The 1,153,433-nt window shown below is 41.3% G+C and overlaps 3 protein-coding genes and 2 pseudogenes across 6 annotated transcripts; 4 read left to right on the plus strand and 1 right to left on the minus strand.

Moving 5' to 3' along the window:
- Positions 1-52,911: 52,911 nt before the first annotated feature.
- LOC124555563 (carbohydrate sulfotransferase 5-like) lies at positions 52,912-693,947 on the plus strand. Of its 4 annotated transcripts, none has more exons than XM_047129520.1 (8): positions 52,912-52,941; positions 543,182-543,287; positions 587,564-587,714; positions 607,042-607,187; positions 636,965-637,200; positions 645,417-645,615; positions 657,088-657,267; positions 691,263-693,947. In XM_047129520.1, exons 2-8 carry the CDS (start codon positions 543,205-543,207, stop codon positions 691,579-691,581), a joined length of 1,314 nt encoding a protein of 437 aa, XP_046985476.1. In that variant the 5' UTR covers positions 52,912-52,941; positions 543,182-543,204; the 3' UTR covers positions 691,582-693,947. The 4 variants fall into 4 exon arrangements, with proteins under 4 accessions (XP_046985476.1, XP_046985477.1, XP_046985478.1 ...); XM_047129521.1 differs by lacking the exons at positions 52,912-52,941; positions 543,182-543,287 and adding exons at positions 368,266-368,429; positions 392,072-392,189 and having other exon boundaries at positions 691,263-693,946; XM_047129522.1 differs by lacking the exons at positions 52,912-52,941; positions 543,182-543,287 and adding an exon at positions 368,267-368,429 and having other exon boundaries at positions 691,263-693,946.
- Positions 179,489-179,605, plus strand: LOC124557394 (annotated as a pseudogene).
- Positions 530,003-530,119, plus strand: LOC124557392 (annotated as a pseudogene).
- On the minus strand, positions 693,687-723,657 carry LOC124556138 (vegetative cell wall protein gp1-like). The gene is made up of 3 exons (XM_047130153.1): positions 723,642-723,657; positions 709,863-710,276; positions 693,687-693,712 (listed from the first exon to the last, which is right to left on the minus strand). Exons 1-3 carry the CDS (start codon positions 723,655-723,657, stop codon positions 693,687-693,689), a joined length of 456 nt encoding a protein of 151 aa, XP_046986109.1.
- Positions 723,658-1,132,431: 408,774 nt separating this feature from the next.
- LOC124556139 lies at positions 1,132,432-1,134,281 on the plus strand. The gene is made up of 2 exons (XM_047130154.1): positions 1,132,432-1,132,492; positions 1,133,665-1,134,281. The coding sequence occupies exons 1-2, from the start codon at positions 1,132,432-1,132,434 to the stop codon at positions 1,134,279-1,134,281; spliced, it is 678 nt and encodes a 225-aa protein (XP_046986110.1).
- Positions 1,134,282-1,153,433: the final 19,152 nt, after the last annotated feature.

Below are 1,153,433 nucleotides of genomic sequence, written 5' to 3' on the forward strand. Positions count from 1 at the left end.
TAGACGTACTCGTGCCGAAAAGTACAGTTTTTAATGAGCCAAGGCATCCCGTCCCATGTTCCTACTGCCGAATGGTGATATTCCTGCCGCAATGCTAATCTCTGTGCACTGTACCGTGTCTTTAGGAGAGCTATTCTCTTGGAAAGGTTGCATCTGCACCGTGAAACTCCGCAGTACCACGTTTTATAAATGCTGCTCTCCCCCATTGTAGTGTGGCGTGTCTGTCCACTGCTATCACCTGACATATCTTGTGGAGCCGCATACCATCTGTACATTGTTGACTGTAAGTGGAGTCCTGTGACTGAGATTTACTCGACTTGTGTTTACGTACGGTAGGTCGTGGGTAGGCATGTTCGAAATATTTTCAGACGTGATGCCCCTTATCAAAAGTTATATGCTTCAAAATAATGTTGATAACTAGCAGGAGGTAACATCATTCCTCATTCTGCATATATGTGTAAACTCTGCTGGCATCTGGAATCACGTGGTGAAAGATTAGTGGACACGATCATCATTGCACTGGGCACCAAACTCTGAACAAAATACTGTGTGACAAAGCAAAAGCTATCAGAATGGACCATGGTCAATTTTTTAGCTGAATGATATCCATTATACTCAACGAGATTTTTTACTCTCTTCTTTCATACTACTTCCCCTGATGGGGGATAGTGTTAAGAACTGAAGGATACTTTTAATGTGCCGTTTTTCATTTATCCTGGGCACGAAAATAGTTAATTTGCTTTTATTCCAAGCGAAACGCTGCGTGTTGCTGTCCGCGTCGCATGACTCACACTTTGCTTGGGCAAGTTAAACGTGTTTGCACACGATCAGTGTTCACTTTTTAAGGAGTTATCAGTCTTTGTAACGTGTAACACAGTATATAATCAGGGAAATGTGGTAGTGTTGAAAAACTTGCTGTTTTGTAGTAAGTAAGTGGACAACCTACAACTATATTATCGTGCAACTGTTTACAGGGTGCAAGAACATGCTCTGGCTTTTACACAGAGATAGCAGAAGCTGTAAATATTACACGGAAAAGCGAAACAGACAGGACGTGACAAGATACAGCCGCTTCCAGTCCAAAGTGCTGCTTGTTGAATTCCACAGTATATGGACAGAAAACGAACACAGAAAATGGCTTCACGGGTAGCAGCGAATAGCTTGCTATTAATGATGATTGATGAACAGAAGAAGATAAGAGAGACTACTAATGAAAACGGTAACAGACTGTTTTCAACAAGAAAATTGAATTGTTATATTGATAAATGCTAAACGTACCTGATGTACATGTGGAAAAAAAAGAAAAGAAAACTATCTGGGAACGCGACAGCTGTTCTTCGAAATAGCGAAGAAACATTCAAATTTTTTTTTTTTATTTTAGATTTTGTTTCATTTTGGACCAAGTACCAAAGACTGGGCATTGTTGTAGGTATGGATTTTAACACAGAATTGAAGTGTTAAAGCCGAAGTAACTAGTTGTTCATTTACATTAAATATGAAGTCGTACATTAGATATTAAATGAATGCTGGAAAAATGACAACGTAGGCTGTTATTGGCAAAAAACAACAGTGTCAGTCAGTGCTTGTTGGTCCTCTCCTGATTTAACCAACTTGGTACGAATCTGACAGGCAGCTAAATCTGTGATGATATTAAATTTAGCGTTTAGCTTAAGAAAATAAAGAGCTGTTTACGCTTTCGCTTAAGTTTCATTGTTCGACTAGAGAAAAGAGGTAGATTACGTTACAAACCTGTGTAATGATTACTCAGTATTTACTATGGTCAAAAAAGTATTCATACCGTCATGCCATTTCACTTACTTTTTTGTTATACATTGAACTCAAAACTATTGTTATTACTTTATAAACGCCATTTTTTAAATTCCAAAAATTAAATTATTTCCAATATAAAATCAAATAGTAAAGGAGAACCAAAAAAATAAATATTCATGCAGTCTTCATTTCTGGGTTTTGCTCAGCTCCTAATATTTGTTATGGCGCTCTTTCGCTTCTGTTATGCGCCATAGTCCATAAGATTAGCTCTGGTTTTAGGACATACTATTTCTTCCCAAGGAAATGTAAAAAGGTAATAACATCTTCTCGGGCTTACAACTTCGTCAACTGGTTAAACTCTCATGACTTTTCGGCCGAGTTCGCTATGGTCAGTGTCAAGTGCTGACTGCCGTATCATATTCTCAAGGGATTGCTCCAACTGTGTTTTAATGTAGTGTAAGCGCTTAGGGCTGCGTCTCTGCGTATACTTGGGATTTGACTTCTACTCACTTACGCCTGTCTTCTCGCACTGTTTAAACATTGTAGTAAAACCATTATACGGGGAGATTAAATCAAACTTCCAAGTTCAAAATGCTGCTAAAGCCGCTGCTCAGAAACCCGTCAGTTATGAACGGAATGTTATGGAAAAAGGCGAAAGTTACGGAAACAAACAAAAAAAAATTAAAGAGAATTTGCCTACTTTAAAGCGCTGTAAACGCTATAACCTAAGTGGGTTCGGCTCCAAATAACAAATGAATCGCAATACGACGGCTACGGTGTGCATTGCACACTATACTAACTGTTGTGTACAATTTTGTATGACAGCACAAATTTGACATTCAACAGTTAGTTAAATAAGCCAATCATCCAGGCAAAATCGTACCATATCGCATTGGAAAAAGTCTGTTTTTAACTGTACTGAGCCATAAGCCGGATATAAACATATGACGTCGATTTTTAACTGTCCGGAGGTGAAAACCTCATAAAAGGCAACAATGGAGTCGGTTTTTAACAGTCCTGAGACAAATAGTCGCATAAAAATCAATAATGAAATTTGTGTGTAACTGTCGTGAGACTGACACAATACATGTTCAGTATGCTGGTCACCGTTTTCTGCCACAAGCTGAAATCGAGAAACGGCATTTTCCGCAACAGACTGGAGTCCCTCAGGAGTCATGTTCAGGATGTATTGCACAGTGAGTGTTTTCAATTCAGCTACGGTTGTAGTCTGAGCACTGAACACAGCATATGTAAGATAACTCTACAGACAGATGTCACACGGATTAAGATCAGGTGATTTGGGCGGCCATGCTGTAGGGAAATGACTGCTCTTGGTTCTCTGAGACCTGAGTTTCTCCCGTGTACACAATGTTCAAATAACTAAAGGGAAAGCAACCGGGTGACGTCGTCAACAACCGCCGAAATTTTACAGGTGACTACCTTGTCATTTTAGAGGCAAAACTGCAGCAGGTAATCGCTGTGCAAGGGATTTAACCTTTCCTTGGTGATGTGGTGGTTGCCATTACCCCAGCCTTTGAATAAAACCAAACCTGTGTGAAGCAGATGCGTGCAGGGACTCATGCGCTTAGTTACCTCTCTGTAAGTCGGTTGCTTTTCGAACGTCGCAATGATCACAATGCGGAAGGTGAGTAGTTTCTTATTGCAAGCACCGACTGTCTAAGTATTTATCCTGAACGTTATTTTCGAGCGTTTAGAAACTTGTGCCTGGGTTGAGGGACATCATTAGACGAGATGACCCAAGATAAGAGGAATGGGCTAGAGCGCAACTTCAGGGTGAAGAGAGTGAATTCAGCGATTTCAGCAGTGAAAATGGGAGAATCTTGCCATCTGACTTTGAAAGTGACCGCAACACTGCACCCGAAAAAAGCTTTTCTGAGATGAAGAGGACACTTCTCAACGGATATCTGACTCTGGTATATCGCCTTCAACCAGGACTGTTCCCCACTCACAAACCATGATGCCCCATTCAAATGAATATCATGATGAACTTACTTCTCACAAGGGGAAAGGACCACCCAAGAGTTGCTTTGGGAAGAATGGATTCAAATGGACCTTTCAAGCACTACGTAAGAACATCTGCACCAGAGCTCATGACATCATAACGCATATTCCAGGGATCATAGGACGTGCAAAGCCGCTCGCGCCGAATTGTACACCACTATCAACATTGAAACTATTCTCCTCAGAACAAATGATAGAGGAAGTGCTTCTTAGGACAAAAGCTTTTATCTGTTAGAGAGAAGCTTGCCGATGAAAGCAGAGCTGACTACAGTTATGTGACCATTGAGAAACTAATGGCTTTTTATGGCCTTTTGATGTTTTCTGCTGTCTTTAACTCTAGTAATGAAGACCTGGGTGCAATATTCTCCACGAATGGAACAGTAAGGAACATCTTTCGGTGGACGGCCGAAGTGGCCGTGCGGTTAAAGGCGCTGCAGTCTGGAACCGCAAGACCGCTACGGTCGCAGGTTCGAATCCTGCCTCGGGCATAGATGTTTGTGATGTCCTTAGGTTAGTTAGGTTTAACTAGTTCTAAGTTCTAGGGGACTAATGACCTCAGCAGTTGAGTCCCATAGTGCTCAGAGCCATTTGAACCATCTTTCGGTGCGGAATGTCACTGAAGCGCATATCTGTCCTAGTGTGCTTTCGATTTGAAAACGTAGTTGATAGAGAGGAAAGAAAAAAGATTGAGCTAACAGCACCAATTTCCTGGTTATTCGAACGTTTCACAAAAAAAGCTGCCAAAATTGTAGTTCATTCAGGTAGTATGCATGCACTGATGAGGTGCTGGTGGCAGGGTTGCCAGGTATCCCGATTAGAGCAGGATTGTCCCGATTTTTCTGTTGAAAACCGGACTCTCGTATAAACCACGTCGGGATTCATAAAAATCCCAATTACATCGAAACATTAAGTGTCACACAATATTTTCTGTTCATTATACGAGTTAAGAGGCACTCTTTGTAAATGTAATTGGAGTTAAAATGCAGCTCTTCTACATCTACATTGATACTCCGCAAGCCACCCAACGGTGTGTGGCCGAGGGCACTTTACGTGCCACTGTCATTACCTCCCTTTCCTGTTCCAGTCGCGTATGGTTCGCGGGAGGAACGACTGTCTGAAAGCCTCCGTGCGCGCTCTAATCTCTCTAATTTTACATTCGTGATCTCCTCGGGAGGTATAAGTAGGGGGAAGCAATATATTCGATACCTCATCCAGAAACGCACCCTCTCGAAACCTGGCGAGCAATCTACACCGCGATGCAGAGCGCCTCTCTTGCAGAGTCTGCCACTTGAGTTTATTAAACATCTCCGTAACGCTATCACGGTTACCAAATAACCCTGTGACGAAACGCGCCGCTCTTCTTTGGATCTTTTCTATCTCCTCCGTCAACCCGACCTGGTACGGATCCCACACTGATGAGCAATACTCAAGTATAGGTCGAACGAGTGTTTTGTAAGCCACCTCCTTTGTTGATGGACTACATTTTCTAAGCACTCTCCCAATGAATCTCAACCTGGTACCCGCCTTACCAACAATTAATTTTATATGATCATTCCACTTCAAATCGTTCCGTACGCATACTCCCAGATATTTTACAGAAGTAACTGCTACCAGTGTTTGTTCCGCTATCATATAATCATACAATAAAGGATCCTTCTTTCTATGTATTCGCAATACATTACATTTGTCTATGTTAAGGGTCAGTTGCGACTCCCTGCACCAAGTGCCTATCCGCTGCAGATCTTCCTGCATTTCGCTACAATTTTGTAATGCTGCAACTTCTCTGTATACTACAGCATCATCCGCGAAAAGCCGCATGGAACTTCCGACACTATCTACTAAGTCATTTATATATATTGTGCAAAGCAATGGTCCCATAACACTCCCCTGTGGCACGCCAGAGGTTACTTTAACGTCTGTAGACGTCTCTCCATTGATAACAACATGCTGTGTTCTGTTTGCTAAAAACTCTTCAATCCAGCCACACAGCTGGTCTGATATTCCGTAGGCTCTTACTTTGTTTATCAGGCGACAGTGCGGAACTGTATCGAATGCCTTCCGGAAGTCAAGAAAAATAGCATCTACCTGGGAGCCTGTATCTAATATTTTCTGGGTCTCATGAACAAATAAGGCGAGTTGGGTCTCACACGATCGCTGTTTCCGGAATCCATGTTGATTCCTACATAGTAGATTCTGGGTTTCCAGAAATGACATGATACGCGAGCAAAAAACATGTTCTAAAATTCTACAAGAGATCGACGTAAGAGATATAGGTCTATAGTTTTGCGCATCTGCTCGACGACCCTTCTTGAAGACTGGGACTATCTGTGCTCTTTTCCAATCATTTGGAACCCTCCGTTCCTCTAGAGACTTGCGGTACACGGCTGTTAGAAGGGGGGCAAGTTCTTTCGCGTACTCTGTGTAGAATCGAATTGGTATCCCGTCAGGTCCAGTGGACTTTCCTCTATTGAGTGATTCCAGTTGCTTTTCTATTCCTTGGACACTTATTTCGATGTCAGCCATTTTTTCGTTTGTGCGAGGATTTAGAGAAGGAACTGCAGTGCGGTCTTCCTCTGTGAAACAGCTTTGGAAAAAGGTGTTTAGTATTTCAGCTTTACGCGTGTCATCCTCTGTTTCAATGCCATCATCATCCCGTAGTGTCTGGATATGCAGTTTCGAGCCACTTACTGATTTAACGTAAGACCAGAACTTCCTAGGATTTTCTGTCAAGTCGGTACATAGAATTTCACTTTCGAATTCAATGAACGCTTCACGCATAGCCCTCCTTACGCTGACTTTGACATCGTTTAGCTTCTGTTTGTCTGAGAGGTTTTGGCTGCGTTTAAACTTGGAGTGGAGCTCTCTTTGCTTTCGCAGTAGTTTCCTAACTTTGTTGTTGTACCACGGTAGGTTTTTCCCGTCCCTCACAGTTTTACTCGGCACGTACCTGTCTAAAACGCATTTTACGATTGCCTTGAACTTTTTCCATAAACACTCAACATTGTCAGTGTCGGAACAGAAATTTTCGTTTTGATCTGTTAGGTAGTCTGAAATCTGCCTTCTATTACTCTTGCTAAACAGATAAACCTTCCTCCCTTTTTTTATATTCCTATTAACTTCCATATTCAGGGATGCTGCAACGGCCTTATGATCACTGATTCCTTGTTCTGTACATACAGAGTCGAAAAGTTCGGGTCTGTTTGTTATCAGTAGGTCCAAGATGTTATCTCCACGAGTCGGTTCTTTGTTTAATTGCTCGAGGTAATTTTCGGATAGTGCACTCAGTATAATGTCACTCGATGCTCTGTCCCTACCACCCGTCCTAAACATCTGAGTGTTCAGAGTCTCAACTAAGTTGGACGATCAGCTCTCTAGACCTGAATCGCTGTATGACGATGACCACAAATGTCACTTTTAGACAAAAAAAAGTCCTCAGGCAATAGAAGTCGATAAGCTTCGACCGATAGTGGTTTGTTTCTGGCTGCAGCCAATGTTGCGTTCCTTTGTGGAAGCCATTGTTGTCTGCCTTGTTACTGTGTGTTGTGCTTCACTCCATTTCGTGTGTTTCCTTTCCTTGTGATAAGTGTACATAACTGTTGCATTTACGACCTTAGTAGAAGTACCGAAACATATGCGATTTCAGTTTCGATTGTGAACATCATTTAATAGATTTTCAACTCTGACTTCTGCTTTCAAAAGCAGCTGTGGCTTCTTCACCCCGTACGATGGCAATGAACGTGGGGCAGGACTCGCAGTCAGCAAACATCCGTCGAACTCAGTAGCGAGTCAGATATCGTTCGAAACAGTTGGTTATTGTTACTGATAGTGAAGCATTTTAATAATTTGATTCGCCGTCAGCGAAACTAATGAAGTACCAGAACCGAAAGAGAAGCAGGAAGTGAAACTGAAAACCAGTTTTAATGACGAATGGAGTAAGGTTACTAATGTTTTAATGTGTGTGAAATCTTATGGGACTTAACTGCTAAGGTCATTAGTCTCTAAGCTTACACACTACTTAACCTAAATTATCCTAAGGACAAACACACACACACCCATGCCCGAGGGAGGACTCGAACCTCCGCCGGGACCAGCCACACAGTCCATGACTACAGCGCCTTAGACCACGCGGCAGTGAGGTTACTCATAACATCACAAAGGTAAAGACGATTAGCTAGAACGCTTACTGTCTTTTGTGCCTCTCATAGGTTAGTGTCTCTCACTGAGGCGAAACTGACGTTACAGACACGTTAAAAATTCCACTTTTGTTCAGTTTAAAAGTGTCATGTTCGAAAAAAATATCCCGACTTTGGTTTAGAAAAATCTGCCAACCCTGCTCGTGGGATTCAGAACCAAGTGCACGTTTAAAATGAACACATCCAACAAACCTCGTAAGAATGGTTTGTAAATAATAGTCCTAAAGAACACTAGAACACATTATTCCTTCGCCTTATTTGTTCATGAGACCCAGAAAATATTAGATACGGGCTCCCAGGTAGATGCTATTTTTCTTGACTTCCGGAAGGCGTTCGATACAGTTCCGCACTGTCGCCTGATAAACAAAGTAAGAGCCTACGGAATATCAGACCAGCTGTGTGGCTGGATTGAAGAGTTTTTAGCAAACAGAACACGGAATGTGGCATCAATGGAGAGACGTCTACAGACGTTAAAGTAACCTCTGGCGTGCCACAGGGGAGTGTTATGGGACCATTGCTTTTCACAATATATATAAATGACTTAGTAGATAGTGTCGGAAGTTCCATGCGGCTTTTCGCGGATGATGCTGTGGTATACAGAGAAGTTGCTGCATTAGAAAATTGTAGCGAAATACAGGAAGATCTGCAGCGGATAGGCACTTGGTGCAGGGAGTGGCAACTGACCCTTAACATAGACAAATGTAATGTATTGCGAATACATAGAAAGAAGGATCCTTTATTGTATGATTATATGATAGCGGAACAAACACTGGTAGCAGTTACTTCTGTAAAATATCTGGGAGTATGCGTACGGAACGATTTGAAGTGGAATGATCATATAAAATTAATTGTTGGTAAGGCGGGTACCAGGTTGAGATTCATTGGGAGAGTGCTTAGAAAATGTAGTCCATCAACAAAGGAGGTGGCTTACAAAACACTCGTTCGACCTATACTTGAGTATTGCTCATCAGTGTGGGATCCGTACCAGGTCGGGTTGACGGAGGAGATAGAAAAGATCCAAAGAAGAGCGGCGCGTTTCGTCACCGGGTTATTTGGTAACCGTGATAGCGTTACGGAGATGTTTAATAAACTCAAGTGGCAGACTCTGCAAGAGGCGCTCTGCATCGCGGTGTAGCTTGCTGTCCAGGTTTCGAGAGGGTGCGTTTCTGGATGAGGTATCGAATATATTGCTTCCCCCTACTTATACCTCCCGAGGAGATCACGAATGTAAAATTAGAGAGATTAGAGCGCGCACGGAGGCTTTCAGACAGTCGTTCTTCCCGCGAACCATACGCGATTGGAACAGGAAAGGGAGGTAATGACAGTGGCACGTAAAGTGCCCTCCGCCACACACCGTTGGGTGGCTTGCGGAGTATCAATGTAGATGTAGATATATTTACTCGGAGTATGATAGGGATGAAATCCTCGTCTCGGCAGATTAGATAAAACCTGCTAAACCAACATATACTGTTCTGTGGCTTTCAGAACGCATTTTTGCTACAAATCGGAATGTGACTGTTGATGACTGGTTTGCTTCGATCGAAGTAGCGAACAAGTTAAGGAAGAATAGCCTCATCTAAGTGGGAACACTATGCAGAAATGTCCCGCTTGTACGGCTTTGTCGAAGATGTAATTCTGGCATCAATACTACCAAAGACAAATAAATCAGCCCTGCTAGTACCATTCATGCACCATAGTGAAAATACAGATGCCTTTACCAACAAGCCGAAAATTGCCATGTTATAAAACACTAAGGGACGCGTTGATACCCTTGACGAAAATTGTGCTATGGACTCTATTAGCAATCGAGCCAATTGGTGGCCATTTGCTGTATCCTTTGTCATGATCAACGTCAGCCTAGTCAGTGCATTCGTCCTGTTTTCTGCTTTGCCAGCCAATCAGTGCAGAATAGAACTGAGTTTGTGAAGTCGCTTGCCGAGGAACCAGTAGGGCCAGCGTTACGCACGAGACTTTTGAGTACCCACGTACCCTGTGAGATGCAACTGATAGCAAGCTGGAACTTGAAAGAATCTGTACCTGTTGTGCAATGACAGAGTGAATCAGTTAAGTTAGTGACATGTGCCCAAGGCAAAATGATCGCAAAACTGAAGTCCTTTGTGCACGTTTAAGGTGTCCATCTGCGCTCAGTGTACGGTTCTTATTTCCGAAAATTGCCCTGATTGAGATAATGTGATAACTAACTTTGAAGTTATGTAACCATAGTCCTTTATGTGATTAACGCATCTTTAGTCGAATACTGACAGTCCGTGTACAGTATTACAAGTAAACTTTATTGAACAATTATTGTTGGAAGAATGATTGTTTTAGATTACTGTTGACATCCGCTTGTTTTTTCAGTTTCATAAGCAAGGTTCTTTCTTGTTAGTTTTTTGTATTTATCCAAAGTAAAATGAATAAAATTACTCTTATGTACCAACAAAACACCTATTTTATTCCCGTACCTTTTGACTATTTTCTTTGTTGGGATGTGTGTAGTCCCCACGTTACCAGTTACATTAAAATTACTAAATAGTGGATGAGGTAGCACTAACTCTGTCCGTCTGTTTTTTGACAAAGAGAGAGAGAGAGAGAGAGAGAGAGAGAGAGAGAGAGAGAGAGAGAGAGAGCAGGATTCCACGCAGATTTGAAGCAAAAAAATCCATCACTGTTCACAAGATTACTTGCTGATTTAATTTCAGCTGCTTGCTTAATAATATTATTCCAGTAGCTGGAAGTGTAACCCAGTATTTCCGTATTTGGTATTCCATAGGATGTACCTTTCCAGAATTTCTCCGCAAACCGAGGTTTTATATTCCCTTGTACAGCGCTTACTTGCTACAGTGTAGCCTTGAAGATGACAGGGTGGTCACTTGTCGAAAAATCGGCGGATGTTGACGACGCGACTTTTGCATTCCCATAAGTTACTGGAGCTCATAATTTTAGTACTTCCAGATTCCCTCTGCAGCAGCTCCTCCATTGGCTGTGCAATGTGTGGAGGAATGCCATCTTTCATAACCACATCCACGCTGTTGAAGGGCTGATGCAAAAGATTCTCATACCGTTTACCTGTGACAGGACCTGCAGGACACATCTCCTCGGAAAAATATAGGACTACGATGAATGCTGCCGTCAGCCCACACTATACAGAATGCAGAATGAAGCAGTAGTGCTTGATGTGTGAGCGAACATTCCGTTGCCTATATTCTGCAATTCTGTGTGAAGAGCCAAAGAAACTGATACACCTGCCTGGTATCGTGTAGGACTCCCGCGAGCCCACAGCATTGCCACGACATGGCATGGACACGAGTAATGTCTGAAGTGGTGCTCGAAGGAACTGACACCATGAAACACGCATTGATGTCCATAAATCCGTAAGAGTACGTGGGGGTGGAAATCTCTTCCTAACAGCAAATTTGAAGGCATCCCATATATGCTCAGTAACGTTCTTGTCTGGCGAGTTTGGTGGCCAGTGGAAATGTTTAAACTCAGGAGAGTGTTCCTGGAGCCTCTCTCTAGCAATTCTGGACGTGTGGGACGTCACATTGTCCTGCTGGAGTTGCCCAAGTCCGTCGGGATGCACAATGACATGAATGGTTGCAGGTGATAAGACAGGATGCTTAAATACATGTCTCCTGTCAGAGTAGTATGTACACGTATCGGGGGTCCCATGTCGCTCCAACAGCACACGCCCTACACCATTACAGAACCTCCACCAGATTGAACAGTACCCTGCTGACATGCAGGGTTCATGGAGTCATGGGGTTGTCTCCATGCCCATACACGTCCATCCGCTCGATACAATTTGAAATGAGACTCGTCCGACCAGGCAACATGTTCCCAGTCATCAACAGTCCAATGTCGGTGTTGACGGCCCCAGGCCAGGCGTGAAGCTTTGTGTCGTGCAGTCATCAAGGGTACACAAGTGGGCCTTCGGCTCCGACTCATATCGATGATATTTCTTTGAATGGTTTGCATGCTGACACTTGCTGATGGTCCAGCATTGAAATCTGCAGCAATTTGAGGAAAAGTTGCGCTTCTGTCAGTTTGAACGATTCTTTTCAGTCGTCGTTGGTCCCGTTCTTGCAGGGTGTTTTTCTTGCCGCAGCGATGTCGGAGATTTGATGATGTTTTACAGGATTCCTGATATTCACGGTACACTCGTGAAATGGCCGTACGGGAAAATCCTTACTTCATCGCTACCTCGGAGATGCTGTGTCCCATCACGCGTGCGCCGACTATAACACCAAGTTGAAATTCACTTAAATTTTGATAACTTGCCATTGTAGCAGCGGTAACCGATCTAACAACTGCGCCAGACACTTCTTGTCTTATACAGGCGTTGCCGACAGTAGCGCTGAATTCTGCCTGTTTGCATATGTATATCTATGTAAGAACCCCTCATAGTCCCCTGGACCAAAGTGGGCCAAAACCGGTACACAAGCTCCTTGCCCCTAGAGGGCCGACATAGGAGTCTGAACACACTACCTGCTCTAATGTTTATGAAGACACAGACACGCATGTTTTGTAACTCCATACTGTGAAGCCTGCCTTGCATGGCATTTGTGTTGTGAGGAAATAGTAACGACCTGCCTTACTGACCTACTTTTGAGGGCAACCAAATGTCAGCAGCAAAAAACGATTTTCTAGCCAACAACAGGTAGGATGCCCTCTGCAACAGAACTGTTATGTTGTAGTAGTATTGACCTGTTTTATCTGCCTGCTTTACATGACAGACTACACATCATGGGGAGAAATGGATTTCCAATTCCTTGACATATGGACTGTGCTGCACCATGGACATGTTGTGGATGTAGTACCAACCTGCTTTATCGAGCTCTTTTGCAGGGGTTATACATTCAGATGGGCATGCATGGGGAAGGTTGAGATGGATAGAGGAGGAGATGGGGGGGAGGGAGGGAGGGAGGGAGAGAGAGAGAGAGAGAGAGAGAGAGAGAGAGAGAGAGAGAGAGAGAGAGAGAACAAGATGAGATGTATTGGGAGAGGGGGGAGAGAGGAGGTAATGGATAGTGTGTGGTGGAGGAGGAGGAGGAAGAAGAAGAACGTAGAAGGTGGTATGGAGTATAGGGAAAGTGTAAAAGGAAGAGGTGGAGGGGTGACGAGAGCATGAGGGGGTGAGAGAGGAAGGGGATGGGGAGAGGGAGAGGGATAGGCAGAGGGAGGGGGAGGGGGAGAGGGATTGGAGAGGGAGGTGGTGGGGGGAGATTGATGGGAGGGGATATTCGGAGTGTGATATGTTTGTCCTGAAGTATCTTCAGCGTGTCTGTCTTGACTTTCAAATCCTCCATCATAATTTGCAATTTCATCATGTCCTGCTTGATCTCTGCGATCATCTAATGCCGCTCTTACTATCCCATAACTTCTAAATTATTCTCCTGCTAATTATGTTTCCTGTTGTCTTCATCAAAAGTCTGAGGAAAGATAAATTGGAAGTTTGTGGTAAGGTCTGATGGGACCAAACCGCTGAGGTCATCGGCCCCTAAGCATACACACTACTTAATCTAACTTAAACTCACACTAAGGACAACATACACACAGACCCATGCCCAAGGGAGGACTCGAGGCAACCCCGCGTGGCCCCAAGGAAAGAGATCCGTTTATTTTTTATTGTACTTGTCACTGGGTCTATTTCATTGTATACTGTTTTCATGTGAAGCTGTTCTCCGAACTCCGTCTTTTTGGCACTTTTTATTCATAAATGTTACACTATCCTCCTTCCTGTTTTGAGTAATCTGTCTGTTGCTACAGTGTTAGCTATTTTAAATATAATTTCGCCAACATATGTTATTTGCAGCTGTGAGACTGTTTTGTAGTGTTTCAATTTTGTGGCTATTGAGAGGCATCCTTTGTTATGTATGTCCTTGGTAACATGACGTGTCCTAGTCAGTTTGTTTATTCAGATCGGCCGTGATGGTTTCTGATAGAGGTTGTGTGTTATTTCTCCCAGGTCTTTAAACTGTTCAACAATTTTTACATCGTGTTTTCCAATTCTGTTTGCCAGGGGCGGTTCCTTTGGCGGTATTTCTGTTTCTTCAAAAGATATTTTAATGCCAGTACTCTGGGCTATTTCCTGCTATGATTGTGTTTGTTGTTTGGTTTCTTGAAAGTTGTTTAGCAATTTAATATGTAATATTAAATACAAAAGTGAAGCGATAATACCAACAAAAAAGTTATTTATAAGGTGTATACTGCTAGTTTCTTTACTAGGACTCAGAACACGTAAATGCATTCGCACAATTGCCGTAAATCTATGCATTATTTTCGGAAGTACTGTACTCAGTGGGGATGAGTTCCAGCTTGATTGTGTAAGACTGTTTGTCGTAAAGCACGGGTAAGGATTCCACAACTAAACATGAATTGTATAAAAGCCTCTCGTTGCTCAAGTCACCTCATGTGTGATTTAAAACTAGTGCTTTCGAAGATATTCATGATCTTCTTCGACAGGAGCTGACTGACTGCCAGGCCCGATGTGTATACACACATCAAAAAAATATTTTTCATCGCCTCGGTTCCAAGAGTTTCAGAACCTGTACAGAAAGCTGGAATAGAGATCAACATAAACATCATTTCCGCCCTTTCTATCGCTCATGAAAACCACACATTGCATGTTGTACCATCATACAGCGAGACCCTACAGAGGTGGTGGTCCAGATTGCTGTACACACTGGTACCTCTAATATCCAGTAGCACGTCCTCTTGCATTGATGCATACCTGTATTCGTCGTGGCATACTATCCATAAGTTCATCAAGGCACTGTTGGTCCAGATTGTCCCACTCCTCAACAACGAATCGGCATAGATCCCTCAGCGTGGTTGGTGGGTCACATCGTCCATAAACAGCCCTTTTCAATCTATCCCAGGCATGTTAGATAGGGTTCATGTCTGGAGAACATGCTGGCCACTAGTCGAGCGATGTCGTTACCCTGAAGGAAGTCATTCACAAAATGTGGACGATGGGGGCGCGAATTGTCCTCCATGAAGACGAATGCCTCCCCAATATGCTACCGATATGGTTGCACTATCGGTCGGAGGATTGCGTTCACGTATCGTACAGATGTTACGGCGCCTTCCATGACCACCAGCGGCGTACGTCGGCCCCACATAATGCCACCCCAAAACAGCAAGGAACCTCCACATTGCTGCACTCGCTGGACAGTGTGCCTAAGGCGTTCAGCCTGACCGGGTTGCCTCTAAACACGTCTGCGACGATTGTCTGTCTGAATGCATATGCGACACTCATCGGTGAAGAGTACGTGATACCAATACTGAGCGGACCATTCGGCATGTTGTTGGGCCCATCTGTACGGCGCTGCACGGTCTCGTGGTTGCAAAGATGGACCTCGCCACGGACACCAGGAGTGAAGTTATGCATCATGCAGCCTATTGCGCACAGTTTGAGTCGTAACACTACGCCCTGTGGCTGCACGAAAAGCATTATTCAACGTGGTGGCGTTGCTGTCAGGGTTCCTCCGAGCCATAATCCGTAGGTGGCGGTCATCCACTGCAGTAGTAGCCCTTGGGCGGCCTGAGCGAGGAATGTCGTCGACAGTTCCTGTCTCTTTGTATCACCTCCATGTCCGAACTACATCACTTTGGTTCACTTCGAGATGCCTGGGCACTTCCCTTGTTGAGAGCCCTTCCTGACACAAAGTAACAATGCGGACACAATCAAACCGCGGTATTGACCGTCTAAGTAATGCTGAACTACAGACGACACGAACCGTGTACCTCTTTCCTGGTGGAATGACTGGAACTGATCGGCTGTCGGACCCCCTCCGTCTAATAGGCGCTGCTCATGCATGGTTGGTTACATTTTTGCGCAGGTTTAGTGACATCCCTGAACAGTCAAAGGACTGTGTCTGTGATACAATATTCACAGTCAACGTCTATATTCAGGAGTTCTAGGAACCGGGGTGATGCAAAACCTTTTTTTGATGTGTGTATTTCCTCTCTCTCTCTCTCTCTCTCTCTCTCTCTCTCTCTCTCTCTGCAATGGTCCGACTTATTGTTAGACTGAGGCATTTTGCATGCAAAATGCGGGAAATGGACAGCGAAAGCGAGTGCAGGCCCTCTTTCCACACGTGCCAGAATTACGGGGCGGAAGGAGAACGGAAACCGCCCACAGCACTACTTCTCTTAGAAATAAATTTTTAATTTCGTCTCTAGCCCCCAGCCCCTCTCTTTCATGAAGATTACAGCAATTGTCTCTGTTAGATTTACTGATGTGCATCCGAATTTTTACCCCTTTATTTATTAGAGCGTCCTGTTAAGACGAAGCATAAGTTAGGATCTTCGGATGAGAGCTCTATCCGTTACTTTTCGAAGTTTCTGAAATTAATGTAGCTGTTCGTTTCTCAAACTCCATCTACTGCAAGACACCATGCTTTTTTAACTTTTTATTCTCTACCCAAATACTTAATGACACTTGTCATCTTCAGTAGATCGTATTTTATTCCTGGAACCGCATTAATTTTAAAGATGATATACAGGTTGGCCTAGTTTCACTAATTTTATGGCTTGACAGCATGTCATGTTTTCCACATCTTTATTGTGTTTCTTTTTGTGAGTTGTATCTATATACTGGTTTTCAAACTTTCTTGTTTTACTATCATCTAGTTTCGCAAGTTCTCATACACAAAATGAAACTTAGGAAAAGAAGGCCAACCTGTACAGTTCCATCTTTAACATTGATGCAGTTTTACAAATAAAACTAGACCTATCATGATGACACAGAAGTGTCGATATATGTTTGAGTAAAGAGTAAAAAACGAAATCTTGTATTTTTCAGGAGATGGAGTTCTAAAAATTATATTTAATTATCATGCACGGAAAAATGGCAGCAGGAGCGACCCACCAAGTTGACAGATGTGGCGTTTAGGTTCAGTATAGCTGTCGGACCCGATGCGGATTGTTTGCCTTTAATAATTTTCATCGCGACTTTGCAAATACCAGATACTCTCAAACAAAGGCAGTCTGTTGCTGAACAGAACATTTCTTTAATTTCCCGTGTCAGGCGGAACAATGGTCTGATATCGTGTTTCCGTAGCATGCGTTTTATTTTACTCGAGGATTCAATACCATTGACTTGTTTTAATCTTCTTTCTCCTATTGACTGAACAGGTTTAGGTCTGTTTCTACCGCTGGACGCAGAATTAATTTGGTGCGATATTGCAGTGTCTGTTTTATTCTGAATTACGTTTCAAAGTTACTTTGGACAAGCAGGCACTGCGGCGACTAAGTTATGAAATACATTTAATGCGTTCGCAATTGTGAATATGGGCTATCATCAGCTGTAGAATGGAATGACGACAATGAAAATTTGTGCCTGACCCGAATTTCCCGCTTATCGCGAGCCGTCGCCTTAGAATTTGGCTCTCTGTGTGCAACTCACAGTCAGACCCTAACTTCCATATGTCATCAACCATGCGTCTACAACCCATACTCTTACATCCATCATGTATATTCTCGTACAGGTGAAGACGCAATGTTCTTTCGGACATGCAACATTAAATATATAGATTCGAAGCGGTGGGGACAGCAAATGCTGACAGCTGTCACATACGTTGCACTGATACGAGCTGGAACAATCGATAGATTTTTCATTTTGGTATTGATTTTGTCTTTCGATATCCTGCGTGTTTGATTAATCCTACGGTTTAAGAGTTTTATTCAATTTTTGCAAACTACCTCGGTTCTATGGGTAAGTGGTTAACTGTAAGACTAAAAATCCAAAGGTCCAGTATTCGATCACCAGCCGTTCCTAGGAATTTCTTCTGTCGGTTTTCACTTCTTTAACCTGTGGGAGTATTTTGGAAATGTGAAAACTGCTAAGTTGGATCTTTCTTCAGAGTGCACGTTAAACTGTAGCTTCCCCAATAACTGGCTGGGTAAGTCAGTTCAGACGTTGGAGGAAGGCAATGGCATACCACTTCCAGTACGCATACGTAATAAAGTTCACTGTGCTCAAACCAACTTCAGGTTGAGCACAGCTTTACTTTCACTCCACACTTTCGCATTTAAATTTCAATAAAGTTCATCTCTGAATCTGCCATATGACCCGTTTTTCTGTAATATTTTTGTCGTAATGATTCTGTGCGTTCGTGTATTGCGTCTACGCCTCTCTCTGATAGGTAACAATGAAGATATCGCGTTTCGTTTCACTTTCGTGTTGCCTTCGTCATATCACCTTTTTTTTTTATCGGCATCTCTAACTTCCTCTCTTTTTTCCTCTCTCACATGCAGTAGGCCTATACAGTTTTTATACACGTGTTTAAAATACAAATCAATAATTATTTTTAGCTGAAATGTCTGAACTGACTATACAGTCTCAAGTGCGTCAGCTTGTTAGTTAATTTTCCCTGTTTGTGTTAAATCAATGATTCTTCTTCGTAGTAAGTAACCAGTTGGGTGAAGGAACTTACTGAAGAGCTTGTATTTTGATTTTCTGCTTCAGTATAGTAATGATGTAGTTGATTCATACAGTGTGGTTCAAAAGCCATGACTCAGAGGACAAATAGGGTGGACCAGAACTCCACAGACAAACTTGCAGAGGTGGTACTATGGACCAAAACAAGACAACAATGTCTAGTAAACATGGGCTCTAAAACGCATACCTTAAGAGAAATGAGCACTTGTTCAGTAGGAAGTTTCAAAATAGCGAAGTTAAGTGCTCCAAGCACTGGAAATGTTTACTCATTTTGGCCCATACTACCACCACTCAAAATATCAAAAGCAAGGAGCTTTCAGTAGAAATATTTGTTTCACAATATCAAAGATTGTTTTTTGTTATGGTTTTAGGGCGCAAAAGTGCTACGGTCATAAGCGCCCGTTCTGTGGCTTAGTGAAGGGTAGAAAACAGTATTTCAAATGAGCAGCAATGGAAGCGAAACTCAAGAAGGAGAGAAAGTAAAAACGGAAGGAAATCTTAGAAAAGTGCTATTGAAGGTGGGTTGGTTTTCCCCTAAAAAGAGCTTCAATTGACCGATGTCATTTCACTGACACAGATAAACTCAAGGTCGCGATCGGCTGAGCGCGTGTCATCTGCTAAAAGGGAAGATATACCAGGAGATAGCTGTAAACGGGCGCTTAGCGGATTAAAATAGGGGCACTGAAGTGAAAGGTGTCTCACTGTCCACGATTGAGAGCAGCGGGAACAATTAGGGGGAGGATCGCCACTTACAAGATGTCGATGGCTAAAAAGACAGTGACCTATCCGGCCTCTAGTTAAAATTACCTCCTCCCGACGACGAGGCGAGAGGAAGAGGTCCAAGCATTGGTAAGAGGTATGACGTCCCGTAATTTATTATCGGGAAGTGTAGACCAATGTGCGTGCCATAAAAGAGCAACACGACGACATAAAACGCTCTGTAGATCGGCAAAGGGAACCATTCGAACAGCGGGCCGAGGAGAAGAGACTGAAGCCTTTGCCGCTATATCGGCTGCCTCGTTTCCATGGATACCATCATGCCCTGGGAGCCAGAGGAATGCCAGAGACGCCTCCCAAGTGGAGCATGTGGAGGGAGTCCTGAATTCGGTGGACCAGAGGGTGGACAGGATAAAGAGCTTGGAGGCTGAAGAGTGAGCTGAGCGAATCCGAGCATATAATATACCGCATTCGCTTATTGCTATGGATGTACTGGACAGCCTGGAGAACAGCGTAAAGCTCGGCAGTAAAAACCGAACACTGGTCGGGAAGCCGAAATCTAATAGGGGTATCGCCAATAATTTAGGCACTCCCAACACAAAATGTGGTCTTTGATCCGTCAGAGTAAATAGATGTGGCATCCTCCATTTGTGCGCATACAGCCGCAAATGCCCGACGGTAAAGTATGGGGGGGGGGGGGGGGGGGAGGGGGGGTACTATCCTTGGGAAGCTGGCAAAGGTCACGGAGAAGGCAGGTTCTGGGGCGAAGCCAATGTGGCGCCGTACCCCATTTGTCAAGAAAGCTTTTGGCAATTGGAAGGAAAGTGAATGTAGCAGTTGACGGAAGCGGACTCCCGGTGGTAGTATAGAGGAAGGGCGGCCTGCATACCTTAAATCCAAGGAGGCGTTGAAAAAAAGGGCATGGGTCGGGTGAGAATGCATGAAAGACAGATGAACAGCCTAATGACTCAGAAGGACAGCTCGCCCATTGGACAGCGGAGGTTCAGCAGTCTCAGCGTAAAGGCTTTCAGTGGGGCTGGTGTAAAAAGCTCCACACGCTAAACGCAGTCCACGGTGGCGGACAGTGCCGTAACGCCGAAGAATTGGCGGCCGTGCAGAAGAGTAAACTATGATTCTATAGTCCAATATCGAGCGCACTAAGGCGCGATATAGGCGGAGGAGGACCACGCGGTCCGCTCCCCAGGAGGTACCACTCAGGACACGGATGGGGTAGAGGGATCGCAGACAGCGAACCGAAAGATATGAAACGTAGGAAGACCAGCACAGTTTCCTGTCACACATAAGTCCCAGGAACTTGGCGACGTCCGCGAACGGAAGGTCGACAGGGCCTAGATGTAGGGAAGGCGGACGAAACTCCGTATGACGCCAAAAATTTTCACAGACGTTCTTACTGGAAGAAAATCTTAAGCCGGTTTCGATGCTCCATGAGTGGAGGCGATCGAGACATCCTTGAAGACGTCGTTCAAGAAGGCTGGTCCGTTGAGAGCTGTAGTAGCTTGTAAAATCGTCGACAAAGAGGGAACCCGAGACATCGGAAAGGAGACAGTCCACAATTGGTTTTATGACGATGCCAAACAGTACAACACTTAGCACGGAGACCTGGGGAACACCGTTGTCTTGGGAGAAGGTACGAGAGAGAGCAGTTTTCACCCACACCTTAAATGTGCGCTCTGTCATAAATTCACGAATGATAAGTGGTAGCCGACCTCGAAAGCCCCAAGAGAACAGTGTGCGGAGGTTGCATGTCCAACAGGTATCGTATCCCCTCTCCAGATCAAAAAATATAGCTACCGTTTGGCATTTCTTGAGAAAGTTGTTCATGATATAAGTGGGGAGAGCAACAAGATGATCAACTGCGGAACGATGCTTTCAGAAGCCGCATTGGGCAGGTGTTAAAAGGTTTCGGGACTCCAGCCACCAGCCTAAACGGCAATTTACCATTCGCTCCAACACCTTACATACACTACTCGTGAGAGAGATGGGGCGACAGCTAGAGAGGAGATGTTTGTCCTTTCCAGGTTTCGGAACAGGAATGACGATAGCTTCCCGCCATCTTCTGGGCAAGGTACTGTCAGTCCAGATTAGATTATAAAGGTGAAGGAGGTAACGCAGATTACGGTATGATAAATGCAGCAACATTTGGACATGGATGCCATCCGGTCCTGGGGCGGAAGAGCGAGAGGAAGAGTGCGTGTTGAAGTTCCCGCATAGAAAAGACAGTATAGCTTTCGCGATTTTGAGAGGCCAAAGCAAGAGGTCGCACTTCTGCTGCTTGTTTCTTCGGGAGAAAAGCTGGCGGGTAATTGGAAGAGCTCGAAATCTCAGCAAAATGTTGAGGCAATGAGTTAGAAATTGTGAATCGGTCCACTGAGGTATCTTGAGCTTCAGTTAGCCCAGAGATCGGGGAGAAACTAGACGCGCCAGATAACCGTCGAATTCGACTCCAAACTACAGATGATTGAGTGAAGGTGTTAAAGGAGCTGGTAAAGTAGTACCAGTTTGCCTTCTTGCTATGGCAGATGATGCCACGGCATCGTGCACGAGAGCACGTCTCCACTCGCGTATTGTGTCACGGCACATCTCGTTCCACCAAGGAACTGGGGGGCGCTGGGGCAAAGGGGAGGTTCGAGATATTGAACGTTCCGCTGCTTTAAGAATAACTTCTGTAACATGAGTGACCTGATCGTCGATGCTAGGAAATGGACGGTTATCAAATGTTGCTAGAGAGGAGAAGAGTGTCCAGTCGGCTTGGGAAAACTTTCAGCCTCGTGGGCACATAAATGGCAGTTATGGCTGTAATCGAAGGACACAAGGAAAACGGTCACTCGAGTGTGGATCAGCAAGAATGAACCATTGAAAGCGCCGAGCTAGCTGAACAGTACCAACCGAAAAGTCCAAATGAGAGAAGGTTGACGAAGAGGCAGACAAAAATGTAGGTTCCCCAGTGTTGAGGCAAACAAGATGCACTTGGTGGAAGAGGTCACTCAATAGGGAGCCTCTCGGACAAGGACGCAGAGATCCCCAAAGCAGGTGATAGGCATTGAAGTCCCCAACCAGCAAATAGGGGGGTGGGAGCTGACCAAAGAGATGAAGGAGATTGGGTCTTGCCATTGGTGTGGACAAAGACGCAGATAAACAAAATAAAGGAGTTACATCTTTTTGGACAAGTCTGTCACCGTCAGGTGCCTTGCGGAGTATGGATGTAGATGTATATGGTACAAAGAGAGAAGGTGTATCCAGAAAGGGAAAGACGTACGGCAGCTTGGAAGGAACTGTTTGAGGGGATTGGCTGACAATGGACAGCATCATGGAGAAGAATTGTAAGTCCCCATGTGCCGGAGTGCCATCAACAGAAGGGAGATCAAACCGGACTGATTGGAAATGAGGGAAAACAAAGCGATCATGGGGACGCAGCTTTGCTCCTGAAAACAGAAGACGACTGGGTGCCGCCAGTGATCGGCTGGTTGATCGGTCGCCAGCAGTCAGTCTCAGTGACACGGAAGACGGCCGAGGGCGGCTACCGCTGGCAGGCGCTGTAGAAGAGACACGCCGTGGCGGAGGAGGACAGGAACTTTGTTTCTAATGAGCCTTCTTGGAAGCAGGACGTTGAGAAGAGGGAGGAGTCGATGGTTGTGAGGTCTGGGTACATAAAAAATCTTCGCGAGTAGGCTCTTTTTTGGAAGTCCGATTTTGGGGCCCGTGATTTAGCAGGAGCTGATGAAATTTATTTTAGGGCGCTGAACTACTAAGATCATTAGCGCCCAGTCACAAACGTTAGTGCACTAATAGCGTAGAAAAACGCAAGGGGGCAACACCAGAAAGTACTTACAAAGACGCAGATAAACAAAATAAAGGAGTTACATCTTTTTGGACATGTCTGTCGATGTAACAAAACTAAGGATACGAGCAGCTGCTGGAGCATCATCAGCTAAAAGTTCCTGTAAGGTAGATGGTAGACACACGACAACACGAGAGTGAATAAAACGGGGACAGGACAATAAAATATGGCGCACCGTCAATGGTTGGCCACAGGGGCACTGTGGGGTGGGGTCACCGGACAACAGGTAGCGGTGGCTAAATCGGCAATGCCCAATCCGCAACCTGGCGAAAATGACCTCCTCACGCCCTTCCGTCGGGGTCGGTTTGATGGCCCTAAGCTTATTTTCATGGAGAGAGGACCAAGCCTCATTCCACAATGATGAAACGCGCCGACGAAGAACCCCACTAACATCAGTTGATGGGACACAAAAGGAAGCCGTCCGAGGCAGGAGGACAGCAGCTTTGGCCGCAGCATCAGCAGCTTCCTTCCCAGGCACACCAACGTGGCCAGGAATCCACAAAAAAGGACACGAACGCCGGTATCAGCTAGCGACTGAAGGGACCGTTGAATTCGTTACATGAGAGGGTGGTTCGAATATGGGTCATGGAGACTCTGAATGGCGCTCAAAGAATCAGAGCAGATGGCATAGGGAGAATGACGATGGCGGAGCTGATGAAGGCCGAGCCTTAGAGTGAGCGGGTGATAGTGGGGAGGTCGAACGGGCGATCTTTGGACTGGGCGATCTGACGACTGTGTGGCTATCTCCTTAGTAGGTCGAGGAGAGGCGAGAACAGTGGTGTATTTACCCACTGGGAGCACAGTGGGCTTTCTACTGGCCAATAACTTACGAGCAGCAAAGGTAGACAACTTTTCCTTCACTCGGATTTCCTGAATAATTCTTTCATCTTTAAAGATAGGGCAATCTCTAGAGGAAGCAGCGTGGTCACCCATACAGTAGATGCAACGAGGGGATTGAGGTGGACTGTCAGCCTCATGGGTATCCCTGCCACATGTAACGCATTTGGCCGTATTGGGTCTGGAACCGCGAGACCACTCCGGTCGCAGGTTCGAGTCCTGCCTCGGGCATGGATGTGTGTGATGGCCTTAGGGTGGTTAGGTTTAAGTAGTTCTAAGTCTAGGGGACTGATGACCACAGATGTTAAGTCCCATAGTGCTCAGAGCCATTTGAACCATTTGGCCGTATTGGAACACGACTGGCTGGTATGATTAAACCGCTGACACCGATAACAACACGTAGGATTGGGGAGTAAGGGCGAACTGAAATGATCTCACATCCTACTTTAACGTTGGATGGAAGTTGAACTCAGTCAAATGTCAAGAAGAGAGTAAGGGTCAGTACCATTTCTTTTTCAACCCGTTTCATGACGCGATGTACGTCCGTTCCGCCCTGTTCAGACAGGTAATTCTGAATGTTCTCATTGGATAATCCGTCGAGTGATCTTCTATAAAACACCCCTTGCGATGAGTTTAACGTACGGTGCTACAGCACAACCGTTTTATAGCAGACCGTGTATTAACCTAGACCATACTGAGAAGGAAAATGTGTCGAAACGGCTAATTCCCCTCTCCTCCTTCAGTATCCTGCCACCTCTAATCCCACGTAAGTTACAATTATAAGTCACTCAGTGCATTCGCCTGGCGCCTATTGCACAAGGCAACGCTGTGTAGAAAATTTTTTAGTGTTGCTTGCTGGTATCTGTTCTTATTAAAATGACAAAAGTGATTCAGTGATTGATAATGTGTCCAGAAGATTTATTTCCTTCAGTTGGACGTCATATTTAACTGAAGAGTAATCGTATGGGTGTATTCAGTGTTTTTTATTTCCTTATCAAAAAGGAAACTATTTGCATACCTAGACAGTCTTAATAAAATCACCTCAGTCTGTGGTTCTTGGTACGCAGTAATTGTTTCTGGTACTTTCCAGCCATATCGTACGTCTACTAAACTGAAAGTTTGTGGAAGTAACTCAGTTTTAGCGTAGTTTTGGTTTTTTAAATTAAGGAATACAGACAGGGGTAATGGGTATGCCAGTATAATGGTTCCCCAACAAAGTCCACGATCAGTACCGAAAGTGTACTTCATTTCATTTATTGTTTGTTTTACACTTATGACGAAGCACTGAAATTCGACCGCATTCCTCTTTGAAAACTGATGTCCGAAGCCGTCTCCTCCCCACACCTAACTCTTCTCACCTTCCAACAGAACGCATGACTGGACTGTAGTGAGAGGACGGCAGTATACAAAACCCATTAGCATTTTAGCCTCTCCGCAATTGGGTTTGTCCTTTCCTCAATTGTAATCACTTTTTACTATTTGGTACTGTCCTAACATCATTAGCTATCTCACCACATAAATGTTACAGATGTAAACCGTCCAGTCGTGTTGCCAGAACATCCAGCGTTACATACCTCCCCCCCCCCTCCCCCCCACTACTCTCCATTCCTATCCCATCCGTGATCCCTTCACCCTTAAGCTATATTATTCAGATTGTATTAAGCAAAACGGGTTTTTAATTCGTGGAGTATACGAATAAAAGTTACTAATCTACACTGACGGTAAAAAATCGTCACACCAAGAAGGAATTGTGTGACATAAACGAAAGTTGGTAGGCGTATTTCTCCATTTTAAAGATGGATCTCTATTCAAATATCGCACCAGTCCCTTAAGAGTAACGCTTGTAGTGCCATTATGAGGATGCAAATCAGGTTTCTGTAAATACACACTGTAACGGGCTTGAGCGTTAGCCACCTTTGAGACTGGACGTGGTAAGTTGATGTTAGTCAAGAATACCTTTAAGACGACAAAGACGCCACTATCAACACCTCACTGAGTTTGAACGAAGTCGTGTAATGGCTTGGCTCTGAGCACTATGGGACTTAACATCTGTGGTCATCAGTCCCCTAGAACTTAGAACTACTTAAACCTAACTAACCTAAGGACATCACACACATCCATGCGCGAGGCAGGATTCGAACCTGCGACCGTAGAGATCGCGCGGTTCCAGACTGTAGCGCCTAGAACCGCTCGGCCACTCCGGCCGGCCAAGGGGGCTGACTGTGATCTGTTTTTCAGATCCTGCCGAAACACGGCTCTGGAGGGCACATGTATTGTCTGTCGGGTACTCTATAGGATCAAGCGAAAGCACGCTAGCCACTGGGCATGGACAGGAGTATTATCGAGTGCCAAATTTCTTACCATGTAAATATCACCAGAATGTGCAGCAACTCATTAGTCGAAGCGACCTTTTAATAAGCATTTTTATTTATTATTTCATTTTATTAATTTATTGGTTTTAGGCAAAAATCGTCACCAGATACATTTAAGTCACATATTGAAAGCAACGAGACATTTGTCTGACATCTTAACATTTAAAACACAATGTATTACATAAACAAATTGTATAAAGATAAGCGAACAATTGTGCGTGATAAAAGTCCATAAAGTACATTAGTTTAACAGCATCATTACAATAAAAGCTACAAATTTTTAATATGAAATTCATAATGAAACTAAGTATTTTCTAACTTTAAAGTTCCCTGTTAAAAAGTCGGATGTAATGACAAATTTATCTACGGACCTATTCAAGGAACTAGGAGCATCTGTAAGAGAGAAATAATCCTTAAGTTTTAGAATATTATAGAGTCTAACTGTTCTTGACTGATTGACTGTATTTATCACACTGTGTTACTATACGTACGATGTCCTCTTCAATGAGGCAGGAATCACAGCTGAGGTTTTACTAAGCTACCAGTGTGTGCTGGCGGTGTTTCCCGTGCTCGGGCTGAACTTTGTTCGCGGTGCGGAGGAGGCAAGGGCAAATGACTCCCAATAGGACCATGCTCGATAAATCACTCTAGGTTCCAAATCAACCTTTAATTTTATAACTGCTTTGTTTTACTTACGTGCATTATGAGAATATTATGTACAACAGCCAACAGGGTGTTTCACATGAAACATTTATGCTTTCGTCTCGAACTTTGCGCGGTTCCTCGTGACTTAGAAGTTAGCTATGTCGCGTATTAGTAGCATTTGAGGCTTCCTACACCTTTAACCTGCCCCCTCCCCCTCCCATATATAATGAGAGAGAGAGAGAGAGAGAGAGAGAGAGAGAGAGAGAGAGATGGATTGGGAGTTGAAGATAGAGTAGCAAACCCGCACCCAAGTTAGCGTCACGCTAACGCGTCGATATCTGCAATCCGTTGCTGCCTGCGGCGAGGTGTGCTGATTTGCGCTTTGAAGTGGCCACGAAGAGGGCGGAGTGCGGGCGCGCATTGTTCTACGCGTCGGCTGCTCACGAGAATGGCTGGGGGTTTGCGGCGCAGCTGTTAGCTGGAGGGGCGCCCTCGTATCTCGTTGTACTAATGAGGTCCTGTTACGGTGCAACTGCTCCGGACGTCACGTGCCCTGCCCCGCAAAGCAGAAGCCGGCCTCTGTCGTGCGTTTATAATAATAATAGTAATAATAGTAATAATAATAATAATAATATATTATTATTATTATTATTATTATTATTATTATTGACGGCGCTGTCTTCCGACTCCCAACAGGGCTTCGTTTGATCTCCTACGGCTTTCTGCTTACCGAAGATGTTCAATTAATGCGCTTTCTTTTTAACTGCAGAGTGTCGGTCTTTGAGTGTTTCGTGGGGAATGGTAACTCTCACAAAAGGAGGCGATAGTATTCACAGTTTCGAGCTGCGATCTTGGTATAAAAATTGTCCCAGGTATCAGTGAGCGTTGAGTTAAAACTTTTTGGATGTACATGTAATGTATTCGCAGTTGCGGATATGGACGACCATCGGCTGTATATTGGAATGAGAATGAAAATTTGTGCCGGTTCGGGACTCGAACCCGGATTTCCCGCTTTACGCGAGCGCTCGCCATAACCGCTTCGGCTATCCGTGCACCAATCACGACCAGATCCGAACTTCATATGTCGTCCTTCATTAGTCACAACCTGCATTCGTACGTTACGTATATTCCCGTCCAAGAAGGACATTCTTATTGAGAGTCGAAGGGCTGGTACTGGCGAATAAATACGAAATAGTAGTGCCAGCGTTATTAAGTACGATGCAGTGTTCTTTCGGATATGCATTCGGGTCTGAAGCAAGATTACATGGTACTTTTGAATAACACAGGCACTTCTGTTTCCTATCGTCTTTGGACGTAATGTGCAAAAGAAACCTCACAGAAATGATCAGTAGCACGTAAATAAATCACTAATGCAACTTCTTGCTGCAAAAACAGACACAACTTACAAACGTGTCGTTACAGCTGAAAACTGGCGCCAGAATAGGACTCAAACTGGAATTCTTTTGTCGTAAAGATGGAGGATCCAAGAAGATGACGGTTTTTATGCCGGAGAGGGAGGGAGGGTTTCATAAATTTCTTATACTTAACTTGGATAACAGAAAGTCCAGAGCAATATACAACGCAAATCCTTGAGAGAGGCCGACTCGAACTTCACAGTAACAGTGACTGAGCGACAACGCGTAGACTGGACGGAGTGAGCTGAGCTAAAAGAAAGACAAACTAGCCTAGCAGTAGGAGCGTCGTCGTTTTAATCAGCTCTGTGGCTGCACTGGGCGCGCGGCCTGAAGAGAGGGTGTGTCAGCCCGCCGCAGGTTGGCAGTGGGAAGCGCATGGGTTTCTGCTAACTAACATGGACTGGCGCAGCATGGTATCGATAGCGCATAATACCAAATGAATCTCCTGTTGTCCGCGAACATTCGATTTAAACATTACGCTGGTCTGAGGACACCTCCCGACCTTACTCAACTATTCTTATTACTTAAGAAAAACCACAAACAGGGGTTCTCCTACGCGATGTATGGGAATAGCACCATATGAAAACAGTAGGTGAAGAATCGTGACCTGCCCTGTCATAGAGAAGTATGTGGACTGAATTAGATGTAGCGTAATAAAATATGTGAAAATCCGTTCTATTCCCAAATACCGCATGGGAGAACCTCTGGTTACTGCAGTCAACCATTAGTGGAGCAACACATTGACAAGAAGAACTCTTAATTGGACCTAGAAATTAGATATAACCTGATAGCTAAAGCGGCTACTAGTTATAAGCAGATCGAGTTTCGAATTACGGAAAAAGGAGGGAAGATAAAGTTTAACGTTCCGTCGACAACGAGGTTATTAGAAACGGAGCAGAAGTTCGAATTAGCAAGGACGTAGAAGGAAATCGGCCGTGCTCTTTCAAAGACACCACCCTTGCATTTTCCTTAGCTGATTTAGAGAAATCATGGAAAACCTAGATCTGGATAGTCGAACGGAGATTTGAACCGTCTTTCTCCCAAATGCGAATCCGAAGTCCTAACAACTGCATCTCCTCACTAATGTTAAATTTTTTTTTTTTTTTTCCTGGCACTGATTTTCATTTCTCACGAAATGTTCATTAAAGCCAAGTTCAGTATCTTTGAAATGTTTTTGCTGATAGTTCATATCACTGCATCTCCGTTGATTCCGTCACCATTTCACTTCACTGAATTTAATTCAACAGCTTAAAGTTACTAAAATCGTATCTCTGACATCAGTCCATACACTCTTGTGAACATTGCGTGTAACGTATCTGTGGACGTCTTTGAGCACCGCACACGGAGGAAGGGACGAATTCCTGTCTGTCCTCACGAACAAAAATCGATCGGCATAAGGTCCGATGCCCTCGGTTGGCAATGACCGTGGCTAGTGTGGACAGTTTATCTGTCTGCTAATTTTGAGGACAAATAATCAGTCATACAGCCAAAGAAACAATGGCAACTCATTTTCAGTAAGTTCCTATACGACACTTCTGTAAGACTATTATTTGGCTATACAACAGACCTAGGTCGTTTACCTACCTACATGCTAACCATCCAGTTTCATTGCTTACGTGTTCGTGCTGTGCCCTCTCCTGATGAGATGCCATGTTGACCACACTTTCGTCGTAGTAGTGGGCTGTATCCATTAAAGAACAGCTTCTACTCACCGACATTTTAATCATGTGCACGTTCAGAAGAACTGACTAGGCGGGAAACTGCTTCACTTTCACGAAGTTCGTTGGACATATGAATATAGTACTGAACGCTCACGAAAGCTATACCATGGAATCAGGAAAAATTTTATTATATTTTTCACCAACAGAGACAGCATTTTGACAGAAAAAACCGTAAACAAATATGTCACCTAGTCAACATGTTTAAAAGTAAATATTATTTTGAATGCTTGTATTTCTAAAGACCGTCTGCATGAATCTGGAGTCCGGTTTGCTTTTGAAATAAAAGTCCCGAACGTTGGCAATTTCTTTCAGAGCTACCAAACACGATTCGCAAATGTATGCGTCAATGTCAACCATCCAAAATTTTATACTTATTTACAGGAACTCTTAACTCTAAGCTGCCCATACAACCGAGTCTCCTTCAACAACCTGTATAATTTAATACGTTGTCTGTAATGCAGCTGATTGTTCCTGTTCTACACGTTCTTAACAGCACTGCCTGTATTGTTAGTTGATGTTAAGGTCTTCATATGTACTTGTCCTGACCTTATACCTGGAGAAGCTCTATGCAGTGGAGCACGGCAAGCTGTCTGATACGTGTTGTTACGATAGCATGTGAGAAGTGACATTGGTAAGATACATTTGTTAGAATTTCTCCGGCTAATGTTGTTAATGTCCATCAATGTATGCAGTGCTTTAATCGTTGCTCTACACGCTTCCAGTTGGGTTATTACTTCAGGAATTTATAACCTACTTGTACATCAAGTAAGGGCCAAGTAATGCAATTACACATGTTTATGTGTGGGGCATGACCTTTGACAATATATGGCTCCTGAATCAGACTGCACATTGTTTAACGATTGTGAATAGTGTGCAAGTGGACAAAAACATCTTAACTGTCTTCTCAAGCCCAGGGTGTTAAACAGACATTCTAGATAAATATGAACCTGGCCCTGAAATGCAGCATATATTAAATGCAATTAGAAATGCTGCTGTCACGTAACTAGAATGCATAAATTAATATAAGTGAAAGTTTGGGATCTATTCTAGAAAGACAAAACAACTCTTCCCTTTTTCATTCTACATATAATTTATCACTGTGCTTTCAGGGCTCAAGTAAGCAGGGCTCAAGTGATACACAACAATCATGTTCAGTTACTTCCAACACTCAATAACAAAATATTTAACTCTTTGACATATTGAATTGGCGATTAATAAATCGTTATGTCTACATATCAAAACTTTTATCACAGGAAATAATTATTAAAAATCTTCATCAGCTAACTTACATCTACAATGGCATAGTTGGTCAATATTTAATGGTCAAAACGTACACAAGTTCGAGTGAGCAAAATCTCGACTCAACTGTGGCCTAATTCGCGATGGTACTTTCCCAAGCACGATCTGCAATGGCGTCTCCGTGCTGGATGTGAAAAGCTAATTCCCTACTCTGACCTTGACTGAATTCACTCAGTCTCAACTTTCCTGCGTTCCTTAGAATGTTAATTTTTCCCTGGTTGAAATAATGGCTATTGCACACTCGCTAATGGTTGGAGCGACAAGCACAATTTCTTTGCCCGCAAAAATTCCCACGGGAATAATTAACTAACTCTTTGCTATCTGTTGCCACGATTCGTGAAGCACATTGTCCACACTTCGCAGAAGCAAAGCTCTCAACGCCCTCGCTATTTTTACACACACTTGTGCGGTCCGCCGCTAGACGAGAGAGATTTCTTAGAAATTTTAGTTCTCAAAATGCTTTTATATAATGGGGATCCCCCCAGCATGTCGCGTCTACATCGCTCAGTATGGCTTCTGCCAATCGCCGTCTCGTTAGAGGTGAATTTTATTTTTCTTGCCGGGTCGCTGCCTAGCCCTGTTAAAGCCGTCCAGCCACTTACTCTCGGTCACAGCCATATTTACATTTAAAGGAACAATATGTTGTTCTGGCCTTACCCCTTTCTGTGCTGAAGCTCACCGTTCTCTTGTTAAGTGGAGATTTCTAATGCCATTAACCACCTGCTCGTTTCGTCTCCAAAATGCGTTTCACTTTATTTACGCATGTCCCTGTTCTTATATTGGTAGGTATTGTTTTGTTAGTTTTTGGTACATGAGATTACTGCAATTGCTTTTTGTTGGTATAATATAATTATTATTTTCTGAGAATGTCATACTGTATCGTACTGTTATGGGTCAAGCTCATGTAAGGTCCATAAAATCGAGATGCCTTACATGACGATAAAAGAAATAATAATATAAGAGCAAAACTGCATGAGCGTATGTGGATTCAAGTTACAATCCAGTGTGTAATTTCAGCCTGTAACTTAGGTTAATGAACACATACGCTGCACTGATCAAAAATGCGTCATCAAGAGTCAACTGTAGAATAATTTTCAAGCCATTAACTACTTTATTCTTTTTCCCCGAAAGTGACAATCATGGGTTGTCTTCTATAGAAGCTAAGAAATTAGTGTTTAACGTTTCGTCCACGTTGAGTTCGTTAAACATATGTGTTAGTTCCAGAAGTATTGGGGAGGGAAATAGCCCTTGCCGTTTTACGAAACTGTTCTGGCGTACAGATGAAGTAATTTAGGACAAACTCAAAAATATAAAGCAGTGTGCACGTATTATAGAGTTCTGCGTCAAACACTGCATTATTTTGTATAGATTTCTGTATTCAGATTACTTCGCAGTGATTGCGGAGATTCTTGTCTCCATATGATTAGAAAAACTTCATAAACTGTGTTGTAGCTGTCACTCCAGTAAACGTTGTGGAGATGTGTGACATTTTATGTGGACTTTGGTGCACAGACTGATGATCAGGATGCACACACAATTCACCTAACTTTATCTTGCCAGATTACGAATGAGAAAAATTACTTCCAGCACCAAGATTCGAGTTATTGGAAGCGTGTGCCAGTCGTCATGGGTACAGAGGTGGGTAGAAATATTTTTTACATCATTGACTACCTTTGTCTTAAAACAAAATCACATAGTCCATGGATGCTTAACAGTTACTGGCCGTATTGAATAGAAGCAGATCTCAAAAATTGTAGAAGGGCTTTGTAGGATACAGAAAATGAGTTCATCATGTTTATTCATTAGGACATAGCGTCATAACCGAAATAAAAAAGAAAGTCTTCTCTTCAACGTTATATCGATAACTTATCTCAGATGACGAAAGAAGGGGGAGGGAATCGATGGTCTCTCTGTTGGAATACGCATTCGAGCATTTGCCTGAAGTGGTTTACATTAACTATGGTAAATTCAGGGTGTTAAAAAGGTGTCCAATATTGTGTGTCGGTAGTATCCACCAAAACAAGAAAAGAGGTTTGGTAAACATGGGCTGTGAAGTGGAAACCTTATGAGTTATGGGCACTTGTTCAATAAATGAAAAAGTGGTCACAGCTGTTAAGGTATGCATTTAAAGGTCACGTTTACAAGACTTTTTCTTGTTTTGGTAGATACTACAGCCTTTCAGAATATTCGACACTTTTTTTTAAGATCCTGTATAAATCAGACCGCCCACGCAGGGATATTAACTTCGATCCTTCCTTTTATGAGCGAAGTATCTCGACCAGTGCAGCATGTTTCTCGGTAACAGCCGAGTCTTGCCATGAGCAGTACTCGCATTGTTCAGTTCGTACTGTGTGGAAGTGATTAATCGTCAGTGCTTCAGTAAGTGAAACATTTCGTTCGTAAAAGCGCAGATATTCTTTTCTGTTCATTCCGATGCCTTTCGTGATGACGATTTTGGTTTTGTGCGGCGCTCCAAGGCCTCATTATAAGCGCCCGTACAAATTCGCAATCTTTACAGTCCAGTCTGGCCATTTTTCGTGTCAGTATTTACAGTGCTCGTACAGCTAGAACTAACGTAGCGTACGAGCAAGAAACGATTGACACTTCTTGCTCGAAAATTCCACAGTGCTAGAAGTCGACACTTAAAAAAATCGTGTAATTATCGTTACGTGATCTATTTGTCAGAAAGTTAGAAAAAATATAAAATAAAATACCTGATCAGCTCGAAAACCACGGTTCATCTCCATGAATACCAGCGAGACAAGCATGTTTTATGTAGGGACTTCAGGAAGTTACACATTTGTATAAAATAGAGGATGGAGAAAGAAACGGAAAGGAAGAGTGGGAACTCACGACCTGCAATCTCTAGAACGGTTACCTTAAGGTACAATGCTGCGTCCATCGTCCATTAAGCCCCTACTCGCAAATTATTGATTTCCGTATTAGTTCGGACGAGGGCCGATACGAGTGCTCTGCACTGAAACAAAAGTAAAGAAGGCGTCTTGCGCATATATGTAACACACACACACACACACACACACACACACACACACACACACACACGCACGCGCGCGCGCGCGCGCATAAAAGAAACTGGTATAGGCACACGTATTCAGAGATATGTAAAAGCAGAATACGGCGCTGCTGTCCGCAACGCCTATATACGACAACAATTGCCTGGCGCAATTGTTAGACTTATTATTGCCGCTACAACGGCAGGTTATCAAGATTTAAGTGTGTCTGAACGTAGTGTTATAATCAACGCATGAGCGATGGGACACAGCATCTCCGAGGTAGCGATGAAATGGGGATTTTCCAGTGTGACCATTTCACGAGTGTACCGTGATTATCTGGAATCTCGTAAAACATCAAAACTCCGACATAGCTGAGTGCGGGAAAAGATCCTGTAAGAACGGGACCAACGACGACTGAAGAGGATCGTTCAGCGTGACAGAAGTGCATCCCTTCCGCAAACTGCTGCAGATTTCAATGCTGGGCCGTCAGCAAGTGTCAGCGTGCGAACCATTCAACGAAACCTCATCGGCACGGGCTTTCGGAATCAAAGGCCCACTTGTGTACCCTTGATGATTGCACGACACAGAGCTCTAAGCCTCGCCTGTGCCCACCAACACCGACATTGGACTGTTTATGACTGGAAACATGTTACCTGGTCGGACGAGTCTCGTTTCATATCGAATCGAGCCGATGGACGTGTACGAATGTGGAGACAACCTCATGAATCCATGGACCCTGCATTTCAGCAGGGGACTGTTCAAGCTGGTGGAGGCTCAGTAATGGTGTGGGACGTGTGCAGTTGGAGTGATATGGAACCCCTGATACATCTAGATGCGACTGACAGGTGACACGTACGTAAGCATCCAGTGTGATCACCTGCATCCATTCGTGTCCATAGTGCATTCCGACGGACTTGGGCAATTGCAGCAGAACAATGCTACACCCGACACGTCCAGAATTGGTACATAGTTGCTCCAGGAACACTCTTCTGAGTTTAAACACTTCCACTGCCACCAAACTCCTTAGACATGAACATTATTTGGTATATTGTGGATGCCTTGAAACGTGCTGTTCAGAAGAGATGTCCACCCCTCGTATTCTTACAGATTTATGGACTGTTCTGCAGAATTCATGGTATCAGTTCCCTCCAGCTTTAATTCAGACAGTAGTCGTGTCCATGCCACGTCGTGTTCTAGCACTTCTGCGTGTTCTGTGGGGCCCTACACGATAGCTGCTGGTAAACCTTTCGGAATATGAGGTTGTGGTCCAAGAAACTCTTCTGTTCCCGACGTTTCGTCCAGGACTGCGCTGGACATCCTCAGAGACTCTCCTCCGCTGAATCTTTCCGAATGACCGGTCGGACGTCCGAGAGGGGCATAAATACTGTAGGAAAGGGGGCGTGGTCTAGGTAACTCGTGTTGAGCGGAGATAATCCTTGTCAGACATAAAACTTAACTATCGAATGTCGTCTTGTCAAAGATAAAACTGTCTAGCTATTCTGCAGAGCTACTGTCAATAGTCGCTAAGTTTCATTACCTCCTCTTTCGTATTAAAACAATCCTGATACTTATAAATTTTAATGGCTTCTCTACATAGCCATGAATAATAATTTGACGTTGTAGACAAAATTTCTTTCAAAAGCTTCACTTCGTGGTTTCCTGATTGAAGGGGATGCTCTGCTACATCTGATTTCTCTATTTTTACTAGTCGGCAAAGACTTTTGTGCTCTTTTAGCCGTGTATTCACGCTCCTCTTGGTAGTTCCAATATAAACTTTACCACACGCACACGGAATATTGTATACACCACATGTCTACAGAGGAGGGCGTTTATCCTTCACAGATCGGAGTACTTATTTTCTTTGTTAGTCTAAAGACCGATCTGATGTCATGTTTCTGTAAAATCTTACCGATCTGATCCGTTACTTTTTAAATAGAAGAATCGCTGGGCAGTTTTATCTTTGACAAGACGACAGCCGATAATTAAGTTTTATCTCTGACTAGGATTATGTCTGCTCATTACGTGTTACTTTGACCACGCTCCTTTTCCTACAGTATTTATGTCGCTCTCGGACGTCCGACCGGTCAACTGGCAAGACTCAGTGGAGGAGCGCCTCTGAGGATTTCCAGCGCAGTCCTGGACGAAACGTCAGGAACAGAAGAGTTCTTGGACCACAACCTCACATCCCGAAAGGTTTACCAGCAGCTGTGTCATCTGGTCGTGAAAGCCTTTATTCTATGCCCTACACGATATTCGGCAGGTGTACCAATTTCTTTGCTTCTTCAGTGTATGTATTTGCGGACATGTGCCGCAGAACAGACACCACTCAAATATGTACATAACTTATACGTGTCGTCCCACTCAAAGATCACTGCGCAACGAGAGCGGCGCATTGTTAGAAGGTAATACGGAATCCCGGTTTCGCGCAGAGAGAGTTCTGTTACGTACGGATAACAGGTACATCACAGTGTGCGACTGAAATGACATCGCAACTGGGAACGTGTTCCAAACTTAAAATACGCGTAACAGAAAGATTCTTGTGGGAGAAACATCTGAAATTCTCGCAGTGAATGGACCGAAGGCAGTGTCGTGTCCAACAGTAGTAAAATGGTGTCAACAATTTAACCAAGGCCGCACACGCGTGGGTGATGCTTTTCGAAGTCCAGATGGTGCACCCTGCGTTTACCACCTTTTTCACAAGCTGAAAGAACATCCGGGGAAAGAGATTTTCCAACGGTGAGGACGTTCACACAGCGGTTATCGAAGGGCTCCGTGATCACGGTGCAGACTTATATCGTGAGAAATTGAACGATTGGTAGAACGTTGTGGTCATACTTCTGTGCATTGAATTGAGCCCGTAAATGCTTAGAGAGTGCTGGTGTTTGACCACCAGCAAGAGATGATGTACTATGCTACATCATGTGTCATCCGACCTGATGCCACCCACTCTGGCCAGGGGCCCTCCCTACGGGCGCCACCCAGCCACAGCAAGGGTCACCTATCAGGGTGGCCATTGTTGGGAGTTCCTATGCCCCAGGGTGATGGGCATCTACTCCTCAGCATACGTGGGGAGTTTACGGCGGAGGTATCAGCAGATCAATCCCTGTGGTGTTAGGGGGCTACAACCAGCAGAGTACATGGCGGCCTCACCACAATTGACTGGCTACTGTGCTGGATATCAGGTGCAACCAAGCAAACAAGTCCATTATCATCGTCAGCGTAGAAAACGATACTGCACAGTTGGTGGAAAAATACGCACCCAGGAGGGTGATCTCGCCCAACAGTTGGAGAATGAGCAGAAGTGCATATCCACGTCAACGAAGGATGCGTTAGATCTCAGCGCATTATGGACACGATGCACCATGTAAGGCCCCCTTCCTCAGTTGGCTCGCTCTTCGGGAAAATTTTGAAAAATGGACGTCAAACACTACAGGGGACCATTACATAAAGGCCGAAACGTGTGAGACTTCTTTTAGTCGCCTCTTACGACAGGCAGGAATACCTCGGGCCTATTCTAACCTTCGGATGTGCAGGGGTTTATGTAGCCTGTGTCTTTGCAAATGTTGGTTAGTGTGTGTCATGTAAAAACTTCAAGGAAATGGCGTAAGAATTATTAGAGTTTTTTTTTTTTTTTTTTTTGAAACAACATTCTCTTTTTTTATATTATACAGGGTGTTTCGGCAAACATTTGTAATTTCGTTTTTGCAATGTATAGCTTGACTCAGCACGAACAAATCCTACTGACCACGTCTTTCATACGATGCCCAGCGTCGGTTTGTTTCCCATTACAAACAAAACGATTTTTAATCGGAATTTTATCCATCTGTTCTGTTTGAGCGGTCCCAAATTTTTGTAGTTCGATTCCTTGTTATCGATGTGTGTTAACAGGAACAGTAAAGCACGAAGAAAAATCATTACACCAGCAGTGACTTAGCGGCGCTTCTGCATGGCGGTAGCTGTTAGCATGGGCTAAGACGGTGCTGTATCTGTTGGAGTTCTGATTACTTTTCGTATTTTACTGTCCCTGTTAATGCATGCCGATAAAACAGATAATACACTAGACTAATTTGGGACCACTCTGTCGAATAGGCCCGTAAAATTCCACTTTAAAAATGATTTTGTTTGTATAGGGAACAAACTGACGCTTTCCACCGACGCCGGGCGTCAGGTGAAAAACTTGAGCAGTATTTATTTGAACTGACTCCAGCTACACATTGGGAAAACGAAATTGAAAATATCTGGCGAAATGTCAGAGAAAATGCGCCAGACGACTCTTAGGATATATATTCGAAAATTTATTGGAGCATCGTGTGAAAGTTCGAAGCGAATCAGTCAAGAATTTATCGAGATTTTTGCTAACAACGTTAAACAACGTCTTGTCTGTGTATGTCATGGTAGGCTACGTATGAAACCATCGAAAGGGCGTTACCACCACATTCACATCAGTATACAATGTCTGTTTTGTATTATTTCGTTTTAGGGTTCAAAAAACAACGGGGGTCATAGTCGCCCAAGTCAAAACTACAGAACACAAACACAGAGAGGAGGGAAACGACTATACGTCAGTCCCAATGGACCGAATAGGAGAAAGCTAAAACCAGGCTCGTAGAAAAAGGGCCAAAAAAACACCATACAGAAATGGAAGTCCAAAACTAAAAATTAAATGGCCTTTGCCATATTGCTTCAGCGGATAAAAAGTAAAACGCGATCTACAGCCCGTGCGTAATTCGCTAAAACGGCTGATAACTCTGACGGCAAACCCAAGCCGGAATCTAAATTGTTAAAAAAAAAGGGGGGGCGTTCCAGCAGGAAGTGGCGGACAGTTAAAATTTCGGCACACTGTGTACAAAGTGGTGTGGTAGCGTCACTTATCAAATGACGATGGCTAAAAAGGCAGTGCCCAATACACAGCCTAGTTAACATAATCTCCTCCCTGCGGGAGTGCCGAGAGGACGTCCAAGGCGCCAGGAGAGGCTTATTCCCATGAAGTGAGGACCATTGGCAATGCCAAAGGGACACCGCCTCCTGACAGACGGCAACGCAGTGATCGTCGGAGGGAATATAGGTACTAACAGTGAGGAACTAGGACTGCAGTCTTGACAGCAACGTCAGCAGCCTCGTTTCCTGTCAGACTGACATGACCAGGGACCCACAGAAACACGGCATTGGCCCACCAAGAGTGAGCAAGTGTCAGTTTTCCTGGACCCACCGCACTAATGGATGAGCAGTGTACAGTGCACAGAGAGTTTGGAGGGCACTGAGTGAGTCTGAGCAGAGGACATAATTGGGAAGGCTTTGTCACTGGATGTACTCCGTGGCCTGATACAAGGCGAAAAGCTCGGGTGTGAATACTGAGTAATGTGCCGGAAGCCGATATCGAAAGACATGGGTGCCAATGACGAAGGCACACCCGACCCCACGGTCAGTTTGAGAGCCATCACTGTATACAAAGGTACTATCGCAAAGTTCCATGTGAAGGTCGCGAAACAGAAGGCAATAAACCAAGGCTGGAGTAGTGTCCTTAAGAAGCGAATGAAGACCAAGGTTAACATGTTCCACTTCACGAAACCAAGGTGAAGGGTTCACACCCACTGGGTAGGATGCAGGTAGCGTGAAGTTAAGCCGCCATAGCAAGTAGCGAAAGCAGACTCCAGGAGGTAACAAGAAGAAGGACGAGCCCTATACTGAAGATTAAAGGAACCATCAAAGAAGGAGACGTAGGACAGGTGGCCATGCATGGCAGACAAATGGCATGCATACCTGCTGAGGAGAAAGTCACGGCGGTAGGACAGTAACAGTTCAGCAGCCTCAGCATACAGACTCAACTGGGCTGGTGTGAAAGGCGCCCATGGCCAAACGGATGCCATGATGATGGATAGTGCTGAGATGGCGTAAAAGGGATGGGCGTGCAGATGCACAAACAAAGCACCCATAGTCGAGTTTCGAACAGACAAGAGATTGGTGCAAACGGAGGAGGGTGGTCCGATCGGCACCCCAGAAAGTACCATTGATTACACGTAGGACATTGAGGGACCGCGTGCTCCCAGGTAAGATACATGGGAGGACCAAGAGATTTTTCTATCGAGCATGAGCCCCAGTAATTTCGTAGTGTCAACAAATGGAAGGGCAACAGGACCAAGATGGAGAGATGGTGGGAGGAACCATTTGCGTCGCCAGAAATTCAAACATACGGTTTTGTCATGGGAAAAGCGAAAGCTATTGTCGATGCTCCAGGAGTAAAGACGGTGAAGACAGTGCTGAAGGTGCCACTCAGTGAGACAGGTCCGTAGCGGCCAAAGAGCTGGAGATGCCCAGTGGGAGACAGGCCACTATAGGGTTAATGGCGATAGCAAACAGGACGACGCGCAGGACGGAACCCTGAGGCACACCATTTTCCTGGATAAACGTGTCCGACAAAGCAGAACCCACACGCACCTTAAAAACTCGGTCTTGTAAAAATGCCCAAAGATAACAGCACAGGCGCTCACACAAGCCCCACGTGTAAAGACTACTGAGGATACCAGTTCTCCAGCAGATGTCGTAGGCCTTCTCGAAATCGCAAAACACGGCCACAGTCTGGAATTTCCGCATAAAACCATTCGTGACATGGGTGGACATGGGTGCAGAACCTGGGCTCAAAATCCACACTGTGCATTAATCAGTAAATTGCAAGACTCGTGCCACCATACCAGTCAGGCATGAATCATAGGTTCCATCACCTCACAAATGCAGCTGGTAAGAGAGATGGGGTGGTAGCTAGAAGGAAGGTTTTCGTCCCTAGCAGGCTTAGGTATGGGTATGAAGGTTGCTGTACGCCAGCGTCCAGGAAATACGCCCTCAGCCCAGATGCAGTTGTACATGTTAAGCAGAAAGTTCTTGCCTGCAAGAGAGAGGTGCTGCAACATCTGAATGTTGATGGCATCTGGCCCTGAAGCGGAGGATCGTGATGAACTGAGAGCATGATCTAGTTCCCTCAGAGTAAAGGCGGCATTGTAGCACTCACGATTGTGAGAAGAGAAGGGTATCGCCCAAGCCGCCTCCACTCGTTTCCGCTTCTCACGCCCGAGTTCCCGGGTTCGATTCCCGGCGGGGTCAGGGATTTTCTCTGCCTCGTGATGACTGGGTGTTGTGTGATGTCCTTAGGTTAGTTAGGTTTAAGGAGTTCTAAGTTCTGGGGGACTGATGACCATAGATGATAAGTCCCATAGTGCTCAGAGCCATTTGAACCTCCTCCACTCGTTTCTGATGGATTGAGGCAGGGTGATAGTGGGAAGAGCTCGAAACTTCCGCAAAATGGCGGCCAAAGATGTTGGAGATAGCAATAGGGTCCACAATTACATCGTCGGCAACTGTCAGGGCGGAAATTGGGGACTGGATCTTAGTTTCGGAGAGCCATCGGAGGTCGGCCCACACGACAAAGGAAGGAGTGGAACTGTTAAAAGAACTAGTGAATGAAATCCAGTTAGCTCACTTGCTATCCCGAAGAACTCCATGGCACTTTGCACACACCTGTTCATAATGAATGCAGTTTTCCAGCGTAGGGTTGCGATTAAAATCGCGGAGAGCACGTCTCCGTGCGCGAATTTCGCCGCAGCATGCATCCACCAACGGACTGGGACATGATATGGTGAAGAGGAAGTGCGAGGAATGGAACGTTCTGCAGCAGTAAGGATAATATTGGTGAAATAGTCCACCTGGACATCACAACGGGGGAAATCTTGGTCTAAGGGCGTGCATGCAGATGGGGTAGAAGTCAGCATACAGAGAGCACACAAGAAATGGTCACTCTAGTAGGCATCAGAAAGAATGGACCACTCAAGACGAAGGGCAAGCTGGGAGCTGCAAAAGGATAGGTCCAAATGGGAATAGGTGTGCAAGGAGTCTGAAAGGAAAGTGGGTACTTCAGTGTTAAGGCAGTAAAGGTTAAGTTGGTTCAAGAGGTCTGCTAAGAGGGCACATCTGATAGGTCCCGGGAGAACCCCAAAGGGGATGATATGCATTAAAGTCACTGAGTAGCAAAAACAGGGGAGGGGGGGGGGGAGGGTACCTGCCCAATAAGCTGAAGGAAGTCTGCCCTGGTGACAGCGAATTATGGAGGGACATAAATGGTACAGATAGAGAAAGTCAGGCAGGGAAGGCAAAGGCAAACTGCAACAGCTTGAGAATGGGTAGTCAAGGAGATGGGTTGATCATGAAGGTCAACCAGTATGAGCAGCGTGACACCCCCATAAGATGGAATGCCGACCTCCGGGGGAAGGTCAAAACGAATCGGTAAGTAAAGTGAAAGCAGAAAGTGGTCATGAGGCCGAAATTTCGTATCCTGAAGGCAGAGTCCAAGGGGACGCTGTGATGCTAAAAGCAGCTGTAAATCCTGTTTGTGGGACCGAAGGCTGTGAATGTTCCATTGGAGGACAGTCATGAGGAGGAAGAGATGTAAGGGGCAGGGGGGGGGGGGATGAACTCGGCGCTGCCAATTGAAAGCCAGTGTAGAGTCGCTACTACAGGGCACAAAAGCAGGAGAATCCTGCTCCAAGGGGTCCGCAGAAGCATTTGCATGCTTGTGCGGCTGGTCTGTGGAGTCAAACACTGAAAAACGGTTGGTGGTGCACAGTGGCGAGACTGAGGCCGGCTGGGCTAAGGGACCACGTGGTGACACCGTGGAGCAGAATCTTCGACTTGGCGTAGGAGAAGACCATTTGTCTTTAGCGGGCTTCTCCGAGCCCTTCTGGTTAGAGGAAGTCTTGGGTGTTGTTTGGCTGGAGGGACGGAGGAAGTCTCCACGGTAGTACTCCGTCTGTCCTTTCCTGCCTGCTGGTAGTGTAGTGGTTGGCATCGCCCTGTGAGGCGAGAGTTTGACAGTTTGTTGCACAGGGGAAAGGCGATGCGACCTTGACACTGGGCGATTTCACAACCTCAGAGCCGAATTTGAGGTCGCATGTCTACGTGGTCATGTCCTTCATGGAGCGAGGGGTAACAAGAACGGAACTATAGGTGCCAGACGGGAGAACACGAGGTTTGCGACTAGCCAATAACTTGTGAGGTACTGACTACTTTACCCAAATCTCTCGAACAACCCGCTCATCTGAATACACGGGACAATCCCGAGAGGAGGTGGCATGGCCGCCATTGCAGTTGATACAGCGGGGAGAAGGAGGCGGACATTCGCCCTCGTGTGGCTGGGTGTCGACAAGATGTTCCGAGTGTGGTTGAAACGATGACTCTGGTAGCAGCGCATCGGATTCCGAATTTACGGCTGGACTGTGGTACTTTCACAGCCTGCTTTGATCTTGGATGGCAGCAACACCCCATCAAAAGTGAGGGAAAGAGTGTGGGTGGGCACCAAGGAGGAATCGACCTTTTTCATTACACGATGGACGGCAATGACACCCTGATCAGAGGGGTAAGATTGTATTTCAGCCTCAGACTGTTAATCAGCCTGGTATAAATTACACCACAGGAAAAATTCAAAGTTCTATGTGCCGTGACACAAACAGGGTAGCCGTGGAGAAGCGAGGCAGCAAGCAGATGTTATATTTGGGAATAAGAAGCTGTCTCTCAAAGGAAAGTGCCATTCCGTAAACGAGAGCAGGACTTCACAGGGCTAGCAATTTCATCAACACCTTTCTGGATAATAAATGGATTGATCGTGGCAAATGACTGACAGTCTTCAGTACGCGAGACCGCAAGGAACCGCGGTGCAGCGGGAAGGGTCTTCGAATCAGTAGCCTCATTACGTTTATGTTTCGTAGACGTCGATGGGGAGGATGATTGACTCTTCACGAGAAAATCCTCCATGGTTGCTAGCGTCTCCGATGGCGCGCCCCATCCATCTGGAGGTCCCCTTCTCAAGGCGGCACACCCACCTTAGGTAATTGTTCACACCTCAGATCACACCTCCCGAACACCTGACGGAGGGAGCAATCGACAATTTGGGAAGGTTACAGCTCAGGCAATCACTCCTCCCTGGGTCTGGCCTGTACCAAGGGGTATGTGCAAACCCTACCTGTCGACCCGGGGCTGGGAATTACGTGTTACCAAGTCACCTCTTACGCGTCAGACGCGTGGGCCAGCCTTCAGGAGCGCACAGGGGGGAAGAAGGAAGTAAAGGATCCTCTATTGCCGAAGCAGAGAACGAGAGGAGAAGGGAAACAAATAAAGGAAAAGTGACCCAAACTCGAAATTGAGATTGTTCTCACGTCAGCGACAGAATGCAGAACATTCCCAGTAATACCCCAGACATGTTCCCCAAGGAAGGGAAAAAGAATAGCAAGAGGATAGACATGCAGCACGGAGGGGAAAAAGTGCTGCAAAGTAGTAGCCAAGCACGAAACCACCCAAGAGTGGCGAGCCCCCTGGGGGGATACAGTATCTGCATTGTCTGTATCTACATATATGGCTTGTTGAAAGTTGTTAATAGTTCAATGGACAATGTTAAAAATCGTGTGCTACACGAATATTTTTTCTGGAGCAGACTGTACAATAACGCTGGCTGACTACTACAGAATTTAAACATTTCCACTGTATGCTGATTCGATTCATGTCTTTTTGATGCAACGATACCTATTTTTCCCAGCTATTGCGAAATGTTGAGAGAGTTGATATTCTTTCTGCACAAAGGTATCTGCTGCATGCTGTAGCCTTATTGGGGGGCGCTGTGCTATATTGCACATTGCCGAAAAAAGGTGTGCATCATTCGTAGCATATACAGTTCCCTGAATGCACTCAGCCATATAAAATACTTTGGAAACATTTTGTCGCTCTATAGTTCAGTTTTCGGCACAAGCTGTGCGAATACCAACATCAGCGAGAACCAATTGAAACTGATGTCCTGTTAGAAGCCACATGTGCATGGTATGTTCACATGGAGAAAAGCAAGCAATCCACCGTTTGGATACCACAACAATACCCGTCATCGGTCTAATGGATATCTGTTTCAGTGGTTTTGGTAAATCACCTGATGATAAGTTCAATACGGCCACGGCTAATTTCCATCTGTCTTGGTCCATCTGACGCAATGCTCCGTCTTACATTAAGTCGACGAGTAGTTATACTCTTAGCTTCCATTTAGTGTCCGCTTCAAGAAAGGCAGGGGTTGCAGACAAGCTACTGAAAGAGGTGGTGCTTTCATTAAGACAAGGGACTCTTATTCGGGAGAAGCAGCATTTGAATCGCCACAGTCACGCAGATTTAAGTTTTCCGCTGTATCAGAACGAATACGGTACTGTGTTCGTTCAGAAGTGTTATCGCACTGAAGTATCACAGACAATCCTGACTTAACATTTCATTGCATGCCATAGATTTAATCTGAAAGTCACAACAGTTCTAATGACAGCTGTAACCGGTACTGAAGGAATAGAAGAAACTTAACTACTGTTTCTCACTTTTTATTTAAATCATAACGCGTTTCGAAATTTGTTTGCTATCCTTACTTGAAGATAGTACATGTACTCTGTTTTTGCTGTTCCAGTTGCTTCCTACAAGATCTGTCATTTTGTCAGTGGCCACAGAACGTGTGTGTCTGTGAACATCTGCAGATGCACATAATATTGGTGGAAGTAGTATCGGGTGAACCACCAAAAACTTGCACCCCTTTTATTTCGTGTAAGGTTCAAGATATTGAAACGAGGTTTCCGGAAAATGATTGTAGGCAGAAGACCGCGTAATTGTCAACCGAAGTATAGAAATAAGTATGTTTATTTAAATGAAAAGATGTACTTTTTTAACGACATTCAGATATTCTTAAATTTGACGAGTACATTGATGTATCTCTCGTTAATGTTCGTGCTGACACTTTTCACAAAAATATCCGAGATATATAGTAGAATTAAAAAGGAAAGCGGCCAGGATCTGTTATCGTCGCAGAAACTCAGTGGAAATAAATGTAATATAGCCCTTGTAATCTTACATTTTATTTCCTTTTTGGTGAAATTATACAAACTAATTTCCATTCCTCGCGGATTTCCTGTCCATTCATACGTACGTTGGAGACTGCTGCAATACCATTCACGGGGAAATCTTTACCCACTCTAAAGATATTCCTCCAGGACCAAATGTTTCGTTATTCCTCACATTTTGGAATTTTGTGCAGACGTCTGTTACTGTTATATCATTCGCTTGTTCTTCAGTTTGTTTACTCGTTACAATGTAAAACAAGATAAACAGTTTTCAGAATTAAAACGAAAACCTTGCACCAACGTGGAAAACGCCAATTCATGTTATTTTTACCGTCGAATAGCTTTTTCCATTCTATTGTTCTAGTACCACCACTATAACAAGTGAAATGAGTAAGGAACTCAGTATACTGAAGCAGATTTCTCTAGTAAACAACTATAAAACCTTATTTGTTACTTACACTTATAGAAAAATCAAGACAATATGAATCTCATCTAGGTAGACCAGTCACGAAAAAGGCCCAGAAAATAAAATCTGCAGAAGTGTAGTGCTGTGACATGTAAGGACAAAAATTTAACAAAGTTAAAGCAATGTTTTAAAAACTCAATCGTTACATTAGGTTTGCAAACAAACATTATTTTGATACTACGTCTCTGGCATAAGACTGAACCTAAAAGTGATAAATTCTTGAATTGAGTGTACAAATTGAAGTGACTGATCGGTATTACATAGGTCAGAAGGGGCTGTCGTTTAAAACAGCATTCGTGTTCTCAAAATTGAACAGTCTTTGGTACACAAATAGTCGAAAATAATCTCTACAACAATCACAGAACAAAACATGTCGGTGCTAAATACAGCAACTAAAGAAACGTGTTTTTTAATAAAATAACTTTTGGTACTAACAACATCACTATAGAACACTACAGCAACTGAATTGTCGACGTTTCGACCGACTTTGCAACGGTCCTCTTCAGGATGGTTGATTGATGGATACTTCCCTTTCTACTCTGTATTTTGGTTATCTTTTAATCACTGACGTCACTTATCTGGGATGTCATCGGACAATTTGAAGACAGGTTCTATAGAAGAACGTAGCCGTGCAGTAGGCTACTGCCTCTGCCAGTTTACCAGGTGATGGAAAGGCAACTCTGGTAGGTGACTGGAAGGCAATAGCGAATCGGCAGGTGTAAATGGCTCTGAGCACTATGGGACTTAACTGCTGAGGTCATTAGTTCCCTAGAACTTTGAACTACTTAAACCTAACTAACCTAAGGACATCACACACATTCATGCCCGAGGCATGATTCGAACCTGCGACCGTAGCGGTCGCGTGGTTCCAGACTGTAGCGCCTAGAACCGCTCGATCAGAATCGGTAGCCTATTGCCTGTTGCTGCCCTAGTAAGTGACCGATAGGCAACTCTCGAAGGTTATTTTTAAGAAAGTCGCGTATTTGCTCGGCAGCCGTGGAAAATAACGAGAGGCTATTGAAAAAATTAAAAACTGTAACAGTAGGAACAGGGAGGATAGCGACAAGTTACTTACGGCCTGGCCGTCAGCGATTCCAGCCCAGCGCACCGCCTGTGTTCGACAGCAAGCAGCACCAATTGACCCGAGTTTAACAGTATTAACAGCGGCCACGAGAGAATGTCGTGCGCCTGTAATGCTTTGCTGCGGGAAAATATTACCACTGGGTACAAGCTGCCGATTTGCTATTGCATACCAGTCACTTACTAGACCTGCACAGGCGACAGCCTGCCTCTTTATTTATTGCCTACCTATCACATACCAAAATACCACAGGCCAAAGCCTACTGCACAGCTATCCCCTCCATAGCACCTATCCTCAAATTGTCCACTGACGTCTCACATACGTAAAGTCAGTAGTCATCAGATAACTGAGACTGTATATAAAGGGAAGACATTCACCAGTATCCAGCTGTCAGCCGCCCTGAAGGGAAACACTGCAAACTCGGTTGAAACGTAAGTAATTCAGCTGCTTTGGTGCTTTTTAATGACGTAAAGGAGGACGGCGCGTTGTGTTAGAGGAAACCGAAATATTAAGCAGGAAAGAGCGTTTTCCACAACAGATTGTAAACAAACAGTACGGGTTTAATAACAACGAGCATTTTAACATTTTTGAGGAGTTGCTCAAGTGACCCGATATTCTGACGTCGTGAGTTAAAACTTGATGCACTTACATGCAGAAACTCCAGAAATTCTGTCGCTTACTGCCTCGTGTGAGGACGGGTAGAGGGCGAGACTACTTCTGCATGGCCTCTCTGAACTCGTCCACAGTACATTGGCGACTGGGGGCGACCACGAGATACAGCGCGCCGGAAGAAAGCGACCCCTGGTGGCTGCAATGAACTAACCGGTAGCGCAGCGTTCTGATTCTGTCCTCCTCGTTTCACATTTTCTTTGTTAATTAGTTATACGCCCGTTCTAAACAACGGAAATTAAAGAAGGGCCTTTGCATACTGTCGATTTTTAGGGTTCCCTACCTCAGTCGGTAAAAGCGGATCCAGTATAGGATCACTTTGTCAATAAATTAATTTTTCCTTGTCAAGAAGTCAAATATAAATCAAACCTATCGAAAGAAGCAAAGCAATTTCTTTAAATTTTTGATATACAAGGCGAAATCAGTAAATCTGTGTATCCGAGCCAAGTCGATTCAGTGTTAGTATTCGTAAACATTAGACTGCGGCACTTAATTCTGTTACGGACGTAAACCTCCCGAAATAACTCTGTCACTGGGGTAAAAAAAGTAACAGCGCCATCTGTTGGTTCTTTGCTGCTTTGGTGTATTACGCTGTCATTAAAATAAACATCAGAACTGCTAAGATGAGCAGATTTCTAAAACTTTAAATTACGATTTTCGTTTTTCGTGATCCGATTAAGATGAAATAAAGCCTATACGTTGACCCAAGCTACGCTGAAGTTACGTGTGGAAACCATAGAAAATTAGTCTTGTAGTTTTGGAGAATAATGTGTCCAAACAGACAAGTAGACAGACACGACGGTTTTACAATTTATTATTCGTACAGAATTATTTCGTTATTTACTGATGTGCAATGAACTTTTTGATAGTACAACATTCCTTTGTTTGTACCTAGAATTTTGTTTGTTAAAATACTTTGTAATTTACTAAGAAGCATCTTCCATTATCAATTAGCAGCTTGTCGATTAGAATTAATATTTTATCTTCTTATATACTCTGCCCGCATTGTATTATCTTCAGTTGTCGAACGTGGTTACTACTGTAAGTTAACCAGTCAGTATTCTTTCGTGTATTGTTTAACTTCGTTTTTATTCTATAAATTTTATTGCGTAATGGTGTCTACAGTGGTGTACGTTCGTATTATCGTAAATAGCAGCATCAAGGAACACCCAGTAGTTTTAATGCCTCAATACTTGATTGTACAACATGTAACGTGTTACAGTCTGTAACGATATATTGTGATATGTTCTTTGTCACTTTCTTTTGTTTTTATGTTCAACGTTTTGTAAGTAGGTAGAACTTTTTATGAAAAGTATTTTTTCTGGCTGTTTTAGATCTGAAGGTATTTGATAGCACCATCGAAACCGGCTACATAATTTTATAAACTCGCTATCGAGACAAATAAAGGTTATCTTGAAAATTAAAATCGCTTTTCTACATACTTGACCATGTCAAACCTTATAAAACATAGTCAACTATTTATTGCAAGTTTCTCCTAGTTAGAATTCAAGTATATTATACGTATGGTTTTCTGTGTGAAAAATCAATGAAAAAATTTAAACTGAACTCCTCACACTCCTCTCTACATCGTACACCACTGTCATTCAGCATGTTCGCCGTGTGTTCCCCCAAAAGATGCAACTGATACATGTAGTTTTATTACCAATACGACTATTGAAAACGTACTTGAGAATCACTTCATTCTTATGCCCCCTTTATCAAGCTTGAATGTCATCGTATCAGAATGCATCTGCTGCTGCAAATTTTGCCTCATCTGTTGTTTCATATACGTCAATTATCAACTTCTTGTGGTCTACGGAGGTTATTTCAGAAGAACGGCCATCTTCGGCCTGAAAGCTTATGATTTTCCCTCTCAGCAGCTCGGCTAAAGGGCTGTTAGGAAAATGGCTACAGACAACATTTGATAGTATTTCACTATTGTCTTTTACGTGACATACGGCATTTCTAGGTTGTGATCACGAGAAAAGTATTCCACCGCTGTTTCATTAAATCAAAAGTGTGCTTATTTTTGGACTCTATCTCAAAATCACCAGTTACCAGTTAGAAGAATCAATTTGAATTCCAGAAATTACAAGCGATATGAAAATGACTTCAGTTTTGTTGGGTAAGGTTTCTATCCACTGCTATGATTCCATTTCATGTGTGCCTTGAAGTGACGGACCCGTGCATCATTCGCCGTAACAAACCACCGCACAAAACCAGTTGTATTCCTTTTAAAACTTGTAAATATTGCCGAGAAAAAGTCGATTTCGCGTTGTCCTTCGGTCAGCATTCAACAAGCGAGTCACCCACGTTTCACAAAGCAATCTCGTAATTAAATCATCGTGTAGGATGTAAGGCAATTTTTTTCCGAGAAGGCTATGGTATCAGCTATTTCGTAAACCTTTAATCGCTGCCCATCCAACAGCGGATCGTGCATGTTTTGCCATATTTTTATCTTTGATTACAATTTTTTGGACGTAATTCACGTGGATTATCTCCAAGATAAGTATGGCCACGTTTCAGTTTCAGCGCCTACTTCTCAATTGTAGAAAATAAGTGAGTAGACTGCTTATAAACATCGTCTAAGCTGGAATGAATTAACATTGCCATAGTCTCCAGAACTAAGAAGTTACTGACGCACGTTATTCCACTGTATGCAGTAGAAGGAAATACACAGAACACAATCAGTTAAAAACAAACTTTGCGTACATAATCACTCTGCAGATCTAGTTGCCGTTTTACTTTCTTAAGTATACAGGCATTACAAAACACAAAATTTCGTGATTGGAATACCGATTCTAGACTGTACGGCCTTCGAATGAAAACTTTTTTTATCGCTCCTTATAGTTTATGAGACAATAGTGATAATGAGGGAAACATTTTCACTTCATAAGAAAACAAATTCGTACAACAGGTCTGATCATAATTCTGGTCAGCGCCCCGAGAGTTCTACCGAAAAAGGTAAGTTAAACCTTACTCGCACTCGGGAAACTTTGTCCTCAGATAGCAGGGCAGTCCGACCCCCAGATGGTTAGCCATCTCCGCAAGGTTATATAGTGTTTCGTATTGTAATTTAAGGCAAACATTTAAAGTAAAATTGTGGCAGAGGTAGAATTTGCAACGTTTTTAATGATCGTGGTGACGCACAGTTAATTTGCAATGTGAGTCATTCTAGAATCTGAAGTACTATGGAGGTCCTGTGGTAAAAATTCTGAGTGCCATTTTAATTTATCTACTGGAGGAAGCGGAAACTTATTTTCAAGTTAGGAAGACGATCGTGACCGCATACCAGCTCCAGAATATTAATTAACATGAGAATATGAGGGACTTACCTTAAAAGAAAAGACGAAGATTTTGATGACATATTTTTAAAGCTTATTGATAAAGATGTAGGCACCTATTAGACAACAAAGAACACGTTCATATTACTGCTCTTTAGATTGCATGCTGTTCGTTGTAGGGGCTTGGCTCCAGGCGACAGACACTGCCAAGCGGCGGAATGCCGCGTATTCTCAGCGTTGACCTCGCGTTCTGGCATTCGAGAAGCGCAAGCCGATAAACTCCAGCCATAGAGAGAGAGAGAGAGAGAGAGAGAGAGAGAGAGAGAGAGAGACGGGAGTGAACTGCACTCGAAGGGGCAGCTGCTGTGCCCACCACGACTCTGTTATTCTTCCGTGGGCTTTCTCTGGTTGTCAATACTAGTAATGATTGGTTTTTATCGCCGCGGTAGCTAATGGCGCGAATGGCATCACGTGAGAACAATTAAGTAGTTGCAACCCATAACTTTTGAACTTTCTGTTATTGGTCTCCTTTGAGACACAGATACTAACAGCAATTTGATGATATGCAGAGATATTACATTATGGCAAATGAAACTAGGGATTAGAAAGAAATGGCAACTGAATGTAAAAACAGTGTCCAATATTTAGATTAGACACCATCTGATGCTCAACACTTCTATAGAGATACCAGGACATTAAATGCGTCTCTTTTTAGGCTCGCTCGATGTTTCAGACTACAGGCGTTTCAAAGAGTGCGTCGTTGGCGAATCTTTGACCCCAGTACCCCGTTAGTGCAAGATATGTTGAGTATGGTGAATGTAGTAGTCTCAGATTGCAAGCTGAAGATAAAATATGCGTTATTACGTCTCTTTATACTGTTCTTAATACTTCTTCAGTAGACCGGTTATGCTATAAGAAGGAAGGACGGAAGAGTAGGGTTTAAAAACAGCACGCTTCAGACTGACATGTAATGTCTTGCTCACTGAGCACGTTCACATTTCCTGGTTCTGAAGTTGTTAAAAGTGCCGACTATCTGTGGGAAATCATTGATACGTCCATATGTTTCTGTCACTATCAGTAATGTTTTACGGTACACACTATGTAGAAGGTTTATTAATATCTCAGCCTTCTCTGTTTTTTACCTATTATCTCTTGTCTGTTTCAGGTAAGGAGTCCAAAAAGCCATCACTTGCTAACGACGCCAACCAAGCGCGCAACATAGTGGTTGTCTACATGCAGGTACGAGTTTTTATGTTTTCCCAGTCGTGTTTGTTACTGTTTGAAGACAAGCCACATCCAGTGCGAGATTATCATCATCTCGCCATCAGGGGCTCCCGCTGACGATGAGATGATGTGTGTCTCCACTCGGGAAATTAGAAATATTTTCAAAACCTGGAAAGACCCATCTGTCCCACATCTTGTTTATAAGTGTGATGCGAGAGGTAGCATCGGCTGTTCGTATTATAAATAAAACTATTAAATCAAAATAAATTGTAAATTTTTGGTAAGATCTTATGAGACCAAACTGCTTAGGTCATCGGTCGCTAAGCTTACACACTACTTAATCTAACTTAAACTAACTTACGCTATGGGCAACACACACACCAATGCACGGGCGAGGACTCGAACCTCCGCCTCGGGTAGCCGTGCGACTAAATGAAAATAACTTGTTTCGAGCAGCTTCCTGTAGAAAACGCATAAGCAAATCGTATTCACCAGCATTTTTTCGCGATAAGAGAATGCAGTAAGGAAAAATAGACATTTTCTCAACGGAGATTAAATGATTAACTAATTATCTTCTTGCGATAACAACCGTAAAAACATTTCAGAATGCACTTACCAGGTTTTACCTGCTAATGATCATATCAGAGAATGATGGACATTCTGATGTACCGCGCGACCGCTACGGTCGCAGGTTCGAATCCTGCCTCGGGCATGGATGTGTGTGGTGTCCTTAGGTTAGTTAGGTTTAAGGAGTTCTAAGTTCTAGGGGACTGATGACCTCAGAAGTGAAGTCCCATAGTGCTCAGAGCCATTTGAACTATTCTGATGTCGTTCACTGGCTGGCAGAAGACGGTAACTAAATTTTGAGGCGTTTGCGTTAGTCATCGTAAGAAAATAAATAAAGACAACGCACTCTTGTTCAGTGTGTTTTATTGTGCTAAATCGACTTTAATACAAATATGTATGTTTTACGATGTTTCATTATATTACTGAATACTTTTTCTGAGAGACTTAATCAAACATAATTTGTCTTTAAGGTTATGCAGTCTCGTGGAAGACTTGTCAGTGGCCGCCAATAAACAGATACCGCCTCTAAAATGCAATAGTACAGTCACAATAAATGTCGATACTTCGTCTACCTTTACATAAGCGTTATAGTCTATCTAGCTCTCTAAATGTGTGTCATCCACTGTCTTTTTTTTGTATTTACTCTCAATCGATTTGGTGTAACTTATTCTGTGAGCATTCTTTTATCTCAGTCGCCATTGAATGGAACTTCCGCCACGTTGAGTGTGCATATGCAACGTACAAATTACTCTTAAGTGGCTAACGTGATAGCATTCAGCTAAGGAAGTGTTCAATGCGGTGTAAATGTCACATTAGTCGTTGACTAGGGTTCGATGAGCAATCAGATTGAATTTTGTCCGTCTAGGGATGTGGTATGCTGTATGATGTGCTGATTACCTTGCTCAGTTCCTAAAGTTTGTAACTTATTAAAATGTTGTTAAGGTATGGAATTTCTGTAAAGGTAACATGCCCATAGTAAATGAAGCAGCCGTCAGTCTGATGGTTGATCCAGTAATGGACATGCTCCTATTAAAAGCTTGCCTTTCGATAGAATGCTCTCAGGTAGTGGTGAAGTAAAAGGAACATGAAGAACCGACTATGCATATAAAGTGACATTAATTCTGTGGGAGCCTCTCATCAAAAATTAAAAGAATATTAGGGTATCACGTTCTGTCGATGACAATGGAACACAAGCTCGAGTTGGAGAAGATTTGAGAGGAAATTGGACGTGCCTTCATCGAAGGAACCATCCTGGTATTTGCCTGCAGCGACTTAGGGAAACCACAGAAAACCCAAGTATGGGTGACAAGACGGGGGTGTGAACCGCTGCCCCCAGAAAGTGAGTGCAGTGCACTAACCAGTGCTCCACCCCGCTATGACCTTCTGTCCGATTATCAGCCGTCATGAGAATAGCAATTACATCCGATTCAAGCGAAGCCGCGCGGTTTGAGGCGCAATGGACGGATTGCGTGGTCTCTCCCGCCGGAGGTTCGAGTCATCCCATGGGCATGGTTGTGTGTGTTTGGTTGTTAGCATAAGTTAGTTTAAGTAGTATGAAAATCTATGGACCGATGACCTCAGCAGTTCAGACAAAAAAAAAATTCAAATGTGTGTGAAGTCTTATGGGACTTAACTGCTAAGGTCATCAATCTCTAGGCTTACACACTACTTAACCTAAATTATCCTAAGGACAAACACAAACACCCATACCCGAGGGAGGACTCGAACCTCCGCCGGGACCAGCCGCACAGCAGTTTAGCCCCTTAAGAATTCACACACACTTGAACATTTGATTCAAGCGAACAGACAACACTGTAACCGACCATTTCCATGAGAAGAAGAGACAAGTCATTGTTTAAAAAAAACGAGGGGATGTAACAAGAGGCAGAAGAATGAATCGTTGGTAATGTTTCATGGCAACGTAACGTTTGGCTACATTACTAGCTGGTTACTAAATATCATCGGTAATGCAAGACCACCATGTATTATAAATCGGGAGTATTTTCATTCAGTAAAGTTACTATCAAAGAGCGAAACAGTAGGGTAAGGGAGGAGTGGAGGAAAATTAGGTTTTAACTTAATCAGCGACGAAGTCACGAGGAATAGAGCATAAACTTGGATTGGAAATGGATAAGGAAGGAAATCACCCATGCCATTTTGAAAGGAAGCATGTCGACATAATCCTAAATTTATGAGGCAAAACGTAGGAATCAGCCCGGATAACTGTGTATGCTACAGCACAGCTTCTGGATAGGTGCGCCGGCCTCGGTTCGAATCCGCTCGGTGGATTAATGACAAGGGTCGGTGTGCCGGTCAGCCTGGATGTGGCTTTTACGTGGTTTCCCACATCCCCCCTCCCCCGTGTGAATACCGGGCTGGTACCCAAGTCCCACCTTAGTTACGCGATTCGCAAACATTTAGAAAACTTTCACCCACTTTCTCATGAATTACTCTACACGCAGATAAGTTGGAGTACACATATGACGTCCCGGGGGTAACAGGTGGCGACAAGAAGGATATCCAGCCATTAAATTAACCATGTCATATCCGTTACGAACAATGCTGATCCTGCGATATGCGGAACAAAGGTATAAGAAAAGAATAATTGTACGAAAACTTCGGAAAACTTAAACCTAGATTGCCGGATGAAAATTAGTCACCCCCTCCTCCGCCAGTTTCATTTAATGTTTAGAGTTATCTTGTTGAGATAAGTGCAAAATTGGTCGATGAAATAGCTCTTCAAAAACATAGGCTGATGTGTTATACAACAGAAGTAAACAGCCAACACTGCCTGTCACACCTTAAATAGTAACAGAGGATAAGATACCATAATTTCTTGCGTAGTTCAGATAAGAAAATTACGCTCCTGGGGAGCTGAGCCTATTACTGTCTTGCGTGTGACGATTCCAATCAGAAGGTTTTGTAACGTGCTACATGCGTGCGTAGTGCGATAAAATCTGATGCTGATGCGCGAGCTGGAGTAAGGAGGAAGCTGATTTGTTTCTTCATGGGGAGTTTCTCGTTGGCATTTCAGTTTATATAGATGTTACCTCACTTCATGTCTTGGAGCCGACTCGTACAACAAATAAGTCTCAACGGTACTCATATGTTCGTACTGAAAGGTAACAACTTTCCAACATGTATCTTTACTCTTCAATTATTTATCGCAAAAAATGAAAATGTGGTCGAGTCGATTAATTATGATGGCCTTCAGATGTTTACAAAAGAAATATATGAAATTGAAAGGAGTAACGTCAATATGAATAACATTTAAAACTACAATACAAAGTTTTGTAACCATCGAAAGAATACAGTTACATATGATGATGTTATAAGGAAAGCCCAGTATGTTTTATTTACATTTTTTTGTAACTCGTGTCATATATTTTTATTCCTGTACGTTTAAATAGATTTGAAGATAATAATTAATCGAAATCGATACCTCTAGATGATCTCTTTCGACACTAACCGGACAGTTAGGAATATGGGCATTTCCTGTACTCTTTTCTAATTTGGAAAATCGACAAAAATACGATATGCGATTAAATTAATAATTGTGATGGCATTGTTTTACTCTGCGACAAACATTTGTGACAAGTTAAAACTGGCATGGTGCACGGGATTAGCCGAGCGGTCTATGGCGCTGCAGTCATGGACTGTGCGGCTGGTCCCGGCGGAGGTTCGAGTCCTCCTCCCTCGGGCATGGGTGTGTATGTTTGTCCTTAGGATAATTTGGGTTCAGTAGTGTGTAAGCTTAGGGACTGATGACCTTAGCAGTTAAGTCCCATAAGATTTCACACATATTTGAATTTTTAACACTGGCATGATTCGCAGAATAACTAGGACATTAGATTAAACAATCACCTTTGATACAACGGAGCACCGAGCGAGGTGCACAGTGATTAGCACACTGGACTTGCATTCTGGAGTTCAAATCCGCTTCCGGCCATTCGGATTTAGGTTTTCCGTGATTATCCTAAATCGCTACAGGCAAATCGCGGAATGGTTCCTTTAAAAGGGCACGGCCAATTTCCTTCCCCACCCTTGAGACAGTTCGAGCTTGTACTCCGTCTCTAATTACCTCGATAACGGCGGGACGTTCAACCCCATTCTTCCTTCCTTCACAACGGAGCCTATGGATGTATATTATTAATAAAATATATATGCTCCATTGTATCAAAGTTGTTTGTTTAATTCGATGTCCCAACTCTTAAGCGAATCATGTAAATGTAAGTTTCATATCATTCTTTCACTAAAATGATGCCCTTTCGTTGCTCATAATTTCTTGTCAATCACTTAAGTGCTTCATTTTATAAATAATTCTGCAGTTTAATTGTAAATAACTTCCTTGAAATAAAAAGGTAGCAACAAAAACAGTCAGTAATTTTTTAGCTGCTAGACAAATGTCCCGTTCACAGCTTTGGTGGTACATACTGTATACCTGCGACAACTAATGCAGACAGGACGAAAGCTATATCTACTCCAACGCAAGTATGAGCGCCCGTCATATTTCTCTAAATATTTAGAGAGAACTGAACCCCTTGCAGATTCAGTTGGCAGCTCTGAATTAGCCAAGTGGGAGCGAATTTCTCCTAGAGGCTGACACTACCACGGTCTGAACATTAGATACTTGATCGTCGATCGACACAAATACTCCCTGTGCTAGTCTGGCTAGTCTGCTCGTTGTTACGTCACGCAGCCAATTCTTGTTGGAGCAGCATCTGATCCGAGTGTGCAGGTTGTGTTACTCGTGCAGCCCGCCAAATTCGTTCCAGTCTCGCTTTCACTTGCTAAGCACTGGACGCGAGAGAAAGTTTCCAGACCTCCAAAACTTAACGGGCTTATCGGTGAATTACTTAAAACTCTGAAACTTGATGTTCTGACATTCCTTCTCGCTCATTTCGCTTTTGTTGCCGGAAAGAAAGCAAGTCTGTTAGAGTACTCATTGTAAACATCAGTTCAGTCGAAAATGATTTCTAGGTATCATGGAAGGCAGGAAGATTAGAGTTTAACGTTGACCGACGACGAGGTCTTTACATATAGATTACAAGCTCTGATTGAGAAAGGAGAGCTGTCTTTTGCAAAGGAACCATCCCCACATTTGCTTGAAGCAGTTTAAGTAAACAATGGGAAAACTAAATCTGGGTTGCCGCACGGAGATTTGAATAGCTTTCCTTCATAATGCGAGTTGTGTCTCTTACCATCATGGCATGTCGTTCGGTTTCTACAGATTTCTTAAGCATATCTCATCGTTACTGTTTCTTCTAGTTACAAATAAAATAGAGATGCAAAGAGGGGGTGGAGGGCATCTGTTTTCTAAACCTCTGCTTTGCCACTATGTAATCTGTCTGAAACTTTCGGGTGTGTCCAGGTCTCTTCCGCGTATGTTATCTTCTTTCATGATTCTCAAACAGAATGTTACCAGTAGTTAAATTGTTTTATGTGCTAAATTCTACCATGTAGTTTCCCCTTTCACTCATTCATATTCTGCTACTATTTTTCCATCTGTTCCCTTTTCAGCTATCGAATTCCAGTCACTTGTCCCAATTAAATTTCCGTCTCCCCTGACATATTGGTAATTTCTGTTATGTCTTCAGACTTCTTTTGTTCATAAGCTGGAGAGCTGGAACGCATATATCCTTTTACTGCTGTATGGTGGATTGTGGCTTTGTGTCCAACTTCTGTCCGAAAAACCGTTCACTGCGCTCGTGCCAGGGGAACTATGAAGAGATTTATGTAGCATCGTTAAGCCTTCACAGTCTGCACTCCATTATAATTACTGGAGTGTTTGAAGAGTGTTCTTATTTGTACTTTCAAGATTGCGAGGTCTATAAAAAAGCTATGACCTTGCGTGAGTGTCACGGTTATGACACGCTTCCGCCGAGGGTACGGCAGTTAGCAAGCTTGCGTAATAACGATTATCCGACGTGTAACAGCTGCTCCTGCTGTAGTCATAGTCTCACTGTGACATTGAGCTATACTCATTTCCAGCGATATTGTCAAGTATTCTAGTAACATTGTCTTCTACATGAGTTAATGATGTGTCCAGTGTTACTGCTACGGCTCTGGATTTCAGACAGTGATGCAGACACCATTTTCGCCTATGCTTGGCCAATTGTTAGACGGATTATTTTATTCTTTAGAATATTAACAGCCATTAAAACGGAGCGAGGTTGTGCAGAGATAGAAAATGTATTCGCTTTCTGGAAGACGGCGATTCAGATCTCCGTTCGCCGATCCAGAATTCGGTAGTCCGTGGTTTCCCTTAAATCGCTTAAAGGAAATGGCAAAGAACACAACTGATTTCCTTCCCCACTCTACTCCATTCCAAGGTATCGTTCCGTCTTTAGGAACCCCACCGTCGACAGGACGTTAAGCTCTAACATTCATAGCCCTTAAGAGACCGTGTTCTTCGGTTTTTCACTTCCATTCTGTTTTGAAAGGTATACAAGCTGTTTCATTACCTTAACGGCTGTTTTTGAGGGTCATTGGATTATACAAACGATCATTCTTTTTTTAAGGAACGGGCCCTCATTATCCAGTTGTGTTGCTTCTAAGATTTTAGAGTTATTTTATCTGTAGTCCACGTCTGAGGTTCTGGCAATTGAAGAAATAACGAGTTGTTTAAGCTCACTAACATTATTACGTATAAAGTTGTGGCGCAGGGAATTGGTTCGTAATGCTTACTAGCACCGTCTTCCTAAGAAGTAGAAGTCAGCACATCGGTACTTTCGATGTACGTATCGGCGCTGTCCAGAAACAGAATGCCTTCGTCCAGACCAAGTGTGAACAGCGGATTTTTAGGATGCTGTGACAGATTATTTTACGAGTGCACTAGTATGTGTGCTCTTGTACATGCTCTAACATTCTGTGTGGTGTCTGTTCTAAGTCGTGTCTCCCTACCACTTTCGCGCAACGACGCTCTGAGCGTGTTTTTTAGGGAATTGACTAGTTTGAACCTGGGACCTGTTGCTGTTAAGGAGACGCCAGACCACACATGACATGTAGAGTTCAGAAGAGTTCAGTGCGACTAGCGATGATATAATCAAATACTTAATGATTTCAGCGTTAGCTCCTCTGCACTCCCTATAAAAGAATCTTAATACTAACTAAATTTAGCTTTCCTATTTTTAGTTAGCTGATAAAATAAAGTCGAAAAAGCAGTTAAGTTTACCATTGGAATTTTTTATTCTACTCACAAAACTTTGTTTATAAATTGTACTATTGACGAAAGGAAATATTTTAATACAGGATGATAAAAACCAACTGCGTTCAACAGAAATGTGAACGAATATTCCCTGAATGGGTTTCCAATTTCTATAATGGATCGAAGGATGAACTATGCCATATCACATCTATAATTTAGGTTTAAATTAAGTTTCCTAAAAGAGAAAACTACCAAAAATGGTCTACAGTGACCCTCAATTATCTTTAATTACTTACTTGTCATAAATTACAGTGGCTGATGTGGCTTCTCAATAATTATATAACAGAAAAAAGCATCGCGTTTCAAGTTTTAACGTCAAGTAGCAAATGTGAATACCACGAAGTTTAATTGACGATCGACACTAGTATTACGTAAAAAAGGGATGTAACAGATGAGACTTCTGCAGTTATGAGTGAAGCCTTATGCGCTTTTATGCAGCATCGCGTGCGTTAATTACCTTGTCGGTGGTTAGGCAGCGCCAGGGGCGGCGGACGGCGCAGCTCCACACACATCGCCGTTTCGGTATCAACTCTCTCGAACTTATCTTTACTACTGTTTACCGAAGTTGGTTTAAGAAAAAGGTATCTGGCTGTGTTTTCAACTGACCAATCAGTGTCTCAATGTTAACCTTAAGCTCCGCCTACAAAAATGGTGTCGATCCAATGAGAAACGTTATATTTTTCGTGGTGGGGCAATGTTTTTAATGTTTGCTACGTAACAGAGACGCGTATAGTCTCACGCTAAAACTTGCAGCCGGTGTGGCCCTTTTAAGTGTTATCGTGAGATCTATACCGTTCTTCTGGAGAGCTCTATCTTTTAACATGGGCTGGGGGATGGACCTGTCGGTGGTCGGCCGATGATGTGGGTGTCCCATTGTCCCGCTCTTATCGTAGGGCCTTCTAGCCTACACGGTTCTGCCTTCGGTTTCTGTTCTCGTTTCTCCCCTCGGAACTGCGTCTTTTTCACGGTGGGAGGGTATGACATGCATTTAGGCGTTCTTGTGTTAGCCTGTGGTATTCCATTTGCTCACTCGTTGATGGTATTACTTTGGTTAATTTAATGTCAGGATTTACAATGCTATAGGCACAGGTTTCGTGCATGGTGCGCTGTTACCGCCTAAACGTGCACCACTTTCAGAAGGTACAGGCACTAGCACCCCCCGATATCGCACCTCGTATGGAATTTTGGCAGTAGTTCATATACTATACTCTGAGTTGACAAAAGTCATCGGATATCTCCGAATATCGTCTCAGACCTCCTTCTGCCCGACGTAGTGCAGCAACTCGATGTGGCATGGACTCAACAAGTCGTTGAAAGTCCCCTGCAGCCATGCTGTCTATTTAGCCGTCTATAATTGCGGAAGTGTTGCCGGTGCAGGATTTTGCGAACCAACTGACCTCTCGATTATATCCCATAAATTTTCGATGGGATTCCTGTCGGATGATTTGGGTGACCAAATCATCCGCCCGAACTGTCCAGAATTTTCTTCAAACCAATCGCGAATAACTGCGCCCCGGTGACAAGGTGCATTTTCATCCATAAAAATTCCATCTTTGTTTGGTAACAATGATGGCCATGAATGGCTGCAAATGGCATTCACGTAGCCAAACACAACAAATCCAGTCAATGATCGGTTCAGTTGGACCAGAGGACCCAGTGCATCCCATGTAAAGACAGCCCACACCATTATGGAACCACCACCAGTTTGCACAGAGCCTTATTGGCAACTCGGGTCCGTGTCTTCTTGGGGTCTGCGCCGCAGTCGAACCCTACCATCAGCTCTTACACACTGAAATCGGGACTTATCTGACCAAGACACGGGTTTTCAGTCTTCTAGGATAGAACGGATATGGTCACGAGCCCAGGAGAGACGCTGCAGGCGATATCGTGCTGCCATAACCCATTGAAGTCAAATTTATCTGCACTGTCCTAACGGATACGTCCCACATTGATTTCTGCTGTCATTTCACGTAGTGTAGCACTGACAACTTGCGCAAACCTTCGCTGCTCTTGGTCGTTAAGTGAAGGCCATAGGCCACTGCGTTGTCCGTGGTGAGTGGTAATGCCTGATATTTGGTTTTCTTGGCACACTCTTAACACTTTGGATCTCGGAATATTGAATTCCCTGACGACTTCCGAAATGGAATATCCGATGCGTCTAGCTGCAACTACCATTTCGCGTTCAAAGTCTGTTAACTCCCGTTGTGCGGCCATAATTCCGCCGGATATCTTCTCACATGCATCACCTGAGTACAAATGACAGCTATGACAACGCACTGCCCCTTTATACCTCGTGTACGCAATACTGCCGTCATCTGTATATGCGCATATCATTACATTCTGAACGTTGTCACCTCAGTGCAATATGTTATTCGCAGATGAGGCATCTTAACCTGTTCTGATTATTTTAACAGTCGGAATAGCCTCATGTGTGACCACTGACAACTCGTATACGATTGTTGTTACACTACTGCCCATTAAAATTGCTACACCACTAAGTTGACGTGCTACAGACGCGAAATTTAACCGACAGGAAGAAGATGCTGCGATATGCAAATGATTAGCTTTTCAGAGCAATCACACAAGGTTGGCGCCGGTGGCGACACCTACAACGTGCTGACATGAGGAAAGTTTCCAACCGATTTCTCATACACAAACAGCAGTTGACCGGCGTTGCTTGGTGAAACGTTGTTGTGATGCCTCGTGTAAGGAGGAGAAATGAGTACCATCACGATTCCGACTTTGAAAATGGTCGGATTATAGCCTATCGCGATTGCGGTTTATCGTATCGCGACATTGCTGCTCGCGTTGGTCGAGATCCAATGACTGTTAGCAGAATATGGAACCGGTGGGTTCAGGAGGGTGATATGGAACGCCGTGCTGGATCATAACGGCGTCGTATCACTAGCAGTCGAGATGACAGGCATCTTATCCGCAGGGCTGTAACGGTTTGTGCAGCCACGTCTCAATCCCTGAGTCAACAGATTGGGACGTCTGCAAGACAACAACCATCTGCACGAACAGTTCGACGACGTATGCAGCAGCTTGGACTATCAGCTCGGAGACCATGGCTGCGGTTACCCTTGACGCTGCACCACAGACAGGAGCGCCTGCGATGGTGTACTCAACGACGAACCTGGTTGCACGAATGGCAAAACGTCATTTTTTTCGGATGAATCCCGGTTCTGTTTACAGCATCATGATGGTCGCATCCGTGTTTGGCGACATCACGGTGAACGCACATTGGAAGCATGCATTCGTCATCGCCATTCTGGCGTATCACCCTGCGTGATGGTATGGGGTGCCATTGGTTACACGTCTCGGTCACCTCTTGTTCGCATTGACGGCACTTTGAACAGTGGACGTTACATTTCAGATGTGTTACGACCCGGGGCTCTACCCTTCATTCGATCCCTGCGAAACCCTACATTTCAACAGAATAATGCACGACCGCATGTTGCAGGTCGTGTACGGGACTTTATGGATACAGAAAATGTTCGACTGCTGCCCTGGCCAGCACATTCTCCAGATCTCTCACCAACTGAAAACGTCTGGTAAATGGTGGCCGAGCAACTGGCTCGTCACAATACGCCAGTCACTACTCTTGATGAACTGTGGTATCGTGTTGAAGCTGCATGGGCAGCTGTACCTGTACACGCCATCCAAGCTCTGTTTGAATCAATGCCCAGGCGCATCAAGGGCGTTATTACGGCTAGAGGTGGTTGTTCTGGGTACTGATTTCTCAGGATCTATGCACCCAAATTGCGTGAATATGTAATTACATGTCAGTTCTAGTATAATATATTTGTCCAATGAATACCCGTTTATCATCTGCATTTCTTCTTGGTGTAGCAATTTTAATGGCCAGTACTGTATATTTCACCAATAGAGGTTTACCGGGGACATTTTGGCTGACATGAATAAATGTTATAAGTGCATTACTGCTGCAGCTTACCGCCAGTTTCAGCAAACCACACTAACGAAGCTTCTGACACAGTACCGCTTCTTATGCACAGCAACCTCTGGTCCCAGCAAAATATGCGCTCAGTGTTAATGTCCCAGCTGAGCTAACTGTTGCCCTTAGCGAACATCGGGTAGGTCTGGCAGGACCGTTCGTGTGTAGCCAACGTGTTCGCCTTGTTTAACAGCCGTTGATATTTTTCTTCGTAGCGTGTCAAAAATATGGTATACGTCACTCCAGTTACCGCCATCTGAACTATATGCACGAATCAGTAATTAATTTCATGAAATTAAACAAAATCCTGTCATTGTAACTCATAAGTGATATATTAAGATGCATAAATTACAAAAGATAAAACGGTGCTCTATGCATGGCATATCAATCTTCAGAGTTTATTAGTGAAGCCCTGATGCATAAGGTATTAGAAAAATTCTTCGAAGTACATCATTTGACCAATCTGAGGACAGTACCTGTCGCTAAAGCACTACAAAGTGAAAATCTGGAAATCAATGTAACTTTCCTACGAAGGAGTTCATTTAGCTGTTTTCGATCGAGACGTCTCGTGCTGTAGCGTTGCCAATCTCCATTGAAGTTACATGTTATTCACACTGCACAGCTGTCAATATATGTCGCATAAAATTATAGTTTCGAATTATAAACAATATCATTAACATTTTATAGGTTGCAGTTAATTATCTCGTGCGGAAGACTGACAGTTCAACGTAGCGGGGCACTGAACTCGTATTCGTGTTGGGCATACTCCAGATCCAAGGCTCGGACATAGTGGTTTATGCTGTAAGTGGTTTTCTTCCATCACCTGGCTCAGACACAGTGGTTTATGTTTTAAGTAGTTTATAAATCACCTATGCTGACTTTTGGGGCAGTTTCTTTAACACTGTCATTACAAATTTCCTTGGCCTTCTTTTCCTACCTGAGCTAGTGTTCCCCATATCCAAATACCATAATGTTGAAAGGACGTAAATTGTCAACCTACTCACCAATCGTTCTTCTTTTTTCACCGGTTTAGCTTTGAAATTCGATTCTCTCTCTCTCTCTCTCTCTCTCTCTCTCTCTCTCTCTCTCTCTCCCTTCCTCTCTCCCTCCCTCCCTCTCTCTTTCTCTGTACATCTACGTATCTGTTGATCTGTTGGTCGTTCGTCTCATTTTAGGGATCCACACGTAGTCTATTTCTGAGCCGGTGGTAACATACGCCCATATCCAGGACTGCAAGTGCACTGCACCACCGGTTGTTGGTCCGGAGCGTGAATTCTAATCAAATCTGTCGCCTTCAGTCTCCAGTCTAGCGCGCTGTGTATTGCTCTAAATGAACAGGACAGCTTTGGTAATAAACTATTCATCAGGTTACCTTCCATTCGGAAAGTAGATGAACTCAGCGACTGTACGTGACTTATAAATTATAGAGTTCAGCAATCAGTCGTCCTTTTTAGATTTTAGTATGCAAATCGAGATTTTGGCTAGTAGCTAGCCATTCTCAATGCGCTATTTTTTATTCTCAATGCATGTAAGTCCCTGTTGTTCGTGCGTCAGTCACAGTTCTTTGAATACTCAATTCAACTGCAAACCTAAGCGAGGTCAAAGTACATGCATTTGAAAGTGATTAGCTATAACTCTTCCCAGTGTTCGTGGAGTCTATCAGCGATAGTAAACTGATACACTTTTTACCTCCTGGACTCCCCATGATTGCATTTTATTTGAAGGAGTGAAGAGGGACGGAAGAGTAGTTGTTTTGTGTGGATGAGAGTATGTCTGTCTGAAATATACTCGGTATGAAGAGGAGACGCCAGCGATCTGTTTGTGCTGCTACCGAACAGTCTTAAAATAAACATTCCAGAGGATGTCGGAAATGTAAACTCCTGAGACTGGAACTGCTGCGAGGCGAAATAAAAATAGTCCATCGTGTTCAACTTTCTCTCGTTCTAGTCCAGACCATTACGGGACGTGTAACCAAATACGTTTCAACAAATTATTTTTTTGATGAGTGTGGTAGTAGATTACGAGCTACATTTACGTTAATATGCTGTAGCGACATGCACTATAAAGATGAAAGCATAGCGCTAAGTAATCAGAGTTCAAGCTCTAGGTCTTGCCTAGATATCTGTCGGTAAGGGCATTGCCCTCGAAAGCAAGTTCCGGTACGGCACACAGTTTTAATCTGCCAGGAAGTTTCAAACCAGCGCACACTCCACTGCAGAGTGGAAGAGTCATTCTGGATCGTAAAAAATACAGTGGAGTGAGGAAGAGCGTTAAGTTGAGGATGTCTCCAAATTTTAAAAGTTACTGTAGTTTATAGGCTTAATTTGACGGAAAATTCTTGTGGCTTTGCTGTCGTCAACAACCAGAAGAGGATAGAGCGTGCGACATTCGCTCAAAAAGCAAAAGATAGATGACTGCAACCTGATCGGAAGTGTGCCCTTGCGATAAGGTGTGTTGGCAATGATTTTTGACCTTTTTTTTTACTGTGAGGATAAACGTGGTTTATTTAGAATTTAAAGAGAATCCAACACTCGTATAATTTTATTGTAAACTTCATGCGACATGTTTCGAGCTGTAATTATGCATCTTCAAACTCAGCGTATTCTGCTGGCTGGAGCAGTGCTGCGATAAAGTTGCGTAAGTAAAACCACTTTAGAATAAAAAGAGCTGCAACAGCATCATTTCCTGGAACAAGGATCACTCCACGAAATGCACTTTATGAAGGTTAAATAACGTGTTTGTGATTGATTATGGGGAAACTAGTGCACTGTCTGTAACGGCTTTGACTCTGACGGATAGTTAAAATCTGACTTTACTCTTGGCTATAAAAATTGCCTGCAATTCCTTTTGCTAGTATGACACTCTGAAGCAACAGTTGCTTATTACAGTGGCTTTGCTGTTGATTTGCAAGCATCACACTTAATAGGCTCGTAGTTGTGTAATCAGGTGAGACACATTTGAAAATCTGAAACCTGATGACCGCCCTGCCCGCTACCCCCCCTCACTGAGAGACCAAGGAAGCCGGGTGAATAACTTCACTTGCATGCTTGTTTGATTATTTCGTCAGTCCCGATTCCTATGCTCTTTTCAGTCTTTTCCAACGGAGGTAATTCGCCGTCTTTAATGAATTTGAACGTGGTCATTTTGAGGAAACAGCTGTGGCTCCCCTTCAGTCAACAATCAACATAGAAAAGTGCTTAGTATCTTGAGGTGAGTTACCGGTAAATTTGCAGTTTCCTTTTGTTGTTATTTCTCTTTTCCTTCTGCTGTTTTTAGGGCTCTCAACATGGGATTGATGGGATGTTTTCTTAAACAGGTCACGACCGATTGATTCCGCACTAAATTTTCTCCATTTGGTTTTGCACTGACTCAACTAGACGCTAAACCACGCGTCTCTCTCTCTCTCTCTCTCTCTCTCTCTCTCTCTCTTGTGCAACTTGTTGCTGCCATAGACGTCAGAGAAGTTAACATTAACGCCGTTAAATTTATAGCCTTTTTTGTGAACACGTGTGCGCGTTTATTTTTGTAGAGTGCACAATAGTCGACACTAAGGTGTGTATAAAATTTGAGGACCACGTCAATATTCTCCTGGAAAGGTTTGCTGAAAAACAAAAATTCTCATACTCCTGGCATCTTGTCAGACGCATGCCTCTTCTTAGCCGCGGATTCGAACTCTGTTCCATTGAAGCATGTAGTCCGCTGAATCTGTTCCCTCAAAGAAGACTGAATCACACACATTTCCTTATCTCACTTAATATGCCCCCACTCCAACAGAAAATATGGCCAAGGTTTAACTTCCGGTCGGCTACGAAGGTCGTTAGACCCTGAGCAAAACTCTCTGATAGGAGAAGAAACGAGAAGACATCGACCGTATCGTTTTCAGTGGAATGATACTCGAATTTTCTATAACAAATTTGGAGAAACTGCGGAAAATCGAAATATGTATGACCGTAGACGGTTTTGAACCAAAGGCCTCCTAAATATTCTTTCAGTGTGCTGATTACTGAGACATTTCGCTCGATTTTCTTGCTGCAACGTAACAGGACGTTCAGAGAAGGTTACGGATACAGATCCCCGAGTATTCATCAGTTTCATAATGTCCGACTACCTTTAGTGTTCTTTTCCCCTTATTTACGACTGTCTCGGCTACAGCACAGCTACAATACAGAAATAATCGTAGAACTGCGTTGACGTTGAATTTCTCTGAATTCTCTGCAGCGGCCGGATAAAGTCGACGAACCGCTACTGGTGTGACGTAAGGATCCCTTCCACCGTGTCAAGGAGGGACCGCCGGCCTTGGCTGTCGTCATATTGCAAGTAGACCTTTGCTCCGCCGCTGCGCAAGCACTAAACACCACTTCCGTAAGAGACAATTCAGTGGCTCTAAGAATAATCCTTGCGATCCAGTAGCATATGCCACCCGTTTGTACTTACGTTGGCTGTGGAGTTGTGCCGGCCGAAGTGGCCGTGCGGTTAAAGGCGCTGCAGCCTGGAACCGCAAGACCGCTACGGTCGCAGGTTCGAATCCTGCCTCGGGCATGGATATTTGTGATGTCCTTAGGTTAGTTAGGTTTAACTAGTTCTAAAGGTTAGTTAGGTTTAACTAGTTCTAAGTTCTAGGGGACTAATGACCTCAGTAGCTGAGTGCCATAGTGCTCAGAGCCATTTTTGTGGAGTTGTGCAAAATACACCACCTATCAAAAAATGTAAAGACCCGAGTAGGGGAGGAGGAAGCGAAGTGAAACTTCACGGACTGGAAGCCTATCTGATGTCATTTCGGTGATTACCAAATCGATTCAAATTTATAAAGAACTTGGCAGTATCAGCCCATTTACCTGCATATTCTGAACCCTGTCTGCCAGGATTTGTGGACTGATTCGGTTGGGAAGTGTATAGGTCCTCTTCTGAGACAATTTAGAAAACAGCTTTTTTAACTGGTCAGCGATATCTTGGGTACTTGCACGGGAACTGAGTTGACTTCCTAGATGGTCCCACAGAGGTTTTGTCGGGGGGCAGAGCTTGCTGGCCACATGAGTGCTTCAACATCACGCATATAGTAAATAGAGGCTCGTGCCACGCGTCGATGAGCATTGTGTTACGGAAAAATGGCACCACTATCCTCTCACGTGCGAGGTAACACATGAGGACGCAGGATGCCTGTGACGTACTGTTGAGCCGTCAGAGTTCCCTCCATCACTGCTAGCCGTGACACCATGACGCCAGGAGTAACACCGCCGTGCCTCGCCAAAACAGTGGAACAATGGGACCTCTCCCGAAGTTGCCGCCACACTCGCCGACGGTGGTTATTCGGTGTGGTTCAGAGCCACGATTCCTCGCTGAACATGCTGCGACGCCGTTCGTCAGCCTCCGTACTGTAGCCAGGCCACAGTCTCACTCTACAGTATTTACCCCCCCCCCCCCCCACACACACACACACTCACTTTCCTCCATTACCGAACTGATCACACCCGATGCTTCAGGAAGTACCCTATCAGCTGACCCCTTCTTTTTATTGAGGTTGCGCTATAAATTTTTCTCTTCTCGATTCGATTCAGTACCTATTAATTAGTTGTCCGATCTGTCCACCTCGTTATCTTCATCATTCTTATGTAGTACGAAATTTTAAAAGTTCCTGGTCCCTTCTTGCGTGTAGTTCTTATCATCCATGTTTCTGTTCTCTACATAGATACACATCAGTCAACTACTTTAGGAAATTTTTTACTAACACTTAAATTTACCTCATAAGTTAAAATATTTCTCTTTGTCAGTAATTGCCAGTTTGTGTTTGATATGCGCTCCTTTGCTCTCCAAATAGCAAAACTAAGCTACCACTTTTCGTGTCGCATTTCACAGTTCAATTCCATCAGCATCTCCTCATTTAGTTACACTACAGACCATTACCCTTATTTTATTTTTGTTGATATTCTTCTTATAACATCTTTTCAAAGCACTGTCAATTCCATTCAGCTGATATTCCAAGTACTTTGCCGACCTTGCTAGAATTACAATGCAATCAGCGAAGCTCCAGGTTTTCATTTCTTCTTCCTGAACTTCCATTTCCTTTCCAGATCTCTCCTTAGTTTCCTGTACGGCTTGTTATGTGTACAGATTGAATAAATCGGGGAATAGGCGTCAACTCTGTCTCACTACTATTTCCCTTTAATGGCCTTCGATTCTTAAAACTGTAGTCTCATTTCTTTACAAGTTGTAGATAATCTTCCGCCCCCTGTATTGTATCCTGAGAGACATGTAATCGTTTCCTCAGTTTGGCGGCTGCAGAGGCATACACCGTAATGCTGTTGTAAACTGTGTTCTTACAGAGATGAACTGCTGCGGCAACCAATACTTCAAGTTGTTGCATAGCGGTTGTCATTGGCATTTTACCGACAGAACACGTACAATATACACAGGCAGCGTTTAGAATCTACATATAGCGCTGACGATGTTTCGGTTGAACCCTTCAGGTCCCTACAATATGAAAAAAAAATTTAAATTTTTTCACAAAATTATTTTTTTTATCATAGGAAGCAACGAACACAAGAAGAAAATGGCAAAAAGTAAACAACTGTTTTGAGCACGCCGTTTCACTTTGGAGCCGTTGGGATATACAGTTTTCAGCTACCCATCATTTCATGCGATACATTTGAAAGTAATTTAATATTTTTGCTAGACGCAATCACACTTTTCGAAACTTCCAAGAACTCGTAATACCTAAATCATATTATAGTTCTAAATAACACGCAAAAATTAGTATAAAATTTAATAAATGTATATAAAAATACATACTGCCTCACTGCTTTCACTTCGAAACCACTCATAAAAGTAGCACAAATTCAAATTTACGTTACCATATGCATAGATGTTCACTGCCGAAAAAAATTAGTACACATGGAAATACGACGTCGATTTTTATCCGATGACGGCATGTGCCACTTGCTGAATAGCAGATGTAATGATAATGGATTCTACGACGTCCGCCAACATAGCGTAGTGCCATAGCTACCAGAGCGCCATCTGTGTGTACCTTTAATAGAGAATGCTCATATCGAGAAGGCTCAGTGTGGTGCAACCATGCCATGCAGACGCAATCGTGTTTCCACAGCCAACTGAGCGAGTCTGAAGCGGAGCAAATTGTGGTCTTCAGATTGGCAGGATGATCGTTTCGGAGAATTGTCTCACAAGTTGGACGTTCTGCGTCAGATGTGCATCGACGCTGGTATCAGTGGTAACATGAACATTCTCACACTTGCATACGAATTTTGGATGTCCACGCAGCATAGACACCCGCCATAATCGTCGTATTGTAAGGGCAACAGCGGCAGGTTGTACAGACAGCACAGCACAGATAAGAGGACTTGTGAGCCCAGACGTATTAACACGACCTGTAGCGAACCAATTATCAGCAGTGGGATTACGAGCATTCACACCTCTAGCCCGTCTTCCAATCACGCCACAGCATCGACGTGCACGGCTCAACTGGTGCCGTCAAAGTATCACTTGGAAGACGAAATGACGCGCCGTGGTCTTCAGCGATGAAAGCAGTCATGCTCGTTTGCGTGTACGACGTAGACCAGGTGGGGGCTGTCCCGTAGATTGACACACTGGCCCCACCCCAGGCCGTATGATCTCGGGTGCGATAAGCTTCAATTTCCGTTCACCTATGGTGTTTGTGGAGGGGACGCTAGCCAACGCTCGGTACATGCAGAATTTTGTAAGAGCCGCTCTTTTGCCTTTCTTGCAACAGGAATCTGATATGTTGTCCAACAGGCGCCCACACACTTCCCGTGAAACTTAACGTGCTCTGTGAGACGTGCAGCAACTTCCCTGGCCAGCACGATCGCCGCACTTGTCTCCAAGGGAGCATGTGTGGGATATGATGGGACGAGAAGTGACTCGTGCGACTCGTTAACCAACAACTCTTACAGAACAACGTGAACAGGTCGAGCAGGCATGGAGTAAGGTATCCCAGGACAGTATTCGCCTTCTGTGCGATCGCCTGCATTACCGCCCGTGGAGGCTGCACTACATACTAATATGGGTGTTTCAGCATTGGTCGATACCTGGTATCAGAATTCCTTGTGCTATTGATCTGTAAATGTAACCATTTCATGTACACCATATGCACTGCTGCAAAAATAAATCATGAGTGAATTGTAAACGTCTAAAAGGTTGTACTAATTCTTTTCTGGCAGTGTACTTACTTTCACCGTCACTATATATAAAAAAAGGATTTGTCACAACCTTCTGCGATCACGTAGCACAATCTCCGGGCCAACTGTTGCTTTGAAAACTGTAGGTGACTGCTGCGATGCTCTACATTCGTAGAAGTACCTCAGTGTACCACTAGATGTCCCTGTCTTGCAGCAGCATCGGCAGTGTCAAACGAAAGTCACAGGTACTTCAAAACAAAATTAATAAAAATATGGTTTGAAGCAGAAAGCACTTGTGCTCTAAGGATTAATATAGCGTTCTACCTGGCACGAAGAACATTGTAAGTTACTAACTGTTACTGTTACTGTTGACGTCTGCTGAGTCATGGTAAATTAAGTTTGGTCGCAGACTGTCTCTAGAAGCCTCTGAGTTAGCGAGAGTGTGCCCTATCATTAGAACACGCTTGTGTGACATGTAAACTAGTGGTCTCCAAGGGAGACGTCATTACTCGTAATTGTGTCACTTCTCTTGTTACTGATTTCTGGAATGAAGTTCTGCTCTAATTGCAATTCCATTATCACATGACACGCATATGGCCACGTAGCCTGCAATTTGCGAGAGGTTATGCAAGTGTCTTAGTTACTTAATGTAGAGTGTTTCTTGAAAGGAAGTAATTCTGTAATTACAACTGCAGGTGATTTATCCTTAGTTGTATAAGTGCATTCAGTTTTATAGAAAGTAAGGTGATCTAAGTATTATTCTATGTATAAATCATCAAGTAGGACTGCTGTTAGCCGGCCGCGGTGGTCTCGCGGTTCTAGGCGCGCAGTCCGGAACCGTGCGACTGCTACGGTCGCAGGTTCGAATCCTGCCTCGGGCATGGATGTGTGTGATGTCCTTAGGTTAGTTAGGTTTAAGTAGTTCTAAGTTCTAGGGGACTGATGACCACAGCAGTTGAGTCCCATAGTGCTCAGAGCCATTTGAACCATTGGACTGCTGTTGTTCCGAAATCCTGGTAACTGAAAACTTAAATTGTGTAACATATTATTTTAACGGGTTCAACTTAATACAGTCAATCTTTCACAGAAATTGCTATTAAGAACTGAGGAATCTAATGCAGTTTGGGAGGTCTAAGTCTAAAATTCCCATACGACCTTTCTGATATAGGTCCAACGATATTGATAATACTCTGTCTTCTAACTGGAATACGCTTCGTGGCTGGACTTTTAAAATAATAGTACAAACTTTTTTGTTGCTTGTTTAAATCCCATAATATTAATTCGACATTGTGTAACTGTAGTGATTTCTCCACAACACGCCGTAGTTTCGGATGACAAGCAATGCTATGTACTTTCACAGAAATTGGCCTTTTTTTCTCTTTCATTCGTGTGCATTACGCGAGCAGGTGCGCTATCATAGAGTAAAACTCTTAAATCGGTGTGAGGTATATCATAACTCCTGTATTTGCCATACGGATTAGGGACACCCGTGTAAAGCCTAATCTGGGTTGATATGTTGACCCTGTTCTCTTTGGAGTTCGATGTGGTAGTCTTTTACTTGATATTACTGTATTCCTGTAGGCATGTAAGAACATTCTGCAAGTATGCTCTAGTGTTTCGTGTGTGCCCTATTTGTTCTGTCTTTGACCAGGCCTGTTAATCCTAGTCTGTTGTTCGCATTGCTGGTTGTGACGTCTCTGTGCAGTGCACATAATGGAGTTGCTTTCATCATAATTTCTAAATTTTTTACTGTTCTGGCAGGCATTAAATTTTATTCGCAATAGCTATCCAGTAGGCCTGTCATCGAGTATAGATTTAACCGGTTGGGTCATTTGTGATGAGACGGGGAGTTCTGTCAATTTGCTATAGAGGTTTGAGTGCCATACTCTGTGGAAAGCCCGCTGAATATCTAAGCGCTGGACTGAGGCACAATCACGGTTTGACTGTTCAGAGTTAGTTTATCCCTGTCTGGGAATAATATTCAGCGATGCAATATATCAAAGTACATGAAAACAGAAATCAAGTAATATATTTTCATCCACACTAATAGACGCAGGGGGGCTGAAAAAAACAACGATCAACCTGGTTTTCATAATCCTCTTATCTACTAAAGTAAAAAAAAAACACCAATTATTAATAGAACTATGTTTGCTTTTGTCTCTAAGATAGCAACTCTCGATGACACGAATAGAGTGCTCTAGAAATTTACTAGATCTTACTTACTGGGAAATTCACCGCAGAAAATTTGCTGTTATCAAAGAAACAGAAGAAGCAGCACTCCGTGCAAAGCGGATCAAATCCCTTTTCAGCCATCCACTTGTAGATTTTTGGTGAATTGCTTAAATCTCTTAGGTCGAATGCTAGGGTTGTTCCTTTGAAGGGGCACGGCCATTTTTGTCTTCATCCGTCCCCGGTTCGAGCTTGTGCTACTGTTAAATCGTAATCTTCCTTCCTTCTTAATAGTATTGTGAAAATTATTCCTCTCATGTCACATTAAAATCCTATCAGTGGCATTGCGGGAATACCATAGCTGATTATTTACAATCGCTGCTAATGTGATCTTACACTAAGAACAAGGAATTGTAGAATTTCCACAATTCAAATATACACTCCCTGATGGAAACAAAGTGAGCCATCTAGTAGGGAAGTAGTACACTAAAGGAAACTTCACCAGTTGCGACACTCTCTGATGTTATTTCAGTGATTACAAAACCAAGTCAGGTTTATAACGAATTCGGGAATACGAGTCCTCTTATCAGTATTATGTAGAATTCCCTCAATCACTACCAGCCGGGACCTGAAGTCATACCCCATGGCTCCCCACGCCAGGAGTAACACTGCTGTGCTTAAACACTGAAGTGTGGGTACTCTTCCAGGTCGCCACCATACTAGCCGACAGTGGTCATTCGGGGTAGTACAGAACCGCGATTCATCGTTGAACGCGGTGGACACGATTCGTCAGTTGTCCATGCTTCCCCGTCACGGCGTTTGTGTTGTGGTGTTAATGGCAGGGTACGTATGTGACGGTAATTTCCTAGTCCGGCTGCCACTAGTCTTCAACCAATGTAGCGGGATGACACAGAATTTTACAGAGATTCCATTACTTGTTTTCGCTTTTCAGGTGCAGATGTGAAAGTTTTGCGGTGTTCTGGGTGCATAATGAGATCTTCCCTTGTGGTGGTCAGGCTTGTTCGACCGGAACCTTGATGATCAGGAAAGTTCCCACGCAGTCCAACATCGGACCACTGTCACATCCGAACGCCCCTTAAATCTGGATATCTCTCGATTCGACCAGTCGGCTAGTTGGAGACTCACAATGAGGTCCCTTTCAAACGCTGTGAGATGCTGATACCACGGTCTCATACGAGTACGCGGAATATCCGTGTCCTTCACAGTGGTCACTCAACAGCTGGCGCTGTTCACGGTACTGCCCTACCAGGGCCGGTAACAACACTGAATTAGAACAACCTAATGCACTCTGGTGAATATTCCAGCCGTCACAGAGAATTGCAACTAGTGTATGGGTGTAAAAATTTTCATTGACGTCCAACTAGGTATTGTAGATGCTGCATCTTTTGTTTTGTCAGGCGGTGTATGAACATTAAGTTTCAGCGACAGTATCCAGAAAAAGTAGACTGTTGTGTGTACTCTGAGCTCAAACGCATTTAAAATGGGAAATTTCTGAAGTTTCTACTACAGTGTCATTTGTTCTCCGACGTCATTACGCCTGTTGGTAGTGACTCTTCTTGCCACTTCTAAAGCTGGTTTACACAATTGGTCCTTTATGTGTACGCTGTTTGAGTTGCTTGATGTACGCCATAGTTGACTGATTCTGACAGCTGTAAAGACGTGTGAGGGAGTAGTTATACTGGGTGAATCACCTAAAACTTGCTCTGCAAATATTGCTAAAATGTAAAGTGCTGTTGATGTGCTGTTTTCAGAGAATGGATTGGTAGTCAGGGGCTCGTATTGTTAGCCAATCAACAGATTGCAATAATAGAAAGTGTATTTTTTTGTGCAAACATACACTTCTTTAAACGCATCAATGCCTATTGGCATTAACAGACTAAAAGTTGGTTAAATTAGAATATTAGCGGCGTTTGTTGCAGGATTCTAATGCGGGTCGTTTACGAGATATCGTATTTTGAAAGACTCCCACACCGACACTTGTACAATACTTGTGGTAGCGCACACTACAGAACAACACAAGCGCATACACTAATTATGTGGATTCTGACCGGTAACAAGACAATTGACCATCACAAGTTATGTTCAAAATGATCACCGATAGCGGCAATACACGCTTCCAATCTGGTATGGAACGACTGTTGCACACATGCTAGCATTTCAGCGGTGATGTCTGAGCAGGCTGCAGTAATACGACATTGCATATTGTCGGCTGTAGTTCGTATGTTCTTGTAGACAGCGTCTTTCAGCTTTCCCCACAGAAAAAATCTACAGGTTTCAAATCCGGTAAACGGGCCGGCCTAGATACAGGTCGTCTGTGTCCGGTTCAACGATTTGGAAACAATTCGTGAAGATATCCTGTAGTACTTCGTGCACTATGGGCTGGGCAGTCATCGTGTTGGTACCACACGTCTCTCCTAGTCTGCAGGGGTACTTCCGTGGAAGATGGTATGCCAGGAGGATGCTATACTTGTGAGCGTTCAGTGTTCCGTCTATAAAAAACGGGTCAATGAGATGGTGGTTCACTACCCACACCACACGTGTGCCCTCGACGGACGGTGACGTTCCACATAACGAAGCCAACGGGGATTTTCAGCAGACCAATAGTGAATGTTTTGGTGATTTACGTGGTCATGACTGGTAAATGTGGCCTCATCACTAAACAAGATACGTAATTTATCTGGACCAGCTCGTCTTAATGTCCACGGACAGAAGTTAACACGATTCTCCCATCGTTTACACGCAGCTCGTAATGAAGAAAGATGTGATACGGATGGAAGCTATGTCGATGTAGAATGCTTAGGGCACTTGCCCGACTCATGCCACTTCCTCGTGCTCCCGAGCTAAAGTGCGGATTAACTGCAACAGCAGGAAGAACATTAATTTCCCTCTCTTCTGTCGTCACTGACTTCCTTCTGTTACGTTGGCTAGGTGTTACACTACCACTTTCACGTAACTGGTTGAAGAGGTTGACAATTAACTGTCGATGTGGTTGACGTCTGTTGCAATATCTTGCCGCAAACACCGTACAAGAAACAGCTGCATTCTTCCTACACTCTCTATACACCATGAGCGTGTTGACTTTTTCTGCATTGGTAAATACTATCGTCCATCCACGACCTACTGCTTGGGCTGTCTCGCGCTAACAGACTAGCAAGTCGCAGTGCACTCAAGGAACAGAAAAGCACAGTGTAAGCAAATATAATATCTTACCAAACAACTACGCAGTTTGAATGGCCCAACAAGTGTCGGCTTGGGAACTTTTCAAAACGATCTCTCTTAAACGACCCGCAGTAGAATCTTGCAACAAACACTACTGATATTCTAACTTACCCTACTTTTATTTTGTTGAAGTCAACAGGCATTGTTACATTTTAAAAAGTGCATGTTTGCACAAAAAATACACTTTCTATGTGTTACTACAATCGATTGATTGGCTAATAATGCTAGCCCCTGACTACCAATCCATTCTCTGAAAACCGCACACCATTAGTACTTCCATTTCCCCAATACTTGCGGTGCAAGTTTTAGGTGATTCACCCTGTATAATTCTCAATTCAGTATGGTAAAATACATATGACCATCACAGATAAATATCCTACACATATATTATTACTAAATACACTGAACGCCCAAAATCCACCTAAGAAGAATGGATCATGGAGAAATAGTTCTAATGAATGTTCACGAAGTTTTTGTCTTTTGTTTAACACTTTGCTCGACAGTAACGGGCATAGCCAATATAGTTATGGATATGTGTAAATTTATATGACTTTTCCTGCCATGCCTGTCCATTTTTGTTAGTTATGGAATATCACGTGTTCAAACTGAGAGGTAGGAAGCAACTGGATATGGATAGCAATGTATGCTATGTGTGAAGGGTGGAGGAACCAAATGAAATAACAGAATATACCAATAAATCCAAGACAGTTTTATACTTCGACACTGAAAGTTTGGGACATTTCGGATATCTGTCATTTCTGTTCATGGGAAGGTGCTAGTCGAGGAAGTTTGTCTTTACCTATCCCCGAACAAATCATCTAGCGAGGTGATCCAGTACGACACTGGGTCCGCATTCGGAAGGGCTGGGTTCAAAAATGGTTCAAATGCCTCTAAGCACTATGGGACTTAACATCTGAGGTCATTAGTCCCCTAGATTTAGAACTACTTAAACCTAACTAACCTAAGGACATCACACACATCCATGTCCAAGGCAGGATTCGAACCTGCGACCGTAGTAGCAGTGCGGTTCCGGACTGTAGCGCCTAGAACCGCTCGTCCACCGTCGCCGGCGGCTGGGTTCAAATTCTCGTTTGGCAGTGTAGATTAATTTTGACGAATACCGGATGGTTCGTTTGAAAAAGCTACGAGCGAACTCGTGCACCATCTTTGTGCAATCGATAACATGGAATATTTCGTCTGTTTTGCACGACATTTTCTGAACCGTCAAGTGAGATGGTTTTGATGACTGCATGAGCAGTAAAATAACGGGTTTGTGTTGTTACAGATGAGTATGGAATTAATAGAAGACAGACAATAAAATACGGTGCGGGCACATACGCTCCTTTTCTGTAATTGATCTACAGCATACGAGCGATGTGGCGTTGACACAAGCAAATAAAAATACTTGTTCTTAACTCAGCAGTCAAAGTTACTCCTTTTACTTTGTAACGAGCGCAGAAAGCAGTGATGCGCTCAGCAGCACCTTTCACCAACATGCTTGTCAAAGAACAGTCCCTTCGTCATGCATTATACTCCTTCTCTGCGAGGGATGGAAGGCATGGCAGGACTTGGAAGCGCAGGGGATGAGGAGGAAACGCGACTGGTACGGGAAACGGGCTGGACCGTTAGCAGGCGCACGCGGCGAATTGGTTTAACGGAATCGCCAGGCGCAGCACCGGCTGTGCATCTACTCGTATCAATAAGACACGGTGCGCGACGGTTTCTGCGCGCAACGAAGTCCGTAACCGCGCGCCAGATGCTGGGTCAGACGCTCTCTTTAATATACTCTCCGTTTGCTTCAATTATTCCGGTTCAAATAAGAGAACGTTCACCAGCTGTACACGTAACGTTCGGTGACATGCTTCAAGCAATATTTTTTTCTCGCGAACACGACAGTAGCTCGGTAATTTAAATGTGTAAAATTGCCTCCGTAGCAGTGCAGTAAATATATCTGATAGCCACATGGAGGAATCAGAATCGATCCCTTCAACTACTGTGGAATATTTCCTTATTAGAAAGCTTGGAAAGGAGGAACTGAGGAGCTGCATGAAAGAGAAGTTGCAGCTGAGATTTCGAAAGCCTGTCTTAGCATCTATGTGAGTAGTGTATTGAACATTTGGCCGTTCAGTATCACTTCTTATGGTACATTCGGATGAAATATCTCTTGAACAATGCAAGCTCCTGCATCCAACGTCGGTCAGAGGGACGGGGAACGGGGAGTAGGATTTTTACTGGTCCTATAGCTGCCTTCACTCCCTAACAATGTTTGGTATATGCGAGAGAAGACAAAGCGCACAGTTACGTTGTAGATATTTATTTAACTAGCTGCATGTGTTAGTTCTGGAATCTGAGGGAGACGAGGATCAATCATAAAGTATATCTTTTCCTTTTAGCCGTGAAATTACATTATCACTACATCCATTTCTTGAAGCAATGGTTCCGTTTGAATGAAGTTATAATGAAATACTACAGCAGTTTTAAGCTACAAATGAGCGTAATGACAGAAGAATACACCTATGGACGTATGCCTTGGATTTGTGTAGCTTCCTGTAGCTCCACAGCGGATGCAGATGATCATAGAGGTCCTAGATGTCATCTTGGTAGATAGTGTACTACGCTACTTCTACCTGTTGTCGCTGGTAGTCAACGTACGTCGTCGATAAGACAGACCGGACAAGAATCATGTACCACTCTGTTCAGTTGGAGACAAATCTTTCTGCTGTAGTGGAAACGTCAACACAGTACGCTGTAGAATTATCTGTGTGTACTGAATGCGCTGTTTTATGTACTCTCAAGGAGCAATCGAGGTATACATTCATTTTACAGGTCATGGCTCCCACCACCACGATGTTCACAATTTGTCTTGTATGTCTCTGCCCTACGTGTGTACAGAGTTGCCACTGTACTCAGAGGTGCTGCATTCACGACATTCAAAAAGGCATAAAACAGCCCTTGCTGTCTATTCATCCAGAACTGTTGCAACATAAAATTAGTTATTGTTGTCGGTAAAAGAAAACAATTTGTGAAAATAAATAATCATCCGCATTGCAGTGCCAGTCACAATGACAGTGGAGATATTCTGAAACTGACAACAGTAGCACGTAGTTCCCGCAGATCCCAAAGAAATGTAAAAGTTTAGAATTTAGAGTTTATTACATCGTTTTGCGAGACCAAAATGTCATTTTTACGAGAGTTCTGTGACAGAAACTGAATGCACTACGGTTTTTTTCCCTTAGCAACCATTTGTTTTCCGGAAGATACGAGTATATGGTTTTGAGACTAATCAGGTTACGTCATCTAGGCAGATGACATTGTAGTGGTAAATTCTGTAATACACGAGGATGTATTTCTGTAAATGTAACGATGATTCTTCGCAAATCAAATAGAAACTGTTTCAGACATATATATAGTAATACAGAGAAACAATCTCTGTCGCAGAAAACTGATTTGCGTCCATCAACTTTTCTGGATATAATATTTGTGATATGCATGAGACTCTCAGCAGTTTTCTGGAATATTATCGTACTATTATATGATCAATCCAACGTTAACATACGGAGTGCTGACATCTGATAAATACGGTTCTGGCATCAAACACTTTTCCAGCTTCTTTGTTCACTATTTCATTGCCGGATGACAGTCATAGAGTAACGAAGTCCTGTTTCACTACCTTTCGAAAGCAAAATCAACCAAGCAACTTTCCATATCTGTAAGTAATTTCACAACAGAGTATTAATTCCGTGAGACGATTATTTTGTGGGTATCCCGTATTAGCTTGTTTACGACAGTCGCTGACGCAGTCATGTTAAGTGCTTTTAACTACACTGTCGAAGAAAACGAGTAGGGCGCTCTGATAGTAATGAAGGCTGACAACGTTTTATCTAAGAAGACTTTACCACCGTCGTTATGTTCGACTGATAATTAAGTGTATCTGTTTGTTAATGGTATGTGCAGCTGACAGCCCGTGATATAGTGTATGCCCCTCTGTTTTCTTAAATTATGGTTGTCGTTTTACAGCTGTTTCATTCACTCATTCAGCTAATTAGCAACGTGCGCTTCTCTCACTGTTGGCTCATTCAGCTAATTAGCAGCGTACGCTTCTCTCTCACTGTACACCAAAGATCTGTTTCTAATGATTTTGAAAGAATTTTGTGATAACGAAGAACGTTCTCTTTGCGCGTCGCCTTTAGTCCTCGTCAACACTGACATTTGTAGACGGAAGCCAATGAGCTGTGATGTTACTACGAGGCCGTGCTGAAAAGTAATGCCTCTGAATTTTTTATGTGAAAACTCTTAAAGCTTTTTAAGTAAGACATAAAGTATTAACATTCTGCAGTTTTATTCCTCATGTCTACGTATTTATCTATCCACTTAGTCACCAAACCGAGCCGGACGGGGTGGCCGAGCGGTTCTAGGCGCTACAGTCTGGAACCGCGCGACGCCTACGGTCGCAGGTTCGAATCCTGCCTCGGGCATGGCTGTGTGTGATGTCCTTAGGTTAGTTAGGTTTAAGTAGTTCTAAGTTCTAGGGGACTTATGACCTTAGAAGTTAAGTCCCATAGTGCTCAGAGCCATTTTGAACCAAAGCGACGAACACGTTTCTCCAAACGAGAGAATGAAGAAACCGGTTTTGTTGTTACCGTCACTGTCAAATGTTTGACTGTTGATGGAGCCACATCACGTCTGATAGCACCGTGTCATAACTATCAAAGTGAATTCCTCGAAGGTGTTCTTTAAATTCTGAAAACAAATGAAAATCGGATGGGGCCAAGTTGGGATTGTATGGAGGATGATGGATGGCGGAGAACCCAAGGCGTCGGATTGTTGCAGATATCGCAGCGCTCGTGTGTGGTCCGGTGTTGTCATGCTGAAGGAGAGGGTACTCCACGTGTGGACCTTTTCTGCGGCTAGAAACTTAATTACAATACGCTCCTTCTCACGCACCGACATTGTTACGTTACAAATCTCCATGTTACGTACTACAATCCAGAGCCCTGTCGCGACAGAGGGCTGCAGATATGTAGACATGAAGAACAAGGCTGTAGAATTTTAATAACGTTTGTTTTACTTAAAAAGCTTTAAGGGCTTTCACATACGAAATTAATTGACTTTACTTTGCAGTACGTCCTTGTACATTTGGATGAACCATCTGATGTTATTTGTATCTATATATTTTGATGATCTGGCCGCTCTAGTTCGCAAAGTGTCACAGTTAAAGCACATCTCTAAGCTGAAAATTTTCATTTAAATTATTCATCATTGGCATTTCAACATAAACATTGTAGTTAGCAGTCTTCTTGTTTTTATTGTTTCTTTGCTAATGTAATGAGATGGCGAGGGCGACATTAAATATGTTAGCAGATTTTTATATTGTAGTAAATTAATATAGTTCAAGTAATATGTTCACTTTTCAGTGTTTGCCCATTATTTATTTATGATAAGATGACGACCTTGATTGTTGGTTGGTGATTATTACGCATTAATGAAACTTCGTAAAACTGATCAAGAAAGCATTGCTTATATATTTCTTGATTCCAGAAACGCAACTAAATTTCCAAAAATCTAGTTGTAACAAAAGATGAAGCCACGCTGAGATTCTGCGGAAGAATGTACGTCATCCACGAAAGAAATCGCTAACAAAACACTTGCTCAACAGATTATTGAGTTTTCTCATTATTCTGGCACCCTTTCCGGATTTGATAAATAGAAGAGAGAGAGAAGATCGAGAAAAGAGCATTACGGAGGTGCTCAACAAACTCCAGCAGCAGACACGACAGAAGATTCTTTGTGCATCACGGACAAGCTTAATTTAGAAATTCGAATAACGTACGCTCCAAAAAGGTCAGGCAACCTATTGCTTCCTCCTACATATGTCTTGTGAAACGATCGCGACGAAAAAATCAGAGTAATTTCATACGGAGTCTTACTGATGGTCGTTCTTACCACAGACCATTCACGAATGTAACAGGGAAGGGAGCAAATGATAGTGGTACCAAAACACATCACCAGCTGCCTTGCGATGTATACACGTATAGGGCAACGTCTACAGATAAATGGCGATGTCCATGTATCTAGGAATAGGAAGTGGTCTTCTTTCTCAGCGTCTGCTCCACTATATGACAGAATAAAATGTTGTCTATGAGATTTCGTGTCTTATTAAAGTAAAAAGATAATGTATCTTGCTTTTAGTTCTCTCCATTATGATGCGCTGACTTAATTGAAGCATCTAAAATCATTCCTATGCATTTAGGTTTCAACAAGATGCTTTTGGAAGCAGAAAAATTCGTTCGTCAAGAAAAAGCCCTCGGCTAAGATATAGACAAACTCGACGGTTCCTGTAACCTGAATGCAGCTTGATAAGTTCTTGAGAGAAGTATTACCACTTTTTTCAAACATGTTTGGTCATATGTGAATTTGGGCCCAAATCATTCGCGGTGAGATACGCTTTACTTGTTCAAACATCGTCATAAGCGTGAGTAAAATTTATCTGCATGTTTTTGAGTTGCTACGCGCTTCCAGTGAAGGAAACGAGCAAAAGTGGTCATTGTATTGTGCCTGTACACCAACAAAATGACTGAAATATCTGTTGTGTAAGACGACTAGTTGCAGTTTGTTATATTCATGTCCATGATGCTCCTGTCGTAACGATGAATTGCAACCTTCGTAACTGTATATGTGACGCTGAATGGCCTCTTATGCGAAAGTACTCAGTAGTGTTCTGTTAGCGCTGTGTATGAAACCTGAGTATTTCATCAGCATCGTGTTGTGTGTGTGTGTGTGTGTGTGTGTGTGTGTGTGTGTGTGTGTGTGTGTGTGTGTTGTTTTCTTTGGTGTGATTATCATGTGTGGTGAAATACGAAATAAAAGGTCCAGACTCATGATTCGGAGTACAAACACGTCAAGAAAGAATGCCGAAAAAGGAACTGGAATTGGACGAATCAATTGCTGTGGTAGTTTGGCAGTGGCGAGCGGTTCGGGCGTGACGTTGATGGTTCTGATTGAAGGAAACCAGCTCCAGTGTGTTAAGTGTCAAGTATCAAGTAATTTTAATCGAACTATGATGTATAATAACTCTGATGTCCAAGATCTCAGTTTATGTTCTCGAGACACTGTTATCTGATAATGAATAATAACCAAAACTACATACAGGGTGGTCGAAATAAAATCAATCCAGAAATTGCACTCCAAACACCATCCTTAATTCGTGGGACTTCAGATTTATCTGTTATGCTAAAGTGGACACTTTGATTCAGATCTTGTTTTTCAGAATTTTATGTTCTGTAGGACCTTTTCACGTAATAAACTGGGTGAATCACTTGAAAATTGTACCCCTTTTATTTCGTGAGTTGTTCAAGATAGATTCATATATATGTGTGTGCCCAGTACTTTGCAACCTCGTAGGCGCTTGGAGTGGCTTGCAGGAGATCAATCTTCGTGCAGGATGTAGGGCACAAAAGGCACTGGAGCATGTGGCTTGTGGTTTGTTCTTGTCCACAATCACAGGACGTATCTTCTGTTACGAAGCCCCATCTTTTCAGATTGTCTCTGGGTCGTCCAACTCATGATCGTAATCTGTTTAAAGATTTCCGCACCAACCAGCTCTCGTTGTGTCCAGGTGGTAGTTCTTCAGCTTCTGACGTCTGCAGGTGAGGCGTCGACTTCTTCCATAACACCAGCCTTGCCTTCTCTGGTGAAATGGTGAGCTTCTCAGATGTTCGCAGGAAGCTCTTCCGCGATCTCAGCCGTTGCTGTGGTGGATTATGTCCGTGCAGTGGATGGGCACTGTCCTGTTCCACTTTCAGTCCCTCCTTGTTGACAGCCACTGTTCTGCGTACCAATGGTGGCAAGGCTGGTGTTATGGAAGAAGTCGACGCCTCACCTGTCATCAACCTGCAGGTTGCGTTGAGAGCAATATCTACTTGTCTGGCATGAGATGACCTGTACCAGACTGGAGAAGCATATTCAGCAGTAGAAAAGCACAGTGCCGTTGCAGAACAGCGGCTTATGATAGTACTTTATTGCACACTTACTCCACTTAACTCTTATCAGACGAGCTGTTGAAACAAGTACTGTTTTTAACGATAAGATATATAATTTTTAACGGCATTTGAAAGCTCTTTAGAAGTCGAGTACAGCGATATGAATCCTGTCAGTGTTGGCGTTGACACTCTTCGCAGCAATATCCAAGAAATGAGCTAAAATTTAAAGTCAAGGCTGCGGTAATCGGCTATTGCGGTGTAAACACCACCAGGCCCTGCCGTTACAGGCAGCAACGAGGGAGGGGTACGCTACCAAGAGTGACCTCAATTCCTCTCGGTCCTACTTTACAAGACAAGTATAGGTCAGCTACTATTGATGTAACTGCAACTACACAAAAACTTAAAGCATATCAGATTGGTCTTAGGAAAGTCGTGTCAAAATTGTTTGCGTCCTGATGTTTCAGCAAACTGTTTTTGTGGAAACAAATAAACAGTCGAATGGCTTGACACAACGGCGAAACCTGTCGCGAGAGCCCAATTTGGTGCTGTTTACATCAGAACAGCAAATTATAGTTGCCTTGTCTTTCAATTTTATCACATTTCTGGGATATTTTTGTGAAAATTTTCAACTTGGACATTGATAACCGTAATATCATTGTAGGGTTATTTCCAAGAATGATTGCCTCCCGAATTCGTAGGCCCTTAACGGTATATATCGAATATTCGACTCGATGTCGACCATACGACTCTGGTGGCACGAATTATGGTAAATGTTTTGTGCGTCTCCAGGTGTACACAGCTTATCGCTTTGGGCTGTGTATAACAATCAGTGAAAGTGTTGCAGTTTCGAGTGCCGATAGTCTCAAATGCCGAAATCTATCTCCTCGGTTATGTAGTGTGGAAAGTCGTTTGAAATTTTATTGGGACTTGGGATTGCTTCCAAAAGTAGGATAGCAGGAATTATGTAGAATGTCATGGGCTCAACTCCGGGAAACTTTGCAATAAACTTGTGGTTGCTGATTTTCCTTTGCAATGGTACTGTGCTCAGTGTCACAATAGTACATCTAAAGGAAAGTCATCCATCGAGAAAAGCGTCATTTTAGTTTCTTGTTAGATAAGAGACTATACGCTACAAGCTACAGCATCTGAAACACAATTGTCAACGGACACCGTGTACGACTACTACGGTTTCTGCCGGGGAGTCTGTCACGTCATAGTCACGAACGAAAATGTTCCAATCGGTGAACAAAGCAAGGTTGTCGAATCAGACGAATCGCATGTAGCTACTAGGAAATACCAGAAAGGGCGACCGTTGAAAAATGAAGTTGATCCTATTTATGTGAATTTGACGGCATTGAAAGAAAATCCCGCAAGTGGTTTACAGTTAGAGTTTATTCAAGGGAGAAGAAAACTTTTGTCTCTGTGACAAAGCACTTTATATTACCGGCACACAAATCTGGAACCAGCGTGTACATGTTACTGCAACAGTGGTATAGTTTACAAAAGATAACGGGCGGCCTTAAGTCATACAACGCCTTAAATAAAAAAGGATTTCAACATGAATTTGTGAATCATTCTGTTGAGCTTGTGTCATCTGTCGACCCATCTATTCACACGCAGAACATCGAACGCCTGTGGACAGGGACTATCTCTAACTTTTCCAACAGCTATATTTCCACAACTTGAAGTTGCGTGGAAAAATTGACCCTCCTGATACTCTCTCGATATTTCTGGCTGACATAGCAAGAGCTTACCGTGGTTATGGCAAAAAGGATTGCTGTCGGCGTCTTGTACAACACGGGGAATAGCGCATGAAGAAGACGTGGCTGACGAGTAAAGTAAGTAAAGTTAATACTTTCATTTGTAATTTGTAACTTAGTAATGTTCATCTGTTGTCGTTGGTCTAGTGAACGCTGTAAATAGTGAAACTTCCTGGCAGTTTAAAACTGTGTGCCGGATCGAGACTCGAACTCGGGACTTTTGCCTTTCACGGGCAAGTGCTCTACCAACTGAGCTACCCAAGCACGACTGACGACCCGTCCCCACAGCTTCAATTCTGCCAGTACTTCGTCTCCAACTTTCCAGTCTCGGTCTGGCACACAGTTTTAATCTGCCAGGAAGTTTCATATCAGCGCAACTCCGCTGCAGAGTGAAAATCTCATTCTGGCTGTAAATTGTATCCATAACTCTAGCCACCAGAATCGTGAGGTCGACAGAGTCACACGTTAGATATAATAACCTGTGACTTGGTTCTATAAGGGCCAATGTCAAGAACCTTACTTTTAAGTTGTAAGCTTCTGAATATTTTGTGACAACTATTAACAGTATGTTTGGAGTTATTTTTACCATCATTATAGTAAATCATCTCAACTAAAGCATATTTTTAAATAATAAATTTCTAGAATTTTCAATTTCAAAATTAAAGGACTTAAGAGGACATTGGCCCTTTTTAAGATCATGAACTCTCTTAAATTATTTGACATTGGCCCTTTGGACATCAGAGTCAGGTACACTGAATAACCAGAAACAAGTAATTTTAAGATAAATATGTCCTTGTACTCATTAATTAAATCACTTTATTCATTACTCTAGAATTTAATAACTGATGGTAACTGTTACATGTTCCAAAAATCACATTTTATCACCGTAAACCATGAAAACACTGTTTTGTCTCGTAATCAGGGGAAACTTTATTCACAATTCTTAATATCATACAAATAATTTGCATACACTATGGTTGATACTGTAAAAGGGGAGAGAAAAAATATATCACTCGTTCCCGTCGTCATCACCATCCTCATCCTCCCCTTCGTAAGATATCTGTTTATCTCTTTCATCGGGCTCTCAGGTAATTGTTGAACTGCATGTAGAATGGACGACTGCTTACATTGATGTACGAAAGGAAATGGGTATGATGGCGTCATAAATAGGTGCAAGTTTTGGCATAGACAAGCATCTAGTTTTATTTCTATTCAGATCTATCATCTTGAATGTTTACTTTACTCGTCAGCCACGTCTTCTTCATGCGCTATTCCCCGTGTTGTACAAGACGCCGGCAGCAATCCTCTTTGCCATAACCACGGTACGCTCTTGCTATGTTTGTAGGAGACAATTCCTGGGATACCTGATTGATACTTCATCCATTTTATCTGGTTCCAAACAATAGGATTCCCTTCTGTGTTAATTTTCTTGCGCAGACAATGACTTCTCATCAGGTCTTTAAAGTTGCAGAAGTCCTTTTGTTCCAGCTCTATTGCAGTTATGGGGGGCTTTCGGGGAACCATGCGTATTAATTTGGCCCAGTCTCTTGGCAGTTCTACTTCAACAGTTGTTGTTTTCTTTGTCTTCTCAGTGGCTGCATGAATTGAGTCAGCTTCCAAGTGAGTATGTCCTACTTCAAGAAACTTATGGTTGATTTGCAAACGTCTTACCTGAATCATAAATTCTTCCACTACTCTCAGAAACATGATGGCAATAAAAATATTTCTGTTTTGTCCGGTATACGAATCGCTGTACAGGTGTACCTCAACAATTTCGTTGGCGAGTTTCATCAAATAATCATATAGACAAGAAGCTATTTCTTGGCCACCTCTTCCTGCCACTGTCTCATTCCAAATGTAACATACTGGAGAACATTCTGTCAAGTTGAAGGTCCAAATTTGTCTTTTGTAAAATGCCACACCACAGCGTAGAAAAGGAGTGGATAGACATTTCTGCAAATCAAAGGCCAAGGTTACTATATTGGAATTGTGCTCAGTTTGCTTTTTATCACTGTCTTTCTGATCGTAAGCAGCCTGGTCTAAATCCAAATGTTGCTGTCGTTCCACTTCAGCCTTACAACGTTCAGCATTTCAGCAAAATGGTAAGGGGAATTGTTAAAGGAACAACTCTTATTATTGTGTATTCCCGCCAGATTTAAGTCAAATGTCACAGCACTGTTTCAGTTGTTGAAACCATCTGTCAGGTAAAAAGGCCAATGTGAAGATTGGCCCGTTTATGCCGATTGGAAACTTGATAAAACCTTTTGGGGCTTACAACTTAAAACCCCAGTATCTCTCATCATATGTGACTTAGACATTGGCCGTTTCAAAATTATGAAGAGCATGTGAAACTATATGGCGTACACCAATAAAACCAGTTTTGACAAATATTGACATTGGCCCTTTTAGAACCAAGCCAATATCGTGCGCGTTCGATAGTCAATCATTCTTGAAAATTACCCATTGTACTCGTCTATTAAAGATCTTTCGAATGGCGCTAAAAATATATTATTTTGTTTAAATAAATACTTTTATAAATGTCTAGGTTGATAAGGAGATAACTGGATTAAAAATGCTGCGAAAAATCCTACCGTTCTGTGTCCGAAATCTCGTTTCTATGTTTGGAACGGTTCCCGATGTAAGAAGGGTGCAAGTTGTGACTTATTCATCCTGTACAGCTTGCCATAGTCATTTTTTGTGGCATCTGTCCTCATTTGTGTATTTTAGGGAACTCGGCACAAGTATCAGATCAACCAAACTACCACGTTACTACGTTATATCGGGTGGTTGTAATGAAAGTGCAGCTCCCACTGAGGTCCATTGTGGGCCGTAATTATCGTATGGTAGCGAAACTTGGTAGATATGGTAATGCGTTAATCCGGAACCGGTTTACGCTGGAAAACAGTAGTTTCAGCTATGGCCACCAGGTGCAGATCTGACTCTGTACACTGCATGACGGTATGACATCCACGTTGTCAGTTACCCAAGCCATAACGTGAGTGAACACTATGGCTATCGAAAAGAGAGACCGTGCGCTGTTAGCAAAACTGCTTTATGTGAAGGGCAGAAATTACAGCGCAGCATTGACAGGGTATTGCTGACTGAAAGGTCTGAGAGATCCGATATCATTAAATGTTTCAAAGAAGATGATAATACAATTCGAAAACACGGGTGAGCTTGGTGTGGTACCTGGAAGAGGAAGGCGTCCTATGCCGGTGGAAGTTATTGGCAAGGTTGCTGTTGCTGTAACTGACCATGCAGCACATGCCCCAGGTAGTGTTAGTGCTCGTGCAGTATCACTAGAATTGTCCATCCCATGGTCAACAGTACGGAAAGTTTTGCGGTCTGTGTTACACTGGTATCCGTACAAGATACAGACGGTGCAGCAACTGAATCCTCATGATCTACAGCAACGTTCTGACACAGATCGAAGTAGATGACATGTGGCCGGGCAATATGCTGTGGAGTGATGAGCCTCATTTTACACTACGGGATGCAGTGAATACACAGAACTGACGAATTTGGGGTACTGTTAAACCGTATGTTGTGCACGAAGAGCCATTGCACTCGCCGTATATGATTAGGTGGTGTGGATTCACAAGCACCTTTATTCGTGGTGCGTTCTTCTTTGAAGAGAATACACCCAGAAGACCTGTCAGATGTCCTGTGATGTCTGCTCGTTATTGAGACCTCCTTGTATAACATGAGAATCCTGCTTTAGAAGAGTGCAGCTGTGTGGAAAACATTGTTTTCAAGCAAGATGTGGCAACACCTCATGTCACTCGCCCAGCAGAATATCTGCTTAATGCAAACTTTCCAGATACTTGGCCTGCAAGATCACCTGATCTGAATCATTGTGACTTTTGGTTCTAGGGTTATCTAAAGCGCGCGATTACCTGGGACAGTCGGTTTCTGCCTGATGTCAAGGCCAGTATACAGGAACACGTTGCTCAGCTTCCACCGGAACTGCTCCGAGCCACTGTTGATCACGTCTTTTTACGGATGCAGCATCTCGGCGACGTCTCCGGTGCTCATATTGATAAAAACTGAGTAAACGGTGGTTAATAACAACATCAACAGTACACCTTTCTCACTTGTTTGATCCTTTCTGCATATATCCCGCTCCTAATCCATTACATATGGAAACATTTCTATACGTCATTCTTGCATTCACAGCGCCAGATTTACATCCGGTGACCACAGTTCGAAGTAATTATTTTCCAGCGTAAATCGGTTCCGCATTAGCCCCTTAGTATATCTACCAAGTTTCGCTGCCATATTATAATTACAGGCTACATTGGTCCTCCATCTATAGCTGCACTTTAATTATAACCACCCAGAATTACGTAACGGCTGTTCAGTGTTGGTGTTAGGATTTTCTGGTGCATAATGGGGCGTGTTCTGTGATTTCACATTTTCGGCAGGCTGAAATAAATCTTATCTGAAGAAATAAAAAACACAGAGCACAACAAATTACCTGATATCACTTCATTCATAAACCATAGGCAAAATTGAACATGTCCGAGTTGACCTAGTAACTTGAATTCGTGCGCAGCAGAAAATTTGTAAGGAAGACTATTTATGTCCTTTTTGATAATAGTCTGACCTCTAACACGGCAATCTTCTTATTCCCAAATCATAGCTAACCGGCGTTGCTATTGTGTCGCACTTAGCTGCTGGCTATCTTTCACTTGAGCAATATTTCGTGGTGCTCAGCCTCGTTCCGGATAGCCTTCTACTGATCTCTTCGGTATTCAGATAACATTTTTATTTTATATACATAATCGCCTCAGATCACACCATTGCAACTGTGAGGACACTTGCTCCGAGCCGTACAGAGATGACCCTACGACCTGGCAGAATTACCGAAGCACCGCCCACTTCCCCCTTCCGTTCCCGAAAAAAAACTGCATATTTTTTCGTACGCAGATTTATACAATTTTACAATTAAGTAAGTAGGTTTAATAATAATGAAATATTTGTATAAAATATTACTTAAATGAGCTCTTCTTTTACTCGTGCCATTGTCCCGCACTGGCTCAGGATCAGCATGGTTAGCGACGGATTTGGCACGGTTAGCTTAAGGGGCGACCGGATGCCCTTCCTGTCGCTACCCTGTTACCCCTGGGACGGAATATGTGTACTCTATCTGGATGTAGTGTTATTCATGTGAAAGTTTGTCTAAATGTGTAACTGAAGTGGGACTTGGTTACCAGCCAGGCATTCACCAAGTGGGATGTGGGAAACCACCTGAAAACCACCTGCAGGCTGGCCGACACACCGACCCTCGTCGTTAATCTGCCACGCGGATTCGACGCGTGGCAGGCGACCGAAAGCGACGCTTTAGCACACACGGCTCTCCGGTCAGGTCACTCGAATGAACCATACTGATGAAAAATATTGCTCACAACAAATTTAATGTATTTGTGTTTGTGTATTGTGTATTGAACCGGGGACCTAGAAACGACGGAGAGGCTTCGTCCTGCAGTAGCCCTTAGTGATTCACAACCCCACAACAGGTCACAGCAATCCACCCACCTCGCCGCCGCCCCACACCGAAAAAATGGTTCAAATGGCTCTGAACACTATGGGACTTAACTTCTGAGGTCATCAGTCCCCTAGAACTTACAACTACTTAAACCTAATTAACCTAAGGACATCACACACGTCCATGCCCGAGGCAGGATTCGAACCTGGGAACGTCTCATACCAGACGAGTGTAACCCAAATGTAATTATGGTGTACGCGTACGTGGAGACAGTGCCTGCGCAGCAATCGCCGACATAGTGTAACTGAGGGAGACTAAGGGGAACCAGCCCGCATTCGCCGTGGCAGATGGAAAACCGCCTTAAAAACCATCCACAGGCTGGCCGGCACGCCGGACCGCTACACTAATCCGCCGGGCGAATTCGTGCCAGGACCGACCGGCATGCCTTTCCGCTAGGGAAGCAGCGCGTCAGACCGTGCGGCTAGACGGGCGGGCAATTTAAGGTATACTTGTAGAGAGTCAGATTTCAAAAGAAAAAACTGTAAGTAAATTAAAATCTATACCTTACTGTTTATAGTGGCTAATGTAATGTTTTAGCACGATGTATTATAAATACCAGATTTTCTTTGCTCCTCAAATTACTATTTAGAAACACAAGATAAAAAGGCTGTAATTATGAGTTGAGAAAATATCCCTTTCCTTGAATCGTGCTTTCATTATAATTTTACTTTCCATTTCCTTTACTGAGCGAAGCAGACTAACTGATTGAGTCATTGAAGTCAATTTCAGCAGCTGTGTGGTATTCAGTCGATTTTGTATCTGAATTTGACAGTCTGCTTTCATCCATACTGGACCTATATCAATTTTTTTTATAATCTCGAATTTTTTGAAACTGTGTTCACAAGATGCTGCAGTCACTGGCATTGGTCCGCAGCTCGTGGTCTGGTGGCTCTGGGTCACGGGGTCCCAGGTTAGATTCTCGGCCGGGTTGGGATTTTCTCTGCCTGTGGACGGGGTCTTTGTGTTGTCCTCATCATTCGTGAAAGTGGCTAGATTGGACTGTCTACAGATTGGGAATTTGTACGGGCGCTGATGACCGAGCATTTGAGCTCCCCCCCCCCCCCCCAACCAAATATCATCATAATCACTGGCACTGTCATAAATCCTCAACGCTGTTTCGATCTTTGGATAAGCATCACTTAATACACAATTTCAAAAATTTTAAAATATCCAAGTTGGAGGCTGTGTCAGTGCATTTCATTAGCTCTTTCACCTGAAGCATGAACTCAACTATTTCGTTAACTAGCTCCCTTACATCAATATCTCTGATGCATTTGCCACCAAAATCGCCAGCACATTTTCAAGTTAACTGGGGAGCGGCAAAAATACTCGCTGGAGGATGAAGTAAATTACACATCCCCAGCACCGTCGCGGATTAAAACAGTGATCCATGAAATAAAGAATAACTTCTTTTATGTCTGTCAATGATCACAAAACCTTTGGTCCTTAGACCACCGGTTACGATCAGCAATGATCATCTTCTGGTCTGCAACAAAACATTGGAAATGAATTGCAACTAATAGACAGATTACGTTTTAAAACAACAAAATAGACCAAAACGAAAAATTACTACTTTCATCGATCTAGAAACATGCGCTTACAATTGACAAGGCATACCTGTGTTATAAGATGTCTTAATATAATAAAGCCATAATGGCATCGTCACAGAATATACACAAAATCAGCTTGCTATTGTCGCACATATTTAAAATATGGTGTAACCTAGGTCACAGTGCGGCGCTATCATACTGCCAGTAGCGCTACTGTTCATAACAAATTGCTTGTTTTCCTAGTTATTCTATAAACTGTATATTATTTTATTAGCTCTGTAAGCTTGTTCGTGTGTACGCTATTATATTTATCTAAGATGAGCACTAGAGCGTCTAAAAAAAAAATGGCTCTGAACACCATGGGACTTAACATCTGAGGTCATCAGTCCCCTAGAACTTAGAACTACTTAAACCTAACTAACCTAAGGACATCATACACATCCATGCCCGAGGCAGGATTCGAACCTGCGACCGTAGCGGTCGCGCGGTTCCAGACTGTGGCGCCTAGAACCGCTCGGCCACTCCGGCCGGCAAGAGCGTCTCAGAATCACATATTATCACATAACTGTTTCCTCTTAACAATTTTAAATTTAACTTTATTCTTGTTTTTAATTATTAAATTTTACCACTATAATAACTTACACGTTTAGCAAGCCAGCTATAGACTTTACCTATTGTATTCTTCATTTATTTCATTCTGTACAATTTTATAGTTGATGAATATGTGTAGACTCACAGTAGCGACAAACTAATGAACTTACGGCACAAATATATGTTGTGGTTACTCTACTGCAGTTTGCTGTGAACAGTAGCGCTATTGACAGTACGACTACGTCGGCACTGCGGCTTAGTTTACACTATCTTTTAAATATGTGCGACGATGATAAACTTATTTTGTGTATATTTTGTCACGATGTCACTACGACTTTATTATACTAGGACATTTTATAAAACAGGCATGCCTTGACATATTTTAAGCGCATGTTTCCACATCCATAAAAGTAATTATTTTTCGTTATGGTATATTTTATTGTTTTGAGATGTAATCTGTCCACTAGTTGTAATTCATTTCCCACAATTCGCTGCAGATCTGAAGATTGTCACTGTTGACCGAAACCGTTAGTCTAAGGGCCAAAAGTTTTGTGATCATTGCCGGAAATAAAATAAGTCAATTTTGCTTGCTTCCTCCATCGTCGCATTTCACTCCTGACCTCAACTGGGCGAAATCGGCAAAAAAGGAACACCTTCGATCAAATACGTTTGCTTCAGCAGCCGCTCGCTTTCCTTTGAGATCTTTTAGTACCGTTGCGCAGTAGCAGCAAGTACTCCACTGCTGAACTGGCGAGAGCTCTGTAGGCGGCAGTTAAGTTAACAAAGCCTACTGTTTCCATACAAACAAAGTTAGCGGTTCCGTAGTAGTGGTTTCTTTATGACGCTACGTGGACGGAACGACACTGCAGAAACGGTACTGCGATGAAAGTGGACACAGAGAAAGGCTACTTATTGTTGACGAAGGTGTTAATTCTTATACCGCCATTCTATTTTTTTTATGGTCAGTTCTCGGTGCTGTTCTGCACGTGGTACTATTACTAGTTGACCCCTTTCGTCTCTTTGACACGAGGTTAAGGGACTAGATAAAAAAGTCATCAGTCATTCGGTCCAGGGAGAGTTTATCTGGAGTTAATGACGCCAGCAAGAAACGTGTTCTAATGATGAATGAACGTAGGAGCCGTAAAATTGAGGCACTGAAGGCAATACTGATGCCAGAGCTGAGAAATAATTTACGGAGTAGTTTATGGATGGAGCCGGTACTATAAAAAAAAGTGGAGTTTCCCCAGGGCCTATCCATGGTGAGACAAACCCGATCACCTTCCGACCCTCGCCAACCCGCCAAGGGAGAAGATATGGATCCCTTTCTTCGTTCTATTCGGATGACGCGTGAGGGGAAACTATTGTCTCCTTCCGACCCATAAGCGCTCGCGTCTTCCTTCTTGAGAAATGTAAGATGAACACAATATAAAAAGGACGTGACACAGGAGTAGCTCGAGTTGGACCTGAATGGGAAAGAAAGTGTCTGTGGGTTCTCTGAAGAAACAAACGCACATCACACGCGTAAATTGATTAGGAGGATCAGGCAGAATGTAACTCAGTAATATCACACTGGGTACAGAATATAGTGTTTCTTGGTGATGGAGGCAATGAAATTATCTAGAAGCTCATTACTGTCCCCTAAATCCACGGAATAGAATTATCTTTCTTCCGATAACTCCCTGCCGGCCGGTTTGGCCTAGCGGTTCTAGGCGCTTCAGTCCGGAACCGCGCGACCGCTACGACCGCAGGTTCGAATCCTGCCTCCGGCATGGATGTGTGTGATGTCCTTAGTTTAGTTAGGTTTAAGTAGTTCTAAGTTCTAGGGGACTGATGACCTTAGATGTTAAGTCTCATAGTGCTCAGAGCCATTTGAACCATTTGATAACTCCCTGTCTGTGTACTAAATGGACTAGTTTAAATCCTTGCAGTACGTACGACTTCGCTTTACTTTAAAATCTTCTTTTCAAACCACCGATACACTGATGACTGATGATGGCGACTCTAAAGCTGGATGAAAAGAGGGAACTATGACATGTCTTGGTAGATACAAGTCCAGACCAACCATTCAGCTTACAATTTGCCAGAATTGTCATTTCGTCTCATAGCAACCCATGTAGACGCTACAGTAGGAGTGAAACTTAAGAACTGTGAGAAACGCTGCTGTAAGAAAAGTCCTTTTTGAGAATATTATAACAGGAGAATGTATGCCAAAGCTTGTTAAATGCAACGTAATGTTGTGGCGTAGCGCAGTGGTCGGCGTATAGACATGACGTATGGAAGTTCGTAGGTTCGAACCTCGTCAAATGTTGCAAAGCGTTTTTATTTCTAAATATAATCAAAACAGTTTGAATGAAAATAATTATTAATTGGTTTAAACGCATTTTTTATAATTCTTTGCTGCGTCATTGCCATCATCGTACTGACTTTATGTGCTCTTATTTTTCTTCCTATCATTCTTTTTTCGTTTGGAATCCGCCTGTGTCTCCTATAATCTGTAACCAAGTGCCAACAAGGAGTGCTCATCAGCTGGTAACGCGGCAGCTCATGTAGCTAGTGTGAGGATAGTTTCAGGTAACCAATGATAGCAACAAATTACAGTTCGTTTTAGTGCTGAAAATGAATTGTTTCTGTCTCGAGTTTACTTGTAGAGGTTAGCTTTAATCGCCGCTAACAATTAGACCGTGATTTTAGTTCTGGCGCAGATTATGGACCGCCGTTTTCTCGGGTACATTACACATTACGAAGGTGTGCTTATCATAGGAAATGAGTTTAAATTCAAGGCCGCAAAACACGACAATGCCGCAGTTGTCGGCAGAGCATCTCGCATTTCATTTCCGACATACCTACGGCGGCCATTTCCAGCATTGCTCCGCGTTACACATTATTGTGAAGTGACCCCGTGTGTGTGTGTGTGTGTGTGTGTGTGTGTGTGTGTGTGGGCGGGCGCTTGCGCTTGCGTGTCACCTATAACCGTGATCGGCAGCCGATGTGGCAATACTACAGTAGTAAGTGACAGACATTACCTGTCATGTAAGATGACTGAATTTTCGCATTCTGAGAAATTAGAAGGAGCAATTGACACTACTGGCCATTAAAATTGCTACACCAAGAAGAAATGCAGATGATAAACGGGTATTCATTGGACAAATATATTATACTAGAACTGACATGTGATTACATTTTCTCTCTATTTGGGTGCATAGATCCTGAGAAATCAGTACCCAGAACAACCACCTCTGGCAGTAATAACGGCCTTCATACGCCTGGGCATTGATTCAAACAGAGCTTGGATGGCGTGTACAGGTACAGCTGCCCATGCAGCTTCAACACGGTACCACAGTTCATCAAGCGTAGTGACTGGCGTATTGTGACGAGCCAGTTGCTCGGCCACCATTGACCAGACGTTTTCAATTGGCGAGAGATCTGGAGAATGTGCTGTCCAGGGCAGCAGTCGAACATTTTCTGTATCCAGAAAGGCCCGTACAGGACCTGCAACATGCGGTCGTGCATTATCCTGCTGAAATGTAGGGTTCCACAGGGATCGAATGAAGGGTAGAGCCACGGGTCGTAAAACATCTGAAATGTAACGTCCATTGTTCAAAGTGCCGTCAATGCGACAACAGGTGACCGAGACGTGTAACGAATGGCAATCCATACCATCACGCCGGGTGATACACCAGTATGGCGATCACGAATACACGCTTCTAATGTGCGTTCACCACGATGTCGCCAAACACGGATGCGACCGTCATGGTGCTGTAAACAGAACCTGGATTCGTCCGAAAGAATGATTCAAATGGCTCTGAGCACTATGGGACTTAACATCTATGGTCATCAGTCCCCTAGAACTTAGAACTACTTAAACCTAACTAACCTAAGGACATCACACAACATCCAGTCATCACGAGGCAGAGAGAATCCCTGACCCCGCCGGGAATCGAACCCGGGCCGAAAAAATGACGTTTTGCCATTTGTGCACCCAGGTCGGTCGTTGAGTACACCATCGCAGGCGCTCCTGTCTGTGATGCAGCGTCAAGGGTAACCGCAGCCATGGTCTCAGAGCTGATAGTCCATGCTTTTGCAAACGTCGTCGAACTGTTCGTGCAGATGGTTGTTGTCTTGCAAACGTCCCCATCTGTTGACTCAGGGATCGAGACGTGGCTACACGATCCATTACAGCCATGCGGATAAGATGCCTGTCATCTCGACTGCTAGTGATACGAGGCTGTTTTGGGATCCAGCACGGCGTTCCGTATTACACTCCTGAACCCACCGATTCCATATTCTGCTTACAGTCATTGGATCTCGACCAACGCGAGCAGCAATGTCGCGATACGATAAACCGCAATCGTGATAGGCTACAATCCGACCTTTATCAAAGTCGTAAACGTGATGGTACGCATTTCTCCTCCTTACAAGAGGCATCACAACAACATTTCACCAGGCAACGCCGGTCAACTGCTGTTTGTGTATGAGAAATCGGTTGGAAACGTTCCTCATGTCAGCACGTTGTAGGTGTCGCCACCGGCGCCAACCTTGTGTGAATGCTCTGAAAAGCTAATCATTTGCATATCACAGCATCTTCTTCCTGTTGGTTAAATTTCGCGTCAGTAGCACGTCATCTTCGTGGTGTAGCAATTTTAATGGCCAGTATTGTATTTTACTTGGTAAAAACTTCCTAAAGCCAAAATCGCACACAAATTTCTATATTTACACCAACCGGTTGCAACAGACTTTGCTGTGATCTTTATTTGCACCTATCACGCCGTCTAAAGTGGATCTGCAGTGATTAAGCTATGTGCAGCTAAGGTTAACATGTGTTACTGGGCATTTTATTGTGTACTGTGTTTTTTATGACGTAACAGTCATCTGTAAGCCTTACGTATATGGACATGGCTATGTGCACAAGGAGCTTTCAGATTTTAAATGTTTTATTTGTGACAGATCTGTACATAATGTGCTGCATTTTATGTACATGACAACTCGGAGCTTGGTCCAACTGAAAATGGACACTTTTGTAACATACATTTTTGAAAGTATGTAAATGTACAGTTCCATTTCCGTTTCTTATAATGCCAAACTAAATCCCTTATCACAAATATTACATCATAACTCGTGATGTGAGATATATTCCTTGTATATGCGCTATGATACAGACCTGGAGATTACAGCAAAGTCTGTCGAAACCTGTTGTTTGTAAATAAAGAATAATTTATGCGATCTTAGCTTTGGAAAGATTTTGTCAGGTAATTTTAATCGGACTGTAGGCAGTAGACGAGAAGCGTAAAAAGAACGTTGTTTTGAAGTGCAACATAAGAGTATTATGAGATCAATTGAGTCCATGTTTTAAAAACATTCTGCTGAAGTCAGGTTCGCGTATGAAATCTCGAGGTTACTCCGCTGTCCACGAGGCGAACATTTTAGAAACGTAACGGTAGAAACACGTTGTGGGGTCAGGAATAGAGTAGCCAACGAACTCTGTAACACTTGTGATCCGCGTTGCCTCTCCCCCTTTCGTCGCTTACTGGGAAATATCTGGCTGACAGTTGCACGTGTCCAGGCGGCGCAGAACGCCGGCACAAACAACGGTTTGACGTATCGAGAGGTATCGCCACGCGCGACAACGCGACCGCGCAATCGATATATGTCATCTCGCGGGGATTGCAAGTGACAAGCTGCCAGCGACACGGCCCGACGCCGCCACCGGCCGCTTCCTCGTTTCGTGCCGGCCTCGTTTCCGCGTCTCCCACGAGGGACGCGCTCCCGCCCGAGTCCAAGCTCTTCCCTCCCCAGCGCCGATGCGGACGCCAGAGAAAGGAGGGGAAAAAAAACAAGCCACGGAGGCGTGTCAGCAGGCGCAGCGCAGCGCGGCGTGGAAGCAGCGGCGGCCGTATCGTGAGGGCATCCGCAGTGTGCCTCTGGAATCGACCAGTGCAGTCGGCCGGGGAGCCGCGCCAAGCCGCACTGCGGCCCAAACTGCGTCCCGCCTGTCTCCCTAAGCGCTGCCGGCTCTTCGCAGAAGCACAGCCCCACCAGATGGCGAACGCGAAGGGCCCCGCGACCGATAACCGCATCCAGTGTTACCACACCCGCAACACTCTGACTAGTGCGGAACGTCTGCCCAGCCCACTGAGATAAAGCTGATTCACACTGGGCGTCACCGGAATGGAAGGCGAGGACACCGTCACACGGTGGTGTCTTCACACTAGATGGAACGTCAACATGACGTCTGTTCGCTTGGCCCAATACCGAATACTGGAAGTGAGGTTATGAAATGTTATCCGTAGTTCCGAAAGTCGGAATATAGCCTCAGAATTAAGAAACTAACAATGATCAACTTATTAATGGCCAAACCAAATTTATAACATATGTTCTTGACTATGTTTGCATGGAAAGAATTGAAACAACAGGAAAAGTGTAATCCAAAGACTTCAGAATATCGACATTTATTTAATAGAGACAAGATATACATACAAAAACTGCAAACAATATTAAGATGCCAATAAATACAGATTTTTATCTTACTCTTTTATTTCTTCCGAAGTAGAAAATAACGTCAAAAAACTGTGTTTTTCTGTTCAATAGAACAGACTTCAGTACATAACTGGAATTCTTTGACATTTTATGAATACAGGGTATCCCAAAAGAAAAAAGGGACAAATTTCAGGGACAGATTCCTTGCATCAGAACAAGAAAAAAAGTCTGGTAAACTAGGACACCAAAGCGCATACCTTAAGAGGTATTATGCAGAGATTATATCGTGGCAGTTTTAGGTGGGGCCGGGCGGGGTGGCCGAGCGGTTCGAATCCTGCCTCGGGCATGGGTGTGTGTCATGTCCTTAGGTTAGTCAGGTTTAAGTAGTTCTAAGTTCTAGAGGACTGATGACCTGAGAAGTTAAGTCCCATAGTGCTCAGAGCCATTTGAACCATTTTTTTAGGTGGGGAGTGTTTTGAACTGTGGTTTAGTAAGATACCGGTAGAGATCGGGCCTGGAGTATCACTGCCAACCACAGCAAACAATTGCGCTATAGCCACTACCAAATGATTTTTCTATTCTAGGTTGCTTTATGTTGTCGATCTCTTGGGTCAAATGGCTCTGAGCACTATGGGACTTAACTTCTGAGGTCATCAGTCCCCTAGAACTTAGAACTACTTAAACCTAACTAACCTAAGGACATCACACACATCCATGCCCGAGGCAGGATTCGAACTTGCGACCGTAGTGGTCGCGCGGTTCCAGACTGTAGCGCCTAGAACCGCTCGGCCGCCCCGGCCGGCGTGGATTTCTTGTTTTTTTATTATTATTATTGTTTTGAAATGAGTGAAGAGACTAATCCAGGTGCATAAAGCTATTCGAATACGACTTTCATCACAACAAAAGAAATCATCGATCCCTAGGGGCGTTATATTAGTTCTGCTTTCGAGGAAGCACAGAACGCCGACGTAGGATGGCAGCCCTCCGAGAGGGAAAGGGGGGGGGGGCCTTATTGGCCCGCACCGCTCCTTCTTCTTGGGCAGTCGTAAGTTCAGTTTTGTTCACGGTCGCGGCCGACTGTCACGATATGCTGTCCGCATAATATGAAAACTTGTTCATATTGGATAGTATGAAACACATCTGTTCTTCTGCAAGCTCTTTGCTTCTCACATTTTGTGAGGAGGAAGTATGGACCAAAACAAGGAAAAAGAAGTCTAGTAAACATGGGCCTGAAGATGCATACCTTAAGAGCTATATGTTCAATTGAAGAGATGTGTTTCACTCAAGCGAAGATGAATAAGTGCTCATAGCTGTTAAAATATGCATTTTAGACCCAATGTTTATTAGAAATTTATTTCTTGTTTTGGTCAATACTTTCTCGTCCCAAAATATCGAAAGCAAAGACTGTGCAGTAAAAGGGATATGATTCATAGTATCGAAAATTGACAAATACTCATACCTCTTACGGAATACATTTTAGAGCGCATGTTTACTAGACATTTTTTACTTATTTTTGTATATGAACCAGGTCCTACTTCTGTCGATGTCTAAAATCTAAATGATTTTTCGCTTTCAGATGTATGGAAGGAAGGACGATTAGGATTTAACGTCCCGTCGAAAACGATGTCATTAGAGACTGAGCACAAGCTCTTGTTGTGTCGAGGACACGGAAGGAAATAGGCCGTGCCAAGTCAAAGGAACCGTCGGGGCATTTGCCAGGAGCGATTTAGGGAAATCACGGGCTATCTAAATCAGGATGGTCGGACGCTGATCTAAACCAGAATGCGAGTCAATGCTGAAACCTCGCTCGGTTTCAGATTTATAGCCTCGTGTGCAAGAATACTCAAACGAACTTCTGCAGTGTGTCACGGAAACAGAGCAATCAACAAAATATACATGTAGAGCTACAAGCACAACAATAACGCGCTACCTACCCGACAATGAGTGGCGAGGTTAATTCTGGTACCACTAACTGATTCCTCCTTCCATGTCACATTCGCCAATATCTCGTAGGATGATTATCACGAAACCTCTGTTTCCGCCCTAATTTCTCGAAATTTATCGTTTTCATTTCGCGAGTGGTATGTGGGAGAAAGTAATATTGTTGTGCTTATCTTCCCGGAACGTACTCTCTCTGAGTTTCAACCTCTCCATGACATATAACGCCTCTCTTCTAGCATCTGGCACAGGAGTTTGTCGAGCATCTCTACAACCCACGCTATTACTTTCTCATCGACAGCAATAGAGTTCCAGATGTGTGCAGCATATTTCTGTGAGGAGACAAACTTTTACGGTTGATCTAGAAGAACCAATATGAGACGAAGAAACCTTGAAAGGAAACTCCCGCTCAGAAAGTAATAACCAAAACAGGACTAACAAGAAATGAGAACACCGCCCAAACTACCAACGGAAGAGAAAATAATATGACCCCTAATGAACACGCCGTCTTACTTCTTAACGAGCGATGTGACGCAGTAGTTAGCACACTGGACTCGCATTCTGGAAGGCGACGGTTCAAATCCCCGTCCAGCCATCCAAAACTGGTTCAAATGGCTCGGAGCACTATGGGACTTAACTGCTGAGGTCATCAGTCCCCTAGAACTTAGAACTACTTAAACCTAACTAACCTAAGGACAGCCCACACATCCATGCCCGAGGCAGGATTCGAACCTGCGACCGTAGCGGTCGCGCGGTTCCAGACTGTAGCGCCTAGAACCGCTCGGCCACTTCGGCCGGCCAGCCATCCAGATTTAGGTTTTTCCGTGACTCCCTTAATAGCTCGAGGCAAGTAAAGGTATGCTTCCTTTGAAAAGGGCAGAGACGATAATCCCACCAACTAAAGTGTTGAGCGGCAAAACAGTGCTCCAATCTGAGACCGAGATGCAATATGGCCACGGTACATTTGTGCTTTATTCTTTGGTATTATTTGTCTTCAGAGGAGAGTAAAATACATGATAAAGTTTATCCATATTCCCACAGGCGATGAGGCCAGTACTTTACAGCAATGAAATGAGGAGATAGCGACATGAGTTATTCATATAATTAAAGCAAACAAGAAACAAATCTCAACCTACAATCTTCAATATTCAACGTTGTTACTCTTTAGAGGTAATTAATGCAGTAGAACACGGAAAATATGTGGCTTAGAATAGTGCATCTTAATACATTACCTGATCGAGAGTAACAGAATACCTGTGAACGGACATTAATGTGGGGCGAGCCCACCCTTCGCCTTTATGAGGGCTTGAACTCTGCTGGGAACAATTTCAGTGATATGTCTGAGAAGAAACAAAAGCACACATCCACAACTATAAATAACGACGCCACTGCCCCCCACCCCCCGCCTTGGCGTTACGTCCCGTTCAGTTCCGTTTCGTTGACGGCCTTTGTAAATGCCGCCATTTGAAATGTATTGTGGAATGTCTAGACGCTCTGTTCCGCGTCGTGAACTGTGAATCGACCTCTATAGGTCTTGTACACCTATTTACAATGTTTCTCTTTCTTGCCTTTTTCCTCTTCGCTGGTGCTACTGAACCATGTCGTTTGACGGCTTCGCGCCTTTCAGGCTACAACGTCAAACGGACAGAGTTAGTTTCTCGTGATCTCTACAATTTCTTACGGCACTTGACGTGACTTTCACATAGAGCAGTATTCTTTTTCAATGTATTGGCTTTCGGGCCGTGCCCATTCAGCCATCACAATAGTAATATCAATTATGACAATACGAAAATAATGACAACACAACGCCCAGTCCCCGAGCGGAGAAAATGTCCGACTCGGCCGGGAATCGAACCAGGGATCCTTGGCTTAGCAATCTGACGCTCTGACTGCGCAGATACCGAGGCGGACGAACTGATACTTCGTATTAGACCGTGTGTTTAGGGTTTCTCCCGTTCCGCTAAGGGATGAAGCGTAGGAAGAATAACTGCTTAAATACCTGTCAGTCTCATTTTATCTTCATGGTACCTACAGAGGAAATAGTTGGAAGGTTGAAGAATGTCCCTGGATGCGGTCCTAAAAAGCTTTTCATGAGGTTTTATTCGGTAATTTTCGTAATGTATTTGGTCTACTTGCAGATTCATAGCATCTATGGTACTCTCACAAAAGTAACACATGGTTATGGTCATTCACTCTATCCATATTCATACGTATTCTTATTAACCTTCATAGTTCGAGGTGATATGTGTCCTAAAAATTTATGGCTATTCGATTACAAACCGTACAAGCATATCACGAACAGCCTCTTTAGCAGACTAACTGTAGTTTCAAAGTATTCCACCAGCCAGCCTAAGCCTGCTGTTTACTTTCATCCAACTGAGCTCTCGTGATACAATATGTGATCAAAAGTATCCGGTCACCTGGCTGAAAATGACTTAAAAGTTCGTGGCGCCCTCCATCGGTAATGCTGGAACTGAATATAGTGTTGGCCCACCCTTAGCCTTGATGACTACTTCCACTCTCGCAGGCATACGTTCAATCAGGTGCTGGAAGATTTCTTGGGGAATGGCAACCCATTCTTCACGGAGTGCTGCACTGAGGAGAGGTATCAATGTCGGTCGGTGAGGCCTGGCACGAAGTCGGCGTTCCAAAACATCCCAAAGGTGTTCTGCAGGATGCAGGTCAGGACTCCGTGCAGGCAAGTCTATTACAGGGATGTTATTGTCGTGTAACCACTCCGCCACAGGCCGTGCATTATGAACAGGTGCTCGACCGCGTTGAAAGATGCAATCGCCATCCCCGAATTGATCTTCAACAGTGGGAAGCAAGAAGGTGCTTAAAACGTCAGTGTAGGCCTGTGCTGTGATAGTGCCATGCAAAACAACAAGGGGTGCAAGCCTCCTCTATGAAAAACACGACCACACCATAACACCACCGCCTTCGAATTTCACTGTTGACACTACACACGCCGGCAGACGACGTTCACCGGGCATTCGCCACACCCACACCCTACCATCGGATCGCCACATTGTGTACCGTGATTCGTCACTCCACACAACGTTTTCCCACTGTTCAATCGTCCAATGTTTACGCTCCTTACACCAAGCGAAGCGTCGTTCGGCATTTACCGGCGTGATGTGTGGCTTACGAGCAGCCGCTCGACCATGAAATCCAAGTTTTCTCACCTCCCGCCTAACTGTCATAGTACTTGCAGTGGATCCTGATGGAGTCTGGAATTCCTGTGTGATGGTCTGGATAGATGACTGCCTATTACACATTACGATCCTCTTCAACTGTCGGCGGTCTCTGTCAGTCAACAGACGAGGTCAGCCTGTACGCTTTTGTACTGTACGTGTCCTTTCACGTTTCCACTTCACTATCGTATCGGAAACAGTGGACCTAGGGATGTTTAGGAGTGTGGAAATCTCGCATACAGACGTATGACACAAGTGACACCCAGTCGCCTGACCAAGTTCAAAGTCCGTGAGTTCGGCGGAGCGCCCCATTCTGCTCTCTCACTATGTCTAATGGCTACTGAAGTCGTTGATATGGAGTACCTGACAGTAGGTGGGGGCACAATGCACCTAATAAGAAAAACGTATGTTTTTGTAGGTGTCCGGATTCTTTTGATACCATAGTGTTAGTTATCCCCAAGTAAACGACTCATTTAGCAAGTAGTCACGCAAAGATTTATCTACGGAACGAAGGCAAAGTTGCACCACAATCGGATAGCACCTTAAATTGCAGGTACTCTCGAGGATCGTGTGAGTCGAATTTCGGATTTAAAATATGCAAAGGGATACCACATAGCTGTTTGGACCGTACCTAGTTTAGAACTGATGCGTTTTAACAACCATTTGCGTTGGTGACTACTTTACTTTCCTTAGTACTGGATGATGATTTAATGCGGTAATGTTGTGTTGTCACCGTGGTATTGTACATATTGTATTATCCAATGCTGTGCATTTAAGACTGGTACAGTTGGTCTCAAGGAAACTGTATGAAATGGAGGACTTGTAAGAGGACAGCTTGCTTGGCAAAGTGTTCAATAGTAGTCGCCAAGTTAAATCAAAATTTTGTTGTACAGGTTTTTTTTGTGTCATCAGTCTCCTGACTGGTTTGATATGCAGCCCGCGACGAATTCATCTCCTGTGTCAACCTCTTTATCTCAGAACAGCACTTGCAACTTACGCCCTCAATTATTTGCTGCCGTTATTTACAGCTTTTGTCCGCTACACCTCCCTCTAGTACCATGGAAGCCATTACCTGGTGTCTTAAAAAATTTCCTATCATCCTGTCTCTTCTGCGTGTCAGTGTTTTCCACATATTCCTTTCCTCTCCGATTCCGCGCAGAACCTCATCATTCCTTACCTTACCAGTCCACCTAAGTTTCAACATTCGTTTGTTGCATCACATCTCAAATACTTCAATTCTCTTCTGCTCCGGTTTTCCCACAGTCCATGTTTCATTATAATACAATGCTGTGCTCCAAACGTAATTCTCAGAAATTTCTTCCTCAGATTAAGACCTACATTTGATAATAGTAACTTCTCTTGGCCAGGAATGCCCTTTTTGCCAGTGTTAGTCTGTATTTGATGCCCTCCTTGCTCCGTCCGTCATTGGTTATCTTACTGCGTAGGTAACAGAACTCGTTAACTTCATCTACTTCGTGACCATCTATCTTAATGGTAAGTTTCTCGCTGTTCTCGTTTCTGCTACTTCTCATTACTTTCGTCTTTCTCAGTCCATAGTCTGTACTCATTCAGCAGATCATGTACGAGTAATTCTTCTTCACTTTCACTCAGGATAGCAATGTCATCAGCGAATCGTATCATTGTTATCCTTTCACCTTGCCTTTTAATGCCACTTCTGAATCTTTCTTTTATTTCCATCATTGCTTCTTTGATGTACATATTAAACAGTATGGGCGAAAGACTACATCCCTGTCTTACACCCATTTTAATCCGAGCACTTCGTTCCTGGTCGTGCACTCGTATTATTCCCTCTTGGCTCTTGTACGTATTGTATGTCACTCGTCTCTCCCTATAGCTTACACCTATTTTTCTCAGAATTTCGAATATATTGCACCATTTTACATTGTAGAGCGGTTTTTCCAAGTCGACAAATCCTATGAACGGGTCTTGATTATTCTTTAGTCTTTCTTCCATTACCAACCGCAACGTCAGAATTACGTCTCTGGTGCCTTTACCTTTCCTAAAGACAAACTGATCGTCACCTACAATAGCCTCAATTTTCTTTTCCGTTATTAATGTAAGCAACTTCAATACATGAGCTGTTACGCTGATTGTGCAATAATTCTCACACTTGTAAGCTCTTGCAGTCTTCTGAATTGTGTGGATGATATTTTTCCGAAAGTCTGATAGTATGTCACCAGATTCATACTTACGTTTAACTTTAAACCTCTGCGAGGGAAGGGTTCTGGGTAGCGAGATAACGCATTACGCTCTCGATAACAGCTACGCCGTGCCTTGCTTTCGGAAGGAGTTTCCAAAGAGTGAGTTAAAGTCTGATATTTTCGAGCCGCAGCAAGTCTCACCTCACAATCTTCATTGGATTCACGAGTCCACATAGTCCTCAGTCTTTTAGCCATTCAGATGTATGCAGGTCGTTTTCTAGGCATTTCTATTCGTAAACAAAACGAAATCAAAATATAATTGTTAGACACCCAAATCACAAAGCAAACTTAATAAATCCGTTTTTCCTAGCAAAGAATATAAATAAAACCTGTCGAAAGAAGGAAAGCAACGTCGGTAAATTTTTAATACACAAAGTGACATCAGTAAATCGTATATCATAGCCAAGCAAATACGCTGTTAATTTGTATTCGTAAAAATAACATTCCATTGCTTTATTCTTTCACTGACGTAAACTCCCAAAAATGCGTTTGTCACTCGGTTAAAAAAAGCTAACAAAGCCGTCTGTTGGTTCTTTGATGTACTACGAAACTAACAACGTCATCTTTTTATTGGTTCTTTGATGTACTGCGACGTGATGATTAAAAATTCGGACTACTAAGTAGAGCAGGCGATTTTAGATAACACTTTAAATTGTTATATCTTTTTTTGTGTTCCGATTACTATGAAATTAAACTTACCTCCACCCGAACAGGACTTGGATGGCCAAACGATACCGAGCGGCTGCCGTGTCAACTTCAGCTCACAGGCGTCACTGGATGCGGATATGGTGGGGCATGTGGTCAGCACACCGCTCTGCCGGCCGTATGTCAGTTTCCGAGACCGGAGCCACTACTTCTCGATCAAGCAGCTCCTCAGTTTACCTCACAAGGGCTGAGAGCACCCCACTTGCCAACAGCGCTCGGCAGACCGGATTGTCACCCATCCAAGTGCTAGCCCAGCCCGCAAGCCCTTAACTTCGGTGAACTGACGGGAACCGGTGTTACCACTTTGACAAGGCCACTGGCATTGTGATCAAATAAGATCTATATGTTGTTCCAAGCTACATTCAAATTACCTGTGAAAACCCCATGAAAATTCGTTAATAATAATAATAATAATAATACACTCCTGGCCATTAAAATTGCTACACCAAGAAGAAATGCAGATGATAAACGGATATTCATTGGATAAATATATTATACTAGAACTGACATATGATTACATTTTCACTCTATTTGGGTGCATAGATCCTGAGAAATCAGTACCCAGAACAACCACCTCTGGCCGTAATAATGGCCTTCATACGCCTGGGCATTGAGTCAAACAGAGCTTGGATGTGGCGTGTACAGGTACAGCTGACCATGCAGTTTCAACACGATACCACAGTTCATCATGAGTAGTGACTGGCGTATTGTGACGAGCTAGTTGCTCGGCCACCATTGACCAGACGTTTTCAATTGGCGAGAGATCTGGAGAATGTGCTGGCCAGGGCAGCAGTGGAACATTTTCTGTATCCAGAAAGACCCGTACAGGACCTGCAACACGCGGTCGTGCATTATCCTGCTGAAATGTAGGGTTTCGCAGGGATCGAATGAAGGGTAGATTCAAATGGCTCCAAACACTATGGGACTTAACATCTGAGGTCATCAGTCCCCTAGACTTAGAACTAACATAAGGACATCACACACATCCATGCCCGAGGCAGGATTCGAACCTGCAACCGGACTGAAGCGCCTAGAACCGCTCGGTCACAACGGCCGGCAATGAAGGGTTGAGCCACGGGTCGTAACACATCTGAAATGTAACGTCCACTGTTCAAAGTGCCGTCAATGCGAACAAGAGTTGACCAAGACGTGTAACCAATGGCATCCCATACAATCACCGCGATGTCGCTGAACACGGATGCGACCATTATGATGGTGTAAACAGAACCTGGATTCATCCGAAAAAATGACGTTTTGCCATTCGTGCACTCAAATTCGTAGTTAAGTACACCATCGCAGGCGCTCCTGTCTGTGATGCAGCGTCAAGGGTAACTGCAGCCATGGTCTCAGAGGTGATAGTCCATGCTTTTGCAAACGTCGTCGACCTGTTCGTGCAGATGGTTGTTGTCTTGCAAACGTCCCCATCTGTCGACTCAGGGATCGAGACGTGGCTACACGATCCATTACAGCCATGCGGATAAGATGCCCGTCATCTCGACTGCTAGTGATACGAGGCCGTTGGGATCCAGCATGGAGTTCCATATTACCCTCTTGAACCCACCGATTCCATATTCTGCTTACAGTCATTGGATTTCGACCAACGCGAGCAGCAATGTCGCGATACGATAAACCGCAATCGCGACAGGCTACAATCCGACCTTTATCAAAGTCGGAAACGTGATGGTACGCATTTCTCCTCCTTACACGAGGCATCACAACAACGTTTCACCAGTCAACGCCGGTCAACTGCTGTTTGTGTATGAGAAATCGGTTGGAAACTTTCCTCATGTCAGCACGTTGTAGGTGTCGCCACCGGCGCCAACCTTGTGTGAATGCTCTGAAAGGCTAATCATTTGCATATCACGGCATCTTCTTCCTGTCGGTTAAATTTCGCGTCAGTAGCACGTCATCTTCGTGGTGAAGCAATGTTAATGGCCAGTAGTGTAATAATAATAATAATAATAATAATAATAATAATAATTTCGTGTGGCTCAATGGCCTGGTGCAGTTATTTCAATTGGACGCAACCTCGGCGGCTTACATGTCCCTGACCTACTCCAGTTTTCCAATTGGATAAAAGGGAATTACGGTTTAACGTGGAATCTGAACCACGTGTCGTTTCTGGCGACTCCTCACCGCTGAGAGGTGAAGGCTAGGTTAAAACGAAGAATGAAAAACGCATGGTCCGACCGAGATTCAATCTTTCGACCTCTCAGTTTCCAGGCACATGCTATACCACTTTTTCGAAACCGTGTAACTTGCTACTAAAAAACAGGGTCGGAGTTAATCCTACATGGCACTGCTACTTTTATAATTAAAAAATTCCTTTCCATTCGTTGCTTGTAACAGGGTTTTGCCGGCCGGAGTGGCCGAGCGGTTCTAGGCGCTACAGTCTGGAACCGCGCGACTGCTACGGTCGCAGGTTCGAATCCTGCCTCGGGCATGGATGTGTGTGATATCCTTAGGTTAGTTAGTTTGAAGTAGTTTTAAGTTCTTGGGGACTGATGACCTCAGAAGTTAAGTCTCATAGTGCTCAGAGCCATTTGAACCATTTAACATGTTTTTGCTTGTTTATTTTTCATTAATTAAAAGAAACAAGACCAACAGGATCACAAAAGTTACGTAAACCACGTAAAGAAACACTTAGAAAGAGGCCATGAAACGAATACCACAAGGAACTGTCAGCTCAACCGATACCTTGACGATGAAATAGAAGGTTCAACATATTGGCGAAGAAGACGCGATACCGTGGCATGCCTAACACTGTCAGTATGCAGTAGCCATATATTGGTGAAAGGTGAGTGAGTCTCTATCGCCCCTCCATCTGCAATGTAATGAACATAGTGGCTCAACAGCTATGCAATTATTTTTGATTTTACCTTCGGGAAGTAGTAAGAGTCTGGACGCCGTGTGACATCAGCCAAAAAGGCAGTCTCAACTGATCGAATTAAAATTATTAATTGTTTCTTAAGCCAGTGCCAGTTCGCTTCGTGACCACGAGAGATAAATCTATGTTGTAGCATGTCTATGGCGGGACAGCGATTGCATTGATCCGTGAAACGAAGTCAAATATGAAATAGGCGCTCATTGGTGGATAACAGGTTGTGTACCACTTGACACCACTAGGACACCACTACCATTGGTTCAACAGGAAGGCTAAGATCAAAACACACTATCTTCCAAGAAGTTCGCGGCAATGTCAGTGCCACAGGGTCGCTACAAATGATCCCTGCCCGCGCATTAACAAAAATGTAGTGAGATGCTGTCTCTGTAGAATATCATTCCCCAAGTAACTGACAACAATATGAAATTCACGGACATGTTCTAACGAGAAATTCACTCGACCAACATAGACAAGCTGATCAAGACTGCCCGGACTCAAACCAAAATAATCTAGACGTAACCGTATGGACTGTGTGAGACATAGCACGGTACGCCGAACGAATAACACACACCATTTCCTTTTAATATCGGGAAGCCCCAAACACCCGAGAGAACACGCACGCGAAACCACTTCCAATCGTAATAGAATAGTGTGATCCTTCCATTAAAAAAAAGTCAATACAGCTGTTTTAGCTTTGTAGCCATCATCGCGGAAAGGGGAAAGATCTGAGCGATGTAATATGCTTTGGACAAGACGTAGGTCTTCAGGATCCGAACTTTCTGGATCAGGTTAAGGGAACGCCGTTCATGTTCCAGAATTGCTCGTTGTATCTTCTCCGCAACCGACTTCCAATTAAGTGTAGCCATTTGGAGTAGAGAACCATCAATTATAACTACCAAATTTTTATTTCTATCGACTGCCGTCGCCCACGAAATGACAGCATTGTCAAAACTTCGTAATTTCATCAATCGACATTTGCCTTCGTTGATGCGGGCACCGGATACAAGGTAAAAGGCTTCCAACGTAGCTTGGAGCAATAAAATGTTAGCGGGAGAATGGAGAAACACCATCACATCGTACCCGTATCCACAAACCGAGATCGTCTCGCCCAAGTGTGTCCACCCTTGTAACTGAGTGACGATTCTTCGAAGAAGGGACCCAAGTGATACCGCTAGACCACCAGACCCAACATTCATTTAGTAGTTTTGCAAATTAATGTGTGCAAACAAACAGAGAGACAAGACGGTTTTAGATAAAACTTTAAATTAAGATATCTTGTTCCTGTGATCCGACTTTTGATGAAATGAAGCCATTAGTTTCCCCAAGCCACGCTCAAGTTACCTGTGAAAACCTCATGAAATTTCGTCAATTAATTTTGGAGATTAGCTTGTTTAAAGAGACAGACACGCCAGTTTTACACTTTTATTATTAATATAGATGAAGAAAGAGCGAGAGGGAGGGAGAGAGTGGGAGAGAAAGCCGGAGAGAGAAGGGGAGAGAGGGAGAGAAAGTGAGAGAGAGAGAGAGAGAGAGAGAGAGAGAGAGAGAGAGAGAGTGTGTGTGAGAAGGAAGGAAGGGGGGGGGAGGGGAGGAGGTCACTTACTTTCTCTGTCCCCCTATCGAGCAATGCGTGCAAGTAAGCTGGAGATGGGGAGTAATGAAAAGAGATTAAGGTAGAATACAGTGAAATATGAGCGGTACTGCACTTTTTAACAAACCACTTCTTGACCGCTAGTGGGTGCCAGCCCAGTTTGCTGTTGTAGTAGCCTCGACCAATTTCAGGTTGCAGGGGGAAGATTTTTTTTTTTTTTTTTCCAGCCTGAAGTTGACGCGCGGTCTTTTCCTAATCCTTCTAAATGGGTAGTGGTTGGAACCTACTGGGCGGATTTTAAGGGCGAATAATTTTCCTGTGACCACTGGTATTTGCTAACATTCATGACACTCAAACATTTGAAAGACTCCTACCAGGAAGCAGCAACGTACAACAGCGCTATAAACGGAAGCAGGAAATGACCAGTGGTTCAAATGGCTCTGAGCACTATGGGACTTAACATCTGTGATCATCAGTCCCCTAGAACTTAGAACTACTTAAACCTAACTAACCTAAGGACATCACACACATCCATACCCGAGGCAGGATTCGAACCTGCGACCGTAGCAGTCGCGCGGTTCCGGACTGAGCGCCTAGAACCGCTAGACCACCGCGGCCAATGACCAGTGGAAACGCCTACATTCTGGTCCAGCTTCGGATTGGCTGAAAGGCATAAATATTTAATAATTTCGTGGAACAGTCTAGAGATCTCGAAATCGAGGAGTGGGCCGACAGCCATTGCAGTTGTAGGTAATGTCGTATGTTTCTCAAGTCAGTAGTTGGTAACCCGGAGTGATCAACCAAGTTAATTTTTCATTGCGAAGAGTGTATAAGAATCGGTAGTGCATTCCCATGAAAATATGCCATTTCAGTGGTTCCATTTCGAAATATTTCATGAAACTAGTTAGGTTGGTACATGGCTCTTAATTATTGACTTTTGATTTGTGGGGAGTTTAACCCTGTCTCGCGGGTCAAAGCGACCATTATTTTGACTGATTTGATAGTGTAGCAAAGTAGAGAATTAATCCGGGCCCGCCAATAAACGTTTCCGATTAAATCAGCGAAGCATTACGTTACGTACTTTATCTGATACGTCGCTCATCGTTAATAGTGTGTGGCCGCGGGCGCGAGTGTGATTTCACACAATGTGACAGAAATTCTGTATGTTCAGTGGAAAGACGGCTGCAAGGTAACTAATAGTGTGTATACTCCCACTTTGCTGCTATTACTCGGGGAAAGGTTTCCACCAAATTCTAAAACACAGAATGCGGAATTTGTTCTAGTCGTTCCTTTTGTTGAATGACTGTTTCCAGATTTGTGGTCAGTTTGTATTGCACGAAACTGAAAGTCTAGTTTATTTCAAAGATAGTCGCCTCGGATCATATTTGGGGTTTAACAGAGTTCAGTAGTGGGCTTTGAACAGGTCACTCAAGCAAATGAGTTCCTACGAACAAAGCTCCAGTGTATAACGAACCTGAATTATGGGGATCTTCGATCAATAGTATATTACGAAGCTAAGCCTGTATGCCGGCATTTGCGATCTCACTCTTCTTCAGCTAAGTTTTACCTAAAATTGCAAGTCTGAAGTAAGGAAGGCGAGCCTGTGGGATCGGTGTATAGTGCGAAAATATTTATTTAAATTTCACACTTTTCGTAGTTTTCATGCCCTTCTTTGGAACATTATTTTTATTTTTGAATTTAAAAGGAGTTTATTAAATTATAAATTCAGTTTGCTTTATTTGACCATAAATGGCATATAATTCGCACTTTTAAGTACTTTGATTACGACATTTCTCATAACTTTTCATTATCTGTTAAATCAAAAACTGTTATAATTTTTCGAAAGCAGACTCAAGTTTTCATAGAAAACAGTCATACGAAAGAAAAAATATTTTTTATTATTTTAACGATGTAGCAAACGCTGTAATTTTCACAAAACTCTATTACAAACTTATGTACAATAATAATAATTGTTTTTTATATATTTTACTAACCTCAAGTGGTGTGTTTTCTTTGTAACTGTTGAGTCATGTAAGCAGAAAATTATGTACAAAAGTTAATTTGACCAGTTGCTGGTTCTAGAACAGTATAAAACTTCATGCTGCAATATCGTTCGTCATGCACGCCGAAGGTAGACTTGGTCACGGGTTCGAGTGTTATAGCCTTGTCTGGACATGGAGTTGTAGCTTTGTCTTTGTGCTGTTGATAGAATGTGTGCCAAGTACGACTTTTTCTGTTGGTAACTGCAATATCTATTGAAAACGCATTTGGAATGTTTTACGAATATACCTGGGTGTGAAATAAAAGAAAATACTAATAAATATCTTCAGTAGTGTTCTAAAAACCTGGACCTTTACATCATTCCCTAGGCAAGAAGAAGTTAATTCCACAAATACATTCACGAAATAAGATGAGTATTCTAATTACTCTTCATTGCATTATCCAATTTGGAACTATTTCTTAACATCACTGTCGCTCATACTATACAGGGTCTCTCTCCTACGAGTCGTCAGGTGCATTTTCTCTGGCGTTTCGTCAGATATTTTCAGTGTCTTTCTTGCAGTGTACAGCTGTAGTTAGCCCTAACAAATATTGCTCATCGCGTCTTCCATGCGAAGCCCACTATCTACGGAAAGCGCCAGTTTGTTTCCTATTACGAACAAAATGATTTTTATAGCGGAATTTTACGTGCACAGTCGATGGAAGGGCCTCAAATTAGTGTAGTGCAATATTATATTTGTCGATAGGAATTAACAGGGACAGTAAAACACGAAGAATAACCAGTACTGCAGCAGCGACCTAATAGCGCGCTGCTGCAGTCAGCGTGGGCCAGGGCGTTGCTGTTGCTGCTGGAGTACTGGTACTTCTTCGTGTTTTACAGCCCATGTTATTATGTAAGATAAGGCGGATATCGCACTAGATTAAATTGGTACCGCTTAATCGAATGGGCACATAAAATTCCGCTTTAAAAATTATTTTGCTCATAACGAGAAATAAACGGAAGCTCTCCGTCAACACGGGGCATCGCATGAAAGACGTGACGAGCAGTGTTCGTTTGGGCTAACTCGGGCTACACAACGCAAAAAATTAGTTGCAAATATTTGAAGAAACGTCAGAGGAAATATGGCTGACGTCTCTTAGGAGAGGCATCGTGTATAACTATGCATTGACGTAGCTACCGGGTGATCAAAAGTCAGTATAAATTTGGAAACTGAATAAATCACGGAATAATGTAGATAGAGAGGTACAAATTGACACACATGCTTGGAATGACATGGGGTTTTATTGGAACCAAAAACATACAAAAGTTCAAAAAAGTCCGACAGATGCCGCTTTATCTGATCAGAATAGCAATAATTAGCATAACAAAGTCAGACAAAGCAGAGAAATTTACAGGAAATGCTCAATATGTCCACCAACATTCCTCAACAATAGCTGCAGTCGAGGAATAATGTTGTGAACAGCACTGTAAAGAATGTCCGGAGTTAGGGTGAGGCATTGGCGTTGGATGTTGTCCTTCAGCATCCCTAGAGGTGTCGGTCGATCACGATACACTTGCGACTTCAGGTAAGCCCAAAACCAATAATCGCACGGACTGAGGTCTGGGGACCTGGGAGGCCAAGCATGACGAACGTGGCGGCTGAGCACACGATCACCACCAAACGACGCGCGCAAGAGAACTTTCACGCGTGTAGCAATATACTTTTTTGAACTTTTGTATTTTTTTGGTTCTAATAAAACCCCATGTCATTCCAAGCCTGTGTGTCAATTTGTACCTCTCTATCTACATTATTCCGTGATTTATTCAGTTTTCAAATTTATACTGACTTTTTGATCACCCGGTATATGACTAGCTGAAAAAATTACAGTTAATTACCATCGAATGGCTTTTAAATGGACGTAGGGAGCAGCAGTGGTAGAAGTGGTCCTCGGTTTTTTGGACGGGTGCTTTACCATTGTAAGACAGAAAATGTCTGATTCTAAACTGGCGCCACATTCTGGGAACTATGTTGCAATTTATAGTGATTTCAGTCTACATCTAAATTCATTTTGCCATTTTGCAAATCTAGTAGGTAACCAGTTGAAGACTGACCTCGTAATAAAAAAACCGGTTAACGAAGTTTATTCATTCAGTAGGACGTGTTTTGCATTTAAAAATCTGATAGACTTGAATCTAGAACCATGTTACATATGCACGTACATGTTTCTCCTTTTCCATTTCCTCATTTACATTTATTATTATGTTCACTAAGTACACCATTTGGTGGAAACCGGCCAATAATAGAGAAAAAATGAAGTGTAGCGGCACTCACAAAGTCGAACAGATGCACCCTCAACAACAGCAGCAGTTTCTGTTTTATACACAGGATTTAGTTTAGCTTTTGTTCTCACGTGCTTTAGCGGAGAAGTGAATTGCAGCTATTTATTTTAATATATAAAATAGTGTATAATAACTTAAGTTTTTGCGTAAAATTTAGAGCATCTGTATTGTGTGAGCTGACTTTCGAATGTAGTAAAAACCGGTGGTACTGTAGCAGCGGAACTTAGATTGTATCCAGCGACTCCTTGAGTTAGAATTATGTTGCTTGTGGTATAGACAAAAATTAAAGATGGGTAGGGACTGCGTTTGTTGTGCACGGATATAGGCGGAATTGACCACTGTCTGTAAACATCTAGAAGCTGTGTTGGCCACAGTCGACAGGCTTCAGGCTGCTACCCTGGGCTGCGGTGCCATTGGGGCGTCTGAGAGAAATGCTTTGGCTCGTCTGCAGCCTACAGTGTCGCCTGGGATCCCTTAAGTCGCAGTGCTGCCGATTTGCGCGTTCCGGATGGCCGATACTTGCCTGACGATAACTGACAAACAGTGGCGTGGACGCGAATCTCTGTGCGGAAGGAGAAAGTGGGCACTGTCCGCATGGTTGTCCTCCTCCGGCTTAAAAACAGGTTTGAGGTATTGCTCACTGGTGAAATTACATCTGAGCCAGCACCTGTTAGGACTGGGGCCGATCTTCCTGAAAAGTCCGAACAAGCGCAGAGGATGTGATTGCTTGTTATTGGGAGCTCCTGTGTAAGACAGGTGATTGGGCTCCTTCGGGAAATAGTGAGCAAATCGGGAAAGGTGGTTAGTTTCCACTCTGCCTATTTGCGGAGGCCACCTCCGTGGTGTGGTGGAGGCTTTTCCAGCAGCGATTGAGCCATCTGGATGCACCTGGCTGCAAAATATTTCAAATGGCTCTGAGCACTATGGGACTTAATATCTGAGGTCATGAGTCCCCTAGAACTTAGAACTACTTAAACCTAACTAACCTAAGGACATCACACACTGCCATGCCCGAGGCAAGATTCGAACCTGCGACCGTAACCGTCGCGCGGTTCCAGACTGAAGCGCCTAGAACCGCTCGACCACACTGGCCGGCGCACCTGGCTGCAAATCTTGGTTCATGTTGACATGAATGGCGTCTGCCGCCTGTGCTCAGAGACCGTCCTCTGTTCCTGCAGTCAGCTGGCTGCTCTGGCGAAAACCGCTAGACTCGCTCACGGGGTTAGCGTTTCGCAACATCGTTCTCATCACAGAACGTAAAAATTTGGAAATTTGTGGTAAGTTCCTACGGGACCAAACTGCTGAGGTCATCGGTGCCTAGGCTTATACACTACTTACTCTAACTTAAATTAAGGAGCGTCTATGGGAAGGTCTCACAACGAGTCTCGCTTATAAAAGGTTACGATGCCCACATAGTACAGCGAACAGAAATTTGGCTGCTGTCTGATATTACGATCGCTAAAATTCTAAATTCCAATTGGAATATTTATCGCACGATTGGTTGAACGTCAGTGGTGAAGGCGTGTGTAGACGTAAAAACTATAATAATGTCTGGTGACGTTAATGCAGATTCCGAATGCGGAATAATTTGGATGAGGGTAAGTGTTATAGATGGATAATACGTGTTATTCGGTTGCTATTATAGACGCCTTCTCACCCCCCCCCCCTCTCCCCTTCTGGCTTGGAGCAGTAGTGGCGGAATATATCGGGGAGAAGTCGAAGAAGGTTTCGCATAAATTTTCTGGTCATGTAATAGTACTGAGGGGAGATTTCAACCTCCCATTCGAGACTGGTAGATGCAAGTCTTTAAGACGGGTAGTAGGGGTAGGTAATTATGCGAAAGTGTTCTTGATGCTTTATCCCAAAATTATGTAGAGCAGCTAATGAGGGAACCGACTTGTGAAAATAATGTATTAGATCAGATTAATTTTATCCATTACGGATATTTTAGAACCCGTCACTGTTAATTGAATGTAAATACATAAAACTGCAACCAGTCACTTTTTTGAATAGTTATTTATTATTCCATGAACCGGTTTTCGAACCTTTTCAGGTTCATCTTCAGATTGTTTCTCAGTAGTTACATATTTATGTCTAGCGTAATGCTGGATACTGGCTCTGTGACAAGAAGATGGAACATGCTTTACTGTATCGCCATGAGTGTTGTTTATCTGTCGATATGGATGCAAAATTTAGGTTCGTTCTTACTGCGACCGCATGGGCGGCGCTTTTCTGTTAGTGTCCATCTGTCTTCCATTGTGATGGGCAGTTGGTACATCACTTCACACACTATTACAAAATATGTATGCATTTACACTGTGATAGCGAAACTTTGCCAGGATCCAGCATGTGCTAAACAACTGTGGTTTGTTACAGAGATCTTAATACAAAGATATGACATAGGCTTACTTCGCTCAGAGATGTTATTTGTTTTTGCCCGTATATCGACTTTAATCCGTACAAGCAGAAACATATAACATCTCCGACCAAAGTACGCGAATGTCATATCTTCGTATTAAGATCTTTGTAACAAGCAACAGTTGTATAGCACATTCTGGATGCTGGCAAAGTTTCGCTATCACAGTGTAAATGCATACATATTTTGTACAAGTGTGTGAAGTGATGTACCAATTGGCCTTCACAGTGGAGGCAGACAAATGGACACTAACGGAAGAAAGCCGCCCATACTGTCGTAGTAAGTAGAAAACTAAATTTTGCATCCATACCGACAGATAAACTATACTCATGGCGATACGTTAAAGCATGTTCCCTCTTCTTGTCACAAAGACAGCACCCAGCATTATGCTAGAAATAGATATGTAACTTCGGGAAAACCATCTGAAGATGAACCTTAAAAGGTTGAAAACCAGCTTAGGGAATAAAAAATAAATATTCAAAAAAGTGACTGGTTGCAGTTTTATGTACTTACATTCAAAGTATTAGATCTCCTCGTCACCAACAGGTCTGACGTGTTCGACTCAATTAATGTAGAACAGGGAATCAGTGGTCATAAGGCCGTTACAGCATCAATGGATACGGCTGTGAATCGGAATATAAAAAAAATGATAGGAAGATTTTCTGCTTAGTGAGAGCGACAAGAAATATTTCAGATTACTTGAGCAGTTACCATGAAAAGTTCATCTCCAGCACTGACACTGTTGTGTATTAATGGACAATGTTCAACAGTGTTGTGTAATGCATGTTCGAGAGAAATTTGGCGAGAAAATTTGTGAGGCGTGGAAAAGACCCGTCGTGGTTCGTTAGCCGTGTTAGAAAGCTACTGTGAAAGCAAAGGTAGCTTCACTGCAAATTTAAACGTTGCCAAAGCTTGTATCTCTGACGTCAGTTTGTATTATAATTTTGGAACGTATTTTATGCGGGCTTATAAAAGATTTGTGGATACCGGAAATCTCTTCTGTAGAAATCAACACGAATTCAGAAAACAGCGATCGTGCGAAACTCAACTCGCTCTGTTCGTTCACGAGATCCACAAAGCAATAGATACCGGCGCCCAGGTGATGCCGTGTTGCTTGACTTTCGGATGGCGTTCGATACAGTTCCACACTGCCGCGTAATTAATACAATACGAGCGTGCGGAATATTGGACCAGCTATGTGATTAGACTGAAGAGTGTGTAGTAAACGGAGCACAGAATGTAATTCTCAACGGAGTGGAATCTCCAGATGTAAAAGTAAGGTCGGGAGTACCTCAAGCGAGTGTTAGAGTATCCTAACTTTTGAAGATGTAAATAGCCTGGTGGATGGGGCTGATGAAGCTGTTGTATACATACAAGTCACAGCACACAATCGCTGGAACTAGTTCAAATGGTTCAAATGGCTCTGAGCACTATGGGACTTAACATCTATGGTCATCAGTCCCCTAGAACTTAGAACTACTTAAACCTAACTAAGCTAAGGACACCACACAACACCTAGTCATCACGAGACAGAGAAAATTCCCGACCCCGCCGGTAATCGAACCCGGGAGCCCGGGCGTGGGAAGCGAGAACGCTACCGCACGACCACGAGCTGCGGACCACTGAAACTAGTTACATCCATAAAATATCTAGAAGTATGCGTACATAGCGATTCAAAATGGATCGACCACATAAAATTTGTAGCAGGTAAGGCAGATGCCAGACTGAAATTCGTTGGGAGAATGCTCAGGAAATGTGAACCAGCTAGAAAGGAGACAGATTACGAAACACGCTTTCGACCAATACATCCTGCATGCAGTGTGGGATCCGTACCAGGTAGGACTGATAGGGGAAACAGAGAAGATGCAAAGAAGAGCAGCGCTTTTCTTTACAAGTTCATATAGTAAGCGCCAAAGCGTCACGGAGATGCTCAGTCGACTCCAATGGTAGACGCTATAAGATATGCTTTCTGCATCATGGTGAGGTTTACTGTTAAAATTCCGAGTGTGTACGTTCCTAAAAGAGTCAACGAATATATTGCTTCCTCCTACATGTATCTCGTAAAAAGATCATGAAGGTAAAATTAGAGAGATTTGAGCTCACAACCGAGCGAGGTGGCGCAGTGGTTAGCACACTGGACTCGCATTCGGGAGGACGACGGTTCAATCCCGTCTCCGGCCATCCTGATTTAGGTTTTCCGTGATTTCCCTAAATCGTTTCAGGCAAATGCCGGGATGGTTCCTTTGAAAGGGCACGGCCGATTTCCTTCCCAATCCTTCCCTAACCCGAGCTTGCGCTCCGTCTCTAATGACCTCGTTGTCGACGGGACGTTAAACACTAACCACCACCACCGCCTGAGCTCACACGGAGACTTGCCAGCAATCGTTCTTCTCGCGAATCATTCTCGAGCAGAGCAGGAAAATGGGAAGTGACAGCGGTAAACGAAATATTCTCCACCACGCATTGTAAGGAGACTTGAGTATAAATGTAGATGTAAATCGATTTATTCAAATAATATGCATAGCCACTGAAACCACGACTTCTTGTAATCGCAAGGAATACTTCGTTCACGGCTTGTCGGAACATTACGACTTGTTCCAACAACATGTAGTTGAATTACCCCTTCGAGCTGTTAAACGAAAATGACATCTGACTCCTCTTTTTAGCTTCAGTTTATCGACTTAATTGTGACTCATGCTAAATTCATTGTTTTCTTACCTCTACGGTTAGACTCTCATTTATAGTATGTGAGGATTCCTTTACGTTTGGCGGAAAAGTGACACACTACAGATTTACAGATGAATAGGAATTCAGGTAATCGAATCACAGAGTTGCCGGCGCTCTCGTGTTGAGGAGGAGTAGAATCATCTACCAAGACTACAGGCCGGCCGAAGCGGCCGTGCGGTTAAAGGCGCTGCAGTCTGGAACCGCAAGACCGCTACGGTCGCAGGTTCGAATCCTGCCTCAGGCATGGATGTTTGTGATGTCCTTAGGTTAGTTAGGTTTAACTAGTTCTAAGTTCTAGGGGACTAATGACCTCAGCAGTTAAGTCCCATAGTGCTCAGAGCCATTTGAACCATTTTGAACCAAGACTACAAAGCTGTTTACCGACACGTTCACAGACTTACAAACATAGCGTACCATGATCTGCCGTTCGTTATCTTAACAAACAGGTTGTTTCACAGACATACAAACAGTGCGCGCCATAATATGCCGTTAGTTATCTTAGTAACCAACGGGCTTGCCGCAGTGGTAACACCATTTCCCGTCAGATCACCGAAGTTAAGCGGTGTCCTGCAGGGCTAGCACTTGGATGGGTGACCATCCAGTCTGCCGAGCGCTGTTGGCAAGCGGGGTGCACTCAGCCCTTGTGAGGCAAATTGCGGAGCTACTTGATTGAGAAGTAGCGGCTCCGGCCGCGGAAACTGACATAACGGCCGGGAGAGCGGTGTGCTGACCGCATGCCCCCCCCCCCCCCCCCATATCCGCATCCAGTGACGCCTGTGGTCTGAGGATGACGCGGCGGCCGCCGGTACCGTTGGGCCTTCATGACCCGTTCGGGAGGAGTTTAGTTTAGTTTAGTTAGTTAGTTATTTTAGTAAACAGTTTCGCTGAGATAGAACACTTACAATTATTATTCCTATTTTTGTGGCTTTTGTTAATAGTGCCTCTTAATGTGGCTCATTTGGTTCTGTAAATTCCTTACAATGAATCACACGTTTGGTTGTGTTATCTTTTATATTGACTGTAGTCTCGTCTTTTCAATAGACAGCTGCAAACTTAGCGTTCTGGTATTTCTCTTAGTGCATTCATTTCTGCTGTTGCAATTTCAAAGTCTCTAGTCACCTTGATTGTGTTACTGATTATTGCCTGCGGGAGTGGCCAAGCGTTCTAGGCACTAGTCTGGAACCGCGCGACCGCTACGGTCGCAGGTTCGATTCCTGCCTCGGGCATAGATGTGTGTGATGACCTTAGGTTAGTTAGGTTTAAGTAGTTCTAAGTTCTAGGGGACTGATGACCTCAGGGTATACGTCCCATAGTGCTCAGAGCCATTTGAACCATTTTTACTGATTATTAGTTTATACAGTCGGACTCTAAGTTAACTAATCTTCTCCAAAGCACACCGTAATCGGAGTACAAAACAGTGCGAAATGTAAATCGTTCCTGTTAGGTCACAAAGTACAGTAGTACGAGTTCTTGCAAGGTAAAATATTAAGGTTGGAAGTCCAGTTCATCTACATCTACATCGATACGCCGCCACCCACCGTGTGTGGCGGAGGATACTTTTTAGTGAATGTTAAAATTTTAATAATTAAACCAAAAATTTCAGTGACCAATTAACTGTTCTCGTTAACTGTTTGGACCGTCTCCGTAAGTGAATTTTCAGCGTAGATAGGTGGCATGTGAAGAACCCCGGTTCGATTCACGGCATTGCAGAAGATTTTTACTTGGTAGGAGAACTGGTACAGGATGCACTCAGCCTCGTGATGCCAATTGAGGAGCTTCTTGGATGAGAATTAACGGCCCCATGGTCTCGAAAGTCGGGAAAACAGCCGGGAGAGCGATGTGCTCATCATGTGTCCCTCCATACCGCAAGGCAGAGGATGTTAACGGCGGTCGGTCCGACATCCCTTGGGCCTTAGAGGCTTGGACGAAGAGATTTTTTGATTAACTATTTCGTGAGAAAACTATTGAATCAACAATTATCTGTAGTACTGATTATGTTCTACACTGTGAGACACTAAATAATCAGAAAACACTCGCCTACAACGTCTAAAGTAACCGAGGAAGTTAATTTGCTGCCCTACTTTTTTTTTTAACATACACATTTCACATTCACAAATACACTTAAACAAACATACACTTGCCACACTTTGCAAACAGTGACGTGCTAAATATAATTTCACCAGTTATCATGGACGTTTCTTGAATATAAAAGTAACTTTTGTATTAAAACTAGAGGAGAAACCACGGCGTTGCCCAACTATTAATTTATAGCTGTGAGTCCACGCCCGTACACGACGCAGCATCTGGCCTTCTGCTTAGTGTTTATGACGACGTATCTCCTGAACTGTTTGTCATACAACGATATAATTTTGTAGATACATTCAGCGGCATATGTGTATATTGTCTAAAAATGTGTGCAAATGTAATTAATAGCGACGAAGTAATAAATTTAAACGTTATGCATGATGCGGCAGTTTGTCACTCATCTCATTGTTTATGACGTCACATCACCTGAACTATGTGTTGTAGAGTGATTTAATTTTGCACTTACATTCAGTGGTATATGTGCATACTGTCTGTAAAATGTGTCACGACTACAGTTAGTAATGAAGAAGTAATAAATTACAGTTTCATGCGGTACTTTACTGCATGAACAGCAGAAAAATAATAAGCGATAAACATTTTTCTTTCGTCATTTTGTAGCGGTTTCAGAGAGAAAAAAATTGTAAAGGTTTGAAATTATGTGTAAAGTTTGGTGCATTTCACTAAGTACTCTCATTATGAAATACTGGGTAAATAAACTGGGAATTCATGCATCGCGAGCGACGCTCCTTATTCACTCATACTCCTACCCCTTTATAGGTAGGTGGTTCTTACCACCACTGCGATTATCACCTGACAATAAGGTATATGTGTACCAAGTTTGCTTGAAATCGGTCCGGTGGCTCAGGAGGAGATGTGGAACACACACACACACACACACACACACACACACACATCCATTTTTATAAAATGCATGGATTTAACTTTCCATGAAACTGGACTTCAGTTACAACATTGTGCAACAGTTAAATTAGGAAACTTTTTAACTAGACTCAATCGGCAAATGGTTTTTCAAGATAACAGAAATTTCTTAGTCTTTTTTAAGAAAATAAAACAGTTTTATTTTTATACCTATGAAGCTCTATGGAGGTAGGTAAATTACAAGATCGGAACCAGGAACCTATCACAGGTAGCATGACTTTGGTCAAATAACAAGATGTACCCATACTAAATTTAAGCTATACTGACAAAATAACAATTATAAATACCGGCCCATGTGATTTGAGTACGGAAGGAAACAGTGCATTGCCTGCAGGCGATGATTCGAACACCTGTGTTGTTGTTATCGAAAATTAAACTATAGTTTAGTGACAAAAGAAAACTCCGTAAATACTGGCCCATGTGACCTGCACTACTAAAACAGACAATACATTGCCTGGAGGCGATGGTTCGAAGCACTGCGTCGTCGTCGTCGTCGTCGTCGTTGCCGCCGCCGCCGCCGCCGCCGCCGCCGCCGAGTTTGACGTGGATTTAGCCTCAGCATTTAGATGGTTCATGCACGGTACTTCTTCTAACAAACGCTGCGGAGCGCTGTTTCAACATTTTACATCCTCGCCAGCGGAACCAGCGACCGTCCGAGGCAATAAATCCATTTAACTGTATAGATTTTAGCCTCGTATACGATCCGGTATGCGCTCGCTATGACGACTAGCTGAACTTTATCCTCAGCTTTACAGACGGCTATTGTTTTCGTCTACAGCCGTTTGCGTTTCGCAGTTGAAAGCTGTCAAAAGCACCACTAAACGTTAGGGATATTCTTATGTTGACTCGACTGTAGGAGGGTCTTAGTAGTAAAGAATGAACGTATTAAAACTTCATGCATGGTGGGGCATTTTTTCACGCAACTCTGTGTTTGTGACGTCATATCTGTTGAACTACGTGTACTACAGTGATATATTTGTGTTGGTACATTCGACGGCATATTTGGATGCTGTTTCAAAATATGTTGCGAGTAGAGTTGGTGGCAAAGAAGTAATAAATTTAAACATCACGCACATGCGGCAGTTTTTCACGAAGATCGGTGTCTTTGAAGTATGTCTCCTGAACTATGATAGGTAGATGGTTCTTACCCCCACAGCGATTGTTTCCTGACAGTAAGTAATATGTGTACTTGTATTCTTGAAATCGATACAGAGATGTGGAACACACACAGATACATACATACATACATACATACATACATATGTTTTATAAGATATGTACATTATTATTATTACTGCTGGAACTTGAATTTCCCGATGTCTCAAGCAGAGAAAAAAGTACTATGTGTAATGTCGGACGTTAAATGTGATGAGTGAGTCAACGTAGCTGGGAAGAATATGACAAGAAAGGCCTCTGCTCAGAAACTTGGCAAACATATGTGGAAGGCTGAAGGGAAGCCGTAAGAAACTCAGAAGAAGTAGTAAAGCAGGGGGAAGCAGGCGGCAACTTCCCTCTTTGGGCGGAGTGCTTGGGTTCTCACGAATTTGTCGTCCAGGCGCGCCGAAGCGGCCAGCTGTGGACGCAGGCAGTTGTCCGCTGTCGTATTAGGAGTGAGGCGTGCGTGACGGACCGCCGCCATTGTCTGTGCTGCCTTATGTGGACGCGACGCGACGCTGCCGGCATTTTAAATTAATTGCGGCACTGGTCCCCGCGGTCTTGCCCTGTCATCACAGTGGCGCATGCGGTCTCTCTAATGGCTCCCGCTCCACTCATTTCGGCATATCGATTCTTCTCTACGATGCGATAACTTTCATCATTTTCCAAGTTTTGACACTCGGCTATCGTAGCTGACCCAGATTAGCCACGCATCACCTTGTAACAAACAGAATTCCTAATGGCTGTGTCACGCGAGCTAAAATTTCGCATTATTCATCATTTTTACTGCAGCAAGTCCTAACACCGTGACTTAATGCGCGACTAAAAGACATGAACTACACTAACAAAGTGGTAATACGAGTGCTATTTTTGTTTTCGTAGTCCGATCGGTCACGGGACGGCAACCACATACACCTTCCAGCTATTTTTCTACATAGTCGCCGCTCCGACTTACATATATGCCATAGCATTCTGCAAACTTACTGCCAGTTCTCTAAACTGGTCGGCAGCCCGTTGTCTGTGACAAAACACTCTCTTCATGCCCAGCGGTTCATGTGACCAAATGAAAATCAGACACCTGTTTGGCAGGTGATCAAACATTTCCCATCGAAAACACTGCAGGAGAGTCTTCGATGCGACTGCAGTGTGCGACCGAGCATTGTCATGAAGGAGGACAGTGCACGATGGCAACATTCCTCTTCGCTTGTTCTGAACTGCCATACGTAGACAATTTGCTCGAATCGTCTGATCCCCTCGCCGAACAAGATCATCGGTTGACAATCGCTTCCTTCTCTGACCGCTTGCATCGTGAACCACTGCACATCGTGCTTCAAAGTTCCTGCACTATAGCCGCACTTTGCTGTCACGCATGACAGTTATGTTATGTAGTCTGCATGAAATCAGGCGGAATCACTCAGCATGAAGAAATCGAATGACAGCACGAACTTCACACTTGGCGGGAGACTATTGTTCCAGGCATATTTACGTTCTCAACTTGTGCTCAGAACTGAAAAGAAGGTGGGTGGTAGGCTGAGAAAGTTATTCACAAGGATTTGTGTTGGTACATTTCAGATGAGCTTTATTATCGCTTCTTAATGCAGATGAAAAAGTACCTCGCCCCAAACTGTTCAGCCGGGCCGGCCGAAGTGGCCGTGCGGTTAAAGGCGCTGCAGTCTGGAACCGCAAGACCGCTACGGTCGCAGGTTCGAATCCTGCCTCGGTCATGGATGTTTGTGATGTCCTTAGGTTAGTTAGGTTTAACTAGTTCTAAGTTCTAGGGGACTAATGACCTCAGTAGTTGAGTCCCATAGTGCTCAGAGCCATTTGAACCATTTTTTTTGTTCAGCCGGCCGGTGTGGCCGAGCGGTTCTAGGCGCTTCAGTCTGGAACCGCGCGACCGATACGGTCGCAGGTTCGAATCCTGCCTCGGGCATGGATATGTGTGATGTTCTTAGGTTAGTTAGGTTTAAGTGGTTCTAAGTTCTAGGGGACTGATGACCTCAGATGTTAAGTCCCATAGTGCTCAGAGCCACCCCAAACTTTTCAACTCCGACGAAGTACGGTGCCCATTTGTCAAATTTTGTATACTGAGAGAATTATTCAACGGCCGTTCCGCTGTGGATACACCGGTTCCCGTCAGTCAGCACAAGTTAAGCACTGTCGAGCGTGGTTGGTACCATCGGTGACCATCTGCGCTGCCATGTGCTGTTGACCTATCGGGTGCATTCAGCCTAGTGATGGCAACTGAGGAGTTACTTGAGCGAATAGTTGAGGCTCCAGGTAACGAAAACTGACAACGGGCGTGAGAGGGATATTATGATTCGACGCCCCTCCTTATCCACATCCGATGACACCATTAGGCTGAGGATGACACGTCGGTCGTTGGGCCTTCCGAGGTCTGTCAAACAGCGTTTAGTCTAGAGAGATAATTAGATAAATGCATTAATCTCCATACCTGTTATATGCTTGGGCTACTCGGAAAGTAAAGTGCGATCGGTCGTGAAATGGGAAACACAATCAAAATCAAAAATGTTTTGTTGGCAACCGTTAGTTACACCTTCCAGCGCGTCACGACGCCCTCTTCAGTTCTGAATTCACAGTGAGCATGTAAATATGCCTAGAAAATAGTGTCTCCCGCACAGTAAAAGTGCCTGTGAGGGATTTTACCTGATTTCATGCAGCCCACACAGCATAACTGTCGCTGCTCCGACTGAGACATTCCTCGTAGAATTCTACCAACTTTTCAATACGCTCGTCATAGAAGGCTGCCGCCTGTGCTTTCTACCAATTCTCTATGCCGATCTGCAGGTTGTTGTCTGTGCCGAAATGTTGTCTTCATAGACAGTGGTTCATGTGAACAGTGAAGAAAATTAGAGGGAGCGAAGTCCGGGCTGTATCGTGGGTGATCTAACACTTCCCATCGAAAACGCTGCCGGCGTCCTTATTGTCCCTGCAGCGTGCCGCCGAGAACTGTCATGAAATGGGAAATGCGTGACAGTTATGCTGTGTGGGCTGCATGAAATCAGGTAAAATCCCTCACAGTCACTTTTACTGTGCGGGAGACAGTATTTTCTAGGCATCTTTACATGCTCACTGTGAATTCAGAACTGAAGAGGGCGTCGTGACGCGATCGGTGGGCGTTCTACAGACACTGTGCAACACATCTGCACAAAGCGTCGTCGGATGTACACTGAGGCTTTAATTTTGAGAACAGTCGTACCTTGAAGAAAAAGCTCTTGTAGTAAATGATTTATTTAAGGAGATACAAATACTTCCTGATTTATGGATTCCATTGGTACGCACTGCAGTGTTGTGTAAATGAAAAACCAGATTTCTTAAAAAGGGTATCGGAAAGAAGCAAAAACTGCAAAAAAGGTTTCCGTACGTGACAGGTGCGTTGCCATGATGGTCACAGTGGAGACTGTGATTGTCTCAGTCCATAACTGCCATGCACACAGAATTCTTTTCACTGCACTGTAGCTGGCGCATGTTTCCAAACATTAGCAATGGCACTCTTAAAATGTTCCTTTCGTTCGTGCCTTGGTACCTCCTTGGCGTTGCACCGAAGACACACTGGCGTCCTGAATCCACACATTCCTGGCGTTGAGCGGCGCGCGAAACAAATTACGTGACGTATTGCTCAGCCAATTTAATCGGAAACCTTTATTAGCGCACCCACATTAATTCTCTTGTCTGCTACATTACCAAATTATTCTAAATATAGGTCGCCAGCCTCGCTTTGACTCGGAAGATTAGGTTGTACCTTTCACGACTCCAGTGTCAATAATCGAAGCCCTGTAGCACCCCAACTTATTTCTGAAAGATTCCAAGATTCGATCACTGGTCTGAAAAAAGTACACCACTTACACTACCTACTCTAGATGCAACTGGTTCCTAACAACGGCAACTTCAACGCCAGCAAAGGCATCCTCTCACGAGACGTGGAAACGTCCTTGGACGAGGAACTAGTGACGTCACAGCGTGGAATTTTGCGTTCCGCTACACTGCGAAGCATGAAGAATCTGCCATTCAGATTTTTGCTTCATGGAGAGGAACGTGGGTAATGGGATTCACTCTCGGTTTTACGTCACTAGCAGTACTTAGGAGATACCAGATTGGATTAAATAATATGAAGTTCTAGTACAATTAGTTATAATAATAAAATGACTGCAAACCACACAACAGTAATCAAAAGCTTCTCATATTTGATGCTTTTCAAATTTTTACTTTCAGGCTATAAAGAACTAGCGCGTCGAGGATCTCTCGAAAACGCCTCGTTTTTAGTACAATTTGTTATAATAATAATATGACTATGAACCACATATCAGCAATCAAAAGCTTCTCATATTTGATGCTTTTCGAATTTTAACTTCCATGCTGTAGTTACTGTCTGTAGACATTTGTAAAAATCGTATACGATGTAACATAGACTCTGTTGTAATGTTGAAACTGTAGCGTAATTTATATCGTGTTGAACTACGAAGAGAAAGATACCAAGTTCGCATTCAGCTATATACAGTTTTTTTTTTACCTTTCGTTTTCTAAGGGATTCTGAGAGATTATTATTAGTTCAATAGATCTATGATCTGCAATACTCGATGTTATGTATTATAAATAATTTATTTGGTGCAATAGTTGTTGCAGTGGCCAACGAACGGAATGGTCCCCAGTAATCAGAAATCTTAAGGCAGTCTATGTCAGATAGTAAACCCCAGTTATACGCTGGAAAGTTTTGTTATTATGAAAATTTCTTTCTTGGTTTTATGGATTGCCCATTTTGATATCTTGCCGGTAAATTTTTTTTTTCAGTGATGGTGAGTAGCTTCGAAAAAAATCTCTTCTATTTGAATGAAATTTCAAAATGAATCTCGATCTTGAAGCCTATGTGATGTACATTCTGTCAGAGTAATCGTAGATAGTACCACATGGAGAATATGGATACCACGCATGTACAGACTGATTTTAAATATTTTACTTTTACTATATTCAGTTTAAAGCTGAAAATGTGAAGAAGATTCATTTGAGATAACGAATAGCGTGTTCTAGTACCATATGTATTTTCAGATCGTTGTGCAGCAATCGCTGTTCAAGCCTGGGCGACAGATTCTCATGCACGACTTTCTCAGCTCTTCTTCGACTATCGATAACAAACTTAACGCAACTGTTTCACACGCGTCCATTTTCGTAAGGAAATGGAGTCTTTAGTGCGCCAGGTGGGGCTGGTCACTGCCACTGGAGAGCGCTCGAGCGCTCGGTCGCAAATCACGATGAGGAGCACGTTCCGTGAGACGTAGGAAGTCGTTTCAGAGCGTGCAGCAACCACTTCGGATACCACCTCTGGCGTGCTTCACGGTGAGATAAACATTCCGTGTGAGGGTGGCTTAAGGGAAAAAGCGCGAGGAATGTCGTAATCCGTATGGGTGCCTACCTGAGCGAGATACTCGGAAGATGTTCTGTGCCGAATGGGGGTCGAGATACTCTCTCTGACGGCAGACTTAAGAGGGATGGTGAGATTTCTCCCAAATCAATGCATAGTGGGTTCAAATGGTTCAAATGGCTCTGAGCACTATGGGACTTAACTTCTAAGGTCATCAGTCCCCTAGAACTTAGAACTACTTAAACCTAACTAACCTAAGGACATCACACACATCCATGCCCGAGGCAGGATTCGAACCTGCGGCCGTAGCGGTCGCGCGGTTCCAGACTGAAGCGCCTAGAACCGCTCGGCCACACCGGCCGGGTGCATAGTGGGATATGTAAAACTTTCACTGCAAGATGCATTCTTCCTTGAAGTTTCAGGGATAACCCTTACGCCAAACAGCATTTAAAGGATTTCTCATGAATTCACGGAAAGTCAGCTGATAATTAGTTCATAAAATTAGGTTACGAGCTTTTATGCTAGGCCGTAGAGCTGAACAAAAAGTTCGCACTGGCTGTAAATGCTGCTGAACTTATGAGAATTTTCGTGGAGGAGAAAAAGGCCAATCGTTCTGTAACGACTGCGCTGATTGCGTGAGAGGCCTAAATTTTTAAGAAATTTGTACAGTTGCGGATATCTAGGAGTCGTAGACCGTAGTGGGGTGTGGAGGTGGGTCCAGGACGCGGAGTGTTATCGGTAGTTTTGAATTTAGTTGTCAGGCGTGTTCATTTAACCTGATTATGCGGCAGCAGATTTACGGAAAGGCACTTGTGACTTCCGAAGTCGGGGTACCATTAATTAGCCCACGTTAGAGTTGTTATCCGACGGCAACTTTGTTTTAGGTCGAGCAAATTACAGTTAACTGTAGAGGATGATGATCGAGCAAGCGGTAATAGCTAGGCTTATTAGAGCGGAAATAAGTCGTATTGTTTCTTTGGAAACTGGACTGTCTGAGTTCGGTGTGAATTTCTGAACTTCATATCTTTGAACTGTTTTCCCGCGACCTGTTTTTTTGTCGAAATTTCTGAGAGCGCCGAAGAGAATTAGTTGGAGGTAAAATGGAGATTGTTAGCGGTGCAGATTTCTAGTCCATTGGTCGGGTCTTCGAATGTATCCGGGGCCAATTGAATTGCTGCAGGGCTGTGATAAGTGATGCCAGGACCTTATCTCGCGGATTATTGCGAATCTGGGAAGGACAGTGGGATGGGGAAGCGAACTGTGACATCGCCCAATGCAGTAGGGTTTTGGGGCCGGCAAAATCATACATTTTAATATAATTCCAAACAAATGTATTAAACATGACAATGAAAGATTTGTGTAAATGAGGAACTATGAGAATAAGTTGTAAATATAAATCATTCATAAAGTCTAGTGTCTTACTGCAAATTGTCAATGGCATGTACCGTCGCAAGTTGTTTCGAGCAAACGTTTGTTTTAGGATAGTTTGCTATATGTAACTTCGGGGGCTGACATCTAGCGGCGTACCCGGGAGACACACGTGCATCTGTCACTGCCTGCCGTGGAAAAGCTATTCAATGTCTCTTACTGAACGCGTACATTCACCACCTATAAGAATCTAAATAAAGGATAGTAGTTTTTGTAGAATTGCTTTCAAAATTTGTGTACTGCACTTTGTTTTTAATAGGAAAGTGGTGTGAAAATCTGGGCTTTCTAGCGGGCATATTTTCGGAGATAGAAAATCTACACTTAAGAAAGTAAATTCTCCTGGGGACATTTATGACTTGTTTTTGGTTGTCAGTTGAAATACTTACCTAATGTATCAGGGTATAGAATTATTTAATTGAAATTTAATTTAAAAATTTCAAATACCCTACATTTTTCGTAGCATGAAATCTAGAATAACTTCAGAAAGAACTATTAAAATCAATATTTATTTTATTATGTGTTCTGTGAGCCTGTGAGTAAATGAATCTCTGTGTGGGACATTCGTCAGATTTCAATATTGCATTATGACAAAGGAAACGCTGGGGTTAGTCACCTTGGTTGTGTCTGTGAAAGACTGCAACTGTTTCTAACATGCACCAACACTACACTTGAAATATATCTGCGTCAGCGTGGAAGAATTGCTCTCCTTCTCACGATCCTTAAATTAATTTTTTTCGGCTTTGCAACTTCTTCCTTTTTTTCTCGATGTAGAAGCCTTAATCAGTAGGTATTAATATTTAAGATAATATGGGGAAAACCCGTCAAAGCTTATTCTTGAACTGAAGCAAGTAAAATGCACTAACTGTTTATCCAGTTCCGTCGTATTTTACACTCTGTGCGTTCTAACGACTTTATTTAGCATATAAATGTTATTTTTCTGTAAAATGAATGGAAGTGCTTTCAAATCTGCTTGTTTTGAGTCGTAAATAATGATCGTTGCATGTCGGAAAGCATGCCTTCTCGATATTCGACAATAGCCGTTTTCCTCTATGTACTATAATACTAAATAGACATTGGCAATTTATACACTTTTTTCATCAAATACGGCATTTTTATGTAAGTCACTTGCTGTCCTACTTTGTACAGCAGAAACGACTATACGTTCGGCAATGCAGTACCCAGCTGAGTTGGTTGCTAAAAGTCTCGCACCGCTCGCTTCCATCTGCATCTGCTCAAGCAACGGGAGGAAGTGAACAGATTTTGGTTGCATACTTTGCAAGTGATATAACTTAATTTTGGAGTTAGAACTCAAAATCTATTTCACTGTAAATCTTTCATATCTATTTCACTGACTAGTGCCCCATACCTGGCTCCGGTTTTAAAGGCGTATTCACGTCAAAAAGACGTGTGAGTGAGTGTAGTACGCAAAAATGAAACCTCATGGAGGAATGATATTGTGAAAACTGTTGACTGTGTCTGAAAATGCAAGGAGGGGGAGGGCTGGGGGGGGTGGGGGTGGAGGGGGTGCTCGAAAATTCTGCATGAGGCGGCAAAATCCCTGGAGCCAACCCTGATCCCTGCTCACTGTCCCTTCGCCTACAATTACGTCTCGTAGTGGGATCGCATGCGCCGCACCATATCACACGTAACTGAACACACTCTAGGCTTAGCTAATTACTTGCTTAAGATGATACTCTGTGCCATGGTATCTCTGTTATCGGTCGTCAGTGTGATACAGGCTCTAAAGCGCTCCAGAAGGCGAAGGATCACACCACACGCGCCAACGGTTTGTTAGTTGTCGTTTGTGATAAGAGTGTCTGTTTGACGCATTCACGAACGAGCTAATTCGCCAGTGTCGTCAATGAAGAAATTATGTGAAACTCGGTCAGGGCGTGACGAATTATCCGTCTGCAACAGTTTAGATTAACAATTCTGCTTGTTTCTGTGTCATATATTTGTAAATGTGTGCAACGCCCAAACTGAGCCAGTGTAACAAGATATTCCTGCACGAAATCGTATGCAGCCCGGAATTTAAGATTTCGGCCTTCCCTTCGTCGTCTCCAGCTCGCATCGCGGCATTTGACGAGTGAGGGCAAGGAGGCAGCGGACTTGGTAAGATATTTTAGATTTAATCGCAATTTTTGCTAAATTCTGAAAGTAATGGTGGTTGTAGGCTTCAGGAATAGTTCGCCATATAGAGGTACCAGTTACTTTACTTAATACTTATCTGTTTTTGCATTTACGGACCGAGACTGCAGTTACTGTTTTTTTCTCGTGCTATTGTTGACTATCGTACTTGATTTCTGTTATCTAGCGAGTGATGGATACTATGTTTATGCTTTGATCACAATTCCCTTACAAAGTTACCAACTTAAATTAGCGCCATTTTCAATCTGTGAAATGTATTTCAGTGTCTTCAGCGATTAGCTACCGTTAATTCGTTGCGTTCCAGTGCACCTACACTCCCCATTGATATATATATATATATATATATATATATATATATATATATATATATGATATTTACGGTCTCTCAAATGAGGAGAACACATTAGTATTGCTATCAATATAGGTTTCTCTTGTTGTGAAAGCACTATTGTGTAATTCGCTTATGAATGAGCAATAACTTGCACAGATTGTTCCATGGTAACATACTGTAGGTGCAAACCGCTCATACTCACTTGCCGTCAGTGTCGGTTTGACACTGCCGCCAATTTTGGGCACTTGTCATCGTGTGAAGGGTTTGGGATGACATTAAATTCGAAACATGCCGATTTCAGGCGCTTGTCCATGAGAAAGTTGTCAAAGGACACTGACTTTAATGTGGAATATGTACAGTTTCAGGGTCATGTTCATTTGGTCATAATTTATGATTGTTCTTTCAACTTCTTTCGGATATGTCGAAGCGTATCACGAGCAGTTCGAGACCTTTTATTATTTTTCGTTAAGAGAACAATACTAAAATTGCTTGTGATAAAAATTGCTTGTGATACTTGGCATAAGTAAATAATGCACTGATATTTAGACTATGTTGTTGCTTCTTTATTTCATACACTAAGCTAATTCAGTAAAGAAACCACTTGTCATCTATCTTCAGAATCTTTATATTACTTTCTATTAAACAAGTGTTTTAGCACATCCCTAATGAACTCCAGGGAACGTTATCATTCGAAAGGGGGAGATGATAAGATTCCGTTAGTTGAGATGCTGTACAATGCCAGCCTACTTGTCAATGGAGACGAGCGTGGCTTATGGATTTTCGTCCGTTCACCATAGCTTTTGCGACATTTAAAAACACCATCTTCGTTTGAAGAGGTCTCATGTGTGAACAATATAAACCGTAGGAAGATCAGCATTGCGGTACTGTGCTGAATAACCCATTGACAGGAATGAACTGTGAATTCGAAATCGTTTGGCTCAATCTCTTTCACACGTTGCTTACGTAAAGGAGCTAATTTGCTGTCCACCAGTACTCTCCACTGTGCACTTCGAAGTGTGCATTTCATGGGAAAATTGAAAAATTCCTTCATGAAACTTCTGCCACATGACCTAACAGTTTCTCTTCAAATTCTACTGCGCGAACACTTCTTTGTCGAGAACCATGGCTAGTTCTCTATGGACTAAAGATATTTGTGTCTCAAGTTTCTATGCATGGCGATAAATTTCTTTCAATTACAATGAAACGTCTTGCAAAACTTTTCTCCGTACATCCTTGCAGCGATCTTGCTGCAGCAAGTAATGTCTCCTCCTCGGCAAGTAATGTCTCCTCCTCGACAACCAGTCATGAACAATAGTAGTAGGGCAACAGGGGTGTCACTCCACATTGCATTGTTGCCATATTTATTCAAGATAGCGAATCCAAGATGGCTGCCATAGATTTGGCAACGTTGAAATGACGTCATGGCTGGAAGTTCAAATTTTGTCGGGAAAATAGGTCAACACAGCAAAATCCACCAGCCTAACCCCACCACTCCTGACCTTCCCCTCCCCACTCTTGACCTCCCCCATATGGAAACTGCCAGGAAAAGGACTGTCTGTGTTGAGCTGCCAGATAGGATGGACATATGTCTTATTTTGTCTGCACTGTTTATTTAAACAGTTTGACTTCTTAGCACCATCCAGCATGTTCACCATGAGGTCCGGAGTGGAACTGACCTAGTTCACACCACCACCAGCAGAGGGCGTTGCTGGCCCTGCCCCTCACCCCTCCCGAAACGCAACCCAAGGTAACAGTCTGGGGAAAAATGGCGGAAAAATAACTCAGTCTGTGTCTAGCTGCTGGACTGGGAGGATGGACTGGATGAGATGTCTGTGTTGGAGAAGGAGTAGTTTAATGAGTGTATTAGCTATGACCATGCATCTGAGGACTGTGTTGATAGCAATGATATTTGGAGAAGACGAATACATTTCATCAAATAATGAACATGCAGCAGGATGGGGCTGTTACACTTCAGAACTCATGTTGATAAATGCGGGTACTGTAACAGTAGATCATTCGATAAAAGTCCAGTCACTCTTCTGAAGTGCAAGAGGCAAGACGTTCACCCCAGAGTCACCACACTTTGCTGGAAGAGAGGCCATTTGCTGGCCTCATGGCACACCACACAGCAGCCGCAGGAGCATTTGCATGCTTCGTGTCACACTGGAAATACCCATGGAATTCCTCCTTCCCACCCCTGGTTTACAGATACCCTTTGTCGTTGGACATGAACTGCTTCAGGAGTTATTACTTCTGGTGTTTAAGGAATGTGCGGAATATTGACATATATACAACTTGAAGTGTCACAGGAACTAAGAAAGGGAGAAGGGAGGGGGAGAGAGAGAGAGCTCTGCAGATAACGCAAAAATATTTAGACAGTTACACGTTTTCAAAAATGGTTCAGATGACACTAAGCACTATGGGACTTAACATCTGAGGTCATCAGTCCCGTAGAACTTAAACCTAACTAACCTAAGGACATCACACACATCCGTGCCCGAGGCAGGATTCGAACCGGCGACCGTAGCAACAGAGCGGTTCCGAACTGAAGCGCCTAGAACGGCTCGGCCACAGCGGCCGGCTTTACACGTTTTCTTCCGAGGAATACCACAACCGCCAAACTTGAACAGAGACTCTAAAACGTTTGCTGCACACTTTTGAAACCTCCCTGAAACAATTCGCGCCCTCGTGATGAATGGGTGTTGTATGATGTCCTTAGGTTAGTTAGGTTTAAATAGTTCTAGCTTCTAGGGGACTGATGACCATAGATGTTAAGTTCCATAGTGCTCAGAGCCATTTGATTTGGATTCACGCCATTTTGTAGTAAACAGATCCAGAAACCGGTACCAGCTTCAATATCTGATTTTACACACTAAAACGAAGATGTTTGAAAGTCGAAATAAATATCTCTGTAACTCTAAACTGGACGCTCACCACTTTTCGAGTTTTAGCTGCAAATTTCTTAGTCCTACAGCCGCTGTGACGTTCATCACTTTTCTGAAACAGTGATTGGGCTTAGTTTCATATTTGCTGCTGCTGGGGTCAGGGACGTTATTTTCCTCACTTCCTGAAGCACTCACTGGTATCTAAGCACAAACGGGAAAATCAGAACAATTACACAAACAGAATTCGAAGCACTGTCCTACAGGCGAGTGAAATGGTTGAAATATTCGGTGTCCTACAGCTGCTGGTCTGCAAATGTTCTAAAGCCACAATGGCGGATCAGGGACAGCATCCCACCAGAGATGGATGGTCTGCTTTGACATGTCTCCGAACACTTGAACAAAGAAGACATCACGTTACTCTCAGACGTCACAGAACTTTCTGGAGATACCCTGACTTCTTCGAACCTGTCTGTAGAGGCTACTATGCCACGCACAAGGCATGTCTTGTGAATGGAGCATTGTGATTGGCGTTTAGTGTATTTTCCCGCCAAACTGCTGATGCTGCTGCCTGTGTGGGAGCACTGACCACCATTTTTTTCTGCTGACTGACATATTATGAGATTTTCAGAGGGAACGCTATTTTGTACAGATCGAGAAAAAAACATACAGCAGCCATATTGCACTGACAGTTAAACCCTACAAAATGGTCTACAGATCATGAAATAGGGAAACTACCGCGAAAGACACTTCCTCAGTTACACTGATCTGCTACTGTCCGGGAGAGCTTGAATTTTTCAAGATGAAACTGATCTCCAGTTGGACTATATCGCCACATACCATATCGATGTAGTAAACACAATTCGTATACTGCAACATAGAAAATCATCACTTCTGCATACAGCTGTCGACATCTAGATACTCGTACATATACCGCGAAGACAACCATATCCCAAAAATACATAAGCACATGACCGTACATATAGTCGCAGCACAAGATATTTCCAGCGAGGTCTCTCGGTCATCCACCGTGGCCAACAGTCACGAGTCAACTGTCCTCCCACACATTCTGGGCCAACACGTGATCAGAGCATCCTCCACGGAGAATGGTCACTCCTCGAACTGCTATACAAGGGCTGGGCTGTTTCCCCTCGGCACGAAGATTTTAGTCTTTCCGGCCCCAACCTGCTTGCTGCCTTGCTGCCATGCTTTCTACATCCATCTCCATACTATGGGATTACAATACGTATTTTCACATGGTTTGCCAGAACATCATACCATATGCGCAACAGTTATTGATATCAAGCACATATCAGTATGCTACCGACCGCTTGCATAGTATAACTCCGAAGATAAAGAGTGGAAATTATTTGTCTAGAAACCCAAAACCCTAACGAGATGCAGCGAGGTGGAACGTGTTGCACCCCACTGAGTAACTAGAAACTTATCTCATCTGCAAAGATCTTTACGTGAAAACTCGAAAAAATAGAGGGAACTGGTAATTCCTCTCATGTTTTTTTAACGAATACGAATGTCAGAGAGTTCGCTATTTACCCGTCTAGAGGGCGACAGGGTTAGGTCAGCTGCATTCTTGTACTCCAGCCCGTCCAGTTCGGAAATGTCAATCGTTCCGCTCACAGGCTACCGCCGCAACAATCGCTCTTGCACCCTAGGCAGAATCGTCCTAGGAAACGAGCCACATATATTTTATCACTGTACGTACAAGTAAATATTACGATTGCAATCACAATCTGACGATATTTGACAACGAGAAAAGTATCAGAAATATCCCCTCCTGACGACTGTGGCTCTGGAAATATAGATATCTATATCCTCTTTATGACTGGACATAAATTTCCATGTAAAGAAATCTTTCATCCTTCTTACGGCTATCACAATTTTCCATGTCAAGTCCACACCTTCCTTACGACAGTAATTTTCTTTGCACATGTCGGAATACTGATCACAGAACACACACTTTTTAAGCCTGCTGATCACAGGGAATCTATTACATATCCCCTACTAAGTGTAATACTTCGCCAATAACTGAATCCTCGTTATAGCAAACAGTATTTAGCGAAAATCCGCGATGGGCGGACATGTCTCATTTGTTTTTCATGCTAGTGGTGCTAGTGTGTCTTAGCAACAGAGACGTAATCGTCTTAAAAGCGACCAGCTATTAAGAAACCACGATTGCATCGGCTATGTTACCGTCACAGGCGGTCTTGCTTCTACCAGCGCACGTATCGCTAACGATATCCATGTTAAAAACCATAGAAGCTTTATAAATAGAGGTATGGTATTGCTTCCGAATGAAGTGGTCTTCCACATAAATACTGCAACATTGAATATAGATGGTGATCGCTGGGGTGTATACCAACAGATCAAAAGCGTGGGGTGCTGAACTGTCTCACAGCTGCCGGCAAACCATGCGGAAGTCGAGGGCTGTAACAAATGGTTCAAATGGCTCTGAGCACTTTGGGACTTAACTTCTAAGGTCATCAGTCCCCTAGAACTTAGAACTACTTAAACCTAACTAACCTAAGGATATCACACACATCCATGCACGAGGCAGTATTCGAACCTGTGACCGTAGCGGTCGCGCGTTTCCAAACTGTAGAGCCTAGAACCGCTCGGCCACCCCGTCCGGCGGCTGTAACAACTTACTGATTTGTTAGAGAACTACCTCCTCTCTCCTAGACTATGAACACAAAAAATATATTTAACAATACAGTAATTTGTTTATTCCTACTTACGAGGCTGCTCTGATGTCTCATTATCTGCTGGGGGCTGTTTCAGCTCTTGTTGTTGCTGGTTAACAGTGTCCAGCTGCCTGTCTACAAACTCAAGCGACTCTACAATGGTTGCTGTAACAAGCCAAAATATATATTTTTGTTTTGAATATTGAATTACACACACACACTCACACATGCCGAAAGATTATACAGCTACTACAGATATATTTTTTCTGTACTTATGCAACTGTTATAGCTGATTATTCTCAGCTGGAGGCTGTTGCTGTTGTTTTTTTGCAGCCTCCAGTTCAGCCAGCATTCTTGGCATGTAATCTGTAACAAGGACAAGCATGAAATAAAATTTTGAGCCTCAGACCGCTGCTACAAGTGCAACAGGAACAAATTACAGATTTTTATAAATGTTTACAAGGCAGTCCTGGCTGTAGGTTTTCCATACGAGGCTGGAGCTCAACAGGAACAGGCCGAAGAGTCTGCCATGGTCCAGCCTCCGCCTCTTCCTCTCTCTCCTCACACTACAGAATAAAATCCTGAAGCTGTGCTGTAATGAGCGAAACTAAACGGAATTACTTGCGAAAAATTCACTATAGGATTTAACACACAGAATTTTACCTATTTCCGCACCATAATCAGAGATCTATGGAAAAAAATTTATATACTTATATGGTAGTTTGTCTTCTACAAATCTACAGCACTTGCCACTAATGTTGGAGATGTTGCTGCTGCGTTTCATTGTAAAAAGAACAAACAGACACAAAAATAACTATAGCCACCACAGTAGACAAGAGCAGAATGAAGATGAGGGAGGTTTGTTGGGGGGCCTTTGTAGACTCACCACATTTCAGATGCAGCCAATCACAAAGCGCGGTTCCAGACTGTAGCGCCTAGAACCGCTCGGCCATTCCGGCCGGCGGTTTTCCCCACCCCTATGATGTCACCTACCCCCTCCAGTCCCTGGAAAGGGTGGGAAATTTTGGCAGGTAAAGGTCAGCTGGGCTACTTCCACTAACCCAACTTCCCCACCTCTCCCCCCACTGCTAAGACGTCACCCACTGCCCAGCACCACCACCCTGCTCCTGGAAATGGTAGAAAATGGTCAGTCTCTGTCCAACTGCTAGAGAGGAAGGTTAAGTTAATGTTCTTTATTTATTTTTGGTGTGAAACTGAAGTAAAGATCGCTCCTAATTACACATCGATATGCTTAGTGCTACAGAATAAGTGCCTAAAATCGCATATGGCTCAAATATGTCGCACAACTGGTGTTACCCTACTGGAAAAAATTCACAATGCCACTCGAAACTAATAGCAGGCAGGCTCAGAATAAATAGTAACTCTTCATAGGATGCTCCCTACACCTACAAGTCAAAATACATCTTTCTGCTCAACTTCTGTATTGGCAAGAAGAAGATTCAGTCTAAAATGATAACTGAAACAACCCCCAAACTCGCATATGCATAGAAATTATGGAGTGTTAAAAAAAAAAAACTGCAGTGATGATGAGAAATCAGACCTGCTATTGATAACAACACCATGGCAAAAACGATCACACGATGAGTAGCACCACTTCATCTGTAAATTACAGCCACCTGCTGTTTGATATAAAAACAACACGAAAAAGCTTTGTAAATTATTGGGTGCTAGCTCAGCTGAGGTTAAAAACTAATACATGTGATGCTTGTAATTGTGTATGTAACGCACAGTGTGGTGCAGCATAACGTTCCAGGCTGCTGGGAGGGGTGATGCATTGTGTTTGGGTAATGGTATGGCTCGCTTGATGCTCTGCCGACGACTGTAGCTTGTAACTGGGCTGCCACGTATGCTGCTGACCATGGCAGTGGCGGATACATATGGGGGCGGGGGGGAGGGGGCGCCCCCCTTGCGTGGCCACCTCCATTGCCATCCACGCGTTTTTTGCTGAAGAAAATATTTATCATTTACAGTTCAACATACTTTTGCCCCCCCCCCCCCCCCAACTCCTGAAACATGATGGTAATGATCTGGCACATAAACTGAATCAGTGCTTAACTGAACTACTGTTCTTTGAAGAAGAATCACTCTTTATGATTAAAAAGAGACTAATGCGAGAGATTCTTCAATACAAGCAAACGAGCATAAACGCCCTTAATGATCGTGATTCTGTTATGCAGGTGTTATCTGTTTGTCCTAGATCTGACCTTCCTACTTTGCACACGCTGTACAAAATATCTGCTTGTCTACCTGCATCTCTTGTTACAGTAGAAAGAAGTTTTTCAACATTGCGGCGCACAAAGACATGGCTGAGGTCAACAATGATGGAGGATCTACTTAATGGTTCAAAAATGGTTCAAATGGCTCTGAGCACTATGCGACTCAACTTCTGAGGTCATTAGTCGCCTAGAACTTAGAACTAATTAAACCTAACTAACCTAAGGACATCACACACATCCATGCCTGAGGCAGGATTCGAACCTGCGACCGTAGCGGTCGCTCGGTTCCAGACTGTAGCGCCCAGAACCGCACGGCCACTCCGGCCGGCACTTAATGGTTTAGCTCTGTTGAACACTCACCCTGACATTGATCGTCCTATTGACGATGTAATTAACCAATTTGCCATGAAGAATAGGCGCATACATGTCATCATTTAAGGAAGAGAACCACAATCGTAACTTTTTTATATCATAAGAGGGCATTGTCTTCTATATGGGTATAATCGTTTTAAATAAAACTTTCTTAAAATTTGCTTTTGACTTGATTATTTTTTATTATGGTAAAAGTAAAGGTAGCTCAAGATACCTTTAGAGCCCCCTCCTTGAGGTTTTTCTATATCCGCCACTGGAGCGTCACCATACCCGACAGCTGCCGGCGGAACTACAGTAAGGCACTAAGTGCTGAGCTCAAAGTGTCTGCCATGTGAGACAGCATGCAGAGTGCTGTTGTGACCTCACAAGAGTGGTGTGGTCCATTCCGCACGATCCAAACATAAATATGCTATCAGACTCATGTTTATAGACAGATGAGAGCAAACAGTCCAATAGCATACTTTTGCAACACCTGTGCGTGTGAGGGGGGGAAGGGGGCGAGGTGGGGGGGTTGAGCTGGCGAGGTGCGGTCAGAGATCCTCTCTGTTCATAAATAATGGACTGTGTCGATCATTGTCACATTCAAAGTTCTTCTGAGAGATAGCTCTCTAACCTTCCCATTGTCAAAACTTCGAGCAGCAGGCTATTTCTGATCACTCTGCAGTTAATGCTAAAATCTTTCTCAGCACCTGCAGCAGAGGCAGTGAGATAATACTTGTAAAACCAAACAGTTCTTTGTTAACGAAATTCCTCTATAGAATATCTCATGAACCATTAAGTGTTCTGACGTCAGGGACATTCATAAACACTGAGGGAAATGCTTTCTGCAAACTGACACAGGGCGGCCTTGTGAACAATAGCAAAATATCTGCCTGCTGACCACCCCCGCCTAAACATATATTCTTCCTGGTATTCATAGTGACTGATCAAACACACGCTCTCACATTGCTAAAGTATTGTGAAAATTCTGTACAGCAGTATGTCACACGTTACATTTCCTCTAAGTATTGTCTCACCCAGTAAACAAGTCTGTTCTTATCATTTACGTCCCAGAATGAAAAACGTCTGATTACCACTCCAACTCGCAAATCATATCCGTGGCCACTGCTATCTTCCGTCGGAGCATACTGCCACCTTCCACAATGCCAGCACTACCAAGCAGCAGCCCTGACTTATTCCCCTAAGTTAAAGTCCAAAGTGGACACTGTGTAGTAGGAACACTCGCACTATTAGGCCATGTGTTTCAAAAGACAGTGGAATTCATGGCACAGTCCTACAGATGAGAAAACTGCAAAAGAAAATGTCGTGTGTCTAATAAACACAATGTAGTGCCCTACCTGGGAGAAAAAAACAACACCCCATGGTAATAATAATCACGAAACATACTTCACTGTTCAGCAGAAGATTCGAATACTGCGTCGCACCACCGTGCATGCTTTTATGAAATGGCGTAGGACCACTGTACACTGCACAAGCAGTCGTTAGTGTTGTCCGTTGTTGAATGAGGTGCCTTGTAATGGACCACGAGTCCAGTACAAAGACCTTCCGGGTGGCGAGAGAGAGAGAGAGAGAGAGAGAGAGAGAGAGAGAGAGAGAGAGAGAGAGACAAACAAGTGTTACGTCACAGATCACGCAACCTTACAATCAAACAAGGGATTTCTGGAACTTTCAGTCAAAGTTTGAATCTCATTGGCTCCTGAAAATACTCCTTCAAAACTACCCATCAACTGCTTTTCCTGACTGGTCATCCGCTACAGTCGCAGGTTCGAATCTTGCCTCGGGCATGGATGTGTGTGACGTCCTTAGGTTAGTTAGATTTAAGTAGTTCTAAGTTCTAGGGGACTGATGACCTCAGAAGTTAAGTCCCATAGTGGTCAGAGACATTTTTGAATAAATTATTTGTTGGAGAAATGGCTTTGTTCCACTACCCCTAATGGCTGTGGCGTAGATTCTGGGGTCTTCGAAGGAACTTTTGCAGACTTTAGTATAGCCAGTTCATTTTTCCTGGTACTTTCCTCCTTGGATTTCTTCTCCTTTCGAAATGATGTTCCACTATCTTTGTAGAGGTTACATCTATGATTCACAGTCGCTTGAGCTCAGATCAGTTGACAAAAACTTTGGGTGCAAGTAACCCTATTTTGCATGTTGTGTTGTAAAGTTTTTGAATCAACATTTTTGTTTGGTGTAATTTATAAAAACATTAAACTGATTATGGATAAAGTTGTAAGAGGTACGAAGTTTGAAAAGAAAAAAAAGACACCAACAACCTGTATCCTTTGGTGGTACCTGTATAGAAGAAAGTTGAAGAATAGAAGAACAATAATTTTTCGCTGTGACGAACTAGCTACAACAAAGCCTCTGGTGGTGAGTATATGAACTAACAAATTTGTGTGTACTAAAGACATTGCTCTGCTAGTAGCCACAGTTTACAGTATATTTATTTAGGTCTAATCTTGCTGTTTTCTTTTGAACCACTTGCACTTGTCCAACTGCCTTTCAATTCTGCAGAAGTACCTATATATTCTATATGACTATACAGTTATGTGATGTAATGACCCTGCAGACAGGATTATCCACGTGGCCGCTGCCTTCCAGCCCTTCCCCCATCTGTGGCGCCTGGGGCCATGTCTCTCCCTCCCCCCCCCCCCCCTCCCTCCCTTTCCCACACTGCACTACTGGTTACCGGCACTGATGCGAATAAACAGTAAAACTAAGTTTCCGGCGACGTAAAAGAGAGGGAAGCAAGCGACTGGGCGACGAGAGGGCCAGTTAGGTAAAGTGGGGACGACCGTTTCTCGGCCATTTGTCTCTCAGCGGGAGACAGAGCGTCGTCCTCGAAGGGGCCTTGTGTTATGGCCGGGTGGCTGGCTTACACTAAATCCCTCGCCTGACGTGTGCTGGAAGTACCTAACAACGCCAAATTGTTAACAACGGTGAGAGTGCTGGGCGGAACTTGGTTGTCTGTATACAGCGTGCTAAAAGAAGAGTGGCAGCGTTTTATCGATATTTTAAAATAATAATTTGCTCTTTTTTCGCCGCTATTTGGCGAGACGGTGATTCATTATTTACAGAGCCGTTTCACAAAGTAATGAAAATTCCGTCCACTCAGTAATTCTTTCATGGTGGCCTATCAGTTCTACATTTACATCTGCATAAATACTCCGCAGGATACTGCACGGTGGATGGCGAAAGATACATCGTACCATACTATCGATTCTGTTTCCTGTTCCATTCTCGTGATAAACGAGGGGAGCATGACTTTCTATACACCTCTCTATGTGCTCTAATCTCTCTCATCTTTTTCTCATGATCGCTGCGCGAGATACACGTTGACGGCAGCATAAATATCGCACAGCTTCTTTGAGTACAGATTCCCAAAATTTATTCAACAGGGTTTCAGGGGAACTACGTTGTACTTCTTCCATTGATTCCTATTTAAGTTCCCCCAACATTTCTGTTTCATTTTCATATGCGCTATACCAACCTGATAAGATTATCACGGCAAGTCTCTCAGTTCCTTTTGGTGTCTGTTGCCATGCCTAAAAGATACGGAATGGTTAGGATCACTCATACAGGTATTATCCATAAACAATACCAAACAGTGTGTGCAGTACATCAGCACAATAAGGTATATTTTTCATATAATGATGATATTAAGTTTGAGCATTAGATCTGTAGTTGCGTTTAATATTATAAATAGTACTATTATACTGCACTCTCACAACATTGCGTTGTGCATCACGGAGAGATTTACTATTGAAATTTCGGCACAGCACTTTTCAGGAGGAGTTGGACAACATATTACTGCCCCCCACATACATCTCGCGTAATGTCCACGAGGAGAAAATTCGAGAAATTAGAGCCAATACAGGTGCTTACCGACAGTCATTCTCCCCACACACTATTCGCGAGTGGAACAGGATTGGAGGGATCAGATAGTGGTACCGAAAGTACCCTCCGCCACACACCATTAGTTGGCTTGCGGAGTATGATATGGATGTAGACGTAAATATTTATCGTGTTTGCTGCCAATAAATTCAGAATGGTATGGTTTAAAGAGTTGTCTGGTGAATTGAACAGCACGCACATAGTGCACGTCCACAATTTTTTTAATTGTAAAATTCATAACAAAAACACAGGCCGATTCCGTCACACAAACTTTTTCACCACATTTCACGTTTTACTGACTTTAAAACCATTCCATGAATGTTTTGCTAGAGGTCAAAAGAACTAAGACTCTACTAAATTTTACCGAATTGTGAACAAAAAACCTTCGTCTATCCTAGTGCAGTAAACCAATAACGAGTACAAAGCGTGGGCCCAGCAAGAGAGTAGGAAAACCTGTAACAGCCATCTCAAGATGGATTTGTAAGATATCCGAAACCGGTCATAGTTTGATTCATATAAATCCTTTTGAACCATACTTGGGGCTGGTTGCTGTTTACAATATAAAATTTACATGAAACCTATTAATATGAACATGTAATTTTCCTGATTAGGACGTTGTAATTACTGCTGAAAAGGGTGAAATTTAATCACATGGTATTTAACGTACACACGAATAAAAAGGTTGTGAAGCCTTAGATACAATATTAACGAAAAGTACAAAATTGGAAATCATCCATATAACGAATATAATAACTCCTTGCTGCCAAATATGCTCGCCAGCGACGTGACAGATGTTTTAAGCTCTGTTTCCCAACAGAGACCTGTGTTTCCAGGCATGTTGCACATGATTCGAGTTTGAAGACCCCAATAGCCATTTGCGGCAAATTTAACTGAAACAAGGAGCTTAGTTGTCTCTCATTAGTAGAAACCCAGAATCATAGCCAAAGCCATTACTGAACCAGAGACGTTTCATTCAGCATCTTCTGCAAAGTTTTGTGTCGCTGTACAAGAAGAAACACTGTATTTGATGTGTTGCTTCTGCAGGATTTTATTTAAAGATGCTCTGTGTATCAAACTGAAACGGTTATCGAAGGACAGTTGCTTACAAGCAAAAACAGCTAATCGTGGTAAGAATGACTGTGATCTTATAACAGCAAGGGTGGAAAACGGAATTATCTTCCAATCCATTCCTGGGTGTGGCACCCGGAATGAATAAACGTATTGTTAGTCAAGAAAATCCCTGACGATGTCGGTTTCAATGAAATTAACCGACATACAAGCAAATAAAAACGAACGTACCGAAAGCAGCCTAACACAAAGAAATTTATTTATTTTAATGCAGCTTGGACTGAAATTTCCAGATAGATTATAGCTACTTGCTGAGCTGAGACTCGAAGTCTGGTGTTTGCCTTTCACTTGCAATTTACGTGCTGTGCAGCAATGACTAAATAAGCTCCTCATAGCTTCGAACTACTAGCACCGCAGTCGTACTGTCCGATGGATGCTTTTCTGCATATCTCGATGGACTATCACACCGCAGACAAAATATGTGCTACATCGCATGTGTTGTCTTTGGGATGAGATTCATTTTATATTAGGCTTTCACTGACATGTTAAATAAACGCAGTTCGTAGCTTGTTGCACGTAATGACAGCTGTATTAAGTTTAACGTATACCGAGGTGAAAAAAAAACACGTGAAAGGCAGTATTATATTTACATAGTTGGCAAACGCTGCATAATGACGGTGGGGATAGTGAATGTGTACCCTGTGATGCGGGATACGGGACAGCCCCTTTGAGACCAGGCTGCGTTTGGCAATCATCGCACTGTTGTCGCTTGTAGCGCCACTATCATGGAACTTCCTCATTTGCGACCCAAAGCAGGCGTTTCCTCATTGTCAGGGGTCAGGAGTAGCCGTTGGCTAGAGAACCGCGGAAACTTTGACGTTAACAAAAGCACAACTTGACGCCATAAATTCAGTACAATAAAGTTTTGCACGCTGTAACTGTCCTCTGTGTGCACATCAGCAAAATCATCATTATGATGAAAAGCATAACCAGTATGTAGAAGAAATAGATTCTTTGAATGATTTCGTGGTGCCTTCAGCTGCAGTTCTCTTTATTTCATCTACGATTGTACAATTTCGGCCCCATGTAATTTCGAATTATCTAAAGCCGAAGTATTCTACATTGGATAGATTAGTGTCACTTGTGATTTTAACATAGGAACAAGTCATATCTCTAGATTTAGTGGGTATGTTATAACTTACTTTATGAGGGATTCTTTAGTGGTATTTATGGTATGTACGTCCTTGCTCCTATGACTGCGTGTAATTGTAACGAAATAAAGTAGAACAAGTTTTTCGCTATTTTAGCAGTACGTTACTTTCGAGCAGTTGCTGCAAAGCTCTTATATATAAGGTCAATGTGTTTAACGTACTTACACTAGGAAGATTCTAATTATTTTATAGAAATTTGGTAATTAAGCTACATACGTCTTTGTTCTCAATTATATTTAACTGTAGTTCATCATTGGTGTAAGTGTGGCAGTACGTAATTTTTTTTAAGTAACTTATAAATATTTGTTGTTTTATTGTGGGAGCTCGTCATTGTTTAATAGTTGTTACAAAGGTCTTATATATAAAATCAATCAGAGTACATTAATGATACAGTACTGAAAACTATGAAAATCGGGTAAAAACTTCTGTATGGTTTCATGATCTTTCGCATTACAGTAATACATATATATATGATGATGATGCTACATCGTAGAACTGGTAAAAGTTGTGTAGGACTTTTCCATTTAGCAGGTCTTTCTAATTTATTTTGTGACAATTACTTGCAGTCATGGGAGCAAAGGGCGTACATGGCACAATGTACCACCAAAGAATCGCCCGTAAAGTAAGTTATAATGCGCGTAGATAGACTTGTTCCTGTGTTAAAATCACAAGTGACACTAATGCATTCCATGTATAATGCTTCCGCTCTAGATACTTGAAAATGAGCGAAGGGCGAAATTGTGCAATCGTACATGCGGACATGAAACAAAGATCTGAAGGCATCGCGACGTCATTCAGAAAATTCAACGCAGCTACAAACCCTGTCACGATGAAAATTATGAAATAGATTCTGCAAAGTAGCATACCGTTTAGTGATTGGATTTATGTAGCAAACATAAAGGTACACTGCTGCATGTAGGGAAGAGGGCAGGCATGTAGTTGATAGCTTTTAGGACCGAATTTTGCTACTGTTGTTAGTGTTTGTCATCAGGGAAGGATACCTACTTGGGTCTGATACAGTTAATGCAACATTGGTTTCCAGTCTTTCTGAAATTGTCGTAGTTTTCTACGGATTGATCTGCAACACAGTCGGCGTTCTGGTCCATTCTAAGAATATTGTGTACAGTTCCAGCGAAAGCATCTGACTTTCATCGAACCACGGTGCTATCGTCCTCGAGTGGTGGGCAACACCATTTTCATGCTGATACACAAAAAGTCTGTCAACAAATCGTCACTTAGACTAAATAGCTTCAATGAGCACCTGAATTTGTGTAGATATCGAACAAAACTTATGTATCAAGCGAAAACCAACAAAACTTATGTATCAAGCGAAAACCAGGAAAATTTTCACACATTAACCCACCGTCTCAGTTGTGCGAGTGGATTTGTGTTTTCCTGTCAGATAGGGCAAAGTTCGTAGCACCTGACGGAAGGTCATCGCGTAAGAAAGAAGTGATACTTAACTTTTTCCAAGGAAGTGTTATAGGCCCTCCGCCGTTTGTAATATATATGAACGATTTGGCCTGAGCAGCCCTGTTAGATTGTTTGCTGATGATTCTGTCCTTTAGCATCTAGTGAAGTCATCAGAAGAGCAAAACCAGTCGTAGAGTGCTTTAGACAAAATATCTGTATGGTATGCAAGGTGTCAGGTGACCCTAAATAATGAAAAGTATGAGATTATCCACACGAAAACCAAAAGGAATCCGTTAAATTTCCGTTACATGATAAATCTCGGAAATCAAAAGGCTGTTAATCCAACTAAATATCTAGGTTTACAGTTATGAACAGCTTAAGTTGCATCGATCACATAGAAAATGTTGTGGATAAGGCGAGCCAAAGACAGCGTTTTATTGGCAGAATTCTTATAAGATGCAACAGATTTACTAAAGAGACTGCACACACTATACATGTCCACCCTCTTCTGGAGGACTGCTGTGCATTGTGAGACCCACGTCAGATAGGATTGACGGAGGATATCGAAAAAGTTCAAAGAAGGCCAGATGGTTTCGTATTATCGTGAAATGGCAGAGAGAGTGCCAAGGGCATGATATGCGAATTGGGAAGGAAATCGTAAAAAACAAAGGCGTTCTTCGCTGCGACAGGATCTCCTCATGAAATTTCACTCATCAACTTTCTCATCAAAGTGTCAAAATGTTTTGTTAGCGCCCAGCCTACATAGGGAGAAATGATCATAATAATAAAATAAGAGGAATCAGAGCTCGCACGCAGAGATTTAAGCGTTTGTTTCTCCTGCGCGCCGTTCGGAAGTGAAACGGTAGAAATGATGATCAACCTTCTGCCAGGCACTTATGTGTGAATTGCATAGTAGTCATGTAGGCGTAGATGAAGGCCTGCTGGGGCTCGAAGGACAGTTGCTATTTATATACGAAAGAGGAATAAGATTCGTAAAAGCCTACATCGCGTTGAAGGATGAACTGTTCCTTACCACTCCAGACATACTGGAAATAGTGACCATTCGTATGTCGTTGTACAGCATTGTGTGACGGAGGCTCTTCTTCTATTGAAGCGTCGCAGCTGACTCAGCGTCTAAGCTAAATGTCAGCATCGAGTGGTATTTGAAGCGACCGCTACGGGTCTCTCCGGGAAAGGACATCTCAGATACTAGTTTAGAATTCGAACTCTGCATAAAAGCGATTACTCACATGCCATGTCGTGACTGAACGGTAAGGGATATACTCGTTAATTTATGGCCCATTTTGCCTTTAGTTGACGTGAAGGAGGCATTAAATTTTACGTTGCTACTAGTATCGGCAAATGCAAGCCATTTATTTTAAACGTTTTGCCAATCACGCTGCTTTAACAGCCTCTGTAAGCAGAAGTCTCCACATCTAAACTGACTTTAAGAACTTTGTTATATGGCGGAACCCTCAAGTCTCTTCCGTCCTAGACATTTCAAAGTAAGCAAAAAATTTACTACTGGCGACAGGCAGTTTTATTATTTTTCAATAGTAATTCGACCAGTGATTTATTTTTCTGTGATACAGCTTCTTCTTGACTTTCAAAACGCTCGTAATAAAACGAGTACGGTACTCTCTACATAACTTCTTGGCTATTCCATCGATTAATTTAACTAACTGTGAACAAATTGAAACCATAATTCAGTGAACAGGGGTGATAACGCTGCATGATTAGAAGTAGAAGACAATTATGTATTTACGAGATGCTAGCAGAAATTATACCGCTGCGTATTGTTTTTTGTAATTTGTATTGTTTCAAGGCAAAGTTCACTAGCTCTAAGCCACATAAGTAATCCAATCCGACGAGGTGTTTAACTCTGTCAGAGCGGAGCACAAGTAACTATCCAGCTCTTTTGATTGGATTCTTCGTGGATTATCCAATTCATACCAAGCTAACGATGAAACGATTTTATTTTACCATTTATGTCTCCAACTGAGTGGCTGATTCTGGGAGATGTGTATGGACCAGACAACAGACGCAAAAACATTTTCACCATATTGATTCGAGAGTTCTTGTAACAGTAGCTAAGTGCAAGAAAAGATAACGATGGATCAGTACGTTGAGCTTCATCGGCGGTGCCATCGGCGCCGAAAGTTTCACATTCTCATGTAAAATTCTCCAGACGTTTCAAACTGCCATAGCACTGCCCTGTCTAGAACCGTGTTGTTAAAACAGTTGTAGGTCTTCAGATATACTTATTCATCATTTACCGCTTACCGAGCAAAGTGGCACAGTGATAGGGGATTGCACTCGTTTTCGGGAGGACTGGGGTTGAAACTTTTGTCCATATTTCTAATTCTTATTTTCTGTGGTTTGCGTAAAGTCACTTTAGGTGAATGATGAGATGGTTTCATTTAATAGAACACACCGATATCCCTCACTAATTTTGTGTAATCCGTTTGTTCTCCATCTCTAAAGACCGCGTTGTCAACCGTCCGTTAGGCCCCTTCTCTCTTCTCTTTTTATTTTTTACTTACTTCAGCTTCTTATCCTTCAGGGAAAATTAATATGACATATGCAGACACGATATACTATAATTTACGCCTTGGGTATCGGTACAAAGGGATAAACCTACCTTGGGAAATCACAAATAGATCGACCCAATGGATGGATGGAGAAAGTAGTCAGTAAAACGAAGAAGTTACCATGAAAGTACCGTGATTAGAGAAGTGGTGTTCATTCAGAAATACACTGACTTGATAGAAGTTACCGGATAGCGATAACCACATATACAGATGGTGGTAGTATCGCTACCCAAGGCATAAAAGGGCTGTGCATTGGCGGAACTGTCGTTTGTACTCACGTAATTTATGTGAAAAGATTTCCATCGTGATTATGGCTACACGACGGGAATTAACAGACTTTGAACGCCGGATAGTAGTTCGAACTAGGCGCATGGGACATTCCTTTTAGGAAATCGATACGGAATTCAATATTCCGAGATCCAAAGTGTCAAGAGCGTGCCGAGAATACCAAATTTCAGGCATTAAGTTTCATCACGGACAACGCAGTGGCCAACGACCTTCACTTAACGGCCGAGAGCAGCGGCGTTTGCGAAGAGTCCTCAGTGTCAACAGACAAGCAACACTGCATGCAATAACCGTCAAAATCAATGTGGCAAGTACGAAGAACGTTTCCGTTAAGACAAGAGTGTGAAATTTGTCGTTAATGGGCTATGGCAGCAGCCGACCGATTCGAACGATCATTGACTAAATGTGGTTATGTTCGGCTACTTGGACATCATTTGCAACCATTCGTCGACTTCATGTTGCCGAAGAAAGATGGAATTTTTATGGCTGACAGTGCGCTATGTCACCAGGCCACAGTTATTCGCAGTTTGTTTGAAGAACATTGTGGACAGTTAGAGCGAATGATTTGGGCACCCGGATCGACCGACGTGAATCTCATCGAACATTTATGAACATAATCCAGAGGTCAGTTCGTGCACAAAATTCTGCACCGCCAACACTTTCGCATTTATGGACGGCTATAGAAGCTGCATAGCTCAGTATTTCTGCAGGGGAGTTTCAACGACTTGCCACGTCGAGTTGCTGCACTGCGCCGGATGAAAGGAGGTGTCCCATGACTTTTGCACATCAGCGTAATCTGCCCGAAAATTGTTTTGCATCGCCCTTACGACTTGCATAGTTTGTGATTTTTTTATATAATTATGTTTATCGGTAAGCTAATTCCCAATGCACTTTAGACCGCAAGAAATCACTTTCTAAATTATCACGTAAAAATAAACCAGCATTCTCAGTGCAGTTGAGTAGAGCGTGCGGTGTGTTAAGTCGTGAACGATGCAACACGGATTGTGTGCACTTTTAAGTCTGTCATCATGTCTCGAAGGGTTCATTCAATACAAGGCCGTGCGTGCATTGTTGCGTAACTGCAAGAAGCCCTATAAGCATAGGAAAAGTCCCGTTTAGTACGCATTCATCACAGCGTCGATATTCGCACTTTCAACCGCTATTGCAGGGCACAAACAATTGTTCATACCTCCGGCACCGTAGGGCAAAAAGAAGGTGGCTAACGGAACACTTGAGCTTAAATCTGGATCAGTGATGTCGGTTTCTCTTCATCTACGGATTCAGGATTTGTCCGTCGCGTGATTAATGTCTTAGAAGAGTGTGTAGGCTTCCAGGGGTACTACGGTGCGTCTCCGACTTGCAGTTCCAAGGGCTAAGAGTGGTGTGTTCCTCATCTTTTGGGCCAGTATCATATACAGATATCGGATGCTCATAACTTCCGAGACTAATTTGCGTGCTGTGATGTTTCGAAATAAGAACCTGACACCTATTGTCCAGCCATAGAGTCAAAGATATCGTTGATGGGTTCGTCTTTCAAGAAGATAATGCATGAGCACACATCTCCAGTTCCATGATCACCTTCATCCAGGAGGTGGGAATCAGAATGAAAAAAAATGAAACGTACTTATGGCAGTCCCAGTCTGGCGATGTCCACTGTCTAGTGCAAGTTGTTTAAAATTTGACACCACTTCGGCGATTTGTCAATGATGAGGACAATACACACACCCAGTTCCGAGGGAGAAAATCCCCGATACCGGCGGGAATCGAACACGGGACCCTGTGATAGAGAGCAGCGACGTTAATCACAAGACAACCAGCTGCTGACAACCAAGTAGAATAACTTGTGGTATCCGCTGACATGAACCTAACTGAGCATGCTTGGGACTAGTTGAAACTCGCAGACCGGGCTCGCAGGACCCTTCTCGCACCCTTGTTGACCCCAGGAGGGTCACCGTCGAAGAATGGGACACGTTCGAGTAGCAGCACCTCAACCACGTTGTGGACAGCTTGTCATGGAGAATCCGAACAGACTACACTGTATGAGGTGGAGCAACACGGTATTAAATTATTAATTTCTCCGTGTGCTGATTCTGCTACTGTTTGCTTAATTAATGAAAAACCGCTCCAGTTGCCGGTGAGAACTTTATTGAGTACAGTACTGATTCCGGTATTTATATTAGGCGATTTTTAAGTTGATCTAAAAAATTATGTTGTAGAGAAGCAACGTACAGTTGATACAAATCAGGATGGTTAAAATTTTACGTGTATAATATGTGCACATACGAACAGTATGCTTGTATTTCGGCTATTTGTATGTTTATTTCACAGTAAACATATATTTTTGTTTTCGTAAGTTTCATTGCCTACTACTCCTGTATTTAAGTTAACGCGCATTCGCAGATATACATGTGGCGCAAAACTTTTTTGAGCAGTTGAATCCTGAATGAAACGTTTAGTAAAATACACTAAAGGAATTATTTCCTAAGCTTTTTTCCAATAATATTTTTTAGAAGGTTCGTGGTTTATCCAGATTAGATGGACCGACCTGTGTATGAACTGGCTCAGTGCAAGGCTGCAGTTTTTGTCTTTTTTATCTGTAGTGCTGAGCAAGCCACACAAGTTTCAAGCTCTGTAGAGAGGGAGATATTGGGAGGAAGAAAGTGACCGACTTATAGCTGCGTATTAAGATGGTTACGGTGGACGCAGAAGAGTACAACCAGAGCTTGAGTGTAAATGAAGGTACCCTCAATTACCTTCTTGCTGACGCCATATGGGCGATGCAGTATTTCGCAACATGACTAGATTTCTTCGGTAGCATTTAAACGTTGACTGACAGCAACAATCGTCGTTCTTAGAGCAAATATTTAAATTCAAAACAATTGCTTGATTATTCTAGAGAAATGTTTAGTATCGATGCATCCTGAGATTCGCTGAGGAAAAGAAAGAAAATCCAGAGGAATCTTTAAATCTTAAATTGCCCTGCGTGGACTAGGAATCAGCATACAAAATAACAGGTTGATAGCGCTCCACACCTTATCGCAGTGCCACTTCCTTAACTACTTCAGTGTGGGTTCAAGTAATGTATTGGTTTCAAAGTTCTGCTTTACTGTATTATGTAAGTTTAACATCCAGAGTATGCCTGAAGTAATATTATCTGAGCCCTCGTGAGGCTATGTTTCTGAAACAATTAGTAACGTAAAACCTGCGGCAGTATTTTGTCATTTAACTGCACCATAGAGTTGTTTCAACAGAATTTTGGATATATGTCTGATCTCAGATGGAGGCTCAAATGATGCTACCACCGCCAAGCAAAATACTCTGTGTCTCCTCTTTTCGTACCAGCATTAGGTGAAAGTTGAATTTGTAGATCATTAGTGGGTATGAATAGTTTTCATTTTCTTTTGTCTTTCCGCAATCGAATGGCTATGGCAGCGAAATTGGAAACAAATTAATATATTTCCTCAGCATTTTAGGACAATATTTTAGGACACAATACAAACCTACATTTAAGAATCCGTGATAAAACAATTTGTGTTAATTATGTGCCTGTTTACCTCACTAAACATTAAATATTTCAACATTTAAAGACAGTTAAATGATATGCGCTTGGGTATTTCTTTTTACGTCATATACAGTAGAAACTAACAACAGCAAAACAGTGAAGTCACTGCAGATTTAAGGAACATTTCAGGTATTAAATCTACAGTACATTTTTGTGAATCAAGTCATTAATTTAGTTTCCAAACATCAAGACATGTGCTGTTACCAACATGGAGATGCTGGATGATTAGTGTTTTCATATAATGAACGAACTTTAAGAATTTAGATAATCCTTTGTAGCAGACATTACTTATAAATTTGTGAGTGGTATCATTACAATTTCCTTTATACTTACTTAACGTGGTGGGGATGTATTTAACTATACCATGAAGCATTTATTTTTTACTCAGGCAGTGCCGATGGAATTACCGGAACTTCACTGTCGAAAAGTGTATACTGGACAAGCGGGCTTAAATCCATGTTTTCTAATTTCTTGCAATCTAATTCGAAGGGCGAAACACAGGATTATTAAGTGACCTTGCATTAGAGAAGCACCCAATCGCTAGGAAGAACAGGCAGAAGGATCAGGATTAATGAATTAGAAAGAAAATTAGGTTTGCCTGTGTACACACGCTTGGCTTTGTTACAGACCGGAGAGAACTTTGAAACCTTTCTCTCTGGTGCTCTGTAGCATAAGTTGATTAGTTGGCGCCACCACTCAAAGTAGCGCCCGCTGTGACAAACGCTCGTTACACGAATAGACTGCTTCGTGACTACTTCTAAGTCCAGCGTGCTGTACGGTTAAACTTCGATTCACTCTGGGAAATCTTTGATTTGTTACTGTATATGCTTCGCGTATCTTCTTATACTTCTTTCGTATAACAGAATGAACTACTTCTTTTGTGTAACAGAATGAGCATTACTCTACCAGATGAACGAGTATTTCCCTCTAGGTCGGTGAAGTGAGTCGGAGTCGTACATAATTCACCAGTCTGAAAGAGCAAAAGGTGTGCCACTTACATGCTGGCAGGATGCATGTTAAAATTACTGTCTGAAAATTTCAAAGTACAAGAAGACAGAACAATCTCAGACACAGCAACACTCCTCTCATTTGATATAGAAAGCATGTGTTCCTACACACCAGTATCAGAAACAATAGAAATTATAGATAAGGAACTGAAAACCTATAGTCAACTCCCTGATGAAAAGATTAAGGAAATACGCACATTAAAGCTCATAACAGAACAAAATTACTTCCAATTCTATAATGAATTTTATTTACAAGAAGACGGATTACCAATGGAGTCCCCAGTTTCAGGAGCCTTAGCAAATGTTTTTTTAAACCACACTGAACAGATCATTTTCACAAAAATAGTAGCAAAAGCATACAACGTATTATATTGGTTCAGGAATATGGATGACATCCTTTGCTTAATAGATGAGCCACAATGCAACGGACATTATCATTCCCCAGTCATCGAACCACCCACACGCACAAAAGGAAGCAGCACTTCGACACATGTTCCATAGACTCAACACAAGTACCACTCACCAGAGGAAGCTACCAAAAAGAACTGAACATAATGAAATAATTGTTACAGTAATAGCACGGACACAAAGCTAAACAACAAAATTAAAAGCAAAGTAAAGGCAGATAGCTCCAAACCACAGACAACAACACAACAGAACCAAACAAAAACACGCAGTCCCATAGTGACTACACAGGATAATCGGAAAAAGATGAAAGAAAAAACAAAATGGTACACAATGACATACAAACACAAACTCACCCATAAAATCACCAACATTTTCAAAAGACAGGGAATAAACATAGCATACACAACAGACAATTCTATACAAAAATACACCTCAAAACTGACAAAAAACAGACATATACCAGAAAGCAGGTATATATCAACTACAGTGTAACACTTATGAAGGCACATACACAGGACAAACAGGTAGAACATTTGATGTCAGGTACAAAGAACACATGAGAGCCTGGAAATATGGGACAAACTACTACACATTTGCAGCACACCTAAGAGAAAATGATTACAAACCAATCACTAGAAAAGATGACATGAAAATAATTAGAATCAACAATAAAAAACACCTCCTAACCATGCAAGAAAATTACCACATACAGAAAACCAAAGCAGAAGGGAAAATCTTGTTGAATGACTAAGTACGCATGCCAAGCAATTCATTATTTACACTAATTGGTGAAATAATAGAATAATGTTCGCAAAAGAGATTAATATAATAATACTGTCCAATATAATAACAGCACCAACATCTTTACACTGACTCATCCAGGTGTCACCAAAGTTTTCAACCACTCGCTAACAGCTAGTACACCGCCCCCAAACCCAAAAAAGAAAAAAAAACCAACTCGTCGACTCTATCCCCCCCTCTCTCTCTCACTCATACAGACTCTCAGTATAAACATGATAAATAGAAGTTAGTCTCGAACATATACTTCGGATTAAAACTGTGTGCCGGACCGAGACTCGAACTCGGGAACTGGTTCGCAGAAGAGCTTGTTTGAAGTTTGGAAGGTAGGAGACGAGGTACTGGCAGAATTGAAGCTATGAGGACGGGTCGTGAGTCGTGCACGGGTAGCTCAGATGGTAGAGCACTTGCCCGCGAAAGGCTAAGGTCCCGAGTTCGAGTCTCGGTCCGGCACAGAGTTTTAATCCACCAGGAAGTTTCAGATACCGTATGTATCTGAAGGCAACGTAGCCAAGAAATTGTTACGAAATGTAAAGATAGTAAAAGATGATAGACGTCTGTTACAAAGGTTGGTATAAATTAATGAAACGTAGAGAAAATACCGTTTGACTATGCTACCAGCGATCACTTACTAGAAGATGGAACGACCACCAGTCGGGATCGCAGATGCCAGACTCAGATTTACTGGTTGAAACTGAAGGAAGCGTAATTCACGCACGAAAGTAGTAACCCCTTACAAAATTTTCGTGCTGCTGCAATTTCTTGAGTATTATTCAGTGGTCTGGGAATCACATCTAGTTGGATTAGTGAGAGAGGTGGAGAAAATAGTAACGAGAGTTGGATGACTCATCACAGATTAGTTTTGCAAGAGCGTGAGTTTCACAGAAACTGTCAATAAACTGAAGTTAGAGAGACAACATTAAATGTGTTGCTCGTTCCGGAGCACCTTACAAAATTACGACAGTCCGTTTTCCAAAAGGAGTCAAGGCACGGATACTTCCGCTTAAAAACGTCTCACGTAATGACGACAACGGTAGAGAAATAAGGGTGATACAGAGCACTCGTACAATACGTACTTTGTGCAACACATTGCAAGATAGCTTGCGGAGAACAGATCAAGAAGTAGAACACCGCCCAGGCAGGGTACCTCTGCATTAAAATCGTGTCCTTCACAACCAGACACGCGACATTTTGCATATCGGCAGGTCGACGTGGCAAGCACGGTTATCCTGATAGGCTGTTCGTCACATTTTGGAACATGCAAAAATGGTTCAAATGGCTCTGAGCACTATGGGACTTGACATCTGAGGTCATCAGTCCCCTAGAACTTAGAACTAATTAAACCTAACTAACCTAAGGACATCACAAACATCCATGCCCGAGGCAGGATTCGAACCTGCGACCGTAGCAGCAGCGCGGATCCTGACTGCAGCGCCTACAACCGCTCGACCACCGCGGCCGGCTTGGAACATGCAACTGCTTTTTTGTACACTCAGTTAACTTTCATCTTGGCCTTGAATTATTCAGCTTCCTCTGTGCCTAAGTTATTAAAACTTTCTCTTTTGATGGCACCACAAAGTAGTCCCAAGTTGTGTCATTGCATTCAGTCGATGAACATTCATGGGTGTTGATACATTTGTGCCGTCTGATACTCGCCGTTAAACTGATCGACTAGGTTGAACTATTTATGAAAGCTGAGAAGTGTTCAGTCCACAGTGAACACTTAAGCAATTTTATACCTCTGTTGTGATCGTAGTTATGCTAGCTGTACTACTGTTCGAAGTTTTTTAGAGAAACCGTAATTGGATTCTGGCAGGCGTAGCTTTGGTTTCGAGCCGGGCAACGTGAATAAGGACTTCGATTCTTCCTGTAATTCATCGAGAGACGAACTGTTTCCATTTGAAGCATAATTTTCCTATTTTCAACCATTTCTGATAACACAGCAACTGAAATATGGAAAAATAACAAAAAAGCACAAAAATAACACTCTCGGAAGTCAGACTCTGTACGAAATCGCTACGAACCACAGGCGTATATATCCTGAATTCTGAGAGACACTAGTCGGTGTCATTAAACGGGCAATTGTCTCGGTAAACCCGAAAGTTTGTTCGCGGTAACAGTTCGTGTGTTCTCCAATTGCAGCTGGCCTAGAAGCCTGAGGTGAATGATTCATGCCTCGCGGCGGCCTCAGACAACAGCGAGTGGAACGCGCTCATCGTGCCAAGGACGAACACAGGAAGGCAGCACTGTCCAGCAGTTTTTGGTTTTCGTATAAGCTTGTGTACTTGAAGGAAATAAATGACGTTATAGTAGTGGCTTTTCGAATGCTGCTGAATGCTAGAAGAACTTAAAAAGCTTGCAAGGTTTTTTAATTTATTAGTGATTACCACAACATGAATGATAGATATGTAAATGAGATTCAGTATTGAAGTAAGGTATTTGTAAGCATAAATTGTCTCCAAAATAATTTGTGGCAGAAGTATATATTCACTTGTTGATTTCTGTGACATTGAAAACCAAATGACTAATCCATTGCCGGCCGGTGTGGCCGTGCGGTTCTAGGCGCTTCAGTCTGGAACCGCGTAACCGCTACGGTCGCAGGTTCGAATCCTGCCTGGGGCATGGATGTGTGTAATGTCCTTAGGTTAGTTAGGTTTAAGTAGTTCTAAGTTCTAGGGGACTGATGACCACAGATGTTAAGTCCCATAGTGCTCAGAGCCATTTGAACCACTTGAACCAACTCATCCATTCCTTATAGTTGAAGGGAAGCCTGCAACTGAATGTATGAAAGGTCATATCTGATACGGGATAATCATTTTCTTGTCAGTGACCGGAAACAGAAAACTTCAGGAAACGTGTATTAGCCTCAGCATTTCAGCCTATCTGATAAAATCACACCTAAACTCCTCCCGAACAGGCAACGAATGCCAAAGGGTACCGACCGGCCGCTGGGTCATCCTCAGCCCGGAGGCGTCACTGGATGCGGATATGGAGGGACATGTGGTCAGCACACCGCTCTCTCGGCCGTAGGTCAGTTTATGAGAACGGAGCCGCTACTTCTCGATCAGGTAGCTTCTCAGTTTGCCTCAGAAGAGCTGAGTGCACACCGGTTGCCAACAGCGCTCGGCAGACTGGATGATCACCCATCTAAGTGCTAGTCCAGCCCGATAGCGTTTAACTTCGGTGAACTGACGGGAACCTGCGTTACCACTGCGGCAAGGCCGTTGGCGTATAACAGAGTAACCTGATTTATTTGAGCAAAATTCGTGACCTGTCCAAGAGATTCTGCGTACAGGACGATCAAAACAGTGAAAACTCCATCGATTCGTCATAAAAGATCTGAAACCAGTGTTCGTCCATGTTGGAAACATATAGAAGAGGAGGACAAAAATGTAGAAACACAAAAACATTACCACGCCTTTTACGATGTAGGAAAGGCATTGGCATTCGAAACAACTTTCAGTCGTTGAGAATGGTTAAATATAGGTCCTGTATGAGTTTCAAGAAAGTAATACTGTTCGCCCTGGAAAATAATGGCAAGTTCAGGTAACAATGGGATAGCGATAATGTAACCTTCTCTTCAAAATAGACCACAACAGTTCAATAATATTGAGATCAGGTGACTGTGACAGCCAGAGGAGATGCGAAAACTCATTATCGTGCTTACAAAACCAGTCCTGCACGACGCGAGCTCTTTCAGCAGGGACCCTGGCGTCTTGGAACACAGCATCACCATGGCGGAACAGATATTCTACCATGGGATGATGGGATGGACATGATCAGCTAAATTGGTCACATAGTCCTTGGCATAATGCGACCTTGCAGAGTAACCATGGCGCCCATGAAATACCACGATATGGCTGCCCCAATCATCACCGAACCCCCGCCATGTTTCACTGTTGGCAGCAAGCAGTCTGCGTCGTAGGCTTGGGACGGGGTACGCCAGGCGTATACTCGGCCAGAAGTTTGTAGTAGTATGAAACAAGACTCATCCGACCAAATGACTTTTTTCCATTGCTGCTTAGTCCAGGTTTTATTGCCATGGCACCACATTCTCCTTTTACGAGTATCTGCCTCGTTGACGAGCGTTTTTGGGATTCTAGCTCGCCCTGAAATTACCTGCTTATGGTGAACCCTTCCTGTTATTTTGGTGCTGACAGGATTTGCGAGTGCGACATTCAGCTGTACACTGACTTTTGTGGTTGCCGTTCTCTTATGTTTCGTCACAACCCTCTTCGATGACCGTTCGTCACGATCCCTCAACACTTTCGTCCGCGTTGTGACTCCGAGCGGAGTCTTGCACTGGTTAGCACACTGGACTCGCATTCGGGAGGGTGACGGTTCAAACTCGAGTCCGGCCATCCTGATTTAGGTTTCCCATAATTTCCCTATAATCGCTTAAGGCAAATGCAGGGATGGTTCCTTCGAAAGGGCACGGGAGCTTTCCTTCTCTAGCCTTATCTAATCCGAGCTTCTTTTCCTTCTATAATGACCTCTTTATGGGTCGTCAAACACTAATCTTGTCCTTCTCCTCGCGTTGTGGCTTAGCAGAACATGTTTTTCCGCTGTCCCTGTATGCGGTATAAATCTTCAACTCTTGGTCCAGATAGCACCCATCATACGAGCACCAACAATTTGCTCACGTTCGAATTCACATGTTTTCTACATAATCAAATGGCTCTGAGCACTATGGGACTTAACATCTGAGGTCATCAGTCCCCTAGAACTTAGAACTACTTAAACCCAACTAACCTAAGGACATCACAAACATCCATGCCCCTGGCAGGATCCGAACCTGCGACCGTAGCAGTCGCGCGGTTCCGGACTGAAGCGCCTAGAACCGGTCGGCCACCGCGGCCGGCTCTACATAATCCACTCAAAACTACACGGAACACGGATCTCAGTATGACAGACACTTGCAACATATTGAGGACGTCCCACAGATGCCGTTCGTGGTCAAATACAACAGCGTAACCCCCTGGCTTGGCTAGCATCAGCAGTAATGTTCAAGCATGCATTTTCACGTTGGTTCTCCATATTTTTGTCCGACCCTTTTATGTATCAAATACTAACCAGCACAAAATTACATGCCCCACTTCCTGTACGCCGAAGATCTTGTCTTCACAGCGCAGGGAGTGTGTTTCGATGAGATAGAAGAAAACCTGAAACGTGCTCTAGCATCATGCCAGTATACACTGAGGTGCCAAAAGTCATGGGATACCTCGTAATATCGTGTCAGACGTCCTCTTCCCCTGCGTAGTGCAACAACTCGACGTGGCATAAAGTCAACAAGTCGCTGAAAGTTCTCTGCAGAAATTCCGAAAATGTTGCCAGTGCCAGATTTTGTGCACGAACTGACCTCTCGATTATGTCCCATAAATTTTGGATGAGAGTCATGTCGTGCAATCTGGGTCACCAAATCATTCGCTCCAACAGCCCATAATGTTCTTCAAACCAGTCGCTAACAGCTGTGACCCGATAACGTAGTGCACTGTTATCCATAAAAATTCCACCGTTCTTCGGCTGCAAAATAATTTCAAGTAGCCAAACGTAATCATTTCCAGTCAATGATCGTTTCACTTGGATCAAAGGACCCAGTCCATTCCATGTAAACACAGACGACACAGTTACGGAGCCACCAGCAGCTTGCATAGTGCCCTGTTGACAACTTGGGTCCAAGGTTGGTTCAAATGGCTCTGAGCACTATGGGACTCAACTGCTGAGGTCATTAGTCCCCTAGAACTTAGAACTAGTTAAACCTAACTAACCTAAGGACATCACAAACATCCATGCCCGAGGCAGGATTCGAACCTGCGACCGTAGCGGGCTTGCGGTTCCAGACTGCAGCGCCTTTAACCGCACGGCCACTTCGGCCGGCTGGGTCCAAGGCTTCGGGGTCTGTGCCACACTATAACCCCACCATCGGCACTTACCAACTGAAATCAGGTGTCATCAGAGCAGGCCACGGTTTTTTAGTCGTCTATGGTCCAGCCGATATGGTGACGAGTCCAGGAGAGGCGCTGCAGGCGATGTCGTGCTGTTAGCAAAGGCACTAGCGTCGGCCGTCTGCTGCCAACAAGTACATTCGTCGTACGTCCAACATTGATTTATGCCGTTATTTCACGCAGTACTGCTTGTCTGTCAGCACTGACAGCTCTAGACAAACTCCGCTGCCCTCGGTCGTTAAGTGAAGTCTGTCAGCCACTGGGTTGTCCATGGTGAGAGGTAACGCCCGAAATTTGGTTTCCTCGGCACACTCTTGACCCTGTGGTTCTCGGTATATTGCATTCCCTAACGATTTCCATCGTCTAGCTCCAACTACCACCACGCGTTCAAAGTCTGTTAATTCCCGTCGTGAGGCCATAATCACATCGGAAACTTTTTCACATGAATCGCCTGAATACAAATGACAGCTTTGCCAATGCACTGCCCTTCTGTACGTTGTGTACGCGATACTATCGCCATCTGTACATGTGCATATCGCTATCCCATTACTTTTGTCACCACACTGGAAATTACCATATTAGCTAGAAGTTTCATAATACAAAATTTGATTAGGTATAAGTTATAACTATATATATTTGAATGACATGTTGGCTAGTAGATTATTGTGAATTCATTTATCATGAGTCATTATGTACTTGAATTTCTGGTATTTGTCTTGCATTTACATATTGGATTTTGTATACTAGAGTACAGAAGAGACCGTTCGAAACGTGTGTCGTGTGTGGGTCGAGTGCTATCGGAGAAAAACACAGACAATTATTTTCACGATTGAAGAAAATCGTTTTAGCATGAATGATTTTCCACATTGCGGAAGTCTCAGAAGTTGACAAATGTGATGAACTGCTACCATTGTACCTTCATGTGATGTTTTCATTCAATGGACCAGATTAAGAAGTCGAATGCAGAGATACTGCATGCTACAGTTCAAAGCAATAAGAATTTTTACTTGAGTATGATCAGTTCACTCATCGAGCGTTCCTATGAAGTATCGTTATTGGTGCACCACGGTTAAAAACTGCGACAGTACTGCATGACAAATGTGTAGCATCTGGATAGTCTCCGCACATAGCAGCACATACTACCCATCTGTATCGCCACCAAGCTGAGTATCATGTAGTGAGGTCTCATACCGTATTACAACGGAGCTGCTTTGACATATGTGACTGGGACATCGAGTTACTAAGGCAAGTCTCGAAGAGTACGTCAGTGACACGTATTAAATCCGTGATCTAGTGTTACACAGATAAGGCATAAGCAGGAGACTTTTCTGAGACACATAGAGCCTTCAACAGCTGTCCAGTTCATCCCTTACAAAGAAAGAGAGTTAAATAAACTTATAGCCACGTTTCCGATCACAGATTCCTATTGCATAGCTGACCACGAGTTCAGTGGTAGTAGGCATGGACCTATAAATCAATTAATTAAAAAGTCAGTCAAATTAATCTGCCAATTCGCGCACTAAAATCTATTTTCCTTGGCAACCTGACACCACCTATAGCTTGCATGAGTTGAGAAATGGCGAATGGTCGAGGCGGAGAAATTTTCATGATCACCAATCATTTAAGGATAAAAATCAGCAGAAGTTCGGCAACTATTAGTTTCGAATTTAGGCCACAGCGTAGGAACACTGATCCCGCCCACGGTCGGGGAACTGGCGCCCTCATTGCTGCAAACCTGAGCGCTAGGAGGCCAAGCTGCTCCCTCGGCCGAAAGCAGTAGAAACTGTTTGCATTGTGACCCTTTTTCAATCGCGTTGGCTACAGGGACCTTTTTCTGTGGGATGGAACACATTGCTGTGCTGTGTCCGAGGTTACAAAACTGCTAAAATACATCATCCCCTCTCCCACGCCCGGGTTCCCGGGTTCGATTCCCGGCGGGGTCAGGGATTTTCTCTGCCTCGTGATTACTGGGTGTTGTGTGCTGTCCTTAGGTTTAAGTAGTTCTAAGTTCTAGGGGACTGATGACCATAGCTGTTAAGTCCCATAGTGCTCAGAGCCATTTTTTACATCCTCTCCGCCCCTTTTAGTTGCAGTTCTTAGTCTGCTCCACTTCGTGACTAGCAACAATGCAGTGGCACCATTTCGCTATATATATGTTGGTTTCCATCCTCGTGGAAGCAACCATCTATACATTCAGTCTGCTTTAGTGAAGACATTTCGTGGTCGAATGCTCGTGGCAACTTCGTCTGTGATTAAGATGCATATACGCGATTTGCTTTGTGAGCTGGGGCAATAAGCTTTGACACGTTCCCCTTTATGTGTGCACTCTCATATTACGTGCTTCCTCATGGCTACCTGCTTACGTTCAAGATTCTCAGTTCCCAAAATTCAGTTTAAAATCGGATGGGACCAAGTCGGGACTGTATGTAGGATGATCGATGACAGTGAACGCAAGGCGTCGGATTGTTGCAGATGTCGCAGCGCTTGCGTGTGGTCTGGCATTGTCATGCTGAAGGAGAGGGTGCTCGATGTATGGACGAACTCTTCTGCGGTTAGAAATGCGATTAAAGCATGTTGTTTCTCACGTACTGACCTAGTTGAGTTACACACCGCCGTGTTACACGCAACAATTCAGAGCCATCAAGCGGCAGGCGGCTGCGAAACTGTAGACATGGCGAACAAAGGCGTAGAACGTTAATGCTGCTTGTTCGATTTAAAAAGCTTTCAGAATTTTCACATAAAAAATTCGGAGGCAATGCTTCCCGGCACGCCCTCGTATATCTGTTTTATGTACTTTCAGCTTCTGGAAGGAATGCATTTTGCTTTGGTCTCTAAATACTTATTTGATTCGTCTCCCATATCATCGAAATCTATTGCTCTAGCGCTTTCCAGATTCTTAATGACTTCGTGAAGTTCGTTCATGATAATATCCACTGTGTCCAAGTGTACCAACGGTAAGGTTTTTTTTTTTTTTGGTAACATCTCTTCGCCAGATGGGCTTAGCTGAAACTGAGACCTATGCTTAGATCACAGAACATGAGATTTACGTCGAAGATTGTATTAAATGCGAAATCAAGAGCTTAAATGAGTTGGGAGACGGGGGGGGGGGGGGGGGGCAGTGGGAATGGCTCTGAGCACTATGGGACTTAACTGCTGAGATCATCAGTCCCCTAGATTAGAACTACTTAAACCTAACTAACCTAAGGACATCACACACATCCATGCCCGAGGCAGGATTCGAACCTGCGACCGTAGCGGTCGCGCGGTTGCAGACTGTAGCGCCTAGAACCGCTCGGCCACACCGACCGGCATGGGGAATGTATGGTGGTATGATGTTCTGTTACTCATGTTTATCACCTCCGCAACGATTTCTCAAATCTTCTTTGGAAGAAATGAAATCGTATTTGAATAACTAGCGTATGATTGACCTGTGTTGTGTGGTGTAATGGTAGTAATTAAGTCTGGGCTATAATCCGGCTGACAACAACCACTGTTAACTGAACGCTGAGTGTAAATTACTCTCCAAACAACATGGAGCTCGTTTCAGAGAGCCCTTTAGCACCATGAGCATAGAGCTGTTATGCTAATTACCATTTAACTTAACAAATCTGTTCTAAAAATTACTCTCGATAATTCTCATATGAACTTTTTCATAAGGATCATCAGTATGAAACCACCGGATAATAAATGAAGAGCAAACTGCACCAGTTGCAAGACGTTGCGTTGAATATGTGTTCCACACACAGTTAGGTGAAGCTATAACTGCTGTTTCAGTTTCTATCTGTTATAACTGTACTGCAAATTGAAAGTATTTGCACTGATTCTTTTGTAATCATTATTGATGGAAGTTACTTCTGGTTCTTGTGATTACTATAGCCTGAACGACAGTTTCGCTTAAGAAAAACTTATTGAAGTCTTTACTGTCAGCATATTCTGATCCTTTTCACATTTTCTGGTTTCATTTATACCTTCGCAGCAAGCCTTTTCGTTCATTGCACTTTATGTGCATTTCACTTTATAAATTAGAAACTTTATATTATTTGTAGCTTACGGAATTTCTCTATGGATGTTAACGTTTTGTAATCAGTGCTACATTTTCATTAATGTCCATCTATTTTGTGGTTAGTGTCAATGACGGCGTCTGTTTTTGAGGACCTGTTTGAAGCCTATAATCATCAAAATATGTGTTACTAACTCAATGTTTATAGCATAAACATTGGAGATGCTCCAAAAACGTGAAACGCATCTGGCGAATGAGCTTCTTCGTTTAAATTAATCTGTAGAGAAAAACTATAATAACAGCAGCAGTTATTCATTTATAAGGTTTAGTTTGCAGTCGGTGCATATGAGTAACTATAAAGTACGTAACTATGCTGTATCTCCTAAGCGGTGATGCAGAAATTAGAAGAAAACTCATTGGCGTATATTTCCGGCCCTCAGCGGCCGCGTCTTTCAGTAGCAAGCTGTTCTGCTCACTGCCAGGACCCATCAAGAAACACTTCAGCTTTGGAAACTAGAAATATATTCTTGCTGCCATAATTTTTATTTTGGATAAATCTCTGGCAGCATGGAAATCGAACCCAGGCCCTCCACATAGCGAGCAGTCACTTTGGGCAGTTTTTTAAAAATATATATTTCAGGCCTCCTCGTCACACATTCTGTCCCGTTGTTACGCTCTCCAGTTATGCCTTTATCAACGAGCTTATCCATTGTAATTTTTCCTGATAGCTAAGTAGTTTTAATGCTTATTGTTTTAGCACCTTCTTATGTCCCATTTTTAAACAGTATTAATAAACAAGTGAAACAACGATTTGTGAGACAATTTAAAAGTGCCATATCCTGATTAAAACTGAAGCTAAATGAAGTACTGATTTTTTAATCTAAAAAGGTAATGAATTTTTTTCTTCTTCGTAGAAAATAAATTAAAATGTTCTCTTGCATTGCAGCAAGGGACATCATTCATATGTGATGAACGTTTAAAAGGAAGGTATTGAGAAAATACGGTTTTCTTGACGAGATAACTAATAATTACATGACTTAAAAAGAAATAACTTGCAGTATATTAAAATGATGATGAAAATAAACTGTAAAGCAGAACTGCTTCTTTGTGATCTAACTTCTGTACTGTACTTCCCATATGAAAGTTGAACTTCTTACGTGACTTATTTTTGGGATTTTTGCATACAGTAAGTTCGGGTATTATGGGATTACATTTAATTTTCTAGTTGTAACTCCAAATTAAACTCATTCTTACCCACTAAACAACCTTTGCTATCAACTTCAACTATTTGACGATATGTATTTGTATTTCTCGTAATAAGATTTGAAAAACTTACCACCGGGAAAAGTTTTAAATTCTGAGATCCCTCGTAATTTTAATTTTTAAAAGCAAAAATAATTTGGTCGGGTAACATATGTGTTATGTTTATTAACTTCAAACAAAGTTCTGAAACAATTATTTGTTCATGTAGCAGAGATGATTGAAGTATTTGCAGAAGTCACAATTACAATCTTTGTTCTCAGTGCTTACACAGGAATTTAAAGTATTCCATATTGCCTGACACGCAGTCTTGGGCTTCAGAACATAACAGAACCAACTGTATCCATAGCAAAAAATCGATAGATACATAACTATGCATTATTCGTTTACTTAATGAATTGCATAGTTGTAATCTTTAGTGTATATTGTCAGTAATTATTACATTTTATTGAGAACTTACCTACAAAAACTATGTGAAAGGACGAAAACAGTTTTTCTGCGACGTCACTCATATTCGTTCTCTTGTGAGTATGGCCGCTCCCATATCCGTTCCGTTTTCCGTATTAATTATAGCATTGTAGGCTATGTGAACTGTGTAATATAAAAAAGTCTTGGACATTGCTTAACCGTAGTGCTAAAGGTACTTTATAGATGTTTGCTGTGGCAACTCCATACGCTTGTTGTGCGTTCATGCCCTGTTTTTCTGGGTGCTGTTAATATACATCATTGTAGAGACTGTTTGGTCTTCCTCTTCCTGATCTCTGTTACAGGTAAGCGGTATCCTCCTCCCCTCATCTGGAGTATTTATTGGTTTGGTGGCGCTTTTCCTATTGATTCACGTATCTCCATCATTTATTCGTCCTCGTCTGTTTCGTTTACGTACTTCTTTGTTGACGTTACTTTGCGTGGTTCCTTTGTTGTTGCCATTTTCTCACAAGAATTATCCGCTCTACGTAGGTCAATGACGAAGTTTTTCCTTTCATTAAATACTTTGGCGGCTGGACTTACTGTGGAAGAACTTTCCCTGCGCTGAATTTCGTTTGGGGCACTCGTTTTCATGTTGTTGTTATCAGATGTTTGCTCGATCTGTTTGTTTCCAATTCTTTTAGCTTTCTCTCGTAGTCCAACCATCTGTTCACTGCCGTGATGGGCTGGGAATCGCTTCTTCTCCTTCTTTGGAGAGGATCTTTCTGTTGTATTTTCAGATTTCCTAGTGGCAGGTTTTGGTTCTTGGGTCGGGCTGTTTTACTTATTGGAGAAAGTGTTGGATTCTTTCTCCTTTTGTGAGCCATGTTGCCCTTGCGCACCTATGTTCGTTTTTATGTCCTGCTCCGTAGGCGTTACTGTCTCTTTGGGATCACCAATTTCCATGAGAAAGTTGTTATCCAAGTCGCATCTGGGGTCTTAGTGTTCGAGTACTGACCGCCTGCTGCTGCTGCATATGTTTATGAGGAGTGTTTTATCATCGGGAGTGATACATCTCGCCAACTGGAAGTTGCACAACTCGCCGTTGAAATTACTGCACGCAGACGTGACCTATGGTACTGCATGTCTCGCACGTTCGTAGCTGAGCGTCGTACATGATGATTGCATGGTAAGCACGTATAATTGTATACGACGGGATATGTGTGTGCAAGTCTACTTCGAGTTGGCTGACACCATTTAGAACTGGAAGTTTATGGACAGACAACCACTTTTTGGCGAACTATTTACACCTTGCCATAGGGGGGCAATCACTGCATTCGTTTGGTCAACGGTTATTTCGAATAGAAATTCGTAGCTAGTGACAGTATGGAGACCAAGTCATGCATGGATCATGGCAGTTTCACTCATGTTGCCACCCAGGATCCAGCTATTTTGTTACAGAGTTCGGTACTGTTCAGCTTTACGTACACAACACAGTTAAGAAGTTAAACATGGATGCCTACTACGTTTATAAAGCTGATTTTCACCAGTTTCTCGAGCCATCATTTATTATCAAAATAATTCAGTCCTATAAAGTTGCGGTCGAACATGAATTTCAGGTTATCTTTTCGTGTTGCATGCAACATTATGAACCATTGTACATCAATAACTCCTTCAGTTGAGTATGTTCTGATTACAACAGAAAGGTGTTTCACCGACTGAGTTGAGCATTGTTGACAGCAACCAGCAGACAGATTCGCACACCTCCACTGCCACAGGCAGGCTCACCCAGCCACAGCTGTGAAGGAAATTACTTTTGAGCCTGCATTGGACTGATACTTTAGGTAGATAAACGAAGTTTGGTTCAATAAATTAAAGGAAGGAATGGAGTTAAACTCGCTACTTTGCGTCTACAGTGCGCGACGTTTACCACGAGCAGATACGGCACTAGAACAGATCGAATGGAAAACAAAACTTCCTGCAGAAAATTTCGGATTCCTCAGTATTGCCAAATCTTGCAGATTCCCGGACTCAGAATTCGGAGGCGTGATGAGTTTTATTGGTCCCGTAATTTAGCGATCCAAGCTTCGACTCTGCAGCAGCGGCCGGCTGGTAGTAAGGCTTTATGTCAAAGACTGTAGCGTGACTAACGATCCTGGACAGCCGACAAAATAATGTGTCCTCCTCGTTGGCACTCTGAACCCATAGATTACATATTTGCATGATCACCAGCGCAATCAGCAATATAGGGAATCAATAAACTACAGTGTTGACAATCCATGATAACGTCGCACATGAATTGCGACACGTGCTTGTAGACTTCTCTCCTTCTTAAACAAGGAACAATACGATTATCCCACACACAAACGATTTATGAATGAAGAACTTTATATACACAATGTCGATGGCGTTACTCCTACCTAGTTTGTGCGGTTGCGCTGAAATTTTGATCAGTTACACATCCAAGCATATAGTACACATATAGTACACTCCGCACCAGTTTGCTGTTTACCGCCAGTATGGTGTAGCAATTTTAAGGGTCAATAGTGCACTTCTAGGTGCGGTTTTCACTAACTTAAGGGGGACAACGTAACACATTTTGTGATGTACGCGACTAATTTTTTAAGTTTAGGATAACTGCGCAGCAAACCACTGTCCCGCTGTCAGAAGTCACCCAAACATTTGCCCTCCTGTACCAAATGTATGCAGACATTTAACGCAGGAGCGGCTCAGGTGTTTATTATTATTTCTGTAATTTTAAGTGCTCAAAATGTTCACCTTGAGCATTGGTACACGACCTGCATATATTTTGGTTGGCGTGCATTTGCTGCCTCACCCTGTTTAGTGAATACATTTTTGGTAAAACAGCGATTTTGTAAGGTATCCCGGACACTAGTTCGAACGACCAGCTACTGAATACTTTATTAATTGAAAGCAGCGTTTCGGGCACGCTACCTACAGCTGCAATAGCCAAAACGACAGCGGCATAGGTGAGGTGTTGCCAGCGAGTTGAGCTCTGACCATTGCCTGCTCATGTCAAGACCGTTTTCCTTGGCTGTGAACCAAGTATGGCCTTCCTCGACACAACATGAGGTGCCGTGGCCAGGTTTACGACCACGACGTCGATAATATTGATTCCGAAGGTCAAAGATATCGCTTCTACTATGAGCTCGACACATATCTTCCATTCTGTCACAATTTTTAGTGTCAACAAACATTCCTTTACAAGCTGAAGCTCTCATTACAGACTCACAAGGGGACTGCGTCTTCTCGTAATCACCGATTTCGTCCAAATTTATGTTATATGTAGGGTCTGGCCGGAAATGAAAGTGACAGTAGTGGGAGTAGCCAAGCATTTAACAAAAAGTAGCATCTTTGGCGCGGATAAGGCGACGCATGAGCCGTTTATGTTAGCCTAGTTTACAGGCAACTGTTGGCTCACTTGCAAAAACTTGCGTATGGTTACCCGAGGCTTGTGGGGGTCGACTCCCTACGCAGGAACTTTTTTTTCCAATTTTTACGTTACTTACATTCCAAATAAACCGAAACAATGCGCAGTATATTGTTTTTATTAGTGTCTTCATAACAGGCATGAAAAGGAAAGACGAAAGAATATTCGGGGTTGCAATTAATTTCCAAGAAGAGACTGTACTTACACTGTCGACGGGGGCTCTGCAAATAATTTCCCCAAACGATATTGTAATTAAAGCGTACTGGACTTCGGATTCCGTTCGTTTCATTTTGACCTTCGAGCAGTCCTCGGCTGCAGCACACGAATGGTAGGTTCCCCTGTTTTTACGATGAGTATCGCCCGACCACTTGCAAATCATCAGCTTTAAAATAAAAGAATGTAATCTTATATATTGCGCAGCTCGTGGTCTCGCGATAGTGTTCTCGCTTTCCGACCATGGACTCCCGGATTCGATTCCCGGCGGGGTCAGGGATTTTCACCTACCCCGAGGTGACTGGATGTTGTTGTCGTCTTCATCATCATCATTCATCCCCATTACGGTCGGAGGAAGACAACGGCATATCACCTCCATTAGGACCTTGCCTAGTGTGGTGGTGTGGGTCTCCCGCATCGTTCCCCTACGTCCTATAAAAAAGCATGGGTCTTCATTTCCCTTCCAGTTTTATATACGAAGTAGTCATGAACACTTTCCAATCTCTTCCTGGAAGTATGCAATTGTAATGTTTCCTTTGAGTTTAATGTTGATACATTTCATGAAAATATTAATAAATCAATATATTGTGCATTATTTCGGATTATTGGCAGGGTAAGTAACGTAAAAGCTGAAAATAAAAGAAAATGTTCCCACACAGTGACTCGACCGCAATACCCTCTGATTACCATTTTCAAGTCTTTCCACTGCACCAACCACTGGCGGAAAACCACGCTAACATAAATAGCTCGTGCCCCGCCAAACCTGCACAAAAAATGCTATTTTTTCTCCATCTGGAGCTCTAATTTCTGTCACTTTCATTTCTGGCGAAGCCCTGCTATACCATAAATTTGGACGAAATCGGTGACGATGAGGTAGCGCGGTCACTGTCAGAACGTTAGTTCAGTCAATACTGTGCTACTGTTCGCGCCAAACTCTCGTGGTACGAACTAACTCCAACGGCACGTTCACAAAGGGCGCAGACCTGCTGAACATATGTTTGTCGTCTGTTTAGAAGACGTTTTACTGCTGGCGGATGACGACAGCTTGGCGGAAGCCGGTGGCGCATGCGCGTAGCGGCGCGGGAGGTCCACGCGTGTCGACGACCGGCGCGGGCCGGCGAGCCGTAGCGGTACACTACGCTGGCCGCGTCTTGCATCACCGCCTCCGCCGCCCTGACGTCAAGCACGCTTCCGCCCACGCTAAATGCTCTGACACGATTTAGCGAGAATGCCCGCCTCACTTGTCTTGCGCCTGGCCGTACTGCTTATGGTCAGCGACTGACATGATCACGAGAAAAATATAATCTGTCTTACGTCCTAATCCTAGAGCTGACGTGGCCCACTACCTTTGCAGAGCGCAACCAACTGAATATTCACTTTACTACATTTCAGAAGTAAGTTACGTTGAAATTAAATACTAGGATACATGGCATTAGCTAAGCACACTGGGCAAAAAAAAAATTGCCATCCTCAAGAGACATGACTAATACCGTGTAACACTGCATGTAAAATTGATAATGACCTCAATTCGGCGTAGAAGAAGCCTGCAAGTCGTTTTTCAGCTATGCCATATCCTTCCGCCGAACGTGAGGTTGTGAATACTTTTACGAACCTGATGATGGTCTGACGACTGAAACTGGTTGTGTAAATAAAGTATTTTACCAGCAGCTCAGGGCGGTAATATGACATTTTTTTTCCAATATGTAAGAACTGTGGGGCACCCCCTCTTGAAAATACATGCCACATCGAGGTGAAGCTAGTCATTGTTGATTAGATTCCGTAGAATCTCCCAGTTTCAGGGTTGTTGGTTGTTACGTTTCACTCGCTGTTCAAAATAGTCCCACATATTTTTTATGGGGAAGCAGGAACGTATGCAACCAGTCCTGAAGAACAATGCTGTTGTCATCTTCCACAGAATACTCACCTTGAAAATGTAGAATGAATAGTAAATCTTCTTCTCCGAAAATGTTGAAATAAGCATCTTGGGTCATGTTTACGGTAACCTGAAAGAGTTGGCCCATACCCTGATTTCCCGCTTGTCTGGAGTTGTAGCCCTAACCACTTCGGCTGTCCAAGCACACTCCCAGTGCTGGTCCAAACTTCTATGCGTCACGCAGTCACAACCCAAATTCCTGCAAATTCGTGAAACTAAACGTAAGTAGACAAATGTTATTTTATGTAGTCATTTTAGCCCTGCTAGGTGTTATTATATCGCCAACGGCCTTGCCGCAGTGGTAACACTGGTTCCCGTCAGATCACCGAAGTTAAGCGCTGTCGGGCTGGGCTAGCACTTGGATAGGTGACCATCCAGTCTGCCGGTGCTGTTGGCAAGCAGGGCGCACTCAGCCCTTGAGAGGCAAACAGAGCAGCTACTTGGCTGGGAAGTAGCGGCTCCGGTCTCGTAAACTGACCTACGGCCGGGAGAGAGGTGTGCTGACCACATGCCCCTCTATATCCGCATCCAGTGACGCCTCCGGGCTGAGGATGACACAGCTACCGGTCGATACCCTTGGGCATTCATTGCGTGTTCGGCGTAGTTTAGGTGTGATTTTATCAGGTAGGCTGAGATGCTGAGGCTAATACACGTTCACAAGCTGTGAACCTATTTCAAGATTTCCACAGCTACAATTCGTGAAAGGCAGTGTCTGTCCCTTCAGACAGTCATCCATGTCTGAATGACACTGTATTACAATAACTGCAGTACTGCATAAACAGAGGTACTGTCGCCATTAATGATAAGATCACGCCTGGCGCGGCTAAAATGACGGTACAATATAACATGTCTTCCTATGCCGGCCGCTGTGGCCGAGCGGTTCCAGGCGCTTGTCTGGAACCGCGCGACCGCTGCGGTCGCAGGTTCGAATCCTGCCTCGGGTATGGATGTGTGTGATGTCCTTAGGTTAGTTAGGTTTAAGTAGTTCTAAGTTCTAGGGGTTGCTATGCTTAGTTCCACGAATTTGTGAGAATTTGGATTGTGACTGCTTGACGTATGGAGATTTGGAGCGGTATTGGGGGCGAGCTTGGATAGCCGAAGTGGTCAAAGCGACTGCTCATGACAAGCGGGAAATATGGATTCGAGACCCGGCCCGGCACAAATTTTCATTTGTCACGAGTAGTTGATGCCAATATATATTCACAGTATGTGAATCCGTTTCATGATTTCTACGGTTGCAAATCGTCAAAGACACTGCGTGAAGCACGTTGTATTATAATAAACGCAGTTCCTCCATAAACACAGACAGTGTCGCCATTAATGATGTCTATAAATTGTCGTAACAAAATGGCAAGCCAATGCTAAGCATGAAACGGGAAGTTGAAAGGTGGAAGGAATATATAGAGGAGATATATGTGGAAAATGAACTTGAAAGCAGTACTATACGAAGAAAGAGGAAGTAGATGGAGATGAGAGGGAACATATTGTATTGTGAGAATAAATGGACTGAGCACTGAAAAATCTGTATCTAAACAAGGTCCCTGGAGTGGACGACATTTCGTAAGAATTACTGAGATTCTCGGAGAACCAGACATGACAAAACTTTTTCATCTGGTGTGCAAGACGTTGGAGACAGGTGAAATACCCTCAGACTTGAAGAAGAATGTAGTAATTCCAGTTCCAAAGAAAGCAGGCGTAGTAGGTGTGACTATTAAAGAGCTGTCAGTGTAACAAGTAATGGTAGCAAAATACTAACACCAATTCTTTATAAAAGAATGGAAACTCTGGTAGAGGTCGGCTCCAGGAAAGATCAGTTTGTGTTGTGCATAAGTGCTGGAACACGCGTGGCAGTACTGACTCTACGACTTATCTTAGAGGATAGATTGAAGACAGCAAACTGCGTTTATAGCACTTCTAGATTAGAGAAACCTTTGGACAGTGTTAATTGGAATATACTCTTTGGACTTTTGAAGGTACAGGAAGTGAAAGGTTGTTATAACTTGTACAGAAACCAACCGGCAGCTGTAAGAGTCGAGGGGCATGAAAGGGAAGCAGTGGTTAAGAAGGGAGTGAAACGGCGTTGTAGTCTATCTGAGATGTTATTCGAACCAAATAAAAATTTTGGGAAGGAATTGAAAACTTTGATATATGCTGATGGCAATACTGTGAATGACTAAGAAGTACAGTTGAACAGGATGAATGGCGCCTTGAAAGGAGAATTTAAGACGTACATAAACCATTGTTAAACAAAGATAATGCAATTTAGTCGAATTAAATCAAAAGATAATTATGTTAGGAAATGAGGCACTAAAAGTAGTAAATGAGTTTTGCTATTTGAACAGTAAAATAACTGATGATGGGCGAAGTAGAGAGGATATAAAATACAGCCCGGCTATGGCAAGAAAAGCATTTCAGAGAAAGAGGAATTGTTTTAACATCAGATACAAATTTAAATGGTAGGAGGACTTTTCTGAGTTTGTCTGGAGTGTAGCCTTGTATGGAGCTGAAACGTGGACGATAAGCAGTTCAGACAAGAGGAAAATAGGAGCTTTTTGACCTTGGTGCTAGAGAAAAACGTTGAAAATTAGGTGGGCAGAGAACGAATAAATAATTGGGAGGTGATGAACAGAACTGGGGAGAAAAGAACTTTATGGCATAACTGCACTGAAAGGAGAGCTTGGTTGACCGGACACATTCTGAGGCGTCAAGGAATCGTCAGTTTGGTACTGGAGGGAAGTGAGTGTGTGTGTGTGTGTGTGTGTGTGTGTGTGTGTGTGTGTGTGTGTGTGTGTGTGGATCAAGGGGGGGGGGGGATTTTAGAGGGAGAACAAGGGATGAATACAGTAAATAGGCTCAAATGGATATACGTTGCAGTAGTTATTCGTAGATGAAGAGGGTTGCACAGAATATACTAGAACGAGATACGTTTTCTAACTGAAGAGCACAACACCGAACACACCGCAAACAGCGATGGCTACTCATCTGCAGCAACAGGTACCTTTAAGCAGGTATCTTGTCTATTCAGGAGTCAACTAGTCGCTCCAGGGACCTTCTGTCTTCAGCTTTAAAGATGAATTAATCCCGTTCCTCTTTACTGCTGCTTGCCAGTTAAAATACTTATCACTCTGCCGGATGGGAAATATTCCCATCGTAGTTAAGCAGGAAACTCCCAGGTAATCACCGCCTCACCACCTGCAATCTTATCACACTTTCGTGACTGGTCGTTTCAAGTGTGCGTGTTCTCTGCTTGAACTGCTCTCTGGATATTACACTTGATAAAGAGTGGTGACAAGCGAAACTAGTTTTGTGAATAAAGAATATTAATAAGATACACTGATAAGTGGAAACAGTACGACCACAGCTTCCGCGGACTAAATGCCGCCTGGTAGCTTTGCGGGTACTTAACGTGCTGAGGAAAGTATATGAATAGAGCAGAGATGAGTGGAGAATCATTATAGCGACGGTACAATCCGCAAGTTTGGAAATTCACTGATACAAGCGACTCTGACAAAGCGCAGATTGTGACTCGGCGTCTGCGAACGAGCATCTCGAAAATGGCGAAGACGTTCGTGTGTTCCCGTGCTACTGTCGTGAGCATGAATGGAAAGTGGTTGAAGGCCGGCCGAAGTGGCCGCGCGGTTCTGGCGCTGCAGTCTGGAACCGCGAGACCGCTACGGTCGCAGGTTCGAATCCTGCCTCGGGCATGGATGTGTGTGATGTCCTTAGGTTAGTTAGGTTTAACTAGTTCTAAGTTCTAGGGGACTAATGACCTCAGCAGTTGAGTCCCATAGTGCTCAGAGCCATTTGAAAGTGGTTGAAGGACCGTGATACCGCAAGTAGTTGACAGGATGTTGAACGTTCTCACTATCACAGAACGTGGAGGTCGGACGCCTGCCCGCTCTATAAAGCAGAATAGGCGGCGATCCGTGGAAGATTTAATGACATACTACAATACTGATGCAGGCAAAAGTGTTTCGAAGCACCCCATTCAGCGCTCATTGTTAAACATGGGGATCCGAAACAGATGACTCCTTCGTGTTCCCATGTTGACTCAACGACAATATCAAGTATGATCGGATTGGGGACGGGACCATCGAGATTGACTCGTGTATCAAAGGAAACGTATCGCCGTGTCGGGTGAATCACGTTTCTCGTTTCACCGCGCTATCGACGTGTCCAGACACGCCGTTATCTAGACCACAACTGCTCGGAACATGCACCGCGCCGCGAACACAGGCCGACGGAGACAGTATTATGCTATGGGGGACATTCTGGTGGGCTGCTATGGGATCTGTGGCGGTAATCGAAGGCACTGTGACTGCTGCGGACTACTTGAACATTATTGCGGGCAATCTGCACCCTCTCATGCTTCCCCAATGGCCATTGCGTCGTCAAATGAAATAACTGTCCGTGTCACAAGACCAAAATAGTTACACAATGATTTAAAGAGCATGATTGGGAACTCACGTTCATGTTTAACCACCAGATTCGCCTGATAAGAACCAGATGGAACACATCTTTGAAGGCATCGGGCGTCAGCTTCGCGCCCACAAACCATGTGCCTCTTACGGGAATTGTGTAACCTTTGCGTTGACATCTGGTGCCACCTAACTACGGAAACCTTCGTAGGTCTCAACGAATTCATGCCACGCAGAATCGCTGCAGAACTGCGTTTCAGAGATAGACGTTATTAAACAGGGGGTCATAATATTTTGTCATACTGCGGCGGAGGAGGTGTTTACATGGGAGTTTCTTTCTTCATGTTATTGACGACTACGACACCAGCTGTTGAGCGAATCCCGATATTCCTTGTCTTCTCTGGCCGGTTTCATTGTATAGATCCAGGAATTCAACATCCGCTTGATAACGAATTTTATGAACGTAGCATCTTCTTTGTATGGAGATCAGACGGATTTCCCATTGTGAAGTCTTCAGATTAAGATAGGCTTGGGCCTGTGTTATCACGGAGCTCCCACTGGTGACCATTAATATGGAGTGTGGCAACTGTACTCCCTGTTTATAGCGGAAATTTCTGTCTGTTAACAAATTGCCGCCACAGATCATAAAATTTGAGTGTCCTCAAGTTGTCGTTCCTGAAAACCCAATGTACTGCCATCTGCGTCTCGTTGGTACTATAAGGCGTCCACGTGTTTACATTTATTCTGTGAGCTAACTTTTTCCATATATTTGAGTGATTTCTCTAATTATCTTAATACCTAGGAGGGGACGTTTGAATTGCAGAAAAGATACATCAACGTGCCAAATTCACACCATATGCATTCCAGTTGATGTAACGGCGAATACTACACACTCTCAGCCGTGCGCTCAGTTATTCTTTCTGTTACACTCCTAGCAAGACAATTGTGATCGTATTTCTAAATTTCGCCGAATATGGAAATTATCGTCGTCATGTTTCATTTTTGCGTCGTTATCCCTTAACTGAATGCCGCGAATAAACTGAATTAACTGATGTGCTTTATATCCTCTGCTTCCAAAGTCCGTTCATACTGATTGAGGCTTTCCCGACGAAGTAACTCCTTGAAAGCTTCTCGGACGTAGCGTGGAATTGCATTAGCTAAACTGCACGATAGTTCCACGGGACAGCTGCTCGTCATCTTGATGTGGGACGGTAGCTGCTTGTGGCTCGGCTACCGAAACAACTGGGCAAAGTCACACCTGCAGATGACGACCATGTCCCTCTCGAAAATATTGTGCAGCTTAGATAATACGATCCGACGCTAAGCTAGAGAACATTTCTGTCTGTTCACACTCACAAGGAAACGCAATTTACCTCCCACCCCACCACCAGCACCTCACCCCGCCCGCCATGGACGGCCTTTATAGTTTAACATTAACATAGTTCTGTATGTTCCGGTATCATGAAGGTGTGTCTCGGACGCGGCAGACAATTCCCTAACCAGGTCAGATTTTATAATGGTGACATGTCACGAACACTCAGGGCAATGTAACGACCCTGGCACTGGGTGATAGATCTTGACAGTACTGCCTTTAAATGTTTGCTCCCTCGCGGAATGTTACCCTCAGCTGTGAAATACCGCCAAGGCCTTCAGCACTTGCTCCACAACGTGTTCACTAATGCCTGTCTATAACGTGCGAGTATTCCAGCTACACGTGATGTCATCCAGACGTGCTCATACGTTCTTGAATGCTGTGTGTTAAACGCATGTAACGCAGAGACCAAGCCATTGTCCCCAAGGCCTCCGCCTACTTGCACTGTTCCAGACACACTAAATAGCCTCGTACTGTTCTGTCACGTATATCACATATTGCCACTGATTCACACCTCCATTTCTAATGTCCTCTTCGTTGAAAGGGCGTCAAACGGTACCTTTCTTTTACGATAGTGCAGTGGCTGTGTTATTCTGAATTACGATGCGAGGTTCCTTTGGACGTAAATACATGTCCAAAGGAACATGCACTGCGGCGACTACAGCCGTTATGAAATATATTAATTGTATTCGCAATTGCGAATATGGACAACCATCAGCTGTAGAATGGAACGACGACAATGAAAATTTGTACCTTTATGGTAATAACATTCATATTCACGTCCATAGGTTAAGGCACCTTCGAGATTCACAAATTAACACTGTACGGACGAAACTGTAGTAGGACATAAGAAAGGTGCAACATGCATGTCCAAAGGAACTTTGCATCGTAATACAGAAAAACTTAGACATTGAACTATCGTATTTATCTGCCGACACCGGACAAGCGACTTTCACCTGCACGGAAATATACATAATGGATGTACTAGTACAGGTTGTACACGCATGGTTGACGACATATCGAAGATTGGGTCTGGCCATGACTCGTGTACGGATAACCAAATGAGCCGGCACGGTAGCTCAGCGTGTTCGGTCAGAGGATTAACTGCCCTCTGTCATAAAAACAAGGAGTAAATGGATCAACCATGAACTTGAACAGGAGTCATGCGACGTCCACCCCGAACCAATGCAGCGAACAATAACGAACAAAATGAGAGTAGCACAAAAAAAGGTAAGGCGACCGCTCGCGGTAAGCGGGGAATCCGGGTTGGAATCCCGGTCCGGCACAAATTTTCATTGTCGTCATTCTGTTGCTAATTTAAAGGTAAATATGTTCTAGAATGGTACTCTTTGTAGTACAGAGACGAAGTATTATTTGACTACTGCTGTCAGCAAGATAAGTGCCTCAAGTCTTCAGGTTTCGTTCCGTTGAATACTAGGAATTTTACTTCTACTTCGATATTTTCCCACAGGTTATTACAACCTGATATCTCACAAACATTGTTACAGCCATCATTTGTATGTGTTATATTATCCATGTCCAAAGCAGGGATGTAGATGTAGTTGAAAGAGCACATCATTAATCGTGCAATGTAATCTGAAAGAAAGACTCTTATGTTGACAAGCTGACTTAATTACAGTCATTAATTTAGATTAGCTTCCGGTTGATTTGTAAATAGCTGCTTCTGGTTGTCCCTTCAACTAAAATCAAAATATCGATTCTGGAAAAAATAAACGTTTAAGGGTGTATATTTGCATGGACGTTCTATAAGTTAGATTCATATTTTGCGAGCTTCTCTGTGATCTTTGGCGCAATATGATTAAAACTTGCATTGGAGGTTGTATACTATTGAGTTTTAGTTGAAGCTGGACGAAACTAGGAGTAATCTAGTAGAGTAGTATGAGAACCGCTCTCAGTAACGATCAGTTCACCGAAGTTTCTTGCATCTGAGGAGCAGGGCATGGGTTTACTTCTTTTAGCTTTTCCGCAAAGTGTAATGAGACACAGAACGATTTAGATTAGCACTTTGCTCTCTTCAGACGGGCAGTGCGCGATATAGGTTTTTCTCGTGAGGGCAGTTCGCGTGACAAGGCGATTACGACTTTTCTGATTTAGATTCTCGATTGTTTCTCTAAACCGCCTCGGGGGAATACTGAGATGGCTCTTCCGACGCGGTCACATATTTTCTTCCCCAGTCCTTACCATAGCGAGAGAATATTCTTTCCTAACAAACCAGATGTCTATGAGGTACTGAACTCTTTCTTTCCTTATTCGACGTTCACGGAGTGTGAGGAACCGTTTTTGGAAGTTTGGGAGAACGGGTAATACAACCATATACCGGTTGTATTTCATATCGATTCTCTATGTCGCCAGGTCTTTATAATTCCCTAGTCGCGGCGGTCGGTGGTTTACAAAGCGGAGGTCGTCAGTTGGAGTTCCCTCCTGGGCATGAGGTGCGTTCTAAATGTAGTTACTAAATATCTTCTCGGAAGAGTGTGTGTGTGTGTGAGCACGCGCGCGCGCTTGTGTGTGTGTGTGTGTGTGTGTGTGTGTGTGTGTGTGTGCGTGCGTGCGTGTTGAAGGTAAATGATTCATGTATATTTCCAACAATCTTCCAGGAATACGTATGAGGACAATGTGGACACAAAAATTAATGAACTGGCTGTATGGCCTCTTCGCCAGATACCAGTTATATTTAAAAGAGTAATAGTGACGTAGGAAACATTTCACAATGGAACGCTGCTCTTTTTCACGCGCAACTCGAGGGACTGCATTGTATTACAGCTTACTTCTCTTTCGTTTTTGCCGCAGTTCTTTCTCTTGCCGCAGTTGAATTCAGATAACACAGTAATGGTGACTATGCGCACGTACGTTTCGATGCTTAAATGTACGTTGATAATAATGATTTTACTTTTGCGCCCTGCTTCTGTGTAGAGTTCACACGGCATCACAGTGAATAGAAACCAAGTAATCGGCTGGATTTCACGTGGATTGTGAAGGGGATCGTTCAAAACATTCTTTAAAAACTCATTCGTGCTCCGTCTGGCATTATTTAAAGCAACCCCTAAAGACCTAAATTGTAAAACTGGAATCTAATAATGATTCCGTGTAATTATGGTTCAGTAAAATTATAGTTTAAGGAGGCCAAGTAGTGCTAATTACGAGGCTCTGGTGGCGGCGCTTTGCCGTTTACTTCATTGTGTTGTACCGGTAAAACTACACCTTTAGGATAATGAGTGGATTTTTAGCTCTTATTAATATTAAGAAGAAATAAATTCAACTTGTTTAAAAAGATGCACATAAATCATTACTAGGCAAACCGTCTGGATAAACCAGAAATAAATAAGCATGCTTAAATACAATATCCAACGCAGATAGCTTAACCACGAGTACTTCAATGAGACAGGTTTACAGACTCGATATCACAGTACAGCCACATTTCTGTAAGATCCCGTAAGTAATACGGCATCACGCAGGTGTAACTAAATTTCTGAAGCAGATAAGGTTATGCGAGAATCTGAGCACAAGATTATAGTCACTAGTCAGAGTGGTATGAATCTTGAAATAGTGAGTAACTTCTCACTAGCATGGCTTCCCTAAAATGTTCATTCAATTACACTAACAAACTTGGTACTAACACAGAACACAATTACCCTTATACAGGGTGTTACAAAAAGGTACGGCCAAACTTTCAGGAAACATTCCTCACGAACAAATAAAGAAAAGATGTTATGTGGACATGTGTCCGGAAACGCTTAATTTCCATGTTAGAACTCATTTTAGTTTCGTCAGTATGTTCTTTCACCTACGCTCAATGGAGCACGTTATCATGATTTCAGAGGGGATACTCTACCTGTGCTGCTAGAACATGTGCCTTTACAAGTACGACACAACATGTGGTTCATGCACGATGGAGCTCCTTCACATTTCAGTCGAAGTGTTCGTACGCTTCTCAACAACAAATTCGGTGACCGATGGATTGGTAGAGGCGAACCAATTCCATGGCCTCCACGCTCTCCTGACCTCAACCCTCTTGACTTTCGTTTACGGGGGCATTTGAAAGCCCTTGTCTACGCAACCCCGGTACCAAATGTAGAGACTCTTCGTGCTCGTATTGTGGACGGCTGCGATACAATACGCCATTCTCCAGGGCTGCATCAGTGCATCAGGGATTCCATGCGACGGAGGGTGGGTGCATGTATCCTCGCTAACGGAGGACATTTTGAACATTTCCTGTAACAAAGTGTTTGAAGTCACGCTGGTACGCTCTGTTGCTGTGTGTTTCCATTCCATGATTAACGTGATTTGAAGAGAAGTAATAAAATGAACTCTAACATGGAAAGTAAGCGTTTCCGGACACATGTCCACACAACATATTTTCTTTCTTTGTGTGTGAGGAATGTTTCCTGAAAGTTTGGCCGTACCTTTTTGTAACACACTGTATTACTAGCAGAAAACTGGCCAGTGATCTTTAATGGCAGTCTGCTAGGAAAACTAATTGCTTACGATTAAACATCATTATAACCACATGTTAACACGCAGAACTTGAAAACCAGATTAAGGTTAAGGTTTAAAACGTTTTCCGATCAATGGATGATATTCCAGCGTCCGATAATATCATGATCATATGAACTTTTAGATGCACAGTACCTTTTGTAAAACACAGGTCTATACCAAACTTTCATAATACTGAAACATATGCCAGATATAGCTTTCCTGGTTAAGTGCGAACTGTGTCACTTTTCACTGCTTCCTACATAGGACAGATCTTTAGTACATGGCAACTTCAAAAATTAACAGTACCCTGGAACAGACTTATTGACACGCAGAAATGACAAATGTTATTATCAAAGGAGTTCAGTTCTGTCTCTAGTTAAGATAATAACAGACAGCGTACAGCTTCAAACGCGTCACAGAACAGTCAGATGGCACGAGTTAGCTTGACTTACAAAACTAGTTAGCAAATAATGCCCACAGCAAGCAACGCTGACAGAACTTCACACAGCACAAGGTGTGCTACTATTCCTCGCAGATTGTCACAAATATCAGTACCTTTAAGATGGAGCATAGGAAGAGCACGAGTAGTTCCACATCGTATACATTCACACTCTTCCTTCTTATCATCCGCTGGACTAGTGGCCGCTACAACACACACAGGCAACCCACAGCTCCAGTATCACCCGGACCGCGCTTGCACTGCTAGGGCATCAACAACCAGCACTGCCAGTCACAGATCCGTAACTAACTCTTCATTCCTCATTTCTCGCTCTCTGATAAAGAACCTGCCTCACCAGCGATATCAAGAGTCTAGGAGATGGAAACCTCTTTATACAGTGCCAACCCTGGCATTGCTAGGGCATCAACAACCAGCACTGCCAGTCACAGATCCGTAACTAACTCTTCATTCCTCATTTCCGTCTCTCTGACAAAGAACCTGCCTCACAAGCGATATCAAGAGTCAAGGAGGAAGAAATACTGCCAACCTCTTTACACAGTGCCAACCCTGGCACAGTGTATGAACGGTATATGAGTTGTACAACTATATAATTCGGGCGAATGAATGAAATGTTTGCAGAATCTAGTGTTGCGATTTTGTGGTTACAGTTGAATATAGCAACGTAATTGGAATTGGGAATGAAACCTGACGTCATCATGCAGCTTCAGGGTAAACTAGAACTCCACTATTTCTACTGAATCTATTTTAATCCCCACCGACAGACGTTCAGAGATTATTCAGGGATACCTTCTGAGTATTTTCGTAAAAAGAGACCCACGATGGTTGGCGACTCGTTACAGAGCAACAAAGTAATAATCATTTATTCGGTTTGTTACCGTAATCACACTTGTATCCGTGAAAATGCCTTCACAACTGTGAAGAAGTCTGTATATGAAATAACCAAATCACACAATGAACAATACAGAGTAACAAATACAACCCCCGTCCGTAAAAGTGCTGTGATGTGCTTGGCGTCGGTACTGGAACAGCTCAGCGTAATGTCGTTGTGTCGCTCTGGCACTGCTGCAGTGAGCCCACACACGGGGTGCATATCGACAAACTCTTCATCAGTAAACCTGTCCATAGTAATGTTATGTATCAGAACTAACGCTACCGGAAGATAAAACCTTAGACAGAAACGAACAGTACTGAATCCAAACTTGAGGGCTACGAGTCGAAGAAGGGATTGCTGTTGTCACCAGGAGGTTCCGTGAGCGGATGGAAACAAGACATAATTTGCACTGTTGTGCACTATTTTCATTGCAGTACATATACAAAGCAAATAGGGGCAACAAACCATACTAAATGCAATTTTTTTTCAAGTGGTGATTCCCCACGGTTCTTACATACCGGGTGATCAAAAAGTCAGTATAAATTTGAAAACTGAATAAATCACGGAATAATGTAGATAGAGAGGTACAAATATATACCAAAATACCCAAACTACATTCCTGATCAGCCTATGAAAGTTTGTCAGTGAAGTGCTGGTTCACCCTGTATCTTCCATACGTGGAGGAAACTTGTGGTACAACCATAACTTTCCACCTTTAATGATCCATTCGCGAATGCTACGTAGGAAAAATGATTGTCGCTAAAGCTCCATATGAGCTCTAATTTCTCTGATTTTTTCGAGGTGGTCACTTGGGAAGATGTACGTAGAAGGAAGTAATAAGCTGCCTGACTCGTCTTGTAACTCTCTCTCGGAATTTAAACAGTAAATAACTCCGTCAAGCACATCTCTCTCGTATCGTCTGCCATTATAATGTTAGGAACATCCCCGTAACGCTCTCGCTCTTACTAAATGCACGCATGACGAAACGCGCTGCTCTACGTCGGATCTTCTTTGTCTCCTCTATTAATCCTGCCCGTTAACGGTGCCAGACTGGCGAGCAGTACTCAATAATCGGTCGAACAACTATTTTGTAAGCGATATCTTTCGTGGATAAATTACATTTCTTTAGGGTTTTTACAATGGTTCTAAGCCTGGCATCTGCATCTGTTTTAAATGCTCATTCCACTTCGGGTCGCTCCTAAAAGTTACTGCTAAATACTTTAAAGTTGTCACAGTTTCCTGTGATTTGTCTTCAATCATGTAATTGAACAGTAAGTGATCTTTCCGTCTATTTATGGGCAATGCATTACGTTTATTTACGTTGATAGTCAACTGTCAGACTCTGGGCCAAGCGCAGATCTTCTGCAGGTCTTTTTGCATTTCGCTACAGTTTTGTGGCTTTAGAGTTTTCCTCTGTACAACAGCATTTTCCGCGAGAAGCATCACAGAGCTCACGACATTGTCTACCAAGTCATCCACATACAGGGTGTCTCTTCTAAGAGTAGTCAAAAGCATTTTCTCTTGAGCTTCAGTATAAATTTGCAGTTTCGTTTTTGCGATTTATAACTGGACTTGCCCCATACAAATACTTCTTATCACGTCTTTATGCGACTTCCAGTGTCAACGGAAATGTAGGTTAGTTTCCTGTTATGAACAAAATGATTTTTAAAGTGCCCATTCCATAGAGCGGTTCCAATTTAGTCTAGTGCGATATTCGTTTCATTGCTATGTGTTAACAGGGACATTAAAACACGAAGAATAAAGGCAGCAGTCAGTGCGGACAGAAGCGCTACTCAGTCGCTGCTGGAGTACTGCTTATTCTTCGCATTTTAACGTCCCTGTTAATACATATTTATAAAACGAATATTGCGCTAGATTTATTTGGGACCGCTCCATCGAATGGGCCGTATAATTCCACTTCAGAAGTCGTTCTGTTCGTAACAGGAAACTAATTTACTCTTTCCGTTACACACTGCATTAACTAAACTGCCGAAACACAAGAAGAAATGTGCCTGACGACTGTTTGGAGGGACACCTGATATGTCGTGAACATTAACGATCATGTAGCACTCCATAAGATACTGCCGAAATTATATTTACATCCAACGATATCAGCCCGTTAAGATAGGCCTGTTGAATTCCATCTGCTGTGAAGTGGTGAGTCACGAGTCTAACCAGATACCCGGTAAGCTCATAGTTTCTGCAGTAAGCGACATTGCATAACTGTGTGGAATGCCTCCTGGAAGTGAAGGAATACACCGTCAGCCTGGGCGCCGTTGTCAACGATGTTGTGGAATTTATGGCCGAACAGAGCGAGTTTAGTTTCACAAGATATCTGTTTATGGAATCTACGTTGATTTATACAGGGAAGGGTTTCATTGTCGAAAGGTACGTGAGGGTAAAACTTTTTTTTTTTTTTTTTTTTTTTTTTTTAGTTCCACAACCGATTCACGTCAACGATACAAACGTAATTATATGCAACTGTTCGAGGATCATCCTTGAATACGGGAATGCCCTGTGCCTTCTTCATTTTGCTTAGTATCTATCCTTGCTGCAGCGACTTACGATAAACTGCTGTTAGAATGGTAGAAATTTCTTTCGCATAAGGTATCTAGAATCGTGCAGGTGTCTCATGAGGTCCAAAGTCATTCCTTTGTTGAGAGATTCTAGTTGATTTTCTTTTTCGTGATCACTTCTCTCAGTCATCTGCCACTTAGGCGTTCGTGCGATGATTGAAGGAAGGATTGTGTTAGAATTGTCTGCAGTGAAACAATTTTGGAAGACCGATTTCAGTTTTTCGGCCTTCTCTAGGTCATCATCTGTTTCGGTGCCAGTACACTCAGGATATCAGTCGCCAGAAAGTTAGTTGCAGTTTCACTGAATGCTTTTCGCTTAGCTTTCGTTAAGGAGCGTGAGCCACCTGTTGTCGGTTTTTCCGGCGAGCTGAGAGGCGCGCTCAGGCTTTCACGGAAACATTACCAACTTCACCCCATATTTTAACGAGGAAAAAGCCTGCTTCCAAGACATCAGCCCCAGCAGACGTTCCCGCGCGAAAATTTGGGCCATAATTCTGATAGGACGCAGTGGTGACCATATGAACGTACAGCTTTTAAAATTCACGCACGCCGCCGCCGGTGGTTTGTCATTCGCTCCGCCCCACCGCAGCCGCCTAAGGCCCCAGCGCGAAGTGTTGTATAGCGATGTTTCGACATTAGGAACATGCTTTATTCATTGTGTGCAAGTTCCCTGTTTGTAACCTACTGCTGATGCCAGAGATCTCTTTGCTTTGAACATTTTTGTGTTGCTATTCACAAATGTAGTGTAAATTAATGAAACGAATGAGCGTGTCATTAAAGCTGTTTAATCATTAACCTCGGTGTTGTGCCCTATTTTCCTTGGATTTTAAAGATAATGCTGTTAAAGTGAAGTACATTCCAGAAGACACTATGTTTTCCAACGTCACTGGCGTGTTTAAATTGGAAATCGAAAATCATTAACTTAATTACATAATAATTCTTTAGTTGCTTAGGTTTATTCATTTTCATTCTGAAGCTTGTATAGAGCAGCAGAATATCAGTGCGTGAATATTGTTAAAATGAAATTGAACGTTCATGTGCATGAGGTTTACATGTTATGTACTCATATTTTTCGAGTAAATTAACGTATGTTCTCAAACAAGATATCAGAACACTCTGCGTAGACGTGACCTCTCCATGTTCCTCTCCCCTCGTCTTCAGCATCCCACAAATATCAAACACATCCATGCCCGAGGCAGGATTCGAACCTGCGACCGTAGTGGTCGCGCGGTTTCAGATTGTAGCGCCTTGAACCGCTCGGCCACCTCGGCCGGCTTGCCAAGTTTAGAAACTGTACATTCACAAGGGCGTAACTGCATCCTATCAGAATTGTGGCCCAAATTTTTGCACGGCGTTGATTGCTGGAGCTGATATCTTGCGAGTGTCCTCTTTTATCCGTAAAGTATGAGATCATAGTGGTGCTGTTTCCTTGTTAATGGGGATGGCACTTCTTTGAGCTCGTAAAATCTCCGCACTGCAATGCTTAGGTGAGTCTCTCCGCGTCATTTTTTCCTCGGACAGCTCACAAATGTGCTAGTAGTACGTATGCGCACTTTTACGCTAATTTTGGCTTCGTTCAGCTTTTAATCGTCAACTAGGGTCTGACTTCGCTTAAATTTAAACTGCCCGAATTAAGTTCTGTACCACTTGCATATTTGCGAATTTGTGTGGGCGTAGATCCAAGAGAAGCTGAAAAGAGAGCGTAAGCCCTATGAAATTTTAAAAATGCATAACTACGAAATAAAAAACAAAATAAAAGCAGTCTGTTAGAAAATCCTCTTATCTGAAATGAAAATCTGCTGCTTGGTAATATTCAGCATCATATTTATAAAATAATTTTTACTGCTTCAGGCGTTTTTTCAAATATTTATTAGCACAATGCACTTCGGCAGCATGCTGCCATCATCAGGTGCTTTCCAGCTACACGTACATTCCATTAAACTGAAGTGTGGTGACGAATAATTGCTGGGTGTGCCAGTGAGTTTATGTACGGGAACTTAATCCAGTACAGCAGATTCATGTATTTCATTGTGCGCCATCAGTGAGTTGTATGTTTAAATAATTTCATTCATGTCTTTACTTACATTTTTTGGTTCAAATGGCTCTGGGCACTATGGGACTCAACATCTTAGGTCATAAGTCCCCTAGAACTTAGAACTACTTAAACCTAACTAACCTAAGGACATCACACACACCCATGCCCGAGGCAGGATTCGAAGCTGCGACCGTAGCAGTCCCGCGGTTCCGGACTGCAGCGCCAGAACCGCACGGCCACCGCGGCCGGCAGCACTTTAACATTCAGATGTTTACAGTTCAAAGACTCTCAATATTCAAGATAAACTTATTTCGATTCCTAAGATAGTATAAACAATGCAGTCTTTTTTTATACAAGCGTGTTTGTCATATTACATGTTAAACATTATGAATTATATTTATTTGATATTTCTTGGTCATTCAATAATGTTGATACACTTTTTAGTTAACTTATTATTAATAAGACAGGCACTGGAGCCGGCCGAGGTGGTCGAGCGGTTCTAGGCGCTACAGTCTGGAACCGCGCGACCGCTATGGTCGCAGGTTCGAATCCTGCCTCGGGCATGGATGTGTGTGATGTCCTTAGGTTAGTTAAGTTTAAGTAGTTCTAAGTTCTAGGGGACTGATGACCTCAGAAGTTAAGTCCCATAGTGCTCAGAGCCATTTTAAACAAGCACTGGAAATTTTTTTGAAGACATTTACGTTGTTACGTACTAGGTTACCATTTAGCAACCTGTAATCACGTACTGTACCATGACTGTAAATTTCTAGCTCTTTATACAAGTTATTTGATGTTCCGTGTCCATCTTATGTAATGCATGAAGATCATTTTCGTTATCCTGGAATGGATGGCCGTTGTCATTAGCGCGGACAGCTATTGCTAATTCAGCATAATAGCTTGTGTGATAGGCGTTTATGTGTTCGTTGTAACTTTTTTGGAAGTCTCTCACAGTTTGACCTACATAGAGAACTTCTCATGTATTACACGCTGTTTTCCAAATGCCTTACTGTGTGTGTTCATCTGTGAGTTTAAGTTGTGTCTCATTGTGTGTTACAGTTTGTTACGTGTTGTGTAAGCGATGTTAAAGTTGTGAAGTCAGATAGTATTTCCAGTTCTATAGAAAAGTTTGCTTTTGAATGCTATGCGGGCGGGGTGTTTCTTTCGTATGTTCTGTGTAGTAGTTGGTTTATTACCCGTATTTCCTTTCTGTATGAGGTTGTCAGCAAGTGTGCGATCGTAACTATTTTTCACAGCTGTTCATTTGACCGTGCTGAGTTCGTCGTGTTTCACATATTTATCCATCGGTATATCATTGATTCTGCTAACTAGTGCTTGTATGCTTCATGTTTATATGGTATGTGTTGTTGAGTGGCAAGATGAGCTGTATATGGTGATGTCTGCTGTTGTTTTCCTGCGGGCCGCGGTGGCCGAGCGGTTCTAGGCGCTTCAGTCCCGAACCGCGTGACTGCTACGGCTGCAGGTTCGAATCCAGCCTTGGGCATGGATGTCTGTGATGTCCTTAGGTTAGTTAGGTTTAAGTAGTTCGAAGTTCTAGGGGACTGATGACCTCAGAAGTTAAGTCCCATAGTGCTCAGAGCCATTTGAACCATTTGAACCCACCTTGTGAAGGAAGGTGTTCACATAGTTTATGTGATGTACTCTCTTATTATGATCTTCAAGGCCATCGCCAAATATTGACTTTATGACTGGATCCTGGTTTGAGGATCCTGTCGCGGAACCTCACAGCACTGAAGTCATCTTCGAAAGCGGTGGGAGATGTCCGACATCTGTACACGATACTGACCCAAAACATGACAAACCCACCTCTTTGCTGGACCCGTGGGACTGCTTCCCTGAGATGTGCATTGGTGCCTGGCCGCCCCCACTCTCTTCCATGCGAATCACGCGACGGACAAATCCTGGAGAACCGACACCATTGCTCCAGATTCAATCCTAGGCGTTAGCTGATCAGCGTTCTTCGCGTTCTGTGGTGCCGAGGGAGGGTGGTGGGATGTACTGTTGTTCATAATGGGCGTCTACTGACCAAACTGATTTTGTGGAGATGGTTACGCACTTTTTGATGTGACACAGACCTACTATTTGTCTCCAAAGGGGCAGCACTCAATTGTATTGCACTCTCCTCCGAGGTCCCTACTAGCCACAATTTAAAGGTATCGGTCATCAGCGAGTGTTGTTGACCGAGGGGAACTACTATGAGGCAGATCTTCAATGTTTTGTGATTCACAGTACCGACTGTATGTTCAAATGACAGCCACCCGTGGCGACAATCCTTCTTGCCGTAAAGTAACTATCCATGCGCGTATACGCTTGAAATTAATCTCCTAAGCATGTTGACAGACTGAGTAGTGTTTACAACTGACAATATTCTTAGCTACGACGAGTAATACAGCAAGTTTTAATGAAATGCATGAGGACGCACGTTTTCTTTAACCTCAGTTTGGCGTGTGGCTGTATATGACAGTTTATTGTTGTCAAAGTAGCATTGTGAAAGAGTAAATAAAAAAACTATGTGAGATATGATGGTGGTACTAACGTTATTGTAACGGAATATTGTGTAGGTTCTCTGCTTTCGTAACATATTTGTAACTTGGTTCTTGAAAAACGGCCGGTCTTAACTATGCCTCGCAATTATAAACGACATATATATCTCTAAAGCGTGTCGTGTAATGCTTTTGAATTTTATCCATTTGTGCTTCACAACTTCGTCCACAGCGGTATTATTTGATGGTTATATTATATTCAGTGGCAAATGCATGGAAAAGTATTTTCCTAACGTTCTCAACATTCCTTTTAGCACCTGTATACTTTGATGCTATAACAACCTTATATCCACTGGTTCCTTTATCTACGTTAACTGATTCTAAACGTTGTGGTCTGTTTGTTATTAAGAGATTTAAAACGTTTGCTCACGAATCAGTTACCTAATTACTCGAAGTAATCTTCAGAATAGCCATTCAGATAATCTCCCACGAATCGCCGTGTTTCGAACCATTGTAGTTGCATGTCTTTTCCATTCTGTAGCTGGAAGACTGAAGTCTCGTGATCAGGAAATTCACGCGATATTTCCAACGTTTACTCTGAGTCGCTCACGTCTACAGCTCCTGAGGCAGATGGTCCATAGAAGCATCCATATACAGTGGTTACCTTCACCTAGATCAGTTCACATTCGCAGTACGTAACAGATATTATCGCCGCCACCAAAGGCATCTAGCCAGTTTTTGCGATGTATAGGCATACAGCACTCCAACCGGAATCTAGCATTTCGCCACTGTTCACTTCTGGTTTCATCCAGCTGTCTATTCCTTGTACATGGATATTATTACTTATAACTTCTCTAACGGAAAACTAAGAGAGCCCCATAGGTAACAACCCCAACCACTGGACGAACAGAAATCACCATGGTCTTATTCCTTTTACGCAGGTCAGCTCGCAGACGTTTCGAGATTAGCCTAGCGCTGTGGGACACAATTTCGAAATTACATAGTAGGGCATCCAATTATTTTGATCGCCCCAAATCAAATAACTTTTTGTCCAGAAGCAAAATATAAAATGTTTTTAGGTACCAGATGTACATTAACGAGCATCATTACCTTTCTCGTATCTTTGTTCGTTACAAAGATAGGAATAGGAGTATGTCTTTTTTAAATGCACCATGTACTTTTTATTCAATAATACACTTTCAACATAACGTGTAACATGACTCTTGTTCCATTTGAAAAACCACGGCTTTTAAAATTGCCGCCAAGTTCGTAACATAGCCTTACATGTTTCCACCTCTAGAGGAACGTGTTGCCGCTGCATGACCAAGAAGTGCAGATCGATTTAGAGAGTGTTTTCGCTGAGTGCGATGGATGGCAGCTCACTTGCGATAAGTTATCTACGGAACATAATTTCCCACACTGATTGTGCAAATAATGATAGTTATCAATGGACTGTTATCAACATGACGTCGTGGCAGTCCCCAGCAGTAATAGGCAAAGGCTGAGAAATTTATAGTCATTGTTTTTGTACTTCGCTTCCAATGAATATGAACATAACAGAACTTTGTGCTGTTTGACATAGGAAATGCAGATTGTCAGCATAACTGCCAATGTTTATTTATTTATTTATCTTTTTTTTCATTCAAGTGAGGGAATGTCAGTCTGCTAGTGAAGGAAAGACGACTAAGAGCCTATCTTGACAGTGCTCAAAATACCTTGGAAAGAGCAGTGTGCATTCGAGATGATGACCCTAAGTGATGGATTGTAAAGACCTGTCACTGCTACTCCTTCTGACAGTGTTACGGCATTGGAGCTGTAGTAGATAGCAAAAGCGTTAAAACTCTTCCCCAGCGATCATGTGTATAATTTTTCCCTGGCGTTAGGGAAAATCAATCGTTTGAAAAGCGACACACTTTATTAATATACGTGAGTTTACAAACAGCATATGCGAGTGAATAGGTAAAATCTTTCTTTCTCAATTTACTCAAAGCTACACTTGGTCACACTATCGACTGATAACAAGATTTGATCATACACTTATGAGCCAAAACAGTGTGACCATGAGCTTAGTAAAGTCTTGGTCCTCCTTTGAAAGGCAGTACAGCAGCAGTTCTGCGTGACATACATCTGACAAGTCGGCGGTAGGTTTCCAGAAGTATGTGGCACCAGATGTGTGCGCATAGGTCACACAATTCCCGTAAGTTACGAACGAATGGTTTGCGGGCCCGGAGCTGATGTTCGAAAGCTTCCAAGACATGTTCCCTGTGTTTCATATCAGGCGAATTTGGCGAGTAAGACATCAACGTGAGATTTCTGTCATGTTCCTCAAATTATTGTAACACGGTTTTTCGCCGGCACGGTAGCTCAGCGTGTTCGGTCAGTGGGTTAGCTGCCCTCTGTAATAAAAAACTGAGTTACTCGATCAACAACGAACTTAAATGGATGTCTTATCTCGTCCGCCCCGCGCCCCGAGCAGATACAACGAACGAAAGCAAACAAAATTAGATTGTGAATACCGGGCTGGTCCCGCCTCCGTTACACTGCTCGCAGACATCTGAACACATTCGCACTATTACATGGATTACACTCGACGCAGACAGTTGGGGTACAATAATTCCATCCCAGGGGGTACGGGTTGGCGGCAGGAAGGGCATCCGGCCACCCGTTAACCATTAACATGCCAAATCCGATTAACGATGGCTGACCCTGCGTAACTGCGGGACAAGGCTCAAGCGATAGATAGATAGATGGATAGCATAATATTGTCCCCAAGGCCTGCGTACCTGGTGTGGTGGATGTTTCGAGCAGCTGTTTGCATGGATGACGGCGTATCAGGTCACAACAATCTACGTGATGTAACAAGAAACGTGACTAGGCGACACGTTTCCATTAATAAATGGTTCAATCTCGATTATCCTGAACACACTGTAATCATAGTTTACGATCTCATTGCATCAACATGGGAACACGTAAAGGTCGCCTGTTGCTGACCCCCATGTTCAAGAAGTGAGTTGGACGGTTTGCTCCAGAACACTTGCGCCTGCACCCTATTGTACTCTGTCGTCCGATTTGCCACAAGTCGCTGCCTACCCCCCTTTACAGAGCGGGCGAGCCTCCGACTTCCACGTTAGGTGATGAGACGTGGACGTCCAAAACCTTGTCACTTACTCATGGTTTCACGGTCCGTCAACCGCTTCCCATAGATGCTCACGACAGAACAGCACGCGAACAGACGACCAGATTCGCTCGTTCCCAGGCGTTGGGCCATAACAACCTACTCTTTGTCCAATTAGATTATGTCAGTGGATTTCTCCATTTGCGACCTGTATCGTAGCTAGAATCATTCCCCATTCGTGTCTGATTCGCTTATATACACTGGTGTCAAAGCTTAATGACGAAAGTAATTTTCGTATGATGGATCACTAGTAACATAGCTCGATGAAACATGGATTATACATAGAAAGGACTACTACAGTATAATATAGAAGATAATTGAAAGAAATACACAGTGAGACGAAAAGAAATAGCAGTTTTATTAGAAGAAAATAATTATATTTGAATCATCACGATTTATGATTCTCCCCTGGACTTTACAAAAGACGGGACGGTTCTGAATGGGTTGTGTGAGCTCCACGTACGGCAGTGCATTCTTTGCAACGTGCTCCCATGCTCTCCACAAGGTTGCTAAGGAGCTCTTGTGGTAGGGCGTTCCATTTCTCCATCAGCGCGGTTGACAACTGCTGGGTCATCATTGACTGATGTGGAAACGCTGCAGTACCAACGCATCCCACCCGTGCTCGACTGGGTTTAAGGCGGGAGAACGGGCAGACCAATTCATTCGCCAAATAACCTCTCGTTCCAACCTTCCAACTGCTCCTCCATCTGCGCTGTTAGATGCAGTCGCGCACGGTCATTCATAAAAATGAACTCAGAGCCGAATGCACCTCTGAACACACGTACATGGAGAAAGAGTACAGTGTCGTCCAGCAAAATGAAGTCAGAGCCGACTGCATCTCTGAAAAAACGGACAAGGGGAGGAGGACAGTGTCACGAGGACGTTGACCTGCGAGTGTACCGTGTTCAGATGTGTGCAAGTCATCACGCCCATGAAAAATTGTACCTCCACACATCATAACACCTGTGCTAAGAAAATGATCATGTTGGACAATGTTCTTAGGTGCATTACGTGTTCCCACCTCTTTCCGTATAAGGATACATCCAGCACAGTGGAACATTACCATTTTGGTGGTCCAGATGCTTATCTACATCTACATGGATACTCTGCAAATCACTTTTAAGCGCCTGGCAAAGGTTTCATCTAACCATCTTCACAATAATTCTCTTTTATCCAGTCTCGAACATTTCGCGGAGAAAACGAACATCCATGTTATAGTGTGGGGAGGTATAACGTTGCATGGGAGTACTAACCTCCAAATCTTTGAACAGGGTACACTCACTGGTCAGAGTTATTGCAACTCTGTACTCCTTGAAAATGGTTCAAATGGCTCTGAGCACTATGGGACTTAACATCTGTGGTCATCAGTCCCCTAGAACGTAGAACTACTTAAACCTAACTAACCTAAGGACATCACACACATCCATGCCCGAGGCAGGATTCGAACCTGCGACCGCAGCGGTCACGCGGTTCCAGACTGTAGCGCCTAGGACCGCACGGCCATACCGGCCGGTTCTGTACTCCTTCCCCATGTCCTTGTTTTCAGGGATGCATTCGGCACTGACTTCATTTTTCTGGATGACAATGCACGATCACATCGAACAGCGCAGGTGGAGGAGTTCTTGGAACGAGAAGATACTCGGCGTATAGACTGGCCTGTCCGTTCCCTCCACTTAAATCCCACTGAACACGTGTGAGACATGTTGAGGAGATGTATTGCAACATTTCCACACGCACCAACGACCATCGTGCAGTAGCAACCGCGCTGGTGGAGAAACGGAGAGCCCTGCCGCAAGATCTCCTCAGCAACCTCGTGGCCAGCATGGGAGCACATTGCCGAGCGTGCGTTGTCGTCCATGGTAATCAAACACACTACTAAGAGTCATGTCTCACCTTTTGTAATGTCCAAGGGACCATCATGAACAGCAGTGACTTCTGTCTATCTATTGTCCTGGAATAAAAGTGTCGTTTCTCTTGGTCTCGCGACGTATTTCTTTCAGTTACCTTCTGTACTGTACTGTACTGTACTGTGCTATACTGTAGCAGTTCTTTCTATGTAAGGTCCAAGTTTCATCGTGTTATGTTTCGTCCTTAAGTTTTGCTGTCCAGTGTACTTTCTTAATGGATCAAGTGGCTGCATCGCCACTGGGTGAAATTGTCCAGAAATAGCTCGGTGGGCTGTGGTCCTGATGTTCTGGTTCCTCAGTGCATCTAATAGAAACCAGTACTTCATACTGGAACACGAATTACGAACGGAAGATCTTATGTATCCCAAGGGACCTAATAGGACCGCTAAGGTGCTCATTCCGAAATGTTTTTTTTATGTTAAAAATGTTAAATTATTCATACCACAGGCCAGAAAGTTCCTTTACCCTTGCAATTATTTCATTGTAACCTTAACAACACAGTTGTTTGTTCAAAACCGCCGAGTGTGCGCCACCATTAACCTTGCACAGTTTGATACGCCTTCATTTCCTTCCGTTTTAGCAGGTGGAGTATCCATTTTCATGTGGAGTTGCACTGCGCTCCCGCTAATTCCAAAGCCTTTCAGCAAACTTTCTGGTCGAGTTTCAGCTTGAACGTGTAACTGATGTGCTAACTTAAGTACATGTTTCCCTTTGGTTTAATGGACGACCAGAGCGAGGGGCATCCAAAACACTTCCCAGGTAAAAACTTTCTTCTTCCTCGTGATCGAAGTCTGACAAAATGATCTAGAAATTCTGTAGGATGGTCTGACAATGTAGAAGCTTTCCCAAACATTTCATTAAATATAGGCTCAATTTCACTATTGGCCGATCTGATAATTTGGAGCATCTCGCTGGCGAAAAAATATATTAATCATCTTTTGCTCCACCGAATTCTATGCAGAATGCGACATATGTAATGCATCCAACAAATTGATGGGTAAATCTTGTTTTACATCAATAGCAACTAAATATTTTTGCAGCAATTTCTTTCGTCAGTGAAATTTTAGGATTTGTTTAATGCCCTTATCACGTGTTTGTAAGACACTTGAGGTTTTGTGAGGCAAAAATATAAACATTATTGCTTTAATTTTAATATCAGAGTGTGCTGGACGGTTATCAGTATTAATTGAGACCTTGCGCATTTCTCGTAAAAATCTCTAATCTAAATTGAGAATCCAGTCTGTGAAGATAGTGGCCATTATCCAAGTTTTTTTGTTTGCCTAGAATTAGACTGATAATTTTTTACAAATTTAAATCACTGCGGTGTTATACTTTTCGCAATGACAATGGAGGGTAGTTTACAGATGCATCCGAATTGTATTTTACTAATATCATATTCATTCTTCAGAGAGTCCCTCTCTTCCTCCCCCTTAACACGATTGTCCCTCAAACGATAAAATTTTATTCAGAAAAAACAGTGGTATAATAATCCAGTTTCGTTGGCGTTGAAGACATCTTTTACACCATATTGCTCAAGTATTGAAGGGCACATAGACTGAAAACTATCTGTAGTTACAACCTTTAAACTCGGTTAGCTGCACGGAAAATGTTTTTAACACTGTGCTATTCCTCTTCTTGAAACGTTCTAAGCAACCTGAATTTGCACAAAGTTAGTACTTATTTGTTTTGCAATTTCATTTGCCCTTTCCAGCAATGAAGGTCCTGTTGTGGGAATATTTTGAGACATAGTTTGTTTTAAGCAAACAAGCAACGCAATCCCCACATTTTGGTATTTAGCTGTTTCCATACGTTTTCGCTCAGACTCGAACGTACTTCGCGCAAACATTGCAGCTGCAGTTGCTGATACGTACGTTATTAAAGTCACGACGAGTTTCTTCCTTCACGTCCAGACCACCTTCAAGTGGATGTTAAGATTATGCTGTTGTCAAATGACGTCACTTCCTAATGGCACAGGCCGACACTGGTCGTGGAGTACATAACAGCAACTGGTGTGGCCTTTCATTAATTAGATATGCAGTTGAGGACTAACAGCATTTTCCGAACATGAAGAAATTAATAATTGCCGTAAGTTAATGTCTATTTTTAATATTTGTCGACATTGTGGGGTTAGCAATGCTAAACGCTTTACGAATTTCCGTTGTCGACCTTCGCGTTTCGTTAACTGTTTTAAGCAGCTCCAGCTTTATTCCAAGCGAAAGTGTCCAGAGTTACCTGCCCTTGGGCTTAAAAATTTATAGTATGTACATTTAAAAATAAAAGACACGAAACGATTTTCACACAAAAATCACTGATTTCAACATATAATTAATTGATTTTGACACACCCATCACCTATTCCGAAAGCTAACTGAAATGTTTCGACAATGGCAGTACCCAAAGTCAAGCGATATCATGACGGTAGTGACCACTTTTTCCTTTGTTTGTTCTAACGACAAAAAAGTAAGATGGATCATTAAGTCTGGGTGACGTCACGACTGTATATAGATGTATTTTCTTTTGTCGGAGCAGCGAAATCTTTTCTTGATTATAGTGTTGAAAGAAAAAAATATATATTTCATTCGACCGACCTTTCTTGTTAAGCATTTACGACTTATCAGATATTAGGCTATTTAGATGTGTCCTTATGAGGTAGAAATGACAGCCTAATCGAATTAATAGATATGCTACGAGAATTGCAACAGTTCCGTATAGCCCATACGAAGTTCTAACAGAGATGCTCCTAGGTCTTACATAGGACTATTCGGAAGACAGGCTTCGTTTTTCTCACAAAACTGTGCTGGCTAAATGTAGAGAATGTATATTAGACAAAAACTGTGCAATAATTGTACCACTTCAATCGTATCTATCGCAGTGCATGTGACGAAAAAGAGTATGTCCTGTACCGAGTCATACAGAAAGTATGCCTTGATTCATATGCTCGAATGGAGCAGGATAAAAATTCACTAATATTGTACCATCGGTCAGGCATGTTACGGTCGCTTGCAGAGTAAATATTTAAATGCTGTTATGCACCTGCAATTATCAGCAGTAAAAACTAATTCGTGGTTAATAGTAAAATGCTTGCACCATGGAGTGAACCACGGGAATAAATAAATACTAGTGGATTAGTCTATAATATGTATAGACACATGTTTCGAATTACATTCATATTCTGGTCGGAGGTGGAAATCAATGCCAGTTGCCCAGTTTACTCGCTATGGCAGTTGATGATACTATTATTTGACGCTGGACACCACGCTGACATCCATTTCGACTTTTTGGATCTCTTTCTTAAAGGTCTTCTGGTGTGCTGACGTTTATTGTGACACGCTGCGTAGAAATAATCATATTCACAACTGTAGAACTACACAAGTTTGTGTTCTAAGTCCTTTTTCACTTTATGACGACATGAAAATAACAGTGAAAAAAGCAGACAAGTTTTCCATTTTGTTGTATGACATGAAAGTTGTTACCGTTTGACAAAGAAACTTTGGTCTTGAAGCACGTCGATTCTAGCGTTGTTAAAAGTGTGTTGCGGCGTTGTCCGGCAGTGTATAGATTTTTTTTATACCCTGTCACGGGCGTTAATTGGGCGGAGGGGTGGGGGGAATAGCGTTAGGTGGATGTGTTTGTCAGCACGACGCTTTTCCCCCAGCTAGTGTCGGCTTTCAAAACCAGAGCGCTACGTCTCCTTCAGACAGCTCCTCGATTGTTCTCAGGCTGAATGAACCTCGTTGCAGTCCCTCACGGAGGAGAAATCCCTGGTATCACAGAGTATCGATTGCGGATCCTCAACGTGGTAATCACGCTAACTTGCAGACTCGAAAGAAACTAGCGTAACAGATAAAAATGAAAAAGTTGAATCAAGTTTAACTGTATGTACTGCAAAAGAAGATTTTTTATCATTCTTAAACGATTGCTCTAAATGTTCTATGTTTTGCTTAAACAACATAACGCTTCTGCTAGAAGTCATTTATTTCACTTTCATGTCGTCAAATCTCTACACTAACACCATTTTCGACTTTAAGGAGTTGGGGGAGATTAGTATTTAACGTCCCGTCGACAACGGGTGTCATTAGAGATAGAGCACAAGCTCTGATTAGGGAAGGATTGCGAAGAAAAGCGGCGGTGCCCTTTGGAAGGAACCATCTCGGCATTTGCCGTAAGCGATTTAGGGAAATCACAGAAAGCCTGAGTCAGGTTAGCCGGACATGGCTTTGAACCGTCGTCCTCCCGATTGCTTGGTTCTTTTAAGTTCGCTCGGTACTCGATCTTTTCATTTGGGCCTACGTAGGACCACGGAGCTCGTTTTGACTCTATAAGGGGACTTCTGTTTCTTTTCAGCCCAGAAAGTTATCATTTTCTATGTGTGAGCAAGCTTCCTCTCCTCTGTCCACTTCAGTCTGCTGGGTCCTGTGCTCTTTTTGCAGGCAAGGAACACTAGGAATACCTCTTGTAGAGTAATCTGCTGAAATTTCGACCGGTCCTGTATTGTTTATAGTGAAATTTCACGTTGCTCCAGGTATGATTTGACTGTAGTGATCCATTTGTTCTTGGAGGCTTTCCCTCCACCAGTCGGTTTTCTTCAAAGATGTGACGATATCTTCTTCGAGACGGTACAGCTCGCTGTTGTGTTTGATCCTGTAGATGCTATTCTCTTCTCTTATTGGCCTTAAATTATCTTTAGGATTTTTCACCGTAGGTTCCTAAATGGATCCTTTCTGCTCATCAAGAGACATTTAGAGCCGTATAAATACGGGGACCTTACTACTGAATTGTAATAAATGGCTCTGAGCACTATGGGACTCAACTGCTGAGGTCATTACTCCCCTAGAACTTAGAACTAGTTAAACCTAACTAACCTAAGGACATCACAAACATCCATGCCCGAGGCAGGATTCGAACCTGCGACCGTAGCGGTCTTGCGGTTCCAGACTGCAGCGCCTTTAACCGCACGGCCACTTCGGCCGGCTGAATTGTAATATTTGAGTTCAAGTTTCATGGGAAGGTACCTGTAGATGTAAATGCTCTTTCAGGAGTGGTAGACCCTCACCAGCTTGCCACATCTGATATCTATTGCCAAGTTCTCCCCTCATGTGGTGAAACCCATTCTTCTAAGTACTTGACTGTAGGGACTTTCCCTTCAAGTGGTGTTGCAGATGAGGCTCCCATTATGTTTGTAATGAACTTAGTTTTTTGTATACTGACTTTCATATCGGTTCTAGCCACCATGCCGAAGAGACTCTGTAGTTCGTGAGTAGCCTTCTCTATACTGTTGGCTAACAAGACAGTCATCTGCTAAGGACGGGCAGGGCACATTAGGTTATCATTTTTGTATCTTGTCTTCATTCCAGTTTCCGATGGCAGGGGCAAGCCCATTCCCAGATTATCTTCTCCGGTACACAGTTGAAGAGCATCCACGATAGGTCATCTCCTTTGTAACTTCCGTTTGAATGGTGAAACGCTCAGAGAGCTCACTTCTGGAGGTGGTGTTCCCCAGAGTGGCCGGGATTAGTCTGGTGGTCTTCTCATTTAGGCTCAGTTCTCGGAGTGTAGAGAGCAGGCTCTGCGTGTCTATCGAATCATATGGCTTTCGAAGGTCCACTAGGATGGCAACCCAGGGATGTTCGCCACAACTCCGACAAGATGATCTTGGGGCAGTGTATTTGCTCTGTGCAAGATCGACTATCACAAAAACCAGTATGATATTCACCTATTTGGGAATGAAGTTGTTTGCACGGTACTAATTTAATGCTACAGGAGATACTAGAAACGTGCCATTTAGATTCTGGCTGTGACGTTTCAAGTCTCTAACCTGTGCAACTTACTTACGTACGTTCTTTTTCTACAGTTTGCTATTACGTCCATGTTATAAGCACAACAGATCTCAACACATAGACGATGCCATGAAGTTTCTACTCGGAGCTCACCAATATAAAAAAAAGAAAACATAAGGATCACGTATCGACGTTACGTTGCTTCTATTATTGAGTTCATTGGCGTCATCGGTCGACGTGAAGCCGGCGGCGTTCGGTCCCGCAAAAAAATTAGAAGTTGTGCGTAGAAGTGCAGATTACGTTACGGGACTGCAACGCTGGAGACGAAACAGGTTCCGCCGCAGACTGTAGAGGGCAGCTTGGCTGTCTGGCAGTCTGGTGCTGAAGGAGCGCCAGGGCTGTCCAACGCAGCGCGCAGCGTCACGACGACAGGCACAGATCTGTGCTACAATCTAGGTGTCCTATTGGTCGTCGCCATTGCGTTTAAGCCTTATGACCGAAATGTGTCACCCATTTGAATTTTAAGGTAAAGGTCTCATCACTCCGAAGGCTGGTTTGATCACCACAGTGCTTTACTAGGTAGACTTGGAGATAGCATCACCCTTGACTTTCTTCGACCTTTCAACAAATTTGCCTACCGAAGTCATCGACAGGGGTAAAAAAGAGAAAAGTAAGACAAAAAATCCTGACTTCAGAATGAACACCGAATTTTTGGATTTGTAGTATGATAAGCAGCTCCTTTTACAGAATTTTGTTTCACTGTTTATAGCATTTCGCACAGTAGCATAATACTAACAAAAAGACATTCACATTTCGTTCCACAATATGGAAACTGTGAGGGTACTCCTTTTACTTGTTATACAACTTCTTTGCTATCTTTGGGATCTACCCCTATTAATACGGTTTCGTTGTAGCGTCTGTATGTTCGTTTGGATCTTCTCCTTTCCGCTGCCGCTGTGATTTTTCTTTTGACCTCCATTTGCTTCAAAATTTTCCAACGTAGAACGGCATATCTTGTATCAAGAATCCTACGATGTCGTCGTTTCCTTTCTGATGTTTCCGTAATTTGCTATGTTCCGTTGTAATCTAATACTAGCAGTCCTCAAAGCTTTTCTCGTCTCTTTCGATGTCCCGTACTATGCATAGTTGCCCGGTAACCAGTAGTATGCAATTTTTTATTTTACATTTTCGGGTACGGCACCTTGTCCGGAAGCTGTATATCTTGTGCAGTATTTTCTGTTAGGCGAAACCCTTATTATAACAGCCAGTTTTTCTTTCGTCCACGCCCATATCTCTACCTCTTCCTTTCCTTCTCTCATGCCCATTGCTGACAGCGTTCATAGTTTGTCTACCTGCCTGTCATTTTTTTTCATTGTTCTTCTTATTATGAAATAATATAAACTGTGATTTTTTGTGTGCTCTAACAACTACTATATCCACTATTTATCTCCTAGTAATCTCGAAATGTTGTGTTTGATATTAGATGTAACTTACAACGTGCTTGTTGTAACGATTGTGACGTAAAATATGTAGAATGCCTGATTAGATGAAAGAGAGAAGCTGATGGACAAAATTTGTCGGCATAAGTAATCAATAGATTGAAAAAAAATTCGTCGATGTTTGGCAGCTAATCAGTCGGCCAACAAACCACGCGCCGTTTGTTATCAGTACACTTGCACACTCAATGGCACTTTCTGTCGATGCTGACGCCCAATTTATTAAGCTTCAGTTGCCCATGAGTACCGTCTCTGTGATAACCTCGTTCAGAGTTTGATGTGAATGCGGTTCTAGGCGCTTCAGTCCGGAACCGCGCTGCTGGTGCGGTCGCAGGTTCGAATCCTGCCGTGGGCATGGATGTGTGTAATGTCCTTAGATTAGTTATGTTTAAGTAGTTCTAAGTCTAGGGGACTGATGACCTCAGAAGTTAAGTCTCATAGTGCTCAGAGCCATTAGAACCATTTGAACCTAACCACTTCGGCTGTCCAAGCACACTCCCAGTGCCGGTCCATAGTTCTATGCAACACGCAGTCACAACAAGGATGTGGTAGGTACCATGGTTGACATTGCGGGCGTATTTGACGATCTGTGGTGATCCGTAATGTTTGCCCGCCACAGAGATTATTGTAAAGGGTGCACTGTGGATTGGTTAAGGGTTTTCCACAGGTATCTACACTGAAGAGCCAAAGAAACTCGTACACCTGTCTAATATCGTGTAGGGCCCCCGCGAGCACACAGAAGTTTCGCAGCACTACGTGGCATGGACTCGAATAATGTCTGAAGTAGTGCTGGAAGAAACTGACACCATGAATACTGCACGGCTGTCCATAAATCCGTAAGAGTACGAGGGGGTGGAGATCTCTTCCGAACAACACGTTGCAAGGCATCCCAGGTATGCTCAACAATGTTCATGTCTGGGAAGTTTGGTGACCAGCAGAAGTGTTTAAACTCAGAACAGTGTTCCTGGAGCCACTTTGAAGCAATTCTGGACGTGTGGAGTGTCGCATTGTCCTGCTGGAATTGCTCAAGTCCGTCGGAGTGCATAATGGACATGAATGGATGCAGGTGATCAGATAGGATGCTTACGCCCGTGTCAGCTGCCAGAGTCATATCTAGACCTATCAAGGGTCCCATATCATTCCAACTGCACACGCCCCACATCATTACAGAGCCTCCACCAGCTTGAACAGTCCTTTGCTGACATGTAGGGCCCATGGATTCATGAGGTTGTCTTCATACCCGTACATGTCCATCCGCTCGATACAATTTCAAACGAGATTCGCCGATCAGGCAACATGTTTCCGGTCCTCAACAGTCCAATGTCGGTGTTGACGGGCCCAGGCGAGACGTAAGGCCCTGTGTCGTGCAGTCATAAAGGGTACATGAGTGGGCCTTCGGTTCCTAAAGCCCATATCGACGATGTTTTGTTGAATGTTTCGCACGCCGACACTTGTTGATGGCCCAGCATTGAAATCTGCAGCAATTTGCGAAAGGGTTGCACTTCTGTCTAGTTGAAAGATTCTCTTCAGTCGTCGTTGGTCACGTTCTTGCAGGATCTTTTTCCGGCAGCAGCGATGCCGAAGATTTGATGTTTTACCGGATTCCTGATATTCAAGGTACACTCGTGAAATGGTCGTATGGGAAAATCCCCACTTCAGTGGTACCTCGGAGATGCTGTGACCCATCGCTCGTGCGCCGACTGTACCACTACATTCACACTCACTTAAATGTTGATAACCTGCCATTGTAGCAGCAGTAACCGATCTAACAACTGCGCCAGACACTTGTTGTCTTAAATAGGCGTTGTTGACCGCAGCACCATATTCTGGCTGTTTACATATCTCTGTATTTGAATACGCATGCTTATTCCAGTTTCTTTGACGATTCAGTGTATATGTGTACCAATTTTCTGGGACCTTAGGCTGTTACCATGGTTAACAACTTTGAATAAAAACCCACAAGCGTCACGAGTCAGAGTATGCCAATGTCATGCTGGTTGTGGTGGCAGAGGACTCAAGAGCCAAGCTGGAAAGTGTGTGATGTTCTTGCTCAGCGCCAAAAATGGTGCCCAGGTAATAAACTGGAAATCGCAGCACATAAGACTGACTACCTGCTGTTCAAAGACAGCCTCTCCCGCTCGCGGACTAGACTCCAGCTGTGAAAACTGGAGGAGCCTCAGGGCGCCGCAGTGAGGTATGTATTTGAGCGTACACCTAGATGAGAAGCGTAACGTCTATATTCATATCTCTTATATATGCCAAGAAAGATTCTAAAGGTAGGCGCAAGTTGTTAAGAGTGAGACCTTTCACGTTATGATCCCATTGCAACTCCTTAGACTTCCTCATGATGCTATCCTCGCTGCTGTTATAGGGTTTGCAGTTACAGTGTCTGGCCACACAAGCTACAATACAATCGATACAAGTCAAGCGTAAGGTGTACATGAAGGAGTGTGCTACTGAGGTTCGCAGGAGCCTTTCAGATATAACCGATGGACACTTTATTAGGTATTCTAGGCCTTTGCCAAGTAGATATTATGTCAGATAAAGAGGTTCTCCTCACTGGCTTCATAAATAGGCTCTTCCCAATGTTAGAGAAATTACTGGACACGTAATGAGAACCAAACCAGAGCTATACTTATAGAACGTGCGTCAGTGCCAAAGAGGCTGGGCTAATATCACAACAGTCGCAGAATATATGTTTCCTAAAATCGAGGACCTTATGAGACATGTAAATTCATCCAGAGGCTTGATTCACTGCCTAAAAGGCGGTGAAACGTACCCTGAATATTTGTATAGGATAAAGAAACGTTCAAAATGGTTCAAATGGCTCTGAGCACTATGGGACTTAACTGCTGTGGTCACAAGTCCCCTAGAACTTAGAACTACTTAAACCTAACTAACCTAAGGACATCACACACATCCATGCCCGAGGCAGGATTCGAACCTGCGACCGTTGCGGCCGTGCGGTTCCAGACTGTAGCACCTTTAACCGCTCGGCCACTCGGGCCGGCAAAGAAACGTTCAACAGATATGTGTCCAAATGGCGACATTGAAACATCTGAATATATCGTACTACGGTGCCCTACCTATTAAGATCTGCGGACTCAGAGTGACATTGTTTGAGACGAAGAAGAATGGCACCTGTTGAATGAAGTAGTAAATAAGGTATCCGGGGTGGAATAGAAAATATTTAGAAGATAAAAGGACTGTAAGAGGAAACCCAGTTTTACGTGGTAGTACTGAAGTGAATACTGTGAGTGCAGTGAATGTCATCGAGGATTCGCCGACTTCCGTAACCCTGAGGAATCCCAGTGGTGACGGTTAGAAACTGACAATAACCCATCTGCTACAACGGTAGTGTGGATGATCATCGAATGTAGTAGGTTGGGTTAAGAATTTTGGGTTCTTTTTTCTTTTTTTAACAAATTATTGGAACTGGTAAACTGCATTGTAAATCTTGATGCGAATGTGTGCAACTTTCCTTAGTTATGTGAAAATAAAACCCAAGTTCTAGGCGGCGGTTGTAAGCAACAGTAAATAAAACTTAATAAAATCTCCAAGTGCGCGGTATCATGAAACGTACATTAGACGTAAGAGAGATCTGAAAGAATTGGAGAAGAGGAACCTACTTTCATAAACTACGTAAATAATCTGAAGAATCGAAATAATTGTGCTAAATAATCTATCTTAACAATTGCAATTTGAATAATTTTGGAACATACATTGTGACCACATTCAGCCAAAAATGAATTAAGGAAATAAATACGTGCAAATACGTCTATCAAGGACTTTTTTGAGAGAGGCGTTTAAATTAATAAACAAACCATAAATTACATTAATTTAGAAATGACCTCATAACGCAACAACGTTTTCGAAACAATCCTGTTCTACTTCGGAATGTAGCTACGTAATAATTCAGTGTCGACTACTCCTTCTATAACACCGTGATGGGTTATAAGGCATTGAAGAAAAACTTCAGAGATTCACTGGTACAGAGTCTAATACAGGGTTTAAGCTAGAAAATAAAATAATGTTGCGGAAATGCACAAATCAAAATTTACATTTACGCAAAGTGTGAAAAGTTTCTACAAAATTCTGCTAGTAGAAAATTGTATAAATTTTACCATTAATGAGGGTTTTAAAAGTGAAATGTGTGTATATTGATTTCAAGCTAAAAGTAATCTGTGAAATGAAATTTTATAACTTTGTTAAATTAACTTTTGCAGATATAGAGATCCATATATACCACATCACATCCACAATAAAGTAAATTTTCTGTGCTGATTTATGCACACTACACAGAATTAATGCCTTTTAAAAAATCAAAGTCATTACAAGTTGTCCCTTCAGTTTCAGTCATTGGCAGTTTACTAAATCTTTCCACAGAAAGACGATTTCTGATTTGTGTTTTTATATTGTTCATGCAACTAAACCCTCACTCCCAGTCAACTATGTGCAGGGGACTACTAGTGCCGTATTCTGTAATTATATCCAGAAGAGGGAATTGTTCACTTACCTTATTAACATAAATGAACTCTGCCAGCTCTTTAGAATTCATTCCATTAGACAATATCCATTCCAGTCAAAGATCATTTGTTTTTATAGATGTGGCACAATTAATTAGTATATATATTTCTTTGATTTCTTATTGCCATAGTCATCATAATTTCTGTAATTTTTCGGATATAATATATTAAATACTCATATCTTATCTAAATCTGCTAGTCTCTTTTAATGTTTTGGAATTCTTTGATTGTTCAAAGTAACTAGAAATTCTGTTCATAATATCTTGAAATTTTAGGAGCTCTGAGCAGGATTCAGCTGCGTGACTGACTGCTAGAGCTAACTGAAGAGCCACACACTGTACAGATACTATATGGGGTAACTATTTTTAAAATCCTTTTGCATTCCTGCTCGAATTCCTGTCATGACAAATGCACCATAAGTAACAATTGAGGAGCATTTGCCCTTATAAATGCCATGCCTATCCAAAGTTCCAACACATGAATATGAATCTCCCAGAGTATATCCTGTTAGCATTAATAGTGTTGAGTAGTGCGAGTAAATTTCCCCTTCTTCACTATTTTTACATATACAGGTTCTTTCAGACGTGATGGTTAATACTCAGGGATATGACAGGAATGTTCATTCTTAACAAAAAAGCCAATTACGTATGGGCTCTAAAATGCGTACCTGAAGAGCAATGAGCATGGTTGTGAATTTTAAGAAGTGATAGATATACTTGTTTCAAGGAATAAGAGGTAACGAAGTCCTAGTCCCAGTGAAACTAAAGATGGACATACAAAAGAAACAAAACCTGATAATAAAATAGGCGTGCCAAATAAACAATTAGTGGAAAAGTGGAAAATGTTATACAAATTGTACTCAGGAGAAATTCCATTATTTGTGTACAGTTTGTGTGAGAACACGGAAAAGAAGAACTGTTTGGCATAATCATCAGGTAGGCTGTAGCATTTATTAACTTTGACAACAATGCGAGAACTTACCAGTTTAAAACAATTTTTTAAATATAGACAGCACCGCAAATGATAATTATAGAATAATTCTTTATATCTAACTCAAATTAGGCTTATCCTAAAACACAACAATAAGTGAACCACGCAGACCTGATCATTTATGAGAGCGACTAGCTCGGAACGAAAGCGATACAGCGTTCGTTTTAGTGCCATTGTTATGGTCTGTTGAAACCCGAAAGACTGTTTGTTTTTAGCCTCTGTTGTTTGGTTCTGTGGCAGATTTTTGTCGCATTCTGTGAGGGAAGAAGGCATTTCGTTTGTTTCTGTGACATACTGTTAAGGCTTGTTTGTGTTTATAGCCTGATTGGGATCCCCCTGCCCCAGTGCCAACTTTAGCAAGGCTCGAAAAAAACAAGTTCTCCACGCGCCTGCTCTCTTCTCTCGGGGAGGGAATGAAAGGTGAGATAAAAAAAGGTCGTTTGTTTCTGTGGCAGAATATTGACGCATGTTATTTTAAAGTTCGTTGCATTCTTCTGTCTCGAGAAACAAAAAGTGACAAAAGCGACTGTGAGCTAAACCCTGGTTTGAATCTCTTCACAATGTGCTGAAAAAAAAGAACAAACAATTAATTCCTTACGTTCGTACGCAATAGACTGTACTTGTTTATTACGATATGAACTGCAATATTTTGTATGGAAATATTTAATTTTGTTGGTAATGTTTTGCAGAAGTTTGTGGTTTTTTTTTAATTTTGAAGAGCTCTTAACGGAAAAAAAGCTAAATGTGAAATGTGCGCAAGAACAGAGAATTGGTTGTGACTGACGGCCTAAAATGGCCAGTTCCAGCTATTTTTCCAAGACCCAAATGTGCAACAAGAGGCAGTCAGTGCACAGTAAATATTGGTTGTTAGAGGAAGAACACATAATTTCTTCAGGGGAAGCTGCAGTGATGTCTTGCTCATTTGAAGTTTATCACGATGTGTTTTTATAATGGGAAATCGAGGCCCACTTATCTTCAGTTTCACTGTGGGGAATCTACCGGTAATGAGTATAATTTATAATGGAAAACAAAAATACACCGTAGAATGATAATTTTACAAACACATAATAAATAAAATTTTCCACTTACGTTGCTCTAGCTCTGACCTGGATCACTGTGGCATTTTTTTACCTTGACAGTGCTTTGAGTAGCTTGTCATCATACGTTGCAGCCACCTTTCGATGAAACAATCCCCTTCAGCACTGTGGGGGTACCTCTTAACTGCAAAGCGTTTACCAGCAGAATGTTCCTTGGTAGTCTGATTTGCATTATATACTGGGGTGACAAAAGTCGTGGGACAGCGATATGCACAGTTACAGATGGCGCTAGTGACGCGTGCACAAGGTATAAAAGGGCAGTGTGTTGGCGAAGTTGTCATTTGTACTCAGATGATCCATGCGAATAGGTGTCCGACGTCATTATGGCCGCACGACGAGAATTAACAGACTTTAAATGCGGAATGGTAGTTGGAGCTAGACGCATGCGACATTCCATTTCGAAAATCGTTAGTGAATTCAATATTTCGAGATCGACAGTGTCAAGGGTGTTCCAAGAATACCAAATTTCACGCACTACCTCTCAACACGGACAACGCAGTGGCCGACGGCCTTCCCGAGAGCAGCGGCTTTTGCATAGTGTTGTCAATGCTAAAAGACAAGCAGTATTGCGTGAAATAAAGGCAGAAATCAATGTGGGACGTACGACGAACGCATCCATTAGCACATTACGGCGAGATTTCGCGTTAATGGGCTATGGCAACAAACGACCGACGCGAGTACCTTTGCTAACAGCACGTCACCTACAGCGACTCTCCTGGGCTAGTGACCATATTGGTTGGATCCCAAACAACTGGAAAACCATGGAGTGCAGTGTACCCCAACGAGGAGAAGGCAGAAGTTTACTTTCAACTGAAGATAGTTGACTGACTCAGCGGTGTAGTACAGGACAGTCAGTCAGTTTCGTGTTATGTTTTACGTTACGCCATGTCAACGTGAACGTTACACTGTGATACCTTTTCCAACAGGCTTTGAGGAGAAGTGTAATACCAAATAAAAATATAGGCAGCTTTTTAAGAAAGACGTACTACTGTTCGTATTTTCGGAACGAATAAGATTACAAGAAAGTCAGTTATGTTTGTCAATATCTCCGTGGTAGCTAAACAACATTTGCTTGATACTTTTTATTTTGCTTCTGGGAGCCGGCCGGGGTGGCCGAGCGATTCTAGGCGCTACAGTCTGGAGCCGCGAGACCGCTACGGTCGCAGGTTCGAATCCTACCTCGGGCATGGATGTGTGTGATGTCCTTAGGTTAGTTAGGTTTAAGTAGTTCTAAGTTCTAGGGGACTGATGACCTCAGAAGTTAAGTCTCATAGTGCTCAGAGCCATTTGAACCATTTTTTGCTTCTGGGAAAAAAGTTACTGGGAGTGGTGAAGATAAATGGGACCTCTTGTATGCTAGATGCTGTTTGTGGGTATTTACAGTATTCATGGAAATTCCGAAATAGACTGCAAGTGTACGACGATGATCCCGAATAACGATTTTGGTCCACAAAGGCCGATTTCGTGGTCGGCACGATTGCAGTCGCCACTTTTCTTGTCACTACTTGTTAGTCTCAGGCCGTGGTTAGATCTCTGGTACTAACTGCCGTACGTTAAGGCTCTACGCCTTGCTGAACACAGAATGAATAACGGGCTGCCGGGAACGAGAAACGCTGTGTCATACGCGCATACGATCATTACCAGGAATAACCTATCTACCTTTATTTTACGTGTAGCCCGGATGCACAAGCGCGCTTTATTTCAAACATCGAACCTCAGTTACACCCACGGATACACGGCAGGGGTCACGTGCAGGAGAGCTGTGAGCTGTAACGTCACCGTGGCGTAAACCCTTTCGCCACGCCGCACTGCATTTGAGCTTATTTGCACATGTGTTTAACTCATATGTAGGTATGAATGTAAGCGAGGCTTTTGATGTTTTAGGGTATTTACTGTTATCATTATTAAGCTTTACATCAGTTACATTACTTTTTCTACGGTCGGTGAAATGCTAGTGTAAGGATGAAGACCTCTTTCACCATCTCGGAGGGCACTGGCTTTTTTTTTATGGTAGAAGAGACTCGCACGTTCTTAGGCCTTGTAGACCTGTAGTGCGTAGAAACCACCTATAATGTCATTATAAACTCTTTAACTGAGTTAACAGATTTTCTTTTTCTATTGTGGAAAGTTTTGTTATAACTTTTTTCAGTTTTTGTCTTTGTTCACTCTCAGTTCCATTGCTAGATTTGCATTTTTTTCCTTGTTGATAGCTTTCATTCTGATGAAAGTGCGTGTTCTTGAGAAACACATTACGGCGAAGTCCTGACAAAAGCTATCGCTTTGTAAGATAGGCAACCTAAAGTGGCAACCTTTGAGGTATCTTCATATGACCAGTTAGTACACCGATATTGCAGTGTTTGTGTTAGTCCGATGACGGTGCACTGCCGCGACCATAGTCGTTACGAATAACATCAGATGAATTCGCAATTGCGCACTCTATCGTTATGAGAATAACACAGGCACTGCAATATCGAATTTATCTGCCGATGCCAGGCATGCGACTTTCAAGCACAACGTTTGATCTGTACGGGAATGCACATAATAGATGTGCGAGTAGAGATCTTAGACGTATGGTCAACGACATATGGAAGTTTGGGTCTAGCTGTGAGTCGTACACGGATAGCCAGATGGTAGGGCGACCGCTCGCTATAAGCTGGAAATCCTGAATCGAGTTCCGGTCCGGCACAAATTTTCATTGTCGTTATTCCATTCTACAGCTGATGGTAGTCATTATTCGCAATTGCGAATTCATCTGATAAGTTAGTACATCCTCCTTTCATACCACTTGCTGTTGACAGAAAAGAAGCCATGAATCAGATTTTGAACATGTTTTAATTTCAGTAACACAGCGCTACATCGAGAGTGTCGATCCTGTAAATCTCCATTCGTTTGCCTAAGGTTTTTATTACTGTTTCTGTAATTTCTGATTGTTGGCGCAGATAATAAGTGTCTTGGTTTTCAGAAGATGACGGTTCTAAAACCGTATCTCGAAACAAATTTCTCATTCTTGCATGTCCTACGTGATAGGGTTTCACGCTCATTCCCATAAGTGTTTGTTTTCACAGTTAACGTTTTGTGTAGTAGTAAGTTCTTCATCAGTTAGTACCGTATTTACGTTAAAATATCTTCTACTTGTTTCGATAACTTCGTTTTTATGCCTCAATATTTCTCTCATTGCACTGGAGGATGGTACATTTTGAGTTGAAACAGCTTTAGTCTGCAATTTGTATTTCACATGAATATACAACAGTTCACTTTCCAGCTCTATTTCACCAACCGAATCAGTAAAGTGTTTTGGGCAAAAACGAGCATTTTCGTCCAGTCACGAGCATTTTCACCTGAAAACAGATCTGCATTCTACAAGCATTTATCCATTTTCGTTTAGTCTAATAGTTTTTAGGAAATGTATGAAACTTAAATCCTAACTTATTTATTTGGCTGCTGTGATCAGTACAACTGGCGATCGCGTAACAAACCATTATTTTCCACTTAAAAAGTTACTCTAAAATATCGCTCAATATGCTGATAATTACGGCATCACTCTGTTCTCTATCGCCAGTTATAAACAAAAGTTCATACTGACGTACACAACCCTGTTTTCACTAGTAAATGCAGTTACCACACAGAACGTTACGGCAATTGCAGGCTACTGAGTACTGCTTGGTTTCACTCCAACGGCAGCCTCGCGGTTTCAAAAATGGTTCAAATGGCTCTGAGCTCTATGAGACTTAACATCTGAGGTCATCAGTCCCCTAGAACTTAGAACTACTTAAACCTAACTAACCTAAGGACATCACACACATCCATGCCCAAGGCAGGATTCGAACCTGCGACCATAGCGGTCTCGCGGTTCCAGACTGAAGCGCCTAGAACCGCTCGGCCACTCCGCGTCGCGGTTTGCTACTGCGCATACACCTTGCGATCCCAATCGTGTACTATAATGTCGTGGTTACACCTATTACGATTTTTTATACAGTGTTTGCCGTTCAGGAATGAATTCCTGGTAAATAATTCCCCTGCACTTCGGTTGGTTTGGGTGCATTGTACTGTGTTCGGCGTTTTTTTTATTATTAACATTTTCAACATGACCAGCAGATTCTAGAACCATTCGTAGCAGCATGTGTGGTCATTATTAGAGTACATATCGTAATCAAACAGTTTGTAAATGTTCGAAAGTCGAACGACGTCACCGAACAAGGTGGCTAGTCTTACCCGCTGGCATTGTAACGTGCGTCCCAGCGGTCCGTTTAGGAACTCGTATACATCCTAGATGTTCCTCATCTTATGCCACATTCAGAAATGCATATATTATTTGATGACAGTGTGTCGAATCTCTCCCTGATTATTCTCTCTTCGTGGTACTTCTTTACTTTTTTTTTACGAAGTACGGTATAAACGCGAGCAATCAGTAACTGGCAAGTAGCCTTGATGTGAGCCGGCCGTTACGCTTCAGTATGATTAGCGACGCAGCTTTTAATAAACATGTTGCCATCTGAGCGTCAGCCAAAGATTGTGGAGCAAAGCACTTACCTGCACACTTCCTGTGTGGTACATTGCTTGGTGCCAACCATTCATCAGGGCGAAGTTTCCGTGGCTTACATGTCTGTGTGTAGCGTCGGTGGCTGTGATGACAAAGCCAGGTCACGACCTTGCAAGGGTGACAACATTGTCGTGTTTGCGGTCGAGAGAGGGGGAGAGAGAGAGAGAGAGAGAGAGAGAGAGAGAGAGAGAGACGGACGGACGTAGGCACAAGTGGGGAAACTGTCACCCGCGAGACATCTTGCAGCAGTGAAACGCTTTCGAGAACTCTTTTTCAGTAACACTGTTCTCATAATATAATATATCCTATAGTGGAACAATAGACATGTGAATATCTGTATATTTTTTTTATAACTATATAATGTAGTAAACCTTCTTCACGACTATTTCTTGTGCTTGGCACGTTATTACTCATTTATTCTGGCATCTTTTAAAATCGAATAACACAGAGAAGTAATTTCTCTTTTCAGAGACCTTCTTGTCTACCGTTGAACTCTAACATGTGCCATAAACACTGTAAAGTTTTTCTTATATTGCTCATCACATCGCATAAATTACTCCGTAATGTCGTAATATCGTATCTATCCGTATCGTCAATAGATTATTTATTCAGCCAGGACGCTCATTTCCCTGCAGGGGAACAGCGATAGTCAGAAAATTAAACTGTTTCCTCCGAATCCCAAAATATTGCCTTGACACCGACCTACATATGGAGGAACGATCACCACGATAAAATAAGGGAAATCAGAGCTCGTACGGAAAGATATAGGTGTTCATTATTTCCGTGTGCTATACGAGATTGGAATAATAGAGAATTGTGGAAGTGGTTCGATGAACCCTCCGCCAGGCACTTAAATGTGATTTGCAGAGTATCCCTGTGGATGTAGAACAGCCACAAGTCGCATGTAGCTTTTTTTATTGTTCCATGTTTCACTGACCAACGCGAGCATCTTCAAAACTATGGAAATACAATGTGTTACATCACCATACAGTAAGATAAATGTACTGATTCAATTTACATCGTGGTAACTTGCATTAGATAGCCGAGGATCACCCGTTACAAATATCGGGCTGTGAATAGCGCCGCCGTCATACATCAAATGGAGTAATCTGGTAGTGTTCAGTAAACTTCAACTCTGTGGCCAGATACATTCAAAGATTAAACAGCAGGACCTGTCATTTCTTGTTGAGTGAGACAAAGTTCAAAGTGGTTCAAATGGCTCTGAGCGCTATGGGGCTTAACATCTGTGGTCATCAGTCCCCTAGAACTTAGAACTACTTAAACCTAACTAACCTAAGGACATCACACACATCCATGCCCGAGGCAGGATTCGAACCTGCGACCGTAGCAGCCGCGCGGCTCCGGACTGAGCGCCTAGAACCGCTAGACCACCGCGGCCGGCCAACGAGACAAAGCCCTATCGATATGCACTTTGGTTTGAAACTACCTCATCAAGCCTAATTTTAAACAATGTAGTACAAAAAAACATTACTATCACTGAACTATGGCAAATATTCGCCGCTTTTTTGGGCGTTCACACGTACTAGTCTAAAAACAAACCTTGTTATTAAAACAATTTTAAAAAGAGATAGTAAAATTACTAATTAAAATTATAATTGCCACTTTTACGGACGTTAATACACGTGTCTTGTATGAAACAGGATTAGAGAAGAAGGTATTTCCAACATACGTATTTATTTCAGACTTACATGTTCGGTACATATACGTATTTGCGTATACTCATGATGGTAACAAATTTGAAGTGCATGGAACTTTCGTATTTATTTTACTGTGTCGTGGCCGCGCGGAGTGGCCGCGCGGTTTGAGGTGTCATGTCACGGACTGCGCGGCCCCTCCCGCCGGAGGTTCGAGTCCTCCCTCGGGCATGGGTGTGTGTGTTATTCTTAGCATAAGTTAGTTTAAGTAGTGTGTAAGTCTACGGACCGATGACCTAAGCAGTTTGGTCCCTTAGGAATGCACACACATCTGAACATCTTACTGTGTCGTGTTAAAATAGCTGTTAATTTTAGATGTGTGCTCATGCCCATAAAAGCAACGATTCATTACCACATTTGACATGTTGTCACTGCCAACATGAATCGTCTATGTGGCGTCTTGCTTAAATCCGAAAATGTCATGTACTGTAATTTGAAATTTTTTCGTTTTTCCATCGGAATGAACTGTAATCTTTAGGTCAATAATGTCGCTATTTTCGACTTCTGTAGTGATATGAATTTAGTTGCACGTATTTCAATGACACGTCTTATGGTAATGGGACATTCAATGAGTAATGTCCTAAAACGATGAATAAATGCACAATTATCATTTCTGCAAGGAAACTACGTATTCTGGAAGCGGTGTTCTTGCTGACAATCTAAATAACTGAGTATGTTTACGTCCTTTATCGCAGTGCATTCAGTACCTATAACGAGTCGAGCCACCGGAGACAGTGGGTCCCATATGCCAAAATATTAAGGAAATATCCTTGAACAACCTCCGAAAGTTTTCGGAAGCTTGTGGTAAATGTCGACGGTATTCTTTTTCTTTTGGAAACAAACTTGTTCTGTACACTCATATTACGGGCTATTAACAACAGTAATGCCCACTTTGCTCTTGCCCTAATATTGCATTCAATACTGCTCGTTTCTGTTCAATATCTGTAAAATATCTGGGAGTATGCGTGCGGAACGATCTGAAGTGGAATGATCATATAAAATTAATTGTTGGTAAGGCGGGTACCATGTTGAGATTCATTGGGAGAGTCCTTAGAAAATGTAGTCCATCAACAAAGGAGGTGGCTTACAAAACACTCGTTCGACCTATACTTGAGTATTGCTCATCAGTGTGGGATCCGTACCAGATCGGGTTGACGGAGGAGATAGAGAAGATCCAAAGAAGAGCGGCGCGTTTCGTCACAGGGTTATTTGGTAACCGTGATAGCGTTACGGAGATGTTTAACAAACTTAAGTGGCAGACTCTGCAAGAGAGGCGCTCTGCATCGCGGTGTAGCTTGCTCGCCAGGTTTCGAGAGGGTGCGTTTCTGGATGAGGTATCGAATATATTGCTTCCCCCTACTTATACCTCCCGAGGAGATCACGAATGTAAAATTAGAGAGATTAGAGCGCGCACGGAGGCTTTCAGACAGTCGTTCTTCCCGCGAACCATACGCGACTGGAACAGGAAAGGGAGGTAATGACAGTGGCACGTAAAGTGCCCTCCGCCACACATCGTTGCGTGTCTTGCGGAGTATAAATGTAGATGTAGATGTAGAAATGGTTCAAATGGCTCTGAGCACTATGGGACTCAACTTCTATGGTCATCAGTCCCCTAGAATTTAGAACTACTTAAACCTAACTAACCTAAGGACATCACACAACACCCAGTCATCACGAGGCAGAGAAAATCCCTGACCCCGCCGGGAATCGAACCCGGGAACCCGGGCGTGGGAAGGGAGAACGCTACCGCACGACCACGAGCTGCGGACGCTCGTTTCTGTGTCGGGTTTGTTTTTCCGGCAGTGTTAATTGTAAGTTAACAGTGATACAAACCAGTACAAGTAGGTTTACAGACAACGAGTTTGTCGACATGAACCTCGTGTATGAATTCACTGAATATAATGGAAAATACTGAATACAGTGTGATAAAAGGTAGAAATATATTCAGTTATTTCGATTGGCAGCACGAAAACCACTTTCAAAAAATTTGTACTTGTGATGTTAAATGGTTGCACTTCTCGGCTATCATACAGTTGTACCGAAATCAATGCGTCAACAGAAGTTGGAAATGTTTCACTGCTGACAGCTTAGTGAACGCACTCAACACAACGTCCACATATGCGACGTGAGTAGTTCGCAAGCAATGCGTCAGCGGAATTTGTGTACTAACTTCGCTGGCAGAGATAAATTGAGGGCGCTGGTCAAGCAATGCGCCACATATGGTACGCCCAACGATACGCATGGGATCTCGTTACAAAAGCTGCATCAGTTAGCTGCAGTAACATTACCACAACTGGCTCCATCGCTAAGCCCGCTAAATTTCTTTACTGCCGTCACATTCAGTTACCGATGTAGCCGATTCGAATCCCAGTGGTGGAAGGAACTTTCACCTGTGTAATATTCGGGCCTGCAGGTCTAGTGGTAAAGCACGTGGCTGAGAACAGAAATGTTGTGAGATCGAATCCCGATCGGACCACGGAATGGTTCAGTCTGCCTTCATCTAGCGTTCACCCCTCAGTGATGTGAAGATTCGCCAGGAACGACACGTGATTCGTATTTCACATGAAACTGTAAGTCCCCTTTCCCCGGCCGTATTATTGAGGGTCTAAGGCGCTGCAGTCATGGACTGTGCGGCTGGTCCCGGCGGAGGTTAGAGTCCTCCCTCGGGCGTGTGTGTGTGTGTGTGTGTGTGTGTGTGTGTGTGTGTGTGTGTGTGTGTTTGTCCTTAAGATAATTTAAGTTAAGTAGTGTGTAAGCTTAGGGACTGATGACATAAGCAGCTAAGTCCCATAAGATTTCACACACATTTGGACATTTTTTTGATTATTGGGGTGTGTTAGAGACACTCAAGTTGGCGAAATGTTGCCCAATTGAAAGATTTGTACCAGGCAATGGTCGATTGGGTTACGTGGGATGAATTGTTCAAGAAAAAGAGCATCAGAAATTGAGCAGGTTGATCCAAATCTGGCCCTTATGCAAGCAGTAATTCGGCTTGGAATTGATTGATAGAGTTGTTAGATGCCCTTCTAAGGAATATCGTGCAAAATTCCGTCAAACTGGCGCGTTTGATCGTTAAAATCCCGATATGGTTGGAGGGCCCTGGCCATAATGCTCCAAACGTTTTCAACTGGGGAGAGGTCGGGTGACTTTGCGGGCCAAAGTAGAGTTTGACAAGCGGACGGACATTATCTTGCTGAAGTGTAAGTCCAGGATAGCTTGCCACGAAGGGCAATAAAACCGGGTGTAGAATATCGTTGACCAGCTGCTGTACTGTAAGGGTGCCGCGCCGTATGGCGGGCGGCGCTCAGATTGGTAACCAAACGCTGTCAGAATCTTTCCCAGGCACATCTTTGCTGGCCATCACGGCTCAGTTCGAATCAGGACTCATCACAGAAGATAATTCTACTCCAGCGAATGAGATTACAGTCCGAAGACGTGTATGGAGGCGCCCTCGACAGCGGTGGGATACCAACCTGACTGTCGCCCGCCATATGGCGCAACAGCCAGGAGTGATGGTCCTTTCCATAGCAGGACCGCTTTGGTTATCATCCACCGCACCCTTACAGCCCAGCTATACGTCCTCGATATTCTACTCCCCGTTTTCGTTATTCTTCATGGCGGGCCATCCTGGGCTTACATTTCAGCAAGATAACGTCCCCCCCGCACACGGTGAGAGTGCACGACAAACCGTACCTTGGCCAGCATGGTAGCCGGCCTCTCACCAATTGAGAACGCTTCGAGCATTGTGGGCAGGACCCTCCAACCAGCTCGCGAATTTGACCACCTAACGCGCCAGTTGGACAACGTGTTATTGACTTGCTCAGTTTGAGCAGCTCTTACTCTTCAATAAATCATCTTTTTTTTTAAAAAAAAAAGACTGTAATCGTTTGTTTGTCTGCATATCTACATCACTTATACCTGTTCCGTCCCATACAGGCAATTCCTTCGCGGAGCGTCGGTTTTTCTTTTCCTTTCTTTTCCTTTCTTTCCTTTTTCTCTCTTTTTTCCCTTATAATGTATCTAGCGATACATGGAATGCATATCAAAGAGACAGATGCAGATTTGACGCCTTAGGAGGGGGAGCGTTCATTGAAGGTGACAAAAAGATTATCGCTGTTGATGTAGAACTTGTGTCTGATAGTGAAGTTATCTGTCGGCGTTTAAGAAGTCTAGATGAAATGAAGTTAATTATTCACTGTGACAGTTTTACAGTAATTCAGAGAAAGTCTACTGTCAGTAGCGTGAAAATACTCAGACCATGCATTAATAGTTGCAAGCGACTTTTACCTACCGAGTAGAGACTGGGGCGTCTATGCATTCATTGCAGGGGTACAACAGTCCTGCAAAGTACTTTTGAACACATTTTTCGAAAACAGTTTTGAGCAGCTGCTTACACAGACCACACGTAATTAAAACATTTTAGACCCTATAGTTACAAACAGGCCTGATCTTATCGGCAGCGTTAGTGTAGAGACAGCGAGCCGGCCGGTGTGGCCGTGCGGTTAAAGGCGCTTCAGTCTGGAACCGCGTGACCGCTACGGTCGCAGGTTCGAATCCTGCCTCGGGCATGGATGTGTGTGATGTCCTCAGCTTAGTTAGGTTTAATTAGTTCTAAGTTCTAGGCGACTGATGACCTCAGAAGTTAACTCGCATAGTGCTCAGAGCCATTTGAGCCAAGAGACAGCAATCAGTGTTCATGATGTTAGGTTAGTTCTAAGTTCTAGGCGGCTGATGACCTCATAAGTTAAGTCGCATAGTGCTCAGAGCCATTTGAACCATTTATTTCACCTGTCTCATACATCGTGCTCACCAGATAGTAGAGTTTTGTCAGGGCTGGCTCTCCCAATTCTATCAGTAGTTCTAATGGAATGTCGTCTACTCCCGGAGCCTTGTTTCGACTTAGGTCTTTCAGTACTCTGTCAAATTCTTCACGCCACTGGTCTGGTGGCAGAGGCTGTAACCAGTGGAGCACGTGGCTGGGTGCTCCAGACGGCAGCTCTCCACAATACAAAAGGCCATAAAGCTGGCGGCCTACAGATCAAAGCAAGATAAATGACAGGCACCCAAGTAAAACTTGCTTGTTTGTCTAAAATGTAGCCATGCCCTGGCCAGAGCACCGCTGCTAGGGCAACCACACACGCAATGAACCTGCTCCCCACTGGCGACAACTTGCCATTCTGCGATGTAGAACACTTGTATTTAATGTCAGTGCACCTTCTGCAAGTTTGCATCTATTAATAAAAAAAGAAAACACAATCGTGATGATAATAAGTACCCTCTTTCCACGAAAACAGGCACAATCTATTTTCTTTTAGTTTTATGAGGAAAATCCGTATAGTTTTTACGATCGACTGCAGGATACAATTCACATCTCTCTCTCTCTCTCTCCCAACCTCCCGTTATTTTATGACATCCAAGAAAGTGAAAAAAACTACTACACGGCTGCTGATTGCAGATGACCAAACCACAGAGGTCAGAGTGATTTCTTTCAGTTTGATGGACGAAATTATATGGCCTGAGAGCGTCCCTCACATTCGAATTATTGTCTGTAAATAAACTGTCATGCACGTGTATTACAAACATTTCAGGATGCAGGCTTTCACGCCCTTTGCTCACATGTCAGAAAAAACACAATCTTTTACATGTAAATTGAAGGGGGATCACTGCTGCCAGCTCCAGCAGGACATTTAGTGAAAATGTGTACTGGACCAGAATTCGAACCCGGGATCTCCTGCTTACCAGGCAGGTACGGTAACCACTGCACCATTCAGGACACAGTGTTATCACAGTTGCACGGACTATCATGGCAAGCCTCATGGCTAATCCATGCTCTTACAGAGCGCCACCTATACGATCATTTTATATTCCACAACAGCAAGCTATAATTCAAGAGGATGTTGCTGTTTTGTAGACTATGGCAGTTCCCATTTTACCAATGTGCTGCTGTATCGCACTGGCTTTTATGAAACACCTCGTGTGAGCAAATCTTGTAACAGAACCCCCTAATGTCATCTAAAAGAGAACCCTGCAAGATTCCTTCTGTACATCGATAACACATATTGTATGTGTGATTACATTTGACTTTTTTTGCTCCATAACTCGCCTCTAGCTACCTGTGTGTAAAGTTTCTGTTTTCTAGCAGACAATCATTTGCAGTATCAGTAAACTCTTGATTTCTAGTTTCATAAGCAATTTGATCGTCACAGAACAGCCTGTTTCACGCAATCCAGTCACATGTCGGGGAGAACACTACCATTTCTAGGTTCCTTAATGAACTATAATTCAAGTGGTGTCTACTTTATAATTAGAGGTTTTGAAGTATGAAATAACACAGAACTAGCAGTAACACCTATTTTTAAATATGCAATCTTGACTATAATAATAAAAACAGCCGTGATACAATGAGAATAGATACAGTCAATTTCTGTTAGTTATGTTACCAAAATCGGTGTAGTTTCAGAGCATTCCATGTGTTCAAATTACAAATTGTCGTGCACAAGGGCATTACATTCATTTCAGACATATGAAATACCGATACAGATCAGTATTTAGTCATTTAGTATGTGTGAGATCACTCCTCATCGTTATTTTGTAACAATCAGAATAGATAAAGAACTATGAACTATCGGCATCCAAACTTTGACCAGTCTTACCACTCTTTGTAATAGAAACTCGTATAAGATTATACCATGTCTCTCTCTTCTGTTACATCGAAAAACAAATATCACCCGCATTTTGACAGATTACATATACACGTATCACTCCATTGGAGCAGGTGGTCAGTCACAAGAGAGAGATCCTGTGTTGTTCTTTCGTAAGTAGTTTAATACATTGGTTCTCATATGTAACACATCCAAGCAGTTTGTGACTTCAGGTTTATACGGTACCGTACACTATGTTGTTTTACCATGACTTTGAGGTCGGTGTCAGGTGCTAAACCAACAATAACACATTTTGATCCATTGGCTCTCACAGAAAGCTGAACATCGTATGTGTAAACTATACTGCTCCAACAACACACTGGATCACAGAAATAAAACAGACACGAGGTTTCTCATTGAGAAAAATGTGAAAGACATGGCAACATATGGAAACTGGAAGAGTTTGCGGCATTGTGGAGCGTTTCCAAACAGCTTTCTACAGGTGGTGACCTCTACAATTAACCTCATCTTTCACACTGACAGCGTAGCAGATGTCTAGTGTTCCATCAAGACTCTCTCAAACTAGTGTTGTAAAACACAAGAGCCCGCATTCTGTGATATGGTCACCGAACAAAACATGCTCCGTATTCCTGTATTCATCCACAAAAACAGAAATTAGCTCCCAACCAGAGCATCATAACTGGTATTTACACCTGACTAATTCGATGCTTAATAAGTGTTCATCAAACGATAGTCAATTACATGATTAATGATTGATGTGTTTGCGTGGGTTGATGAATATTTAAAATGTATTGGAAATTGCTAAAGCGTTGTTTACTAACTTCAAATGGAACGAGCACGCACATTTACTATACCAGTCTGACTCCATTCACTAGAGCAACATTGTGCTGCGCTTTTAGTGAAATAGGAGGAGTGAACGTACCCATACTAAGGTTGGCGTAATCTCCTGAGCTGGAAAGGCACCCAACGTCTTCAAACTGAATGCCGGACGAGTCTTCTGAAACGGGATCCGACAGTTTCTATACTTTCGGATACTTTTGATAGGGGAAATATGTGATTAAATTCCCCCTCTGATTACAATGCTGATCAGTTGATGAAATGAACTGTCACCATAAAAAACTCTATTACATCCCAAATACAGAGTATAACAGAGAAGGAGATATTGCTGTTGTTATAGCAGGCAGGCAGTAGATGCAGGGAGTTGTGAACATTTTTCCCTGTCTTTGATAATGACCAGTGCAGGTGCCCACTCCACAACCTCCACATGGCCCTGTGAGCAAGCAGCAAAATGTCATTTTGTTTTGGTGAGCTGTGGAGAATTGCAAGTGGACCTCTCTACCATGACCTGACAACAGACAAACTATGTTTTCCTCGAGTGTGGCATGTGCCTCATATAGGTACAAAAAGGGGATTACTATACTTACAACTACCTAGTTTCAACTAGTTTTCGAGGTCACCTCACGACCCACTTTCCCCATCTGAAATACATGCACATGGATCATTGTATATAGGAAATGTCTTTGGATTTTTGGCAGATTAGCGGATAAGACAAGCAAATATACTAGTACCACATCTTTATTAGCATTTGCATATATATTTACATTAAGAAAACAACTCTTTCCTTATTTTTGTTAGGTTTAGTTATCATAATGTCCAATTTAATTTTTAACTTCTAACTTAAATCCACATCTGAATCATCCATTAACTACCTCTTTTATGGCTTTAACAATTAGTTCTGTTACTTCCGACAGTTCTTCTAGGTAAGGGCATTTGGGGATTTTAATTTTTCCTCTTATTTCTTGCATCGAGGAAAAATTAAAGTCACCGAATGCTGTCATCAAATGGTTCAGATGGCTCTGAGCACTCTGGGACTTAACATCTGAGGTCATCAGTTCCCTAGAACTTAGAACTACTTAAACCTAACTAACTTAAGGACATCACACACATCCATGCCCGAGGCAGTATTCGAACCTGCGACCGTAGCGGCCGCGCGGTTCCAGACTGTAGCGCCTAGAACCGCTCGGCCACTCCGGCCGGCAATGCTGTCATCCTGAAGAACTGCAGGAAGGAGCAGAACTAATTGTTAAAGCCATAGAAGAACTACTTTACAGTAAAAAATTAGATATATAACGGAATTGGAGGACATACTTTCTCTGTATTTGTCAAATTACTGGCTGTAGAAAGAAATAGATGATTTAGATGTAGATATCGCTTAAAAGTTAAAAATTAAATTGGATATTATTAAAATTACACCTAACAAAAATAAGGAAAGAGTTGTTTTCTGTATGTAAATGTATATGCAAAAGTTCTTAAAGATTTGTCTCATTCGCTTATGTATCAAAAATCCTAAGACATATCCTATATACAGTGATCCATGTGCATGTATTTCCGATAAGAAAAGTGTGGTGTCACCGCCAGACACCGCACTTGCTAGGTGGTAGTTTTAAATCGGCCGCGGTCCATTAGTACATGTCGGACCCGCGTGTCGCCACTGTGTGATCGCAGACCGAGCGCCACCACAAGGCAGGTCTCGAGAGACTGACTAGCACTCGCCCCAGTTGTACGGACGACGTAGCTAGCGACTACACTGACGAAGCCCCGCTCCTTTGCCGAGCAGATAGTTAGAATAGCCTTCAGCTAAGTCCATGGCTACGACCTAGCAAGGCGCCATTACCCTTACATAGCTTGTATCTAAAGAGTCTCACTTGTATCGTCAAGAGCGATGTATACAACAAGGATGGATTAAAGTTAAGTATTCCAGAAGCTACGTACTTTTCTTTATAGCATTCATTACGTATCCTGTTACAGACCTATCTCTTGCCTGCGTAAACTAAACGCGTGCCTTTCGGCTACTTCCGTGGCGTGTCTGTCTTGCTACGCCACAACAAAAAGTTCGTAGTCGGGTGACCTTGAAAAGTAGTTGAAACTAAATAGTTGAGGGTATAGTAACACTCTTTTCGCACCTGTATGAGGAGATGATGTGAAAGGCTGTATTCTGTAATGTTATTTCACGTATCTGAAATTCTTATAATAGACTTGTGCATGACAATTTATTTACAATGATTTGAACATCAGGGAGTCTCTCAAGCTGTGTAATTTCGTCCATCAAACCCCAAGAAATCACACTGACCTCTGTCGTTTAGTCATCTACAATCAGCAACAGCGAGAGTCAGGGGGGAGGGGGAGGGCTGAGAGAGATGTGAACTGTATCCTGCAGTCGAACGTAAAAACTATACTGATTTTGCTCATAAAACTAAAAGAAAATGGACTGTGTCTATTTTAGTGGAAAGAGGACATGTATTATCTTCGCAATTGTGATATATATATACATGGAGGTGCACTGAAGCTAAATACAGGTGTTCTCTGTTGCAGAACGGCATGTGGTTGAGGGTATGGAGCGGGTCCAGTCTGTCTGTGTGTGTGTGTGTGTGTGTGTGTGTGTGTGTGTGTTACAAGCGGAAAGTAGTCATTCAGTTTCTTTTGGTGGAAAACCAGAGCGTCACAGATATTCTTACGCATAAATTCTACGGAAATGTGGCAGTGAAAAAAAGCGCGGTGACTCGTTGGGCGAGGCGTCTGTCATGATCGCAACAAGGTCGCCCAAACATGTCCGATGACTAGTATGCCGGCCGGGCGCACACAGCTGTGACTTCTGAAATGTTGGACAGTGAGGACAGTCTCATTCGATGTGAACAACGGATCACAATCGAACACCTCGCTCCGCAATTGGACGCTTGTGGGGGTAGTGCTGACACACTCGTCCGCCAGTTGGGGTTATTCAAACGTGTGTGCCCGCTGGCTTCCTTGCCGCCTACCGGATTGCCGGCACGGTAGCTCAGCGCGTTCGGTCATAGGGTAAGCTGCCCTCTGTAATAAAAAAAACAGAGTTAATCGATCAACAACGAACTTAAACGGATGTCTTACGACGTCCGCCCCGAGCAGATGCAACGAACAAAAGCGAAGAAAATGAGATTATAAAAAAAAAGACCTTAAAGGACCATCTGTGCGGAATTGCCTGCGCGTTACGGGGCTGTTGGTGGCGATTTTTTGTCAAACATCATCACAGGCGATGAAACGTGGGTTCATCACTTCGAAACGGAAACAAAACTGTGATCCATGGAGTGGCGAGAGAACACCGCTCCTCCGAAGAAGTAGTTCAGAGCCTCGCCCTCAGCCTATAAAATCATGGCATGGTCTTCTGGAACTCTGAAGAGGTTATTCCGATATCCTTCCACATGATGCAACGATAAACTCTGAAGTGTTCTGTGATACGCTCAGAAAATTGGGAAACGACTTCAGCGTGTTCGTCTCCAGAAAAGTGAAATCGAACTTCTTCTTCCCCATTACAACGCAAGCCGTCACACAAGTTTGCGCATCTGACAGGAGCCGACAAAACTTCATTGGACTGTTCGTCGCGCACCTTCCGACATGCGTCTGTTTGGTCCAATGAAGGATGCACTCCATGGGAAGCAGTACGTGGACGATGGTTCTTGGTGCAGCAAGACGTTGGCTCAGACGTCTACCAGTAGACTGTTCCTATGCGGTCAAACAGACCCTCACAGAAAGATGGCGCATGGCTGTCGCATTGAACGGAGATTAAGTTGCAAAAGCCGGCCGCTGTGGCCGCGCAGTTCTAGGCGCTTCAGTCCGGAACCACGCGGCTGCTACGGTCGCAGGTTCAAATCCTGCCTTGGGCATGGATGTGTGTGATGTCCTTAGGTTTACGTAGTTCTAAGTCTAGGGGACTGATGACCTCAGATGTTAAGTCCCATAGTGCTTAGAGCCATTTGAAACATTAAGTTGAAAAACAGGGTTTTGGAGCCTGTAAGGAATGAGGAATATTATAGTGTATTGGAATCCTGAATAAAACCAACCTCTTCTCAGAAATAACTTTCTCATTACTTACTGAGCCCCCGCTCGTATATGGCACAACTACTATGAGTGCCTGTCTTACTGCTCGCTTCTGGCTAGGAAAGCGCTCACCGAACTCTTTACTGGTCGTTGGACGGGACAGAAAGACGTTACCAGTCCGCTCCTATGTTCGCCTGATTTGACCCCAGAGGACCTTTTGTCTGGAGTAAACTCAAAGGATTTTTAAGGAAGTGTTTACGACCACGTACTTTCGTCGTTTTCTTATTGCTGCTGTTGCAGTTTTATAATGTAAGTGCGTATCTTGACATTAAACTCACGATACGAAGTTATTATTTCACTACCTGTACAACCCAATTCTCTGTTTTACAAATCCATTCGATTTTTGACGTTCACTTTTATTTTTCAAAGATCTGGCAGGAACAAGAGCAGAGCTGTTACCGTAGGTAATTGGTGAATCATCCTCAGATGTCACGTTCTTTGTCTTCCTGTTGGTGTTTTGGTCCAGCCACGTGTAAACGAGTGTCATTAATATCAGTTTTAAACTAAAGTTTTCCACTTTTGTAAGTAGGCTCTTTTAGCTGTCTCTCGCTGGAGCGTCCCATCACCTTGGCATGACAGTTCTGCATAACAAGACAGCAATCAGTTACATGCTCAAAACAGATAAAATTCTAAATATTGCAATCTATAGTATTAGGGAGACGGCGGCACTCGTGCTATTTTAACATCAAATTGAAAAGTAAACTAAGTAAATTGATCAATTAATTGCCCCCACCCCTTCATTCCCCACCCACCCACACCTCCACCCCTGGATGACATCATGTGCTTCCCCAGCTGGCACGTGGGCCCCCGGCCCCTCCCCCTCCCCACCTCTCCCTTTCCCACTCCCCACCTACACTGTTGGTGGGAATTTCGAATTTTGGTGGGAATTTCAAATTTTGGCGCGAGTTTCTTGTCCTAGGGCTATGATATCCCAAACCAACACTCCGCCCCCCTCCTTTTTAACCGGGAATTGGCAGCAAATTAAAAATGGCGGTGCCCTTCCTGGGACACAAACCCCAGGCCTTCTGGACAGAAAGCCCAAGTGCACCTGCTAACACATATAAACTGTTCAGATGAAGGAGAGCAAGGCCTAAAATCGCAATATAGCTCAAAAACTGACGATGCCATGCAACTGCTGTTATCCTGTTGGGAAAAAATTTCGCAATACCATTCGAAACTAGTGGCACACATACTGCGACGGATGTTTACGTGCGTGCGTGCGATGCACCAATTGCGACGAATTATACGTTGCTGCTGCAATGCAATATCTTTTATAATTTTTGTTCACCTACCTCTTTACAGCGGTAGATCTTCGCACGTAAACTCCTGACTGCAGCTACTTACGAGATCACAGAAAAGCAGGGTTGAGGAAACTGTAACCTCATAGCTACACGCCGGAGGCCGCTATAAGTAAAATTTGCTGAAAATTTTCTATGTACTTTAAAGAAATGATTCGGAAAGGGGATGTCACTCGTACTTTAAACATGAAGTTCAAATTTAATCCTTAAATAGTTCTTTATTGCCGTTAAGCAAGATCATCAGCCCACATTTACGAAAATTACTAAAGTTTCTGCTCACAGTTATCACCATACCTAAAACAGCCAGAACTTACCTTCCCAAATCCCGAAACCAATTACTTGTAACACAGTCAATGATCAGCCAATTAATTCTGCACTCGATATTCAGTGGTTGTCTTTAGTTAAAGTTTATGCTCGCCATAAAATACTCAGTAAGAATATACTCAGTACCGCCACGGTATATAATTCAAAGTTCACTCGCGATTTTCGTTGGAACGAATTATCAAAACACTCTAAAGTTTTCATAAACAGTTTCTGCACTACCAGATACCATTAACACTGGACCATAACGCGGAAGTCATCCCAAGACTTCATCTTACACATAATGCGAAAAGTCACATCCAGCATAACCGCCTCCAATCAAAGCTAGATCGCGACTCTCCTCTCTCTCTCTCTCCCACTCTCAAAACTATATCTCCTCTCTAGGCGGACAACCGTCTCGCTTCTCATTGGCTGTCAGCACTTACGACCAATGAGAACTCAATTCTAGGACGTGGCTCGCGCCAAAATCTAGCAAGCACCAACCACTTCTCTAGGCTCATTGACGTCATCAAATTAAGTAACACAAAACTCTCTAATTAAATAAACAAAACAAATGAACTATAAGCTTTACTCTACATCTGGAAATTATGTAGTCGCGAATGTTCTGGCTGTCCTATACATAAGCATACATACTTGGACATCCGACATTCACAGTAGGGGAACCACTAGCGGACTCGTTCCCACGTTACAGAGTTGGAACACTTGCCAGTTCCTGTAGAGAATTACATGAATGATTTTTAGTAATGCCGAACGTCCCACATACTCTCACGCACGCATTCTCATTCACACGCACCCGAACACACAATACACATATTTACTTAGAATTCTTGAAATTATTATTATAGAAAAGTCACAGAGGTTTTCTGAACTAAAAACTTTCCAAATTTATATATGAACACTGAAAGTGTTATCAGATCATCGTACATAGTCACTGAAGGTGAACTATTACATCACTGCATTTATTTAAATTCTTGACTGTCGGAAAATTACGTTTTTTTTTTTTTTTTTTTTTTTTGGAATTTTACTAACTTCCAAAATACAACTATTTTTGATCTCAGACTTTGACATATTGTTTGTTTTCACAACAGAAGGCTGTACATCAAATATGACGTTTCTCAGGTTATTCCTTTATTAGTTATTAATATTTTTAGATTCGTATAATTTAAGTGACCTGCCAGCGCTACTCCACTGCTTTCACACGCGCAGCTGCAACAGATGGTCGTGACGTCAGTCTGCAGGACTCGTCCGTTACTGGCCATATAATACTCTACCGGCTTACGTTGCAGCCCACATACATTCCGAAGTAAAGCTTTTAATAGACAAATGGGCGATCGCGCACTAGTTGCGACGCCACAATACTCAAACTCTACCCTTCACCTACAAGCTGGCGGGAAAAAGGCTGGAGTGTAAAGCACTATCTTTATTTTTTGAGAGGAATTGTGTTCAACTGGAGAGATTCTGGTGTTGGACAGAGACGATTTTAATAAGTGTATTACTTATATGCATACAGCTAAGCACTGTATCTGCCTCTGTTTGACGTCAGAGTTCGCTACAGACGCCTCCTGCTGCATTGCTCAGGTAAACGAAATTCAGGAAAACCAACACACACTACCACAACTGATAGAAAATGGTTCACTGTTCTAATTATACATCGAAATTTTCATGAAAAAACCACCACTCATAATGAGTTCAAATGTGTGTGACATCTTATGGGACTTAACTGCTAAGGTCATCAGTCCCTAAGATTACACACTACTTGATTTAAATTATCTTAAGGACAAACACACACACCCATGCCCGAGGGAGGACTCGAACCTCCGCCGGAACCAGCCGCACAATCCATGACTGCAGCGCCTTAAACTGCTCGACTAATCCCGCGCGGCACCACTCATAACCAACGGGTAGCAATGCTACAAATGGTTCAAATGGCTCTGAGCACTATGGGACTTAACATCTATGGTCATCAGTCCCCTAGAACTTAGAACTACTTAAACCTAACTAACCTAAGGACATCACACAACACCCAGTCATCACGAGGCAGAGAAAATCCCTGACCCCGCCGGGAATCGAACCCGGGAACCCAATGCTACAAATGTATGGGGGACTAGGGAAAATCGTTGTCTCAAAAGATCGCACCACGAGAGAGGGGTGGCAATTAAATGTGCATTCTCCTCGACGTACGGTCAGGGATTACCAAAATTAGAAGCATGTTATTTCCCCTCATCCCTCCCTCTACCTCCCTCACCTCACCGTAGGTGGGGGTACAAGCTTTTTCAAACGGCCAGCTGCTACCACGTCCGTGCGGCGCCTATTTCGACTGCAGCCTCCCGCTTATCTGGTGGTAGAGGCTTCAGCCAGCAGAGCACGTGGCTGGGTGTTCCAGGTGGCAGCTCTGCGCAAACACAAAAGGTCGTAATGCCGGCGGCCTACAGAACAAAGCGAGATAAATGACAAGCACCACAAGTACTACTTGCTTGTTTGTCTAAACTGTAGCCGCACCCTGGCCGGAGCACAGCTGCCTACGGCGATCACACACACACACACACACACACACACACACACACTGGAGCCGCTCTCTAACGCGTCTCTATCCTAGACGCCAGTCATAAAGGCTACGTATAACGTCGCCACGTGTCGGGACTTCGTGAAACTATAGGAGCTGTAGCGGAAACATTCCACCATGTCCCACAATAAAGTCCGCATTTTTTCAACCGAAGTTGGCCGGGGAAAAATGTGTTCCATTACTTATTGAGCGTCCCTTGTACATCTACGTATTTCAAGTGGTAGTACCTCTGCGAGAGCTGGTAGCATTTTGGCAAGAAATTTTCTCTGTATTTCACCTGTTAAGATTTCTTCAGTGAAACAAGGACGAATCAAATACTCTCCAATAATCCCGTACCAAGCGTTCACAGTGAACTCATTCTGATGTTCAACCTGCCTCAGCGATTCCGTACACTCAGCGTTCCAGTTATGCGTATTTCTTACAGTCAACTTCCCATGATTTGTAAATGTAGTTGCGTTAGTAAAGAGAATCCTTTGAAGAAACACGCCGTTGTCCCGATGTCGTTTCAGAACCGAGCGACAGAACTGGATGCATCTCTTGCAGTTCCACTCGTTAATCTGCTGGTGATGTGGCGCATGATACGGATGGAAGCTGTTACCGCACAGAATGCGAACGACGCTGGGCGTACTGATTCCAGAGTTACCTGAAATTTCTGTGGAGCTAAGATGTGGTTCATAAGAAGCAGCTTTCGGAACATCTACTTCATTCGCTCCGCTAGTTGCAGGCTTGCTTGTTACCCTTTGCGTAGTATCGCAGTTGGACGCCGTCTGTCGAGATACCGTTGTGCATACACCTCAACTGTTCCCTTCGCGTTAGTTCTGTATTATCCGTAAAGAAGTAGCATATCTGATGTCTCTTCGGTTGTGAAAGGCAATTTACTTTCAAAACTAGCCAGCACTCGACACACGTCAATGACAAAACAGAATGAAAACTGGATTTCCTCTTCGCTCGTTTTATACCGGCATCGCGACGGTGCAATACTCTTCTTATTTGGGTATTAAGTCGCGAACTTTCGCGTAAGACTGCAATCGGTTTCATGTTCAAAACAGATAAAATTATTAGTATTGTAACTGCTACGAAATTAGTATTTGGGTTTTGAAGTGTGAAACGCCGTTGAATTCGTCTCATGTAGAACTACTTCAGGGGCGTGCTACTAGATTTATTACTGTTTGGTTCGGTCAGCACGCTAGTGTTACGGGGATACCTCATGAACTCAGATGGGAATCCCTGGAGCGAAGGCGATGCTCTTTCCGTAAGGTACTATTGCGCAAATTTAGAGAACCGGCATTTGAGGCCGACTGCAGAACGCTTCTACTGCCGCCAACGTACAATTCGCGTAAGAAGCATGAAGATAAGATGCGAGAAATTAGGGCTTGTACGGGAGATTTTACTCAGTCGTTTCGTTTTCCCCTCGCTCTGTTTGGAAATGGGACAGGACGGAAAATGACCAGCAGTGGTACAACGTACCCTCTGCCAAGCGCCGTACGGTGGTTTTCGGAGTATGTATGTAGATGATGATGTAAAACTATTATACTACCAAGAGAAATTGCTGTATTGCCACTTGAAAAGGTGGCGTTGAACCCTTATCTCTACATTTTTATTTATTTGTTTAGTAATCAGTCTTCTTACTGGTTTATTCCTCTGCTGTGACAAACTCTTCATCTCAGAGTAACGCTTGCAAGTTACGTCCTTAATTATTTTCTGAATGTATTCCAATCTCTGTGTTCCCCTACATATAGCCATGAAAAGAGACTATATGTCGTTTAGTGAGGACTTCCTGACATTTCATCTGGGTGGAAACTGAATTGCGATATCTTACACAGTTCCAGAAATGCTTGAGGTAAACCACTTAGCTCATTACATTTACTCTCTCAGCTTCAGACATTGGCAGACACAGGATTAGTTTCTGCTCTTAACGTTAACTTATTGCTTGAAACAACAACAACTATAACAGTAACTCCTGTAATTTAATATTTATAGACGTTTATGGATGCAAAACATTGTGTGATCTACTGCAGTAAAGGGCTCTAAACGTTTCAGACGAAGTACGAATTGAAGTCGTACTAGAAGGAATCAGCGGGGGAAAAACGCTATTAAAAAAAGAAAAAAGGACCATGTCATACCGAAAGACCGTACAAATTAGATACATGCCAAAGAATTCTGGAATGGTTAACTTCGCAGTGCAGGGAGTAAGAGATAGGGAAAAACTGTAAAGATAGATAAAGATTAGGAACATATAAAACGTTTTATAAATGATGCTGTGTGTCGTCAATATGCAGAAACGGAAAGAATTAATGCAAGGTGGAAAAAGGCGAAAAAGAAGACATAAAACTAATCTAAAGAGTAATGCCGTAAAAAGGAGTAATATTCGTGTATGAATTTGATACTGAAAGAGTGGTCGCTCTCCAAATTACGGTGAAGGTATTCTCCTGCAGAGATCTAGGAAAATTCTGGAGGACCGCAGCACCGCGGAACTAGTTTGTGTAGACACAGGTGTTCGTGTCCCTTCTGAAGCGTGGAAGCTCTCGGTTATATCGTGTTAGGCCACCGAGACAGCGGGTAAACGCATGCGCCACATGGCAGCCTCTTTCGGCACGCGCGCTAGGTGGACATGTTTGCACTTGTAACTACATTCGCGCGTCCAATAAACACGGTACCCCGGCCGAAGTTTGCGTTGGACGATGTGCCCGACTATCATATTGCGAAATACGCTGGCCAAACACGGCCATATATTCCTACCCGTTCGTATGTGGACTAGCGTTCACACAGCAGAAAATATTGTTTTCTGTGGACGCTCTCTGGAATCTTTCAACGAGACTAGATCTTTGGCGTTTAGTTCTAGGTGGGTGACAAACTTTGGAGCTTTGTAAACGATTTGCATGTAATGATGAGAACGGTGTTAAGTACTCATCCTTTGAGTTGTAATTGAAACTACTTGCCAATTTATCGTAACCAAAATAACCTCGTTTCAAGATATTATTCGCAATTGCTTTTTTCCTTAAAAATACCCGCCTACTCGTACTGGGACTACTATTGTATGCTGTTTGAGCAAAGTGATTTCTGAGCATGTAAATCCTGCTCGCAGACGGTTACAAGGCAAAAGAAATTATGCTTTCGCGGAGAGTGCAAACATAACAGTCTTTCGTAAATCCTGCAGAACAATCAGTAGTAGCCTGTAACTACCTGTTAACTAAAACATAGCAGAAACTAACTGAAATTACGTCGCTTTTTATTGACAACGCCATAGTCATTTTTGCGAATTGGTCGGACGCGAATGAAAACCGAAACAAGAAACGGTTCGATTAGGTGATAGTTAGGTACCGTTTCCTGTTTTAAATTATGCATCTGTCAAATGGTTCCCATTTACCTCGCGACAAAAGGAACTGAACACACAGGGGCAAGGATGTGCAGAGTGATGGCGTTTAGCGCTGAAACAACAGGTTTCGGTTGTATCGAATTTTCCAACGCCAGTGTAACAACTGTTAAAATCACTCAAAATAACAGGCGTCAGAAACAACCGATTATCGGTTTTTAATTTATGCTATCTCCTGTATTAAACGTAGAAATCGAATAAAGAATAAAAAAATTTGATTTTCTCAGTTTCAAGATATATGGAATCAAAATATTGAATTAAATAGGCAAATAAAAGATAACTTAGTCCGTTCACCGTTCACTGCTTTCCTCTGAAAGTTGTAAGTGGTTGAGTAACACAGAAATCCCAGTATTCTCCTACTGATTCAAATTTTTTGAAACTTTGCTGAAAAATGATATTGTAATCGAGGATCATGCCATTATTTGGGGATTACGAATAGGCAGTGCAAAAGGGTGAAAACAGGTTGAATAACTGTGTTTACATTAACCTTATGCAACTGGTTGACTATATACTTTATATACTGAAAATTTATTTTCGGTTGCTGCTGTCAGCTATGTTTATAGCTGTCTATTTTTCGTGTTCATTTGTCCGTTTTCAGGGGATACCAGCAGTAAAGGCATGTTATGTAGGCTCAGGCAGCAGATCAGTTAGTTTCTGTTTTTATTATAAACTATGAACGATATGTTAAATTTTAACTTTTCTCCTTATATGATGACCCAAGTTTGTTGTGGCTGCTCCGTTTTTAACCTTTGAAGGCAAATTGAGGATTGAGCTTCACTGGTACCACACTTTGTAAAATACTTCCAGACTAGTGATGGTGCCACTCTGTAATATAACTGATGTCCAATGGCGACAGCGAGAAACTGCAATGTAGACCAAATGGGCAAGTCTTGCACAATGCATGTACGCGCTACCATATAATAGGCCACACTGCATCGTAACAGGTACGTTATTGCCTCAGCAGTGCTGTTCCAGTTCTTATGGCATGTGTTTGTTGCTCGTTCCTGTCTGCATTGTTATTAAAATAGTACTGATCGCTTTTCCGATTTTCTATAATAACGCAATACTACAAAGCAATGAAAATTTTGTGAGTAAAAATGATTTGTCTAACAAAAATTTGGACCGATGACCACGCTGTTTGGTCCTCTCCCCCAACTCAACCGACCAACAAAAATTTCATTTAAAAACAAAAAAAAAAAATTTGCACTAGTGCTATGGATAATAGACGTTTCGGTTTATTTACCCTGTTGCTCGTAAAAAGTAGAAAACACCTGTAATAACTGATACCACAAAACTCTGAAAAATACTAATTATTGAGAACTAAAATACCGGTATCGGTTTTAACCAGCCGGTTTTTCCCATCCCTAGAGTAGAGGCAAGACTCACAACAGAAATTGGGATTGCTTGGATCTTCTGCCTCTGACGGGGAACAGAATGAGACGCATAAAACTTCCTGGTTGTTTGAAAACAATGAGAAAGCCATTCTGCAATATTTGTAGAATCCGTGGTGTGAGATAATGTTCTACTAATCCAGTTATTATTATTTATTTATTTATACAGTTTACTCCCACATTGGAGCACTAAAATCAAAAATAGTACAACAGAGTCTACAATGATTAATTTAGGTCTTAGCAGTCAGCAGTTTCTTCGTTTCCCAAAATTTCTTCATTCACTGTGATCTGGCTGCTCGTTCTTCTGCAGATATGACATACTTCTTTCGTTCTGATGGTTTGAATGTCAGCTGTGTGTATGTGTTCTTCAGAAGCAGTTTTTCTTTTCTGTGTTGAATTTGGTGTGTGGTGATGTTCAATTCATGCAGATCACTTTGTACTTCTTTAAACTATATGTTTTTGGTTTTACTATTCCAGAAATAGTCAGAAAGTTGCTTCATGATTCTAGTATTTGGTAGGCGAGATATGTGGCCGAAAAATGCAATCGTTCTTTTCTGTATTGTATCAATAATGGATTCACTTTATTTATGCACTACTGAATTGTACAAAAGTCTCTACTGCCCATTAACTTGATGTTTTTTACTGATGATTGTTCGGAGTATTCTTCTATCAACTTTCTGCAATTTGTCATTGTTGTTGGAGTATTTAGTTTCACTAGTGTTTCACTTGCATATGTTGCTTCCCGTTTAACGACGGAGGAGTAACGTCGAAATTTAGCATTTATTGAGAGAGATCGTTTTTTGTAGGTTGACCATGTGGTTCTCTGCGCTCGCTGTAGTTTTAATGTTCTACTATCTATTGATGCTCTTTTATTAGCATGCCAGGTAATAATCTCACCAAGATATTTAAACTTTTTTACCACTTTAATTTTTCGATCATTATGGAGTATGATATGGGATGTGTCAACTGGGAAGCTGGGCATCTTTTCTGTTTTCTCAAACGAAATTTGCAATACAACCTTTGCCGCTAATCGTTGTGATTGTTCTATCTGAACCTTTGCTTCATCAATATTGTTTGCTAACAGCCCCAAATCATTTGCAAGTGCAAGGCAGTTAAGTCGAATCTTTCTTCCAATCTTAACACATGGTGGGCATATCTTGTTCCATTCACACATGATTTTCTCCAGCACACAATTGCACAATAATGGAGACAATCCATCGCCTTGTCGAAGGCTAGTATGAATCTCTAAACGTTCAGAGAATTCATTTCGGAACCTTACGCTAGCTTTGGTATTTCGAAGGGTGACTGCAACGAGGTTGTCAAGTTTCCGACGTAAACCAAATTCTTTAAGAATTACAGTAGAGATGCACGATGGATACTATCGTAGGCTTTTTTAAAATCGACAAAGGGGATCACCAGCTTCTTGTTCCTGACCCTTTGATGTTTCATTATCCATTTGAGACTAATAATTTGATCAGGACACCTTCGTCCTGGACGAAAGCCCTCTTGAAATTCGCCTAGTTCACTATCAAGCTGTCCATGAATTCTGAAGTACAGAACCTTGGAAAAAAATGTTATAAGTAATATCCAGCAGGGATATACCCCTATAATTATTTGGATCTGATCTATTTCCTTTATTGTGTAGTGGATGGATTATTGCAACATTCCATTCCTCTGGTAACTTCTCAGTATTCCAAATGTCAGTAAGATGTTTGTGTAAGTTCAGAATAGTTTCTACATTTGCATATTTCCAAAGTTGTGCCGCTGGTTGGTTCTCACCTGCTGCTTTATAATTCCGAAGTGAGTTAATAGCTGCTTGTACTTCACCTAGATGTGGTGGTATAACTCTTTCTAAATGTGTTTTGTTTCTTGGATAGCGGTCAAATTCCAAATGATGTTCAGGTTCCCCGCTATTCAGTAACTGTTTGAAATATGTAGCCGATATCATTGAATAGTCATAACTGTTATGTGCCACCTTTCCAATATTACTCATAATCCGTCTTGATTGCAAAAATGGTTATTCACATGACTGGTTTCGGTTCCTCTACAACCATCTTCAGATCTGCAATTTCGGTAACAGGACTAACCCGTCCACACACAGCAACCTTCACATGCTGCGTCACATATGCGTTTGTGTGACGCAGCATGTGAAGGTTGCTGTGTGTGGACGGGTTAGTCCTGTTACCGAAATTTCAGATCTGAAGATCGTTCTGGAGGAACAGAAACCGGTCATGTGAATAAATATTTTTGTAATCTAGACGCATTATAAGTAATATTGTATAACCAGTGATTGCGGCATCCCATCAGACATTACGTCTGTTTTTGCAAAATGCTACCTTTCCGTTTGTATCCTTCATCATAAGAGTAGGTGGAGTGTGTTTCGACTGGTACTGTTTGAATATCTGATAGTAATCTCTTGTCTTGTGGCGATAGAAATGGTTCAAATGGCTCTGAGCACTGTGGGACTTAACATCTGTGGTCATCAGTCCCCCAGAACTTAGAACTACTTAAACCTAACTAACCTAAGGACATCACACACATCCATGTCCGAGGCAGGATTCGAACCTGCGACCGTAGCGGTCACGCGGTTCCAGACTGAAGCGCCTAGAACCGCGCGGCCACACCGGCCGGCTGTTGCCGCATCCTCGATAGATTTTAGCGAGTCCTTACGAAATTGCCTTTTGACCCATCTAATTTCTTTGGTGGTTGATCGTCTAGCATTTATTAATTCCTCCCTGGAGCTTTCAGTTCTCTTTTGTTGGTTATTTAACCAGGCATTGTGTCTATGTTGAAACGCTACATCGTATTCCTCATTCCACCAAGCATGTTTCTTGCGTTTCCGTACAGGAGCTACTTCTTCAGCCAAGGCTTTTAATCGCTTGACAGTGGCCCCTAGATTTTATCTTAAAGGTATTCTTGATCTCTCATAATACATCTGATTATTAATAATATAACTAGGATCGTATGTTCTCTTTATATCTAACTTTTGAGGTTTGCCTTTTCTTTTAGGTGTCAGTTTGATTTTAACTTTTGAAATGTAGTGGTGTGAATCAACACCGGCGCTACGCAGCACTTTAACATTATAGATTTCCTTATGGAATTTCTGATTCATGGCCACATGATCTATCTGGAACCCTCCAAGCTTGACGTTAGGGCATTTCCATGTCATTAACTTATGTGGTCTTCTCTTAAACCTTACTGTCTTCAGAACCAATCCACTTGTAGTACAAAAATCAATTAACCGTTCCCCGTTCTTGTTTGTAAGTTTATGCGCTGGCGATCGCCCCACCACACCTCGAAATTTCTTCTCTCGTCATATCTTCGCATTACAGTCTCCATGCAGAATTTTAATGTTAGTATCCGGCATGGTCCTTACTAGTTGATCAAGTTCATCCCAGAATTTTTCCGTTCCATCCTAGTCAGTTCTATTTTTAACATTAGTTGGAGCATGAATATTTATCAGTGTCTATCTTTTGTTTTCCATCTTAATTGTTAACATTGCCATTCTTGAGGATATGGATGAAAAATCCTCAATGGAATCGAATATTCTATTATGTACCAAGAAACGCACCCCGAACTGGGGAACATTTTCTATTACCCTTTCCCCTGGTGGTCCCGTATAAAGTCGATATCCTCCTGATTCGATCGGGTCCTGGTCAGTATTGCGTATCTCTTGAAGGGCTGTGATAACTATGTTCTGTTGATCTAAGACACCTGTTAAATGTTTCAATTTATCAACTTTTCTTAAAGAATTAATATTTACTGTTGCAGAATACGAAAATCTTCCTGATTTGTTAAATTTTAGCACCTTCTTGTGTGGAATATGTTGCACATTTGTCTGTTCATTCAGTGCATCACTAGGCGCTCCGACTCGCCTTTGTCCTCTGTGTGACATCCCACCGTATCCAAATGGTGTCTTCGCTTGGATAATTTCGTCGTGATTGTCCAAACCGATGGATTCTTTCAATAGAAGACTCCTCATATTTGTTTGATTGTCTGATCAATGATCAAGTGTCTGACCAAGGTCAGGGCTTACAATTCCAGATGTGATCTGGAGAGGTGATGAGTGAAATATGGATGGGAAAAAAAAAAAAAAAAAAAAAAAAAAAAAAAAAAAAAAAAAAAAAAGAGATTGATGGGATGTGTGTTTAGTTCGCGAGAGCTATTTTATTTCGCTCAAGTCCGCCAGCAAGCTGGTGAGGACCCCCTATCCGCCACGAGGGACGCGCACGTAGGAGTACACCTCTCCTCCTATTACGACACCGTAACAGGTTCCTGGATTATTATTATTGTTGTTAATGTTATTGGAGTTAATGTTATCCATTAGTGTGGTGAACTGTACTCGTTAGGACGAGTTGCTGGTAACCAAGGAAGGAAGATAAAATGTTGCGCTGACAAGATCATTAGAGACGGAGCACAAGTTAGGATTAGGGAAGGGTGAGAACGGAAATCGTCCGCGCCCTTTCCAACGAACCAACCATTCCAGCATCGCCCTCCCGAAAGTGTGGTTACAACTACGCCATTTTGCTCGGTTGGTAATGAAGGAGTCATAGTTTTGTGCCCAGCCATGGGCGTTTATGTGAATATTTTGTCTGCGTCTTCTTTTTTCTTTGCGTTCCGTTAGTGGCGACATGTACTGCTCAAAATATAATCATAGAGGTCTTTCATTGTTCTGTGTTTAATTTAATGTACAAAAGCACGAAAATACGTAGTGGTAAACGGTGTTACCCTGTTAATGGACTAACATACCATTTATTTCTTGCAATTATTCGTAGCTAAACTGGTAACTTTAAGTAACAACCTCGAAGGCGGTGACGTAATACTGTTAAAATCACCACATAAAGATAGTGTTATTATGCGAAAACATATTAGAAGTGTAGCGGTAGCAAATGTCTCACACAGGGCATACATCACTAAAGATTAACATAATATTCTTCCTTTGTTCCAGGTGAGTCATCTGTAGCTTCTACAAGTAGCAGATGTGACTGCATAAAGGTAAGTGTGTGTGTGTGTGTGTGTGTGTGTGTGTGTGAGAGAGAGAGAGAGAGAGAGAGAGAGAGAGAGAGAGAGAGAGAGACAGACTCTTCCCCCTCTGTACGGGAACAGGCGTCGGGTGTATCGTCATGAGTTTGTAAGAGGTGCCTATACTGTGTGTTGGCAGAACAGTTATTTCCAGCCTAAACTTTTGAACTTGACTTACTTCCGGTTAAAAAAAAACTGACGTTCACCCCACATGAGGTCGCAGGTACTGAGACCAGCCGTGGAACTTTATCTGTTGGTTTAATGTGTTCTGATGTGTATATCTTGTGATGTCTGAAGCTATATTAATAGTTTTTACAGCTTTCGCGCTTAATATGGATGACGCTGATGATTTGATGCCACTGAACCACTCTTCTTGTATCTGTGTCCATAAATGCAGAACGTTCTACTTCAGGAATGGCATGTGTTTATATTCCTCGTGGTGTATTCGTGATTTCGCATCGATACTAGTTCATTTCATGCACCATTGCATCTGTCAGACGAGGAGTTCGTTAGCTGTGGTTGGCTCTTCACTACTATATCAGTTCTGTTACTTTGAGACGTATGGCTAATATTGGGTAACAGAAGACGCTGATGCAGTAAATTGCGCAAAATAGCCTCTCTTCCACCTAAGTCGCTGCAGGAGAAAGAAAGATATGTGACTGAAGTCCCGTCTACAGCGGACAAGTGCATATGGACAAGGATGGGTGGACTGAGTCGAACATTGTCTTGTGGAATCTGCGTCCACTGCGTACACATAAACTAGTGTAGATCTAAACCACATCTTTACTGTAGAAAACTTATTTTGCCCAAAGCTGGCTCAAAAATACCGTTCATTCTATAAGGGACAATAAATGAAAGCGAGGCAAATGGAATAAAGTAAGTAATCTGTGTATTATTTCAAAAGTAATCGCCATAATGTTAATACTTTTTTCCCGCTGTCGGACAAGACGGTCAATACCTTCATGGAAAAACGATTGCGAATGCCTGCGGAATCATGGTTGTACCCAGGCGCGCTTCTCCTCGTCCGAAGCAAATCAACGGCCACGAATGTCTTTCCTCAGGACTCGAAAAACAATGGAAATCCGCATGGACACTTTGCAAAAACTGAAGTGCGCCATCAACCCCAAACGCCTAGGAATGTTGACGGACAGAATCGATCTGTTGGAGGATAGTGTTACATTACATGTTACCAAGGTTTTTTCGACTATGCTGCAGAAGTATCGCTTGGAAGCTCTTACACATCCTCCACAGACTCCCGATCTCTCCTCATGCGATTTCCGTATTTTGGAGCCATGAAAAAAGACATTCGCGGCCGACTATTTGCCTCGGACGAAGAGTTGCACACCTGGGTACAATCATGGTTCCATAGGCAACCGCAAACACTTTTCCACGAAGGCATTGACGTCTTATCTCACAGTGGGATAAATTTTTGCACAGTTACAGCGATTACTTTTGAAATAATGTACATTTAATTTGCTTTTGTCCCTGTGTCGCGTTTTCATTTGACAGCCCCTTATATAAAAAGCACAACATTTGTATGTGTACTTTCAGTAATGTACCTGATGTACTGATTTTTAAAAATATTAACGTGTCCCACGTCACAAATTGGCGTACACATAACCCGTAGTACAAGATGATGATGATGATGATGATGATGATGATGATGATGATGATGATGATGATGATGATTGGTTTGTGGGGCGCTCAACTGCGAGATTATCAGGTTCCGTACAAACTCCCAACCTTTGCTCAGTCCAGTCTCGCCACTTTCATGAATGATGATCAAATGATGAGGACAACAAAAACACCCAGTCATCTCGAAGCAGGTGAAAATCCCTGACCCCGCCAGGAATCGAAACCGGGACCCCATGCTCGGGAAGCGAGAACGCGACCGCGAGACCACGAGCTGCGGACCGTAGTACAAGAGACAAACTAAACTAAACGAAACTAAAGCCACGTTACGCTGGGATTTAAACACCGCCCTAAATATTAATTAAATATCTTCACCAATGATCATGTCATTTGTTACCATAGACAGTAGTGCACAAGTCGTAGCATTAATTTTTTATGATATTGTTCTTGTTTGCAGCCATTTTCCTCGGTTGCTACTAATAAATTATGTTTTATCATAAAGATAAGAAAATTTTTGTCTTCTGCAACTGAAATTTATTCTTCAGTAACAGATATGTTTCGCCTGTTCATGTTAGGCATTTTCAGTGGTATTCATTTTTGTGTCCTGTTCATGCAGGCATTTCTTGTTCTATATGTGCTAAATGAACGTGGTGGTGTATGTTTCTTCCAGTAACTACACTACTGGCCATTAAAATTGCGACGCCGGCCGTGGTGGCCGAGTGGTTGTAGGCGCTTCAGTCCGGAACCCCTCGACTGCTACGGTTGCAGGTTCGAATCCTGCCTCGGGCATGAATGTGTGTGATGACCTTAGGTTAGTTAGGTTTAAGTTCTAGGGGACTGATGACCTCAGATGTTAAGTCCCATAGTGCTCAGAGCCATTTGAACCAAAATTGCGACACCACGAAGATGACGTGCTACAGACGCGAAATTTAACCGACAGGAAGAATATGCTGTGATATGCAAATGATTAGCTTTTCAGAGCATTCACACAAGATTGGCGCCGGTGGCGACACCTACAACGTGCTGACATGAGGAAAGTTTCCAACCGATTTCTCTTACACAAAGAACAGTTGACCGGCGTTGCCTGGTGAAACGTTGTTGTGATGCCTCGTGTAAGGAGGAGAAATGCGCACCATCACGTTTCCGACTTTGATAAAGGTCGGATTGTAGCCTATCGCGATTGCGGTTTATCGTATCGCGACATTGCTGCTCGCGTTGGTCGAGATCCAATGACTGTTAGCAGAATATGGAATCGCTGGGTTCAGGAGGGTAATACGGAACGCTGTGCTGGATCCGAATGGCCTCGTATCACTTGCAGTCGATATGACAGGCATCTTATCCGCATGGCTGTAACGAATCGTGCAGCCACGTTTCGATCCCTGAGTCAGCAGATGGGGACGTTTGCAAGACAACAACCATCTACACGAACATTTCGACGACGTTTGCAGCAGCATGGACTATCAGCTCGGAGACCATGGCTGCGGTTACCCTTGACGCTGCATCACAGACAGGTGCGCCTGCGATGGTGTACTCAACGACGAACCTGGGTGCACGAATGGCAAAATATCATTTTTTCCTATGAATCCAGGTTCTGTTTACACCATCATGATGGTCGCATCCGTGTTTGGTGACATCGCGGTGAACGCACATTGGAAGCGTGTATTCGTGATCGCCATACTGGCGTATCACCATTGGTTACACGTCTCGGTCACCTCTTGTTCGCATTGACGGCACTTTGAACAGTGGACGTTACATTTCAGATGTATTACGACCCGTGGCTCTACACTTCATTCGATCCCTGCGAAACCCTACATTTCAGCAATCTTTTCTAAATCGCTTTGCAACTGATACTGGTCTTCGGATGACCTTACTAGACGGTAAATTACAGCATCATCTGCGAACAACCTAAGAGAACTAACTGAAAACGTCTGGTCAATGGTGGCCAAGCAACTGGCTCGTCACAATACGCCAGTCACTACTCTTGATGAACTGTGGTATCGTGTTGAAGCTGCATGGGCAGCTGTACCTGTAAACGCCATCCAAGCTCTGTTTGACTCAATGCCCAGGCGTATCAAGGCCGTTATTACGGCCAGAAGTGGTTGTTCTGGATACTGATTTCTCAGGATCTATGAACGCAAATTGCGTGAAAATGTAATCACATGTCAGTTCTAGTATAATATATTTGTCCAATGAATACCCGTTTATCATCTGCATTTCTTCTTGGTGTAGCAATTTTAATGGCCAGTAGCGTATTTCTCTGCTGCTAACCTAAAATGTAGAAAACATGTGCAGTTTTCTACCGTATAGGTTATGTGCCAAACATATGCAGTTTTCTATAGCATAGGTTATGTGCAAAGAAATATTTACTCGCAGAAACCTACACCATTTGCATTTAACACATATAGAACAACAAATGGCTGCATGAACAGGACACAAAAACGAATAGCACTGAAGAGGTTTAACATGAATAGGTGAAATATGTCTGGTACTCTAGAATAAATTTCATTTGGAAAAACGGAAGTTTTCTTGTCTTTATGATAAAACATAACTAAAGTAATATGAAGCTTTTATCTGGCTGCTGTACAGTGCTGCCTTATTGCATTGCAGTTAGTTGAACAGTTTTGAAATCGTAGCTGATTCTTATCTACATCTACGTGATTACTCTGCTATTCAGAATAAAGTGCCTGGCAGAGGGTTCAATGAACCACCTTTATGCTATCTCTCTACCGTTCCACTCTCGAACGGCGCGCGGGAAAAACGAGCACTTAAATTCTTCTGTGCGAGCCCTGATTTCTCTTATTTTATCGTGATGTTCATTTCTCCCTATGTAGGTGGGTACCAACAAAATGTTTTCGCAATCGGAGGAGATAACTGGTGATTGAAATTTCATGAGAAGATCCCGTCGCAACGAAAAAGTCTTGGTTTTAATGATTGCCACTCCAATTCACGCATCATGTTTGTGGCACTATCTCCCAAATTTCGCAATAGTACGAAACGAACTGCCCTTCTTTGAACTTTTTCTATGACATCCGTCAGTCCCACCTTATGCGGATCTCACACCGTACAGCAATACTCCAGAATAGGGCGGACAAGCGTGGTGCAAGCAGTCTCTTTAGTAGACCCGTTGCACCTCCTAAGTGTTCTGCCAATGAATCGCAGTCTTTGGTTTGCCCTTCCCACAACATTATCTATGTGATCGTTCCAATTTAGGTTATTTGTAACTGTAATCCTTTAGTATTTAGTTGAATTTACAGCCTTCAGATTTGTGACTTATCGCGTAATCGAAATTTAGCGGATTTCTTTTAGTACTCATGTGAATAACTTCACACTTTTCTTTGTTCAGGGTCAACTGCCACTTTTCGCACCATACAGATGTCTTATCTAAATCATTTTGCAATTAGTTTTGGTCATCTGATGACTTTGCAAGACGGCAAATGACAGCAGCATCAACAAAAAAATCTAATAGGGCTACTCAGATTGTCTCCTATGTCGTTAATATAGATCAGGAACAATATAGGGCCCATAACACTTCCTTGGGGAACGCTGGATATGACTTATTTTTTACTCGATGACTTTCCGTCTATTACTACGAACTGTGACCTTTTGACAGGAAATCACGAATCGAGTCGCACAACTGAGGCGATATTCCATAAGCGCTTGTGACGAACGGTGTGAAAGCCCTCTGGAAATCTAAAAATATGGAATCAATTTGACATCCCTTGTCGATAGCACTCATTACTTCGAGAGTATAAAGAGCTATTTGTGTTTTACAAGAACGATGTTTTCTGAATCCGTGCTGACTATGCCTCAATAAATCGTTTTCTTCGAGGTAATTCATAATGTTCGAACACAATATATGTACCAAAACCCTACTGCAAATCGACGTCAGTGATATAGTCTGTAATTCAGCGGATTACTCCTCTTTTCGTTTTTTGGTATTGGTGTGACTTGAGCAATTTTCCAGTCTTTAGGTACGGAACTTACTGTGAGCGAGCGGTTGTATATAATTGCTAAATATGGAGCTTTTGTATCAGCATACTGTTAATGTTCAGTTTCGTTACGTGCTTAGAAGAGGGATACGGTTCTCATTTAAATTATGTTAAGCCCTAGCAGTAATTAAAATGCTTGTGATGAAGTTCATTACAGTGTTCTTTGAAGTTACGCTGTGAAAGACCATAGTTAATTCACTAATTGCTAAATCGATCGAGACACCGTGAGAAGAGTACCGTTGTTTCAGCCTTGTGTCACCTTGCTTTGTTTATCGTTCAGCCGTGAACGAAGTCACGCGCTGGTGATATACCTAGCGGCAGGCAACTTAACGGGAGCGCTTAACTGCTGAACTCAGCGCCGGTTTGCCGGGACGAGATAGGCTGTCCATTGTTCTTGTTCCAACACTTACGTCCCGTTCACGTACACAGCGAGCGTGGTGCCGCACTGGGGAAGCACTGGACTCCTAATTGGAAGACGACGATTGAAATCCCCGTCCCGCCGTGCAGATACAGCTTTCCCATGGTTTCCTTAAATCGCTGAAGGTAAATGCCGCGGTGGTTTCTTTGAAAGGAAACGGGCGGTATCCTTCCCAGTCCCAGCTCGTGCTCGGTCTTTAACCCTCTGCGTCCCAAAAAATGTAAAAAGAAATTAATTGTAAATTATTTCAAAAAATTGACCTCTGTAATCATAGAAAGCAACGAATATAAGAACAACTCGGCAAAAATAAAAAATCAGTTATTGTAAGGAGAAGGTTTCACTTTGGAAGCACTGTGGGCTACTGTTTTCAACCACTCATCATTTCATGACAAATATTCGAATGCTATTTGGCATTTTTACTAGACACAATCCCAAATCTCGAAATGTGCATTAACTCATAATGCGTAAAACTAATTAGTCCTCAATAACAAGCAAAAATGAGCCTAAAGCCGGCCGAAGTGGCCGTGCGGTTAAAGGCGCTGCAGTCTGGAACCGCCAGACCGCTACGGTCGCAGGTTCGAATCCTGCCTCGGGCGTGGATGTTTGTGATGTCCTTAGGTTAGTTAGGTTTAACTAGTTCTAAGTTCTAGGGGACTAATGACCTCAGCAGTTGAGTCCCATAGTGCTCAGAGCCATTTGAACCGTTTTTTTTAGCCTAAAATTTAGTACATTGATATCATTAGTACGCAAGCTTCAGTGGCTTAATTTCGAAATCACATAAAAGCATTAGTACAAACTCAAATTTACTTTGTAATACCGTTAAATAAACACACTTTCGCTGTCAGTGAACTCCTCAATATGACCATTATAAAACAAACCACATGTCACCATCACCTACAATCAAGTAGTACAATCTCTGCACCGACTGCTGCTTTGATCACTGTATGTGGCTCTTACAGTCTACTACATTCGTAGAAGTACCTCAGTGTACCACTAGAAGTCAGTTGCACCGGTGGTTCCGTGCGGAAGGCACTGGTACTTAAAAAAAAAAAAAAAAAAAAGATAAAATGGTGGTTTGAGACAAAAATCACTGGTACTCAAAAGTTTAATGACCGTGTCGTTGAAACAGGTACGGTTTACGACCCAAGCGACACAAGGGATCGCGTGGGGCGTTAAGTTGGTTCACAATCTGTATACGGAGTGTACGATAATTAGTAGCAGAATGTGACACAGGTGAGAGTATACGATAATACAAGAAAAAATTTTCCAGTAAACATGGAGCCGCAAACGAACCTTTACGAAATGACTTAAACTTTTTAATTAAGTATCCATGTAATTGGGCTCAAAGTTCGTGAAAGGCCTAAGGCCTAACTTAACAAGAAATCATCGCGTCACATTTTACAATTTTGTTGTACAACATTACGTTAAAAGAGCTGTTCCGTGTGTCGTCCTCACATGTGGAGGTACTTATACAGCACTCGTTTGTGCAGTGAGTTATAAATTCTTTCAGACACCCCTCGATCATCTTGTGAGTATTGGGAAGACTGCTCCTGTTCTACGATCGAATCAAAGGGAGTTGCTGTAGGCTTCACTTTTGAGACGACCAGAGGTTTGAGTTCAGGCGAGTTTGGAGGCCAAGTTGCAAACTGTGCTTGACCTATCCATCGTGGACCACATTGGTGCGTTAGATGGCGTCTTAAATGAACAGCGAAATACAGCTGTGCTCCCATCGTGCGTGTACCACATTCTCGAACGTTGCGCAAGGTAAGACAAGCCTCGGATGGCATCTGAGCACAATTAGATAGAGACTTAATCGAAAAGTTTACATTTGAAAAGCAGTTATACGTACTAACTAGGAAAACATTTCATACGGAAGTCAGTGACTGCTCGTAACCATACATTCGTAATTAACCTCAGTGGAAAATTTTTACTTCGGTTGTCGTGTACTTTCACACGTGTTCAATGTTACTTGCGACCCACACTGTACTTATAATAACAAAAATTTTGTTATAATGTATAGAGATAAATAATACTTGATGAATACAAAATCAAACTTCTAGCAGTCCAAGAAAAAAGATTCACAACAGATGACGTCTCAGCTATACTGAAAGAACGACCAGCTATCAAGGTTAAGAAAATAGAGAAAACAAAGAATGCAGTGTTAATCCTTGGAACGGCCTTCTTCATTTCTAATTCTAAAACTGAATCTATAGTAGAGTTCAGATCTCCATCTCCTAGACTGTCTGTAGTAACTCTTGCAAGTGGAAACAAATTATACACCATATTCAATGCCCATGCGCCAATCAATGAAGACAATAGAAAAAACCCAGAGAAGGTAGATGAATTTTGGTCACAACTCGAAGAAGAACTGTTCAGAATCCCAGACAAGCATGTCAAGATCCTCATGGGGGACTTCAGTGCACAGACTGGAAAAGAAGGAAAACACCGGAACATTGTGGGCAAATATGTAGCTCACAAAAGGACAAACAGAAATGATGAAACATTGATTGATATTTGTGAATCATTTGGAATGAAAATTATGGCCACCCAGTTTAAGAGGGCTCCAAAGCAGATGAAAACATGGCGATCACCCAATCCCATGTTAGGAGAATGTCAGATTGACCACGTAGCGACCACCAGCCCGAAGGAAATAATGAACGTCAAAGTGCTGAAAGGTGCGAATTTTGATTCCAACCATTATATGACAAGGATCAAAGCGAAACCAATCCCTGGCAATCGGAGAAGGAAAACCCTCAGAATACAGACGTACAGAATTGAATAACTGAAAGTTAGTGAAGAAATAGTTGTGAAGTATCAGCATGGACTTGAGACGTTAAACTCCAACGAGTGGGACAAAATGGCTCAGAAGATTCAGGAAGCAGCGAAACAAACAATTTTACTTGCTAAGAAAAGGAAACATCCATGGTGGGATGATGAATGTGAAGATGCCTTACGGAAACGTTCTGAAGCTTGGAACAAGCGGAATTCTACCAAACAGAACTTCGAAGAATTTAAAACCCAAAGGAGGACGACAGCAAACGTATTTAGGAACACCAAACGAAGGTTTGAAAGAGATCAATTAAAGGAGCTAGAAGAGAATTTCCAGAAGAACAACACCAGAAGCTTCTATCAGACATTTAAATCCAAACTTAGAGGTTACTCATCACGCAACATCTGTTTCAAAAATGATCAGGACAAATTGATTATGAACAACAAACAGAATTGCAAACACTGGCTAGATACTTCAAAGAGTTATCCAACTGTGACCCACCACCAGAAAAATTAACCTTCCAGAAACCACAAAACAAACTTCCTGATTCTACCCCACCAGATATATAGGAAATACGAGAGATCATCAGGGGCTTGAAAAACAACAAAGTGTCTGGCAAAGATTCAATTGTTGCAGAAATTTTGAAGTACGCAGGAGACAGTTTCCTGGAACGACTTGAAAGTCTCTTTCAAAAAATCTGGCTCACGGGAGAGAACCTAGAAGAATGGAGAGATGCTGTCATCCACCCATTGCACGAGAAAGGAGACAAATCCATTGTCAATAATTACAGAGGAATATCATTTCTACCAGTAGCATACAAGATCCTTGCCAGTGCTCTCAAACATAGAATAGAACAACACGTAGATCAACAACTAGGTGAATATCAAACCGGCTTTAGGACAGGAAGATCGTGTGCAAGGCAGATCTTTACCATCAAAACCTTAATCAAAACAAAGACACTAGCAGCTGATAAGAAAGTGATCATGACATTTGTGGACTTTAAAAAGGCGTACGACTCCGTAGATAGACACATTAATAGAAGTGCTGAAAGAATTTGCAATAGATGATAAGACAACGAGACTTATTCAGCAATCACTAACAAACACCCAATCACAAATTAAATTTTTGGGAGAGCTGTCAGAGCCCTTTGAAATCAAACCAGGTTTGAGACAAGGAGACAGTCTCTCTGGGATCTTGTTCAACTGCGTTTTAGAAAAAAACTATCAGGTTCTGGCGAAAAGAAATGGGTCAGTTCAACTTTCCAAATGGAATCAGGCTAGGCCGCAAAACGTCTGGGCTTACATTTGACTGCCTCGCCTGTGCAGGTGATATAGTGTTTTTTGCAGAGAATCTTCGAATTGCAACTAAACGGATTGAAGTCCTTAAGGAAACAGCAGTGAAAGCAGGATTGCAAATATCTTTTGAGAAGACACAATATAAGAAAAATGCCAAATGGCTCTGAGCACTATGGAACTTAACATCTGAGGTCATCATTCCCCTAGGACATAGAACTACTAAAACTAACTAACCTAAGAACATCACACATATCCATTCCCGAGGGCCGGACGAAGTGGCCGAGCGGTTCTAGGCGCTACAGTCGGGAACCGCGAGACCGCTACGGTCGCAGGTTCGAATCCTGCCTCGGGCATGGATGTTTGTGATGTGGCCACATCAGTTAAGTCCCATAGTGCTCAGAGCCATTCCCGAGGCAGGATTCGAACCTGCGACCGTAGCGGTCGCGCAGTTCCAGACTAAAGCGCCTAGAACCGCTCGTCTGGAACAATATATGAACATAAATGCCACTGTTCCAGTCTGGACAATGAGGACCAAGTTTGGTGACATCAAAATAGTTCAGAAGTTCAAGTACCTAGGGGAGACTTTGACTCCAAACAACAATGAAAAGGCAGAAATTGAAAAACGAGCAATAAAAATGGAAATAGCACTCAGATTGTGTCAGAACACGTCCAAATCTAAATGACTCTCATACTAGGCCAAATTCCAGTACTACAACACAGTCGTGAAACCTGAATGTTTATATGCATCTGAGACAATAGCCAGGAAGGGACTTTCAGACTTAGAAAAGAAAGAAAAGAAATTCCTTAGAAACATTCTTGGGCCCAGAAAGATATCTAATGAATTTACGTTCCGTCTAAGATCATATCAAGAACTTTATCAACGATTTGAAAATATTACCTCCACAATGAAGAAAAGAAGTCTGTCTTTCTATGGACATATTAAAAGAATGGAATCAGAGAGGCTCGCTAGCAAGATTCTTCTCTTCCAGGAGAACAAGAAGACACAAGTTCCATTGGTGAAAGAAGTGCACTGGGATCTAGAAAAATGCGGGATAACGGCAGAAGAAATTGTGAACAGGTAGATCTTTAGGAAAAAGGTTGCAGAGGTGAAGGATTTCTTCTAGGCGGAAAACGAGGAAGAACAGAGTATTCTCGGCAGAAGAACGTGCACTAGTGAGCCAACGGATGAAGGAGTACTAGCGAAAGAGGAAGGAAGAGAACTTTAGAAAATGAGGGAAGTTCCGTAAAAGTAGCCCATAGACGGCTGTAACGAAAGTAAATAAATAAATAGATAAATAATAAATATCATTTGGCTAAAGCTTGGTGCAAACATTTTCATTTGATGACATTGCAATAATGACTGTATCAGGTTTAATTGGTGCTATCACCAGTAATCGAAATCAGTTCCACCATGTGAAGGCTACCATTCACCTACAAAGAACAATTATTATACCCAAGATAAGGGTACAATACTTCTTTCATCATCATCATCATCTTCTTCTTCTTCTTCTTCTGTTTCTTCTTGTTTTTCTTCTCCTGCTACTACTACTTCTGAAACCACTACTACTACACTCCTGGAAATGGAAAAAAGAACACATTGACACCGGTGTGTGAGACCCACCATACTTGCTCCGGACACTGCGAGAGGGCTGTACAAGCAATGATCACACGCACGGCACAGCGGACACACCAGGAACCGCGGTGTTGGCCGTCGAATGGCGCTAGCTGCGCAGCATTTGTGCACCGCCGCCGTCAGTGTCAGCCAGTTTGCCGTGGCATACGGAGCTCCATCGCAGTCTTTAACACTGGTAGCATGCCGCGACAGCGTCGACGTGAACCGTATGTGCAGTTGACGGACTTTGAGCGAGGGCGTATAGTGGGCATGCGGGAGGCCGGGTGGACGTACCACCGAATTGCTCAACACGTGGGGCGTGAGGTCTCCACAGTACATCGATGTTGTCGCCAGTGGTCGGCGGAAGGTGAACGTGCCCGTCGACCTGGGACCGGACCGCAGCGACGCACGGATGCACGCCAAGACCGTAGGATCCTACGCAGTGCCGTAGGGGACCGCACCGCCACTTCCCAGCAAATTAGGGACACTGTTGCTCCTGGGGTATCGGCGAGGACCATTCGCAACCGTCTCCATGAAGCTGGGCTACGGTCCCGCACACCGTTAGGCCGTCTTCCGCTCACGCCCCAACATCGTGCAGCCCGCCTCCAGTGGTGTCGCGACAGGCGTGAATGGAGGGACGAATGGAGACGTGTCGTCTTCAGCGATGAGAGTCGCTTCTGCCTTGGTGCCAATGATGGTCGTATGCGTGTTTGGCGCCGTGCAGGTGAGCGCCACAATCAGGACTGCATACGACCGAGTCACACAGGGCCAACACCCGGCATCATGGTGTGGGGAGCGATCTCCTACACTGGCCGTACACCACTGGTGATCGTCGAGGGGACACTGAATAGTGCACGGTACATCCAAACCGTCATCGAACCCATCGTTCTACCATTCCTAGACCGGCAAGGGAACTTGCTGTTCCAACAGGACAATGCACGTCCGCATGTATCCCGTGCCACCCAACGTGCTCTAGAAGGTGTAAGTCAACTACCCTGGCCAGCAAGATCTCCGGATCTGTCCCCCATTGAGCATGTTTAGGACTGGATGAAGCGTCGTCTCACGCGGTCTGCACGTCCAGCACGAACGCTGGTCCAACTGAGGCGCCAGGTGGAAATGGCATGGCAAGCCGTTCCACAGGACTACATCCAGCATCTCTACGATCGTCTCCATGGGAGAATAGCAGCCTGCATTGCTGCGAAAGGTGGATATACACTGTACTAGTGTCGACATTGTGCATGCTCTGTTGCCTGTGTCTATGTGCCTGTGGTTCTGTCAGTGTGATCATGTGATGTATCTGACCCCAGGAATGTGTCAATAAAGTTTCCCCTTCCTGGGACAATGAATTCACGGTGTTCTTATTTCAATTTCCAGGAGTGTACTTCTCATTTTCCCGTTTCCATATGGGGTCGGCATTGTAAACTGACGGAAAAAAATTCGCAACACTAAAAAGTAATTAAGGTAGAGTAATAAAATACATTTGTCTAGGTAACATCTTTAAGTGGTACGTTGCAAGATTACAGGTTAATGTAAGTGCAAGATAATCCACAGCAAATGTGAAATGGTGGTGGATTAATACACGGTGTAACTGGCAGAATGTTGAATGCTAGACGCAAAATTACGTGCATTGTGTTGTGCAGGTGCCGGATGTCAGTTTGTGGGATGGAGTTCCATGCCTGTTGCACTTAGTCGATACAGGGACGGTTAATGCTGGCTGTGGGTGACGCTAGAGTTGATGTGTCATATGTGCTCGACTGGAGACAGATCTGGCGATCTAGCAGGCTAAGACAACATGTCGACACTCTGTAGAGCATGTTGGGTTACAACAGCGGTGAGTGGGCGAGTGTTATCCTGTTGGAAAACATGCTCTAGAATGCTGTTCATGGATGGCAGCACAACAGGTCGAATCACCAGATTGACGTACAAATTTACAGTCAGTGTGCGTAGGATAACCACGAGAGTGCTCCTGCTGTCATACGAAATCACATCCAAGACCATAACTTCAGATGTTGGTCCAGGGTATCTAGCACGCAGACTGGCTGGTTGCAGGCCCTAAACTGGCCTACTTGTAACCAACACATTGCCATAACTGGCATCGAGACAGAATCAGCTTTCATCAGAAAAGACAACACACCTCCATCCTGCACTGCCCACCACTGAGATCGGAAATGGTGGTAGTTTGGGGTCAGTGGAATTATCATTACAGGGCGTCTGGCTCACAACTGTCCTTGAAGTAATCGATTTGTAAAAGTTGTATGTGACACTGTGGTGCCAACTGCTGCTCAGATCGCCGCTGCAGGTGCAGTTACGATGCGCCCATACGACGAACATGATGGTCTCCCGTCTCGGTAGTGCCTTATGCCGTCCGGAACCCGGTCTCCGGACTTCTTGCTACCTTATATTCTAGTGACCACCGCCGTCAGCAATCATGTACAGTGGCTACGTTCCTTCCAAGCCTTTCTGCAGTAACGCAAAAGGAACATCCAGCTTCTCGTAGCCCTAGTACACGACCTCGTGCAAACTCAGTGATGTGTTGATAATATCCTCTTTGTCGCCTGAAAAGCATTTTTGACTAACATTAATTCGCCACGTCCATTCTCAAAGGTAACTAACGCTAACGACAGTTACAGCGTGTATATAAAGCAAACCTCATCTGTATCCACATAGTGGCGCTCTAGAGCCACCCTAATGTGACTGGCGCTAAATTTAAATTCTTATTATCTCTCAGACGTAGAAATACGCCTGCCAAATTTCGTTTATGTCGCACAACTCATTATTGGTGTTAAGATTTTTTTTTCGTCAGTGTAATACAGTTTTTGCCAGTATTAATGACCGTCAGTGGCCGCATGACCTTCCTGACGCCAAAATCAGTAAAACACTACTGAATGGATATTATTAACGTCGAGGAATTTTGAATAATAGATTGCAACCCCTTTGGGAAACAAAACAATGAACACTTCGTCAATACTCACTGAAGAGGAATTTCCCGTTTACAGGCCGTAGTCAGCTTTGGTGCCTCCCTCCTCTACGTCCCCACAGTATAGCCGACAATGCTATCCAAACGTTGTGGCAGCAACACTTCATTCCAGACCGGAGTGTTCAGTTGGTCTCCGAGAGTGCTATTGTTCCATGCCCTGGTACACTGTTGTGTGCCCGATTGTCCAGCGCTTTTGTGAAGCTCCTCTCTATTTGTACTGTCTTCGTAGCGACGAAAGAACTAACGAAAATGTGTATGATATAAAAGAAAGTACTGGCGCATATTGTTGAAAAATAAAAGCACGAGAAAGGAAGAAAAATGACATATAGACTACGGGTATGGTTTTCTTTTCTTTTTTGCGTAGCCATATGGATGGCAACGGGAGGAAAGGCAGTGGCATAAATTTTATGGTAGTGAGACTGTGGGTTTCATTACAGACCTTCCCGCAGTGTCCCACGGAGAGATGATATGAGTCGCTACTGGTTGTGACCCCCCTCGGAGTTATTCGAAAAGATTAAGCCATGCTCTCACAGCGTGTTTCATCCTCTCATTCCCGTTCATTCCACATTCATACCTAATTATGTAACGCAAAACTACACTACATAAGAACTTGTCAGTTATTCACACAACACAGATGTAAGCTTGACGCTTCACAACTAGTCGGAAGAGAGAATGGGAATCACTCTCCACTAGGGTCTTGGACGGGGAAAAATGTGGGATTACCATGTTCTCCCAGACACACAAGTTGTTAACTTTGAAAACTACGGGAATAAACGGGGACACATTGTCTTGCAGCAGGCCCCTCTATAACTGACCTATTAGGGCTGATGACAGACGTTATGTTTCGTATATTGGGCGGCGTAATCTCTATGGACAATGGCTTGAGCTACCAGAGATACTCGTGTGGTTTTGGAAGGTATTGGTGCTCAAAAGACTGTGTCGCCCAGAAATGAAATGGCAAGTGATCTGCCTGTCCACGAATGCAATTCAGCTTGCAGACTGGCACGAGCTCCGTTATTCACACACGGTTCAAGATAACAGTTGGCCATGGGGGCGGTTCGAAACAATCAAAATGATAAGCGCAATGTCTGTACAAGTTTGGAGATCGGACGGACAAAGATCTGATTTCCACAGCGTGATAACTCTCTCTCTAATTCAATGTGTCATCAGTGTGCATCATCTTTACGAGGAGAATCAACTGTTGCAAGTAGTGTATTGTTTCAGCCTAACCAAAGTTAAGTAGCGCTGATCAGTTTATACTTTCAAATATAATTACTATATATCTAAAACTGACGCCGGCCGCGGTGGTCTAGCGGTTCTAGGCGCTCAGTCCGGAACCGCGCGACTGCTACGGTCGCAGGTTCGAATCCTGCCTCGGGCATGGATGTTTGTGATGTCCTTAGGTTAGTTAGGTTTAAGTAGTTCTAGGGGACTGAAGACCTTAGAAGTTAAGTCCCATAGTGCTCAGAGCCATTTAAAACTGACGTAGAGAGGGTGCTCAGAGCTTTTTGACAGACTTATGCAGCGCGATCAGCGTACATATCTGTAAAAGAATGGGGAGTCTACCTGCGTATCTATATTATATAAAGTAATGTACGTGACATATAGCATTTTTATTCAGCCATACGTAAAGGTTTCCTGTCGGCCTATTCACGAATGAAGCTTGTGAAGAGTATTGGTCGTACTGCTCTGTGCGAGCTGTTGTTAGGTCATTGTAAAGTCACGTGTGATGAATATCCCTTTGCAGCCGTAAAGACAGTTCTTGAAGTTTTCTAATTAGCGGACGTCCATTAATTACGTAAGCTCAAAGTGGATTGGGGGGGGGGGGGGGGGGGGGTAGGGAGGGTCCGGTAAAATCTCACCATATCTCATTTAAGAGGAGGGGGAAATGAAAATCTCATGTCAACGTTTTGATCCAGAGAATATACATTATCATAACGGATAACATTTGGTTTTATAAAACTACTCGGGAGCATAGACTATATTAAAGTGCCCACCAATCATTACGGTCTCTTTAAACAGAATACTTTTCACGTGTGCATGCTCGGGCTTGTCCTATCTGAAACAAATGCCGCACAAGTGTCAGATTTCATTTCGGCAATTCCCGGAAGCGCCGGTCAAAATCACTGCGTGTCTGTCAGTGACATACTCGTGATATTCCGCAATGCATATAAAGCCGATTTTACTGCGCTCAAAATGAATTTGTATCAAAACTTTTATAATGGGTATGTTAATCAGTATGCCGACAAATCGAAATAAACGTGCCATGGAACCTTTTTGTCCGTCTATCTGTCTGGCCGTCCGAAAACTACTCAGGACTGGCATGTTTAAAATAAAGGATTTTGAATTATGTGTTAAAAACGCTGTTCAATAAACTTGTTACATCTAGGTACCACATTTTTATGTGAAATTAAAGGTGAAAATGATCACTACGTTTAAGATGCGGTGTGACGAGTATAATTAAATTATTTGTCTTGAAAGCTGCCAAATGGCGGAGAATATTCAGAGAAGATCTATCCTTCTTGTTTCGTTTCACTCTACTTTGAAGTACGTTAAATCAGTCAATTTTTAAAGTTCCGTGTCTTTGTATTAGCCCAGTACTGTTTCTTTTTTTCCCTTCTTCTTCAGAGATCTGGACTGTTCGTTTGGTTTTCATTTTGACTTGTAATCTCTCTTTCTTGTCTTTGTTTCTTTTCATTATGAGTACATTTTATGTGGTCTGGAGTTCTCTTCAGTCTTTCTCCGTTTCCTTAAGCCAGTTTGGTTGGGCTCTGTTGTTGCAGAAGTAATCAAAAAACATTTTAATCTATTTGGATTCATTCTGAGGATGTGTCCAAAAAAATCAATTCCTCTTTCCCTTATTGTGTCTGAGAGTTTTTCAGTTGTTTGGTGAAGAGCTACATTTTTTATGTGAGTTAGTTTGTTGTCGTGAAATGTAGAACCAAGGATTTTTCTTAATATCTTCCCTTCTTTGATCTCCAGTCTTTCAACTAGGTCATGGTTGGTGATGGACAAGGTTTCAGCTGCATAGAGGGCTTCCAGTTTGATTTTGTATTGTAATGTTTTATTTTTGTATTCCATGAGGGGGACTTTTTGTTATATGTGTTTTTGGTCAGTTGGAGGGCCAGGTCAGCTTTATTTCTTCTAGATTGCATTGCTTTTTTTCTCTAGGACATTCCAGCTGATCAATTCTCCAAGATATTTGTATTCTTTGAGGATCTCTATTTTTTGTTCTCCCACATTAATATGGTTTGGTGTTTTTCGTGTTTGTCATTATCTTGATCTTTTCAGGGGAGAGTTTGAGACCTATTTTTTCAGCTTACTTTTGTAGTTTGAGGGTCTGCTCCTTGGCTTCCTCCCAGGTCTCGGCTAGTAGGCCCATATCATCTAAAAAGGCCAGACAGTTGACTTTGATACCTTTTTTCGTGTTACCGACGGATTCCATTACGGATCTTCGTCTTCCACTCTCTGACTGCTTTTTCTAGGGCGCAGTTAAACGGCAGTGGGGAGAGCATCTCCTTGCCGTACACTAGTTTTTATCTCGAAAGGGTCGGAGCGTTCTCCCATGAATTTGACTTTAGAGTATGTGTTCGTAAGGGTTTCTTCGGTTTGGTTTGTGGTTTTCTTGTCGAGGTTTAATTCTTTTAGTATAGAGATGACGGATTCCAGTCTATTCAGTCGTATGCTTTCTGAAAGTCAGTGGAAGTGATAAAATACGATTTTGCTCTTGATTTTTAATAGGCCATGAGGTTTTTGAGGTTTAGGATTTGTTCTGGGGAGGATGTTCCGTTCCTGAAACCCGCTTGGTATTCTCCAAGTTTATGGTGTAACTGGGATTCTGTGCCAGTTAGTAGGACTTCAGAGAATATTTTGTACGTTACGTCTAGGAGAGAAATCCATCTGTAGTTGTTGAGGCCAGTTTTAGACCCTGCCTTATGGAGTGGGTGGATAAGAGCCGTCTTCCAAATACCTGGCATTCTTTCATTAATCGAGATTTATTCAAAGAAGTTTTGGAGAGGGTCTATGGCATTTTTGTTGTCGTTTTTCCAAAGTTCAGCTGTGGTTTGGTTTCCTCCCAAGGCTGTATGGTTTCTCGGATTTGATATGACTGTAGTTCCTCCGTAGAGGGTGGATCAGAGTTTGTGTTGGTTATTTTTGAGGACTTAAAGTCAATTTTTTCTGTGGGTTCTTCACAGTTGGGAGGGGCTCTGCAACATTCTGTCAATATTTTTCAAGTTTCCCTGTTGTTGTGGGCAATATTTCCATTTTTGTCTTGGAGCTGTAGGATCGTCGGGCTGTATCTGGTTACTTTCTGCTTAAATAAAAGTTCCTTGTGTTGTTTTTGATAAAGTCTTCTTTGATCTGAAAGAAGTGTTGGTCATCTTTCGCTTTTTTTGTTATTTTGATATTTTTGCTCACTAATTTTCGTTTTTTTAAGAAGTTTTATCTGTTACGTTCATTTTTCCGTGATCACCACTGTTGCCATGATTTTCTTCTTAGTTCAAGAAGTCTATCACATTCTTGTATCCGCCAGGCATGTGTTTTGGCTTTCGTTATGGGAGCTAATTGTTCGGCTTTACTTATTAGGCTTTCTTTTATTTAATCCCAGTTTTGGTTTTGCATATCTTCGACTGCAAGGAGTTTATTATCTTTTCTGTATCGTATTTCCTTTTTTTCGGGTGTTGGTTCCTTTTTTCCTTTTGGGGATGATCTTGAGTTTGGTTGGCTCCTTTGAGGGCTTTGACATTTTGTATTTCGTTATGGAACTTCAGTTTGATGGCCACATGATCGAGTTGGAATTCATCTACGTTTAGATTTGGTGCGACCCATGTTTTCTGTTTTCGAGGTAGCTTTTTAAAGGCTGTGGATTTCAGGATGATGATGTGTCGTGGCATAATCCTGTCTGATGCCATTTTGGTTAGTTCTGTTACTTGCGGGTAGTTTCCAACTATTATTTTGTGATTCTTCTCATTTCTTGTGTGGGCACTGAAGTCCTCCGTAAGTAGAACTTGTGTTTTTCTGGAATTCTTTTAACTAAATTATCGAGTTAGTCCCAAAAACGTTCCACCTTTTCTAACCCCTTGTAAAGTCTTCATTTATGGGGAGATGTGCATTCGCGATGGTGAACAGTTTGTTAGCAGATTGTGATTCAAAGTTGATCCATTATTATAACGGGTAACATTTTGTTTTACCTAATAGGTGTCACCTACTAGATATTTTTAGTGGTAGCAAAAAAAAGTACATATTAAATTTCATTATTAATAAATAATAGGGTAAACCTCACGTGAGGGGGAAAGGGGGGTCCCACCACATCTCACCAGATCTCGACAAGGTGGGAGGAGGTCCAAATTTTCAAAATAAAACCTCACGTAGTTAATGGATGTCCCCTTAGCTTTATTCGACATTTAATCCTTCGCTTTTGCTATTGTGAATAACTGTAACTGGTTTATATTAATGTTCGACTTCATATATGCATGAAGTTACACGTGTGCATACAGTCTGTATTAAGAGCATTTGTCGCTCGTATTGTTTTCATCAAGTAAAGCTTGTGGCGGCATCTCCATGGAAGTTTCACGGTCATTTTCTAAGGTAACATCCACCAGTGAAATAAGGATACACGATTTGCAGCCATGCGCTATACAGTGGATTTAGCTAGTTGATAATTATATAGACAGTCTGATCAAAAGTGTGCTGTCCCTTTTTGTGGACATTAATATGTGGTGTGTCAGCCCTTCGCCTTTATTACGGCTTGAACTCTGCTGTAGATACTTTCAATGGCGTGTCTGAGTGTCTGTGGTGGAATGACTGTCAGTCTTCTTCGAGAGCCGAAACCAGAGAAGGTACTGATGTTGGATGATAGGGTCTAGAGTCACGTCGACTTTCTAACTCATCTCAAAAATGTTCCATTGGGTTCAGTTCGGGACACTGGGCAGGTCATTACATTACAGCAAGGTTTTTGTCCACGCACAGTTGAGTCACAGATGTTGCTTTATGACAGGCCGATTGTAATACTGATACAATCATCGTCTCCGGACTCTTTCCTCTACTGTTCGTAGTACACAAAGGTGTACAATGTCTTCATATATTTGCGCATTTAGCGTTTTACTTTCGAAAAACACCCCCATACCGTAACGGCACCACCTCCTCCCTACTTCACTGTTGGCTGTTGGCGCTGCAAATGGTAGGTAACGTTCTCGGCGCATTCGCCGAACCAAAACTCCCTCATCGGATAGCCACAGTAAATAGCGCGATTCATGACTCAATATCACTCGTTTCCAGTCATCCACTGTCCGGTGTCGCTCTGCACACCGTCTCAAACGTCGCTTAGCATTGACAACAGAAATGTTTGGCTTATCAGGAGCCGCTCGGCCATAGTGCCTCATTCTCCTTAACTCCCTACTCACCGTCACTGTACTAGCTGGAATCCTGGTAGCACTTTGAAATTTAAGAGTTAATTTTTCCGCTTATTTCATGCAATTTACGAACACCTTCCACAATGCTAGACGGTCCGCATTCGTCAGTCCATGAGGTCTGCATTGCCTTGTTTCGTTGTGGTTGTTCCTTTGCGTTTCCATTTCACAGTCACATCACCAACAATCGACTTGAGCAGCTTTAGAAGGGCTGAAATTTCCCTGAAGAATTTGTCACTAGTCCACGTTCGAAGTCACTGAGCTGTCCTGACCCACCCTTTCGTGCTTCTCCGCTGACAACACAATACTTCCCGCCTCCTTTTAATCTGGTAGGTTCGTCTGTCGTGACATGCGGTAGTCAGTTTCGAATTACATAGGCGTGTCCGGATACTTTTGATTAGATACTGAAGGTTTGGTTAACGTCCATATGCCAGTGAGCTGTTAAAAGTTCCGTAGGAATATTTTAACTTTTTCCATATTGTTTGTGAATCATACGATGGTGGGGGGAAGAATAACAATGTCGGGAAATAATTTTAATGAGTGTGGTCGTTATTTCGGTCATCAGCCTTAGAGTAGGTTTCATGCAGTTCTTCAGACCTACCGCTTGCCAGCTGTCCTCTTCATTTCACCATAGTTGCCTCATCATACAACAGCAACGCCTTACCTTGTGCAGGTGAGCCACCGAAGATCAGTACCCATTTTGTTATTACCTGAACGTTTCAAGATGTGGGTAATATTCTTCACTCTTGTATCACCAGAGATGTAGAAGCAAGTGTGACTTATTTTATTTTTTTAATGGAACGATCGAATTTTTAACGGCATCCGAAAAATCATGAAAAATCATGTACAGTGATAGTATTGGCGTTACTGTTGGACTTGAAATTTTCGCCAAGTAGGGCCCTAATTCCAAGCTCACAAGGAGTACCATCAAATCCGTTAATCACAGAATTTGGTGAATCGTAGTTACGTTGTAGAGGGACCTGTCCTGAGTATTTGGCTAGCGGCTATTCATGCAACAGCCCCTAGTTTCCCAGAAAATCGAGCTTGAAGTTTTATGCGTACCTCCTGTATCCGTAACGTTAATCATATATCGACCAAGCAAACGTAGCTCAGCGGCTAATGTTCACGGCTTCCTCTCTGGCTGTGTGAGTTCCCATCCTTCCCCTGTGCTTTTTTTTCTTTTCCTGTTCAGTTTCATAGTACAGAATACCATTAACTAGTACATACAACTGCGGGAGGATTCCAGACACAGTCGAAAGTAGTCATCCGTAATTTTGACCTGGATTATGCAATTAATACCAAGCTACCTTGCTGTCACTGTCAATTGACGTACGATACATCCCTCTCGGAACAAGGAGCGAAAACCGTCCCTGTGCAGAAGAAAGGTTTGAACAAACTTAGTCATCCCTTCAAAGCCCAGTATGCTGTAACTGCGCCAGGAAAGATACTCCCTACCTTTTCTTATATATGCCAGAACCATCCGAAAAATTTGGTCGGATTGTTAAAAAAGCAGTTGACGAGTTGTTTCATAAATTACAAAAATGTAATTGTAATCTGCACAAAATCAAGCAAGTTCACGAGTGCGTTGTACTAACAGCTTTTAAACTCCGTCATTCTTCCGTACGTGAGACAAGAAAAATTTCTTTACCTGTTACATACCTGAGGAGGGCAGACTAATCAGGTACGATACGATCAAATGTTCGTCGGAAAAAAAAAAAAAAATGTTCAAATGGCTCTGAGCACTATGGGACTTAACATCTGATGTCATCAGTCCCCTAGAACTTAGAACTACTTAAACCTAACTAACCTAAGGACATCACACACATCCATGCCCGAGGCAGGATTCGAACCTGCGACCGTAGCGGTCGCGCGGTTCCAGACTGAAGCGCCTAGAACCGCTCGTCCACAACGGCCGGCTCGTCGGTAAAAGAAAAGCGCGTATCTGCACCGTACAATTTTTTCCACCCAAATGTTCTCCACTGTGCCATTCGTGTGATGTTTAGTTTTACATACAGGTTAAAGTTTTCACGAAAAACATTCAAAACTGCTAAACACTAATAGAGAAATAGCTTCTAGGGAAGATTGCATAACAGAACATTCTTTAGCCCTTCATCGATTTTGTGCGCATGTTTCCACAAGAATGTTCAATTACACGTGATTCACGTCGAAGTTGATCGAAGAAACAACAATCTTCTTGAATTTAAACGAAGAGTGGTTACCGGTATCTCATGTGGAAAATCCGTGCCCGCAACGCTCTAGCTTTCATTGAAGGTGCGCTGTGCTCTACGAATATGTTTTTCGGTTGCTTCTGTGTCAAATACCATCCGGAATTCTGTTCAAGCACGGGAATCGATGTAAGTGTACTGTAATGATTCATTTATTAGTAAAATTACCATGGCGAAAATGACTATTTTTGAGTAATTTTGTATGACATAATATTTAATGATATTTTGTACGATAAAACTGAAAAAGAAAGAAAAGAAAAAGTATACGCTCAGGACTGAACCAGTACCGCCGGCGTGATAACTGCAAACCTTACTTACTGCGCTACGCTCGTTTGGGCTAAATATAATTAACATTAGTGGTGTAAGTGACGCGCATGAAACTTCAACTTCGATTTTCTCGGAAAATAGGGGCCGTCGCACGAAAAGCTGCTAGCCAGGTACTCAGGACAGACTCCTCCAAAACCCAAAACATACCTCCGACTCAGCAAAATCTGTGATGGTCCCGTTGTCAGTGCTTATATCTGTAGCAAGGCCATAGGTTGCTCTACTGAAAGAAGTGTATGTCCCCCTGTCCCCACTTCGTACAACAAAAATACAAGGTCAGCTACGATTTTTGTAAATGTGCTAAAATCCAGCGTATCACAAGGTGCTCAGGAAAATTTATTTCAGATCTTTCTCAATACTCATGTTTAAGAGAACATTTGAAAGGAATGGGACAGCGGCAGAGCCTGGAATCAGAACATCAGTTAGTGACGTTTACATCGCAACATGCAAGTCTGACTGCCTTACCAATCTAACTTACACTCGTTTTCGAATATTTATGTGAAGAGTTTCGACGGCAACATTAACATGCATTATATTACTGTACTCGTTTCTTCAACAGCTTTTCAATGCAGTTAAAATAGTATATCGTTCCATTTAATTATCGAGTTCCGTAGAAGTGCCATCCATGAGAAAATTATTCCACTTGCTGTGCAAGATATATGAGGCTGGCGGAATTACTTCAGACTGGAACAAGAATGTACTAATTCCATTTTCAAGGAAGGTGGGTGCTGACAGGTGTGAACACTACCGAACCATCAATTTTATAAGTCATGGTTGTGAAACATTAACATTAGTGTTTTGGAGAAATGTAGGAACATGTCAACAGTACTAACCGTATGACTTATGTTAGAAGATAGGATGATGACAGGTGAACGTATGATTATAGCATTTGCATATTTTAAGAAAGCTTTTGACAGAGTTGGCCTGAATACACTTTTTGTAATTCAATTAATAGCGTGGAAGGAAGGAGGAAGTTATCCAGACCTTGTACAGACTGCAATTAATAGGTGTTGAAGGACATGAAAGGGAATCAGTAATTGAGGAAGGAGTGAGACAGTGCTGAAGCCTCTCGCCGATGTTATTCGAACTTTACATTGATCAAGCAGAAAAGAAAACGAAGTAGAAGTTTGGAAAGAGGATTAAAGTGCAGCGAGAAGAAATAAAACCTTTGAGGTCTACCGGTGATATTGTACTTCTGTCACGTCTTGGAAGAGCAACTGAATGGAACGGACAGCGTCTTGAAAAGAGATTGTAAGATGAATATCAACAAAAGTAAATCAAGGATAACGGAATTCAGTGGGATTAAACCAGCAATGCTGAAGGAATTAGATTAGGTAATGAGACACTAAAAGAAGTAGATGAGTTTTGTTAGTTGGGTAGAAAAACAAGAGCCGCTGGTCGAAGTAAAAAGTGTATAAAATGTTGACTGACAATGGTAAGAAAAGTGTCTCTGCGGAAGAAAAATTCGTAAATATCGGATATAAATTAAGATAGCAGGAACTCTTTTTCTGAAGATATTTGTCTGGAGTGTAGCCTTTCACGGGCCTGAAACGTGGACGACAGACTGTACAGATACGAAGGGAACAGAAACTTTTGAAATGTCCTACAGAAAAAGGCTGAAGAATAAATAGATGGGTAGATCGAATAAGTAATGAGGAGGTACTGAATCGAATTGGGGAAACAAGGAACTTCAGACTCAACCTGAGTAAAAGAAGGAATCTGAGACACATTTTGAAGAAATTGTCGGTTTGGTTGTAGAGGAAAGAGTCTTGGGGGGGGGGGGGGGGGGTAAAAGTTGTAGAGCGAGATCGAGGCTGAGCTGTAGTAAGCATGTTCAAATGGAATATAGAATGATTCAGCTGCCCCTACCGACGTCGTTTTATGCAACCCACAATGCAATATCTGGCCTTCAAAACAACACGGGAGATTATCATATTCTGTCGCTGGCTACGGGCCAACTATTATTCCTACAGAAAAAAGAACAGGATTTTTTGCTGGAAATTTAATGAAGTTAAATTTTGTACTGGGATACGTTTTCACAAGAGGTCGCTGTTTTCGAGTAATTCAAGAAAAAATTATAAAAGTGACATTCAAACGCAACGCCACTCCCACACTCAGCCCTCACCGGTCAGGATTTCTAGTATGTTTTCCATGGCACTCTCTCCTACCCCTCTCCTACCCCTGTACAAAAACTTGCAACTGCACCAATTATTTGCCATATTCGACCTTTTTTGGTCTTAATTCACTGGCCTTATTGCGCCACTGGCTTAGCTAAGCGCGTACAAATTATAAAATTGACGTTTGTGTAAATTTTACGTAACACTTTTGTGAATTTTAACAGCACAAAATAAATAATTAAAGCGTTTTATTCGTAAGGCCTTCTGACTATGAAACTACCGTGTTTGTAGGGGTTAAGTTTTGATCTGATGACTGGGTGTTGTGTGCTGTCCTTAGGTTAGTTAGGTTTAAGTAGTTCTAAGTTCTAGGGGACTGATGAACATTGATGTTATGTCCCATAGTGCTCAGAGCCATTTGAATTAAGTTTTGATCGAATTATCAACGTAATTAATTTTAGCATAACGTTTACATAAGTAATTTTCTTCTATTACCCTTATGGGCGCGTTTAAATTAACAATGTTAACGAAGTAGCTGACTATGCTGGTGACGTTACAGCCCAAACAGAAGAGACCAAAAAAGATCAAATATCGGAAATAGTTCGTGTAGGCGGAAATTTTTCTGCTGTGGTAAGAGAGAGTCCCACGAACAACGTATTAGAAGTACTGACTGGTGGAGCTGCATTTGAAGGTCACCTTTGTACGTTATTGTTGAATAGCTCGAAAACAGTAGCCTCCAGCGTAAACGTATCCCAGTGCAGAATTAACTGCATTACATTTCCTACAGAATGTTCCAGTTCATTTTTTCTGCGGCACTAATAGTTTGGCTGTAGTGAGCGAGTTAAAATGGAAATCTCGTGCGTCGTTTTTGAAGGCCAGGTATAATATGTTGGGTTGCAGAAAACTACATCGCTAGGGGAAGTCGAATCACGCTGTAGGTTCAGTAGAGAAAGAGGCTTGCACAGGATAGACTAGGATGCACAGCTGCATCAAACCAGTCTTCCGACAGAATTCCTCAACAACTTATCGTTCCAGTAGAAAGAAAATCACACTTACTTCAGTATCTGAGTTGACACAAGACATAAGAATATTACCCATACAATAAAATTACCCGGGTAATATCGTTTGTCAATAGCCGTGTCTCTACAGGATATTTCAAAATTACAAATGGTTCAAATGGCTTTGAGCACTATGGGACTTAACATCTGAGGTCATCAGTCCCCTGAAACTTAGAACTACTTAAACCTAACTAACCTAAGGACATCACACACGTCCATGCCCGAGGCAGGATTCGAACCTGCGACCGCAGCAGTCGCGCGGTTCCGGACTGAAGTGCCTAGAACCGCTTGACCACAACGGCCGGCTCAAAATTACACTGACAAACTTCGAGAGGATGTAGAAGGTGTCTTGAAGAAGAAAATGAGGATAGAAGCCCGTCTCTGGAAACATCATCCATTGAAGCTACAGAGCGTCTTAGTGCATATGCAGCGGCGCCCGTATCTGCATGTTCAGGGTGACAATTATTGAACTATATGAAATAAAATCGTCATAACTTTTGTACAGTTTTCGTTAGGATGTTCAAATTGCACGGATGGCCGCTAGGTATGATGGAATTAGAATGCTCATGCGCACGCGACTTGTTGTTGTCGGCCATTTGTAGGTGAACATGTCACAGTACAGCGTGCCTGAGCGTATAGCGCTTGTAAAGGCCTACTATGTGAGCAACAACAGCCCAACTACGGCTCAAAGGAAGTTTGCGACCGAGTTCAAGCAGAAGACAACCGGTCCAAGTGTGCTAACAATGAAGAATTTGATTCGCAAGTTTGAGAGGACAGGTAGAGATCGTGATGACAGTGTTGGCAGTGTCGGTCGCCCAAAAAGTGTGAAAAACATCGAGAAAACACGCGCTGTGTTTCAAACCAGCCCCAGTAAATCGATCAGACGAGCTGTACAACAGGTGGGAATCAACCGAGAGACACTGCGACAAATTGTTGAAGACCTGCATCTCTTCCCATACAAAATTCAAACCCTCCAGCCATTAAGCCCCAGGCGATGGAACAGCGGTTGTGTTTCGCCAACACTAATTCCACAGAAATGACGAACAGGACTTCGATGTGAATATGATTTGGTTTAGCGACAAAGCCCAGTATGATTTTTATGGGTTCTTCGAGAAGTAAAATTGGCGCATTTGGGGGGACTGGGAATCCGCATTTCGCGATCGAAAAGTCTCTTCGTCCTTAACGGATGACTGTGTGGTGTGTTATGTCCAGTCCTAGACGAGCATTTTGGGGACCGCATTCTGGCTCTGGAGTACCCTGAGGCCACGGGCATCGGCCGCGATTTGTCGCCATATTGTCGCAGCAGAAGCTGTGTAGCACCGTGGTGTAGTGGTTATGATACTAAACTGTTGTATGGAAGGTCACGACTTCAAAACTCACATGGACTGTACGATTTTAATTTCTACATTCGGTTCGAGTACATTCTAGAAGTATCCACAGATGTCAAATGTTCTGTACCTGTACGTATACTGATGTGTTCTGGTCGGAGGAAGTTCGCTCCGCGCTCTCGTGTGTGCAAGTGCTGAATAAACCTTCGTTAAGTGAAGTTAGTGTTCAAAAATGGTTCAAATGGCTCTGAGCACTATGGGACTTAACTGCTGTGGTCATCAGTCCCCTAGAACTTAGAACTACTTAAACCTAAATACCCTAAGGACATCACACACATCTATGCCCGAGGCAGGATTCGAACCTGCTACCGTAGCGGTCGCGCGGCTCCAGACTGTAGTGCCTAGAACCGCTCGGCCACTCCGGCCGGCAGTTAGTGTTCGTCATTCATCTAATTCACCGTCTTCTACGTGACATTATTCTGTTGGAGATGCTGGATATTGGAACTTGTGATAGCGCACATTATCGACGACCCAATGGCTGCCATCAGGCCACGACAGAGCCGCCGTTTACGTGGCGAGAAACCCGAGTTCGAGCCATATTCAACAGATCGCAATCTACCGGAGACAGAAGAAGAAGAAGAAGAAGAAGAAGAGGACGTTACGATGACAGCAACGGTGTGCCACCACATGAGACATCCTTCCGGGTTCTCTGGTGATGATGGTCAAGATCCAAATAAGTGGCTGAAGGTATATGAGCGTATAGGCAAATTTAACAAATGGGATGACACCGTGTGTTTCACTAATAAATTTTTCTACTTTGAGGGCCCTGCCAAGCAATAGTATGAGAACAACGAGAAGTTCACAAGCTGGGAAGTATTCCAGGCGGAAATGCGCAAGTATTTCGGCGACACATAACGACAGAAGTGCAAGGCTAAAGATAAATTAAAGTTCAGGGCACAGCGTCCAGGAGAAACTACAGCATCCTACATTCAAGACGTCTTGGAGCTGTGTAAAATAGTGGATCCTGAAGGAGGAAGGTAAGATTGCACATCTCACGAAGGGTGTTGCTAAGGACATGTATCAAACCCTACTCCTGAAGGAAGTTTCGACAGCAGTGACTTCATAAAATGGTGACAGTATATCGAGACAATGCATCAAAAAAGGATTACAAGCAAGAAGTTTGAACGACTTCCAAACGCCGTCTCGATGTCTGTGATGGAGGAAGCAACTGATTTCACAAGTGTTCTTCGTCAGATAGTGAGAGAGGAAGTTCAGAAGGCACTTGGATTGCACGGCGAACAAAAAACCTAGGCGCTTCAAGAGGTCATAAGGGAGGAAGTTGAACAGACATTGAAACCAATCTCTCGTCATTCTTTTCCCTTTAAAACGGTGAAAAAGTCGAGACCCAGGCGAAGTTACGTTTCTACAGTGCCGCATAAGGAACCTGTTTGAGCACCAAGGAAGACTGACGTCTGGAGGACCCAGGATAACCAACTAGTATGTTTCCACTGCGGACGACCGGGACATGTGGTGCGTTGTTGTTGAGAAAGGCGGCGGATATTTGTTGACGCCCGCGCCAGAAGACAGGATACCGATCTTAGCCGACGCCAACTCCCGGACGACGAAGATAAACAAGAAGATGTGGTTGCAGGACGATGTTGGTCACCATCACTGCAAGCTAGCCCCTGGAGAGGACGCTCCCCAGCACGTCGATCAAGGTCTCCATCGCCTTTTTAAAACTCGAGCCAATCACCTAGCCGCCACAACCTGAAAAACTAAAGGGTGCGACCATCTTTGGAGGTGAGGCCTCCGAAGAGAGAAATCCTACGCCGTCGATCACTACAAAAACGCCGGCCGGAGTGGCCGTGCGGTTCTGGGCGCTACAGTCTGGAGCCAAGCGACCGCTACGGTCGCAGGTTCGAATCCTGCCTCGGGCATGGATGTGTGTGATGTCCTTAGGTTAATTAGGTTTAAGTGGTTCTAAGTTCTAGGGGACTGATGACCTCGGAAGTTAAGTCCCATAGTGCTCAAAGCCATTTGAACCACTACAAAAATGATAGGGAACTACCTCGATATCCTCATAGATGGCCGACCTGCCCAGGCTCTTGTGGACTCTGGAGCATCATATTCAGTCATTTCGGAGAAGTACCGTCGCCAGTTGCAGAAAACCGTATTCGTCGACAGCAAAATATCTCTGTTGGAGGTGGCTAATGGGAAATATGTAAAACCTACAGGAAGATGTACAATTCGTGTGGGTCTAAGTGGCCATACACAGCCCTTAGAATTCATCGTCTTACAAGAGTGTAGTCATGACGTCGTTCTCGGATGGGACTTTTTCTAAGGCAATTATAGATTGTGGTCGCTCGAAGATTATGCTAGACGAGATGAGGTACTGTGGACAGGAAGATGCGCTTCCGAGTGCGTGGAGACTGTGTGCTGGATGAAGCGATCATTCCTGCACTCAGCGCTAGAAAGGTAACTGTCACGTGTCTTGCCACGCATCAACCCATGGATCTTGTAGTGAAATGTAAGAGAAGCACACCTCTGAAAAATAACTTGGTCAACCCATCCTCTGTCGTCTCGTTTAAGAACGGATTCGGTGAATTGTGGATAGTTAACTATCGCCGAGAGCAGCAGATCCTTCCAAGACGGATGTGCGTAGCAAACGCTGAGCCGTTAATTGAAGAACAAAATGGCTGTGAGCACTATGGGACTTAACTTCTGAGGTCATCAGTCCTCTAGAACTTAGAACTACTTAAACCTAACCAACCTAAGGACATCACACTCATCCATGCCCGAGGCAGGATTCGAACCTGCTGCCGTAGCAGTTGCGCGGTTCCCGACTGAAGCACCTAGAACCGCTCGTCCACCGCGGCCGGCAATTGAAGAATAGCTGAGTGTCATAGAAACCTCCCATGTCGAGTCTGCGGGCGAAATTAGCGCTGCCACTACGTGACAAGATCTTCTAGCTCGACTATCACCATATCTCACTAAGGAACAACAGAAGAAGCTATTTGCCACTCTTCAAGAATTCTCTGAATGCTTCAATCCACAGATGAAGAGCACATTAGACAAATCGACGGTGAAGCACCGGATTAGCACTAGAGACCATCAATCAATACGCCAGAGCGCATACCTTGTGTCAGCAACGGAACGTCGAATAATTCGCGACGAGATAGAGAAAATGATGAAGAATGACATCATTCAGTCTTCGCAGAGCCCATGATGGTCACCAGCGGTCCTCGTCAGGAAGAAAGATGGCAGTTGGGGCTTTTGTGTCGAATAAAGGAAGCTTAATAATATAACCAAAAACGGACGTTTACCCTCTTCCACGAATTAACGATACACTAGATTGTGTGAAGGGGGCTAAATTTTTCTCAACCGTGGACATGTACTCGGGATTCCGACAAATCGAAGTAGATGAGGCTGCTCGTGAGAAAACTGCATTCGTCACCCCTGAGAGCCTGTGTGAGTTTAAGGTAATATCGTGTGGTCTGTGTAATGTACCAGCAACTTTTGAACGGATGATGGATAATCTTCTACGTCACCTGAAGTGGACGATGTGTCTTTGTTATTTAGATGACATTATAGTGTTCTCAGAGACATTTGATGAACATATAAAAAGGACTGACTTAAGAATCTCCAACAAGGCGGAATGAAACTTAATCCAAGAAAGTGTCTCTTTGGAGCAAAAGAAATCAAAACACTTGGACATCTTGTGTTAGCCGAGCGGTTCTAGGCGTTACAGTCTGGAACCGCGAGACCGCTACGGTCGCAGGTTCGAATCCTGCCTCGGGCATGGATGAGTGTGATGTCCTTAGGTTAATTAGGTTTAAGTAGTTCTAAGTTCTAGGGGACTGATGACCTCAGAAGTTAAGTCCCATAGTGCTCAGAGCCATCGTGTGTCAAACAAAGGTGTGCGGCCAGACCCAGGAAATGTGAGATCTATAACGGAATTTCCTATTCCTAAAAGTATTAGAGATGTGAGAAGCTTCCTCGGATTGTGTTCTTATTACCGTCGTTTTATCAAAGACTTTTGTATCAAAGCCAGGCCACGCCGAGGATTGTTAAAAGCTGATGCTAAATTTATCTGGGATGGTGCTCCTCAAGATTCTTTCGATGTGCCGCGAAAAGCTCTGACTACTGACCCTGTACTTGGTGTGTGTGATGAGAGAGCACCTACAGAGCTACACACAGATGCCAGTGGGTATGGGATCGGTGCTGTTCTGATGCAAAGTACGGATGGAAAACAGAAGCTTGTAGCCTATGCTTCTAGGACACTTACAAAAGCTGAGGGAAACTACTCAACTACAGAAAGAGAATGTCTTGCTGTGATCTGGGCCATGTGCAAATCTCGACGGTATCTCTATGGAAGGCCATTCACAGTTGTTACAGATCATCATTCGCTTTGTTGGCTGATCGCCAGGTATGACATTACTATAGTGCACAAAAGTGGAAGAAAACACTAAGATGCCGACTGTCTCTCAAGAAACCCTGTACAAGACCATCAAGACTTTGGTGAAGATAGTGACTGTTTCGCTGCACTCCAGGATCTCTATGGTGAGCAGAAGCAGGACGCCAAGATATCTCAAATAATGCTTGCCTTAAATCGGTCAGAAGATGTGAAAGGACAATTTAAGGTAGTTAACGGATTACTTTGCCAGAAAAACTTTGATCCGTTTGGAAAGAGGTGGCTACCAGTGATTCCTAAACACATGCGCTTAGATGTTCTACAGAAATTCCATGACACACCTGAGGCCAGACGTTTTGGATTTATCAAGACATACGATGGAATTCGCAAGAGATTTTTCTGGCCAGGTTTATTTACGAGGGTCCGTCACTATGTGTCGCACTGTCGAGAGTGCCAGAGGAGAAAGGCAGTCCCTCAGAAACCACATGGCCGACTCATACCAATTCCACCAGCCGAAACACCTCTCCAGCGTGTTGGGATTGACCTCCTCGGACGATCTCAACGTCTGCTAGTGGAAATAGATGGATTATTATTTGCACTGATTATCTGACACGCTAAGCCATTACATAACGCGTGAAAACAGTCGAAGCACTCCTAGGTAGCCAGATTCATCGTGAAGACATTGAATTAAAACACGGTGCCCCAAGGTCGTTAATTATGGATCGAGGGAAAGTTTTTCAATCGAATCTTGTGACAGAGATAAACCGTCGGTGCAACATTTCTCATCACATGACGACTACCTACCATCCGCAAACAAACGGGCTAACTGAACGCCTTAATAAGACCTTGGCCGACGTGCTATCAATGTTCGTCAATGTTGAGCAGAGCAACTGGGATGAGATGCTACCTTTCGTGACGTTTGCCTACAACACCGCCAAACAAGACACAAAGTCGACCATTCGGCTTGCCTACTACAATCCGTACATGCTCGTTCCATGTTCCCCCTGTTCCACTCAGCCGTCCGTTGTGGGCGAGCGGTTCTAGGCGTTTCAGTATGGAACCGCGCGACCGCTACGGATGTAGGTTTGAACCCTGCCCCGGGCATGGATGTGTGTAATGTCTTTAGGTTAGTTAGGTTTAAGTAGTTCTAAGTTCTAGGGGACTGATGACCTCATATGTTAAGAATCATAGTGTTCAGAGCCATTTGAACCATTTACCCCCTTTTTCCTGGTGCATGGGCATGAGGTGACGACGACGATGGACACTGTTTCCGTTACATCTTGATGACGTGGACGACGACTACATCGGCCAGGTGTTAACCAGAGCTGAGGAAGCTCGGCAGTAGAGGTGCGTCGAACTCGTTCATTCCCGTGAACTACTTCATTCATTTCACTCTTTGCCGTGAAGCGTTCATATGAAGTAGTTCATTCGTGAAGTACGGAAGCCTAGCGAAATTGCCCAGTTCGCCGCTCAGCCGCTGCTACGCTCGCTTCGCCTCGCTCGTACAATAAAGCTTCGTAATACTTCACAATTTTACCAACAGATGGCAGAACTATGGAGTAACGTGCACGCAACGTTTTACGCTCTTACAGCGTCTGATTTATCTTAAATACAGCATGGTCGAAGGGGACAAAGGGCGTTTCTGTCTGTGTCCAAGTGTCTGAACAATTTTATCTTGGACTTTACGCCCGTGAACGGCACCTTGTATTTTAAAAAGTGTTTGGCTCCGTTTATATGTCCACCATCTTTTTTCTCTAATTGTCTTCATTTCTATCTTTTGTGTTTCTCTAGGGCCAAAGAGCGGCGTAGTATGCTGCTGCAGGCCTGCCTGTATACAGGTTTCAAAATGATAATAAAGAAAAAAAAAGGGGGACAAAGGAAAGATAAACAGAGAAGGCTGTCACATATAAAGAAGGTACTACATTTAATCTTGCTCGGCATTTTCTCATGAAGCCCCCAAAAAAGTCTTTATCTGCCAAATGAAACATTATTTGTTGTATTCATGAACTGAAAAATAGGGCTACCAACGAAATGCAGTCCAATTTTATGTTCCTTTTAAAATGTAATCCAAAATAGAATGAGTATGTTTAACACTGTCACAAAGTCTATATACCTACGGTAAGTAATTATTCAGAAGTTTTCCTGTAGATTTTATTTTTGTTGACAATAATAACCCACTAGATTCAAAACGTAAACTGTCACCTGTAGTCACTGGTACGATTTCAGGTAAAATCCCTCTTTCAGTGTTATTAACAAACCTTTTATTTTCATGTTTGCTGTGCGTGCTCACACAGATAGCCACTTCGTTTCTATCTTTAATATTCATTTGTCTTCAAGCGCTGCCAACGGTAGGCTACCCGTAGACGCGAAGTTTAACTGCACTAATAGTCACGGGTAATGATGTCAGCACTGCAGGTAGCAGCTGACGCTGCCTCCTCCTCACCACCCCTCACCACCCACCACCCGTCCTAAACCTATCGTCCCCCACTAACACCGCGTGATTCGTCGACAGGCAGGACAGGGAGGAGTGAAGTGATGGGAGGAGGAGTGACGTGGGTGAGGGAGAGGGGAAGAGAGTGAGTGAACTAGAAAAAAGTGTGGAGTGTGCTATCTGTGAAGAGTTTGAAGTACCAGTTCATTGAAATTGAATGGTTAGTTCACACTTCACAGGAGTGAAGCGTTCATTTGAACGACTCATTCACGAGCTCCCCATCACTACTCGGCAGTTTGCTCGATTCCGCACGCTGCAGGCTCAAGAAATCGATCGCCGAATGTATGACGCGAGACACTGCCCTGTTGTTTACCAGCCTGGTGACCTTGTCTGGACCTTCACTCCTGTTCGGAAGATCGGTCTCTCTGAGGAGCTCCTCAGGCGCTGCTTTGGATCTTATAAGGTTGTAAGACAGTTATCTGATGTTACTTATGAAGTTGAAGATTTCGACCCCGACCCCGACACAAGACGACGAAAGATCAGAGATACGGTCCACGGCCTTCGAATGAGGCCCTAAAAGGATCCTGCAACCCATGGTAAATTCGAAGCTCCAGCGACAGGCAACAAGCGGAAATGTGACGAAGAGCCTAGCGGTAAAAGAAGTTCTAAGAAGATCACCGCCAGGGCGAGCATCGATCATCGGGAGTCGGAGTATGCAGGACCGATGACTCGTTCCCAGATTAGGATGACGTAACACCAAGACGCTGTTCTCTTAAGGAGGGAGCAGTGTCGCAGTAGACGCTGAGTAGCACCGTGGTGTAGTGGTTATGATACTTAACTGTTGCATGGAGGGTCGTGACTTCAAAACTCACATGGACAGTACGATTTTAATTTCTATATTCGGTTCGAGTACATTCTAGAAGTATCCACAAATGTGAAATATCATTGTACTGGAATGTTCTGTAGCTGTATATATACTGTATTTGTTCTGGCCGGAGGCAGCTCGCTCCGCGGTCTTGTATGTGCAAGTGCTGAATAAACCTTCGTTAAGTGAAGTTAGTCTTCGTCATTCATCTAATTCACCGTCTTCTACGTGACAATATTATCTGGATCTAAACACATGCGACTCCTTTTTGTGGGGCTGTATTAAAGACGAGCAATAACCCCAAAACCATTGCTGAGCCAAAAACAGCCATTCAGGAGGTCATCGTCAGCATCGATGTTCCGACACTTCAGACACTTCAGTGGGATATAAAGAATTTCGCTATTCGTCTGCGCCACATCATCGCCAATGATGGCAGGCATATCGAACATGTCATAACCTAAATACGAATATCTTAGTGACGTTTAAATGTTGAATAAATAATGTGCACGTTGTAGTTTGTAACTAATTTAGGTTAGTTCTCATGTTGTTGTTGTGGTCTTCAGTCCTGAGACTGGTTTGATGCAGCTCTCCATTCTACTCTATCCTGTGCAAGCTTCATCATCTCCCAGTACCTACTGCAACCTACATCCTTCTGAATCTGCCTAGTGTATTCATCTCTTGGTCTCCCTCTACGATTTTTACCCTCCACGCTGCCCTCCAGTACCAAATTGGTGAGCCCTTGATGCCTCAGAACATGTCCTACCAACCGATCCCTTCTTCTAGTCAAGTTGTGCCACAAACTTCTGTAGCACCACATTTCGAAAGCTTCTATTCTCTTCTTGTTTAAACTATTTATCGTCCATGTTTCACTTCCATACATGGCTACACTCCATACAAATACTTTCAGAAACGACTTCCTGACACTTAAATCTATACTCGATGTTAACAAATTTCTCTTCTTCAGAAACGCTTTCCATGCCATTGGCAGTCTACATTTTATATCCTCTCTACTTCGACCATCATCAGTTATTTTGCTCCCCAAATAACAGAACTCCTTCACTACTTTAAGTGTCTCATCCCCTAATCTAATTCCCTCAGCATCACCCGATTTAATTCGACTACATTCCATTATCCTCGTTTTGCTTTTGTTGATGTTCATCTTATACCCTCCTTTTAAGAAACTGTCCATTCCGTTCAACTGCTCTTCCAAGTCCTTTGCTGTCTCTGACAGAATTACAATGTCATCGGCGAACCTCGAAGTCTTTATTTCTTCTCCATGGATTTTAATACCTACTCCGGATTTTTCTTTTGTTTCCTTTACTGCTTGCTCAATATACAGATTGAATAGCATCGGGGAGAGGCTACAACCCTGTCTCACTCCCTTCCCAACCACTGCTTCCCTTTCATGACCCGCGACTCTTAAAACTGCCATCTGGTTTCTGTACAAATTGTAAATAGCCTTTCGCTCCCTGTATTTTACCCCTGCCACCTTCAGAATTTGAAAGAGAGTATTCCAGTCAACATTGTCAATACAAATGCTAGAAACGTAGGTTTGCCTTTCCTTAATCTTTCTTCTAAGATAAGTCGTAGGGTCAGTATTGTCTCACGTGTTCCAACATTTCTACGGAATCCAAACTGATCTTCCCCGAAGTCAGCTTCTACCAGTTTTTCCATTCGTTTGTAAAGAATTCGCGTTAGTATTTTGCAGCTGTGACTTATTAAACTGACAGTTCGGTGATTTTCACATCTGTCAACACCTGCTTTCTTTGGGATTGGAATTGATTCCGCGATAATGTTACAAACTTTCAGGGAAGATGGCGAAGGATAAATGTATCAATCTGAGGTAAGGGGCCCTGGTGCGGAGACGAACGAGTCGAAAGTTATAAGCGAATATTGTTATGATACCTCTGACAGTGTACCGGAACTGTTATTGCTAAGGCTGTAGGTTAGGCAACTTTCAGAGGAGGTACTATGGTGTGAAACAAGAAAAAAATGTCGAGTAAACATGGGCACTAGAATGCATACCTTAGGAGCTATGAGCACTTGTTCGTTTTCGCTACTGTGGAAGACTCCTCCTTATTGAACGAGTCCTCATAATTCGTAACGTATGCGTTTTAGGACCTATGTCAACTGCTCATTATTTCATTTTTTGGTCCATAGTACCTTCGCCCAAAACGCGGAAAGCAAAATGACGAGATATGTAGGCCCTGGCGCCTTTAACTTCGACGATTCCGAATACGGGTTCCTGTCCTTATTTTGTTGCTCAAGACAACATCTAAATCCCTTCGAAGTTTGTCGGTGCAAATTTGAAACACCCTGTATATCTTCAACCATTCACGAAATAAAAAGCGTGCGTGTTCTATGGTATCTGCCGTGTATACTCGTATCTGGTATGCCCTGCGATTCTTTCCTCTACTCCTACAATAGTTTCCAGCAACGAATCATATCGTAATATGTGCCCAGTCATTCTCTACGTTTGACTCTTTATGTTCTTTACTAGCATTTTTTATTCGACGCTTCATCTTTATTCATTACTCCATGTTATCCATAAGAACTTTAATAGTCGCCTGTAACACACTTCAAAGGCTTAGAGTCCTGTAATATTTTTTCCCTTACTGTCCACGTTCGAGACAGAGTGATTAGCATGCTACAATACTCCCAGCACAGTTGCAGGGGGCGCTGCAGAATTCGCCAGCTGCCTCGGCAATTGCAGGAAGTGCTGCGGCTTTCCCCGTCCCGTACGAAAGTGCCGGCGTGGCTGCAGCCACAGCCGCAGCTGGCCTACTTCTCGGGCGCGACGACCTTCCTTGCCTGCGCCGCAGCTAACTGGGGCGTGAGAGAATCCGCCGCAACTGAGAGCAATCCGGCCCGTTACAGCCACTTTACAACTTGACCCTCTAACGGTAAGGTGAAGTTTCCTGACATAAACGGTACGGTGGGGTTGGATCAGACCCCACCCTCCAAATATCGATTTTTCGGGGTAAAATAAAAAATGAATAATGGGCAAAAGTTTTATTATCAATTAAACACATATATTATTTGTTATAATAAGTTTTTTTATTTTTATACTCAATAAGTAAGAATATAAAGTACTTTGGAAAAAATAGGAATGTGATTACAAAAAAAATACCTTGATAGAAATATTCTCTATAAAATTGTTGAAAACATAGTAAAAATCAATAGATTCAGCCATCAACTAGAAACTTGAGTGCTTTAGAAATTCTACAGATAGGAACTAAATGAGAAACATCTCTTACTACTTGTAGAAAATAATTATAGTGTCAGCAGTTTAGAAATATAAAGTTCTCAATAATAAATGTCTTTGTACACATAATGTAATAGGTGGTTTCTGAACAGTTTTCTGCATCGATATTGTCGCCATCCTCTGACTCAGACTCCTGTCGGAGAAACTCGTTGTATATCTCCTCAGGAGTTCTAAGGAGTTGATTCGCCATTTTAGTAAGAAACTAAATCCTCCCCACAAAAGAAACTAATAAGTGTGACGTAAACAGTAAGGTGGGGTCGGATCCAACCCGAGCGCGGGTAATGTAGGGTTCGGATAGAGAGGGTAGCTGCAGACCCCTCACCAGACTGACGTGGCCTCCTCGGCGTTCTCGGGACGACTGGCTGGTAGGGTAGCTGGAACCACAGCGCTCTCAGAAAAGGGAGTGGGGAGTTATAAACAAAACAGACTCGCTGGGGTCGGATCCAACCCCAACCTTACCGTTAGAGGGTTAAGTGCCGTGCTCTATGCTCCGTGTAGCTCGTTTTCGGCAGAGTGGTGTGCGTGAGTGTGCTGGTTTGCGTGACTCCTCGCAGAGGACGTACTGTAGCAGCTCAGGACACTTGAGTGTCGCACAGAGGAACCGTGATTCGAATCTCAGCCGGGCTCTGTCATACGTGAAACGGTGAAGGGCGTGGAAACTGCATAGCTTATCGGACATACACAAGCAGAGAACTAAGTGTAGTCGGTATCAGTGTTTCATCATTTTCCCACATCAGAACTCAAAAAGTCGAACATGCGGCTGTTTATTGAAAGACTTTGATCGAAAAGTGGGGTAACAGCTGCCTCATTCCACCCTTCTCAGCACCTTCAAAAAATTTCCGAAAAGTTTTGGCTTGCGAACATTTCGCTCTTGTTTTCACATGTAACTCATCTCACACGCCCACAAGCACCCCTAACTGTAACTCGCTGACACCCACTACTTCAGCCGGCTGTTGTGGCCTAGCGGTTCTAGGCGCTTCAGTTCGGAACCGCGCTGCTGCCACGGTCGCAGGTTCGAATCCTGCCTCGGGCATTGATGTGTGTGATGTCTTTAGGTTAGTTAGGTTTAAGTAGTTCTAAGTCTAGGGGACTGATGACCTCAGATGTTAAGTTCCATAGTGCTTAGAGCCATTTGAACCATTTGAAAACCACGCATTGCATGTTGTACCACTAGACAGCGAGACCTTCAGAGGTGCTGGTCCAGATTGCTGTATCACTGGTACCTGTAATATCCAGTATCACGTCCTCTTGCACTGATGCACGCCTGTATTCGTCATGGCATGCTATCCACAAGTTCATCAAGGCACTGTTGGCCCAGATAGTCCCCCTTTTCAACGGCGATTTGGCGTAGATCCCTCAGAGTGGTTGGTGGGTCACGTCGTCCTGAAACGGCCGTTTTCGATTTATCCCAGGCATCTTCGATAGGGTTCATGTATGGAGAACATGCTGGCCACCGACCAATGTCGTTATCCTGAAGGAAGTCATTCACAAGATGTGCACGTTGGAGGCGCGAATTGTCATCCATGAAGACGAATGCCTCGCCAATATGCTGCCGATATGGTTGCAATATCGGTCGGAGGATGGCATTCATATATCGTACAGCCGTTACGGCGCCTTCCTTGACCACCAGCGGCGTACGTCGGCCCCACATAATGCCACAGCAGGGAACCTCCACCTTGCTGCACTCGCTGGACAGTATGTCTAAGGCATTCAGCCTGATCGGGTTGCCTCTAAACACGTCTCCTACGATAGTCTGGTTGAAGGCATATGCCACACTCATCGGTGAGGAGAATGTAACGGCAATCCTGAGCGGTCCATTCGACATGTTGTTGGACCCATCTGTACCGCGCTGCATGATGTCGTGGTTACCAAGATGGACCTCGCCATGGATGTCGGGAGTGAATTTGCGCTTCATGCAGCCTATTGCGCACAGTTTGAGTCGTAACACGACGTCCTGTGGCTGCACGAAAATCATTATTCAGCATGGTGGCGTTGCTGTCAGGGTTCCTCCGAGCCATAATCCGTAGGTAGCAATCATCCATTGCAGCAGTAGCCCTTGGACAGCCTGAGTGAGGCATGTCATCGACAGTTCCTGTCTCTGTATCTCCTCCATGTCCGAACAACATCGTTTTGGTTCACTCCGAGACGCGTGGACACTTCCCTTGTTGAGAGGCCTTCCTGGAATAAAGTAACAATGCGGACGCGATCGATCAGCGGTACTGACCGTCAAGGCATGGTTCAACTACAGGCAACACGAGCCGTGTACCTCCTTCCTGGTGGAATGAGTGGAACTGGTCGGCTGTCGGAGCCCTTCCGTCTAATAAGCGCTGCTCATGCATGGGTTTTTACATATTTTGGCGTGTTTAGTGACATCTCTGAACAGTCGAAGGGGCTGTCTCTGTGATACAATATCCACAGTCAACGTCTGTCTTCAGGTGTTCTGGGAACCGGGGTGATGCAAAATTTTTTTTGATGTGTGTATTTCACCATTCTCCGGAAATGTACTGTGATGCTGTTTTCGCCAGAGCGCAAGGCGATGACGAATCGTGCCAAAGCACAGCCCTCGTCGCTCTCTCGCTGGCATCTTGAAGGAGCTATGGTCAGGTTGCGCTCACACGGTGGGTTAGTGCAAGAACGTCCATCCACGTATCATGTTATAACGGAACGCCGGCACCGTCGGAGGAATTTTATTAACGTTCTTACGACTGATGATGGGCAGAGTTTTGATGCCCAACGGGATATCGGGTCCGACTTCCATGCACATTACAGTACACTGTATTCTGAACAACGTCACCGCCCTGCCAACATTACGGCGGTCTCTATACTCTGCTTTGTCTCGGTTCCCGTGGATGCGACGGATGCAAATTTGTCAGGACCTTATTTCCCCTTTCGTGCCGATTCCAGGCGGTTTCTCCGATGGTTTCCTCATTCCCGTCCATAAGCCTCGGAGTACCTCACGGATATGGGATTACCGCCCCTTGACGTTACTCAAAAGCGATAGAAATATCTTTACCCGGCTGTTGGTTGCGCAGCTTGAACGGACAGCTCGGTACGTGGTTTTCCCCGATCAGATTGCTCTGGAAGGTACTAGTAACATCCGCACTGCCCTCTGCCACAATCGGGACATAATCGCTCTTGCTCACGCACGTCGTATGCCTGGACTTTCGGTAGCTCTTGATTTCAGCCAGGCGTTCGAGCGCATCGATCACGACTTCCTGGAAGGGGTGCTCCGCAACATGGGCTACCCTGATACAACCGTAGACGTCGTAACGCGCCTCCCTCGTGGAGCTACGTCTCGTGTACTCTGCAATGGCAGTCTTAGCACTCCCGTCTCTATCCGTCGATCAGTGCGTCAAGTCTGCCCGCTCCCTGCACTGTTGTATGAATTCGCCATGGAACCGTTGCTATGCGGCCTCCGTCAACGACTCTCTAGGATGTGTCTCGGTGACCATGTATTCAGCTGCACTGCATATACAGACGGTCTCGTCATCGTTCTTCGTAGCGGTGCTGAGGTCAGGGAGTCAGTCACTGGCATGGGTTACCACCTACGGCGAAGCTTCTTGTAGCAGCCTTAGGCTGCGTTCACACTGCCGGCCGGGCCGAGCCGGGCTGACGCGTACTGGTTCGGCTCGTGCCTAGCCAGCTGAGGCCGACGAGTAGTGCATTCACATTGCGCGCCGCGCCGAGCCGGGACGGCGAAATGGGGGAAAATCCACTTCTCCGATTTTCATGTTGTAAAAATTCTTAGCGGTATATAAGACTTCGCCACATCGTTTTATGAACTTATTTTTTCCTTAAAAGCGTTACTTACGTCGTGAAAAAAGAAAAAGTCTACTTTTCGTTTCGCGTGATTTCTTAGTTTCGTAACGCTTCCCAACCGATTTTGAAGAAAGTATGCGACTAAAGAATCTGATTTTTGTACACGTGGTAGTGCAACATCTTAGCTTCGTATTGAATCATTTATCTTTCCACATTTCTTAACAGTCATTGTGAAATGATGCTATTTGTCAACGTTGTGCACTTGATTTACAAATCTTGTAGTGAAAAAGTTATGTAGCGGTTAGCTTACTGTTAGATTCGTTTTAGACCATACATTGTTGGGAATGAAATGTAGCTAAAAGTACCAAAAAGTTTTTGAAATGATAATGATACTGATATCTGTCTCTGGTCTCAAGTAATGCGAGCTATTCAGTGGCGTCAGTGCCGCGTCCGCAAGCCACGGAGTTCGGGCGGTTACAGCTTGGTTTAGTGTAGTCATATAATGCAGCACAGAAAAAAAACTAATTACTAGTGATCAGCGCAGACCTAGTGCCGGTCCCTCTTATTATTTTAATGGTCTCATTCTCTAGATAAATCCAAATGTATAAGAATTTTTGCCTCGGCTACTGGACAATTCATCTGCTATGCTTTTATAATTGGCCACACGTTGCATCACAAAAGACAAACAGTTATTTGTCATCAACATCCTACAATTAGTATGATGTACAGTTCGTATTTCGAACTAAAAGATAACTGAAGCGCAATTCTGTAATCTCGTTGTCTACTTTGACAGAAAAAATAATGGAGAGTTAATGAAACTACTGTAGATCGACACAGATGTGCGTTTCATTGTTCTTCATTGTTTTTTTTTTCCTTCCTTGGCGGGCTGCGCTGCACTGTCAAGGTAATCCCCACTCTTTGGCTAAATGGCTGGCGGGAGGCCAAATAAATAAATTTAAAAAGGTCTCCACCCTTCGACAGCTGACAAGCAAGTCAGTAGAAAACGCAGCTGCAGTCAACAGTTGCTCGCCTTTAGCTAGTCTGTGCTGTCGTGTAGAACAATTGTCTTCACTCTTTTATTGGTATTGTTTTGACTCTGCAGTAACTCGTCGAGTTTTGAAGTACAGAAGAACTAGGAGGTTATGGATTCATCCTATGAATAGCGACAGACATTTAGGAGAGTTTTTTTCTTTATATGAAGAACTTAAAAACTATCCTGAAAAATTTTATTCAAATTACAGAATGAATCATAATACATTTCAGTATGTGCTGCAGAACATTCAAGACAAAATTTCTAAACAGAACACAAATTTTCGCAGAAGTATAACAGCAGAAGAAAAATTGTGTATAACGATAAGGTAAGATTCGTTAGTACACACTTTTTGGTTTGCAGTAGAACTTTGTACAGCATTCGCTACCTCCAGTTAATTGTAGTCATGCTTTTGTATTTTAAATTTCACAAACGCTAACCTCTGAGGGGAAGAGAGTTTATGGGACTCCTGAGAATCATTAGGAAGTAATTAGCTTCGTCATTTTGGGTAATGTCTTGCTGTGCCTTCAACGAAGAATCGCAGAAATACTCCTTCAGAATTTTCCAACTTTTTTCTTCTTTTTTCTTCATGATGCAGCGCTTGGCAGTGGTGATGGTTCATCATGTGGAGCCACTGATGACCTCACAGAATTCTTTTCATTACCTTGTAAGATAGACAGATTGATAGGCGAAGAGTTTTGAGATAATGCCCTTTGACTCAGTGGTTCTATTTCCACTGATAAGGAACTGCCACAGCATGACTTTACAATGCATTATCATCTGGTAGGGACACATTTCCGTCCCTCAGTGACACTCATATCTGTCTCCGTTTACAAGTAAATGCGAACTATTCAGTGGCGGCAATGCCGCGATCGCTGGCAAGCTATTGTTGTAAATGCATGTAAATACGGTAGATTAAATAAATGAAATAAAAGTAATTTCGCATGTATCATCATCATAAACGTAATTTTTCCTCACTGATTGTGAAATGTGAGGTAACATCTTAAAATAAAAGACGTGTGCAGTCACGTGATGAAGGCAGAAGGGAGACGTGTGATGCGTGTACTGCAGAAGCTGTAGTGCTGCTCCACAGGCTCGCGCCTGCGGTCGGCTCGCGCCGGCAATATTAAACACTCGGAATGTCGCCGGCTCGGCTCCGGGAGGCTCACGCCGTGTCGGCGCGGCCCGGCCGCCAGTGTGAACACCGCAATTCAAAACCACGTGTTTGATATCGAAGCGGGCGGCGGCCCGGCCAGGCTCGGCTCGGCCCGGCCGGCAGTGTGAACGCAGCCTTAACGACCGCAAATGGAGCCCCATGGCTATAGGTGAGAGACTTCCTGCGAACAATGCTGCTCCTTTGCATGTAGCTGATACTCTCCGATGCTTAGGTCTCGATTTCGCAAGTGATCTGCGGCGGACAATTGCCCTCGACTGCCGACGTCTACTTTCCCAAGTACGAGCGGGGCTCTTAGATTACCGTTTACGAGCACTCGATCGTTTGCAACGCACACAGTACGTAAATGTATATTTGGCGTCATATATCCCCCACGTGGCACATACAATTCCTATTCCGCCATCCGTGGCCCGCGGCATGCTAGCGGCATTGGGTTCGTCTGTTTGCCAGGGCTTGCTATTCAAGATAAGATACGAAACCCTCACTTCCCGCGGTGCAGGCGCGGTTTAGGTCTGTATCTTGTGCGTGACAGAGTGGTAGTCCTTTTCATTGGTTCTCACATTACGTTGTGGCGCCTTAGTCCTACGTGCCTAACCAGCCTATTGCTGGAGGCCCTTGCACTCGCCCTCTCGCAGCACCTATCCAACTTTAGGAAGTCCCGCGGCTCTTCTTTTACTTCCGCCACATTTTCCTTGAACTGAGCTACGTCCGTACTGTGATACTGCCGGCGCAGTTGACATCCACGAAGGCTATCTATGGTTTCCTTCAGCAGCACAGGTCACCGAATGTGGTTAAGGGGAAGCTTCCCCATGTCGACTGTCGTGCCGTTTGGCGATCGGTGTGCGCTCCTTATATTGACAATGACGTCCAGTCTGCATGGTATCTTGCTGTCAATGGGAAGCAAGTATTCCGGTCACGCCTTCACAGGATTCACCTAGCGACACTCGGTTGTGTGTCGACTGTGATGTTATGGACACAGACGAGCACCGTCTGGTGTGCAGATCGGCGAGATGTCTCTGGTTCTTGGTGCGACGGATGTTGTCCCAAATTACCCATATGACTTCTCATCAGATACCTACTCAACTGCTCCTCTTTCCGGAAGCGGGATACTTCCCGCAAGCAACGACGACCTCTGTGAGATGGATTTGTGGACACGCAGCACACTACTTGTATGCTGATGGCGAGAAATGCGTCCTTGACTTTTGACAGTTCCTTAATGGACGCCACTGTGCAGTTGTCCGCAATCCAAAATACAGACAATTTTTCTGAGATTTCTTCTGCAGAGTTTTCCTTAACCCACCGCAGAGATGGAATGTTCCTGTCATGACGAGTCGATCCCCGCCTCTTCCACACTTAGAACCGATATATTCATTGGTAATCGGAATGTTGTTCTTAGACAGACGACTTGCTGCGAACCGCTCCTCGCATGACGCCGGTTTCCTGATATTCTCGGTGGTATTAATGACAAAATTAAATGAATAAATAAAAGTAAAAAAAGAACCAAAAGCAAAATAAATAAATAAACGATGTTCATTGTACCTCTACTCCACATTCCCTACGCTTTCATTGGTTCCTGGAGGATGGGTACGGAACTTCGTGGCGAGGCCTCGGATTGCGACCCCTGCCCACTTTGCCTCCACACTTCCCTTTGGGCGCGGGAGGTTTTCTTAAAAAAAAAAAAAAAAAAAAAAAAAAAAAAAAAAAAAAAAAAGGGGGGGGGGGTTAGCGTTCGAGCTTGCTGGTTGGTTGGTTGTTTTGGGGGGAAGGAGACCAGACAGCGAGGTCATCGGTCTCATCGGATTAGGGAAGGATGGGGAAGGAAGTCGGCCGTGCCCTTTGAAAGGAACCATCCCGGGATTTGCCTTGGGCGATTTAGGGAAATCACGGAAAACCTCGAGCTTGCTAAGACGAACGTTAGAGGTGACGGTTCGGTTCCCACTCAAACTTAATTTTTAAGCTGTATTTTTGTCATCACTGGTCATATTATTTAATTTATATCACATTTGAGAGGCAATATAATTAAAAAAAGACATCTGTACTTGAATGAGGTTTTATTGAATTTCATGTTATTTGACTGCTTACTCATTTTAATTAAATTTAATGATTACAGCAAACATATTTATAACTGTCGACAAGTACATGAAGAAAGGCATAGAGTTTTCCTGGAAATATATGCCTATCGTGAATTGCGAAATCTCTCATACATGCAGTGTGGTAAGGTAGCCGGGACTACTTTGTACCTTGGCGCTTCGAGCTGCAGACACAGAGGCAGGTCTTATTTGACAGTTAATCAACTTAGTGGTGAGACGTTGCTAATGTAGCGAGAGGGAATAGTATAGGTGCAAATTTTTTTTGAAGGTTTGAGCGGTAGTAGAACCGTCGTCTCACACACATCCATCTTACAAACCTTGAACGCTAACCCCGTGACCACCACGAGCTCTGACGGCAAGCACCTACGCACGATACATCACTTACATAATAGCCGTGTAAAGCTTCTCTTGCGATTTTCTCGGAATTGCCAGAGTAGTGCATATGACAATTATGTTGTTGTAATTGCCTATTAAGGGTGTACAAACTCTGAAGTACACCCGTGATCTCACCGTCGTGGCCTCCCCTTGTTAGTAGTCACGTAGCTGTCACATGCTTTATAGCACCTGATATACTGCTTGATACAAAGATGCCTGGTATTTCCAATACGTCGTGGAGATTTCTCTGATATTTAGTCACCTGCAGACTAAAACTATTTCCCAACCTTGAAAGGAAATAAGACACAAAGCTCCCATTCTGGTGGAGCGGTGTTGTAATCCGTATTCAGCCTCTGTGATAAAAATTATCTATTATTTTTTAATTACTTCGTGTGAATGGGATGATTCTTTCAACAAAGCAGCAGCTGTTTCCACCTCTCATGTGCATCCAAATGAGCCACCAGTGCATCGTAATGAGAACTGAAATATGTGAGACTTTAAGCTGCTCAGCTGGTGAAGGAGCCTTTGACGGACAAAGATCTGTTCTAGTCCTAGCTGCTGTACACACAGCTGTAATCTGTCATGTGTCTCACATTGTGTTTTTTACTAAATCTCTTTCCAGTAGTGACTATGTGTACCATGTCATCAGTCCGAACGCTGTAGCTGCATAGGAAATCAGAACGAGAATTTCCCCCTCCACCACTGCAATAGGTATGTTGTTGTTGTTGTTGTTGTGGTCTTCAGTCCAGAGACTGGTTTGATGCAGCTCTCCATACTAGGTATATTTACCTTTATTTACAGATTTAATTATCAACCGCGTTGTTCACATTACTGCAGTGTCCGCAAAATTTAAGACCCTTGATTTGTACAGAGTTTCCTTTTTATGCTAGTTAAAAACATCTTGTTATTAACTGATTGACTACACTGGAGAGCCAAAGAAACTGATACACCTGCCTAATATCATGTAGGGCCCCGCGAAAACGCAGAAGTGCCGCAACATGACGTGTCTTGGACTCAACTAATGTCTGAAGTGGTGCTGAAGGGGATTGACACCATGAATCCTACAGGGCTATCCATAAATACGTAAGAGTACGACGGGGTGGAGATCTCATCTGAATTGCATTCTGCAAAGCATCCCAGACATGCTCAATAATGTTCATATCTGGGGAGTTTGGTGGCCAGTGGAAGTGCTTAAACTCGAGAAGAGTGTTTCTGGAACCACTGTGTAGCAATGCTGGACGTGTGGAGGGTCACATTGTCCTCCTGGAATTGGACAGGCCCGTCGGAATGCAAAGTGTACATGAATGGATGCAGGTGTTCAGACAGGATGCTCAAGTACGTGTCAGCTATCTGAGTCGTATCTAGACGTATCAGGGGTCCCTTATCACTCCAACTGCACACGCCCCACACCATTAGAGCCTCCACGAGCTGAACAGTCACCTGCTGACATTCAGGGTCCATGGATTCATGAGGCTTTTTCCATACCCGCACACGTCCATCCGCTCCATACAAATTGAAACGAGACTCGTCCGACCAGGCAACATTTTTCTAGTCATCAACAGTGTAATGTCGGCGTTGACTGGCCCAGGCGAGGCGAAAAGCTTTGTGTCGCGCAGTCATCAAGGTTACACGAGTGGGCCTTCGGCTCCGAAAGCTCTTATCGATGATGTTTTGCACGCTGTCACTTGCTGATGGCCCAGCATTGAAATCTGCAGCAATTTGCGGAAGCGTTGCACTTCTGTAACGTTGAACGATTCTCTTCAGTCGTCGTTGGTCCCGTTAGTGCAGGATCTTTTTCCGGCCGCAGCGTTGTCGGAGATTTGATGTTTTATCAGATTCCTGATGTTCACGATACACTCGTGAAATGGTCGTACAGGAAAATTTCCACTTCATCGCTACCTCGGAGATGATGTGTCCCATCGCTCGTGCGCAGACTACATCACGTTCAACTGCCTTCAGTCTTGATAACCTGCCATTATAGCAGCAGTAACCGATCTAACAACTGCGCCAGACACTTGTCTTACATAGGCGTTGACGACCGCAGCACCGTATTCTGCCTCTGTATTTGAATACGCATGCGTATACCAGTTTCTTTCGCGCTTCAGTGTATATGGTGCCAGATAAATTGATGAAGACTGCGAATATGAAAGGTATTTATTAATTTGGTTAATACTTTTATTAAATATCCTGAAACTGCATGAGTACTATAATCTAAGGGTGTTTTAACTTTTTTCCCTTGCAGCTGTTCAGCATAGTGGATAGTTATTAATTTGGAAAAAAGAAAAAGAAATCAGAGCGGTTCGATGAACGAATCAAATAGCGAGTTGCAAGAACTCATACATCAGCAACATACTGTGGGAGATATTGTACAGTGAACAGTTGAGGAAAAGGAAAGAAAGAAAGAAAGAAAGAAAGAAAAGGAAACTGACGTTGTAGAATGCGATTCCTGTAACAATTACCGTAATTACAAAAAAAAAAGGCTTCATTGAAGGGCGTCACACACGAACGGCCCATTTGGCCCGAGTCCTCCAGACTTCATCTTTCTGGACTGCATACGTGTAGAATAGCTCCAGATTAGGGGAACACTCACGAACGGGCCAGTCCGAGCCGTGCTGCGCTGCGCTGCCCGCGCCTCCAGAATTTTTATTTGTTTATTTTGTGCTTGGATTTATTGAATCATACTGCCATCAGCTTGATACAGATACCCGTATACTGGGTGATTCAGCTGCTTCTACAGATGTCGTTATGTGCAGCCCGCAATGTTATGTCTGGCCTTCAAAAACAAGGATCCTGATATTATACCGACTACATACAAAATAAACAAGGTAATTAACAGTGATAAGGCAGCATACACTTGAAGATGAAAGTGTTTATGTAACCACTGATAGTGCGTCAAATTTTATAAACACACATGACTGTCTCACATAAAATCAAAATAGCTCTTTGTATTTCAATATTTTCGTGACAGTAAAACAGAAGTACTTGTTGGAAGGTTTTGGAGTAAGCGGTTTTGCTTTTCTTCGAAATAACTGCAAGAAACTAGCGAGTGGTTTACATTTCCTCGCAGAAACTGTTATCCTTGATGCCTTTCAGATGCAGAGGGGATAGAGTTGTACCACTTTTGGTGTGCATTCGTGCCAGAGCAGTTGCTGCACACATGAAATTTTCAAAACCTAGGAGAGTTTTTAATGACTCCTACGATCACAGTGTAGTATTGACCTTTATGACTGAACGAAAGGCGTCAATCAAATGGTTCAATTGCCTCTGAGCACTATGGGACTTAATATCTGAGGTCATCAGTCCCCTAGAACTTAGAACTACTTAAACCTAACTAACCTAAGGACATCACAAACGTCCATGCCCGAGGCAGGATTCGAACCTGCGACCGTAGCGGTCTCGCGGTTCCATACTGAAGCGCCTAGAACCGCTCGGCCACACCGGCCAGCAGGCGTCAATCGCCTGGCAGTTATTTCTCGGGGGGTTTCTATACCCATATCTTGAGGATGGTAGGTTAAAGTTCATTATGGGGCCAGAAACTCTCGTGGCAAATAAATTTTCTCGTCTAGTACTGACGTCGGAAATTCAGCGGTGGTTCATCAGCTTCTGCTAGTAATTTTGTCGGAGTCCAACGCATTGCTTCAAGAGGTGTCCGCAGGCAACGAAATTGTACCATGTGAAATTTCTGAAAGTGTATATCTGTCAGCGTTTTCTTATATGAAACAACCACAGACTATGTCAGAGCTGCCCAGGTCCTTGTACATGATCAAAAGAATGAAAGATTTCGCGCTCCACGAAGTTCCAGCTACAGATCTTATTGCGTTACTGCTGTTTCACGTTTTCTTCATTATGTGTGTCGTCAGCCCATGTTAAGCGCTTGTCAAAAATTATACCTAATAACTTCACTTTGGTCATCAGCGGGAAGGAGAGGCCTCCTAATAAAACCCTTCAGATGGTTGATCGTATCCTTCTGCGGCTGAAATGAACTACACAAAGTTATCGATGTGCAGAGAAAGTTCACAGATCATCTGCTTACTGGAGAGTTTTTTCTCCCGTTGAAATGATTTTGGCCTTATCTTGCAGGTAGATTAAAAATGGAATAGAGCAATGAATTGAGCCTTGGGACACTGTTCAGGGAACTAGTAATTCATGAAGCGTTCGATAACAGATGCGTCACTGTTGGAGTGCGTATGTGTGGCGACTAGTTTCGAACCATCTGGTTATTCTCAAGCCTGACCTACTGAGGGTGTACTGAAAGTGTCTCATCTTAATAACAAACATCAAAATGGCAAAACACTCTTTGTAAAATGATCACATGTGCCTGTCACAATCAAATAATGTGCCTGCTTAGAAAGCCGAAATCAAACTCAAACATTGTTGAAACTGAAAAAAAAGGCCGAGTGGTGCTATAAAGCTACATACACGAAATTTTAGAGGGACTTGAGGAGATACAAAGGAACTTACTTACGTAATAAAAAGTGTCACTGGTGCACCGTTTCCGCTCTAGGGATCCATTAAGGCAGGGGTATCCAGCCTTTCAGCTTACCTGGGCCAAAATGGAAGAAGAGGAATATTTTTGGGCCGCACGTAATACTTAATACTCAACGCAAAAAAAGGATGGACCAACGAGAAAATAGCATCGTGTGACGGGAGTTTCAGTTCGGAAATATTCAAGTTTTCGTAATTTTACATAAACGGAGTTTCATGGAATTTTTTTTTTTCATACCAGCCGTGAGATACATGCTCGCTTCTTGGGCTACATTGATACTTCCTTTGGGCACCATGTGGCCCGCGAGCCGCGGGGTGAACACCCCTATGATAGGGGTTTCACACTAGTGATTTTCAGAGAAGGTGTTCAAACGGCCATTTGATGAACACTGTTTTAGAGACGCTGCTGAAAATGGCGCCCGTTTACATTAATGCACAGCTATCATCTGCGTGATAATGATTGTCTGAAATGCTCAAAAAATGAAATGTTTCACGAATATGGCTGCAGCTTCAGCCAAACGGGCAACCAGCTGCTATGGAGGTCTGACGGTGTCAGGTACATGAGCGCTTCATCTCCCCCTACAAAAAGAAATCCATAAGAGTGAGGTTGAGAGAAGGTAGTCTTCAGAGTTCTGACCCACCCCTCTCTATCAAACAACTGGCGAATACTTTTAATGTTTTCTGACATCAACGCCAAAGATGCCGGTTTCATAATATTTGCTTGACAGTTAGTGGTACATTCTCCAACCTTCCTATAGCACGTCATGGAGAAATATACCGTAATTTTCTCCACCGATCGTGTTAGTCAGAACATACGTCCCGATCTGATGATGGTGACCTGTTCCAGCCCATAGATTTATGTTAAATCTCCGTTTATGGTGAAACACACGAGTTGCCTTAGGATTTTACAACTCTCGTGTGTGACTGCTATGGATATTGAATATTCCTTCCCTTGTGGAGGCATCCCCACCAATAAACAAAACGCATGTTTGGAAATCAGGGATGTTTACAGTTTAGTGAAGATACCATTGGTAGAATTCGACGTCCGGGGAGAGTCATCAACTGATAGGTATTGCCCCTTTTGATACTTCAGTGGATGCATGTCTGTCTCGTGGAGATATTTAGTTCCTTGGCTATGAATAAAGTGCTGTTGCTGGGGTTGTCCTCAATTCGCTGTAACACAGCCTCCTCAAACTAAGTAGTTCGCATGCTGCGATGTGTACCAGCTTCCCGTCGGTCTGGTCCGACGGTTCCTGTTTCTCTAAGACAGGCATCAAATCTTTAGATGTGACATGATATGGTAACCTCTCCCAGGAAATCGTTCTGCATGCAGGTCGCTTGCCGCTCGAATGTTGCATCGTGCAAAATGCATGCATACATGAGAATCATGTCAGCTAGCATGGTTAGAGTGTACTCAGCCATCAAGAAGCTGTAAACATCAGTAGAAACTTTCATGTAAACACAACATAACATGAACACTAATAGTGTAATTGTTAGTGCAGCGACGTAGACTCTGCTGTCATTTATGAAAAGTTATTTTTGCTAGCAGTAAGATGTAATAGTGTTGTAAATCAGATTCCGATGTCAACTTGTTCCATACAAAGCAGTCGAAACAATTGTAATAATTGCCCTAAGGGATACACGTGTGGCATTTCTGTCACATAACTATGGTGTTACTTTTATATAGTCTAGTAACTACACAGATTTGTGTACGTAGTTTTTTACACCCTGTGTGGTTCCGTGTGGTAGGAATGTTTGAACGTCAGACGCGAATCATTTGAAATGCCCATACCGCTTAATTTTTGGAATGGAATCGAAATATGAATAGGCTATTATCATATGCACTCTTGACGTCAACAATTACTGCTGTGAAATTTACCAATTGTTGAATACCCGAATTTCATAGTGTGAGATAGAGAGACAATCTAGCGTTTCTTTTCCCTTTCAAATACCAAAATAACTTTGTGAATGTAAGTTTTCGGATTCCAGCCACTTATCTAGAAGTGCGTGAATAAACCCCTCTGGGGTTTTCCCGACACGCAATGATAACGGGTAACTATAGACTTACAGGCATTGCTTCAGATTTGAGAACTAAAACGATTATTTGAGTTGTCTAGTCAAGAACAGGGCCGACTTTCACCCAGATTTGTAAGACTATCGTTAATACCCGCTGTGGTAGGTTAGAAAGCGTGGGATAGTGAACATAATCCATTCATCGAAGACATCAGCACTTTCTGTACTCTTTCAGCTAAAACTGTGAGCGCAGGAAATGGACGGATGCTACGCTTACGGGGTGGAATAATAGTAATGGAGACGCAAGGAACCGACAAGCTATCATGCGTATCTTTCAAGTATACTGCGCAACACAATTAAAGGATCACTTTGTGGAAACCCCGTAACTGTTTCCCATTGCGACATAGAAGTGTGAAATTTGGCTCTAAATTGCCTACAACGTTCCTCTGTAATGCTGCAAAAGCGTGACACACTGCGACGTCACTCTCGGGCTTGAAACGGCATGGTATCGACACATGCGATAAAAAAGGCCAGAGAACTTCATCTGAGTTGTAAGGTGAGTTAAGGATGTCACACTGGCACCAAATTTCACCACAGTTCTGCCCACCGCCACAGTGGATTTGTCACACGATGGGAAGATCATCGCACCCCTCTTCCCACATTTCATCCCTTCTTTTGATGCCTCCGTGGTGAAGTTCAGAACCGCGACGCCCAGCGTTGGAATCACGCGGTCTTCTTATGGCTGACCGAGGACAGCATTTCACAGACATTGCCATGCAGAAAAAGCCGCAGGGTGGCGGGGCGTTCATTCCCACGCATTTCGCGGTAGGGAAGGACAATTGGCATTGCGATGAGCAACAGGACGGCGTTCGTGACAACGCTTGACGTTGCTGACACCCCCGGACGCTTCAATCCTTCTCTGAAAATACCGTGGCCCGGCAACCCCAATTAACGTGATCGCGCCTCTTTTGAGTGCAGCGCGACTGCAATTTTTGGCGTGGTGTACACGGTGGAATCACTAGGGACCGTTCAAAACGGAGAACTCACAGCTGCAAGTAACAAATCCTTCACAACATGGAAGCTTATCAAACCATGCCCGATGAGGCTACTTCTATGGGGAACCACTGTGTGACTAAAGGAATCTCCAATCGGTTGATCACCTACTGACGTGCGCCAACTTCATCATAAGCTGTACCCCGCTAGATTTACAACTAGTTAATGATAATGCTATCTGTGTAGCTGATTATTGGACAAAACATATTTAAATTTTAAATTTTATTACAGTTGACGTACAGTAGATTTCAGTGTATGGTGTTCAGCATACGGAAAATAAATAAACCTTCCATATAGTCATTCGCGCTTCTGCGGCTTTCACTTCTCTTGTAGCCAATCTCGTCGTGCCACTTTTCACTTCCTGTCAGTTTCATTTTTAGGCATCTATTTTCCAATTTAAGTATCACATTTGCTGCATTTTTATATTTCTTTCTGTTCATCACAGAAATTTAGTATCTCCCATGTTATCCAAGGGTTTCTGCTAAGCCATTATTTTTGTCTTTTTTCCCCTGTCAGCTGAGTGCTGTCCTTTAAACTCTCAACAATGTATCATATCTCTCTTGCAACTGAAATATCGTCAGTATCTTCTGCGATTTCCATTTGAGGTAACATGCTGAAGTTCTCTAATGGTTATTTAAGAAAGAGGATGAAATTTTCTTCGCCGAAACGAAACTCTCAGTAACGATTTTTATGCGCTCACCCATATATTTCGCGTAAGAGACAGATTGCTTCTGAATACGTAACCGTCAGACCAGAACAAGTGCGGCAGTGTACAGTCAGTCCTTTATTGACATGCCACGTGTACCTATACGAATGCTGGAGTGCTTTCAAGATTCTGTCCGAAATATGCTCATGAAAATAGTGCTTAACGTGATAAAAAGTGACTCCCATACAGGCTACTGCGCTGTAAGATTGCCTCGTTCTTCTATTGTTAAACGTGACTGTTGTATATAACAGGAAATGCTGTCGTTCAAGCGAAGACCTGTTCAGTCACCTTTATTCAGCCGGTGCTAACGGGAAAAGCATCTGTTCTGTGTCAGCTCTACTTTAAACTGTAAAGCGAACCACCCACCTAGCCGCAAGCGATGTAAACGTTTCTCAGGCTAGATGGACAACTTTTTGTAGCATGGTACAAGAGCCAATTGTATCACGAGAAACGACCCGAGACTAAAACGGTCCTCGTTTCCGTCCCATGGAGAATGTCCTTTATTCAGAAGCAGCTTTAGAGTCTTTAGAAGAACACAGGATGAGCTAAAAGAGTAACGAGTTCCGGATTTCGCGGAGAGAATCCCACGACTATAATTAACTATGAAAGAGGCAGCCAGTAAACAGAGATAGTAGTGGGAAGAGAATGGAGCACGTAGCAATGCTCCTGTTTTCCTATCCAATTAACTTCCTTCATTATGGTTAATAATCATGCTAATTTTCGAAAGCGCTGTTTGGCATTAGGAAAACGTACTCCACTTAATGTTTAGCACCGGTCTAATCATCAGAGAAGATCTTCTGTGCTCTGTTAATGAGACGACTTCGCATTAGGCTCTGTGTTGAGCTGGGTTTTACGCAGCAGCCAGAACTTCCGTTGCAAAGTAAAAGTGAATAGATATCGATCTGTGACAGAGATAAAACTTACATTTTGTTCTCGTTATGTTCTTACATGTTGCGTAATAAGGTAACGCAACTGCCGAATTCATTTTTAGTAGTACTTTTGTTTATACTGTCCTTTAAAGTAGTCGTGTCTTTTGGGTTTCGTTTAAGTGGGTAAGGTGTAATACCGTGTCATCATAAAGTTCGTTTTTTTTTCTTTTGATGGGTTCTCGTAAATGAAAAATCATACTGAGTTAGCAGTTAATTATAAGGGATCGGTTCCTTCATTTTAACAATTAAGCAACGGGCGAATAATCCAAACGTGGTCGTACTTCTCTTCAAACCGCATGAAGAATTAACTATGAGATAACATTGCGGACACTTTATGAATTCTTGCAGAACACATGCGATCACGCCAGTAAGATGCTGCAAATCGAGATAGCGCAGTGATTAATAAGCCACTGGACTCTTATTGAAGAGCAGTGAGGTTCAGATTTTGGCAGTGCTTTCCATATGTAGGTTTATCTTGGTTTCCACAATCACTTTCGTTGAGGTCAGGGACGTACAATATCTGATCAAAAGTATCCGGACACCTATTAGCGGATATTGATAAGTGATGTGTCCACCCTTCGCCTTTATGGCGGCTTGAACTCTGCTGTCGACACTTTCAGTGAGGTGTCTGAATGTCTGTGGAGAAACAGCAGCCCATTCTTCTACAAGAACCTAAACCAGAGAAGGTAGTGTTGTAGGATGCTTGGGTTTGTAGCGAAGTCGACGCTGTAACGCATCGCAAATGTGTTCTGGGTCGGGACACTGGGGAATCCTGCCCATTTGAGGAATGTTATTGTCCACAGACAATTGCCTCACAGATGCTGCCTTATGACACGGTCCACTGTCATGCTAATACAGACAGTTACGTCTCCGAATGTTACCCCGCTGCACATAGTGCACAATGCTGTAAAACGTCTTCATTCCTTCCGGCTTAGCGTTTTCATAACCGCAATAAGGGGACCACACCCTAATCACAAAAAATACCACCGTACCGTAACACACTCTCCTCCGAACTTCGCTGTTGGCACTACACATGATGTCAGGCGACGTTCTCCAGGCATTCACCATTTGAAACCCTTCCATCGGATTGCGGCAAGATACGGTGTGATTCATCATTTCAAATCACTCGTTTCCAGTCATCCGTTGTCCAGTGGCGTGGTTCTTTGCACCATTGACTTCATAAATTTATGGCTTATTGTGAGCTACTCACTCATTTACCCCTTTCTCTTTAGCCCCTTTCGCACAGCTTTTGTGGTAGATGGATTCACGTGTGATTCCTTCCACCGATTTCATGCGTTTTTTTACAACCACGCTCGGCAATGCTCGACGGTCCCTGTCCCTCATTATCTGAGGTCTGCGTGGTCTTTGTTCAGTTGTAGTTGTTACTACGCCTTCCCACTTCGCAGTCATATTACCAACAGTCGACTTGGGTAGCTTTAGAAGAGCTGAAATGTCCTTAAAGTATTTGTTACTCAGGTGACATCGAATGATTAGTCCGCCTTCAAAGTTACTGAGCTGTCCTGACCGACCCATTCTGCTCAATGGTTCAAATGGCTCTAAGCACTATGGGACTTAACAGCTGAGGTCATCAGTCCCCTAGACTTACAACTACTTAAGGGGAGCCGGAGGTCCCTATGCTGCCCATGTTAAAATCACTAAGTTTGAGGAACATTTATGAATAAACTACCAAATATAAAAATTTGAATTTTTTTTTACATATAGAGTGGTTTAGTATTGCAGTTATGACTGAGGGATTTTGGAGTATCTTTTCTAGTTTCCTTCCAATTATTTTTTTTTATTAATGACCCAATTTTTTTTACAAATAATTGCTTTATAATTAAACTGAAATGAAACTACTGAACATATTGTCAAATGGCTGTGTTACAATGTAAATTTAACCACTAGGAGTGCTGTATAAAAATTTCATCTCTCTAGCTTGAGTGAATTTTGAGAAAATGTTCCTTATATTCGAAAAATTCTAATTTATGGGAAATGGCTATCAAAGTTTCTCAATACATTCCTGCACTATAGGATGGATTATCAGGGTCTTCTTCTTAATCCTCCAAAAGCTTCCTCTTCTGTCTTCTTTTCTGGCATGTTGTTCCATCATACTTCATATGCCTTTGTCTTCTTTCTGCTACTCTTATCCTTTCTCTGTCAATATTTCTTAGTGCTTGTACAGTGTTCACCCCAGCTGTAAATCCTAATGCCTTCAGAACTTCACACTTCACACTGTTCCCTTGGTTGTAGGTTGCTATTGCATCATAAATGCCAAAGTGCAGTGTTTTTATGCTTACAAACACCCTTTTAGGAATCACTTTCCAAATCAAATTGTTTACACTCTCATTAGGATCTGCGTCTTTCCATGTAGACCTTTGTGTAACAATTCTAGCTGTGTTAAGTCATGAAAAATTGGTTTTATTGCATTTATCACAGCTGCTGGCAAACCATGTTTGTGGTCATAGTCCTTTTTTGCATTATATTTGCACCATGAATCTTTTGGGCACTGGCTGCGTTGAGGGTATTCATTGGAAGAGGCAGTATGAAGGAACAATGCCCACACTGCTTTTCGCATGTCACTAACATTACTAGTATTTTGCCTTATAGCATACCCATAGTATCTCTGTAGACGTTCAATCACCTCATCAGTAAGCCTGCCTCTCCCTCGTATTGTCTTTCCATCACTGAGCTTACTTGAACCCAAAGTTTGTTTGAGCCTTCGAAGCCGTGCACCCATACGCTTTTGCACATGCCCAATGCATTCCAACTTTTCAACTACAAATTCATTTCCATATGGTTTCAGTTCCTCTATAGTCTTGAAACCTTTGGAGTCACCATCCCCAAAGTAGTATTTGTACCTAACGTTGTACCTGGGAACTGAACGTTCAAAAATTTGTTTCATTCCATCCACTTACATTGCTCCACTTGATCCACTAAAATTTGCCTCACAGGTTCCACTGTGCTCTCCTTTGATTTTATTTTTGCACCTGCAATGTTTTGATAATATTGCAACATCTATCACTTTTGCGCTATCACCACAAGTAGCAGTTACAACCCCATTCAGGGATTTATGACCTCTCTTTTGCCAGGAACCATTTAATGCCACTACCAAATCCCTAGAACCACCATTCATTTCTACAGATTCCTCCACTGCTTCCTTCATGGTTTTCAAAGCCACATCTTCAACAGAGGATCCTACCAGTTCACAGTAGTACCCAAATTTGCTTGGAGGCGATGGCAAGTTCATAATACCACAAAACCGTTTGCCAGAAGCAGACCCTTTTCCAATGGATCGAAGACCATACACAAGTCGAACATTCACATCGAACACTCTAGATCGTCCATTTTCACCAAAGAGACTGGCATGTGAATTGTAGAAAGTCACTTGATACTTGCAACATGCACAGATTATCTTCATCTCACAAGCAAAACCAAAGTGCTTTGTTATCTCTAGTCCCACTCCTACACTTGAACACATTGAGCACAGAACACTTTCTTTCAGCACAGAAGATAATAATCCAATATTCAGTACTTCGTTAATATCATCACTGTCACTAACATATTCACGAAATCTGTCACTTCCACCAGTCAGCTTCTTGCTAGAAGATGTCACAGGGCTATGGCCGGCCATGTGTTGCTTAGCAGAAGAACGCACTGTTTCAGTAATTGTAGTTTCGCACCTTGGTATTAGTGTTAATTCTCTTTTCCCCACATTCTTCCTCTTCTTATATACACGGTTACGAAAACGTGGCATCGTAAGCAGAACAACGCTTTACACAATAAGTATAATACTACCAACAACAGGCGCAACACTGAACTAATTCGAAACGGTAAACAGCAAAGAGACGATGTTCCGCGCTCTTAGCGCTTCATTTGTCACAGAAAACAATGTAGCCAACCCTTGCACACTCGCTGTATTCGTAACATAAGGCGCTGTATGCGTAACAGGCCGAGAAAATCCCAAGCAGTTCGCCAGGAAGTCACGAGAGGGTGTTAGATGCATTCAGCGGCCGCCCATTTCCTCTGCAGGCGTGGGGGAAAATGATAATAACTCCACTTCTAGGGCGAGTAGAACAATAATTCAAAGATTACATTAAAGAGGAATGTTCCAATTAATTTTCGGTAGCAAAAAAAAAAAAAAAAAAAAAAAAAAAATTCATAATTTTTTGGATTTGATCACCTCCGGCTCCCCTTAAACCTAACTAACTTCAGGACATCATACACAGCCATGCCTGAGGCAGCATTCGAACCTGCGACCGTAGCAGCAGCGCGGTTCCGGACTGAAGCGGCCGGCTAAATCATTATCAATTTTACGTGAAAAATGTGGGCGCTAATCCCTCTCTGTTGCAAAGAGTAGCTCTTTCTAGTCATGTATACAGTACAGGCTGAGAAAAAAGCACATTTTCGCAGCAGTAAGTGCCCGTTTATGAGGCATTTATCCTGCTGCTGTGTTTCTAAGACGAGCCACTTCCACCGCCATCCGTAACTTGGTAGATGATCGCATTCTTTTTTACAAGACACAAATTATACGCCACAACCTAGCAGACAGTTGTTTTAAAAAGTTTTGTTTTTGTCTTCAGCTAATTCTGGAGTCTTAGATGTGTTTTTAATCATCCAAAACGTTATTTACATATTTACAATAGTTTATTTATTGGTTTTGTGTAAACTGATATGTTAGTTGGTTTTTCTGTATTGTGTGTTAACTTCTTTTACTATGTTTATTTGACGTCAAGTGCACTTTCACTGCACTTTCGACTGTTTTGCTCAATTTCGTTTTCATGCAATCTGACTGGGTGTAGAGTCGTTGAAGCTTACGCGAGACCCAACTCATGAAGTCTCCTAAATCTGTAAATAGCCCCAAAATGCGCTACATTAGAGGACACATAGGTAACATATTTACTGTAAAGGAACGTACAATTTATGTCTCTAGTGCGTGTGTGGGAGCAGGTACAAATGATCATTTATTGTGCTGGAATCATCAACTAAATTTCACGATAACCGTTTAGCAACACAGAAACAGTTTTGATCTGCTATATAGTGAACAGATTTGGCTCGGTATGTGCTGTGGACATTAGAAAGAAACGCGTACTTGTGGTTTATTTGACAGTTTGCAGCAAGCCTGTGGGGGCGTGGGTAGGTGGGAGGCGGCGTGGCGTGGCGTGTGTCCGGTGGATGTTGATGCGCTGAGCAACCCGTCACGCTGCTTCCTCTGGCCGCGGTCTGGCTGAGAACTCTGCTCTGGCACGTAGTGGCCAAAAGAGAGGCCAGCAACGCTCTACATCCTTTCTTCTCCTGTTAAGTTCCTGTAGCGAACGGTTACAACTCATGGGTTGCTTAATTATCTAATATTTACTCTAATATGTCACTTTCCGTTTGCTATTTCACAGACCTGTAATTATTCAGCCCGTCACCAAAATACACTGACGAAAAAAAAAGCCAAAAGATAATTAACATAGAGTAATGGAATTTTGGAAATACATTTGTCTGCATTACGTACCTAAGTGATAAATGTTGCGAGATCACAGGTTAATGTAATCGCGAAATTAGCCATTACAAATTTTAAATGCTGGCACAACCGGTGTAACCGCCAGATTGGTGAATGCAAGCGTGCAAACGTGCTTCCATTGCGTTGTACAGGAGTTCCGTGCCTGTTGCACTTGGTCGGTCAAAACAAGGAGGTTTAATGATGTTTGTTGATGACGATAGAGCTGTCGTCCGATGATGTCCCACATGTGCTTGATTGGAGACAGGTATGGTGATCGAGCCGGCCAAGGCAATATGTAGACACTATGTTCAGCTTGTTGGGTTACAACTTGTACGTGTGCGAGCGTTATCGTGTTGGAAACCACCCCCTGGAACACTGTTCATGAATGGCAGCACAACAGGTTGAATCACCAGATTGACGTACAGATTTGCAGTCAGGTGGCGTGGGATAACCGCGAGAGTCGTCCTGCTGTCATACGGAACCACACGCCATACCGTAACTCCACGTGTAGGTCCAATGTGTTCAACACGCAAACGGGTTGGTTGCAGGGCCTCAACTGGTCTTCTTCTAACCAATACAAGGCCATCACTCGCACCGTGAGTACGATCCGCCATACCCATGTGGCGAACTCTATGGTCTTCCCTCCCAGTAGTGCCACGTGGTCGTCCGGAGCCCGGTCTTCATGCGACCATACATCCCGTAACCACCGCTGGCGACATTCCTGCCAAGTCTTTCTGGAATATCGTAGAAGGAACATCCAGCTTCTCGTAGCCCTGTTACCTCGTCCAAAGTCAGTGAGGTTTTGATAATGGCGTTTCTGCCGCCATAAAGGCGACTGCTACGGTCGCAGGTTCGAATCCTGCCTCGGGCATGGATGTGTTTGATGTCCTTAGGTTAGTTAGGTTTAAGTAGTTCTAAGTTCTAGGGGACTGATGACCTCAGCAGTTAAGTCCCATAGTGCTCAGAGCCATTTGAACCATTTTGTCATGGCAGCTTTTGTTCCATTTTCAGACATAGTACAGGTTTCTTGATGCCACAGATTTTCCCACATTGTTGTTCTAGACATGCTGACTCAACGACTTCGTTCACAGCTCTTAATTATAAGGATTCATGTGCAAGTGTATATTAAAAAGCTGCTGTAGTTGGAGATAATTTTTAACTCGTTCCCACTGGCACAATTTTTCGCGGAGTGTGAGTCTATTATCTTAAGAGTAACAGTGTAGTGCAGATGATCGTGATTAGTGAGTTTATGAAGTAGTGGCACGGAATATCAGAGGGCCAGTATACATGCTTGCAGAATCAGCGTCCTTATTGTTTGTATAAAAGCCCACAAAATATTAGTGTCTGCTGGAAAAAAAACCTGACGAACAAACTACTGACCAACTGCAACGCTGGTATGTTGATTTGCGACACAGTGCAGGTCAGGAAAGCAGTGGTAACTGTGCCTATTTGAAGAGGGCATGCATATTCTTCACCATTTGTGAATGGATAGTATCCTGCTGAAATATGGCATGTGTAGTTTCCAGAAATAGGGGTCCGAGATCTCCCTCCAGTCGCGGTATATAGGACAACTTAACGAAAACACAAAGTTTTTACCACTCAGTACAGCAGTGACAGCGTTCACGAACCCACTGTAGCCTGAAACATTTGTGGAACCGACGCAGTAGCACAGTCCAATCCCCAGCAGACGACGTCACACCGTAGCTCCAGCTCAGTAACAGTACTTCACTGTAGAGGTAACGCTATGATGGAAACTGCACGTGCGTTTCGTTACCGTCAAGCAGAGGAAAGCTATAATGCATTTTATCCATTGCAGTGGATGGATTTCAAAAACTGGTTCAAATGGCACTAAGCACTATGGGACTTAATATCTGAGGTCATCAGCCCCCTAGACTTAGAACTACTTAAACCTAAGTAACCTAAGACAATCACACACATCCATGCCCGAGGCAGGATTCGAACCTGCGACCGTAGCAGCAGCGCGGTTCCGGACTGAAGCGCCTAGAACCTCTCGGCCACAGAGGCTGGCGGATGCATTTCGTGGTCATGTACCCGCACGTCGCTGTATACGACGTTCTTATTTTCTATCGTAGCAGCATACTTGTAAGAGTATGGAGCAATCATTTACCGGAAACCGAATACTTTCTCGGGTTCAAACTCACTCACGTGGTGATATTACACTTTCGCACGTAAAAAAGGGGTACTACCACGCTTTTTGACGTTTCTGTTTTATGTGACGACAAATCACACACAGTGCCTGTTGCAGTATTGACATTTTCGCTCACCAAGAAGAGAAGCTGCTGGGCGTAAGTGTGCGCCATCTTTGAAAGTGTCTTCTAAGATTAGCTTCATTGTCACATTTCTTGATGTTGAGGGCCCATAAGCCCCAACACACACACTGTTACATTTCTTAAACATATTACAAGTTTCACAAGCGTTGTCATACATACACCTTTCGAGTAATACCCAGGAAACCGCCAAGCGTTTATCTTACAAATAAATGTGTAGGTTGCTTAAGACTTTGATCGCAATTCGAACTTTGCACCAGAACAAAATTATTTCTCAAAATATGTAAGACTTTGACAACAAACTACATGTGACTCTACTGACTTAACTTAATTGTTCTAGAAGCCTGAAAAAATAGACGTGGTTGACATATTAGCACTACTGATAAAATTTGTAGGTTAAACAGCAGTTGCTGACGACCAGTGTTCGATATGTGTACCACACTTTGCAGGCATCCACATCTAACTTGTTTGTATTACTCATCAAAATACACATTGGCAGAACTGAAATAAATTACTCGTATGTGTTAATTGGCAAGCGTAGTTCGATCGTTGTACCATGCATTGCATTCATCATATTACATAAGAAATGGTTCTATAACATTAAAGAACACACATTGTCACTACTGCGTATCTAACTTACAGTTTAAAATGCACTTGCATTGAGAATTACTAAAGTAAACAATGTTATTCGCATGTCTAAATTTGTCAAAAACCTGGTCTCTAAAACTGATATCAGAGTCAAACAAACATTGTAGTGACCCATTGGAAAGGTATTAACTTCATATTGTGGTTCAGAACACATGTCATCGTCTGCTGTCATGCAGTGGGCACTGCATTATTCTTTAATAAACAGCATACTGAACAGTTTGCTATGGTATTAACTTTAGCTTGCAGTACAAAACGTTTCTCATCTTCTACTGATAATGCTAACTTAAGCTGTCACACAACAGAAATTACAGTACTAAGGAGGCAAGGCCGTGATAGTTGACACAAACAAACAGGCATTCAGAACAGAAATAATATTCTGAATCCTGAAGCTGACAGTGCATATTCCATAATTTTACAGTGCGTATATGCTGTAACTTGACAGTGGGTATCAGCTACTGGAACTTGAAACTGTATTTTAACACCAGAGCTGACAGTGTATATGTTCTGTGAATGTCAGCTGCTGGGGGTGTCAATTACAGGAGGTTGGTGGGGGTCAGCTACTGTTTCTTAAAGTTGTATAGTAACACGAGTAGCTGACAGGGTGTATGTGCAGTGGGTGACTACCATTACCCTAAACACTTGGTTGATACTATTGTGGAGCATTGGTGTTCAGTTTATAATGTGGGGTAATGGTGGTCAATTTACAGGGTGACTATGATTAACAAAGCTGAGCATATGTACAAATCTTAGCACGGGCTGTACATACTAAACTTAGCATGACCTCGCTTATGTCACTCAGCAAGTTCTGAACAGTCCCATGTAGTTCTGACAAGTCAGATCGTCACATTGCAGCAAAACTCTAACAAATTGTCCTATAATGTAACCATTTTTCAGTGTAACCCTTTTCCAGTGTAAGCCTCTTCCAGGGCTAGACGTTTCCAGTGCAACTGTTTCGTCAAGACAAGTCACATTTTCTGCTGCAACATGGATTGTTTCCATCTTTTCTGTAACATAGTTTTTTGCAATTCCTGCTTTAACATGGGCCTGTTAAAATGTTTTTACTGTAAAGCTTAGTTTCATGACACCACATGTGCAGGTCTGTACATTATCCATGATGTCACAAACCACACCACATTGACTGTAATGTCATCATGACATCATTCATGATTCATTGACCTTGATTAACAGATGACACAACAATCTAAGATGGCGGAATCCACAATGTCAAGGAGGCGTTCGTTTTAAAAGCCAGTAAAATGCTGTGCTTTGATCGACTGCATAATTTTCATGACGAGTGTAACTCAACATTGACATCATGAATTACTCCGTCTTGGGTTTTGACATCATCTGGTCAAGGCCATTTACTTACATGCCGTGATGAAATCATAGTAAAAGGGATGTGGCTAGATATCATGGATTAGGTACTGACATGCACACCTAAGGTCACAAATCCTAGAGTTACAGCAAAAAAAGAAAAGAAAAATTGTAACTACCTATGTTATTGCAGAAATTATTACTCGTTGAAACAAGTATTGCCGAAATAGGTTACACTGGAAACGGTGTCATTGTACTGTAATTATACTGGAGGACAATTTCCTACAGTTTTGCTGTAACAATACGATGTGACTCATTGGATCCAGCCAGAAGTATTTAGAACTACTCAGGCTTCTTTGTAACTTGCTGAGTGTCATAAGGGAGGCTGTGCTATGATGTGTATGTATACTTACCTGGGGTGGTGGTAGTCACCCTGTAAACTATCGTTCCCAAACAATTGTATCAGCCATGTTTTCGGTAGTTTTAAAGTCCAGTAGCTGACAACAATAGTCAAGTTATGGCACAGACACTGTCAGTTTCTGGTTTTAGAACGTTACTACTTTTCAGAGCACCTGTCTGTTCGTGTCAACTGTGAAGTCTTGCTTGCTCAGCATTGTAGCTTCCAGTGCGTGATAATGTACGTCAGCATTACAGCAGAGGATGACAAACGTTTTGTATTGCAACATGAAGTTAATACCCTAGCATGGAGTTTGCTATATTGTCACACAAATCTTAAGGCTGTAAATTCGCCTAAGTACTTAGGGATTACATTTACAAATAACCTAAATTGGACGATCACATAGATAATGTTGTGGATGGAGCAATTCATTGGCAGAACGCTTAGAACTTGCAACAGGTCTACTAAAGAGACTGCTTACACCACGCTTGTCCGCCTTATTCTGGAGTATTGCTGTGCGGTATGGGATCCGCATCAGGTGGGACTGACGGATGACATCGAAAAAGTTCAAAGAAGGGGGGCCTGTTTTGTACTATCGCGAAATAGGGGAGATAGTGTCACAGGCATGATATGTGAGTTGGAATGGTAATCATTAAAACAAAGACTTTTTTGTTGCGACGAGATATTCTCATGAAATTTCAATCACCAGTTTTCTCCTCCGATTGCGAAAGCATTTTGTTGGCACCTACCTACATAGGGAGAAATGATCATCACGATAAAATAAGAGAAATCTATGCTCACACAGAAAAATTCAAGCGGTCGTTTTTCCCTCGTGCCGTTCGAGAATGGAACCGTAGAGAGACAGCTTGAAGGTGGTTCATTGAACCCTCTGCCAGGCTCTGTATTGTGAATAGCAGAGTAATCGCGTAGATGTAGATAAATGTTTGAGTATAGTTGAAAGTATGACAACTCTCATTTCTTACCTGTACAAATATGTATTATTACTGTTCAGTATGCTATTTCGTCGAAGTGCCATGCAGTTCTCACTATATGACAGCAGAAGCTGACAAACGTTTTGAACTGCAAGATGAAGGTAATTTGTTAGCATGGGGTCACTATAGTGCTAGGCTTCTTTTGGTATCGGTTTTAGAGATGAGTTTTTGACAAATTTAGACGTGAGAATATCATTGTCTACTTTGGTCATTCTCGTTGACAAGCGCACTTCAAGTCGTAAGTTAGATCAGCGGTAGTGTCTTTGTGCACCCGTGTGTATGTAAATAGCATTGTGACACTTGATAAGCATCATAGAACAATTTAGATGTGGAAAATATTTAATTTGAGGGTGCCTTACGTCAGGTATGGTACAGGCAACGAACTTTGAATGTTCACATGATAAAATACTTTTGTACATCGCGGAAAAAATTAGTTTGTTCGAGTATTTTTGACTAGAATGAATGCTCTGGGGCTACACTGTGATTGGCTGTTTCATTTTAGTGGCTGCTAAAATACTAGCCTCTGATTTGAGGAGAAAGGTGGGGAGGCAAGGGGGAGGCTGTGGCTTGTCGCATGACGATGACTTCATTGATAAGGATGGGCACGGCTCACTGCCATCGTGAATTGTGCCGTTATTGCCCCTGCATGTAGTCAACCCACACTAGCTTTTTGCTTGATGTCGGTGGTGTCACAAAGTTCAATACCGTATTTAAGTGCAAAGTATGCTAGAATTGGCACAGACGTACTACTAATCTAAATAGTCTATTGCATAAGATTAAAACTGTGTCAATGGTGAAGTTCAAATTTATATTTTCGTTTTAAAAAAGTTCTTTCTAAGTGTATGAAATATGTCTTGTAGTTGTCTCGTACTACTTCATTAGCTTTGACCATATACATACCGATTTTTGTTACTTTCTTCTTTCGAAAAGTTTTCTGTTGGAAAACTTGCACGTTTCGGACCAGAAATGCTGCAGGTAAATACGCTAGAGCCCTAGAAACTACAAACACCGCAGGCATAAATATCGAATTACGCACTCACATAATTTGATACGGCAGCTGTCAAGGAAGAGATTAATTTAATCCCTGATGGTCTTCTCATGGATTCCATATGTTATGCGTGCTACGAACTCTTATCAGAATCCACAGAAGCGCGTTTAAGAGATGGTATGACATACCATATGTGCGACGCCAAATCGAAAGCCAGTAACGAAATTATTTTCATATCAAGCGTCTGTTGATTATCGCAGTTACCTCCTATATCTAGCTAAAGGAAGCCTGGGGATATATGTGCTTACTTTGGGAGACCTTGTTAGTATTTGCGTTAACCGAGCGTCGTGGTTAAAGGCTGCGGGTGTGTTGTTGTTAGTAAATATTAAGTTATGACTTCATCTGTACAAAGCTGTAGCTTCGTCCTGTGCGCAAGTACAACACCACTAACTTAGTCATTTCGCGAATAAGCGCATGCTTATTTGATACCCATCTAAATACCGGAAGCATTATACACAAAATTAGCGAGAGAAAACTATCATCGTCTAAAGCAATCATCACACCATTTTTCTGAAGCATTGTGAGTGTATCCCGAACTTTTTGACGCTGCAATGCTAATACCTCGTTGTAGTCTGATAACTAGATTTCAGACATTGCCTCTGTGGCTAGGTTTCTTAGCGCACTAACGGAAGAAATATAACTTTGGAAGTTTCTACACCTGATAATATCGAAGTCAAATGATAGTCTCGTTGAGACAAAGGGAAATGCAGACAGACAGGCATGACAGCATCGTTGTTGGCCACATCTCTGTTCACAAAACTGCATTTGCTTATACTAACAAAATCTGCTCTGTGGTGTACATACAGCGGCTCGTTGATACACAGGCACAGCTTAACTCCATCTACATTCTAATTGATTTATTTTTCTCAGCTTACGGGAGGTTGTGTGAAAGGACTCGACTAAGAAACAGTTCATTACGTAATTTGCAGAATATTACGTAATTTACAGAATGTTGATATCAAATTGAAAATGTAGCGACAATATATACAAATAAGGAAAACGTTTAGCGAAAGACTAAGTTACAGCAAGGAAATCGAATACAGACTAAACTAAATGCGCCACAAGGAAGCCTTTCAAATTAGACTTGGAAAATCTTTGTTCAATATTAATTTATATTAAAATATAACAAAGCTACTGCTAAATGGACGAACTTGGTGGAATTCAGTGTATCTCCGCTGTTCAAGTTTCTTGGAATCGTATCTCAATCATCTCTGTATATGTAATCGCTCGAGGAATTGGTATTTAATTTTGTGGCCGGCCGGAGTCGCCGTGCGGTTCTAGGCGCTACAGTCTGGAGCCGAGCGACCGCTACGGTCGCAGGTTCGAATCCTGCCTCGGGCATGGATGTGTGTGATGTCCTTAGGTTAGTTAGGTTTAATTAGTTCTAAGTTCTAGGCGACTGATGACCACAGAAGTTAAGTCCCATAGTGCTCAGAGCCATTTTTTTAATTTTGTGGACTGATTTAAAAGGAACTGCAGCATTCACTCAGCGAACGCGAGATAGAAAAACTATTTCCACTAGCAAGTACTTCGTAAACCACTGTACAGGAAATGCTGACACGTCTGCATATTGCATTAGGAAAAGTCTTCCAATAGGTCTAAAGAATGAACCCTAAGCCCCAAATTTACAAATCAAATTGTAAGGCTTCCTTGTGACACATTTCCATATCTCTTATTCGGCGCTGAAAGTCCTCTCAGTAGTTCAGAGCACTCCGCCTAAACGTGATTTATCTACTTACTCTAATGAGCAGCTGAATTATACACACACACACACACACACACACACACACACCTACTTATGACCACAGCAGTTGAGTCCCATAGTGCTCAGAGCCATTTTGAACACACATACCTGGTTACGTGTCGCACCCCCCTTTGAAACCGACTACGAGACGACGCTTCATAGCGCGGTTCCAAGAGATACCGGAAGCTTTGTGGTGCCAACGTGATTCATGTTCGCTCATCCGCCGAACACAGGTCGTGGAGAAAGATGGGACGTGGGCCGGAGATGCACACATCACGCCGTACTGCGCCTCAGTGAGATTGAGGTAAGGTGATCTCGCACTCTTCACCCATTTTGACACAATTCGAGAACAGTGGGTGCACTGTGTTACTGAAGGATGCCTGTAAAGTGCTGTTACTGATCAAATGGATACACGTAAACCGACTTTGGGTTCCTGTATCGTTCACCAGTGAGAAACGGTTGGTGACGTACCAACAGGCGCGTTCCATCCCACGCATGTATCCCTCACATCAGAATATCTTCAACACATGCTAAATGGTGCTCTGCAGGCAAGAGGGAGCAATTCCCTTAACGTAATTTCGATGCACTCATATTCCGTTATCGAAGTTTGGCAAAGTGTACCGCTGCTCATCAGTCCCGGCTTTTCGCAGATACTGCAGCTGTTCATCAGCAAATTCTAACTGATAAGAATTGCAATAACATCCCGTTAGATCGCAAGAAAATATTAGCCTGCTCCATAGACTGCCAGCTGGCTCTTAATGGAGAGAAACCAAAGGATTAATGAGTCACAAGGAAAATTAATAAAGAATGAAGTCACAAACTGTGATTATGGTTCAGCATCATCTGTAGAATTGAATGCGGCTGTTGATCGTCAACGCTGTGTCTCAGACACTGCACTGCAGCAGAATCAGTAAAGTCATACAATCATTATGGAATAACGATGTACAGTGATATGAGGTGAAACGACTACATAGGCTCAACTGCGAGTAAAGAAAGCGGTATTGCGTAGAAATAACTTGCAGCGCCCACACTTTTATGGAAATAATATCAATTCAGACGTAACAGGTGACATCTAGAGTATGCAGAGAAGGACAGTGCAAATGATCACAGGTTTTGTTTTAATGACGAGACAGTTTACTATAAATTTAGAAACATCTTCATTGGCAGACGTGTGAATAAACCCACCGTACACCTAGTAAGCAGCTGTTGAGGAAACTGATACCGTGTTTTAGAGCAAAAATTGCACGTGTATTTTATCTCCGTACATACCCAACCCACAGAAACTGTGGCGGTAATTTGGTAAATAACAGCTCGTACAGAGATATTCAAGTAGTTATTCTTTGCACGTTTCATTCGTAAATGGAAGGGTAAAAAGCCTCAACATACTCCAGATTTAAAAGTGCTTTTTGCCAGGCCCTTAAAGTCTGCAAAACAAACAACGACCGCTACAGCAGTGTGCTGACCGCACGCCGTTCCATACCGCATCCAAATGACGCCATTGGCTGAGGATGAGACGGCGGTCAGTCGGCCCCGAACGGCTGGTCTGAGGTTTTTCTTTCCTCTTGCCCCACACTTAACAGTGATTCGCGCAGGATAAATATAGACGTTGACGGGTCCTAGTTTGCGTACTGAGAAATTTTTGTCGGTGTGCTATTCTAGAGTTGCAAATACTCTATGGGCAGTACTTTACTTTTGATGCGCTAGACACAGCAGATATTTGAAGCATAGCGTCAACACATGCGTGTAGGTGGACTGAGTAATTGAGACCACATTCCTTATCTCTTTGACCACATGTGCAAACACACATTGCCACTTCATTGCTATATTTTTAAGCCCTGCTTGATACACGGGTGTATTTACTATCTGTGTCTGGGTTATATGTCGCAAAATCGGAACCATATATGCGGGACGCAACGTAACTGAGGTTTTTTTTCCCCCTGAGGGACCAAACTGCTGAGGTCATCGGTCCCTAGACTTACACACTACTTAAACTAACTTATGCTAAGAACAACACACACACACACACACCCATGCCCGAGGGAGTACTCGAACCTCCGGCGGGAGGGGCCGCGCAGTCCGTGCATGACGCCTCAAACCGCGCGGCCACTCCGCGTGGCAACTGAGTTATTGTCTGTTAAAGATTCGATTACCAGAAAGGCACATCAGCCACGCACAGAAAGGCACTGTAACTACGGTAAAAAAAATAGAGCGACAGGATTATCCTGTACTGGACGAAGATCACAAGCGACGGCGGCCTCTTTGTCAAACAAGCGTGCGTAATTGCGGGCGAGTGAGCTCATACGGCTTCCAGAGATAGGCTTGGGATTAAGTACAGGCTGTGGCTGGGAAATGCAGCCGGACGGCTGGATTAAAAAAGAACGGCGTGTGGGAGAATTGTGTGACCCGCAGACCGCATGCCGCAGCCCGGCTTTATGCTCTGCTGTAATCAGACAGCCACACACAGCCTTGACACCCACCAGCCTGTTGCGGAAACTGTGCGAATATCTCACACGAGCTTCGCTCACTTTCATCCTCTAATACTCTAGATACATCCGAAACTGTATAGACTGTAAATGAATCAGTTAATCCGTGTGACGCGTCAGTAGACACCAATAAAACTGTGAGAACTGCTTCTACACACTAGCGGGTAGCAGGATTGTACGCTAACTTCATACCATTAAATCAAAGTAAATTTTTAAATATTCAGATTCACTCTGGGAACATTCCTACCTAAATGTGTTTTCATAAATTATGAAGAACCCTGAAATACAGCAATAACTGATAAAAGTGTACGAGGGCTTTTTTTTCCAGCCACCGATCGGTCGCGAAATTAAAACCTCGGTGAAAATTCTGTGAAGCTTTGCGCAGATGTTGCGAAATGTCTCTAGTATGGCCGTCTATCGCTTAATGTTGCATTTTTCAGTTCCGAGCTTACTGTGAGCACGTAAAGATTCCTAGGAGATAGTGTATCTCGCCAAGTGTGAAGTCCTACTGAGGGCTTTGGCCTGATTGCATGGAACTCACATAACGAAACTCTAACGCGTTTCCTTATTCAAGACCATTCTCGGCTACGTACTGCTGGGGCAACGAAGACGCTCCTGCAGCGCTTTTGATAGGAAGTGTTTGATCATCCACCATACAGCCCGGACTTGGCTTCCTCTGATTTTCACCTCTTTGCTCCCATGAACCGCTAGCTATGACAGCATTTTGGCACAGACAACGAGCAGCAGATTAACGTGTAGAATTGGCGAAAACCACAAGCGGCTGCTTTCTACGACGGGGTTACTATGTAGAGAAGTAGCTGGAAGGTGTAACTAACTGTTGCAAATGAAATATTTTTGGTTTTCATTGTAGTTTCCATTTCGCGACCGACCGGACTTTATTTTTCGAATAGCTCTCGTACAAAACAGCCACTGAGAAGTAGCTAGAAGATGAAGCTAAATGTTATAAATATATTTTTTTTAATTTTCGCTGTGGTTTCCATTACGCAACACATCGGAGGCTGGAAAAAAGTAGCCCTCGTCACAGCAATTTACGCTTGATAGTTAAGAACTTATTAGAAGAGTAGCGCCGCATAAAATTACGACAAGCGGAAATGTAGTCCACTCTCGTCATTCTTCAATAGCAGAGACTGTATATGTGAGACGCGCTGGAAGCGTACACTCCGCTGCTGAGTGAAAGATTCAGTCTGTGTTTATAAGAGTAAAACGACCAGAAGCTGATGCTGTGAGTGTGACAAGATACACTTAGTATAGATCACTTCCTCAAGTGGCGTACACGCGTCATTTATCGGAAGAGCTGGCACGGATGTCCATTGGTAAATTGGAAGACGTTACAATTCAGAGTTGTGCAGTTGGCAAAATGTTCCGACCTGCTGTTGTTCATGGACTGTGGCAACAGTTTCCAACCACACACTGAACAAGCAGAAAATTCTGCTGGGGACGGCCGCTTTACTACGTACGATGGCTACGGTTACACGCTCCAAGAGACACCACAGTGACCCATCTTAACGAGTTCAAATGTTCAAATGTGTGTGTAGAATCTTATGTGTCTTAACTGCTAAGGTCATCAGTCCCTAAGCTTACACACTACTTAACCTAAAGTATCCTAAGGACAAACACACACACCCATGCCTGAGGGAGGACTCGAACCTCCGCCGGGACCAGCCGCACAGCCCATGACTGCAGCGCCCAGACCGCTCGGCTAATCCCGCGCGGCTCTTAACGATGATCTGTACTTACTTTAGTAACCGAAAGGGTGATACCGTCGAACATCGTGCGTAGAAGGCCTGACGGAGGGAATATGTATGGCAAGTGAATAGGCACATTTGTACTGCTCACCGCTCGAGCAAAACCATTCTCTTCACAGATGAGTCCCGATGTAGTTTGCAAAGTGAAAACAGACGCTTTTGGATCCGGCCTATCACATTCGTGAAAGGGAGGGCTATGGACACGGCCGTGAAGTGGGCGGGGACGCACAGGCCAACATGTCTTCTTACCTGTAACTGTAGCTGCATATATTTGTATAGACGACATCCTTAATGCGTACAGACATCCTTATTGCAGTGCCGATTCGTCTTAACAAAACGGCACTCAGTATCTAAAGACTCAGCAAACAATTTATCGTTCTCCAGACTTGAATTCGATATATCATAGTTTGAATGTCACCAGATGGCCTGTAGGTACTTGCACTGCTTATCTTCCTTTCCTAGTCGGATTGCGTATACGGCTCATCTATTATGACAAGTCTGTGAACTGAAAATGAAAATCTGTCTTCGTTTTCAAGAGAGTTCATAAACTCATCATTTTTCTCATTTAATTACAGCTACCTTACGTAAAGACTGGAAAGACAGCAGAATATGCATTCACCTATCTTAGCTTTGAAGCATTCTCCGAAATATTGTACGAGTTCGATGTTACGTTAAATAGGTCCGCTTTTCAAGATACTTACGCGCAGGATCCTCACGACTTGTCTTTATTATTACTTCGTAAGACTCAGCAATTTGTTATGAAGATAATATGTTGCAGCAGTTTCATAGTGGAATCTACGATGGTTAGAATTTCGGAATGAGAACATTCATATCAGAACTAATTGTGAGATAGCAGAGGATCGATATCTCAGTAGCTGAGGAAGGATTACTTGATATTCGTAGAGAATATCTGCTAACCAGAAGAATTATTTCGTATAGGGTTGCATGGACTCTGAACCAACAATACTATACGTCACAGGGATTCCACCAACATGGGGTAGCAGCAGGTCGTGTTGTTGGAAGAGTTCCATTTTATCGTGAGCGCTACAATAATTTTTAAAGAGTCGTGGGAGACAATCCACAGACGATGTGACGAAATGGCATGCGCTCCACGAGATTGGCGATCTGGTTAATACGAACTGTACGTTCTGTCAGCAGCAACCGCCCTCCGTAAGTGGAATGGTCCACCGGGGGCCGAACCGCATAATAACCCTGGGTTTGGTTTGGGGCGGCGGAGGGGTGAAGTGATATATACATACACAGATAGCAGTGGTAGCGCTTACAGAAGGTAGGAGTATAAAAAGACAGTGCATTGGTGGAGCTGCCAGTTGTACTCAGGTGATTCACATGAAAACGTTCTCGATGTGATTATGGCCACACGATGGGCAATGGTGGTTGGAGCTAGACGCATGGGACACTTTATTGAGGACATCGGTAGGTAATTCAGTATTCCAACATCCACAGTGTCAAGAGTGTGCGGAGAAAAACAAATTTCATTTCTTACCACGGACAACGCAGTGGCCACCCCTTCACTTAACAACCGGCATTTACGCTGATTCGTCAGTACTAACAGACAACCAACGCTGCGTGAAATAATCGCAGAAATCAATGTGGGATGTATGACGAACGCATCCGTTAGGTCATTGTGTGTGTGTGTGTGTGTGTGTGTGTGTGTGTGTGTGTGTGTGTGTGTTCCGGTGTAACATCAAGCGCCGGCACGTGGTCTAGAACGTAACAGCAGAGAAGGCTGTGAGGCGACGTCAGCCAATAGTACGCTGATTAGGACCGCACCACGACAGGAGCGGCCCCTATACGAAGAGTATATAAGCGCCGCTCCGTACGAGCCGTGGCCTCACTGGAAGACGAACAGTGACTTGTGAACAGTATCATTTGCTTCCATGTAAATTGTATATGTCGAAGGGCATTGATTATTTGCGTGTCGCCCTTTGCTTGCGAAACCTCATTGTAACTCCTCTAAGTTAAGTTTTGTCAATTCATTTCCTGTAATGAATTCCATCAATATGATTTGCTTGAATTGTTGCCTAGCTATCAAGCTATCCGAGAAAACAGCTTCCTAGGCACGCTATATTGGACGAGTTGGCCGATCACGACACGGTAAAATTTGGCGTTAATGGGCAATGAGAGCAGACGACCGATGCGAGTGCCTTTGCTAATAGCACGACATCGCCTGCAGCGCCTCTTCTGGGATCGCGACCAAATCGATTAGATCCTTGAAAACTGGAAAAACGTGGTCTGGTCAGATGAGTCCCGATTTCAGTTGTTAAGAGCTGATGATAGAGTTTTTTTATATATTTTAAAAATTGTGTGTGAATTCCTAAGGGACCAAACAGCTGAGTTCATCGGTCCCTAGACTGACACACTACTTAAACTATCTTATGTAAGAACAATACACACACACACTCATGCACGAGGGAGGACTCGAACCTCCGGTGGGAGGGGCCGCGTAAACCGTGACATGGCGCCTTCAACCACGCGGTCACACCATGCGCCAATGATAGAGTTCAAGTGTAACATGGATCCCACGAAGCCATAGACCCAAGCTGTCAACAAGGCACTGTACAATCCGTTGATGGCACCACAATAGTGTGGGCTGTGTTTACAAAGAATGGACTGGGTTCTCTGGTCCAATTGAACCGATCATTGACCAGAAATGGTAATGTTCAGCTACTTGGGGAACATTTGCGGCCAAACTACTACGGAATTTTTGTGAATGACAATGCGCCATGTTGTAGGGCCATAGTTGTTCGCGATTGGTTTGAAGAACGTTCTGGACATTTCGAGTGATTTGTGCACAAAATCCTTTACTGGCAACACTTTCGCAATTATGGACGGCTATAGACGCAGCTTGGCCCAACAGTTCTGCAGGGGACTTCCAAAGACTTGTTGAGTCTATGCTTTGTTGAGCTGCACCACTACGCCACGCAAAAGGAAGTCCGAGGTATACCATGACTTTTGTCACCTCAGTGTGTTTCACCCTGGTGGGAACACGTTAAGGACTGACAGCACTGCTCGGCACCATCGTCAGCGCGAAGCTGTACGATCATTTCTAGGGTTTCGTATCGTTAGAAACAAAACCCTAATAGCAGGGCCCGCCAGCACACGGCAAACCACACGCGAGCCGGATATGTTGGACATGTCCGGGCTGAGGCTCGACCTGTCTCGGATTTGCTCGATCCTCCTCGGAAGCATCCAGTACAACGCAACTTCCGGTTTGTACTGAGGTGTGACATTTTTCGGTCTGCGCAACTCTCTCCATTTCGGCGGAATCGTGGTGTCACGCTGTTTACCCTCTGCTATTTGATCAAGGTATGACGGTCGTTCACAGGTTCAGTGGCTGTTAGCACAAGCAGAGGCTGTCTAGCGATCTATCGTCACAAGCGTTTGAAACTCAATGGAAATGACGGAAGACAGGATGAGAATTTTCAATATCTGTTATGCAGCTGCAAAATCGTCGGGTACTGCAAATTTGCTATGAATCTACATTACACTACCATGCAAAAACAATTAAAGATTTAGTTGTTAATGAAAGAGAAACATTTCAACGATTATCAGACATTGTTCTGTACATCAAGAAGCATTTTGTGCTAAATTTGCATGCATGGAACACGTGAAGAAATAGGTGGTACGAATAGTAAAGTTTTAGAAGTTGCACGCAGCATTCCGCTGCAGTTGTTATGTGCGTGTACAGGCAAAGATATAACCGCAACTATAGAAAAATTGCACAATTTATTCAGCAGAAAGAGCTTCACAAATTGAGCAAGTCAGTAACGCGCTGGTTCACTTCTGGTCTTTATGCAAGCAATTATTTTTCTACTTGGAGGGCACTACCGAGCAATGGTATGAGAACAACGAGTAGTAGTTCGCCGGTCGAAGTGGCCGAGCGGTTCTAGGCGTTCAGTCTGGAACCGCGAACCGCTACGGTAGCAGGTTCGAATCCTGCCTCGGGCATGGATGTGTGTGATGTACTTAGGTTAGTTAGGTTTAAGTAGTTCTAAGTTCTAAGGGACTGATGACCTCAGCAGTTAAGTCCCATCCATAGTGCTCAGAGCTGTTTCAACCATTTATAACACTGTTATCCCGTCCATTACAAACACGCATGAATTCAGTCAATTACCAAGGACGCACTTACTTTAGTCTCAGTAGCTGTAATTTTCAACTTGTAATTGGTTCTTACCTGGTGCTGTTTTTATGCTGACATTCGGAGTTAATCTTCACTTCTGAGGATATTACTTGACTACATGCATCGAATAGTGTAAGTGTATGTGGTTTTTTAAGTTTTGTGCCAAGATGGGCGTTGTCTTCCGTCCATATTCTTACTAAATCAGTGGTATAGATGTCAAAAGGCGTTGGGGTATAATATAACCGTACATTACGCTCTGGTAACAGCTTCCTTTGAGTACATTTTCCTCCTTACGTTTCGATATTGACGTGCCTGTGTTGTTCATAAGTACGATACAGTGTTCTTCGGCGAAAGTCCTTGCATGCATGTCCGAATGAACTTTGCATCGTACTTCTGAACAACACAGGCACTGCAGTATCATATTTATCCACTGAAACCGCGCAAGCGACTTTTAATTAACATGTCTCCCCTGTGCATGAATATACGTAATAGATGTACGAGTGCAGTTTGTAGACACATGGTTGGAGACATACAGATGTTTGAGTTTGTCCATGAGTCGTGCTCGGATAGCCTAATTGTAAGGCGACCGCTCGCGATAACGGGGAAATGCGGGTTCGAGTCCCGGTTTGGCACCAATTTTCCATTATACACCTGATGGTTGTTCATATTCGCATCTGCGAATACATTTCATATGTTGTTTTTTTTTCTTGTCTCGTACAGCATATTTCTGTCTAAGCGACCGTTTATGACGTTAAATAAGTGGCAAACGTGTCAGTCACTTCCCTTTTTTACAGCTTATAACTTCGCTTTCTGTAAATAAATTTTCCCGCGATAAGGAATAAGAAGTTAGGGATAACCCGTCTGAGTATATCGATATCCCAAACGGTAGATAAACAGCTTATTTGTACACGCAGGACTTGAAGCGACAAACCTATACAGGCGGCTGAAGTTAAGTGAGTATTTTGAGATAAGAATCCATGATCGGAAACTGAGTATTTCACGCGTTACGGAGGGTAAGCTATCATCCTGCAGGATGACCTAGGAGTGTCAGGCGTGTTTTTCTAAACTACTTATTTTTATAACAAACAACTGCCGACCTCATCGATGTTGATGGAGTTACCTCGACAAGCAATACAATGTGATGTATTCACTGCTGGTTTTCGGAGATAGAGTGTTACGCATTCATGAACTAGCAGATATGCATGTATGGTGCGTCGGGGTGCAGTGCCCGTACAGAGAAAAGTTTCACAGCAGATGTTATCCTAACTGGTAGATATTTATGACAGACAGCAATCAGCAATCCAAGGTCGTAGACAAAGAATTGATAATACTGTAGAACGTGGTTCGTGCGGGTGAACACTCATAAATAAGCACCCATAGGCTTACCTGTAAAATGCACACGTTCACGAGTACAGTGTGGAGAGTACTGGCAGAAAATTAATTACTCCCGTGTTATAAACATCGTTTGCATATAATGCGGCCAAACTGATGAGAAACTCTGGGGTTCAGTTCTATCAGAGTATTTTTTTGTGCTGTACTACAACACATACAAAATACCTATCATCATTGAATAATTACTATATTAGACCTGGTATGTTCAGCGTCATAAAATCTTTATCTATCCACGTCCCCATTTCAGCCATATTCCAATGTAACAACCACTTTGTAACACGTTCTTATCCAGAGCCACATACATTCAAGAGGAGAGTAAAACTTTATCGGCGCAGCATTGCTCTCGACATATAGCAGCTGTTTTTCTTCCGCCCAACATTGAACCAGTATCTCTGTCACAATGCAAATTAGTTTTGTTTTGTCATTCCCATTTTTTCTGTTTTATTCTTTCCATCTAATCCGCTAATTTGTCTCTAATGTATTTTGTTCTTCCTCTGCCCAGTCAACTTCTTCTCCATCGTAAATTCCTTCTGTATTGTTCCCACTTGTTTCTGCTAGAAGTCATTGCCCACATTCGGCAAGAATGAGGAAATTTCTTAACACATTGTTAGTAAAACTGACATCTCATATCTCATAATGTATATTCAGTACTATATACCATGATGAGCCAAAGCATTATTCTTAATATCCTTGCACCGCAATACAGCAGTGATTCTCTGTGAGGAGAAGGAGAAGGAAATTAGTGTTTAAAGTCCCGTCGACAACGAGTTCATTAGAGACAGAACAGGAGCTCTGATTAGGGATGGTTCTTTTCAAAGGAACCATTCCGGCATTTGCCTGAAGCGATTTAGAGAAATCACGGATAACCTAAATCAGGATGACCGGGGGCCGGTGATTCTCTGTGACATGGATTCGAATACTTCTTAGGTTTCCAGATGTATACGGCACCAGGTGTCTACGTACAGAACACGCCATTTCCATAAGCTATGGGTCGGTGGTTTGTGGGCGCAGAGCTACCGCCCTATAATGTCCCAAATGTATGCCATCGGATTCAGATCAGGTGCATTTGGTGACAAAGACGTCAACGTGAATTCACTATAATGCTCCTGAAATCACTGTAGCAAGATTCCAGCTTTATGACGCCGACAGTTATCCTGTTGTAAGATTCTATCCTCGTCGGAGAGGACATCCAGGGCGAAGGGATGCAGGTGGTACGAAATAATGTTCACTTAGTCCACAACTCTTGTGTTGGCTTCGATTACTATCACAGGTCACTTGGAAATCCAGTTAAATATTCCCCATAACGTAATACTGTCCCCACTGAACTGTGTCCATCACAAGGCACATGTTTCTACGCGCCGTTCGCCTACATGACGTCGTATCCGGGCACGTCCATCGACCAGGTGTAACAGGAAGTGTGATTCTTATGACCAGGAGATACGTTTCCATTGATCCACGGTCTTATCTTCATGATCCCGTGCCCAGTGCAAATGTGATTGACGATGACGTTGGATCAACAGGGGTACACATAGGGGTGTCTGCTTCGGAGCCCATGTTCAGCAGTGTGCATTAAACAGTGCGCTCCAAAACACTTGCGCCCGCATCATCATTACTCCGTCGTCAGATCTTTGTCACATACTTGTGGCTTCACAGGCCTTCAATCTCTTTTCACAGGAGCTCACGACAGTAGCACGCGAACAGACAACCAGCTACACGGTTTCCGTGGTGCTCGTTGCCATGCACGGTCGACTAACACTCCACCCTTTGTCAGAGTCGCTTATGTCGGTGGATTTCGCCATTTGCTCCCCGTATCTTCGCTAAAATGATTCCCCATTCGTCTCTGCTCCTTAAGTACTTTCTTTGCCGCCTCACGTGGCCGTAAGCCGCCAGACAGCAGTCTCCCGGTGGGCAGTGGTCATAAAATTTTGGCTCATCAGTTTATATTTGTATTATTATTATTATTGCTCATATACTATTTTTGTTGTAATGTTGATTCACAAATTGTTTCTGGTTAGATCTAAGAGAGGTCCTAAAGACCATTATCTTGCCAGGTGAAATAGATGCATAAGTAAATAATTGAATGAATAACGACGGTGCCCATCATGCCATGTTTTTTTGGCTGGAGAGTAGAGTTAACTTCAAGCGTGTCCTAGGTTAGTGTGTTACCACCGATGTTGTTCGTGTTGTATATTAATGATGTGGCAGACGATTAATGCTAACCTCTGATTTTTGTGAATGTTGCCGTTGTCTGTAATGAGGTACTATATGAAAAAAACTGCACGCATCTTGATAAGATTCAGAGAGTTGCAAAACTTGGCATCTCCCTTTAAATGTTCAGAAAACTGTGCACTTTACTAAACGCGTAAAATTAGTATTGTACGACTACATCATCACCGAGTCACAACTGGAATCAGTCAACTCATACAAATAAATGAGTGTAACAATTTGTATGAAAATGAAAATGGAATGGACTGATCACATAGGTTCAGTCTTTGATACGGAAGATGGCAGACTCGGGTACATTGGCAGGACGCTGGGAAAATGCAGGAAGTCTACAAAGGAGACTGCTGGCCAAACACGTGTGCGTCCCATAAATGAGTGTAACAATTTGTATGAAAATGGAATGGACTCATTACATAGGTTCAGTCTTAGGTACGGAAGATAGCAGACTAGGGTTCATTGGCAGGACGCTGGGAAAATGCAGGAAGTCTACAAAGGAGACTGCTGGCCAAACACATGCGCGTCCCATCTTACAAGAGGCGTTCAATAAGTAAGGCAATAATTTTTTTCTCGGCCAATTTCGCTTGAATAAATGCGAAATTTGTTGTGGGACATCTTGGAATATTCCCGCTTCAGCCCCTACAGTTTCATGAAATTCCGATAGGTGGCGGCGCAGTACGTAGTCTTTAGAAAGGCTTCTGTATAGGAAATGCAAAAAAAAAAAAATGGTTCAAATGGCTCTGAGCACTATGGGACTTAACTTCTGAGGTCATTAGTCCTCTAGAACTTAGAACTACTTAAACCTAACTAACCTAAAGACATCACACACATCCATGCCCGAGGCAGGATTCGAACCTGCGACCGTAGCGGTCGCATGGTTCCAGACTGTAGCGCCTAGAACCGCTCGGCCACTCCGGCCGGCTAGGAAGTGCAAAATGGTTCAAATGGCTCTGAGCACTATGGGACTTAACATCTATGGTCATCAGTCCCCGAGAACTTAGAACTACTTAAACCTAACTAACCTAAGGACAGCACACAACACCCAGCCATCACGAGGCAGAGAAAATCCCTGACCCCGCCGGGAATCGAACCCGGGAACCCGGGCGTGGGAAGCGAGAACGCTACCGCACGATCACGAGATGCGGGCTAGGAAGTGCATTCCAAGCAGACAGCTCCACCTAGTTTCTTTTGGTGGAAAACCAGAACATCGCAGATATTCATAGGCGCTCGCAGAATGTCTATGGAGCCTTGGCAGTGAACCAAAGCACGATGGGTCATTGGTCGAGGTATTTGTCATCATTGCAACGAGGTCGCGCAACCCTGTCCGATCTCCCGCTTGCCGGCCAGCGCCCACAGTTGTGACTCCTGCATTGTTGGAACGTGCGGACGCTCTCATTCGAAGTGATCGTCGGACCACAATCAAACACATCTCTGCACAGCTTGGCGTCTCTGTTGGTAGTGCTGTCACAGTCGTCCACCATTTGTGGCACTCTAAGGTTTGTGCGCACTGGGTTCCTCTCCGTCTAACAAAGACCGTAAAGAGTAACAAGTTGGCCCCGGTGAAGGATGCACTCCGCTGGGAAGCAGTAAGTGGATGATTGGTAGGTTATTCATGCAACAAGACGTTGACTCCGACATCGACCAACAGAGTGCATGCGGGCCTTATCAGTCAGGCGCCGTAAAACCTTACATTGAACGGAGATTAGGTTTAAAAATAGGTTTTGTAGCCAAAATCGTGCAACTAATATAGTGTATTGGAATTCTGAATAAAACCAACCTGCATTCAGAAAAAAAGTGCTGCATTTCGTATTGAACGTCCCTCGTGGAATATTGCTCAGGTGTGCGGAGCCCATAGAAGATAGGACTAACAGGGTATGCAGAACGTGTACAAAGAAGAGCGGCACAATGGTGACAGGTTAGTAAGACTCGCGGGAGAGCGTCACGGAAATGAGAAACTTGTATTGGTAGACGCTTGAAGATAGACATATTTATGCCGCAAAGGCCTACGTACAAAGGTTTTAGAACCACTACGAAGTGCAAAATCTAGAGATATTCGTCGCCCTCACAACGAATTGCTCCATTTGCGATTATAACGATACGATGAAACCAAGTGCACCACGCGCAGACGCATTTAAGTAGTCAATCTTCCCGCTCTTCGTATACGATTGGAACGGGAAACAGTCCTGACATTTTATTCCATGGTAAGTACCCTCTGCCATACTCTTCACAGTCGTTTGCAGAGCTTGTATGTTTATGTAGATCGTTTTTACTGTTAACGAATGAGATGGTTATTAGATGTAGAAAAATATAAATTAATGCAGATGAGTAGTGAAAAACAAATCGATAATGTACACAGTCATGTCGCTTAAATAACCAGGTGTAACAATCAATATGAAATGGAATGACCATGTAAGGACTGTAGTAGGGAAGGCGAATGATCGGTTTCGGTTTATTGGCAGAATTTTAGGAAAATGTGGTTCATCTGTAAAGAAAAATTGGTTCAAATGGCTCTGAGCACTATGCGACTTAACTTCTGAGGTCATCACTCGCCTAGAACTTAGAACTAATTAAACCTAACTAACATAAGGACATCACACACATCCATGCCCGAGGCAGGAATCGAACCTGCGACCATAGCGGCCGCTCGGTTCCAGACTGTAGCGCCTAGAACCGCACGGCCACACCGGCCGGCCATCTGTAAAGAAGATCGCATGTAGGACACTATTGCAACCCGTTTTTGAGTACTGTTCGAGTGCTTGGGATCCGCACCATCTCGGATTAAAGAAAGACAGCGAAGCAATTCAGAGGCCGGCTGCTATATTTGTTGCCAGTGGGCTCGGACGGCACACAAGTATTACTCAGGTGCTTCGGGAACTCGGATGGGAATTATTGGAGGGAAGGCGACGTTCTTTTCGAGGAGCACTATTGCGAAAATTTAGAGACCGGAATTTGAAGCTATTACAGGACGACTCTACTGCCGCCAACGTACATTTCGCGGAAGGACCAGGAAGATGTGGTTAGAGAGACTAGGGCTGGTACGGAGGCATATAGACAGTCGTTTTCCCTCGCTCTATTTGCGAATGGAAGAGAAGAGGAAATGACTATCAATGGCACAGGGTACCCTATGCCACGCATCATACGGTGGCTTGCAGCGTCCGCAAGTCGATGTAGACGTATATGTGAGTTTCATATCACTAAAAAAATTAAATATTCATTTCCGGCCGTTAGCTCCTCACCTTACAATACTAGTCTAGAATCCTCTGTTGTCTGCATTATTTTGAGACTAAAGATTTGGAAAATCCGTTAGTAATTAAGAAGGTGAGCAGTACAGACCCGAGTGAATAAACCCAGCAAGCGTATATCTCCGTTAGTCACTGTGTAGTCAGGTTTGAGCACGCTCAGCCGTGAGAAGCAGAGGGGCGAGGCGAGAAAGATGGCTTTCAGAGCGTGGCGCGAGATTAGCGTGCGGCGAAATGTCAGGTGGCGCGTGCCTCCGGTATCGAGTCGGTGCCGCTTGGCTGCCAGGCGGAGGCACGCCTCCTACTTACAACCGTATCTCTGTCCATTACGAGCCGCTCGCCTGTCGTCTGCAGCGCAGAAACCTGTCTCGCAACGCCGCTGCTCCCGCGCCTCCCTGGTATCCACGTCATCCGCACTTGCACGTGTTACTTTCTCTCAATCTGGAATTTACCGGTTACTGGTAGCAACCAGTAAACCCCCAATTCCTTAAAGAATCGAACTTCCCTGTATAAAACAGCTCCAAACGTCTGATTACTTTACAAATGAGTTAATGTGTCAAATATTTGACGTTAAGCGTGCAAGCGAGAAAAAGTCGAGAAAATGCTTGAAATTATGTTTAAAGTTTGTTCGAAGTCTCTTAAGTGCTCTCATTATCGAACACTGGATGAGTATACTGTGGATAATTTGCATTCCGTTCCAAGCGAGAGCTACTTTTTCACGGAGCTCAGTGTTTGCGACGTCGTTTCTCCTGAGCTACGTGTCGTACAACGATAGCCTTTTGCGGGTACGTTCAGTGGAATTGTATATGTGGATACTGTCTGCAAAGTGTTGCGAATAGAGTTAGTAGTAAAGAAGTGATAAGTGATCAATTAAAACGTCATACCTTATGCTGAAGCTGTACTGCATGAACAACGAAAATGTAGTAAGCAATAAACTTACTTTCTTTCTTTCATCAGCCGGCCGCGGTGGCCGGGCGGTTCTAGGCGCTTCAGTCCGGAACCGTGCGACTGTTGCGGTCGCAGGTTCGAATCCTGCCTCGGGCATGGATGTGTGTGATGTCCTTAGGTTAGTTAGGTTTAAGTTCTAGGGGACTGATGACCTCAGATGTTAAGTCCCATAGTGCTCAGAGCCATTTTTTTTCTTTCATCATTACGTGTGGGGTGGCGTGAGTGGGGGAGCGGAGGGGGTCGGCGATAAAAAGTTTCTTGAAGGTGTAAAACTGTGTGTAAACTTTTTTTAGGCCGCAAAGTGATCTCGTTGTCAAATACTGGGTGGATATAGTCTGGTAGTTTGCACGCCGTGAACTGCACTTGCCTCATGACATATAAACTGATTTTAACTGTAATGCTTTCGTTACTGTGTTAAATCTTTGACATAAAACTACAGCTCTTACGAGCATAATATGACAGCATTTAAAATTTTTAAATTCGTTTAGTAATTATACGAACTATTGAAAATTTGGTTTTTGTTGCCCCTGGAAGGCATCCTGCAACTGAGACCCTGTACCATGAAGCATGAACTGGGTTAGCCACTTAATAACACAGACTTGTTACTAATAATAAATACAGAATCCAGACATTGTTTAATACTGAATTACTAGCAAATCTGATACCAGTTCCGAACCGGTTATTTTACCATCAGATGGCACACTCTTTTTTTTTTTTTTTTTTTTTTTTTTGCTGTCTTTCGTTATGTTGGCAATCAAATATCGAAACTTTCCCGTAGTGATCAAAGTTTCTTGCCGCGCAGGGTAGTGGCGCGGTCTGAGGAGTCTTGTCACGGTCCGCGCGGCTCCTCCCGTCGAAGTTTCGAGTCCTTCCTCGGGCATGTGTGTATGTGTTGTCCTTAGCGTAAGTTAGGTTAAGTTAGATTAAGTAGTGCATAAGCTTAGGGACTGATGACATCAGCAGGTTGGTCCCATAAGACCTTACCACAAATTTCCAAATTTGAAAGTTTCTTGGACGCATGGTACCGCGAAGAACCTGCGTCGCTCCTAAACGGCTGACGTCTAATGTAGAAATACTTCATATTGCACAGAATAATAAACGAAAACTAACAGTAATTCACTCCTGTATTCGAAGCACACTCGGTTTAGAGCATCACACTACATACTTCCCAATATTTCAGCCGCCTGGTTACTTGGTTGATGTTTCTGTTACCGGTAGAAAATTACCTGAACTTTCGAGTAGTCTTTGCCTCACGATGTCAGTTTTTGACTAGACATTATTATTATTATTATTATTACTATTACTGGGATTTGTTCTCTTCCAACCAACTGCATATTTAAACAACTAACGAACGTAATTAGCACACCGGAAAAAAGAATTATTACCTCCAGAACAGGTCACGTTAATAACACGTAACAACACATCTAGCCGTGATAATGACCTCGGTTTGGCGAGGACGAGTGTCCACAAGTGTCTTCAGGTTTACTATGTGCAGCTGATGATTATATCCTGCAGACCAACAAAATTGCGGGGATGGTTACGATGCACCCGCTGTTCCAAATAGTAGTAGCCATTTTCTGTGGAATGAACGTTGGATGATTTAGCGGGCCAATCGAGGTGCGGCAGGATGCCGGTGTGTCCGTCAAACCAGGAACGTTTATATTCAGTTCTGTGAGCACAGTTGCTGTCACCTTAGAATACGAGAATGAGAACTTCATGCTCATCATGAATGTGTAGAAAAAAGAGCAACACGTGGTCACCTAGAATGCTGAAATAAACATCATATTTCATATCCACAGTAACCTCACTGGGTGGGCCCTAGTCACGGTACGAAAAACATCCCCTAAACATTAGGAAGGCTTCCGCCCTGAACTATATCATCAGCACTGCGGGTTAAACGGCCCACTGGGCCGTCGTTGCACTCAAAGTCCAGTGTGATTTGAAACGAGGCAAAATCGCAAATCGTCGTGCCATACTGAACGTTCAGATGGTTCAGATGGCTCTAAGCACTATGGGACTTAACATCTGAGGTCATCAGTCCCCTAGAACTTAGAACTACTGAAACCTAACCAACCTAAGGACATCACACACATTCCGTACGCCTAGGATAAGTTCAGTAACATACCGCTATCTCAACAGCGACAAATGTACCAGAAAGTACTTCAGGTCTTTGCTGACAGTCTCTGGAAGAGGGACGTGTTGGCCGTTGGACAGCTCTAATATTTCTCACTTATTGAGCCGTCATGTCACTTAAATTATGCATCCAGCATTTCATTTATCCTTTAAGGGAACGATGCGTTATGAAGGCGTTATTTCGGGCAGACAGAAGTGACGAGTGATGCAGGAGTCAGTATAACAAGCTGCTGATGACGTAGGACGACAGTTGGTATCGCAGTGCGAGAATGTGCCTACGCACCGTTACAGGAGACGCTGTGGCATACTTTACCGTGATACCTCACACCCGATCTGGCTCGCGCAACGAGGAGTCTGAGTTACGCCTCCATACGAGTAACACCTACGTGTTGCGATGAGGAAGTCTGCACGTGACACAGACGAACTAATGGTGTACAAATCTTTATTCTGCTGTTTTAGTTCTAAGTTGTTTTATAAATTCGTGTTAGTTCAGAGCGATGCTGTGTGCCGCGAATTTTAAGTAACATCGTTTCACACATTTCAAAAAGTGACACTGTTTGTCTCAATAAAACGTGTCGGCATCCCGACTACATAATTTCACTTTAAAAGTACCTTTACCCCATGCGTTTAATCCGGAGCATACTCCGTCACTGCCAAGCATGTGTGATAGCTAGCTGTATGCATATCTCTTCTCAACACCTTTTCTATGTGGAAGAGATTTTCTGCTTTTCTACTTTGAAAGAATGGATATCTCCTGTTTCTTAACTTTTATAATTACACATTTTGGCACATATTTACCATGTTCAACTCTCTTTCCCATTACTTTTTCAGGAAACATGTTTACTTATTTCTTGGTTTGTCTGTTTGCGGATATTATTGTAGTCTGATAATAGCTCGACACTCACCAAGCCCAGGCTTTACCATACGATGGTATGTGAACTAGTACTATTCAACTGAAATAACACCTTAACGTTTCCCATCCGACGGACGGATTGCCTTACCTTCTCTCTATGAGACACTGTGGAGAGGTCTCGAATTTAATCCTGGACAGTAGCGCAAATTCTAGTCATCAGGAACTATGCACCACCACCTCTCTTCCCCATGCTTGCCAAACACTGACAGTGAAAATGTCTCCAATCACCCTGATTCGAACTGGATACCTTTGAGTCGAACAGGCGTGCGTCAGCATCCTCTGATCTAGACCAGTTTATACCGGCGTGGGAGCAAACGACGCATTTGACATTGATATGCTCATCGTATGTGGACGCTAAGCTCGTCTGCTTCCTACTTTTTATGTCGATGACTGTTCATAACAATGCAGACACAAACGTTATAGAGCGATCTGAAGTAGAACGATCACATAACAAATAATCGTAAGAAAGCCAGATGCCACACTTAGAGTTATCTGCAGAATCCTTAGTATCTGTACTGGACCCCTTAAGAGTTAGCTTCCAAAACCCTCGTTCTACTGATAGTTGCCGGCCGAAGTGGCCGTGCGGTTAAAGGCGCTGCAGTCTGGAACCGCAAGACCGCTACGGTCGCAGGTTCGAATCCTGCCTCGGGCATGGATGTTTGTGATGTCCTTAGGTTAGTTAGGTTTAACTAGTTCTAAGTTCTAGGGGACTAATGACCTCAGCAGTTGAGTCCCATAGTGCTCAGAGCCATTTTACTGATAGTTGAATATTGCGTATCAGTGTGGTACTTGCACAGAAAGGATTCACAGAGGAAATAAAGACCCAAAGAAGAGCAGCACATATCGTCACAGGTTCGTTTTGGAACTGCAAAAGCGCCTCGGATCCGCTCATCCTCCTTCAGTGACAGACTTTACAAGTGAGACGTTGTGCATCATGGTATGGTTTACTGTAAAATTCCCTGACCGTACTTCTCTAGAAGAGTTACCAATACCTTGCTTCCTTCTACGTGCATCTAGCGAAAGAAACCAGGAAGGTAACATTAGAGTGTTCGAGATCACATGAAGGCTTACCAGCAAACTTTCTACCCGGGCACCGTTCACGACTGGAACAGGAAATGGGAAAAATTACGGTAGTAAGCAAAGTACTATCCACCACAAACCATAAAATGGCTGGAGGAGTATAGATGTAGATGTAGACTTATGAGCCAAAACATTATGACCACCAGATTAACTACGTGTTGATCCACCTTCGAAACGTAGCACTGGAGTGATTCTGTGTGGCATGGGTTCGAAGAATCCTTGGTAGATTTAAAGAGATACGTATGTGGCACCAGAGGTTTATACACATGTCACGAAATTCCTGTAAATTACGAACCGGTCGTTTGTGGGCGTGAGCTGACGCCTGATAGCGTCATAAATGTTTCCCACTGGGTCCATATCCTGCGAATATTGTATCCAAGCCATCGATGTGAGTTCACCATCACGCTTTTGGAACCACTGCAACACGATTCTGGCTCTGGAGTACTGACAGTGTACTGCTGGAAGATGCCATCGCCATCGAGGAAGACATCAAGCTTGAAGGTATGTAGGAAGTCCACAGTAACATTCACGCAATCCATGGCTGTCATGGTGCCTTCGATTATTACCATAGGTCCCATGAAAGCCAAGGTGAATGTCCCCATAGCATAATATTGCCCCCCACCGGCCTGCGTGCGTAACCCGGTGCATATTTCAAGCACCAGTTCGTCTGGATGATGGAAGATCCGGAAACGATTATCGATCTGATGTAACAAGAAACATGATTCATCCGATCAGGCGACACGCTTCCATTGATTCGCGGTCCAATAAGGATGATCCCGTGCCCACTGAAATCGTAATTTACAGTATCGTTGGATCAACATGAGAACACCCAAGGGTCATCTGCTGCGGAGTCCCATGTTCAACAATGTGCACTGCTAAATCGTGTGTTCAGATACATTTGTGTCTGCACCAGCGTTGTAATCTGTCGTCATATTTACCACCTGTCCTGCTTTACAGAGTGGACCAGCCTCTGCCCTCCGCGTTCTGCGATGAGACATGCACGTCCAATACCTTGTTGCATACTCGTGGTTTCACCGTCCTTCAACCACTATCCATAGATGTTCACGATGTTAGGACGCAAACAGCAGATCAGATTCACCGTTTCCGAGATGTTCGTTCTCGGGCGCTGGTTCATAACAATCTGCCGTTTCTCAAAGTTGCTTGTGTTAGTGGATTTCCCCAGTTGCCTCTTTGCTGTGCTTATTTAACTTCACTACCATGTCATGTGCCCAGACGCCAGCAGATGGCGAATCTCGCGTTGGTCAGTGGTCGTCAAGTTTTGGGTCGTCAGTGTATGTGAGTGTAGATGACACTACACTGGTTGAGCTCCTCGGCTCAGTAATCAAGAGACTGGACTCGCATTCGGGAGATGTTTCCCAATCTCATATTCTGCCACAAGTTCAAATACAAACTTCTTCCATCAAGTCACGACTGACTGCAGCTTTCCATCCACTAGCGGAGTCAAACATCTGTAATCTTCTCCAAACGTAGAGAGATGGCCTGGTGGTAAGACAATGGACTCACTTTCCGGAAGACATCCATTCCATTTCCCGTCCGACCATAAAGATTTAGATTTTCCGTGGTTTCAGTTAATCGCTTAATCAAATACCAGGATGTATCCTTAAAAAGGCCACGACTGATTTCCTTCCCCGTTATTTGCCCAGTCCGCGTTTATGTTGTTTCCCTTATGACTTTATCTATTGGACGTTAAATATCTATCTTCCTTGTCTTCCTGTGACACTACAGTGCACAATACAAAATGCACAAGTATTCATCACGGTTATCCATTAGACAAAGATCTATACTTAAGACATTCAGTGTGAAAAGTCAAGACACCTTAGCTCAGTATGTCTGACTGCCGCACGAACACCAATTAAAAAAGATGATAACAGTCAAAGTTGAACTAACGACTAGTTCTGGACTTAACATGCACTGTAGTACAATGATTTCGTAACCAAAAATTTCCTCGACTTTGCGTCCGTATGTGTGAATACCTGCGACAGACTGAAATAGGTATGGGGCTCTTTGGTGAGGATTCTGGAAGATAATAAAGCAGCAGAATGGTTGCGGTTCTGTTTTGAGCAGAAACAGAACAAACGAAATGTGTTTATTCGAGGAAGAAACTTGCTGTATAAAATGACTATATACCCTGACTTAAAAGCAATGCATCTTATGAACAATCGATGGTCAAGCGTGATGACCTATTTGGGGTTTGTCTTTCTGAATTGTTTCATACAGTTTGTTAGGACAGTGGTGTTCGTTCTCCATTTTCAGCCCACATACAATGGGTCCTATACAGACTATACTCAGAATTGCTTGCCCACTGCGCCTAAAGTCTTATTTTGGCCTTTACGAATCTTACCTCTTCCTTGGAGAGCGGAACAAGAGTGGGCATGGTACGGCGGAGCGACACGAATAAAATGTGAAAAGGAATGAAAGAAACCGTTGAAAAATCTAGAAAACTGCGTGGTCTGTCGTGACTGAGCGTACAAAATATCTCTTACATTTTTTTTCTTTTCTGTGAATGCGTGGTTATTATTATGAGTGTTATTCAATAGGAGTCGTTAACGCCGACAGAAAACTCTTAGGGGCTACTACTTCACATGGTTTACATTTCACCAGTTGAAAATAACTGTGTGTAAAATTAATAACAGGGTTGGGAAAATGCTCCCAAGCCTTATTTGTTTTAGGAAATAGAAGACTCATGATCGATAATTTGCTCTCGTATCCGAGCTAAGCTTTCATTTGCTTTTAGAATGAACAATCGAGAGTATTTTTTGTTGAGTAGATTTCCAACATTAGTGTTAGGTCTTTAGAGGTAATATTTTCTTGACTTTTTCTTTTTTTTTATGCGTCTATCGCAGAAGTGTGTGATGCTAAAGTACTAATCACTACGGAACTGTTCGTGTTCAGAGTATGCCACTTCTCCAAAGTAGTATGGATCGGTATCTGCCTGGGGAATATATGTATCTATTTTGCTTGTCAAGATATCTGTCTGCAAACCGTCCCTTAAGTGTAACCGGAAATCGTTAGAGTGGCTGGCTCTGAGCACTATGGGACTCAACTGCTGAGGTCATTAGTCCCCTAGAACTTAGAACTAGTTAAACCTAACTAACCTAAGGACATCACAAACATCCATGCCCGAGGCAGGATTCGAACCTGCGACCATAGCGGTCTTGCGGTTCCAGGCTGCAGCGCCTTTAACCGCACGGCCACTTCGGCCGTCGTTAGAGTGTTAACATTGCAGCGCGCACAGCAAATGAGATAAGATATACTCGATAATATTTATAGTAGTAATGTCGACCAGTGCCATGTAAAACAGTTTAACATTTCATTGAAAAACCTACCACCAGTAAACACCTGTCTCTACGTTACTGCCCATGCTACAACGTTTCTTACGTCGAGCGATGAACGTTACTGCAGTTATGGATCGCCTACGCCAATTTTATGGTTGGCTTTGCTCAGCTAGTAGTATCGACCATACACACACATTTTCCGTCGTTTTCTTACTTCGGAGCTTTACCACGCAGACACGCAAGTTCCCGCTCCTACGATAATCGATGCGCACGGATACTGCTTACATTTCTTTGTGGACCATTATGTATTCCGAAGCTAATGTCACAGATGTCCCGTTACGTGGTGTACAATATGGCCCGCTGAGCTGTCTCATTACGCGCGCTCCTCCAGCGGCTTCGCGAGTAATTCAGACGTGGGGTGCTTGAGAGACAATATATCGGAAAATGTAGTAGAAATAAAGAACAGCATACTGACATAGTGAAAACGGCAACTTCAGTGTAGAGAAAGATCCAATATAAACCACATGTTTTCAACCCAAAGAATTCACTATTTTATATGACTTTATTTTTTAAAAATCGCCAACGAAGACGTAATGTGCAACAGAAACTAAAATTAATACGAAGTCTCTTCGAGCTCTTTGTGTAGCTTACATGTCATATTCTGTTTTAGTTCCCGTGTGAAATCACCATACAGTTTTGCCAATTCCTCTTGCAGTATGTCTTGTAAGTTTACTTGAAATCACTGAACGTTTACTCGTTCTTTTGTCCGCTTTTTTCAATGCATGCTATGTAGTACTAAGGTCAGCAGACAGGAGAAGCGTACACGACAACTTATCTCAATCCTAACGAAGCCCAAACTCTTTAACGTAAAAGGTGTGTTCAGATCCACCGTCGTGATAAAATCTGAACCTCCATGAAGAACTTATTTTGTGAGCACTGCGTTTCGAATTGCCCTTCAGAATACCCAGATATCCTGCATCATTAAGTATAGTGTCAGAAACCACTTAAGCTGGATATGTACGAACCAACGTGTTCGTATTATACAGTGACCTGCATACTGGCAGAATCCAGCTTTGATTTCTGTTTCTTTCACAAATGCTACTGTCGGTGAAATCATTGAACATGCTGTGCGAAAACAGTTCTTGACTCAAGCACTCCTTACCATTCTCACCTCGCTATGTCTTAAATTTGCAACATTTCATATTGTTATTTTTAATCACGAAGCGCGTGCGCTGAGTATCGTGAATATGAAACTGAGAGCTCTGTAGCACCATCCGAATTTCTTAACGATGAATTGTCTCCTATAGTTCTATTTCCGCGATCCATGTTCGGTTTTCCTTGAAACAATGTTCTTTATGATTTCGCGGTGTAAATATGGTATAACCTCCTGGATGGTGAGGGAACTTCAGACGATATCTTTTCCTAAATCGTTTCACAGTGACTGTAACGAATCTTCTGACTGTAGCGTGTCGATGATGTACTGACAGCTTTTCCCCATTCCATGATGAACTGCAACAGCTTCTCGCTGTTCGGTCGAACGGTCCTTCTCATCCTTACCCTTCATTTGCTTTTTCTGCCAATGACTACCCAGAAACACGAACAAAATTTTTGAGGTTACGCTAAGCTTCATATGTCATTAATGAATACTGTTCGCGACTGCTATTGCTGTTCGAAGAATTATTATGAAGTAGAATTTTGATCTCGGGGTCCCCTAAAAAAAGCGTAAATGTCAATTTGTTTTACACTAATCGCGACTTTTTGACATCTTTATTGAGTTGCTTTCTCATATCCGTTTAACTGTCATATCTGTTGTATTCCCGTTAGCCGCTTTTATGTTATCTCATTGTCTCTCTAGAGTTGTACCATGGGAAGCAAGGAGAGGATGTTGGTGGTCGGTATCCTCGTTCTATAACACAAACTGCACGCAGTTAATAACTGGGTTCTTTATTCATAAAGGAAGAGCTACTTAAGTTTCCATGTGCTGTGGTACAAAGTCTCTTCTGTATAGTCCACGTAGCTTCAATGCTGTTGAAGTCCGCTGTGTTCACTATAAGGTTACTATGTGCTGCCTGTCTCTGTGCTTGAGGCTAAGTCTTCGGCTCCGTCTCGGTGACACGCTGGAACTCCACGGCGTACAGACTCGAACTGGCGTAACAGCCTCGAACTAACTGGCTAATCTGACTGACTAAAACCCGATCCTAAATACTGGCGACTGAGAGGGCGTTGGCGGCATGGTTCCCGGGCTACGTGGGGTTTCCTACCGTGGGGTTTCCTACAAGGGTGCAGCAGGTAGCGAAGCTGTCCCGAGCAACCGGTTCCCTAACGAGGTGTTTGCGAACTGAGCCTCCCCCACTGCTTCTCTACCCCAGTCGCTCTCCCTCAGTGCAGGAGTTGTCACCGTTTCTCAGACAGTGTCGTCGTCGATAACTTTCGTTACGTGCGTTTTCCTATGCGACTTCTGTTCTATGCAGTGTACACGATGGAAGTGATAACAACAACGAAAGGGCGGCCGTGTCTTATCAAGAATGGTCATCGCTACCGTATTCATAGGAAAAATGAAGAATATACGAACTGGATGTGCATCAATTATGAACAGAGTAGGTGCAAAGGTCGTTTAAAAATTGCAAATGATGAAATCGTTGCTCAACACCAACATTCTTGTCCACCTGACAAAACAGATGTGGAGATAAAGAAAAGACGTCATAATTGCAGAAAAAGAGCTCGTGAAGAAAAGACAGTGCCTGTAGCCCAAATTTTTAAGCAGGAATTTCAAGATTTGAAAGATAAAGGGTTAGAATTCGTGGCAAATATTCCGAATGATGACAGCTCCAACACTCAATTGTGTAAGGCGAGAAGAGGAGCTATTGGGACAACCCAGAACCCTGGCTCTAGTTCGGAAATTCACCTTAGCGAATACCTTTTGAAATTAACGGAAGGTAATAGTTTTTTGAAGATTGATGATGGCTCTGTTCCAGGCAAGAGACTTCTAGTTTTTGCTTGTGAAGAAGCAGAGAAAATCCTTTGTGACAATGGAACTGTGCTTATGGATGGGACATTTGACAGCTGTTCGAGACAGTTCAAACAATTGTACACAATCAATGTCGACATCGGAAGTACAGAAGAGGCAACTAAGATATTTCCTGTTTTATTTGCTTTGCTGCCAGACAAAAGTCAAAATTCATACGATAGACTTTTTTCTGGATTGAAATCTAAGATGCCTGGGCAGTCACCAAAAACTGCAGTGCTAGATTTTGAAATGGCTACAATTAAAGCAATGAATTCAGTGTTCCCTGAAACACAACTTTCCGGTTGTAATTTTCACTTTAACCAGTGTCTGTGGAAGAAGATACAGGAACTGGGATTTACGGAAGACTACAGGGGTAGGGAGGAAGTCTGATTGTTTTGTCGCACGTGTGCTGCAATGGCATATCTTCCACTTAACACTGTCGATGAAGCGTGGATTTTAATAATGGAACAAATGCCCAGTGAAGAGAAGATCACAGCATTTGCAGACTATGTGGTTGATCAGTGGATGGAAAATCCTAATATATCTATTGAAATGTGGAACGTTTTTAACCAACGAGACAGAACGACGAATGCTGTCAAAGGTTGGCATAGAAAACTGGACTCCTCAATAAATCAGAAACATCCAAATGTATACGTTCTGATTCAGAAGCTGGAGGAGGAGGCAGTGAATGCTATTTTTGAAATTAAAAAAGATTCCATTGGCCTACCTCATCAAAAAAGAAAGAAAAGGTACATAGATCTTGACAAAAGATTAAAAGACATGAAAACATATGAAGGCTCTGGAGATTTAAAAAGGTGTTTAAGATCTCTAGCCTTTTTACAAAAAATTGAATAAGAAATTACGATTGATAAGAAGAGAAGGTCTTTAATTTGCTACTGTAATTTTGAACAACAAAAATAACAAAAAATAAATAAAAATAAATAAAATTAAAAAATTAAAAAAACATTTAAATATGCCTATGTACGACGTGCGTAGCCAGTCCTAAGCCTGGATAAAATGTGAAGGGATGTTCTTATTTTCATGTCAGTCGGAAAGTTCACGGTTACGATATTTATTTGTAGTCGGAAACACGAGCGTCACCACGGAGGGGGTCTAGAGACTCGAAAAGTTGGATGATAAAAAATTTACCGTGATGTTCTGTGTGAAGAATTCTGGAGTTTGCTGTGGGCTTTAAAAATATTGTTGTTTCAAAACGGTATGTGTAAATAAAGCACACATTTTACCAGCATCAATAATTTCGCATGGTTAACTTGCCGATTGTGGTCATATATGTCATACGAAACTAATTATTTGTATTTGGTGGATCTCATTCACAAAAGTACGCTTTTAACGGTATTTCTGAAGTTCTAATACAAAATCTGCTATTTACTGAATTTTTAACTCAACAAAACTGAAATTTTACTTGGTTAATTTCTTACATAACATGGTCACTCGTCCTGTGAAGCTCACAGAATTTTTGGTGAGGAAGGCGGAATGAAGACTCAGACAGCTGGTTGCCCACTTTTCTGTCAGAGTCTTTTAATGCGATCATATTTGCCTTTATTGTGCTCCAACAGCAGTATTTTTCAGCTGATTGTTATGTAGTTCATTTTATAAAGATGAAATTCCAGCTAGATGAACTTTGGTGGAGTCATCTATATTAAGCAACGAATTTTGTCATATGTAGACATCAAGAACAACACTCTAGTTATCGAGACTTTAAACGCCGCATCTAACCATAGGAAAATATTCTGTAATTTCTTTCAGATGAACACGCCCATTGTCGTGTAAATCTTTGTCTAATTACTAACAGTAAACCCGGCGTTGCCCAGATATTTATTCATCCCAGTTTTATGTCAGTTCATCCCCTCTTTCCTCATCTCTCTTGTCCATTTAGTCCTATTTCGTCTCTCTATCCACCTCCTCCTTCCGCCCATCCGTCTCTCTTTTCATCTCCTCCATCTGCCCCCCTCTCTTACAACACTTCCTCCTCCTCTCCGTCCTCCTCTCCTTTTTCATCCATCTTCCCGTCTCTGTCCACCTCCTCCTCTGCTTTTTCTAATAGTACATCAAATTCACAATAACACCCCTAATTTATGTATTTATTACAGTGTTCCATTAGTCATTCACCACCTTCCCCCTTTCTCTGTTTACCTGCTGCTCCCTCTCTCTTTTAATCTGCTTCTCTCACTTCTCTGGATGCACCTCCTCCCCCCTCCCCACCCCAAAAAATGGTTCAAATGGCTCTGAGCACTATGGGACTTAACTTCTGAGGTCATCAGTCCCCTAGAGCTTAGAACTACTTAAACCTTACTAACCTAAGGACATCACACACATCCATGCCCAAGGCAGGATTCGAACCTGCGACCGTAGCGGACACGCGGTTCCAAACTGAAGCGCTTAGAACTGCACGGCCACACCGGCCGGCGCTCCCCGCCCCCATCGCGTTCTCCTCTCTCCGTATATCTCCTCCTCCGCCTGTCATGCCATCTCCTCTTCCCCTGTCTATGAAAAAATACGTATATCTGCCAACTTTCATGCTGATTGACGAAACGATGTTGAATTTATTTAGAGGTAGGCCAACCCTCCGCCATCCAGCATACTTTGGCTTTTATAAATGCCTTCACCACGAAAACATACTTACATGAGCCAATTCCCAAGCTGATCAGTCAAACGGTGTGTAATTCTGTTGTAAGGTACCCTCCATCCCCCATACACCGCATGAAATTTCACGTAGACGGTGAGGTTCCCCTTGTTTTGAAGATCAAATGAACAATATTTCATCAAGATCGGAGCAACACTGTGGTTTTTGTTGAAATCCGTAAGTAAAGTACCCTCCACCATGCACTGAACGAAGTTTTAGGTAGACAGTGACCTTCCTCTTGGTTTGGGAAATAGGGATTCATTTTTATACACCCCGCTCCCTCTATGCCGACTTAGTTGCGAAACATAAATAATAGATTCGAACAACAGAAATCATGTAATGATTTCTGTCGTATAAGGGGCAACATAGCTATTGAATAATAGCAACGAGATTACGAGAGTAATCACTTTCAGTGTTACGCAAAATAACATTATACCTCGTAAATTATCACGACACAAAATGAAGATGATAAGCGATGTGGGACTTCCTTCCGTTTGCGTTTGAAACTCTCGGGGAACTCCTGTATGGCGAGGAGGGTGGGAGGGGGAAGCAAGGGGAGCCTCAATTTGTTTTGCCAGCCCGGGCCTCTGACAGGTTTAGCGCGCCACTGCTGGTAGGAAATCCCACGGTAGCAAACCCCACAGTAGGAAACCCCACGACACCGATTCCAGCGAGTCTTGTCAGTGGCCTCTGTCGATACTCCCGTAACCTCTATGCCGCATGGTGTGCTAGCGCCAGCGTACGCCAGTTTAATATCCACTGTCATATCCGTAACATCGTCATCTACGTCATAGTCCGCACTCCATCGACCGGTGTGTGGAGGAGGGTACTAATTCTCAGTGCCATTAACTGTTCCCCCTCTCTGCTCCACTCGCAAATGGCGTGTGGTAAGAATGAGGGTCGGTAAGCCCCTGTGTTAGCTGCAATTTCTCGAGTTTTCTCGTCGTGGTCATTTCGTTAGATATATGTGGAAGGAAGTAACATGTTGTCCGACTCTTCCCGGAAAGTGCTCGCTCAAAATTTCTACAGTAACTTCTCCATGATGCACAACGCCTTTGGTATGACTGGTAACTTTTCGTTCTTTTACCAATGGACACAGGATTGCCGGACGTGATATTGCTGTGGATATCGAGTATTTTTTCTGTTAATTAATTAATGATGTCTGCTTTAATAACAAATCTGCTAGTCTGTGAAGTAGAGTAAAGCTGTCATTAAGCGGAAGAAAATCTGCCATTATGCGGAAGATTGGTTTGAACACCACACTGTTTCACTAACAATGATTCTATTGGAGGCAGTATGTCCTTGCCTTCTTCAGAAATTTGAACTGACTTATTCAGCCAGATACAGAGGGATCTACAGTTTGATATTGACTCCGAAACACGTGCAGCTCGGCATCTTCCACATCAGCAAACAATGCCTGACGTGAAAGAAGTGATAAATGACAAATAGAAATCCTGAATGATTTTTGGGTTTGTAGTCTGATACTTTATCTGTGACCCACTCTGAAGCTGTTTATTAAAATCACTGTAAATTCAACTGAGATTGACCGTGTTGTATTTTAAACTACTGACTTCCCTAAGACGCCCGCTCAAAAGTGCTCGCTTGTTCGTTCTAACTCAGATTAATTCTGATCTGACACATGTGCCGTGAATATGTTCCCTGACTTTTATTATGTTTTACGTAAGCGGCGTGGAGCAGAATTTTTTTAATCTATTTATGATCGTTCACTATCTCTATCAAGAATGGTTGCTGGCAGCTCTGTATAAATTCATGTCCGAATACTTTTTTTATACACTTCGCATTTCAATTATAACGTTTTACTGGTAAAATCATTTAAGGGACGTTCTCCTTTGAAATTTACTCATATCATCCTAACTCTCGACACATTAACGAGTTATGTAGTGTAGCGTGAATTGTTTCCCTTAGAAGCTGTAATACGGTCGCCGAGGGCTTGTCACCTCGCGTGTAATATGCATGTGAATGCCGCCTCAATGGCCGAAGTTCATGACCTTTGCCCCTTGCTCCTGGACGCAGTGTGCCCTAACTTCGTTTCTAACTTGGCTGTTCACAAACCTCTCCATTATGTCACCCGTGTCCGTTGAGATCGAATTGTGTTATGTACTGGTACGTATTCCGTTTAATACACGCATACACACTCAATGCTTCCGATTATAGTTGTTATGAGAGGACAGAAGTTAAATATAGGAGGGTGTGCTGAAAAGTTAAGATGTTAGTTTTAACGCTTCAGGTGTTCTTCATAGTCTTCCACCCCTTGAGTACAACACAAAGCGTTCAGAATCATGTGAAATGTCAGAAAAGTTCTCCTTTGCGGTGTTGTTCAACTCGCATGTTACATTCGCTGGAATGTCGGTTATGTCGTCAAAGTGTTGACTCTTTGTATGAATTTCTGCGCTGTATCATTTTGTGGTAGGTTCGTACTGATAACACCAAGTCACGTCACCCGTAATCATTTCTTCCAGAAAACGCCATTTATCGTTTTGTGGTAGGTTCATACTGATAACAGCGTGTCTCGTCACCCGTGATGATTTTTCTCAGAAAACAACTGTCTGCGTTTTGCATTTCAGTCAGTTTGCGGCTGGCATCAACGCTTCGTTGTTTTTTGTTCGGGAGTCAATTTGTGCGGTACAAACTTTACAAACACGATTTTCTTCTTCAGTTGTCTTGAAGACTTGATTCAGAGATACTGCTCCATTGCGATTTGTGACGCAACAAAGACACACTGCTGTCGCACACCAGCTGCTTTGCGCTGCCTGCTCACAACTGACTAGTTGAATGCACATCTGTTGTTTACAGTTGTCAGTTAAAGCTACTACCGTAGTTAGTGCGCTGATGCCGCTTATACGCTAGGAATAAAATCAGGCTCGGAACTTTTTGGACACATGTAATTATTTCAGCTGTAGCCACACCCCCTCTTTCCAAATAATGAATGAGAAATTACTGACCAATTTCAACTCATCATGTCTTGTGATGGCTGAAATTTCAAGTTTCGGCGAGTGAGGTTGCATAGTGGTAAGACATTGCACTCGCATTTGGGAGGGGAGCAGTTGAAATGCCCGTCCGGCCATCTTGTTTTCAATTGCCATGGTTTTCCTAAATCGTTTGAAGCAAATGCCCAGATGATTAGTTTCAAAAGGACACAATCGATTTCGTTCTCCATCGGGAATGGTGCTCCCTCTTCAATGAATTTAATCGCCAAAGATCTTTTAAACCACAATCTTCCTGCATTCGACTTTCAAAGTGATGAAGAGGTTGGATCAGGAACCATACCAGCACTTGGCCAGTTTGAAGTAATTTAAAGAATGGACAGGCTAAGTAGCACGCTGTAAGTTGGACATGGCGTCATTGTACTCACTGAAAGGAACTCTTACCTCCTTATGAGTATTCGTGGAATGAGATTAGTTGTCAAGATATAGTAGAGTTCATTGGCAAATAGGCAATGTATCATGCCAAAGAAAGGCTACTTCATCTGGCGTCAGCAGGTGCTTGAGAATGACTTGCAACGCCAAGTGTACTTATAGGATCAAGGGGCCTCTTAGGTCTGCTTTTCGCAGAAATCCAGCAACTCCAGACGGCGGCATTCTCTTACGGAGATCCGCCATACAAGAAGCGACAGCGACAGCGACACTACGTGGCAGGAGGACCCCCGCACCGAGCGCGCGCGCGCGCACACACACACACACACACACACACACGCGCGCGCGCGCGCGCGCGCGCGCGCGCGCGCGCACGTTTATCCTACATAAAATAATTGCTGCGCAGAGGTATGATGCAGCCGCAAGATGTCATACAACTTCACGGTGTCACGTACTTAGTGTAAGACTGTCTTGTAAGTGGAATGGTTTATACGAAAATGGAATTTCTTAGGGTTGCACTGCATTGTTATTGCTGTATCAATCCAGGTTTATCTTTCAGAATTTTCTGTACAAAGGCGTTGCGGAAAGTGGGAGTCAACACGGCGTGCTTTTGTTAAGATACTAGCTGTTTCCGATTTTGGTGTTGTTCCAGATACATCAGAGTATGAAATCACAGAGCAAAATTATCTATGACGTATCCCACTATCGTCGAGCGCTAAATAGGATATGCTGTAGTCGTATTCTGCAAGTTTGTACTTGTAAATCAACTTTAGCTAGTGATGTATTTAATGCTGATCAACTTTGAAACGAAAGTTTACGAGAAACGCCGCGTTTCACGAAATTCAGAAGAAACTTAAGTAAATATGGATATGGCTTGCACTTGTTGTGTACGGAAGCAGGAGGAATTGGACATTGTTCCGAAATAGTTGGAAGCGCTGTTGGCCACGGTCTGCAAATTTCAGGCTGCTGCCCTGGGGTGCTGTCGCGTTGAGGTAACTGCAACGAAAACAGTGCCATCTCCGGTTGGTCTAGCGTCATCTAGAATCCTGATGTCGCAGACGCCTCATCTTGTCGGTTCACGCTCACGTGAGGGTGAATGTAGAACAGCTGTGAGGTCTCGAGTCTGTGGTCGGAAGGCAAAAGTGGCTATTGGTCTCTCGGATGTCACTTTATGCATTACAGGTTTGAGGTCTTCCACGTAGATGAGAATACGTTTGAGTCAGTACGAGACGCCTGTAATATTGGGAATATGCCTGATGCCTCTGGAAAGTCCGTACAAGCGCAGGTGGCGGGTTTGCTGGTCTTTGGGAAATCCAACGTCAGGCGGACCACTCATGGAAATTATCTGCTGTGAAGGAGGCTCTGCCGGCGGCTATTGAACGCAGTTGATATAGTTGGCTGCAAAAACGTTGTTACTGTTGGCAGGAGAGACGGTTGTCGTATAGTTCAGAGGTGGTCCTCGGTTCAAGCAGGCGACTGGCTGAATTGATAAAGACAGCATCTCGCACTCAGGACGAAAGTTCAGTTAGCGTTTTGCAGCATCGTTCCAAGAAACAATTGTAATTTTCTGTTTGGAGCTGAATGGAGATGCTAAACTTGTTTCTTTGACGATCCTGGCTGCGGATTTCTCGACCTGTTCGCAGGTTGAGAATATTTCCATGCCAGAGAGGCTTAGATTGGTCACTTCGTAACATAAAAATTATCAGTAACAGAAGATTTGGTCCTTTAGATAGGGATGGCTCAGCAACAGTTAAAAACCATCACCGCACCAGTATGAGGTTTAAAAAAAAAAAAAAAAAATTGCGAGCAAAGTTTAGAAATCGGTTTCCTCGTGTAAAAATAAGACGAAAAGCTTATATCAATACGGGTCCAGAAATGCTTACTTTTCTACTTATTAGGTTAATGTACATAGTACATACTCGTATATCAGTTGAACCACTGTTCGATACACTTGCCATTTCCTACATTGTACGCCTGGTTAGAAAAACATCAAACAAATCGTTGAAGCGCCCTTCTTCCACTTGTGTATAGATTTCAGTTCGCTATTATAATGTGGTCTGCACGTGTTCGATTATATTTGAGGTGGTATGAACACTCACGTGTTTCCTCAGCTCGAGTGTAGAGAGAGGCTTCTTTCGACAGACGTTCTGCAAATCACCAGTTTGATGTAACACCACAATGGGCTTAATTCAGGCGAGCGTGGATGCAAGAAATTGGCACCACTGATCAGTACAATGTTCATTGAGTTCGCTAGTGAACGCACAGTAAAACGTGCATGACTTGCGTCGCTCAACACACTGCTAGTGGTAGTATGTTATCCAAATTATTAGGCAGTGTGCTGCGCAAGGTTATTAATGAACCTGTTCAAACAGTATTGGAACTGAGATAGTAGGCGTTATTCACGAGTTTGAAAACTCGGAAACTAAGTATTTTAAACTATACCATCTTACTGGTGTGTGCTATACTATGCGTAGCAGTGATCGTCGTTTAGTTTCGGCAAAGCCGACGCTGGTTCTCGCAGTTTTCCATCGGCTCAATGTTCTACAAATTACCAAAGGAGGGAACTAAATTTTCAAACGGAGAGCAGCCTTGCAAGTCCTAACCAGGAGACGATAACCGCATCTTGAGCGGGGTGTCGCGCTAGCGGTGGATCGAACTCTAACTGGGGAATTCTTGGTCGGTGGGCGTTGAGAGCCGGAAATCAGATTACAGCGAAGCGCAGCGCCCTTGCGGAAGCGGAGACGCCGCAGCCGACCCTGATAATTGGTAATTCCGTGGATAGTTGAGCACGTGCCTCGCTTTGCGGTCTGAAAGAAAAAGAAACCAGTGGTTCGGTGCTCAACTGCAGACTTTGTCTTTATGGGCCGCCGCCACACTGTAACCAGAGAATAGATAACACTACGAAAAATGTAGTATTCTGCTTTTCTGGTATGGTTTAAAATACATCTTGTGTAAATTTTGTAGAGAATATCTTGAGGTGTAAATGCGCCTCCCCGCCAGAAATTATGTAGCCTTCACATATATATAATGAGGACGTAAATGAAATTTCGCATTCTGTAACAGAATGCTTATCGCATTGTTACTGTTGACTAGACATGTTTCATTAACTGTGTTTCCCACAGAGCGACAAATTTACGTTGAAATTATATTGTGACCTGTTGTAATTTGCTGATGTCACGAAATATTGCTCGACGCCTGATGGCTAATTGGTTAATTTACAGGGTCTGCCTTGTTATACTATTCCAGAAGTAATAATAATAATAATAATAATAATAGCAGTAGTAGTAGTTGGCATCGACTGTGGTGTGATGTTTAACATTCTTGCAGAACTGGCACATATATGTTATTGATTAACATTAACTTCAGTTCTGAAACAATGCGAAGTCCAATTGTAAAATACAAGAACACTTCAGCGTGCCCATTTGTGATCAAAACAGAAATTCCACAATGAGATAGACTGTCAGCATTCGGGTGGCCAGTTCTTTGCTGAAGTGTTTCATCGGAGTGGCATAAGATATTAGAATCAAGTTCCATATTCCAACCATAAAGTTATGGGACAAAGATGTGCGTATTATTAATTGACTGCCGAGCAATAAAGGATGGATTGGTCGTAATAACAGAGAATTTTTTAATTGCAAAATAGATACTTATTATGCTGGCAGAAGTAGCAGAACAAAGCAAGACGTGTTAGTTCAAATATACGCCAAATATACAACAAAAATTGCGGGAATAAACTGAAATACGTTGGTGTAGAGGCGCAGTAAAATGGACTAGACCTATATGACTAACATAATAAAGAGGAAGGAAAAATAAGACAAAATTCCAGACTATCTATGATAAGCACAAAGAAATAATTTGCAAGAAATGTTAAAATTCACCATTAGGAAGCTGCCACCAACTCGGTGTCGCTGCATGCATTCGCAACTTGTTACCTCGCTGACCTGTATCGAAAACAGGAAGAAATCTTGCACAAAATGTTTCGGCTAGACTATAAAAACATGATTTGTGCAACACGACTGAAACCCCTAGACGTAGAAGTTCGCGGACAAATGCGCAACCGTTGCCCCTGGAGTCATATAAATGAATAAGTTAATTAGTAACGTCCTTAATTCGATAGTGAAAAGCAGTATCAAGGTCGATATTGACGAAATGTACCTTAGACCAGACAGGGCACACTGCCGAAATTTCTTCAGAACTGGCATCGTGACATCTAAGGCTTTCCGAGATGAGAAAAGCCAGCTGGTACGAAATGTAAAGAAACGCAGTGCTAGACGGTGCATAGTGAAGATAAGGAATTGATAAGGACAATAGCAGCTAAACGTAAACTTAGTTTCGGAAAGGGTAGGGGAGGACATCGGCCGCGTCCTTTTCAAGGAAGCCACCCCAGAACTCGCCTTAATGTACAGGTATTTAACAAAGGCACGGAATACCCAAATCTGGATGGCCGGACGCGGGTTTGAACCGTCGTCCTCCCAAATGCGAGTCCAGTGGGCTAACCACAGCACCACCTCGGGTTATACGAGACAATAGAACTGTTGCATAGTCCACCTTCTCTAAATATCCCTATTATCCAAACGAGCTCTTTTTAAATTCATTCAATTTTTCTGACATACTTTCGTTTAGACTATACCGACTAGTTAGGATTGTCTCCGATTTTGTTCAATATCAGGTTTCAGGCCTCTCATAATGGCCCAAATACTGAATAAATACCCAGATTCCTTAAAGTATTCATTATCGATCTCTAAGCGATATGACAGACTCCATAAATTAACGAATAATGTTACAATCGGATACTGCCGATTGTTGTTCGAAAGCATGTCAGTAGCTCTCATCTCTTTGAATGCATTACTATTGATTCTTGATCTTCATCAAACAGCCATCTACCATACCTACATACCAGCGTTCTTCACATATATCTTATGTTTAATTTTAGTAATTAACCGAGCTCAGTTACACAAGAATGCATCAGGAAATTATTTGTGGATTGTTTAAAGTTCACCGATGAGCCAAATTAATTAGATTACCTGTTTAATAGTGTGTTGGTCCACTTTTGAGACGCAACACAGCAGCGATTCTGCACGGCATGGATTCCATAATCCTTTGGTATGTGGCATAAGATATCTATGCATAGGCCACGCAATTCCTTTAACTTATAATCTGGTGGTTTGTGGGCGCGAAACTGGCGCTCGATAGTGCACAAGATATATTCCATCGGGTTCAGATTAAGCAATTTTCCTGGCTAAGACGTTAACATGAGTTCATTATCGTACTCCTCAAACCACTGAAGCACGATTCTGGCCTTGTGATGCGCATCGTTATTGTGCTGGAAGACGCCATCGCCATTGTGTAAGATATGAAGCATAGTGGGATGCTTGTGATCCGAAATAATGTTCACTTAGTCCAAAGCTGTCACTGTGCCTTCGATTACTACCATATGTCGTATTAAACCTGAGCCGAGCTGACCCCACGAGGCTGCGTCCATGACGCGGTGCATGTTTCGAGCAGCCGTTCGTCTGGATGACGACACATTTGGACACGACCATCGACCTGGTGTAAGAAGAAATGTGATTCATATGACCAGGCGACACGTTTTCACTGTCCCACTGTCCAACGTCGATGAGCCCTTGCCCACTGCAGTCGCAACTGACCATGTCTTTGGGTAATTATTGGGACAGGAAGAGGTCGTTTGCAGCGGAGCCCCACTTTCAGCAATGTGCGCTGAATGGTGTGCACCAAAACACTTGTGCCTACTCTTGTCATTAGATCTGCCAAAGATCGGCGCCTATTCTGCTTTACGGAACGGGCATGCCCCAGAACTCTTAGTTGTGTGACGAGGCGTGGCGTTCAAGACTTAGTCGCCTACTCGTTGCTTCACTTTGCTCCATCTACTGCCTAGATATGCTCACGACAGTATCGAGCGATTAGTCGACTAGCTTCACCATTTCTGAGATAATCGTTCTCTGTCGCCGATCCATAACAATCTGCCTCTTGTCAAAGTCGCTTATGGATTTCCCAATCTGCGACCCGTATCTTTGCTTGAAAAATTCCCCATTCGTCTCAGGTTTAATTATACTATGTATTTTCCTTAGCGCATCACGCGCCTGCAACGCTAACAGGTGACATTCAACCCGGCAGTGAAGAAGCCAAGTGATCTCGTTGCCAAAAGTACTCGTTTCCTGTCAGGACAGTGTGTGGGTTCTGAGGCGGAAAAAAGGAGTGAAACAAGGTAAGCTCTGAGAAATTAATATAAACTGCTGGAAAAAATGAGTACACTCTGTTGTGTGGAGTATGCGAAATGATTGCATTTACAGATCAATAGCACAAGCGGTTCTGGGGTACCAGGTATCGACCCATGCGGAAACACTCATATTAGTGCTTGATGTATCCTCCACGGGAGACATAGAGGCTCTGACTCTGGCATTCAGTCGATCGTACAGATGGCCAGGGAAGTTGCTGCACATCTTTCGGAGCACGTTGAGTTTCACGGGCAGTGTGTGGGCGAGCTTCATTCTGTTGGAACAACACGGCACATTCATTTTGCAAGGACGGCAAAACCGGTTACTGTCCCCTCCAGAAACATCAAAGGTGACCGAGAGTTGCAGCTCATCGCCCTACAAACTATATGGCCTGGGGTGGGGCCAGTGTGTTGGACGAATGCCCTCTACGAGACATTGACCACCACGTCTGTGTCGTACGAGCAAACTACCATCATTTGCGTGCAGGCAGAACCTGCTTTCATAGCTGAAGACCACAGCGCGCCATTCCATCTTCTAGTCGAGCCGTGAACGTCGATGCTGTGGCGTGAGTGGAAGACGGGCTAGAGGTGTGCGTGTCATAGTCCCTCGACTAATAACAGCTTCGCAATAGTTTGTGTTGACACGAATGAGCTCACAAGCTCTCTTACCTACGCTGTGGTAGCTGTACTATCTGGTGCTCTTACAATACGATGATCGTAGCGCGGGGTGGGGGGTGGGGGGTGGGGGCGGGGGGGGGCGGCTCGTCTGCGCTCCGTGGACGTCCAGAACGTCGTCAACGGTTTGAGAAGGTTCACCTAACCACTGATACCAGCATCTTTGTGCAACTGACGTAGGACGTCCAACTTGTGTGGCAGTTCTCAGAGACGACCATCCCGCCACTCGGAAGGCCGCAATTTGACCCCTTTCAAACTCGCTCAGTTGGCTGTAGGAAGCAAGAGTGCGTCCCCGTAGCCTGGTTGCCTGCTTGCTTCATACGTTCGTATCACACTGAACTTTCTGTCCGTGAGCATTCCCCATTAAAGGGTAGACACAGGCAGCGCTGTGGTAGGTAATGCCACTACGCTATCTGTTGGCGGACGACGTTGAAACCATTTTCAGTACATCCATTATCCCTCAGGTGGCATACGCTGTCACCGGATCAAAATCAACGTCGGCTTTCTAGGTGTACTATTTTTTTCCGATATTGTATTATACTTAGCTTCAGTACAGTGACTCCTTGATGGATTCCAAAACCAAGTCCTTGACAAAGCAGTGGTAAGTCAAACACTTCAACTGTTCAGAGTGAAGACATAAACATGAGTCTTGAGGCCAGTCCTGAAGTATTACTTTCGTAAAGAAATTTGCGACTAGACTCTGTCGATACTAGACATCTAGACTGGACCGATACAACAACTCAGCAAGAACTCGTTTACCATTCCGTATAAAGTAGGCACAAGTGCAGGCGGGCGGTCACTTTTTCCACGTGACCCATGGCGCCTGTGGCATCTCAGATCAGGGGGCGTGGCATTCGTCCGGCTAATGGCTAGGCAGCGTGGAGAAACCTCACTATTTTCTGAAGTGAATTAGAATATACCTGTGACAGGTAATTCCTGAGGGTGAAACAGGAATTTGGGTCCCGGTTTTCGCGAATATGTGTCGAATCTGCGAACTCCTGCACTACCTCTTTTGATCACCTGTGAAAATACCTGACATTTTCTGAGACTGAACACTTATGTGCTATCCTGTTGCCGAATAGTTTAATAACGTAGATAATAAATGTTTATCGAGTGATGTGGCGTACTGATAAAAGCGAGAAAACGAATTACAGATGATAGTGATTATCATCTTCCGTTCTCTGTCCGGATTTACGTGCTCAATTGCATTCCCTTGATATTTCATGTACATGTGGAATGTTCTTAAACTAAATAACTTCTGCCTGCTTTGCATATTGTTGGCTAAACTGGGAAGGTGCTTCTCCTCCAAGCATTGTAACCGATCAAGGTGGCGCTGTGGTGAGACTCTAGGGTCGTATTTCGAAAGACGATGGTTCAATTTCCCGTCCGAAGATCTACATTTATGTTTCTGTGATGTCCCTAAATAGCTTAAGACCAGTACCGGAATGGTGATTTGGTGGAATAGAAATTTGGGTCCCAGTCTTCGTGAATATGTGTCGAACTCGTGAGCACTTGCGCTGCGTCTTTCGAACACCTGTGAAAATATCAGACTCTTTCTGAAACTGAACTTTTGCACCACCGATTTAATACCCCATCCTTCCCCAGTCCGGCTATAATGACCGCGTCGTCGACGGGACGTTAAACCGTTGTGTTCCTTCCTTTCTTCCAATAACTATACCTTGTAAGTGAAGATATATGTTTAGAAAACCTTTAGCTCTAATTGCTACAAGTTATCCTAAAACTGCACAACATCGTTCATTTATCAACATAATACAGAAAACATCTTAACCCTAGGTAACATTTTCTTTGAAGGGAGCCCAAAACGTACAGCAAATATGTGGCTGCTGACTGACTAGCCTGTTTTGTAACGCACTTCTATAATCCACTAATTCCCAAACGCAGTCCATCATAGCAAAAAAAGTAGCTACTGATGACGAATGAAATGGCGTGTAATTAAGAGAACGAACTCTTATACGTGTAAACCACAATTTCAAATATTTGGATTTAGGTTTTGCATGGTTTGCATTAAACACTCGGATTGCAGGGCTGATTTCTTAACAAATGAACGACTGAGTCCGTTACTAATTCTTATACAGACTGAGAAGGTCCCAGCTGTAGCGAATACAATCATATTGCGTGAAATGGACTGTAATTAAGGCACTTAAATGTTGTAAGAGGGAAACTAGTTCAAATTCCTGTCCTGCCATGGTAATTTAGATTTCCCATGGTTCTCGGAATCACTTCCGTAGTATATTAGAATAATTACTTCAACAGGCACTGCCGATTTCTTTCCCCTTCCTTTCTAAACCAACTGAAGGCTGCTCTGTGATTATGTGCTTAGCGATGACAGACATACCAATTTCAAATAAATCTCAGTGGAAATAGAAAATCGTAACTGTAGGTACCGTTGCTACCGTATTATCATTGTAATATTAATATCAATAATAATAATGGTATTACTATCAGTAATAACAGATTTCCCAGAAGCACCCTATACAGTTAAGAAAAGGTCATAACCACCATGGGGAAAATGGAACGACAGATATTGAGGAAAATATTGACGCAAAATCCATGGCGGTATTTGAATACGTAAAATCTCTGGAGAACTGTATTGCCTGAATGAAAAATACAATTCCATTCCATGAAAAAGATGTCTGAAATCTTATAGAGGTTTAGCACGAAACGAAACCTCAAGACTGATGAAGAACATCTTCCGCACCGCTACCAGGACCTGACAAACCACGGTACGATGGGTACCTCACACCCAACAGGATCTCACGAAAGTCATTATTCACCCTCTGGCAGCTAAACAGACCACATGCACGCAGCGCAGAAGATCGACTGAGAAGTTCACGTCTACACAAGACACAAAGGAATATGGAACTCAGAAACATGTTGACAGTAGAAAGACGATAGACCCCTAGTGAAAGGATGATGAAGTTTCGTGAAGGTAAGAACAACAACGAGAACAAAACTAATGGATCGAGGAGCTGTTTATAGAGCCAAAGGAAAGGGCAAAAAATTCAAAAATACGTAAATGGTAATAACTATAATTGATACAGTTATCATTTAACTTAGGTCACTCTGAGATATAAAAAATTATTATTCTCAATTCTTGGTCTTTTTCCAACGCCACCAAACTGATCTGTACAGACCACTAGGTTAACCTACTCAGTTCGACAACATACAAATTTCCCTTGGCAAATTTCAGTGTTGGACTGTCGGTGAGAAACTTAAAGACACCTACCTATATTAACCACCTCTTACTGTATAATGAAAAAAGGAATTCCGTGGGTTTGTCTGCAGGAACTGTGGGCGTGGTTCGCTGAATATGGAGGAAATGTAAAGCGGGATGGCGACTGTAAATCGGCTGCTCCCAGTATGTTTCGGGTAAAAGTAAATTCGTATGAAATGATTGACTGGGAGTCCCTCATGAGGGGTGTTCCGAAAGGGCACACATATTTTAACGTGGAATGCCGTTCCTCACATATCTCCACATCACTGATAAGAGAAGGCTACCATAAAAAAAACTGACAAATTCCGGCGTCTGGGCGAAATCACTTCAACGATAGCAGTACACTATCAGATGCCGAATGAGTAGCCTTTCTTGGCGGTTTTACTGAGTTGATTACTGTTATTTAACTGGATTCGTCTGTTCACAAGACCATTAAAGCCTTTTGCTTCACATGAAAAAAGGTCGTCTTTCTTACTTGCAAAACATAATTTCTTTTCTGGTGTTAACTGAACGTCTGAAACAAGTGCTGTCGCTTGCAAATAAAATTTTTAAAACTCGTCTATGCACATACAACAGCCGATTTCTGTCATAAACATAGGCTGACTTTTAAGATTTTTTTACGAAAACAATGAAGGAAAGATTCTTTGATACAAATCGTCTTATTGTTTGCAGTGCGTGCGAACCTGTTGTGGAAAAAAAATTCCAATCATATGTTGGTACCACAAAACATGATTTAGGAAAGGTCTACAGCTTTTAGCTGTGATAAATTATCTACCGACGCATATTTTGTTTCACATAATGGAACAAAACTAAGTCGTTATGCAATAAAACAGGTGAAAATAGGCACAGAGACTTTAACTCTACGCTTTTCTTGGTTAGACAATCAGCTGCTCGGCGTGCTGTGTGAGAGCTGGCATTGCCATGCTGAAGAATGATACAATGTTTTCGGATATTCCCTAATCCCACCGATGACTTGTACCAAACAAATAGTATACCATTCAATATTAACTATTGTTCGATCTTGTAAAGTAATGCATACCACGTATGCAGTGTAACCAAAGAAACAATGTACCATTTTGTGCTTTGCGAGCGAACCACTTGTTTCATTGCCTCTTGGGACAATGAAACAGTTAATTGGTAATTACAGAGGGGGGACAAGATTGTGGAAACACCACAAACCAACAATTGCCATGCCTACTACGATGTAGAAAACCCGTTGACGTTCAAAAGAGCTTCTAGTGATCTCAGAATGGATACAAGTGTTGTGTAATTTTCAAATAATTCTTACATCATTCTTCCTGCGAAACTGCGGCAAGACCCGATAATGATGATGGATGTGGATAGTGATCACGCACCACAGAGACTCAGTAATATTGAGATCTGGTGTCTGTGGTGGCCAGGGAAGATGCTATAGTTCATTCTCGTGCTCTGAAAAACAGACCTCGACGATATGAGCTGTGTGAACAGGGGCCCTGTTCTCTTGGAACACAGAACAACAATTGGAAGATAAAGATTGTACCATTGAATTGACCTGATCAGCCAAAATGGTCACATAATCCTTCGCAGCAATGTGACCATGCATATTAAACATGGGGCACATGGAATACCACGAAATGGCTGCTCAAGTCATCACTGAACCCCCGCCATGTTTCACTCTTGTGGCATAAACTCGCCCAGAAGTTGGAAACGGTGTGCAAGAAGACTCATCCGATCAAATGACATTATTCCATTGTTCCAAAGTCCAGGTTTGATGACTTGGGCACGACATTTTCCTGTTACGGGCACTTGCATCACTGATGAATGGTTCTGGAATTCCAGCTTGCCCTCCAGTTCCCTGACTCTGGAACTCCCTTCGTGTTGTTTTGGTGCTGACAGGGTTCGCGAGTTTGACATTCGGGTCTACGGTGGCTTTTGCAGCTGTCGTCCTGTTGCTTTTCATCACAATTCTCTTCAGTGACCGGTCGCTTAACACACACTTCCGTCCGTGCTGTGACTTAGTGGGCGATGTTTCTCCACTTTCCCTGTTATGCGATATAAATCTCCGAACCGATGCCCTTTAAATATCAAATATTTTGGCTGCTTTCGTTTGGAAAGCACCCACCACAAGTGCACCAACAATTTGCTGTGTTATGAATTCATTTAGCTCCGTCGAAATGCACTCACAACTACAAATAACATTGTTATGACCACGAATGTCACTTACAGCGTATTGCGGACATTTAACGGGTTCCTTCCGTGGTCAAATACAACAGCACAACCAGAAGGTTTGGCTAGCACATGCATTTATGTTGAAACATGCATTTCTCGCTGTGTTTTTATATTTTTGTCGAAACACTTAAGTTTCTGGCTCTTATGAATATACCCATGTTTCATCTCTTCTTACGAAATTGTGTACGGATTTTTTGAACCATTCCTTACACCGATTGACACGAACCTGTATTTGAGATTCGGTTAAAATGTCAGGAATCCACCATGAACAAATAGGTGATGATGACATTTGGTTTTGCGCGGCGCTCAACAGCGTGGTTATCAGCGCCCCTTACAAATTCCCAGTCTGTACACTGTCCAGTCTCGCCCTTTCCCGAATGATGATGAAATGGTGAGGACAACACAAACACCAAGTCTCCGGGCAGAGAAAATCCCCGACCCGGCCGAGAACGGAACCCGGGCCGCAGAGGCGTCAACGTTAGCCACTAGAGCACGAGCTGCCGACAGGGACAAATGGAATATACAATACTGCAGTCTTTAATATGGCTAAGGATGCCTATGTCTCAAGACGATACTCTTCAATCGTGTTGCGTAAATAATCCATGTTTTTTGGAATTACAATTGATTTTCTACATCTGCATCCGTATTCTGCAAACCACCGTGAAGTGCATGGCAGGGGATATTTCTCCTTGTACCACGTCTCAGCGTTTCTTCCCGCTCCATTCACGTCTGGAGCGCGGAAAGGATGACTGTTTAAACGCCTGTGAGCGCGATCCCTACTGGAGTGATATGCAGGGGGTTGCCGTATATTCCTAGATTCATCGTGTTCCTGAAGCACTGTCAGTAAGCTTACTCGGCATATTTTGCGTTTTTCTTCAAGTGTCTGCTACTTTAGTTTTTTCAGCATCTCCATAATGAGCTCCGATGGGTCAAACAAACATGTGGGCATTGAGCTGCCCTTCTCTGTGCACTCTGAGCATCCCCTTTTAGTCCTATTCAGTACCGGTCCAAAATTTGAAAAATTTTATACAACGTGGTTCATTATCACTAGTGTCGTGTGAGTAATCTCCTTTGTAGGCTGTCCTCATTCCACTAGAATTGTATCTACGACTGTGCTAATGCGACTGTTCCATTTCATGTTCTTACATACGACTATTATTATACCTACGTATTTGTATGAATGGACTAACTCCATTTGTGACTCTTGAGCATTGTACCCACAGGATACGACGTTTTATCGTTTAATGAAGTGTACAGTGTTACATGTATGAACATTTAAAAGCAAGTTGTCAATCTATGTATCACTGTGAAATATTATCAGGACCTGAATGAATATCCGTCCAGCTTACTCAGTGAACACTTAATTACAGATAACAATATACACGAAAAGTCTGAAATTAGTATTAATGCTGTCTGAAAGGTCATAAATATAGTAGATGAACATTTGGAACATACTTCGAGGAAACTGAAATTGTGAAGCATGTCGCAAACCTCTTGGCAGCTCTTCATTGCTGGTATCAGACTTGATACTGTGGAAGTATCTGTCATTTATCATTTTCGAAGGCTTTATTTATTTATTTTACTTCCGGACTGATTGATGCATTTATTACAGCATTTTAGAATACACATGTAACTTGAAGGTGGTACCGTGGAACATGATCTTGACGAGTAACAACCCTTGTTATCAGACCGAAGACACTGTGCACGTGCCTTCGCTACACCTGTTTGCCGCGCGGGATTAGCCGAGCGGTCTCGGCCCTGCAGTCATGAACTGTGCGGCTGGTCCCGGCGGAGGATCGAGTCCTTCCTCGGGCACGGGTGTGTGTGTTTGTCCTTAGGATAATTTAGCTTAAGTAGTGTGTAAGCTTAGGACTGATGACCTTAGCAGTTAAGTCCCATAAGATTTCACACACATTTGAACATTTTACACCTGTTTCGACAACATCCCCTGGTCACGACTAGTTCCTCCAGTCCACGGAATGCATGGAGACTTGAGCGGCACAGCCACATTTGACTCGCAGCTAGGATATGGTTTCATAATTCAACATTCCTCCCTCTCCTCCCTCTCCTCCCCCCCCCCCCCCCCCCGCATTGTATCAGACCGGGCTGGTTCAAATGGTTCAAATGGCTCTGAGCACTATGGGACTTAACATCTGTGGTCATCAGTCCCCTAGAACTTAGAACTACTTAAACCTAACTAACCTAACGACATCACACACATCCATGCCCGAGGCAGGATTCGAACCTGCGACCGTAGCGGTTACGCGGTTCCAGACTGTAGCGCCTAGAACCGCACGGCCACACCGGCCGGCGACCAGGCTGGAAAATCCTATGAGGCAACCTAGCGTTTACTTGCCAGCGAAATTGGCATCGATCTGAAAGTAACGCGAACCCTTGCAGCTATTTTGGGCGTTTCATGTGGTGCTGTTATTATCAATACTTTATTGCCCTGAAGCATGCCCTTGCTTTACCGCCCTTTTCGTAGCCAACGTGGACGTTATGGGGAACTACCTTACAATTTCATTATTTTTATACTGTATAGTTTGAAGATAGTAGAAGCTTATTTAAAGCTTTACAATCTGGAAAATACTCAATGTCCACGCATATAAAACTTACAAGTTGAAATAAGACCCACGTGACCACACCAGGAACTACGAAAGGTCAAGAAATATTACAAGTAAGGAAGATCCAAATCAGAACATTTCAGAGCACAAGTACAAATTACAAATTTTACAAAAACAGGTGCCGGCCTAATCTCAGCCCACGAATCCAGTGTCAGAGACCCACGCTTTTTCTTTCTGAAGAAATAAACATCAACAAGAAAAATATAATCTTTACGGAGATTTTACGAAAACAGGTGCCGGCCCAATCACAGCCCAAGAATCCTGTGTCAAAGACCCACGCTTTTTCTTTCTGAAGAAATAAACATCAACTAGAAAAATATAAGCTTTACGGTGGTGGCACGAAGTGCAGACGTGGGTTTTAAATAAATCATGACAGTCGAATAGGAGAGCCCTTAAACCAAGAGCGCGTTGATGCACGCGCGATTCTCCCTCTCATACACTATGTGGCCCTGAAGAGTCGACCTTCACGAAATTTATCGCTGACGGATGCACAGCCACCACGAAGTTCTGCTGTCCAGTACTAAACAGATTTTTCTGAAGGTGATTGGCTATCAAAAGTTGAACAAAGCGATTCGCTGCATTTTTATTGAATTTGGCCTTTGCGAAAATCGTAAAAAAAGTCATCAACGGCAACTTTCAAGTGAAATTTACAGTTTTTTACAACACGCTCACTATAAACAAACTATTCGGCCAATTTATGAACTGCCATTTTTTGTTTAAGAAAACTACAAATTTTAATTTTGGTATTGCTGTGTCGTTAAACCTCAGCAGCGCTACAAAGATATCTTCTGTAAAAACTTAAAAGGTGACTACCGTATACATTGAAATGGTCAAAATACAGCTATGTGCCAAACTCGAAGCGTTGCCTGGATAGCCATTTCAGTACCCTGCAGACCTGCGTTTTCGTCCAATAATCATAGAAAACAAGTTGTGGGTTGTTGACATCGGACCTGCAGTGACCTCCACTGTTGTAAATCGTTTGGAGAAGTTGTCAGTTTCATACACAATCCGCTGTTTGGCATACATGAGATAAGGCTTTGTACTGCACTAGCATATTTACTGGGTCCATAAGCAGCGTCAGGCGATATCTTGTTGCTTAAGTTCTTTAGAGTATTGTATTGTTACCACACCTCCCTAACATTGTTTTGAATCCTGAAAGGAATCGCAGAACTGAGGTACACTCTGCTATTATACAGCCAGACCTCGTGCAGTGTGGGGGAAGAGCGACACGTGAGGTCCACAGAATAAGCATGCGTGTGCCGACGCCCTTGGCAGTTGATAAGCAGACACGAGAGGAGCAACGTTCAGAGGCTTTGCTTAACTTGCTTCTGCCTGTAGTGCGGGAGGGAGTGTAAAGACACGTTAGCATACGAGGACAATTCCGAAAGGCTACCAGCGCTTGCCTGCCAACACGTCGTGCCAGTGTAGCCTTCCGAGTGCTGTATGTTAGAAGCGGTCATAGTAAGAAAACGTTATGATCTTTTACGTAACTCTTTATGGCAACACTTTTTAAATTATAGTTTGTGTTCATTGTAGCATAATATTTCTATCTGCTGGCTCTTGAATACTAACTACATCAAACACATTCGCATGTGAAGTGCACTGTACGTATCAGTTTGTACTATCTTGAACTTTATCGTGTATATTAAACTCGTGACAGAGCAGTTTGGGATGTTTATGATCTCTACTATAACATTAATTTCAGTACAAACGCACTGTATGCGTTTCTGCCTGCCTGGTTGGGTACAGGAGTAGCTGGAGGACGTAGAACTGCTAGAGACTAATTTTGAAGAGTGAGATTCTCGTTCATAGATATTTCATCATATAACTACACTTCCTGACAGAAAAAGTGAAGCTCACAGAAGACATGGCCGGCTGTCAATGTAACTTCGTACATGTGCACACCATCGACTGGTATGTAAGTGACTAGAGTTTCAGTTCACTGTGACAGGTAGAACGGCCACCAGAGTGCATTGGTGCTACTAACGTGCATCATCGTGCTTTCGATTAAATTTGTTGGTGATTTACAATCAGACACTACCAGTTCCAATCCACAGTTTACTGTAACAGTCTTGCATTTTTTTTTGCAATTCCTTGATGTCTCCATTTAATGTCTTGACTCATTTCCTGACAGTAGTTTTTAATTTCAGGCAGTATTTCGAACATTTAACTGGTTGGTACTGTACGCGCAAACCATGTTGACACTCGGCGAGGCGGCTGATGTTATTTCTCATTTCCTATCGCTCCCATCACCCACCGCGCCGAGTGTTAGTTTGGTTTGTGCGGGCAGTAGCAATGTTCGTTTTCATTTTCTGACTAACTGCTGTCATTGAACCTAGCTCACAAATGCTACTGGCTCCTGTTTCAAAATTTGTGGAACCAGCTAATTTAAACGTCTGTTCTGGATTAGCTGAAATATTCAGCTGTCCTCCTTGGTAAACAATTTCCTTCAGTTTTTCGTTGCATCGGCTATTATAATAATGTGCACCGTAGTTACCATTCATTAGAATTCACTTGGGGGGCGTCTCTGTGGCGTTCCTCTGGATCCCAGGACACGTTGGTATCTGTGGAAATGAGGCGGCTGATATAGCGGCCAAGGCTGCAGTCTCTCTTCTTCAGCCAGCTATTCGCATGATTCCCTTCGCCGATCTACGGGGTGTTTTATGTCGTCGTGTTTCTCTTTTATGGCACGCACATTGGTCGACATTGCCCAATAATAAATTGCGGGACGTGAAAGCTCTTCCCTGTTCTTGGACCTCTTCCTCCCGAACGCGTCGTCGGGAGGAGGTAATTTTAACTAGACTCCGGATAGGGCACTGTCTTTTTAGCCATCGACATCTTTTAAGTGGCGATCCACTCCCACTCTGTCCCCGCTGCTCTCAGCTGTGGACGGTAAGACACCTTTTACTTGAGTGCCCCTATTTTACTCCGTTAAGCGCCCGTCTACAGCTGTCGCCTGATATATCTTCCATTTTACCAGATGACACGCGCTCAGCCGATCGCGTTCTCGAGTTTATTAGTGCCAGTGAGATGACGTCAGTCATTTGAAGCTCTTTTTTGGGACAACCAACCCCCGTTTATAGTGGTTTTTTAAGCTTTCCTTCTGTTTTTAGTTTCTACAATTTTTTAAGTTTCGTTCCCATTGCTGCTGGTTTCCAGTTTCGTTTCTTTTACCTTTTCCTAAGTCACAGACCGGGCGCTAATGACCGTAGCAGTTTTGCGCCATAAAACCATAACAAAACAAAATAGAATTAACATTTATACGTAATTTAGAAATGTCATCGATGAATTACAGCTTGTTAACAGAGTTCACAGCTTCTTTTGTTATCATTCCTAAACAATGTTGCATTTAGTTCTACACGAAGTGCCGCTGTTTCACGCAGCGTATTGCTATGTTAATTTCCCGGACTCATCCGAAGACAGCGTTGAATCAACAATCTGGAGCAACTGTCGCCATTTGTAAGCGTACCACCTGCTCTTACACCTTCTGCGGTGACGGTAGTTGGTTTCCTCTTTATACTGTTTGGTAATCTACTTTGGGATCGGACAATGAGTAGATCATGTTGATGAAGTACAAATTAACTGACGCACTACTTATTAATGAAGAGTGCAACTTCACTTTGCTCGCCACATATATAAATATGCATCAGGACTATTACTGTGTGCCACGATTGCATTCTGAAATTATTTCGAGTAGAGATAAGCTACATTTATGTCCTAACCAGGCTGTGGCTCACACAGAAGTGGCGCGATTAGTCTCTTTGTTTGCTGTACTTCCTGAAGTGCATTGTTTGCGTCAACGATAAACTTAATAGCACAGGATATGTTGCATTCATATCCTCATAATAATCGTCATATGATTAAGTTACTGTAGCCTTGCAGAGGGTGTAAGCGTACCACCGTTCCGACATAGTCTTATCTTTGAACATTTGAAATTACGCGCCCACACTGTTTCGTGCTGCACGACACTGTCACCACGCAAGGTACATAAAGTAGAAGGGTAACCACGTTTTGGCTTTATCGCCGACTGTGCGCTAGCAGTCTTGGTCTGAGTGAGTCTGTGCGTCTGTCGTGGGGGCGAACGACCGCGGTGTACAAACACAGGCGCCGCTATTAAGTGAAAAGCGTGTTTTTAATGTAATGTTAATAGTCGGAAACGTGTGAATTGGTTCAAATGGCTCTGAGCACTATGGGACTTAACATGTGAGGTCATTAGTCCCCTAGAACTTAGAACTACTTAAACCTAACTAACCTAATGACACCACACACATCCATGCCCGAGGCAGGATTCGAACCTGCGACCGTAGCGGTAACGCGGTTCCAAACTGAAGCGCCTAGAACCGCACGGCCACACCGGCCGGCAAACGTGTGAATTATTTTAGAGTAATTCGCTGTAATAAAATCTAGTGAATAGGAAGTGATTGAATACGGGAGAAATATTAACGCACTCTTACGATACTGTCAGACCAACGACAGCACGAACTCTCACATATTTTCTTAATATGTTTAGACAGACAGAAATGTGTGCTCAACCGCGTAAGACTGAATCAACGATAGTACGATTGCGGTATTCACAAATAGAACTCGATATAGTTATTGGGACCTACAACTTCAGTAATGGTCAGCAAATAATATTCCCTTGCCGCTAGTAAATCAGTATATGCAGAACTGTGTTAAGTGTAACTGGGTAAGTTTAGTGAAGCACTTTCAGAATTGATGTTAGTGTATTCACAACTTGTGGAACCCTATTTAGCACTCCTTATCCGTGTAGTGCAGTGAAATTGCTGGTGCTGTGCAAAAGCGGCATGTTGTGTGTTGGAACTGTAGATCAACGTTAAGGTGAATGACTTTCATGAACTACACTCCTGGAAATGGAAAAAAGAACACATTGACACCGGTGTGTCAGACCCACCATACTTGCTCCGGACACTGCGAGAGGGCTGTACAAGCAATGATCACACGCACGGCACAGCGGACACACCAGGAACCGCGGTGTTGGCCGTCGAATGGCGCTAGCTGCGCAGCATTTGTGCACCGCCGCCGTCAGTGTCAGCCAGTTTGCCGTGGCATACGGACCTCCATCGCAGTCTTTAACACTGGTAGCATGCCGCGACAGCGTGGACGTGAACCGTATGTGCAGTTGACGGACTTTGAGCGAGGGCGTATAATGGGCATGCGGGAGGCCGGGTGGACGTACCGCCGAATTGCTCAACACGTGGGGCGTGAGGTCTCCACAGTACATCGATGTTGTCGCCAGTGGTCGGCGGAAGGTGCACGTGCCCGTCGACCTGGGACCGGACCGCAGCGACGCACGGATGCACGCCAAGACCGTAGGATCCTACGCACCGCCACTTCCCAGCAAATTAGGGACACTGTTGCTCCTGGGGTATCGGCGAGGACCATTCACAACCGTCTCCATGAAGCTGGGCTACGGTCCCGCACACCGTAGGCCGTCTTCCGCTCACGCCCCAACATCGTGCAGCCCGCCTCCAGTGGTGTCGCGACAGGCGTGAATGGAGGGACGAATGGAGACGTGTCGTCTTCAGCGATGAGAGTCGCTTCTGCCTTGGTGCCAATGATGGTCGTATGCGTGTTTGGCGCCGTGCAGGTGAGCGCCACAATCAGGACTGCATACGACCGAGGCACACAGGGCCAACACTCGGCATCATGGTGTGGGGAGCGATCTCCTACACTGGCCGTACACCACTGGTGATCGTCGAGGGGACACTGAATAGTGCACGGTACATCCAAACCGTCATCGAACCCATCGTTCTACCATTCCTAGACCGGCAAGGGAACTTGCTGTTCCAACAGGACAATGCACGTCCGCATGTATCCCGTGCCACCCAACGTGCTCTAGAAGGTGTAAGTCAACTACCCTGGCCAGCAAGATCTCCGGATCTGTCCCCCATTGAGCATGTTTGGGACTGGATGAAGCGTCATCTCACGCGGTCTGCACGTCCAGCACGAACGCTGGTCCAACTGAGGCGCCAGGTGGAAATGGCATGGCAAGCCGTTCCACAGGACTACATCCAGCATCTCTACGATCGTCTCCATGGGAGAATAGCAGCCTGCATTGCTGCGAAAGGTGGATATACACTGTACTAGTGCCGACATTGTGCGTGCTCTGTTGCCTGTGTCTATGTGCCTGTGGTTCTGTCAGTGTGATCATGTGATGTATCTGACCCCAGGAATGTGTCAATAAAGTTTCCCCTTCCTGGGACAATGAATTCACGGTGTTCTTATTTCAATTTCCAGGAGTGTATGTCCGAGTGATGTTCTCACTACCTCGAAATTGCTTAGGCCGAGGCACTTTATTGGTGATGTATAATGCGTGAGTTTTTGCCAACAAAGATAGGAAACAGATTACCCCCTACATTCACATCTCCATCTGTAGTCCGCAAGTCACCTTACGGTATGTGGTGGAAGTTACTTTTTGTATCACTGTCACTTCACTGTATCAGTATTCTAGTAGTGAATGGTTCACGGGAAGAACGGTTGCTGGTAAGCCTTCGTGTGAGCTCTCATCTCTGTAATTTAGCCGGCCGGTGTGGCCGTGCGGTTAAAGGCGCTTCAGTCTGGAACCGCGTGACCGCTACTGTCGCAGGTTCGAATCCTGCCTCGGGCATGTATGTGTGTGATGTCCTTAGGTTAGTTAGGTTTAATTAGTTCTAAGTTCTAGGCGACTGATGACCTCAGAAGTTAAGTCGCATAGTGCTCAGAGCCATTTGAACCATTTTTTCTGTAATTTAACCTTCTTATTTAATCTTCTTGAGAGATACACCTAGGTGACAGCAATATACTGATTAACTCTTTTAGGAACGTACCCTCTCAGCCTTATACCGGTAACGTACTCCACTATGCAGAACTCCTTTCTCGGAGCGTCTACCACTGAAGTTCGCTGAGAGCATCTCCGTGGCGCTACCGTGCTTTCTAAATAAATCTGTAACGAAACTCGCTGCTCTTCTGTGAATCTTCTTTGTACCCTTTATCAATCCTACTTGGTACGGATCCCAGACTGACGAGCAGTATTCAAAAATTGGTGTAAAGAGGGTTTTGTTAGCTACCTCTTTTGTGGGCAGACTACACATTATCACAATGACTCTCGGTGTGCCATCTTCCTTGTCTGCGGTTAGTTTGATGTGGTCGTTCCTCTTTAAATCGCTCCGTACGCATACTCCTAGACATTTTATGGATGTGACTGCTTCCAGTGATTTTTCTGGAATCGTAATATCTACAGTAATGGGTCTTTCTGTTTATTTATGCGAAATACGTTACATTTATTTACGTCGAGGGTCCACTGCCAGTCTCTGCACCAAGCTTCGATGCACTGTGGGTCTTCTTGTATTTCGGTACACTTTCCTACCATTGCGACTTCTCAGTGTACAACAACACGAAGAGCCTCATGGAACTTGGTATTTAGTAAGTACTATTAAAAGTAATGGTCCTGTAACTCTTTTGCCGACCGCTGTGGCCGAGCGGCTCTAGGCGCTTCAGTCCGGAGCCGCGCTGCTACTACGGTCGCAGGTTCGAATCCTGCCTCGTGCATGGATGTGTGTGATGTCCTTAGGTTAGTTAGGTTTAAGTAGTTCTAAGTCTAGGAGACTGATGACCTCAGATGTTAAGTCCCATAGAGTACTTAGAGCCATTTCAACCATTTGAATAATTCTCTGTTGGGGTACACTCGATGATACAGTAACGTTTGAAGATTTCTCTACGTTGAGAATGACATGTTGGGTTCTGTTTGCCAGAAACTCTGCAATTCAATCAAGCAGCTGGTCTGATAATCCGAAATTTCTTATTTTGTTCATTAGGCGACAGTACGGAGCCACGAGGTGTGTGAGAATAGTAATGAGGCTAACAACACTGCAAGCGATCTGGCAACACTATGTTGTTCTACTTGTGTAGACCGGTGTGTTCATACCATCCAGATGCTCATTCCGAGTTTCAGCTCCGTACAGTCATCGCGTGATTTTTGAGAAATTCATCAGTGAAGTTGTGTTCTTGTTATATGTTACGAAAATGGAACAACAGAATTTAGAGCAACGATATGCTAGCAATTTTTGTGTTTAACTTAGGGAATCCGCTCGCCCAGACAGCCGCGCGGTCTAACGCGCTGCTTCCCGAGCTGGAAGGCGTGCCGGTCCCCGGCACGAAGCAGCCCGGTGGATTAGTGTCGAGGTCCGGTGTGCCGGCCAGCCTGTGGATGGTTTTTAAGGCGGTTTTCCATCTACTTCGGCGAATGCGGGCTGGTTCCCCTTATTCCGCCTCAGTTACACTGTGTCGGCGATTGCTGCGCAAACACCGTTTCCACGTATGCGTGCACCATAATTATTCTACCCCACCCTCCCGGGGGGAGGGTGGGGGGATGTGGCCTGTTGTGGAGTTGTGAACCACTGAGGGCTACGGTGGGACGACGTTCCTCCGTCTTTTGTAGGTCCCCAGTTTAATACATACGTAGATAGGGAATGCGCGAATATGACCCCTGAAAAGTTGAAACAGGCCTATGTGGAATATTTCGTATCAAAACCACAAGTTTTTCTCTGGCACAAATCGGTTTTGGAAGACCGAGAACAACTTAAAGATGAACATTGCCCAAGGAGACAGTCAACTTCAAACATCGACGAAAACGTCGAACGTATGCGTGCTCTTGTGAGATCAGACCGACGTTTAACAGTTAGGATTATAGGTGACCTGTTAAACACTTTCACCGTACATCAAATTTCGACCGAATTTTCGCACATGCGAAAGGTTGTGGCAAAATGGTTTTGAAAAACGTCACACCTTAGCAGAAAGACAATTGAAGAAGCGTGTGCGTTGATCTTCTTGAGGAGGACAATGGAACAAACGCGTGCGTTGATCTACCTGAGAGGATTGCCAATGACCTCGAATGGTTGAGTCGTGTGCTCACAGGTGATGAATACTGTATTTTTTAGTTTGATCCTGAGACAAAGCGACAAAGTGAGTAGTGGGACACTGAGACATCTCCTCTACCGGAAAAGCCTCGAATGAGCAAATCAACGATAAAAACAGTGCTGATTTGTTTTTTTGACAGTCGGGGTATCGTGCGTAAAGAACTTTTCTGGAGGAAGAGGATATGTTATATTATGATAAATTTTCGTCATATATGGGTTATTTTAAGGCATGGCAATAGTATAAACTCCTCTGATGAAAGATCGACAGTCGATATGCATACAACAAAATCAGGTGGCGTACAAACAGAAGATACTTTGACTGCAAAAATTTTAACAGTGAGTTGCCGAAGCATTCGTATCATAGTTGCTGAATTTACAGTCCTCCAGGAAAGTTGTGCTCAAATTATTCTCTGGATCGAGAGGTAGATGAAACCGTAAGCAGAAAGGTCCGAAATTTTTAACAAGGCATGGAACGTATATCGAAAAGACACATTAGGTGCCATAGGAGATGGAGCGTTCATTGCAGTCGATTAAAATACCTTGTCAATCGACGTTGAAACTAAGTGTGAATATGAGTTATCCGGACACAGTTAATGGCCTAGTTGAACTCAAGTTAATCATCGGATGTTTCCACCCACCACCTGATTCGGCCGTAATAGTCGTAGTATCATTCAAAGAGGGTCTATGCTCAGTAGCGCGGAAGTACACGCATCATGCAATATTAGTGGGAGACGACTTTAACCTGCCGAGTATAAACTGGGGTGTCTGTGGATTTATTGCGGGTGGTTAGGACACACAGTCTTCGAAGTTGCTGTCAATATGAGTTTCGAAAACTGTATTCAGCAGGTAGTTCAATAACTGACACTCAACGGAAATATTTTGCACCATGTAGCTGCAAACAGGCCTGACGTTATTGGCAGTCTGTATAGAGACAGGGATTGGTGATCATGATGTCACCATAGCGATGATGGTTACTGAAATTAATAAAGTATTTATGCTGGAAAGAGGAAATAAGCTGTTAATCCTATTCGTCGACCAGTCTGGTATCGCAATAGAAGACACCAAAAGAAAAGCTGAAGCTTCAAATTTCCCGTTTAAGAAACTATTAATGCTGGAGGATCGTCCGCACATGCATACCGTCGGTTCACCGTCTTATAGACTCCCGTGTGGAGAACATGGTAACAGACATCCATGGTGTACACTCCTGGAAATTGAAATAAGAACACCGTGAATTCATTGTCCCAGGAAGAGGAAACTTTATTGACACGTTCCTGGGGTCAGATACATCACATGATCACACTGACAGAACCACAGGCACATAGACACAGGCAACAGAGCATGCACAATGTCGGCACTAGTACAGTGTATATCCACCTTTCGCAGCAATGCAGGCTGCTATTCTCCCATGGAGACGATCGTAGAGATGCTGGATGTAGTCCTGTGGAACGGCTTGCCATGCCATTTCCACCTGGCGCCTCAGTTGGACCAGCGTTCGTGCTGGACGTGCAGACCGCGTGAGACGACGCTTCATCCAGTCCCAAACATGCTCAATGGGGGACAGATCCGGAGATCTTGCTGGCCAGGGTAGTTGACTTACACTTTCTAGAGCACGTTGGGTGGCACGGGACACATGCGGACGTGCATTGTCCTGTTGGAACAGCAAGTTCCCTTGCCGGTCTAGGAATGGTAGAACGATGGGTTCGATGACGGTTTGGATGTACCGTGCACTATTCAGTGTCCCCTCGACGATCACCAGTGGTGTACGGCCAGTGTAGGAGATCGCTCCCCACACCATGATGCCGAGTGTTGGCCCTGTGTGCCTCGGTCGTATGCAGTCCTGATTGTGGCGCTCACCTGCACGGCGCCAAACACGCATACGACCATCATTGGCACCAAGGCAGAAGCGACTCTCATCGCTGAAGACGACACGTCTCCATTCGTCCCTCCATTCACGCCTGTCGCGACACCACTGGAGGCGGGCTGCACGATGTTGGGGCGTGAGCGGAAGACGGCCTAACGGTGTGCGGGACCGTAGCCCAGCTTCATGGAGACGGTTGCGAATGGTCCTCGCCGATACCCCAGGAGCAACAGTGTCCCTAATTTGCTGGGAAGTGGCGGTGCGGTCCCCTACGGCACTGCGTAGGATCCTACGGTCTTGGCGTGCATCCGCGCGTCGCTGCGGTCCGGTGCCAGGTCGACGGGCACGTGCACCTTCCGCCGACCACTGGCGACAACATCGATGTACTGTGGAGACCTCACGCCCCACGTGTTGAGCAATTCGGCGGTACGTCCACCCGGCCTCCCGCATGCCCACTATACGCCCTCGCTCAAAGTCCGTCAACTGCACATACGGTTCACGTCCACGCTGTCGCGGCATGCTACCAGTGTTAAAGACTGCGATGGAGCTCCGTATGCCACGGCAAACTGGCTGACACTGAAGGCGGCGGTGCACAAATGCTGCGCAGCTAGCGCCATTCGACGGCCAACACCGCGGTTCCTGGTGTGTCCGTTGTGCCGTGCGTGTGATCATTGCTTGTACAGCCCTCTCGCAGTGTCCGGAGCAAGTATGGTGGGTCTGACACACCGGTGTCAATGTGTTCTTTTTTCCATTTCCAGGAGAGTAGAACAACAACTGAAAGAGTTGAAAACAAATAAGTCGCCAGGTCCGGATGGAATCCCTGTTCGGTTTTACAGGGAGTACTGTACGGCATTTCCTCCTTACTTATCTTGCATTTAACTCGAATCTCTCGCAGAATGCAAAATCCCAAGCCACTGCCAAAAAGTGCAGGTAGCTCCTGAACATAAGAAGGGTACAAGAACAGACCCGCAGATTACAGAAAAATTTCCTTAACATTGGTTTTCTGCGAAATCCTTGAGCATATTCTGACTTCGAGTATTATAAACATTCTTGAGACAGAAAAGTTTGTGTCCAAAAGTCAGCACGGATTTAGAAAGCATCGCTCTTGCGAAACTCAGGTTTTCCTTGTCCCTCACCGTATCCTGCGAACCGTGGATGAAGGGCAACAGGCAGATTCCACATTCCTAGATTTTCGAAAATCATTTTACACGAAGCCCCACTACAAACTATTAAGGAAGGTCCGAGCATATGGAATAAGTTCCCAGATATGTGAGTGGTTCCAAGGCTTATTAAGAAATAGAACCCATGCACGTGTGATAGGGTCGCTTTTGATCTCAATATACATAAACGATTTGACGGACAGGGTGAGCAGCAATGTGTTACTGTCTTCTCACGGTTCTGTAGTATATGGGAAAGTATCGACGTTGAGTGACTGTAGGAGGGTACAGAATCACTTATACAGAATTTCTAGTTGGTGTGATGAATGACAGCTTGCTCCAGACTAAGAAAAATGTAAGTTAATCCAGATGAGTGTGAAAAACAATTTTGTAATGTTCGAAGACAGTATTAGTGGAGTGTTGCTTGACACAATCACGATTGAATACCTTGGCGTAAAGTTGCATAGCGATAAAAATGGAACGAGTAGTACGGAGATAGAATGGGCGACTTTTGTTTGTTGGGATAATTCTGGGAAAGTGTGGTTCGTCTGTGAAGGGGATAGTATAGAACTCTAGTGCGACCCATTCTTGAGTACTGCTTGTGTGTTGGGGATCTTCACCAGTTTGAACTGCTTCAATGTCTTTATTTAATCCAGAGGAGCGCTGCTAGATTTGTTACCGGTAGGTTTGATAAATACGTGAATGTTACGAAGATGCTTCGTGCACTCAAACGGGAATCCCTGGAGGGATTATTGAGAAAATTTAGAGAGCTGGGATTTGCAGCTGACGGAAGATACATTCGACTGGCACCAACGTCCATTTCGCGTAAGGACGGTGAAGGCAAGAATGCAAGATGACTTACTAGACAGAATCTGTAGTTGGTGTGATGTATAATAGCTTGCTCCAGACGGAGAAAAATGTAAGTTAATCCAAATGAGTGGGAAAAACAATTCCGTAATGTTCTAATACGGTATTAGTAGTGTACTGCTTGACACAGTACCGGAGCTCTAATACCAAGTTGTAAACTTGCATAGCGATATCAAATGGAACGAGTAGTAGGGAGGTCAAATGTTCGACTTTTGCTTGTTGGGAGAATTCTGGGAAAATGGAACAGGAAAGGAAATGACTAGTAGTGGTACAACGCAGCCTCCACTGTGCACCTTACTGTTTATTTATAGGTGTAAATGATTACAATTCTGTATTTCATGAAAGCACAGGAAGCTTGTCACATGTATAACACAGAAACGAACAGAACTACTTTATGTTGCATTATGGTCCTCTTTCCACTGACTACTTTGCTTTAGCAGATTCAGAGCTGAATCACGTTTTAGTTTTGTGGACGCATAAAGGTAGATGAATTTTAAGACTTACTTTTCCTTAGGAGCCGTCTGCTATTGTCTCACTCTTAGCGTTTACGTAAGTATCAACAGCTCTCTCGAAGCGACAATGCAGCGTACTTTGCTCAAATGGTTCAAATGGTTCTGAGCACTATGGGACTTAACTGCTGTGGTCATCAGTCCCCTAGAACTTGGAACCATTTAAACCTAACTAACCTAAGGACATCACACACATCCATGCCCGAGGCAGGATTCGAACCTGCGACCGTAGCGGTCACGCGGTTCCAGACTGTAGCGCCTAGAACCGCACGGCCTCTCCGGCCGGCTTCGCTCAAATGCCTGGTGCCTTGCCGGCCGGTGTGGCCGTGCGGTTCTAGGCGCTTCAGTCTGGAACCGCGTGACCGCTACGGTCGCAGGTTCGAATCCTGCCTGGGGCATGGATGTGTGTGATGTCCTTAGTTTAGTTAGGTTTAAGTAGTTCTATGTTCTAGGGGACTGATGACCACAGATGTTAAGTCCCATAGTGCTCAGAGCCATTTTTGAACCTGGTGCCTTTACCATTAGTACTGATAACTGACATAGTGGTACCAGGACGGAGGTTGGTTCCAAATTTTCTTCACGTTCTCGGAAGCAAGTATTGTTGCTGCCTATTGTAGCGCTGTCTATTCTGTAAAAATACTAATGTATGTGAGTACTGGAGTTCCGTGATCTCAGTATTTATCGGTACCTGATGTGAATCGGTGCGATTTAAGATTCTCATCCTCAAACACCGTTAGCGAAAAATTATCCCCTTGTAATGAGTTGTCGCATTGCTGTGTCATTTCGGATCGATTCACAGATACTCCTGTAGAAGTGTGAAACCTCGTTCGATTTAAGTTTTCTGATGTCATTATATATCTCAGATGTTTCCATTCCAACATATAGGGCAGTATGCAATCATTGCTGATTTGAAATCCAGTTCTTATAGCTTGTTCCGTCATGTCCTGTTCTGAGATAAGTCAGTGGATACTCATCTTGTCTCACAGTGGGACAAATATATTAACAGTTACGGCGATTATTTTGAAACAATGAACAGTGTACTTGCTATTTTTTATCTATCTCGTTTTCACCTGACTGCTCCTTACAGAACTTCAAATAAAAAAATGACAATTGATAAATACACTCGTAGCAACCAACGTGTCTTGTGTAACTGCACCTTGTTAACTAGGCTTATAGAAGTTATTTCGCACGGAAAATCAAACTACAATAGTAGACAATTTTATATTTGCCAGTGCGAGAGCAAAAACGAGCTCAATGTGCGCCGCGTTCCGATCAATTGAGTGGACGCAGCCCGGCGTTAGGGGAACGGTGTTCGGTGGCAGATGAATCGCGAGGGAACACTCCAGTGTAAAACGTTCTCAGTCATGAGCTCTTTCGCGGAAACGATTCTGAAAAGTTTTGGTATTACTGATAGGTTAGAAAATGAAACACATCACGTTTTAGTTTCCACCAGACCGATACTTTTAACAGTGTCCTCAAACACTCTATTTTGCGTGTACGTTGCGCAACGTTTGCCACTAAACCTGGAACAGACACAACATTTCAACGCGTCAAGTGGAAGACACCACTTCCTGAATTATGAGGGTTGGCCAGTTTTATTGACACCTTAAGTGGACTACTCGGATTAGTCTCTGCGCCGGCCGGAGTGACCGAGCGGTTCTAGGCGCTACAGTCTGGAACCGCGCGACAGCTAGGGTCGCAGGTTCGAATCCTGCCTCGGGCATAGATGTATGTGATGTCCTTAGCATAGTTAGGTTTAAGTAGTTCTAAGTTCTAGGGGAGTGATGACCTCAGAAGTTAAGTCCCATAGTGCTCAGAGCCATTTCATCCATTTAGTCTCTGCGGCATCCGGCTGGCGGCCAGGTTTCATGTCAAAGGCTGTACATTATAACGTCTTTTGTCAAAGATTTCAGCGAAATTTGCAAATTTGTGAAACACGTAATCAGGCATACGGGGAAATCTGTGAGAAGAAAGAAGCACGGTAGATTAAAGCTTTATGCTTCTTCGAGAATGAGGTCATTAGAGAAGGATCTACAGCTCAGTTTTCTTAAATTTCGGTCCTTGCACACTACACCCTAACTCTCCTGCTGGAGCAATACACACGTCTTTTCCCTTAGGGCTTTTCCGTTACCCGTTGAGTACAGCACCGATTTACATCCAACTATTGGTGCCCATGTATCATTGTATCATTTCTAAGATAACTCATGGCTCCATAGGAATGTTCTCTTACTAAATATGTTTTCTTCCTGCATGTGTTGCTGATTCCAACGTGCTCTCGAGGAAAAAATCAACGGCGCGCAATAGTTTTGGTTGTTATATTTGGAGGCGTTGTCGTTTTATCTGAGCACTTCGGCCAGGGCCCTCGGTTGATTACTGAGTGGTGAATGGCGTAGGAACTATCTCCACATCGCGCACACAATGTTTTCTAATTGCGAGATTACTCTGTGTATGCTTATCGTGAGGGTGCTTCTACATTTCTGTTGCTCATCACATTTTAGTATTGTTTTGTTAATAGTTAGATATTTGTTTAACTTCTTATCTACACTGCAGGTGATAAAAGTCCTGAGAAACTTCCTAATCTCGTGTAGGACTTCCATTCAGGCGGCGTAGTGTAGCATGGCATGGATTCAATAAGTCGTTGGAAGTCCCTTGCAGAAATATTGAGCCATGCTGCCGCTATAGCCGTCCATAATTGTGAAATTGTTGCTGATGCAGTATTTTGTGCACAAACGCACCTCTCGATGGGATTCATGACGGGCGTTATGGGTAGCTAATCATTCTCTCGAACTGTTCAGAATTTTCTTCACACCAGTCGCGAGCTATTTTGGTCTGGAAAAATGGCGCATTGTCATCCATCGTTGTTTGGGAATATGAAGTTCATGAAATGCAGAAAATGATCTCCAATTAGCCGAATACAAACATTTCCAGTCAATGATCGGCTCAGTTGGACCACCCAGTCCATTCCATGTAAACACAGCCCACACCATTAGGAGCCACTACCAGCTTTGAAAGAGTCCCTTGTTAATAAGCTGGATCCATGGCTTCGTACGATCTGCGCCACACACGAACACTACCATCAGCTCTTACCAACTGAAATCAGGACTCATCTGACCAGGCCACGGTTTTCTAGTCAAGGGTCCAACTGATATGGTCACGAGCCCAGGAGAGGCGCTGCAGGTGATGTCGTGCTGTTAGCAAAAGCACTCGCGTCGGTCGGCTGCTGCCAGAGCCCATTAAAGCCAAATTTCGTCGCACTGTCCTAACAGATACGTTCATCACATGTCCCACAGTGATTTCTGCAGTTATTGACGCAGTGTTGCTTGTCTGTTAGGACTGACAACTGTACGCAAACGCCGCTGCTCTCGGTCGTTAAGTGAAGGCCATCTGCATTGCGTTGTCAGTGGTGAGAGTAATGGCTGCAACTTGGTATTCTCGGCACACTCTTGACACTGTGGATCTTGGAATATTGAATCCGAAATGAAATGTCCCATATGTCTAGCTCCAACTGCCATTCCATCTACATCTACATGGATACTCCGTACAGTCTTTTAATTCTCGTTGTGCAGCCATAAAATCGTCGGAAACCTTTTCACATGAATCACCTGAGTACAAATGACAGGTCCGCCAATGCACTGTCCTTTTATGCCATTTGTACGCGATACTACTGCCATGTGTACATGTGTATATCGCCATTCCGTGACCTTTGTCACGTCAGTGTATATTATTGAAAATCATTTGAATGTTGCAAGAAGAGTGATGTACACACAACGAAGTTATGTAGCACATGAAACGTAGTGATAGCGTACGTAAACCACTATGAAGAGATACCCGTTGTATAGGAAAAATGAAGCTCATCTTTGCCTGTGACTTTCGAAGGTTTTAGTAAGGACGAAGCACGAGACAAACCCAAGGCAAAAGTTAGTCCAATTTCGGATAAGTACTGGATACTTTCGGTCACGCCTTGCCTATGTTGTGTGTGTGTGTGTGTGTGTGTGTGTGTGTGTGTGTGTGTGTGAGAGAGAGAGAGAGAGAGAGAGAGAGAGAGAGAGAGAGAGAGAGAGAGAGAGAGGGGGGGGGGTGTTCACATATGTTAGGAAGACGCAGCTTCTTTAACAGTTCTCGATGGATACATTTGTCTTCTGCAGTGGGTGTCCCACCTGTGACAGTGCCCAACAATGCATCACAAGCGACCACGGGGAAGTTATTTTAATTCTATGGGCCGAAACCGTACCTAGGGCCACCTTCGTCTGTTATCCTAAAAAATTAAAGTCGTTTGCTATATATGTCTGCGAAGCTTGTAAACTTTGATCTATGTGTTTTCGAAATTTAGCTCAGTGTATGGTCTTTGACGTAACGATGGGAACCAGCCCAGAATTAGTCTCGACGAGACAAGTGAACCAAAAAACCTTACATTACATCCCGCTGGTTGTTGTAGCAAACCATCGAAAGCTAATCCGGCGCGCATGTCTCTTCAGAAAGACTGCAGCGATTTCCTGCCCTGTCAGTGTCCGTTGTGAGCCTGCATTCCATCTATAATCATCTAATTTTCGACGTGACATTAAATAGTTATATCTTCCGTCTTCTTTGTGTATGGCAATGAAATACCCCAGTGATCCAATTCACCACACACATTTGTTCTGTGCATATGCACACACACATTGTATGCATTTCGAAAAGAGGCGAGCCGGAAGGTCAATCATAACTTTAAGGTAGCCGAGGGAAAATTTAGAATTTTATATACTTGGAATTAGCTTCAGATCTTTCTCACCTTTATTCTAATCTGTGTTTCACCATGCACTGTAAGCAATAAGCTGATGAATAACGCATCTGTTCCTATATGAAAAACGGTACGTGATTAGTGTCTCAATTGAATTTATGTTTGCCCGCATCTCGTGGTCGTGCGGTAGCGTTCTCGCTTCCCACGCCCGGATTACCGGGTTCGATTCCCGGCGGAGTCAGGGATTTTCTCTGCCTCGTGATGGCTGGGTGTTGTGTGATGTCCTTAGGTTAGTTAGGTTTAAGTAGTTCCAAGTTCTAGGGGACTGATGACCATAGATGTTAAGTCCCATAGTGCTCAGAGCCATTTGAACCATTTTTTTTTAAATTTATGTTTGTATTATTAGACTGTACGCTGAAGGCACAGTGAGGAACCTGTTGTACTGAAAAACAAGGAGAGACATTTACAATTAGAAGAAACGTATTCACATTTCCGAATATGATTAGACATGATCTGCACAATTCGTTAGTGATACATAAAAATTTGTGCCGGACCAGGACTCGAAGATGGTTTTCCCACTTTACCCAGGCGGTCGTCTGAAGCACTTTTTGTTTTTTCGCCCCTGGACAGGAAAGAGAAACTACAAAAAAATCTCTACTTGCCACTGCCACTTGTGTCCTAAAAAAAAAAAAGAAAATAAATAAATAAAATAAAATATAATGCAACTCTTCAGGCGTTGGCGCCTATCTACGCCTATCCCAAAACAACTAACCTATTATTACAGGGGAAAGAAAGAAAGTAGGGGGCAAGAACATAGAATGTAGCGATGAAAATGAAAGTAGTTGTGTAAGGGCTTTTGTTTTTTTAGTTTATTTTTTGCATTTTTTGTTTCTTTTTGCGTTTTGTCTGTGTATATTTTTATTTCCTTTTATTTATTTATTTGTTTTTTATTTGTAATTTTTTATTCTTCTTATTTATTAATTGTTTTTTAATTATTTTAGTCTATGTACCAGAATTCCAGGAGTCGCTAGCGCCTTCCGATTGACGGAACATCCAAACGTGTCTTCTTGAAATTTTAATGAAGACTCCGTTTGTAGTATGTTCCGAACATCATGTCAGCAAAAAAGCATCAGCATCTCATGGCTTGGAAGTTCCAACTGGAAGGCGGGTCATGAAAGGCGCTCCGTAGAAAATTGGAAAGTACTGCTTGTAGCCGGCCGGTGTGGCCGAGCCGATCTAGGCAGTACAGTCTGGAACCGCGCGACCGCTACGTCGCAGGTTCGAATCCTGCCTCGGGCATGGATGTGTGTGATGTCTTTAGGTTAGTTAGGTTTAAGTAATTCTAAGTTCTAGGGGACTGAAGACCTCAGATGTTAAGTCCCATAGTGCTCAGAGCCATTTGAACTGCTTGTATCTGGGGTTGCGAACAATTGCACAGTGTCGATCGTCAAGGTACGTCCAATAGCCTAGTTCTGATTTCTCATCGGGGCTAAAAAGGTGGAGGACCGTATGACCGCGTATCCCATTCACAGCGTTAGTTTTTGTTGCGGGGGTAATGAATCACATCCGGGAATAAAAGCGTCAGGAAAGTCATCTGAGCAGGTGTCTGCCGGGTAAGGAAAGCCAAGATACGCTGGGCGAGCTTACAGACGTCAGACGACGGACCACATGAGAATCGATGAGCGTCTGTGTCCTCCACACCACAGTAAAAACAGAGGGGTGTGTCAGCGAGGCGGATGCGGCGCAAACGAAACTGGTTGATCTGTTTGCCATTGACGGTGATACACCATGTGGACTGAACGCTGGTGTCGAGATGACCAGCATGCACCGCTTTCCACACACGACGCCATATGATCTGGGGAAACTTGTGTTCGATGGGGTTGGGGGTTCGATACATGTGTAATGTGTCGTGTACAGCCTTTGTCTGGAGTATACGTGGAAGGGGTAAGGAGTGCAGGATGTAACTTAATTCAAGAAAGACGTGCCGACAGTGATAGAAGGGGGATGGAATGTCTGATAACATCACTGAGGTTGACATGGAGACTGGCGCGTATTCATGCAAAAGCAGTCCGGTCAGGCTTGTCGGGCAGCGACACCAGACTTTCAGTTGGGAGCTAACAAAAAGTGCCGTAACTCTGTCTGGCACATAGAATAATCCCACTCCACCACGCTCCCACAGAGGGCAAAGGTGTAATATTGAACTTTAAATAACATCCCAGTACAGACAAAGGATCCCATCGCCACCAACATACAACGCGCGAGGGTAATCGGAACCGGGAACACTTGTGCCACATGAGGGATGCGCGAGGCGTGGTAAACATTCACGTATTGCGCACGCTGTACAATGTCGAGGGATCTAAGGCGGTGGTCCACAAGGCCAGCCCTGATCGTTCGGAGGAGATCTCTACTGTTGGTTGCCGCTGAACCACGGAGGTCATTCATAAAATCAATGCCCAAACAGCGGACACTGGTGGCCACACTTAGAGGAGCGACATATCTCTCAACTAGACGCTCACCAATGAGCAGAACCTTCAATTTGGAAATGCTAAGAGAACTGCCCGATGCTTCCCCATACGTTGCCACCCAAGTCAGAGCCGCGCGAACATCGTCTTCATTGCGGAGGTAGGGGACTAGATCTTCAGCATAGGCAGTACAACAGAAGCGGTGCCCATTCAATGTTATACTGACCAGCGTTGGCGAAGCCCCTCGAGTAGGGACCAAAGCATACAGTATCGTGGAAAGTGGTCAACCGTGTCGGACAGAGCGCTCGATCGCTAGAGGTGCAGTGAGGCGACCATTACAGAGTATTCTTGAAGTCACCCCGCTCAAGAGCCGCATTACCATTGTTACTATAAGGGCCGGAAAACCCATGTGTTGGAGAACCGATTTCAGAAAGGTATGGTCGACACGGTCGAATGCGTGACTGGAGTCAAGCGATGCTAATGCGCCAGGTAAATGTTGCGACCACGCGAGCGCGATCATGTCCCCGGAATGGCAAAGGGCCGTATGGATGTTGTTGTCACCGCCCAGCGAAGTCTGATCAAGGGAGGTGACGTATCCTGCTGCCTTCTTGGGTCGTGAGGCCAACAATCGGGTAAAAATTTTCATGTCACTGTTGAGTAGAGTGATGGTCCAGTAAACATAGATCCGTGATCGCCCATGTGGCTTAGGGACCAGAATGATGACCCATCAAGGAAGGTGGCTGGGATCGTCGTCGTGGGTGACATCAATTCACGACTGATGGACGTCCAAGTAGGTATCAAAAGATAACTACAACACTTGTAAAATTCGATGGAGAGGCCGTCAGGTCCAGGGGCTTGTTGGCAGCTCCCACTTTGATAGCATTTAGGACTTCATCGGAGGTCACTTGTTCCTGAGGTTCTTGAGCCACATCCTCAGGCCTGGTGTTGACAGTCAGTGCAGCTACCTCCTCAGTTAAGGTCGAGGGATGTGGGACTGCAGCGTACAGTCGGCGGAAATGAGAATAGAAAGCGTGACAAATGGGACATTGCGTAGTGTATCGTCGTCCTTCCACATCGGTGAGGTCGTAGATGAGAGTTCCACGACGACGACGGCGTTCTGTGAGATGGTGGTACATCGATGGCGTTTCGTGAGGCATATGGTCATGGGTGCAGGATCTGACAAGGGTCCCTTCCAAGCGTCGTCGCACGAGTGAAGTGATCTACGCTGTACCACGATGCGCTATCGTCTGACGGACAGGAGAGAATGTCATCAGAGTGCAGCCGCGAAGCACTGCATGATAAAAGTCCATGGTGCTCGCTTGCCAAGCTTTGATGTCTTTTCCATATCCCATCAGTGCAGGATAGCCACCAGGATAAAGTGGATGTGTATGCGGGGCGACGTCGACGAGAGAGGGCCCGCGCATCCTCAACGATCCGTCGGCATTCAGGGACAGTCAGGTGGTAAAAGTCTAATTTCCACAGGCCGCGGCTGTGCCACACCTGTTGGCGGACGAGGACGGCATCGCAAATGTAGGCGTCGTGGTCAGAGAAAGCCAAAGGCCATATTTCGGCATGTAGAGTGTTGGCAGCAAGGGAATGTGTGAGTTGTATACGGTCGAGGCGGCTGGACGAATGCGCCGTATAATATGTGAAACCTGCAAGGGTGCCATGAACCTTTGTCCATGTGTCAACAAGCTGAAGTCTGTCGATGATGACGGAGAAGGCCGCACACAGGAATGATGCGGAAGTTGGTCAGCAGGCCCTTATGTGGAGTTGAAGTCACCTCCGAAGACCATTTCATCCAGGAGACCCTCAAAAAGCGGCGTTACTTCGTCAGCAAAGAAAATGTGTCGGTCACGACGTCGACTGGAGCCGGACGGCGCATATACATTGAGGATGTGGACGCCGAACAGCGTGAAAGTCATGCCTCTAGCATTAGGAAGGTACATTACATCTTTAGCAGGGAGTCCACAACCGAAGAGGAAGGCGACTCCACTACCGTTGTCAGAAGCATAGGAGATTGTGCTGTGTAGCAGTGGGGGCGTTGAAATTAGCGACGATCACTCCTCGGAGGAGGGCAATGTCGACATCAGCAGCATAAATGGTCTCCGAACATTGTCAGTTCGTGGGAAGCCCGAATGGTGGCCAGATTCATCGTCGGGATGCGGTAGTGTTGTGGGCGTGCTCCCACCATTGGCACAGATGTTCTGGCAGAGATGTCCGGCTGGCGTGTAACATCCGACACAGTCACTGTAGCCGCAGTAGCTTGGTGGAAGGTGGGTCAGGCACCTCCAAGGGGCACTGACTGGCGGGTGGGCCACCATCGCGATCTGCTCCATCGTCGACATCACCAGCCCAGGAGACTGGAATAGGTGGCAAGCTACTGTCGCACTCATCGAGGGAGAGTTGTGGTGACGTTGCTGTAGCGGGGTCCAGAGACTCTCCCTCCATCGAATCCATCGTTGTTGGGTGGGATCGTTTCTCAGATGGGACATCAGGAGTGGTCACTCCTGTTGGCAGGGCGCTCGAAGGGAGAACACTGTCTTGTATCCACTCCACTGCCTGTGATGTCACATGAAGAAGTGTGTCGTCGGCTGGAGTTTGACTTCGCTTCTTCCGTTTTCGGGGTGACCGCTGCTTTCGGAGGTGCTGTTCTGTATCAAAATGCCGGCCGCGGTGGCCGTGCGGTTCTGGCGCTGCAGTCCGGAACCGCGGGACCGCTACGGTCGCAGGTTCGAATCCTGCCTCGGGCATGGGTGTGTGTGATGTCCTTAGGTTAGTTAGTTTAAGTAGTTCTAAGTTCTAGGGGACTTATGACCTAAGATGTTGAGTCCCATAGTGCTCAGAGCCATTTGAACCATTTGTATCAGAATGTTGACGTTCAATGTTCGAGGTCGCGCCTGTCTGAAGGAAAGCAGAGGTAGGCACCGCACTCACATGTATGTCTGTCGCAGCGGACAGACTGGTCATTGAGCTCTGGAGAGTTAGTGGTGTTGTAGCCATCGGAAGAGATGGTGCCGGTGAGGCCGTGGCAGCACCGTCATTTCCAGTGGGGAGTGCCGGGGGTGGAAGAGAGAACAGGAGCTTCCTGAAGTGACGCATGGGGGCTGCGTACGGCTGTGGCGTAGCTGTCTGGTAAAGAAATGACCGTCGCATTGGGAGCTGCGTCACCGGTCGGTACCTGGAGTAAACGTCGGCAACCGGCACACATCCGCGGCTGGCCATCATACTTACCGATGGCTCTCACGCCACCAATCAGCAGATAGGATGGTACATGTTTGGAGAGTTAGATTTTGATTTGGCAGACACCATTCAACACGTGGTATGTCGTGAACGTCTGCCATTTTTCTGCAATGTGCCCAGCAACATTGCCGTAGGCTCGGAAAGCTTCGACGATCACGTCTTGTGGCACTTCGAAGGGGAGCTCAAAACCCGAATTGTTCGAAGACCGTAACCAGCGTGATCTACCGTTACCTCTCGAATATGCCCATCAGAATGCTTGAACTTGAGTCCGTGTGCCTGTTGTCGAACTACCTTAGCAGATGCTTCCTCCGTAGTCATCTTAATATTAACTATACTGACAGTGATAGAGAAGTTAACACCTATCTCTTCCTAGGGGTCCAGACGTAACTCTTCGCGAATGAATTGTTCAATTTCATAGCGCGTGGTCCAGCATGTTCGGCTTGGTATGTTACTTAAGTGTCGCTCGGCATTAACAGTGCGCCATGAGGTGCAGTAGTAATGGACGCTACACAACACGAAATACCGCGACGCGGAAGTAAACAACTGCGGTGCGCTGTCCGGCGCGTGGAGCCGGTCCGTACGCGACCACTGCCTAAAGCATACTGTACTTTGGCTATCTGAACACGCCTCCTGGATCGACCCAAATCTCCACTGTTACCATGTGTCCACGTCCTGCACTTCCACAGTTGCCATGATTGCCGCACAGAGAGATACTTATTTATTATTGTCGCGGCCTGTTTAGACATGTAACACTATTTTGCAGCGTCTGTGTTTTTACGGTGTACTGTGCAGTGTCCTTCAGACATGCGTTCATCTATCGAAGCATATATGGAACCATGTATTGAACCCACAGTATTTGATATAGTAAGATTAAAGACCTTGTTAACAGCTGAGGCGCATAAGAAGCAGTCAAATAATAAACTGCATCCTTCGTAAATCCCAACACTAAAAGTTGTTAAATGGTTCAAATGGCTCTAAGCACTATGGGACTTAACGTCTGAGGTCATCAGTCCCGTAGACTTAGAACTACTTACACCTAACCAACCTGAAGGACATCACACACATCCATGCCCGAGGCAGTATTCGAACCTGCGACCGTAGCAGGAGCGCGGTTCCGGACTGAAGCGCCTAGAACCGCTCGGTCACCGCGGCCGGCAAAAGTTTTAAGCTACGGATGAAAAAGGTTCCAGTGCAAATTAGGATCTTAGTCTGTAATGGATTCAGCACAGTCGTGTTATGCTTATGTGGTATAATGCGTTTAATAACAGATACATACCATACCATGCACATACGCTGGTAGCCTGGAAAGTGGGGAGGCTATAAAAACACTTATCCTTAGATTTTTTTTGCTGATGTCTTTTTTCCTTTGTTTCAGGTGAGTAGAGTCTGCCACGGGTTACGAAGTGTGGTTGTATGAAACGCAAGTAGCTTGGTGCCCCGTTACGAAACTTATTTTGACCACAAATGAGGTCAACTACTTGCTTCCAAATTTGGTGAGTTTTGTAATCTGTTGTTACATTTATCATATCTATTTATGGTCTGAACATTTCGCAGATGTATACAGCTTATGGGATGTTCACCTTTAGCTAAGTACACGAAAATCTTAAACACACAGAAACTATGCGTTGACAGCTACTGTAGTGGTAAGTGTCTTAGAGAGACTAGATTAATGTGGCATATTTCGTCTTACTGATCGCAGTAAATTCTAGAAATAACTCTGAAATTAGAAGTCTTAACATAAAAACTTCTGTTAAATTTATATGGTTTTTTTTATAATAAAGAATGCTGCTTTCTTCGTGCTGAATCGTGAACACTTTTAATGCAGACGCTTTTCACCATTTGGTTAAAAGACATCGTCTGTGTATTTTCTGACACATTCGTAATTTTAGGTTTTACCAAACGTTGGTTATAGATGTAAAACATTCATTACGAAACTGAAACAGTTCATGTCTTTGTTTGTACGTAAAGTTAAGTGGTACTTGTAGCCAATTTTCTTTTTACATATCCGTACGACTACCCTGATTCTGCTACATGTGTCCACAGGTTGAGAATCGGATTTCACTGTAGAGAATTTGCCGCATATCCACATCGAACTTGCCCGATTTTCTTTTCGGTGAGATTTTGCTACGTGTTCAGTATCATTAATTTTAACGTCAGTTCGAGGAACATGTAGTGAAAATGACATTCTTAGCTGAAGATCACATCAGGACAGATAAAAAGAAAATTGACTGTGAGAACTTTTCCGTTTTGAGTAATAATCACGGATTGAATAACGCGGCCCCTCCCGCCGGAGGTTCGAGTCCTCCCTCGGGCATGGGTGTGTGTGTTGTCCTTAGCGTAAGTTAGTTTAAAGTAGTGTGTAAGTCTAGGAACCGATCACCTCAGCAATTTGGTCCCTTATCAATTCACACACATTTGAACATTTTGAGTAATAATCAAGACGTGAAGTGTTTCAAATGCGTCATTATTTTAGAGTTACCAATAATTGTGTAATACCCAGGAATCTGACTGAAGGTGTCATTTGAATCAGAAGACGTCTATGTTAAAATATGTACATTGTAGCACGCAAAGAGCAGTTTGGTTTATTATCAAAGAATATACAACATTATTGACATTTTCTATGTTAGGAATCCTAGCTTTAAAGCTATTTCTGGAATGTACGTCGGTTAGGAGCCGCAAAATATCCAAGAAGATACTTACGTCTTGTGAGAGACGTTACTGTGCAGTAGCTGCGAACGTGAATCAGAATTAAAAATATAGACGTTACAGTGCTAAAGAGGCAGATTTGTCCATTGTAAAGGAACACAAAATTTTTATAGCTGGTGCGGAAAATGGCCATACCAACCAACTTGGCATTAAGTTATTTTAAGAGATTCCCCGTTGTTATTACTGGCAATAACACTTCTTAGTAAATATCTAAATTCTGATTTGCATATCTGTGCCACTGGTCTGTCTCAGTAGATGTTCTTGTGCCACAGGAATAACTGAGCTTCCATCCCTTGTCGTGCAAAACAGTATTCCTTGGTAAGAAGGTTGTAAACACGGTTCCTCAGCTTCTATAGGACAAAAAAGGAGTTTACTTTTTGATCACAATTTATTTATTACGGTGACCGTTTTCGACCACTACTGTGGTCATCTTCAGACCAGTGAGTAAGAACCTCCTCCTGCTGGAGAATCACTAGAGTAGTGATTCTCCAGCAGAAGGAGGTTCTTACTCATTGGTCTGAAGATGACCACAGTAGTGGTCGTAACCGGTCACCGTAATAAATAAATTGTGATCAAGACTGTATTTGATAGTAAATATTTGTAACACATTGATAACTGTTCACTCCCATAATGTATTCAAAAGTAACAAAAAAGGAGTTACCTGAAGGAGATGTAATGGCTGTGGTCTCGAAAGCCAACACTAACGTTCGAGATGCTGTGTGCTGAACTCATGTCCCCCGATACCGCCAGCCAACAACTCCTTCGGCAGAGGTTCGGTGAGCTGTCATCGCGTGCCCCCGGGTCTAATAAATGGTTCAAATGGCTCTGAGCGCTATGGGACTTAACGTCTGTGGTCATCAGTCCCCTAGAACTTAAAACTACTTAAACCTAACTAACCTAAGGACATCACACACATCCATGCCCGAGGCAGGATTCGAACCTGCGACCGTAGCAGTCCCGCGGTTCCGGACTGAGCGCCTAGAACCACTAGACCACCGCGGCCGGCCCCGGTCTAATAGCGAACTACTTTGGTTTATTTTGTTCTACTAAAATGTTGGTATTACCTTATAGACATAGGCTTTGTTTTCACAGTCGTTTCACAAACATCGCGAATATGTGACGAAAACGAATGGGAGTAAAAGCCTCCTAGAAATCTTGATATCAATTCAGACGACAAAGAAGCTAGAACTTGAGGAGAGTCATTTGTTTATTCTTGACAGCTGTTACAATTATCTGACATGAAAATAACTATGTCTATTAGTGATTAGCTGAGTAGCATTGGGTTTTTGGCGCAGGCAGCGAAAAATGAAAGTGAACCAAATGCTGTTGAGCTCAGAAGACAACACGAGCTGGTCAAGTGCGAGTATTCTGTTCGTGGCATGCACTTCTGCGACGTAAATCAATCACTTTCAAAATGGTTCAAATGGCTCTGAGCACTATGGGACGTAACATCTGTGGTCATCAATCCCCTAGAACTTAGAACTACTTAAACCTAACTAACCTAAGGACATCACACACACCCATGCCCGAGGCAGGATTCGAACCTGCGACCGTAGCGGTCGCGCGGTTCCAGACTGTAGCGCCTAGAACCGTTCGGCCGGCAAATCAATTATTTGATCTACTTTTTTTCCTCTGTTAATTTTGCATTCTATCATATCTTTTGTCGTGTCTCTGTACAGTTCTCTTTCTCGAAAGTATCTTTGGGTTGCATCTCGTTTCACAGCTCACTGTTTACAGCAGCGGACAGGAACAAGGACTATAATTTGGCAGTAATCGGTATAGTCTTGGGCTGTAAATACTGAACTCCAAGAAATTACACGGTTACTGGCGCCACAAAAAAATATGAAAAGCTTATTACCACTAAGGTAACTTCCATAAACCCTACGACATTCTGTTCGGAGTAAGACCGTCAGTCCTCTCGCTTGCCATTGGCCGCACGCCAGTCGCAACTTGTCATCCACGTCCCTGTCAGCAATAAAACTACGTTCAGAGGTATCTTGCTTGTTATGGTCACACATGTGAAAGTTTTAGGCTGCAGAGCTTAGGCTAGTGCCTTGGTTCAAATGGTTCTGAGCACTATGGGACTTAACATCTGTGGTCATCAGTCCCCTAGAACTTAGAACTACTTAAACCTAACTAACCTAAGGATATCACACACATTCATGCCCGAGGCAGGATTCGAACCTGCGACCGTAGCAGTCGCGCGGTTCCGGACTGAGCGCTAGTGTCTTTCCTACTCATTCAGATCCTTAGAGTGTTTCCCTCACTAGTTCAAAATGCAGGTACTGTCGAGAACAACAACGGCACTCACCAGTACGCAGACCATTTCACCATTCTGTGCCTCATTTTATGCAAATGCGGACGAAAAAAATGATCGTCCTCTGCTTTTGGCTGTCATTGTCACCTCTCATGGAAATAATGTGTTCGGCTTGAAATTTTTGCGTAGCTAGGTTGACGTGCAGCTAAACGAAGCTAATACAAGTATCATTGAAACCATCTACATCTACACTCCGCAAGCCACCTGACGGTGTGTGGCGGAGGGTACCTTGAGTACCTCTATCGGTTCTCCCTTCTATTCCAGTCTCGTATTGTTCGTGGAAAGAAGGATTGTCGGTATGCCTTTGTGTGGGCTCTAATCTCTCTGAATTTATCCTCATGGTCTCTTCGCGAGATATACGTAGGAGGGAGCAATATACTGCTTGACTCTTCGGTGAAGGTATGTTCTCGAAACTTCAACAAAAGCCCGTACCGAGCTACTGAGCGTCTCTCCTGTAGAGTCTTCCACTGGAGTTTATCTATCATCTCCGTAACGCTTTCGCGATTACTAAATGATCCTGTAACGAAGCGCGCTGCTCTCCGTTGGATCTTCTCTATCTCTTCTATCAACCCTATCTGGTACGGATCCCACACTGCTGAGCAGTATTCAAGCAGTGGGCGAACAAGCGTATTGTAACCTACTTCCTATGTTTTCGGATTGCATTTACTTAGGATTTTTCCAATGAATCGATCTGGCATCTGCTTTACCGACGATCAAATGTATGTGATCATTCCATTTTAAATCACTCCTAATGCGTACTCCCAGATAATTTATGGAATTAACTGCTTCCAGTTGCTGACCTGCTATATTGTTGCTAAATGATATGGGATCTTTTTTTCTATGTATTCGCAGCACATTACACTTGTCTACATTGAGATTTAATTGCCATTCCCTGCACCATGCGTCAATTCGCTGCAGATCCTCCTGCATTTCAGTACAATTTTCCATTGTTAAAACCTCTCGATATACCACGGCATCATCTGCAAAAAGCCTCAGTGAACTTCCGATGTCATCCACAAGGTCATTTATGTATATTGTGAATAGCAACGGTCCTACGACACTCCCCTGCGGCACACCTGAAATCACTCTTATTTCGGAAGACTTCTCTCCATAGAGAGATCCTCGACGCTACAGTGTTTGCTTATTTTAAGAAGCACTGCTCCTGATTATCTTAGAAGAAAAGTAACCGAGATACAAACGTTAAGAATGGTAATGTCCCACAGAAATAATTGTGTAAGGCTCTGCAGGATCAACCCGCAATGCGACTGCAGTAGCAATAGCCGCCTTCAGCAGACGTAAACATCAGTAACTCCTCTGCTATCGGGCAAAATTATTATCTAAAAATGTTCCAGAATGTGTCTTGAACAGTTAGTTGATGAGACAACAAACTCGCAAGGAAGCGTAATACGAATTCTAGTAACAAACATCGTCAAACCTTTCCATTCACTGAATACTTAGATGCAAATCAGCCATCATAGATTGTGATAGTTTCATAGATCGCTAGAATTATTCTAAAAATTAAGAAAAACAAGAAGATATTTCTGCTTAACGAGGGCGTCAATAAAATTATCAAAATCTAACTAAACAACCAGTAGCAAACATTGAGTTTTGTGGAGAAGTATGAGGAGAATATGTGGCACAAATTGCTTACACGCTGCCGCCTTAGAAGATATTAAGGGATGCAAAGTGCTTATAGTTTCCTGACGATATTACAGGGATATACTGCAAAAACAGAAGTACCGCTTAGCAAATTATGTGAAACAGTAAAATTCCTGACAAACATCAACTGAACAAAGTCAAAACAAGTGTAAAGGAATGTATGCAGGAAATAATCAGTGAATTTGAAAGCAAGATTTTAACTACCGAGTTGCTACCATATGTTAAGACAGTTTTGGATCCACTTAATATCGGTCAGTCATCTGTCTGGATGCTCGGTGGTCATGATGGCACCGCAGTGGCAGATGACAAAAAGCTTGACATTACATACATATTTTTATGAACAAAACGCTTATTATTTAACTGTGTAACTGATTTCAGGGAATTACCGGCCAAACCGGTTATTATCCAAAATAAATACACTGCTGATGTGGACTGCGATTTTCTTCAGTGAGTCAGTATTGGCCATGGTTCCCTAAGATTCCCGTAGAGACTTCATCGTAGACAATTGTGTCGTCAGGATTGCCGCATGGAAGTACGATAGGACAGCTGTCATTCTCTATATACATAAATGATCCGAGGGATAGAGGGAACAGCAGTTTGCGGCTGTCTTCTGATGATGCTGTGGTGTACGGGAAGGTGTCGTTGTTGAAAGACTGTAGCAGGGTACAAGATAACTTAAACAAAATTTTTAATTGATGTGATGAATGACAGCTAGCTCTAAATGTAGAAAAATGGAAGTTAATGCAGATGAGTAGGAGAAACAATCCCGTAGTGTTGGAATACAGCAGTAGCAGTGTGCTACTTGACACAATCAGGTCGATTAAATATCTAGGCGTAATGTAGCAAGCGATATGAAATGGGTTAGAGCATGTAAGGATTGTAGTACGGAAGGCGAATGGTCAACTTCGACTTACTAGGAGAGTTTCAGAAAACTGTGGCTCATCTGGAATGGAGACCGCATGTAGAAGACTAGTGCGACAGATTCTTGAGTATTGCTCGAATGACTGGGATCCCCAACAGTTCGGATTAAAGGAAGTCACCGAGGCGATTCAGAGGCGGGCGGCCAATTCTTGAGTACACCTCGAGTGATTGAAATCACCACCAGGTCAGATTAACGGAAGACATCGAAGCGATTCGGAGGCGGGCTGCTAGATTTGTTACCCGTAGTTTCGATCAACACACAAGTATTACGCCGACGATTCTGGAACTTAAATGGGAATCCCTGGACGGAAGACGACGTTCTATCCGTGAAGCACTATTGAGAAAGTACAGATAACCGGCATTTGAAGCTGACTGCAGAACGTTCGTACTGCCGCCAACGTAGGTTGTACGTTTCGCGTAGGGCGCACGAACATAAGATAAGAGAAATTAGGACTCGTACGGAGGCATATAAATTGTCGTTTTCCCTCGCTCTAGTTGTTAGTGGAACAGGACTGGACATGATCAGTGGTGGTGCAACGTACCATCCGCCACGCACCATACGGCGTCTTGCGGATTATGTGTGTAGATGTAGACTTTAAGAGTAAAAAGGCAAGATGAAATTAAAATCTACATACATTCTCTATAAGCCACCATACGGTGCATGGCTACTGTTTGTCATTTGCTTTCCTGTTCCACTCGCAAATGAAGCGAGGGAAAAACGATTGTCTGCTTGCTCCCGTACGTGCCTTGTCTTCGCGACCCTTACGCGAGCTCTATGTTGGTGGCACTAGGATCGTTCTGCAGTGTGTCGCAAATGCTGTTTCTCTACATTTTCCTGATAAAATTGCAGCCATTCTCCTACAGCTGTAATTTTGTTGTCTATATGATAAACATAATTCCTCAATAGTGTTTCGCGAGAGGAACTTCATCTTCACTCCAAGGGTGTCCATTTGAATTCACGCAGCATTTCCTTCATACAGGCGTCTTGATCGAAACTACCAGCAACAGCATGCCTCTGAATTGCTTCGAGGTATCCCTTAAATCATATCTCGTGGGTATTCCAAACACTCGAGTAATAATCAAGAATGGGTTGCACTAGCTTTTTATTCGAGGTCGCATTCCTTGATGAGCTACAGTGTCCTAGAATTTTCCCGACAAACCGAAGTTGACCATTCGCTGTCTCTACAACCGACCTTTCGCGTTCGTTCCAGCTTATGTCGCTTTGCAACGTTACTCCTCGATATGTAACTGACGTGGCAGCACACTACTAGTACTGTATTCCGAGCAATGCATCGTAGGTTTTCTAACTCACCTTCATTAACATACATCACATGAAATAGAAGTTGTAAGTCATACCGTATCCTCAGTCACTCGAAAACGACACCTCCCCGTGCACCACTGTATCATCAGCAAACAGCAGCAGACTGCTGTTGACCTTGTCCGTCATATGATTTATGTACATAGAGAACAAAAACAGATTAATTACATTTTCCTGGGGAATCCTGGTGATATATTTGTTGGCGATGAACACTCACCGTCCAGGATGACATACTGGGTTCTATTACCTAAAAAGTGTTCGAGCAACTTACATAACTGGGAACCAATATGATCTGACCTCCGTTAACAGTCTGCAGTGTGCCACTTTCCGGAAATACTGGAATGCGCTATCCACCTGTTGCGCTTCAGCCATGTGCCGCAGGATATCGTGCAAGAAAAGGGCAAGTTGAGTTCCGCACGAGAGATGCTTTCTGAATCCTTGTTGAGTTGTTGTTATAAGCTTGTCCACCGCAGGGAAATTTCTTGTATTCAAACGTAGCATATGCTCAAGAATTCTGAAAAAACGAACGTTAAGGATATTGGTATATAATTTTGTGGGTCTGTTCTTCTACGTTTCTTGTATACGGGAGCCACCTGGGCATTTGTTCAGTCACTTAGTACTTTCTGCTGGGCTAAATACTCGCATTAAATGCAGGCTATGTATGGCCTCAGTGCCGAGGAGTACTCTCTTTAAAACCGAATTGGGACTCCATCTGGACGTGGCGACTTTCAGCTGCTTTACAACGCAAGGTATGCTTATTTACATGTTCCATGTACTCCTTATGGAGATTTTGTGGCGATCAAACGATGCTACCCATGTCTGTACAATCTTCTTGCGTGAATGACTTTTTTAAAAGCGAGATTTGAAACTTCAGCTTTTCTTTCACTGTCTTCTATTCTCACACCAAAGTGGTCGAAGAGTTACTGGATAGAAGCCAGTGAGTTAGCATAGGACCTGAATTTTCTCGTGCTCAGTAAGATCTTTCGCTAAGAGTATGACGGCGGCAGGTGGTATATGCATCGGGCATTTCTACTAACGTCTGCCTGTCGACATTTCCACTTTTTTTTACCGAAAGTGGAACAACCTCTGCATTTTCCAAATGTTGTTATAAAGCCACGGTGGGTCTTTTACGTCCTTAATCCACTTAGTTCGGCAAATACTTCTTCAGAGAGCAATTGACAAAACGTTTAGGCTTTTCCCATAATTCCTCTCCGTCCATCACGTTGGAACTAAATTATGTCCATTCATTTTCTAATAGGGAAAGTATTTGGGCTGGAACAAACAAATTCACACAACAATTCCGTGAGGAATCATTTAAAGGTTCCTTACTGCACCGGTGATTTTCGTTTATCTGCAAACTTCTGCAGTCGTTCATTAAAGGCTGCTGAGTATGCTATGAAATGAAGTTACATTTTGTGAAGCTAATTGTGTTGTAAAGCTTCAGGTGGGCCAGAGTTCGGCAATCAACCTGCAAGGCGGCGCGTAAATAATCTTCGTCGTTTAGAAGAGGCTGATAACTATTTTTACTGTCAGCCAAAAAGCGATGGTGAACATACTGACCATAATTTCCTAACTGCAAGTCCACATTACTCATTGTGCTCAATGAAAGAAAATGTTCCTACCTGCGTTATTTACTCAGTGGGATCAGGAACAGCCGGCCGGTGTGGCCGTGCGGTTCTAGGCGCTTCAGTCTGGAACCGCGAGACCGCTACGGTCGCAGGTTCGAATCCTGCCTTGGGCATGGATGTGTGTGATGTCCTTAGGTTAGTTAGGTTTAAGTAGTTCTAAGTTCTAGGGGATTGATGACCTCAGATATTAAGTCCCATAGTGCTCAGAGACATTTTTGATCAGGAACAATGACTATAAATAAAAGTCTCGAGTTTTAACTGATTGATACGTTCACTAAAACTTCACTCGCACAAAATAGGGTATAATAAAATTACTACTACTACTACTAATAATAATAATAATTATTATTATTATTAAAAGAATAGGCCTCCGGTATGTTCTGCCAGTCGTAAAAGGCGACGAAAAGAACAAACCACTAATAGGGCTAAGCCCCCTTTTAGTGTGATTAGTTGGTTCAGGACAGAACTAAAGAAGCCTCGGACAAGCGCCGTCATGGTCGGGGACGACGCTTGAACCCTATGCCCGCCCACAATGGTAACGACACTGCTAGCCAACTGGAAAATGATTCAAATCCAAATAGAGGTGTTTTGCAGGATATGCTTCCTGCAACCACCCTAGAAGGAAAACAAAGACAGAGGATGAGATGGTCAGATGAAGTTAATCGACACCTCATGTTCTGTTATTACCAAGCAACAAACCTAGGAACCAACACAACTGGATACAGATCACAAGTATACACAACATTTATTCCCAGATACCCAGAATTAAAATTTTTAACAGAACAACGACTAGCTGATCAGATCCGTGTAATAATCAAAAATAACAGGATACCCCAGTCAGAACTAGAAAACATCAAACAACAAGTACAACAAATACTGGAACAAAATAATGTGCAATCAGAAGAAGAAGAAGAAGAAAATACAGTAATGGACTCAAACATCCCAGAGCAAACAAACAAAGAACAACACGCATCAATTAAACAGTCAGATGAAAACGAAATCTTAAGACAGCCACCAGAACAAGCACAAATAGAACACGAAGTGACACACATGTTAGATATAGAAGAAAAATTTCAGCTGACATATACAGAATACAAAGACACAAATACAGACATTAGACCATTCTTGCATAGACCGCCAAATAACCCACAAGTCGAAACAACAATAAAAACTATCAACACAATCATACACAACAAAATAAATGTAAACACAACTATGGAACAGTTAAAAGTACTGGTTTATATAGGAGCACTCACTACACTAAATATACACACTAGGCAGAGATCAGAACCAACCAACACACAGAAGAAACCCACAAAACCAGCATGGCAACACAGGCTACATATCAGGATAGAAAAACTGAGAAAAGACATCGGACAGCGAACACAATTTATAAGAAATGAAATGTCAGAAAAAAAAAAAAAACGAAAAAGGTTAGGTAAAATCTCACAACAAGAAGCGATAGAGCAATTAGATGAAAAGAAGCAGATATTACAAGCATTGGCCAAACGACTTAGAATATACAAAAAAAGTGAAAATAGAAGTAAATAAAACCAAACATTCAACACAAACCAAAAGAAATTTTACCAGACAATAGATAACACACACATTAAAATAGACAATCCACTAAACATAACAGACATGGAACACTTCTGGAGCAACATATGGTCAAACCCGGTACAACATAACAGGCATGCACGGTGGATACAAACAGAAACAGATACATACAAGATGATACCACAAATGCCTGAAGTGATAATTTTGCAACATGAAGTCACCCAAGCAATTAATTCCACTCACAATTGGAAAGCCCCTGGAAAAAATAAAATAGCAAATTTCTGGCTAAAGAAATTCACCTCAACACATTCTCATCTAACTAAATTATTTAACAGTTACATTGCAGACCCATACACATTCCCTGATACACTTACACATGAAATAACTTATCTGAAACCTAAAGATCAAGCAGACACAGCAAACCCAGCTAAATATCGCCTCATAACATGCCTACCAACAATATTCAAAATATTAACTTCAGTCATTACACAGAAATTAATGACACATACAACACAGAACAAAATTATAAATGAAGAACAAAAAGGCTGTTGCAAAGGAGCACGAGGATGTAAAGAGCAACTGATAATAGATGCAGAGGTGACATGTCAAGCTAAAACCAAACAAAGGTCGCTACACTATGCATACATTGATTACCAAAAAGCTTATGATAGTGTACCCCACTCATGGTTACTACAAATATTGGAAATATACAAAGTATATCCTAAATTGATACAGTTCCTAAACATAGTAATGAAAAATTGGAAAACCACACTTAATATCCAAACTAATTCAAATAATATCACATCACAGCCAATACAGATTAAGCGTGGAATATACCAAGGAGACTCATTAAGTCCTTTCTGGTTCTGCCTTGCTCTGAACCCACTATCCAACATGCTAAATAATACAAATTATGGATACAATATTACTGGAACATACCCACACAAAATCACACATTTGCTATACATGGATGATCTAAAACTACTGGCAGCAACAAATCAAGAACTCAACCAATTACTAAAGATAACAGAAGTATTCAGCAATGATATAAATATGGCTTTTGGAACAGACAAATGTAAGAAAAATAGCATAGTCAAGGGAAAACACACTAAACAAGAAGATTACATATTGGATAACCACAGCGACTGCATAGAAGCGATGGAAAAAACAGATGCCTATAAATATCTAGGATACAGACAAAAAATAGGAATAGATAATACAAATATTAAAGAACAACTAAAAGAAAAATATAGACAAAGACTAACAAAAATACTGAAAACAGAATTGGCAGCAAGAAACAAGACGAAAGCTATAAATACTTATACTATACCAATATTGACCTACTCATTTGGAGTAGTGAAATGGAGTAACACAGACCTAGAAGCACTCAATACACTTACACGATCACAATGCCACAAATATAGAATACATCACATACATTCAGCAACTGAAAGATTCACATTAAGCAGAAAGGAAGGAGGAAGGGGATTTATCGACATAAAAAACCTACATTATGAACAGGTAGACAATTTAAGAAAATTTTTATAGAACGAGCAGAAACTAGCAAAATACACAAAGCAATCACTCATATAAATACATCGGCTACACCACTGCAATTTCATAACCACTTCTACAACCCTTTAGATCACATAACATCAACAGATACGAAGAAAGTAAATTGGAAAAAGAAAGCACTACATGGCAAGCACCCGTATCATCTAACACAGCCACACATCGATCAAGACGCATCCAACACATGGCTAACAAAAGGCAATATATACAGTGAGACGGAAGGATTCATGATTGCAATACAGGATCAAACAATAAACACCAGATATTACAGCAAGCATATTATTAAAGATCCCAATACCACAACAGATAAATGCAGACTTTGCAAACAACAAATAGAAACAGTAGATCACATCACAAGCGGATGTACAATACTAGCAAATACAGAATACCCCGGAAGACATGACAATGTAGCAAAAATAATACATCAACAGCTTGCCTTACAACATAAACGTATAAAACAACATGTTCCCACATACAAGTATGCACCACAAAATGTACTGGAGAACGATGAATACAAATTATACTGGAACAGAACCATTATAACAGATAAAACACCACCACATAACAAACCTGACATCATACTCACCAATAAAAAGAAGAAAGTAACACAACTAGTCGAAATATCCTTACCCAATACAACAAATATACAAAAGAAAGCAGGAGAAAAAATTGAAAAATACATCCAACTGGCTGAGGAAGTCAAGGACATGTGGCATCAGGATAAAGTTGACATTATACCAATTATACTATCAACTACAGGAGTCATACCACACAATATCCACCAGTACATCAATGCAATACAGCTACATCCAAACTTATATATACAACTACAGAAATCTGTAATTATTGACACTTGTTCAATTACCCGAAAGTTCCTAAATGAAATGTAACATATACCGTACAGTTAAAGGGAAGTCACGCTTGATCAAGGTCCGCGTCACCTTCCAGTTTTTAACCATACATAATGCCTGAGACAAGAAAGAAATAATAATAATGTCCCTGTCGGCGGGCCGCGGTGGCGGAGCGGTTCTAGGCGCTTCAGTCCGGAACCGTGCGACTGCTACGGTCGCCGGTTCGAATCCTGCCTCGGGCATTGATGTGTGTGATGTCCTTAGGTTAGTTAGGTTCAAGTAGTTCTAAGTTCTAGGGGACTGATGACCTCAGATGTTAAGTCCCATAGTGCTCAGAGCCATTTGAACAATTTTTTGGTCTCTGTCGGAAACAGCACTATTAACACTTTAGAGGCGACCTCTGCGGGAAGTTCCAGGGAAAATGGTCTATCGCCCTGACTTCTAATCACCAAAAGTAAATTGCTCACTTTAAAAGTGAAAATAATTTCTCCAATTCCCACGCGGTTTTGTCGACGTGACGGGCGACACACAAACAGCAACTTCCATGAAAGATACGCGATCACGACCGCGTACAGTTCTCGCGAGTTCACCTCCGACTTTACAGAAAACGCTTTTTGTAGCTGCCTGGCTCTGACGTCACCGGAGACACAGCGCACGCATTCGTTTGACTGACGCAGACAGATTGATATCTCGTGCGAAGTGTCTCTTCTCACTGCGTCTGTGGTTGTGTTTATAAATGGGCGCAGCGAAACGCCGAACGAAACATCTGCTATCAACCGCTCTAAGCACAGGTAGCTGCATTTCAATTTTCTCGGACGGAACTGCCCCGTGAGATTCCTTGTAATTATTGTTATTTACAATAAAGTGCTGAAACTTGGTGCAGTTGTATTATTTCATCAATGTAATCGAATGTTGTAATTACAACTTCCTATAACAAATAGAAATGATACTTTATCTATTATGAAAAAGCACATTTTCATTACAAATTTGGTGTTTTAGTAAATAACTTGAACACTAATGGAGGTAGCTTATTGTAGTTACAGGTATAAGACTAAGATCAAATTGAGGCTACATACGAATTTTCATCTTTCATAGTCTGATGTATAGCGTCTTCAGTTTTTCGTAAAAACGCCGAATTTGACCAAAATAGTGCTCTGATCAAGTTGAGACTTGTAACGTTTAATTGTGACGTACATTTGCACATTTTGAGCAGTTTTTAGCTTTCTAGCTTCGTTATTTAGCGCCACTTATTTTTTTCTTAAATTCGTATATTTAGCGAAACATATTCATTTGATCATTCTGAGACTTCACAATGTTGACATTAATATATTGAAGCATACACTAGCAAAGTTTGGAAAAGTTACTTTAATTTTTAATTTCGCTTTTTGATTATGGTGCAGTCCTTTTTATACTATGCACAGAAGCTTTATGATCACGTGGCGCTGGTGGTAGTGAACTGGGGTAAATACCGGCACATTCGCTTGCCTCTGTACCTCTTACAATGATACAGCGCTGGTTTCGATTCAAGCCCTGCTATGTATTGCGATTAGTTGAGATAAAGTCACGACGAACTCGTCTTCTCTAAGATGCTATTGGTGCAGATGATGAAATATTGGCATATTTTCTGGTATAAAATCACAATCTAATGCTAGTGTTGACAGTGGCGAACAACTCACCCCAAGCGGTAGTGGTACAGCAAGTTGGAGAAGAGGCGACGGAAGCAGTGAAAGTGAGTGCCAACCTTCTCATAATAAGGACCTTAAAGTCGAAAGTGTCGTCATGGTGTTTGATGACAACACACTAGATAACATATACAATGATTATCACGACAGAGGTTACAGCATATATGACAAGTTCCTGAAAAGATACCCTAAACTGAAGGTTAAAGCAATATTAAAAGCGTACTGGACTTTGTGAAAAAAAAGAAAACTCTGTTGTTTACAAAGGAAATTGTTCACTGCAGTTCAATATAATCAAGTAGTGTATAATGGCGAATATTGATGAAGCGCGAGAATGCGGTTCTTCCGTTCAGTATAGACTTCTTCATAATTGGGCATCGGACATAACCAGAAATCTCTGCCGTGCAAAACCTTACAGCGTAACTGGGATTTACTACTAATTTGAAAAATCGACATAGGACGTTTTTTACAAAATTATCATTCGACCTTTAAGTATCGTAGCCCAACGCTAAACTGGACACGTAACTATCGCGAACTAAGTAGCCACTGGGAACTAAGATCGACGTTCAACCACAATAGAATGCGAATATTACGACTACCAGCCCGAATAAATACCTCTGAACGAAGGCAGAATCTTCGCACACAGCACACAATACAACAGAATTCTAAATGAACGGCCTGGTCCATAAAGCAAGGTAATAGCTGTATTCGAAAAACGACGTAACTGTTTCTTTGGTAACGAAATACTGTGAAATACGAAACAGCAGTGACTGTGTTACTAAGAATTACAATGCAATGTGTGTTTTTTTGACATGCATGCATTTTACTGATTAGTAACACAAGCACTACTATTTCCTGTTTATTCCCCGACAGCAGGCTCTTGACTCTCCGTAAATATGTCCTTCCTGGATGGGAGTATACGTAACATATGAATGCAGGTTGTATGTAACACATGGACGACGACATACGGAAGTTTAGGTCTGGACGTGATTCGTGCTCGGATGGCGGAAGCGGTTAAGGCGAAAGCTCGTTTGAAGCGGGAAATGCGGGTTCGAGTCCCGGTCAGGCACAAATTTTCATTGTCATCATTCCAGTAGATGCATAACAGACATCTCCACGTGACGTGTTTGCCGTCATCCCTAGGCTTGCGGCGGCCGAAGGCGAACTATGAGCCGTAGAAATATTACAGGGTTATTCATAAGTACCTGCGGGGTTTCAGAAGAAACAGTGCGAAAGCTGCAGGACTTACACCACGATGACACATACGAGTGGCTAGAGCATCCCGCCAGCTTTCTATTCGTAATACGCGCCAGTAGTTGTACTAGGAGGATGCATTTCAGAACATGTAGACGAATCATCCGCTTCGTATTGTTTCAAATGGCTCTGAGCACTATGGGACTTAACAGCTGAGGTCATCAGTCCCCTAGAACTTAGAACTACTTAAACCTAACTAACCTAAGGACGACACACACATCCATGCCCGAGGCAGGATTCGAACCTGCGACCGTAGCGGTCACGCGGTTCTAGACTGAAGCGCCTGGAACCGCACGGCCACTCCAGCCGGCGCTCCGTATTGTCTCATCGAATTAGTTCGCGCCTGCAGATAGACATTGAATGAACAGATGTCCAAACCGGGTTGTTATCGCGTCTATCAGGACAATTTGTGTCTGCCGCATCACAAACGTCTCTTTCACGTCAGTTTACGCGTACTTTGTACCATGACTAGGTATTTTTCTGTATGTTCTGTAGTTTTCGTCTTCTAAAACCTCAGAGGTACTTATGAATAACCGTCTATCGTCACCACTCTCAAGAGTCTGCCTCCATGGCACTGGAGTGGCGGTACGTTCGACAGCTGATTCTTGATTATTGTTCATTCTGACGGGACTCATCGATTTGTAATAACGGAAGAGGACGAGAAAATTCGTCACAGATTCGTTTAATTAGCATTCAAGTAAACGGTCGAGGAAGTGCAGTGGAAGACGTTACAAGAAAATCGCAAGCTATTATGGAGAATTTTAACGTTATAATTTCGAGGCGTCATGTACCAATACTAGTCAGTCTTCCGCATTGTGTAATGGCCTCTAGGCTGAAAATATAGAAATCTGGGCATATACCGACGGATACTGGCAATCTTTCGTCTTGTGCGTAATCTGTGAATTTAATAGGAAGGGAGAAAACGTTTCTGCTTTGCCATTAATACATCCGGCTGTCACTCTGATTAATGTCTCATTGGAAGACATTAAGGGATTTCTGCTACCCTGACTTGAATGGCTGCAATTTCTAATTAATTTGGTATTAATTTGTAACAGTATTTTTTAATGGCTAGCCAGACAATAATAATAATAATAATAATAATAATAATAATAATAATAATAATAATGCATTGTAGCTCTTCGTCACCGTCTTAAGAAAAGGCCACTGTGCCTTGAATCTCGTGTATGTGTGAAGAAGTCATTGAGAAATTTACTCCCGCGATTTAGCAGGCATAGGAGAGACGTATACATAAAATGGTCGCCACTACGGCGAACCCAGTGCGATGCTCCCGAATGCATGGATGTCTCCGAAGATGAAGCTTGCCTGGGTCACGTTTTGCCAGCGTTCCGGATGCCAGCGGCTTAGCCAAGGGCAAACATTCATACCAGCGTGGGTCAGTGCCAGCTTTGCGCCAGCAGCAGTCGGCGACATTGGCCTCATTTCGACGCTTTCATGGGGACACGCAAGCAAACACACTCGCGCAATGCTGTGCTGCCGCCTTTCCAGAAGTCTCTTCTACTAACGTTGCAAATATTTTAGGACGTTCTCAGCTTGTTCTTAAACGACGAAGAGCAATCAGAAACCCAGTTTGTTCGCAGTAATATTTTAAACTATAAATCTGACTGAGACAGAAATGAAGGGAATATCAGAATCTTTTTTTGTTTTATTTTCTCGGGGGTTTTCGATTTTCGAAGTATTTTCATCGCTTATTGGCGTGTAGTTGTGTAAACAAAGAATTAAAGTACTTACATGATTGCTTGCAATTTGATCTTTGGTCATTTAGTCAATTACATTAGCTCAATAAGACAGGGATTTGAAAGGATCCATCACCAAAACCGGCGGAGTTATGAGAATAAATCAGGGAAAACACGAGAGTCTTCTGCCTCAAGTACAGCACCACCTCGTTCAGTGAGAACCTTATTCGTCGTTGGCTCTTTTATGAACTAGTAATGTCAATGACGTTTTATTGGTGTGGATAATCAAAACCCGCAGGAGCGAAACATTGAATTAATCTAGCGAAAATTTGTTCTAAATTTTAAATCGGGTCATGTCTACCTTTACAACTACATTCTTCAATCCGCTCGGGCGTATAGTAAAAGATAAACACTGTTATCCGTATCATCGCCAACTTCCATCCCATTTCCATTCGCAGTTGGTGAGAGGGAACAATCGCTGTCGGTAAGCTTCCGTATGAAGCCTAAGCTCTCTGTTTTTAGCGTCATGGCCCTTATATAACATGTACGTGACAGGAAAGTAATATGCTTGTTCAGTCGGCATTGGTAGTAAACTCTCGTCACTTTAGGAGATGGTACACAGCAACCTTTTCTGTAGCGTTACAGTAATTTAGTTCGCTGAGCACAGTTGTAACGCTCTTGTTGTGACTATCCACACCGCAGCTCTTCCTTGGACCCTTAGGTAGTTATTGCATTCATCGAGGAATCGTTGGGAGCGAGAATTTTGTATCAGATTTCCCTCGAAAATAGTTTTTTATGATCCCCCATCTAATTGTTTCCCACACCGATATTTATGTAGTGCTCTGGCCCTGTTAAGCTTAAAAGTTTGACGATTGTGATTTACTACAGGACTTATCGTCGATGGTGTAATGAAACAATATCGCAACTATCTAGGCCTATCATTCCTGAAAATCCACTGTAAAACCGTATTTTACTTGGTAATCAAGCTTATACATGAACATTATTTATGACTTTATTCTGTCAGTTTTTGAATGGTAGTTAGGAGAAAAAAACAAAATGTACCATTTACTCGGCGATAAAAATCTGTCGTTAACTTTAAAGTAAATTTTCCATACCTTCAGAAACATTTACGTACGTACTATTGACAGAATGTAGTAGTGCCATTCCCTACATAGTTCCTATCCGTGAGCGTGACCACGGACGTCTGAAATACACTGACGAAAAAAAACACAAAACATTATTAATGTAGAGTAATGAAATTCCTGGAATACATTTGTTTAGGTAACATATTTAAGTGATTAATATTCCAAGATCGCAGGTTAATGTAAGCGCGAGATAAAACTTTGAACATGTGAAATGCTGGCATATTAAGAACGGTGTAACCGCCAGAATATTGAATGCAAACATGCATGCATTTTGCTGTACAGGTGCCAGATGACAGTTTGTCGGATGGAGTTCCATGAGTGTTGCTCTCGGTCGGTCAATACAGGGACGGTTAATGCTGATTGTGGATGGCGCTGGAGTTATCGCCCGATGCCGTCCAATACGTGCTCGATTTGACACAGCTCTCATGATCAAGCAGGCGAAGCCAACATGTCGACAGTCTGTAGAGCATGTTGTGTTACAAAAGAGTATGTGAGCGAGCGTTGTCCTGTTGGAAAACAGGAATGGCAGCACAACAGGTCGAATCACCAGACTAACGTACAGATTTTCAGTCCGTGTGCCTGCGATAACCACGAGAATGCTGCTGCTGTCATGGGAGATTGCACGCCGGCCATAACTCCAGATCTAGGTCCAGTGTGTGTAATACGCAGACAGGTAGGTTACAGGCCCTCAAACGGCCTCCTACTAACCAACATACGGCCGCCAGTGGCACCAAGGCAGAACCAGCTTTTACCAGAAAACACAACAGGTCTCCATCCTGCCTTCCAATGCGCTCTCGCTTGACACCACTGCCGTCACAAATGGCGGTTATTTGGGGTCAGTGCAATACACGACACAGGGCGTCTGTCTCGGAACTGTCGTCGAAGTAACCGATTTGTTACAGTTCGTTATGTCGCTGTGATGCCAACTGCTGATCAGATTGTTGCTGCAGATGCAATACGATACGCCAGAGCCATACGCCGAACACGATGGTCTTCCCTCTCGATAGTGCCACGTGCCCGTTCAGAGCCCGAACGTCTTGCGACCGCACATTCTCGTGACCACCGCTCCCAGCAGTCGTGTACAGTGGCTACGTTCCTGCTAAGTCTTTCTACACTATCGCCGAATGAACATGGAGCTTCCCGTAGTTCTGCTACGCCACCTTGTTCAAACTCAGTCAAGTGTTGATAATGGCGTCTTTATCACCTTAAGGGCTGTCTTGACTAACATCAACTCACGACATCCAATATCAGCGATATGTAACGTTCAGTACTGTTACAGCGAGTATTTAAAGCGAACCTGATTTGCATCATCATAGTCGTGCTACTAGCGCCACTCTTATGCGAGTGGGGCGAAATGTGAACAGACATCATCTTTCATATGTAGAAATGCGCTTACCAAATTTAGTTTATATCGCAGAACTCCTTCTTGCTAGTGAGATTTTTTTTCCGCCAGCGTAGTAAAAATCGTATTTGAAGAAATTCACATATAAGAACCACCAGGAGCTGCTGATAAAATAAACCTTTATTCACAATCATTTTCGATAAACCATCGTTATGTGGTATCAGAAAATTTGTAGATCATTCTTCATGGTGATGTCTGAATTAACGCTCTTGGTCTACTTATTAAATGCTTTACGTTGTGAAATTCTGTATTTAATCTCATGGCAGTATCAACCATCCTATTCAGCTACCTGTAACTAATGGAATTTGCATAAAACCATAGACATCCGCGGCCTATGTAAACGTACATAACAGCACAACCAAGACATAATAAAATAAGTGCCGACGTCCCGACATACTTGCAAACACCTTCTTTCGGATGTAGGGTCATATTAATCTTTCCTTTTATTAGCTCTTTTTTACATACCAAGATTTAAATTTTCATCTTCTCTCTTTTTATTTATTAATTTTCCGAAAAGATAGTATTAATGACTTCTGTGACTTCCTGACGGCTGCGTTCTGATTCAGCTAAACCGACTGTATCATCTGTAGGTGTGAGCCTGCTTGCTGTCACCGACTACAATTACTTGAAAACATTAAAGTACTTAGATTTGTCTAAATTCAATTGAAGAATAAGACAAAAATACGAATTTATGCTACTTATCAGCAATATGGCGTCAGATAGGCGACAACCACCCAAAAAGTGCGTCGACTTGTACTCGTAAATACCATCAAAAGTTTCTTGCTGTAGAATGCAAAAAATGCGGAAGTACGCAGGTCGGAAATTAATCCAGTTTATATAAGGAATACAGATATGAGAATCGACCTTCATTGCTTACAAGGGAACCTCCCCGTCGCACCCCCCTCAGATTTAGATATAAGTTGACGCACTGGATAGGCCTTGACAAACTGAACACAGATCAATCGAGAAAACAGGAAGAAGTTGTGTGGAACTATGAAAAAATAAGCAAAATATACAAACTGAGTAGTCCATGCGTAGGACAGGTAAAATCAAGGCCAACGTGTGCCAAGGAGAGCCGTGGTCCCATGGTTAGCGTGAGCAGCTGCGGAACCAGAGGTCCTTGGTTCAAGTCCTCCCTCCAGTGAAAAGTTTAATTTCTTTATTTTCGCAAAGTTATGATCTGTCCGTTCGTTCATTGACGTCTCTGTTCACTGTAATAAGTTTAGTGTCTGTGTTTTGCGACCGCACCGGTAAACCGTGCGATTAGTAGACGAAAGGACGTGCCTCTCCATTGGGAAACGAAAACATTTGATCGCAAGGTCATAGGTCAACCGATTCCTCCACAGGAAAACGCGTCTGATATATTCTATAAGACACTGGTGACGGCATGTGCGTCACGTGAGAGGAATATGTTGTGGACCCACTTAACTTGCACACTTGGCGAATGGGTAAAAAGATTCTTCTACCTTGCCCGATTTCGGTTTTCTTGTGGATGTGATAATCACTCCCAAAAAAGTGATGAAACCATAAGAGTTTGTCACATAAACTGAAAATAAAAATTAAACTTATCACTGGAGGGAAGACTTGAACCAAGGACCTCTCGTTCCGCAGCCGATCACGCTGCCCCACGGGACCACGGCGCTCCTTAACTCATATTAGCCTTGATGTAGCCTATCTTGCGCATGTACTACCCAGTTTGTATATTTTGCTTATTTTTTCGTAGTTCCACACAACTTCTTCCTGTTTTCTCGATTGATCTGTGTTCAGTTTTTCAAGGCCTATCCACTGTGCCAACTTATAACTAAATCTGAGGGGGGTGCGATGGGGAGGTTCCCCTGTTAGAATTATTTTTGTATATATTGGTTCAAATGGCTCTGAGTACTATGGGACTTAACTTCTGTGGTCATCAGTTCCCTAGAACTTAGAACTACTTAAACCTAACTAACCTAAGGACATCACACACATCCATGCCCGAGGCAGGATTCGAACCTCCGACTGTAGCGGAAGTTTCGGAAATACCTCCTAGCAGAGATACAATTATATTCATTTCTTATTTACTGGGTCCAGAGACTCGCTGTATTTTCTAAATTAAACCATTAATATGTTTGTTGTCGTCAGCTGCAATTCCGGCTGGTTAACCATTTTCAGTTGTGAAGAATAAACTTATGTACAATCACAGGTGAAAGATTTACAGAGCTTTATTATGTTTCTTTTCTTGACCCAAACATGTTTCACCACAGTTGTAGCATAATCAGTGGGCTTTTAATTATTTTCCGTTTGGTTGCATTTTGTGATCTCTCTGGCTACATATCACTTTTAGCCAGACGCCTATACGAAATCGGACTGCTGTAGTTGTTGCAGTGGACCTACTGAGTTTTGTTAGATCGGTCATTAGGATTATTTTGGTCTCTTACTGAAACTTTTGTATTTTTGCTATGTATTACACGTACTAGTTTACGATTATAGTTATTGTTCGTTTGACGACAGTATTTCCAGGATCACATGATTGCAGTTCGGTTGCTGCAGAACGAATAACGGCTAGAAATCATAAACGTACGACGGAAACAATGCAAAAAAGTATAAGTTATAATAAAAAACAACAGAAACGACTAATGACCCATGTAACACGACTTATAAAAGGTCCAGGGCATCAAGGACATGATTTACACTTAGGTGACGAAAGTCATGGAATGGCGATGTGCACTTACCTGTACCTGTACCAGTATACACACGGCGGTCGTACCGCGTACACGAGGTATAAAAAGGCAGTGCATTGGCGAAGCTGTCATCCGTAATCAGGTCATGCATGTGAAAAGGTTTCCAACGTCATTATGGCCGCACGACGGGAATTAACAGATTTTGAACGCGGAATAATAGTTGAAGCTTGACACATGTGACATTCCATTTCGGAAATCGGTAGGAAATTCCATATTCCGAGATCCACAGTGTCAAGAGTGTGCCGAGAATATGAAATTTCAGATATTACCTCTCACCACGAACAACGCAGTGGTCGACGGCCTTCACTTATCGGCCGAGAGCAACAGCGTTTGCCAACAGTTGTCAGTGCTAACAGAAAGCAACACTGCGTGAAATTACCGCAGAAATCACTGTGGGACGTACGATGAATGTTTCCGTTAGTACAATGCGGCGAAATTTGGCGTTAATGAGCTATTGCAGCAGGCAACTGACGCGACTGCCTTTGCTAACAGCACGATATCGCCTGCAGCGCCTCTCTTGGGCTCGTGACCACATCGGTTGGACCCTTGACGACTAGAAAACCGTGGCTTGGTCAAATGAACCCCGATTTCAGTTGATAGTATGGTTTGAGTGTGGCGCAGACCCCACAAAGCCATGAACCCAAGTTGACAACAAGGCACTGTGCAAGCTGGTGGCTCCATAATGGTGTGGTCTCTGTTTACATGGATTGGACTGTGTCCTCTGGTCCAGCTGAACTGATCATTGACTGGAAATGTTTATGTTCGGCTACTTGGAGACCATTTGCTGCCATTCATGAACTTCACGTTCTTAAACAACGATAAAAATTTTATGGATGACAGTTCGCCGTATGGGTTCATTCTGGGCAAGCCGAGTGAATGATTTGGCCACCCAGATCGCCCGACATGAATCCCATCGAACATTTATGGGAGACAATCGAGAGGTCAGCTCATGTACAAAATCCTGCACCGGCAACACTTTCGCAGTTATGGACGGCTTTGAGGTAGCATTCTTCGGTATTTCTTCTGGGGAGTTTCAACGATTTGTTGAGTCCATGCCTTGTCGAGTTGCTGCACTATGCCGGGGAAAAAGAAGATCCAACACGACATTAGGAGGTATCCCACGACATTTTTCATCTCACCGTGTTTATTGTAGACGTGCGGCTGAAATGGATAGGATGTAACAGAGCCGGTCGATGGTGACCGAGCGGTTCTAGGCGCTTCAGTCTGGAACCGCGCGACCGCTACGGTCGCAGGTTCGAATCCTGCCTCGGGCATGGATGTGTGTGATGTACTTAGGTTAGTTAGGTTTAGACTGATGACCTCAGATGTTAAGTCCCATAGTGCTCAGAGCCATTTGAACCATTTGATGTAACAGAATACGCAATATACAGCGTGCGGCACTAAAATCGGGACAGTCCGCAGCTCGTGGTCGTGCGGTAGCGTTCTCGCTTCCCACGCCCGGGTTCCCGGGTTCGATTCCCGGCGGGGTCAGGGATTTTCTCTGCCTCGTGATGACTGGGTGTTGTGTGATGTCCTTAGGTTAGTTAGGTTTAAGTAGTTCTAAGTTCTAGGGGACTGATGACCATAGATGTTAAGTCCCATAGTGCTCAGAGCCACTAAAATCGGGACAAATTTCAATTAGAATTTCCCGACATATCGTAGTTCCGCCAGACGTCCAGATTGGCGTTCTTGAAAGCCATAGGCATCTAGTAAACATTCAGAACCTCAAAATGGCCGGGATGTTACGGAAAAGTGCGGAGTACAACCGAAGAGCCGCGATTATCGAAAGTCTTCGCACTGGGCGTCCGCCTACTGAAATAGTTCGAATCTTCGGATTCCCGAGATCAACTGTAACGATGTTATGGCGAAGTATAATGCCTTGGAGTGGCCTGAGGAAGGTTCCGCCACCCCGGCGAGGAAACCCCATTCGAGAAAACACGTGTCACGAAATGCGGTGGTCATCGAAAAGGCTGAAGTGCTGATTTCGGAGGACCCGGAGCAATCGCTAAGGAAATTGGCGTCAGTATTGAATTTCAGCGAGAGAACAATGCGTCGGATGACAGAGGAGGACCTCATACGAGGCATTTACTCCTAAACCGGCTGTCGGATAACGTTGACATGCTCTGGTCAAAGAAGTTGTGGGCCCCAAATATCTCTGCTGTGAACCCCCTCGACTCCTATGTTTGGAGCGTAGTCGAAAGAGTTACCAGTAAGATGAGGCTCCCTAATGTCGCATCTCTACGCACCGCTATCGAAGCAGCATTCGCGGACAGCGCTGTTTTAAAGAGTGCGTGTGACCGCTTCAGGACAACATTGGAGGTGGTCCTTGCGTCTGAAGGGTTATGGGTAATGTTACTCTTGAAAGATACCACTACTTATATGTAAAACGATTTCCGTTTTCATTTGTATTATGTTTCAATACATTTGCTTTTATAAAAAAAGTTTCATTTGTCTGGAATTAAGCGCCGCACTCTGTATAATATAAAGAGGAAATAAGGAGACGCGCAGTGATGACGATACCGTGAATGTGGTGACGTATACTTGAATAGAGACAGATATCTGTGTTCTTTGTAGAAAGTGGATCCTATTGAACATATTTTCTGCAAGCACGGAAACAGGACCACAATCCAGGGTGGTACATTTCTGATCAGGTACGTGTTTCGTTGCGTCACAGGCGATACTCATCTCCAGAACTGCTTTTCCACTAATTCATTCCTTTTCCTCTAGACTAGCATTCGGGATGAAGACTGTTCAAATCCACGTCAGACCATAGTGATTTATGTTTTCCTTGACCACTCTAAAGCGCTCCAGGCAAATGCCGAGATGGTTCCTTGAAAATGGCGGGGCCGCTTTCCATCCCCATTCTTGAAACAATCTGAGTTTGTGCTGCAGTCTCTAATTACCTCGTTGTGAACAGGACGTTAAACCGTTCAAATGGTTCAAATGGCTCTGAGCACTATGGGACTTAACATCTGAGGTCATCAGTCCCCTAGAACTTAGCACTACTTAAACATAACTAACCTAAGGACATCACACACACCAATGCCCGAGGCAGGATTCGAACTTGCGACCGTAGCAGTCACGCGGTTCCGGACTGAAGCGCCTAGAACCGCTCGGCCACCACGGCCGGTCGTTAAACCGTAATCTTCCTTCCTTCCACTCTTCGTTTGCATATTCGTATCATTAATCCAAGAGTACAACGAAATCCGCTTATTCTCTGGCATTTTAAACGCGAGTCGCAGTACTCTACCTAAACGCTTTGAAAATAATAATTGACCGTAATTCATATAGTTTTGTGGCTTCCCATTCGTGCAAATGCATTTCTGTTTCATGTCGAACTCTGATCCCTCTTTTTTGTTTAAAATGTTGTTAAAGTGAGCAACTATTGATATTTAATTCTAAAATTACGTTAAAGAATCTCGTAAGCTAGTCTGACGTCAATGGGCGAGGCCGAGGTGGTCCACAGTTATGTTACCACGTCACTGCTTTCATCTTCGCAGGCTGTTGCTGTTATATCATTTTTCCTGTGAGATAAAGTCGTTCCACGTGTTTGTTCCCTGAGTCCCCTCTCAAATCTATCTCATAGAGCAGTCTTAATATTAGTTAAGGTAAACGTGTTTGACAGTGGAACCTGTAAAAACTTCAGTCAACTTGTGCCCGTCGCTGCCACTGAATGTCTTCTTCTTTCCACTATCAGCCTCAATGAGGCACTTGCCCCCAAGGTCACAAATGATGCCTTGGAGGCCTCCGATATACTTGATATGTTTTTGGTTGTTTTTGCCGTTTCGCGCAGGAAAGTAGCATCAGAAAGAAATAGCTGTTCTAATTCCATGCAGCGAAAGATACAACAGCGGCCTAGGAATGAGACTGTATGCGTCCTCAGTATGGTCATTCTGTCCGGATAATAGTGAGGATAGAGAAAGCTGAGACACGGCTGCCCAGAGCACTAACACACGATTTCTAGAATTGGTTCTTGGTGTTCCTTTGCTTTTAATGCTGAGAAAAAAGATTGTACCAGTGATTTGTTCATACTAACTCATTCCGTGCCTCCAAATAACAAATGAGAAATCCGGATGTATAGAAACTCCAGAATTGTATTCCAGTATCATTTATATTTTTAGTGGACATCATAAATCAGAGCAACGATTACCAAGCTGATATTTCTTTTTTCTCGTTTTGGCAATGAACTGTCAGGCTCCAACAGTTCCCCTCGGGTCCCCGTTCATTCATAACATGCTTCCCCTACGCTGTTTGAGGAATCAATAACTCTACCAAAGCACCAAAGCATATACAGTAATTTTTTATCTGACATCCGAATGAAAGGCATCCAGTAGGCAAACAATTGACTCAAAAATTACTGATTGACAACTAAATATCGTTCAAATATACAATCGCTATCGAGCTGAACTTCTACAGCCCCAGCAAAAAGATGCAAGCTGTCCGTAAATTATATCTTTATGTAGAAATAAAATAAGTGAACACCTCATAAAGTTTGTTGCGCGCAATTGACAATATGGAGCTATGTGATTCTTTGCGAGAAAACTTTATAAATGTCGATCATTTAAGAGAAAGTATCGTGCGTACTCTAATTGTTGAATGGTTGTGGTTTAGGAGCACTGAAAATGAGCTTATCAGCACCTGAACGTGGAAAATAACTAACTATGCCAGGGTTCAGAATTGACACAAGACATTTTACTAAGAATCCACGTAAATAACAGTCTCTGAAGTTTTTATGGAACTTAAAAACTAGCCCATAGCAATCTATGTAGTATACTACTCGATAAAAAATAAACACTTAGGAGTTCATAAGAAATAAAAACGATCAAGTGTATAAGCGTACAGACTTCGGATGTTGCAGGAAATCAAAGCAGACAATAATCCAAATCGTGTCAAATTTGCAAAAGACACTGCAACCCCGATAAATAGAGATGAAAAGTCCTCAGCATCTTTTCTTTAACAATAAGCCAGCTTTGTTTCTATCTTTTTTTGAGAGTAGACACTACAGCCGGATTAGGATTTTCTGAGAATTCTCGTGTCGTTCCAGAAGGCGTTAGAAACAGCACCATGTTACATGTGGATGAGCTCTCACAAATAACCGTCAAATAGGCGGCTTTTATGGGTACTGGATATTAATCTATAGGTTTGTTTACGTGGCATTACAATGAATACATAGTTTACAGCGAGAAAGTTAAGAACGTATTAGAACTGTGAAGGGTAGGACCTTAAAAGTTGAACCGACCCGTAGCACGTTGCATGTATTCTCGGATGGACTTGAAACTGTGAAAGCTACCAGGGGGTTAAATGGCTCTGAGCACAATGCGACTTAACTTCTGAGGTCATCAGTCGCCTAGAACTTAGAACTAATTAAACCTAACTAACCTAAGGGCACCACACACATCCATGCCCGAGGCAGTCGCTCGGCTCCAGACTGTAGCGCCCAGAACCGCACGGCCACTCCGGCCGGCCCAGGGGGTTAAATTAAGAGTGTACTGGGTAATTGTTAAAAGTTTTTTATTCACTGTGTTACGTGACGTGTCTCAGCCTCGTGAGGCCAACTGAGGAGCTACTCGACCTATTAGTAGCAGCTCCTAGGTCAAAAACCGCACAACGACCGGGAGAGCGGTGTGCTGATCACATGCGCCTCCACATCACATCCAGTGATTCCATTGGCGGAGGGTGATACGGCGGTCGGTCGAGCCCGATTACTTTATTATGTTTCGTGTAACATCAAATTTATAATTTACATATTTCGTTGAAGTTATCAGGGTATTTGTATCAACGAGTAATTGATAAGCACTCAGTACACTGGAAGAAATCGGCACTCTGTACACTGGAAGAAATAGTAAAACACGAATTCGAAATTATTTAAGTACGTGTTTGTATTTTGTTGGTTTAGTCTCATTTTCAGCTTGAACTGCACATTGGTCATGATTCTTTTGCGGACTTCTGTTGGGCGAGCATTTGCGGTTGTCATAAGCTAAGCGTCCCCACACTTTGTGGATCTAGAATTTCTAGAAAAACTAAAAAATGCCTTTAAGGGGACAAAGACGCCATTATCAACACATTAGTTTAAACGAGGTCGTGTAATAGGGCTACGAGAAGCTGGATGTTCCTTCTGCGATACTGTAGAAAGAATTGGCAGGAATGTAGTCACTGTACATGATTGCTGGCAGCGATGGTCACGAGAATGTACGGTCGCACGAACACCAGTCTCCGTAAGGCCACGTGGCACTACCGGGAGGGAAGACCATCGTGTTCGGCGTAAGGCTCTGGCGCATCGTACTGCATCTGTAGCAGCAAGCTGAGCAACAGTGTGCGCCACAGTCACACAACAATCTGTTACAAATCGATTACCGAGCGAGGTGGCGCAGTGGTTAGACACTGGACTCGCATTCGGGAGGACGACGGTTCAATCCCGCGTCCGACCATCCTGATTTAAGTTTTCCGTGATTTTCCTAAATCAATCCAGGCAAATGCCGGGATGGTTCCTCTGAAAGGGCGCGGCCGACTTCCTTCCCCATCCTTCCCTAATCCGATGAGACCGATGACCACGCTGTCTGGTCTCCTTCCCCAAACAACCAAACCAAACCAACAAATCGATTACTCAAGGACAACTTCGAGACAGACGTCCTGTAGTATGTATTCCACTGACCCTAAACTGCCGGCCGCAGTTGCCAAGCGGTTCTAGGTGCTTCAGTCCGGAACCGCACGACTGCTACGGTCGCAGGTTCGAATCCTGCCTCGGGCATGGATGTGTGTGATGTCCTTAGGTTAGTTAGGTTTAAGTTCTAGGGGACTGATGACCGTAGATGAAGTCCCATAGTGCTCAGAGCCATTTGAACCATTTGAAGGGCAGGGTGGATGTCTGTTGTTTCTTCTGATGAAAGCCGGTTTTGCCTTCGTGCCACTAATGGCCCTGTGTTGGTTAGGAGGATGCCAGTTGAGGGCCAGCAACCAACCTGTCTGCGTGCTAGACACACTGGACCTACTCTTGGAGTTATGGTCTTGGATGCGATTTCGTGTGGCAGCACTCTCGTGGGTACCCCACGCACCCTGACTGCAAATTTGTACTTCAGTCTCGTGATTCGACCTGTTGAGCTGCCATTGGTTCAAATGGTTCAGATGGCTCTGAGCACTATGGGACTTAACATCTGAGGTCATCAGTCCCTTAGACTTAGAATTACTTAAACCTAACTAGCCTAAGGACATCACACACATCCATGCCCGAGGAAGGATTGGAACCTGCGACCGTAGCAGCAGCGCGGTTCCGGACTCAAGCTACTAGAACCGCTGGGCCACAACGGCCGGCTGTGCTGCCATTCATGAACAGCATTCCAGAGAGTGTTTTGCAACAAGATAACGCTGGCCCACATGCCATTTTTTTAGCCAAATATGCTCTACAGGGTGTCGACATGTTGCCTCTGCCTGCTCCGTCACAAAGATCTGTCCACATATGGCACATTGGACAACTCCAGCGTCATACACAAGTGGCTTTAACCGTCCCAGTATTGACAGACCAAGTGTAACAGGCAACGAACTCCATTCCACAAACGGACATTCGGCAGCTATACAACACAGTGATTGCACGTTTGCATGCTTCCGTTCAACATTCTGGCGGTTATTCCAGTTATTAATGTACCAGCATTTCACATTTTTAGTGGCTTCTACACTTTTACATTGTCCCGGCGGAGGTTCGAGTCCTCCCTCGGGCATGGGTGTGTGTATTTGTACTTAGGATACTTTAGGTTAAGTAGTGTGTAAGCTTAGGGACTGATGACCTTAGCAGTTAAGTCCCATAAGATTTCACATACATTTGAACTTTTACATTAGTTTGTGATCTCGCTATCACTTAAATATCTTACCTACACAAATGTATTCCTGAAATTTCATTACTCTACATAAATTATTTTTTGGTGTTGAGATTTTCTTCCGTCAGTAAACAATTGTTTGATGTTTTTACCGAAAGACACAAAGGCGAACCAAAAAAAAGACTTCATTTATACCTGTAAATTGGCTTGTTTTGGAATTTGTGTGCTGTAAATAATGTACTAACTTATTTATCTAGCACGTTCTGTAAGAACTCAGTGTGTATGCATGCCACCCCCTGTTTTGAGTTTTCATCAGAAAGAATAGCGTACCTACTGTCATAGGCAACTAGTAAATAGTAAATGACAGTGTGCATTACTATCTCGTTTTCTGTAAGAAATCTTCTCAAGTGTCAGTATCTAAACGACGGCAAATTACGGTAACAGATCACAGGTAGGTACGTTCTTGAATAGAACGAAATCAAATATAGATCTAGATCGTCGTACGTCGTGAAGGGTACGTCTGTTCCCAGTGTGATTTATCCTCTTTCCCGTGCCAGTCGCGAATACGCCTTTTCTGATGAGTAAAACCGAAGAAACATACGGTTCTAAAAAGAGAGGCGTTTTCGCGGTGAAGTAAATCAGGTGCAGCCTGAAGCTAAGCTGAGATGTGGCGTAGGGGGGCTGGCAGCGGCCGGCAGTGGGCCAGCACTGCGCCAGCACTGCAGCGGCAACTGCAGGTGTGGGATGGCCTCATTTCCATGCCGCACTGCCGTGTCTGCGGACGGCTGCTCCTCTCTTCTAATAACGCTCACTGCAGGCGCTTACGCCTCTCAGCAACCGACGAGCTACAGCATGGAAACGATGCACTCATTATGGAGGAAGGGGTCTTTAAAATAACGCTCACTGCAGGCGCTTACGCCTCTCAGCAACCGACGAGCTACAGCATGGAAACGATGCACTCATTATGGAGGAAGGGGTCTTTAAAATCGTGGATTCTTCATCCCTTGATTGCCCTGTGTCACTTACGGTTGACAATTTTCTCGGGAAATGAGGTACTGAACTATTACGCGAAGTCAGTGAAAGGGATATGAAGATGTCCACTCTGTATAGTACTCTAGGGGCACATGCAAGTGAGTTTGAGTTCGATTCAGACGACCAGCTTGCAAACAGAACGTATTACACCGAGGTGAAATATTTTTTTTTCTTCGAAACAGAACTAGATCTAAACACAGTCGAAGATTGTAATCCGATATAAAAGAAATGAATCACCTGATAGTTTCTGACTGGACCATTGGTCCAGCCTATCACATCGTTTGACTTCATAGGAGGAATGCCACGTACAAGTAGCTTCCGTGGAAGTAATTTAGGAAAGCGCAGCGGACCTGTTGTGATAAACACGTACTTATCGCTAGTATGACATATTCTAAAGTACTTTTCCAATGTTTGGAGAGCTTAGCAGGTAGGCCAGACGGGAGAGCTATCGAAAAAATTCGTGAGTACGCTGCTAGAGCCGTAAGAGACTGAGACTTACTAAAGGGTACCAGAGATTATGAGGGAATTAAAGTGGTTGTCGTTGGAGAAAGAGGCAGTGTTTTCGTGAAACCCTTATGGGTTAAATTAGAAAATCAGTATTCGAAGCCGGCCGGGGTTGCCGATCGGTTCTAGGCGCTACGGTCTGGACCCGCGCGACCGCTACAGTCACAGGTTCGAATCGTGCCTCGGGCATGGATGTGTGTGATGTCCTTAGGTTAGTTAGGTTTAAGTAGTTCTAAGTTCTAGGGGACTGATGACCTCAGAGCCAGCCAGTATTCGAAGTAGGCATCGCAACGGTCCTACGGGGGGTGGACAAAAACATGGAATCAGCAAAAACGTAAAACATACCATGCCTAATAAGGTATAGGAAAACTGATGTCATCCAAAACAGCTTACAGTTGTTTCGGAATGGACAAATATAGGTCTCATGTGGTTTTCAAGGGAATTTTGTACAGTTCTTCCCGCAAAACTGTGAAAAGTGGTGGTAACACTGATGGAGGTGCATAGCGCTCACGCATCCTTCTCTCCAAAGTAGACCACATAAGATCAATAATATTGAGTGCTGGTGACTATGGTCGCCAGGGAGATACAAGAATTCTTCCCCGTGCACACAAAAATAGTCCTGGACGATGCGAGTTCTGTGAACAAATGTCCTGTCGTCTTGGAACACACCATTACCACTGGGGGACAAATATTTTACCATAGGATCGAGTTGATCAGCCAAAATGGCCACATAATCCTTGGGAGCAATTCGATCTTGAAGATCCAACATCAGGCCCATGGAATACCACGATATGGCTACCCAAATCATCACCAAATCCACGCCATATTTCGCTCTTGGGACGTAAACTGGGCCAGAAATTGGATACAACGTCAAACAAGACTTATCCGACCAATTGGCATCCTTCCATTGCTCCGAAGTCCAGGTTTTATGGCTTCGGCACCACGTTTTCCTATTGCGGGTGTTTGCATCGCTAATGATCTGGAATTCCCGCTCGCCCTGCTATTCCCTGCCTCTCGAACCCACCCTTCGTGTTGTTTTGATGGTGATTGATTTCGCGACTGCGAGATTCTACATCTACATATATACTCCGCTAGGCACCAAGTAGTGTGTGGTGGAGGGCACAATTCGCCCCAAAGTCATATTTCCCCCCCTCTGTTCCACTCGTGAATCGCACGAGGGAAAAACGACTGTCTGAATGCCTCAGTAAGAGCTCTTATTTCCCATATCTTTGAATGATGATCATTACGCGATTTGAAAGTTGGTGGTAATAATATATGCTCTACATCCTCTGTGAAGATTGGATTTCGGGATTTAGTGAGCAGCCCCTTCTGTTTAGCGCGTCGTCTATCTGCAAGTGTGTCCCACTTCAAACGTTCTGTGATATTTGTAACGCTCTCGCGATGACTAAATGTACCAGTTACGAATCTTGCCGCTCTTATTTGGACCTTCTCAATTTCTTGAATCAGACCCAATTGGTAAGGGTCGCATACAGACGAACAATACTCTAAGACTGGAAGAACTAACGTATTGTAAGCTATTTCCTTTGTTGAAAGACTGCATCGCTTCAGGATTCTACCAATAAACTGCAATCTAGAGTTCGCCTTACCCGTTACTTGTGTAATGTGTCATTCCGTGTGAGATCATTTCGAATAGTCACACCCAGATACTTGACTGATGTTACCGCTTCCAAAGACTGATCATTTATTTTGTACTCATACATTAATGGGGATTTTCGCCTTGTTATATGCAGTAGGTTACACTTACTAATACTGAGAGATAACTGCCAGTCATTACACCACGCATTTATTTTATGCAAATCCTCATTGATTTGTTCACAATTTTCGTGTGATACTACTTTCCTGTAGAGTACAGCATCATCGGCAAACAGTCTAAGACCGCTGTCAATATCATCAACCTGATCGTTTATGTAAATCGTAAAAAGCAGAGGACCTATTACGCTTCCCCAGGGGACACCTGAAGTACTCTTGTTTCTGTTGAAGTTACCCCGTTCAGCACGACGTACTGCTCCCTGTCTGTTAGAAAACTTTCAATCCAACCGCATATGTCACTGGATAGACCGAAAGCGCGCACTTTTTGTAGCAAGTGACAGTGCGGAACTGAGTCGAAATGCCTTTCGAAAGTCGAGAAATATGGCATCAACCTGGGAGCCGGTATCTAGAGCCTGTTGTATATCATGCACAAAGAGGGCCAGCTGTGTCTCGCATGACCGCTGTTTCCTAAAACCGTGCTGGTTTCTGCAGATGAGCTTCTCAGAGTCTAGAAAGGTCATTATGTCTGAAGACAAAATATGTTCCATGATTCTACAACAAATCGATATCAGTGAAATTGGCCGGTAATTATGTGCATCCGATTTTCTATTCAGTTATGAAGTGACTTTTATAGCTGCCGTCCTCTTACTTTTCGTCACAATGCCCTTCAATGACCGTCCGTCACGATAACTCAGCACACATTTTACTCCGCGTTTTGACTTATCAGATGATGTATTTTGAAACATCATGCCTGATGCTCTAGTTTTATTGCATGAATAGCGTAAATATATTAAGCGATAAACTTTTATCCTTTCATAATTTTGTTGGGAGTTCCATTGAGAAAAAGTTTCGTAAAGGTTTGAAATTATGTTTAAGGATTGTTGGAAGTCGCTAAATGCTCTCATTCTCAAACACCGTATGAATAAAATCCGGGTACTTTCGTGCCTTCAGTTACTCTGCCTCAAGACAAACGCACGGTTTCTAATATGTGTCGTGTTAAGCTTTTAGCGTAAGAGTATACCTCTTAATGAGTAGATTATGAAAGCGTTTTAAATTTTTATATTCGGCGAATAATCACACGAAGTACTGAAAATCAACTTTTTGTTGTCCCTGGAAGCTGTTAGATAGGCAGCCTACAAAGGGTACTGGTGTCTAGGTTCCGGAATAGTCGCTTTCACATCTACATACATACTTCGCAAGCAACCATAGGTACTTGGCAGAGCGTACCCTGTACCAATACTAGTCATTTTCCTTCCTGTTCCACTCCCAAATAGTGCGAAAAAAAAAGACAAGTTATATGCCATCGTACGAGCCCTAATTTGTCTTATCTTAGTGGTCCTTACCCAGCTGTTCTCAAGAATGAGTCGCAGTAGTGTCTTAAATGCCATCTTCTTTACAGATAGAACACACCTTCAGAAAATTTTCCAAATAAATCGAAGACATCCATTTCTTCTTTCGTAGTAACATTCTTATATGCTCGTTCCATTTCATATCGCTTTGCAACGATACTGCTAGATATTTCATCGACCTGACTGTGTCAAGTAGCCGCGCGGTTTGAAGCGCCATGTCACGGATTGCGCGGCCCTTCCCGCCGGAGGTTCGAGTCCTCCCTCGGGCATCGGTGTGTGCGTGTGTGGTGTTTTTAGCATAAGTTAGTGTAAGGAGTGTGTAAGTCAAGGGACCGATGACCTCAGCGGTTTAGTCCCTTAGGAGTTCACACACATTTGAACATTTTTTTGTCAAGTAGCACATTACTAATGCTGTATTCGAACATTACAGGTTTGTTTTTCCTACTCACCTTTATTAACGTATGTTTTTCTAAATTTAGAGCTAGCTGCCATTCATCACATCAAATAGAAATTTTGTCTATCTCCTATACTCCTACAGTCATTCAACGAAGACACCTTCCCGTGCGCCACAGCATCGTCAGCAAACGGCCGCAGACTGCTGCTCACCCAGTCCGCTAGATCATTCATGTATACAGAAAATCACACCTCTCTGGGGCGCTCCTGACGATACGTTCGTCTCTGATGAGCATTCGCATTCGAAGGCAACGTAGTGGGTTCTGTTACTCAAGAAGTCTTCGAGCCACTCACATATCTGGGAACCTATTCCGTATGCTCTTGCCATCGTTAACAGTCTCCAGTGGGGCACCGTGTCAAATGCGTTTTTAAAATCTAGGAATATGAAATTTGGATCCTACCGGAAGAAACAGGCATATCTGCTTTAATCAAGTGAAAGTATGTTGTTCCAGAGACCTTTCCAAGTCTCAAATATCCGTGATGTATATATGTAGACTGAAGTGATGAATGAAAATTTGTACCAAGGCTGGAATTCGAACCCGGGTCTGCATATATACGTCATATATGTTTGAGACTTGTAAAGGTCTCTGGAACCATACAGTTTCACTTAATTAAAGCACCTATGACTGGGTTACAGGTAGGATACCGCATATCATTCGTTGCTGAGATGGTACTCTAGTACAACTGGAGAGCCTCTGCAATTCCGTTCGTGCCGGCCGCGGTGGCCGTGCGGTTCTGGCGCTGCAGTCCGGAACCGCGGGACCGCTACGGTCGCAGGTTCGAATCCTGCCTCGGGCATGGGTGTGTGTGATGTCCTTAGGTTAGTTAGGTTTAAGTAGTTCTAAGTTCTAGGGGGCTTATGACCTAAGATGTTGAGTCCCATAGTGCTCCGAGCCATTTGAACCAATTCCGTTCGAGTTAGGGAGAATACCAAACGGGCTGAGGCGTAAATTGGAATTTGGACTGAGGAAGGAGGTGTCCTATGGTAATCCGTGCAGTTGTGCAAAGCCACTGCGCCTGTGTGGCGTGGTGGTTAGCGCATCTGCCTAGTGAGCAAGCGAGCCAGGTTCGAATCCCGACCTTGGTGCAAATGTTCAGTCATAGATGTTTGAGACTTGTCAAGACCTCTGGAACCATATAGTTTCACTTGATAAGTATATTTGGAAATAAAATTACAGGAACCTTCGTAGTTAATTCAGTGCTGTCAACTTTATTCATATTTCAGTCGCTTAACTTGCTGTTATTCAAATTTTTCTTATCACATTTTTTCTTACCAACTTGAAGAACTGGTGAGGTCAGATTCAAGTAGTGTTGAATCAGCATTACTTGAGTTCCAAGTAGCTCCGTGAATATCGACTGGCAACACTATCTCAAAAATTCCGTTTCCATAAGTGAAAAACAAAAGACGACCCCAAGCAGAAATAACTGTCAAGCTTGGAGTTTCCTTTGATAAATCGAGGGACTGTGACAGTGTAATAGTTTGCACCCTGATAGCTACAGTCTAGGCTGTAGCTTATGATATGCAAGACTTTGTAGTCAGTGGTAGCTCTATTCACTACTTTGAAGAGGAAACCCGCGAGTAAAAGGCCACTGAAATCATGAACCAATTTAAGAATAAGAAATTGCAGGCTGCTGCCTTCCGTTGGCATGCTAAATTACTACCTAAATTAACAAGTAACGATACTGAAACAACTGCATGCAGTGCCTGCATTGCAATCTGTGACTGGAAAATAGCAGGCTATAGCTTCGTATTAAATTCTTCCAAAAATGGATTTTGCAGTCCTTTGGTAAAATATTAGTTTTTGACACAACAGCGTCATGTACGGGAAGTTCTAGAGATGCCTGTGACTTCATTGAAAACTTTGCAGAAAAGACTCTTTGTATTTACTTTTCAGGCATCACGTGTACGAAATCATTCTCGAAAGTGTCTTAGAGAAGAATTTAGTTCTAGAAGCAGAGACCCACCACTAAAAATCTCTTTAAAAAACTTATAACTGTTGGATTGAAATCTTTGTTAACAGGTTCAGAACTGGAGTTTAGTGCGGAAGAATCAACGACTACTTGATTCAAGTCCATGCGTCTCGAATACTCGATTTTGTTCAACATCCTTTGAGAGAACAATAACCTAGAGATGATTATACGAACTCTTTGGAGTTCATTCCTATCTTTCTTGGCGAGGCACCATGTCGTGGAATATATACCCGTGCTCCATGGGGTGTCCATCATGTAACGTGGATGCCGAAAGCTACTTAGTGATGGAAAATGTTTGTATTGTAGGATGAATTTGAACTAACACCACAAGAAGAGAATGCACTTTTGTGGTATTTGTATTTTCACTGTCAGTGTGTATGTCGAAGCGTGGTTCTGTGCCACTTCTGCAGTCTAAGCACGATATACGAACTGCAGTTATGGTCCCTATCCCCTGAATCTGTTGCCTTTTCATTCTTTGATCTTAATTTGTCCTTTGATTTAAAAATAACAACTGTCAGTTCATTGAATCGTGAGGCAGTAACATCAGACGAAAATATTAAAAGGTTTAAAGTAAGGACAGATCAAGTCTCAAAAATCCCCAATACTGGGGTTGAACAGTTTGCTTCTAATAAAACAAGACTATTTTTTTCTATATTTGATATTTGTGATGAGTTCCTTAACACGGTTCGTTCGCAGTGGCTTGAAAACAAAAATCTCATCAAAGCCCTGCGTCTGATCGATGAACTGAAAGCTCAAGGAGGACTACAGTAAATAATTAAAAAAAAAGGAGTAACAGAAGCAACTTTTGCGTTAGGTTGTATCCGAATATCACTCTTTAAGTTTCCAGGGTACAAAACAGAGATTTCATCAAAGAATAAGGATTTGTGAAGGAAAGTTTGATTTATCTCATCGTATTTGCCTTGCAAACATTGTACATAGATTGAACTATTGTAGTTAATACAACAAATTTGATAATTTATTTGAAAGTAATTGATCAAACAGCTATTTCAGTGTAATATTTTGTGATATAATAGTGGCCACGTAACAAGGCTTCTCCTTTTCATATGGAACCCAAAATATACGCAACTCATTTTGCTGTGCAATGGAACCAAACTTGGAGGTAGCACAAAGAAAAAAATCAAACTTGAAAGTAAGAGCCACTCTGTAAAGCATTCACTCAGCTAAATGTTACGTGAGTCTACAAGTGGTGTCTGATTTACTCCATGTTGTATGTCAATCATCTGCCCTATCGAATAACATATTTCTGCCTCCAGAATGACACGTCAGAGAAATATATGCCTTCAGTCCACCAACTTGGCCCTGGGCTTGGTTTAGGTGAATTCTAAGAATATCGTGTCTTACACAGACGACCCAGCAAAAACTTTCCAACATCGAGCATAGAATTCAGCAGTCGTGGTGCTTGCGGGTTTATTGACTGTAAATCCATGGAGAAACAAAGATGTGTCCACGGTAGCCAGCCAGATACTGTCCTTACTGGCCTCCGGTCGTGAAGCTGTGCCTCTTTCGAGTAACCATTCGCCTTGATGACGGCTTCCATTCGTGCTAGATGCCTTTCCCGGTAGCAAAGGAATCTTCCAGCAGGGTAACTGCCCGTATTGCAAGGCCAGGGTAGTGCTACAGTGGTCTTACAAGCATGCTAGTGAACTCACGCCCATGCTTTGCACACAATATTTGCTTTATTCGCTTGAGCTGATCCCGATGAACACATCTGGGACGCTATTGGGCGCCAGCTCACGCCCACGAACCACTGTCCGGAAATTTGCGGGAATTGCGTGATCAGCGTGTAGACATCTAGTAACATACGCAACCGGAAACTGTCAAGGACGTGTCGACTGCATGTGGCGCAGAATCGTTGCTGTACTGCGTTACGGAGGTGGAACAACACAGTATTGAGCAGTCGGTCGTAATGTTTTGGCTCATCACTTCAGTGTATAGATTTTAAAGGCAAAGATTGGTGAAATAAATTATGACTAGACTGATGTGGGAACAATATGTAAGAGGTACAATCCGCTGCTTTCCATCAAAGTTTTAGGTATTGTCCTCAGATATTTGCAGGCAATTTTTGGTTAATACTATAATTTAACGATTAACTCACAATAATATAAAACATATTCCATATGTGAAGTAACATGAAGGAACGATTACTAAATTTCCATTTTCATATTGCGTAAGCTACACTTTCTCTTATTTATGCAATGTAGCTGCAGCGTTTTCTAATGCTCTTGTGTCCTGAGTGTGCGTATTTGCGTTTGTTCATTGATAATTACCCAAACGCCAGGACAGCTCAATGCCTAGCATGACCTGTTGTATGAATATCCATTCGTTTCCGATGACTATGTAATAGGTGCACATATTTAACTTTCTCCCAAGCCACTGACACAGAAGGGATTCGAAATGCTGTTTGAACTCTGATATATCATCAAAATATCTTAGAGGTTTTGCTATGTCTGAAGGTGGAACCCGATGCTGGCCAACATCCACTGAAACCAAACTTATCATTAACGTCTGACGTAACGGTTCCATGGCGAGCCAATAAGATTTGAATTTATCGCGGATACTACTTGATGATAAGTTTTAGTTCGTCAGATCGTCTCCTGCTCTTAAAGGCCATTTGTTTTACAGAAGAATTAAACCGACCTAATTGTGACTGAGCACTACAGCATGATTGTAATTTAACTGTAACTACCACAAAAAGAGGCCAACTGAATCGTACAACACAAAATGTCCCAGTTACATTAGTTTCACAATCCAAAAGCACAACCACAGAATCTTTAAACAACAGGGCACCCCAGTGTAGCATAGGAGAGCAAATAAGAAAAACAAGGTGGTTATAGAAAAGTGAGATGTCTATATAGTGGGAATGCAGCAAATGTCCTACTTCGTGACGAGTCCTTCTGGTGGAGTAGTACGACAATGAGGTAAGTATTAGTGTTAACGATTATACGATAACATGCCACATTAAAATGATTACAATTATAATACTAGCGTTTATAGGGATATCAAACGCGATTGGATAAATCTGTCTTAAGCTATATGGAGAAGTATGGTAGTTAAGTTCGTTAAGAAAACCACAAGGAACATTGTACACTGACGCGTCAAAGAAATTGCCTATGCGTATTCAAATACAGAGATCCGTCAACAGGCAGAATACGGCGCTGTGGCCGGCAACGTTATATAAGACAACAAGTGTCTGCCGCAGTAATTAAATCGGTTATAGCTGCTACAGTGGCAGGTTATCAAGATTTAAGTGAGTTTGAACGTGGTGTTATAGTCTGCGCACAAGCGATGGGACACAGCATCTCCGAGGCTGTGATGCTGTGGGAATTTTTCCGCACGACCATTTCACGAGTGTACCTCAAATGTCAGAAATCCAATAAAACATCAAATCTCCGACATTGCTGGGGCCGGAAAAACTTCCTGCAATAACGGGACCAACGACGACTGAAGAGAATCGTTCAACGTGGCAGAAGTGCAACTCTTCCTCAAACTGCTGCAGATTTCAATGCTGGACCATCAACAAGTGTCAGCGTGCGAACCATTCAAAAATGGCTCTGAGCACTATGGGACTTACCATCTATGGTCATCAGTCCCCTAGAACTTAGGTTGGCTAGGTTTAAGTAGTTCTAAGGACGTCACACAACACCCAGTCATCACGAGGCAGAGAAAATCCCTGACCCCGCTGGGAATCGAACCCGGAAACCCGGGCGCGGGAAGCGAGAACGCTACCGCACGACCACGAGCTGTGGACTCCGAACCATTCAACGAAACATCATTGATATTGGCTTTCGGAGATGAAGGCCCCCTCGTGTACCCTTGAGGACTGCACGACACAAAGCTGTACCCCTCCTCTAAGCCCGTCACCACTGACATTGGACAGTTGATGACTGGAAACATGTTGCGTGATCGCACGAGCCCCGTTTCAAATTGTATCGAGCGGATGGACGTCTACGGGTATAGAGACTACCTCATGAATCCATGGACCCTGCATATCAGTAGGGGACTCCTCAAGCCGGCGGTGGCTCTGTAATGATGTGGGGCGTGTGCAGTTGGAGTCATATTGGACCCCTGATACGTCTAGATACGACTCTGACATGTGACACATACGGGATTCCGACGGACTTGGGCAATTCCACCAGGACAATGCGACACCCCACACGTTCAGAATTGCTACAGAGTGGCTCCAGGAACACTCTTCTCGGTTTTACAACTTCAGCTGGCCACCAAACTCCACGCACATGAACATTATTGAGCATACCTGGAATGACTTGCAAGGTGCTGTTCAGAAGAAATCTCCACCTCCTCGTACTGCTATGGATTTATGGACAGACCTGCAGGATTGATGGTGTCAATTCCCTCCAGCCCTACTTCAGACGTTACTCGAGTCCATGCCACGTTGTTTTGCGACATTTCTGTGTGCTCGCCGGGGCCCTACACGATGTTAGGCAGGTGTACCAGTTTCTTTGGCTCTTCAGTTATATGAAGATTAGACGATCATATTTTGAACTGTAAAGAAAATGGACCCACCTGAGTGGCAGATGTTCCCTCTATTTGCTGGAAAGTGAATAAGATATTCTTCTATATTACTTCGCAGTAGAAGTAATGATTTAATATCTGCATCCTCCTAATTTTCTGAGATATGCTTGTTGCTACTGGCTGCTACATTGCATATTTTCTTCAAATTGTGAGCTCATAGTAATTATTCACAATGTCGACCCCTCGACAATAAAAGATAAGTATCAACATTCTAGAATGAATCTTTCACTCTGCAGCGTAGCGTGCGGCTTTGTAAAACTGCTTCGAAGATTATAACTGTATGCCAGATCGGGACCCTAAGTACGACACACGACCCATCCACAGACCTAGAAACAAACCGCTAGGCTGTGGGTAGATCATTTCTCTGTATTATTCTTTCTTCCAAGACTACCGGTCCCGCGGTATATGCAGCAGAGCTTAGGTGAAGTTTGGAGGGCCGGAGGCAAGTACTGGTGAAATTGAGTCGTGCGTAGATAGCTCAGCAGGTAAGTGCCCTCGAAATGTGAGCTTCCACGTTCGAGACCACCTGCCTCACACAGTTCGAATCTCCAGGAAGTTTGAAGTATGTTCTACGCGCACCATGAACAAGTCGAATTATCAACTGTAACATCCATCTGAATCTCTGAAACGATGTTCAGTGTTCTGAGACGGTGTCATAGTAGAGCATTTCGAAATTTTGAATGCCCATTGTGTAAACTAATTCTTTCGTGAGGTCCCACGGATAAATATCGGTAGTATTAACGTCGAAACGTGTAACTGGCCAGCTCTAACAATATTACAAAACGTTTAGAGACCTGTGTTGCCTAACTGGCAAAGACACATGCTGCAGAATGTATGGAAGAGTGTTCTCCAGAATATTTTTGGAAATATGACCTGTGAGACTGTTGGGAAAATATATGGAATGACTACACAGCCAAATCAATTGACGTTTCTTAAAATGATATTCATGAATAGTTTGTATTGTCTCCTCACGATTTTCTTCAGTCTGCAAGTATTTCCTGCGAAATTTTGCAACACCGCCACTTAAAAATGTTTGTGATATACACTGCCTGACAAAAAAGTGGAACATCCAGACGGGAGAAGGAAACGAAGTGAAACTTCACAGTGTGAGAGGGAACGTGATAGTATTTCAGTAATTACAGAATCGAGTGAAATTTACAAAGAACTTGGCAGTATGAGCACACTTATCAGTATGACGTTGCACTCTTTCTGGCCTGGATGACTGCACTGATTCGGATGGGAAGGGTGTCATATAGCAGTTGTATCCTCTCCTAAGGCAAGCTGGCTCACAACTGTTGTAACTATTCCGTTATATCCTGGATATTGGCACTGGGACGGAGTTGACTTGCGAACTGGTCCTACACATGTCCTACAGTGACAAATCTGGGAATTTTGTTGGCCACGAGATTACCTCAGCATCAGGCAGACAGTTCGTAGAGACACTCCATGTGTGGACGAGCATTGACCTGTTCGAGAACGGCATCACGATATTGTCGCATGACAGGTAACACATACGGGGGTAGGATGGCCGTAACGTACCATTCTGCCGCCGAAGTTCCATCAGTCACTACCAGCTGCGACTTGAAGTCATTCCCGATGACTCACCACACCATGATGCCAGGAGTAACACCTCTGTGCCTCTCCAAATCATTGCCAGAATGGGACCTATGCCCAGGTCGCCGCTAAATTCGCCCTCGATGGTAACGTAGAGTACTAGAGAACCGTGATTCATCGCTGAACGCAGTGCGACGTTATGGTAGTTGTTCTTCCTCTGCATCTCGAATCATATACGTATCTGTCGTTGTTGTGTACGTGAAAGAAGCTGCACTGATATTTCATAGTGTCTTCTTGGCGCTCCACTTTCTTGTCACGTAGTATTTATACAAGAGACGACCAACAGATTGGCAAATTGAGCAGCAAATCGTTGACAAAAGTTTTCTCGTGGTGGCTGGGAAGCCAGCGGAAGATCTTGCCCGCTCTGCAGAGTTGTTTGCGAATGAACTTCCATGTTGTACTACGAGATGCTAGGACCTATCTTGCGCTGATGTCTGTATCTTCTTCGAGAGTCGGTAAAATTTCTTCTCCCAGGTCATCTACGTGTAGGATTTTTGATCTTCCTCATTTTTCAGTAGTTAATGTTACTGTTGCTGCTTCTGTAAATTGGAGATAAGCAGCAGAAACGGTTTGATGAATGGGCCGTCTCTGGTCTGAAAATGTCATTTGACCTGACCCCTTTCGAAATAAGATGAGAACCTGTTCAAGAAATGAAAGCAGTATCATGCTATTTAAGTGAATAAATTTATGACTGCCATGCAGTGCCAATCCAAAGTAATGACAAATAAGGGTAGGTACAAAAATGAGACGGCCGGTCCTCTTCGCCTACATGCTGCATCGTCGCAGTCTCGTAAAGCGGAGGTTTTTAATTTTGATTCTGGCTTCACTCACCTCTGATCTGCCACTGTATTCCTATAACTGTATTCTGGATATATGCATGCATGTCATTCTTTTATTCGTTTCGATGTGATAAATCTGCCAAAGAAAAAATTTCGTGTATTTTTATGTGTTCAGGATTTTAGTTTCTATCACTGTCAAGTTGGTATTACAGCAACACTGTCTCAAAAATTCTTCTTTATGTTTTTAATTTTCAATTTAAATCGAAGGTTCACTTTTAGCTCCTTCTCGAATGTCTGCATCGCTTAGGCCACGTTACACGGGATAGAATAATTTATTTAATGAGAGAAACATGTTATTCAAAAACTTTAAGAATTTTTGAATAGAGAAACTTGCGTTCTTTGCAACAGTGTCACTGGAAGACAGTTGTTACAGTTTTCTGTTTAATAAAGTAATTAAGGTTTCCTTCACAGTTACAAATACTATTTTTATTGCTGACTAGTTTCAAACATTTTAGTTCATTCTCAAAACATTGTCCATGTTAGAAGCTACAATATTATTAAAAATATGGAATACAAAATGTTTAACTAGATAAATAACCTTCAAGTACTTTGTATGCACAGATCTTATGGCATACCATCTTTTGTAATGTGTGACTGTATATAATTTCGTGGAGTATACAGTATAATAGTTCTTACATAAAATCAGTATAGCAAATGTGATTTGACTGTAATATAATTCTCTTGGTACATTACAAATCCGATAAGCGTCTTCAGTTGTTTATGCATTAAAATTTTAATGTATAAAGAATCAAAGACTCCTATCGGATTTTGAATATACCAAGAAAATTATATTACAGCCAAATCAAATTTGTTATATTGATCTGATTTAAGAACGAATCTATTATATTTTTAATCGAAATTATGTACAGTCAAACATTATAAAGGCAGGCATGTGGTAAAAGGTTTAGTGCACTGCTGTAACCAGTGCATATGCTGGAAGATTGTTTATGTAATCAAACAATTTGCATTCATGTTTTCTTCAATAATATTGTACCCTCTTGTGTAGGTAATCGTTTGAGACTGAACGAAAATATTCGAAACTAGTCACCGATAAAACAACATATTCAGCTGTGAGGGAAACCTTTATTAATAAATTGAGTTTCTCATCGTGATACCAACGCAAAATTGAAGCTGCATAAATTTCCTTATTTGTTGTAAGTACAAGTTATTGAGAAAGATCTTAGCAGCGAACGACATGATTATTACAGTAGATGCACGAAATAGTTGCTTATAATAAGCAATCTTTATTCACGACAGACTGTGCAGATGAACAGCGATATTTTTTATTAACTAAAATTTGTTATGATTGCCTTTGGTTGTAGCCCATGTTACTTCCGATTTATCCATTTTCGTGTTCTAAAAGTTCAATAAAGTTTCTGAGATAGTAGTTGCGTCTAAATTCTGTGCGTTCGTTTAATATTTCTTGTTGGCATTTTCTCGTGTACACACAGATTTATAATTCTTAAAGAACGTTCATTGCGACCCTTTTTGTGTCTATGCAGAATCTGTAGTGCATTTTCGATGGTATCAGCATTGTGATTTTGATTTTTCACGTCTAGAGAGATGTTTGCAATCTTTGTAAACATATAGCGTCGTAAGAGTTTTCACATCGTAAGTAACATTTTATTTTCAACATACTGACATCATTTACCATCTTATTAAAACAATAACAGTTATAAGACAGTCTACTAACGACGTAATATGGACGTCACATCAGTCTAGACGTGAGTACAATACAGCTGCTGTACTGCAAATAACATTCACATTCATGCATGTTCTCACCAAGATTGTAATCGCACGTACTTGAAAATGGTGATAAAGTCGACGCAACCTGTCGAGAATAAAGATAACTTACTAAAAGCAGCTATTTTGTGCATCTACTGTAATAATCATGTCGTTATCAGACAGTATTGTGCTGCTGGCCCTAAAGACTAAAAATTAGCAGCTAACGTTATTGTCAAGCATTTATCATCATACTCTGGAAACTTAAGCTAGTTTATGTGTATTTTTACTTTTTCTCCAGTACGTACCCTTCGATTACGCCGCAGATTCTCTCTCTCTCTCTCTCTCTCTCTCTCTCTCTCTCTCTCTCTCTCTCTCTCTTTTTTCCCCCTCATGCTCTTCAACGTCAAGTTTTAGTATTCATATTGTGACTTCGAATCCACATCTATAGTATGGTGTCTTCACCTATGACATTTGCCTGCACTCTTCTGCCCGCCTTCGATGATGTTAGTCGTGAGGGAAAAATGACGTCAGGTTCCAGGGGGTGGCTAACACGTAATAACGGGCCGGATTTAGCTCTGCGCGGGACAATATCTAGATGCAGAGCGCGTGCCGAAGATAGGCCAGATACGACGAGGCACGAGCACGCTAGCGCGATCGAACGCAATTCTCTCGGACAACATACACACGGAAACGAGCCTCCCCCCAGTCAACAATACCGTTTTTGCGAAACAGGCCTTGCTCCGATACAGCTCTATCACGGAGGAACGTGTTTGGAAGCGGAGTTGGTTGTGGGAAGGGTAGAGGGGATTGGTGCTGGGCACTCTTGGCGTCCGGATCGTGTCATACGCGCCAGTCTCAATCCGCTCCAGAGGGTTAGGTGAGGCAACAGGCTGCGGACTGTGTACAACGTCGAGAGAGGAACCTGGAAAACTATTACCTCAATGAGCATGCACGTCCTGAACTGAGAGCAGCTTCTATTCGCTTCCAAGAGCATCTTGTGTAGCGGTTCCTGTGTGTTTTAATCTGTAGTGTTAAGATGGAAGAATCGGTTCTTTGCGCCTTGCCTGTTAACGATGGCTGTATGAGCATTACTTTGAGTCCTGTCTCGGTCATGAGCAATACCGTAGTATGTACTACATGTGTACCGCCTGTGTGATGTCCTGTGCTGTCTTCTAGCGACAGCGATTCATGATGCTCTGGCCACAGTACCACAGAGCCACGCCACAACGTGAAGATACTGAAGGTCCTAGCACGAACAGCAAAGTGCTATATCCAAAAACGCGCAATTTATGTCTTTGTAAACACTGCCTACGCCGAAGTGTTATTCTAAATGGATGCTAAGGACATAAACAGCTGCAAAGAACTGTAATGCATACACCCAATGATGATGTTTACTGCTTTTGGGATACCATTTTCGATATTTATGCTGTGTTGTTACTGTTCACGTACGGTACGTGTGAAATGTAAATGTAAAATACGGAAAACCACTAAATATATTCGTTTACTGTCTTTTAAAGTATTTAATGATAATAAGGCGTCTCCACTCTGTATACTGAGTGTCCCGTACAACATGGAAATACATAGATTCCATAAATAGTTTAACATATCGAAACAAGGCTGTCGACAGGTCATAGTACGGCAAGAGTCAATTCTTTTGCTGTGTGGTTAATGCTTGAAACTTTTTTGCGGAAATATTGAAGCATCTACGGCTTTTTTCAACGAAATGTCCTTTTATAACGACATTCTAGATCTTCTAAAACGAGTTTGATGACAGAACGAGGCAGGAAAACATGCTAATTGCAAAGGTCAGCGTGTGACGTGATTTTTATGTAGCGAAATAGGTGAAACAGCACTGTGCCGCTAGTCTCGACGATCGAGTATAACACATTTTCCAGCGTCGTTTTGCAACGGTTTTCACTGCAAACTTTAACAAGAATAATTTAGGTACATTCCTCTTTATAGTGACACACGAGTGACATTAAAAGTGCGTTGTTTCGTCAAAATAAAAATCATAATTGTTTCAGTGTGTCTCTTGACAAAAATGTAACAACGATTGACCAATTGAAAAATCTCGCCACTTAGCACACTTGCATTACTTGAAAACTGTGTATCGTAATTTGAAATTTTTTATGGAATTTAGAGGATATTCCAGAATCATTTTTCACTTTGCAGCGGAATGTGTGCTGATTTGAAACATCATGGCTGATTAAAATTGTGCGCTTCACTCGGAGCCGTACCTGCGACCTTTACGGGAACTACCGACTGAGGTATCCAAGTGTGACTCGCGACCCGTCCTCACAACTTTACTTCCGCCGGTACCTTATCTCCTATGTTCCAAACTTCACAGTTCTTCTGCGTATACGGAAGTAAATCTGTGAGGGCTGTTCGCGAGCCTTGCTTGGAAAGCTCAGTGAGTAGAGCACTTTTTCGCTAAAGGCAAAGGTCCCCGGCACACAGTTTTCACCAGCCAGCGAGTTTCATAAAGGATATTTATCACCTTACATGAATGGGTGGTGTCTGTGCTTTCGGACGTGTCCGAAAGAACAGACACCAGGCATTCATTTAATTGATACACCTAGCTGGGCAATGGATCAACCTTCTTCAGTGCGGATGCACAAATACGTCCGACTTCCTATGGGAATCTCAGAGTAGCGAATGAGAGTGAAATGCACAAGGACTGCGGGCAGGTGGCGCTCGGTGGGAATGTGGATAGGCTGTCAGGCGTGCCGAGATAGTCCACGGAGTTGCGGAAAGGTTGTGTCCCGGATGGCGCAGTCGTTAACGCACCTGCCTAGTAAGCAGAAGATCCTGGGATCGAATCCCGGACTGGCACACGTTTTCTCTCGTCCCCACTGATTCCGCGTAATGTCCTGCTGCAGCTGACAGCAGTGATCACCTTTAATTTACATATTCACTCTGCAATTAAATATTTGATATATGCTGACACCTTTCGTAACTCAATATTTCCTTCAAAATTGTTTGAGCAAGGAGTAAAACTGGAGGAGACGTGCCGTTAAAAACCAAAGTGTACGTCTTCAGGATGGAATTTTAGCTGTGAAACACGTCAAGCTTCGAAACTGTGACAAAAATATAGTGGATGCATGCATTTTCGTATTGTTGAATCGTGTCCTTTGGATTACAGTCACCATACGCCCAAATACACTTCAATGTCAATTATTTCTCTCTCGATTCCGATTGCGGATAATAGCTTTGCTAAGAGAGACACTTAAAGTTCTTCCGTTGGTTCCTAGATTGTAAATTTTTCGAAAGAAGCACACTTCACTTATTATAATTAAAATACTTGTAACACAATTAGAACGAGCATATTTTAATAACAGAAGTAACAGTTCTACACAGTCCAGTCAGATTAACTCTATGTGGTCAAAAGTGTCCGAACATCTGGCTGAAAATGATTTACAAATTCGTGGCGTCCTCCACCGGTAATGTTGGAATTCAATGTGGTGTTGGCCCACCATTAGCCTTGATGATAGCTTCCACTCTCGCAGGCATACGTTCAATCAGGTGCTGGAAGGTTTCTTGGGGAATGGCAGCCCATTCTTTACGGAGTGCTGCACTGAGGAGAGGTATCGATGTCGGTCGGTGAGGCCTGGCACGAAGTCGGCGTTCCAAAACATCCCAAAGGTGTTCTGTAGGATTCAGGTCAGGACTCTGGGCAGGCTAGTCCATTACAGGGATGTTTTTGTTGTGTAACCACTCTGCCACAGGTCGTGCATTATGAACAGGTGCTCGATCGTGTTCAAAGATACAATCGCCATCCCCGAATTGCTCTTCAACAGTGGGAAGCAAGAAGGTGCTTAAAACATCAATGTAGGTCTGTGCTGTGATAATGCCACGCAAGACAACAAGGGGTGCAAGCCCCCTCCGTGAAAAACACGACCACATAACACCACCGCCTCCGAATTTTACTGTTGGCACTACACACGCTGGCAGATGGCGTTCACCGGACATTCGCCATACCCACACCCTGCCATTGGATCGCCACGTTGTGTACCGTGATTCATAACTCCACAGAACGTTTTTCCGCTTTCATTCGTCCATTGTTTACGTTCCTTACACCAAGCGAGGTGTCGCTTGGCATTTACCGGCATGATGTGCAGCTTACGAGCAGCCGCTCGACCATGAAATCAAAGTTTTTCACCTCCCGCCTAACTGTCATAGTACTACAGTGGATCCTGATGCAGTTTGCAAAGATCTCTTGCGCGCGTTGTTTGGTGATGATCGTGTACTCAGCCGCCACTTTCGTCATGCTTGGCCTCCCAGGTCCCCAGACCTCAGTCCGTGCGATTATTGGCTTTGGGGTTACCTGAAGTCGCAAGTGTATCGTGATCGACCGACATCTCTAGGGATGCTGAAAGACAACATCCGACGCCAATGCCTCACCCTAACTCCGGACATGCTTTACAGTGCTGTTCACAACATTATTCCTCGACTACGGCTATTGTTGAGGAACGATGGTGGACATATTGAGCATTTCCTGTAAAGACCATCATCTCTGCTTTGTCTTACTTTGTTATGCTAATTATTGCTATTCTGATCAGATGAAGCGCCATCTGTCGGACATTTCTTGAACTTTTGTCTTTTTTCGGTTCTAATAAAACCCCATGTCATTCCAAGCATGTGTGTCAATTTGTACCTCTATATCTACATTATTCCGTGATTTATTCAGTTTTCAAATTTATACTGACTTTTTGATCACCCGGTATAATGTGCATGGCAGAATGGTGCTATCCGAAACCGGCACCGAGGCAGCTGTGGTGTTCCTCGGGACATCGACAACAAAGGTGAACAGCGACTGCGGAGACGTACACGGGCGAATAGGCGTGCAACTGTTGAGCAACTGACTCCCCAGATGAACCAATGGGCTACCAACAGTATCTCCTCAACGACCGTTCAGCGATCGTTGTGCGCATGCGCTACCGCAGAAGGCGTCTGGTTCATGCATCCATGCTGACAGCAGTTCATCGGCGACGAAGGCTGGATTTTGCACGCCAGCTCTGCAGCTGGACGTCCACTGAGTGGCGACAGGTGCCTTTTTCATATGAATCACGTTTTGTGCTCCATCCGACAGATGGCCGTTGGCGTGCATGGCGTGAAACGTCTGTAAGTAAACACCCTGCAACAGTTATGGTTGAGGAAATGTTTTTGTGGCATTCCCTGGGTGATCTCGTCATTCCGCAAGGCACAAATGGATCAACACAAGTATGTGTCAATCCTTGGGGACCATGTTCACCATTACATGCAGTGTGTTTTGTCCGCAGCACGATGGCATCTATCAGCAGAACAATTCAACGCGTCACACATCTCGCAGTGTACGTACCTGGTTCGAAGAGCACCGGGATGAGTTTACCGTACTCCCCTGGCCACCAAACTCTCGGATTTAAACCCAACCGAGAATTTCTTTTCGCGCCATAGATCCTCAACCGAGAAACCTAGCGCAGCTGATCTCGACACTTGAGGCTACATGTCTCGACAACGCTGTCGGTACCGTCCAGAACCTTATTGACTCTCTACCTGTACGTCTCGCAGCAGCCCGCGCTGCAGAAGGTGGTTGTTCTTGTATTTTATAGGTAGTCACGTTAATCTGATTGGACAATGTACTACGGCACTAGAAATAATTATAATACTGATTGCTGTATAAGGGCACCAGTATTATTTTATTTGAATAATTACAGCATGTAACATGTTTAAATATAAACTTATATCTTTTTTGTCAAGATCATAATTACGGTTGTACTAAAGTTGAGAGTTACGAAGCGCTAATTTGATTTTGAAATACTTAGAAAAATGTTTTAACTAAGCTTGCCAGCCGGAGTGGCCGTGCGGTTCTAGGCGCTACAGTCTGGAACCGAGCGACCGCTACGGTCGCAGGTTCGAATCCTGCCTCGGGAATGGATGTGTGTGATGTCCTTAGGTTAGTTAGGTTTAATTAGCGCGGCTTGCGCGCTGTACTTCCTGTTTCGTAGACACACGCAGAGCCGTATCAAGCATGGCTTTCTGCACGCCAGTAACATGATCTCCCACCACTCACTTCCCCTAACACTCCGATGTCAGTAACAGAGTTACTATATTCGAGCTATAGCTTCACATGTGCTCGCACCGTGAAATAATGAGGACAAGTTCTGCCATCGATCATCTTCCAGTCCCACCTTGGCCCCACCCAACTTTCATCCGTTTCACAAACTTAAAGAACACCTTCGAGTAATTCACTTTGATAGTGACGAAGCAATGCAAGGAGTGATGAGGTGTTATCTCCGTCAGTCAAATCAAGCATTGTACAGTGATAAGTATACTAACAAGACAATGGTCTCTGGCTGTGAGAAACGTGTTCATCACCAGGATGACTATGTTGAGAAATAAATATGTAGGTATGAAGAATAAAGATGTAGAATGGTAATAACGTTTGTTTTATTTAAAACGCTTGAAGTGCCTTCACAAAAAAAATTCGCAGGCGTCAATTTTCAGCACGCCCTCGTACAGCTGGTTTTGAATCTATGTGTGGTTCTGTAAATAACTGAAGTTTCTAGCACTGCTGTAAGTGCCACAGACGTTTCAATCCATGCATATGCACGCGAGAACGTCTCTACTGTACAGATAGTAGTGTGCAGTATTAAGAGATTGGATTTCTTATGAAAAAATAGGAATAAATGCCTTTGAGAATGTGTGTCCCGAAATAACTCCTTTCGTAGTGACGCATAATATGTCGGTAGAGGGAACAGTCACTTGCTGCATTTCTGCTACATTTCAGAACACCCCACACAGTGTTCCAAGAAACCTCTTTCTGATTGAATACAGGCTTCAGCTAGCCAGGGTAGTGACTACCCCGTCCCCATTATACGTTGCGTATTGTGTACTGTATTCCGCGCTTCCACAACGATCCCACGAAGAGATGTTTCACCACTAACAAGTATTACATAAAATCACGACTTAAGATTATCCTACAGCAACTCGTACAATGTGTTTAAGTCAAATGAGTTTGGAGTCAAAGCAATTTCATTCATATCTACCTATCCTCTGACCAGGTCAATGCACGTGAAGATGTTATCAGGCACGCACACTGAAATATGTAGGGATGCCATCCCTCGTTAAGTACATCTCGTGACAGAGTGTGGAATGTTATGCATCCAATCGTGTAATGTGTTACACAAGAAACACTCCTAGTTTCTTTGTTATGAACCTATATGGCGTAGCTTGAGGTCGTAAACAAGTGATCACCAATAGTTGCGGCCCAGCTGTAGATTTGAAGTGCTGAGCACTTTTGAACCTATGTGAGTTGTTGAGACCATTCGCAAAATGCAGTAAATGAAAAATGTACTGAGCAGTTGCTTGCTAAATACTACATGTAATAAAGAATCCCGGATCTATGTTGATAAAAACTTTTCTTATACTTTTTATACGAGGAGTCCAGTCGTTCATTAATTTCGGCTCGCTGTTTAGCTATACGGTAGGTAGGACAAAGAACAATCCCCGGGTTTTGCTCCATGTGCCACTACTGAGAAATTGCATCATGCGATGCGCGCTTAATCAACGGTGCGATGTACGAGGGTGGAGCGAGACTGCTTTATGTTGTCGAGTTGCGCAGTCGGTCCGGCGCACCGTTTTAATCTGCCAGGAAGTCTGAAATCAGCGCACACTCCGCTGCAGCGCTCGATATTCATTCTGTAACCAATCCCCTAGGCTGTGGTTAAACCATTTCTTCGCAATATCCTTTCTTCCGGGAGTGCTAGTACGGCAAGGTGTGAAGTTTGGAAGGTAAGAAATGAGGTACTGGCCGAAGTAAAGGTAAGGGGCGGGATTCGAGTCGCGCCTGTATAGTAGTTTCTTTGCTCGTGTCATGGTTCGGCTCGCCGTAGTGATCTGACTGGAAGTTTGAGGTCAGCGCACACTCCCCTGCGAAGTGGAAGATTCGCTGCGGACCTGAACGCGCCCTCAATTCAGCGCTGTGTGGGTGGTGTTGGGGGGTGGGGGGCGGGCGCCATCCCCTGCGCGGGGGAGCGCCTAAACGTAAGGAACGCCGCACACGTCTGCCAGCTCAGTTCTTTCGGCAGGGATCAGCGCCACGTAGCCGTGCGCCCCAGGGGCCGACGCTGCTTCTGCTAGGTAAGTCGAACATCTGGGGCAGCTGCCTTGCGCCTCAGCATACTGCCGTAGAACCGTCCACACATATAGAAACCTCCAGCACGTCCAGTTTCCGCTAAGCTTGTCTGGAGTTGTGTATCTTCCTTTTATTTTGTAAACAAGCTAAAAGTACGCTGTTGTTTGTTTTTGTTGCTTCCCTTCCGCAGTCACAATTTTACAGGTAATACGGAAGATATTTCAACTACTGCGAATGTAATAAAAGTCTTATTTCGACCAGATGCGTTTCGCTTTATTACAAAGCATCTTCAAAGCATCATTACAAAGCATATTACAATTGTGCTTTTCCTTAAAAATAGGTTTAGTGAGGAGACCGCGTATAGAACATTAGTGCGACCAATCTGGAGTCTGCTCGAGTGTTTGGATTCACCATCAGATCCTTTGCTGATGATGCTGTCGTGTATGGGAGGATGTCGTCGCTGAGTGACTGTTGGGTGACACAAGATGGCTTCTAGATGGTGTGATGAATGGCAGCTGGCTCGAAATGTAATTTAATGCAGATAAGTAGGAAAAACATACCCGTAATATTCGAATACAGCATTAGTAGTGTCCTGTTTGACACAGTCACTTTGTCTAAATATCTGGGCGTAACGTTATGGAGCGATATAGAATGGAACTGGTACATGCGGGTTATGTTAGGGAAGGGGAATCGTCGAATTCGGTTTATTGGGAGAATTTTGGGAACTGTGATTCACCTGTAAAGCAGAACTCATATAGGACGCTAGTGCGAATTATCTTGAGAACTGTTGTTGGATTGGGTTGGGTTGTTTTGGGGAAGGAGACCAGCCAGCGAGGTCATCGGTCTCATCGGATTAGGGAAGGATGGGGAAGGAAGTCGGCCGTACCCTTTCAAAGGAACCATCCCGGCATTTGCCTGGAGCGATTTAGGGAAATCACGGAAAACCTAAATAAGGATGGCCGGACGCGGGATTGAACTGTCGTCCTCCCGAATGCGAGTCCAGTGTCGAACCACTGCGCCACCTCGCTCGGTGTGTGGTTGGATTCCACAACAGGTTGGATTAAAGGAAGAGATCGAAGCAACACAGAGGCGTGCTGCTAAACTTGTTAGCGGCACGCTTTATCGACACGCGAGTAGTACGGAGATGCTTCGTGAACTGAAGTGAAGTCTCTGGAGCGAAGACGAAGTTCTTTTCGTGAAACACTGTTGAGTAGTACAGACCATTCGCTTTATTTGAGACTGGAACAGGAGGGGAAATGACTAGTGGTGGTACAAGGTATTCTCTGCCATGCACCATACGGTGGCTTACGAAGTATGCCTGTAGATGTAGGTCATAAACATTTCTCATTTTTTTAAAAAGTTCGTGCTATTACTCACAGTCTTGTGGCTCGTACATCTTTTCCATGCGTTCTGCTTTCGATTCTTGGCAGACTGCACATCACTGACACACCAAACTTTTTCTTTGTGATGTTTTTATAAATCCATATTCAGCTCGTGCACTTTGGTTTTATCGTCTATTGTTTTGTTTTTGTGGCTGTGTCAGCGTCTGCTTTTCGTCTGCGGTTTTCTGTGTATCCAAGTCGTGTGTGTGTGTGTGTGTGTGTGTGTGTGTGTGTGGTCCAAATTAGACTTGACTTTTATTGCACACGCAAAAGCTTCCATGTTACTTGTAAAAGTACGATTTTGTTAAAGGAATTACTAGCAATTTTTTCTGCAGTGTTAAGAAAGAAATGAAAATTAACTTCACCGGACGAGATACCAATAACTTACTTAAAAGAAGTACACTAGTCGCTTTTTGTGCTGTAGATGAGGTATAACTGGAACCAGACGGTCATGTGACCGTCCAATGATATAAGTCACAGCGGTCAAGTGGCGCTAATGTACTTGCTTGTTGTAGGAATCAGCGCAGTAAGATGGGTCGACTTGGAGACGTTTCAGAATGGCAGAAAGGAGCTGCTTTGTTTGGATGTGCCCACGACCATGCCTTTCAGAATTCTCGGTGACCAAGTGTCGCACTTTCTTCTACATCTCTATGATGAGTACACTGTGGGCACTCCCATATTGCAAGATGTCAGCAGCTGTGTTCACGTGACTACTCACATACGTTCCTGAATTGATGAACAGTCAAGTATCCTATCGCACTTCAACTGTTCAGGTAAATCACCCGATCTTAATTCCATACAAAATAACTGGGACTGTTAGGAACGCCGGCCGGGGTGGCCGAGCGGATCTAGGCGCTACAGTCTTGAACCGCGCGACTGCTACGGTGGCAGGTTCGAATCCTGCCTCGGGCATGGCTGTGTGTGATGTCCTTAGGTTAGTTAAGTTTAAGTAGTTCTAAGTTCTAGGGGACTGATGAGCTCAGACGTTAAGTCCCGTGGTGCTCAGAGCCCATTTGAACCATTTTTGTTAGGAACGTAGCAGTCCATATCCCAGCGATTTGGTACCTGTACGGTATCTGATTATCAATCAGTCAGTGTCGTTAGTTGGATACGGCATATCTGAAGAAACATCTGGACTCACTTTCTTGGTGGATTGAGGCCATTCTTAATGCTATAGATGATATATCCTGGGATGAGATATTTTTGTACTTACGTTCACGTGTGCTATCTAGCCAGTTTGCAACACGATCTAGTAATTCTTGAGAGACAAACGGATCACGTAACATTAACAAAGTTATATCAACAGAAATTATAATTAAAAATAAAAGAATGGTTATTCCACTACAGATAGAACACGAACATTAATTTGTCGACTGTGGACGAAGGAAGTCCAAGATTGCCGTTTAACACATTTGTACTGAAAGGGCACCAACAAGCAGCATGTTAAGCGAACATTACTTTGTTAAACGGTAGTTACTTTTTCTGTACACATTTAGTGGTTCACATTCAATACACACATTTCGTGTAGGTAGGGCACTCTTCGAATAAAGCATATACCCGTATTAACTCAGTTAACCCACGAGATGATGCTGAAAAGTAATGCCTCCGAATCTTTTATGTGAAAACCCGTACAGCCTTTTAAATAAAACAAACGTTATAACATTCTAAATCTTTATTCTTCACATATATTTATTTGTAGCCCTCTGCCGCTAGAGGGCTCCGAATTGTAACGTCTAACATGGCGGTGTGTAACGTAACTGCCGGCCACGGTGGCCAAGCGGTTCTAGGCACTTTAGTCCGGAACCGCGTGACTGCTACGGTCGCAAGTTCGAATCCTGCCTCGGGCATGGATGTGTGTGGTGTCCTTAGGTTAGTTAGGTTTAAGTAGTTCTAAGTTCTAGGGGACTGATGACCTTAGATGTTAAGTCCCATAGTGCTCAGAGCCATTTGAACCATTTTTTTTAACGTAACTATGTTGGGGCGTGCTGTAATCGAGTTCAGAATTGTAAGAGCTCGCCCACACATGAAGCACACTCTTCTTCAGCATAACAATGCCAGACCACACACGAGTGCATCGACACGTGCAACAATCCGACGCCTTGGGTTCACTGTCATTAGTCATTATGCATACCGTCCCGACTCTGCCCTTTCCGACTTTCGTCTGTTTCCAAAACTAAAAAGAATGTCTTCGAGGACTTCACATAGATAGTGATAAAGAGGTACAAGCATAGATGAGGTTGTGGCTCCGTCAACAGAGTCAAACACTCTACAGTGACGGTATCAACAAACTGGCCTCTCGTTGGGAGAAATGTTCGTCTCCAGGCTGACTATGTTGAGAAATAAATGTGTGTACATGAAAAGTAAAAATTTAGAATGTTGATAACGTTTCATTATTTGAAAAAGCTTTAAGAGTTTACATATAAAAAATTCTTTTACTTTTCAGCAAGCCCTTGTACTTCTTTGCTATATAAACGTTATCACCTGCCATGCAATGCTGGATAAAGGCCTCGTGTAGACTTTTCCACGCATATAGTCTGCATCTATGCCGCTGGAGCATGCTTTCTAACGTCGTCCACCCACCTCCCTTTACGCCGTCATATCGGTCTTCCCTACTCTCTCTAAATCCATCAAAGAATTCCCTTGGTCCATTTACCATCTATTCGTGTGGCTACGTTTCCTTGTCAACTCCACTGAAATTTCATTGCATTTGTAGTTACGTCTTTTACTCCGGTCCGTTCCTTAACGCATTGGTCTTTATGTATGTGTCTCATACTAATTCCCAACACGGAATTTTTCCATTGTTTGCTCAGCATCCATCAGTTTTTGCATAATTTTCGCTTTAAAAGTCCATATCTCACTATGATAACTCAAAACTGGTAGTGCAAATCGATCGTGACTCTAATTTTCAAACGCTTCGGACGCTTCATTAAAAAAAAAAAAAAAAAAAAAAAATTCGTTTAGTAGAAGCACATCAGACCATTTGAACACTTCTTTTGATTTATTCACACATCATCCAATCAATGCGCTTAACTGCTCTCGATATAAAAGCTCATTCATTGATTCTATGACTTCAGTGTTAATTCGTATTACACTGCCTGACAAAAAAGTGAAGCACGCAGGAGGGGAGGAGAAACGAAATGAAACTTCACAAATTAAAGGGCTATGTATGGTATTGCGCTACTTAAAAAAATCGAGTCAAATTTACAAAGAACTTGATAGTAAGAGCCCATTTATCAGTATGACATCGTACGCCATCTGGCCTGTTTTTCTGTAGAGGTTCCAGAACTCTCGGAACCGAGGTGATGCAAAACTCTTTTGGTGTATGTATTTCGTAACCAAATGCACGTCCTGAACTAACGTTCTTTGTTTTGAGAATGCCACAATAATTGAACTCGTTTGTGCGCAACTACTGAAGTTATGTGACCTTTCCCAAAGTACAACTGAACATGAAATGCCGACAAAGGCGTAGTATTAGTTCAGATAAACTGACGGGGCTGGAAGCCTCGTCTGTTCTCCCTGATTTAGAATGCCCGTGATTTACATAAATTACCTAAAAAGTTAATGCTGATATGAATCGATGGAAAAAGACATCGGACGATGTGCCACACCGCTATTGTCTAAACCAAGTGTCAGTACCAAGCAATACTTGAGTTTCAACAACTGACACGTTTAACTGCGCGAAAAAAAAAAAAAAAAAAAAGAAAGTGAGCACCAACTAGCCTCCTAGAGTTGTAAGACGATACCCCAAATTAACTTCTCAGAAATTCGTTTCTTAAATATGTATTTGGATTCTGTATGGTTAACTAGCCCCAAATAAGCCTGGTTAAATGTGTGGAAAGTCTCAGATGAACCACAGAGCTTACGAAACTCTATTTTGCCCAGAGTTATCCTGCTATATGAACTTAGCATATATGTGTGTTTCGAAGGTTTCCGGGATTACGGTATACATATCATCGGTAAATACTGCATTGTAAACAGCTACATATTCCTGATATTGTTCATCAGATCAAACATATGCAACACTGCCACTCAGCAGTAATAATAATAATAATTATTCCCTGTGGCTCAACGACCTGGTGCAAGTTTCTCAATTGGACGCAACATCGGGAATTTGCGTGTTCCTAACCTACTCCAGCAGTCTTATCAGGGAAAGGGGATCGAGTCCCGATCGGACCACGGAATATTTCACAATACCTTTAACTTAGCCTTTCCCTCTCGATGATGTGAAGATTCGCCACACTACTGTAGGTCACCACCTTTCCGTGGCAGTGTTAAGAGGTAGGTTAGGAACACGTAAGTCGCCGAAGCAGCATCCAGTTGAAAGATTTGCACAAGGCCATTGAGCCACACGGAACAGTAATAGCGAAGCTTTTGATACGGTAATTCGCATCGTTATTTGGAAATCATTTCTCATAAACTTGCCAAAGCATCTGCTGTTACAGGATACGAGTTTCTTTTTGTATTTCAGGATATTATAAGTAGACATTTGATACGTTTATAGATTCAGAGCAATCCAAAAACATTTGCTACATCACTAGAACAATGCGGCCACTAATTCGTGCAACAACAGAATGCATACAGATATCTTTATGCAGATGTCTTTTAATAATTAGTCATTATGTGAAACTGAAAATTTGTTATTTGCTGCAACCCACAGCTGTTTTAACTGGTCATTTCAGACGTCATCCGAGGTTTCTGTTAATTATGCTGTATTTTTCCATGGGGTATTCTGCGGAAGATGCCTGCACCATTCGATTAGACACAGTCTCAAATTAATAGGAAATCACTGAAGATATTTCAAGTGATTAGGTGAAATCCGTTTCTCTATAAGAACAAACTCTTTCAGTTGCAAATGACTTCTAACTGCTAAAGTTGCTAAAGTAAATTATACAAAGAACAGAAAAGCATTTATGTTTCAACTAGGAAAGATGCAGCCATATCGAAAGGCCGTATTTCGAGTGTTTCCGTCGAATTCATTCCTTTTCGTTCTGTTAAGGACATTTTGCGTATCCGTTCCCCGTCCTTCGTTTCGCTCAGAAAGGTGAGGCTGTTGATTTTATTTTGGACTTACACCCGCAAAACGGGGACAGAAAGAGAACACGCGATTGAGTTCCAAACGAAGAGCAGCGCATATTGAATCAAGACATTTTCTTGAGCGTGAGCCGGTGACATATTCCCTGTAACATGTTACATGTTACCCTATACCCAAGAAAAAATTAATCTCTTGTACGATGCGAGGATGTCGTTCGTTGTGTATTTATTGAGCTAGAACGTTACGCATGATTACGTGACTGTAGAAGATTTATTGACTAGTTTCTGTACTTCTCAGAGAAGAAAGTGAGATATGAGGCAACGTTTAAGACGTTGGACTCATACTCGAGGACGAGGGTTAATGCTCCCTCTGACCATCCTTACTTATGTTTTATATGACTTCTGTAAATTAATTTTCTTCTTCATTCTGGTTCAACGGACCTATACGTATACGCAGCCGGAAAAAATTAGTACGTCCTTTTAGAGGTTGACAGTTCAAATTGGTTCAAATGGCTCTGAGCACTATGGGACTCAACTGCTGAGGTCATAAGTCCCCTAGAACTTAGAACTACTTAAACCTAACTAACCTAAGGACAACACACATATCCATGCCCGAGGCAGGATTCGAACCTGCGACCGTAGCGGTCGCGCGGTTCCAGACTGTAGCGCCAGAACCGCTCGGCCACCAGGGTCTAGCAACGTTCTGCACTTACCGAGAACTGGTTAGTGTCCCTCCAGAAACATCAAAGGTGAGCGAGAGTCTTAGTTTACCGCTCAACAGACCATAGCCGGTCGGTGTGGCCTGTGCGGTTCTAGGCGCTACAGGCTGGAACCGCGAGATCGCTACGGTCGCAGGTTCGAATCCTGCCTCGGGCAGGGATGTGTGTGATGTCCTTAGGTTAGTTGGGTTTAACTAGCCCTAAGTTCTAGGGGACTAATGACCTCAGAAGTTGAGTCCCATAGTGCTCAGAGCCATTTGAACCATGAAAAGACCATAAGGCCTAGGGCGGGGCCAGTGTGACTCGGACGAATGCACACTACAAGACAGCACTCTCCAGGTCTATGTCGTATGCGCAAACGACCATTACTTGCGTGCAGACAGAATCTGCTTTCGTCGCTGAAGACCACGGCGCGTCATTCCATCTCCCAAGTGATACTCTGACGGCACCAGTCGAACAGTGCACGTCAGTGCTGTGGCGTGAGTGCAAGACGGGATACAGGTATGCGTGCACGTAGTCCCACTGCTAACAACCGGATCGCAGCAGTTTCTGTTGACACGTCTGAGCTCACAACCTTTCTTGTCTGTTCTGTGGTGGCTCTGAGTTCTAACACTGTTGTCCTTACAATACGACGATCCTGGCGGCTGTCTGATTGCATGTAAGTGTACTTAGACAATTGTCTTCGTTTACAGGTTCCATTTATTTCGGCGATGTTTTAGGACAGTAATACCGAAGGGAACCCAAACCACAATTGAGAGGTTAAGCAGAGCACTTGAGACGTATATTCGTACGATTTCTTAATCAATGCCACTAAAGATTTCCTTCACTACCCTTGTCCAGTCTGATATAATACTCACTCTCTATTGCCCTCCAGCTCGACTTTAAATCAAACCCTAGCCTTCCTCTTTGAATGGCCACAATGGTTCCTGGAAATATGCACCGTCATTGTCCTCCTCCACCTCTGTATATTCCGAGATAGCACTCAGTCCCAAATGTTCTCGTTTTCGGGATGTTAAGGTCTGATCCTACTGTTTTACTGTCGGGGAATGGGAGGACGTAATGCTGTGATTCTCAATGGCCGATGACGTTTACCTCATATGAGCCAGGAAAATATACACTGAAGAGCCAAAGAAACTGGTACACGTGCCTAATATCGTGTAGCGCCCCCCGCGAGCACATAGAAGTGCCGCAAAACGACGTGGGATGGACTCGGCTAATGCCTGAAGTAGTGCTGGAGGGGATTGACACCATCAATTCTGCAGGGCTGTCTATAAATCGATGGAAGGACGAAGGCGTGGAGATTTCTTCTGAACAGCACGTTGCAAGGCATCCCAGGTATGCTCAATAATGTTCATGTGTGTGGAGCTTGGTGGCCAGCGGAAGTGTTTAAACTGAGAAGAGTGTTCCTGGAGCCACTCTGTAGCAGTTATGGACGTGTGGGGTGTCGCATTGTCCTGCTGGAATTTCCCAAGCCCGTGGGAATGCTCTATGGGCATGAATGGATGCAGGTGATCAGACAGGATGCTTACTTACGTGTCACATGTCAGAGTCGTGTCTAGACGTATCAGGGGTCTCATATCACTCCAACTGCACACGCCCCACACTGCACGTCCATCCGCTCGATACGATTTGAAACGAGACTCGCCCGATCAGGCAACATGTATCCAGTCATCGACAGTCCAGTGTCTGTGTTGACGGGTCCAGGCGAGGCGCAAAACTTTGTGTCGTGCAGTCATCAAGGGTATACGACTGGGCCTTCGGCTCCGAAAGCCCATATCGATGATGTTTCGTTGAATGTATCGCAAGTTGACACTTGTTGATGGCCCAGCATTGAAATCTGCAGCAGTTTGCGGATGGGTTGCACTTTTGTCACGCTGAACGATTCTCTTCAGTCGTCGTTGGTACCGTTCTTGCAGGATCTTTTTCCGGCGGAAGCGGTTTCGGAGATTTTTTGTTTTACTGGATTCTTGACATTCGAGTTACACTCGTGAAATGGTCGTGCGGGAAAGTTCCCACTTCATCGCTACCTCGAATTTGCTGTGTCCCATCGCTCGTGTGTCGACTATAACACCCCGCTGAAACTCACGTATCTTGATAACCTGCCATTGTAGCAGCAGTAACCGATCTAAAAACTGTGTCAGACACTTGTCTTATATAGGCGTTGCCGACCGCAGCGCCGTATTCTACCTGTTTACATATCGCTGTATTTGAATACGCATACCTATAGCAGTTTCTTTGGCGCTTCAGTGTAGGAGAAAGGCTTAAGCAGAATGGCCACTTGAGACTAAAATCCTTCTCAATACGTACCAAAGTTGGTGTGACTGCTGCGCTCAATTGTTCCAAAGCCTAACAGACAAAATTGTAGCACCACGGTGTTCCGTGAGCCGGCGCTCTGCGTAACAGGGATAACCTTGTGTGGGGCCGAACGACAAACATTCTAGTGACGCCGGGGGCGAGACACGCGGAGCAAAGCCTTGGAATTTATTGCCAATGTGCAGTAGGCCTTGAAAAACTCCCGTACTGGCCAACTAAATGTCACGGAAGCTTTTAGACTCAAAATCAAGTACACTGGCTTTGCTGCCACGTAGATGTCTCGAGACGCCAGGCATTGCTTTCACCAAAACACTGAGTAAAGTAAAATGGTTTCACTAAAAGTTTCACTAGGAAAAGTAAGAATATATTGTGTGATCTACATTCCTCCTCTTAATTTGCTTGTGCCTTTGCTCCGCATTGGCGCAGGGTCGGCATTGTGATAAACGGATTCAGGATGGTTAATTTAAGGGTCAGCCGGATGCCTCCTCACCTCGTTACCTCCTTGGACGGAATATGAGCACATCAACAGTCTGCGTGTAGTATTATTCATATGAAAGTGGTTGAAAGTTTTCTAAGTATTTGCGAATCGTGTAAATGTGGCGGGACTTCGGTACCAGCCCGATATTGACACAGTGAACTGTCGGAAACCGTCTGGAAACCTCATCCAGAGACCAACCGTCGTCGTTAATACCGAGCGAGGTAGTGCAGTGGTCAGCACACTGGACTCGCATTCTGGAGGACGATAGTTCAAACCCGCGTCCGGCCATCCTGATTAGGTTTTTCGTGATTTCCCTAAATCACTTGACACAAATGCCAGTATGGTTCCTTTGAAAGGGCACGGCCGATTTCCTTCTCCATCCTTCGATAATCCGACATTTTGCTCCGTCTCTAATGACCTCGTTGTCGACGGGACGTTAAACACTAATCTCGTCGTCGTCGTTAATCCGCCAGACGGATTCGATCCGTGGCCGGCCCACAGTCCCGTTCAGGAGGTGACACTTTAACTCGGACATTGAGCGAAGAGGCGCGATTGTAAGACCGTAGGACCGGGATTTTCCTAAATCGCGTAAGCCGAATGCCGGGATGTTTCCTTTCAATAGGATACGACCGATTTCCTTCCCTATTCTAGTCACATTGCCACTTGTGATTCGTCTCTAATGATCGTCTTCTGGGCTCGGAGGATTTTATCGTGCAACACTAGACGTCTTGGTTGAATTAAATTCTAAACGGATAGCAGTCACGACTGAAGCGTTGTGAGCCTAATGCACTGCGTTTCATTATCTCTGAATACGGAGTACTTGTATTCTTTACTTCCGCTTAATGAGGCGTCGACGATACCACGTGGCGATGGAAACCTGCTGAGTCGATGTTATCTGAAATGATTTAGCGGAGTAATGACGTACCTAATCAGGATAGACGAAACTGCGCTCCTCCCGGCTGCCAGCTCTCGATAGAAATTGCTTTGTTTAAACATATACAGTTTAACGCGGGTCTACTTAACAGGCCATCTCGAACAGCATGCTATAATGACATGAACTGGACACGAGTCAAACACGGATGACGGGTTATCGGTCATTGGTCTTGTTCATCGGCCGACATGATGGTGGATATTAGGGGTCTCATCATCTGGTTAGCTAAACGGCAAGTTGATTTCTCATAAACAACGAAAGATTCAAAAATATGAAATAAGGAAATCCACAGAACACACATTACGCCCTGACTGAAACATTTATTCTTGGGCGGAGTTTGCTATGTTTTTGACTAACCCGATGCATTCAGCTGTGTGCTAGGAAAGGCCGGATGTTTGGCTTTCGTGACCTAAGCGCCAAGATATTATGTCGTCCTTAGGTAGATGATGTACTTTAACCTCAATCCAAAGGTGTTAGTTAAAATGCAATGCCGTAATGGGACTGAATACCAGATATCTTATATAGAAAACTGTCCTCACTTGCACTCTACACCTTCCTATCTAGTACAGATGGAACAGAGGTAAAAAGGAGATCACTTAGCTGTGAATAGCTGTTGCTATACATCATAAATATGATTCGCTCTGTTTTCTGCTTAACCACGCGAACGCTTTGGAGCAAACATAAAGGAAAGCTGGCGGTATGAGACAGCCAGCAGCAAGTCTGTCACGACCGTCCCCCTAGCGCCCTCTCCTCTAACCCCCCCCCCCTCTCTCATCGCCTCCACCCCTCCGCATCACAGCAGCAGCCTGCTGCCACAGCGGCACAACATTTCGCGCAGTGAAGCAGACATGCGTCTTCAGACGACAAAGGCTTAGCACGCCTCTCGGGACAGTCTTAATTGCCTGGGTTGGCACACGCCGACTTTCCATGTAAAGGTCTCCGACTTCACATGTTTCTAAATCCACGTAACTCAGTGTCGCGGTTGAACTTTATCAAACGGCAACAACTATTGCAGACAGCTGGAATAATCTTGATATAGAGTGGAATACTGCGCTGTTTGAACAGAGATTTAGTGAAACGCTACGTTAAACTCAGTACGATCAAACCGCAGCACTCGTTCAGGTAGTGTACACTGAAGAGTGTCAGTAATAATTGTATTAACAGACACAGTATTAGAAAGGAAAGTATTCCGCCTTGCCCTCACAAAAAAAATGTTCACATGTGTGTGAAATCTTATGGGACTTAACTGCTAAGGTCATCAATCCCTAAGCTTACACACTACTTAACCTAAATTATCCTAAGGATAAACACACTCACACCCATGCCCGAGGGAGGACTCGAACCTCCGCCGGGACCAGCCGCACAGTCCATGACTGTAGCCCTACAGACCGCTCGGCTAATCCCGCGCGGTTTGCCCTCACATACGTCTATCTTTGGCCCGGGAACTTGTAGAATACACAGTTATATTTAATAATAAAAATGCATAACTCCTGTTCACGTGGCAGGTTGCATACGAAAACTATATCGTGAAAATGGTCTATGGGAACCATAACTAACAGACACCCAGCAGCAATATAAAATAAATTTAAGGTAATATTACACGGAAAAACCAGTGCAAAACGACAGGGTCCAATGCTTTCCCTTTTCAATCACTCCCCTGTTTTCTACAGAATCTCAAATCAGTTATGCAAAAGACTCATAAATAAACAACTCGGCCCTGAAGAAGATCCAACGAATCACGTAGATTGTATGAAAACACTGTAACAAAACTGGAAATAGAGCACGTGTCTTGGCGAGAGGCCCTACCATTTCCTGGTGCATTTGACGTGCCATTATCAGAAAACTACATTTTATAGACTGTCAAGGAAACGTCCGCATGTTTGACAGGGGACTTACTCTTTTGTGTTGGTGACGATTAGTTGAATCTCAAACAAACTTTAAAGTTCTGTATAAAATCAGAGTAATTTTCTAAACTGACGCATCGGAGATTGTGCTGTGTACAGAATGGCTATGCCATCTATTTTTGAAAGCGATCTATCTGCCATATTGAGTTACTGGTTTGAGGCTTTCGCTATACTCTGCATCTTTCTATATTTCCAGAAACAATAACAATTCATTTTATCGTAATTCAAATATCCTCTAGGTCATTTTAACCACACACATCTATAAATTATTGTTTTACGCGCTGTGAATGTTGTCACGGAGATGCAGATATAACTACAGTCGCAGACAATCCAAGAGAGATGTGCATCGTGAAGAAGTTTACTTTCAAAATTCCGAGAGCGTACGCCCCTAGAAGAGTCAATCCTTATATTGTCTCCTCCTACGCATATCGTATGTAGATACCTTGGAAGAAAAATTCCAGATTCGGCTCACACAAAAGCCTACCAACAGTCGTACCCTTAGCGCGCCATTCGCGACTGGAACCGGAATGATGGAGCTTACAGTGATACACGGAGAACCTTCTGCCACGCACTGTAATGTGGCTTGTGGTTTATAGTTGTTGGTTTTAATATTGTTATTGGCTAGGATGTCTCTAAGGCATTCAGTAACATACAATACGATGTATTTCTTTTTTCGGCCCCGTTGGCCACTTTTCCGTTGTGAAATATAATCAGTGTGTCTCACTTGTAATTGTATCGCGAAGATGACTATTAAGAGTGGTTTAGTTGATGAGGATGTAAGAGAGAATGGAGACGGTGAAAAAAGACGTCCATACATAGATTACTCCTCTCGAATGGTACTCAATCTGTCGCTGAGCTCAACGTCCCCACCTGGCAGACGAATCTCACTCCACAGTGCCACATCCCCCGCTCAGCCAGACACTGTTAAAACGTTTCGAATTCAGTCTTGGACGTTGTCGCACGTCTGATACTCTTAAACTTTATTCTACTTCCTTGCTGACCCACTACGGTCGCAGGTTCGAATCCTGCCTCGGGCATGGATGTTTGTGATGTCCTTAGGTTAGTTATGTTTAACTAGTTCTAAGTTCTAGGGGACTAATGACCTCAGCAGTTGAGTCCCATAGTGCTCAGAGCCATTTGAACCATTTGAACCTTGCTGACCAAGTATCTATGGCGACAACTTTTACGTTCACCAGTGTCGAAACAGTCTACCCTCGGATCGACTGGGGCACGCAATAACGCACTTGGCTACGGTGGAAGGCACTATTTTCTGAAACTGTTCTGAAGACTTGATTGTAGAGCTCTCAGAGACAATAAATCACTCGGAAATGGACAGTCTGGTGCTCAGAAAACTTCTACATCTAGGCGCCCCTCGACAAGCCACTTCGTGGTGTGTGTCGGAGGGTGATTTATGTACCCCTGTCAGTTCCGCCCTTTCCTTTACCAGTAGCGAATGGTGCGCAGGAAGAGAGTCTGTTAGTAAGCCTCCGGGTGAGCTCCTGTTTCTGTAATTTTACCTTCATGGGTTTCTCGTGAGACCTACGTTAGGAAGGAGCAACATATTGGTTGACTCGTCTAAGAACAGTCGCTCTCCGCACCGTAATGCACAACGCCTCTTTCATAGTGTCTGCCACTGGAGTTGTATGAGCATCTCCGTAATGCTTTCGCGCTTACTAGCTGAACCTGTGACGAAACACATTGCTCTTCCTTGCATCTTCTCTGTTTCCTCTAACAGTCCTATCTGGTACGGGTCCAAGGATCACGAGCAGTATTCAAATGTCGGTAGAACGAGGTAAGTGAACAGTAGTGGTCCTGTAACTCCCCAATGGACTACGCCAGAAACTACTTACACGTCGAAGATTTCTCTCCGTTAAGAATGACATACTGTGTTGTGGTTGTTAAACGTAAGCTGTACTCTCTTTTTTTTACATTAGTTGCCAATTATCCGTGGGAAAAATTACTTCCACACCGAAATTGGGCAGCGCTCACTCTGGTTCGAGATTAAACCACGTCTTCAAGTTTTAGGCACCACAGCGACAGAGACGAGAGTTGATTTTTTTAACGACATCATTTGTTCTACACTGCCGGAAAAAATGCAACACCCTCAAGGACTGCGGTAATTTGCACCAGGCCATAACATGTGCCTACAGAGCGGTTGTAGCGTTAGTGATTCAATTGTCACGATCATCGGCGGTTAGCGTCCGCTCAGAATGCCTGTCTGTGCACCCTCTACTTCTACTGCAGGCAGTAGCTGTGCTGAGTTCAGAGGTGTACAGCGTTCGCAAAACTCGTGCTATCGTAGAACCATCCCCGCCGGCGAGTGCATAGTCGTGTTGAACAACTTCAGCCAAATGAAAGGAGTTGCATTGTGAGCATGAGGCAAGCTGGATGAAAGTAAAGGTGGATTGCCGCACGCATTGGCCACATTGTATCGCTGGTGCGTCGCTGCTTTCACCGGTGGTCTGTGGAACATCCCCACACCCGTAGACCAGGTTATGAAGGTCCGCTTAATACAGACGCACGTCAAGATCGACGCAGTTGTGCAAGAGTTTTATTTGGTCTGAATTTGTCATTTGTTTATTTTCCTAATCACTTGCCAAAAAAATTATTTAGTCCTAGAGGGTGTTGCATTTTTTTCTGGCAGTATATCATTGTTCTGGTTTAATGCAGGTTTCCACGCTAGTAGATCCTGTGCAACCCATTTGAATCTACTTTTTGTATTCAAGCCATGCTCATCCTTTACAATTTTTGTCCTGCGCGCTTCCTTCCATTGCCAAACTGATGATGCCGGAATGCTTCCCTCATTGTAGTCAAGTTGTGCCATACATTCCTTTCCTCCCTAGTTTGGCTGAGTACCTCGTCTTTGGTTATTCGATATACCCATGCAATCTTCTATATTGTTGTGTAGCACAACATTTCAAAAGCGTATATCCTCTTCTTATCTGAACTGTTTATCATCGACGTTTCACTTCAGTAAAAGGCTACACAAACAAATATCTTCATAGAGGGCTATCTAACATTTAAATTTATATGCACTGATTTTGACATTATGACTACCTATCTAATAGCCGGTCTGCATGGAAGCGATGGGGCCTTGGTAGACTGCTGGAGAGAGCTGGCATCACCCTTACGCACAAAATTCACCTTATTCTCGTAAATTCCGAGGAGGGGGGCGATGAGCTCTGACGGCATTTTCAATCAGATCCCAGATGTGATGGATCGGGTTCAGATCTGGTGAGCTGGTACCACCCTTACGCACAAAATTCACCTTATTCCCGTAAATTCCGTGGAGGGGGGCGATGAGCTCTGATGGCACGTTCAATCAGATCCCAGATGTGATGGATCTGATTCAGATCTGGTGAGCTGGGGTCCAACGCATCAACTGGAACTCACCCTCTTTGTCCCTCGAGCCACTCCATCACACACCTGGCATTGTGACATGGCGCATTATCCTGCTGAAAAACGCCACTGCCGTCGGGAAATATGATCGTCATGGAGGGGTGTACGTGCTCTACAACCAGTATACGATACTCCTTGCCGCACACGATCTCCACTGGACCCATGGATGCCCACGTGAATGGAGCAGCCACCAGCTTGTCTCCCTCCCGCAGTACACTTGTCAAGCAGCTGTTCGCCTGGAAGACGACGAACTCGCGCCCACCCATCGGCGTGATGAAGAATGTATCGGGATTCACCAGCCCATGCAACGCTCTGCCACTGTGCCAACTTCCAGTGCATATGGTCATGTGCCCATTTCAGTTGTAGTTGCCGATGTCATGGTGTAAACATTGGCACATGGATGTGTCGTCGGCTGCGGATACCCATCATTAGAATGTTCAGTGCAATGTGTGTTCAGACGCACTTGTACTCTGCCCAGCACTAAAGTCTGACGTTAGTACCATCACATTTCGTCGCCTGTCTTGTTTTACCAGTTTGCCCAGCCTACGACGTCCGACATCTGTAATAAGGGGTGGCCGCCCAGCCCGGCGACATTTGGACTTCGTTTCATCTTGGTTTCAGAATCTGTTGAAGACATTGACCACAGCAGTCCTCGAACACCCGACAACTCGTGCGGTTCCCGAAATGTTCTTGGATTCGAACCCGGGTCTCCTGCTTACTGGGCAGATGCACTGTCCGCTATGCCATCCAGACAGTGGTCACCACAACCGCGCGGGCTACCGTAGCACGCCTCCCGTTATACTCAAATTATCAACTTATAGCACACACTACTGATGTAGTGTCCCTGCTCATTAGCTTCATTACTCGCGGCATCTCGCAGATGCCCATAACAGTTCGAGCTTGGTGTGCATGTGCACTGAATGGCACAAATTTTCAACTTTAGTCGTTAGTATAAAACAGTGCCTGCTGGCAGCTAATGTCTTTAATTCCTCTGTGTCTTGATTTAAATTTATATTCGATACTAATATATTTATCTCTTTCATAAATCCTTTTTTTGGTATTGTCAGTCTGCGTCTTAAATGCTCTCGAGTTTTGCCATCATTATGCATTTTGCTGCCCAAGTAGCAAAACGCATCTACTACTTTTAGCGTCTCATTCCCTAATCTAAATTTCTCGGCATGCCTAATTTGATTCGATACATTTCATTACCCTACTTTACTTTTTTCACTATTAATTGTATATTATTCATTCTACAAACTATCCATTCCTTTCAGCTCTCTTTCAACTACTTTGCTGTCTCTGATACAATCACAACGTCATTGCCAAAGTCTATATTTCTTCTCCCTGTATTTGAATATCCTTTCTAAATTTCTGTTTGGTACCCTATACTGCTTGCTTGATGTACAGATTGAATAATAGGGGGTTAAGGTACAACACTATCTCACTACCTTCTCAACTACTGCTTCCCATTCTTATTCTTCATTTCTTACGCCTGCCTCTGCTTTCTGTACAAGTTGTACATAACCTTTAGGCCCCCTGCTACCTTCAGAATTTTAAAGAGTGCATTCCAGTCAACACTGTCAAAAACAGTCTCTAAATGTATAAATGCTGCAAACTTATATTTGCCTTTCTTGAACATACGTTCTAGGATACATCGTAGGGTCAGTGTTGCGTCATACCAATGTAATATTTGACAATTCGACATAGAAACGAGGGGTAGAAGACGTAGTCTGAGGAATACGAGTCGAAGAGCTGCATCTGAGCCCAGGCGCTGTGGCAGGTGCTGCAGAAGCTTGGATCCGGAAGCGGCCGGTCGCCCCGCCCCAGCGCCTTCGCAGGCGGCAGGCGCTAAACTGGGTCAACGAGCCGCCGACAATCGGCCATTCCGACACCCACCGACGTCATATATTTGCATGCGCGCCGCCGTCTCACTTTTTTCGACACCCCTATCCCAGCACGACGCAGTCCCCATGCAGCACTTTCTCAAAGGAACGCGTGTCCCAGCGGAGCCCTCCCACCTGGTACCCGGTGAACGCGTTGTTGCCCGACAGTGTGCCAAAGGAACCAGTCCCAATAAAAAGGAAAGGCTCGAAACTCTCGTCACGTTTCATACCAACACTTAAGTTTCCTTTCTTTTTTTTATATATCTCGGACCTGGTAAATGATAGCCTTATATTGCGTAGTCAGATAGCTCAAACAATGGTTCGTTGTTTCTGCACGACAGCTGTTCTGCCCTACCAGAAGTATCGTATTAATTTTCTCGCTGACCTCTCCATCTTTTTCTGTATGTGGGTGATTATCAAAGCAAAAGCACTCACAACTGGACATCTAGGATCATACCTACTTTAAACTGCCTATAAATTATTTTAGCAAAAGATGAGGCTTAGTTCTGTCTTAAAATTTAAGTGACTGTGATGAAAACGGTAGTAGTAGAGACAAAGAGAGAGCTGGCGCATTTTTTATGTGCCGGTTGCCTACATCAGGGGCAGGTGTCCACTCAGGGGCAAGCCTATTGTTCGCCTTTGATTGGCATGTCATTAACCTAGAGGTTAACCTATTGTTCCTATTTTAGGTAGTCCCTATGCCTCTTGCAACTTTGCGCACGTGATCGTTCCAATTTAAGTCGGAACTGAGCAGAAGTAGGAGAGAGCCATATCCAACCCATGTAGAAACCTGAGTTAGTGTGACAGGACCGTGTTTTGACCATTCGGTGGAAATGGGAAGAAGTTTTAGTAGCTTCGCTAACAGTGTATAATGTGTAAAGTCAGCGCCAAACGAAGCCTGCTCCTGCAACACAAGGTAGTAGAAAAGACAGTATGAGAACTGGGAGAAGGACGAGGATGTTGCTGCAGCATTGTGGTGCGTCCCCAAACTACATACAGATACTGCAGTCGAAGCAGATTCGCGTCCCTCAGGGCCCATTCACCTCTATCACTCCAACATGCTGTGATCGTTATTCTCTACTATCCAACAGAGAAAAATTACGAACTGTGAAAGCTCCACTAACTTCATCTGACAGAGAACTTGATAAGATTTTCACTGCCTCTCTCTCCTCCCATATATTGAAAACAAATACTGTCTACGTTCTGGCATCGAGTACATGTGACGATGTTACTAAATATACAGGTATTGAACCACTGCACAGACCAGTTTAAAGTTGCATCACCTGTACTGTAGGAGGATGACCGTATCCCATAGACTATATTGTAAGTCGCAAGAGACGCTCCCTGTGACCCTGTGTCGTTGTTTGTAACATTGCTTTTTTTCTACTGTAACACGCTTTGTACACTGCCATACATTTCGTTATTTTCGCCAACACTTCGGGGTCTGTGTCAGGTTCTAAACTGATTAACACGTTCTGATCCATTGCCTCCCCCCATATATTGAAAACAAATACCGCCTGCGTGCCGGCAGCGAGTACATGTGACTAAAACCAGACATCTCATGGTGTAAATTATGTCGTTACTGCTGCTACCATAACACACCACACACACTGGATGATTTTAAATAAAAGACAGTTACAACATAAGGAAACTTTAAGAGTTTGGCGGCGTTGTGGAGCGTTTCCAAACTGCAGTCCGAAGGTGACTGATGACCTTTAGATTTAAACTCATCCGTCACAGTGACGGAATAGCTGATTCCTCGACGTTCCATTTCGACTGATTCCTCATATTGCAGTTACGTACACTATCACTGTTTTGGTGCTAACCATACCCAGATGGTGTTGCCCCTCCATCTCAAAGAAACGATGTCAGTCAATCATTATGTGGTGACCAACAGCGTACCAGTGGACAGATGGGATGGAAAAGACACCGTCGATGTACTGTAATATTAAGCATAATGCGAACAATTTTAGCAATTTTACAATAATTTCACCACTGACAAATGATGTGACAGGATGTTTCCCAATTTCAGTTATCATCGCTAATCCGCCCATTCTCTACTTTGCGAGTATCATTGCGAATATAGATAGAGGACTGTGCAGTACGTATATTCGCTGTTAATTCTCGAACATATACATCGTCAAACTATACCAGACAGGACTTTACATACACTCCTGGAAATGGAAAAACGAACACATTGACACCGGTGTGTCAGACCCACCATACTTGCTCCGGACACTGCGAGAGGGCTGTACAAGCAATGACCACACGCACAGCCAGTTTGCCGTGGCATACGGAGCTCCATCGCAGTCTTTAACACTGGTAGCATGCCGCGACAGCGTGGACGTGAACCGTATGTGCAGTTGACGGACTTTAGGCGAGGGCGTATAGTGGGCATGCGGGAGGCCGGGTGGACGTACCGCCGAATTGCTCAACACGTGGGGCGTGAGGTCTCCACAGTACATCGATGTTGTCGCCAGTGGTCGGCGGAAGGTGCACGTGCCCGTCGACCTGGGACCGGACCGCAGCGACGCACGGATGCACGCCAAGACCGTAGGATCCTACGCAGTGCCGTAGGGGACCGCACCGCCACTTCCCAGCAAATTAGGGACACTGTTGCTCCTGGGGTATCGGCGAGGACCATTCGCAACCGTCTCCATGAAGCTGGGCTACGGTCCCGCACACCGTTAGGCCGTCTTCCGCTCACGCCCCAACATCGTGCAGCCCGCCTCCAGTGGTGTCGCGACAGGCGTGAATGGAGGGACGAATGGAGACGTGTCGTCTTCAGCGATGAGAGTCGCTTCTGCCTTGGTGCCAATGATGGTCGTATGCGTGTTTGGCGCCGTGCAGGTGAGCGCCAAAATCAGGACTGCATACGACCGAGGCACACAGGGCCAACACCCGGCATCATGGTGTGGGGAGCGATCTCCTACACTGGCCGTACACCACTGGTGATCGTCGAGGGGACACTGAATAGTGCACGGTACATCCAAACCGTCATCGAACCCTTCGTCCTACCATTCCTATACCGGCAAGGGAACTTGCTCTTCCAACAGGACAATGCACGTCCTCGTGTATCCCGTGCCACCCAACGTGCTCTAGAAGGTGTAAGTCAACTACCTTGGCCAGCAAGATCTCCGGATCTGTCCCCCATTGAGCATGTTTGGGACTGGATGAAGCGTCGTCTCACGCGGTCTGCACGTCCAGCACGAACGCTGGTCCAACTGAGGCGCCAGGTGGAAATGGCATGGCAAGCCGTTCCACAGGACTACATCCAGCATCTCTACGATCGTCTCCATGGGAGAATAGCAGCCTGCATTGCTGCGAAAGGTGGATATACACTGTACTAGTGCCGACATTGTGCATGCTCTGTTGCCTGTGTCTATGTGCCTGTGGTTCTGTCAGTGTGATCATGTGATGTATCTGACCCCAGGAATGTGTCAATAAAGTTTCCCCTTCCTGGGACAATCAATTCACGGTGTTCTTATTTCAATTTCCAGGAGTGTATTTCTAGCACCTCAAGCATAATGCATAATTTACTATCTATCTCTATGCGGATGGGAGTCACAGAGCATTCTCGCACTCTTAGGATAAAATTAAAGACTGAAAGGCCCCCTCGCACTGTCTTTGACCAACCCACCCTGCAGTGCCATAACCGATTTAATCTGCAGCTGACCAGGACTAGACCGCTGAAGTCCGCATCTCGTGAATAAATGGACCTTGACGAGTCTTTGCCCATCCAAGTGCACAAGATTTCTCCAGATGAGCCCATGTGGAGGAAGTTAGCACCCCTTATCCGTGTGCAGTAACAGGTTTGAAAGTGTTGTAATAGCAGACGATTAAGAACAAGAAACGGGTGGTTTTTATGCATGATAGAGCTCCAGATGGATGGAGTTCGACGCATTTTACGTAAATCAGCTACGCTATCAATTTTAAAGTATTGGTCTAGTGTCTGGGATCAGTACCAGGAGGGTACTGGTAAGAGAGAACATAAACACACGCACTCCTACGGCTACACGGTTCTGCACTTAAAACGGGGTATAATGTTAGATCGCTTCAGTTTCCGTCCTGTTGTCAATTAGGACCTTAATGGAAGCTTATTATTCCCCACGGAAGAGAGACGATATTCTGTGATGGGCTGGCAAATGGATGCACCCGTTGAGCCCGTGCCTGTATCCTGCAAAATATCCAGGACGAAGGGGACGATCTGCATAGTTATTCAGCCGTCTACGGCACAACAATATTTCACAGACTTATCAGAACACAAACTGTTTCCATTAGAACTAATGTATGTGCTGCACTTATCCAGAACTGTGAATACCGTTTGCAGTTATAATACTAACAGATGTTCAGTGCGTACCGCATCCATGGAAAATAACTGAAGAATGCCGGCCGTGATGGCCGAGCGGTTCTAGGCGCTTCAGTTCGGAACCACGCGGCTGCTACGGTCGCAGGTTCGAATCCTGCCTCGTGCATGGATATGTGTGATGTTCTTAGGTTAGTTAGGTTTAAGTAATTCTAAGTCTAGGGGACTGATGGCCTCAGATGTTAAGTACCATAGTGCTTAGAGCCATTTGAACCATTTTTAACTGAAGAATGTTTCTACATTTGGTTACTGCATTCTGTAGGTCGTTCATAATAGCAAAGAGCTTGCAGTAGGAGAGATGCGTTTCGTAGTAGCGAAGATGTAGAAATGCTCATAACGCTTGAGCTATGCATTTTAGAACCAGTGTTTACTAGTTTTTTTTCCCTTGGTTTAATTCATATTACCATTTGTTAAAATATGAAATACTTCTTATAACACCCTTCATGTACAGCTAGCCACGTCCCTAGTTCGATATTTGTGAGGTCCCCGTGACGCCGTTAGCGCCTGTTTGAGATGAACGAAGTCCTCTCTGCCATCATTTGTGCAGGACGATTAAAGCATGTGGTTTCAGGAAGAACATTGCCTCTTGACGTCCCTTGTGACCTGTAAAATGGAATTATTTGTCACGTTTCTACCACGCCACTCCCCCCACTGCGACGTCAGTTCCATCATTTACAGCTTCCGGCTGCTGTACTATGTGATCTTGATTAGTTGGTTCAACATGGATCCTTGCAGACTTGCATTTTCTGTGCCTACCAGTGTAGTTGTCGAATTCTGTAGTTGATGTACATGCTATTATCTTGACAGTCATAAAAGAATAATTTTTGATAACACGAACACGGCGGAGCCCGGGATTTTCTCTGCCTCGTGATGACTGGGTGTTATGTGATGTCCTTAGGTTAGTTAGGTTTAAGTAGTTCTAAGTTCTAGGGGACTGATGACCACAGATGTTTAGTCCCATAGTGCTCAGAGCCATTTCAACCATTTGAACACGAACACGTAACTAACTACGAAATTTGAGAGGACTGCTCAAATCCAGGTCCAGTCATTCAGATTTAGGTTTTACTTTATTTGTCAAAATCGTCGAAGACAAAGGCTACAATGGTTCCTTTAAAAGGATACGACCGAATTTTTCCCATTCCTACCTCAATCAGAGCTTCTTCTCCATCTGTGGTTCAAATGGCTCTGAGCACTATGGGACTTAACATCTGTGGTCATCAGTCCCCTAGAACTTAGAACTACTTAAACCTAACTAACCTAAGGACATCACACACATCCATGCCCGAGGCAGGATTCGAACCTGCAACCGTAGCGGTCGCGCGGTTCCGGACTGAGCGCCTAGAACCGCTTCTCCAACTGTGACAGCTTCGTCGTCTACTAGTTATTAATGCCTGGCTTCCTTTTTAGGGCCCCGTACCTCAATCGGTAGAACCGGAACCCTTGTAAGATCACTTTGTTGTCCGTCTGCTGAGACCCCTTTTTTATCCGGAACGGGTAGATGTGTTCAGTTGAAATTTATGCCAACTACTTAAGACTACAGGCACCTGGCGGCGTAAAAAGTTTAAGTTTTTAAGTCAATGCAATCAAAAGATACGGCCAATTTGTCATATATTTTAATACTCGCAAATTCACTCATCAAAAACTATAGATGAACAATTTATATACATAATTAAGTTTGTACGGGAGCCTAAGAGCGCGAGTACTACTCGCACTTCTCCGTTTTTTTGTTTTTTTTTTCTTTTCTATTGTGTGATTGCTCTCTTACATCATTGTGTTAGAGAATGTAAGAGGTATCCCTCTAGTAGCGTCTCCGTTGTCTATTCATATTACTTCTCTCATTGTCCCGCACTCTTCCCTCTGAAATTCGCCGTCTCTGCTTTGTCCTTCATTAATTTTGTGAAAAGCTGTAAGCATCCGTTAAGTTTCCAAGTAAGGATGAAATTATGTTTTTGAACGAGCGCTGTCGTCTGACGTATATCACGAAAAAAATATCTTAACATAATTTTCTCCTAGCCGGTCGAAATTAGTTCGTTCTTCACATACCAAATGACAGTTTATTATTGACTCAGTTAGGTACATGCTCCTGGGTTGGAATTAGTAGCATGAGTGCTAGAAGGCTGCAACTGCCAGTTGATAGTAAAACAGTAGCAATGTGTCTTATGCTAATGAAATAAAGGAATGAGAAAGAGAGAGAGGGTGGGAAACAGTGACTTCCAGCCGCACTAGGCCTTGTGGAAATGCAATGGTGAAAGATGAAAATTTGTGCCAATCCGGGACTCGAGCCTGTATTTACCGTTTCTCATGAGCGTTGTCTTACCCATTTCGGCCATCCGGACGTGGTTCCCGATCGACCCAAAGTTCCAACTAATCGCACGCTGCAATGCAGCGTCCCTCGTCCGTTAACCCCCAACTCGCTAATAATTGATACCCGTAAGATTTCGGACGATATTAGTGCATCCACACTGAAGCAAATATCATGGAGCCGTCACGCTATCACAGAAGTGCGACAGCATAGACACTACTCATATGTAAATATACATAAATGCATCTTTTGTTTCCCTCTGGCCTCTTTTCATGCGAATGTCTTATTTGTTAGCACTCTACGCAGTTACAAATGGGTGATCGGAGTATATTGGAACAGAAGAGACTGGCACGCCTGTACGATAGGAGTAAGCTAGTGTTGCAGGCAGAGAATTCAGAAGCCGCGGGTCCGGAGGCGACGTGTTGAATACAGAGAGTCGCTGCCGTGTTTATTAGCGGCTTGTCTTTGCGCACCACACATCAAAACATTTCGGACGCGCCCACCACAAACCGCAGTTCGGCGGATGCTACGTTCACGCACAAGTTAATTTCATCCGGCGTGTCAGTTCGGCAGTAGCGCAGTCGGAAAAATCTGAATTCTTTTATTACGTTTTTCACAAGGCACGTGTACACCGTTACAACGAAGCAGCAAAACAAAATAGAGATGTACCTTTTGTGGCCAGAATCTCCGGACACCCGTTGTGCCGTTTCAAAGACACCAATTATTTAGAATCATAATGAGTAAGACCTATGGAGTCTTGATACACTGAGGGCATAATTTTGTTTCCATCCCTTCTGAAGCGTGGTCAATAGTCGTTACCTGGGTTCTGAATGAATTTATCTAGCGTACAAGTAACGCACAACGTCATCCCAGAGACATTCAGTGCGCTAAGTCAGTGTAATGAGCAGGGATGTAGTTTTTTTCGAACCACGAAGCACTGGTCTTTGTAATTTGCAGGAGCATAATCATCTTGATTCAGAAATGGGTGCGATTCCCTTTCTTCAGGGCTCCAAAAGTATGAAAATGGCATGGTGAGAGACCAGGACTGTATGGGGAATGTTTAAGGGCTTTCCAGCAAAATTTCTGCAGTGTACTCGATATACGCTTGGTGACATGTGGATGGGCCCAATTAGGTTACCGGACTATGAGAGGAGCTGGAGACTAGGAAAGACAGATTCAATCTTTTCGGAACACTATTACCCCCCTATGCTAACGGTTTCACTGTTCACTAAATACTATAATTACTGATTCGAAGACGCGTACATTTCGTGTAGAGACCCAAAGAACTTGCGCAAACGTGGAGAATTTAATTTTAATAACGCCGCATAAAGTGAATCTTGTGAAAATTATCAAAATGAGTAGTTTCACTCTCTTAAGGAATTTACCGTATGGAAGAAAAATGCCGTTCTATTTACCATGATTAAAAATTATAAAATTATGTACTATTTACCAAATGCATCATACTTTTGGTTACATTTGTTCTGAGAAACAACACAGAAATCATACTATAACTCAAATTCAACGATATTCTGAACTGTCTTTTTGTGAACGTTTGAAAATCAAAGTATAAAGCAACTCTCAGCTCAATTGCTCTCATAGAAATTACACTCCTCCATTAGGAAACGTAACGAATGAAAGCCAATGATATTGTGCTAGCGCATAAGATAAATCGTAACTCTCAAACATCCTGTGTTGACATGGTTACAAAATGCCGTATCTTATGTTTAGACGCATACCATCTTCCTACTCTGCTGTCCATTGTGAACGTAGAAACTTGTAACGCCACGCACCCGATGGTACGAATAATACTCGCTGAGCGTTCGGTTCGTTCTGGAGAGTAAAGGACTTCACTTTTCGTCCAGACAACCTAATTTGGACTGTTGTACCTCTTCTAATCTACGTCAGGTTAGTACTTTCACAAGGCTGAAACAGCTTCTCTTTGTGAAAATGAATAAGCAAATCATAGTGAGCAACACATGTTCATTGTGACACGGCAGAAACGTGTAAGGCACCAAATATTCGCTTTGATGAGTTAATCATTTTTAATGAAAGTTTTGCAAGAAAGCAGCACCTTAGTCCGAGTTTTCTGGCAGTGGCGGCACAAATACTGTTAAATATTCAAAAAGAAGTGGCACCCTGAAAGATGCCACCTAATGGAGTGAAATTTGAGATTAAAAAATATCTATCGGTAACGCGAACTGACTACAGTTTCAGTTAGCAGTCCGCCACAGTTATTACGAAATCAATACCAAAATGTTGTTAACAGTACCGGCCGGGGTGTCCGAGCGGTTCAGGCGCTTCAGTCTGGAACCGCGCGACCGCTACAGTCGCAGGTTCGAATCCTGCCTCGGGCATAGATGTTTGTGATGTCCTTAGGTTAGTTAGGTTTAAGAAGTTCTCGGGGACTGATGACCTCAGATGTTAAGTCCCATAGTGCTCAGAGCCATTTGAGCCAGTACACAGTATTAAATTCCCTCGTTTCGAGAACAGCCGGTAGGCATCGCAGTATGCCTGATGACACACTGTAATAAATCGTTCCAGATAGCGTGAATCTCTACTCCGAATATTGTGCTGTGAATACGCATTCTGTGGAACATGTTCCATTTCGTTACACACGTTCCTTTCCAGGAGTAAAGCATTGCTGCGAGTAATGATACGATGTTCTGGTCAAAAACCTGGCGAGTGCGCCATGGCACCACACGTGTCAGAAGAGGCCGTACTCAGCCACGTTGTTTTGCACTTTTCATATTACCCGTATTGCTGATTTTCTTATCGATCAGAAAGTGAGCAGTGGCTGGTGATTCACAAAAGAATGTGTGGACCGCCTCTTAAATTCGTTATTTAATGTAGTGATAACTGTGCTCGCCACATGTCGCCACATGATAACTATCAGTCGAAGTGGTGTTGTAAGTTTCCACAGGAAAGTGTTTACAACAGCGCACCGATGACAATATTTTCACCGTGTCTCATCCCTACTACTCCTGTACCACCTCACCGCACGAAAAATATTAGCCTACGCTTACATAAAATTATGTTACCTTTGTTCCCTACGCGATAGCGATTAAGCAATTAATGGTTTCACAATTTATTTTGTGAAGACTGCTGCCATGTAAGCACCGAAGTCAAATAACGTGCGGTTTACTGTCAGACAGCTATTCGAGCACTAGATCGGGAATGCGCACTTATATTTCGGAGGTAGTATCAGGAAAAACAAAAAAGAGTCTCCTGTGGGCTACAATTCTCACACTGGACAGTGTACTTTGCTTGAAGATAGTCCCTCGTAATGGTAGGCCGGCAACAGGTGATATCGCCGGCCGCGGTGTCTCGTGCGGTTCTAGGCGCTGCAGTCCGGAACCGCGGGACTGCTACGGTCGCAGGTTCGAATCCTGCCTCGAGCATGGATGTGTGTGATGTCCTTAGATTAGTTAGGTTTAAGTAGTTCTAAGTTCTAGGGAACTGATGACCTAAGATGTTAAGTCCCATAAGTGCTCAGAGCCATTTGAACAATTGATATCCTGCTACAACATTATACCAGCAAAAGGGGCTAACAATTGTAGGGCAACTTTCTGCATACTCTCCTTAATTTAACGGCGTGCTATTTAGGTGTGTGAAATGAATATAACGGGAGACTCATTATTGTTGGCACTCTACAACGTAACAGGAGTCCATTAAACTCTGTGACGTTCGAGATTAAGCTGTTAGTTGTACTTTGTGGATTCGCTGCTCATGCCCACCAAGACAGAAGCGGAATTTGTACAATAAGGGTCAAAGGAAATAAAAGCTGCGGTTTAGAATAGTTCTAACAGTTCTTTCGTTAAAAGAACTAAATAAGAATATTCGAAAGTATATTTGAGCAATTGACAACTGCTCATATTGATCCTGTGAACACATTTTCAATAGTTCGACGTAAATAGTGAAAACCTAAATATGTTATTCGTTTTCAGTAATATAACAGTAGCTCTTAAATCTGAATTTTTAAACAGTAAAGTAATGTTCCCTTCCAAAAGAATTACACATCACATTCTCTCCTAAAAGACTTCGAGTCTTAACTCAAAACGTATACAACTACGTAACTCATTTACACAGTGAGGACATTCTCTAAATGCACCTAATACCCAACCCGTACCCAGTCACAGTCATGTATCCTGTGATATCATGCCGATTTACCTCAAAAGATAAGACTGATGGATATGTAAAACGTACTCCTGTACCTTTAGCAATTGGCAGACATCTGCGACACAAATCTCTCTTTCCGAGAGAGATGGCGCAGCGGTTAAGCCATTAGAATCGGTTTCATGAGTAGCGTAATTCTAATCCTCGATCGGCCATCCAGATTTAGGTTTTCCATGGTCCACGTGCATCAGTTAAGGCGAATATCATAACGTTTCTTTTGAAAAGGACACCTTTGTTATTATTCCTTGAATTTTTAGCCGTATGTTTGTCATCCTAATGTATAGAGTCATCGCGAGTACCTTAAAGCAATACATATACAAATCCAGGCTTTGTTACGTCATGATACTGATAAAGGAAACGAACCATTTAGCAGGAGAATCGTCTCAGCAAGATAACTCAGTATGTTTTAGTTTCCCAAATTCCTTATCTCTCGTGAAAGTACCTCACTGGTAAGGAAAAGAACCAGTTCTAGGTTGTTACCACCATTTTGGGAGCATACTGTTGTCTGAGGAACGGCGTTTATTTTTCCATAAACATAAATACTAATGGTCGGACTTAAAACACAGAAAAAAGAGAAACAGCCGTAAGTCATAAAACCAGCAATATAGAATTTTGCTGTCGCCATAAAACACTCCGGTAAATACCATTCGCCAAACATTGGCCAAATCCACCTTCGTCCATATGACCTCTTCAAGTTGGTCGGCGGCCGCAGCCGGGAAGACATAGAACCGAAAATTGAGAGAGCCATAGAGAAACTCCAACAATGGTGCCACATGACTAAAATGACAATCTCACCCAGCAAATCCACTTATTTTTGCTTCCCTACTGATCAATGACAGTCTTGTCTACATCATTCTAAGTACGCTGGACATTCGTTCTGGGAATCAGTGTCTTCTGGATAGTACCATTACCATGAAAACGGCATCCTGTCGCCTTTCAGTAGACCATCCTCTCGCTAATTTTCTGTACCGATGATCCAGAAGAGTTATCTACAGTAGGTGACAAATATTTCTGATGATTCTGTAGTACGGTGCACTACATACACTGCTGGAAAAAATGCAATGGCGCCATGGTAGAATATGAGCTTACTGAGGGGCCGCAGGGTTAGTAATTCATTTGTCATGGTCATCGACAATCACACGGCGCTCTGTAGGCCTGCCTGTGCACCCTCTGCTTTGGCTCTGCAGGCAGTAACTGTGCAGACTACAGATGTGAACAGTGCGTGCAAAATTCACTCTAGGGTACACCCATGCCGCCCCGACGAGTGCTTAATCCTGTTGAACAACTTCAACCATTTGAAAAGGGTCACATTGTTGGTCTGCAGGGAGCTGGAGGGACGTAACGGCGGATTGCTGCATATATTGGGCACAATGTATCGGTGGCGTGTCGCTGCTTTCACCAGTGGTCTATGGACCAATCCACACCCGTAGACCAGATCCTGGAGGTCCACGCAGTACAGACGCATGTCAAGATCGACACGTTGGCCGACCGAACGACATCCAGGATAGAAATCTGGATTCATGCTACACACGATGTGCCACAAGGACCATTGGGAACCGTCTGCTTGCAGTACGATTAAGACCACGTGTGGCTCTGGCCAGGCTACCACACAACAAGACGCCGCCATGCATGGCTAATCTGGTGGCGTGAAAGAGTCGCCTGGAGAGCGGAATGACCGTGTTATCATCTGTGATAATAGTGGGTTCTGTCTGTATGCGAATGATGGGAGTACATGTGTCCGGCGTAGTCCACATGACTGCCTATGTCGCATTGCATTCGCCCACGACACAGGTTTCACCCCTAGCTTCATCACGTGGGCGGTCATCAATTGCAACTCGTGGTTAGATTTGATGTTTCTGAAGGGAAAGTAACCAGTGCCCGCTACATTGCAGATTTTTTCGACAGGCAAGTTATGTGCTCTTTCAGCACGACAAACCACGCCCACATACCTTTGCTGAGACTCAGCGTGCTCTTGGTGGTGTACAACTGCCCCGGCCAACAAAGTCACAAGATCTCTCGCCAGTTGAACCCGGGATATAATGAAGCGGGAACTTCCTCGTTCTTCAGAGCCTAGAAGAACCACTGCCGAAATGCAAAAAAAGGCGCAATATGCTTGCCATTCGAACTTTTGTGATCATTTGCATGTGAAAATACACGCCTACGTTGCCGTCTTTTGCGACTGTTTCAGCATCTTTTTCCGTGATACGCGTTTTTCATTTGGTCTGAATTTGTTACCGTATATTCCTAAAATGATGAACTACCTGTCACATCACGTGTCAATAAAATGATCTTGCCGTGGAGGGCGTTGCATTCTTTTCCGGAAGAGTAGCTCAACTGGTCATATTCTTCGGTCTGCGAGAGTGGTGATAACATCTATTAATTTCCTGAGATCAACACCTCACAGTAACATCGCTAACAGTCTAGTAGCTCTGTGAAGTCTCTCTGTCAGTATGTCCGAACTTGCGAGAGCTAGAACCATGCTACGTTTGAGCTCACGCAGTTCCCACCATTAAGCAAGAGTGATAAAGAAAAACACGTGTACTATTTTCGCTCACTGCATATACCGTCGTATTTCCGTAGGAACATAATTTGATTACACACGCAGCTCGTTCTCTGAATTGGCAGGAGATTTTTCGAAAAAAATTTCTACGTGTAGATGTTCCGCGCAACACATTATCTGGCTCATCATATGTTGCGATTTTCGGTTTCTGTGGTGTTACGCTCCAGTTTAGGTTATATCTGTAGATAACGATGGGAGGCAGCAGAGGGGACACGGATGTATTGAGGCGAGATGCCGGCTGCCCCAGCTGACACATAACGGCGAGCGTGCGAGGCATATCCGTTATTAAAGCCACTAATTAATCGCGGGCTTTCTTTGTGCTCCTCAGTTCGTTTCTTTGTTCCACCAGCATCGCCCGATCACGTAATTAGTCGTGTGTGTGTGTGTGTGTGTGTGTGTGTGTGTGTGTGTGTGTGTGAGTGCGAGAGCGAGAGAGAGGGAGTGAGAGAGAGAAAGGAGAGAAAGGGAGGGAGGGAGGAAGAGGGAAAGGCAGGCAGGGGGAGAGAGAGAGAGAGAGAGAGAGAGAGAGAGAGAGAGAGAGAGAGAGAAAGCAAGCCAGAGAGCAGGTCTCATCTCACTTCCTGAAAATACATTAGCGGCAATGTATTCAAGTCTTCGTGATGGGCGTCCAGAACAACGTAATATGCAAGCAGGTCTCTAGCGAAAAAGGGCCATGAAGCTTAAAACACTGAAAGTTGACAGGTAACCTTGTTTAAGTCTCCATACTGCATTTTAATAGGCAGCTTTTTGTGCCTGGCAAATACTTTCCGGGTGAAAATAATTGCATTGTAATAATGTACTTCACTGACGACGTTGTAAGTGAAATCAGCTAGTGCTGTGCCAGCCCAGTCTCTTCCAGGGTCGGGGCACAGTCGCCATTGCTTTGTATTGCTGTCTGTATTTTTCAAATTAGTTCCGTTACTCGGTTTGTTGACTAAAAGTAACTACGTCGACTGACTTTTTATGATTCGTCAACGTCCCGATCACAACGACGCGACTGCATTTCCTCTCCCGTGATAACGTTGTAAAAATGCAAAGTTGGAATGCAATGTGTTTTTATTTTTGCCCATTCCCTTAACCCAGCTCGAAAAAATTTGACACGTTGCTCAAACTTGTGTATGAGAATTCTCCCACTTTCGCAGAGTCTGAATTAAGTTAGTAAAGAGATTGTAGTCCGCAGCTCGTGGTCGTGCGGTAGCGTTCTCGCTTCCCGCGCCCGGGTTCCCGGGTTCGATTCCCGGCGGGGTCAGGGATTTTCTCTGCCTCGTGATGACTGGGTGTTGTGTGCTGTCCTTAGGTTAGTTAGGTTTAAGTAGTTCTAAGTTCTAGGGGACTGATGACCATAGATGTTAAGTCCCATAGTGCTCAGAGCCATTTGAACCAAAGAGATTGTAGTCAGGGCAGTCCCAACTGACCTGTGTTTCCGAAAGGTGTTGTTTACAATGCTGCGAATTTTATTTTTACAAGTTCCCTGAAAACTTCATTAAATAGGTTTACAACCATTTGGGTAATGCAATTCCGTTGTTACTACAATAATGTTTGGCTTTTTAGACAACGATATAATATCCTACTTTTAACCCTTACTAGGCACTTTCGTGCTACTGTGTGTCATCTATAAACCAATACCACACAACAGAGCCGAAGAAAATAAATTATCCGTACTCTTATTTACATAAAAAACAATCACCTGCTATTTATACGATTTGTTGACACTGAACTGACAAAGGTCATGGGATAGCGATATGCACATATATAACAGGCGGTGGTATCGTTTAGACAATGTATAAAAGGCCAGTACACTACCGGAGCTGTCATTTGTAGTCAGGTGATTCATGTGAAAAGGTTTTCGACGTGATTATGGCCGCACGACGGGAATTAACAAACGTTGAACGTGGAATAGTATTTGGAGCTAGACGCATGGGACATTCTATTTCGGAAATCGTTAGGGATTCAATATTCCGATATCCACAGTGTCAAGAGTGTGCTGATAATACCAACTTTCAGGCATTACCTCGCACCACGGACAACGCACCGACCGGCGGCCTTCACTTAATGACCGAGAGCAACGGCGTTTGCGTATGGTTGTCTCTGCCAATAGACAAGCAACACTGCGTGGAATAACTACAGAAATCAATGTGGGAAGTACGACGAACGTATCCGTTAGGAAAGTGCGACGAAGTTCGGCGGGGCTATGGCAGCAGACGACCGGTCCGAGTGCCTTTGTGCCAATAGAACTTCGCCAGCGGCCCCATGTCCCGGTCAGATGAGCCTCGATTTCAGATGGTAAAGCCGTCAGCACGCGGACCGTGTTGTCGAACGTTACGTTGAGCGTGCCAAGTTCAACGTGCTGCTGAACGCTCAGGAACGATGCGACTTGTGCATACGGTACGTGGGCCCCAACGTGATATACACGATGGCAACGCGCTCCAGTGGCGGTTGAGGGATGTTTCTAGTTCGTAAATCACACTGTTTACTCAACGGGCTCACGTAAAATACCCACGTTAGCTCCATTAAAACGCACATTTCCTTCATCGTCCAGGAAAAGGAAAGTACGATGTCCAATCAATAAGGACACAGGCTTAGAAAAGTTCCATTACAAACAGTGCGGTACAAATTTGGAATACTTCTCCGCATAAGATAAACATTATTTCATCATTCCCACATTTTAGTAAAACCCCAAGATCAGTCTTACTTGATCACTGTTCCTACCCAGTAGCAGAATCTTTGCAACATGTGAATTACGAAGCGTAAAAGGAAAAGGAGCAAAATATCTTTATACAAGTAGCGCAAGCTGTCCTGTAGAGTAAGCCAATGGAATAAAGTCACCCCTAAAAAAAAGTGAACTTATATTTACATAACATCAAATAATATAGTATATACTTATATTAAACTAATAATATAGTATCAGAACCTAATAAAAAACGTGAATGTTAGGAAAAAAATATTTGGTAGTGTCAATCTGCGAACCACCGCCCCAACAAGCAACTGAGTACATGGACAGTCACACTACTCCTTACGCTAAACCAACAACACACCTATCGCATCTTATCATAGTGTGTTACCCCTTGCTGAAAACCTTAATCGTAGATATGTTACTAATTGAAATTTAATTATGACAAATTGTACCAAGAACAATGCGTTTTGGGTGGATCTTCAGTGTGTTACTGCCTTCAAATAGCCTACTCTCATAATACGCAAGTTACAATAATTCTTTTGCCACGTTATGATGTTTCTCATTATTTTATTGGAACGTATCACACAGTTAACAACGAGTTTTCCTGTGATTCTCAATTTGCTGGTGCTCAGAAACGGCATATATACATATAGGCTTGAAATGAATGCCAATATAGCGCCTCACAACTCTGTACTGAAGGGAGACGGCGTGCGTGTGACGTAGGGGCGTTGTGCCATCTTATTGGTCAACGCTCAGACGCACGCTCAGAATATCTGACACGCCAGATATTGCTCTGCACGGTCGGAAAGACTCCAGAACGTGCTATTCACGCTGTGACGTCAGAAACTCGGCACGCTCAACGTTCTGATGCACGGTCCGTGTGCCGACGGCTGAAGAGCTGATGGTACGGTTCGAGTGTGGCACAGACACCACAAAGCCATGAACCCAAGATGTCAAGAAGGCACCGTACATGCTGGCGGTGGCTCCATAATGGTGTGGATTGTTTTTACATGGAATGAACTGGTTCCTCTGTTCCAACTGAACCGGTCATTGACTGGAGCTAGTTATGTTCGGCTACCTGGAGACCATTTGCAGCCCTTCGTGGACTTCATGTTCCCAAACAACGATGGAATTTTTATGGATGACAATGCACCATGTCACCGGGCCACAATTAATCACTGTTGGTTTGAAGAACATTCTGAAGAATTCGAGCGAATGATTTGCCCACCCCGATTGCCTGACATGGGGACGTAACCGAGAGGTCAGTTCGTGCACAAAACCCTGCACCGGCAACTGTTTCGCAATTATGGACGGTTATAGAGGCAGCAGAGCTCAGTATTTCTACAGAGGCTTCCAAAGACTTATTGAGTCCATGACAAGTCGAGTTGCTCCATTACGACGGGGAAAAGGAGGTTCGACACAGTATTAGAAGTTATCCCATATCTTTTGTCAGTTCAGTGTAGTTTTCAATGGTTTTCTCCTGATATATTGAAAGAAATCGTTTTATTTTTTCTCTGTCCGACAGTGTTTTTTGCAAATCGATTTTAAGAGTATCTATAGGTGGTCAAGCAATCTTCAAAGATAAGTTTGCCAACGCCATTAGCACAATAAGGACGTTGCTGCTGGGAAACGTGATGTGGGAAGATGTTTTCATCTGCAGTATTGGAAAGTGGAGGAGAGGAGACAGTGTAAGCTCCTAAAGTAAAGAGGAAATAACATTCGTTCGTGATACCCCAAGTTAAACACCATATCCCACTGCAGGGTCTCGTGGTACAAGGACAAGTTATACTGTTGGTACTCAACTGTCCTTCGGCGATCCTCTTGGTGCTGTTTATGTATCTCAGCATTGAAGGAATACGAATAAGCTTTTTATATTTAGATATATAGACGCGGGACTAAAATACTAATCTTATGTTACTATCGACCACCCATCTCAAGTCTCAGCTTGGAACGGTACAGACAAAAATTCTATGAACGCTCCCTAGTAATATCAACCTGTCGTATTTAGCCTGGGAGATTGGCGAGTTTAGACCGCGAGACATCTTGCAACATTGTTTTAAATGTATTATCCAAAAATTACTAAGAGCTGCTGGTGACGCAACCTCCCGCCAGAGAATCGTATTGGGTCTAGCCTGAACATTTCTCGATTCAGCAAACGCAGAGACAGGAATCGACGACAAGGCTGTTAAAACATCACTGGTCGCTGGTGTCGAACATAAAGTTAAGAAAGGTAGAAATTTATTTCTGCTTGGCAAATGCAGAAGGATAATGATTAGAAAGTAACCGGGTAGGCAGCTGCAAACATTCATCTCTGGCGAAAAGAACGTAGAGGATACCAGGCAGACATTCAGACTACTGCAGACCATGTGATACATTACGACCACATAACTACTATCGATATAAACCCGGCAAGGCGAAAGCAGCGGCACCTGGTGAGGAATGACTGCTAGTCGACACACGCATGGCGCATGTAGTGTCAGTGAGCGTGTTGTCCGTTTGTAGAATGGGAAAGGCGCCCGTTCTATCTGAGTTTGACCGATGGTAGATTGTGATGGCCCAGAGGCTCGGACCGAGCATTTACGAAACTGTACGACTTGTCGGGTGTTCGAGGAGTGCTGTGGTGTCTTCAACACGTGGCGAAACCAAGGTGAAACCCCGTCCAGATGTCGTACGGATGGGCTGCCACCCCTTATTAGACATGTCGGATGTCGTAGGTTGGACAGACTTGTAAGACCAGGACAGGCGGCGAAATGTGGTGGTACTAACATCAGACTTTAATGCTGGGTGGAGTACAAGTGTGTCTGAACACACATTGCACCGAATATTGCTAACGATGGGCCTCGGCAGCCGACGACCCGTGTATGTGCCAGTGTTAACACCACGACATTGCAACTACGATTGAAATTATCACGTGACCACCAGCATTGGACGTTGACGCAATGGCGGAGCGTTCCATTGCATTATGAGTCCCGATACATTCTAAGTCATGCCGATGGGAGGGTGCGTATCTGTCGTCTTCCAGGGGAACAGTTCTTTGACACCTCTACGGCGGGATGGAGATAAGTTGGCGGCGGCTCCGTTATGCTGTGGGGAACATTCACGTGGGCATCCATGGATCCACTGGAACTCGTGCAAGGCACCATGATGCCTAAGGAGTGTCGTACACTGATTGCAGACCACGTACACCGCTTCATGACGATCATGCTTCCCGACAGCAGGGACATTTTTCAGCAAGATAATGCTCCGTGTCACAAGGTCAGGAATGTGATGGAGTGGTTCGAGGAAAACAGTGGCGAGCTCGAACTGACGCGCTGGACCCCCTACTCGCTGGATATGAACCCGATCCAACACATGTGGGATTTGATTGAACGTGGCTTCAGAGCTCATCGTCCTCTCCCTGGAATCTACGGGAATTAAGTGACTTCTGTGTGCAGATGTGGTGCTATATCTCTCCAGCAGCTACCAATGCCTTGCCGCCCTTTGTGACCGAGCGGTTCTAAGTGCTTCAGTCTGGAACCGTGCTACCTCTACGGTCGCAGGTTCGAATCCTGCCTCGGGCATGGATGTGTATGATGTCCTTAGTTTAGTTAGGTTTAAGTAGTTCTAAGTTCTAGGGGACTGATGACCTCAGATGTTATGCTACGGCGCGCCGCCGCTGTTATCGTCACCAAATGTGTACAAACCGGCTATTAGGTAGATAGTCATAACGTTCTGCCTGATCGATGAAAGTTGGTGCTTTGCGAGATTCAGGGCGTTAGCAAGGACGCATTGTGGTTCAATAATAATAATAATAATAATAATAATAATAATAATAATAGAGTATTAGAAAACTACCTACTACGACAGCTATGTAGCATATTAAAACGAGGCCGATCACTTGCTGGCAAATAAATGCTGAACGAAGTGAAAACAAGCATAAAGACTACAATGCGTAAAGCATTCCATGAATTTGAAAGTAAGATCATACATACTTAATTGTCATGAAAACACTAACAATGTTTTTGCACTGCATAAAAATAGTCAGTGAAACAAAGTAATCTGTCCGAATGCTCGCTGATAGTGATTATACTGAAACGGACATTCATAAAAATGAAGGCTGAAATATTACATTCTATTTCCGAAACGGCTTCATCGTGTAAGATCACAGCTCATATCCTACGATCGAGCGTCGCAGAGATCCTAAAATGACATGTACAGGTCGTGGCAGCTAAGATAAACCACAGAAAATACACAAACACAGTATCTACTCGAAAGTATCTGGATATTCTTATGTAGTGCGGAAATGGGCACTAGATATCAAGAGGTGTGGGGCCGCCAGAGGGGGGGAGTATTGTATCGTCAGTAGAGAAGCAGTAACAGCAGAATCTGTCGGTCAGGAGAGCTCAGCTACTTCGAACGTGTCCTAATCACTGGATACCTCGTCAGTAACAAATACCTCAAGGACATTACAAGGCTTCTAAAGCTGCCCAAATCGACTTTAGGTATGTAATTGCGAAGTGGAAACGCGAAGTGACAACCATAGATAAACCAAGACCAAGCAGGCCGCATGTACCCCGTCATAAACCAACATCTGTGAGACCGGTTTGTGGACAGTAACATTCCTGAAATGGACTGGCCTGTCCAGATCCCCGACCTGTAACCAATGGAACGCGTTGGGGATGAATTAGAATGTCGGCTTCACTAGACACCCCAGCGTCCAACGTCACTACTTCTCTGGTTTCGGATCTTTAAGAAGAATGGCATGTTATTCCTCCACTGACATTCAGACACCTCACTCCAAGTATCCCCAGCAGAGTTCAAGTCGTCATAAAGGCGAAGGATGGATAAACCTCATATTAATGTCCACTAATAGGTGTCCGAATCCTTTTGATCACTTGTTGTATACCTTGGTGCGATTTTCGCTAAGCTATTGTGCACAGTGTGGAGTATTTTCTGACATACGCAAGTAATTTTTAACGTTTGTAGCTAATGAATTGTGACATCGACTTTTTTTTCACTGAAACTGTGTAATTTTTCCTTTAGATTTGAAGGATCCTTGAAAGACCCGCCAGGTTATCCGAGAGCGCTAATGCGCTGCTTCCTGGACTCGGGTAGGCGCGCCGGCCCCGGATCGAATCTGCCCGCCGGATTAACGACGAGGGCCGGTGTGCCGACCAGCCTGGATGTGGTTTTTAGGCGGTTTTCCACATCCCTCTAAGTGAATACCGAGCTGGTCCCCACGTCCCGCCTCAGTTACACGACTCACAGACATTTGAAACACATCCACACTTTTCCATGATTTACACTAGACGCAGACAGATGGGGTACTCTGATTCCGTCCCGGGGGGGTATGGGGTGGCGGCAGGAAGGGCATCCGGCCACCCCTTCACATTAACATGCCAAATCCAATTTAACCACGCCATCCCCGCGCAAAATGCGGGACAAAGGCGCAAGTGATAGATATAATTTGAAGGATCCTTTGAAGAGGACTTCAGCAACGCAGCCTCTGTAAAACTTGATCAAATTATTAGAAGATAAAAGCGTCGTAGACAATCGTTCAGTCTTCAGGAGATAGTACTATAGTACACGTAACGCAGGTACAGCTCATGCAAACAGGACAACACTCGTTCACGCAGGAGGCTAGCTGCAAGGGAGGGGAAGAGCATTTCAGGGTAGCAAAGGTGTTAGAGGCGATACGAACATACATACGAAAATCTAAGCGGTTTTATTTTACAGGCATAGGCATGTGAAACATACAGTTTTGATGTAAACAGTATCTTCACTCCTAAGATGTTCACAGACCTTTCGCGTAGTTACCGAGGCAATTGCACACTGGAAATCTCAGTTCCTCGTTCGACGTAATAGTATGACCCGTTCACTGCCACTGTTTCCACACGTAAGAACATATTTAGAAAATGCGCCGCACTACGTTTCTTTATCTTCTGTAGCCCTTTTTGCTTCGCTTCCACTGCCAGTGTTGGCTGATTTACATTTTTTGCGATTTCAGTATTTTTTCCGTTACCATGAGTATGTTACTCGTGTCTGTTCCATTTCTCCCATTCATCATCACCTCCAGTGCTTGGTCCAGTAAATCTTCACTTAAAAATGTTCTGGTCTTCAATTTTCTTAACGTGCTAAAGTTTTTTCCAGTCTTCTTTTGTTATGGAAGCAATTTGTTCATATATAAGTTTTAATAACGTGTCCAATCTAAATGTCACATTACGTTCAGATGAGCCGTCCCTGGCACTTGCAAATGTCAGCGTTATAGGATTCGATGTTAGGTGCTATGGAGGAAGTCGTTATACGCTGTGATCATGTTAGGTTAAAATAATGTCTGTTTTATAAATTCCCTTGCTTGGTGTGTTCATGTTAGTCAATGAATGTAACTGGGGTCTCAGCCTACCCGTATGGTAAAGAAATCCCTTTCCTGTTAACGAGGATATCATTTTCCTCCTCGTGGTGTTTGATGTTGGAAGACGAATCATCTGTATGATAAGCTCCCGTTTTCAGCGTGGATGATGATAATTCTGGTTCCTGAAGTTTTTTCGGTAAAAATGGAAATGTCGTGTGGCTAGGGCCTCCCGTCCGGTAGACCGTTCGCCTGGTGCAGGTCTTTCGATTTGACGCCACTTCGGCGACCTGCGCGTCGATGGGGATGAAATGATGATGATTAGGACAACACAACACCCAGTCCCTGAGCGGAGAAAATTTCCGACCCAGCCGGGAATCAAACCCGGGCCCTTAGGATTGACAGTCTGTCACGCTGACCACTTTTTTTTTTCCAGCCGGGAATTGAACCCGGGCCCGTGGGACGGCAATCCGTCGCGCTGACCACTTTTTTTTTACGCTACACTTTTTTTTTTTTGCAGCCCAACACCTTAACCGTTTTTTTTCAGTGCTCTACCAACTTTTTTTTACTTTTTTATATTTTTGTTATATTTTTTAATTTTTTTTGTTTTATTTTTTTTTTATTTTTTTTTTCCTCTGCCAACCTTTTTTTTAATATAGATGGAAAAAGGCGTCTTTCAGTTACGACAAACAAAATTAGAATGTACATCCGTAGCAACAACAGAACAAGAGTTTCTTCTAAACTATGAAAGAGAATTTGAAACCAGTATGGCTCTGAGCACTATGGGACTCAACTGCTGTGGTCATAAGTCCCCTAGAACTTAGAACTACTTAAACCTAACTAACCTAAGGACAGCACACAACACCCAGCCATCACGAAGCAGAGAAAATCCCTGACCCCGCCGGGAATCGAACCCGGGAACCCGGGCGTGGGAAGCGAGAACGCTACCGCACGACCACGAGATGCGGGCTGAAACCAGTAGTGTGGTGATAGATAATAAAGAAAGAAAAACGTAACCAAATCCCGCACGCCATTCCATGTGCATGGCCCATCTGCGTACAGATTCTATGTTCCAAATTGGTACAACATTTCGCAGCGTTTGGAGCTCCATGACGGCAGTCATCCTCTGCCCGGTACTCCCCAACTGTGAGGGGGGTTATCGAAGACACTGCGTAAATAGTTGGCAAATAGTTCTCGGTATCGGGGTGTACACTCAAGTGTGCTATGACTGTCCTGGAGAAATTGCCAGTAATCAAGCACCATCTTCTCATCATCTCGAAAGAGGTAGTATATGGACATGCCTTTAAACCATGTGAGAGCATGAGTCTTCGCAGGTGGGAAATAAGTATCCTCTGGACAAAGGAGGAGTCGTGGCTCAATTGTGCGAGGCGCGATACGTAGGTAGCAGGCGAGGATCTTCTGCACTAGCAGCCATACCTCTAACGCCGATCCACATGTTAAACGGTGGTCGTCAGTATCCACGAGGTGGCAATGTGGACAAAGGGGGGAATCCGCCATCCCAATAGCGTGCAGCCTTTGTCGTGTTACAACCTTCCCGTTCACCACCTGGTACCACGCGGCTCGTACCCGCGTGGGGAGGAACGACTTCTGGACCGCTCTCCACACTGCAGGCCATAGGGTCGTAGGGCTCTTCCTCTCAATCACATTGCGAGGGATGGACCTTAGCAGCAGTCTGTAAAAGTCTCTCGCCTTGGGAGGGCGAGTGTTGGGAAGGTCTGGGTGCATGTAACTATACTCAAGAATAAATGCCGAGAGGTGCGAGAATGAGGGTGTAATGTGCGCAACCGTGACAGGTGGCAGGAGAGACGCCGGCAGCAATTCCTCTAACAGACGACCCGTAAGGGAAGCATCTTTGTGGATCCACAATTTCATCATTGTGCACAAGTATAATGCTGTAGCCCTCGCTCGTACATTTATAAGTCCCAGTCCGCCATCAAGCGGAGGGAGGGTGAGTGTTTCGTAGCGGACTTTGAATAGGTGTCCGGCGGCAAGGTAATATCCAAACGCTGCTTGCAGTCTGTGTGCCATCGCCGTCGGTATCGGTAGGACCTGGGCCATGTGGTTCATCTTAGTTGCCACGTGAACGTTGAGGTATTCCACACGCTGTAGGAGGTCCATCCGTCGAAGTAAGTTCCGGCGAACTTCTGTGCGTATTGCCTGTAGTAATCGTGCATAGTTCATGGCAGCCGTGCGGCGCACATCCTGTGTAAATGTTATGCCCAAGAACCGGATCTTGTTAACTAGTGGGAGTGGGGCTAAAGCGTCCTCCTGTAGACCTCTCCCAATGGGCATCGCTGCCGACTTGGCCACATTCATGAGGCTGCCCGCTGCCAAACCATAGCGATTGATCCATTGTATCACCGAGCGTACCTCGTCACCAGATCGGACAAGTAATAGAAGGTCATCAGCATATATCCTGCAGTGAAAGGTGTGATCCCTCAATGACATGCCCGAGAGCCTGTTTTTCAACCCTCCGACAAGTGGTTCGAGTGCGATCGCGTAAAGGATCATGGAGAGAGGGCATCCTTGGCGAACTGACCGTCGGATCGGAAAGGGACCCGCAATCCGTCCATTTACCAATACACGGGATGCAGCTCCACGGAAAAGGCGCTGAAAGATGTCGAGAAAGTCAGGCGGGAAGCCCATGCGGGCCATAACGGACAGAAGGAACTTGTGGTGAACTCTATCGAAGGCGTGGTCGAAATCAATGGAGATCAGAGCAGCTCGAAGGCGACAGGATGTGGCGATGGCTATTAAATCTCTGCATTCACTGGTTGCCGTTTGCATGTTGGTCACTCCGCCCTGTGTCGTTTGCTCCATTGAGAGGAGTAGGGGCAGAACCGTCTTCATGCGGCTGGCGAGTAGTCGGGCGAAGATTTTATAGTCCGAGTTGAGCATTGTAATGGGCCTGTAGTCCTCGACCGTCCGACCTCTGGAAGGCTTGTGTATCGGTATTAGGAGACCTTCCACGAATGCAGGTGGCACGTGAGAACCGGGGGTCATCAGTTCTTGGTACATGATGATCCATCGGGGCATCATGAGATCGCGGAAAGTACGATAAAACTCGAGCGGTAGTCCGTCTGGCCCGGGAGATTTGTTGAGTGCTCCCTTGTTAAGCGCGTCCTCGATGTCGTCTCGTGTAATCCCACCTAACAGCGTCGTCGCTGCTGCATTGTCGAGGGTGTGCGACACGTGCTGCAGTATGTCGTGATCGTCCGCTCCCTCGTCCTCTGTATTCACCTCGTCGTAAAACCTGCGATAGTTATCTGCGAAGGCTTCTGTAACTGCCGCCTGAGTCATTACGACCCTACCACCTGGCAATACGAGGTCCGTGATCAGCTGCTGTCGAGCACGATGTGATGCATAGACGGGTTTTCTCCTTCCACTCGGTCTTGACGTCGCGATCGCACTACGACCCCCTCCAAACATTTCCTCGTAAGAGACAATATTTTACCTTTAATTCGGCGGCTTTCCATTTGTCGGTTTGGAGATGGTGGTTGGCTGTCGAGTTCGCGGAGCATCGTGTAATAAAAGTCCAATGTGTGACGATGCCAAGCTGCGATATCTTTTCCGAATTGTGTTAGCACACGCCGAAAAGCTGGTTTTGCACAGTCCACCCACCATGCTAGAGTCGATGGGTATCGGGGAAGACGACGTTCGCAATCCAGCCATGTGTTGACGATAATCTGACGGCATTCCGGGGCTTGAAGATGTGCCACATTCAGCTTCCAGGGTCCTCGGCTGCGCCATATCCGCTGCTGTTGTAGAGTGAGTGTGCATATGAAAGCGCTATGATCGGAGAAGGCAAGCGGCCAACGTTCGGCGTCCAATACTCCCGGCGCTAGAGCTCGTGATACATAAATGCGGTCTAGGCGACTGGCGGAGTGACTAGTAAGGTATGCCGGCCCGGGACGTTCACCGTGCACTGTCTCCCACGTGTCGGTGAGAAGCAGATCTCGAACCAGGAGCCGAAGTTCTTAACAAGTCGAGAAATGTGGGACTTGGTCTTTGGGGTGGAGCACACAGTTAAAATCGCCCCCGAAGATATATTGCTCGAAGCGGCTGATAAAGAGGGGGGCGATATCCTCCGAGTAGAGCAGCGATCGTTCGCGGCGTTGGTCAGTTCCTGATGGAGCGTAAATGTTAATGATGCGCGTTCCCAGTGCTGTGATCGCCAGCCCCCTTCCTGACGGAAGGTAAGTCACTTCGTCGATGGCAATTCCGTCGCGCACTAATATTGCCGTACCGCTGCCATTCCGGTCCGCCGGTGACACATATGTCACATAACCGTAGAAAACGGGGACGGCCGCTATATATACTTCTTGCAACAGGGCAATGTCAACATCCGAAGAACGAAGCATCTCACGCAGCAACTGGATCTTCACTGCCGTTCGTATCGTGTTGAGGTTAAGCGTGGCGATACGATAAGCTTGTTGCCGAACCGCAGGTGTTAAGTTATCCATTAAGACTGGAATTACCTATGACGCTTCTGACTGTATTGACACCTCCGCATCCCCCCAAACCTCACCGGCAGTCCTTGCTAGAGAGCCGGCGCCAATGGCGTGGGCCCTGTTGGCGTAACTTGCATGGTTCCATTGTCGTCGTGGTCATCCGCCCACAACGGGGAACTGAAAGTAAGATCGGCCTCCCTAGCTTCCTCAGGACACGGCATGGGTGCTTGCATTCCAGATGGTGGTGGGCAGCATCTGTCCTGCAGCTCGGCATCCGATTTTGCCACTGTAGATACATGTGGTTTGTCCTCAGTTTCGTTCGATGGTGCCACACTGCAGCAAATGGCGGCTACCTCTGTGGTAGCGTCGTCATTGAAGGTGGAATCGTCATCCTCTGGAGGCTGTGTCGCATCCCGTTCGGAAGTTGCTCTACGCCTCCGCTTCCGTCGCTTCGGAGAGCGTTGCTTCCTGGTGTGTCCTTCTGTGTCAGACGATGGCAAAGATTCACGACGTTCCGGCACAAAGGCAGCCGTAGGCACAATAAGTGAGTCTACGGCCATGCTATCGTCATGTATGTTGTTATCAGTCAACGGGGGCGGCGGCATCGGAGTTGAATCCGTATCTTGTGGAACGGGTGTGTCATCATCGCCCTGTATTGGAGCATGGAGCCGCGACCCAACAGTGGATGTCGGCTGTTGTGGTGAAGTGGTAGCTGTCGTGAGGGCTGCTGCATAAGTCACAGGAAGCAGCGTCGGCTGCGATGGCGGGTCCGCTTCAGCCGGCGGCAGTTGAGTGATGCGACGTTGCATACATTCTGATCTGAGGTGTCCCTCCTTCCCACAACCAGAGCAGGTCTTCGGTTGCCCATCGTAGATGACGATGGCACGGCAGCCACCGATATTCAGATATGAAGGTACATGTCTTTTAAGTTCTATTCGAACCTGGCGGACGCCGTTCAGCACAGGATATGTCTGGAATTGCGTCCATTTTTCCGCAATATGATCATGGACCGTGCCGTAGGGGCGCAGCGCTGTCACGACGTCCTCCGCCGGTAGTTCGAAAGGAAGTTCGAAAATTCTGATCGTGCGAAGTCCCATGCCAGAATAATCGACGTGAACAGTCCCCACATTGCCATCAGCATGGCAGAAACGGAGGCCCTGTTTCGTGTCCCGAAGGATCCGTTCTCATGTTGCGTCGTTGATGATCTTGACATATACGATACTACTCACAATGGACAAGTGAATGCCGAGAATGTCGGTCGCCGGGATTTTAACTTATTCTCGTAGAAATCGTTCGACTTCGAGTGCTTTGGGCCGTGAAAATTTGTTGCGGAACGTAAATTTGAGCGTCGATTTTCTGTATTGGTGCGCCATAGTGATCTATATGCTGAGTACGGCACGCGCGAAACGGCCGAGTACTATGTAAACAACACGAGCGCTCGCTCCGCGGCAGGAACACAAACAGCGCGTCCTCACCGCAGCACAGCCAAAGGCCAACTCTACCACTCAGATACCAGGGCGGACAGGTTTTTCGGTGTAATGACTGTCTATGAGGTTTCGGGATTAGAGCCGGATGTCGTCGACATCTTGCCACGATATTTCGACTGAGAACCATTCGTCAGGTGAATGTCTTGTACGGAGTGCCCTGTTGGATAATAATTCTGCTTCCTTTCGAAACAGTTTCAAAAGACCCTGTAGTCATTTGCCACTCCATCCGTACGATATCAGGTGCTAACCTACGCCTCGTCCATATAGACAATCAGTGACACTCATATCTGCACTCTCGGATACTTTTTTAAGTAAGCAGCTTGATTTGTCCTGCTACTACTTTGTTCCCGGAATGCTTTTCGGTTATTCTCTGTTTTCTTCCTCTTGAAACCTAGAATCCCAAGAATTTTACGTATAATACCTTCAAAATATTCTTATGTCTGTAATTTAGTATGAATGTTCTTTAAAGTGAAACGTCTTTTATCTGTAATGTAGAAATTATTCACCACGCGGTGAACGACTTGCTCATCAAATTTGTCTAAACTGGCCTTCCAAGATCTTCTGGGACTTTTTGTATGTATTCCCGTGTAACTACAAGAGCCAGCACGAAGACGAACGCAAGCGCAGAGAAGGCTGTGAGAAAATGTCAGCCAATAGCTCGCTGACTAGAACCGCATCACGACAGGAGCGTCATCTAAAATAAGAGAATGTAAGCGCCGCTCCTGCCGGCATCGGCCGGACAGTGCTAGACCGGGACTAGCAGACCATCACAGTTAGTAGACCCGGTACTAGAAGACAGCACTACGGTAGCAGTTATTAGTGATCCATATCAATTGCGTACATGGACATTTGATGTAGCAAAGGACTTACTTACTTGCATATCGCCCATCGCTTGCGACACGTTCTTTTATTTATTTATTTATTTACACGTCAAGTTCCGTAGGACCAAACTGAGGAGCAAATCTCCAAGGTCATGGAACGTGTCAGTGCATGAAATTACAACGTAAATGTAATAGCAGCTAAAAATAAAAAGTTTATGAACCCAACGAAACACAAGTTTAAGTAAACGCAATCAACGGTACAACAAGAATCAGCTTAATTTTTCAATCCTCGATAGAAAAGGAGTGATCCTTGAGGAAACTCTTCAGTTTCGATTTGAAACCGTGTGAATTACTTCTAAGGTTTTGGAATTCTTGTGGTAGCTTACTGAAAATGGACGAAGCAGTATACTGTGCACCTTTCTGCACAAGAGGAGTTAAGGAAGTCCGATCTAAATGCAGGTTTAATTACTGCCGAGTTTTAACTGAGTGAAAGCTGCTTATTCTTGGGAATAAACTGATACCGTTAACAAGAAATTATATATATATATATATATATATTGAGAGGCTAATATCAAAATACCCAGACTAGTGAACAGCGTTCGAGAAGAGGTTCGCGAACTTACACCGCTTATTGCCCGGATCGCCCGTTTCTGAGCCAAAAATACCATTTTAGAATGGGAAGAGTTACCCCAAAATATAATGCCATGTGGCATAAGCGAATGAAAATAAGCAAATTAGATTAATTTTCGTGTCGAAAGATCACTTACTTCAGAAGAATGGGCCGTAAACAGATGATCGGGATATTGCACCACACACATTGACTTTGGGCGAATTTCGTACAAGTTCAGTGGCTGCATGTGGGTTCTGTAGGCCCCAAATTCAACCATTTTGTTTGTTTATCTGACCACTAACATGGAGAGTTTGGAAATTTGTGGTAAGGTCCCTAAGCTTACGCACTACTTAATCTAACCTAAATTAACTTGAAAAATGAGATTTTGAAAATGTAGAGGATTCACTTACCTGGACGCTTTTCATTTCTCTCTTGATTCGCCGAACGGAAGCAATCGATGCAACAGCTGCTTCGAACACTCGTTGCTAGATGGATTTTAGCTTCAATGGAGCACCTAGCACAGTTTCTTCATTAAATGGTAGACATTTGCAACCACTTCGCGTGTTTGAGTATGAAGAACTTCAGCGTCTAACTATCTTTGTACTGCTTGTATCCTCAACTTCGAATGTGCTCTCCCAGAGCATTTACTATCTGCGCACTCCGCTTGACACGATGCAACCCGTCTGACGCTGACGATCGACTGAGCGGAGCCTACTGCGTATATTGTTAACGGTGTTCAGGTCTGTTTGCATGAACTATATCGTTCAGGTGTGTAATATTATGACTGTCGTATCAAGTGTTCAAAATGTTGACTTTGATCATTGATACATACTGTATAACGCGACTTCGGAGAGACAATACTGCACGTTGAAAATTATGTAGATTTATAGCGGCGCAGACTCATGTTATATGGCATGACATATCTTCGGAACTTGTCGGTGGCTCGTTATAGATCTCTCTTGTTTCCCGAACGACCCATCAAACGATCTCCAAAATGTGCTGTTATACAGTACTGCAAAGATCATCATTCATGAGCATCGGAACTCCCAGGGCTGCCGTGCCAGGCAGCCATTGCTGTGGGGAGAGCCCCTGACTGGAGTGGGTGGTACCAGGGTGGATGCTTTGCGTAAGAAACATACCAAGCGCCAAAAAACTGGCCAATCTTCTGCGGTCATCTCTTTGGTTGGTAAAAAGACAAATGTCTTGGTTGGATTCCCCCAAACCCAAAAATCTATGAGAGGCTTGTTGGAGCTGGCTCCCCTCAGGGACTGGGTGTTGTGCTGTCCTCATCATCATTTCATCCCCATTGTCGACGCGCAAGTCGCCCAATGTGGCGTCGCACTCAATAAGACTTGCACTTGGCGGCCGAACTTCCCGCCTGGTAACTCCCGGCCACTGGCACCATACGATCATTTCCATTTTCCGTCCAGGACAGAGCTGCACTGATCGAGTCTTATCTTTAACAACATTTACTGATGCAGGATACCAAATGAAGCAGATAACATCAGTTGCTTTCGTCGATCTAAGTGCAGCATATGATACAGTTTGGGGGCATGGACTGCTGTATAAATTATTGCAACTTGTCCCATGCAAACGGACAACAAAACTAATTAACAACATGTTAACTGCAAGGATATTTACTGTAACTACAGAAAATGACACTAGCTGGCCAAAAGTATTGAATAATGGCTTTCCACAGGGATCCGTCCTTGCCCCCCTCTCTTGTTTACTCTATATATATCTGATATCCCTCCAACACAGTCCAGAAAGTTTGGCTATGCAGACGACTACGCAATAGCTACCCAACACAAAACTTTTGAAAGAACTGAAGAAATCCTAACTTCTGCTCTACATACCTTATGCCACTATTTCCGCAAATGGAGGTTACGACCAAGTTCAAATAAAACAGAAGTTTCAGGTTTTCATCTGTCCAATAGACTGGCCAACAGTGCCCTCGATGTCTCTTTTGAAGCAGACAAACTTCATCATAATATGCACCCAAAATACCTTGGGAACACGTCATATAGGACACTTTCTTTTAAGGACCACTTGACACGAACATCTGCTAAGCTCTAAACCAGAAACAACATTCTCCATAAACTGTGCAGCTCTCGTTGGGGATCGTCAGCAGACACTCTCCGTATATCAGCACTTGGTTTGGTATACTCAGCAGCAGAGTACTGTGCGCCTGTCTGGCTTAGTAGTCCACACGTAAAATCGAGGCCATGCACATTGCTATTGGGTCAATACTATCTACTTCCACATACTGGCTACTTATCTTGAGCCACATTACACCTCCTGATATCAGACGGCAGAGCGCGCTACTGCGTGAATACCAGAAGATTGCTAGTGACACCGACCTTCCAGTAGTGGACGACTTATTCCCTGTGGAGCGGAAAAGACTGAGGTCGAGACGTCCCACTCTCATCACAGCCAGGAGTCTCATGGAAACTGAATTGAATCCCATCAATAAATGGAAACACTGCTGGCAACAAAACCGTTCCCCAGATGCCTGAAGCTACCCCGTATCCAGAAGAAACCCCCTGGATTCGGCCAGCCTCGGGCAATTTTGACTATCTTGAACCACATCCAAATGGGCCGTGGACGATGTGCAGACACTCTCTACATGTGAAGCAAATCTTCATCACCATCCTGTGACTGTGGTGCGGAACGACATGTTGCATCGACATGTTCTGCATGTGCCTACAAGGGTCGTTTCGAAGATTTCCTGACAGCGGTGTTATAAAATACGTAAAAGACCTTGTTGTCCATCTAGGGCTGTTGTTATTTGTGTTCTTTTATGCTGGATAGTGTGACGTCCCTTCCCTCCTTCTTCACTCGCCGGGAAGAGACGCGACTCGTAGCGATGTTCATCCCCGTCGGCGTGACGTGGAACAGCGCCTGTAACTCTCGTAAGAACACAATTCCTCGTGTGGTTTGGAAATATTCTATTATCTGTCCGCAACAGTCTTCTCACTTTGCGCAAACTGGTAAACTGCAATCGTTTATTTTTATTTTTATGCCCGGTTAGTTCCGCGACGAAATAAAATCTTGATTCTTGATTTCATCATTACGGTCGTTTTTCACATCATACATAGCGAGGATGAAAATTTGCTGTCTACTATTCCGTTACTATGCCGTTGCTACGTCCAGTTATTAACAACGGTCCGACGTAACTCCGGAGATAACTTATGTTGGAGTATTTTTTTTTTTTAATACGCCGTAATACTGGTTTAAACTAATCGCTCTTCACTGTCCTTTATGCATGTACTCACTTAGTCACTTAAAATGTATAAAGAGTTAGGCGACACGTAAGATTTACCTTTTGACTCCGGTTTTATTGTTCTTTCTGTAATCAATTGTTTGTCCCTAAAACACACTCACACCGATATGTCATTCAAGATTAACTTCTGTTCAGTAATCGTGACGCTGACAACTTTTGACTAATCGGCGTACTTGTCTTTCTTCGTGTCTTCGTTTTATTGTGTTCTACTCAAGACTACGAATTGTTTTTCTGTCGTTGATGCATTGCTCTCAAGGTTTGTAACTGTTCATCAGTACGAAGGCTAAGTCCGATAAACCAATATCACTCAGTTGAAGTCTAACACTCGTCTTACTATACCGTCGCGTTGAGAACGGTAAAGATTAACTTTCATCAGTCGAATGACTGAGCAATACTTCAGTCTCTACCTCACGAATTAACAAACTTCCAAAACTGAAACAATCCAATAGCGTTTGCGTCCAGACAACTATCGCAAAAGTACTCTAGAGCGACTCAAGAGCAACTAACTAACTGAACATTTCTATATCCGAGTTGCATTGTAGTCGCATTGAATTTCCTTTTCGATGCGGCTACAACTATTTTCCATGGTAAATGTTATCTTTGACTGAATTACTTTCTTGGATTTAACCTTCGTTCATATGATTTTGAAATTATTCTATGGATGTTTGATAAAGAATCTATGTGATACTTTCCTGTTATCTCCCCTTTTTGTATGCTATTCTCAGTATTTGAATGATATAGGTATTAATCAAAATATTACCAGTGTAGAGTTTATCGCCAATAGTTGCCGTCACTGTCAAGATGACTCACTTCTCTGCTTTAAGTTTCTACAAAGTTTGTTAATTGGGGTTTTCTGTCCTTGGGGCTTTACAAGAGCTGTGCTTAAATGTTGAAGGACAGTAATTTGTAATTTTTACATATCATTGCCATACGATAAATAAATAAATAAATTTCGTTGGTAATGAGTCATTAAATGCTGCTGCTTATGACCCTGTGGCCTTCCCTTCCATATTCACATCCTGGGAGGTTGACTAGGCTCGTTGGCTTGGGGTGAAAAAATTTCCCTCCTACCTGGTCTGCACAAGAACGGACAGAGACACATTCACTGCCACAAAGCCATTATTTCTTGTGGAAAATATCGAATACAAGTTTGATGAAGTAGAGTGTCTCAGTAAGATGCGCTCAGGTTCACTGTTGATGAAAACGACTTCTGCCACGCAGTCTGCAGTGCGTCGTGCTGATGCTCATCTTGGCAACATCCTGATGTCCATTACTCCTCAACAGTCTTTGAATACGGTTCAGGGAGCCATTTTTCATATGTACCTCGTCCTTCAAACTCATGAGGAACTCTGGGCTACTCTGGATCACTGGAGCATTCATTTTGTTCAGCATCTGCAGAAAGATCGTAAGGACAATTGAATCGATATCGGCGGCTTTATTGTGGATTTCTAGAGCGACACCCTCCCAGAGAAGGTAAGGGTTGTGCATTATCAGTGTGACATGGCTGGCTCTGAGCACTATGGGACTTAACATCTATGGTCATCAGTCCCCTAGAACTTAGAACTACTTAAACCTAACTAACCTAAGGACAGCACACAACACCCAGCCATCACGAGGCAGAGAAAATCCCTGACCCCGCCGGGAATCGAACCCGGGAACCCGGGCGTGGGAAGCGAGAACGCTACCGCACGACCACGAGATGCGGGCAGTGTGACATGAAGTCGTACATCCTGCCACCCATGAGGTGCTTTTGGTGCTTGTGTTTTGGGCACACATCTTCCCTCTATGTGGTGAATGTGGATACCCACTCAATGAGGGAAACCTCTGTGTTCCACCACCCATGTGTATCACAACTGTCGCTCTCCACACTCACCAGATTGCCCAGCTTATAAGAAAGAAAAGAAGATGCAATAGTGTAAGTCCCTTCATCGTTTGTCTGACACTAAGGCTCATCAGAGATATGACGGACATCACCCTGTGTCAATGACGTCTACTTTCGCCACTTTTACACAATTTCCTCCTCCCTCTTCCTTATCCCAGACACATCCCCCTCTCCTCTTCACCTCCCCTGTGGTTCCCATGCCCTCCCCTCTGAGTACCATTCCACCTTCCTGGCCAAAGAAGTGTCCCCTTCTTCAGCACTCACCAGTGATGTGGCTCCTCCCTGTGGCGTCTGTCAGGCCAAAGGCCTGTTGCCACTTCCACATATGGCAGAAGCCTGCTCTCCCGCCCTGCCCTGCCGTCCTCAGCCTATGAAACAGAAGAGGAAGAAACATAAGTCCTAGGACAAGGCCCTCCAGGTGTCCCCAGAGGTGCCATCTCCCCCATCATAGCCTGAATCTGTCTTATTTATGGATGTCACTCCATCCTCATCCTCATGGTGACCTGGCAGTGTGATTGGCTCCAGTCCATTCAAGTCCCATTTTCATACCTACTCCGTGCATCTTCAATGTAACTGAGATGGATACTACCGTCACCTCCCAGAGATGCAATCCTTTATTTCCTTTTACTCGGCAACTAGTGTCATTCTCCAGAAATCCCATTTTACTGATGCTCACTCAAGTCCCTTCATGGATTCCATACTTTCTGTCGGAACTGGGCGAGCCCTTTCTGTTGGCGGTTGCATGTTGGTCCTTACAGGTGTTGTTAGTACATGGATCCAACTTCATACCACATTGAAAGCAATTCCTGTTCAGGTCCATTTGGACTAAGTGGTAACGGTTTGCAATTTCTATCTCCCTCCTGGCAGACCACCCACATCTGCTGCCCTAACTGCCCTCCTTCATTAACCCCCCTCCCTTCCCCCTTTTTAGAGATTTTAATGCTATCTCCCTTAGTGGGGCAAAGATTTTTCATCTAACTGGGGGCTCCTCATTGACGAATTTCTTGTGGACCACACCTGTGCCTTCTTAATGGTGGCTCCCCTGCTCATTTTAGTGCTGCATATTGCACTTCCTCTGCCATTGACCTTTCGCTCTCCTCCCATCCCCTCCTTCCTTCCTTACGCTGGTCGCCACACGAGGACCTCTGTGATAATGAACACTACCTGTCTCATTTCCTTCCTGTCTCCTGACAGCCAGGTTACCATGCTGATCTTTCCATTGTTCTGGTTGGCCTCTATGTTACTCCCAGGTCGTGTTTACACCTTCCTTGTCCGGTTGTATTGATAAAGCCGTCTGTGATCTGTCTGGTAAGATACTCCACACTGCTGGCATTACCATTCCCCATTTGAGAGGTCCCATTTGCCGTCGGTCAGTTCCATGGTGGAACACGACCATTGCCACCACAATCGATGATCATCATCGCACCTTGCAACAACTTAAGTGGCACCCATCCTCCTCTGGTCTTATTACCTCTAAACCTCTTTATGCCATAACCCATTACTTAGTCAAATAGGGCGAACAGGTGTGTTGGGAATGCTTTGTCTCCTCTCTAGGTTCTTCTGTTCCTTTGTCACAGGTGTGAGCTACACTTCACACCCTCCAAGGTTGTAAATGGCAGTCTTCCATACTGGTCCTAGCCCTTTCAGGTGGCCTTTGTACAGATCCAACACTTCTCATGGAACTACTCACGATCATTTTGTGGTCGCATCGGCTTCAGTCCCCTGTCCAGCCAACTTCCCTATCCGGAAACAGTGGGCTGAAACTTTCCACTTATGTTTTACTCCTTGTCAGGCGGAATCCTACAGTAAACCTTGTACTGAATGGGAGCTTATTGTGGCCCTCTCTTCTTCTTACAATTGAGCTCCTGACCCTGATTCCATCCATAAACAACTGCTTCAACACCTCAGTGTTGCACAACGGCAGTATCTCCTCCAGGAGTTTAACCGTATTTGACTCCAAGGAATTTTCCCCACTCAGTGGAGAGACAGTATTGTGGTTCATGTCCTTAAGCTTGGCAAGGATCTATCGTCCCTTGATAGTTACCGGCCAATCAGCCTGTTCGATTGATTTCCTTTATGTTCCTGGCCACATCACCGGTAATGAACTTGCTGATCATCTGGCGGGGCGGGGGGGAGGGAGGGGGGGGGAATCTACCACTCATTCTCCATGACCACTCCAGGGGCGGATTTGTGGCTTTGAAACAAATCTCTTTTTGCTCATTCATAGGCCGGCTCTTTGGAGGCTATGCCCCTGTGCAACAAACTTTGCACGGTAAAGGAGACCCCACCACTTGACGTTCTTCCCTCCGCCTCTCCTGGTGGGAATGTGCCATACTCTGCCGTCCTCATGTTGACCATTCTAGGCTGACCTCTAATTTTTTATTCTGCAGTGACCCCCCCCCCCTCCTTAGTAGTTGCAGGGCTCCCCTCATGGTGATCCTTATTTTTGCTGGACTGCCCCATCTTTTGGCCCTTCACACTAAATATACCTTCCTTGTCTCGGGTGTTAGTGTGTTAGTGGACGACCCTCACATGGTTATGTCTGTCCTTTCTTTCCTTCACGAAAGTTGTTTGTCTTCTTAGGTTTAAGTCCGTCAATTTTCCTCTGGAATCTGAGTCCCTCAGTTACCGTAGGCATTGGTTATGGAGGCCTTGACCTTGCCTGCACACCAGTCAGGTTCTCTCTGCGCTTTTCCCTACGTTTTGTCTGGTGTGTTGTACAGTTGTTTCCCCAATTCTTGTGTTTTCTTTCTCTGGTGTTGTCGCCGTTGTATAGTGATAATGGGATGGTGTGGGTGTCCGGATGGATCGGTGTCGGTGCTTGTGCCCCACCACGTGTAAAGTTTATGGGGCATTAATGCTCTCCCCATTTCCACCCACACCCCTTTCGTTCTTTCCTCTTCCTACTGGCCTGACGTCACTTTCCCTCTTTGTTTGCCCGTTATCCCATCCCCTTGACTGGACTGTGCGATTTGGGTTGTTCCTCCCTTGATTTCTGCCAGCTTAGATTATGAGACCGATGACCCTCTCCTCCGACCAACTGACAGACCAACAAACGTAACAATGAAAAGAAATTGTTGACACTGAAGTCTCAGCACTCTTACAATGGGTGCTCCTGCCTACCTGTAAACATGCAAAGAACCCCATCCTACATGCTCCCACAAATGCAGTTCCAAATCTTCTTTCAAAAACCCATAAATAGGTGTTACCATACGCTCTATTAATTGTCCTGTCATCCTTGCAGTTTCCTTCGTCCCACTTCAAAAGCCAAAGAAAATTCTTTTCAATCCATAGTCCTCCAAAACATATAGTTCTCTTCATGTCCCACACCCACCATCAAGTTTCTCTAGCTGTCCAATACATTTTTCACTTTAGTGTCAAAACTATATTCTCTGATAAGCAGATTCACATCGGTTTTAACCATTTATCCATCATAGTTTAATCCTTTGTACTCCCTAGTCCCCCCACCCTCCATTTTCTACCTAGTCACTCGTGTTCAGAAGAACTGAGAGGCAGATGATCGTCAGACCGTCCAGATACACGTAATTTTATTTTGATTTCCTGAAGGACTTCAGATGATAATTTGATAGTCCTCTCAGTAAGGCCGCGGCTAGTTTCATCCCTCATTCTTATGCAACTGAACTTGTTCACTGTCAGTACCTTCGATGTCGGTGACACGTTCAACCCTAAAATTCCTCTCTTTTTCTACTCTTTTAACTGGAAGCAGCCGAGACAATCTCTGATACTGGTCGTTCTCTGTCAAAAATAAACTCCCGATGAAAATGAAAAGTATCCAAACGGCCGAAGCGTCTCATTGGGGAAGCAAGTGTCGTCTGTTTACAGCATTGTATGACTTTTCTGTGTAATATTTATTACGTGTCATTCATTATTAGTATATCTGCAATAGCAGCACTATCAGACGATTGTAAAATTGGTGGTATAAAAGATTGTAAAGCAGACGTTAGGAATCAGTATGTAACTTATTCTCAACGGTTTTGTTTTTTTGTATTATAACACAAACCAGACAAGCAACAAGAAGGTAACTTTATACCAGCCAAATAACACTCGTCCTTACAGTAGTGGGTTCTTACGTTTACTCCTGGAGATTCCGAGATGATACTACAATACTTAAAATATTTGATAAATTTATTACAATTTTAACAAGATGAAGTTATTAACTGTGTAAAAATCCATGTGCACAGGAACGTCATGAGTATTTGTACTGTGAATGAACATTAATGTATCGCTTGATACAGAACAAGAAACGAGTTGCTTCTGACAGAATAAAATTGACTGTAAACTTTTATGCAGAGTTCTGTATAATACAATTGTCGCCCTGCCGGCTCGGTAGAAAGACGAAGCTCTCGTCTTCGACAGTGATTGAGGCTGTGCAGCACTCACGAGGGTAACACGGCAAGTGACATAACCCGATTTCCCAGAAACATCACTCAGTGCAAGAGGGGTCAAAATAAGCGAACATGTATCTCTGCTTATCCGAAGATACTGGGCCGCTTGTGAAAAAACGAAGGTAAAATTTTCTAGGTATTTTCGAGGTACTTTATATACCTTTTACAGCGTGATATTCTCAGATGAAGTGATGGCACGGTGGCTAGCGTCGCGCCTTATTAATGTTGCGCCCTGTATTCGAAACCCGAGTATTACTTGTATTTTTGTTTTTCGTTTATATACCAATGTATGTAGAAGATTACTACACGAATGATTTACAGTGTATATTGATATAACGTTCTCCTTATACGTCTACTAACTGTATGCCAGGTGAATGAATTAAAAAAAAAAAAGAAAATTATTGGAAACTTGTGGGGCGGCTGGTTTAAATTTAATCTGTTGTTTAAACGTAGAATGTTATGTAGAAACACTTCACGGCCGATGCACCATATGTGGGGCGGCTGGTAGAATATTATTGTTGTTATTCAATAAAAATGTTTTGTTTGTAATGTAGAAAAGATGCAATTCCCTGCCTATTAACCATATGTGGGACGGCAGGTGAAATTAATTGTTTATATAAATGCTCCTGAATGCAAAACCAGTTCCTATTATTTATGCTGTCTTTTGCCGTTCTCAACACTGGCTCTCTAACTACAATATTGGCAACCAGAAAGTGATTAGCAAAACGTGAAGTCGGTAATTAGAATTCCTAGTGCCCACTTCATCTGAGAAATACACTTATAGCTACAACTTATAGCTCTGAGAAATTAGGAGATTGTCTGGGATTCATAATCAAAAAACGATTTTCTAAAAATTCTCTGTATTCTGAAAGTCACAGATGACAAAAAAACAGAATCCACACAGTCTGACTAACAGAGCAGTTCAGAGTCTAATGCGCTGATGCAACTATAACTGTCCAAATTAAATGTTTAAGTGAATGCTCGCCATAATTTGATGATAATGCTCATCAAACGCCACGCTTAATAATGGTAGAAAGTCTGTCCCGCGGCGGCACGTGAAAATACGACACACGCAAACTGAAGATAGATTATTAAAGTCATCCCAGAATTAAACACTTCACTCGAAAATGATTTCATGGTTATGCGTATCTCGAGTAACTTAATACGGCATCCGAGGCTGTTTGTAGCAATGGCTATTCAGCGAGAACTGGGGCCTTGCCTTCCTCGCGAGCGTTCTTATATATAAAGCCGTGGTGCGGACGGCTAAGGGAATGCCTGATCAAATCGGCTCTCCCGACTAGCCGCTGGGCTAGTAATGCACCACATTAAGTTATTGAATAAATCATAGCTTCTTTTGCTGATGGCCGATGAAGCTCTCAATTTAAATGTGTATTCAGCACACAGGTAAGTATTCATAATAAAAGTTTGACGTGGCTAAGTTAAATATTTTGGGCGAGAGAATTAATTTAAATACACTAAACGCAGTAGACGAGGTCTGAACTTGCCCTTTGGAGATACGCTATCGCTATAGTTTTATAGTCATTCAGTTGAAACGTCTCACATCTTTATGATTATAGCGAATCTCCCTTCTACTTAAATTTAAACATCCTAGCCTTATTTATTAGCCTACTTAATTTATCTTGCTTCCTTAATTTTTAAGACAAAACCCAGAGAATCATGAATTTCCACTAAAATTTCAATTAATGAAATCCAAAGTACTGTTTCTATTGAGTTATTATGAAAAAGGAATCTAAATATAAATTTTTAAGTCTCTAGCTCTTTTCTGTTGCGCCAGTGATTTTTACAGAAAAACGTCCAAATTTCAAAAATGGTTAAAGTTATTGAACTGACATTCAACACATATTGATTTAGTATTACTCCTGACATGCTAGAACCGATTTAGGTTATTTGCTTGATTTTTAAAGTATTGCGCAACATTTATGACGTCAGAGCTAGTTACAGCGGACTGGCTGGCACACAATGGAAAGACTGATCTGAATTTACTACGGCGTGAGTAGGCTGCTTTCCTACAAACTGTGTTCCGTGAAATTCCTGTTGTATGCCTTGATTGATAATCAACTGAAGGCGCCAGTTTTCGAAAAAGTGACCCTTTATGCATGGTTTGCCACTAAATTATTACCAACGCGTGAAAATGAAACAAAATAAATAAAAACAATAATCGGGTTTCGAATACGGAGCGCAAAATTAAGAAACTGCGACGCTAACCACTGAGTCGCCAATTCGTCTGTGCATATAGCGCGACAAAAGGCACCTGAAGTACCCGGAAAATTTTGACCGTCGTTTTTAAAGAAACAGTCGAGTATCTACAAATAATCCGAGACACGTGTTCGCTTATTTTGACTCCTCTTCCACCGAGAGAATTTCGTGGGAAACTGGGAGATGGCACTTGCCGTGTTCTCCTCGTCAGACGTAAGCAAACGTGCTGATGCGGTAGCGTATTGTCGTCGCTTCTGGCAGCGACTACGTTTCCTTGGGTTTTTTTTTTTTTTCATTTTATTGGCTTTCAGGACGTGCCCGTACAGACATCTCAATAGTATAATATACCATAATGTGTTTCGACAATTCACAACATTCATTAGGGCCAAACCACACGCTGGTGCGAAGTTTCATAGGCTCAGACTTGTCATATGACGCCATGCAGGCGATTTTCGTACCAGTTGTGACAGTACGATGGTAAGGAGTGCACAATACCCAGTCCCAGAGCGGAGAAAATCGAACCCGGGCCCCTTCGTATAGCTTGTCTTCCGTGCTGACTCGGCAGCTACCGAGGCGGACGTCCATTGTGGTTCCGTCGCGAGGTGCCGACCTTCCCTTGGCACCTCGCTCTTTAGATGACGCCACAGCAACAAAAATGGCAGAAAATCAGAAAGAATGGGGGTTCGTCGTGTAATGTGAAAGTCACTGATGATTCCATCTGGAAGTGTAAGTTCTTAACCGAGATAGGCTAGTGTACAAATGATCAACATTGTGTGATCTACCAAGTTCTAAGTTGGTGTGACAAGAGGACCTGCGTGAAAAAACTATATGACAGAATTTATGTGTCCTTATGGTTCAAATGGCTCTGAGCACTATGGGACTTAACATCTTAGGTCATCAGTCCCCTAGAACTTAGAACTACTTAAACCTAACTAACCTAAGGACATCACACAACACCCAGCCATCACGAGGCAGAGAAAATCCCTGACCCCGCCGGGAATCGAACCCGGGAACCTGGGCGTGGGAAGCGAGAACGCTACCGCACGACCACGAGATGCGGGCTGTGTCCTTATGTATCACCGCTGGAGTAAAACTGCCTACAGAATTCTCCCTCCCTCCCCTCTCCCGCTCCTCCTCTCCCCCCTCCTCTCTCTCTCCCTCCCTCCCTCCCTCCTCCTCTCTCTCTCTCTCTCTCTCTCTCTCTCTCTCTCTCTCTCTCTCGCTCGCTCTGTCTGTTTCTCTCTCGTAGTTTCAATGTAGAGCAAGTTGTGTTACAAACGGAGTCTCTGTGGGAGAACACCTAAACTAGTTTCCCAATTTTTGTCGGACTCCATCTTAAACAAGATTTTACGTCTGATAAATTATTGTCTCAAATCCACTTTAATTCGATCACCTAAAACACACCATTCAGTCCATGTTATTATGCCGGAATGTGCAAGTAGCGCGAATGGTCTAAAGGTTTGTTTGACCGATGCGAGAGTGTTAAGGAGAGCCTGGAAAATCTATACTGAGCGACAGTCGTGTGAAGTTAGCACCCATTTTTCGAGAAATATACATTTTTTTCAGAGTTCTTGATAGATATGCCATAGTTCTAGAGTTCTTTGTACAAAATTTCAATAGTTCTGCAGAATTTAGCGAAGAAAACAACAATATTCGAAAAAAATTTCGTATCGAAAACGTTCTTTGGCAATTTCCGCAAAATGTAAATAAGTACAAGAGTTCTGAGCACAGTTCTGAACAGAGCTCCAAGAGTTCTTTCGAAAATCCAAGTAACGTTTTTTTGTGCAGCTAATAGTTTACGAGATAATTGCATTTTAATGAGAAAATCTTTTCACTTACTGTGAAGTTGGCACCCTTTTTTTCAGAAAGATATATTTTTTTCGGAGTTCTTGATAGATATGGCATAGTTCTAGAGTTCTTTGTACAAAATTTCAATAGTTCTGCAGAATTTAGCGACGAAAACAACAATACTCGAAAAAATTTTCGTATCGAAAACGTTCTTTGGCAATTTCCGCAAAATGTAAATAAGTACAAGAGTTCAGAACACAGTTCTGAACAGAGCTCCAAGAGTTCTTTCGAAAATCCAAGTAACATTTTTTTGTGCAGCTAATAGTTTACGAGATAATTGCATTTTAATGACAAAATCTTTTCACTTACTGTGAAGTTGGCACCCTTTTTTTTCAGAAATGTATACTTTTTTCAGATTTCTTGATAGATATGCCATAGTTCTAGAGTTCTTTGTACAAAATTTCAATAGTTCTGCAAAATTTAGCGACGTAAACAATATCCGAAAAAATTTTCGTATCGAAAACATTCTTCGTCTATTTTCGCAAATTGTAAATAAGTACAACAGTTCTGAGCACAGTTCTGAACAGAACTCCAAGAATTCTATCGAAAACCCAATTAACATTTTTTTGTGCAGCTAATAGTTTACGAAATAATTGCAATTTAAGGAGAAAATATTTTCATTTACTGTGAAGTTGGCACCCTTTTCTTCAGAAATGTATATTTCTTTCACAGTTCTTGACAGGTATGCCATAGTTCTAGAGTTCTTTGTACAAAATTTCAATAGTTCTGCAGAATTTAGGGAAGAAAACAACAATACTCGAAAAAAATTTTCTATCGAAATCATTTTTTGTCAATTTTCGCAAAAATTACACTGGTGCAACAGTTCTGAGGACAGTTCTGAACAGAACCCCAAGAGCTCTATCGAAAATCCTAATAACATTTTTCTATGGCGATAATAGTTTGTGATAAATTGATTTAATGTGGGACACACTTTCTCTACAGAAAATATAAATATATTCGTACAACAGTTCTGATGACAGTTCTGGACACCACGTGAAGAGTTCTATCGAAATTCCTAGTAGAATTTTTTAGTGCAGGTAATAGTTTAAGAGGTAATCGCAACTTAATTAAGAACCCCATAAGAGCTCCTACTGTGAAGCTGGCACCCTTTTTTTCAGAAATATATATTTTTTTCAGAGTTCTTGATAGATAAGTCATAGTTATAGAGTTCTCGGTACAAAATTTCAATAGTTATGCAGAATTTAGCGAAGAAAACAACATTGTATAACAAAGCTGATTCAGGAACCCTTTCCTTTTGATACAATTCTTCCTGTTGCCATAAGAAATCACTTGTGCATAGATTCCAACTGTACTGATCATTACAAAAATACAACCATTGACCAGCGGCGCACATTTCTTGCAGCGTTGTACAAAGCATTCGGCTTATCCGCTGTGAAAATACCACACTTAACGCTATTTTAAAATTTACGGTGGATGACTTCCGTTTATCTACAATGTCAGCATCTATCGAATTATCTTCATGCAAACATGATGCCTGGATCACTCACTTCCCATTTTAGGTACGGAGGAAACTAGAGTTCAGTCTTGTGGAAGTCAAAAAAGGAAATGTGGGCAGCCCTTCTTTTACTGATAGCAAACTCTAGAGAAATCTCAACACTTGTTTTTCTTCATCATGCCAACAAAAGAAAAACTCTCCCTTCATAGCTCTATTATCATTCCAGTACTAGTAAACCAGTTGTCCGCTTTCACATTTCGACCTGACTGATATATAGGTTTACACAGTCACAGAACAACATCAAATTGTTTATTGCTCAGTTGGTAAATCCTTCTGGTTGCAACACAGCGTATATTTCCAAATTGTACAGGTAAAATACTTAATAATCCACACTTAAGAATCCATACTCGTTTGTTTTGATTGATACATATTGGCGAAAACTGTACCTTCCACAGAATACTTCCAGCTTCTTGCCTACTGTAACATTTTCTCCAAGGGTGTAAGATTTGTGGTAGTTGCGTACAAACACAGAAAATATTTCCCGAATAGCTGTTAGCTTGTGTAATTGTCTCCTTTCATCACGAATAGCGCGACTGTAAAATCTAAGTCTCTCCAGAATAAATTTGAAACGTTTTATGTTCGTTTGCGAGGTGAAATTTTTCAATGCCATCACCATCAGTTCCACACAGATCTTCCAGGCTTTATCTGTTACTTTTGTTAACAACAATTAAAAACAAGAGACTGATGAAGGCTTTCAATTCAATATCATCTATTGATTTTACCCCTCTCTCACGCTGAAATACGGCTTTGATGCTCTCAAAATTCTGATTGGAATACAAAACTACAATAGACAAATATCGTTATCTATGAGGTAATTACAGCATCACAAATGCTGCTTTGGCTGCACCTATTGGTACAGGTAAATTTCGAATAATATTATGCTCTTCGAACAATATGCTTCGAATTTCTTCAACATTATCTAGTACTTCCCACTTAAAATAATAAAATTCCTATAAAATAACGCAACCAGGCGCAGTGTATTAATCTGATATTTGACGTTCAGACAGCGGACACTGACTATTAAACAGTTCAAACAGTATTTAAGTGCAGTATACATTCTGGATTAGCTTTGTACTACTTACTACGTTGATAAACAAATAAACTAATCGCTAAAATGAAATACGAAAGGGCACAGTGGATAAAAACGAGCAATCGGCTCATATCTCATCAAGAGAGCATTAGCGTCGATACTGAATCATACATACAACAATGAAAGGCACACATGAAGTGTATATTTTTAGAATCAGGAAGTACCAGATGAATTTTATCACGTAAAACAGTAATTGTTTTGAACTCTCATGACATCCAGGACCCACTAACAGCTAAAAATATGCCCAGGACCCTCATGGATGAAAGTTATATTGCAACATCACCAGCCGCTAGGATACATAAAAACATGTGCTGTGTGTAACGAATAAATTTGAAATTGATGTCGTTAATATTGTTGCAAACATTTGTTCTAGTTAGAAAGGAAGTGTGGAAGTTTGATGAGTTACACTACAGCGAGAGTTAAAAGTCTTTACAATGTATAGAAATGTAAGTATATTTACTGAATATATCGTACAAACGAACTAAGTAGTATGTTTAAATCCTAATTCAATACATGACTGATAGAGGTGTTATAATGTTGAGGGGATACAGTATTAAAGTTAATAAGAAGTTAGAAATTTGTAAATAAGTACCTCGTTTATTTGGTCTTCAATAATCCGGATTTCCGGTTTATCCGGATTCATATTTTGTGTCCCTTGGTATTTTTCTCTTTTTTTCCTTATAACACGAAGATGTGTAGTCGGTGAGGTACATAGGCTGCTTATCACCAGGCCGGTAATTTAGTCTAGTACTGAGTGATAAGGAACTCGGAGTGTGTGAAGAATGACCTTGTTTCTCAAGTATTGTACATTAATATAACGGTGTATTGATGCCCATCAAGTAAGTTGCATAGTAACCACGCCAACAGCACTCCACCACAGCTCATTGTACCTCTGGTGCGATTCTCGACAGGTGTGACACCGTTTGGTTAGTGGCGCGTGTGAATGTATCTGCTCTCTCAGCCATGTGTTTGTTTTGCACTGACGAGCCTTCTCTCCTTGAATCATCTAAGCGTGCACATCCCACGCTTCCACCTACAGTTACTACAGTCAGTCTTAAGAAGGTGTACTGGCATTTGTATAGTGCTAAACATTTAGACTTTTTGTATTTAGTAGAATATACATCCGGTTTTCGATTTTCGGTTTTCCAAAATAAAAGTGAGAATTTACGATCGTACTCATAGCTGTACTTCCAGCAGTACTTCATCTCCTGCGTTCCCAATTTCGTAGAAGTTGTCCTACGAAAATTGCAGAAGAAGCACTCCTGGACGAAAGGATATTGTGACGATATTCTTTGGTCACAGCCTGGGGTTAGAGACCCGGTCCGGCACACAGTTTTTATCAGCCAGTAAGTTTCACATCGGCGCACACCCACTGCAGAGTGAACACACAATCTATTTCATAATCTACTGGCACCATAAAAATGTTATGAGGGTTTTTAAAAGAACTCTTTCGGTGCTATCCAGAACTGGCAGCAAAAGGGTTGTGCCAATTTATTATAATGTAGACCAAGTGGGTCTTTCGAAAATGCTATTATCTCATTAACTGTTATCCCCACAAAAAATGTTATTACAGTTGTCGGTAGAACTCTTAGGGTCGTATTAAGAAATGCCGTCGGATCTTTTGTACGAATTTATTACTTTTACATGACAAATGTGAGTCCCACATAAATTACTCATATAATGTCATCGTCACAAATAATGTTATTATAGTTTTTGGTAGAACTCTGTGGGTGATATTCAGAACTGTCATCAGAACTATTCTACGAATTTTGCTATATTAGATAAAGTGAGTATCAGATTAAAGCAATTATTGTATAAACTATTATCGCCACAAAAATGCTCTTATCATTTTCAATGCAACTCTTCCGGTGCTATCCAGAACTGCCAACAGAACTGTTATACAAATTTATTTTTTCCAAACTGACAAATAATTTTTTGCCATACCAAAATTTTGCCGTGTTATTGTTTTCTTCCCGAAATTCTGTAGAACTATTCGTGTTTTGAGCAGGGAAATCTAGAACTATTGCATATATATCAAGAACTGTGAAAAAAATTTATATTTATCGTAAAAGGGGTTCAAACTTCACGGGAAATGCTCATAAGCATTCCTTAATAATGGCAGTTACTACGTAAACAATTACCTGCACAGAATATGTTACTAGTTTTTTCGATAGAACTCTTGCAATGCTATCCAGAGCTGGCATCAGAGCATACGAACAGACATAATTTTTTTTTTTGAGTAAGAGTGCCCCACAATTAATCAATTACCATACAAACTATTACAACCACAAAAAATGTTGTTATGATTATAGATAGATGTCTTGACGTGTTAACCAGAACTGTTCATCAAAACTGTTGAACGAATTTACTTTTTCTGTGGAGAAAGTGGATCTAACATCAAAGCAGTTACCGTATAAACTATCATCGCCACAAAAAGATGTTATTAGGATTTTCGATAGAGCTCTTGGTGTTCTGTTCAGGACTGTTGTACGAATTTACTTTTTGCGAAAATTGACAAATAATGTATTCGATACGAAAAATTTTTCGAGTATTGTTGTTTTTTTTTCGCTAAATTATGCAGCACTATTCAAATTTTGTACAAATAACTCTAGAACTATGACATTTCTATCAAGAACTCTGAAAATATATATATATATATATATATATATATATATATATATATTTCTGAAGAAAAGGAATCCAACTTCACAGTAAGTGAAGAGGTTCCCTAATTAAATTGCAATTATATCGTAACGTGTTAGCTGCACAAAAAATTGTAATTATGATATTCTATAGAACTATTGGGGTTCTGTTCAGAACTGCCCTCAGAACTGCTGTCCGAATTTACTTTTTGCGAAAATTAATAACGAATGTTTGCTATACGAAATTTTTTTCGAGTATTGTTGTTTTCTTCGTTAAATTCTGCAGAACTATTGAAATTTTGTACAAAGAACTCTAGAACTATGCCATATCTATCAAGAACTCTGAAAATAATATGTACTTATTTACAATTTGCGAAAATTGACGAAGAATGTTTTCGATACGAAAATTTTTTCGAATATTGTTTTCGTCGCTAAATTCTGCAGAACTATTGAAATTTTGTACAAAGAACTCTAGAACTATGGCATATCTATCAATAAATCTGAAAAAAGTATACATTTGTGAAAAACAGGGTGCCAGCTTCACAGTAGGAGCTCTTATGGAATTCTTAATTAAGTTGCAATTACCTCTTAAACTATTACCTGCACAAAAAAATTTCACTAGGATTTTCGATAGAACTCTTCACGTGGTGTCCAGAACTGTCATCAGAACTGTTGTACGAATATATTTATATTTTCCGTAAAGAAAGTGTGTCCCATATTAAATCAATTTATCTCAAACCATTATCGCCATAGAAAAATGTTGTTGGGATTTTCGATAGAGCTCTTGGGGTTCTGTTCAGAACTGTCCTCAGAACTGTTGTACAAGTTTAATTTTTACGAAAATTGACAATAAATGTTTTCGACACGAAATTTTTTTCCAATTTTGTTGTTTTCTTCGCTAAATTCTGCAGAACTATTGAAATTTTGTACAAAGAACTCTAGAACTATGGCATATCTATCAAGAACTCTGAAAAAAATGTATATTTCTCGAAAAAGGGGTGCTAACTTCACACGACTCTGAGCGACGCTTGAAGATACACGCTCACTGTCGTGCTGAAATTTGCTTGCAAACTTTCAAGAAGTAGTATTAAGTGAGGAACCTAGGAATATACGTATTACAGCCCCCTACGTATCGTTACCGTTGGGACCGTCAAGGTACTACACACATTAAAAAAAGTTTTGCATCACCTCGGTTCCGAGAGTTCAGGAACCTCTACAGAAAATTGGAATAGAGATCAACGTAAAACATCATTTCCGCCCTTTTTATTGCTCATGAAAACCACACATTGCATGTTGTACCACCATACAGCGAGACCTTCGCCCGCATCTCGTGGTCGTGCGGTAGCGTTCTCGCTTCCCACGCCCGGGTTCCCGGGTTCGATTCCCGGCGGGGTCAGGGATTTTCTCTGCCTCGTGATGGCTGGGTGTTGTGTGCTGTCCTTAGGTTAGTTAGGTTTAAGTAGTTCTAAGTTCTAGGGGACTGATGACCATAGATGTTAAGTCCCATAGTGCTCAGAGCAATTTTTTTGAGTGAGACCTTCAAAGGTGGTGGTCTAGATTGCTATACACAACGGTACACCTCTAATACCCAATAGCATGTCCTCTTGCATTGATGCCTGCCTGTATTCGTCGTGGCATACTATCCACAAGTTCATTAAGGCACTGTTGGTTCAGATTGTCCCACTCCTCAACGGCGATTCGGCGTAGATCCCTCATAGTGGTTGGTGGGTCACGTCGTCCATAAACAGCGCTTTCCAATCTATCCCAGGCATGTTCGTTAGGGTTCATGTCTGGAGAACATGCTGCCACTCTAGTCGACCGATGTCGTTATCCTGAAGAAAGTCATTCACAAGATGTGCACGATGGGGGGCGCGAATTGTCGTCAGTGAAGACGAATGCCTCGCCAGTATGCTGCCGATATGGTTGCACTGTCGTCGGTCGGAGGATGGCATTCGCGTATCGTACAGCCGTTACGTCGTCTTCCATGACCACCAGCGGTGTACATCGGCCCCACATGATGCCACAGTAGGGAACCTCCACTTTGCCGCACTCTCTGGACAGTGTGTCTAAGGCGTTCAGCCTGACCGCATTGCCTCCTAAACACGTCTCCGACGATTGTCTAGTTGAAAGCATATGCGACACTGGTCGGTGAAGAGAACGTGATGCCAATCCTGAGCGGTCCATTCGGCATGTTGTTGTGGCCATCTGTACCGCGCTGCATAGTGTCGTGGTTGCAAAGATGGACCTCGCCATGGACGTCTGGAGTGAAGTTGCGCATCATGCAGCCTATTGCACACAGTTTGAGTCGTAACACGACGTCCTGTGGCTGCACGAAAAGCATTATTCAACATGGAGGCGTTGCTGTCAGGGTTCCTCGACCCATAGTCCGTAGGTAGCGGTCACCCACTGCAGTAGTAGCCCGTGGGCGGCCTGAGCGAGGCATGTCATCGACAGTTCCTGTCTCTCTGTATCTCCTCCATGTCCGAACAACATCGCTTTGGTTCACTCAGAGACGCCTGGACACTTCCCTTGCTGAGAGCCCTTCCTGGCACAAAGTAACAATGCGGACGCGATCGAACCGCGGTACTGACCATCTAGGCATTGTTGAAGTACAGACGACACGAGCCGTGTACCCCCTTCCTGGTGGAATAACTGGAACTGATCGGCCGTAGGACCCCCTCCGTCTAATAGGCGCTGCTCATGCATGGTTGTTTACATCTTTTGGCGGGTTTACTGATATCTCTGAACAGCTAAAGGGACTGTGTGTGTGATACAATATACACAACTAACGTCTGTCTTCAGGAGTTCTGGGAACCGGGGGGATGCAAAACTTTATTTTGATGTGTGTGTTAGACTAATTACAGTGCGTTCAGAGGCTTTTCAACACTCATACTTCATGTTCTCCATACGCGAGTGGAACGGAATGAAGCTGTAATACGTGGTACAATAGGAGGTACCCTCTGTTATGTACTTCTCAGTGCTTTGCAGAATGTAGATGTAGCGATAAACCCCTTAACTTACGATTTAAGTTCCAACGGTGCGGGTCCAAAATGTAAACACGATCGCACAGCCGTCGAGCCATTCCACGGTTCGGCAAATCGATCCGACGTTGTGCCATTCGCGCACGACTTACGGAATGCATGTACTTGTGAAAAATCCAGCTGGTTTAATTTTGTGAAATATTTTATAAGTGATTACTAGCTCATGTAATAATTGTGTTAGAAATACCACAAAAGATTTATTGTCAGTTAATACAATATAATATAAATCAATACCGCATATCTCCAGGTCCTGATAATTTCCCTAAAATCGCTTCAGGGAAATGCCGGGATGGTTACTTTGAAAAGGCATGGCCGACAACCTTCCCCATCCTTCCCTAATGCAGTGGGACAGAGGACCTCGCTGTTTCGTTCGCTCCCCCGAATCAACCAACCAACCATCCAGTTCCTGAAAACATCCTTCACATAATTAGCACTCTTACAAAAAGCAGCGACACCAATCCATAATCTTCAAGGATGTTATATTGTTCGAAACATATGGGTACAGATAATGGAACTTTGCATCTCTTGCAATCCCACATTGTTTCGCTACGTTTTTCATTTTTCGTACAAACTTTACCCCACCGATATACCACGGCCCAGACCCGTGAAGTTTACATTTCGCCCGACCGACGTACCACGGGCTAGGCTCGTGATACATTTCGCCCAGATACCGGACCACGATTCTTACACGTGGATGTAGGTCAAGGGGGTTATAAACGACAGATAAGGTATTTTGCTATAGGATGTACCTGTAGAAAACTATACAATGTACAGGGCTATTACAAATGATTGAAGCGATTTCATAAATACACTGTAGCTCCATTCATTGACATATGGCCACGACACACTACAGATACGTAGAAAAACTCATAAAGTTTTGTTCGGCTGAAGCCGCACTTCAGGTTTCTGCCGCCAGAGCGCTCGAGAGCGCAGTGAAACAAAATGGCGACAGGAGCCGAGAAAGCGTATGTCGTGCTTGAAATGCACTCACATCAGTCAGTCATAACAGTGCAACGACACTTCAGGACGAAGTTCAACAAAGATCCACCAACTGCTAACTCCACTCGGCGATGGTATGCGCAGTTTAAAGCTTCTGGATGCCTCACGGTTTAAAGTTTACGGCCCCTTTTTCTTCTGCGAAAAAAACGTGACAGGACACGTGTATCTGGACATGCTGGAAAATTGGCGCACGCCGCAACTGGAGACTGACAGCGCCGACTTCATGTTTCAACAGGATGGTGCTCCACCGCACTTCCATCATGATGTTCGGCATTTCTTAAACAGGAGATTGGAAAACCGATGGATCGGTCGTGGTGGAGATCATGATCAGCAATTCATGTCATGGCCTCCACGCTCTCCCGACTTAACCCCATGCGATTTCTTTTTGTGGGGTTATGTGAAAGATTCAGTGTTTAAACCTCCTCTACCAAGAAACGTGCCAGAACTGCGAACTCGCATCAACGATGCTTTCGAACTCATTGATGGGGACATGCTGCGCCGAGTATGGGAGGAACTTGATTATCGGCTTGATGTCTGCCGAATCACTAAAGGGGCACATATCGAACATTTGTGAATGCCTAAAAAAACTTTCTGAGTTTTTGTATGTGTGTGCAAAGCATTGTGAAAATACCTCAAATAATAAAGTTATTGTAGAGCTGTGAAATCGCTTCAATCACTTGTAATAACCCTGTATATGCTGTATGTACAGTATCTAGCCCCCCCCCCCCCCCCCCTCCAATTTTTTGTGGGAAGCACTTTAAAATAGGAGTTTATTTTTAAACAGTTGTTATAAGGGATTTACATTGTACTACGTAACACAATAATCCGTCTATGCCATTGAGCTGGGATGTGCATGAGAGGGAGCAATTTCGATATCATCTATAGAACACTTTGGAATTGGTGATATATTTTCTCACAGCACGTGGCTTTCCCTCTAGTTCCAATCGTGCTGATATAATTCTTCTGTCGTTTTAATAACTGTTACCATACGTTTTCGAACATTTTCCTCGAACTAGTGTAAAAACTGCTCATAAATTATCCATGTTCGCTTAATTTCGATAACGTACATAAGTTGCCTTCTACAGCCTCGACGTTATCGTTCAGTGAATGAGCAGAGAATGGCGTGAGAACGTTTGTGATAAGTTTTCTCCCATAACTTTACCTCAGTTTCTGTCACAAGCAACGTGGTGCTTTGATTTAATATTTCGTTTATACGCTGATATTTTTGACAAAAGAGCCTTACATTCATCGGATATGATTGATCGTTCTTTCAGAGTGACACTCTTTCACTCAGTGGCCCAGAAGCTTACCTGCGCTACTCAAGTGATAAACTTAAAAAAACCGGCAAGAGTTAGTAATTAAGGCAGAACTTTCAAACGTTTTGCTGTAGATGCTGAAATTTGTACTAAAAAATAAACGGTTCATCACAATGACTTCTGTTTGTACTTCACGTTATTGTGTGTCTTGGGGTGAAATAAATTAGTAGGGCAATATATTTTGTATGTTTTCATTCAATAACATCAGATGGGAATATTTTCTCGGGTATTTCATCTTTCATGAAAGGAAATTGTTATTGCACAAAAGCGTACCATGCAATTACGTAATTGCAATTGTAAAACTAAACTCTGCCCGAATAGGCAATGAAGATCCAACGCTACCGACCGGCCGCCGTGTCGCCCTCAGATCACAGGAGCCACTGGATTCAGATATGGAGGGCATGTGGTCAGCAAACCGCTCTCCCGACCGTATGTCAGTTTACGAGATCGGAGCCTCAACTTCTCAGTCAAGTAGCTCCTCAGTTTACCTAACAAGGGCTTAGTGCACCCCACTCGCCAACAGCACTCGGCAGACCAGATGGTCATCCATCGAAGTGTTAGCCAGGCCGACATCGCTTCACTTCGGTGATCTGACGGGAAACGGTGTTACCATTGTGGCAAGGCCGATTTGCAATACTAGAATGAAAAAATTTACTTTAAGTGTTAACTAATGCTGCTACGAAAATATTTAGTGGTTTACCTAATTATGTATTTCACTTAGCACCGCACTAACGCATATAATCGAAAGTACGATTGTATGGGTATCAAGCGAAATTTGTGACAAGATTGAGAAATGCAGATGCAGAATGTTATCTCGGCAGATTTAGAAGTACCTTCAGGTGTGCGCCAAAGATGTGTGTTGGAACCCTTGCTGTTCTTGTTGTATATTAATGACCTTGCAGACAATAATAGTACCTCAAACTTTTCGCAGAAGATGCAGTTATCTGTAATGGAATACTCTGTGACAAAAGCTGCGCAAATATTCAGTTAGATCTATACATGATTTAAAAAGTTGTTCAGAAGATAGGAAACTTGCTTAAAATGCTTAGAAATGCAAAATTGTGCACTTCACAAAACGAAAAAGTATAGTGTCGTACGACTATTGTATATCAGTCACAACTCATACAAATAGTTAGGTGTAACAGTTTGTGGGATACGAAATGGAATGATCACAAAAGCTCAGTCGTAGGTAATGCGGGTGTCAGATTTCGGTTCATTGTTAGGGTAGTACGAAAATGCAATCTATCTACAAAGGATATTGCTTAAAAAACACTCGTGCAACCCATCCTCGAATATTGCTCAAGTATACGGTACCCGTACCAGGTAGGACTGACAGGGAATATTGAACGTACAGAAAAAAGGGCTGCACGAATAGTTAGAGGTTTGTTTAACTCGTTGGAGAGTGTCAAACATGGCGAAGAAACTGAACTGGTACGCTCTTGAAGACTGCCATAAGCAATCCCTCTAAGCCTACTTACTGTGAAACATTCTTAATATACCGCAACCCTAACACCTTGCTCCCGTAGGGATCCCGAAGATAAAATTAGACCAATTGCAGCTCGCACAGAGGCCTTTTATGCAGTCATTCGTCCTGCGTTCCGCACGAGAATGAAACTGGAAGAATCACTGATTGCTACAGTGGGACGTACCTTCTGTCGAACACTTCACACTAGTTTGCACACCATAGACGTAGATGTTAAAGCATAGCTTAACTTGAAAGTATACTAAGACAGTTCGTTTCGGACAACACCTTCCGAAGGACTTGGCAGTATACAGGGTGTTGCAAAAAGGTACGGCCAAACTTTCAGGAGCCGGCCGGAGTGGCCGAGCGGTTAAAGGCGCTACAGTCTGGAACCGCACGACCACTACGGTCGCAGGTTCGAATCCTGCCTCGGGCATGGATGTGTGTGATGTCCTTAGGTTACTTAGGTTTAAGTAGTTCTAAGTTCTAGGGGACTTATGACCACAGCAGTTGAGTCCCATAGTGCTCAGAGCCGTTTTTGAAACTTTCAGGAAACATTCCTCACACACAAATAAAGAAAAGATGTTATGTGGACATGTGTCCGGAAACGCTTAATTTCCGTGTTAGAGCTCATTTTAGTTTCTTCCACCTACGCTCAATGGAGCACGTTATCATGATTTCATACGGGATACTCTACCTGTGCTGCTAGAACATGTGCCTTTACAAGTACGACACAACATGTGGTTCGTGCACGATGGAGTTCCTGCACATTTCAGTCGAAGTGTTCGTATGCTTCTCAACAACAGATTCGGTGACCGATGGATTGGTAGAGGCGGACCAATTCCATGGCCTCCACGCTCTCCTGACCTCAACCCTCTTGACTTTCATTTATGTGGGCATTTGAAAGCTCTTGCCTACGCAACCCCGGTACCAAATGTAGAGACTCTTCGTGCTCGTATTGTGGACGGCTGTGATTCAATACGCCATTCTACAGGGCTGCATCAGCGCATCAGGGATTCCATGCGACGGAGGGTGGATGCATGTATCCTCGCTAACGGAGGACATTTTGAACATTTCCTGTAACAAAGTGTTTGAAGTCACGCTGGTACGTTCTGTTGCTGTGTGTTTACATACCATGATTAATGTGATTTGAAGAGAAGTAATAAGCTGTAACATGGAAAGTAAGCGTTTCCGGACACATGTCCACATAACATATTTTCTGTCTTTGTGTGCGAGGAATGTTTCCTGAAAGTTTGGCCGTACCTTTTTGTAACACCCTGTATAATTTTAACAACGCACACATGCGTTTACTCATGAAGAAAATACAATAAGCGTAAAATCAATAGCAAACGTGTCTTACAGTGTAACCAACAGAAAATGTAACACTCTTTTGGTCTGTATTATCTCTGGTAAGGCAGGACTTGAGGTCTGTTTCCAGATTCGTGAAGACTGTGAGGGAACACCACTCATGGGCTGTCTATATAAGCGATTTAAAATACATCTGTGCCCGTTATATCACTTTTTTGAACATTATTTTAAAGGGGAGATTCTAAATACCTAGAAAATATTTTTTTTCAAATAGCGAACATTTCATGGAAAAACTCATTCCTCAGATTTATTCCTGAACGAGTCCCAAACCACAAAAGAATTATCAGTTACAGAAAGTTGCAGATTACTTTGTGCAAAAATACTACTACTCACCGGTAAATGGCCAGCATGCAGACGTATTTCGATATAAAATAAGTTAATAACTTATATATCTTGTAGGTGACTCGTGGAATGTGTAACTAATTATACATTCTCTTCCCTCCCCCCGTCCCCGCCCCCGCCCCCCCTCCCTCTCTCTCTCTCTCTCTCTCTCTCTCTCTCTCTCTCTCTCTCTCTCTCTCTCTCTCTCTGTGTGTGTGTGTGTGTGTGTGTGTGTGTGTGTGTGTGTGTGTGTGTGTGTGTGTGTGTCTGTCTGCCGTATTCCCAGATTTTCTTCAAGCTGCAAGAAAGCCACGATATAAAAGGTCCCATAGGTCTGTAGCCTTGATGAGAAGCTAACGCCTTGTCTCTAAAGGTTACCATGCTGGCATGGACGCCCACTGACGGACTTCGAAACTGTTCGATAGTGTTCCCGGTGCGGTAGGGAGCGTGAGCTGTCGGAAGAAGCAGCAACACAGCTGGAGCGAAAGGAGGCCCTCGTCGCGTGACCTCGCAGTCAGCCGGACTTCCTCATTACGTGGCAGCCTGCCTCCAGCGGAACGCTGGTGGCCGGCGTCGCACAAGCTTTACCTACCCCTTTTTCCAGGAGTAGCAGTCCTTTAAACGTATAGTTGCAGTTACGGATAAAGAGGAGTGTCTCCTCACATCAGTTTCGTATTACGAAGAACCATCATCTCATATGACGAGAGATCGGGGTTGTATGGAGGATATGGGCCCGGCCACATGTTGCCAAGGTTTTTGCGATTACGTTGCAGAAGTTTCGCTGGGGAATCCTGACACATCCTCCATACCGTCCCGATCCCTCCCCATGCCATTTGCGTGTTTTTGGAGCCCAGATATTCGTGGCCGTCAATTTGCTTCGGACGAAGGAAGGCATTTACCGTTTTGTCTCACAGTGGGATAAATGTATTAACAGTTGTACATTTACATATACACACATACTCCGCAAGCCACCGTACAGTGCGTGGCGGAGGATGCCCTGTACCACTACTAGTCGTTTCTTTTCCTGCTTCACTCGCAGACAGAGCGAGGGAAAAACGACTGTTTATATGCCTCCGTATGAGCCGTAATTCATCGTATCTTACCTTCGTGGCCATTACGGGGATATGTATATTGGCGGCAGTAGGATCATTCTGCATCGGCTTCAAATGGCGGTTCTCTGAATTTTCTCAGTAGCGTTCCTCGAAAAGAACGTCGCGTTCCCTCCAGAGATTCCCAAGAAACTCCGTTAACACTTCTGTGTTGTTCGAACCCACCGGTAACAAATCTAGCTACCGGCCTCTCTATTGTTTCGATGTCTTCCTATAATCCGACCTGATGCGGATCCAAAACACTCGAGCATTTCTCAAGAATAGGTCACAATAGAGTCCTATATGTGGTCTTCCTTACGGATGGACCACACTTTCCTAAACTTCTCCCTATAAACCAAAGTCGACCATTCGGCTTCCCTACTACAATTCTCACATGTTCGTTCCATCTCATATAGCTTTGCAACGTATTGCCTAGATATTTAGACTACGTGACTTTGTCAGGCAGGATACTACTAACGCTGCATTCGATCGATAGGATTTGTTTTTCATATATCATAGTAAACAGTTTACTTACTTTTTCCCATCTCTCATCTGTCTCGTTCCCATTTCATTGTCCCTTTATATATATATTACTCACAGATTTTGTGAGAGAATCAATGTATTTTCGGGTTAAATGCCTAACTCTTTACACAGTTGTCTACAAGACATTCATATTTCAACACACCATGTTATACTCACCATATATCTTTTGAGAAATGGTAACTTTTATACTGGATAATGAGTAATTCCAGAATATAAATGTGTAGTACGCTATTCCCTGAGGTGACAAAAGTGATGTGTTACCGCCTAATACCGTGTCGGACCTCCTTTTCCCGGCGTAGTGCAGCTACTCTACGTGGCATGGACTTCACAAGTCGTTGGAAGTACGCTGCAGAAATATTGAGTCTATAGCCATCTATAAATGTGAAAGTGTTGCCAGTTCAGGGTTTCGTGCACGAACTAACTTCTCGATTATTCCCAATCTAGGGGCGATCTGGGTGGTCAAATCATTCACTTTAATTGTCCATAATGTTCTTCAAACTAATCGTGAACAGTTGTGGCCAGGTGACATAGTGCACAGTCATCCATAAAAATTCCATCGTAATTTGATAACATGAAGTCCATGAATGTCTGCAAATGGTCTCCAAGTAGCCGAATATAACATTTCCCGTTAATGATTGGTTCATTTGGACCAGAGGATGCATTCCATGTAAACACAGACCACACCATTATGGAACCACCACCAGCTTGCACAATGTCTTGTTGACGACTTGGGTCCGTCTCTTCGTCGGGTCTGCGACATACTCGAACCCTACCATCAGCCCTTACCAGCTGAAATCGGGGCTCATTTGGCCAGGTCACAGTTTTCCAGTCGCCTAGGGTCCAACCAATATGGTCACGAGCCCAGGAAAGGCGCTGCAGGCGATGTCGAACAGTTAGCAAAGGCACCCGCGTCGGTCGTCTGCTGCCAAAGGTCATTAACACCAAACTGCTGCACTGTTCTAACGGATACGTGCGTCGTACGTCTCACGTTGATTTCTGCGGTTATTTCACGCAATGTTGCCTGTCTGTATGCACTGACAACTGAACGCAAACGTCGCTGCTCTTGGTCGTTAAGTGGAGGCCATCTGTCACTGCCTTGCCCGTGGAGAGAGGTGATGCTTAAAATGTGTATTCTGGGCACACTCTTGACACTGTGGATTGCGGAATATTGAATTCCCTAACGATTTACGAAATGGAATGTCCAGATGTCCATTGCGTCTAGCTCCACTACCATCCCGCATTCAGAGTACTCTGAGTACGCACTACAGCTCCGCCAATCCACTACCCAATGCCCTTTCACACCTTCTGTATGCAATACTACTACTACCGACATTTGTATAGGTGCATATCGCCATCCCATTATATATATATATATATATATATATATATATATATATATATATATATATATATATATATATATACAGGGTTATTACAAATGATTGAAGCGATTTCACAGCTCTACAATAACTTTATTATTTGAGATATTTTCACAATGCCTTGCACACACATACAAAAACTCAAAAAGTTTTTTTAGGCATTCACAAATGTTCGATATGTGCCCCTTTAGTGATTGGGCAGACATCAAGCCGATAATCAAGTTCCTCCCACACTCGGCGCAGCATGTCCCCATCAATGTGTTCGAAAGCATTGTTGATGCGAGCTCGCAGTTCTGGCACGTTTCTTGGTAGAGGAGGTTTAAACACTGAATCTTTCACATCACTATGCGTGAAACTTGCCCGCACGCGTTCAACCGTTTCTTCGCTCACTGCAGGCCGACCCATTGATTTCCCCTTACAGAGGCATCCAGAAGCTTTAAACTGCGCATACCATCGCCGAGTGGAGTTAGCAGTTGGTGGATCTTTGTTGAACTTCGTCCTGAAGTGTCGTTGCACTGTTATGACTGACTGATGTGAGTGCATTTCAAGCACGACATACGCTTTCTCGGCTCCTGTCGCCATTTTGTCTCACTGCGCTCTCGAGCGCTCTGGCGGCAGAAACCTGAAGTGCGGCTTCAGCCGAACAAAACTTTATGAGTTTTTCTACGTATCTGTAGTGTGTCGTGGCCATATGTCAATGAATGGAGCTACAGTGTATTTATGAAATCGCTTCAATCATTTGTAATAGCCCTGTATATATATATACACACACAGGGTGTCCCAGCTATCTTGTCCACCCAAAATATCTCTGGAACAATAACAGCTATTGGAAAACGACTTTCACCGGTATCAATGTAGGGCTGGGGCCCATGAATGTACATATTTGGAAACATTCTAAAACGAAAGCATATATGTTTTTTAACACAAACTTTTGTTTTTTTAAATGGACCTCCTATATTTTTTCTTCAGCAATCCATAGCATGACAAAGCACATACACAATGGCGTCGATTGCATCGCAATGTTCCCATTACATCCCGAGATATTGAGACGCGAAGTTGACGCTTGAAACACCCGACATGCGCTGCTAGCGCACGTCCTGAGGCTCAGGCGTGAACCCCATGCTGCCCGTAATCGCGATGTGATTGACATGCGTAATCACACCTCCATACTTACCAAGAGGTCCGAAACAACGGTCGTTAACAGTACGTTTCTCGCAAAGACTATGAAATACCCTGTATGTGACTTTAAACACGACCTCACCATAAAACCACCGCCTCAGAATTTTACTGTTGGCACTACACACACTGGCAGATGACGTTCACAGGGTATTTGCCATACCCACACCCTGTCATGGGATCGCCACATTGTGTACCTTGAATCCTCACTCCACACAACGTTTCTCCACAGTTCAGTCATCCAATGTTTACCCTCCTTGTTTGTCTGTACATGTACACCACCTCTATCAAATGGTTCAAATAGCCCTGAGCACTATGCGCCTTAACTTCTGAGGTCATCAGTCGCCTAGAACTTAGAACTAATTAAACCTAACTAACCTAAGGACATCACACACATCCATGCCCGAGGCAGGATTCGAACCCTCGACCGTAGCGGTCGCTCGGTTCCAGATTGTAGCGCCTAGAACCGCCCGGCCACCCCGGCCGGCCCACCTCTATCGATTTCCGTCCCATTCGGATAATTCCTTCGTGGTGCGTCGTTTTTCTGTCTTCGAGTGTAATCGGCCGACGTGTATAGTGATGTACAGGGACAGTGATGTTTCCTGTTAATGTTGCTTGGTCTTGGGCGTACTTTCTTTAGGTCGTACTTCATCACCGAATCTGAGTTGCTACACTGTGTTTTTTGTATGTGTGTGTACACGGAACTACAGGACGTCGACAGCGATCGCGGGATATGTAGTGAGTTGACCTGTAGTGCAATATGTGATTCGAAGGAGGCTTTAGAATTACTGTGCAAGTAAGTCACGGTCAGACTGCCTGGTTGTCTATAGTTGACTCGAAGTTGGATTCCGCCTACGGGCCAATCTTTTTTAAGTTCAGGTCGTGGTAGGTGCCCACTGACTTTCTATGTTAGCTACTCTTGTCACGATGAGTACGACATTGGTGCATATTATTTTTTGTCTGCAAGAGAAGTATTGTAGTACGAGCTAACAAAACTCATGCAAATTTAAACAAAATTGATAAAAGTTCATTAAGGGCGTTCGTTTTAAAACAGTGAGAGAATGTTGTTATTTTGAGGAGTTAGTGATTTTAGATCACTCAGATATATTGAAAAATTTTATCTTTTACGAAGCTCGTATTTAAAATGTATCAGAGTGCAACTAGTTGAGTAAGTATTCAATTCTTTGCCACTAATGAAATTGGGAATGATATACTTTTCTTCAAATTGCGCACTCAAATGTAAGCACCAAGCTCAAGAGAAATATGTTTGCCATTTTATTTGGGAACACTAAAGTTCAGTATCGTCTGAATTTCAAACATAATCAGTCCAAATTTTATGCATAATACTTTTCACAGGAGTAGCTGGTTGATCAGGAAAGAAGATGCAGTAGAAAAAAACAACTTTAAGATGAAACAGAGTAAGAGAGAATAAATGTTGACGATGAGCCCATGAAGTTTGATCTCGAAGTAAAATTACGAAAATACTGAGAAAAATAAGTTCAACTACTCAGCGTAATGAGTCTGAATAAGAAGTTCAAATTCTGTCCGATAATATTTTTTAAAATCTGCTTGGACATGTAAAATGATCCGAATGAGGTACGTAAGTACGAAACTGCAGTACCTTCCAATTTACAGGACAAGCGTAGAATCTGGTTTTCCAACAGAAACTATGTTTCTTTGCTCCCTAATTTTCATGGAAAATAGAACTCTGTCATTTCGGTAGTCTGTGGTTATGAAGCTACAGACACCAGATGACAGTCCGACTGCTTAGCTGGGTGGTAACGTGCTCGCCTCCCATGCAAGCGGACCTTGGTCCGATTCCCGGCCAGGTTGGAGATTTTCTCCGCTCGGAGACTAGGAGTTGTGTTGTCCTTATCATCATTTCATCCTCATTACCGGCGCGCAAGTCTCCCAATGTGGCGTCAACAGAAATAAAACTTGCACTTGGTGGCCGAACTTCCCCGGATGGGGCCTCCCGGCAACGATACCACTCGCTTATTTCCATTTACCAGATGATAATATATGTTCTGATCTGACATTCCTTTTAATTTGCCCAGAAGCTATTGTCATTACTGCAAATGAGTTTGAATATAGAGGAAAGATGCCTTTTATGGCAGAGTTCGCTAATGTGACACAAGTAGATTCTGTCCAACAAAGTGCTCAGCGTTATTGGCAAATATCGGTAGATGTCGAAGCGCCTGAGGGATGGTAAGTGATGATAAGACCATTACGAAGCTGGATACGGTCGAGAATCCCTGATTTTAAAAGTGTTGAATTACGAGTTTTATGACAGTATCGGGTATTAGGCACAGTATCTCATTTTAGGATAAATTCAGCTTCACACCCTAATAGCAGGATTCGGATACTTGTTTTTACCAAGTGGTTTGACAATTTTGTGAACTTTGTGAAGCCATCTGATGATGGTCCAGCTATGCTAATTCTCTAACCAACTCCTTCACGCTCTATCTCGGTCCACCTCCTCCACTCTGCACTCTCTGCTCATCTCCTCCTGCGTCTTTCTCTCTCTCTCTGTCCATCTCCTCTTACCCCTCTCTCTGTCCATCTGATCCTCCACCCTTTCTTTGTTCATCTCCTTCTCGTCCTATATCTGTCCATCTCTTCCTCCCCTATCTCTGCCCATCTCATCGTCCCCTCTATCCCTGTCCGTCTCCTCCCCCCTCTCGCTATTCATCTCATCCTGCTTCTCTAACCGAGTGAGGTGGCTTGGTGGTTAGCACGCTGGACTCGCATTCGTGAAGACGACGGTTCAAAAACACGTCCGACCACCCCGATTTATGTTTTCCGTGACTTCCCTATATCACTTCAGGAAAATGCCGGGATGGTTCCTTTGAAAGGCAGGGCCGATATCCTTCTCCATCCTTCCCTAATCCGGGCTTGTGCTCCGTCACTAATGACCTCGTTGTCGACGGGACGTTTAACACTAATCCCCTCCTCCTACCTCCTCTCTCTCTCTCTCTCTCTCTCTCTCTCTCTCTCTCTCTCTGTCCATCTGCACCTATTTCCTTTTGCTGTCCATCTCCTCCTCCCGCCTCTTCTGCCTATCTCTTCCTCCTCTCAGTTTGTGCCCATTTCTTTCTCCAGTCCTTGTCCACCTCCTTGTCTTCCCTTTCTCTCTCCATCTCCTCCTTTCTCCTCTCTCTGTCCATTTCCCCCTATCCCTCTCTCTGCTCATCTCCTCCTACCCTCTATCTGTGTCCATCTCCTCTTTCCCTCTCTCTGCCTGTCGGTCTCCTCCTCCACCTATCTTTCTCCACGTTATCATTCCCAATCCAATAGGAGGTTGCTGGTTTTTACCCTCAACGTATTCCTTTCCAGATCGTAGCAATGTGGTTGAAACAGTTCCAGAGGTTTAGGATAAGTTTATAAACCGTGGCATTTGTGGCGTACGCAGATATCAAACCTATTTCACATACATTTAACATGTTTCACACATGTTTGTACACATATTTCACCCGTATCTCTAGCGAAATTCGCCCTGCAGTTTCATTTTCACGCAGCTCAGTGTTTACAACGTCATATCTTCTGAACTATGTGTGGTTATGTTGTATGATTCTATTTGTACATTTAGTGCTATATGTGAATACTGTCTCCAAAACCTGGTGCCAGTACATGTAGTAGTAAAGAAGTAGTAAATTAAAACTTCATGCCTCATGTGGTGGTTTTACTTCACGAACAGCGAATAGGTAACTGATAAACTTTTTCGTTTAATCATTTTGTGGGAGAGGCAACGGCCTTACCGCAGTGGATACACCGGTTCCCGTGAGATCACCGAAGTTAAGCGCTGTCGGGCGTGGCCGACACTTGGATGGGTGACCATCTAGCCGCCATGCGCTGTTGCCATTTTTCGGGCTGCACTCAGCCTCTTGATGCCAATTGAGGAGCTACTCGACCGAATAGTAGCGGCTCCGGTCAAAGAAAGCCATCATAACGTCCGGGAGAGCGGTGTGCTAATCACATGCCCCTCCTACCCGCATCCTCAACTGAGGATGACACGGCGGTCGGATAGTCCGATGGGCCACTTGTGGCCTGAAGACGGAGTGCTATTTTGTGCGAGATGTCAGCGAGAAAGATTCATAATGGCAGGAAATTATGTGTAAAGTATGTTGCAAGTCACTAAGTGCTCTTATTCTCAAGTACTGGATAAATAAAATATGGGTATTCGCGCGTCGTGGGCTACACTGCTTTTTCATCCCGCGTTGGTAGATAGGTGGTACTTACCCCGTAGCGGTTCTTTCCAGGCCGAAAGTGATATGTGTACAAAGTTTGGTTGAAATCTGTCTAGTGGTTTAGGAAGAGACGTGGAACACGCATGCGTACTCTGATCAGCCAGAACATTAGGACCACCGACCTACTATCGATATGAACCCGTCAAGGAGAGGAATAACTACTTGTCAGACACACACAAGGCGCATGTAGTATCAGTGAGAGTGATGTCCGTGTAGAAAATGGGGAAGGCGCGCAGTGTATCGGATTGTGATGGCCCAGAGCTCCCCACGAGAGTTTAGAAAACTGCACGTTTTGTCGGGTGTTCGAGGAGTGCTGTGATGGGTGTCTTCAACACGTGGCGAAACCGAGGTGAAACAACGTCCAGACGTCATGGAGTTGGGTGGCGACCCCTCGTTATAGTTGTCAGACGTCGTAGACTGGGCAGACTGGTAAAACAGGACAGGTGGCGAACTGTGGCGGAATTGACATCAGACTTCAATCCTGAGCAGAGTACAAGTGTGTCTCAACACACAGTACACTGAACGATCGGTCCCCACAGCCGACGACCCATGCATGTACCAGTGTTAACAACGACATCGACAACTAAGACTGAAATGGGCACGTGACCATAGGCACTGGACTTTGGCACAGTGTCAGAGCGTTACATTGTCTTATGAGTCCCGATACCTTCTTCGTCATGCCGATGGGAGGGCGCGAGTCCGTCGTCTTCCAGGAGAACAGCTCCTTGACAGCTGTGCAGCAGGACAGAGCCAAGCTGGTGCGGCTTCACTACGCTCTGGGGAAGGTTCACGTGGGCAACCATGGGTCCAGTTGAGCTCGTCCAAGGCACCATGACGGCCAAGGTGTATCGTACACTGGTTGCAGTCCACGTACACCGCTTCATGACGATCATGTTTCCCGACGGCAGTGGCGTTTTTCAGCAAGATAATACTCCATGTCACAAGGCCAGGAGTGTAACGGAGTTGTTCAATGAGCACAGTGGCGAGTTCAAAAATGGCTCTGAGCACTATGGGACTGAACATCTTAGGTCATCAGTCCCCTAGAACTTAGAACTACTTAAACCTAACCAACCTAAGAACATCACACACATCCATGCCCGAGGCAGGATTCGAACCTACGACCGTAGCAGTCCCGCGGTTCCGGACTGCAGCGCCTAGAACCGCACGCCCACCGCAGCCGGCGTGGCGAGTTCCAATTGATGTGCTGGCCTCGCAACTCGCCAGATGTGAACCCGATCAAACACATCTGGATGTGATTGAACGTGGCGACAGACCTCATCGTCCCACGCCCCGGAAGTTACGGGAATTAAGTGACCTGTGCGTGCAGATGTGGTGCCAACTCCAGCGACCTTCCATGCCACGACGCGTCACCGCTGTTATCCGTGCTAAAGTTCGCATGCTAGCTATTAGATAGTAGTCATAATGTTCTGGCTGATCAGTGTATATCTTGAAAAGTACTCCATACCTTTCTTACCGATAGGATGTTTACATGTTTTCACCCTACTTTGCATGTGTACCATCTTACTGTATATGGTTTTCACGACATGGCTTGTCCTATTTTTGTACATGATTTTTCCTGTTTTCTTTTCAACGTAAGGAATTATTCATTTTGACGCTGTACTCACATTATACACAATCCTACGTTGAACTGTTCTATATTTCGGTTAATTACTATCATTCAATACTACTACTTTGTATATATTTTTCATACACTGTAACCACATCTTTTTACACCGTCCCTATTACACCTTCTTTACGATATTTCTTATTTTTGACATTTTACTAAATGTGTTTCACATCTTGTACGTAGAATATGTAGGTTTTTTACATCCCATTACTATGACATGTCGGCCGCGGTGGTCTAGCGGTTCTGGCGCTGCAGTCCGGAACCGCGGGACTGCTACGGTCGCAGGTTCGAATCCTGCCTCGGGCATGGGTGTGTGTGATGTCCTTAGGTTGGTTAGGTTTAAGTAGTTCTAAGTTCTAGGGGACTTATGACCTAAGATTTTGAGTCCTATAGTGCTCAGAGCCAGCCACTATGACACCATTGTGTTTCCTAGTTGATTTTATAGATCTGATGTACTCATACGTTATGTCTATGAAATACTGTTGTTCATATTATTTTTATTTCATAGACCCTAATTATTTACTTGTATCTATTCGATGTAACAATTTTATTATATTATAGAACTTATATTACACATTTATGTTTCAAGTATTTTATGTAACCATATAGAAACCTGAAGAAGACGCTACTGTGGCACTGGAACTAGTACCGTAGATAAAGTTTTCAAAAATAACAGCTGATGGTATATACACTCCTGGAAATGGAAAAAAGAACACATTGACACCGGTGTGTCAGACCCACCATACTTGCTCCGGACACTGCGAGAGGGATGTACAAGCAATGATCACACGCACGGCACAGCGGACACACCAGGAACCGCGGTGTTGGCCGTCGAATGGCGCTAGCTGCGCAGCATTTGTGCACCGCCGCCGTCAGTGTCAGCCAGTTTGCCGTGGCATACGGAGCTCCATCGCAGTCTTTAACACTGGTAGCATGCCGCGACAGCGTGGACGTGAACCGTATGTGCAGTTGACGGACTTTGAGCGAGGGCGTATAGTGGGCATGCGGGAGGCCGGGTGGACGTACCGCCGAATTGCTCAACACGTGGGGCGTGAGGTCTCCACAGTACATCGATGTTGTCGCCAGTGGTCGGCGGAAGGTGCACGTGCCCGTCGACCTGGGACCGGACCGCAGCGACGCACGGATGCACGCCAAGACTGTAGGATCCTACGCAGTGCCGTAGGGGACCGCACCGCCACTTCCCAGCAAATTAGGGACACTGTTGCTCCTGGGGTATCGGCGAGGACCATTCGCAACCGTCTCCATGAAGCTGGGCTACGGTCCCGCACACCGTTAGGCCGTCTTCCGCTCACGCCCCAACATCGTGCAGCCCGCCTCCAGTGGTGTCGCGACAGGCGTGAATGGAGGGACGAATGGAGACGTGTCGTCTTCAGCGATGAGAGTCGCTTCTGCCTTGGTGCCAATGATGGTCGTATGCATGTTTGGCGCCGTGCAGGTGAGCGCCACAATCAGGACTGCATACGACCGAGGCACAAAGGCCAACACCCGGCATCATGGTGTGGGGAGAGATCTCCTACACTGGCCGTACACCACTGGTGATCGTCGAGGGGACACTGAATAGTGCACGGTACATCCAAACCGTCATCGAACCCATCGTTCTACCATTCCTAGACCGGCAAGGGAACTTGCTGTTCCAACAGGACAATGCACGTCCGCATGTATCCCGTGCCACCCAACGTGCTCTAGAAGGTGTAAGTCAACTACCCTGGCCAGCAAGATCTCCGGATCTGTCCCCCATTGAGCATGTTTGGGACTGGATGAAGCGTCGTCTCGCGCGGTCTGCACGTCCAGCACGAACGCTGGTCCAACTGAGGCGCCAGGTGGAAATGGCATGGCAAGCCGTTCCACAGGACTACATCCAGCATCTCTACGATCGTCTCCATGGGAGAATAGCAGCCTGCATTGCTGCGAAAGGTGGATATACACTGTACTAGTGCCGACATTGTGCATGCTCTGTTGCCTGTGTCTATGTGCCTGTGGTTCTGTCAGTGTGATCATGTGATGTATCTGACCCCAGGAATGTGTCAATAAAGTTTCCCCTACCTGGGACAATGAATTCACGGCGTTCTTATTTCAATTTCCAGGAGTGTATTTCTACAACAGTTCGGCCGGCCGCTATTCCTCACTCCATATTTTTATGCTGGATTTACGATCACTTAATATGTACCTACGTTTCGCGCGAGTTTAGTCTTCGGCACGTAGCCGTCTCATTCACCCATCTACTCTGAATGGCGCGGTGATGGGGAAGTCGGAGTGCTGAGCACACTCGGCTGCTATCGTAAAGCGCAAATCTTGGCCAGGTTTGATGTACACCCACAGTCAGAGGTGGAAAGATTGCCCGAGGGCAGCAACACTAAGAATAGCCATTTACTGAGATTACCGTTAGGTTTCGTTCACAGAAGTGGAGCACGAAGGAACAGTCGGTAGCAGAGACGCGTAGTGCAAGAGCAGGTGTGGTGTGGGTCGCTGGACACAACAGGCGAAAGCTGAATGTCACGTCCATTGCTTTCGTGTTTTACTTAATCGAACTGAGACCTTGGGAGAGCGAAGAAGCTTTGCATTTCTTGATATAGCTAATGCAAGGCTACGAAAGCTCTTTGTTTTTCTTTCTCGGCATACTTTATTTTTGCAAGTTTCTAATGCGCCAGTGTGAGTCACTGTTATTCCGGACGTGGGTGACGTGGTACAGCGACAGTACCAGTAGGATGCTGCTGCAAACTGGCAAAGCGGATAGCGGAACAGAAAGATTTTGCTGCTGTATTTTTCCAACAGACGTTAGCGAGAACAGGCCTTACACGAGGTTCTGACCATTCCAGGTAAGTGCTGCTCACGAAACGGCCATTAGAAATTTTCATTGAATTTTGGGACCTTTGTTGACGAGAAAGGCGCTGTGTCTCCAAATTCAGAGCGTTGTAGTTGAAGGCCTAAACATCTACATTTATTTTTCGCGCGTTATGTTTTGTCCGTTTTAAATAATTTTTAAAGGCAGTGACAACATTTGTGTATTGTAATACAGAAATATACAGGCGGTCCCTCAAATTTCTCCCACATTTGCAACCTCATTCGAGCAGGCTCTGTGGAGTACATTGTGGAGGGCTGTTCAAACTATTATTGGCCCTCTGTGTTTTGATCGATGTCGTGGAGAGAATACTGACTCTTTATTCCTCTGCAAGCATCTTTATCGCCCTCATCCGGTCTTGTAACACTAATATGAAGTATAGGATGTGTTCAGAGTATCTGTTTCTCTGTCTGTCTGAAACAGTGAATCTCAGAATTTGTCTGTGAACACTTTACGACACGAATTCGCTTTTCTTCAAGCGATTCCCGTATCTCTGCCTAACGTTTTCCTAGTGTCTTCGATCGATTAGCACACCTAGAGCGCTTCTCTGATTGTCTTCGGTTTCTTACTTCATGGTAGTGTGGTAAGGGCTGCAGTCGTCCAAGAAACTTCAATGCAGTGCCGGAATGTCTCCTTTGAGCAGACAACGCCCGAGTGGTTCCCCACCCTCCAGCAGCTGAGGTGGTGGCTCTGAGCACTATGGGACTTAACATCTATGGTCATCAGTCCCCTAGAACTTAGAACTACTTAAACCTAACTAACCTAAGGACAGCACACAACACCCAGCCATCACGAGGCAGAGAAAATCCCTGACCCCGCCGGGAATCGAACCCGGGAACCCGGGCGTGGCAAGCGAGAAGCTGAGGTGGTGTTCCGTCTCGAGCCTTTTCCCAAATACTGTAAAAGTTTTTTTAAGAATGGATCGTAAGAAGTGCTGTAGATGCTGTTGTTGAATTTTATGCTAATTTTAACGCTTCGATGATACTGAGGTCATTGGAGAGCGAGGTGATCTCGTGGTTTGAATCTACTCGACCTAATATTTTTGGAGGTTTCTGAGTATTACGCTTAAGCATGGTCCAAGTTGTTCTAAATAAACTGCTGCGACAAATCCCTCACATTGAGTTCTGTTTTATACGTAGTAACACAGGCACTGCTGTTTCGTATTTATTCGCGAATATTAGGCCCTCGACTGTCAATAAATACAGTATATCCTTCCTGGACGGGAAAATACGTAACGTACAAGTGCAGGTTGTGACACATGGACGACGATATTCGGAAGTTTGGGTCTGGCCGTGATTCGTGCTCGGGTGGCTGAACCGTTTAAGGCGACCACTCGCGTGAAGTGGGAAATCCGGATTCGAGTGCCCGTCCGGTACAAATTTTCGTTGTTGTCATTCCAATGTAGAGCCGAAGGTGGATCATATTCGCAACTGTGAATAAATTTTTAGTAATTTTTTAGATGAATGATCCCGTTAACCGTTAAAAATAAAGAAAATTGATCGCTCAAAACATGCAATTCTAATTTTCATTTGTTTCAAAAAGGTCGTATGTAAAGTAAATTACGGAGATGTAATCGAATACCGGCTTTCCAGAGGTCAGCATTCACTCTTTCGAATAACTGTGGCTGAGAACTACGATGTAGTAAGTCACAGTATCGCTTTAAAACATAAATCTTTGTGTACGTACACTTATCTTGGTTGAAATTTTTTTCGTTATGAGACGCACATTATAACATGCCCTTTGTACTAGAAACATACAAAAATTTCTGGACCCAGACACAGTTGGGCTCAATGTTCCCTGCAGTTGGGGCGAATCGGCCTCAAACCGTATACAGCAGGCTTGATTCAGTTTTCAGTGACTACAACACTTCAGCGAAAACCGGGTTATTCCCCTGACAAGGACATCGCTGCCTCCTCCCTACATCCTCCAGTTGAGTTGGTATTCTCTCTCTAATAAATTGCTTTCCATTAATAGCATTCTTTTTATTCGAGTTTATTGACAGCATCATTATTTCTTATTATTCAGATAAAAACAAGACATGTTTGATTTTATAAGCATAAATAGAAGTAGAAGTAAATTCTGCTCACTGCGCTGAGCGTAAGCAGCAACGTTCAAAGACAGTATCGCCATCAGTATTAGTTCATATTAGTGCGATATTCCGTGGCGATTGTAAGAAAGCATGCAACAATATGGATCCTAGAATGTTTTGGACTGGGCAAGAACAGAAATGATTAGGAAACAAGTTAACACAGTAAACAGGAGATTTACTTAACTTGTATTTCTCGTAGCGTACAAAGACTCATCACAAATAATGCAGCGAGAAATAGAGTCCAGCTAAGACAAGAGCAACAAGGACGTGGCTCTCTGTACTTACGCACGAACGCTGGATTTGGAGCCGTGACCTGGCGGCGTCTGTGTAGCCTCACAAAGCATCACTTACCGAAGTGGCTCCAAGTGGGTATGGGTGTATGACTGCCGCCAGCCGTCCTGTATCGTGATAGCAGAGGGAGGTCGTAGTACAGAGCCACTGGACGCCCGGTGGGCCCATATGACTGCCGAGTCCTCACATGACTGCTATAGGCGTCTAACAGAAACCTGCAGTTCCATTGTCGACTTTGAGACACCAGTATGTCATACCACATAGGAGAGTAACCTCATTGATGCATGCTGTGAAGTTCGGCGAACTGATCGCCACGCTGACCTTTCTTACTACACTGTAAGAAGAGGTGGCAACATTTGAGACGCGATTGAAAGTACCAATGTCAATAATACCTCACGATGTCTCCCAGAACTGTGTCTCCAATCTCGTTGTTCCATCGCCGATCCTCGCATGGCACGCGAGCTTTCATTATGCAAAACATGAAAGTAAATGTTCTCATTAGACGTGGAGGAAAAGCTCAGATTAGGAACGGAAACCGACCGTTTCCTCTCCAAAGTAGCCTATGGCACTTCTTTTATTAAATGCAAATTAATAAGTCTTATCCCTTTTCAAGGATTACGTGAATGTATTCGTGTGTCTAAAGGATTAAATATATCGAACTGTTAACTTCGTTTCAAAACATTGCATTGTATAGAAATAGAGAATAAAGCTTTAAACGAGATTCGAACCTAGGTTCATTAAGCAATGGGAAGAATATCCAACTGACTACACAAAAACGTTCGCCAGTCCACCTCGAACTAATAATTTGAGAGTACATGCCAATACCGATTTCTTCTTTGCGTTCAGAACTCAGAAATAATATGTAAATCCTTAGACTTGGAATTGGGAGAGATTATGTTAAAAACCTCAGTGACTCACAGCTTCTATAAAATTCGCTTCTGTGAAGCATTAACAAAGCAATAAAACGTTCCAAAGTATAACGTTTACTAACTTACTAGCTTAATAAACAAAATATCTCTATAATGAAAATTAATCAACCACAGATCAAAACAGTTTCCAGAATATAGGGACCCTAGGACTGTGATATCATTCAACACTTTTAGTAGCACTTTCCACATACAGAAACGCGTAGCACTTAAGTTAAACAGTGAAGCAGTAATTTAAGCAAAAGTAATTTAGACCAGTATGAAAATTTAAATCAACAATTCTGTGCAGCAGCCTGATGTTTACATCACGTTGGGGAATTTATAAACTGCAGTACCTTTCAAACTGAGATAATAATTTGATTCAGGTCTATGAACAGTTTAATTATTGATGTTAGCAAAATCCCAAATAATTAACCTCACATTTATAGATTCTTGGAAACTTTCAGGTACAAGGAGAACAGGAATTGGAGGTGTGGAAAAGATAATCTGCTGCGGCGACTGTGCTGGAAAGCATTACGTAACCGTGGCTTTTCATACGAATTACTCTATCAAAGTTTTTCTTTTCACTGTAAGATATCTTAGAACATTCCACATTATACCACGTTGCAATATGCTGATAGTACTTGCATCTGAGGCCCTTTTATAAAAATTTATGAGTATATTTGCCTCATTTCCGTAAGTAATTTAGGAAACTTACAAGAAACCTTAATCTGGATGGCTGGACGGGGATTTGAACCGTGGTCCTCCCGAATACGAATATGGTGTGCTGCCACTGCGCTACCTCGCTCAGTAACCATGTCAGATGACAAAGATTGTCCGTGCCGAAGTTATCTACGGGCTGAGTATTCTCCTGCAGAAGTTGTTGCCTATGTCTGTCGAGCAGCCACACAGAATATAAATCATGAAAATGAACATACAATAATATATTAATATTATTAGCAATTGTCGAAGACTTGCGATGAAGATTTCGAAGAAAACTGTGGATTCAAGTGCGTTTAAAATGTCTAAGAGAAACTTTTAGCAGTAATTTTGTTATGAACTTTCTGCGAAGAGTATCTATGGTTGGAAGCAAACAAAGTTTTCACTTTCGCATAATCAGTGGAGCTGGACAGGCCATTGATTGGGTAAAACATTTAGAATAGTTTATATTTCTGTCCATACCTTTGCACTTCAAAGGATGTGTGCTAATATCTATGATGTTGAGCGCCGTAAACCTAAAACTAATCAACCAACCTACTATGTACTTTATGACATTATAATACTTTTAACTATCGACGTGCCACAGCTTGACATTTTTACAACATTCTGAGGACAGGTCTTAAGTGCTCCGATACCTTGAAACAGCATATTTTTTAAATGTTATCAGTGGTGTTTAAGGTCGAATGCAGGTGTCATCCGGACACAGACCACAGCTGAAACACTGACGGCGCTGTGATATTTTTAGGAACTGGAGCGAATGTATGACTCTTCATGTCGTAGAGCTCTCCAGAATCCTATAACTCAGAAGAATGATGCAAATCCTCAGATGGCAGAAATGTTCGTCGAACGCATCCAGAACGTTACTTTCCTAGATGAGCCAGCAAGGCAAGGCGACGAAGCTGACTCTATGCCGAATCGTGTCACTCTCTGCCACTGTCAACGTCGTGCAGGCGTTTCGATTTCACTTACGTCGATCAGTAAACCATAAGTTTTCCGTCATCAAGTTATTACTTATGCCTGATATTTTAGTAGTTTCTTTATGTTATTACGCCGTATGGGTGTGAAAAGTCTCATGCTACATATGGGAAGCATGCAGGGTGATTCGGTGACGATGTTACCAAATTTGTGGTAAGGTCTTATGGGACCAAACTGCTGAGGTCATCAGTCCCTAAGCTTACGCACTGCTTAATCTAACTTAAACTAACTTACACTAAGGACATACACACACCCATGCTCGAGGGAGAACTCGAACCTCCGACGGGGGGAGCCGCGCGGACTGTGATAAGGCGCCTTGGACCATGCGGCTACCCCACGCGGCACGATGTTACCAACTTTCAGGTATGATGGAGAAGGGTAAATGTATAAAGTTGAGGTAAAGAGGCCGTGGACCAGAACGACCGGGTCGAAAGATATAGGCGAAAATCGTTCCGATGCCGCTGATAGTGAAATGCATGAATCGGTATCGTTATTACCGAGAATGTTGGGTAGACAACTTTCAGAGATGGTAGTATGAACCAATACAAGAAAAATGTCTAGTAAACATGGACTCTTAAATGCATACCTTGAGAGCTCTGAACGATTGTTGATCTTCGCCACTGTGAATCACATCTCTTCTACAAAGGCCCTAAAGTGCATACGTTGAGAGGTATGATCACTTGTTCATCTTCGCTAATGTGAAACATATGTCTTCTACTGGACAAGTGCCCATAGCTGTTAAGGCATGCATCTTAGAGCCCACGTTTACTAGACATTTTTTCTTGTTTTGATCTATACTATTACCTCTGAAAGTTGCATAGACGCAGACGACGTTGAATGTGACGCTCATTCACAAGAGAAGGAAGAAGATAGGAGACATCCAGTGTGCCCTTACCGCTCCAGTGACCAAATAAGTGGCAGTGAGTCAGCGGCGTTTTGGCGACGATATCACATTCTATCGTCGTCCATGACGACACCACCTGTGGCAGAGAGAAGGCTGGAAAAAATCAACCTGAACGCTTTCCGTACGCGCCATATTCTCCATGCTACAAGACAAGCTTCATGCCGCGCACATCGACATCACTCTCCTGCAAGAGATTCACGTAGCCAGTTTTCCCGACCCCTTCTATTACACAGCTAATGTCTCTTGAACGTGGAAGATGTTAGGTAGACCCGCCCCCACGGTGGGCATGTCCTCCATGCCCTCTTCAACGCCGTCGCTTTCCTGTTCCATCGTGAGGAAGAGGCAATAGTTCGATGCCGCGCGCCATCGCCTTTTACGTTTGCGAGGTGATCATTGCTTACGAACATGAGTTTCCGTGTCCGAGTATCGGTGTTGATCGGTCACTGTTGTTCCATCAGTGCGGAACGCCGAGGTCGGCACCGCATTGACGTCGATATTTTCTTGAGGTTCACCCATTAACGTCAGTTGGGGGTGTTGCAGGGTTATCTTCGCCTGAGGTGGCGGCGTGATCTGGGTCGTGACCTCGTTGGATTCGCAGGACGTCAGCACCCGTAGGTAATCGGTGGTTTCTTAGTTCATGAGGCTTGTTGCCGCTGCTTTGATGTAGGTGAGGGGGAAGATCGTCGCCACAGCCGGTGGCGCCGATTCTCCGATGGGCGTTTGTATTAGTCGGCGTTGAATAGACACCGACCTGACGTGGCCTTCCTGGCTGCACCCAGAATATGTGCACAGTTGGCCGTCCTACATCACTATAGTACAGCAAGTGCCAATGAGCAGGTAGGATGGTACGTATTTTGTCGGTTCGATTTTTATTGCGCAAACACCATTGTACACCTTGTAAGTCTCAAACGTCTGCCATTTCTCAACCACATGGCTTATCACGTTTCCGTACAGTCAGAAGGTTGCAGTCTTGACATCGGCTGCCATCTCAAAGAGGAGTTCAAAGACTCTAAGGGTGTGCAAGCCCAGGTCCGCTTGGTCCACTGTAACGACCACAGTGTGACCATTGGATTGTTTGAACTTAAGTGAGTTTGTGAATTTGTTCACCACGGTTGTGCACACGTCGGCATTTGTCATCTTGACGTAATGACACTGGCCATAATTGAGAAGTGGATGCCAACGATTTCCAGGGGATTCAGACACAGGTGGTCTCATAGGAATCGTTCAGTCTCATATGAGCGTTGTCTGGCATTATCCTGTTGAGAAGTGGTTTTGATCGTGGCCGATCTATAGGATTGCGCCGTATTTAGAACGTATACCCAACAACCCGCAACTGCTCAGAAGTAAATGACAGCCACACACAGCTCCACTGGCAGTACGCTTACGAGATGTCCACACCTCGCTGCTGCCAAGAGCAGACTGTAACTCAACTGCGCAAGTGGGTCTGGGATTCTTAGCTGGTTGAATTAATAGAAGAGACAGAGAAGATTCAATGAATAGTGCCACATAATGTCAGGGGATCGTTTACTAAGGGGGAGAGCATTACGGAAACAATCTCCAGTTGCAAACGCTACAAGGGAGGCGCTGTGCATCACTGAGAAGACTACTGTTGAAAATGAGAAAGTGTGCGTTCCAAGAAGAGTCGGACAACATGTTATTTCGTCCCATATACCTCTCACGAAATTACCGCGACGACAAAATTAGAGAAATTAGAGCTCGCATGGAGGTTTGACAGCCGTTTTTCCTTCATAGCATTCGTGAATGGAAAAACGAAGAAGGAAGCAGTTGTGGTACCGGAAGCGCTCTGCACCACACACCGTTAAGGTGGTTTGTGGAGCACAAGTGTTGATAAAATGTTCTGGAACTTTTTGTTATTTCCTTAATGATCCTTAACGAAACAAACAACTTTTCTGAATAAAAATCGCTGCATATACTGTAAATCTTTAATTAAAGGATTGAAAAATGCCGTTGATAGAGGAATTACAACAGCTGCTGCGGTTTTTCTTCAATATGGAATAGCATCCGCCCAGTAAACTATAATGAAACAGGCAGCACTACGTTGGGCAAATAATCATCACAGATTCGCACTTCGCGCACTATGCCGAGTACAGAGGAAGATCCACGCCTCTGTGTTTCAGTACATCCCACCAACGCCAGGGGTCAACTTTAGGGTTTGTACCACTGAATCGGTATATACGCTTTGACGGGACTGCAGAAGCGCAGGAAACCGTAATGGAGGGCTGGTGGGTGACTGTGACGGTGGTGAGGTTGAGCGTAAGCATCAGCTGTGGTGGTTGTTTTGCAGATGAGCGCGGCAGGGCGTTCGCGATGCGAGAGCGGCACGCGGGAGAAATGAACGCGCCCGTGGCGCCCCTCAGGTTCCACGCCAGGCGCCGGTCCACCGCTGCGAGGTGAGTCCACGAGTCGGCACGCCTCCGCTTCCTAGATTCTTCACGTCGCACTGACTGCCAAAGCTTCGATTTAGCTAGATGTAGTGTCGGTACTGGAGAAAGCTGTAAAGGGCAGCCGTTCCACAGTTGCCGAGAGGTGACGGTCGTCTCTAGTAGGCTTAAATATTATTTATTCCTTGTAGTATAAATCATTCGCGGTGGAGGTGCTGGGAGTGGTGATGCTGGCAGTGGTGATGCTGGCAGTGGTGATGCTTTTAGCGGTGTTCGTAGCGAGTTTGGTGTTGGTGTCTAATTCGCTACATTATAATGGTTTCGTTCTTGAACTTTCTGTTTCTTATGACGGTCCAGAGTTGATCTAGCTCTTCAACGTTTACATTCTGTAGCAATATGAAGCAGTTACGTTGATACTCCAATATGCTGATGCCTTTAATGGAAATAACAACGAATGTAGCTTAAGAAATCAATGACGCATTGTACAAAGTAGTAGCAGACGTAGAATAAGGGGCGATCAATAAGTTTCCGTTCGGAGGCCTTACAGTGAGGCAAAATCGCTGTGAGCATTGAGGGAATCGTTTCACCGACGCACTAGGTTGAAGATACCTGTTTGGTAAAATACTGTGTTCTGCTACCTGAAGAAATCTGTAACTACCTGCTGTACTTTATCAACCCTTCATGGCCCTTTTTCAGGGACCGCAGACATTAAATCGCATGAGGAGAGACAAAGACTGTAGGATGGGTGCTTGAGTGTCTTCAGTTGTGTGCGACTCCCTACAGATGGTAAGGAGAGGTTGGTAGTAGAGTGGTGTGGCAATTGTCGCTGTAGAAAAGTTGGACAGGAACAGAAATAATTATCGAGCAAGATAACATAGTAGACAGAAGATTTATTTCCAAGCAAACGACGACTTATTACAAATAATGCAGCAAGAAACAGAGTCCAGCCAATACAATAGCACCAAGGATGAGGTTCCACGAACTAAGCACAAATGACGGTGTTAGAGCACGACTAGGCGGCGTCTGCGAAATGTCACATAGCGAAATAGCTCAGAGTACTAGTGGGCTGTGTGACTGTCACTGAGCATCTTATACTGCAGCGGCAGAGGGCGCTCATGGTACGGAGCCGCTGGAGGTGTGACTCAGCGGGCGTACTCCATTGGGTCCGCCGGATCTCACACGACTGCTGTCGGTGTCTGAGAGGAACTTGCAATTCTGTTGCCAACTTTAAGACGCCCGTAGTGATATGTTGATACATGATACCTCGTCTCCCACTTGAGTTGGCGTAACTTCAGTGTTATGACATTTACGATATGGGGACGTGCGTTAACGTGAAGCAGCAACAGCCTTTGTTGCGTACCAGTCCACAACAGTGGTTTCCAGTACACATGCTGCCCCATACACATTCTGCATTATCCGATGGATGTCTACCGGTGTTTGTCCTTCAGCAGCCAAGAAAAGAATGACAGCACATTGGTCCTGTTTGGACGCATAGCTCACATTTCCGTACTGACCGCACACACGTTGAAAGGACACGGATGCCACACTAATCCCTTGCCGACAGAAACTTTTTGATCACCCCTTATGTCTGACTAAAAGTCTTGTACGGCTACGTTCCAGTTAATTTCAATTGTTTGTTTCAGTTGTTGATTCTCCGAAACTATGGAAAAATTCACGGGGTAATTTAAGCGGTAATTATGTGATTATATTTCCAAAACCTGGCAGGAATGGAAAATAAAGCAACCAAGGCTTCTTGGCTTCACGAATTTCCTGTTACATTTCACACGGAATAGTAGGCGAAATTAGTCCCTTTCCGAACTTGAGAAATTCTCGCGCAGCGAAGTGTCTCGCGTGACTGCAAAGATTCGCAAATTACTCCAGTTTTTATAAAGCATCAAAGATGCGTTGAGCAGATATACAACACAATATCGTTCACATCCGTAGCAGAATTCTAGAGTATATTATGAGCTCTGAAATTACGACGTTCCTGGCAGGAAAGAAGGTACTCTGAAAGAACCAGCAGGAGTTCGGGAAAAGCAGTCGTTTGAAGCGCACCTGGTTTATTTCGCACACGACGTCTTGCAGAATACATGCAGATGACGCAAGGCTGACGCAGGTAATCATGTTCAGTCTGTCTTCCTAGATTTTCGAAATTCATTCGACACTGTATCATATTATCAGCTGATAACCAACGGATTATCTTTAAAAATATGTTACTGTATCTAAGAAGTTTTACATGATACAACTCATTACGCCATGCTGCAGGGAAAATTTTCAATAGAAATTAAATTAATATTGGTTGTGCTCATAGAAGTGTGAAAGGACTTCTACTGTTATCAACAATGATAAATGATTTACCTGATTGGACTAGCACCAACGTCATCGGATTGTTCGCTGACGATGCTGTTGCCTACTGGAAAGTATCACCGCTGGATGATCCTAAGGAACGGCAGGACGATGTGGACAAAACTTAACCTGGCGCAGTGAACTGAAGTTCTCTATAAACGTGGTTAAGTATAAGACAATGTTAGAGACCCCATTACAAGTTCAGTGGCAAACTTTTAGAGCATGTCACATCGTTTCAATATTCGATGGTAGCACTACGAAACATTATGGAATGGGACGACCACGTAAAATCAGGAGGCAAGTGGAACGTTTAGAACTCCTGGAGCGATTCTGGAAAAGTTCCATGTAGTTGTCAATGATGTACCGTACAAGGCGCTAGTGTGGCCTGTTGTAGAGTAATGTTCCAGCGCTGGAAGTTCTTAGGCATTACAGCACACATCAAGCGAATTCAGAGATGCTCTGCTCGGATCTTGATCAGTCAGTACAGCTCATATGTAAGTGTAACAAAGATAATCAGGGAACTTAAATGGGAATCTTTGGAAGAAACGAGACATTCGTACTGCCCCCATGATATATCTCACGTAGAGCAGTAACAATAATAGCAGAGAGATAAGGGCGCGTACCGAGGCTTGCAAAAAGCTATATTTTTATCGTTCAGTACGCAAATGGAATAGGACACAAAGTCGGTGTCATCTGTACGAAGTACCCTCCGCCACGCACCGTGCACTGCCTTACGGTGCTTATGTGTTAATGTAGACATCAAGCTCATCGCCACCTTTTCTTGTTACTGTACTTTGTTCAAACACACATCTATGTAGCTGTGATAACACTTGGAATTCGGAGAGTGACTTAATTTCCCATTGGAAAAGCAATCTGTTTTTCGACGGTGGGCTGTATTCTTAAGGTGTGACAATTTTCATCAAAATCTATTAATTCAGTGGCAGTGGATGTGCCGCTTACCGCCTGCTCGAAGGCTGACCTTATGGAACTCTGGTGTACTCTCTAATGTGGAGTTCAAATGTTTTTAAATGTTTGGCCAGTACTGCGTACTCCCTAACAAAATTACATGCTTGCCAATATACCCCTGGAAGATATGGTTCACTTTTAAATGACAGTGTAGTTGAAATTGGCATCTCCACTAATAATAATAATAATAATTGTTAAATAAAAATAGGTTTTGCGGAAACAAATGGTTTAATTTAAAGCTTTCCACTGTAGTTGCATTACTGGGAGAGTAGTCTTTCGACTCTGTCATATTCAAGAAACTTATGGACACTTTTGAGTTCAGCCAGTCATTTTCGAATTGTTGAAACTGAAGGAGCAGACTTGTTACAAACGTTCACTAAGGTCTGATGATTTCTCTTTGGTGATAGAGTTCAAAACAATTTTATGGAAGTATAGTAGTCCACTTTACTTTCGCAATTAATAATAATGATATGGAAGTACGAATTAAACACGTTGGGGATTGTATAATCATTGTATTCATTACGTTGAATCATGTTACGTTGAACATATCAGTCAATAAAAGCATTTCAACATATATCGTTTGAACGTCAAAGAGTAAACAACTTTTTCAAACAGTAAATATGTTACTCTATGTCACGTAGATAAAACTTTAAATTACGATACCTTTTTTGTCGTCATCCGATTATGGTGATATAAAGCCTATTCGTTGACCTAAGCTACGCTCAAGTTACCTGTGAAAACCTCGTGAAAATTCATCTAGTATTTTTGGAGATTATTGTGTTCAGACACAACGATTTTACAGTTTTATTAGTAGTATAGATATAGATAACACGCTATCCTCTCCCTTTCCTTATGTAGTTGTTTCATCCACTGTATTGGATAGTTCCCTCTCTGGATTGAAAGCTCTTTATTGATACTCAAGAATTATGGTAATACGTATGGAAAACGTCGCGAAACGACAAAAGTTTGTTTCGAAAAGGAGAATCTTTTCAAGAAATCGAAGAAATTATTGGCAAACCCACCAGTACAGTGAAGACTATTATATAAATGTTTAATCAGAACAAAACCTACGAAAACTAATCACAAAGCGGTCCTTCCGCATTTCTGTTGGAGATAGAAAAAGGACAGCTACTTAGGCAAATCTAGAAAAGTCCAAAACAAAGGGCTCCAAACCTAGAAGTTCAGATCCACGCAGGAAAGTCTGTTTCAGCGCAGACTGTAAGGAATGTGCTTTATGAAATTGGGTGTGGAGGTCGAACTGCACGCAGGAAACCATACATCAGTCTAAATTAACAGAAGCAAGCGAGTTTCTTTTGCAAGAAATCATAAATCCGATTGGTTTGATTTATGTAAGAAGGATGTATTTAAGGACGAGAGCCGATCTGAGCTGTTTAAGCCAACTGAGCGAGTCACAGCGTAGAGAAAACGGAATTCTGAACTCGAAGAGACAAATATAACAGCCTCAGTTAAACATGAAGGAGGTTCAGTACTTTTCTGGGGCTGCATGAGTGCAAAAGGTGTTGAGAATCTGTGTTCTATTGATGTAATTATGGAGCACAAGGTTTACATAAACATCCCGAAAACACATCTGTCCAAAAGTGTGAATAATATGAGTCTTTATGGGGATTATATTTTGACACAAATAATTATCCAAAACATACAACTCTAGAATGAGATTTTCACTCTGCAGCGGAGTGTGCGCTGATATGAAACTTCCTGGCAGATTTGGAAGGTAGGAGACGAGGTACTGACAGAAGTGAACCTGTGAGGACTGGACGTGAGTCGTGCTTGGGTAGCTCAGATGGTAGAGCACTTTCTCGCGAAAGGCAAAGGTCCCGAGTTCGAGTCTCGGTCTGGCACACAGTTTTCATCTGCCAGGAAGTGTCACACAACTCTATATGCAAGTCTTTGGCTGTTGTATAACAGTCCCCGATGGATGCCGACACCAACGCGTCCTCAGACATTAATCCAATGGAGAATTTGCCAATAGAGAATTTGTGGAATGTACTCGACAAAAATATGAGGAATCATCAAACATCCAATTGAAATGATCCAGAGAACGCTCTACTAGAGGAATGGCGTAAAATTACAAAGCTAACCACAAAATCCCTTGTGAAATCTGTGACAAGGAGAATGCAAGAGATGATAAAGAGGAAAAGAGGACCTATTAAGTAGTATCCAAAACATTCCATGTTCATAGTATCATTTTCAGTGTTGCACACAAATGCTTATTTTGCATTCTAAATTGCCTATCTCTACTTTTGAATGGTTCAAATGGTTCTGAGCACTATGGGACTTAACATCTTAGGTCATCAGTCCCTTAGAACTTAGAACTAATTAAACCTAACTAACCTAAGGACATCACACACATCCATACCCGAGGCAGGATTCGAACCTGCGACCGTAGCAGTCCCGCGGTTCCGGACTGCAGCGCCTAGAATCGTACGACCACCGCGGCCGGCACTTTTGAATGTTATACTATGTTTATGTAACTGGAAATCTGTGTTTCTTTATTGTATCTCCATTTCACTGTAAAAAGTCCATATCCCTGTTGTACTTCATTCTGACAATTTTCCACTATCTACACACCCTGTAAATATAAACTCATGTATTATACGAATAGTTTTTGGAGTATGTGTATGAATGTAGCTACATTTACCGAACAAAGTAGTTGATCCATTTGAGATACACTGAATGTGAATACACAGTTTTAAAGAATGAGAGACGATTCACCTGCCTAAAAAAAAACTTCTTTGTACGATGATTAATACTGAACTTACCAACGTTGAAAGGCTACTAATTAACAGAAACACTGATGTGAACATTTCTCATAAATGCAGAGATATGATGCAACAAGTGAAGTATCATTAGATTAACATTCAGCAATGCTGTTTCTTTGATGTAACTACACATTCTATATTTACAATAACTTGTCTGTCAGGGGCGGAAAACTAACAACATCACAAACAGCTTAGTCAGCACCGTGTGGTGTATTTAAGTACTACTTAATAATATTGTAACCCTAACATAGTATATTCCACATAGATTAAATAGTAAAACTGTCATTTCAGGGCTTATAGGATAATTAAAGTAATTACATATGAATGGTGTGGAGCATAGTAGTTTGATGATACAGTATGAATGGCAATGGCAAGGAAAGCGTTTCTGAAGAAGAGAAATTTATTTACATCGCGTTCAGATTTAAGTGGCAGGAAGGTTTTTCTGAAAGTATTTGTATGGAGTGTAGCCATGTATGGAAATGAAACATGGACTATAAATAGTTTAGACAAGAAAAGAGTAGAGGCTTTCGAAATGTGGTGCTACAGAAGACTGCTCAAGATTAGATGGGTAGATCACGTAACTAATGAGGAGGTACTGAATAGAATTGGGGAGATGAGGAATTTGAGGCACAACTTGACTAAAAGAAGGGATCCTATGGTTGGACATGTTCTGAGGCATCAAGCGATCACCAATTTAGTACTGGAGGGCAGCATGGAGGGTAAAAATCGTAAAGGGAGACCAAGAGACAAATAGACTAATCAGATTCAGAAGGATGTAGGTTGCAGTAGGTACTTCGAGATGAAGAAGCTTGCACAGGACAGGGTAGCATGGAGAGCTGCATCAAACCAGTCTTTGGACTGAAGACCACAGCACATGAAAGGAATCATGAAGACCATGTAAAATGATGTGTTATACGTACATTAGACATTAATTTTAAGGATGTTTTATTTGTTTATTAATATTTGCACAAAGAAGTAAGACTAACGATTTGCATTGGGAATTTCTACTCCGACAGATGAAATGCCATCTGTAGTGCCACATGCCCTCCCTCTCTGAGGCTTTGTGAAGAGACCTAGGTTTTAGACTAGAACATTGGTTCATAATCAGATTATCATGAATTGGATGGATGACAACTGGTAACTTACATTTCTCATCTGACGTCGATAATTTTTTCGAGCTGCAGTATTCAGATCGGCCACCTCCCTATCGATTCCACTGCAATAGCGACATTACTTGTGGAGGCTGTGACGTCTCCGATCACACTTCATTTTCATTTCCAGTGCTTATGGTGAGGGCATCTGTTAGTTCGCACAATTTATTGCATGTGGAGAGATGTGCCAAATGGAGAAAGTCGGCTGTTCCCAACGCACAGATGCTGCAGTTAACCACCCTTCGCGTCCCCTATAAGCTGTTGGTTGGGGGACTTTGATTCGGTAACAACGCTAGCGTGAATAGGCCTACATTACCGTCTACACGTAACATGAAAGTTTAGACACCAAATTAAGAACACTGTCTTAGCCTCATATGGAGCCATCTCCATTAGCAATCTACCAAAGTCTCTTAATGCATTAACATTTAATTAAATTTCATGTATGTTTTTGGAATACGTTGCACATAATAAGAGGCAAGTCATTACCTATCAGTGGAACAAAAGGGGCCAAGTTTGAGCGATTTTATCTGAGCTCAACTAATCGGTAATTTTCAAGAAGCGGTGCAAATCGAAATCGCTGCCTCACTACGAGCGATATGTTGCGAAGGCTCGACTCTCGAGATATTGACAAGAGAGACGACAAAAGACGAACTCATTGAAAACAGAAAGTCATTAAAAAGAGTGAGTATTCGCAATTTTTTCACTCAGTGAAATAAATAATATCGTTTACTTTACTCATCAGATATATCGTCGTCGTGCACAATACTGTGTCTGGTGTAGGCACCATTCATTTGTTGCTGTATCCATGATACACGTTTTACACATCTTTTAGGAAAATTGGGAGAGTCTCGCAGGAGAGAGATTTACCAGATAGTCGTAAGTTGTGAAAATATAAAAACAGAAATATTTACTCTCATACCACGTTTTACTACTCTTGCGCGACGTTCCATTGTCAAAGCAGAAAACAATATCCGTATTAACCGCATCGAGAGTCGACTGTTCGATATATATCGCTCGCAAGCAGGCCACGACTTTAATGGCAGCGTTTCTTGGAAATTGCCAACGGATTTAATTAGTCTGCGCCTCAACTTCGATGTGTATTTCGGAATTGTCGTGTACGTATGCCCGTTTGATAATGAAGTGATTACTTTGGAGACGGTATAAAACACTGCAAAACAAAAAAAAAATAAACAGAAGAAAAATTCCTGAGATTTTTGCACTATCCATATCTGCCACTGTCACAAAGTCCCCCTTCAAACCCACACGAAGTAGTGCACATAATTAAAACACTATTGTCTCCAATGACGGTGCAAGTCTGGGGTTTTTTGAGAGGAAACTGAACACTGTAGGTTACATCACATCGAATAAACCATTCTGTTGCCGTTCCTGCAACACCAGGGAGATAGTCTCGCCTCGTAGGACAATGTCTGAGCACACACACTACTAGCGTTACTGAACGTGCTCTGCAATATGTTCGTCAGTGTCACTCTCCAGGACAATGACTAGAACTGGCCCCTCTGTAGTCCATGTGGGGCATTATTAGTCGGCGTCTGGTCCCATCTACTTTATCCATGACTCCACCTGACCATTCGCGTCAACAGGTGGAAGTAACGGTATAGCCGACTCGTCTTGCTATCGTTACTATGCAATACTGCAGGACTTCGTTGTAGCCAGAGGAGGCTACACAAGGTAATGGAATTATGGTCGAAGACAATCTATCGATAGATTTATGGCGCTGAGATTTGTGTGGGATCCAGTGTAAAATTCTATAATATGAGAAGAAAATTTATCCTGTGCTATTGTTGCTGTAAGCGTAAATTTTTAATTTATTTTCAACTGGGTTGAAAGTAAACAGAAACAGTTATGAAGAGCTGCTTAACACAGACTCCCTTCTCACGTTACACATTGATGCAGCTACTGAACCTCTAATAATTATGTGTGCCCTTATAACAACACGCGCAATGTGAGTAGTAATAGCAAACAGTGTCAGTTGATCTCTCGGATTTTTGACAGGGAATTTTGCAGTCTACAGAGAAGTGCTATCGTGGGAAAATTACTGCGTATTGCCTGTATATTTACATATATGTTCTAGTTCTTGCTGTACACAGCTAGGTATAATCATGTGCAGCTGTGACATAAGGTGCAAAATACTACTTAAACATCAGTATAATGTTAGCATCGAACGGTGCTTCAGCACGAGGAATCCTTACCATGCTTAATCTGAGTCTATGCTAGCGTGATTCGGAAACTAGATGTGAATGTCAGCGAAAATTTTAAACTGTCAAATTGATAGAGAATAGAAGACCACTGTTCAATAAATTTCTGTGTTTTAGTAAAAAAGAAATACATTTCATGAGACCCATCGCAAAGGCAGAATCATTGGCATGAATATTCTTTAGTTCCCCCACGTGCGAAGGGTGTTGATTCCGCAACTGTGTATTCAATTAATGAAAAGCGATTGGAGCGGCTTTTCATTAACCTGCATATTTTTATAAAACTGCAGCTATTTTGTATGTCCTTTTAACTTTTTCGTAATTTTTTCATAGCCACCGTTAAAACAGTATTTCACGTGATGAGAAGTTAATCTAGACACCTGCGTTTCTTAAGGGAAAGAAAATCTGGTTACACAACAAGAAGTTATTGCAACATCGTTTCAAAAACGTGAGATATGAGAAATGACCATTATTGCTCGTAGATCACGGAGTAGAAAAATCTTCGGACCTTGGTAGGAATTCCGATACGTTCTGTCGTATGTGGTCGAGGCTACTCCAAGAAGCCGCTGTTGATTGTAGGTTAGCGCAACATTCTTGGTATCTCTGTACATCTCAGTCATACCCATCCATTTGACCGTACGTGAATTATTCAGTTGAATTATTCAATCTTCCTTCAACACTACGCCCGTTGTTAACTTTTCTGTTACTCTTTCGTATGACAGCATCCGAAAACAAGCGAATAGATGTAATTCACAGAAAGTCTGAGTCAGGCAATATTCAGCATTTGTCATTCGCGTCATAGTTCTATGTGTGCCGAAATTCCGCGTAGGCAGCGTCCGTTTGCAAGTGGGTTTGCGTCATTGCCTGGCACGGTATGTATGATCGATTCTGAATCGACAGACTCCTACGGCCGCTCTGTTGTGGTCTGCTGAAGAACGGCCGTTTGTCACGCTTTACTGTCGCTAGAAATGTGTTTGCCCACGCCATACAGCAATGTTCCGTACTGTATATAGGACAGAGCTGTGAACGCTTATCGTTGCCAGCGGCGAACATGGGAAATAGGCTCGTCAAACGCAGTCCATTTGCAAGACTTGATAAACCAGAAGTTCCTGTCTATCACTGGTAACGCACAGATGAGAAATGGTCGGAAACGTATCTTTACAACAGATTGCTCTATCACAGACTACTTTGGACTTGACCTATTCGTATAGCTTTAAATCGAAATAGGCTGGCGTGAAAGACAGGGAGGTGAAAGAGATTCGTGCCAGATTACCGACTGTAGGTCAGGTACACCAGGCAGCCCGAGTATGGCTTTTGGGCGGTTTTCCACACTCGTGTAGCCAAATTCTAGGTTGGTTGTCAGCCTTCGGCTCAGAAACGCAACACAGAAGAATAGTTAAAATTCGGAAACAAATAAAATGAAATTTATACGATACATAGAAACATGAGGAACAATTTAGCATCAGTTTGAATATAACCAGAACACGCAATTGATATTGACTAGTAGCAAGTGTACCCAATGTCTTCTGTCGTGAAATCTTTAAACTGTATAACCGTTCACTGTTGTTCTTCTACCAACTGAAAATGCCGGAAGGCTCCGGGGTTTAAAAGCTTCCAATATTGTTGCACTTTCAATTCAAGATGTTTTTCTTTCGTACTAGTAAGCGTCAGAGACAGATAGAATACAGAAAGTGTTTGCATGTATCTGAACGTTACCTACCTGACAGCAAAATAATATGTACAAATCCCATACAAAGTACGCTCTCAGTTCATTACGTTATAGGTGAGAGGTACCTAGTGTATAGTCGCAGCATTAGTGTGTTCGGAGATTAAAAACTACAGTTTTAGTATAGCTTTGAATTTTATTTGTAGTCAATCGTGATTAGTTATCTCGAACTAACCGACTTCCATGAAACTGTTATTTGTTGCTGACTCCTATCCTAGCTCAGATACCGCCTACTCTCTTGCTAAACTCACCAAAAAGTGCTATTCAAAATTGCAAGACCAATGCTATTACGAATTAAGTAAATGACGTGGAATTGGACATAAATCAAGAACCAAAGAAAAACGTATTCTGTTGACGGCGAAGAAAATAATCGCTCACATATACTGAGATTTCATGCCTTACAACATTACAAATTAAGTCCAATCATGCAACAGTAATTGGTTTGGTTTTAGCTACTTAGATGTCCTCTAAAATGGCCGCCATGTTAATAACATAGCCTCACAGATTTTCCCATTCTCCTCTGTCATACTGTAAGGAGCAGTGAAATGAAAACGAGACAGACTGTAGAACGAGCATGGCGCGGACGTTGGTAACGCAGTTTCGTGTATGTCAGCTGGGTGTCTCACACCTTTTGGGTCAAATTAAAACAGGTGATAGTGGGTCCACAACCGATTATATTGAGATAGAGAACCAGTGGTCTGAAAGTCATATTTATCGTGTTATGGACATACACAGCGTACACCGAATGACAACGTAGCTCATGGTAATCAAAATCTACATCTCCATGGATTCTCTGCAAATCACACTTAAGTGCCTTCATAATAATTGTCTATTATTCCACTCTCGAACAACTCGCGGAGAAAACGAACACCTATATCTTTCCGTGCGAGCTGTGATTTTCCTTATGTTTTTGTGATGATCGTTTCCCCCTATGTAGGTCGGTGTCAACAAAATATTTTCGCATTCGGAGGAGAAAGTTAGTGACTGAAATTTCGTGAGAAGATCCCGCCGCAACGAGAAACGCCTTTGTTTAAATGATGTCCACCACAAATTCTGCATCATGTCCGTGACACTCTCTGCCCTATTTCTCGATAACACAAGACGTGCTGTTCTTCTTTGAACTTTCTCGATGTGCACCGTTAATCCTGTCTGGCAAGGATCCGACACTGCGCAGCAGTACTCCAAAAAAGGACGGACAAGCGTAGTGTAGGCAATCTCTTTAATAGATCTTTGCATCTTCTAAGTGTTCTGCCAACAAATCGCAGTGTTTGGTTCGCCTTCCCCACAATATTTTCTATGTGTTCTTTCCAATCAAGTTGTTCAATGTATGCACGGCAACGGCGCAAGTAGTTCTGCCGCACTCTCTCAGAGATCCCTGGTATATTTGTATCAGGAGACAGACAGCATGAGCCCTTGGTGGTCGGGGGTGTACGCTGTTCACAACCCGCCCATGTTCTTGTGTACAACAGACATCCGGGATCTTTGCGGGAGTGCGGCACAAATACATGCACTGAGAGTGGCGGCCACCCATTTGAAGGATTGAGGCGTTGACAGTAACTAACCTTATAGTTAGTCCCACATGCTCATCAAGCAGAAGACAGTTTTGTGCCATAATCTGTAATCATAGAAAAAGGCAAATAATAGAAAACTGTAATAGAAAATGACTGACATATTCTCTTTTTGATTTAAACAACACTCATTTTATCATAAATATCATGCCACTAAAAAAATAGTCTATTTTCAAGCAAAATATTCTTTTTGATCATTTCAATATGTTCTTACATATTGCTATTACTTGTATAAACATTCATAATTAAACCATACGTATCAAAACAGACAGTATAATGTAAGTCAATATCCTTCTTAATGCCTTTGCTTCTAACATGTGAGAGTTAACATGTCAAATCACAACACCTTCAAACATGTAAATTTCCTGTTTTCCTTTATTTTTGTTAGGAGTTTCACCGTTACACTACGACCTCTTCCGGACCCCTGACCGACGTGCGGGAAGAATCCCACCTCTTGTACAATCGAAAGAGGGGCCACCATACAGTCACTGGTATCCGTAGACTTCTCTATAACACAGCGATCTCTTCGATTATCACTTGTAGACTCAGCATTCAACATTCTGGCGGTTACACTGGTTATTAATGTACCAGCAATTCAATGGATTACCTCGCGCTTATATTAACCTGTGATCTTGCAATTTTAATCACTTACATATTTTACCTAGATAAATACATGCCCAAAATTTATTACTCTACATTAATTATCTTTTGGTATTACCATTTTTCCGTCGATGTATTAAGTGCAGAGAGTACAAACAGTGAACATTATATGACTATGTAACTGCAATCTCCCCCTGTCCTTTCTAGTTGATACGCTCCAAACCCTGACCTTCTTTTGTTTTATCACACTTCTCTCCCACAATTCAGGGCATCGTTTCTTCTTTATAAATCCATGTAAATCGTCTCCGGATTCGTCTGACGGTTCTATCACCGAAGTCATTTCGAAATATCACAGCTGTTTACTCCATCCCGCTACAGTGTTGCCATCACGCCTGGAGTTCTTTCGTGCAGTGTAGGGACTTGTCTCTGTTCAGGTCCTCTTTCTGCACGAAACGAAATTTCAGCACTCGGTTTGATAGGAAAAAAAAACACTCAACAAACCCCATTTTAGAACCAACAGATCTGGAATCGTGTGAAAATAACAACTACAGTAATAACTCATACACCCCAAAAATCATGACAAGTCCCGTTTGTTATCTGAACGCCTTAGTTACTACGAGCTACGTTGTTCGTATGCGGCGTACACTGTGTATGTCCATAACACAATAAATATCCGTTGCCGGCAATTGGTTCCCTATCTCAATATAATCGTTTGTGGACGCCACTACCAACGGTTTCAGTTTGACCAAAAAAGTTTGAGTTGCCCTGCAGAAGTGCCTTCTATTTGGACTCACCTGGGAACAGCGCGAACGTTCACCATTGTACTAATTGTTTGTTAGATGTGTCTGAGCTGAGGTCAACGACTCGTGTGTACATCCAGCTTCACTATGGAGTCCGGGAAAGAGGAACATGGAGATATAGTACGGTTTTTGTTTGCAGAAGGAGTGTCAGGAAGTGAAATTCGTACCCGAATGTCTGCTGTATATGGCGAACACAGTATGTCATTTGCGCGTGTGTTTTGCGTGGATTGAACGTTGAACTCGGGTGTCACTGAAAGACAGCAGTCGACCATGACAGGCTCATCGTGTCATTACCTCTTCTTTCGTTGTTGTGGTGGATGCTGCCGTCAGAAATGACCGCCAGCGGACGGTGTAAGACATTTAGCTCATTTTGGGCATCATTCGCGGTACTGCTCACACTATCATGGCAGAAGATCTGATGTTCCGGAACGTCAATGCGCAGTGGGTTCCCCACGGCCTGACCGGAAGTTGAACAGAATATCGATAACGCTGAAGTACCTGGAATGGTATGACGATGAAGATTATCGTTTCCTGCTCCGTACTGTCGCGGTAGGTGAAACATGGTGTTACCATTTTGAGCCGCAGAGAAAGCGTCAGAGCCAGAAATGGAAGCGCGTGGATTAACCCCCACCGAAAAAATCCAAGGCCGTGCACGCTAGCTCCGAGAGAGTCATGATGACCTTTTTGTTTGACTGCAAGCCCCAGCTACTCTTTGACTTTCTGGAACATGGTGCCACAATTAACGCACAGCGGTACGTGGACAATTTGCAAAAATTGAAGTGCGCCATCAAGTTCAGACGCCCAGGATTGTTAATGGACGGCATCATTCTGTTGCAGGTTATTGCCTGTCCACATGTTGCCAAGGCTGTTCAGACTGCGCTGCAGAAGTTTCGATGGAAAGCCCTTACACATCCTCCATACAGTCCCGATCTCTCCCCATGCGATTTCCATATTTTTGGAGCTCTGAAGATAAACGTTCCTTACCGTCGATTTCGTTCGGACGAAAAGGTGCACGCCTGGGTACAATCATGGTTCCATAGCCAACGGTAATCATTTTTGCATGAAGGCATTGACCTTCTTGTCTCATATTGGCATACATGTGTTAACAGTTAAGGTGAAGTAGTAAACAGCTTACTTACTTAATTTATTCCCTCGATCTGTTTTTCATTTGTCTCACCCTTAGTCTTGACTTTAAATTTGTTTTATCCACCTGTGTTAGTTTTAGAAAGGCGATTCGACAAGTATGGACCGCCCTTTGCATTGGAGGGAGCAATATATTTCTTGAGAACACAGCGTCGATTCACGGTAGCGTCAATGATTTTTGCGTCTTAGGAGGACTGGCTTTGGGTGTTCTTCGCGTTGTGGTGACAGTGGAGGACATAAATGAAGGCCTCAGGTTTGGTACACTGTACTGTAATGACCAACAGAGCGGTGTGCTAACCACATGTTACTCTTTGCTGACGTTCAGTAACACCCACAGACATCAGTCCGCAGCACGTGTTCCACAAGGCCTGATTTTGAGACTGACGCTTTCCAAGACGCGCAGTGCCTTTGTTGTAACGTCTCACACTGGAGTTTGATGAAGTTCTCTCTGTCGCTTCCACGCTAGCTAACAAAACCCCTGACTAAGCTTTCAGCTCCTCTTTAAATCTTATACACCACTTCCGTTAACCCATCTTGGTAAGAGTCCCAACCGGTGAACAATACACAAGAATTGAAACTATCTAGCAAATGAAAGATACATGCCGGATCCGAAATCGATATTGGAACCTTGCCTTTCACGGACAAATCACTTACCGACTGAACATCCAGGCACGAATCACTATCCGCCCTTTCAGCTTCAATTCTGCCAGTCCTTTGTACTACTCTGTAAACTTCACGGAAGCCGTTCTGTATACTTTGCTCTCCTAGCGCTCCTAGAGGAAGGAGTGCTAGACCAGTAAAGTATACAGGAGATGTTGTACTTGTTTATGTTAATTGTCAGCAGCTAGTCGTTGTAACCCACAGGCTGGGCTTCCAACAGTTGCAGCCATGCCGAGACAGAACACGGAAGGGGCTGCTGTCAAAGCCGCTGGGACACCTGCCGTCCCCATCACCGGCCATATGCGAGAGAAAACCGAGAGGAACGAGTGGCTCGTATAGCGTTATATGGTGGTGGCTGCGGCAAAAAGCGGGCGCACAGCTGGTAGCCGCCTTGCCTCGGTTCTGATTCCCGGAGCCGCGAGTCGCTGACCGGTCAGCCCGGATTGGAGAGAAGCCCTGCGCCAACTGGTTCCCGCGCGATCGCCAGCTCGTCTGCAGGTGGCAGCCGCTGTAATGGACACGTCTCCTGCGGCTTGCGGGCGGGTCGGGAGCCACTCCGTCATCAGACCAGACCCGTCTAGCTCGCAGTGCCGTCAGTGTCTAAGGAATCTGGGGTGTGTTAGGATATGCTCGTTTTCGTAATGGAAGACTTTGCCGGGGCGAAACAGTTCTTGGGTGCTGATTAATTTTACGCCAGCTCAGTCTTCTCGCAGCACCTACTTAACCGAGGTCGTTATCCAGCGTCATTGCAGCGACACGCGGGTTTGTGGTAACAGGTTCGAATCCAGGGTGAAGCTTTCACCTCCTTTGATTTGTGATCGCATCCTTAACTCAACGGTTTGGCCGTCCGCATGCCAGGCGTAGGACACAGCTTCGATTCACGGTAGCGTCAGTGAGTTTTACGTCTTAGGAGGACTGGCTTTGGGTGTACTTTGCGTTGTGGTGACAGTGGATGACCTAAATTTAGGCCTCAGGTTTGGTAAACTGTACTGTAATGACTAACAGAGCGGTGTGCTAACCACATGTTACTCTTTGCTGACGTTCAGTAACACCCACAGACATCAGTCCGCAGCACGTGTTCCATAGGCCTGATTGCGGATTTACGTTATAATAGCTGTGTGGCCACCAAGGATAATGAAGGGGGTGACGCACTGTGCCTTGATTACCAAATGAATGGACAGTGTCGCACAGAAATCCTACACCTCTCAACTGTTCCTTGTATCATAAGGCCTAAACCACAGTTAATGCTGGTCCTTCCAACATTCGTCGCCTGCTTGGTGCTATTCAAGATCGAGAGGTATGTGCCATCAACAAGTTTCATCCCATCCATTTCTTTCATTTTGGCAATTCTCCGTAGCAGTACAACCACAGCCGCACACTACACAGTAATTCATCTCAGACATCCCCACGACTTCTCACAACGCTCAAGGAAGGGTAAATATCCTACCTTGATAATATAGTGTGTTTCAGAAACATCCATATTCAAATTCTAGGTTGCAAGTATTAAATTGGCAGCGACTGAGTTCATCCATTGCCGTCCAGCTAGCGAAAACTGCAGGAGAGCCTCGTGACTCAGGTTTTGAATTATTATTTATTGCCGCTGCTGTTGTACAACACATATGGAAATTTTGTGGAAGCACTTTTAACCTGCTCTTGTGTGATCATTGTACAGAAAACTTATACAAATAGAATTTCTCGACGTCCTAAGAAAAAAGAATTATTTTTTCAAGCTATTTACACTTCTTTTATGCTAATAATATTACTGTAAAACTGTCGTGTCTGTCTGTTTGTCTGTCGGGACACGCTGATATCAAAAACCACTTGACGAATTTTCAGGGGTTTTCACAAGCGACATAAGTTTAGCCTGGAGCACCGTATAGGCTTCATTTCATCAAAATCGAATCACAAAAAAAATCATAACTTAAAGTTTTATAAACGTGAAAGCGTATTTGTCTCTTACGTTTTCACGACTAAAGCGCTGAACCGATTTTCTTTAAATGTGGCAAGGAGATAGCTTGAACGACGAGGAAGAACATAGCCTACTTTAGAAAGTGTATAGTACAAAATATTTAATGATTTGTAGAATATTACGCGAATTACGGAAATATATTTACTCTTTGAAAAAGCTATTCATTCTTTGGCTTTTGAGTTCCATCATATTTGTGAAAATGCTTTTATTGATTGATGTGTTGTACATAATACGATTCTCCAACATAATGAATAGAATGGTTATGCAATCCTTAACGTGTTTAATCCACACTTCTACACTGCAATATAATACGTGCGAAAGTAACTCTGTTACGTTTTCATGACCAAACCGCTGAATCAATTTCTGTGACACTTGTTGTGAAGACAGCTTGAACCCTGAGAAAGAACGTAGGTTACTTTATAAAGTAAAAATAAATAAATAAATAAATAAATAAAGTAAAGTCGACACTTAAACGCCTGAAATACGGCATGGAGCACTTTTGTTTTACATCAGTGAACACAAACCATGTTAAACAATTACAAAATTTGTTGCATAATGTACACTCTGTATAATGTATAGCTACTTCAGCAGCACAATACATAGATGCGCACACGTGCCCATTCACGTCCGCATGCGCCGCAACGCTGTATGCATTAGACGTCGTCGTGTGTTGGGGTAGTTGGAAGGGTGGGGAGGGGTGCATCATGGTACACGTACGCGAACAGGCAGACGTGTGACGTGCTGACGGTATTGCGGGTAAAATAGATTACTTACTTACCGTTACTCATCATAGCTACCGTTAACAGCTAGTAATGATTCAAAACATGTTCAAATATGTGTGAAACATTATGGGACTTAACTGCTAAGGTCATCAGTTCCTAAGCTTACACACTACTTAACCTAAATTATCCTAAAGACAAACGCACACCCATGCCCGAAGGAGGACTGGAACCTCCGCCGGGAGCAGCCGCACAGTCCATGACTGCAGCGCCTGAGACCGCTCGGCTAATCACGCCTGGCTAGTAATGATTATTTTCCTTGTTTCTCACAACATGGTGCATGTATATTCTGACTGGCAACCCTTTCGGAGCTTGCATGACTGGCTTGTTATAAATGTAGGATCCAAGTCCGTATTCCAAAAGCTACCTTACGATGTGCAGTGGAGGACCGCCATTCCTACCACCCGCCCAGCCATACCTTTCTTCTAGCGTCTCACATTGGAAGCAGTTTGGTGATTGTAGTGCGCCTCCGTAGCTGACAAGGAGCACATTGAGTGCGAGGTCGCAAGTTAAATCCTTAATAAGGCTCATTTGAAACTGATGTGTTAATAATTATGACAGAAAAAATATTTGCTGCTAAAGACTCACCACGTGCATCAGGAGGGTAACAGAAAAATGAGTGTCGTGGAGGTACAGAAATCAAATTTCTATGGGGAGTATGTATTATACTCCACAATATGGACATCGTCGACATTCAAGAAATGTTCAAAACAAAGCATTAACTTGTACCATGAGTACAGAGTATTAAATGGGGCGCCGCAGTGACACAAAGGGTCGTACGATCAAGATGGAAGGCAAACTCCTCGGGAGTTACAAACCGTGCAGGATGTTCGGCTAGGTGCCCACTCTTAAAGGTTGCATACAGAATCATACTGGTGTAATAGGGTGAAGAGAACTGATGAAATGTGATGGCATGCAAGCGAATGCGAAACAGTCTGTCGTGGGACTTAACGTGAAAATGGCTATCCTTTAAGGCGTAACTGCAGATAGTGCAATAATATGTTTTATAGTCACAGAAAAAACAAGCATCCCGAGGCTGAATTCGTCCAGTGGTTCCAGTTGGCATGAATTGTAATGTCACACACATTTCAGGGGGGATAATATGTTATAAAGGAGTATGGTTTTTATATTCAAATCAGGAATCAAGCGATAGCAAGTTATTTTGACCAGCTATTGGAAAAAAACAGTGCTCATACCGTAGTTGTAGTTCTCTTACGCTCATTTTCCCACTCTTGCTTGCTGTGACGTAAATACTCCGTACTGCCCCTGCAAGATCACGCACGCGAGAAAGAATCGTAGGGAGCAGAGCACCTCCAACTTCTCGCAGCATAATAAATAACTTTCCAGCCAATTTATCATACAGATTAACGGTCGGCATAATTGTATGCGAATGCGTTAAGGCATTGATGTAAGTGGATCCTGATACGACTCTCTTGGTACCTCTAATTTCTAGGATTCCTTTCATATGCATTTCCTTGTCAAATCCCGACTGGTCGGAGTTGAAAACAAATTCCTTACTGAACAATGGGATAAGTTTGTTTGTCTCCTCTACAAATATTCGGGCCGATTCTGCAGTTTGCTGTGCATCGTCAAGTTGACACTTTGTTGGAAATTTCGTTGTCTTACGTTTACCGTGTCTGTAGCACTGTTTGAAGTTCTGCAAACATCCACTGCTTCCTTTGAAATCACTTTAATGTATGCCGCGCACAATGTAGTGTGCATAACGTAGTAGGTCACTATCTTACACATCCTGTAAATTGTATCGAGTATCCTTGAAACGCGCAAACACCAGTTTTTGTAGCAAGTGTACCTTGTCCTACACGGTCACAAAGCTGCGGAATTTTTAGAAATCTGTTCATAACTTTTTTTTTACTATGCTGCGGATGATCTTCCATGTACGGAATTACGTTTAGTACTCGTTCTCTGGAAACGATTGTCCTTTACTACGTTTCACTGAAAATGGAATTTATGGCTCCCTAGCCGACAGGATGATGAACTACATGCCTCAACAACTGTTTCAGTATCACTTTCACTTGCTAAGCACGAATTGTAATCATTGTTCTACTCATGTACATTGTCCGCACAGTCAAGCGTTTACGACATCACACATTATACTGACACATCTTGCAGAAACGCTAATATTCCATCTGCCGCTTGTCTCTCACTCTGCGAAATTCCTTGGGTCCCATCTGACGAAATATCAACTTCGGTAACTGTCGTTGTAGATATAATGCAATGTTTGCTTTGTTTATCGTTGCCATTGCTCTGCTTTGTATCAACACCACCAGCACTGCAGCACAGCTGTGAGGTGCCCGTCGACTGATCTGTTCAGTTACGCTCCGTAGCCACATACTGTGCGGAACCATTGGATACCTGCAGTTCTGCCCCCTGTTGCCATTAGTAGCCAATACTGTGGTTGCAAGATAGACAATATGCGGCGCGTCGAGTGCCTTAAACATCATTGGTCTCTTGCAGCCTCGCACTCAAGAGGTTCTATGTGAGTGGTCGGTGCGTATAACTGGCAGGTTTAATTCCTGGTACTGCCAGAGGTTTTTCCTTTGTCGGAGGACTCAAAAGGAGTTCTCTCAGCCTCGTGATGATAACTGAAGCAATAGCTATCGAGAAGTAACGGACCAAGGTGTGGAAAGCTAACGTCGGCCGAGAGCTCGGTGTACTGAGAATTGTAAAGGATGGCAAGGCAGCCGTTCGGCATTGTGAGGTCCTTTGGATCTGATCGTGCAGTTAGTTTATTTAGTGGGTGGGTGCAATGAGACCTTTTTTATCGTGCATGTGCTATTGCTGGAAAAAAGAAATGGTTGAAACATGTTTCTTTCGAGAAGCGCCAAGGCGACTGGTTGTAGTGACTACTGCACAGTGAGTCAATACGAAACAAACATTTATTTTATTGGCAGCACAAGTACGATCACAGGCGATACAAGTAATCCAATAACAGTAAATCCAAAGCAGAGTCCAGCTGAACACTCAGGTAGTTCGTGCACAGAGTACTAGATGATGATTTTAACGATGCAGCAGATGAACCGAAGTTCTAAAGCTTGGGCAGCTGCCTAAATAAACCGCCGTAGTTCATGTGTAAACCGATGGCGACCTGTGTGTATCGGCGCGTGCAGTCTTACTGGCAGACTCGCGACAGGGGTGCAAATGTTGTTCCTGGTGGTTGGCTGCGTGACGAACGCCACGGAATAGCGGGCGAGCCTCGATGACGTAGCATACTGTGGTCCAGTTTCCTTCTGAGTGAAGCAGCAGCTCAGATGCGCAAACAGACAACCTGCATTCTGTGACGAAACCGATTGTTTTCTGATGCGTGCCTCAGTGAAATATCTGCCTCCATTGATTCGTGTAGTTAGCAAAACAATGAATGATAATGCACTTTATTTCATGCGTTCGATTAGAGGTGACTAATGGTTTGTTCTGAAACACAGATCAAATCCCACTAATCAAAGTCCCATCCGTGACTTGTCAGTTTCTTAGAATATTAATGATGTTCTCTGAGTAATGACGCATACTTCAAGAATATGGATAATACTCATAGTACTTTGCACAAGAGTTTTTAGTAACAGAACAGCAAAGTTAAGTTCTGGATTCACAAATAAATGGAAGGTTCATTAGCACAACACAGCAACGGCCTAGTGCCAACGCTCACACAAATCCACACAGAAGAGGCCACATTTCGGCGAGGTCCAACGATGACACTGGCTGCTCCCCGTAGTGACAACTTGCGGCAGGTAGATGGGCGTCGAGGAACTGGAGGCTCGATGGTTCCTAAGTGTGTTCGGCGCCTGGCCCAGAGAGCCCACTAGGACTGGGCTGGCCTGACACTGCCTGGGCGCAGGCCTAAGTGCCGTGGAGGCGCCAGGATATTGTTGGACCTATTTTTGGTGACGTGGCCCCGCAGAGGCAAGTAAGACCATGAGGCCAACAACTCCTCGTGGCGCTCTAGCTTCCGCCTGCCGGCCAGGCTAGCACTTGAAACTTTCTGACTGTCGTCTGCAAAGGTGACCAGTGGGCTTGCTGAGTATGCCACCTGCTGGACGCTGGTGTGAGACTGGTTGCAATATGAGAGGGTGAAAAGCCTCAACATACCAGAAGTGATATAATTAGCTATTCGCCAGAAATAAGTGGAGCTGACCAGTGTAATTTTTCCAGTAAGCGTATATCTTATTGCAATTGTGATGAACGGCATATCAAGATGATAACACATTCATTAACATCCAATATGATCAAACAGCAAACATAGTTGTTCTACAGATATGGAGAAACTATCTGTAAATAATGCCTCATGGGCAATACAACACAGAGCAACAAAACACGTGTGTGGCAGACGGTACTTTTTGTACTACAGTCACTTCCTCCTTTTCTGTTCCAGTCGTGATTGATCCGTGGGAAGAACGATTGTTGGTAAGCCTCCATGTGAACTGGAATCTCCCTGATTTTACCTTCTTGGTGTTTTCATGAGACATACGTAGATGGTTGCAATAGATTGGTTGACCTTTCAGGGGACATAAGCTCTCGGGATTTTAACAGTAAACCACCCCATGTTGCACGATGCGTCTCATGTAGCGCCTGTCACTGGAGTTGGCTGAGCACCTCAGCGACACTTTAGCTCTACTAATACAACCTGCTTTACTCTTTCAGTTCTCTCTGACCTATCTGATACGGCTTCCAGACTGATGAGCAATAGCAAGTAATAGTCGAAGGAGAATTTTGGAAGCTACCTCTTTCGTGGGTGGACTACATTTCCTGAGTATTCTTCCAATGAATATCTGTCTGGCATCTGCCTTAGTGCGCCTATTTTTTTTTTTTTTTTTTTTTTTTTTTTTTTTTTTTATGGTGGTTCCAGTGTAAATCGCTCCGTGCCCATACGTCTAGACATTTAATGGATGTTAATGCCAACAGCGATTGTTCAGCGATCGTATAGCCATACTGTAATGGTTCTTTCTACCTATTTATGCGCAATATGGTATATTTGTTTATTTTGAGGGTTCACTGCCAATCCCTGCACAAATCTTCTGCAGGTCAGTTTGCATTTCACTACAGTTCTGTAGTATTGTAGCTTCTCTGTGTGCAACAGCATCTCCCACGAAAAACCTCATGTAACCTCCTACGTTATCCAGTTCGTTTAAAAAATGTAATCTGTAGTTTGTGAGGTGGTAGTTTTGACCAAAACAAGACAAAAATATGCAACAAACATGGACTCTAAAATGCGTACCTTAAGAGCTGTGAGTATTGGTTCATATTCCCTGCTGTGAAATTATCTACAGTTTTGTGCATATATACGATGCCCGTTCTTGAAACCTAAATGGCCGCCTTTTTTTTCCACACTCTAGAAACGTTCGCTTTGCTCCTCCAGCGACCTACGGTACACTACTAGTAGAGGAGCAAGTTTGTTCATAAGTTCTATTTAGAATCGCGCAGGTGTCCCATCAGGGCTAGCGACCTTTCCCCTGTTGAGCGATTTCAGTTGCTTTTCTGTCCCGTTTTCACTTATTACAATATCTGTTATTTTGACGTTCGTACGACGTTTTACAGGAGGAACTGCAGTCAAACAATTTTGGGGAAATGAGGTTAGTATTTTCACCTTCTTTCACCTTCCGTTTCGATGCCATTATGCTCACAGAGTGTCGAGACAGTTGACTTTGATCCGTTTACTGGTTTAACGTAAGATCAAAATCACTTAGGATTTTCTGGAAGATCGATTGATGAGATTTCAGTTCCTAATTCGTTTCACGCATGGTCTCCATCCACTAATACTGACTTCGTTAGAGAGGTGGGAACAGGCAATGCACTCAGAAATATTGTCGAAAATGGTCGTTTTGATGGTCCAGGTATTATGGTGTGAGGAATCATAATGTAGCACCGGCGTACGTACCTCCAAATCTTTAAATGCGGTACACTCAGCGGTCAACCTTATTATTACACTGACCTTCTGCATGTTGGTCTCTTCAGGGGTACATTCGCTCATGACTTCATTGTTATGGATGACAATGTGCGACTGCATCGAACAGCGCAGGTGAAGAAGCTCTTGGAACGAGAGGATATTTGGTGAATGGACTGGCCTGCCCATTCCCCCAGCTTACATCCCATCGATCACATGATGGACGCGTTAGGGAGATGTATTGCAGAACGTCCACATGCACCAATGTCCGTCGAGCAGTTGTTAACAACGTTGGTGGAGTAATTGAACTATCTATCACAAAACCCCTTACCAACCTTGTGGTCAGCGTGGGAGGACACTGGTGAGCATGTGTTGCTGTCCATGGTCATAACACATCCTATAACAAAAAAACGTGTCCCGCCTTTTTAATGTGCAGGAGAACATCATGAATCGCGGTAACTTCAGTGTTAATTATTGTATTTGAATAGAAGTGTCATTTCTGTTTGTCCCATTGCGTATTTCTTTCAGTTATCTTCTGTTCTGTATTGTAATTGCTCTTTTTATTATGGTCCAAGTTTCATCTAGCTATGTTACTTGGTAGTGAAACATGATGCTTTAACGGATCATTTGCTGGCCTCGACTATCGGCGAGTGCTGGCTGCTATAATGAGCGACAGAGCCGGATGCACAGTGACTGGAACACTGCGGTTAATCTGCAGCCGTAAGAAGACGACTGGATTCCACTAACCTGGATAACGCGTGGTGGCCTGTCCCGACTAGATGACCTTCAAAGAAGTGTTTCCCAACACAGAAAGGCTGGTGTTTCCTAGTACCCCCTGGGGAACAAACTTCTGAAAGGGCCGACAGGCAGCAGCACTTTACGGTAGTACTGTGAACATGAGCAAGAAGTGGCCAAACACAGCGCCTTTCTGTTCTGGAGGTTGAGTGGCCAAAACATCGACATTTGAAAAGAATGTCGTGGAGGTATGAGCAGCTCGCTAACCCGAGGAGTCGGTCGGTGCCGCCGGTAGTGTGCAGGAGACAGTGTTATATATTTAAGGCACAGGTTATTTCCTGTATTCTGCGAAAAGAGTATATTATTTACGATCGAGTGGTAGAAATTATATAAACCTCCGATAGGGAATTTTGTATTTAATGGGTTTGGTATATATGCGTTATCATAGTGCAAGATGGGGCTAGAGATTCTGAGATTTGAAAGGAATTGTTATTTTATTGCAAACTGTGTTACAGAATTAACAAAAATTGATCAGCGAATAAACGTTCTTATATACACTACATGACAAAATAGTGAACACCCAGAAGATATGATCGGATGTCAGTGTAACTCTGCACGCGTACACACTACCGGCCGTTAAGTAAATGTTAGCATTGTAAGTCTCTGTGAAACGGCTACATTAGTGTTGTTCGTGTTGTTACCAGGCCTGGTAGAGTATATGAGGGGCGGGAACAGTATAGATGTTGAGTGATCACTGTGAAGGACATGGAGATGCTACGTTCTCCTGTGACAAAGAGTTTTGTCTCCATTTGGCCGGCTGGTTGAATCGTGCAATATGTAGATATGTGGGGCACTCAGTTTTACACTGTATGGGAACGTGATAGCAAACATACTCTTTGTCAAGGTTCTGGTCGGCCACTTCTGACCATCACAAGTGAGGATCGCTATATTGTGCATTAAGCACATCGTAACCCCTGTACCTGCCATAAGTGAACAAGTAATAGACACCCTGAAACAATCTATCCCATCACTGACCATTGGTCGGAAATTAGCAGCAGCCAGATAAGGGAATTACCGTCCATACGTCGTCTGCCGTTAACGCCACAACAAAAACGGCTGCGTTGGAATGGTGCCGTGATCGCGAAGCATGAACTGCAGATGAACAGCGTCTTATCGTATTAATCCATGAATCGCCGGTCTTCACCACCGCGGATGACGGTCATCATTGATTATGGTGGAGACCTGGGGAGAGGTCCCATTATTTCAATGTTTAGAAGAGGCACAGCGGTGTTAATCAGGTTGCCATGGTGTGGGTAGCCATCGAGTATGACTTCAGATCAGTCCTAACAGTGATTGAGGGAACTTTGATGGCACCACGGTACGTCACAGTCAATCTCTGTCCTCATACGTTACCTCTCATGCGACAGTATCGTAGTGCTGTTTTTCAACAGGATAATGCTCGAAAACACAAGGCAGGTGTCCCTGTGAACTGTCCGCGTGATGTTGAGGTACTCCCTTGGCCAGAAAGATCCTCAGATCTCTAGTTGATAGAACGTATGTCGGACCAGCTCGGACGTCAACTCCGTCCCAGTGTCAGTATCAATGATACCAAGGATCAGTAACAACATTTGTTAGCCATTTTACCTCACGAGAGGATACAATGGCTTTATGGCATCCTTCACTACCGAATCCAGGACAGAGGGGGTGCAACCTCATACTGATAAGTAGGCTCGTGCTGCAATGTTCTTTGTAAATTTGATTAGATTTTTTAATCATAGAAATAACATCGAATACGCTCATAACCCGTGAAGTTTAATTTCGTTTCCTCCTCCCCTTCTGGGTGCTTCACTTTTTTTTTGGTTTTGTTTTGTAAAACTCTTGAAACAATATTTCTTGTTACTGAGGCACAGGAGCACCTTGCCTTATGAGTACATCAGGTGAGGCAGCAAATGCTTTTTGTTAGTGCTGCAGGTAGCATAATGATGAAGTGCCGTCCTATCTGGCAGGTATTTACAACGCTACAGAACTTTCATCTTGGGTGTCTTTGTTGGTTTCACTGATGTACTGTCAGATGCGAGACTTGTCAGACTACTTGACGTTTTGTTTTTCAGAACCTTCAAGTTCGTTCCATTGTATGTAATTTGTTTATACTGGAATCAAGCAGATGAAAAAACAATCCGTGACACCATGTTTACTATTTCGATTTGTCTAACAGAATTTCTTCACCTCCTCAAGTTTCTCTACATTGTTCGTGTTGGCACTATAGTCCTTAGGGCTGCACAAAACACTTTATGCTGCATTCTTTCCTCACCATGGTGGAAATTTGACGGCGGTATGAAAATTTGACGAGACATGAGCTGACTTTTATCCTTTCATTTTAAAAATAAGATATCTTTCCCACTGGCGTGTCAAACAATATCATCCCTATTAGAATTCTTACTAGTTTTCAATTCTGGCAAGCATATCCTGTTTGGCTGAAATTTCTCACAACCACTGATAAATTTTTCTCGCATTTGAGCCGAGGACTTGTAGTTGTGAAGCAGTTACCGAAGTACAGGTGACAAAAATTGTTACCAAGTTCAGGAGAAAGACTGAGAATTATGAACTCTTCAAAAGATTTCTAAATTGTATCACCTACTATTCCTATCTTTTCACAAAGCATCCTCACTTTATATCCCGGATTTATAGAGATCTCTCTCTTATTGTTTTATAACAATTCACCTTCTTAATTTTATTATACTCTTCTGTGGCTAAGTTAACAGCATTTTACTTGCATTGCAGGAGGACTGTTGAGCATTGGTCTCATTTTGTATAACGTACCGTAGCTATGCACCTGTTATTCAGTCACGGAGCACATAATAAAATTTTAAATCGTGTAATATCGTCAGTTGTGGCTCTTCTGCAACTTATAGAAGGCATTTGACAGTACCAGTCATACTGTTCTGTTAGAGAAGTTAAGTTTTTATCTGATACATGGTTCAGTGTATGCCATGTTTACTTCTTATTTCGGAAACACGCCGTTAGGGTAATAAAAGAGGGACACCACGTTACCTGCATTCGCACAAATCACAATTGGCGTTCTGAAGTGTTCGAATACGAACCTGTTGCTGTTTTTGCTCTATTTTAATTATCTACGATTTCATATTCCTGACATACTATAGGTTGGAACACCCCCAACAGAAACAGAAAAAACTGTTTCAGTATACAGTCGCACTTTTATTTTGCCTACTCTCCCACCTACTTTGGAAGCGAGCTTGATGACTGCGTCCCAGGGGATGACCTGATGATGGTACTTGTACCGAGAACTGTAGCCAGTGGCAAAAAAAGTCCAGCTGTAAACTGAAACAAATATTTTTTGTGATTGAACATTTCATTGGAATCAGGAGACGAATTAATCCTTTTCTCCAAATGGTAAAATCATTATTGGTAGGCCAAGCCAATAAATATCAACAAGGAAACTACACTTCCCAGGTTTATTAATGTGACCTCCTGTAAAAAGCCTGAATAATCACCTTCTGCAACGCGAGATGTGTAGGAAGAGAGTAAATGGGGTTCTGGAAGGTACCGACAGGGATGTGAAGCCATGCCTACTCTAGCGCCGTGGCCAGCTACGCCATGGCGCGAACAGCTCGATCCAGGTGGTCCCAGAAATTCTCAATTGGGTTTAAATCCGAGGATTATGGTGGCCACGGGTGTACGATAAACTCATCCTGGTGCTCTTAGAGAGGGACGTTTACAGCGGGCTGTGTGACATGGTGCTTGCTGGAAGATGTCATCGTGCCTCCCGGAATGAAGAGATCATCCCATGAAAACATTCCACAAAGACTATAACGCTCCCTCCTGGTTGCATGGTGTTCGCTTTCAGATGCTTCACGCCGCACACGCCAACGGCCATATGTCCGATGAAGCATAAAACGTAATTTATCTGAAAAGGCTACCTGTCATCTATCAATGGACGTCTAGTTGCGGTAACGGCTTGAAACTTCCAGCCTTAGAGGCCGATGAACTGCACTCAGTACGGGTGTTTGAACCAGATGCCTGTTGCGGAGGCCCATATTCTGCAACGTTCGACGAACAGTCATTGAGGAGACACTGTTTCAAACCAATTTGTTCATCTGGGCCGTCAGTTGTCAGCGGTTTCCCATCTTTTCTCCCGTACACATCTCCGCAGCCGTCGTGCACCCGTGTCATCTGTGGCCTGTGGTGCACCATAGTTACCTCAGCGCCGGTTTTGGCTAGCGCCATTTTGCCCTGCAAGGCATACTTTAACGACGGCGGCACGCAAACAGTGTGCAAAATAAGTCGTTTCGGATATACCCTCACACTTGGCTCGAAATCCAATAACCATGCCCTTTGGACGTCAGATAAATCGCTTCGTTTCGTAATTACAACTGCACTGTTATCCGCCTCCCCCGAGATGTTTTATATACCCTCCACTGCTAGTGCTGCCACCAGACGTTTGTGAGTGGTTACTGCACGCTGGCCTTGAAGATAGGCAGTGGTCACATTAATGTGACTGGACCGTGTAATACATGATTACCTTTTTGTTAAATTTATAATTGTTTTTGCACAGATAGGTTACCTTTAAACTTGGAAAAAATACATATCATTCAGTTTTGTTCTCTCAAAAATATCCACTCTCTTTTACCGATACGTATAACAAACGCTATGTATAAAATAAACTGGCTATACAGTACTATGTTCATAGGTGCTCATATAGATTAATTATTAGTTTCTCCATATTTGGATGATGATGATTCCGCAGCTGTTGTTCACTTGAAAAGACGCTTCAGATGCTTAATTGCAGCTTTGTTAAGTTCATACGACATGTTCTCCCCCTGATATTAGGCCATTATCAAGTGTACAAGGGATATTCAAAATAATGTGAACACCTGTACTTAATTGGGAACGGTTTATTAATAAAGAGGTTCGACCCCCATTTGACCGTAACACAGCTGCAATTCTTCTTGGAATACTGGCATATAATGATTGCATGCCGGCCGCGGTGGCCGTGCGGTTCTAGGCGCTGCAGTCCGGAACCGCGGGACTGCTACGGTCGCAGGTTCGAATCCTGCCTCGGGCATGGATGTGTGTCATGTCCTTAGGTTAGTTAGTTTTAAGTAGTTCTAAGTTCTAGGGGACTGATGACCTAAGATGTTAAGTCCCATAGTGCTTAGAGCCATTTGAACCATTTTTGAATGATTGCATAGACTCCGGTGGAATATAATGCCTATCTTCGATCAGAACCTCTTCTAACTCCTATAGTGAGGAGGGAAGCGGAAATCTGCTCCGGGCTGGCCTGTGTGACCGTGCGGTTCTAGGCGCTTCAGTCTGGAACCGCGTGACCGCTACGGTCGCAGGTTCGAATCCTGCCTCTGGCATGGATGTGTGTGGTGTCCTTACGTTAGTTAGGTTTAAGTAGTTCTAAGTTCTAGCGGACTGATGACCACAGATGTTAAGTTCCATAGTGCTCAGAGCCATTTGAAACATTTTTGAACAAATCTGCTCCGGGGTCTGCGCTCCAATACCGCCCACAGGGGATTGTGCTGGCCGGGGAAGACGCTGCAGTTCAGTTGTATGCTCCTCATACAACGATTGTACTGTCCTGGCTTTGTGAATGGGTGCATTATCGTCCTGAAATATGGGATCATTGTTGCGGAACAACATTTCAATCATGGGATGCACCTGGTCACCCAAAATGTTACCATAAGCGTTGGCTGTAACACGACCTTTGAGAGTAATGATGGTACCGGCAGAATACCATGATACGGCTGCCCACACCATCACACTTCTACCTCCATGCTTAACCGTTGGAATCAAGCAATCAGGATTGTAGGCTTCTTTTGGCGTTCTCCAGACGTAAACCTGGCCCAATGTTGGATATAACGAAAACTTTGACTTGTCGGACCATATGACGTGTTTCCACTGATTAGCTGTCAGGATTTATGCTTCTGCCATGTTTTACGCTTCTTTGCGTTGGTTGTCGTCACTAATGGCATCGGTATAGCAGCTCGTCCGTGAATATTCGCTTTATGGAATTCTCGGCGGACAGTGTCGATGGATACGGGGTCTGAAAGATGGCTATTGAGCTCTGCAGTCACTTTAGCTGCCGTAGTTTTGTTTGTTTTGATACAAGTCGTGTTAGTGTACGACGATCTCTGTCATTTATATTTGATTTGCACCCACTACTACATTTATACGATGATGTATTTCCATGTTCCGTGTAGGCTGTAATGACTATTGAAACAGTTGCTCTTGAGGTATTCAGTAAGTTGGCTGTCTTGGTTACTGATGCTCAGCTAATCAGGCTCCCATAATCTGCCCTCTTTGGAACTCTGTTAGGTCTTTCATTGCAAGTCGATCTCGGCCTCTGAATGCAGATACGAAGTGTGCACTACTCGTAAACATCCCACACTGATGCCTAGTCCGTACCGAACAAGCAGAGTCCAGCGCAACACGTGCCTTACGAGCATTGTTGACCGTCAAGCACGACCATCCAATTACTGCCACTGTTCACATTATTTTGCATATCACCTGTATCTGTGTATAGAAAGCCAAAGTCAAATAGTAAATTTATGATTTGATTTTGTTTCTCTACAGCATAACTTTCAGATACATTTGAAAACGCCTAACATAAAGGCCAAAACGGGTCGTGTGAACTTAATAAAAGTTCTAATTAAGGAAAAGGAGCGGCCTTTCAGTAATTAAACTGAAAAATCCATATACTAGGCCTACTAAAAAGTTTAGGTTTAGCTACGTTTGCCATGAGAATATTTGCAACTTTGGGGATATATATGTTAACATATTTCACAGTTTTCGTTCATTGTCGTCCTATGGGTTGATATTATGCGGTAACTCCTCACTCAGGCGAAAAATATTCACTACAAAAAAGAAACTGTGATGGGGTTCACATATGTACCGGGTGATCAAAAGGTCAGTATAAATTTGAAAACTGAATAAATCACGGAATAATGTAGATAGAGGGGTACAAATTGACACACATGCTTGGAATGACATGGAGTTTTATTAGAACCGAAAAAATACAAAAGTTCAAAAAATGTCCGACAGATAGCGCTTCATCTGATCAGAATAGCAATAATTTGCATAACAAAGTAAGACAAAGCAAAGATGATGTTCTTTACAGGAAATGCTCAATGTGTCCACCATCATTCCTCAACAATAGCTGTAGTCGAGGAATAATGTTGTGAACAGCACTGTAAAGCATGTCCGGATTTATGGTGAGGCATTGTCATCAGATGTTGTCTTTCAGCATCCCTAGAGATGTCAGTCGATCACGATACACTTGCGACTTCAGGTAACCCCAAAGCCAATAATCACACGGACTGAGGTCTGGGGACCTGGGAGGCCAAGCATGACGAAAGTGGCGGCTGAGCACACGATCATCACCAAAAGACGCGCGCAAGAGATCTTTCATGCGTCTAGCAATATGGGGTGGAGCGCCATCCTGCATAAACATCGTACGTTCCAGCAGGTGTTTATCAGCCAGGCTGGGGATGCTGCGATTCTGTAACATATCGGCGTACCTCTCACCCGTCACGGTAGCAGTTACAAAACCAGAATCACGCATTTCGTCGAAGAAAAAAGGCCCGATAACGGTAGATGTGGTAAATCCAACCCATACCGTGACTTTCTCGTCGTGCAATGGAGTTTCCACGACAGTTCTATGATTTTCGGTAGCCCAAATTCTGCAGTTGTGGGCGTTGACAGACCCTCAGAGCGTGAAATGAGCTTCGTCGATCCACAACACGTTACTCAACCAATCGTAATCTTCCGCCATCTTTTGAAACGTCCACACTCCAAATGCCCTCCGCTTTACTAAATCGCCAGGTAACAGTTCATGATGCCGATGGATTTTGTACGTATAACATCAGAGGGTACGCCTCAGTGCCAACCAAACAGTAGTGTATGGAATGCCGGTGTGACGTGCGACTGCACGAGCGCTGACTTCCCCGTGCATAGACGAACCCGCTACAGTCTCCATTTCTTCCTGAACTGTCTCAGCAGCATTACACCTTGTGCTCGGTCGGCCACTACGGGGTATCGTCTAAACAACCCGTGGCTTCGAACCTCGAAATCATTCTCGCCACAGCTGCATTTGTCAACGGACCTTTACCCGTTCGAATCCCCTTCCTATGGCGATAGGATCGTAACGCTGAACTAGCACATTCCCCATTCTGATAATACAGCTTCACTAAAAGCGCCTTTTCAAGTAACGTCAACATGCTGCGACTGCTGGCGCATCTGATTCTCTCTCTCATTACAGCATACACGATTGTCATGCACAGTCACTGACGTTTTGCTGTCCAGCGCCATTGTCGGACATTTTGTGAACTTTTTTTTGTTCCAATAAAACCCCATGTTATTCCAAGCATGTGTGTCAATTTTTACCTCTCTATCTGCATTATTCCGTGGTTTATTAAGTTTTCAAATTTATACTGACTTTTTGATCACCCGGTACATCCTCTAGGCATTTTTTTAAGCAATTGTGACCATTAATTAAAGCCTCCCAGTATATATTTCTTCATTGTTGAAATCAGTGTCAACAATCCATTGGAGTTTGAGAATAGTGGAGATAGGGGCTAGTGGGCATAGATTTTGGTTTATGAAATTTTATTTATTTTATTTTATTTTATTTTATTTTATTTTATTTTATTTTATTTTTTTTTTTTTTTTGTGGAATATTTCCTCACGACCAAATAACACTTGAAGGAAGTTGTTTTTGCTTCGACTTACCAGCCTTAGTCATGTCGCCCTTCTTGACTTTACATAGCTTTTTTCTTGTTGACCCACTCAGCTGCGATTCTGTCTTTGATAGTACTGTCTGTTAGAGCAGCACTAAACTTCCTTTTTTTTCCACGGGGGATTTGATGTCGTAGTCTGACATTGGGCAAAGGACAAATTTCTTTTGGCGAGATGTGTTTGTATTCATTTCTTACAGAAAATATTTTTTAATGAACAATATTGGAGGGTTTAGTTGATATAGGTGAGGGGCGAGCTGTCATAGCTACGCCAACTGACCTCATATCTAATTATACTAACAAGCGCCACGGTGGTATCAAAATACTTAATGGATACCACACAATTCCAGACATCAGATACAAAAGGTTATAATTCGTGCGTGCAACCACAGATAATAACTTCTTCGAAAATCGCCACTATTAGCACCTCAAATCGATCTACATGCTCACCAGAACAAAAAAAAAAAAAAAAAAAAAAAAAAGAAATACAATGAAAAAATTCAATCAGCAGTCAGAAAAACGATGAAACAACGGTTCTTCCTTCGTGACGTTCCAAAGCCGCCTAAATTTTCGGTGGATGGTGCACTGTTATATACATTCCCCAATATCACGCTGAAAGCACTCGTGGTGGCAGGAAATAGAAGCTGTGGACTGACTAGCCCCCTATGTCAACCAACCACAGTCTCCCTAATAGAGAGATAATTGCTTAGGCTTCGACGGCCAGAATCAGTTAATACGGAAGTTTTCTTGGTATGGTATCGACTCATACTGTAAAAGTAATAGCTTTTTGCAATATTACACTGTACCATACTCAGAAAACTTTCGTGTTAAGTAGTAGAGATATTTGTAAATACAATACTAGAAGGAAAAATGATGTTAGCTTCCCACTAGTGAATCTAGCATTGGTACAGAAATGAGTGAATTCCACAAATATGAAACTTTTGACAATCTACCCATGGAAATAAAACTTCTAACAGGCAGCAGAAGGGTTTTCAAAAGAATATTACAGTTATTTGTCTTTACCAGTACATTCTATACCATAGAGGACTACTTCGGTCTTCAGCCATAAATCTGTAAATTAGAGCGAGACGGTTTTTTTTAATTGTCTATGCAATATTTTTTTCAACCGTCAACTTGCGTATTGTGAGGTTTACCATGAATGTGACCTAAGGAGCATGCAATGAACCAACAAACTAAATAGGATGCCCTGTCTAAGGTTGATATGAAAATTACTAACCAATCCTACAAAACGATTAACTGTCATTAGGAATACTACATAGCTGTCACGAAGCGTAGATGCGCTAGGACAGTTTGTGAAGCATATCTAATTTCTTATTCTCAACAGATTGATTTACAGTAGTGTTCTTATTTCTTGACTAGTTCTTAGAGCAAAACTCTTTCTAATACACGTTGGTTTGAAAAACTATCAAAGTTACTAATGCGTTTGGAAATATCTGACGGAATATGTCAACAGCCCTGGGATCATCCATAGCTTTCCAACAATAATGTGGCCCCATTTCCACACGAAACTATCTAGTCGGAATTGCATTGAATTGTGCTGTCCAAGTATGAGACGCCATATGTGGACGAACTCTTCGAATTCGAAACTCGATTACGCGCACCGACATAATTGCGTTACACATCGCCATGTTGCACACTACAATTCGAAGCCATCTAGCGGCAGAGGACTGCAAATATGTAGACATGAAGAACGAAGATGTGGAATGTTAATAATGTTTTATTTAAAAAGCTGTAGGAGTTTTCACATAGAAAATTCGAAGGCATTACTTCTCAGCAAATTCTCGTATAATCCCTTATTGTTTACGAATGTTGCAACTTTTATTAAAAGTTAGACCGCTGTATCCCTGCCGCAGGGAAACGGGAAGTGTACGAGGTGCATTCAAGTTCTAAGGCCTCCGATTTTTTTTCTCCGGACTGGAAAGAGATAGAAACATGCCCATTGTTTTAAAGTGAGGCCGCGTTCATTGTCAATACGTCCCAGAGATGGCAGCACCGTACGGCAGATAGAATTTTACCGCCAAAATGGCGACGTTTTCCTTACTTGAACAGCGTGCAATCATTCGTTTTCTGAATTTGCGTGATGTGAAACCAATTGAAACTCATCGACAGTTGAAGGAGACATGTGGTGATGGAGTTATGGATGTGTCGAAAGTGCGTTCGTGGGTGCAACAGTTTAATGAAGGCAGAACATCGTGTGACAACAAACCGAAACAACCTCGGGCTCGCACAAGCCAGTCTGACGACATGATCGAGAAAGTGGAGAGAATTGTTTTGGGGGATCGCCGAATGACTGTTGAACAGATCGCCTCCAGAGTTGGCATTTCTGTGGGTTCTGTGCACACAATCCTGCATGACGACCTGAAAATGCGAAAAGTGTCCAGGTGGGTGCCACGAATGCTGACGGACGACCACATGGCTGCCCGTGTGGCATGTTGCCAAGTAATATTGACGCGCAACGACAGCATGAATGGGGCTTTCTTTTCGTCAGTTGTGACAATGGATGAGACGTGGATGCCATTTTTCAATCCAGAAACAAAGCGCCAGTCAGCTCAATGGAAGCACACAGATTCACCGCCACCAAAAAAATTTCGGGTAACCGTCAGTGCTGAAAAAATGATGGTGTCCATGTTCTGGGACAGCGAGGGCGCAATCCTTACCCAATGCATTCCAAAGGGCACTACGGTAACAGGTGCATCCTACGAAAATGTTTTGAAGAACAAATTCCTTCCTGCACTGCAACAAATACGTCCGGGAAGGGCTGTGCGTGTGCTGTTTCACCAAGACAACGCACCCGCACATCGAGCTAACGTTACGCAACAGTGTCTTCGTGATAACAACTTTGAAGTGATTCCTCATGCTCCCTACTCACCTGACCTGGCTCCTAGTGACTTTTGGCTTTTTCCAACAATGAAAGACACTCTACGTGGCCGCACATTCACCAGCCGTGCTGCTATTGCCTCAGCGATTTTCCAGTGGTCAAAACAGACTCCTAAAGAAGCCTTCGCCGCTGCCGTGGAATCATGGCGTCAGCGTTGTGAAAAATGTGTACGTCGAGAAGTAACGCCAGTTTCATCGATTTCGGGTGAGTAGTTAATTAGAAAAAAAATCGGAGGCCTTAGAACTTAAATGCACCTCATACAGCATCGCAGCATAGGAAAATAGATCTGTCTACTGAAGTATTTTGTCTGTGGTTTGTAACAAGACCTGCATGAGGCTAACGATGTGCAACAACGCCTTCCTGAAGACTCTCTTTCACAGGAAACACTATTCAAGTCTGTCTGACATTTCGCCTTCCACCGATAATTCCGTGATTTCTGCTGTTACTCTTGACATCTGAAACAAATTTGTTTCTGTAAAACTACAATACACTGACGATTTGTCGTTAAGCGTGCAAATGCAGCATTAGGAAGTACGTTTCATATGCTGTGTGATTAGGATTCGACTGCATGTTGGACTACCATTATTTTATTGTCCCCGGTTATCAATAAACGAGCCGAGTAGTAGGGTGTTCGGCCAAAAGAGTGTCACAGCACGAGCTTCAGGATCTTACTATTAGTCGTAGGTTCTCCTGAGCCAATTCCGACGTCTTTTCAATCCCAAGAGCACTGAATTCCCGAGGCTCTGTCTCCTGCTTCATTTAAAGTGTAAGTAGGCTACGTTGCTGCTGCGCACACTAGCCCTCAGTTTTCCCACTTCCCAGAAAGCGCAATGCTCGCGGTCATTTGCGTCGTAAGTTGAGCTATAGCTCAAAAATGTATGGCGATTGAGGTTTTCCTGCTTAAGTTCGTCACCTGTAAGAACTGAGTGCGTTTCGATGAAGGCTTGGCACCGAAATTCTAAACGACATTAACGAAAGCTAAAAACAGCTTAGGTCACACAGATGGGTCAGTCCTCAGCTCATTTTTATCATCCATGTGATCTTCTTCCACTCGTAGGTATCCATATAACCACACTGACACCAGTGACCGTTGAGCTGAACTGTCCAATCTCATATATATGTTCACTATTCATTGAGGAAGCTGCATCGTTCTCCTTAACAACTAAGCTACTACAATATCGTGTTTATGCGCCGATACCAGGCAGCAATTTCCAGTTAAAATCTCCTCGCCTGTGCTGGAATTACATAATGTGGGTACGAGTACGGATTGTGACGCAGGAAGGACGACATATGGAAGTTTGGGTCCGGCCGTGAGTCGACACGGATAGCCAAAGCGATTTAGGCGACCGCTCGCGTAAAGCGGGAAATCCGTGTTCGAGTCCCGGTCGGCCACAAATTTTCGCTGTCATCATTCATTTATACAGCTGATATTGTTCATATTTGCATCTGCAAATACATTTCAGGTATTTCATAACGGCTGTAATCGCCGCAGTGCCTGTTCATTCGGATATACAGTACATACATACATACATACATACATGTCCGAAGGAACGTTGCATCGTTCTTGTTAACATCACAAACACAGCAATATCGTACCACTACAGAATGTCTGACGCCATCTACTCATCGTGAACTGCTACTCCAGACAACAGAGCTCTCCAGGTACAAACAGAATACAGAAATGTGGAATCTGCAAAATATTACCTAGTAAACAAAGAACTGCTCGTGTAGTATAACACATAAACAGACATACAGATGTGTGCCAGACTCGGATTGAATCTGCACGCTGGATTAGTAGCCGTTGCTTTAGTGCAATATCCAGCCGAAGTATAGTGTTTAGGCAGTTTTCTATATACACCTGTGTAAATGTTGGGCTGTTTGCCGGCCGAAGTGGCCGTGCGGTTAAAGGCGCCGCAGTCTGGAACCGCAAGACCGCTACGGTCGCAGGTTCGAATCCTGCCTCGGGCATGGATGTTTGTGATGTCCTTAGGTTAGTTAGGTTTAACTAGTTCTAAGTTCTAGGGGACTAATGACCTCAGCAGTTGCGTCCCATAGTGCTCAGAGCCATTTGAACCATTTTTTTGTTGGGCTGTTTACTATCTGTCTTTAAGAAAACAATACACGAACCCGTTAAAACACTGCAACACGAACAACATCATGCCACGTCAGCAGGAAGGTCATTGGCCCACAGAAATACACTGAAGAGCCAAAGAAACTGGAACACCTGCCTAATATGTGGGCCCCCGGGAGCACGCAGAAGTACTGCGACACAAGGTGGCATGGACTCGACTAATGTCTGAAGTAGTGCTAGAGGGAACTGACACCATGAATCCTGCAGGGCTATCCATAAATCCGTAAGGTGGAGATATCTTCCGAACAGCTCGTTGCAAGGCATCTCAGATATGCTCAATAATGTTCATTCTGGGGAGTTTGGTGGCCAGCGGAGGTGTTTAAACTTCGAAGAGTTTTCCTTGAGCCACTCTGTAGCAATTCTGGACGTGTGGGGTGTTGCATTGTGCTGCTGGAATTGCCCAAGTCCGTGGGAATGCACAATGGACATGGATGGATGCAGGTGATCAGACAGGATGCTTACATACGTGTCACCTGTCAGAGTCGTATCAAGCCGTACTAGCGGTCCCATATCACTCCAACTGCTCACGCCCCATAGCATTACAGAGCCTCCACCAGCTTAAACAGTCCCCTGCTGACATGCAGGGTCCATGGATTCATGATATTGTCTCCAAACACGTACACGTCCATCCGCTCTATACAATTTGAAACGAGACTCGTCCGACCAGGCAACATGTTTTCGGTCATCAAAAAAGAGTTCAAATGACTCAGAGAACTGTGGGACTTAATATCTGAGTTCATCAGTCCCCTGGAACTTAGAACGACTTCAACCTAACTAACCTAAGGACATCACACACATCCATACCCTAGGATTCGAACCTGCGACCGTAGTAGCAGCGCGGTTCCGGACTGAAGCGCCTAGAATCGCTCGGCCACAGCGAATGTCGGGCCCAGGCGAGGTGCAAAGCTTCATGTTGTGCAGTCATCAAGGGTACACGAGTAGTTCTTCGGCTCCGAAAGCCCACACCAATTATGTTTCGTTGAATGGTTCGCACGCTGACTCTTGTTGATGGCCCAGCATTGAAATCTGCAGCAATTTACGGAAGGGTTGCACTTCTGTCACGCTGAACGATTCTCTTCAGTCGTTGTTAGTTCCATTCTTGCATGATCTTTTTCAAGCCGCTGCAGGTTTGAAGATTCGATGTTTTACCGGATTCCTGATGTTTACGGTACACTCTTGAAATGGTCGACGGGAAAATCTCCACTTCGTCGCTACCTCAGAGATGCTGTGTCCCATCGCTCGTGCGCCGATTATAACACTACGTCCAAACTCACTTAAATCTTTATAACTTGCCATTGTAGAAGCAGCAACCGACCTAACAACTGCGCCAGATACTTGCTGTCTTATATAGGCATTGCCGACCACAGCGCAGTATTCTGCCGGTTTACATATATCTGTATTTGCATACGCATGCCAACACCAGTTTTTTGGTTTTTTTTTTCAGTGTATAATAAAGCTGAATTCAGAATGGACTAATGTCCATCACTTGCGACATTCAGAAATGTCAATTAAAATTACTTACCTTGTTAAAAAAAACGCGTCAATGAGTTCTACTGGAATCAGTTCGACATTTCGTGGTAAGTCTCGTTCTGTACTAGATTACGTATATGATCATAGAAGACATTCGTCACACTCCACGGAAGTAGATCCAGTGCCTATGTTTATGGCTGTTGTGTGTGTATAAGAATATTAAAAAGATGGAACGAAGAGCGACTCGTTTCGTCACTGGATCGTTTAGTCGGCGCGAGAGCAAAACGGAGATGCTTAACAAAATTCCAGTGCCAGACGCTACAAGAGAGGTGTTGTGCATCACGTAAAGGTTCGCTATTGAAATTTAGAGATAGTACATTCCCTTAAGAATCGTGCACCAAGCTACTTCGACCACATATGTCTCGCAAAATGACCACTATGCGAAACACCGAGAAATTAGAGCTAATACGAAGCTTACCGACAGGCATTCTTGCCACGCGCCATTCGTGAGTGGAACAAATGGTTCAAATTACCTGAAGGAGATGTAATGGCTGTGGTCTCGAAAGCCAACACTAACGTTCGAGATGCTGTGTGCTGAACTGATGTCCCCCGATACCGCAAGCCAACAACTCCTTCGGCAGAGGTTCGGTGAGCTGTCATCGCGTGCCCCGGGTATAATAGCGAACTACTTTGGTTTCTTTTGTTCTACTAAAATGTTGGTATTACCTTACAGACATAGGCTTTGTTTCCACAGTCGTTTCACAAACATCGCGAATATGTGACGAAAACGAACGGGAGAAAAAGCCTCCTAGAAATCTTGATATCAATTCAGACGACAAAGAAGCTAGAACTTGAGGAAAGCCATTTGTTTATTCTTGACAGCTGTTACAATCATCTGACATGAAAATAAATATGGCTATTAGTGAGTAGCTGAGTGGCATTGGGTTTTTAGCGCAGACAACGAAAAATGAAAATGAACCAAATGCTGTTGAGCTCAGAAGACAACACGAGCTGGTCAAGTGTGAGTATTCTGTTCGTGGCATGCACTTCTGTGACGTAAATCAATTACTTTCAAAATGGTTCAAATGGCTCTGAGCACTATGGGACTTAACTTCTGAGGTCATCAGTCCCCTAGAACTTAGAACTACTTAAACCTAACTAACCTAAGGACATCACACACATCCATGCCCGAGGCAGGATTCGAACCTGCGACAGTAGCGGTCTTGCGGTTGCAGACTGAAGCGCCTAGAACCGCTCGGCCACTGCGGCCGGCTGAGTGGAACAGGGGGAACATGGAACGAACATGTAAGGATTGTAGTAGGCAAGCCGAATGGTCGACTTTGGTATATTGAGACAATTTTAGGAAAGTATGGTTCATCTGTAAAGGAGACGGCGAACAGAACACTAGTGTAGCCCATTGTTGAGTACTGATCGAGTGTTTGAGATCCACATCAGGTCGGATTAAAGGAAGACATTGAACCAATTCAAACGGGGCTGCAAGATCAAACCCGCAAGTATTACGGCGATGCTTCGGGAACTCAAATGGGAAATCCTGAATGGAAAAACACGACCACACCATAACATCACCGCCTCCGAATTTTACTGTTGGCACTACACACGCTGGCAGATGACGTTCGCCGGGCATTCGCCATACCGACACCCTACCATCGGATCACCACAACGTGTACCGTCATTCGTCACTCCACACAACTTTTTCCACTGTTCAATTGTCCAATGTTTACGCGCGTTACACCAAGCGAGGCGTCGTTTGGCATTTACCGGCGTGATGTGCGGCTTATGAGCAGCCGCTCGACCACGAAATCTAAGTTATCTCATCTACCAAATCAAATGGTCCAAATGGCTCTGAGCACTATGGGACTTAACATCTATTGTCATCAGTCCCCTAGAACTTAGAACTACTTAAACCTAACTAACCTAAGGACATCACACAATATCTCACCTACCGCCTAATTGTCATAGTACTTGCAGTAGATCCTGATGCAATTTGGAATTCATGTGTGATCGTCTGGATAGATGTCTGCCTATTACACATTACGACCCTCTTCAACTGTCGGCGGTCTCTGTCAGTCAACAGACGAGGTCGGCCTGTACGCTTTTGTGGAGTAAGTGTCCCATCACGTTTCCACTTCACTGTCACATCGGAAACAGTGGACCTAAGGATGTTTAGGAGTGTGGAAATCTCGCGTACAGACGTATGACAAGTGACACTCAGTCACCTGACCACGTTCGAAGTCCGTGAGTTCCACGGAGTGCCCCATTCCGGTCTCTCAAGATGTCTAATGACTACTGAGATCGCTGATATGTAGTACCTGGCAGTAGGTGGCAGCACAATGCACCTCATATGGAAAACGTATGTTTTTGGGGGTGTCCGAATACTTTTGATCACGTAGTGTATGTCCTTTTCGGGCTGTAACTTGTGTTTCAAGATATTCATTGCTCCAGAAGTTAATTCTTTACCCTGTGGTTTACATTTCCGTGGCGAAGAACATGACATGAAGAAAGATTGTCGTTTAACGTCCAGTTGACGATGAGGTCATTAGACGCGGGGTAAAACTCAGATCGCGCAAGGATTAGGAAAGGAAACGGCCGAGTTCTTTTCGGGGGAACCATGCCGGTTTCTACCTTAACAGACTTTACGCTAACATCGCAAAACCAAAATGTGGAAGACCAGATGGTATCTGAACACTGCGTTTGCCTTTACCTCTGAACTACCTCGCTCGATAGTTGTTAACAAGTTTCCCCGATAGCAAAATTAACAAAAAAGTGTCTTCATTCGTTGTGGAAAGGAGTGTAGAGACTATAGAGAGTTTTTTCTGCGCTATCTATGACAGGCAAATCTAAGCGAAGTTCAATAAATGTAACGTTGCTTAAATATTACACTATTGTTTACTAAACGAGCATTGAGCAAAAAACAAGACAATGTCCCCATTATTAACTCTCAAGAAACTAATTCACACTAAATCACAGCCCTGATTTGGTGGAAGATATTTCGTAAAGTTGTTAGTCGTTCCCTTTCCTCGCTCTTTCGCGACTGTAAATAAAGAATATGACTCTCTCTACGCCATTCTATTTGTTCCATGACGTCTTTTTGATCTCTGTGTGAAACTGACGATTGAGCCATTGAAGCTGTTTTACAGTTTTGTACAGTAATAACGAAGCCACGTGACAAATAATGGACTCGCAAAACGTGATGGGCGGGATTCAAAAAATCGGTGCGGCTGTCTATATTTAACTGCAGTTTTCCTGAATAATGTACGGCGAATATCTTAATGGTTTGCTTGAAATCTTGCAAATGAATTCCAGCTCCGTCCTTGTCAAACCCGAGACTGTGTTTCACCTCTAACGAGCTTGTTGCCGACAAGACGTTAACCCTTAACCTCCTTTCTTTACTTAGAAGATTGAAATTTACCGAAGCACTCTCGCGTGTAGAACCTCGTCGTCGTCGTCATCTTCGTCGTCATCGTCTATTTATTTTCTTCCTTTTTTCCGGCTTCCCATTTTAAGTTCACCAGGCATCTCCAAAACAATTTCGTATTTGAATTCTATCGAAGTCTAATATCAAATTGAATCAATTACATGCTAGGTACAAGCGATCCTTTCATCAGTAGCGTATGCGAAGATTTAGCAGTCTAGCAGAAGGCCAGAGAGAGTAGCGAAGTGTTTCTTTGCGTTGCAGGCAGGCGGAGGGGATGTCGCGGCGCAGGAGCGTGTGCGGCGTGGCGCTGATCTGTTCCATCGGCGTGCTGATGCTGCTGGCCAGCCAGAGACTCGTCAGCACCGCCAACATGGAGCGCACCCCTTTCATCGACATCGGACGCACCATTCAGGTGAGGCCAGTCCCCACTCCACATTAGCGGTTCCGTAGGCTGGAGAATGTCGAGAACAGGGAAGAGGAGAGGGGGAGTGGTGATTGTGATGGGAGGGGGTGACGATGCCATGATAGTGTTTCAAACTGGATGATTTTTACAAGCAATCACGTCCTCAGTTCCGAAACTGACCACTTTTATTTGCATGCCCGAGAAAAAGTAAATCACCCAGAGCGGTAGGAAGAAACGATATAAAACTTCACAGGTTATGCGGATGTGTGATATTATTTCAGTGATTACAAAATCGAGTCAAATTTACAAAGAACTTGACATTATGAGCCCACTTATCAGTGTGATGCTGCACACCGTCTGGTCAGGATGCATGCACTAATTCAGTTTAAAAGGGTGTCATGAAACTCTTGTTTCCTCTCCTGAAGCAAGCTGGCTCATAACTGTTGTAATTGGTCCTGGGTATCCTGCATACTGGCACTCGAATGGAGTTGAAGTCGCAGCAGATCCCACACGTGTTCTATCGGGGACAGGTGTGGGGATCTTGCTGGCCACTGGAGTATCTCGGCATCACGCAGGCAGTTCATAGACACACGTGCCATGTGTGCATGAGCATTGTTCTGTAGAAAAGTGGCACCGTGATACAATCGCATGAGAGGTAACCCAAGAGGACGCAGGATGTCTGTGACATACCGTTACGCCGCCATAGTTCCTTCAGTCGCTAGCAGCGTCGACCTGAAATCATATCCTATGGCGACTTACACCACGACACCACGAGTCATACCGCACTGCTTCGGCAAAACAATTGGAAGAGCCGGATCTGTCTCCAGATCGCCGCCATACTCCTCGACGAGAGTCATCCAGGGTAGTTTATTTATTTAATCGTATGGATAGGGCCCCCCGTCCGGCAGGCCGTTCGCCGGTCTTTCAATTTGGCGCCACATCGGCGACCAGCAGTCGATGAGGATGATAGGATGATGATGAAGACAGCACAACACCCAGTCCCTGGGCGGAGAAAATTCCCCGACCCAGCCAGGACTCGAACCCGGGCCCAGAGGATTGACAATCCGTCACGCTGACCATTTTTTTATTTTTTTAAATCTCATTTTTATCGATTTTGTTTGTTGCATCTGCTCGGGGCGGACGTCGTAAGACATCCGTTTAAGTTCGTTGTTGATCGATTCCATTCAGCTACCGGGGACGGACAATCCAGGGTAATGCAGAACCGCGATTTATCGCTGAACACAATGCGACGCCATTCATCAGCAGTCCACGTATCCCGGTCCCGGCGCAACTCCAAACAAAACAGTTTGTGTTATGGTGCTAACAGCATACTACGGATGGGACTATAATTGGAAAATTGGAAATTTGTGGTAAGGACTATGGGACCAAACTGCTGAGGTCATCGGTCCCTAGGCTTACGCACTACTTAATCTAACTTAAACTACCTTATGCTAAGGACAACACTCACACCCATGCCCGAGGGAGGACTCGAACCTCCGACGGCGGTAGGCGCGCGAATTGCGATAGGACGCCCTAGACCGCACGGCTACCCCGCGCGGCGGACTGTAATTGCCTTGCCATGCCGCTTCTAGTTCCGATCAGTGGTGAAGGATGACACAAAACGTTGAAGGAAGTCCGACATTGTTCTCGGATGGCAGGTGCAGATGTGAAGAAGAGGTTAAGATGTATGTGGTGCACAATACGGCGATTCTCCATTGTGGTGGTCAGACGTGGTCGACAGGAAGCCTTATGGCGAGTGTATTTGTTCTCACGTTGTTGTATAAAATTACCTTGACACACGACCATGTCTTCTGGGTGCTTCATTCTTTTTGTGTAAGTTGTTGCAATATTTGAGGTGTATTGCGCTGCAAAATTTCAATGTCACAATTAATGCTACTTAAACTTGTCTCAGTTCCCCTTATTCCCACTGACTTGCATTTCGATTATCTCGATTTGATCATCATAGCACGTGATAATTAACAGCTCAATATCCTTTTGTACGCTTATAATTATCTTAGTGCCTGCTACGAGCTTTTATGCCCAGTAATCAATTCTGTATGTATGTGTGTGTGTGTGTGTGTGTGTGTGTGTGTGTGTGTGTGTGTGTGGGCGCGCGCGTGCGCGCGTGCGTGCGTGCGTGCAAGAGTCGCCATACACAACAGTACCATTTCCAGTGTAGACATAATAGAAGAAATTCACTCCTAGCCACAAATATACAAATATTTGGCAGTCTTTTTCTTTTTTTGTTTTAGCTGAATATGGCGGCATGTGATCCCATGAAACTAGTACCTCTTCATTTTACTAGGCCACCTGAAAATAATTTCTCTAAAAATGTTTCAAATGGCTCTGAGCACTATGGGACTTAACATCTGTGGTGATCAGTCCCCTAGAACTTAGAACTACTTAAACCTAACTAACCTAAGGACATCACACACATCCATGCCCAAGGCAGGATTCGAACCTGCGACCGTAGCAGTCGCGCGGTTCCGGACTGAGCGCCTAGAACCGCTGACCACCGCGGCCGGCGCAATATTTTCTCTCTTTTATTGCAACAATAATAATATCAATATGGAAAAGACAATGCAGGACTGAAGGCCAAAATGGATACCTTCTGAATTTAATTTAATTTTAAGCGATGATAAGTATCGGACGCACGTCCATTTTTAAGTGCCGAGTACATGTACGAATGCGTATTTTGATAAACAAGAAAACATTGGTGTCTCTTTCGTAGCTCACAAGCGACATCTGAGGTCATCAGCCGCCTAGACGTAGAAATACTTAAACCTAACTAACCTAAGGACATCACACTCATCCATGCCCGAGGCATGATTCGAACCTGCGACCGTAGCTGCAGCGCGGTTCCGGACTGAAGCGCCTAGAACCGCTGGGCTACAACGGCCGGCTTTAACAATTCACAAAAATTTGTAATAATATTATAAACAAATTTGGAAAGGAGTATAATTTCATAAATATTTACGAATTGAAAGTACTTATATGAAGACCACGCATTTCGCACTGTACGACCGAAATGAGAATAAACATTGCTAAAAAACTATATGCCATCGCAAATTTCGGATAACTCAGGACGGAATAGGAGATTTCGATTCAGTTAGAAAATCCATAATATTTGTTTGTTATACGTTGCAGTAACAGTTACTATACAATCTCCTACATCGTATTTTCCACTTCAATGCAAGATATATCTTCATTTTTTTTGTCTACTCCATCGAAAGTCTGTACATACTTATTCGTTAACAAAATCTAAAGTATGCAAGAACAGCAGCAGGGTGGGCTATTATATACTAATGGGCATGCACAGTTTGAAGTGAATACCTGCGAAAAAGATTTCTTACAGTTATTTCAGATTGCCTAAGGAAGAAATCTAGTCTTTTCCTTATTCTTTAAAACTACTTAAGTTCGAGGACGATGAGAGATGAAACCGAGATCGTTTGAGATAGTGCACAAGAATGCGGCACGCAAAGACGTGGAAGGAATTTAACCTTAAATTGGTTATATGTGGTCGAACGGGGATTTGAACCTCGCCTTTCCCGAGTAAGAATCAATTTCCTTAACTACTGTGCCCCTCCACTCAGCCTCAGAAACTTCTTGCAGAAACCCGAACGTTGAAGTCATTCCTTTTTTATGTTGTCAATACTTATTTCTTGCGTAGATTTCAGAAAACTCCTGAAATAATAAGTTGAGAATTTCTCTGTAAATAAAATTCTGAACATTTTTCCCCCTTGGTAAAGGCGTTTTTCGCTGTGTGTAACCATGTGCTAGACAAGTGGCTGAATTCCGTGTCGGCAGTGGAGTCCACGGCCGTACACACACCGCCCGCTCCATTTCCATCTTCTTCACACTTGAATCTCATTCTTCTAGCCATGCCTTTATCCAGCGTAAAATGCTGCGCAGAGGAGAGGGCAGGAGAGAAGACGGAGACGGAACGAGAAGCAGTAATTGGATCTCTGAATGTTATAACTCTGCTATGTGTTGGACTACCCTCCAATCAAGACAAACTGTTTCAGAGCATAATCACACACTTATTTAATTTCCTCAACAATACTGATGCCATTTACTTTAACAGTTACATAGTATACCACATAAGTATCTCAGCAGTGGCCATTTGAATTTTAACTTTGCATTTTATGTTCGTAGACGTATTGCCTTTCGTTAAAATCGATCGAGATGCGCACTTGATACGCCACTGGACCCGTATTCGGGAAAACCGAGGGTTCAAATCCCCGTCCAGCCATCCAAACTAATGTTTTCCGTGAGTTACGTAAATCGAATAAGGCGAATGCCAGTGTGGTTCCTTTGAAAGGACACAGCCGATTTCCTTCCCAGTCTTTGTCCAATCCGAGCTCAAGCTCCGTCTCTAATGACTTTTTTGAAGGAGCCTAAACACTTAATCGTCCTTGCTCTTTTTGGTAATTTTTTGGTGTGCAGAGCTTTTGTAGCACTCGTCTTGCTGCTAGGAGCCCTTACAAGGGACATTCCAGAGTCTAAGTCGAATGCCGTCGCTGAAGAAAATCAGGACTAGTTCCGGCAGAGTTTATAGTGTCAAATGTTTTGTGTTCAGTGCAGCGAACTGTGACTGAAGATTTGGGAGTGAAAAGTATGGCTGCCAAATTCGTGCCACGGCTGATGACTGATGAACAAAAACAAGGGTGCGTGGAAGCATGCTGTGCTTTGAAAGAAGACCACCAAGATCTTTTGAATGAAAAGTCCAGAAATGATTCAAAATTTTTTACGAAAATCATCAAAAGTAACGAAACTTGGTATTATGCTTACGATCCTGAATCAAAGCAATAGTCAAGCCATGGAAGACTTCAAATTCGCCTCGCCAGGTGAAATTAAACGTTAAAACAAAGCTGATTTATTTGTCTATGTGAGAGGAGTCGTCCATTCAGAGCTTGTTCCACAGAGTCAGACAGTTAACGAGGCTTTCTTCTTGGAAGCATTGAAAAGATTGCGCAACAGTGTGTGGCGGAAGCGGCCTGGCTTGTGGCAGTCGGGTGACTGGTTTTTATTTTTTCTTTCATCATGACAATGGCCCTGCTCACACAGCCCTGTCTTTACTACAGTTTTTGTCCAAAAATGGTATGGCCCCTTTTCCTCCCTTCCCCCCTTCCCCGATCTTGTCCCGTGCGGCTTTTTCTGTTTCCTAGAATGAAAAGAAACGTGAAAGGAAAGCGTTTTGCTGATGTTTCTGAGGTGAAGAAAAATGCGATGCAGGAGCCGACAAAAGATTAGACAAGCACGTTAGTGCAAGTGCAGAGTGCTTTGAAGGGGATTGAAAGAAGTGGTTCAAATGGCTCTGAGCACTATGGGACTTGACTTCTGAGGTCATCAGTCCCCTAGAACTTAGAACTACGTAAACCTAACTAACCTAAGGACATCACACACATCCATGCTGGAGGCAGGATGCGAACTTGCGACCGTAGCGGTCTCGCGGTTCCAGACTGAAGCACCCAGAACCGCTCGGCCACCCCGGCCGGCCGAAGGGGATTGAAGGTTTGTGCTTAAAATGTAAACAAATAAGTTAAAAAAATAAGTTCAGTTTCTTTTGGGTACCCCCGCGTACTTGATTAAAAAATTGTAAATAACGAAAACTATTTTTAACATAATCTCCATTTAGCTCACCGCATTGACCTTCGCAGAATCCAATTTCTTATCTTCTCCAGAAAAGAAATGCCTTTCGAACTCCACAATAAGACTTCTTAACAACTCAGATAACTTCTTCGTTCAACGAAAATTACTTCTGTCTAAGTCATTTTTGGAGCTCAAGAAACATAAAATGTTTTGCAGACCCTAATCTGGGGAGCAGGGTGGATGGTAAACTGTTCTGCTGCCCGTTTCGTCTGTTTCTTTCATCGTTTATGCTATATTATTGTGGAATCGGTAAAAGAAGGCCCCTGACAGCTGCAGAGGGCGTGGTGTGGCTGTTTCGTGCAGCTACCGCACCTACGTGACGTGGTTTTGTATGCATCTGTATGGCAACGCTTCAGTGTTGTTGCACCTCTATAGACAACTACTGGTTTTGCCTGCAGCCGATTGCTCTTCGGAGTTAAAAGCTGGCAACAGCTTTTCCTTCAAGACATCAAAAGTCCTGTCCACTAACGCAGCACAATAACAACCAGTCATTATTTTAATATTTCACAAATAGTAAATAATTCTTCTACCCTGTGGGACCAAAACAACAGTCAGTATCATATTTACCGTCGATGGATCGATATTCGCCTTTTTTAGGCACCCTATCATTTATGGTAACGGCCTTTCTGTGATAAGGAATCCATGTTTCGTCGATAGTCACATAGCGATACTAGAGTATTTTCAGCTTTCGCAACATGACTTTTATTTGTTCTATTTCTAGGATTTTTGGTTTGTGGCCAATAATTACAGCTGCCATTGTGCACTCGTTTTGTTTATATACATAACTTCAGTCTGATTATTATGTACCCATGCATAGAAGACACTCACTCTCACAGGCATCTCATGAGTCTTAATGCAACTATCTTCTTTCACGTTACCATTCTCTGTACCTGTACATTTCTTCACAAGAAACTGTAATTGGGCGCTCAGAACGTCCCATATTTACAGTTATTCGTTTATTCAATAATAAACAGCCGTTAAGTGATGGTACAGAGCCTATACGAACTACTTATCTGGCTAGCAGTGCAGTTCTTAAATAAAAATTGTTTAACGGTAGAACAATACTATTTTTATGAACTGTAAGAAATCCGTCATATGATATTCCTAACAAACAATTGTGCATCTCATCTGTTCGAAAGTTTGAACAAATCAAGATTCACCCATACCAATCTATTCCCTTTACCAAAATTTGCAGGTATTACATATGAATTTAGCAAACTTAGCAATTCACTTTTATGTATAGCAGTCTCTTATATGACACTTTAAAAAAAAAAAAATCATCGTTTCTCTCGGGCAAACAACCCAGTTTGTTTCCATTCCATATAAAAATGTGCTGTGTGGAAATCAGCTTCTACAATATAAAGGGAAAGTGTGCCTCTAGGCCTTCACAGTATGAAATTCCAGACAATTCATATTACAAAATATTACTTGTGCACGATAAATCCATTTATTGTCTAATGTAAATATGTAGTTAATTGAATTATCGTAACAGAATGCCATCTCATTCTGCAGATCACATTGTTCATTTGATGTAATGGGTCAAGGCAGAGCAAGCCAAGTCATTTCTTCTTAGGACCCAACGAGGACAATCGCAGCAGTCTTTTACTTTTGGGTGAAATTTGCAGATGTAGCAAGTATAATGTCCTCATTTAATTTATGGTACATAACAGAAACTCACCGGTCAAAAAATTAGTGACCCTTAAGGATAACATTACAAGCATCGCTTACACTTCCCAGTCACATTAATATGACTGCCTGTCAGAAGCCTTCGTAACCACTTATTGCAGCGTGGACCGCTGCGAGACGTGCAGAAAAAGAGTCAGGTTGTGCAAGGTACCGACAGGGATGTTCAGCCGTGCCGACCCCATGCCGTGACCGCCTGAGCTAGGTTCCATGGCGCGAACACATCTGTGGTCATCAGTCCCCTAGAACTTAGAACTACTTAAACCTAATTAACCTAAGGACATCACACACGTCCATGCCCGAGGCAGGATTCGAACCTGCGACCGTAGCGGTCGCCCGGCTCCAGACTGCAGCGCCCATAACTGCACGGCCCCTCCGGCCGGCTCTGGTAAGTTATTCGTTTTTGTATTCTCCGTCAAATAACTGGAAATATACTGCCATCTGAAACACAAACATTAATACACTGACGGAAAAAAATCTCGACTCCAACAAATAATTAATGTAGAGTAATTAAATTTCTGGAATACATTTGTCTGTATGACATATTTAAATGAATAACATTGCAAGATCACAGGTTAATGTAAAAGCGAGACGAAGCATTGCAGATGTGAAATGCTATTAATTAATAACCGGTGTGACCGCCAGAATGTTGTATGCCAGCATGCAAACGTTCATGCAGTGTGTTCTACAGGTTCCGGATGTCAGTCTGTGCGTTGGAGTTCCATGCCTGTCGCTCTTGGTCGGTCAATAGAGGAACGGTTAGTCCCGGTAGTCGATGGCGCTGGAGTTGTCCGATGATGTCCCATACGTGCTCAACTGGAAATAAATGTAGTGATCGAGCAATTCAAGCCAACACCTCCACACTCTGTAGAGCATGTCGGGTTACAATTGCGGTATGTGAGCGAGAGTTATCCTGTTGGAAAATACTCTCTGGAATGCTGTACGGGAATGGCAGCACAACAATTCGAATCACCAGACTTGATTTCTGGCGTTCCCCAAGCCATTGTTAAAGGCCCTTTGCTGTTCCTTATAATTATAAACAATTTGGGAGACGATCTGAGCAGCCGTCTTTGGTTGTTTGCAGATGATGCTGTCGTTTATCGACTAGTAAAATCATCAGAAGATAAAAACAAATTGTAGAATGATTTAGAAAAGATATCTGTATGGTGCTAAAGTTGGCAATTGACCCTGAATAGCCGGGCGGAGCGGCCGAGCGGTTCTAGGCGCTACAGTCTGGAACCGCGCGACCGCTACGGTCGCAGGTTCGAATCCTGCCTCGGGCGTGGGTGTGTGTGATGTCCTTGGGTTAGTTAGGTTTAAGTAGTTCTAAGTTCTGGGGGACTGATGACCTCAGAAGTTAAGTCCCATAGTGCTCAGAGTCATTTGACCCTAAATAACGAAAAGTGTGAGGTCACCCCACATGAGTGCTAAAAGGGATCCGTTAAACTCCGGATACACGATAAATCTGTCAAATTTAAAGTCCGTAAATTCAACTAAATAACTAAGAATTACAATTACGAACAATCTAAATTGGAAGGTACACATAGAAAATGTTGTGGGGAAGGTTAACCAAAGACTGCGTTTTATTGGCAGGACACTTAGAAAATGTAACATATCTACTAAAGAGACTGCTCACACTACGCTTGTCCGTCCTCTTTTGGAATACTGCTGCGCGGTGTGGGATCCTTACCAGACAGGATTGACGGAGTACATCGAAAAGGTTCAAAGAAGGGAAGCACGTTTTGTATTGTCGCGAAATAGGGGAGGGAGTGTCACTGAAATGATACATGATCAATGAAACAACGGCGTTTTTCGTTGCGGCGGAATCTTCTCACGAAATTTCAATCATCAACTTTCTCCTCCGAATGGGAAAATATTTTGTTGACGCCGACCTACATAGGTAAAAACTATCTCCATAAGAAAATGAGAGAAATCAGAGCTCGCACGGAAAGAAGTAGGTGTTCGTTTTTTCCGCGCGCTGTACGAGACTGAAATAACAGAGAATTGTGAAAGTGGTTCGAAGAACCCTCCGCCATCCACTTAAATGTGATTTTCATAGTATCCATGTAGATGTAGATGTAGACGTACAAATTTGCTATCCCGGTGCATGGGATAACCATGAGAGTGATGCTGTTGCCATACTAAATCGCTCCCCAGTCCGTAACTCTAGGTGCAGGTCCATTGTGTCTAGCACGCAGATAGGTTGGCTGATGGACCTCAACTTGCCTCCTTCTAGCCAACACATGACCATCACTGACACTGAGGCAGAACCAACTTTCAACAGAAAACACAACAGACCTACAAATGTTGCGATTTTTCCCCGTCAATGTAGTTTTCTTATACAATTTGCGGATATGTAAATTAAACGTGCTTCTAAGTACTACTCTGTGTATGTGGGAAATGCAGATTAAATGGGAAAAAGCATCAATTCAAAAATGAGAATTGAGAGACACAGGTATCAGTCTTAGAAATATGTCAAAACTTTTGCTTGGGGATCAGCATTAATGAATACCAGACTGTAATACAGCATATTACTTTATTACTAGACCTGTGTCGTTTACCAGTCATGACTGGACAGACAGCGTCATAGAAATGTCAAGGAAAACTTGCACTAGGTCGGTATGTCTCACATACTCGATTTTTTTTCAGGATACTTGGATGAAACAATACCCTAGAGAATATCATATTGTAGTTTTAGAATTCGCTGTGATCTCTCTCGTCATAGCCCCATCTCATGAAGTAACTTTCTCTGCTCCTAGGGCTATCCATCATGCAAAGTGGATGGTGAAAGCTGTTGATTCGTTAAAAATGTCTGTTCATGATAAATTTGCTTTGTGACGACAAGAAAAGATTGGAATTTGCCATATGCGTAAGACTATGTGCAGCTTCTGAAGCTAGAAATTCCCACAGAAAACACGCATACACAGACGTAACAATAGACAACTCATCATGCCATTACACACAAACATACTGCATGTAGGTCAATGTTACTCAAAGCACACTCACTTCACTTAGAAGGTAACGGCCTTAGGACAGAACTGGACACAATAAAAAGTATTACCATTAACATAGGCTACAAAGCCAAAACAATTGATAATTTAAACACACAAAAAAGAAGACGAAAAATTGCCACATTAAGAAAGAAGAGGAAATATTTGACAATATCCGATACATAGGTCTCATATCACAAAAAATAGCTAACTCATCAAGAAAAGTAGCTATTGCATTGTACACTAATAATAAGTTAGGACCCTTACTAGTCCACAACATAAAAACAGATACCAAAAAATTCAACGGCAGAGGAGTGTATGAAGTAAGCTGCCCCAGTTGTCCTGCCTACTACTTAGGGAAAACTGGCAGAAATTTCACAAAATAATTAATCAATATACAGAAATAAAAATATTTTAGTCACAAGTCCTTACCATTGAATTTCAAAGAAAATTTCAGCTAGAAGAAAAGAAAATACATGAATTTATACCATAATTACAAAACAGAAATTTAAGTAAAAAGAAATTATGAATATTTCATTCATGTACTCTTAAAACAGGAACAAATAACATCATATATTTGCTACTTTAAAAAAATCCAAAAGTAAGCACTTCAATAGCAGTAACTCATAACAAGTGGGTAACATCAAGTATTTGAAAATCATCCCGGACCTATAAAGTGTATCTCACATACTTTCAGATCTGTCCAGTACTTAAGTGAAATGTATACGCATTTGCGAATATGGACAACAGTCATCTGCATAATGGAATGGTGACAATGAAAATTAGTACTGGACTGGGACGTGGACCCGGATTTCCCGCTTACCGCGAAAGGTCGCCGTACCATTAGGCTATCCGAGCGCGACTCACAGCCAGACCCAAACTTCCGTATGTCGTCAACCATGTGTCTACAACCTGTACTCGTATATCCATTATGTATATTCTCATACAGGGAGACATTTTACTTGAAAGTCAATTGCCCGGTGCGGATAAATACGATATTGCAGTACCTAAGTTGTATGCCCGAAGGAACATTGCATCATAATTCGGAATAACACGGGCACTGCTGTATCGTATTTATCCGCTGACACCAGGTGAGCGACTTTCAAATAAAATTTGTCCCCTGTACGGAAATATATCTAATGGGTGTACAAGTACAGGTTGTAGACATAGGGTTGATGACGTATGAAAGTTTCGGTCTGGCGGTGAGTGATGCTCGGATAGCATAGTGGTAAGGCGTCCACTCGCCTTAAGCGGGAAGTCCGAGTTCAAGTCCCAGTCAGACACAAATTTTCACTGTCATCATTCCATTTTGCAGCCGATGGTTGGCTATAGTCCCAACTGCGAATACATTTCATGTATTTCATAACAGCTGCAGTGCCTGTTCCGTCGGACAAGCGTGCATGTCCGAAGGAACATTGCATCGTAATTGGGAACAACACAGGCTCTGCAATATCATAATGTTTTACTGTTGATCAGAAATAAGCCGAGGTCCTTAGGAATAAGAGATTTTGCTCATTGATTCCAATCATACCTGTGAGATACAATACAAAGAGTGGAAATAACATGTGCCTCAAGTAATGTCCAATTCGTGGTGAAACATTTATCAGAACCAGAATGTTAGTTTATGGGGAAAAATTATCTTTGCTGATCATGGCAAACATAGTCACTGCAAAATAACAAGAGAATTCCTTCCAGAGAAAGTAAATGAAAGCTTAGAGAAAGTTAACAATTTTTCAGTATGCAATAAAGTTAACCCTGAGCACAAAGGAAACAAATGCCGTGACTTTCAATTTATAGAAGGTAAACATCACTGTTACATCAAGTGTAAATGTTAATTCTGTAGATTGCATAATCAAAACAAAATATCGAGGAATTAACATTTATTAGATTGTCAGTTGTGGTTTTTTGCAAAGATACTAGCAAATAGAATATCCTTGCTCATTTAGAGTCCTATATTCTCTGTGTAACATTCAGTGTCTTTTAGTTACATACTGTCCATATGCACACTCAAATCTCAATTACTGAATACATGTATAGACAGATATGAACACAGCCCTCAAACTATAAAAGAAGCACTATTAGAATGGTGAAACAACTAAACATAGAAACAACTAAAAATAGTAGTCAGAGCCATTGTAAAGATAAGTTGAAAATATTGAGGGTATTCATTACATCATATGAATACAAGAACCTTCATAATTACTGGAAACACATCTCTAGTTATGACTATAGAAAAAAATCCACGCTGAACTGAGAAAAATAAACAGAAAACTAGCAGTGCTTAAAATTTTAGAATAAATTTCCTAAGTAGAATAAAGAGATTATAAAACTTATTTTTTAAAAGGCAGTTAAAAAGTACTTCTTAAGCAATACAGTCTATACAATAAAAGATTGTTAACGTAGCAAAGAGATTTGATTTGGTAAAAAAACGTAATACCGGGTGGTTGTAATTGAACTGACGGTGTTCCAAGCGCTGCATTGCGTCCTGTTTACATAGCAGGACGCTGAAACATCGAAGGCATGTTCATTAATCGATCCGCTCGCGGAGTATGCTGAAATAAGTAGTAGTTCCACTTTCTGCCACCAGGTGAAAACCGAGCGAGGTGCGCGCAGTGGTTAGTCACTGGACTCGCATTCGGGAGGACGACGGTTCAATCCCGCGTCCGGCCATCCTGATTTAGGTTTTCCGTGATTTCCCTAAATCGCTCAAGGCAAATGCCGGGATGGTTCCTTTCAAAGGGCACGGCCGACTTCCTTCCCCGTCCTTCCCTAATCCGATGAGACCGATGACCTCGCTGTCTGGTCTCCTTCCCCGGAACAACCAACCAGGTGAAAAAATGGCGCTGTAGGCAGTCAGAATGTGGTGTGGGGTGCAGGAAAAGGGGAGGAACTATCAAACACATGATAACTGTTGTTCTGACACTTTTATGAGCATATGGTCTTAAGTTATAACACTGTCTCCTAACTCAACAACATGGTTCATCTGTAACACGGCATAGTCGACAGTTGCTCGCAGCATATGCGGTGTAATCAGAGCGATTTGTCGTCGTATGCTACGCTGCAGATCGGAAAGAATGCACACAAATCCCTGATAGACACCATCTTTCAGATATCCCCACAACAAGAAGTCATATGGATTTAGGTCGGAGGATCTGGAAGGCCACACATCCTGAAATTGCTTAGAGTCAGTGCGGTCGTTAGTAAAGGTTTCTCAAAGCAAATATTTCACATGGCAAGCAACAGATGATATCGCCCCATCTTGCCTGAAAATAGTGATGTGGACACAGTTGCGTTCTTGCAAAGCTGGAATCACGTGTTACACAAGGAGACAGGTACAACAACAGATGTCACTGTGTACGTAACAGGCCCGCGAGATGTCATCTCCTGGAAGAAAAACAACCCAGATTGAAGAAGCTTGTGAAACCACATCACACAGTCACATAAGCTGTATGCAGTGAATGTTTCTGCACATGTGTCTTAGCAGAACCGCATATGCAACATTTCTGTGAATTCACGGTACCGTACAGAGTAAAATGTGCCTCGTTCATTCAGAGATATTCCTCGGCCACATGTCATCCATTTTCGTTTGTGCCAAAAACGAAGGGCAAAGTCACGGTGTTTCAGCCCATCTTGGGGGCTTCATTTGGTGCACACTCTGAAATTTGTAGGGATACCGGTGTGAAACGTACTTCAAAATCTTTTAAGCTGTTGATAATGAGAGAGAGAATTGCAGCTACAGCAGCTGCATCAACAACTGCCATGAAAATTGGCCGTCTCGCTCTCCTGCTGCACCACCTGATTCATCTTTTTCTTCAACCTTCTTGATCACACACTAAATGCGAACAAGGACAACCATCAGCTGTTGAATGGAACGACGGCAATGAAAATTTGTGCCGGACCGGGACTCGAATCCGGATTTCCCGCGTATCGTGTGCCGTCGCACGACTCACGGCAACTCCCAAACTTCGATATGTCGTCAACCATGCATCTACAACATGTACTCGTACATCCATTACGCATATTCCCGTACAGGTGAGACATTTTACTTGGAAGTCGCTTGCCCGGGTCGGTGGCTAAATACGATATTGCAGTGCCTGTGTTATTCTGAATTACGATGTAAAGTTCCTTTGGACATGCATGCATGTTGCAGATGCATGGATGGCGACATACGGAAGTTTGGGTCTGGCCGTGACTCGTGCACGGATAGCCAAATGGTAAGGCGACGGCTCACGATAAGCGGGAAATTCGGGTTCGATTCCCGGGCCAGTACAAATTATTGTCACTGCTGTCTTTCCGTTCCTGAGCTGATGGCTGCCCATATTCGCAATTACGAATACATTTAATGTATTTCATAGCGGCTGTAGTCGCCGCAGTGCCTGTTCCTTTGGACATGCATGCATGTCCAAAGGAACTTTGCATCGTAATTCAGAATAACGCAGGCACTACAATAGCGTATTCTTGATCATATTCTTTAGTCTACTTATCCACGTGGAGCCTCTTCGTAGCTGTTTCTGTCGGCCATATTCCCGCATGCAGCCCTGCTGTTGCTGTTGTTCTGATAAAGCAGCTTTACCAACAGTGCACGACTTTTCTTCTCAATAGCCATTGCATTTCGTACGGAAAACTTCAACCTTCGTAACGCTTTATACCAACAGTCACCAGTTAATGAACATACGTACGATGTTTCAGTGTCCTGCGATGTATTATCCCGCATTGCAGCTCTCGGAATACCGTTAGTTTAATTATTACCACCCGATACAGGTAATGCTAATATATTGCACACTAAAGTGTTTTCTTCAGTGAAACCTTACACATATCCTTTACACTGCAACTCTTCCACAGCTCAACATCTCGCTCACTATTTAAGGTTGTTAACTTAAGTTACAAGAAAACAAATTGGGAAACTGCAGTACACAAAATAAAAACAAATCATCGTCATACTCTTGCATCAGCGAATAGTGTGTGTAGTTTGTGCACTGTTGTTGAGGAGTGAATGAAGAGTGTAGTTTTAGCTTTTTACATTATGAAATAACTTCATTGCAAAAATGTATAATCGAAACAGTATTGTAATTTGGAATAAATCCATCCATGCTGTACTGTTCTTAACAGACTGGCCCTGTATACAGGAGGATGGAGGAGGCTCTAATCCCCTTACGATACCGATTTTCTGAGGTTTCCCTAATTACTTCATATAAATGCCAGGACGATTGTACCATAAGACCATCGCCGTCGACTTATCCTTATTAAACTATTTGTTCGCTAATTCGCAGGACTCAGCTTTTACAGTTTCTAACACACAATTCAACAAAACCTGGCGTTTTAATTTCACAGAATGGTCATATGATTACTGAAATTGAACAGTTCAAATTTCTAGGTGTTCATATAGATAGTAAGCTGTCGTGGAAAGCCCACGTTCAGGATCGTGTTCGAAGACAAATGCTGCCATTTTTACTACTCGAACGGTATCTGAAGCGAGTGATTGTTAACACGAAAATTAGTCTACTTTGCTTATTTTCATTCTCTTATGTCGTATGGTATTATATTTTGGTGTAACCCTTCCCATTCTAAAAAGAAATTTTTGGCTCAGAAATGGGCGGTTGAGGCAATAAGTGGTGTTAAGTTCACGAACCTCTTGTCGACCCCTGTTCACGAGTCTGGGTATTTTGACATTGGCCTCTCAATATATATGTATATATACTCCTTACTGTCATTTCACTCAGTTAATACTCGGCAGAAATCAAACCTGCATTTCGATCACTTTTCCTTAACTCGAATGCAGAAAGGTTTGCAGTATACTGTTGCATCCATTTTCAGTAAGCTACCACTAGAATTCAAAAATCTTAGCAGTAATCCACGCGCTTTCAAATCGAAACTGAAGAGTTTCCTCATGGGTCACTCCTTCTATTTTGTCTAGGAGATTCTTGAAAAATTACGCTGATTCTTGTTGTATTGTTGATTGCGTTTACATGGGCGACACGTTAGTGGTGCGAACACATGGAACTAAAACGCGTGAAGAGGTCGTGTAACTCTCTCCATCTTAATATAAAACTCACGATGCGTCTTAAAAATGAATACCAGCTTGACTTTTTTCGGGTTCATAATCATTTTACTTTTATTTGTTATTACTTATATGTTGTAATTTCATGTAATGACGCGTTTCATGACCTTGGAGATTTGCTCCTTAACTTGGTCCTACGGAACTTGATGTGTAAATAAATAAACAAATAGGCTGTTACATATGTCCATGCCTGTATATATCATTTACGTTTTCTTGCTCTTATTTTGTAATATCACGACATGTAAAATATTCTAGTGAAAGTGATCCGCTACTACTGTTATTAGTACCACTGCTACAAATCCTCTATAGAAATATCACATTTTCAGTACTGATAGCTACAGAGATTTTAATTATTACAAAATTTTCCACCAGTTGTAATCTTGGACATTCTGATAACAAGTTTGACTTTACTTGAGAGTGTATAAATTTGCAATATGCCGCAAAGATTTTAAAGATGTTTCTTTGGATCACACCAAAAACAACAATATGAAATGATGCTTTGAGGTGTAAAAGACTGTTGTGTAATTTTATTGAAGCAGATCAAAACGTAATGATAAATGACTAACAGCTGAATGTTGATGAAGTTATCAGGAAACTGTCCAACGACATATTACTTCCACTAGGGAAAGTAAAACCTCTTAAAATCTCACGTAGAATAACTACGCAAATAATTTGTTTGGGAAACAGTTTTAGATAATTTAAATACAAAGAAAGTAAAAGATGAAGGTGTATCTTATATTCTTTCCCTGTAAAATAAAATATTAATTGAAAAGAATTTGAAAAATGTTTATGCAATAATGTTGCGAATAAGCGACGTACACTGATGAGGTAAAACGTTATGACCAGCTACTTAGTATCGTTTTGGTCCACCTTTGGAATGCAGTCCCATTTGTTTACACAACGGTGGTTTGTGGGCATGGAGCTGGTGCCCTATAGTGTCCCAAATGTGTTCCATCGGTTTCAGATAAAGTGAATTTGTTGGACAAGACATCTGCGTGAGTTTTACTATTATGCTCTTCAAACCACTGAAGCAAGATTCTGGCCGTGCGACACACAGTTATCCTATTGGAAGATATCATCACTGTTGGTGAAGACATCAAGAATGAAGGAACAAAGGCAGTACACGGTATTGTTCTTGTAGTCCACAGCTGTCATGGCGCCTTCGATTACTATCAAAGCTCCCAGGGATGTCCAGGTGAATGTCCCCCTTAGTGTAACACTGCTCCCACCAGCCTGCGTCAGTAGTGCGGTACTTGTTTCGAACAACAGCGGACTTGGCTAGTGGCATATCCAGACACGACCATCGACCTGGTGTAACAGGAACTGAGCTTCATCCGACCAGGCGACACGTTTCCATTCATGCACGGCCCAATCTCGATGAATTCGTGCCAACTACAGAAATAATTGGCCTTGTCTTGGGTCCTACTTACAGATCGGCCAAACTGATCGTCATTTAATAGATCTTCAATTTTCTTGTCCCTTCTTCTGTACGTTATTCTTGTCAGCAACTTGGATGCACGAACAGTTAAGCTGACTGTGCGATACTCCTCGAACTTGTGGGCTCTAGCAATCTTGAGAATTGTGTGGATGATGTTTTGCCCAAAGTCTGATGGTATATCGCCAGTCTCATACATTCTACACACTAACGTGAATAATCATTTTGATGCTACTTACCCCAATGAGTTTAGAAATTCCGATGGAATATTATCTATTCCATGTGGCTTATTTAAGTCTTCCAAAGCTCTTCTAGATACTGATTCTAATACTGGATCCCCTATCTCTTCTCTGTCGACTCCTGGTTCTTCTTCTAACACGTCAACAGATACGCTTTCCTCTGCATTTAAAAGTGGAACTCCCCTCGCCCTCTTTATTAACGCCCTTGCTTTTAATGTCACCGAAGGTTATTTTATGCCGAGTCAGTCGTTCCGACAGTCATTTCTTTTTCGATTTCTTCACATTTTTCATGTAGCCATTTCGACGTAACTTCCCTTGAATTCTTGTTTATTTCGTTCCTAAGTGACTTGTGTATCTGTATACCTGAATTTCTCTGAACGTTTTTGTACTTCCATCTTTCGTCGATCAGCTGAAGTATTTCTTCTATTACCCATGGTTTCTTCGTAGTTACCTTCCTTGTACCTACGTTTTTCTCTCCAACTACTGTTATTGATCTTTTTAGAGATATCCATTCCTCTTCAACTGAACTGCCTACTGAGCTATTCATTACCGCAGTATATATAGCCTCAGAGAACTTCAAGTGTATCTCTTCATTCATCAGTACTTACGGATCTCACTTTTTTGCGCATTGATTCTTTCTGACTAGTCTCTTAAACTTCAGCCTACTCTTCATCATTACGAAATTGTAATCTGAGTCTATATCTGCCCCTGCGTATGTCTTACAATCCAATACTTGGTTTCGGAATCTCTGCACGATGTAATCTAACTGAAATCTTCCTGCATCTCCCGGCCTTATACAAGAATAGCTCCTCGTCTTGTGATTCTTGAACAGAATATTCGCTATTACCATCTGAAATTTATTGCAGAACTCAGTTAGTCTTTCTCCTCTCTCATTCCTACTGCCAGACCCATACTCTACCGTAACCCTTTCTTCTTCTCCTTCCCCTAAAACCGCAATTCAATCCCCAGTGACCATTAGATTTTTATCTCCCCTTACGTACTGAATTACACGTTCAGTATCCTTATCCTACTTAAGAATGAGTAATCCCAGAACATAAATCCGCAGAACGTTATAGAAAGAAATCAAACAAAGTATGTCAAACTGTGTATTAGTTTCTTTCCATACTTGTTATGACACTTAGTGTAAAAATTTCAGAAATGATTTGCTTAAGGAGGTCCGAAACGTTTTTTAAATTTAAATTATCATATGATGACTGACAAGAACTTTTTAAGAAATTTTAAGATCTCTTTCTAATTTTTGTCATGTTTGTCTGTACAGCAATGGTCCAGCAATGAAATTGATATCGATGAACCCGTAAACTACACGAAGGAGATCAGTGACGTGGTCTCAGAAATGAGGCAAATCATAGGTGCAGAGATGGAGGACTACCAGTACCCAAACGGACTATACAACGTGACAGCAAGGTAACTTCTCCTCTGATGATCTATCGCATATGTGCATATTTGTGAAGTTATTTGTAGTGAATTCGTTATTACCAGTTATTAACTGCTTATGGACGCTGACAAGGCGAATCCTGAACAGTCTCATTTGTTTTTGTTGTGATATTACATGACGTTTGTCCTTGATAATAACCAAGCACAGAAAAGAATATATGTGTCTTAGAATAGTAAGTTTATTTGCAGTGTGATTCTGATTCAGTTAAAGATGATATTTTTAATTAGAATACTTCATTGTTCTACAGTGTAGGATCAGTCGATGTGTGCTCATCCCAGACCTTTAAGGCTAGCTAAAAACGTGAAATACACAGGAAAAGAAATTCGTGATGTAGTGATATGCTTCACTGATTTGGATGGGAACCAACACAGCATTCGCCTTTAATGTTGAAAACTATTGCTTTATGACTTTCTACACGTTTACGACTTGAAAGGAGGTACCCATCGTTTCGCAGCAGATAATAACCTGCAATTTGCTAAGTATCATACAATATCGAATATTGAACGTAGACAAAGAATGGCAGCAGGAGTGGTCACAGGTTTGTCGGGCGCGTGGGAGACCGACACGGAGTTGGCAGACGCTTCAAGATAGATGCAAACAATCTCGTGAAAGAATAAGTTTTCACTTTGCAGCTGGGTGTGCACTGACATCAAATTTCCCAGCAGATGAAACCTGTATACCAGGCCGGGACTCAAGCTTGTGACCTTTGCCTTTCGTGGGCAAGTACTCTATCGACTGGGCTGTCCGAGCAAGACTCACGACCCGCCAACAGAGCTTAAACTTCTGACAGTCCTCTCTCTCCCTTTTCAAACTTCACAAAAGTTGTGCCCATCTTGCGAAACTAATACTCGAGGAAGAAAGGATATGACGGAGAAGGTGTGCAAGAGCCGGCCGCTGTGTCCGAGCGGTTCTAGGCGCTTCAGTCCGGAACCACGCTGCTGCTGCGGTCCCAGGTTCGAATCCTGCCTCGGGCATGGATGTGTGTGATGTCCTCAGGTTAGTTAGGTTTAAGTGGTTCTAAGTCTTGGGAACTGATAACCTCAGATGTTAAGTCCCATAATGCTTAGAGCCATTCGAACCATTTGAGGTGTGCCAGAGGACTTCTATGAATGGACGTAGGAGATGAGGTACTGCCAGAAGTAAAGCTGTAAGGGCAACACAGCGGACACGCCAGTGTTTCCGTGTGCGGAGCGCGAGCTCGTCTTGTTTACATTCTGACGGCCGTTCGTTCCGTGCCGGCTTACTGTCTACGATACATGGCGAACCGTACACCCCGATTTACTTTCTGCAACGATTATACCTGACCCAGAGCGCTCGAGGTGGAGCGTTTTGTGCGAGAGGAAGTGGCGTTGTTCAAATGTGTGTGAAATCTTATGGGACTTAACTGCTAAGGTCATCAGTCCGTAAGCTTACATACTACTTAACCTAAATTATCCTAAGGACAGCCAGCCGTGGTGGCCAAGCGGTTAAAGGCGCTACAGTCTGGAACCGCGCGGCCGCTACGGTCGCAGGTTCGAATCCTGCCTCGGGCATGGATGTGTGTGATGTCCTTAGGTTAGTTAGGTTTAAGTAGTTCTAAGTTCTAGGGGACTGATGACAGTAGAAGTTAAGTCCCATAGTGCTCAGAGCCATTTGAACCATTTTTTTTAATCCTAAGGACAAACACACACAATCATGCCCGAGGGAGGACTCGAACCTCCGCCGGGACCAGCCGCACGGTCTATGTTAAAATCATTAATGACGCGGCGTGCGAACGCATCCTACGCGAGACCAAACAGGGGTTGCCTTCTGTCATGCTGATGGCAATGTTGGGGCGGTAACCGTCGACCACGCGGGCTTAGGTATGCGTACGATACGCATTTTCGAATTGCCATTCGAACTTCCTGCAGCACTCCACCAATACTGCACAAATGGTTCAAATGACTCTGAGCACTATGGGACTTAACTTCTGAGGTCATCAGTCCCATAGAACTTAGAACTGCTTAAACCTAACTAACCTAAGGACATCACACACATCCATGCCCGAGGCAGGATTCGAACCTGCGACCGTAGCGGTCGATCGGTTCCAGACTGTAGCGCCTAGAACCGCTCGGCCACCCCGGCTGGCAATACGGCACAGTCCACGGCCATACTGCGGAGAATTGGACACAGTGTCAGACATATCGTGTCCTAAACGGCGCCCGACAGGTCACCATTGATCTCCGAAGTCACGTCCCATCATACTTCAGCTCTGCGGATGCCGTGCAATAATTATGTATGACGGCTAGCCTCAGACCTGTTCCCGGTGCAGCAAAGAAGGCCACCTTAGTTACATCCGAATGCCTACAACGGCGTGTTACGCAACTTCCAGCCGCCGTAGAACCGTCTGCGTCGCAACCTGCGGTGCTACTGGTGACCTGTGCTGCTGCTCTTGCTTCTCCTATCATCTTGCAACGCCGCCCGGACGCCATAAATGAGCCCGACAATACCCCGAATCCGCCACTACCGAAGCCACTACACAGCTACATCCACCCCCAAAGCACCATGGGGACGTTGAACTATTTGATGAACATAGCACAGCCGAAACTACACCACGAACCACTACTCCATCTTCTGACGACAAAGTAGACTATACACCAGTGCCCGCCTCTACGGTATGGTACGACGAGGAGGTCGAGGAGCAGGAGCCGTTACGGGACCCTGCGCCGTCGGTGCTGCTCCACTAGCCATACTCTCCCCAGAACCCCTTGGGGGCGAGTGGGATGTGCATTCCACCACGACACCCACGTCCTTCCGCTAACGCCAGAGTGGACCAGCCTCCAGTGATCTGCCAACACGCCTATCAGATAGCAACCATCAACACCAACATTATATGTTCCAGGGTGAAAATCCGCCTTATGCAGGATATGTTCTGGGCTTCTGATATTGATTTCACCCTCCTGCGCCGGCCGGGATAGCCGAGCGGTTCTAGGCGCTACAGTCTGGAACCGCGCGACCGCTACAGTCGCAGGTTCGAATCCTGCCTCGGGCATGGATGTGTGTGATGTCCTTAGGTTAGTTAGGTTTAAGTAGTTCTACGTTCTAGGGGACTGATGACCTCAGAAGTTAAGTCCCTTAGTGCTCAGAGCCATTTGAACCATTTTGAACCACCCTCTTGCAGGAAGTTCACTTGGCCAGTCTCCCGAATATCAGTGGCTATATGCACATTCCTCCATGAGCGATCCCATGAGCTGTGGACTGGCCATCTACATCTGCGATGGGATTTCTGTCACCAATGTCATCTTCCTTCCGTCAGCTCGGGGTATGGCACTCACTGCTATGGGGACACGTGTCATTAATGTCTATCCCCCTTTGGGCACCGACCAACGACATGAATGGGCCCAGCGTTATTCTGAGAACATCGCCCCACTATTTTTAGGGCGATACAAACACTGCCTGCTCAGAGGTGATTTTAACTGCGTTCTGCACCCAAAAGTTCATGTTACACACTATACTACATGTCAGGAACTACATATAGTGGTGCAGGACCTCCTGTTCCAAGATACCAGGGAAGTCCAAAATTGCGACTGCTCTGGCCATACCTTTCTTACCAATCATTCCACAAGCCACCTAGATAGCATATCTATGTCTCACAGAATCTTAGATCTGTGATATGGGGCACCAAACGCTGTCCAGTGGCCTCTTCGGACCATTGTGGTTCTTCTTCCACTCCAATCTGTATGGCGCAGCTGTACGCCATGGAAACTAAATGCTTCTCATCTGCATGACCTGACTTGTCGCCAGCAAGTCATCGAGACTTGTGAAGCCTGGAAACGACACCTTCCCATGTGCAGCTCATCATTGGCGTGATGGACGGACTGTGGCGAACCAGCGATCTGGAGAACACTGATGAGATACAGGAAGGACTTGGCCGACAGATATCGCAACACTGTTGACTCCTAGTGTATGATTCTCCAAGGTTTGGATACTCAGCGGCCAACCCCAGACAACCAATTGGAACGGAAAAGAACTAAGGCAAGCGACCAGCTGAATTTTACTGAGCGTTCTGGGAACTCATGGCAGTGTGGTGGATGAATATGTTTCAAGACCAGATGACACATGTCAAAGCAGTCCCCGCCTTTGTTGAGGGCATCATCACTCTGGTCCACAAACCAGCCTCTGATTTGATGGTCATGAGCTATAGACCCTTCACCCTATTTATTGCTGATTACAAGATTTTCGCCCGCTTACTGGTGATGCGACTCTGAATAATATTCCCTCATGTCCTCTCGTCAGAGCAAACGACGCCCTGGGGGGCTAGGTTAACATACAGACTGCCACAAGGGAATGCCGCCACTTAGTTGTGATGGCGGCAGCCTGCAGACTCCGTGCAGCGGTCGTCGCTGTAATTTCGATAGCGCCTTCGATAAAGTGCACCACCGTTTTATGTTTTTGGTGGCAGACCGCATGGGCATCCCCCCTCCGTTCAACGACGTCCTCCAGCGACTTTACAGCAGTGCTAGTTCACGAGTCCAAGTCAATGGACATTTAGCACGTCCAGTACCGATCCGCCATTCAGTTCGGCAAGGGTGACCCCCTCTACAGTCCTGTATGCTTTTGCCCTAGAGCCCCTCATTGGGGGCCAGGCAACCGAGCTCTCGGGCCTCACCCTTCGCCATCGTACTTTCCGCTATCGCCCATATGCTGATGACCTCCCCCTCTTCATCCTCTCGAGCTCTGAGATTCAAGCAGTCCTCAAATTGATTACACATTATGGCGCTGCCGCTGGCAATGCCATGAATGTCGCCAAATCTTCTGCAATGTACATTGGACAAGGCCTCCAGAAAGGTGAAGTGGCACCTCTACCACTCGTGATAACGTTCCAGTATCTCGCCATTACCTTTATCCCACCGTCACACGCACAGCGGCAACGAATTTCCATCGCCTGTTACACATTATCCGCCAGAATCTCCTGCGCCACCAGGACACACTTCAACGCATTACGTTTCTCAATGGGTATGTGGCCTCACAATTGGTCCACATCGTGCAGGTTCTCCATGGTGGCCTCGGACTCATCAGTGTCTGTATGCAAGCTGCGGTTTTATATATGAGTACCATGAGAAGACAAGGGACCAGATGGGGCACATCTGTAACACGCAACTTACTTGAGGTCCTCCTACCTGCGTCCACCCCACCACCAGTGTGTGTCTGTCACATCGTCCCTCATTTGCCTCACATTTCGACCTTTTTCGTCGACTACAGTGACAAACTCACCAGTCTCCCAGATATGTGTCCACCCAGGACCAAGGATTTTTACGGCCTACTTTTGCACTGTGTTCCCAATAATGTTATTGAGACCAAACATCCCACCATCCAGTAGTCCATAGTGTGAAATACCATATGTCTGGGCAATGAGGTATCATATAGTCAACAGAAAATTTGCCACAAAACAGCGACTGCACAACATTGGTTTGTCGGATTCCCCTCTTTGACTCCTTTGCCAGCAATTCGACACTGATGACCACTGTCTAACCTGCGCCTCTTCACACGACGTCTGGCGATTCGTGGAGCAGATCACTGCCTTCTATCTCCAAGTGCCACCACACACGATCGAACCGCGAATGTTTGTATACTCGGAGGACAAACATTTTCTCGCCACCAAATTTCATGCCATTACGTGGGTCAAGGGGCTGGCGTTAGGATACCTACTCCGTGAGGGACCTAAATCCCGTCACGACTTCTGGACCTATTTACAAACAGCCCATGCAGCACTGGAACATACCCCACGCTACCGAACATTATTTGCCAGCTGTCATCGAGGGTTCTTTGTTAGACCCCCCACTCAGGTTGGGGGGGGGGGGGTGCCTCCAGCTGAGGGCACCAACCCCTCCTCAGGCGGTGTCTGAGCTTATGCCGCCTATGATCGATTCTACCTCCGACCTCCGCGGATGGGAGAGCGCTCCGTAAATGCGCGGATTTTATTTATTTTTTCTTTTTCATTTTCTTTTGCACAGACTTCATTTTTTCTGTGTGGATGAAGTACGTTCCACATAATTTCATAACAACATTGCAAGTTACGACATAACATGGAAATAAATAAACAACAAAACGTTCCATTTATGTCGATTCCTGAATCTCTCACTTTCCTGTGCTACATAGGCTTGGTGGCGGCGGGAGGAACACTATGGCCAGGCCTCGGGTTTCGACCCCGGCCTACTCTGCACCCTGAGCCCCCACCCGTCCATTCCTTAATATATATACATATATAAAAGTCGGTAGAGCATTTGACCGTGAAAGGTAAAGCTCTCAGATTCGAGTCCCGGTGGGCACACAGTTTTAACCTGCCAAGAAGTTATCTGGTGAAAGCCTGCTTACAAAGTTTCAAGAACCAGCTTTAAGTGAGGAATCTAGGAATGTACTACAACCGCTATGTTTGACTCCCATAAGAGACGCGGAGACGAGATTAGACTATATATTTGAGTGGTGTCTGTCGTTTCGGACTTGTCCTGCAGACACCACTCGTGATGACACGGCTGGTGCATACATTTATATGAAACAGAGAATGGGGAAAGAAAGGGAAGGGGTGGGTGGCAATCCGTGACTTCCAGCTGCAGAGGGCATTGAGGTAATGCAATGTCGAAAGTTGAACAATCGTGCCGGAACGGGACTCGAAGCAGGATTCAGTACTTCTCATCAGCAGTTGCCTTAACCGCTTCGGCCATCCAGACACCGTTCCTAACCGGCTCAAATTTCCGACTTATTCTGCTCGCGAATTGTTGATTGTCCAACAGAAAAGACACCACTCAAAAACACACATCAAAAAAGCTTTGCATCGCCCCGGTTCCCAGAACTCCTGAAGATAGACGTTGACTGTGGATATTGTATCACAGACACAGTTCCTTTGACTTTTCAGAGATGTCACTAAACCCGCCCAAAGACGTAAACAACCATGCATGAGCAGCGGAGGGGCTTCGACAGCCGATCAGTTCCAATCATTCCACCAGGAAGGGGGTACAAGGGTCGTGTTGTCTGTAGTTCAACCATGCCCAGACGGTCAACACCGCGGTTCGATCGCGTCCACATTGTTACTTTGTGCCAGGAAGGACTCTCAAGAAGAGAAGTGTGAAGGCGTTTCGGAGTGAACCAAAGCGATGTTGTTCGGACATTGAGGAGATACAGAGAGACAGGAACTGTCGATGACATGCCTCGCGCAGGCCGCTCAAGGGCTACTACTGCAGTGGATGACCGCTACCTACGGATTATGGCTCGGATGAACCCTGACAGCAACGCCACCATGCTGAATAATGCTTTTCGTGCAGCCACAGGGCGTAGTGTTACGACTCAAACTGTGCGCAATAGGCTGCATGATGCATAACTTCACTCCTGACGTCCATGGCGAGGTCCATCTTTGCAACCACGAGACCGTGCAGCGCCGTACAAATGGGCCCAACAACATGCCGAATGGACCGCTCAGTATTGGTATCACGTACTCTTCACCGATGAGTGTAGCATACGCATTCAGACAGACAATCGTCGGAGACGTGTTTGGAGGCAACCCGGTCAGGCTGAACGCCTTAGACACACTGTCCAGCGAGTGCAGCAAGGTGGAGGTTCCTTGCTGTTTTGGGGTGGCATTATGTGGAGCCGACGTACGCCGCTGGTGGTCATGGAAGGCGCCGTAACATCTGTACGATACGTGAACGCAATCCTCCGACCGATAGTGCAACCATATCGGTAGCACATTGGCGAGGCATTCGTCTTCGTGAACAACAATTCGCGCCCCCATCGTGCACATCTTGTGAATGATTTCCTTCAGGATGTCGGCATCGGTCGACTAGAGTGGCCAGCATGTTCTCCAGACATGAACCCTATCGAACATGCCTGGCATAGATTGAAAAGGGCTGTTTATATACGACGCGACCCACCAACCACTCTAAGGCATTGACGCCGAATCGCCGTTGAGGAGTGGGACAATCTGGAACAACAGTGCCTTGATGAAGTTGTGGATAGTATGCCAAAATTAATATAGGCATGCATCAATGCCAGATGCCATGCTACTGGGTATTAGAGGTACCGGTGTGCACAGCAATCTGGACGACCACCTCTGAAGTTCTAGCTACATGGTGGTACAACATGCAATGTGTGGTTTTCATGAGCAATAAAAAAAAAGGGGCGGAAATGATGTTTATGTTGATCTCTATTCCAATTTTATGTACAGGTTCCGGAACTCTTGGAGCGTGACGGCTCCTTGACATTTGTTTGAGTGCGGATACGTTAATATCGTCCGAACTCTTACAGGAATCAAGAATTAGTGAACGAGGAACGGTGCACTGCAGCGTGCGAAAGGTTGGAAATTGGATCGGTCAGGGTCCTTGTCCGGATGGCCCCAAGTGGTGCGGCAGGAACCCACTCTCCTGCCGCCGATGTATGGTCACTGCATATTGGAAGTATTTGTACCTGCCACGGCATCACGAATTATTCGCCAAAATGTTGAATCCTGTATTTCGTCGTCAAGGTATCGGTTGAGTTAACCAGTCCTTGTCATGGCCCTTTTTCATATGTATTGTTACAAAGTTTATTTCATTTCGGTGGCCTTGTTGATCTTTTTTATATTAAAAAAAATAAACAAAAAATTGTTGCAGGCAGCAACTGGAAAGGGAAAGTAAAAAAAAGTGGTAAACGTTGCGAAATGGAGATGTACGGTCGCGAGTTTGAGACCCCTTGGATCCCATTGTTTCCATCGTATTTCGGATGTCTCCTCAAGCTGCGTGTGGTGGAGCCTAAAAAAAAAAAAAAAAAAGGCGGTTAGGGCAACCGCTCATGAGAAGTGTAAATGCGGACTCGAGTACCGGTCCGGCACAAATTTTCAGCTTTCGCCATTGCATTACCACAATAGCCCGTGCGGCTGGAAGTCACGAATTCCCATCCAGCCTTTCCCGTTCCTTCCCTATTCTCTGTTTAATATGGAAGATTACACTAATTAACTAATTAGAGGGCGCACATAGAAGTTCAAGCAGTCATTCTTCCCGCGTTCTATGCACGAAGAAGCCCTACTTCGTGGTACAATGGGAAGAACCGTCTCGTATGCACTTCAGTGATTTACATACTGTAACTGTAGACGTAGAATACCAGAAAAATAATATGACGTTTTGATTCCTAAAAGCAGTATTTGGTTACAATTTTCCGTTTAGAGGATATTACTTTCTGAATTTGCTACTCAGGCTACCATGTAAACCTTGCGGCCTTCCAGCTTCCTTGGGCAGCACAGAGTAGTCCCACTGTTTTTCCGACTCCCCAGTCACGTTCATTATTATGGTGGCGATGTATTTAAGTGGAGTAGTCTCCACTGAGTTCATAGTATGAAAACCAGAATACTTCTTACTGACCCCATGAAGCAGTATTTGCAACAGAAAATTTTCCAGCACTTTCGCTGATGCGTCTTCCAAAACAAGTCGGTGTTTATTACTGTAAAAAGTCAGTTGTGGATAAGCTTGATGAAGGAACATTTTGAGTCACGTGAATAGTTACATCTCTGTTCCACTACAAGTGGTACAGTTTGTTACTTCGTAATGCATGCGTAGAAAGAGGTAGCAGAAAAGTAATACATTATGAGGTTACTGTGATTTGTCGATGGATATTAAGGTAACCGACATTCAGAAGAAGAAAAGGGAGAATGGCTACGAAAAAAGCGACGAAATGTGCTTCCAGTATCGTAAATTGTTGGTTTGTAAAAATACAGGATATGGGATGCGGCTCACTAGTAAATGGAACTTCAAAATGGTTCAAATGGCTCTGAGCACTATGCGACTTAACTGCTGAGGTCATCAGTCGCCTAGAACTTAGAACTAACTAAACCTAACTAACCTAAGGACATCACGCACATCCATGCCCGAGGTAGGATTCGAACCTGCTAAATGGAACTGGAATATCTTCTCCCGAAAGGAAAAAAAAGGTGGATAGTAGTTATTTTAGTTTCCTGTCGTACTATCTACATAATTATGCTACGAGGCAGCTGTCTCTCTGTATTGTGAACGGTACAAACAAATTATAAAACCTGAGACAATGTCCAGTTTTGTTCTTGAGGAGCTAGAAGTCAAGAATAGCAAAGAAATAATGAGAAACTTGGCCTACCAGAGCGATTAGTTTTTTAAAGGCGTCAGAAAATAGGAGGGGCAAAGTTCTAACAACAAAATGTAGCCACCACACTGTATTTTTCTGATAAAACGAAACAGCCGAGTCCAGGAGACCATTGTATTATTGAGCTGAGCCATGGATTAAGCGTTGAACTCCGATGATTCAATCGTATGTTCGCCTCCGTAGCTGAGTGCTCAGAACGGCAAACTGCTATACTGGGCTTGGGAGGGATGGGGCGAGGGGTAGAGGGATGGGGGGGTTGGTTCGATTCCCGGTACTGCCAGGACTTTTATGCTGCTGGGATGAATGGTACGGATTCAACTCAGCCTCGTGAGACCAACTAAGGTGCAATTCGACCAGCTTAGAGCTGTTCCAAGGTCATGAAACCGTACAGCGACCGGCAGAGCGGGGTGCTGAGCACATGCCCCTCCATACCGCAACCAATGATGCCATTGGCAGAGGATGACACGGCGGTCGGTCGGGACCAATCGGCCCGTCTAGTGCCAGAAGGCGGAACTTTAACTTTTTAAATTGCTGGTGAAGCAAATGTATGTATTATTGTCACTGAACAACAGTGTTTAGCTTTTACCCCTTCTCATGTGTATTTAAATATAAAGGGCGATCAAAAAGTTTCCGTTTGAAGTCTTTACAATTCAAAGTGGGTATTCCAATCAGACAAAATCGTGACGATTGAGGGAATCGTCCCACCGACACAGCAGGTTGAAGATACCCGTTTGGTAAAACACCGTGTCCTGCTGCGTGAAGAAGTCCGTAACTGCCTACTGTACATCCTCGTCCAACAGGAATCGTAGACGCTTCAAGGTCTTTTTTAAGGGACTGAAGGCGTGGTAATCGCATGGGGAGAGATCAGGGCTACAGGGCGAGTGCTCGAGTGTCTCCGACTCCTGCGTTACGACACTTGGGATATGGGGATGTGAATTACAATGAAGCAGCAGCACCTCCTGGCACACCATTCCGCAAAGGTGGTTTTCGAACGACATGCTACCTCATACCAATTCTCCATTCTTTTATATTCATAAAACTGTTCAAGAACATCTTCTAACGCCGTTGGGCAACTATTGTATCCTCCAGATTGTAATCCGGAAGAACGTATTCTACTGTTGTTGTTGTGGTCTCCAGTCCTGAGACTGGTTTGATGCAGCTCTCCATGATACTCTATCCTGTGCAAGCTTCTTCATCTCCCAGTACCTACTGCAACCTACATCCTTCTGAATCCGCTTAGTGTATTCATCTCTTGGTCTCCCTCTACGATTTTTACCCTCCAGGCTGCCCTCCAATACTAAATTGGTGATCCCTTGATGCCTCAGAACATGTCCTATCAACCGATCCCTTCCTCTAGTCAAATTCTGCCACCAACTCCTCTTCTCCCCAATTCTATTCAATATCTCCTTTTTAGTTATGTGATTTACCCATCTAATCTTCAGCATTCTTCTGTAGCACCACATTTCGAAAGCTTCTATTCTCTTCTTGTCCAAACTATTTATCGTCCATGTTTCACTTCCATACATGGCTACACTCCATACAAATACTTTCAGAAATGACTTCCTGACACTTAAATCTATACTCGATGTTAACAAATTTCTCTTCTTCAGAAACGCTTTCCTTGCCATTGCCAGTCTACATTTTATATCCTCTCTACTTCGACCATCATCAGTTATTTTGCTCCCAAAATAGCAAAACTTATTTACTACTTTCAGTGTCTCATTTCCTAATCTAAGTCCCTCAGCATCACCCGACTTAATTCGACTACATTCCGTTATTCTTGTTTTGCTTTTGTTGATGTTCATCTTATATCCTCCTTTCAAGACACTATCCATTCCGTTCAACTGCTCTTCCAAGTCCTTTGCTGTCTCTGACAGAATTACAATGTCATCGGCGAACCTCAAAGTTTTTATTTCTTCTCCATGGATTTTAATACCTCCACCGAATTTTTCTTTTGTGTCCTTCACTGCTTGCTCAATATACAGCTCGAATAACATCAGGGATAGGCTACAACCCTGTCTCACTCCCTTCCCAACCACTGCTTCCCTTTCATGTCCCTCAACTCTTATAACTGCCATCTGGTTTCTGTACAAATTGCAAATAGCCTTTCGCTCCCTGTATTTTACCCCTGCCACCTTCACAGTTTGAAAGAGAGTATTCCAGTCAACATTGTCAAAAGCTTTCTCTAAGTCTACAAATGCTAGAAACATAGGTTTGCCTTTCCTTAATCTAGCTTCTAAGATAAGTCGTAGGGTCAGTATTGCCTCACGTGTTCCAATATTTCTACGGAATCCAAACAGGTCTTCCGCGAGGTCGGCTTCTACCAGTTTTTTCATTCGTCTGTAAAGAATTCGTGTTAAGATTTTGCAGCTGTGGCTTATTAAACTGATAGTTCGGTAATTTTCACATCTGTCAACACCTGCTTTCTTTGGAATTGGAATTATTATACTCTTCCTGAAGTCTGAGGGTATTTCGCCTGTCTCATACATCTTGCTCACCGGATGGTAGAGTTTTGTCAGGACTGGCTCTTCCAAGGCTGTCAGTAGTTCTAATGGAATGTTGTCTACTCCGGGGGCCTTGTTTCGACTCAGGTCTTTCAGTGCTCTGTCAAACTCTTCACGCAGTATCATATCTCCCATTTCATCTTCATCTACATCCTCTTCCATTTCCATAATATTGTCCTCAAGTACATCGCCCTTGTACAGACCCTCTATGTACTCCTTCCGTCTTTCAGCTTTCCCTTCTTTGCTTAGAACTGGGTTTCCATCTGAGCTCTTGATATTTATACAAGTGGTTCTCTCTTCTCCAAAGGTCTCTTTAATTTTCCTGTAGGCAGTATCTATCTTACCCCTAGTGAGATAAGCCTCTACATCCTTACATTTGTCCTCTAGCCATCCATGCTTGGCCATTTTGCACTTCCTGTCGATCTCATTTCTGAGACGTTTGTATTCCTTTTTGCCTGCTTCATTTACTGCATTTTTATATTTTCTCCTTTCATCAATTAAATTCAATATTTCTTCTGTTACCCAAGGAGTTCTACTAGCCCTCGTCTTTTTACCTACTTGATCCTCTGCTGCTTTCACTACTTCATCCCTCAAAGCTACCCATTCTTCTTCTTCTGTATTTCTTTCCCCCATTCCTCTCAATTGTTCCCTTATGCTCTCTCTGAAGTTCTGTACAACCTCTGGTTTAGTCAGCTTATCCAGGTCCCATCTCCTTAAATTCCCACCTTTTTGCAGTTTCTTCAGTTTTAATCTACAGTTCATAACCAATAGATTGTGGTCAGAGTCCACATCTGCCCCTGGAAATGTCTTAAATTTAAAACCTGGTTCCTAAATCTCTGTCTTACCATTATATAATCTGTCTGAAACCCGTCAGTATCTCCAGGCTTCTTCCGTGTATACAGCCTTCTTTTATGATTCTTGAACCAAGTGTTAGCTATGTTTAAGCTGTGCTCTGCACAAAATCCTACCAGGCGACTTCCTCTTTCATTTCTTAGCCCCAATCCATATTCACCTATTACGTTTCCTTCTCTCCCTTTTCCTACTACCGAATTCCAATCACCCATGACTATTAAATTTTCGTCTCCCTTCACTACCTGAATAATTTCTTTTATTTCATCATACATTTCTTCAATTTCTTCGTCATCTGCAGAGCTAGTTGGCATATAAACTTGTACTACTGTAGTAGGCGTGGGCTTCATGTCTATCTTGGCCACAATAATGCGTTCACTATGCTGTTTGTAGTAGTTTACCCGCACTCCTATTTTTTTTATTCATTATTAAACCTACTCCTGCGTTACCCCTATTTGCTTTTGTGTTTATAATCCTGTTTTCGCCTGACCAAAAGTCTTGTTCCTCATGCCACCGAACTTCACTAATTCCCACTATATCTAACTGTAACCAATCCATTTCCCTTTTTAAATTTTCCAACCTACCTGCCCGATTAAGGGATCTGACATTCCACGCTCCGATCCGTAGAACGCCAGTTCTCTTTCTACTGATAACGACGTCTTCTTGAGTAGTCCCCGCCCGGAGATCCGAATGGGGGACTATTCTTGTAGTAGTTTGACAATAATTTTCTTGAGATGCATGTCACGGGAATATTTTACCCAAGAGGACACCATTATCATTTAACCATACAGAAAAGCTGCATGCCCTCGGGAAAAATTACGGCTGTAGTTTCCCCTTGCTTTCAGCCGTTCGCAGTACCAGCACAGCAAGGCCGTTTTGGTTAGTGTTACAAGGTCAGATCAGTCAATCATCCAGACTGTTGCCCCTGCAACTGTGAAAAGGCTGCTGCCCCTCTTCAGGAACCACGCGTTTGTCTGGCCTCTCAACAGATACCCCTCCGTTGTGGTTGTACCTACGGCACTGCTATCTGTATCGCTGAGGCACGCAAGCCTCCCCGCCAACGGTAAGGTCCATGGTTCACGGGGGGAACATATTCTAAACATTCAAAACAATAAGGCATGTGTTGTCATTACGTAAACTACAAAAATATGTGACGATTATTGCTTGGTACATGTTTTTACATACTATGATACTTAAAGTTTCGTAATATCAGATGGCATGGATCGAAGCTAAAAGTTCTCATTATTCTTGGGTGACTAAAGAGAAATTCTGCCTTCAGCTGCTGTCGGACATTGAAATAAATCCAATGGCGACAAGTGAAAATTTGTGCCGGGCCGGGACGCAAACCTGCATTTCCCACTTACCGAGAGGGGTCGCCTTAACCACCCGACCACACTTCCCGTCCAACCCATATTCGCATATGTCGTACACTACGTAAGTAGTGTCCCCTGTGCATTATCCTCATTGCTCCCAGCCACACCTGACTCCAGCAAGAGATCGAGAAACAGTGCATCCACACTGAATTTATCGATATTTGAGGCTGCGAGCAGTGATGGTAATGGACACTGCACACTACGTATGTGGTGTGCCACCTATGGAAACTTGAGTTGGATGGGAAGGGTGCTCTGATAGCCAGAGTGGTTAAAGGTGACCGCTCGCAATACGTGGGTAATCCTCGTTCGAGTCCGGGTCCGGCATGAATTTTCACTTGTCATTGGATTTATTTCAGTGCCCGATAGCAGCTGATGCCGAAATTGCACTTTCGTCATGTGTATGGCAGTAGAGTCTTGAATGGCGTCTGTTCTTTTGGACATGTCCGAAAGAACAGACACCACACATGTAAATTATTCTTGGAGTTAGATTCTTTGCGGGCGATCAACAGAATTTAGTTCCACCCTCACGGCTGCGAATGACCGTAATCTGTACGTAGGAAGTAATTGAATGGGTGCTGCCTGCATATCCTAGTGGGTATCAGACAAAAAAAAAATGGTTCAAATGGCTCTGAGCACTATGGGACTCAACTGCTGAGGTCATTAGTCCCCTAGAACTTAGAACTACTTAAACCTAACTGACCTAAGGACATCACAAACATCCATGCCCGAGGCAGGATTCGAACCTGCGACCGTAGCGGTCTCGCGGTTCCAGACTGCAGCGCTTTTAACCGCACGGCCACTTCGGCCGGCTGGTATCAGACAAAGGAAACGTTTGTATTCTTGTAGTAGTTTGACAATAATTTTCTTGAGATGCATGTCACGGTGCACAGTCCATATGTGTAACAATACTGCAGCATACCTGGTTTATACTGTTGTTAGAATAATAGAAACAACTGTAACCCTGAGTCCGAGTTTTGGTATGAAAACTGGAAAATAGCTACTGTACCATAATGTAGTTGAAGAAGTGAATCCTAATGAAGTTATGGGCATCGTGGAGACTTACAAGTTTACAGAGAAACCAAATACCAGTGGTGTGTCATGTGCTGTACTGAAGGTAATTATTTTGGAAAGTGCAGAACTAGTAGCCACAGTAATAGATAAATGATTTTTTTCGTTTCTTTCACACACTTTATAAAACCAGGTAGGAGAGAACCATTCTTCAGAAACGTTTATACAACGAAGTATTAAGCACATGTGAATACTAATAATTCATGTATTGAATTAAGTCATGGAATCTGTAATGAAAAATCATTTGAAGACAACAACATGTTGCACGATGTCCAGCCTAGATTTCGGTAAAGGAGGTCCACCACTGTGCCAGTGTCTGTTGTATGAAGGAAATGAAGAAGTGTGAAAAGGAGTAGTGCATGCCCGTGTCCTCAGTAAAGCATTCTCCTGCATTTCATACTTGGGCTTGTTGTATAGGTGCTCAAATGGTTCTAAGCACTATGGGACTTAATATCTGAGGTCATCAGTCCCCTAGATTTAGAACTACTTAAACCTAACTAACCTAAGGACACCACACACATCCATGCCCGAGGCAGGATTCGAACCTGCGACCGTAGTGGCAGTGCGGTTCAGGACTAAAGCGCCTAGATCCGCTCGGTCACAGCGGCCGGCTGCATAGGTGCAAAAACAAGTAATAAAACAATATAAAACTTGCCGCATTTTAACAACATGCTGAAATACTAAGCAGGTTAATGTGTGTGCCGTAAAAGGTTTTGTATTTTCTTATTGCATTACGTAAACATTTATGAACACTGTAGTTCTCATATTGTTTATTTCTCCGATCAGTTTCCTCTTCAGAACGACTTTTCACGACACAAAGTTGTAGCTACCATTTATACATGCAGTGGTTTGACAAAAACATGGGAATACCGCGAGAAATTCACGCTTGAACATAAATGCAGATGCTAGCCAAGTCTGCAGCTTGCGCTGTTGTATTGGGGCACGAGCGGCACCTGTAAGGTGGCCACAATACGTTGCAAGTGTCAGCCGCGATCAGAGGAGTGTCCTGTGCAGTTATGAGTGCATTATGTCGGAGATAAGTGGATTCGAACGTGGGCAAATTGTTGGAGCTCGTAAGGTGGGTGCTTCTGTAACCAAGGTATCGTATCGAAGATTTATACCGTATACGTGGAAAGCGGGAAAACATCGTCCCCCAAGTCACAGCGCGGACGAAACTGTATGTTGAGAGTGTGTTGAGAGATCGTGACCGACGGTCATTGAAGAAGATTGTGACTAAAAGTGCGAGGGCGACCGCTGTAAAAGTCATTTTAGAACTGAATGTCGTAGTCGCGATCCCTGTCAGCCCCAAAACAACATGAAGGGAGCTCCAGAAGCAAGGAATCTCAGGGCGAGCGGGAATTCCGAATCATCAGCGATGCAAACGCCCGTAACAGGAAAACGTGGTGCCGAAGCCGTAAAACCTGGACTATGGAGCAATGGAAGAATGACACTTGGTCGGATATGTCTTCTTTCACACCGTTTAAAACTTCTGGTCAAGTTCACGTCCCAGGAGTGGGGTTCGGTGATAGTTTGGGCAACATGGTTACTATGCAATGTCACATTACTGCCATGGGTTATGTGACCATTTTGGCTGATCAGGTCCAGCCCATGGTACAGTGTTTGTTACCCAATGGTGATATTCTGTTCCAAGACGACAGGGCCCCTGTTTTGTGAGCACGATGATGAATTGTCGCATCTTCCCTGCTGCCACAGTCGCCATCTCTCAATGTTACTGAGCCTTTGTGGTCTACTTTGGAGAGAAGGGCGCATGATCGCTAGCCACTTCCATTATCTTTACCTGAACTTGCCACTAATTTGCAGGAACAGTGCCGTACGATATTCTTGAAAACTGTACACGACTTGTATTTATCCGTTCCGAGACGACTGGAAGCTGTTTTGAATGCCGTTTTATGTTTGTTAATGTGTGGTATTTTTGCCCAACCCTTGTAGTAAAGTATAAGCCTCATGATGAGAACGTGCTCACTAAACACCCGCTGTTTCCAGAATAGCAAAATGTTTTATGGCAGTAAAATGTCTTCGTTCATCTTTCGTTAAATAATGAACACGTACGCACTAGCTAAACAGCGTGCTCCTACTCTGTCTTTGGGGAGGTCTACATTTTTTTGTTGTGTTTACTTCGTATTACCCAAGTATATTTTAGTATTGTTTATATCTTCACACTTCTTTCCCGACGTTATATTAAGTGCTCTTGATTTTGTGGCAGATATTTGTTGTTCATTACCGACGATTTTGTATTTATTTTAGATCAGACAACACACATTTCCAGAATATCTCGTCCGCATCACAGTCCAGGTGAATTGCAAACTCTTTCAAGCGAAAATCTGAATATTCTACAGTGAGTCTCAGAGATATGATGAACAAAGTAGGTCATCAAAGAGGTAAAGGCGCGGAGAAGAAATTCTACAAATGGTTCTGACGCTGAGAAAGGGTGCAAAACAATACGATGCAATCATTGTTAGAAATGTTTATTCCAAGTTCTTTGGATAATTAGTCGTTTGCAAACATTAAAAAAAAGTTAAAACTGCTGAAGATCCTAGCTTTAGTGACAGGCGACACATACGATGGGCATCGAGTTATCGTACCGGTACGGTGATAGGAAATTGCAGTTTTTTACGAAAGAAACTGCTTGCAATGCGCTTCCTCTGCGCCTGTGGAATTAGGATAGTGTTCAGGTGTGTGATAGCCACATCAGGACGGACTGACGACAGACATCAGGTGTTCTCAAAGGACGACAGCGCGAATACTTGGGTACTGATTTTCCTTGTAGAATAGCGAAACAAAAGTTCTGGAAGCAGAAATCCTCCCAATCTTGCCATAAAAACTCTTTTTATAAAAGTCTAAGAATCGGTTTTTGGGCTGAAATCTTCAAATTGTCTTCGATATCTGTGAATGAAACTGAAAGGAACCTCAATATACACCAACGGAAAACAATTGTAACAACAAAAAATAATTCATGTAGAGTCATGAAATTTCGGGGATGCATTTGTCTATGTATCATATTCAAGTGATTAACATTGCTAGATCACAGGTTAGTGCAAGCGCGAGATAAGCGATCACAAATGTGTATAGTACATTAATAACGGATGCAACCGCCAGAATGTTTAATGCAAGTATGCAAACGGGCATGCATTGTGTTGTACAAGTGGTGGATGTCAGTTTGTTGCATGGAGTCCCGTGCTACTTGCACTTGGTCGGTCAATACAACCACGGTTAATGCTGTCTGTGGATGACGCTGGAGTTGTCCGATGCTGTCCGCAGCTCGTCGTCGTGCGGTAGCGTTCTCGCTTCCCACGCCCTGGTTTCCGGGTTCGATTCGCGGCGGGGTCAGGGATTGTCTCTGCCTCGTGATGACTGGGTGTTGTGTGATGTCCTTAGGTTAGTTAGGTTTAAGTAGTTCTAAGTTCTAGGGGACTGATGACCATAGATGTTAAGTCCCATAGTGCTCAGAGCCATTTGAACCATTTTTGTCCGATGCTGTCCCATATGTGTCCGACTGGGGACGGATCTGGCGATTGAGCAAGCCAAGGCAACATATCCATACTCTGTAGAGCATATTGGGTTACAGCACCGGCTTGTGGGCGAGCGTTATCCTATTGGAAAGAAACCCCTGGGATGCAGTTCATGAATGGCAACGCAACCGGTCAAAACACCAGACTGACTTACAAATTTGCAGTCTGGGTGCGAAGGATAACCACAAGAGTGCTCCTGCTATCAGCTGAAATCACACCCGATACCATAACTCCAGGTGTAGGTCCAGTGTGTCTCGCACGCAGACAGATTGGTTGCAGATCACCTCCTTCTCACCAACACACGGCCATCACTGGCACCAAGGCAAAACCAGCTTTCATCAGAAAATTCAATAGACCTCCAACCTGCCCTCCAATCATCTCTAAGTTGACATCATTGAAGTCGCAAATAGCGTTGGTTTGGGGTCAGTGGAATGCAGGGCGCCTGGCTCGGAGCATTCCTTGAAGTAACCGATTTGTAACAGTTTGTTGTGTCATTGTGGTGCCAACTGCTGCTTAAATTGCTGCTGTAGATGCAGTGCGATGCACCAGAGCCATACGCCGAACACGATGGTCTTCCCTCTCGGCAGTGCCACGTGGCTGTCGGGAGCCCGGTCTTCTTGCGACCGTACATTCTCGTGACAACTTCTGCCAGCAATCATGCACAGAAGGAACTTCCAGTTTCTCGTGGCCATATTACATGACCTCGTTCAAATCCAGTAAGGTGTTGATAATGGCGTCTTTGTCGCCTTAAAGGCATTCTTGACTAACATCAACTCACCACGTCCAATCCCAAAGCTAACAAACTCTCACGAGCGTTACAGCGTGTAGTTGAACCAAACCTGATTTGCATCCTCATAGTGGCGCTACTAGCGCAACTCCTATGCGAACAACGTGAAATTTGAATAGACATCTTTTGTCACCCGACCAACTTTCGTTTATGTCGCACAACTCCTCCTTATTGTTGCGACTTTTTTCCGTCAGTATTTGTGTCGAGTCACATTAATGTGACAACCGCCTATCTTCGACGTCTACACGCATCCAGTCACAGAGGGCAGATGGCAGCACTAGCAGTGGAGGGTATATAAATTTTTTCACTGGGACGTGGAAAACAGTTTTTGTCCTAATGCGGAAAGGGAGTGATTTTTCTCACGCCCAAAATACTGTGATCATTGGTTTCCGGACCACGGGTGGAACCATTTCCGAAATGGCTAAGTTTGTAAACTGTTCACTTTCCGCCGTAGTTAAAGCTTACCGCGCATGGAAAAATGGCGCTATCCAAAACTGGCGCTGAGGCAACTGTGGTGCTCCACGGTTCATGCTGACAGGAGTGAACGACGGCTCTTGATATGTGTATGTGTGAATAGACGTGCAACTGACCATGCAAAGGAACAAGGGGCTACCGATTGTGTCTTTTCAACAACTGTTCAGCGAAGGTTGCTGCATATGGACTTCTTCAGCAGGCGCCTGGTTCACGCACCCATTCTGACTGCTTTTCATCGGCGACGAAGGCTGTAATTTGCACACCAGTACCACAACTGGACGGATGAATCATATTATATGCTACATTGGATTGGTGTCTTTGGCATGAAACGTCTAAAAGCAAGCATCGTGCAAGTCTTCATCTGGGCATGTTCTCACGGCATTCCCTGGGCGATATCATCATTTTGGAAGGCACAGTGGGTCAACATAAGTATACCTCTACCCTTGGGGTGGGGTTGGGGGGGGGGCTATGTCCACCCCTACATGCAGTTTGTTTTTCCTCTGCACAACGCCATCTACCAGCAGAGCAATACAATGTGTCACACATTTTGCAGTGTACATGCATCGTTTGAAGAGCACCAGGATCAATTAACCATACTTCCCTGGCCAACAAACTCCCTGGATCTACACCCAGCTGAGAATCCGTGACACCACCTCGATCAGACTGTTTGTGCCATGGATCCTCAACCGAGAGACCTAGGCAGCTGGCCATACTACTGGAGTCAGAATAGCTCCATATCCTTGTTGGTAACCTCAAGAACCTTCCTGACTCTCTTGCTGCATGTCTTGCAGCAGTCTGCACTGGAACAGGTGGTTATTCAGGCATTTGACAGATGGTCACATTCGTGTGACAAGACATCTATATATGGAGATTTGCAGTTGCCGGACATTGCATACTGTGTCATCTGTGAGCAAATGTCAGTCCTCTTTCCTCATAAAAAGCACTGAAAACAACATATTTTGTGTAGATGTTTTTTTCTGTTCGGAATTTAAAATCATGTTATGGTATCACTGCTAAGAGAACACACTACCATTTACAGTGAAAATGGAGAGAGAGACAGAGACAGAGAGAGAGAGAGAGAGAGAGAGAGAGAGAGAGAGAGAGAGAGAGAGAGAGAGAGAGATATCGTGTTTTTCTTGAGGGGAGAGGAATGTATCTAAACATATGTGAGGAATCTCTTCTCTCTCAGAAATGGCTAATTTTTAATCTGATGAATTGTTTTGTAAAACTGAGGCACAGCCACAATTACAAGGTAGTACTGGTAACTATTACCATAACGTTTTATTTTTAACTATAATATTTTTATTTTGGTAAATGTTAAGAATCATGCTGAGCATTGTATGGAACTAAAATGAAGTTTCTAGGTAATACATATAGGTCCCACTAGTCTGTTTGTAAATTATATTCTGCAGACAATTTTATGCACAGGACACAAGTATTTTAAAAATAAAAACAGTTTTCTACCCAGAGGACAATCACCTTTTCTGTCATATATTCTATTTTTGTCCCTGTGACATAGGAATTAATAACTCACATCTGTAGGTCATTAAAAAAAAAAAAAAAAAAGAAAATTTATAGTGGTCAGCATGAACTGGTAGCAATACTTACAAAATATTTGTGATATGAATATAAAATATCTCATTCTGCAACATTACAATTTATCATGCAAATGACCCCTGGAATATGAAACTAACTGGAACATTAAACGTGCTGTGGTTTGTAACAATTAAATATGTGCAATAGTTGACATATTCTAAGAACCACTGATCTGCAGTAAATAATTAATGATTAAAAATTGTTTATATTTAATACACAAAGGAATTACAGTCATCGGCTGCAATTGGGCATTGATCAAAATCAATGGGGAAAAATGAAAATTTTTCACAGATTGAGATTTGAACCCAGGTCTTCTGCTTACTAGGCAGGTGTTCTAACCACTAACAAGGGAAACTCCCCATCACCCTCCTCCCCCCCCCCCCAGATTTAGTGTTAAAATGGCCCAGTGGATACCCCATCAAAAATGAACACAGATAAAGCATGATAACATGAGAAGGTGTACTGAACTGTGAAAAAAGAAACAAAATACACTCCTGGAAATTGAAATAAGAACACCGTGAATTCATTGTCCAAGGAAGGGGAAACTTTATTGACACATTCCTGGGGTCAGATACATCACATGATCACACTGACAGAACCACAGGCACATAGACACAGGCAACAGAGCATGCACAATGTCGGCACTAGTACAGTGTATATCCACCTTTCGCAGCAATGCAGGCTGCTATTCTCCCATGGAGACGATCGTAGAGATGCTGGATGTAGTCCTGTGGAACGGCTTGCCATGCCATTTCCACCTGGCGCCTCAGTTGGACCAGCGTTCGTGCTGGACGTGCAGACCGCGTGAGACGACGCTTCATCCAGTCCCAAACATGCTCAATGGGGGACAGATCCGGAGATCTTGCTGGCCAGGGTAGTTGACTTACACCTTCTAGAGCACGTTGGGTGGCACGGGATACATGCGGACGTGCATTGTCCTGTTGGAACAGCAAGTTCCCTTGCCGGTCTAGGAATGGTAGAACGATGGGTTCGATGACGGTTTGGATGTACCGTGCACTATTCAGTGTCCCCTCGACGATCACCAGTGGTGTACGGCCAGTGTAGGAGATCGCTCCCCACACCATGATGCCGGGTGTTGGCCCTGTGTGCCTCGGTCGTATGCAGTCCTGATTGCGGCGCTCACCTGCACGGCGCCAAACACGCATACGACCATCATTGGCACCAAGGCAGAAGCGACTCTCATCGCTGAAGACGACACGTCTCCATTCGTCCCTCCATTCACGCCTGTCGCGACACCACTGGAGGCGGGCTGCACGATGTTGGGGCGTGAGCGGAAGACGGCCTAACGGTGTGCGGGACCGTAGCCCAGCTTCATGGAGACGGTTGCGAATGGTCCTCGCCGATACCCCAGGAGCAACAGTGTCCCTAATTTGCTGGGAAGTGGCGGTGCGGTCCCCCACGGCACTGCGTAGGATCCTACGGTCTTGGCGTGCATCCGTGCGTCGCTGCGGTCCGGTCCCAGGTCGACGGGCACGTGCACCTTCCGCCGACCACTGGCGACAACATCGATGTACTGTGGAGACCTCACGCCCCACGTGTTGAGCAATTCGGCGGTACGTCCACCCGGCCTCCCGCATGCCCACTATACGCCCTCGCTCGAAGTCCGTCAACTGCACATACGGTTCACGTCCACGCTGTCGCGGCATGCTACCAGTGTTAAAGACTGCGATGGAGCTCCGTATGCCACGGCAAACTGGCTGACACTGACGGCGGCGGTGCACAAATGCTGCGCAGCTAGCGCCATTCGACGGCCAACACCGCGGTTCCTGGTGTGTCCGCTGTGCCGTGCGTGTGATCATTAGAGATGGGTCGAACTCGTTCACTCCAGTGAACTACATCATTCATTTCACTCTTTGCCGTGAAGCGTTCAAATGAAGTAGTTCATTCGTGAAGTACGGAAGCCTGTCGGAAGTTCCCCAGTTCGCCGCTCAGCCGCTGCTACGCTCGCTCGTACAATGAAGCTTCATAATTTTACTAACAGATGGCCGAACTATGCAGTAACGTGCACGCAACGTTTTACGCTCTTACAGCGTCTGAGTTAACTTAAATAGAGCATGGTCGAAGGGGACAAAAGAAAGATAAACAGAGAAGCCTGTCACATATAAAGAAGGTATTACATTTAATCTTGCTCGAAATTTTCTCATGAAGCATCCAAAAAAATCTTTATCTGCCAAATGAAATATTATTTGTTGTATTCATGAACTGAAAAATAGGGCTACCAACGAAATGCAGTCCAATTTTATGTTCCTTGTAGAATTTAATCCAAAATAGAATGAGTATGTTTACCACTGTCACAGTCTATATATCTACGTTAAGTAATTATTCAGAAGTTTTCCTGTAGATTTTATTTTTGTTGAGAATAATAACCTTCTAGATTCAAAACGTAAACTGTCACCTGTAGTCATTGGTACGATTTCAGGTAAAATCCCTCTTTCAGTGTTATTAACAAACCTTTTATTTTCATGTTGGCTGTGCGTGCTCACCCAGCCAGCCTCTTCGTTTATATTCATTTGTCTGCAAGTGCTGCCAACGGTAGGCTACCCGTAGACGCGAAGTATATATAACTGCACAAATAGTCACGAGTAATGTCAGCACTGCACGTAGCAGCTGACGCTGCCTCCCCCTCGCCCCTCATCACACCATCTACTCGTAAACCTATCGTTCTCCACAAACCCCGCGCGATTCATCGACAGGCAGCAGAGGAAGGACTGAAGTGAAGGGAGTATGAGTGACGTAGCGCCGATGTAGAGGGAGAGGGGAAGAGAGTGAGTGAACTAGAAAAAAGTGTGGAGTGCGCTATCTGTGAAGAGTTTGAAGTACAAGTTCATTGAAATTGAGTGGCTAGTTCACACTTCACTGAAGTGAAGCGTTCATTTGAACGACTCATTCACGAGCTCCCCATCACTAGTGATCATTGCTTGTACAGCCCTCTCGCAGTGTCCGGAGCAAGTATGGTGGGTCTGACACACCGGTGTCAATGTGTTCTTTTTTCCATTTTCAGGAGTGTATATCCGAATGAACAGGCACTGCGGCGATTACAGCCGTTATGAAATACCTGAAATGTATTTGCAGATGCAAATATGAACAATATCAGCTGTATAAATGAATGATGACAGCGAAAATTTGTGGCCGACCGGGACTCGAACACGGATATCCCGCTTTACGCGAGCGGTCGCCTAAATCGCTTTGGCTATCCGTGTCGACTCGCGGCCGGACCCAAACTTCCATATGTCGTCCTTCCTGCGTCACAATCCGTACTCGTACCCACATTATGTAATTCCAGCACAGGCGAGGAGATTTTAACTGAAAATTGCTGCCTGGTATCGGCGCATAAACACGATATTGTAGTAGCTTAGTTGTTAAGGAGAACGATGCAGCTTACTCAATGAATAGTGAACATATATATGAGATTGGACAGTTCAGCTCAACGGTCACTGGTGTCAGTGTGGTTATATGGATACCTAAGAGTGGAAGAAGATACTTGCTCCGGACACTGCGAGAGGGCTGTACAAGCAATGATCACACGCACGGCACAGCGGACACACCAGGAACCGCGGTGTTGGCCGTCGAATGGCGCTAGCTGCGCAGCATTTGTGCACCTCCGCCGTCAGTGTCAGCCAGTTTGCCGTGGCATACGGAGCTCCATCGCCGTCTTTAACACTGGTAGCATGCCGCGACAGCGTGGACGTGAACCGTATGTGCAGTTGACGGACTTTGAGCGAGGGCGTATAGTGGGCATGCGGGAGGCCGGGTGGACGTACCGCCGAATTGCTCAACCCGTGGGGCGTGAGGTCTCCACAGTACATCGATGTTGTCGCCAGTGGTCGGCGGAAGGTGCACGTGCCCGTCGACCTGGGACCGGACCGCAGCGACGCACGGATGCACGCCAAGACCGTAGGATCCTACGCAGTGCCGTAGGGGACCGCACCGCCACTTCCCAGCAAATTAGGGACACTGTTGCTCCTGGGGTATCGGCGAGGACCATTCGCAACCGTCTCCATGAAGCTGGGCTATGGTCCCACACACCGTTAGGCCGTTTTCCGCTCACGCCCCAACATCGTGCAGCCCGCCTCCAGTGGTGTCGCGACAGGCGTGAATGGAGGGACGAATGGAGACGTGTCGTCTTCAGCGATGAGAGTCGCTTCTGCCTTGGTGCCAATGATGGTCGTATGCGTGTTTGGCGCCGTGCAGGTGAGCGCCACAATCAGGACTGCATACGACCGAGGCACACAGGGCCAACACCCGGCATCATGGTGTGGGGAGCGATCTCCTACACTGGCCGTACACCACTGGTGATCGTCGAGGGGACACTGAATAGTGCACGGTACATCCAAACCGTCATCGAACCCATCGTTCTACCATTCCTAGACCGGCAAGGGAACTTGCTGTTCCAACAGGACAATGCACGTCCGCATGTATCCCGTGCCACCCAACGTGCTCTAGAAGGTGTAAGTCAACTACCCTGGCCAGCAAGATCTCCGGATCTGTCCACCATTGAGCATGTTTGGGACTGGATGAAGCGTCGTCTCACGCGGTCTGCACGTCCAGCACGAACGCTGGTCCAACTGAGGCGCCAGGTGGAAATGGCATGGCAAGCCGTTCCACAGGACTACATCCAGCATCTCTACGATCATCTCCATGGGAGAATAGCAGCCTGCATTGCTGCGAAAGGTGGATATACACTGTACTAGTGCCGACATTGTGCATGCTCTGTTGCCTGTGTCTATGTGCCTGTGGTTCTGTCAGTGTGATCATGTGATGTATCTGACCCCAGGAATGTGTCAATAAAGTTTCCCCTTCCTGGGACAATGAATTCACAGTGTTCTTATTTCAATTTCCAGGTGTGTAAAAGCAACAAAAAAAAAAAAAAAATAAATGTGAATCATGTTAAGCGTTAAAGAGTCAAAACTTGGAAAATGGAATACAGGGGTCATAGGATGTGGTGCTTGTGGGGAACAAATAGGAGGTACCTACAATAGGAGGTGTCTTCCTTACACTTTGCTGTTGCATATGGACGTCACACCTTAGCACAGACACAAATCTGAATACAGTGGACAGATGCATTAGTGACCAGATTTACAGTTCATAATTTAGTGAGAAAAAAAATTAGGCAGGAGGGAGATTCGAACACGGATTTTACCCTTCACAGTCATCAACGTGACCACATAACCATTACTGGGCAGCTCGTCAAATATGGTCGATGTTGGCCTTCTTGAGTATGAACCGTCCACTATTTCTATTTGATTCTTTTTTCACAGTTCATTACGACTTCTGCCTGTTTATGTGCTTGATCTGTGTTCAGTTTTTGATGGGCTATCCACTGGGCCATCTTACCACTAAAACTAAGTGGGGTGCTATGGGGAGTTTCCCTTGTAATCCATCTGGATACAGTGGTCATCACAGCTGCAGGGACTATCCTAGCGTGCTTCCTGTCAGATCCAAATTCTCGGCTTAACCACACACTACTAATGTTGTGACCCTAGCCCACTATTCTCATTACTCTCGGCATTTCACCGATTCCCGTAAGAGTTCAAGCCTGGTGTGCATATATACTGAAGATATCATTGGCTACCCTTGTCTTTGTTATATATATGTGGTGTCTGTTGTTTCAGACATGTACAAAGAAACAGACACCATTGGGGTTGATCAAGCAGCCACTATGAATTAAGACACAAGGGAATTAAAGACATTGGCTGCAAGTGGGCATTGATTTAAATCAATGGGGAAAGTTGAAAATTTGTGCCGGACTGGGATTCCAACCCAGGTCTCCTGCTTACTCAGAAGATGCTCTGACCACTAATCCATCTGGTCACAGGGGCCATCACAACTGCAGGGACTACCCTAACACTCCTCCCATCAGACCCAAATTCTCAACTTAACCACACACTACTAATTTATGGCCCCTTGCCCATTATCCTCATTACTCGCATTATGTTCACCAATTCTCATGAGTGTTAGCCTGGTGTGCATCCACACTGAAGGTATCATTGGCTGTCCTTGCCTAATCAGTGGGGAGAGTTGAAAATTGGTGCCGGACCAGGATGGAGACCCAGGTCTCCTGCTTACTAGGCAGATGCTCTGGCCACTAAGCCACCCCCCCTTCACCCCCCCCCCCCCCACTCACACACATATATGATTAAGGCGAGGCCTAATAAGCAGGAGACCTGGGTTCTACTGGACGGCACAAATTTTCAACTTTCCCCATTAATTTAAATCAGTGCCCACTTGCAACCAGTGTCTGTAATTCCTTCGTGTCTTAATTCATAGTGGCTTCTGGATAAAAAATGGTGTATGTTCTTTCAGATATGTCTGAAAGAACACACACCACACATATTTACATTTAATGCATTAACTTCAGTGTGTATTCAGAAATAATATACTTAATGATATTTTTTTTAGCAATTGCTATTGTATGTGATATGTATTTTGCACTGATGTATATAATATTTAATTACTGTGACATGGGGGCATCTTGCAACCTATCTCACCAGCAGCACACCCACAGTAATGTATTAGGACTAGCAACATCAGAACTTGTGCCTTATGTATTTTCCTAAAATGTGATTGACTTGAACTTCAGAAATACAGGACTTACCTTTAACAATGTACATATCAATACAGCTGCATTCCTTCATGATTATGAGCATTATAAGTGTAACAGGGGCAGGCTAAAACAGAAATCAGAAATCAGAAAGCATATGGTGTATGTTATGATAATTTGTTGAATATCTGCACTATGACAAAGAACAATTAAGAACAGTGAATGAATTTTTTGTATTATCATAACTCCATTGTAGATTTATTGTTATGAGATACATATCTTATATACATTTATTATCTTACACCTTGATCAATTGTGGATTTTATGTATGTTACATGGGCACATATGAGGAATAGGTGTCAAGAAGTTAACTGTCATCTAAGTTTCAGGTGTTCTCTAATTTACATTTTTTTTCATATCCCCAAATAGCGAAAATTATGAAAAAAATGATGTGAAAATCATCAGAATATCCTTAATATATTTGAGTTCCATGCAATTCTCGACATATATTCTTGAGACTGAGTTTAATGTGCAATTTTGTGTAAATCTTAGTGTTTGTGATGTCCAAGGGAAAAATTATTGAGCCACTTCAGAGGTTGAATCCAGCAGCTACTTGGTTATGTAGTTATGTTACCAGTTATCAGTTCTATACATATGTTATTTTAGTACACAACTTTCACATACCATATCCCTAGAGCTGAACGGTCTTTACTTGTCAATTATTTTTACCTACGTTGAGATGGTTGCTATGTGTTTCATATGGATCTATTATTCAATCAGTCAAGAAATTACATGCAGATATGTACAGTCTTTTAATAACTCTGCCTGAGAAGAAAAAGATTACATATCTCCTGCAGGTTGGAAGTAGAATACTCGGTGGGTTACTGTAGAAGTACTTCTGTTTTCAGATCGCTTGCAGATCTTGTGCCAGAACTGGGAGGCCAACCAATTAGGAACCTAGTTATAACAACCTGGAGATCAGGTTCGACTTTCTTGGGGGATGTTCTGAACAGTCACCCTGGAAACTTCTACCATTATGAACCACTTCTTGATTACGACATTGTTCGGATCAGAGAAGAGCCCTCAGCGAGTGAAGCTGTAAGAATACTGAAGGCCTTGCTCAACTGTAACTACACAGGCCTAGGTATGTAAACTCTTTCTGTTCGCTGCTTATTAAACTGTATATTTAAATACATTACATAAATAACTTTAAAATATAAATAATTAATTGTTTGAACTTCACATGAGTAATTTAACATTATAGTGCCTTATGTATAACAAACTAACTTTCAAATATTGAAATTTGTGCTGTGGTCATTTTTAAACTTACGTAGCAAATTTTGTGAGTTCAAACTGATTTTAATTTATGAAAGATTATCTTCTAACACTGATGAAATCTTTATATTGAGATATGAAATGTAATTATCCAGCAGATTATCATATTTTCACCTACTTATAATACTTATCTCATTTTGTAAACTATAATTCTGTATCGCTGTGTGCCACTTAATTTTTATCTACAGTAGTTTTCATAGTTCAAAAATTACATAAGCACAGACCTTAATTAGGACAATAAAACATGCAGAATACTAGTTGTACAGACATTAGTATAACAGTGAACAGACATACTTTAATTTAGAATACTGGGGGCGAGTAAATAGTTATGTTTTGGTTTTTGTTTTGCTGGTTTGTGTTTTTGTTTGTCCTTTTGATAATTATGCAGTATTTTTGTGTTTAAGACATTTGAATGGTAACAATTGGATACATACAATTAATAGTATTAAATATGATAACAGAAATTTAAGAATCGTGAACAACAATAATAGCCTGGCTCATTCAGCAGTCACACTTTGTACATCTTCACAAATATCTTTTGCATGTACTCAGTTTTATTATGATGACCCACCATTGTGATTTCACTTTTAATATGATTAACTTCCTGAATGTTGGGACTCTGTAATTGTCCACCTACACTGTAAAAATATAACCCCCTGTTAGTACATGTCATTGTTTTTTGTAGAATGCGAACACTGTCGGTGGTTCTGTACTTCTACCATTTAAAAAAAAAATGGACAGTGATTTGTATTCTTGACAGATAAACCTGAATATGTGTCTGTACTGATGTGAAACTAATAGTTGCAAATAAAGTGCATTTGTATGGCTATGCAGCTTTTGGAAACACCTCAACATTCTTGACTTTTTTTATTTTTATGATAATTTAAATGGTTATTGAGTGAGAGAATAATCTTTTTATTCATCAAGCTGTGTCTTATCTCACATCCTCCTCCTGAACAGGGAGTCACAATGTTTAAGGCACTTTATTCGTATTCAGCGGAAGCAAACATGAAATGTTGTTGTGTACAAAAGAAACAACAAGTTTACTGTTACCTTTAACTATTTATTTATTTCCATGATGTATTTAAGAGGTTCAAACCTCCATCACCAGGTCGATTTATGTGAATGGATGTGACATGTATGTGTTGTCTTACAACTTTGGGGTAACTTGTGGCACTATCTAGTAGAGAAAACAAACACACACACACACACACACACACACACACACACACACACACACACACACACACACACATCAGCAGTAGCCGCTCAGCTGCATGACATTAAACGCCATGTTAATAACAAAAGTATCAACATTTTACATATTATACATATTCAACCCAAAGGCAAGAAACGAGAAATCCTTAAACTGCTCCAAGTATATAAACATGATATAAAACAGTCTGAGTCCATTCTAAATGACAAAAAATATTGTGGTATGTAAACTTGACAGAAAACAATCTAGTTACTTAGTTAGGTGGTTCTACATTCCATGGATCATTTTGCATGATAAATCGTAATGATATGGAATGAGTCATTTTACTCCTGGACATATTTCTGTTCATTTATGCAACCAGATATCTTAACCCTGCTTTATTACTTGCTCCAAAGGACATGAGTTGCTGAAATGAGTACAGCTGAACTGGCACTCAGCCAAAATCAGTTGATTTGGTTGTGGTGACAGACTGATCTGTAGTGTAGTCCCATGTCTAAGTTAGATTGAAAGGAGATTATTTGGTTGTGAGTTGGTGAAGCCAATGAATGTTGATGCCAAACAAAGGTTCTGGTAGCAGATTGGTCTGTAGCATATTTAATCAGTCAATTTTAGCCTACTATCAGTTATACCATACTCATTTTAGTCATTCATCAGAATAATGTTTTTCTTTGCTGTATGTTCCATATATATTAGATTCTAGATGCCTCTCAGCTCCATTCATTGTTTAAAAAGATAGCTGTATGTGATGTAATGTGACAGCAAAGGGAGCCTGTGACCATTGGAGGCCCTTCAACTTCCACATTTATATTTTCGTTCACATTTTCAAAGACTTCCCAAAAAGTATGGACAAGATGGCGTCGGGTATCCAAATAACAGTAAAGTGTTCTGTAGAGAAGCCAGTTACATACGATTTAAAGTGCATAAACTGTCAAAATAGTGTTTACAGTGGTATTCGTTTATGCTCTTTCACACATCTGTGGATCCATAAATCGTGCATGAAGAATATACAAGTGATAAACCCACATTGTGAATGTGGCTTTGTTCAGTGCAATGGACAAGGTAGTGCAATCAAAGAGCATAATGGCGGTATTGTTGAATCCGTCTCAGATGCGCTGCAAGAACAACTCGTAATGGCTAAAAACTATATTAAAGGTATTGAATCACTAATGAATAGACTGAGTGTCGATATAAATTCTTCATGTATGGAAAATGAACAAAGCGCTATTTACAACATCAGTACGGAAACTGTTTGCGCTAGACAAAGTGCTTCAGTATATGCTAAAAATACGACAAACACATTTCAACTCCTTGTGCACAAGAAACATGCACAAAAGAAGACTGAAATTGCAAACAGGTCAAGTATTTTAAGTGATGTAGCTGTGCCTCCCAAAGTTTCAAAACAGAAGCAAACAAATAGTAGCCTATACAGAGCAACTCTGAAGGCATTGGAAGTGTGGTAAATGGCTTAAAACTTGATTTATGGCCAGATAGACGAAACAAGTTACTGAGAGAAGAAGCAACAAAACCAAAAATTCGCATTTTCTCTGATAGCCATGGGCGAGATTTGGCCACTATTCTTATGAATAAGCAATCGGAGTTTTTGTTACAGGAACTGTAAAACCCGGGGCTCCCCTCCAGGAAATAGTTAAAGACTACAATCCACACTCAAATGATGTCAGTGTAGTTATTGCTGGAGCTAATGATGTATATAAAATTGAGTAAAAAAATGCAGTCAGAGCATTGCGCCAAACGTTGGAAAGAATTTCGCAACAAAAAACGACCATTGTTAGCATTCTATACAGACATGACGTAATAAAAAGTTCATTTGTAAATACTGAACTAAGTTTCACAAACAGAAAGTTTCGAAAAATCTGTAAAGCATTCAAACATGTCACGTTTTTAGACATTAGCTCCGAAGAAAGAAGCTACTTTACTCGCCATGGAATGTACAGAAACCGCCAAGGAAAACATGTACTTGCTAATGCAGTATTAACAGAAACGTCCAAACTATATGAAAACACCATGCCACCAATCTCACTAAAAGCACCTGTGCTTAATGAAACTGTACTATTGGGTGAAAAAGAAACAGGTGCGTCAAAAAATTCACATGCAATTAATGAAGAAGCAGGTAAGAAAACATCGCCCACAAAGCACAAGAAACTGGCAGCGAATTATTACACAGGCAAAATTTGGATACCGCTATTCAAACAACAGCTCAACAAGAAAAGTCTACAAGATTACAACATACTCCTACTACATCATATTCATCATTGGAGAGTCACGTTCTTATGAGAGTACAGCTTCAAGCAGCAATATCTCCGAGAAGATAGTCAAGAAAAATTAAGAAAAAAATGTCAGCTAATAATGAAGATTTTGTATGGTCAAGTCACCTCTTTTGCAAGAGGATGCAGCAGACATAAATCTTCCTCACATAGAAGAATGTGATAACCTTAACATATACTGTCACAATATACAAGGACTGAGAAATAAAGTAAGTGAACTTGAAAATCTTATGAGTGATACTAATGTTCTGTCAGACATGCACTTACTGTGTATTAGTGAACACTGGCTAAAGGAGTCAGAATTACCTTATCAATATATTCAAAATTTCAGATTAGTTCACCACTTTTCTAGGAAAAATTACAAAGGTTGTGGAACTTGTATCTACATAAGAACTAGCATTAGCTGTGAACCTTTCCATCCCTGTGAAGTGTATTCCTTAGACAAAGACCCTGAAATAGTACTTGCCAACCGAAATATGTATATAATGTGTGTGTATAGATCACCCCGTGGTAAATGTTCTGTCTTCCTCAGAAACTTTGCTCTGTTGCTAAAAAAAAAGCATTTCACAATAAAAAAAATATAATACCATAATATTTGTTGATGTAAACATCGATTTCCTTGAAGAATCTGCTCAAAAGTTGCAATTAGTAAATTTAATGGTGACATTCAACTTAATTATGAAAGTTATATGTCTAATGAGATTAAACAGCTGTCTTGATCAGGTTCCTACTAACACTGATTGCACTGTAAGAATTATAGATGTTGGTTTTTCAAATCACAGTGCATTTTAATCCACCACTCAGTGTTCTCCCAACAGGAAAACAGTTTTTAAGTGTAGAAGTTATAGTGATAGTAACATAAATAACTTTGTACTTAGCTTAAAGAAAGAAGACTGGCAAAGTGTATTTACTTCTTCAACTACCAATGAAAATTATCACAATTTTCTGCAGATGTTTGAATATTTCTTTAATTGCCATTTGCCAGAGAAAACAAAGACTGTCGCTAACAAAAAACAGAATATGTGGGTCACAAGAGGTATTAAAACTCCACCAGAAAAGATGAGGCTGCTGCACACACTTAGCAAACTGGACAGTGGCAGATCCAAAGAGTTCAAGGTATAATATAAAAATTACAAAACCACACACCAAAGATTTATTAAATGGGCTAATAAAGCTCATAATGATTAAACAATTAGGTGTTTTTCCAACAAATGTAAGACCATCCGGGGTATTGTAAATTAACAGACTGGTAGAAAGTTAAGGATAGAGGATAAAATCACACTAAATATACAAGGACAAAAAACTGAAAATGAACATAAAATTGCCAATACATTCAACAGCTATTTTTCAGAAATTTCCACAAATCTCCCAACCATGGTTCAAATGGCTCTGAGCACTATGGGACTCAACTGCTGAGGTCATTAGTCCCCTAGAACTTAGAACTAGTTAAACCTAACTAACCTAAGGACAGCACACACATCCATGCCCGAGGCAGGATTCGAACCTGCGACCGTAGCGGTCTCGCGGTTCCAGACTGCAGCGCCAGAACCGCGCGGCCACTTCGGCCGGCAACTCTTCGAATACTGTACACTTTCTTCCCACAAATCTCATGACTAACTCTCCAAACACTGTACATTATCTTCTCAGAAACAATACACCTTTGAACTCCTTTTTCCTATCTCATACAAGACTGTATGAAATTGAAGATATTATTAAGAACAGGGTTAAAAGATTTATTCTGCAGGGCATGTTATGATACTTTGCTTCTTACTTCATAAGTGTTCAAATTACATCAGTGGACCCCCATCAAATATAATAAAAACCTCATTTCCAGAGGGAACATTTCCAAACCAGCTAAAACGTGCTAAAATTATACCTCTCTACAAGAATGGAGAGAGAATGGACACTGACTGATGACCATAGATGTTAAGTCCCATAGTGCTCAGAGCCATTTGAACTCAGAGAATGGACATAGCAAATTATAGGCCAACTGCTATACTGTCTGCCTTCTCAAAAATATTTGAATACTGTATGTTAATTAGATTAGAAATATTTTTAAACTCTAACAACATAATCACATCTTTCCAGTATGGATTTCAGAAAAATAGGCCCAGCACACATGCTTTGTATGCATTTCTAGAAAAGTGCTCAAGTTTCATTGACCATAAACAACCTGCTGTTGGTATATTTCTTGATCAGTCCAAGGCATTTGACATAGTCGACCACAAGCTGTTTCTTAGGGAACTCCAGATGTATGGGTTTCGAGGTGTAGTCCACAATTGGTTCCATAGCTACCTTAGTGAAAGAAGGCAAAATGTAGAGACAAGAAACTCGAAGACATCCAGGCACTGAAGGTCAGATACAGTACATACAACAAAAGGCATCCCTCAGGGATCTGTTCTTGGCCCTGCTCTTTTCGTATTGTTATTATTGTTCATACTGTTCTGTATGCCGATGACTCAAATATCCTGTTAACGGGTAGAGGTGACACATTGCAGGATGCAGTCAATGAAACTACTTGTCAATTACAATCTTAGTTTGAAGTAAATGGACTACTCATAAATACTCAAAAATCTGTAAGTATGAACGTCCACACTAGACAAAATCTTACCCCTTCAATGCAGTTACAGGTTTTGGCAAAGATGACATTACAAACAGGCAGGACACCAAATTTCTTGCACTTACCATCAGTAACACTCTAAATTGAAAACCACATATTGAGGCACTGTCACAAAAGCTTAATAAAGCCTGTTATCTATTAAGATCATTGAAAGACACTGCCAGTATAGATACCTTGAAGCTGGTGTGCCATGTCCTGTTTGAGTCTGTCATGAGCTATGGCCTAATCTTTTGGGGAAATAGCTCTGATCCTCACGTAATTTACAAAAACAGGTGGTAAGAATAATGAAATGTAAAAAAAGAACTGAACACTGTAAACCACTGTTTCAATAGTTAAAAATCCTGTCACTGCCATGCATCTATATAATGGAACTAGCTTGTTTTACAGTACAGCACTTGGAATCACTCCACAGAAATGTAGACCACCATACATGACACTAGAAATAAAACCCAATTACAAATTGTAGCTCACAACACAAAATTATATGTGAATGTGGTTAAGTGTAGGGCATTAAAATTACAACCACCTCCCAACAGACATAAAAAGAAGCAAAAACCCAAAAATAATGAGAATTAAATCAAAGGAATTACTACTAAATCACTGTTTCTATTCCATACATGAATTTCTTGAAACAAAATTTTAATTACTTGTAATAAGCTGTCTATTCACTTGTAGGCATTTCTACTTAGAAAGACAATTTAATTATTTATGTTATTCGTATTCTGTCTGTATCTTTTATATGTATTCTGCTATGTGTAGTATGTACCACCACTGTCACCTCTCATCACACACCACCTTTTTTATATTTTGTCTATATATCCTATATGTGTTCTGCTACGCGAGTTATGTACCACTACTGTCATCTCTCATCATACACCATCTTAACATAATTTTCAAATTGACTTGTCCCCTATCATGATATGCTTTGCTGTACAAATTGTATGATCTACAGGGCTAACAATAAATAAATAAATAAAAAACTATGAGCCATGTACTGAAAGAAAGTCTTCACACAACTCTTACATGTCATATTAATCCGCATGAATCCATGAGATGATGGCGTTTTAACATCTGAAACTCATTAGTGAATTAAATAAATTGTGATCAGTAACAGTAAACTTGTTGTTCCATTTGGTTCGATATTCACACCTGGCAGTGTTGTAATCAGTGTCATATCACTATTCTTGAAGTCATAGGGTATATGTGCCATATTCATACATATAAGTTCATAAGTTCACCTGATGGTGAAGGTTTAAATATCCAAAACACACCATGGAAATAAATAAACAGTTATTGATAACAGTAAATTCATTGTATCATTTGATATAAGAACAGTCACAGTAAAGCATTAACAAAAATGTTCACATTTAAAATCACTGTGTTGTTGACCTAAATATTTCATCATAACTGTATCTCAGGCTTTGCGGAAAAATTTCTGGCCATATTGATGTGGATATTTTTGCTTCCTCCAAACCCTGTCATGTGAATACTATGATAGCTGTTGCAATGATTGAATGTCATTAATTTTCCCTCTTTCAACATGTTTCCTCATGCACTTTCTTGGCATGTATCTGCTGAAAAAAGAAAAACTGCCAACACTAAAACTTGCTATATAAAATTATTTTTTTTCCATGTCAGTTGTCATAACCTTAAATTGTTTAACCTTAATGGCAGTAAGAATATTTTATCTGTGGTTTGAATATTATGTTTATATGCTGATAATAAGTGCTACTGAAATGTTACTGTGTTGAGATACTGAGGTATTTCAATATAACTACATCTCATGCATCACATAAATAAATAAAAACATAGAAAAAAATCTTTATAGGTCATAGTTTACAAACTGTTTTAACTTTAGAAAATATTCCTCCTTAAGCAGTGCAGTGAAACTCTATGTATAATTTCAGATCACTACCTCGAATATGGAAAATATCATGTGTGGTTATTTACCCACAATACTCGGCTGTGGGAGCAATGTCAGCAGCACCCTTCGTTGTGCTGGCTGCCAGAATTCCTAAACCCATTCTGTCGACTCTTCCCATTTCAGAGCATGAAGACTGTACGACTAAAGTTAAGCCTTGCTGAACGCCTTCTTGCTGACAAAAGGTGAGTTCTAGCATGTTCTTATAAATTTGTTTGTTTTTAATGCCATTAGTTATCGTATGGTCATTTTAAGAATATTTGATAAAAGGCAGTGTAGGCAACACATTACAGTTAATTTTGATAATTTATAGTAACTTTAAAAGTTTTTCTGTAGAGACCATATGACCTTTCCCAAATAATCATCTTAAAACATATATTGCTTTGCTTGTTCTAAAACTTCTTAGGTAGCAATCCTAAACAAGCTTCTTCTAGATTATCAGTCATATATGATTGCAATTGGCAGCAGGGTATTTCTTTCTATTTTTTTTTTTTTTTAAAGTAAGAATTTCCCAAAAGATGAATTTAGCGGAAACATAGGCTAAGTAGCTCAGAAAACAGTATACAGTGATGGATATTAATGATCAAACGATAAATAACATGATGTTGTCTTTTATAGTCTTTGCCTTCCAGGCTTTGATGAGAGAGTGAAACTGTTAATCAGCATGCCAGTTAGGAGTAATAGATTTCCACATATGTTATTCCTCAGGTTATTTTTTGCCAGCATTGTTACTATTCACTGAACAGAATGTCTGGTGATTCAGTTTTCATTAAGTAGTGACATCATGTAGAACAGTAACGTCTTTATGAAAAATTTCAGTACTCACACGTCACAAGACATGAGCTAGTACCTTTGTTCATTAGGTGGCTTATAGTAATTACTTCATGACTATTAAGTTCCCATATAACTGAAAATAGGAATTGTGTTACCTCTAGGTCAATTTTTTCCATCAAAACTTCCAATACTGCTATAAAGTATAGTCATTTGTAGGGAGAAAAGTGAAAGATAGAATAAATTATTAAGAAAGGTCAAAATAAATGTATGAACAGCAAAGAAAAAAGAGAAAAATAATGATAATGTGAGACACGTAGGATAACAGCTACAGTTACCATGCAATACAGAGAAAACGTGTAGGCAGACTGTTGTCAACTCTATTGTCATGTAGTCTTGCATCAGTTGCTTCTAGAAGATTTTTACAATAACAGATTATTAACTTAACTACATCAATGTTGTGCACTTCAACAATTGTTTTAACTGTATTCTAAGTTTGCATGAAAGTGGGTAGTTTGTTACTCCTCATGATTCCACATTTCTGAACATGAAGTTCTGTAATTACAGTGTTTGCCATCTACTTTACTTTTTATGTGCCATGCTTCAGAGGTACCAACATTTACTTTGTTTCATCTTATGTAAAATATAAGTGTTACTAAACAAGTAACATGAAAAGTCTTTTATATTTCAAATTTTATAAGAGTATTACATCTGTACTAATGAGGAAAAACCTTCATGCTGCAGGAACTTCACTAATGATATCTGTACCAGTTGTACGTAGGTTCTCAGAGCACAATAACTGTTTTAAATTAATACAGTAGCTTAAATCTAAGTGTGTGAGTCTTCTTTTTCTATTTTTATTTCAGTTTTCTTCACATTTCTGGAACTCTGAATGTGAGAGATGCAAAAAGAAATGCTTATTAAATCTGAGTGAGATGACTTTTAGTCCATGTGCCTTAATCTCAGGATAAAAATATGAAGGTCCTGAAGAGCCACATGTGAGAAAATTATGTTATATCATTTAGAACCATGAAAAGGTGTGAGTGAGCACTTAATTTTTCATTTTTAATATAAATTCATTGACGAACAGATTTTTTTTTTTTTTTAAAAAAAGAGGGGGAGATAAATAATAGAAAACCCAGCTTTTACATTAAGAGATGTATTAAATAGTTTATTTATTGAAGTAAAATAATGATCTGTTAGCTTTCTGTGGTTTCAAAACAGGTGCAGCTTACACAAAGTAACTTGGTTAATGCTGTTAACATTGGTAGTGCATGTTTTTGATTTGAAGCATTGTATTTGTTCCCTCGTAGATGGATGCTATAATGAAAGATATATTTGAGTTCATCCATGTGAAGACCTTTTTTCATTCTTAAGAAAGACAGTGACTGCAACTTAACATATGTAGGTAATTCTATGGTCAGCCAGGGATTTTCTAAATGGTCTTGGCAGAAGTTCCTGGTTTCTGAACCATAGACTTTTATATTTTGAAATGTTACTCCTGTCTTTTCTAATAAAATTAAATGTTAAAAAATCTTACGCACTGCTGTAGCATTGAAAGTAAATATGGTAGATGGTTATCTTTAGGTATAAATGAATTCTGCCTCAGAAGAAAAAACTAGTAAGTAAGGGAAAAGAAGGCACAGAAAAACATTGACTGACAACCAACAGAGGGAAATATCTCTACCACTGACATATTACAAAAATGAAAAGTATAGAAGTGGACACCATTTCCTTTCTCCAGATCATCACCAATAAGCATACTTTATGCAGATAACAATGAGGGATGTAAATCTGAATATAAATCAAGAAATATTGGTTTTGCACACATATTCAGTTCACTGGATTAGGCCTTGCCTGTGACTTCAACTGCTACTTAAAATCATATAGACTATCAAGATTAAAACCAGACACCTTCTTTGCTTTTATCAAAGGCAATTCATACAGATGTTTCATATAATAATTTTAATTTGTAAGATATTTATACACCACTTGCGAGTACACAGCAGGTGTTGTAGTTCCAGTCAAAGACAAAAGTGTGTGTGTGTGTGTGTAAATTCTGATTGTCAAAGGCCTTTTGGGTACACAAAAAATTTTGTATGTCTGTCTGATGCATACAAAAATAAATCAGATGGGTTTTCTGACAAGTGAACAGGCCACCTACGGATGCCTATGTGAGAAGCATTGCCAGATTTAGTCCAAACACTCATAGCAATTGGCCCTGTGCTTTCTTGACAGTCACTGCAGATGTGAGTCACCCCAGGAACTGCACCTGAATTCAAAAGGCTTGCCTGTCAAAATTATTGAGATACATGGCACCAGTACATTTACTCCTGCAAATTTTTCACTTAAAAGTGTAGTTTTGATGATATTTTTCATCACCTTTCCCTCTGAAAACTTGGTACCATTGCAAAGTTGTGGATTTATGGTTCACAGAAATGATGTCAGTTTTTAATATTAAAATAGATGGTGACACCCCTTACAAATAAAGTGAATTCAAGAATTCAGTTGGATAAGTAACAACTTAGTTTTGATTCATTACAGTATTAATGGGCTAATATGTTGTCACTTTGCTTGGTATCTCATTGTGAATATTGAGCTTGATGGCAGTGTTGCCATTGTTTTTAGCCTCTAATATATCACATACAGTGAGCCACTCATGATTTTTTTTTAAATTCAGTGTGATATTTGGAAAATTTTGTGAATAAACCGTGTATGCTTTACAAAACAATCAGCAGATGCATCATGTTGTAGTCATACATGTATATTGGTCTTCAAAGTCAATTTTTTCTGTGTAACCATATAAAACAGGTTATGTGAGACATGCAGTAGCTTCATCAGTGGCTGCTGAATGCAGTATGACTGCTAGAGTAGTTTGTTGAAAATTACCAGAAAATAAAATGAATGCACAACTGAAGAGCCATTCATTTCCTCTCATGCCTTTGAGTGCATGATGAAGCACTTCCACTGCTTTCTTGCACACCACAGTACATTTGTTCTTTGTAGTGAGTTGATTGGAGTACTCAACCTGTTTCAGAATTTTTGTTGATGTTTTGTGTTGGTGTCTCATTGATTTTCATATTCATTTCCAATTTCAGTGCTGAATGCACTGTTAGGCCATCATCCAGAATTGCTGCAATTTCAGATAATGCAATTGCCAGTGCAATATTTTTTCATAAGCATATGGTTTCCAAAATAAGTGAAATAAGATAACTTTGGCCTGTGCTTCCTGGCACATCTAGGAAATACAACCTGCAATTTTGGCTTTTAATTTCATCCATAATTCTGTCATATGCTAGGCATTGTTTTGGAGCCAATTTTGAAAGTTTCATTTTAACGATTGTACCCTATTCATCAGCATCAAAGTGTGTTTCTGATAGTAAACCACAATTGAAAAGGCCATTTTCAGATCAATTCAGCATGGCCATTCCCAAATGTACAAGGGCTGTGTTAGCAATTGCCAGTTTACTTAATTCAAACCAATGCCACATTATATATATTTCTTATGAATTGAGTGTCCAGATTCTTATTCATAGAGGGAAACAATGTAAGATGTCTTTACTCATGTAGTCTTTGCATTTTTCTCAAAGATGAATGGGAAGCACATTTTCAATATGATTGCAGATGATGTGCATATTTGTTGTGGTTCAGCTGTTTTTCATGCATCAGTGACTGAAGTGTCCCACTCTGCATCATTTCTCAGACATTCACTTCTTGGCAAGCTTCGTTATAAGTGAGACATTCTTGATTGTTTACTGGTCTCAGTTCTTCTCAGTGTTGGTCTACATATGTTGATTAATAGTAATTGCAAGTTGTAGCATTCTGCATTGTTTGCGTGAATAGCATACAGATGGCTTAATATGATGGTCAAATATAATTGAGTTGCTCTGTGACTGCTTTACCTTGTTTGTAATATTGAAACTTGTTCGCTGGTGCATTCCGTGTGTTGTATGTTCACACTTCAGGATGAAGTAGCATCTTATGCTGTCATATTCACACAGTGAGAACAGTGCAGTTAACAGTCTTGGAGGTGGTGACAATGCCATTGCATGTGCGTTTTCTGTAGTGAAGCAAAAATCTGTCTATTATCAAGGTGCTCGGCCCATAAACAGCTGTTGGATATTGTGCATGGATTGGAAATGATAAAATGCCCTATACTGCACCATTGCTACTAATGTAGTGTGGCAGTTAGTAGCAATAAGTTTCATTGAGACAGACAATTGAATTTATCACTCCAAAATTGCCGTATTACGTCCTTTATTAACATATTTGCAAATGTATTTGATCAATGTCACCAAACTGCAATACTTGACACTGATGTGTACTATGTACACTTTCAAGAGCACCTGTCACTATGGTACAACTCAGTGGTTACTGACTTCAGCATCATTGCTCTGTACTTTTAAAATGATGAATTTGCCACCATCTTCAGTTGACCATCACTGGTACAGAGGATATACAGCAATGTCACTGATATTTTATTTAGCATATGGCTAATACAGACCTATCATGAAATTACATATACATATGTACATATTGACACACAACAAACAACTGAATATCCAGTCCTTCAATCCAGTGCACTGCATCTGTAGTTGCTAGCAGGAAGTCCTCTTTGGCGCCGTGATAGGCTCGAATCCTGCACTCACTGACAATGTGGTGAACAGTCTGGTATGGAGCCCCGCAGTCACAAGCTGGATCAGGCAGCTTCTTCCACTTAAAGAGAGCATCCCTGCATCGCCCATGGCTGGTACAGATTCTGTTGAGAGTAGACCAGGTCTTGGTGGTAAGTCGAATCCACTTGGAACTTTAGCACCTGAGAAGATGTTATGCAGGTGCACATCTGTCACTGCTTCCCACCGACCTTTCCATTCTTCAAGAGGTTTGAAATTCTTAGCAACCATGTCAGCAGCATCGCACAGATTTGGATGACGTGATTTCAGTCTCTTGCAATTTAAAAGTGGCAGGTCGCTATGCACGGGTAGGTAAGAATTCCTGGAGATATTGTGGAATTCTCTCATAAGGGCAGTACATCTGCGTAGATCAGGAGGCATTATACCGGTTAACAGTGGAAGCCAATAAACTGGAGTAGATCTGATTGTGTCACATATTATGCGCATTGTCGTATTCAGCTGGGTATCAACAAGCCTTGTATGATGACTATTCATCCAAACAGGTGCACAATAATCAGCACTTGAGTATACCAAGCCCAGAGCTGAAGTTCGCAGGGTGGTTGCTGAAGATCCCCAAGTAGTTCCGCATAGCTTATGGAGGATGTTGTTTTGAGTCCTCGGCTTTTGAGCTAAGTTAAGAAGGTGTTGTTTGAAGCATAGTGTACGATCCAGGATGACACCGAGATATTTTGGGTTCCAATTGTGACGAAGAATTCTGCCTTTGAAACTTACTTCCAGTTTTACGTTCGCCAACTGGTTATTTAGATGGAAGCAACACACTTCTGTTTTACTCACACTGGGTTGGAGTCTCCAGATTTTGAAGTAATTGTCTAATGCAGACAGGTCATTGGCTAAAATCTCTTCTGTTGTCTTCATTTCCTGGTGTTTGACGGCTAGAGCCAGGCCATCGGCATAGCAGTATTTTCTGGACGAAGTGTCAGGTAGATCAGATAGATATAGGTTGAACAGTAAGGGTGAGAGAACTGATCCTTGAGGCAATCCGTTGTTCAGCTTCCTCTCCTTACTTATGTTGCTTCCATTGATTACCTGGAACTTCCGATCACTTAGCATGCTGTTAATCAGTCGAGCCATTGTTCTGCAGGGTATGATGTGGAGAAATTTGTGGATAAGGCCTTCCCTCCACACAGTGTCGAAGGCGGCAGTTAGATCAACAAATGCCACAGATGTTTCCTGCTTCATTTGGTATCCTGACTCTATGAAGGATGTGAGAGACAATACTTGGTCGCAGCAGCTGTGCCCTGGTCTGAAGCCTGCCTGATCAACTGGAACATTCTCTAAGATAGCGCTACTTATTCTGTTATATATTAGCCTTTCAAAAAGCTTGTAGTTGCAGCTGAGTAGGGAAATGGGGCGATAGTTTTCTACCTTGTTGCTGGGTTTGACAGGTTTCAGAACAGATATTATCTTCACCTTTTTAAACTCAGATGGAAGTTGACCAGTCAGCAAGATGTCAATGAAGAATTCTGCCAGCCATTTCTTAGCTTTTCCTCCCATATGGATAAGGAATTCTGGATGGATACCATCGAATCCAGTTGCCTTAAGAGGTTTGTGGTCCTTCAGTCCAGAGTCAATGTCTGAAACTGTGAAGGGATGGGTATACTCAGATGAGGGAGATGCCTTCTTTTTCAGGTCACGAAGCTGTCGTCTGATATGTCTTGTATGTTTCTTGTCAGGAGGTACTCTTGAGGTAGTAATGATGTGGGAAGCAATTTGGTCTGGTGTTACTTTGGAATTTTTTCTGCATGCTGGTGCACTTCCTCCCAGTTTTCTCAGAAGACTCCATGCTTTCCTGCTCGAGTGGGTAAAGTCCATAGTTTTGACTGTTTCTGCCCATTTCTGCCTTCGAGACATGTCCAAGCTGGACAATAGTTCCGTAGTTATCCCTGGGTCACCACTTTGCTGGAAGTATTGGTATAGTGTTTCACTTTCCTTATTCCATCCTGGAACATATTCTTTTCGGTATCCTCTTGGCATACACTTTTTAGCTGTTGCTGTTACTGCACTAATGAAGCATTGATAGTTATTATGTGATGGAGGTGTCCATCGAATGGTCTTATCCAGTTCCGTTGAAAACTTCATCCAGTCGGCTTTCTGGAAATTCCATCGAGCATGCGGAGTTGATCGTATGACAGGAACAGTGCAACCAATTTGTATTATTAGTCTCATCAAGTAAGTCTCTTGGGTATCACTTCATGCATTTCCCAACAGATGTGCATGGTGAATTGTTGTTGAGTAAGCCATGTGGATCATGAATCATGTTATTGGTGATGACTTCAAATAAGTCAGCATTAGTGTTAACATCTTGCATTTCTGCTGAGATGACTTGATCAGTTTGATGTGGTGTGACTTTTTTGATCAACCAGATCAAAATGTGTGCATGTGGCCATCCCCCTTTTTTTTTTCTTTTTTTGGTCATTCAGTGGAATACATACTAAAGTGTATCTCTTCAAAAACATGAGGCTTGACAATTAAATTAATTAAAGATTTCAATTTTTGTTTGAATAAAAATGTGTAAATATCATGACCATCTGAAGACGATTGTCCAGTTAACAAAAGTACTTCTATATCAGCCCACATATGATTTTATGTGAATGAAATAATCTAATCTGGGTGGCTGTATGCATGAACATATGTCATTGCACTGCATGCATAGTCATTCATGAGCCATGGACTCCCTGTAAAAATGGCCAGTAGTATGACGATTTTTCCCAATTCACCTGGATTCACTTTGCCATCATTAACAACTGCATCACTTAAATGAATGCCCTGTTTAGAGAACAACTTAGTTTGATTTAATTGAATGTAAATGAGTTGTTGGGTTTTGATTTTTGCATACATATAGCTAATCTATTGATGAAACAACTATCAACATTTCTAAATATGATTTTCTGTGTTTTCATGAAATCATCAATCAGTATGAATAATAATTCATACTTCTGTCTTTCTTATTTGTTCCCTTGTCTATTTGTTGATTCCTCAATTTGATGATGAAATGATATCTTCTCCTTGCCAAAATAAAATTGGATACTGGAATCCACATATGAGTGATGAGTTTCTGAAACTTTCTGAACATCATCCTTTCTGTGATGAAGAATTGTACCACGTGAGTTAAATTCTTCACCAACTGAAATGACTGCCACTTCATCAAATGTTGGTACATTGAACTATCTTTCATGTTGCCTGTTGTGTGTTTTGTCAGCTCTAATTACAATATTGTTATCATCAGCTAGTGTTTACTCAACTGCAGTTCTGAAAAACTGAATTAATTTATTGTGTTCAGCATATAAAGTTTTTAAGGTAGCAGCAGTTCCTTGTTTAGTGCCAGTATTGAATCAATGATGTTGCTTTATTTGCTCATCAGTGAAATAAATTTGAAGAAATTTGTGAATGGTGGTAGTGATCATTGATGGTGAAAAATTTGTCCTTGCACCTTGAATTTTGTCATGTAATTCTCATGCATGATATTTGTTGCACCAAATGATGTCATTTAGAAACATGAATTTTACTTGTGTATGCTCGGCAAGAAATGTTTCAATTGGTTTGTGTCACATGATACCAACATTGATAATGATTTGGGTAGTGAATGTGATTCTGGCAGCTCCAATTTCCCAACCATGGAGCACAGTACTGGTTTTTCAGTCTTAAATTTGGGAGCACTGCAGGGCACACACAATTTATTCCATTTTTTCCAGTAATCACACTGGATGAAGACCGCAGTCATAGTTAGCATAATAATGGAACACACCAAGATGTAAATCAGCATGCAGTGTTCCTCGAGCAGTTTCCAGTATTTCATCACATTGCTTGTTTCTTTCAGACAAATGGACTTCAGCATTGCATACTCTAAATGTTTCCAGTCTTGCTTCCGGTTGCTTTCCTGTTACTGAAGCTCTTGATGTCTTTCTCTCTCAGGCTTTAGATGTAGGTCAGCCATTCACTTTTTATGTGGCTGCCACAATTGATTTTACAGTAAAAATAATAATTTGTGATGACTAATACAAAATCATCTGGACAAAGAAAATAAAATGCATGTGATATCTGTTATGTTATGTTGACTGACTATTGGAGTTTCATGATCAGCCCCACATGTTATGTCACACACAAACTGAAATGTAGCTGTTTGCATTTCATTCAATTCAGTTATGCCATGCATGCACACTCATACACTGACAACACAAGAACAACTGCTAAACAATATGAAATATACACATTTGTTAAAATGGCTGACACACCACCTGTTGTAAGCTGCATGTACTAAGTCAGAAGTTGTTGTGGGCCTACACACAAAAACTTGCTAAAATTTTATTGTTGAAATGACACAGAGCACCTGTTGTTAAAATGGTTGCACCAGTTCGGAAAACTAAGTACATAGGTGCTCAACAACTCGCCAAAGTTTCATTGCAATTACATGGATTGTATATTGATTAGTCAAGAGCTGAAAAAGATTCGTATGGTTTACTGAAGTATGTGTTTGTGTACAAATATCAGTGTCACCATTTTTTAAAGCAAAACTAATTAATTAGTCTATGTTGCTCTCATTTATGAACTTGCAGACAAAAGATTTGAGTGTTCTAACTCCTCACTTTGTCTGTTAATATGTGCCTGTATGTAGCAAAAATCCATACAATTATGGCACTAAATTTATTTCTGTATTTAAAGAAAGAGATTTAACAATAATTCTATGGTTTAGCTGTAGACATGTGAGTTATGTGTCAATAGGAATATACTTTGCTGGCCATTAAAACTGCAACACTGTGAAGACGGCATGCAACAAACATCAGATTGGCATGAAGTGTACTACTGTGCCTGTATATGCAAATGATTGCCATTCCAGCACAACTGCACAAAATATATTGCAATTACACCATTTATGTTTTGTATGTAAGAAAAGGTTACATAGCACATTTCTCATTCCAAAATCGCATTTGAAAGTTGTTTGTTTGTGAGAATATCATTTTATGCCTCATATAAAATGAGAAATGTCAACTAGCACATGCCAGAATTCAACAGCAGCCATGGTCATCATTCTTGTAAATTGCCATTCATGTCAATTGGAATCCCTTGGCTCATCCTGATACAATGTCGATGCACCCATAGTTAATGTCATGCAGGCGTTCAATGGCCATACACAGCTAATACTTGAGAGGGCAGACATATTGATTGCCTGGCTGTGCAAAATCATACAGTCATGTCGGATATCTTTTGTCAGGAAGTAAGCTTGTTTGCGGAAGGACAAGTGTTCTTGACTTCTGGAGCACCACAGAGTGCTAGCATGGCAACCGTTGTTGCGGCTTCCATTCACGCAGCAGCAGGGAGAGATACACAACATTGGTGCAGCCGATGACATCACTGGATACATGAGTGGCTTCACATCATATTTCATACGAGTCCCAGATTTGTTTGCAGCATCACAGTGGACATATCCTTGTGCGGAGGCTCCAAGGAGAACAAACATTGCCAGATTGTGTTCATCATTGTCACATGAGACCAGCACCTGAACTGATGCTAGAGGATGTCATTGGTTACACAGCACAATCACCTCTGGTTCACACAGCCACTAATTTTGAGACAGGTGTTACATTTATGAAGAGTTAAGGCCAGTGGCTGTTGCCTAATTTCAAGGTTTATCTTTCAATAAAATAACACAGAACTGCATTATGCCCACACTGTCGTGACAATCTTAATACACTGTGTGTGTGTCTGCTGCCCTGGCCAGCAAATTCTACTTGTCCTTTATACATTGAAAACATATGCTAATGGGCTGGCAAAAGACCGACATACCACAATTCAAAAGCCTATATGAGTGATCAACTCTTGCATAAAACTGAAGTGGGCCAGAATTGAAGAGACCTGTATGTGTCATCCAAGCTCAGTTTGACTCAATGCTTAGCTGAGTTGGAGCTGTTTGTGGCTGCTAGATGTGGCTGAAGTGTGTACTAAATTTTGTACCTAAAAAAATTAATCATGCATTCTTCCTACCACAATGTATACACACAATGAATGAAATTTTATTATTTTCTATCCTTCATGGTGTTGCAGTTTAAATAACCAGTTGTCTATAAGATGCTTCCAATGCTTTAATGAAAATTTTTCTCTCTCATTGATCAGATAAACCTGTAATCACATTGTTTCCTTAACTTTTCTTTACTGTACCAGAGAGGAAATTAATTGCCACTTCTTTGTGCTTTTAAGTCTGAATGTACGAGTTTTGCTGCTGGTGCGTGATCCTCGTGGCACTTTGCAGTCTCGTAAGCATCGCTCATGGTGTCCGGGAAGTCCTGACTGTAGTGAACCCAGGATTCTGTGCAGTGATCTCGTTGCTGATTATGAATCTGCTAAGGAGTTTGCTGTAAAATATCCCAATCATTTCAGGTTTGTCCTTTTTTTAGTTTATCAGTATACTGACATGCTTATAAACTCAGATTTCCACAACATGCCAATTCCTATTTAATGGCATTCTCTGTAGAAGTGTTTTGTAAGTAGTTGATTTAAAGTTGTAATGCACAGTTATTTAGCTATTTTTGTGTTTCAAGGTTCATGTTTATGAAATATTGTTGTGTCTCGCAATGCATAAAAGTATTTAACAAAGTAAAAAATATTTTGAATGAATAGATACATACTAAAAATTCATATTCAGTGCAACAAAGACTGTAAGTGTGTTTCCTACCAACAGATTGAAAGGAAACAAGATGAAATAGGGTAGCGGAGTATGTTGGCATGCAAATATAGGTCTTTTAGGATAGACACATCCCACCACAGGCCTGATAAGATACCTTCTGAGTCCAGGCAGAATAACATTTGTGACAGAAGACTGGAGAAAGAAAATGTTAATATAGTATTAGTTAAATGAAAGAGCGTCTATGGAAAGGTCCTGGAACTAATCTCGCCTGTAAACAGTAACAATGATAACATAGGTCCAGGGATTTAAAAAAAATGGCTGGAACCAGATGTCAGTAGCAATTAAGTTCTGATTTACAATTGGAATGTACCGGGTGATCAAATAGTCAGAATAAATTTGAAAACTTAATAAACCATGGAGTAATGTAGATAGAGAGGTAAAAATTGACGCACATGCTTGGAATGAAATGGGGTTTTATTAGAACCACCCCATATTGCTAGACACGTGAAAGATCTCTTGTGTGCGTCTTTTGGTGATGATCATGTGCTCAGCCACCACTTTCATCGTGCTTAGCCTCCCAGGTCCCCAGACCTCAGTCCGTGTGATTATTGGCTTTGGGGTTACCTGAAGTCGCAAGTGTATCGTAATCGACCGACATCTCTAGGGATGCTGAAAGACATCATCCAATGACAATGCCTCACCACAACTCCGGACATGCTTTACAGTGCTGTTCACAACATTATTCCTCGACTACAGCTATTGTTGAGGAATGATGGTGGGCATATTGAGCATTTCGAGTAAAGAACATCATCTTTGCTTTGTCTTACTTTGTTATGCTAATTATTGCTATTCTGATCAGAGGAAGCGCCATCTGTCGGACATTTTTTGAACTTTTGTATTTTTTTTTTTTGTCCTAATAAAACCCCATGTCATTGCAAGTATGTGTGTCAATTTGTACCTGTCTATCTACATTATTCCATGATTTATTCAGTTTTCAAATTTATACTGACTTTTTGATCACCCGGTATATCGCAGAGATAGGTTTAAGGCTGGTGGTGGAGGCATTTTTATAGCCATAAAAATACAATAACATCTAGTGAGATTAGCGCAAATAACCAGAGAAAAATAATTTGCGTGGGGGCGAGTGTTAAAGGTGGATCAAACGTGGTCAATGGATGCTTTTATCGAACCCCTGCCTCAGCAGCAGCCATAGCAGAATAGTTGAGGGGACATTAGGAGAATATTTTGCATCAATTTCCTTATTCCAGGTGGAGATTTTAACTTGCCATCTATAGACTGAGAAATGAAGTGATGAGGTATGATAGTAGGGACAGAAAACCGCGTGAAATTGTTCTAAGTGCTTTGCCCAAAAATTACCTTGAGCAATTAACCAGAGAAAAATATTATGAAGATAACATCTTAGACTTGTTGGAGACAAAAAGACCCAAACCTTTCAATTCAGCATAGAACAGGGAATCAGTGATCTTATGGCCATTAAAACATCACTGAGTACAGCTGTAAGTAGGAATACAACGAAGGGCAGGAAGATCTTTCTGCTTAGCAAGAGTGACAAGAAATGGATTTCAGATTACCTGAGCAGTCAGCACAAGAAATTCATCTCCAACACTATCAATGTTGAATATCAATGGACAAAATTCAAGAGCATAATGCAGTAGACTGCAGGCAGGTATGTGCAGAGAAAAGTTGAGAGGGATGGAAAGGCTGACTGTGGTTTGACAGCCATATTAGAAAACTGTTGTGATAGCAGAGAGACCTTCACTGCCAATTTAAACTTAGCCAAAGCTTTACAGATAACAAAAATTAATTGAAGCCAAAATTAGTGTAAGGAGAGCCAGGCATGAACCATTCAACAAATTTGAAAGTACAATTATGTCTACCAACTTGACAGATAATAATAGGATGTTCTGGTCTTATTTTAACTCGGTAAACAGATCAAAGCCATCTGTCAAGAGTCTCTGTGACCATAATAGCACTTAAACTGTGGATGACACCAAAAATACCAAAATACTAAAAGTCTTTTTCCCAGTGTGGTTCACAGAGGAAGATCACACTGAACACCTTTAAATTGTCACACAAATGAAAAAATGGCCAATATTGAAATAAGTGATTATGGGATAGAAAAGCAACTGAAATCACTCAACAGAAGGAAGGACACTGGATCTGATGGGAAAGGGCACTGGATCTGATGGGATACCAATAGAATTATAGGTAGAGTATGTGAAAAACTCACCCTTCTTCTTGCAGCAGTGTACCATTGATCTGTGGAAGAGTGAAGTGTTCCTGATGATTAGAACAAAGCACAGGTCAATCCCATTTTCAAGACCAGGTGCACAAAGCCTATATCTCTGATGTCGGTCAGTTGTAGAATTTTATAACATATTTTTTATGTTCAGGTATTATTACATTTCTAGAAGCCAAAAAGTCCTCTTTACAATCCAACATGGGTTCAAAAAACAATGATTGTCTGAAACCAGCTTTCTATGTTCATCTGTGAGACCCAGAAAGCAGCAGATACAAGCACCCAGGTAGATACCATGCTCCTTGACTTCCAGAATGCATTTGATACAGTTTGGCACTGCTGCCTAATGAACAGAATGCAAGTGTACAGAATATCGGACAAACTGTGTGATTGGGTTGAAGAGTTTCTAGAAAACAGAACACAGCATGTTGTTCTGAACAGAGAGAAGTCTTCAGACATAGAAATAACTTTGGGTGTGCCCCAGGGGAGTGTTATAGAACCATTAATTTTCACAATATATATAAATGACTTAGTAGATAATGTTGACAGTTCCCGAAGGCTTTTCATGTATGATGCCATCATATATGGGAAAGTCGCAATGCTAGAAAATTGTTGTGAAATGCAGGAAGACCTGCAGAGGATCAATGCATGGTGCAGGGAGTTGCAATTCAAATGGTTCAAATGGCTCTGAGCACTATGGGACTTAACATCTATGGTCAACTACTTAAACCTAACTAACCTAAGGACATCACACAACACCCAGTCATCACGAGGCAGAGAAAATCACTGACCCCACCAGGAATCGAACCTGGAAACCCGGGCGTGGGAAGCAAGAACGCTACCGCACAACCACGAGCTGCGGACGGAGTTGCAATTGACCCTCAACATAAACAAATGAAATGTATTATGAATACATGGACAGAAGACCTTTTATTATGCAATTACACTCTTGCAGAACAATCACTGGAAGTAGTTACTTCCATAAAATATTTAAGAGTAGATTTGAAATGTAATGACCTCATAAAATTAACTGTCAGAAAAGAAGGTACCAGAATCCTCAGGAAATGTAGTCCATCACTGAAGGGAATAAATTACAAAACATTTGTTCAAACAATATTTGCATATTGCTCATGAGTATAGGATCTGTACCAGATAGGACTGATAGAGGAAATTGAGATGATCCAAAGACGAGCAGCACGTTTCATTACAGGTTCATGTAGCAAGCATGAAAGTGTGACAGAGATGATCAGCTAACTCTAGTGGCAGGTGCTTCAAGAAAGGCATTCTGCATCGTAGTGCAGTTAATTGTTAAAGCCCCGAGAGTGCGTGTTTGTACAAGAATAAAAAAATCTATTTCTCCCTCTTACATATATCTCGTGAGAAGACCACAAGGAGAAAATTAGGGAGATTCAAGCCGATATGGAGGCTTACCAGCAATCGTTCTTCCCACAAACTATTTGCGTTGTAACAGGAAAGGGGTGACATGAAAGTAGTATGCAAAGCAAAAAGTACCCTTTATCACATACAGCAAGGTAATTTGCAGAGTACAGAAGTAGGTATAGATCTAAATGTAGAATTAATGTTAAGAATAAACTTTTGAATGAATGTAAGACAGTCAAAGCAAGGAGTTCCTTTATATGTAAAAGAGAGAGAATTTTTGAAAAATAGAAGTGTGTTTGTTTCAAAGAAAGAATGTGGAAGGTTAGTGTTTAATGTCACATCAACAGTGAGGTCATTATAGATGGAGGACTAGCACAGATTAGGTAAGGGCGAGGAAGGAAATCAGTCTTGCCCTTTCAAAGGAACCATCCCAGCATCTGCCTTAAGCAATTGAGGGAAATCTTGGAAAACGAAAACTGGGTGATCAGCCGGGAATTTGAACCACCATTGTCTCAAATGTCAGTCTAGTGTGCTAACCACTGAGTCACCTCACTCTGTGTCTGCTTCGAAAACCAGTGCTGAGTTCACCTAGGGAATTACACTAGATAGACACAGAAGGTTGTTTAGTTAATTTCATTCTTAGTTATGTATCCTACAGACAATATTTGCAGTAAGGTTTATGATGTGGGATGTGTCAATTGAACAAAAGTTGCACACACACTTGTTATCATAAATAAGTATTAATTGCTTATTTCTGTTCAAGTATTCTTCTGTAGGAAAGAAGAAGTTGTTAAGCAGAAACAACTTTAATCTTTAACTTTAATAATATTGAAGACAGTTGAGAGATACATACCAAATAAATTAATAAGCGTTTGTACCAATCCCCCGTGATACACAAAACAGGTCAGAACTCTGGTGCAGAAGTAACAAAAAAAGCATGCCACACTTAAATGAATGCAGAGTCTCCAAGATTGGTGATGTTTCACTGAATCTTGAAACTTAGCATGAACTTCAATGCCAGATGCTTTTAACAGTTTCTGCAACAAAACTCTGACTAGAAATCTGGCAGAAAATCCAAAGATATAATGGCTGTATGTAAAGTACACCACTGGCAAGAGACAATCAAAATCTTCACTGTGCGATAGCAATGGTAATATTACCAATGGCAGTGCCACTAAAGCAGAGTTACTAAACACAGTTTTACAAAATTCCTTCACCAAAGAAGATGAAGTAAATATTCCAGAATTCAAATCAAGAACAGCTGCCAATATGACTAACTTAGAAGTAGATATCTTGGGTGTAGTGAAGGAGCTTAAATCACATAGTAAATGCAAGGCTTCAGTTCGTTTAAGAGTATGCTGATACAATATACATATACAACAGCTTGTTCATCAAAAGATCTGTATATAAAGACTGGAAATTTGTACAGGTCACAACAATATTCAAGAAAGGAAATAGAAGTAATCCACTGAATTCCAGACCCATGTCACTGATGGTGATTTGCAGTAGGATTTTGGAACAAATACTATGTTTAAACACTATGAATTACCCTGAAGAAAGTAGTTTAATGAGAAACAGCCAGCACAGTTTCAGAAAATATTGTTCTTGTGAAACATGGTTAGTTGCTTATTGACATGAAGTAATGAGTGCTGTTGACATTTGGTATCAAACTGATTCCATGTTTTTAAAATTCCATTAAGTTTTTGACACCAGCCCTCACAAGCAACTTCTTATCAAACTGTGTGGCTATGGAGTCATCAAGTAAAACAGAATTTAAAGATAGCATTCCCCAAGAAAGGCCTTTTTCTGGTCCTGATTTATATAAATGATGTAGAAGATAGTCTGAACATCCCTGTTAGATGGTTTGCAGATTTACCATCTTTTAAAGTCATGAGATGATCAAAACCAGCTGTATAATTATTTAGACAAGATGTCTGTATGGTGCAAAAAGTGGCAATTGACTCTAACCAATGATAAGTGTGAGGTCATCTACATGATGACTAAAAGGAATCTGTTAAATTTTGTGTTGTTGTTGTGGTCTTCAGTCCTGAGTCTGGTTTGATGCAGCTCTCCATGATAGTCTATCCTGTGCAAGCTTCTTCATCTCCCAGTACCTACTGCAACCTACATCCTTCTGAATCTGCTTAGTGTATACATCTCTTGGTCTCCCTCTGCGATTTTTACCCTCCACGCTGCCCTCCAATACTAAATTGGTGATCCCTTGATGCCTCAGAACATGTCCTACCAATCGATCCCTTCTTCTAGTCAAGTTGTGCCACAAACTTCTCTCCTCCCCAATTCTATTCAATACCTCCTCATTAGTTATGTGATCTACCCATCTAATCTTCAGCATTCTTCTGTAGCACCACATCTCGAAAGCTTCTATTCTCTTCTTGTCCAAACTATTTATTGTCCATGTTTCACTTCCATACATGGCTACACTCCACACAAATACTTTCAGAAACGACTTCCTGACATTTAAATCTATACTCGATGTTAACAAATGTTTCTTCTTCAGAAACGCTTTCCTTGCCACTGCCAGTCTACATTTTATATCCTCTTTACTGTGACCATCATCAGTTATTTTGCTCCCCAAATAGCAAAACTCCTTTACTGCTTCAAGTGTCTCATTTCCTAATCTAATTCCCTCAGCATCACCTGACTTAATTCGATTACATTCCATTATCCTCGTTTTGCTTTTGTTGATGTTCATCTTATACCCTCCTTTCAAGACACTGTCCATTCCGTTCAACTGCTCTTCCAACTCCTTTGCTGTCTCTGACAGAATTACAATGTCATTGGCAAACCTCAAAGTTTTTATCTCTTCTCCATGTATTTTAATGTATACTCTGAACTTTTCTTTTGTTTCCTTCACTGCTTGCTCAATATACAGATTGAATAACATCAGGGATAGGCTACAACCCTGTCTCACTCCCTTCCCAACCACTGCTTCCCTTTCATGTCCCTCAACTCTTATAACTGCCATCTGGTTTCTGTACAAATTGTAAATAGCCTTTCGCTCCCTGTATTTTACCCCTGCCACCTTCACAGTTTGAAAGAGAGTATTCCAGTCAACATTGTCAAAAGCTTTCTCTAAGTCTACAAATGCTAGAAACATAGGTTTGCCTTTCCTTAATCTAGCTTCTAAGATAAGTCGTAGGGTCAGTATTGCCTCACGTGTTCCAATATTTCTATGGAATCCAAACTGATCTTTCCCGAGGTTGGCTTCTACCAGTTTTTCCATTCGTCTGTAAAGAATTCGCGTTAGTATTTTGCAGCTATGACTTATTAAACTGATAGTTCGGTAATTTTCACATCTGTCAACACCTGCTTTCTTTGGGATTGGAGTTATTATAGTCTTCTTGATGTCTGAGGGTGTTTTGCCTGTCTCATAAATCTTGCTCACCAGATGGTAGAGTTTTGTCAGGACTGGGTCTTCCAAGGCTGTCAGTAGTTCTAATGGAATGTTGTCTACTCCTGGGGCCTTGTTTCGACTCAGGTCTTTCAGTGCTCCGTCAAACTCTTCATGCAGTATCATATCTCCCATTCCATCTTCATCTACATCCTCTTCCATTTCGCTAATATTGTCCTCAAGAACATCGCCCCTGTATAGACCCTCTATATACTCCTTCCACCTTTCTGCTTTCCCTTCTTTGCTTTTGGTTACATAGTAAATCATGCAGATCTGAAGGCTCTCTATTCAACTAAGTATTTAGGAATTACAATTATGAATAACTTACCTGGAGTGATGACATAGATAATGCTGTGGGAAAAGTGAACCAAATATTGCATTTTATTGGCAGAACACTTAGAATTTGTGACAAGTCTACTAAAGAGACTGCCTACACTTCACTTGTCCATCCTGTTCTGGAGTATTTCTGCTGTGTGTGAGATCCTTATCGGATATAATTGACAAAGGACATCAAAAAAGTTCAGAGAAGAGCAGCTTATTTTGTGTTATTGCAAAATAGGTGAGAGTGTGTCATGAATATGATATGTGAATTGGGATGGTAGTCTTTGTTTCTACTTGGAATACAAAAATATTTTCTTAGTTCTCACCTACATAGAGAGAAATGATCATTATAATAAAATAAGAAAAATCAGAGCTTACACAGAAAAATTTAAGTGTTAATTTTTCCTGCATGCTGTTCGAGAGTGGAACAGTAGAGAAATAGCTTCAAGATAAAACATCCCGGCAGATTAAAACTGTGTGCCGGACCGAGACTGAAAATTGGGACCTTTGCCTTTCGCACACAAGTGCTCTACCAACTGAGCTACCCAAGCATGACTCACACCCTGTCCTCACAGCTTTACTTCTGCCAGTACCTCAACTCCTACCTTCCAAACTTTACAGAAGCTCTCCTGCGAACCTTACAGAATTAGCACTCCTGAAAGAAAGGATATTGCGGAGACATGGCTTAGCCACAGCCTGGGGGATATTTCCAGAATGAGATTTTCACTCTGCAGCAGAGTGTGCGCTGATACGAAACATCCTGGCAGATTAAAACTGTGTGCGGACAGAGACTCGAACTAGGGACCTTTGCCTTTCGCGGGCATGTGCTCTACCAACTTCTTTCAGGAGTGCTAATTCTGCAAGGTTCGCAGGAGAGCTTCTGTAAAGTTTGGAAGGTAGGAGACGAGGTACTGCCAGGACGGTGTGTGAGTCGTGCTCGGGTAGCTCAGTTGGTAGAGCACTTGCCCGCGAAAGGCAAAGGTCCTGAGCTTGAGTGTCGGTCCGGCACACAGTTTTAATCTGCCAGGAAGTTTCATATCAGCACACACTCCACTGCAGAGTGAAAATCTCATTCCAGCTTTGAAGAAACCTCTGTCAGGCAGTTAATTGAGAGTTGCAGAGTAGTCATGTAGATGTAGATGTAACTGTAGATATTGTTAATGTCTGTCAGATATTTGGTTTCTAAGGATAAACGGTAAAAGTTTTCTTCACTGCAATTTCCACAGAACCAAAAGCATGAAAAATTGTAGTTCATTGTATTCTGTGGCAAACTTTTGTTGATGAGAGGATGTCAGAGAGAATTTGTTCTTATTGTATCATATTTTTGAATGGCTCTATTACAGTCAAAGTCAAATTGACTTTTCACAGTACGTTTCACCAGTGAATAAATACACTTTGAGGCTGTGGTTTACTTTCCCAAGCTTAAGATATGTAATACAATTCTGATTACTTTCTTTTGTGCAATTAATTATTTTTTCAAACAGATTTGCCCCAAACTGTTATTGTATGCTCATCAGTGAACTGAAATATGTAAAATACATTAACTTACTGATTTCTGTATGTCTGAACTTGGAAATTAATTGCACGGCAAGTGCTCCACCAACTGGTGTTACCAGTTTATGTTTTCATCAAAAGTTACACCCAAGAACTTTGAAATTTCTATCTTGTTTATTAAACAGTGAAAAGTCCAGGTTGGAATATCAACAATGTTATGAAAAGCATAGATTGCTACTCACCACAAAGATGACACATTGATCTGCTGACAAGTACAATGAAAAGACTGTTATGTATTGGATTTTTAGCCAAAGTCTTCTTCAGAAAGGAAACTTCCACAAGCAAGCACACCTTGTGCACACACGACTGCAAACTCCAGCCCGTCTGGCCAGAATGGGGGCTGGCCAGCAAGATAGTGGTCATGTATGCATGAGGTGTGCTTGCTTGTATGAATGTGTGTATGTTTCCTTTCTGAAGAAGGCTTTGACCAAAAGCTCAGTGTGTTACAGTCTTTTCGATGTGCCCTATCTAAAACTCAACATGTCATCTGTATGATGAGTAGCAGTTCTGTCCTTTGGTGGGGTGAATGACATTTTTTCCTAATTTTAAAGCTAGCCCTTTTGTGCAAGATCAGTTACTAAATTTTACAACAACATCCTTTACTACTTTCCATGGTGATGAATTTTTATTTGTTTGCCGTGGTTGGAAAAAATAGTTGATCACCTGCAAAAAGGACTAACAGTGTACAGTGAGGTGAAAGTTATTTAATGAACCCAACAAATGATATTAAAACTTGGATGGTAGGAAGTGATAGTAGAAACTGTTATTGACATGGATGCATTCATTAACTGGGAAAATGTTTCTGAGATGGACAAACAGGACTTTAATGAATAACCATTGTTATGCAAAGAATGATGAGTGTCAGTGGTGTATAGTCACAGGCCTCTCATTGCAAATATACAGCACACTTTCTGAAGAATTTGTGCAGGGGTAGACAATCATCAGATGTAAACCAAGCCTAATTTTTTATGTCCATAATTCTTGCTTTCATTCAGGTATAGTTACTACGAACAGTGTGATAGTTTGTAAATACTACCATTTCTTAGGGAAACACGATGAGGATAACCATTTATGAATGAAACTACTTTGTAATTGTATTGCGTACTATCTGCTGTTTTGTTTTAAAAATTCTAAAGTTCTTGTCAGTTACCTGGTCATGAACCTAATAAAAATTGTTGGAAAAAAGTTGGATACAAGAGATGTTCGTGTGTTGTAAATTAATATTGGTAGTTTCATTTCAATATATATTTGTTCTTTTTCTGTGTTTTGTTTTTTGCCTTTTTTGCCATTTGTGCTGCAAACATCCTTTTCAGTAACTTTGTATTCCTCCGTCTCTCTCTCTCTCTCTCTCTCTCTCTCTCTCTCTCTCTCTCTCTCTCTCTCTCTCTCTCTCTCTCTCCCCCCCCCCCCCCTCCCCCTCTTTTTCTCTTATTTATCTTCTGTTGTGACTTCTGTTACAAAATTAAATATATGTCCACCCAAAACATAAATATAAGGTATCTGCATGGTACTTTTCCATATCAATCAGCTATGTTTTACCTGTATGTTCAGCTGATTTTATTTTACTTATGTTCCACATTAATTACTTAATTTTCTTTTCTTAAGTCTGGTAATCATACATATCTCATTGTTTCTGGCTACATCACTTACAAATTATTTGCTTTGTTCAGATCTTTGAGGGTATTTGTGAAGGGACAAGCAGAATACTCTAAAATACACTGCATGTCTTCAACCTGACTGCTATTGCAAAGGATCTTCATCCTTCAGACCCCATTTTGCTAAGGTGGGCTTCTTTTCCACTCTCATATAGCATGAAAATGGCAGTTCACTGGGCATGGAATGATCATAATAAACTAAAGTGTACAACAGTAGATTTGACAAGCTGTACAGCAGTCAGAAGGCAACTGGGACTTTCTACAGATGATGTGTGATATTTGCCTGTTTATCAATATCCAGAGTGTATGTAAGTGCTATACTTCATTCTGAACATCATTGTGTAGTATGATATTTCATGCAATTCCAATTTTCCTTTACATTCAAAACATATTTGAATTATGGTCCAAACACCTAAAATAAACTCTCTGAATGAATTTCAAAATGACCTCTCTTTTAGCACTCTCATCTTAGTGAGTGCATTGATAGGCCATCTACTCCACTTGTCAACATATGCAGTATAATTTCCAGTATTAAAATTCATTAATTCCATAAATTAGTGCATTAGAACATTCAAAAATAGAAAAAAATGGGTCATGAGTATATTGGGCCTTCAGTCAGTGCCCATGACTACTGGCTTTCAGAACCATAAGTCCCTTTTTTCTATTGGGTGTGATTGGGGCTCTCAGAACCTAGATTAAGATGGACTGATGATTTACTATGATGAGGAACTCCAGGGTCTCTCTTAACCTGGAGTCTGTTGATCATGATCTTATTTTCTTTTTTCATCGGGACACCTAGACTGTCATATTTGAGTCCACCTTGAACTGTGTGAATGATGAAACCAGGGTTGCCAGGGTGAAGAAATCTCCATGATATGGCTACAGCAACATTTTGTGAACTTCTGTGGAAAATTTCTGCAAGAGAAGCAAATTCCCACAGCTGTATACCCATTGTTCTTTGTTTTGCAGTTTTTTGTGCTGCATATGACTTGGTCTACTCTTCTCATGAGACTTGATTTTACCATCCACTGTGTACTACATGAGAAGTTGATTGGCAACTCCATGGAGTGATGTGTGCACAACGACCATATATGTTAAATTAAAAGGAAGGTCAGCGTTGGCCGTAATATTGATGTTTTATTGATAGCAGAATCAATTTTCGATCACATAGTGATCATCTTCAGTGCTGTACAAATTAAACTCAGACACTGGTAACAAGTTATCAATAACCAAAACTTGATTGTTGTTATCACTTCTCAGTTTTGGTTATTGATAACTTGATTGTTGTTATCACTTCTCAGTTTTGGTTATTGATAACTTGATACCAGTGTCTGAGTTTAATTTGTACAGCACTGAAGATGATCACTATGTGATCGAAAATTGATTCTGCTATCAATAAAACATCAATATTACGGCCAATGCTGACCTTCCTTTTAATTCTATGTGAGAGGTATTCATAGACATTTTTGACTAGTCCCAATACCTCTAATTTTGCAGTTTTGAGCTTTGTGCAACATGTTCACAGAGAGTACTAGTATTTCCTTAGAAGCAGTATCTTGCAATTTAAAAGAGCTGTTATTTTATATTGCATAACAACTTCCTTTTTTAGCTCCTTCTAAATTTCATATATTGCGATTGTGATGTTTCATCAGTCTTGAAACAAACTCATTAACATTCCTAAAAGCCTTTCATAGAACAGTGCCTAAATAAAATCCTCTTGGTGTTCAAGTCATGTCATTTTGAATCAACTTCTTGAGCTATTGGCAGGTGCCTCAGCCATCACCTATAAGATTAAAATTATTGTGTAGTGGGGTTGGGACAGGGTCTGCTTATTTAGTATCTGGCAGTTATTTGGATTCCTTGCCTAGCTCATGCATTGAGAGGGGGAACATGACAGAGATATTCAGGCTCCTGGCAATAGCTGCTGCTTGCATGCACACAAGGCATAGCAGCTGCAGCTGCAGCACAGCAAGCATGTCAGGTGGCGTGGCCCTCTGGCTCATAGTTGTCCCTAAATACAACAGCCCAGCTGTTGTTAGCTGGTCTTTCACTGGTCACTGAAGCCGTTAGTTATGTGCCAACAGTTTTGACATTGCCTGATTTACATTTGTGATTTAGAGTGCACCCTGGACTGTTCACTACACTTAGGCTGTATTTAAACAATGGAAAATCCAGGATGGTATGTGACAATATTATAGAAAGGATAGCTGCTACTCACCATATAGTGGAGATGCTGAGTCATAGATAGGCACAACAAAAAGCCTGTCACAAGCTTTTGGCCAACAAGGCCTTTGTCAAAAATAGATGACAGACCCCCCCTCCCCCCCCCCCCCCCACACGCATGCACATGCTACTCACACACACATGACCACAGCCTGTTGCAGCTGGAGCCACACTAGTGTGTCACCTGTCTACAACTCAGCATCTCTGCTTAAGCTGTATTTGCTATACTTTGGACTTGTTTTGGTTATTTGTTCACTTCTGCACTAAGAAACCTAATGTATCACTTCACATTTGTGGTTATTTTAAGTCTACCACTAATGCTAAACCAAATGTTGATTTGTATCCCATTCCCCAGCCAGAGGAATTGTTGGCTGAATTTGCTGGGGGCTCACTGATACCTACTTTAAATTGGTTATAAATGATCAGACAAAACAAGTTTTGGTGATTAATACACCATTTTGCATGTGTTGTTGCAATAGATTGCCATCTGGTGTTGCAAGTGCTACCAAATATTTCAGAGATATATTGAGCAACTCATACAAGGTATTCCCAGATGTGTTAATTAGTTAGATGATGTATTAGTTACTGGAGCCTTACGGGAGCAGCATCTGCACAGCTATAGATGTTGTTTGAGCTTCTCAAATAACGTGTTCTGTGTTGTCGCCTTGACAAATGTAGTTTTCTTGAGCCAAGTATCCAGTACTTGGGACATATATTAAGTAGAGATTGGCTCACACCCACACAGGATCATGTGGACACAATAACTAACTTACCTGCTCCTAAGTACCTCAAAGAACCACAGTCATTCCTTGGCAAAATAAATTATTACATCATGTTTATTCCCAATGTGAGTCACATTTCCCATCTTCTCAATCAACTGCATAAAAAGGTGTTAAATTTGTGTGACCAGATGCATGCCAGAGCGTTTTCATGCAATTTAAAAAGAGCCTTAAGTTGACACCTTGTTTACCAACATTCCATCCGGGCACATGTTTAATGACTGCAACTGATGCATCGGATTGTGGCATTGATGCCGTGCTGCCCCAGAAATATGTCAATGGCACAGAACAGCTCATTGCATTTGTACCTAAAACATTAAATGTGGTGCAGAGGAATAATTCACAAATAGAAAACAAAGCTGTGGCTATCAGGTATGGCACTGGGAGGTTTCACATATATCTTTGTGGTGCTAAGTTTCACCTGATCATGAAATCAAAAGCCCCTTTTGTTACTTTTTGGTCCTCATTCAAAACTTCATGATAAAATGATGCAACAACTGTAATGGTGGGCATTGTTCCTCAGTAACTATACATATGCGATCCATTATTGGTCCACGACACAGTTCTCCAACTATGACTCACTTTCCCACTTGCCGTGCAGTCCAGATGCCAAATTTGATAGACATGAGGCATTTTGTTTTGCCATAGACACAAATCGGCAAATTACCCTTGAAAAATTTCCAATTGTGGTACACAAAGTGACATCAGAAATGGCCTGTGATCTGCTACTCCACAGAGTGTTGTCTGCTGTATGGTGCTGGTGTTGACAGGAGCACTACCTGCCTGAGGACACTGACCCACAATGGCTCACCTATTTTTCCTTATGTCACAGGCATAATGCCACTGTACATTTGGGAATGTGCAGAATGAAGGCAATAGCATACAAAGGTAGACTGAAAAATAATGTCTCCACCTTGATAACTCTTCAACAGTTGGCAGTATTGATATTTGGCAGGTACTGGCTTGTTCTGTAGCCTCTTCTCTACAGCTCCAGTTGGCAGAAAGCCTTAGTATTGAACGGTTTTGTTGTTACAGTGTAAAGTATGGAACATTGCACAGACAGTCGGTCAATGCGATTTAAGCAACGTACAGTCATTGAATTCTTGACAGACGAAGGTGTCACCCCAAAGGAGATTCATCAGAGAATGAAAGCAGTTTATGGTGATTGTGTTGATGAGTACTGTGCACTGTTGGGTGAGTAAGTTTAAAGATGTTGAGGTGGGAACATCTGACCTGTGTGACAAACAAAGAGTTGGATGTCCTGTGACAGCAACCACCGAGTTTCACAAGCAAAATGTTGACAGATTGATTCAGGACAATTGTTGTATCACTTAGAGAAAAATTGCAAGCACAATCAGCATTTCACAAGAAGCTGTGGGTCACGTTATTGCTTTGCTTGACTATCAGAAGATCTGTGCACGATGGGTACCCGGATGCTGACTCCTGAAATGAAAGTGCACAGACTTGAAATTTGCCAGGAACTCCTCTCGCATTACGAGAATGAAGATGCACAGTACTCACATCAACACAGTCACCATAAACTACTTTCATTCTCTGATGAGTCTCCTTTGGGGTCATACCTTCTGCTGTCAAGAATTCAATGACTGTACGTTGCTTAAATCGCATTGACCGACCGTCTGTGCAATGTTCCATACTTTACACTGTAACAACAAAACCGTTCAATGCTAAGGCTTTCTGCCAACTGGAGCTGTAGAGAAGAGGCTACGAAACAAGCCAGTACCTGCTGCATATCAATGCTGCCAACTGTTGAAGAGTTACATAGGTGGAGGCATTACTTTTCAGTCAACCCTTGTAGTATCATTTGTGTTGGCCTGTGACTTATGTTGCAATTGTATGCACTATCCACAAATGCCATGCCTGTGTCCTCAACCACATGGCTCCAGCACAGTATTTCAGTCCTTAGTCCTGCCTTGACCACTCCCAGTGAAAAGTGCATGGTGATTTCCCTAGTCAATTCTGGGGAGCAGTTTGGTTGCTAAGTTGTTGATGCCCTCTCCAACTTTCCGCATGTTGTATTGATGGCTATAACTATTGCTGCAGCTAGTACCCATGCCATGGCCATCATATTTCCAATAGAGGGGGCACCTCCCATTCTGGTGTCTGACAATGGCCCTCAGTTTACGGCATCTGCATTTCATTTAAGGACTATTGTCAGCCCCTGACCATCCCCCCTTTCCATTCCACATCCAGTTCGGAGGCTGAACTTATTCAAGATGCAGACCCGCATACTGCTGTTGACAGCTGACTCCAGGGAAGCACTCATCAGCTTGGTGCACCCCTGTAAATGGATGTAACCCAGCCAAACTTTTACACAGATGCAGACCCCACACCCTACTCAACCTGCTGGGCCTAGCTCAGAGGGTCCACCACACACACACATATACACACACACACACACACACACACACACACACACACACACACACACACACACACACAGACATATTATAGTGTAGGTTCCCACATCTGGGCTTGTACTTTTAGCAAGAACCTATCGGGACCCAAGGTGTCATCATTCGTTATAGGGGGAGGCAGATATTTGAGGTTGAGAACAGCAAGCAGAAGCTGCTCCATCAACAGAATCCACACCATCCTCAGTGTGACATACCCACTACTCCCCACCCCCTACCCCTCCCTTTCACTTCCACCACTAACTGTTGAGTGTGCCATCCATGGCCACTCTAGGAACAAGCCAACTTTCCATCCTGCCTCTTACCACTACAACCTCTCCCATCATGTTAGGCATCAACACGAAGTTAGCAATGGGAGGTGGTGGAGGTAGAGCTCCTTCCTCCCTGTATGGTGCTCCTGACTCCCACCCTTGCCACTGGTGGACCCTCCCCCCACATTGGTGGAGGTCATTATTGGCCTTGGTGTCCATATAGACCAACCTGTTGGTCCCATCTCTGCCACATCAGATGTCTACTCCCATGTAGGCTGGCCCAAGCTTCCCCACAGACTGTTTTCATCATCTTTTAGGACCCCCACAGACAATGCTGCCTCCCTACCCAGCCAACCATGATGGGGATCTACTGTGGAAGCCTTTGGCAGGAATTTCTGCATCCCTCTCTCCCCTTCCTTGATGAAATCAGCACAGTCTAGTTCATTTTCAGCCCTGTGTACTGATCAAAGACAGGAGAGTTTTAGTACCTGATGGTGATTCAGATTCCTTGCTTAGCCCAAGTATCAATAGGGACAACACATCAGAGGCACTCAGCCTCCAGCAGACAGCCACCCCATGCACCCGTACAATGATCAACAGCCACGGCAAGTACGTCAGGTGGCTCCATCGTCTGACAAAGTGTTTGCCACTAAATACCACACTCTGGCTATTGCTAGTCAGCCTCTCGCTAGCCACTGAAGCCTTTAGTTATGCACCATTGAGTAGTAGAGTTTTGACCTTCTCTGATTAATTTTGTGATTTGGATTGCTTCCTGGATTGTTGTATAGACTTAAAATAACTTTACTGCACTCTGCATTTGTGTTTTTTACTCATTCACTTCTTAGTTTCTACTGTTATTTACCTCCAGAGCCATCTGTTTTGTTCCACTGGTCTCTACATTACCACCAGTGTAAGTTACTGTAAAGCATGTTCTGCCTATGCAGAGTAGGAGAGAAGAACTGAGTAGGATAGAAGAGCCTATATAGAAATAGCAGAAGCTTATGGAGCCTTTCAGAGGAGAATTTTGTACATTCTTGTCCAGTTCCTTGTTACTAAAATGCAAAGCTTTTATTAATTCACAATCAAACTGCTAACAGAACATAGTTAAAATTCATGTAACGTAAAAGAGCTGGGTCAGCAAATGTGAGCAAACTTGACATTGTAAGTATAATACCAGATATTTAGTTCGTTGTCACAAAGTTGTTATCAGTGCAGTAATTGATAGTCTTTATAGCAGTGAATAGTCCAATCCAGTAGAGAGGAAGCAGGTTCCAGAACTTTTCACAAGAAAGATATCAACAGTGTTCGCTCGGCGAATGATATGTTAGTTGAGCTCTCAGTTGCTGCTTGTAAAGGAATTTTGGCCTCTAGCTGGGGGGACAAGATGAGTTGCTGGGAACACCTGCCATCACGAATTTCTGTGCCCCACAACTGCCCCATAACTGTCACATTCTACAGTTGGTTGCATTGTATTTGACAAAAATGTATTTTTGATTCATTGATGTATACTGTTTTTTCTTTTGTAAAGGTGGTTGTTGTAACTGAAACTGTTGTTGTTGTTGTTGTTGTGGTCTTCAGTCCTGAGACTGGTTTGATGCAGCTCTCCATGCTACTCTATCCTGTGCAAGCTTCTTCATCCCCCAGTACCTACTGCAGCCTACATCCTTCTGAATCTGTTTAGTGTATTCATCTCTTGGTCTCCCTCTACGATTTTTACCCTCCACACTGCCCTCCAATACTAAATTGGTGATCCCTCGATGTCTCAGAACATGTCCTACCAAGTTGTGCCACAAGCTCCTCTTCTCCCCAATTCTATTCAATACCTCCTCATTAGATATGTGATCTACCCACTGAAACTAGTAGAGAGTAAATGTACAGTTTTACAGCTGATAGCACAAATAAGCTTTTTTCAAAATACTTAACAGATGTAGACAGTCACCTAAGAAAAGTTCTATATTTTGGGTTGTCACCACACAGTAGAGAGAAAAATGCTGCCATCTTGTCTTCTTATGCTGTCTCATGAAATGTCCGTCCTCAGTTGCATCTGAAACATCAACAATATGTTTTTTGGTGTAACCGTTTTCACTGTACTTGAACATCAAATGCTGAGGTTCAGACTATATATGCCCATCCTCAGGAATTATATTTACATTATGTGCTAAAATTTTCAAGACAACTTTGTTTTGTGCATGTTCAGGTCCTGGTCAGTATGGGTACATTTGTTATATACCAAATGGTCAAGCCAGCCAACTGTCTTCCATTTGATTAGCACATTCACGAAACATTGTTTGCCATCCCACTCTATCTTGACACTAAATTTAATTTTTGGGTGAACCTACCCATGTGATCCACAAACTGGTGCAGTACCATTTCACCATCAGTACCATTTCACCATCAGATCATATCAGATACTGTCAGTGGAAACAATATGGGCAAGGTGGTGCAGAGTTCAGAGCTCCTTAATAATATCCTTAATAATATTATTAATAATATTACTCCATGACCAGGTTTGCCAAAACAAATTGTGATAGTTTTGTTGTGTACCATTCATCACATTATATTATTCTACATTGCAGAGGAAGCATGTTGTCATCTGGGGGCTGGAAAAGTCAGCCATGGATGAACACTATCCAGAGAATGGTCATAAATCACAGTTGGTTCAAATGGCTCTGAGCGCTATGGGACTTAACTGCTGTGGTCATCAGTCCCCTAGAACTTAGAACTACTTAAACCTAATTAACCTAAGGGCATCACAAACACCCACGCCCGAGGCAGGATTTGAACCTGCGACCGCAGCAGTCGCGCGGTTCCAGACTGTAGTGCCTAGAACCACTCGGCCACTCCGGCTGGCCAAACACAGTTGGAGAATACTACAGTCTTTGCCCATACTTAAGCATGTTTGGCATCTATATGTATTATGAAAGTGCCCTTTGAGGGCTCACAGCTATTTCGTAAGTTCGTGCATGGCACACATCAGGCCCCAAACTATTACAGCCCATTCTTCCTTCCCAAGATGCATTCCCTTTCCTTTTGCCCTCTTCTTTCCCTCTCTTGGTGTCCTAGCTGGGCTATCCTCCTGGTTTCTGCTATCTCTTACAGTTTTGTTCCTCTTGTTTTTTTCTTCTCCATTCCTTTTCAGCATTTTTGGTATCCCATTGGGGCTTTACGTCCCCCTCTAAATTTTGTTTCTGTAGCGTGAACCATCTGTGGAAGAACACCTTATTTAGCATTTTCAGCACATGGCCTTATTGCCTCATCCATTATTTCCCAAACATCCCCTAATGCTGTATAGCCAGCACAGTAGACAGTCCATGTGGTGGGGTTGTTATGTACCCTTATGATTGAGCCCCCTGACAACAGGAGAATCACACGTCTGATATATGAGCTGCTACTTCCTTCTGTATGCCTAGACATACTTGCTTGTCATTCTGGAGCATCAGAGCTGCTGGCAATGGCTGCCATGCCAGATGGTTCTTGCTGTGGCAATGTGGTGCCCACAGGAAGAACTCCTGATCAGAGTGGGTGGCATCAGGGTGAACACTGTGTGTATTAAATGTGTTAAGCTCCAAAAAACTGGCCATTCTTACACGGCCATCTCTCTGTTTGGGAATGTATGTTTCAGTGTTGCTTCTTATGACTCTGCAGCCTCCCCTTCCCTGGCTACCCCCTGAGAGGAGGGCCAGGCTTTCCAGCTTGGGGTGAAACCCTTTCCCCACTACCTGTTGTGCACCATGACTGACGGGGACTTTTCTACCTCTGCCAAGCCATTATTTTTCATGGAAACTATCAAAGACAAAGTTTGGCAAAGTGGACTCTGTAACAAGTAACCCATTGAGTACGAGGTCACAAGTTCAATCTTTAGTAAAGCTCCTTTGCAAGTGTTGTGTTAACAGTTATGACAGGAAAAATATTAACTAATAACAACTCACCATGTGCATCAGGGGGATGACAGAAATGAGTGTCTGGGAGGGACAGATCAACCTTCTATGTGATGTATGTATTACACTTCCCATAATGGACATTATCAACGTTCAATAAATGTTCAAAACAAACCATTAACTTGCATCATCAACACCAAATGAAAAATGGCATGCTACCGTGATCACAAAGGTTCACACCATCAAGATCAAGGGCAAACTCTTTATTAGTTACAGACCATGTAGGCTGTTCAGCTAGGAATCCACCCTTAAAAGATGCCTATACAGTCATATCACTAACAGTGTATGAGAACTGATTGAATGTGATGGCATGCAGCCAATTGTGAAATGGTCTGTCATGGAGCTTATCATGAAACTGGCTATCCTTTAAGGTGTAGCTGTGGCTAGTGTGATGATATATTTTATAGGCACAGAAAAACAAGCATCCACAGGCTGAATTTGTCCAGTAGTTCCAGGTGATATGAATTGCAATGTCACACACTTTACAGGTTGCTCTAAAGGAGTATGATTTTTATACACAGACCATATATCAAGCAAAAGCAATTATTTTGACCAGCTGTTCACCAAAAGCAGTGCTCAAACGATAGCTGTAGTTTGCTTACACTCATTTTCCCACTCTTGCTTGCTGTGACATAAATATTCCCTACTGCCCTTGTAAGATCACACACACCATAAAGAATCGTAAGGGGCAGAGCACCTCCAACTTTTCACAGCACAATAAATAACTTCCATCCAATTCGCCATCCAGATTAACAGTCAGCATAATGAATGCATTATGGCATTGATATTAATTGATGTTGATACAACTGTCTTGCTACCTTTAATTTCCAGGGTCCCTTTCATGTGCATTTCCTCATCAAATCCTGATTGTTCAGAGTTGAAAACAAGTTCTTTATTGACTGATGGGATTATTTCATAGTTTGCTGTGCATTGTCAAGTTGATGCTTTGTTTGAACTTTTGTTATCTTATGTCTTCCAAGTCTGTAGCACTGTTTGAATCTCTGCAACCATCCATAGCTTTCCTTGAAATCACTGTTATTTGTATTGTGTCCAGTTTGATGTGCATTATGTAGTAGGATCATGCACATCCTGTAAATTGTATCAAGCATCCTTGAAATGCACAAACACAGATTTTGTAACAAGTGCACCTTGTCCTCACTTGAATATCCATAGTTTTTCTTATGCACTACATGGTCATATAGCTGCAGACTTATTTGAAATCTGTTCATAACCCCCCCCCCCCCCCCCTTTTTTCCATATACATTAATTATGTGTAGTACCTGCTCCGTGGACAACAATTGTCCTTTACTATGTTTCACTGGAGACAGAATTTGTGGCTCCCTGTCCGACAAGGGTAATGAACTGCGTAGCTCAACACCTGTTTCAATATCACTTTCACTAGATAAGCAGGTATCATCATCATTAACTGTTCATCCTACAGAAACGCTAATATTTTAGCAGCCACTTCTTCCTCACTCTCTAAAATTCCTTGGGTTACTTTCTGGTGAAATGTCAACTTTGACAGCTGTTGTAGATACAATGCAATATTTACTTCTTTATCATTGACATTGCTCTGCTTTGTATCAATATTGCTAGCACTGTTGTGAGTTACTCATCGACTGAGCAGTTAAGCTATGCTCCATAGTCTCATGCTGTGCTCATCATTGGATACCTCCAGTCCTGCCCCATGTTGCCATTAGAAGCCAACATTGTGGTTGCTTGGTAGACAATATGTGGGGCATCGAATACTGTAAACATCATTGGCCTTTTGCAACCTCACACGCAAGGGGTTTTTTGTGAGTAAGATGTAGTCGGCTTCACTGTTGATCAAAACTACTTCTGCCTTTCAGTCTATGACCCTTCATGCCTTTGACCATCTTGCCAACATCCTGATGTCCATTATTGCTCACCAATCTTTGGATATAGTTCAGGGAGTCGATTTTCAGAGAAACCTCATTTTCAAACTCATGAGGAACTCTGTTCTAGTCTCAAATGGTGGGATATTAATTTTGTTTGGCTTGTTCAGAAAGGCTGTAAGGACAATCAAATCAGTACTGGTGCTTCTGTGGTCTTTGTGAGGGATACTCTCACAGAGAAGGCGGCAATTGTGGTTTACCCATGTGATGTGAAGCAGTACATCCCATCACCCATGACGTGTTTTCGGTGTTTGCATTTTGGGCACATGTCTTCCCGCTGTAGAGCAGACACTCTATGTGGTGAATGTGGACATCCACTCCCTGAGGGACAGCTCTGTGTTATGCTGCCCGTGTGCATTATCATGACCATCACTCACTATGCTCACTGGATTGCCAAGTTTATGGGAAGGAAAAGATACTGGAATAGAATCCCCTTGATCATTTATCCTACACTGAGGCTTGCCAGAAATATAACTATCTTCACCCTCACATCTAGGTTTGTGTCTGTTATGTCCTTTCCTACTCCTTCCTCGTCCTTATCCCAGTCCTGCCCACCTCACATCTCCTCGCCCCTCCCCTACAGTTCTCACACCTTCCCGTCCAGATGCTGCTCCCCCTACCCAACTGGAGAAGTGTCCCCTTTCTTCAGCATCTGCCAGTAATGGGTACCCTACCTGGACCACTCTTGCCCCTGCATCTCCCAGACTGAAGGCTTGCTCCTGCAAGTCAGCTGCTGGACCCACAGTCTGTGCACTCCAAGGTCACCTGCTCTTACTCAGTTCCAGATCTTGCTGAAGCCTGCTCTCTTTTTGGGTCCTGCCCTCCTTGATCCATGAAAGGGAAGAAGAAGAAGAAGCTTAAGTCCTGGAGCAGAGCTCTTCCAGTGCCCCCACAGCCGCTGACTGCCCCCTTGCAACCTGTCTGATCTCTTGCTTATGGACGTCACCCTGTCCTTGGTAGTGATAGCTGGTGACGCAGTGGTGTCACCAGCTTCAGCCCATTTGAATTCCATTTGGACCCCCATTCCGTGCTTATTCAATGGAACTTGGATACTACAGTCACCTTCCAGAGTTAGAGTCCCTTATTTCCTTTTACTCCACAGTTGGTGTCATTTTCCAGGAATCTCATTTTACTGATGCTCACTCACCAACACTTCATGGATTCCATGCTTTCTGTTGGAACCAGGTTGGTCTTTTGAGGGTTTCTGGTGACATTTGCATGTCGGCCCATATACGAGGGTAAGTCAATTATTATCAGCAATTTAGTTATATTTTTGTTTATTTTGGTAGTATTGTCATTTTACGTTGATGACACATGCTGTGTTTATTTGTTGTTATATCTTTGCAATTTTCAAGCTGCTAGGTTAGTTTCGTTATCGCTGCTGTGCTGTTAATCGTAGCTGCTCTGCTGTCTATTTGCACCAAAGAAGAGCAATGTTCAGTGATCCATTTTTTGTGGTTGGAAGGCATATCAAGGGCCAAAATTCATCGAAGACTTTTGATACGGTACGGGAACAGTGTTTTGCCATAATGGGGTGTCTACGAATGGATTGAAAAATTCAGAAATGGTCGCACAAGTGTTACGCACGAAGAAGGAGCTGGACGAGCATTTACCGCCACAAATGAAGAAACCATTGAGCGTTCACATGAAATGATTCTCTTTGACAGACCGTTAACTATTGACGAAGTGGCACATTATCTGCAAATTAGTCACAGTCCTGCCTACGAAATCATCCACAACAGACTTAGGTTTCATAAAGTTTGTGTGAGAGGGGTCCCAAAACAACTCGCACAGTTGGATAAACAAACGTGCTTGGACATCTGCTAGAAACATTTGGATCACTATGGTAACAAAGGGGACAACTTCTTAGACAAGATCATTACTGGTGACAAAACATGGATCTATCATTACGAGCTGGGGAGTAAGCAGCAGAGTATGGAATGGAAATATCCAAATTTGCCGTGCAATAAAAAGTTCAAGACTCATCTGTCCACAGGAAAATTGATGCTTACGGTATTTTGGGATGCATAAGGCCCAGTACTGGAACATTATGGGGAAGGGGCACAACAATAAACAGTGTACATTACAGTGAGATGCTTACTGCCAGGCTAAAGACTGCAATTCGAAGCAAACACTGAGGGGTGCTGTCAAAAGGTGTTGTGTTGTTGCACAACATTGTCCATCCACAAACTGCAGTCCACACTGCTGAAATGCTCCAGAAACTCAAATTTGAAGTACTGGATATAGTCCCGATCTTGCCCCTTCTGACTATCACTTGTTTCGTCCTCTCAAACAGGCATTACGAGGCTGTTGATTTGCCTTGGACGAGGCAGTGAAAGAAGCGGTGCATTCCTGGCTCGCAGCTTAACCGAACACCTTCTTTTATGAGGGCATCAGGAAGCTCATACAACAATGGACCAATTGCGTTGAAATGCAAGGAGACTATGTCAAAAAATGATGTTCTTGAAAGTTTACTATTTGATTACAATAAAATTCTATAACTACTTTGCGGATAATAATTGACTTACCCTCATAGATGTTGTTAGTGTTACCCCACCAGGCTTTGAATCATTCTGATTGGCCTCTATATACCCCCAGGTTGTGTTTATCAAATTTTGTCAGGTTGTAGTGATTCAGTCATCTGTGACATGTCCAATACAATTATTCGCACCACCAGCATTGCCTGGTACTCAACAGGCCTCTTTCACCACCATTCGGCCCTGTAGTTAAGTATGGTGATTGTCATTGCAATCTATGATCACTTTCAAGCCTTTAAATGCCTTAAGCAGCACCCATCCTTTGCTAGTGTTATTAGCTTTACAAGCCTTCATGACAAAGCATATTACTTAATCAAACAGAGCAAGTTGGTGTGTTAGGAATGGTCCGTCTCCTCCCTAGGTTCTTCTTTTTCTTCATTGCGGGTATGGGCTATGCTCCACACCCTCCGAGGTTGCCAGCAGCCATCTTCCATCCCTGGCCTTGCCCTCGTGGGTGGCCTTTGTACGGATCCATCAGTTCTCATGGGACATCTTGCAATCCCCTTTGCAACAGCATCAACGTCAGCCTCCTATCTGGTTGTTTTCCTCCACCAGAAGTAGGAAGCTGAAGCCTCCCACTTATGTTTCACCCCTTGTCAGATGGAATTTTACAATGAATGTTTTACTAAATGGGAACTTCTTCTGGCCCGCTTCTCTTCCCACGATTCAGCCCCTGGCCTCAATCTCATCCATTACCAATTGCTTCTAAACCTCAGTCCTCCACAACTACAATATCATTTCTGGGTGTTTAGACATATTTAGTTCCAAGGTGTTTTTTTCTCTCACTGGAGGGACAGTACTGTAGTTCCTGTCTTCAAGCCTGATAAGGATACCTCGTCCCTCAATTGTTCCCAGTCAATCAGTTTGAGCAAAGTTTGATTAGAAACCACAGTTTGGCTGGCATTTTATCAACACCGCCATCTTGTTGCAGTTGTCTTCAAACTCTGTAAACCCTATACAGAGCTTGACACCATCACCTCTTACTTACACTCCATGAATGGGGTGTTCCAGGTCCTCTCTCAGTTTTTATTTACCAGTTCCTGTCCCACCAGTTTTTTTGAGTTCATGCTGGCACTGTCCTAAGCTCTCCACAAATCCTGGAAAATGACATTCCACAGGGTTCCGTGTTAAGTGTCCTTCTTTTCCTCATCACTGTTAATGGACACATGGCCTCTGCCAGACCAGTGGCCACCCCTGCTCTGTATGGGGATGATTTCTGTATGTGGGCTAGTTCCCACTCATTGGCCTCTGTGGAGGGACAGCTCCAGGGTGCCATCTGGTACGATTCCTCATGGACTCTCTCACACAGTTTTCAGTTCTCCCCCCTTAAAACATGGATGGTGCATTTCTGTCATCTTACTACAGTCCATCCTGATGCAGGTCTCTACATCAATACCCAATGCCTGACCATGGTCCATTTCTTGGCTCTTCTTTTTGATAATAAGTTTACTTGGTTGCCCCATATCTGCCTTCTGAAGACCGGCTGTTTCCATAAACTCTTATGTGCTTGCTTCCTTGCCAACCCATCTTGGTGTGTGGATCATTCGATTCTTCTCTGCCTTTATTGAGCCTTAGTTCCATCCTATCTGGACTATGGTTCTCAAGTTTATGGCTCAGCTGCCCCTTTCACACTGCTCCTCTTGGACCTGGTCCACCATCATCGTATCTGTTTGGCCAGCAGTGCCTTTCATGCTAACCCTGTTGATAGACTTTTGGTTGATGCTGGGATCCTCCCCCCCCACCCCCACCCCCCTCCCCCCATTTTGTTCAGCTGTTCCAGCTCCTTGTTTCCTATGCCATTGATATCCTCACTTGCCCCTCGTATTCTATTCTTTTCGTGGCCACGTCATGTCATCCACCTGTTTTTTCACCCTCAAATGGGTTGACTGGTTGGGCTCCACATTGATTTTCTGTGCTGTGATTTCCATCTTCCCTCTTTGTCTTGCCCCTTCATTCTCTCCTGAACACCCAATCTTGGTTAGTTCTTGGCCCTGGATTCAAATAGATTTCTTCTGGTGTCCAAAAATCTCAATCGCTCCAGTGGTGTCTCATTGTTTGTTCCTCCTCCTCTTCTTCTTCTTCTTCTTCTCCTCCTCCTCCTCCTCCTCCTTCTTCTTCTTTTCCCCACCAATGGCTCTAAATTCACCAATCACATGGGATATGCCTTCACATCTTCTGTTGGCATGGGACATTATCTCTCACCTGCAACATGTGGGGTGTTCACTGTTGAATAGATAGCCATTTACCAGGCCCTTTGCTTTGTTAAACAGTTCTCCCTTAACCAAGTTTTGTTATGTATGGGCTTGATGAGTGGTCTTCAGGCTATTGACTGGTGTTTTTTTCACCATCCCTGTGTCTGTGCTGTCCACAACTTTCTTGCCAATCTTGACTGTGCTGCTTGTTTGGCTGATTCCCTTTGGATTCCTGGCCATGTGGGTATCCTATCTAATGGGCTTGTCAGTCATCAGGCTGGGGGAAGCAGCCAGCTCAATCCATTCTCCATGGCCCCTCCAAGGGCAGATTTGCAGCTTCACATCAGATTACTTTCACTGAGTTGGGAGCCAACTCTTGGGGTGGGGGGGAACCCCCTGTCTAATAGGTGTCATGTGATTAAGGGGACACCAACCATGTGGTGTTTTTCCCCTCTGCCTTTCCCAGGAAGAATATATCATTCTCAGCGATCTTCATATCAGTCATACCTGGTTGACCCACAGTTTTTTACTTTGTAATGATCCCCCACCCCCTTGTAACTACTGTGGGGCCGTGATCTGTATTTTGCTGGACTGCTCCCATCTTTTGGTGCTTAGCACTGTACATGCCCTCCTGCTCTCCTACTAGGTGTTAATGGATGACCATTGTGTGGTTACATCTGTCCTCAGTTTTCTTTGCAAAAGTGATTTATCTTCCCATATTTAAGTACCTGAATTTCCTTCTAGACTTGGTTATCACTGGCATTGCTCTGGGAGTCCTTCAATTTTGTCTCCATGCCAGCCAGGCTTCCCCCCTTTTCAGTAAGTTTTATCTAGTCTTTTGTGCCATTTTGTTTCCCCTTTCCATGTGGCTTCTTTGCCTGGTGTTGACCCTGTTGTGTCAAGATCATGGTATGGTGTGGGGATTCAGATTGGTTACCGACTGTACTGGTGCCTCTAGGGCACCCCTGCTGTCCTCCCTCCCCACCTCTGCCCTCTCCTGTTCTTTACTCTTCCTGCTGCCCTGACATTCCTTCTGCCTCTTTGTTTGCCTGTATTCCTTGCCCATCAACTGGACTGTGCTGTTGGTGTTGTTCCTCCCTTAGTTTCTGCTATCTTGTATCGTGGGACCAATGACCTCGCTATCTGGTCTCCTCCCCCCACCCCCCTCCCCTCCCAATCAAATCAACCAACACATCAGCCAACCAACCATATTATAGAAGTGAATGCATGTGTGTATGTATGTTCCATATCATCTCCTAAACCAATTGATCAATTTCAACTAAACTTGGTACACGCATCACCTAGTGTGTGGAAAGAACTATTGTAAATGGTAGGAACCACCTATCTCTCAAAGGGGTGGGTGCAGAGGTGAAAAAGAAGCACAGCTCATGACATGCAAATAGGCAGATCATATTAATGCAGTATTTGTGAGTGAGAGCAGTTAATGACTTGCAACAAACCTTACACCTTATTTCATAGCTTTATGAGAACTTCTTCTCACTGATCCCCCACCACAAAATTGTGAAAGGAAAAAAGTTTATCACTTGCTACGCTTTTGCTATTCGTGCAGTAAAACTGCAGTACCAGACATGACCCTTTAGTTTTATTATTTCTTCACTACTCACTCTATTAACAACAGATTTTGCAGACAGTATTCACATATACCACTGAATGCATCTTCAAAAATATATCACTGTACAATGCATGATTCAGGAAATATGTAGTCATAAACACTGAGATGTGTGAAAATCTGCAGCATCAGGCACAATGTTTTAACTTTTTAGTTGTTTGCTATTAACTCTGTGTGCAGCACATATCACCGACTGTATCCACGTACACCACTGGATGTACACACAAAACTATATCATTGTATGACACATAGTTCACTGGATTTGACATCATAAAAATTGAGCTGCCTGAAAACATTACTGCAGGATGAAATTCACTAGGGATACAGGTGAAATATTTGTGCAAATATGTATGAAATACATTAAATATATGTGACATGTGTATATGGGCAAAGCCATAAGTAAAAAGCTCCTCCTAAAGCCGTTGATCGATTTCAACCAAACATGGTACACACAATACTTGCTGTCTGGAAAGAAATACTGTGGGGATTAGTACCAGCAATCTCCTGATGGAATGGGAGAGGAAGAGAGAGAGAAGGAAATAGGCAGAGAGAGGGGGAGGAGGAAATGGACAGGGAAAGTAAATAGGAGGAGATGGATAGAGAGAGGGGGAGGAGGAGATGGAGAGAGAACGTTGGGAGGAGAAGATGGACACAGGGGGAAGGAGCTCGTTGACAGAGGTGGGAGCAGATAGACAGGGGCAGGTGGGAAAAACAAATGGAAAGAAAGAAAGGGAGTACCAGATGGACAGATATAGAGGGGAGGAACAAAGGAGAGCGATTGAGAGGGGGGTAAGAGGAGATAGATAGAGAGGGAGATGGAAAAGATGGGCAGAAAGGGGGAAGAGGAGATGGACATAGGGGAAGCAGCAGATGGACAGAGGGGAAGAAGGAGGTGAATAAAGAGAGGGGCAGGAGAAGGTGGATAGAGAGAGGGGGGTAGGAGGAGGTGGACTATTATAATTGAAATAAATATGTACCCAGGCAGCACGCAGTACTCAGCTAGTTGATTATAAAAGTTGCAGCTGACATTAGATTAAGTTTTATAATTTTAGTACAGATCATATTGGAATCTGAGTTGTATCGTTACAACTAAAAGTTTTGTATTCTCATTCCATCTCATATTAGTTTCACTAGTCATTCTATTTAATTTATTTTGTTGGCTGACTGCTGATATTGTGCTCAAATGATATGAGAAATTGTCATCTACTTATGCACATTGAGTTTTAAATGCCTATATTAAAGACTGGTTGCTACACTCTCCATCAAGTACTGATTTTTTCAACATTTGTCTGGATTTCAGAACACTGTACTTTAGATAAAAAATATTTCCAAACCAAAGCATCATCCGAAAATGTGAAATTTATTGGTAATTTTTTAAGACCAAATCATTTATGTACAATAGTCAAAACAGTTATTGGTAATTTTTTAATGGGCTACATTCTATAGATTGTGTGTGTAGTGATCGATTTCCCAACATGATTTTTGACATTTTGGGATAGTATTTTAAGTCTTGTTGTTGGCAAGGCTCACAGTAGCTGAATTTCATCCTGCTGCCGATTCTGACTTCTTGTGAGCAAGAATTTGATATCTTTTTATAGTTGTTGTACCTACATCTGTACTCTGCGAGTCTGTGTTAAGTACATGGCTGAGGATACTCTCAATGGCACCATATATTAAGAGTTTATCATCTTCTATTTACAGATGGATGGATGGCTCATCTATTATTTCCCTAATTTTACCTGCATGATCTCTACAGGATAGATAAGTAGGGTCCAGAAGAATATTCATTGTTTATTACCCAAAAGAGAGTTCTTGAAGTTTTCTTAGTAGTTTTTCTTACATTTTTCAGCTTCTTTCTTAGAGTGTCAGCCAGTTAACATTTTTCAACATTTCTGCCACTAAAACAAACTATGTAATACCCATCTTTGCATATGCTCAGTGTTTCCTCTTAGTCTGAACTATACTGGTTCCGTACACTTGAGCAGTATTCTGTATGGGCTATAGAATTTTTTTTGTATGTAACTCTAGTACCTTCCGCTGCGGAAATCGAACACGCGCGAGAACAAATGGACGTGGTCAGCCCATAGAGGGCTCCGCCTCCGCGGCCGCTATTCCGCGCAGCAGCTCTCGCGCAGCGAGGGCGCCACCGCTACGCCACGTGCAGACAGCGGCCAATAGCCGCTCCCTCCGGTTTCGTATATAGGGACCCGCTCTACACTGGCCCAGTCAGTCTGGTACTCGCTCTGGATTTCGTTTCTATCTCGGCAGTACTGCGTTCTAGTCGTTGCTCATTGTTGACATTTGCCTGGCTCTGGTTCTGAGTGGATTTACTGTTGGTGTTTGGTGTTGTGGTTTCCACAAGCCTCCGTTGTTTATCTCTTCATTGTTGTGTTGGTTGTAGTCGGTTGTAGTCGGTCGTGGTCGGTTGTTGTCAGTTGTCGTTGGTCTGTCGCCCGACTTGTCCTGTGTTTACCCGGTGGTGCATGCTCCACCGCCGGCGACTTCCCCGCCTGGCGGCTCCGATCCGCAGCCCAAGGCGTTCCCGCAGTTGGTTTTGGTTACTACAGTAACCTCTTTTACAAATAAAGTTTAGTTTCTCAGTATGCTACCAAAGCACTGTAGCCTGCTAATTGTTTTTCCTATGACTTGAGCCTATGTGGTCCTTCCGGTTATTGTCTCTACACATTTTTATACCAAACTATTGTATGACATGTCTTGTTGTAATCCATTAATCCTATAGTCAAATGATACTATGCAGTTATGTTTCATAAAATATATGACTGCATTTCTCTACATTAAGAGCTAACTGTCAGTCTGTACACCAAGCTAATATTTTGTTTACGTCTATCTTGATATAAATGGCAGTTTTTATGGGTGGAGTTTTCTTTGCATCATCTGAGAAAGCCTGGACTACACTTAACATGCTCCACTAACTCATTATTGTGTAACATCAGCAGCAATATTTGTATTGCACTCCTCTGAAACACACCAGATGTTACTTATGTATCTGTGAGTGACTCTTCATTCAAGACAACATTCTGAATTCTCCCTTTCAGGAAATAATTTAACATTATGAACCATCATAGTAGAATCTTGTTTGAACACTTTGATTGTTCAAAAACAAATCCTCTTTGATTACTCATTGGGCACTCAATGACATTAACTGCCTCACACTCTTGCTGACTATCTTCCACCCTCTAAGCCTTGCCATACCCTAGGTACCAGTAACTGAAGTTGTTGAAGCACAACACAATTGTTTTTCATAAACTAAACACCACTTTCCCAGCCATTATCATTTTTCATTAGCAGACTGCTACTTTCCAATTGGGTAACTACTCAGTTGTTCTCACAAGGACTAAATGCTCCCCAGTTTGGCAACAGACCTGGACAGTCACCCATGCATGTGCTAGACAAGCCCGGCAACACTTAACTTCAGTGATCTGATGGGAACTGGTGTTACCACTGTGCACAATTTTTTCTCATATTGAAGTAAATACCAGCACCAGATCACTGAAACTGGTTTTAATAGTTGGGCAAAGTTCAGTTTAAGTCAAATCTGTAGTTGATATGCCAAATCAGAGGAACAGTCTTTTTCCTCTCACTGTGGAGTTCTGTGTTGTGTACCAAGTTGTTAAATACATATTTTATCCATGACATTTCTAGATATTATTATTTGTCTTTTGTTATTTCTAAGAACATGTAATATAGATTCTTCTGGCCCGAGATGCTGGAGTTGGCAGTATGTTCTTAGAAATAACAAAAGACATGTAATATAGACTCTTTGATGTGTCAGTTCCATGTTTACACTACATTAAAATTATGTCAGATGTGATGAAGACTTGTCACTGCCTAAGATTTGACAACAGTAACGTACACATCAACATGTGTACTATGAGGTAGAACAGATTTCATATCCTATCATATTGACACAGACATGGTTTCAATCAGGTTCTAGGTATCCACATGGTTGTTTGCTTTCTTTATGCATAGCTGAACAACATAAGAAATTATAGCTGGCTTTTTGCTATAGAGATACATAATGTAAGTAGACTTATGTTTCTGCTATTATGTATAAAGTTGTTATTTTGTAGAAATTGAAGTACATACAGTTGTTTGTTCCTCTGTATCAGATATCACTGAACTTGGGTTATACACCCAAGTACTGGTTTCATTAATAAACAATTTAAGTGCCTCTCATGGTGTTTGGAAGCTGTTATTTAACAAATATCGAAAAGCCGTAGAGCACCAGCATTCAAGATTTTTATTTTCATGCTTATTGAAGAATATGAAATCAGGTTCAGACTAACATATTTTTGTATAGTTCGGCATCTTGTACAGCTTTACAAAGCTATGGGGAAGAAAAATTTTCAACTAAAATAAAGGTACAAAGTGGAACTGTAATAGTACCAGTACTGTTTTAATAGTAATATTTCCATTTTACCTGATAGTTAAGATGGTGATCAGAAAATTGTTGGATTCAATGTGCATATTATTTAGTAGCAATTTTTTACACTTAATAGTAAAGAGTGTGAAAAAGTGAAGATCAGTGAAAATGAACAACAATCTTCTGAACACAATAACTGTTCCTCTTTTGATCATTCACTGTATCTCCAGAACTTCAGTATTTGGACTCACTTAAAAAATCAGTTTTCAAATTGTAATTATTTCTAATGAGTACTACCCACTTGTGTATCTCATTGGTTTTTGACTCTTTCATTTTTTTAAATTGCAGTACCAAAACTAAAATCCAGATGGTACAGGTAAGAAAAAAAGTATACTGTTAAAGATGACCATGACCTGAGGAAGGTCTCAGCTTCTCAGCTTTTAAAGCAAAGAATAGTATTTGAGGGAATGGAGACATGTCATTCATGCTGTGGTGCCTAACTGATACAAAATGTGTGAGAGAGAGCTAGGTTGAGAGGGACAATCATTCAGGGCACGTGGGTAATATCTGTCAAACATTCATTTCATAAGAACTTTTGTATTGTCTACAAATTTTTATTAGATTAATATTAATTGCTGTGAAAGGGAGTCAGATATTGCTCTATCATTCAATGTATCTTAAGGAAAAAAAAAACAAAAAAAAAAAAAAAACAGGAAATTTATGTACGTTGTATTTCGTTACTTAGGCCCAGTAAGACTGCAGTTCCTTACAAAGAGTGGCAAATCAGTAACAGCATATTGAGCATATTGATTACCAACAGCTTTCAAAATTACTGTGTAAATTTAATTGTGAAGACTTATAATACTGAAATCTTTGTTCTGCAGGGTTGTGAGATATGAAGACCTATCAGTGACACCTTACAGAAGTGTGAAAGAACTGTTCCAGTTTTTTGGACTGGACTTCCACCCAAATGTTCAAAAGTTCCTTGATACACATACAAAAGTGGATGTTGGTGGAGTTTCCAGCACATATCGTAATTCGAAATCCGCTCCATTCCATTGGCGTCAAGATCTTTCGTTTCTGGAAGTTCGTGCTATACAACGACACTGCAAGCAAGCCATGGATTCTTGGGGATATGTGGAGGCATTTAACTCCACACATCAACGTGAGTTTAATCCACTGAGTGACTACAAGCTTGCATAGTGCCTTGCACAATTTTGTGGTTGTGATACTGAAGAGATTGCCTTAGAACACTGCTAAGAAAGGTAATTCATAGCATTGAAATAATGAACTGTTATTTCTGTGAGCATTCCAGTACATTTTTATTTGGACAACTTCTTTTTGTATAATCAGATATTTGCTGGTCAGAATGATATCAGCCAATAGCTTTTCCCTCCGTGTCTGAGTATACCTGAATTTTCTTTTTATCTGAACTGTTGTGTGTTATATGTGAAGCAGAGTAGTTGTAAACATAGAGTGAGGTGTCCTTTTTTCTGTTTTGGACAACCTCAAACTGACAAAGGGATTCTGCAATAAAATTGTTCAGTCTGTGATGGCACTTAGGGAATCTGCTAGCATTTAGAACATATTGTGAGACATGTCATGTGATATGGATTATATCATTTCTCTTGTAGTTCTTATTTAACAGAACTATTATACTAAGTTTTCAAACATAAAAGACTAATGATACAGTGCTCATAAGAAATGTCTGAGAGTGGAGTAAAAGATTGGGCCATTTTTACATTGCTGACATAGTTATTTATTTGATTATCACAATTTTAATGTTTGGCAGCTGTAGATATAAATTACATGTTATTATTGTATTGTATGGGCAATTAAATTGGTCATATTTTCTCACAGTTGATAATAGTACTCCCTGGTAGTCAATTGATATGGAAGGGATGGCAGTTTTATTAAAATATTTACACATTTCCAGATCTGATGTTCTCCTAATTGACTTTTTTTACATGACACAGTAAAGCTGCCAAAATAAAATGGCTACTTCCACTGATTTTAGTTAGTTTTATTTTGTGACATTAAATTGTCATGTGGGCTTCTTGTTCTTGATTTTTTTGCATAGGAAATAGTTGATCATATAATACGTCGTCTAAAAAAGTATAATGATACTTTAATAATCAGATTATTGAGTGTTGGTAAAAGCTTCAGTTTTACAATTCTGTATCTCTTTGTGAAAGTGCAGAATGATTTTGTTTCCTGTCCTTTCTTATCAAACATTGAATTGACATGTGTTTTGCTTTTACTGTCACTCAGAATCCTCTAGTGGATGCCACACATTATAGAGTCAAAAGTAAAACACAGCTTAAAAGTTTTCATGAAATTTTTGATCTGGGAGTTGGATATCAGCACTGGGTTTAGAATATTGTATGCTTGCTAGAGCAATAATCAATACTTACAATTACAATACAGCAATATGTACAGTTACTAGCAGTGTTGTGCAAGACTGAAAGGAATTACTTTTCACAGTTCTATTTGTTGTTGAACAAGTGTTTGTTTAGAAATACAGCTGTGGACTGGCCCATTGTTAGCATTTCGTATAATGTTTTATTGTAACTGGAATAAATTACAATTTTTGCTCATGTTTTTATCAATACTGGAAGAGATTTATTGACAGTTTTTTCATCATATAGGAGCTATTAAAGTAATGTCATAGGAATTTACCAAAACTGGCACTGACCTTGTCATTTTACTAGTGCATATTTTACGGTTACTGTAACTTCCAGGACTCTAGTTCGAAGTATTAGGTACTACATGCTTTAGGGAATTGAAGCGGCAAATGAAGTAGGTATTTAATCTACTCCAGTTTCCCAGAAGAGCTGTAATGTGTTTCTTCGATACACACTCCAATGTCTAGCCACCTAATAACATCATTATTAGCAAGACAAGATACCAATTAAGTATTTCAGTTGTAATAAAAGTGAGGAATTATTGGGTTGATTTTTATAAAGCAGCCTCCATATTTTTACTCTTCTGGTTGTATATGTAGATCCACACCTGCCTTATAGAACACTGCCACAGTGTGAAGAGTGCCTTCAATAACATTTCCATTGATTTTTAATATAGGCTTCAATATTTTAGGTTCAATAAACACAATAATGAAAGTATTAATGATATATTAAAAGACTGTTGGTCTAGGAAAAAAAAATCTTTTTTAATGGATAACTTGCATGTTATTTTTTGCATTGGCGATAATCATTTTTTTAGTTAGGGAGTTACTTTATTTTTTCCTACATATGCTGGTTTGAGTCAATGTGAATTTCATGTTTTCAAGCTTTCTGAACTATAATTTGTTAAATTTTTGTTGTGTTTGTGTAACCTGCAAAATCAAGAAAAAAATAAATATTGTCAAAACAAGTGTTTGTGTAACATTGTGTTGTTATTCCATGATAAATGGTTACATACAGTCAATTTTAGAAGAAACTTTCCATAGAAGTTTTTATCATGTGGAGAATAAATTGCCATGTCAGGTTTTGACAGGAAGTTGTTATCAAACTGCATGTGTTAATTTTTTATTGTGGTTGTTGTTACCCAAATTCAAAAGAATGCTTTTGTAATCAAGAGACACTCTTCTCAAGTAACAAAATTTATCTGAGATCAGTTTCAAATAAAAGTAGACACTGAAAACAAAATGTTGTGTTCATTCCTATTATATGTGATTTCATGTCTCAAAATCCATTGCGTATGATAGATATTTATCATCTTAGTACACCACATGAATATAAATACACACTAAGTTTCACTTTGAAAATAGAATAATTTTTTTTTACATAAATAGTTGTTATTTCTTTTACTTGCTATAGTTTATTTTTGGTATACCTTCACTCATGACATGGGCAATTTCAGAGATTGTGCATCCTACAGTTTACAGGCTCGCTTATGGGGACCATCTAGGTCGGCCCCCTGGCATGCTCTGTTGAACTGCCAAAAAACCGGTAGTATTTAAACAATTGCAAATGAGTCCTTGGCTATCCTGTTACCTGTATCACTATTTTCCAGTCAGTGTGTTCAGTGCTATGCACAGCCTGCACTTCATTCTATCTTACGTGTTGCTCTATAAAGTACTATGTTCCATAAATTGTGTTTCTTTTTGCTATAGCATTTTACATATAAGATAGTCACAGTGTTGGTACAGTCCATTATCAGCATCCTAAGTGCTATTGTAGACCATTTAGTGTGATATGTATTTTAAGATATTGAAAATTTTCTATTTTTCATCTGCTTACACTACTCAGGCCCCGAAGGCACCTCTCTTTTTGTTCTCACACCACATTTATTGCTTATGCACTTCAAGAATATTGACAATTTAATTTGATTTAACCACTTACTCAGTGATTTTAATGATTTAATGGATAACACTGAGCAAGGTGCCACAGTAATCAAGACAATCGTTTCGCCTTCAGGAAGGCCAGTGTTGAAATTGCTTTATGGCAATCTTGATTTATGTTTTTCATGGTTTCCTTAAATCCATTAAGGCAAATACCAGGATGGTTCTTTTGGCAAGGGCATGGGTTATTTATTTCCTCACTTTGTCCATATATAAAGGAACCTGGGTGTCTCCAGATGGGAAAACGGTGAACCAAATTGACCACCTAATTGTAGAGAAGAGAATAAAGAAGTGGATACAAAATGTTAGAACGGCAAGAGGTGCGGAATGTGGATCAGACCACTTCCTTGTCAGAGGAAGGATGAAAACAATATGGAGAGCCAGGAAGCACAAAAGAATGCAAAGAGTCACTCGATATGACCATGAGAGTCTGACTGAAGATAATATAAGAAGAACTTTCAAGATAGCACTAACAAACCTTTTTGAGGCTTTGAATGAAGAGGAAGGAGATACTGTGGTAGATCAGAACTGGAAGGCGATTGCAGAGACCATTAAAGAAACAGCCCAAGAAGTAATCCCAAGGCGAACTAGGGGAAAAAGAGTGTGGCTCAATGAGGAGTGTGAGGGAGCTATCAGGGAACAACAACAGGCCAAACTACTGTGGATACAAAGCAATATGCAAGAAGAAGAAAAATCGAAGTTTGAAGAAACACGACGGCAGACCCAAGTCACATTGAGGAAAGCAAAGAGAAAATATGTTAAAAGTATCATGGAGGAAGCTGAACAAGACTTTCATGGAAATAGGTATAAAGAACTTTATAGAAAAGTGAAAAGTTTTAAAGGAGGGACATACCATCAACACAGATTTATAAGAGATGCCAATGGAAGAATGTTAACAGAAGATCAAAAAATTGGAAGAAGATGGATGGAATACTTCAGAGAATTACTAAACTCTGATGAACCAACTGAACTACTTGAGTTTGATGAACCAGTAACAGTAGACCCAGAATATCCTCCACCCACCATTGAAGAGATAAGGAACCAGATTAAAAACCTTAAGAATGGTAAAAGTCCAGGTGAGGACGGTATTCCTGCTGAACTTCTCAAGGCTGGAGACGAAATCCTCTGTTTCAAAATCCACAAGCTAATCGAGCAAATTTGGGTAAAACATGAAATACCAGAGGAATGGAAGGTAGCTGTGATATGCCCCATATATAAAAAGAAAGACAAATCCGTATGTGACAACTACAGGGGCATAGCGCTACTCAACACCTGTTATAAGATCTTCTCCAACTGCCTATTAGAACGAATAAAACCTATAGTAACAGACATAATTGGAGAATACCAAGGAGGTTTCCAGGCAGGGCGAACAACCACGGACCAGATTTTTGTCCTAAAACAGGTCTGTGAAAAAGTGTACGAATACGGACGAGAGATACATCTCCTGTTTGTAGACTTCAAGAAGGCTTACGACAGTATACATAGACCTAGCCTGATTAGAACTATGACAGGGTTTGGTATACCATAAAAGTTGGTCAAACTGGTAGAGGTATGCCTAAATGACACAAAACTTAAGGTTGAGGTAGGCAATCAAATGACAGAAAGCTTCCAAGTTGTAACAGGATTACGCCAAGGAGATGGGCTATCACCTGTCCTCTTCAACCTGGCACTTGAGAAGGTAATGCGGGATTTCAACAAAGAAAACATCAAGGGCATTCAAATTGGTAATGAACACATTACATATCTGGCCTATGCAGATGACATTGCACTATTAGCATGCACACAAGAAGACCTGAAGAGAAGTATCCAGACCTTGGAGTTATTGGCAGCTAGGATCGGTCTACAAATTAGCTCTGAAAAGACAGAGTATATGACCATAGGAAGAAAGATCCAGAACTCTCAGGATTTAATTGTGAACAACACCAGGTATAAACATGTGAAAGAGTTCAAATACCTTGGATCATTTTTTACAGAAGTAACATCAACTGAAGCAGAGATAAAAGCATGACTGCAGGCGGGAAACAGATACTATCACTCTCTGGACCCTATATTAAAATGTAGAAGTGTCTCGCAACAACTAAAGCTATGGTTGTATAAGACATTAATAATGCCAGTAGTACTTTATGGTTCTCAAACCTGGAGCACTCGAAAACAAGACCTTAAGCGACTGCTAACATTTGAAAGGAAAGTCCTCAGGAAAATATTTGGACCAGTCAGAGATCAGACTACTGGAGAATGGAGAAGACGCCATAACACTGAATTAGAAGAGCTGTACAAGGAGCCTAACATCTTGGGAGTGATGAGAAGCAAAAGACTGCAATGGGCTGGACATGTTGTTAGAATGGAGGCAACAAGATGGCCCAAAATCACAATGGACTGGATCCCGTCAGGCAGCAGACCAGTGGGAAGACCTAGAAAGAGGTGGATCGATGGAGTGAGAGAAGACCTGTTGCAGCTGGGAGTAACGGAAAACTGGAGACAGATAGCAGAAGACAGAGACGGATGGAGAGCTCTAACTGTGGTGGCGCGCGGTCCTCTGGGCCTGATCGCATGAAGAAGAAGAAGACTTTGTCCATTCTTAGCCTCATCTCCATCTCCGATCACCTCGTCTCCTTATTTGCCTTTTCGCTCCACAGAATGTTTTCTCAATTGTCCACGTACAAGAGTGGATGAGCAGTAGGGGGCAGGCGGGGGTCACTATCACTGGATTAATGTGCTTCAGCATAGCTTTGTAAATGATCAGTGAAATGAACACTGGAAAGACTAATGTGGTATGGTGGCTTTGTAAAATAGGGATATGTTCCACATTATAATGAATATGACAATGAAAAGTGGAATATGAATAATAGAAGTAGCAAGAGTAGCAACTTACAGTAGTTAAGCAGACAAGTCCACACCTACTCCAATATCACTCAGTACAGGACCTGCCCTATTTACCCGCTCAGAATGTCGTATTCTAGTTCTGCCACAGGGATATCCTATCCTGTGACTTGCAGGGCCACCTGTGGAAGCAATCATATCATATATCAGTTCTATTGAACTTCAGCACAGCCTTTCATTTGAGCATGACTACTATCCAGCTGTCCACTCAAATGAATGACCACCACGAAACTACAGCCAAGAGCAGAGTCAAATATCCAGTGACAGAATATGCTGCTGAACACATTGTGTTTGATTTCAAAGCCATGCTATCTGAATCTCCATACCCAAATTTGAGCTTCTGTGAAATACATAGGTGGGATTATCCTTACATCACATAATTTGATCCCACAGTACTCCTCATCTCAGTCTCTGCTAGCTTCTGTCCAATACCCATCTCCACCCTGTCCCCATGCATACCACTTCAGTCACTATATAATTGCACCTTCGTCTCTACAGTCTTCCTCTTCTTCTGTTATATCTCGCCCTGCCAGTCCACTTCACCATCCCAAAACTCAGAACCCTATTTATGAGGGTGCTGTTTGTTTCATTTATGATATTTGTGTTTACGTTTATGATATTTATGTTTATATCTCCACACAAACTTTTGCGAACTTTAGGATTTGGGACTGTACCTAGAACTTCTGTTAATTTATTGAAAAAAGTGTTCGTAATACCATTTGGAGATCGATACACATGGAAAATGATTAACTTATTTGTGTTGTCAAGCCCTGTTAATTCAATAGCTGGTATTTCAATGTGTGTGTCTTCAATTTCTTTGAAGTAGTCCCATGACGAGAGTCTGTCCTTTCATGCAATGATGATACTAGATGTTGGACTTTTGTGTCTCTACACCACTTCTCAGTGATGCATACGACAGTGCAGTTCAAAGATTGGAGCTCATCTTCAAATTGTTGTATTTTATTTTTTTATTAATTGCATGTTTTGATGAAGGATGGTCAAGTCTGTGAAATGTACCATGATACTTTTCCCAATGGTTTCTTTTTCTTAGTGACATCTAGTATACATGTAATTTAGTGTGTTATATTCTATTCTGTGAGTGATTGTTTCAGAATTTTTGAAATTTTAATATGCTTGCAAAACAGAAAGTGGTGCAGTTATGTTGTACAAACTTGTGATACATATACAAACCATGGCACTATAATGTACAAAATTAGCACATACATACCAGCAGTGCTACAGTTCACTTACATCATTTGTACGTAGCCAACAACTGCATTATTGAAAGTAACAATTAATACTGAGAGAGAGAGAGAGAGAGAGAGAAGATTCCTGGTAGAGCCAATGTGGTGAAATGGAGTTAAGGTATCAATTTCCTGAGGAAAATTTGATAGAGTGCTGTCTTCAGATTGTACCACAGCCAAGATGGGCATGTGGTTAATTGTTTGTCAGGCTGTGGTTTTACACAGTGGCAACAATTTATAAACCCAATCCGAGTTTCCTTATAGTTCACCAAACAACAGTGACCAACAACAGTGATTAACGTTTTCTGTTATGTACTTAAAGCATTTGGTCAGCTTGGTGGTGGATTCCAAGGAGTTGATGGGTTCTTTGACAGAGAGCAAACGTAATGAGAAGAACATGTAGTGTATAAGTAATTCGTTTTACTTAATTCGAGTAACAGCAGATCCTGAATACAGTCCAACACATGTCCTTGAGATAGGGAGGTTTGTCATACACAATAACAATATATGCTAACTGATAACACTTTGAGAACACAGACAGAACTTGACTAACAGACTGAGATGAGCTTAGATTGGTGCAGCGTCCTTTAAGTCAGCTCTATGGTGGTGCTGGACGTGAGAGCAGAGGAGGGTGTGCACAGAGCCAGCCGCAGATTGGCAGTGGAGTTACATGGGTTACTGCCAACTTGTAGAAGGGGACTGCATGGCATGGTACTGGTGGTGATGATGCCACATAAATGAATAGGATTATGAACCCAGTCTACCCTCGTTGCAGCCACTAGAAAGGGTGGTCGTATTGACTACTGTGTGCAGGATGTTTCATGAATGTCTGTATGTATAGTGAGTTAATTTCTCATAATACATGGGCAAGTTTCCTCTGTTCAAAACATGCACACTGTTCTTCAAATATAAAGTATTATACTGAAGCAAAATTTAAATTCTCATATTTTGAGTAATGTAGTCAAAAACTACAGATAAAATACTTCAGCATGTTCCAGTATATTAAAATGTAACAGAAAGTACACCTCCCTGCATTTTTTTTTCTGTACTTCTGTCTATCTGTGTAATGTGCAAGGAACTCTGTGTACTGCCAATGTATTCCTTCATCTATAAGTTATTTTACTAGAAGCAATCATAAGATCATCTGCTGTTTGATTCTATTGTAATTCTGTAATCCCAATAGAGTCCCTCAGCTGGGAGTTACCCTATCAGGAGCAACATAGACCACATGGAAATTAATTGCAATGTAAAGCTTATGAGTCATTTAATTCAACCAACTGATTGAAATTAGTGGTCACAAGGCATTGAATGTAGCAGTCCAATGCTCAGTGTGTTAAGCACCCATTTAACTGGGGAAAGACTTCTGAAAATAAATTCAAACTGTGATGAACCACACAGTTCCACACCCGAGATCTAGGTGTGCAGTTGTAAGGCACACCACAGAAATTGATAGACACAGCTAGAGGTTCAACAACTGTCAGAGGCTGCCACTCATGGATGCATGTGCAGCCTCTCAACTCTGCACTCTACCTGCTAGCTGAAAGGTTTTAGAGATGGTCCTGGCCAGCTCCAACTCAGTTAAACATTTACCTCTGCATACGTGTTATCAGAATGCCTTTGTGAGCCACTCTGAGTCTAGTGTATCCATTATAATAAGTTGTTTTGTAGACTTTTAAAGTCATTGTGTGGTGTTCTCTTGTGGGATTAGAATACATTGGCAATGAGTAAGGTAATATCTTCATGTGTTTTTCATTGTGCAGTTGCACTTTGCATCTTGTCATGACATGGAGTCCCTGATTCAAACACAGGTGAAGAAACAGAAGGGCCTCATCATAGTCAAGCAAGAGGCTTTGCCAGCATTGCTCTCTGAGAAGTGGAAGGTGTACGAACACCTCCTACAGCAGCATTTTCATGTTTTCCATGTTACAGATGTGGAGGTATGTCATGCTTTTGTCATGGGTTTCTCTCACCTTGTATCAGGTGCTGCGGCAGTTCGGCCCATTGATGGAACTTTTCTCATTGTTGTTTGAGACCCTATGTTCATTGTTATCTTCCTATTATCGCAGGCACATGCACATTGTGGCCACTAGGACTAAATGTTACTAATGCAAGAAGCAGCCCCATATATCTTATTGTGCCTGGTATATGACCCTCCCCAGCCTTCGTCACAAGTGCCATTTCACAGACAATCCAAGAGTCATAATCAGACACCAAGGTTGGTGATGTTACACCCACTGTACCATGGATAAGGAAGTCAGACAATGGGCTCTCCAGTTAGAGAACCCTTCCCTTCAAGAGGTTTTGTCAGCTGCTCAGTTGTATGAAGTCTCACAAGGCACTGGTCAGCAACTGGAAGCCTGGGCAATGTCATAGTGGTACAGGGTGGCAAGGCTGAGTTCACTGCATCCAGTGAGGATGACATTGTTGTGGTGCAAGCCGGCCACTTCTGCAGTTCCTGTATAGTTCATATAAGCATTCCAACCACTACTCCCTGTTGCCTTAGTGTGCATCATGTCACACCAAACACAACAGATCAGATTGTCTCCAACTGTCTGTTGTAAGTATTGTTAAAAAGGCCACATTGCAGTAGTCTGCCACTCAATAGCGCAGAATGCAGCATCAGAGATTATGGATAAGGATATTCAGGAAATGTTGGTGTCAGGGCAGGTTCCTGATCCTGATTCTAACATGCTTTTCATCACAGTTTTGTTCTCTCACAACAACTGTGCTTGCAGGTAGACACTGGCTCAGCAGTTTCACTGCTTCATGCCCAAAAATGTTCAGACCTCGGCTGTCTTCAGTTGTAACCAGTAAACAGGTGCCACAGGGCATGTGGTGAACAGCAAATCTCCTTGCTTGGCCAATTTGTGGTGGAAGTTACCCATAAATCAGTGACTTGTTACCTTTATTGTTGTTCAAAATGCTAGTTCAGCAAACATTCTCAGGTTTGATGCCAATCAGGCCTTTCACTTTTAGGTCATGGACTCCATACAATTAGTATCTGCTGAAGTCCCTTATCAGTCTTTGGAATCTCTGTGCTCAGAATTTGAGGATATCTCTGTGGAAGACCTAAGATGCACCACAGACTTTCAAGTCCACATAACCTTGGTGCAGTTTGCTTACCCTGGATTTATTCATGCCAGTCAGATCCCACTGGCCCTCCACTCCCAAGTAGCTGGAGCAGCTCACCTCTCCCAGGACTCTGGTTCCTATTTCCTCTAGTGAATGGGTCACACAATTTGTCTTCATGAAGAAATCCTCTGCCAAATTGTGCCTTTGAGTGATTTTAAGGCCACCATAAATTCACAGTCTGTGGCCGACACATACCCATTGCCATGTTGTAATGAACTGTTCACATGCTTCACAGGAGATGAATTTTTCTCCACATTTTATCTTTCTGAAGTAGATCAACAGTTACCCATGGATGAAGAGTTCAAGCGTATCATGGTCATTTACATCCCTGTCAGCCTTTACCAATACCAACAGTCGATTTCGGAATGGCAAGTGTCCCCACAGTCTTTCAGTGGTAGTTGGTTCAAATGGATCTGAGCACTATGGGACTTAACATCTGTGGTCATCAGTCCCCTAGAACTTAGAACTACTTAAACCTAACTAACCTAAGGACATCACACACATCCATGCCCAAGGCAGGATTCGAACCTGCGACCGTAGCGGTCTCGCAGTTCCAGACTGAAGCGCCTAGAACCGCACGGCCAAACCGGCCGGCAGTGGTAGTTGGAACAGGTCACATCCAATATTACACACTGCTTTGAGTACCTAAATGATATCATCATTATAGGACATACTTCAAGTGACCACTTGCACAACCTCTTGGCCATCTTCCAAAACCTCCTGGTCATGGGTCCGCACTGCAACCTACAGAAGTCCAAATTTTTGCAAACAACTATTGAGTACCTGGGCCACATCAGATTGAGGCAGGGTGCCGAACCCATTGAGAGTCTTGTCAGGGCCATTACAGACTTGCCATATCCTTTGTTGTTGCATGAGCTGCTGGCTTTTTTCAGGTAAAATTGCCTATTACCACCTGTTCATTTGCAGGGCATTCACCATTGGACATTCACTGCCTCTCCTTCTACCTAAAGGTGCTCTCTTTGTCTGGTCTCCTAAGTGCGACCAGGACTTCATCAAGCTGAAGGAACATCTCCAGTCAGCATCGTGTTTAACTATCTTCAAACCCAACAAACCATTCATTTTGGCTACTGACATCTTACAGTACAGTGTGAGAGAGGTCCCCACTAATCGGAACCAGATGGCTCAAAGTAACCACTGGCATTTCCATTTAAAACTCAGTCCAGCACAAGTCCAGTACTCTCAAACTGAGGAGGAGACACTGGGTATTGCGTGTGCAGTAGCCAAATTTCACTTCTTCTTGTATGTCACCAAATTCAAATTAATTGCAGACCACAAGCCCTTAACCATCCACCCATGTCCGCAATAAGGCAGTTCACAGGTTGCAATGGTGGGCTTTGTTCCTCTCCAGATACAACTATGAGATTGATTTTCCCCCACAAGCGGCACCATGACAGGCAGACGTCTTATCTGGGCTGTCCATTGACATGGACCCTGAGGTGTTTTTATTGGATGTTCCCTCCCACCAAGCTGTAAACATTTTTCCGACAACTAGTGCTCAAGTTGCCAAGGCAACAGAGCTGACCCCAGCCTCAGGCAGTTAGTCCACCTTGTCCAGTAGGGTTGGTCTTCTTGTCCTCCAGGCCACTCGCCTCATCCACTTCACAACTACTTCGTCTTGCACCATCATCTCTGTCTTAGATGGGGTCCTCTTCCTCTTCACAGATCATGCAGCTCCCTGGGTGGTTATTCCCAGGAATTTGCAGTGGAAGATTTTACAGCTGTTACATAATGGGTTCTGGGGAGTTTCTCTACCAAAACCTTGGCAAGCAGAAATGTTTACTGGCTTGGCATTGACGGAGAGCTGGAACATATGGTCGCTGCATGCCCTCAGTGTGCTAATCAACAGGCAGCTTCCAGGTCATCATTCTCTCCATGGCCTCCAGCATCACAGCCCTGGGAACACATCCATGTTGATTTTGCTGATCTGTTTTGAATGTGTTTTGGCTGATTATTGTTGATGCATTTTCATGTTTTCTGTACATGGTCTGGTGCCCCTTGGTCACTACTGAAGCCACTATCCAAGCCCTCAAAATTTTTTTCTGTGGATGCTCTTCCACCTACTCTCATTTCTGAAAATGGGCACCAGTTCCTGTCTCTGCTGTTTCATGATTTCTATATGTGGTTAAGCAGTTGCCATGTTCACTCCCCTCCCTTTCACCCACAATCTAACAGGTAGGCTGAGCACATAGTTCATACTTTTATGACCCAGATGAAAAAATATCTGCAAGACTTCCCTACCAAAGGGGCATTAATTTTTTTCTGATGAGGCCCATTGGTTTCTGTAGCTCAGCAGAGCTTCTCCAAGGACACCAGCCAAGGGTATTGTTCCACTTCCTCCATCCTGAATCTCACCCACTGTCATGTCCTGGTGTACCAGATTTTACACTAGGGACAGCAGTCTGGGTGCATGGTTTTGGTCACTGCGCCCGCTGGATACCACTACCCATGAGGGTTCCATGCCACCATCTGAGGAGCCTATGCCATCACATCCTCTGGCAACAGCTCTGTTGGCACTCCAGCTGTAGTGAAAACCCCATACTGGTTCAATGTCACAAGAGGAACCACAGCCTGCAGTGGTGTTGCCCCCACCTCACCACTGGACGTTGTCATGGTTCTCGACTTGGACATCATGACTTCTGTCATCTCATGCTCTGATGGAGGGAGGAGGGGGCATTGGGGTTCTCCCCACTTTGCACATGTCTGCAAGTCTATGGTGACAGCATTGCTCATTCCTCTTGCCTCTGGAACCTCCATGGATGTTGATGTATCAGGTCATCATCAAGAGAGCGGTTACGGCAAAGTTTGGACATTTGTGTCCTAAAATTGTGGACAAATCATTCCGCCTATGGCTTTCGAGGCTGGATGGCAAGGCACAGTGTGGACTGAAGTGATGTCACTGGTTGCAAGGATATAAATTTCAAACAGGTGAATTGAGCACCATTATCAGTAGCCAGAGTGTCCGGGAGGGCTTCTAGGGAAAAAATTCGTGTCAGCCTTTGATGGTGTGTGCAGAATATGTGGAGAACATGCAGGTAACATAACGAAAACCTGTACCTGCGTCAACAGCCATGGGCTATGAGGTGCCGAGGAAGAGGCTGGCAAAGTTGAGATGGATTCAGGACCAAGTATTGGAGGTGGTATGCCATGGAAAGTAATGAGCCAGGGTGGCGTGTTTGCTTTGGCATGTATAACAGGCAGCCACCATGGGCATTGTAGCATAGTCCATGCCCCACCAATATACACGTTGGTGGGTGAGGTGTTTGGTGAGGACCATCCCCTTCCCTCATGTAGATGGCCAAGGACCCAGTTGTGGAATGCACGAGGGATGACAAAGCATTTTGTGCTGTTGTCTCCCCGTAGGTGGATGATGCTGTTGACCACAAAGAGTTCCTAGCATCAAACCAAAAAGGCCTATGGGCCTGATCATGTGAGTGTCTTTTGATTCATGGACCAAATTTGTTTCATGAACTACAACACATCACACAGGTGTTAACATGCTGAGCCATGGATGGAAACTGAATGTTGTAGGTGTACACAGAAAGAAAAAGAGCTCAGCACTGGATCCGGTGAACTGTCATTGTGGGTATGGGCACAGTGGACTTCAATAAGGGTGGGAGTGGCCTGTGGCCTGTGAGCAATATGAATTGTCAGCTGTACACATGGTCATGACACTTTTTGATACCAAAGATAATGAGCAATGCTTCCTTTTTGATTTGGCTGTAGTTGTGTTGAGCTGATAACAAAGTTTTTGACACAAAAGCAATCAGCCTCTCCACTCCGTCAACCACATGTGAGAATACTGCCCCCTATGTTATAGTCTGATTCATCACCAGCAAGACTCCGAGTCTTTGAAGGATCATAGGTGGTAAGGCAGGTGGGGTGGAGGAGGGGGTGTCAGAGATTATGGAATGCTGTATCATACTGGGGTGTCCAGTTCCACTGTACATTTTTACATAGGAGAATATGCAGTGATTTCGGGAAGAAAATGGCAGTAGTGGTTTAAATGTCCTAAGATGGCTTTGAGTTGAGACCTGTCTCTTGGCTTGGGCAGACCTTGGATAGCATCAATATAGTGGGGTGTAGATCAAATTCCCAGTGCACTGACTATTCAGCATGTCACACAAAAAAGTCATACTTTTTTTTTTGTTACAACAGAGCCAAACATGGTCAAACACTGCAAAAACTGTGTCCAAATTCTTGGCTAAATCTTCGACAGAGTGACCTTCCACCAGAATGCCATCAAGATAATTAATGGTGCCTTGGACATCTCGTATCTGCTGCTCCAAATATCTTTGAAAAATAGTTGGGGCACTGGGAATACTGAAGCAAAGTCTGTTGTATGGGTAGATTGTGAAAGATGTGTTGATCACTAAGATGTCATGGGATTTGGTGTTGAATGATAAATGGAGGTAGGCATCTTTTAAGTCTATCTTGGCAAAAACTTTGCACCTCCACCCAGTTTAGCAAGAATATGTTTCAGTTTGGTAACAGGATAGAATTCGGCCACAGATTAGATGTTGACAGTAGTGCTAAAGTCTCCACAGATACTCAGTCCTCCACTGAACTTCTTGATGACGATGATGGACATTGTCCAGTGGCTGCTGGACACCAGTGTCAGCACCCTGTCATCCTGCAGGTATTGTAATTCCACGCATAGTTTATCCTGAAGTGCATAAGTGACAGTTCGAGCTATGCAAAATTTGGGCACAGCTGAAAGGAGGAGTGTCACATGGGCCTTAAAGTCAGAGATGTCTGATGAGGGTGACAAAAAGCCAGCTGGGTACCTGGACAGAAGTTCAGCCTTGTATGAACCCTTCAGGATGGCACTGACAGTGGCTTCCATGTCATGAATTTGCAGTCCCAAGGTCCACACCCAGCAGACTGGAGGCCCCTGGTGCCATGTGGGACTGAAGCTGTGAAAGACCCCATGACAGACGTCAAATCATTGCAAAACTGTGTAATGGAGTATCAACATTTTGCAGGGAGTGGGAACAATCTGTTAGCATGTTGACTAATCAATAACGTTAGCAGAGGATCCAGTGTCCATTTGCAGCTTGACCAGAACAATATGCATATAAATGGAAATAGACATTAACGTTTTTGGAAAATGGGAGAATAGATTGGACAAAAGCAACACCAGTGAAAGGTATGTCCAGTTGACATTCATGGCTGCTGAAGAATTGCACACCTCTGCCTTATGCCTGGTTTTACCACACGCACTGCACTTTGCTTTGCAAAAGCAGCAATGGTGTCCTTGATGGCTAATAAAGCATTGTGGACAGGAAAGGAGGAGCCAGAAACGACACTGGCCTCGATCTAAAGCCAGTTTGTGTTGGAATTTGGCTGTTGTGGGCTAACAATGATCAAGTAGACTACTCAAAGGCGTGTATCATGGGTAAATGCACCTCCAAGGAGGGATCTTTCAGCTTCAGAAGGTCATGGCACAAAGCCTCATCAGGCGAATGGACCAACACCATGTCTCGTACCAACAATGAGGAGTAGAATTGTTTACTGTGTGAGCTGTCAAAATGAAAGTGACAATTCCATGACTTTGGAGTCATGCAATCCATTCCCTGTACAATGAAGAGGAAAGTTCATGACAGCTAAACATTTTGTCGGATGCTGCCACCACATGAACTTGTGAATCAAAATAGTTAAGCAGACTAGATTTCAGCATAGCATAAGGTAGGGTATGAGGGCCACCTCAAGGTGTAGTTGTGGGATGTGTTGGTACACAGACAGGGCTGTGTTAGCAAGGAGGAAAGTGTATTGTTGCATATCACCTGAAATATCATGCACCAGGATATGTTGTCCCATCCTTGCAATGTAGCAGGACCATGGTTCTACCTTTCTGTCAAACTGTTGGAATGGTGGCAGTGTGGGCCAGATGTTGCAGATGGAAGTGTCAATCTGGGCGGGATGTCTGGTAAACTCCAGTGCCAACTGTGTGATAGCTGCCAACCGTTCGACCAAATATTCATTTGTCTGTTTCATCCTTTGGAGAAGAGTAATGAAAGGGTGAGTCAGGTCCACTGGATCTTTTTTACCGAGTTATTAAGAAAAAATGGAAAAAAACCTGTTATTATTGAGTCCCACCAAATACCAAAATATATCTGTTATTCAGAACTAAAATACTGGTATCAGTTTTATTTGACCAGTCAGTTTTTCCCATGCCTATTTATACTGTAAAAATCCTGTTAGTGATTATTTTACAGGTATTAGTTACTTTGCCTATCTCCAACATCACACATCTGATCGAACTCCATTGAGAATTCAACTCAAGAGGACATGAAGTTTGAGGCATGAATATTAACTTAATTCATAACAGCAGTCAACTGAAAAATTCCGTCAAATAAGCCCATAAAAATAATTACATCCATGTCTCTTACGGTTATTAAAACAAAGACTTATTTCAAATCTTTGTGGTGTTTGCCCCTAGGGCACAGCCTACATAGCCTGCCTGGAAATGTGACTCTATGGAAGAACAGGAGTGAATAAATGACTGTTGGTATTTCTCTGAGCAGTTGTCCTGCAGCCAGTGACCTGGTTACATCAGGGAACAACTCAGTCAGTCATCTAAGGAGGGCTTGCTTTCTTTGAGTGTGATAGCAGGAACTCAACTGCTAGGTAAAAAGATGGCAAATGTAAACAGGCAGAAATGAGTAACATACAAAATGCTACACAGAAAAACACACTAATCTTACAATGAATGATCATGTAGTCTTCCTTGATGTAGAACACTGTGAGCACACTTAACCACTATTGAGAGTTACAGTATTTTGCAGAAAAGATTTTATTCAATACACTGTACAGGAAGATTGGTAGAAATCACTTTCACTGAAAGACTCATGTAAACTATTTTTACATAAGTATTACAGCATCTAATTTTGAAGTTTTGTCTAAATGATCTGTTTCATAGTATGCATGCAAAACTAAAATATCCTGCCAAGTATATCACATTAATTTTAATGTAATAGCTCTTACTTTCAACAAACGTTCTTTACCAATATTTAAAGCTCTCTGTTCCACTGAATATCAGATAACTAATGAGACAGCTTTCATTGTTCAACTATACTACGAACTGTTATCCCCTCCTCAATTTGTAGCTCCACTTTCACAATAATTTTTCTGTGTAAACTGATGTGGTTGTTTTGTGGCGGCGTTCGTAGCGACAAGCAATTCGCTGTAGAAACGGCTTACGAAGTCACCGCCACACTTTTAATAGCGGGCCGACCGGTCCGCTGGAACAGTGAACAGAAAGATGAAAACCCAAACAATCTGATTAAATAAAAGTCGGTACTTATCTTTATTAACGAAGATACAGATCACAGTAGTGAACTCCATGTCTACAGAAATCTGTCTAGTTCGAGTCGGAGCGGCTAGGTCAGCGTCGGCTGACGACAAACAACAACTCTGCTGCGATGAACACACAACTGACTAGCAAGTACACAATTCGGTGGCGAGTATACAACTGAGCGGCGAATACAGAACTGTCCTAGCGCTCGCGACTCCAGCGCTTAAGAAGCCAGAAGCCAGCGGTGGCGCGCGCAGACTTGCGGCGATTTCCTGTCTCGCTGGCGCTGCTTATGCGGACGGCGTCCGGACTTTGATGCTGCCAACCTTTTGGCAGCGGGCTCGGGTGGCATTACTGGCTAGGATATAACACTCCTCCCCCCCAAATCGCCGCACCGTCGTTGAGTAATGACGTCGCGAGCGTCGACGGCGGGGGAGGGGTCTGGCCGCAGGCGTAGCAGAAGAGACCGGGGCGGAGACTGTTGTCGGTGGCAGTCCCCGGTCCGCACCCCAGCATTGGCTGCGCGGGGCCTCGGGAAACACCGACTGAAAACCGAGGTCAGGGTGCACGCCTGTGACCACGGGCGCAGCTTCTGGTACTGGACGCGACGGGGCGTCGGGACCCACGAAGAGAGGCAGCGTCTCCTGACGCTGCGTCGACGGCTGCTGAGTGGACGCCGGACAAGGCGCTGCGGTGTCAGACTCCTTGGGGGTGCCCAAGGAAAGCGGCTGCAGGACAGGCTGCACAGCCACCGCTTGGGAAGGCGGCCCGGCTGAGGGGTCGACGTCCATCAGCTCCGAAGGCGGTGGCGACTGAAGGGGGACCGCAGGCGCCGGAGCGACCACCTGGGCCGCTCCCGGATGAAGCTGCGCGGGAGGCATCAACGGGACGGGCTGTCGGCGTGGTAGCGGCGACGGCTGCTGCTGCTGCCCTGGGGGCGGCAGCGAAGTCGGAAGGCGCGGCTGGAACCCGCCGCGGACCAAATCTGTGGACAAAGAACGAGCGGCAGAATCCGGGCGGCCAGCGCGGCGCAACTGGTTCTGATGCCTCCTGTGCACCCCAGTAGCACCTTGAACAGTATAAAAACCTCGACCCTGGACACTTATCACGGTACCACGTTCCCAACGACGGCGACCGTGATAAACTCTGAAAAAAAACGGCGTCGTTGCGCTGAAAACGCGTGCGATGCTCAGAAGCGGCGGGTCGATCCGGGGGGTGCAACAACCGTAGTAGGGTGCGATGACGACGGCCGTGGAGAAGCTCCGCAGGCGAAGGGCCGTCGCGTGGCGTGGTCCGGTACGACGACAGGAACGTGATGAGGGCCTGCTGACGAGAGTGCGTAGCACGAAGGCGGTCCATATGATCCTTGAATGTGCGTACAAAACGTTCCGCTGCACCATTCGATTGAGGGTGGAACGGCGGAGTAAGAACATGGCGAATGCCATTGGCAGAACAAAAACTTTCAAATTCAGCAGAGGTAAATTGTGGACCATTGTCAGACACTAAAACTTCTGGAAGACCCTCAATACAAAAAATTGAAGTCAACGCCTGTATAGTTTGTGCAGACGTTGTAGACTGCATGGGCACAACAAACGGAAAATTACTAAATGCATCTATCACGATGAGCCAACGAGAATTCCAATATGGACCAGCGAAATCAATATGTACTCGCTGCCAGGGACCGGCAGGGAGTGCCCACTCAAAATAGCGTTGAGGCGGAGCAGCTTGGTGTTCGGCACACGTCGAACAATCTGTAGACATCTGCGTAATCTGCTTATCAATGCCGATCCATGTACAATGACGGCGGGCAAGCTGCTTGGTGCGGACCACTTGATGCAACAAGTCGAGGACCTTGGATTGGAGCACTTGGGGAACCACTACACGAAGCTGGTCATTCTCGGTGCGTAACAGCAAAACTCCGTGCGAAACAGACAACAGATGACGTTGCGGATAATAGCGACGAACCACAGGATCCGATATGTCCTTTGCCTTGGACGGCCAACCACGTTGAACAAAACGTAATAGTAAACTCAGATGAGGATCCGTAGCTGTCTCACGTGCCACCTGACGATAATCAATCGGAAAATCCCGGAGGGATTGATACTCATCGGCGTCAATCTGATGGCAAGAGTCGTCAGAGGAATCGAAGACATCATCCGCAGCAATCGGCAATCTAGAGAGCGCGTCAGCGTTTGCATGCTGAGCTGTAGGGCGATACAGTATCTCATACTGGTATTGTGATAACAAAAGAGCCCAACGTTGTAGTCTCTGAGCTGTCCGCTGAGGAACTGGTTTAGACGGATGAAACAGTGACGCCAGGGGCTTGTGATCTGTTACTAAATAGAATGGTCTACCATAGAAGTAGTGATGGAATTTTGTGACACCGAACACAATAGCCAACGCTTCCTTGTCCAATTGGCTATAATTACACTGAGCTTTGTTTAGCAATTTAGATGCGAACGCAATAGGACGTTCGGTGTTACCGACTCGGTGAGACAACACAGCACCGAGGCCGAAAGAAGAGGCATCACAAGCTAACACCAGAGGCTTGTTAGGGTCGTAATGGACCAGACAACTATCATTCAATAAAGCCTCTTTAAGCTGCTGAAAAGCTGATTGGCAATCAGCTGACCACACAAACGGAACATTCTTACGGCGGAGACGATACAACGGTGCAGCAATCTGTGATGCATTAGGTATAAACCTAATATAATATGTCAATTTGCCAAGAACTGCTTGCAATTCATGCAGATTGCGAGGGGCGGGCAAATCACGAATAGCTGCTAAATGTGACTGGGAGGGATGAATGCCTTGAGCATTAATAACATGTCCCAGATACTCCATCTCCGTAAGGAAAAATGAACATTTATCGATGTTGCAACGTAGGCCTGCCTGAGACAACACTGTAAACAAACACTCCAAATTACGGAAATGTTCAGCAGGCGTCCGACCGGACACAACAATATCGTCTAAATAGTTGCAACACGATGGCACATTAGCCAGAAGTTGTGACAAAAAACGCTGAAAAACAGCTGGAGCTGACGCACAACCAAAAGGCAAACGCAGAAAACGGAACAACCCAACGACGTGTTTATGACAAAATACTGTTGTGATTGCTCGTCGAGGGGCAATTGCAAATATGCTTCACGGAGATCAATTTTGGAAATGAAACGAGCTTCCCCTAACTTATCCATCAGCTCGTCCGGTCTAGGCAAAGGAAAAGAATCAATGATAGTCTGAGGATTAACTGTCGACTTAAAATCAGCACACAAACGTAACTTGCCAGACGGTTTCTTTATAATAACTAAGGGAGAAGCCCACTGGCTCGCTGAAACGGGTTGAATAACACCGTTGTTTTGCCAACGACGAAGTTCATCTTCTACAGGTGCCCGGAGGGCGTGAGGCACTGGACGAGCACGACAAAATCGAGGCTGAGCATTATCTTTTAACGTAATATGAGCGGCAAAGTTCGCAGCACAACCTAGTTCGTCTTTAAATATGTCACTGTATCGTTTACACAAATCGGTTATGCTGTCTTGAGGAACAACAACAGAATTAATTTGCAACACATTGTCTTGGATAGACAGGCCAAACAAGTCAAAACAGTCTAATCCGAAAATGTTTACACTGTCAGTAGCGCGGAGCACTGTGAATGAAACTGTTTTTGTATTGCCACGGAATGTGGCTGGCACGCTACATACACCTAACACAGGAATTTGTTCTCCACTATAAGTAGCCAAAGAATGTTTTGCCGCTGAAAGTTTAGGGCGGCCGATAGCCGCATACGTAGCACTATTTATGAGAGTCACAGACGCACCAGTGTCTAATTGAAAATTGAAGGTCTTATCCTGGATGCGTAGCTTCACAAATAGTTTATTACACTGTCTCTGGATCGGTGCAGTGGAGGCGGAAGACACAACATCAGCGCGTTTAGCGCGTGTTCGCTGTTTACGACAACTCGTGGGTTGGGCGGGTGGAACAACAACTCCCGCTTCACTTGCAGTCTGTACATTACTTTTTACAGCGTTTGAATTACGCTTGGGTCGCATAGCAGAGGGCTGGGTGGGTGGCTTATTGCGAACAAGATTATTACCCACACGAACCGTGGAAGAGTCTTTAAACGCGACCTTCTGGGCGGGCTGGCTTTGAAGAACATGAATATCCATGGGCTGGGCAGCACTAGAATTGTTCTTGCGTTTACGCAAACAAACAGTCTGGATGTGTCCTTTCCTTTGACAAAAGTGACAAACCGCGTTTCTTAACGGGCAACGTTCACGAGGATGAGCAAGAACACACTTAGGGCAAGACTTAACTCTATCATTTGGCACACGCGGCTGACGAATGTGTTTAACATGACGCGGCCGGCTAGTGTTTACAGTCTGACTCTGCCGGTGGGGCCGCGGGCGTGACAGAACGCGCTTAGCACAGGCAATTTGAGAAATACATGGCTGATCTAACTCACACTCAGCATAGTCAAAAGTATCTTGGGCTTCAATGATGTTCATCACAGTCTCTAATGACGGGTCAGGCAACTTTAAGATAGCAGCACGAATACGAGAATCTGCAATGTTTTGAGTAATAGCGTCTCGTAGCATGACATCACTGTAGGAAGCTCCACACACGCAATTAAATCGGCACTGACGGGTGAGGCCCCGTAAATCTGTTAACCACTGTTTATTAGATTGATGTGGCAGTTTCTTTAATCTGAAGAACTTGAATCTGGCTGCTGCCACATGAACTCGCGACTCGAAATACTCAGCAAGCTTGTTAACAACAACGTCATAGTCTAAAGCTTCGGGCTTGGATTCCGGGAACAACTTACAAAGTAGTCGATAGACTTCCACGCCTGCAGTGGAAATTAAATAAAGCTGCCGCTCAGTACCCGTGATTTTGTAGACTGTCATGTGCGCCTGCAACTGCGCGAAATATTCTCGCCATTCTTCTGTTGATGCATCAAAAGCACGGAAAGGTGGTGTTGCCTGTGCTTGTTCCTTTTGTGTTGGAGGATTAGCCGCTTGTTTGGCGATTGCTTCCACCAGACTTTGTATTTGCTGACTCTGTAACAAGATCAACTGTTGTAATTCGGCAGACATAGTGAACACAAATTATACCAGCCCCCAAAATTTTATCGCTATAATTAGTAGAACCAGAAACAAGTTGAACCAGCCCTGCACACGAGTTCGGAAGCCCTCGTCGCCAGTTTTGTGGCGGCGTTCGTAGCGACAAGCAATTAGCTGTAGAAACGGCTTACGAAGTCACCGCCACACTTTTAATAGCGGGCCAACCGGTCCGCTGGAACAGTGAACAGAAAGATGAAAACTCAAACACTCTGATTAAATAAAAGTCGGTACTTATCTTTATTAACGAAGATACAGATCACAGTAGTGAACTCCGTGCCTACAGAAATCTGTCTAGTTCGAGTCGGAGCGGCTAGGTCAGCGTCGGCTGACGACAAACAACAACTCTGCTGCGATGAACACACAACTGACTAGCAAGTACACAATTCGGTGGCGAGTATACAACTGAGCGGCGAATACAGAACTGTCCTAGCGCTCGCGACTCCAGCGCTTAAGAAGCCAGAAGCCAGCGGTGGCGCGCGCAGACTTGCGGCGATTTCCTGTCTCGCTGGCGCTGCTTATGCGGACGGCGTCCGGACTTTAATGCTGCCAACCTTTTGGCAGCGGGCTCGGGTGGCATTACTGGCTAGGATATAACAGGTTGTATCCTTTTTTCTACATCTACATATACACTCTGCAAGCCACCATACTGTGCATGGTAGAGGGTATGCTGTAACACTGTTAGTCATTCCCTTTCCTTGTTCCACTCACAAATGAAGTGATAGAAAAACAGCTGAGGCCTGATATATCTTGCATTTGTAATCCTTATGCAAAGTGGATATTGATGGCAGTAGAATCATTCTGCAGTTTGTTGCAAATACCTGTTCTCTTCAACTTCCTCAATAGCTTTTCATGAAAAGAATACTTCTTCCCTCTAAATATTCCTATTAGGGTTTATGAAGCATTTTCATTAATTTTGCATGTCAGTCAAATCTATAGATAACAAATGTGGCTGTACATCTCTGAATTGCTTTTATATCTCCCTTGAATCCATCCCAGAGGGGATCCCAAACACTTTACAGATGAGCAACACTCTCCTTGAATTCTCCCAAAAAATCTTAGCCGTTGCTTTGCAACATTATACCTAGATATTTGATAGATGTAACAGTGTCAAGCAGCACACCATTAACATTGTATTTGAATATTACCAGATTGTTATTCCTACCCAAATCTATGGCTCATGGTCTAGTGACTAACATTGCCACCTCTAGGTCATGGGGTTCCTGGGTTTGAGTCCCACCCAGGTCACAGATTTTATCCTCTTGAGAACTGGGTGTCGCATTGTCATCGTCATCACTGATGCAGTCTCTGAAATGGCATCAAATAAAAACACTTGCACTAGGCATGGTCAGCAAACTGTGGCTCGGGAGCCACATTTGGCCTGTTAGTGTAATTCTTCTACAAAATACCGTGTGCAGTCATTCATGTGCAGCACAAATGATATTTTCTGTTTTCGACCTGAGTGAGTCTATTTTGAAGAAGTGTCATCATACAGGACAGTAGATTTCCACTCACTAACATTTGCACTGGTCTTTCCTCTTGTTACAATGTTTTCAAATGTGGGAATGAATAATGCTTCTAAGTCAGGCATGTGATGTACTTTTAACATGTCAAAGTTAATGCAATATGAAGGAGTGGAAGGAATTACTATTCCATCAAAGAGTGTGGAACTGTTTCTCATGGGAAAAAAGCATGCAACCTCACTTAAAAAAAAGGAGATAATGAACTAACGAGGGATCGTTTGCAAAGCGATTTAATGATAACTATGAGTCAAAAATAAGTGAATGATAGGGACAAAGATATTTAAGCTTGTGCAATAACAAAAAAATAAATATACTTTCAGATACGACTGGTTTTCTTAAATCTATTTTTTAATACTTAGTTGGTGTTTGTGTACATCTTTAGGCCAGTGCTCTGAAGTGAAGATATGTTGATTTTTGACACCTATAATTGTATTCCTGATACACAATCAGCCAAAAAGACTAGTATTTGCATTCAGGTCTTCGTGTTCATGTAAACAATAACTCTCATTAAGTACATTACATTAGTACTTGTTCCATAGATCATGAATAGGACATTATGCGATGATGTGGAATGTGTCAGTTTAACATAAGTTTTCTAGTGTAAAGAAAACTCTGTATATAGCCGGGAATCTTAACTTAAATAAAAAAAAGGACATGGAAACCTTATTTACTCAAACTTTCCAAGGAGATGCAAAGCGATTGTTCACATTACTTTCCGCCAGACACTGCCATGACTGAATTTTATGATTACCTTACAGTCTAATTTTACTAATAAGTAATATAATTACTAAGCACGATATCCAGTTTTATTCAATGTACCCAAACTTTAACTAAGATTTAAAAGTTTTAAGTGAAGTATGTTAAGTTAATTTTAGGGAGCATTGTGAAGTGAAAGAAGCATTAGTGTCGAGTATTGAGAAAGATATGTTAAGATTGTTTGGACATATAGAGAAGATGAAAGAAAGAAGGTAGATGAAACAAATATAGAAGACAAGTGTGGATCTCAGTCAAACTGAGAAGGTTTTTACAAACACCTGCTTAGGAGTACAGTATCCTAATTAAATTAGTAACAACATATCTACCTACATGGTTTAAGTTTAAAAAATTTGGCTCTCAAAAGAAATTTCAATTATTGTATTGTGGACGCATGGCTCTTTTGACTGGTCATGAATTTGCTGACCACTGCATTATGCAATTGACAACCCCACCATATAATGCCACATGATCAATTCATTTCATTCCTACCCACCTTCATTAACATACATTTTTCCTCAATTCAACCAAGCTGTCATTTATCACACCAAATTGAAATTCTGTACCAAGTCATCTAGTACCCACCAATAGTTACCTAACAACAACCCTTTCCTGACAGTAAAAATTCACAGACTGCTGCTCACTCTATCCGTCAGACTGTTTTTGTATATAAAGAACAACAGTGGTCCTATTTCATGTTTCATCCTGATGATACCTGTACACTCTCTGTCCAAGACAATTAAATAGGTTCCATTACTCAAAAATCTACAAGCCACTCCCATGTCTAAGAACCACTTTTGTATTAAGTTTTGTTAACTGTTAGTAGTGGGACTCTGTGGTAAACTCTGTCCAGGAATCTAAGCATATGATATCTGCCTATTGCTCTCCATCCATGGTTCACAGGTTATCATGTTAGAAATGGACAAGTTGAGTTTTGCTTTCTAAACTCATGTTGATTTGTAGATAGAAGATTTTCTCTCTCAACAAAATTTATTATATTCAGACTTAGAATATGATAAAAAATTCTGCAGCAAACTGTTATTGAATTAGTCTCTAATTTGGCGTGTCTGTTCTTTTACCTTCTTTTTCACTTATTTGTAAAATATTACCTGCACAGGTGAGGTGGGAGAGTATTATTCACCTCACACTTACTCATTCCTGCTGATGTTTTTAGAAATACATGTACGTACTTTATGATACCCTATTGATAAGGATAGGAGAAAAGATCAATTTTGAAAGACTACGAGGTATACCTTCCTTTGTCCTAACTTTGTACGATGTTTGTCGGTCACCTGTTTCTAGTACGAAACTGAAATTTTTGCAATATGTTCAGTATGTGTGATTTTGTGTATATTGCCGTATGATTTTATTTTAAAGCTATGAAGAGTAAGTGGGCACTAGTAATAAGTGGCTAGCTTATTTGCTGAGTTATTTTAAAGTGAATAGGCGTTCACTTGCCAATCTCATTTCTTTTGAGTCCATACTGGTATTCAGTTCTGCTGTTCTTTGCTACTTTCAGTTAAAATTTGAGCCACACTTGGAGTCTGTCTTTCCACAATGAACACACTTCATACACCAACTCAGTTATTCAGTTTCATGGTAAAAAATACTTGAAGGGTAACCTCTGTTAAGAGTAAAATGGGCAAAAGTAAGAAGTAGTTAGTTGAAGCTATAGATTGGAAGGTGAATGATGCTCTCGAAACAGTAATGTCACTGAAAGGTACAGATTCAAGTGATGTCTTAGCCCAGCATAAAATTTAAATGTGTTATGATTGTTCAGCATAGTATGTACTTAACCAGAGTGTACTTATGTCATTATTTTCACTTCATTTATCAGTCTAACTTACACCTGCAGTCACCAGCTTCTGATACTGTTGGTGAGACGCAGTGTACCTGTCACTACAATATGCCCCCAATTAATTAAGTATTAATGTGTTTCTTTGCACTTTAAAGAATCATTATATCTTGAAATACCCTAATTAACAGATTGTAAAGATCTTTCTTCCTTTTCTTTCAGGAATTAGGATCAACTGGAGCTAATCCTGAATGGTCAAATAGAGCTAATTTTGTAGCAATCATTTTCTGGGACTATGCTGCACAATAGAGACACAATATCCATTTTACCATAGCCCACAAAAAAACCAGTGACACTATCACCAATACTACACATTATGGTCAGCTGAATGGTTTCCAAGTCTCTATTTTCTAGAAATCATATTTCTTGGGCTCACTAGGCCATGTTTAGAACCACTAGAATCTCTCTGAAGGAACTAAAATAAATGTTCTTAGGCTCTTAGGAATTAGGATAAATTTGTAACTGGGCAATTCTGGGTAATCAACTAGTAGCTCATAACATGTGATCCCCAATATGTATGACACTGCTCCTAACAGATTGTGTTCCTATCAAACGTCCAATGGTGGTATGTAAATGGTTTCTCTGATGAACCACAGTACTTTTATTCTCAACAGAATATGATCTCATGTTTCACAGCAGTAAAACATCATGAACATATTCACCAATAAATAAAAAAAATCACTTCCAGCTCAAATGACAATCATACAAAACACTCTCAAAATATTATTATATTAGTAAACATCATAGAATTAGTACCAGTTTATTTCTGCGACTCATGCTTTTATTTATCCTGATTTATATTATTTTTGCAACACTTTCCGAAATACTTCAGAAGTCCATGTAATGGTTCTCACATATTGTATTCATTCTAGCCTGAAACAGGAGGTCAAATGAAAAATGTTCTTTTGCTATTTTCATATGCTTAAAACTTCCAAATCTTAGCAACTATTTCTAGTAAAGAAAATGCTTTATTGAAAGAAGAGCCTGGTGTGATCTACACCACAGATAACCCCTTACAGTGAAAACAGTACTTTTGTGGCAAAATAATTTCAAATGGAAACATTCTGAGCCTGCTGGAACAAGATAAACGCCTCAGCACAACATTTGGAAGGAAGGAAAGAGTGAACTAGCAGCTACAAGTTGACTTTTTGGGCAAAGGGCTACTATTGCTCTAATATGGGAGAATTTATTTGATGATGACGAATTAGATGAAACAGTTTTACATGCAAATGTGGAACTCAATACAAGGGCACAGTATCAGGCAACAATTAATTCACCCAATTACAGAGATAATGACAATACTGAAATGAAAGCCTTATAGGACTTTTAATGATGAAAATATTCAAATCACCTCATGAAGGTGTGTTATCCCTCTTTGAAAATGATTTTATTGGTCATCCTTCTTTTTCTTTTTCCAATTCAAGTTCCGTAGAACCAAATTGAGGAGCAAATCTCCAAGGTCACGGAATGTGTCAGTTCATGAAAGTAATAACAGATAAAATTAAATGTTTATGAACCCAAAAAAGACAGGCCATAAGTTTATGTGAACGCAATCAAAAATCTAACTTAAGAAACAGCTTAATTTTTCAAGGAACTCGTCAACAGAATAGAAAGAGTGACCCATGAGGAAACTCTTCAGTTTTGATTTGTAAGCATGTGGATTACTGGTAAGATTTCTGAATTCTTCCGTTGGTATTGTCAGTAAAGCACTTTGAAATACTAGTGCCAAAGTGCCTGATATTTAACAATGTGACTACCAGAGATGACAAAAAGAATTCAGATAGCTCAAAAGCAATCGGTATGCTTGTAGTTACATGGTTACCCATGTGTTCCAAGACAGAGGGCATGGAATCAAAATTCTTCTAGGGTTCTATTGGTGGTGTGTTTTGTATGGTCCCTGCAATAGGAACTATTTGTATACCCAACAGAGAGATCATCTTAGTGTCACTGTCCTACAGTACGGGGTCAAAATATGAACATTACACCCTTCCTAGAGCTTAGGCAAATGGAGCAAATCGGTTGGTTCCTTTTGCATTTGATGTGGTCTACAGTGGGCTTTAATGAGCTTAAGGGGGAACCTTTAGTTTATGGGAATCAGGTCGCTTAGCTGCCATAATAACCTGAACACCACTTGTATGAAACTTGTATTTATTCTAACTGCACAATTACGCATATACACACATAAACAAGCCTCGCGAGCAACGCCAGTCGAAGGGTAAACACACACTGCACAAAGGCGCGTGCCAAGACCGGCATCCTAAGAGTGTGTCAGTGTGCAGAGATACCACTGTGCTCTATTCCAGTGGTCGATGATCGCAACAGAGGCCCCCACCCCCCCACCCCCACGCCCTTTCCAGTGCGGAGTACGGTGAGAGGAGGTGATGTAGGTTGGCGTGGGGATCGGTCCATTGTGATGAAGTCACGGTGCTACGCCGGTGAGCGTAGCGGGTGGCCGAAACGGGAAACTGGGATCAAGCGGCCCGGCGATGCAGGGGTGTGGTGTACCGTGAGTGGCACGTGAATGCAGAGGTGGCCATCCTTGTTGATTAAAGCAGTGATTCCCACCTCCTCTGCATCTGTCGGTACCACAAACGTGCATAGGAGTGTAACCTGGGTGGCTGAATCGTCCAATGTGCGGGGGACGTGCAGGATGAACAGTGTACCATCTCGCAGCTGGAGAGACAGGTCCTCAACCGAAAAAGGTGACACATCAACGTGGAAAACGGCGATGCTGGCGTCGTCGGTCTGCGTCGACTGGTCGACGGAAACACTAAGGTGAGGGGAGGGAGGGGTGAAACCTTCACACGCGACCTTTCCTGCAACCTCTGAGCTGGAGGGAGAACACAAACCACTGGCGTCACACGCATCATCACACGCATCCTCACATGCGTCACGGGTGCCAGAGGGGGGATTCGGCGCGTTTGAGGTATTAAAGATGGAAAGTGGCACGAGACTGTGGTCGGGTTGGAAGTTGTATTCTGAAGTTGCCTCATCATTGAGGCACCAAGCTGGTTTAAGGCGCGAGACGGACACTGTTTCTATTCTACCGTTGCACAGAATGTCAAAGGTCTGCGGCGAGCGGCTTATCACTTTGTGTATGCCCGAGTAGGGCGGGTGTAGTGCGGGGTGTACTGTATCATCGTGCAGCATCACATAATCGCAAACGTGTAGGTCTTTGTGCACGAAGACACAAGGGACCGTGTGTGCTCTGGGGGCAGGGGGCGTACATTCATGGCGAAGTGTCGGACACGTTCTATAAGAGTTGGAAGTTCTGACAGCGGGGGAGGATCGGAATCCTCGACGAATTGTGTTGGGAGGACGAGGGGTTCCCCATACAACAATTCTGCTAGAGAGGCTTGCAAATCGTCTTTGTAAGCCGAACGGACACCTAGTAGTACCCAGGGGAGGACTTCGGACCACGATCTGTTGGGCACATGAGCGCTGCTTTTAAATTTGTGGTGCCAGCACTCGACCAACCCATTGCTTTGCGGGTGGTAGGCGGTTGTACGTAATTTGTTTGCACCACATAGATTGCATAATTTGCCAAAGAGCACAGCTTCAAATTGTCGTCCTTGGTCCGTCGTGACTGAAGATGGGCAACCGAACCGCGTGATCCAGCAGTCGATGAAGGCCCGTGCAACAGAGTCGGCGGTAATGTCTGTTATTGGAATCGCCTCCATCCACCAACTAACACGGTCAATGATAGATAAAATGTATCAGAAACCCTCGGAAGGAGGGAGTGCTCAGACCAGGTCAAGATGGATGTGACGGAACCTGCCTTTCAGTACCTCAGACGAGCCCAACGGTGGGTATGTGTGACGGCCGACCTTAGCACGTTGGCAAGATATGCATGCTCGTGTCCAGTTTTTGCAGTCTGCTCTAACCCCAGTCCATACGAATCGCTCTGTTATGAGGCATGTGGTAGCCCAAATACTGGGATGTGCTAGGTCGTGGATAGCGGCAAATAACTTACGGCGCAAGGTGGCCGGTACCAGGGGGCGGGCAGTACCTGTGGAGACGTCACAGAGGACTGGTAAGGCCGAACCTGGAATTCAGTGGGGCTCAATGGAGAGCAAGGTGGACTTGCTATTCAGTAACTGTTGAATGTCGTCATCCGCTTGTTGCTGAGCAGCTAGGTCGTCGAAGTCCGAAGAAAACGAGATCGTACCGACCCGTGACATGTAGTCAGCAACGATATAAAGGATGTCCGTTATGAATTTACATATTAGGTCCATGTGTCTGAAACGGCGGGGGGGGGGGGGGGGGGGGAGGGAATGTCGGTTGTGGGATTACACACAGCGTCCACCAACGGTTTGTGATCTGTATATATGGTCACTGACCTACCCTCAATGTCCTCTCGGAAATGCCGAACTGCCTCATTAATAGCAAAGAGTTCTCGTTCGAAAGTGGACCACTTACGCTGGGAGGCTGACAACTTCCGCGAGAAAAAAAGTAGTAGTGGTGTGGAGCCTGCCACCTGCTGCAGGAGCACAGCGCCGATGAGAATGTCGACAATTACACGTAACAGTATGGGAGTGAGAACAGGTGGAGTCGATAAACCGTTGCCAAGCCTGTGCTGCGTTTTTGAGGCCGTACAGCATATAACAGCATTCGTACAGTCCGAAAGGGGTGATAATTGCTGTTTTAGGGATATCGTACTGGTACATGGGGATCTGATGGTACGCTTTTCGGCAATCAAGTACGCTGAAAACGCGTGCACCATGGAGTTGTTGGGCGAAATCTTGTATGTTTGGTATAGGGTAGTTGTCTAAAATCGTTCTGGCGTTCAAGTGTCGGTAGTCGCCACACAAACGAAATGAACCGTCCTTCTTGGGCACTAGATGGATAGGCGAGGACCAATTGCTGTTGGATGGACGGACGATACCTGAATCTAACAGCTACTGTACAGCGGTTATTGCATGCTGTAATTTGGTGGCATTAAGGCGTCGAGCCTTATTGCGTACTGGGGGGCCTTCCGTGGTGTTCAAACGGTGACAGGTACCGTTAGTAATCGCGCCTATCACCTGTGGGACACCCTGGGGAGCCACACTGGGACTAGGTGGGGTAACACGCACTACATTAGAGGTAGGAATGTCACTGACCTGTGGGAAAATGCATCGTTGTGGAGGTATCTGCGCCTCGGTGGAGTTCTCGTGGGTGTATCCCCTTGGTGCGGAAGCGTCCCCTGCTGCCTCCCATGCGCGTGACAGTTCGGCTGACGTGGCGGTGATCAGCTGTTGCAGGCGCATGTTTTCGGCGCGAAGGTCGGTGATCTCGAGGCGCTGGGTTGTCAGGCGCGACCGGGTGGCGGAGAGCTCTGTCCTGTGGCGGAGAGCTCTGTCGTGAGATGGGCGCATTCGGCTGTCACAGTGGGCAAGGTATCACAGTATGTGGCAGGGGGCGGTGGGAAGGTGGTGAAAATCCCTGGTATCCTGTTGCCGGAAGCGTGCTGCAGGAGGGCTGCTGCCTCGAGGTCTGGCGAGAGCCCGAAGTTATGCAGAAAATCCATACCGATAACGGGGCAGTCGATATCTGCGATGCAAAATGTCCAGGTGCAGCGTAAATCAGGTGCGAGATTTAGTTGAAGTTCGGCTGAACCGTGGACACGAATTGCGGAATTGTTGGCAGCTCGCAGTAGCACGGCGGGCGTCAATGTCGAAGATGGGGCACTCGACTTAGGAATGACGCTAGCATTGGCACCCATGTCCACGAGGAAATAGAGTGTGCTCGTCCTGTCATGGATGTACAGTCTGCCGGCATGGTGGGCAGCAGGGGTGGTCAGCCGATAATGTTTTTGGCGAACTAAGCTGCCGGTGCGAGCCGTGGCGCCCATTCTGACTCGCGCTTCCCGTTTGGGTAGCTGCAGGGTGCGCGACAAGAACGCGCAGCGTCGCCAAACGTGATATGATACCAGCATAGTGGGTATGCTGGGTGTTGTTCCAGAGCCAGCGAGAAGGCAACGTCACGTGGTGTGTTCTGTTGCACCCGCGTGGAGGTGGTCGGGGCAACCGGTTGAGGAACCATAACAAGTACGGCCGTCTGGCCACCAGTGGGCTCCATCGGCTGTTGCTGTGAGCTGCACGCCCGGCCTCTGCCGGCCGGCCGGTGAAACTTAGTAGATGTGACGGCAGTGTTGCCAACATTCGGAGTGTCGGAAAACAGGAGGATGCGACCTGGCGATGTTTGATGATGGAATATGCCTGGTCTGCCAGTCGTAGTTATTCCTCTAGAGCGGCGTTTTGGTAAGCCAACAGGTGTAGTTGGAGGTCTGGCGGTAATTTCACAAGCCACAACGCCCAGAGTGCGAGGTCGAGGAGTTGCTCCTTGCCCACCTGGGCCCTTAAATGGCGCCAAAGTTGTGAAGGTGTACAGTCCCCTATTGGCACGTCGTGAATTACGTAGTGTATGGCTTCTGCTGGAGGGCGCGATAAGTGCTCGATGATGCGAGCTCTTGCGATGGCATGTTTGTGCTGGCTTGGTGGCGAGAGCAATACGTCACTGACCAGGTCCGGTTCGTCGTGGAGGTGGGTAATTAAACAAATGAAACATGTGTCATCTCCCCACACTCCGTGGATTGTCCACTAACACAAACCATGATATAGCGTTGTCCTTCTATAGTTTTGGCAGCTTCGGAAACCACCCTACAGGTGGCTGTGGTGGCATTGTGGGAAGATAGCGATGGGGGAGCAGCGGAGGCCCGGAAACTGGTATAGGGTCGAGTGTCTGTACTGTACTGCAATTAGGCCTCTGACCACACGACACACACGGCGCGGGAGCAAATGCGGTAGGCGCGGCCGCCGCAGCTACTGCAAACGAGGTTGCATGCTGTTGGTATGTATGTTGGTATGTATGTTGGTATGCGCTTAGGGCGAAAGTACCTGGTCGTGTGTCGGGCTGGTATGTAACATATTCATACGGGATGTTGCTGAGCATTGTGGTGAGGGAAGTTCTTGTTTCACCTGCGGTATGAAGTCCGGAAACTGCCACGTGTTTGGATACACTGCAACATGTGTGGCCCAAGGTGTGTGGACTGTACTAGTGGGGTTACGCGGTTATGCTGTACACACGGGTTTAACACTGTAGTCGGAGCCATCGATGGCTGAATTACCAGCAATTCCCCCCTGAATTAAATTGTAGCAAACTCATGATGAGCCCCAGGTCACAAACCACGTTATGGTTCATCGGTGCATAACAGTGGCAGGAGGAAAGATGAGAAACGCACATACTGTGGTCGTACCGAAAAAGTCCGGGATCACCACTATGGGAATCTGGTCGCTTAGCTGCCGTAATAACATGAACACCACTTGTATGAAACTCGTATTTATTCTAACTGCACAATTACACATATACACACATAAACAAGCCTCGCGAGCGTCACCAGTCGAATCATAAACACACACTGCACAAAGGGGCGCGCCAAGACCCGCGTCCTAAGAGCGTGTCAGTGTGCAGAGATACCACTCTGCTCTATTCCGGTGGTCAATGACCGCCACAAGTTCATGGACGGTTGCCCAGCAAACCTGTAAGGAGCGCTTTTTTAACATTTTTTCACACCAAAACAGAGTTGTGGCTTCCGAGACGGATATGCATAGCAAACAGCTGAAACTTTTGTGATATGCTCCTAAGATTCCGATGTCAAACAGCCTTGAAAATTTTCTTGATATCTGTATCCAATTCCAAGATACAGAGTTCCAATTATAATGAGGCGTGAGGCGAAAACATAAGTTTATATAGTGACACAGCACGGAGAAATACCGTATGCTGTAAAGCGTCTCCATTAGCATCATAGGAGTTCTGGGAACCCCATGTTAAAATACTCAACGACGTACGAAATTTTTTTGCACGTAAAATCTGGTCTGAGGTGTCAAATTAATATTCAGTTATTTCAATTTCACGTAAGTAACTATCAGCATTTTACTGACCAATATACGGTATCTCTTTTCGTGTGACTGATATACCCTGTGGCAGAACACAAGATTTTAGCGACAGCGAAACACGGTAAGTGACGTAGTTCACAGAAGTTACCACATCCAGTTGAAGGCGTTGCCAGTGTTAACTTTGAAGACGAAATTTTTGGCGGACAGAAAGATCTGTGTTTGTTATTGTTTTCGTCGAGTTGGTAGATGTTGCATGGAACTGTTGTAGTAACTCAGCAATAGGTTGTGTGCTATTGTGATTTCTAAGAGATGAAAGGCAAAACGCAATATTGTTGGAGAGAAAACAAAAGAAGTAATGTACATTTGCATTCTGGCTGGCAGATAAGCTGTTCGGTTAAAATGATTGTGGTTAGAATTACATATTTTCTCATAGAATGGAAATGTATGGGGTTTATTTAATATTGTGACGTATGTACTCAAGCTGCACGTATAGTGTTGTAGCATATTCATGAACATTATAAATAGCAGATTTAGTTTCATAGCTGTGTTGTCTGCAACTTAGGACTGTTGTAGTGGTTGTTGGAAGACTTCATCTAAGGTAGCTCTCGTTTAAACATGTTGAGATATTAAGTAATGGAGTTATTGAACTTTAGTTTTAGTCACTAAAGTATATAGCGATGAAACTCGCCAAAAAACAGGAAGAGAACTGCAGCAAAACTGGAGATACTGTGGGAAATTTCCATTTGCAAAACAAGATGCTGAAATACCAGGTAAGTATTCATATGAATGTCTCGCCCGACATTCAGAAAATTCGTAAATCAAATCAGTGTCTAGTAAATTCACTTTTTATTATTAATCATAAGTACCAGTAGGTAGTAAATGGTTTAGGATGTAAGTATTAGAATTTCAATGTTACAATGGACAATTTTTACATCTTAGCTGCACTGCTTAGAAAGAAAATGCTCTAGGGCAGATTGGATAAAAGTATGCTGTCAATCTTGTTTGTGGAGCAGTACAGTGAGAAAGATCTCCTAAGTGCAAAGCAGGCAGTACTTGCCTGTTTGGGATTGTACCAAAGAGATGCAAACTCTGAACAAATGTTCCAACAGTAATAAAGTTTCATTCTTGGTAATCTAGTCCTGTTTTCTTGCCAATTGGCAGTAATTGCCTCATCACTTGATGTTTTGAGTTTTTGTTTTTATTTATTCATCCGTGGAACAATATATATTGTATGGATGTCGTCAGTTTATAATACATGTATATTGTGTCTTGTAGTATTTGGTGGCGCTCTCTTGTGCTGGATGTTTGTTAGTGAGTTTCGTTCGGGTGCAAAAAATTCTGTGTTGGGCGCGTCGGTTTTCTATATTCTTCTGGCGTCTCATGGTTGCTTTGTGGCTTGGGTGCACCTTGTACTAATGATATTTTGTTCCACGGAAGCTCTTGTGCCGCACTCTCTTTTTCTTGTAAATTATCTACACGAACCTGTAATTGTTCTATGTTCTTCGACGCACATTCGGCTTGTTTCATTAAAGATAATGAAAGTTCCTTTACCTTCTTAAGTATGGTCATTTTTGCTATACCACCAAGTCTACAGACACAATGGATTCTTCAATATCACTGCCAATGTCCGTACGTGCTTCTATTGTTCGCTTCAGTTCGCTACAAAGCTGCATGAGTTGTTGTTCATTTTTCGCGGTTATTTTGCCAATACGGCCGTCAAACCTCTTCAGCACGGCTTTTGTCACTCTTTTCTGGATGTGATTGTCTTCAAGTATCTGGCATACTTTGATCTCAGCTTTCCATGCTAATGGATCAAGATATTGGTTAACTTTTTCTCCTTCCATTTGTGTTTCTTTTGTTCCACCATTAGCGACCTGATTTCTTCTTGTGATTCTTTGGCCTCTTTACGAATAGTGTCTAATTGCTCATCAATACGAATAAGTGTACTTTGGATCTCTCTGCCTATATCCAGTATACCCATTATATGTATGGATTAGCAAGGGGTAATAGCCGTGGCGCGGTACGTTTGTATCGAGACAGATTTCCAGCACGAAGGTGTCCCGACAGGAAGACGATCGAAGCAATTGATCGGCGTCTGAGGGAGCATGGAACATTCCAGCCTATGACTCGCGACTGAGGAAGACCTAGAACGACGAGGACACCTGAAATGGACGAGGCAATTCTTCGTGCAGTTGACGATAACCTTAATGTCAGCGTCAGAGAAGTTGCTGCTGTACAAGGTAACGTTGACCACGTCACTGTATGGAGAGTTCTACGGGAGAACCAGTTGTTTCCGTACCATGTACAGCGTGTGCAGGCACTATCAGCAGCTGATTGGCCTCCACGGTTACACTTCTGTGAATGGTTCATCCAACAATGTGTCAATCCTCATTTCAGTGCAAATGTTCTCTTTACGGATGAGGCTTCATTCCAACGTGATCAAATTGTAAATTTTCACAATCAACATGTGTGGGCTGACAAGAATCCGCACGCAGTTGTGCAATCACGTCATCAACACAGATTTTCTGTGAACGTTTGGGCAGGCCGTGTTGGTTATGTCTTGATTGGGCCCCATGTTCTTCCACCTACGCTCAATGGAGCACGTTATCATGATTTCATACTGTGCTGCTAGAACATGTGCCTTTACAAGTACGACACAACATGTGGTTCGTGCACGATGGAGCTCCTGCACATTTCAGTCGAAGTGTTCGTATGCTTCTCAACAACAGATTCGGTGACCGATGGATTGGTAGAGGTGGACCAATTCCATGGCCTCCACGCTCTCCTGACCTCAACCCTCTTGACTTTCATTTATGGGGGCATTTGAAAGCTCTTGTCTACGCAACCCCGGTACCAAATGTAGAGACTCTTCGTGCTCGTATTGTGGATGGCTGTGATACAATACGCCATTCTCCAGGGCTGCATCAGCGCATCAGGGATTCCATGCGACGTAGGGTGGATGCATGTATCCTCGCTAACGGAGGACATTTTGAACATTTCCTGTAACAAAGTGTTTGAAGTCACGCTGGTACGATCTGTTGCTGTGTGTTTCCATTCCATGATTAATGTGATTTGAAGAGAAGTAATACAATGAGCTCTAACATGGAAAGTAAGCGTTTCCAGACACATGTCCACATAACATATTTTCTTTCTTTGTGTGTGAGGAATGTTTCCTGAAAGTTTGGCCGTACCTTTTTGTAACACACTGTATTATAGGATTACTGACACTCCTTCTGTCTCCCTGCACTGACATATGTGGATTGAATCTACTCGCGTTCTGTAATAGTTGTTCCATCTGCGTATTATTAGATTCTCGTTCTCTGTCGCTAGAATTTTCTGCCTGTCTGTCACTACCGCCATTACTTCGTGTGTCTCTAAGATTGTAAGACTTTCACTCTGCATTGGCTGTGATGAAATGACAACATCTTCGCCTACCATTCTGTCCTGCTGTATCTCACGTGAGTCACAACTTTCAAAGTGTTGCGTCTCATTTTCGTCATGATCAAGTTTTTCTGCTCCCTGATTTGCCTTCATCCTGTTGCTTTCTGTCATTTCTGTCCTAGCCTGCAACCCCTGTAACCCCTGTTTGTGTCTACGCTGCCTTGCCTGGGATCTAATCAACATTCGATCATAGGATTTTATGTGTTTCCAGAAAAGCTTGAATATCCTATCTGATTCTGATTCTCTTGGTCCAATTTCCCAATATATTCAACCCCTTGCAGCGCCATATCAGTCAACACATGCGATGGAACAAATCTTACGTAACAACGCTGTTATATATCGTGTAGCAAGTGCCAGCTTAACTAGGATCACTACTGCTCAAATACACAAAATTACTCAATATTGTGAAATAGTCTTAATTCAGTTAAATTAATCCAGATAAATGTGTGTAGTCTGATAGTGTGTCACACATGTACTTTAAATTATGCTTCTCCTGACATATAGAAGCTCGAAGTATGAATTTTGTATAGGCCTACAGTCAAATTCAGTACTTTCTTAACATTTTATTTGTCAATTAATTCAATAATTAACCATCCTGGCAGGGTCACGATTATCTAAACACGCCTCTGGCTGGTAATAAGTGAATTCTGTTCCTCCACTGTGAGCACGATTCCACTCAGCGTGTGTAAGACAGTTCGAACCCGTCCTGTAAGGATATGTGCTCTTACTCACCAAGGGTCTAGACTTAAGAAGAATAGCTGCCATCAGTGTTACTAAAATATTCCAATGAGGTAAGAAGTGGACCTCTATCTTAGAACAGACGACAACTATTCTCTATAATTGTATTTATTGGAATTACATTTGCACATATTGAGTCATTACAATACACAAGAGCAGTCTCAGGAATCGCCTGTTCAGAGAAGAGGATCTTGCTATTAAATTTCTCCATCAACATAAAATACAAAAGATCAATAATATCACAAAATTCAGGATAGTTAATTATTTTGACTGAGAGAAAGACACTCTGGTGGAAGACTGTACTAATGTCGAGCTGAACAATGTTACCAGCTCTAACGAATTTTATTCTTTCACCACAAATGTTAATCATACATGGCCATCGAACGCATGAAGGAAATACGTTAATTTCGGGAAATACTACAAAGAGAACAGGTCGTTCCACTTTCAGCTTCGTACCACTGGAGTAAAAATTGGCTTGTGACACAACATTTACATTCAGTGGTGTGCTGCGTTCTTTACCTTGTGTTGCACAGCATCGTCGTCTTGGCTGCTGCAATGTGTTATCGGATCTGCAAATCTATCAAAATCCTACACTGAGCCTGGCTGATTCTATATCAGCAAACTTGTCCTAAATTTTTGTGAAGCGATAAATGTTAACATCACCCTAGTCTGCTTTTAATGGCTAAACACACATGCAAGGCTGTCCAGTCATGTGTTACACTGCCTTCGCAAATCTTGCAAGAATTTAACTATATTGGCTCCCTTCATTCTTCGCTCAGGAGAGAAGAATTCAGTCAGCTCTTGATTGAATTTTGAAGCCGGGTGCACAAAATGTTCACAACAGTATATCTCCTTTCCCTGTCGTCATGTCAGAGAGATATGTCCTCCGACCACACTCGACGACGTCTCAAGGGAAAGCGCCCTTTGTACTAGGCAGTTGTGCATCTCCTCAACCTAACTTCCCTTCCCTCTACAGTGGCTCTTTCATTTCTAGTAGCCATGGCTGCCCAATCAGCAAAAGGCTTACTAAGTAGTGTGTCATATAATTGGCTGGCTTTCAAGTGAACTGCCAGGTATGTCACCCTCCTTATTAACACTGCATCATCCACAATAGTGGTAAGTTACATCCTCATGCGCTGCTCACGTGGTATACTGTTCTTCTCCCAGTTCTGTGCTATGCGTGTCACCTGCACTTGACCTTGACTAGGCTATGGCTCTGCAGGCCATTGTGTCACAACATGACTAACTAAAACTGACTTCCCCTTTGGTGATGCTTCCACCCCGTTTTTACCTAACTTAAACATGCAAATTTACATAAGGGGGTTGTTGTCGTCACTCTCAATGCCCAGTGTATTAAATCTCATACAAGTGAAATACGCTCATAAAAATCGTTTCCATGTTGCAAAACCAGTGTCTTGCGACACTATATATGACACGTAAAACTAGGGCACCTGCCATGTACGGTGTCCAAAATGCTAACGCCTTACAGTGGCAAGTATGTTCTTAAAGAAACTAACACTTTAGCGTCGTACATAAATACACAACTCTACATTAAATCATATTAAATTGAATACTTTCTTTACGTGGCCTTTGGAGGCCTGTGTAGTTTCATGTGTATAATTATAAATATGTGATTAAACAAAATCTATATTACTAACCAGCTAACCTGTTTCACGGTTGATGGTCCAAAATACCAGTTGTCCGCTGCTTCTCTTCCAGCTTCCAGAGGCAACAAAAATTTTATTTTCAATATTTCTTATAAATATTGACGAAATTAAAAAAAAATTAAATTTCTGGCATACTTTGGGACTACTCATTGAGAGGTATAATCTGACGTCAAACGTTTTACACAGTAATACAATTACAACCTTTAGAAACTGCATATACGTCTTGAGGCAGCATTGTTCACGATATACCGATTACCTCACCTACATTCATCTGCTTTGGATAATGAGAACACTTAGTGCCTTGTAACAAACTTTAAACATAATTTCAAATCTTTATGACTCTTTTTCCCAGTGACAACCCCCAAAAAATGATGAAAGGAAGAACTTTAACACTTACAAGATTTTCGCTGTTCTTTCAGAAAACTTTTGAACTGGGCATGACGTTTTATTACTTCTCGGCTAGTACCTCTATTTGCAACATATTTTACACAACACTGAATGTACTTGCAAAGTTGTCTCGTTGTATGACATGTAGTTCAGGACGTGGCCTTCGATAAATACAGGCCTAAGTGCACAACTGTTTGACATCAGCAATGTAGTGTTAACAGCCAGCCGACAGAAACACATGCTTTGTCAAAGATTTTGTGAAACTTCTTTGATCAAACTACTTCACTTTAGCTATTACACGATCGTAAAATTTTTCGTCGTAGTTGTTCAGAAATGAATGACAAACAGTTCAAAATCGCATAAATTGGTGGTGGGTGCACTGTTGGAAAAGACAGAAGTGGAAGCGATTGTGGGTGAAACCGTGGATAGAGAGTGGAGGCCAGAGTTTGCTTCGTGAGCTACAGTGTGGAAACGTAAAAAACAACAAAAATTATTTGAGAATGAATGAACAAGCATTTCAGTTCGCCCTCATGAAAGTGGCCACTCATACTTGCATGCAGGATACTCAATTGGAAAATTCCATTACTTAATTTCATTCATCGCAATCGATGTTTCTGGAAAGTCTGCAACAGTGCTGTTCATGATTTAAATAATGAAACTCTGTAATACGAAATTTTTGACGCTTAATATCACGCTTTTAGATAATTTATTCTCATTTTCAAAAGGAAATAATCACATAGGTCTAGGTGTTTTATGTGGTGTTTATATGAGTGTTGTTCGGCCTCTCTTGCCCTGCAGTTGTTATTATGGTCAACTGTAATATGGCAGATTTCTTTTGGGCGGTTTTCCTAAACATCGCATAAAACAGCACTGTCAAAATTTTTACTTGACCATGAGAATAAATTCTCCCTAACTCTTGTGGAAATCTTAAAAATATACGTAACAGGTGCAGTGCTACATTTCCTAAATCATTTATGTTGTTTCTGCTACAGATTTTTAGCAACAGGCGAAAGTTATTCCAGCTTTCAATATACCGCAGTACTCGGACCCCACAATGTACCATTTTAAGTATTAGTTCAGAATCATTTGAGCTATTATATCACCCAATGAGGAATTCATGAACGTTATGTTAGGTTTTTTGGAGAAAAATAAACACACTTATTTCACTTATGTATACTTTGAACACACTTGGCGTTTCACACATCCATCCCTTTCCACATCCTTGTATGTAAGCTTAACATCATCCACAGTGGACCAACTCGAATGCAGCTGATTGCTGCAGCTATTTCTTGGTGGGACTGCAGCCACTTGTTACCGTTTTTGTTGTCAGAGTGCTCTCTGGTACGCATAAATTCGTACTTGCATACTCTGCAACGATCCTTGTGATGGTAGCCATGCACCAAATATGCTTCGTCATTTTATAAATTGCACTAAAACAACCGAAGACTCATGTAAAGTAAACAGTGACCACACCCTAACTTTGGTAAAAGCTTCCCTACTACTCTGTCAAAGAATTGATCTAAGGGCTTTGACACAAACATAGACAGCCTATATACGTACAGGCTCTCTACACAGACACAACTACTTTGCTAACGTCACACAGCCCTATGCCTAGGCTTGAATTTATCGTTCAGGAGATATGACGTCATAAATATTTAGATGCGAGGAAGAGTAGCTTTTCTTTAAAACAGAGCCCAAATTACCCAGACTCTACTCATTCAGCGTTTCTTAATCAGAACACTAAGCGATTTCCAACAACCTTTAAACACAATTTCAAACATTTTCTAAACTATTTCTTGTTTACAAGCTTAACGTCAAATATTTAACACTTGAACTCATTTGTAGAGTAATCGGACATTTGAAGCTGTTTTATATGTGAGTGTTCGATCCCAAAAAAAGCGATGGTTTCTTGGTTCTATCAAAAACTATTGCATACGAAAACTAATTTTTTATCAGTTGTCACTATTCTAAAATTAGATCAGTATTTTCCATATGTGCATTACCCCACTAAGTTGCCCCTATCTATTACAAAGTTTTGTTTTCGTTTAACAAGAGACTTTCGGTTTGGAGGAGGGCTTCTTATTTTTTCACGTGAGAAATTATAGCACTATATCACTAATTGCAAGTTAAATGCTATGAACGGAAATTTTATTGTTGCAAGTCATACATGAAGGTGATCTATAGGATACCACTCTGCTCTGGCAAATAACGTGCTACGAAAACATGCTGTTTTGAGACGATATCGCACTAAGTATCTGTGAAAATTTCATCGTTTTTCTTAGAATATATTACAACCATGTACAGTATATTTAAAGAGGGATAAGAGGAGGAGGAGGAGGAGATTAGTGTTTAACGTCCCGTCGACAACGAGATCATTAGAGACGGAGCGCAAGCTCGGATGAGGGAAGGATGGGGAAGGAAACCGGCCGTGCCCTTTCAAAGGAACCATCCCGGCATTTGCCTGAAACGATTTAGGGAAATCACGGAAAACCTAAATCAGGATTGCCGGAGACGGGATTGAACCGTCGTCCTCCCGAATGCGAGTCCAGTGTGCTAACCACTGCGCCACCTCGCTCGGTGGGAGGGACAAGACATTTTGCTAAATAATAATGTTACTGGCCAAGGCACCTGCTGATTCAAGTAGAGAGATTTTTATTGTCAAGCATTTTATTGGGCATATGAAGCAATTCATGTGAACTTAATTCTATCGTTATTACTCCTAATGGCAAATATTTTGTTTTGCATTGATATTTAACCCTCAGTCCCCCCTCCCCCCAACCCCCAGTAGCCACATGAAGTGAAGTTAAATTTTAGAGATGAAATTACAGAGAAACTGCTTGCATCTCTTTAAAACTATAATCTAAATGTGGTTTTGTATATGGCGTAGAGCTTGTGACGCTAACAAGGGAAAACTCACCATCGCACCCCCCCCCCCCCCCTCCGACCACAGATCTAGTGGTAACTTGGCCCAGTCTACAGCCTATCAAAAAGGAGTGAACACAGCATGAGAACGGGAAGAAGTTGTACTGAACTGTGAAAAAAAAGCATAATCGAAACAGTGAACCGTCCAAGTGCAAGATGTGCAACATCAAGCACATTAGAATGACCGAGGGGAAGATTCGTGTTTAAATCCCCTCATGCCCCATATGTATGACCACAACTCCTTGGCTATTCAAATGCACTCGGTGTTTCACTTGGATGGTTCACTGTTTAGATTTTACCTTTTTTTCACAGTTTGATATACTTTCTTCCGGTTTTCATGCTTGATCTGTGTTCAGTTTTTGACGGGCTCTCCACTGGGCCATCTTACCACTAAATATGAGAGGGGTGCGATGGAGTTTCCCTTGTTAGTGTCACAAGTCCCGTACGATATAAAATTATGAACTGACCATCTGATCATTGACATGTCTGTTCGATATGTTCAAATGTAATGTTAGTTTGCACCAGTGAGTTGGAAGGAAGGGACCTCCAGACGTACGTACCTCCCATTCGTTCTACACAAGAACCACATGTCATGACTCTTGTGTTCAGTTTTGGAAATTTTAACTCTTGAATTCCTTTGCTGAAAATAATTCACACTCGTTATTTGTTGTTTTCATATCAGTGTGAGGTCTATGCAGCATCTCGCCTACTCTCACTATTCATCACATTTGCTTGTGACAGTAATACAGGATGGAGAAAAATTGTGTCACGAAATTTTAACTCTGGATGGCTGATGCCAGTAGGAACCAAAATTACTAATGTTGTGTAGGTCGACAACGCACCATTTTTAACTACAGAAACTTAGTGCTACGCGCTCTGATTGGCCGTGGGATCGCCATGTTGGCGTTCGTTGGTTGAAGGGCAGAGCCACGGTTGTCGGTTCACACATACAAACGTCCCTCGTCCAGTCACTGCCTCAACGTGATATGCACACGTGTTGAATAGGTCTTGCTGTTTGTCTACACCTCACGTCAGAGGCATTCACACGTAAGCTTTGCTTCGAAGTACACATACATCACCTGCAATTTAGTCATACAGTAAGCATGGCGGCACAGTATTCATTTGAAGAACAACGGGATATGGTTTTTGTTTATGGACTAACCGATGGTAACACGCATGAAGCTCGTCAGTTGTATGAGGAACGGTACCCAGCAAGATGTCACCCACACTGGCAAAGTTTACAGCAATCCACGGGCGATTTGGGGAAACAGGCTCGTTAGCGGGATATCGTGGTGATGTTGGAAGACCTCAAACATGATGGGATGCTGCGTTTGAAGAGACTGTTCTCGAGCACGTCGAGGAAGTACCTACAACAAGTAGTCGAGTACGTGGACACAAAATGGGGGTCACTCATCGGTTAGTCTGGGAGGTTTTGATGGATGACGGCCAGCATCCACTTAGTTTCCACCCTGTCCAAGAACTAAATCCTGTGGCAGACTCTGAACACAGTCTAGGGTTTTGCCGGTGGTTTCTGCGATATGTTGCGTGAGATCCCGACTTCCCCGCCATTGTATTGTTTACCGACGAGTACCTCTTCCATCGGGATGGCCTTTACAACACTCGAAATGTTCATCACTGGGCAAGGGGAAATCCTCAAGTCACGTACGTCCACGGACACCAGGAACGATTTTCACTCAACATTTTGGCAGGGGTTGTAGGTGACCATCTGCTTGGGCTGGTCCATCTACCTCCTTGATTTACCGGGGCAAATAATGTAAGTAGGCTGTTTGTGTTTTCTTATTGGCAACGTTACGTAGCGCTCTGTATGAAAATCACTGGCTGTGCTGTGTGCAGTCTGTGGCTAGTTTGCATTGTTGTCTGCCATTGTAGTGTTGGGCAACTGGATGTGAACAGCGCATAGCGTTGCGCAGTTGGAGGTGAGCCGCCAGCAGTGGTGGATGTGGGGAGAGAAATGGCGGAGTTTTGAAATTTGTAAGACTGGATGTCATGAACTGCTATGTATATTATGATTTTTCAACACTATTAAGGTAAATACATTGTTCGTTCTCTATCAAAATCTTTCATTTGCTAACTATGCCTATCAGTAGTTAGTGCCTTCAGTAGTTTGAATCTTTTGTTTAGCTGGCAGTAGTGGCGCTCGCTGTATTGCAGTAGTTCGAGTAACGAAGATTTTTGGTGAGGTAAGTGATTTGTGAAAGGAATAGGTTAATGTTAGTCAGGACCATTCTTTTGTAGGGATTTTTGAAAGTCAGATTGCGTTGCGCTAAAAATATTGTGTGTCAGTTTAAGGACAGTCATGTATAATTGTTCAAAGGGGACGTTTCAATTACCTTCACTTTTTGCAAGAAACTCTACCTGGCCTGCTGGAAGATGTTCCCCTGGACATATGGCTACGCATGTGGTTGTAGGATGATGAGGTGCCCACACATAACAGTCATGTTGTGAGTGGATATTTAAATGAACTCTTCAACGGCAGGGGTGCTAGTAGGACATGGCCCCTGCGATCACAAGACACACTTTGTTCTGTGTGAATTGTGCAAGGTTCTAGTTCACCCACCTGGACATGAACCAGCTATAAATGAAGAGAAATTAATGGATCACATTCAACTTGCCGCCAATCACATCAGGGCAATGCCAGGAATCTTTGAAAGAGTTCAGCAAAACATCGTTCGACGTTAACAAGCTTGTGTCGCGTCAGAGGGTCGCCAGTTGCAGCACCAGCTTTAAGTAAACAATGTCCTAGTTACAAAAAAGTTCCTTTTCAGGGCCGACACAGTTTATAAAAGATTTTCTGTACCAGAACTAACAGCTGTTGACGCATTTGTTCCTAGTACAGCTTATCATGGAAGTACAATGGATGTGTTGGGATCCCGATGGATTCTGCCCGCGGGCCTCCAGAGTGGAAGGCTGGTGCACTGCCACCGAGGTTAGGAGCTGCCTTGGATACATCACGATCTCTGGCAGCCAATGCATTCGCAGTCATGCGTTGTCCAGAGCATCCACCAATAGGGCATTCTTACTGCCAATTGGGGAGTGTGGCGCCAAGTTTCTGTAGATTAAAAATCGTGCGTTGTTGACCTACACAACATTGGTAATTTTGGTTCCTTCTCGCATTAGCTATCCAGGTTTTAAATTTCGTGACTCAATTTTTCTCCACAGTGTATACTCTGACCATATGACTCATATTCCATAACCAGTGTATAGTATGATAGCTACCAAGACTACAGAAGCAGAACAGACACATCAATGACTGAATGGTAAATTCATAATTTTATGATAAAAGAGGGCCACAAAGGCGATTTGGATATGGATCTCCCATGTTGCTGTCCAACACCACGATGGCATGCTTCTTGCAACTCGCTCAATGTTGTGTTCCTTGAGCTTGGATCGTTCACTGTTTTTGTTTTGCTTCTTTTTTCGCAATTCAGTACACCTTCTTCCTGTTTTCATGCTTGATCTGTGACCAGTTTTTGACGGGCTATCCACTGGGCCATTTTATCACTAAATCTGAGGGGTGTGTGATGGGGAGATTTCCTTGTAAGATGATTTCATGCTTCTCATACGATTAGTGTATTTTATGTTCGCCATGGTTCCTCTGGATGCAGACCACATACTAGTACCAAATGTGGATTTTGCGGGTATATGAATGCTAAAATGGGCATTGATTGAACAGTACCACTAACACTTTTTAGGGGATCTTCAGTACTATAAAAATACATCAAATGTTGCAAGCTAACTTTCTAATGGGTTTTAAAACTGAATAACTAAATTTTATCTCACATGTCTACTAAAAATTGCTGTCTAAATGTGAACAAAATTTTAGCGTAAAGTGATAAAGCGTGGGGTACGAGTTTCTTACTGTAAAGTTAGTATTTTATTTTTCGTTTTAATGAACGAAAACGTGTGAAAATGTATACTACTCATTAACTACCGCACCGTATAAACAGATAAGCAGGGGAAGAAAGATAGGTGTTCTGGCACTGAAGCAGGATTTAGTCGCCACTGATCATTCAACTTGACAACGCTTTTGTGTGAGAACTCGTTGTATATCGTCCCTAATGACGTCTGATGTATATTGTACAAGAATCCGTTCTCTAAAAGACAGAAACATAACCACAGACTTCTGATGGAGCAGATCCATGACACAGAATAAAATGCATATACTCTCTATTCCATGTCCATGAGGACGGCATGACCCCTACACCCCTCACAACCAAGGCTTTAGTAACAGAGTCTATATTCAGAAACTATTTTAGCCAGGAAATTGCGGCTATTTACAGGCCTACCGTAACTGCCGCTGACAACAAATCTGACACTGTTAGTAGAGTGCACATGTGGGGCCAGTAAAACACAGATAGTTTAGTGAAGGCAAGACAGACTCGAATATAGGTGTAAAACAATAGAAAAATACTGCAATCCCTCCTTGTATATTACTCGCGTAGCCGTAGACTGCAGATTTGTTTTCGCAGTCTTACACCCAGGTCAGAATAACAAAATGATTGACAGTGAAACGTGCTGCGCTCGGTCACAAGAGCATGGTGGGGTGCGTATCATAACATATTACCGTACAGGAGTCTCGTACGATCTAAAATCGACTGTGGAAGCATGTTCTTCACCAGAGGTAACTGGAAATCAATTTGGAAACTAGAATAACTCCAGTGTAGCTGCATCAGAACTTGCCGAGGAGCTATGTGCTCCATGCCAACAAATGCATTGTTAGCTGATGTTCATGCCAACAAATACCCAATGTCCTACAATGGAAATTAATGTCAGATATATTTCTTTTATGAAGACTTGCTGTAACTGACCACCTATTGGTACAGAAACTCAACAGTGGTTTCAACAAGATATGAATAGACAGAGCATAAACTCTGCCCTAAAATCAGAATCCTGTACAAGGTTCAGAAACCTAAAGGACATTTTACCTTACCTCCAAAGATCGCCTACATGTCCTAATTCAGAATACCAGTATAACGAAATAACTTCAGTAGCTGACGTCTTTTACCTCCCAATAACAACAATTAATGGTGGAGAACAATTAGTAAAAACCTGCATTCCTGATAATTTACCGGAATATGTCCAGATTTATACCGACGGCTCCAAAACATTAGACAATAGTAGAGTGGATTGCAATTTACCGGAATGTGTCCAGATTTATACCGACGGCTCCAATACATTAGACAATAGTAGAGTGGATTGTGCTTTCCTTAGATCAAGCACAAACTACAAGGAATTGGTATCGCATTCCAGTGAAACTTGTAGCTTTTCTGCATTAGCTATAGCTATACTAGTAGTTTTAAATTTTATTCACAGACCCTCACAGCAAGAAACATTTTGATTTTAGCGGACTAAAGAAGCTTGCTCCGAGACTTGAAGACACCTGCCAATCTCAAGAATCCACTGCTCATGGACATCATGAAAGCTACCAAAGAAAACGAATATATCGGAAAGAAGATAAAATTTATGTCGATCAGAGGACACGCCAACACTAAATATTATGAAATGGTAGTAGGGCATACATATAATGGATAACAAGGAGTGAACTGTAACATTACTCAATGTTTTCTTGAGAAATGTAGTGGCTAATGAGAATCTCCAATACAAATCTGTATATATTGATCGGCATTTGCTTACTGTGGGACATGGTATGACTGTGATGTAAGTCCAGGTCCATTACTGTAGGTGGTCTGTATAGGCAAGGTGTTCAAAAAAATGTGTCGAATACTTCGATAGGTGGTAGCACTCATCGGAACAGGAAAAATATGTCCACTAAACAAGGATCCGAAAATGCTTACTTTCCGCAATAAACACATGTTTACGGGAGGTGTTCAATGTGGTCCCCATTCAAGACAATGCACCCTTCTGACTTCTGCTGTAAGGAATGACGCACAGTTTGAAGTACTCATACATATGGTTCATCTACATCTACGTCTACATCTACACAGATACTCTGCAAATCACATTTAAGTGCCTGGCAGAGGGTTCATTGAACCACCTTCACAATTCTCTTTTATTCCAATCTCTTATAGCACGCAGAAAGAACGAACACCTATATCATTCCGTATGAGTTCTGATTTCCATTATTTTATCGTGGTGATCGTTTCTCTCTATGTAGGTCTGTGTCAACAAAATATTTTCGCATTCAGAGGAGAAAGTTGGTGATTGGAATTTCGTGAGAAGATTCCGTAGCAAGGAAAAACGTCTTTCCTTTAATGATGTCCAGCCCAAATCCTGTATCATTTCTGTGACACTCTCTCCCATATTTCCTGATTATACAAAACTTGTTGCCCGTCTTTGATGTACTGTGTCAGTCCTATTTGGTAAGGATCCCACACCGCGCAGCAGTATTCTAAAATAGGGCGGACAAGCGTAGTGTAGGCAATCTCCTTAGTAGATCTGTTACATTTTCTAAGTGTCCTGCCAATAAAACGCAGTCTTTAGTTAACCTTCCCCCCAACGTATTCTATGTGTTCCTTCCAATTTCAGTTGTTCGTAATTGTAATAACTAGGTATTTAGTTGAATTTACGGCTTTTAGATTAGACTGATTTATCGTGTAACCGATGTTTAACGAAATCCTTTTAGCACTCATGTGGATGACCTCACACTTTTCGTTATTCAGGGTTAACTGCCAATTTTCGCACCAGTCAGATATCCTTTCTAAATCGTTTTACAATTTGTTTTGATCTTCTGATGACTTTATTAGTCGATAAACGACAGCGTCATCTGCAAACAACCTAAGACAGCTGTTCAGATTGTCTCCCAAATCGTTTATATAGATAAGGAACAGCAAAGGGTCTATAACACTACCTTGGGGAACGCCAGAAATCACTTCTGTTTTACTCGATGACTTTGCGTCAATTACTATGAGCTGTGACCTGACAGTAAATCACAAATCCAGTCACATAACTGAGACGATATTCCATAAACACGCAATTTCACTACAAGCCGCTTGTGTGGTACAATGTCAAAAGACTTCCGGAATCCAGAAGCACGGAGTCGATCTGAAATCCCTTGTCAATAGCACTCAACACTTCATGTGAATAAAGAGCTAGTTGTGTTTCACAGGAACGATGTTTTCCGAACCCATGTTGACTGTGTGTCAACAGACAGTTTTCTTCGAGGTAATCCATAATGTTAGAACACAATATATGTTCCAAAATCCTGCTGCATATCGGCGTTGACGACATGGGCGCGAAAGAACTTGCCCCCCTTCTAACAGCCGTGTACCGCAAGTCTCTAGAGGAACGGAAGGTTCCAAATGATTGGAAAAGAGCACAGGTAGTCCCAGTCTTCAAGAAGGGTCGTCGAGCAGATGCGCAAAACTATAGGCCTATATCTCTGACGTCGATCTGTTGTAGAATTTTAGAACATGTTTTTTGCTCGAGTATCATGTCGTTTTTGGAAACCCAGAATCTACTATGTAGGAATGAACATGGAGATCGTGTGAGACCCAACTCGCTTTATTTGTTCATGAGACCCAGAAAATATTAGATACGGGCTCCCAGGTAGATGCTATTTTTCTTGACTTCCGGAAGGCGTTCGATACAGTCCCGCACTGTCGCCTGATAAACAAAGTAAGAGCCTACGGAATATCAGACCAGCTGTGTGGCTGGATTGAAGAATTTTTAGCAAACAGAACACAGCATGTTGTTATCAATGGAGAGACGTCTACAGACGTTAAAGTAACCTCTGGCGTGCCACAGGGGAGTGTTATGGGACCATTGCTTTTCACAATATATATAAATGACCTAGTAGATAGTGTCGGAAGTTCCATGCGGCTTTTCGCGGATGATGCTGTAGTATACAGAGAAGTTGCAGCTTTAGAAAATTGTAGTTAAATGCAGGAAGATCTGCAGCGGATACGCACTTGGTGCAGGGAGTGGCAACTGACCCTTAACATAGACAAATGTAATGTATTACGAATACATAGAAAGAAGGATCCTTTATTGTATGATTATATGATAGTGGAACAAACACTGGTAGCAGTTACTTCTGTAAAATATCTGGAAGTATGCGTGCGGAACGATTTGAAGTGAAATGATCACATAAAATTAATTGTTGGTAAGGCGGGTACCAGGTTGAGATTCATTGGGAGAGTACTTAGAAAATGTAGTCCATCAACAAAGGAGGTGGCTTACAAAACACTCGTTCGACCTATACTTGAGTATTGCTCATCAGCGTGGGATCCGTACCAGATCGGGTTGACGGAGGAGATAGAGAAAATCCAAAGAAGAGCGGCGCGTTTCGTCACAGGGTTATTTGGTAACCGTGATAGCGTTACGGAGATGTTTAGCAAACTCAAGTGGCAGACTCTGCAAGAGAGGCGCTCTGTATCGCGGTGTAGCTTGCTCGCCAGGTTTCGAGAGGGTGCTTTTCTGGATGAGGTATCCAATATATTGCTTCCCCCTACTTATACCTCCCGAGGAGATCACGAATGTAAAATTAGAGAGATTAGAGCGCACACGGAGGCTTTCAGACAGTCGTTCTTCCCGCCAACCATACGCGACTGGAACAGGCAAGGGAGGTAATGACAGTGGCACGTAAAGTGCCCTCCGCCACACACCGTTGGGTGGCTTGCGGAGTATAGATGTAGATGTAATTTAGTGGATTACTGCTAGTACCTTTCTTGAATATTCGTGTGACCTGTGAAACTTTCCAGTCTTTGGGTACGGTTCTTTCGTCGAGCGAACGGTTATATATGATTGTAAAGTATGGAGCTAATGCATCAGTGTACTCCGAAAGGAACCTAATTGATATACAGTCTGGACCAGAAGACTTGCTTTTATTAAGTGATTTAAGTTGCTTCACTACTCCTAGGATATTTGCTTCTACGTTACTCATGTTGGCAGCTGCTCTCGATTTGAATTCTGAAATATTTACTTCGTCTTCTTTTGTGAAGGCATTAGGAATCCTGTGTTTAGTAACTTTGCTTTGGCAGTACTGTTTTCGATAGTATTTCCACTGCTATCGCGCAGAGAAGGCATTGATTGTTTCTTGCCGCTAACATATTTCACATACGACCAGAATCTCTTTGGATTTTCTGTCAGGTTTCGAGACAAAGTTTCGTTGTGGAAACTGTTATAAATATCTCGCATTGAAGTCCATGCTAAATTTCGAGCTTCTGTAAAAAGTCGCCAATCTTGGGGATTTTGCGTCTGTTTAAATTTGGCATGTTTGTTTCGTTGTTCCTGTAACAGTGTTATAACCCGTTTTGTGTACCAAGCAGGATCAGATCCTTCGTTTGTTGATTTATTTGGTATAAATCTCTCAATTGCTGCCGATACTATTTCTTTGAATTCAAGCCACATTTGGCCTACACTTATATTATTAATTTGGAATGAGTGGAGATTGTCTCTCAGGAAGGCGTTAAGTGAATTTTTATCTACTTTTTTGAATAGGTGTATTTTTCGCTTATTTTCGGAGGATTGAGGGATTACTATATTCAATCTCGCTACGACAACCCTGTGTTCACTAATCCCTGTATCAGTTTTTCTGCTCGTTATTAACTCAGGATTATTTGTTTCTAAGAGGCCAAGTGTGTTTTCACAACCGTTTGCTATTCACGTGGGCTCATGAACTAACTGCTCGAAATAATTTTCAGAGAATGCGCTTAGCACGATTTCGGATGATATTTCATGCGTACCTCCGGAATTAAACATGTATTTTCGCCAACATATCGAGGATAAATTAAAGTCACCACCAACTATTATCGAATGAGTCGGGTACGTGTTTGAAATCAAACTGAAGTTTTCTTTGAACATTTCAGCAACTGTATCACCTGAATTGGCAGGTCGGTGAAACGATCCTATTATTATTTTATTCCGGTTGCCAACAACGACCTCTGTCCATACTAACTCACAGGAAGTATCTACTTCAATTTCGCGACAAGTTAAACTACTTCTAACAGCAACAAACACGCCACCGCCGACCGTGTTTGGCCTATCCTATCGGAACACCGTAAGGTTCTTCGAAAAATTTCAGCTGAACTGATATCTGGCTTCAGCCAGCTTTCAGTGCATATAACGATTTGAGCATCAGTGTTTTCTATTAGCGCTTGGAGCTCTGGTAGTTTCAAAACACAGCTAGGACAATTTACAACTGTTATACCAATGGTTCCTGTATCGATGTTCTTCCCGCGTTCGGCCTGCACCCTTTGTGACTGAAGCCCTTCTTGTGTTTTCCCGAGACCCTCTAACCTTGTTGTTGTATTCATTAGCATGCATTGAAGACATGACCCTGTAGTGTCGGCACATTGTTTATTGACCTGGCATAGACCAATTCCTTCAAGTGTCCCATAATTGATGTCAAGGGGATTGAGGTCTGGGGAACGAGCAGGTCAAGGTGTGGGGGCCCCCATGACCTAGCCAGCAATGATGAAGTGTCTGCCCAAGATCTTCGCACACATTGTATCGAAAGTGTGCTGGTGTGACATCATGTATGAACCACATTTGTGTTTATTGCTGCAACGGTACAGCCTACAGCAATGTAGACCATACTTTAATGAGAAAGTACAAACAATGGCCCAGTTAACCTTTGTGGTAGCGTGTATGACCCTATTAATCTGTTGGCAGGTACACCTGCCCATAAGTTGATTGAGATTTAGTGTTGATGCCCATAAGTTGATTGAGATTTAGTGTTGATGCCCTCTTTAATGAATTGCTATTGGATTTACATCTGCACATACATGCTGGTTATGGAAAGTCACACTCTCTTGTGAACCCTGCCACATCAGTAAATAAAATCTTGGATGTGAACAGTGGATCTGCAGCACACTTCTACAACAGTCATTGCCAGAACTGCCATCTACCATGATGTTCCTGTGGCCTTAGGCCCTGAACGCACGTAAGTGATATGGGTACATTAATTGTTCATGAAGTACCTTCCAGATAAGAGTGTAAGATACATATTCTGACGCTGCTAATGTCGCACATTGGTCCCAGGGTTTTGTTCCGCTGAACATAGCACACGCTCCTCCATGTCACACATGTGGACTCTGCAGGGTCTTCCACTGTCAGTCTTTTGAGGTGGAGGGCTACATGTGTCCCTCAGATGCTGGAAAACTCTGCCAAACATGTTGTCATAGGACACTCTGCGCTGTGGATACTTTTCAGCACAGAGAGCACAGGCATGCAGGCTACGTCCATTTGCTAAACCATAGCAGAAAATCGTATCCACCATTTCACTTGTCGAGTAGTAGGCTTCCATTGCTAACAAGTGGTGGAGGAGAGAAAATGTAAATGTACTACACCATTTGTACATACAAGCAGCACAATAACACTAAAATGTAAGTTAATCCACATTTGGACGAAGATAAAACACCTTGAACCACACAACTGACTGCAAGCAGCCTAATGGTAGGTAAAGTACTGTGAGTAAGACATCATAATACCCTGCCAACACATTTGACTGGGCGCCAATGCAACAACTGTGCTAATGTCCACAACCAAGAGTTACGCAGCCCTTCCTATAAACATGTACTTATCTCGGAAATTATGCATTTCTGGACCCATGTTTATTGCACTTATTTTTCTTGTCTCAATGAGTACTACCATTTGTCAAAGCACGCAACACTTTTTTTTAACACTCAGTATACGATTTTTTTTTGTTTTAGGAAAGTAACTGTTTTACTTACTAAGACTGCTCCCTAACTATAGTTTACTAGACAAATCCTTTGCTGTTCTTGAATAGTTCAATTGCTTTTGGTAGACACAGAGCTGCAGTTAGTGTAAACATGGTAAACTGTGAGTATTCAATTAAAGTTTTTTATCACAAAGTGTATGAAGCATATCAATTCTTTCTCAACAATTAAGGACAACTGGTTATTTGCCAAAAATGCTGAGCAAAGCATTTTTTGAGTTAGTCTGACAGGCAAATGTAGATGTGACCAGAGGCTCTGGAAGACATTTGAGTTTGTGAACACTAAGGCAAAAACTCCAGTCCAGCCGTCCAGGATGCCCTTGTCCGATTTTCCGAAATTAGGTTGTGAATGCTGGCAAGATTATAATGATGAACATACGCCATGGCATGTTCCTGGTATTACGTCTGTAAAAACTGACTAGTGTCCCACATTGATTCACCTCACTGTTAATGGGATATTATGGCCTAGACAAATTGTCATTATTCTCTGTATACTCTGTAGTGAGCCCAACCTGAGGTTGCAGGGCGTTATGGGGGAACCACTTTTTGATATCTTTTGCAGTGCTATGTACAGATCATTTGCTATAGTAGAAAAGTGACACAGAAATAACAAGGCTTCATGATAGTGCACTGTAATGATGTTAATGTGCAAGTTCAGTAATAATTTGCAGTAATTATCAGTGGTGAAGCTAATGGATTAATTGTAGGTTTTTATACAGGAGATCCATGTGTCAAGTCTCCTTGGTAGAAAAGTTACCAATCCCATTATCTTTAAATCTGTGATCACTTATAAGTTGTTGAACCCTGGTTCTTCTATGACAGTGGTGCATAGAGAACTTAACCTAACATTTGTCATTAAGTGCAAAGGTCATTTCGATTCTTTTAAGGGTTCTCATGCATCTTTCAGAAAATGCTGTAGTGACAGCGAATGTAATAATCAGTTTCATAAGCTTTGTTACTTCATCACAACTATTTTAAATATTGTTGCCAATTATGAATTTAAAAGGTCTCCAGGCGATAAATGTTTATGTTTTTCAGTATACATGTTTCCCTACTCACTTTTTTTACTTTATTTTGTTGAAAAATGGGTGTTTTGAGAAGACCATTCAGTTTAATTGTTGAGAAATTTTATAATTTCCAAATGCATTCTGAATATTTCGAAAATGCATTTCCATTTGTACTACCATGTTATGTAACATCTCACAAGATACCATCTTATGGGACTGGAAATCACACTCACACTTTTTTCACTGTGAAATTTCTTGTTACAACTTTCAATATATGAGATCACAGTTTTTCTTGATCTCATATCCTTCAGCTAACTGATGATCTTCTTGATTGCAGCATTGCGAATACTAATATCACATGCAATTTTGTGTTGAAGAAGTACATAGACATGATCTACATATACAAATACTTCTTTGTAAAGGCAAAGCAGGAAAAGGAACTGACTCTTATTAAGAATGCTAAGCAAGCCAGAAGCACAGCTGAAAGACTCTGGATTTGCACAGCTAAAACACTCTGGATCCGAATTTTCATCATCTATGGTATTAGTTTGGAAAATATCTTTCAACTTATGGTATTTAGGATGTATTGTCTGAACATCTCGTGAATTGAAATTCCATCATGTAGTATATGACTGATGTAATCTGAATCGTTTACTTTGTAACAGTTGTTTTCACTTTGAGGACTTGTTAAAAAATTAATGAAATGCTATGAGATTGTAAATGAAAAGCCTACATGATTTAATATTTCTGGAACAATGTAACAGTACTAGATTAAGGAATGCAATTTTCACTCTGTAGCAGAGTGTGCACTGATATTAAACTTCCGGGCAGACTCAAACTGTGTGCCGGATCGAGACTGGAACTCAGGACCTTTCCCTTTTGCGAACAAGTGCTCTACCAACTTATCTACCCAAGTACTAGTCCTGACCTGACCTCCCAGCTTCACTTCCACCAGTACCTTGTCTCCTACCCTCCAAACTTCACAGAAGCTTTCCTCTAAACCTTGCTAGACTAGCACTCCTGGAAGAAAAGCTACTGTGGACACGTGGCTTAGCCACAGCCTGGGGGATGTTTCCAGGGAAAAATTTTCACTTTACAGAGGAGTGCCCACTGATATGAAACTTCCTGGCAGATTAAATTGTGTACCGAACCAAGACTTAAACTTTGGACCTTTGCCTTTCATGGACAGTTGCTCTACCAACTGAGCTACCCAAGCACGACTTACAACCCGATGAGCTTTTTATGTTCAGTACTGCATTTACACATTAATATCTCTACACAGTATATTGTGAGTAAAAGTGATCAGTCAATACAAATTATATGTATATATATTAGGTGGTGGTAAGGTACCCCCTCTCAGTAAAACACTTTGGAAATGTGTTGGTAATGCTGTGAGTATCATGAAAGAAATTTTCAAGCTCTAGACCTTCTTACACATCTGTACATCTTTCAGAAGTTTGTGGTTCAGCTAAATCAACAACAATTAACAAATTCTGAATTTTTCTAATTTTTTTAGGGTGAGTGTAAACCAGCCCCCCTTGGTAATACCCGTTATATGCGTTGGTATTGCAAGGGTTAATCCAGGAGTAAACAGCACTCAGAGTAACACACAGTTTCACCACTGAGGCAGACTTCACTGCTACAACACATGACTGCCTGCCATGCTGCGTTGCAGGTAGTAGCAGTATGATAAATCTGTTACTTTATTGCAGTGAATAAACCCTTTATCCAGTGATTATGCTGTGCTCAGAAACTAAAGTATATACTGAACGCACATAATATTTGCTCAGTAATTCATATTAATTCTGTAAATATAAGGTGGAGGAAAGGAAAGGAATTATTCCTCCCAGCTGCATCGGGACTTTATGTAAAATGTGAAGTGGAGAGGGAGTTGTTTTAACCACTGTGTTATCTGGACACTGTTTATAGCAGTTATGTGGACTATCTTGGCACACTTCCTGGCTGACCCACACATCCACCGACTGCCACCTACATGCAGTCTCTGTCCATGTCCTCCATGATCGCTACTTTGAGATTCCTGCAGAACATAACGGTGCATCCATACCACAGAAGGTGAATTCATGACCCATCAAGGTGACTCAACTATATGAATACACGATGTCTGTTCTTTCAGACAAGGCTAAAAGAACAGATATCATATATTCATATAAATCATAATTATTTCTGTTTCTTAGAATATAAAGATGAGCAACCATATCATAGTGATGTAAAATTTACTTTACGAAAGGAAACAAGTCTTAGAATCTTGGGGAAACAAAAGCAATTTGTCACAATTCAGTAAGAAAAATGTGTGTGATGTCTGTACATGTTCAGTGACTGATGAATCCTGTTACATTCTGCATTACCTTTACATCTGTTTAGCGCAGCTCAGGTAGCTCTTTGATAGCATGTTGAACTCTTACATATGCCAAGAAGCCTGACTGAGCATAAAATGTTTCTTAAAAAAGTATAACTGATTGGAATAACCTATTTTTGTTTACTTTTGTGCACGTAACTCAGGAATACAGGAGTTCCCAGCACACAAGTACTGATGAAACTAAAGGGAAATGAGATACCTTATTTGGATGCTTCAGCAACTGGTGTCAAGAACATTTTATTACAAAAAGTATAATGAAGAAACAATTCACATTATTGGGCTTGTTTTGTAGTGAAAAATGTCACAGTACTCGTTTGAATTATGCCAAAAAATGCTGTGCATAAACCAAACGACTATTTTTGACACAAAAAGTCATCCAATCTGCAACACACTGTGTGCTGTTCCTGTGGGCTCAAATGCTAGTTCATTCACAGTTTTTTAATGTATCAAAGACAGTGCTTCCCCTGCAGAACAAGATTTCATTCTCCTCTTTATTCACCAAAATATTGTTGCTGTTTGCAATTCACTATACATTTATTATAGTTCCCTTGCACACTCTCTGAAGAGTACCAGCAGTAGCAAAATGATATAAACTAGCTAAATCTCTAAATCTGATCTCAGTAAACCAACATTAGGTGCATGGCCTACTGTCCCAGCAATGTTTTTCCTTCGGGGTACAGCTCATATTATGATTTCAACAACAGTGCTAAAGTACCAAAATGTGAAACAAGCATGTATTACATGAGCAGTTTTATAAAAGCAGTACATAAATCTTATTTTAAAAACAACAAATTTCGGTTAAAAGTTACAAGTATAATATGAAAGTATGCACAAATCATTAGAATGTTCTTACATGTATAGCATGAAACCAACAATTATAATACCAGCGCTAATATGTGATACATATTTCTCTTAGCCATACATTATATATCGTGACCAGACTGAAACAAACCTTCAGTTTGATAAGGAAATCAAACAGCATAATCCTGGCACATTGGGTCAGCAAACACAACTGTTGGTTAAAAATTTACAGCAATCAACAGAAATTTTATTTCCACTCGATTTCATCTCGGTAAATGTGAAATGCCAACAATCTTTAGCACATCAAAATATTCGAGGGGTTGGAAGTAAAATTAATGAACTACTTATGTGCATTGATGAATTAGAGTGATTGAACCCAGTTGATATAGTGTGCCTCTTTGAACATCATGTGACCACTGGTATGGATATGTTAAACCTTACAGAATTTAAGTTAGCCTCCTGCTTCTGTAGACAAAAGATGGAGAAAGGAGGAGTTGCCACATTTGTTAAAAACAGTTTTAAATTTAAGAATATTGACATTAATAAATTTTGCTTAGAGCAGCACTTAGAAGCATGTGCAACAGAGAAAGAATGTCATAATAGGTCCTTTATAATAGTAGCTATATACAGAGCACCTTCAGGAAATTTCATCCTGTTTATAAACTGTCTTGAAGATTTATTATCTCATCTAAAATTAAAAAACAAAGAACTAGTGGTTGCTGGTGTTTTTATATAGATGTCCTGAAAAACACTGGCAGTGAACAGTTACTGAAATCAGTTACATTGTCATTCAATTCAGTTTCCACTGTAAATTTCCCAACTAGGATATACAAATGTTGTAAGAGTGCCATTGATAATATATTTATAGACAATTCTAGGCAACTAAGCCACATTACAAAACCAGTAGTAAATGGGCTATCTGACCATGACATGAAACAACTAACATTAAAATTTGAAAATTGACAGGGTGAAACATGTATCAGAACTGAGTACAGAAGGCCAATAAAACAGTCAAAAACTGAGAAATTTAGGAGATTGCTCAAAGAAATTAATTGGATGGATGTTTACAGCATCCAAGACACAAATGGAAAATACGAAACATTCATTAACAAAGTTAGCACCTTATTTGAAAATTGCTTTCCCCTGAAGGTAACTCAAATTAAGCAGAAATCTAATAAGAAACCATGGATCACACAAGGGATAAAGATATCATGTTAGACAAAAAGGAAACACTATCTGATACGTAGGGACACCTTTGATACTAGAGTTATAGCTCATTACAAAAATTACTGCAAAATATTGAAGAAGGTTATCCAGAAATCTATACACCTGCATTATGAGAAGAAGATAACTACATCCAGCAATAAAATAAAAACAATATGGGGTATAGTTAAGGGGAGTTGGAATGCCGGAAAATGGAAAAAATTCACATTTTCAGTTTTTAACCTTATAACTTAATTTGAAATTTTCTGCTTAAAATGGTGCAAAATTTGTTAAGAAATTCCAATTGGAAGTATTTTTATTTAATTTTTCAAAATTACATGTGCGCCCAGCAAAGTTACCCATCTTGTGATTTGTACACATTTAAATCTTCGCATTTCCGAAAACATTACATATAGAAGGCTGTGGATTTCACTCTTCAGTTGTAGAATCTTTGATCCTTCCATAGGTACCATTGTTTTTACGACTAGCTGTGTTTATTGTTCAGTTTTTGATCTGTGAGTGTTTGTTTTGAGCCTCGAGTTTAGTTTGTCGCTCATTTGGAGTTTGTTATCTGTCTTGTTTTGACTTTCAGTGGTGAGTGCGTAGTTTCTACGATGCCTAGGAGTGCATCATTATTTAAAAAGCGAAAGTTTCGCGGTAATAGATTTACAAATAACGTTTGTTCAAGTGATTATGCTTCAGCACCTGTTGATGCTGGTGAAAGTTCTGACGTTTGTACAGCTGAGATGTGTGAAGGAGACACGCCCACCAGTGCATCAAAAAAGAAGTTATCAAACTGTGCAAGTGAAATTACAGATGAAGCTTCTAATGAACAATATGTTTTAGTCGACTTTCCTGTTTTTACTGAGTTTATGAAGAAATGTTTGTGTTGTAATCTTTGTGGAGGTTCTTTTGATATGAACATAACAAAATCTATAGGACTTTCCTGCAAAATTGCTATAGTTTGTGCCAGTTGTGAAAATGAGACCTGTTTTTGGAGCTCTAAAACATGCAGTAGCAATTTGTTTGAGAGTAATATCAGGCTAATGTATGCAATGAGAGCAATTGGTAAAGGACATACTGCTGCTCAAACATTTTGTGCCATAATGAATCTTCCACCTCCACCTGCTAAAATTGACAATTACACTGAAGTGATAGGAGATGCTGTTCAGTCTGTAGCAGATTTATCAATGAAAGCTGCTGCCAGTGAAGCAAAATATATAAATGAAGGAAACCCAGATATCCCTGTTGCTTTTGATGGAACCTGGCAGAAAAGGGGTCACACATCCAAAAATGCTGTTGCTACTGTTACTAGTGTGGACAGCGGTAAAGTTTTGGACTATGAAGTGCTCACTAAACATTGTTACCATTGTGCATCTGGTAAGATAGAAGCAGCTCACATATGTAGCAAGAATTATGAAGGTACGAGTGGAGGCATGGAGGCTGCCGCTGCTGTGAAAATGTTTAGCAGATCAGAAAAAGAACGGGGAGTATTTTACACAAAATTCCTTGGAGATGGGGACTCCAAGGCATACAAAAGTGTTACAGAATCCATGCCATATGTCAATAAGACAATAACTAAACTAGAATGTGTCGGTCATGTCCAGAAACGAATGGGCACTCGTCTAAGGAAACTGAAACAGAATCTGAAGGACAAAATTTTGTCAGATGGTAAAACCATTAGAGGTCGCCTGTCAGATAAAATTATAAATGAATTACAACAATACTATGGTATGGCAATAAGAAATAATGCAAATAATTTGCAGGAAATGAGACAAGCTGTATGGGCCACATATTTACATCGATCATCAACTGATGATAATCCTCAACATTTTGCTTGTCCAGATGGTCCTCAGTCATGGTGCAATTATAGAAAATCTCAAGCTACTGGGGATCCTTATCACCATAAAAATTATATTCCATTGGCTGTTATGGAAGTAATTAAACCAATATATAGAGACTTGGGGCATCCTGATCTTCTGCGAAAATGTCTTCATGGTTGTACCCAGAATCAAAACGAGTCGTTCAACAACCTCATTTGGACTCGTGTACCTAAGAATGTATTTGTTGGGATAAAAACATTGAAATGGGGAGTCAGTGATGCTGTTATTTCATTCAATGATGGTCATATGGGTAGGCTAAAGGTCATGGCAAGGCTCGGCATTGCTCCTGGTATCAACACCATCAGAGGTCTTCAGCTTCTGGACAGCGTGCGAGTAAGGAAGGCTCAGTATGCAGCTGAATTTAATACAAAAAAAGCAAGGGCAGCAAGGAGAAGAAAGCTTCTAGGTGAAGAAGAAGAACTAGAAGATGACCCTGATTACTCTGCTGGACACTTTTGATAATAGAATAAAAGGTATTTGTGAATTTTCATAATAAATTACTTTAATCGCATTTTCTGGCATTTGACATTTTTAGTGTTACATGTACCTTTATCTCATAAACCACTCAACCAACAACATTCAAATTTTCAGAAATGCTGCAAAACAGTTCAAAGAGGCCACTGAACTAGAATCATGACAAGAACTGGCTTATTCTCTGAACTAGGGAAGTTTATGTTATACTTTTTCCAATAAAAAATGGCTTAATGGTAAAAAATTCATAAATACTATACCAACAAAAAGAAAACATTGGTTCTAGTTCAGTGGGCTCACAATATATGCTGAAAACCTCTGCCAGAATTTCAAAGTTCTGAAGATAATAGTTCCAAAGAAAAAGGTACACAAAGTTAGCAAATTTAACATTGGCGAGATAGGGCATTCCAACTCCCCTTAAGTCAGAGAGAGATAGGACGAGAAATGAAGAGGAAAAGATAGCTCTAAAAATAAATGAAATCCTGGTAACAAACACATGTTGTGTTGCAAACCATTTAAACAAGTATTTTGTCTCTGTTACTGATAGCATGGGGTTGTCAGGTTTAGTAAATAATGAAATGGAATATCCGAGACCAGTGCACACAAGCAATCTCAGTAAAATGGAATTGACACTTACTTCATCCAAAGAAATAGAATCCATCATAAAGTCTTTGAAATCAAAGCGTTCTAGTGTTTATGATAACATATCAACAAAGTTAATAAAAGAGTGTTCATGTGAGGTTAGTCATATCTTAAGCTATTTGTGTAATCAATCACTTGTCACAGGAACATTCCCGGACTGGCTTAAATATGCTGAGGTTATATCTCTCCACAAGAAAGGGGACAATGAAATGCCGTCAAATTACAAACCGATCTCACTTTTGCCAGCTTTTTCCAAAATCTGTGAAAAGGTTATGTTCAAGCGTCTACTTAAACACCTAAGTGAAAATAACATACTGTCAAAGTCACAGTTTGGGTTTCTTAAGGGTTCTCATATTGAGAAAGCTATTTACACTTACAGCGAAAATGTCTAATTCATTACACAACAGATTAGAGACAACTAGCATATACTGTGACCTGTCAAAGGCGTTTCACTGTGTGAATCACAGCATTCTTTTAAGTAAATTAAAATATCATGGCGACACTGGTAGTGCTGTAAATTGGTTTCAGTCATATCTTACTAATAGAAAGCAAAGGGTGTCATTATGCAACACTTCAGCAGTAGGCAATCAGACATCATCTGACTGGGAAGTCATGTGGTGTTCCCCAAGGTCTTGTACTAGGTCCATTACTGTTTTTTGTGTATATTAATGACCTGTCATCTGTTAAATTACCAGATGCCAAGTTTGTCTTATTTGCAGATGATACAAACATTGCAATAAATAGTAAATCAAACATAAATTTAGAAAGGGTAGCTAATCTGACATTAATAAGTGGTCCATAGACAATTCACTGTCATTAAACTCTGAAAAGACCCACTATATGCTGTTCAGAACTTCCAAGAGATTTCCTTCTGATGTGTGTATAAAATATGATGACATGGAAATAGGAGAAGTTGAGAGCATAAAATTCTGGGGATTGCAACTTGATAATAAATTCATTTGGGAGCAACATACTAACAAAATGGTAAAGCGCCTAAACAAGTCTGTGTTTGTAATGCGAATAATGTCAGACATAGGCGATATAAATGTAAAAAACTGGCATATTTTGCTTATTTTCGCTCCATTACGTCATATGGTATCATATTTTGGGGTAACTCCACAAACAGAGAAAAAGTTTTTAGAGTACAGAAGCGTATAATAAGAGTAATGAGTAGTGTAAATCCCAGAACATGATGTCGAAACCTATTCAAAGAACTGGGTATATTAACCACAGCTTCTCAGTATATTTATTCCTTAATGAAGTTCGTTGTAAATAATACATCTCCTTTTTCCAACTAACTGTAAGAAGTACAGTTTAAAATACACAACTGTGGTAGTAAATTCCGACCACACAACATTGAACCCAAATGCCCATACTGAAGAAATTTTTTTGAGTTACTACCTTGATGAGACAGGATAACAAACACCATAAACAAAAATTATATATACCACTCTCAGAATACTAAAATCCAGTAAAAATATATTTGTATCATTGAATCCAGAACCTAAATGAAACATTGATATCAGTAGTTGGGAATAGATTTTATAAACAACTCTGATTGGCATACTTCAAGATATTGATCACATAAGGTGCTACAGAGCATTAAAAATATTTTTGTGTTCACTACCTACAATTTTGAATTTTCCTCACTATTCAATGAAATGACAGGATTTACTTGTGCTTTCCTCATACTGAACTGAAGCAAGCACAGCACCAGTTACATTTTTGAAGGCCAAAACAAAGTTGCAGACTATAACACAATCCTTCTCCACCTGTCTACCCCCATATATTATCCTCCTGTTCTTAATAAACACTTCCACCCTCTCCTGCTCTTTATTACTGTGTATATATTCCAGTTCAATTCCACATACATTTTTCCATATCAGTTTTTACCCACTCTCCTGGCTGAACCACTCCATTCACCTTACAGATTTATCAATGTAACTGTCCGCACCTTGCCAGCCATAAGATGTCTGCACACATTAAAAGAGTGAAAGCACTCTTTGTGCCTGTGTGTAAATCATGTTTTGTTCTCTGACATAAGTCTTATTTCCCTCTTCCCCGAGCACAGTAGTTTTGTGGTATTTGCAGGTAGCTGTAACTGCCTTGTATGTGATAAGAGCAATGAAAACTTGAAGTATGTTAGCGTATGTAGGAATACCTTGTGGCTCAAGATCCGATTGTTACCAATTTGCCCATCTGCAAATAAATATTACAGAATTTAAAATTTGGAACTTTCGATCCCTGTAATTCCAACTGTGGTGCAGTACAAATGCTTAATTTGTTTTTGAAACACACACACACACACACACACACACACACACACACACACACACACCAGTACGTACACAGTTACAGAAGGTGTAGTACAACTAAAACTTATTTAACGTGTGCTCCATCACACATGCCATATGGGTGCTCCCATTCGAGACCAACTGTTTCATAACTGCAGACAAGGGAACTGTCCCTTCAGCATATTCTGCATTCTCCAAAATCTTGTGCCCTTAACCTTCATCAACAAAATTTTGCCCCTCTGTCGGTATCAATCACATCTCCGTCCTCCAATTGGCTTGAACAGTGTTTACACACTTTATTTCTCTCCTACCTCTGTCCAATTCAATCAATACATACGCAACCCAGAATTTTGACACAGTAATAACACTTTCCTTCTCTCCTCCAGTCACTCTCTCTTCACCCCACCTCACTCTCCTCACATAGTTCATGACTGCATAGAGCCGTATTTCCCTCCCAAGTTCCCTAGCTTACACCCTCCCTTCCAGAGCCTGAGTCCACACTCTTCCCTCACCCTAGACATCTCTCCACCTACAATGTGAAGTCACAGTGCAGCATCAGTAGTGTGCTCTTCAGTGCCCATGTAGGGTTGTATGTATATGCCATGTGACTGATGGAACAGCACAGGCTTGAAAGGTTAAAAGTCCTTTCTGCCCTTATGTGCATCAGATTATGTAAATGCATATTTTGCAAGAATCTGCAAAGACAAAAAATTGCACCTATTATGGACAAGTTATAAAAAAGCATAAAAATTGTCTTAAAACTGCCCTTCCCATATCTTAGGTTAAAAACACAAAATTATAACTGCTGAAAATGGTAAACACCCAAAAATATACAGTTTTTGAGCTACTCTGAATGAGTTGAACTATATCTGTGTGCTAAGTATGTTCTAACGAACGTACTGTATCCAGATGAAAAGCAGTGAGCATGACTGGGTGTGTGTTGGAGAAAACATAGGAAGATCAGCATTCAACATTCACTATTCAACATCCACCATGGCAATCTTACGGGAAAATGAAGATCACTGTAAAAGAAAAACAATATCACAAGCAATATGAATAAGATACAATGTACTTTTTTGAGCATTGTAGACGTAAGGGATGTGAAATGTATGAGGTTTGAATTGAAAAATTTTCTTCAGTCACAGGAGGCTCCTAATAGCTCTTACTTGGTGATGCAAACTGATTTCAATAGCATAATCATGGCACAAAACCATTTTTGTTGGAGGGTGTCAGATAATATATAATGCCCTCCAAAAACAGCTTTATATACAGATGATAATATCCATGATATCTAAAACAGTTAGCATTAATACATAAGCTGCTACTGCTAACCTTGTGTAGTTGAACACGTATTTTTAGATTTGAATCTATTACAAGAAGAATTTAGTCCAGGGGGATACTACACAATATTCCTAAAAATGTCAATCTTTAAACAGATCTCATGTACATAGTTTAGTTACATTTTCTTTATGTCATTTAACACCTAAAAAGTAGCCTCTACCACGCTATTTTATGATAATTATATTATGGACACTGGTGCAAATTTTGGCTTTCAGTAATCCATTTTTTTTAGAGATAAATATATATATATCAGTGGGCATGTAATACTCAACCACTTATTTTACTTTGTAAGAAAAAAAGAATAGAAAAAATTATGAAACAAACTTGTGTCCCTAACTTTGAAACAATTCCATAGTATCCATTGAAATACTATGCAAAGAACACCATCTCAGAACCCAGAGTTTTCAAGATACAATAATCCCATGATGTTTTCACACATTCCCTTAAAATATCAAACAGGTGCTGTTTTTATATGCATGTAGTAAATTTAAGTTTGCTTGAAACTTTTACATTCCTTACATAAAATGAATGTACAAGGCCAACCACATGTCAGAGTGATCATTGTTATGCCCGAGTTTTTGTGCAGAAATGCTAACAATGATAGGAGTTCATTGTCTTAAAAACTCACCCAGAACTCAAAACTCAAATTTTGAGGTGATAATAATGAGTAGTGGACATACTGAAATGGTAAAGCAGTGTGATCGGGACTTTATGTAGTTGAAAAACTTAATCACACTATGTTCTCGAATTTTCCTTACTACATGGTGACATGAAACAAAGACTGCCATGCACTTTCCTCATACTGAACAGAAGTGAATCAACTCATAACATTGTTCACATTTTTAAGAATATGTACATACTCAAAATCCCTACAGAGTCACAAACTACAAAATAACACAGGAAAATTCCAAGGCAATAGGAATGAAGGTATAGACTTTTTTAAATATGTAGCAGGTAACACCAATCATCATCTTCTTGCTGCTGTATTTTTGGTGCCGTGTTCTTCCATTTCAGTTAAAACAGCTAGGAAGGCAATGTGCTAATTCTGAGACCCTGCAAACAACATTAATTAGTAAGCATTTCATGATCAAATTAGAGCAAAAAAGTAACCTAAAAGTATGAACACAATTCTTATTTACTAACCAAGTGAGTAACACTTGTGTTACACGTTCATGGTTCTAGCAATAGAAAGTTGAGTAACTTGAAGCAGTTGCAATCAATTAATGCCAACTGCAACAGGAATGCAAATCACTCCACCAATTGAATCTATCTGTGGGGGATGATGCTTGGTAAGTGAAAGTATATGACAGTTTATTTCTTTGAAATAAATGAGATACGCTGCTTTTTGCACAGGTTCCTTGTTCTGAGTATGGCCCTAACAACTAGAGTACATACCATGACAGGACGTGATGCTCATTTGGAGGTTATGTTCTTGCAACACTGCTGCTCGGTCTACCAATGACAACAGTGACATCAGAAGGAGAGCCTGCACAAACAAATTCAAGTAGTCCTATATTAATGTTACATTTTGTCCCGTCTCCATCTACTGAACATGTGAAAAGTACCATATTCAAAGCAAAACATGTAAATGGTTAATGATTTGCAGCTATGTGGTGCAACTATGTTTTGTATCACAATTGTTCCATAGTGCCCATACCATTACCAGTAATAATTGCCACTTAAAGACAGGAGGCTGTACACCCTTGCCCATAGCTGTACAAATGTTGGCAGCAGGAGGAGAGCCTGGCTTCAGAATATAAAGTAACCCTGCATTAATACCACATTTTGTCCCATTCCCATCCACTGAACATGTGATGAGAACCATATTCAGTAAGCAAAACATCTAAATAGTTCATGATTTGCAATTATTTAGTGCAAATTCATTTTGTATCAGAACTGTTCCATAGTGTGCATACCATTATCAGTAACAAGTTGCAACTTGAGGGCAGGAGGCTGTACACCCTCACCTATAGTAGTAGAGATGGTGGTAGCAGTGACAGCAGGGGTACACTTTAATTACATGCCATGTACATTAAAGTCTCATCAGTGGAACTCCCATTATCTCAACCCATGCAATAAAAGCTGATTCTGCTTGATCTGGCGTGAAGACGTTTGGGAATATCTCTCCTACTTCTCTTTCTATGTGCTTGACGAACAGTGATTGCACTTGCGAGTCAGTTCTGTTGGAGATCAAGAAAGCGCATGGAAATTCTTGCCTCATATTGTCAAGTACCAACACAGTTGTAAGTTCAAATTCGTAACTATTTAGTCCAAGCATATTTTCAACACACATACAATCGTTACCATATTTTTTTTAAGATTTCAGCTTTTGCAATGGTCATTATCATTAAAACAAAGTCTGTGCTTTTATATCCTGACAAGGTTACACTGGTTTACGCTTGAGGCTTGTAAAACAAGACACAGGGTTTATCACTGCTGTTTACTTCGCATACTTAGGCATCAGCACTAATAACATCATTCTGATGATGGACTACCCCTGAATACAGATTATAACATCGTTCGGTCTTTTACAAATTTTGCCTGATTATAAGATGTCGTCCTTCGAGTATTGAGTCAGTCAGTGTCCCTCGAATTTCATTAATTATCCTGGCAAGGTATCGTTCTTGGAACGGATGCTGCTATACCAGCCCTAACTTTTGCAGAGTGCTTCAGGTGGCCAAAGTCAGGTCATGACCAACATGTTTAGAAATATATTTCACACGACACTGTCCATTTGACCCTTCACTAAGTTATACTGGCAGGGCACATTCCACTAATTTTTTTTCTTGTATTTTCAAGCTTCTAATATCTCTCCTTGTGGAGTGAAATTCGTTAGATCTATCGCAAATGTAGTAATATGCTATAGAATCAGCAGTACGATAAATACTAAATTTTATGTAACCCGACTGTATGGCATGTTCAGTTACCACTTTGCACGTTTTGGGTTCACTGACGGAAGAGAAACTCAATTCTTATGATAACACACTGGTTTTGTGTAGCCGATTGCAGATGTCTCAATAAATGATCACTTGCCTTTATTTCACTAGTACACAGGCAGCACTCACCAGCATTTTATTAGACTCAACCTGTTGTTCATGGGCATTTTGCTGGTACCGTTGCAAGTCATCATTAGATGCGTAATATTTGTCATAGATGTAGCAGTGGTACTGTGAAGGTTGCTTACATAAAACAGGAGCGATGCCGTCCATAGATTTTTCCAGATCCAGTAAAGATACATCCTTGCGGAGTGGAAGTTGTGAAATACGTGGACAAATTGACTGATAACCTCTCCGTTAATGATACGTTAATCGTTATTGGTGGCACAAATGACTGGAAGAATTTTGGAAGAACATGATAGATTCTTTGGAGTATATACTGAAACACAAACACAAAACGAATTTAATAATTCATCCAATACCGCTTAGACGTGACGCTCAAGGTCTAAATGAAAAAATCTTATATGTAAATCGCATTATGTGTGAAAAAAAAAAATCAACACCGCCACAGGCGAAGGTAGGAAGAGATTATCTGTGAATTTAGGGCTCAAACGCCTGAAAAGAAATGAATATACTACTCATGGTTTACATCTAAACAAATAAGGAAAGACTCGCATTTTTAAAAGGCTTCCTTTTTTTTATACACATGTCGAAAACTGAAAAACCAAGTACTGGTACAGGGAAAAAGCATACGCAAACGGGTAACAGGAAAAAAGTGCCAGTCTCGAAGTGAAAGTGCCACCCTTGAAAAAACATACTGTTATGGATCAGTAGTTAACAAAAAATAAACTCAAAGAGAGTCACAACAACACACTTACTAGGTAAAATTTCAGGACATGAAATGCACCAACAAGGCAGTCGTTAATGGGCAGATCGGTGAAAAAGGACGTAAAAAAAGTGTAAATTGGAAACAATTCCACAGAAGAAAGACAGGAATCCACATATGGTGAACCAGCACGCCACTTGTCAAACACCATTAATGCCATCCCTGGAAAACATGAGAATTTTTTCCCACTAAATACACTAGCTCAAATAGTGGGGTAAGTGGTCAAACAAGAAATGATTTGCTACCTGTACCTAATTTTAAATTACTCCATCAAAATGTTCACTCACTCTCGAATAAGCTAAATGAAATAGAAATAATTTTAAATGACCTAAATGATATTTCTGTACTATGCTCTACAGAACACTGGCTGAAACAAGACATGTTAGAGCAAATATATATTCCTCAGTTCAAACTTTCAAGCATGTTTCGCAGGAAAATATCAAGTCATGGGGGGTACATGTGTGTATGTTACAGAAAATATTGAATTAAATAGTCTAACTAAACACCATAAACTGTCCTGTGAAAAATATATAGACCTCTCTTTAGCTGAACTACCGAGGCAAAATACAGTTATTATTTGTGTGTACAGATCACCAGATGGAGACAAAAAAGTGTTTTGCAATCGCATGGAGGAAATCTTGGAAGAAATTCACTGTCCCAAGAAAAATATAATTGTATGTTGTGATTTTAATATTGATTTCTTGAGATCCAAGAAATTAGAGATGACATTATAAATGAGTAGCTCAGTTTCAAAATGTCCTTTATCCAATAAGTATAAATTTCTTTAATTAGTAAAAAATGTACTATCAAATAGTGTATCTTGAAATACTGTGCTTACTTGAAATGCTTGTGTCATGTCTTGTTTCTACATTGTTGGCAACACTGATTTGTAGTGTATTTCGTATGTTGTATGTAAAGACAGTTGAAGGAAGCTTTGTTGGTGACTTCTGGAGTGAATTCGCCATAAACTACTCCAGTATTTTTTTTGAAATTTTAATCACAGAGACATTTCTTAACCTAAAAATAGACCTCTGTAAACTTCTGATGCAAAACTAAATACAGATGAGTGAGATTATTGAAACACTGAGGTGCCTAACCTCACTTATTCTCAAAATGGCTACAGTATCAATCTTTCAATAGCTCTCCATCTTTTTGATATATATTTCATTTTAAATTTTAATGACAGGAGTGGGGCAATTTGAAATGGGTGTTTCAAGTAGCCCTATACATTTCAAGTTACCCCAGGCTGAAATGTAAGTACTGTTTCACACTGTAATTACATAGGTAGATAGGCAGAATATGGTAATTTTATATTTTGCTTTTGTTTTATTTTAGTCCAAGACGTCAAGAGTGTATAAAACTACCCCTGATGCTCGAAAATACAGAAATTATTGAGAAGAAACCTTACAGGAGGCTTTGAAGGAAATACAGAGTGGTGTTATTTCATTGAATAAGGCAGCACAGAAGTATGGAATCTCTGCACGAACTCTTATCAGAAAATCACATGGAAAACATACGAAAAATGTTGGCCGACCAACAGTATTGACCCCAGAGGATGTCTTGCAGAGGGAGTTAGTCTGGCAAGTGAATGGTGGTTTCTGTTGACTCAGTTAGACATTCGTCTCATTGTGAATATATTTTTTACATCGAAGGAGCATTGCAGAGAATCGTTTTACAAGAAATATGCCTGGCATTGATTGGGTCTGAGGGTAACTTGATAGACATCAATCAGTTCTATCAGAGCGATTGTGCCACAATATAACTCGAGCAAGAGCAGCTTTCACTGCAGAAGTGATTGTAGAGTATTTTAGGAACTCACAAAATTACTGGATGGGGTGGCTGAAGATACAATTGTAAATTATGATGAAAGCAACATGACTGATGACCCACAAACGAAAAAAATCCATTAATCCCAGGGGATGTAAACATCCAGACCGAATAATTGATCACTCAAAGTCTAGTGTACTTGTAATGTTTTGTGGTTCAGCGTCTGGAGTTCTTCTGCCAGTCTATGTTTGTTACAAAGCTGAACACATGTGACTCATGGACTGAAGAGGACCCTACTGGCTGTCGATACAACAGAACTAAAAAGGGATAGCTCAGATGGACTGTGTTTGAGGACTGGTTTCGAAGTGTTGCCTTGCCATACTTAAGGAAGTTTGATAAAGAGTCTCCTACAGTACTCACTGGAGATAATCTCAGCAGCCACATTTCTTTGGCAGTTATCAGTGATTGCAACGAGAATAACATTTGTTTTGTTCTTCTTCCCCCAGACATTAACTATTTGTGTCAACCTCTTGATGTAGCATATTTCAGGCCTCGTAAAAGGTCTTGGCAGAAGGTTCTTGATGAATATAAGACGAAGCACAGAGGACCCATTCTAAAATATAGTTTCCCTTGTCTGCTGAAGAAGTGTTTGACTGAATTAGAAAAAGATGGTTCATCTAAGCAAAACCTGATGGTAGGGTTTGAAGCTACTGGGATTATGCCACTGAATAAAGATAAGATTCTGAAAAAATTACCAAACGGAAATGAAGATACTGCAGATGTGGAACCTTGGTCTGACAGTTTAAGAGAGTTTTTGGAGCAATTTAAGAGATCCTCACATACCAATGTAAACCTTCAGTCAGCTAGTGCTCTTCCTATAACACCAAGAAGAAGTGTTTCAGTGGGTGATGTTCAGGAACTACAGCACACTGACATGAAAAACTTGCAGCTTTCAGGTTCCGGTACTGGTAAACAGAAGAACAGGAGACTGAATAACCCATCTGAGGAGCAACAAATGCAATCTGGACAACATCAGGAAAAGAGCTCTAATAAAAGGAGGTAACAGAATAGACCAAAGGCGATTTGTACTGGCAGTGAAGCCAGCAGTGATACTGATGATTTTATTCTGTGCATGACCCTAGCAGTGTTCTCCTGAACTTGAAACTGTAGAATATTACTACCAGAACAAGTATGAAAATCGCTTTCATCAGCATGCAACACGTGCAACTGCAGGCCCTGGAAATATTGCCCACAGGCAGAGCATTAATGGAGACAAATATGATGTGAAATTCTTGAGGATACATATATATATATTCCCTCAAGAATAAGATATAGGCTCAATTACCACAAAAAAATGTTATCAGTGTGGTTACCCCTTTATTTGAAAGACGAGGAAGTTACTGTTTTCCATTGGAAATATAACTTTGTACTTTAATTTGCAGATACTTGTGTCATTATTTTGTAGTTTGTACTACATTTCACCCTCGTGTATTCCAGTTGAAATTTACGTCAATAAAAAATTTTCATTAATGTTTGCAATTGGTACCCAATTTTGTATGTTTGGTAGATGAAAATATACCACATAACGTCTTTTGGAATTAATTCACTGTTGCAAGTGTCCCACAGTAGTTCAAACTTGCGAAAACTACAAGTTTTCAGTATAAAAGCCAGGGGTGGCTCCTGTATAGGTTTGCAGGTTTGTGCTACCCCCACGGAATAATTCTGTTCAACACTGATGGCCTTCTGAGCGTTCTATACTAGTGGAGAAGTAGCGCATCGTTTATCTGTTTTGAAATGCCCGGTCTCCAGACGCCGAACGCAGCGGAGTTGGACGGAACGTGCCAATAGCGACAGCGGGTTTGCACTGTGGCTGCAAATGCGGACTTGGATGTCTCAGAGGTGTGGGGACAACGCTTGGCAACAATATACTCGTATGCGGCCCTTGTGTGTATAAACACCTCACCCGGGCCACCCTGCCGGCAGCAGGAAGAGGGCCCGAACTCTTCCAAAGAGAAACGGAGCCATTGGATCTTCTAACAGAGTGGGATTCTCGCGTCACCTTACCAGTTCAGGTGTAGCTGTGAGCGAACTAGCTATTTCCTGTGCGTTGTGTTAGTCATTATAGTGTGTGCTACAGTGAATTTTGAGGCTCAAATGACAAGTGAATACGTGAAATAATGAACCATATAATTTCATTGCTCTCTGAACCCTTCAGTTCACGGAAGTTTGAAGAAAAATTTGACATCAAGAGGCTAGGTAGGCCGACTCCTGCTTTAACAATTTCGCCAATTCAATAGGAAGTTAACTCTGAATTGTACAACAAGCATGAATGGCTGTGTGATTGTTTTCCTTGTTTATTATTTGGAGGAGATCTTTCATGGTCTAAGCACGGAGTCTGTGACATTCAACACCTCCATGACAAAATTAGGAAACACGAACTTTTTTCAGTCCATGTAAATAACGTTTTGAATATGGAAAGTCTAGGCAATGTAAATATGGCTACCCAATTAGACAGTGGGTACAGAAGGTCCGTGGCATTACACAACTAAAAAGTTATCGATAATAGGTACATATTGAATCTAATTATGAACTGTATTCGTTTCTGTGGCACGTTGTATCTTGCTCTTAGAGGACATGATGAAACTGAATCATCTTCCAATCCTGGTGTTTTTCGTTCTTTGATTAATTTTAGTGCAGAATTAGACTCTGTATTAAAATCACATTTAGAGAAAACTACAGTTTTCAAAGGAACCTCAAAAACCATCCAGAATTAACTCCTCCAGTGCATGCTTCAACTCCATCAAGAGGAAATTAAAAAGGAAATTGAGGGTGCTGAGTTTTGGTTCATATTAGCTGATGAGAGTAGTGATGTAGCCTGTGTTTTCCAAATGGTTATAGTATGTAGGTACATCATTAACGGAAAACTAGTTGAAAGATTTTGGGACTTCATAGCACCAGAAAAGCATGATGCCCAGTCTTTGGCAACGTCTATCATCTAACTGATAATTAATCATTTGAGGAATTATCCACATAAGCTAACAGCGCAAACATATGATGGTGACCATCATCTAACAGATAAATAATAATTTGGGGAATTGTCCACATAAGCTAACAGCGCAAACATATGATGATACAGCAGTACGAGTGGTTCGTCGCGTGGGGTGCAGGCTCTTGTTAAGGAAAAGTTTCCCAATGCTTCATACATTCATTGTTATGCCCACCAGTTGAATCTCATTATGCTTAAAGCCGCCTTCATTAATAAAAATGTACGAATATTCTTCACTAAACTTCAAGGACTTTGCAGTTTCTTTTCAGCATCTCCTTAAAGAACAGCAGTTCTCGACGAAACAGTACGAAAACGACTGCCACGTTCAGTGCCTATTCGTTGGAACTTTCAGTCAAGGAGCGTCAATACCATTCTCGAATATAGGGCAGATATTATCACTTGCATGAATAATATGAGCCAGGGGGAGAAACTGTGGAATGAGAACACGATCCTGCAAGCCTGTGGCTTAATAATAATTTTAAAGGATGAAAAGTTCATTTTTTGACTTCCATTTTTTCATAAAATCATGATCCATGTGCATATTTTGTATAACCAGCTACAAAAAAGGGGTAGTGACCCAACTTATGCACAAAATCAGCTGACAGCTTTTGCGAACACTAGGGAAGGAGTGAGTGAAAATTCAACAGGTTTACACGAGTAAAATAAAAGAGGGACAACTGAAGATGGCGCAGCGATGTGTAATCTACTGTGGGAAGCAAAAGAAGTATGTGATGTCATAAGTTATGAGGCAAAAGAAAGATTCAAGTTCACTGGACACCTAGTTGCAGCCTCTCTCTTTCTGTCAGAGAAATTCGCTACTTACTCTTCCAGTTTTCCAGAAACATCATTCAGAGCTGCTATTGAATGCTACTCTTTTTTGGAAGCAAAGAAACTTCGAACAGAACGCTCTGTTATTTATGGAAGAGAGGAGTTCAAAAGCATGTGTGGAGCTTTGAGCTTTCTAGATTACAGAACAGACAATAATCTTTGTGATACACTGAGCCAATATGTGAAGCTCCTGAAAGCGATAATTACAATTCCAATGACCACATCAGAAGCAGAACGTTGTTTTCCTTCTCCGAAACGCATCACAACCTTCTTGCGGAATACTATGGACCAAGAAAGACTATCAGCATTCGTGATGCTCTCTATTGAACTAGATCTCGTTTTAGGAGTTGCAGACTTCAATCGAAGAGTGAAAGATTTGCAAATGTGAAAGAAAGAAGAATAGAGTTCCTGTACAAGTGACCATCACCACATCCAAATTCAGAGATAAAATCGAACGACGTTAACATCAGTCCTGCTGAAAAAGGTTAGTAAGGCATGCCTACAACTGTTTGAATACATAGTGCTGCAGTGATTTTAATTTCATTTATTCTGCAGAAGTAATACCTTTTTCTGTGTACACCTTTTGGTTTTATTATGAGTAAATGCAGGAGTCACACGAGCGAGCGATCTGTTTATATTAGGCATTACAAAAACATGAGCAGTGTACTAATTTTCTCTCTTTTGTTGAAGTTTTTCTTTGTGAGCAAAGTGCACCACCATCTTGTTTGGTCATGAGCCGCCACTGATGAAAGCATAGGTGTCTCGAGTAACACCTTCCCATGGGCAACTTGAAACACCAACATTTTTGTAAAAAATCAGCATAAAGAAATTTAAGACAATAGTTTTTCTGCTAGCAGGATCTTCACTGCAATGTCACCTGTACTTTAAAGTTCATTAACCCCCTTATTTTGTAAAATTGAGAAAGGTAGATGCTGAGGAAATTCGAAACTCTTTCAAGTAATCCCATTTTGTGCTATTTAACAATTTATGTTGCATGTACAAACTTGAAATTTTTTTTGCTTTTTTCTCAATCATCTATTTTTGTTATTAAAACAACATAAAAATAGCTTATTTCAAAATGTTGTTATAAATAAAAAACTCTTGAATAAGGGACGTTTTGGAACCAAGATATGAAGAGACATTTTGAAAATAAAAACTTTGGATAAGAGACAGTTTGGAAAAGAAAATAGGGGAAAAATTATAAACAGTGTTTATTTAGTAAATGTACATAATTTAATTTTTGTCGATACAATGTCTGTAGGTATTTTTGAAACAACTGAAATAATTTCAGGTTAAGCTAGGGAAACAGATAGAAACATACATTTACCAGAAAATTATTAAAAAATAACATTACATTATACCCATACACATTACAGAAAACATAATTTTAAAAGTGCCTTAAGGGTAGTCATTTACTTATTTAAATCAGAATTTGTCCTGTTAACTGCTGTGAAGTACTTAAAAACCATTTTCATCGTCCATGTGTCCACCTGCATTTTCATCATCAGATTGTTCTTCAGGTATATTCTGTACTGGATTGAAGATAATATTTTTGTAGAAGGCCAGGTCTTCATTTTGAGCCCAGTTTTCCCCAAAGTGAAGAGTCAGAAGCTTCTTGACATCTTTCACTTTCAGCTCTTTTACTGTTACTCCAGGTAGTACTAACGGTAGTTCAAAGTTTTGAACTTTAAATCCAGGTTTGAGTACTTTTTTGGGCTTTCTGAGATTGGTGTTATACCAAGGTTCACCTGCAACAAGTACTTCACAGGTTGGCACATTGCCTAGTGTTATAATAAATCTTTCAACAGTTGAAAATTTGAAGTGTCAATTTCCAGGCTTCTTTTGGTAATTTTCACATACCTTCCTCGAGTCAAAAATATTACAGCTCTCAGTAATACTGAAAACAGTTCCACATTCCTTAAAGATTTCAATCTATTTCTCAGTCTTAATAATAGTGTCATAATTTTGAATTTCCTTCTCAGTTCTACCAAATACACGATCAGGCAGCATATACGAATGGCCTGGTACAGGGAATACTAAAATAATGTCTTAAATATTTCGTGGCACGTCATTTACCAACCAGTATTGAAGCATAATCATCTTTGAAATGTTACGGTTTTGTCTCCACAATCATCCGAAAATAGCCTTACAGTGGTCACTCCTTCCAAGTAAGTGTTTTTTAGCCTATGTAAAATTGCTGATGCAATTTCATTTGAACCTTTTTTGAATTCTGATTCCATCCAGTGATATATAAAACCACGGTTTTTTGTCTGCTTATCTTTAGATGTACTTTGGCAGATAATAAAGTTAAATAAATAGAACTGTCGACTATAGTACGCTGCCTGGTAAGGGATTTTGGGTAAAACTAAATTCTTTTGCCAGTCAAAGGAAAGGGTGATTTCATTTTCATTTTTCAGTAAATTAAAAAATGCTTGTGCCCTCTTTTTGTGGAGACTGAAATCAATTTTAACTGATTTGTCTCTGTTGTCAAATTTCAACTAAAACTGGATACATTTGGAGCACTTGTCCACAGCAGCAGAGCCAAGGCTTAAGTTATAATCTTTGACAATTATCTCATAAAAATATGAATATGGAACTTGAAGATTACTTTCTACTCTTGAAATGTCAGCATTGTGAAACTTACTTATTGAAAGATCTGTCAAAAAATACTGTCTTGTAATTCTGGTGTTCCTGCAATAATATTTTCAAGTGGACAGAGACTCTCTATGAATGACTTTACAGATTGTCTTTTAGCCTCAAACAGCTTAGACTTATGGTCTCCTCCTCTATTTCCTACAGCTAGATTTCTGGAGTCGAAATGTCTCTTACAAACTCATTGAGCCCTTTTCTCACTAACACGAAGTATGCCACAAAAGGATTTCTTACGTACCTGAACCAAAGAAGTGTTCCCAGATTTGGTTGTGGGATTAGATAGTGATTCCAATTTTCAATGATTTGTCTCCGTTCATCTTCATTAGTTCTCCTAAGCTTAGGTGTTTCACTTACAGTATATTTAAGCATATAGTTCCCGTGATCAATTTTATTCTTAGAAAAGTAAAAGCCTCTCTGAAACTTACAAATATCTTGCATTGTAAGCTGAATACACCTAAAAACTTGATCAGAATGAAGGCATTTTGGTAGTCTTGGCAAAGTCTTTGACATGTAGAGCTTCTGTTTCTCTATTGCCTTTTTCCATTTATCTGGATCTTTTATACATTTCCTTCCTTTGTTCTTCTGGCATGGAGTTATCTACGGTCCCTCCATAACCTGTTGTTCAGTAATTTGAGATTATAGTTCCTCCATTGGTTAACCACAAAGTTTATCAACTTTTAGACCTACAACACTGCCTGTACAGTACACTTTTAAAACAAGAAGCTCACTTTTAATGCAGAAGAACACTTAAAAACAGCCTAATTTCAATTATTGGTACGAATTTTGACAATAGAAACTAGCAAAAACGCCATGGTGATCACAGAAAACAAGCACCAACTTCACAATAAACAAAAAAATAACCTATTGTGAACAGTAAACAAAACTTAGCTTCAGCTGACCACCAGTTCTACCACAACACATTTCACTGGAAAAATACCCTACATAATGATTTTAAATTACCGTATTCCTTAAAATGGTTGGTAGTTGGACTGTGTGTAAAGGTCACTTTTGAAAAAAAAAAAAGACACACTGTTTAGAGAAAGGCAAAGGATATAGGTCGTTTTGTTAGAAAAATTAACAGTAGTTGAGTCGGTCATGTTGGATTGGATAAGGGACATTCTCAAACTAAATAGGCATATTACAGGATTTTATTATTATATAGTAACGGTTTAAAGGAAGTTTTGAATGAAAACCGTAGTTTAATATGATGTAAAAGAATCTGATGAATGCTATGGTAACAATAACTCAATTTCCACAAAAATTGGATAAAGAACGTTTTGGAAACAAGCGACTCAAATTTACTACAGTCGTTCAACATCAGTGCAATGGTAACCGAACCAACTCGAGAAACACCACACTCTCCATTTATTATTGATCAGATCTTGATAAATATGTGCAAGTATGTCTATAATATACAAGTTTGTAAACACGCATTTTAGTGATCGCAATGCTGAAATTCTTGCAATGAATATTTCAGGATACTTAGTTCTCAGTAGAATAAAACACATTGTTAGGAACTTCGGTACAAAAAATGTGTAATATTTTAGTTCTCTCCTAAAGGGTGAAAGATGTACATCACTGTATTGATACCAACGAGAAATATGGTAAGTTTATGGCTACATTCAAACATTTTTTTGAAATGGCTTTTCCCAGGAAAATAGTACATTTAACTCTGCTCAAAAAACAAACAAGTGTATTACAAAATGGGTAAGGATATCATGTCAGAATAAAAGAAGATTGTATGAGTACTCCGAGCAAAATACTAATCCTGGCTTTATTACATATTTTAAAAGATATGAAAGAATACTAACATGAGTGGCCAGTCTGAAAGGTGGCCCCAAGTTGTACGTCAGTAATCGTCAGCAGGTTACAAAAATAAAACACAAAGATAGTGAAACACAAAAAATTTCTAGTTTTTACAGTTATGAGGAGAAAATAAAATATGAAGTCCCACAAGGGTCAGTTATGGGACCTGTCCTATTTCTGTTGCGTATAAATGAATTGGCTGGTAAAATACATGATGCAACCACTGTACTCTTATCAGAAAACCCTAATATTCTAATTAAATTACAGAATGAGGGAAATCTGCAGGAGGCTGCCATATCAGTTATCCACACGTTAATGCACTGGTTCTGGACCAATAGGCTCATCATAAATTCAGAAAAAACTGTGACAGTTAACTTCCACACCACACAAAACCCTGTTTTCACTATCGAAGGAAAAAATGTGTCGAAGGTCAATCATACAAAATTTCTAGGCATTCATGTTTAGGCAGATCTGAAGTCCTGTAGACCCCTTCTTAAAACTCTCGAAATATTTGTGGTGCCTTGCTTGTACATATACAAAATGCTAATTTTCACAAAAGGTGGCATCTTAAAATAGGAAAATCTCTCCAGACACAACTATGATATACACACATATGAAACTAGGCAGAAGATGAACCTACACATGAACACAGTAAACACAAACTTATGCAAAAGAAGAGTGTATCATACTAGAGCTGTGCTATATAACCATTTGCCTTCTTACCTAAAACACATACCAACATTAAGTGCATTTAAAATAACGTTCAAACAGTTCTTGTTTGACCACTGCTTCTATTCTTTGTCTGAATTTATGGAACGTCACAATAAGTAAATCTCGTTTACCAAATTTTACTAATTGTCAATTCATAACACAGCTTACGTTGCGCTTATCATGTCATCTCACTTAATAACTGCTATTATCACATGTGGAAGCAATATAGTACATCAACCTACATTATTATGCATTTTATGTCAACAATGTAGCCAAAATGATTACTCTATTATAAATCAATTAGGTTTACCACTGTTCTATATCACAAGTGCAAAAAATCCACTAAACTGATTCTTGGACAAATAAACAACAATAATGTACTACTGACTGCAGAAACTACAATGTTCACAATCACACAAGAAGTAAAGATTTTAGTAATTTTAGAATGTACATTAGCCACACAGATCACCTCTAAGAAGTTTTCCTTCATGCTTTTTACTTCACTTGAAAGAAATAATTCTTTCTTATGACTAATTCCCTGTTAACTCTCCACAGCCTGGTGTTATTCTTCGGAGCTCTGATATCCATCAGGTTGTCCAATGCTGTGCCAAAAATAAGCAGGAGAATATAACATCACTGAGAACAAATAGAACTAGAAGTCATCATAAAATGTGTAATAAGATGTTCATTTCTCTATTTTTAATATGTAACTATAGCAAACACGATTAGCAAATGTCAGTTTTCTCTGCTAGACTAAATTTTCACAGGATATGATACTATTATTGTATCCACGTCCCTCTGCCAACATCACGAAAGAAAGTATTTTAATTTGACTGATAGATCATTTCACGCCTTCAAGAAATGGCAATTTCTAAGGTTTTTCTGTTTAGCTAGCAAATGTGCCATAATTATTATTGGGCTATACAAGAAGTATTGTCATTGGAATTATTTATTTTTGGCACAGTTTCATCTCTTGGCAATCCTTTAATTTTTGTGTTCTCAGTAGATGGGTACCTTGCAAAACATCACTGCTCACAACAGCACTTGAAGCTGCACACTTTTGTTGGACCAAAAAACACAGAAACGGAGCAGTAGCTGACCAGAGACATGTAGTGTGGTCTGACAAGATACTGTTTTACCTCTTTGCAAAACAGGAAAGATGTCGAGTATACTACTGGCACAATGAGGCCCTTAACCTACAGTGCACAGAAGGGGTAATTAAGCCCTCAGGGAGTTATTTGACGTTTAGAGGGCATTTTCGTATCATGACTGTGTGCAGGAATCAGAATGTTCATTTCAACTTTATTGGTGAACAAGTGTTGACCTTTCTTCCAAGTCTGCACAATAAACACGCTGTGGACACTCCTCCCTTCCAACATGACAATGGTCGTGTCATCTAGGCTGCAAGAATATATTACTGGTTAAACATTCTGGTTCCCTACTGTACTCAACCAGCCCACTAAGTCACCCAATCTTAATCTCACAGAAAGTGTATAGGATTACTTAAATCAGTGAGCAAAATGTAGTGATCAACATCCCTGCAGTTTGGTAGCTCTGCAGGATCTAATCACCAATGAGTGGCTTCAGTTGTGTATGGCATACCTGAAGAAACTTGTGGACTCTTCCATTACGAGGGTTAGAGGAGGTATTACATAGTATTAGCATCACGTCTCCTGACAGTACCTCAGTTTTTCTCTGGAGTGCTTAATATTGCAGATGTTCTTGACCTGATAAAAAATTATTCAAAACATGTAATGTTATCGAGTACTTCACACAAGTCCCTATTATCAGCACATATCTGTCAGGAAACTGCCTTTCTCAATAATAAAAAGCAGATAAGCAATGGAAAATGTAATTTTTGAGAACGTTTCTCACGGAGGAAAAAAGGTACGGCTAAAAGTACATTAAAAATGGGTTACAGACTGCAAAAATATTTATTTTGATGGTAATCGGTTTCTTTCAGTATTTGACCATCGTCAGACCCTCAAACCATAGAAGTAGAACAGTCTGAAGATAGTGAAATACTAACCAAAATCAGTTACCATTGAAATAAATGTTTTTGCAGGTGACACTGGTTGTAATCCATTGTTGATGGCAAATGTTTCTGTATTATTGTAATAGTATCAGCATATAATGTACATTGATAAGAATTCAGGATCCTACAGCCAACCAGTCGCCATTCACTAGGTATATTGCAAAGTAACCATTGTCTTTAGGCCAGTTAACATCGTAATCCCATGGTCTCATTGGTATTGCTCCATCCATGTGATAAAGTGACACCTATCATTTCTTACTGTCCAATGCATCAATTGAAGTGCCCACTGTGATCACATCCAGAGTAGGAGCACCGCTAGGTTTACATCTACCAAAGGGGGCAAATCAACTACGTATGCCCCCTCAAACACTTGGAGTATTGGCACATTACATGAGTACGTGATACAGGGATGCAATAAGAGTTTTATCTGCAACAATCATCAGTTATACGGGGTGTCCCATTTAATTCGACGATCCAAAATAACTTTTGTGCAGAAGCAGAATTAAAATACCTCAAGCAAATGATGTTTAGCTACTTGGATATTAACCAGCATGGTTGCTTTATTTTTAACTTTGTTTTTTATTAACAACAGTACATATAGTACGCCATGATTTTTATTTGGTAATCTACTTCTTCTTATCAAGACTTGCTCAACAAAATATGGCAGTGTAGCATTCATGTAAACATGACGTAATTAAAAATTAAACATAATATTTCATTTTATAGCTATGGCTGAAGTTAAAGCCAGTGAATTGATGAGGTCCGAAAACGTTTATTTTTATGAGTAACTTATACTTTGTTAGATTTTATTTTTTTACTTTAGGTCTCAAAACAACTGTTGTCATAAGCGACCATGTCATTACCTTAGAACACCAATAAGTAAAAGAAGTTAAAAGCGACTATATGCTATGCTTAATCAATGGAAGAAAACGGAACTAAAAGCAAGGGCTTCCAGTTGCAGAAAGGAGCACAAAATACGCCTAGAGACAGCGGAGGAGCCTAACCAAATCTTAAATGTCCTTCACTATACTGCTACACCAGATATAAAGTAAAATGCGATAAACAGTATGTGTGTTGTTCACTAAAATGGCTGACAACTCAGACGGCAAACATACACTGGAACATAACTTGTTAAAAGAGGGGTATTGGGTCACGAAATGGCGAACCGTCAAAGCTTCATGACAGTGAGCACAAAGTGGTGGGGGATCACCACCTAACAAATAGCCATGGCCAATTTCTTTTCCTTTTTTTCTGGTGTTGTTTTAGAGCACAAAAACACCTGAGATCATAGGCACCCAAGTAATAACTTTAGAACACGAGTAAGTAAAAGAAGTTAAAAGCAACTACATGTTCAGAACAACTGACAGAAGGAATGAGCTAAAAAGAGGGGCTTCCCCTTCGAGAAAGGTCCACAAAATATGCCATAAATACAGCGAAGGATTCTAACCAAAGATTAAATGTCTTTCGCCATAGTGCTAAAACGGATAAAAAGTAAAATGTGGTCGACAGCCCACACGTCATTCGCTAAAATGGCCAACGTATGCTGGAATGTAAATGGTTAAAAAAAGGGCACTGGGTCAGGAAATGGTTAACCAACAAAGATTGATGACAATGAGCACAAAGTGGTGGGGGATCACCTCTTAACAAATGGTAATGGCTAAAATGACAGTGCCCAAAATGTAGCCTAGCTAAAATGGTCCCCTCACGATGAGAGGGCTAAGATAATGTCGGTCTAGCTGATGGGTGAGGTTTAATTCCAAAGATCTTGGTCCCGTGAAGAGACGACCAGTGGTGATTCCAAAGTGACACCTCCTGCTGACAGATGGCAATGCATAGATCACCTGAAGGAATGGAAGAGCTAGCAAGCTGAGGTAGGAGGACTGCATCTTTGGCACCAGCCTCATTTCCAATCAGACCAACATGATCGAGAATGTGCATGAACATTAAAGTGGCTCCCTCAACAGTGAGCAAGTGGAAGCTTTCTTGGGCCCGTTGCACTAACCGATGGACTCTGTGCAGCACACATAAGCTCTGAAGGGTACTGTGAGAACTGGAACATATGACGCATTTAAAAAGCCTGTGTTGCTGGATGTATTGGGTGGCCTAATAGAGGGCCAAGAGATCTGCTGTAGAAATCCAGCAGCGTTCTGGAAGCTGATACTGAAAATGCTCGGTGCAAATGATGGGGTCAGTCTTAGAGAACATGTACACGAAGGTTCTATCGCTAAATTGAGTGTTGAGAAACTTACAGGGATAGAGAGAATCTGGAGTAGTGTTCCTAAGAAGTGAATGAAGAAGTCCATGATGAGCACGAGCCGCCACATAAAGCTAAGTTTACCACCTTTACCCATTGGTAACGTGGCTGGGGCGTGAAGTTAGGCTGCTGGAGCAGTAGCCAAAAGCTAACTCTGGGAGGTAACAGAGAAGAAGGACATACCCCATACTGGAGTGTTGTAGGCTTTCTCCAAATCAAAAAACATGGCTACAGTCTGATATTTCCGCAGAAAACGTTTCATAACTTTGGTTGGTAAAGTGACAAGATGGTGAACTGCAGAATCGAATGCTCAAAATCCACAGTGTGCAGTGGTTGGAAGACTGTGAGACTCATGCCACCATAACAGCTGGCCATGAATCATATGCTCCATCACCTTGCAAACACAGCTGGTGAGGGAAATGGGAAGGGAGCTAGAAGGAAGGTGTTTGTCCTTACCGTCTTAGGTATGGGTATGACAGTGGTTTCACACCAGCACGTGGGAAACGTGCCATCTGGCCAAATGTGATTTTAAGTATGAAGGAGAAAGTGCTTGCCTGCAAGATAAAGCTGCTGCAACATCTGGATGTGAACATTATCCGGCCCTGGGGTAGAAGAATAGGATGAAGTGAGAGTATGGCTAGCTCCCTCATAGTAAAGGGACCATTGTAACATTCAAGATTCTGAGAGGAGAAGGATATAACCTGAGCCTACTCCACTTGCTGCCGAGGGAGGAAGAAGGGGTGATAGTGGGTGGAGCTCAAAATCTCTGCAAAATATTGACCCTAGATGTTGGAGATAGCAATAGGGTTCACAATGATGTCATCTACAATGGTCAGACTGGAAATTAGGGAGTGTAACCTGGTCCCAGAGAGCCTACAAAGGTTGCCCCCCACAGTGGAAGGGGGAGTGGAATGGCTGCAAGAACTAGCAAACGAAATCAGTTAGCTTTTTTGCTATCCCGAAGAATGCGACGCCACTGCACACACAGCTGTTTATAACAAATACAGTTCACCGTTGTTCCATGACAGTTAAAATCATGGAGAACACTTCTCCACACACAAGTCATGTTGGGGTATGCCTCAGTCAACCAGGGGACTGGGAAGATGAAGTGTGCAGTGTGGAATATTCTGCAGTACTAAGGATAACATTCATAAGATACTCTACATAGTCATCACAACTGGGGAAATGTTGTTTGTCAAAGGCAGCCTTGGAGGAGTAAAACCTGCACTCAGCCTTAGAAAGCTGGCAGTTGGGTTTAAATGCAGGTGGGATAGGAGTTAGCAGACGGATATCACATGGTAAATGGTTGCTCGAGAACATGTCAGAAAGAATGGATCACTAGAGACGACGGCAAGTTGGGCAGTGCACAAATAGAGATCCATATGGGAAGAGGTGTGCGTGGAGTCTGAAGGGAATGTGTTAAGCCAGATGAGGTTGAGTAGACTGAGAAGATCAGTCAAGAGGGAACCTCTCAGACAGTTTCTCGAAGAACCCCATAGTGGATCTACATCTACATCTACATGGATACTCTGCAAATCACATTTAAGTGCCTGGCAGAGGGTTCATCGAACCACCTTCACAATTCTCTATTATTCCAGTCTCGTATAGCGTGCGGAAAGAATGAACACCTATGTCTTTCCATACGACCTCTGATTTCCCTTATTTTATCGTGGTGATCGTTTCTCCCTATGTAGGTTGGTGTCAACGAAATATGTTCACATTCCGAGGAGAAAGTTGGTGATAGGAATTTCGTGAGAAGATTCCATCACAATGAAAAACGCCTTTCTCTTAATTATGCCCATCCAAAATCCTGTATCATTTCAGTGACACTCTCTCCCATATTTCGCGATAATACAAAAACGTGCTGCCCTTCTTTGAACTTTTTCGATATTCTCCGTCAGTCCTATCTGGTAAGGATCCCACACCGTGCAGCAGTATTCTAAAAGAGGACGGACAAGCATAGTGTAGGTAGTCTCCTTAGTAGATCTGTTACATTTTCTAAGTGTCCTGCCAATAAAATGCAGTCTTTGGTTAGCCTTCCCCACAACATTTTCTGTGTGTTCCTTCCAATTTAAGTTGTTCATAATTGTAATTCCTAGGTATTTAGTTGAATTTATGGCCTTTATATTTAACTGATTCATCGTGTAACTGAAGTTTAACGGATTCCATTTAGCACTCATAGTGGGCATTAAAGTTGCCAAGCAGGAAAAAGGATGCAGTTTTGTTTCTTGGAGGCAGAAAATAAGCAGATGCTGCAATTCCGAGAAGTGATGTAATTCCTCCTTGTTGGATGTAATGCCATGATCATCCCATTGGAGAAGAGTCTCAACGGGGAATGGGGAGGAGTGAACAAATGAAGGGTAGTCACCTCAGCAGCTGCCGAGTGCCAGCCTCCTAAGATTCACTATTACAGGGTGCAGAGGCTGAAGGATCCCGTCCCATGAAATCAACAGAGGCATCGACATTCTCCCTGCGTCGACCTGTGGATCCAAGGACAGACGAATGGTAGGCGGGTTGCAGTGGTGAAATGGAGGATTCTGAGCCGAAGAAGGAGAAGACTTGAATTCTTAGAGCCTTTATAGTTGGTAGACAAAGACTCAGATGGTTGATGGCCGGAGGGAAATAAAAAGCCCTCATGGGAGTATTCCCTGTCGGTTGTGAAGCAGGCCCGGATAGCACAGTAAGCCGGTTTCAAACTTGTTTCCAGCTGTAAAGTTCAAGTATATAAGCTTGATCAAAGCTGGAATATTCAGGCCTGTTAGCTGGATTCAAGCTTGAAACAAACATCAAAGTTGGCAGAGTTCAAGCTATATTTCAAGCTTGACGTATCAAGCTTGGCTCCAGCTGCATCTACACACGTGGAATACAGCCTGGTATTTACAGCTTGTTTTAAGCTATATAAATATTAATCTGAATTTATTGAACCTAATTAATTAAATAAATATCAGAATGGAAATGGTGTGAAAAAATTATGAAGAAGTTTTAACTTATTTGTGCCACGTATTAGAGAGTTAGTTTAAAATGACCTCTTTCTGCACAACAACTTGTAATATGTATTCTTAGCTGGTAATCCATTTCACTTTTATCCAGGCTCAATTTTTCTACATAAAAGAATATGGTATTCCTTTACGTTACGTAATATTTAACATTTGTAACATTAACGTACCGAACTGTTTTCTAGTATAAAACAAACTTGTCAACAAACCACAACCATTAACGTGCGTCACAAAGGTAAAATGGCCGTAAACGTAACTTTACGTTACGTAATATTTAACATTTGTAACATTAACGTACCGAACTGTTTTCTAGTATAATACAAACTTGTCAACAAACCACAACCATTAACGCGCGTCACAAAGGTAAAATGGCAGTAAACATAGCAAGGCTCAGAAAAGTAAATAAAATAAGATAAAACAGAACTGGAGAAAGCCACACTAAAACCAAACTCCGCGCCGTCATGACGTCACACATGACAACACCCATACGTCTCGGCTTATAAACGCTTGTGGCACTTCCCGTGGACGTCTATGGAAGCTATGCTGCGCGCGCATCTGCTGTACAGCCTTCCAGGGAAATTACAGTTTATTTCAAGCTTGGGAAAATTATTTTAATTCAAGCTAAATTTTTACAGCTTGATGTAAACTGTGTAACAGGTTGATTTTTCAATCTTGAATTTTCAACTGAACCTAAACTCAATACCCACCTTGAAACAAGCTGTGTAACAGGTTGATTTTTCAATCTTGAATTTTCAACTGAACCTAAACTCAATATCCACCTTGAAATAAGCTTGAGTGCTAGCTGGGGGTGATTTCGCCGCTGGGGGCAAAGATCTGGTGGCCTGTTGTGCAGCTATAGCAGAAGGAGAGGGAGATGCTATTGCGATATAGGGCGATTTCACAGCTGCAGTACTGAAATGGAGGTCGCAAGTCAGTATGGCCATGTCCTTTGTGGAGCGAGGCATAGCAAAACTCGTACTATAAGTGCCAGATAGTATAATGAACGACTTGGAGCAACAGACTAGGTTACTTTTTCCTTCACCTGGATCTCCTGGACTGCCTGCTAATTGACGTACATGGGACATTCACGGGATGAGGTGGCATGGTCTCCATTACAATTAATACAGTGAGTAGAAGAAGGTGGGCAATCACCCTCAGGAGCATTCTACCACAAGTAATGCATTTGGCCAGGTTTTGACACGGCACACGAGTTCAGGTATAATGTTGATACTGGTAGCAATGCATCAGGTTTGGAATATACGGTTGATCATGATGACTTCAGAGCCTTCCTTAATTTTTAATAGAAGCACAACTCAATCAAATGTGAGAAAAAGAGTGCATGTAGGCACTAAGTTTCCATCAACTTTTCTAATTACCCAATGGGCTCTAGTGATGACCTGTTCAGAGAGGTAAGTTTGGAGTTCTCCCTCGGTCATGACATTAAGCAGCTGCATGTGAATAACACAATGTGAAGAATTCAGCATATGATGGGCCTCAACATGAACAGGACAATTGTGGAGTAACGAAGCTGTAAGCAATTGTTGGGCTTGAAAATTACAATTGGACTCAGAAGCAAAGTCCCATTGCATAAGTGAGAGCAGGATTTCACAGGCCTGCAACTCCATCAAAACCTTTCTGAATAATAAATGGATTAACCACAGCAAAAGGCTGACCTTCTTTGGTACATAATACCATGAGAAACCGAGGTGCAGCTTGTAGAGTCTTTGAATCTTTATCCTGATTCTGTTTACATTTAGTAGACATAGACTGGGACAGCAAGTGGCTCATAGTGAAAATATCTCCCACGACTGCCAGCACCTCTGATGGCACACTGATTCAAACAGGGGCCTCCTCAGAGGGGGCTTCACCTACCTTAGGTGACTGTTCACACCTCCCAAGCTCCTGACAGAAGGACCAATTGACAATTGGAAAGGTAACAGCTTAGTAACAGCTTCTCCCTTGGCCTGACGTGTAGTATGGGGTATGTGCAAACCCGATCTGTTGAACCTGGACTGCGAATTACGCATTACCAAGTCACCTGTTATGCGTCAAACACATGGGCCGGCCTTCAGAACTGCACAGGGCGGAAGAAGAAACAAAGAGAAACCTCAAACACCAAAGGAGAGGAAGGGGAGGAGATTGAGATCGAAGAAAGAAAGAAAAAAAACATATGAGAGACTGCTCCAATACCAGGCTATCAAAATTTCAGAATGTGTTCCCAAAACTATCCAAGATATGTTCCCCATGGGAGGAAAAAATGAGTAGCGGAGGATAGACATACAGCATGGAAAGGGAAGAGGTGCTGTAAAGTCTGGGGACTGGCAGTACCCAAGCACAAACTCACCATAGAGTGGTGATCCCCCTGTGGGGTCTTATATTTTATGGTAGGTATAGATTACATGAAAAAATAAAAGCAACATCTTATTGAAGGAGAGCTTTACTTGGATGTTGTTAATCAGCTTTAATAACAGAGACAGCCACCGTGATAGTTCTGCATATTCTCCTACAATGACGTGTACTTCCATTATAACACTGTAATAGGGATTACTTCCATTATAACACTGTAATGGGGATAGCGATAAAATGTTTGATTTGTTTCCAACTGATAGATGTATAATTATTTCAACCAAACATATTTTTTATAAAAATACAATTGTATTTTTTAAACCCATTTATTTATTCAGCCTCTGAATTTACTCTAAGACATAACAATACTGATCTTAAGGCACCTTATACAATTCAGTCTGTTAAAATTCTCACTATTCTTAGTCATTTTGCCAAAATTCAGTGCAATTCATGGGACTGGGCACCACTGGGAATTTGATGTGAGTGAATGCGAAGTTCAATAGGTGAATTTTAACTTAATTTGAGACAGCTGTCAACTTAAGAAATCAGCCAGATAAGCCCATAAAAATAATTAGGTCCATTTTTATGGTTATTAAAACAAAGACTTATTTATTTCAAATTTTTGTGCTGTTGGGTACGTAGCCTGCAGCCTGGATAGCTGCCCCATGGAGGAATAGCTGTGAATGAATGACATATGGTATTTTTGTGAATGGTCATCTTGCGGTCTATGACATGATAAAACAATACTGTTAGTTGGGTACATCAGTTTCAACTGTGGAACCTTGGAGAATAGATTGCTAGGTTACAAATGACAAATGAAAATAAGCCAAAGCAAGTAACATACAAAATGCTGCAAGGAAACACACTTACCTTACACTGAATGCTTGTATGTACAAAAAAGCGTTCTCCTTTTATCATCCACAGATCACTTCTCGCTGGAACAGGTATTCTTGGAAGCCGCTGGGGATTGGTACAAAGTCTTCTTGGTGTAGAGCATGCCTAGTGTTCATATACACTCTTGAGAGTATAGTAGGCTACTGTGTAGAAAACATACATTTCCTTTCATGTAGAGAAAGATTGGTTACAGCCACTTTCACTGCGAAATATCTGCAAACTTTTTGTATAAAAGACTGTCTGTAATTATTTCCGAAGTTTTGTCTAAATGGTCTGTTTCACAGTATGTGTGTGAAACTGAAATATGCTGCCAAGTATATTGCATTAATTTTAATTTAATAGTGACTCCTTTCACCAAATGTGGTTTACTCATATTTAAAGTTCCCTGTCGTACTGAATCTCAGATCATAAATTAGAAGTGTTCTTCCATTGTCCAACTATACCACGTACTGTTCTCCCCTCTTTGATTTGTAGCCCTACCTATAATATAATTTTTCATTGTATGCCGATGAGGTTTTATCCTTTTTCTACATCTACATGTAGTAGAATCATTTTACAGTGTTCACAAATGTCACTTCTCTAAAAGTTTTCAATAGCAGTTCAATAAATCATAATCTTCTGCTCAAGGATTCTCATCTGAGTCTCTGGAGCGTTTCTGTAATAGTCATGTGTTGATCAGATCTAGTAGCATACATCTGAGTTGCTTAGACGCTGCTCTAAACCAACCTAACGGGAATCTGCAACACTCGAGCAATTCCCAAGAATGGGTTGCACATGTGTTCTGTAGGCAGTCTCCTTTATGTATGATCTACGTTGTTCTAAAATTCTCTCAATAAACTGAAGTCTGCCATTCACCTTCCCTTCAACCAAATTTACATGCGTGTTTCATTTCTTCTCACTTTGCAGTTTTACTCCAAAATGTTTAATCAGTATCTCCATGTCAATCAGCATACCACTGAAACCATATTCAAACATTACCAGAGTCTTAATTTTACTCTTCTTCATTAACTCAAATTTTTCCATAATTAGAGCAATCTGCCATTCACCACACTAAACTGACATTCTATATAAGTCATACTGTACCCTCCTGCTGTTACCCCAATGACATTTTCCCATCACCAAAAATATGCAGATTACTGGTCACCTTATCTGTCAGATCATTTACACATATAAAGAACAAGAGAAGTCCTATCTCACTTTTCTGGGACACTTCTGATAATACTTCTTTTCTCTCCTGCACACTCACAATCCTGGTCAATTTACTACGTTTTATCATTCAAAAAGTCTTCAAGCCACTTACGTGTCTAAGAATCTACTCCATATGATCAGACCTTCATTAAAACTCTGCAGTTTGGTTCCATGTAAAACAAAATGTGGAATCTGCTTGTTGCATTTCATGCATGGTTCACAGAATATTGTGTGAGAAAAGGGCAGCTTGACATTTGCAGTAGACAAGCTTTTGAAATTCATGCCAATTTGTGGCATGAAGGTTTTTGCTCTCATGGAATTGTAATATATTCAAACTTACACTTAGAATGTAATCAAGACTTCTGAATCAAACTGATATTAAGGATATTGGTCTGCAATTTTGTGGGTATATTCTCTTACCTCTCTTCCCTTTCTTATTAGGGCAATGTTAGCTACCTAGGTGAGCTGGAATAGTATTACTCAGCCCACATTTACACTGGTTAGCCAAAACATTATGACCACTGCCCACCGCAATGTTGGGTGCCACCTGATGGCATTGTGGGCAAGTGACATGATAATGAAAGTAAGAAAGCGGACCAGACAAGGATCGGGGATCACCCTAGCAAATATATGGGCTGCAAATAGGGGTATCCAATGAGATAAACGGACTTTGACAAAGGGCAGATTATTATTACACAGAGCATGTGAATCAGTATCTCAAAAACAACAAAGTTAGTTGAACGTTCAAATGCTACATCTACAGAAAGAGGTAGAACAGTGAAAATACCACTAGACACTAAATGGTTGTCCATTTAGGACTCTTCACAGAACATAGGGTTTAGACACTTGTCTGCTTGGTAAAGTAGGATAGATGGTGATCTGTGGCACCTCTGTTGCAAGAGTACAGTGCTGGTGTACACACAAGTGTTTTGGAGCACACCAGTCATCATACATTGTTGAACATGGAGCTCTGCAGCAGACCACCCCTACATGTTCATATGTTGGCCCAGCAACATTGTAGATTATTGTCAATTATGATTACAGTGGGCATGGGACCACTGTGATTTGACCATTGATCAGTCGAAATGTGTCAGCCCTTCAGGAGAATCACATTTTTGCTACACTAGATCAATGGTCATCTCCACAAACACTGTCAATGAGGTGCATGGTGGCTTGAAACTTGCAGGGTGCCACAGACACAGGCTAGAGGTAGCACTCTAATGCTGTGGGAGACATTCTCCTGCACTTGTGTGAACCTGTGGTAGTAATTGGAGATGTGCTAACAGCTGTGAACCACCTGCATCACTTCATGCTTGATGTCTTACCTTACGGAAATGCCATCTTTCAGCAGTACCATTGTCCATGTCTCAGAACCAGAACTATGCTACAGTCATTTGAGGAGCATTATAGTGAACTCACGTGGATGTCTTGGTGACCAAATTCACACAATGTAAATTCTATGGAACCCATCTGCTATTGAGTGCCATCACTGTGAACGCAAATCAGCTGCACATATTTACACAAATTACATGAACTGTGCATAGACATCTAATGCCACATACCTCCAAACACCTACTAAAAACTGTCAGATGCCTGATATGCAGAATCAGTGATGTATTTCATTCCAAAATTGGACAGACAAGTTACTAAGCAGTTGATCATAATGTTTTGGCTCACCCGTGTATTCTTTTGAGGCAATTTTAGAATTGCAATTGTATCCTTGCTGATACCTGGCTGAAAATATATGAGAAAAGATCAATTTTTGACTAACTACACACTATAACTTCCCTGTCCTAACTTTGCAGAGTGTTTGTCAGAGACCTGTTTGTAGCATGAGAGTGAAATTCTTCTAATATACTTTCCCAATCTGGTTTGTGTTATACTGTACTGTTGTATGGTTTAGTTTTAAACATATGAAGTGAGCATCAGTAATGAACACTCAGCTTTTTTCAGGAGTTGTCCCACAGTAGATAAGTGACTGCTCGTCAGTCTGCTTCTTCTGAGTACATACTGGTATTAAATTATGGCATTTCTTGCCACTTGCAATTCACATCTGTGTCAGAGTGGGATCCTGTCTTTCGCAGAAAATCCTCATTTCACCTTAGCCGCTCGTCCACATTTCAGCTATTAATTCAGAAGTATAGTCTCTGTCAATACCAAATGAGACAGAAGTAAGTAGTAATGAAGCTTGAGATCACACAGTGCAGCATGCTCTGGCAAGAGTAATGTCACTGAAGAGTACAGGTTCATAAATCTGTCAAGAATGTTCAACACAGTAAATACATCACCACAATGTACTGATGTTGTGCTTGATTTAGCAATCCATCCCCCAACCACAGTGCCCACCTCTTAATACAGCTTGTGATAAACATTACACATGTCTCCACATTATGCCTCCATTAAGGTATCAAAGTGTTTCCTTCCCCTCCAAAGAATGACTGTACCCTAAAATATCTAATTAATACAATTTCAAGATCTTCCCCTCTTTTTTCAGGAACTAGGATCAACAGAAGCTAATTTTAATTGGTCAAATAAAGCAACCATTTTTTTGGATTATATTGCACAATACACACACCACACCCATATCACTAATACCACAATTTCTTGTTACATGAATAATTCCCAAGTCTCTCTCCCTCTCTCTCTGAATGTGTGTGTGTGTGTGTGTGTGTGTTTGGGACGGGGTGGGAGGGGGGGAGTGAGACTTCTAAAAGCTACTGAAAATGTTGAATATGGCCAATATTAATGCCAGTAGTATTCATTGGTGTTGAGGTGAAGTGCTACAGAGCTAGATAGTTTTCAATAGTGAGTATCCTTTGTGCTAAGTGGACTTGAAGAAGGGGCTTGTACAAGATGCAGTGAGAGTATCCTGGACATGTAAGATTGCAAACAAGACAATGCTGGTGGGTCTGTATCATACATTTTGATTAAACAATGCTTTCGGGCATCTGCACATACCTTTCTGAGCACTGGTGGCAGAGCATTAGAATTTTGCTCATACAGATCAATTTGAGATTGATGTTTTTCACACCATTCGCGGTACTTTCACAGAATCGGTAGGCTACTTCTGCATCAGGGAATAGTCAGTAAAAGTTTTATCACAGTGGACAGTGTGTCAGGTGTCACCTTATTTCCATAGTCTACCTACAAGTTTTCTTTTCTTGTATTTGCTGGGTATGCAATAGCTGTATACAGGGTGTTACAAAAAGGTAACAGGAAACATTCCTCACACACAAAGAAAGAAAATATGCTATGTGGCCATGTGTCCAGAAATGCTTACTTTCCATGTTAGAGCTCATTTTATTACTTCTCTTAAAATCACATTAATCATGGAATGGAAACACACAGCAACAGAACGTACCAGCGTGACTTCAAACACTTTGCTACAGGAAATGTTCAAAATGTCCTCCGTTAGCGAGGATACATGCATCCACCCTCCATTGCATGGAATCCCTGATGTGCTGATGCAGCCCTGGAGAATGGCGTATTGTATCACAGCTGTCCACAATACAAGCATGAAGAGACTCTACATTTGGTATCGGGCTGCATAGACAAGAGCTTTCAAATGCCCCCATAAATGAAAGTCAAGAGGGTTGAGGTCAGGAGAGCGTGGAGGCCATGGAATTGGTCCGCCTCTACCAATCCATGGGTCACCGAATCTGTTGTTGAGAAGCGTACGAACACTTTGACTGAAATGTGCAGGAGCTCCATCGTGCATGAACCATATGTTGTGTCATATTTCTAAAGGCACATGTTCTAGCAGCACAGGTAGAGTATCCCGTATGAAATCATGATAACGTGCTCCATTGAGCGTAGGTGGAAGAACATGGAGCCCAATCAAGACATCACCAACAATGCCTGCCCAAACGTTCACAGAAAATCTGTGTTGATGACGTGATTACACAATTGCATGCGGATTCTCGTCAGCCCACACATGTCAATTGTGAAAATTTACAATTTGATCGCGTTGGAATGAAGCCTCATCCATAAAGAGAACATTTGCAATGAAATGAGGATTGACACATTGTTGGATGAACCATTTGCAGAAGTGTACCCGTGGAGGCGAATCAGCTGCTGATAGTGCCTGCACGCACTGTACATGGTGCGGAAACAACTGGTTCTCCCGTAACACTCTCCATACAGTGACGTGGTCAATGTTACCTTGTACAGCAGCAACTTCTCAGACGCTGACATTAGGGTTATCATCAACTGCATGAAGAATTGCCTCGTCCATTGCAGGTGTCCTCGTCGTTCTAGGTCTTCCCCAGTCGCAAGTCATAGGCTGGAATGTTCTGTGCTCCCTAAGATGCCGATCAATTGCTTCGAACATCTTCCTGTCGGGACACCTTCGTTCTGGAAATCCATCTCGATACAAACGTACCACGCCACGGCTATTGCCCCGTGCTAATCCATACATCAAATGGGCATCTGCCAACTCCGCATTTGTAAACATTGCACTGACTGCAAAACCACATTCGTGGTGAACACTAACCTGTTGATGCTATGTACTGATGTGCTTGATGCTAGTGCTGTAGAGAAATGAGTCGCATGTCAACACAAGCACCGAAGTCAACATTACCTTCCTTCAATTGGGCCAACTGGCAGTGAATCGAGGAAGTACAGTACATACTGATGAAACTAAAACGAGCTCTAACATGGAAATTTAGCGTTTCCGGACACATGTCTACATAACATCATTTCTTTATTTGTGTGTGAGGAATGTTTTCTGAAAGTTTGGCCGTACCTTTTTGTAACACCCTGTATAATTTTCAACATTTACAATTTGTTACTTGCCACACACTGAAACCTCAGTCCTGTGAGTCTGTTGTATGCTATATGAATCTTAATTTTTATATAATTGTGTCCTATTCCAATAAAAGAACCAAAAAGTGAAGAATATTTTCTGTGTTCTGTTTGCCTTTCTTTTCGTACCAATACCCATACACTAATGCCTGTACATACTAGTGTACCATAGGGCTATGCCGTGCATGCAAGGAAAGTGAGGAAAGAATTACTCACAGAATCACTGGGCTGAATGGTAACTGTTCCATAGTGACATATAAAGGAAAGTTTAGAACCATTAACATCTCTCTGAAGGAACTAAATGTGAAAACATGTCCTTATGCTCTCAGAAATTGGGAAAAATTTTTTACTGAGCTCTTAACTAGTTGTTCATAACATGTGGACACTAATGTATGTAACACAGCTCTTAATGTATTGTGTTTCTACCACATTTCCAGTGTAGTAATGGATATACTTTCTTTGATAAACTGCTGCAGTTTTATTCTATATACAAAAATGATCTCATTTCTTATAGTAGCAAAAGGGATATTCACCATTTTTGTAAACAAGAAGAAGAAATAAATAAATGTATAATTAAAGAAACAAAAATCACTTCCAGTTCAAATGTCAACCATACAGAATACCCCAACTACTTGAATACAACACATGATGTATTAGCAAGCAGTACAAAATTAGAAAAACAGTTGTCTATATAAGTTGTTGTCTGAATCATCCTACTTCATTTATTTTTGTAGGCTTTTTTGTAATGATTTCTGAGTGTTGCGTGCCTTCAGGCCTGAAACAGTAAACATGGAAAATGTGCAATTGTTACAATCAAATACTTTGAACTTCTGAATCTTAGCAATATTTGAATATTAATTCTTATCTGTATGATACACATAATTGCAGTAGCAGCTGAGGAAGAATGGGTGCAAATATTAATATTTTGTAAGAGGTATTCCAGGCACATGTTATTATTCCAGTAGACGTTGCAACTTGATTTGTGAAGTTTACTTTTGTTAGCAAGATGAAGGCTTGAATAACAACTAAAAATGTAATCACATGACTGATCAACAATTAACCTTACACAATACATTAACATTTCTCATTAAGGCTGAAGAAAATATCAATGAAATGATGTTTTGGAGAAGAGGTATGAAATTTTTGAATTCACTCCTAAAGGAAAATTATAATACATTTACAAAATTGATAACACTTTCCTCTGACGAAAATTTTCTTGCTTTATGCTAATTTTGTTGAGAATTGTGGTAAAGATAGCAGAAAGGAGGAGGAGGAGGAGATTAGTGTTTAAAATCCCATCGACAACGAGGTCATTAGAGACGGAGCACATGCTCGGATTAGGAAAGGATGGGGAAGGAAATCAGCAGTGGCCTTTCAAAGGAACCATCCCGGCATTTGCCTGAAGTGATCTAGGGAAATCATGGAAAACCTAAATCAGGATGGCCGGATGTGGGACTGAACCGTCATCCTCCTGAATGCGAGTCCAGTGTGCTAATCACTGCGCCACCTAGCTTGGTAAGATAGCAGAAAGGGGAGTGGAGTGGGGGATCTGAAGAAAAGGAAGCTGCAAAATATTTTTCAAGCACAACTCAGGCATTTTTGCTGTTGCAAGACCATTGTGTACATTTACAATAATTCTGATTGGGTCTGCTTCAATTTAGAATGCTTCATGGTATGAGCCAGTCAATGTTTTACACTTGGATTTTTGTGAACTTCAACAAAAATTATGCACTGAATAGAGCACAAGATGATAATTTACCCCTGGATGACTACATATAAGACAAAAAAGCAAATTTGTATTAATTTTATTGATAAAGTAGTGAATGTTTTAATTTAAGTAATGATGATTGACAGTAATGGAATATTGAGCTTTTTATTGCCATTTTCTTAACAACATACTATTGATGAATTCAAGTATTTGCAGAAACTGATGTATCAGCATAAGAAGTGTTGGTAACTAGATTTAAAAGTTCCTGTAATTCATCACTTTCAGTAAGGATAGCAGTTTTATCAGTGATTATTTTCATTGACATCCTTTTGACCCTTAATTTTAACACCCACTCCTGAATCTTTCTTTTATTTCCATCATTGTTCCTTTGATGAATAAATGGAAATGTATGGGGTAAAAGACAACATCCCTGTCTTACACCATTTTTAAGCTGAGTATTTCTTTCTTCATCTTCCAGTATTGTTGATACCTGGTGGTTCTTTTACATACTGTATATTATCCATTTTTCTTTATGGCTTATTTCCATTTTTCTCAAAAATTTGAACATCTTGCACCATTTTACATTGTTGAATGGTTTTTTTCACGTTAATGTATCCTATGAATGTGTCAACAAAGTAGGCAAGACAGCCATTTTCATCACCTCAAGATTTCGCAATAAACATCCCACACTTGGCAGGCAAGATATTGTGTTCTGTGCCAACAGAAGATGATGTCGAGTCATATTCCAGATTGGCAAATTTAGAGCCACTGGTGTAAAAAGCAATAGCATCCTGAATCTTCCCTAAGTATGTTCCGAACAGACAGTGGAACACTACTGGAGTGATGGAGGCTTTTGGACCCTGGAAGTGGTCCATCAGAATCCAGGGCCAAAGAACTAATCAAAGTGAGGGGGGACCGAGGGAGTGGTTGGGAGTGAATGTGAGGAAGAGGACAAAGAAGGAAGACAGAAGTCACAACTGAGACAAGCAATGCAGAGCCCAATTGGTAAACACACCTGAAAAAGGCGGAGAAAGGGTGAGCAGGGGAAGAGTGGATAGTGATGCCATAGGAAACCTGAAGATGGGACCACCATACTGAAAGCAGAGGCATCCTAGCATCAGCCAGAAGACTATTGACAGGGCTAGTACAAAAGGCACCAGTGGCTAAACAGATACCACAAGGGTGAATCAGGTCCAAGAGGAGCAGTGTGGAAGTGGCAGCTGATCCATAAACTTGACAACCATTGTCCAGATGAGACAAAACTAATATCTTGTAAAGGTGAAGAGAGGTTGAACAATCTGTGTCCCAAAAGGCAAGTGTAGGGCATTCAGTTTATGGAAAAAGTCAACCTTCAGATAATGAATATGGGGCAACAATGTTAGCTTGTTGCCAAGAAGAAGACCCAAGAAATGGAACTGGGGACCACTGTCGGGTGATGGGTCTAGAAGTAGAGCTCAGGGTCAGGATGGACCATAGTACAGCAACAGAAATGCACCACCCTTGACTTAGGGAAAGAGAACTGAAAACCATGCAAGAGCATCCACATGGAAGCACAATGGATGGCACCCTGGAGTTGTCATTCTCCAGAGGCCACTGAGTGGGAGCTAGCCCAAGAACACAAATCATCTACATACAGAGCAGAGATGATGGTCTGGCAGAGGCCACAAGTCCATAAATATCAATGAGAAAAAGGAAAAGACCCAAAGACCCCACTCAGGGAGTGTAAGGAGGATGTGAGGCCACCAAGCTGTGTCACAGGCCTCACTAATATTGAAGAAAAGCTGCGACGAGATGGCAGTGTTGAGAAAAGGCCTTCTGAACTGCAGTTTCCAATCAACGCAGATGATCAATTGGAGACTGTCTGTCCGAGAAGCTGCACTGATAAGGAGATAAAAGGTCCAAAAACTCAATGACCCAAATGAGCTGATGAGACACCATGTGTTCCAGCAACTTGCAAGGGACATTGGTCACACTGATTGGCTGGTAACTGTCAAGGAATGATGGTTCCTTGCCAGGCTTAAGGACAGGAATTACAATATGGTCACAACATTGAGAGGGGGAAAAATGCATTGGAGCCAAATACAGTTAAACACCCAGAAGAAATATCATCATTGTGGAGGATTGAGATGTTGCAGCAATTGGTTATGAATGGAATCAAGGACAGGAGCTGAATCATGAGAAAACGAAAGGGCCAGAAGAAGCTCCCATTCAGTAAAAGGTTCAGTGTAGGATTCTGTCTGACAAGGGGTAAAACATAAGTGGGAAGCTTCAGCCCACTGTTTCCGAAGGAGGAAGGCGGTTGAATAGGAGGCTGATGACAATGCTATCACAAAATGGGTCATGAGATGTTCTGCAAGAACTGATGGATCTGTACAAAGGCCACCTGTAAGGGCAAGGCATGGGACTACAGCTGATAACCTTGGAGGATGTTGAGTGGAGTGTAGCCCACACCCATGATGAAGGGACAGGAGAACCTAGAGAGGAGACAATGTGTTCCCAACACACCTGCTTGCTCTGTTTCATTCAGGAATGGGCTTTGGGCAAAGATGTTTAAAGATAATAAGGGCAGTGGAGTACAGGTTCCACTTAAGATGTTGCAAGGCATTATGATGACCATGGATAGTGGCGGCAATAACTGTGCTCCAGCATGGAACTGGCTGATGGTGAACGGGGCCTGTCAAGTGGAGAATGGCAATGCTGGCAGTGCAGATTACCTTATCCGACAGATCATGGACAATTTCATCAATACAACCTGACAAAGAAGGCGTAAACACAAACTGAGAGATATGTAGAGGCAAATGAGCATGATGGAAAGCCCAGTGTGGTAACTTGCTCACCTTGAGGAGGGAAGGGAACGAGAGAATCAACAGGAAGTGGTCACTATCACAGAAGTCATTGTGTGGTGACCAGTGTAAGGCAGGAAGAAGAGGAGGGGAGGAAAGCGAAAGATCAATGACAGAAAAGGTGCCATATGTGGCACTAAAATGAGTATGAGAAACATCATTAAGGAGGCACAATTCGTGGTCCGCAAGAAACTGATCAATGAGAAGTGGCAGACTGTACAAAAAAGCACTGCCCCACCTGCCCCACAAAGGGTGATGGGCATTAAAATCCAAAGAAGGAGGAAGGGAGGAGAGAGTTGCTGAAGGACGGCAGTTTGGGTAGCAGGTATAGATGGCTGTTAGGAGGGAAATAGAGATTGCACAGCGTGACTACAGAATCCAAGTCAAGCCGGACGGCAACTGTTTGCAATATGATATGAAGTGAGACCTATGTACTAACAACATGCAAAGGCAACTGGAAGCCCTCAAAGTGCTGACCCAGTTCCAAATGAAAGCATGGAACACATGAAGGGGCAGTGAGTGAACATCAGTAAAATGAGATTCCTGGAGAATTGCACAAGCTGCTGAGTAAAAATCAATAAGGGATTGCAGTCTTGGGAGGTGATAGTAGTATCCACTACAATTTCACTGAATAAGCATGAAACGGGTATGCAAACGAGAGGCCAAGAGGCTGTAGCCAATCACACCACCAAGTCACCAGACATCAGCAATGAGGATGGGGTGACATCCATAAAGAAGAAATCAGACTCAGGTTGCTAGGGGGGCACTAGTGGGGGAGGGGTGCTTTACCTGGAACTTATATTTCTTCTTATTCTCTTTCATGGTTTGAGGAGGGCAGGGCATGGAGGGAGTGCAGGCTTCTGCAAGATCCACAACTGAAAGAGAGCGGGCGACCTTGGGGCACAGAGACTGTGTGTCCTGTGGCCAATTTGTGGTAGGAGACCTCCAGCCTCAGAGATGCTGAGGGGTTCTGGGTGGGAGCCCCATCACTGGTGGGTAAGAGTGGTAACAGTGTGGTAACTGCAGGGGAGTGGGAGAGGAGAGGAGGATAGGACTGGGGTAAGGAAGAGGGAGTAGGGGGAAAGGACATAGGAGAGGCAAAAGTAGAAGTCATCAACACAGGGTGATATTGGTCATATTTCTGACAAGCCTCAGCATAAGACAAATGATCAAGTGACTTATACTGCCATAGCTTCTTTTCTTTCTTATAAGCCAAGCAATCTAGTGAGCATGGAGAATGATAGTCATGACAGTCAACATACAGGGGTGGTGGACCACAGGGGCTCCACTCATGGAGTGGGTGTCCTCATTCACCACATAGAGGATCTGCTGTACGTGCCCGAAATGCAAGCACTGAAAGCATGTCATGGGTGATGGGACATACAGCTTCACATCACGTCGATAACACATAACCTCAACTTTCTCTTGGAGAGTATCTCACTAAAAAACCAGAATAAAGGTGCTAATATCAGTGCAATTGTCCTTATGACCTATCGGCACATTTTGAACAAAATGAACACCCCATTGTTCCAGATTGTCCCAGAGATCCTCATCATTTTGAAGTATCAAGTCCCTATGAAAAATGTGAACCATATTAAAACATTGGCAAGTTTTAATGGACAACAGGACATCACCAAGATGATTACAAGAACAAAGAGATGCAGACTGAGTGACAGAAGTAGTTTTGATCAAAAGGGAACCTGACCAAATCTTACTGAGATACTTCACTTTGCCAAACTTGTCTTTCATATCTTCCACAAAATTAACTGCTTATGTTGGTGAATATGTCCCCACCTGTCCTAGTACAGACCAGGCAGTGGTGAAAGCACAAGTAGGTGAGCCTGACCCTCCTCTCAGGGTGTATCCAGGGAAGTGAAGGGCACAGGGTCATAAGAAGCAGCAGTCAATGATATGTTACCAACCAAAGAAATGTCTGTAGAAGAATAGCTAGATTTTTGGAACTTGATACATTTTGTAATCAAAGTGTCCACCCTGATATTACTCACTACAATCAGGGGCTCTACCCATGGGTTCCACTCAGCCACAGCAAGGGCTGTCTGACTTGACAACTTTTGCCACGAGTTCCATTACTCCAGAATGACAAGCATGGGCATACATGGGGAGGCAACAGTTCAGGTATTGGATGTGTAATCCCTGTGTTAACAAGGAGCTCATCCAGATGAGAACATAACAGCTCCACCACATGGACTGGCTACAGGTGCTGGTGACATAGTGGGGTGGAGGGGGGCTATGGCGTGGAAGGAAGAGGTGAAGGAAGGGGGGACAGTAATGACAAGCCTTGATTTCTCTTATTTCTACAACTGGTTTTCAAATGTAATTATGTACTTCACTGAACAAAAGTCATGGAGGAAAGGATGAAACATCCTGATGTTGATATAAATGAGTGTATGTTGGAGGCAAGAACACAAAGAAAATGTCATGAGTTCTGCACAATTTTTACATTCACAAGGCTGTTACCATGGCAAAGCAACAAGGAAAAGCCATTTTTCAAAATGCAGAGCATCAAACCATCCCCTTGCTGAATTGCCATATTTGTTTCCTTTGGTCCTTCTAAAATCCACATGTGTCACTGCTTTGAATGATACACCATGAAAGGAGAAAGCAGCTCTTTTGATGCCAAAGCTGAAAGCATTAAATAAATACTTGCTTTGGTAGAATTTATAACTTTTTGTAGATACTTGTATCCTCTACAAAGTATCATTTTTTAGGCCCTGGATCATAAGTCAGATTTGTCTTGTCTAATGAAGCTTTAAAATGGCTGAAGTATACTTTAAGCCAATCTGCTCCACCACTAGCTGTAGCATGAGAAAGTTTTTGTTTATGCCATTTCACAAAAGAACTGATCCAGTCATCACCAGGTAAGTTATTTTTGAATTGTGAAACCAGCTTCCCCACTGAATCGAAATTTTTTTCATCATAAGCTGTAGATCAAGAGTATCAAGAGCATTCCCCAACATGCACACATGAGGACTTGTTTGAGAATTTCTTTTTCTTTCTCTTCTTTTTCTTCTTCTTCTTCTTCTTTTTCTTCTTCAGTGTTCAGTGCAATCTGGCACACTTATTTCTTTAAATGAAGACACTTTACTTTGTTTTCATTTGTTCTTTGAGGGATTTGAACTACCTTGCTGCTTTTCCACAGCCCATTTTCTTTTTAATCACTGCAGAGACTTCTAGCTGTAGCATAGTGCAGTCATAATTTTAATATGTTGCTGCTCCCAGTTTGGTTCTAATGAGCCAGAGACCCCAAAAATTCTCAATTAAAAGAAAAAAAATGTGTGAAAGAGGAAAGAGGTAAGAAAAAGGTGAAAAACCAAGCCAGAAAACTTGTCTAATTTTTACTAAGCTTTGTGGTGCAATCTTACCAATTTATGTTATTATACTAAATACACCACATAATTATATTTCTGAAAGCAGTTCTCAAATGTAATTGTGTATTGCACTTAACAAAAGAAATCTTTTCACTTATGTTAGAATTACGGGGCAGGGCAGGATACTTTCGTAGACTACCAGAAAATGTGGGTTCCATACACCAGAAGAAAAAGCACTAACAACCTTCCCATTGGCGTAGAATCATGAAATTTGGCAACCAAAGGAAAAACCTGAAAAATGTAAATTTGTAACTACACCCCACAAAAAAACCTCCCTTTGTCAGGAAAGTTCCAGAACATTTCTGAATTTGCAATAATAAAAAGGAACAAATGTTGTTCTTATGTTACTTGATATGTGCGCGTCCTTGAAATAACCTTGGACATGTTTCTGTGCAAACTCATTACATGGCAGGGCTGTGCTTAGCAACACACTGTTTGAGTTCTCAGTGTATTAGTTACAGTGAAGCAATGGATGCCGACTGTGAGCAAAGAGTGAATGTTAAGTTCTACGTTAAGCTCAGGAAAATCCATAGTGAAATGTGGACAATGAGTAAGCAAGCATATGTAGGTGAGGCAGTTTGAAGAAGTCATGTTTTTGAGTGGCACAAAAGGTTGCCTGAAGGCAGAGATTCAGTGCAAGATGATCCCAGAGCTGGTTGCCTGTCTACAGCACATACCAGTGTAATTATAAAGTGTGTAAGGCAGTTTTTTCAAGGAGACCAGCATGGAAGTGTGCATGCAATATCAGAGGAACTTAATTTGAATTGTGATGACCATGATAAGATTTTATACAAAGATTTAGGGAAATGGAAAGACAAAGAATTTCTGCTGTACTACTGGATAGAGCCAGACATGCTCCAATACTTCTGTCAAAGATTATTGCTGGGGATGAAAGCTGGTGCTACCAGTATGACCGTCAGTTTAAGTGTCTATGTGCTGGATCACCAGTCTTAAAAAAGTCAAATGACAACCTTCAAGAACAAAGACAATGTTAATCACATTCTTTGATAGTAAGGGATTAGTTCACCATGAGAATGTTCCTCCAGGTCAAACAGTGAACCAAACTCTTTCCATCAAAGTCTTGAAATGTTTGCCAGAAGCAGTTCGACATCACAACTCTGATTTGTGGCTTTCTCAGGACTGCTTCCTACTGCATGACAATGCAAGACCCCACACTGCTTTATCTGTAATCAAGCATCTGTCCAGACATTCTGTTACTTCCATCCCACATTCACCATATTTGCCCGACCTCTCGCCTTGCGATTTTTTTGTTCTTTGTTTCTGTGAGAAAGAAGAGCTTCATCAAAATATCAAAGACATCCAATAGGCTGTGACAAATGAGCGTCCCAGAATCACAGATAAACATTTCCCTGCTTGCTTCCAAGACCTCCAGAAACTTGGCAACTGTGTATAGATAGCCAAGGGGACTACTCTGATAAGAGCTAGGATCATTACTTGGTAAATGCAATTTTCTATTTTAAGAAAATCCTGTCCTGGAACTTTGTGACAATGTGAGTATTTCTTTTCTCATTTTTTTCTGACGTCAAAAACCCGTCCTGGAACTTTGTGACAAAAGGAGTATTTCTTTTCTCATTTGTTTTCTGACGTCGCAGTAGAAAATAAAACAATCAGTAGTTCTGCATTCAGGCTGAATGGGTCACAATGGTAAAAGTCAAACTTCAGGCAAGGAATGACTTCGTTGCTCATATGATGCATTTCAGAATTTATCTGTCATCAGATATCCAGGACTGATGACTGCACATAGATATGGTGTTTCAAGTTCTATGTGAAACAAACATTTGAAAACTGGTCTGGACATCTAATCAGGATAAATTCTGAAACACATCATAGGAGCAATAAAGTCATTCATTGCCTGATGTTTGACTTTCGCCATTGAAAGCCAGTCAGCTTGAATGGAGAGCTATTGATTATTATAATAATGGTAACATGTCCCCTGCATGACTATGTCGCATTAATGTTACTGAAATTAAAACAGTCTCAAAAATCTTAGAATGATGGGGACCAATAACTTGCCAGTATCAGTGTCAGTAACAGACATAAATGGAGAGATTCTTGATTCCCAGAATGGATAAGCTGCCTATATACATAATTATGTTTGTACAGAAACCTCAGCACATGTCTCTTATTTGTATCTGGCCAAAAAATTTTTATGAACAAATATCAGTGATCTGAGAATCCTCATAAACAGTTGGAGATGAAATGTGCTGTGACTTAAATGGTGGTTTCAGACAAAAATGATACATTTGATGTTAAATTCCTCATTACTCTCTTCTTAGCAAACATGTTGCTGTTTCCAAAAATGTCATGCTTGGTAAGTTACTCTCAATTAAAGTTTCTTGTCTTCCAGAAGATTCCATTTTTAAGAAATGATGATTTCCACAATTCAGTCTCATAGTTTTGTAGTTCATTACAAAAAATACTCACTTTCACTCAGAAAGTTGGTTAGTTTGCCAATTATTCAATTTACAAGTTTTAATAGTTTTGCAATTTTTTGTGGGACTTGTGAATCCCTGCAGTAGTCAGTAATTTCTGTAACTCTATGTATACTCTATTCCATTCATCGTAAGAATGATTCTGATGTTAACAACACATGTGCAGTGATTGGTCAGTGGTCGTAGCATGTGTTCATCGGTGTTGTTATGCCTCTAATTATGTATTAGGTGTACTATCTCTAATGAAACTTTAAGATGTTCCAAAGCATTGACAGACAGGAACAGTTTTGCTAATCATTATGCTAAATGTTTATGACAGCTATTCCTTTTTTCAAACTCAGTGTACAATCGTTTCCTTGGAACAGTTCTGTGCATGACATTATGGTTAGTTCTGATCAGTACATGTCATCTTGCTTTGTATACATTCTCTCAGTTTCTCTTTTGAAAATGAAATGTTGAAAAACTTAGGTTTTCACCTTTTTTAATAACTCAGAGAAACATGGTATAGTATCATTATAAAAATATCTCCAAATCTGCACAGTTGTAGTGGCCTAGTGGATATAATAACAGACTTGTACATGCAAGGTTGTTGGTTTGATTGCATTCTAAGTTAATTTTTTTAATGCTTATCAAAATGACATCCTGTGTTGTACACTTGAGAGTAGATGGAGTATGTGAAGGAAAATCATCCTTTGTATGTGACAATGCACTTCTCACAAGTCCTCAGTTTGTAGGTGGTGATCTTTCTGTACAAGAGTGCTCAGTTATATATGTCATTCTGAAGAAACACACAGAGGGTAGGTGGGTGCAAAAAACTTCCTTGTTGTACTGAAGACAATGGCGGGAAATGTGGCCCCTACCTCCAGCTGCTTCTCAATGGACATGTTGCCAATCATAGTGCTGCTTCTCATTAATTTGTGTTTCCCATTTGCATGGTGAAAGAGGCTGAAACTCTGTCACGTTCTTTTGTGAAACATAGAGGAGGAACTCCAGTACAAATTGGTAAAAGACTAATTGTTCTCAATGTTTCTGTGAAGTTGTTTCTTTTGTGAAACATAGAGGAGGAACACCAGTACAAATTGGTAAAAGACTAATTGTTCTCAATGTTTCTGTGAAGTTATAGGAGAAACATCCATCACTACTAGGAAAGGAATTTGCAGCTATAACATTCATGTTTACCTGTGTTTTTGTGACAAGTATAATGTGTGTGTGTGTGTATGTCTGTAAAGAAAGATGCAATACAGGTAAGCTGTCAACTTTGGAAAACACAAGAAAATGTCAGTTGTGTGTTTATAAGGCAAATGTAATGATTTCATTAAAAATGCTTGTGGTCAAATGTGCAAGCATTTTCTCCAGGAACAAATCACCTAAAATAAACAAGGCACTTCAAGTGGTAAATAATGATGATGACTTGCTTAGTTTTAAAAGAACAACATTTTGTACACTGATGAAAGATATTCATTTTCAATTCAAAAGTAGGAAATGAAATAGCATAATTATACATAGAGAGGATATTGCTTTGTAGAGGAAGCATTATCACCAGCAGGTTCAACAGTTCAGGTGAGAGATACAGGAGATTTATTACCTTGACAAAACATGGGTAACACAGAACATGTGACATGAAAAGTGTGGACTGATAAAACAATGAGTGATAAGAGAAAGGTTTTGTTGCAGGTCTATCACAGTGGTTAAAAAATCAGATGGGAAAAGGAAGAAGGCTAAGCATAGTGCATGTAGGAAGCAACTGTGATTTTGTGGAAGCTGCTGAATAGATATTTGAATCAGAAAGGACTGGAGATTATCCTGAAAACAAAATTAGAGCCCAACAGTGTTATACTTATGGACAGTGCTTCACATCATAACAATAAGGTTGAGTGTAGCCCACCAAAATCTTGGAGGGAGAAATACATTGTAAACTGGCTGATGGGGGCAGAAGCACACATCAATCCTACTGCAATTAAGCTTGAATTACTGACACAGTTTGAAGCTTACATTGTAGATCACTACATTATTGATGAAACAGAGCCATATTCACGTCACATTGTCATTAGGTTACCACTGTACCCCTGCAATTTTAACCCCACAGATCTTATTTGAAGCCAAGCTGAAGCGCATGTTGCAAGAAAGAATATGGCATTTAAGTTACTAGACATGCTTAAATTAATAAACAAAGCTCTGTCACATGTCACTCACTACCGAACACTGGTGGGATGCAGAACAACATGTATGGTAATGAAACAAGAAGACAAAATGTAGCTCTTGGGTGGTTCCATAGATTGTGTTGTTGGTTGACTACTCATCAGTGTTGAAGATGGCAGTTCCACTAATGAAATTTTTACTTCAGAGATAGAGATGGCAGGAGTCCAGAGGTTATCACATGATTAAGGTGAGTAATACCTTAAGTGGTTTCAGTATTTCATTATACAGCTAAATCTCTGGAATATACTGTTAAACTCACACAGTGCTCTCAGAGACAAATTGTACTGTGCTTATGCAAGTATTTTTAAGGTTTTTTTATAAGCTAAAATATGGTTTCTGGATGATCCCTTAAGAAAAATATTACTGGAGTGTAACTGCATATTAATGTATCCCTTTTAAAATTTAAATTAGATTTCAAGTTTTATTATTAGACTGCTGTTTGTTGATTTTATTAACTGTCTGCAGGTGGAATGTTTGGTCTAATCTGCTCATCAATGTTTTATTTTAATACTTTTGACATATATTATTTCACAGTGTTCCAATGTTTTCAAATATATATCTGTGACAAAAGTTAAAGTACAGTAATTGGAAACAGATTAAATGAAAGAGTATTGTGGGTGAGCTATGCTGCCACATAAAACATAAGGTTATTGTACCAACTATACGTAGCTGAAGCTGTGTAGGAAATACAGGGTGATTCAAAAAGAATACCACAACTTTAAAAATGTGTATTTAATGAAAGAAACATAATATAACCTTCTGTTATACATCATTACAAAGAGTATTTAAAAAGGTTTTTTTTCACTCAAAAACAAGTTCAGAGATGTTCAATACGGCCCCCTCCAGACACTCGAGCAATATCAACCCGATACTCCAACTCGTTCCACACTGGAAAACCAGTGTAAGTGTAAGAATAAGGTCTTTCAGGGCATTAATCCTTATTATATCGGTATTCAAGTTGCTGGAGACGAACCTGATAAGACCGATACTGTGCAGAGTGAAGTTAAATATGTAACATTTAATGTACGTAATCGAGTGTATATGACATTTTGTAAGCGGAAGGGTACTGTCACATTTTGAATAAAGTTTATTGTTTACAGCTAATGTCTGCGTTGGAATTTTTCTATGCTAACTGGGAACATATAAGGAATTATCCCGACGACCTTCGCCTTGCATTCCTGGTACCTACCAATCAGCAACGTATCGACGATTTGGCCATTACATTTTATGGAAATAAAATTAACTACGCCGCAGCTGTAATAGTATTGGAAGAACTGTGGTATTATAAACCCAATGTGGAAGAGTTGATTGAACAATTTAGGCTTGCATATAGAGAGTATGTATTCATGCCAAATGGTATAAGGTGTGCCAACAGATATTTTGACTTTTGTCAGGGTTCGTTTCAAATCATCAATGGTGGCTGGGAGAGGTGGCCGAAACACCACATCCTTAACATACCCCCATAAGAAAAAATCGCAGGGGGTAAGATCAGGGCTTCTTGGAGGCCAGTGATGAAGTGCTCTGTCACGGGCTGTTAGCAGCTGCAAACAGTGCTTGAACCAATTTCAGACGATAAGGTGTCATAACTAACCTTTTTCGTAGGACTCTCCATACAGTTGATTGTGGAATTTGCAGCTCTCTGCTAGCTCTGTGAGTCGATTTTCCTGGGCTGCGAACAAATGCTTGCTGGATGCGTGCTACATTTTCATCACTCGTTCTCGGCCGTCGAGAACTTTTCCCTTTGCACGAACACCCATTCTCTGTAAACTGTTTATACCAACGTTTAATACACCACCTATCAGGAGGTTTAACACCATACGTTGTTCGAAATGGACGCTGAACAACTGTCGTCGATTCACTTCTGCCGTACTCAATAACACAAAAAGCTTTCTGTTGAGCGGTCGCCATCTTAGCATCGACTGACGCTGATGCATAGTCAACAGCACCTCAAGCGAACAAATGTACGACTAAATGAAACTTTATAGCTCCCTTAATTCGCCGACAGATAGTGCTTAGCTCTGCCTTTTGTCGTTGCAGAGTTTTAAATTCCTAAAGTTGTGGTATTCTTTTTTAATCACCCTGTAAAATTCAATGTGGTAATAGCAAATGAAGAAGAAAACACAGCTTAATGTTTGCATCAGGATGCTTCTTATGTTGAATAGACTGGAGTTATGGCCTTCAGTCTGAAGACTGGTTTGATGCAGCTTTCCATGCTCTCCTATCCTGTGAAACCTCTTCATCTCCACGTAACTATTGAAACTTACATCCTTCTGGATCTGCTTACTCTAGTCATCTCTTGGTCTCTCTCTATGGTTTTTAACTCCCACATTTCCCTACAATACTAAATTGTTGATCCCTTGACATCTCAGAATGTGTACTGTCAACCCACCCATTCTTCTAGCCAGGTTGTGCCACAAATTCCTTTTCTCCCAATTCTGTTCAGTACCTCCTCATTAGTTACATGATCTACCCATTTAATCTACAGCATTTTTCTGTAGTACCACATTTCGAAAACTTCTATCCTCTTCTTGTCTAAACCGTTTTGTCATTCATGTTTCACATTGACACATGACTGCACTCTACACAAACACTTTCAGAAAAGACTTCCCAACACTTAATTCCATATTTTATGTTAACAAATTTCTTTTCTTCAGAGACACTTTCCTTGTCATTGTCAGTCTACATTTCATATTGTCTTTACTTTGTCCATTTTCAGTTATTTAGCTGCCCAAATAGAAAATCTCAACTGCTACCTTCAGAGTCTCATTTCTAATCTAATTCCTTCTGCATCACTTGATTTACTTAGACTATATTTCATTATCTTTGTTTTGCTTCTGTTGATGTTCATCTTATATCCTTCTTTCAAGACACTGTCTGTTCCATTTAACTGCTCTGACAAGTTCTTTACTGTCTCCAACAGAATTACGTCATCAGCATAACTCAAAGTTTTCATTTCTTCTCCCTAAACTTTAGTTTTTGTTTTGTTTCCTTTACTGCTTGCTCAATGGACATACTGAACAAGATCAGGGATACTACAACTCTGTCTCACTCCCTTCTCAACCACTGCTTTCATTTCATGCCCTCAACTCTTATAACTGCTGTTTGCTTCCTGCACAAGTTGTAAATAGCTTTTGGTTCCCAGAATTTTACCCCTGCTGTGTTCAGAATTTTGAAGAGAGAATTCCAGTCCACATTGTCAAAAACCTTATCTAACTCTTGAAATGCTATAAACATAGGTTTGCCTTTCCTTAATCTGTCTTGTAGGATAAGTTGTGGGTTAAATATTGCCTCACATGTTCCTTTATTTCTCCAGAATCCAGACTGATTTTCCCTGAGGTTGGCTTCCACTAATTTTTCCATTCATGAGCAAAGAATTTGTTTTAGTAAATTGCAACCATGACTTATACTGATAGTTCAGATGTGCTCACACCTGTCAGCACCTGCTATCTTTGGAACTGGAGTTATTATATTCTTCTTGAAGTCTGGGGGTATTTTCCATTTCATACATATTTCTCACGAGATGGAAGAATTTTGCTATGGCTCTCGAGGCTATCAATGCTTCTGACAGAATGTCTTCTACTCCAGTAACCTTGGTTTGCCTTAAGTCTTTTTCAGCTATCTGCCAAATTCTTCTGGCAATATCATATCTTCCATTTCATCTCCATTGATGCCCCTTTCATTTCTATAATGCTGTCTTCAAATACACCTCCCTTGTCTAGGCCCTCTATATACTCCTTCCACCTTACAGCTTCCCATTCTTTGCTTAGGACTGATTTTCCATCTGAGCTCTTGATACTGATGCAGCTGCTTCTCTTTCTCCAAAGGCCTCTTTAATTTTCATGTAGGTGGTATCTACTTTTCCCCTAGTGATATATGCTTCTAACTCCGTGCATTTGCCCTCTATTCATTCCTGCTCAGCCACTGTGCACTTCCTGTTGGTCTCATTTTTTAGATATTTGTATTACCTTTCACCAGCTTTGTTTGTTGCATTTTTATATTTTCTGCTTTCATCAGTTAAATTTGATATCTCCTGTTTTATCCAAGGATTTCTACTAGACCTTGTCTTTTTAGCTGTTTGATCCTCTGCTGCCTTCACTGTTTGATCTCTCAAGGCTATCCATTCATCTTCCACTGTATCCCTTTCCCTACTCTCTACAACCTCTGGTTCTTTCCATTTATCCCCCCCCCCCCCCCCTCCCCTGCAGTTCATAACCAATAAATTGTGGTCTCCTCCACATACACAACCTTCTTTCATCAACCTTAAACCAAGTGTTACAATGATTAAATTATACTCTGTGAAAAATTCTACCAGGCAGCTTCCTCCTTCATTCCTTTCCCCCAATTCATATTCACCAGCAATTTTGCCTTCTCTTCCGTTTCCTTCTATCGAATTTCAGTCCCCATCACAAATGAGTTTTCACCTCCCTTAACTATCTGAATAATTTATTTTATCTCATCATACATTTCTTCAATCCCTTCATCACCTGCAGAGCTAGTTGGCATATAAATTTGTACTGCTGTGGTGGCTGTGGCTTCATATCTATTTTTGGCTACAATAATGTGTTCACTATGCTGTTCATAGTAGCTTACCCATATTCCTATTTTCTTACTCATTATTAAACCTACTTCTGCAATACCACTATCTAATTTTGTATTTAAAATCCTGTAATCACCTGACCAGAAGTCCTGCTCCTCCTGCCACCGAACTTCACTAACTCCCACTATCACTAACTTCTGCCTCTCTATTTCCCTTTTTAAATTTTCTAATCTGCCTAACCAATTAATGGATCTAACATTCCATGCTTCAATCCACAGAATGCAGTTTTGTTTCTCCTGACGATGACATCCTCACGAGTACTCTCCACCTGCAGATCTGAATGGCGGACTATTTTACCTACAGAATATTTTACCCAAGAGAATACCATCAACATTCAACCATACAGTAGAGATGGATGCCCTCAGGAAAAATTGTAATTATAGTTTCCCCTTGTTTTCAGCTGTCCACAGTACCAGCACAGCAGGCTGTTTTGATTGATGTTACAAGGCCAGATCAGTCAATCATCCAGACTGTTGTCCCTGCAACTGCTGGAAAGCTTGCTGCCCCTGTTCAGGAAGTACATTCTTGTCTGGCTTCTCAACAAATAACTCTCCAGTGTGGTTGTGCCAATAACATGGCTATCCATGCTGTGGAGGCATGCAAGCCACTCCACCATTGGCGAGGTCCATGGTTCATAAATAGAATGTAGTCATTTAAATAAAAAATTATTATCTTTGTGAACTTCTTCGAGTCAGTCTGCAGGAGTGATTCACAACATCAACATCATTAATCAGCTGTTTACCATCAAAATTCAGATAAACATTTTGTATCCTCATGTCATAGAAGTCTGCCTCATGGGGTTGGACCCACCGTGTGACAACCATCTCTGGCTCTTTGTCAGTCAGGCAGGCCATGGTATGGACATCTTTATGATCTCAATCTTTGTGAACTTCCTCCAGTCATCTGGCACCTAATGGCTGCATTGTGAACTCTTATGCCATCTTCATATATCAGTTTATGGTTTGCAAGCATTTCCTTAAAGTCTTTGTGACACTGTTATGGTTGGGTAGTCAAATGATCCCACCTGAATGTATTATTATTTTGTGACTCACTCTGAGATTAATTAATATTTAGTAAGCATCAGATAAATTGTTTGTGCAAACATCAAGTATGTTATTTGTGTGAACATCTACTGCAAACAGTGAATGTGTCATGAAATGTGATAATGAAATTACTCAGTATGTTTGTTGCCACTGATAAGATTAGATTAGATAAGATTAATACTAGTTCCATGGATCATGAATACGATATTTCGTAATGATGTGGAACGAGTCGAATTTTCCAATACATGACATAATTAGGTTAATTTAACAACATACTTAAGTTAATATAACAACTTTATTTTTTGTGTTTTTTGTTTTTCTTTATTTTTTATTTTTATTTTTATTTTTTTTATTTTTTTTAATATTTTATTTTTTCTTAATTTATATCTAAAAATTCCTCTATGGAGTAGAAGGAGTTGTCATTCAGAAATTCTTTTAATTTCTTCTTAAATACTTGTTGGTTATCTGTCAGACTTTTGATACTATTTGGTCAGTGACCAAAGACTTTAGTGCCAGTATAATTCACCCCTTTCTGTGCCAAAGTTAGATTTAATCTTGAATAGTGAAGATCGTCCTTTCTCCTGGTATTGTAGTTATGCACACTGCTATTACTTTTGAATTGGGTTTGGTTGTTAATAACAAATTTCATAAGAGAGTATATATACTGAGAAGCTACTGTGAATATCCCTAGATCCTTAAATAAATGTCTGCAGGATGATCTTGGGTGGACTCCAGCTATTATTCTGATTACACGTTTTTGTGCAATAAATACTTTATTCCTCAGTGATGAACTACCCCAAAATATGATGCCATATGAAAGCAATGAGTGAAAATAGGCGTAGTAAGCTAATTTACTAAGATGTTTATCACCAAAATTTGCAATGACCCTTATTGCATAAGTAGCTGAACTCAAACGTTTCAGCAGATCATCAATGTGTTTCTTCCAATTCAATCTCTCATTAATGGACATACCTAAAAATTTGGAATATTCTACCTTAGCTATATGCTTCTGATTAAGGTCTATATTTATTAATGGCGTCATACCATTCACTGTACGGAACTGTATGTACTGTGTCTTATCAAAATTCAGTGAGAGTCCGTTTACAAGGAACCACTTAGTAATTTTCTGAAAGACAGTATTGACAATTTCATCAGTTAATTCTTGTTTCTCAGGTGTGATCACTATACTTGTATCATCAGCAAAGAGAACTAACTTTGCCTCTTCATGAATATAGAATGGCAAGTCATTAATATATAATAAGAACAACAAAGGACCCAAGACTGACCCTTGTGGAACCCCATTCTTGATAGTTTCCCAGTTTGAGGAATGTGCTGATCTTTGCGTGTTACGAGAACTACTTATTTCAACTTTCTGCACTCTTCCAGTTAGGTACGAATTAAACCATTTGTGCACTGTCCCACTCATGCCACAATACTTGAGCTTGTCTAGCAGAATTTCATGATTTACACAATCAAAAGCCTTTGAGAGATCACAAAAAATCCCAATGGGTGGTGTTCGGTTATTCAGATCATTCAAAATTTGACTGGTGAAAGCATATATGGCATTTTCTGTTGAAAAACCTTTCTGGAAACCAAACTGACATTTTGTTAGTACTTCATTTTTACAGATATGTGAAGCTACTCTTGAATACATTACTTTCTCAAAAATTTTGGATAAAGCTGTTAGAAGGGAGATTGGACGGTAATTGTTGACATCAGATCTATCCCCCTTTCTATGCAAAGGTATAACAATAGCATATTTCAGTCTATCAGGGAAAATGCCCTGTTCCAGAGAGCTATTACACAGGTGGCTGAGAATCTTACTTATCTGTTGAGAACAAGCTTTTAGTATTTTGCTGGAAATGCCATCAATTCCATGTGAGTTTTTGCTTTTAAGTAAGTTTATTATTTTCCTAATTTCAGAGGGAGAAGTGGGTGAGATTTCAATTGTATCAAATTGCATAGGTATGGCCTCTTCCATTAACAGCCTAGCATCTTCTAATGAACACCTGGATCCTACTATATCCACAACATTTAGAAAATGATTATTAAAAATATTTTCAACTTCTGACTTTTTGTTCGTAAAGTTTTCATTCAATTTGATGGTAATACTGTCTTCCTCTGCTCTTGGTTGACCTGTTTCTCTTTTAATAATATTCCAAATTGTTTTAATTTTATAATCAGAGTTGCTGATTTCAGACATGATACACATACTCCTGGATTTTTTAATAACTTTTCTTAATGTAACACAGTAGTTTTTATAATTTTTGATAGTTTCTGGGTCACTACTCTTTCTTGCCGTCAGATACATTTCCCTTTTCCGGTTACAAGATATTTTTATACCCTTAGTAAGCCATGGTTTGTTACAAGGTTTCTTACGAATATATTTAACTATTTTCTTGGGGAAGCAGTTTTCAAATGCATTTACAAAAATGTCATGAAATAAATTATATTTTAAATTGGCATCAGGTTCACGGTACACCTCATCCCAGTCTAACTGCTGTAGGCTTTCCCTGAAATTTGCAATTGTTAAATCGTTGACTGAACGTACTACTTTGGAGGACTTTTTAGTATTGCTGAATGGAGCTATGTCATATATTGTAACTAGCTGTGCACCATGATCAGAAAGACCATTCTCAACAGACTGAGCATTTATCTGGTTAAACTTATCTTGGTCTATAAAGAAGTTATCTATCAGTGAGCTGCTATCCTTTACCACCCGAGTAGGAAAATCAATGACGGGTGTCAAATTGAAAGAACCGAGTAATATTTCAAGGCCATTTTTCCTATTACCCTCTTTCAGAGAATCTACATTGAAGTCCCCACAAATAATAATTTGCTTCCCCCTGTCTGACAGATAGCACAACAAGGAGTCCAAATTTTTCAGAAATAGATGAAAATTTCCTGATGGGGACTTATATACAGTTACAATTATAAATGTGCCTTCATTTAATTTAAGCTCACAGGCACATGCTTCTATATGTTTCTCTACACAAAACTTTTTTGTTTCTATACTTTTTGCACAATGATTACTTTTGACATATATAGCAACTCCTCCTTTCTCCATATTTTCTCTCATTACATGTGCAGAGAGCTTATAACCACTTACATTTACCTTATCCATATCAGTAACAATGTGATGGTCAGACAGGCATAGTATATCTATTTCATTCTCAGCTTCTAAATCTTCTAAACAAACCAGAAGCTCATCTACTTTATTCTTTAAACTCCCAATATTTTGATGAAATATACTTACATTATTTTTAATTATACTTTTATGAGAACCTTTCCTTATTCTAACATTTGCAGTCCTCTCCTGTCTGAGTTTCTCATTGTGCTTAGGCCTAGTTCCTATACCAGTGGTCACATGGTGTTCAGAGAGGCAGATTATGTCAACTGGGTTGGGTGACTTTAATTCATCAATGCAATTACCTAGGACTGAGATACAACTTGGTGGAGATAAAATTTCTGGTGATTGGTGAAAATTTATAATTGATAGCTGTGATTGGTGATCCAATGTGCTAGAATTGTGCTGTTTAATTTCTTTCCTAAACTGAAGATTTGTTTCAATCCTGACCTCTCGTAGAACTTGACATCTTTCTGTCTTACCTATCCTAAAAAAGGTACTGCTCCAACACCTGTAACCACTGGTATTTTACTATTCATGGCAGTGCCTCCCCCCCTTAAATTTCCTGCTATTACCCCAGCCAGTTTCCCCTTCCCTTTCCTGTTGAGATGTAGGCCGTGCCTGGTATAGTCCCAGCTACTGAGATAATCAACAGGAACCACACCAATATGAGCCCCCACACCCAACCCAAGCAGCCGTTCCAACTCCAAATTAACCATCCCAACAGAAGAGTTCAAATGAGGCCGGTAATGGCGTCTCAGGACAGATACAAACTCAACATTGGTGTGTCACGATGCCGACGCAATCTTTACCAGGTCACACTCTATACTGCACCCAGGATCTCTGTCGATGCTGTTCCCTGGCCCTCCCACAATAACCACGGTGTCTTCCCTGGTAAATCCTTTACAGAGTGAACCTAAATCCTCTGTCACCTGATCCAGACTAGCACTTGGTTTGAAAAAATTTGTGACCTGGTATTCTGGTCCCAATTCCTCCTGCAGAAGTTGGCCTACACCTCTGGCATGAGAACTGCCTAACAACAAAACTTTCTTCCTTTTCGATGACTTTCCTACATTCTTTTTCAATTTCCTATTGAAAGTTTGTTGTGTCCTGTCTACACCTACCTCTGCTTGAGGCTCATCAGTTTCTAACTGAAGCAACAGGTCAAACTTATTTTTGACATTCACCACAAAACTGTCAGACTTAGTTCTAGGCCTGTTCCTTCTGCTACCTGTTGCCACTTCCCACCTCTCTTTGCCCTTCTCCCTCCTTAACCTGTCCAGATCTTCCCTAGCCTGATCTAGCTCAGCCTGAAGGGCAGCAATTTTCCCCTCCTGTTTCACTATCTTCCTATCTCTGCTGCAAATCCTACATAACCACTGATGAGCCTGATCCACTTTCCCAACACCCACGCCACTGCAGTCCCCCCAGTGAAAAAAACTACTGCATCCATCACACCAAACCCCGGAACTAACAATTCTACGGCAAGTCAGGCACTTCTCACTCATGGCAAAAATAATACTTTAGCTAGAATAAATCAATTAAATTACCGAAAATCAAAAAAGACGTTACAAGAATTAAGCCTATTCACAAATGTATATAAGCAAGTTTCTGATTTAAAATTCCGCTGTTTTTCTGAGATCTGTATTAAAACAACGAAGGTATACGCTATTTATTATATATTTCACTCGATGGAATGAAAAAAAGGACAATTAAATGAGATACTTTAACTTTGATTCTCCAAAAACGTTACGAGAATTAGGCCTATAAACAAATGTATATAGGCAAGTTTCTGATATAAAGTTACGCTGTTTTTCTGAAATCTGTATTAAAACAATGAAGTTATACGCTATTTACGGTAGTTTACTTATTTGTTACCGAGAAACTAGTTAAATTACTTCATAAATGTAGCTAATGGCCAGTGGTATGTGCACTGTGTAAATTCATTAGAAGAAGCTCATCATCATAGTGCTTCTGAGATGTCAATGAATTTTAGAATATTTCTAGGTGACATGTGTGCTGTCTTGTCCATCAGGTTGCTAAAGCACATGATTACAAGGGAAGAGATATCAAGAAGAGCAGCTACCAAGGCCAGGCAAACACAGGCCAGTAAGCTTACTGCCAGTACTTATGCTAGGAGGCAATAAGTATAGAACTGCCTATAGACACACATTTGAGGTGCAGCAATGAAATAAATTTCCCTGGGATCATGAACAGAAAAGAAAAAAATAAAGCTTAATTAAAAAGTTATAGGAACAGATAAAGGAAATATTGTGCTATTTTTTTTTTTTTTTTTTTTTTTTTTGCACGTTTACCATCAAAATTCAGACAAACTTTTTGTATCCTCATGTCACAGAAGTCTGCCTCATGGGATTGGACCCACCGTATGACAACCATCTCTGGCTCTTTGTCAGTCTGAAAGCAATGACTCCAACCGGACAGGAATTTTTTGAGGCTCTGGAACAGAAGGGAAATCATGGTGAGTGTGGTCTGGACAGTAGGATGGGTGATCAGACATCTCCCAGCTGAACATTTGCAGGACTTATGTCATCTGCAGTGCCGTGTGTAGCTGAGTATTATTGGACAGTGAGACAACACTGGCACTAAGTATCCCGCAGGCTCATTCTTAATGGCCTGCCAAAATTTTCACATTGTTTTGCAGTAATGCTCAGATTTCACCATCTCACCTCCAGTCATAAATTCAAAATGAGGAGAACGTGCCTTCTGTCCCAGAACACTGAAAACAGCACTTTTTGTGCAATCACAAACTGACTGAATTTCATCCTGCAGAGAAAACCACTGTGGTGCCAATTCATTGCCAGTTTCTCACTTGCTGGGGTATCATGTGAAACCCACATCTCCCCACCTGTGATGATCTGGTCCAGAAATGAATTGCCATCATCACAGTACCACCACAGAAAGTCAGAGCTGCCCTCATGCACTTGGCTTTGTGTTCTGGAGTCAGTTGCTTTGGCATCCACCTAGCCATAATTTCCAGAATTACACATGCTCAGCATGCAACAAGTAGGGGCACACGTGTGGGAACTAACTGCTGATTTCTGTAATTATAGTGTGATGATTCTCCATAATGCATTCCCATACCAGCTCCACCAGCTCTAATGTCACATGGTCTTCTGCTGCACTCCTCACTGTGAACGTTTTAACTCTCTACTCCAAAGTTTCTGCACCACTGACACACCATCTGCTTGCTTGTGACATTAGTCCAACAGACCTGGCACACCTGACACTGAATTTCAATTGGTAATAAGATCTGTACATTCAAAAACTTTATCACTGATTGCACTTCACACATTTTAAACTGCTGCTACAAAGCTACTGGGAGACCCCAGAAAGTTTTGATAGTGCATGCCACATCATTATTCCTTCATATATACACAATTGCTTCCTATAACATATGTTTTTCTAGGTGTGGGACGAGTGGGAAACTTAATTTGTGGACATGCTTTGTATGAGTAAAAGCATATCTCTTGCTTCTATACACATCTACCGACAGTACTACACATTTCGCCTCCTGAATCAAGTACCAGCTTGCAAATCTGCCTCATAATTTCTCAAATTTTTCAACTGCCATTGCTTTAAAAATAATGTAAGACAAACTTTAAAACAACTCTTGAACACCATATAGAGGTCATTTGTAAAATGTGAAAAGATGGCCTTCATATAAGGGTTTTGGGAAGACTTACTGTCAATCTCTGGCTGTGTTGGAGATAATATTTACCTTGTTACCTTTACTCTTCTCAGACTGATAGGTGGAGTTCTTGCAGCTGCTGCAGAACAGAGAACTGCGGAGCAGTGCCTCCTCATTGCCTTTCCAGTCCTTGAGCTTTCTCATCAACGCCAGCTCCTTCTTGATCTTCTGTAGACAAGAGACAAAATCTGTCATCATTTTTGTTTATTGATTTACTTGTTCTTTAACTAAAGTTCTTTTATTTCCTAGATGGTAATAACAGCTGAAGGCTAGTGCCAGCTCATCAATTTCCTAAGGCAGTATGATGGTATTCTTAAAAAAAAACTCCTTCCAAGATTGAAGATATCTGGGAATTGTTAAGTACAAAATGTTTTGAGCATTTTAGCAAAGTTGCTAGAGGTGCAGTGCTTGCACAAAAGTCTTGTATTCATTAAGTTCCTAGGTCACTTTAGATTTAGTAAAGGCAATTATTCTTAATAAATGAAACTTTTGTACAAAAATATGTAGCATCAAATAGAAAATGTATCACTTTTTCATTTTTATAAATTGAACAGTATTATTGAATCATACATTTAATCAATTGCCAATTAGACCTTTCACACATAAAGCAAATTTGAGTTTATTTACATGTGATTAGTAATTAAAAATAAAAGGATGTTAACCGAGCGAGGTGGCGCAGTGGTTAGCACACTGGACTCGCATTCGGAAGGACGACGGTTCAATCCCGCGTCCGGCCATCCTGATTTAGGTTTTCCGTGATTTCCCTATATCACTTCAGGCAAATGCCAGGATGGTTCCTTTGAAAGGGCACGGCCGATTTCCTTCCCCATCCTTCCCTAACCCGAGCTTGTGCTCCGTCTCTAATGACCTCGTTGTCGATGGGACGTTAAACACTAATCTCCTCCTCCTAAAAGGATGTTATTTTTTATTAAAAATTATGTCTGTATTTGTTAGTTAACACTTCAATGACAGTAAAGTAGAGTTTATATAAAATGTAAATAAAAGAAGGTGTTGCTGGTGACATTCATATGGTCAGAGACTTCATGATTACAAAACACTTATACTATGTATTCAGTTACCAGTGACTCTGTTTAAATTTAATCTTCAAATGTAATTTTCTATTGTTTTTTCATATTGCATCTTACAGCATTATGGAATTGATGACAGGGTGTGAACAAGTATGATGAACATCAAAGTGGGCTACTTTCTAAGATCCTCTTATCAGATAATATGTACAATATCACAGCATATCAGAAGTTTTCAAAATCTCCCTCAATACCCTCAACCTCCCCACAACAAAAGCTACATGCTCCATAACTCCTATTTGTTTTATACTGAAATACTTATTTGCCTCTCTTATCCTCATCCTCTACTTACCCAACAAGAGTACCAGAAATAAAAGCTTTAATTTTTGTCCAGTGACTGACTTTTGGTATTTACAGAAAAATTTCAAAACTTGAATCATGAGTTAGCCTAATTCCACAAACAATCATAAAAAATACAATGGAAGGAGACACAGAATGATCAAAAAGCACATAAATGAGACAAATCTGTACTAAGCTTCTTTACAGCTAACAGACTAACAAGAGACACTACAGTAGTCAGGTTGTAGTGTTGGAACACTGTAACCATGTGTGCGTGCGTGCGTGCGTGTGTGTGTATGTGTGTGTGTGTGTGTGTGTGTGTGTGTGTGTGTGTGTGTGTGTGTGTGTGTTTTTCATTAGTCTGTTAGCTTTGAGAAACCCCTGCAAATATTGGTAAGCATGAGTAATTTGGAAGTAGATTTCTTCAGTAATAAATGCAAGTCTCCCAGGACTGTATATTAATTAGGTTCCTTTCAGAGTAAGATAATAAAATAGGTCAATTTTTAGTAATCATATATAACCACGTGCCTGATGAAAGATTTGTACCTAAGGAATGAAAACTGTACAGGTAACACGAGCACACAAGAAAGGAAATAGCAGTAATCCATCAAACTGTAGACCCAGATCACTGTCATCTATTTGTTGCAAAGTTTTGAAACATGCACTGTGTTCCAGCATTATCAAATATTTTAAAAAATGCTGTTGACACATAGTCACAATGGATTCAGGAAATACCATTCTTGTAAAACACAACTGGCACTTAATTCACATGAAGTAATTAGCGCTAGTCGATGAGAGAACTCAAGTTGATTCCAAATTTCTAGATTTCCAGAAAGTTTCTGACACAATTCCTCACAAGTAGCTTCTAATCAAATTATATGCCTATGGTGTATCATTTCAGTTGTGCAAGTGGATTTGTGATTTCCTGTCAGAAAGGTGGTAATTGGCAAGAAGTCAGTGAATGAAACAGAAGTAATCTCTTGGGTCCCTCAAGCAAGAGTTGTAGGCCCTCAGCTATTCTTAATCTATACAGATGATGCAGGACAAAATCAGGGATGCCCTTTTAGATTGCTTGCAAATATCTGTCATTTACTAGCATCAAAACTAATTACAAAATGATTTAGCTGAGATATCTGCATCATGCAAAAAGTGATATCTGATCTTGAAGACTAAAAAGTGTGAAGTCCTCCACATGAATATTAAAAATATTTCGTTAAATTTTAGTTACATAATGAATAACAAATTTAAAAACTGTAGACCCCACTAAATATCTAGAGTTGAAAATATACAAAAAATCTTAAACTGGAACCATAATGTAGGAATTGTACTAGCAAAACAATTAGAAGGTGCAACAAAGCAACTAAAGACACTGCCTATACTTCCCCTGTCAGACCTCTTATGCAGTGCTTTTGCAAAGTGTGCAGTCCTTATCAGATAGGTTGGCTGGAGGGACAGCTCCTTTTGTTTTATGGCAAAATAGGGAGACAGAGATTGACACATATGATAAGCAAATATGGACGGCAGTCATAAAAGCAAAGGCATTTGTTGCTGTGATGAGATATTTTCAAAATATTTCAATCTCCAACTTCATCCCCTGAAAGTCAAAATATTTTGTTGACTCTCATCTACATAGAGGAACTGATCAATATGTTAAAATAAGATAAATCTGAACTTTCACTTTTCCCTCATGCTGTTTGAGTGTGGAACAGTAGAGAAGTGATCTGAAAATGGTTCTATGAACCCACTGGCAAATGCCTAAGTGCAAACTGCAGAGTAATCGTGCAGAAGTAGATGTACACTGAAGTGACAAAAGTCATGGGGTGCTGATATGCACATATAGAGATAGTTGCAGTATCGCATATACAAGGTATAAAAGGCCAGTGCATTGGTGGTGCTGCCATTTGTACTCAGGTGGTTTATGTGAAAAGGTTCCTGACGTGATTGTGGCGACAAGATTGGAATTAACAGACTTTAAACTTGGATTCATAGTTGCAGCTAGACACATGGGACATTCCATTTAGGAAATTGTTCAGGAATACAATAACTCAATATTCACAGTGTCAAGAGTGTACCAAGAATACCAAATTTCAGGCAGTGGCCGATGGCCTTCACTTAATGACTAACATCCCATCAACAATGGGCTCATTAGAAAAAGAGCAGAAGCTTGGTTAAGGCAAGGATGGGGAAGGAAATTGGGCTTGCCCTTTCAAAGGAACCATCCTGGCATTTGCCAGAAGTGATTTAGGGAAATCACAGAAAACCTAAATGAGGATGGCTGGATGCCAGTTTGAACCATCGTCCTCCTGAATTCAAGTCCAGTCTGCTAGCCACCACATCACCTCGCTCGGTCGCATAGAGTTGTCAGTACTAACAGACCAGCAACATTGTGTGAAATAACCAAAGAAATCAATGTGGGACATACAATGAACGTATCCATTAGGACAAAGCAGCGAAATTTGGTGTTAATAGGTTACGGTAGCAGATGACTGACACGAGTGCTTTTGCTAACAACATGCCGTCACCTGCAGTGCATCTCCTGGGCTCGTGACCATATCAGTTGGACCCTAGATCACTGGAAAACTGAGGTGTGGTCAGACAAGTCCTGATTTCAGTTGATAAGACCTGATGGTAGGGTTTGAGTGTGGTACAGAGCTCAAAAAGTCCACGTTGTAAGCTGGTGATGGCTTCATAATGGTGTGGGCTATGTTTACATGGAATGAACTGGGTCCCCTGGTCCAGCTGAACTGTTCACTGACTGGAAATGATTAAGTTCGGCTACTTGGAGACCATTATAGCCAGTCATGTAATTTAAGTTCCCAAACATGTCACTGGGTCCGAATTGTTCACAATTTGTTTGAAGAACATTCTGGGCAATTTGAGCGAATGATCTGGGCACCCATATCACCTGACATGAATCCCATCAAAAGTTTATGGAACATGATTGAAAGGTTTGTGCACAAAATCCTGCACAGGCAACACTTTCGCAATTAGGGATGGCTACAGAGGTAGCACGGCTCATTATTTCTGCAGGGAACTTCCAACACTTGTTGAGCCCATACCACGTTAGGATGCTGCACTATATTAGGCAAAAAGAGGTCCCAGGACTTTTGTCTCAACAGTGTAGGTACCTGTTGGCCTGTCACTGTCATAGGATGCAGTGGGAGGTTACCTTTTCCCTTATTTTTTACATTCCATACAGGGCACTGCAAATATTGTAATACTACAGTGATCACATGATTACTCAGATAAACACTAGCTTTTGCAAAAAGTATGAGTTACTAAAAATTGTGACTCTCCTATGGACATAGTGCTGCCTGGTAGCTGTGAGCATACCTTGTAGCGGGCCACAACCTTCATTATCTCCTTCCTCTCCTTGCTGAACTTGACCACCTTCTTCATCCAGTTTTTCATATCCCTGATTAACTGTGTCACGTAGTCCTTCCGTCTTCGATAATATGCTGACAATGACTCATCAGTCCAGTTGCAACCTCGCTTCACATTCTGCAGCTTCCAGATGAGGTAGTCCACCTTCTTAATTTGCTTCTTATTCTCAATGGTGAGCTGGTGCTTCTTTCTCTGAAGTCGTTGTAATAAATTATTGAGCTGGGTCTCCATGTCATTCATCTGAGTCTCTATGTTTTCCAACCTTGTGGTGAACTGCAAAAGAACTGGCAGCAGATTTGCCAGGTCTTGGGCGCAGGTGCAACTTTGTTCCTGCTCTGATTTCGACACTGGAAGAGAGAAAATCAGATATCAACAATGATGGAACGCAAAGATTTTTTTTTTCTAACAACCTGAAACTAAAAACAGGCAAACTACTCTCACTGGTTACACCGAGATCCATAAGGAATCCACAGAGACAAAAAAGAAAGAAAGTGCTATTGTACTATTCAAAAAAATGCTGATTTCAGCCTATAGTGGCAGTGAGAACTTCTTGCTGCACAAAGGCTATTTACAGAGATATGTGATGATTGGAAGATTATGGATGCATATGAAAATTTGTCACATATTTTTGTAAATAACAGTCTTGGTACAGCAGAAGCTGTCATTGACACTTGTGGATTGTTTGTCCAGTCGCAAGTTGTCTGATGATGGCCTAGAAAAAATATAAAACAAATATTATTGTGGAAAACTAATGCTGTAGCTTTCAGTTATTTTTTAATTTGATTAGTTAGCTGTTCATATTGTAATGATACATATGCATACTTGCCAACCTTTAAAGATCGGGAGATTCAGATTTATAAATCAGGAGGAATGAATGATCGAAAACTGTGGCTCATTTTCAGTATAAACCCGAGACAACTGATGTCTTTCACTGTGATGTCACAAAGCATTATAACAGGTATAAAAATGCATATTGAAACACCAGAACTGTCATCAAACTTTCTTGGTCAAGAGGTAACACTGACATTGTGGGGTGGCACCTTGTACTGCATATCTACTGATCTTATTATTAACTCGTAACCTAAGGCAGTTGGACAAAAATATGGAAACACCATGAGAAATGGGCGTTTCAACATAAATGCAAATTCTGGTGGGGGTGCAGCTTGCGCTGTTGTATGTGACCATGAATGGCACTTGTGCAATGTCATCAATAGGTAGCAAATGTCAGTTGTGTGCTATGTAGTTGTGAATGCTGCTAGTGCATTATGTCAAAGCTAAGTCAATTCGAATGTGGGCAGATTGATGGTTCTTGTGTCGTGGGTGGTTTCACACCCAATAGCCAAAGTGTTTGGTGTTTCAAGCGGCACAATATGAAAGTTTTATTTTGCATACAGGGAAAGTGGGACAACACCTTCTACAATGTCACAGTGCAGACAAAAGTGGGTGTTGAGTGATAGTGATAGATGATCACTGAAAAAGACTGTGACAAAAATGAGAGGACAATGTCTGGAAAAGTCACTGCAGATATTTTTGTTTATATTTTTTGTTTGTTTCATTTTTGTGATTACAACTGGGCATGTGGTATCAAAGCAGTAATAGAAGTCAGCAGCAAAGCTATCATATGAAAAGCTATTATTTTCAGACCATTTTATTTGTGCTAGCATGCAGTTTACTGTATTTATGTTGTCATTATACATGATTATTTTAGTTACAAACTGTTGCTTTGTGGTGACAGTGGGGGCCTCATGGAGCTCCAATTTAAGCTGTACTGCATGGTGATCTGAGATGGCTATTTTAAAACTGATGCACTGTGGGATAGGTGGGTCATGTTTGTTATTATGTTGTCAAGACATGTTTTACTATTGCCAATTTCTCTAGTGGGTTCCCGAATGAGTGGGGTCAGGTTAAATTCATCACACAGGCGATGTAACTTTTTGGTGCCGACATCATTTGTTAATAAATCTATATTTATCAGCATTTGCACAATGCAGCAGGCACACAACTTTTATTGATGGCAAATTGATAACCCCCCCCATGAACCATGGACCTTGCCGTTGGCGGGGAGGCTTGCGTGCCTCAGCGATACAGATAGCCGTACCGTAGGTGCAACCACAATGGAGGGGTATCTGTTCAGAGGCCAGACAAACGTGTGGTTCCTGAAGAGGGGCAGCAGCCTTTTCAGTAGTTGCAAGGGCAACAGTCTGGATGATTGACTGATCTGGCCTTGTAACAATAACCAAAACGGCCTTGCTGTGCTGGTACTGCGAACGGCTGAAAGCAAGGGGAAACTACAGCCGTAATTTTTCCTGAGGGCATGCAGCTTTACTGTATGATTACATGATGATGGCGTCCTCTTGGGTAAAATATTCTGGAGGTAAAATAGTCCCCCATTCGGATCTCCGGGTGGGGACTACTCAAGAGGATGTCGTTATCAGGAGAAAGAAAACTGGCGTTCTACGGATCGGAGCATGGAATGTCAGATCCCTTAATCGGGCAGGTAGGTTAGAAAATTTAAAAAGGGAAATGGATAGGTTGAAGTTAGATATAGTGGGAATTAGTGAAGTTCGGTGGCAGGAGGAACAAGACTTCTGGTCAGGTGGCTACAGGGTTATAAACACAAAATCAAATAGGGGTAATGCAGGAGTAGGTTTAATAATGAATAGGAAAATAGGAATGCGGGTAAGCTACTACAAACAGCATAGTGAACGCATTATTGTGGCCAAGATAGATACGAAGCCCACACCTACTACAGTAGTACAAGTTTATATGCCAACTAGCTCTGCAGATGACGAAGAAATTGAAGAAATGTATGATGAAATAAAAGAAATTATTCAGATTGTGAAGGGAGACGAAAATTTAATAGTCACGGGTGACTGGAATTCGAGTGTAGGAAAAGGGAGAGAAGGAAACATAGTAGGTGAATATGGATTGGGGGACAGAAATGAAAGAGGAAGCCGCCTGGTAGAATTTTGCACAGAGCACAACATAATCATAACTAACACTTGGTTTAAGAATCATGAAAGAAGGTTGTATACCTGGAAGAATCCTGGAGATACTAAAAGGTATCAGATAGATTATATAATGGTAAGACAGAGATTTAGGAACCAGGTTTTAAATTGTAAGACATTTCCAGGGGCAGATGTGGACTCTGACCACAATCTATTGGTTATGACCTGTAGATTAAAACTGAAGAAACTGCAAAAAGGTGGGAATTTAAGGAGATGGGACCTGGATAAACTGAAAGAACCAGAGGTTGTACAGAGATTCAGGGAGAGCATAAGGGAGCAATTGACAGGAATGGGGGAAATAAATACAGTAGAAGAAGAATGGGTAGCTTTGAGGGATGAAGTAGTGAAGGCAGCAGAGGATCAAGTAGGTAAAAAGACAAGGGCTAGTGGAAATCCTTGGGTAACAGAAGAAATATTGAATTTAATTGATGAAAGGAGAAAATATAAAAATGCAGTAAGTGAAACAGGCAAAAAGGAATACAAACGTCTCAAAAATGAGATTGACAGGAAGTGCAAAATGGTTAAGCAGGGATGGCTAGAGGACAAATGTAAGGATATAGAGGCCTATCTCACTAGGGGTAAGATAGATACCGCCTACAGGAAAATTAAAGAGACCTTTGGAGATAAGAGAACGACTTGTATGAATATCAAGAGCTCAGATGGAAACCCAGTTCTACGCAAAGAAGGTATAGCAGAAAGGTGGAAGGAGTATATAGAGGGTCTATACAAGGGCGATGTACTTGAGGACAATATTATGGAAATGGAAGAGGATGTAGATGAAGATGAAATGGGAGATACGATACTGCGTGAAGAGTTTGACACAGCACTGAAAGACCTGAGTCGAAACAAGGCCCCCGGAGTAGACAATATTCCATTGGAACTACTGACGGCCGTGGGAGAGCCAGTCCTGACAAAACTCTACCATCTGGTGAGCAAGATGTATGAAACAGGCGAAATACCCTCAGACTTCAAGAAGAATATAATAATTCCAATCCCAAAGAAAGCAGGTGTTGACAGATGTGAAAATTACCGAACTATCAGCTTAATAAGTCACAGCTGCAAAATACTAACACAAATTCTTTACAGACGAATGGAAAAACTAGTAGAAGCCAACCTCGGGGAAGATCAGTTTGGATTCCGTAGAAACACTGGAACACCTGAGGCAATACTGACCTTATGACTTATCTTAGAAGAAAGATTAAGGAAAGGCAAACCTACGTTTCTAGCATTTGTAGACTTAGAGAAAGCTTTTGACAATGTTGACTGGAATACTCTCTTTCAAATTCTGAAGGTGGCAGGGGTAAAATACAGGGAGCGAAAGGCTATTTACAATTTGTACAGAAACCAGATGGCAGTTATAAGAGTCGAGGGACATGAAAGGGAAGCAGTGGTTGGGAAGGGAGTAAGACAGGGTTGTAGCCTCTCCCCGATGTTGTTCAATCTGTATATTGAGCAAGCAGTAAAGGAAACAAAAGAAAAATTTGGGGTAGGTATTAAAATTCATGGAGAAGAAATAAAAACTTTGAGGTTCGCCGATGACATTGTAATTCTGTCAGAGACAGCAAAGGACTTGGAAGAGCAGTTGAATGGAATGGACAGTGTCTTGAAAGGAGGATATAAGATGAACATCAACAAAAGCAAAACAAGGATAATGGAATGTAGTCTAATTAAGTCGGGTGATGCTGAGGGAATTAGATTAGGAAATGAGGCACTTAAAGTAGTAAAGGAGTTTTGCTATTTGGGGAGCAAAATAACTGATGATGGTCGAAGTAGAGAGGATATAAAATGTAGGCTGGCAATGGCAAGGAAAGCGTTTCTGAAGAAGAGAAATTTGTTAACATCCAGTATTGATTTAAGTGTCAGGAAGTCATTTCTGAAAGTATTCGTATGGAGTGTAGCCATGTATGGAAGTGAAACATGGACAATAAATAGTTTGGACAAGAAGAGAATAGAAGCTTTCGAAATGTGGTGCTACAGAAGAATGCTGAAGATTAGATGGGTAGATCACATAACTAATGAGGAAGTATTGAATATATTGGGGAGAAGAGAAGTTTGTGGTACAACTTGACCAGAAGAAGGGATCGGTTGGTAGGACATGTTCTGAGGCATCAAGGGATCACCAATTTAGTATTGGAGGGCAGCGTGGAGGGTAAAAATCGTAGAGGGAGACCAAGAGATGAATACACTAAGCAGATTCAGAAGGATGTAGGTTGCAGTAGGTACTGGGAGATGAAGAAGCTTGCACAGGATAGAGTAGCATGGAGAGCTGCATGAAACCAGTCTCAGGACTGAAGACCACAACAACAACAAATTGATAAACAGGTAACACAGTACAATACAATTATAATTTACAGAGCAAATTTTAATTTCCATTGATAGTTTCATTGATACAGTTCTTCAGAATTACTATTTGCTCGAATTTGCAACTCACTCAATACCCATAATAATTAGTAGATGTCTTTGCGGTATCACTAACTGTTAACAATGGAGGTAAAACTGAATTAGCTTTCTTTGTGTTTTCTTTGTATATGCACACTAATAACAGCTTTCTTTGTGCAGGTTTCAGAGTTTCACAGCAATATGATATCAAAGTAATGTTTTGAGTCTTGCAAAGAAAGTAACAAAATGTGGCATGCATTCAAATTCACTTACTTCTCCTGAAGAACTACTTATGTGTAATTTTTAGTTAATTTCTTAGACATTCATTCTAAGAATGTTGATATTTTGTTCAAAATTGGGGAACCATTAGAAGGAAGTAACTCTGACAGTTCAGTGAATTGTGGCTTGAACTATGATATAGTACCATCCTAGCCCAAAGAAAACATAGAGAGTAATAGTATTCTGCAATAAAGAAAGACTGTAAAGTTTTTCATTAAATGAAGGACAACATAAAGGTAAGTTATCTGCAAAAGCTAGTTTCTACATCTACATCTACATGATAACTCTGCAATTCACATTTAAGTGCTTGGCAGAGGGTTCATTGAACCACAATCATACTATCTCCCTACCATTCCACTCCCGAACAGCGCGCAGGAAAAACGAACACCTAAACCTTTCTGTTCGAGCTCTGATTTCTCTTATTTTATTTTGATGATCATTCCCACCTGTGTAGGTTGGGCTCAACAAAATATTTTCGCATTTGGAAGAGAAAGTTGGTGACTGAAATTTCGTAAATAGATCTCGGCGCGACGAAAAACGTCTTTGCTTTAATGACTTCCATCCCAACTCACGTATCATATCTACCACACTCTCTCCTCTGTTACGTGATACTACAAAACAAGCTGCCCTTTTTTGCATCCTTTCGATGTCCTCCGTCGATCCCACCTGGTAAGGATCCCACACCGCGCAGAAATATTCTAACAGAGGATGAATGAGTGTAGTGTAAGCTGTCTCTTTAGTGTTTCATTTCATAAAAACTGAATATGGATTGCATAAATGGAAGAAAGATTTACAAGCAATATGAAATATGTGCCAAAGCAAAACTCACACATGTGTGAAAGGAAAACTATTCAAAGATCTGGTACTGCACATGTGAGTCAATGCACCATTACTGAGGGAAATCTACGAATTGTGAGTGAGATGAACATTACTGATTTTCAGGTTTCTTTGACCTGGTTAAAGAGATTCAGATAATTATACAGAAAAGGAAGTTGCAAAATTATGAAGTTTACTTCGAGTAAACTTGTAGAGAAGTCATTAAGAGATAGTACTATAGACAAATGTGTAGCTTCTTGCTATCCCCTAAAATGCTCTGAGCTGCTTGTGCAGTCAATAAATGCTATGGCACATTCATATACAACAATGACAGTGATAAGTATCAATGGATTACTGTTTCCACAGCTTTACATGTGTCTTCAGGAACCTCAAGGTTATTAAGGCCTATGATTTAAAGGACTGTTTAGTTACAAGAATCACTGAATTGAAACAGAAAAATCTGGAAAAAAGGGAAAGAATAATTTTCAATACCACATTCATAATGTATTCTTACCAGTTGCAGAAAACAATTCATTGTTTTCGTTGGACTCTTGACCTGGACATATAGACTCCTCCATCCATAGGTCCTTATGATGGGGACAAAAATGCTATTAATCTAATTCAGATTGCATCTGGAACTAATAGTGTGACTCAGTCTCTTAATAAAGAAATTTTTCAACAATGTGGAGCATTTTTCAGAAATTTGTTGGACAATATAATTTCTGATAGCTCTTTGTCATTTCATGTTTATCAGTATAGCAGTATTGTTAAACTTCAATCATTTGTGATTGTCAGTTTGCAGCTTAATATGCAGAGCAATGGCCAGGACCATTTCTTACTCCATCCCAGTTCTGTCTAAATAAAACTAGTAATTCGTGTGCCTCAATGAATTAATTTTTCTCTCATCTGGTGTGCCTTGTGTGAAGACAATTTTTGCCTTCATCATCCAATTCATACTTTGCGTTTTTGTGATAACTACAGTGAATAAATAAGGAACTACTTCATTGTTGGTAGAACATACTGTATTAAAAAATTATCATAAGAACTGTGCTACAGGAATTTTTATAAAATAATGTCAATGAATTGAAGTCACAACTGATGAAAATTTTCTATCATGTAGTGTAAGAAACTGCCTTGATTTTCTTTCCTCAATGTGTAACAATAAAATCTGCAACAGTTTAGCTGTCAATATGAACCAATGGTTATTCAAAAAATTAACAATGTGAGACATTTTTTGATATGGTTTAAGAGTTTAAAATTCACAAGTGTGCACTTTGGACTTCACCCTATGTTCTCTTGTCACGGCTGTGTCTGCTTGTTTGCTGGATTGTGCACTAGGCAGAAAAGGCTGTACAGACTGCTGTAATAAGTGGTTCACCATGGGGCAAAAGTGAGTAACTTCCATTTTTTTAATACTTGCGGTGCACCTTATCAATTAAAATTTTGGCAGTGCATTTCTTTCTGTGTATTCTTCCTGTGTGAAAAATTTCAGAGTATGTTTCAACATGCTGGACTGGACCATTCCCTTGTAAGAAGTTCATAGTGATAATTGACATATTTGGATTTGTCTGCTAGTGATTAGATGTATACTATAATAAAGTATGGCTGGGAACTGTGGACTACACAGTTTGTTGCAGTTTGATTATCATCTACTAGATCTACCCAAAAGACATTCATTTCATAGCCCTTACTTGTTGTGTAGCTCTCGTGATCAATACCAGGATGGAATGATTTGTTTCCATTTTAAAAGAGGAAGTATGACCGCTATAAAACAGTGTCTGCCATGTTGTTCTGTGACATACACATGAATATTGTAAAGAAAGGCTCCCAACTGGCTCTCAGGCACACTCTGAAATTCTGCCAAAACTGCTTCTCTGTTAAGTTTCAGGGTTATTATCTACTTTCTTCTCATACAATTTCACATACTATATATCAGCATGTTCAAAGACAGCTGCTATTACATATTTCTAGATATGCTAAGTCATTAAAGGAATCTCTAAATTTATCATGATATTTAACACTTGTTATATAGCCTATTAGTATTCACCTATACTTAAATATCAATTGACACTGCAATAATCATAAGAACATGTACAGTACCTTTCTCCTTGCAGATGAAGATGAAAATGGTAAATTTATTACCATAATGAGAAACAAACCACTGAATCAGAACACAATGACTAAGATACAAGTGAAATAACAGCTTAAATAATAATAATTTAAAAAAAAATTAAGCCTTTCCGTGATCCAGGTAACAAAATAACACCTATGACCATCCCCTCTAAAAATTTACTCTGATTATAAGAACGTTAAGTAATAAGTGAATTCAGTCAACACACAAACACAACACACAAACAAGTACAAAAGAGAACAACGCCTGCAATAGAAATATATGTCCTACAAAATATTTGAGAAAGAAGAAAAATAACAAATAATATGTGGGTGATGTGTGACCTTCTATATGTGTCTTGATTAGAAACAGGTAATGGATGAAGGACTTCCAGGATCATTCATGTCAAATCACCCAATAACTCTAGGATTTATAGCCCTCCATCACAGATTTTCATGAAACTTTGTATACTAGCTCATACCTATAACAAAGGACCTTCTGGATATTATTTTTGGTCTCAGATTTTAATGTTTCTTATACTGCATTTTCAGTATAGTGATGTTCTGATAATTTGGCTCTTCGAGAATGTCCATGTGAAATGGTACTTGTCTACAGAAATACTCTTAACTCAGATGTATATAAAGCTTTTTATTTGTAATTTCTTTCAGAAGTTAAGAGAGGCATAGTTAGCATGAATGAATTTATTTAAGCATTAAAGTTTCAAAGAAAATTACAAAAAATATGTTAATGTTTGCCACTTTACAATTTCAGGAAAAATCACAAGGACCTTGAAAAACACTTATTCTTATAATAAGAACAAACATGATTTATGGAGCATGGTACTCAGTGACAACATAAGATACAATGAAGTACAGGTTGCACATAGTACTGAACACACTGAATGGATAACAGTAACCAGGTTACAGAATAGGTCAAGCACACATCTGTGATAGCCAAATAATACTGCTTTTTGGTGGCTCTCCAGAGCACACCAGAGGCTTGACCCAGTTGGCCTCTATAAGTGGGCCTGTGAACCATATGGATGCATGATCGCTGAGATTGTACGTGTCATGAGTGAAGGTACATCACTTATATCACATTTCTCCAAACTGCTGGGAACCTAATTTTGGTCTTAAAAACTGCTAAGGTTGCAAGCTTTCTAAAAAAATATAAATATTAAAGGGTTTTCTGTAAAAGAATACACCAATAAATCGGAAATAAAGAAACTTTTTAATGTAAAAAAGGTCATTCCAAGTAAGTTCAGCCAATTCTGACACCTAGTGCCTCAGATGGATGTGTCTCAAATTAGCATATTTACATATCAATTATTCTAGGCAGACAAATCAATCTTAAGTGTGAAAAATTTATGTCATTTTACTAAGTGATTTTTTGAATGACTATATTATATCACATTTACCTGTGCAGCAAACCACCAGGTCATGGTTATAAAGTGTTTTGTGTGTTTGTAGTAGCTTATTTGAAACATGTGCATAAATGAAAACACTGCAACAGTCACTGCCATGTGTTGTTGAACATCACTGATATGCAACAATTGGTCCTTCTGGCCTCAGTTCCTCTTTGTCTTTCTGTGAGACAGGTTGTATTGTTTTCTGGTGCAGCCACTTATCATTCTGTTTGTAATGCAGTGTGTTTTTAATTGAAGTAGTGCCCAGTTATTTACAATGGACAATATGAATTCATGTTGTGGCAGAAAATTACTTACAGCTCCATGTCATTTGACAACTTACACCTCAGTAAAAACTCTTCAATTTTTTTCAGAGATGAGTGAAGAGCAACACGATTTGGTAGTGTTATGGTCCAATATAAACCTTGACACTATCAAGAAAGAACTATACAGGGTGGCCCATTGATCATGACCTGGCCAAATATCTCATGAAATAAGTGTCAAACGAAAAAACTACAAAGAATGAAACTTGTCTAGCTTGAAGGGGGAAACCAGATGGCACTATGGTTGGCTCGCTAGATGACGCTGCCACAGTTCAAACAGATATCAACTGCGTTTTTTTTTAAATAGGAACCCCCATTTTTTATTACATATTTGTGTAGTACATAAAGAAATATGAATGTTTTAATTGGACCACTTTTTTCGCTTTGTAATAGATGGTGCTATAATAGTTACAAACATATGGCTCACAATTTTAGACGAATAGTTGGTAACAGGTAGGTTTTTTAAAATTAAAATACAGAACATAGGTGCGTTTGAACGTTTTATTTCGGTTGTTCCAATGTGATACATGTACCTTTGTGAACTTATCATTTCTGAGAATGTGTGCTGTTGCAGCGTGATTACCTGTAAACACCACATTAATGCAATACATGCTCAAAATGATGTCCGTCAACCTCAATGCAGTTGGCATTACGTGTAACAACATTCCTCTCAACAGTGAGTAGTTCGCTTTCCGTAATGTTCGCACATGCATTAACTACACGCTGACGCATGTTGCCAGGTGTTGTCGGTGGATCACGATAGCAAATATCCTTCAACTTTCCCCACAGAAAGAAATCCGGGGATGTCAGATCCGGTGAACGTGCGGGCCTTGGTATGGTGCTTCGATGACCAATCCATCTGTCAATCCATCAATGGATGATGGTATCGAATAAATTGCTTCCCCCTACTTATACCTCCCGAGGATATCACGAATGTAAAATTAGAGAGATTTGAGCGCACATGGGGGCTTTGCGACAATCGTTCTTCCCACGAACCATACGCGACTGGAACAGAAAAGGGAGGTAATGACAGTGGCATGTAAAGTGCCCTCCGCCACACACCGTTGGGTGGCTTGTGGAGTATAAATGTAGATGTAGAAATATGCTATTCAATACCGCTTCAGCCGCATGCGATCTATGAGCTAGACATCCATCATGTTGGAAGTACATCGCCATTCTGTCATGCAGTGAAACATCTTGTAGTAACATCGGTAGAACATTACGTAGGAAATCAGCATACATTGCACCATTTAGATTGCCATTGATAAAATGGGGGCCAATTATCCTTCCTCCCATAATGCCACACCATACATTAACCCACTAAGGTTGCTGATGTTCCACTTGTCGCGGCCATAGTGGATTTTCCGTTGCCCATTAGTGCATATTACGCTGGTTTACATTACCGCTGATGGTGAATGATGCTTCATCGCTAAATGGAACGCGTACAAAAAATCTGTCATTGTCCCGTAATTTCTCTTGTTCCCAGTGGCAGAACTTTACACGATGTTCAAAGTCGTTGCCATGCAATTCCTGGTGCACAGAAATATGGTACGAGTGCAATCGATGTTGATGTAGCATTCTCAACATTGGCATTTTTGAGATTCATGATTCTCACGCAATTTGTCTGCTACTGATGTGCGGATTCTCCATGACAGCAGCTAAAACACCTACTATGGCATCATCATTTGTTGCAAGTCGTGTTTGATGTTTCGCATGTGGCTGAATACTTCCAGTTTCCTTAAATAAAGTAACTATCCAGCGAACAGTCCGGACGCTTGGATGATGTCGTCCAGGATACCGAACAGCATACATAGCACATGCCTGTTGGGCATTTTGATCACAATAGCCATAGATCAGCACGATATCGACCTTGTCCGCAATTGGTAAACGGTCCATTTTAACAGAAGTAATGTGTCACAAAGTAAATACTGTCCACACTGCTGGAATGTTACGTGATACCACGTACTAATACGTTTGTGTCTTAACACAAAGTGAAAAAAGTGGTCCGACTAAAACATTCATATTTCTTTACGTACTACACGAATATGTAATAAAAAATGGGGGTTCATATTAAAAAAAAAAGCACAGTGGATATGCATTTGAACTATGGCAGCACCATCTAGCTGGCTGACCATAGCGCCATCTGGATTACCCTTTCAAGCTAGACGAGTTTTTTTCTTTGTAGTTTTATCGTTTGATGCTTATTTCGTGAGATATGTGGCCCGGTCACTATCAATGGACCACCCTGTATATATGGACATCACAGTTACTGTTACTCAAAGGTTTTTGGAAGCCATCAAAGAACTTGTGATCATTTCAGAATTCACAGGCTGATAGATAGTAGCTAAGAGAATTGATGTCAAACCAGGCAAACAACTTTTTACATGTTGTCAGACTTTTTTTTTTTTTTTTTTAAAAAAAAAACAACCTGTAATGGAAATGAAAGTGATGCCAGTGACCCAGAGGTAACTTTCATGAGTCAGTGCTTGAAAGTCAATGTATTAAGGATGTAAATAAAATGTTAGATGATTTGGAGTGCTCTCCCTTAAAGATTCATACCATTCCAAATCACATCAAGGCCTCATATGGCAAACAGAAGCTACGAAAAGTGAAGCATGTTTTGGAAGAAAAAGTGTACCAGGCATTGGATTGCAGTGTTGAAATTTTTGATAGTAGGGAGGATAAAATGGATGATGGAATTGTTAAGATAGCCAAAGAATTTGATGCCATGGCAGTCTTAATGAAATAAAAAATGGGTAGTGTAAGGAGATCTGAAAAAAATTGAGTTTTAACTTTAGCTTCTCTGTCTTGGTCAAAAGACAAAATAATGTCAGAATTCAACATTAGTGAGCATATAGTTCAACTGGCAAGGAAACTGAAAACAGAGATCAATGTTTTATCAGTTCCTAAGCCAAAAAGAGATAAAATGATCACTGATGAAACTGTAAAATCTGTCACTGATCTTTACCAAAATGATGAATATACTCTAATGTTACCAGGAGAAGAAGACAAAGATTGCATTCAGAAGAATGTGTATATGCAAAAAAGACTTATCCTCTGCAACCTGAGGGAACTATATTATTGTTTTAAATGGGTGAACCCAAACATTAACATTGGTTTTTCTAAATTTTGTTCACTAGACCAAAGTGATGTATTTTACCTGGTACTAAAAGCACTTATTCAGAAGTGTCTGTTCTATCCACCAAAATGTAAAACTGCTTTTGGATGTGGAACACATTCAATCAACATAGAAAGAGATTATAAAATTTCTTGAATGTGACTTCAAAAACTATGACTGTATTCCTAATCACTTGATGATTCTGAAGTGATAAAGTATTAGGTTTTTGAAAGAAAAATAACCTTACAAATATGATGATGATTAAACTGAATACAGCCAGTGGATTAACACAGACCATCAGACTCAACTGGTTAATCAATCTGGAACTTTTGATTTAAGTGGTTGGCTGAACACTACTCACAAGTCAAGAAGCTGTATTGTTTCACTGATGGCTGCACTGCTCAATATAAAAATAGAAAAGCTTTAAAAATGTGTGAATACAAAAATGATTTTTCCATTGACAGTAAACATTCCTTTTTTGTTACTAGCTGCAGTAAATTTGTATGTTGTAAGTGATGGATTGGGAGGAACTGTAAAACATGTCTTCAACTAGAGGACGATGTATAAATATAAAATGCATCTGGTGTTTACAGTTTCTGCAAGGCTAATATTGACAAATGTTTTTTTTTCATTTATTAGAGAAAATCAATGCAGACTTCCTATGAAAGAAACTCGAGAAGAGATTTTTCACAACCTGCACAATTTTCACTGTTAAAAACCACTTCCCTGTGATTTATTAGAAATTAGAAAATTAATTTGTTCAGAAAAGCCTTTCTTGATTTTCTCATTGAATGTAAATGCCTTGCAATGGGCATGTACTGATCCTTAACAAACTCTTTTGTGGCAGCTGTATATGATGACAAGTAATAGTTTGCCTTTATCAAGAATGTATGTAATGAAGAAGGAGACACTGAGCTACTTTTTTTCCACCCATTTGGACTGTCAGTGTCATCTTTTGACCTGAAAAGGAAGACTCTTGTTTTGTGCCTTTGGAAAACATTTTATGTACTGTTGGTGTACTTGGTGATGGTAAGTTCCTATGGGACCAAACTGCTGAGCTTCATATACACTTGAATAATGGGTATTCCTGTAGAGAAGTACCACTTTGCATGGGCATTCTTGTAGAGCCAGATCATCAGAACATCACTAATTGAAAATTCAACATAAAAAGTTTTGGTCTGAGGCCAAAAAGAATTTCCAGAAGTTCTTATGTTACCAGTGTAAGAAAATATACAATGTTTCATGAAAACCTGAGATGATGGGTGGCATGACCTGTGTGATTTGTGGCGTGGTATGACTCTCTAACCATTGACAAAAAAACTGAAATGGCAGGTTTTCAAGGCAAATGTCTGAGGTTTGATGACAAGTAGCTGAAAATCACGGGAAATAATGGAATAATGGGTTGGCGGGAGAAAAGGTGGAAAATCAGGATTCTCTCTCTACAAGAGAGTTGGCACATGTGCCTATGGTCCAGAGTTTATACTGAATCTCAGGTTCCCCTGTTACTGAAGCAGTAAGTTCAAAGATTGATGGAAAGCAGCAGTGTAACATCTGCAGTAGGACCATATGTGGTAAAACACGGCAGCATTCAGTAACATTTGGAGGATGTTGGCAGCTTTACCTCATCATTCTCATTACTTAAAAAGTGTGGTTTTTCACATACATGTTTTGATTTTAATTATCTCTATAATGTCTTTGTATAGTTTATTGCACAGTTTGATCCTCAGTAAGAAAATACTGTTTTGAGTTTATTTCAAATTAAGTGCAGCTTTACTGTAAATTAAGTGTAGCTTTATTTGCATGATCACTGATGGGGCTGTTTGTCTAATAATTATATAATCAGACTTACCAACACTTTAATCAGATTTCTCAAGAAAAAGAAAGAAAAGTTTAACAGATGATACTTACTGATAGACAACAGCAGCTGTCCAAAATCTACCTGTAACAAAAGCAAAATTACATTCAGTAACATAATTCACACATCAAATATAAGTAACTAAATCATTTTCAGCACACACTGCAAGGCTATAGCAAAGGAGTTAAGAGACTATGAGTCTGTCACATAGTGGAGAAGCAGTACACTTAAGTACAGCAGATACTGTAGTGAAGTTGTAAACTGAAAGACAAGTGTGGGCAGGAGAAACAGGCATGGGACATTCTTTGTTAGTTAGTTAGTTATGTGTTCCATTGATCAATAGCATTGAAAAACCGTTATGATGTGAAACATTTCAAATGCACACAGCAAACAAGGCTTTTTTTTTTTTACCTAAATATTCCTATTATCGATCCCATTCCCTTAAATGGCACAAAATGCATATATCAATATCATATCTCCAGATTTATTTACTCATATTCAAGGATTTATCTATGGTATAGAAGGAGTTGTCAAGATTTGATTTGATTTGATTTATTTCGTGTTCCCTAGGTCCAACTATGTTGGATACGCATGGACGTGGAACGAGTCAGTTTTTTACAAATACAATCTGATAATCTTGTAGCATATACAGAAATTTGAGTACATAATTATATAAAAATTTATACCGTAAATTCTTTGGGCAGCAACACAGAAAAAGAAAATACATATTTTCTTAGAATCATTAAAACACTACAGAAAACAGATACAGAGCACACACAGATACAGAGCTCAGGTTAAATAACTTTCTTAGTGGGATTATGTCAACTTGTATCATATAATATTAAAATATTACAATTTATTTAGTTAAAAATTCATCTAGACTGTAAAAAGCTTTTTCTAGCAGAAATATTTTTAGTGCTTTCTTAAACTTACTCTTGTTATGAATCTCTGTCTTTATTTCAGGAGGAAGAGCATTGAAGAGTTTTGCTCCAGTGTAGTGGACACCCTTTTCCGCCAAGCTCAAATTTCTGAGCTCGCTGTGAATGTCGTTCCTCCTCCGTGTGTTATGCTCATGGTAAATACTGTTTGGTTGAAATATCTCTATATTTTTACAAACAAAACAAATGAGAGAAAAAATATATTGGCATGTAGTTGTGTATATTTTAAATTTAGGAAAACTATTTCTACACGAGTCTCTTGGGCGCAATCCATATATAATTCTTAAAGCTCGCTTCTGTGCAATGAACACTTTCCTTGCTAATCGCTGGTTGCCCCAAAAAACAATTCCGCACTCAATGAGAGAATGAAAATAGCCATAGTATGCCACTTTTGCAGTGTTAAGTTCAACACATGTAGTGACAACCCGTAAAGCATAGGTAGCAGAGCTAAGCCTCTTACAGAGATCAATAATATGTGAAGACCAGTTCATTTTCTTGTCAATGCGCACTCCAAGAAATTCTGTTGTTTCCATTCTTTCTATTGGTTGATTATCACATATCACACTTATCTCTCTCTCTTTTTCTGTTTTTGTACAGGATTGAATAAACCGGTCTTACTGGAATTTAATCTGAGACCATTCACCTTGAACCAATTAACCACATCTGACAGTATGTAATTAATGAGTTCCTCAAGATTGTTGTCTGTTCTACTGCTCATAAAAATTGTGGTATCATCAGCAAATAATGTAAATTTACACGGCAGGCTTGTACATGATGGTAGATCATTTATAAAAATCAGGAATAATACTTGCCCAAGAATTGAGCCCTGTGGCACTCCACATGTAATGGAACTCCATTCAGAATCTGAGGAAGCATCACATACTCCACCCGAGCTACTCAAGACAACTTTTTGTTTTCTGTCTTGGAGGTACGACTGTAGCCAATTGCCTGCAACACCACTTATTCCTACTAATTTTGCTTTTTGCAAGAGAATCTGGTGATCAAAACAGTCAAACGCTTTGGATGAATCACAGAAGACACCAAGTGCTGCATTTTTTCATTAAGGGTTTCTAGGACTTCATTTGCAAGTGCATAGACTGCGTCTTCTGTTGAACGGCCCTTTTGAAAGCCAAATTGCCTCTTGCTGAGAACTCCATTCTTCATGAGATGATCAGTAATTCTTGCATGTATTAGCTTTACTAGAATTTTGGAGGAAGCTGTCAGCAAAGAGTAAGGTCGATAGTTAGTTAGTTCAGCTTTATCACCCTTTTTTAGAGGGGCTTCACTGGGAACAACACTTTTTTGAAGGGAAGTGTTGAAAATATGACAGAGGATGTCCCTTATCCACACACAAGAATATTTCAATAGATTGCTAGATATATTACCAACCCCTGCAGAGTTCGTACTTTTTAGAGACATGATGATTTTTTGAATTTCTTCTACAGTGACAGGATTAAGGTGCATTTCTGAAATTGTGTTTGAATATACTGCTTGACAAAGAGTTACAGCTTCATCAACATTGGGCTTGCAACCAATCTGTTGAGTTACTGATAGGAAGTGTTTATTAAAAATCTCAGCCACCGTTTTGGGGTTATCTACTAGGGTACCTTAATATCTGATTTTATTTACATCTTCTTTGCTTGTTGTATCTCTTCCTGTTTCTTTTTTTACAATGCTCCACATTGTTTTCATTTTATTATTAGAATTATCTATTTTCTTCTCATAATAAAGGGCTTTTGATTTTTGTATTAGTTTCTTCAAAATTTTACAGTATAATCTATAGTGTTCCCATTTTTCTACATCTTTACAGAATCTTATTGCAGCATAAGTTTCCCTTTTGGTTTTACATGACTGTTTTATACCTTTTGTAATCCAAGGCTAACTTACAGAATTGGAAGCACTGTTTCTGATCCATTTATTTGGAAATATTTCTTAAAAAAGAGCACAGAATTCATTTATAAAAAAGTTAAATTTAGTATCAACATCATCATGGCTATATATAAAGACCAATCCATTTGCTCCAACCTGTGGTTGAAAGTTCCTTTTGCCTCTTCATTCATTACTCTTATGAATTTCCATTGAGGAAATTCTTTTTTGAACAGATTAACGTCATAGATGAAACTTGTTTTGCCACAGATAGAATTCAACCACACCTATTAATGTTCTGCATCAAATATTTCCTCGTCTGTATGGAAAGAAAGAAAGAAAGATTACATTCTAACATTCTGATAACAACGAGGTCACTTACAACAAAAGCCTTTTTTTTATTATTATACAAAACCATACAGACAGACAGACAGAGAGAGAGAGAGAGAGAGAGAGAGAGACAGAGAGAGAGAAACTAATCCAACAAACTCACTGACAGTGCTACTGTGCAGATACGATTGATGGGGATGGGAGATAGCCTTAATAAAAAGCTGCAAGAAGAATGAAATCTCAGTAATGCCAAGGGTGATTGTGTGCCTGGAATTTCCATTTTTGGGATGTACTTTAAAGCAATCACCTATTTTTCAGCCACAATGATATAGTTTCATTCGCTTTCTAGATATGTATTATTGAGAACACTGTAATGTATAATAATTCATCAGTCTGGAAGATTTGAAAGGAGTTGGTTCTGCAACCACTGACAGTAATTTGCACTGTTCATCTCATCAACTTGGTGTTACAGAATGGTGAGGGCTTTCTGTTCCTCATTTTCACAGAAGAATACTGTGTCAAGTTTCCTCCCTGTGATTCTCTCACTAATGGGAATTTCGTTGCAGGTGTCCCATGCTAATTACTGTTGTTGTGGTACCAAAAACTGGCACAGGTGAAAGTATTTGAGAATGAAGGAAAAGATATTCCACTAAACATTCATCCACAAACTGGCTGTTTACAAAATAGTTGCAAATGTGTTGTTACGAGCCATCACTGACTTCAGTATAAAATATTGTACTAGTTAATTGAAATGTATTCATAACATAAACGTTTTGAAGTCTGACTGGGCTCAAATTTCACCCACAACAAGCAATACAAATCTACGTCAGCACATTATAAGTTATAGTTTTTATTTGACGTATTATCTTTACATGACTTAATATTATTTCTCTTTGATATGACACCAAAATTGGTGTTTACCTTTTCATTTGGATAAAAAACAACTGACCCAGCTTATCAGTTTTCAACTATTCTCATTGCAAATTTTATAAAATTTTTAACGATGTACTGGTGAGTTATTTTTCTCATGTAACACAGGTATCTTATGTTGAACTTGTCATTACAAAACTGGATAATATTTTTGTATTTATAACCCACTTTTTTCTGAGATACAGTGAAATAATTTGTAATTTCTGGAATTATTTCCACTATTAAACTGAAAAATTTCATAAATTTTGTGTTTTCACTCTTTCCATTCAATTCAATGGAAAACATATTATATAACTAGAACAATAAAATAAGTAGGAGTAGTTCTTTTGTAGATGCTTTTAAACATATCAATTGCAATGGATATTGTTTTATATTTTAATATTTAACACTGAAGTAAGATAAAGAAATTTATTTCTGTTGCAGAGCATTGTGTATGAAGTAGGGAGAGTGTTGCAGCTAGAGGATAGTGCACCTAGAAGTACACAATGTTTTAACCGATTTGTGAACCATGCATAATTGAAACATAGGAAGAAAAATAACAATATCTTTGGGCCACTATCATGATTTTAGTGGCTATATGAGGTCATTATATACTGGTTGTTTCACAATGAAACCACTTGTATTTTTTAAGAAACAAACCTGGTTGTTATAATTATTAATAAAAACATAGTCCTAAGTGACATATGAGTACAAAGAATCACTCTAAATTCTGAAGGTCTGCTGCAGAGGTGTTACAAATTAAGTATATAAGCAAGTTGGGTTGCATGACTGTGTACTCAGCACAACACTACACTGACAAGGCTGTTAACTATCAGCAATCACTTTGCTGTTGCAACTAGTCATTGGTCCTGATACTAAGTGATACCAGAAATCAGTGAGCAGGGCCGGCTTCAAGATAAACCACTGGGGCAGGTGAGGAAGTGAAGTAAAAATATGGGTTAAGACTAACCCCACTGATCAAGAAAGCAGTAGGGAGGTACTTCTGTGAAGTGCCCAATGTTAAAATGATATGAAGGAACATCCACTGGAGACCACTATATGCATTTTCCATCAATTTCTGCTGTCCTTTTTGTTGTCAGGTATGAGTTTCTGTTTTTCACAACCTTTTACAATCTTTCACATTTTGTACATTTAAGTGCTGTATAATATATTACATCTACTTGGAATCTATTGTTAAGTCTTCAGGTAGAGAAGTATATGGTGAGTAAAATTGTATACATTTTCAGAACTATTTGTACAGGGTAGTAAAAAACAGTCTGACAAACTTGTTAGGGTGTTGCATTTCAGGGTTTGGTGGGAAATAATAGTTTAGAAGAAAACTGATGTGTTGTGTGATATCTATATGAATTAGCATCAAAATTAGTCAATCAGGCCATAGTGTGCACAAATTCAAGTGGCCTGCCACATACAAAATTCATTTTGCTTGTAACTAGTTTTTGGTAATACTGCTGCTTGCTTAGATTTCACTTACTGATTATTGGTGTGTAGTACAGTAATAATGGAACAAACTATTAAATACAGCATTGACAGGATTTTCTCAGTTACAATGGTATTAAATGCCAATTGAATATTTATTCCTAGGTACATGACCATATTGTACCTTGTAATACATTTTCACATTTAGAGAGACTTTAATTCTCTATAGCAGTTTTTGTAATTTCAGAAAAAGACTGCAACACACAAAAAATGAACGCCTTCATTTAAAAATGGAGTAAGAAAATTGTTAAACTTTTATTACAGGGCAGGCAAGAGGTAAAAGTCTGAAAAGTGTAACAAGCAACAGCTCTCTCTCCTACTGGTTTTAAAAGAAAAACTATTTCCACTATCAGTAGATTTATATTGTTTATTAAAGACCTTACCGAGAGTCCTAATAAAAAGCAACTAATGACGGAAGAAAGGGGGGAATGGGGGGGGAGAGTGTAGCCATATGATACATACTTGGTTGGACAACAGTTGTCAAACCGGTCTTGAAAACACAGGACAACATGAACTGAACAGTATCACTGGCATATCTGGTTCTCTGAAGTGATTTTAAATGGTGCAAATTATGCTACATCTACATCCATACTCCGCAAAGAACCATGAACTGCATGGCAAAGATTTGTCCCACTGTACCAGTTATTAGGTTTTCTTTCAGTTCAATTCATGTATGGAACACAGGAAAAATGATTGTTTAAATGCCTCTGGGTGTGCTCGAATTATTCTAATTTTTCCCTCATGATCCTCATGTTAGTGATACATAGGGGGTTGTAGTATATACATATAATCATTAGTTAAAGTTAGTTCTTGAAAGTCTGTTAGTAGACTATCTTTGCATAGTCTATGTCTGTCTTAAAGACTCTTCCAGTTTGGTTCCCTCAGCATCTCTGTATCGCTTTCCCAAGGGTAAAACAGACCTGTGACCATTTGTACTGCATTCTCTGTGTAAGTTTTATACCCCCTGTTACTCCTATTAGACAAGGGTCCCACACATTTGAGCAATATTCTGAAGCAGGTCACACAAGTAATCTGTAAGCAATCTCCTTTGTAGACTGATTGGACTTTCCCAGTATCCTATTAATATATTGAACTCTACCATCTGTTTTACCCACAACTGAGCCAATGTGATCATTCCATTTCATATCCATACAAAGTGTTACACCTAGGTATTTGTGGGAGTTGGACAATTCCAATAGTGACTCACTGACATTATAGTCATAGAACACTTAAATTTTATCTTTTCATGATGTGTACAATTTTGCATTTCTGAACATTAAAAACAAGTAGCCAGTCTTTGCACCACACTGAAATCTTATCAAGATCTGACTGAATAATTATGCAGCCTCTTTCAGAAGGTACTTCATTATAGTCAACAGCATTACCTGGAAAGAGTCTGAGGTTCTTAACATTGTCTGCAAGGTCATTAAAATACAACAGGAACAGCAAGGGTCCCAACACACATCCCTGGGGCTCACTCAATGTTACCTCTACATCTGATGAAGACTCTCCATCCAAAAGAGCATGCTGGTCATCCCTACCAACAAGTCCTCAATTCAGTCACAAACTTCAATCGATATCACATATGATCAAACTTTTTACAATAAGTGTAGGGACGGCACTGAGTAAAATGCTTTTCAAAAATCAAGAAATACTGCATCTACCTGACTGCCTTGATCCAAAGCTTTCAGTATGTAATGTGAGAACAGTACAAGATGAATTTTGAATGATGAATACTTTTGGAATCTATACTAGTTGGCATAGAGGAGGTTATTCTGTTCAAGATACATCATTATATTTGATCTCAGAATACGATTTATGATTCTGCAACAAACTGAAGTCAAGGATATTGGATGGTATTTTTGTGGACAACCTATACAACCCTTCTCATAGACGGGTGTGAGCTGTGCTTCTTCCCAAGAACTGGGCACAGTTTTTTGTTCGAATTATCTATTATACACTATAGTTAGAAGAAGGGCTAAAGGAGCTGAAAATTCAATATAGAATCTGATAATGATTCCATCAGGCCATGCAGCTTTGTTCAATTTTAACGATTTTGGCTGTTTCCCATCATAACTAATACTAACACTGATTTAACTCATCTTTTCAGAGGTACAAGGATTAAACTGAGGCAATTCTCCTGGGTTTTGGAGATCGGTGTGCTGACCTTACGCCCCTCCTATCAACATCCTCAGCTGAGGATGACACAGCGGTTGGATGATCCTGATGGTCCACTTGTTGCCTGAAGATGGAATGCTTCATGGGTTTTCCTTTGTAAAGGAAAATGTGTAACCAGATTTAAGCATTTCAAGTTCTGCTTTGGTACCTTCAGTTTCAGTTCCTGTCTAATTTACTGGAGACTAGACACTGACTTTGGTGCCATTAACAGCCATTACATTCGATCAGAATTTCTTTGGGTTTTGTAAAAGATCTTTTGACATTATTCTGCCTTGGTAGTCACTGAAGGCTTCATGCATTGCCATCTTGACAGCCAAATGCATTTCATTCAGCAACTCTCTATCTATAGTCCTGTGCTTTGTTTTACACCTAGTATGCAGTAGTCTCTGTTTCCTTAGAATTTCTGTGTGGTGGCTGTATACTATGTAAGGTCCCTCCCATTATGATCTATTCATCACAAGATGTAAAATGCATAATAAGATGTAAGCAATACTTGACTGTGTTGTGTGTTCTGCAGTAGCCCTGGAATTCTGCCTGAAGCTACGACAGCTGAAAACTTTTCAACCTTTCTATGTCACAAGTGTGGTATGAATGCATAATCAAACATTTAGGACAAAAATTAAAGTTTCCAACATTTATTACACACTTTTATTTTGCCTAATGAAAGATGTTTGATTTACAAGAGTACTTCTAATCTTTAATGTGAATAATTATAGCAGTATGTTACTGGATGCAGACTGAATTCTTGTACTACAAACTACATTTTGGGTTACATGTTACAGCATTAATCCGATTTACATTACCAGCATACTGTCATAACTAACATGCTACAAAAACAAGCTGTTTTGAGATGATACCATACTAAGGTTCTGTGAAAAATTCATAATTTTTGACAGTGACTGGCCAAAACCACTCCTTATTCAAGTAATGACTAGTAAGTTCATGTTGGAGCATTTCATTTCCTTCATTCTTGCACACAATGGTGAATTCATTTTCCAATGACAACTAACTTGCATTCTACTGAAATGGAATGATAAACAATGTGCTGTGAATGCATAAAACTTTTGAACTATTAGGTTGGTGCATAAGTTTGTAGCATTTTCATTTTGGATGTTCGTATTCTGACTGCTGTGAGTTTATTCATCAATCATAATTTTTTATTTGTAGGTCACTGTTGCTATTTGAGTTTGCGTATTGTCATTTTGCCATTTGGAGATGATGAGTGGAGCTGTGGACTTTAGAAAATGAAGTGCTGAGAGGAGAAATTTGAACATTTCCAACACAGTCTCCTACTTGAATTCAGTAGAGGGATGACAGCAGCGGAGGCAGCCAGAAATGTTTGTACCATGTGTGGAGACAATGCCATGGAACAGAACACTACAAGAAAATGGGTTCCTCCTTTTAAGGGGGATCGTTTTGACATTAGTGACTTTCCACATTCAGGAAGATCTTTGAGGTTCAATGATGATTGTTTAAATGCATTAATCCACACTGAACCATGTCAGTGAACTTCAGAACTGGCAAATGTGATGAATAGTGATCATTCCACTATTGTGTGACATTTGCATGCAATGGGGAATGTTCAAATCTCAGGTGTATGGGTATATGCTGTAAGCCAAAATCACAAGAATCAGTGAGTGGCCATTGGACATCTCAGCTGCTCATTGCCAACTGTCTCATGAACAACACTGAACATTCCTATCCTGTATTGTTACTGGTGATGAGAAATGGTGTCTTTATTCTAAGACAGGAATGGTTGAGTCCAAACAAAGCAGCAACTCCCCACACAAAGGTCTACATACATCCACAAAAGATAATGGTATGGATCTGGTGAAACAGTAACAGTGTGATGTACCGTGAATTTCTTCTGAAAACAGTAGTCATCACTGCTGATATTTGTTGACAATAACTGAGAAGTTTTGCAGACACAATCCAAGAAAAACCACCAGGAAGACTGCATGATGTAATGCTACCCACATGTTCCTCATCTCAAAACTGTGTCATTTATACAGTTGTGGAATGAAGAAATTAAGCCAGCATTGGCAGTCTGTTGTAAATAATGAAGAAGAATATATTGTTAATGATTAAGTTCTCTTTTGTGTATATCGGTTGTGTTTATTAAACTTACGAAAAAAGCACCTCATACTTGTGTACTGATCTAATAAAAGCAGGTGTTTTATATTTTAACCACGAAAATGCGCCCATTCTCAGGCTCATCTTACCATGAGAAAGTTAAATGCGTATGGTACAACTGGCATTTGGCTGAAATCGACTAATAAAATACAATGCAAATGTAAACATTGGGCTACACTAGATGTCAGTCGGTTATAACAACCTTTATTTAGGATTCACATTCGTTTGCTTTGCTGACTCACAACTAAATTAACAGTTTTACCTAACCTAGGCTTCGGACTATGCTACAGATTGGTCTGAAACTAGCACCAAAACTATCAACTTCAGTTTAGTGTCAGTTGCACTGTACTCACTTTTGCAACTCGTGACCAGGGTTGGCTTAAATTCCAAATGACTCAAGCTACGACTGGGGGCATCCAGCTTAGACGGCACCACTAGTATAAGGTTTCTATGCAGGATGTTCCACAATTAGTAGCAGCTGCTTGGGGTGCCAGGCAGAGAAAGGGGCACCGTGAGTGCCCATGTGGAAGAAAAAAATGGTTCAAATGGCTCCGAGCACTATGGGAGAACTTAGTACTACTTAAACCTAACTAACCTAAGGACATCACACACATCCATGCCCGAGGCAGGATTTGAAACTGCGACTGTAGCGGTCATGCGGTATCAGACTGTAACGCCTAGAAACGCTCGGCCACTCCGGTCGGCCATGTGGAAGACTTGTATACAATATGTGTGTGTGTGTGTATCGCAATTAATAGCAAAAATTTACTTGGGTGAAAGTGTACAATGGGAAAGGGCTGAGATGCCTCTGGGGGAAGGAAGTGGGCATGAGGTGGCATATTGTAAGTCACTTATGTAGAAAAATGTTCTCAAGCTGGCCCTGCTCATGAACATGACTGCTGCCTACAACAAATCTGGCACAGTTCATGTATACACAGACAGAAGAAGCAAACCACAGAAAGAATAATGCCTCTGGGGGAAGGAAGTGAGCATGAGGTGGCATATTGTAAGTCACTTATGTAGAAAAATGTTCTCAAGCTGGCCCTGGTCATGAACATGACTGCTGCCTACAACAAATCCGGCACAGTTCATGTATACACAGACAGAGGAAGCAAACCACAGAAAGAATTGGGAATAGGGAAAAGAAGGACAAAGGTGTTCCACTAACGAATAAAAATACGGTACTCTCCCATTTATATTCTTGCATAGTTAATGACTACAGAATTCTGTTCACGATCTTAGATTTAAATGCAATACTGGTAACTGTGAGAGAACACTTTGATTTATACTCTATAAATTATTAAGTTGTCAGAGTTTGGAAAGTTTGTTGATATCATAATTCATAAAATAGCTGCATGTCAAAGGTAATAGTACTTTTAAAATTTTTGGACACATATTTACAATTTTTATTTTGTGCAGAGCTTCATTTCTTTAATTGTCTTCTAGGTTTCATGGGTAGTCAGCACCATGGCACCTAGAATCTGCAGTGTATGCCCTTATAAGTGCAGTTACTGGTCGCCAAATGAATATGAAATATAACAGTCTGAATATTTTTCACACTCACTTCATAATTACACTGCATAGGTGTATGAACAGCGAACACACTGATTATCGCAACAAAACTGGCCCAACTTCCAATTTCAGATACTGTAAATATTGAGCATTTTGCACAAATGTATCGCATATCTTTCTGAACTATACTGTTACACAGTGTTTGCTTAGAGCTGAAATACAAGTTCTTGCCTGCAACATGTTTGCAACTATTTATGTTCTTTGTGTATCCATCAACACTCGCAACAAAGATTTATGTACGGGATTTTCATCATCTGTAACACCAAAGCTGGTGGCAGAAACTTTTCATTGTGTATTTGTGTAGTATATTATGCTGTATCCAATGCAGAGGCTTAATTAATGATGTGATACAATGCTCAACAATATAAGCAGATGAAGACAAAGACATATCATCGTGTTGGACTAAAACTACTATAGCAGATGTGGCTAGGGCTGCCAATGTCTGGCTTTAGCAGGACATATCTTACTCTTCACCACCTTGTCCAGCCAAATACATCAAGTCCGGATTTTTAGCAATGAAGAAGAGAATGGAAATTTCAGGCTTAGTCCAAGCTAATGGTATAAGGGTAAGAAATAAATAGGATCAACAAGGACGTATGCCATAAGGGTATGCATACCAACCAATTGTATTGTTATGTCTGTGACCTATGCTTTTCTTTGTAGGCACACTAGCCTAACACACACATACATACATACAAATTCCAGAAATGAAATCTTTCTATACAGCTCACAATACAGTTCATAAGGAGTTACACATACTTGTGGATCTGCTTCCCTGCCCATAAGCAGCTGTAAGTCTGCAAATATGGTTCACAATTCCCATATTACAAATGTAGTCTTTTACTGCAGAAGGGCACGAATGTTGATTTTAACGTCATCCACTCGCTTTCTGGAGACATTTTACTTGTAGTCCACGGTAGCTGGAAGCGATACACACATTTTTGTTGTCTTTCAACAAACTACCCCACTGCCAGAGGAAAATATCTTATTAATGAAGTTCATCTCTTTTCATTTCCTCGCCTCTATTTATTCTCTTTGAAGGTGAAGGGCCTGATGGGAAACTTTTTTTCGTCAGTATTCCACAAGTGAAATTTTATTACTTTTGGCCACCAGGTAAGAAAAGTAAGTAAAAAGTTATCGAAATCTGGTATTCTGTTTTTGTCGCCAAAAATACTTTGAGAAACATGAAACTATTATAAGGAATTGTCAAAATCCTTCTCCAGCTTTTAATTTCTCTCTCAACGAAACTCAAAGGCAAGAATATAGCCTTTCAGGTCTGGAGTAAGCCACAGTTTGTACCCACGTTGCAGAGGATTCACTGCATTCTGTTGTTTCATCAAACTACTTCCTTCAAAAAAATAATTGAATTACCTATACATACATTCTATAATATAATAATATAATAATTCCAATCCCAAAGAAAGCAGGTGTTGACAGATGTGAAAATTACCGAACTATCAGTATAATAAGTCAGAGCTGCAAAATACTAACACGAATGATTTACAGACGAATGGAAAAACTGGTAGAAGCCGACCTCAGTGAAGATCAGTTTGGATTCCGTAGAAATGTTGGAACACGTGAGGCAATACTGACCTTACAACTTATCTTAGAAGAAAAATTAAGTAAAGGCAAACCTACGTTTCTAGCATTTGTAGACTTAGAGAAAGCTTTTGACAATGTTGACTGGAATACTGTCTTTCAAATTCTAAAGGCGGCAGGGATAAAATACAGGGAGCGAAAGGCTATTTACAATTTGTACAGAAACCAGATGGCAGTTATAAGAGTCGAGGGGCATGGAAGGGAAGCAGTGGTTGGGAAGGGAGTGAGACAGGGTTGTAGCCTCTCCCCGATGTTATTCAATCTGTATATTGAGCAAGCAGTAAAGGAAACAAAAGAAAAATTTGGAGTAGGTATTAAAATCCAGGGAGAAGAAATAAAAACTTTGAGGTTCACCGATGACATTGTAATTCTGTCAGAGACAGCAAAGGACTTGGAAGAGCAGTTGAATGGAATGGACAGTGGCTTGAAAGGAGGATATAAGATGAACATCAACAAAAGCAAAACAAGGATAATGGAATGTAGTCGAATTAAGTCGGGTGATGCTGAGGGAATTAGATTAGGAAATGAGACACTTAAAGTAGTAAAGGAGTTTTGCTATTTGGGGAGCAAAATAACTGATGATGGTCGAAGTAGAGAGGATATAAAATATAGACTGGCAATGGCAAGGAAAGCGTTTCTGAAGAAGAGAAATTTGTTAACATCGAGTATAGATTTAAGTGTCAGGAAGTCGTTTCTGAAAGTATTTGTATGGAGTGTAGCCATGTATGGAAGTGAAACATGGACAATAAATAGTTTGGACAAGAAGAGAATAGAAGCTTTCGAAATGTGGTGCTACAGAAGAATGTTGAAGATTAGGTGGGTAGATCACGTAACTAATGAGGAGGTATTGAACAGGACTGGGGAGAAGAGAAGTTTGTGGCACAACTAGACTAGAAGAAGGGATCGGTTGGTAGAACATGTCCTGAGGCATCAAGGGATCACAAATTTAGCATTGGAGGGCAGCGTGGAGGGTAAAAATCGTAGAGGGAGACCAAGAGATGAATACACTAAGCAGATTCAGAAGGATGTAGGTTGCAGTAGGTACTGGGAGATGAAGGAGCTTGTACAGGATAGATTAGCATGGAGAGCTGCATGAACCAGTCTCAGGACTGAAGACCACAACAACAACATTCCTTTCATTTCTGTCAGTTGCAGTTTCAGCCATCCCTCTATTTTTGAGTGGGTTTTCATGTAAGAAGGCATTTATTCTTTGTTTTTTAACATTTGGCAGTGGTATTATGTAAACTGACTTCAAGCCCCACTGACGCAAGTTCTATCAAAACCCTTTGAAAAATTTCACCAAAACAAAGCCTTTCAAAAATCACATCAAAATCTAAACCTGCAAGATTATTAGCATCATTTACATCAGTACGATTGTCCTCATTATCCCCGAGTTCTGTAACAACATTATCATCTGGCGAATCTCTGAGAAGAGTTGAAACAATTCCGTCCCTTGTTAGTATTGGTAATGCCCAAAATTCTCTGTGAAACAATATTTACAATAATGTGGGCCGAGCTAAGACTGAAAGTAACCTAACGCTTATTCAACCAGATCGACAAAGATAGTAAAACACAGCAAAAAAAAAAAAAAAAAAATCAAAGAAAGTGACAAACGACGCTTATGCAGAAGAACACAAAAAAACGCACTTACGGCTAGTTGGTACACTAAAGTATCATATGGTTTTCGGTTAATTTCGTAAATGAAGCCTACAGATTTTACAAAAGAGCTATGCAAGGAGAAAATAGGACCAAATTTTCATCATATCTAAATAAAAAAATTGATAACAGTTGTACGACAGCAAACAAACATATACGGTCTCTCCAAATCAAACCTTCAGCTTTCACCAAAGATTATGCAAATATATTCACTAACTTGCAAATCAGATCTAGAAAGAAGAGAAATGGTTCTAACTGCACATAAACAAGTTGTTAAACGCAACACCAGTCCAGTGTGTGTAAAATACTTGTGAATCAGAATAAACAAGGATCAAAAGAGGTCATTTTTTGATGTACCAATAGACAACAAAGGGTTAACGAATAAGAAGGGAACCTATCTGTAGTAGTTGTGTATTGCCATGCTCACTAGTAGCTTTTCAGGTCTGTCAAGGGCCCCACGGATGAGCAACGGAGTGCAGCAGTGGGTGACCGATCCCTTCGTAGATCACACGTGTGTGGACAAATCACAGTGATTGGTCGTTAATCGCTGGTTGCATAGAAATCCCAGGCAATCTGATGGATCGTATGCAATTAGAGCATGCAGTATTGCTGTCTGGCTGGGTATCAGTGGTGTGTGGCAATATACCTGACACTTGGGTCTCTTTATCAAGCCTAGTTTTGCAGTTTTGTTTCGTATTGCCCAAGATGAGTAAGAAATTTACATTAGAATTTATAGTTATCATGCACCACGAACTACTCTGAGAAGTGAAGTGGAAGCCAGATTTCCCATTCTATTAAGAAGTAATACAAAACGTACCTTGCAATTTTGCAGTGATTAACATTTTGAAGCTTGTGCAATAGAAATAGAACAGATGGAAACTTCATGGTCAGGTTACATATTATGATTTTGAGCTATATATGAAATAATTATACACACTATTAAAGTTTGTAACTTCTAACCAGATTAACATAGTACCGTACGTATGGTACTGTTACGAGGACATTTTAATTTAAATGTTCAGGGCAAATCTATTGTACCGTTATACTTACATCCTTAGTCTTTTTCTATAACCGAATTCTCCCTCATACAATTTATAGCGTGAACTACAATAATCAGTAGTGCTGCAATTGACAACATCTCCAAAGAGACATCAAACAAATTGTGTAAATACTTGCAATTTAACTGTAAGACTAACGAACAAAAAAGGAACTGAGAACTAATAAATGTACAACGAATTATACTCGCACATTGGAAAGACTTACACAACCCATTTTGCGTCAATAAAAAATGTAATATATTCTGTAAAGTAACCTGCAGTTCCCAAGAGAAGCATTTCCAAATAAGTTTAATGTATTACAGTTCTCTTTTATTATAAATTTACGCTTTGCACATATTCTTGGCGATGGGGAAATCAACTGCAACTGTTGCTAAACGCAACAGTCCATTTACCACTTCTGGGCACAGTGAAGTTCGTAATACTGATTGAAATTGTTTGGCAAATCGTTCATGTGTGGGGTGTCGTAGCAAGCGAACAGTTGCAGGCGATAATGCATTCGACCTACGCCACCTAGAGAAGGCGTTGGTTGATTCGACCCATCGCTGAGATCCATTGCTCATGTGTGGGACCCTTTAAATAAATTCAGTTGCACCAAAAAGAGTACCTGATACAATTTGTCAGTAGTGTATTAGCAAGGATCTCAAATTTTTCTCACGCTGCTGCTGTTACTGTTAAGCATAAGAGCTATTTTCTGGATGAAGCCTTTTTTGAGATGGAATTTTTACGGTCTGCTCTTCAGAGGTTCCACAGGCACTCCTCAGCGTCGTAGGATAGTACATTTATTGTCTTTACGCAACAGATGTGGGTATTTCAACTTCTCACACACTATGACTCAACAAAATTACTATACTCTGCTACAAGTCATGAAGTAAGTCATAATAACATTAACATTTGCACCATACGTTGGCACTAAGCAATAGCAGGCTAGAAATATAGTTTTCGTTGATATGTACCAATGCAGACTTGGATAACTGTTCGTGTTTGCAACATAGTTGCAAAACATATTTCAAATCCAGTGTAAACGCCATTTAATTCAATCAAGCTTTGACTGATTTCGAGAGGTGACTTTTTCCCTGGAGTAACCTACAACATGGACCCAACTAGTCCGCAGTTAACATTTTAAAGAAAGCAACAAAAATTAAAATGTCAGTTCGAAGGAGTGATTCGTTACATATCTGGACGCAGGAGCATTATTTACGTTGAGTTCGGTTGCTCAAAATTTCAGCAGTAACACAAAATTTCACATTTTCAAGCCATAATTTATAACAAATGAATCGATACGAGCATTCTAACTGCACCACCCGAAATTTTAAAAAAATAAAAAAATGCTACAGATTCATGCTAGTCTACCTTAATACCTTCCACTATAAAGTAATGCACTTTACGTATTTATAAACACTCAAGCATCGTAATTATTAACTCACGCTTTGTGCTCATTACAGAGCAACGTATGCATTCTGATACGCGCTGCTAATTTCTGCAACTATATACTTAGTATCCTAAATCTAAAACACACGCAAGGAGAAAAATTGTATTTTTTGAAGGTACCTTACCCGCACAGCACGAACAGCTTTGGTTCGCTTCTTTGCCGCTTCGTTCAAGTCAACAATACCGAGGGCTGCCGCCCGTCAGGTTGTCCATCATTGCGAAAGAAACAACCGGAAGAAAACGACACCTTTGATATACGCAGAAATTAAATAAGTCTGTCAGTAAATTACTCAAGGAGTTGTTTGTTTCTCTATTTTTAAAGTGCAAATGCATAAAATACGATTAGTAAATATTAGTTTTCACAGTTAGCGTAAATTTATTTGCTTATTTATTCGTCCAATGACCATTTGGTGCTGTGGCGGACAGAAATGGACAATCGATATGGACCGAGTGCAATCGTTAATACATGAATAGCTGTGATATAAAAACTAAATTTATCTTTGCATTGGATAATGTTACTTGCATTCTTTGGTAATTACTATGGTGTTGTGACTTCTGTTGTGTGCGTTGGAGGGGTACTCTATGTGTAGTAAATAAAATCAGTGAAGTGTTGACGACTGTCATAGTCGTGTATGTCACAAGTGGAGACAGAATATCCCTAAAGTGGTGACCTAGTTGTGAGGAACACGCAACCTTTTGATGTACAGTCGGTGAATAACGTGCAGGCAACAGACACTTCAGCAAACAACTTATGTCCATTTATTATAGGTAGTGGTGACGCCCAGTTTTCGACACCTTAAACAACCTAGCACACCTGGGGATAAGAGCTACTGCTAAGTTAGTATCAGCCAGAGTTGTTTGGATGGCAATAGAGAAAGCTTGCTGTCTATGGGCTTGATGTTGGACACGATGACAAAGTTTTAAAATCTCTCTCCACAACTTTCCTCGAGGGGACAATTTCCCCTCCCCTTCAGGAAGATTGTCACACTTGCATTTGAATATTGTATGTCGTCTTCTGCCTTCAGAAGGCTTTCGTTTCCTAATTACCATCGCAGACAGATTTTCTAGATGGCCCAAAGCTGTCCCTGTACCAGATATTTCAGCAGTGTCCGTTGGCCGCACATTGATCCCCACTTGGTTCTCCAGGGTTGCCATTCTGCAGATTATCACTACTGACAGTGATAGGCAGTTCAAATGCCAACTGTTCAAGGAGCTCTTGAAATTATGCGGATGGAAAGACGTATGAACTACGAGCTACCATCCTACCAGCACTGCACCCTGAAAGCTGCCTTGGCCTGCTGTGAGGAATCCTGGGTGACAGCACTATGATTAGTGCTTCTAGGACCCCATACAGTAATTAAAGAAGACTTGGGGTGTTCCTATGCTCAATTAGTCTATGATTATAAACTGAAATTATTGGGCAAATTTTCCTTGCCATCTCCTCTTCCAATTTATCTGTTAGGGAATATGCCACTTTTTACACACTCTGCAAACTCACATTCAAATGGTCAAACCTACCAATCCATCACAACATGCAGATAAACCAACTTTTTCCAGCAAGACTTGTTAAAATGTTAGTATGTATCAATAAGAGATGACATTGCTGACCACTTCTTTCCTCTTCATACATGGGACCCTTTAAGGCCATGGACAACGGTGACAAAAATTTGAAATTAAAAAATGGTAAACACGACACAGTGTTAGTTGACCACCCTAAGCCAGCATAATATGAAACACGTCTGGGTGAACCTCGCAATGAAAGAGCCCAATTATTATATTACCTCATGACTTGTCAGACTAGGATATAGACTTTCATCTCTGTGAACAGACTGGAAAGCCAACTGTGTTTATGTGGTATGGCAGCCAAGTTCTTTGTTGATACCCCATGGTCTGGGAGCCTCCAGATTTTCAAGTTCAATCCAGTTGAGGGGCCAACAGACATAGTGAGTGACTATTCTACACACATGACTTGCCAAACTGCAGCTCTCCAAAAAGGGGAGGGGGGGGGGGGGGTTATGTGGTGGAATAAAGTGGACAATTGATATGGAGCAAGTGCAATCATTGATTCATGAATTGCTCTGACATAAAAACTAAAAAAAGGGTTCAAATGCCTCTGAGCACTATGGGACTTAACTGCTGAGGTCATCAGTCCCCTAGAACTTAGAACTACTTAAACCTAACTAACCTAAGGACATCACACACATCCATGCCCGAGGCAGGATTCGAACCTGCGACCTCAGCGGTCGCGCGGTTCCAGACTGTAGCGCCTAGAACCGCTCGGCCACTCCGGCCGGCATAAAAAAAAAAACTAAAGTTATCTTTGCATTGGACAATATGATACGTTTTTTATGTTGTCTGGTAATTACTATTGTGTTGAGATTTCTGTTGTTTGCATTGGATAAGTATTCTGTGTATAGTGAATAAATAAAATAAAGTGTTGACTGGTATCATAGTTGCGTGTAATACGAGCGGAGGCAGAATTCCCCTAAAGCACAATAGTATCGGAGATATCAGAAACAAATAGAAATAATATATATACATAAAACATCTGTTGTTTTTCTCCTATTTTGGAAACAATTATCATCAAGGAATGTTCAAGAAACACCGTCTTCTGGTACAAGTTCATGTCTTGACAACCTCTACATTGTCTTATTCTCAGATTTTCAAATAGTAATTTCTGTAATTTACTCCTGCCTCTTTTCCCTAATTCTTTCTGTAAAGAAGTGTTTATCATGAACTTTTTTGTTAGTAAATAACTAATCAGTTTCATCTTTTTTCCTTTACCTTCAATAAGAAGCAGCATTTCTTCACTTGTTTGTCTTCCAACATCACTTGTTTTCAATTCCCTTGTTGTTGAAGGACATATGCCTAATCAGAAAAGAATGAGGAGATGGGCAAAGAAACTGGCCATGAATTTTTCAGAGGCAGTACCCCAGGATCTGACATAATCAATACAGGGGAACCTAATAAAATTTAAATGTAAATGGTCAATCTTACCACAGTACCACCTAATTGCCATTCTGCCGTGGGAAGTGACAGTGGGTAGGCATGGTTTAGGCACATGAACATAGCTTCCAATGAGTAGTTTTGCACTAGGCACCAATGAAATGACTAAAATAATAGTTTAATGAATCATGGTATAGCAAATAGTTACCATAGTGTAACTTGAAAATTAATTGGTCAGTTCATGAAATACACTATACTTGTTTATTTAGTGTATCACTTTCTGAATAAAGTTCAGTATTACCCTCAACATTTAGAGTTTGTTTTCAGACTCATGAATGACTACTCTAGAGATATTCATTACGTTTATTTTGTCCCAACGTCTTGAAGACATGACTGGGTGTGGGTAGTATTGGTCTACTTTTTTCTATGGTACTGTAGTAACAGATATAATGTTTTTTGTTTAGTAACTTACAGTACTTAATTGATGGTACCAGACTTTGACAACATAAGAAAAATATTCTTGATATTTTCTCTCTGCTGTTATTCTTTATTTTCTCAGCATACATAAAGAGACAGGCAAAAACTGGTCCAGGTAACCATAGTTTATAGTACAACTCAGTTAGCGTTTACTTTGGTAGTATTTATGCTCATATTTCCTAATATGTATGTAAAATTGTTACTTGCAGAGAACTGCAGTGATAAAAGGAAGGCTCAAAAACATTAAACAGCCCATTAAAACACTGGTTGCTTTGAACCACTGTAAAAAAGGTAGAACTGGTACCAGGACGTCATGTCACTCTCTGCCGATAGCAGAAATCCTGGCAGTGAAGTGGTGCATATCTGCCTGACAGTTGTATGGAATCAGTGGAATAACATAGGTCAATGTGACAGAATGGCAGAAATGAGCTATGAAGATTAGATGCCCATGACCAGATGATGAATGAAGTTGTCTAATAAGTGAAAGATATCAGTGCAGCCCATCTAGTGTGCCTACTCAAAATGGCGTATCACTTGCAGCCATACAACACTAAAAGTGGCCATAAAATGATCTTAACTGACAGGTATTGCTGCTATCAGTGAATGAAACTTCTGTCTTCAGCTATTTCCAAGCAAACACCATAAAGGGTACAGCATGCACTGGACATTTACAACTGGATATCTCACAAAACGTCATTGTTCACAGTAGCACATAGAGTTACACATCTTCAGCGTGAAATTGGACAATTGCAGACTTGAGGCTTGTAGTGTGAACCGATGGGACCCCGTTTAGTCTCTTTTCAAAACATGAAAGGCATCAAGAGCACTAACAGCCCAAGGGGTGGCATGTAATGCGGTGGGTGTAGCCTAGAGGATGTAGTTCAGCTCTCAGGAGATTATTTGATGTTTAGGAGATGTCGAAGTATCGTGACTTGGACACAATCATTCAGATTATGTGCATAGGAGCAATGATATTCAATCCGTCAGTTTTCGTGAGTATCAATTGTGATGTCACCCAGCCTTAATGCCATAGACAGTGTCTGGGTCTATTTGGACCACTACTGGCAAGATTTGTTTATTTAGTCCTTTGATCATTGTAATAAAGTATACAAGATGACACTGGACTGGATCATAGTCGTTACAGATGACACCTTTCAGTATTATATGTAAGCATAGTTCTACATGTTACATATTACAAAAGTTGCAGATTGATATATTTATTGCATTTTAGGTATTCACTTACTGAACAGAAGCAATGGTGCTATAGATATTGATAGTTTTATTCCCACGCAATGCATACCTTTCTGGTACAAACTAGTTTTGGCTGGGAGTAAATGCAAGCTACCTTTTAATCTAGTGTTGTCATTACATAAGTCACAATTTTTTCTAAAACTGTTATCATTTCTAATTACATTTTTTAAATATACGTTAGTGTATCAATAATAAACATGCAAGGTAGTGGTAGCACAATCCATGTTTTAAATATCAGTCTGCATGACTGTCCAACTCTGCTCCTTGTAATGATCCTAATGGCTGGTTTTTGTATCCCTAAGGTCACCAGAGCTGTTGGTGAATTCTGTCAGAATATGAATTGATATTTTAGATGTGTATTAAAATACACACAATAGGCAGACATTATATACTGTTAATTTGTGGATTCTTTATCGTCCTTAAAAGTAGCAGTTTGTACTCAAATTGGCATTAGCATGTTAAATAAGTTTGTCCTATTTTAGGGCACTCTGAATCCAAATGCCAGAAATTTTGTTACTTCTTCATTCACAATCAGCTGCTGGTTGATGGTGATATCTTGAAAATGCAGGGTATTGTTTTTAGAGTTACAGAAATTTAATGATACTGTTTTCCTGTTGTTTATTATAAGCTTATTCATTGCTGACCATTTACTTAGTTTATTTATAACAGAGTTTATTTCATGTTCAATATCATCATCTTTTGCTGATTTTGCTAATGTTGTTGTGTCATCAGCAAATAGAATTATTTTGTGCAACTCAGTGTACAAATCCAGATCGCTGATATGTATCAGGAAAAGAAGAGATCCATTACCGATACTTGACGTACCCTATAGGTGATTGATCTATCTCCTGACAGCCATTCTGAGACTGTTTGTGCTTTTTCTTGTACATGTCTGATGCATACTTTTTTGCTTATAGTCACTGAAAAATGAACGAATTTGTTCATTTGGTAACCCCCTAAAGCCATAGTACTTAAGCATGCTTAGAAGTGTTCTGTGGTTTACCAAGTCCAAAACCTTAGCTAAGTCTAAAAATATACCTGCTGTTTGCTGTTTTTTATCAATGGCTTTTAAAACAGTGGTCATGTATTCATAAATTACCATCTCAGTTGATTACTTATTTCAGAAACCATGTTGAGAACTGGCTAATACACTACTTTTTTTTTTACAATTTGTATTAACTTATTGTACATTATTTTCTCTAATACTTTTGGGAAAGAGGATGTTAATGTCATGGGGAGGTAGTTTATCTCTTTATCATTGTCATCAGCTTTGCATACTGGAATAACTTTGGATGTTTTCATTTGATGAAGAAAGATGCCTGTCTCTAATGAGCAGTTACATATATATGAGTGAGGGATTCATTAATATTTTGGAGGGAGAGCTGTAAGATTCTGCAGGGTATGCCAACAACTCCTACTGGGTATGTTGTATTTAGATTTGTAACAGCATTGACTGTTTCCTCCCTCCGTACATGGCCCACAGTGATAATTTAAAATTATTGATCTTGTTTCCTGCTGGTTGCTCATTTCCAACAAAACTAGTTTTTATTTAATTTTCAGTTATTCCAACGAATCATCATCCTAGCAGTTCAGTTGTTCTACTAACACTTATGAGTGGCTTCAGCTGGATATGTTTTACCTGAAAATGTTTGTCGATACTCTTCCATTATCAGGGCTAGTGACAGTGTTACAAGGCACTCGTGGGAGTAACTAATTGTTTGTCTGATGTAATTATTATGGCACATGTACCTTACAGGTAGAACATGTTTCAAAAGAATCGATTGTTCTAAAGAAATATGAGCAAGTTACCCCATTATCAGCACATTTGTGTCAGTAAACCACCACAGATGATGCAGTACAAGTGGCTCACACTCATGTTAGTACAGATTATGTTGTTCCCCATCATCAAATAAGGAATGAAAAATGTTTCTGTATTGCTGCAATGGCATCAGCGTATGGTGCAGGAACATACACAACAAAGATGACATTGATAACAATTCCAGATTCTATTTTAACAATTGCGAAGCCAGGCAGTTGCCAGTCACTAAATTTATTACAAACTAACCATTGACCTCGGGGCATCACAAGCTCCACACAATCACCATACTGTAATCCCATGGTCTCAGTTTTATTGCTTCATTCATGTGTTAAAGTGGAACCTTTAATTTGTTAATGTGCAATGTATTAAGCAAAGGACCCACTTCGTGTGAATGATGAACTCCATACAATGTATATTTTTTTGTGGATTAGTGAAGAAATCAGTCAATCCCAGCGAGAGTAATAGCAACACTGAATTTATATCCAAGAAATAGGGCGATAAATGAACTAGGCATTCTCCCTTAAACAAATGGAGCGTTGTCACATTATATCAGTAAATGATACAAGGATGGAATCAAGTTTATGTACAAAAATAACAATCACCATATAAATATACTGGGTGTCCCATCTACATGACCATCCCGCATAACTTTTTGCCCATAAGCAATATGAAAAGCATATCAAGCAAATGTTGTTTAGCTACAAGGATGACATTAACCAGCATTTTTACCTTGCTTGATACTTCATTCATAATGAAATATGAACAAGAGTACATCTTTTTTAAACTACACTATATTTTTTACTGAATAATCAACTTTCTCTCCTCAACATCTGTTCAGAATGTATCACAGTGTACCATTCATACAGTCATGACAGTATTAAAACAATAACACAAAACTGAGTTTGAATCTTGTGTATGTCAACTGTCCCCAGTTGAATGTTTCTGTGAGTGCAAGGTACACAGACAAAGAGAAGGTAGAAATGCTACACGTCCATGCAGAATGTAAGTTAGCAGAACAGTAATGACCAGTGTATATTTTCCTTGTGTTTCCATTTGTTTACTGTCAACTCCAGGAGGTTGATGAGTTACATTACCTCAGATATCTGCACTTTGTGCTAGTACATTTATAATGACATGATGTTTACACAAACAGTACACCATGGTAAGTTTTTGAACAGGTCTTGAGGAGAGTAAGTGGAGAGGAGACTAAGTGGCTTACAAGTATAGGAGGTTATTTGAAAAAGACACACAGTTATCCATCTCTTCATAAAAAATAAATTTACAAGAATGGCAATCATGCTGATTAATGCTCCTCTGGTAGCTGAACAACATTTGCTTGCTCAATTTTTTGTTTAACTTCACAAAACATTATTTGGGCTGATCAAGATAAGTGGGACACCCTATATAACTTGATCTACCAGTTTTTTCACCATCTAACGGAAGAGTGTCAACAGCATTATTAACCAATTTTATTTCTTTGGTCGTAGTTTCCACTGAATCTAATAGTCTTACCAGAGCCAGAGTGCCAGCCCATGAAGGCACTTTCAGTAATCTTTTCTAAATTCACACTCCAAACCTACAGTTACACAGTACTTTGTGTACATAAATGTGTCTGTTATTATATATTTTATGTCCTATCGATCTCAAGTTACATTAGATAAATTACATGTACCTGTAGCCTTCTTTAAATATTTACAAAAATAATAACAAAGTGCAATAATGTAGGACATTAAAGAAAACTAGTTGACATACATGTATCAGCAAATTTCTTTAATTATTTACAAAAGCAGATACAGGTACTACAGTTTTGTATGGTATATCCTGGAAAACAGCAAAACTGCATATCCCAAAGGAGAAACCAGATGAACCATGCATAAAAGATTTTACAAGAATAATTTACTACAATAAAATTTACAACAATAATTTATTACAATAAATAAAGATGTTGCACATCTGTGAAATGATATTTGTCAGGATGTATAGTAATTCATATGTTACAGTTCAATAATTTATCGTAGGCATTTATTTATTTCCTTCTAAATACAATTTCCCATTTTCAGGATAAAACTTTTGTAATGGGTAGGTAGATGTATCTAACAAATATTTCTTTTATTTAACTTTAAACAGAGTTTCATTGTCCCTTTAACATCTTATTTGTCACAGGGAAGAGTTAAATATTTAAGTGCCAGACAATTTGTCACCTCTTTAAACTGCTGTCACCTACTAAATCTGGTAAAGCAGATTTCTGTCTCTCTTATGACTTAGCTATGATAGTTTCTTTTACAGTCATATACATAGAGCAGGATTCTTTATTACAAAACATAAATTTGAATACATGTACTGTGATGTAGTGATAATTTTTTCTTATTCTTTCTGAAAATGTTACAGAGTGAAGTCCTAGGGGTACTCACACATAAGCCTTTTTTTATCCTACAGAAATTTTCTTTGCTAAGGCCAAATTCCTGCAACACATAATGGGGTGAAGATACCCAAGGTATGTGGACTTCATAGTCTTTAAGTCTCCAATGGAAGAGATCATTCTAATGGCATATGTAGCTGAACTTAGTCTTTGTAGAGACTGTGGGATATGAGAAAATAAGTTCATTTTACCATTACAGTACACTCCAAGGAACTTCGACACATGAAATCTTTCCATAATTTGATTTCCACTTATCACATTTACTTCTCTCTCATTTTTAATTTTTGTACAGAGTTGAGCAACATTGGTCTTAACTGAATTTAGTGAAATACTGTTTGCATTGCACCAGTGAACCACTTCAGACAGTATGTCGTTTCTAGATTTATCAAAACTCTCATCTGGTTGTCCACTCATCAAAATGGTGATATCATCAGCAAATTAAATAATCTTATAGGGCAGTCTTGCACATAATGACAGATCATTTATAAAGATAAAAAACAACAGTAGCTCTAGAATTGAGTCTTGAGCACACCATGATTCGTAAGAGTCAATTCAGATTGAACAGAGATATCACATACCCCAGTTGAGCTATTTAAAATTACTTTTTGTTTTCTATGTGGAGGTACGATTGTTATCAATATCCTGCAACATCCCTTATTCTAAGTTAGCTTTCTAAACGAAAATATGGTGATTGAGACAACCAAAAGCTTTTGTTAATCGTAGGAGACACCAATTACTTTCATTTTTCATTTAAAGATTCAAGGACTTCACTTTCAAGTTCATAAACTACTTCATCTATTGAGCAGCGCTTTTGAAAGCCAAATTGGCCGTTGCTCATAACAGGATCATTCCAGTGACTGGCAGATAAGAGTGAGAAGACCAGTCTTGCGCACAGAGTTTCAACAAAGCTTTAAATTTGCAGCATTGTCCTCAAACCTGATTATGGCCCACTGGTTCTAAGTCGAGTGGGAGGATTGAACCAGAGATTCCAAAGGTTCTGTGACAAGGTAGGCAGTGACTTACGCCACAGCACTGAGAGCTGTAGGATCCCTCTAAATGGGTCAGGGGTACCCTACACATCAGAGGCTGCTACCCTCGTAGCTAATTGTGTATGAGGTTCATACAAGGTTTTTTTTTAGATTAGGCAACTCTCCATCCAGTCCAGATAATAACAGTTGTAGGAGACGCAGAAGTGTAACTCTAAGATCCAAAAGAATGCCCCCATAGGTGATAGTTTCAAAATCTTAGTAGTAAGCTGCTGAAGCATTCAGAACAAAGTTCCAGAGTTCAAAGCAATCCTGACAAACAGTGTAGTTCACACAATACTGAGTATAGAAAGCTGATTGAAACTTGAAACTTGAAATTGATAGCAGTGAGATTTTTTAGGAAATTTTAGTGTATCTTGGAGATGGAGGTGATGTATTTATCAGTATAAACAAGAAATTCAAATCAATTGAAATAGAAATTGAATCTGCATGTGCGATTTTTTGGGCAAGTCTCAGTATCAAGGGTGAGCATAAAACTACTGTGTAGTTCATTTATTGACCACAAGATTCGCCTCCTTATATTACCAAAACTTTCAGAGGAAACCTCAAATTGGTTGTATATAAGTTCCCCAATCATACTGTAATCATTAGTGGTGACTTTAATAATCCAACAATCAATTGGGAAAATTATAGTTTTGTTAGTGGGGGGCATGACAAGACATCCTGTGAAATGATACTAAATGCTTTCTCCAAAAAGTACATAGAACAGATAGTTTAGAACCCGACTCATGATCTAATGGCAACTAACAGACCTAACCTTCTTGAGGAATTCACATCAAAACTTGTATCAGTGATCATGAGGTTGCTATAGCAAAAATGAATATATCAGAACACAGCAGATAGATAAATAGGAACTTGAAACTCTTATGGCAGAACAGGAGCATAACAAGCAACTATTGCTCAAGTTAAAAAGAACTGTTGATCATGCACTGGATGGATATGTACCCTGTAGAACAGTTCATAATCGGAGAGCTCCTGTATGGTATACATGCACTGTAAAGAAACTTATAAAGCAACAGAGGCTACTGCATAACAGGTATAAAACAAAGCATTGAGCTATAAATAGAGAGATGCTGAATGGAACATGTTTGGCAGTCAAGAGAGCAGTGTATGGAGCCTTCCGTGGCTACCATAGCAAAATGTTATCAAATGATCTTTTACAAAACCCAAAGAAATTCTGGTCGTATGTAAAGGATGTTAGTGGCAGCGAATTTTGCTTCCAGTCACTCATGGACATGTCAGGAACTGAAATTGAGAGTAGCAAAGCACACAGAAATGCTTAACCCTGTTTTCAAATTTGTCACAGAGAAAAATCCAGGAGCAATGCCCCAATTTAATTATCATACCACTAAAAAGTCAGTGAAATAGATTTAAGTGTTGGTGATACTGACAAACAGCTAAAATCATTAAAACTGAATATAGCCCCAGGGGCTGATGGATTCGCTATAAGATTCTACATCCAATTCACAGATTTTATTTAGTTATTTATTAACGTCCTGAATCTTTTAGGTACATATACTATACCCTAGATGTTGGACAAAATGACATTATATTAATATATTGTTACAGTGATTGTGTACATTACATTTATAAATTTTTACATTGTTATATTGCTGTATTGTTAGATTACATTTTTATATTTTTACAAGAGAAATGAACTTATTTTTCAAGATACTGTGTTAATGAGTAAAAACAATTTTCCAAGAGATATGAAGTTACAGATTTTTTAAAGCTATGGATTTTGCTTATGGCCTTTAAGTTACTTGGCAGCTTATTAAACAAATGTGAACCTGAGTGATATACACAATTCTTGCACAGTGTGGTATAACAATAATGTCTGTGTATACCACTATTTGCCCTTGTATGGTGTTCATGTACAGATTTATTTTGAATAAATACATTTCCATTTTTAGCATGCTTTTTTTAGGTACATGACAACTTCTAGTATATAGATACATGGCAGGGGTAGAATCCCCAGTTCCTTAAAGAAAGGTTTGTATGATTTTCTACTGTTGGCATTTTTCATTATCCTTAGAATCTTTTTTTGTTTCCCCAGAATATGATGCCATATCTCAATAGGGAGTGTATGCAAGCATAATACACCACTCTAATTGTTTCAGGACTTGTGTTATTCCATATAATCCTCATCGCATAAGTCATTTTCGAGAGTTTAGAATTTAATGATGTGATGTGGGAATTCCATTTAAGATTGTCTTGTAAGTAGATGCCAAGAAATTTTGTTTCAGTGACACTGTTAATTCTTTCGTTTTCCATGGACGTGTTTGGTTTTAATGGGTTTTTATTTTGTTGTGTATGGAAGTGTAAGACGACTGTTTTTTGAGGGTTTGTCAGTAATTTATGCCTCATAAACCACTATGTGATATTTTCATTTGTGACTTTAGCATTTTTTTTCACCGTCAATTAATATGCTCTCCTCATCTGCAAATAGCACTGATTCGGAGTGTTGAACGTGTAGGGGGAAGTTGGTAATGAAAATTAAGAAGAGAAAGGGACCCAAAATTGAGCCTTGTGGTACTCTGTGGGTTAGTGTGGAAGGTTTCGATTGATAAGCTTGGAGTTCGTTTTTCCCATGTGTTTTACCTCTGTTTCCTGAGAGCGATTTTCTAGGTAGGATTTCAGCCACTTGTGTGGCAGCCCTCTTACATCATACCATTCTAACTTTCTTAGGAGAATTTCATGGTCTATTAAATCAAATGTTTTCGTTAAATCCAGGAAAATCCCCGAAACATTTTTGTGATTTGCCACTGAATTTAAAATACGATTTATGAGGCTAAAAGTGGCTGTTTCAGTACTGCACTGAGGCCTGAAGCCATGCTGACTTTCTGAGATCATGTGATCTTGTTGCCCACCTGTGACAATACAATATTTTTGTATGTGTCCACCTTTCCAGTAACTCTCTGTAGCGTGTTCCACATAGTCTTAGCTTTGTTTGATGATTCCATAATAAATTTGTCATTTTCCATTAGTTTTGCTTCTCCTATTACACGACTCAGAGTTAAATTGTATTTTTTGAAGTAGTGAGCAAATTCAGGGCTGCTAGCTGTTTTTGAAAGTGCAAAAAGTTCTCTTTTTCTTCTGCATGATACTTTGATCCCTGATGTAATCCAAGTTTTGGGTTTGCTGGGGCCTTTACAAATTATTATTATTATTTTTGTTTGAAATGCAATTTAAAAACAATGCCTGTAAATTTCCATGAAATTATCCAGCTTTTCATCTGTGGTGTAACTGTTGTAGATTTTATTCCACGAGTGGGTACTTAGCATATGTTTGAAGTGCTCAGTATTTTGCATGCTGAATTTTCTCTTGTAGATAACACTTCCATTCCTAGAGAAGTCAATACTTCCGCATACAGCAAGTAGCAGTGCATTGTGGTCACTGTAGCCAGTATTAAAGTTTTCTGAGGTGTGCATGTCTGTGTTAACAAAGATCTGATCAATAAGTGTAGCACTAATTTTTGTTATGTGTGTAGGGGAGTTTATTTTAGTGCACAGGTTATATTCTTGAATAATATTAAGGAATTTTTCTCTTTGGGCAATATTAAAATAACCACACAGAACTACAGTTTTGCAAGTATTTTTAAGTTTCCCCTAGTGCAAGGTCGAGTTTTTTAAAGAAAATGTTTACATTGCTGTTGGGTGATCTGTAAACACACATTATTACAGCTTTTCCTGATGTTATTTCAATAGCTGTGGCTTCAAAGTGTTTTTCACTTCCTAACTGATTTACACAGTCTATTATCTTATAGTTTATGTTTTCTTTTACATAAATGCAGCTTCCTCCAAGCTTTGATATTGATCTGCATAAGTAGTTTGCCAGAGCGAAACCGGTTATGTTTGAATACTGTAAATGGTCCTTCTCCATCCAGTGCTCACAAAAACATAAAACTGATACCTCCTTCTACTCATGGCTAAGAAGCACATTTATTTCATCAAGTTTGTTTGGTAGGGACTATAGGTTTTGGTGAACGACTTTTAAAATGTATTTATAAATTTGATCTGTAACACATGCCCCTGTGGCACCCTCAGCTACTCCAAAAAACGTCTACCTGTCCCTTGGTGTGTATTTGTTCCCAGCCATTTCTCCAATGTGTTTTGGACCATTTTTTTGTTACTCGTTCTTTCCTTGGATTTCATCCTCCCTTGCGAGGCAATTTGGACGCCTTTAACATGTTCTGCTACGGTTTTTAGGGCTTTCATTGCCTGTTATGAGCCAATTATCCAACGTACTGGTAAGTCTTCTAGTCTAATGCTTTACAAAATTATATATTTTCTCTGTTAGGTATTGTTTACCAGCATAGTTTAAATGAAGTCCAAGTCTGGCGTGCATGGATTTTTCAAGAGTGCTTACATCTATTACATTTACATGCTCACATTTTCCACAAACATCCTTTATGTCAGAGTTTATCTTAATCACTAATTTATTCACACATGACCAGAAAGGTAGGTCATACCTGTGTGGTTGGTTAATAACTAATACATTGGTGTGGATTGTCTGGTGCAGTACACATTTAAGAGCTATTTTCATTTCGTTGGCTTGATCCCTTGCAACATCGTTCACACCTCCAAAAATAACCACGTATTCTGGTGGTCCAAAGTTTTTACAAGAGTTTTCAACTGGTTTTGTTACTTCCGAAAAACGAGCTCCTGGTTTCACGAAACCCTTGACATTGTAGCTTGGTAAAAGGCTTGACACTCTTGGTGCAATTTGACGACCATGACTGTCGGCGACTATAAGGACCTGTCGATCTCTTTTGCACAGTCTAAGCTGGTCTATATTGTTTTGTTCTATGTTGTTTATCATAGCGGTACCCGAAATGCATGTTTCTGTACATTCTTTATTGTTTGAAACAGATGGGCATTCTTGGGTGATGCTATTTATTGACATACCGTGGTCTGGACAGTTTTTACTACACAACACTGACTGCTCTTTACTGCTTGAACAAAGTGAATGTTTTTTAGTTATAATATTTGCGGTCTTAGCTTCGGAAATGTAGTTTTGTGCAAGACTTACGTTCAGGTTAGATTTTGAATTCGTTTTCCCTATGTGGACTCTGTTCATCTGATCGTTGTTTACGTTGCAGTTGAGAGGTTGCTTGAGGTTACGGCCTTCACATGTCCCACTGATGACTTCTTTCTCTCACAGTTCTTGCAGTTGACTTCTTAGCCTCTCTGTTAACTATATCTATCATAGATTCTTAGAGCAAAAATATATGCCCAGTAGCTGGAAGAAAGCAAAGGACACACCTGTCTACAAGAAGGATAGCAGAAATGATCTAGAAAACCACTGATCTGAAACAGAAAGAGTTATCTCAAACAGACTGACCTCCTACATTCCAAATATCACGGATTTCAAAACCAAAGGTCATGTGAAACCCAACTCACACTTTTCTCACATGAAGTTCTGAAAGCCATGGATCAGAGTAATCAGGTAGATGCAGTGTTTCTTGGTTTGTGAAGAGCATTTGACCTAGTACCATATCCATGCTTATCAAAATGCAAAATCAAAAAATGGAAAATCCAGGACGGAATGTAACTGTATTATGGAAAGGATAGTTACTACTCACCATATAGTGAAGAAGCTGTAACGCAGATAGGCACAACAAAAAGACTGTGAGAAAGTGAGATTTCAGCCAACAAATAAACAACACACACACGTGCAAATGCTACTCACACACACGTGACCACAGTCTCTGGCTGTTGAAGCCATTTCTGTGAGTGTGTATGTTGTGTATTTTTGACAAAGGCTTTGTTGGCCGAAAACTCACTTTCTGACAGTCTTTTCTTTGTGCCTATCTGCGACTCAATACCTCTCATATATGGTGAGTAGCACTATCCTTTTCATAATACTCTTATTATCAAAAGTATGATCATATGGGGCCACAGACGAAATATGTGACTGGATTGAAGATTTATTGGTAGGGAGGATAGAGCATGTTATCTTGGATGGAGAGTTACTGACAGATGTAAAAGTTACTTTGCATGTACCCAGGGAAGTGTGTTGGGTCCCTTTCTGTCCATGTTATATATCAGTGGTCTTGTAGGCAGTCTTCATACTAACCTCAGTAATTTCACAGATGATGCAGTTATCTGTAGAGAAGTGCAGTCTGTAAGAAGCTGCACAAATATACAGCCAGACCTTGATAAGACTGAAAAGTGGTACAGTAATTGGCAGCTTGCTTTAAACGTTCAAAAATGTAAAACTGTGCACTTCAGAAACTAAAAAACATAGTATTCTATGAATATAATACAGTCAATCAAGGTAACCAGTCATGGTATCTTTGTGCCACTTCCTACTTTTGTTTCAAATGCTTGGTGTGCCATGTACTGGCGTTCTTACACACCAAAATTAGCGCTGTTTTTACCTCTGAGATTTCAGGTTCGTATTTCAACAGTCTTTCCTCTTTCCTACAAGCTCTTTGGCTTCTTGTTATTCTTTGAATGTGTTGGCTGCGAAGAGAAATTCTGGCAACAGTGTTTTCAATTTGTGATTGTAAGTACAAATAATGTGCTTCTCTGTAATGTTCCATTTCTAAACAGCTAAATAATTCTTTGAGTTTACAATGATGCAATTTGAATTGAAATTATTCTTTACTTTATCGAGATAATAACTGTTATATAGCTAGTTGCAGATTCTAGCCCAGTTTAGGGTAACATTGTACCGGTACAAAGTTACCAGGATTGTGGTACAATGTTTACCAAATTGAGTGTATACTAATAAATCTAGATATTATAACATTAAAACTGAGAAAATGACTTGGTATATCACTAATTATGTGACTTTAATGCTTGAACATACTAATACAAGCATTTATGTGAATAAAAAATCGGAAATTCCTATCACAATAATTAAAGAAACTTGGGGTAGACTATTAAACAAGTTCTTACGTCAATCGTTTGTAAAATATTAAAAAATTACTGTAGGCTCAATAATAAACTGAAATATTCATCCTAAACATCCACTCAGTCATGAAGTTAAATAAGCGTACTATATTTTTCTTCTACAGACCATGGGACGGCAGAAACCTTCAAAACCAGGTACTTGGAAATACGGCACAAAAACTCGTTACTCGAATGACACCCTGCAGAAAATATTAGAAGAAATTACTACTGGAAGAATTGGCCAGAGGGAATCTGCAAGGAAATATAACATTCCAAGACAAACCGTTCTGAACAAATTAAAAAACAAGCACAGCTGTAAAGTTGGAAGACCCACTGTGTTTACCGAGGTTGAAGAAAGATCTTTTGTACAACATTGTATCACTGTCAGTGACATGGGTGTTCCAATATCAATCTTTGACTTGAGGTGCATAGTTAAGTCATATCTTGACACCTGTAACAGAAAAGTAAGCTGCTTTGCAGATAATATGCCGGGATGGGAATGGGGAAAGGCCTTTTTAGAGAGGCATGGTTCTGAACTTTCTCAAAAATTTTCAGTAGCCTAAATATTTAAAGGAAAAGGGCTGCCGTAAATGAGGACATAATCAGTACTTTCTTTCTGAAATACAAAGTCGAGATAGAAGGTGTTCCTGCTGAAAATATTTTCAATTTGACGAAACAGGATTTCATGGCTCTTGTTTCATCGAATGTGTCGACATCCTGAGAAAATTGAGAATACATGAAAATCATGTTTCACTGTCATGTTCTGTGGGAATGCAGCAGGAGAATTCCTTCCTCAGTATCTTATTTTTAAAGGTAAGCAAAAATGGACTGACTGGATTTACAATGCACCTTCTGGAACATGAATGAATTTATCAGACAGTTGATGGGTGGAACAAGGAGTATTTGATGACTCTTTTCAAACTCACTTCCTCCCTTTTGCCTCAAAGAAAGAAGGAAGGAGAGTAATTATTGGAGATAACCTCTCCTCTCACATCTCAGTCAGAACTTTGGAGCTTTGAGCACAAAATAACATTAAGATCATTTGACTGCCACCGAATGCGACACATCTTCTACAGCTGCTAGATGTGGCTTATTTTTCTTCTCTGAAGAAAAACTGTAGAGATGTTCTATCTCAATGGAGGAAGACTCCAAGAGGAAGGAAGAAACAATGTCTTCCAAAGGGTACATTTAGTGGCCTACTGGTGAAAAGTTTGCAGTTAGGTGAACAGACAGCATCTTCAAATTTAGTGAAAGGATTTGAGAAATGTGGACTGTGTCCTGTAAACTGTGATAGAGTCTTACAATGGCTCTGAGCACTATGGGACTTAACATCTATGGTCATCAGTCCCCTAGAACTTAGAACTACTTAAACCTAACTAACCTAAGGACAGCACACAACACCCAGCCATCACGAGGCAGAGAAAATCCCTGACCCCGCCGGGAATCGAACCCGGGAACCCGGGCGTGGGAAGCGAGAACGCTACCGCACGACCACGAGATGCGGGCAGTCTTACAATGTCTCCCTGATTATGCAAGAAATTAATCTTCTGTGACGGGAAGTGTGGGAGCTGAATTAAAAAAAAAAATATTTGGAGACAATCAGATCTGAATGTGAAGTGTGAAAAAAGTACAAGTTGCCCATAGAACCAGGGAAGTGTGTGTCTACAGAAGATGTCACGGCATTTCATGAGAACAGGGAGCTAACTAGAAACAATGGAAGGAGGAAGCAATCACAAATAGAGGGAGAAGAAACTGAACCGGGGGGTGAGATAGTGTTTGTGCAGTGTGGTACATCATGACCAAGATCAGGACCAAAAACAAGAGGAGGTGTAAGAGCTCGTGCTGCAACACTCAGAACTTTAAATCGAAGTAACATGCCCACAGATGCTTCTGACAGTTGTATCTTAGCTGAATTAGATGTGAACAGAATTATGACTGATCACATGGAACTTGTAAACAGCCCTATTGTTATCGCTGAGGGGAACATCGTTGTAGAAGAAGAATTACTAATTGATATGGTCAATCAACCTTCTACATCTGAAGGTTACTTTCATGTAAATAACTATGTCATTGTAGTATATGAGGGCAAATGCTATCGTGGAAAAGTCACTGCAGTAGAGGTGTGAGGCAATTGTGTGACATTCAGAATATGTTGCACAGTTAAAAAAGGAAAATATTGGGCGTGGCCTGAGAGAGAGGATTCAATTTGGTTAAGAAAGGACAGTATATTAAAGAAAATTGATGAATCCTGCATAAAAGGGGCATGGTTCATATCAGTGATGACCTCGTGTGCTCATTGGATGAAGATATTTGAGGAAATCTATTTCCTGTATAGTATTAGTGAATGTGTTGTGTTCTGTTTTTGAAGAAAATGTGTACACTATTATTTGTAATATGTGTTACAAGTCATTCACTGTGACAAATATTTATTTATTTATTTATTTCATCCATCTTTCAGCACCTACATGCAATCGATGTCGTCAGAAGAGTTACAGCTATTTGAACATTATGTTTTACATACCAAAATATTACATAGTAAAAATATAGCAATGTTGTAAACTATTAGCTTACAACAGCCTCTACACCTAGATCCATACATAACAGTAAGCCATAATTTATCAGCATTAACATGCAATCAATGTTGTCAGAAGTATTATAGCTATTTGTACATTATGTTTCATATAGCAAAAATATTACATGGAAAAAAAAGATAGTGTTGTACCCTATTAGCTTATAGCTAGCTGCCTCTACATCCGTAACTATACATAATAGTAAGCCTTAATTTATCAATAAATTAGATCATCCTTACAACTATTCTGAAATTCTTCTACACTGTAGAAAGTATTTTTCTTCATCCACACTTTGGTTTTAGTTTTGAAAATATCCATTGAAACCAATTGAGCCTGTACGGGTAAAGTGTTGAATAATTTTATGCCTATGTATTCATAGCTAGATTGGGTTTTCTTAAGCCTGGTTGTGGGTATATCAATCATATTTGTTTGTCGAGTATTGTGTTGATGAACTGATTTCCTTATAGTGTAGTGGCTTAAGTTTTCTTTTATGTTCAATAGGCAACAACATATGTAAAGAGATGGGACTGTGAGAATTTTTAAGTCTCTAAAATAAGGTCTACATGAGGTCTTGTTGTCAGTGATTCCGTACAAACGTCTAATTGCTTTCTTCTGCCAAGTGAAAATTTTTTTGGCTCCTGGAGAGTTACCCCATAAAAGAATGCCATATTGTAGATGGCAATGAAAGAAGGCATAGTATGACTGAAGCAATAAATCTTGTGTAACACATGTGTGTAGTTTGGCTAGTAGGTAGATAACTCGTGATAGCTTTCGACATACATAATCTGTATGTGTGTCCCAAGTTAATTTTGAGTCAATGTGTATTCCTAGTAGTTTAACAGATGATGACTCCATGTTACTGTTTGATAAACTGAAGATTATCTTGACAGTCTTTTCATGGTTCATAGATAAGTCATTAGCTTTAAACCAGATATTAGATATTTTGAGACACTCTTCACTTTCCTCCTTCAATATGTTTATATCCTTTCCAGAATTAGGTAATGTTGTGTCATCAGCATAGAGGATAGATTTACAGGGTAAGTTGTTCGGAAAGTCATTTACAAACAATATAAATAGTAGAGGGCCAAGCACTGAGCCCTGAGGAACACCTCGTTTTATACTTAAAGTCTGTGACTGTTGGTCATTATGCTTTACTATTTGTTTTCTATTGCTGAGGTATGATTCAGTTAGTGAGAGTTCCAGGTGTTTGATTCCATAGCAACACAGTTTATCTAATAATAATTTGTGGTTAACTGAGTCGAAAGCCTTACTCAAGTCAATTAGAATGGCTTCAGCAGATAATTCTGACTCAAATGCACTTAGTACAAAAGAGATAAGCTTTCAACTGGTTTGACTGTTGATAAGTTTGACCTGAATCCATACTGAGAATCATTTAATATATTATTGACTGATAGGTGTATGCATATTTTCTGCATTATGCAATGTTCTAATACACTCCTGGAAATGGAAAAAAGAACACATTGACACCGGTGTGTCAGACCCACCATACTTGCTCTGGACACTGCGAGAGGGCTGTACAAGCAATGATCACACGCACGGCACAGCGGACACACCAGGAACCGCGGTGTTGGCCGTCGAATGGCGCTAGCTGCGCAGCATTTGTGCACCGCCGCCGTTAGTGTCAGCCAGTTTGCCGTGGCATACGGAGCTCCATCGCAGTCTTTAACACTGGTAGCATGCCGCGACAGCATGGACGTGAACCGTATGTGCAGTTGACGGACTTTGAGCAAGGGCGTATAGTGGGCATGTGGGAGGCCGGGTGGACGTACCGCCGAATTGCTCAACATGTGGGGCGTGAGGTCTCCACAGTGCATCGATGTTGTCGCCAGTGGTCGGCGGAAGGTGCACGTGCTCGTCGACCTGGGACCGGACCGCAGCGACGCACGGATGCACGCCAAGACCGTAGGATCCTACGCAGTGCCTTAGGGGACCGCACCGCCACTGGAAAATACTGATTTTTTAAAAACTGGTCTAAAGTTAACCTGAATGACAGTGTTACTTTGTACCAGTATTAAAATTGAAATTTCTCTGTAATAGGGCATAATTATTATATATTTCTATTATCCCAAGCACTCAATGACTATAGATGCAAAATGTCACAATATCTGTTCTGATGTGTAATTTATTTTTTTATACAGTATTTTCAAAAAATGGAAAAAAGTGGTACAAAGTGACCCCGACTAACTGTAGTGAGTCATAGCTGGAATCTGTAAACTCATACAAATACTTGGGTGTAACACATAGTAGGTGCATGAAGTGAAATGTTCCCATAGTCTTGGTTGTGGGTAAAGCAAGAAGCAGACTTTGGTTTATTGGCAGAATTCTAGGGAAGTGCAGTCAGTCTACAAAAGACAAAGCTTGCAAATCACTTGTGTGGCCCATCCCAGAATACTACTAGAGTGTGTGGGACCCATTCCAAATAGTACTAGCACAGAATATTGAATGTATACAAAGAAGGCCAGCATGAAAGGTCACAAGTTCATTTGATGCTGAAAATGCTTTATTGGCAGACTCTTGAAGATAGATGGAAACTATTGCAAGAAAGTCTACTGACAAAGTTTCAAACACTGGCTTTAAATGATGAGTATAGGTATGTACCAGAATCTCCAACACATTACTCCCATGGGGATTGTGAGGATAAAGTTAGATTAATTACAGGCATTTAAACAATCATTTATCCTGCACTTCATATGTGAATGGAATGAGAAAAAGTCCTAATAACTTGTGCAGGTAGACATACCCTCTGCCATGCAGTTCACAGTGTTTCACAGCTTATGGATGTAGATGTAGATATAGATGTAGGACTGGTCATTTCAAGATCATGAGTCACAAAAGTAAAATTTTACAAGAGAAGGTAAAAATTTCCTGCTGCATAAACCATCTGTTTATTTATTGCTATTTCAATATCACTGGTTACTGAGTTTTCAAGAATTCTGCAGCATCATGTATTTTCATTTTGCAATTTATAGTTTAGCATAAAAGTAAATTTAAAAACTGCTGACTCACGACCTTGTTTGCAATGAACAAATATTCATTAGGATAAATGAAAGATATACATGGAAAAACATATTGATTTCATTACAAAATCGCTAAATATAGTGAACAGCAAACTCTAATGAGACTATTACTATTTTATTCATATTCTGAGCTTTAGCTGCACTTATTATGAGAATGCTGAAGCAAAACACAATAAAACAAGTTAAGCTCCTTGATCATCATTGTTATTGTTTGTTGCTCCTGCTAATGGCAATTGTGTCATATTGCACACAAAATTATATATACTCAAGTGGAATACACCTTTACACTTTGAATATATTTTGCATTTTTTGACGTTGGCAAGCACATATTTTTGAGGATATCCTAGCGCATTGGGTAGTACAGGATCCTTAGTGAAGCTGTGAAGGAGCTGAAATATCCCTGTGACAACACCATTGATGAACTGCTCTGTTTTCACTTGCCTGGGATAATGTTCATCTTACACAAAACTCATCCACTTAAGAGGAAAAGTAAGTTTTATGTTCCTTATGAAATTTTCTGATGCTTGGTTCAGAGAGACAACACTTTTTAAAATGAACAGGCCAGCAATTTTTAAAAGCTAATGTAGTAGTATCATTAATTAGTTTCACTGAGAATTTACTTCATGTCTTCTTTATCATTATGGCATACTCTTTAAATATGTACGTCCTGTCATGTTGGTTCACCAACTTCTTTATAGTCCCATTTTTATAATGTGGGAGAAAACTATGCCTGTGTATATGGAAGTAATGTTTTATCTTCTTAAGTCATCCAGCTGATACAAGTGTTAAACAAAAGCGAAGCATTGTGTTCTTATTATTGTAACAAGCACATCCATAGGAGAACAGGTGAAGCTCATTCACATCTTTTGGAATATGTTTCTGGATATAATGGTAAAGAAATGAACAAAATTCATTTCTACCTTTCTTGGCTTAATATTCTTGGTACCCATAAAAGTGTGATTATTTACTTCTCATATTATGTATGTCAAAAACAATGACCTACAGCTTTTTAAAATAAAAGATATAATGAAGAAGAAACAAGAAAAAATACACATGGAAGCCGCAACAGCCCACCAATGTGTTACACTCTCATTTAAACACACATCCACTCATGACCTTTCCATGTGGCATGAAGATTTTGAGCTGTGATAGTGAAGTCATTTGATGGTTGACTACTGCCCTTCTTGTATGTATTGATCTGGCTATCCTTCATCACCCAGTTCCAATTTATAACTCATTTTTGTAAAAAACGTGACTAATGACCTTTTTGCAATGACTAATTCAACTAATTTCTTAGTGAAGTGTTCAGTAATTCTAACATCCATTAATTTTTCTAGAATTTTAGAGAGAACTGTTAACGAAATAGGGTTCTAGTTAGTGAGGTCAGTTTTATCACTCTTCTTGTATGGGAATTTCACAATGGCATAGTTAACATATTGACTGCTGCACACTTAGAGATGGATGTTTCAGAGCCTGGCCAGGCACATGGTGCTAGGCTTGGTGCTCTGCTGTGGTCATCGATGGTCACACTCCAGTCACCATTTTAAGCCTCTCAGGAACAATGTCTTGTCGAAATGAAGCAATAGAAATATGCTGAACAATATCACTTATCCATAGCCATGAATATTTCTATAAATTGTTAGAGTCATTATCTACTCCTGCAGAATTCTTGCTTTTTAGAGGCCAGATAGCTCTTTAAATTCTCTCTACAGTCAAAGGGTCAAGTAACATTTTAAGGATTATGTTGGAGTACGCAGTTTGACATAAAGACATGACATCATCAACAGGAGGTCTACAGCCAATTTTCTGAGTAGCTGACAGTAAGTGTTTGTTAGAAATTTCAGCTAAACTTTTAGATTTTATATTAAGTTTCTATTTTGCCTGATTTTTAGGCCATCTGTGTTGCTTGTGTTTGTATTTTCTAACTTTTTACAATGTTCCAAATTGTTTTCAATTTATTATTAAAATTGTCTAACTTATATTTGAAAAATTCTTTTGCCTCTCTGTTTATTACTCCCATGAATTTATATTAAGAAGATTGTTAACTGAGAATATTAACGCTGTGAAGAGTGAGGATGTGAGCATCATGATCTGAGAGGCTATTTATAACCTGACTGGCATTAATGTTGTGTTGTCTACTAACATCTACACAGTTTGGGACTAAGGCGTAATTCCAATGGGAAACTTGATTATAGCATTCAGATTACAAGTGGTCATCACATTCTTGAGATTACCTCTATTATTATTTTAAGTCAGAAAATTTACATTAAAAGCACCTAAATTATAATATCCTTTACTTTTGAATACAACATTGACAGTGGCTGGTCCATGAGGTGTAAAAAGATTTTTACATACCCTGAAGATACCTGTAAACTGTCAGTACTATTAATGAATCGAGATTAGTTTTTATTTCAGTAGCCCATGCTTCAAAATATCGCACCACACAGTATTTCTCAATGTCTGTAGCTTTGTAAACTAAACTTTCTTTAACATTAATTGTTACTTTACCTTTAATTTTATTTACTCTATGTAAATGGTTTACTAAGTTATAACTGGCTCAAGGTGGCATGGAACTTTTACTAGCAATACGGTGCTCAGAAAAGCACAACATCTGAGAATATTATTTTGGCGATTACAAAATAAAGTCGAATGTGTGCCCTGGGTAGCCAAGGCAGCTAGTTCATAGCGCTTCGGTCAACCAAGTAAACGAATGTACTGAACATGCTGCAAACTGCTACAGGGAGCCTGTGTGTCAGAAGTCTCATCCAGTGTGGCTCAAAGGCGTTACGATGGAAAAATGAGCCACAGAGAAGAGGATTTGGTGGTCTGTTGGATTGAGGATAGGTTCACATTGTTATGGTGTGGGTTCGATTCCAGCTGCTGCTAAAGATTGTTGAGAGGGAGAGACAGATTCTATTCTCTTCTGTCTACGCCAAGTGAAGAACGTATAATGGCATTGTGGTCTGAAATTCATATTAAACATGATATTCCTTCTCTATCAGGTAGACGTTAGGTTGAACCTCAATAAAATCAGGAGTGGCAACATGTAGAAACTCTATCACCAATAACCTTTCTTATACTAGTTATATATGTTTAATGACGAAACAAACGCTATGTAGGGTCACAGGACACTTATTCAATCTTTTATTTGAGCTTTTGTATGTCGATAAAATTGGTTCTGATCAGTGATTGCAACTCAGACCGCCCTTAAAGCAGAATCTGATCCCTTCGTGACAATACAGCTCGACTACAATTTGTTTGTTCAAAACTGCAGATTCCTCAGCATCTCCACATATTGCGCGTGAATGGGTTCGAATGCTGGCCCGGCACTGAAGTTTTCATTATGTATTGTCAAGCTCTAGCATGAGAACACCTATCTGTTGGTGATTGATAATTTTGTTTTTTAATGTATTTTCATTCGTTGTCAACATTAACAATATCTGACGTTTTTGACTCCCAGTGAGACACAGAACTATTTGCGAGATCAGTGAAAGTTCAAGGATGTTATTCCGAGCTGCTGGTGGAGAAAAATTCAGTAGCTGACGTCGCTTTGTGTGTAGTCAACAACGATATGTGTGGGGTTCGATTTCCAGTCAGTACTGAACTCTTCGTCATATTATTTCTAGTTCAAACATGCTCACATGTCACTGCAGGTGTAACAAACCCATGTTTCACGTTTGTTTTCTCTAGAATGTAACAACGATAGGTGTCGGGTTGGAGTCCTGAGAAGAAAATAAATCAATGTTTCGTCTCGTCATTTCAGTTAAAACATCTAGCCACTGCCGAGAAAATCCGATAGGTCACAGTTGATCGTGCTTCGATAACAATCCGATTAGATTCTGGGTTCGAATCCCTGTCCAACACAAAGCATTACCTCACGGCATTTCAAGTAAGTTACTTGTGAAGAAGCAATACTTAACAGGGACATAGATACTGGGTAGGAATTCATGTCCGTTAAAAAGGTTTATGTTATGTAATTTAAAGTTGATATTTGGTAACTGATACTGTCTAAAATCGAGATATATCACTCTCTCTATGCCTAGTCAGGAATGACTGTTAGTTTCCGTCAGTCACGAAATCTTTGCTTAGTCTGCATGACCTGGGTTTTAATCCATGTGCAGAACGAGACGGTTCTTCGTGTCATTTGAAGTTCATACATATTCTCAACTAGCTGTTCATGAATAACTTAATTTTTAATGTCATTTAGTGTTAAATAATAAGTAATTTATGTTACTTTGAATAGGAAATCATCAATACGACGAACTTACTACGTGCATTACCTATCTGACGTAATGATGAGAGTGGTAATATTCAAGGTATGTCATTTATTGTAATAAATGTGAGCTTGCAAGCCTTAAGGACAGTCTTATCTGAGATAAGGTGTACCCTGGTATTTGTAGTATCGTGGTATTACTTTACATCTTGAGTTATTGTGATACCGAGCAGTGTTTTCTAGTGGTGACTTGTTGGAACCATTTTCAATAGTCAAACGACTGCACCGAGGAGCGATTAGAGGACCTGGCAGACAGTTGCGTTATGCAGGTTGCATGCGAATCAGGCGAAATACAATTCAAGTCGTTCAGATACTTTTGAGCACGGCTGTACATATTAAAGTCAGAGTTCTGGTCTAGCATAAAATTTATATCTGTCATGAATGTTACACATAGTGAATACGTCAATACATTGTACAGATGTCATTGTTTACAATTATCAATATATTCCCCACCACCACTCATCAGCTTTTAATACAGTTAGTTATATACATTATACATGTCTCCACATTATGCCTCCATTAAAGTATCAAAGTATTTCCTTCCACTTCAGAAAATCATTGTACCCTGAAATACAATAATTAACATATTGTCAAGACCTAGACAATTCTAGGCAACTAAGCCACATTACAAAACCAGTAGTAAATGGGCTATCTGACCATGACATGCAACACCTAATATTAAATTTTGAAAATTATCAGGATAAAACATCTATCGGAACTGAGTATAGAAGGCCAATAAAACTAAGAAATTTAGGTGATTGCTCAAAGAAATTAATTGGATGGATGTTTACAGCATCCAAGACACAAATGGAAAATACAAAACATTCATTAATAAAGTTACCACCTTATTTGAAAATTGTTTTCCCCTGAAGGTAACTCAAATTAAGCAGAAGTCTAATAAGAAACCATGGATCACACAAGGGATAAAGATATCATTTGAGACAAAAAGGAAACTCTATCTGATATGTAGGGACACCTTTGATACTAGCATTATAGCTCATTACAAAAATTACTGCAAAATATTGAAGAAGGTTGTCCAGAAATCTAAACACCTGCATAATGAGAAGATAAATATACTCCTGGAAATGGAAAAAAGAACACATTGACACCGGTGTGTCAGACCCACCATACTTGCTCCGGACACTGCGAGAGGGCTGTACAAGCAATGATCACACGCACGGCACAGCGGACACACCAGGAACCGTGGTGTTGGCCGTCGAATGGCGCTAGCTGCACAGCATTTGTGCACCGCCGCCGTCAGTGTCAGCCAGTTTGCCGTGGCATACGGAGCTACATCGCAGTCTTTAACACTGGTAGCATGCCGTGACAGCATGGACGTGAACCGTATCTGCAGTTGACGGACTTTGAGCGAGGGCGTATAGTGGGCATGCGGGAGGCCGGGTGGACGTACCGCCGAATTGCTCAACACGTGGTTCGTGAGGTCTCCACAGTACATCGATGTTGTCGCCAGTGGTCGGCGGAAGGTGCACGTGCCCGTCGACCTGGGACCGGACCGCAGCGACGCACGGATGCACGCCAAGACCGTAGGATCCTACGCAGTGCCGTAGGGGACCGCACCGCCACTTCCCAGCAAATTAGGGACACTGTTGCTCCTGGGGTATCGGCGAGGACCATTCGCAACCGTCTCCATGAAGCTGGGCTACGGTCCCGCACACCGTTAGGCCGTCTTCCGCTCACGCCCCAACATCGTGCAGCCCGCCTCCAGTGGTGTCGCGACAGGCGTGAATGGAGGGACGAATGGAGACGTGTCGTCTTCAGCGATGAGAGTCGCTTCTGCCTTGGTGCCAATGATGGTCGTATGCGTGTTTGGCGCCGTGCAGGTGAGTGCCACAATCAGGACTGCATACGACCGAGGCACACAGGGCCAACACCCAGCATAATGGTGTGGGGAGCGATCTCCTACACTGGCCGTACACCACTGGTGATCGTCGAGGGGACACTGAATAGTGCACGGTACATCCAAACCGGCATCGAACCCATCGTTCTACCATTCCTAGACCGGCAAGGAAACTTGCTGTTCCAACAGGACAATGCACGTCCGCATGTATCCCGTGCCACCCAACGTGCTCTAGAAGGTGTAAGTCAACTACCCTGGCCAGCAAGATCTCCGGATCTGTCCCCCATTGAGCATGTTTGGGACTGGATGAAGCGTCGTCTCACGCGGTCTGCACGTCCAGCACGAACGCTGGTCCAACTGAGGCGCCAGGTGGAAATGGCATGGCAAGCCGTTCCACAGGACTACATCCAGCATCTCTACGATCGTCTCCATGGGAGAATAGCAGCCTGCATTGCTGCGAAAGGTGGATATACACTGTACTAGTGCCGACATTGTGCATGCTCTGTTGCCTGTGTCTATGTGCCTGTGGTTCTGTCAGTGTGATCATGTGATGTATCTGACCCCAGGAATGTGTCAATAAAGTTTCCCCTTCCTGGGACAATGAATTCACGGTGTTCTTATTTCAATTTCCAGGAGTGTACATCCACCAATAAAATAAAAACAATATGGGATATAGTTATGTCAGAGACAAGTAGGACCAGAAATGAGGAGAAACAAATAGCTCTAAAAATAAATGAAACCATGGTAACAAATGTATGTTGTGTTGCAAACCATTTAAACAATACACGGAGTGCAATTCTTTTCTCCTCTTCTATGAAGTAGTAGGATCAACTGGACCTAATATTGACTCATCAAGTAGAGATAATTTTATAGCAATCAGTTTCTAGGATGATACTGAATAATAGAAACACCATATCCCTCTAATCACTGTCCTATGCACTCAATGAAACTGTCACCAATACCACATATTATTGTCACGTGAATGGTTTCCAAGTCTCTGTTGCTGTGTGTGTGTGTGTGTGTGTGTGTGTGTGTGTGTGTGTGTGTGTGTGTGTGTGTGTGTATGCGCGGGGAGGGAGGGGGGCGGGTGATGGGGTTTGAGACACATAAAAATCATTTGAAATTATTAGTGCAAATACTACCTCTTAGGGTCACTAGGCTGAATGGTGACAGTTCCAGTAATATTTAATGCCAATTTTAGAACCATTAGAATCTCTATAAAGGAACTAAATACGAAAAAACTTACTTATGCTCTCGGAAATTGGATAAATTTGTTACTGGCCAATTTCATGTAATCAACTAGTAGTTCATAACATATCAACACTATTATATGTAATACTGCTCTTGATATATTGGGTTAATATCACATTGGTAGTGTATTCATTTATATGATTTCTTTGATAAACTACGGCTGTTTCACTGTCTTCGGTAATTAACCTCATTTCTCATAGCTACAAATGTTAGAAAGATATTCACAATTCAAGCGGTAAAAAAAATCACTTTAATTTCAGATGTAAATCATACAAAATACCCACATCAGCTGAGGACAAAATACTATTTATTGGCAAACAGTACAAAATTAGAAACAGTTGATTTATAGAGCTCATTATTTAATTTATCCATTATTATATCATTTTTGTACACCTTTTTTCAAAAATGTAACTACGTAACATGAATTAAGGAAGAAAATTTTCATTAAATTTACTGCATGAATTTCAGATTGAAACAGAAATATATACAAAAATTATGCAGTTGATGTAACAAAATGTTTTAAACTTCCAAATCTTAGCAATTCTTGTAAAGCTTCTATGAATGAATTTAATCTCTAATATATTAAACTATTTTGGAATATATTTATTTTGTATGTAAGAATAAATATTATCTGTCTTTTACAACTGAATGTTTCTGACATATTTATTCTAATTTACGTGATTAACATAATTGAAGTAGCAACTGAAGAAGAATGGCTGCAAAACGTATTAGTATATATTAAGAGATGTTAAAAATATGTCACTATTCTACTATGTGGTGCAACTTAATCTGTTAAGTTTACTGTTGCTGATGACAGAAAGGCTTGAATAGTAACTAAAAATGTAATCACAAACTGCTCAACAATGAACTTTACAAGGTTTACAATAACACATGTCACCGAGGCTGAAGAAAACATCACTAAAGCAATTTTTAGTGCAATGAGATTCCTGTTTTTGTAATCCCTCATAAAGGAAATGTGGAATACATTTACAATATCAGTAACACCTTCATTTAATGAAAATTTTCTTCCTTAATGCAATTTATGTTGAGACTGGGGTAAAACATTCGGAAGAGAGAAATCTGAAAGAAGAGGTAGCTGAAAAATATTATTTAAGTCTAGCTCAAAAAGTTTGGGAATTGCAAGACAACTGCACAAGTTTATCATAATTTTCCTTATGTCTGCTTCTACTTGATAAGCAAACTGTCCAAAAATGAGGCACAATATGAGCCAGTCAATGCTTTACCCCTTGATATTTGTGAACTGCTACAAAAATTATGCACCAAAAAGAGCACAGGGTGAGAAGTTGACCCTGGTTGACTAAATAAAAGAGTGAAAGTGTTTTAATAATTATGGTGGCGCTGGTAACAGAAATGAAGTTGGGCTTTTTATAGGGCATTTTCTTAACAATTTACTATCGTTGAACACATTTCCAGAAGGTAATATATAAACATAAGAAATGTTCTTGGTAACTAGATTCAACTGGTCCCATAATTATTCACTTTCACCAAGGATGTCAATGACATCACAAATGTTATCATTCATGTTCTTTCATGGTGAATTGTAATCCCACTCTTGAGCCTTTCTTTTATAGCCATCATTACTTCTTTGATGTACAGACTGGAATATAGTGATCAAATGACTACATCACAGTCTTAAACCACTTTTAATCTGCGTATTTCTTCTTGGTCTTCCCTCTTGTTCTTGTACATATTGTTATTTATCCAACTTTCCTTATAACTTACCATTTTCCTCAAAATTTTGAACATTTTCCACCATTTTACATAGTTGAAAGCTTTTTCCAGGTTGATATATTATACAAATGTATCAAGACAATCATTTTCATCACCTCAAGGATATGTTTTATTCTTCCAAAACTATATTCCTGAGGTACCAACATCAAACACAGTAAAATATTTCCATTATTGGTATGATTCCATACAGAAGTGTATTGAATACTTTTAGGAACAACAATACAACCTGCTTCAATAAAATGTTATTCTTTCATCACTTTCTTACAGTTCAATTCTTTTATCTTGGCGGCTCACGCATGCCCGCCTAGACGCGGGAGATTGCTGCGTTGCCAGTTGCACACGACGCACGCGCCAATATTCTTTCCGTATGGTCGATTTTAGTTGCCACAATGTTGAGAATGAAATGTGGACAAGATACCTATATATTTAATTTAATTTAAGTACCACATAAGTGTCGTATGTAATATTGAGAAATATTCCACCTTTCGCGACTGTAACAAAAGTTTTACTTACACTGGGCACGTTTGGCTTTATTTTAAAGCACTTCAATCAATCAAAAGGAAGTAGACAAAATACATTAAACAAAACTGTGGACTTACAAAAACATTAGGACTTGAATATACCGTCTGTCAGTGAAGTGCTCAGAGCTATGTCAAATGTAATTTTGTGTGTGGCACACACAAACAGCATTTATTTGCTAAAACACTGATGAGCCAACACAAACGTTGAATATTGTGCTACCGCAGCAGAAAACTACGAAAGGTGACTTGGCAATGGAGGACACAAAATACAGTCCTCTTATGATGCTTCAAAAGAGAGAAACGCGTCTGGTCTAAATACGTCGCTTATTACAGTTGCAGAAGAGGGATATATTTCAATACCATTGGTAAAACTGTGACTGTGGAACAAAAACAAGAAATAGAACATGAATACCATTGTGTACGTGCCATACCTTTCACCGATGGAAGTGCTTTAAAATAAAGCCAAACGAGCCCTGTGTAAATAAAACTTTTATTACAGTCGCGAAAGACGGAATATTTCTCAGTATTACATACGACACCTATGTGGTACTTAAATTAAATGAGATATTGTTATACAGTAAATATTATATGAAATTTAGGTATCTTGTCCACATTTCATTCTCAACATTGTGACAACTAAAATCGACCATACGGAAAGTATACGCTATGGATTTTTACCTCTGCAAACTGTTCAAAATTTCGTGCAATGGTTTACTACATTTAATGCTGCACATCAAAACAAAATTAAGTCATTTATGGGGGGAAGGTATCAGTCAAGACGACGTGTAAAAATCAAATTTTTTGGCCAAATAGTTTTTGTGAAATCGAATGATAAGTGTGGCGAAGCAGTGGGAACACCATGTGTCTGCACAGGCGAGAACTGCAGTGATGACAAAATCACGCACAGCGCGGAATGCGGGGAGCACGTGTCTGCAGCAGCGAAAAAGTTAATGAAGAGGCAAAGCACTAGAAATTTCATTCAAACGAATAAAATTCGTGAAGTAAGGCAGTCCAATATTGTTTTTAAATAAAGAAAATATTAAGCCTCACACAAGGTTTGAACTCATAACCTTTCATGTGGCAGCCCAACACCTTAACCATTTCGCTACCTTAGCTCATCAAACACTGTAACTCCATAAGGACTCTAACACCTCACGCAACTACTTATAAACATTGTTGGTATGATTATGAATTACTCACGCTTCGTCGAAGTACAATAGGAAATAAACAATTACCACTGTTCTTTATTGCGAAAAAGCAATTCGTGAGATTGAAACAAACACCTTTCCTTGCTATCGCCTGAATGAGGAGTCTTATTGCTTGTTTGGTTTAATTAATTAATAGAATATGAAGCAACTGGTATAATGAATGCTTTTTCCAAACTTTCTATAAAAGAAAGTCTGCTATCAAGACATTGCTTTTGTTCTATTACTTTATTTATGACTGAATGTTTCTAAAACTGAAGACACTCGTCCGTGGACTGCACTGCAGTCGAGATCTGGCAACGTCGTTCTCTGTCCATTGGCTGTCTGTGTTTTGTGACGTCAGATGCGCAGAACGAACCTAAATTCGGCCGCCAAGATATATGACGCGCACTTTAGTAACTGGAAAGGTGGCCACATAAAACATGCAAATGATGGTACAGTTACACTTATGTAGTAATTTCACCTTTGTGGAACATCTATAACAAATGGGGAAGGGGGAGAGAGATGTTTACAGAAACGGGGGATGGATTGTGGACTGGCTTGAATAGGCAATTTTCTACTAGCTACTCACTGACTCTACCACGCACTACCCCTCACACTATTCTGAGCCAGCCATATGTGGCTTGCGTGATTTTTTTGGGGGGGGGGGTTAGTTTTGAAGAATGGCATTGTCCAAAAGCTGAGGAATGTTACCAATCTAATTTATGTTCCTTTTGAATGCACAATGCTTCAACTCCACCAAGGACTTTTTAGAATTACAGATATGGTACTAGGACTTCCTTTTAAGTATTGATAAAAACTGACTTGCTTGACTTATTTCTCATTGCTCTTATGCAGAGCATAGGACTTCAATGAAGCTCCCCCAGTACATTCGATATTGATTGAGGATCTTCAGCTCTGCAAATAACCTCTCCTACTTCTTGGCCTCTTCCTCCACTGCCCTTGGTCTTCCTTGTTTCCTTTAACCATCTGGGTTTCAGCAGAGAGCTCTTCTCTCTACAGCATCCTGGCATTTTAGGAGGGTATATCCAACCCACGTTCAATTCCTTCTCTCATTCAATTCCAAAGTTCTTTGCTGTATATCACATTTGCTCAAGAGGTTTTAAGAATTTTTGTAAGATATCTGTTGATGAAGACTTGCAAACCGTTAGTGTTTGTAGTGTTGATCTCTGAAGTTTAACATCCGTATAGCAGTACTGCTTTCACATTTATGTTAAATATTCGTAGTTTAGTAGTTACAGAAATCTCTCTTGCCCTCCATAATGGATACAGCTGGATGAATGCCCCATTCATGTTTCAGATTCTTGTACTGACATCAGCAGCTGTTCCTCTGTCTTCATTAACAACACTTCAAAGGTATGTGAATTTGTTTATGTTTTCAGCATCCTCAATGTTCAATCTGAGCTTTCTTATGCATATCTTGTATTGATTTTCATAATCTTCACCTTGGCAGCATTCAATTTCAGCCCAACAGCCTTGGATTGATGCTCACATTGCTGTAGCTTTCCTTCCATGTCAACAAGTTTCTGTGAGAGAAGGCAGATGTCATTGACAAAGTCAAGATCTTCCAATTGATCAGTCAGTCCCCACTGTATACCTCTCTTTATTCTTCTCCGCCACTTTCCTCATCACTTCACCCAGCACCAGTAAAAAGATAGCTGGAGGTAAAACTCATCACTGGTGAACTCCGCAATTAGCTGATAACGGTTCTACAACTTTACCTTTGTCTGTGTCTGGTACGATGTCATCTGCCCCTGGGGCCTGTTCATTCTTTAGCTGCTTGACTGCATCTCTTTCTTTGAAGTAGCCTCTAGCTAATCATATTTTCTACCATTTGAAGACCACCTTCATCTTTGTGTTCCTGATCTTGTTCAGACTATACCTTGTCACCTCTATTCAGCACCTCCATAAAGTGCTTACAGCATCTTGAAAGCTGTGCATCATCATTGGCAAGGAGATGTCCTTGTTTCCTCCTTACAGGTCAACTGTGGGTGGATTTCCTTTTGGTGAGGGAATTTTAGAGCTCCTTTATGTTGCAGCACTTGCTGTCACCTCTGCCATCTCAGCCAATTCCAAGACCAGGATAACCAGCTCCCCCGAATTTCCTAGGATTGCCTATATAATGGAACTTTTTTTAATCCTTGGGCTCCCTTATTGCCCTTGTTTCTTCTGTATATTTAATCAGTGATCACTGTTATAAATATTGATCCCATGAAGTACTAGCCATAGTCTGACCTGACAAGCCCTGAAAAGTTTTTGTATAATAATTGATACTGTTGCGTACATATAGTGTTTTTACTGTTCATGCTTCTATGGAAGGAAGAGAATTTGGCTCAAGGGAATTTGAGGAAATAAGAAATAATGACACAGTCTATGCATCTAGAGGGTTTGTAAGAGAGGGAATGTTTAGTTGTTTCTCAATGATTATTGACAAACCACAGATGCACTCATCCCATACCCATCAACAGCTATGACATATATAACACACATAATTGACAAGGACTTGTGAAACCAGACAGTACAAACTATAGCATTTAAACACACTTGTTATACTGTTTACTTCTCAACTGACTTACACAACACAACAGTATTTCACAACACTTCAAAAGAGTAAATGCCTATAGACCACTTGAATTATCAGCAATCAAAAACAAGAGGATATTTGACACAAACTATTTCAATTTGTTTAATCTCATTTCCCTAATTGTAGATGATATATTGTTCAGCATTCATGTGTCTCTTCATTTGTTACTAAACTGAATCATTTTCATCATGTGCTCTCGCAGTGAAAAATGAATAATAGAGTAAAAGTAAGCAGTATATTGCAAGTCCTTCTAAATATTCACATCTCCATTGTCTACCATTCCAAGGAAACACTATATAGTTGTGCAGTTAAAATTTATTGTGACTAAATCTCCCTTCAGCCTTTCTTCAAATCATGCTCAGATGTTGATCAAGTTCCTTAAAATCATGCTCAGATGTTGGTCAACCCCCTTCAAAAAATGAGCAAATGTGGGTTTCCCTATCTGAGACCCACTTCCTTTGATCAGCCAAAACACTCTTTTACACCTCAATGTCTTTAGCTTTCTATTCCCCTGTAGTTTAGGCTTCTGGAGGTGTGTCTTGCTACTGTTCAGTTTTTGTTTTACTTCTATCCATTGTTTGGTACAATTCTGGGTTGTTTCTAATAACATCCATTCCCCTCTTCTTGGGTTCCCCAAGCCAACAATTCTTTCATCTGTGCCTATGAAGGCTACTTTCCACCGTCAACCAGAGTTCATCAATGCCATCCTCTTCATCCATGCAAAGGCCCTAAAACCAATTTCTCAGTACTAGTTTGAACTCTTTGCTGCTACTTTCAGTTCTTGACTTTCTAACATAAAATCTTTTCTTTTAAGTGTGGAAACATTATCTCGTCACAGCTATCTTGATGTGAACATGTGCAGTTATACGATGGTTGTTAGTGTCTCTACTGGCTTTTGTTTGGTTTCTCATGTCGATAGGGGATGTTTTCACTTTCTGCTAAAAGCTAGATGGTTAATTTGATTCTGAGTGTGAACACCAGTGGGAACAATATTTTAACTATGTATGGTGATTTTAATGCAAAGATGGCTGCAGACAATCTTTGATTGGAATGAGTGACTAGAGGACACAGCATGGGCAATGTGAATAATAATGGAGAGTTTTTTGTGGATTTTGTATACAATAATGATCTAATTATTGGTGACACAATCTCGTCTCATAAATAATGTCAAAAAGTACAGGTGTCTCCAGATAATCATACTCAGAATCAAATTAGTTATGTAGCTTTTAGCAGAAAGTGGAGAAAATATTGATGGTGATTTTGAAATTACCTGTATATCCCTGATAGTACCTGGGCAAAAAGTGCAGGAGAATAACTTAGAATTGAGTGATGGCACGGTATACCTTCTCTTGCTCTAACTTTGCAGAATTTTAGTCAGTTACCTGTCTCCAGCAGGGAACGAAGATTCATACAAGATGTTGAGTAAGTTTAAGGACAGAAACTTGAAATTCAGAGAGAATGTTGATCTTATGCTCTAGGCATCATTTAAGAAGGGATTTCTTGAAATCCCACCCCTAAGGTTGTGAAATAGGGAATGAAAGTTTTCTGAAAAATGTCACAATTAGCTAGACCTATGAAAATTGGTATTTGGTTTCTTGGTCAGGAATAAATAAATATGTGTTTAAGAATTTTTGGAAATTTAACAATTATGAGGGTGAAATAGTGCGTGGAAGTCTTTTTGAAAAAATCATTATTAAAAAACTACTAAATCAGTTTTAAAACTTCATCTATGAATATTGGAATATAACTCTTCAGTTAGAAATAAAAATATGTAATTTAGTGTTTTTGTAAATTCAGTCCCCTAAGGGAATTAAATAAGGGATGAAAGATTTCATAAATTTATTTCATTACTGAAGCATTTTGAAAGCTAAATCTATGAAAATTTAGATATGGCTTCTCTTTTAGAAATAAAGAATACTCTTTTTGGAAATTGAACCCCTAAGAGACTGAAATGGAGGATGAAAATTTTTAAGAAAATATTTTGTTATATTAAAAAAAATTTAAAACCAACTCTACCAACTCTGATATTTCACTTTCCTGTTAGATACAAAGATATATGTGTTATGGGATGAAAGTTTGTATGAAAATATCACCACAAGAACGCAAAAAGCTTAATTAGCAAAAACCTGGGACTCCAGCTACTAGACTTGCCTTTTGGTCATAAGTACATTCAGAAAACACCTTAATTAGCTTGGAAGATTCAGAAGGTGTTTCAATTTGTGAACAACATAAAAATTTGATTAAGGAAAAACAAAAAAAATCTATGCTGACCATACAGTCTACATGAGCAAAATAGTGACCACTGAGCCAATCAGAAATAACTGTCCAGCTTTTTCATGAGTTGTGTCACAATAAATGTGTGTCATTTCACAGTCTGATTCTTCTGAGTCCATACTGGTTTTATATTGTAGTGTTATTTACTACTTGCAAATAAAATTTGAACCAGACTGGGACCCTGCTTTTCACAGGAAATACTCATTTCAACTGAACTGTGTGAGCACATTTCACAAGATGATTTTGTTATTAAATTTTACAGTAAACATATTTGAAGAATACCCTTTGTAAAGACTGAAAGCTACAGAAGTAAATAATAGTTAATTGAAGCATTGGATTAGATGATGAAGCATCCTCTGGAAAGAGCAATGTCAGTGAAAGGTACAGATTCAAATAAGAGTCCCAGTCTAGCATAACATTTAAGTCTGTCATGAATGTTCAACATATTGAATACACCACTACAGTGTACAGATGCCATTATTTACAATTTATTTATCAATCTATCTACCACTTCCAGTAACAAACTTCATACAGTTGGTGATAACACAGCTGTCTCCACATTATCACTGAGAGAGGTGGCACAGTGGTTAGCACATTGGACTCGCATTTGGGAGTACAATGGGTCAAACCTGTGTCTGGCCGTCCAGATTTACGTTTTCTGTGATTTCCCTAAATCACTCCAGGCAAATGCAAGGATGGTTCCCTTGAAAGGATATGGTCAATTTCCTTCCCCATCCTTGACACAATATGAGTTGGTGCTCTGTCTCCAATGACCTCGATGTCGGCGGGATGTTAAACCCAACCTTCCTCACTTTCTTCTACATAATGCCCCCATTATAGTAGCAAAGTGTTTCTCTTCACTTTATAAATCATCACTGATCCCTGGAAAACGCTATTAACATGAAGTCTTGATCTTTCCTCCTCTTCTACCAGGAATTACAGTCAACTGGAGCCAATATTCACTGGTCAGATAAATAAATTTGTAGGAATCTTGTTCTCAAACACTTTAAAATACCATACCCATCTTACCACAATCCAATACACCCATCAAAATTACCCATACCAATATCACACGTTTTATCAGCTGAATGGTTTACGAGTCTCTAATAATACATTGGTGTATGTATGTTTGTTTGGGGGTGGGGTGTTGAGACATCATAAAACAATTGAAAATGCCCAAGATTAATGCCAGTCATATTTCTTGCAGCATCTAGGATGAATGGTGACTGTTATGGTGACATTTCATGCCAAGTTTAGAGCAATTAGAATCTCTCTGAAGGAACAATATATGAAAAAAATATCTTTAAGCTCTCAGAAATTGGGATAAATTTGTAACTTGGCAGATCTGCATAATCAACTAGTAGTTTGTAACATATGAGCACTGTAATGTCTAACACTGCTGTTAATATATTGTGTTCCGATCATATTTGCAGTGGGGTGATATATATGGTTTCTTTGACAATCCGCAATAATTTTATTGTTTAAGAGGAATGGTTTTATTTCTTATAGGAGTAAAAAGTTAGGGAATATTCACCATTAAGTCAGAAAGAACTCATTTTATAAAAAAATGTCAATCACATAAAATGTTCCAGTTAGCCAAGCACAGAATATCATTTATTATTAATCAATACAAAATGAGAAACAAATTTATTTGTACAACTCATGCTGTGATTAATTAATTTATTTTACCATTGTAGTCCTTTTCAAAATGATTTACAAGTACAATGTAATACTTCTGACACACTGCATACATTCTGGCCTGAAACAAAAACACACATGAAAAATGTGCACATGTTACAACCAAATGCTTTAATCTTACAAATCTTAGCAATTTTTGTAGGATGTACTCTCTAATATGTAAAATGACTGTGACTTGTATTTATTGTGTAGTTAACAATAAATATTATATGCCTTTTTCATGCAGATGGTGGTAATATGTATTATTTTCTAGCAGATAATCCAAACTGATTTAAAAAATGAAGAAGAATGCCTGCACATATTAATAATACATTTTAAGTGATGTTCAATACATGTTACTAACACACCAGATGTTGCAAACTTCATTTGCTAACAGAATGAGATTTTCACTCTGTGGCGGAGAGTGCGCTGATATGAAACTTCCTGGCAGATTAAAACTGTGTGCCCGACCGAGACTCGAACTCAGGACCTGTACCTTTCGCAGGCAAGTGCTCTACCATCTGAGATACTGAAGCACGACTCACGCCCGAACCTCACAGCTTTACTTCTGCCAGTAGCTCGTCTCCTACCTTCCAAACTTTACAGAAGCTCTCCTGCGAACCATGCAGAACTAGCACTCCAGTTTTAATCTTCCAGGAAGTTTCATATCAGTGCACACTGCACTGCAGAGTGAAAATCTCATTCTGGAAACATCCCCCAGGCTGTGGCCAAGCCATGTCTCCGCAGTATCCTTTCTTTCAGGAGTGCTAGTTCTGCATGGTTCGCAGGAGAGTTTCTGTAAAGTTTGGAAGGTAGGAGACGAGATACTGGCAGAAGTAAAGCTGTGAGGACCAGGCGTGAGTCGCGCTTCGGTAGCTCAGATGGTAGAGCACTTGCCCGCGAAAGGCAAAGGTCCCGAGTTCGAGTCTCGGTCGGGCACACAGTTTTAATCTGCCAGGAAGTTTCATTTGTTAAGTTTACTTTTGTTCATACAAGAAAGCTTGAATAACAACTATAAATGTTATATATTCCTGATATGGTCAGCCTGGGAGCTATCTGCAATTTATGGTAACTGAAGAAAAATTCATGGGTCAAGCCTGCCAAAAAAGCATTTCATTGAATGACTTCATTTTGACAGAGCTATGCTGTCAGTGTCAGATCTTATGTTATTTAAGTTTTACAACATATTATCCATCAGTGTTACAAGCTGCATCACATTGCATATGTACAGCCCACTAACATGAAAATCACTAGACATCAACATGTCAAACGTAAAAGTATTTTGTACAAATATAAACATAGCTGTATTGTACCAGTTGCAAGTATTCATATTCACTACTTACTGACAACTCATCCAATGATGACAGCATAGTTCTGTTGAAATGGGTAATCCAATAAAAAGCTTTTTTAGCAGACTCAGGCTGTGAAGTTTTCTTTAGTTACCACCAAAAAATGTATATATGCCTGATCAACAATTTACCCTACAAGCTACATTAACATTTCTCACTAAGGCTCAGGAAAATATCAAATAAAAATGTATATATGCTAGATCAACAGTATACCCTACAAGCTACATTAATATTTTTCACTAAGGCTAAGAAAAATATCAATTAAGTGATGTTTTGGTGTAGTGAGATTCCAGTTTTTTATTACCTCATAAAAGGAACTTACCATACACTTTAAGATGTGGATAACCTTCTCATTTGATGAAAATTTCTTTGCTCAATGAAATCTTTGTTGTGACCAGGGGTAAAAAAAAAGCATAAGGGGAAAAGGTAGCTGAAAAATTCCAGAATGAACTTTTCACTCTGCCTGTGAGCAGAGAGAGCACTGATTTGAAACTTCCTGGCTGTAGTAACTACACATGCAAATAAGTATACATATAAAATCAAGCTCACTTTAATGACAACAAAGTATGGAAGTTCTGTAGACAATCTGTGTATGATGGCAGGCAAAATCCGACTATAATCAGAGAGTTCTGAGAGCAGAGTCAAGTGAATGCAGCAACACACCATAACGGAATAAAGATGAGTACACTCTGCTCTGGGGTTATATAAGGTTGATTGCTTGCCAATCTGTCAAGGTGGAGCTGTCCACAAGCTGTGCACACTGATCTCATTCAGATGCTGCCTTCAATGTTTGTTTGTGCCACCACCTGGCAGCTGGATCTGTACTGCCAGGTGCTGGTCTGGGCAGACTGACAGACTAAAACTGAGCGTTGGGCAGGACTCAAAGCCACATCCATTACCTTTCACAGGTAAGTGCTCTATCTTTCACAGACAAGTGCTCTATCAACTGAAGTACACAAGCAGAACTCATGACTTATTTTAACAGCTTTGGTTCCACCAAAACATCCTCTTCTACCTTCCAAACATCACAGAAGTTCTCACATGCATCTTACAGGATGACACACCTGGAAGAAAGGACATTACAGAGACATGGCCTAACCATAGCCTGCTGGATTGTTTCCAGATTGAATTTTCCACTCTGGAGTGGAGTGAGCTGTGCCTGTGTACCTAAGCCAGTAGAACACTTGCCCATTAAAGCTAATGGTCCCAGGTTCAAGTCCCAGTTCATCAGGCAGTTTTAATCTAGCAGGAAGTTCTATGGCTCAAATGTATTTGCTGAAGCCAGCTCAGGTATTTTTGCCATTGCAAGACCATTGTGTATGTTTACAATGATTCCGTTTGTGTCTGCATCAACACAATATACAAACTTCCCAACAGTGTGGCAAACATGAGCAGGTCAGTGCTTAATTCATAAAATTTCATGAACTGCAACACAAATTATGCACTGAAAAAAGCAGAGAGTGAGAATTTGCCCCTGGTTGACTACATAAGATAAAAATGGAAATTGTGTTGATTGGTTTTAACAAAGGAGTGAAAGTGTTAAATTAGGTTCTGCAGTGGTGGTAATATTAGTGGAACTTGGAATTTTATAGGCCTTTTCTTAACAGTGTACTACTGTTGAATTAATTTCAATTAAGTGATATATAAACATAAATGTTGGTGGTAACTACAGTAATAGATCATATAACTATTAACTTAAGTGAGGACAGGAATGCTGTCAGTAAATCTTATCATGATATTCTTTTACCATGAATTTCAGTCTCACTCTTGAACCTTTTTATTTCCATCATTGCTTCTTCTATATATAAACTGAACAGCAGGGGTACAGACTACATTCCAGTATTATACCATTTTTAATCCATGCACTTCTTTCTTCCATTACTGTCGTTGAATCTTGGTTGTTGTGTGTATTGTATATTAACCATCTCTTCCTATACCTTACTCCTATTTTCTCTGAATTTTGAACATCTTGCACCATTTAACATGATAAAACAGGTCAACAAATCCCATGGATGTGTTAATGAAAAATGCGTGGACAGCTACTCTCGTCACCCCGAGAAGCTATTTAATCCTCCGAATAAAACGTTCTCGGTTTTCAAGCCACTTCAATTCGAATAAAATCCTTGAGCTTTCGATGACCATCTTCACCATCGTCATCAGGAGTTCACTGACTGCCGGGACTGCTATGGTTTCACGCTTATATAGTCATAATGACATCATCAGCAGCCAATCAAATAGATTCAATGTGGCGCGCATGCATAAGTCAACCCAGGCAACTAGCAGAACTATTGCCCATGGCAGCACCGGTGACATCAGGTGGCGCCAGTGGCAGGTGTCACACATCCGTCTTTGCTTTCTTTCGATGTCCAATGCCTGCCCCCATGCCCTGCTGGTAGCGTTCCCCTGGTCTTTGTTGAAATTGTTGTTGCTTAAACGAATCTCGGCCGCTTCCTTTATAATGGAGTCCCAATATGTAGATGCATGAGCCAACACTTTTGTATTTTCAAACTGTATTTTATGTCCATTTTCTAGGCAATGCTGTGCTATGACCGACTTGTCAAGCACACTTTGTTTCATATGGCACTTGTGCTCAGTACAACCTCTCCGCAACCATGCGAATTGTTTGTGTGATATACATGCTGCCACATTCACAGGGTACACCATATATGCCAGACACTCGAAGAGCAATGTCATTTTAAAGAGGCCACAACATATCTCATATCTTTGGGGTGGGCTGGAACACTGGTCTTAGCCCATGTTTCTGCAGCAGATGTCCTAACTTGGTGCTAGTTGCTCCACAATATGGCAGGGACACAGTCCGTTTGGTCTCTTCTACTGATTCACCAGGTGTCTTTCGTCGACGGCCCTTGAAAGTGTTGTAAAGTGTCTTTTGCTGTATTCATTTTCCCGGAAAACACATTTTATATTCTGAAATTCAGGCTGCATGTGGTCGTCGTCAGAGATAATCTTGGCTCTATGAACCAACATGTTCAAGACTGCTTTCTTGTGTACAGGGTTGTGGACACTATTGGCATGTTGGTTTCCGGTACACTGAATTACCAAGCTGGCCTCCTGCCTTCCACTCAACCAAAACATCAAAGAATGATAGCTTGCCATGCTTCTCCATCTAGACAGTAAATTTAATGTTGGGATGGACACCATTCATGTGATCGACGAACTACTGTAGTGTATCTTCACCATGAGGCTACATCAGGAAGGTGTCACCAATGTATCGTAGAAAGCAAGAAGGCTGTAATGTCACAGTTTGCAGAGCCTGCTCCTCAAAGTGCTCCATGAAGAAATATGCGACTGCTGGAGACAGTGGTGATCCCATGGTTGTGCCATCCATCATCTCATATTATTCATCACAGTAAAAAAGTACATTGTTGTTAGAACATGATGGAACACCTTAATGATTCCAGGTGGAAAATGTTGGGCCAAAAGATCCAGTGTATCTTGTATTGGCACTCTCGTAAAAAGTGACACAACTTCCAGGCTAATCACTAGGTTGTTTGGGCCTATCATCATTCTCTTGAGTGTCTCAACAAATTTATGCAAGTTGACAACATGGTGTTCACAATGTCCCAAATTTGGTGCTAATAATCCTGCCAGATGTTTAGCAAGTCTGTAGGTGGGCGAACTGACTGCACTAACAATGGGCCTCAGAGGAACACTTTTGTTGTGTATATTTAAATCAATAAAGCCTGGGAGGTCTGGCAGCACGAGTGATTAATTTCTTCTCCACTTCATCTGGTAAACCATAATCCTTTAATAACTTCCCTGTCTTTCTGACAATGGTCTGTGTGGGATCATGACTAAGCTTGTGGTACGTGGTGTCTTCTAATAAATGTAGCATCTTCAGGTGGTAGTCTGCAGAGTTCAGAACCATGGTGGCATTCCCTTTGTTGGCTGGCAAGACAACCAAGTCTACATTCTCATGTAATTACCGCAAGCCACGTCAATCCTCCTGCCTAATATTAGATTTTGGTGGCTTAGCTTTCACCAGGATGTGGTTGAGATGAGCTGAAAAAAACTGTTTCCATAATTGTTATGGTTTCATGGAGAAATGTATGTATCTCCTTTCAGAATCAGTAGTACTAACTACAAAATGTTTTTATTTCACTGCTTTTTGTAAAAACTCAAAAGGCAGCCCCAACACATATGCAAAAAGTGATACATTCACAACTAATAGTAATTTCATGTTTGTGGAACAGTTAAAAGAAATAGCTGTGTAGGGAGTGGTGGTTATGGGAACAGGGGATGGTATGTCATGCTTTCATGGACCCTCTCAAACCTTTAACTTGCTAGTAGCTGTTCACTAGCTACTGTGCACAAGCCCTCACTTTGCTCTCACGGCCAGGACAATGTAGCCTTGTACAGCCGGAGGAAGGAAGGAGGAGTGGGTGTAGTTACGAAAAATGGCTTTCTCCAAAAGCTCAGCACTGTTACTATTGTTGCTTATGTGCTTGTCAATGTACAATGCCTCAAATACATGCAGGACTTTTCAATATCATTGCAAAAGCAGAGACATGTTACCCTATCTTTCAAATATTTATGAAAAACAATGCTAGAAGAACATTTTTAGCATACATTATTTTATTGTTTCTCAAAATGTCTGCCTTAAAATTCATACATATTTGTATGCATTTGAATCAATTCTTGAAACACTCACACTCATATGGTTCATCAAAAATGTGGTTTTAAAGGATTCAACAAATTTTCAGGTGATAAAACCTTCTGTACATGCATTCTTTGTTTAACATTAAAGAACAAAAAGAAGTAGTTAGGGAATCAGGCGGTGAATCAGGTGAATATGGGTAGCAAGATATCAACTCAATATTTTTCTGCATCAAGTAATTAGTTTTTTCTTGTGCTTCGTGATGACTTGAATTATCATGATGAAAACGGATGTGCCTTTTTAGCTGTTTTTCCTGATTTGATAGATATCATCCAGCATTAATTGCCCTTAGCTCCCCTAAAGCAATGATTGTGACATGTGCACCGCAGCAAAGAAACAGAGCATCATTTAGTTGGAAATGCTTCTATAATGACCACTTTTGTCAGTTTCCATTCAATTGAGAACATACAAACAGCTGATGGCTGTTCGTACATATGCTTCAGTGTTTCATCTCCCATTATAATGTTACATACTGATTACGCACATCTACATCTTCATCTACATAAAGGGTTCAAATGGCTCTGAGCACTATGCGACTTAACTTCTGAGGTCATCAGTCGCCTAGAACTTAGAACTACTTAAACCTAACTAACCTAAGGACATCACACACATCCATGCCCGAGGCAGGATTCGAACCTGCGACTGTAGCGGTCGCTCGGCTCCAGACTGTAGCGCCTAGAACCGCATGGCCACTCTGGCCGGCTTCATCTACATATATTCTCCACAAGCCACTGTGTGGTGCTTGGCAAAGGGTACCCTATACCACAACTAGTCATTTTCTTTTATGTTCCACTTACAACATAGCACAGGAAAAATGACTATCTGTATGCCTCTGTATGACTCTCTCTAATCTTATCTTTACAGTACTTATGTGAGATGTATGTTTGTGGCGGTAGAATCATTCTACTGCCAGCCTCAAATGCTGATTCCCTAAATGTTATCAATAGTGCTCCTCGAAAAGTACATCACCCCCTCCAGCAATTCCCATCTGAGTTCCTGAAACACCTCCAGAATATTTACACATTGTTCGCACCTTCCGGCAACAAATCTAGTAGCCTGCCTCTGAATTGCTTTGATGTCTTCCTTTAATCTGTCCTGGTACAGATCCCAAATGCTTAAACAGTACCTGACAATGGCTCGCACTAGTATCCTGTATCTGGTCTCTTCACAGATGAACCACACTTTCCTAAAATTCTTCCAATAAACTGAAGTTGGCCATTCACCTTCCCTAATACAGCCCTTACACACTCATTCCATTTTTTATTGCTCTGCAACATTATGCCTAGATATTTAATCAATGTGACTGTATCAAGCAGCACACTACTGATACTGTATTCAAACACTATGGATGTGTTTTTCCTACTTACATGTACAGCTAGCTGCTCTTCATCACACCAACTAGAAATTTTGTCTCAGTCATCTTGTCTCCTCCTACTATCAATCAATAATGACACCACCCCATACACCACAGATCATCAACAGACAGCTTACCCGGTCCACCAGATCATTTACATACATAAAAAGTAATAGTGGTACTATCACACTTCTCTGGGGCCCTCCTGACAATAATGTTGTCTGTGATGAACACTCACCATCAAGGACAACATACTGGGTTCTGTTACTCAAGTAGTCTTTGGACCACTCACATACCTGGGAACCTATTCTGTATATTTGTAACTTCATTAACAATCGACAGTATGGCACTGTGTCATATGCTTTATGCCAATCTGGGAACATGAAACCTACCTTTTGCCCTTCATCTATGATTACAGGATCTCATACACAAAAAGGGCAAGCTGAGCTTTCCATCAGAGATGTTTTTTAAAACCATGCTGATCTGTGTGATGAAGCTTTTTCCTCTTTCTTAGGAATTCCTTACACTAGTTGACATGAGCTCATTTTTGAGCTTTGTTCAAAGTGTACAGGATGCATCAGGAAGAGAGCTGTGTCACAGTTGAATGTTGACTAATTAACTGTACTTTAACAGTCGACATGGCTGAGTGAGCCTCTAGCTCAAAGTCAACATGCTGACCATTTTCAGTTATGTTGTGCACAGCATCAATGTGTTTTTGAAACAAAGCTGATTCTGCCTGATATCCATGAAATTCACCTCTGCTGGAAGCATGACCATGATAAACTACTGCAAAACAATTGCAGACAGTCTTTACTGAAGGTCATTCTTGGTCCAAGTTGTCTAAGAAGACCTTTATCAAAATCATAAGAATCTTCTAACAGAAACCTTCATGAGAAAATCCGAAGTTTTACAACACTGCTCATTGTAAACAAACTACGCTGACTGCTAACAGTATCAAATGAAAATTCGGTCAAGAAAACATGATAAATCATGAGGCAGGTGATAAAAATGAAGCAGAGGAATTGGTTGCATCTTTAAGAAATGTTGCTGCATTAACAGAATCCAGAGCTGCAACTACTAAAAAGCAGTTTTCTCACTAAAATATGAATGAACAGATTGGTGGGGAAAAGGACCACCTAAGGGTAGACTTCTTCTACGTTTCAGGGAAGGTTTCAGCAGCTCAGTAACTACTGTGACGTGTTCATTGTTTTTTTTTGATAGCAAAAACCTGGCAATAAAAAAAATATAATTTCAACAGAGGATATAGAAATCTTGCCAAAGCTTTGAGAGATCCTAAAATGTATTCAGGAGACGTAAATTCACAGGATCTTGTAACTGTTGTCACCTATGCTTTCACAAACTGCAAACGCATATTTTGAAGTACTTCAGTACATCTTTGGAATGAACTTGCAATACGTTTCCGAAAATGCAGCAACTGCGTTAAGAATATTTGTGTGCATGCCAGTGTCTTTAGCTTCTACAGAACGTAGCTTTTACATGTTAAAGATCATTAAAAACTGTCTCAGATCTTCAATCAGCAACAAGTGGCTATGAGGTCTTGTCACAATAACAGTGGAAAGGCAGACTGCACATTCGCTCGACATGGAGAACATGGTGAAGGTCTTCGTTGCTCAAAAAAGCGAGAAAAGTGATTTAGATGAGTAATTTTTAAAAGAATGTTTTTATGATGTAGGAGGCTTTTCCCCATTTTATTTAGCGTTAGACAGGATCTATGAAATTACATACCTGATTTTGCATGGTTATAGCGGTGCATGTAAAAGTTATTACTACCAAATAAGCCAGGTTCATCCCGCAGCTATTGTGAACTATTCCTAAGGTGTGGTCATCAGTGACATAGGATCATGAAAACAAAATTTAAGAATGCATACAAATACAAGGTCTGTGAGAAAAGTATTCGACCTTTTGTTGGGGGAAAAAAACTTGTTACCTGGAGTGACTGACGCCTTATCACCCTCGAAGTAATTCCCTTGAGACTCCACACACTTCTCCCAGTGGTGCTGCCATTGTTGGAAGCATTCCAAAAAAGCTTCTTTCAGAATGGAGTTTAGCTTAGCTGTCGTTGCTACCACAATGTCCTTTCTTGCCTGACACTGCATTCCATTCAATGGCCTCTTGAGTCTGAGGAGCAGCAAAAAGTCCCAGGGGACCATATCAGGAGAGTAAGAAGTCTGTTGAAGCACACAAAGTTGGTTTTTCGCAAAAACTTCTAAATTAAGTGTGAGAATGTGCTGGAGAATTGCCATGATGGAAGCGCCAATTTTCTGCTGACCCCAAGTCCAGTCTCCAGCGCAGCATGGCATCACGTAGGTGATGAAGGACATCCCTGCAGTACTCTTTGGTGATTGTTTAACACTGTGGTGTGTAGACGTAGTGTACCAAAATGTGGAAGTCAAAGAAAGCAGTCAGAATCACTTTGACATTGCTGCACACTTGGCGGGCCTTCTGTAGTCTTGTCAAAGAGGAATGCTTCTACTGTAACTACTGGGATTTTGTTTCGAGGTCGTACTTATACGCCCAGGACTTGTTACCAGCGATTATGATGTTCACAATGGCGTTGTCACTGTTTGTGGAGTCCAGTATGTCCTGTGAGAGTTCACCAGAAAGTTGCTTTTGCTCTGCCGTCAGCAGCTTCGGCACTAATTTCGCTGACACTCCCTTCATGGCTAAATCTTTGGTCACAATGGAATGTGACGTAAAAGTCCTGATGCCCATCTCTTCTGCAATTTCTCTGATAGCCAGATGACAGACCCGCAACACAACAGTGTTCACTTTCGCAACGACCTGGTCATTTCGGCATGCTGATGGCTGACTGGAGCATGGCTTGCTCTCCACCGATGTACAGCCGTCTTTAAACCGGTTGTACCACTTATTAACCTGTGTGACACCCATAGCGTCACCACCGACATCTGTCTGGATCTTCCGAATTGCTTACACCTGGATGTCGCCCAATTTATGGCGAAATATTATGCAGCAATGAAAAACCGATGCGAGAATTACACACTGTCTCACTAAACTGCTGAATATCAGCAACTGACACTGTGGACAGGTGGGAAAAAATACCGGCATGTACATGAAGTTTTAATGTCGACTCACGCAAGCGCACTAGATTCAAATCAATCAGGAGTTCAGAAAAAAAAACCATCGTTACTTTTCTAACAGACCTCGTATAGTTGATTTCTATGACAGCTCTCATCAGCTGCTTGTCTTGAATATAATAACACACAATGTGCAAAACCCATGTTGAGCCAGCCACTATCGCTTCTTAAAAATTAAAAATGCCTATGGAACACTCAGTAGTTACAGCAGCAGCAGTATCTGTAATAATCGGTGATTCGCTCAATTTATATGAAATGCGGTAAGTAAGTTTTTTAGTATATTTCAGAATTGCAATATACTTGCTTGCTGTTAAATTTGTGAGTTAAAGAAAAACATTATATCAGGCATTATGATTCTGGAAATTATTTTAGAGGATTATTTTGCAAGTGACTTTGTAACAATGAAGTTCTACTTTGTACCATCATGTAACACAGAGGGAAATTTTCTAAACGTGAAAAGTATTTGATAGGTGTAAGGTTGGGTTTTCTGAACGATTTGGAAAAATATTCACTAATTTACTATAATAGCCAACTAAAATCAGTTTACGGTTGATTTGGTATTATTATTGTGTTAGAAATGCCTGATAAATTTTTAGATTCTTGTGCTATTTGGTGTTGGTTTTTGGTGCAGGTTCATTCATTTTATGTACATATTAGTGTATTTTTGGTGTATATTTTCCTTGTTTTAGTGTACCTTTCAGGTAGTTTTGTGCCAACTGTAATGCATAAGTGCTTACATTTAACACGGCAAAGCCAGTTGGCGACCTAGCTGAGGCAACAGCACCATCTGTTTACATTTAAAAGAAAAGATGAATGGAGATACAGCGAAATCTACAATATCCAGTATTCTAACAACTCGAGGTTAACACGCTACACTCTATGTAGAAAATAACTGAATGCGTTTTTTACCAACAAATACTTACTTACCCACAACTTCGCATGGGTTAACAATGCGAAGTCACGTTTGAGCTACTACGTAATGAACTCCTGGCCTGTTTGTGCATAGATGCAAAGAATCGTCAATCTGTGAATTTCCTCGAAATGGTTTGAGCTACACACACACCTACACACACACACACACACACACACACACACACACACACACACACATTCATAGAAATCATATATAATGACGAAAACTATACAAATTGTAAACAAAATTATGTTGCAGATTAGATTTCGCAGGGGGCCGCAAAATTTTTTTAATCGGCCCTGTCCTCAACCACACTAGCAACAAACATCTGTATGCTCTTTGCATCGCCTGTTAACGCCGAAGTTGGAACAAAAACTTCTCGTAGTGTATTTACACTTTATATTATGCTATATCCAGAGTAGACGATTAATTAATGATATGTGTGCTGTTCAATTTATAGTCGATGATATGAAAAGATGAAGACAAAAATGTGGTTCTTGTGTTGGACTAAAACGGAAAACATACCGTACTATAACAGTCATGGCTACGGCTGTCTTGTATATAAAGGTTTGGACTGTATGGCTCTTTAGCAATGAAGGAGGGAATGTGCAACTAAGGCTGCAGACACAGTGGCACCGATATCGGGGGATTCCGCCGACGACCGATATCGGCCGAAGACAGCCGATCTTTTCAAATCAGCATGCCACCATGTACGTGGTCACACAGTAGCCAATCTTATTGTCCGGACGTAGAAACGTCAGACGAAAGTCGGTGAAATTCATGTCAGTAGTTTGTGGTCTTCGGTCAAATCGCCCGACGTTCTTAAACACAAAGTATGGACTGTGAGAAGCTGACAAGTTTATTCCAAGAAAACTGTGGCATTCAGAGGGTAAAAAATATTGTAATCGGGATATAGTTCGGAATCTGTGGAATAAAGCTGCAGGTTTGTTAGAAACCAGAAGTAGTTTTTATCAAAACTTTAGGTGTAAATTATAATCTCAACAAACAATTAGTTCAAGTGAGCAGGGTACCGTATCTTACGCTTAAGCTGCTTTCATACTGGCGATTTCGTCGCCGCAATTCAGCCGCGCGATTCAATCGCTGCAATACGAGACTATCGCGCGGCTGAACCGTGCCACTGAATTGTCAGGCACGCTGCTCAACCCCCCCCCCCCCCCCCCCCCCCCCCCCCGCAGAAGCTCTGTGGCGGGAGCTGTCTCTGTACTTGTGCCAGCCAATTCCGACATGGATTCTGATGAGGAAGTGTTGCTTTTTGCTCTGTTGTTGAAAAGGAAATAAAGATGCCGCTGACGTCAACGAAAATACTGGATTCATCCTCCACTGAATACTCGGGAGAAACATGGACATTTGTTCACAATTTATTATGAATTATGAGAAAACTCTGCAAAATTCATGAACTATTTCAGAATGTCTGTGACATATTTTCAAGAATTATGTACTATGCTGAGGCCAAATCTCACAAAGCAAAATGCGCAAAAGAGGAACAGTATTTCACCAGAGGAAAGACTAATGATTATTTTAGGGTAAATAAAATGCTTACTTTACATATACCTTTATTTTTAAAGTAGGTTTAACAGTAATTTGCTCCAATGTGTAATATTAAAATACAATAAGCCAAAACTGTGATATTTCGCTACCCAGAGAATAAATCAGTGACCACTTGTGCATCAGATGATACAGGTAGAAGTGTGCTATCACGATTTGATGTACATGGGCTTGGATTAGATGCAGGTACAGTTATGGGTGAATTTGAGTATACAGGCATTGGTATTTGTGAAATGAACTGAATGTTATAGTTGTCTAGTGAACTGTAAGACCAGCTGTGCTTTCTCAAAACTGATATTATTTCAAATTTAGCATCCATTTGCAAATGTTGTGGCACAGATTTCAAATCATCTAATAATGATAGGAGAAAATGTTTGTCAGGGTCATCTGCTTTGGCCATTGATGCGTTTTTTTCCCCTTGATGTTTGCTGCAAGTACCGGAAATAATTTCTCCTCATCTGTCATCTTTTGTCTCTTATGGGAATTGGAGGCAACTCCATCCTGTACATCAGAATTATTTGCCTCATCAGTATGTGCATCAGCTTCTTCCAACTCTGGTGGTTTAGTGGCAGTTACAGGTGACAGGAAATATAAATATTTTTTGTGGGTTTCTGCAAGAGAACCACTTTTTGAGGCTTTTCTCGTGTTGAGTTCTCTTGTGCAACAGTCACGAATGCTCTTCCACTTCATATGTAACTGTGTTGCTGCAAAAAAACAGAACTCTCTTATTTCAGGTACCTAGCTACAGGCTGTACGTTTACAGAGCTACATTATTCCTTCAAATGTGGCATTTCAAGTATATCAAAAATCGTGCGAGACACTTGTCAGGAGATATGGGATATCTACAAAGAATATGCATGACACCTGCATCATAAGAAGGTTGGATTAATATAGCAGAAAAATTTAAAGTGTATGCTGACTTTCCGAACTGTCTTGGTGCAATTGATGGAAAGCATGTAAGAATGTTTAAACCTGAGCACAGTGGCTCATTATACCATAACTACAAACGCTTTTTCTCAATAGTGTTACTAGCAGTTTGTGACACTGATTATTGCTTTACAGTCATAGACGTAGGTTCATATGGCAAAAGTGGGGAGTTACAAATTTACAAAAATAGTGAGCTTTACAAAAGAATGAAAGACAATAATTTAAATTTGCCAGAGCCTCGACCTTTGACTGACCCAGGTGAGCCTCTTACATTCTGCTTTATTGGAGATGAAGCATTTGCACTTGAAGAAAACGTGCAACGTCCGTACAGTGGGAAAAATTTGACAGAGAAAAGAAAGATTTATAATTACAGGTTATTGAGGGTGCGACGTTACATTGAGCGCACTTTTGGAATCCTATCCAACAAATGGCGAATTTTTCATCGCCCTTTAAATGTGAATGAGGACTTCTGTGCAGATATAATTAAAGCATGTTGCGATCTGCGCAACTTCGTTCGCAAAACAGATGGGTTCAAACTGGATGAAACTTTAGAAACAATTGGGTTGCACAATGTACAGAGCAGCACTCCTGTAAGAAGCCACTATGCTGCGAGTGTACAAGACAAATTAGATGATTATTTTATCAGCAAGATATAAAATGTATTCTAATTTTTATAAAAAACAGTCTAAAGTGCAAACGTTTGAATTTATTAGCATCTAGTTTCAATCCATACGTGGATCATCTTCAGGCAATACCACAGTTGGCGTGGAGCAGAGCGGGTGCTACGGATGCCTCCAGGTGCTGTTACTCCTTATGAAAATTGAAACAAAGTTTGCGCTCTAGACTGCTTCTTATAAAAATTGTAAGAGGAAAAGAGCACTGTTTACCCAAAATGTTCCCAAAAGTATAAGATGTATTCCAATGAGAAAAAAACGGAATAATACATACCACTTTCGTTTTTCTCCGATACTGTTTTATTTTCGAAGTCAGGAACAAATTTCTTACACATTTCCTCCCAAGCATTACCTTTTTCGATCTCATTACTGTAATCCTTGTTTCTTGAATCCCAAATTTCCAGGGCAACTTTCTACTTCAGTGATGAAAAGTTCCACATCGAAAGTCATTTTTGTACCAAAAATAGCACAGTAGCACGAAAGGTAACAATCACACAGGCGAGGCAAGGCGAGGTGTCAGCTGTTTACCCCGTCCACTGCTGCCTAGCCTTGCTGTCAGGTCGCCGAGTGTGAAAGGGTCAAACGCGGCTGAATCGCAGCGACCAGTCGCTTGGAACGGCAGGCGCACAGCGGGTGCGCGACCAAATCGACAGTGTGAAAGGCCTTATGGGAACTGCTTGTTAAAGGACAGACGCGACTCCGCCTAGTGTGCAACTCGCGCGACCAAATCGCCAGTGTATAAGGAGCCTTATAGTTACTGTAGTGGATCTTCCTTGGGTTGTAATAGGTGGCTATCAGCTGCCTGCAAATTGTTAAACTGCTTCCGACGTTTTTATGCCAGTAGGGTGGTGACGGTTATATGAAATGGTTTGCAGATGAGGTGTTTGTTTTTCCACCTTTCAGTGCTTTAGGTGTTCAGAGTACCTCATTCTAAACTTTATGCTTGTCTTTCACACGTTTTTGAATGGCACTCATTGAAGGTTATTTGAGGTGTGTCTGCACAACTTAAAATAAACACAGCAAAACAGAGTGTCTATAATCTTGCTTTTCAAGGTGGTCATGAATCATTTCGAGTATGTAACAGAACGTTTCTCCCTTAATTTCATATACTATATTCGAAAAACCTGTCTGGTTATTTCGATAACTGAAGACAGACTGTACAGTACTTGCACGTTATTTTCGAGGCAGTTATAGCTTAGTCAGATGCATTCGGCGTCTTTGTAATAGCAGAAGTCATAACATAGCACTCATCTCCGAGCACAGACAGGTCATCGTATTAATTCCGACCTAGAGTAAAGTCTAACCTAATTCATAGGTTCTAACCTAACCCACCAAAAACTGATGAAGGGAATCAGACATACTGTGACCAACCTGTCGGCCGATGTTATGGGACGACCTCTGGCGATGGTGTCTGGCCACTGCTACCATTGCCACTGTGAACGCAGGCTAAGATTCATTCAAAAGTATGACAAAAGTGGGAGGAATAAGGAGATATCAGAAGGATAAATAAACGAGTCTATGCTAATGTCATATCTGTGTCCTATGTTTTTCTTTGTGGGCTGAACTATCCTAAGACATAATGTCAAAAAAAACTCTGTGGGCAAGTCGAGTGTGAAGAAACAGAATGTGCCGATCAGCCTATGCCAAAGCATGTGGAAGAATTTACAGCAACCGTGAATAATATCTATATAACTACCAAAGATTGCTTAATATCATGGGATGTGAATTCAGCACCCAATTAAAGCACTTATTGGGAATGACATTTACATATGTTCCAGCCTAGGAGTAAATAGCAGAAACTATAGACATTTTGTCTAGAAAGAAAAAGTTAAGTTGGATGAGCATAAATTCCATCAACAGTATCCAAATTTTGCGAAATTAACGAAAAAAACTGACTCTGCTTTTAATAATTTTTTGACACATGAAAACTTGACAGATTATTTCAAATCACACTACAATGACGGATTTTATTGGGAACTTCTGATTTTGGCAAAAAATTGCTTTACTATTCCAGACCATGACACCAATGTTGAAAGCACGTTTTCTTTCGTAAACGCCAAATGGACGAAGGAACGCTATAAATTGCAAACCGACATAATCGACGTAATTGCAAATATGATTTTATTTTTGTGAAATTTAAAATCACCCTGTCAAGAGCTTCTCGAAATGAAATCCAGGAAAAATAAGATTCTTCATAAAGTAGTTTTAACTGAGAAGCATTACTATTGGTACTTAACAAAAGATTATTATTCTTTGATAAATCTAACTAAAATGACAAGAGTTACGAATGTCCTTTTGTTTTACGTCACAGAAGAGTAATTGACTGTTTATTTTGTTTAATGAAGGACTTTCAGTTTATTTTGATATAAGATTATCTTAGAAAGTAGACTGAGCTGTTAAGAAGTCTGAGCACTTAACTGTTATTTTAATTTCCAAATTATATGTCTGTTTATTGAATGATTTTTTAGTTTAAGTACATTTAAGGCTGATCTAGCAAAAACTGACTTATTAATTATTAATAAACGACAGAAAATCTCCAGCTGACTATTTTTATTTGAAATCAGTGTTCCGACTTTTAGGGCAAACTGTCTGACTAAATATAACGCTGAGTCCGGCTTTACTGTTTTTGACCTGGCAGCCCTAGACGTGGCAGGCATAATACTGTACACAGCGCATGCTGAGGGTAGGCACTAGGATGTCACCCACTGATTTTAAAATTCCAACGAATCTGATAGACCCCCAGGAAAGCACTACCTGTGAATCAGTTATCTATTGTTATTTTTCGGTTTTTGGCAATGAAAGTTTCCTTTTAGTTCCTTGCTTACAAATTTCATATTTCATAGCCAGCCACACTGCTGGAAAAAAATAGTACGCCGTTTTAAAGGTTTCCTATCCACTAAAGACGTATTTTTGTAACAGTGCATATGGAGTATATGAAATTGAGGTCCAAGTATCGACTCATGCTGAAACAGCAACATTATTACGCAGTGCAACCTCCATGGGCAGCAATGCAGACGCTGAGTCTGGCATCCAGTCGATCGTACAGATGGCGAATACTGTCATGGGATATGTTATTCCATGCCTGCTCGAGCATTTCTCGTAGTTCTGTAAGAGTTGTCAGTTGACGTGTTTCACAGGTCACTTGTAGGCACACCATATCGCACAAGTGCTTGAATGGAAATAAGTCCAGAGACCATTTTGGCAAGGGAAGTTGCTACACGTCTTGCAGAGCAAGTTGAGTTTCATGAGCAATGTGTGGACAATCATTATCCTGTTGGAACCCCACATCACTCTCCTGTCACAAGAATGGCAAAATAACGGTCTAACCACATTAGGCATGTACCGAGCGCTGGTTAGCGTACCGTCCAGAAACACCAAAAGTGAACGAGGGTTGCTGCTTATTGCACTCCAGACCATAAGACTTGGGGTAGGGATAGCGTGTGTTGGACAAATGTACTCTACGAGACAGTGCTCAATAGGTCTACAGTGTATGTGCAGGCAACCACCACTTGCGTGCAGGAAGAATATGCTTTCATGGGTGACGACCAAACCACACACGACGATGCTGAGGCATGAGTGGAAGACAGGATGGACGTGCTAATAACTGGCTTGCAACAGTTCGTGTTGGCACATCTGAACTCACACGTCCTCTTATCTGTGCTGTGGTAACTGTACGATCTGCCACTGCTGCCCTTACAATACGACGATTCTGAGATGCGTCTGCACTATGTGGATGCCCAGAACCTCGTTTACAGGTGTGAGAATATTCACGTGACCACTGATACCAACATCGTTGTACAACTGATGCAGCACGTCCCACTTTTGTGGCAATTCTCTGAAAAGAACATCCTGCCACTCGCAACGCCACAATTTAATCAGTTTAAAACTTAGTCAGTAGGTTCTTGGAAGCATGAGTGTGCCTCCATGGCATGGTTGCCTGCTTGCTTCACCCGTTTACACCATACTGAGTCTTCTGGCTGCTATTAAAGGGTATACACAAGTGGCGGTCTGGTAGCTTTGCTACTATGCTATCTGTTAGCGGACGACTTTGAAACCATTATCAGTATATATATATTATCTCCCAAGTGGAATATGCCATCAACGAATCAAAATCGACGACGCCTTTCCAGGTGTACCAATTTTTATTCCTTGAAGTGTATATCTCAAACAGTTACTGCATTCTGTAAAGTTTTGGTTGAACGTTTTTGCAGAGGCAACCGAGTTGTAGAAATAAGAATGTGTAATTTTCTTGCTTATGTTGTGTGTGTTATTTACTGTCCTGATATGTAGAACCAGATGTAATACCTGCGTGTATTTTGTGTTATCTGAATTGGTTTACAAAACATACTGTTGTGCAAAGCCAACTGTAATATTCTTATACTATACTGTTAATAATAAGCAATGTGACAAACAGAAATACAGTTACCTATCTGGACAGTAAAACCACAAAAACAAGTATAATGACCGTTGTGTTAACCTAAGGAATAAGCATCAGACTTTAACTCGTTTCTTCAAATAAGTCATTAGTTCAGAGGTATGGCAAATAACAGTAGTTAGACTACTATTCTGCATCGATAACAATATATGTGGTTGATGGTACACTATTATTCGCCAGTATAATCAGGCACACGTCATGAAGCTGAGTAGGACAGCAGAAAAGATTGCAACTCCCTATTTACCTAACAGACTTCACTTTAGATTTAGATAAAAGATGGTTCAGCAATACAAGAAAAGTTTAGCCACTCGAAACAAAACAACAGCACCCAATTGCTTAAGCAAACAGACTGATTTCATGAAAGCAAAAGTAAATTAGGACAGGCGAAGGGGGGGGGGGGGGAGGGTCTCTACATCAACATATTTGGTTCTCAACATTTCATTGATTCACTATAACCTGTTTAACGTTAGTATTTATCACCATTAATCATCAACTTAGTATTTCCTTTCATTAATACGTAATGTGAAAGCAGCAAACAATTTATCCAATGTGGTCTCTGAATCTGGCATAACCTTACATAATCATTTTAACACAGAAAATAATAGCAATGTTAATTATTAAATTCTCAGTTATTCTTTGCATCAATTATTTCACTGATTAATCACTGATTTGCCAACAATATATTAAAGATTTCACTGTCTTGGCTGAATACAGCTCACTCGGAATTTTCATGTACCAGGTTAGGATCCTGCTTGGTTTGTGAGCAGGATAAATTATCAGGTGGACACAATTCTTAATTTTGATGATGGTTATTATTCTTAAAGCACATTTCAATTTCGTGGCACACACTTATTTCCTCTTCATAGCGTTGATCTATCTTATAATCAACAGCCCGTTTTTCTTCCCATACCAGGCCGTGATAAACTGCAGTTTCCAACCGAGGCAAGATGCAACAATATGACGAACTTCACACTATGCTGGCACTGTACGTGCTGCCTCTAAGATCACTGGCCACCGACTTACTTTGTTTGCCCCCACCAAAGCGCGCCAACGTTTCTGCTCCCACCTTTTCCTACACTTACACAGCTTTCCGTTCCTGACGGAACTACTCCATCTTTTAGATTACACATATCTCCTACAGCCCTAAGTGAGTGCCAGTAACTATTACATACATAATTACATTATAGCACCTTTTTACATTTAATAATTATAACAAAGAGATATCTTTACAATATTTAAAAGTAAATATTACACCATTTTTCTTAATATGTTCATTGACTTTAATCTTATCAAAGAGTTTCAGTATCGATTTCGATTCAAACAAGATGTCTCTACTTCTGCTTTGACAGTTTCAACAAAATATTTACAATTAAAAAAAAATATGAATAATAATATCACAAGCGCAGTATACTTTCTTGTGTTTGAATACTTATTATAACAAAATATATACAGTCATAACTTTTTCATTATCGACATATAACACCTCTTCTACAACAGGGTCATAATCGGTAATAACGAATATGATGGGAATCTGCAAATGTTGTCGATTCCCCAGCTATATCAATGCTCACGAATTCCTCAGTTCTGTTAAATAAATTCAGCTGCATTGAAAAACTATCTGATACAATTCGTCTGGGTGTTAGCAGAGGCATCAGTTTCTTTTCCATGCCACTGCTGCTACTTTTACGCGCAGGAGCGGTTTTCTGGATGTATCCTTGTGCTGTGCATTAAGATAAAATATGTACGATCTAGACATGACAAAAGATATTTAAACTTATCACACAGTATGATGAAAGCATTATTAAATGTATTCTGCTACAAGAAGTGGTGAAGTAAGTTGTAAGAACATTAACACTTGTACCACACACTATACACTGGCATTAGCAGTAACAGTCCCAAAACATTTTCTTTGAATGCATTCTTGCAAAAATGTTTCAAACAATGTGTACTTAAATGCGAATTTAGCTCAATAAAGTTATCACTGACTTTGAGATATGACAATTTCCTGGAGCATCCTACAGCATGGACCCTGTTGGTCTAACTTTCATATTTGAAGAAAGCAACGACAATGAAGACATGAGATTGATGCATACTCCATACTTATGAGTGAAAGTAATGCAACAAAGGGGGTAGCACTACACTCTCCATTGTTGCCAGATGTATCCAACATGGCGGCGACAACGTCATCCTAGATGGCAGCCTGTAGACTTGGCAACCGCACATGACGTCATCCAAGATGGAAGCCATTACGTCAGCTGATGACGCAAGTAACGTTATCCAAGATGGCGGGGAAGTGCCACGCCCCGCAGTCACGCCCCCCTGGCAGGATGTTCACATTCCATCAGGATAATGCAACACGCTTACACTAATCTAAGAAAATGGCTCGAAAATAGCTCACTTGGGCTACCTCCACTAACGTAAGTCACCTGACTGCAACCTTTTCCTAGGAACTGGCGGGAAGTCCTAATTCCACCAGGAAAATGCAACACACCTCTAGTAACCTAACAAAATTGTCGGAAAATAGGTCACTTCATCCACCCCCGCTAACGTAAGTCATCCGACCGCAACCTCGTGATAGTGATTGGCGGGAAAATGACTGGGCTGCTGGAGAGAACAAGGATTGTACTTTACTTATTTTGGAAAAATTTATTTAAGGGATGGATTTTGAGAGATACTATGTTTATTACACTGATATAAGCCACACGCTCTGGTATGCCTGGGATCGTGCTACACAGCCTACAGACCTGCAAACTACTCCTAAATTACCAAAATAACTCATGTATAATGCTCTGCAGACGCACTTGCTAGTTGTAAACTGTCAAAATAATGCATTGCACGACCTAAAGACCTGCAAACCACTCGTAAATAATGCAATAGATTTATGTCCAGAGAGGCAAACAACTTGTACTGCCACCAGAGGGAGCTGTCGTCCGTTCCATGACATAACCCAAGATGGTTATGTCATGGACTCAGCCTGTGCTGGACATAAGTATTTATTGTGCAGGCAGTGTCTCCACCATGAGGTCTAGAGTCCAACTGACCTATTACACAGTACTGCCAGTAGAGGAGTTGTTGTCCATTCCATGGTGTAACCCAAGATGGCTGTCTGTAGGGGAAAATGACTCAGTCTGTGCTGGGCTGCTGGAGAGAGGAAGGAGTGTACTTTATTTATTTCAGAACAATTAACTTAGGGATGGATTTGAAATAGTATATTTATCACGCTGATGTGAAACACATGCCCTGCCATGCTTGGGGTCACGCCACACAGCTTACAGACCTGTAAACTGCCCGTAAATTACCGAAATAACGCTATAGAGACACGCAAACAACTCCTAAATTACCGAGATTATTTCAGTACACAGCACACAGACATGCAAACCCCACCTAAATAATGCAGTACAATGATGTGCAGACACGAAATCAACTCATAAGCTGTCAAAATAATGCATAGCACAGCCTACTGACCTGCCAGCAAAAAATGCAAACAAGTGTGCAGGCACTGCCTGCCACTCACTATCCACTGGACCGCAGAGGAGGCTACCGCAAATGCAGCTGCAGAAGTTGGGATGCACCAGCGGCCCCCGCAAAGTGACGTGGCCATCAGCTGCCAAGTCACAGAAAGGTGCCCATTCAGGTGTCTCAAAGAAGAGGTGGAGGCATCCCTAACACATTTGCTAATCGTCAACTGTCAAAATCATGCACTGTACACCTTTTCACAAAATAATGCAACAATCACCAAAAAACTCCCAAATTGTCAAAAGATAATGCATGTGTAACGCTCACAACGAAGAAACCGAAAATAATCCAGTGCGCAAACACTCAGTGTACATAAAAAAAGCTTGCAAATCATCAACTGCAACTATCAGAGGCACCAATGCACTCTGCAGGGACAGCTGGATGCAAGCCAGTGCAAGAGTGCTGCCGACGGCATGTCAAAGTCACCTCTACAGTTAAGGTTCTTCGAGTGTTATACTGACGTCACATGTCTATCTAAATAAGTGCCAAGTCATTCTCTGTGCAGTGCCCACGTGAGTTCGCCACTGCTGGTGGGATCCCTCTCTCTATCTGTGGTCCAGTGAAGACCTAATTGCTGAGCGACTCACCTTGCGCATGCTGCATATATCCATTCCAGAATAGCAGAGGGTGCATTGTTCCTCACTATCGTCTTGGGACATGCGAGACACGTCTAGCCATGCTTAACTGCCCAGTGTAACTGACGCAATGCCGCGAAATGCGCATGTACAGCTACAAACCATCACAAGCGCATCTAACAAGGTTCTAACTCTTACACTGATATCACATGGCTATGTAAAATAAGAACCAAATCAACCTCTCGGAAATTGTATAGCGTCCCAGAAACAGTTAACACTCGCTTTTGAAGGAGCTTTCGTAATGTCTCGGCTTGTATGCATGGAAATTCTTGCCCTAACAAAGCCTATGTACGAAAATAGCACAGAATAACGTCGAATGCATTCTCCCTCACGGTCCTAACGTGGCGCCTTGTCCATTATGTGTTATCCTTCCTGGAAATCGTAAGTCCTACTTTCCCAGCTATGTACCAGCACAAAGGATGTCTTTTGAAATGAATGGAGCATTATGAACAGCTCTTACTGAATTTACCCTTTGAATGACTGATTCCACTGGTGTGAAAACACCGTCACCTTTTTCTTTCTTTCTGCAGACTGGACTTTCAGTGGGAAAAAACCTTTTTTACGCAGGTTTCCATATTAGCCCTGACAATTAAATCTTACAAACTGCCCTATACAGGGTGTTACAAAAAGGTACGTCCAAACTTTCAGGAAACATTCCTCACACACAAAGAAAGAAAATATGTTATGTGGACATGTGTCCGGAAATGCTTACTTTCCATGTTAGAGCTCATTTTATTACTTCTCTTCAAATCACATTAATCATGGAATGGAAACACACAGCAACAGAACGTACCAGCGTGACTTCAAACACTTTGTTACAGGAAATGTTCAAAATGTGCTCCGTTAGCAAAGATATATGCATCCACCCTCCGTCACATGGAATCCCTGATGCCCTGATGCAGCCATGGAGAATGGCGTATTGTATCACAGCTGTCCACAATACGAGCACAAAGAGTCTCTACATTTGGTATCGAGGTTGCGTAGACAAGAGCTTTCAAATGCCCCCATAAATGAAAGTCAAGGGGGTTGAGATCAGGAGAGCATGGAGATCATGGAACTGGTCTGCCTCTACCAATCCATCGGTCACCGAATCTGTTGCTGAGAAGCGTACGAACACTTCGACTGAAATGTGCAGGAGCTCCATCATGCATGAACCACATGTTGTGTCGTACTTGTAAAGGCACATGTTCTAGCAGTACAGGTAGAGTATCCCATATGAAATCATGATAACGTGCTCCATTGAGCGTAGGTGGAAGAACATGGCGCCCAATCAAGACATCATCAGCAATGCCTGCCCAAACGTTCACAGATAATCTGTGTTGATGACGTGATTGCACAATTGCGTGCAGATTCTCGTCAGCCCACACATGTCAATTGTGAAAATTTACAATTTTGTCACGTTGGAATGAAGCCTCATCCGTAAAGAGAACACTTGCACTGAAATGAGGATTGACACATTGTTGGATGAACCATTTGCAGAAGTGTACCTCTGGAGGCCAATCAACTGCTGATAGTGACTGCACATTCTGTACATGGTATGGAAACAACTGGTTCTCCCGTAGCACTCTCCACACAGTGACGTGGTCAACGTTACCTTGTACAGCAGCAACTTCTCTGACGCTGATATTAGGGTTATCATCAACTGCATGAAGAATTGCCTCGTCCATTGCAGGTGTCCTCGTCATTCTTGGTCTTCCCCAGTCGCGGGTCATATGCTGGAATGTTCCGTGCTCCCTAAGATGCCGATCAATTGCTTCGAATGTCTTCCTGTCAGGACACCTTCGTTCTGGAAATCTCTCTCGGTACAAACATACCAAGCCACGGCTATTGCCCCGTGCTAATCCATTCATCAAATGGGCATCTGCCAACTCCGCATTTGTAAACATTGCACTGACTGCAAAACCACGTTTGTGATGAACACTAACCTGTTGATGCTACATACTGATGTGCTTGATGCTAATACTGTAGAGCAATGAGTCACATGTCAACACAAGCACCGAAGTCAAAATTACCTTCCTTCAATTGGGCCAATTGGCGGTGAAATGAGGAAGTACAGTACATACTGACGAAACTAAAATGAGCTCTAACATGGAAATTAAGCGTTTCCGGACACATGTGCACATAACATCTTTTCTTTATTTGTGCTTGAGGAATGTTTCCTGAAAGTTTGGCCGTACCTTTTTGTAACACCCTGTATATCGTCAAATATGCAAAGACCCTTACTCAATTACACTGCTCTCCCACCAAGGACAGGAGCTTTAATATTAGATCTCTGACCCATCAATACATCACAGTCTACTGTGTCGATCTAGTACTGCACCACACAAAGTCTCCCCCCTTACATCATTCATACATATACTGCGATGACAGACAGCACCATAGGTATCCTCGTGGCACTAAGTATTTCCTGCGAGGTCGGGCAGGCATTCATCACCAACACGTGACCAGAGTACCCTCAGTGTATCGAAGTCACTATCAATATTTTTCTTCAAATTGGGGCTTGTTTCCCGCCTTTGCACGAACACATTACTGTTTCTGGTCCGGACCTGCTTGCTTGATTTGCTTGCTCGCGCTCCTATACTCATGTGGGATTACAAGAACATATCTAATTTTGCATGGCTTGCTAGAATATCATACCATTTTCGTGGTACTTCTCGATATCAAGCACATATCAATATTGCTCGTGTGACATAATCCCAAAGATATAGACTGGAAAATATTTCTCAACATACCCGAAACTTTAGCTAGGTGGGGCATGCTATAAACCACTGACTAACTAGAAACTTGACATGTCTGCGAAGACATTTATATGGAAACTAGAAAAAATAGAGAAAACTGGTATTTCCATTTGCGAATACCAATGTTGGTGATGTAGCAGATTCCAAATCTTCCTTATAATTTGCAAGGTCAACTACGGTGTTTCTCATGTCTACAGAACCAGCAAAAATATCTTCCACATGCTAGATGCACACACCACAATCGATCCTCTCTCAACTAGATAAAGGCGCGAAATGGGCAGAAGCAGTCAACCGAACAATTTACATGGGAAGGAATAACAGTCCAGCTCAAACACACCTCCATATTAAATCTTCTCAGATTTCGACACGATTACGAAAGCTATCCAACACATACTAAGTATCAGATCACTATTCGATCGTCTAGAGGACAACACACATTCCTACACTCCAGCAGGCTTCTCCATTGGTAGAGCTCCTACTGTTAATGGGAAATGTGAATCATCCCCCCACAGGTAACTGGCACTGCACACCAAGCACCCACTGGTAGAATCATCTTCCTAAGAAATCGGTCACATATATATTTTATCCCTGTACTTAAAACAAAATGTTACGATCGCGGTCTGAGTTGAACAACATTCGAAAATGAATGAAGTATCGGAAATACATCCTGTTGATGGCTGTGGCACTGGAAATAGACGTATCAGTAACATTCTTATGACTTGACATACTCTTTCCTTTCCTATCACAGTACTTGATGTCAAATCTATACCTTCCTTACGAATGGTCATAGTCATTTCCTTTGCACATGTCGGAAGACAAACACCTACATTATAAGCTTGTTGCTCAAGGCGAACCTATCACGCACTCCCAGTTTCTAAGTTAATGCTTTGTCAATAACTGCCGGCTGGCATTACAAAATGATATTGACTGAAAAAGGAGATATATTTTGTAGGTTCTGGCTCACTAACTCAATTATAAACTACAGACAACCGATTTCTAAAAATCAGTAAAAAATCAGTATCTTTAATTAACTAAACCAATTTTATATCGTTAACTAAATACACATTGTTATCAATAATACAGCTAATTTTAATATATAATATTTCTTACTTCATTTACAACACGATTTTAGCACAATGAAATTTATTAGTTCAAAAGTAACTTATTTTTAAAAATTTTAAACTGTGAAAATAAGTAAATAATTTAAATTTTTAGTTAAGAAAGTACATTATTTTAAAAAATCACATTGTAAAGGTAAGTAAATTAATTAAAATGTATTAGCTAACAAAGTATATTAATTTAAAAATTTTAGATTGTGAACTCTATATCATGAAATTCATTATTTCTTTTTTTAAGATTCTTCATTCCTTTATATTTTACTTTCATTTGTCCTTTTTTTAATTATTTCAAAATAAAAATCATCAAATAATTTAGAATATCTATTTGGTAAAATTATTGAGTTCTAGACAAAGTTGTTCTCCATATCTAGTTTTTAAATATTAACAGTTCGTAATATCACAAAAACATTTATCTCTAGCACATTTACTTTTTTAATTTCTTTATAAATACTTATATAGTTGAGCTTCTTGATTAAAGTAGTATACATTTATACAGAAACTTTTTTATTGGTTTTACAAAAATAATGTTGTAGTATGTATTCAACATATTTTTAAAAGGTAGTGATTATGAACTTACAGTTAAATTACTCATTGAGAATTATTCTTTATTATAAAACTAATATAAATTATTTCTTATAAATGGAGAACTTAAACGAAATGCAAACTAAACTAAAAGAAACATATGACCTAATTGAGCAATCTGAAAAAATATTGATTGTCCAATTTGTTTAAGTGATGAAAATAATAATCAATTTGTTAAAACAAATTGCAATCATATTTTTCATAAAAAATGTATTGATGACTGGATAAAGGAAAAATAAAATTATCCACTTTGTAGAACTATTATTAAAAATAAAGTATCAAAAACTTGAAATAATTAATACTAATGCTGTGTTTGATGCCAAATTGAAAGAGCATATTTTGTTGAACCAGCATAATATTATTATTATTATTATTATTATGATTCTGATTAATTAAATATTTAAATTGAAAAAACTATATAAATTTTAGAATTTTCTTGTTCACAAATGAAATAAATTTTTTTTCTGTATAAATGGAGCAAGTTCAACAAAAGTCTTCTGTGAAGTGTAATTTTTGAACTATTGTAATACAGAGAAATCAGTTGATAATTTTACTTCACAAAAATATAGAAAAGATGGCAATAATACTATATGTAGACCGTGTATAAATAAATTTATTGAAACAATTATGTAATTCCTTGTGTATGTGGACAATATAATTTTATAGAACGTTTTCGACGACATCCAAGTGAAGAACATTCAAGAATCTTATTAACAATGAATATGAAGAAAAATCTACATCTACAATGAATAATGAAGAAGTTATTACTGAAGAAACATCTACGCCTACAAAGAAATGAAAAAATGGACAAGAGAATTAGGATTCAAGTAGTTTTTATACAAATCCTTCACATAAAGATAACATAATAATAAATGTAAGAAGTGTACTTTAGAGTAAATTAAGAATAAGAAAGCTTTAACATTATGATTTATTATTTATTAAATAATAATCCTTTGTGATTAACAAAAAAATTTAAAAACTAACCGGTTGTTAAAATAATTAATATATTAATTCATTTAAAAAAGTCATTGTTTAAAAAGTAATTGAGTGGTAAATAAATAGCAACTAGTACTTTTAAAAAACTAATTGTTTAAAATTTAATGGATTGTCAAACTAAATAGTAAACTAATTGATTGTTATTGAGTTCTAAACTAATTCAGTTTTTGATTAATTATCTATTAAATAATAATTTATTAAATAATTATCATCTTGTTAAAAATATTTTTTACAAAGCTAATGATTTTTTAGGAATAAATATAAGAACGAAATGTAAACATACAATTCTATTGAAATACCTGAATTTTAACTTAAAACTCTTTGCGAATTTTGTAAAATAAATAATTTATGGAAAGATGATTTAATTAAATTTCTTATTAGATACCGTCGAAATATTTTTAGAAATCATGCAAATATTCTTAGAAATAGTACATCTGAAGTAAGGATAATAATACAAATATTGTTAAGTATAGTACATCTGAAGCAAGTGATAATTTTAGAAAAAGTTACCAAATGTTGTTAGAAATAATACATCTAAAGTAAGTGAAAGTAATACAAATAGTCTTAGAAATTGTGCATCTGAAGTAAGTGATAATTTTTGGAACAACTTACCAAAAATTGTTAATAATTATAAGAAGAAGTAAGTTGAAAATTTAAAAATTTTGTTACAATTATATAACTGATTAAGAAAAATTGAACAAATATTGTTAAAATTTATATACCTGAAGTAAGTGAAAATCAAACAAATATTGTTAGAAATTATATACCTGAAGTATGTGAAAACCATACAAATATTGTTAAAAATTATACATCTAAAGTAAGTGAAAATCTTTGAAAAATTTTCCATATAATAATACTTATTATGTTTTTCTAACTAAGGAAATAAAGCATTAAAAACATATAGCTATTTTATACAAATATATATAAAACTGAAACCAAAAGAAAAAACTTTAATTTAAGGATAGTTAGTTGAAAAAGCATTTGAAAGCTGATTTCAAATTATGAATTTTGAAAATAGAATAAATATAGATGATATTAATCATTTTTAACAGCAGTAAAAACAAATTTTTTTAAATTGTTAAAGATTATTTCGAAGTACATAATGGTGTAAAGATAAATTTTAATTTATGATGATATTGTAATCTACAAACAAATGAAATAAATGAAGAATTCCAAGAATTTCTATAACAAACACGAAACTGTAATATTTGGAGAGAAAAAGATTATAACAAAAATTTAAACATGGTAAAAGAGGTATTCTAGAAAAAATATATAATTTGCAAACACAAGGATCAGGCAGGACATTAAATAGAAATATTGTTTTGCAACCAGCAATTAATAAATATATTCCATTACAAGGATCATCTTATATTGATTTGTCAGATAAAATTAAAAATAAAAGTGCTTGTATTAATGTAAAAAATACTGATGACAAATGTTTTCTATGGTCTATAAAAGCAGCTTTGTATCCTGCAGATAAAAATGCAAAAAGAGTAACAAAATATGAAGATGTTGGTCTTGATCTTGATAAAAAAGCTTGCAAATATTAAGTTTCCTGTATTAGTTGATCATATTGGAAAAATAGAAAAGTAATAAATTCATCTGATTGTGTTACTCCATTTGATGATGAAAAATATCAAGTGTATCCATTGCAAATTACAAAATCTAGAAAGGAAAAAACGTATAAATGTACCTTAATTCAAGAAACCTAGTAATTCACAAAATTGCTATATAAAAATTTTATCGAGACTTGTATCAAGACAAATCAATAAACATAACGAAACAAATTTATTTGTGATTTAGGTTTACCACATTTAAATAGTAAAGAAATATTAGGTAATTATACACCAAATTGTTTAAGTAAAAAGTCATTAAAAGTACAAATGCCAAGTGAAGGAGAATGTGTTTATTTTAAGAATTACCAATATACACAAAAAGTTCGTTTTGTTATTTATGATGATATAGTTAGTTTACTTTGAAAAATGGACAATTGTAAACCAAATACAGAAAAATCTTGTACAATGAAATATAAAAAACGTCAACCAAGTAGATTTTGTTTTTACATGAATTGCACATATGTAATCAGTTATTTATAGTGACCAAATTTTCGCATAAAATTTATTGAATGTATGAAACAAGAAGTTGAAGAAATTGAAATATTTATTCTGAAATTGAAGAAATGGAACAATTTACATTTCAGGAAAACAAAATACATACTAATACTAAATTTTGTCATTGTGTACATATTATTATTCAAATAATAAAAAAAAGATTGTCATCATGATCATGTAACTGAAAGTATATTGCTCCATTATGCAATAATCGTAATTTAAAAATACCACAACCTGATTTTGTACCTATTTATTTACATTATTTAACTGGTTATGATTCTCACTTTTTTGTAAAAGAACTTGGTTATGATAAAGAAGAAATAGAACTAATACCAAACAGTGAAAATAAATTCATTAGTTTTAGTAAATGTACAAATAAATTAAATAGGAGATTTGTTGACACATTGAGATTTATGTCTTCTTCACTTGATTAACTTTCAACAAATTTAAGGAAAAATCTATTGAAAATATTAACATTATTTTTCTCCAGATTTATTTAATTTAGTAATTAGAAAAGGTGTTTTTGATTGTATGGATTCTTGGAAAAAGTTTGAAGAGACACAATTACCAACAAAAGAATAATTTTACAATAAATTAAATGATTGTAATACAACTGATGTAGTTTATGAACATGCAAAATTAGTTTGGGAGAAATTCAATATAAAAAATCTTGGTGAATATCGTGATTTGTATCTTAAAACTGATGTTTTAAATGTTTTTGAAAATTATAGAAGAAACATGTATAAAAACGTATATTGCAGATCCTTCTTGGTATTATACAGTAGCAGGTTAATCTTGGGATGCACTGTTAAAAATTACTGAGTAAAAACTTGAATTACAATTTCATTATGAATTCCATTTAATGGTTGAAATAGGAATAAGAGGAGGAATATCACAATGTTGTAAAGGAAATGTAAAATTATATAAAATTTTCAGAATATTTTAATAGTGAAGAAATATCATACTATGAAACATAGTTAGATGCAAGTAACTTGTATGTTTATGATATGAACCAATATTTACCATGTGGTGGATTTAAATGGGATGAAGCAAATAATTGCAATTGTACTAAAATAAATGAAATTTCAAACAAGTATGAAAATTGTTATATATTTGAAGTAGATTTCGAATGTACAAAAAAATAGCAACATTTACATAAAGATCTGTCATTAGCTCCTGAAGAAAAAAGGTTACAGGTTTAAATGAGGGTAAATTAATAACTAATTTAGATAGTAAATATAATTATGCAGTACATTATAGAAATCTTAAAAAATATTTATTTCTAGGAATTCATATTACTAAAATACATAAAGTTTAAAACGTTAACGAACTTATACCTTTAAGAAGTGTATAGATTTAAACACACAATTAAGAACTAAAGCTATAAATGATTGGAAAAAGATTTCTATAAACTAATTAGTAATTCTATGTTTGGTAAAGCAATGGGAAATATAAGAAACAGACAAGATATTAAATTAGTTTCAAATAATAAAGTACTAAAAAACTTGTTGCTAAGCCAAACTTTTAATCTAGATTTATATTTAATGAAAATCTTGCAGCTATTCACATGCATAAAACTATTTATGTTGGATTAAGTATTGTTGATTTACCTAAATAATTGATATATTATTTTCACTATAGAGCTATTAAGCCTAAATATGGAGAAGACATTGAATTATGTTATGAAGGTAGAGAGAGTTATATTTATTATACCACAGCTGAAGATTTCTATGAAGATATAAAATCAATGATTGAATATTTTAATAATAATGGTTATCCAACAGATAATATACATAATATTCAACAAATAAACAAAAAGTTGTTGGAAAAATGAAAGATAACTGTAGTGGAAAACCAATTGGAAAATTTTGTGGTTTACGAGCAAACATATATGCTTATAAAGGTTGGTTAAAAAATAGAGAAAAAATTTAAAGTAATAAAGATATAAGTTGTTAAAAATAGGATAAGTTTAGAAGATGTACAGATTTTTTTGTTTAATGATATTGAACAACAGAGAAAAAATATTTTTATTTAAAGTGAAAAACATGAAATATATACAATTCAAGTGAACAAAAAAGGAATAAGTCACCATGAAAATAAAAGGTATGAATTGGAAAAAATAGATAACTTACCATATAGTCATTATAAGTTATTAAAAATGTAATAAAATTTTTCTATATAAATGCAAACATTTTACAAAGATAAAATAAAACACAAAGATTTTTTGTATACAAAAACCACAAACATTGAATAAAGTAAACAATGAAGTAATTACAATAAAGGGTAATGGAATTAAAGTGAAAGGTGAAAGTATTAAACACTTAAGGTAAAAGATGAAATAATTTAATCAAAATGAGTTCCAATTCCAAGTTTGATGGGAATAGTTCATACTTACATATAAAACTAATTGATTGTCAAATGAATTGTACAGCTCTCGTTTTAATAAAAATAAATAGTAAAATAGCTCTTTACTTTATCTTTATTTATAGAACTGTTATGTGAATTATCAATATCTAACTATATAAAATAAACTGTATTACGTTTCTTTCATAAAAGTTTTCAACTAAGTACACATGTGGATATTTTGTTATGGCTAGTTATTGTTCATGAAACTTCCTTTTTTATCTTTTAATTCGTATGTAATTGGATTAGAATAAACAACATCCTCAATTTCAAAAATTTCTGTTGAGCAATTACCTGTGTAACCTTTTTCAAAAAGATGTTTAAGTCTACCAATTTTAAATATATCTCCTTTTTTTATAATTTAGCTATTTCATTAGATACTATTTTACTTATTTTTTATTTTTTTACTTTTGTCTATTGGTTTCTTTTTCATTGTAGAATGTTTTGTATTATTGTTTTTATCAATTAGATTAACTAAATTTAACCATTTATAATTAATATTATAATAAATTTTTCCACATTTTTTTCTTTAACTACTTTTAATTCTGAAAAAGTTGAATAAATATTAATTTAAAATTATTCCATTAATTCTTTGTATTCTTTATATAACATTCTTTACCATTATTTTTTTGTAAATGTTTTGGGTTTCCAACTATTAAAATTTTTCGAAAAGTATCAACTGTATTTTTAGATGTTTTATATTTAGTAAGAACGGCAATTGCATATTTTGAAAAAACATCATATATGGTTCATAAATATTTATAACCATTATTTATTTTTGAAATTCTTTATAAATTATCAAAATGACTTTAAACCATATCAACATGCCATTAAACATCTTTATTAAAAGAAACAACTTTTCTTCTTTTAAAATTATACCAATCGGTTTTTTTTCATTAATTATATATTCATGAGTATTATTTAAAACTTCACCACCTAAAAATTTTTATTGTGAATTTGAGTTTTTTAGATTTGCAAATTGTACAAATAACTTCAATTCATTATCTTCTGCTTTTAGTTGTTACCCTATGTGGATAATGTGTTTCTGTATAGTTTTTCAACTTTAAACAACAGGTATGATAGGATTGTGAAGTACGATTTTCCATTAATATTTATAAAAATATACAGATTAAGAAGTTTATATAGATAAAAATTTTAATGAAGTGAAAAATAACCTAACGATTTTAATACTTATAGATCTTCACCTTCTTTTTTGTCTAAGCTTTTATTAATATGTGATTCTAATGATTTAATGAATTTTTCAATGAATCAATTTTAACTAATGAATTCAATTTTAAATGGTTTATTTACTAATTCATCACTCACAAATACCCCATGAAAGTTTTTTATTTTTAATTTTTTTGTATGTTTTTGTATATCAAAGTTACATAATGATTTGGCACAGTTATGAATTACTCTTTGAAATTTTATTATTTTTTTTATTCCATTGCCAATTTTCTATTCCATTTTTGGATTATGTCTTTTTTATTCTTTTAATTCTTCGCCATTTTTCTCTTTGTTAAATACTGCATTTGCAATTGCTGTAGATCCTCCTGCTAATGAACCAATTGTTGCTATATATGGCAATACAGTTTATAATAATGGAAGAAGTCCTTATTTATGTTGTGTTAATCCTTTACCATCTTTCGTTTTTGTTAAATATTCAATAACTTTTTTAACTATAGGAATATGTATTGTAATAAGTAAATTTCCACCAATGTTTTATCTTTCTCACGTTTTTGTTGTTAAGTTAAAAATAATTCAATTGCATAAAATTGTACATCATTTTACTTTAATTTAATCGATTTTCGTTTAGTTTTGCCACTAGTTAGCAAAGTATAATGAATTGTTAATTTATTCATTGATATTGTTAAAAATTTCATTAAGTTTTTTATATAGTTAAAAATTTATAAACATTTATATTTTATATAGTTTATAAATGTTTAAAGATTCTTGATAAAGTTACAAAAAAAATAAAGATATTTTATATAGATTAAGATTTTTAAGATTTTTTCTATAGTTAAAAATTTTTATAGTTTAAAAATTTTATAAGATTTTCTATAGTTAATTACGGTTTTATATAGTAAATAAATATTTTTATAGTTCAAAATTTATAAAGATATTTGTATAGTTTATAAAAATTTTAATTGTTGTTTAAAAATTTATAAAGATTTTTGAAATCCTCAACCACTTTCATCAATATCAACATTAATACCTTTTCCTAATTTTCCTTTTCCACCCACTATTCCTCTAAGAGACGTTGCTGAAATAGAGACATCAATTGCATACATTCTTTCTTTTGCAAGTAACAAAGGTCTAGAAAAGAAACTTATACCCGATAAAGAAATTCATTCTTTATCGGGTATAAGTTTCTTTTCTAGACCTTTGTTATCTCTATAAGCAATGTCATGTTTTTACAAGCGCAGTGTAATGGATTTAACACCTTTCTCACCTTTATCTAATTCTTGATCTACTTTTGTATCTGGGTCACCAAATGGATAACCTGGAAGATGCATATCAAATGTTAGTTTGTTTTCCATATTTATCACTTTTTCATTATGTATGTGGAAGGTTATTCAAAAATCTAATTAAATATGGACTTTTTGGATTTTCAATTATAAAATCACAAAATTTATTTGTTAACATTTTTGCAATACTAACTTATCAATGTGATAAATTTTAATCTGCAGCTAATTCTTCACCATTAATAACTGCTAATCTATCAATTAATTGTTTTACATCATTTAACCAAACATATTCAATTGATTTATCAGTATATTTTTTTAACTAAACTTTCAAGTATTTTTTTTCCAGTAGAAGTTTTAATACTAATTATACAATTTATATAATAAATATGGCACATAGAAAAAATGTTATAACTACACAAAAAACAAACATGAAACTTTGTGCAACTTTTAATGATAAAATTTCAAATGATATACTTGCTTATATAATTATGTATGGTAAGAAAATTCCTATATATGATGCACAACATAGATTACTCACTGAAAATTTTTAATTATTAATATTTTAGTCTATAGAAATGAATGAAAAACTTAATAAACTTATATACGTGTTAATTTCATGCTTATATACATATCTGAAACATTGTAAGAAAGATAAGAAAAATAAAAACTGAAAATTTTAATATAATTTACTTTTGTTAACTCATTCATTTTAGTTATTTACTTACTCTCACAATGTGATTTTTTAAATAATATACTGTGTTAACTTATACATTTTAATTATTTACTTACATTCACTCTTTAAAATTTTTTAAATAATTTAGTTTTTTACCTAATACATGTTATTGTGTTAAAATCGTGTTGTAAATGAAGTTAGTATTATATATTATAATTAGTTGTATTATTGTAAAAATTGGTGTTTAGTTATCGTTATAAATTTGGTTTAGTTAATTAAATATACCGACTTTTTTACTGATTTATGAAAATTGGTTGTCTTATTTATAAAATACAGTATTTTGTTTAAAATTGAGATAGTGAGCCAGAACCTACAAAATATATCTACTCGAAAATCAACAATGGGTGGACATGTCTCTGAAGTTTTTCTTGTGAGTGCTACCACCATGTATTAGAAAGAGAAGTTTTATCATCTTACAAACCACCACATGTTAGAAAACTCGATCCAAACAACTACTGTATGATACTGTAACAAGTGGTCTTGGTTGTACATGTGCACGCATGTATGCATGCTAAAAGCTATACTGGCTTTATAAATCCACATATGGCATTACCTGTGGTTTTTCCAGACATATACCAAGACAGTGATTGTAGGAGTGTATATTATCGGACCAGCAGTCCGGTTACACGTAGCTCACATTGCAACCTCGTCATAAAATCGCTGAATTTTGAAAGTGAAACGGCCGAGGAATGTGGCATGAAACTGCTATTTGCAACCCTCCCACGCCACCGCCACTAGATATTTCTCCAGTATTTGTAACATATTCTGCCTTAATACCACGTCAGTGGTTTTGCGATATATCCACTGAGTTATAGGTGATGACTGATTGAGAAGGATCACAAACAGTAGTAGATGGTGTGCTGATTGAGGATGTAAGAAATGTACACTAGCTTTTCAGATATCTAGTGTTATGCTATCTGTTAGAAATGATGTCTATGATTTGGAATCAAGTCTTTCCATTCAACCACATACCTGTGTTGGATCCTATGGAGAAGTTCTTACAGCCACAGCCACAACTGAATCATATTTCTGGCACTCTCATATCTCTAAATGAGGCACCTTACAGCGACTACTGAATCATATTTCTGGCACTCTCATATCTCGAAACGAGTCACCTTTCTCAAACCTTACTGCTACAGTAAAATTCCAGTGTGGTTTTAGTGAGTCCATTTCCATAGCTTTGCACGTGTGATCGTTCCACTTTAAGTCTGAACTAGCTAGAAGTCGAAGAAAGCCATATGCACCACTTTCTACAACCAGTGTAGAAACTGAGTGACCTGAGCTAGTGCAACAGGACCATGTATTAATCATTCAGTGGAAATGGATGCATTTTGGTGCGTCCGCAAACAACATACAGGTACTGCAGTCCAAAACAGATCTACGTCCCTCAGGTCACATAGACATCTATTAGCCCAACATGGTATCATCGTTATTCTGCGCCATCCAACAGAGATAAATTACGAAATATAAAAGCTCCACTAACTTCATCCAATTGAGAACTTGATAAGATTTTTATTGCATCTCTCTCCTCCCATATATCGAAAACAGATGCCACATGCATGCCGGCTTCGAACACACATAATGATCCTATTAAATGTAAGATATTGATCCACTGCATAGACCAGTTTAATGTTTCATCACCTATACTGTAGGAGGAGGATGGTATCCCACATACTTTATTGTACATCACGAGAGATGCTCCCTGTGACCCTGTGTCAGTCTTTGAAAGATTGTTTTTTTCTGCTGTGACACACCTTCTACACTGTCATACATTTTGTTTTTCCACCACGACATTGAGGTCTGTATCAGGTTCCAAACTGAAATTAACACGTTCTGATTCATTGCCTCTCGCAGAAAACTAGGCGTCACAAGGCATAAAACATGTTGTTACTGCACCTACCATAACAAGCCACTCACACTGGATTACTATAAATAAAATACAGTTACAACATAGGGAAATGGGACAAGTTTGGTGGCGTTGTGTAGAGTTTCCAATTTGCTGTTCAAAAGTGACTGACGACCTCTACATTTAAACACATCTTTCATAGTGATGCAATAGCTGATGCCTCCGTGTTCTGTTTCGACTGATTCCTCATACTGCAGTCATGTACACGATCACTATTTCGGTGGTATCTGAGCCCAGAAGGTATTGTTCCTCCACCAAAACTCTATGCCCAACTCAAACACGCAATGTCAGTCATTTATTATGTGGTAACCAACAGCGTGCCAATGGACAATGTACTTAAATAATAAGAATTGCAGTTGATTGCGTCAACAATTTTACCAATTTTTAGTAATTTGAACACTAGCCAATGATGTGACAGCATGTTTCCCAATTTCAGTATCATAGCTAAACCCACCCCCTCCCCACTTTGCGAGTATCATTGTGAATGTGGATAGATGAATGTGCAGTATGTCCATGTGTTGTTAATTCTCAGAACACATCCATCATCAAAGTTAATAAGACAGCGCACTACATATTTCTAAGACTTCAAGCATAGTGCTTAATTTACGATCTCTCTCTATGCTGATAGGAGTCACAAAGCATTCTTGGAGGTAAAATTAGAGACGAAATGCCTCCCCTCACATTGTCACTGACCAACCCGCCCTGCAGCACTGTTACCGATTTAATCTGCAATTGACCAGAGATACACTCCTGGAAATGGAAAAAAGAACACATTGACACCGGTGTGTCTGACCCACCATACTTGCTCCGGACACTGCGAGAGGGCTGTACAAGCAACGATCACACGCACGGCACAGCGGACACACCAGGAACCGCGGTGTTGGCCGTCGGATGGCGCTAGCTGCGCAGCATTTGTGCACCGCCGCCGTCAGTGTCAGCCAGTTTGCCGTGGCATACGGAGCTCCATCGCAGTCTTTAACACTGGTAGCATGCCGCGACAGCGTGTACGTGAACCGTATGTGCAGTTGACGGACTTTGAGCGAGGGCGTATAGTGGGCATGCGGGAGGCCGGGTGGACGTACCGCCGAATTGCTCAACACGTGGGGCGTGAGGTCTCCACAGTACATCGATGTTGTCGCCAGTGGTCGGCGGAAGGTGCACGTGCCCGTCGACCTGGGACCGGACCGCAGCGACGCACGGATGCACGCAAAGACCGTAGGATCCTACGCAGTGCCATAGGGGACCGCACCGCCACTTCCCAGCAAATTAGGGACACTGTTGCTCCTGGGGTATCGGCGAGGACCATTCGCAACCGTCTCCATGAAGCTGGGCTACGGTCCCGCACACCGTTAGGCCGTCTTCCGCTCACGCCCCAACATCGTGCAGCCCGCCTCCAGTGGTGTCGCGACAGGCGTGAATGGAGGGACGAATGGAGACGTGTCGTCTTCAGCGATGAGAGTCGCTTCTGCCTTGGTGCCAATGATGGTCGTATGCGTGTTTGGCGCCGTGCAGGTGAGCGCCACAATCAGGACTACATACGACCGAGGCACACAGGGCCAACACCCGGCATCATGGTGTGGGGAGCGATCTCCTACACTGGACGTACACCACTGGTGATCGTCGAGGGGACACTGAATAGTGCACGGTACATCCAAACCGTAATCGAACCCATCGTTCTACCATTCCTAGACCGGCAAGGAAACTTGCTGTTCCAACAGGACAATGCACGTCCGCATGTATCCCGTGCCACCCAACGTGCTCTAGAAGGTGTAAGTCAACTACCCTGGCCAGCAAGATCTCCGGATCTGTCCCCCATTGAGCATGTTTGGGACTGGATGAAGCGTCGTCTCACGCGGTCTGCACGTCCAGCACGAATGCTGGTCCAACTGAGGCGCCAGGTGGAAATGGCATGGCAAGCCGTTCCACAGGACTACATCCAGCATCTCTACGATCGTCTCCATGGGAGAATAGCAGCCTGCATTGCTGCGAAAGGTGGATATACACTGTACTAGTGCCGACATTGTGCATGCTCTGTTGCCTGTGTCTACGTGCCTGTGGTTCTGTCAGTGTGATCATGTGATGTATCTGACCCCAGGAATGTGTCAATAAAGTTTCCCCTTCCTGGGACAATGAATTCACGGTGTTCTTATTTCAATTTCCAGGAGTGTAGGTAGACGGTGAAGAAGAAGGAGAAACGAGTGATTTTTTTGAGCAATGGATCTGCAGACTGATGGAATTGGAAGCTATTAATTTTGAAGTATTATTCCAGAGTCTAGGATCAGTACCTGGAAGGTATTGGTAAGAGTGAACATAAACACATGCAGTCCTAAGGCTACATCGCTCCTCACATAAAATGGGCTATAATGTTAGATCGCTTGCCTTTCTGACCTATGAGTCATATGGAATGTAGCGCTGCCAATACTCCAGTGTAAGAAATATATTTCAAGAGTATTACATACATCCTTCTTCCCGGTTTCTCTACCACAAATTACATTATCAAACCGGAAAACCAAAAAACTACTTCCTTAAAACATTGGGTCTCTGTGATACGAGCACAATATAGCTATCCAGATATGTATAGCACCCACTGTTCACATCCGATTAAGCTTCAGAAATTATACTGTGCCTGCATCATCCCTATATAAAATCATGGTTAGAAATGGGGAATACCTCTTACAAGGAAACAGATAAACGCATAGGACCAGCGTCCAAAAAGTGAAAATTACAAGTCATTCCGCCAATAGCTCTGCAAACAACACACCTGTCATGCAAATGTATACATGCGTATTGCAGTGCCTCACAGTAACCTATCGCTAACTTAGTTATGAAGCTGAAGTCTTGATTTTACACCAAAGATGCGACAGAGGGATGGAGTACATTTCATAAATCATAGTTCATTTAGAGGAATGTGTCATGTTTCATCACACATGAGATAGAAGTTCTCTGATAACTGACAGGTTTACCATTAACGATCCCAAGAAAATAGTGCTTTAAATCACAGACAAAACACGTGACTGTATACGAGTTGAACACAGGCTATGTCATGCGACTGAGGCGTCATGACAGAACAGTGGAAAAATTGATCTACAACAAATTCTCCCTCTCTAGAATGCTTCATCAGTGTACCATTAAATCTTACTTCGTTACAGCTCCATCTCAATCGATCACCCTGGCTAATCTTTGACATCCTTTAACACAGATGCACACAAGCTTGGAGACAGATGGTCCTCTGTCTTCCTGAGAAGCCTCAAATACAGTAGTCAACTCGAGTCAGTCACTGATACCATAATAGACATACAGGGTAGTGTCACCTCAATGGAAAAAGTTGACTGTTCCCTGATTCCGTTCGCTTCCATGTCGACGATTTCTCGGATTCCTCTTGGTGCGGCATACTTGTTCCCATGTACAAACTGCTCTTCGCCAACCAGAGGCTACACAAGCACTTCTTCAATTTCCCCACATTTTGGTGTATATTAGGTCAATTTATACCTATCCTCTCGTCATTTTTCGTAATTCTATTGATTTTATGTCAGTTCCGTAAATGCTGTCATGACATAACCTCCTGTTCTGTGTTCTAGAACAGCTTTTAAACGTAGCACATCTACTAACACCTAGCCCAAGTACACTGATTGGGAGATGTAATATAGCACTGCACTCGATTGTTTCCAGTCATATCCACATTTGGAGAGTATTTGTTCTGTTTTCTGTATGTCTGCGTGTATCCATGTGTCACAGATGGCTCCCAGGACCCTGTCCCCTGCACTGGTGGACCAAATTTCGAACACAGAGCATGTGTTCAGAGATAACACATGTTGAAACCAGGACTTAACGTTTTCCACTAAGGGTAACACGTGATGGATGGGGTGCCACGTTAGGACCGCAAATAAAGATGCATTCGATGCTATTCTGCGCTATTTTCGTAAACAGGTTCTATTACACCAAGAATTTCCATGCATACAAGCCGAGACATTATGAAAGCCCCTACAAAAGTGAGCGTTAACGATTTATTGGACACTATACAATTTCCGAGAGGTTGACTTGGTTCTTATTATATATAGCCATCAGTATAAGATTGAGAACCTTGTTAGATGCACTTGCGATGGTTTGCAGCTACGTGTTCGCATTTTGCGCCATTGTGTCAGTTACACTAGGCAGTTAAGCATGGCTAGACACGTTTCGCATGTTCCATTAGGATAGCGAGGAACAATGCACCCTGTGCTATTATGGGACGGATTTTTGCAGCTTCTGCGAGGGTGACTCACTCGGTTATTAAGTCTTCACTGGACCTCAGGTAGAGAGAGGGATCACACCAGCAGCGGCAAACACATGAGTGTACAGCCCAGAGGAAGACTTGGCGCTTATTTAGATAAAGATGTGACATCAGTATAACACTCGAAGGACTTCAACTGTAGAGGTGACTTTGACATGCCGTCAGCAGCACTCCTGTGCTGACTTGCATCCGGCTGGTCCTGCAGAGCACGTTGGAGCTTCTGATAGTTGCCGCTGATTATAGTTTGGAAGTGTTTTTCACATGCTCTGAGTGTTTGTGCACTGGGTTCTTGTTGGCCGTTTAAGCGTTGTGAGCGTTACACATGCATTATCTTTTGATGATTTAGGAGTTGCTTTAGTGTTTGTTGCATTATTTTGTGTAAAGGTGTGTAGTGCATGATTTCGACAGTTGACGATTAAAGTGCGCGTCATTTATGTTGGCGGCCGAGTTTAGGTTCGTTCTGCGCATCTTACGTCACAAAACACAGTCAGCCAATGAACAGAGAACGACGTTGCCAGAACTCGACTGCAGTGCAGAGCATGGACGAGTGTCTTCAGTTTTAGAGACGTTAAGTCATAAATAAAGTAATAGAACAAAAGCAGTGTCTTGATAGCAGACTTTCTTTTATAGAAAGTTTGGAAAAAGCATTCTTTATACCAATTGCTTCATATTCTATTAATTAATTAAACCAAACAAGCAATAAGACTCCTAATTCAGGCGATAGCAAGGAAAGGTGTTTGTATCAATCTCACGAACTGCTTTTTCGCAATAAATAACAGCGGTAATTGTTTATTTCCTATTGTACTTCGATGAAGTGTGAGTAATTCATAGTCATACCAACGATGTTTAGCAGTATTTTGCGTGTAACGGTTAAGGCGTCGGGTTTCTATGTGAAAGGTTATGAGTTCAAACCATATGCGGTGTTTAATATTTTGATTAGTTAAAAACAATGTCGAAGTGCCTTACTTCACGAATTATATTCGTTTGAAGGCAATTTTTTGAAATTTCTGGTGCTTTGTCTCTTCATTAACCCTTTCGCTGCTGCAGACACGTGCTCCCTGCATTCTGCGATGTGCGCTATTTTGTCATCACTGCACTGCTCGCCTGTGCAGACACATTGTGTTCCCACTGCTTTGACACACTTATCAATCGATTTCAGAAAAACTATTTGGCCCAAAAATTTGATTTTTACACGTCTTCTTGACTGATACCTTCCCCCATAAATGACTTAATTTTGTTTCGATGTTCAACGCAGTTATTATGCAGCATTAAATGTAGTACACCATTGCACGAAATTTTGAAGAGTTTGCAGAGGTAGAAGTCTATAGCGTATACTTTCCGTATGGTCGATTTTAGTTGCCACAATGTTGAGAATGAAATGTGGACAAGATACCTAAATTTCATATAAAACTTACTGTATAATAATATCTCATTTAATTTAAGTACCACATAGGTGTCATATGTAATATTGAGAAATATTCCGTCTTTCGCGACTGTAATAAAAGTTTTATTTACACCGGACGCGTTTGGCTTTATTTTAAAGCACTTCAGTCAATGAAAGGTATGGCACATACACAATGGTACTCATGTTCTCTTTCTTGTTTTTGTTCCACAGTCGCAGTTTTACCAATGGTACTGAAATATATTCCTCGTCTGCAACTGTAATAAGCGACTTATTTAGACCAGACGCGTTTCTCTCTTTTGAAGCATTTTCAGTGGACAGTATTTTGTCTCCTCCATTACCAAGTCACCTTTCGTAGTTTTGTGCTGCGGTAACGCAATATTTAGTGTTTGTGTTGGCTCATCAGTGTTTTAGCAAATAAATGATGTTTGTGTGTGCCACATAAAAAAATTATATTTGACATAGCTCAGAGCACTTCACTGATAGACGGTATATTCAAGTCCTAATGTTTTTGTAAGTCCACAGTTTTGTTTAATGTATTTTGTCTACTTCCTTTTGATTGATTGAAGTGCTTTAAAATAAAGCCAAACGTGCTCAGTGTAAATAAAACTTTTGTTACAGTCGTGAAAGACGGAATATTTCGCAATATTACATATGACACCTATGTGGTACTTAAATGAGATATTTTTATACAGCAAATTTTATATGAAATTTAGGTATCTTGTCCACATTTCATTCTGAACATTGTGGCAACTAAAATCGACCATACGGAAAGTATACTCTATGGACTTTTTCCTCTTCAAACTCTTCAAAATTTCGTGCAATGGTTTACTATATTTAATGCTGCATAATAACCGCGTTGAACATCGAAACAAAATTAAGTCATTTATGGGAGGAAGGTATCAGTCAAGAAGATGTGTAAAAATAAGATTTTTGGGCCAAATAGTTTTTGTGGAATCGAATGATAAAGAGTGTCAAAGCAGTCGGAACACGATGTGTCTGCACAGGCGAGCAGTGCAGTGACAAAATCGCGCACAGCGCGGAATGCAGGGAGCACGTCTTTGTAGCAGCGAAAGGGTTAATGCGACCGTGGTGGCTTTACTTTATGAACTGCGCGCTCTCCCCTAAACGTAAGCTTGCCAACTATGCTATACTATGGCGCTGCTTCTATTGGCGCGTGCGTCATGTGCAACTGGCAGGGAGCACGTCTTTGTAGCAGCGAAAGGGTTAATGCGACTGTGGTGGCTTTACTTCATGAACTGCGCGCTCTCCCCTAAACGTAAGCTTGTCAACTATGCTATACTATGGCGCTGCTTCTATGGGCGCGTGCGTCATGTGCAACTGGCAACGCAGCAATCTCCCGCGTCTGGGCAGGCATGCGCGAGCCGCCAAGATAAAAGAACTGAACTATAGCAAACATGTTAGGGATGTCGCTGCCTGATGGTTGAGGGACTCAAATGGGCACCTGCGCATATGTTGGCTGGTGACGGCCACATCACTTCGTGGAGGCCTCTGGGGCATCCCGACTTCTAGGAGCGTGTGCGATAATCTCCTCTGCGGTTTAGTGGACAGGAGGCCATGTGCAATGTCCGCGCATGTTGTTTGTGTGTCTCTTGCATTATTTTGTGAGCAGGTCTGTAGGCTGTGCTATGCATTATACAGACAGTTCATGAGATGATATCGTGTCTGCACATCATTGTACTGCATTATTTAGGAGGAGTTTGCATGTCTGTGTGCTGTGTACAGAAATAATCTCGGTAGTTTAGGAGTTGTTTACGTGTCTGAAGAGTGTTATTTCGGTAATGTCCGGGTAGTTTACAGGTCTGTACACTGTGTGGCGTGATCCCAAGCATGGCAGGGCGTGTGTTTCACATCAGTGTGATAAATATACTATTTCAAATCCATCCCTAAGTTAAATGTTCCAAAATAAATAAAGTACACTCCTTCCCCTCTCCAGCAGCCCAGTGCAGGCTGAGTCATTTTCCCCTACAGATATCCATCTTGGGTTACGCCATGGAATGGACAATAGCTCCTCTACTGGCAGTAGTGTGTACTAGGTCAGTTGGACTCTAGACCTCATGGTGGAGACACTGCCTCCACAATAAATACTTATTTCCAGCACAGGCCGAGTCCTTTTGCCACCTTTTTCCCCTACCATCTTGGGTTATATCATGGAATGGACGACAGCTCCCTCTGGTGGCAGTACTGTGTGCTAGGTCCAGACCTCATGGTGAACACACTGGTTCCCGCCAAAATTCACAATCTTGGGTGACAGTACTTGCATCATCAGCTAACAGAATGGAACAGATGACAGCACCCTCTGGTGGTGGCACTGTGTACTAGGTCAGTTGGAATTCGGACCTCGTGGTGAACACACTGGATTGCTGTACTGCATCAAATTGTTTAAACAAAGGCTGCATGCATGATTTCGGCAGTTGATGATTAGTAAACATGTTTGCAGAGTCTTTTAGATGGATTAGTATTTGAACAATTTACAAGTTGTTTGCCTCTCTGGACATAAATCTATTGCATTATTTACGAGTGGTTTGCAGGTATTTGGGCTGTGCAATGCATTATTTTGACAGTTTACAACCAGCAAGTGTGTCTGCAGAGCATTATACATGAGTTATTTTGGTAATTTAGGAGTAGTTGACAGGTCTGTAGGCTGTGTGGTGTGATTCCGAGCATGCCAGAGCGTGTGCTTTGTAACAAATATACTATCTATCACAATCCATCCCTAAATAAATTGTTCCAAAATAAGTAATGTATACTCCTTCCTCTCTCCAGCAGCCCAGTGCAGGTTGAGTCGTTTTCCCACCAATCCCTAGGAAGAGGTGGCGGTCGGATGGCTTAGGTTAATGGAGGTGGCCCAAGTCAACTATTTTCCCGCAATTTTCTTAGATTAGTAGACGTTTGTTGCATTGTCCTGATGGAATTTGAACTTTCTACAAGTTTCTATGAAGAGATGGCAGTCCAGCGACCTAGGTTACTGGAGGTAGCCCAGGTGAGCTATTCTCCAGCCATTTTCTTACGTTAGTAGAGGTGTGTTGCATTATCCTCACGGAATTTGAACTTCCCTCCAGGGGTGCATGGCAGGGGGGTGGGGGGAAGCGTGGCACTTCCTCACCATCTTGGATAACGGTACTTGCGTCACCAGCTGACGTAATGGCCGCCATCTTGGATGTTGTCATGTGCTGTTGCCAAGTCTACAGGCCGCCATCTTGGATGACGTCGTCACCACCATCTTGGATACATCTGGCAACAAAGGAGAGTGGGGTGCCCCCCCACCCCTGCCTTGTTCCATAACTTGCCAGTACGAGAAATGATTGAGCATGTGTAAGTTATTCGAACTTGTAAACTGGATTTTACGAAGAAAATTTGATCCAATTACCATCACTTAAAACTAAAAGTATTGTACTCACCAAAAGTAGCAACTCCATGACTTTGGGAAGACAGCTTCATAATAATTAGTAGGAACGATATTGTAAATCGATTCGTCGCTCTTTCTTGTTTTCAAATAAATCTATCATCTCAGATTGAAATCTTCAATTTTGCATATGAGTACCTTTTCACAGGGTAGCATCACTTATGGCACTCAGTTATTCTTCTTTTATGATGTTTCGTAGGAACGTTTTAATTCTCTTGAGCATTGAAAGGCATCGCTCAGCATCTGATGTCGAGATAGGCGACGTGATTAGCAGTTTCAAAACTTTAAAAGTCTCGTCGAATGTGTCACAAAGTTCATAGAATCAGCAAAAGAAATGAAAATGCTCTAAACTCAGGCCTACCATACATTTGAAGCTCGCTCTTCAGCCTCATTGTTTCCAGAAATGTATATGTGTCTTTCATTTCAAGGTATTTGTCTGGAAAATCTGTGACGTATTTTTCAAACTGTTTTACATCAAATAAGTTGGTTGCAATGAGGTGTCCAGTGAGCTGAAAACGTAAATTTATTTCAGAAAGGACGGCATCGCACATTTCCAAAGCGTCTCTGTTTTCTTTCCCCATCAAGAGTCCATGGCTTCTTGGCAGTCATCTTTTCGTCATTTTCGAAACTAACCTCGTTAAGGATGGAGTCAATGTCGTCTCTGATGTTTTGCATTGCCGCTTCAATGTTCTGGTTGTCTTGCATTTGTATGAACCAGCTTCTTCAATAGTAGAAGATAGTTTTATGCTTTCACTTGTTTCAGTGATGTCCATGACAGTAATAAGATTTTTCCCTGTTTCCATAAACATCTTTTACTACTCGTGAATGGTAATTCCATCTCTTCACACACACGGAGCAAGCTTTTTTGAATAATACTAAGCAACGCTTTTAATCTCTGTGGCGAGCTAGAAAAGAAAGAATTACCTAGAAGTCGTGCAAAAAACATCCGGGCTTTGCGATTAACAGAGGCTGCCGTAGGCGTAAGGTTGAACTGATACACGTAACAAAGGCTGCAGTGTGCTTCTGGATATTTGTCTTTAATTTCTGAACCCCGTCCGGCGTGCCACTCATGACGTTTGCACCATCGTAACTCTCAGCTAGTAGTTTTACTCAATCATCGCGAATTAATGGTTCAGTTTCTTTCAGAATACTCTCAGCTATAGTATGCGCATTCTGACTTTATGGATTAATAAAGTTCCAAAATCTTTCAAATGGTTTTGCCTCAACAACATAACGCAAAACAATAACAAATTGAAATTCGCAAGAGACATCTGCGCTTTTATCTGCGATTATTGCAACATAATCGGCACATTTTATTTCTTTACGAACTTCATCACGGTATACTTCCAACATGCATGGCAGTAGTTTGTTCTGAACAGTTTTAGAAATGCCTTTGAACACTGATGCTCGAATGAAATGAACTTGAAGATCTTTATCCAGTTCGGAGCTGAACAGAATTAGCTCGCGAGAAACCCCTTATTTTGAGAGGCATCAGATTTATCGTGGCCCCTGAGAGCGAGTTTCAAAGCATGACAGAACCGAATACACTTTATAATTAAATTCAATATACAGGGTGTTACAAAAAGGTACGGCCAAAATTTCAGGAAACATTCCTCACACACAAATAAAGAAAATATGTTATGTTGACATGTGTCCGGAAACGCTTAATTTCCATGTTAGAACTCATTTTAGTTTCGTCAGTATGTTCTTCCACCTACGCTCAATGGAGCACGTTATCACGACTTCATACGGGATACTCTACCTGTGCTGCTAGACAATGTGCCTTTACAAGTACGACACAACATGTGGTTCATGCACGATTGAGCTGCTGCACATTTCAGTCGAAGTGTTCGTACGCTTCTCAACAACAGATTCGGTGACCGATGGATTGGTAGAGGCGGACCAATTCCATGGCCTCCACGCTCTCCTGACCTCAACCCTCTGGACTTTCATTTATGGGGACACTTGAAAGCTCTTGTCTACGAAACCCCGGTACCAAATGTAGAGACTCTTCGTGCTCGTATTGTGGATGGCTGTGATACAATACGCCATTCTCCAGGGCTGCATCAGTGCATCAGGGATTCCATGCGACGGAGGGTGGATGCATGTATCCTCGCTAACGGAGGACATTTTGAACATTTCCTGTCACAAAGTGAAGTCACGCTGGTACGTTCTGTTGCTGTGTGTTTCCATCCCATGATTAATGTGATTTGAAGAGAAGTAATAAAATGAGCCCTAACATGGAAAGTAAGCGTTTCCGGACACATGTCCATATAACATATTCTCTTTCTTTGTGTGTGAGGAATGTTTCCTGAAAGTTTGGCCGTACCTTTTTGTAACACCCTGTATATCTATTCTTTCCTACACGTTTGTTGTGGCTGTCAGTTGTTTGTCTATACTGCGACTCTAATTTCCGCTGAATTTTCGTTTTGCCTAGAAATGGAAGCCTAAGCACATTATCCATGTGCAGCTTTGAGATTTCGTGTACTTTCATTTTAGACCGTGTATGCCCAATATCAGCTATTCCGGTCTTACACCAATGAACATCTGCCTCAAATAGCACACAAGGAAAACAAAAAAACAGCGTTGCTTTCTTCGCAACCACAAATCCATTTCTTCCTTTGGTAAATTTCTGGATTAAACTTATGGCATCTATTTTTTGTTTGCTGCTACAGATTCAAAATGGTCCAAATGGCTCTAAGCACTATGGGACTTAACATCTGAGGTCATCAGTCCCCTAGACTTAGAACTACTTAAACCTAATTAACCTGAAGACATCACACACATCCACGCCCGAGGCAGGGTTCGAACTTGCGATCTTAGTAGCATCGCGGTTTCGGACTGAAGCGCCTAGAACCGCTCTGTCACAGGGGCCGGCTGCTACAGATTCAGATTCGGGAGTGGCCTACCTAGTGTTTTTTATCTGAAAGTCTGGTCACTAAAAGGCGTTTTTAATAACTTATTTACTCTGTTCATGTTTGCTATTTTCACAGTCAACTGAATCTTCCCTTACAGATAACACTGTGCATACAGCTATATACAGTCAATTAGCTGAGCTTGCAATAATTACAACGTGTTTGTACAGAACTGTATTACACAAATGTAACGAGCACTACTTTGTTTGCAAAATAGATGCTCAATAGGTGGTGAATATGGTAGTTTTTTGTTGTGTAGCAATAGCCCTGCTGTTGTGAAATATACCAATAGTGAAGTAATGCGTCTCAGTTTCAAAATCTATGGGCATAATTTCTTGCAGTGCGGGTAGGATGTCACTTCCCGTTTCTCGTAAATATAGTGGCCTGATTCCACATAATCTAATACATTACTTACAGTTTATTTTTCCAATCTACCTCTGACTTCTTCTGATCGATACTTAAAGAGAACTGAATCATAGGGTGTCCCATTTGATAACTAGGGTCATTCAGAACCTGGGTGAATTCGACCATTTCCTTGCGCTACTTGCACATTTTACATGATTTTTTTAGGTACTTCCATATTAATTTTATAAAGTCTTCTCTGCTTTCCCACTGCGGCAGGTGGTTAAAATCCGTCGAGCTTTCGACCGAGCTCTTCTCGGCCACTGTCAAGTGGTAAATGACTGCCATGCCACCGTGACACAGTCGTCATATAGCTGCCCTGATGGCTGTGACGTCACTGGTGCTCTTTTCTTGGGCAAATACGGTAAGGTTTCGGTCGGGTGTCAGTAGGCTCGCTTCAGCCTCGCGATGACCGGGTACCAGGCTGTTCTGAGCTGCATTCGCTGTCTTTATGGATAATGTAATGTCATTTTTGCTTATTACTTATTGACGTTTTTATTCAGAGACTTTTATTTCGTAGCTACTTCTACAGTGCTTTCGCAAAGTCCGTTCGTCCTCATAAAGACGGATGTTTCATCGAACAGAATCTGGTGTCGATTTCCTAAAGAGTGTTCTGCTAAGGCTGATATTTCTTGGCAGCATAGGCGTAAACACCTCGCGCGTTCCATCTGACGTTGTGGCGGACGCTGGACGAAAACATTACCGATGAAAAAAGTATTCGACGTTTATCTGTCGTGAGGCACTGAACGCACCCAACGGCGACAGATAAGACTTGTGCTGGACTGGGATTCGAATCCGGATTTACCGCTTTACGCGAGCAGTCACGTTAATCGCTTTGTGAGTCTGTGAATGTCAACGGGGAGGACAGGAGTCCCGAAGCGTGCAGGGGTCGCAGTCCCAGGCCTGGCCACGACCTGACGGGAAAGCAATTCGATCAAGGTAGTGACAACAATCGGATTTTTATGATTTACTTTTATTAATTTTAATTTTATATCATTTTTGGTATTTTATAAATATATTTGACGAGACAAGAGTGGGTCAGCGCACCAGGCCGTTCCTAGCAGGGAGAGCCGTTAGCCTCTGCTATCAGTGCATGTCCCCTGTCCGATCCAAATCTCCATATGCCTCACGCTATAGAGCAGCACCCCCTTACCCACTAACCCACTTGCTCGCAGCCTAGCTGTATTCCTGCAAGGGACTGGATACTGCTGTGCATCCGCTATGAAACATTGTAACGCCATCTAGCATAAACAGGGTGGTCCATTGATCGTGACCAGGCCAAATATCTCACGAAATAAGAGTCAAACGAAAAAACTACAAAGAACGGAACTTGTCTAGCTTGAAGTGGGAAACCAGATAGCGCTATGGTTCGCCCGCTAGATGGCGCTGCCATAGTTCAAACGGATATCAACTGCGTTTTTTTTTAATAGGAACTCCCATTTTTATTACATATTTGTGTAGTACGCAAAGAACTATGAACGTTTTAGTTGGACCACTTTTTTCGTTTTGTGATAGATGGTGCTGTAACCGTCACAAACATATGGCTCACAATTTTCGACGAACAGTTGGTAACAGGTACGTTTTTTTAAATTTAAAATACAGAACGTTGATACGTTTAAACATTTTATTTCGGTTGTTCCAATGTGATACATGAACCTTTGTGAACTTACATTTCTGAGAACGCATGCTGTTACAACGTGATTACCTGTAAATACCACATTAATGCAGTAAATGCTCAAAATGATGTCCGTCAACCTCAATGCATTTGGCAATACGTGTAACGACATTCCTCTCAACAGCGAGTAGTTCGCCTTCCGTAATGTTCGCACATGCATTGACAATGCGCTGTCGCATGTTGTCAGGCGTTGTCGGTGGATCACGATAGCAAATATCCTTCAACTTTCCCCACAGAAAGAAATCCGGGGGCGTGAGATCCGGTGAACGTCCACGCCATGGTATGGTCCTTCGACGAGCAATCTCCCTGTCATCAAAAATGCTATTCAATACCGCTTCAACTGCAAGCGAGCTAGGTGCCGGACATCTATCATGTTGGAAGTACATCGCCATTCTGTCATGCAGTGAAACATCTTGTAGTAACATCGGTAGAACATTACGTAGGATATCAGTATACATTGCACCATTTAGATTGCCATCGATAAAATGGGGTCCCATAATGCCGCACCATACATTAACCCGCCAAGATCGCTGATGTTCCACTTGTCGCAGCCATCGTGGATTTTCCGTTGCCCAATAGTGCATATTATGCCGGTTTACGTTACCGCTATTGGTGAATGACGCTTCGTCGCTAAATAGAACGCGTGCAATAAATCTGTCATCGTCCCATAATTTCACTTGTGCCCAGTGGCAGTACTGTACACGACGTTCGAAGTCGTCGCCATGCAATTCCTGGTGCATAGAAATATGGTACGGGTGCAATCGTTGTTGATGTAGCATTCTCAACATCGGCGTTTTTGAGATTCCCAGTTCTCGCGCAATTTGTCTGCTACTGATGTGCGGATTAGCCGCAACAGCAGCTAAAACACGTACTTGGGCATCATCATTTGTTGCTGGACGTGGTTGACGTTTCACATGTGGCTGAACACTTCCTGTTTACTTAAATAACATAACTATCCGGCGAACGGTCCGGACACTTGGATGATGTCGACCAGGATACCGAGCAGCATACATAGCACACGCCCGTTGGGCCTTTTGATCACAATGGCCATTCATCAACACGATATCGACCTTTTCCGCAATTGGTATACGGTCCGTTTTAACACGGGTAATGTATCACGAAGCAAATACCGTCCGCACTGGCGGAATGCTACGTGATACCATGTACTTATACGTTTGTGACTATTACAGCCCCATCTATCACAATTCGAAGAAAATGTTCCAACTAAAACATTCATATTTCTTTACGTACTACACGAATATGTAACAAAAATGGGGGTTCCTATTTTAAAAAACGCAATTGGTATCCGTTTGACCTATGACAGCACCATCTAGCGGGCCAACCATAGCGCCATCTGGTTTCCCCCTTCAAGCTAGATGAGTTTCGTTCTTTGTAGTTTTTTCTTTTGATGTTTATTTCGTGAGATATTTCACCCGGTCACTATCAATGGACCACCCTGTACATGTTTTTCAGATATCAAGTTACCACACCTCATTTCTTTTGCTTTTATATTATAGATACATTTCACTGATGACCAATGAGAGAAAATGAGGGTCGATGGCAAGAGGAAGCTCAAATCCAACGCCATACCAACAGTTTTTTCTCACGTAGTACCAAAGGTTAGAAGAAGGACAATTAAACTACACCATCAGCATCCAACTCAAGGAAATGAAAGCTGAAGTCCCACAGCAGAGACTGTTGCAGGAATCCAGCAGCAGTGTGACGAAGATCCCACGTGTAGTGTGCAAGACAGCGACATATGTTAACCAGTAGAATGTGAACTCACAGAAAAATTATATAAACTAGAAGGTTACATTCATGTTCAACAAGGTCAGATTTGAGCTCGCAGGAAGAAGGTCTGTTGTCTTGCTTTTAGGAATACACGACTAAAAAAAGAAACTCCACAGCATGTGTCAAGCAGTACCACATATACTTAAAACATAGTTTAATGACAATCTACTGGAGAGTCTAAATAAGAAAAAAGTGAAATGTACAGCGAGTAGTGTGAAAAAAGCTCTTCAGTTGAAAATTGCATGTGGTAGCACGGGATTTGATTATTTAATTAGTTCAGGTTTCCCATTGTCATCACAGCGTACACTAAGGAGGAGACTTCAAGATTTGAACTTCAGTTCTGGTTTTCCAGCCAAGTCTTCACACTTCTCAAAGAAAAGATTGAAAGTATGAGCGAAAAAGAACTCGACTGTGTTCTACTGCTTGATGAAATGTCAATTCTCCAAGCAGGGAATCTGATGTGGGAACAGGCGAGTTTACTGGCTATGTTACCCTTCAAACCATGAAGGTGTTGCCACATATGCTTGTGTTTTACTTTAGGGCGGTATCTCATCCAGAAGGAAGCAAGTAATGGCGTATCATTTTAGTGGAAGTAATGTAAGTGGTAAAGTTTTGTGTGACATCGTTTTACAAATAATTAAATGCAGTGAACATATAGGACTATGTGTACAGTGTGTGACATCAGATATAGATGCTGCAAATCAAAGAATATAGAGACATTTTGGAATTGTTTCTGGAAAAAATTCTGTGTTTCAGAATTACATTTTATATCCTGAAAATCCAGGCAGATTTTTTTCTACTTTACTGTAAATGTGCCACACCTTTTAAAAAAAATATTAGACAATGTTTACCGACCAACAGTGTTATAAACATTCCTGAGAGTATAAGGAACAAATATAAGTTGCCATCCACAGTTGTTGAATGTAATCATATCAAGGGACTACATTATTCTGATCAGGATAATAATTTGATACTTGCTCCCACACTAACAACAGATGTAATCGAACGAAATAAGTTCAGCAAATTGAAAGTTTCTGGGGAATGTACTTTTCTCAGTCACAAAACCAGTGTGGTCTGAAGCTGATGTCCTCCGATCGTTGACAAGTAGTTTTTAACAATGACTCCTAGGCATCCAATTACTGCCCTCATCACCTTCAATCAAGAAAGATACAAGGAGGCCATCACGTTGCCGAATGAAGTTATAATGATATTTGGGCAGATTGATATTGGAAAATTTGGTCACTGGAAACCAGTTCATAGTGGTGTGAGACTGTCGACACAAAGTGTACTTCATCTGCAGGAAATCTTTTTACACAAGAATAATTACAAGTTTTTGCTGACAGATTAACATAAGGTTGCCTAGAAAATTTGTTCTCCTGTGTTAGAAGTATACAGAAGGTTCCCACAGCACTGCAGTTCAAAAACAATTAGAAAACTATTTCGGTTGCTCAGTATTTCACAGATGTAGGGAAAGGATTCTATGACAAGAGTGATTCTGTCTACCTTTCAAGTTTTCTTGACCAACATTCCATTACACACCCAACATCATCTGTAACTCAGCCTGCTTTTAAGCTTCCAAAAGGTTGGAAAGAGCATGAAATTAGTTGTGAGGATGACTTAAGTAAAACTGAAAGAAATGCATTATATTGCTGGATATGTTATAGGGAGGGCAATGAAATTTGAGAAGCTGTCTGAGAAGTGCCTGAATGTAGTAACTTCATATACCAGACAAAACGAAGATTATTGCACTTTTGTGAGTTTGAAACAGTTCACAAAGGAAAACGACAGCCTTATCTCTGCCTCAGAGGAGTGTTTTTCCTTTATTTTGGAAACGGAAGTGACTTTTAGGAATATTGCTGCTACACTTGAAAATTCACAGAATTTGAACTGTTTTCAGTTTGTCATTGATAAATTTCATAGTGATGATCAAATCCAAGGAGTTCAGTTTCCTGATTGCCACAAAATTAAGTTGAAATAGGTTAATTGGTTTGTCGGATTTCGCCTGAAGATATTCTCTCTGAAAATGAACAATATGTGCTTGAAATTTGGCCATCAAAACCTCTACTATGCACGCACTGGCTCAAAATGTTAGGTAGTTGTAGTGAATATGATCTGCATTATGTGACTGTTATAAGAAATTATGTCTTGTGCTTCGAGTAGTGGTGGCAATTGCTTAAGTGATGATAGTTAATGAGGTATGACATGGTGTCTTAGATGAACTTTATTACGTAACCAGTATGTAACTTGTGGTGTTTTTTTTTCCTCAGTTTAATTTTTCGGCAGGTTTGACGTACATTTTAGAGTAATGATATGGAGCCTGACATTCTGCATGTAACTTGTGTACGCAATTTTTTTTCTTTTGTTGATTTTGTTTTGTATTTAGGCATTGCCATGTAAAGGTTATTACAACGCAATTTATGAATGTCAGATTACTTGTTCTGTGTTTGGATGGTGAGCTATTTAAAATTTTATGAGTACAATTAGTGTTTCTTTATTTGTTATAGAATTAGTGAAGTTTGGATTACTCCTAAAAATAATGGAGATCCCAGTAACTAAGCAAATTTTTATCTCATCACTATTTTTTATTTGAATGATGTAAGGTTTCATTTGTCATGTGGATTGTTGCAAATTTGTATGTGTACATTACTCTGGATTGTGGAGATTATAATAATGCAATAACTGTGTCAATAATTTGGTAAAGTAACAGTATTTGGTCGTCTATTTGAGGTCACCGGGGACTAAGGTCTCCTCCTGGTTATTATGATGAGTTGCTACGTTTGTTCGAATACAGTTTTCTTAAAAAATGTTCGGAACTACCCTCGCATTGCAAGGATAGTACCGTGCCATTTTTTTCTGCATGGGTAGCCGGTGGCGAAAGGGTACAGTACCGCCCAACATTGAAAATAGGTACAACATTCTTCGTTATTCCTGTCATAACAACATATTTTTTTCTAATAATAACTCAATTTCAATTAATACAGCGAAGCTGGATACCAGTGTAGGAATGAATGACAATTTATTTATTTAATTGATTACATGTGCAATCCCACAAAATAAATCCCTACATCCAATTTGGTGAGATCTGCGAAATGAATGAATGTATGGTCGTCAGCTAACCACAGATAGTGAATGTGCAAAATATGATCATCTTTGAGACGGTCCTTTGGTCACCTTTGGTGGAACCAAAGAGATGAAATTTACCTGTGCTTTGAGCACCTGAAATGTGGCTGACCAATGGGTAGCATGGTCTTCCCCCACCTCGATGGAGGTGCGAGATGACCTGAAGAACGGCTATGTCTGCAGCACTCTGCCGCTTAATCTAGTGTTGGTAAGACCTGTCTTAGGTGTGCTCCATAAAGACAAAAGAGTGGAGACATGGTATGCATGTGAAATACTTAAGAGTAGTTTGGAATAATAATTTCTCTATTTCAGGAACTTGTGTGGGGAGAATTAAATGTCAGGCAGGTAATATTAAGGGGATCGTAGTAATCTTTGGAAGTGACCAACGGTCACAATGAAACCACGTGTAGCAATAAGTTAGCGATAAGTTGAAATACTTCCGAGTGCTTAAGTTAAGATGAATTACTAGCGTGTGTACTATAGCCGGCCGAAGTGGCCGTGCGGTTAAAGGCGCTGCAGTCTGGAACCGCAAGACCGCTACGGTCGCAGGTTCGAATCCTGCCTCGGGCATGGATGTTTGTGATGTCCTTAGGTTAGTTAGGTTTAACTAGTTCTAAGTTCTAGGGGACTAATGACCTCAGCAGTTGAGTCCCATAGTGCTCAGAGCCATTTTTTTTTTGTGTACTATAAGTTGGAAATATTTAAGAAATGGCGTGTGCAGGACTTGAAATTAGAGACGAGTACTTCCACGTGGTGAGTACTGTGTGACTCTCAATCTGTGTATGAGACAAAGGATAAAGATAAGTGCTCGCCCATGGTATCAGTTGAGGACTCGTGTGTGTGATGAATATGTTCTTAATATTACTTTGTGGGTTTTGTTTCCGTGTGACGCTTGGTTCAAACTATAATACTCTGAGAGAGAAGCAAGGTGAGTCAGCCGTCTATCCAGCAACGCCACTTGGCTTGCATTGCACAGGAAGACGTGCATATATCCTCCAGAGTTCATAGTAGGAAAGAAAAGTTACGAAGTGGGGCAGTGTCGTGTGAAACTGGGATAAATACTAATTGAAGTGGGAAAGCTGAAAGTGATGTGATTATAACGTTGTGACTATTCTTTGTATTGTATGTTGCCAGTGTGATGTATTTCATGAAATTTAAGTATGTGTGGTTGGCATGGGAGAGTAACAAGATAGTTTCAGAGGCAGTGGGTTATGCATGTTCCTTTTTGTACCACTCGATCTGGAGGAAATTTTCGTGATGATGGGTGTGAGAGTCGAAGTGTGAGATACAGCAAGAGATCCACCATCCTATCCAATAAGTGCACTGTAGCGTTAAATAATTACGAGACCATAAGATAGAGAATCACCAATGTAAAGCCATGCCCACTAGGCGGAATTTCTCATGTGGTTTTGTTGTAGGTTATAGAATTTGTGTGATTAGGTAATAGACTTTATCGGAATATATAAGATAGTGAAAAGAAAAAGATTGGTGGCCTTTTCCTTCGAATAGTATGTTGTCATGCTACCCAGAATTTATAATGTGTGCGCCATTCATATTCAGTGCGATGGCCGTGTGTTGATCAAAGCCGTTAAATAAGAAAGAAAATGTGGTATTGCAGTTCGTAGTGAACAGTCAGAGTTGTGTAAATTACTAATAGTCAGGTGTGCGTTTCTGTTTCCGTTGCGTAATATTCAAACAGGAGAATAACTTGTAACTTAATTTTGAGTACTAGAGTTCATGTTACTCGATAAATAAGAATGAGTCCACTCTCTTGGCAGACCACTCATCTTCCAGGCCTGACTGCTTGATGCCACAGTATGAACAAGGCATGTGGGTGCCTCTCAAAGTAACCCTCAGCTTCAGGCGCCTGTTCCTGTTTCCTTCCAAAACCATCGTACCAACATGTATTGCAATGTACTGATTTTTTATGTAACACTTTTTTTTAAATTTTCGTGTCTCTCACCACAAGTTCTTTATGAGGCCTGACTCCGCCAGTCCCCACTGGTAACAGAAAATTTGTGACGTCAGATACAGTTTATTTGCGAACCAGAACACAAGGCATTTTGTGTGCTTCACTGTTATCATCGCCTGAGTTTCGACACGGACAAATTAGTAGCACATGTTTTTCGGACTGGTAGTGGGATGCGTCAGCACTATTCACTTGAAAACTTTTTCCTTAACAAATCGTCTTTGAAAACCTTTCCATTCTGTGGCATATCACGTCTGCAGATTTATTCTCTGAATTGCGACAGTAATTTGTTAGAACTAGTTTTCTTTTTATATTAGTTCGTTACTGCAGTGCATTTTACGTCGCCTGAGATCAGTGATGTTTCTTAATGGTGAAGTTACCCATGAGAAGCATTCAGTCTGTGAGAACGTCTCATGAATACTTTCTGTCATGTCTTCAAACATTTTTGCGCGTCACAAGTGGCACACTGCTTATGATTTTATCAGACGTAATATGCGGTATATTTTTAGCTTTTTGCGCTTGAGATTGAAAACAAATCCCACACGGCCTATATTTGTTGCTTAAGTTCTTGTTACTGCGGTGATCTGTCTTCCAAACGAGCTTCAAAACAGACATATCTAGGTCCCGAATGGTTTTCACATTCACTGCAGGAAATTGTACTACTAGGGTATTACTGATCCAGTAAGCATTCAATCGTTCGAAAACCGTTTACTTGAGTATTTCTCGCAAATTCGTCTCGCGTTTTTGTCTTGAGGATAGAAGTATTTCCGCGGACTTTGCATTCCACTATCGTCCGTCCGAATGTTCCACCCGAAGTTTGCCAGAAACATGGCCACCGTAGCGGCATTGGTCACTCTCTCTCTCTATACAGGCTCTCTGCTATAGGTCCTGCACTTGACTGCTCTCTGGCGGAAAGAACGTAAAGCCTTCAATCAGACTAGCTGTAGTAGCTGTAGCTCCACCACCGCCATAAGAAGTTTGTAGAAACCAACAGCTGAGCGTTTCGCACAGCCCTTCTGAGGGCAGACGGTGCCAATCTGCAGTTGGCTCCAACTTTCAGAAACCTACCACGAGAGCGCATACGGTGAAACGCGCCTCTTCAAATCGGAATATACCTACTCCGAAACAGTGTTTTATGCGCAGTTCACATAGATTTGGCTTTATATATATAGGTGGTGCCACAGCACAGTGGCACTACCTCAGAAGCCGCCTTTGAGCAGATCTAAAGGCCTTAATGGCCGATGTATGCTTCCAAAACAGCAGGAGAAATGCAGGGAACAACATAAGTCATTGCTATTTGTATTCTGTTTCCTAGAAAAGGCCTTTCATACAGTGCCCAGAGAAGCTGGGTGGAAGGTCTTAAAATATTTCACTTACCCTGAACACTATGTTCGACTGATCCTAGTTTTTCATGATGGCATGCCTGGGCAAGTGCCATATCAGGATGAAACATCTGACAAAATCTCTATTACAAATGGGCTCAAACGAGGATATGTCCTTGCGCCAACGTCGTGTTCTCTATACACAGCAGCCATACTTTAGTCTCTCTTAGTTAACTGAATTGCAGTATGCAGACGACACTGCTTCTCCAGGTCACATACCTGCAGATATGCTACTGTCTGCAAATTGTTTCAGTAATGAATACGAATAGTTTGGCCTGGCTATAAACATCCAAAAAACAAAGGTACTCACATAGCCAATTCCTGGACGTGCGTTTCTGGATTTTGATATCTGTATTTTCAGCACTCCCTTGTAACATGTAGATCACTTCCACTAGAATGTATATTATCAACCAATTGCTCATCGGAAAAGGATGTGGAGAACAGATTCACACCACACTTGTTGCTTTTGGACGTCTCCTACATTGGGTCTTCCTGAATAAAGATCTGACACTCTCTAACAAACTGACAAGTATCGAGCAGTTCTTATTTCTACCCTGCGCAATGGTTAAGATACCTGGATGCTATATCGCCACAATCTTAAGAAGCTTCTCTCAGGCACATTATGAAAATCAAAGGGATGACATCGTATCAAATACTGCTGTTCTTGAGAAGACAAAGATGTACAGTATAGAAGCCACCGTTCTTGCAGCAGGATCGAATTTGTGTTGGAGGGGGGGGAAGAACTGTGCCACCTTCTAGGACGGTGGGTTTTTGGGAATGGCAAAATCTTAACGTTCAATAGGCTATGGCTTCAAAAGGATGAATGAAACAAAGAATTTAAAGTTTAGTATAAAGTCTGAGAATAGGTTGGAAATACAAATCATTCATCAAACCTAGTGACTTTCTGGAAATTGTCTACAGTATTGTGAAACAGGTGACCAAGAAAGCGCTGGAGTTGGTCGCCTTGTTTGCGTCTTTCAAAATAGCAAAGGTTGCTAGTGGTAGTGTTGCCAACTCAGTTTCTACCATGTGCCTACACAACACTTGAAATGTAGGCCTACCTACGTCAGCTTGAAAGCCCCTACAAAAGCGAAATAGTTTATAGTAAAGAAATAAAAAAAATTCCAGTAAATGGTAGCCTAACAATTCTTTAAATGCCTATAGCAGTATCGCTGAGAAGAACACTTTGTAATGAACAAATAAAGAGTAACTAAAATATGCACTGCCCATCACATGTCGTAGTCTATAGAATCCAGACATTGTGATTAAGGGGCGTTTACTTCTGGAAATATGTATGGAATCCTTCCCCCACCACTCCACTCATTTGGATCTGCCATTGATACTGGTTAGATTGTCCTGCTTCTTGTCACGCTCCTGTAAATTAACTTCTGCTGATTTGACTGTAACTTCTTTTAAGTTGTTCCTCATTCCCTTTTTTCCTCTTGTTGTTGAAGCCATAGTCAATAGGTATTAAGATAAACCAGGAAATACGTACCAAACCTTACACTGAGGTGACGAGGTCATGGGATTCCTCCTAATATCGTGTCGAACCTCCTTTTACCCGGTGTAGTGCAGCAGCTCGACGTGTCATGGGCTCAAGTCGCTGGAAGTCCCCTGCAGGAATAATGAACATGACGCCTCTATAGCCGTCTGTAATTGCGAAAGTGTTGCTGGTGCAAGGTTTTGAGCATGAATTGACCTCTCTATTATGTCCCATAAATTTTCGATGGTATTCATGTCGAGCTATCTGGGTGGGCAAACCATTCGCTCCAATTTTCCAGAATGTCCTTCGAACAAATCGAGAACATTTGTGGCTCGGTGACATGATGCATTGTCATCCATAAGAATTGCATCACTGTTTAGGAATATGACGTCCATGAACGGCTGCAAATAGTCTCCAAACAGCCAAACATCCAGAGGACCCAGTTCATTACACTTAAACACAGCCCACACCTTTATGGAGCTATCATCAGCTTGCACAGTGCCTTGTTGACAGTGTGAGTCCAGGGTTTCGTGGGGTCTGCGCCACAATGGAGCCCTATCATCAGCTCTTACCAAATGAATTCGGGACTCAATTGAGCGGGCCACGGTTATCCAATCGTCTAGGGTCCAATAAATACACTCACGAGCCCAGGAGTGGCGCTGCAGGCGACGTGCTAAGCTGTTAGCAAAGGGACTCGCGTCGGTCGTCTGCTGCCATAGTCCATTGACGCCAGATTTCGCCACACTGTGCTAACGAATAATTCGTCGTAGGTCCCACGTTGATTTCTGTAGTTATTTCACAGAATGTTGTATGTTTGTTAGCACTGACAACTCTAAGCGAACGCAGCTGCTCTCGGTCGTTAAGTGAAGGCCGTCGGCCGTTGCGTTATCTGTGGTGGGAAGTGAAGACAAATTTGGTATTCTCGGCACACTCTTGAAACTACTAATCGCGGAATATTGAATTCCCTAAGGATTTCCGAAATGAAATGTCGAAAGCATGTAGCTCTAGTTACCATTACGCGGCCATAATCGCATCAGAAATTTTTTCAAATGACTCATGTGAGTAGAAATGACAGCTTCGCAAATGCACTGTCCTTTTATACCACCATCTGTATGTGGGGCTCTAGCTATCCCATTACATTGTCAGCGCATTTCGTTGTATTTCACTCTGTTTGCATTCCAACAACTTTATTTAGGATCTAATTTTTGCGTCCCGCCTGGCTAGGTGGTGCTTGGGTCTGCTCCTGTGAACTGTTTCTGCAATATAGGTCGAGAGTGAAGGTAGCGAGTAGGACCAGGAGAAGTGAAGCACTTCGGTAATGTATGTAACTTTAACGCTTTTAATAGAGACAAAAACACAAGTAAATATCAAATGCATACATAACTTTGGCTAGGATGAGCGCATAGGTGTGAAGCTGTAGTCCATGTATAATCCTGTGAAGTTAGGATGACTATTCTGTATAATCTCAAAACTAACAAATACTCGTTGCTGTCTAAATTATAACTAATGCAAAGTGTCAGTAGCAAGCTAGCCCACTCGGTAGTAGAAGCGATCTTTCCACGGCGTCTGCGCTTGATGAAAAAGTCGAAATCAAGACGGCACTCCCTAAGCTCCACAGCGTCGGCAGAGGGTGCTGTGGTCGGTGTAGTTAGTCTTCTCTCGTAGTAACAACTTACGAGAGCGTGCACCTACGTTGTGGCATTGTAACTATCGACGCCACACCCCTCCCCCCCGAAACGGCGCACCGTCATGGAATAGGGCTTCTGATGGTGGGGGGAGGGACCCAGGGGCGGCGCAATTGAGGGGGCGGACAGCTGAACTGCTGGGATGTGCTGCCCACCCACATCCCGAAATTGCTTTTCAGGTGGCCAGGAAAACACTCCATGCCAAACCTGCCTGGGGTGTGCACTGCCACTGGATATGCTCAGTCGGAGAGGCGGAGCAACAACCTCCACGGGCGATGGCGGTGTGGCATCAGCCTCAGCGTCTATCGGCTCCGTCATCGCAGAGGAACACGACGGCGACGGCAACTGGAGGTGGGGCCGTGGCGGCAATGAGAGGCGCCCGCCTGGTGCAGCAAACCAGATTGGCAGCGTAGACAGGGGCGGGTGCACCGTAGGCGCGAGCAGCGGAGGCGAGTAGGGGGGCAAGGTTCGTGTCACCCCACTCTCCATTGGTGCCAAATTTATTCAAGATGGCGGCGATGACGTCATCCATGATGGCGGCATGTAGACTTGGCAACAGTGCATGATGTCATCCAAGATGGCGGCTTTTGGTGGGAAAATAGGCCAATTGTGCTATATCCACTAACCTAACCTCCAGAAAAAATGGGGGAAGTTTGAATTTTGGTGGGAAAATAGACCAGTTGGGCTACGTCCACTAACCTATGCCTCCAGAAGAAAAAAATAGCGGGAAGTTTGAATTCCAACACGAAAATGCATGCAAAAACCGTACTTGTCTTTATTATTATTGATTTCATTTATTAACATTCATTATCATTTATTATCATTTATTATTATTTATATCATACATGTGTGTATGCAATCCAACTGTGTTAGTTCATACCCTTGCCACCAGAGAGCGCCACCGTGACATCATTAAAGATGGTTGATTTTGGCGGGAAGAAAGCCAATTGTGCTACCTCCACTGAACTACCATTACCGTTCTCCTGCACATTCAGTCTTGGCTGAGCTGTCGTTGCCATGTGTTCGATCATAGAGATGGATTTGGGTGATACAGCAGTCTTCAATAGTTGCATCTCATGTAGACATTTGAGGGAGGACTTTAGCCACAGTTCACTACATGAGGTGTGGAAGCGTATGGTAATGGAGGAGTGTCGGAGCAATAAGTACAAGAATTCTGTTATTCAGCAGATTTCGGCAATGCAGAGGTATGGAGCCAGGATGCATCCCGTAACCAGCATATGCTCATGTGCATGAACTGCAGGCTTATTTACCATCAAACATTCATTCTTCCAAAACGCAAGAGACGTTCAGTTGATGCCAATTAGCTTTGGCGTAAGCATATTCGTATACAACGTATATACCATTGAGCCCATCCTGCAGAATGAGTTCAATCGATGAGTTATTGGTGTTTGACCGCGATGCGTTTAACAGCAGTGTAGTTTGCAAGCATACAGCTGAGGACTGCCCCCCTAATCTCCTACATGCTGAATGGAAACGTGCATTAATCCTGGAACATATGAATAAGAACAAGAACACAGTCCTCCAAATAAATTCCCTCCAACGAAATGCTTTAAAAATGCATTACACATCTCATGGAAACATCTGCTACTGTTGGAAATGTCTACCTTTTATAAAGGCCACATATAAGCTCCCAGCCCACAAGAGACGACTGCCTCCGATCCAGCAGAGTGACGAACTGATCTAGTTCACGAGTTCTCCGCTAGAGGGCACTTCGATAGGTCACGTGTTCACCTCATTCAACCAATAGCAGCACAGCATCATGATGATGTAGTTGGCTTCTGTATAAGGAGCACTCAGCAGCTCCTCCATCTCTGTTCCAGTCGGTCAAGATGAAGCGTCAGTCAGCACCACAGCAGAATAGGAGGAGGAGCAAGCAGCACCAGAAAAGTAAGTCCTCAGATTATTATTATTATTGCTATTATTATTATTTCTCTACCAACATCACATCATTTCTTATGGATATTCGTCTTGGTCCTCCAGCAGCTCCACCCATGACGCCGGCATGAGCAGGTTCCAGCATGTCCCGGTCCACGCACATGAAGGCCTCGGACTCGTCCATGCAGGATCGTGTAGCTCCGCTTCTCAGCATGCTGGAGCAGGATAGCCAGGTGTTAATGTCAGTGCCAGAGGCTGTACTTGACGGGGCTTCACGGTTCTGGTCTCCTTCATACGCACTGTCCACTGATCATAATCTCACAAGGCACATCCCACCATCAGTGCAAGAACAGCAGGCTAACAGCGCTGGTGTGGATGTCGTGGATGAGAAGATACCGACCGCCGCTTCACCTCAGCCTTTACTATTCACCTCAAGCTATGTGTTAACAGTTAGTGGTTCAAAACGTATCCATGTAGGACTTGAAGCTTCACAATACGGTAGCCTCTCAACTGTGTTAGTGCTGGAAAATGTACTCAAAAATATTAAAGTGGAATATTCTGACTATGAGTGGGATGAACTGTGTCACTTAAAAACACAAATCAAGAATCATACGACTACCGAACATTATCCATCCCACCCCTACCAGGACATGTACTGTGGCAGTCTAACTGTGAGTATTCTATCAATGTATAATGATGCTACACCAAAAATTAAAAGTGCTGATGGTTATAGTATTTTCATGCATCACCCCACTGTTGATAACTTGTTCAATTTAGACATGGCTCTAACTAGTACGATAGAGAGACTGAATAGATGGTGCCCATGTGTTCAGGCAGTGTACACCGACATCATTAACTGGCTTCACACATGTAGCATCCACATAGATGATATAGCACATTGTTTTAGTATGTATATAACACCAGTGCCCAAGTCTTGTGCTATTCCTCGAATAAGTGTTGAAAATGTCGAACTCAAATTTACTGATGGCATACCGGACTATTGTAATTTACCCATAACATTATGAGATATACGTGCTGAATTTCAAGCATACAAGAAGCAGCTATTTTCCAAATACTGTACTTCTGCTGCACCCCTGAAAAAAGAATCTACTGATTTTTCTCATGCTGATCATATTTGTAAATATTTAAATAAATAAATACACTCCTGGAAATGGAAAAAAGAACACATTGACACCGGTGTGTCAGACCCACCATACTTGCTCCGGACACTGCGAGAGGGCTGTACAAGCAATGATCACACGCACGGCACAGCGGACACGCCAGGAACCGCGGTGTTGGCCGTCGAATGGCGCTAGCTGCGCAGCATTTGTGCACCGCCGCCGTCAGTGTCAGCCAGTTTGCCGTGGAATACGGAGCTCCATCGCAGTCTTTAACACTGGTAGCATGCCGCGACAGTGTGGACGTGAACCGTATGTGCAGTTGACGGACTTTGAGCGAGGGCGTATAGTGGGCATGCGGGAGGCCGGTTGGACGTACCACCGAATTGCTCAACACGTGGGGCGTGAGGTCTCCACAGTACATCGATGTTGTCGCCAGTGGTCGGCGGAAGGTGCACGTGCCCGTCGACCTCGGACCGGACTGCAGCGACGCACGGATGCACGCCAAGACCGTGGGATCCTACGCAGTGCCGTAGGGGACCGCACCGCCACTTCCCAGCAAATTAGGGACACTGTTGCTCCTGGGGTATTGGCGAGGACCATTCGCAACAGTCTCCATGAAGCTGGGCTACGGTACCGCACACCGTTAGGCCGTCTTCCGCTCACGCCCCAACATCGTGCAGCCCGCCTCCAGTGGTGTCGCGACAGGCGTGAATGGAGGGACGAATGGAGACGTGTCGTCTTCAGCGATGAGAGTCGCTTCTGCCTTGGTGCCAATGATGGTCGTATGCGTGTTTGGCGCCGTGCAGGTGAGCGCCACAATCAGGACTGCATACGACCGAGGCACACAGGGCCAACACCCGGCATCATGGTGTGGGGAGCGATCTCCTACACTGGCCGTACACCACTGGTGATCGTCGAGGGGACACTGAATAGTGCACGGTACATCCAACCCATCATCGAACCCATCGTTCTACCATTGCTAGACTGGCAAGGGAACTTGCTGTTCCAACAGGACAATGCACGTCCGCATGTATCCCGTGCCACCCAAGGTGCTCTAGAAGGTGTAAGTCAACTACCCTGGCCAGCAAGATCTCCGGATCTGTCCCCCATTGAGCATGTTTGGGACTGGATGAAGCGTCGTCTCACGCGGTCTGCACGTCCATCACGAACGCTGGTCCAACTGAGGCGCCAGGTGGAAATGGCATGGCAAGCCGTTCCACAGGACTACATCCAGCATCTCTACGATCGTCTCCATGGGAGAATAGCAGCCTGCATTGCTGCGAAAGGTGGATATACACTGTACTAGTGCCGACATTGTGCATGCACTGTTGCCTGTGTCTATGTGCCTGTGGTTCTGTCAGTGTGATCATGTGATGTATCTGACCCCAGGAATGTGTCAATAAAGTTTCCCCTTCCTGGGACAATGAATTCACGGTGTTCTTATTTCAATTTCCAGGAGTGTATATTATTTTATAATATTAAATTTGTCATTGCGCGTTTTTTATTTGTCAAGACAAAATGTCACATACGTTAATCTATATGACAGCCTTCCCTTTAAATATACCACCTTGAGTTCATTCTATTGTGTAGCTATTGTAGCTCAGCTGGTAAGGTGACTGCACTATAGTGACTACACAAACACATATTATTAATCATGTAAAAGCGTATTCCACACCTTGACCCACCACAGTAGGTATCATGGCGGGCTGGGTGAAACTTCTCGCCTCAAGGGCTTTGTTGTAGATGACTGGTCCTGTGATGATGACCAAGACCAGAAGACCAACAAGAATGGACCACTCCTTCCTGACAGCATACGGGCTATAATTGTAGGTCCATACAGTTGTGGTAAGACAAATGTCCTCATGGCTCTGTTAGCACACACAGACCGAGTCTGCTTCGAGCACCTTTTCCTCTCCTCCAAAACACTCTTTCAGCCCAAGTACCAGTTACTGAAGAAAATATTAGATGCAGTAGACAGTGTAACGTACAGAGCCTTCAGTGAAAGTGACGACGTCCCCCCACCTGAAGAGGTAAAGCCTAACACTGCCTTCATATTTGACGATGTCGCTGTTGAAAAGCAAGACCAAATCCGTAAATATTTCTGCTTTGGCCGTCATATGGGTGTTGATGTATTCCAGGATCCCAAAACAGCTGGTGAGGGACAACGCAAATCTCATTATAGCGTTCAAACAAGACAACCTCGATTTAAAGCACATTTAACATGCTCACGTCGGGACCGACATGTCATACAACGAATTTGTAAAGATATGTGCTGATTGCTGGAACCACTCACAATACGGCTTTCTCGTTATTGATAAACCCCGTAAACTAAATGACGGTAGGTACAGCCGGAACTTCCAAGACTTTCTCCATATATAAACGTACGAAAATACCTTATCCCATCAGTTAACACTTCACCATGGATAAAGTCGCACGCATGGCGGACGCTCAGTCTGAGAGATTAGGTGTGCAAAGACAGAGTGCCCGAGTGTACACCGATATCAAATTTAAAAATCTTGAGTCCAGACTAGTTAAAGTTGCAAGGGAATTAAAGGACACCCAGAAACTTCTTGCCATTAACCAAAACCGGATAGAGAACAGAATTAGCGCAACTGAGGGCATGATAGAAGCCGAGGCCGTTGTTATTGGAGAAGGTGGCGTAGGAAAAAAGGAGAAGAAGAAGTACAACAAAGCATATATAAAACCACATGATATTCAGAGCTCTGATTAGTATCCTTCGAGATGTCGACAAAGCATAAAGTCATTCAGGCGCGCAAAGCAGTTCGAGAGAAATTACGTTTGCTGAAGTTGGGACATATAGATCGCGAGCAAACACTAAATGAAACTTTTAAACCTGTTACAGAATCTATCACCAAGATAGCTTTGCATAATAATGACCCAATCGCAGCATTCACCAACCAGTATCCGACCGTTAAGATAGATAGAACATTTAGTGTTCAAAATTGGTTCAAATGGCTCTGAGCACTATGCAACTTAACTTCTGAGGCCATCAGTCGCCTAGAACTTAGAACTAATTAAACCTAACTAACAGACGGACAGCACACACATCCATGCCCGAGGTAGGATTCGAACCTGCGACCGTAGCGGTCGCTCGACCCCAGACTGTAGCGCCTAGAACCGCACGGCCACTCCGGCCGGCGAACATTTGGTGTCAGCAGGGCGAGACCGTACATGCTGGTCTCTCAAACTATAACTTTATCCGATAGCACAACACGCATCGGGGATACAGAGTGTAAAAAAAACACCTGGCTTAATGAACCTAATCTTCCTAAGGCCATCAAATAACTTAAAATACTCTGCCGATGATCGCAAAGTCTCTCGGGAAATACTTAACTTGACTGATCTGTACAAAAATCGCGACGGAACACTGAAAAAGCCGGAAACCTCTAAATACACTACCATTATACAAGCTTTACTCAATGAGCAAACTAAAAGTGTCGGTGAGGGTGTAGACTTTCAGCATAAAGGAGTGAGCAATCAAGTCCCGCAGTATATATATTACGATGACCCAGATGAACTAATATACAGACTTCCGCTGTTGATGGCTTCGGCTGCTGTGGGCAATACACCTCATTCAGATGAGGTTGTATCCATAATCTCAGAGCTTCGAGAGAGAGGTATCATCGAATAAGTATGGAGACCGTGGTTCGAGAACTGCAGAAGCCAGCACGCAAAACATACCCTCGTAGACATGTCATGATTAAAGGGCTGGATGACCTCTGGCAAGCTGATCTTGTAGATATGAATCGATATTCACCTCATAATAATGGATTCAAATACATTTTAATGGTTATTGATACATACTCTAAATTCGCATGGGCATTACCTGTGAAAACGAAAACCAGTAGAGATATTGCTGTGGTGTTTGAGCGTCTGCTGCAGACAGGAACGAATCGATGTCCGGCCAATCTTCAAACCGATCACGGTGGGGAGTTTTACAATGACCATTTCAAGACAGTGATGGCGCGGTATGGCACACACCACTACTCCACGTTTACCCACCTTAAAGCTACTATCGTCGAGCGGTTGAACAGAACAATCAAAGCTCAAATGTGGATGCAGTTTAATCTTCGCGGTTCGTACAAGTGGGTAGATATCCTCCCACAGATAATTGCAGTGTAATCGAACCAAACATAGTACAATAAAAGTGAGACCGATCGATGTTAGCGATAATTCACTCATGGACACAGTATATTTCCGGATTAAAATGCTCGACCCTCGCAAACAGAGGTTCAATATAGGCGACTTAGTACGTATTTTAAAACACAAGACAGCGTTCGAGAAATCGTACTTACCAAATTGGTCGGCTGAGATATTCACAGTATCCAAAGTGCAGCGAACCAACCCTAGGACATATATCTTAAAGGACGACAAGGGCGAAGAAATTGCAGGACGCTTTTACACGGAGGAATTGCAGAAGGTTCTGAACCAGATATATTTCTCATCGGGCGCGTGATAAGATGTCGTGGGAATAGACCACTGGTTAAATGGCTAGGATATCCATCATCAGAAAACAGTTGGATCGAAGCTGACATGTTAGTATATAACAGGGAGAGTAGACCTCTATCTCCTCAGTAGCATACCATGCACGATAGGATGCACACCATAATAAGAGGAGGAGGTGGTGTTCTCGACCAAATTGCCTGTTGAATTGCACATTCCCGGATATAACTTCTGTGGGCCTGGAACAAAGCTTCAGAAGCGCCTGGCACGAGGCGATAAAGGTATTAACCTACAAGACGAAGCCTGCCTTGAGCACGACCTCACATAAGCAGCAAATAAGGATCTCCCAGCACGCCACGTCGCCGACCGGATATTAGCAGATAAAGCCAAGCAAATAAGGCGAAAAAAAGATCTCGGAATAGGCCAACGCGTTGCTGCATTCGTGGTTGATAAAACCATGCGTGGAAAAATGAAGTTGGGCTTGGGTGTGATGAATATCAAACGAATTATGAAAACAGCACGAACAGCTTTGCGAGCGAAGAAGAACAGGAAGAAGAACAACAAAGCCGGTTGTTTGAAAAACTGTATTCTCACCTTGATGTCTGCAGCTAAACGTGTGTTGAATGGTGGGAACAAGAAGAAAAACACGACTTCAATTAAACCACTTAGGGTCCTACCACTACCAAAGACTTCGGGCGGAATTATCCCATTCCTCGTTCCAGCCCTTGCAGCCCTGTGCGCTGTAGGTTCACTCACAGGCGGTGCCGCAGCTGTAGCCAAAATAGTCAAAAACGCACGGAATGCACAAGCCCAACTAGAGGAAGCCAGAAGACATAATCGCGCTATGGAGGCAGCAGCTATCGGAAAAGGTCTCTAATTGAAACCATACAGGAAAGGACTAGGTCTCTTCATAAATAAAAAAAAAGTCCGTTAGTTATCCTATCCGACCGAGCGCTCACGAATAAAACATCTCGCATTGAAGTCCATGCTAAATTTCGAGCTTCTGTAAAAAGTCGCCAATCTTGGGGATTTTGCGTCTGTTTAAATTTGGCATGTTTGTTTCGTTGATCCTGCAACGGTGTTATAACCCGATTTGTATACCGAGCAGGATCAGATCCTTCGTTTGTTGATTTATTTGGTATAAATCTCTCAATTGCTGCCGATACCATTTCTTTGAATTCAAGCCACATTTGGCCTACACTTATATTATTAATTTGGAATCAGTGGAGTGTCTCTCAGGAAGGCGTTAAGTGAATTTTTATCTACTTTTTTGAATAGGTGTTTTTTTCGCTTATTTTCGGAGGATTGAGGGATTACTATATTCAATCTCGCTACGACAACCCTGTGTTCACTAATCCCTGTATCAGTTTTTCTGCTCGTTATTAACTCAGGATTATTTGTTTCTAAGAGGCCAAGTGTATTTTCACAACCGTTTGCTATTCACGTGGGCTCATGAACTAACTGCTCGAAATAATTTTCAGAGAATGCGTTTAGCACGATTTCGGATGATATTTTATGCGTACCTCCGGAATTAAACATGTATTTTCGCCAACATATCGAGGATAAATTAAAGTCACCACCAACTATTATCGAATGAGTCAGGTACGTGTTTGAAATCAAACTGAAGTCTTCTTTGAACATTTCAGCAACTGTATCACCTGAATTGGGAGGTCGGTGAAACGATCCTATTATTATTTTATTCCGGTTGCCAACAACGACCTCTGCCCATACTAACTCACAGGAAGTATCTACTTCAATTTCGCGACAAGTTAAACTACTTCTAACAGCAACAAACACGCCACCGCCAACCGTGTTTGGCCTATCCTATCGGAACACCGTAAGGTTCTTCGAAAAATTTCAGCTGAACTGATATCCGGCTTCAGCCAGCTTTCAGTGCGTATAACGATTTGAGCATCAGTGTTTTCTATTAGCGCTTGGAGCTCTGGTACTTTCAAAACACAGCTAGGACAATTTACAACTGTTATACCAATGGTTCCTGTATCGATGTTCTTCCTGCGTTCGGCCTGCACCCTTTGTGACTGAAGCCCTTCTTGTGTTTTCCCGAGACCCTCTAACCTTGTTGTTGTATTCACTAGCATGCATTGAAGACATGACCCTGTAGTGTCGGCACATTGTTTATTGACCTGGCATAGACCAATTCCTTCAAGTGTCCCATAATTGAAGTCAAGGGGATTGAGGTCTGGGGAACGAGTAGGTCAAGGTGTGGGGGCCCCCATGACCTAGCCACCAATGATGAAGTGTCTGCCCAAGATCTTTGCACACATTGTATCGAAAGTGTGCTGGTGTGACATCATGTATGAACCACATTTGTGTTTGTTGCTGCAACAGTACAGCCTATAGCAATGTAGACCATACTTTAATGAGAAAGTACAAACAATGGCCCAGTTAACCTTTGTGGTAGCGTGTATGACCCTATTAATCTGTTGGCAGGTACACCTGCCCATAAGTTGATTGAGATTTAGTGTTGATGCCCATAAGTTGATTGAGATTTAGTATTGATGCCCTCTTTAATGAATTGCTATTGGATTTACATCTGCACATACATGCTGGTTATGGAAAGTCACACTCTCTTGTGAACCCTGCCACATCAGTAAATAAAATCTTGGATGTGAACAGTGGATCTGCGGCACACCTCTACAACAGTCATTGCCAGAACTGCCATCTACCATAATGTTCCTCTGGCCTTAGGCCCTGAACGCACGTTAGTTGTTCATGAAGTACCTTCCAGATAAGAGTGTAAGATACATATTCTGACGCTGCTAATGTCGCACATTTGTTCCAGGGGTTTGTTCCGCTGAACGTAGCACACGCTCCTCCATGTCACACATGTGGACTCTGCAGGGTCTTCCACTGTCAGTCTTTTGAGGTGGAGGGCTACATGTGTCCCTCAGATGCTGGAAAAGTCTGCCAAACATGTTGTCATGGGACACTCTGCGCTGTGGTTACTTTTCAGCACAGAGAGCACAGGCATGCAGGCTACGTCCATTTGCTAAACCATAGCAGAAAATCGTATCCACCATTTCACTTGTCGAGTAGTAGGCTTCCATTGCTAACAAGTGGTGGAGGAGAGAAAATGTAAATGTACTACACCATTTGTACATACAAGCAGCACAATAACACTAAAATGTAAGTTAATCCACATTTGGACGAAGATAAAACACCTTGAACCACACAACTGACTGCAAGCAGCCTAATGGTAGGTAAAGTACTGTGAGTAAGACATCATAATACCCTGCCAACACATTTGACTGGGCGCCAATGCAACAACTGTGCTAATGTCCACAACCAAGAGTTACGCAGCCCTTCCTATAAACATGCACTTATCTTGGAAATTATGCATTTCTGGACCCATGTTTATTGCACTTATTTTTCTTGTCTCAATGAGTACTACCATTTGTCAAAGCACGCAACACTTTTTTTTAACACTCAGTATACGATTTTTTTTTGTTTTAGGAAAGTAACTGTTTTACTTATTAAGACTGCTCCCTAACTATAGTTTACTAGACAAAACCTTTGCTGTTCTTGAATAGTTCAATTGCTTTTGGTAGACACAGAGCTGCAGTTAGTGTAAACTGTGAGTATTCAATTAAAGTTTTTTATCACAAAGTATATGAAGCATATCAATTCTTTCTCAACAATTAAGGACAACTGGTTATTTGCCAAAAATGCTGAGCAAAGCATTTTTTGAGTTAGCCTGACAGGCAAATGTAGATGTGACCAGAGGCTCTGGAAGACATTTGAGTTTGTGAACACTAAGGCAGAAACTCCAGTCCAGCCGTCCAGGATGCCCTTGTCCGATTTTCCGAAATTAGGTTGTGAATGCTGGCAAGATTATAATGATGAACATACGCCATGGCATGTTCCTGGTATTACGTCTGTAAAAACTGACTATAGTGTCCCACATTGATTCACCTCACTGTTAATGGGATATTACGGCCTAGACAAATTGTCATTATTCTCTGTATACTCTGTAGTGAGCCCAACCTGAGGTTGCAGGGCGTTATGGGGGAGCCACTTTTTGATATCTTTTGCAGTGCTATGTACAGATCATTTGTATAGTAGAAAAGTGACACAGAAATAACAAGGCTTCATGATAGTGCACTGTAATGATGTTAATGTGCAAGTTCAGTAATAATTTGCAGTAATTATCAGTGGTGAAACTAATGGATTAATTGTAGGTTTTTATACAGGAGATCCATGTGTCAAGTCTCCTTGGTAGAAAAGTTACCAATCACATTATCTTTAAATCTGTGATCACTTATAAGTTGTTGAATCCTGGTTCTTCTATGACAGTGGTGCATAGAGAACTTAACCTAACATTTGTCATTAAGTGCAAAGGTCATTTCGATTCTTTTAAGGGTGCTCATGCATCTTTCAGAAAATGCTGTAGTGACAGCGAATGTAATAATCAGTTTCATAAGCTTTGTTACTTCATCACAACATTTTAAATGTTGTTGCCAATTATGAATTTAAAAGGTCTCCAGGCGATAAATGTTTATGTTTTTCAGTATACATGTTTCCCTACTCACATTTTTTACTTTATTTTGTTGAAAAATGGGTGTTTTGAGAAGACCATTCAGTTTAATTGTTGAGAAATTTTATAATTTCCAAATGCATTCTGAATATTTCGAAAATGCATTTCCATTTGTACTACCATGTTATGTAACATCTCACAAGATACCATCTTATGGGACTGGAAATCACACTCACACTTTTTTCACGGTGAAATTTCTTGTTACAACTTTCAATATATGAGATCACAGTCTTTCTTGATCTCATATCCTTCAGCAAACTGATGATCTTCTTGATTTCAGCATTGCGAATACTAATATCACATGCAATTTTGTGTTGAAGAAGTACATAGACATGATCTACATATACAAATACTTCTTTGTAAAGGCAAAGCAGGAAAAGGAACTGACTCTTATTAAGAATGCTAAGCAAGCCAGAAGCACAGCTGAAAGACTCTGGATTTGCACAGCTAAAACACTCTGGATCCGAATTTTCATCATCTATGGTATTAGTTTGGAAAATATCTTTCAACTTATGGTATTTAGGATGTATTGTCTGAACATCTCATGAATTGAAATTCCATCATGTAGTATATGACTGATGTAATCTGAATCGTTTACTTTGTAGCAGTTGTTTTCACTTTGAGAACTTGTTAAAAAATTAATGAAATGCTATGAGATTGTAAATGAAAAGCCTACATGATTTAATATTTCTGGAACAATGTGACACTACTAGATTAGGGAATGCAATTTTCACTCTGTAGCAGAGTGTGCACTGATATTAAACTTCCGGGCAGACTCAAACTGTGTGCCGGATCGAGACTGGAACTCAGGACCTTTCCCTTTTGCGAACAAGTGCTCTACCAACTTATCTACCCAAGTACTAGTCCTGACCTGACCTCCCAGCTTCACTTCCACCAGTACCTTGTCTCCTACCCTCCAAACTTCACAGAAGCTTTCCTCTAAACCTTGCTAGACTAGCACTCCTGGAAGAAAAGCTACTGTGGAGACGTGGCTTAGCCACAGCCTGGGGGATGTTTCCAGGGAAAAATTTTCACTTTACAGAGGAGTGCCCACTGATATGAAACTTCCTGGCAGATTAAACTGTGTACCAAACCAAGACTTAAACTTTGGACCTTTGCCTTTCATGGACAATTGCTCTACCAACTGAGCTACCCAAGCACGACTTACAACCCGATGAGCTTTTTATGTTCAGTACTGTATTTACACATTAATATCTCTACACAGTATATTGTGAGTAAAAGTCATCAGTCAATACAAATTATATGTATATATATTAGGTGGTGGTAAGGTACCCCCTCTCAGTAAAACACTTTGGAAATGTGTTGGTAATGCTATGAGTATCATGAAAGAAATTTTCAAGCTCTAGACCTTCTTACACATCTGTACATCTTTCAGAAGTTTGTGGTTCAGCTAAATCAACAACAATTAACAAATTCTGAATTTTTCTAATTTTTTAGGGTGATTGTAAACCAGCCCCCCTTGGTAATACACGTTATATGCGTTGGTATTGCAAGGGTTAATCCAGGAGTAAACAGGACTCAGAGTAACACACAGTTTCACCACTGAGGCAGACTTCACTGCTACAACACATGACTGCCTGCCTAAGGCAGTGCCTAAGGTGGAGGAAAGGAAAGGAATTATTCCTCCCAGCTGCATCGGGACTTTATGTGAAATGTGAAGTGGAGAGGGAGTCAAACCCAGGATCTCCTGCTTACTAGGCAGTTGTTTTAACCACTGTGTTATCTGGACACTGTTTATAGCAATTATGTGGACTATCTTGGCACACTTCCTGGCTGACCCACACATCCACCGACTGCCACCTACATGCAGTCTCTGTCCATGTCCTCCATGATCGCTAGTTTGAGATTCCTGCAGAACATAACGGTGCATCCATACCACAGAAGGTGAATTCATGACCCATCAAGGTGACTTAACTATATGAATACATGATGTCTGTTCTTTCAGAGAAGGCTAAAAGAACAGATATCATATATTCATATAAATCATAATTATTTCTGTTTCTTAGAATACAAAGATGAGCAACCATATCATAGTGATGTAAAATTTACTTTACGAAAGGAAACAAGTCTTAGAATCTTGGGGAAACAAAAGCAATTTGTCACAATTCAGTAAGAAAAATGTGTGTGATGTCTGTACACGTTCAGTGACTGATGAATCCTGTTACATTCTGCATTACCTTTACATCTGTTTAGCGCAGCTCAGATAGCTCTTTGATAGCATGTTGAACTCTTACATACGCCAAGAAGCCCGACTGAGCATAAAATGTTTCTTAAAAAAGTATAACTGATTGGAATAACCTATTTTTGTTTACTTTTGTGCACGTAACTCAGGAGTACAGGAGTTCCCAGCACATAAGTACTGATGAAACTAAAGGGAAATGAGATACCTTATTTGGATGCTTCAGCAACTGGTGTCAAGAACATTTTATTACAAAAAGTATAATGAAGAAACAATTCACATTATTGGGCTTGTTTTGTAGTGAAAAATGTCACAGTACTCGTTTGAATTATGCCAAAAAATGCTGTGCATAAACCAAACGACTATTTTTGACACAAAAAGTCATCCAATCTGCAACACACTGTGTGCTGTTCCTGTGGGCTCAAATGCTAGTTCATTCACAGTTTTTTAATGTATCAAAGACAGTGCTTCCCCTGCAGAACAAGATTTCATTCCCCTCTTTATTCACCAAAATATTGTTGCTGTTTGCAATTCACTATACATTTATTATAGTTCCCTTGCACACTCTCTGAAGAGTACCAGCAGTAGCAAAACGATATAAACTAGCTAAATCTCTAAATCTGATCTCAGTAAATCAACATTAGGTGAATGGCCTACTGTCCCAGCAATGTTTTTCCTTCGGGGTACAGCTCATATTATGATTTCAACAACAGTGCTAAAGTAACAAAATGTGAAACAAGCATGTATTACATGAGCAGTTTTATAAAAGCAGTACATAAATCTTATTTTACAAACAACAAATTTCGGTTAAAAGTTACAAGTATAATATGAAAGTATGCACAAATCATTAGAATGTTCTTACATGTATAGCATGAAACCAACAATTATAATACCAGCGCTAATATGTGATACATATTTCTCTTAGCCATACATTATATATCGTGACCAGACTGAAACAAACCTTCAGTTTGATAAGGAAATCAAACAGCATAATCCTGGCACATTGGGTCAGCGAACACAACTGTTGGTTAAAAATTTACAGCAATCAACAGAAATTTTGTTTCCACTCTATTTCATCTCGGTAAATGTGAAATGCCAACAATCTTCAGCGCATCAAAAAATTCGAAGGGTGGAAGTAAAATTAATGAACTACTTATGTGCATTGATGAATTAGAGTGATTGAACCCAGTTGATATAGTGTGCCTCTTTGAACATCATGTGACCACTGGTATGGATATGTTAAACCTTACAGAATTTAAGTTAGCCTCCTGCTTCTGTAGACAAAAGATGGAGAAAGGAGGAGTTGCCACATTTGTTAAAAACAGTTTTAAATTTAAGAATATTGACATTAATAAATTTTGCTTAGAGCAGCACTTAGAAGCATGTGCAACAGAGAAAGAATGTCATAATAGGTCCTTTATAATAGTAGCTATATACAGAGCACCTTCAGGAAATTTCAGCCTGTTTATAAACTGTCTTGAAGATTTATTATCTCATCTAAAATTAAAAAACAAAGAACTAGTGGTTGCTGGTGATTTTAATATAGATGTCCTGAAAAACACTGGCAGTGAACAGTTACTGAAATCAGTTACATTGTCATTCAATTCAATTTCCACTGTAAATTTCCCGACTAGGATATACAAATGTTGTAAGAGTGCCATTGATAATGTATTTATAGACAATTCCAGGCAACTAAGCCACATTACAAAACCAGTAGTAAATAGGCTATCTGACGATGACATGAAACAACTAACATTAAAATTTGAAAATTGAGAGGGTGAAACATGTATCAGAACTGAGTACAGAAGGCCAATAAAACAGTCAAAAACTGAGAAATTTAGGAGATTGCTCAAAGAAATTAATTGGATGGATGTTTACAGCATCCAAGACACAAATGGAAAATACGAAACATTCATTAACAAAGTTAGCACCTTATTTGAAAATTGCTTTCCCCTGAAGGTAACTCAAATTAAGCAGAAGTCTAATAAGAAACCATGGATCACACAAGGGATAAAGATATCATGTTAGACAAAAAGGAAACACTATCTGATACATAGGGACCATCAAAGCGTTCTAGTGTTTATGATAACATATCAACAAAGTTAATAAAAGAGTGTTCATGTGAGGTTAGTCATATCTTAAGCTATTTGTGTAATCAACCACTTGTCACAGGAACATTCCCGGACTGGCTTAAATATGCTTAGGTTATATCTCTCCACAAGAAAGGGGACAATGAAATGCCGTCAAATTACAAACCGATCTCACTTTTGCCAGCTTTTTCCAAAATCTGTGAAAAGGTTATGTTCAAGCGTCTACTTAAGCACCTTAGTGAAAATAACATACTGTCAAAGTCACAGTTTGGGTTTCTTAAGGGTTCTCATATTGAGAAAGCTATTTACACTTACAGCGAGAATGTCTAATTCATTACACAACAGATTAGAGACAACTAGCATATACTGTGACCTGTCAAAGGCGTTTCACTGTGTGAATCACAGCATTCTTTTAAGTAAATTAAAATATCATGGCGACACTGGTAGTGCTGTAAATTGGTTTCAGTCATATCTTACTAATAGAAAGCAAAGGGTGTCATTATGTAACACTTCAGCAGTAGGCAATCAGACATCGTCTGACTGGGAAGTCATGTGGTGTTCCCCAAGGTCTTGTACTAGGTCCACTACTGTTTTTTGTGTATATTAATGACCTGTCATCTGTTATATTACCAGATGCCAAGTTTGTCTTATTTGCAGATGATACAAACATTGCAATAAATAGTAAATCAAACATAAATTTAGAAAGGGTAGCTAATCTGACATTAATAAGTGGTCCATAGACAATTCACTGTCATTAAACTCTGAAAAGACCCACTATATGCTGTTCAGAACTTCCAAGAGATTTCCTTCTGATGTGTGTATAAAATATGATGACATGGAAATAGGAGAAGTTGAGAGCATAAAATTCTGGGGATTGCAACTTGATAATAAATTCACTTGGGAGCAACATACTAACAAACTGGTAAAGCGCCTAAACAAGTCTGTGTTTGTAATGCGAATAATGTCAGACATAGGCGATATAAATATAAGAAACTGGCATATTTTGATTATTTTCACTCCATTATGTCATATGGTATCATATTTTGGGGTAACTCCACAAACAGAGAAAAAATTTTTAGAGTACAGAAGCGTATAATAAGAGTAATGAGTAGTGTAAATCCCAGAACATGATGCCGAAACCTATTCAAAGAACTGGGTATATTAACCACAGCTTCTCAGTATATTTATTCCTTAATGAAGTTCGTTGTAAATAATACATCTCTTTTTTCCAACTAACTGTAAGAAGTACAGTTTAAAATACACAACTGTGGTAGTAAATTCCGACCACACAACATTGAACCCAAATGCCCATACTGAAGAAATTTTTTTGAGTTACTACCTTGATGAGACAGGATAACAAACACCATAAACAAAAATAATACATACCACTCTCAGAATACTAAAATCCAGTAAAAATATATTTGTATCATTGAATCCAGAACCTAAATGAAACATTGATATCAGTAGTTGGGAATAGATTTTATAAACAACTCTGATTGGCATACTTCAAGATATTGATCACATAAGGTGCTACAGAGCATTAAAAATATTTTTGTGTTCACTACCTACAATTTTGAATTTTCCTCACCATTCAATGAAATGACAGGATTTACTTGTGCTTTCCTCATACTGAACTGAAGCAAGCACAGCACCAGTTACGTTTTTGAAGGCCAAAACAAAGTTGCAGACTATAACACAATCCTTCTCCACCTGTCTACCCCCATATATTATCCTCCTGTTCTTAATAAACACTTCCACCCTCTCCTGCTCTTTATTACTGTGTATATATTCCAGTTCAATTCCACATACATTTTTCCATATCAGTTTTTACCCACTCTCCTGGCTGAACCACTCCATTCACCTTACAGATTTATCAATGTAACTGTCCACACCTTGCCAGCCATAAGACGTCTGCACACATTAAAAGAGTGAAAGCACTCTTTGTGCCTGTGTGTAAATCATGTTTTGTTCTCTGACATAAGTCTTATTTCCCTCTTCCCCGAGCACAGTAGTTTTGTGGTATTTGCAGGTAGCTGTAACTGCCTTGTATGTGATAAGAGCAATGAAAACTTGAAGTATGTTAGCGTATGTAGGAATACCTTGTGGCTCAAGATCCGATTGTTACCAATTTGCCCATCTGCAAATAAATATTACAGAATTTAAAATTTGGAACTTTCGATCCCTGTAATTCCAACTGTGGTGAAGTACAAATGCTTAATTTGTTTTTGAAACACACACACACACACACACACACACACACACACACACACACACACACACACACACACACCTGTACCTACACAGTTACAGAAGGTGTAGTACAACTAAAACTTATTTAACGTGTGCTCCATCACACATGCCATATGGGTGCTCCCATTCGACACCAACTGTTTCATAACTGCAGACAAGGGAACTGTCCCTTCAGCATACTCTGCATTCTCCAAAATCTTGTGCCCTTAACCTTCATCAACAAAATTTTGCCCCTCTGTCGGTATCAATCACATCTCCGTCCTCCAATTGGCTTGAACAGTGTTTACACACTTTATTTCTCTCCTACCTCTGTCCAATTCAATCAATACATACGCAACCCAGAATTTTGACACAGTAATAACACTTTCCTTCTCTCCTCCAGTCACTCTCTCTTCACCCCATCTCACTCTCCTCACATAGTTCATGACTGCATAGAGCCATATTTCCCTCCCAAGTTCCCTAGCTTACACCCTCCCTTCCAGAACCTGAGTCCACACTCTTCCCTCACCCTAGACATCTCCCCACCTGCAATGTGAAGTCACAGTGCAGCATCAGTAGTGTGCTCCTCAGTGCCCATGTAGGGTTGAATGTATATGCCATGTGACTGATGGAACAGCACCGGCTTGAAAGGTTAAAAGTCCTTTCTGGCCTTATGTGCATCAGATTATGTAAATACATATTTTGCAACAATCTGCAAAGACAAAAAATTGCACCTATTATTGACAAGTTATAAAAAAGCATAAAAATTGTCTTAAAACTGCCCTTCCCATATCTTAGGTTAAAAACACAAAATTATAACTGCTGAAAATGGTAAACACCCAAAAACATATAGTTTTTGTGCTACTCTGAATGAGTTGAACTATATCTGTGTGCTAAGTATGTTCTAACGAACGTACTGTATCCAGATGAAAAGCAGTGAGCATGACTGGGTGTGTGTTGGAGAAAACATAGGAAGATCAGCATTCAACATTCACTATTCAACATCCACCATGGCAATCTTACGGGAAAATGAAGATCACTGTAAAAGAAAAACAATATCACAAGCAATATGAATAAGATACAATGTACTTTTTTGAGCATTGTAGACGTAAGGGATATGAAATGTATGAGGTTTGAATTGAAAAGTTTTCTTCAGTCACAGGAGGCTCCTAATAGCTCTTACTTGGTGATGCAAACTGATTTCAATAGCATAATCATGGCACAAAACCATTTTTGTTGGAGGGTGTCAGATAATATATAATGCCCTCCAAAAACAGCTTCACATACAGATGATAATATCCATGATATCTAAAACAGTTAGCATTAATACATAAGCTGCTACTGCTAACCTTGTGTAGTTGAACACATATTTTTAGATTTGAATTTATTACAAGAAGAATTTAGTCCAGGGGGATACTACACATAATTCCCAAAAATGTCAATCTTTAAACAGATCTCATGTACATAGTTTAGTTACATTTTCTTTATGCATTTTACACCTAAAAAGTAGCCTCTACCACACTATTTTATCATAATCATATTATGGACACTGGTGCAAATTTTGGCTTTCGGTAATCCATTTTTTTTGGAGATAAATACATATATATCAGTGGGCATGTAATACTCAACCACTTATTTTACTTTGTAAGAAAAAAAGAATAGAAAAAATTATGAAACAAACTTGTGTCCCGAACTTTGAAACATTTCCATAGTATCCATTGAAATACTATGCAAAGAACACCATCTCAGAACCCAGAGTTTTCAAGATACAATAATCCCATGATGTTTTCACACATTCCCTTAAAATATCAAACAGGTGCTGTTTTTATATGCATGTAGTAAATTTAAGTTTCCTTGAAACTTTTACATTCCTTACATAAAATGAATGTACAAGGCCAACCACATGTCAGAGTAATCATTGTTATGCCCGAGTTTTTGTGCAGAAATGCTAACAATGATAGGAGTCCATTGTCTTAAAAATTCACCCAGAACTCAAAACTCAAATTTTGAGGTGATACTAATGAGTAGTGGACATACTGAAATGATAAAGCAGTGTGATTGGGACTTTATGTAGTTGAATAACTTAATCACACTATGTTCTCGAATTTTCCTTACTACATGGTGACATGAAACAAAGACTGCCATGCACTTTCCTCATACTGAACAGAAGTGAATCAACTCATAACATTGTTCACATTTTTAAGAATATGTACATACTCAAAATCCCTACAGAGTCACAAACTACAAAATAACACAGGAAAATTCCAAGGCAATAGGAATGAAGGTATAGAATTTTTTAAATATGTACCAGGTAACACCAATCATCATCTTCTTGCTGCTGTATTTTTGGTGCCGTGTTCTTCCATTTCAGGTAAAACAGCTAGGAAGGCAATGTGCTAATTCTGAGACCCTGCAAACAACATTAGTTAGTAAGCATTTCATGACAAAATTAGAGCAAAAAAGTAACCTAAAAGTATGAACACAATTCTTATTTACTAACCAAGTGAGTAACACTTGTGTTACACGTTCATGGTTCTAGCAATAGAAAGTTGAGTAACTTGAAGCAGTTGCAATCAATTAATGCCAACTGCAACAGGAATGCAAATCACTCCACCAATTGAATCTATCTGTGGGGGATAATTCTTGGTAAGTGAAAGTATATGACAGTTTATTTCTTTGAAATAAATGAGATACGCTGCTTTTTGCACAGGTTCCTTGTTCTGAGTATGGCCCTAACAACTAGAGTACATACCATGACAGGACGTGATGCTCATTTGGAGGTTATGTTCTTGCAACACTGCTGCTCGGTCTACCGATGACAACAGTGACATCAGAAGGAGAGCCTGCACAAACAAATTCAAGTAGTCCTGTATTAATGTTACATTTTGTCCCGTCTCCATCTACTGAACATGTGAAAAGTACCATATTCAAAGCAAAGCATGTAAATGGTTAATGATTTGCAGTTATGTGGTGCAACTATATTTTGTATCACAATTGTTCCATAGTGCCCATACCATTACCAGTAATAATTGCCACTTAAAGACAGGAGGCTGTACACCCTTGCCCATAGCTGTACAAATGTTGGCAGCAGGAGGAGAGCCTGGATTCACAATATAAAGTAACCCTGCATTAATACTACATTTTGTCCCATTCCCATCCACCGAACATGTGATGAGAACCATTTTCAGTAAGCAAAACATCTAAATAGTTCATGATTTGCAATTATTTAGTGCAAATTCATTTTGTATCAGAATTCTTCCATAGTGTGCATACCATTATCAGTAACATGTTGCAACTTGAGGACAGGAGGCTGTACACCCTCACCTATAGTAGTAGAGATGGTGGTAGCAGTGACAGCAGGGGTACACTTTAATTACATGCCATGTACATTAAAGTCTCATCAGTAGAACTCCCATTATCTCAACTCATGCAATAAAAGCTGATTGTGCTTGATCTGGCGTGAAGACGTTTGGGAATATCTCTCCTACTTCTCTTTCTCTGTGCTTGACGAACAGTGATTGCACTTGCGAGTCAGTTCTGTTGGAGATCAAGAAAGCGCATGGAAATTCTTGCCTCATATTGTCAAGTATCAACACAGTTGTAAGTTCAAATTCGTAACTATTTAGTCCAAGCATATTTTCAACACACATACAATCGTTACCATATATTTTTTTAAGATTTCAGCTTTTGCAATGGTCATTATCATTAAAACAAAGTCTGTGCTTTTATATTCTGAAAAGGTTTCACTGTTTTACGCTTGAGGCTTGTAAAACAATACACAGGGTTTATCACTGCTGTTTACTTCGCATACTTAGGTATCAGCACTAATAACATCATTCTGATGATGGACTTCCCCTGAATACAGATTATAACATCGTTCGGTCTTTTACAAATTTTGCCTGATTATAAGATGTCGTCCTTCGAGTATTGAGTCAGTCAGTGTCCCTCGAATTTCATTAATTATCCTGGCAAGGTATCGTTCTTGGAACGGATGCTGCTATACCAGCCCTAACTTTTGCAGAGTGCTTCAGGTGGCCAAAGTCAGGTCATGACCAACATGTTTAGAAATATATTTCACACGACACTGTCCATTTGACCCTTCACTAAGTTATACTGGCAGGGCACATTCCACTAATTTTTTTTTCTTGTATTTTCAAGCTTCTAATATCTCTCCTTGTGGAGTGAAATTCGTTAGATCTATCCCAAATGTAGTAATATGCTATAGAATCAGCAGTACGATAAATACTAAATTTTATGTAACCCGACTGTATGGCATGTTCAGTTACCATTTTGCACGTTTTGGATTCACTGACGGAAGAGAAACTCAATTCTTATGATAACACACTGGTTTTGTGTAGCCGATTGCAGATGTCTCAATAAATGATCACTTGCCTTTATTTCACTAGTACACAGGCAGCACTTACCAGCATTTTATTAGACTCAACCTGTTGTTCATGGGCATTTTGCTGGTACCGTTGCAAGTCATCATTAGATGCGTAATATTTGTCATAGATGTAGCAGTGGTACTGTGAAGGTTGCTTACATAAAACAGGAGTGATGCCGTCCATAGATTTTTCCAGATCCAGTAAAGATACATCCTTGCGGAGTGGAAGTTGCGAAATACGTGGACAAATTGACTGATAACCTCTCCGTTAATGATACGTTAATCGTTATTGGTGGCACAAATGACTGGAAGAATTTTGGAAGAACATGATAGATTCTTTGGAGTATATACTGAAACACAAACACAAAACGAATTTAATAATTCATCCAATACCGCTTAGACTTGACGCTCAAGGTCTAAATGAAAAAATCTTATATGTAAATCGCATTATGTGTGAAAAAAAAAAATCAACACCGCCACAGGCGAAGGTAGGAAGAGATTATCTGTGAATTTAGGGCTCGAACGCCTGAAAAGAAATGAATATACTACTCATGGTTTACATCTAAACAAATAAGGAAAGACTCGCATTTTTAATAAGCTTGCTTTTTTTTATACACATGTCGAAAACTGAAAAACCAAGTACTGGTACAGGGAAAAAGCATACGCAAACGGGTAACAGGAAAAAAGTGCCAGTCTCGAAGTGAAAGTGCCACCCTTGAAAAAACATACTGTTATGGATCAGTAGTTAACAAAAAATAAACTCAAAGAGAGTCACAACAACACACTTACTAGGTGAAATTTCAGGACATGAAATGCAGCAACAAGGCAGTCGTTAATGGGCAGATCGTAGAAAAAGGACGTAAAAAAAGTATAAATAGGAAACAATTCCACAGAAGAAAGACAGGAACCCACATATGGTGAACCAGCACGCCATTTGTCAAACACCATTAATGCCATCCCTGGAAAACATGAGAATTTTTTCCCACTAAATACACTAGCTCAAATAGTGGGGTAAGTGGTCAAGCAAGAAATGATTTGCTACCTGTACCTAATTTTAAATTACTCCATCAAAATGTTCACTCACTCCCGAATAAGCTAACTGAAATAGAAATAATTTTAAATGACCTAAATGATATTTCTGTACTATGCTTTACAGAACACTGGCTGAAACAAGACATGTTAGAGCAAATATATATTCCTCAGTTCAAACTTTCAAGCATGTTTCGCAGGAAAATATCAAGTCATGGGGGGTACATTTGTGTGTATGTTGGAGAAAATATTGAATTACATAGTGTAACTAAACACCATAAACTGTCCTGTGAAAAAGATATAGACCTCTCTTTAGCTGAACTACCGAGGCAAAATACAGTTATTATTTGTGTGTACAGATCACCAGATGGAGACAAAAAAGTGTTTTGCAATCGCATGGAGGAAATCTTGGAAGAAATTCACTGTCCCAAGAAAAATATAATTGTATGTCGTGATTTTAATATTGATTTCTTGAGATCCAAGAAATTAGAGATGACATTATAAATGAGTAGCTCAGTTTCAAAATGTCCTTTATCCAATATGTATAAATTTCTTTAATTAGTAAAAAATGTACTATCAAATAGTGTATCTTGAAATACTGTGCTTACTTGAAATGCTTGTGTCATGTCTTGTTTCTACATTGTTGGCAAGACTGGTTTGTAGTGTATTTCATATGTTGTATGTAAAGACAGTTGAAGGAAGCTTTGTTGGTGACTTCTGGAGTGAATTCGTCATAAACTACTCCAGTATTTTTTTTGAAATTTTAATCACAGAGACATTTCGTAACCTAAAAATAGACCTCTGTAAACTTCTGATGCAAAACTAAATACAGATGAGTGAGATTATTGAAACACTGAGGTGCCTAACCTCACTTATTGTCAAAATGGCTACAGTATCAATCTTTCAATAGCTCTCCATCTTTTTGATATATATTTCATTTTAAATTTTAATGACAGGAGTGGGGTAATTTGAAATGGGTGTTTCAAGTAGCCCTATACTTTTCAAGTTACCCAAGGCTGAAATGTAAATACTGTTTCATACTGTAATTACATAGGTAGATAGGCAGAATATGGTAATTTTATATTTTGCTTTTGTTTTATTTTAGTCCAAGACGTCAAGAGTGTATAAAACTACCCCTGATGCTCGAAAATACTGAGAAGAAACCTTACAGGAGGCTTTGAAGGAAATACAGAGTGGTGTTATTTCATTGAATAAGGCAGCACAGAAGTATGGAATCTCTGCACGAACTCTTATCAGAAAATTACATGGAAAACATACGAAAAATGTTGGCCGACCAATGGTATTGACCCCAGAGGATGCCTTGCAGAGGGAGTTAGTTTGGCAAGTGAATGGTGGTTTCTGCTGACTCAGTTAGACATTCGTCTCATTGTGAATATATTTTTTACATCGAAGGAGCATTGCAGAGAATCGTTTTACAAGAAATACCTGGCATTGATTGGGTCAGAGGGTAACTTGATAGACATCAATCAGTTCTGTCAGAGCGATTGTGCCACAATATAACTCAAGCAAGAGCAGCTTTCACTGCAGAAGTGATCACATGTGACTCATGGACTGAAGAGGACCCTACTGGCTGTCGATACAACAGAACTAAAAAGGGATAGCTCAGATGGACTGTGTTTGAGGACTGGTTTCGAAGTGTTGCCTTGCCATACTTAAGGAAGTTTGATAAAGAGTCTCCTACAGTACTCACTGGAGATAATCTCAGCAGCCACATTTCTTTGGCAGTTATCAGTGATTGCAACGAGAATAACATTTGTTTTGTTCTTCTTCCCCCAGACATTAACCGTTTGTGTCAACCTCTTGATGTAGCATATTTCAGGCCTCGTAAAAGGTCTTGGCAGAAGGTTCTTGATGAATATAAGACGAAGCACAGAGGACCCATTCTAAAATATAGTTTCCCTCGTCTGCTGAAGAAGTGTTTGACTGAATTAGAAAAAGATGGTTCATCTAAGCAAAACCTGATGGTAGGGTTTGAAGCTACTGGGATTATGCCACTGAATAAAGATAAGATTCTGAAAAAATTACCAAACGGAAATGAAGATACTGCAGATGTGGAATCTTGGTCTGACAGTTTAAGAGAGTTTTTGGAGCAATTTAAGAGATCCTCACATACCAATGTAAACCTTCAGTCAGCTAGTGCTCTTCCTATAACACCAAGAAGAAGTGTTTCAGTGGATGATGTTCGGGAACTACAGCACACTGACATGAAAAACTTGCAGCTTTCAGGTTCCGGTACTGGTAAACAGAAGAACAGGAGACTGAATAACCCATCTGAGGAGCAACAAATGCAATCTGGACAACATCAGGAAAAGAGCTCTAATAAAAGGAGGTAACAGAATAGACCAAAGGCGATTTGTACTGGTAGTGAAGCCAGCAGTGATACTGATGATTTTATTCTGTGCATGACCCTAGCAGTGTTCTCCTGAACTTGAAACTGTAGAATATTACTTCCAGAACAAGTATGAAAATCGCTTTCATCAGCATGCAACACGTGCAACTGCAGGCCCTGGAAATATTGCCCACAGGCAGAGCATTAATGGAGACAAATATGATGTGAAATTCTTGAGGATATTAAGAAAACCATTAAACACACACACACATATATATATATATATATATATATATATATATATATATATATATATTCCCTCAAGAATAAGATATAGGCTCAATTACCACAAAAAAATGTTATCAGTGTGGTTACCCCTTTATTTGAAAGACGAGGAAGTTACTGTTTTCCATTGGAAATATAACTTTGTACTTTAATTTGCAGATACTTGTGTCATTATTTTGTAGTTTGTACTACATTTCACCCTCGTGTATTCCAGTTGAAATTTACGTCAATAAAAAATTTTAATTAATGTTTGCAATTGGTACCCAATTTTGTATGTTTGGTAGATGAAAATAGACCACATAACGTCTTTTGGAATTAATTCACTGTTGCAAGTGTCCCACAGTAGTTCAAACTTGCGAAAACTGCAAGTTCTCAGTATAAAAGCCAGGGGTGGCTCCTGTATAGGTTTGCAGGTTTGTGCTACCCCCAAGGAATAATTCTGTTCAACACTGATGGCCTTCTGAGCGTTCTATACTAGTGGAGAAGTAGCGCATCGTTTATCTGTTTTGAAATGCCCGGTCTCCAGACGCCGAACGCAGCGGAGTTGGACGGAACGTGCCAATAGCGACAGCGGGTTTGCACTGTGGCTGCAAATGCGGACTTGGATGTCTCAGAGGTGTGGGGACAACGCTTGGCAACAATATACTCGTATGCGGCCCTTGTGTGTATAAACACCTCACCCGGGCCACCCTGCCAGCAGCAGGAAGAGGGCATGAACTCTTCCAAAGAGAAACGGAACCATTGGATCTTCTAACAGAGTGGGATTCTCGCGTCACCTTACCAGTTCAGGTGTAGCTGCGAGCGAACTAGCTATTTCCTGTGCGTTGTGTTACTCATTATAGTGCGTGCTACAGTGAATTTTGAGGCTCAAATGACAAGTGAATACGTGAAATAATGAACCATATAATTTCATTGCTCTCTGAACCCTTCAGTTCACGGAAGTTAGAAGAAAAATTTGACATCAAGAGGCTAGGTAGGCCGACTCCTGCTTTAACAGTTTCGCAGACCGTTAAAACGAGAAGTCGCCAATTCAATAGGAAGTTAACTCTGAATTGTACAACAAGCATGAATGGCTGTGTGATTGTGACATGAAAAATGACTTATTTTGTTTTCCTTGTTTATTATTTGGAGGAGATCTTTCATGGTCTAAGCATGGAGTCTGTGACATTCAACACGTCCATGACAAAATTAGAAAACACGAACTTTTCTCAGTCCATGTAAATAACGTTTTGAATATGGAAAGTCTAGGCAATGTAAATATGGCTACCCAGTTAGACAGTGGGTACAGAAGGTCCGTGGCATTACACAACTAAAAAGTTATCGATAATAGGTACATATTGAATCTAATTATGAACTGTAGTCGTTTCTGTGGCACGTTGTATCTTGCTCTTAGAGGACATGATGAAACTAAATCATCTTCCAATCCTGGTGTTTTTCGTTCTTTGATTAATTTTAGTGCAGAATTAGACTCTGCATTAAAATCACATTTAGAGAAAACTACAGTTTTCAAAGGAACCTCAAAAACCATCCAGAATTAACTCCTCCAGTGCATGCTTCAACTCTATCAAGAGGAAATTAGAAAGGAAATTAAGGGTGCTGAGTTTTGGTCCATATTAGCTGATGAGAGCAGTGATGTAGCCTGTGTTTTCCAAATGGTTATAGTATGTAGGTACATCATTAACGGAAAACTAGTTGAAAGATTTTGGGACTTCATAGCACCAGAAAAGCATGATGCCCAGTCTTTGGCAACGTCTATCATCTAACTGATAAATAATCATTTGAGGAATTATTCACATAAGCTAACAGCGCAAACATATGATGGTGACCATCATCTAACAGATAAATAATAATTTGGGGAATTGTCCACATAAGCTAACAGCGCAAACATATGATGATACAGCAGTACGAGTGGTTCGTCGCGTGGGGTGCAGGCTCTTGTTAAGGAAAAGTTTCCCAATGCTTCATACATTCATTGTTATGCCCACCAGTTGAATCTCATTATGCTTAAAGCCGCCTTCATTAATAAAAATGTACGAATATTCTTCACTAAACTTCAAGGACTTTGCAGTTTCTTTTCAGCATCTCCTTAAAGAACAGCAGTTCTCGACGAAACAGTACGAAAACGACTGCCACGTTCAGTGCCTATTCGTTGGAACTTTCAGTCAAGGAGCGTCAATACCATTTTCGAATATAGGGCAGATATTATCACTTGCATGAATAATATGAGCCATTGGGAGAAACTGTGGAATGAGAACACGATCCTGCAAGCCGGTGGCTTAATAACAATTTTAAGGGATGAAAAGTTCATTTTTTGGCTTCCATTTTTTCATAAAATCATGATCCATGTGCATATTTTGTATAACCAGCTACAAAAATGGGGTAGTGACCCAACTTACGCACAAAATCAGCTGACAGCTTTTGAGCGTGAAATTGCGAACACTAGGGAAGGAGTGAGTGAAAATTCAACAGGTTTACACGAGTAAAATAAAAGAGGGACAACTGAAGATGGCGCAGCGATGTGTAATCTACTGTGGGAAGCAAAAGAAGTATGTGATGTCATAAGTTATGAGGCAAAAGAAAGATTCAAGTTCACTGGACACCTAGTTGCAGCCTCTCTCTTCCTGTCAGAGAAATTCGCTACTTACTCTTCCAGTTTTCCAGAAACATCATTCAGAGCTGCTATTGAATGCTACTCTTTTTTGGAAGCAAAGAAACTTCGAACAGAACGCTCTGTTATTTATGGAAGAGAGGAGTTCAAAAGCATGTGTGGAGTTTTGAGCTTTCTAGATTACAGAACAGACAATAATCTTTGTGATACACTGAGCCAATATGTGAAGCTCCTGAAAGCGATAATTACAATTCCAATGACCACATCAGAAGCAGAACGTTGTTTTTCTTCTCCGAAACGCATCACAACCTTCTTGCGGAATACTATGGACCAAGAAAGACTATCAGCATTCGCGATGCTCTCTATCGAACTAGATCTCGTTTTAGGAGTTGCAGACTTCAATCGAAGAGTGAAAGATTTGCAAATATGAAAGAAAGAAGAATAGAGTTCCTGTACAAGTGACCATCACCACATCCAAATTCAGAGATAAAATCGAACGACGTTAACATCAGTCCTGCTGAAAAAGGTTATTAAGGCATGCCTACCACTGTTTGAATACATAGTGCTGCAGTGATTTTAATTTCATTTATTCTGCAGAAGTAATACCTTTTTCTGTGTACACCTTTTGGTTTTATTATGAGTAAATGCAGGAGTCACACGAGCGAGCGGTCTGTTTATATTAGGCATTACAAAAACATGAGCAGTGTACTAATTTTCTCTCTTTTGTTGAAGTTTTTCTTTGTCAGCAAAGTGCACCACCATCTTGTTTGGTCATGAGCCGCCACTGATGAAAGCATAGGTGTCTCGAGTAACACCTTCCCATGGGCAACTTGAAACACCAACATTTTTGTAAAAAATCAGCATAAAGAAATTTAAGACAATAGTTTTTCTGCCAGCAGGATCTTCACTGCAATGTCACCTGTACTTTAAAGTTCATTAACCCCCTTATTTAGTAAAATTGAGAAAGGTAGATGCTGAGGAAATTCGAAACTCTTTCAAGTAATCCCATTTTGTGCTATTTCACAATTTATGTTGCATGTACAAACTTGAAATTTTTTTTGCTTTTTTCTCAATCATCTATTTTTGTTATTAAAACAACATAAAAATAACTTATTTCAAAATTTTGTTATAAATAAAAAACTCTTGGATAAGGGACGTTTTGGAACTAAGATATGAAGAGACATTTTGAAAATAAAAACTTTGGATAAGAGACAGTTTGGAAAAGAAAATAGGGGAAAAATTATAAACAGTGTTTATTTAGTAAATGTACATAATTTAATTTTTGTCGATACAATGTCTGTAGGTATTTTTGAAACAACTGAAATAATTTCAGGTTAAGCTAGGGAAACAGATAGAAACATACATTTACCAGAAAATTATTAAAAAATAACATTACATTATACCCACACACATTACAGAAAACATAATTTTAAAAGTGCCTTAAGGGTAGTCATTTACTTATTTAAATCAGAATTTGTCCTGTTAACTGCTGTGTAGTACTTAAAAACCATTTTCATCGTCCTTGTATCCACCTGCATTTTCATCATCAGATTGTTCTTCAGGTATATTCTGTACTGGATTGAAGATAATATTTTTGTAGAAGGCCAGGTCTTCATTTTGAGCCCAGTTTTCCCCAAAGTGAAGAGTCAGAAGCTTCCTGACATCTTTCACTTTCAGCTCTTTTACTGTTACTCCAGGTAGTACTAACGGTAGTTCAAAGTTTTGAACTTTAAATCCAGGTTTGAGTACTTTTTTGGGCTTTCTGAGATTGGTGTTATACCAAGGTTCACCTGCAACAGGTACTTCACAGGTTGGCACATTGCCTACTGTTATAATAAATCTTTCAACAGTTGAAAATTTGAAGTGTCAATTTCCAGGCTTCTTTTGGTAATTTTCACATACCTTCCTCGAGTCAAAAATATTACAGCTCTCAGTAATACTGAAAACAGTTCCACATTCCTTAAAGATTTCAATCTATTTCTCAGTCTTAATAATAGTGTCATAATTTTGAATTTCCTTCTCAGTTCTAACAAATACACGATCAGGCAGCATATACGAATGGCCTGGTACAGGGAATACTAAAATAATGTCTTTAATATTTCGTGGCACGTCATTTACCAACCAGTATTGAAGCATAATCATCTTTGAAATGTTACGGTTTTGTCTCCACAATCATCCGAATAGAGCCTTACAGTGGTCACTCCTTCCAAGTAAGTGTTTTTTAGCCTATGTAAAATTGCTGATGCAATTTCATTTGAACCTTTTTTGAATTCCGATTCCATCCAGTGATATATAAAACCATGGTTTTTTGTCTGCTTATCTTTAGATGTACTTTGGCAGTTAAATAAATAGAACTGTCGACTATAGTACGCTGCCTGGTAAGGGATTTTGGGTAAAACTAAATTCTTTTGCCAGTCAAAGGAAAGGGTGATTTCATTTTCATTTTTCAGTAAATTAAAAAAATGCTTGTGCCCTCTTTTTGTGGAGACTGAAATCAATTTTAACCGATTTGTCTCTGTTGTCAAATTTCAACTAAAACTGGATACATTTGAAGCACTTGTCCACAGCAGCAGAGCCAAGGCTTAAGTTATAATCTTTGACAATTATCTCATAAAAATATGAATATGGAACTTGAAGATTACTTTCTACTCTTGAATTGTCAGCATAGTGAAACTTACTTATTGAAAGATCTGTCAAAAAATACTGTCTTGTAATTCTGGTGTTCCTACAATAATATTTTCAAGTGGACAGAGACTCTCTATGAATTATGAATATGGAACTTGAAGATTACTTTCTACTCTTGAATTGTCAGCATAGTGAAACTTACTTATTGAAAGATCTGTCAAAAAATACTGTCTTGTAATTCTGGTGTTCCTGCAATAATATTTTCAAGTGGACAGAGACATTCTATGAATGACTTTACAGATTGTCTTTTAGCCTCAAACAGCTTAGACTTATGGTCTCCTCCTCTATTTCCTACAGCTAGATTTCTGGAGTCGAAATGTCTCTTACAAACTCATTGAGCCCTTTTCTCACTAACACGAAGTATGCCACAAAAGGATTTCTTACGTACCTGAACCGAAGAAGTGTTCCCAGATTTGGTTGTAGGATTAGATAGTGATTCCAATTTTCAATGATTTGTCTCCGTTCATCTTCATTAGTTCTCCTAAGCTTAGGTGTTTCACTTACAGTATATTTAAGCATATAGTTCCCGTGATCAATTTTATTCTTAGAAAAGTAAAAGCCTCCCTGAAACTTACAAATATCTTGCATTGTAAGCTGAGTACACCTAAAAACTTGATCAGAATGAAGGCACTTTGGTAGTCTTGGCAAAGTCTTTGACATGTAGAGCTTCTGTTTCTCTGTTGCCTTTTTCCATTTATCTGGATCTTTTATACATTTCCTTCCTTTGTTCTTCTGGCATGGAGTTATCTACGGTCCCTCCATAACCTGTTGTTCAGTAATTTGAGATTATAGTTCCTCCATTGGTTAACCACAAAGTTTATCAACTTTTAGACCTACAACACTGCCTGTACAGTACACTTTTAAAACAAGAAGCTCACTTTTAATGCAGAAGAACACTTAAAAACAGCCTAATTTCAATTATTGGTACGAATTTTGACAATAGAAACTAGCAAAAACGCCATGGTGATCACAGAAAACAAGTACCAACTTCACAATAAACAAAAAAATAACCTATTGTGAACAGTAAACAAAACTTAGCTTCAGCTGACCACCAGTTCTACCACAACACATTTCACTGGAAAAATACCCTACATGATGATTTTAAATTACCGTATTCCTTAAAATGGTTGGTAGTTGCACTGTGTGTAAAGGTCACTTTTGAAAAAAAAAGACACACTGTTTAGAGAAAGGCAAAGGATATAGGTCGTTTTGTTAGAAAAATTAACAGTAGTTGAGTCGGTCATGTTGGATTGGATAAGGGACATTTTCAAACTAAATAGGCATATTACAGGATTTTATTATTATATAGTAACAGTTTAAAGGAAGTTTTGAACGAAAACCGTAGTTTAATATGATGTAAAAGAATCTGATGAATGCTATGGTTAACAATAACTCAATTTCCACAAAAATTGGATAAAGAACGTTTTGGAAAGAAGCGACTCAAATTTACTACAGTCGTTCAACATCAGTGCAATGGTAACCGAACCAACTTGAGAAACACCACACTCTCCATCTATTATTGATCAGATCTTGATAAATATGTGCAAGTATGCCTATAATATACAAGTTTGTAAACACGCATTTTAGTGATCACAATGCTGAAATTCTTGCAATGAATATTTCAGGATACTCAGTTCTCAGTAGAATAAAACACATTGTTAGGAACTTCGGTACAAAAAATGAGTAATATTTTAGTTCTCTCCTAAAGGGTGAAAGATGTACATCACTGTATTGATACCAACGAGAAATATGGTAAGTTTATGGCTACATTCAAACATTTTTTTGAAATGGCTTTTCCCAGGAAAATAGTACATTTAACTCTGCTCAAAAAACAAACAAGTGTATTACAAAATGGGTAAGGATATCATGTCAGAATAAAAGAAGATTGTATGAGTACTCCGAGCAAAATACTAATCCTGGCTTTATTACATATTTTAAAAGATACGAAAGAATACTAACATGAGTGGCCAGTCTGAAAGGTGGCCCCAAGTTGTACGTCAGTAATCGTCAGCAGGTTACAAAAATAAAACACAAAGATAGTGAAACACAAAAAATTTCTAGTTTTTACAGTTATGAGGAGAAAATAAAATATGAAGTCCCACAAGGGTCAGTTATGGGACCTGTCCTATTTCTGTTGCGTATAAATGAATTGGCTGGTAAAATACATGATGCAACCACTGTACTCTTATCAGAAAACCCTAATATTCTAATTAAATTACAGAATGAGGGAAATCTGCAGGAGGCTGCCATATCAGTTATCCACACCTTAATGCACTGGTTCAGGACCAATAGGCTCATCATAAATTCAGAAAAAACTGTGACAGTTAACTTCCACACCACACAAAACCCTGTTTTCACTATCGAAGGAAAAAATGTGTCGAAGGTCAATCATACAAAATTTCTAGGCATTCATGTTTAGGCAGATCTGAAGTCCTGTAGACCCCTTCTTAAAACTCTCGAAATATTTGTGGTGCCTTGCTTGTACAAATACAAAATGCTAATTTTTCACAAAAGGTGGCATCTTAAAAAAGGAAAATCTCTCCAGACACAACTATGATATACACACATATGAAACTAGGCAGAAGATGAACCTACACATGAACACAGTAAATACAAACTTATGCAAAAGAAGAATGTATCATACTAGAGCTGTGCTATATAACCATTTGCCTTCTTACCTGAAACACATACCAACATTAAGTGCATTTAAAATAAAGTTCAAACAGTTCTTGTTTGACCACTGCTTCTATTCTTTGTCTGAATTTATGGAACATCACAATAAGTAAATCTCATTTACCAAATTTTACTAATTGTCAATTCAAAACACAGTTTACGTTGCGCTTATCATGTCATCTCACTTAATAACTGCTATTATCACATGTGGAAGCAATATAGTACATCAACCTACATTATTATGCATTTTATGTCAACAATGTAGCCAAAATGATTACTCTATTATAAATCAATTAGGTTTACCACTGTTCTATATCACAAGTGCAAAAAATCCGCTAAACTGATTCTCGGACAAATAAACAAAAATAATGTATTACTGACTGCAGAAACTACAATGTTCATAATCACACAAGAAGTAAAGATTTTAGTTATTTTAGAACGTACATTAGCCACACAGATCACCTCTAAGAAGTTTTCCTTCATGCTTTTTACTTCACTTGAAAGATATAATTCTTTCTTATGACTAGTTCCTTGTTAACTCTCCACAGCCTGGTGTTATTCTTCGGAGCTCTGATATCCATCAGGTTGTCCAATGTTGTGCCAAAAATAAGCAGGAGAATATAACATCACTGAGAACAAATAGAACTAGAAGTCATCATAAAATGTGTAATAAGATGTTCGTTTCTCTATTTTTAATATGTAACTATAGCAAACACGATTAGCAAATGTCAGTTTTCTCTGCTAGACTAAATTTTCACAGGATATGATACTATTATTGTATCCACGTCCCTCTGCCAACATCACGAAAGAAAGTATTTTAATTTGACTGATAGATCATTTCAGGCCTTCAGGAAATGGTAGTTTCTATGGTTTTTCTGTTTAGCTAGCAAATGTACCATAATTATTATTGGGCTATACAAGAAGTATTGTCATTGGAATTATTTATTTTTGGCACAGTTTCATCTCTTGGCAATCCTTTAATTTTTGTATTCCCAGTAGATGGGTACCTTGCAAAACATCACTGCTCACAACAGCACTTGAAGCTGCACACTTTTGTTGGACCAAAAAACACAGAAACGGAGCAGTAGCTGACCAGAGACATGTAGTGTGGTCTGACAAGATACTGTTTTACCTCTTTGCAAAACAGGAAAGATGTCGAGTATACTACTGGCACAATGAGGCCCTTAACCTACAGTGCACAGAAGGGGTAGTTAAGCCCTCAGGGAGTTATTTGACGTTTAGAGGGCATTTTCGTATCATGACTGTGTACAGGAATCAGAATGTTCATTTCAACTTTATTGGTGAACAAGTGTTGGCCTTTCTTCCAAGTCTGCACAATAAGCATGCTGTGGACACTCCTCCCTTCCAACATGACAATGGTCGTGTCATCTAGGCTGCAAGAATATATTACTGGTTAAACATTCTGGTTCCCTACTGTACTCAACCAGCCCACTAAGTCACCCAATCTTAATCTCACAGAAAGTGTATAGGATTACTTAAACCAGTGAGCAAAATGTAGTGATCAACATCCCTGCAGTTTGGTAGCTCTGCAGGATCTAATCACCAATGAGTGGCTTCAGTTGTGTATGGCATACCTGAAGAAACTTGTGGACTCTTCCATTACGAGGGTTAGAGGAGGTATTACATAGTATTAGCATCACGTCTCCTGGCAGTACCTCAGTTTTTCTCTGGAGTGCTTAATATTGCAGATGTTCTTGACCTGATAAAAAATTATTCACAACATGTAATGTTATCGAGTACTTCACACAAGTCCCTATTATCAGCACATATCTGTCAGGAAACTGCCTTTCTCAATAATAAAAAGCAGATAAGCAATGGAAAATGTAATTTTTGAGAACGTTTCTCACGGAGGAAAAAAGGTACGGCTAAAAGTACATTAAAAATGGGTTACAGACTGCAAAAATATTTAGTTTGATGGTAATCGGTTTCTTTCAGTATTTGACCATCGTCAGACCCTCAAACCATAGAGGTAGAACGGTCTGAAGATAGTGAAATACTAACCAAAATCAGTTACCATTGAAATAAATGTTTTTGCAGGTGACACTGGTTGTAATCCATTGTTGATGGCAAATGTTTCTGTATTATTGTAATAGTATCAGCATATAATGTACATTGATAAGAATTCAGGATCCTACAGCCAACCAGTTTCCATTCACTAGGTATATTACAAAGTAACCATTGTCTTTAGGCCAGTTAACATCGTAATCCCATGGTCTCATTGGTATTGCTCCATCCATGTGATAAAGTGACACCTATCATTTCTTACTGTCCATTGCATCAATTGAAGTGCCCACTGTGATCACATCCAGAGTAGGAGCACCGCTAGGTTTACATCTACCAAAGGGGGCAAATCAACTACGTATGCCCCCTCAAACACTTGGAGTATTGGCACATTACATGAGTACGTGATACAGGGATGCAATAAGAGTTTTATCTGCAACAATCATCAGTTATACGGGGTGTCCCATTTAATTCGACGATCCAAAATAACTTTTGTGCAGAAGCAGAATTAAAATGCCTCAAGCAAATCATGTTTACCTACTTGGATATTAACCAGCATGGTTGCTTTATTTTTAACTTTGTTTTTTATTAACAACAGTACATATAGTACGCCATAGTTTTTATTTGGTAATCTACTTCTTCTTATCAAGACTTGCTCAACAAAATATTGCAGTGTAGCGTTCATGTAAACATGACGTAATTAAAAATTAAACATAATATTTCATTTTATAGCTATGACTGAAGATAAAGCCAGTGACTTGATGAGGTCGGAAAACGTTTATTTTTATGAGTAACTTACACTTTGTTAGATTTTATTTTTTTACTTTAGGTCTCAAAACAACTGAGGTCATAAGTGACCATGTCATTACCTTAGAACACCAATAAGTAAAAGAAGTTAAAAGCGACTATATGCTAAGCTAAATCAATGGAAGAAAACGGAGCTAAAAGCAAGGGCTTCCAGTTGCAGAAAGGAGCACAAAATACGCCTAGAGACAGCGGAGGAGCCTAACCAAATCTTAAATGTCCTTCACTATACTGCTACACCAGATATAAAGTAAAATGCGATAAACAGTATGTGTGTTGTTCACTAAAATGGCTGACAACTCAGACGGCAAACATACACTGGAACATAAGTTGTTAAAAGAGGGGTATTGGGTCACGAAATGGCGAACCGTCAGAGCTTCATGACAGTGAGCACAAAGTGGTGGGGGATCACCACTTAACAAATAGCCATGGCCAATTTCTTTTCCTTTTTTTCTGGTGTTGTTTTAGAGCACAAAAACACCTGAGATCGTAAGCACCCACATAATAACTTTAGAACACGAATAAGTAAAAGAAGTTAAAAGCAACTACATGTTCAGAACAACTGACAGAAGGAATGAGCTAAAAAGAAGGACTTCCCCTTCGAGAAAGGTCCACAAAATATGCCATAAATACAGCGAAGGATTCTAACCAAAGATTAAATGTCTTTCGCCATAGTGCTAAAACGGATAAAAAGTAAAATGTGGTCGACAGCCCACACGTCATTCGCTAAAATGGCCAACATATGCTGGAATGTAAATGGTTAAAAAAAGGGCACTGGGTCAGGAAATGGTGAACCAACAAAGATTGATGACAATGAGCACAAAGTGGTGGGGGATCACCTCTTAACAAATGGTAATGGCTAAAATGACAGTGCCCAAAATGTAGCCCCTCACGATGAGAGGGCTAAGATAATGTCGGTCTAGCTGATGGGTGAGGTTTAATTCCAAAGATCTTGGTCCCGTGAAGAGACGAACAGTGGTGATTCCAAAGTGACACCTCCTGCTGACAGATGGCAATGCATAGATCACCTGAAGGAATGGAAGAGCTAGCAAGTTGAGGTCGGAGGACTGCATCTTTGGCACCAGCCTCATTTCCAATCAGACCAACATGATCGAGAATGCGCATGAACATTAAAGTGGCTCCCTCAACAGTGAGCAAGTGGAAGCTTTCTTGGGCCCGTTGCACTAACCGATAGACTCTGTGCAGAACACATAAGCCCTGAAGGGTACTGTGAGAGCTGGAACATATGACGCATTTAAAAAGCCTGTGTTGCTGGATGTACTGGGTGGCCTAATAGAGGGCCAAGAGATCTGCTGTAGAAATCCAGCAGCGTTCTGGAAGCTGATACTGAAAATGCTCGGTGCAAATGACGGCGTCAGTCTTAGAGAACATGTACACGAAGGTTCTATCGCTAAATTGAGTGTCGAGAAACTTACAGGGATAGAGAGAATCTGGAGTAGTGTTCCTAAGAAATGAATGAAGAAGTCCATGATGAGCACGAGCCGCCACATGAAGCTAAGTTCACCACCTTTACCCATTGGTAACGTGGCTGGGGCGTGAAGTTAGGCTGCTGGAGCAGTAGCCAAAAGCTAACTCCGGGAGGTAACAGAGAAGAAGGACATACCCCATACTGGAGTGTTGTAGGCTTTCTCCAAATCAAAAAACATGGCTACAGTCTGATATTTCCGCAGAAAACGTTTCATAACTTTGGTTGGTATAGTGACAAGATTGTGAACTGCAGAATCGAATGCTCGAAATCCACAGTGTGCAGTGGTTGGAAGACTGTGAGACTCATGCCACCATAACAGCTGGCCATGAATCATATGCTCCATCACCTTGCAAACACAGCTGGTGAGGGAAATGGGAAGGGAGCTAGAAGGAAGGTGTTTCTCCTTACCGCCTTAGGTACGGGTATGACAGTGGTTTCACACCAGCACGTGGGAAACATGCCATCTGTCCAAATGTGATTTTAAGTATGAAGGAGAAAGTGCTTGCCTGCAAGATAAAGCTGCTGCAACATCTGGATGTGAACATTGTCTGGCCCTGGGGTAGAAGAATAGGATGAAGTGAGAGTATGGCCCGCCGAAGTGGCCGTGCGGTTAAAGGCGCTGCAGTCTGGAACCGCAAGACCGCTACGGTCGCAGGTTCGAATCCTGCCTCGGGCATGGATGTTCGTGATGTCCTTAGGTTAGTTAGGTTTAACTAGTTCTAAGTTCTAGGGGACTAATGACCTCAGCAGTTGAGTCCCATAGCGCTCAGAGCCATTTGAACCATTTTGAGAGTATGGCTAGCTCCCTCATAGTAAAGGGACCATTGTAACATTCAGGATTCTGAGAGGAGAAGGATATAACCTGAACCTACTCCACTTGTTGCCGAGGGAGGAAGAAGGGGTGATAGTGGGTGGAGCTCAAAATCTCTGCAAAATATTGACCCTAGATGTTGGAGATAGCAATAGGGTTCACAATGATGTCATCTACAATGGTCAGACTGGAAATTAGGGAGTGGAACCTGGTCCCAGAGAGCCTACAAAGGTTGCCCCCCACAGTGGAAGGGGGAGTGGAATGGCTGCAAGAACTAGCAAACGAAATCAGTTAGCTTTTTTGCTATCCCGAAGAATGCGACGCCACTGCACACACAGCTGTTTATAACAAATACAGTTCACCGTTGTTCCATGACAGTTAAAATAATGGAGAACACTTCTCCACACACAAATCATGTTGGGGTATGCCTCAGTCAACCAGGGGACTGGGAAGATGAAGTGTGCAGTGTGGAATATTCTGCAGTACTAAGGACAACATTCATAAGATACTCTACATAGTCATCACAACTGGGGAAATGTTGTTTGTCAAAGGCAGCCTTGGAGGAGTAAAACCTGCACTCAGCCTTAGAAAGCTGGCAGTTGGGTTTAAATGCAGGTGGGATAGGAGTTAGCAGACAGATATCACATGGTAAATGGTTGCTCGAGAACATGTCAGAAAGAATGGATCACTAGAGACGACGGCAAGTTGGGCAGTGCACAAATAGAGATCCATATGGGAAGAGGTGTGCGTGGAGTCTGAAGGGAATGTGTTAAGCCAGATGAGGTTGAGTAGACTGAGAAGATCAGTCAAGAGGGAACCTCTCAGACAGTTTCTCGAAGAACCTCATAGTGGATCTACATCTACATCTACATCTACATGGATACTCTGCAAATCACATTTAAGTGCCTGGCAGAGGGTTCATCGAACCACCTTCACAATTCTCTATTATTCCAGTCTCGTATAGCGTGCGGAAAGAATGAACACCTATGTCTTTCCATACGACCTCTGATTTCCCTTGTTTTATCGTGGTGATCGTTTCTCCCTATGTAGGTCGGTGTCAACAAAATATGTTCGCATTCCGAGGAGAAAGTTGGTGATAGGAATTTCGTGAGAAGATTCCATCACAACGAAAAACGCCTTTCTCTTAGTTATGCCCATCCCAAATCCTGTATCATTTCAGTGACACTCTCTCCCATATTTCGCGATAATACAAAAACGTGCTGCCCTTCTTTGAACTTTTTCGATATTCTCCGTCAGTCCTATCTGGTAAGGATCCCACACCGTGCAGCAGTATTCTAAAAGAGGACGGACAAGCATAGTGTAGGTAGTCTCCTTAGTAGATCTGTTACATTTTCTAAGTGTCCTGCCAATAAAATTCAGTCTTTGGTTAGCCTTCCTCACAACATTTTCTGTGTGTTCCTTCCAATTTAAGTTGTTCATAATTGTAATTCCTAGGTATTTAGTTGAATTTATGGCCTTTATATTTGACTGATTCATCGTGTAACTGAAGTTTAACGGATTCCATTTAGCACTCATAGTGGGCATTAAAGTCGCCAAGCAGGAAAAAGGATGCAGTTTTGTTTCTTGGAGGCAGAAAACAAGCAGATGCTGCAATTCCGAGAAGTGATGTAATTCCTCCTTGTTGGATGTAATGCCATGATCATCCCATTGGAGAAGAGTCTCAACGGGGAATGGGGAGGAGGGAACAAATGAAGGGTAGTCACCTCAGCAGCTGCCGAGTGCCAGCCTACAAGGATTTACTATTACAGGGTGCAGAGGCTGAAGGATCCCGTCCCATGAAATCAACAGAGGCATCGACATTCTCCCTGCGTCGGCCTGTGGATCCAAGGACAGACGAGTGGTAGGCGGGTTGCAGTGGTGAAATGGAGGATTCTGAGCCGAAGAAGGAGAAGACTTGAATTCTTAGAGCCTTTATAGTTGGTAGACAAAGACTCAGATGGTTGATGGCCGGAGGGAAATAAAAATCCCTCATGGGAGTATTCCCTGTCGATTGTGAAGCAGGTGATTTCGCCGCTGGGGGCAAAGATCTGGTGGCCTGTTGTGCAGCTATAGCAGAAGGAGAGGGAGATGCTATTGTGATATAGAGCGATTTCACAGCTGCAGTACTGAAATGGAGGTCGCAAGTCAGTATGGCCATGTCCTTTGTGGAGTGAGGCATAGCAAAACTCGTATTATAAGTGCCAGATAGTATAATGCAAGGCTTTAGACTAGTCAACGACTTGGAGCAACAGACTAGGTTACTTTTTCCTTCACCTGGAGATCTCCTGGACTGCCTGATAATTGACGTACATGGGACATTCACGGGATGAGGTGGCATGGTCTCCATTACAGTTAATACAGTGAGTAGAAGAAGGTGGGCAATCACCCTCATGAGCATTCTACCACAAGTAATGCATTTGGCCAGGTTTTGACACGGCACACGAGTTCAGTTATAATGTTGATACTGGTACCAATGCATCAGGTTTGGAATATACGGTTGATCATGATGACTTCACAGCCTTCCTTAATTTTTAATAGAAGCACAACTCAATCAAATGTGAGAAAAAGAGTGCATGTAGGCACTAAGTTTCCATCAACTTTTCTAATTACCCAATGGGCTCTAGTGATGCCCTGTTCAGACAGGTAAGTTTGGAATTCTCCCTCGGTCATGACATTAAGCAGCTGCGTGTGAATAACACAATGTGAAGAATTCAGCATATGATGGGCCTCAACATGAACAGGACAGGTGTGGAGTAACGAAGCTGTAAGCAATTGTTGGGCTTGAAAATTACAATTGGACTCAGAAGCAAAGTCCCATTGCATAAGTGAGAGCAGGATTTCACAGGCCTGCAACTGCATCAAAACCTTTCTGAATAATAAATGGATTAACCACAGCAAAAGGCTGACCTTCTTTGCTACATAATACCATGAGAAACCGAGGTGCAGCTTGTAGAGTCTTTGAATCTTTATCCTGATTCTGTTTACATTTAGTAGACATAGACTGGGACAGCAAGTGGCTCATAGTGAAAATATCTCCCACGACTGCCAGCACCTCTGATGGCACACTGATTCAAACAGGGGCCTCCTCAGAGGGGGCTTCACCTACCTTAGGTGACTGTTCACACCTCCCAAGCTCCTGACAGAAGGACCAATTGACAATTGGAAAGGTAACAGCTTAGTAACAGCTTCTCCCTTGGCCTGACGTTTAATATGGGGTGTGTGCAAACCTGATCTGTTGAACCTGGGCTGCGAATTACGCGTTACCAAGTCACCTGTTATGCGTCAAACACATGAGCCGGCCTTCAGAACTGCACAGGGCGGAAGAAGAAACAAAGAGAAACCTCAAACACCAAAGGAGAGGAAGGGGAGGAGATTGAGATAGAAAAAAGAAAGAAAAAAAACATATGAGAGACTGCTCCAATACCAGGCTATCAAAATTTCAGAATGTGTTCCCAAAACTATCCAAGATATGTTCCCCATGGGAGGGAAAAATGAGTAGCGGAGGATAGACATACAGCATGGAAAGGGAAGAGGTGCTGTAAAGTCTGGGGACTGGCAGTACCCAAGCACAAACTCACTATAGAGTGGTGATCCCCCTGTGGGGTCTTATATTTTATGGTAGGTATAGATTACATGAAAAAATAAAAGCAACATCTTATTGAAGGAGAGCTTTACTTGGATGTTGTTAATCAGCTTTAATAACAGAGACAGCCACCGTGATAGTTCTGCATATTCTCCTACAATGACGTGTACCTCCATTATAACACTGTAATAGGGATTACTTCCATTATAACACTGTAACAGGGATAGTGATAAAATGTTTGATTTGTTTCCAACTGATAGATGTATAATTATTTCAACCAAACATATTTTTTATAAAAATACAATTGTATTTTTTAAACCCATTTATTTATTCAGCCTCTGAATTTACTCTAAGACATAACAAAACTGATCTTAAGGCACCTTATACAATTCAGTCTGTTAAAATTCTCACTATTCTTAGTCATTTTGCCAAAATTCAGTGCAATTCATGTGACTGGGCACCACTGGGAATTTGATGTGAGTGAATGCAAAGTTCAATAGGTGAATTTTAACTTAATTTGAGACAGCTGTCAACTTAAGAAATCAGCAAGATAAGCCCATAAAAATAATTAGGTCCATTTTTATGGTTATTAAAACAAAGACTTATTTATTTCAAATTTTTGTGCTGTTGGGTACCTAGCCTGCAGCCTGGATAGCTGCCCCATGGAGGAATAGCTGTGAATGAATGACATATGGTATTTTTGTGAATGGTCATCTTGCGTTCTATGACATGATAAAACAATACTGTTAGTTGGGTACATCAGTTTCAACTGTGGAACCTTGGAGAATAGATTGCTAGGTTACAAATGACAAATGAAAATAAGCCAAAGCAAGTAACATACAAAATGCTGCAAAGAAACACACTTACCTTACACTGAATGCTTGTATGTACAAAAAAGCGTTCGCCTTTTATCATCCACAGATCACTTCTCGCTGGAACAGGTATTCTTGGAAGCCGCTGGGGATTGGTACAAAGTCTTCTTGGTGTAGAGCATGCCTAGTGTTCATATACACTCTTGAGAGTATAGTAGGCTACTGTGTAGAAAATATACACTTCCTTTCATTTAGAGAAAGATTGGTTACAGCCACTTTCACTGCGAAATATCTGCAAACTTTTTGTATAAAAGACTGTCTGTAATTATTTCCGAAGTTTTGTCTAAATGGTCTGTTTCACAGTATGTGTGTGGAACTGAAATATGCTGCCAAGTATATTGCATTAATTTTAATTTAATAGCGACTCCTTTCACCAAATGTGGTTTACTCATATTTAAAGTTCCCTGTCGTACTGAATCTCAGATCATAAATTAGAAGTGTTCTTCCATTGTCCAACTATACCATGTACTGTTCTCCCCTCTTTGATTTGTAGCCCTACCTATAATATAATTTTTCATTGTATGCTGATGAGGTTTTATCCTTTTTCTACATCTACATGTAGTAGAATCATTTTACAGTGTTCACAAATGTCACTTCTCTAAAATTTTTCAATAGCAGTTCAAAAAATCATAATCTTCTGCTCAAGGATTCTCATCTGAGTCTCTGGAGCGTTTCTGTAATAGTCATGTGTTGATCAGATCTAGTAGCATACATCTGAATTGCTTAGGCGCTGCTCTAAACCAACCTGACGGGAATCTGCAACACTCGAACAATTCCCAAGAATGGGTTGCACATGTGTTCTGTAGGCAGTCTCCTTTATGTATGATCTACGCTGTTCTAAAATTCTCTCAATAAACTGAAGTCTGCCATTCACCTTCCCTTCAACCAAATTTACATGTGTGTTTCATTTCTTCTCACTTTGCAGTTTTACTCCAAAATGTTTAATCAGTATCTCCATGTCAATCAGCATACCATTGAAACCATATTCAAACATTACCAGAGTCTTAATTTTACTCTTCTTCATTAACTCAAATTTTTCCATAATTAGAGCAATCTGCCATTCACCACACTAAACTGACATTCTATATAAGTCATACTGTACCCTCCTGCTGTTACCCCAATGACATTTTCCCATCACCAAAAATATGCAGATTACTGGTCACCTTATGCGTCAGATCATTTACACATATAAAGAATAAGAGAAGTCCTATCTCACTTTTCTGGGACACTTCTGATAATACTTCTTTTCTCTCCTGCACACTCACAATCCTGGTCAATTTACTACGTTTTATCATTCAAAAAGTCTTCAAGCCACTTACGTGTCTAAGAATCTACTCCATATGATCAGACCTTCATTAAAACTCTGCAGTTTGGCTCCATGTAAAACAAAATGTGGAATCTGCTTGTTGCATTTCATGCATGGTTCACAGAATATTGTGTGAGAAAAGGGCAGCTTGACATTTGCAGTAGACAAGCTTTTGAAATTCATGCCAATTTGTGGCATGAAGGTTTTTGCTCTCATGGAATTGTAATATATTCAAACTTACACTTAGAATGTAATCAAGACTTCTGAATCAAACTGATATTAAGGATATTGGTCTGCAATTTTGTGGGTATATTCTCTTACCTCTCTTCCCTTTCTTATTAGGGCAATGTTAGCTACCTAGGTGAGCTGGAATAGTATTACTCAGCCCACATTTACACTGGTCAGCCAAAACATTATGACCACTGCCCACCGCAATGTTGGGTGCCACCTGATGGCATTGTGGGCAAGTGACATGATAATGAAAGTAAGAAAGCAGACCAGACAAGGATTGGGGATCACCCTAGCAAATATATGGGCTGCAAATAGGGGTATCCAATGAGATAAATGGACTTTGACAAAGGGCAGATTATTATTACACAGAGCATGTGAATCAGTATCTCAGAAACAACAAAGTTAGTTGAACGTTCAAATGCTACATCTACAGAAAGAGGTAGAACAGTGAAAATACCACTAGACACTAAATGGTTGTCCATCCAGGACTCTTCACAGAACATAGGGTTTAGACACTTGTCTGCTTGGTAAAGTAGGATAGATGGTGATCTGTGGCCCCTCTGTTGCAAGAGTACAGTGCTGGTGTACACACAAGTGTTTTGGAGCACACCAGTCATCATACATTGTTGAACATGGAGCTCTGCAGCAGACCACCCCTACATGTTCATATGTTGGCCCAGCAACATTGTCGATTATTGTCAATTTTGATTACAGTGGGCATGGGACCACTGTGATTTGACTGTTGATCAGTCGAAATGTGTCAGCCCTTCAGGAGAATCACATTTTTGCTACACTAGATCAATGGTCATCTCCACAAACACTGTCAATGAGGTGCATGGTGGCTTGAAACTTGCAGGGTGCCACAGACACAGGCTAGAGGTAGCACTCTAATGCTGTGGGAGACATTCTCCTGCACTTGCGTGAACCTGTGGTAGTAATTGGAGATGTGCTAACAGCTGTGAACCACCTGCATCACTTCATGCTTGATGTCTTACCTTACGGAAATGCCATCTTTCAGCAGTACCATTGTCCATGTCTCAGAACCAGAACCGTGCTACAGTCATTTGAGGAGCATTATAGTGAACTCATGTGGATGTCTTGGTGACCAAATTCACACATTGTAAATTCTATGGAACCCATCTGCTATTGAGTGCCATCACTGTGAACGCAAATCAGCTGCACATATTTACACAAATTACATTAACTCTGCATAGACATCTAATGCCACATACCTCCAAACACCTACTAAAAACTGTCAGATGCCTGATATGCAGAATCAGTGATGTATTTCATTCCAAAATTGGACAGACAAGTTACTAAGCAGTTGATCATAATGTTTTGGCTCACCCGTGTATTCTTTTGAGGCAATTTTAGAATTGCAATTGTATCCTTGCTGATACCTGGCTGAAAATATATGAGAAAAGATCAATTTTTGACTAACTACACACTATAACTTCCCTGTCCTAACTTTGCAGAGTGTTTGTCAGAGACCTGTTTGTAGCATGAGAGTGAAATTCTTCTAATATACTTTCCAAATCTGGTTTGTGTTATACTGTACTGTTGTATGGTTTAGTTTTAAACATATGAAGTGAGCATCAGTAATGAACACTCAGCTTTTTTCATGAGTTGTCCCACAGTAGATAAGTGACTGCTCGTCAGTCTGCTTCTTCTGAGTACATACTGGTATTAAATTATGGCATTTCTTGCCACTTGCAATTCACATCTGTGTCAGAGTGGGATCCTGTCTTTCGCAGAAAATCCTCATTTCACCTTAGCCGCTCGTCCACATTTCAGCTATTAATTCAGAAGTATAGTCTCTGTCAATACCAAATGAGACAGAAGTAAGTAGTAATGAAGCTTGAGATCACACAGTGCAGCATGCTCTGGCAAGAGTAATGTCACTGAAGAGTACAGGTTCATAAATCTGTCAAGAATGTTCAACACAGTAAATACATCACCACAATGTACTGATGTTGTGCTTGATTTAGCAATCCATCCCCCAACCACAGTGCCCACCTCTTAATACAGCTTGTGATAAACATTACACATGTCTCCACATTATGCCTCCATTAAGGTATCAAAGTGTTTCCTTCCCCTCCAAAGAATGACTGTACCCTAAAATATCTAATTAATACAATTTCAAGATCTTCCCCTCTTTTTTCAGGAACTAGGATCAACAGAAGCTAATTTTAATTGGTCAAATAAAGCAACCATTTTTTTGGATTATATTGCACAATACACACACCACACCCATATCACTAATACCACAATTTCTTGTTACATGAATAATTCCCAAGTCTCTCTCCCTCTCTCTCTGAATGTGTGTGTGTGTGTGTGTGTGTGTGTGTGTGTGTGTGTGTGTGTGTGTGTCTATGTTTGGGACGGGGTGGGAGGGGGGGGCGGGGGGGGGGAGTGAGACTTCTAAAAGCTACTGAAAATGTTGAATATGGCCAATATTAATGCCAGTAGTATTTATTGGTGTTGAGGTGAAGTGCTACAGAGCTACATAGTTTTCAATAGTGAGTATCCTTTGTGCTAAGTGGACTTGAAGAAGGGGCTTGTACAAGATGCAGTGAGAGTATCCTGGACATGTAAGATTGCAAACAAGACAATGCTGGTGAGTCTGTATCACACATTTTGATCAAACAATGCTTTCGGGCATCTGCACATACCTTGCTGAGCACTGGTGGCAGAGCATTAGAATTTTGTTCATACAGATCAATTTGAGATTGATGTTTTTCACACCATTCGCGGTACTTTCACAGAATTGGTAGGCTACTTCTGCATCAGGGAATAGTCAGTAACAGTTTTATCACAGTGGACAGTGTGTCAGGTGTCACCTTATTTCCATAGTCTACCTACAAGTTTTCTTTTCTTGTATTTGCTGGGTATGCAATAGCTGTATACAGGGTGTTACAAAAAGGTAACAGGAAACATTCCTCACACACAAAGAAAGAAAATATGCTATGTGGACATGTGTCCAGAAATGCTTACTTTCCATGTTAGAGCTCATTTTATTACTTCTCTTAAAATCACATTAATCATGGAATGGAAACACACAGCAACAGAACATACCAGCGTGACTTCAAACACTTTGCTACAGGAAATGTTCAAAATGTCCTCCGTTAGCGAGGATACATGCATCTACCCTCCATTGCATGGAATCCCTGATGTGCTGATGCAGCCCTGGAGAATGCCGTATTGTATCACAGCCGTCCACAATACAAGCATGAAGAGTCTCTACATTTGGTATCGGGCTGCATAGACAAGAGCTTTCAAATGCCCCCATAAATGAAAGTCAAGAGGGTTGAGGTCAGGAGAGCGTGGAGGCCATGGAATTGGTCCACCTCTACCAATCCATGGGTCGCCGAATCTGTTGTTGAGAAGCGTATGAACACTTTGACTGAAATGTGCAGGAGCTCCATCGTGCATGAACCACATGTTGTGTCATATTTCTAAAGGCACATGTTCTAGCAGCACAGGTAGAGTATCCCGTATGAAATCATGATAACGTGCTCCATTGAGCGTAGGTGGAAGAACATGGAGCCCAATCAAGACATCACCAACAATGCCTGCCCAAACGTTCACAGAAAATCTGTGTTGATGACGTGATTCCACAATTGCATGCGGATTCTCGTCAGCCCACACATGTCGATTGTGAAAATTTACAATTTGATTGCGTTGGAATGAAGCCTCATCCATAAAGAGAACATTTGCAATGAAACGAGGATTGACACATTGTTGGATGAACCATTTGCAGAAGTGTACCCGTGGAGGCCAATCAGCTGCTGATAGTGCCTGCACATGCTGTACATGGTACGGAAACCACTGGTTCTCCCGTAGCACTCTCCATACAGTGACGAGGTCAACGTTACCTTGTACAGCAGCAACTTCTCAGACACTGACATTAGGGTTATCATCAACTGCATGAAGAATTGCCTCGTCCATTGCAGGTGTTCTCGTCATTCTAGGTCTTCCCCAGTCGCAAGTCATAGGCTGGAATGTTCTGTGCTCCCTAAGATGCCGATCAATTGCTTCGAACATCTTCCTGTCGGGACACCTTCGTTCTGGAAATCCATCTCGATACAAACGTACCACGCCACGGCTATTGCCCCGTGCTAATCCATACATCAAATGGGCATCTGCCAACTCCGCATTTGTAAACATTGCACTGACTGCAAAACCACATTTGTGATGAACACTAACCTGTTGATGCTATGTACTGATGTGTTTGATGCTAGTACTGTAGAGCAATGAGTCGCATGTCAACACAAGCACCGAAGTCAACATTACCTTCCTTCAATTGGGCCAACTGGCGGTGAATCGAGGAAGTACAGTACATACTGATGAAACTAAAACGAGCTCTAACATGGAAATTTAGCGTTTCCGGACACATGTCTACATAACATCATTTCTTTATTTGTGTGTGAGGAATGTTTTCTGAAAGTTTGGCCGTACCTTTTTGTAACACCCTGTATAATTTTCAGCATTTACAATTTGTTACTTGCCACACACTGAAACCTCAGTCCTGTGAGTCTGTTGTATGCTATATGAATGTTAATTTTTATATAATTGTGTCCTATTCCAATAAAAGAACCAAAAAGTGAAGAATATTTTCTGTGTTCTGTTTGCCTTTCTTTTCGTACCAATGCCCATACACTAATGCCTGTACATACTAGTGTACCATAGGGCTATGCCGTGCATGCAAGGAAAGTGAGGAAAGAATTACTCACAGAATCACTAGGCTGAATGGTGACTGTTCCATAGTGACATATAAAGGAAAGTTTAGAACCATTAAAATCTCTCTGAAGGAACTAAATGTGAAAACATGTCCTTATGCTCTCAGAAATTGGGAAAAATTTTTTACTGAGCTCTTAACTAGTTGTTCATAACATGTGGACACTAACGTATGTAACACAGCTCTTAATGTATTGTGTTTCTACCACATTTCCAGTGTAGTAATGGATATACTTTCTTTGATAAACTGCTGCAGTTTTATTCTATATACAAAAATGATCTCATTTCTTATAGTAGCAAAAGGGATATTGACCATTTTTTTAAACAAGAAGAAGAAATAAATAAATGTATAACTAAAGAAACAAAAATCACTTCCAGTTCAAATGTCAACCATACAGAATACCCCAACTACTTGAATACAACACATGATGTATTAGCAAGCAGTACAAAATTAGAAAAACAGTTGTCTATATAAGTTGTTGTCTGAATCATCCTACTTCATTTATTTTTTGTAGGCTTTTTTGTAATGATTTCTGAGTGTTGGGTGCCTTCAGGCCTGAAACAGAAAACATGGAAAATGTGCAATTGTTACAATCAAATACTTTGAACTTCTGAATCTTAGCAATATTTGAATATTAATTCTTATCTGTATGATACACATAATTGCAGTAGCAGCTGAGGAAGAATGGGTGCAAATATTAATATTTTGTAAGAGGTATTCCAGGCACATGTTATTATTCAAGTAGACGTTGCAACTTGATTTGTGCAGTTTACTTTTGTTAGCAAGACGAAGGCTTGAATAACAACTAAAAATGTAATCACATGACTGATCAACAATTAACCTTACACAATACATTAACATTTCTCATTAAGGCTGAAGAAAATATCAATGAAGTGATGTTTTGGAGAAGAGGTATGAAATTTTTGAATTCACTCCTAAAGGAAAATTATAATACATTTACAAAATTGATAACACTTTCCTCTGACGAAAATTTTCTTGCTTTATGCTAATTTTGTTGAGAATTGTGGTAAAGATAGCAGAAAGGAGGAGGAGGAGGAGATTAGTGTTTAAAATCCCGTCGACAACGAGGTCATTAGAGACGGAGCACAAGCTCGGATTAGGAAAGGATGGGGAAGGAAATCAGCAGTGGCCTTTCAAAGGAACCATCCCGGCATTTGCCTGAAGTGATCTAGGGAAATCATGGAAAACCTAAATCAGGATGGCCGGATGTGGGATTGAACCGTCATCCTCCTGAATGCGAGTCCAGTGTGCTAATCACTGCGCCACCTAGCTCGGTAAGATAGCAGAAAGGGGAGTGGAGTGGGGGACCTGAAGAAAAGGAAGCTGCAAAATATTTTTCAAGCACAACTCAGGCATTTTTGCTGTTGCAAGACCATTGTGTACATTTACAATAATTTTGATTGGGTCTGCTTCAATTTAGAATGCTTCATGGTATGAGCCAGTCAATGTTTTACACTTGGATTTTTGTGAACTTCAACAAAAATTATGCACTGAATAGAGCACAGGATGATAATTTACCCCTGGATGACTACATATAAGACAAAAAAGCAAATTTGTATTAATTTTATTGATAAAGTAGTGAATGTTTTAATTTAAGTAATGATGATTGACAGTAATGGAATATTGAGCTTTTTATTGCCATTTTCTTAACAACATACTAGTGATGAATTCAAGTATTTGCAGAAACTGATGTATCAGCATAAGAAGTGTTGGTAACTAGATTTAAAAGTTCCTGTAATTCATCACTTTCAGTAAGGATAGCAGTTTTATCAGTGATTATTTTCTTTGACATCCTTTGGACCCTTAATTTTAACACCCACTCCTGAATCTTTCTTTTATTTCCATCATTGTTCCTTTGATGAATAAATGGAAATGTATGGGGTAAAAGACAACATCCCTGTCTTACACCATTTTTAAGCTGAGCATTTCTTTCTTCATCTTCCAGAATTGTTGTTACCTGGTGGTTCTTTTACATACTGTATATTATCCACTTTTCTTTATGGCTTATTTTCATTTTTCTCAAAAATTTGAACATCTTGCACCATTTTACGTTGTTAAATGGTTTTTTTCACGTTAATGTATCCTATGAATGTGTCAACAAAGTAGGCAAGACAGCCATTTTCATCACCTCAAGAAGCTATTTACCCAATGTCATGTTCGATCTCGCAATAAACATCCCACACTTGGCAGGCAAGATATGGTGTTCTGTGCCAACAGAAGATGATGTCGAGGCATATTCCAGATGACTGGCAAATTTAGAGCCACTGGTGCAAAAAGCAATAGCATCCTGAATCTTCCCTAAGTATGTTCCGAACAGACAGTGGAACACTACTGGAGTGATGGAGGCTTTTGGACCCTGGAAGTGGTCCATCAGAATCCAAGCCCAAAGAACTAATCAAAGTGAGGGGGGACCAAGGGAGTGGTCGGGAGTGAATGTGAGGAAGAAGACAAAGAAGGAAGACGGAAGTCACAACTGAGACAAGCAATGCAGAGCCCAATTGGTAAACACACCTGAAAAAGGGGGAGAAAGGGTGAGCAGGGGAAGAGTGGATAGTGATGCCATAGGAAACCAGAAGATGGGACCACCATACTGAAAGCAGAGGCATCCTAGCATCAGCCAGAAGACTATCGACAGGGCTAGTACAAAAGGCACCAGTGGCTAAACAGATACCACAAGGGTGAATCAGGTCCAAGAGGAGCAGTGTGGAAGTGGCAGCTGATCCATAAACTTGACAACCATTGTCCAGATGAGACAAAACTAATATCTTGTAAAGTTGAAGAGAGGTTGAACAATCTGTGTCCCAAAAGGCAAGTGTAGGGCATTCAGTTTATGGAAAAAGTCAACCTTCAGATAATGAATATGGGGCAACAATGTTAGCTTGTTGCCAAGAAGAAGACCCAAGAAATGGAACTGGGGACCACTGTCGGGTGATGGGTCTAGAAGTAGAGCTCAGGGTCAGGATGGACCATAGTACAGCAACAGAAATGCACCACCCTTGACTTAGGGAAAGAGAACTGAAAACCATGCAAGAGCATCCACATGGAAGCACAATGGATGGCACCCTGGAGTTGTCATTCTCCAGAGGCCACTGAGTGGGAGCTAGCCCAAGAACACAAATCATCTACATACAGAGCAGAGATGATGGTCTGGCAGAGGCCACAAGTCCATAAATATCAATGAGAAAAAGGAAAAGACCCAAAGACCCCACTCAGGGAGTGTAAGGAGGATGTGAGGCCACCAAGCTGTGTCACAGGCCTCACTAATATTGAAGAAAAGCTGCGACAAGATGGCAGTACTGAGAAAAGGCCTTCTGAACTGCAGTTTCCAATCAAAGCAGATGATCAATTGGAGACTGTCTGTCCGAGAAGCTGCACTGATAAGGAGATAAAAGGTCCAAAAACTCAATGACCCAAATGAGCTGATGAGACACCATGTGTTCCAGCAACTTGCAAGGGACATTGGTCACACTGATTGGCTGGTAACTGTCAAGGAATGATGGTTCCTTGCCAGGCTTAAGGACAGGAATTACAATATGGTCACAACATTGAGAGGGAGAAAAATGCATTGGAGCCAAATACAGTTAAACACCCAGAAGAAATATCATCATTGTGAAGGATTGAGATGTTGCAGCAATTGGTTATGAATGGAATCAAGGACAGGAGCTGAATCATGAGAAAACGAAAGGGCCAGAAGAAGCTCCCATTCAGTAAAAGGTTCAGTGTAGGATTCTGTCTGACAAGGGGTAAAACATAAGTGGGAAGCTTCAGCCCACTGTTTCCGAAGGAGGAAGGCGGTTGAATAGGAGGCTGATGACAATGCTATCACAAAATGGGTCATGAGATGTTCTGCAAGAACTAATGGATCTGTACAAAGGCCACCTGTAAGGGCAAGGCATGGGATGGAAGACTACAGCTGATAACCTTGGAGGGTGTTGAGTGGAGTGTAGCCCACACCCATGATGAAGGGACAGGAGAACCTAGAGAGGAGACAATGTGTTCCCAACACACCTGCTTGCTCTGTTTCATTAAGGAATGGGCTTTGGGCAAAGATGTTTAAAGATAATAAGGGCAGCGGAGTACAGGTTCCACTTAAGATGTTGCAAGGCATTATGATGACCATGGATAGTGGCGGCAATAACTGTGCTCCAGCATGGAACTGGCTGATGGTGAACGGGGCCTGTCAAGTGGAGAATGGCAATGCTGGCAGTGCAGATTACCTTATCCGACAGATCATGGACAATTTCATCAATACAACCTGACAAAGAAGGCGTAAACACAAACTGAGAGATATGTAGAGGCAAATGAGCATGATGGAAAGCCCAGTGTGGTAACTTGCTCATCTTGAGGAGGGAAGGGAACGAGAGAATCAACAGGAAGTGGTCACTATCACAGAAGTCATTGTGTGGTGACCAGTGTAAGGTAGGAAGAAGAGGAGGGGAAGAAAGCGAAAGATCAATGACAGAAAAAGTGCCATATGTGGCACTAAAATGAGTATGGGAAACATCATTAAGGAGGCACAATTCGTGGTCCGCAAGAAACTGATCAATGAGAAGTGGCAGACTGTACAAAAAAGCACTGCCCCGCAAAGGGCGATGGGAATTAAAATCCCAAAGAAGGAGGAAGGGAGGAGAGAGTTGCTGAAGGACGGCAGTTTGGGTAGCCGGTATAGATGGCTGTCAGGAGGGAAATAGAGATTGCACAGCGTGACTGCAGAATCCAAGTCAAGCCGGACGGCAACTGCTTGCAACATGATATGAAGTGAGACCCATGTACTAACAACATGCAAAGGCAACTGGAAGCCCTCAAAGTGCTGACCCAGTTCCAAATGAAAGCATGGAACACATGAAGGGGCAGTGAGTGAACATCAGTAAAATGAGATTCCTGGAGAATTGCACAAGCTGCTGAGTAAAAATCAATAAGGGATTGCAGTCTTGGGAGGTGATAGTAGTATCCACTACAGTTTCACTGAATAAGCATGAAACGGGTATGCAAACGAGAGGCCAAGAGGCTGTAGCCAATCACACCACCAAGTCACCAGACGTCAGCAATGAGGATGGGGTGACACCCATAAAGGAGAAATCAGACTCAGGTTGCTAGGGGGGCACTAGTGGGGGAGGGGTGCTTTACCTGGGACTTACATTTCTTCTTATTCTCTTTCATGGTTTGAGGAGGGCAGGGCATGGAGGGAGTGCAGGCTTCTGCAAGATCCACAACTGAAAGAGAGCAGGCGACCTTGGGGCACAGAGACTGTGTGTCCTGTGGCCAATTTGTGGTAGGAGACCTCCAGCCTCAGAGATGCTGAGGGGTTCTGGGTGGGAGCCCCATCACTGGTGGGTAAGAGTGGTAACAGTGTGGTAACTGCAGGGGAGTGGGAGAGGAGAGGAGGATAGGAATGGGGTAAGGAAGAGGGAGTAGGGGGAAAGGACATAGGAGAGGCAAAAGTAGAAGTCATCAACACAGGGTGATATTGGTCATATTTCTGACAAGCCTCAGCATAAGACAAATGATCAAGAGACTTATACTGCCATAGCTTCTTTTCTTTCTTATAAGCCAAGCAATCTAGTGAGCACGGAGAATGATAGTCATGACAGTCAACATACAGGGGTGGTGGACCACAGGGGCTCCACTCATGGAGTGGGTGTCCTCATTCACCACATAGAGGATCTGCTGTATGTGCCCGAAATGCAAGCACTGAAAGCATGTCATGGGTGATGGGACATACAGCTTCACATCACGTCGATAACACGTAACCTCAACTTTCTCTTGGAGAGTATCTCACTAAAAAACCAGAATAAAGGTGCTAATATCAGTGCAATTGTCCTTATGACCTATCGGCACATTTTGAACAAAATGAACACCCCATTGTTCCAGATTGTCCCAGAGATCCTCATCATTTTGAAGTATCAAGTCCCTATGAAAAATGTGAACCATATTAAAACATTGGCAAGTTTTAATGGACAACAGGACATCAACAAGATGATTACAGGAGCAAAGAGATGCAGACTGAGTGACAGAAGTAGTTTTGATCAAAAGGGAACCTGACCAAATCTTACTGAGATGCTTCACTTTGCCAAACTTGTCTTTCATATCTTTCACAAAATTAACTGCTTATATCGGTGGACATGTCCCCACCTGTCCTAGTACAGACCAGGCAGTGGTGAAAGTGCAAGTAGGTGAGCCTGACCCTACTCTCAGGGTGTAGCCAGGGAAGTGAAGGGCACAGGGTCATAAGAAGCAGCAGTCAATGATATGTTACCAACCAAAGAAATGGCTGTAGAAGAATAGCCAGATTTTTGGAAGTTGATACATTTTGTAATCAAAGTGTCCACCCTGATATTACTCACTACAATCAGGGGCTCTACCCATGGGTTCCACTCAGCCACAGCAAGGACTGTCTGACTTGACAACTTTTGCCACGAGTTCCATTACTCCAGAATGACAAGCATGGGCATACATGGGGAGGCAACAGTTCAGGTATTGGATGTGTAATCCCTGTGTTAACAAAGAGCTCATCCAGATGGGAACATAACAGCTCCACCACATGGACTGGCTACAGGTGCTGGTGACATAGTGGGGTGGAGGGGGGCTATGGCGTGGAAGGAAGAGGTGAAGGAAGGGGGGACAGTAATGACAAGCCTTGATTTCTCTTATTTCTACAACTGGTTTTCAAATGTAATTATGTACTTCACTGAACAAAAGTCATGGAGGAAAGGATGAAACATACTGATGTTGATATAAATGAGTGTATGTTGGAGGCAAGAACACAAAGAAAACATCATGAGTTCTGCATAATTTTTACATTCACAAGGCTGTTACCATGGCAAAGCAACAAGGAAAAGCCATTTTTCAAAATGCAGAGCATCAAACCATCCCCTTGCTGAATTGCCATATTTGTTTCCTTTGGTCCTTCTAAAATCCACATGTGTCACTGCTTTGAATGATACACCATGAAAGAAGAAAGCTGCTCTTTTGATGCCAAAGCTGAAAGCATTAAATAAATACTTGCTTTGGTAGAATTTATAACTTTTTGTAGATACTTGTATCCTCTACAAAGTATCATTTTTTAGGCCCTGGATCATAAGTCAGATTTGTCTTGTCTAATGAAGCTATAAAATGGCTGAAGTATACTTTAAGTCAATCTGCTCCACCACTAGCTGTAGCATGAGAAAGTTTTTGTTTATGCCATTTCACAAAAGAACTGATCCAGTCATCACCAGGTAAGTTATTTTTGAATTGTGAAACCAGCTTCCCCACTGAATCAAAATTTTTTTCATCATAAGCTGTAGATCAAGAGTATCAAGAGCATTCCCCAACATGCACACATGAGGACTTGTTTGAGAATTTCTTTTTCTTTCTCTTCTTTTTCTTCTTCTTCTTCTTCTTCTTCTTCTTCTTCTTCAGTGTTCAGTGCAATCTGGCACACTTATTTCTTTAAATGAAGGCACTTTACTTTGTTTTCATTTGTTCTTTGAGGGATTTGAACTACCTTGCTGCTTTTCCACAGCCCATTTTCTTTTTAATCACTGCAGAGACTTCTAGCTGTAGCATAGTGCAGTCATAATTTTAATATGTTGCTGCTCCCAGTTTGGTTCTAATGAGCCAGTGACCCCAAAAATTCTCAATTAAAAGAAAAAAAAATGTGTGAAAGAGGTAAGAAAAAGGTGAAAATCTAAGCCAGAAAACTTGTCTAATTTTTACTAAGCTTTCTGGTGCAATCTTACCAATTTATGTTATTATACTAAATACACCACATAATTATATTTCTGAAAGCAGTTCTCAAATGTAATTGTGTACTGCACTTAACAAAAGAAATCTTTTCACTTATGTTAGAATTACGGGGCAGGGCAGGATACTTTCGTAGACTACCAGAAAATGTGGATTCCATACGCCAGAAGAAAAAGCACTAACAACCTTCCCATTGGCGTAGAATCATGAAATTTGGCAACCAAAGGAAAAACCTGAAAAATGTAAATTTGTAACTACACTCCACAAAAAAACCTCCCTTTGTCAGGAAAGTTCCAGAACATTTCTGAATTTGCAATAATAAAAAGGAACAAATGTTGTTCTTATGTTACTTGATATGTGCGCGTCCTTGAAATAACCTTGGACATGTTTCTGTGCAAACTCATTACATGGCAGGGCTGTGCTTAGCAACACACTGTTTGAGTTCTCAGTGTATTAGTTACAGTGAAGCAATGGATGCCGACTGTGAGCAAAGAGTGAATGTTAAGTTCTATGTTAAGCTCAGGAAAATCCATAGTGAAATGTGGACAATGAGTAAGCAAGCATATGTAGGTGAGGCAGTTTGAAGAAGTCATGTTTTTGAGTGGCACAAAAGGTTGCCTGAAGGCAGAGATTCAGTGCAAGATGATACCAGAGCTGGTTGCCTGTCTACAGCACATACCAGTGTAATTATAAAGTGTGTAAGGCAGTTTTTTCAAGGAGACCAGCATGGAAGTGTGCATGCAATATCAGAGGAACTTAATTTGAATTGTGATGACCATGATAAGATTTTATACAAAGATTTAGGGAAATGGAAAGACAAAGAATTTCTGCTGTACTACTGGATAGAGCCAGACATGCTCCCATACTTCTGTCAAAGATTATTGCTGGGGATGAAAGCTGGTGCTACCAGTATGACCGTCAGTTTAAGTGTCTATGTGCTGGATCACCAGTCTTAAAAAAAGTCAAATGACAACCTTCAAGAACAAAGACAATGTTAATCACATTCTTTGATAGTAAGGGATTAGTTCACCATGAGAATGTTCCTCCAGGTCAAACAGTGAACCAAACTCTTTCCATCAAAGTCTTGAAATGTTTGCCAGAAGCAGTTCGACATCACAACTCTGATTTGTGGCTTTCTCAGGACTGCTTCCTACTGCATGAGAATGCAAGACCCCACAATGCTTTATCTGTAATCAAGCATCTGTCCAGACATTCTGTTACTTCCATCCCACATTCACCATATTTGCCCGACATCTCGCCTTGCGATTTTTTTGTTCTTTGTTTCTGTGAGAAAGAAGAGCTTCATCAAGATATCAAAGACATCCAATAGGCTGTGACAAATGAGCGTCCCAGAATCACAGATAAAAATTTCCCTGCTTGCTTCCAAGACCTCCAGAAACTTGGCAACTGTGTATAGATAGCCAAGGGGACTACTCTGATAAGAGCTAGGATCATTACTTGGTAAATGCAATTTTCTATTTTAAGAAAATCCTATCCTGGAACTTTGTGACAAAGGGAGTATTTCTTTTCTCATTTTTTTTTCTGACGTCAAAAACCCGTCCTGGAACTTTGTGACAAAAGGAGTATTTCTGTTCTCATTTGTTTTCTGACGTCACAATAGAAAATAAAACAATCAGTAGTTCTGCATTCAGGCTGAATGGGTCACAATGGTAAAAGTCAAACTTCAGGCAAGGAATGACTTCGTTGCTCATATGATGCATTTCAGAATTTATCTGTCATCAGATATCCAAGACTGATGACTGCACATAGATATGGTGTTTCAAGTTCTATGTGAAACAAACATTTGAAAACTTGTCTGGACATCTAATCAGGATAAATTCTGAAACACATCATAGGAGCAATAAAGTCATTCATTGCCTGATGTTTGACTGTCACCATTGAAAGACAGTCAGCTTGAATGGAGAGCTATTGATTATTATAATAATGGTAACATGTCCCCTGCATGACTATGTCGCATTAATATTACTGAAATTAAAACAGTCTCAAAAATCTTAGAATGATGGGGACCAATAACTTGCCAGTATCAGTGTCAGTAACAGACATAAATGGAGAGATTCTTGATTCCCAGAATGGATAAACTGCCTATATACATAATTATGTTTGTACAGAAACCTCAGCACATGTCTCTTATTTGTATCTGGCCAAAAAAATTTTATGAACAAATATCAGTGATCTGAGAATCCTCATAAACAGTTGGAGATGAAATGTGCTGTGACTTAAATGGTGGTTTCAGACAAAAATGATACATTTGATGTTAAATTCCTCATTACTCTCTTCTTAGCAAACATGTTGCTGTTTCCAAAAATGTCATGCTTGGTAAGTTATTCTCAATTAAAGTTTCTTGTCTTCCAGAAGATTCCATTTTTAAGAAATGATGATTTCCAAAATTCAGTCTCATAGTTTTGTAGTTCATTACAAAAAATACTCACTTTCACTCAGAAAGTTGGTTAGTTTGCCAATTATTCAATTTACAAGTTTTAATAGTTTTGCAATTTTTTGTGGGACTTGTGAATCCCTGCAGTAGTCAGTAATTTCTGTAACTCTATGTATACTCTATTCCATTCATCGTAAGAATGATTCTGATGTTAACAACAAATGTGCAGTGATTGGTCAGTGGTCGTAGCATGTGTTCATCGGTGTTGTTTTGCCTCTAATTATGTATTAGGTGTTTTGTGTTACACTATCTCTAATGAAACTTTAAGATGTTCCAAAGCATTAACAGACAGGAACAGTTTTGCTAATCAGTATGCTAAATGTTTATGATAGCTATTCCTTTTTCCAAACTCAGTGTACAATCATTTCCTTGGAACAGTTCTGTGCATGACATTATGGTTAGTTCTGATCAGTACATGTCATCTTGCTTTGTATACATTCTCTCAGTTTCTCTTTTGAAAATGAAATGTTGAAAAACTTAGGTTTTCACCTTTTCAATAACTCAGAGAAACATGGTATAGTATCATTATAAAAATATCTCCAAATCTGCGCAGTTGTAGTGGCCTAGTGGATATAATAACAGACTTGTACATGCAAGGTTGTTGGTTTGATTGCATTCTAAGTTAATTTTTTTAATGCTTATCAAAATGACATCCTGTGTTGTACACTTGAGAGTAGATGGAGTATGTGAAGGAAAATCATCCTTTGTATGTGACAATGCACTTCTCACAAGTCCTCAGTTTGTAGGTGGTGATCTTTCTGTACAAGAGTGCTCAGTTATATATGTCATCTGAAGAAACACACAGAGGGTAGGTGGGTGCAAAAAACTTCTTGTTCTACTGAAGACAATGGTGGGAAATGTGGCCCCTACCTCCAGCTGCTTCTCAATGGACATGTTGCCAATCATAGTGCTGCTTCTCACTAATTTGTGTTTCCCATTTGCATGGTGAAAGGGGCTGAAACTCTGTCATGTTCTTTTGTGAGACATAGAGGAGGAACACCAGTACAAATTGGTAAAAGACTAATTGTTCTCAATGTTTCTGTGAAGTTGTTTCTTTTGTGAAACATGGAGGAGGAACACCAATACAAATTGGTAAAAGACTAATTGTTCTCAATGTTTCTGTGAAGTTATAGGAGAAACATCCATCACTACTAGGAAAGGAATTTGCAGCTATAACATTCATGTTTACCTGTGTTTCTGTGACAAGTATAATGTGTGTGTGTATGTCTGTAAAGAAAAATGCAATACAGGTAAGCTGTCAACTTTGGAAAACACAAGAAAATGTCAGTTGTGTGTTTATAAGGCAAATGTAATGATTTCAATAAAGATGCTTTGTGGTCAAATGTGCAAGCATTTTCTCCAGGAACAAATCAGCTAAAATAAACAAGGCACTTCAAGTGGTAAATAATGATGATGACTTGCTTAGTTTTAAAAGAACAACATTTTGTACACTGATGAAAGATATTCATTTTCAATTCAAAAGTAGGAAATGAAATAGCATAATTATACATAGAGAGGATATTGCTTTGTAGAGGAAGCATTATCACCAGCAGGTTCAACAGTTCAGGTGAGAGATACAGGAGATTTATTACCTTGACAAAACATGGGTAACACAGAACATGTGACATGAAAAGTGTGGACTGATAAAACAATGAATGATAAGAGAAAGGTTTTGTTGCAGGTTTATCACAGTGGTTAAAAAATCTGATGGGAAAAGGAAGGAGGCTAAGCATAGTGCATGTAGGAAGCAACTGTGATTTTGTGGAAGCTGCTGAATAGATATTTGAATCAGAAAGGACTGGAGATTATCCTGAAAACAAAATTAGAGCCCAACAGTGTTATACTTATGGACAGTGCTTCATATCATAACAATAAGGTTGAGTGTAGCCCACCAAAATCTTGGAGGGAGAAATACATTGTAAACTGGCTGATGGGGGAGGAAGCACACATCAATCCTACAGCAATTAAGCTTGAATTACTGACACAGTTTGAAGCTTACATTGTAGATCACTACATTATTGATGAAACAGAGCCATATTCACGTCACATTGTCATTAGGTTACCACTGTACCCCTGCAATTTTAACCCCACAGATCTTATTTGAAGCCAAGCTGAAGCGCATGTCGCAAGAAAGAATATGGCATTTAAGCTACTAGACATGCTTAAATTAATAAACAAAGCTCTGTCACATGTCACTCACTACTGAACACTGGTGGGATGCAGAACAACATGTATGGTAATGAAACAAGAAGACAAAATGTAGCTCTTGGGTGGTTCCATAGATTGTGTTGTTGGTTGACTACTCATCAGTGTTGAAGATGGCAGTTCCACTAATGAAATTTTTACTTCAGAGATAGAGATGGCAGGCGTTCAGAGGTTATCACATGATTAAGGTGAGTAATACATTAAGTGGTTTCAGTATTTCATTATACTGTTAAACTCACACAGTGCTCTCAGAGACAAATTGTACTGTGCTTATGCAAGTATTTTTAAGGTTTTTTTGTAAGCTAAAATATGGTTTCTGGATGATCCCTTAAGAAAAATATTACTGGAGTGTAACTGTATATTAATGTATCCCTTTTAAAATTTAAATTAGATTTCAAGTTTTATTATTAGACTGCTGTTTGTTGATTTTATTAACTGTCTGCAGGTGGAATGTTTGGTCTAATCTGCTCATCAATGTTTTATTTTAATACTTTTGACATATATTATTTCACAGTGTTCCAATGTTTTCAAATACATATCTGTGACAAAAGTTAAAGTACAGTAATTGGAAACAGATTAAATGAAAGAGTATTGTGGGTGAGCTATGCTGCCACATAAAACATAAGGTTATTGTACCAACTATACATAGCTGAAGCTGTGTAGGAAATATAATTCAATGTGGTAATAGTAAATGAAGAAGAAAACACAGCTTAATGTTTGCATCAGGATGCTTCTTATGTTGAATAGACTGGAGTTGTGGTCTTCAGTCCGAAGACTGGTTTGATGCAGCTTTCCATGCTCTCCTATCCTGTGAAACCTCTTCATCTCCGCGTAACTATTGAAACTTACATCCTTCTGGATCTGCTTACTCTAGTCATCTCTTGGTCTCCCTCTATGGTTTTTAACTCCCTCATTTCCCTACAATACTAAATTGTTGATCCCTTGACATCTCAGAATGTGTACTGTAAACCCACCCATTCTTCTAGCCAGGTTGTGCCACAAATTCCTTTTCTCCCAATTCTGTTCAGTACCTCCTCATTAGTTACATGATCTACCCATTTAATCTACAGCATTTTTCTGTCGTACCACATTTCGAAAACTTCTATCCTCTTGTTGTCTAAACTGTTTTGTCATTCATGTTTCACATTGACACATGGCTGCACTCTACACAAACACTTTCAGAAAAGACTTCCCAACACTTAAATCCATATATTATGTTAACAAATTTCTTTTCTTCAGAGACACTTTCCTTGTCATTGTCAGTCTACATTTCATATTGTCTTTACTTTGTCCATTTTCGGTTATTTAGCTGCCCAAATAGAAAATCTCATCTGCTTCCTTCAGAGTCTCATTTCTAATCTAATTCCTTCTGCATCACTTGATTTAATTAGACTATATTTCATTATCTTTGTTTTGCTTCTGTTGATGTTCATCTTATATCCTTCTTTCAAGACACTGTCTGTTCCATTTAACTGCTCTGACAAGTTCTTTACTGTCTCCAACAGAATTACAATGTCATCAGCATACCTCAAAGTTTTCATTTCTTCTCCCTAAACTTTAGTTTTTGTTTTGTTTCCTTTACTGCTTGCTCAATGGATAGACTGAACAAGATCAGGGATACTACAACTCTGTCTCACTCCCTTCTCAACCACTGTATTCATTTCATGCCCTCAACTCTTATAACTGCTGTTTGCTTTCTGCACAAGTTGTAAATAGCTTTTGGTTCCCAGAATTTTACCCCTGCTGTGTTCAGAATTTCGAAGAGAGAATTCCAGTCCACATTGTCAAAAACCTTATCTAACTCTTGAAATGCTATAAACATAGGTTTGCCTTTCCTTAATCTGTCTTGTAGGATAAGTTGTGGGTTAAGTATTGCCTCACATGTTCCTTCATTCCTCCAGAATCCAGACTGATTTTCCCTGAGGTTGGCTTCCACTAATTTTTCCATTCATGAGCAAAGAATTTGTTTTAGTAAATTGCAACCATGACTTATACTGATAGTTCAGATGTGCTCACACCTGTCAGCACCAGTTATCTTTGGTACTGGAGTTATTATATTCTTCTTGAAGTCTGGGGGTATTTTCCATTTCATACATATTTCTCACGAGATGGAAGAATTTTGCTATGGCTCTCGAGGCTATCAATGCTTCTGACAGAATGTCTTCTACTCCAGTAACCTTGGTTTGCCTTAAGTCTTTTTCAGCTATCTGCCAAATTCTTCTGGCAATATCATATCTTCCATTTCATCTCCATTGATGCCCCTTTCATTTCTATAATGCTGTCTTCAAATACACCTCCCTTGTCTAGGCCCTCTATATACTCCTTCCACCTTACAGGTTCCCATTCTTTGCTTAGGACTGATTTTCCATCTGAGCTCTTGATACTGATACAGCTGCTTCTCTTTCTCCAAAGGCCTCTTTAATTTTCATGTAGGTGGTATCAACTTTTCCCCTAGTGATATATGCTTCTAACTCCTTGCGTTTGCCCTCTATTCATTCCTGCTCAGCCACTGTGCACTTCCTGTTGGTCTCATTTTTTAGATATTTGTATTACCTTTCACCTGCTTTGTTTGTTGCATTTTTATATTTTCTGCTTTCATCAGTTAAATTTGATATCTCCTGTTTTATCCAAGGATTTCTACTAGACCTTGTCTTTTTAGCTGTTTGATCCTCTGCTGCCTTCACTGTTTGATCTCTCAAGGCTATCCATTCATCTTCCACTGTATCCCTTTCCCTACTCTCTACAACCTCTGGTTCTTTCCATATATCCCCCCCCCCTCCCCTGCAGTTCATAACCAATAAATTGTGGTCTCCTCCACATACACAACCTTCCTTCATCAACCTTAAACCAAGTGTTACAATGATTAAATTATACTCTGTGAAAAATTCTACCAGGCAGCTTCCTCCTTCATTCCTTTCCCCCAATTCATATTCACCAGCAATTTTGCCTTCTCTTCTGTTTCCTTCTATCGAATTTCAGTCCCCATCACAAATGAGTTTTCACCTCCCTTAACTATCTGAATAATTTATTTTATCTCATCACACATTTCTTCAATCCCTTCATCACCTGCAGAGCTAGTTGGCATATAAATTTTGTACTGCTGTGGTGGCTGTGGCTTCATATCTATTTTTGGCTACAATAATGTGTTCACTATGCTGTTCATAGTAGCTTACCCATATTCCTATTTTCTTACTCATTATTAAACCTACTTCTGCAATACCACTATCTAATTTTGTATTTAAGATCCTGTATTCACCTGACCAGAAGTCCTGCTCCTCCTGCCACCGAACTTCACTAACTCCCACTATCACTAACTTCTGCCTCTCCATTTCCCTTTTTAAATTTTCTAATATGCCTAACCAATTAATGGATCTAACATTCCATGCTTCAATCCACAGAATGCAGTTTTGTTTCTCCTGATGATGACTTCCTCATGAGTACTCTCCACCTGCAGATCTGAAGGCGGACTATTTTACCTACAGAATATTTTACCCAAGAGAATCCCATCATCATTCAACCATACAGTAGAGATGGATGCCCTCAGGAAAAATTGTAATTATAGTTTCCCCTTGTTTTCAGCTGTCCACAGTACCAGCACAGCAGGCTGTTTTGATTGATGTTACAAAGCCAGATCAGTCAATCATCCAGACTGTTGTCCCTGCAACTGCTGGAAAGGTTGCTGCCCCTGTTCAGGAAGTACATTCTTATCTGGCTTCTCAACAAATAACTCTCCAGTGTGGTTGTGCCAATGACATGGCTATCCATGCTGTGGAGGCATGCAAGCCACTCCACCATTGGCGAGGTCCATGGTTCATAAATAGAATGTAGTCATTTAAATAAAAAATTATTATCTTTGTGAACTTCTTAGAGTCAGTCTGCAGGAGTGATTCACAACATCAACATCATTAATCAGCTGTTTACCGTCAAAATTGAGATAAACTTTTTGTATCCTCATGTCATAGAAGTCTGCCTCATGGGGTTGGACCCACTGTGTGACAACCATCACTGGCTCTTTAACAGTCAGGCAGGCCATGGTATGGACATCTTTATGATCTCAATCTTTGTGAACTTCCTCCAGTCATTCGGCACCTAATGGCTGCATTGTGAACTCTTATGCCATCTTCATATATCAGTTTATGGTTTGCAAGCATTTCCTTAAAGTCTTTGTGACACTGTTATGGTTGGGTAGTCAAATGATCCCACCTGAATGTATTATTATTTTGTGACTCACTCTGAGATTAATTAATATTTAGTAAGTATCAGATAAATTGTTTGTGCAAACATCAAGTATGTTATTTGTGTGAACATCTACTGCAAACAGTGAATGTGTCATGAAATGTGATAATGAAATTACTCAGTATGTTTGTTGCCACTGATAAGACTTCATAAGTGTAGCTAATGGCCAGTGGTATGTGCACTGTGTAAATTCATTAGAAGAAGCTCATCATCATACTGCTTCTGAGATGTCAATGAATTTTAGAATATTTCTAGGTGACATGTGTGCTGTCTTGTCCATCAGGTTGCTAAAGCACATAATTACAAGGGAAGAGATATCAAGAGGAGCAGCTACCAAGGCCAGGCAAACACAGGCCAGTAAGCTTACTGCCAGTACTTATGCTAGGAGGCAATAAGTATAGAACTGCCTATAGACACACATATGAGGTGCAGCAATGAAATAAATTTCCCTGGGATCATGAACAGAAAAGAAAAAATAAAGCTTAATTAAAAAGTTATAGGAACAGATAAAGGAAATATTGTGCTATTTTTTTTTTTTTTTGCACATTTACCATCAAAATTCAGACAAACTTTTTGTATCCTCATGTCACAGAAGTCTGCCTCATGGGATTGGACCCACCATATGACAACCATCTCTGGCTCTTTGTCAGTCTGAAAGCAATGACTCCAACCGGACAGGAATTTTTTGAGGCTCTGGAACAGAAGGGAAATCAAGGTGAGTGTGGTCTGGACAGTAGGATGGGTGATCAGACATCTCCCAGCTGAACATTTGCAGGACTTATGTCATCTGCAGTGCCGTGTGTTGCCGAGTATTATTGGACAGTGAGACAACACTGGCACTAAGTATCCCGCAGGCTCATTCTTAATGGCCTGCCAAAATTTTCACATTGTTTTGCAGTAATGCTCAGATTTCACCATCTCACCTCCAGTCATGAATTCAAAATGAGGAGAATGTGCCTTCTGTCCCAGAACACTGAAAACAGCACTTTTTGTGCAATCACAAACTGACTGAATTTCATCCTGCAGAGAAAACCACTGTGGTGCCAATTCATTGCCGGTTACTCACTTTCTGGGGTATCATGTGAAACCCACATCTCCCCAGCTGTGATGATCTGGTCCAGAAATGAATTGCGATCATCACAGTACCACTAAAGAAAGTCAGAGCTGCCCTCATGCACTTGGCTTTGTGTTCTAGAGTCTGTTGCTTTGGCATCCACCTAGCCATAATTTCCAGAATTACACATGCTCAGCATGCAACAAGGAGGGGCACACGTGTGGGAACTAACTGCTGAGTTCTGTAATTATAGTGTGATGATTCTCCATAATACATTCCCATACCAGCTCCACCAGCTCTAATGTCACATGGTCTTCTGCTGCACTCCTCACTGTGAACGTTTTAACTCTCTACTCCAAAGTTTCTGGACCACTGACACACCATCTGCTTGCTTGTGACATTAGTCCAACAGACCTGGCACACCTGACACTGAATTTCAATTGGTAATAAGATCTGTACATTCAAAAACTTTATCACTGATTGCACTTCACACATTTTAAACTGCTGCTACAAAGCTACTGGGAGACCCCAGAAAGTTTTGATAGTGCATGCCACATCATTATTCCTCCATATATACACAATTGCTTCCTATAACATATGTTTTTCTAGGTGTGGGACGAGTGGGAAGCTTAATTTGTGGACATGCTTTGTATGAGTAAAAGCATATCTCTTGCTTCTATACACATCTACCGACAGTACTACACATTTCGCCTCCTGAATCAAGTACCAGCTTGCAAATCTGCCTCATAATTTCTCAAATTTTTCAACTGCCATTACTTTAAAAATAATGTAAGACAAACTTTAAAACAACTCTTGAACACCATATAGAGGTCATTTGTAAAATGTGAAAAGATGGCCTTCATATAAGGGTTTTGGGAAGACTTACTGTCAATCTCTGGCTGTGTTGGAGATAATATTTACCTTGTTACCTTTATTCTTCTCCGACTGATAGGTGGAGTTCTTGCAGCTGCTGCAGAACAGAGAACTGCGGAGCAGTGCCTCCTCATTGCCTTTCCAGTCCTTGAGCTTTCTCATCAACGCCAGCTACTTCTTGATCTTCTGTAGACAAGAGACAAAATCTGTCATCATTTTTTTTTATTGATTTACTTGTTCTTTAACTAAACTTCTTTTATTTCCTAGATGGTAATAACAGTTTGAGGCTAGTGCCAGCTCATCAATTTCCTAAGGTAGTATGACGGTATTCTTAAAAAAAAAACTCCTTCCAAGATTGAAGATATCTGGGAATTGTTAAGTACAAAATGTTTTGAGCATTTTAGCGAAGTTGCTAGAGGTGCAGTGCTTGCACAAAAGTCTTGTATTCATTAAGTTCCTACGTCACTTTAGATTTAGTAAAGGCAATTATTCTTAATAAATGAAACTTTTGTACAAAAATGTGTAGCATCAAATAGAAAATGTATCACTTTTTCATTTTTATAAATTGAACAGTATTATTGAATCATACATTTAATCAATTGCCAATTAGACCTTTCACACGTAAAGCAAATTTGAGTTTATTTACATGTGATTAGTAATTAAAAATAAAAGGATGTTATTTTTTATTAAAAATTATGTCTGTATTTGTTAGTTAACACTTCAATGACAGTAAAGTAGAGTTTAAATAAAATGTAAATAAAAGAAGGTGTTGCTGGTGACATTCATATGGTCAGAGGCTTCATGATTACAAAACACTTATACTATGCATTCAGTTACCAGTGACTCTGTTTAAATTTAATCTTCAAATGTAATTTTCTATTGTTTTTTCATATTGCATCTTACAGCATTATGGAATTGATGACAGGGTGTGAACAAGTATGAAGAACATCAAAGTGGGCTACTTTCTAAGATCCTCTTATCAGATAATGTGTACAATATCACAGCATATCAGAAGTTTTCTAAATCTCCCTCAATACCCTCAACCTCCCCACAACAAAAGCTACATGCTCCATAACTCCTATTTGTTTTATACTGAAATACTTATTTGCCTCTCTTATCCTCATCCTCTACTTACCCAACAAGAGTACCAGAAATAAAAGCTTTAATTTTTGTCCAGTGACTGACTTTTGGTATTTACAGAAAAATTTCAAAACTTGAATCATGAGTTAGCCTAATTCCACAAACAATCATAAAAAATACAATGGAAGGAGACACAGAATGATCAAAAAGCACATAAATGAGACAAATCTTTACTAAGCTTCTTTACAGCTAATAGAGTAATAAGAGACACTACAGTAGTCAGGTTGTAGTGTTGGAACACTGTAACCATGTGTGCGTGCGTGCGTGCGTGTGTGTGTGTGTGTGTGTGTGTGTGTGTGTGTGTGTGTGTGTGTTTCATTAGTCTGTTAGCTTTGAGAAATCCCTGCAAATATTGGTAAGCATGAGTAATTTGGAAGTAGATTTCTTCAGTAATAAATGCAAGTCTCCCAGGACTGTATATTAATTAGGTTCCTTTCAGAGTAAGATAATAAAATAGGTCAATTTTTAGTAATCATATATAACCACGTGCCTGATGAAAGATTTGTACCTAAGGAATGAAAACTGTACAGGTAACACGAGCACACAAGAAAGGAAATAGCGGTAATCCATCAAACTGTAGACCCAGAACACTGTCATCTATTTGTTGCAAAGTTTTGAAACATGCACTGTGTTCCAGCATTATCAAATATTTTAAAAAATGCTGTTGACACATAGTCACAATGGATTCAGGAAATACCATTCTTGTAAAACACAGCTGGCACTTAATTCACATGAAGTAATTAGCGCTAGTCGATGAGAGAACTCAAGTTGATCCCAAATTTCTAGATTTCCAGAAAGTTTCTGACACAATTCCTCACAAGTAGCTTCTAATCAAATTATATGCCTATGGTGTATCATTTCAGTTGTGCAAGTGGATTTGTGATTTCCTGTCAGAAAGGTGGTAATTGGCAAGAAGTCAGTGAATGAAACAGAAGTAATCTCTTGGGTCCCTCAAGCAAGAGTTGTAGGCCCTCAGCTATTCTTAATCTATACAGATGATGCAGGACAAAATCAGGGATGCCCTTTTAGATTGCTTGCAAATATCTGTCATTTACTAACATCAAAACTAATTACAAAATGATTTAGCTGAGATATCTGCAGCATGCAAAAAGTGATATCTGATCTTGAAGACTAAAAAGTGTGAAGTCCTCCACATGAATATTAAAAATATTTCGTTAAATTTTAGTTACATAATGAATAACAAATTTAAAACTCTAGTCCCCACTAAATATGTAGAGTTGAAAATATACAAAAAATCTTAAACTGGAACCATAATGTAGGAATTGTACTAGCAAAACAATTAGAAGGTGCAACAAAGCAACTAAAGACACTGCCTATACTTCCCCTGTCAGACCTCTTATGCAGTGCTTTTGCAAAGTGTGCAGTCCTTATCAGATAGGTTGGCTGGAGGGACAGCTCCTTTTGTTTTATGGCGAAATAGGGAGACAGAGATTGACACATATGATAAGCAAATATGGACGGCAGTCATAAAAGCAAAGGCATTTGTTGCTGTGATGAGATATTTTCAAAATATTTCAATCTCCAACTTCATCCCCTGAAAGTCAAAATATTTTGTTGACTCTCATCTACATAGAGGAACTGATCAATATGTTAAAATAAGATAAATCTGAACTTTCACTTTTCCCTCATGCTGTTTGAGTGTGGAACAGTAGAGAAGTGATCTGAAAATGGTTCTATGAACCCACTGGCAAATGCCTAAGTGCAAACTGCTGAGTAATCGTGCAGAAGTAGATGTACACTGAAGTGACAAAAGTCATGGGGTGCTGATATGCACATATAGATATAGTTGCAGTATCGCATATACAAGGTATAAAAGGCCAGTGCATTGGTGGTGCTGCCATTTGTACTCAGGTGGTTTATGTGAAAAGGTTCCTGACGTGATTGTGGCGACAAGATTGGAATTAACAGACTTTAAACTTGGATTCATAGTTGCAGCTAGACACATGGGACATTCCATTTAGGAAATTGTTCAGGAATACAATAACTTAATATCCACAGTGTCAAGAGTGTACCAAGAATACCAAATTTCAGGCAGTGGCCGATGGCCTTCACTTAATGACTAACATCCCCTCAACAATGGGCTCATTAGAAAAAGAGCAGAAGCTTGGTTAAGGCAAGGATGGGGAAGGAAATTGGGCTTGCCCTTTCAAAGGAACCATCCTGGCATTTGCCAGAAGTGATTTAGGGAAATCACAGAAAACCTAAATGAGGATGGCTGGATGCCAGTTTGAACCATCGTCCTCCCGAATTCAAGTCCAGTCTGCTAGCCACCACATCACCTCGCTCGGTCACATAGAGTTGTCAGTACTAACAGACCAGCAACATTGTGTGAAATAACCAAAGAAATCAATGTGGGACATACAACGAACGTATCCATTAGGAAAAAGCAGTGAAATTTGGTGTTAATAGGTTACGGTAGCAGATGACTGACACGAGTGCTTTTGCTAACAACATGCCGTCACCTGCAGTGCATCTCCTGGGCTCGTGACCATATCAGTTGGACCCTAGATCACTGGAAAACTGAGGTGTGGTCAGACAAGTCCTGATTTCAGTTGATAAGACCTGATGGTAGGGTTTCAGTGTGGTACAGAGCTCAAAAAGCCCACGTTGCAAGCTGGTGATGGCTTCATAATGGTGTGGGCTATGTTTACATGGAATGAACTGAGTCCCCTGGTCCAACTGGACTGTTCACTGACTGGAAATGATTAAGTTCGGCTACTTGGAGACCATTATAGCCAGTCATGTAATTTAAGTTCCCAAACATGTCACTGGGTCCGAATTGTTCATAATTTGTTTGAAGAACATTCTGGGCAATTTGAGCGAATGATCTGGGCACCCATATCACCTGACATGAATCCCATCAAAAGTTTATGGAACATGATTGAAAGGTTTGTGCACAAAATCCTGCACAGGCAACACTTTCACAATTAGGGATGGCTACAGAGGTAGCATGGCTCATTATTTCTGCAGGGGACTTCCAACACTTGTTGAGCCCATACCACGTTAGGATGCTGCACTATATTAGGCAAAAAGAGGTCCCAGGACTTTTGTCTCAACAGTGTAGGTACCTGTTGGCCTCTCACTGTCATAGGATGCAGTGGGAGGTTACCTTTTCCCTTATTTTTTACATTCCATACAGGGCACTGCAAATATTGTAATACTACAGTGATCACATGATTACTCAGATAAACACTAGCTTTTGCAAAAAGTATGAGTTACTAAAAATTGTGACTCTCCTATGGACATAGTGCTGCCTGGTAGCTGTGAGCATACCTTGTAGCGGGCCACAACCTTCATTATCTCCTTCCTCTCCTTGCTGAACTTGACCACCTTCTTCATCCAGTTTTTCATATCCCTGATTAACTGTGTCACGTAGTCCTTCCGTCTTCGATAATATGCTGACAATGACTCATCAGTCCAGTTGCAACATCGCTCCACATTCTGCAGCTTCCAGATGAGGTAGTCCACCTTCTTAATTTGCTGCTTATTCTCAATGGTGAGCTGGTGCTTCTTTCTCTGAAGTCGTTGTAATAAATTATTGAGCTGGGTCTCCATGTCGTTCATCTGAGTCTCTATGTTTTCCAACCTTGTGGTGAACTGCAAAAGAACTGGCAGCAGATTTGCCAGGTCTTGGGCGCAGGTGCAACTTTGTTCCTGCTCTGATTTCGACACTGGAAGAGAGAAAATCAGATATCAACAATGATGGAACGCAAAGATTTTTTTTTTCTAACAACCTGAAACTAAAAACAGGCAAACTACTCTCACTGGTTACACCGAGATCCATAAGGAATCCACAGAGACAAAAAAGAAAGAAAGTGCTATTGTACTATTCAAAAAAATGCTGATTTCAGCCTATAGTGGCAGTGAGAACTTCTTGCTGCACAAAGGCTATTTACAGAGATATGTGATGATTGGAAGATTATGGATGCATATGAAAATTTGTCACATATTTTTGTAAATAACAGTCTTGGTACAGCAGAAGCTGTCATTGACACTTGTGGATTGTTTGTCCAGTCACAAGTTGTCTGATGATGGCATAGAAAAAATATAAAACAAATATTATTGTGGAAAACTAATGCTGTAGCTTTCAGTTATTTTTTAATTTGATTAGTTAGCTGTTCATATTGTAATGATACATATGCATACTTGCCAACCTTTAAAGATCAGGAGATTCAGATTTATAAATCAGGAGGAATGAATGATCAAAAACTGTGGCTCATTTTCAGTATAAACCCGAGACAACTGATGTCTTTCACTGTGATGTCACAAAGCATTATAACAGGTATAAAAATGCATATTGAAACACCAGAACTGTCATCAAACTTTCTTGGTCAAGAGGTAACACTGACATTGTGGGGTGGCACCTTGTACTGCATATCTACTGATCTTATTATTAACTCATAACCTAAGGCAGTTGGACAAAAATATGGAAACACCATGAGAAATGGGCGTTTCAACATAAATGCAAATTCTGGTGAGGGTGCAGCTTGCGCTGTTGTATGTGACCATGAATGGCACTTGTGCAATGTCATCAATAGGTAGCAAATGTCAGTTGTGTGCTATGTAGTTGTGAATGCTGCTAGTGCATTATGTCAAAGCTAAGTCAATTCGAATGTGGGCAGATTGATGGTTCTTGTGTCGTGGGTGGTTTCACACCCAATAGCCAAAGTGTTTGGTGTTTCAAGCGGCACAATATGAAAGTTTTATTTTGCATACAGAGAAAGTGGGACAACACCTTCTACAATGTCACAGTGCAGACAAAAGTGGGTGTTGAGTGATAGTGATAGATGATCACTGAAAAAGACTGTGACAAAAATAAGAGGACAATGTCTGCAAAAGTCACTGCAGATATTTTTGTTTATATTTTTTGTTTGTTTAATTTTTGTGATTACGACTGGGCATGTGGTATCAAAGCAGTAATAGAAGTCAGCAGCAAAGCTATCATATGAAAAGCTATTATTTTCAAACCATTTTATTTGTGCTAGCATGCAGTTTACTCTATTTATGTTGTCATTATACATGATTCTTTTAGTTACAAACTGTTGCTTTGTGGTGACAGTGGGGGCCTCATGGAGCTCCCATTTAAGCTGTACTGCATGGTGATCTGAGATGGCTATTTTAAAACTGATGCACTGTGGGATAGGTGGGTCATGTTTGTTATTATGTTGTCAAGACATGTTTTACTATTGCCAATTTCTCTAGTGGGTTCCCGAATGAGTGGGGTCAGGTTAAATTCATCACACAGGCGATGTAACTTTTTGGTGCCAACATCATTTGTTAATAAATCTATATTTATCAGCATTTGCACAATGCAGCAGGCACACAACTTTTATTGATGGCAAATTGATAAACAGGTAACACAGTACAATACAATTATAATTTGCAGAGCAAATTTTAATTTCCATTGACAGTTTCATTGATACAGTTATTCAGAATTACTATTTGCTCGAATTTGCAACTCACTTAATACCCATAATAATTAGTAGATGTCTTTGCAGTATCACTAACTGTTAACAATGGAGGTAAAACTGAATTAGCTTTCTTTGTGTTTTCTTTGTATATGCACACTAATAACAGCTGTCTTTGTGCAGGTTTCAGAGTTTCACAGCAATATGATATCAAAGTAATGTTTTGAGTCTTGCAAAGAAAGTAACAAAATGTGGCATGCATTCAAATTCACTTACTTCTCCTGAAGAACTACTTATGTGTAATTTTTAGTTAATTTCTTAGACATTCGTTCTAAGAATGTTGATATTTTGTTCAAAATTGGGGAACCATTAGAAGGAAGTAACTCTGACAGTTCAGTGAATTGTGGCTTGAACTATGATATAGTACCATCCTAGCCCAAAGAAAACATAGAGAGTAATAGTATTCTGCAATAAAGAAAGACTGTAAAGTTTTTCATTAAATGAAGGACAACATAAAGGTAAGTTATCTGCAAAAGCTAGTTTCTACATCTACATCTACATGATTACTCTGCAATTCACATTTAAGTGCTTGGCAGAGGGTTCATTGAACCACAATCATACTATCTCCCTACCATTCCACTCCCGAACAGCGCGCAGGAAAAACGAACACCTAAACCTTTCTGTTCGAGCTCTGATTTCTCTTATTTTATTTTGATGATCACTCCTACCTGTGTAGGTTGGGCTCAACAAAATATTTTCGCATTTGGAAGAGAAAGTTGGTGACTGAAATTTCGTAAATAGATCTCAGCGCGACGAAAAACGTCTTTGCTTTAATGACTTCCGTCCCAACTCACGTATCATATTTACCACACTCTCTCCTCTATCACGTGATACTACAAAACAAGCTGCCCCTTTTTGCTCCCTTTTGAAGTCCTCCGTCAATCCCACCTGGTAAGGATCCCACACCGCGCAGCAATATTCTAACAGAGGACGAATGAGTGTAGTGTAAGCTGTCTCTTTAGTGTTTCATTTCATAAAATCTGAATATGGATTGCATAAATGGAAGAAAGATTTACAAGCAATATGAAATATGTGCCAAAGCAAAACTCACACATGTGTGAAAGGAAAACTATTCAAAGATCTGGTACTGCTCATGAGAGTCAATGCACCATTACTGAGGGAAATCTACGAATTGTGAGTGAGATGAACATTACTGATTTTCAGGTTACTTTGACCTGGTTAAACAGATTCAGATAATTATGCAGAAAAGGAAGTTGCAAAATTATGAAGTTTACTTCGAGTAAACTTGTAGAGAAGTCATTAAGAGGTAGTACTTTAGACAAATGTGTAGCTTCTTGCTATCCCCTAAAATGCTCTGAGCTGCTTGTACAGTCAATAAATGCTATGGCACATTCATATACAACAATGCCAGTGATAAGTATCAATGGATTACTGTTTCCACAGCTTTACATGTGTCTTCAGGAACCTCAAGGTTATTAAGGCCTATGATTTAAAAGACTGTTTAGTTATAAGAATCACTGAATCTAAATAGAAAAATCTGGAAAAAAGGGAAAGAATAATTTTCAATACCACTTTCATAATGTATTCTTACCAGTTGCAGAAAACAATTCATTGTTTTTGTTGGACTCTTGACCTGGACATATAGACTCCTCCATCCATAGGTCCTTATGATGGGGACAAAAATGCTATTAATCTAATTCAGATTGCATATGGAACTAATAGTGTGACTCAGTCTCTTAATAAAGAAATTTTTCAACAATGTGGAGCATTTTTCAGAAATTTGTTGGACAATATAATTTCTGATAGCTCTTTGTCATTTCATGTTTATCAGTATAACAGTATTGTTAAACTTCAATCATTTGTGTATTGTCAGTTTGCAGCATAATATGCAGAGCAATGGCCATGACCATTTCTTACTCCATCCCAGTTCTGTCTAAATAAAACTAGTAATTCGTGTGCCTCAATGAATTAATTTTTCTCTCATCTGGTGTGCCTTGTGTGAAGACAATTTTTGCCTTCATCATCCAATTCATACTTTGCGTTTTTGTGATAACTACAGTGAATAAATAAGGAACTACTTCATTGTTGGTAGAACATACTGTATTAAAAAATTATCATAAGAACTGTGCTACAGGAATTTTTATAAAATAATGTCAATGAATTGAAGTCACAACTGATGAAAATTTTCTATCATGTAATGTAAGAAACTGCCTTGATTTTCTTTCCTCAATGTGTAACAATAAAATCTGCAACAGTTTAGCTGTCAATATGAACCAATGGTTATTCAAAAAATTAACAATGTGAGACATTTTTTGATATGGTTTAAGAGCTTAAAATTCACAAGTGTGCACTTTGGACTTCACCCTATGTTCTGTTGTCACTGCTGTGTCTGCTTGTTTGCTGGATTGTGCACTAGGCAGAAAAGACTGTACATACTGCTGTAATAAGTGGTTCATCATGGGGCAAAAGTGAGTAACTTCCATTTTCTTAATACTTGCAGTGCACCTTATCAATTAAAATTTTGGCAGTGCATTTCTTTCTGTGTATTCTTCCTGTGTGAAAAATTTCAGGGTATGTTTCAACATGCTGGACTGGACCATTCCCTTGTAAGAAGTTCTTAGTGATAATTGACATATTTGGATTTGTCTGCTAGTGATTAGATGTATACTAAATAAAGTATGGCTGGGAACTGTGGACTACACAAATACTTGAATCAGGAGACATGCAACCCATGGGTTGCAGTTTGATTATCATCTACTAGATCTACCCAAAAGACATTCATTTCATAGCCCTTACTTGTTGTGTAGCTCTCGTGATCAATACCAGGATGGAATGATTTGTTTCCATTTTAAAAGAGGAAGTATGACCGCTATAAAACAGTGTCTGCCATGTTGTTCTGTGACATACACATGAATATTGTAAAGAAAGGCTCCCAACTGGCTCTCAGGCACACTCTGAAATTCTGCCAAAACTGCTTCTCTGTTAAGTTTCAGGGTTAGTATCTACTTTCTTCTCATACGATTTCACATACTATATATCAGCACGTTCAAAGACAGCTGCTATTACATATTTCTAGATATGCTAAGTCATTAAAGGAATCTCTAAAATTATCATGATATTTAACACTTGTTATGTAGCCTATTAGTATTCACCTATACTTAAATATCAATTGACACTGCAATAATCATAAGAACATGTACAGTACCTTTCTCTACATCTACATCTACATTGATACTCCGCAAGCCACCCAACGGTGTGTGGCGGAGGGCACTTTACGTGCCACTGTCATTACCTCCCTTTCCTGTTCCAGTCGCGTATGGTTCGCGGGAAGAACGACTGTCTGAAAGCCTCCGTGCGCGCTCTAATCTCTCTAATTTTACATTCGTGATCTCCTCGGGAAGTATAAGTAGGGGGAAGCAATATATTCGATACCTCATCCAGAAACGCACCCTCTCGAAACCTGGCGAGCAAGCTACACCGCGATGCAGAGCGCCTCTCTTGCAGAGTCTGCCACTTGAGTTTATTAAACATCTCCGTAACGCTATCACGGTTACCAAATAACCCAGTGACGAAACGCGCCGCTCTTCTTCTTCTCCTTGCAAATGAAGATGAAAATGGTAAATTTATTACCATAATGAGAAACAAACCACTGAATCAGAACACAATGACTAAGATACAAGTGAAATAACAGCTTAAATAATAATAATTTAAAAAAAAATTAAGCCTTTCTGTGATCCAGGTAACAAAATAACACCTATGACCATCCCCTCTAAAAATTTACTCTGATTATAAGAACGTTAAGTAATAAGTGAATTCAGTCAACACACAAACACAACACACAAACAAGTACAAAAGAGAACAACACCTGCAATAGAAATATATGTCCTACAAAATATTTGAGAAAGAAGAAAAATAACAAATAATATGTGGGTGATGTGTGACCTTCTATATGTGTCTTGATTATAAACAGGTAATGGATGAAGGACTTCCAGGATCTTTCCATGTCAAATCACCCAATAACTCTAGGATTTATAGCCCTCCATCACAGATTTTCATGAAACTTTGTATACTAGCTCATACCTATAACAAAGGACCTTCTGGATATTCTTTTTGGTCTCAGATTTAAATGTTTCTTATACTGAATTTTCAGTATAGTGATGTTCTGATAATTTGGCTCTTCGAGAATGTCCATGTGAAATGGTACTTGTCTACAGAAATACTCTTAACTCAGATGTATATAAAGCTTTTTATTTGTAATTTCTTTCAGAAGTTAAGAGAGGCATACAGTTAGCATGAATGAATTTATTTAAGCATTAAAGTTTCAAAGAAAATTACAAAAAATATGTTAATGTTTGTCACTTTACAATTTCAGGAAAAATCAAAAGGACCTTGAAAAACACTTATTCTTATAATAAGAACAAACATGATTTATGGAGCATGGTACTCAGTGACAACATAAGATACAATGAAGTACAGGTTGCACATAGTACTGAACACACTGAATGGATAACAGTAACCAGGTTACAGAATAGGTCAAGCACACATCTGTGATAGCCAAATAATACTGCTTTTTGGTGGCTCTCCAGAGCACATCAGAGGCTTGACCCAGTTGGCCTCTATAAGTGGGCCTGTGAACCATATGGATGCATGATCGCTGAGATTGTACGTGTCATGAGTGAAGGTACATCACTTATATCACATTTCTCCAAACTGCTGAGATTCTAATTTTGGTCTTAAAAACTGCTAAGGTTGCAAGCTTTCTAAAAAAATATAAATATTAAAGGGTTTTCTGTAAAAGAATACTCAAATAAATCGGAAATAAAGAAACTTTTTAATGGAAAAAAGGTCATTCCAAGTAAGTTCAGCCAATTCTGACACCTAGTGCCTCAGATGGAGGTGTCTCAAATTAGCATATTTACATATCAATTATTCTAGGCAGACAAATCAATCTTAAGTGTGAAAAATTTATGTCATTTTACTAAGTGATTTTTTGAATGACCATATTATATCACATTTACCTGTGCAACAAACCACCAGGTCATGGTTATAAAGTGTTGTGTGTGTTTGTAGTAGCGTGTTTGAAACATGTGCATAAATGAAAACACTGCAACAGTCACTGCCATGTGTTGTTGAACATCACTAATATGCAACAATTGGTCCTTCTGGCCTCAGTTCCTCTTTGTCTTTCTGTGAGACAGGTTGTATTGTTTTCTGGTGCAGCCACTAATCATTCTGTTTGTAATGCAGTGTGTTTTTAATTGAAGTAGTGCCCAGTTATTTACAATGGACAATATGAATTCATGTTGTGGCAGAAAATTACTTGCAGCTTCATGTCATTTGACAACTTACACCTCAGTAAAAACTCTTCAATTTTTTTCAGAGATGAGTGAAGAGCAACACGATTTGGTAGTGTTATAGTCCAATATAAACCTTGACACTATCAAGAAAGAACTATACAGGGTGGCCCATTGATCATGACCGGGCCAAATATCTCATGAAATAAGTGTCAAACGAAAAAACTACAAAGAATGAAACTTGTCTAGCTTGAAGGGGGAAACCAGATGGCACTATGGTTGGCTCACTAGATGGCGCTGCCACAGTTCAAACAGATATCAACTGCGTTTTTTTAAAACAGGAACCCCCATTTTTTATTACATAATTGTCTAGTACGTAAAGATATATGAATGGTTTAGTTGGACCACTTTTTTCGCTTTGTAATAGATGGTGCTATAATAGTTACAAACATATGGCTCACAATTTTAGACGAATAGTTGGTAACAGGTAGGTTTTTTTAAATTAAAATACAGAACATAGGTGCGTTTGAACGTTTTATTTCTGTTGTTCCAATGTGATACATGTACCTTTGTGAACTTATCATTTCTGAGAATGCGTGCTGTTACAGCGTGATTACCTGTAAACACCACATTAGTGCAGTACATGCTCAAAATGATGTCCGTCAACCTCAATGCAGTTGGCAATACGTGTAACGACATTCCTCTCAACAGTGAGTAGTTCGCTTTCCGTAATGTTCGCACATGCATTAACTACACGCTGACGCATGTTGCCAGGTGTTGTCGATGGATCACGATAGCAAATATCCTTCAACTTTCCCCACAGAAAGAAATCCGGGGATGTCAGATCCGGTGAACGTGCGGGCCTTGGTATGGTGCTTCGATGACCAATCCATCTGTCAATCCATCAATGGATGATGGTATCGAATAAATTGCTTCCCTCTACTTATACCTCCCGAGGATATCACGAATGTAAAATTAGAGAGATTCGAGTGTGCACGGGGGCTTTGCGACAGTCGTTCTTCCCACGAACCATACGCGACTGGAACAGAAAAGGAAGGTAATGACAGTGGCATGTAAAGTGCCCTCTGCCACACACCGTTGGGTGGCTTGTGGAGTATAAATGTAGATGTGGAAATATGCTATTCAATACCGCTTCAGCCGCATGCGATCTATGAGCTAGACATCCATCATGTTGGAAGTACATCGCCATTCTGTCATGCAGTGAAACATCTTGTAGTAACATCGGTAGAACATTATGTAGGAAATCAGCATACATTGCACCATTTAGATTGCCATTGATAAAATGGGGGCCAATTATCCTTCCTCCCATAATGCCACACCATACATTAACCCACTAAGGTTGCTGATGTTCCACTTGTCGCGGCCATAGTGGATTTTCCGTTGCCCATTAGTGCATATTATGCTGGTTTACATTACCGCTGATGGTGAATGATGCTTCATCGCTAAATGGAACGCGTACAAAAAATCTGTCATTGTCCCGTAATTTCTCTTGTTCCCAGTGGCAGAACTTTACACGATGTTCAAAGTCGTCGCCATGCAATTCCTGGTGCACAGAAATATGGTACAGGTGCAATCGATGTTGATGTAGCATTCTCAACATTGGCATTTTTGAGATTCCTGATTCTCACACAATTTGTCTGCTACAGATGTGCGGATTCTCCATGACAGCAGCTAAAACACCTACTATGGCATCATCATTTGTTGCAAGTCGTGGTTGATGTTTCACATGTGGCTGAACACTTCCAGTTTCCTTAAATAAAGTAACTATCCAGCGAACAGTCCGGACACTTGGATGATGTCATCCAGGATACCGAGCAGCATACATAGCACATGCCTGTTGGGCATTTTGATCACCATAGCCATAGATCAGTACGATATCGACCTTGTCCGCAATTGGTAAACGGTCCATTTTAACACAAGTGATGTGTCACAAAGTAAATACTGTCCACACTGCTGGAATGTTACGTGATACCACGTACTAATACGTTTGTGACGATTACAGTGCCATCTATAACAAAGCGAAAAAAGTGGTCCGACTAAAACATTCATATTTCTTTACATACTACACGAATATGTAATAAAAAATGGGGGTTCATATTAAAAAAAAATCACAGTGGATATCCGTTTGAACTATGGCAGCACCATCTAGCAGGCTGACCATAGCACCATCTGGCTTACCCCTTCAAGCTAGACGAGTTTTGTTCTTTGTAGTTTTATCGTTTGATGCTTATTTCGTGAGATATGTGGCCCGGTCACTATCAATGGACCACCCTGTACATATGGACATCACAGTTACTGTTACTCAAAGGTTTTTGGAAGCCATCAAAGAACTTGTGATCATTTCAGAATTCACAGGCTGATAGATAGTAGCTAAGAGAATTGATGTCAAACCAGGCAAAAAACTTTTTATATGTTGTTAGACTTTTCTTTTTTTTAAAGACCTGTAATGGAAATGAAAGTGATGCCAGTGACCCAGAGGTAACTTTCATGAGTCAGTGCTTGAAAGTCAATGTATTAAGGATGTAAATAAAATGTTAGATGATTTGGAGTGCTCTCCCTTAAAGATTCATACCATTCCAAATCACATCAAGGCCTCATATGGCAAATAGAAGCTACGAAAAGTGAAGCATGTTTTGGAAGAAAAAGTGTACCAGGCATTGGATTGCAGTGTTGAAATTTTTGATAGTAGGGAGGATAAAATGGATGATGGAATTGTTAAGATAGCCAAAGAATTTGATGCCATGGCAGTCTTAATGAAATAAAAAATGGGTAGTGTAAGGAGATCTGAAAAAAAATTGAGTTTTAACTTTAGCTTCTCTGTCTTGGTCAAAAGACAAAATAATGTCAGAATTCAACATTAGTGAGCATATAGTTCAACTGGCAAGGAAACTGAAAACAGAGATCAATGTTTTATCAGTTCCTAAGCCAAAAAGAGATAAAATGATCACTGATGAAACTGTAAAGTCTGTCACTGATCTTTACCAAAATGATGAATATACTCTAATGTTACCAGGAGAAGAAGCCAAAGATTGCATTCAGAAGAATGTGTATATGCAAAAAAGACTTATCCTCTGCAACCTGAGGGAACTATATTATTGTTTTAAATGGGTGAACCCAAACATTAACATTGGTTTTTCTAAATTTTGTTCACTAGACCAAAGTGATGTATTTTACCTGGTACTAAAAGCACTTATTCAGAAGTGTCTGTTCTATCCACCAAAATGTAAAACTGCTTTTGGATGTGGAACACATTCAATCAACATAGAAAGAGATTATAAAATTTCTTGAATGTGACTTCAAAAACTATGACTGTATTCCTAATCACTTGATGATTCTGAAGTGATAAAGTATTAGGTTTTTGAAAGAAAAATTACCTTACAAATATTATGATGATTAAACTGAATACAGCCGGTGGATTAACACAGACCATCAGACTCAACTGGTTAATCAATCTGGAACTTTTGATTTAAGTGGTTGGCTGAACACTACTCACAAGTCAAGAAGCTGTATTGTTTCACTGATGGCTGCACTGCTCAATATAAAAGTAGAAAAGCTTTAAAAATGTGTGAATACAAAAATGATTTTTCCATTGACAGTAAACATTCCTTTTTTGTTACTAGCTGCAGTAAATTTGTATGTTGTAAGTGATGGATTGGGAGGAACTGTAAAACATGTCTTCAACTAGAGGACGATGTATAAATATAAAATGCATCTGGTGTTTACAGTTTCTGCAAGGCTAATATTGACAAATGTTTTTTTTTTTCATTTATTAGAGAAAATCAATGCAGACTTCCTATGAAAGAAACTCGAGAAGAGATTTTTCACAACCTGCACAATTTTCACTGTTAAAAACCACTTCCCTGTGATTTATTAGAAATTAGAAAATTAATTTGTTCAGAAAAGCCTTTCTTGATTTTCTCATTGAATGTAAATGCCTTGCAATGGGCATGTACTGATCCTTAACAAACTCTCTTGTGGCAGCTGTATACGATGACAAGTAATAGTTTGCCTTTATCAAGAATGTATGTAATGAAGAAGGAGACACTGAGCTACTTTTTTTCCACCCATTTGGACTGTCAATGTCATCTTTTGACCTGAAAAGGAAGACTCTTGTTTTGTGCCTTTGCAAAACATTTTATGTACTGTTGGTGTACTTTGTGATGGTAAGTTCCTATGGGACCAAACTGCTGAGCTTCATATACACTTGAATAATGGGTATTCCTGTAGAGAAGTACCACTTTGCATGGGCACTCTCGTAGAGCCAGATCATCAGAACATCACTAATTGAAAATTCAACATAAAAAGTTTTGGTCTGAGGCCAAAAAGAATTTCCAGAAGTTCTTATGTTACCAGTGTAAGAAAATATACAATGTTTCATGAAAACCTGAGATGATGGGTGGCATGACCTGTGTGATTTGTGGCGTGGTATGACTCTCTAACCATTGACAAAAAAACTGAAATGGCAGGTTTTCAAGGCAAATGTCTGAGGTTTGATGACAAGTAGCTGAAAATCAGGGGAAATAATGGAATAATGGGTTGGCAGGAGAAAAGGTGGAAAATCAGGAGTCTCTCTCTACAGGAGAGTTGGCACATGTGCCTATGGTCCAGAGTTTATACTGAATCTCAGGTTCCCCTCTTACTGAATCAGTAAGTAAGTTCAAAGATTGATGGAAAGCAGCAGTGTAACATCTGCAGTAGGACCATATGTGGTAAAGCACGGCAGCATTCAGTACCATTTGGAGGATGTTGGCAGCCTTACCTCATCATTCTCATTACTTAAAAAGTGTGGTTTTTCACATACATGTTTTGATTTTAATTATCTCTATAATGTCTTTGTATAGTTTATTGCACAGTTTGATCCTCAGTAAGAAAATACTGTTTTGAGTTTATTTCAAATTAAGTGCAGCTTTAGTGTAAATTAAGTGCAGCTTTATTTGCATGATCACTGATGGGGCTGTTTGTCTAATAAGTATATAATCATACTTACCAACACTTAAATCAGATTTCTCAAGAAAAAGAAAGAAAAGTTTAACAGATGATACTTACTGATAGACAACAGCAGCTGTCCAAAATCTACCTGTAACAAAAGCAAAATTACATTCAGTAACATAATTCACACATCAAATATAAGTGACTAAATCTTTTTCAGCACACACTGCAAGGCTATAGCAAAGGAGTTAAGAGACTATGAGTCTGTCACATAGTGGAGAAACAGTACACTTAAGTACAGCAGATACTGTAGTGAAGTTGTAAACTGAAAGACAAGTGTGGGCAGGAGAAACAGGCAAGGGACATTCTTTGTTAGTTAGTTAGTTATGTGTTCCATTGAACAATAGCATTGAAAAACCGTTATGATGTGAAACATTTCAAATGCGCACAGCAAACAAGGCTTTTTTTTTTTTTTTACATTATAGTGTTATACCTAAATATTCCTATTATCAATCCCATTCCCTTAAATGGCACAAAATGCAGATATCATATCTCCAGATTTATTTACTCATATTCAAGGATTTATCTACGGTATAGAAGGAGTTGTCAAGATTTGATTTGATTTATTTCGTGTTCCCTAGGTCCAACTGTGTTGGATACACAAGGACGTGGAACAAGTCAGTTTTTTACAAATACAATCTGATAATCTTGTAGCATATACAGAAATTTGAGTACATAATTATATAAAAATTTATTTAGTTAAAAATTCATCTAGACTGTAAAAAGCTTTTTCTAGCAGAAATATTTTTAGTGCTTTCTTAAACTTACTCTTGTTATGAATCTCTGTCTTTATTTCAGGAGGAAGAGCATTGAAGAGTTTTGCTCCAGTGTAGTGGACACCCTTTTCTGCCAAGCTCAAATCTCTGAGCTCGCTGTGAATGTCATTCTTCCTCCGTGTGTTATGCTCATGGTAAATACTGTTTGGTTGAAATATCTCTATATTTTTACAAACAAAACAAATGAGAGAAAAAATATATTGGCATGTAGTTGTGTATATTTTAAATTTAGGAAAACTATTTCTACACGAGTCTCTTGGGTGCAATCCATATATAATTCTTAAAGCTCACTTCTGTGCAATGAACACTTTCCTTGATAATCGCTGGTTGCCCCAAAAAATAAGAATGAAAATAGCCATAGTATGCCACTTTTGCAGTGTTAAGTTCAACACATGTAGTGACAACCCGTAAAGCATAGGTAGCAGAGCTAAGCCTCTTACAGAGATCAATAATATGTGAAGACCAGTTCATTTTCTTGTCAATGTGCACTCCAAGAAATTCTGTTGTTTCCATTCTTTCTATTGGTTGATTATCACATATCACACTTATCTCTCTCTCTTTTTCTGTTTTTGTACAGGATTGAATAAACCGGTCTTACTGGAATTTAATTTGAGACCATTCACCTTGAACCAATTAACCACATCTGAGAGTATGTAATTAATGAGTTCCTCAAGATTGTTGTCTGTTCTACTGCTCATAAAAATTGTGGTATCATCAGCAAATAATGTAAATTTACACGGCAGGCTTGTACATGATGGTAGATCATTTATAAAAATCAGGAATAATATTTGCCCAAGAATTGAGCCCTGTGGCACTCCACATGTAATGGAACTCCATTCAGAATCTGAGGAAGCGTCACATACTCCACCCGAGCTACTCAAGACAACTTTTTGTTTTCTGTCTTGGAGGTACGACTGTAGCCAATTGCCTGCAACACCACTTATTCCTACTAATTTTGCTTTTTGCAAGAGAATCTGGTGATCAAAACAGTCAAACGCTTTGGATGAATCACAGAAGACACCAAGTGCTGCATTTTTTCATTAAGGGTTTCTAGGACTTCATTTGCAAGTGCGTAGACTGCGTCTTCTGTTGAACGGCCCTTTTGAAAGCCAAATTGCCTCTTGCTGAAAACTCCATTCTTCATGAGATGATCAGTAATTCTTGCATGTATAAGCTTTACTAGAATTTTGGAGGAAGCTGTCAGCAAAGAGTAAGGTCGATAGTTAGTTAGTTCAGCTTTATCACCCTTTTTTAGAGGGGCTTCACTGGGAACAACACTTTTTTGAAGGGAAGTGTTGAAAATATGACAGAGAATGTCCCTTATCCACACACAAGAATATTTCAATAGATTGCTAGATATATTACCAACCCCTGCAGAGTTCGTACTTTTTAGTGACAGGATTAAGGTGCATTTCTGAAATTGTGTTTGAATATACTGCTTGACAAAGAGTTACAGCTTCATCAACATTGGGCTTGCAACCAATCTGTTGAGTTACTGATAGGAAGTGTTTATTAAAAATCTCAGCCACCGTTTTGGGGTTATCTACTAGGGTACCTTCATATCTGACTTTATTTACATCTTCTTTGCTTGTTGTATCTCTTCCTGTTTCTTTTTTTACAATGCTCCACATTGTTTTCATTTTATTATTAGAATTATCTATTTTCTTCTCATAATAAAGGGCTTTTGATTTTTGTATTAGTTTCTTCAAAATTTTACAGTATAATCTATAGTGTTCCCATTTTTCTACATCTTTACAGAATCTTATTGCAGCATAAGTTTCCCTTTTGGTTTTACATGACTGTTTTATACCTTTTGTAATCCAAGGCTAACTTACAGAATTGGAAGCACTGTTTCTGATCCATTTATTTGGAAATATTTCTTAAAAAAGAGCACAGAATTCATTTATAAAGAAGTTAAATTTAGTATCAACATCATCATGGCTATATATAAAGACCAATCCATTTGCTCCAACCTGTGATTGAAAGTTCCTTTTGCCTCTTCATTCATTACTCTTATGAATTTCCATTGAGGAAATTCTTTTTTGAACAGATTAACGTCATAGATGAAACTTGTTTTGCCACAGATTGAATTCAACCACACCTATTAATGTTCTGCATCAAATATTTCCTCTTCTGTATGGAAAGAAGGAAAGAAAGATTACATTCTAACATTCTGATAACAACTAGGTCACTTACAACAAAAGCCTTTTTTCTATTATTACACAAAACCACACAGAGAGAGAGAGAGAGAGAGAGAGAGAGAGAGAGAGAGAGAGAGAGAGAGAGAGAAACTAATCCAACAAACTCACTGACAGTGCTACTGTGCAGATACGATTGATGGGGATGGGAGATAGCCTTAATAAAAAGCTGCAAGAAGAATGAAATCTCAGTAATGCCAAGGGTGACTGTGTGCCTGGAATTTCCATTTTTCGGATGTACTTTAAAGCAATCACCTATTTTTCAGCCACAATGATATAGTTTCATTCGCTTTCTAGATATGTATTATTGAGAACACTGTAATGTATAATAATTCATCAGTCTGGAAGATTTGAAAGGAGTTGGTTCTGCAACCACTGACAGTAATTTGCACTGTTCATCTCATCAACTTGGTGTTACAGAATGGTGAGGGCTTTCTGTTCCTCATTTTCACAGAAGAATACTGTGTCAAGTTTCCTCCCTGTGATTCTCTCACTAATGGGAATTTCGTTGCAGGTGTCCCATGCTAATTACTGTTGTTGTGGTACCAAAAACTGGCACAGGTGAAAGTATTTGAGAATGAAAGAAAAGATATTCCACTAAACATTCATCCACAAACTGGCTGTTTACAACATAGTTGCAAATGTGTTGTTACGAGCCATCACTGACTTCAGTATAAAATATTGTACTAGTTAATTGAAATGTATTCATAACATAAACGTTTTGATGTCTGACTGGGCTCAAATTTCACCCACAACAAGCAATACAAATCTACGTCAGCACATTATAAGTTATAGTTTTTATTTGACATATTATCTTTACATGACTTAATATTATTTCTCTTTGATATGACACCAAAACTGGTGTTTACCTTTTCATTTGGATAAAAAACAACTGACCCAGCTTATCAGTTTTCAACTATTCTCATTGCAAATTTTCTAAAATTTTTAACGATGTACTGGTGAGTTATTTTTCTCATGTAACACAGGTATCTTATGTTGAACTTGTCATTACAAAACTGGATAATATTTTTGTATTTATAACCCACTTTTTTCTGAGATACAGTGAAATAATTTGTAATTTCTGGAATTATTTCCACTATTAAACTGAAAAATTTCATAAATTTTGTGTTTTCACTCTTTCCATTCAATTCAATGGAAAACATATTATATAACTAGAACAATAAAATAAGTAGGAGTAGTTCTTTTGTAGATGCTTTTAAACATATCAATTTCAATGGATATTGTTTTATATTTTAATATTTAACACTGAAGTAAGATAAAGAAATTTATTTCTGTTGCAGAGCATTGTGTATGAAGTAGGGAGAGTGTTGCAGCTAGAGGATAGTGCACCTAGAAGTACACAATGTTTTAACCCATTTGTGAACCATGCATAATTGAAACATAGGAAGAAAAATAACAATGTCTTTCAAAATCTAACTTTATTGTCACAAAAAGCAATATGATACAATAACAATAAAAATTGAATTTCATAATAAAAAATTCTGGGTTCTTTCAAAGTGAACCCATTGGGCCACTATCATGATTTTAATGGCTATATGAGGTCATTATATACTGGTTGTTTCACAATGAAACCACTTGTATTTTTTAAGAAACAAACCTGGTAGTTATAATTATTAATAAAAACATAGTCCTAAGTGACGTATGAGTACAAAGAATCACTCTAAATTCTGAAGGTCTGCTGCAGAGGTGTTACAAATTAAGTATATAAGCAAGTTGGGTTGCATGACTGTGTACTCAGCACAACACTACACTGACAAGGATGTTAACTATCAGCAATCACTTTGCTGTTGCAACTAGTCATTGGTCCTGATACTAAGTGATACCAGAAATCAGTGAGCAGGGCCGGCTTCAGGATAAACCACTGGGGCAGGTGAGGAAGTGAAGTAAAAATATGGGTTAAGACTAACCCCACTGATCTAGAAAGCAGTAGGGAGGTACTTCTGTGAAGTGCCCAATGTTAAAATGATATGAAGGAACATCCACTGGAGACCACTATATGCATTTTCCATCAATTTCTGCTGTCCTTTTTGTTGTCAGGTATGAGTTTCTGTTTTTCACAACCTTTTACAATCTTTCACATTTTGTACATTTAAGTGCTGTATAATATATTACATCTACTTGGAATCTATTGTTAAGTCTTCAGGTAGAGAAGTATATGGTGAGTAAAATTGTATACATTTTCAGAACTATTTGTACAGGGTAGTAAAAAACAGTCTGACAAACTTGTTAGGGTGTTGCATTTCAGGGTTTGGTGGGAAATAATAATTTAGAAGAAAACTGATGTGTTGTGTGATTTCTATATGAATTAGCATCAAAATTAGTCAATCAGGCCATTGTGTGCACAAATTCAAGTGGCCTGCCAGATACAAAATTCATTTTGCTTGTAACTAGTTTTTGGTAATACTGCTGCTTGCTTAGATTTCACTTACTGATTATTGGTGTGTAGTACAGTAATAATGGAACAAACTATTAAATACAGCATTGACAGTATTTTCTCAGTTACAATGGTATTAAATGCCAATTGAATATTTATTCCTAGGTACATGACCATGTTGTACCTTGTAATACATTTTCACATTTAGAGAGACTTTAATTCTCTATAGCAGTTTTTGTAATTTCAGAAAAAGACTGCAACACACAAAAAATGAACGCCTTCATTTAAAAATGGAGTAAGAAAATTGTTAAACTTTTATTACAGGGCAGGCAAGAGGTAAAAGTCTGAAAAGTGTAACAAGCAACAGCTCTCTCTCCTACTGGTTTTAAAAGAAAAACTATTTCCACTATCAGTAGATTTATATTGTTTATTAAAGACCTTACCGAGAGTCCTAATGAAAAGCAATTAATGACTGAAGAAAGGGGGGAAGGGGGGGGGGGGGGGAGTGTAGCCATATGATACATACTTGGTTGGACAACAGTTGTCAAACCGGTCTTGAAAACACAGGACAACATGAACTGAACAGTATCACTGGCATATCTGGTTCTCTGAAGTGATTTTAAATGGTGCAAATTATGCTACATCTACATCCATACTCCGCAAAGAACCATGGACTGCATGGCAGAGATTTGTCCCACTGTACCAGTTATTAGGTTTTCTTTCAGTTCAATTCATGTATGGAACACAGGAAAAATGATTGTTTAAATGCCTCTGTGTGTGCTCGAATTATTCTAATTTTTCCCTCATGATCCTCAAATTAGTGATACATAGGGGGTTGTAGTATATACATACAATCATTAGTTAAAGTTAGTTCTTGAAGGTCTGTTAGTAGACTATCTTTGCATAGTTTATGTCTGTCTTAAAGACTCTTCCAGTTCGGTTACCTCAGCATCTCTGTATCACTTTCCCAAGGGTAAAACAGACCTGTGACCATTTGTACTGCATTCTCTGTGTAAGTTTTATACCCCCTGTTACTCCTATTAGGCAAGGGTCCCACACATTTGAGCAATATTCTGAAGCAGGTCACACAAGTAATCTGTAAGCAATCTCCTTTGTAGACTGATTGGACTTTCCCAGTATCCTATTAATATATTGAACTCTACCATCTGTTTTACCCACAACTGAGCCAATGTGATCATTCCATTTCATATCCATACAAAGTGTTACACCTAGGTATTTGTGGGAGTTGGACAATTCCAATAGTGACTCACTGACATTATAGTCATAGAACACTTAAATTTTATCTTTTCATGATGTGTACAATTTTGCATTTCTGAACATTAAAAACAAGTAGCCAGTCTTTGCACCACACTGAAATCTTATCAAGATCTGACTGAATAGTTATGCAGCCTCTTTCAGAAGGTACTTCATTATAGTTAACAGCATTACCTGGAAAGAGTCTGAGGTTCTTAACATTGTCTGCAAGGTCATTAAAATACAACAGGAACAGCAAGGGTCCCAACACGCATCCCTGGGGCTCACTCAATGTTACCTCTACATCTGATGAAGACTCTCCATCCAAAAGAGCATGCTGGTCATCCCTACCAACAAGTCCTCAATTCAGTCACAAACTTCAATTGATATCACATATGATCAAACTTTTTACAATAAGTGTAGGGACGGCACTGAGTAAAATGCTTTTCAAAAATCAAGAAATACTGCATCTACCTGACTGCCTTGATCCAAAGCTTTCAGTATGTAATGTGAGAACAGTACAAGATGAATTTTGAATGATGAATACTTTTGGAATCTATACTAGTTGGCATAGAGGAGGTTATGCTGTTCAAGATACATCATTATATTTGATCTCAGAATACGATTTATGATTCTGCAACAAACTGAAGTCAAGGATATTGGATGGTAGTTTTGTGGACAACCTATACAACCCTTCTCATAGACGGGTGTGAGCTGTGCTTCTTCCCAAGAACTGGGCACAGTTTTTTGTTCGAATTATCTATTATACACTATAGTTAGAAGGAGGGCTAAAGGAGCTGAAAATTCAATATAGAATCTGATAATGATTCCATCAGGCCATGCAGCTTTGTTCAATTTTAACAATTTTGGCTGTTTCCCATCATAACTAATACTAACACTGATTTAACTCATCTTTTCAGAGGTACAAGGATTAAACTGAGGCAATTCTCCTGGGTTTTGGAGATCGGTGTGCTGACCTTACGCCCCTCCTATCAACATCCTCAGCTGAGGATGACACAGCGGTTGGATGGTCCTGATGGTCCACTTGTTGCTTGAAGATGGAATGCTTCATGGGTTTTCCTTTGTAAAGGAAAATGTGTAACCAGATTTAAGCATTTCAAGTTCTGCTTTGGTACCTTCAGTTTCAGTTCCTGTCTAATTTACTGGAGACTAGACACTGACTTTGGTGCCATTAACAGCCATTACATTCGATCAGAATTTCTTTGGGTTTTGTAAAAGATCTTTTGACATTATTCTGCCTTGGTAGTCACTGAAGGCTTCATGCATTGCCATCTTGACAGCCAAATGCATTTCATTCAGCAACTCTCTATCTATAGTCCTGTGCTTTGTTTTACACCTAGTAAGCAGTAGTCTCTGTTTCCTTAGAATTTCTGTGTGGTGGCTGTATACTATGTAAGGTCCCTCCCATTATGATCTATTCATCACAAGATGTAAAATGCATAATAAGATGTAAGCAATACTTGACTGTGTTGTGTGTTCTGCAGTAGCCCTGGAATTCTGCCTGAAGCTACGACAGCTGAAAACTTTTCAACCTTTCTATGTCACAAGTGTGGTCTGAATGCATAATCAAACATTTAGGACAAAAATTAAAGTTTCCAACATTTATTACACACTTTTATTTTGCCTAATGAAAGATGTTTGATTTACAAGAGTACTTCTAATCTTTAATGTGAATAATTATAGCAGTATGTTACTGGATGCAGACTGAATTCTTGTACTACAAACTACATTTTGGGTTACATGTTACAGCATTAATCCGATTTACATTACCAGCATACTGTCATAACTAACATGCTACAAAAACAAGCTGTTTTGAGATAATACCATACTAAGGTTCTGTGAAAAATTCATAATTTTTGACAGTGACTGGCCAAAATCACTCCTTATTCAAGTAATGACTAGTAAGTTCATGTTGGAGCATTTCATTTCCTTCATTCTTGCACACAATGGTGAATTCATTTTCCAATGACAACTAACTTGCATTCTACTGAAATGGAATGATAAACAATGTGCTGTGAATGCATAAAACTTTTGAACTATTAGGTTGGTGCGTAAGTTTGTAGCATTTTCATTTTGGATGTTCGTATTCTGACTGCTATGAGTTTATTCATCAATCATAATTTTTTATTTGTAGTTCAATGTTGCTATTTGAGTTTGCGTATTGTCATTTTTCCATTTGGAGATGATGAGTGGAGCTGTGGACTTTAGAAAATGAAGTGCTGAGAGGAGAAATTTGAACATTTCCAACACAGTCTCCTACTTGAATTCAGTAGAGGGATGACAGCAGCGGAGGCAGCCAGAAATGTTTGTACCATGTGTGGAGACAATGCCATGGAACAGAACACTACAAGAAAATGGGTTCCTCCTTTTAAGGGGGATCGTTTTGACATTAGTGACTTTCCACATTCAGGATGATCTTTGAGGTTCAATGATGATTGTTTAAATGCATTAATCCACACTGAACCATGTCAGTGAACTTCAGAACTGGCAAATGTGATGAATAGTGATCATTCCACTATTGTGTGACATTTGCATGCAATGGGGAATGTTCAAATCTCAGGTGTGTGGGTATATGCTGTAAGCCAAAATCACAAGAATCAGTGAGTGGCCATTGGACATCTCAGCTGCTCATTGCCAACTGTCTCATGAACAACACTGAACATTCCTATCCTGTATTGTTACTGTATTGTTACTGGTGATGAGAAATGGTGTCTTTATTCTAAGACAGGAATGGTTGAGTCCAAACAAAGCAGCAACTCCCCACACAAAGGTCTACATACATCCACAAAAGATAATGGTATGGATCTGGTGAAACAGTAACAGTGTGATGTACCGTGAATTTCTTCTGAAAACAGTAGTCATCACTGCTGATATTTGTTGACAATAACTGAGAAGTTTTGCAGACACAATCCAAGAAAAACCACCAGGAAGACTGCATGATGTGATGCTACCAACATGTTCCTCATCTCAAAACTGTGTCATTTATACAGTTGTGGAATGAAGAAATTAAGCCAGCATTGGCAGTCTGTTGTAAATAGTGAAGAAGAATATATTGTTAATGATTAAGTTCTCTTTTGTGTATATCGGTTGTGTTTATTAAACTTACGAAAAAAGCACCTCATACTTGTGTACTGATCTAATAATAGCAGGTGTTTTATATTTTAACCACGAAAATGCGCCCATTCACAGGCTCATCTTACCATGAGAAAGTTAAATGCGTATGGTACAACTGGCATTTGGCTGAAATCGACTAATAAAATACAATGCAAATTTAAACATTGGGCTACACTAGATGTCAGTCGGTTATAACAACCTTTATTTAGGATTCACATTCGTTTGCTTTGCTGACTCACAACTAAATTAACAGTTTTACCTAACCTAGGCTTCGGACTATGCTACAGATTGGTCTGAAACTAGCACCAAAACTATCAACTTCAGTTTAGTGTCAGTTGCACTGTACTCACTTTTGCAACTCGTGACCAGGGTTGGCTTAAATTCCAAATGACTCAAGCTACGACTGGGGGCATCCAGCTTAGACGGCACCACTAGTATAAGGTTTCTATGCAGGATGTTCCACAATTAGTAGCAGCTGCTTGGGGTGCCAGGCAGAGAAAGGGGCACCGTGAGTGCCCATGTGGAAGAAAAAAATGGTTCAAGTGGCTCCGAGCACTATGGGAGAACTTAGTACTACTTAAACCTAACTAACCTAAGGACATCACACACATCCATGCCCGAGGCAGGATTTGAACCTGCGACTGTAGCGGTCATGCGGTATCAGACTGTAACGCCTAGAAACGCTCGGCCACTCCGGTCGGCCATGTGGAAGACTTGTATACAATATGTGTGTGTGTGCGTTTGAGTGTGTGTGTGTGTGTGTGTGTGTGTGTGTGTGTGTGTGTGTGTATCGCAATTAATAGCAAAAATTTACTTGGGTGAAAGTGTACAATGGGAAAGGGCTGAGATGCCTCTGGGGGAAGGAAGTGGGCATGAGGTGGCATATTGTAAGTCACTTATGTAGAAAAATGTTCTCAAGCTGGCCCTGCTCATGAATACGACTTCTGCCTACAACAAATCTGGCACAGTTCATGTATACACAGACAGAAGAAGCAAACCACAGAAAGAATAGGGAATAGGGAAAAGAAGGACAAAGGTGTTCCACTAACGAATAAAAATACGGTACTCTCCCATTTATATTCTTGCATAGTTAATGACTACAGAATTCTGTTCACGACCTTAGATTTAAATGCAATACTGGTAACTGTGAGAGAACACTTTCATTTATACTCTATAAATTATTAAGTTGTCAGAGTTTGGAAAGTTTGTTGATATCATAATTCATAAAATAGCTGCATGTCAAAGGTAATAGTACTTTTAAAATTTTTGGACAAATATTTACAATTTTTATGTTGTGCAGAGCTTCATTTCTTTAATTGTCTTCTAGGTTTCATGGGTAGTCAGCACCATGGCACCTAGAATTTGCAGTGTATGGCCTTATAAGTGCAGTTACTGGTCGCCAAATGAATATGAAATATAACAGTCTGAATATTTTTCACACTCACTTCATAATTACACTGCATAGGTGTACGAACAGCGAACACACTGATTATCGCAACAAAACTGGCCCAACTTCCAATTTCAGATACTGTAAATATTGAGCATTTTGCACAAATGTATCGCATATCTTTCTGAACTATACTGTTACACAGTGTTTGCTTAGAGCAGAAATACAAGTTCTTGCCTGCAACATGTTTCCAACTATTTATGTTCTTTGTGTATCCATCAACACTCGCAACAAAGATTTCTGTACGGGATTTTCATCATCTGTAACACCAAAGCTAGTGGCAGAAACTTTTCATTGTGTATTTGTATAGTATATTATGCTGTATCCAATGCAGAGGCTTAATTAATGATGTGATACAATGCTCAACAATATAAGCAGATGAAGACAAAGACATATCATCGTGTTGGACTAAAACTACTATAGCAGATGTGGCTAGGGCTGCCAATGTCTGGCTTTAGCAGGACATATCTTACTCTTCACCACCTTGTCCAGCCAAATACATCAAGTCCGGATTTTTAGCAATGAAGAAGAGAATGGAAATTTCAGGCTTAGTCCAAGCTAATGGTATAAGGGTAAGAAATAAATAGGATCAACAAGGATGTATGCCATAAGGGTATGCATACCAACCAATTGTATTGTTATGTCTGTGACCTATGCTTTTCTTTGTAGGCACACTAGCCTAACACACACATACATACATACAAATTCCAGAAATGAAATCTTTCTATACAGCTCACAATACAGTTCATAAGGAGTTACACATACTTGTGGATCTGCTTCCCTGCCCATAAGCAGCTGTAAGTCTGCAAATATGGTTCACAATTCCCATATTACAAATGTAACCTTTTACTGCAGAAGGGCACGAATGTTGATTTTAACGTCATCCACCCGCTTTCTGGAGACATTTTACTTGTAGTCCACGGTAGCTGGAAGCGATACACACATTTTTGTTGTCTTTCAACAAACTACCCCACTGCCAGAGGAAAATATCTTATTAATGAAGTTCATCTCTTTTCATTTCCTCGCCTCTTTTTATTCTCTTTGAAGATGAAGGGCCTGATGGGAAACTTTTTTTCGTCATTATTCCACAATTGAAATTTTATTACTTTTGGCCACCAGGTAAGAAAAGTAAGTAAAAAGTTATCGAAATCTGGTATTCTGTTTTTATCCCCAAAAATACTTTGAGAAACATGAAACTGTTATAAGGAATTGTCAAAATCCTTCTCCAGCTTTTCATTTCTCTCTCAACGAAACTCAAAGGCAAGAATATAGCCTTTCAGGTCTGGAGTAAGCCACAGTTTGTACCCACGTTGCAGAGGATTCACTGCATTCTGTTGTTTCATCAAACTACTTCCTTCAAAAAAATAATTGAATTACCTATACATACATTCTATAATATAATAATATAATAATTCCAATCCCAAAGAAAGCAGGTGTTGACACATGTGAAAATTACCGAACTATCAGTTTAATAAGTCACAGCTGCAAAATACTAACACGAATGATTTACAGACGAATGGAAAAACTGGTAGAAGCCGACCTCAGTGAAGATCAGTTTGGATTCCGTAGAAATGTTGGAATACGTGAGGCAATACTGACCTTACAACTTATCTTAGAAGAAAGATTAAGTAAAGGCAAACCTACGTTTCTAGCATTTGTAGACTTAGAGAAAGCTTTTGACAATGTTGACTGGAATACTGTCTTTCAAATTCTAAAGGTGGCAGGGATAAAATGCAGGGAGCGAAAGGCTATTTACAATTTGTACAGAAACCAGATGGCAGTTATAAGAGTCGAGGGGCATGGAAGGGAAGCAGTGGTTGGGAAGGGAGTGAGACAGGGTTGTAGCCTCTCCCCGATGTTATTCAATCTGTATATTGAGCAAGCAGTAAAGGAAACAAAAGAAAAATTTGGAGTAGGTATTAAAATCCAGGGAGAAGAAATAAAAACTTTGAGGTTCACCGATGACATTGTAATTCTGTCAGAGACAGCAAAGGACTTGGAAGAGCAGTTGAATGGAATGGACAGTGTCTTGAAAGGAGGATATAAGATGAACATCAATAAAAGCAAAACATGGATAATGGAATGTAGTCGAATTAAGTCGGGTGATGCTGAGGGAATTAGATTAGGAAATGAGACACTTATACAGTAGTAAAGGAGTTTTGCTATTTGGGGAGCAAAATAACTGATGATGGTCGAAGTAGAGAGGATATAAAATGTAGACTGGCAATGGCAAGGAAAGCGTTTCTGAAGAAGAGAAATTTGTTAACATCGAGTATAAATTTAAGTGTCAGGAAGTCGTTTCTGAAAGTATTTGTATGGAGTGTAGCCATGTATGGAAGTGAAACATGGACAATAAATAGTTTGGACAAGAAGAGAATAGAAGCTTTCGAAATGTGGTGCTACAGAAAAATGTTGAAGATTAGGTGGGTAGATCACGTAACTAATGAGGAGGTATTGAATAGGACTGGGGAGAAGAGAAGTTTGTGGCACAACTTGACTAGAAGAAGGGATCGGTTGGTAGAACATGTCCTGAGGCATCAAGGGATCACAAATTTAGCATTGGAGGGCAGCGTGGAGGGTAAAAATCGTAGAGGGAGACCAAGAGATGAATACACTAAGCAGATTCAGAAGGATGTAGGTTGCAGTAGGTACTGGGAGATGAAGGAGCTTGTACAGGATAGATTAGCATGGAGAGCTGCATGAAGCCAGTCTCAGGATTGAAGACCACAACAACAACAACATTTCTTTCATTTCTTTCAGTTGCAGTTTCAGCCATCCCTCTATTTTTGAGTGGGTTTTCATGTAAGAAGGCATTTATTCTTTGTTTTTTTAACATTTGGCAGTGGTATTATGTAAACTGACTTCAAGCCCCACTGACGCAAGTTCTATCAAAACCCTTTGAAAAATTTCACCAAAACAAAGCCTTTCAAAAATCACATCAAAATCTAAACCTGCAAGATTATTAGCATCATTTACATCAGTACGATTGTCTTCATTAACCCCCAGTTCTGTAACAACATTATCATCTGGCGAATCTCTGAGAAGAGTTGAAACAATTCCGTCCCTTGTTAGTATTGGTAATGCCCAAAATTCTCTGTGAAACAATATTTACAATAATGAGGGCCGAGCTAAGACTGAAAGTAACCTAACGCTTATTCAACCAGATCGACAAAGCTAGTAAAACACAGCAAAAAAAAAAAAAAAAAAAAAAATCAAAGAAAGTGACAAACAACGCTTATGCAGAAGAACACAAATAACGCACTTACGGCTAGTTGGTACACTAAAGTATCATATGGTTTTCGGTTAATTTCGTAAATGAAGCCTACAGATTTTACAAAAGAGCTATGCAAGGAGAAAATAGGACCAAATTTTCATCATATCTAAATAAAAAAATTGATAACAGTTGTACAACAGTAAACAAACATATACGGTCTCTCCAAATCAAACCTTCAGCTTTCACCAAAGATTATGCAAATATATTCACTAACTTGCAAATCAGATCTAGAAAGAAGAGAAATGGTTCTAACTGCACATAAACAAGTTGTTAAACGCAACACCAGTCCAGTGTGTGTGAAATACTTGTGAATCAGAATAAACAAGGATCAAAAGAGGTCATACTTTGATGTACCGATAGACAACAAAGGGTTAACGAATAAGAAGGGAACCTATCTGTAGTAGTTGTGTATTGCCATGCTCACTAGTAGCTTTTCAGGTCTGTCAAGGGCCCCACGGATGAGCAACGGAGTGCAGCAGTGGGTGACCGATCCCTTCATAGATCACACGTGTGTGGACAAATCACAGTGATTGGTCGTTAATCGCTGGTTGCATAGAAATCCCAGGCAATCTGATGGATCGTATGCAATTAGAGCATGCAGTATTGCTGTCTGGCTGGGTATCAGTGGTGTGTGGCAATATACCTGACACTTGGGTCTCTTTATCAAGCCTAGTTTTGCAGTTTTGTTTCGTATTGCCCAAGATGAGTAAGAAATTTACATTAGAATTTATAGTTATCATGCACCACGAACTACTCTGAGAAGTGAAGTGAAAGCCAGATTTCCTACTCTATTAAGAAGTAATACAAAACGTACCTTGCAATTTTGCAGCGATTAACATTTTGAAGCTTGTGCAATAGAAATAGAACAGATGGAAACTTCATGGTCAGGTTACATATTATGATTTTGAGCTATATATGAAATAATTATACACACTATTAAAGTTTGTAACTTCTAACCAGATTAACATAGTACCGTACATATGGTACTGTTACGAGGACATTTTAATTTAAATGTTCAGGGCAAATCTATTGTACCGTTATACATACATCCTTAGTCTTTTTCTATAACCGAATTCTCCCTCATACAATTTATAGCGTGAACTACAATAATCAGTAGAGCTGTTATTGACAACATCTCCATAGAGACATCAAACAAATTGTGTAAATACTTGCAATTGAACTATAAGACTAACGAACAAAAAAGGAACTGAGAACTAATAAATGTACAACGAATTATACTGGCACATTGGAAAGACATACACAACCCATTTTGCGTCAATAAAAAATATAATATATTCTGTAAAGTAACCTGCAGTTCCCAAGAGAAGCATTTCCAAATAAGTTTAATTTATTACAGTTCTCTTTTATTATAAATTTACGCTTTGCACATATTCTTGGCGATGGGGAAATCAACTGCAACTGTTGATAAACGCAACAGTCCATTTACCATTTCTGGGCACAGTGACGTTCGTAATACTGATTGAAATTGCTTGGCAAATCGTTCATGTGTGGGGTGTCGTAGCAAGCGAACAGTTGCAGGCGATAATGCATTCGACCTACGCCACCTAGAGAAGGCGTTGGTTGATTCGACCCATCGCTGAGATCCATTACTCATGTGTGGGACCCTTTAAATAAATTCAGTTGCACCAAAAAGAGTACCTGATACAATTTGTCAGTAGTGTATTAGCAGGGATCTCAAATTTTTCTCACGCTGCTGCTGTTACTGTTAAGCATAAGAGCTATTTTCTGGATGAAGCCTTTTTTGAGATGGAATTTTTACGGTCTGCTCTTCAGACGTTCCACAGGCACTCCTCAGCGTCGTAGGATAGTACATTTATTGTCTTTACGCAACAGATGTGGGTATTTCAACTTCTCACACTCTATGACTCAACAAAATTACTATACTCTGCTACAAGTCATGAAGTAAGTCATAATAACATTAACATTTGCACCATACGTTGGCACTAAGCAATAGCAGGCTAGAAATATAGTTTTCGTTGATATGTACCAATACAGAGTTGGATAACTGTTCGTGTTTGCAACATAGTTGCAAAACATATTTCAAATCCAGTGTAAACGCCATTTAATTCAATCAAGCTTTGACTGATTTCGAGAGGTGACTTTTTCCCTGGAGTAACCTACAACATGGACCCAACTAGTCCGCAGTTAACATTTTAAAGAAAGCAACAAAAATTAAAATGTCAGTTCGAAGGAGTGATTCGTTACATATCTGGACGCAGGAGCATTATTTACGTTGAGTTCGGTTGCTCAAAATTTCAGCAGTAACACAAAATTTCACATTTTCAAGCCATAATTTATAACAAATGAATCGATACGAGCATTCTAACTGCACCACCCGAAATTTAAAAAAAAGAAAAAATATGCTACAGATTCATGCTAGTCTACCTTAATACCTTTCACAATAAAGTAATGCACTTTACGTATTTATAAACACTCAAGCATCGTAATTATTAACTCAGGCTTTGTGCTCATTATAGAGCAACGTATGCATTCTGATACGCGCTGCTGATTTCTGCAACTATATACTTAGTATCCTAAATTTAAAACACACGCAAGGAGAAAAATTGTATTTTTGGAAGGTACCTTACCCACACAGCACGAACAGCTTCGGTTCGCTTCTTTGCCGCTTCGTTCAAATCAACAATACCGAGGGCTGCCGCCCGTCAGGTTGTCCATCATTGCAAAAGAAACAACCGGAAGAAAACGACACCTTTGATATACGCAGAAATTAAATAAGTCTGTCAGTAAATTACTCAAGGAGTTGTTTGTTTCTCTATTTTTAAAGTGCAAATGCATAAAATACGATTAGTAAATATTAGTTTTCACAGTTAGCGTAAATTTATTTGCTTATTTATTCGTCCAATGACCATTTGGTGCTGTGGCGGACAGAAATGGACAATCGATATTGACCGAGTGCAATCGTTAATACATGAATCGCTGTGATATAAAAACTAAATTTATCTTTGCATTGGATAATGTTACTTGCATTCTTTGGTAATTACTATGGTGTTGTGACTTACGTTGTGTGCGTTGGAGGGGTATTCTATGTGTAGTAAATAAAATCAGTGAAGTGTTGACGACTGTCATAGTCGTGTATGTCACAAGTGGAGACAGAATATACCTAAAGTGGTGACCAAGTTGTGAGGAACACGCAACCTTTTGATGTACAGTCGGTGATTAACGTGCAGGCAACAGACACTTCAGCAAACAACTTATGTCCATTTATTATAGGTAGTGGTGACGCCCAGTTTTCGACACTTCGACACCTTAAACAACCTAGCACACCTGGGGATAAGAGCTACTGCTAAGTTAGTATCAGCCAGAGTTGCTTGGATGGCAATAGAGAAAGCTTGCTGTCTATGGGCTTGATGTTGGACATGATGACAAAGTTTTAAAATCTCTCTCCACAACTTTCCTCCAGGGGACAATTTCCCCTCCCCTTCAGGAAGATTGTCACACTTGCATTTGAATATTGCATGTCGTCTTCTGCCTTCAGAGGGCTTTCGTTTCCTAATTACCATCGCAGACAGATTTGCTAGATGGCCCAAAGCTGTCCCTGTACCAGATATTTCAGCAGTGTCCGTTGCCCGCACATTGATCCCCACTTGGTTCTCCAGGGTTGCCATTCTGCAGATTATCACTACTGACAGGGATAGGCAGTTCAAATGCCAACTGTTCAAGGAGCTCTTGAAATTATGCGGATGGAAACACGTATGAACTACGAGCTACCATCCTACCAGCACTGCACCCTGAAAGCTGCCTTGGCCTGCTGTGAGGAATCCTGGGTGACAGCACTATGATTAGTGCTTCTAGGACCCCATACAGTAATTAAAGAAGACTTGGGGTGTTCCTATGCTCAATTAGTCTATGGTTATAAACTGAAATTATTGGGCAAATTTTCCTCGCCATCTCCTCTTCCAATTTATCTGTTAGGGAATATGCCACTTTTTACACACTCTGCAAACTCACATGCAAATGGTCAAACCTACCAATCCATCACAACATGCAGATAAACCAACTTTTTCCAGCAAGACTTGTTAAAATGTTAGTATGTATCAATAAGAGATGACATTGCTGACCACTTCTTTCCTCTTCATACATGGGACCCTTTAAGGCCATGGACAATGGTGACAAAAATTTGAAATTAAAAAATGGTAAACACGACACAGTGTTAGTTGACCACCCTAAGCCACCATAATATGAAACACGTCTGGGTGAACCTCGCAATGAAAGAGCCCAATTGTTATATTACCTCATGACTTGTCAGACTAGGATAGAGACTTTCATCTCTGTGAACAGACTGGAAAGCCAACTGTGTTTATGTGGTATGGCAGCCAAGTTCTTTGTTGATACCCCATGGTCTGGGAGCCTCCAGATTTTCAATTTCAATCCAGTTGAGGGGCCAACAGACATAGTGAGTGACTATTCTACACACATGACTTGCCAAACTGCAGCTCTCCAAAAAGGGGAGGAGGGGGTTATGTGGTGGAATAAAGTGGACAATTGATATGGAGCAAGTGCAATCATTGATTCATGAATTGCTCTGACATAAAAACTAAAAAAATGGTTCAAATGGCTCTGAGCACTATGGGACTTAACTGCTGAGGTCATCAGTCCCCTAGAACTTAGAACTACTTAAACCTAACTAACCTAAGGACATCACACACATCCATGCCCGAGGCAGAATTCGAACCTGCGACCGCAGCGGTCGCGCGGTTCCAGACTGTAGCGCCTAGAACCGCTCGGCCACTCCGGCCGGCATAAAAAAAAAACTAAACTTATCTTTGCATTGGACAATATGATACGTTTTTTGTGTTGTCTGGTAATTACTATTGTGTTGAGATTTCTGTTGTCTGCATTGGATAAGTATTCTGTGTATAGTGAATAAATACAATAAAGTGTTGGCTGGTATCATAGTTGCGTGTAATACGAGCGGAGGCAGAATTCCCCTAAAGCACAATAGTATTGGAGATATCAGAAACAAATAGAAATAATATATATACATAAAACATCTGTTGTTTTTCTCCTACTTTGGAAACAATTATCATCAAGGAATGTTCAAGAAACACCGTCTTCTGGTACAAGTTCATGTCTTGACAACCTCTACATTTTCTTATTCTCAGACTTCCAAATAGTAATTTCTGTAATTTACTCCTGCCTCTTTTCCCTAATTCTTTCTGTAAGGAAGTGTTTATCATGAACTTTTTTGTTAGTAAATAACTAATCAGTTTCATCTTTTTTCCTTTACCTTCAATAAGAAGCAGCATTTCTTCACTTGTTTGTCTTCCAACATCACTTGTTTTCAATTCCCTTGTTGTTGAAGGACATATGCCTAATCAGAAAAGAATGAGGAGATGGGCAAAGAAACTGGCCATGAATTTTTCAGAGGCAGTACCCCAGGATCTGACATAATCAATACAGGGGAACCTAATAAAATTTAAATGTAAATGGTCAATCTTTAGCCCTCTCAGTTGAGTCCATTATCTTACCACAGTACCACCTAATTGCCATTCTGCCGTGGGAAGTGACAGTGGGTAGGCATGGTTTAGGCTCATGAACATAGCTTCCAGTAATGAGTAGTTTTGCACTAGGCACCAATGAAATGACTAAAATAATAGTTTAATGAATCATGGTATAGCAAATAGTTACCATAGTGTAACTTGAAAATTAATTGGTCAGTTCACGAAATACACTATACTTGTTTATTTAGTGTATCACTTTCTGAATAAAGTTCAATATTACCCTCAACATTTAGAGTTTGTTTTCAGACTCATGAATGACTACTCTAGAGATATTCATTACGTTTATTTTGTCTCAACGTCTTGAAGACATGACTGGGTGTGGGTAGTATTGGTCTACTTTTTTCTATGGTACTATAGTAACAGATATAATGTTTTTTGTTTAGTAACTTACAGTACTTAATTGATGGTACCAGACTTTGACAACATAAGAAAAATATGCTTGATATTTTATCTCTGCTGTTATTCTTTATTTTCTCAGCATACATAAAGAGACAGGCAAAAACTGGTCCAAGGTAACCATAGTTTACAGTACAACTCAGTTAGCGTTTACTTTGGTAGTATTTTTGCTCATATTTCCTAATATGTATGTAAAATTGTTGCTTGCAGAGAACTGCAGTGATAAAAGGAAGGCTCAAGAACATTAAACAGCCCATTAAAACACTGGTTGCTTTGAACCACTGTAAAAAAGGTAGAACTGGTACCAGGACGTCATGTCACTCTCTGCCGATAGCAGAAATCCTGGCAGTGAAGTGGTGCATATCTGCCTGACAGTTGTATGGAATCAGTGGAATAACATAGGTCAATGTGACAGAATGGCAGCAATGAGCTATGAAGATTAGATGCCCATGACCAGATGATGAATGAAGTTGTCTAATAAGTGAAAGATATCAGTGCAGCCCATCTAGTGTGCCTACTCAAAATGGCGTATCACTTGCAGCCATACAACACTAAAAGTGGCCATAAAATGATCTTAACTGACAGGTATTGCTGCTATCAGTGAATGAAACTTCTGTCTTCAGCTATTTCCAAGCAAACACCATAAAGGGTACAGCATGCACTGGACATTTACAACTGAATATCTCACAAAACGTCATTGTTCACAGTAGCACATAGAGTTACACATCTTCAGCGTGAAATAGGACAATTGCAGACTTGAGGCTTGTAGTGTGAACCGATGGGACCCTGTTTAGTCTCTTTTCAAAACATGGAAGGCATCAAGAGCACTAACAGCCCAAGGGGTGGCATGTAATGCGATGGGTGTAGCCTAGAGGATGTAGTTCAGCCCTCAGGAGATTATTTGATGTTTAGGAGATGTCGAAGTATCGTGACTTGGACACAATCATTCAGATTATGTGCATAGGAGCAATGATATTCAATCCGTCAGTTTTCGTGAGTATCAATTGTGATGTCACCCAGCCTTAATGCCATAGACAGTGTCTGGGTCTATTTGGACCAGCTACTGGCAAGATTTGTTTATTTAGTCCTTTGATCATTGTAATAAAGTATACAAGATGACACTGGACTGGATCGTAGTCATTACAGATGACACCTTTCAGTATTATATGTAAGCATAGTTCTACATGTTACATATTACAAAAGTTGCAGATTGATATATTTATTGCATTTTAGGTATTCACTTACTGAATAGAAGCAATGGTGCTATAGATATTGATAGTTTTATTCCCACGCAATGCATACCTTTCTGGTACAAACTAGTTTTGGCTGGGAGTAAATGCAAGCTACCTTTTAATCTAGTGTTGCCATTACATAAGTCACAATTTTTTCTTATACTGTTATCATTTCTAATTACATTTTTTAAATATACGTTAGTGTATCAATAATAAACATGCAAGGTAGTGGTAGCACAATCCATGTTTTAAATATCAGTCTACATGACTGTCCAACTCTGCTCCTTGTAATGATCCTAATGGCTGTTTTTTGTATTCCTAAGGTCACCAGAGCTGTTGGTGAATTCTGTCAGAATATGAATTGATATTTTAGATGTGTATTAAAATACACACAATAGGCAGACATTATATACTGTTAATTTGTGGATTCTTTATCGTCCTTAAAAGTAGCAGTTTGTACTCAAATTGGCATTAGCATGTTAAATAAGTTTGTCCTATTTTAGGGCACTCTGAATCCAAATGCCAGAAATTTTGTTACTTCTTCATTCACAATCAGCTGCTGGTTGATGGTGATATCTTGAAAATGCAGGGTATTGTTTTTAGAGTTACAGAAATTTAATGATACTGTTTTCCTGTTGTTTATTATAAGCTTATTCATTGCTGACCATTTACTTAGTTTATTTATAACAGAGTTTATTTCATGTTCGATATCATCATCTTTTGCTGATTTTGCTAATGTTGTTGTGTCATCAGCAAATAGAATTATTTTGTGCAACTCAGAGTACAAATCCAGATCGCTGATATGTATCAGGAAAAGAAGAGATCCATTACCGATACTTGACATACCCTATAGGTGATTGGTCTATCTCCTGACAGCCATTCTGAGACGGTTTGTGCTTTTTCTTGTACATGTCTGATGCATACTTTTTGCTTATAGTCACTGAAAAATGAACAAATTCGTTCATTTGGTAACCCCCTAAAGCCATAGTACTTAAGCATGCTTAGAAGTGTTCTGTGGTTTACCAAGTCAAAAACCTTAGCTAAGTCTAAAAATATGCCTGCTGTTTGCTGTTTTTTATCAATGGCTTTTAAAACAGTGGTCATGTATTCATAAATTACCATCTCAGTTGATTACTTATTTCAGAAACCATGTTGAGAACTGGCTAATACACTACTTTTTTTTTACAATTTGTATTAACTTATTGTACATTATTTTCTCTAATACTTTTGGGAAAGAGGATGTTAATGTCATGGGGAGGTAGTTTATCTCTTTATCATTGTCATCAGCTTTGCATACTGGAATAACTTTGGTGTTTTCATTTGATGAAGAAAGATGCCTGTCTCTAATGAGCAGTTACATATATATGAGTGAGGGATTCATTAATAGTTTGGAGGGAGAGCTGTAAGATTCTGCAGGGTATGCCAACAACTCCTACTGGGTATGTTGTATTTAGATTTGTAACAGCGTTGACCGTTTCCTCCCTCCGTACATGGCCCACAGTGATAATTTAAAATTATTGATCTTGTTTCCTGCTGGTTGCTCATTTCCAACAAAACTAGTTTTTATTTAATTTTCAGTTACTCCAACGAATCATCACCCAAGCAGTTCAGTTGTTCTACTAACACTTATGAGTGGCTTCAGCTGGATATGTCTTACCTGAAAATGTTTGTCGATACTCTTCCATTATCAGGGCTAGTGACAGTGTTACAAGGCACTCCTGGGAGTAACTATTTGTTTGTCTGATGTAATTATTATGGCACATGTACCTTACAGGTAGAATATGTTTCAAAAGATGCGATTGTTCTAAAGAAATATGAGCAAGTTACCCCATTATCAGCACATTTGTGTCAGTAAACCACCACAGATGATGCAGTACAAGTGGCTCACACTCATGTTAGTACAGATTATGTTGTTCCCCATCATCAAATAAGGAATGAAAAATGTTTCTGTATTGCTGCAATGGCATCAGCGTATGGTGCAGGAACATACACAACAAAGATGACATTGATAACAATTCCAGATTCTATTTTAACAATTGCGAAGCCTGGCAGTTGCCAGTCACTAAATTTATTACAAACTAACCATTGACCTCGGGGCATAACAAACTCCACACAATCACCATACTGTAATTCCATGGTCTCAGTTTTATTGCTTCATTCATGTGTTTAAGTGGAACCTTTAATTTGTTAATGTGCAATGTATTAAGCAAAGGACCCACTTCGTGTGAATGATGAACTCCATACAATGTATATTGTTTTGTGGATTAGTGAAGAAATCAGTCAATCCCAGCAAGAGTAATAGCAACACTGAATTTATATCCAAGAAATAGGGAGATAAATGAACTAGGCATTCTCCCTTAAACAAATGGAGCGTTGTCACATTATATCAGTAAGTGATACAAGGATGGAATCAAGTTTATGTACAAAAATAACAATCACCATATAAATATACTGGGTGTCCCATCTACATGACCATCCCGCATAACTTTTTTCCATAAGCAATATGAAAAGCATATTAAGCAAATGTTGTTTAGCTACAAGGATGACATTAACCAGCATTTTTACCTTGCTTGATACTTCATTCATAATGAAATATGAACAAGAGTACATCTTTTTTAAACTACACTATATTTTTTACTGAATAATCAACTTTCTCTCCTCAACATCTGTTCAGAATGTATCACAGTGTACCATTCATACAGTCATGACAGTATTAAAACAATAACACAAAACTGAGTTTGAATCTTGTGTATGTCAACTGTCCCCAGTTGAATGTTTCTGTGAGTGCAAGGTACACAGACAAAGAGAAGGTAGAAATGCTACACGTCCGTGCAGAATGTAAGTTAGCAGAACAGTAATGACCAGTGTATATTTTCCTTGTGTTTCCATTTGTTTACTGTCAACTCCAGGAGGTTGATGAGTTACATTACCTCAGATATCTGCACTTTGTGCTAGTACATTTATAATGACATGATGTTTACACAAACAGTACACCATGGTAAGTTTTTGAACAGGTCTTGAGGAGAGTTAGTGGAGAGGAGACTAAGTGGATTACAAGTATAGGAGGTTATTTGAAAAAGACACACAGTTATCCATCTCTTCATAAAAAATAAATTTACAAGAATGGCAATCATGCTGATTAATGCTCCTCTGATAGCTGAACAACATTTGCTTGCTCAATTTTTTGTTTAACTTCACAAAACATTATTTGGGCTGATCAAGATAAGTGGGACACCCTATATAACTTGATCTACCAGTTTTTTCACCATCTAACGGAAGAGTGTCAACAGCATTATTAACCAATTTTATTTCTTTGGTCGTAGTTTCCACTGAATCTAATAGTCTTACCAGAGCCAGAGTGCCAGCCCATGAAGGCACTTTCAGTAATCTTTTCTAAATTCACACTCCAAACCTACAGTTACACAGTACTTTGTGTACATAAATGTGTCTGTAATTATATATTTTATGTCCTATTGATCTCAAGTTACATTAGATAAATTACGTGTACCTGTAGCCTTCTTTAAATATTTACAAAAATAATAACAAAGTGCAATAATGTAGGACATTAAAGAAAACTAGTTGACATACATGTATCAGCAAATTTCTTTAATTATTTACAAAAGCAGATACAGGTACTACAGTTTTGTATGGTATATCCTGGAAAACAGCAAAACTGCATATCCCAAAGGAGAAACCAGATGAACCATGCATAAAAGATTTTACAAGAATAATTTACTACAATAAAATTTACAAGAATAATTTATTACAATAAATAAAGATATTGCACATCTGTGAAAGGATATTTGTCAGGATGTATAGTAATTCATATGTTACAGATCAATAATTTATCATAGGCATTTATTTATTTCCTTCTAAATACAATTTCCCCTTTTCAGGATAAAACTTTTGTAATGGGTAGGTAGATGTATCTAACAAATATTTCTTTTATTTAACTTTAAACAGAGTTTCATTGTCCCTTTAACATCTTATTTGTCACAGGGAAGAGTTAAATATTTAAGTGCCAGACAATTTGTCACCTCTTTAAACTGCTGTCCCCTACTAAATCTGGTAAAGCAGATTTCTGTCTCTCTTATGACTTAGCTATGATAGTTTCTTTTACAGTCATATACATAGAGCAGGATTCTTTATTACAAAACATAAATTTGAATACATGTACTGTGATGTAGTGATAATTTTTTCTTATTCTTTCTGAAAATGTTACGGAGTGAAGTCCTAGGGGTACTCACACATAATTTTAATAGTCTTTTTTTATCCTACAAAAATTTTCTTTGCTAAGGCCAAATTCCCGTAACACGTAATGGGGTGAAGATACCCAAGGTATGTGGACTTCATAGTCTTTAAGTCTCCAATGGAAGAGATCATTCTAATGGCATATGTAGTTGAACTTAGTCTTTGTAGAGACTGTGGGATAAGAGAAAATAAGTTCATTTTACCATTGCAGTACACTCCAAGGAACTTAGACACATGAAATCTTTCCATAATTTGATTTCCACTTATCACATTTACTTCTCTCTCATTTTTAATTTTTGTACAGAGTTGAGGTACATTGGTCTTAACTGAACTTAGTGAAATACTGTTTGCATTGCACCAGTGAACCACTTCAGACAGTATGTCGTTTCTAGATTTATCAAAACTCTCATCTGGTTGTCCACTCATCAAAATGGTGATATCATCAGCAAATTAAATAATCTTATAGGGCAGTCTTGCACATAATGACAGATCATTTATAAAGATAAAAAACAACAGTAGCTCTAGAATTGAGTGTTGAGGCACACCGTGATTCGTAAGAGTCAATTCAGATTGAACAGAGATATCACATACCCCAGTTGAGCTATTTAAAATTACTTTTTGTTTTCTATGTGGAGGTACGATTGTTATCAATATCCTGCAACATCCCTTATTCTAACTAAGTTAGCTTTCTAAACGAAAATATGGTGATTGAGACAACCAAAAGCTTTTGTTAATCGTAGGAGACATCAATTACTTTCATTTTTCATTTAAAGATTCAAGGACTTCACTTTCAAGTTCATAAACCACTTCATCTATTGAGCAGCGCTTTTGAAAGCCAAATTGGCCGTTGCTCATAACAGGATCATTCCAGTGACTGGCAGATAAGATTGAGAAGACCAGTCTTGTGCACAGAGTTTCAACAAAGCTTTAAATTTGCAGCATTGTCCTCAAACCTGATTATGGCCCACTGGTTCTAAGTCGAGTGGGAGGATTGAACCAGAGATTCCAAAGGTCCTGTGACAAGGTAGGCTGTGACTTACGCCACAGCACTGAGAGCTGTAGGATCCCTCTAAATGGGTCAGGGGTACCCTACACATCAGAGGTTGCTACCCTGGTAGCTAATTGTGTATGAGGTTCACACAAGGTTATTTTTAGATTAGGCAACTCTCCATCCAGTCCAGATAATAACAGTTGTAGGAGACGCAGAAGTGTAACTCTAGGATCCAAAAGAATGCCCCCGTAGGAGATAGTTTCAAAATCTTAGTAGTAAGCTGCTGAAGCATTCAGAACAAAGTTCCAGAGTTCAAAGCACTCCTGACAAACAGTGTAGTTCACACAATACTGGGTATAGAAAGCTGATTGAAACTTGAAACTTGAAATTGATAGCAGTGAGATTTTTTAGGAAATTTTAGTGTATCTTGGAGATGGAGGTGATGTATTTATCAGTATAAACAAGAAAGTCAAATCAATTGAAATAGAATTTGAAGCTGCATGTGAGATTTTTTGGGCAAGTCTCAGTATCAAGGGTGGGCATAAAACTACTGTGTAGTTCATTTATTGACCACAAGATTCGCCTCCTTATATTACCAAAACTTTCAGAGGAAACCTCAAATTGGTTGTATATAAGTTCCCCAATCATACTGTAATCATTAGTGGTGACTTTAATAATCCAACAATCAATTGGGAAAATTATAGATTTGTTAGTGGGGGGCATGACAAGATATCCTGTGAAATGGTACTAAATGCTTTCTCCAAAAAGTACATAGAACAAATAGTTTAGAACCCGACTCATGATCTAATGGCAACTAACAGACCTAACCTTCTTGAGGAATTCACATTAAAACTTGTATCAGTGATCATGAGGTTGCTATAGCAAAAATGAATATATCAGAACACAGCAGATAGATAAATAGGAACTTGAAACTCTTATGGCAGAACAGGAGCATAACAAGCAACTATTGCTCAAGTTAAAAAGAACTGTTGATCATGCACTGGATAGATATGTACCCTGTAGAACAGTTCATAATCGGAGAGCTCCTGTATGGCATACATGCACTGTAAAGAAACTTATAAAGCAACAGAGGCTACTGCATAACAGGTATAAAACAAAGCATAGAGCTAAAAATAGAGAGATGCTGAATGGAACATGTTTGGCGGTCAAGAGAGCAGTGTATGGAGCCTTCAGTGACTACCATAGCAAAATGTTATCAAATGATCTTTTACAAAACCCAAAGAAATTCTGGTCATATGTAAAGGTTGTTAGTGGCAGCGAATTTTGCTTCCAGTCACTCATGGAAATGTCAGGAACTGAAATTGAGAGTAGCAAAGCACACAGAAATGCTTAACCCTGTTTTCAAATTTGTCACAGAGAAAAATCCAGGAGCAATGCCCCAATTTAATTATCATACCACTAAAAAGTCAGTGAAATAGATTTAAGTGTTGGTGAGACTGAGAAACAGCTAAAATCATTAAAACTGAACATAGCCCCAGGGGCTGATGGATTCCCTATAAGATTCTACATCCAAATCACAGGTTTTATTTATTTATTTATTAACGTCCTGAATCTTTTAGGTACATATACTATACCCTAGATGTTGGACAAAATGACATTACATTAATATATTGTTACACTGATTGTATACATTACATTTATAAATTTTTACATTGTTATATTGCTGTATTGTTACATTACATTTTTATATTTTTACAAGAGAAATGAACTTATTTTTCAAGATACTGTGTTAATGAGTAAAAACAGTTTTCCAAGAGATATGAAGTTACAGATTTTTTAAAGCTATGGATTTTGCTTATGGCCTTTAAGTTACTTGGCAGCTTATTAAACAAATGTGAACCTGAGTGATATACACCATTCTTGCACAGTGTGGTATAACAATGATGTCTGTGTATACCACTATTTGCCCTTGTATGGTGTTCATGTACAGATTTATTTTGAATAAATACATTTCCATTTTTAGCATGCTTTTTTTTAGGTACATGACAACTTCTAGTATATAGATACATGGTAGGGGTAGAATCCCCAGTTCCTTAAAGAAAGGTTTGTATGATTTTCGACTGTTGGCATTTTTCATTATCCTTAGAATCTTTTTTTGTTTCCCCAGAATATGATGCCATATCTCAATAGGGAGTGTATGCAAGCATAATACACCACTCTAATTGTTTCAGGACTTGTGTTATTCCATATAATCCTCATCGCATAAGTCATTTTCGAGAGTTTAGAATTTAATGATGTGATGTGGGAACTCCATTTAAGATTGTCTTGTAAGTAGATGCCAAGAAATTTTGTTTCAGTGACACTGTTAATTCTTTCGTTTTCCATGGACGTGTTTGGTTTTAATGGGTTTTTATTTTGTTGTGTATGGAAGTGTAAGACGACTGTTTTTTGAGGGTTTGTCAGTAATTTATGCCTCATAAACCACTATGTGAGATTTTCATTTGTGACTTTAGCATTTAAACTTAGAGCCATTTCGTTTTCACCGTCAATTAATATGCTCTCCTCATCTGCAAATAGTACTGATTCGGAGTGTTGAACGTGTAGGGGGAAGTTGGTAATGAAAATTAAGAAGAGAAAGGGACCTAAAATTGAGCCTTGTGGTACTCTGTGGGTTAGCGTGGAAGGTTTCGATTGATAAGCTTGGAGTTCGTTTTTCCCATGTGTTTTACCTCTGTTTTCTGAGAGCGATTTTCTAGGTAGGATTTCAGCCACTTGTGTGGCAGGCCTCTTACATCATACCATTCTAACTTTCTTAGAAGAATTTCATGGTCTATTAAATCAAATACTTTCGTTAAATCCAGGAAAATCCCCGAAACATTTTTGTGATTTGCCACTGAATTTAAAATACGATTTATGAGGCTAAAAGTGGCTGTTTCAGTACTGCACTGAGGCCTGAAGCCATGCTGACTTTCTGAGATCATGTGATCTTGTTGCCCACCTGTGACAATACAATATTTTTGTATGTGTCCACCTTTCCAGTAACTCTCTGTAGCGTGTTCCACATAGTCTTAGCTTTGTTTGATGATTCCATAATAAATTTGTCATTTTCCATTAGTTTTGCTTCTCCTATTACATGACTCAGAGCTAAATTGTATTTTTTGAAGTAGTGAGCAAATACAGGGCTGCTAGCTGTTTTTGAAAGTGCAAAAAGTTCTCTTTTTCTTCTGCATGATACTTTGATCCCTGATGTAATCCAAGTTTTGGGTTTGCTGGGGCCTTTACAAATTATTATTATTATTTTTGTTTGAAATGCAATTTCAAAACAATGCCTGTAAATTTCCATGAAATTATCCAGCTTTTCATCTGTGGTGTAACTGTTGTAGATTTTATTCCATGAGTGGGTACTTAGCATATGTTTGAAGTGCTCAGTATTTTGCATGCTCAATTTTCTCTTGTAGATAACACTTCCATTCCTAGACAAGTCAATACTTCCGCATACAGCAAGTAGCTGTGCATTGTGGTCACTGTAGCCAGTATTAAAATTTTCTGAGGTGTGCATGTCTGTGTTAACAAAGATCTGATCAATAAGTGTAGCACTAGTTTTTGTTATGTGTGTAGGGGAGTTTATTTTAGTGCACAGGTTATATTCTTGAATAATATTAATTAATTTTTCTCTTTGGGCAATATTAAAATAACCACACAGAACTACAGTTTTGCAAGTATTTTTAAGTTTCCCTAGTGCAAGGTCAAGTTTTTTAAAGAAAATGTTTACATTGCTGTTGGGTGATCTCTAAACACACACTATTACAGCTTTTCCTGATGTTATTTCAATAGCTGTGGCTTCAAAGTGTTTTTCACTTCCTAACTGATTTACACAGTCTATTATCTTATAGTTTATGTTTTCTTTTACATAAATGCAGCTTCCTCCAAGCTTTGATATTGATCTGCATAAGTAGTTTGCCAGAGCGAAACCGGTTATGTTTGAATACTGTAAATGGTCCTTCTCCATCCAGTGCTCACAAAAACATAAAACTGATACCTCCCTCTACTCATGGCTAAGAAGCACATTTATTTCATCAATTTTGTTTGGTAGGGACTATACGTTTTGGTGAACGACTTTTAAAATGTATTTATAAATTTGATCTGTAACACATTCCCCTGTGGCACCCTCAGCTACTCCGAAAAACGTCTACTTGTCCCTTGGTGTGTATTTGTTCCCAGCCATTTATCCAATGTGTTTTGGACCATTTTTTTGTTACTCGTTCTTTCCTTGGATTTCATCCTCCCTTGCGAGGCAATTTGGACGCCTTTAACATGTTCTGCTTCTGTTTTTAGGGCTTTCATTGCCTGTTATGAGCCAATTATCCAACGTACTGGTAAGTTTTCTAGTCTAATGCTTTACAAAATTATATATTTTCTCTGTTAGGTATTGTTTACCAGCATAGTTTACATGAAGTCCAAGTCTGGTGTGCATGGATTTTTCAAGACTCCTTACATCTATTACATTTACATGCTCACATTTTCCACAAACATCCTTTATGTCAGAGTTTATCCTAATCACTAATTTGTTCACACATGACCAGAAAGGTAGGTCATGCCTGTGTGGTTGGTTAATAACTAATACATTGGTGTGGATTGTCTGGTGCAGTATACATTTAAGAGCTATTTTCATTTCGTTGGCTTGATCCCTTGCAACATCGTTCACACCTCCAAAAATTACCACGTATTCTGGTGGTCCAAAGTTTTTACAAGAGTTTTCAACTGGTTTTGTTACTTCCGAAAAACGAGCTCCTGGTTTCACGAAACCCTTGACATTGTAGCTTGGTAAAAGGCTTGACACTCTTTGTGCAATTTGACGACTGTGACTGTCGGCGACTATAAGGACCTGTCGATTTCTTTTGCACAGTCTCAGCTGGTCTATATTGTTTTGTTCTATGTTGTTTATCATAGCGGTACCCGAAATGCATGTTTCTGTATATTTTTTATTGTTTGAAACAGATGGGCATTCTTGGGTGATGCTATTTATTGACATACCGTGGTCTGGACAGTTTTTACTACACAACACTGACTGCTCTTTACTGCTTAAACAAAGTGAATGTTTTTTAGTTATAATATTTGCGGTCTTAGCTTCGGAAATGTAGTTTTGTGCAAGACTTACGTTCAGGTTAGATTTTGAATTCGTTTTCCCTATGTGGACTCTGTTCATCTGATCGTTGTTTACGTTGCAGTTGAGAGGTTGCTTCACATGTCCCACTGATGACTTCTTTCTCTCGCAGTTCTTGCAGTTGACTTCTTAGCCTCTCTGTTAACTATATCTATCATAGATTCTTAGAGCAAAAATATATGCCCAGTAGCTGGAAGAAAGCAAAGGACACACCTGTCTACAAGAAGGATAGCAGAAATGATCTAGAAAACCACTGATCTGAAACAGAAAGAGTTATCTCAAACAGACTGACCTCCTACATTCCAAATATCACGGATTTCAAAACCAAAGGTCATGTGAAACCCAACTCACTATTTTCTCACATGAAGTTCTGAAAGCCATGGATCAGAGTAATCAGGTAGATGCAGTGTTTCTTGGTTTGTGAAGAGCATTTGACCTAGTGCCATATCCATGCTTATTATCAAAATGCAAAATCAAACAATGGAAAATCCAGGATGGAATGTAACTGTATTATGGAAAGGATAGTTACTACTCACCATATAGTGAAGAAGCTGAATCGCAGATAGGCACAACAAAAAGACTGTGAGAAAGTGAGATTTCAGCCAACAAGACCTTCAATGAAAATAAACAACACACACACGTGCAAATGTTACTCACACACATGTGACCACAGTCTCTGGCTGTTGAAGCCATTTCTGTGAGTGTGTATGTTGTGTATTTTTGACAAAGGCTTTGTTGGCCGAAAACTCACTTTCTGACAGTCTTTTTGTTGTGCCTATCTGCGACTCAATACCTCTCATATATGGTGAGTAGCACTATCCTTTTCATAATACTCTTATTATCAAAAGTATGATCATATGGGGCCACAGACGAAATATGTGACTGGATTGAAGATTTATTGGTAGGGAGGATAGAGCATGTTATCTTGGATGGAGAGTTACTGACAGATGTAGATGTTACTTTGCATGTACCCAGGGAAGTGTGTTGAGTTCCTTTCTGTCCATGTTATATATCAATGGTCTTGTAGGCAGTCTTAATACTAACCTCAGTATTTTCACAGATGATGCAGTTATCTGTAGAGAAGTGCAGTCTGTAAGAAGCTGCACAAATATACAGCCAGACCTTGATAAGACTGAAAAGTGGTACAGTAATTGGCAGCTTGCTTTAAACGTTCAAAAATGTAAAACTGTGCACTTCAGAAAATAAAAAACATAGTATTCTATGAATATAATACAGTCAATCAAAGTAACCATTCATGGTATCTTTGTGCCACTTCCTACTTTTGTTTCAAATGCTTGGTGTGCCATGTACTGGCGTTCTTACACACCAAAATTAGCGCTGTTTTTACCTCTGAGATTTCTAGTTCGTATTTCAACTGTCTTTCCACTTTCCTATAAGCTCTTTGGCTTCTTGTTATTCTTTGAATGTGTTGGCTGCGAAGAGAAATTCTGGCAACAGTGTTTTCAATTTGTGATTGTAAGTACAAATAATGTGCTTCTCTGTAATGTTTCATTTGCAAACAGCTAAATAATTCTTTGAGTTTACAATGATGCAATTTGAATTGAAATTATTCTTTACTTTATCGAGATAATAACTGTTATATAGCTAGTTGCAGATTCTAGCCCAGTTTAGGGTAACATTGTACTGGTACAAAGTTACCAGGATTGTGGTACAATGTTTACCAAATTGAGTGTATACTAATAAATCTAGATATTATAACATTAAAACTGAGAAAATGACTTGGTATATCACTAATTACGTGACTTTAATGCTTGAACATACCAATACAAGCATTTATGTGAATAAAAAATCGGAAATTCCTATCACAATAATTAAAGAAACTTGGGGTAGACTATTAAACAAGTTCTTACGTCAATCGTTTGTAAAATATTAAAAAATTACTGTAGGCTCAATAATAAACTGAAATATTCATCCTAAGCATCCACTCAGTAATGAAATTAAATAAGCATACTATATTTTTCTTCTACAGACCATGGGACGGCAGAAACCTTCAAAACCAGGTACTTGGAAATACGGCACAAAAACTCGTTACTCGAATGACACCCTGCAGAAAATATTAGAAGAAATTACTACTGGAAGAATTGGCCAGAGGGAATCTGCAAGGAAATCTAACATTCCAAGACAAACCGTTGTGAACAAATTAAAAAACAAGCACAGCTGTAAAGTTGGAAGACCCACTGTGTTTACCGAGGTTGAAGAAAGATCTTTTGTACAACATTGTATCACTGTCAGTGACATGGGTGTTCCAATATCAATCTTTGACTTGAGGTGCATAGTTAAGTCATATCTTGACACCTGTAACAGAAAAGTAAGCTGTTTTGCAGATAATATGCCGGGATGGGAATGGGGAAAGGCCTTTTTAGAGAGGCATGGTTCTGAACTTTCTCACAAATTTACAGTAGCCTAAATATTTAAAGGAAAAGGGCTGCCATAAATGAGGACATAATCAGTAATTTCTTTCTGAAATACAAAGTCGAGATAGAAGGTGTTCCTGCTGAAAATATTTTCAGTTTGACGAAACAGGATTTCATGGCTCTTGTTTCATCGAATGTGTCGACATCCTGAGAAAATTGAGAATACATGAAAATCATGTTTCACTGTCATGTTCTGTGGGAATGCAGCAGGAGAATTCCTTCCTCAGTATCTTATTTTTAAAGGTAAGCAAAAATGGACTGACTGGATTTACAATGCACCTCCTGGAACATGAATGAATTTATCAGACAGTTGATGGGTGGAACAAGGAGTATTTGATGACTCTTTTCAAACTCACTTCCTCCCTTTTGCCTCAAAGAAAGAAGGAAGGAGAGTAATTATTGGAGATAACCTCTCCTCTCACATCTCAATCAGAACTTTGGAGCTTTGAGCACAAAATAACATTAAGATCATTTGACTGCCACCGAATGCGAGACGTCTTCTACAGCTGCTAGATGTGGCTTATTTTTCTTCTCTGAAGAAAAACTGGAGAGATGTTCTTTCTCAATGGAGGAAGACTCCAAGAGGAAGGAAGAAACAATGTCTTCCAAAGGGTACATTTAGTGGCCTACTAATGAAGAGTTTGCAGTTAGGTGAACAGACAGCATCTTCAAATTTAGTGAAAGGATTTGAGAAATGTGGACTGTGTCCTGTAAACTGTGATAGAGTCTTACAATGTCTCCCTGATTAAGCAAGAAATGAATCTTCTGTGACGGGAAGTGTGGGAGCTGAATTTAAAAAAATATTTGGAGACAATCAGATCTGAATGTGAAGTGCGTCAAAAAGTACAAGTTGCCCATAGGACCAGGGAAGTGTGTGTCTACAGAAGATGTCACGGCATTTCATGAGAACAGGGAGCTAAGTAGAAACAATGGAAGGAGGAAGCAATCACAAATAGAGGGAGAAGAAACTGAACTGGGGGGTGAGATAGTGTTTGTGCAGTGTGGTACATCATGACCAAGATCAGGACCAAAAACAAGAGGAGGTGTAAGAGCTCGTGCTCCAACACTCAGAACTTTAAATCAAAGTAACATGCCCACAGATGCTTCTGACAGTTGTATCTTAGCCGAATTAGATGTGAACAGAATTATGACTGATCACATGGAACTTGTATACAGCCCTATTGTTATCGCTGAGGGGAACATGGTTGTAGAAGAAGAATTACTAATTGATATGGTCAATCAACCTTCTACATCTGAAGGTTACTTTCATGTAAATAACTATGTCATTGCAGTATATGAGGGCAAAAGCTATCGTGGAAAAGTCACTGCAGTAGAGGCGTGAGGCAATTGTGTGACATTCAGAATATGTTGCACGGTTAGAAAAGGAAAATATTGGGCATGGCCTGAGAGAGAGGATTCAATTTGGTTCAGAAAGGACAGTATATTAAAGAAAATTGATGAATCCTGCATAAAAGGGGCATGGTTCATATCAGTGATGACCTCCTGTGCTCATTGGATGAAGATATTTGAGGAAATCTATTTCCTGTATAGTATTAGTGAATGTGTTGTGTTCTGTTTTTGAAAAAAATGTGTACACTATTATTTGTAATATGTGTTACAAGTCATTCACTGTGACAAATATGTTTTTTCTACATTTATTTTTACTTAATTTGAGAAATGTCAATGCCAGGTGGATCCAAATATATTGATATTTCAAAATAAATACTCTATAGTGAATTAACACTGCTTGTTTTTATGTCTTATTAACACCTGTTTTCCTTAAGGCATGGTCTAAAGCTACAAAGAGTATTAGATATAGGAAAATACTGATTTTTTAAAAACTGGTCTAAAGGTAACTTGAATGACAGTGTTACTTTGTACCAGTATTAAAATTGAAATTTCTCTGTAATAGGGCATAATTATTATATATTTCTATTATCCCAAGCACTCAATGACTATAGATGCAAAATGTCACAATATCTGTTCTGATGTGTAATTTATTTTTTTATACAGTATTTTCAAAAAAATGGAAAAAAGTGGTACAAAGTGACCCCGACTAACTGTAGTGAGTCATAGCTGGAATCTGTAAACTCATACAAATACTTGGGTGTAACACATAGTAGGTGCATGAAGTGAAATGTTCCCATAGTCTTGGTTGTGGGTAAAGCAAGAAGCAGACTTTGGTTTATTGGCAGAATTCTAGGGAAGTGCAGTCAGTCTACAAAAGACAAAGCTTGCAAATCACTTGTGTGGCCCATCCCAGAATACTACTAGAGTGTGTGGGACCCATTCCAAATAGTACTAGCACAGAATATTGAATGTATACAAAGAAGGCCAGCATGAAAGGTCACAAGTTCATTTGATGCTGAAAGTGCTTTATTGGCAGACTCTTGAAGATAGATCTAAACTATTGCAAGAAAGTCTACTGACAAAGTTTCAAACACTGGCTTTAAATGATGAGTATAGGTATGTACCAGAATCTCCAACACATTACTCCCATGGGGATTGTGAGGATAAAGTTAGATTAATTACAGGCATTTAAACAATCATTTATCCTGCACTGCATATGTGAATGGAATGAGAAAAGGTCCTAATAACTTGTGCAGGTAGACATACCCTCTGCCATGCACTTCACAGTGTTTCACAGCTTATGGATGTAGATGTAGATATAGATGTAGAACTGGTCATTTCAAGATCATGAGTCACAAAAGTAAAATTTTACAAGAGAAGGTAAAAATTTCCTGCTGCATAAACCATCTGTTTATTTATTGTTATTTCAATATCACTGGTTACTGAGTTTTCAAGAATTCTGCAGCATCATGTATTTTCATTTTGCAATTTATAGTTTAGCATGAAAGTAAATTTAAAAACTGCTGACTCACGACCTTGTTTGCAATGAACAAATATTCATTAGGATAAATGAAAGATATACATGGAAAAACATATTGATTTCATTACAAAATCACTAAATATAGTGAGCAGCAAACTCTAATGAGACTATTACTCTTTTATTCATATTCTGAGCTTTAGCTGCACTTCTTATGAGAATGCTGAAGCAAAACACAATAAAACAAGTTAAGCTCCTTGATCATCATTGTTATTGTTTGTTCCTCCTGCTAATGGCAATTGTGTCATATTGCACACAAAATTATATATACTCAAGTGGAGTACACCTTTACATTTTGAATATGTTTTGCATTTTTTGTCGTTGGCAAGCACATATTTTTGAGGATATCCTAGCGCATTGGGTAGTACAGGATCCTTAGTGAAGCTGTGAAGGAGCTGAAATATCCCTGTGACAACACCATTGATTAACTGCTCTGTTTTCACTTGCCTGGGATAATGTTCATCTTACACAAAACTCATCCACTTAAGAGGAAAAGTAAGTTTTATGCTCCTTATGAAATTTTATGATGCTTGGTTCAGAGAGACAACGCTTTTTAAAATGAACAGGCCAGCAATTTTTAAATGCTAATATAGTAGTATCATTAATCAGTTTCACTGAGAATTTACTTCATGTCTTCTTTATCATTATGGCATACTCTTTAAATATGTACGTCCTGTCATGTTGGTTCACCAACTTCTTTATAGTCCCATTTTTATAATGTGGGAGAAAACTATGCCTGTGTATATGGAAGTAATGTTTTATCTTCTTAAGTCATCCAGCTGATACAAGTGTTAAACAAAAGCGAAGCATTGTGTTCTTATTATTGTAACAAGCACGTCGATAGGAGAACAGGTGAAGCTCATTCACATCTTTTGGAATATGTTTCTGGATATAATGGTAAAGAAATGAACAAAATTCATTTCTACCTTTCTTGGCTTAATATTCTTGGTACCCATAAAAGTGTGATTATTTACTTCTCATATTATGTATGTCAAAAACAATGACCTACAGCTTTTTAAAATAAAAGATATAATGAAGATGAAACAAGAAAAAATACACATGGAAGCAGCAGCAGCCCACCAATGTGTTACACTCTCATTTGAACACACATCCACTCATGACCTTTCCATGTGGCATGAAGATTTTGAGCTGTGATAGTGAAGTCATTTGATGGTTGACTACTGCCCTTCTTGTATGTATTGATCTGGCTATCCTTCATCACCCAGTTCCAATTTATAACTCATTTTTGTAAAAAACGTGACTAATGACCTTTTTGCAATGACTAATTCAACTAATTTCTTAGTGAAGTGTTCAGTAATTCTAACATCCATTAATTTTTCTAGAATTTTAGAGAGAACTGTTAACGAAATAGGGTTCTAGTTAGTGAGGTCAGTTTTATCACTCTTCTTGTATGGGAATTTCACAATGGCGTAGTTAACATATTGACTGCTGCACACTTAGAGATGGATGTTTCAGAGCCTGGCCAGGCACATGATGCTAGGCTTGGTGCTCTGCTGTGGTCATCGATGGTCACACTCCAGTCACCATTTTAAGCCTCTCAGGAACAATGTCTTGTTGAAATGAAGCAATAGAAATATGCTGGACAATATCACTTATCCATAGCCATGAATATTTCTATAAATTGTTAGAGTCATTATCTACTCCTGCAGAATTCTTGCTTTTTAGAGACCAGATAGCTGTTTAAATTCTCTCTACAGTCAAAGGGTCAAGTAACATTTCAAGGATTATGTTGGAGTATGCAGTTTGACATAAAGACATGACATCATGAACAGGAGGCCTACAGCCAATTTTCTGAGTAGCTGACAGTAAGTGTTTGTTAGAAATTTCAGCTAAACTTTTAGATTTTATATTAAGTTTCTATTTTGCCTGATTTTTAGGCCATCTGTGTTGCTTGTGTTTGTATTTTCTAACTTTTTACAATGTTCCAAATTGTTTTCAATTTATTATTAAAATTGTCTAACTTATATTTGAAAAATTCTATTGCCTCTCTGTTTATTACTCCTATGAATTTATGTTAAGAAGATTGTTAACTGAGAATATTAACACTGTGAAGAGTGAGGATGTGACCATCGTGATCTGAGAGGCTATTTATAACCTGACTGGCATTAATGTTGTGTTGTCTACTAACATCTACACAGTTTGGGACTAAGGCGTAATTCCAATGGGAAACTTGATTATAGCATTCAGATTACAAGTGGTCATCACATTCTTGAGATTACCTCTATTATTATTTTAAGTCAGAAAATTTACATTAAAAACACCTAAACTATAATATCCTTTGCTTTTGAATACAACATTGACAGTGGCTGCTCCATGAGGTGTTAAAAGATTTTTACATAACCTGAAGATACCTGTAAACTGTCAATACTATTAATGAATCGAGATTAGTTTTTATTTCAATAGCCCATGCTTCAAAATATCGCACCACACAGCATTTCTCAATGTCTGTAGCTTTCTAAACTAAACTTTCTTTAACATTAATTGTTACTTTACCTTTAATTTTATTTACTCTATGTAAATGGTTTACTAAGTTATAACTGGCTCAAGGTGGCATGGAACATTTACTAGCAATATGGTGCTCAGAAAAGCACAACATCTGAGAATTTTATTTTGGCGATTACAAAATAAAGTCGAATGTATGCACTGGGTAGCCAAGGCAGCTAGTTCATGGCGCTTCGGTCAACCAAGTAAACGAATGTACTGAACATGCTGCAAACTGCTACAGGGAGCCTGTGTGTCAGAAGTCTCATCCAGTGTGGCTCAAAGGCGTTACGATAGAAAAATGAGCCACAGAGAAGAGGATTTGGTGGTCTGTTGGATTGAGGATAGGTTCACATTGTTATGGTGTGGGTTCGATTCCAGCTGCTGCTAAAGATTGTTGAGAGGGAGAGACAGATTCTATTCTCTTCTGTCTACGCCAAGTGAAGAACGTATAATGGCATTGTGGTCTGAAATTCATATTAAACATGATATTCCTTCTCTATCAAGTAGACGTTAGGTTGAACCTCAATAAAATCAGGAGTGGCAACATGTAGAAACTCTATCACCAATAACCTTTCTTATACTAGTTATATATTTCTAATGACGAAACAAACGCTATGTAGGGTCACAGGACACTTATTCAATCTTTTATTTGAACTTCTGTATGTCGATAAAATTGGTTCTGAACAGTGATTGCAACTCAAACCGCCCTTAAAGCAGAATCTGATGCCTTCATGACAATACAGCTCGACTACAATTTGTTTGTTCAAAACTGCAGATTCCTCAGCATCTCCACATATTGAGCGTGAATGGGTTCGAATGCTGGCCCGGCACTGAAGTTTTCATTATGTATTATCAAGCTCTAGCATGAGAACACCTATCTGTTGGTGATTGATAATTTTGTTTTTTAATGTATTTTCATTCGTTGTCAACATTAACATTATCTGACGTTTTTGACTCCCAGTGAGACACAGAACTATTTGCGAGATCAGTGAAAGTTCAAGGATGTTATTCCGAGCTGCTGGTGGAGAAAAATTCAGTAGCTGACGTCGCTTTGTGTGTAGTCAACAACGATATGTGTGGGGTTCGATTTCCAGTCAGTACTGAACTCTTCGTCATATTATTTCTAGTTCAAACATGCTCACATGTCGCTGCTGGTGTGACAAACCCATGTTTCACGTTTGTTTTCTGTAGAATGTAACAACGATAGGTGTCGGGTTGGAGTCCTGGGAAGGAAATAAATCAATGTTTCGACTCGTCATTTCAGTTAAAACATCTAGCCACTGCCGAAAAAATCCGATAGGTCACAGTTGATCGTGCTTCGATAACAATCCGATTAGATTCTGGGTTCGAATCCCTGTCCAACACAAAGTTTTACCTCACGGCATTTCAAGTAAGTTACTTGTGAAGAAGCAATACTTAACAGGGACATAGATACTGGGTAGGAATTCACGTCCGTTAAAAAGGTTTATGTTATGTAATTTAAAGTTGATATTTGGTAACTGATACTGTCTAAAATCGAGGTATATCACTCTCTCTATGCCTAGTCAGGAATGACTGTTAGTTTCCGTCAGTCACGAATTCTTTGCTTAGTCTGCATGATCTGGGTTTTAATCCATGTGCAGAACGAGACGGTTCATCGTATCATTTGAAGTTCATACATATTCTCAACTAGCTGTTCATGAATAACTTAATTTTTAATGTCATTTAGTGTTAAATAATAAGTAATTTATGTTACTTTGAATAGGAAATCATCAATACGACGAACTTACTACGTGCATTACCTATCTGACGTAATGATGAGAGTGGTAATATTTCAGGTATGTCATTTATTGTAATAAATATGAGCTTGCAAGCCTTAAGGACAGTCTTATCTGAGATAAGGTGTACCCTGGTATTTGTAGAATCGTAGTATTACTTTACATCTTGAGTTATTGCGATACCGAGCAGTGTTTTCTAGTGGTGACTTGTTGGAACCATTTTCAATAGTCAAACGACTGCACCGAGGAGCGATTAGAGGACCTGGCAGACAGTTGCGTTATGCGGGTTGCATGCGAATCAGGCGAAATACAATTTAAGTCGTTCAGATACTTTTGAGCACGGCTGTACATATTAAAGTCGGAGTTCTGGTCTAGCATAAAATTTATATCTGTCATGAATGTTACACATAGTGAATACATCAATACATTGTACAGATGTCATTGTTTACAATTATCAATATATTCCCCACCACCACTCATTAGCTTTTAATACAGTTAGTTATATACATTATACATGTCTCCACATTATGCCTACATTAAAGTATCAAAGTATTTCCTTCCACTTCAGAAAATCATTGTACCCTGAAATACCATAATTAACATATTGTCAAGACCTAGACAATTCTAGGCAACTAAGCCACATTACAAAACCAGTAGTAAACGGGCTATCTGACCATGACATGCAACACCTAATATTAAATTTTGAAAATTATCAGGATAAAACATCTATCGGAACTGAGTATAGAAGGCCAATAAAACTAAGAAATTTAGGTGACTGCTCAAAGAAATTAATTGGATGGATGTTTACAGCATCCAAGACACAAATGGAAAATACAAAACATTCATTAATAAAGTTACCACCTTATTTGAAAATTGTTTTCCCCTGAAGGTAACTCAAATTAAGCAGAAGTCTAATAAGGAACCATGGATCACACAAGGGATAAAGATATCATATGAGACAAAAAGGAAACTCTATCTGATATGTAGGGACACCTTTAATACTAGCATTATAGCTCATTACAAAAATTACTGCAAAATATTGAAGAAGGTTATCCAGAAATCTAAACACCTGCATAATGAGATGATAAATACATCCAGCAATAAAATAAAAACAATATGGGATACAGTTATGTCAGAGACAAGTAGGACCAGAAATGAGGAGGAACAAATAGCTCTAAAAATAAATGAAACCAAGGTAACAAACGTATGTTGTGTTGCAAACCATTTAAACAATACACGGAGTGCAATTCTTTTCTCCTCTTCTATGAAGTAGTAGGATCAACTGGACCTAATATTGACTCATCAAGTAGAGATAATTTTATAGCAATCAGTTTCTAGGATACAAACACCATATCCCTCTAATCACTGTCCTATGCACTCAATGAAACTGTCACCAATACCACATATTATTGTCACATGAATGGTTTCCAAGTCTCTGTTGCTGTGTATTTTTGTGTGTGTGTGTGTGTGTGTGTGTGTGTATGCGTGGGGAGGGAGGGGGGCGGGTGATGGGGTTTGAGACACATAAAAATCATATGAAATTATTAGTGCAAATACTACCTCTTAGGGTCACTAGGCTGAATGGTGACAGTTCCAGTAATATTTAATGCCAATTTTAGAACCATTAGAATCTCTATAAAGGAACAAAATACGAAAAAACATACTTATGCTCTCGGAAATTGGATAAATTTGTTACTGGCCAATTTCATGTAATCAACTAGTTGTTCATAACATATCAACACTATTATATGTAATACTGCTCTTGATATATTGGGTTAATATCACATTGGTAGTATATTCATTTATATGATTTCTTTGATAAACTACGGCTGTTTCACTGTCTATGGTAATTAACCTCATTTCTCGTAGCTACAAATGTTAGAAAGATATTCACAATTCAAGCGGTAAAAAAAATCACTTCAATTTCAGATGTAAATCATACAAAATACCCACATCAGCTGAGAACAAAATACTATTTATTGGCAAACAGTACAAAATTAGAAACAGTTGATTTATAGAGCTCATTATTTAATTTATCCATTATTATATCATTTTTGTACACCTTTTTTCAAAAATGTAACCATGTAACATGAATTAAGGAAGAAAATTTTCATTAAATTTACTGCATGAGATTCAGATTGAAACAGAAATATATACAAAAATTATGCAGTTGATGTAACAAAGTGTTTTAAACTTCCAAATCTTGGCAATTCTTGTAAAGCTTCTATGAATGAATTTTATCTCTAATATATTAAACTATTTTGCAATATATAATTATTTTGTATGTAAGAATAAATATTATCTGTCTTTTGCAACTGAATGTTTCTGACATATTTATTCTAATTTACGTGATTAACATAATTGAAGTAACAACTGAAGAAGAATGGCTGCAAAACGTATTAGTATATATTAAGAGATGTTAAAAATATGTCACTATTCTACTATGTGGTGCAACTTAATCTGTTAAGTTTACTGTTGCTGATGACAGAAAGGCTTGAATAGTAACTAAAAATGTAATCACAAACTGCTCAACAATGAACTTTACAAGGTTTACAATAACACATGTCACCGAGGCTGAAGAAAACATCACTAAAGCAATTTTTAGTGCAATGAGATTCCTGTTTTTGTAATCCCTCATAAAGGAAATGTGTAATACATTTACAATATCAGTAACACCTTCATTTAATGAAAATTTTCTTCCTTAATGCAATTTATGTTGAGACTGGGGTAAAACATTCAGAAGAGAGAAATCTGAAAGAAGAGGTAGCTGAAAAATATTATTTAAGTCTAGCTCAAAAAGTTTGCGAATTGCAAGACAACTGCACAAGTTTATCATAATTTTCCTTATGTCTGCTTCTACTTGATAAGCAAACTCTCCAAAAACGAGGCACAATATGAGCCAGTCAATGCTTTACCCTGGATATTTGTGAACTGCTACAAAAATTATGCACCAAAAAGAGCACAGGGTGAGAAGTTGACCCTGGTTGACTAAATAAAAGAGTGAAAGTGTTTTAATAATTATGGTGGTGCTGGTAACAGAAATGAAGTTGGGCTTTTTATAGGGCATTTTCTTAACAATTTTCTATCGTTGAACACATTTCCAGAAGGTAATATATAAACATAAGAAATGTTCTTGGTAACTAGATTCAACTGGTCCCATAATTATTCACTTACACCAAGGATATCAATGACGTCACAAATGTTATCATTCATGTTCTTTCATGGTGAATTGTAATCCCACTCTTGAGCCTTTCTTTTATAGCCATCATTACTTCTTTGATGTACAGACTGGAATATAGTGATCAAATGACTACATCACAGTCTTAAACCACTTTTAATCTGTGTCTATCTTTTTGGTCTTCCCTCTTCTTCTTGTACATTTTGTTATTTATCCAACTTTCCCTATAACTTACCATTTTCCTCAAAATTCTGAACATTTTCCACCATTTTATATAGTTGAAAGCTTTTTCCAGGTTGATATATTATACAAATGTGTCAAGACAATCATTTTCATCACCTCAAGGATATGTTTTATTCTTCCAAAACTATATTCCTGAGGTACCAACATCAAACACAGTATAATATTTCCATTATTGGTATGATTCCATACAGAAGTGTATTGAATACTTTTAGGAACAACAATACAACCCGCTTCAATAAAATGTTATTCTTTCATCACTTTCTTATAGTTCAATTCTTTTATCTTGGCGGCTCGCGCATGCCCGCCTAGATGCGGGAGATTGCTGCGTTGCCAGTTGCACACGACGCACGCGCCAATAGAAGCAGCGCCATAGTATAGCATAGTTCGCAAGCTTACGTTTAGGGGGAGCGCGCAGTTCATGAAGTAAAGCCACCACAGCCGCATTAACCCTTTCGCTGCTACAAAGACGTGCCCCTTGCATTCCGCGCTGTGGGCGATTTTGTCACTGCACTGCTCGCCTGTGCAGACACATTGTGTTCCGACTGCTTTGACACTCTTTATCATTCGATTCCACAAAAACTATTTGACTCAAAAATTAGATTTTTACGTATCTTCTTCACTGATACCTTCCCCCCATAAATGTCTCAATTTTGTTTCGATGTTCAACGCAGTTATTATGCAGCATTAAATATAGTAAACCATTGAACGAAAGTTTGAAGAGTTTGCAGAGGTAAAGTCCATAGAGTATTCTTTCCGTATGGTCGATTTTAGTTGCCACAATGTTTAGAATGAAATGTGGACAAGATACCTAAATTTCATATAAAATTTACTGTATAAAAATATCTCATTTAAGTACCACATACGTGTCGTATGTAATATTGAGAAATATTCCGTCTTTCACGACTGTAACAAAAGTTTTATTTACACTGAGCACGTTTGGCTTTATTTTAAAGCACTTCAATCAATCAAAAGGAAGTAGACAAAATACATTAAACAAAACTGTGGACTTACAAAAACATTAGGACTTGAATATACCGTCTATCAGTGAAGTGCTCTGAGCTATGTCAAATATAATTTTTTTGTGTGGCACACACAAACATCATTTATTTGCTAAAACACTGATGAGCCAACACAAACGTTAAATATTGCGTTACCGCAGCACAAAACTACGAAAGGTGACTTGGTAATGGAGGAGACAAAATACTGTCCACTGAAGACGCTTCAAAAAAGAGAAACGCGTCTGGTCTAAATAAGTCACTTATTACAGTTGCAGAAGAGGAATATATTTCAGTACCATTGGTAAAACTGTGACTGTGGAACAAAAACAAGAAAGAGAACATGAGTACCATTGTGTATGTGCCATACCTTTCATTGACTGAAGTGCTTTAAAATAAAGCTAAACGCGTCCGGTGTAAATAAAACTTTTATTACAGTCACGAAAGACGGAATATTTCTCAATATTACATACAACACCTATGTGGTACTTAAATTAAATGAGATATTATTATACAGTAAATTTTATATGAAATTTAGGTATCTTGTCCACATTTCATTCTCAACATTGTGGCAACTAAAATCGACCATACGGAAAGTATACGCTATAGACTTCTACCTCTGCAAACTCTTCAAAATTTCGTGCAATGGTTTACTACATTTAATGCTGCATAATAACTGCGTTGAACATCGAAACAAAATTAAGTCATTTATGGGGTAAGGTATCAGTCAAGAAGATGTGTAAAAATCAAATTTTTGGGCCAATAGTTTTTCTGAAATCGATTGATAAGTGTGTCAAAGCAGTGGGAACACAATGTGTCTGCACAGGCGAGCAGTGCAGTGATGACAAAATAGCGCACATCGCGGAATGCGGGGAGCACGTGTCTGCAGCAGCGAAAGGGTTAATGAAGAGACAAAGCACCAGAAATTTAAAAAAATTGCCTTCAAGCGAATATAATTCGTGAAGTAAGGCACTTCGACATTGTTTTTAACTAATCAAAATATTAAACACCGCATAAGGTTTGAACTCATAACCTTTCACATAGAAACCCGACGCCTTAACCGTTACACGCAAAATACTGCTAAACATCGTTGGTATGACTATGAATTACTCACGCTTCATCGAAGTACAATAGGAAATAAACAATTACCGCTGTTATTTATTGCGAAAAAGCAGTTCGTGAGATTGATACAAACACCTTTCCTTGCTATCGCCTGAATTAGGAGTCTTATTGCTTGTTTGATTTAATTAATTAATAGAATATGAAGCAATTGGTATAAAGAATGCTTTTTCCAAACTTTCTATAAAAGAAAGTCTGCTATCAAGACACTGCTTTTGTTCTGTTACTTTGTTTATGACTGAACGTTTCTAAAACTGAAGACACTTGTTCATGCTCTGCACTGCAGTCGAGTTCTGGCAACGTCGTTCTCTGTTCATTGGCTGACTGTGTTTTGTGACGTCAGATGCGCAGAACGAACCTAAACTCGGCCGCCAACATAAACGACGCGCACTTTAATCGTCAACTGTCGAAATCATGCACTACACACCATTACACAAAATAATGCAACAAACACTAAAACAACTCCTAAATCATCAAAAGATAATGCATGTGTAACGCTCACAACGCTTAAACGGCCAACAATAATCCAATGCATAAACACTCAGAGCATGTGAAAAACACTTCCAAACTATAATCAGCGTCAACTATCAGAAGCTCCAACGTGCTCTGCAGGACCAGCCGGATGCAAGTCAGCACAGGAGTGCTGCTGACGGCATGTCAAAGTCACCTCTACAGTCGAAGTCCTTCGAGTGTTATACTGATGTCACATCTTTATCTAAATAAGCGCCAAGTCATCCTCTGGGCTGTACACTCATGTGTTTGCCGCTGCTGGTATGATACCTCTCTCTACCTGCGGTCCAATGAAGACTTAATAACCGAGTGAGTCACCCTCGCAGAAGCTGCAAAAATCCGTCCCATAATAGCACAGGGTGCATTGTTCCTTGCTATCCTAATGGAACATGCGAAACGTGTCTAGCCATGTTTAACTGCCTAGTGTAACTGACACAATGGCGCAAAATGCGAGCACGTAGCTGCAAACCATCGCAAGTGCATCTAACAAGGTTCTCAATCTTATACTGATGGCTATATAAAATATGAACCAAGTCAACCTCTCGGAAATTGTATAGTGTCCCATAAATCGTTAACGCTCACTTTTGTAGGGGCTTTCATGATGTCTCGGCTTGCATGCATGGAAATTCTTGGTGTAATAGAACCTGTTTACGAAAACAGCGCAGAATAGCATCGAATGCATCTTTATTTACGGTCCTAACGTGGCACCCCATTCATCTCGTGTTACCCTTAGTGGAAAACGTTAAGTCCTGGTTTCAACATGTGTTATCTCTGAACACATGTTCTGTGTTCGAAATTTGGTCCACCAGTGCAGGGGACACGGTCCTGGGAGCCATCTGTGACACATGGATACACACAGACATACAGAAAACAGAACAAATACTCTCCAAATGTGGATGTGACTGGAAACAATCGAGTGCAGTGCTATATTACATCTCCCAATCAGTGTATTTGGGCTAGGTGTTAGTAGATGTGCTACGTTTAAAAGCTATTCTAGAACACAGAACAGGAGGTTATGTCATGACAGCATTCATGGACTGACATAAAATCGATAGAATTGCGAAAAATGACGAGAGGATAGGTATAAATTGACCTAATATACACCAAAATGTGGGGAAATTGAAGAAGTGCTTGTGTAGCCTCTGGTTGGCGAAGAGCAATTTGTACAAGGGAACAAGTATGCCGCACCAAGAGGAATCCGAGAAATCGTCGACATGGAAGCGAACGGAATCAGGGAACGGTCAACTTTTTTCCATTGAGGTGACACTACCCTGTATGTCTATTATGGTATCAGTGATTGACTCGAGTTGACTACTGTATTTGACGCTTTTCAGGAAGACAGAGGACCATCTGTCTCCAAGCTTGTGTGCATCTGCGTTAAAGGATGTCAAAGATTAGCCAGAGTGATCGATTGAGATGGAGCTGTAACGAAGTAAGATTTAATGGTACACTGATGAAGCATTCTAGAGAGGGAGAATTTGTTGTAGGTCAATTTTTCCACTGTTCTGTCATGACGCCTCAGTCGTATAACATTGCCTGTGTTCAACTCGTATACAGCCACATGTTTTGTCTGTGATTTAAAGCACACTTTTCTTGGGATCGTTAATGGTAAACCTATCAGTTATCAGAGAACTTCTATCTCATGTGTGATGAAACATGACACATTCCTCTAAATGAAGTATGATTTATGAAATGTACTCCATCCCTCTGTCGCATCTTTGGTGTAAAATCAAGACTTCAGCTACATAACTGAGTTAGCGATAGGTGACTGTGAGGCACTGCAATACCTATGTATACATTTGCATGACAGGTGTGTTGTTTGCAGAGCTATTGGCGGAATGACTCGTAATTTTCACTTTTCGGACGCTGCTCCTATGCGTTTATCTGTTTCCTTGTAAGAGGTATTCCCCATTTCTAACCATAATTTTATATAGGGATGATGCAGGCATAGTATAATTTCTGAAGCTTAATCGGATGTGAACAGTGGGTGCTATACATATCTGGAAAGCTATATTGTGCTCGTATCACAGAGACCCAATGTTTTAAGGAAGTAGTTTTTTGGTTTTCCAGTTTGATAATGTAATTTGTGGTAGAGAAACCGGGAAGAAGGATGTATGTCATACTCTTGAAATATATTTCTTACATTGGAATATTGGCAGCGCTACATTCCATATGGCTCATAGGTCAGAAAGGCAAGCGATCTAACATTATAGCCCATTTTATGTGAGGAGCGATGTAGCCTTAGGACTGCATGTGTTTATGTTCACTCTTACCAATACCTTCCAGGTACTGATCCTAGACTCTGGAATAATACTTCAAAATTAATAGCTTGGTCGATTAATGTAAGAATGCTTCCAATTCCATCAGTCTGCAGATCCATTGCTCAAAAAAATCACTCGTTTCTCCTTCTTCTTCACCGTCTACCTATTATATTATAACACTTTCAGATACGTTACTATACATCGATAAGGAGTGCTAACCTCCTCGCCATAGGCACATCTCGAGATATCTTGTGCACTTGGATGGGTGAGGACTCGGCAAGCTCCTTTAATTCACGAGATGTGGAATGTAGCGGTCTATTTCTGGTCAATTGCAGATTAAATCGGTAACAGTGTTGCAGGGCGGGTTGGTCAGTGACAATGTGAGGGGAGGCATTTCATCTCTAATTTTAACTCCAAGAATGCTTTGTGACTCCCATCAGCATAGAGAGAGATCGTAAATTAAGCACTATGCTTGAAGTCTTAGAAATATGTAGTGCGCTGTCTTATTTACTTTGATGATGGATGTGTTCTGAGAATTAACAACACATGGACATACTGCACATTCATCTATCTACATGCACAATGATACTCGCAAAGTGGGGAGGGTGTGGATTTAGCTATGATACTGAAATTGGGAAACATGCTGTCACATCATTGGCCAGTGTTCAAATTACTAAAAATTGGTAAAATTGATGACACAATGAACTGCAATTCTTATTATTTCAGTACATTGTCCGTTGGCATGCTGTTGGTTACCACATAATAAATGACTGACATTGCGTGTTTGAGTTGGGCATAGAGTTTTGGTGGAGGAACAATACCTTCTAGGGCCAGATACCACCGAAACAGTGATCGTGTACATGACTACAGTATGAGGAATCAGTCGAAACAGAACACAGAGGCATCAGCTGTTGCATCACTATGAAAGATGAGTTTAAATGTAGAGGTCGTCAATCACTTTTGAACAGCAATTTGGAAACTCTACACAACGCCACCAAACTTGTCCCATTTCCCTATGTTATAACTGTATTTTATTTATAGTAATCCAGTGTGAGTGGCATGTTATGGTAGGTGCAGTAACAACATGTTTTATGCCTTGTGATGCCTAGTTTTCTGCGAGAGGCAATGAATCAGAACGTGTTAATTTCAGTTTGGAACCTGATACAGACCTCAAAGTCGTGGTGGAAAAACAAAATGTAGGGCAGTGTAGAAGGTGTGTCACAGCAGAAAAAAATAATGTTTCAAACAATGACACAGTGTCACAGGGATCATCTCTCGTGATGTACAGTAAAGTATGTGGGATTCCATCCTCCTCCTACAGTATAGGTGATGAAACATTAAACTGGTCTATGCAGTGGATCAATATGTTATATTTAATAGGATCATTATGTGTGTTCGAAGCCGGCATGCATGTGGCATCTGTTTTCGATATATGGGAGGAGAGAGATGCAATAAAAATCTTATCGAGTTCTCAATTGGATGAAGTTAGTGGAGCTTTTATATTTCGTAATTTTTCTCTGTTGGATGGCGCAGAATAGCGATGATACCATGTTGGGCTAATAGATGTCTATGTGACCTGAGGGACGTAGGTCTGTTTTGGACTGCAGTACCTGTATGTAGTTTGCGGACGCACCAAAATGCATCCATTTCCACTGAATGATTAATACATGGTCCTGTTGCACTAGCTCAGGTCACTCTGTTTCTACACTGGTTGTAGAAAGTGGTGCATATGGCTTTCTTCGACTTCTAGCCAGTTCCGACTAAAATTGGAACAATCACATGTGCAAAGCTACGGAAATGGACTCACTAAAACCACACTGGAATTTTACTGCAGCAGTAAGGTTTGAGAAAGGTGACTCGTTTCGAGATATGAGAGTGCCAGAAATATGATTCAGTAGTCGCTGTAAGGTGCCTCATTTAGAGATATGAGAGTGCCAGAAATATGATTCAGTTGTGGCTGTAATAATTAGAGGACTTCTCCATAGGATCCAACACAGGTATGTGGTTGAATGGAAAGACTTGATTCCAAATCATAGACATCATTTCTAACAGATAGCATAACACTAGATATCTGAAAAGCTAGTGTACATTTCTTACATCCTCAATCAGCACACCATCTACTACTGTTTGTGATCCTTCTCAATCAGTCATCACCTATAACTCAGTGGATATATCGTAAAACCACTGACGTGGTATTAAGGCAGAATATGTTACAAATACTGGAGAAATATCTAGTGGCGGTGGCGTGAGAGGGTTGCAAATAGCAGTTTCATGCCACATTCCTCAGCTGTTTCACTTTCAAAATTCAGCGATTTTATGACGAGGTTGCAATGTGAGCTACGTGTAACCAGACTGCTGGTCTGATAATATACACTCCTATGATCACCGTCTTGGTATATGTCTGGAAAAACCACAGGTAATTCCATATGTGGATTTATAAAGCCAGTGTAGCTTTTAACATGGATACATGTGTGCACATGTACAACCAAGACCACTTGTTACAGTACCATACAGTAGTTGTTTGGATCGAGTTTTTTAACATGTGGTGGTTTGTAAGATGATAAAACCTCTCTTTCTAGTACATGGTGGTAGCACTCACAAGAAAAACTTCAGAGACATGTCCACCCATTGTTGATTTTCGAGTAGATATATTTTGTAGGTTCTAGCTCACTATCTCAATTTTAAACTAAATACTGTATTTTATAAATAAGACAACCGATTTTTATAAATCAGTAAAAAAGTCGGTATATTTAAATAACTAAACCAAATTTATAACGATAACTAAACACCAATTTTTTACTATAATACAACTAATTATAATACATAATACTCACTTCATTTACAACACGATTTTAACACAATAACATGTATTAGTAAAAAACTAAATTATTTTAAAAATTTTAAAGAGTGAATGTAAGTAAATAGTTAAAATGTTTAAGTTAACACAGTATGTTATTTAAAAAATCACATTGTGAGAGTAAGTAAATAACTAAAATGTATGAGTTAACAAAAGTAAATTATATTAAAATTTTCAGTTTTTATTTTTTCTATCTTTCTTACAATGTTTCAGATATGTATATAAGCATGAAATTAACACATATATAAGTTTATTAAGTTTTTGATTCATTTCTATAGAATAAAATATTAATAATTTAACATTTTCAGTGAGTAATCTATGTTGTGCATCATATATAAGAATTTTCTTACCGTACATAATTATATAAGAAAGTATATCATTAGAAATTTTATCATTAAAAGTTGCACAAAGTTTCATGTTTGTTTTTGTGTAGTTATAACATTTTTTCTATGTGCCATATTTATTATAGAAATTGTATAATTAGTATTAAAACGAAATGGATTAATATCAATATCTGATATTAGGTAAGTAATTCATTTAAAATCTAAAAATGCATCATGTTTTCAGAAAATTGGTTGGTGGATTAATATCCCACATTTATTGAGGAAAAACTTCATTTTTACTACTTTTAAATATATATTCGGTAGTTTCACATGATCAAATAATGATGAATCAACTAGTTGATTATTTTTACGGATTGTCTGAAATACAACAAAAACAAAATAAGGCATAACAAATTCAATAGAATTATATTAATTTCTTATATCTAGTTCAAAATTGTTTCTACCAGATAGTCTCGCAACTTCTACTTTTTGAAGTTCATAAAGAGAAATAGGAATTTTAGGATATTTTATAATATTTCACATTGTTCAATCAAATTGGTTCAAATTTAACAACATGTACTCGAATTTCCATAGATTCTATAACTATTTTACCTTCTTTAGAGAGTGTATTTTTTACTTCAAAACCAGCACCATTTTATCAAACCAATATAAAATTGCATCCCCAGAAAATGAACTACATGTAGAAACTACAGTTAAATTTACTTCCACCATAATTTCTTTATAATCTTTAAAAAAATTCACCAAGCATTAATAATGGAAAAACTAGTTCATTTTTTTACTTTATATTTTTCCTGTATTAAGAATATGTTCTTCTAAACTCATTTTGTCAGTAATAGATAAAGGTAAATGTAGTAAACTGTTGATGAAATAAAAGTATGTTCAATCTTAGATAATATATTATTTCCTTTTCCTATAGCTATAAAGTCAAACAGTATAGTCACATAATTATCAAATAATTTTTTGTTTGATTTTCCATTGTAAGTCGGATAATCTGTACCATTGTTTCCAATAATACTAAAATGCATGTATAATTGTGCATGATTTGGATGAAGCCAACCCTGAGCAATGTGTATTTCAATTTCTGTCTTTGTTAGGAATATTTAAATTATTTTTAGTTTTTCCATTAACAGGAAATGGACAAAAAAAATAACATTTAATTTTATTCATTATTGTTTTAGCAATAACTTATTTATAAAGGAAAAAATTTATTAAGATATTTATTTTAAATAACTGTTACAGTAGCACCATTAAAGTAAATAAAATTATCATTTTCAACAGTTATAGTAACTTCTAAATCGGAATTGTATTAAAAATAGGAACATTTATATGATAATTTGGATCATAAATTATAGGTCCACCAAATTCTGCAGTATGTTTAAATGAAGCAATAATATTAGTTACTTTATGAAAATGATCATTATGTTTTATATAAATTCCATCAGCAAGTTTAAATTTATATTGATTAACTCAAAAGGAATTATTTTCCAAACATTTTTAGCTACAGCTTTCTTATTATCGTGAGCAATTTGATTAGTAAAACCAAGTAAATTCCTAATACTACCTTCTATATACTTATTAATTTTACATCATTTTCAATAACAATTCTGCTTAAAATTTCATCTGCTTTAATGTGTGTGTTGGGTTCCTTCAATGTTTAAATATTTTAAAATTATTTAAACTTTATTAACCTACAGGGAAGTCTATTGTTTCTCTATGACAATAAAGTTTATTATATTTTATTGTAATATTCGGGGTGAAAACAGTTGAGTAAAATCCAACTAATAAACCATTAGTATAATTATCATGTATTGGATCAGTTAATCTCTTTCTAAGTATGGAAGATTTATCACCGTGTAAAATTAATCTACTCATTTACTACTCAAAAATTATAAATAAATGAAAAAATATGAATAATTGAAAAAATATTACTAATTGAAAAAATTCTTAATAAATGAAAAAGTAATTAAATAACAAGAAAATTGTTAATAAGTCAAAAAATTATTAATAAGAGAAAATATTAATAATCAATAAAAAATTACTAATAAATGAATGAAATTATTTATTAATAAATGAACAAAACAGACATGGAATCTAAAGTAAGAATTAAGTTAAAAAACAAACATGGTAAACTTTTACCAAATTCTATAAGATGTGCAATAATTAGATTGTTATAAAAATAAACATTTGTATGTGTATCAAAAGGTTAAGAACAACCAAAATATCAAGAATTTATAAAACTATGTGAAATTATTCAAGATTCAATTAATAAAGAAATTTATAGTTTAATTGAGAATAATGAAGAAATTATTCCACTAGATGAATGTGAAGTGAATTCAGTTGTTGTATTTGATGACTTCAATCTAGAAAATCGAGATATTGTTGGGAATTATTTTACTATAGGTAGACACAAAGTCATACATTGGTTTTATTTAGCTCAATCATATTCAAAAATTCAAAAACACTAAGATCGAAACAATTTAATTTTTTTAAATACTTTTATGCAAGATGATTCAAATTTAAACCACATTTATCATGAATTTATTGCAAAGTTTAATAATTTTAAAGTAATGTGTAGTAAATGTTGGAATGATTAATTTGGTTTCTGAACAATACATATGTCTAGAAAACCATATTTAGGTAAGTTTAAAAATGAAATACAACATTTCTTAACAACATAAAACATTAATCATTCACTTTAACAATAACGTTAACATTAGGAAAAAGTAACCAAGAAGGGTATATGAGAAATATAAAAAGCAAGATCAACCTGTTAAGAAAATAGGGAAGTTGAAAAACAAATGACTCCATATCAGCATATAGAAGATTTTGTAGATATATTACCAATTAAAAAATTAGCAGATTGGTTTGACGATGTTACTGAAAGAAATTATTATACATTTAGTGAAACAGAAATAAAAATTCTAAAAAGAAAGTAAAAAGACAATTGAAACTAAAAAGATAAATGTTAGTGAAAGTATGTTAAAGAATGTTAATAATAATGATGACAAAATTTTTTGTTTAAAACCTGTTGGTATGTTTAAATATCATGGTAATTTACCTGTACAATTTAATGGTAATATTATTAACAATTGGTAAAAAGAAACTTATGAAGGTATAGATGGATTAATGAGACGTTTAACTGAAAAAAAGCTACTATAGAAGATTTAAAAAAAGTTTGGTGGAGCAGATTTACCAAATTATGAAGATATATTATTAAATTCAGGAGCATTATATTATGATAATAACCCAAATAAAATAGAGTAGAAGTAATTAATATAAGTACTTAATATAAACATTTGTTGATGATTATTTTCCAAACTTAAGATGATTCTCATATTAGTTCTACTGGAAAAAAATACTTGAAACTTTAGTTAAAAATATACAGATAAATCAATTGAATATGTTTGGTTAAATGATGTAAAACAAGTAATTCATAAGTTAGCAGTTATTAATGGTGAAGAATTAGCTGCAGATTAAAGTTTATCACATTGATAAGTTAGTATTGCAAAAATGTTAACAAATAAATTTAGTGATTTTATAATTGAAAATCCAAAAAGACCATATTTAATTAGATTTTTGAATAACCTTCCACATACATAATGAAAAAGTGATAAATACGGAAAACAAACTAACATTTGATATGCATCTTCCAGGTTATCCATTTGGTGATCCAGATACAAAAGTAGATCAACGATTAGATAAAGTTGAGAAAGGTGTTAAATCCATTACACTGCGCATGTAAAAACATGACATTGCTTATAGAGATAACAAAGGTATAGAAAAGAAACTTATACCCAATAAAGAAATTCAGTTACCTGCAAAAGAAAGAATGTATGCAATTGATGCCTCTATTTCAGCAACATCTCTTAGAGGAATAGTGTGTGGAAAAAGAAAATTAGGAATAGGTATTAATGTTGATATCGATGAAAGTGGTTGAGGATTTCAAAAATTTTTATAAATTTCTAAACAACAAAAAAAATCTGTATAAACTATCCAAATATCTTTGTAAATTTTGAACTATATAAATATTTCTTTACTATATAAAACCATAATTAACTGTAGAAAATCTTACAAAATTTTTAAATTATTTAAATTTTTAACTATAAAAAATTTAAAAATCTTAATCTAAATAAAATATCTTTATTTTTTTGTAAACTTTATCAAGAATCTTTGTACATTTTTAAACTATATAAAATATAAATGTTTATAAATTTTTAACTATATAATAAAACTTAATGAAATTTTTAACTAAATCAATGAATAAATTTACAATTGATTGTACTTTGCTAACTAATGGCAAAACTAAACGAAAATCGATTAAATTAAAGTAAAATAATGAACAATTTTATGCAATTAAATCATTTTTAACTTAACAACAAAAATGTAAGAAAGATAAAACATTGGTGGAAATTTACTTATTACAATACATATTCCTACTGTTAAAAAAGTTATTGAATATTTAGGAAAAACGAAAGATGGTAAAGGATTAACACAACATGAATAAGGACTTCCTCCATTATTATAAACTGTATTGCCATATTTAGCAACAATTGGTTCATTAGCAGGAGGATCTACAGCAATTGCAAATGCAGTATTCAACAAAGAGAAAAATGGCGAAGAATTAAAAGAATAAAAAAGACATAATCTAAAAATTGAATAGAAAATTGGCAAAGGAATAAAAAAAATTAATACAATTTCAAAGAGTAATTCATAACTGTGCCAAAGCATTATGTAACTTTGATATACAAAAACTTAAAAAAAAATTAAAAATAAAAAACTTTCATGGGGTATATGTGATTGATGAATTAGTAAATAAACCATTTAAAATTGAATATGGTGTAGTAAAAAATTTAGAAACATCTGACAATCCTGGTACTCATTGGATTTATTATTATAGAAATGATGATGAAAAATTTGTTTTTGATTAATTTGGTGGTAATATACCAATACTATTAGTTAACTATTTAGGAAAAAATGAACTATACTACAATACAGAAAGAATACAATATTTTGATGAAGTAATATGTGGTCATTTACGTTTATTTATTTAAAAATTGCTTTCTTAGAATTATAATTTTAATCAAATTTTAGATTCAACAAATGTACATTTTTGGAAATAAGATACAACTACCTACACTAAATGAACAAGACTTAATACTCCTACACTGAATTAAAACAAAATTGGAAAAATTTTAAATAACTTCAATCATCAATAGATACAAAGATGCCTGATTCAATTAAACAAACCTAAAAGGATTTATTTCTATTTTTAAAATTACCAAAGGTTATATTGGTTTTAAAAATAGAAGACTTGCAACCAAGTATGTTATAAAAACAGAATTCACAAGCATTTTAACGCATTTCTGTAATTGTGTTAATAAAGAAGATTATAACAATATTTTTAGGGATTTAAATCAAAGAAACCTTAAAAAGGATGGTATAGTGGCACATTATAATAAGAAATAAACAATATGAAAAATAGTCTCCTTAATTCATTAGTTAAAATTAATTCATTGAAAAATTCATTTAATCATTAGAATCACATATTAATAAAAGTTTAGACAAAAAAGAAGGTGAAGATCTATAAGCATAAAAACGTTAGGTTATTTTTCACTTCATTAAAATTTTTATCTATATAAACTTCTTAATCTGTATATTTTTATAAAAAATAATGGAAAATCGTACTTCACAATCCTATCATATTTGTTGTTTAAGGTTCAAAAACTATACAGAAACACATTATCCACATAGGGTAACAACTAAAAGCAGAAGACAATGAATTGAAGTTATTTGTACAACTTGTAAATCTAAAAAAATCAAATTCACAATAAAAATTTTTAGGATGTGAAGTTTTAAATAATACTCATGAATATATAATTAATGAAAAAAAACCGATTGGTATAATTTTAAAAGAAGAAAAGTTGTTTCTTTTAATAAAGATGTTTAATGGCATGTTGACATGGTTTAAAGTCATTTTGAAAATTTATAAAGAATTTCAAAAATAAGTAAAGGTTATAAATTTTTATGAACCATATATGATGTTTTTCAAAATATGCAATTGCTGTTCTTACTAAATATATAACATCTAAAAATACAGTTGATACTTTTCAAAAAATGTTAATAGTTAGAAACTCAAAATATTTACAAACAAATAATGGTAAAGAATGTTATAACAAAGAATACAAAGAATTAATGGAATAATTTAACGTCAATATTTATTCAACTTTTTCAGAATTAAAAGCAGTTAAAGAAAAAAATGTGGAAAAATTTAGTATTATATTAATTATAAATGGGTAAATTTAGTTAATCGAATAGATAAAAACAATAATACAAAACTTTCTACAATAAAAAAGAAACCAATAGACAGAAGAAAAAAATAAAAAATATCTAAAATAATATCTAATGAATTAGCTAAATTTTAAAAAAAGGGGATATACTTATAATTAGTAGACTTAAACATCTTTTTGAAAAAGGTTACTCAGGTAATTCCTCAACAGAAATTTTTGAAATTGAGGATGTTGTTTATTCTAATCCAATTACATACGAATTAAAAGATAAAAAAGGAAGTTTCATGAACAATAACTTGCCATAACAAAATATCCACATGTGTAGTTAGTTGAAAACTTTTATGAAAGAATCGTAATACAGTTTATTTTATTTAGTTAGATATTGATAATTCACATAACAGTTCTATAAATAAAGATAAAGTAAAGAACAATTTTACTATTTATTTCTATTAAAACGAGAGCTGTACAATTCATTTGACAATCAATTGGTTTTATATGTAAGTATGAACTATTCCCATCAAACTTGGAATTTGAACTCATTTTGATTAAATTATTTCATCTTTTACCTTAAGTGTTTAATCTTTTACTTTAATACTTTCAGCTTTCACTTTCATTCCATTACCCTTTATTTTTATTACTTCATTGTTCACTTTATTCAATGTTTGTGGTTTTTGTAAACAAAAATCTTTGTCTTTTATTTTATCTTTGTAAATTGTTTGCATTTATATAGAAAAATTTTATTACATTTTTAATAACTTATAATGACCATATGGTAAGTTATCTATTTTTCCAATTCATACCTTTTATTATCATGGTGACTTATTGCTTTTTTGTTCAATTGAATTGTATATATTTCATGTTTTTCACTTTAAATAAAAATATTTTTTCTCTACTGTTCAATATCATTAAACAAAAAATCTTTATATCTTCTAAACTTATTATATTTTTAACAACACATATCTTTATTAATTTAGATTTTTTCTCTATTTTTAACCAACCTTTATAAGCATATATGTTTGTTCATAAACCACAACATTTTCCAATTGGTTTTCCACTACAGTTATCTTTCATTTTTCCAACAACTTTTTGTTTATTTGTTGTTTATTATATATATTATCTGTTGGATAAACATTATTATTAAAATATTCAATCATTGATTTTATATCTTCATAGAAATCTTCAGCTGTGGTGTAATAAATATAACTCTCTCTACCTTCATAACATAATTCAATGTCTTCTCCATATTTTGGCTTAATAGCTCTATAGTGAAAATAATATATCAATTATATAGATAAATCAACTATACTTAATCCAACATAAATAGTTTTATCAAATGTGATTTTAGTTTTATGCATGTGAATAGCAGCAAGATTTTCATTAAATATAAATCTAGATTAAAAGTTTAGTTTAGCAACAAGTTTTTTAGTACTTCACTATTTGAAACTAATTTAATATCTTGTCTGTTTCTTATATTTCCCATTCCTTTACCAAACATAGAATTACTAATTAGTTTATAGAAATCTTTTTCCAATCATTTATAGCTTTAGTTCTTAATTGTGTGTTTAAATCTATACACTTCTTGAAGCTAAAAGTTTGTTAACGTTTTAAACTCTATGTATTTTAATAATATGAATTCCTAGAGATAAATATTGTTTAAGATTTCTATAATGTACTGCATAATTATATTTACTATCTAAATTAGTTATTTCATTTAAACCTGTAACTTCTTTTCTTCAGGAGCTAATGACAGATCTTTATGTAAATCATGTTATTTTTTCGTACATTCGAAATCTACTGCAAATATATAACAATTTTCATACTTGTTTGAAATTTCATTTAATTTAGTACAATTGCAATTATTTGCTTCATCCAATTTAAATCCACCATATGGTAAATATTGGTTCATATCATAAACATACAAGTTACTTGCATCTAACTACATTACATAGTACGATATTTCTTCACTATTAAAATATTCTGAAAATTTTTAATAATTTTACATATCCTTTACAACATTGTGATATTCCTCCTCTTATTCCAATTTCAACCATTAAATGAAATTCATAATGAAATTGTAATTCAAGTTTTTACCCAGTAATTTTTAACAGTGCATCCCAAGATAAACCTGCTACTGTATAATACCAAGAAGGATCTGCAATATATGTTTTTATACATGTTTCTTCTATAATTTTCAAAAACATTTAAAACATCAGTTTTAAGATACAAATCACGATATTCACCAAGATTTTTTATATTGAATTTCTCCCGAACTAATTTTGCATGTTCATAAACTACATCAGTTGTATTACAATCAATTAATTTATTGTAAAATTATTCTTTTGTTGGTAATTGTGTCTCTTCAAACTTTTTCCAAGAATCCATACAATCAAAAACACCTTTTCTAATTACTAAATTAAGTAAATCTGGAGAAAAATACTTTTTCAATAGATTTTTTTTTAAATTTGTTGAAAGTTAATCAAGTGAAGAAGAGCATAAATCTAAATGTGTCAACAAATCTCCTATTTAATTTATTTGTACATTTACTAAAACTAATGTATTTATTTTCACTGTTTGGTATTAGTTCTATTTCTTCTTTGTCATAACCAAGTTCTTTTACAAAAAAGTGAGAATCATAACCAGTTAAATAATATAAATAAATAGGTACAAAATCAGGTTTTGGTATTTTTAAATTACGATTATTGCATAATGGAGCAATATACTTTCAGTTACATGATCATGATGACAATCTTTTTTTTTATTATTTGAATAATAATATTTACACAATGACAAAATTCAGTATCAGTATGTATTTTGTTTTCCTGAAATGTAAATTGTTTCATTTCTTCAATTTCAGAATAAATATTTCAATTTCATCAACTTCATGTTTCATACATTCAATAAATTTTATGTGAAAATTTGGTCACTATAATCAACAAATTACATATATGTAATTCATCTAAAAACAAAATCTACTTGGTTGATGTTTTTTATATTTCATTATATAAGATTTTTCTGTATTTGGTTTACAATTGTCCATTTTTCAAAGTAAACTTACTAAATCATGATTAATAACAAAAGGAACTTTTTGTGTATATTGCTAATTCTTAAAATAAACACATTCTCCTTCACTTGGCATTTGTACTTTTAATGACTTTTTACTTAAACAATTTGGTGTATATTTATCTAATATTTCTTTACTATTAAAATGTGGTAAACCTAAATCACAAATAAATTTGTTTCTTTATGTTCATTGATTTGTCTTGACACAAGTCTCGATAAATTTTTTATATAGCAATTTTGTGAATTACTAGGTTTCTTGAATTAAGGTTCATTTATACGTTTTTCCTTTCTAGATTTTGTAATTTGCAGTAGATAGACTTGATATTTTTCATCATCAAATAGATTAACACAATCAGATGAATTAATTATTTTTCTATTTTTCGAATATGATCAACTAACACAGGAAACTTAATATTTGCAATCTTTTTTATCAAGATCAAGACCAACATCTTCATATTTTGTTACTCTTTTTGCATTTTTATCTGCAGGATACAGAGCTGCTTTTATAGACCATAGAAAACATTTTTCATCAGTATTTTTTACATTAATACAAGCACTTTTATTTTTAGTTTTATCTGACAAATCAATATAAGATGATCCTTATAATGGAATATATTTATTAATTGCTGGTTGCAAAACAATAATACTATTTAATGTCCAGCCTGATCCTTGTGTGTGAAAATTATAAATTTTTTCTAGAATACCTCTTTTACCATGTTTAAATTTTGTTATTATCTTTTTCTCTCCAAATATCACAGTTTCGTGTTTGTTATAGAAATTCTTGAAATTCTTCATTTATTTCATTTGTTTGTAGATTACAATCTCATTATAAATTAAAATTTATCTTTAAACCATTATATACTTTGAAAAAATCTTTTCCAATTTCAAAAAATTTGTTTTTACTGCTGTTAAAAATGATTAATATCATCTAAATTTATTCTATTTAAAAATTCATAATTTGAAAACAGCTTTCAAATGCTTTTTCAACTAACTAACCTTTAATTATAGTTTTTTCTTTTGGTTTCAGTTATATATATATTTGTATAAGATAGCTATACGTTTTTAATGGTTTATTTCCTTAGTTAGAAAAACATAATAAGTATTATAATATGGAAAATTTTTCAAAGATTTTCACTTACTTTAGGTGTATAATTTTTAACAATATTTGTATGGTTTTCACATACTTCAGGTATATAATTTCTAACAATATTTGTTTGTTTTTCACTTACTTCAGGTATATAAATATTAACAATATTTGTTCAATTTTTTTAATCAGTTATATAATTGTAACAAAATTTTTAAATTATCAACATATTTCTTCTTATAATTATTAACAATTTTTGGTAACTTGTTCCAAAAATTATCACTTACTTCAGATGCACAATTTCTAAGACTATTTGTATTACTTTCACTTACTTCAGATGTATTATTTCTAACAATATTTGGTAACTTTTTCTAAAATTATCACTTGCTTCAGATGTACTATTCTTAACAATATTTGTATTATTATCCTTACTTCAGATGTACTATTTCTAAAAATATTTACATGATTTCTAAAAATATTTGGACGATTTCTAATAAGTAATTTAATTAAATCATCTTTCCATAAATTATTTATTTTACAAAATTCGCAAAGAGTTTTAATTAAAATTGTGGTATTTCAATAGAATTGTATGTTTACATTTCGTTCTTATAATTATTCCAAAAAAATCATTACCTTTGTAAAAAATATTTTTAACAAAATGATAATTATTTAATAAATTATTATTTAATAGATAATTAATCAAAAACTGAATTAGTTTAGCACTCAATAACAATCAATTAGTTCACTATTTAGTTCGACAATCTATTAAATTTTGAACAATTAGTTTTTTAAAAGAACTAGTTGAAATTTATTTCTCACTAAATTAGTTTTTAAACAATGACTTTTTTAAATGAATTAATATATTAATTATTTTCACAACCAGTTAGTTTTTATATTTCTTAATTAATCATAAAGGATTATTATTTAATAAATAATAAATCATAATGTTAAAGCTTTCTTATTCTTAATGTACTCTAAAGTTTACTTCTTACATTTATTATTATGTTTATCTTTATGTGAAGGATTTGTATAAACACTATTTGAATCCTTATTATCTTGTCCATTTTTACATTTCTTTGTAGGCGTAGATGTATCTTCAGTAAAAACTTCTTCATTATTCATTGTAGATGTAGATTTTTCTCCATATTCATTGTTAATAAGATTCTTGAATGTTCTTCACTTGGATGTCGTCAAAAACGTTCTATAAAATTATATTGTTCACATACACAAGGAATAACATAATTTTTTCAATATATTTATTTATACATGGTCTACATATAGTATTATTGCCACCTTTTCTGTATTTTTGTGAAGTAAAATTATCAACTGATTTCTCTGTATTACAATATTTCAAAAATTACACTTCACAGAAGACTTTTGTTGAACTTGCTCCATTTATACAGAAAAAAAATTTATTTGATTTGTGAACAAGTAAATTCTAAAATTTATATAGTTTTTTTTCAATGGAAATATTTAATTAATCGGAATAATAATAATAATAATAATATGCTGGTTCAACAAAATATGCTCCTTCAATTTGAGCATCAAACACAGCATTAGTATGCGAGGTGCCGGGGCTAGCAGTGTATTTAACACTCAATTCTTCTAGAATCTACATATGTTCATGATGCTCTGAGCCCCCGCTATTCCAGCTCCAACTTTTGCTGTTGCACAAGGATAAAAAAAAATACGCGAACTGACTCTAATCAACCCTGCCAGTGGAGTAGAAGAGAGTTTGGCACCTGCAATAATTTAATTTGATAAATAAGTTAATTAAGCGAAGGTTTCATTAACATAGTGAGGAATGATGTGGTTGCTCTACCTATTAACAGAATGAAAGTTCTGTCCAAAATAACAATATGATTTATTAAGACTAAACACAAAATAATAAACAACAACACATGAAACATTAACAATACATCAAATTGGCTCTAATTGGATACTTAAACAAACGCTGTGAAAGTGAAGTTGTCCCTAAAACTAGATTGTGAGGATTATGACGAAGTGATATGTGCAGCCAATTCCTAGCAACTCAATTCTTAGAGAAAACACATAGCCAACCCAACATTAATTGCTGCTACCCAAGACAGAACAAAGTTAGAAAAAGGCGAACAGGCGCGCTCTGCTGAGCTCTGATTGTCACCTAGGAAAATCCCTATCTGCCGGTGCTGCGGACATACATTACCAAACCGACTTCTTGACTCCCAGGACACGATCTGCCGTACCGGAGCCGCTGGCTGGTTGCTTCGACGTCCTCGACCGAAAGGCGAGACCCAACTACCCACCAGAGCACCCGTACAAAACCGAACACAGAACATTCCCGCCCCCACGACAGTGGCCGTGGTTAAACGTTCCAATCAGCAACTCGAAAACCGGCGGAAAATTCCACTCCATTGCCGGAACGCTACCATTCCACCAATGGAGATTCTTGGCGCCAATTTCTGCGCCGATCTTGCTACGTCACAGAGCTGTGCCCTGAGCAAGCCAATCACAGTTACTATTTTGCAGAAAGCGCGGGAATTTTCCCGCCACAGCTGCCTGGGTACACAAGTCATTCCCACGCCTCGCTGGTAGCCCGCCAGAAAGTGTTTTCGCTAAGTTTCTGCGAAGTAACGGAACCTCTAGCCCAGCCGCTACTTCTGGCCCTGTGGGTGTGCCTCTTGACAATGTCGGCGTCTGGAAAGCATTCACTCGACCCCCTCACACCTGTCGGCTTATCCTTTCCAAGTCAGACCGAGCCCGCCTGTCACTGGACCACCCGGGTGACGAGAGACGCTGCGTGGGAAGTCCGCGTGCGAAGGAATAGCAACTTTCCACCGCATGCAATTAGAGAGGAGAATCGTAAGATATAAATATGAGAGGAGGTTCATGCCACCTCTCATAGCCCCTACGGCATTTTAGATTGTAATTGGTGAGCGGTTGGCTCACTTAGGAGCAAGGTAGTGAGTCAATCGCCCAAGAACAATCTCGCAAACTGGCTGCACATACCGCACTCTATAAAGAAAATCACTGCAACTGAAAAATGCAGCTCATAGAGGGAGGGTTGTTTATGATGGAGCCAACATCACCTTCTTAATATGGAACACTAACACTCACATCACACATCCATACCCAGGGAGCCCCTTCCAAACACCGATTCACACAGACATTCACTCTCTAAATATGGCCCGGACATGTGAGCCAAATATGGAGCAATTTATTCTTTACAATCAGAGTTGGAGTGCTCCGCAATTAAATGCCCAAAATGTTACAACAATTTTAATCATTAAACTAACCTGAACTCACTCACACATGATATTATTTAAGTTAACAATCTCTTTGTGAGCTTTCAGAATCTAATTACAACCTCCGATTCATTCTGTCTCCCTGCAGCAAGAATAACCTTTACAAAATGTTCCCTGAACTGATGGTCCATTCACAATGACAGTGGTGGTATCTGCTTCAGTTTATGGGGACTTCAGGCACACTGTTTGCATACACACAACCATAAATACAAGATACAAAAAAAACATGGTGTGGAGAACAATACAGTAATTTGTAATAAGAATTACAGTGTAAAACAAACACATACAAGGTATCACATACATTACAAAAACAACACTTGAGAAAGAAATTTAAGAAAAAAACAAGGTTCATGGGACATTAAGTTGTGCGTGCACATTGTACACTGTTCACGACTGTGCTGAGAATGAGGCACTAAATCACATTGTTAGAAATGTTCGAAGCACTTCACAAATTCATTAGTTTCTCTGAGGTATGTTGAGTCATATGCATTGATGCACGTGGTTCCATGTCTTGAGCATTGGAGAGGGACTTTTGGGATGGGGCCACAGTACTGACATCACATAGGGCTAAACGTCGGGTGTTGTTGCTACGTTGTTGCAACAGCAATAGGGAGTGCTGGAGCGTCTGCAGTACGCTGTTGAGATTGAAGTCAGACCCACGCATATGATCACGGCAGTACGGTAGGAAGACACAGTGATAGGCCCTCCTCACGTCGATTAATTGTCTCTGAGGTCTACTTGTTGGGATACATCACTAGTCTAGGTCTCTTCTCTTGCTGGACAGTACTTTACGTTTCCCAATATTGCAGTTCGACGAGGGATGATGGCACGTGGAGTGACTCCACAAGTGTGTGAGGTCATCCATACAGGATCGAACTAGAAGCGACGATTGCCAAAACTGCTCTCTAATAGAGAGGAGAAGTTAGAAATGAGACCATACATTTGTTAGTGTGGCACGATACTGCTTTGTGCATGCAGATCGGCCAATGCTAGTGAGTTGTAAAAACCCAAACAGGTGAGTATATAGCGTCCCTTTCTGTCCTGAGGCACATGAGACGCCGGTTATGACACCATATGTGATCTTCTTCGTGTACTCACGACAACGTGGTCTGCCGCAGGGAATCCCTCCAAACGGCTGCCGCGTCCGGAGAGCTAGTTGGCTGTCGCGTGTGGGTCGCGTGTCAGTGTCAACGACCAGCCTCACTTTCACTTGTGGCCCGGCGAGGGCTGTCTGCCGCCTAATCCCTCAGGTATAGAGCCCGGTGACTGTCAGCTTGTAGGGCCGGATGCTCTCGAGCCCTTCACGTCAGGTGGCGCGCTGACGCTCTCTTCTGCAGGTAGCCGATGACCTCTTGTTTTTGCTCCGGCTGGCCTCTGCATTGCCACGATCCCCGTCATCTGCACAATTCTTACAAAAATCTTATGCCTCACTTTTCCCCATGACCTTCTATGTTATAATAAATTTACATAACGATACATTGATGGTCTGTCATTTCAGACACTCTAATTTTAATTTTATAGTTATTTATCTGTAGCTATCTTGGTGTATCTAATCTAGACATGGAAATAATTTATCTTAATATTCGTGTAGAGACCGATCTCAGTATTGTACATGGTGTGTGATAACTGATGCTATGTAATGGATGAACAACTAAATGTGCGGGCCCGCACTAATATTACTATTAATTATATAGACCGACAGTAGACATGCTCAAGAATTAACTACCATTTGCCAACGATCTACATTCTATGTCTTTTAATTAAATTATGTTGTTATGCAGGTCTAAGTTTTACTGTGCTATACAGAACATGCAACTATGCTACTTTCGCTCGCCCGTCGCCCCTCCATCTCGGGTCTGTGGTTTGGTGACCTGAAAAATAGCATCTTAACAAGCGCGCCAAACACTTGTGGTAGAAAACCGCCACAATATTAAGGATCTAGTTATTGTAAAATCCTAAAGTTTAATTTATCCTAGTATATGGTACTCTCTTATTATTATTATTATTATTTTTTTTTTTATTTTTATTTTTATTTTTTTTTTTTACCTTATACAACACTCCTACATAATTACTGTTACGCTGAGATATCTCGCTGCTCGCCGCTATTGACGACAGTGATGTGCGCGCCGTACGACATGGCCTCCGAGTTCTCACTACGCCTCACTGAAACTCCAGAGACTGGTTTAGCCATGGCTGTACAAGACAATAAATTTATGGTTGCAACTTCTTTTTCTATGTTATGCAGTATTCGCGATCAAAGCACACCTTTCCAGAGGCAATGTAATATGACCAAGCCAGGACTGGTTCCTGTTGAGGATTCAGTCGCCCAACACACGCCAGCTACACAGTATGTCACGAATATCCAAGTATAAGTCCCTGGTTATTCATCTGTGACAGTCACGAGCAGCACGCTAAATCCCAAACCAGCACATTGGCATGGTAGGCTTTATACCCGCATTTCTCTCGTCTAAGGCACCATTGGAGTCAAACGCTCACAGGTTCACCCCGACTTGCAAGACAACGATGCTGGCGCAGCTATGCAAAAAGCTATACTGCCCATATTCATCCTCGAAATCACGCAATATACCACAATCTTGCAGTGCAATGTCGCGTGCCTGCAAGCATTGGTATGAACGTCTCACGAACTGGTTGTGTCCGCTATGGAGCGAATCACGAGTTCTCAGAACGCTTCTAAGAGCACGTTCTTGTATGCGCCCGTTTGTGCGACATCTCGTCACTCATCTTTATCCCTTTACATGGACACCAGATTGGAAAGGACAAAAACATTGCTCACGGAAAGGTAGTGCCTCTTATCGCATTGACAGTGGAGCTTGCGAACATAAACAGAAAAAAAATTAGCAGCAGTAAATTCTTATGCGAGAAAACGCAGCGTGTTAATACTTTAATTAACAATCTTAATCTATTAATGCGACGAGTATTGTTCCCCGAAGAAAAGTTCATATCTTTGCCTATTCTACTATGTACACCACTTACACTACTACTATAGCAAGGTTCATGTATTTGCCCATTCTACTATGTACACCACTTACACTACTACTATCCCACGAACTCCTTTATGTGAGAGATGTGGTGGAGTCCTATGGACTTCTTTCCTTTCAGCGTCTCCAATTCATAAGCATTGTGATGAGCTGCTCTCCTTATACGGTACGGGCCATTGTAAACAGAATAGAATTTTTGGCATTTCATTTTTTGTTTGTTCGAAAGTCGGAAAGACTTAACGAGCACCTTTTGTCCAATTTGGAAGTGTCGTAGACGAGCTCCCCTGTCGGCACGTCTCTTCCTGACCTCTGCTGCAGCCCGTATCCTCTTGAGAGCCAAATCCACTATGGCTTGGTGCTGCGTTCGCGATCTTGGTGGGAAGTTTACGACCTTGGTTATCAAGTCCTTAGGAATCCGGTTTTTTAGTACTGTAATGGGTGCCAATTTTGTTATCCCATGGGGTGCCTCATTGATCACCTCCTGGAAGTCTTTAAGGAAAACGTCCCATGTCGTGTGCTGTTTGTTACAGTACAACCGGCACAAGTTTCCGAGTTCTTTAATAACCCGTTCTGCAGCATTCGAGCTCGGATGGTGCGAAGATATAAAAATGGGATCAATTTTACATCGACGCAACGTCTCCTTCCAGGTTTTTGACTTAAACTGTGGCCCGTTATCAGAAATAATTTTACTCACATGACCAACCTGTTGTAGGAAATCCCGGATTAGGGCTCGTGATACAGTTCGTCCTGTCGCCCTCTTCAGTGGCGTAAAGGTAACGTATTTGGACGTTAGTTCAACAAACACTAATACGTAAGTATATCCTCTTCTTGTTCTTGGCAAAGGTCCCATCAAATCTGTTGCTGCTAATTGTCTTAATTTGGTCGGTACGATTGGGTATAATGGTGCCTGCATGCTCACAGTGGTGTGCTTAGCCTTTTGGCAGTCTTTACACACCGACAGTACCCTCCGTATTCGGCGCTCCATGTTTCGAAAGTAACACATGGTCCTTAGCTTGAGATTGCACTTGCGTGGTCCGAAGTGTCCATAGCTGAGGTGAGTATGCCATATAACCTTGTTTATTAGGTGTTCAGGGATGCATACCCCCCATTCAGTGTCATTGGCATAATTTCGGTGGAAAATTATGCCTTTCCGCAAGAGGTAGAACTGCCTGATGGTGGCGTGTCTTCTGTCTATCCATTTCTGTTTCAATAACACTAGGGCAGGGTCCTTGTCTTGTTCCTTCTTGATGTCCTGCATACTACAGGTAATAAAATTTTCAAAGGCTACTTTCTGCATATAAAAAAGGCAGTAGTGATTTTCCTCCAGATCTTCTTCCATGTTGTGCTCAAATCCGATCGGTGACCGTGACAAGGCGTCTGCAATAATGTTCTGACTGCCGGGGATATATTCTATCGAAAAGTTGTACTGCTGCAGATATGATGCCCACCGAATGAGCCGCCTGTGATTAAGCTTTGCAGTCATCAAGAACTCGAGTGCCTTGTGGTCTGTGTAGACCCTCGTCTTGCGACCAAACAGAAGGTATCTGAATTTTTCAAACGCCCATACAATAGCCAGCGCCTCTAACTCGGTTACTGAGTAATTCCTCTCACTCTTGGCTAGTACTCTGCTACCAAACGCAATTGTCTTCCACACCCTGTTTCCTTCATGTACATAGTCTTGGAACACCATGACACCCAGACCTGAGTATGAACTGTCCGTTACTATGCAAAGCTCTTCTGCTAAGTTAGGGTGTGATAGGATGGGTGCTTGTAATAATGCGAACTTTAATGCTTTCCATTCGGATTCGGCCGCCTCATCCCATTCCCAAGGAATCTTCTTTCCTGTAAGTTGATGCAACCTAGGACTGCTCTGAGTTTTGACATGTATAAAGCGGTTGTAAAAATTTATGATCCCCAAGAACCCCCTTAACTGCTTCTTTGTCGTAGGAATGGGAAACTTTTCAATCGCTTCGATCTTTTCGGGATTTGGCGCAATGCCCTCACCCGTGATGATATGTCCTAGAAATTTGACAGAGGACGTCCCAAAATTCGATTTTTCGATATTGATAGTCACTCCGTATTCCTTGAATGTCGCAAGGAGTTCACCGAGGACCGCATTGTGCTCTCCCCAAGATTTCTCCGCGATCAGCAAATCGTCCACATAGCTGGTGACATGACGTTTCAAATTATCGCTTAGTATGCCGTCCAGTCCCCGAATGAATGCGGCAGACGAAATGTTCAAACCAAATGGGAGACGACGAAACCGGTAACATCTTCCAAATGCTAAAAAGGCTGTGTACTGTCTGCAATTTGGATGGAGCTCGATCTGCCAGAAACTCGATTTTAGATCAACTGATGAGAAGATTGATATTCCATGGAAATTTTGTAAGAGTTCCTCCAATCGTTCCGGTCTGTCTGTTTCGGGTTCTATTATGGTATTAATTTGTCGCGAGTCCAAGACTAAACGAATACTACCATCTGCCTTCTCGACTACTCTTAACGGGTTATTATAGGCTGAAGCCGTAGGTTCTATTATTCCTTCACTCAGCATTCGCGCAATTTCAGCTGCTACTTTCTGTCGATATGCCAAGGGGATTGGATAGGGTGGCGCACGAAACTGGTTGTGCGGACGTACACGAAATTCATATTGGAAGTTCTTTATTGATCCTGTCTTGGGAAGGAAGACCTCCGCATGTTCTACTAGTAATTTATGAAGTTCTTTGCGGTGGTCGCACCTTATATTCTTTATTGCTTCCACTTTTTCTTCTATTTTCTCCTTTATTTCTCCCATTATTCCGACTTCATTCTCATCCGTGTCCTCTCCCCTACCCGCAACGTCGACCTGTTCTTCCTTTCTGTCTTTCAGACACGCATAGTTTATCCGTACACAGTTAGACGGTAGTTGAGCTGGGATCAGCTGGTCGTCGAACTTAATGTGGACGGGATTCCCTTTCCTCAAAACCACTTCACCTCGTCCTAGATCAACTATCGCTTCATGTTCATTTAGGAAGTCCGTTCCTATTATCATGTCGATCGCCAGATTTGGCACGATCCAGAAGTTAGACTCTATTTTGTGTCCTTGGCAGGAGAATTCCAGTCTTGTTTGTTGGGTGACCTCTGTACATTTACCCGCTAATGCCCCTTTTATTTTGGTTTTCTTGACCGATAGGACAGGCCAGTACATCTCCTGAGAGCACCTCTTGTATGCTGCCTCAGATATTGCTGTTATGTAGCTTCCACTATCTATTATCGCATTCATACTCTTTTCAGCTATTGCTACTGTGATAAGAGGCTGCCGATCTTGTCGAGGAGTTGCTTTATGTTCCTCGAGCAGGATTTCTGATAAATCTTCGTAATGTATCATCCGTAGTTGGCCAGGTCCGAGATTACGTGCGAAATTCCGGCGGCCTGTGTTCGCACTAGTCTGACGTCAATCCCTAGTTAAGCTCCCCCTCCTCTGACGTGCATTAGGATTTGCGGGTCTAGTTTCAATCTCCTGGTTCCACTGTTGTCCTTGGTTTCGCTCTCTCCAATTGCGGTCGCTTTGCCGTTCGTTATTCCTCCTATCCCAGATTCCTTGTCTAGATTGACCCCGCTCCCTGACGTTCTGGTTTCCGTGTCTTTGGTTTCCATAACCTTGAATAGCGTAACCTTGACTTCCGTAACCCTGGTTTCCTAACTGACCAGTGCGATTATGCGATCTGTTGTCGTCTTCCCTTCCTGGCCCGTGGTATTTGTTACTTTGCCCCTTCTTCCTGTCCTTTGCGTCTTGTTTATCAAAGACTACTTCGAGTTCGCGCAATAGACTCTTGAATGCTTCTATGTCAGATCCACACTTGCCGACAAGTGTCTGTTGGTACCTAACTGGCAATTTGGAAAAGCAAAATTTAATGATTTCTCCGTTGCTATATGGACTATCTAAAAATTGATTTTTCTTGAGTAACTCATCAAGAAATTTGGTTGCGCTCCTATACCCGGACACTTCCAGTTCAGGACAAAATATTATTTCCTCTTTAATCCTGTCCTGCGTTTCCTTTGACCAGTAGGTCCGCAGGAATGCACCAACAAATTCCTGATATGTCCGACACGTCACTGCTACACCCCGCATCTTTTCCGCGGCTTGGCCTTCGATGTGTCCACACATGAATTCTAATTTTGCCTGGGTTGGCCATGATGCCGGTAATGAATTTGTAAACTGCATCACCCAGCTCTTCGGATGCATCGACCCTCCATTTTCTTTGAACTTCTGGAATTTAAGTATCGACAGGAAATGATTCTGATCAAAATCCTGTCTGATCCTCGCACTGGTGTTGTCACTCGTTTCCGATACTTGCACGTCTGCTGAGTGTCCTGTTCTATCTTGGTGATAACTGTGATGTGCTACCTCTGTATCACAGTGGAAGTGGCACTCAGAATTCACAAGTGGGCTACAATTATTGGAGCTATTACTCGCTGTTTCTGCGTGTGCATTGTTAGTTCCGCACTCGGTCATTGGGCTAGAGCACGGCGGGCTTTTCCTCGGAGACACAATTCTGTGTACTCCATCATTGGTATCCGAACGCGCAGTGCTCGTGTGCCCGTTTTGCTCTAGTTTTGCTATCCGACTCTCTACTTCTTCCATTCGTTTCGTGTTGTTCGCAACCGCGATATTACCCTGAGTTTTTAAGAACGCTAGGGATTTTGAGTGGGATTGTGTTGTACGTCGCAAGCGCCCTGCGAGTTTAGAAGTTGCTTCCGCGACTTTCATTGCCCCTATTGCTGCCGTTTTGGCCAGGCCTGCTACTTTTTGTGCAGCCATTGACATTTGTTTTACTTCTCCACATTCTTTCTTTATTGTTAGTAATTCCCCACGAATTTCCCCTATATGCGAAATTATTGCCTCAGTGTCCTTCTTACGCTGTTCGTCAGCTTCTTCCTTCTCCTTCTTACGTTGTTTCTCCTCTTCTTCCTTCATTGATCGTAGGAAGCTCAGTATAGGGTTAATGTCATCATTTTGATCCTCGTCACACATGGGTGATGTAACTCTGGACACCTGGGCGCTAGAGCTCTGACGTGGCCGAGCTGGCCCCTGTCTGCTCTCGTTCGTTTGATTATAAACTTCTGCTACCATCTCGACCTGTGTGACTGTCTCTGTTTCATCCTCTACCTCCCTATCATAATCACGGCCGCAACGCTGCTCTAAGATCGCGTCCAAATCACCTTCCTCATCAATGACCCTGGCGTCCTGTCCTGCTAAAAATGTGCCCATCTCATCTCCGAACCTATTCCCGTCGGTAAACTGCCCCTTATCCATTATGCTATCCTCTTTTGTTTTAGCGTCGCTCGATAATAGTCGTGCCTTACTTCTCGTTATCATTCATGCAAAACAAATTTATCAAAAATGCACAATAAAATTAATCTACTCCATATATTTTTTACACATAGACCTAAAGTTTCAACAACGCCGCTCCAACGCTGTAATTATACGCACGATTTGTTGTGGTACAGAAACCGCACACAAACCCAACAAAGTGTGATGTGATACGGACACACCATCAAAGGAACACAAAAACAATGAACAAAAAAATATATATATACTGAAAACAAAAACTGTAATCATGCGCCGCTACTTAAAAGTAAACGCGGAACTACCAGAAAAAACTTGGGTATTAATCAATAAAAAAAATTAGAGAAAAAAAATTTGAATGTTCGTACTAAGAATACTGTTTGTTGATCAGTGATTCTCAGGAAAGATCCGAGGCTAAGGGTCGCCTTATTATGCGAGGTGCCGGGGCTAGCAGTGTATTTAACACTCAATTCTTCTAGAATCTACATATGTTCATGATGCTCTGAGCCCCCCCTATTCCAGCTCCAACTTTTGCTGTTGCACAAGGATAAAAAAAAATACGCGAACTGACTCTAATCAACCCTGCCAGTGGAGTAGAAGAGAGTTTGGCACCTGCAATAATTTAATTTGATAAATAAGTTAATTAAGCGAAGGTTTCATTAACATAGTGAGGAATGATGTGGTTGCTCTACCTATTAACAGAATGAAAGTTCTGTCCAAAATAACAATATGATTTATTAAGACTAAACACAAAATAATAAACAACAACACATGAAACATTAACAATACATCAAATTGGCTCTAATTGGATACTTAAACAAACGCTGTGAAAGTGAAGTTGTCCCTAAAACTAGATTGTGAGGATTATGACGAAGTGATATGTGCAGCCAATTCCTAGCAACTCAATTCTTAGAGAAAACACATAGCCAACCCAACATTAATTGCTGCTACCCAAGACAGAACAAAGTTAGAAAAAGGCGAACAGGCGCGCTCTGCTGAGCTCTGATTGTCACCTAGGAAAATCCCTATCTGCCGGTGCTGCGGACATACATTACCAAACCGACTTCTTGACTCCCAGGACACGATCTGCCGTACCGGAGCCGCTGGCTGGTTGCTTCGACGTCCTCGACCGAAAGGCGAGACCCAACTACCCACCAGAGCACCCGTACAAAACCGAACACAGAACATTCCCGCCCCCACGACAGTGGCCGTGGTTAAACGTTCCAATCAGCAACTCGAAAACCGGCGGAAAATTCCACTCCATTGCCGGAACGCTACCATTCCACCAATGGAGATTCTTGGCGCCAATTTCTGCGCCGATCTTGCTACGTCACAGAGCTGTGCCCTGAGCAAGCCAATCACAGTTACTATTTTGCAGAAAGCGCGGGAATTTTCCCGCCACAGCTGCCTGGGTACACAAGTCATTCCCACGCCTCGCTGGTAGCCCGCCAGAAAGTGTTTTCGCTAAGTTTCTGCGAAGTAACGGAACCTCTAGCCCAGCCGCTACTTCTGGCCCTGTGGGTGTGCCTCTTGACAATGTCGGCGTCTGGAAAGCATTCACTCGACCCCCTCACACCTGTCGGCTTATCCTTTCAAAGTCAGACCGAGCCCGCCTGTCACTGGACCACCCGGGTGACGAGAGACGCTGCGTGGGAAGTCCGCGTGCGAAGGAATAGCAACTTTCCACCGCATGCAATTAGAGAGGAGAATCGTAAGATATAAATATGAGAGGAGGTTCATGCCACCTCTCAAGTATCAATTATTTCAAGTTTTTGATACTTTATTTTTAATAATAGTTCTACAAAGTGGATAATTTTATTTTTCCTTTATCCATTCATCTATACATTTTTTATGAAGAATATGATTGCAATTTGTTTTAACAAATTGATTATTATTTTCATCACTTAAACAAATAGGACGATCAATATTTTTTCAGATTGCTCAATTAGGTCATAAGTTTCTTTTGGTTTAGTTTGCATTTCGTTTAAGTTCTCCATTTATAAGAAATAATTTTTATTAGTTTTATAATAAAGAATAATTTTCAATGAGTAATTTAACTATAAGTTCACCTTTTAAAAATATGTTGAATACATACTACAACATTATTTTTGTAAAACCAATAAAAAAGTTTCTGTATAAATGTATACTACTTTAATCAAGAAGCTCAACTATATAAGTATTTATAAAGAAATTAAAAAAGTAAATGTGCTAGAGATAAATGTTTTTATGATATTACGAACTGTTAACATTTAAATACTAGATATGGAGAACAACTTTGTCTAGAACTCAATAATTTTACCAAATAGATATTCTAAATTAATTGATAATTTTGATTTTGAAATAATTAAAAAAGGACAAATGAAAGTATAATATAAAGGAATGAAGAAACTTAAAAATATAAATAATGAATTTCATGATATAGAGTTCATAATCTAAAATTTTTAAATTAATTTACTTTGTTAGCAAATACATTTTAATTAATTTACTTACCTTTACAATGTGATTTTTTAAAATAATGTACTTTCTTAACTAAAAATTTAAATTATTAACTTACTTTCACGGTTTAAAATTTTTAAAAATAAGTTACTTTTTAACTAATAAATTTCATTGTGTTAAAATCGTGTTGTAAATGAAATTAGCTGTATTATTGTAAAAAATGTGTATTTAGTTAACGATATAAAATTGGTTTAGTTAATTAAAGATACTGATTTTTTACTGATTTTTAGAAATAGGCTGTCTGTAGTTTATAATTGAGTTAGTGAGCCAGAACCTACAAAATATATCTCCTTTTTCAGTCAATATTATTTCGTAATGCCAGCCGGCAGTTATTGACAAAGCATTATACCTAGTAATTGGGAGTGCGTGATAGGTTCGCCTTGAGCAACAAGCTTATAATGTAGTTGTTTGTCTTCCGACATGTGCAAAGGAAATGACTATGACCATTCGTAAGGAAGGTATGGATTTGACATCAAGTACTGTGATAGGAAAGGAAAGAGTATGTCAAGTCATAAGAATGTTACTGATACGTCTATTTCCAGTGCCACAGCCATCAACAGGATGTATTTCCGATACTTCCCTCATTTTCGAATGCTGTTCAACTCAGACTGCGATCGTAACATTTTGTTTTAAGTACAGGGATAAAATATATACGTGACCGATTTCTTAGGAATATGATTCTACCGGTGGGTGCTTGGTGTGCAGTGCCAGTTACCTGTGGGGCGATGATTCACATTTCCCATTAACAGTAGGAGCTCTACCAATGGAGAAGCCTGCTGGAGTGTAGAAATGTGTGTTGTCCTCTAGACGATCGAATAGTGATCTGATACTTAGTATGTGTTGGATAGCTTTTGTAATCGTGTGGAAATTTGAGAAGATTTAATATGGAGGTGTGTTTGAGCTGGACTGTTATTCCTTCCCATGTAAATTGTTTGGTTGACTGCTTCTGCCCATTTCGCGCCTTTATTTAGTTGAGAGAGGATCGATTGTGGTGTGTGCATCTAGCATGTGGAAGATATTTTTGCTGGTTCTCTAGACATGAGAAACACCATAGTTGACCTTGCAAATTATAGGGATGATTTGGAAACTGCTACATCACCAACATTGGTATTCGCAAATGGAAATACCAGTTCTCTCTATTTTTTCTAGTTTCCGTATAAATGTCTTCGCAGACATGTCAAGTTTCTAGTTAGTCAGTGGTTTATAGCATGCCCCACCTAGCTAAAGTTTCGGGTATGTTGAGAAATATTTTCCAGTCTATATCTTTGGGATTATGTCACACGAGCAATATTGATACGTGCTTGATATGGTGAAGTACCACGAAAATCGTATGATACTCTAGCAAGCCATGCAAAATTAGATATGTTCTTGTAATCCCAGATGAGTATAGGAACGCGAGCAAGCAAATCAAGCAAGCAGGTCCGGACCAGAAACAGTAATGTGTTCGTGCAAAGGCGGGAAACAAGCCCCAATTTGAAGAAAAATATTGATAGTGACTTCGATACACTGAGGGTACTCTGGTCACATGTTGGTGATGAATGCCTGCCCGACCTCACGGGAAATACTTAGTGCCACGAGGATACCTATGGTGCTGTCTGTCATCGCAGTATATGTATGAATGATGTAAGGAGGGGGTGACTTTGTGTGGTGCAGTACTAGATCGACACAGTAGACTGTGATGTATTGATGGGTCAGAGATCTAATATTAAAGCTCCTGTCCTTGGTGGGAGAGCAGTGTAATTGAGTAAGGGTCTTTGCATATTTGACGTTATACAGGGTGTTACAAAAAGGTACGGACAAACTTTCAGGAAACATTCCTCAAGCACAAATAAAGAAACGATGTTATGTGCACATGTGTCCAGAAACGCTTAATTTCCATGTTAGAGCTCATTTTAGTTTCGTCAGTATGTGCTGTACTTCCTGATTTCACCGCCAATTGGCCCAATTGAAGGAAGGTAATGTTGACTTCGGTGCTTGTGTTGACATGCGACTCATTGCTCTACAGTATTAGCATCAAGCACATCAGTATGTAGCATCAACGGGTTTGTGTTCATCACAAACGTGGTTTTGCAGTCAGTGCAATGTTTACAAATGCAGAGTTGGCAGATGCCCATTTGATGAATGGATTAGCACGGGGCAATAGCCGTCGCTTGGTACGTTTGTATCGATACAGATTTCCAGAACGAAGGTGTCCTGACAGGAAGACGTTCGAAGCCATTGATCGCCATCTTAGGGATCACGGAACATTCCAGCCTATGACTCGCGACTGGGGAAGACCTAGAACGACGAGGACACCTGCAATGGACGAGGCAATTCTTCGTGCAGTTGACGGTAAGCATAATATCAGCGTCAGAGAAGTTGCTGCTGTACAAGGTAACATTGACCACGTCACTGTATGGAGAGTGCTACGGGAGAACCAGTTGTATCCATACCATGTACAGCGTGTGCAGTCACTATCAGCAGCTGATTGGCCTCCACAGGTACACTTCTGCAAATGGTTCATCCAACAATGTGCCAATCCTCATTTCAGTGCAAATGTTCTCTTTACGGATGAGGCTTCATTCCAACGTGATAAAATTGTAAATTTTCACATTCAACATGTGTGGGCTGACGAGAATCTGCACGCAATTGTGCAATCACGTCATCAACACAGATTATCTGTGAACGTTTGGGCAGGCATTGCTGGTGATGTCTTGATTGGGCGCCATGTTCTTCCACCTATGCTCAATGGAGCACGTTATCATGATTTCATATGGGATACTCTACCTGTACTGCTAGAACATGTGCCTTTACAAGTACGACACATCATGTGGTTCATGCGTGATGGAGCTCCTGCGCATTTCAGTCGAAGTGTTCCTATGCTTCTCAGCAACAGATTCGGTGACCGATGGATTGGTAGAGGCAGACCAGTTCCATGGTCTCCACGCTCTCCTGATCTCAACCCTCTTGACTTTCATTTATGGGGGCATTTGAAAGCTCTTGTCTACGCAACCTCGATACCAAATGTAGAGACTCTTTGTGCTCGTATTGTGGACAGCTGTGATACAATACGCCATTCTCCATGGCTGCATCAGCGCATCAGGGATTCCATGTGACAGAGGGTGGATGCATATATCTTTGCTAACGGAGCACGTTTTGAACATTTCCTGTAACAAAGTGTTTGAAGTCACGCTGGTACATTCTGTTGTTGTGTGTTTCCATTCCATGATTAATGTGATTTGAAGAGAAGTAATAAAATGAGCTCTAACATGGAAAGTAAGCATTTCCGGACACATGTCCACATAACATATTTTCTTTCTTTGTGTGTGAGGAATGTTTCCTGAAAGTTTGGACGTACCTTTTTGTAACACCCTGTATAGGGCAGTTTGTAAGATTTAATTGTCAGGGCTAATATGGAAACCTGCGTAAAGAAGTTTTTTCCCACTGAAAGTCCAGTCTGCAGAAAGAAAGAAAAAGGTGACGGTGTTTTCACACCAGTGGCATCAGTAATTCAAAGGGTAAATTCAGTAAGAGCTGATCATAATGCTCCATTCATTTCAAAAGACATCCTTTGTGCTGGTACATAGCTGGGAAAGTAGGACTTACGATTTCCAGGAAGGATAACACATAATGGACAAGGCGCCACGTTAGGACCGTGAGGGAGAATGCATTCTGTGCTATTTTCGTACATAGGCTCTGTTAGGGCAAGAATTTCCATGCATACAAGCCGAGACATTACGAAAGCTCCTACAAAAGCGAGTGTTAACTGTTTCTGGGACGCTATACAATTTCCGAGAGGTTGACTTGGTTCTTATTTTACATAGCCATGTGATATCAGTGTAAGAGTTAGAACCTTGTTAGATGCGCTTGTGATGGTTTGTAGCAGTACATGCGCATGTCGCGGCATTGCGTCAGTTACACTGGGCAGTTAAGCATTGCTAGACGTGTCTCGCATGTCCCAAGACGATAGTGAGGAACAATGCACCCTCTGCTATTCTGGAATGGATATATGCAGCATGCGCAAGGGTGAGTCGCTCAGCAGTTAGGTCTTCACTGGACCACAGGTAGAGAGAGGGATCCCACCAGCAGTGGCGAACTCATGTGGGTACTGCACAGAGAATGACTTGGCACTTATTTAGATAGACATGTGACGTCAGTATAACACTCGAAGAACCTTAACTGTAGAGGTGACTTTGACATGCCGTCGGCAGCACTCTTGCACTGGCTTGCATCCAGCTGTCCCTGCAGAGTGCATTGGTGCCTCTGATAGTTGCAGTTGATGATTTGCAAGCATTTTTTATGTACACTGAGTGTTTGCGCACTGGATTATTTTCGGTTGTTTCAGCGTTGTGAGCGTTACACATGCATTATCTTTTGACAATTTGGGAGTTTTTTGGTGATTGTTGCATTATTTTGTGAAAAGGTGTACAGTGCATGATTTTGACAGTTGACGATTAGCAAACGTGTTAGGGATGCCTCCACCTCTTCTTTGAGACACCTGAATGGGCACCTGTCTGTGGCTTGGCAGCTGATGGCCACGTCACTTTGCGGGGGCTGCTGGTGCATCCCAACTTCTGCAGCTGCATTTGCGGTAGCCTCCTCTGTGGTCCAGTGGATAGTGAGCGGCAGGGGGCAGTGCCTGCACACTTGTTTGCATTTTTTGCTGGCAGGTCAGTAGGCTGTGCTATGCATTATTTTGACAGTTTATGAGTTGATTTCGTGTCTGCACATCATTGTACTGCATTATTTAGGTGGGGTTTGCATGTCTGTGTGCTGTGTACTGAAATAATCTCGGTAATTTAGGAGTTGTTTGCGTGTCTCTATAGCGTTATTTCGGTAATTTACGGGCAGTTTACAGGTCTGTAAGCTGTGTGGCGTGACCCCAAGCATGGCAGGGCATGTGTTTCACATCAGCATGATAAATATACTATTTCAAATCCATCCCTAAGTTAATTGTTCCAAAATAAAGAAAGTACACTCCTTCCTCTCTCCAGCAGCCCAGCACAGGCTGAGTCATTTTCCCCTACAGACAGCAATCTTGGGTTACACCATGGAATGGATAACAACTCCTCTACTGTCAGTACTGTGTACTAGATCAGTTGGACTCTAGACCTCATGGTGGAGACACTGCCTGCACAATAAATACTTATGTCCAGCACAGGCTGAGTCCTTTTGCCACCTTTTTCCCCTACCATCTTGAGTTATCTCATGGAACGGACGACATCTCCCTCTGGTGGCAGTACTGTGTACTAGGTCCAGACCTCATGATGAACACACTGGTTCCTGCCAAAATCCACAATCTTGGGTGACGGTACTTGCATCATCAGCTAACAATCCATTACGTCACAGAATGGAACAGACGACAGCACCCTCTCGTGGTGGTACTGTGTACTAGGTCAGTTGGACTCTGAACCTCGTGGTGAACACACTGGATTGCTGTACTGCATCAAATTCTTTAACCAAAGGTTGCATGCATGATTTCGACAGTTGATGATTAGTAAACATGTTTGCAGAGTCTTTTAGATGGATTATTATTTGGACAATTTACAAGTTGTTTGCCTCTCTGGACATAAATCTATTGCATTATTTACTAGTGGTTTGCAGGTCTTTAGGTCGTGCGATGCATTATTTTGACAGTTTACAACTAGCAAGTGCGTCTGCAGAGCATTATACATGAGTTATTTTGGTAATTTAGGAGTAGTTTGCAGGTCTGTAGGCTGTGTGGCACGATCCCAGGCATACCAGAGCGTGTGGTTTATATCAGTGTAATAAACATAGTATCTCTCAAAATCCATCCCTTTAATAAATTTTTCTACAATAAGTAAAGTACAATCCTTGTTCTCTCCAGCAGCCCAGTCATTTTCCCGCCAATCACTATCACGAGGTTGTGGTCAGATGACTTACGTTAGTGGGGGTGGATGAAGTGACCTATTTTCCGGCAATTTTGTTAGGTTACTAGAGGTGTGTTGCATTTTCCTGGTGGAATTAGGACTTCCCGCCAGTTCCTAGGAAAAGGTTGCAGTCAGGTGACTTACGTTAGTGGAGGTAGCCCAAGTGAGCTATTTCCCAGCCATTTTCTTAGATTAGTGTAAGTGTGTTGCGTTATCCTGATGGAATGTGAACATCCTGCCAGGGGGGCGTGACCGCGCGGCGTGGCAGTTCCCCGCCATCTTGGATAACGTTACTTGCGTCATCAGCTGACGTAATGGCTTCCATCTTGGATGACGTCATGTGCGGTTGCCAAGTCTACAGGCTGCCATCTAGGATGAAGTTGTCGCCGCCATGTTGGATTCATCTGGCAACAATGCAGAGTGTAGTGCCACCCCCTTTGTTGCATTACTTTCACTCATAAGTATGGAGTATGCATCAATCTCACGTCTTCATTGTCGTTGCTTTCTTCAAATATGAAAGTTGGACCAACAGGGTCCATGCTGTAGGATGCTCCAGGAAATTGTCATATCTCAAAGTCAGTGATAACTTTATTGAGCTAAATCCGCATTTAAGTACACAGTGTTTGAAACATTTTTGCAAGAATGCATTCAAAGAAAATGTTTTGGGACTGTTACTGCTAATGCCAGTGTATAGTGTGTGGTACAAGTGTTAATGTTCTTACAACTTACTTCACCACTTCTTGTAGCAGAATACATTTAATAATGCTTTCATCATACTGTGTGATAAGTTTAAATATCTTTTGTCATGTCTAGATCGTACATATTTTATCTTAATGCACAGCACAAGGATACATCCAGAAAACCGCTCCTGCGCGTAAAAGTAGCAGCAGTGGCATGGAAAAGAAACTGATGCCTCTGCTAACACCCAGACGAATTGTATCAGATAGTTTTTCAACGCAGCTGAATTTATTTAACAGAGCTGAGGAATTCGTGAGCATTGATATAGCTGGGGAATCGACAACATTTGCAGATTCCCATCATATTCGTTATTACCGATTATGACCCTGTTGTAGAAGAGGTGTTATATGTCGATAATGAAAAGGTTATGATTATATATATTTTGTTATAATAAGTATTCAAACACAAGAAAGTATACTGCGCTTGTGATTATTCATATTTTTTTTTAAATTGTAAATATTTTGTTGAAACTGTTAAAGCAGAAGTAGAGACATCTTGTTTGAAGCGAAATCGATACTGAAACTCTTTGATAAGATTAAAGTCAATGTACATATTAAGAAAAATGGTGTAATATTTACTTTTAAATATTGTAAAGATATCTATTTGTTATAATTATTAAATGTAAAAAGGTGTTATAATGTAATTATGTATGTAATAGTTACTGGCACTCACTTAGGGCTGTAGGAGATATGTGTAATCTAAAAGATGGAGTAGTTCTGTCAGGAACGGAAAGCTGTGTAAGCGTAGGAAAAGGTGGGAGCAGAAACGTTGGCGCGCTTTGGAGGGGGCAAACAAAGTTAGTCGGTGGCCAGTGATCTTAGAGGCAGCATGTACAGTGCCAGCATAGTGTGAAGTTCGTCATATTGTTGCATCTTGCCTCGGTTGGAAACTGCAGTTTATCACGGCCTGGTATGGGAAGAAAAACGGGCTGTTGATTATAAGATAGATCAACGCTATGAAGAGGAAATAAGTGTGTGCCAGGAAATTGAAATGTGCTTTAAGAATAATAACCATCATCAAAATTAAGAATTGTGTCCACCTTATAATTTATCCCGCTCACAAACCAAGCAGGATCCTAACCTGGTACATGAAAATTCCGAGTGAGCTGTATTCAGCCAAGACAGTGAAATCTTTAATATATTGTTGGCAAATCAGTGATTAATCAGTGAAATAATTGATGCAAAGAATAACTGAGAATTTAATAATTAACATTGCTATTATTTTCTGTGTTAAAATGATTATGTAAGGTTATGCCAGATTCAGAGACCACATTGGATAAATTGTTTGCTGCTTTCACATTACGTATTAATGAAAGGAAATACTAAGTTGATGATTAATGGTGATAAATAGTAACATTAAACAGTTTATAGTGAATCAATGAAATGTTGAGAACCAAATATGTTGATGTAGAGACCCTCCCCCCCCCCCCCCCCCCCCCTTCGCCTGTCCTAATTTACTTTTGCTTTCATGAAATCAGTCTGTTTGCTTAAGCAATTGGGTGCTGTTGATTTGTTTCGAGTGGCTAAAATTTTCTTGTATTGCTGAACCATCTTTTATCTAAATCTAAAGTGAAGTCTGTTAGGTAAATAGGGAGTTGCAATCTTTTCTGCTGTCCTACTCAGCTTCATGACGTGTGCCTGATTATACTGGCGAATAATAGTGTACCATCAACCACATATATTGTTATCGATGCAGAATAGTAGTCTAACTACTGTTATTTGCCATACCTCTGAGCTAATGACTTATTTGAAGAAACGAGTTAAAGTCTGATGCTTATTCCTTAGGTTAACACAACGGTTATTACACTTGTTTTTGTGGTTTTACTGTCCAGATAGGTAACTGTATTTCTGTTTGTCACATTGCTTATTATTAACAGTATAGTATAAGAATATTACAGTTGGCTTTGCACAACAGTATGTTTTGTAAACCAATTCAGATAACACAAAATACACGCAGGTATTACATCTGGTTCTACATATCAGGACAGTAAATAACACACACAACATAAGCAAGAAAATTACACATTCTTATTTCTACAACTCGGTTGCCTCTGCAAAAACGTTCAACCAAAACTTTACAGAATGCAGTAACTGTTTGAGATATACACTTCAAGGAATAAAAGTTGGTACACCTGGAAAGGCGTCGTCGATTTTGATTCGTTGATGGCATATTCCACTTGGGAGATAATATATTTATATATATACTGATAATGGTTTCAAAGTCGTCCGCTAACAGATAGCATAGTAGCAAAGCTACCAGACCGCCACTTGTGTATACCCTTTAATAGCAGCCAGAAGACTCAGTATGGTGTAAACGGGTGAAGCAAGCAGGCAACCATGCCATGGAGGCACACTCATGCTTCCAAGAACCTACTGACTAAGTTTTAAACTGATTAAATTGTGGCGTTGCGAGTGGCAGGATGTTCTTTTCAGAGAATTGCCACAGAAGTGGGACGTGCTGCATCAGTTGTACAACGATGTTGGTATCAGTGGTCACGTGAATATTCTCACACTTTTGGTGTTTCTGGAGGGTACGTTAACCAGCGCTCGGTACATGCCTAATGTGGTTAGACCGTTATTTTGCCATTCTTGTGACAGGAGAGTGATGTGGTGTTCCAACATAGTGCAGACACATCTCAGAATCGTCGTATTGTAAGGGCAGCAGTGGCAGATCGTACAGTTACCACAGCACAGATAAGAGGACGTGTGAGTTCAGATGTGCCAACACGAACTGTTGCAAGCCAGTTATTAGCACCTCTAGCCTGTCTTCCACTCATGCCTCAGCATCGTCGTGTGTGAGTTGGTCGTCACCCATGAAAGCATATTCTTCCTGCACGCAAGTGGTGGTTGTTTGCACATATACTGTAGACCTATTGAGCACTGTCTCGTAGAGTACATTTGTCCAAGACACGCTATCCCTACCCCAAGTCTTATGGTCTGGAGTGCAATAAGCAGCAACCCTCGTTCACTTTTGGTGTTTCTGGAGGGTACGCTAACCAGCGCTCGGTACATGCCTAATGTGGTTAGACCGTTATTTTGCCATTCTTGTGACAGGAGAGTGATGTGGTGTTCCAACAGGATAATGATTGTCCACACATTGCTCATGAAACTCAACTTGCTCTGGAAGACGTGTAGCAACTTCCCTTGTCAAAATGGTCTCTGGACTTATTTCCATTCAAGCACTTGTGCGATATGGTGTGCCTACAAGTGACCTGTGAAACACGTCAACTGACAACTCTTACAGAACTACGAGAAATGCTTGAGCAGGCATGGAATAACATATCCCATGACAGTATTCGCCATCTGTACGATCGACTGGATGCCAGACTCAGCGTCTGCATTGCTGCCCATGGAGGTTGCACTGCGTAATAATGTTGCTGTTTCAGCATGAGTCGATACTTGGACCTCAATTTCATATACTCCATATGCACTGTTACAAAAATACGTCTTTAGTGGATAGGAAACCTTTAAAACGGCGTACTATTTTTTTCCAGCAGTGTGGCTGGCTATGAAATATGGAATTTGTAAGCAAGGCACTAAAAGTAAACTTTCATTGCCAAAAACCGAAAAATAACAATAGATAACTGATTCACAGGTAGTGCTTTCCTGGGGGTCTATCAGATTCGTTGGAATTTTAAAATCAGTGGGTGACATCCTAGTGCCTACCCTCAGCATGCGCTGTGTACTGTATTATTCCTGCCACGTCTAGGGCTGCAAGGTCAAAAACAGTAAAGCCGGACTCAGCGTTATATTTAGTCAGACAGTTTGCCCTAAAAGTCGGAACACTGATTTCAAATAAAAATAGTCAGCTGGAGATTTTCTGTCGTTTATTAATAATTAATAAGTCAGTTTTTGCTAGATCAGCCTTAAATGTACTTAAACTAAAAAATCAGTCAATAGACAGTCATATAATTTGGAAATTGAAATAACAGTTAAGTGCTCAGACTTCTTAACAGCTCAGTCCACTTTCTAAGATAATCTTATATCAAAATAAACTGAAAGTTCTTCATTAAACAAAATAAACAGTCAATTTTTTTTCTGTGACGTAAAACAAAAGGACATTCGTAACTCTTGTCGTTTTAGTTAGATTTATCAAACAATAATAATCTTTTGTTAAGTACCAATAGTAATGTTTCTCAGTTAAAACTACTTTATGAAGAATCTTATTTTTCTTGGATTTCATTTCGAGAAGCTCTTGACAGGATGATTTTAAATTTCACAAAAATAAAATCATATTTGCAATTACGTCGATTATGTCGGTTTGCAATTTATAGCGTTCCTTCGTCCATTTAGAAAGAAAACGTGCTTTCAAAATTGGTGTCATGGTCTGGAATAGTAAAGCAATTTTTTGCCAAAATCAGAAGTTCCCAATAAAATCCGTCATTGTAGTGTGATTTGAAATAATCTGTCAAGTTTTCATGTGTCAAAAGATTATTAAAAGCAGAGTCAGTTTTTTTCGTTAATTTCGCAAAATTTGGATACTGTTGATGGAATTTATGCTCATCCAACTTAACTTTTTCTTTCTAGACAAAATGTCTATAGTTTCTGCTATTTATTCCTAGGCTGGAACATAGGTAAATGTCATTCCCAATAATTGCTTTAATTGGGTGCTGAATTCACATCCCATGATATTAAGCAATCTTTGGTAGCTATATAGATATTATTCACGGTTGCTGTAAATTCTTCCACATGCTTTGGCATAGGCTGATCGGCACATTCTGTTTCTTCCCACTCGACTTGCCCGTACAGTTTTTTTGACATTATGTCTTAGGATAGTTCAGCCCACAAAGAAAAACATAGGACACAGATATGACATTAGCATAGACTCGTTTATATATCCTTCTGATATCTCCTTATTCCTCCCACTTTTGTCATACTTTTGAATGAATCTTAGCCTGCGTTCACAGTGGCAACGATAGCAGTGGCCAGACACCATCGCCAGAGGTCGTCCCATAACATCGGCTGACAGGTTGATCACAGTATGTCTGATTCCCTTCATCAGTTTTGGTGGGTTGAAGGAGACTGTATTAGGTTAGGTTAGAACCTATGAATTAGGTTAGACTTTAATCTAGGTCGGAATTAATACGATGACCTGTCTGTGCTCGGAGATGAGTGCTATGTTATGACTTCTGCTATTACAAAGACGCCGAATGCATCTGACTAAGCTATAACTGCCTCGAAAATAACGTGCAAGTACTGTACAGTCTGTCTTCAGTTATCGAAATAGCCAGACAGGTTTTTCGAATATAGTATATGAAATTAAGGGAGAAACGTTCTGTTACATACTCGAAATGATTCATGACCACCTTGAAAAGCAAGATTATAGACACTCTGTTTTGCTGTGTTTATTTTAAGTTGTGCAGACACACCTCAAATAATCTTCAATGAGTGCCATTCAAAAACGTGTGAAAGACAAGCATAAAGTTTAGAATGAGGTACTCTGAATACCTAAAGCACTGAAAGGTGGAAAAACAAACACCTCATCTGCAAAACATTTCATATAACCGTCACCACCCTACTGGCATAAAAACATCGGAAGCAGTTTAACAATTTGCAGGCAGCTAATACCCACCTATTACAACCCAAGGAAGATCCACTACAGTAACTATAAGGCTCCTTATACACTGGCGATTTGGTCGCGCGAGTTGCAAAGTAGGCGGAGTCGCGTCTGTCCTTTAACAAGCAGTTCCCATAAGGCCTTTCACACTGGCGATTTGGTCGCGCACCCGCTGTGCGCCTGCCGTTCCAAGCGACTGGTCGCTGCGATTCAGCCGCGTTTGACCCTTTCACACTCGGCGACCTGACAGCAAGGCTAGGCAGCAGTGGACGGGGTAAACAGCTGACACCTCGCCTTGCCTCGCCTGTGTGGTTGTTACCTTTCGTGCTACTGTGCTATTTCTGCTACAAAAATGACTTTCGATGTGGAACTTTTCATCACTGAGTAGAACGTTGCCCTGGAAATTTGGGATTCAAGAAACAAGGATTACACTAATGAGATCGAAAAAGGTAATGCTTGGGAGGAAATGTGTAAGAAATTTGTTCCTGACTTCGAAAATAAAACAGTATCGGAGAAAAACGAAAGTGGTATGTATTATTTCGTTTATTTCTCATTAGAATACATCTTATACTTTTGGGAACATTTTGGGTAAACAGTGCTCTTTTCCTCTTACAATTTTTATAAGAAGCAGTCTAGAGCGCAAACTTTGTTTCAATTTTCATAAGGAGTAACAGCACCTGGAGGCATCCGTAGCATCCGCTCTGCTCCACGCCAACTGCGGTAATGCCTGAAGATGATCCACGTATGGATTGAAACTAGATGCTAATAAATTCAAACGTTTTTACTTTAGACTGTTTTTTTATAAAAATTAGAATACATTTTATATCTTGCTGATAAAATAATCATCTAATTTGTCTTGTACACTCGCAGCATAGTGGCTTCTTACAGGAGTGCTGCTCTGTACATTGTGCAGCCCAATTGTTTCTAAAGTTTCATCCAGTTTGAACCCATCTGTTTTGCGAACGAAGTTGCGCAGATCGCAACATGCTTTAATTATATCTGCACAGAAGTCCTCATTCACATTTAAAGGGCGATGAAAAATTCGCCATTTGTTGGATAGGATTCCAAAAGTGCGCTCAATGTAACGTCGCACCCTCAATAACCTGTAATTATAAATCTTTCTTTTCTCTGTCAAATTTTTTCCACTGTACGGACGTTGCACGTTTTCTTCAAGTGCAAATGCTTCATCTCCAATAAAGCAGAATGTAAGAGGCTCACCTGGGTCAGTCAAAGGTCGAGGCTCTGGCAAATTTAAATTATTGTCTTTCATTCTTTTGTAAAGCTCACTATTTTTGTAAATTTGTAACTCCCCACTTTTGCCATATGAACCTACGTCTATGAATGTAAAGCAATAATCAGTGTCACAAACTGCTAGTAACACTATTGAGAAAAAGCGTTTGTAGTTATGGTATAAAGAGCCACTGTGCTCAGGTTTAAACGTTCTTACATGCTTTCCATCAATTGCACCAAGACAGTTCGGAAAGTCAGCATACACTTTAAATTTTTCTGCTATATTAATCCAACCTTCTTATGATGCAGGTGTCATGCATATTCTTTGTAGATATCCCATATCTCCCGACAAGTGTCTCGCACGATTTTTGATATACTTGAAATGCCACATTTGAAGGAATAATGTAGCTCTGTAAACGTACAGCCTGTAGCTAGGTACCTGAAATAAGAGAGTTTTGTTTCTTTGTAGCAACACAGTTACATATGAAGTGGAAGAGCATTCGTGACTGTTGCACAAGAGAACTCAACAAGAGAAAAGCCTCAAAAAGTGGTCCTCTTGCAGAAACCCACAAACAATATTTATATTTCCTATCACCTGTAACTGCCACTAAACCACCAGAGTTGGAAGAAGCTGATACACATACTGATGAGGCAAATAATTCTGATGTACAGGATGGAGTTGCCTCCAATTCCCGTAAGAGACAAAAGGTGACAGATGAGGAGAAATTATTTCCGGTACTTGCAGCAAACATCAAGGGAAAAAAAAACGCATCAATGGCCAAAGCAGATGACCCTGACAAACATTTTCTCCTATCATTATTAGATGATTTGAAATCTGTGCCACAACATTTGCAAATGGATGCTAAATTTGAAATAATATCAGTTTTGAGAAAGCACAGCTGGTCTTACAGTTCGCTAGACAACTATAATATTCAGTTCATTTCACAAATACCAATGCCTGTATACTCAAATTCACCCATAACTGTACCTGCATCTAATCCAAGCCCATGTACATCAAATCGTGATAGCACACTTCTACCTGTATCATCTGATTCACAAGTGGTCACTGATTTATTCTCTGGGTAGCGAAATATCACAGTTTCGGCTTATTGTATTTTAATATTACACATTGGAGCAAATTACTGTTAAACCTACTTTAAAAATAAAGGTATATGTAAAGTAAGCATTTTATTTACCTTAAAATAATCATTAGTCTTTCCTCTGGTGAAATACTGTTCCTCATTTGCGTATTTTGCTTTGTGAGATTTGGCCTCAGCATAGTACATAATTCTTGAAAATATGTAACAGACATTCTGAAATAGTTCATGAATTTTGCAGGGTTTTCTCATAATTCATAATAAATTGTGAACAAATGCCCATGTTTCTCCCGAGTATTCAGTGGAGGATGAATCCAGTATTTTCCTAGACGTCAGCGGCATCTTTATTTCCTTTTCAACAACAGAGCAAAAGCAACACTTCCTCATCAGAATCCATGTCGGAATTGGCTGGCACAAGTACAAAGACAGCTCCCGCCACAGAGCTTCTGCGGGGGGGTTGAGCAGCGTGCCTGACAATTCAGTCGCACGGTTCAGCCGCGCGATAGTCTCGTATTGCAGCGATTGAATCGCGCGGCTGAATTGCGGCGACGAAATCGCCAGTATGAAAGCAGCTTAAGCGTAAGATACGGTACCCTTCTCAGTTGAACTAATTGTTCGTTGAGATTATAATTTATGCCTAAAGTTTTGATAAAAACTACTTCTGGTTTCCAACAAACCTGCAGCTTTATTCCACAGATTCCGAACTATATCCCGATTACAATATTTTTTACCCTCTGAATGCCACAGTTTTCTTGGAATAAACTTGTCAGGTTCTCACAGTCCATACTTTGTGTTTAAGAACGTCGGGCGATTTGACCGAAGACCACAAACTACTGACATGAATTTCACCGACTTTCGTCCGAAGTTTCTACGTCCGGACAATAAGATTGGCTACTGTGTGACCACGTACATGGTGGCATGCTGATTTGAAAAGATCGGCTGTCTCCGGCCGATATCGGTCGTCGGCGGAATCCCCCGATATCGGTGCCACTGTGTCTGCAGCCTTAGTTGCACATTCCCTCCTTCATTGCTAAAAAGCTGTACAGTCCAAACTTTTATATACAAGACAGCCGTAGCCATGACTGTTATAGTACGGTATGTTTTCCGTTTTAGTCCAACACAAGGACCACATTTTTGTCTTCGTCTTTTCATATCATCGACTATAAATAGAACAGCACACATATCATTAATTAATCCTCTACTCTGGATATAGCATAATATAAAGTGTAAATACACAACGAGAAGTTTTTGCTCCAACTTCGGCGTTAACAGGCGATGCAAAGAGCATACAGATGTTTGTTGCTAGTGTGGTTGAGGACAGGGCCGATTTAAAAAAAATTTGCGGCCCCCTGCGAAATCTAATCTGCAACATAATTTTGTTTACAATTTGTATAGTTTTCGTCATTATATATGATTTCTATGAATGTGTGTGTGTGTGTGTGTGTGTGTGTGTGTGTGTGTGTGTGTGTAGGTGTGTGTGTAGCTCAAACCATTTCGATGAAATTCACAGATTGACGATTCTTTGCATCTATGCACAAACAGGCCAGGAGTTCATTACGTAGTAGCTCAAACGTGACTTCGCGTTGTAAACCCATGCGAAGTTGCGGGTAAGTAAGTATTTGTTGGTAAAAAACGCATTCAGTTATTTTCTAGATAGAGTGTAGCGTGTTAACCTCGAGTTGTAAGAATACTGGATATTGTAGATTTCGCTGTATCTCCATTCATCTTTTCTTTTAAATGTAAACAGATGGTGCTGTTGCCTCAGCTAGGTCGCCAACTGGCTTTGTCGTTTTAAATGTAAGCACTTATGCATTACAGTTGGCACAAAACTACCTGAAAGGTACACTAAAACAAGGAAAATATTTTCTTCTGGTAAACGTTCCGGGATGTAATATTCACCAAAAACACACTAATACGTACATAAAATGAATGAACCTGCACCAAAAACCAACACCAAATAGCACAAGAATCTAAAAATTTATCAGGCATTTCTAACACAATAATAATACCAAATCAACCATAAACTGATTTTAGTTGGCTATTATAGTAAATTAGTGAACATTTTTCCAAATCGTTCAGAAGACCCAACCTTCCATCTGTCAAATACTTTTCACGTTTAGAAAATTTCCCTCTGTGTTACATGATGGTACAAAGTAGAACTTCATTGTTACAAAGTCACTTGCAAAATAATCCTCTAAAATAATTTCCAGAATCATAATGCCTGATATAATGTTTTTCTTTAACTCACAAATTTAACAGCAAGCAAGTATATTGCAATTCTGAAATATACTAAAAAACTTACTTACCGCATTTCATATAAACTGAGCGAATCACCGATTATTACAGATACTGCTGCGGCTGTAACTACTGAGTGTTCCATAGGCATTTTTAATTTTTAAGAAGCGATAGTGGCTGGCTCAACATGGGTTTTGCACATTGTGTGTTATTATATTCAAGACAAGCAGCTGATGAGAGCTGTCATAGAAATCAACTATACGAGGTCTGTTAGAAAAGTAACGATGGTTTTTTTTCCGAACTTCTGATTGATTTGAATCTAGTGCGCCTGCGTGAGTCGACATTGAAACTTCATGTACATGCCGGTATTTTTTCCCATCTGTCCACAGCGTCAGTTGCTGATATGCAGCAGTTTAGTGAGACAGTGTGTAATTCTCGCATCAGAGAAATTGCAGAAGAGATGGGCATCAGGACTTTTACATCACATTCCATTGTGACCAAAGATTTAGCCATGAAGGGAGTGTCAGCGAAATTAGTGCCGAAGCTGCTGACGGCAGAGCAAAAGCAACTTTGTGGTGAACTCTCACAGGACATACTGGACTCCACAAACAGTGACAACGCCATTTTGAACATCATAATTGCTGGTAACAAGTCCTGGGCATATAAGTACGACCTTGAAACAAAATCCCAGTAGTTACAGTAGAAGCATTCCTCTTTGACAAGACTACAGAAGGCCCGCCAAGTGTGCAGCAATGTCAAAGTGATTCTGACTGCTTTCTTTGACTTCCACATTTTGGTACACTACGTCTACACACCACAGTGTTAAACAATCACCAAAGAGTACTGCAGGGATGTCCTTCATAACCTACGTGATGCCGTGCTGCGCTGGAGACTGGACTTGGGGTCAGCAGAAAATTGGCGCTTCCATCATGGCAATTCTCCAGCACATTCTCGCACTTGATTTAGAAGTTTTTGCGAAAAACCAACTTTGTGTGCTTCAACAGACTTCTTACTCCTGATATGGTCCCCTGGGACTTTTTGCTGCTCCTCAGACTCAAGAGGCCATTGAATGGAATGCAGTGTCAGGCAAGAAAGGACATTGTGGTAGCAACGACAGCTAAACTAAACTCCATTCTGAAAGAAGCTTTTTTGGAATGCTTCCAACAATGGCAGCACCACTGGGAGAAGTGTGTGGAGTCCCAAGGGAATTACTTCGAGGGTGATAAGGCGTCAGTCACTCCAGGTAACAAGTTTTTTTTCCCCCAACAAAAGGTCGAATACTTTTCTCACATACCTTGTATTTGTATGCATTCTTAAATTTTGTTTTCATGATCCTGTGTCACTGATGACCACACCTTAGGAATAGTTCACAATAGCTGCGGGATGGACCTGGCTTATTTGGTAGTAATAACTTTTACATGCACCGCTATAACCATGCAAAATCAGGTATGTAATTTAATAGATCCTGTCTAACGCTAAATAAAATGGGGAAAAGCCTCCTACATCATAAAAACATTCTTTTAAAAATTACTCACCTAAATCACTTTTCTCGCTTTTTTGAGCAACAAAGACCTTCACCATGTTCTCCATGTCAAGCGAATGTGCAGTCTGCCTTTCCACTGTTATTGTGACAAGACCTCATAGCCACTTGTTGCTCATTGAAGATCTGAGATAGTTTTTAATGACCTTTAACATGTAAAAGCTACGTTCTGTAGAAGCTAAAGACACTGGCATGCACACAAATATTCTTAACGCAGTTGCTGCATTTTCGGAAACGTATTGCAAGTTCATTGCAAAGATGTACTGAAGTACTTCAAAATATGCGTTTGCAGTTTGTGAAAGCATAGGTGACAACAGTTACAAGATCCTGTGAATTTACGTCTCCTGAATACATTTTAGGATCTCTCAAAGCTTTGGCAAGATTTCTATATCCTCTGTTGAAATTATATTTTTTTTATTGCCAGGGTTTTGCTATCAAAAAGAACAATGAACACGTCACAGTAGTTACTGAGCTGCTGAAACCTTTCCTGAAACGTAGAAGAAGTCTACCCTTAGGCGGTCCTTTTCCCCACCAATCTGTTCATTCATATTTTAGTGAGAAAACTGCTTTTTAGTAGTTGCAGCTCTGGATTCTGTTAATGCAGCAACATTTCTTAAAGATGCAACCAATTCCTCTGTTTCATTTTTATCACCTGCCTCATGATTTATCATGTTTTCTTGACCGAATTTTCATTTGATACTGTAAGCAGTCAGCGTAGTTTGTTTACAATGAGCAGTGTTGTAAAACTTCGGATTTTCTCATGAAGGTTTCTGTTAGAAGATTGTTTTGTTTTTGATAAAGGTCTTCTTAGACAACTTGGACCAAGAATGACCTTCAGTAAAGACTGTCTGCAATTGTTTTGCAGTAGTTTATCATGGCCATGCTTCCAGCAGAGGTGAATTTCATGGATATCAGGCAGAATCAGCTTTGTTTCAAAAACACATTGATGCTGTGCACAACATAACTGAAAATGGTCAGCATGTTGACTGTGAGCTAGAGGCTCACTCAGCCATGTCGACTGTTAAAGCGCAGTTAATTAGTCAACATTCAACTGTGACACAGCTCTCTTCCTGATGCATCCTGTACACTTTGAACAAAGCTCAAAAATGAGCTCATGTCAACTAGTGTAAGGAATTCCTAAGAAAGAGGAAAAAGCTTCATCACACAGATCAGCATGGTTTTAAAAAACATCTCTGATGGAAAGCTCAGCTTGCCCTTTTTGTGTATGAGATCCTGTAATCATGGATGAAGGGCAAAAGGTAGGTTTCATGTTCCCAGATTGGCATAAAGCATATGACACAGTGCCATACTGTCGAATGTTAATGAAGTTACAAATATACAGAATAGGTTCCCAGGTATGTGAGTGGTCCAAAGACTACTTGAGTAACAGAACCCAGTATGTTGTCCTTGATGATGAGTGTTCATCAGAGACAACATTATTGTCAGGAGGGTCCCAGAGAAGTGTGATAGTACCACTATTACTTTTTATGTATGTAAATGATCTGGTGGACCGGGTAAGCTGTCTGTTGATGATCTGTGGTGTATGAGGTGGTGTCGTTATTGATTGATAGTAGGAGGATACAAGATGACTGAGACAAAATTTCTAGTTGGTGTGATGAACAGCAGCTAGCTGTAAATGTAGACAAATGTGATTTAATGCAGATAAGTAGGAAAAACACATCCATAGTGTTTGAATACAGTATCAGTAGTGTGCTGCTTGACACAGTCACATTGATTAAATATCTAGGCACAATGTTGCAGAGCAATAAAAAATGGAATGAGTGTGTAAGGGCTGTATTAGGGAAGGTGAATGGCCAACTTCAGTTTATTGGAGGAATTTTAGGAAAGTGTGGTTCATCTGTGAAGAGACCAGATACACGATACTAGTGCGAGCCATTGTCAAGTACTGTTTAAGCATTTGGGATCTGTACCAGGACAGATTAAAGGAAGACATCAAAGCAATTCAGAGGCAGGCTACCAGATTTGATGCCGGAAGGTGCGAACAATGTGTAAATATTCTGGAGGTGCTTCAGGAACTCAGATGGGAATTGCTGGAGGGGGTGATGTACTTTTCGAGGTGCACTACTGATAACATTTAGGGAATCAGCATTTGAGGCTGGCAGTAGAATAATTCTACCGCCACAAACATACATCTCACATAAGGACTGTAAAGATAAGATTAGAGAGAGTCATACAGAGGCATACAGATAGTCATTTTTCCTGTGCTCCGTTGTAAGTAGAACATAAAAGAAAATGACTAGTTGTGGTATAGGGTTCCCTTTGCCAAGCACCACACAGTGGCTTGTGGAGAATATATGTAGATGAAGCCGGCCAGAGTGGCCATGCGGTTCTAGGCGCTACAGTCTGGAGCCGAGCGACCGCTACAGTCGCAGGTTCGAATCCTGCCTCGGGCATGGATGTGTGTGATGTCCTTAGGTTAGCTAGGTTTAAGTAGTTCTAAGTTCTAGGCGACTGATGACCTCAGAAGTTAAGTCGCATAGTGCTCAGAGCCATTTGAACCCTTTATGTAGATGAAGATGTAGATGTGTGTAATCAGTATGTAACACTATAATGGGAGATGAAACACTGAAGCATATGTACGAACAGCCATCAGCTGTTTGTATGTTCTCAATTGAATGGAAACTGACAAAAGTGGTCATTATAGAAGCATTTCCAACTAAATGATGCTCTGTTTCTTTGCTGCGGTGCACACGTTACAATCATTGCTTTAGGGAAGCTAAGGGCAATTAATGCTGGATGATATCTATCAAATCAGGAAAAACAGCTGAAAAGGCACATTCGTTTTCATCATGATAATTCAAGCCATCACAAAGCACAAGAAAAAACTAATTACTTGATGCAGAAAAATACTGAGTTGATATCTTGCTACCCATATTCACCTGATTCACCGCCTGATTCCCTAACAACTTCTTTTTGTTCTTTAATGTCAAACAAAGAATGCATGTACAGAAGGTTTTATCACCTGAAAATTTGTTGAATCCTTTAAAACCACATTTTTGATGAACCATATGAGTGTGAGTGTTTCAAGAATTGATTCAAATGCATACAAATACTTATGAATTTTAAGGCAGACATTTTGAGAAACAATAAAATAATGTATGCTAAAAATGTTCTTCTAGCATTGTTTTTCATAAATATTTGAAAGATAGGGTAACATGTCTCTGCTTTTGCAATGATATTGAAAAGTCCTGCATGTATTTGAGGCATTGTACATTGACAAGCACATAAGCAACAATAGTAACAGTGCTGAGCTTTTGGAGAAAGCCATTTTTCGTAACTACACCCACTCCTCCTTCCTTCCTCCGGCTGTACAAGGCTACATTGTCCTGGCCGTGAGAGCAAAGTGAGAGCTTGTGCACAGTAGCTAGTGAACAGCTACTAGCAAGTTAAAGGTTTGAGAGGGTCCATGAAAGCATGACATACCATCCCCTGTTCCCATAACCACCACTCCCTACACAGCTATTTCTTTTAACTGTTCCACAAACATGAAATGACTATTAGTTGTGAATGTATCACTTTTTGCATATGTGTTGGGGCTGCCTTTTGAGTTTTTACAAAAAGCAGTGAAATAAAAACATTTTGTAGTTAGTACTACTGATTCTGAAAGGAGATACATACATTTCTCCATGAAACCATAACAATTATGGAAACAGTTTTTTTCAGCTCAACTCAACCACATCCTGGTGAAAGCTAAGCCACCAAAATCTAATATTAGGCAGGAGGATTGACGTGGCTTGCGGTAATTACATGAGAATGTAGACTTGGTTGTCTTGCCAGCCAACAAAGGGAATGCCACCATGGTTCTGAACTCTGCAGACTACCACCTGAAGATGCTACATTTATTAGAAGACACCACGTACCACAAGCTTAGTCATGATCCCACACAGACCATTGTCAGAAAGACAGGGAAGCTATTAAAGGATTATGGTTTACCAGATGAAGTGGTGAAGAAATTAATCACTCGTGCTGCCAGACCTCCCAGGCTTTATTGATTACCAAATATACACAACGAAAGTGTTCCTCTGAGGCCCATTGTTAGTGCAGTCAGTTCGCCCACCTACAGACTTGCTAAACATCTGGCAGGATTATTAGCACCAAATTTGGGACATTGTGAACACCATGTTGTCAACTTGCATAAATTTGTTGAGACACTCAAGAGAATGATGACAGGCCCAAACAACCTAGTGGTTAGCCTGGAAGTTGTGTCACTTTTTACGAGAGTGCCAATACAAGATACACTGGATCTTTTGGCCCAACATTTTCCACCTGGAATCATTAAGGTGTTCCATTATGTTCTAACAACAATGTACTTTTTTACTGTGATGAATAATATGAGATGATGGATGGCACAACCATGGGATCACCACTGTCTCCAGCAGTCGCATATTTCTTCATGGAGCACTTTGAGGAGCAGGCTCTGCAAACTGTGACATTACAGCCTTCTTGCTTTCTACAATACATTGGTGACACCTTCCTGATGTAGCCTCATGGTGAAGATACACTACAGTAGTTCGTCGATCACATGAATGGTGTCCATCCCAACATTAAATTTACTGTCTAGATGGAGAAGCATGGCAAGCTATCATTCTTTGATGTTTTGGTTGAGTGGAAGGCAGGAGGCCAGCTTGGTAATTCAGTGTACCGGAAACCAACACATACTGATCGGTACTTGGATGCCAATAGTGCCCACAACCCTGTACACAAGATAGCAGTCTTCAACATGTTGGTTCATAGAGCCAAGATTATCTCTGACGACGACCACATACAGCCTGAATTTCAGAACATAAAATGTGTTTTCGGGGAAAATGAATACAGCAAAAGACACTTCACAACACTTTCAAGGGCCGTCGACGAAAGACACCTGGTGAATCAGTAGAAGAGACCAAACGGACTGCTTCCCTGCCATACTGTGGAGGAACTAGCACCAAGTTAGGACATCTGCTGCAGAAACATGGGCTAAGACCAGTATTCCAGCCCACCCCAAAGATATGAGATATGTTGTGGCCTCTTTAAAATGACATTGCTCTTCGTGTGTCCGGCATATATGGTGTACCCTGTGAATGTGGCAGCATGTATATCAGACAAACAATTCGCATGGTTGCGGAGAGGTTGTACTGGCCACAAGTGCCATATGAAACAAAGTGTGCTTGACAAGTCGGTCATAACACAGCATTGCCTAGAAAATGGACATAAAATACAGTTCGAAAATACAAAAGTGTTGGCTCATGCATCTACATATTGGGACTCCATTATAAAGGAAGCGGCCAAGATTCGTTTAAGCAACAACAATTTCAACAAAGACCAGGGGAACACTACCAGCAGGGCATGGGGGCAGGCATTGGACATCGAAAGAAAGCAAAGACGGATGTGTGACGCCTGCCACTGGCGCCACCTGATGTCACCGGTGCTGCTATGGGCAATAGTTCTGCTAGTTGCCTGGGTTGACTTATGCATGCGCGCCACATTGAATCTATTTGATTGGCTGCTGATGATGTCATTATGTCATTATGACCATAGCAGTCCCGGCAGTCAGTGAACTCCTGATGACGATGGTGGAGATGGTCATCGAAAGCTCAAGGATTTTATTCGAATTGAAGTGGCTTGAAAACCGAGAACGTTTTATTCAGAGGATTAAATAGCTTCTCGGGGTGACGAGAGTAGCTGTCCACGCGTTTTTCATTAACACATCCATGGGATTTGTTGACCTGTTTTATCATGTTAAATGGTGCAAGATGTTCAAAATTCAGAGAAAATAGGAGTAAGGTATAGGAAGAGATTGTTAATATACAATACACACAACAACCAAGATTCAACGACAGTAATGGAAGAAAGAAGTGCATGGATTAAAAATGGTATAATACTGGAATGTAGTCTGTACCCCTGCTGTTCAGTTTATATATAGAAGAAGCAATGATGGAAATAAAAGGTTCAAGAGTGAGACTGAAATTCATGGTAAAAGAATATCATGATAAGATTTACTGACAGCATTCCTGTCCTCACTTAAGTTAATAATTATATGATCTATTACTGTAGTTACCACCAACATTTATGTTTATATATCACTTAATTGAAATTAATTCAACAGTAGTACACTGTTAAGAAAAGGCCTATAAAATTCCAAGTTCCACTAATATTACCACCACTACATAACCTAATTTAACACTTTCACTCCTTTGTTAAAACCAATCAACACAATTTCCATTTTATCTTTTGTAGTCAACCAGGGGCAAATTCTCACTCTCTGCTTTTTTCAGTGCATAATTTGTGTTACAGTTCATGAAATTTTAGGAATTAAGCACTGACCTGCTCATGTTTGCCACACTGTTGGGAAGTTTGTATATTGTGTTGAAGCAGACACAAACGGAATCATTGTAAACATACACAATGGTCTTGCAATGGCAAAAATACCTGAGCTGGCTTCAGCAAATACATTTGAGCCATAGAACTTCCTGCAAGATTAAAACTGCATGATGAACTGGGACTTGAACCTGGGACCATTAGCTTTAATGGGCAAGTGTTCTACTGGCTTAGGTACACAGGCACAGCTCACTCCACTCCAGAGTGGAAAATTCAATCTGGAAACAATCCAGCCGGCTATGGTTAGGCCATGTCTCTGTAATGTCCTTTCTTCCAGGTGTGTCATCCTGTAAGATGCATGTGAGAACTTCTGTGATGTTTGGAAGGTAGAAGAGGATGTTTTGGTGGAACCAAAGCTGTTAAAATAAGTCATGAGTTGTGCTTGTGTACTTCAGTTGATAGAGCACTTGTCTGTGAAAGATAGAGCACTTACCTGTGAAAGGTAATGGATGTGGTTTTGAGTCCTGCCCAACGCTCAGTTTTAGTCTGTCAGTCTGCCCAGACCAGCACCTGGCAGTGCAGATCCAGCTGCCAGGTGGTGGCACAAACAAACATTGAAGGCAGCATCTGAATGAGATCAGTGTGCACAGCTTGTGGACAGCTCCACCTTGACAGATTGGCAAGCAATCAACCTTATATAACCCCAGAGCAGAGTGTACTCATCTTTATTCTGTTATGGTGTGTTGCTGCATTCACTTGACTCTGCTCTCAGAACTCTCTGATTATAGTCGGATTTTGCCTGCCATCATACACAGATTGTCTACAGAACTTCCATACTTTGTTGTCATTAAAGTGAGCTTGATTTTATATGCATACTTATTTGCATGTGTAGTTACTATAGCCAGGAAGTTTCAAATCAGTGCTCTCTCTGCTCACAGGCAGAGTGAAAAGTTCATTCTGGAATTTTTCAGCTACCTTTTCCCCTTATGCTTTTTTTACCCCTGGTCACAACAAAGATTTCATTGAGCAAAGAAATTTTCATCAAATGAGAAGGTTATCCACATCTTAAAGTGTATGGTAAGTTCCTTTTATGAGGTAATAAAAAACTGGAATCTCACTACACCAAAACATCACTTAATTGATATTTTTCTTAGCCTTAGTGAAAAATATTAATGTAGCTTGTAGGGTATACTGTTGATCTAGCATATATACATTTTTATTTGTTATTTTCCTGAGCCTTAGTGAGAAATGTTAATGTAGCTTGTAGGGTAAATTGTTGATCAGGCATATATACATTTTTTGGTGGTAACTAAAGAAAACTTCACAGCCTAAGGCTGCTAAAAAAGCATTTTATTGGATTACCCATTTCAACAGAACTATGCTGTCGTCGTTGGATGAGTTGTCAGTAAGTAGTGAATATGAATACTTGCAACTGGCACAATACAGCTATGTTTATATTCGTACAAAATACTTTTACGTTTGACATGTTGATGTCTAGTGATTTTCATGTTAGTGGGCTGTACATATGCAATGTGATGCAGCTTGTAACACTGATGGATAATATGTTGTAAAACTTTAATAGCATAAGATCTGACACTGACAGCATAGCTCTGTCAAAATGAAGCCATTCAATGAAATGCTTTTTTGGCAGTCTTGGCCCATGAATTTTTCTTCAGTTACCATAAATTGCAGATCGCTCCCAGACTGACCATGTCAGGAATATATAACATTTATAGTTGTTATTCAAGTTTTCTTGTATGAACAAAAGTAAACTTAACAAATGAAACTTCCTGGCAGATTAAAACTGTGTGCCCGACCGAGACTCGAACTCGGGACCTTTGCCTTTCGCGGGCAAGTGCTCTACCATCTGAGCTACCGAAGCACGACTCACGCCCGGTCCTCACAGCTTTAATTCTGCCAGTATCTCATCTCCTACCTTCCAAACTTTACAGAAACTCTCCTGCGAACCATGCAGACTAGCACTCCTGAAAGAAAGGATACTGCGGAGACATGGCTTGGCCACACCCTGGGGGATGTTTCCAGAATGAGATTTTCACTCTGCAGTGCAGTGTGCACTGATATGAAACTTCCTGGAAGATTAAAACTGGAGTGCTAGTTCTGCATGGTTCGCAGGAGAGCTTCTGCAAAGTTTGGAAGGTAGGAGACGAGATACTGGCAGAAGTAAAGCTGTGAGGACCGGGCGTGAGTCGTGCTTCAGTAGCTCAGATGGTAGAGCACTTGCCCGCGAAAGGCAAAGGTCCTGAGTTCTAGTCTCGGTTGGGCACACAGTTTTAATCTGCCAGGAAGTTTCATATCAGCGCACACTCCGCCACAGAGTGAAAATCTCATTCTGTTAGCAAATGAAGTTTGCAACATCTGGTGTGTTAGTAACATGTATTTAACATCACTTAAAATGTATTATTAATATGTGCAGGCATTCTTCTTCATTTTTTAAATCAGTTTGAATTATCTGCTAGAGAAGAATACATATTACCACGATCTGCATGAAAAAGGCATATAATATTTAATTGTTAACTACACAATAAATACAAGTCACAGTCATTTTACATATTAGAGAGTACATCCTACAAAAATTGCTAAGATTTGTAAGATAAAAGCATTTGGTTGTAACATGTGCACATTTTTCATGTGTGTTTTTGTTTCAGGCCAGAATGTATGCAGTGTGTCAGAAGTGTTACATTGTACTTGTAAATCATTTTGAAAAGGACTGCAATGGTAAAATAAATTAATTAATCACAGCATGAGTTGTACAAATAAATTTGTTTCTCATTTTGTATCGATTAATAATAAATGATATTCTGTGCTTGGCTAACTGCAACATTTTATGTGATTGACATTTATTTATAAAGTGACTTCTTTCTGACTTAATGGTGAATATTCCCTAACTTTTTACTCCTATAAGAAATAAAACCATTCCTCTTAAACAATAAAATTATTGCGGATTGTCAAAGAAACCATATATATCACCCCACTGGAAATATGATCGGAACACAATATATTAACAGCAGTGTTAGACATTACAGTGCTCATATGTTACAGACTACTAGTTGATTATGCAGATCTGCCAAGTTACAAATTTATCCCAATTTCTGAGAGCTTAAAGATATTTTTTTCATATATTGTTCCTTCAGAGAGATTCTAATTGCTCTAAACTTGGCATGAAATGTCACCATAACAGTCACAATTCATCCTAGATGCTGCAAGAAATATGACTGGCATTAATCTTGGGCATTTTCAATTGTTTTATGATGTCTCAACACCCCACCCCCAAACAAACATACATACACCAATGTATTATTAGAGACTCGTAAACCATTCAGCTGATAAAACGTGTGATATTGGTATGGGTGATTTTGATGGGTGTATTGGATGGTGGTAAGATGGGTATGGTATTTTAAAGTGTTTGAGAACAAGATTCCTACAAATTTATTTATCTGACCAGTGAATATTGGCTCCAGTTGACTGTAATTCCTGGTAGAAGAGGAGGAAAGATCAAGACTTTATGTTAATAGCGTTTTCCAGGGATCAGTGATGTTTTATAAAGTGAAGAGAAACACTTTGCAACTATAATGGGGGCATTATGAAGAAGAAAGTGAGGAAGGTTGGGTTTAACATCCCGCCAACATCGAGGTCATTGGAGTCAGAGCACCAACTCATATTGTGTCAAGGATGGGGAAGGAAATTGACCATATCCTTTCAAGGGAACCATCCTTGCATTTGCCTGGAGTGATTTAGGGAAATCACAGAAAACCTAAATCTGGATGGCCAGACACAGGTTTGACCCATTGTACTCCCAAATGCGAGTCCAATGTGCTAACCACTGCACCACCTCTCTCAGTGATAATGTGGAGACAGCTGTGTTATCACCAACTGTATGAAGTTTGTTACTGGAAGTGGTAGATAGATTGATAAATAAATTGTAAATAATGGCATCTGTACACTGTAGTGGTGTATTCAATATGTTGAACATTCATGACAGACTTAAATGTTATGCTAGACTAGGACTCTTATTTGAATCTGTACCTTTCACTGATATTGCTCTTTCCAGAGGATGCTTCATCATCTAATCCAATGCTTCAACTAACTATTATTTACTTCTGTAGCTTTCAGTCTTTACAAAGGGTATTCTTCAAATATGTTTACTGTAAAATTTAATAACAAAATCATCTTGTGAAATGTGCTCACACAGTTCAGTTGAAATGAGTATTTCCTGTGAAAAGCAGGGTCCGAGTCTGGTTCAAATTTTATTTGCAAGTAGTAAATAACACTACAATATAAAACCAGTATGGACTCAGAAGAATCAGACTGTGAAATGACACACATTTATTGTGAGACAACTCGTGAAAAAGCTGGACAGTTATTTCCGATTGGCTCAGTGGTCACTATTTTGCTCATGTAGACTGTATGGCCAGCATAGATTTTTTTTGTTTTTCCTTAATCAAATTTTTATGTTGTTCACAAATTGAAACACCTTCTGAATCTTCCAAGCTAATTAAGGTGTTTTCTGAATGTACTTCTGACCAAAAGGCAAGTCTAGTAGCTGGAGTCCCAGGTTTTTGCTAATTAAGCTTTTTGCGTTCTCGTGGTGATATTTTCATACAAACTTTCATCCCATAACACATATATCTTTGTATCTAACAGGAAAGTGAAATATCAGAGTTGGTAGAGTTGGCTTTAAATTTTTTTTAATATAACAAAATATTTTCTTAAAAATTTTCATCCTCCATTTCAGTCTCTTAGGGGTTCAATTTCCAAAAAGAGTATTCTTTATTTCTAAAAGAGAAGCCATATCTAAATTTTCATAGATTTAGCTTTGAAAATGCTTCAGTAATGAAATAAATTTATGAAATCTTTCATCCCTTATTCAATTCCCTTAGAGGACTGAATTTACAAAAACACTAAAACACATATTTTTATTTCTAACTGAAGAGTTATTTCCAATATTCATAGATGTAGTTTTAAAAATGTTTTAGTAGTTTTTTAATAATGATTTTTTCAAAAAGACTTTCACGCACTATTTTACCCTCATAATTGTTAAATTTCCAAAAATTCTTAAACACGTATTTATTTATTCCTGACCAAGAAACCAAATACCAATTTTCATAGGTCTAGCTAATTGTGACATTTTTCAGAAAACTTTCATTCCCTATTTCACAACCTTAGGGGTGGGATTTCAAGAAATCCCTTCTTAATTGATGCCTAGAGCATAAGATCAACATCGTCTCTGAATTTCAAGTTTCTATCCTTAAACTTACTCAACATCTTGTAAGAATCTTGGTTTCCTGCTGGAGACAGGTAACTGACTAATATTCTGCAAAGTTAGAGCAAGAGAAGGTATACCGTGCCATCACTCAATTCTAAGTTATTCTCATGCACTTTTTGCCCAGGTACCAACAGGGATATACAGGTAATTTCAAAATCACCATCAATATTTTCTCCACTTTCTGCTAAAAGCTAGGTAATAATTTGATTCTGAGTATGATTATCTGGAGACACCTGTACTTTTTGACATTATTTATGAGACGAGATTGTGTCACCAATAATTAGATCATTATTGTATACAAAATCCACAAAAAACTCTCCATTATTATTCACATTGCCCATGCTGTGTCCTCTAGTCACTCATTCCAATCAAAGATTGTCTGCAGCCATCTTTGCATTAAAATCACCATACATAGTTAAAATATTGTTCCCACTGGTGTTCACACTCAGAATCAAATTAACCATCTAGCTTTTAGCAGAAAGTGAAAACATCCCCTATCGACATGAGAAACCAAACAAAAGCCAGTAGAGACACTAACAACCATCGTATAACTGCACATGTTCACATCAAGATAGCTGTGACGAGATAATGTTTCCACACTTAAAAGAAAAGATTTTATGTTAGAAAGTCAAGAACTGAAAGTAGCAGCAAAGAGTTCAAACTAGTACTGAGAAATTGGTTTTAGGGCCTTTGCATGGATGAAGAGGATGGCATTGATGAACTCTGGTTGACGGTGGAAAGTAGCCTTCATAGGCACAGATGAAAGAATTGTTGGCTTGGGGAACCCAAGAAGAGGGGAATGGATGTTATTAGAAACAACCCAGAATTGTACCAAACAATGGATAGAAGTAAAACAAAAACTGAACAGTAGCAAGACACACCTCCAGAAGCCTAAACTACAGGGGAATAGAAAGCTAAAGACATTGAGGTGTAAAAGAGTGTTTTGGCTGATCAAAGGAAGTGGGTCTCAGATAGGGAAACCCACATTTGCTCATTTTTTGAAGGGGGTTGACCAACATCTGAGCATGATTTTAAGGAACTTGATCAACATCTGAGCACGATTTGAAGAAAGGCTGAAGGGAGATTTAGTCACAATAAATTTTAACTGCACAACTATATAGTGTTTCCTTGGAATGGTAGACAATGGAGATGTGAATATTTAGAAGGACTTGCAATATACTGCTTACTTTTACTCTATTATTCATTTTTCACTGCGAGAGCACATGATGAAAATGATTCAGTTTAGTAACAAATGAAGAGACACATGAATGCTGAACAATATATCATCTACAATTAGGGAAATGAGATTAAACAAATTGAAATAGTTTGTGTCAAATATCCTCTTGTTTTTGATTGCTGATAATTCAAGTGGTCTATAGGCATTTACTCTTTTGAAGTGTTGTGAAATACTGTTGTGTTGTGTAAGTCAGTTGAGAAGTAAACAGTATAACAAGTGTGTTTAAATGCTATAGTTTGTACTGTCTGGTTTCACAAGTCCTTGTCAATTATGTGTGTTATATATGTCATAGCTGTTGATGGGTATGGGATGAGTGCATCTGTGGTTTGTCAATAATCATTGAGAAACAACTAAACATTCCCTCTCTTACAAACCCTCTAGATGCATAGACTGTGTCATTATTTCTTATTTCCTCAAATTCCCTTGAGCCAAATTCTCTTCCTTCCATAGAAGCATGAACAGTAAAAACACTATATGTACGCAACAGTATCAATTATTATAAAAAAACTTTTCAGGGCTTGTCAGGTCAGACTATGGCTAGTACTTCATGGGATCAATATTTATAACAGTGATCACTGATTAAATATACAGAAGAAACAGGGGCAATAAGGGAGCCCAAGGATTAAAAAAAAATCCATTATATAGGCAATCCTAGGAAATTCGGGGGAGCTGGTTATCCTGGTCTTGGAATTGGCTGAGATGGCAGAGGTGGCAGCAAGTGCTGCAACATAAAGGAGCTCTAAAATGCCCTCTCCAAAAGGAAATCCATCCACAGTTGACCTGTAAGGAGGAAACAAGGACATCTCCTTGCCAATGATGATGCACAACTTTCAAGATGATGTGAGCACTTTATGGAGGTGCTGAATAGAGGTGACAATGTATAGTCTGAACAAGATCAGGAACACAAAGATGAAGGTGGTCTTCCAATGGTAGAAAATATGATTAGCTAGAGGCTACTTCAAAGAAAGAGATGCACTCAAGCAGCTAAAGAATGAACAGGCTCCAGGGGCAGATGACATCGTACCAGACACAGACAAAGGTAAAGTTGTAGAACCCTTATCAGCTAATTGCGGAGTTCACCAGTGATGAGTTTTACCTCCAGCTATCCTTTTACTGGTGCTGGGTGAAGTGATGAGGAAAGTGGCGGAGAAGAATAAAGAGAGGTATACAGTGGGGACTGACTGATCGATTGGAAGATCTTGACTTTGTCAATGACATCTGCCTTCTCTCACAGAAACTTGTTGACATGGTAGGAAAGCTACAGCAATGTGAACTTCAATCCAAGGCTATTGGGCTGAAATTGAATGCTGCCAAGGTGAAGATTATGAAAATCAATACAAGATATGCATAAGAAAGCTCAGATTGAACATTGAGGATGTTGAAAACATAAACAAATTCACATACCTTTGAAGTGTTGTTAATGAAGACAGAGGAACAGCTGCTGATGTCAGTACAAGAATCTGAAACATGAATGGGGCATTCATCCAGCTGTATCCATTATGGAGGGCAAGAGAGATTTCTGTAACTACTAAACTACGAATATTTAACATAAATGTGAAAGCAGTACTGCTATACGGATGTTAAACTTCAGAGATCAACACTACAAACACTAACGGTTTGCAAGTCTTCATCAACAGATATCTTACAAAAATTCTTAAAACCTCTTGAGCAAATGTGATATACAGCAAAGAACTTTGGAATTGAATGAGAGAAGGAATTGAACGTGGGTTGGATATACCCTCCTAAAATGCCAGGATGCTGTAGAGAGAAGAGCTCTCTGCTGAAACCCAGATGGTTAAAGGAAACAAGGAAGACCAAGGGCAGTGGAGGAAGAGGCCAAGAAGTAGGAGAGGTTATTTGCAGAGCTGAAGATCCTCAATCAATATCGAATGTACTGGGGGAGCTTCATTGAAGTCCTATGCTCTGCATAAGAGCAATGAGAAATAAGTCAAGCAAGTCAGTTTTTATCAATACTTAAAAGGAAGTCCTAGTACCATATCTGTAATTCTAAAAAGTCCTTGGTGGAGTTGAAACATTGTGCATTGAAAAGGAACATAAATTAGATTGGTAACATTCCTCAGCTTTTGGACAATGCCATTCTTCAAAACTAACCCCCTCCCCCCAAAATCACGCAAGCCACATATGGCTGGCTCAGAATAGTGTGAGGGGTAGTGCATGGTAGAGTCAGTGAGTAGCTAGTAGAAAATTGCCTATTCAAGCCAGTCCACAATCCATCCCCCGTTTCTGTAAACATCTCTCTCCCCCTTCCCCATTTGTTATAGCTGTTCCACGAAGGTGAAATTACTACATAAGTGTAACTGTACCATCTTTTGCATGTTTTATGGGGCCACCTTTCCAGTTACTAAAGTGCGCGCCATATATCTTGGCAGCCGAATTTAGGTTCGTTCTGCGCATCTGACGTCACAAAACACAGTCAGCCAATGGACAGAGAACGACGTTGCCAGATCTCGACTGCAGTGCAGTGCACGGACGAGTGTCTTCAGTTTTAGAAACATTCAGTCATAAA

The sequence above is a fragment of the Schistocerca americana genome, chromosome X, assembly GCF_021461395.2.
Source record: "Schistocerca americana isolate TAMUIC-IGC-003095 chromosome X, iqSchAmer2.1, whole genome shotgun sequence".
NCBI classification, from domain to species: domain Eukaryota; kingdom Metazoa; phylum Arthropoda; class Insecta; order Orthoptera; family Acrididae; genus Schistocerca; species Schistocerca americana.

Coding starts and splice junctions, on each gene's coding strand:
- LOC124556138 (XM_047130153.1), bottom strand. Junction 693,713..709,862: donor AGCTGCGCCCGTGGTCACAG/GCGTGCACCCTG, acceptor TTGATTTTGCAG/GTTACACAAACACAACAAAA.
- LOC124556139 (XM_047130154.1), top strand. CDS start 1,132,432: ATGTGTAAGAAATTTGTTCCTGACTTCGAAAATAAAACAGTATCGGAG. Junction 1,132,493..1,133,664: donor ATCGGAGAAAAACGAAAGTG/GTATGTATTATT, acceptor GTTTCTTTGTAG/CAACACAGTTACATATGAAG.
- LOC124555563 (XM_047129519.1), top strand. CDS start 560,401: ATGAATGGACAGTGTCGCACAGAAATCCTACACCTCTCAACTGTTCCT. Junction 587,715..607,041: donor ACATCGGACGCACCATTCAG/GTGAGGCCAGTC, acceptor TTGTCTGTACAG/CAATGGTCCAGCAATGAAAT. Junction 657,268..691,262: donor AAATATCCCAATCATTTCAG/GTTTGTCCTTTT, acceptor TTTGTTCTGCAG/GGTTGTGAGATATGAAGACC.